The sequence below is a fragment of the Macrotis lagotis genome, chromosome 1, assembly GCF_037893015.1.
Source record: "Macrotis lagotis isolate mMagLag1 chromosome 1, bilby.v1.9.chrom.fasta, whole genome shotgun sequence".
In the NCBI taxonomy this organism is placed as follows: Eukaryota; Metazoa; Chordata; class Mammalia; order Peramelemorphia; family Peramelidae; genus Macrotis; species Macrotis lagotis.
The window spans coordinates 795,240,575-796,394,007 of record NC_133658.1 but is presented as its reverse complement, the minus strand read 5'-3'; the positions used below and the strand labels follow the sequence as shown (position 1 = coordinate 796,394,007).

At 39.5% G+C, this 1,153,433-nt stretch overlaps 12 protein-coding genes, 2 long non-coding RNA genes, 1 other non-coding gene and 3 pseudogenes across 34 annotated transcripts; 10 read left to right on the top strand and 8 right to left on the bottom strand.

The window, feature by feature from the left end:
* The first annotated feature begins 43,798 nt into the window (after positions 1 to 43,798).
* Positions 43,799 to 60,157, top strand: LOC141508299 (uncharacterized). Its single transcript, XR_012474383.1, has 3 exons — positions 43,799 to 44,836; positions 52,343 to 52,465; positions 53,158 to 60,157. It is a non-coding gene; the product is annotated as an uncharacterized LOC141508299 (long non-coding RNA).
* Positions 60,158 to 78,070: 17,913 nt separating this feature from the next.
* Positions 78,071 to 78,805, bottom strand: LOC141507114 (osteopetrosis-associated transmembrane protein 1 pseudogene; annotated as a pseudogene).
* Positions 78,806 to 100,903: 22,098 nt separating this feature from the next.
* On the top strand, positions 100,904 to 124,452 carry LOC141488512 (uncharacterized). The gene is made up of 3 exons (XR_012468712.1): positions 100,904 to 100,972; positions 101,206 to 101,346; positions 124,083 to 124,452. It is a non-coding gene; the product is annotated as an uncharacterized LOC141488512 (long non-coding RNA).
* Positions 124,453 to 126,728: 2,276 nt separating this feature from the next.
* On the top strand, positions 126,729 to 194,275 carry LOC141507110 (myelin-oligodendrocyte glycoprotein-like). Its single transcript, XM_074214493.1, has 5 exons — positions 126,729 to 126,849; positions 141,939 to 142,283; positions 146,941 to 147,063; positions 169,999 to 170,051; positions 194,156 to 194,275. The coding sequence occupies exons 1-5, from the start codon at positions 126,729 to 126,731 to the stop codon at positions 194,273 to 194,275; spliced, it is 762 nt and encodes a 253-aa protein (XP_074070594.1).
* A 3,554-nt stretch (positions 194,276 to 197,829) lies between these two features.
* LOC141507101 (dnaJ homolog subfamily C member 17 pseudogene) lies at positions 197,830 to 198,763 on the top strand (annotated as a pseudogene).
* A 15,646-nt stretch (positions 198,764 to 214,409) lies between these two features.
* Positions 214,410 to 218,274, top strand: LOC141488505 (E3 ubiquitin-protein ligase TRIM17-like). The gene is made up of 6 exons (XM_074188617.1): positions 214,410 to 214,829; positions 215,098 to 215,205; positions 216,226 to 216,507; positions 217,044 to 217,066; positions 217,215 to 217,312; positions 217,997 to 218,274. The coding sequence occupies exons 1-6, from the start codon at positions 214,410 to 214,412 to the stop codon at positions 218,269 to 218,271; spliced, it is 1,206 nt and encodes a 401-aa protein (XP_074044718.1). The 3' UTR covers positions 218,272 to 218,274.
* Positions 218,275 to 245,464: 27,190 nt separating this feature from the next.
* LOC141510697 (small nucleolar RNA SNORA8) lies at positions 245,465 to 245,604 on the bottom strand. Its single transcript, XR_012475122.1, has one exon. It is a non-coding gene; the product is annotated as a small nucleolar RNA SNORA8 (small nucleolar RNA).
* An 11,639-nt stretch (positions 245,605 to 257,243) lies between these two features.
* LOC141488498 (high mobility group protein B1-like) lies at positions 257,244 to 257,755 on the bottom strand (annotated as a pseudogene).
* Positions 257,756 to 286,784: 29,029 nt separating this feature from the next.
* On the top strand, positions 286,785 to 299,350 carry FXYD2 (FXYD domain containing ion transport regulator 2). Of its 2 annotated transcripts, none has more exons than XM_074216776.1 (6): positions 286,785 to 286,947; positions 291,388 to 291,426; positions 291,746 to 291,820; positions 294,719 to 294,755; positions 295,073 to 295,103; positions 299,129 to 299,350. In XM_074216776.1, the coding sequence occupies exons 1-5, from the start codon at positions 286,929 to 286,931 to the stop codon at positions 295,095 to 295,097; spliced, it is 195 nt and encodes a 64-aa protein (XP_074072877.1). In that variant the 5' UTR covers positions 286,785 to 286,928; the 3' UTR covers positions 295,098 to 295,103; positions 299,129 to 299,350. The 2 variants fall into 2 exon arrangements, with proteins under 2 accessions (XP_074072877.1, XP_074072876.1); XM_074216775.1 differs by lacking the exon at positions 286,785 to 286,947 and adding an exon at positions 288,764 to 288,871.
* Positions 299,351 to 342,275: 42,925 nt separating this feature from the next.
* On the top strand, positions 342,276 to 847,055 carry DSCAML1 (DS cell adhesion molecule like 1). The gene is made up of 33 exons (XM_074216774.1): positions 342,276 to 342,399; positions 368,550 to 368,867; positions 374,260 to 374,406; positions 703,376 to 703,522; positions 721,630 to 721,908; positions 727,547 to 727,822; positions 729,273 to 729,569; positions 734,067 to 734,339; positions 745,488 to 745,766; positions 746,147 to 746,266; positions 749,056 to 749,232; positions 782,665 to 782,864; positions 784,364 to 784,460; positions 785,197 to 785,325; positions 796,028 to 796,195; positions 798,166 to 798,236; positions 803,027 to 803,267; positions 809,791 to 809,937; positions 811,836 to 811,991; positions 815,215 to 815,354; positions 819,095 to 819,248; positions 822,387 to 822,504; positions 822,798 to 822,961; positions 823,636 to 823,734; positions 827,325 to 827,513; positions 828,264 to 828,551; positions 832,508 to 832,663; positions 833,429 to 833,459; positions 833,684 to 833,802; positions 834,197 to 834,349; positions 834,850 to 835,044; positions 837,410 to 837,721; positions 839,594 to 847,055. Exons 1-33 carry the CDS (start codon positions 342,354 to 342,356, stop codon positions 840,070 to 840,072), a joined length of 6,165 nt encoding a protein of 2,054 aa, XP_074072875.1. The 5' UTR covers positions 342,276 to 342,353; the 3' UTR covers positions 840,073 to 847,055.
* Positions 847,056 to 872,547: 25,492 nt separating this feature from the next.
* On the bottom strand, positions 872,548 to 952,022 carry CEP164 (centrosomal protein 164). Of its 5 annotated transcripts, XM_074216769.1 has the most exons (34): positions 951,900 to 952,022; positions 946,585 to 946,680; positions 944,838 to 944,949; positions 940,408 to 940,612; positions 936,351 to 938,051; positions 933,541 to 933,696; positions 931,527 to 931,658; positions 931,154 to 931,231; positions 920,450 to 920,836; positions 919,627 to 919,701; positions 917,869 to 917,952; positions 901,274 to 901,353; positions 900,624 to 900,677; positions 900,157 to 900,294; positions 898,753 to 898,884; positions 892,275 to 892,484; positions 890,731 to 890,862; positions 888,642 to 888,858; positions 886,302 to 886,379; positions 884,486 to 884,617; positions 883,762 to 883,884; positions 882,885 to 883,028; positions 882,446 to 882,529; positions 882,280 to 882,348; positions 881,833 to 882,008; positions 881,003 to 881,132; positions 880,589 to 880,656; positions 879,919 to 880,126; positions 878,701 to 878,808; positions 877,321 to 877,432; positions 876,349 to 876,714; positions 875,812 to 875,878; positions 874,627 to 874,749; positions 872,549 to 874,435 (listed from the first exon to the last, which is right to left on the bottom strand). In XM_074216769.1, exons 2-34 carry the CDS (start codon positions 946,664 to 946,666, stop codon positions 874,339 to 874,341), a joined length of 6,060 nt encoding a protein of 2,019 aa, XP_074072870.1. In that variant the 5' UTR covers positions 946,667 to 946,680; positions 951,900 to 952,022; the 3' UTR covers positions 872,549 to 874,338. The 5 variants fall into 5 exon arrangements, with proteins under 5 accessions (XP_074072872.1, XP_074072870.1, XP_074072871.1 ...); XM_074216771.1 differs by lacking the exon at positions 898,753 to 898,884 and having other exon boundaries at positions 872,548 to 874,435; XM_074216770.1 differs by lacking the exon at positions 900,624 to 900,677.
* Positions 952,023 to 958,760: 6,738 nt separating this feature from the next.
* On the top strand, positions 958,761 to 989,134 carry BACE1 (beta-secretase 1). Its single transcript, XM_074216767.1, has 9 exons — positions 958,761 to 959,047; positions 977,264 to 977,352; positions 979,147 to 979,363; positions 980,138 to 980,278; positions 980,989 to 981,123; positions 982,255 to 982,356; positions 983,095 to 983,244; positions 983,575 to 983,746; positions 984,383 to 989,134. The coding sequence occupies exons 1-9, from the start codon at positions 958,793 to 958,795 to the stop codon at positions 984,622 to 984,624; spliced, it is 1,503 nt and encodes a 500-aa protein (XP_074072868.1). The 5' UTR covers positions 958,761 to 958,792; the 3' UTR covers positions 984,625 to 989,134.
* RNF214 (ring finger protein 214) lies at positions 989,029 to 1,007,114 on the bottom strand. Of its 5 annotated transcripts, none has more exons than XM_074216763.1 (16): positions 1,007,058 to 1,007,114; positions 1,005,980 to 1,006,118; positions 1,004,552 to 1,005,113; positions 1,003,772 to 1,003,831; positions 1,000,997 to 1,001,137; positions 1,000,630 to 1,000,769; positions 993,978 to 994,046; positions 993,001 to 993,097; positions 992,800 to 992,888; positions 992,250 to 992,340; positions 991,435 to 991,533; positions 990,884 to 991,260; positions 990,624 to 990,756; positions 990,316 to 990,423; positions 989,949 to 990,044; positions 989,029 to 989,275 (listed from the first exon to the last, which is right to left on the bottom strand). In XM_074216763.1, exons 2-16 carry the CDS (start codon positions 1,006,087 to 1,006,089, stop codon positions 989,210 to 989,212), a joined length of 2,238 nt encoding a protein of 745 aa, XP_074072864.1. In that variant the 5' UTR covers positions 1,006,090 to 1,006,118; positions 1,007,058 to 1,007,114; the 3' UTR covers positions 989,029 to 989,209. The 5 variants fall into 5 exon arrangements, with proteins under 5 accessions (XP_074072864.1, XP_074072867.1, XP_074072863.1 ...); XM_074216766.1 differs by lacking the exon at positions 1,007,058 to 1,007,114 and adding an exon at positions 1,006,639 to 1,006,849; XM_074216762.1 differs by lacking the exon at positions 1,007,058 to 1,007,114 and having other exon boundaries at positions 1,005,980 to 1,006,732.
* PCSK7 (proprotein convertase subtilisin/kexin type 7) lies at positions 1,006,507 to 1,040,873 on the top strand. Of its 5 annotated transcripts, none has more exons than XM_074216760.1 (17): positions 1,006,507 to 1,006,591; positions 1,011,254 to 1,011,428; positions 1,011,951 to 1,012,448; positions 1,013,413 to 1,013,547; positions 1,014,351 to 1,014,516; positions 1,016,174 to 1,016,264; positions 1,017,381 to 1,017,435; positions 1,018,038 to 1,018,176; positions 1,018,922 to 1,019,022; positions 1,026,402 to 1,026,569; positions 1,027,303 to 1,027,410; positions 1,028,100 to 1,028,202; positions 1,037,921 to 1,038,077; positions 1,038,441 to 1,038,535; positions 1,039,011 to 1,039,104; positions 1,039,624 to 1,039,741; positions 1,040,134 to 1,040,873. In XM_074216760.1, exons 3-17 carry the CDS (start codon positions 1,011,963 to 1,011,965, stop codon positions 1,040,503 to 1,040,505), a joined length of 2,388 nt encoding a protein of 795 aa, XP_074072861.1. In that variant the 5' UTR covers positions 1,006,507 to 1,006,591; positions 1,011,254 to 1,011,428; positions 1,011,951 to 1,011,962; the 3' UTR covers positions 1,040,506 to 1,040,873. The 5 variants fall into 5 exon arrangements, with proteins under 5 accessions (XP_074072861.1, XP_074072862.1, XP_074072858.1 ...); XM_074216761.1 differs by lacking the exon at positions 1,006,507 to 1,006,591 and adding an exon at positions 1,007,398 to 1,007,554 and having other exon boundaries at positions 1,011,304 to 1,011,428; XM_074216757.1 differs by lacking the exon at positions 1,006,507 to 1,006,591 and adding an exon at positions 1,007,398 to 1,007,554.
* A 181-nt stretch (positions 1,040,874 to 1,041,054) lies between these two features.
* Positions 1,041,055 to 1,048,748, bottom strand: TAGLN (transgelin). Its single transcript, XM_074216768.1, has 5 exons — positions 1,048,639 to 1,048,748; positions 1,043,545 to 1,043,736; positions 1,043,257 to 1,043,434; positions 1,042,953 to 1,043,055; positions 1,041,055 to 1,042,602 (listed from the first exon to the last, which is right to left on the bottom strand). Exons 2-5 carry the CDS (start codon positions 1,043,722 to 1,043,724, stop codon positions 1,042,458 to 1,042,460), a joined length of 606 nt encoding a protein of 201 aa, XP_074072869.1. The 5' UTR covers positions 1,043,725 to 1,043,736; positions 1,048,639 to 1,048,748; the 3' UTR covers positions 1,041,055 to 1,042,457.
* A 3,892-nt stretch (positions 1,048,749 to 1,052,640) lies between these two features.
* Positions 1,052,641 to 1,072,454, bottom strand: SIDT2 (SID1 transmembrane family member 2). Of its 4 annotated transcripts, none has more exons than XM_074216753.1 (27): positions 1,072,209 to 1,072,454; positions 1,069,247 to 1,069,368; positions 1,068,638 to 1,068,802; positions 1,068,472 to 1,068,517; positions 1,067,929 to 1,068,030; positions 1,067,721 to 1,067,804; positions 1,067,174 to 1,067,273; positions 1,066,877 to 1,066,942; positions 1,066,460 to 1,066,553; positions 1,065,951 to 1,066,036; positions 1,065,135 to 1,065,206; positions 1,064,621 to 1,064,692; positions 1,064,330 to 1,064,392; positions 1,063,232 to 1,063,338; positions 1,062,778 to 1,062,851; positions 1,062,600 to 1,062,666; positions 1,061,835 to 1,061,908; positions 1,061,565 to 1,061,688; positions 1,060,403 to 1,060,520; positions 1,060,024 to 1,060,160; positions 1,059,588 to 1,059,696; positions 1,058,881 to 1,058,957; positions 1,058,175 to 1,058,221; positions 1,057,685 to 1,057,790; positions 1,056,723 to 1,056,833; positions 1,053,546 to 1,053,659; positions 1,052,641 to 1,053,291 (listed from the first exon to the last, which is right to left on the bottom strand). In XM_074216753.1, the coding sequence occupies exons 1-27, from the start codon at positions 1,072,389 to 1,072,391 to the stop codon at positions 1,053,229 to 1,053,231; spliced, it is 2,583 nt and encodes an 860-aa protein (XP_074072854.1). In that variant the 5' UTR covers positions 1,072,392 to 1,072,454; the 3' UTR covers positions 1,052,641 to 1,053,228. The 4 variants fall into 4 exon arrangements, with proteins under 4 accessions (XP_074072854.1, XP_074072857.1, XP_074072855.1 ...); XM_074216756.1 differs by having other exon boundaries at positions 1,065,984 to 1,066,036; positions 1,072,209 to 1,072,406; XM_074216754.1 differs by lacking the exon at positions 1,064,330 to 1,064,392 and having other exon boundaries at positions 1,072,209 to 1,072,453.
* A 12,212-nt stretch (positions 1,072,455 to 1,084,666) lies between these two features.
* PAFAH1B2 (platelet activating factor acetylhydrolase 1b catalytic subunit 2) lies at positions 1,084,667 to 1,106,927 on the bottom strand. Of its 4 annotated transcripts, none has more exons than XM_074216750.1 (6): positions 1,106,746 to 1,106,927; positions 1,093,881 to 1,093,968; positions 1,090,695 to 1,090,784; positions 1,087,557 to 1,087,673; positions 1,086,454 to 1,086,576; positions 1,084,667 to 1,085,193 (listed from the first exon to the last, which is right to left on the bottom strand). In XM_074216750.1, the coding sequence occupies exons 2-6, from the start codon at positions 1,093,959 to 1,093,961 to the stop codon at positions 1,084,915 to 1,084,917; spliced, it is 690 nt and encodes a 229-aa protein (XP_074072851.1). In that variant the 5' UTR covers positions 1,093,962 to 1,093,968; positions 1,106,746 to 1,106,927; the 3' UTR covers positions 1,084,667 to 1,084,914. The 4 variants fall into 4 exon arrangements, with proteins under 4 accessions (XP_074072851.1, XP_074072850.1, XP_074072852.1 ...); XM_074216749.1 differs by lacking the exon at positions 1,106,746 to 1,106,927 and adding an exon at positions 1,101,666 to 1,101,804; XM_074216751.1 differs by lacking the exon at positions 1,106,746 to 1,106,927 and adding an exon at positions 1,100,999 to 1,101,100.
* Positions 1,106,928 to 1,147,550: 40,623 nt separating this feature from the next.
* On the top strand, positions 1,147,551 to 1,147,748 carry LOC141488491 (large ribosomal subunit protein eL39-like). Its single transcript, XM_074188597.1, has one exon. The coding sequence runs from the start codon at positions 1,147,579 to 1,147,581 to the stop codon at positions 1,147,732 to 1,147,734; it is 156 nt and encodes a 51-aa protein (XP_074044698.1). The 5' UTR covers positions 1,147,551 to 1,147,578; the 3' UTR covers positions 1,147,735 to 1,147,748.
* The last annotated feature ends 5,685 nt before the right edge of the window (positions 1,147,749 to 1,153,433 follow it).

Genomic DNA, 1,153,433 nt, shown 5'->3' with positions numbered 1-1,153,433 from the left:
GGGCATTTTTCTCCCTTATCTCAAGATCCGGAGAACACTGCCCTCCCTATGGCAATGACTTCTTTGTCCCTAGGAGGTTCATCCTCGTTTCAATACGGGAAAAAGGGGCAACAGAGAAAACAGTGAGTTCTGGCTGCCAGTATAGCACAAGCAGCTGCTGAAGGGGAAGACATAGATTGGGAGGACTGGGGGTTGTACCCGATTTTAATAGAAAATGCGGGAAGTTATGATGAAAAGAGGAATCATCGCCCAGTGCCTTTCAAATTAATAAAAGAACTAAAGGAGGCAGTATCTAAATATGGCCCTTCAGCCCCTTATATAAGAAAGTTGATTACAAATGCCTCAGCAGGCTTCCCGTGGACCCCATTTGATTACAATGAGGTGATGGGAGCAGTTTTAGATCCATCTATGCATCTCGCATTTCAGGCTGCAGTAAGGAGAGGTGCTTTGCAATATATAAAACAGCATGACATTGCAAATGAAGAAGATGCTACACATATGATCACTGGAACTGGGCCCTATGCAGCTTTGGACGCCCAGATAACCTATGATCGAGGGGTCTTGCAGGCAGTGGCTACTTGCCATGAGGAAGCTTTAGAAAAGCTAGGTGCTATGAGTGGACGAGGCACTGCAAAATTAGTGGGACTGAAGCAAAGAGCCTCTCAAACTCCTATACAGTTCATTAATGAAGTACGGGAAACAGTAAGGAGAGTTATGGGCACTGGGCCAGGCACTGATGTCCTTACATATCAACTTGTGAAAGAAAGGCTTCGACCCGAGTATAGATCTATAATTGCAGCCCTTCCCCCCTCAGCTGGCCTGTATGATCTGATTGACAAACTTTTAGACACTCCCGTGCAAGAACCCACTCAGATGATGGCTGCCTCTATCATAGATGCCAACAAGGCACTGATAATGGCACTGCAACAGTTTGGAAAAGCGGGGAAATGCTTTAAATGTGGCAAACCAGGACATTTTAAGACTCAGTGCCATAGTCAGGGAGATCAGGTACAGCAGCCAAAGTGCTATGGGTGTGGGAAAACAGGTCATATTGTCAAGCATTGTCGTGCCCAGATGAAAAAACAGGGAAACGGACAGCGGGGGCTCCCAGCTGCAGGGGGTCCCCCAGGAACATATGCAGCAGCACAGAATCAGAGAAATCCATATACCAAGCAGTAACTGTATGGGCCTCAGAAAATAATGACCCGATTAAAATGGCCCCCTGGGAAACCTTAGCAGTTACTGTTGAGCCAAAGCCACATCCCAGGTTAGTAGTGGGATTATCGGCTTATTCAGATCATATCACGCATTGTCAATTGTTAGATCCAGGAGAGTCCATCATTTCTGTCACCAACCCTCATGCTTATGAGATATATTTAAATCCAGGTGACAGTGTAGGGAAAGCCATACCCCTGCCATGGCTACAGGCAGCTCAGCCGATAGATCAGCCTAGGATGCAAGTGAACTGGGTCCAGCCTATACAGCGGGCTCGCCCAATGATAACCCTCAGGGTAGAGGGCATTTTAATTGAAGGAATGATGGATACAGGAGCAGATTGCTCCGTCATAAATGACAGACAGTGGGATAGCTCCTGGCCCACTGTTGCAGCTACCCAACTAGTGATGGGGGTAGGGGGAAACCAATCAGCTCTTCAATCTGCTAGGCGTCTTAAGTGGGAGTATGAAGAAGATACAGGGTTTTTCCGACCCTTAAAAATCCAAGGTCTCCCTTATGCCCTCTGGGGCCGAGATCTTCTCTCACAGCTTTCTTTGTCTCTTGTCACCCCGGAACATATTCAGGGAAATTAGTGGGGGCCACTATAACATCGCTGAGCAGTCCACCTATTACCTGGACTACACAGAAACCAGTCTGGGTAGAGCAGTGGCCCCTTACCTCTGAAAAGCTCACCGCTTTACACCAAATAGTGGAAGAATTAAAGAGTACTAATAAAATTGAGCCCACTACAAGCCCTTATAATTCTCCTGTATTTGTGATAAAGAAGAAATCAGGCAAATGGAGAATGTTAATTGATCTACAGGCTGTCAATGCTTGTATGTTTACTATGGGTACTCTACAACCTGGCTTACCCTCTCCAGCAGCAATACCTCAAGGTTGGCAAATAAGCATAATAGATATTAAAGATTGCTTTTATAGCATTCCTCTCCACCCACAGGATAAAGAGAGGTTCGCCTTCTCTGTACCATCTATAAATTTCCAGGAACCATACCAAAGATATCAGTTTCGGGTGCTCCCTCAAGGCATGGCCAATAGTCCTACTTTGTGCCAAATGTATATTCAAAGTATTTTGCACCCTATCAGGAAACAGTATTCAGGTAGCATGATAATTCATTATATGGATGATATTCTCCTGGCTGATGTGGATGCTGGTCAGTTAAAAAGGTTGCAGTCTGCAGTAATTAAAGTACTAGCTTCCCATGGCCTTTTGATAGCTCCAGAAAAAGTACAAGAAAATCCACCCTTTTCATATTTGGGTCACACTCTGCAGGGAGGAAGGATATCTCGTTCCCTCCCCAAATTGACATGTCCAAAGTAAAAACTTTAAATGATTTCCAGAAATTGATAGGATCAATTCAGTGGCTTCGTGCAGTTGTACCTATACCAGATTCCCTTCTCACTCCATTGTATAACATTCTACCAGGCAGCTCTAATCTGATGTCCCCCAGAAGGTGGACAGCCCAAGCCAAAGGTGCCTTAAAGCAAATTATGGAAAAATACAAAGCCAAAATAGTACAGGTGGAAACATCACAGCCAATTTATTTCCTCATCCTAAATGATTTTACCCCTTTTGGATGCCTCTTCCAAGTACGTGGAATTTTAGAATGGCTGTATTCAAAAAAGACTAAAGTGGTACTCCCTGATAAATGGGAAGAATATGGACAGTTCTACCTTACAGCTATGAGGCGTTGTTTGCAGCTGTTTGGCAAACATCCCATCATTACTAACCCTTATTCAGAGTTGACCTTGCAACAATTAGCCTCAACATCACCCACTTGGGCTGTCATAATAACCACTTGCCAATTTAAAAGGGTCACTTTCCCCCCAGAGATTCGAGTTTTCCTCCCTCTGCCCTTAAAAAGGCCAGATCCTATCATTGCACTTCAACCCGTGAATGGACCTAATGTCTTTACCGATGCCACTAAGCATTCTAAGGCCTCGGTTTACATTCCTAGATACAAAATATTAAAAGTGTTCAATACTCCATATACCTCAGCCCAGAAAAATGAACTTTATGCTATTCATCAAGCTCTTTTATTATGCCCAGCTGAGCCTGTAAATTTAATAACTGATAGTTTATATTGTGCCCAGGCTCTCATGAAATTGCCTGAAGCTATGATTCAAGGGAGATCTACAATAGCTACATTGCTTTCTGCAGTCCAACAGTCATTATTGGAACGCGCATACCCCATTTATGTTATGCATATACGATCTCATCAATCAGTCTCAGGTCCAATCTACTATGGGAATTCAATTGTTGATAAAGCATTGATTGCTTCACTTTTTATACCAGCTCAGCTAGCCCACCAAAAATACCATCTTTCTGCCCGATCTTTAAGGAATCTTTATGGGCTCACTAAAGAACGGGCCCGACAAATAGTCAAGCGGTGTTCTGCTTGTGCCCCTTTTCGCCCACCTCCCAAAGAATTAGCAGTGAATCCCCGTGGGGATCGCCCTAATGCCCTATGGCAGATGGACATTACACACATGGGCTCAATACTAATTCATGTTTCTGTTGACACTTTTTCTAATTTTATCATGGCCTCTATACAACCCAAGGAGACCACACGTGCCACTATTGACCATCTATATACACAATTTTCGGTTTTTGGAGTCCCCGGAGCCTTAAAGACAGACAATGGTCCTGCCTATACTTCCTCCTCGTTTAAGACCTTTTGTGCAGAGTTTAACATACATCATATCACTGGCCTTCCTTACAATCCTACAGGCCAAGCTATAGTGGAACGAGCAAATCGCACACTAAAGACTACTCTGCTTAAACAAAAAGGGGGGAGATAGGCGTAAGATAACTAGAGGTGAATTAGCATTAGCTCTATATACCATAAATTTTTTGCATTTCCGTGATGATGGCACAAATTCTGATATGAGATATTTAGGAGGTTTGGATGGTTGTGTCAACACCCAGAGCCCAGGCAAGACAAGCTTGCCCCAGGCTACCCGTACCTGCTTACCAGGAACCACAGTCTTTTGGAGAGATCCAATAGGCGAGTGGCGGGGGCCTGGAATAGTACAGTGCAGAGGTCAGGGATTTCTTTCCATACTGCCAGATGGAGAAGACAAGGAGATCTGGGTGCCAATCTGGAGGGTGCGAGAAGTCTCTACCGAGACCAGTGTCATCGAGATGGCGGGGACATCGAAGCTGGAAGCATCCTCGGGCACAGAGGAACTAAAGGAGACATGACATCCTGGCGATCGTCTTCATGTTGCAGCTTCTTCCGGGACTAACATGGGCTACGCATCCCTGGGGCAAAGGCGGGATATGGTACAATCTGCACACCCCACCAGATGCTCTTTTCCTTCTTTGCCCCCTTGCCAATTTGACTATACGACATAAAGGAGAATCCACCAAGCCACCCCAGCAGAACGGGCAATGGCCGGGTGGGAATGATATCAGTTCTCCGGATAATGGGACTTCCGTCAAAGGGCATTGCATACCCTTAGACTTATTGCAGTGTGCCTTTTCCTTCTGTGCCTTTTGAAACTATTAAGAGACATTATCCTATGATCCCTTGAGGCGATTAAGGCAGACCTTTTGGCTCCTCGCCATTGGCTGGCAAAGAACCCTGTTTAAACAAAAAGGGGGAGTTATTAGGGGCGGCTCTGGACTGGGGCCCCCTGAGAGGAACGTGAGACGCCCAGAGGTTAGAACCTGCCTTCGGGTAATGGGATGGCCTCGGTATGGGCTGGCTCCACCCTCAGGGGGAACTCAGGAGGAGCAAGACCACCTACTAGGAGGAGTTAGGTCTGGGGATAAAAGGGATAGTACAGAAAGGCTTGGGGGGATTCATAGTAACATCAATAAAGAAGTGAACCTCTCCTCGGGTGCTCTGCCTGGTTTGTTCTCCCCTCCCCCACCCCGGGTGTGGAGCCAGAGACGTCTGAAGACCCTGGATTAGGGTAAGTAGAGGGCGGTGGCTGGAGGGTCACACAGACCCCTCCCGCAACATTTTTCATTCTTTGGTTTTGTTGTTGTTGTCTCTTTGGTTGTTGTTGATTCTTGTTGTCTCATGAAATCATTAGTTTCCCACAGATTCAAATCTTTTTTTTAAGAGAAGAATTTTCTTCATTTACCTTTTGCAATTCCTTTTCCAATTTGTCGATTCTATTTTTGAAGGAGTTTTCCATTTTGCCCAACCGTGGTTTTGAGAGAATTATTTTCTTTTTTGCACTTGACCTGAAATATAATATTAATACTTGCATAACCTCTGTGTAAAGGTGGTCCTTGACACTTCCCTCGGTCCAGAGAAACTTCCAAGAAATACAGTTTGGCTAACACCCCTAAGTCTTGGAACATCCTGACAGGGCTGAAATAATTGACCCTGAGAATCATGAGATATACCATAAATTTTATCTGGGATTTACCTAATGTTCTTGTTAACCTACTCCTTTCGTTTATTTCTGCAATATTCCTGCTCCCTTCTAAAACTGTCTCTCTCCTCCCAGGTGCAGCTGGAGATAGTAAACTCCACCCGACCTAAAGTCTCCCTGGTACTTGACTGACCTATACCACAGGCAGACCCTGACACTCTCTCTGGGACATGACTGTCCTATACCACAGGAAACATTTTGGACCCTGACCCCCTTCCATTTTTTATTAACCTCCTATTTATACTATATCACATGTGTGTAATAGTCTGACAAGGAAATATATCTAACTGCTATTTCTGCTTCTGTACCCTGCTTGCTCACAATACCCCCACCCCTCAAAATACTATAAAAATCTTGCTTATTCTATTCTTGGGGTTTTTAGATTTGGATTTTTTTACCCCTAGCAACCCCCAGGTAAATACATTCCATTCTAAGTTTCTTTTGGTCTCTGACTTGCTTTTTTGGGGGTATGACATTTTGGAGGCCCCAGGAAGATTGGTTGCGCTTTGCATCACCACCTGGAGACCCCCAAAGGACTTGGTTCCTGGAGTTCCCCAGCAGGGACCCCTCCTCACTCCACTTCAAGGGGACTGGCCCCTGAGACATTCCAGGGCTCTGGACCAGAGAAGGGATGATTTCTAAGGGAGAGATCATCTGCTAACTCCACCACATTCCACCTAAAGTGGAACCTGAAGGAAAGACCTTCAGAGGTAGGTGCCAGTTCTGTTTCTGTTACTGGGCTAGCTGTCTGTAAATTCTAGTCCAGCAGTAGTCAAACGTGACTGTTGGACTTTAGTTCCAAATTGAAAAAGGATATTTTTGGCAGTTTCCTGTTTCTAGTTGTAAATTTCAAAGTTAACTTTGTTTTGCATTAAGGAGGGGCCAGCCTTTGGTGTTGGTTAGCATGGTGTAGAACTTAGGGAGTTTGAATTGGTTTTGGAAAGTTCTATTGCTGTGTAGTCAGGGTTTATGCTGTATCTGGCTGTTGCATTTGTGTAATCCATGTTTGTGCCTTATCTGCTTTTATGTGTTTAGATTGTCTATTTACTTGTGTGTTTGGTTCCTCTATTGATTTTTTTTAAATGGTGGGAAGGGGGAGTCAGCAAGCTCTCCTAAAGACTGTTTTGCCTCATTTGAATTGCTGTTTTGTTTGTTTTGTTTTTTTGGTTTTGGGTTTTTTTTAAGGCTTTTGCAAGGCAAATGGGGTTAAGTGGCTTGCCCAAGGCCACACAGCTAGGTAATTATTAAGTGTCTGAGACTGGATTTGAACCCAGGTACTCCTGACTCCAGGGACAGTGCTCCACTACACCACCTAGCTGCCCCTGAATTGCTGTTTTAAAGATTCTTGTTCATGAAAGGAGTCCATGCTTGGTCACCTGGAGGAGATTCCAGGCTGGATTTTTAGGCAGTATTCATCTAATGCTCTCCCCTTGAGACTGCTTTCTGCCTGTGTTATATGGGTAATATGACCCCTCTCTCCCTCTCTGCAGCTTGTTGGTTTACAGCTTTGGCTTTTAATATTCCATGGCCTCAAGATAAACAGGAAAAAAAGGATTAGCTAAGAGAAAATTACTTCAGAAAGAATTGGTAAAATAATTGTTAAAAAGGACCTTATGGGTGGCTAGGTGGCACAGTGGACAGAGCACCAGCCCTGGAGTCAGGAGGACCTGAGTTCAAATCGGGCCTCAGACACTTAATAATTACCTAGCTGTGTGGCCTTGGATAAGCCACTCAACCCCATTGCCTTGCAAAAACCTTAAAAAAAAGGACCTTACCTTGAAGTTTTTAGTCCCAGGACCTGACAACTGGGGATAGTTCTTCTTTAGGGCCCTCTGGTCCTCAGAAGAGAGCCCTACTTGTCCTTATCTCACTACTGGTGGGACTGGGACTGGTGGGTTCCACTATAGTGAGTACTGCTGCCCTCATTAAGGCAGCTTGGTTCATATTAGTTCTGAAAAAAGCCAATAGGGCATGTGCAGGGTATTGAGAACCTAATCCAAAATAACTACTCGGAGTCCTCTCAAAGTGGCACAAAAAATTAAAATTTATTTGATTCTTGCAAGAAGCAGTGCAGTTCCTAACTCTCTATGCGAGAGAGAGAGCAGAAAAAGCCAAATTACAGAAGTTGAAGCAGAGTTTAAAAAAAACCCACAAAAATTACAACCTATTTCCCCTCATCTTTTCTGCTGACCCTTACAACAATTGGTCAGTCTTGGTGATCAGAAGAGAAGCGGGGTGTACCTAAATTTTCCCAAGAGTGTCTGTCTTTGTTTATACCTTATATGGTTAGGGTGACATAATTTTTCTAGCCTGAGATTTGGGTTCTCATGCTCACCTGATTCTTGAGAAATAGAAACTGAGTCCTATGGCTTAGACTAATTTAGCACTATATTTCTGAAAAGTCAGCACTTTTACCCCTCACAGGCATAAGGCAGTACCTGGTTTCTCTCCACCATCTTGGCCAGAAGGCTCATTTCAAAGGTCTCATTTCTAAACTATATAAAGAATTTTATCAAATTTATAAGATTTACAAGTCATTTCTCAATTGATAAATGGTCAAAAATATGAATAGACAGTTTTCAAATGAAGAAATTGAAGCTATATATAATCATATGAAAAAATGCTCAAAATCATTACTGATTAGGGAAATGCAAATTAAAACAACTGTAAGGTCCCAGCTCAGACCTATCAGATTGGCTAAGATGACAAAAAGGAAAAGCAATCTTTGATGGAGAGGTTGTGAGAGAATTGGGACACTATTGGCAGAGCTGTGAACTAATCCAACCATTCTGGAGAGCAATCTGGAACTATGCCCAAAGAGCAATAAAACTGATCATACACTTTGACGTAGCAATACCAATATTAGGCATATATTCAGAAGAAATTATTAAAAATGGGAAAAGTCCCACATGTTCCAAAATATTCACATAGTAGTCATTTCTTTGAAGTGACAAAGAATTGGAAATTGAGGGAATACCCTTCAGTTGGGGAATGGCTGACAAGTTATGGTTTGTGAATGTTATTGAGTACTATTATTTTATAAGAAATGGTGAATCAAAGGACTCTGGAGAAACATGGAAAGAAATTTGTACATATTAACCACAACATTGTGAATTGATCACCTTTGATGGATGCAGCTCCTTTCAGTAGTTCAGAGAGTTAAGACAATGCTGGAAAACCTGTTATGGACAATACTATTCACATCCAAATGAAGAAAAACAAAACAAATCAAAAAACTACAGAATTTGGATGAACACTGTTCATTTTTCTAAAATTTCCCTTGTGTTTTTCCTTCCCCATCTCATGGCTTTGTTTCTTTTCCTTAGTTCTAATTCCTCATACAGAAAATAACTAATCTGGGGGCAGCTAGGTGGCATAGTGGATAAAGCACCAGCCTTGGAGTCAGGAATACCTGGGTTCAAATCTGGTCTCAGACACTTAATAATTACCTAGCTGTGTGGCCTTGGGCAAGCCACTTAACCCCATTTGCCTTGCAAAAACCTAAAAAAAAAAAAGAAAGAAAATAACTAATCTGAAAACATGTTAAACAAATATATGTAATGTATATACAATGTTCATCATACTGTTCATCACTGAGGGTAAGGGAGTGGGAAGGGATGATGGAAGGAAATTATGTAACTTAAAAATAAGCATATGAATACATTAGTTTCATTTTTATTTTTAATGTAGGTAATAAAACAAGCATTTACTTGACATTGTATAATTAAAAATGGTTGGTTATACATAAAACTGCAAATCTATTATGTGTCATATGCTATTCCTTTTAAATTAAAGTTATCTGTAAATTAGTTTTTCTTTTTTTTCTTTTCTTCCTCACCTGTCACTAGAGATTACCACTATTAGACACAAATATGTATATTAGTGTAAAATTATTCCATATATACTTCTATTTATCAGTTCTTTTCTGGGATGCAGATAGCATATTCTTTCATATATTCTTTGAGGTTAATTTCAGTATTTATAATAGTCAAAATGACATTCAAAATTATTCTTAAAATAATATTGTTATTATATACAACATTCACTTGATTTGCTCATTTTACTCTTCATTATTTCATGCAAGTCTATCCATATTTTTCTTTTTTCTTTTTTAAGGGATTTTTTTTAACATTTTAACATTTTATTTGTTTTCCAATTATATACAATAGCAATATGTACCCATCATTTTTTGCAAGGCTCTGAATTCTACAATTTCCCCCCCCTTCCCTCCACCCCACAGAAGGTTGCATGACAGTCTCTACATTGTTTCCATGCCATACATTGATGTAAATTGAATGTTATAAAAGTAAACATAAGAATAAACATAATGCCCCCCCCAAAAAAATGGGAAACCTCAAGAATAAAGAGAGAGAGAGAGAAAAATGTACTTCAGTCTGTGTTCAGATTTCAATGGCTCTGTCTCTGGGTTGAGTTGCTTCCCCTATCATAAGTCCACCAGAGAAGTTGCTTCAATATTTTTCCCTCAGTTGCTATTACTAGCTGTACCTCCACTCTATTTCTCCCCACTCTCATTTATTCTATTCTCTCTATCCTTTCATCCTGGCCCTGTCCAAAAGTGTGTTGCATCTCTCTCGATCTTCCCTCTCTTCTATTACCTATTCCCCCATTCCCCCTCATCTTGTCCCTTTCCTCCCATCCTTCTCCAGGGCAAGACAGATTTTCTCACCCTATTAAGTGTGTATGTCATTTCCTCCCTGAGCCATTTCTGATGAGAATGAAGGCTCACTCATTCCCCCTTGCCTTCCCTGCCTCCACTCTATTGAAAAAGCTTTTTCTTGACTCTTGTGTGAAATCTCTCAGCTTCTTCTTCATCTCCTGTTCCTTCCTCCCAGTACTTTCCCTCATCACCCATTAACGCCATCCCTTTACCACACCATACCATTATATTCCTCTCCTTCCTATGTCCTATCTATATATGCTCCTTTCTGTGCCCTGTCTATATATGCTCCTCTAACAGCTCTTATAAATGAGAAAGTTCATATGAGTTACCAATATCTTCTTCCCAAGCAGGAATACAAAGAGTTCAACATCAAGTTCCTCATAGTTAGTCCCTCTCCTCCACTCCCTCTATGGTTCACCAGAATTCCTGTACTTGGAGATCAAACTTTTTGTTCAGCTCTGGTCATCTCAATAGGAAAATTTGAAAGTATCCTGTTTCATTGAAAGTCCATCTTTTCCCCTGAAAGAGGATGTTCAGTTTTGCTGGGTAGTTGATTCTCAGTAAACCAAGATCTTTTGCCTTCTGGAATATCATATTCCAATCACTGTGAACCCTTAATGTAGAAGCTGCCAGATCCTGTGTAATCCTGACTACAGAGCCTTGGTAGTTGAATTGTCTGTTTCTGGCAACTTTTAGAATTTTCTCTTTGATCTGGGAGTTTTGGAATTTGGCTATAATATTCCTGGAAGTTTTTCTTTTGGGATCCCTTTCAGGGGTGACTGGTGAATTCTCTCGGTTTCTATTTTACTCTCAGCTTCTAGCATCTCAGGGCAATTGTGCTGTATTATTTCTTAAAAAATGAAGTCTAGGCTTTTCTCCTAGTCATGACTTTCAGATAGTCCAATAATTTTTAAATTATTTCTACTGAATCTATTTTCAAGGTTGGTTGTTTTTCCAATGAGATATTTCACATTTTCTTCTAATTTTTTGGCTTTTTTGGAAGAGTTTTATTTCTTCCCGATTTCTTGTAAAGTCATCAGCTTCCTTTAGTTCCATTTTGCATTTGAAGGAGTTATTTTCTTCAGAGACCTTTTTTTAATCTCCTTTTCCAGATGACCACTTCTTCTTTTTAAGGCATTCTTCCCCTCATTTGCCTTTTGTTTTGCTTTTTCCATTAGGCCTAAACGGGTTTTTAACATATTATTTTCTTCAGTATTTTTTTGTATATCTTTCACCAAGCTTTTGATTTGGTTTTCATGATATTTCTGCATCTCTCTCATTTCTCCTCCCAATTTTTCCTCCATCTCCCTTCATTGCTTTTTTTTTAGGTTTTTGCAAGGCAAATGGGGTTAAGTAGCTTGCCCAAGGCCACACAGCTAGGAAATTATTAAGTGTCTGAGACCAGATTTGAACCCAGGTACTACTGCTTAATTGCTTTTCAAAGACTTTTTCTGAGCTCATCCATAGTCTGAGCTCCTTTTCTATTTCTCTTGGAGATTTTGGATACGGAAGCTTCAATTTTGTCATCATCTGAGTATGTGTTTTGATCTTCCATAGGACTAAAGTATTTCTCTATGGTCAGATTCTTCTTTTTCTGTTGTTTACTCATTTCCTCAGTCCAAGACTAATTTACAGCACTTCCAAGGCTTTGGTGTTTTTTTTTGGGGGGGGGCACACCACTGGGACCTTTATTCCTCCAATGTCTTATGCTCTCTTGCCTGTGCTTTGATATGTAGATGACCACAGCTCTGCCCTCTACCCTGAGGCTATAAGGAGGGATCCTGCTATCTTAGTATGGAAGGCCAAAGGGCAATATGTGAGTGTAGGTAAATAGGAGAGTTCTATCCCAGGGAAAACAGAGGAATCTCTGCAGATTTCCCTTACCATCTCTGGGGGTGCAGGCTGTTTTCTCCCAATTCCCGCTGCAGGTTCTGCAGTACTCCTCACCCCACACTCACCCAGGTGCAGCAGAGTTCTCTCACCACCTCTTCAGGCCATTGCCGGTGATTTCTGGACTGGGCTAGGCTGCACTGGGCTGGGCCACGGCTTTTTTCCCAACCCCAGGTCCTGGTGAAGCACACCTTTCCCACAGAAGTTCTAAGACATCTTGGACTGGGCAAATGTATCTCTCATTCTTTCTGAGGATTCTGCCCCTCTAAATTTTGTCTAGTGCCATCCTTTGTTTGTTTGGGGGGGGAGGTCAGACTTCTGGGGAAATGCTGCCTTCACACCTCCATCTTGGCTCCACCCCTATTCATATTTTTCAAAGATCATTGAACCAATTATTTCTTATAGCCCAGTAGTCTACCATCACAATCTTATACAACTTATTCAGTCATTTACAAATTGATTGATATCCCTGAAAATTCCAGTTCTTTGCCACCACAAAGAGACCTTTTATAAATATTTTAGAACATATAAATTCTTTTCCTTTTCCCCTAATCATCTTTGGAAATAGATTTGCCAGTCATACTACTGTGTCAAGTGAATGAGCAATTCATTAACTCTTTGGACATAATCCCAGATTGCTCTCCAAAATGGTGTGTCAGTTCACAATTGAATTAGCAAAATTTTTTCACCTCTCCTCTAACATTTGTTGCTTTCTCCTTCAATCATTTTAGACAATCTAATAGGTATAAAATTATATCTCAAGCTTTTTAATTTGCATTTCTCCCATCAATAATGATTTAGAGCAATTTTTCCTGTGACTACAAATAATTTTGATTTCTCAATCAAAATTTTACATCTTAATATCCCTTGATTATTAATCAGTTGGGAGGTCAAGTTATGCATACTGGACCCAGGAGTTGGATCAAGAATATTTAAATAGATATTTTAGAAAAAAATTGAACAGGTCACAAATGATTTTCAAAATCAAAAAATGCTACTTAGCTTCCCTAAAGGAATTAGTTTTAGAACTGGAAAAGACCCAAGAAATCTTTGAGTTCATTGATCTTATTTTATTGAAGAAGCAGAGGCCCAGAGAGGTTTTATAGAGTGTCAGTAGCAGATCTAAGATTTGAACTCAAATCCTTTCCTTCTAAGTCCAGCCTCCCATGATGCCATCACCACAGCAATGCCTGGGAAGCCCCACATTTCCATCATCACCCTCCTCCTCCTTGCCCACTGAGCTACTTTACTCTGTCACATAGAGGTGTCCCCAACTCTTTGGCCCCAGCTCCATTTAGCACACCCAGGTGCATGGTCAAAGAATAAGGACAATTCCAATCCCAGCCCAGAAGTCTAGTCTCCTTCACTTCAATGAGAGATCTCTGAGCAGCCTCACTGAAGGAGCAAAGGCTGGTGCCCTCCATTGGATCATTGACCAGAAATGATGGTTTCTTGCCTCCAATCCCAAACATTCAATCCCAATCAGCTGCCCTGCCTCCCTGAAATACAAGATAATAAAGGGAGAGAATGTCATGTATCCATCTCACAGATTTGTCATAGTGTGGAAAGTAATTTCACCAAAGAGGGGCAAAAAAGCAGAGCAGCCCCTGAACAGAAACATATACACAAAGCCTCATGGTCCTGGGAAACCCTCTGGTCCAGTCCACATTGGCCTTGCTGGGGGAAGACATACTGCTCTCCTGTCACCTCTCCTCTAAAATTGATGATTGGGAATGACTGGTTGTGGCTATGGGCCAAGAGGTGGAGGATCCAGGCCCCTACATTCCAAAAAAGGGGAAAAAATGCTAAAACAGGAGATGATAGAGGGGAAGGTGACCATGAGCATCCACCAGGTCCAGCTTCTTACTCTGGCCAGTACACATGTTATTTCCAGTCAGGTATCTTTTATAATGAAACCAGCTTTGACCTTCAGATAGCTGAAGGTCCTAGTGGGTCATGAGTTTTCTCTAGAGTTGGATGAAACTTTCAGACATTAGCACTGACCAGATTTTTATAGGGTGTAAAGGATTTTCCCTACTTTGTCTCACAATTTTCTGAGTGATTCCCTAGGCCTCCACTGACTGAAGGTCTTTTATCTTTCAGTGCCTTAGAATTCTCTGCTACCTTTAATGGTGTGTGGGAGTGTCATTGGTTCAATTCCTGACCAATGATGTTCTCCCAATTTTAGAAGCTCTCCTGTATCCTTATTCCATGCAACCACTTAATAGTCAGATTAGTTTTTATACAGCAATATTTCATGAGAAAAATGAAATAAACCAGCAATTTTCTAGATACCTGAGGTATCTAGGCGACCTCTTTCTCTGGAGAGTTGGGGATTGAAGAGACTTCAGGGTCATCACCTAGGCCAATTTCCATATTATATCATCTCACCAAGTAACAGTTCCAAAGTCCCTTTGGGATTCTAGTCTCAGGGCTTCCTGTCTATGCCTACAGCAACATTTAACTTGATTCTTTCCAAGATCATCATGACTTGGGTCCAGTAGGGGTAGGGAATCAATGAACTAGGTCTAGCAGTGAAAAAAGACCGACAAATAGACCCCACCACAACTTAAGCCTGTTTCAGGAGGGTCAAAAGACCAAATTGAGGAAGGAAAGATAGTACTTCCTTACCCAGCTTAGTTCATGTAGGTGAACAGAACTTTCACCTCTTCTAGACAGAGTTTGAAGAAAGTAAATGAATAGAGACGGGAGGCGTCTCACTCTCAGGTTCATACTGGACTTTCTCACTAGGATTCAATTTCCTCGCACAACCTCACAGCTGATAGGGAGCTCAGAGACCACTAGTCTTACTAGTATCTTAAAGAAAACACCCAGGACTCATGGTCATCCAGCCTCTGGCTTCAGGAAGAGGTCTTGACCCCTTATAAAGCAGCTGCTCCTACCTAGGGCAGCTCTTCTGAGCAGGAAGGCTAAACAGGCTTCCCTATTCCTTCTAGCTATTGTTCCTCATTCAGCTCCTGGGATCAAAAACAAGAAATCAGGACCCTTCCCTAGAATATTAGTTCCTCCGGTGGAAGTCAGAGATGGGGTCTCTAAGCAGCTGAAGGGCTATCTGTCTGTACCTCACCACTATCCCCTACAATGTCATCTTGGCACAGACTGCCAGATTCACAAATCCCATTTAAAATGATTTTGCTCATTTCCCTATATAGACAGGATGTTCTTCTGGGGCAGGACATATATATTGATTTCTCTGCCCAGCTCCTTCCCTGCCCCAGATGCCTTGGGTAAATATGTGCAGGCCCCTTGCAGACTTAGTAGGGAGTTTTGATAGAAACTTTATAGAAAAATCATGCTCTGAAATACTTTAGAAATGTTAGAAATGCCTTCCTGAGGTGACACTTTTAGACAGGACCATCATCTAATCTCAAGATTATGTCTCTCTGGACAGGGTTACAGTTCAGCAGTTAATACACTCCAGGAAAAGAGGCCCTCTTTGATTTAAATCAGAACAGTTAGAATCCAGGGTTCCAGCTGAAAGAGACCTTAGCTATCATTTAGTTTACAAATCACATTTGGAAAAATAAGATACATAGCAACAAAGGGACTACTTTTCCTTTTCAAGTCACTGAGAAATGCCAGAGATAAGCTGTGACCCCAGGACTCTTGACTCAAAGTTTATCTTTTTCTTTTATTTCAAAGCTTGGGCTCTAGTTTCTCCTTTCACTAATCTATCTTGCACAGACTGCCAGATCCATCTTCCTAAAATATGACTGTGATCAGGTCACTTCAATTGCTCAAGAAGGTTCCATGGCTCCCTGGTGTCTTAGAGCGCTCCACAATCTGACCACACCATAACCGTTCAGTGTCATAGCTCCTGCCTCTACCCTACTGCCCATGTTACTCGTGAGGAAACTGAAACTGGACTCCTGGAGGCTGAAGGAAAGGGAAGGCTAAGAAAAAAGGTGAATGATGTTGACAGAGACAATTTTGACATTGAAGATGTCGACTTTGGAAAGGATTTCAGAGGTTCACCAGGCCCCCTCCTCTATTAATAGGGGAAGAGACTGAAGCCCAATGACTTGTCAAAGTTCACTTAGTCATAGGGTGGCTGATAGTTACAATGTGCAAGCAGACCTGATTTTCCAAGTCTGGGACTATTTATGCTCCACTGTATCACCCTGCTGTACCTGACCCCCTTCTTTTTTATCAGTGGTCAAGGTACTGAAAGTCAATGGACCAATGTGACAATGTTGTGAAAGGTTGACCCCAGGTTCCAGGCTGTTCAGTTAAGAGCCAGAGAGAGTTTCTCAATGGGGATGTAAGAACAAAATCTAGAATGAATTTTAGAAAAGAGTAGCATCCAGTGGAATTAGGAGACCTGTCCTGGGTCTCAGGAGATTTAGAATCTGGTCCTATCTCTGTCATTACTTCAGAGGAATCTCTTGGCCAGGTTTCTTCCCACTCTGTTCTCTGGCTCTCTGTCTGAAGATGGGATTGGGCTAGAAGTAATCTAAGGTCCCATCACCTCCTGAAAGTTTCTGAATCAATAAGGACTTAACTGTGAGATGTGGGAAGAGATCAGAATTAGGGTTCAGATGCTCTGTATTTTACAAACTAAAGAATGGAGGCCTCTCTTTCCTATTTTCCTCTCTGAAGACTGAGTCTAGATTCTCTCTGGGCTCTCTTCCAGTTCACACATTCTCTTCTCTAATGTCCTGTGGAAGTATGGTTTTGCGGGATGTTTAAAGGCTGGTGGACAGGGAGGAGGATGTGCCCAAAGTCACCAGATCTCTCTTTTCTCCCACCCTAACCTAGGCCACAGGGATCAGGAACCAGGGTTTTCACTTCTCTCATTTTCACAGTAATGGAATTTGGGGGCCTATTTTCAGAGAATCTCCCCAAGGGTCATAAAAGGATTGCTATTATATTCTAGGTAGTCTTCTCTGGTTCCTTTTTCATGATTTGTTTCTTCTGACAAATAAAACTACAGAGAACCAGAGGTCAGAGGAGGGTCCTGCCCTTGGTCCTTTAGTCCTTCCCCTACTCACCAGACCTTCTGATTACTCTCATGAGAGGGATCTGAGGATCCCTGGTTTACTGGATGGGGCTCCTCCTTTGGATATGATATAATATCTGGTCCTTGCTGAGGGTCTGGACTTTGTGGGGAGGACAAAGAAGCTCCTGAGTGATCCCTATGATAGGTGATTGTGCCCACAGCATTGCTCCCTGTCACTGCCTCCCTTCCCTCCAGTTCCTCTGACCTCAGTGAGGCCGCCGCCTCCCCATGCTGTTGCCCCTGGTAAACTGAGGCCTGAGTCTAAGGAGGCAGAGCTGGGGCTTTGCCCCAGAGTCATATCCTGAAGCCATCAGGAAGTTACTTGGAACCCAGGTCCCCCTTATTTCTTGCCTATTACAAGAGGCCATGTCCCTTGGGGTATCCTGCCTTCTATCTATGGTCTGCCAGGAAGATATGTATTTGGCCAGTTGAATAGGTCCCATCAATCCAATTCATGTTTGTTTTAGAAAATATCTTATTGATATTTCAAAATTTATTTCCTTAACATTTCAACATTTTATCTCACTTATTTTTATCTTCTCTCCAATTTACTTCTATGGAATCTATTCCAATTTGGTTTTCACATATTCTGACCAAGGAACCCTGGGCTAGTCACCTACCTCTCAGTGTTCTCAAAGACTAGAGATAGTACAGGAGGCACAGACCAGTATTGCTATTGTGGTTACAACCAAATGGGACCTTGAACCATCCCATGGAGTCAGCACCAAATAACATTGGGTGGGGTGAGAGATACTTGTTCTCCAATGATGGAGATGATAGAAGCTTAAGAATGTTGTTATCCTTGTTCTCCTGACAAACTTGAGCTGTCCACAAGTAAGGCAGATGACCTTAGCAGCTTCCTATGAACTACAGGGACCTGAACAAAGTCCACATGACCATCATAACAATTGTTCCACGGATGACCCCAACCAAGGATGAGAATGAGGAGCTGGTTTCTCTCTTTCTGTGTCTGAGACTGGTCAGAAGCAGTTTGATTAATCCGAAGAGGAGATCAGTAAACCTTCTTTGTCCTTCCCAGGGCTACCTGAATTCTTGCTGTCAGTCTATAAATGAGTATTTATTAATGTGCCATAGGGAAGTCAGGTGGTGCAGGAGATAGAGGGACTTGCCTGAAGTCAGACTCATCTACTTGGGTTCAAATCTACCCTTAGACACTGTGTGATTCTGGGCAAGTCACTTCAGTTTTCTCATCTGTAAAAAGAGTTGGAAAAGAGAATAGAAAATTATTCCAGTATTTTACCAAGAAATCCTCAAATGGGGTCATGAAGAGTCAGACTGAAATGACTTAACAACAACAATTACATGTCCCAGACACTGCACTAAAGTCTGGGGATTTAAAGAAAGACAATGCAGTCCCTGTCCTCAGGAAGCTCCTGGTCTAATTGGGGAGACAAGAAGCAAAGACTGCACAAACAAGCCATCTTTGGGGTGAGCAGGAAATACTCACCAGAGAGAAGGCTCTAGAATTCAGAGGCATCAGAAAAGACTTCCTGCAGCAGATTAGATGTTATTTTGAACTTGAAAAAGTCAGAGAAGTCAGGAGTAGACCAGAGCAGTGAGTCCATTCCAGGCCTGGAGATCACAGAGAAGACCCCAAGCTGAGAGGTCCATTGTCTTGTTGGAGGAGCAGCTCAGAGGCCAGTGTCACTGGAGGGAAGACCTGGGGGACTTTGAGGCAGAAGAAAACTGAGAGGGAGCAGGGGCTGGTGATGAAGAGTTCTGAAGGAAAACACAGGATCTTGTCCTAGATCCTGAGGGGTGACAGGAGCCACTGAGGTTTATTGTGGGGAGAGGGAGTCACTTGGTAAGGTCTGTGGTTTAGGAAAATCCCAGGGGAGGATGAATGGAGTCTGGATTAGAGTAGAGAGCAGGGATTCCATGGGGCTCTTCCTGACCCCAGGACCCAGATCCAGAAGTCAGTGGGTGGTTGGAGTGCAGGGAAGATGAGGCTCAACGTGGGTCAAAGTTTCTTCACAAACAGAGCTTCCCCAAAGGATAATGTACTAAATTTATAAGTAGTGAGCAACCCGTCACTGCTGGTATTCAAGAAGTGGCTGCATGCTGGGGTATTTCATTTTTCTGGTATGGATTGAATAACCGAGGGAGGAGATCAGCAAATTTTTACTGTCCTTCCCAAGGCTACCTGAAGTCTCCCCCAATTGTCAGTCTATAAATGAGTATTGATGTGTCAGAGGGCAGCCAAGTGGAACAATGGATAGAGTATCTATTATTATACAGAATTCTTTAAATATTTGAGTTATAAAACTTTTATCTGAGAAAATGTCTATAAAATGTTTCATGACAATTTTCTGCTTTCCTTTTGTTCCTGGTTACATTTGTTTTATTTGTACTAAATCTTTTAAATTTTATTTCACTGATCTCTATGTCTAGTTTATTAATAAATTTTCCCCTGTCTACAAGTCTTTTATGTAATAAGTTCTAGGTTATCACATTAATGCCAAAAGTCAGAAAGACTCATCTACCAAGTTCAAATCCTGGATGAATCCTGAGCTCCCTTCCAAAGGACCTTCTGAGGTCCTAGGATTCTAAAGGGGAAAGAGAGAACAAAGTCTTCACCCATTGGGGTGTTTTCTCAACTCTGTCTTCTGTGTTTGTTCTGGGTTGTTTTTTATTGTTTAAATTAATCCTCATTTTTCTTTTTAACTTTGCTTAGAAATCTCCCTGCTGGTACCAGGAGGACCTGCATGGGCAAGAAGCCAAACCGTAGCAGCTGATTTCTCTCTAAAACTTGACAGCTGACAAAGCCCCTTACTGGCCTCCCTCCATTGTGAACCTTCTAACTATCTGAGAGATGAAGGGACAGGATCAGAGAGGGGAAGGGACTTGTCTTGGGTCACACAGCTTCTAAGTGGGAAAAGGAAAAAAAGAGCTGATTTCAGGTCACCTGACTCCAAACTCATGCTCCACATTTGTGCTTTATAAAGTAATTGTGCCAGCAACAGTATTGATCTTTATAGCTAACAGTCTCCCAGCTGAACAGTATAAAGATTCACAGAGCATTAAAACTGATATAAACATTATATATCATTTAATTCAATCTGTAACCCCAATTTTATTTTTCAATTTTATATCTATTCAATTTTAAATTATATTTCTTTGACTTTAACTGATGAAATAAAATATAATATAATAAAAAATAATTGTACATAAAACTATAATTCCATTGTGTACAACTTGCCATTCCTTTATAATATATAATAATGTTATCACATTAATTTACTTTTTTCTTTTTTTTTCTTTCCTTCCCCCAACTACACCTTCAAGAAGACTACCATTAAACACAAATATCTCTATATATGTAAACTTATTGTATATGTCTATTGATCTGGTTTCCCCCCCCCACTCTGGATGCAGACAGCATCTTCCTTCATATGTTCTTTCAGGGTTCTCAGGTTATACATGATGGTCAAAATGACTTGTTCACTCAAAATTATTCTCCAAACAATTTTGCTTTACAGTAAAGAGTATTCTCCAAAATAATTTGTTCAGTTCACAATTCCACCAAATGTCCCAATTTTTCCAAATCTCCTCCAATATTTATCTCTTTACTCTTCAATCATTTTAGCCAATCTGGTAGGAGTGAAATGATATCTCAAGGTTGTTTTTAATTTGCATTTCCCTAATCAATAATGATTTGGAGCATTTTTCATATGACTGTGAGTTGTTTTGATTTCTTTATCAGAAAATTGCCTATTCATCTTCATTGACTATTTATCAATTGGAGAATAACCAATATTATATATATATATATATATATAATTACATATTATACAGAATTCTTTAAATATTTGAGTTATAAAACTTTTATCTGAGAAAATGTCTATAAACTGTTTCATGACAATTTTCTGCTTTCCTTTTGTTCCTGGTTACATTTGTTTTATTTGTACTAAATCTTTTAAATTTTATTTCATTGATCTCTATGTCTAGTTTATTAATAAATTTTCCCCTGTCTACAAGTCTTTTATGTAATAAGTTCTAGGTTACTCAAATTTTCTTGTATTATTTCTTTATATTGAGGAAATGTATCCATTTTGACCTTCTCTTGATAAATGGTGTAAGATAATAGTTTATGTTCAGTTTTTGCTCTACTGCTTTTTAGTTTTCCCAACAATTTTTAACAAATATTGAATTCTTATTTAAAAATCTAAAATCTTTACACTTCTCAAATATAAATTTACTATATTAATTGTTTCTTTGAATTATTATCTGCTGTTGTTCTATGAATCTTCCTTTCTATTTCCTAGGTTATATCATATTTATTTTTTTGCTTGTTTGTTTAGGTTTTTGCTAGGCAATGGGGTTAAGTGGCTTGCCCAATGCCACACAACTAGGTAATTATTAAGTGACTGAGACCGGATTTGGACCCAGGTACTCCTGATTCCAGGGCTGGTGCTTTATCCATTGCACCACCTAGCTGCTCCATACCATATAGTTTTGATAATTACTTTCTTGTAAAATAGCATAAGATTTGGTACAGCTAAACTTCCTTCCTTTGCATTTTTTCATCAGTTACTTTTATATCATTGACTTTTTTGCTCTTCCAAATTAATTTTGTTATTACTCTTTCTAATTCAATAAAATAATTTTTGGTAATTTAATTGGGATGGCATTGTTTACATCAATTAGTTTGGGTAAAATTGTCATTATATTGGCCATGACCACTCAGGAACAATTAGTTTTTCTTCAGTTATTTATATCTGATTTATACACACACACACACACACACACACACACACACACACATACATTTATATACATATATATGTATATATATATATATATATATGGAGAGAGAAAGTTTTTTTTTTATAATTTTGGTTTTTTGTTTTGGAAAGTATATTCCCAGGTATATTAATTAGTACTAGTGATTTTAACTTAGAATGTTTATCACATGAACTTATCTATAAAAAGTACATAGCAAAATGGATTAAAAATAAAAATCCAACAGTAAGTTGTTTACAAGAAATGCATTTAATAATTAGACTTACATATTGAATTAAATGGAGGTTTAGAGCAGAATTTATTATATTCAGTTGATACAAAAAAAGCACGGTTAGCAATTGTGTTTTCAGACAAATTTATGACTAAAATAGATTTAATTAAAAATAGATTTAACTAACTTACCAAGTGACTCCCTCTCCCCACAATAAACCTCAGTGGCTCCTGTCACCCCCCCAGGTTCTAGGACAAGATCCTCTGTTTTCCTTCAGAGCTCTTCATCACCAGCCCCCTTCTCCCTCTCAGTTTTCTTCTGCCTCAAAGCCCTCCAGGTCTTCCCTCCAGTGACACCAGCCTCTGAACTGCTCCTCCAACAAGACAATGGACCTCTCAATTTTGTTTTCAGACAAATTTATGACTAAATAGATTTAACTGTACTTTGATAAAAGTTATCATAGACAATAAAACAATATCAGTGTTGAATTTGTATGCACCAAATTTATTTAAGTTAATGCATTACAGGTAGAGACAGATAGTAGTACTAGCAAGAGTGGGAACTTAAATAATCCCCTCTCAAAACTAGATAAATCTAACAAAAAATTAATTTTAGATGATATGATATGATATAGATGATATAGGTATGGTTTAGATGATATAGATATGATAGATATCTATAGAGAATTGAATGGAAATAAAGAATATATCTTATTCTCTGATTTTCATGGTCCAATTACAAAGATTGATCATATATTAGAACATAAAAATTATAATTAAAAGTATAAAAGGAGAAATATTAAAAGTATCCCTTTCAGATCATGTCTTACAAAGTATATTTAAGAAAAGACCACAAACAAGAAAGATTAAAGCCTAGTTTAAAATTAAACTACCTAATCTTAAAGAATAGATGGCTTAATGAACAAACTATAGAAACAATAATGTCATTAAAGTGAATGAAAATAATGAGGCAATATGCCAAAACAAAAAAAAAACAAAAAACATTGATCAGAAGAAATTTTATAATCCTAAATGCTTACATCAATAAAATTAAGAAAGGGCAGTCTAAAAAAACAAAAAAGTACAAACTAAAAAATTCCTAATTAAACACTAAATTGATAATCCTAAAAATTAAAGGTTAGCCTCAGACACTTAATAATTACCTAGCTGTGTGGCCTTGGGCAAGCCACTTAACCCCATTGCCTAGCAAAAAACAAAAAAAAATAAAAATTAAGGGTTAGATGCATAAAATTGAGTATAAAAATCCATTGAACTAATAAATAAAACTGGAAGTCAATTTCATGAAAAAATTGACTAAACTAAACCATTGTCTAATTTGATTTTTGAAAGAATAAAAAGAAAACCAAATGACTAATAATAAAAATGAAGAAATTAAAACAATTACAAGGAGTTATTTTGTAGAAATCTGTGACAATATATTTAACAATTAAAGTGAAATGGAAGAATATTTCCAAAAATATAAATTTCCTAGATTAGCAGAAGTGGTAGAATATTCAAGTAGACCCATTTTAGAAAAAAAAGAATTGAACAGGTTGTATATGAACTTTCTAACAAAATAGCAACAAGATCTATGGGCTTGGGGCAGCCAGGTGGCACAGTGGATAGAGCACTGGCCCGGAGTCAGGAGTACCTGAGTTCAAATCTGGCCTCAGACACTTAATAATTGCCTAGCTGTGTGGCCTTGAAAAGTCACTTAACCCCATTTGCCTTGCAAAAACTAAAACAAAACAAAACAAAACAAAAAGATCTATAGGTTTAAAGGTGAATTCTATCAAACATTGTAAGATCAACCAATTCCAATATTAAATAAATCATTTGGAATAGGAGGCAAATTAAGGATCCTTCCAAACATGTTTATAATGTATCAGATAGGATAATGATACCAGATAGATTAAAAACAGAAACAAAATTATATACCAATAATACTAATGAATATGGATGCAGAGATGATAAATAAAATACTAGCTAAAATATTACAAGAATATATCACAAAGTATATACATTATAACCAAATAGTAGTTTTTTAGGAATGCAGAGAAGTTTAATATAAATAATACTATTATTATATCAATAATAAATAAATAATAAAAATTTTAAAATCATTTAATTATAATAATAGATGCAAAAAGCTTTTAAGTTCAACACTCATTTCTATTGAAAAAGAAACACTTCAAAGGTATAAATGGATTTTTGTTCAAATTGATTAAAACCATTCATTTAAAACCATTAGCAAACTTTATTTCTAATTTGAATAAACTAGAAGACTTCCCAGTAAGATTAGGTATGAAACAAGGTTAAACACTGTCACTATTATATAAATCTTGCATTAGAAATCCTAAGAAAAGCAACAAATGAAAAAGAAATAGTAGGAATCAGAATAGGAATAAGTAAATATAACTATCTTTTTTGCAAATGATATGATGGTATACTTGGAAAATTTTAAGTTAATTGAAGCAATTTTAGCAAAGGAGCAGGATATAAAGCAAATCTACATATGTCATCCACATTTCTATACATCATTAAAGCCCCTTCCCAGAATAAACACAATTACAGCCCACCTCTGCCCCAGGAATGTGAGCAGAAGACCTCCCTCAGCTGTGAACAGGGAGAGAAATTACCTTTCCCTAGAGCAAAATCTACCATTGATGAAAGATAAAAATACTCTTCAGCTTCATCCATCCACACCAAGTTAAGGAAGAAAGAATGCAACCAACACAGCCTTCTGTCCAGCGCACTTGGAGTTACTAAACCCAGTTAGTAAAGCCTCTAGGGATCTCAACACCAAACCTCTGTGAACCAGCCCCTTGCTAACATAGGGTCTTAGTAAAATGAAGAAAGGTGAGAAGAAAGGGGGGTCCATAGAAAAATTCCTAGAAGGAAAAGACCCTACTCAGAATATGATCCGGTCTCCAGACAGAAAGACTTCCTTGAAGAAATCAGGAAGGAGTTTAAAAATCAATTGGAAGATTTGGAAGAGACAATTAACACCTTGCAACAAGAAAACAAATCACTGGAAAATGCAATTGGAAAAATGCAAAAAGAAAATAGTTCTCTCAAAACCTCAATTGGTCAAATGGAAAATTATTTCAAAAATAGAATTGACAGATTTGAAAAGGAGTTGCAAAAGTTAAATGAAGAAAATTCTTCTCTAAAAAGAAGAATGGAGTCTGTGGAAACTAATGACTTCATGAGACAGTAAGAACCTATTAAACAAAACCAAAAAATCAAAAAAATAGAAGAAAATGTAAAATACTTCATTAGCAAAATCACTGACCTTGAGAACCAATGGAGGAGGGACAACCTGAGAATTATAGGTCTTCCTGAAAACATTGAAGAGAAAAAAAGCCTAGACTTAATATCACAGGATTTAATGATGGAAGACTGCCCTGATATCATGGAAGCAGAGGGCAAAATTGTTATTGAAAGAATACATCAATCCCTTCCAGAAAGAGATCCTAAAATGAAAACACCAAGGAATGTTGTGGCCAAATTCCAGAACTATCACATAGAAGAGAAAATCCTGCAAGCACCCAGAAAGAAACAATTTAGATACCAAGGAGCCCCAGTAGGTTTACACATAACCTGGCTGCATCAACATTAAGGGATTGAGGGGCCTGGAATGAGATATTCTGAAGATCAAGGGAGCTTGAAATGCAGCCAAGAATCCACTACCCAACAAAGCTGAACCTTCTCTTCCAGGGGAAAAGATGAACATTTAATGAAATAGGAGACTTCCCACATTTCCTGATGAAAAGACCAGAGCTTAATAGAAAATGTAGACATCAAACAGGAAGCTCAAGAGACATATGAAAAGGGTAAAAAAAGTGAGTGGGGGTAAAGGAAAAAAATTGCTATCCAATATGATGAAACTATCTATATACCCACGTGGGAGAAAGATTCTCATAACTCTTGAGAATTGTAACTCTATTAGAGAGAATATACTTAGGCAGAAGTGATGGACACTCATGACTTTTCTGTGGCTCAAATAGAAAAATTTAAAAACAACACCTCCTTAAAAGGGGGGACAATAAGGAGATGAGAAGAGGGAGGAGATTGAATGGGGTAAATCACATTACATTAAAAGATACAAAAGACCTATTGTAATATAGGGGAAGCTGAGAACCACCTGAATCTTCCTCTCATCAGACTTGGTTTAGTTAACTTACACAAACACTCAGTTAAGAAACTTATCTTACCTTTCAAGCATTAAAAGGGGAAAAGGGGAAAAGGGGAGGGAGGAGATGGGAAGGGGGAGAAAAAGGGGGATTAACAGAAGGAAGGGAAAGAAGAAGGGGAAAAGGGAAAGGGAAAAGAAAGGGAAGGGAGGGTTGACATAGGAGGGCAAACACACTGAAGGTGGTGGTATCCAGAACCAAAATACTGGGGAATATGGATAAAGGGAATAAAGGGGGAAAATACAAACAAAGGGAAGATAGCATAGAGGGCAAAAAGGAGTTAGTAATTATAACTTTGAATGTGAAATGGGTTGAACTCTCCCTTAAAACATAAACAAATAGAAGGATATAATTTCTCTCTCATCACATTCAACTTAGATCAATGCATAGTATGACAACCATGTAAAGACTAACAGACTGTCTTCTGCGGGAGAGGGGGAGGATTGGGGGGGAAATTGTAAAACTCAAAATAAATAAAATCTTAAGAATCAGGAGAGATATGAGTTCAGATCCTCCTCCAAGATGAACTTGAGAGGAGCCTTGGATCTGTCTCATAGGGAAGATAGGGAAGTGGTCCAGAGAGGGTTCTGTAATCCCTGAGAACTAAGCCTTTGAAGCATCCATATGAGTCTTATCCATATAGGGGATAGAGCATGGAGCAATGGAAAAAAAACCTGGATCTAGGAATCAGGGGACCTGGGTTCAATTCACATTTCTGTCACTTTACCACCTTGGTTATGTGGGTCAAGTATCTTCCCCACTCTGAACCTCTATTTCTTCTTCTATCAAATAAGGGAGCTGGATTAGGGGATCAGCTCTGTCTCCCTGATTTTTTCCCAAATCTTGCAAGTCAATAAAAAACTTGGTTCTGTCCTCTTTGCCCCCTAACTCCTCCCTCCTACACCATGGCTCACTTGACCTTTGCAAGGTCAGATCCTTAATGACTACAGACCTCTCTCCCAAATTCCCCAGAGATTCAGGAGGAGGCCTAAGCCACCAGAACTAATTAGGAAACATTGGAGAAATCTCTCAGCCTTCCCTGAGGGAAAATGTGGATTAGGGGTGGGTCTGGAAAAAGGGGATAGAATAGAGATCCAGTCAGAGAGCAGACAGTCGCCCAAGCTCCCCTAGAGAGGGGATAATGCCATGTCACCCCTCCCCCAAGGCCCCTTCAGTTCCTGATAGGGGTTAGAGGCAGAGGGAATAGCATTTAAAATATTTTAAACAAGCATGGCCTTCAAAGTCAGAAGTTAAGGATGAATTTCATTAGGAATTTCTGGGTTAGGGGTGAAGGGGTGAGGGTGGGGGAGGCAGAATGTCCTTTCTCTTCTCTGTCCCCCGAGGGAAGAGGAGAGTCTCTCTCACTCTTCTGTGATGGACACGTGGCTCCTGAATATCATATATCATATTCCTCATCTAGGGAGTCCAGGGAATTGTTTCTGGAAGACCTCGAATGGTGAACTTATATGACCCTTTGGGTCCATTGTTCCTGGTTGGAGGCATTCCTCTCATAGAGTTCTGCAGCAGCCTGTGGGGTGGTAGAAGGAGAGGGTGAGACCGCGCAAGGACCCCTGGAGACCAGAGAAACCAAGTCAAGTGACCCCCATTCCCACATTAAGAGAACTCATCAAAGTTCCCTCAGTTGCAGAGGGAGGGCAGCACATAAACCACATTCCCCCCAACCCCCACCCCCAAATCTTCTCCTTCCTGACAACCTCACCTGGTCTCATTCTTCCATCCAACCAGTTTCCATGATCCTTCCTCCTAGAGGGAGCTCTGACAGTGGCTCCTGAAACATGGGACCAAGAAAGTGGTCAATGGTCAATCCATGGACATGTCAGGAAAGCTAAGCATCAGACCAATAGGGGCCCTTCATCCCCAGCCAAACCTGAGGCATCCTCCCCTAAAGCCCCGGCCCCATGCGATCATTCAGGAGAAGAAGTCATAGAGGGAAGACCATGGAGGAAAGGAAGATCTTGTGCTCTTGCGGGGCAGGACTTGTAGGATCCTCTGTAGAAATCTCTATGCAGCTTATATTGAGTACAACCAAATGGGAACCTCTAGCGTATCCTGATTCATTCCACATGGTCAGTACCAAATAACATTTGGTCCTCAGGTGGAGTGAAAGATCTTTCTTCTCTACCAATGGAGATGATAGAAACTAAAGTATCTTATTATCCAAGTTCCCCATACAAAATCTGCTGCCTCTGAGAAAGGCAGATGACATCCAGCAGCTTTCTGTCAACTACAGGGACCTGAACAAAGTCAACATGACCATTACTGTAGCTATTCCTAATGGGCAACCCCAAACCAGGTAAGAGGGAGGAGATTTCTGACCATCCTAAAGCTGATTTCTCAAGTTCAATGTCTAAAATTATCAGGAGCAATCTGAGTAATTTAGAAAAGAATTCAGTAAATTTTCACTGTCCTTCAGCAGGCCTACCTGAACTCTCCCTCACACTCTCAGTCTATAAAAGAGTTTGTATTAATGTGTCAGAGGGCAATCAGGTGATGCAGCGGAGAGAGTGACCTACCTGAAGACAGGAAGACTCACCTTCCTGAGTTCAAATCTGCCCTTAGGCCTGTGTGACCCCGGACAAGTCACTTAACCCTACTTGCCTCACTTTCCCCACCTCTTAACTGAATTGGAGGAGGAAAAGGAAAACCACCACAGTATCTTTGCCAAGAAAAACTCAAATGGGGTCCTGAAGAATCAGAAGTGATTGAAACTACTGAGCAACAATCACATATCCCAAACACTGTACTAAAGTCTAGGGATGAAGAGAAAGACAAAATCCAGTCCCTGTCTGGAGGAAGCTGCCAGTCTAATGGAGAGACAAGAAGCAAAGTACTGTGCACAAACAAGCCACCTATGGAGTGAGTAGGGAAATACTCACCAGAGGGAAGACCCTAGAATTCAGAGACATCGGTAAAGATTTCCTGCAGGAAAGGGGAATGTTAGTTTGGACTTGAAGAAGTCGGAGAAGTCAGGAGAACAGGGCAGGGAGAATATTCCAGGCCTGGAGGTCTCAGAAAAGACCCCAAGCTGAGAGATCCCTTGTCTTGTTGGAAAAGCAGCTCAGAGTCTAGTGTCACTGGAGGGAAGACCTGGGGGTTTTGAGGCAGAAGAAGACTGAGGAGGGAGCAGGGGCTGGAGCTGAAGGACTTCGAAGGAAAACACAGGATCATGTCCTGGATCCTGGGGGTGACAAGGAGCCATTGAGGTTTTATTGTGAGGAGGGGGAGGGACTTGGTCAGGTCTGTGCTATAGGAAAATCCCAGTGGTGATTGAATGGAGGCTAAACCAGAGTAGGGAGACTTGTGGCAGGGATTCTATGAGGCTCTGCCTGACCCCAGGGCCCAGATCCAGAAGCCAGTGGGTGGTCGGGGTGCAGGGAAGATGAGACTCATAATTAGAGTTGCCCCAAGTGGGAAATGTTCTAACTTTGAGGTAGTGAGCTCGCCATCACTGCTAGTGTTTAAGGAGAAGCTGGATGCTGGGGAGTTTATTCTTCTGGCAGGGGATGTACTAGATAAGCCCTGAGCTCCCTTCCAGGAGATTTTCTGAGCTTCTAGGATCCTAAAGGGAAAAGAGAGCAAAATTCTTGCCCATCAATGTTTGTTCTGGGTTAATTTTTACTCTTTAACTCAATCCTCACTTTAGAAGATTTGTTAGCACGCCCCCGCTGGTCCCAGGAGGACCTGCATGGGCAGAGAGCCAGACCATAGCAGGGATTTTTCTCTAAGATTTAACAGCTGGCAAATCTCCTTCCCAGCCTCCTCCCTTCTGAGCCTCCTGACCTACCTGAGAGATGAAGGGACAGGCTCAGAGAGGCAGGGACTTGTCCTAGGTCACATAGCTTCTAAGTGAGGAAAGGAGAGAAAGGTTGATTTCAGCTTTCCTGACTCCAAACCCAGGCTCTTTTCCAAAGAACAACCTCTTGCAAATAAATAGCCCCTCTGGGCTTACTCTTCCAATTCTTCCTTGAACTTGATGTCTGGGTCTTAAGTTTAGAGAGTTATTGGATCATAGACATAGGGCCAGGAAGAACGTTGTAGCACCCTTTTTTACAAATGAGGAAACTGAGGCAAAGAAAAGTGACTTGTCCCATATCACACAGCTAGTAAATGTCAGAGGCAGCATTTGCACTCAATTCTTCCTGACTGTAGATCCAGCCCTCTCTCCACTCCCCCATCTTTCCTGAGTCTCTGGAGGCAGCTGACTTCTGCTCCCCTCTTCTCCTCCCCAACCCTGAGGGGTTGGGTTTATAGCAGTGCAACTCAACAAACCCTATCAAATATGTTCCTTATTGTGAAATAACCAGTAGAATGAGATTAAATTTTTTAAAATGACATTTACTGAGACAGTTTGTAGGAAAGGTTGTTATAAAACTATCTTTGCCCCAGTTTGGGGGGGTAGATGGAGGGAGGAAGGGTTTCCTTTATCCATTCCAGGTCTCTGATGGCAGTGGGGGTGACCTGTAGGTCCAGTGGTGCAAGGAACATGTGCAACCTAGAGCTGTGAAGGACTGGCCTGGACGGTGAGAACTGTCTAAAGGGGAGATGGGACTGAATAAGCAACAAGGAGCCCCCAGTTCCTCTGTCCCACAGTGTGTGATTCCCCAACCTCTGAGGCATCAGGGCTGGGATGAAATTGGCTCAGGTGAGCTCAGCCCAGAGCAGCTGCTCAGGATGTTCAGTGTGGATGCTGACATCTCAGAAACCGGCAAATGGTAGAAATTTGGATTTGATTTATTGTTGTTTTGTTGTCTAGACTTAGATTGACAGAAAAAAATTAATAATACACAATTACCTTAAAATGAGTCTAAGTTTTTTGGGGGGAGGGGTATTTTGTTTACTCTTAAACAAGAATATTTTATTAATGTATAAAAAACATTATTTGTACCAATAATATTGAATAAATGTTAGGGATTTTGAAAAATAAAAAAATATATGCTCTGGTGGCAGCTAGGTGGTGCAGTGGGTTGAGTACTAGCCCTGGAGTCAGGAGGACCTGAGTTCAAATTTGACCTCAATCACTTAATAATTACCTAGCTGCCTGACCCTGGGCAAGTCACTTTACCCCATTGCCTTGCAAAAACAACAATAACAAAAAAAATGTTCAGCAGACATTAGTTTTTCTGAAGAGGGATATGTTAAACATATCCCAGTGTGCCTTCATCATCACCATTGATTTCTTTCTAGGCTAAAGGAGCAGAGGGAGCCACGCTCAGACTGCCCCACTGCTTCTCTCTGCCAGCATCCTGGACTTGTCCTCGTCCTCAGGACCTGCCTGGCTATTTCAGATTTGCTGTGAACTGGAAGATAGAGTAGAAGCCTCAGTTTACCTGTGTCTAGGGTTCCTCATTCCCTGCTCCCTTGTCCCACCAGTTCCTGGGGAAGGGTCACTCCTGTCCCTTCCGTGCTGGTCTCTCTCATCTCATCTCCTGCTGACCACAAACTAGAGAAACATCCTCAGTCACCGTGCATTCATTATGCACCTGCTGTGTCCCGGCAGACGGCTCGGAGCTGGGAATACGAAGAAGACACAAGACAGTTCCCTCCCTCCCGGGCTCCCAGCCTCCTGAGGCCACACGTCTGTAGGAACAGGCTGCAGCAAGAGCCAAGAGGAAGACCTGGCCCGAGAGGGGCCACAGAAGAGGGGCGGCTCCGGCGGGGGTGCGGGGCTCAGACTCCGCCTAAAGAAGGAAAGGGAGCCGGGAAAGGGCGCTCCTAGGACCGGCTGGGATCCTTTAGTAAGGAACAACGCCCTGGGTGGGGAAAGGAGGGGGCCCCATTTTCTGTAAACCAGGGCGGAGCAGGAAAGAGCCTGGGGTCCCACAGAGCAGAGGCCGAGAGCAGTGACAGAAGTGGACAGAACCAGAACATTATACATACTAATAGCAATATCATCTCATGATCAACCATGATGGACTTGTTCATTTTAACAGTACAATGATCAAAGTCAATTCTAAAAGACTTGTGATGGAAAATACAATCCACCTTCAGAAAAGGAACAGTGTAATTTAAATGTAGACCAAAGTTTTTAAAAGTTGTCTTAGGTATTATTTTATTCACTTTAATGCTTTTTCTCATTTAAGTTTCTTCTTTCACATGATTAAAATGAATTTATGTTTAGCATAGCTATATACATATGTAACATATATATATACATATATATTAGATTGCTTTCTGTCAGAGGGAAGAAAAGGAGGGAAAGAGAAAATGTGAAACTCAAAACTCTGTAAAAATGATTGTTGAAAATTGTAGTTTTCTAAATAAAAAGGAATAGCAGTCTATCATAATCATCTACCACAGTTTGTTTAGCCATTCCCAATTGATGGGTAACTCCTCAATTTCTAGTTCTTTGCCAGCAAAAAAAGAGGTGCTATAAATTTATGTATATATGGATACTTTTCCTTTTTCTTTTTTATCTCCTTTGGAAAACAGGCCTAGTAATGGAATTGCTAGGTCAGAGGGTATGAATGGTTTTGTAGTTTTATGCCATGGTTCCAAATTTCTCTACAGAATGGTTGAATCAGTTCATAACTCCAAGAGGAGTTGTATTATTTTTCCATATCCTCTCCAACATGTGTCATTTTCCTTCACTGCCATATTAAGTAATCTTTTCAATAGTTTTAATTTGCATTTCTCAAATCAATAGTGAGTTAGAGCATTTTTTTCATATAACTATAGATAATCTGATTATTTCATCTGAAAACTTCATATCTTTTGGTCATTTATCAGTTGTGGAATGGCTTTTATTTTTATAATTTTGCCTCAGTTCTCTAAATGTTTGAGAAATGAGAACTTTATTTAAAGAAACTTGATTCAATTTTTTTTCACAATATTACTACTTACCTCCATTCTATTTCCCCACTTATTCTATTCTCTCTCTCTCTCATTTCATCCTGTCCCTCCTCAAAAATAATTTGCTTCTGATTAGCCTCTCCCCCAATCTGCCCTCTTTTCTATCAATACCTCCCTTTTCTTATGCCTTTTTCTGTAAAGTAGGATAGATTTCTAAATTCAATTGAATATATATATGTTACTCTCTCTTTGAGCCAATTTTGATGACTCAGTTTCACTCAGTCCCTCTCAACTTCTCAAGACTTCCCTTTCACTGTAAAACATTTTTCTTGCTTCTTTTATGTGAAATAATTTATTCCATTCTACCTCTCCCTTGCCTTTCCTCCAGTACCTCTTAATTTTATTTTTTAACTACCATCCCTTCATATTTAACCACATTGGTGCCCTCTATATATTCCTTCTAATTGCCCTAATAATGAGAAAGTTGTTATGAGTTACCAATAGTTTGTTCCTTATGTAAACCTTATTAAGTCCCTTGTGATTTCCCTTTCTTGTTTACCTTTTTATATTTCTCTTATATCTTGTATTTGAAGATAAAATTTTCTATTCAACTGTAACTTTTTCATTAGGGAAGTTTGAAAGTACCCTATTTCACTCAATGTCAGTTTTGCTCAATTTTGTTGGATAGTTGATTCTTGGATGTAATCTAAGCTCCTTTGGCTTCTGAAATATCATATTCTAAGTCCTCCAGGCTTTTAATGTAGAAGTGGCTAACTCTTGTGTTAGTCTGACTGTGGCTTCATGATATTTGAATGGTTTCTTTCTGGCTTCTTGTAGTATTTTCTCTTTGACCTGGTCTGATATTGGATATTATATACCTGACAGTTTTCATTTTGGGATCTCTTTCAGGTAATGACCTCTGGCTTTAATTTCTCTTTTATTCTCTTTATGAAATATCAGGGTAGCATTTCTTGATAATTCCTTGAAAGATGATGTCTAAGCTCTTTTTTTGATTGTGGATCTCCAGTAGTCCAATAATTTTTAAATTTTCTCTCCTGGACATATTTTCCAGAGCAGTTGATTTTCCAATGAAATCTTTTACATTGCCTTCCATTTTTTCCATTCTTTTGGGTTTTTTTTGATTTCTCATAAAGTCACTAATTTCCATCTCTAATTTTTAAGGAATTATTTCCTTCCATGAGATTTTGTACCTCCTTTTCCATTTCACCAATTCTACATTTTAAGAAACTTTTCTCTTCTTTGAATTTTTGTGCCTCTTTTTCCATTTGGCCATTTCTTTTTTTTAAAAGAATTTTTCCTCTGCATTGGGTTTTTCTACCTCATTTATATTTTGCCTGCATTGCTTTTTAAGATTTTTTTTCAGAATTTTTGTGCCTCCTTTTACTAAGCTGTTGAGCATTTTTCATGATTTCCTTGCATAACTCCCTTCTTTTCCTAAAGTCCTTTATAAGTAATCAGTTTATCAATCAGTACAATTTATGAAGTATCTAGAATGTTCCCAAGCACTGTGATGAGCCCTGGGAATACAAAATAAGGTAAAAGATAGCAACTACCCTCAAGGAACTTCCAATCAAATGGGGAAGACAATATGCAAAGAAATATAGACAGACCAGTGGACATACAGGATAAATAAGAAATAAATAAAAGAGGGAGTTCCTGGAATGAAGAGCAGTTGTTAAGGCTTTCTGCAGAAAATGTGATATTTGTTGGAACTTGATCAAAGCAGTGGTTCATAATGGAGAAAAGAGAACATTCCAGACATGGGGAAGGGGTAGCCAGAGAGAATGTCCAGAGCTGAGAGAGGGAGGTCTTGTTTGTGAAGTGGCCAGGAAGCCTAGATCATTGGACTGAAGAGTCTGTGCTAGGGAGGAAGATGGAGGAAGACAGGAATTATTGGAGAGATCAAGGTTATGAAGGACTTTAAATTCAGAAGAGTGTCTTTAATTTGCTCTGAAACAACATGGAATCAATAGAATTTATTAAACAGGGTAGTGACATGATCAGATGTATACTTTAGAAAAAAGCACATCAGTGACTGCATGGAAGGTGGTTTGGAAAGGGGAGAGACGAGGCAGGCAGACTACCAGCAGTCATTCAGTAATCATGAGGGAAGGAGTGTCTACTGTAGAGTGAGGGTCATGTCAGAGGAGAGAAGAGGCTTCTATAAGGGATGTTTCAAAGTGAAACAGAGAGGCCTTGACCACAGATTGGATGGGGGGGGGATAAGAGAGAGGGAGGAATCCAGGATGATTGCTGGGTGGTGAGACTGATGGACTGGGAGATGGTGCTCCCTCTATAGTCTTAGTGAAGCTAGGATGAGGGAAAAGTAGAGGAAGAAAGATAACGAGTTCTTTTTGAACACAATGAGTTTAAGATGTCCACTGGACAGGCAGACTTCTCAATCTGAAAGACAGTTTGAGATCTTACAATGGAGGTCAGCAGACAGATGGGGCAGGAAAGGTGGACTTTAGAATCATCAGCATAGAGACAGCAATTAAAGTATGGGAGCTGATGAGATGACCAAGTGAAGTCCTCTAGAGGGAGAAGAGAAGAGCACCAAGAAAGAGCCCTGTGAGAGTCACCTAGAGTCAGAGGCAGGATCTGGATGAGAATTCAGCAAAGAAGCAGTAAGCAAGAAAGGAGGAGCCCCAGGACAGAGTTGGGGATCCTGAAAACCTGGAGGATCAAGAGGATCAGGTAGAGAAAGGGATCAACAGTGTCAGAGTTTCCTGAGAGAACAAGGAACAGGAAGATAGAGAAAAGATCATTGAGTCTGACAACAGAGTGATTCTTAGTGACTTTGGAGAGAGCAGGATCAGTGAAATGATGAGGTCAGAAGTCAGTCTGTAAGAGGTTAATAAGAAAGGTTGAGGAGAGGAGGAGAGATGTCTACTGTAGAGGCCTTTGGAGGAGTTGAGCTACAAAGGGCAAGAGAGACATAAGGAGCTAGTGCTAATTTATCCCCATCTTACAGATAAAGAAACTGAAGCAGACAGAAATGAAATGCCATGCCCAGGGTCCCCCAGCTAGGAAGCATCTGAAATCAGCTTCAAACTTAGGTCTTGCTGACTCTTCACTGGACCCGGTGACCTCATGAACAAAGGCAGGTGAAGTGAGAAGGACTGGTGTCTCCAGGAGCCATTGAACTGTCCAGAGTCCAGAGCATTAGGAGAGAAGTCAAGGGCAATGGATGGAACAGGTAAGATGTCACTATTTGGTAGAGGCATTGAATGCCAAGAGAAGGAATATGAGCTGAGCATAGCACAGAAGGAAAGAGAAAACCACTAAAAACAGTGGAAGAGAGGAGTGGTATGATCACTTCTGAACAGAAATAACAGGAATTTGGAGCTCAGCCAAGGAAGAAAGGGGGATAGAAGGTGAGCTCTAGAGTTAGGAGATATGTCAGTCATCAAGCAACCATTAAGGTTACAAGGCAACGAAGTGGCAGAGTAGACACTCAGACTTGTAGCTGGACACTCAGGAATTCAAATCCTGCAGACATTTACTAGCTGAATATCACTGCACAAGTCACTCAAACTCTCTCTGCTTCAGTTTCCTCATCAGGAATATAGGAATAATTACAACTACTATGTCTGTAGGAATTGAAGGTCTACAAACCACTTGACAGGTGAATCATATTCCTTATCATAAGTCCATCATAGAAATTATTTCTATATTTTTCCACAGTTGTTGCTGATTGTAATTCCCTCCATCCATTCCTCCGCAGTACCATTTATTGTATTTTTTTTCTCCTTTCACTCTGTCCCTCTTCAAAAATGTACTGTGGGGTAGCTGAGTGGTTCAGAGGGCAGAGCATTGGCCCTGGGACCAGGAGGCCCCACGTCTACATCCCGCCCCAGAGACCCAGCAACCACCCAGCCCCATGGTATAGGCCACCCAATCCCACCATCTCACAAAAAGTAAAAAAAGAAAATATTTTGTATCTGACTATCCTCTCCTATGATCTACCCTCTCTTCTATCACCCACATTCCCCCTCCCTTCCCCCTGTACCCCTTCTCTCAATCTTCTTCTAGATTTTATGCCCTATTGAGTGTGTACGCTGTTTCCTCTCTGAGCCATTTGTGATGAGAATGAAAGCTCCCCTTCCTCACCTTCCCCTCTTCCATACCATTGCAAGAGTTATTTCTTGACTCTTTTACATGAAATATCCTTAGCCTATTCTACCTCTCCTTTCCTTTTTCCCAGTATATTTCCTTTTCACCCATTGACTTCATTTTTACAATATATTATACCTACAAATTCAGCTCTCTCCTGTGCATGGTCCACATATGCTCCTTCCAACTACTCTATTAAATGAGAAGGTTTATATGAGTATTATCAGTATCATCTTTCCATGCAGGAATACTTGCAGTTCATCATCATTAAATCCCTCATAATTTACCCATGATGCAATAAAAATCAAACGCATAAAAGACCATGAAAAAATAGACCTAAAATTAATTGGAAACTAAATAACTTAATTTTAAAGAATGATTGAATCAAACAACAAATCATAGAAAGAATTAATGATTTCACCCAAGACAATCATAATAACAAGACAACATACCAAAACTTATAGGATACAGTTAAAGCAGTTAATAGGGGATATATTATATCTGTAAATGCTTACAAGAATAAAATAAAGAGGAAATCAATGAACTGAGCATGGAACTAAAAAAGTTAGAGAAAGAACAAATTAAAAATCCCCAATTAAATCCTAAATTAGAAATTATGAAAACTAAAAATGAAATTAATAAAATCTAAAGTTCCAAAATGTTGAACTAAATAAAATCAAAAGTTGGTTTTATGAAAAAATAAAATAGATAAACTTTTGGTTAATTTGATTAAAGAAAAGAAGAAAACCAAATTACTAGTATCAAAAATGAAAAAGGTAAACTCACCACCAATGAGGAAGAAATTAAAGTAATAATTCAGCATCATTTTGCTCATTTATTGTATGCCAGTAAATTTGATATCTAAGAGAAATGAAAGAATATTTACAAAAATACAAATTTCCCAGATTAAAAGAAGAGGAAATTAAATACTTAAATAACCCCATCTCAGAAAAAGAAATTCAACAGACCATCAATGAATTCCCTAAGAAAAAATCTCCAGGGCCAGATGGATACACAAGTGTATTCTATCGAAAATATCAAGGAACAATTGGTTCCAATTTTCTATTTGAAGAAATAGGTGAAGATAGAATTCTGCCTAATTCCTTCTATGACACAAACTTGGTGCTGATACCTAAACTAGGAGGAGTTAAAACAGAGAAAGAAAATTATAGAACAATTTCCTTAATGAAGTTGGATGCAAAATCTTAAATAAAATATTAAGAAAGTGATTACAGCAAGTTATCACTAGGATAATACACTATGACCAAATCAGGATTTATTCCAGGGTTTGTTCAATATTAGGAAAATTGTCAGCATAATTGACTAAATCAAAAACAAACCTAACAAAAATCATATGATTATTTCAATAGATGCTGAAAAATTCTTTGACAAAATATAGCACCCATTTTATTGAAAACATTAGAGAGCATAGGAATAAATGGATTGTTCCTTAAAATGATAAGTAGTATCTATCTGAAACCATCAACAAGCATTATATATAATGGTAATAAGCTAGAAACATTCCCAGTAAGATCAGGGGTGAAACCAATGATGCCAATTATTCAATATGGTATTAGAAATGAGAAGAAAAAGAAATTGAAGGAATTATAAGTGGTAATGAAGAAACAAAATGCTCTCGTTTTGCAGATGATATAACTAATGGTATGCCTAAAAACCCTAGAAAACCATCTAAAAAAACTGGAAACAATTAGCAACTTTAACAAAGTTTCAGGATATAAAATAAACTCACATAAATCATCAGCATTTCTATATATTACTAACAAGATGCAGCAGCAAGAGATAGAAAGAGAAATCCCATTTTAAAATCACTTCAGAAAACATAAAATACTTGAGAGTCTACCTGCCAAGATAGACTCAGAAACTCTATGAAAACAACTATAAAACACTTTGCACACAAATAAAATCAGATCTAAATAACTGGGCAAATATCAATTACACATGGATAGGCCAAACTAATATAATAAAAATGACAATTCCACCTATATTAAACTATATATTTAGTACGATACCAATCAAATTTCCAAAAATTACTTTAGGGAACTAGAAAAAATTGTGACTAAATTCTTATGGAGGAAAAAAATGTCAAAAATATAAAGGGAATGAATGAACAAATTGCAAAAGAAGGTAGTCTAACCATATCAGATCTAAAGTTATATTATAAAACATCAGTTATCAAAATTGTCTTGTGCTTGCTAAGAAATATTATGTTGGATCAGTGGAATAGATTAGGTACAAAACAGACAGCAGAAAATGACTATAGTAATATACTGTTTGATAAACCCAAAGAGTCCAGGTTCTGGGTTAAGAACTCAATCTTTGATTAAAACTGCTGAGAAAATTGGAAAACAGTATGGCAGAAACTAGGATTACATCACCATATCACCCTATACCAAGAAAAGATCAAATTGGTGCAAGATTCAGATATAAAAGACAATATTATAATTAAATTAGGAGAACAAGGAATAGTTCACCTGTCAGATCTATGGAAAGGGGAGCAGTTCATGACCAAAGAAGAGCTAAAGAACAAAATAAAAAATAAACTGGATAATTTGTTTACTTTAAATTTAAAGGTTGTTGTGCAAACAAAACCACTGTAACCAAGATCATAAGGGATGTAGTAAAGTTGGAAACAACTTTTTACCACTAGTTTTTCTGACAAAGGACTGATTTCTAAAATACATTGAGGACTGAGCCAAATTTATTTTAAAAAAGTAATTCCTCAATTGGTCAAAGGATATATATAAAGGCAATTCTCAGACAAAGAAATCAAAGCTATCTATAGTCATCTAAAATTGTTCTAAATTGTTCTAAATCACTATTGATTAGATAAATGCAAATTTAAGTATCTCTGAGGTACCACCTCACACCTCTCAGATTGGTCAATATTACCAGAAAGGCTAATGATCAATATTGGAGAGGATGTGGGAAATTTGGGACACTAATGCATTGTTGGTGAAGTTGTGAACTGATCCAACCTTTCTGGAGATCAATTTCGAATTATGCCCAAAGGGCAATAAAATGTGCATACACTTTGATCCAGTAATACCCCTTGATCCAATAATACCCCTGGGTCAATATACTGGGTCTTATCCTGAAGAGATCATGAAAAAGGGTAAAAATCTCGCAGGTACAAAAATATTCAAAGCAGCTCTGTTTGTAGTGGTAAAGAATTGGAAATTGAGGAAATCAATTGGGGAATGGCTGAACAAATCATTGTATATGGGTGTGATGGGAACACAATTGTTCTGTAAGAAATCATGAGGAATGGGATTTCAGAAAACCTGGATTTACATGAATTGATGCTGAGTGAGATGAGCAGAACCAGAAGGACATTATACACACTAACAACAACATGGGATAATGATAATTCATGATGCACTTTGCTCATTCCACCAGTGCAATAATCAGGGACAGTTTTAGGGGATTTGTGATGGAGAATACCATCTGTATTCTGGAATTTAAACAAAGACCAAAGCTTATTATCTTCATTTCTTAAAAGTTGTCTTATATAATATGTAATTTTGCTATCTCTAATGTTTTCTTTCTTCCTTTTGAATCTTATTCTTCTCTCTTTCAATCTTTGTTTATCAGGATGAAAATTTAAAACCTCAATCAGTTTGCCTTCTATTGGTGGGGGGGTGGAGGGACGGAGAAAATTGTGAAACTCAAATTCTTGCAAAAAATGATTAGCACAAACTACCATTGAATGTAATTGGAAAACAAATAAAATATTTGTAGAATTTAAAAAATTCTCTGACATAAAGAACTCCTTAAAAGCAATAAAGAATGCCCTGTATCTTCAGTTATCTGTCCTCATCAAAGGAAATTACCACAGTCATGCAATTTGTGTCATTCAAAACCCATCTTGAACCAAGAGAAAGTATACACACCACTGCTAACAGCCTTCTTTGGTCATAACCTTGACAAGAATGAGTGGATCAGTTTTCTTCAGAGGTCCATCATATTCATCTTTTCTAAAATTCTATTCACCATCTTAACTTCCTTCTTTTTATTTTGCAGTTAGATTTACCTAATTTTGAGAAAAGGAACTTGAGCTATAGTTTTGCTGGCTATGTCTTCCTATAACTCATTTAGCTTCTCCTCTAAGAATTTGGATGATATACCACTTGGTGCCTATATGTTTAGTATTTATATTGCTTCATTGTCTATGATAACTTTGAGGAAGATATACTTTCCTTCCTTATTTCTTTTAATTGATTCTATTTTGGCTTTGGCTTTGGCTAAGATAAGGATTGCTACTCCTGCTTTTTTTCACCTCAGCCAAAGCATAATATATTATGCTCCAGCCTTTACCTTTACTCTGTCATCTGCATCTCTCTGCTTCAAATGTGTTTCATATAAACCATTCGAGTTTTTAATCCATTCTGCCATCTGCTTCTGTTTTATGGAAGAGTTCATCCCATTCACAGTCACAGTTTTGATTACTAATTCTGTACTAAGCTCCATCCTATATTCCCTCCATTTTTACTTTCTCACTTTTTTCATTCCATCGTTGTTCATCAGTGTTTTGCTTCTAGTTGCCACCTTCATTAATCTGCCCTCCCTTCTATACTCCCCTTTTGCTTTTCTTCCCCTTTTCTCTTTTTAACTTTTCTTCTTCTAATTCCTGTAGGCAAAGATAAGTTTGTAAACCCAATTGAGTAAATATATTATTCTCTCCTTTAGCCAAATCCAGTGAAAGTAATATCCAAGCAATTCTCATTCACTCCCTTATTTCCCTCTATTGTCCTTAGTGCCTCTTCATGTGAAATAATTTACCCCATTTTTTCTCTCCTTTCCTTCCATTCTAGTACAATCCCTTTATTTAATGTCTTTTTTTCAGATCATACCATCAAAATCAACTTGTGTCCAAACCTCTGTCAAAGTGTACTCCCTTCAATAAAGATATATTTCTTGAGTTATAAATTTCCTCCTCTCATGTAGGTATAAACCCAGTTTAATACAATTGAATAATATTCCTTTTCTTTTCCCTCTTTTACTTTCTTATATATCTGTCATGAGTCTCATATTTGAAGATCAAATTTTCGGTTCAGCTCTGGTCTTTTCATCAGGAAAATTTGAAAGTCGTTTATTTTGATAAATGTCCATTTTTTCCCCTGAAAGATTCTGCTCAGTTTTGCTGAGCATTGATTCTTGGTTGTAATTCAAGTTCCTTTGCCCTCCTAAATATATTCTAGACCCTTCACCCTTTAATGTTGATGCTGTAAAGTCTTGTATAATCCTAACTGTGGCTCCTTGGTATTTGAATCATTTCTTTCTGGCATCTTGCAGTATATTCTCTTTGACCTGATAATTGTTGAATTTGGTTACATATTTCTAGGTGTTTTCATTTTGGGATCCCTTTTAGAAGGTGATCAATGGATTTTTTCAATGACTATTTTACCCTCTGTTACTAGGATATTAGGGTAGTGTTCCTTGATGATCTTTGGAAAGATGATGTTTAGGCTCTTTTTTTTTAATCAGGACTTTCAGGTGCACCAATAAATCTTAAATTATTTCTCCTTGATCTATTTTCCAAGTCAGTTGTTTTTTCCAATGAGATATTTTACATTTTCTTTTTCCCCCACTTTTTGATTTTGCTTTACTGATTCTTGATGTGTCATAGAGTCATTAGCTTCAACTTGTTCAATCGGATTTATTTCTTTTAGGTTTTTGCAAGGCAAATGGGCTTAAGTGGCTTGCCCAAGGCCACACAGCTAGGTAATTATTAAGTGTCTGAGACTGGATTTGAACCCAGGTACTCCTGACTCCAGGGCTGGTGCTTTATCCACTGCACCACCTAGCCACCTTTCAATCTGATTTATTAAAGAATTATTTTTAAGTTAGCTTTTGTATATCCTTTTCCATTTGCTTAGGAGAGCAATTTGGAATTATGCCCAAAGGGCAACAAAACTGTGCAAAGAGATCATGAAAAAGGGGGAAAGATCTACATGGACAAAAATTTTTATTTCAGCTCTCAGTTGTTGCAAAAAAATTGGAAATTGATGGAATGCCCATTGAATGAGGACTACTGAACAAACTGTAGTATGTATGAAGTGCTATTGTTCTGTAGAAATTATGATAGGTGGACATAAAAAAAGTCTAGAAAGACTTACATGAACTGATACTGAGTGAATTGAGTGGAACTAGGAAAATATTGTACAGATTAACAGCAAAATTATACAATGACCAATATGATACACTTGGCTCTCCTCAGAAGGTCAACAATCAAAGACAGTTCTAAAGGACTTATGATGGAAAACACCATTCACATCCAGAGAAGGAATTATGTGAGTCTGAATATAGACCATAATATTTTCATATGAAATTTCTGTTTTATGCTTTATGGTTTTTTTACCCTCTCGTGCTATTTTGTTCCCTTTTGATTCCTCTTTCACAACATGACTAATATAGTAATATGTTTAATGTACTTATACATGTATATTACTTATTCACTGCCAAGGAGAGAAAAATGTGGAACTTAAAATATTAAAAATAACTAATGTTGCAAACTATCTTTGAAGATAATTTCAGAAATAAATAGATGAATTTAAATTTAAAAAGGTGAGTAAACCAGACCCTTCTCAATGCTACACTGGAGATCCAGTATAGGACACCAGACAGACCTATCCATTTTTCAAGTTGACCAGACTCCTTGACTCTCCAGGGAACTCCTCTATATCAAGGCCTCTCCTGGGTCTCTGAGCTCTCACTCCTAAATCAGTTACACAGCCAACAATCACAGAAAGGTCAGGCAAACTACCAGTCTAGGAGCCTGGGCTCCCTCTGTTCTTTCCAGTCATCTCTGGGCAGTGGCAGGGCAGAGGCAAATGCAGAGCCTCCCTTCAGGCCATTTATTCCAGTTGGTGCCTTCCTGTTCCCATCCCTGACTCTCTAAGCACCCAAAAAGCTTCCCTCCCTTTCTGATTATACAAAGGAGTCAGGAGAGAGGATGTCTTGTCCACAAGGGGATCACAGAAAGGAAAGTGGTTTGTCTGAAAATGACCTCACAGCAGAGTCACAGTTGATCCAGAAATCAGAGTTTCTTCTGCTGGAACCCCAACCACACAAACAAATTCTCTAAATCCTTGGTCTATATTGTCCTCTGTTCTTCTGCTGTTTCCCTAGAACGCCAGAGAGGAGCATTCTCAGTGATTGGACCTCTTCAGCCCATTCAGGTCAAGCAGGGGGAAGATGCCATACTTTCCTGTGAACTCTCCCCAAGGATGGATGCTCAGAACATGAGTGTGAAGTGGTTCAGAAACCAGATCCTCATTCACAGGTTCCCCAGTGGAGAGAAGTTGGAGGAATCCCAGGGTGCTGAGTTCCAGGGTAGGACAGAGTTGTTGACACCTGACATGGCTGAGGGGAAGGTTACCTTGAGGATCCAGAAGGTCCAGGTCTCTGATTCGGGTCAATACACTTGCTGTATCCGGTCATCTGAGAATTATGATGAAGCCCACACTGAACTGCAGGTAACAGGTAGGTCCCTCATGGTTTAAGGGTTTGTTCTGAATCACAGAAATGTCAGAACTAGAAGTCATTTATTTATTTGTTTGGTTATTTTTTTGTTTGTTTATTTTAGGTTTTGCAAGGCAATGGGGTTAAGTGTCTTGCCCGAGGCCACACAGCCTAGGTAATTAGAAAGTGAATGAGGTCAGATTTGAACTCAGGTACTCCTGACTCTAGGGCCAGTGCTCTATCCACTGCACCACCCAGCCACCCCTAGAAGTCATGTTAAAGAATTAACATTCATTTAGCATTTGAAGACAATGAAACCCAGAAAGGGAGGGACTTTGTACAAAGTCACAAACTTTAGAGATGTCTAGGGTGGGAATCAGACTCAGTTCTTTTCACTCTAGATCTGCCCATGTTCTTCTTCTTTGTATATCCCTTGGATCCTGCATGTATGAAATCACAAGCTTTGAGAAAAGAACAAATTCACTCTGGGAAGTGAGTTTGACTTTTGGTTTCAATTCTCTTCCCTCTCTTTGAGCCTTCAGACCTGGTGTTTCCTCTGATAGATGATGGAAGTCTTCCAGAGCTCAAAAATGGAAATGATTCTATTCTCTCTTTCTTTTTGGGAGGTTTTTGTGGTATTAAGTGAGTTGCCCAAGGTCACAAAGCTAGTTAATATCAAATATCTGAGACTGGATTTGAATTCAGGTCCTTCTGACTCCAGAGCTGGCACTCTGTCACTGTACTACCTGGCTGCTCCACTGCTCTCTCTTTCAAAGATATCTGACCTCACCTGGCTCTCAAAACCACACATTGAATGGCATATGGAGGGTCTGAGACCTTCTTGATTGTCTTCTGCACAGTTTCTATCCACTCTGGCCCAGAGATCAATATTTACCAGATGTCTCCCCTGTGTACTCTGTGCTGGGTGAGGCTATAGGGAAGTGAAGGGAAAAGGCCCTGGCCTCTTGTCTTGCAGACAGGATGCTTCACCTGCTAAAAAGAAATTAGTATATGGCAGAGTGAAAAGGAGGATGGCAGAGAGATGGAGGACTGGACTTAGAGTCAGAAGAATTAGACCCACATGCTGCCACTGACTCTTATTCTCTGTATGACTTTTGTGCAAGTCACTGAAACTCATTGTGCCAACTTCATTACTAAAAACCTTTATAGTTGTTTCCACACTGATAAAAACATAGACCCTTAATGTATTGATGCATATATCTGTAACTGATTAGTATGAATTTAATACACTTCAGTTTGTACTAATTGAATTCATAATTATATAAAATATGGTCATTAGTTCCAATTAATGGCATAAAAAGTGGAATTTTGAATAGTGCCACAGATTCTAGAGATTCCTTCATTAACTAATTTGGCTTCATCTAAAACTAATAAATCTTTGGAACATAATTTAGTTCAATTCAAAAAGCTTTTATTTCAAGGTAGGAAAGTGCCATCAATAGTTATTTATATATTTAATTCAATCCCAAATGATTTAGTTACATCCAAAAACTAATATGTAAAAATCCCTCTACTTTAATGAGAGAAAAGGAAAGTTTAGATAAAGAAGTCCCCCATGCATTCAAATAGCTTAGTTTAGGAATAAGTCCATTTAGGATAAGAAAGCAAGAGACATAACTGGAATATTCCATAACACAAAATAAGAGTGTGAGGAGGGTGCAAAATGCAATGAGATGTGAAGACTGATGGAAAAGGTTTCAGAGATATAGGAATCAGGGAAGACTTATTAGAGGTGGTGGTTATTGAAATGTACTTTAAAGGAAGAGGAGGAATGACATTGCCAGAATAGGGAACTACATGAGCAAAGATGTGGCAGTGGAAAAAGCAGGGCATTGTTAAGGTATGAGGGCTGGTCCAGTCTCACCTAAGCCCAGAGCACATGGAGAAAGAAAGGGTACTGGTAGAAAGGTGGAATAACAGCAGTTCAGGGAGGTTTACACCAGCATGAAAGCTAAATTAAGCAGGGTAAGCTCCACTGCAAAGAGACCCTGGAGATTCTGGAGGGCTGGAATGACTTGAGCAGGAACAGGTTCAAGGCAGGTAAGGGTGGAGGGAGGGAGTGAAGTGGGGGGGGGGGGGATCATGTTTAGAAGATAGTGGAATATATCCAGGAAGAGGGCAAGGAGGACTTATGTCAGGGTGGTCCCAGTGAGAACAGAGACATGGGGAAAGCTGGGGAAACTGTTCTGGAGGCAGGATGAAGAAGAACTGATAGTGGTTTTGATGTTCCAGGTGAGGGAGACAGGGGGCATCAGAGAGTACTCAAACATAGGGGAATGGGAAAATTATGGGGCCTCTCAGTTTAAAATGGTGAAATCAGGAGAAGGGGAAAGTTTTAAGGACAAATATAAATTCATTGCTTCATATGGTGGTGAAAAGACAATTGGATGGAGATGACCTGAGGAAAGGTAGAGGTGGAGGGTCTTGAGTTCAAAAGAAAAGTCAAGATTGGCAATGGAGATCCAAATGTTGTGTGATTTGAGGTGGTAATTAAAGTGAAGGGGGAATAAAATTGTCAGGAGCACAGTTGTAAAGAGACAAAAAGATCAAAGACAGAGGCTTGTTCAAATCCAACTTAAACATGCAAATCCAAGAAAAGAGAGAGAGAAAAGGAACCTTCAGAGAAATAGGAGGAGGAGCAGGAAAATGTCCTGTCTCTTAAATCAATGGAAGAGAGTAAGAGAAAAACTGAGAAAGGGTTCAGGTTGATCAATAATTTGGAATTCTCCAGAGAGGTCAAGGACAGTGGGGACTCAGAGGAAATCCACAGAATTCATTTGATAGGAGGCCAGTGATGACTTTGGAGAAAACATGTCAATAGAAGATTGTGGGATAGAAAGCCAGAGTGAAGTTTATAGAAGAGATCATGCAGTATGAGGCACTAGGTAGTTTGGGGGTAGTTTGCCAGTTTTAGCAGTGAAGGGCTAGTTACTGGAGAGGGGGGTATAAACATCATGGGAAGTCTTAGGACTGTGGATTCTTGGTCAGGTTTTTCGAAAATGGGAAGGTATCTGGATAAGGAGACATGAAAATTGGTGAGAAAAGGGATGACTATGGAGCAGGGTCCAAGAGGAGGGAAGGAGAAAAGTGGACAGGACCCATTCCCTGGCAAAGGAATCAACCTTAATGAGCAGGTAGACCTCTTGTTCTGTTGGCAGAAGAAGAGAAGAGAGTGAGGGATCATGCAGAGAAGCTCAGAGGATGAAGGAAGAAAAGGGAAAGTACTCATCCTCGGCCTCACATTGGACTATCTCACCAGGATTCAGCTTCCTCCCAAAACCTCAGAGCTGGAAGGGAGCTCAGTGACAAACTCATTCAACTACTACCTGAAAGGAAATCACTAAAGTGTCTAAAACATCCAGGACACATGGTCATCCAGAGGGCTGAAGCCCTTCAAGAGGAGGAGGTGGCCTTGGCCCCTTCAGAGGCAACCTATCCCATCTGGGGCAGCTTTCCTATACAAGAATTCTAAGTAGACCTCCTTACCTCTTCTAGCTAGTGTTCACCATTCAGTCTCTGAAACTAAAAGGAAGAAACCAGGACCCTAGTTCATCTGTTGAAAGTTAGAAATGGAGTCTCTAAGAAGCTTCCTGAAGGGTTACCTCTCTGCACCTCACATATAGTCCTTACAATGTTGTCTGGTTCACAAAACACATTTAAAAGGATTATACTTATATCACCACCAAGATCAACTTGGAAGATCAGCAGGAAAAATTTTCCATAAGTGAGCATGGAATCCAGGCCAGCCAGGCTTCAATACAGACTGGCCCCAGGGACCAGAAGCAGACCTGTAGAGCCACCCAGCAGCTGCTTCCAGAGCACTCAACCTACAGATGATAAGGGGATCAGGGAAGACTGTCATGGTCTCTCATATATCCCTGGAGCAGGACTCTGTTGCTTTGCCCATACTCAGATCAGGTCTCAGTCTGGGCCCTCATACTGTCATAGTGGAGCAGGAAAGCCTCCTCACAGCTCCAGGGCAGGGAGAAGTACTTGTGGTCATCCACAGACCAGAGCACAGGACAGGAAAGCAGTCAGAGCCTCTTATAAGACCTTGAAGGAATTAAGGTTACTGGGGAGTTGTCCCCAAAATACTCAAAAGCTTGGGAAGTGCATTTAAATTGGGTCATAGACTGGGGAAATGAGTAAACAACAGAATCAAAAGACTCTGACCATAGATAATTACTTTGGTCCCATAGAGGATCAAAATATACACTTCGAAGGTAACAATGTTGAAATTTATGTATCCAAAGCCTCCAAGAAAAATAGGAGCTGGTCTCAGGCTAAGAAAGAGCTCAAAAAAGATTTTGAAAATCAAGTAAGGGAGGCAGAGGAAAAATTGGGAAGAGAAATGAGAACAATGCAGGAAAATCATGAAGATAAAAAATACTGAAGAAAATAACATGTTAAAAATCAGTTTAGGTCAAATGGAAAAAGGGACTCAAAAGGCAAATGAGGAGAATTAGACTGCAGAATTAGCCAGATGAAAAAGGAGATAAGAAAGCTCTCTGAAGAAAATAACTCCTTCAAATGTACGATGGAGTTTAGGGAAGCTGATGACTTTGTGAGAAATCAAGAAACACTTAAACAAAAGAATGAAACCAAAAGAATGAAAATCTAGAAGAGAATGTGAAATACCTCATTGTAAAAACAACTGACTTGAAAAACAGATCCAAGAGAGATAATTAAAAAATTATTGGGTTATCTGAAAGTCACTTCCAGGAAAAGAACCTAGACTGAATTTTTTAAAAAGAAGTTTTCAGTAAAATTGCCTTGATATCCTACAAGCAGAGGGTAAAATAGAAATTGAGGGAATCCACCAATCATTTCCTGAAAAAGATTTCCCCCCACCAACATACTCCCAGGAATATTATAGCCAAATTCCAGAACTCTCAAGTCAAAGAGAAAATATTACAAGCAGCCAGAAGGACACAATTCAAATATCATGGAGCTGCAGTCAGGATTATACAGGATTTAGTGGCATCTACATTAAGGGCTTGTAGGACTTGGCATAAAATATTCCAGAAGACAAAAGAGCTTGGATTACAACCTAGAATCAACTATCCAGCAAAACTGAACATCCTCTGTCAGGGGAAAAGATAAACATTAAATAATATAAGAGACTTTCAAACTTTCCTGTTGAAATAATCCAAGTTTGATCTCCAAGTATAGAACTCAGGCAAAGCATAGGGAGAGTAAATGGGAAGGGCAAATTATGAGGGATTTAATGCGGTTGAACTTCTTGCATTCCTTCATGGGAAGATGATACTGATAACTCATATGAACTTTCTCATTTATTAGGAAGTTTATTTATTAGAGCAGTTAAAAGGAGTATATATATATATATATATATATATATATATATATATATATATATATATATATACACAAGGCATAAGAGAGAGCTGAATATGAGGGTATAATGTATTATAAAGATGGAGGCAATGGGCAAAAAAAAGGAATATACCAGGAGAAAGGGAAAGGAGAGGTAGAATGGGTTAATATATTTCACATAAAAGATTCAAGAAAAACTTTTGCAATGAAGTGGCGGAAGCAGGGGAAGGTGAGGGGAATGAATGAGCCTTTATTCTCATTGAAAATGGTTCAGAGAGGAAATAACATACACACTCAGTAGGGTAAAGAAATATAACTTACCTTAGAGGAAAAAGGAGCAGAAAGGGGTGAGAGAAAAGGGATGAGGGAGGGAAGGAAGGTGTAGGTAATAGAAGAGAGGGACAATCATGGAAGAGGATAGTTAGATACAACACACTTTTGAGGAGGGAGAATAGAATAAATGAGAGCGAGGAGAATAGAATGGAGGGCAAATACAGTTAGCAGTATAGAGGGAAAAAAATATTGGAACAACTTCTCTGATGGACTTAGGATAAAGAATGTGATCCTTCCCAGAGACAGAACACAGACTAAAGACCATTTTTTTTCTTTTTCTCTCACTTTATTTTTCTTGAAATTTTTCTTTGTGGGGGTAGGGGGGATTATATTTACTTTTACAACAAGGCTATTGTAGTAATGTGAAAATAAAGAGAAAAAGAAAAAATATATTTATCCCTCCTGTAGACTAAAATAGTACACATCTGAGAATCCAGCAAGAAGGAATCTCATCCATTATTTAATATAAATATCTTATTTCACAACTGGGAAACTAAGGCCCAAAGCAGCAAAGGGATGTAATTACCCTAATGCCTGAAAAGTGCCAGAGATAAGAATCAACCTTAACTTTCTCTCATACAATCCAACTACTACTTTTCTTTAAAAGGAGGGTTTCCAGGTTCTCCTTTATCCAGTCTGTCTTGCATAGCCTGCCAAAATAATATTCCTATAATTGTAGCTATGTCACTTCAACTGCTGCAGCAGCTCTTATTGTTTTCTATTGCCTTAGAGTCCTACATAATCTAGCCCCACCATAACTGCCCAGTGTCATGGCTCCTTCCTTTACTCTATTGTCTGTGTTACTGATGAGGACATTGAAACACTGAGTTCCTGTGGGGTTGGGAGTTGGGAAGGTTACTGCAAAAGGTGAAAGATATTGATAAAGACTATTTTGACATTGAAGAATGTCATTTCTGGAAGAGACCTCAGAAGTTATCCATGCCCCCTCTTCTATTTATAGAAGAAGAGATGAAACTCCATGAACCGTCAAAGTTCAATTAGCCACAAAGTGACAGAGTTCAATTTGCAACCAGATCTTCTAATTTTCCAAGGTTGAGAATATTTCTGATCTACTATATCATCCCTGCTCTCCCCAACCTCCTCCTTTTATAAGCAGTCAAACCAAAGTCCAGAGATCGTGTGATCATTTAGTGGAGGGCTAATCCCAGAATTTCTGGACTCTAGACTGCTCAACTAAGAGCCAGTTTCTCAATGGGGATGTAAGAACCAGATCGAGAATAACCTTCAGAAGAGAGAATCATCCTTTGGAATCAGGAGATCTGGGATGGTTCTCAGAAGACCTGGCGTCTAGTCCTGTTTCTGTCATTACTTCATTGGAACATGTAGACCAAGTCTCTTCCCCTCTCTGGCCCTCTGTCTAATGATGGGGTTGAACTAGATGTGATTTAAGGTCCCATCAACCCCTGAAAATCTCTGAATCTATAAGAGTTCAACTATGAAGTCATGGGAAGGGACCTGAATTGGGAGTCAGAGGACCCACAAGATGAAGGATGGAGGCCTTTCTCTCTCCCTCCCCTATTTTCCTCTCTATAACCTGAGGCAGTTGGACTAGATTCTCTCCAAACTCTCTTCCAGAAATCCTGGGAAGATTCTATTCCCTGAAATCCTGGGAAAGCTTGGTTTTGGAGGAGATATTTAGAAGTTGGTGGAGGGGGAGGAAAGTGACATACCTATGTACAAACCACTGTGCTTGTCCAGGATGCCCTGAATCCTGATGCCCCCTGTGTTCCCTAACCTAGCCTGGCCATAAGGATCAGGGATCAGGGTTTCTTCTTCTCTGATTTTCATGGTAATGGAGTTGGGGGTCTTATTTTTCAGAGAATTTCTCCACATCTCAGAAGATACATATAATTATAATTGTTACTGTAATCATGATGGTCTTCATAGTTTACTTCATAGTGATTTATGTCTTCTGCTGTAGAAAACTACAGAGAACTAGAGGTAAGAGGAAGATCCTGCCCTTAGACCTTTAGCCCTTCCACTACTCTGTGAATCCCTGAATTTGCTGAATTGGGCATCTCCTTTGGATCTGAACATAGGGTCTGACCCTGGCTGAGGAATCTGGGCTTTGCTATAATGGTCCCCTGAGTTGTCACCTGTTGCAAAGACTGTTTCCTTCCGTTGTCAGGCCTCTTACCCCATCTTCTGCCAGGAAGATTTGTATTTGCTCAGTTGAATTGATCTTTTCAATTCAATTCATATTTGTTTTAGAAATTTATTTTTAAAGGCATTTCCTTAACATTTTAATAGTTTATATAATCACTCTTTTTATCTTTTTCTCTAATTTTATTATTAATGAAACTTTGGTTTTTGTTTTCACACATCTTGACTGGGCATGTCTGGATTAGTCATCTGCCTCTCAGGGCTCTCTAAGACCAGACGTAGCAGAGGAAGCAACAGAACAGTTTTATTATTGGAGTTCCTCTTCCAGAATTCCCTAGACCCAGACCATTGAAATTCCACTCAATTTCCTTGTTTTTAAAAAAAATCACTTTAATGTTCTATACTTTTTAAAAAAATACATATTATTTTAAATGGTTTTATTTCTTACTTTTTCATTTAAAAAGATAATGAATTTACTTTGTCAAGGTATTACTAACCTTATAAAGCAATTGATTTTGTTTCATTGACAGAAGGACATCAAAGCATCAGGGATCAACCGGGATGCACATCCCTCTCCTGAGGATCTCCAATTTCTCCAAGAGCTGACAGTTAGAAATTCTCTCTCTCTCTCTCCCCTTTACGGACATAGGAAGGGGAAGGTGCGGGACCATGACTGCACAACAGTACCTATAAAAAACCCCTTCTTTTGTGTCTCCTTTTGCACTCTGGAATTTCTGGCAATTGTGGAATGAGTCTTTCTCTTCCTTCCCCAAAGACTGTGAATTGCAGCTTATAGATACCTAAGCAAACCAGAGAGAGCCTGAAATTTCTGGCCGCTTCTGCATTTCCATTTCTTCCTTGAGCACATCACTGATTAACTATCTGCAAAAGGGAGCATTTTCCTCCCCGGTTTTCATCCTGGGAAGTACAGATTTCCTGAGTTCTGGATTTGGTTCAGTCAACAAAAGGAGGATTTTTGCAGGAGCCCCCTGCTCCCAAGAGAGGACAGCCAACTCTGCGCAAAGAACCATATAGGGACTTGGTGGGCTGGCCACCAGATCTGGAGCTGTTTCCAAAGATCTTCAGTGCAGATCCAAGGCTCATCTGAAACACCTGTCCAGAGGTTCCACACTGGGTCTTTCCCGCCAGAGTCAGTCAGTTAGCCTTCATTAAGTGCTAAGTCCTGGGAATACAAAGAATGAAAGGACAGTCCCTGCTTTCTAGGAGCTCACCATCTAATGTGTGAGGAGGGAGACGAGAGACAAACAGCTAAGAACAAACAGGATATAAAAAGGATTATTTGGAGATAACTCTGAGAGATCCTAAAAGGAAGGTCTGAGGACTCTAGAGGATGCTGAAGCTGAGGGCCCTGAGCATCTCTGCCTCACTGAAATCCTATTGAGGAGCAAGTCAGGATGACAGCAGAAGGTTCTTCTTAGCTATGTGACTAACTGATCAAGGAATTTGTCCCCCATTTGCTTCAGTTTCTCATCTATAACATGGAGATACCCTGAATTGGGAGAGCCTGGACATAAAGGAGGAAACAAATCTCTGCATAGACAATGCCTAGGCTACTTAGACAACATCTTGGCCAGCTATAAGCCAGGGATCAGAGCTCAGCCCCAGTACAAAAAGCTGGGGACTATAATCCCTTTAGCACAGTAGAAGAGATCAACAATTAAACTGAACAAAAAAACCAAAAAGTGCACTAACTATAGAAATGTACTATGCAGATAGAGATGATAAAAATGCCATCTCAGAAGAAGAAAGCAATGATAAATTACCTAAATGAGAAGTCTCAAAGGGGTCTATTAAATTGGACTAAAATTGGACTCAAAGAAGAGCTTACAAATAATTAAAAAACCAAAGAAGAGAGGAAGAAGAAAACTGAGAAAAAGAAATGAGAACTAGGCAGGAAAATTATGAAAAATAATAATAATAATATAAATAATAAAAAATAATCCTTTAATGTTAAAATAAGCAACTGGAAAAAGAATGGCACTCATTAAAAAATAAAACTGACCAACTAGAAAAGGAATACAACTCATCTAAAAGTCAAATCGATCAACTGAAAGGAAATGCAACTCAACAAAAAGTAAAATTAACCAACAGGAAAAAGAAACACAAAAGCTAACTGAAGAAAATAAAACCCTAAAAGTTAGATTTGTACAAATAGGAATGAATGAAATTATGAGACATCAAGATTCCATCAAACAAAATCAAAAGACTGGAAAAATTGAAGAAAATGTTAAATGTCTTTTAGGAAAAATTATCCAAGTGAGATAATTTTTGAATTATTGGTCTACCAGAAAGCCTAGATTTAAAAAAAAAAAAGCTTGGAAAATGTCTTTCAGGTAATTATCATGGAAAACTGACCTAATATACTAGAGCAAGAAGACAAAATAGTCCTTGAAAGAATACACAGAAACTTTCAGAAACAAACCCCAGAATTATAAACTCCAAGGACTTTCATAGCCTGTTTCCAGAATTCTCAAATAAAGAAGAAAATACTTTACACACAAAAAAAAAAGCAATTTAAATACAAAGGAAGCACAAACAGAATCACCCAGGAACTTACCAGCTTCAATATTAAAGAATCAGAGGATTTAGAATATAATATTTTGGAGGGCAAAGGACCTTTTATTACTACCAAGAACTTACTACCCTACAAAATTCAGTATATTCTGACAGGGGACCAGACGGATTTTCAGTGAAATAGAAGACTTCAAAAATGTTCTGGTAAGAAGACAGCTGGGGGCAGCTATGTGGCACAATGAATAGAGCACTGGCCCTAGAGTTAGGAGGACCTAAGTTCAAATCCAGCCTCAGACACTTAATTAATTGCCAAGAGGGCAGTCAGAGCCTCTCATAAGACCTTAGAAGAATTAACCCTGTGGGTTGTCCCCCCCCCCCAAAGTCTTGGAAATGCAGTAAATCAGTCATAGGCTGAGGAAATGAGAAAACAACAGAAAAGGAAGAATCTGACCATAGAAAATTCCTTTGGTCCTATGGAGGATCAAAATACATATTCGGATTATGACAAAATCAAAGCTTCTGTATCCAAAACCTCCAAGAGAAATAGAAAATGTGTTCAGGCTATGGATAAGCTCAAAAAAGACAGAGACAAGATGGCAACAGGAGAAGAGCCTCTCTTAGGTGCTCTCACCATAATATTTCAAAATTCATAAAATTATGACTAAATTTTCAAGAGACAGAATCCACAGAGGGATCCAGTGAGGCAATTGTCCAGAACAAGATAACCTGGAAATGGTGGAAAGGCTCCACTCCACAGTATTAGAGAGGAAGCCTGCCAGAGAGAAGATACTTCAGCTTCCCAGAGGCAGCCCCGGGGCACCTGAGAGCTGTGGCTCACAGCAGTGGGGGCAGTTTTCTGACCTACACTCCAGGGAACACCAGGAGAAACTTGGAAGATCAGCAGGGGGACCTCTGCCAGAGCAAGGGCATGAAGCCCAGCCCTCAGGGCAATCAGCAAGCAGCGTGACCATGGCAACCCAGATCCAGGAGAAGGAAGCAGGCAGAGCTAGTAAGCAGGAACCCCCAGGCAACTGAGCCTTGAATGCTCAGTCTACCAAAGGTAGGGGAGTGGAGAGAGACTTCCCAGGTCTGTCCTCTATACCTGGAACAGAACTCTGGGGCTCTGACCACATTCAGATCCTGATCACCATCTAGGATCCCATAGAACAGCAGGCCCCCCCATCTCAGCCCCATGGCAGAGGGGTGTGCTTGTGGTTGTTTACAGACCAGGAGGGAAGACAGAGCCTCAAACACTGAGATCCTTGTGGGGGGTGTCCCAATAATAATCAAAAGCTCAGGAAATACTCCAAAACCAGTCACAGGCTGTGGAAATGAGTAAACAGAGAAAAAAGAATAACACCATTGAGAAATATATTGTCTATGATTCCCAAGAAGGATCAAAGTACTCAATCTGAAGATGAGGAAGTAAAAGCTCCAGCATCTAAAGACTCTAAAAAAAAAAAAACCAGAAATTGGGCTCAGGCTATGACAGAGCTCAAAAAATATTTTGAAAATCAAGTAAGGGAGATAGAAGAAAAATTGGGAAAAGAAATGAGAGAGATGCAGGAAAAACATGAAAAAGAAGTCAGCAGCTTAGTCAAGGAGAACCAAAGGAATGATGAAGAAAATAACTTGTTAAAAATCAGCATAAAACAAATGGATAAAACAGTTCAAAAATTATTGAGGAAAAGTATGCTTTAAAAAGCAGAATTGGCCAGATGGAAAAAGAGATAAGAAAGTTCTCTGAGGAAAACAAATCCTTCAGATCCAGAATGAAGCTAAAGGAAGCTGTTGACTATAAAGTCATAAGAGAAGTCAAGTCACAATACTTCAGCACCAAAAGAATGAAAAATTAGAAGAAAATGTGAAACATCTCATTGAAGAAAAAAATTGATCTGGAGAAACAAATAGATTCAGGAAAGATAATTTTTTCTTTTTTCTTTTTTTTTAATTAAAGGTTTTACAATTTTTTCCCCAATCTTACTTCCCTTCCCCCGCCCTGCACAGAAAGCAATCTATCAGTCTTTACTTTGTTTCCACATTGTACATTGATCCAAACTGAGTGTGATAAGAAAGAATCATATCCTTAAGGAAGAAACAAAAAGTCTAAGAGATAACAAAATCAGACAATAAGATGTCTACTTTTTTTTTGTAAATTAAAAGGAATAGTCCTTGAACTTTGTGCAAACTCCATGGCTCTTTATCTGGATACAGGTGGTAGTGTCTATTGCAGACAGCTGAAAATTTTCCCTGATTGTTGCACTGATGGAATGAGTGAGTCCATCAAAGTTGAGCATCACCCCAATGTTGATGTTAGTGTGTACAGTGTATTTTTGGTTCTGCTCACCTCACTCAGCATCAGTTCATACAAAGCCCTCCAGGTTTCCCTGAATTCCCATCCCTACTGGTTTCTAATAGAACAATAGTGTTCCATGACATACATATATTACAGTTTGCTAAGCCAATCCTAAATTGAAGGATATTTACTTGATTTCCTATTCTTTGACACTACAAACAGGGCTGCTATGAATATTTCTGGACAAATGATGTTTTTAGCCTTTTTCATCATCTCTTCAGGGTATAGACCCAGTAGTGATATTTCTGAATCAAAGGGCATGATCATTTTTGTTGCCCTTTGGGTGTAGTTCTAAATTTCTCTCCTGAAAGGTTGGATGAGTTCACAACTCCATCAACAACGACAGATTTCCTACAACCCTTCCAACAATGATTATTATCCTTTCTGGTCATATTGGCCAATCTGAGAGGTGTGAGGTGGTACCTCAGAGAAGCTTTAATTTGCATTTCTCTAATTATTAATGATTTAGAGCACTTTTTCATATGGCTATGGATTGCTTTGATCTCCTCATTTGTAAATTGCCTTTGCATATCCTTTGACCATTTGTCAATTGGGGAATGGCTTTTTGTTTTAAAAATATGACTCAGTTCTCTGTATATTTTAGAAATGAGTCCTTTGTCAGAATCATTAGTTGTAAAGATTGTTTCCCAATTTACTAAATTTCTTTTGGTCTTGATTACAAAGGTTTTATCTATGCAAAAGCTTTTTAATTTAATGTAATCAAAATCATATACTTGGTTTTTGATGATGTTCTCCAACTCTTCCTTAGTCATAAACTGCTCCCCTTTCCATAGATCTGACAGGCAAACTTGTCCTTGATCTTCTAATTGGCTTATAGCATTGTTTTTTATGTCTAAATCCTGTAACCATTTCGATTTTATCTTGCTAAAGGGTGTGAGGTGTTGGTCTAATCGAAGTTTCTTCCATACTAACTTCCAATTTTCCCAGCAGTTTTTATCAAAGAGAGAGATTTTATCCCAATAGTTGGACTCTTTGGGTTTATCAAATAGCAGATTACTGTAATCATTTCCTGCTAATGCACCTTGTCTATTCCACTGATCCGCCACTCTATTTCTTAGCCAATACCAAACAGTTTTGATGACTGATGCTTTATAATATAATTTTAAATCAGGTAGGGCTAAGCTCCCTTCTTTTGCACTTTTTTCATTAAATTCCTGGAAATTCTTGACTTATTTCTCCATAAGAATTGACTTACAACTTACAACTTTTTCTAACTCATTAAAGTAATATTTTGGAATTTTGATTGGTAGGGCACTAAACAGATAGTTTAGTTTTGGTAGAATTGTCATTTTTATTACATTAGCTCAACCTATCTGTGAGCAGTTGATATTTGTCCAGTTATTTAAATCTGATTTAATTTGTGTGAGAAGTGTTTTATAATTGTTTTCAAAAAGAGTCTGAGTCTGTCTTGGTAAGTAGACTCCCAAGTATTTTATATTGTCTGAGGTTTCTTTGAATGGGATTTCTCTTTCTAGCTCTTCCTGCTGTATCTTACTAGACATATATAGAAAAGTTGAGGATTTATGAGGGTTTATTTTATAACCTGCAACTTTGCTAAAATGCTCATTGTTTCCAATAGTTTTTTGGGTGATTTCTTGGGATTCTCTAGGTAGACCATCATGTCATCTGCGAATAGTGAGAGTTTTGTCTCTTCCTTCCCAATTCTAATTCCTTCAATTTCTTTTTCTTCTCTAATTGCTGAAGCTAACATTTCTAATAAGATATTGAATAGTAGTGGTGATAATAGGCACCTTTATTTCACCCGTGATCTTATTGGGAATGCCTCTAGCCTCTCCCAATTGAATATAATGCTTGTTGATGGTTTCAGTTAGATAATGCTAATTGTTATAAGGAACAGTACATTTATTCCTGCACTCTCTCATGTTTTTAGTAGGAATGGGTGCTGTATTTTGTCAAAAGTTTTTTCAGCACCTATTGATATAATCATATAATTTCTGATAGGTTTGTTGTTGATATAATTGAGTATACTAACAGTTTTCCTAATATGGAACCAACCCTGCATTCCTGGGATAAATCCTACTTGAATATAATGTATTATCCCAGTGATAACTTGTAATCATTTTGCTATGATTTTATTTAAGATTTTTGCATCTATATTCATTAGGGAGATAGGTTTATAATTTTCTTTCTCTGTTTTAACTCTTCCTGATTTAGGTATCAGCACCATATTGGTTTCATAGAAAGTGTTAGGCAGAGTTCCATCTTTCCCTATTTTTCCAAAGAGTTTATATAGAATTGGAACCAATTGTTCCTTAAATGTTTGGTAGAATTCACTTGTGAATCCATCAGGCCTGGAGATTTTTTTCTTAGGGAGTTCAATATTTGCTTTTTTGAATTTCTTTTTCTGAGATAGGGTTGATTAGATATTTAATCTCCTCTTCATTTAACCTGGACAACTTATATTCTTATAAATATTCATCCATTTCACTTAGATTATCAAATTTATTGGCATAGAGTTGGGCAAAATAATTTCAAATTATTACTTTAATTTCCTCCCCATTGGTGGTGAGTTCACCTTTTTAATTTATGATACTAGCAATTTGGTTTCCTTCTTTCTTTTATTAGATCAAATTGACCAGAGGTTTATAAATTTTATTTTTTTTCATAAAGCCATGTTTTGGTTTTATTTATTAATTCAATAGTTTTTTGCTTTCAATTTTATTAATTTCTCCTTTAATTTTTAGAATTTCTAATTTGGTTATTGATTGGGGATTTTTAATTTGTTCTTTCTCTAATTTTTGTAGTTGCATAGTTAGTTCATTGATTTCCTCTTTCTCTAATTTATTCATGTAAGCATTTAAAGCTATAATAAATCCCCTGAGAGTCACTTTGAATGAATCCCATAGGTTTTGGTATGTTGTTTCATTATTGTCATTATCTAGGATAAAATGATTAATTCTTTCTATAATTTGTTTTTTGGTCCACTCATTCTGTAAAATGAGGTTATTCAGTTTCCAATTGGTTGTGGATCTGTATCTCCTTGGCCCAACATTATATATGACTTTTATTGCATTGTGATCTGTAAAAGATGTATTCACTCTTTCTGCCTTTCTGCAGTTGATCATTAGGTTTTTATGTTCTAGCACATGGTCAATTTTTGTATAAGTTCCATGTACTGTAGAGAAATTGTATATTCCTTTCTATCCCCATTTAATTCCATAAATCTAGCATATCTAGTTTTTCTAACAATCTATTTACCTCCTTACCTTCTTTCTTGTTTATTTTATGATTTGATTTATCTAGATCTGAGAGTGGGAGGTTGAGGTCTCCCACTAATTGAGTTTTGCGGTCTATGTCTTCCTGTAGTTCTTTCAGCTTCTCCTCTAAGAATCTAGATGCTATCCCATTGGGTGTATACACATACACACACACACACACACACACACACACACACACACACACACACACACATACAGTATTGAAATCACTTTATTGTCTATGGTACTTTTTGTAAGGATAATGTTTCCTTCCTTATGTCTTTTATTGCTATCTAATTTTGCAACTGCTTTGTCTGAGATAAGGATTCCTACCCCTGCTTTTTTCACTTCAGCTGAAGCAAAATATATTTTGCTCCACCCTTTTACCTTTACTCTATATGTATCTCTCAGCTTCAAATGAGTTTCTTGTAAGCAGCATATTGTAGGATTCTGAGGGGTTTTTTGGGGTATTTTTTTGTTTGTTTGTTTTTTAGATTTTTCAAGGCAATGGGGTTAAGTGGCTTGCCCAAGGCCACAAGGCTAGGTAATTATTAAGTGTCTGAGGCTGGATTTGAACTCAAGTACTCCTGACTCCAAGGCCAGTGCTCTATCCACTGCGCCACCTAGCTGTCCCTGGGATTTTGGTATTTAATCCACGCTGCTATTCAATTAGGTTTTAAGGGAGAGTTCATCCCATTCACATTCAAAGTTATAATTACTATGGGGCAGCTAGGTGGCAGGTGGTGCAGTGGATAAAGCACCAGCCCTGGAGTCAGGAGTACCTGGGTTCAAATCTGATCTCAGACACTTAATAATTACCTAGGCATGTGGCCTTGGGCAAGCCATTTAACCCCATTGCCTTACAAAAACCTAAAAAAAAGTTATTATTATTAATTCTTTATTGCCTTCCATGCTATCTTCCCTCTGTTTGTATTTTTCCCCTTCCCCCTTTATCTATATTCACCAGTATTTTGTTTCTGAATACCACCCCCTTCAGTGTGTTTGCCCTCCTATATCACCCCCTCCCCTTTCTTTCCCCTTTCCCTTTTTCCCTTTTCCCTTCCCTTCCTTTTGTTAGTTCCAATTTTCCCCCTCCCTCCTTTCTCCATTCCCCCTTTCCCTTTTCCCCTTTTGACACTTGAAAGTTTAGATGTTTTTTAAGTTAACTGAGTATGTGTGTAAGTTGACTTTAAGCCAAGTCTGATGAGAAGAAGATTCAGGTTTTTCTCATCTTCCCCCTTCTTCCCCTCTATTGCCATAGGTATTTTGTATCTCTTAGTGTAATGAGATTTACCCCCCCACCCAATTCAATCCCTTCCCTCCTCCCATCTCCTCAGGAAAGCTCATTTAAAAATTATTAGGATATCTGAAAGTTATGATCAGGAAAAGAACCTTGATGTCATTTTTTTAAACAAATTCCTACAGGAAAATTGCCCAGTCATCCTAGAAGTAGAGGGCAAAATAGAAATTGAAAGAATCCACCGATTTCCCCCAGGAAGAGATCCAAAAGAAAAAACAACTCCCAGGAATATTATAGCCAAGTTCCAGAACTCCCAAGTCAAATAGAAAATATTAGAAGCAGCCAGAAAGACACAATTCAAATATCATGGAGCTGCAGTCAGGATCACACAGGATTTATCAGTAACTACATTAAGGACTCATAGGGCTTGGAATATAATATCCCAGAAGGCAAATGAAATCAGAATGCAACCAAGAATCAACTACCCAGCAAAACTGAACATCCTCTTGCAGGGGAAAAGATGGACTTTCAATGAACCAGGGGAATTTCAATTGTTCCTGTTGAAATGACCAGAGCTGAACAGAAAGTCTGATATTCAAATACAGGATTCAGGTGAAGCATAGAGAGTAGAGGAGAAGGGTAAAATATGAGGAACTTAATGATGATGAACTACATGTATTCCTGTATAGAAAAATGACACTGATAATACTCATATGAAACTTTTCATTTAATAAAGAAGGTAGAAGGAGTGTTTATAGATGAACACAGGAGAGACCTGAATTTGAAGATATAATATATTGCAAAAATGGAGTCAATGGCTAAAAGGGAAATATAATGGGAGTAAAAGAAAGGAGAGGTGGAACAGGCTATGATATTTCATATAATAAGATTTTTTTTATTGCAATGAGCTATAGCAATGATATGGAAGGAGGACAGCATAGGCGAATGAGGGAATCTTGGCTCTCATCAGAGGTGGCTCAGAGAGAAAACAGCATATATATTCAATTGGGTATAGACATCTAGAGTAAAAAGGGGATAGGGGAAGGGGGGGTATGTGAGTGATGGAGGGGAGAGTGGACCATGGGAGAGAGTGGTCAGGTATACCACATTTTCTTTTGTACTTCTTGCAAGGGGATGAGATTGGATGACCTGTCCAGGACCACAGGGCCAGATGGCTGCTGAGCCTCAAAGGTGGTATGTGGGCTTGGGGCCTCTTGTCCCCAGGACCAGTGATCAGTATGCTGTGCCACTCAGTTACCCTACAGCACATTTAAGAAGAGGGACAGAGTAAAAAGAGAGAGAAAATATAGTGTATCATAGTGGGGAAGTACGAATGGAGGGAATTGCGATCAGCAATGGCAACAGTGGAAAAATATGGAAGTAGCTTTTGTCATGGACTTGTCATAAAGAATATGATCCACAGAGCTTGTGGTTTTGGAACACAGCCTGAAGCACCTTTTTTTTAATTTTTATTTTTTCTTTCCTATACTTTATTGCTCATGGGGTTTTATTTATTTTGGGGGAGGAGGTATTATGTTTACTCTTAAACAAGAATATTTTAGTAATGTATAAAAAAAGATTTGTGCAAAAATTATATACATATATATTATATTATATATCATATATTATATTATATATTATATGTATATTATATATATATATATATATAAAATATATATAGCAATTAAGGGAGGTAGAAGAAAAATTGGGAGGAGAAATGAGAGCAATGCAGATGAATCATGAAAACCATGGCAGCAACTTGGCTGAAAAAAATACAAAAAAATACTGAAGAAAATAACAGATCAAAAACCAGTTTAAGAGACAAATGAGGAAAATAATGCCTTAAAAAAGCAGAATTGGCCAGCTGGAAAAGGAAATTAAAAAAGATCTATGAAGAAAATAGCTCCTTCAAAAGCAGAATGGATATAAAAGAAGCTGATGACTTTGCAAAAACCCAGGAAGAAATGAAACTATACCAAAAAACAAAAATTAGAAGAAAATGTAAAATATCTCATTGGAAAAACAACTGACCTTGAAAACAGATCCAGGAGAGATAATTTAAAAATTATTGGACTACCTGAGAGTCATGACCCGGAAAATAGCCTAAACTTCATTTTTCAAGAAATAATACAGCAAAATTGCCTGAGATCCTTGAAGTAGAGGATGGAAATAGAAATTGAGGGAATTCACAAATAACCTCCTGAAAAAGATCCTAAAATAAAAACTTCCAGGAGTATTATAGCCAAACTCCAAAACTCCCAAGTCAAAGAGAAAATACTAAAAGCTGCCAGGAACAAGCAATTCAACTACCATGGTTCTATTTGGTCAGGATTATACAGGATCTTGCAGCATCTACATTAAAGGCTCGTAGAGCTTGGAATATGATATCCTAGAAGGCAAAAGATCTTGGTTTACAACTAAGAATCAACTACCTAGCAAAACTGAACATCCCCTTTCAGGGGAAAAGATGGATATTCAATGAAACAGGAGACTTTCAAACTTTCCTATTGAAACCAGCAGAGCTGGGGGGCAGAGCCAAGATGGCGACAGGAAGGGATTGGTGTCTTAGGCGCTCTCTGATAAAGCTTGAAACTAAGGACTCTAACTAAACTTTCGAGAGACAGAACCCACAAAGGGACCCAGTGAGGCAGTTCTCCTACTCAAGGTAACCTGGAAAAGAGCAGAAAGGCTCTGGTCCCCAGGGTCAGAGGGGCTGCCCACCAGAGGGGTGGCCTGTCAGAGCGAAAAAACTTCAGTCTCCGGAAGGCAGCCCCAGGATACTGGAAGCCAGCTCACAGGAGTGGAGGAGTCTCCTGAGCTACACCCCAGGGAGCACCGAGCACAAAGTGGGGGAACAGCGGGAGACCTCTGCCAGAGTGAGCACGTGGAGCCTAGCCCTCAGGGCACACAGCTAGCAGCTTGGTCTTTCTGCAGCCCAGATCCAGAAACAGAAGTAGGCAGAGCCTGTAAGCAGAAGCCTCCAGGGCATGAGCCCATTGAGCTGAGGGAGGGCAGTGAAGGGAGACTGTAGAGCTGTCCTCTGCCCCTGGAACAGGACTCTGGGGCTCTGACCACATTCAGATCCTGATCACAGTCTAGGCCCCCCATAGAACAGCAGGGCCCCCCCTAACTCAGCCCTGTGGCAGAGGGGTGTACTTATGGTCATTCACAGACCGGGAGGGAGGACAGAGCCTCACACACTGAGACCCCTGTGGGAGTGTCCCAAAAGCTCAGGAAGCACCCCAAAACCAGGCCCAGGCTGGGAAAATGAGCAAGCAGGGAAACAAGAGGAAGACCATTGAGAAATATTTTGCATATGAGCCCAAGAAGGACCAAAATACTCAGTCTGAAGATAAGGAAGCACAAGCTCCTGCATCTAAAGACTCCAAGAAAAAACAGAAATTGGGCTCGGGCTATGACAGAGCTCAAAAAAAGACTTTGAAAATCAAATGAGGGAGTTGGAAGAAAAACTGGGAAAAGAAAGGAGAGAGATGCAGGAAAAACATGAAAAATGAAGTCAGCAGCCTAGTCAAGGAAATCCAAAAAAGTGCTGAAGAAAATAGCATGCTAAAAACCAGCTTAGGTCAAATGGATAAAACAGTTCAAAAAGTTATGGAGGAGAATGCTTTAAAAAGCAAAATTGGCCAGATGGAAAAAGAGATAAGAAAACTCTCTGAGGAGAACAAATCCTTCAGACAATAGAATTCAGGGAGATTGATGAATTTACCAGAAATCAGTAATCAATACTTCAAAACCAAAAAAATGAAAAATTAGAAGAAAATGTGAAATATCTCATTGAAAAAACAACTGATATGGAAAACAGACTTAGGAAAGATAATTTAAAAATTATTGGAATACCTGAAAGTCATGATCAGGAAAAGAGCCTTGACATCATTTTCAAAGAATTACTACAGGAAAATTGCCCTGATGTTCTAGAAGCAGAGGGCAAAGTAGAAATAGAGATTATCCACCGATCCCCCTGAGAAAGGGATCCCCCAAAAAATAACCCCTAGGAATATTAGAGCCAAGTTCCAGAACTCCCAAGTCAAAGAGAAAATATTACAAAGAGCCAGAAGGACACAGTTCAAATATCGTGGAGCTGCAGTCAGGATCACACAGGACTTAGCAGCAACTACATTGGAAGCTCGTAGGGCTTGTAATATAATATACCGGAAGGCAAAAGACCTTAGAATGAAGCCAAGAATGAACTACCCAACAAGGCTGAATATCCTCTTCCAGGGAAAAAGATGGACTTTCAATGAACCAGGGGAATTTCAAATGTTCCTTTTTGGAATGGCCAGAGCTGAACAGAAGGTTTGATCTTCAGATACAGGACTCAGGTGAAGCATGGAGATTGGAGGAGAGGGGAAAAAATATGAGGGACTTAATAATGATGAACTGCATGTATTCCTGCATAGAAAAATGACACTGATAATACTCGTATGAACCTTCTCAGTTAATAGAGCAGGTAGAGGGAGCTTTTATAGTTGAAGCACAGGAGAAAGCTGAATTCGAAGATAAAATGTGGTGTAAAAATGGAGTCAATAGAAAAAAAAGGGAAATGGAATGGGAGAAAGAAAAAGGAGAGGGAAAATAGTCCAAGATATTTCACAGAAGATTTTTTATTACAATGAGCTATTGCAATGATATGGAAGGGGGGAGGCAAGGGGGAATGAGGGAAACTTTGCTCTCATCAGAGATGGCTAGGAGAGGAAACAGCAAATATACTCAATGGGGTATAGACATCTGGAGTAAGAAGGAGGGGGGAGCAGGGGGAAGGGGTGGGGATGTGAATAAAGGAGGAGAGGATGAACCATGGGGGGAGAGTGGCCAGATAGAACACATTTTCTTTCTTACTTCTTGCAAGGGGCTAGTATTGGAAGGCCTGTCCAGGACCATAGGGCCAGGTGGATTCTGGGCCTAAGGGGTGGTATGGGGGCTCAGGGCTTCTCGGCCCCAGGACCAGGGATCTGTCTTCTGAGCCACTCAGGTACCCTACAGCAGAGTCAGAGTGAAAGGAGAGAGAAAATATAGTACATGGCTGTGGAGAAATAGGAAAGAAGGGAGTTGCGATCAGCAATGGCAACATTGGAAAAATATGGAAGCAACTTTTGCAATGGACTTACCATAAAGAATGTGATCCACCCATGACAGAGTTTTTGGTGTTGGAACAAAGACTGAAGCACATTTTTTATTATTATTTGGGGGAGGGTGCAGGGCAAATGGGGCTGGGTGGCCTACCTGGGGCCACATAGCAGGGTGATATTTGGGTGTCTGAGGCCAGATTTGGACCCGGGTGCTCCTGGCTCAAGGGCCAATACTCTGTCTGCCACCCAGCCACCCCTACTATGATTACTACTTTATTTTATTTTGGGTCTTTTTTTTTCTTCTTTTTGGTTTTTGCAGGGCAGTGGGGATCAGGTGGCTTGCATGTCACATGACTGGGTGATTGTTGGGTCTACGGGGCTGGATGTGGGCTCGGGTGCTCGTGGCTCCAGGGCTGGTGCTTCGTCCATTGCGCCACCTGGCCATACCTACAATTATTACTATTATTTTTTTAATTTTAATTTTTTTCTCTCCCCTTTACTTTATCACCCAAGCAAGTCTATATTCATGGGGGGGCGTATTTTGTTTACTCTTAAAGAAGAATATTTTGTTAATGTAAAAAAAAACATTTGTACAAAATGAGAATTAAAAAAATAAAATAAAACAAAACAAAAATAAATAAAGAAAAAAGAAAAAAAAGAAACCACCAGAGCTGAACAGAAAATTTGATCTCCAAGTACAGGACTCAGGGGAACCATAGAAGGGGGTGGATGAGAAGGACTAACTATGAGGAACTTAATGATGTTAAACTGCTTGTTTTCCTACATGGGAAGAAGATGCTGATAACTCATATGAACCTTCTCATTTATAAGAGAAGTTAGAAGGAGCATAAATAGACAAGGCACAGGAAGGAACTGAATATAATGGTATAATAAAAAGATGGAGTGAATTCATAATAAATGAAAGTACTGGGAAGAAGGGGCTGAGATAGTTCACATAAGAGTAAGAAAAAGCTTTTGCAATGGAGTGGAATGGGGGAAGGCAAGGGGGAATGAGTGAGCCTTCATTCTCATCAGAAATGGCTCAGGGAGGAAATAGTAAACTCAATAGAATATAGAAATTTATCTATAAGGGATGGGATAAGGGAGAACAGGGGAGGGAAGGGGTGAGTAGGTAGAAGAGAGGGAAGATTGTGGTAGAGGTTACTCAGATACAACACACTTCTGAACAGGGACAGGGTGAAAGGAGAGAGAGAATGGAATAGATGAGGGTCAGGAGGAATAGAGTGAAGTAATTACAGCTATTGATAATAATTGTGGGGAAAATATTGAAGCAACCTCTCTGGTGGCTATGATGGGGAAGGCAACTCATCCCAGAGACAGAGTCATTGGAATCTGGACAAAAACTGAAGTATACTTTTTTTTTCTCTCACTATTCTTGAGGTTTCTCATCTTGGGGGGGTGGATAGAGGGGTTTATGATTACTCTCACAACAAGAATATTGTAATAATATAAAATAAATAAACAAAAATGTTTTCCTAAACATGAAGTAACTTTTTAAAAAAGATTTTGAAAATCAAGTAAGGGAGATAGAGGAAAAATTGGGAAGAAAAATAAGAACAATGAAGGAAAAACATGAAAACCAAGTTAGAAGTCTGGTCAGGAACACACAAAAAATACTGAAGAAAACAGCACATTAAAAACTAGTCTAGGGGTGGCTAGGTGGCGTAGTGGATAAAGCACCAGCCCTGGAGTCAGGAGTACCTGGGTTCAAATCCAGTCTCAGACACTTAATAATTACCTAGCTGTGTGGCCTTGGGCAAGCCACTTAACCCCATTTGCCTTGCAAAAAAAAAAACCTAAAAAAAAAACTAGTCTAGATCAAATGGAAAAATCAGTCCCAAAGTTTGAAGAGAAGAAGAATGTCTTAAAAAGCAGAATTGGCCAGATGGAAAAGGAGTTCAGAAAACTGAGCTAAGGGAAACTGATGACTTTGTGAGGAATCAAAAAACAATAAAACAAAACCAAAAGAATGAAAAACTAGAGGAAAACATGAAATATATCATTGTAAAAAACTGTCCTGGAAAACAAATCCAGAAGAGACAATTTAAAAATTATTTGGCTACCTGAAATTCATAATCAGGAAAAGAGCTTTGACTTCATTTTAAATGAATTTCTACAGGAAAATTGCCTTGATATTCTAAAAACTGAGAGAATCCCATCAATCTTCTCCTGAAAGAGATCCCCCAAAATATAACTCCCAGGAATATTGTAGTCAAATTTTAGAACTACCAAGTCAAAGAGAAAATATTACGAGCACTCAGAATGAAATAATTTAAATATTGTGGCATTGTAGTCATGATTTCATAGGACTTAATAGCATCAACACTGAGGGTTTGTGGGACTTGGAATATGATATTCTGAAAGGCAAAAGAGCTTGGAATGCAACTGAAAATCAACTACCCAGAAAAAACTGAATATCTTCTTCCAGGGGAGAAAATGAACATTCAATGAAATTGGGAAACTTCAAACTTTCCTGTTGAAATGACAGCGCTGAACAAAAAGTTTGATCTCCAAGTACAGGACTCAGGTGAAGCTTAGAGAGTGTGGACTAGATGAGTAAATCATGAGGAATTTAATGATGTTGAAGTGCTTGTATTTCTTCATGAGAAGATAATACTGATAAATCAAATGAACCATCTCAATTAATAGAGCAGTTAGAAGGAAGACAAGTTAGACAAGGCACAGAAGAGAGCTGATTATAAATATATAATTTATTATAAAGATGGAGTCAAAGGGTGAAAAAAGAATGTACTGGGAGAAAGGGAAAGTTCAGGTAGAATGGGCTAAGATATTTCACATAAAAGGATCAAGAAAAAGGTTTTGCAATAGAATTGAAAGGGAAGGTGAGGGGAATGAGTGAACCATCATTCTCATCAGAAATGGTTCCAAAAGGAAACAAATGCATACTTAATAGGGTAAATAAATCTATCTTACCCTAGAGGGAGAAAGGAGAGGAAGGGGATGGGAGAAAGTGACAGGAGGAGGGGAGGGAGGATGGAGGTGATGGAGGAGAGAGAAGATCTTGGGAGAGGGTACTAGGATAGAACAAACTATTTTTGTTTTTGTAAGGTAGTAAAGTTGGATAGCCTGCCTAGGACCACACAACTGGATGGTTGTTGGGTGCCTAAGACAGAATTTAGACTTAGGTCCTCCTGGCCCCAGGGCCAGTGCTATGCACCACTCAATCACCCCTTAACACACTTTTAAGGAGAGATAAAGTGAAAGGAGAAAGAGATTAGAATAAATGGGAATGGGGAGGAATGGATAGAGGAAAATACAATCAGCAATAGCAACCATGGGGAAAAACATATGGAAGCAACTTCTCTGTTGGACTTATGATAAAGAATGCAATCCACCACAGTGACCAAGCTGATGATATCTGAATATAGACTGAAATACAATTTTTTTCTCTTTCTTTCACTTTATTTTTCGTGAGGTTTTTCAAATTTTGTGGGGGGGAGGGGGATTATGTTTACTCTCACAACAAGACTATTTTGGTAATATATAAGTAAATAAAATTTTTACAAAAGGGAAAGTGACTATAATATTGAAATTCTTTGATCCAGAAATCCTACACTATTCTTGTACTCCAAGCAGGTTGATGATACCAAAGAAAGACTTCATCTATACTGAAATATTGTAATAATATTTTTAGGAATAGCAAAAATCTGGAAACAAAGGAGATTCCCCATTTATTGGGGAAATCATGAAACACATTGGAAAATATGAAAAAATATTCATGTGTACTAAGAAGATTACAAAGAAGTTTGGGAAGACTTGCATAAAACTACAAGTGAAGCAAGCAAAAGCTAAAAAATAATAGCCACAAGGGCCACAACCAAGTAAATGGAAAGAATAGCAAAATAATTGACACTGAATTATCTACAATTTTATTGACAAACTTGATTCCATACATACAGATAGGAGAAGACACTGCCAACTTTTTTACAGAGATGGGGGACTATGAGCGTGGCACACTACGTATATCAGAATTTTTGTTTTGTTGATTAGTTGGATGATATATTTTTTCCCTCCTTTTTTGTACTAGGGTAATGACTCTTTGGGGAAAGGTAAAAGGAGATATGTTGTTTGTTATAGGGGAATGCCTCTATGGAGAAAATAAACGGGAGAAATTTTTTCAAGGGAGACATAGAAAAAGAGAACTCATATCAATGATGTGGGGGAGATGGGGTCATAGGATAAGACAATCAACTCCAAGCCTCACCTACTACAATGCATTATAACTGGGACTGGTAGGTTAAGAGGTTTCCCAGGATAGGGTTGATGCCATCATGACAAGAGGAAAACCCTGACCCTAACCCTGATTAAGGCACACCACAGATATCAAGCTAGCAACCCAATTTCAAAGGGACCAGCAACAATGGTAGATGCTCAGGAAGAAAATTCCAAAGACACAAAAGGAAGCAATTCCAAAGAAGCAGAAAAATGTAATTCATCTGAAGGGACTAAAGTGTATATATAAGGAACACAATAACCAAGAATTTGTTTTTTTAATCAAGAGATGATGGAAACAAAGCCAAGGTGAGGAATGGTAGAGCACAGAATAATTTGAGTTTAGTAAGACAGACAAGGACAAAAAAAGTCTTTGGAATATTTTTAAGGCTGTGTTACAAGAAAATGGTGGGTCAAAGTCACTAAAAAAGAAAAGAGGTGACTAATTTAATGACAAGTAACAGTAGAGAGAAGGCATTTCTTTTTGACATCTTTTTTTTCTTCTGCAAAGAAAGGAATTTGATACCAAAAATGTAACAGCAAGCAAGACTAATTGCAAATTGTGATCCAAGCTATGTAAAGAGCTATTAAGAGAGCTCTAGGCTGCTCTTGATAATGAGGAGAGAGGAGCAAGGGGATAAACAAACACAAGAGAGTGATTCCCCAGGGTCAAATTAATGGCTAGCAATGAGGGGGGAAAGAGTCTCTGGGGAGGCTAGGTGGTGCAGTGGATAAGGCACCGACCCTGGAGTCAGGAGTACCTGGGTTCAAATCCAGTCTCAGACACTTAATAATTACCTAGCTATGTGGCATTGGGCAAGCCACTTAACCCCATTTGCCTTGCAAAAACCTTTAAAAAAAATAAAGAAAAAGAAAAGAGTCTCCAGAGGACTGGCTGAGGAGGAACTGGGGAAAATTGAAATAAAAGAAGGAAAAGAAGGAGATTTTACTTTGGAGGAAATCCACTAATGAATGCCCCTGACCTTACTCTGGATGAAGTCAAAGCATTTTGGTGCATGCAACATCTACTTGTCTTGAGAAGGGGGGTGGGGTTAGAACTCTTGTGGGCAGCTGGTTCATGGAGGAGAGAGAGAGGCTCATGGATTCAGGGAGATCTACAGGCAAATATAGAAAAAAGTAGACACCAGAAGAAAATATTATAGATCAGTGGTGGGAAAATGCCCTACAGCCGAACAGCATCCTCCTATAGCAACTGTAATTGGGGTTGTTATGTGAGTGAGACACAATGGCAAAGGGAATGCAGGGGATGAGACCTACAAGGCAGGAGCAGAAAAAGCCCAAAAGGGAGAGCCCAGAATGGATGCCTTGGAAGCTTTGATTGTTTGAAAAATACAGAGAAAAAGAGAGAAACCTAGAGAGGTGAATTATAGGAGTTATGAATCAGCAAATGAAGATCTAGAGTAGACAGAAAGAAAAGATGTATAATGAAGAGAGTGAAAGCAATTCCTTTTATTAAAAGGGCATAGAAAAAAAGAATAAAACTAATATACAGAACTTGTTGAAGGGAAAGAGAAAAGTGGACAATCTACCAAAGTGAGAAAAATAAAAGTGGGAGACATAAAACCAACAAGAGAGAGGAGCTAATAAAACTCTAAATAAAGGGATTAAAAAAAATTGAGAGGACTGAGGTGAGGGAGAGAGTCAACAGAAACAAGGACACCTTAAACAAAGTTTAAAGTATCTTCAAGAATACAGTGCTCTGCCAAGAGCTGAAGGGGGGGGAAATCATAACTTGAAAAAACCCCAATTTAAGAGGTAAATGAAGAAAATATAAACTGACCTCTTTTGAATTTAAAAGCAGATGGATTAAACAATCTAAAAAAATTAACAGATTTAACAAGAAGACAAAACTTTACATGTGTTGCTTACAACAAGAAACAGCATGAAATAAACAAAGACATACCCACAATAAAACTGAAGACCATAAATGTATTTTGCATCAAGTGAATCCATGAAAGCAGGAGTTGTCATCATGTTCTAAATTTCTTTTATTTTTTACAGTAATATTTTATTTTTATATGTAAAGCCAATTTTTTAAAAATTGATTTCCAAATTTTCTCTCTCTCCCTTTCCTTTCTCCTTCTTGCTCAGTAAATAATTTGATATAGATTGCCTATGTTCATGGAAAATATATTACTGTATTAGACATGACATGAGAGCAAGCACAGACCAACAAGCAGAATATTTCAGAAAGTAAAAAACAGGATGCTTTAATCTACATTGAGATCCATTACTTCTTTCTCTGGAAGTAGTTAGCATTTTTCATCATGAGTTGCTTGAAATTATCTTATATCTTTTGTTATATATATATATATATATGTATATATATATATATATATCTTTATATCTTTGTTTATATCTTATAGCTTTGGTTGAAGAAAACTCAGAAGGTATTGTCTAAGTCTGATGCTCCTTTAATTTTAGATTTATGATAAAAATTGGTTTTTCAGTCTGTAACTAATAATTATAAATCTGAATGTTGTCTCAGTGTGTAAAAATGTCAGTCTGCTATATCAAGGCCCTGTCTTCTGCATCTAAATGTTGACTTGGCCTGTGTCAATATTACCTGGTCAACTTTGTCATAACACCAATAAATTCCTTCAGCTGGGTCAACAAACCACAAGATAAGAGATATCTTGGATGAGGAGAAAGCAAGTCCTATGGCTGTTTGTAAACATTCCCTCTCTGGTCTATATGGGAATTTGAAGCAAATATTACAAATTATGAGAGAATTATAATGTAGAACTATTCCATCTATAGGAAATTTCATTGGTCACCTGACTCAGTTTTATGATTGTTTGTCCTTTCTGTATAAAATGTCCCCAAAATTTTGTATCAGGATTGGCATCTGAAAGGGTGCCATCTATTCATGGGTTCTTGGTAAGATACTAGAGAATAAAATTTCATTTCCAAAGCCAACTTTTGCTATTTTATTTTTAGCCTCAGAAAATTATGATTAACAATATTAATGCTATGGACCCAGACAGATGGAATTTTGAGGAGGAACAGGGCCTCTGTTTAGACTCAGACATGCTCCTTGGAAAGAAAGAAGTCTTTAGAACAGGTCCTTGGGCTGTAGTCAGATGTGCTCCTTAGGAGAAAAGAGCTCTGTCACTTTACAAATCTCAGCTCTATTCCAAACCAGTATTTTAAGTTGACAGATATGGGTTAAAGCAATTTTGATTTGGAAGTGGGGTAGACTACCTTTTAACAATGATGGATACAAGATCCCTAAAAAAAAAAAAAAAATAGGACAGTTTTGAGCCTAGCCAAAACTGACCTTCAAATAAATGAGGCTATCACTTTTTCAACTCAATTGTTTAAAATCGGAAATTAAATATTCTCCAGGATTTTGCTTAGTTTTAGGCATTTTCACAGGTTGGTGAAAAGGACCTAGTCTGTTTCTGATAGGGGTTGGTGCTGAAGGCATGTCCCTAGATTTATGTTTAGCATTTCTTCTTTGAAAGGAATGAGCACTAGATTTGTGTGATTTTTTTTTTTTTAGGTTTTTGCAAGGCAAATGGGGTTAAGTGGCTTGCCCAAGACCACACAGCTAGGTAATTGTTAAATGTCTGAGGCCAGATTTGAACTCAGGTATGCCTGACTCCAGGGCCAGTGCTCTATCCACTGTACCACCTAGCCACCCCTTGTATGATATTTCTGATGAATGTCAGGCTTGTCTGGCACCCCATTATCTTTGTGTGTGTTAGGGGACCCTATACTGTGAAAGCAAGGTATTTTCCCCTGGAGTTCAGAGGCCTCTGTAGTTTGGGATGCTCTGACTCAGTTTATGTGTTTTATAGGTGTTTTCTTTAAATTATGTGTTCTGTGTAGTACAGGCAGAATGGAGCTGTCAGCTATCTCTGCCTGGTTGTGCTTGCTGTTGGTAAATTTTCCACTTCAATTTCCCTTTTCAAATTAGATTTTTTTCTTTTTCCAAAAACTCATGATTTGGAGACACGGGACAGATTTTTTTTCTGAAAATTGTTTGTTTTTGGAGGAGAAAAGGGTTCTATTGTTCTCTTCCTAACATTCTTAAGTTCTGGTCTGAGTTACTGGCAGGGATTTCTCTCTCTCTCTCTCTCTCTCTCTCTCTCTCTCTCTCTCTCTCTCTCTCTCCCTCTCTTCCTCTCTCTGTCTCTCTGTCTCTGTCTCTGTCTCCGTCTCTGTCTCTGTCTGTTTCTCCTTCTCCCTCTCTACTTCTCTCCTCGTCTTTCCCAAAAGCAACTGGTGAGCAGTGAGCAAAAGATTGAAACCTCCTTCCCTTTTCTAACCAGGAGAAATGACTTTCCTACCTGAGTATTGCTTGAATTTAGCCAGCTATGACCTATTGTCTTTTAGTATAAGAAGAGACATTCTTCTTTCCTATTTAAAACTGGACCACTCAATTTTTAAATCTTGTTGCAGTCTCTCCCTCTGTAGTTCTCCCTCCTTATCTCATTCACATTAGAGGTTTTTCCCTCCTGCATCTCTCAATTCTAGCCCTAAATCTAAAGAGGATAGAACAGGCTAGCTTATATTCTGAAGTAAAAGTTTATTTAAAAAAAAAAAGAGAAAGATTTTGGTTTAATTGGCTATTTTTTTTTAGATTTTTTTCAAGGCAATGGGGTGAAGTGGCTTGCCCAAGGCCACATGGCTAGGTAATTATTAAGGATCTGAGACCTATTTGAACTCAGGTACTCCTGACTCCAGGGCCGGTGCTCTATCCACTGCACCACCTAGCCACCCCTTAATTGGCTATTTAAAGGTTACAAATTATAGATTATTTTATGTATAATGTTCTGTTGACAAAAGCATATTGTAGAAATTTAGAATTCATACTCAAATTATATAAAGCTTAAATACATTTTTAAATCTGTGTTTTAAATTTTAAATTAAATGTCTTATTCCTCTCCATAAATTGATAAAGTAACTTGAAAATATTTTGTTCCTGGATAGTGAGTAGTCTAAAGGGTCCAAAAAAAAGTATATCTGAGTTATAACAAAGACAATTTAATGTGGAAGATAAGTTTAATATTTAATTACTGATTGGCTATTTGAAATCTTAATATATATGAAGTACGTAAAGAAATTAAAATTGATCCTAAAATTATTTTCTGATCAATCCAAATTAGCACAGTTTAAAATAACTAATAATAATAATAATTTAAATTAGAGTTCTATATGTGTTGCAGCAGTTCTCTAGTATCCACTGAGAAGAGGTCACTGGGTTTTCCTTGGGGTTTGTGGTGGCTAGGCCAGAACTCCTAAAATCTCACTACATAGGATGCCAGTGCACAATCTCTGTTCTATTAAAAACTGTCTCTTTGAACAATGCTAGTTTGGTGAGTTCTCATGAAATAATCAAGTATTGGTTTCAGAATAAAGAATGGAAACTGAAAAACTTATTCTGATATTAACTGTTTTTCAGCTAAAAACTACAGGAAAAAAAGGTTTTGTTCCCTTTTGTTTTTGTAGGGGGAAAAAAAGAGGAATACATGTATTAGGAACTTGATATATATTTAGTAATGCACAGAAAAATCAACCCCCATATATATGGTCATTTAATTAAAGTGGTGATCATATAGCTTTAATACATTTCTTTTTTTTTTGGCTTCCCTTTAAGTCATTATATTCATGTTGTCATAAAGAAATTTCAATGTCCCAGGTTCAAGATAATTTTCAAAACATCCTCAAACTAGTCATGTCCTTTTAAAGACTTTGGGTTTCAAACTCAAGTAGATAAAACTGGATACTAAGAATACAGATATTTCTGGGTTAGTGTTTGTTTTTTTACCAATTTACATTTCACCAATCTAATTATCCAAGGTTTGTAAGTAACATCCATATTTCACTTTTCCCTTCCTTGATATTACATTTCTCACTTCCAGTTTATCAACTTCAGGTATTAATTTTTCCATTTCAGTTGATATTCACCATAAGCAACATGAAACCAGCTTTGCAGGGCATAGCACAGTGGTGTGTACATAGTAGGTACTCAGATAGTTGCATTAATTGATAAAGTAACCTTTTACTAATGCACATGCACCACCTAGTGGCAAAATATATCCAAGTTTTACCATTGTAGAAAAAAATAATTGTGTTTTTAGTTTCACAGAAACTAAATTAGAAATCACTGTTTCATGGAAGGCACTGTGGTAAAAATAGAGACTGTCCCTATCAAATATAAGTGTACTAGAGACTAAAATAAAGCTACATAAAAATGTTAGTAAAAAATCAAAAAGTCCCATTCCTACTTGACACTTTCATGTGATTTTAAAAAAGAAGTGAGAGGCATAAAACTGTACCGAACCAGATAAAAATATAATGGGGAAATGTTTATCAAAATAAACAAAAATATGATAAAGCAGGTATGTTAATATCTAGTTCTCTAAGTCAATATGTGGCCCTGCAGAGACTCATTTCTATTTGAGTTTGACATCTTTGGTAGAGAGGAAAGAATACTGGGTTCAAGAACAAGCTCTGTCATTTCAGAACTAACATCAGAGAAACACTGAACTTCTCTGGGCACCTTAAATTTCTCATCTATAAAATGTGGACAATAATAATCACTTTATAAACTGTGAGATGAAACATTACATAAATGAGTTATTATTCTAGCAACAAGAATTTAAGCAATATGGACAGCACTGTTTAGACAAAAATAAATAAATAAAGGGCTCATGAGATGGCAGATTCCATAACAAAGTCATTTTTTATATGACAACAGAATCAAAACACTGCATCTTCCACATCAGTGCGTAGATGTGATTCAAATTCATCCTTATGCTCGCGTTTATTTATTTTTTGCCTATCATTATACAAAGTACTAAGATTTTTGTATATTTCCTGGCAGTTTTTGCACACTTCTGTGTCATTTTTTTTTTGCTGGAGAAGACTGGCCACATCTCCCTGAAGGTTATGCTCAAAATATGCCAAAGTACGATTAAATAGACCAAGAAAATCAATTGTACTGTTTGATAGTTGTTCATTATTACTCATGAAACGATTTGCACAATTTGCTTCCTTCCAAGTGGTATTAAAAAACTCGAATAGAATCACTACAATTTGTATCCTGTCTGACATCAGGAGATTTTGGGCACAATTATGGCTCTCTGACATATTCCCGGCGGCTCGGCTGATGTGGACTGATGTCACCACTTGCTGGTGACCTGCCCGAAGAGCCGGATGCGCTCTGGCAGAGGCGCACGGGCCGCGCGCCAGGCAGCCCGTCAGCTCCGCGCTGCCCCGGGCCAAGGCCAGCAGCAGCTCCCGGCACTCGGGCTCCAGCTCGGGCAGGGCCGGGGGCAGCGGCGGCGGCGGCGGACCGAGCCCCGGGCCCCGCAGCAGAGACAGGGACAGGTCGTGCGCCTCCAGCAGCCGCGGCTCGGACCAGGGGCCCGGGGCGGGCGCCGGCAGCAGCACGAGCAGCAGCTGCCTCCACAGCAGCGCCCCTCGCGAGCCCATGGCTGGGTGGCCCGTCGGCTCAGCCCCCAATACATTTCTTAATTTATGTAATCCGATTACAATTCCCTTCAAAACTAAATTTCCAGATACATGTATTCCTTTATTGAAAGTTTTTTTTTTTTTTTTTCCGGGGGAAGACTTTTATTTTCATTAGAAACAACAACGTTTACAAACTAGTACAAACATTGGTCGAAGAAAAGACAATCTAATTTCTAACAATCATGTTTTTAAATTACAGGTTAGAATTGGGACAAAATGAGAGATCACTACATTTATTTTGCTTCCAATTTTACAAAGATAAACCCGAATATTATATATGTTCTAAAACCAGTCATTCTACTTTGGCTTGACCATGTTCCTTCTATGCAATTGTGAACATCTCCCTTTTTACTCAAAAGATCACAGTGCCTAAGATCCTTAGGGAACTAAAACTGAATTACTGGTTATCTGTGACTTAATTCTCAATGCATATTCACATCAGGAGGAGGAAATATGCTACAATATTAACCACCCCTACCTAAAGTATATGTGGTCCCACATATTCTGACTAAATTATATTTAATAAACAAATTAAAAATTAATTGGAGATTAAATAACAATCTTTAAGAGTAGATTGATTAAAAAAGTCATAGAAGCAATCATTTCATTAAAGAGAATGATGATAATAATGAAACAATATATCAAAACAAAAAAGAAAAAGCAGTGATCGGAGGACAATTTTTATCCTTATATCTCTAAACCACAAAAATGAAGAAAGAGCAGACTAATTAGAATTGTATATGCAATTTAAAAAAACTAGTAAAAGAAAACACCAACAAAATCCCCAATTAAGGATTGAATTAAAAATTCTAAATAGGATGAGATTAACAAAATTAGTATAAAAACCCATTGAATTCATAAGTAAAATTAGGAGTTGGTCTGTAAAAAAAATAGTAAAAGATGAAACCTTGGTAAAATTGATTTTAAAAAGAGAGAAAAGAAAAACTAATGAAAAGATCGGATATACTACTAACAAAGATGAAAGTAATTATAAGGAGTTATTGTGCCTAAATATTTGCCAAAAATCTTCAAAATATAAGGGAATTGGAAAAATACTTTCAAAAATTATAAATTTCTTGGATTAGCAAAAGAGGAAATAGAATATCTAAAAAGACATTTTCAAAAAAATCAAATAGGCAAAAAGACATTTTCAAAAAAAATCAAATAGGCAAATGAGATTTTTAAGAAAAAGTCACCAAGAACAGATAGATTTATATATGAATTCTATTAAATTATAAAGAAGAATTAATTCAAATATTAAATAATTTGGAATAGGAGGCAACGAATGGATCTTACAAACTCCTTTAATGAAACAAATATGATAATGATGCCCAAATCAGGAAGATTTAAAACAGAGGAAGAAAATTTTAGACCAATTTGATTAATGGATATGGATGCCAAAATTCTAAATAAAATATTAGCTAAAATATTGCAGCAATATACTACAAATACTATACAGTATAATCAATTAGGATTTTTACCATTGCACTCTGCATAAGAATGTAGGGATACTATACAATGAGGAAACTATTAACATAAATGATTATGTTAATAATAAATAAATAAATCATAGTATTATATTAATAAATACAGAAAAGGTTTTTCATGTAGTACAATACATTTCTATTTAAAAAGCACTTTAAAAGCATGAATGAATTTTTCCTTAAATTCAGAAAAAGCAGTTATTCAAAACTATTAGCAAGCATTATTTCCAAATTAGAAGATTTCCCTGTAAGATTGGGTGTGAAACAAGGATGCCCATTGTCACTATTATTCAATAGCAATAAAGAAAAAGATATAGAAGGATTCAGGCTAGGCAATGAAGCAATAAAAGGTACCCTTTTTGCAGATGATATAATGAAATACTTGGAAAATTTCAAAGACTCAAAAAATTAATTGAAACAATAATTTTAGTAGAATAGCAAGATATAAAATAAATCCCCAGTAATCAACATTCCTATAAATCACAAACAAAATCCCACAAAAAAAGAGATAGTCAGAAATGCCCTCATTTAAAATAACTCTAAGCAATGTAAAATGCCCAAGCCTCATTTTATAAGCAAGGCAATTATTTTGAGGACAGCTGGGATTTGCTCAACATGTCAAGATAGAAGCAGGACATGAATTCAAATTCCTTGAAGAACAGTTGGGAATTTCCCAGGATTCTTCCCCTCTGTGGCTTCTAGGACTTCTCTGACATCTGTCCCATCCTGAGGAAAGAAGAGACATTAAATGAGGTCTACAAGGCTTCTCTCTGGGCAGGTCCCTTCAGGGTCTCAACAAAGCACTTTCCAGACTCTACTTCTCTTTCCCAACAAGGGACCCACGTGTGCTGGTGATGAAGGTCCTGGGCCTTAGACAGGAGAGTAAATGGGGAGAATGACTTCTGTTCATCCCACAAATGTGTCTGTGTGGAAAGTGATTTCACCAAAGAGGGAATAAAATATTCAGATGTTCATGGTCCTGGGAGAACCTCTCCCTGCTCCAGTGACTATATTGACATATTGACTCCACAAACCCCCACCAGTGGTCTCTGATTCTCTGCTGTTTTGTCCCTGCTTCTCCACACAGGAACATTCACAGTTTCTGGTCCTCTGGTCCAGCCCATCCTGGCCCTGGTGGGGGAAGATGCCTTGCTCACCTGTCACTTCTCTCCCAAGATGGATGCTCAGGGAATGACTGTAAAGTGGGTCAGTGGCCCCCTGGTTGTGGTCCTGTACCACAGAGGGCAGGAGATGGAGGATGTCCAGGCCCCTGCATTCCAAGGGAGGACGAAGGTGCTGACACAGGACATGGCAGAAGGGAAGGTGACTGTGAGGATTCACCAGGTCCAGCTCTCTGACTCTGGCCAGTAGACCTATTATTTCCAAGCAGGCACCTTTCACAATGAAGACAGATTTGAACTTCAAGTAGCAGGTGGGTCCTCCCAGGGTCACAGGGTTTTTTTAGACATACAGACAAGACACAGATTTTTAGAGTATTTAAGGTACTTTCCATCCATTGTCTCACTGGATCCTCACAATTACTTGTGGATGTCACAGTGACAGATCTCACAGACTGAAGCCCAGGTTTGTTCTCAGCTCCTCAGGGTTCTCTGCTGTTTTTAATGGGGTTTGGGGTGTCCAGTCTCTGTCACTGGCTTAAGGCTCCACCAATGATGTTTTCCCAATTTTAGAAGCTTTTCTGTATTCTTAGTCCATGTAATCTTTTAATAGTCTGAGACCTGGGATAAAAAGCTGGACTTAATATTTAATTTTACAGTGTCATGAGAACAAACATACAAAGGACACTTTTCCTGATGTCTGAGGACATCATCCTTCCCACATGAGCCACTTCAGTCTCTGCAGACTTGGGGGGGGGGGGGGGTGGAGCAGGGTTATATTCAGATCTTAGCCCAATTCTTGCATAGTTTAATCTCACCACATTCCAAGTTCAAAGCCCCCTGGACTCCAGGTCTAGGCCGCCTGGCTTCTCAGGGCTTCCCCACCTGGGCTGGCAGCAACATTGAGCCTGGTTCTTCCCTCCAAGGTCTCCATGGCTTGAGTCTGGGATTCCTGGAAGTGACAAGGACCAAAACTTAGCCCTTGTCCCGAGTCTGTTTCTGGAAGAACACAGGATCTAACAGGAGAGGGCAAGAGAGTCCTTCCTTACCTAGCTCAGATCATGGTACTTGTGCTTATGGATGGATGGGACTCTGATCTCCACAGGACACAGATGGAAGGAAAGGGAGGAAGGGAGGGAGGGAGAGAGAGAGAGAGAGAGAGAAATGGACAGATAGACAAGAATCAATTGTAGCTTAGTATTTTCAAGTCACAGCCTGTTTCAGCACAGCAACCAACAGAAAGTGGTTTGCCCACCCAAGTGGAAACACAAACTTCCTCCCTGGAGTCTCCCACCTGGTCCTCTTCATATCAGCTCAGCTGGGCAGGCACAAAGCACAACCCTCTTTTCCTTCTGTCTCTATTTCAAATATTTCTGTCCTTACTAATAGTCAGACTACATTTTGAACCCAGGTGCTGTCCCCAGATCAGATCCATCCTCTCAGGTCTCTGGGCAGCCAGGAGGGACATCCTTTCACCTGATTCCCCAATATCTATAGTAAGGAATCTCAGAGCACAGATTCAGAAATTAAGCACAATCATTCCTAAATACAAAATTTTCCAGAATCAATAAAGGTGGAGATTTTTACAATGATGATAAAATATTATTGCCTGTTTAACCTCAGTCTTTCAGGGTCTTTCTCAAGTCAGTTTCTGTAGTGATCGCCTGTCCAGCAGGGGATGGATTTGGCCCAGGGAGAAATGAAAATACATTACACTCAGCTGGGTGTGTCATCAGGACATCTGATCGAGTCCGTTTATTGTAAACATTAAACAGTTCTTATAGAAGAAAATTACAAAATTAGCATACAGGATAAAAACAATGATGTAATTTTGTTATGGGCAGGAAGTAACCCAGCAGGATGTGACCCAAGTCAAGTTCAGAAACAGGGCTTATCGAATAGTGAGGCCAAGAATGAAGTAGTTGTGTTGCCAAGTCAGAGTTCTGTGGAAGCTTTCAGCTCAAGGGTCAAAAGAGCTCAAGTTATTTTGGTCAGAACTGGCCTCATGACCCCCAAACTTGCTTGAGCAACCTCTACAAGTTTCTCTCAAGCAAAAGCAAAAGCAAAGACAAAGAGGAATGGATCCCCTCTGGGACCCAAGCCAGGACCCCTGAGCTTTTCAAACCACATGGAGCTCTGCCAACAGGGAGCTCGTTCAGGTCTGGGGTTTCCCACTGACAGGTTGGGGGACCCACTCTCTGATCTGGACCTCAGAGACCTGGGATGAAAGGCCTGAACTGACCCCAGATGCCTGTACTGAAGAGGGTGTGGAGCAACCAAGGATGTCTGTCTGGTCTTCTGCCCATGTTCTGTGCACATCAGTCCAACCACAAATATTCACTAAGTGTTTCTCATGAGTCCAGCCCAGGGTTGTTGGGAAGACAAGAGAAGCATCATGATTTTTGCTCCTAAGGGATTTATTGTCTATGGGAGAATGATGGGAGAGGCCCATCACTCTCCCATAGTCTATATATATATATGTGTATATATATATATATATATATATATATATATATATATATATATATATATATAGAGAGAGAGAGAGAGAAAGAGACAATAATATACATATATATTATATGTAGTATAGATTTATATATTTACTAAACAAAATATTAGATATGATACAATGAGATTCTTAGTACTTATTCAGCCCATAATGAACTCCATTAAAACACCAAGGAAAACTCGAATTCTCATCCAGACTCAGATACTTCCTAGGTGTGTGAGCCAGGACAAGTCACTTAACCTCTGCATTATCTGTAAAATGAGGATCAAATGAAATACTATTTTTAAGTGTATTGTCCACTTAAATCACCATGTTGTTGATATTGTTCTGTTGTTCTGTCCTTGACCACATCTGGGATTTTAATAATAAGGACACTGGGCAGGTTGCCATTTCATTCTCCAGCACTTTGGATAGATGAAGAAACTGAGTCAAACAGGGTTAAATGCCTGAGCCAGGGTTACATAGTTGGGTCATGTCTGAAGGAGAATTTGAACTCAAGTCTTCCCAACTCTAGGCCCAGAACTCTATCCACTGAGCCACCAAACTGCCCTAAAAATGTCAGCTCTTATTTTTGTTACTCTTATCATTTATTAACAGCTTATTGTTTTCATGTCCTTGTGCTTAATGCTGAGGGAGAGAGAATGTTTACATTGAACCAAACCCTGCCCTCAAGAAGCTCTGTCTTTAGTAAGGAGGTAAGAGATACAAATACATATAACAATATATGCCTAGGAAAGGATTCTGGGACACTGGTCTAAAAATTCCAAGGGCTCCAGATTTTCTCCATGCACAAGTCAAAGAAGCACCTTGGGATGAACATGGATTGGTGGAAATAAGCAAGGGATGCTCAGAACAGTGATTTTCTTGGGCCACCTGATAAAGTTCTGCAGTGTAGATGCTTCTAGGCTAGCTCCCTGAGACAACAAGAGGAGCCCTGGGTAGAGGAAGCCTCTGCTCCAGCCCCAGGAACCCTAACCTCCTGCAGAGGGAGCAGAGGAAAGGGGACCCTCTGCTGATAAGGACCCTCAGGCCCAGCTGAACTGGACAGGAAGTGGTGAGGATGGCCGATGGCTGTGGACACTTAGGGGAAAACTGAGTTCTCTGACTTAATTCCAGACCACAGGGAGAATTGAAGGACATGGTCACCAGAGGGTCTTTAGTGAGTTAGAGCATTTCCAGCTTAGTGGGCTGAGGGGCCACAGCTGCAACTTGGAGAGAGATGTACATAAGCTAGGTCCAGGACAATGCTCCTGAGGCCAGAGGCACCATCCCCCACAATGCAGGACTAGAGGGGAATATAATAAGTTACTAAATTTTTCTTAAATGAGCAGAAAAAGGAGAAAGAACCCAAACATGGGTAGTTATTATTGAAATAGAGAAGATTAGGGTACTCTTCAAAGAAAGATGCTGAAGCAAAAAAAAAGGGCTTTCCTAACCCAAAAAGTAACCTCAAAGGGCAACCTGTTCAAAAAAAATTCATAGAACTCAAAAAATACTTCAAGAATCTAATAAGAGAAAGAATCAGGAAAAAAATAAACAGAAAATAAGAAAAATCCAAAAAATAAGGTTGTGAAAAGAAAGTAAACTAATTGGAAAAAAAGAGAACCAGAATCTTGAGGGAAAAAATGACTCTTTGCAAATTAGAATTGGCCAAGAGAAAGTTATTCAAGTTATAAGAGAACAAGAAATAATAAATCAAAATATAAAGAATGAAAAATAAAGAAAATGTGAAATACCTCATAAGAAAAACAACTGATTTGAAGAACAAATAAAGAAAACATGAGAATAATGAGACTATTTGAAAGCTATGAACAAAAAAAGAATATACAATAATACAAGAAATAATTAAAGAAATTTATCCCAAAGTGTTAGAACAAAAGGGGAAAGTAGCAGGAGAGAAATTTCCCCAATCACCTCCTGAAAGGGCACCTAAGGAGGAAAATTAATGAGAATAACAGGAAAATTTTTAAAATAGTTTAAGAAATAAATATTAAAAACAACAAAAAAATTAAATTTGAGGGAACCACGCATATTCGTCATACAAGACCTACAGTAGTTAACATACAAATAAAGTGTGAGAGGAAGTACTAATGCAAAGGAATAGATGGGGAAGGAGAGCTGGGAGATCCAGAAACATACTCTTAGTGGGAATGGGTTAAAAAGGGAACAATACATGCATTTATGTATGTATTTTATATACATATATATATATAATGTATATAATAGATTCCAACATATGTCATATATGTATAAAAAGTGTTTTAAATTCAGAAAGAAATAAGAAGAGGGTATAGCGAGGATAGTGAATTAGAAGGTATGGGAATGATCATGTTTGTCCTTTATTCTTGAAGAAGACCATGACATTGGAAAGGTGATGCCATGATAAAATTATGAATTGTATTCAATTGAGACTTACTTTCTCCTCCATAGTCATCTGGGTGCAATGGTCAGATATAGATCAAGACAACTGGAGATGACACTACATGCAAGGCAATCAAGGTTATGTAACTAGTCCAAGGTCACACAGTTATTAAGTGTCAAGTGTCTGAGGCCAGATTTGAACTCCCATCCTGGCTCCAGGGCTGGTGCTCTATTCACTTTGCCACCTAGCTGCCCTGGGGAAGAGAATAGGAGAAGAAGGTATATAAAAGAGTGGGTAATTCAATAGGCAGGGGGAGGTACAGAAGAGTGTGTAAGGGAGGGATTTGGGGAAGGTCAGTCAGTTAAGGAATAGGAGCATAAGGTAGCAAGTAGAAATAAAATAGAGGAGTGAAAAGGGGTTGTTGCTTTCGGGAAGTGTTATAAAAATGAGAGATACACACAAACTACATTTTTAGATATTTATGAATATGTATGTATATTTGTATTTGTATATGGGTATGATAAATATATATGAATATGGTTGTGTATGTGTGTACTAAGTATGTGTGTTTATGTAGGTATGTATGTATAGGTCCATGCTTAATTGTAGCTCACCTGGAGGTGGGGAGGGAAAAAATAAAAAGTGCACAGCAGAGAACAGAAGAAAACCTACAAGGAAACAAAGATGGACAATTTTGAACACAATGTGAGATATTTATTATATAGACTTTGTTGAAATGGAAATTTCTTACTTTATATTATGAATTCTCTCATATTTTGCTGCACACATGAATGGATTTTTTTAAATTAAAAAAAATATGCATAGTGAATTAGTAGACTGAAAAATTAAATGCTATTCAAATAAGTTAATCACCTACTTTATATGACATTTCTCCTAAGTGATATTTGAAAGTGAGCTTTGTTACAGATGAGGGACAGGAAAGACATCAATGGGCAGTGGCTTCTGAGATGGGCTTTAGAGGAGGATGAGTAGCTAAATAGAAAGAAAGAAGGAAGATATCTCACTAAAAGGAAACAGAAGGAACATATCTCACTAAAAGGAAACAGAATCATCATTATCATCATTGCTAGCACTTCTAGAAAATATTTGTAAAATGCTTTCAAAATATTCAAAAAAATCAGTAACATTTATGAAGCACCTACTATATATCAGGCTCTGCTAATCCTGAGGAATACAAAAGGACATAAAAGACATTTGCTGGGGTAGCTAGGTGGTACAATGGATAGAGCACCTGCTGGAGTCAGGAGGACCTGAGTTCAAATGTGACCTCAGACACTTAATAATTGTCTAGCTGTGTGACCTTGGGCAAGTCACTCTTAACCCCATTGCCTTGAAATAAAATAGAATAAAATAAGACAGTCACTGCCCTCAAGAAGCTTTCAGTCTAATGTGAGAGACAACATGCTAACTAGAAATATAGAAAAATCACAGAACATAGAGAATAAATAGGAGATAAATAAGGGGAGAGTCTGGAATGTAGAGCAGTTTTCATAGACTTTCTACAGAAGGGGCAATGTTTGTTGGAACTTGAAGGAAGCAGGGAGGTCAGTGATCAGAGTGGAGAAAGGTAGGGACAGCTAGAGAGAATGTCCAGAGATGGAAAGTCTTGTTAGTAGAGCAGTCAGGAGGCCTGTGTCACTGACTGAAGAGTCTGTGCTGGGGAGTAAGAAGAATGAAGACGGGGTTGGAAGGGTCTGGGCTAAGAAGGGCTTTGAATTCAGAACATTCAGAGCATTTAAATTGGCTCTTTGAGACAACATGAAGCCACTAGACTTTATTGAGTAGTATAGTAACACAATCAGGCTTGGACTTTAAGAAAATCACATCAGAGGCTTCATAAAGGGTGGATTGGAGGGGAGAGACTAGACTCCCCAACAGCCATTGTAGTAATCTTGGGATGGGGAAGGTCTGAATTAGAGTGGGTGTCAGAAGAGAGAAGGGGCTTCTATAAGGGGTGTTTCAAAGTGAAATGAGAGACCTTGACCATGCACTGAATGTAGGGGATGAGAGAGAAGAAGGAATCCAGAATGACTGAGGCTGAGGGGCTGAGCGGCAGTGCTCCCTATACAGTCATATTGAAGGTAGAATGTGGGGAAGGTCTAGGGAGAAGATAATGAATTCTGTTTGGACACATTGAGTTTAAGATGTCCACTGGGCATGCAGACTAGCATCTGAAAGGAAGTTAGAGACCTGACAGTGGAGGTCAACAGACAGATTGGGGCAGGAGAGGTGGACTTGAGAATCATCAGCATAGCAACAGTGATTAAACCCACAGAGATGATGAGATGATCTGGTGAAGTTCTCAAGAGGGAGAAGAGAAGAGCACCATGGACAGAGATACCTACAGTCAGAGGATCTGGATGAGGATCTGGATGAGGACCAGCAAATGAGACAGATCAGGAGCTGTCAGAGAGGGTGGAGGAGCCCCAGGATTGGGGGGGACGGGTTTATCCTGAAAAACTAGAGGATGGAGAGGTATCAAGTGGAGAGAGAGGGATCAATAGTGTCAGAGGCTCCAGAGAGAACAAGGAAACTGGTATAGAAAAAGCCACTGAATTTGATAACTAAGTGATTCTTGGAGACTTTAGAGAGAACAGGGTCAGTGGACTGATGAGGTCAGAAGCCAGACTGAAAGGGATTAATAAGAAAGGGTGAAGGGGGCAGCTAGGTGGCGTAGTGGATAAAGCACCAGCCGTGGAGTCAGGAGTACCTGGGCTCAAATCCGGTCTTAGACACTTAATAATTACCTAGCTGTGCGGCCTTGGGCAAGTCACTTAACCCCATTGCCTTGCAAAAAACCTAATAAAAAAATAAAAATAAGAAAGGGTGAGAAAAAGAGGGGGAAGTACCTATTAGAGAGGTCTTTGGAGGAGATGAGTTACAAAGGGCAAGAGAAATGTAACAAACTAGGTGCTAATTGATCCCTATCTTACAGATAAGGAAACAGACAGAGATGAAATATCCTGCCCAGGGTCCCCTAGATAGGAAGTGTCTGACATCAGCTTCAAACTTAGGTCTTATCTACTCCAGAACCAGGGCTCTCTCCCCCTGGGCCACCAGGTGATCTCATGAACCAGGACAGGTGAACTGAGAAGAGCTGGTGTCTCCAGGAGCCACTGAGTTTTCCACTGTGGCCAGGATCCAGAACACTAGGAGAGGAGTCAAGGGCTATGGATAGGAATATAAGATAGCACCATGTCATAGAGGCTTGGAATTTCAGAAAAAAGGAATCTTAGCTTCATACAGAAAGAAGAATATTATTTAAGACAGTGAAAGAAAGGAATGCTGTGGTCATTTCTGGATGAAAAGAAGAGGAGCCTGGAGCCCAGCCTAGGATGGAAATGGGATGGCAGTTGGGATCTAGAGTTAAGGAGACAAGGAGGTCAGTCACTAAATCAATAAACATTCATTAAAGACTCATGGCAGTGAGATGACAGAGAAGACACTCAGACTTGGAACTGGGCACTCAGGAATTCAAACCCTGCAGACATTTACTAGCTGAAGGACACTGCAAGTTAATCAAACTCTCTGCCTCAGTTTCTTTATCAAAAATATTGGAATAATCACAACTAGCATATCTGTAGCACTTGAATGTTTACAAAGCACTAGATAAAAATTCCTGCTTTTTCTCCTCCACCCTGGGGGTGGGATTTTATCTCATCCAGAATGAATACACCAAGGCAGGCAGAGGTCCCAGTTATCACAGACAGTAAATGTCTGAGGCTAGATTAGAACTTGGGTCTTCCTATCTCTACATCCAGTGCTCTGTTTACTCACCTCCCAGAGTTGTTAAGAGGAGTAAATGAGAAAACCTTTGGAAAGTACTTCACAGATCTTGGAGGCTAAATAAATCCCAACTGCAACGATTATTCTTATTGGCATCCATCCTCATCCTCATCATTATGTTGTTATTATTACTAGGATTGTTGGGAGGATCCGTTGAGACAATAATGATAAAGTTCTGAGCCCAAGGTCTGGTGGACAATAAGTTCTAGAGAAATGTGAATAGTTCTTCTATCACATGTGACCAGCATCATGGGGGAGACAAAGAAAAGCTACAACTTGGGCACTGCTCTCCAGGAGTTCACACAAGAATGGGAGAAACAACCTGCAGAGCTGCTCATGTCAAGACAGAGAAAAGACCAGTAGAAGTATCTTGGGGGGGGGGGGGGCTCCTACAGGAAGAAGAGTGGAGCTGAGTCAGGAATGAAGCCAAGGCAGCCAAGAGGCGGAGGGGAGGAGGGATGGCATTCTAAACAGGTGGCACAGCCAATGCAAAACTCCAGAAGGAGGAGAGATGGAGAGTAGAGTCATTTGTGTGAAGAGTCAGGTCAGTGTGAATGAACCATAGAATATATGAAGGAAGATGAGGCAATAAGCCTAGAACAGGAAGTTGAGACTACATTTGGAAGTGCACAAAGATGGAGGTATTTTTACTGGATCCTAGAAGTACCAGGGAGCCGCTGAAGATTCTTGAGCAGGGAATAACCTAGTCAGACCTTCCCATCAGGAAAAAAATCCTTTGGCAGCTGAAAAGGATGGATTGTAGGGAGAGAGACTTGGCAACAGGAGACCAGGGAGATGATATGATAGATATTCCAGCAGAAAGAAGATGAGAGCAAACCAAGGGTGGGGGCTTCCTGAGAGGAGGGGAGAAATAGAAAATGAGGAGTGTTGTGAGGTAGAAACTTCCAGAACTGGCAAGAGTCTGAATAGGTGGGATGAGAGAGAGGAAGAAGGTGAGGAGGACACCAAGGCTGAGACTCCCAATGAATGAGAAGAATGGTGTCATCAGTAGTAGGAGGGATGTTTGGGAGAAGGGGGAGGGGAGGTAGAGGGAAATAGGTTGGCGTTGTTGATGAGATAAGTGAGATTTCCAGGCCAAGAGATCTATGTGAATATGAATATCAAATGATGGGGATGCTCTGAACTCAGATTTGGAGAATAATACCAGCTCTTATTTCTAATAGACTTTTAGGATGAGGATGGAGATGAAGATTACTACTACCAGAGATGTAAGGGGTTTCTAGATGTCACTATGGAGAGAAGGTCTGGAATGGGGAGTTATGAGTTCTAACATAGAAAATACTTGATACTTTGTGAGCCTGGGCACATCATCATCATTTCAATGCTGTCTGACTCAGTTTCCTCAATTGTAAAAAGGGGATAATAATGACACCTACTTCCAGGGTTGTTGTTAGTCTCAAATGAGATAAAACCCATAGCAGAGGATCTGGAACATCATAATCACTAACAATAATTATTTGCTTCCTACTTCCAATGTGATTTAGGTATAATATTATTATAATCTCCATTTCACAGACATACAGATTGATGCTCAGATCAGTCAGTGGTGTACTGTAATGGAATTTATGCAAAAAAAGGTCAAATTCCATGAATCCAGGCCTCTTTCAGCACCCAAACAGTAATGGAGCCAGAAAACTGGTCAGAAGGTGATTACTGGGAGCAGGACTCTGTCACATTGCCCTCTCTCAGTCCTAGATGCCTATACAAGGGTGAGGAAGAACATGTCTCTTTAGAGCATGCAACGTCAGGGGTGTGGGAACTCTGGTCACAGTTGTAAGAATAGAAAGAATGAATCTGGTAACTCACAAATCAGAGAAGAGACCAAGAGAGCAGTAGCTCCTCCTCTCTCTTTAGATCATACCACCTTGAAAGCACCAAAAGCATGTAGACCTCCATAACTAACTCTAAAAACAGCGGCACAAAAAAGCTGAAACTTGAGACAGTATCTTCTCCATCCCAGGAGTACAGCACAAATTTAAGATCAAGTTAAAAGTCAAAAAAATTTCTGGAAAAATGAGCAAACAAAAAAAAAAAATAACCTGACCTGAACAAGTTACCATGGTAATAAGAAAGATGAAGAAAAAAATACAAAACAAGACTTAAAAACAAAGCCTCACAAAAAATGAATTGGATATCAACCCAACAACAATTTCTGCAAGAGTTCAAAGGAAAGTTTAAAAATCAAACAAGAGAGATGGAGGAAAAATTGGGAAAACAAATGAGAGTGATGGAAGAAAATTATGAAGAAAGAATCAACAATTGTTAAAAAGGGACAAAGAAATACTGAAGAAATAACATCGTAAAAAACAGAATAGATCAGGTAGAAAAGAGAGGCACAAAGACCCCGCTGAAGAAAAATACTCCTTAAAAGCAGAATTAGTCTACATTGTTGGTGGAACTGTGAACTCATCCAACCTTTATGGAGAGCAATTTGGAATTATGCCCAAAGGGCAACAAAAATGTGCATACCTTTTGATCCAGCAATACCACTACTGGATCTATACCCTGAAGAGATTATGAAAAGGGGTCAAAAACATCACTTGTACAAAAATATTCATAGCATCCCTGTTTGTGATGGCAAAGAATTGGAAATTAAGTGAATGTCCTTCAATTGGGGAATGGCTTAACAAACTGTGGTATATGTATGTCATGGAACACTATTGTTCTATTAGAAACCAAGAGGGATGGAAGTTCAGGGAAGCCTGGAAGGATTTGCATGAAATGATGCTGAATGAGAAGATTAGCAGAACCAGAAAAACACTGTACACCCTAACAGCACCATGGGGGTGATGATCAACCTTGATGGACTTGCTCATTCCATCAGTGCAATAACCAGGGAAAATTTTAGAGTATCTGTGATAGAGAATACCATCTGTATCCAGAGAAAGAATTGTGGAGTTTGAACAAAGACCAAAGACTATTACCTTCAAATTAGAAAAAAACAATATTATCTTATTATGTAATTTTGCTATCTCATGCTTTATTTTTCTTCCTTAAGGATATGATTTCTCTTTCATCACATTCAACTGAGATCAATGTATACCATGGAAACAATGTAAAGACTAACAAACTGCCTTCTGTGGGGATTGGAAGGGAAGAAGCAAGAATGGGGGGAAAATTGTAAAACTCAGAATAAAAGAATCTCTCTAAAAAAGTAGAATTGATCAAATGAAAAAAGTTTCAAAAATTCTCTGAAAAAAGAGAACTCCTTAAAAGTAATAAAAATCATCAAACGTATCTATTCTCATTAAAGGAAATTGCCATTCAAAGGTGTCCTATATCATTCAAAACCCCATGCTGAACCAAAAGAAAGGATGTAAACTACAGCTGATAATTTAGAAACTATGAAACCATCCATAGAAGTAAAACTGGAAGGAACTTTGGAGGACCATTTTTCAATCTCCTTCATTTTACAGAGGAAGACATTAAAGCCTAGAGAAAGAATGAATAAATAAGGAAGGAAAAAGTGAGATAGTTCCTGACCTTGAGAAGCTTCCTATCCAACAAAAAAGAAAATAGGGAGAGAGCTGTGGTTAGGCAAGGGAGCTGTGGTTTGGGGACTTTGAGAAGTGGGCCAGGAGGTCAGGGCATTTGACACTTTTCCTAGAGGCAATGGTTAGACCAAGATGATGTAGAAAGGTAAAAAGAGTGCGTCTAGGTGTAGATACTGGGCCGCAGTATCTATGACCAAGAACAGTTAAAAAGAAAAGGGGAAAGGACTTGCCTGCAGCAACACAGGAGGAGGATGGTAGAGCCAGGTCCAGGAGCCAAGTCCGTCAGGTCTCATAGAGACTCTGTTCCTTATAGTCTGAGAATGTCCTATCATAATCCATATAGTTCTAAGATATTAAACCATCTTCTTCTGACAATACCTTTGCAGGATCAGCCCCCTCCCAATTCTAGACTGGGAGATCCAGACAGACCTATCCATCTGAGCAGATGACCAGAGCCCCTGATTCCCCAGGGAAATGATTTCTCCTCCATATAGAGACCTCCCATGGCTCTCTGACTCTTTCTTCTTCTAACTCAGCTGCATAGCCAATAATCACCAGGCAAAACCAGCCTAGGAGCCTCTGCACCTGTAAGTCATCTCTGGGCGCTGCCAGGGCAGAGGCTAATGCAGAGTCTCCCTTCAAGTAACTGAGGACACCTGGTGCCTTCTTATCCCCATACCAGCATCCACAAAGCTTTCCTCCCTTTCTGACCACACAAAGGAGTCAGGAGAAAGAATGTCTTGTCCACAATGGGATCACAGGAAGAAGTGGGTCCACAGAAAGTAGCAACTGATCCAGAAGTGAGAGCTTCATCTGCTGGGCCCCAACCATGCAAACAAATACTCTAAATCCTTGGTCTACATTGTCCCCTGATCTTCTGCTCTGTCCCTAGAGCACCAGAGAGGAGCATTCTCAGGGTCCTGCTCAGCCCATTCAGGCCAAGCAGGGGGAAGACATCACACTCTCCTGTGAACTCGCCCCTTGTAAAGTGGTTCAGACACCAGACCCTCGTGCACAGATTCCCCAGTGGGGAGAAGCTAGAGGAATCCCAGGGGAGAATGGAGCTGCTGATGAATGGCATGAATGAGGGGAAGGTGACCTTGAGGATCCAGCAGGTCCAGGTCTCTGACCGGTCCATATACTTGCTATGTCCTGTCACCTGAGAATTATGATGAAGTCCACATTGAATTGCAGGTAGCAGGTGGGTCCTATAGTGTTTTTGAGTTTGTTATGAATCTCAGACTGTTACAGTTAAAAGTGATGTCAAAAAGTCAAAAGCCCTCAATTTAAAAATGAGGAAAATGGGACATATGTGAATTGAATTCATAATTATATAGAATATGCTCAATTTTTCCAACCCAATAGAAATATACAATGGGATTTCAAATAATGCCATCACTTTAGGAAATTCCCCCTCAGTAAACATCTGAATTTCCCTCTACAATGAAGGTGTAGATCATTTGGGACATAATTTAGTCCAATTCCATCAACTTTTATTTCAATTTAGTTCAGTCTATGGTTATTTAAAAATTTAGTTCAATCCCATGATTTAGTTCCATCTAAAAATCGATGGTCTAGAGATCCCTATACTTTAGTGGAAGAACTGGAAAGTTTAGATAAGACAAGTCCCCCCACCCACCCACCCCACCTCCCTGCCCTCAGTTTGCTCAGTTTAGGCATTTGTCACCTTAGTATGAAAAGAAAAATACATTATTAGAATATATCATAATAGGGGCAGCTAGGTGGTGCAGTGGATAAAGCACTGGCCCTGGAGTCAGGAGTACCTGGGTTCAGTTCTGGTCTCAGACACTTAATAATTACCTAGCTGTGTGGCCTTGGGCAAGCCACTTAACCCTGTTTGCCTTGCAAAAACCTAAAAAAAAAAAAAAACAAGAATATACCATAATACTAGATAAGTGCTTGAGAAGAGTGCTAAATGAAATGAGATGTGAAGACTGATGATGATGTTAGTGACTCAGTAATCAGCAAAGGCTTCCTGGAGGTGATGGTGATTACTTTGAATTTTGAAGGAAGAGAAGGAGGAAGGGCATTGCTAGCACAGGGAACTGTAAAGGCATGGCACAAGATGAGCAGACCATTATTAAAGTACAAGGTCTGGTCCAGTCTCACCTAAGCACAGAGCATATGGAGGAAGAAGGGTAAGATTAGAATGGAAGAATGACAGCAAGGAAGTTTATCCCAGTATAAAGACCAAGCTAAGTAGGGTGAGCTCCACAGCAAAGAGCCCCCAAAGATGTTGTAGGGCAGGAATGTTGTGGGGTAGGTCCATGTGCATGTCAGGTGAGCCTGGCAGCTGAGAGAAGGGTAGAGGGAGGGAGTGGAGGTGGGGAATCATGTAGGAAAGCTAATGGAAGATTCCAAGAAGGGGACAACAAAGACTTTGGCCAGCATGGTGAGAATAGGGAGGAAGAGGAAAGCCCAGGAAGCTGTTTTGGAGACAGGACAAACTGGCAGTGATTTTGTTATTTGATATGAGGGAGACAGTGGGCATCAGAGAGTCTTCAGTTGTAGGGGAATGGTTGAATCATGGTGCCTATGGTTTTAAAATGGTAAAATCAAGGACAAGTTTAAGAAGGAAAAAATATAAATTAAGTGCTTCCTATGGAGAATTTGAGGTAGTGAAGTTTTTTTGTCATCAATATGATTTTAAATTCCCAAATATTTAGTTTATTTGAGAATCTGTTCTTTATTATTCTAACTTTTATATTTACCAATGTTTCTTTTTGTTTTTTGGCAAGGCAATGGGATTAAGTGACTTGGCCAAGGTCATACAGCTAGATATTTATTAAATGTCTGAGGTTGGATTTGAACTCAGGTCCTCTGGACTCCAGGTCTAGTCCTCTATCCACTAGTCCACCTAGCAGCCCTACCAGTATTTCTTAATATCATATCATAGTCAAAATTATTTATTTTATAAATTTGGCCATTACATTCCTTTAAGACACCAGCATGAGCTAGACCCTAAAATCTTAAGATCAGATGATGTTCTGCAACTAATTATCTATTTCATATTAGTCTCTTAAAAGCTCAAAGGAATAAAAAGAGGATTCACATTTTAGACCATTTGTTTTAGTTAGACTAAGACCAGAATAAACCAAAGTTACAGCTGAATTCATAAACAGAGCCTCGATTTTAACATTCTGAGCACATCTTAATTCAGTTCAATTCTGGTTTCCATATTACCAGAAAGATTACAAAACTTAACTTTGCTGATATAATTTTTAAGATTTACTCATACCTACTTCACATGCTTAAGTCTATCTTTTTTTATATTAAATATATCTTTCTTAGGGTTCAGAGGCAACTTCAAACTTTTCATACTTTCCATTCTTTCTTCTAATCCTGGCCACTATCTACTCAAGTCTTTAAAATCCATTTTGCAAATTTCCTATTTAAATAATTTTTAATGTACTGCTTAACCATTTATCAGAGTCCATTGAATATTTCCTTTTTCTGATTTTAGTACATATTGTTTTTGACCAGGTCAACTGACTTATTTAAAAACCTTACTTTTACAGCCACATAAACCATATTGCCTTTACATGATTTTCCTTTCACAGCACAATGCTCACCCTTAATTTGTGACAATTAAAATATTCCCTTTAAAAGGTAAAACATCAACCCCCAAAAATGTTTTACCCTCTTAAACTATTCACAACCCTGCAAAAAACATTTTCAAATTACAGGCATTCATATTTGGCAAGAATTCCACTATTCATAGTATATCTTCCCATTCAAAAGTATTTTAACTTTGAAAAACACTCAACAATCCTTCAGTCTCTCCCTCCCCTCCCCTCCCCTCCCTAGACCGAGAGGGAGGCAGAGAGGGAGGGGGGCAGGGGGAGACTTCCCTCTATGTCCACCACCATCTCCAGCATTCAGAGAAAGTGGCAGATCTGAAGGAAAGGAACTTAACTTCTCTTTTTCTCTCATGGCATGGAAGGCGCCCCTCCATTGTGTCCCCGAGCTCCCAGAGTTTAAACTTAATCAAATTTAACTGGGGGGGGGGGGTGATGAAAAGAAAAGGGGGATGGGGAATTCTCTAGTCCCGGGAACCTGGAACACTGGGAAGCAGAAATCGGTCCTCCAGAGCACAGAGAACTGGCACTACTCAGGACAAGAGACGGGACAAAGACTCAGCTTAAACACGCGCGAACACCCACATCCATCCACCTTCTGGCTTTTCTTTCCATCCGCACTCCTGGTCCAGGGACCATCATCCGGGATTCCCCTGCCCCCCTCTTGCCCAGTCCACCAGACCCCCCGGGGCGCTCTCGCGTCTTTCCTGCTGTTCCGAACCGCAGAACCGCAGACTCCATCCTCCCGGGGCTCCAAGGACTCCCTGCGAGGGGCTCACACACTCACAGTCCCCGAACCCCCAAAAGGCGCCCTGGGGTACACGGACCACCCCGATTAGCTACCACCTTCCCCAGGGGACTGCTTAGGGCCTGTCCAGAGGGAGCGCTCCCTCCCCGGGTTCCTTTTCCCTTGGAGCTCCTATCCCCCATGTTGGGATTTTTCTCCGAGGGTCCCTATAAAGACTGGTCCCCCTAAGATGCGCATCCAGACCAGCCTGGCAGGACTCTGGTCACTACTTGTCCCCTTGCTCAATAGACGGCCTTGGGTGGTCTTCCAGAATCACCGGTGTCCTCCCTGGGATTGTTCGCTCACTCCTGGCAAAGACCAGTCTCAGGAACCCGTGGGTGCCCGGGAGAGGCCAGAGAGAGGTCTGGGAGCACTCGGAGTAAGAGAGGCTTCCCGGGGTCCTGCTCTCTGAGATCATCTGGGGTCCCGGGGATCCTGAACAAGCCCCCACTTGTGGGAAACGGAGTCGGAAGCCCCTCAGCAGGATTGGAGAGTCAGCCAGAGCATGCCCATTGCTTCCCCAGTTGCAAGCTGATCAGAGTCCTGGGAACAGAGTCCTGGTCTGTCCCAGAAAAGAAACTAAGGCCGGAGTGAGGGAAGGAGAAGCTTTATTAGGGTTCTGGTGTGAAGCAGGTGTGTCCCTGGAGTGAGGCCACACTCAAACAGAAGCCAGGGCCGGCTTTTTACTGTTGGTTCAGCCCTTTTCCTCCCCCAGTCCAGACTGGTCCAGACTCTTCCGCTTCTGGCTCTTCCTCATCTTCCCACTCCATCCATTCCCTCCTTGGTATGCCCCACCCCCGGCCATACATGGCATGTGATGTTAATGACCCTCTGTTGTCCCATGGGTGTCCATTAATAGAAATGAAATTAATTAAGCATTCATTGAGATGAGATTGGTGGGACTGGGGCCCAACCCAGGATGCAGATATGTCTGTCTTCTTCAAGAGAACTTCCCCCTTTTTTTGGCCCTATTTGTAAACTTGCTTAATTCAGCAATCTGGCACTATCTGTGGAAGCATAGATCCCTAACACAGAGATTTCTCCCAGAAGAAAGGGGACAGGATCAGTGTCCCAGGGAGAAGAATCAGCCTTACTGAGCAGGGAGGTCTCTCTTTCCTTCACCATAGAAAGAGAAGAGGGAGGGATGATGCAGAGGAGTTCAGAGGATGAAGGAGCAAAAGGAAGAGGTCTCAGGTTCACACTGGACTCTCACCCCAGGACTCAGCTTCCTCCTAGAACCTCAGAGCTCAGAGACCACCCAGTCCAACCAGTACCTGAGAGGAAATCCATGAAGGGTTTAAAATATCCAGGACACATAGTCATCCAGCCCCTGGTGGGGCAGCCCATCCCACCTGGGGTGGCTCTCCTGAATAGGGAGGCTATGTGGGGCTCCTGACTTCTTCTCACTGTTGTTCTCTATTCAGCTTCTAGAGCCAAAAGGAAAAGATCAGGGTTCTTCACCAAGATACTAGTCCATCTGGGGAAAGTCAAAGATAGGTTCATTGAGCAGCTGAAGAGCTTTCTGCCTGTACCCCACAAACAGACACCACAACATCATCTGGTTCACAAACAGATATAAAGGGGTTATGCTCATTTCCCCATCTAGACAGGAGCTCCTCAGGGGCAGGGCCTACATTGTCTGACTTCTCTGCCCTACTCTTTCTCTATTTCAAGGTCCTAGGACAGGCCTGGGAAGGGTCATCTTGATAGATAAATTCTGCTTTGAAACATTTTAGGAAGCTTTCCCAAAGCAGGGATGGGGGACTTCTGGGAAGCAGGTTTGGCTGTGAACTGTGTCATCATCCAGTCTCAAGAGAATGTCCCTCTTTTTCATGAGGATAATTAGTTCCTGAAAATCTGTACTTCTATAGAAGTACAACCTCAGTACAAACTGAGGTCCCAGCTGGCAGGGACATTAGTCATCATTTAATTCAAAGCTGTTTCACATTTGGGAAACTGATCATCAAAGCAAAGAAGGGACTCATTTACTGTCAAAGTCTGAGAAGTGCCAGTGATGAGATTTGACCCTAATTCTCTTACACCAAGTCCAGTTTCTGCTCTTGTTTAAAAGGAAAGTCTCCAGTTTCTCCTTTCTCCAATTTATCTTATGGAGGCTGCCAAAATCATATTCCTATAACACATCTGTGGTCATGTCACTTAAACTACTCCTGAAACTTCTATGAGTTCCTATTGTCTTAGTCCTCCACAATCTGGCCCCACCAGAACTGTCTAATGCTGTGGATTCTCCCTCTGCTCTATTTATTGTCCAAGGAGTTGGATAAAGAGAAGGTTACTGAAAGAGGAGAGAGATTCTGTTAGAGACTATTTTGGCATTGAAGTATGTCATCTCTGGAAGGGACCTCAGAGGTTATGTAGACCCCCCCTCCTCTATTTACAAAGCACAGTGACCTGTCAAAGTTCTGTTAGCCACCAAGAGACAGATCAAATCAGATGTTCTGATTTTCCAAGTCTGGAGCTATTTCTGCTCTACTGTATCATCCTGCTTTCCCTACCTCCCCTCCCTTTATTGGTGATCAAAACAAGGTCTAGAGAGGGCAATGAATTAATGAGACAAATTAATGGAGGGATGTCCCCAGGGATGCTGGAATTCAGCTAAGAGCCAGATCCAGAATGGATTTTAGAAGATAGTACTTCCTGTGGAGTCAGGAGACCTGGGGTCTGGTCCTGGCCCTGTGGCTACCTCAAGGAAACCTCTTGGACAAGTCTTCCCCCTGGGGTCTCTGGTCCTCTATCTAATGATGGAGTTGTGACCTAAAGTTGTGTCATTCTCTGAAAGTCTCTGAATTGATAAGGACTCAGCTATGAGGTCATGGGAAGAGGCCTGAATTAGTCAGATGGCAAGGCTTCAGTCATGGTTCTGACTTACAAGCTGAAGGATGGAGGCCCTCCCTCTCCTTTTTTCTTCTTTGTAAACTGAAGCAACTAGGTTAGGTTCTCTCTAAGCTCTCTTCTAGTTCTCATATTCTTTTCTCTGAAGTACTGGGATAGTTTGTTTGGGGGAATGTTTAGAGGGTGGTAGAGGATGAGTAAGATGGCATGACCTGTGCACAAGCCACTGTGCTTGTCCAGGATTCCCTGAATCCTGATGCCCTCTGTATCACCCCTAACCTGGGCCATGGGGATCAGGAAACAGGATTTCCAATTGTCTGATTTCCACAGTAATGGAGTTTGGGGGACTGTTTTCAGAGAATCTCATCACATCTCAAGAGATATCATGTAAAAGGATTTTTATTCTACTCCCAATGGTTTCCTCCTTGATGATTTATGTCTTCAACAGAAGAAAACTACAGAGAACTAGAGGTAAGAGGAGGGTCTTTACCTTAGGTCTTTAGTCCTTCCACTACCAGATCCTCTGATCATTGCTGTGAGAGGGATCAGAGAATCCCCTGATTTGCTAGACTTGGGTATCTCCCTTAGATCTGGCCCTGGATGAGAGACCTGGGCTCTACTAGGATGACAGAGTTAGACCCTGTGTTAAGTGACTTGTGTATAAATGGGATTCAGGACGATGGACTCTTGGGAAGAAACTTTTTAGTCATGGTCTCACCTCAGTCTAATCTTTCACATACCCCCATCCAGGAGCTAGAACAGTGGAGGGATGGGGTTGTTGGGTGGTCCTCTGCTTTGCACCCCATTTCTAGAAATTTTCCCTTCAAGCCTTGAATGTGTGCCTGGTCTCAAGTACCAGCCCCAGGTCAGTCCTGGAAGTCATAGTCTGTTCTTCTCTTGACCCTTACTCAACCAACATGACCCCATACCCAGTCCCTCCCCAGGTCTGCCTACCATAGACTATCTCAAAGAATTTAGGCATTTTGAGTTGAATAAATTCTTTTAATCAATGATTTCTAGATGTGGAATGGACTTTTCCTCAGCTATGTCTCACTTGTGAGAGAAATGATTATTTCTCTATTATATTAATAACCAATTTTAAATTGAGATACAGATGTTTTTTTCTTTTTCCTCTTTCAGAAAGAATTTCCTATAGGTTACATAGCCAGTCTTTGGATGACATTACTGACCTTGCCCCCTGCCCCCCCAAAATTTTTTCCCATCCAGACTATTGTGGTAGAATTTATATCTCACCCATCTAGAAAATCCTTCCAAAGAGAATCTAATTTATGTAAGTTCAAGTCCATTATGTTCTACTAAGAGGAGTTGAGAGTATGGGTAGGGGTTGGATCTTTTGTTTAGATTTCCAAGGAATGTTCTGACTCTAGATGAATCCTTCTTTTTCCACAAGTGATATAATCGAAGTCATATCCCCCAGACCCTCATTAGAATAGACCCATTTCTCATATAATATTTATTATCTCATTGTAACCAGTCAAAATTGATTGAAAAGTGGAAACACTTTTCAAAGGGTCAAGAAATTTCCAGTAAGGTGCTTTCATTTATCAGAGAAAGCCAAATGTGCAACTTTTTATTTGCTAACCGCAATTCATAAAATGATTAATTACCCAGAAACTAAGTCTCTTAAACTTTTCATCCATCCAAATTGTCTGTTCACTGAAGCAGCCTGGTCCCAGGTGCCAGTTTCTCTTTCCAATCTCCTGGCAGCTGGCAGCCTTACTCCCTGTCACTGCCTCCCTATCTCCAGGTCCTCTGTCCTGAATGAGGCAGCCTCCTTCCCATGCTCCTGCTCCTGGTAAACTGAGGCTTGAGGTTGAGAGATGGGGTTTCCCTCAAGAGTCATAACCCATGTGGGAAATCTGGGACACTAATACATTGTTGGTGGAGCAGTGAACTCATCCAAATTTTCTGGAGAGCAATTTGGAGTTTTGCCCAAAGGTCAATAAAAATGTGCATACCCTTTGATCCAGCAATACCTCTACTGGGTCTATATGCTGAAGAGATCATGAAAAAGGGTAGAGGAGGCATAGCTCAGCATTACTCTTGGAAGTTCCTTCTCCAGAATTCCCTAGACCAATGAAATTCCCACCAATTGTTATATCCTGTAAAAAAAATCCTTTTACTTTTTAAAATGTTTCTTTTATTTACTTTTTTAAATGTTTCATAACTCAAAAAAATGTTTGAAATGGTTTTTATTTTTTAATTTTTCATTTAAAAAGGTATTACATTTACTTTATCATGGTATTGCCAACCTTCATAAAACAATTGATTTTGCTTCTTTGACAGCAAAATTATCTCAAAGTGGCCAATTCCAGGAGGGCACAGATGGATCATAGACATAAGGCTAGAAAGGAACTTAAAGTCCCCTTGATTTTACAGATGGGGGGAGGAGGCAAAGAGTCAGGGAAGATGTGGATGAGTTCAGCTCTCTGGGGATGAGGAGTCTGGTCTCCTGCATAGATGGATAGATCTGTCTAATAATTCTGAACAAAATCAGAAACAGCACAACTAAGTATTGAGTGTCTGAGGCAGGATTTGAACTTAGATCCTCCTGACTCCTGACTTCCCCTAAGGGATGTGAGCTGTTAATCAGTACTTTCTGACCTTCATTTCTAAGATGATAATGCTTGTCCTTCATTATTGAAGGAGACCACAATCAGGGAGGTGATGACATGACAGGCACATGAATTGGATTTGAGTGAGGCAGATACTATACTAAGTCACAAGTCTCACTTTCTCCTTCCAGAGCCATCTAGGTCCAGTGACCAGATATAAATCAGGGTGACTAGAGATGATACTGGATGTGAGACAGTCATGCAGCTAGTAAATGTCAAGTGTCTGAGTCTGAATTCGAACTCCCATCTTCCTGACTCCAAGACCAGTACTCTATCCACTGAGCCCACCTAGCAGCCCTGAATTGTAAGAGAAAACTTGGGACAGAAGCCTGGTACACTGGGTGGAGGATTCATATTGGATCCAGTAATCCTAGTATCAATCATTTTTTCAAAGGACTCATTAATGGTCATTTTTATTCCATTGTAATCAGGAAAGTATATATTTAAAATCTTTATTTTCCTATAATTATGTGTGGAATCTTTTGACTTAGTACATGGTTAATTCATATAAACATGCTACAAATAGCTGTGATATGTGTTAACCTCTATTATTACAATACATCTACAATAATCACAAGACATCTAATATATCTTATTTTCTACAGATGTATTCAGACTATTAACTTCTACCCTTTGGTTATTCACTATTTTTAAATAATTGAATAAAATCTAAATCATTAGCACCCCCACCCCCCTCTTACCAAGTTGAAGACTCTGGGAAGCCCCAAGCCCTAAGCATTTCTAGAAGAGCCTGCAGCCAGCAATGGGGTCCATAGAAAAGGGACTTGTATAACAGCTTCATCAGTCAAGTGACATCTCTGTGCTGAGGTTGTGAAGTCTCAGATCTGTACCCAGTTACTCAGTGTAGAGGATTAGAAGGGGGAAGACACCTTCCATACCCTCAAAGCCCATAAATTCTGCTCAGTGATACTATTAACAGGGGTAGAAATCAAGTTAAGCCAAGAAGCATTTATTAAACACCAAGAGTGTGCACTGTTCTTAGCTCTCTATGATTCCCCAATTTACCATGAAAAGTAAAATACAGCCCTATTTTCCAGTAACTCACAGTCTAATGAGGAAAACAACATGCAAACTTTTATGTAAAACAAGAGACACAAAGGATAAATTAGAGAGAAAATGAGAAAACACAGCATTATGGGAAATGAGAAAAGACTTCTTGCAGAAGGTGATATTTGAGGTGGATCTAAAGGAAGCCAGAGGAACCAGGATAGAGAGAGGATGAGGGAGACTGCAGGTCTGGGAGACAGCCAGGAAACAGAATTCAAGGAGGGAGGTGGGTATATTATCTGAGGAACAGCAAGGAAGCCATGGTCACTGGGTAGGATACTTGTAGAAAGGAAGGTATAAGAAGACTAAGAAGGTAAGAAAGGGCAGGTTATGAAGGCTTTCATCACTAGAGGGGATTTTATTTGCTCCTAAATGCAGTAGGGAACCCCTGAATTTTGTTGAATTGGGGATCAGCATGTTCACCCTGAATCTTAGGAAGATCATTTTAATCGTGAAATGCAAGAGAGCAGAAAAACTGGAGACAGGGAGACCAACCAGCTGAGAAAGTTCTACATGAGGAGAGGGGAAGTATCAGAGGAAAGGTCATGTATATGAGAGATGTTAGAAAGATAGAATGGACAGGAAAGAGAGAACAAGAATTTGAGAATGATGCCCAGGTAGGAGCCTGCTGCTGTCATTGATAGTAGTAGAGAAGGTAGGGAATTAAGGGAGTTTAAGGGAAAGATGTTGAGTTCAGATTTGGACATGTTGTGGAGCATATGAGGATCATGAGCTGTGAGATCTGTAGAAAGAGGGGAGATGATGTGAGAGAGGCACAAGCTGGACTCCAGTTTCTGATGCCTTTTATGTGTCATTGTTCAGATTTTTGAGACAACAGTCCTGATTCCTAGGACTAAGGGGTTAGTGGGAACCACACTCTGCAATTCTATTCTTCACTGCCAACATCCTTGTTTGTTCTTAGCATCTCCCTGGTTTGCTTCTGTTAGCTATGATCTAGACTATAATGTGGAATTACTGATCAGCTTCCTACAACAGCTTTATTCTCAAATTATATTTATATCTCAAATTCCTCATCCTTGGAATTCCTGGTTTTCATAGTTCAAGTAAGTTGACTTTGGTTTCTACTATTGTGGCCTCCACATATCACTATCCACTGATAATTCAATTCAATTAAACCATCAATTCAAGAAACACTTATTTAGCCCCCATCATACACAGGACCTTGTGTTTTTTAACCTTATTTGAGGTTAAAAGTTTAGACAAGGTAATGGATTCTAATCTCAGGATTATTGTCCTCCTCCAAGGCATCTTCATTAATAGTTGCAATATAGAATCAGAGGATTGTACAATTACTGGGGATCTCACCCAGTTCAAATCTCTTTTGTTGCAGGCCCATGAAAGGAGGAAACACATTGGAATAGAAACATCTCTCATTATAGGGATTACATTTGTCAGTAAAAGGGGAGATCTAAGTCATTGTTCAGATCATTTCTTGAATAGAGGGAAAGAAGTTTGTTATTTTTGTGAAATATGAGAGGTTTATGAGAGTAGTATGGAAGGACTTTGAAATAAGGTTAGGTGCTTTAAATTTCTCTCTGAGCTGTTTACTTAGTGACAGGTCATATTCATGTTCACATTCATAATATAGGAAAACTAGATGAGTTTGTTGGATCTACCCAAAGAGGATTTGGGGAATATAAACTTACAACAGAGGATTTGATAAGAATTCCAAAAAATTTTGTAATTACAAATGACCTTGTTCTTTGGACCAGGGATCTTGAGCCATTATACTTAGCCAGGCAATCTACAAAAGCCATCAGAATGTTACAAGTTAAGATTGGCAGTTTTTTTAATTGAATTGGCCAAGTGCTTACTGGGAATATTTGGTTCCAAATAACTCAGAACTTCTATGAAACAATCCATGTTCACAAACCCATTTCCTCTCCCCCAATTTCTATTATCTCAAATTCGGTCAACTCTCTAGGACTTGTTTAGAGGTGAGGACAGAAAGATTTGATCTTACCAAGATCTTCTTTGATTGACCTAGAGTAAATCTAGGGACAAAAAGATGAGTTAATAGAAGCAGTGTCCAATTTTTGCTTAGAAAGAAAATCTGGACTTCCAGCCAAGATGGCTGAGAGAAGACAGACACAGTTCTAAAATCTCCTGATCTTTTCCCATATATGATATGAAACAAACCTCTTAACAGAAGCCCAATCAACAAAACCCAGAAAGAAAAGCCAGGAGAAAGACCATCCACCTCAGCATTTGTCTTCCACAATCATGGATGAGTCTGGGCTCAGAGGGAGGACTCTGCTGGGAGCACAGGACCAAGGAGAGCCTAGGAGCCTGGATCAGCTGTGGATTAGCCTGATTAGCAGCAGGGCTGGAGTCTAGGAGCCTGAGAACTGGACTGGCTGGATCAGTGGTGGGGCTAGAACCTGGTCGACCATGGGGTCTTGGGTCAACTAGGATGGCAGAGACATTGGTTGTGGTGCTGATCCTCAGAAGCTTGCTGGCAGGGCTGGAGGGAAAGTTCTGATGTGGGAGAGCTGTGGACATCATCCTGGGCTCCTCTGGTCAGGAGGAACTCTGAGTTCACACCTCCATTTCAGCTGAAGCCTCTTCCCAGAACAAACACAATTACAGACTATTTCTGCCCCAGGCACAGGTGTGTGAGAAGAAGAACCACCTCAGCAGACAATAGGGAATGATGACCTCACCCCAGGGTAGAACCCACCATTGATTGAAGACAAAAGGATTTAACAGCTTCAACCCCTCCTTCCAGGCCAAGGGAGAGGGCCTCAATCAAGGTCACAGACACTCCAGAGAAACCAACCAGCACCCCCTACTGGCCAACTGGTGGTATTTCACTCAGGGAGTAAAACCTCTAGGGATCCCAACACCAAACCCCTGTGAACCAGCCCCTCCCCAACTCAAGGTCTTAGTAAAATGAAGAAAGGCCAGGAGATTCGATAGAAAAATTCTTGGAAAGAAAAGACCCTAACTCAGAGAGACCTAGAACTGCTGAGGAGAATATGATATGGTCTCCAGCACAGAAAGACTTCCTTGAAGAAATAAGGAAGGAGTTTAAAAATCAATTGGAAAATTTGGAAAAATAAACCCAAAAGAAGATTAGCACCTTGCAATAAGAAAACCAATCATCGGAAAATACAATTGGACAAATACAAAATGAGAATAATTCTCTCAGATCCTCAATTGGACAAATATAAAAAGAAAATAATTCTCTCAAAAGCTCAGTTGGTCAAATTAGAAGCTCTTTCAAAAACAGAATTGACCAATTGGAAAAGGAGTTGCAAAGAGTAAATGAAGAAAACTCTTCTCTAAAAAAAAATGGACTCTGTGAAAACTAATGACTTCATAAAATAGCAAGTGCCTGTTAAACAAAACCAAAAAAATAGAAGAAAATAGAAGAAAATGTAAAATACCTCATCAGCAAAATTACTGACCTCAAGAATAGATCAAGGACAGACAACCTGAGAATCATAGGTCTTCCTGAAAACACTGAAGAGAAAAAAAAAGCCTAGACTTAATATTACAGGATTTAGTGATGGAAAATTGCCCTGATATCATGGAACCAGAGGGCAAAATAGTTATTGAAAAAATATATTACTCCCCTCCAGAAAGAATCCTAAAGTGAAAACACCAAAGAATGCTAAGACCAAATTCCAGAACTACCAGATAAAAGAGAAAATTCTGGAAAGAAACAACTTAGATACCAAGTAAGAATTACACAGGACCTGGTTGCATCAGCATTAAGGGATCAAAGGGCCTGGGATGGGATATTCTGAAGAGCAAGGGAGGTTGGAATGCAACCAAGAATCCACTATCCGAAAAGCTGAGCCCTCTCTTTCAGGAGAAAAGATGGACATTTAACAAAATGGAAGACTTCCAACAATTCCCGATGAAAAAAAACAGAGCTAAATAGAAAATTTGGACATCAAACAGGAGGTTCAAGAGACAGATGAAAAGGTAAAAAAAAGGGGGGTAAAGAAAAAACTCCTATCCAATAAGATGAAACTGGCTATATCTCAGCATGGGAAAAAGAGTCTCATAACTCTGAAGAATTGTAACTCTATTGGAGAGCATATACTTAGCCAGAAATGATGGACACTCATGACCTATCCATGAGACTGCTACCCAATGGGATGAAACTGGATATACCCTGACTTGGGAGAAAGACTCTAATAACTCTCAAGAATTGCAACTCTATTAGAGAGAATATACTTAACCAGAAGTGATGGATACTTACGATTTTCTATGAAGGGAAAGGGGAAAGAAAAGGGAGGGGAGTAGATATAGGAGGGCAAACACACTAAAGGGGGTGGTATTCAGAAACAAAATACTGGGGAATACAGATGAGGAGGGGAAGGGGGAAAATACAAACAGAGGGAAGATAGCATGGAGGGCAATAAAGAGTTAGTAATTATAACTTTGAATGTAAATGGGATGAACTCTCCCTTAAAACGTAAGCAAATAGCAGAGTGGATTAAAAATCAAAATCCTACAATTTGCTGCTTACAAGAAACTCCTTTGAAGCAGAGAGATACATATAAAGATAAAAGGTTGGAGCAAAATATATCTTGCTTCAGCTGAAGTGAAAAAAGCAGGGGTAGCAATCCATACAAAGCAGCTGCAAAAATAGGTAGCATTAAAAGAGATAAGGAAGGAAACTATATTCTCCTAAAAGGTACCATAGACAATAAAGTGATTTCAATACTGAATATGTATGCATCCAATGGGATAGCATCCAAATTCTTAGAGGAGAAGGTGAAAGAACTACAGGAACACATAGACAGCAAAACTCTACTAGTGGAAGACCTCAATCTCCCATTCTCAGATTTAGATAAATTGAATCATGAAATAAACAAGAAAAAAGGAAGTAAATAGATTGTTAGAAAAACCTAGATATGATAGACTTATGGAGGAAATTGAATGGATATTGAAAGGAATATACCTTTTTCTCTGCAGTAAATGGCACTTATACAAAAATTGACCATATACTAGGGCATAAAAACCTATTAATTGAAGAAAGGAAGAAATAGTGAATACATTTTTCTCAGATCACAATGCAATAAAAATCATATGTAAAATTGAGTGAGGGAGATATAGGCCTAGAAGTAATTGAAAACAAAATAACCTCATTTTAAAGAATGAGTGGATCAAACAACAAATTATAGGAAGAATCAATTATTTTATCCTAGATAATGACAATAATGAAACAACATACCAAAACCTATGGGATTCACTCAAAGCAGCTGTCAGGGGATATATATTATATCTTTAAATTCATACATATATTATATCTTATATTATTATATTATATCTTATATATTATATATTAATTATTATCTTATTATATAATTATTGTGTATAATATATTATTATATAATATTATTGTATTATATTATTATATATTATTATATGTAATATAATATATAGTATATTATATATTCTATGTATTATATATTATGTTATATTATATATAATGTATTATTAAATAACATTGTATATATTGTTATCTATTAATATGTTATATTATATATAATATTATATTATATATTATATCTTTAAATGCACACATGAATAAATTAGAGAAAGAGGAAATCAATGAATTAAATATGACACTAAAAAAATTAGAGAAAGAACAAATTTAAAAATCCCCAATTAAATACCAAATTAGAAATTCTAAAAATTAAAGGAGAAATTAATAAAATCAAAAGCAAAAATCTATTGCATTAATAAATAAAACCAAGACTTGATTTTATGAAAAAGACCAATTAAAATGATAAACCTCTGGTCAATTTGATTTTTAAAAAAAGAAGAAAGAAGAAATCCAAATTGCTAGTATCACCACCAATGAGGAGGAAATTAAAGTAATAATTTGGAATTATTTTGCCCAACTCTATGCCAATAAATTTAACAATCTAACTGAAATGGACAAATATTTAAGAAAATATAAGTTGCCCAGGTTAAATGAAGAGGAGATTAAATACCTAAACAACCCTTTCTTAGAAAAAGAAATTCAACAAGCCATCTTTGAACTCCCTAAGAAAAAAGTCTCCAGGGTCTTATGGATTCACAAATGAATTCTACCAGACATTTAAGGAACAACTGGTTCCAATTCTCTCTCTCTCTCTCTCTCTCTCTCTCTCCATATACATATATATACTCTTTGGAAAAATAGGGGAAGATGGAACTCTGCCTCACTCTTTCTATAACACCAATATTGTGCTGATACCTAAACCAGAAAGAGTTAAAACAGAGAAAGAAAATTATAGACCTATCTCCCTGATGAATATAGATGCAAAAATCTTAAATAAAATCTTAGCAAAATGATAACAAGTTATCACTAGGATAATACATTTTGACCAAGTAGGATTCATCCCAGGAATGCAGGGTTGGTTCAATATTAGGAAAACTGTTAGTATAATTAATTATATCAACAACAAACCTATCAGAAATTATATGATTATATCAATAGATGCTGAAAAAGCTTTTGACAAAATACAGCACCCATTCCTACTAAAAACACTAGAGAGTGTAGGAATAAATGAATGTTCCTTAGAATAATTAGCAGTATCTATCTGAAACCATCAACAAGCATTATATTCAATGTGGAGAAGCACCCCAATAAGATCAGGGGTGAAACAAGGATGCCCATTATAACCACTACTATTCAATATCGTATTAGAAATGTTAGCTTCAGCAATTAGAGAAGAAAAAGAAATTGAAGGAATTAGAATTGTGGAAGGAAGAGACAAAACTCTCACTCTTTGCAGATGACATAATGGTATACCTAGAGAATACCAAGAAATCATCCAAAAAAACTACTGGGAACAATTATCAATTTTAGCAAAGTTGCCAGATATAAAATAAACCCCTATAAATCCTCAACTTTTCTATATATGATGAGCAAGATACAGCAGGAAGAGCTAGAAAGAGAAATCCCATTCAAAGTAACCTCAAATAATATAAAATACCTGGGAGTCTATTTGCCAAGACAGACTCAGAGCTTTTTGAAAATGATTACAAAACACTCCTCACACAAATTAAATCAGATTTAAATAGATAGGAAAACATCAACTGCTCATGGATAGGTCAAGCTAATAGAATAAAAATGAAATTCTACCAAAACTAAACTACCTGTTTAGTGTCCTACCAATCAAAATTCCAAAAAATTACTTTAATGAGTTAGAAAAAGTTGTAAGTAAATTCTTATGGAGAAATAAAAAGTCAAGAATTTTCAGGGATTCAATGAAAAAAAGTGCAAAAGGTGGTTTAGCCCTACCTGACCTAAAATTATAACACATCAGTCATCAAAACTGTCTGGTACTGGCTAAGAAATAGAGTAGTGGACCAGTGGAATAGAGTAGGTGCAACAGCAGGAAACGATTATAGTAATCTGCTGTTTGATAAACCCAAAGAGTCCAGCTATTGAGGTAAAAACTCTCTCTTCCATAAAAACTGCTGGGAAAATTGGAATTTAGTATGGCAGAAACTTAGATTAGACCAACACCTCATACCCTATATCAAGATAAGATCAAAATGGATGCAGGATTTAGACATAAAAACTATTATAAGGAAACTAGAAGAACAAGGACTAGTTTATCTGTCAGATCTATGGAAAGGTAAGCAGTTTATGACTAAGGAAGAGATGGAGAACATCACTGAAAACAAACTAGATGATTTTGATTACATTAAATTAAAAGGCTTTTGCGTAGACAAAACCACTGTAACCAAGATCAAAAGAAATGTAGTAAACTGGGAAACAATCTTTACAACTAATGTTTCTAACAAAGGACTCATTTCTAAAATATACAGAGAACTGAGTCAAATTAAAACAAAAAAGCCATTTCCCAATTGACAAATGGTCAAAGGATATGCAAAGGCAATTTGCAGATGAGGAAATCAAAGCTATCCATAGTCATATGAAAAATTGCTCTAAATCATTACTTATTAGAGAAATGCAAATTAAAGCTTCTCTGAGGTACCACCTCACACCTCTCAGACTGGCCAATATGACCAGAAAGGATAATGATCATTGTTGGAAGAATTGGGGGAAATCTGGGACACTATTATATTGTTGGTGGAGCTGTGAACTCATCCAACCTTTCTGGAGAGCAGTTTGGAACTATACCCAAAGGGGAACAAACATGTGCATACCTTTGATCCACCAATACCACTCCTGGGTCTATACCCTGAAAAGATGATGAAAAAGGATAAAAACATCACTTGTACAAAAATATTTATAGAAGCCCTTTGTGGTGGCAAAGAATTGGAAATCAAGTAAATGTCCTTCAATTGGGGAATGGCTTAGCGAACTGTGGTATAGTATGTCATGGAACACTACTGTTCTATTAGTAGCAAACTGTGGTATAGTATGTCATGGAACACTATTGTTCTATTAGAAACCAAGAGGGATGGGAATTCAGGGAAGCCTGGAGGGATTTGCATGAACTGATGCTGAGTGAGATGAGCAGAACCAGAAAAACATTGTACACCCTAACAGCAACATGGGGGTGATGATCAACCTTGATGGACTCGCTATTTCCATCAGTGCAACAATCAGGGACAATTTGGGGCTGTCTGCAATGGAGAATATCATCTGTATCCAGAGAAAGAACTGTGGAGTTTGAACAAAGACCAAGGACTATTACCTTTAATTTAGGGGAAAAAAACTGATATCTTATTGTATGATCTTGCTATCTCTTATACTTTATGTTTCTTCCTTAAGGAAGAAACATCACATTCATCTCATCACATTCAATTTGGATCAATGTAAAGACTGGCAAATTGCCTTCTGTGGGGGGGGGGGGGGGGAGGGAAGTAAGATCCGGGGAAAAATTGTAAAACCCAAAATAAATAAAATATTTATAATTCGAAATAAAAAAAAGAAAGCTAAATCTGCCAGCAAAGTGTTGATCATTTATGACTAGAAAATATCTCCTTGGTCTCCCCACTGGACAGTATAAAGATTCAGAGCATTGGAGGTGAGATGTTCTTTACACTTCATTTGATACAATCCCACCCCCATTTCATATTTTCTTTTATATATATTTTAACTTTTTACTCAATTTTGAATTTATGGAATATAATATAGTACAATAAAAAAGATGATTACAAATGAAACAACAAATCTATTATATCCAACTTGCTTTTCCTTTTAAATATTCATCTATTTATCAGTTCTTTCTCTATGCAAATAATGTCTTCCTTCATGTGCCCTTTTGAGTTTATTTGGGTATTTATAATAGTCAAGATGACAATATCACCATAACTTTACATAATTTTTACTTTGCTCTTCATTATTTTGTGCAATGTTGTTGATGTTTTTCTTAAGATCATCAGGCTCATCATTTCTAATAGACTAATGGTATTCTATCACAATCATATACCACAGTGTGCTCATTCCCCATTTTCCAATTCTTTTCCACTAAAAAGAGAGCTGCTAGAAACATTTTAGGACATACAGGTTATTCTACTTTCCCCCCCTCATCATCTTTGGAAATAGACCTGGTAGTAGTATAGCTCAGTCAAAGGATGGAGGCAGTTTAATTGCAGTTTGGGCATACTTCCAGAATGTACTAATTCACAATTCTACCATCAATGAATTAGTGTCCCAATTTTTCCACACCCCTTCCAACATTTGTATCTTTCTCCTTCAATCATTTCAGCCAGTCTAATAAGTATAAAATGATATCTATATTGAGTAATGATTTAGAGTCTTTTTTCATATGATGATAAATTGTTTTACTTCTTCATTAGAAAAATGACTGTTCATATTTAGTGTTCATATTATTTGGGGAAAGATAGATTTTTATACACTTTGAAGAATTCTTTATATATTTGAGATATGAGACCTTTATCTGAGAAAATGTCTATAAAATTTTCCCCAGAATTTCAGCTTTCCTTCTGATATTGGCTACATTTGTTTTATTTGAACAAAACCTTTTTAATTTAATGGAAGCAAGATTATCTATTTTACACATCATTCTTTCTCTTGTTTATTCAGAAATTGTTCACCTTTTCATAAGTCTTGTTAAGTTAAGATATTCCATGTTCTTCAAATTTTCTTGAAACATCTTGCTTTATATCTAGGTAATGTATTCATTTTGATTTCAACTTGGTAAATGATGCTTACTTGGCTTATGCCCAATTTCTGCTATATATTGCTTTTCAGTCTTCCCAGCAATTTTTTCAAAATAATGAATTCTTATTCAAAAATCTTAAGTCTTTATACTTGTTATATACAAAGTTACTACATGTATTTGTTGCTGTGAGTTGTATATCTATCTTGTTCTATTACTTTACTATTCTATTTCTTAAACAGTACCAGGCAGTTTTGATAATTACTGTTTATAATATAGTTTAAGATCTGGTACTATCAAATCTCTTTACATTTTTTTATCAGTTTCTTTGATATTCTTAATTTTTTTATTTTTCCAAATGAATTGGTTCTTGATTTTTCTAAGTCAGTAAAATAATTTTAGTAGTAAATTAATTTAGGTCAAATTCTCATTTTATTATATTAGCTATGAAATGTTAATGTTTCTTCAAATATTTAAATAAGTCTTTTTTATAGTTTTGTTTATAGTTCCTAGATTTGTTTTGGCAGGAGTACTCCCAGGTATTTTATTAAGTAACAATAATTATAGCTTTGAATGTGAATGAGATGAACTTACCCACAAAAAGGAAACAGGTAGCAGAATGGATTATAAATAAAAATCCAACAATAAGTTGTTTACAAGAAACACATTTAAGAAAAAGAGATACATGCAAAATTAAAATAGAGATTTGGAGTAGAATGCATTATGCTTCAACTGATACAAAAAAAAAGAGGGCAGGATTAACAATTATGATGCCAGTTAAATTTATGACTAAAATAGATTTAATTAGAAGGGATGAATAGGATAGTTACATTTGGGCAAAAAGTGCTACAAACAATGAAGGAATAACAATATCAAACCTAAATGCACTGAATACTATATCTTCTATTTTAAAAGAAAAGTTAAATGAATTATAGGTAGAAATAGATAGTAGAACTCTCAACAGTGAAGACTTAAATATTTCCTTTTCAGAACTAGATAAATATAACAGAGAAAAGAAAGAAAGGAAGAAAGAAAACAATTCAAGAAGTAAATAGAATTTTAGATAAGATATGGTCTGGACAGAAATAAATGGAAATAGAAAAGAATGTACTTTTTGTCCCCAGCAGTTCGTGGTAACTTTACAAATGTTGACCATATATTTGGACATAAAATATATTATAATATATATTAAATATATAAATATTAAATATATTAAAAGTAGAAAAGCAGCAATATTAAAAGTATCCCTTTCTGATCACAATGCAAAACAATTATATTTAATAAGGGACTACAGAAACATAGATTAAAAACTAACTGGAGATTAAACAACCTAACCTTTTTTTTTTTTTTTTTGGCAAGGCTACAGTTAGTAAGTCTCAAATGTCTGTGGTGGAATTTGAGCTCAGGTCCTCCAAACTCCAGAGCAGTGCTCTATCCACTACACCAACTAACTACCCCTTGAGCAAAAAAGAAAATCTTAAAGAACAACTGTGTTTAAAACAAAGCATAGTAAGAAACAGTAATTTCATGAAAGAAAATAACAATTGTAAGACAACATATTGGAAAAAGAACAGACTACCAAATTGGATGTGCCATTTAAAAGACCAAAAGAAGAATAAACTAAAAATCCCCAACTAAAAACTAAATTGAAAATCTTAAAAATTAAAGGTTAGATTAATAAAATTGAGTGTATGGGGCGGATAGGTGGTGCAGTAGGGGCAGCTAGGTGGCACAGTGGATAGAGCACTGGCCTTGGAGTCAGGAGCTGAGTTCAAATTCGGCCTCAGACACTTAATAATTACCTAGCCATGTGGCCTTGGGCAAGCCACTTAACCCCATTGCCTTGCAAAATCTAAAAAATAAATAAATAAACAAATAAAAAAACCCCAAGCAAATAAATAAATAAATAAATGCAAGTGAATGAATAAATAAATAAATAAATAAATGGGATTGAGTGTGAAAATCCATTAATTAATAAATAAAACTAGGAGTTCATTTGAAGAAAAAATACAATAGATAAACTTTAGTTAATTTGATTTTTTAAAAGGAGAGAAGAAATATTAATATTAAAATTGAAAAGGTTGGATATATCATAACAAAGATAAAGTTAAAACAACTATTAGGAATTATTTCACCAAATTATTTGCCTACAAATTTAATAATGGAATAATAGTTGCAAAAATATAAACTGCCAGGGCAGCTAGGTGGTGCAGTGGATAGAGCACTGGCCCTGGAGTCAGGAGGACCTGAGATGAAATGTGACCTCAGACACTTAATAATTACCTAGCTGTGTGACCTTGGGCAACCCACTTAATCCTGCAAAAAATATATATAAACTACCTCTGTTAACAGAAATATAAATAGAATATTTAAATAGATTTATTTTAGAAAAAAAAATTGAACAGGCCATAAATGAGCTGCCTAAGAAAAAAATCACTGAGACCAGAAGGATTTAAAAGTGAATTTTATCTAATATTGAAAGAACAACTAATTGTATTTAATTCTTATTTAATAATAAAGGCAACTAGGCCCTGCAGTGGATAAGCAGCCCTGGAGTTTCGAGGACCTGAGATCAAATCTGGCTTCAGATACTTGGCACTTATTAGTTGTAGGATTTTAAGCAAGTCACTTAGCCCTGATTGCCTTGCATCCAGGCCCATCTCCCATCATCCTGATTCATATCTGACCACTGGACCCATATGGTTCCAGTGGAGAAAGTGAAGCTAGTGACTTAGCTCAGTTCCCATTCACTTAATTCCAAATTTACTTGCTTGGCATCAGCTCCCTGATATCATGGTCTTCTTCAAGAGTAGAGGAAAATATCATCCTCATCATTTGGAATTATAAGCAAACTTTTTTAATGAAAAAAAATTATAATGATACCTAACCAAGCAAGAGTAAAAACAGAAGATTATAGGCTAATTTCATTAATGTATGTGAATACAAAAATTCTAAATAAAATATTAGCTAAAATATTACAACAATATATTACATAGATTATTCATTAAGACCAATTGAGATTTATGCCAGGAATGCAGGAATGGTATATAATAAATAAAACTATTTACATGATTAATTATATTACTAATAAAAGTAAAAACATGATTATATTAATAGAAACAGAAATACTTTTCATAAAGCACAACACTTATTTTTTATTTAAAATACTTGAAAGTAAAGGTATAAATGGATTTTTCCTTAAAATAATGGGAAAAAATTATTTAAAACCTGGAAATATTATTTCTAATGGGAATAAGCTAAAAAATATTTTTAATAAGACTAGGTACGAAACCAGGATGCTTACTGTTACCATTACTCAATATTGCATTATAAACTCTAGCAATAAATAGCATTTTAGATACTCTAGAGGAATTCTGACCAACCACCAGGTCCAGCTCCCAGTCACTGGACAATATACATGTTATTTCCAGGTAGGCCCTTTTTACAGTGAAGTCAGCTTTGACCTTCAGGTGACTGGTAGGTTCTTCCTTGGTCATAGATTCTCTCTGGAACTGGAAGGGACCTTCAGACTTTAACAGGCACAGATCTTTATAAAGTATATAAATCATGCATGAACTGATGTTGAGTGAGATGAGCAGAACCAGAAAAACACTGTATACCGTAACAGCAACATAGGAGTGATGATCAACCTTGAAGGACTCACTCATTCCAACAGTGCAACAATCGGGGGAATTTTGGGCTGTCTGCAAAGGAGATTGCCATCTGTTTCCAGATAAGGAGCTGTGGAGTTTGAACAAAGTGCAAGGACTATTCCCTTTAATTTAGAAAAAAACATATCTTATTGTATGATCCTGTTACCTCTTAGACTTCTTGTCTCTTCTCTAAGGACATGATTTCTCTCTCATCACACCCAATTTGGATCAAGGTACAACATGGAAACAAAGTAAAGACTGACAGACGGCTTTCCATGGGGTGGGGAGAGTAAGATTGGGGGGGAAACTGTAAAACTCAAATAATATCTTTAATAAAAATTAATTAAAAAAATAAAAAATAAAGTATGTAAATCATATTCCATGCATTGCCTTATTAGAGTCTCTCAACTACCTTGTGGGTGAGTATTTCCTCTCACAGTGACTACTCAGACCCCAACAGACTGAAGTGGGTTAGCCTCGCTGTCAATGGGGACTTTGTGGCTCTTCTGTAGCCTTATTCCATGTAACCACTTCATCAAATTTGCTTTTATATATTTAATCATGTGAATAATTTAATCATGAGAATAAAAACACAAATGACACTTTCCCTGACACCTGAGAACATTATTTTCCCCACACAGACCACCTCAGTCTCTGGAGAGTTGGGAAGGTGAAGGGAGTTCAGATTCAGAGCTTAGTCCAGTTCCCATATTGAACAGTCTCACCAAGTTTCAATTCCAAAGTTCCTTTTAAATTGAAGTTCCAGTCATTCTGTCTTCTCAGGACTTCATTTCTATGCTGACAACCTCATTTGACTTGATTGTTTCTTCCAAGCAACCATGATTTAAGTCTGGGGCAGATAATGAATCTAGGAAATATGACTACAAATAACCTACAAATAGGACCATTCACATTCTAAGCCTGTTTCTAAAGAACCAGAGGACCTAAATTCAGAGAGGGAAAGAGAATCCAGCCTTAATCAGCTCATTTCACCATACCTTTGGGGTGGTGAATGGGGATTTTACCTCTTCTGAATACAGAGTTAAGAAAGTAGACACAATCCTTCAGCTATACAGTCAATAGAAAGAGAGTGATCTTATCCACATGGAGGGCAACCCTGGCATGTCCCATATGGGTCCCTCCATATTAATTCTGCCTGATATCAGATATGTTAAAATAGAAAGAGAATATACCAATGAAGCCATTAGCCCTATGGGGCTTGATGTTAAATACAACAGATGGATTAAGTGCCCTTTGAAAAAATGGCCCTAGTCTCATCTGGGGTAGGATTCTTTTAAAGGAATCCCTCAACTGGCTCATTGAAAAGGATTATCTCTGTCTGACTTCATAAGGGAACATCCTTCTGTCCCATCTCTGCTCTGTAATAGCAAATTGCCATGATTATTCCAGGTGCATCATAATTAAGTATGAGAGTGAACCATTGGAATTCTATCTTCTAAATTTCAAATAATTGGCAAGTATTTTTGTCTTGGCCTTTTAAAATAGTATGTGACTTTTTACCACAACAAATTCCCTTAAAGAAAAGAAATATCAGTATGGCTGTTTATATCAGAATAATGCCTTATTGGTATATTTTTTAACTGCTTTAAAGGAAAGATCCACTTTTCAACTAGAATTTTTGTTCATTCTAAACATGGCCAAAGCAAAATAGAAAATTTGTGGCAAATTACTTTTTGGACACATGCAGTTTTTACAATGCTTATTCAGTACATTTGTTTATACTATCTTTGAGCTTTTGGTTAAAATCTAATGTGGGGGCGGCTAGGTGGCACAGTGGATAGAGCACTGGCCCTGGAGTCACCTGGAGTACCTGAGTTTAAATCCAGCCTCAGACACATAATAATTACCTAGCTGTGTGACCTTGGGCAAACCACTTAACCCCATTTGCCTTGAAAAAAAAATTAAAGTGGCTAATTAACGAATCTGAGTTATTTTGGAACCCATGTTCTTATAAAAAGGTATTTTGATATTGGCTTAGGATCATAAAATATAATTCTTGCTCTTTCTAAACCTTCTAGTTTTTTCTCTAATTGTTGGACCTCTGTTAAAAAGCCTTCTCTGTTACAATATCTCTAGTTTTTGCTTGCTCAATTTATTTCCCTTGAATTTTGTTTCTCTGGCTGTATATCTCCAAGACCAGCCTCTGCAGAATGCCAACCAGCTGTTCCAGCCAATCATTCTCTGGACCCTGACTCAATGAAGTTCTTGCTACAATGCATTCATCTCCAAATGGATTCTGAAAGGCCCAGAAGAATCTGGGTCCCGAATAATTTTGAGGGAGGAAATGATTCAGAGAAAAGATATAGATAATTATGAATGTAGCAGGAACAAAATCTGTAATCTTAAAGGGCTGTTAATCTTGTTATGGAGTGGATGTTCCCTACTCTTGAAATGTAGATCAACTACCATTGTTTCATTATTTAATGTAAAATTTGTATCCAGATCTCCTTAGGCTTTACCTTCTAACCTAATTCAGGTCCCATATGAATGAGAAGGGAGTTTACCTTTTGCCCTCTGGCTAAGGGACCAGACAAAATCTGGGTTGAATTTCTGATTAATGTCAGTCTCTCTCTCTCTCTCTCTCTCTCTCTCTCTCTCTCTCTCCCCCACTTTCTTAAGTGTTGTAAGTTCTTTTATTACATTTTTTTGTTTTATTTCCACAAAAAAAGTTTTGCAGATTCAATATTTTACAACAATGACAAATTATGTCTGTGTGTTTAGCCCAGGAATGGCCTTTCAATTTCTCAATCCACACTCTTAAGGAAAAGAAAAATCAAAGACAAAGAAAACTGGATGGAAGTGCAGGTCCCATTGAACTTTCCAAATCATATGGAGCTCTCCCCATAGAAGATCATTCAGACTTTGAGTTTACCCCTGACAGGTTGGGGAAATTAACTATTGAGAGGAAAAAACTATTAGTGGATAATAACTATTCTCCCTCCCCAAAGGCAGATCTGGACTGATGCTCAAATTCTATGCTGTGAGGAGGGTATGGAATGTCTAAAAAATACCCTCCTGTTGTTCCTGGACTGCTCAAATAGTATCTGAAAATCTTCCCATTGGCCAGTCTGATTAAGTGTTAAACCTCTCCATTTTCTTTGAAATAATCATCAAGAAGTCTAAATCTTTGATAAATCCATGAAGATAAGGGACAGAGGCTGTTTCAAGTTCATCATTTCTGAAGGTTCAGATTCTTAAGGGAAAGATAAATTTTAAAATACATAATAATCAAAGACTACTGGTAAAATGAAAACTCAAAAACTCTTGGGGGAATATGGAAGCAAATTTGGATTTTTAAGATAAGGATTAGAGGGAACCTGGAACGTTGTCTATTGTCTATTTCTTTGCAGAATTTCCACCCTTCTCCCATACAAACTGATGGAGATAGGAGTTTTTGAACTGGAATCCATCACCAAAATAGTTTTAAATTGGCAAGATTTCTGAAGATTTTAATGGATATTTCATATTGGATAGGAATGGGACTGGTTAAATAAGAATAAAACAGGCATAAAGCACAAGGACAACTGAGTGGATTAGTTGCTACTGTGTGAGATGAAACTATCCACTTAAATAAAACTTGGAGATTTCTCAAGGTTTGAAGAGAAAAGTTTTATTCAATTCCCAAGAACTGGATCCCCATCACTCTAAGACAGGTACTAGAGTAAGGAATCCAAAAATCTATTTATCCTAAAGTGATCACACACACACACACACACACACACACACACACACACAAACTGACCCATCCTCATTAGTGAGGAATGTGGTCTTCACAATCTAGACTCATAAATTAATCTAAAGAAAAAGCATATAATTCAAACAGAGACAGGTTCTCCCCCTCCAGGACAAGGAATGTAGAAACATCTGGACTTCAATCCAGATAAGACAGGGTCAGTTTATTCTTTACATTCTGGTCAGGGTAACATTAAGTTGCTTGTCAGGGGAAGAGGGACAGAAGAGACATAACACACAGCTCAACTATTTCTAAGCTATAATATTCTACTGAAGAAATCTCAAACTTTATCCCATTCACTACTCACCAAAGTTCTTCCCTTCTTTCCAAATATGGACGTTATTATAAAGAAATGACTTAGTTATAAAGAAATAAAGAATAATCTTATCTTTGCCATGCCTCTGAAAGCATAAGCCAGTGAATAGTATGTAATTTGGCAATTCCACACAATGCTTGGTTGGATTTTAATCAAACATACATGATATCAGTAAAAGAAAACATGCAGCTGCAAGCCTAACCTTGGAAAGAATGAGATTCACATAAAACTTGGAAATGAACAAAACTGAAGCTTTCATTAACCTTCAACTTAATCTATGGATCTGTTCAAAAAATAACCTCAAGACCAGAATTCCCAGCATCAGTTATTATTTTACAAGAATTTTTATAGAACGCAATATATTTTTATCGGTTCATCACAATTAGAGCTGGCCTATGATGGATAGATGATTTAGAATAGGAAGTCCTATGAGAACTTAAACCCATCCCTAAAAGGAATTGCAGTGAAAATGAATAATCTGACTATAGCCTGGAAGCCTTGAAATTTCAGCATAAACTGGTTTCTGTTGTTTTATTTTAGCTGATTTTCAAGTATAAAATTTATTTTTGTTTCATTTATATTTTAACCTGACTATTCCATTCCTCCTCTTATCTGGGGGAGGGGGGAGACCATGCACTTTAAAACCATGTTGTACCTGCAAAAGATCTTTCCTTACCTTCTCATGGAGTTTTACTCCCTAGTAAATCCCTTGAGATATGTTTCCAAATTATTTATTTCCATCCTATGAAATTTTTTTCTTTAAACTTGGGAACACCAAGTCATAAATAATGTGTTTATCTGACAGATGCACCCTTGTTAGCTTGCCCAGCAATCTGGGGGGAGGGAGAAATCAATTGGGAGTCAATGTGCTCTAAAAAATCATTTTGGGGTGAGGGGAGGGAAGCTAGATAAGGGGGGGAATTGTAAAATTCAAAATAAATCTTTATAAAAAAATTAAAATCATTCTGGGTAGTTTTTTTTCCTTCCTTTTTTCTTTCTTCACCATTTTTTTTTCTACAAACATAAATGGAATTAGCTGTTGACCACTTCTGTTTTTTGGTAACTTATTCAAATAGCAGCCTATTATTGTCTAAGACTAACTGTAAGTACTTTTGATAGAATAATTTGGTTTTCTACATTAAAAAAAAAATCAGATCCATCCCAAAGCAGAGATTTAGAAGAGGATGCCAGAAAGACCTATCTATCCAGATGACCAGACTCCCCCAACTCCTCACTGAGTTCTACTCTGCCACAAAAAGCTCTCACTTGGTTCTTCCAACTTCTAGAGTGCTTGGGTTGACCATCTAGTGTAAGGGCCAGGCTAACACTAGTCTAGAAGCCTGGGGTCCCTCCACACTTCCAAGTCATCTATGAGCCAGGATGGAGCAGAAGGATTTCCTGCCCCTGCTTCCAACCCTGCAGCCTTCAAACAGCTAACCTACCTCCATGACTACACAAGTAAGTCAAGAGAAAGAATGTCATTTCTACAAATAAATAACAGTTTTGAAAATGGGTGCAGAAGTGGGTCCACAGAAAAGCAGTAACTGATCCAGGAACAGAAGCCAGACCTTATGGTCCTGGGATCTCCTGACTCCCACTCCCCCACTTGCCCCCTATTCCCCCCCCCCCCCACACACACACACACATATACCTGCTCTCCTTCCTTGGACTACGTTGTTCCCTGATTTTCTCTTGCTTTGTCCTTAGAACAAGACAGAGGACCCATGATAGTGGTTGACCCTGCTCAGCTCATTCAGGCCAAGGAGGGGAGAATATCATGATCTTCTGTCACCTCTCCCCTAAGATGGATGTTAGGAAGATGACTGTAAAATGGTTGCAAGGTCAGACCCTTGTGCACAAAGACCAAAATAAGGACAAACTGGAGGAAATCGAGAACCCTGAACTCTAAGGGAAGATTGAGTTGCTGAAACATGGCCAAAGGGAAGGTAATCTTGAGAATCCATCAAGTCTCTGCACTGGTCAGAAATTTTGCCATTTCCACTCACCTGATTATTACAGTGATTCCTGTTTTGGACTCCCATTTAATTTATGTTTCTTTTTGAAAGAACATTGAATAGAAGCCACCTCATTTTACTAGTGAGGAAAATGGAGCACAGGAAAGGAAAATGCTTTAACCAAAATATATAACATAGTAATGGCCAGATTGAAGATTCAACTCCCTTTTCTTACTCCTTTTCTTTTCCTCTACACATCCCTTGAGTACAGCAGATGTGAAATCATTTGCTTTGAGGAAGGAAACAACTCATTTGGAGACAGGAACCTTGATTTATGGCATCCAGTCTCTTCCCTCCCTTTGCTCTTTCAGGTTTGGAGTGTCTCACTGAATAATCATGGAGGTCTTCTCAGTGTGCTGCAGTTCCAGAATTCAGTTATTTTCTCTAATTACAGTGTGCACAAGGACTCATCTTGGACCCCAAAATGGAGACTGACCAAGTTACCACATCTTTGAGAGCTTCTTGACTGTCATATATATATATATATATATATATATATATACATATATATATATATATATATGTATATATATATATATATGGCTTCCACCCACTTTGGCCTAGTAACAGATATTTATTAGATTTCTTCTCTGCCCAGCTCTGTGTAGCTGAGGCTGTGGAGGAAAGAAGGGAAGAAAACCTGGTTTTACCCCTTGAAGAGTTTCTAGTCTAGCCAGGGAGACAAGACAAATAATTAGTCTGGAGGAGAGTGAAGAGCAGGGTTGCTCAGTAGATAGAGTCCTGGATATTGAGTCAGGAAGACCCAGGTCCATATTTTTCCACTGACTCTTATTAGTTGTGTGACCATATGACAATGACTTGAGTTCTCTGGTCAAATTAGTTTCAAAAGAATTCATTCCAGCTGTATCCACAGTGACAAGATTACTTGGTCCTAAGGTATTGATATAAATGGCTAGGTCTCAGTTAGAATGAACTTTATTCTAACTCATATGATTTTAAATTATATGGAATATGGTCTCTTATTGTAACCCAATGAGAACATGTAGTGGGAATCAAATAAAGTGACCACTTCAAGGGATTCATTTTGCAAACTACCAAGACCCAGTGGTAGATCAAACAGGCCATAATTTAGTTCAACTCTAAAAACATTTATTTAGCATCTGCTATATGTAAACCCTTCTGCTTTGGTGGGGAAAATGAAGTTTAAACAAGATAGGTCCCTGCCCTCATGTTTCTCAGTTTAGAAAAGGACTGAGAGAGTAAGACCCAAGTTTAATACACACTAATTCAAGATAAGGGCAGGAGAAGGGACAAAATGAAATCATGTGTGAAGTCTGATGGGGAGGTATCAGTGCTAGAGGAATGAATAAAGGCTTCCTGCATGTGGGGGCATTTGAATTGGACTGTAACTGTTGAACCCAAAGATGAAGACCAGAATTTGATAAGTTTGGAGATCTTTATTCCTAGGGACTGCCTGGGGACAGAGTACCCAAATCAGACAGCCTCTGAGTGTTCAGGGGATAGAGTTTTTATAGTGTTTTGAGGGAGGGGTACTGAGAGCAAACAGGATACAGAAGCAAAGACAGCAGTTAGATATATTGTCTTGTCATAATACTACAAACATATGTAAACATATGGCTCAGTATAGATAGGGAGCTAGACAGAGTAGGAAAAGGGTCAGGGTCTCTGTGTTATGTCTGAACATATTTCCTGAGACAGAGGGAGTCACATATTCACAGGCTTCCCACAAGTTTGAGGGAGTGAAATTTACTAACTTACTATCTTATGGTTCCAGCTGCATCTGGGGAAGGGGTGGCAGTCCTGGAATTTAAAAGATACAGCAAGATAATTAGGCTAACAAGGGTGCTTTGTAAATCTTTAGATAAGTTTATGGTATATTGGTGACCCCTTGGGTCCTATTCAGATTATTTTCAGATTCAAAGGCGCCTAGCCAAAGTTATATTTCTCAGGGCCCAGAAGAATGTCAGGCACCCTTTCTATGCAGGAATTTCACAAACATTTATATTGTACTTCATAACAACTTGGGAAGGACTTAGCAGGAGGAGAAGGAGGAAGAGCACACCCAGCACAGGGAACTATGTCTGCAAAGGTGTGAAAGCCAGAAGACCAGGTCATCTATAGTGAACCATATGTGGTCTAGTCTGACCAAAGCACAGAGCTCATGGAGGAAGATGGGATGAAGGAACCTGTGGCTAGATGGCATCAGAGTGAGGAGGTTAACCCTCTGTGAAGGCCAAGGGAAGTGTGGTGAAATCTCTGATCTCTGCCTGGAGGCCAGGAATGTTGTGAGCAGGCACGTGCAAGGGAGATGAGCCTATTTGTAGAGAGGAGGGAGGGAGTGGAGGAGGGATCATGGATGGAAGCTAGTGGAAGATTCCAGGCAGGGGGAAAGGAAGCCTTGTGCCAGGAGAATGGAGAGGATGGAAAGCTGTTCTACAGGCAGGATGAAGAGGAATTAACAGTCTCTGATTTTCAAGGTGAGGTATGCAGCAGGCATCAGAGATTTCTCAAACCTAATGGAACAGGTGTATCACGGTGCCTCTTATTTTAAATGGGTGGATTGGAAAGAGGAATTGATTTAAGAAGGGTGAATATAAAGTCAATGTGTGACATGGGGAGTTTGGGAGGTTTCAAAGTTATCTAGATGGGGGGGTTCTGAGGGGAGGGGGAGAGGGGGATCTTGAGCAGAGAAGAACCTTCAGGACAGTATATTTAGGTCTGGACATCATGTTGTTTCAGGTGTTAAAGAGATTTAGGGAATAAAGTTGTCCAGATTACAAATGTTGAGAAAAAAGAGCATAAGTGACAGAGCCTTGGCCAATACCCCCTTAACTGATTGAGAGGAGGATAAAGAGTCAACAAAGGAGACAGAAAAGGAGTCATCAGAGAAACATGAGAACTGGGAGAGCATCTTGTCCCTGCAGTCTGTGCAGGAGAGAACAACTGTCCCAGAAGGGTTTGGCCAATAACACTAGAGAGATTGGGGACAATGAGGACTCCAAGATCTCCACAGCATTCTTTTATTAAGACACTAATGTTGACTTTGGAGAGAATATTTCAGTGGCATGGAATCAGGGAGAAAGTCAGACTGAAGACTTGAAGAGGAAGTGTGTGGGATGAGGATGGGGTGACTTCTGGGAGCAGATTTCCCCAGTTTTGGCAGTGAAAGAATAGTTCTTGGAGGTGAATAAAAACATTATGGAAATCCCTAGGCCTGGAAAGATAACCATACTTTTAGGCCAATGGGAAGGAGCCCATGGAGAAGGTGACCCTGAAGATAAGTGGAAAAAGGGATGATTAAAGGAGTAGAGTTCTAGGGGAGGGAAGGAAGAAAGGGGACGGGACCAGTGTCCCAGGGAGAGGAATCAGTCTTTTTTTTTTTAAGTTTTTGGAAGGCAATGGGGTTAAGTGGCTTGTCCGAGGCCACACAGCTAGGTAATTATTAAGTGTCTGAGGCTAGATTTGAATTCAGGTACTCTTGATTCCAGGGCCAGTGCTCTATCCACTGCGCCACCTAGCCACACACCAAGAGGAATCCATCTTAAAGAACAGGGAGGCCTCCCCCTCTGAGGGCAGAGGAAGAGAAGGAAGGGAGATGTCTTACAAATAATGAATTCTTATCCCAAAATCTTAAATTTTTTACACTTGTTAATTTCAAAGTTGTTATAGCTATTTGTTGCTGTGAATTATATTTCTACCTTGTTTTATTGATTTATTTCTTAGACAGTACCAGATAGTTTTGATCATTGTTACTTATAATATGCTTTAAGACTTTGTACTTCTAAATTGCTTTCTTTTACATACTTTTCTTCAGTTTCTTTGATATTCTTGACTTTTTGGTATTATCTTTTCTAATTCAACAAAAGTTTCTTGGTAATTTTAGTCAAATTGTCATTTTATTATATAGAAATACTAGGCAGAGAGAAAATAGTTAACTTATATCTTTCTGTGCTGATTTTCTTGTTACCCTAGCAATTCCCTAGACCCTTCCTAAACTCTCCCCATTTTCTCCTAGTTCACCCCCTTGGCTTGGCTTTCCCTTTAAAAGTTTCTACCTATTCCCCTCAACTCCCTTCCCCTCCCCAAAACTCTTAGTTCCTTTTTGGAACTCAGTCTTCTTGGAGAGGCATAATAAATTTATTAGTAAGTCCCTTATATCTTTGGTTCATTGAGATGAAGGAACTGCCTCAGAGAGGGGAAGGGACTTGTCCTAAGTCATACAGCTTCTAAGTGGGAAAGGAGAGAAGAGTTGATTTCAGGTCTCCTGACTCCAAATCCATGCTCCTTTCCAAAGGAACAATCTTATGCATGTAAATAGCTTCTCTGGGTTCATTCTGCCAACTCTTCCTTGAACTGACTGATATGGTCATAAGTTTAGATATTCCTGGGATCATAGACATAAGTCTGGAAAGGACCTTAAAACCCCCTTAATTTTACAGATGAGGAAACTGAGACAAAATGAGTGACTTTTCCCAGATTACACAGCTATTAAATGTCAGAGGTAGTATTTGAACTCAGGTCTTCCTGACTATATCTCTAACCCTTTACCTTTCCTGAGTCTGTGGAAGGCAGCTAACTTCTGCTCCCCTCTGAGTTCTGGGGGGGTAACTCTGAAGGGTTGGGGTTTCTAGCAGTGCAGCTCAACAAATCCCATCAAATATGTTCCTCATGAACATGAGTAGAAAGAAATTAGCTTTTTTAAAAAATGGCATTTCCTTGGTCCTAGTATTTAAGGATGACTGCTATGCCCCAATCCCTTCAGAAGTATGACTAATTTAAGAGATAAAGCTCCTTCCCTGGCACTCTCCCCTTCCTCCTTGCCAGGACAGCCAGAGGAAAATTTGAATTCCACTGCTGAAATTCATAAGATTGTTAACTGAGCTACAAAGAAAATCTTGAAAGGAAAAATAGAATTTTTGGAAACATCTAGTCATAAATGTTCTTCAAAAATTTTCAATTTTGGAGCCCTAATTTACATTATTCTCAGTGATAAAGATCTCCCGTTTCCCTTTCCTCCCTTTCTCTCCCTTCTCCTCTCCCCTCCCCCTTCCTCTCCCCTCCATTAGATATTATTATTGTTTAAAGACACTAAAATAAAAGAAAGGAAAACCAGTGGAGAATGTTTTTAAATCAGCAGTGCTATTTATTAGTCTTTGTTTTGTAACTCTGGATTTTTTCTACCTTTGCATAAAGTTAAGAGGAAGTTATTTCTACAATTGTTTGTTATCACTTATGAAAAGCAAATCATTTGACCTCATATTATAATGATGAGACCTAAAGGTTAAAAGAATATAGCCCACCACAGGATAGGTGGATGTGAAGGCAGGGAAGAAGAACTTCTTTCTCTGAGGTCCCTGTTGATTCAGTATGGACAAGGTCAACTAGCCCTAGGAAATGAGTCAACTTTAATTACACAATTCCTCAACAGGATGCCTGCAAGTTCCTTTACAATACAAAAAATGATATCTAAGGATTTTGACTCTATTCCAGGACAAATTTAAAGTACAGGAGAAGAAAATAAAAACATGTGATGAATTTTAAGTGAAATTTCTTATATATGTTTGAACTGGTCATTTTTTATTGCTTATAGCAATCCACAAGAGAAAACAAGTATATCTAGCCTTAAGCTATAATTGATGGATTTGCTATTGTGGGGGGGAGGATAAAAAAGATTTTGAAACTATGATAATTTTAATTGTAAGATTTCACATTAGGCATTGTTGTCTGATGGATCATTTAGTCAGTAATATACTATTTGGAAGAATTTCTTTAGGCTAAGGTTATAAACTCAGAGGAAATGTGAACTTAAAACTGTCACAGGCTGAAAGGACAATCTTTGGTCTCAGTTCAAGACAAGTTCCTTCTGGCCCAGTTTCCCTATTGTGTTCCTTTGAAAAGGAGTGTTTTCCATCTGGTTATTCCTGAGCCATGACTATAAGGCTGACTATTAACTGTTATACTGACCTAAAGTCAAACAGAGTTAAGGATGTTTCATCCTGCTGTATCAAGGACTGTTATGTTTCTGCTGGCTAGCTTATCCTTACCCAGGCAAATGCTGAATCGGCAGGAGACAAGGATGGAAAGTTCTCCATTTATTTACCAGAATACAAGTGCTTAAATATCCTCCCCAGTCCCTGATCCACTCCTCTTCCTGTGGCACTCTCCAATCAACCAGTAAAACAACACTCTGGTGCTAGAGGACTCCAGGTGATAAAGGTTTACTTAGTAACCCCCCCCCACACACACACACACAAAACAGTTCCTTACAAAGGACTAATTTGATTTTGATTTAATTATGTCCCAGTTTTTTCTCTCTTTAGTAGCTTTCCACAATCAGAGCAAGTAGTCAATGAAAAAAAAAAGACATGGATACATGCATAGTGTGCTCTCATACCATGCCTTCATATGGATGATCAAAGCTGCCAGGATTGAGTAACTATCACATTGATATAGAGAATTATGAATGTAGTTTTAATATTGTTAAATCATGTTAAATGGATAGAGGTTCCCCACTCTTCTTTAAATTTATTTTTATTTTTTTCATCCATATATACATGTATATTTTTAAGTTACAAAATTTCCTTCCACCCTCCCTTCCCACCCCTGCTCCCCTCAGCCAGGAACAGTCAGGTTAGCATTGTACATAAATATTTTTGATTAGTTATTTTGGGTATGAGGAATTAGGATTAAGGGAAAGGGCTTTTTTTGTTTTGTTTTGTTTTTCTTCCTCTGAATTGGTTCCTTTACCAGTCCAAACCAGGTTGTCCTAGCTCTCTGAACTGCTGAGTGGAGCTGCTTCCATCAAGATTGATCATCTCACAATGTTGTTGTTAATGTGTACATCATTCTCTTGGTTCTGCTCCCCATCTCTCAGCATCAGATCCTGTAATTCATTCCATGCTTCTCTATAGTACAACTATTTATGGTTTCTTATAGAACAATAATATTCCATTCATATATCATAACTTGTTTAGCCAAATTAATGGACATCCCTTCAGTTTTTTTTAAGATTTTAAGATTTTATTTATTTTGAGTTTTACAATTTTCCCCCTAATCTTACTGCCCCCCACTCCTTGCAGAAGGCAATTTGTCAGTCTTTCCATTGTTTCCATGGTATACACTGATCGAAATTGAATGTGATGAGAGAGAAATAATATCCTTAAGGAAGAAACAAAAAGTATAAGAGATAGCAAGATCAGACAATAAGATATCACAGGGGTTTTTTTTGGTCTAAATTAAAGGTAATAATCCCTGGTCTTTGTTCAAACTCCACAGTTCTTTCCCTGGATAAAGATGATAGACATTGCAGACAGCCCAAAATTGTCCCTGATTGTTGCGCTGATGGAATGAGCAAGTCCATCAAGGTTGATTATCACCCCCCATGTTGCTGTTAGGATGTACAGTGTTTTTCTGGTTCTGCTCATCTCACTCAGCATCAGTTCATGCAAATCCCTCCAGGCTTCCCTGAATTCCCATCCCTCTTGGTTTCTAATAGAACAATAGTGTTACATGACATACATATACCACAGTTTGCTAAGCCATTCCCCAATTGAAGGACATTTACTTGATTTCCAATTCTTTGCCACCACAAACAGGGCTGCTATGAATATTTTTGTACAGGTGATGGTTTTACCCTTTTTCATCAACATATTACCTTAGTTTCCAATTCTTTGCTACTCCAAAAAGAGCTCCTATGAGTGGAACATGTGGGACTTTCCCCAATTTTTATGATTTCTTCCCATTTTTTGTAATTTTCAGTTCCCCACTCTTGAAATGTAATTTTTTCATTGTTGAATGTAAAATTTGTATCCTGATCTTCTCAGTCTCTAACCCTCTACCTAATACTTGTCACATGGGGGGGGGCAGGGCAGAGAATTCCCCTTTGGCCCTCTGGATAAGGGGCAAGACCATAAAATCTGAGTTGGACCTCTGATCCAGGCAGATCACCTCTCTTCTCTGATCTCTCTCTCTCTTTTTACCTCTCTCTATATATTTCTGTCTCACTCTTTGTCTACTGGGTCTATATTATTCATTCTGTCTTAAATGCTTCTGACCCTTTGAGAGTTTTTAACCTCTTTACTTTGTTATATTCAATAATAAAATACTGAGCAGTTTTAATATCCCAGAGAGCATGCAAATTCCTTTGTTTTTTTCCAGTGGTCTTAAATCTTCTGTCTGTAATCTCTAAATCTTTAATAATCGGCCACATGATATATGCTAGATACCTAGATTCAACCATCATTTATATCTTCATTCAACCAAAGTTATGGAATACTACTCTGTTATCCCCACTTCTCTTTTTACTGTTGTTATTCTTCCTTCCTGCTATTGCTGTATGCCTGTTATCAACTCCCAATAGGTTGGACTAAGATGGGTAAAAAAAAAAAGTGAAGCAAAGAATGGCCTTTTTTGTATAATCAAACAAGGCCATCAGGATTTCTGCTCAAAACAGAAACAACTGCTAGTTATTTTCACTCTGAGCCATCAGTAGCCCAAAAAAGACCAAGTGGGGCTTGGCCAGAGACCTATTGTTGGTCAATCAATGAGAACCAGAGTGCTTTGAGGCTTCCTAAAAGGTGAGATTTCAGTGGGAACTTGAGGAGGACGAGGTGGGACAGGACCAAAATGGCATAGAAAAAGCAGCCACGGACCCGAGCTCTCCCTAAATACCTTTAAATAATGACGCAAAACCAATTTTCTGGAGCAACAATACACAAAAGGATGAGGTGAAATAATTTTTGCAAAGTCAGCAGGAAAGGTCTGTTGTGCCGGTGACAGACTGGTAGAGATCCTTGGCCAACCAGGAGCTGGCCCCGAGCGCCACTGAGTCGGCAGCAGCAGTTAGGTGCAGGACCAGCGGGCAGGGGCAGCCGCCGAAGCGCTTCGGGTGATGTGGTGGGGCCGGGGGCAGAAGCCCTAGGTAACGGGAAACCAGCGGCTCCACACAGCCTCAAAGTCCCGCGAAGCCGAAGTCCCGCGAAGCCGAAGTCCGCAGCTGCGGGAAATCCCCCCACCCACCCCACCCGGGGCTGAAGTCCAGGCCGGAGGGAAGCCTGAAGCCGCTCTGAAGCCCAAGGCCGCAGGGAGACCCGGGGGACCCCGAAGCCCGACCCTGAAGTGGAAACCGCGGCTGCCCCGAGCCTGCCCGGGCCGGGCCGGGAAGTCGAAGCCCCCGGAGCATCCTGGCCAGGTGAAGCGGTGCCGCACCTGGCGGCCCGACGTCCGCAGTGGGATCGGCGGCAGCGGCCGCCTCCGGAGCTCTCGGACCGGAGAGAGTCAGAGGAGGCAACTAGTCAGGAGGAGGTTCCAGGGGTCTCTGCAGCTGCAGGAGCGGGACCCTCCTCATGGTTCCAGAGCAGAAAAGAGAACCTGAGGTCACCCACAGACCAGAAGAGCAGAAAAGCTTTCCGTCAGGCCACCTCGGAAGAACTGAAAACTTGTAGTACCCCAGAAGTGTCCTTGAAAACAGCTGACAAAAGCTCTGGAGCTTGGGATTTGGGCCCACCCTGGAAGCAGAACCCACTTTAGGTGAGAGTTCAAAGTCAAGAAATAGACCTAGAGGAAGAGGCTGGACATTCTAGGCGTGGGGCACAGCCAGGACAAAGGCCCAGAGTCGAGTTGCAGGGTTTTGTGGGAGGCATCAGAGGAAAAGATGAGGGTGGTTTAAGATTAGAAAGTTGGGGTGGGGAGAAGACAGGTGATAAGGGGTTTTAAACCCAAAACAAAGAATCTATTTCATCCTGGAGGTGATAGGGAGGCACTAGTGAGGAGAGGGGTGACCTGAGCAGACTTGTGATTTAGGAAAATCACTTTGGCCTGGAGAGCAGAGGCACTGGTGGCAGTCGGACCAAGCAGCAAGTCTGAGCCCTTTATGAACCCAGGAACACCCATGTAAGGGAGAGTATCTTGGAATCCAGTCAAGGATATGAAGGGTAGGCTCCTATCACAAACAGACATAGAGTGAGATCTATTCTCCTTTCTCTTCTTTTTGCTTTGCCCCCTCAACCAGGGACATTCTTAAAGATACAAATCAGAGAACTGGTGCCACAATAACATTTATTCCCCTACTAATCACTGCCCGAGAGTTCTTTAAAAAAAAAGAAGAAACATCTAAAACACACCCCAGAGATCAGATTTTCTCCTGTTCAAAAGGAAATGCTGGGGCGGTTAGGTGGCCTAGTGGATAGAGCACTGGCCTTGGAGTCAGGAGTACCTGAGTTCAAATCTGACCTCAGACACTTAATAATTACCTAGCCGTGTGGCCTTGGGCAAGCCACTTAACCCCATTGCCTTGCAAAAACTAAAAAAAAAAAAAATGCTGCAGGACACAGACCTAGAAACTTGTATGAGCCAATCCTACTGCCCCCTCTCCAGTCCCCTGTCCCCTTTCCCACTCTGCAGGACCTCAGTTGCCTGTACAAAATATCCTTCAATTAATCTTAGTTGGATATGGAGATTCTGCACAAGTTTTCTCTTTTCTGTGTCATATATGAAGATATAATGTCATCTATACAGAGATCTTTTTGCTTACAAACACAATTTAAATAGCATTAATTCAAACTAGGATGCCTTTAGTGGAGTTAACACATAAATGATGGGAAGAAAATTCATCACTCTAGTTTTCCACACAGGCACAAAGAATGGTCAAATCTAGCAATGCCTCATGTTGGACCTTTTCTTCCAAAATTCTGTGTTCCCTAACAAAAAAAAAAAAAAACTGAAAACAGGACTCTGGATTCCCTCATAAGAAAGATCCACAGTTCAATCTGTCTGCAAAGAGCCTAGTAAAGGCTTCAAGACTTAAGAAATGAATATACTCATAAGAAGTCTCCTTGCCCCAGAACAGAGCTTGAAGCAGAAAACTGCATGCAGGAGTTCATTCAGTTTGTGAATGTTTACTTCAATTTCTTTGATGTTATTTAGGGCCTGTGTTATAAACTCAGCATCTTGAGTCCCATATAAATGAGAATACCATTCTGGGAAATGAGAATAAATATAACAGTAATATTTATACTTTCTTTAGATTTCTATCTCAATCCACTGTAGTAATTTTGACTTGATTTCCAGTGACATCCTGTATCTGAACTTCTTCTCCAGCTCCCTTATTGTCTCTGCATTTAAGAAGCCAAACAGAAGGGTGGCTAGGTGGCGTAGTGGATAAAGCACCGGCCCTGGAGTCAGGAGTACCTGGGTTCAAATCCGGTCTCAGACACTTAATAATTACCTAGCTGTGCGGCCTTGGGCAAGCCACTTAACCCCGTTTGCCTTACAAAAAAAAAACCCTAAAAAAAGAAGCCAAACAGGAAGCATATCACCAAGGCTAAGGGGTCAGTGGTAACTATTTTCAGACTCTGCTATCTTGTTCTTCATTGATAACATTCTTTACTTTTTCTTAGTATCTCCAGATTATACTCCTATCAGCCATGATTTGGACCATCAAGGGAAATTATTGTCCAGTTTCCTACAATAGCCCCATTCTACCTTTATACCTCATATTCCTCATCTTTGGGCTTCCTGGTATTACCAGCTCAGGTAAATTGACTTTGGTTTCTGCCACTGTGACCTCCACATGCATTGATATTATAATTCAATTAAACCATCAACTCAAAAAACACTTATTTAGCCCTCATTGCACACAGAGACCTTGTGTTTGAACATTACTAGAAGTAAAAAGTTTAGAAAAAGCATGGTTTCTGATCTCAGGGTTATTGTCCTCCTCCTAGATATCTTCACAGATATTGGCAATATAGAATCAAAGGATTGTACAGTTGGAGGGGATCTCACCCAGTTTAAGTCTCTTATGTTATCAACCCATGAAGGGAAGAGCAAAATTGGAATAGAAGAATCTTTCATGGTAGGAATTCACACTTGTCAGTAAAGAGGGAGACTAGATCATTGTTCAGTTCCATTGAAGGGGGTGGGAAACATTTGTAATTTTGTACAAATTATAAGCAGACTAAAAGAGCAATATGAAAGGGCTTTCAAATCTGAGAATCCATCAAAAATCAGGTACCTTAAATTTCTCTCTCATCTACTAATACCTCATATTATTAATATTAAATTATTAATAGGAGAGGAAAACTAGAGGAGATTGTTGGGTATTCCTCAAAATGGGTTTTGGGAATATAAACTCACAACCAAGGAACTAATGAGAATTTCAGAACATTTTATAATTCCAAGTAACCTTGTTCTCTAGGACCAGGTATCCTGAGTTACCATACTTAGGTAATCAATAAAAGCCATTAGAATATAACGAGTTAAGATTGGCTATTTTTTAAATTGTCTTTTTCCATTGCTTACTAGGGATGTTTGATTCCAGCTAGTTGTCTGACTATGGGATAGAAAGTTCCTCAGAACTTCTGTGAAACAGTTGCATAAGAGTGTATATTGATAGACCCATTTTTGTGCCCTCCCTCCTGTTCCTATTCCCACAAATCCAGGTAACTTTACAGGACTTGTTTCGAGGTTAGGACACAAGGACATAATATTACTACTGAGATCCTTTTTTGATTGACCCTGAAATAAATCTAGGGACAAGAAGAAGAGTTGTTAGAAGCAAATGCCTATATTTATGCTCTTGTAAGGCAAATCAATTAGTAAAAGTATTGATCATTTATGGAACTAAGAGATCTCCCTGATCTCTCAGTCTTTGCATGTTATCTGATCCATTCTCCCACCCCCATTTTATTTTACATTTTTTTATTATTTTTATTTTTTATACATTTAATTTTTGATTTCTGAAATATAATATTGTATAATTAAAATTGCACATGAAACTAAAAATCTGTTGTGTATAGCTCGCTATTCCTTTTAAATATATATAATAAAGTTATCATGTAAATTTCTTTTTTCCTTTTTTACTACTAAATCCAAATATGTGTGTGTGTGTGTGTATATGTACACATATATATATATACACACATATATATGTAAAGTCATTTTATGCCTTCTTCTATTTATTAGTTCTTTCTCTAAATGCAGATAGCATCTTCATATGTTCTTTCTAGTTTATTTGGCTATTTATATTTATCAAAACGATTTATTCACTCAAAGTTCTGAAAACAATATTGTTACTATATACAATTCTTTTGTTTTTGCTGTTTGCTTTCCATTATTTTGTGTGTCTATCCATGGGTTTTTTTAAAGATCAAAGTCATTATTTCTTTTAGCTCAGTGGTATTCCTTTACAATCATATATCCCAATTTGTTCAGTCATTCCCCAATTGATGGGCATTCTTGCAATTTCCAGCTTTTTGTCAGAACATAGAGGGCTGAGATAAACATTTTATTTTTATTTTCATTTTATTTTTCATTATTTTCATTTTTCCCTAATAATCTTTGCAAACGGCCCTGATAGTGGTATTACTGAATTACAGACAATTCAATAACTCTTTGAGCATAATTCCAGATTCCTTTGCTAAATGGCTGTCTCATTTTACAATCCCAATAATTAAATAGCACTCCAATTTTTCCATATCTCCTCTAACAATTTATTCTTTCCTCTTCAGTCATTTTAACTAATCTGATATGTAGAAAATGATATTTGAAGCTTGTTTTAATTTGTATTTCTTTAGTCAAAAAATGATTTAGAGCATTTCTTCTTATGATGAAAACTTGGTTTGATTTCTTCATTGGAAATCTGCCTGTTCATATTCATTGATCATTTGTCAATTGGGGAATGATTCATATTATTTTTAATATTAATATACTATAGTATATAGTATTGCTATCATATATTTTATCTTTATCTTTATCTCAGAAAGTGTTTATAAAATATTTTCCCCAAGTTTCTAATTTTCTTCCAATCTTGGCTATGTTTGTTTTATTTGTTCAAAACCATTATAATTTAATCAAATTAAAATTGTATACTTTTTATACTTTTGCTCTGTCACTTGTTTATTCATAAATCATTTACCTATCCATAAGTCTTAAAGTATTACATAAGTTATATATATATATATATATATATCGATTATAACTAAGCATTATTTATAAACAACATATTTCAAGTTATTCAGAGTTTCTAGCAATATGACTCTTATTATCTGGATGAAGTATTCATTTTGACCTCATCTTGATAAGTGGTGTAAGCTATTAGTTTATGCTCAATTTCTGTTATACTACTTTTCAGTGTTCCCAATAATTTTTTGCTGAATAATGAATTCTTATCCTTAAATCTACAGTCTTTACACTTCTCAAATATAAAAATTACTAAATCTATTTACTGCTGTGTCTACTCTGTTCTATCAATCTACCTTTCTCTTTCTTAGGCAGGACCATATAGTTTTAATATTTACTGTCTTATGATAAAGTATAAGATTCGGTACTGCTAAACCTCCTTCCTTTGCATTTTTTCAACAGTTACTTTGATATTCATGACTTTTTGTTCTTTCAAATGAGTTTTGCTATTATTTTTGATACAGTAAAATTATTTTTGGTAATTTAATTGGGATGGTATTGAATTAGATTAAGTAAAAATTATCATTTTATTATATTGATCATGCCTACCCATGAACAAATAATATTTCTCCAATTACTCAAATCTGATTTTATTTATATAATTCTATTTATATAGTTCCTGTATTTGTTTTGGCAGGTGTACTCAGAAATATTTTATCTAATAATTATAAATTTGAATATAAATGGAATAAACTCACCGATTAAAAAGAAAACAGAGAGCAGAATGGATTAAAAATAAATATCCGGTCTCAAACACTTAATAATTACCTAGCTGTGTGGCCTTGGGCAAGCTACTTAACCCCATTTGCCTTGCAAAAAAAACCCTAATAAATAAATAAATAAATATCTAATAATAAGTAAGTTGTTTACAAGAAACATTAAGGATGAGAGATACAAATAGAATGAAAATGGAGGTTTAAAGTAGAATGTAATATGCTTCATCTGACGCAAAAAAAGACAAGGGTAGCAATTATGATATCAGACAAATTTATGGCTAAAAAAGATTTAATTAAAAGTGATAAATAGAATAAATACATTTTAATGAAAAGTACCACAAACAATGAAGCAATATCAATATTGAACTTATATGCACGAAATACTATAGCATTGAAGTTTCTAAAAGAAAAGCTAAATGGGGTAGCTAAGTGGTGCAGTATATAGAGCACTGGTCCTGAAGTCAGGAGGACCTGAATTCAAATCCAGCCTCAGACACTTAATAATTAGTTAGCTGTGTGACCATGGCCAATTCACTTAACCCCAATGTCTTGCAGAGAGAGAGAGAGAGAGAGAGAGAGAGAGAGAGAGAGAGAGAGAGAGATACTGTTAAAAGGGAGGGGGAGGAATTAAATACTCTTTTCTCAGAACTAAATAAATCTAGCCAAAAAAAATTATTAGAAAGAGGTCAAGGAAGAAAATAGAATTTTATATAGGCTAAATAAGATAGATAATTGGAGAGAATTAAAAGGAAAAAGAAATGAATACACTTTTTCTCAGCAATTTTACCATTATAAAGAATAACTAGATGTAGGACATAAAAATGTTTTAGTTAAAAGTAGAAAAGCAGAAATATTAAAAAGATCACTTTCAGGTCACAATGCAATGAAAATTACATTTAATAAAGGACCTAGAAACATAAATTAAAAATTGATTGGAGATTAAATAACTTAATCTTTAAGAATGGATTAAAGAACAAATAATAGATGCAATCAATAGTTTCAATAAGGAGAATGGAAATACTGAGATAACATAAAAACAAAAAAGGAAAAATCAGTGCTCAGAGGAAAATTGTTATTCCTATATGCTTACATCAACAAAATGGAAAAGAGCATACTATTAAATTGGATATGCAATTTAAAAAAACTAGAAAAAGATAACACTAAAAAAATCCACAATTAAGTATTGAATGGAAAATCCTAAAAATTAAGGATGAGATGAACAAAACTGTGTGTAATAACTCATTGAATTAATAAATAAAACTAAGATTTGGTTTTTATTTCAAAAAAGTAAAATAGATGAAACCATTTGTAAAAAGAGTGAGAAGAAAACTAATTCACTAGTATTTAAAATGAAAAGATTGGATATATATATAAGTAACAAAGAAATTATAGGGAGTTCTTTGCCCAAATATTTGCCAATAAGCTTCAAAATATAAGTGAATTGAATGAATACTTACAAAAATTATAAATTTCTGGGAATAGCAGAAAAGGAAATAGAATATCTAAATAGACATTTTAGGAAAAAATCAACCAGGCAATAAATGAACTTTCTAAGACAAAACTCCAAGAACAGATAGATTTATAGGTGAATTCTATTAAAATTTGAAAGATCAACTAATCCCAATATTAAATAAATTATTGGAAGAGTAGGCAAAGAATGAATTCTATCAAACTCCTTTAATGAAACAAATATGATAATGATACCTAAACCAGGAAGAGTAAAAATGAAGAAAAATTTAGACCAAATTAATGTAAATGAATGCCAAAAATTCTAAATAAAATGCTAGCAAAAATATTACAACAATATATTACAAAGACTATACAGCAGGACCAATTAAGATTTATAACAAAAATTCAGGGATGGTATAAAATGAAGAAAACTCTTTAACATAATCTATTTTGTCAATTATAAATATAAAAACAACATAGGATTATATCAATAGATACAGAAAAAAACTTCTCATGTGGTACAATACCCATTTCTATTTAAAAAAATACTTTCAAAGTATGAATGAATTTTTCCTTAAATTCATAAAAAGCATTTATCTAAAACTATGAGCAAGCATTATTTCCAAATTAAAAGATTTCCCAGTAAGCTCAAGTGTGAAACAAGGATGCACACTGTCTCTTGTTTTTCAATAGCAATAAAAGAAAAAGAAATAGAAGGATTCAGACTAGGGAATGAGGCAACAAAAAAATCCCTTTTTGCAGATGATAGTATGCTATGCTTGGAAAATCTCAAAAAGTTAATTGAAACAATAATTTTAGAAGAATAGCAAAATATAAAATAAATCCCAGAAATTATTAGCATTCCTATAAATCACAAACAAAATCCTGCAAAAAGTGATAGGAAGACATACCCTCATTTAAAATAATTCTAGGCAGTAGAATAAATCCAATCCTCATTTTATAAACAAGGCAACTGAGATCAAGGCCAGCTGGGATTTGCTCAGCTTGACAAGACAGAAGCAGGACATGAATTCTTGAAATCCAGTTGAGAACTTCCCAGATTTCTTCTTCTCTGAGGCCTATAGAACTTCTCTGACTTCTGTCCCATCCAAAGGCAAGAAGAGGCTCTAAGTGAGGTCTGAAAGACTTCTCTCTGGGCAAGTTCCTTCAGAGGCTCAACATAGCTCTTTCCAGTCTCTCCTCTTCATCAATAAGATCCCCACATGTGCTGGTAATGAAGGCCCTGGGCCTTAGACAGGATAGTACATGGGAGAATGACTTCTGTCCATCCCACAGAAGTGTCACAGTGTGGAAAGTGATTTCACCAAACATGCAGAGCCCCCTGGTCCTGGGGTACCCCTCCCTGCTCTGGAGGCCATAATAACTCCACCACCTTGGTGGCCTCTGATTCTCTGCTGTTTTGTCTCTGCTTCTCCACACAGGAACATTCACAGCATTTGGTTCTCTGGTTCAGCCCACCCTGGCCCTGGTGGGGGATGATGTCCTGCTCTCCTGTCACCTTAGCCCTAAGATGGATGCTCGGGGAATGAGTGTGTTGTGGTCCAGAGGTTCCCTGATTGTGTTCCTGTACTGCAGGGGGAAAGAAGTGGAGGATTTCCAGGCCCCTTCATTCCAAGGGAGGACAAAGATAATGAGACAGAATATGGTAGAGGGGAAGGTGACCCTGATCATCCACCAGGTCCAGCTCTCTGACTTTGGCCGGTATACATGTTATTTCCATTCAGGCACCTTTGACAATGACACCAGCTTTGACCTTCAGGTAGCAGGTAGGTCCTACCTGGGTCATGGGATTTCTCTACATGTTCAGACATTGGCACAGATCTTTAGAGTATTAAAGACTATACAGAGTCTCACTGAATCCTCACAACTACCTGCTGGGTTTGTCTTCCCAGTGAGGATCCAGACCCCACTGACTGAAGCCCAGGTCTGTTATCTCTCAGTCTCTCAGGGTTCCCTCTGTAGTCTTTAATGAGGTTGGGGGTGTCTAGCCTCTCTGTCAGTGGCTTAAGCCCCACCAATGATGTTCTCCCAGTTTTAGAGGCTGTTCTGTATCCTTGTTGCATGTAATCTTTTAATAGTCATATGACTGTTTATAGAGTAATAGCTAATTTGTTCAGTATCATGAGAACATATGGACAAAGAATACTTTCCCAGACACCTGAGTCATTATCTTCCCCACACCAGTTACCTCAGTCTCTGCAGAACTGAGAGTACAGTAGGTTCACATTCAGAGCTTAGCACACTTCCTCCATAGTTTAGTCCCACCACATTCCAAGTCGAAAACCCCGTTGGACACCAGACTCAGGCACCCCAGCTTCTCAGGGTTTCCCTGTTGGGCAGGCAGCAACATTGGACCTGGATTCTTCCCTCCAAGGTCTTCATGCGTTGAATCTGATTTGGAATCTCCAATTTGGTGCCTAGGAGTAAAAGGGATCAAAAAATAGCTCCTGCCCTGGTCTATTTCTGGAGGAACCCAGGGTCTAGACTGGGGAGGAAAAGCGAATCTTAGCTTCCAGCTCTTGCTCAGGGACTAAAAATCACATCAGTTTGTCCTGGCTACCACAAGGGTGTGAGCTAGGGACTAATTTATCTCCATCTTACAGGTAAGGAAACTGAAGGAGATAGACATGAAATGTCCTTCTCAGGGTTCCCCAGCTAGGAAGTGTCTGAGATCAGCTTCAAACTTAGGTCTTGCTGCCTCCCGGCCCAGAGCTCTCTCCCCACTGGGCCACCTGGTGGCCTCATGAGAAAAGGCATGAGCTGAGAAGAACTGGTGTCTCCAGGAGCCTTTGAGCTTCCAGTGTGGCCAGAGTCCAGAGTACTAGAAGAGGAGTCAAGGGAAATGGATGGAAGGTAGGATGGCATCATGTTGTAGAGGCTTTGGATGCCAGGAGAAGGAGTCTGTGAGAAGGAAGGAGAAAACCACTAAAGACAGTAGAGGAGAGGAGTGGTATGATCACTTCTGGATAGAAATAACAGGAGCTTGGAGCCCAGCCCAGGAGGGAAGGGGGATGGCAGTTGGGATACAGAGTTAGGAGACTTGTCAGTCAGTCAACAAACATTCATTAAGGGCTCAGGGCAGCAAAGTTGCAGAGCAGATGCTCCAGTCTGGAGCTGGACACTCAGGAATTCAAATCTTGCAAACATTTACTAGCTGAAGGACATTGTGCAAGTCACTTGACTTCGCTCTACCTCAGTTTCCTCATCAGTAATATCAGAATAAATACAAATAGAATGTCTGTAGTGCATATAATTCCTGCTTTTTCTCCTCCATCCTGGGATGGTTTGGGAACTTTTTCTCTCATCCAGTTTTACCAAAGATCCCACTGAGGTAGGCAGAGGTTAAGGAGCTTGTCCCAATTACCATAGCCAGTAAGTGTCTGAGGCTAAATTAGAACTCAGATCTTCCTGCCCCCAAATCCAGGCTCTGTTTATCCCCAAGCACCTCTGTCCCTCTCAGGGCTATTAGGAGGAACCAGTGAGAAAACCTCTGGAAAGTGCTTCACAAATCTTGAAGTCTAGATGAATACCAACCGCAATAATTATTATTACTGTGTCCACATCATCATTATCATTATGTTGCTGTTATTCCTAGGATTTTTGAGAGGATTAAGTGAAACAGTAATGATAAAGCTCTTAGGGTAGGGTCTGGCAGATAGTAAGTGCTAGAGGAATGTGAACCATTCTTCAATCATATGTGACTGGCATCATGGTCAGCATTGGGAAGAAAAAGAGAAGCCACAACTTGGGCACTGCCCTCCAGGAGCTCACATGGAAATGGGAAAAATCACCTGCAACAACTGTTTATGTCAGAGAAAAGGCCAATGGAGTCATTTTGAGGGAAAACAGTAGCAGGTGTGAAGAGGGGGAGAAGCAAGCCTGGCTCCTACAGGATAAAGAATTGAACTGAGCTTGGAATTAAGCCACAGCAGCCAAGAGTCAGAGGAAAGGAGAGACAGCATTCCAAGCAGGAGGCATAGCCAGTGCAAAGACCAAGAGGGAGGAGAGATGGAAAGCAATGACAAATGTGAGAAGAGTCAGACTAATGTGTCTGGACCATAGAACACATGAAGGAAGATGAGGTGTTAAGCCTAGAATGGGATGTTGGGGTCATTTTTGGAGGGTTTAGAAAGATGTAGGCATTTGTATTGTGTCCTAGAAGTGCCAGGAAGTGATCCAGTCAGACCTACCCTTCGGGAAAAACAGTTTGCAGCAGAGAAGGATGGATTAGACAGGGAGAAACTTGACACCAGGACGTCATGGAGAGGCTATGACAGTTACTCCAGGGCAGAGATGATGTGGGCAAGATGAAGATGGGGCCTACCTGAGAGAACGGGAGAGGAAGGAAGGAAGAAATGTTGTGGAGGCAGAAACTTCCAGAACTGACAAAAGCCTGCATGTGTGGGATGAGAGACAGGAAGGAGGTGAGGAGGACACAAAGTCTGTGATCCACAATGTATGAGAAGACTGGTGTCCTCAACAATAGAAGGAATTTGGAAGAAGGTGGGTTTAGAGGAAGAGAATTTTTTAAAGATAAGTAGGATTTCAAATGTCTAAGAGATATATGTGACAATTAGTATCACATAGTAGGGAGGCTCTAAATGCAGGCAAAATGATTTGGATAATAATACCAGTTACTATTATCCAACAACTATTTCTAGTTCATATGAACTATTTGTGCCCAAACTGTGGTAGAGTATTCCAAGCTCATATTGCTCTGATCAACCACATCCTGACAGACTGACAACTGACTCTAACCTAGTGATGTCATTTTGATCTTTTTCAAGGACAAGGGACAACAACCAACCAACCAAGCCAAACACAAAGTTTATGAGAATTTCAATAATGATAACTATTAATATGAGAGATGAAGAGTTGGAGAGGTGGTAATATGGAAAGAGCCCTGGGCCTAGCATCAGGGATGATCTGAGTTCTACCACAACTTTAAATGTTTACTAGATGTGATCCTGGGCTCATTATTTCACCACTCTAATTCAGTTTCCTCAACTGTAAAAAGGAGATAATAATGATACCTATATCCTAGGATTATTGCTAGGATCAAATGAGACAATATTGTTAAAACTCATAGCACAGTATTTGAAACATCATTATCCCTAAAGATAGAATTAATTAATGATTAATTAATTCCCTTATTACTACTAATGCACTATAGATTTAATGATATTATAATATCAATTGTAGAGACTGACAGATTGATGCTCTGATAGGTTTGGTGGTATATGTATAAAGGTGCTTGGGAAAAAGGTAAAATAAGGAGCCAAGTTCCCAGGCCCTGGTTCAGATCTCCTCCATAACCTTCACCGTTCCTCCCTCGAGCTCAGAGGGACATGAGCTGGTATATCAATCAACAGGATGGATCTGGAAATTTAGCTGCAGTAGAGACATGGATGGGTCCAGGTCTTATAGATAGATATCTAAAAGTAACAAAGAACAGGCACAATGGTGTAGTAAATGCAGAGTCTCACCTGAACTCTTCCAATTTCCCTCCAATCAATATAAAATAACCAACAAAAGGATGTGATGAATAATTTTATAGCCCAAGACAACTACTAATGTTGGGGAGAAAGTTCTGTCTTACTGGAGTAACACATTCCCGGGCAGGCTGTGGGGAGGCTTTACTCAATAGCATTGGCTGCTCTGGAACTTTCATCACACAGACAGTAATGGAGTCAGAAAACTGGTCAGAAGTTGATTACAGGGGACCCTTTTCCTGGCACTGGGTGCAGGGCTCTATGCATTGACCACATTCAGGTCTGGGTGCCTGTCCCAGGGAGAGAATGAGCGCCATCTCATTAGGTACATGCAACCTCAAGGGAAGAGGAACCCTGGTCACAGTTGTAAGAGAGAAATGAGAGCTTCTGGTAACTCACAGAGCAAAGTAAAAGCCAGGAGACCAGAAATAACCCCTTTCCTTAGATCATGCCACCTTGGAGGCACTAAAACATGAAGATCCTCATACCTAGCTCTACAAACAGCAACACAAAAGAGCTGAAACTTGACCATTGCCCTCTTCACTCTGGGAGCAGAGTAAACTTTAAGAAAAACATTAAAAGTTAAAAAATAGTCTTGAAATGAGCATACATTAAAAAAAGAATCTGATCATAAAAATTTAATATGATGATAGAGAAGATCAAGACAAGTTTCGGAACATAACTGTCAAAAGACATACAAGCAAAGACTCATAGAAAATATAATGAATTAATTATCATCCCATTAGCTTTATTTGCTGTTCCCATGGCAAAGTCATAATTCCTTAAAATATTGATGCATCTACCTAGGTCCTGTTAAGTATGAATTTAACATATTTCAATATATTTCATCCCTTGGCCACAGGGATCAGGGACCAGAGGTTTCCCTTCTCTGATTTCCACAGTAATGGAATTTGGGGGCCTTTTTTAACAGAGAATCCTCCCACATCACAGAAGACACTTCATGAAAGGATTTATATTGTAATCCCTGTGATCTTCATTGGTTCCATCTCAGTGATTTCTTTCTTCTGCCTAAGAAAACTACAGAGCACCAGAGGTAAGGGAAGGGCCCTGCCCTCTGGCCTTTAGTCCTGCTACTCACCAGACCCTGAAATTATTGCTGTGAGAAAGATTTGAGGATCCCCTGATTTCTTGGCTAAGACTCCTTTGGATCTTAACATATGGTCTGGTCTTGGCTGAGGGATATAGGCTTTGTTGGGATGACAAAGAAACTCCAGGGTCATCTCTGTGATAGGATGATTGTATCAAAGGTGATGGACTCTTGGGGAGAAACCTTTTAGCCACATTCTCACCTAATCCAAGAACTGGTTTTTAGATTACTATTTAGGTTTGGTTGGAGGAATGCAAATTGCTGGGGCTTCCCTCCAGGTGGTCTGTTCTCACAAGTATTCCCTGAGACTCTGCAGGAGCAGTTTGATTAATCCAGAGAGATCAGTAAACTTGCAATGTCCTTCAACCATGCTCCCTAATTCTCCCTCACCCTGTTGATCAATGATCATTTATTCAATTTCTATTATACCAGAGGTCAGCCAGGTGGCACAGTAGATAGAGTGACCTGCCTGAAGTCAGGAACCCCTCTGAATTCAAAACTGTCCTTAGGTACTGTGTGACCCTGGTCAAGTCACTTAACCCTAGTTGCCTCAGTTTCCTCATCTGTAAAATGAACTGCAGATGGAAATGGAAAACCACTTCTGTATCTTTGCCAAGAAAACTCCAAATGGGATCATGGAGAGAGAAAGACAACTGAAACAACTGAACAACAACATGTTCCAAACAGTGCACTAAGTTCTCAGGATACAAAGAAAAACAAAATCCAGTCCCTGTCCTCAGGAAGCTGCCAATCTAATGGGGGAGACAAGAAACAAAGGACTGTGCACAAACAAGCCATGTATGGGGTGAGTTGGAACTACTCATCAGAAGGAAGGCTCTAGAATCCATAGGCATCAGAAAAGACTTCCTACAGGAGATGGGATCTAGTTTGGACTTGAAGATGTCAGAGAAGCCAGGAACAGAACAGAGCAGGCAGAACATTCCAGGCCTGGAGGCCACAGAAAAGGCCCCAATCTGAGAGTTCCATTACCTTGTTGGAGGAGCAGCTCAGAGGCTGGAGTCACTGGAGGGAAGACCTGGGGGCTTGGAGGCAGAAGACTGAAGAGGGAGCAGGGGGCTGGGGAATGAAGGGCTTTGAAAGATAAACAGAGGATCTTGTCCTGGATCCTGGAGGAGACAGAAGTCACTGAGGTTTATTGTGAGGAGGGGGAGTGACCTGGTCAAACTTGTGCTTTAGGAGAATCCCAGGGGAGGCTGGACTAGAGTAGAGAGACTCATGGGAGGAATTCCCTGGGGTTCTGCCTGACTCCAGAACCCAGATCCAGAAGCCAGGGGCTGGGTGGGGTACAGGGAAGAGGAGGCTCAATGTAGATCAAAACTTCACACACAGAGCTGCTCCAAGAGGGAATGTGCTAACTTGGAGGTAGTGAGCTCCCCATCACTGCTGGTGAGCAAGGAGAAGCTGCATGCGGAGGATTTGTACTGGATGAGCCCTGAACTCCCTTCCAGGGGACCGTTGAAGTTCTAGGATCCTAATGGGAAAAAAAGAGCAAAGCCCTCACTGATCAGTCTGTTTTCTCTACTCTGCCTTCAAAGTTTGTTCTGGGTTGTTTTACTGTTTAACTCAATCCTCACTTTAGAAGCTTTGTTAGCGCGCCCCCTGCTGTCCCCAGGACGACCTGCATGGGCAGGGAGCCAAACAACCCCAGCAGTGATTCTAAAACTTGAGAGCTCACAATGCACATTCACAGCCTCCCTCCCTTGTGAGCCTCCCGACCTACCTGAGAGATGCTGGGACAGGCTCAGAGAGGGGCAGGGGACTTGTCCTGGGTCACACAGCTTCTAAGTGGGGAAAGGAGAGAAGGGATGATTTCATATCTCCTAACTCCATACGCAGGTGTTTTCCAAAGAAACAACCTCATACATATAAATAGCTCCTCTGAGCTCACTCTTCCAAATCTTCCTTGAATTGAATGGTTGACTTATCAATTTAGAGAAACATGGGATCATAGGCATAGTGCTAGAAAGGATTTTAAAGCCCCCTTGATTTTACAGATGAGGAAACTGAGGCAAAGAGACACGAGTGACTTGTCCCAGATCACACAGCTATTGTCAACTTCAAACTCAGGACTTTCTGACTATATGCCCAACTCAATATCCTCTACACCACCTTTCCCAAGTCTCTGGAGGCAGCTAACCTGCTCCCCCTGGGTTCTAGGGGTAACTCTAAGGGATTGGTTTTTATAGCAGTGCAACCCAACAAACTCCATCAAATATTCTTCTCGCTATGAAATAATCAGTAGAATGATATTAGCTTTTTTTAAATGACAGTTTGGTTGGAATAGTTCTTACAAAATAATCTCCTCCCCAAATTGTGGAGTGGCGGAGGGAAGAATTCCTTTGGCATCTCCCAGGTCTCTGGTGACATTGGGGTGACCTGAAGGTCCAACAGCGCTGAAGGATCTGATTTAGCAGCCTGGACTGTGATAACTGTCTAAGGAGGGGAGATGCAATTGAATAAACACCAAGGGGGCACCAGTCCCTCTATCCCTCAATGTGTGATCTCTGTTCCTTTGAGGCATCAGGGCTGTGCTGACACTGGCTCAGGTGAGCTCAGCCCAGAGTACCTGCTCAGGATGTTCAGTTTGGACACTGACATCTCAGAAATAGGCAAATGCTACAAATTAGGGCTCAATGTATTGTTGTGCTGATGTTCTAAAATTAAGAGATTGCTAGGAAAATAATAATGCGCATTTACCTTAGAAGTGTCCTGCAAGTACATTTCCCTCCCCCCACCTTGAGTCGGTTGTTAAACATTTACCAGGACCCTCTTCGTTATCACCACTGATTTCTTTCTAGGCTGAAGGGGCAGAGGGAACCGTGTTCAGACTGTCCCCCTGCTCATCTCTGCCAGCATCCTGGACATGTTCTTGGGATCTGCTTGGTTATTTCACATTTGTTGTAAACTGGAAAATAAAGTGGAAGCCTCAGTCTGCTGTATCTGGAGTTCCTCATTCCTTGCTTTCTTGTCAGACCAGCTCCTGGGGAGAGCACTCTGGTCCCTCCATGGTGCCTGTCATTTTACCTTCTACTGACATTGCACCATGGTCACAAAGTAGAGAAATATCTATTTAGTATAAAAAGTCAATCAGTCAGTCATTCAATAAGCATTTATTATTCACCTTTGTACCAGGCAGGCTGCTTGGAGCTGAGGATACAAAGAAAGACACAAGACAGTCCCTACCTTCCCCATGTTCACAGTCTACTGTAGGAGACAATATGCAAAGAAGTCTATACAAGCAAACTGCAGAGAGGACAGAAAGGAAATAATGATGTAAGATGAGCAGGAATATGAAGAGAGATTGGGGAAGGCTTCCTGTGGAAGGTGGGGTTTTAATGGCAGCTTGAAGAAGGGAAGCCAGGAGGCAGAGAGAAGAGGGAGGGTATTCCAGGCAGGGGGCACAGCCAGAACAAATACCCAGAATCTGGAGAGCAAAGATCTTGTGGGAGGAACCATTAAGAGGTCAGTATTACTGGATCAGCAGATGTGGGGGATATAAGGTGTAAGACTGGAAAGTTGGGATAGGGGGAAGCAGGTGATGAAGGACTTTTGTCCAAAATAGAGAATTTTCTATTTCATCCTGGAGATGACAGAGAATCACTGGAATTTGGTGAGGAAAGGGGTGGCCTGAGCAGACTTTTGCTTTAGAAAAAGCTCTTTGGGGTAGCTAGGTGGCACAATGGATAGATCACTGGTCTTGGAGTCAGGAGTACCTGAGTTCAAATCCGGCCTCAGACACTTAATAATTACCTAGCTGTGTGGCCTTGGGCAAGCCACTTAACCCCATTTGCCTTGCAAAAACCTAAAAAAAGCCCTTTGTCAGTTCAAGTTTTGGACCAGAGATGAGACACTGATGGTCAGACTATGCAGCAAGTCTGTATCTAAAGCCTTCAAGGAAAAATAGGAATTGTTCTCAAGCTATGGAAGAGCTCATAAGAGACTTTGAAAAACAAGTAAGGGAGGTAGAAGAAAATTGTGAAAAGAAATGAGAGCAATACAGGAAAATCATGAAAAAAACCAGGTCAGCAGTTTTGTGAAGGAGATAAAAAAGACACCACAGAAAATAATGTTAAAAACCAGTTTAGGTCAAATGGAAAAAGCAGAAGATTGCCTTAGAAAGCAGAATTGGCTAGATGGAAAAGGAGATTAAAAAAGCTCTCTGAAGAAAAAACTCCTTCAAATGCAGAATGAAACTAAAGGAAGCTGATGTCTTTGAGAGGAATCAAGAAACAATAAAACAAAACCAAAAAAATTTAAAACTAGATGAAAATGTGAAATTTCTCATTGGAAAAACAACTGACCTGAAAACATATCCTTAAGAGACAATTTATAAATTATTGGGCTACCTGAAAGTCATGATCAGGAAAAGAGCCTTGACTTCATTTTTAAATAAATAATCTAGAAAAATTGCCCTGAGATCTAGAAGCAGAGGATAAAATAGAAAATGAGAGAATCTACTGTTCATTTCCTGAAAGAGATCCCCTCCCCCCCAAAAAAATCTCCCAGGAATATTATAGTCAAATTCCAGAACTCCCAAGTCAAAGAGAAAAATATTACAATCAGCCAGAAAGAAACAATTCAAATATCATGGAGCTACCATCAGAATTACACAAGTCTTGGCAGCATCCACGTTAAGGGTTCATAGAGCTTGGAACATGACATTATGGAAGGAAAAAGAGCTTGGATTACAACCAAGAATCGACTGCCCAGCAAAACTGAACATCCTCTTTCAGGGGAAAAGATGGATATTCAATGAAATATGGAACTTTCAAACTTTCCTGTTGAAATGATCAGAGCTGAACAGAAAGTTTGATCTCCAAGTATAGGACTCAGATAAAGCATAGAGAGGGTAGATGGGAAGGGAAAATTAAAAGGGATTTAATAAGGTTTAACTGCTTGTATTTCTATATGGGAAAATGATACTGGTAATTCATATGAACCTTTTCATTTATAAGTTTAGGTAGAAGAAGCATATATATAGACATAGGAGGGAGCTGAATATGAAGTTATGATAAAGTATAAAGTCAGTGGATGAAAAAGGAATGTTCTGGGAAAAAAGGAAAGGAGAGAAAGAATAAGCTAAGATATTTCATGTCAAAGTCAAGAAAAACACTTTTGCAAAGGAGTGGAAGCGGGGGAAGGGAATGAGTGAGCCTTCATTGTCACCAGAAATGGCTCAGAGAGGAAATAACATACACACTCAATAGGGTATAGAAATCTATCTTACCCAAGAAGAAAAAGGAGAGGAAAGGGATGGGAGAAAAGGGACAGAAGGAGGGGAAGGAGGGTGTAGATGACAGAATTCTGAGAAGGAAGTTCGTAAGAGAGGATAATCAGATACCACACATTTTTGAAGAGGGACAGGGAGAAAAGAGAGAGAGAATAGAACAAACTGGAGTGGGTAGGAATAGAATGGAGGGAAATACAGTTAACAATAGCAACTGTGGGAAAAAAAATATTGAAGCAATCACTCTGATGGACTTATGATAAAGAATGCAACCCATTTCAGAGACAGCGAAAACAGTATCTGAACATAGACTGAAATATACTTTTTTTTTCTCTCACTTCATTTCTCTTGAGATTTCTCTATCTTTTGGGGGGAAGGGGGTGTAATGTTTACTTTCACAACAAGATTATAGTAGTAATGTGAAAATAAATCAAGAAAAAAAAAGAAATGATGAAACCTAAAAAAAAGGGGGGCAGCTAGGTGGCATAGTGGACAAAGCACCAGCTTTGGAGTCAGGAGTACCTGGGTTCAAATCCGGTCTCAGACACTTAATAATTACCTAGCTGTGTGGCCTTAGGCAAGCCACTTAACCCCATTTGCCTAGCAAAAACCTAAAAAAATGATGACTCGGATAAATGCAGAAAAACTTGAAAAAGGCTTAGATGAAATGATACAAAGTGAGCAGAACTAGACCACTGTACCTAGAAATAGTCATACTGTTCAGAGATCAACTATAATTGACTTAGTTATGCTCAGCCAAAGCAGTGATCTAAGACAATTCCTAAGGACTCATGATGAAAAATGCTATCTCCCCCCCAGAAAGAACTGAATACAATTCTGAATACAGATCAAAGCAAACTAAAAAACAAAGAGTTTCATTACTTTTGGGGGCATTAATGAGGGGGTGTGTATTTTCTTTTAAAATTTGTCAAATATGGAAATATATTTTTCATAAATTCACAAGTATAATAATGCAATAAAACTTGTAAATTCAAAAGTTCTGAGCATGATCAATTCATTAACAAGGCTAGTAATTGCTTAATAAATGATGCCAATGACTCCTCGATAGTCAGAGACCCAAAACACATTTACAGATCATTTTTATGAGCATAAATGAGAAACATCAGAAATGAAAGGGATTGACTAACTTTCCATTTTTATCATGGAAAGCTATCCTGCATCAAAAACAGGGAACTTCCACAGGAATGGGTAATTTTGACAGGTGAGTAACATGTATGGAATGGAAATTTTCTGACCCTAGCTGACAACTTTGATTTTAGTAGAAATGAAAAACCTTAGGGGCAACTAGGTGGCACAGTGGAGCTGTGACCTTGGGCAAGTCACTTAACCCCATGCCTTGCAAAAGCAAACAAAAAAAAAGACATGAAAAACTTAGTCTGTTAGCTGATCTCCATAGGAGTTCAGTTGTAAAAAAGGGACATTGGCTAACAGGCAGGCTGACTAGATTCAATGTTCTTATTCACAACTCAACTTACTATGATCTAGAAAAACTACACTACATATGTAATTGAAGAATGTGATGAAAAATAAATGAGCAATAAATAATTGATTAATATTTCACAACAACTAATGAAGATGAAAGAAAATCAATTATTAGTTGTTATTTTCTTCAGTTATATGGTCAATCATACTTAAGGTTTCCCTAATATTGAACCAGCCATACATTTCTGATATAAATGTTGTTAGGAAATAGTATATGATCTTTGTATTATACTGTTGCTCTTTTAGCTAGTATTTTGTTAAATTATTTTGTATCAATATTCATTAACACAATGGAGCTAAAGTATTTTCCCCTGTTTTGAATCTAGATGAATATTTATAAAAATACAAATCGACCAGATCAACAGAACAGGAAATAGGGTCCTTAAATAGTCTTATCTTAGGAAAACTAATTGAATAGTCATAAATGAATTAAAAGATAAATATCCCAGAACGGATGGATTTGCAAGTGAATTCTACCAAACACTTAGTGAATAATAAATTCCAATATTAAATAATTGTTGGAAAAGAGATAAAGAAGGTATTCTATGAAATTTCTTATATGACAAATATGATTTTGAAAATTTAATCAGCAAGATTCAAAATAGGAAAAAACTTAAATGCTATTGTGTTAATGAATATTGATACAAAACAGTTTAATAAAATAGTACCTAAAAGATAGCAACAATATAATACAAAGATCATATACTATTTCCCAACTGCATTTGTATCAGAAATGTAGGGCTTGGGGGGGGGGGGGCGGAGCCAAGATGGCGACAAGAAGGGATCCAGTCTTAGGAGCTCTCTGATAAAATTCATCAGCTAAGGACTCTAACTAAACTTTCGAGAAACAGAACCCACAAAGGGACCCAGTGAGGCAGTTCTCCTACTCAAGGTAACCTGGAAAAGAGCAGAAAGGCTCTGCTCCCCAGGGTCGGAGAGGCGGCTCGCCAGAGGGGTAGCCCACCAGAGCCAAAGAACCTCAGCCTCCCAGAGGCAGCCCCAGGGCGCTGGGGGTCTCAGCTCACAGCACCGGGGGAGTCTCCTGAGCTGCACCCCGAGGAGCACCGGGCACAAAGTGGCGGAACAGCAGGGGACCTCTGCCAGAGCAAGAATGTGGAGCCCAGCCCTCAGGGCACACAGCAAGCAGCATGGTCTTTCCCCAGCCCTGATCCAGGAAACAGAATCAGGCGGAGCCAGTAAGCAGGAGCCCCAGGGCATGAGTCCATTGAGCTGAGGGAGGGGAGTGAAGAGAGACTGCCTAGCTCTGTCCTCTGCCCCTGAAACAGGACTCTGGGGCTCTGACCACATTCAGATCCTGACCACAGTCTAGGCCCCCCCATAGAACAGCAGCCCCCACACACATCAGCCCCTTGGCAGAGGGGGGCCCTTATGGTCATTCACAGACCAGGAGGGAGGACAGAACCTCACACACTGAGACCCTAGTGGGAGTATCCCAAAAGCTCAAGAAACACCCCAAACCAGGCTCAGGCTGGGAAAATGAGCAAGCAGAGAAACAAAAGGAAGACTATTGAGAAAGATTTTGCAAATGAGCCCAAGAAGGACCAAAATACTCAGTCTAAAGATGAGGAAGCACAAGCTCCTGCATCTAAAGACTCCAAGAAAAACAGAAATTGGGCTCAGGCTATGACAGAGCTCAAAAAAGACTTTGAAAATCAAATGAGGGAGTTGGAAGAAAAACTGGGAAAAGAAAGGAGAGAGATGCAGGAAAAACATGAAAATGAAGTCAGCAGCTTAGTCAAGGAAATCCAAAAAAATGCTGAAGAAAATAGCATGCTAAAAACCAGCTTAGGTCAAATGGATAAAACAGTTCAAAAACTTACTGAGGAGAAGAATGCTTTAAAAAGCAAAATTGGCCAGATGGAAAAAGAGATAAGAAAACTCTCTGAGGAGAACAAATCCTTCAGACAAAAAATAGAATTCAGGGAGATTGATGAATTTACCAGAAATCAGGAATCAATACTTCAAAACCAAAAAAATGAAAAATTAGAAGAAAATGTGAAATATCTCATTGAAAAAACAACTGATATGGAAAACAGACTTAGGAAAGATAATTTAAAAATTATTGGAATACCTGAAAGTCATGATCAGGAAAAGAGCCTTGACATCATTTTCAAAGAATTACTACAGGAAAATTGCCTTGATATTCTAGAAGCAGAGGGCAAAATAGAAATGGAGAGAATCCACCGATCCCCCAGAGAAAGAGATCCCAAAAAAACAACCCCTAGGAATATTATAGCCAAGTTCCAGAACTCCCAAGTCAAAGAGAAAATATTACAAACAGCCAGAAGGACACAGTTCAAATATCGTGGAGCTGCAGTCAGGATCACACAGGACTTAGCAGCAACTACATTGGAAGCTCGTAGGGCTTGGAATACAATATACCGGAAGGCAAGAGAGCTTAGAATGCAGCCAAGAATGAACTACCCAGCAAGGCTGAATGTCCTCTTCCAGGGAAAAAGATGGACTTTCAATGAACCAGGGGAATTTCAAAGGTTCCTTTTGGAATGGCCAGAGCTGAATAGAAGGTTTGATCTTCAGATACAGGACTCAGGTGAAGCATGGAGATTGGAGAGGGGGGAAATATGAGTAACTTAATGAGGATGAACTGCATGTATTCCTGCATAGAAAAATGATGCTGATAATACTCATATGAACCTTCTCAGTTAATAGAGCAGGTAGAGAGAGCTTTTATAGTTGAAGCACAGGAGAAAGCTGAATTCGAAGATAAAATATGGAGTAAAAATGGAGTCAATAGAAAAAAAAAGGGAAATGGAATGGGAGAAAGAAAAAGGAGAGGGAAAATAGTCCAAGATATTTCACATAAGATTTTTTTTTATTACAATGAGCTATTGCAATGATATGGAAGGGGGGAGGCAAGGGGGAATGAGGGAAACTTTGCTCTCATCAGAGATGGCTAGGAGAGGAAACAGCAAATATACTCAATGGGGTATAGACATCTGGAGTAAGAAGGAGGGGGGAGCAGGGGGAAGGGGTGGGGATGTGAATAAAGGAGGAGAGGATGAACCATGGGGGGAGAGTGGCCAGATAGAACACATTTTCTTTCTTACTTCTTGCAAGGGGCTGGGAATGGAAGGCCTGCCCAGGACCACAAGGCCAGGTGGATTCTGGGCCTAAGGGGTGGTATGGGGGCTCAGGGCTTCTTGGCCCCGGGACCAGGGATCTGTCTGCTGCGCCACTCAGGTACCCTACAGCAGAGTCATAGTGAAAGGAGAGAGAAAATAGAGTACATGGTAGTGGAGAAATAAGAAAGGAGGGAGTTGCGATCAGTAATGGCAACGGTGGAAAAATATGGAAATAACTTTTGTGATGGACTTATCATAAAGAATGAGATCCACCCATGACAGAGTTGTTGGTGTCAGAACAAAGACTCAAGCACATTTTTTGTTATGATTATTTGGGGGAGAGTGCAGGGCAAGTAGGCCTGGATGGCCTGCCTGGGGCCACATAGCGGGGTGATCTTTGGGTGTCTGGGGCCAGATTTGGACCCAGGTGCTCCTGGCTCAAGGGCCAATGCTCTGTCTTCCACCCAGCCACCCCTACTATTATTACTATTTTATTTTGGGTCTTTTTTTTCCCTTTCTTTTTTTTTTTGGTTTTTGCAAGGCAGTGGGGATCAGGTGACTTGCATGTCACAGGGCTGGGTGATTGTTGGGTTTAGGAGGCTGGATGTGGACTTGGGTGCTCGTGGCTACAGGGCTGTTGCTTCGTCCATTGTGCCACTTGGCCATACCTACGATTATTACTATTATTATTTTTTTATTTTAATTTGTTTCCTCTCCCCTTTACTTTTTTCACCCAAACAAGTCTATCTATATTCATGGGGGAGGAGGAGGGGTATTTTGTTTACTTGTAAACAAGAATATTTTATTAATGTAAAAAAAAATTTGTACAAAATGAGAATAAAAAATAAATTTAAAAGAAAAAAAAAAGAAATGTAGGGCTCGGGGCAGCTAGGTAACATAGTGGATAAAGCACCGGTCTTGGAGTCAGGAGTACCTGGGTTCAAATCCGGTCTCAGACACTTAATAATTACCTAGCTGTGTGACCTTGGGCAAGCCACTTAACCCCATTTGCCTTGCAAAAACCTAAAAAGAAAAGAAAAGAAAAGAAAAGAAAAGAAAAGAAAAGAAAAGAAAAGAAAAGAAAAGGAAAGGAAAGGAAAGGAAAGGAAAGGAAAGGAAAGGAAAGGAAAGGAAAGGAAAGGAAAGGAAAGGAAAGGAAAGGAAAGGAAAGGAAAGGAAAGGAAAGAAAAGAAAAGAAAAGAAAAGAAGAAAAGAAAAGAAATGTAGGGCTGGTTCAATATTAGGAAAATCATAAGCATGATTGACCATATTAAAAATAAAAACAAAAAAAAAATCTGATTTTTTTCAGTAGATACAAAAAAGTTTTGACAAATGCATTATACCCATTCTTATTAAAATTAGAAACATAATAATAGAACTTTTCTTGCAATGATAAGTAGTAATAATCTAAAATAAATATCTGCATTGAAGATAAGCTATATACCTTTCTAATAATATCAGAGATGAAGCAAGAATATCTATCATCACCATTAATATTTTATATTGTGCCAGAAATGCTTGCATAATAGCAAAACAAGAAAAAGGATTCAAAGGAGTAGGCATTAGCAATGAAGAAACAAAACTATAACTTTTGCAAATGACAGTTTACTTAGAGAACTAAATAATTAATTGAGTCAACTAACTAAAGCAATTCACTTCATTAAAGTTGAAGGATATAGGGGTAGCTAGGTGGCTCAGGGGATAGAGCACCAATCCTGCAGCCAGGAGGATCTGCATTCAAATCCAGCCTCAGACACTTAATAATTACCTAACTTAATAATTGCCTATTTGAGTTACCTTGGGCAAGTCACTTAACCCCATTGCCTTAAATAAATAAAAAAATATTTTTTAAGTTGCAGGATATAAAATAAACTCATACAAATATCAACATTTTTATCTATTACCAATAATATTCAAAAGGAAGAGATAGAGAAATTTCATTTAATATAACTATAGACAGTATAACATGCTTGGTATTCAGTCTGCCAAGTTGCACACAAGAACTGTACAAACACAATGACAACCTTTTGCACAAATAAAGAAGAATCTAATTAACTGGATGAATATCAATTATTCATGGCTAAGCAAAGCCAAATGAATAAAAATGATAATAAAATTCATCAGGAAAAAGAATACAGCAAGAATACCAAGGCAACCAATAAAAAAAAATAGAAAGGAAAGGGATCTAGCAGTAGCAAATCTCCAATTATGTGACAAATTGAAAGAATGATCAGTTCAACAGATTAGGTTTACAATATACAGAAGCAAATTAGTTTAGTAACCTTGTGTTTGATAAACCCAAAGGTCTCACTTATTAAGGTAAGAACTATTTGACACACACTTTGGCAAAACTGAAAAGGAGTCTGGCTGAAATTAGACAACATCTCATAATGACTATCAAGATAGGCTCAAAATGAGCATAAGATTTAGATACAAAAGGTGATATCTTAAGCATATTAGGAGAGCACAGAAAAACCTGTCATATCTATGGTTGGGAAAGAGTGTATGATCAAATGAGATTAAGGGGCTCACAAAAAGTAAAATGCATATTTCTGCATAAAATTAAAAAGATTTTGTACAGGTAAAACCCATGTAACTAAAATAGAAGAAAAGCAGAAATAAATTTTTAAAAAAACACTGCAACAGTCTCTTTGATAAAAGACTCATTTCTAAAATATATAGGGAACTGAGTCAAATTTACAAGAATAAGTCATTCCCAAATTCATAAATGATCAAAGAATATGAAGGGACAACTAGCACAGTGAAGAGTGTAACAGTGTTGAACTTTAGGGTTTTAGTAGTGAATAAATTCAAAAGATAAACTCAGGACTCAAGAATATAATGGATATATGTTTTATTATGCAATTATGTGTTCCATTTCTCATGAGTCAGGAAGGGTTAAGGACCAGCATCATTTTGAAGCCTTGAAAGTTTCACTACAGAGACTCCCATGTGGAATGAGCCTTAGTACACAGGGAAGTTGAATTGTTAGAACAAGGAACAGGAAAATAGACTCTCCCCTTTCAAGGTAGTGACTCCAGGTAAAGAGATAACTCAGTACCTAGTTGCTTACCTTGTCAAGGAAATCCTGGTTCTCCCATTCTCTAGCTATAAAACAATCAGCCAAGAAAGGCAAAGGAGAAAAGCTACTTTCCCAGCAGGGAAGGACTGAGGAGGGAGAGACATAACACAGATACAGAAAGTAGAGACAGAAAAATCCTACATTGACCAATAACAATCATGGTCCTTTACAACCTAGAGAACCAGGCAAAAAGAATCTAAGTTGTTCCTTTTCTTATGGTAGTAAAGAACAAGTTCCTTCCCATTTCTAGTGGTGAGTCCCATGACATGGAAGAGGACAGCCTCATTGTGTTATAAGTCTTAAGGGATGTTTGCCTAGTGACTTGCCTCTACCAGCATACTGGAGAGGGAGAAATGCTGGGCACCGCCAATGACATGCAAATGCTCCTGTGACAAGCTGTCCCCTCTGCTGTAGGGAAGTATTCACACAGTGAGATACTGAGATAGGGTATCTCTTTAGAATCTTACCAGCCAAGTGCCTGCATGAACTGATGCTTAGGGAGATAAGCAGAACCAGAAGGACACTGTATACCCTAACAGCAATATGGGAGTGATGATCAACCTTAATGGATTTGCTCATACCAGCAGGGCAACAATCAGGCACAATTTGGGGCTATCTGTGACAGAGAATGCCATCTGTATCCTAAGAAAGAATTGTAGAGTATGAACAAAGACCAAAGACTATTACCTTAATTTAAAAAAAAATGTTATTATGTAATTCTTCTATATCTCATAATTTGTTTCTTCCTTAAGGATATGATTTCTCTCTCATCAAATTCAACTTAGATCAATGCATACCATGGAAACATAAAAAACTAACAAACTGCCTTCTGTGGGGGGGGGCAAGATTAGGGGGAAAATTGTAAAACTCAAAATAAATAAAAATCTTTCTGAGAGAGAGAGAGAGAGAGAGAATATCTATCTTACCAACACATGCAAGAGTCCTATGATCCAAGACTTTCTAGGTACTTGGAAGCCCCACAACACCCCAGTCTTCCTAGGTCCCACAAGGTCCCAATTCAACTAAAGGGCATAAAGAAAGGTTTACCGCAAATCCAGGTCAGAGTCTATGACTTTCTGGCCAATGCACAAAAATGTTCGAAGTGAGGGCTGGAATAGTGAATCAATTCACTAGAGACTCAAGACTCAAAAATAGGAGGGCATATAAGTTTTATTATACAATTGCAAAGTTAGATCCTTAAGGAATAGGCAGCTAATGGGAAAAATATGATATGACATATAAGGAAATAGAGCATGGTATATATGCTGGAAGGGATGGAGGGTCAGTGCTGATGTGGTTTAATGGATTATGCCAGGATGTTCAAGACTAATTAACTCATTTTGAGGTAAAAATGGCTCATTTGGGGTAATATTATGTTATCTATATTCTATATCTCTACCTCTATATATTTGTCAGCTCTGACTTCTACCTCTCAGCTGGCAGCAGGTCCAAGTGTTCTATCTATTTGTCAAGATTTAGGTATCCAAGACACTTTCAATAAACCCATGGTCTGATATAGGGAGGGGAACTTGTCCCAGGGATGGTGTAAGACAGTTTTTTCTGTCTTAGGATAAAACAAGGATAATTTGTGCATAGAAAGGCACAAATTTAGCTATTTGCTCTCTTCCTAATATTCTCTCTGCAACATCAGGCCTAGAGTCAAGAAGACCTCAATTCAAATGTGGCACAAGCACATCCTTAGTTGTGTGACATTGAGCAAGTCATTAAACTCTTTGTGCCTCAGTTTCCTCATCTGTAAAATGATTTGGAGAAGAAAATGACTAATCATTCCAGTTTCTTTGCTAAGAAAACTACAAATGGATCATAAAGAGTCAGACATGACTGAAACAACTAAACCAAAAAAAAACCCAAAACATGAATAGCAATACACTGCACTGATTCTTGAAAGTATTGTTCTCACAACCATGTGAAGTTGTACTGATAATAATTGTACCCCTTTTAAAGTTAATAAAACTGAGGGTTTTCAAGGATTAGAGAAGTAATGAGAAAAGAGTCAACAGTTTGGTAAAGGAGGCACTAAATATTGAAGAAAATAACACCTTAAAATCAGAATAAGCCAAATAGTAAAGGAGGCACAAAAAATGCAATGATGAGAAGACCTTGAAAAGCATAATTGGTCAAATGGGAAAAGATATATAAAAATTCATTGAGCAGAACTACTTAAAAAGTAAAATTGACTAAATGAAAAAGGAGATACAAAAGCTCACAGAAAAAAAACAACTCTTGGATCACAAGTCAAGATGCAGAATCTCCATACTTGAATTTTTTTAAGAGTGATGTCTGAGGGTGGCACAGTGGATAAAGCACCAGCCCTAGAGTCAGGAGTACCTGGGTTCAAATCCAGTCTCAGACACTTAATAATTACCTAGCTGTGTGGCCTTGGGCAAGCCACTTAACCCCATTTGCCTTGCAAAACCTAAAAAACAAACAAAAAAACCCAATTCTTTAAAAATTTGAATTGGGCAAGTGGAAACTAATGACTTCACAAGACATCAAGAAGCAATAAAACAAAATCAAAAGAATGAAACAGTAAAAGAAAATGTGAAATATTTCATTGGAAAAATAACTGACCTAGATAATAGATCAAGAAGAGATAATCTAAAAATTATTTGGGTTTCCCAAAAGCCATGATCCAAAGAAAAATGCCTAGACCTATATGATCAAGCACTTGTGGCTGCTAGGCACACCTGACACTCCATCTTCTGACCTGAGGCTCTCTCCTATAAATGACATGTGAAGAGAGACACTTTTACTATTTGGCATCCAAAGAAAGAACAAAGAGGTAGGTATAGAATAATTTTATATGCATAATACACACACACACACACACACACACACACACACATACACACAGAGTCAAAACTGGATAAGTTTTAAATATGTTTCTGACCAAAATCTACTTGCTCAGCATCTAATAAGAGTTATAAATCTGAATGCCAATTCTTGCCTCCTCCTAAAAAAGCAGGCTACTTGTCTGATTATCGAAGAGTCCCAAATCAATAGCTTCACTTTTGTGAAGAATTAGAGGCTAATATACATCCTAGAAAGGGGAAAAACAACTCTATGTTTTATGTAATACATCTGATAAAGGAGAATTATCCTGAGGCAGGAGAAGACATTTTTCCTCACTGCTAATTGGAATCCCTGTCAGTCCTGACATGAAACAGATAATCCTAATTCAGAAAAGATCAATATGTAATCAATGGCATAATTGTGAACAAATATGTAATTTCATTGGTTACTGCCTAGAAGTTTGAGACTCTTTGTGTGTTTTTTTATAAAAGGTCTTGCCTAACTCCTCACTGGGAAGCCAGATTCTAAACTGATTCCCACTTAGAGGTTCTGTAAGGCTTGGAGAATAGACATCACGTCTGGTCTCAATTTCCGTTGTTTTATTTTAGGCCAAATTATGTAATATTTCACACATTTCTGCCTATTGACTTAGAAAGAGGCAAACTCTTTTCCTAACAACTCTGTAAAGGGATCCCCAGAGCCAAGACAGTTTGAGCCTAGTAACAGCTTTATGGCCTAGGAACAGAGATGAGCCTGTCATTTTCCAACTCACTTGCTCTTTCAAACTCCTGTTTTTGGTTGAGGTTGAAATATTCTCTAAGATTTACTCTGAGATTGAAAATCTTGCCTAAAAATAGGTAAATTGATTTTCTCTGGTAAGGAATTCCTCAGTTTTGTTCTCTGGCAGTCTCTGTGCAGCCTCCTCTATATTCACATTGTAGAGGTTGTCCTGCTGTAGGATTTTGGTGCTGGGAAAATTTCATTCCTCTACCTTCTCTCTCTCTCTCTCTCTCTCTCTCTCTCTCTCTCTCTCTCTCTCTCCCTCCCTCCCTCTCACTTTTTCCTTTTTTTGGGGGGGGGGGGGGTTAATTCTACAATTCCCGAAGGCTTGAAAATTGCAGAAAAGTCTGTGTGAATCTAAAGTTCTAAAAAAGAGAAATCAAGTTACAGCTTGAATTAGCTGCCACTAGCTCTGGAAGCATGTTAATCTGAGAACCAAGAGTTCCCTTGAAAAACTGGTCAAAAAAAAAATTTTTAAGAGGTAATTAGGTTTTGATTGGAATATTATAATTTGTTGTTTTAAAGTATGCACAAGTTAAAATTAATCATTGATCAAGGTAAAGGAATTTGATGGAAAATCTTGCTATAAGTTATATTGATACTCCTTAATAACTTGAAAATGTTTTGTTACTATTTCTGTGTATGATAAACCAGAACTTGACTATATTTGAATGGACCAACTTTTGTAAGCTGTAAGATTTTTGAAAAGGGTTTTTTGTGCTTCTATCTTTTGGAAAATATCAGAATTGAGACAAATGATGAGAAAGAATTATGGTCTAATGGGGAATTTATAAAGTCTAAGGAATGGTTTTGAAGACTTGGGAAGAGAATAATCAAGTTTGAAAGGAAGAATGAAAGGTTGAGTATTCTGAACTATAAGAAGTAAATTAAAATGAAAATTTTCTGCATTTGAAGAAAGTATGAGCAAGTTTGATTTTGTTTAAATAGAAAGAGCATGAAAGGTTTATAACTTTATTGAAAATTAATTAATTTCAAGGGGTGGCTAGGTGATGCAGTGGATAAAGCACCAGCCCTGGAGTCAGGAGTACCTGGGTTCAAATCTGGTCTCAGACACTTAATAATTACCTAGCTGTGTGGCCTTGGGCAAGCCACTTAATCCCATTTGCCTTGAAAAAAAAACTAAAAAAAAATTAATTAATTTTAAAAATGGTTAAAATCAAAAGATAAGTTATGGATTCCTTCTGAGATTGTAGAATCCAGATTTGAACTGAATTAAGTTGTGCTCAAAGTGATCATTGGGGTAAATGTAAATCCTAACATCAGACTGCTACTTTTGTAATTTCTGGTAGTAAACTGACTAGAATAGAAAATACCAATTAAAAAAATAACTCTTGTGCAAAATACAAATGCAAATTACAAATGAAGGCTTGGTATGATAACATTTGGGAAAATAGACCCAGATATAATTGAATTTATCCAGGTCCTATACTAAGTGAAATGAATGTTTTAAAATGTGAATTCTCCTTTTATTCTTTTGGGGTTTGGATTTGTTTTTTTTAAATTAAAGATTTTATTTATTTTGAGTTTTACAGTTTTTCCCCTAATCTTACTTCTCTCCCCCTATGAATTTAAGTTTTAAAAGAATAATCTAAAAATAGTGATGATTAGCATACTTCTCCAATGTCACCATGATCCAGCATGGTAAGAAAGAATCAAGACTACTGGTGATGGTTGTAAATGCAGTAGATGACTTTGACATCTTCCTTGTCTAACCAATCTCTTAGTGCTACACAGCACCTGCCTCAGTCACCTTCAAGGCCACTGGAATAAAGAGTTCATATTCACCCATTCCACAATGGAAGACTTCACATGCTCAGGGTAGACATCCCCCACAACTCATTGATGAGTTTGAAACTCCCTTAGTTATCCTCAACCTAGTTTAGCCTACCTTCCAAAACTGTTTACTGGATGTGGTTGCTGTGCATGATACAGCTTCTTTGAGCCACAAGTGAGAGTTAGGTGGCTCAAGTGGACATCAAAGGTGGAAAGCAGCCTTAAAAAGGGCCTTAGCAGCCCCCACACCAAGAATACACCCTACACCTATACCTAAGTATAATTTTCTTGAAAACACCCTACACCTATACCTAAGTATAAATCATTTAGTGGAAGACACTAATCTCTATTCAATTAAAAAAGAGATCTTACAAAATCAAAGGACACTTACTTGGATGATCCTAAGCAAATAACTTCATAATAGTATCTCTAACTGCAAACTTATTGCCAATAAAATCCTCAGGTTCCAAAATGCCTTCCTTACCTTAACTTTTATAGATTTTATTTACACATTATTTCTCTTCCCCCCCCCACCCCCACCCCTTCCTCTCTAATCTAAAGACACCGGTCTCCATTTTTTGCAGTCCCTAGCACAATGCTCTATCTCTTAATTTCATGAATTTTCATTGATTGTGCCTTATGAATGGAAAATCCTCCCCTCAACATTTACTTTAATTTTTTTTTCAGAAATCCCCTTTAAGTTCAAAATCAGTGGTGAATCTCTGGGATAATGGGTAAGGAATAATTGAGTAACTTTTCTTGGGTTATATCTTTATAGTTTACAGCCAGAGTTGGAATTTAGCAGTGAAGTTGCATCCAGGGTATTCTCTGAGTTCAACAATAATTATAATTACTCAGTATTCAGTTTCATGCCATTGTTCTTCCTGTTATACCTTTGTATATCTAATGTATATTTTTTTATTGCTTCTTTTTACTTATTTCTTCAGTTTTAGATTCTTTCCTATGTTATTTGGAATCTTTAATGTTTATCATCTGTCATGGGAAACTCTTTTGTTTATTTTGGCCAGGTGTATTTTTGCAAGGCAAAGGGATTAGGTGATTTGCCTAAGGTCACACAGCTAAATATTAAGTGTCTGATGCTGGATTTGAATTGAGGTCCTCCTGATTCCAAGGCTGGTGCTTTATCCACTGCATCACTTAATTGCCCCCTAACACCTCTTATGGAATGGTAATATTCTATTATTTTAATTATTTAATTATCATCATTATTCAATTATTTGAAATAGTTCCCAAATATTTGCTAACACAAAAAGTATTCAGTCAATATGTAAATATATATAATATATATTTATAAAATATGTACATATACTTTCACTTATGTAATATTCTTTTCAGAACTTTTTGTAATAGTATTTGAAGGATATAAATGTTCATATGCATATATACCTACCTACATATGTATATACATTTAATTATTCTTAATATTGTAATTATTGCCTAGCAATATGATCCCATGGTTTTAATCATGTTTTAGCATAATTTCAAGTGGTTTTCCTGAATATTTTTTTTAGGTTTTTTTTTTTTGCAAGACAATGGGGTTAAGTGGCTTGCCCAAGGCCACACAGCTAGGTAATTATTAAGTGTCTGAGACCAGATTTAAACTCAGGTACTCCTGACTCCAGGGCCAGTGCTTTATCCACTGTGCCACCTAGCCACCCCGTGAATATTTTTTTTTTATCAATTCACACCTTCACCAAGAATTCTGTAATAAGCTTGCAGTCTCCAATGGGACTTTTTAAAAAACGATATATTTTCTCTGCTTCTGTCTTTGACTACTTTTTCTTCTAACACTCCTCTGTTCTTCAAACCCTTTGTGAATCCTTTACCTAGGTGATGCCTCTTTTTCATGATTTTCATGCTTCACTCATTTCTTTTCCCAGTTGTTTTGTTCCTCTATCTCTCTTATTTGATTATAAAAATCTTTTGAGATTTTTCAAGAATTCTTTGTAGTCCTGGGAGCAATTCACATTTTTCTGTGAGGCTTTGAATATAGCAATTTTTGACTGTTATCTTCTTCTAAGTTTGTTTTGTGATCTTCCCTGTCACCATAGTAACCTTCTATGGTCAGATACTTTTGTTGTTTCCTTATTTTTCAGCTTATTTCTTCCCTTTTAAATTTATGTTAAATTTGAGCTCTAATCACAAGATGGCAAGGGGCACTGTCTCAAGCCTCACATTTTTTGTGCAGCTGTTTTCAGAACTAGTTCTGGGTTTCTATAAGTTTTTAGTTCTTCCAAGTTGATATGATCTAAAGAGAACTGTTGTTCTTGTTTTGTACTCTGGTCTGGGAATAATCACAAGCAATTTTTTTCCTATCCTGGAATTGCTCTAATATGCCCTTACTCCTCCATGTCCCATGACTGTGATTCAGGACTACACTCTGGATCTATGTTTGAGTAATAGAGACCTGGAAATCCCTGTAGTCTCATTCAGTTGTCAGATTCCTTTAACCTTCTGTGGGCTGTGAAAACTACCACAGCTGGAGATTTAGTTGCCCCCCCCCCTTACTGCCCTATAGACACCTGAAGGCTTGCTGTTGACTTGCCAGGTGTTTCCTATGCTGAGCTGTGCTCCACCCTCACGTTGGTGCAACAGAACTTTACTGCTGACTTTCTAAGGAATCTCAGGTTGGAAAATTGTTTGACCCCATCTTTCTGTCTGTTTTGCTGTCTCAAAATTTACTTTGAGGTATCATTTAAAATTGGTTGGATTCAAATGGACAATATGACCAGAAAGGACAATGATCAATGTTGGAAGGGATGTGGGAAATCTGGGACACTAATACATTGCTGATGGAGCTATGAACTCATCCAACCTTTCTGGAGAGCAGTTTGAAATTGTGCCCAAAGGGCAACAAAAATGCACATACCCTTTCATCCAGCAATACCACTACTGGCTCTATACCCCAAAGAGATCATGAAAAAGGATAAAAACTTCTTTAGTTCAAAAATATTCATAGCAGCTCTGTTTGTGGTGGCAAAGAATAGGAAAATAAGTAAATGTCTTTCAATTGGGGAATAACTTAAACTGTGGTATATGTATGTGATGGAACACTATTGTTCTATTAGAAACCAGGAGGGAAGGAAATTCAGAGAAACCTGGAAAGATTTGCATGAACTGATGCTGAGTGAGACAAGCAAAACCAGAAAAACCTTGTACAGCCTAACAGCAACATAAGCTTGATGACCAGTCTTAATGGACTTGCTCATTCCATCAGTGCAACAATCAGGGACAATTTTGGGCTATCTGTGATGGCGAATACCATCTGTATCCAGAGAAAGAACTGTGGAGTTTAAACAAAAACCAAGGACTGTTACCTTTAACTTAAAAAAAAAAAAAAAAAGAAAAATTGTTATCTTATTATGTAATTTTGCTATCCCTTATACTTTATTTTTCTTCCTTAAAGATATGGTTTCTTTCTCATCACATTCAACTTAGATCAGTGTATACCATGGAAACAATGTAAAGACTAACATACTACCTTCTGTGGGGGTGGGGTAGGGAAGCAAGATTAGGGGAAACGTAAAACTCAAAATAAATAAAATCTTTCTAAAAAAATAAAAGTTAAAATTGGTTGAAGAGTATTTGGAAGGGTGCTGGCAAGTTCCTGCCTTTTCTTTGCCTTGTTGCCATCATTCCCCATCCTTCTCTTCATGACAGCCTTTTAGCAAATGTTAGCTGAATTGAATTCAGTTATCGGGAACAACTGTCTCTTACCCATTAATGGAAAGGGGGGAAAATAACAGTCATGAAATTCCAGGCACACTGACCTGAGACCTGATGATTCAGTGTCTGCCAGTCAGAAACTCCTTGTTCCTCTGTGTAGATACAAATAATAAAACACACAGAATAGACTCAATGAAACAGATTACTACCATAATATTTAAAAATAATGGATCATTGAGATTGTGAGTTAGACAAATGAAAGGACTTGGTTTAGGATATGTTGTATGGGAAAGAGGTAAATAATCAGGACAATGAAATGAAAGGTGTCATATCTTAAGTTCAGTTATGGACCAAAATTTAAGTGTGTATTTAATTTTCATCCTGTATCCTGACCCCTGCCAGTTCACCTATGTGTGTGATGAAGATCAAGTACAAAAGTGGTAAAATAAGCTTTCTTGCCTCTGACCTTGAAGATCCCCATTCTCAGTCTCTTTCCTCAGGAAAACAGAAGCTCAGGATACTTATAGAAGTCCAAGAGTAGTTCCCCCACTCCATCTGTAAGGATGATTTTGAAAACCTCCTCACCACTGATTTTGTCACAGTTTTTGCCAACATTTTCTCCTTAGAAGATGGGAGCAAGTATCTACTCCTTTCTTTTTGCCTGAATGACAAGATTTCTTTCAGAATAGAGGGTTTCAGATCCATTTTCTGTTTGGGAAAACTAGCTGTCTTTCCTAAGCAGTTCAGACCCCACCACCTACAGAACCCTGAAGGACTAGACATTTGCAAAGAATATCAGGAATCCTAGAACCTGTTCTATAGGGAGGAAGAGACTCCACTTTATATATCTGAGATGTGTTCTGAATCAGAGCAGCATGAGATTCACACTTTCTGGGTTCGAATTGACTGTAAAGACCTACAGGTGAGTAGAGAATCTCAAGAGATAGATGAGACTCAATAAGAATAAACTTCTCTGCTTCAATGAGTTTAGGTCATAAGGATTGACAAAAAGAATCTAAGGGTGACAGGAGGTCTCACAAATCATCTCAACTATGACCTACAGGAAGACTTCTTGCAAAATATTCATGAAATGCATGGGCATCCACTATCTAATTGAAGATATTCAGTGATTGAAGAATTGCTGATCCTGAGGCAGTCCATTTTCCTTATGACAGGAAAAAAAAATTCCAGGAAGTTCAATGACCTTCTTAAAATAGATCACACCAACCTGGACATAGACTTTTAGAAGGGGTCACAGTAAAGTAGCATATAACTGGACTATCAGCTCTCTTATTCAGAAAAGAATCTCTTAGGGAACCCTGAATTCACTTAATGAAAATTGAACTGACTTGTTTCCTTTTTTTTTCACATCTGCCTTTGATCTTAATTTACCTCATCACCCTTCACACACAAACACTCCCCCACACACACACACATAACATGCACACACAGCCCACTTCACAAATATAAGACCCAATTATTCAATTGCCAGGTTTTATGATATAAAATTTGGGCTCAATTGATGTGCCTGTGCCTTTATAGATGCTTCTTCTACAGAAGAATTTCTGGAAGTTCCAAAGTCACTTGTGGCAGGAACTAGGAGAACTTTGGAAATTGATTTCCATGGAACAGCAGACAAAAATGAGTTTATGATAAGTGTCTGACTCTTCTTTCTGTAAGATAGTCCTGGAGCTTGCTAACATTCAAGGCTAAGTTAAGTCAGTCCATTTTAGTAATGCTGCTTATTTAAAGGCCAATCATAGGACAAATTTCATGAAATTAGGCACATAAGAGAATCTATAATACCCTTGGCATGAGGCTTAGGTAGAAAGAATCCCATTTTGGGTTGCAGTGATTGAAGGAAGATTTTCTGGTAAAGGGATACATTTTTGAACTACATCATCTTGAAGGAGAGAAAATTACTCTCTTAAAAGAAACAGAAAAGCTTTCTGTTTGTTTTGACAGGGACCAAACAATTAAGACTGCTTGAAAAACAGCAATATAGTCTTTTTGAAAGGACAGTTGTGTAAATGAGCGGACATAAATAGAATGTCAGGTGGGGCAACCTAGGGGTCTAATAATGAACCAGGGAAACAGAATTCATCAGGAACTGAACCATCAGTCTGAATGTGTTTCTGAGATTTCTTATGTCCTTGCAGAGGCATTGTAACTTTTATTTTTTAAATGATCTAAATTTTTATTTAATTTTTTTAAAAATTTAAAATATAAGATCACATCTCTGATCTTTTATTCTTCAAATCCATTCTTTTTTTAATTTTAGAAAGGTTTTATTTATTTTGAGTTTTACAATTTTCCCCCCAATCTTGCTTCCCTCCCCTCACCCCCCATAGAAGGCAGTTTGTTAGTCTTTACATCATTTCCATAGTATGCATTGATCTAAGTTGAATGTGATGAGAGACCATATCCTTAAGTAAGAAACATATAGTATGAGATATAGCAGAATTATATAAGACGACAAATTTTTTTAAATTAAAGGTAATAATCTTTGGTCTTTGGTCAAATTCCACAATTCTTTCTCTGGATAGAGATAGTATTCTCCACCTCAGATACCCCAAAATTGTGCCTGATTGTTGCCCTGTTGATATGAGCTAGTCCATTAAGGTTGGTCATCACTCCCATGTTGCTGTTAGGGTGTACAATGTTCTTCTGGTTCAGCTCATCTCACTCAGCATCAGTTTATGCAAATCCTTCCAGGCTTCCCGGAATTCTCATCCCTCCTGGTTCCTAATTGAACAATAGTGTTCCATCACATACATATACCACAGTTTGTTAATCCATTCCCCAATTGATGGACATTCCCTCAGTTTCCATTTCTTCGCCACCACAAACAGAGCTGCTATGAACATTTTTGTACAGGTGATGTTTTTACCCTTTTTCATAATGTCTTCAAGGTATAGACCCAGTAGTGGCATTGCTGGATCAAAGGGTATGCACGTTTTTGTTGCATTTTGGACATAATTCCAAATTGCTCTCCAGAAAGGTTGGATGAGTTCACAGCTCCACCAAAAATGCATTAGTGTCCCAGATGTAATAAGCTTCAATGATTTTAAAAGAACTTTAATTATAAATTGAAGAGTGTTTTTCAGCCATGTTATCAAATGCCTTTGCTTGAGGATGAACAATGGTCTCAAGATCAGCTACTGAACTTGATGGCAAATTCTTCAATTTGAAAAGCCAGGACCTAAGTGGGGAGGGAGTGTTGATGTATGATCTCTTCTGTTTGCAGATTATTATGCACTCAATGCAGCCTCCGAAGTTGAGGATGCAATAAAATATGAATGAATTCTCTGCTGCTTGTACTAATTTTGGTCTAATAATTAACACTAAGAAAATACAGTCAGCCCCACACCATCCCTATGTAGAGTCATGAATTAGAACAAATGGAAAAGAGTCTTGAGTACTGAAGGACAAGTTCACTTACCTTGGCAATGTTCTTTCCAGGGATGTACACATTTGACAATGAAGTTGACACACATATTGTGGGAGGCTCTAAAAGAAAGTGTGGGAGAGAAGAGGGTTAGACTGACTACCCAACTGAAGGTCTACTACAGAGCCATTGTGATGAACTCATTGCTATATATACCTGTGAAATGTGGGCAGTCTACCAGCACCATGTCAAGAAACTGCATTGCTTCTATGTAAATTCTGAAGATTCTGAAGATCACCTGGCAGGAGAAGATACCAGAAAGTGTGGAGGTCCTTTCCTTGAGTTATAAACTAACATAGCATTCCAACATTACTTACAGAAAGTACAATTATGATGTGCTGGACATGTTTGTTAGAATACCAGACGAACACTTGCCCAAAATAGTATTTTATGGAGAAACTCACACAGGGCAAGTGCTCACAAGGAAGGGATTAGAAGAAGCAGTACTTGAGACACCCTGAAAGACTGACCCCACTTGAAGAACTTTAGAATTGATTGTATGGCATAGGGAAGAAAAACCACTGGTGGTGCAGAACTGCCCAGCATGGCAGTGAGAAAGGCAGAATAGTTGAAGCAACTCAAAAGAATGATGATATATGTAGTTTATAGAGTACCAGGTTGTTCATGTGGATTTATTTGTGCCTGACCTGTGGGTGTAGAGCATATAGAGCCTTCTGAGCTCATTTTGGTCTGATCAATTAGCCACAGTTGGGACACACTGTCATTTGTCTCAAACATAGTTGTGATGTCATTTCAGGTCTTCAATAATAAAGGACAAGAACCAACCAATAGCAAATTGAGGAATATTTGAAATTTTTCATCATTGGAAAAATTCAAATTTGATTTTCCCCAATTTTTCAAAGTTTTTAAAATTTCTATTAAAAAGTTTAGCTTCTTTAAGAAAACTAGCAAGTTTTTTAAAATCAGTTGTCACTTTAGATTTTGTATTTGTCAATTGTGTTTCAATCAAGTCTGATCTTTCCCAAAAAAGGGTTGTGAGAGGGGAAGATATTAATGAGAGGGAGCCCTTGGAAATGTTTCTACATTTGTCATATTCTGTGTGTTGCTATTTTGGAAGTTAGTAAAGGAAACCCAATGTTTTTAGAGAATTTTTTCTAACCTTTTGGCAAATTTTGATTATGAATTATTTAATAGCAACATTCTGTAAGGATCAAATATATATAATGGACTTAAACTCTCCTTAGCATACAATAATCAAAGATGATCCTAAGGTATAGAAACTACCATCCACTTCTAGAGAAAGAACCATGGAGAAAAACATACTATTTTCCATTTTTAAAAAATCTATTTATACTTTTTTTACTCTCTGATGGGGTTTTTTTTGTTCCCTTTTATTTTATTTTTTTTTAGGTTTTTGCAAGGCAAATGGGGTTAAGTGGCTTGCCCAAGGCACACAGCTAGGTAATTATTAAGTGTCTGAGGTTGGATTTGAACTCAGGTACTGCTGACTCCAGGGCCCTTGCTCTAATCACTGTGCCACCTAAACTATTTTTAAAAGGAGGAGGAGTTTCTTCCAAATTTCACTGTGCTACCTAGCTGCCCCAATATGGATGCATTTGTAAGGAAGATTTTGGGTAAGATACTAATAGTCATAGTGTTGGGGTTAAATAAACTTTGAATTTGAGGTAAGTCTGACAAGAGCTTGGGCATAGAAATGTAGTCACAAGAGAATCCTTCAACCTTACTTGGCTAGAAACAGGCATGAGAAGATAACCTTCCTATATCCAGAGCCCCGTGAATAATCTTTCTTCAGAGAATAATTTCCTTCCTCTGGCCTGTGGAAACTCCCAGGGATCATACTTGCAGTTAGATCATCCCCTCATCCATTTTTCCCTGAGAACATAGTAGATCAAGACCCCAATACCTTGATATCTGGGACAGGGGGGTAGGGGGAAATGATCTGAATCTCCTATTTAAACTCACCCTGCTCTCCCCGAGGCAGGCAATTAGTGTTACCTGTTCTAATTGTCTTCTACTATTCCTGAGCAAATTTGTAAAAAATCTTGACTTAAAAATGATCCTTTGTTCAGGGACTGGGTTATCAGAGATCCCAACTAAGTCCCTCTGAAAAATAACTATATCCAGAGTACTGGAGACCCCTAACTAGAGATCTTTTAGCCATTTCAGGGTATACCTCTGGTAACCAGCTGCAATAGAAAGAACACTTTCCAGTAATAACAAAACCATTCGCCATCAGTAGTCATTGAGAAATCCTGCAGAATACCCAGAAAGCCTGCATAGGAAGAGGTGTAACCACTTTAAAAAGGGGTCTTTTTTCTCCACTCTAGAAATTCTCATGATTTTGTGAATAGTTTCATAATAAATATGATGAGGAGGATTTCTGAACTCCTGAAGAAAGAAACCCTTCATCATCAGAAACCAATATGATTCACCTGAAGGCATCACATTCAAAAAAACAAGATCATCATTCCTAGTCTTATATTAATTACCTTTTCTTTTTTCTTCCTTTATACTTTCATTTGCACCATCAATTTCAGAGCACTATCATTCACGAGTGCTCATGTTTTGGTTTTTATTCTCTTCCTAATCCTTCCCCTGACTTCATTAGGTCTAGTGACTTAGTACCTTAGCCACTCCCATTTCATTTAAATACGTTTATACATTGTTGCACACACTCTATTTTGTCTGTCTCTTTGTCCCCTCACATAGCCTTTCTCAAATCTGAAATGCTTTTTTTCTGTCTCTTTACAATCTAAGTTCATTAGCTCCATGACAGCTATGCATGAAAAAGATTCTAAGTTCAAAATCAAAAACACAAACTTTGTAGGATAAACTTTCTTGATGAATATCATCTATTTTTTCTGTCTCTAATTAAATATTCCCAATTAATGCTAAATAAACTAGGCAGTAAACTGGGTTACAATGGGAATCCAAGTCAAGAAAAAAAGAGATGCCTTGAATCTGGGGATTGGAATAAATGATTTCAAAGGCAAATTTCATCTCTTCATTTTTCACTTCTGTGTTGTCGATTTTCTTTTCATGATCTTGGAAACTTTCCCTCATTGATAAAGTAGCATACCAAAGGAGAGATATTTTGGTTCTTAAAGGAATTGAATATACTGAGTACTATGCATGTCTCCTGCAATTAGGGACCTAGACAAGCTTGTATGCACATTTTCTATAGTATTCTGGACACTGCTTTATGACAACACAGTTTAGAGTCCAATACATGTTATTAAAACCACTTAAAAAGAACAAATAAAAATAATAATAAAACTAATATTTTCCTTTACAGGGATGTTGCCTATCTCAGAAATGTTTACCTGTTCAAGATGGATTTCCTTTTTAGGATTATCTTTTTGGTTCAAGGAATTTGTCCTTTAATTATGGTTCAGATTCTGTCTGTAGAAAACAAACGTTTTTCAATATAATTAAAATAAGAAAAGGAAAGCCAAATTAATAAAATCAATAAGCTAATGCACTTTTGAATTTATATTCTAATGATTACCTTTTTATACACTAAAGATTTCTCTAGAGATAATAGTGAATATCATTCACAAGCACAGTGGAGAGGGCATTTGGTAAGAGGCAAGTCAGGCTGAGTGCTTGTTGAACCAAGTTTGCATAAGTAGCATCGTGAGGTATAAGGTTGGTAATAAATGCTCCTACAGGAGTACAATGACAATTTTTGAAAAAGGATTAGCTACTATCACATTGGTTACATAAAAATTTACAGTGTATGACAGAGTCACTCACTGTCCAATAGTCATTAAAAATTCTGGCAGTATTATGAGAAAGCCTGAATCTATGAGATGTTAACCACTTTACAAAGGGGCCGTATTCTTTTTAATTTTCAAAATTCAAACCAAAATAAATTTCTGAAAAGTAGCATGATAATGATATGGAGGGCTAGTGAACTCATCAAGAAGGAAAGCCAGGATGAACAGAAGTCAATATGACTGAAGATATCATGTCTAAAATATCAAGATTATCATTCCTAGTCTGACAGTAATTTCCTTGTCCTCTTCCTTAATACTTTCTTAAAGCTTTAATTAGAGGGGACAGCTAGGTGGCATAATGGATAGAGCACTAGCCTTGGAGTCAGGAGGACCTGAGTTCAAATCTGACCTCAGACACTTAATAATTACCGAGCTGTGTGGCCTTGGGCAAGCCACTTAACCCCATTGTCTTGCAAAAAAAAAAAACCTAAAAAAAATCTTTAACTATATAATACCATCAGCCACAGTTATTTAATTTTTTGTGAGGGGGAGGGCAGGATTTGCAAGGCAATGGGGTCAAGTGACTTGTTCAAGGTCATACAGCTAGGTAATGTGTCTGAGGTCAGATTTGATCTCAGGTCCCCCGATCCCAGCACCAGGGCTCTATCCACTGTACCACCTAGCTGCACCATATGCCACCTAACTACCCCCAATCTCAGTTAATAATGTTTTGGTTTTCAGTTTCTTCCAACTCCATCCTTTGATTTCATCAGGTCTAGTGATTTTGTACCTTAGCCACTTCTATTTCTTTTAACTAAATATAGTCTGTAGATAGTCTGTTTTGTCCACCTCTGTCTCCATACCTAACCACTCTCATACCTAAAATGCTTTTTCTTCCAATCTCCATCAATAGTAAGTTCATCAGGGGCAGCTAGGTGGCTCAGTGGATAAAGCACCGGCCCTGGAGTCAGGAGTACCTGGGTTCAAATCTGGTCTCAGACACTTAATAATTACCTAGCTGTGTGGCCTTGGGCAAGCCACTGAACTCCATTTGCCTTGCAAAAAAAAAATCTAAAAAAAAATAGTAAGTTCATCAACTCCATGAAAATGGAGTTATATCTGAAAAGTGATTTTTAAGTTAAAAAAACACACAAACTAAAAAACATTTTTAAAAAGTATTATATTATTATGTAATTTTACTATCTCATACTTTATTTTTCTTCCTTAAGGATATGATTTCTCTGTCATCACATTCAACTGAGATCAATGTATAACATGGAACCAATGTAAATACTAACAGAATGCCTGATATGATGTCTATTGAACTCATCAAGAAGGAAAGTCATGATGAACAGAAACTAAAATGATACTTCTGAAGATAACATATTCAAAAAACCAAGATCATCATTCCTAACTTCATATTACCTTTCTTTTCTTCTTTCTTAATACTTTCATTTAACCATCAACTTCATGGTGCCACCACTCACTGATTTTAATGTTTTTCTTCTCATATTTTTCCTGTTCTATCCCTTGATGTCATTAGGTCTAGTGACTTTGCACCTTAGACCCTCCCTTTCCATTTAACTAAGTTTATACTTTGTTTCAATACTCTGTTTTGCCCACCCCTGTCCCTCCATCCATAGCTATTTGCATAACTGAAATGCTTTTTCTCACCCCTCTTCCAATACAAGTGCATCAGCTCTATCTGAACTGTACAAGAAAAGTATTTTTCAGTTCGTAAAAACTTCTGCAGGGTGAAATAACCTGATGATTATCATCTGTTCTTTCTGTGTCCGATTAATCATCCAAAATGAATACTAAATAAACTAGCTCTGTCGCCTTTGCTATGCAATAAATTGAATCACAATGGGAAACCATGTCTAAAAAACTGAAATCTCATTGTGATTCAATTTATTGCATAGCAAAGGCGACAGAGCTTTTAGAAGTTTTCAGTTCTGAAGTTTTCAGTTCCATGTGGTCAATTTACTTTTCATGATCTAGGGAAGTTGCCCTAGACAAAGTAGTGGTATGAAAGACTAAAGGTCTTGTTTGTTCTTAAGTTAAATGGCTTGAAAGCACAGGACACCAGGCACCATGAAATTATGGGACCTTCTATTAATACAAATGAATTCACTGGATCTTGACTTTTGGCAATATACCTTGGAGACCAAAGTGAATACACTAATCCTAAGAGTCTTAAGAAGTCTTAGGTGTCTTAAGTTGTCCTAAGACCAATTTTTTTTTATTTATTTAAGGCAAATGGGGTTAAGTGCCCAAGGTCACACAACTAGGCAAATATGTGTCTGAGGTCAAATTTGAATTCAGGTCCTCCTTACTTCAGGGCTGGTGCACCACCTAGCTGTCTCTAAGACTACTTTCTAGGAATAAATAATTTATAAACATGAATTATATTATCCTTTTGAATGGCATTTTCTCAGGGATGCTTACCTTTTTCTGAGAAAATTTCTTCTTCTCTGAATTTTACCTCAAAATCTGCTTTATTGTCTTCCTGTAGAGAACAATTATGTTTTGAAACAAAGAAGTCAAATATATTTCTGTGGAAAATGAAAGACAAATTTATGAAATTAATTAACTAAAAAATACTTTCAGTTTATGTTCTTTGTTGATTTTTTCTGAATCAGGAAAAAATTGTGAAGTGATTACAATGATTTACTAAGTACCCCTTCCAAAGCATAACCTAGGAAAGTATAGTATGTGAATCAACCTCCAAAGAGTGCAGTCCAAGCAAGAAAGAATCATTTCTCCAAAAACATTCAGGCAACATATTTTGTGTCAGGTAAGCATCATAGGAAACACAGGATTCAGTGTCAACTTGCTCAAATTTACAAGGACAGATGGAAAATCTTCCTGACACATCTGCAGGAATTTCTCTTTAATCTCTGCGACTCAATGTAGAAAATTTTGGAGCTTTAAAGAGTAGGACTAACCTAAGAGATGATGGGAAAAGCAATTCCCTTCCCTTACCACTTTGCAGATATGGAAGGTATATGGGGGGGTAAAATATTGATTATAATTTCAAACGTTTCCCCAAGGCATTGATTATTTTGGCTAATGGTTTGATTTTTCTTTTCTTTTTTCAAGTTTTAAAATATTACCTCTTAAAAAGTATGTAGGGATCTCTGCAGAGGAGGAGCGACACTAGTAGAAATATTAACAATTTATAAGGGCAACTAATTGGTGCAATAGATAGAATATCAGCCTTGGAGTTAGGAAGACCTGAGTTCAAATTTGACCTCAGACACTTAAAATCACCTAGTTGTGTGACATTGGCAAGTTATTTAAACCCATTGCCTTGCAAAAAAGGACAATTTATAGAAAATCTATCAATAAGAATATTTGTTTTTTAGGGAAAAACATTATTTTCATACTCCAAGAAAGATGAGTCAGGTCTGTGAACCAGGGAAAGAAGACTTTCTATAAGTAGAGAAAAAGGAGTAAATGTCAGAGAAATAACAGATATAGACTTGACAAGATTTGATAACTGAAATATTGACATATAAAAGTGAGGGAGAAAGAAGAGATCAGAGTCCAGTGTTCTCAATAGAAGGAGCAAAGTTGAATTGAGGGAGAAGTTTTAAGGGAGAGAACATGGATGTTTTGATCTTGAGATGCTTGTTGAGTAATTTGCTTAAGTTTGGAACTCAAGAAACATTGGTTTTAATGTAGAGATTTGGGAGTCTTCTTTAGAAAGATTTTTATTCACTCAAAGGGAGCTAATGAGATCAACAAGAAGGGGGGGGGGTATATAGAGAGAAGATTACCAAAAACAAATGACTAGAGGACACTCAGTTTTATCAAGTGGGAGGAGATAATACCTCAAGAAATGAGAAGAGTACAACTCAGTAGGAGGGGACACCAGGAGAGAGCAGTGTCATGAAAGGTAGGAGTAGAAAAAATCTGTATATAGAAAGGGAAACTCCACTGTGTCAAAAACTCTACTGACCGTAGAGGATCAAGAAAATATAAAGTTGGAGAAAAAGCCATAACATTTTAAAATTAAAAGATTGTGGAGGATGTAGATTGGAAAAATTTGAAAAAAAAAAATTAGATCCAGGGGTGGCTAGGTGGCATAGTGGATAAAGCACCAGCCTTGGAGTCAGGAGTACCTGGGTTCAAATCCAGTCTCAGACACTTAATAATTACCTAGCTGCATGGCCTTGGGCAAGCCACTTAACCCCATTTGCCTTGTAAAAAAAAAAAACCTAAAAAAAAAATTAGATCCAAAGGGCTCATCATTACTCCATGGTACACTATATCATAAAGAAATTTTTATCAAAACTCTCTGATCATAGGTAAGCAAGGAAAAAAAGAAAGACCAATGAGTGAAAAGGGCTGGATAACCAAAAACCTTAAAACAAGAGTCTACAAGGAATCTACTACAAAAATGAGTGAGAGAAGGACACTTTGTCCTAGAAAAATTGCAAAACAGGTACCAAGAAGTTTTGGAAGAATATCCCACAAAAACGAACATGGAAAGTTCAATAAATTCAAACATCATGTAAATGTAAGGAAGCTCCTTTCTGTGAAATGGTTGCTGGAAAATTCATGACCAAACAAGGAATAGAGACCATCACAAATGAAAAATATTGAGAAAAGTTTAACTACATTACATTAGCAAACTTCTGAATGAATTGAATCAATACAGTTTAAAAGAGAAAAAATTATCAGATAAGGAAAGTCTATTCGTGTTCTGAGTTGGAAGCTGTAATATTCAAGAAATATACGGAATTAATATAAATTGAGAAGATTTTGTTCTCTCATGTTATTGTTCTCCATTTCTATAGTAAATTGTCCAATTACAATATAAACAAATGGTTTTCCAAAAAAAATGCCATCAATAGCCATGTTTCAGTACCTGTGTTGAAGTCTGGGAATATAAAGAAAGACAAAAACCATTGTGTTTCCTTTTAAGGAATGCCCATTCAACTGAAAAATACCACTTCAAGAATTAGATATAGGAGATATATAGACAGCATAAATGGAAAATAATCTCAAAGTTGGCATCTGGATGAAGAAGGCTCACTCCCAACAGGTTCTTTCAGAGGCAGGATTTTGAGTCTTTGGGGATCTGAAAGTCATCAGTGGATATAAAGAGAGAGAGAGAGAGAATAGAGAGTAAGAAAGCATGCAGGGGGAGGCTAGGTAGCGTAGTGGATAAAGCACTGGCCTTGGAGTCAGGAGTACCTGGGTTCAAATCTGGTCTCTAACACTTAATAATTACCTAGCTGTGTGGCCTTGGGCAAGCCACTTAACCCCGTTTGCCTTGCAAAAACCTAAAAAAAAAAAAGCATGCAGTTTGGACAAGGAGTGTGGTGTCTGAGGAAGAGCAAGAAGCATCTGATTTCTTGACTTGGAAAGGGAGGAAAACATCAGAAGAAGAGAAAGGTTAAAAATAGGTCAGGTGGTGAAGAACTATTAAAATGACAGATACTATTATCAACTACATCTGGATTTTATGAACTGGTGCAAAAATTTAGTTAATTTGTGTTCAAAAGATCCCTATGGTAGGTGAGGATAGATTGGAGAGGAGTGGTATAAGGAAGACAGAGGTTCTTGAAATCATTTGGAGATCATCTGGGTAAAGAGAGCCTGAGTGGGAAGAGAAAAGTGGATATATATTAGAGAAATTTTGTATAGGTAGAAATGAAGTTTGGCAGATGTTTACATGACATAATGCTGATTAGTTGAATTCAAGGGAGCTGATACCAAGCAAAATAGTAGGAATAAAGAAATTAAAAGAGATCAAAGCTTTGGGGGATACACTCATCCATGTTAAACAGGGGACAGTCTGGTGATATCTTACAAAAGAAAACTCAGATGAACTAACAAAACAAATAGAAAAAAATCCTAGTTGAGAGAATGATAACAAAAACCTAGAGAAGAAAGCCTATCCAAGAGAATAGGATGATTATTGCTATCAAAAGTCATAGGAGGTGTAGCTAGGTGGCCCAGTGGATAGCTAACTAACCTTAGAGTTGGGAGGACCTGAGTTCAAATCTATCCTCAGACACTTAGCAATTACCTAGCTGTGTGACCTTGGATAAGTCACTTAACCCCATTGCTTTGCAAAAACAAAACAAAAAAATTAATTTAATTTTTAAAAAAGTCATAGCAAGAAAAAGAAGAACTGACAGAGCTTTTTGATTTGAACTAGAAGTTGGTATCTTTGGAAAGTACTTTCAACCTATCAGCAATGACTTTGTTAAAGATTTCATAGAAGCCTAGGTAAATTAGATGAATTCTCAGCTGGAACTGAGAATATTTGCTGTAACTAAAATGAATTGAAATGAAAAAAACCCTGAAAGACTGTCATTCTCTCAGTAAAAAATCCTGAGAAATTGAAAATGAAATAGTTGTTCCATTGAGAGAGAAGCCATGGGTTACAGAAACAGAACTTTGTATATTCTCTCAGATTCCATCATGTTAGTAAGTTTTGCTGAATTGTTTTCTTATTCATGAAATATTTATGTGTATGTGTCTTTGTAATATAGGAAAATGCTGCATGGTAAAAGTATGCATATAAATTTGGGAATGTGCAGTTATAAATGCTTTATATATCAATAAATTTTATAAGCAACTTTCACCAAAAATAACTGAGGTTCTAAAGTTTTATGATGCTTACTAGTGTTTTGAATTATTGAAACTCATAAGAATGATTCACAAAAGTTTAAGGAATAATCCTTTTGGAAAAAATAGTGAATTTATATTGCTATTTCCATTTAAAAATAAGTGTTGAAAAAATAACTTCCCTAATTCAGAATTCTTAGAAACAGGGAAGTACCATAGCCTCTACTGAAACATTTTTAACTTTAAATTGTGGCCATTGCTCTAATTCCTTTTCTAAATTCTCCTTACTACATCACATAATTTAAAGAAGAGTATACACTGATAGGCTATGAATAAATCCTTGTGAAAATCAATTGGAAAAGCATCCACGAATTAGACTCTCTCACCATAATATATATATATATATATATCATTCATATCATCAAAGAATCTCAGTGCTATGTTTTCCAAAACTGCCATTATGATCAGTTACTGTTTTCTGAAATCATTTTCTCTGGAAAACAAGAACAACAGTGTATACATTTTAAAGAATCTTGGCTTTCATTCCAGTTCAGCCATTTGGCAGAAGTGATTGATTAAACATATTGGATTACATTCTTTGAAACCTTTATAATATTGAGGGGACAAATGGAAGTTTCATTCTTATAATTATTCTTTTGTGTGTCCCCTTTAATATTTTTCCATTCATCATTATCTATATGATATGGTTCTTTTAATTCAAAGTATATATGTTTCCTTTTGGCTTCTTAAATTACAGCAAATGTTTAAATCTTAGTTCTGTTTTTTTTGTGTTCAAATTAATTCACAGAGATATTTCTAGAATTTTCCTTTTTCTTATACTCATTGATTTTAATTCCTGGTATCATTTCTTTTTTTTCCCTCTTTTTATTTTTTATTTATTTTGGGAGGAGGTGACTTTGTGAGACAATGGGGTTAAATGACTTTCCCCAGGTCACACTCCTTGTAAGTATCAAGTGTCTGAGGTCACATTTGAATTCAGGTCCCTCCTGACTCCAGGGTCAGTGCTCTAACCATTGTGCCCACCTAACAATCCCCACCCCAATATCATTTCTTGCTGTTGATCAGCTAAAATTTCTTTAGTCAATCTGAACTATATAGGTTTTTCAGGCATATCCTGATTTTTAGATTAACAAGATTAATACTACTAATCTTTTCAGAATCTCTTATTATCAGTTGCATAATAAATTCAATTTGGTATATTCTCAAAGCAAAGGTGGGTTACACTGTTATTTTTGTAACTTCACCAGGAAACTGCTGTGGTAATTCCAATCAAACCCCACTAATAGTACATTAGTGTACCTGTATCTCCAGGATACTAGAGGTAAATGTTCAGAAATAATGTTTTCATTGATAGTGATATTTTCTTGTTCTGTATCTTCATTGCTTTCCTGTGAAAAAGAAACATTTTTTTAGAATGTGTCATGTAGAATATATTTCTAATGAGAATCAAAATCATATTTGTGAAATCAATCAAATATGGCAACCAAGATGAAGTTCTCCTCCACCTGGGCAGGAAAGCTATCTCAAAAAGATAATAGATATTTTTTCAACAACCAGTGAAATTGCAGTATGGACTTTGAAACAATTTCCAAAGAGTATTATCCAATCAAATAGAGTTTTGAGTTCAAAATATTAAGGCTACAAACTCTCCAGAGGGTAAACATTTTAAGAAACATATAGGAACCAATGCCCAACAGTCCAAATAATCTCATATACAATTTAACATTATAAGTTCTGGAAATATGGCAACCATTATATAAGAAAGGAATATTCAACATCATATAAAATAAAAAGAAGTTCCTTTGTGTTATGTAGTTGTGAGGGAAATTCAAAATGAAACAAGGGTCTGAAGCCATGATAAAAGAAAAATAAGTATTTTAACTTCATTACATCAGCACACTTGTAGGAACAGAATCAATAAAACTTAGAGGAAATATTCTTCAAGGGGAAAATCCTTTGCCTACATTCTCTCAAGACATTAAAAAATTAATATAAACTGATAAGATTATGGTCTTTAATATCACTCTTCTCCTTTCAGTAGATAATTGTCTTTCATTCTCAAAGCAGACTGCAACATCAGGAAGGTGGTGCCATGACAATCCCATGAATTGTATTTGAGTGAGGGGTGCTGTGCTATATCTCCAGTCATACTTTCTCCTACAGAGCCATCTGGTCCAGTGGCCAGATAGGAATCAGGATGACTGGAGATGGCCCTGGATGAGAGGCAATCTGAGTTAAGTAACTTGCCTAAAGTCATTCAGCTAGTGGAAGTCAAGTGTCTGGGGCTGAATTTGAACTCCTTTCCTCCTGGGTCCAAGGCCAGTGCTCTATCTACTGCAATACCTGGCTGCCAGATTGTCCAATTACAAGATATACAAATGACCAGACAACATAAACCTTATTAAAAAATATGCTACATCATGAATGAGAATGGAAATGTCAATCAAACCTTCTAGCTTTTCACTTCAACTAAATCAAACTAGCAAACATCATGACATATGGGAACACAGATGCTGGGGACCATTAGGAAGGTAGGTCAACTGTTCATATTTTATTTGAAAAATCTAATAAGGATCTTAAAATTGTACAGGGGTGGGAGAAGGAAGGACTTTGAATTTTATAGGAAGATCATAAAAATGACCTTGTTCTTTATAACAATGATCCCATTACTGAGCACTATATTCTGAGGATGTCAAAGACAAAAGATAGGTTGAATACAAGCAGCCATATTTTCCTGAGGGAAAGAAAGTGGATATCTTTTGATCAAAGATTGGTGAAACAAATCCTAGGACATGATAATGATATATCGGGCAGAACAGAAAAATTTATTAAATGTTTATCATGTGTAAGTAAGCATGCTGAAATCTGGGGAACAAAGGCAAAAAGTATAATTGCCTAGCATCAGGGAGTTCCAATTCAACTGTAAAAGGACCTAACAGAAGTTATACAAGTATGGACAGCTAGGTGGAGCAGTGGATAGAGCACTTAGCCTGCAGTCAGGAGGACCCGAATTCAAATTCGACCTCAGACACTTAATAATTACTTACCTGTGTAACCTTGGGCAAGTCACTTACTTAACCCCATAGCCTTGCCAAAAAAAAAAAAATATGCAAGTAAATGTATAGAACAAGAATGGAAAATAATTTCCAAAGAAAAGCTCTAGCTATGGCTGTGGTATAGATGGAGAAGGTTCAATACCAGAAGACTCTTTCAAAAGATAACACTTGAGTTTTTTAGGATGTGAAGGCCAGGAGGTAGAGATGAAGAGAGAGAACATTCCAGTCAGACTGAACAGAGATTGAAAGAACATGATATTAAGGCGTGGAAAATGATAGCTGAAAAATAGCAAAAAGTTCCTATTTTCTGTATCTTAAGAGTATTTGAAGGAGATTAAAGAATAAGAAGACTAGAAAGATTAGAATGGGCTCAGGTGGTAAAGGACTTGAAAATTCAAACACAAACTTATTTAGTTAATCCAGATGTCTATGGATTTTCTTAAATAGGCAGAAATTTGGTCAAACCAGTGTTTCCAGAAGATTCCTTTTCTAATTGTGGGTAGAATGAATTGGAGTAGAGCAAGATTTAAGGAATAAAGACCCTATTGCAAATCATCCAGAGATGACATAAAGAGGGCCTGCACATGTAAGAAATGTTGTATAAGTAGAAATGAGATTTTGCAAAATATTTTTGACATAGAGTAATGATGATTCATTGAACACATGGAAGTTGATATGATCATGAAGCAAAATATTGTAGAGAGAAAAGTTAACAGCAAAGAGAATAATATCTTGAAGAACACACCCATAAGGGTGGTGTGTCCTGGCACCGATGAACTGACAAAAACAAATAGGAGAAACATTAGTTGGGAGTCATATCCCAAAAATCTACCTAAGAGAATAGGATGATCAGCACTGTCCAAAGTTGCGGAGAGATCAAGAAATCATCATAAGTAACTTTGGAGAATTTATTTTAGTGCTATCAGAAATAGAGCAGCCCAGGTAAACATCGATTAACTGGTACAAAATGATATACAAAACTATAACTAAAATTAATGTAAATGATAACAAAACTGAAAGACTTCCATTCTAAGTAATTTTATTGAAAAATTTTAATCTTAGCATAAAAAACAACAAATTAAATATGGTGTGTCTACAAATCAAATGTTTTCTGTCAGATACAGCTATGCCAGCAGGTTTTTATAGAACTGTTTATTTATGAAGTATTTATAAGTTTGTGTGTGTGTGTGTGTGTGTGTGTATCTTTCCTTACAGAGGACTGCTCAGTGGTGAAAAGCTGGGTAGAAGTCTAGAGACTGAACAGGTTATAAATATATCATATAGTCAACTTTGTAAATCACTACCCTCCCAAATAATTGAGAAGATGGGTTTCTCATTGTTTACTGGTGTATCAAATTGTTGAAGCTGGGAAGAGTGATTTAAGCAATAATGCTTTTGTAAACAAGAGTGAACATATATTACTAATGTCACTTTCAACATTACAATGTTGATTCTTTTGTATGAAGAAAGAGAAAATGTGCTCCCCATTTGAGGAGCTTTTTGTAACTTCTATCCTTACTATATTTTCTCAGTAAATATTCAAAAAATTTATAATGTTGAAAAAGATTATTCCCTAATTCAGAATTCCTAAGTACAGGGGATTGCACTGCCTCTGTAACAATATTTTTTTAATTGTAGGATTAATACAATACTATTAGCAAACACCCTATTGGAAACATTGTTTTGATGCCTTTTCTACCTCCTCCTCATACAAACCATAGTTCTCAGGAGAGTGCAGAGAAGCAAGCCCTAAATAAATCTTTGTGGAGTACAAATAAAAAAAAAAAAATCCAGAAACTTGATTCTCTCACCATGCTGTATAACTCTGATATCCTTACTGAGTGGGAAGGGAGGGTGGAGGGAAATTTTGTAACTTAGAAACATGCATATGCATATGGATGAAAATAAGTAAATAAAATTTTTTTAAAAATAAATTGAATTCACAAATTGGAGTTGACGTTAAGTGTATTCTGGTGGGGGGAGAAAATGCTGAAACTCAGTAAGGACTTTTATATATATTGTAGAAATGAGAGCTTTATCAGAACTCCTAGTTGTGAAGATTGTTTCCCAGCTTTCTGCTTTCTTTCTAATTTTGGCAGCATTGATTTTATTAGTGCAAAAACATTTTAATTTAATAGAGTCAAAATCATTATTTTGCAATTTATAATGTGCTCTAATTCTTGTTTGGTCACAAATTTATCCCTTTTCCATAGATCAGATAGATAATTTTTTTTGGTCTATTAATTTATTATCACTCTTGATGTCTAAATCCTGTATCATTTAGACCTTATTTTGGTATAGGGTGTGAGGTGTGGATCTATGCCTAGTTCTTGTCATACTATTTTTCAGTTTTCCCAGCAATTTTTGTCAAATAATGAGTTCTTATCCCAGAAGCTGATGTCTTTCAGTTTGTCAAATAGTAGATTGCTGTAGTCATTTATTGCAGTTTCTTTTGGACCTATCCTACTCCACTGATCCATTACTCTATTTCTAAACCAATTCCAGGCAGTTTTGATGACTGCTGCTTTATAGCATAATTTTAGATCTAGTAGAGGTAGGCCACCTTCCTTTACATTTTCTTTCATCAGTTCCCTTGCTGTTTTTTGCCCTTTTTTTTGCTCCAGATGAATTTTGTTACTATTTTTTCTTGCTCAGTAAAGTAGTTATTTGGTACTCTGATTGGTATGATATTGAATAAGTAATTTAATTTGGGTACAATCATCATTTTTATTATATTAGCATTTGACATTTTCCCGATTATTGAGAGCTGATTTTATTTGGATGAGGAGTGTTTTATAATTGTGCTCATAGTTTCTGGGTTTGTTATAGGAGGTAGATTCCCAAGTATTTAATGTTGTCTGGTTATATTAAATGGAATTTCTCTTCTAACTCTTGCTCTTAGGCTTTGTTGTTCATATACAGAAATGCTGATGATTTATGTGGGTTCATTTTATAACCTGCTACTTTGCTGAATTTGTTAATTGTTTCAAGGAGTTTTTTAGATGATTTTCTCAGGTTGTCTAGGTATACCATCACATCATCTGCAAAGAGTGAAAGTTTTGCTTCCTCATTGCCAATTCTGATTCCTTCAATTTCTTTTTCTCTTCTTATTGCTGCAGCTAACATTTCTAACACTATATTGAATAGTAATGGTAATTGTTTCACCCCGATTTTACTGGAAATGCTCCTTGTTTATTCAAATTGCAGATAATATTTGTTGATAGTTTTAGATAGATACTATTTATTATTTTGAGGAAAACTCCATTTATTCCTAAACTTTCTAGTGTTTTTAATAGGAATGAATATTGTATTTATCAAAGGATTTTTCAGCATCTATTGAGATAATCACATGATTTCTGTTGGTTTTACTATTGACATGTTTAATTATGTTGAGTGTTTTCCTAATGTTGAACCATCCCCTGCCTGCCTGGTATAAATCCAACGTGATGAGGCAACTATGTAGCACAGTGGATAGAACACTAGCCCCGGAGTCAGGAGGACCTGAGTTCAAATTTGACCTCAGACACTTAATAATTGCCTAGTTGTGTAACCTTGGGCAAGTCACTTAACCCCATTGCCTTAAATAAATAAAATTTTAAAAATAAATAAAATCAATCTGATCATGGTCTTTTACATGGTAATAAGTTGCTGTAGTCACATTGCTAAAATTTTATTTAAGATTTTTTTGCATCAATATTCATTAGGAAGATTGGTCTATAATTTTCTTTGTTTTAATTCTTCCTGGTTTAGGTATTAGTTGGTATTATAAAAAAAGATTGGCAGAACTCCTATTTTTTAAAATAGTTTATGTAGAATAGTAATTGTTTCTTAAATATTTGGTAGAATTCGCTTATAAATCCGTCTGGAACTGGAGACTTTTTCTTAGGGATTTTTTAAAAGATGGTTTCTTCAATTTCTTTTTCTAAAATGGGATTATTAAAGTAATTTATTTCCTCTTCTGTTAATCTGGGCAGTTTGTATTTTTGTAAATATTCATCCATTTCACTCAAGTTATCCAATTTATTGGTTTGACAAAGTAGCTCCAAATTATCTCTTTAATTTCCTCCTCATTGGTGATTAGTTCACCCTTTTCATTTTTAATACTGGTAATTTGGTTATCTTCTTTCTTTTTTTTTTTAATCAGAATAACCAAAGGTTTGTCTATTTTAATGGCTTTTTCATAAAACCAAATCTTGGTTTTATTTATGAGATCAATGATTTTCTTGCTTTCAATTTTATTAATCTCTCCCTTGATTGTCAGAATTTCTAATTTAATGTTTAATTGGGAGTCTTTAATTTATTCTTTTTCTAGCTTTTTTAGTTGTATACCCAATTCATTGATCTCCTCTTTATTTTATTCATATAGGCATTTAGAGATATAAAGTTTCCTCTCAAAACTGCCCTGGCTCCATCCCATAAATTTTGGTATGATGTCTCATTATTATCATTTTATTGGATATAATTATTGATTATTTCTATTATTTGCTGTTTCATCTACTCATTATTTAAGATAAAATTATTTAATTTCCAATTAATTCTTGGTTTATCTTTCCCTGACCCTTTATTATATATAATTTTTATTGCATCATAGTCTGAGAAGTGTGTATTTATTACTTCTGCCTTTCTGCATTTGATTATAAGGTTTGTGTGCCCCAGTACATAGTGTTGTGGTGAAGATGCCATGTACTGCTGAGAGAAAGGTATATTCTTTTCTATCACCATTAAGTTTTCTCTAGTGGTCTATCATATCTAAGTTTTCTAAGATTTCATTCACCTTCTTAACTTCCTTCTTGTTTATTTTGTTGTTAGATTTATCTAGTTCTGAGAGAGGGAGGCTGAGGTCTCCCATTATTAGAGTTTTGGTGTCTATTTCTCCTTATAATACACTTAGCTTTTCTCTAGGAATTTGGATGCTATGCCATTAGGTGCATACATGTTTGGTAATGATATAGTTTCATTACCAATGGTGCCTTTTAAGAAGATGTAGTTTCCTTCCTCATCACTTTTAATGAGATTGATTTTTGCTTTTACTTTTCTGAAATTAGGATGCTACCCTAGATTATTTTACTTCAGTTGAGGCACAATATATTTTGCTCCAACCTTGTACCTTTACCCTGTGTGTATCTCTCTACTTCAAATGTGTTTCTTGTAAACAACATATTGTAGGATTCTGGTTTTTAATTCATTCTGCTATCTGCTTCCATCTTATGGTATAATTCATTTCATTCACTTTTACAGTTATGATTACTAATTCTGTATTTCCCTCCAAGCTATCTTTCTCCATTTATATATTTATATATATTTATATCTCTTATATTTATATCTCATATATTTATATCTTTCTTTTCCTCTTATTCTTTCTCCCCAAAATTTTAATACCTTTTTCCCTTTGAGTTTTCTTTTTAAAAAATAACTTTCAGTTTATTTTCACTTATACTTTCAATTCCCATTTATCAGTCCCTTTTTCCCTTATCTTTTCCTTTCCCAGTCCCCCCTTCCATGTAGCTTAAGTTAGATTTTTAAACCCAAGTGGGAATGTATCTTATTCCCTCACTGAGCTAAGTCTATTGAATAGAATTTACTCAGCATTCACATTCTCCCTTCTTTCCCTCTAAAATTATATATCTTTGTAAAGTATCATCCAAATCCATATAATTCCTTCAACTATTTGTGCCCTTCCACCTAGGCCATTTTACCTCACCCAGGGTAGTTAACACTTTGTTAAGTCAAGCAAGTCCTATTCTGTCTCCCACTTTGCCCTCCCCAGGTACTTAACACCTTGTTCAGTGAAGTACTGGTTAAGTCAAGCCCTGATCTAATCAACTGTCAGAATCTTAAAGATCTCTAAGTCCTGGGAGGCTCTGGAGTTCTCACCTGAGAACCTTACAAATGATTGTAAGTTAAAGGACACTGACTCAGGTCCTTGAAGTATATGAAGCCCTTATTAGACAAGATGCTAAGTATTGTGTGATTGAAGTGAGTCATAGAATAATGAGACACTTAAATTTAAAGTTAACACCCCTGATTTTCTTCAGAGCTTTTTGTCTCAAGCTTGGCATGTGATCTTGGACCTCTACAATGGAGAGATGAGATCCAATTTATACCCACATCCTTTAGGTTCATTCTAATCAAGAAAATTCTACCCTCTAATTATCCTGAGAGGATTAAAGTCCTAAGACTATCTTCCCTTTTAGGTCTGTATACAATTTGATGGCCTTGACCAACATTTGTGTTTTTTTGTTTGTTTTTTCCTTCCCCCTTTTCATTTACCTTTTTTTTAATGCAACTCTTGAGTTGTGTATTTTGTGATTGAATTCTCTGTTCATTCCTAGTCTTTGTGTCAGTAAAATATGGAAATCCTCTATTTTGTTGAACATTCATCTTTTTCTCTGACAGTATATGCTGAATTTTGCATGGTAGTACATTATGGGTTGAAATCCCAGGTCCTTTGAACTCAGAAATATGCTATTCCAGGTATTCCAATCCTTCAGTGTTGAGGCTGATAGATCTCTTTATATTTGAATCGTTTCCTTTTTGCTGCTTGCAATATTCTCTCCTTTATTTGAGAGTTCTGGAATTTGGCTATTACAGCGCTTGGAGTTTTGATTCTGGGGTCTCTTTCTGGAGGGGTTCTATGGATTCTTTCAATGGTTACATTGTTATCTTGTTCTAGCAGATTTGGATACTTTTCCTTTATAATTTCCTGCATGATTCTTTTTTTGATCCAGGCTTTCTGGTAGTCAGATAATTCATAGATTATCTCTCCTGAATCTATTTTCCAGGTCATTTGTTTTCCCTAAAAGGTACTCTACATTTTCTTCAATTTTTTCAGCCTTTTTATTTTGTTTGATGGAATCTTGTAGTCTTGGAGATTCATTGGTTTCTATTTCTTCAATTCTAGGGTTTTATTTTCTTCAGTTAGCTTCTGCGTTTCCTTTTCCAACTGGTTAATTTTCATTTTTATGGAGTTGATTTCTTTGGTCAGTTTTTCATAATTTTCCTGCATGACTTTCATTTCTTTCTGTCATTTTTCTTCTTCCTCCCTTCTTTATTTTTAAACTCTTTTTTAGGCTCTTCCATGAGTTTTTGTATTTGAGTCCAATTCCTAGACTGTTTTGATACTTCCCCTGTGATTTTTCACTGTTTTCTTCCTCAGACATTGCAATGCTGTCTTCTTTGTAAAGTAATTTTCTATAGTGAGTGCTCTTTTAGTTTTTTTTTGTTCATCTTGATTGTTTTAGTTCCGCTCCTAGGGTATATGGAATATAGATGCAAGCTTTTATTTTGCTGGGGCTGTGGTCTGATCCCTGATTTGTTGTTGGCTAAGATGTTGCCTATGCAGTCCAGGCCTTGCCTTTGCAGAGGTTTTTCCCCCCCTCCTTTATGTCCAGGTTTTGACCTAACAGTGGTTTGTTCCCAACCCAAGTCCTGTCTTTTACCCCTTCTTCTCTTAGGATAATTAAATGGTAGAATATAATTGAAGAGGGTGGCTAGTTATCACAGTGGATAGAGCACTGACTCTGGAGCCTGGAGTACCTGAGTTCAAATTTGGCCTCAGACACTTAATAATTACCTAATTGTGTGGCCTTGGGCAAGCCACTTAACCCCATTTGCCTTACAAAAACATCTTAAAAAAAAGAATATAATTGAAAAGAATGAACATAAAGGATATAGGTATAATTGGGTCTTATCTCTCAATTGAAGAGGTTCAAGATGACATCACTACATTGGAGACAAAAAGCCCCAAAGAAAAGCAGAAGTATTAACTTTAAACTTAAATGCCTCATTATTCTTTTAATCAGTTTAATCCCACTGTGCTTAGCACCTTTTCTAATGAGGACATCAAAACACTAAGAAGACCTGTATCTCTGTAGATTAAAATCATTTTTTTAAATTTACATTTTCATGTATTTACTCATTACTAAAAGTCTTGTTGTAAGAGGAAACATAATACCCCTCCCCCCACAAAAATAAAAAATACACAAGAAATAAAGTGAAAGAAAGAGAAAACAAAAATGTGCTTCAGTCTATGTTCAAATATAATCATCTCTGTTTCTGAGATGGATCATATTCTTTATCATAAGTCCATCAGAGAAGTTATTTCCATATTTTTCCACAGTTGCTATTGCTGATTGTAATTCCCTCCATTCATTCCTCCCCACTAGCAATTATTACATTTTCTATATTCATTCACTCTGTCCCTCTTCAAAAGTGTGCTGTGGGGCCATGGAGTGGTGCAGCAGGTAGAGCACCAGCCCTGGGGCCAGTAGGCCCCAAGACTACATCCCACCCAGAGACCCAGCAACCACCCATGGTCCCAGACAGGCCATAATCCCACCATGTTCCAAAAAGTAAAAAAAGAAAATGTGTTATACCTGACTATCCTCTCCCATTATCTACCCTCTCCTCTACCACTTACATCCCTCCTCCCCTTCCCCTGTCCCCTTTCTCCCATCTTTTTTCTCTCCTTTTTCTTCTATATTTCTATACCCTATTAAGTATACATGTTATTTCTCTCTGAGGTATTTCCAATGAGAATGAAGACTCCCCCATTCTCCCTCACCTTCCCCCCTTCCATACCATTGTAAAAGCTATTTCTTGGCTCTTTTACATGAAATATCTTAGCTTATTCTACCTCTCCTTTTCCTTTCTCCCAGTACATTTCCTTTTCTCCCATTGACTCCATTTTTACAATATGTTATACCTTCAAATTCAGCTCTCTCCTGTGCCTTGTCTGTATATACACATTCCTTCTAACTACTCTAATAAATGAGAAGGTTCATATGTTATCATTATCAACTTCTGATGCAGGAATACACACAGTTCAACATCATCAAATCACTCATAATTTATCCTTCTCATACACCCTCTCTATGCTTCATCTGAGTCTTGTACCTGAAGATCAAACTTTCTGTTCAGCTCTGGCTGTTTCAAGAGGAACGTTTGAAATTCCCCTGTCTCACTGAAAGTCCATCTTTTCCCCTGGAAGAGGATGTTCAGTTCTGCTGAGTAGTTGATTCTTGGTTGCATTCCAAGCTCTTTTGCCTGCCAGAATATTATATTCCAAGTCCTATGAGCCCTTAATGTGGATGCTGCTAAATCCTGTGTAATCCTAACTGCAGCACCATGATATTTGAATTTATTTCCTTCTGGCTGCTTATAGTATTTTCTCTTTGACTTGGAAGTTCTGGAACTTGGTTATAATATTCCTGGGGGTTATTGCTTTTAGATCTCTTTCAGTAGGAGATCAGCAGATTCTCTCAATTTCTATTTTACCCTCTGCTTCTGGAATATCAGGGAAATTTTCCTGTAGAAATTCTTTGGAATTGAAGTCAAGGCTCTTTTCCTGATCATGACTTTCAGGTAGCCCAATAATTTTTAAATTGTCTTTTCTGGATCCATTTTCCAGATCAGTTGGTTTTTCAACAAGACATTTGACATTTTCTTCTAGTTCTTCATTCCTTTGGTATTGTATTGTTGTTTCTTTATTCTTCACAAAGTCATCAGCTTCCTTTAGCTTCATTTTAAATTTGAAGGAGTTGTTTTCTTCAGAGACCTTTCTTATCTCCTTTTCCATCTGGTCAATTCTGCTTTTTAAGGCATTCTTCTCCTTATTAACTCTTTGGACTGCTTTTTCCATTTGACCTAAAGTGGTTTTTAACATGTTTTCTTCAACAATTTTGGATCTCCTTAACCAAGCTGCTGACTTGATTATCAAGTTTTTCCTGTATCTCTCTCATTTCTCTTTCCAGTTTTTCCTCTACCTCCCTTACTTGATTTTCAAAATCTTTTTTGAACTCTTCCATAGCCTGAACCCAACTCCTATTTTTCTTGAAGGCTTTGGATACAGAAGCTTGGACTTTGTCATCTTCTGAACATTTGTTTTGATACTCCATGAGACCAAAGTAATTGTCTATGGTCAGCTTTCTTTTTTTTTTCTTTTTATTCATTTCCCCAGACTTTGGAGTGCTTCCCAAGCTTTTGAGTGCTATTGGGACACCCCCAACAAAGACCTTAGTTATTTAAAGGTCTTATGAGAGACTCTGACAGCTCTCCTGGGCTGTGCTTTGGTCTGTGGATGACCATAAGCACACCCTTCTGCCCTGGAGCTGTGAGGAGGATCCCTTCTCTATGGCAATGAGGGCCATAGAGACTGTGGCCAGGATCTGACTATGAACAAAGCACCAAAAAGTCCTGTCCCAGGGACAGAGGAGAGCCCTCACTAGTCTCCCCCCCAACCCCTTACTTTCTGTGGGCTGACCACCCTGGAAGTAACTGCTGGGAGGCTCCTTGAAACAATTAACAAATTCAGCAAAGTAGCAGGATATAAAATAAATTCACATAAATCATCAGCATTTGTATATATGAACAACAAAGCTCAAGAACAACAGATAGAAAGAGAAATTTCATTTAAAATAACTGTGGACAACATTAAATACTTGGGAATCTACCTCCCAAGACAAACCCAGAAACTGTATGAGCACCATTATAAAGCACTCCTCACCCAAATAAAGTCAGATCTAAATAATTGGAAAAATGTCAAATGCTCATGGTTAGGTCAAACTAATATAATAAAAATGACAATTCTACCCAAATTAAATTACTTATTCAGTGCCATACCAATCAAGCTACCAAATAACTACTTTATTGAGCTAGAAAAAATAGTAACAAAATTCATCTGGAGCAACAAAAGGGCAAGAATAGCAAGGGAACTGATGGGGGAAACAAAATGTAAAGGAAAGTGGCCTACCTCTACTAAATCTAAAACTATACTATAAAGCAGCAGTCATCAAAACTTCCTAAAAGTTAAGAAATAAAGTAATGGTGGGGGGGGGGGATTATGAGAAGAGGCAGAGCAGAAGAGGGGCTGCTTGCCTGCCTGGCTGGGTTCACTTCCCCCACCCCACCCCCCCACCCCTCTCAGACTTCTAACACTGCAACCTCTGCTTAGGGGCAGTGACCACCAGGTTTGACTCATTTTGTAAAGTGTTGCTACAGCATAAGCATGGTCTTTCCCCAATGTCGAGGCCAAATTTGCCCAGATCTTGCAAAAGGTGAGAGATTCTCTGGATGGACCCAGGAAGCTTGGTTTCCTCTTCTCTCTTTGTCATCCAGCCCACCCCACCCCCACCAAGCCCTCTCTGAACTGCAAAGGTGAGTCACCTGAGGCAACTTGGCACTTTGCCCCCTGGAAACCAGGCCACATCCCAGGAGTGTGGCCAGAAGAAGTTGGCTAGAACAGGAACTGCCAATACATGATGAGGTTGGTTTTCCTGCTTCCAAAAAGCAGATTGCATAGACTTTGAGTTTGGGGGTGCTTAGATGGAAGTAGGTAGGTAGGTAGGTAGGCAGTCAGGCAGGCAGGCAGTCAGGCCTGATGAGGGGACTTCTGGTCCTTATTTGAGGGAGGCTCAGTGTTTCTCTCACTCTTTCCATTCTCTGTTCACTCATTCCATCCTGACTGTCTTCTCAGGCTAAATCCAGGCTTTACTTCTCTCATGCTCATATAGTGCTTGATAGAATCTGCCAGGGAACTCAGACTATTTTGTTCCTTTGAACTTTCCTATTCTTTTTCTTTTCTCCCCCCACACCTTTATTTTCATTCTCTTCCCTTCCTCTTTCCTCCTCAATTCCCTCCTGCATAATCTTCAGAGAGCAGGAATCTAATGCCACAGACCTATCCATATTTACAAAAGCCCTGAATACCTGGATGACTTAGCCCACTTCTAGACCTCACAAGGAAGTAGCTAGGTTTCATTTTCTCTCCTTCACTTCACGTGAGCATCCTGAGGACCACGAAGATTCTTCTTGCCCCCAGTATATTATCTTAAATCACCTTTAAAAGTATCTGTGCAGAGTTCTTGGGGAAACTCGGGGGTTGGGACCATGGTGGTGACCAAGGAGTTGTTGCAAATGGGAATAGGGGAAAAGGCAGTGGACAAGGAAGTAAAGAAGGTTTATCGACTAAAGGCCCTCACCTGCCATCCAGACAAACATCCAGATAACCCCCAAGCAGCTGAGCTCTTCCACCAGCTTTCCTAGGCCTTGGAGGTGCTGGTGGATGTTGCAGCTCCAGCAGCATAGGACAAGGTCAGGAAAGCCAAGAAGCAGGCAGCTGAAAGGACTCAGAAACTTGATGAGAGAAGAAAGAAAGTGAAGCTTGATCTCAAAGCCAGGGAGAGGCAAGCCCAGGCCCAAGGGAGCAAGGTGGAAGAGGACAGTCGAAGTACTAGGACATTAGAACAAGAGATCGCACACCTACTAGAAGAGGACTCCCAGCAACTGGAAGAACAACAGAGGCTGATCCAGAAGCAGATATGCCAAGATTGGGAACAGAGATTAAGAAGAAAGAAAGAAAATCCTGAAGGCAAAGGAACACCTGACTGAAGCTAAAATGGAAGTGTAAAAAGGAGGGCCAGACCAAAGATGGTTACCCCAAGGACATCCTCTTGAAGATTCTACAAAAATATGGTGAAGTGCTCAACTTGGTCATCACCAGTAAGAAGACAGCAAGTGCTGTGGTGGAATTTGCTTCGGTCAAGGCTGTGGTATTGGCTGAAGTGGGCCTCGTCAAAAACCCTCTGAAGATCTCCTGGCTGGAGAGTCAGCCCCGGGGGACAATGAGCAGTGATGGCACCAGCCAATCAGGAATGTCACAGGGCTCCTTGCTATCAGAGAGGGACTATGAGAGCCTCGTTCATGATGTGCATGCATCAGGCAGCTAATCGAAGGGAGGGAGGATGAGGAGGGTATGTCCACATTGCCCCGCAGAACCCTCTTGCATTCTCTCCCTCCTTCCTGCTCCCTTTTCTTAAGTTAATGCCTACAATAAAGTTTTTTAGAAAAAAAAAAAGAGAAATAGAGTAATGGATCAGTGAATTAGGATAGGTTCAAAAGAAACTGCAATAAATGACTACAGCAATTTACTCTTTGACAAGCCCAAAGACATCAGCTTCTGGGATAAGAACTCACTATTTGACAAAAATTGTTGGGAAAACTAGAAAATAGTATGACAAAAAACTAGGCATAGATCCATATCTCACACCCTATACCAAAATAAGGTCAAAATGAGTACAGGATTTAGACATAAAGAGCTAAATTAGACATAAAGAGATAAATTAATAAACCAAGATGTTATCTATCTATATATCTGATCTACAGAAAAGAGATAAATTTGTAACCAAACAAGAATTAAAGCACATTATAAACTGCAAAATGAATGATTTTGACTATATTAAATCAAAAAGCTTTTGCACTAATAAAATCAATACTGCCAAAATTAGAAAGAAAGCAGAAAGCTGGGAAACAATCTTCACAACTAGGAGTTCTGATAAAGGTCTCATTTCTAAAATACATACATATATATATATGAAAATTGCATCAAATTTATAAGATTACAAGTCATTCCCAATTGATAAATGGTCAAAGGATATGAATAGACAGTTTTCAAATGAAGAAGTTAAAGCTATGTATATTCATATGAAAGAAATGCTCCATATCACTATTGATTAGAGAAATGCAAACTAAAACAATAATGAGGTATCATCTCATACCTATTAGATTAGCCAAGATGAGAAAAAGGGAAGATGATCATTGTTGGAGAGATTGTGGTAAAATTGAGACATTGATGCATTGCTGGTGGAGTTGTGAATAGATCCAACCTTTCTGGAGAGCGATATGGAACTATGCCCCAAAAGTAATAAAACTGTTCATACCCTTTGATTTAGAAATTCTATTTCTAGGTCTACATCCAAAAGAAATTATTAAGAAATGGAAAAATTCCTTCATGTTCCAAAATATTCACAGCAGCTCTTTTTGTAGTAGTAAAGAATTGGAGGTTGAGGGGGATGTCCATCAATTGAGGAATGGCTAAACAAGTTATGACACATGAATACTATGGCATACTCTCGTTCTATAAGAAACCATAAATGGTCGAACTCTAGAGAAGCATGGAATGATTCACGGGATCTGATGCTGAGCAAAGGCAACCAAGAGATCAATGTGTACATCAACAACAACATTATGATATGAATAACCTTGATGGAAACAGCTCCTCTCCATAGTCCAAAAAGCTGGGACAACTGTATTGGACTGATTATGGACTATATGATTCCCATCCAGAGGAATAAAAACAAAACAAAACATACACAAATAAAAAAAAAGACTCTTCTGGATATGAACACTTTATAAAAATTATCTCTTATGTATCTCTTTCTCTTAATCCTAATTCCTCATGTCGAAAATTACTAATTTGTAAACAGGTTTAACAAAATATATATATATATATATGTCTAAAATGCTAATCTGACTGTTTCCTGCTGAGAGGAGGGTAGAGGGAAATTTTGTAACCTGGAAATATGCATGTGCAGATGGATGGAAATAAATAAATTTTTTTTAAAGAAGAAGAAAGAAAGAAAAAGGAAGGAAGGAATGGAGGGAGGGAGGAAGGAAGGAAGGAAGGAAGGAAGGAAGGAAGGAAGGAAGGAAGGAAGGAAGGAAGGAAGGAAGGAAGGAAGGAAGGAAGGAAGAGAAAGAAAAAGTACTTCTTTCACAACATGATTAATATGGATCTGGACAGCTAGATGGTGAAGTAGATAGAGCCCTGGACTTGGAGTCAGGAGGACAGGAGTTCTAATCCAACCTCAGACACTTGCCACTTACTAACTGTGTTATCTTGGACAAATCACTTAACCCTGATTGCTTCACAAGCAGGGCCATCTCCAGTCATCTTGTTCCATATCTGGACATTGGACCCAGATGGCCCTGGAGGAAAAAGTAAAGCTGGAGACTTAGCACAGCATCCCCTCACTCAAATCCAATTCATGTGCTTGTCATAGCATGACCTCCCTGATGTTGTGGTATGCTTCAAAAATGAAGGACAAACATTATCATTAATATGGATCTATGTTTAGCATGGTTATACATGTATAGCCTATATTAGATTGCTTTCTTTTGGGGAGGAGGGAGGGAAGAGAGGGAGGGAGAAAAATGTAAAACTCAAAGGAGTATAACACATTGTATTAGGTTAACTCTAGTTTTAAGATTGACTCATTAAGAGTCCAAAACACACATACATCCCTCTGGTTTTTATGGTCTAGTGTTTCTCTATGACTATCTCAATTCTATCTAGGCCTAGTCCCTCCCTTATTTTTTTAAAAGATGCACTAAAAGTTCCTTGGCTTAATTGGTGAAAACTAATCAGAGCAATATGAGCAAGATGCCATCCTTATCTCTGAAACACCAGGCAAAATTCAGTTTTTCCCATCTGTTCTAAAGCATAAAAGGATCATAAAAGCTTCACTTAGAATTGTCAAAAGTTCTGAGGGCAGCCTGTCCCTAGTCCATCATGGATACTCTTAAAGACTCATATAACCTAAGATCACAGATATACATAGAAGCCTGTAGAATTATTAGTGGCTCTTCTTGATTTTGAGGTCTATTAAATTCTGTATTCCTCTATACTTTTGAAAATTTTTCTATATTGCAGCTGCTCTGGACATATCTCATTTGAAAGATTAAAAAACACACTCACACAAAACTGATAGACATGAAACTTTCATTTTCAGTTGACTGTTCACTACTTTGCAGCTTAAGAATAGATAAAGCATGGGTAACCACTCTTCTGAAATCTAAAGAAGGTAATCTATGTATTTAATCTTTTTCCTTTTTTGAAATATATATATATAAATACATATAGCATAAATATAATTATATTTATATACAAATGTATGCATATATGTATTATATATAACACAGTATATGGAAGAATGTAATGCAGAAAGAAATGTTCAACTTGATAGTCACCATATCTATAACAACTGAAAATGTTTTTAGGGTCTTTCTATTTTATCCAAAAATGTCAACTGATTTGATCACAATGTGGTCTGAAAATTAACCCTCAAAGGATGTAAAAGATGACTGCAGTAAGGATGTAGTTTGCTGAGGAATAAATGGAAATGAATATTTAAAAGTTCAATAAATAGAATGAGATTCCTGTCTATTGTGCCACACCTATTATGAAAAATTACATAGCATGAATTTGTTGTCTTGATAAATATTCATAACGTGGGAAAAGCTTGAGAAAGAGAAGCAAGATGCAAAGACATTTCAGTATATTAAAGACAAGCAACAATATGATCTTGGTGATATCCAACTCTTTAGGACTCCATTGAGGGTTTTCTTGGCAAAATGCTATTTTCTTCTCCAGTTCATTTTACAGGTGAAGGAACTGAGGCTAAATGACTTGCCTATGACTTGCTATAAGTCTCTGGTGCAAAAAATTAATTTTTCAGACTCCAGGCTTAACACTCAATCCACCATGCCACTTGTCTATGAAGATAAATGAGACGTGTATATTGAACTTTGGAAGATCAAATCATACTCTCCAATCTGTCCTTCTTCTTGAAGTAGAAATTGGAAAAAAAATCTTCTTACCAAGACTTCTTTAAAATCAATGATTCTTGCACATGCTCATTAGAACATACTATGGGGCAGCTAGGTGGTGCAGTGGATAAAGCATTGGCCCTGGGGTTCAAATCCAGTCTCAGACACTTAATAATTACCTATCTGTGTGGCCTTGGGCAAGCCACTTAACCCTATTTCTGCCTTGAAAAAAAAAACCTAAAAAAAAAAGAACATATTATGACTTCTCTAGGCTTATCCTGTGGGTTATGGAAAAAATGAATGAATTGTATTTTGGAAAGCGTGCATGAGAGACTGTGATCTTGGAACAGCTGAGGAAGACCATCACCATAAAAATAATCATAAAATTTCAGATGTTGCTGCAGCTGACCCAGTCCTTCATCCTTTCCCCCACTTACTTCACTTCCCCCACTGTCCTGCTTTCACACACTCTCCTCTTCCCTTATTCCTTGGTCAGTTGTCCTTCATGCTTAATGGTCAAGGCAGAAAGAGAAGGCATAGAATGTGAACAACCTTACTTCTCTCTTCACAGTCCTCCTTCCTGCCATTCCTCCTGTAAAAAATAGTTCTAAGTATATAAATATTCCTCTGGTAGTTAGGTGGTGCAAAGCATAATGGAGTTCAGAAGATATGAGTTCCAATCCAGCCTCAGGCACCTACTAACTGGGCAAGTCACTTAAGCCCTATTTGTTTCAGTTCTTCATCTGTAAAAAGGGGCACACACTAGAGGACACATTGCAGTATCTTTGCCAAGTCAACCCAAGCACTTTGCCTATGGGCTCCCATAGAGTCTGATACAACTGAATGACTGAACAACAGTTATGTAAATGTTAACTATGTTTACCTCAATTTAATTTAATGCTAAACCAAAAAGGAAGAGAGAGAAAGTATGCCCCAATTTATCAAATTGAATCTGCACTCATGATCTAACATTTAAAAAAAATTATCTCTTTTGGTGTTAGAAATCTGTCATGCCAAGGGAAGGATCACTTTTATGGAGTTAGAATGATCAAGAGGAAAAGAAATGTGAGAGAACAGATCCTCTTGCATGCTATTTTTTTTCTTAAATCCATCTTTTGGATGAAGTAGTTGGCCTACAAAAGGGAAGTATCTTACAATTCTGGAACCTAGCATAATATTCAGCCATTTCAGTAGCAAAACAGGCTAAAGTCTCTCTCTCTCTACTTTTTAGTTTTCTGTTCTGGTAATCTGTGTAGAAAGAGACCTAGACTTAGCAGCAGAACCACTATTCTGAATTCATAAATACAAAATAACTGAAAACCAAGCTTTCACATATGAGGCCAGAATCACTTTTCACCACCTATTCACCAACTATTTTTTGCCTCTTCTTGCTAAGCACATTATCTCCAGTACTATCTCTTCTAGGAAAAACATTAGTTTTCCATTTGAGCAGGGAAAGAAAAAAAAAATAGACTTCTGAAAGAACTGTTGGATGAAGAAGAAATAAGGACTTAAAAAGACACCAAAACTTTGTCATTTCTCAAAAAAAGTCCCATCAACTTGTGATTGATACAATACCTGTAGTCTTCTCTTTGAAGCACCAAAGGAATATAGAGAAGAAGAATGTCTAATGTCAATAAGATAAAACTGAGAAAGGGTGAACACTACATTAGGTTGCTGCTGCTGCTACTGCTGCTGTTGCTGCTGCTGCTGCTGATGATAATGAAGAAGAAGAAGAAGAAGAAGAAGAAGATGATGATGATGATGATGATGATGTTTGTCCTGAGTTCTTGAAGTCCACAACATCAGAGAGGTGATACCACAACTTCACATAAATTGGATTTGAGCGAGGGAGTGTTGTGTTAAGTGACCAGCCTCACTTTCTTCTCCAGAGTCATCTGGGTCCAATGGCCAGATATGGATTAGGATGAATGGAGATGGTCATAGATGTGAGGCAGTTAGGGCTAAGTGACTTGCCTAAAGTCACACAGCTTACAAGTGTCAAGTGTCTGAGGCCAGAGTAGATCTCAGGTCCTCCTGACTCCATGGCTGCTGCTCTATCCACTGCACCACCTAGTTACAAATGCTAAATTCTTTACTAAAAAACAGAGAAATTGGGGGATGTCTTCTGAAATTTCCTAATGTAAAAAGAGAAGTATACTGAATTGTTGCTAATGTTGGCTCTGCCAACACACTATTAAAAAACAAACAAGAGGGCAGCTAGGTGGCGTAGTAGATAAAGCACCAGCCTTGGAGTCAGGAGTACCTGGGTTCAAATCTGGTCTCAGACACTTAATAATTACCTAGCTGTGTAGCCTTGGGCAAGCCACTTAACCCCATTTGCCTTGCAAAAAAAAACCTAAAAAAAAGAGGGGCAACTAGGTGATGCAGTGGATAGAGCACTGGTCCTGGAGTCAGGAGGACCTGAGTTCAAATCCAACCTCTGACACTTAATAATTACCTGGCTGTGGTGACCTTGGGCAAGCCACTTAACCCCATTGCCTTGCAAAAACCTAAAACAAAACAAAACAAACAGGGAAAGCAATGATGGAATTTGTTTTCAAATAAAAAAGAAAAGCATCAAAGAAGAAGGAATTTTCTGTGGAAAGATCACAAATAAGTGGCAATTAGAAAGCTTTCAAAAGACTGAAACCTTGTTATGGTACCCCCTTTGTAAATGATATGACTAAGTTCTGGGCCCTCTGGTAAACTTATTCTAGGTTAGCTCAACCATAAGATGATTTCATTCTTTGTATCCTTGTGAGATGTGATTTGTTTTCAATCAACACCAAAAAGATGTGCTTTTTCTACCATCTAATGTCTCCATATGGAAAAATAACATGCAGATACTGTCATTACTGAATAACAATTGAAAGAATGAGTTCCTCCAATGGAAGTGTGTATTTAACTTTGAAAAATCCAAATAGATTCTACATTCTTTGTTAGTGAAGAGGACATTGGGAAGAAAGTTATAGGAAAATTATGGTTCCTTTCATAGGTTGAGCAGAATATAATCAACTTTTCTAGGCTCCATTCATAAGCTCCAGAAAACAGAACAAACAGATTTGGATGGGAAAAGGGAGGAGAGATCTTGAAAAAACTGTGGTGGCATTTCAGATATGGAAATTATCCATTATAAATCTTACATGTGATTTCACCTGCAAAAGGCCAATATTGCTCCCCATTCTCATCCTCGTAGTTGACAATATTACCAATTACTTCTCTAAAATCACATTTCTCTGGTCCCATCACAGTGAGACACTGGTCCTGTTAAGCTGCCCCATAAAAGTAGTGGTTAAGAAGGAATGAGAGTCTTGGGTTTGCAATCACCTGATTCTCACCCTGGAATTCATTTGATAGGAAAATTTGTACATATATGCATGCACTGCCATTACATATACATATGTGTGAATTGGTGTATACACAAACTAAATATATGTATGCAAATATGAATAAATAGATATCTGTGTAACCATAAATTCAAAGTGAGATGGCAATGGAATTGCTTGAAAAATATGTGTCTGCTCAATTACCAAGTTTGTTATTTGACATGAAATTCTTTTTTCAAGTAAATATGTATATTGAATGTTTGTCTGTTCTTATAGAGGAATTCTTGATGTTCTGAAATTCAAGTTTAAGAGATAAGAAAGGAATACTTTCTATGTGTGATAATGGGCATTTTTCAAACATGCTAACCCCTCTCAAATTCCTAGATTTAGTGTGGAAGCAAGAGATTGATTCAGAGACTAGTATTCTCATCTTCCAAAACCATGTTTCCATTCCAATTTCATAGTCCATTGCCTGGCAATAAAAATCAATGTCACCCTATTCCTGCATTGTCCTTGGTGGGAATCATTGCATCTTAGAGATTTCTGTTTCATAGCAAATGTCTATTCCTAGTTCGCTCCTCAAAGAAAATCACTCTTCAGTTGGACAAAAGCAATGCTCCTCTGTTGACATTGATGGTCAAATGGATCAATTGGGAACAAAGGGGTGAGGATTAGAAAACCTCTCAAAAACCCCATCATGACTCTTTATAGACCCTAAACTGTTCATCATGACAGCATGCCTATAGCCTGGAGAAATGGAACCACAAAACTCTAATATTCTGAAATTGAAAGGCCCAGAAAAAAAAAAGCAGCATACTCATAATAGGTGAAAACTATCTGTTAGGATCAAAGAAGAGGAGGATAGATCAAAAGAGTCTGAAGTCCAGAAGACTCACTTTCCTATGTTCAAATGTGATCTCAGATACTTACTAACTGGGCATGTCATTTGATCCTTTTTGTCTGGAGTTGGAAATGGCAAACCACTCCAATATCTTTACAAAGAAAATCTCAAATGGGGTATTAGTGTCAGACATAACTCAAAACGCTAAACTGATATTTTTTTTTTTAGGCTTTTGCAAGGCAAATGGGATTAAGTGGCTTGCCCAAAGCCACACACTTAGGTAATTATTAAGTGTCTGAAGTCAGATTTGAACTCAGGGACTCCTGACTCCAGGGCTGGTGGCTCTATCCACTGTGCCACCTAGCCGCCCCTAAACTGATATTTTTAGATGAATCTGCACTATCTGCATTTCTTTTTAAGACCCAAATTTGGGTCTGAGTAATAGTAGACTGTTGCTGGATTAATATTGCTCTTTCCTCAATGAGACCAGATACTTAAGCTTACCATTTTTCAACAATTGCCAACATACTAAGGAAATTCAACATGCCTTCTGGTGCTTCTTCAAATACTCAAAACTTATAGATGTTTTAGAATAATTTCCTTCCATTTGCCCCCCTTTATATTTTTTTGAGGTGATTGAGATTAAGTGATTTAGCCATAGTTACACAGCTCCTAAGTACCTGAGTCAAGATTTGAAACCAATTCCTCTTGACTCCAAGGCCAGAGCTCTATCCACTGCACCACCAGACTGCCCCTAAATCATTTTCTTGTGGATTTGTATCTTCAGTATCCCTATCAGTATAATAACACACTTCCAATATCATCATTTCACCTAAACTATGCTTTCCAAAGTTTCCAGTGATCCTAAAGAAGGTCATTTTTGTTGACCTCTCCACAGCTTTTGATATTATTGTTCATCACCCTGAGACTCCTCCTCTCTAGGTTTTCAGGACAACATTATCCTCTGCTTCTCCTCCCCATCCAATCTTTCCTGTGTCTTCTTTGCTGGTTCTTCATCCAGGTTACACCTACTAACTGAAGGTCCCTCTTCCCCTTTTTCCTCTAATATTTCTCTCCAAGTTCTCTAAGTTTTAATTATCATCTCTATGTTGATGGTTCTCAAAATTACCTAACTAGCTCTAACTTCTCTGCCATCATCCAGTCACATCTCCAATTGCCTTTCAGACATATTGAACTGGGTATATGGTAGATATCTTAAACTCAACAAGTCCAAAATCGATCTCATTATCTTTCCCCTTAAGTGTGCTCAGATTTTACACTTCTTCATTGCTATTGAAGGTACCACCATCTTTCCAGTTCTCCAAGCTCAAAACTCAGGTGCAATCCTCACAATCTCTCATTCCTCCCTCCCATATCCAATCTGTTACCAAGTCAATTTTACCTTTGCCATCCTCTTGAATAAACCACTTTCTCTGGTATTACCTTATCTCGGGTCCCTATCACATCATGCTTGGACTATTGAAATATCCTGAGGTTGAGTTGGCCAGTAGAATAGGAAAAAAAAAAATGCACAAGAAACTGCAAATCTATTATGGACAACTTTCACCTTTTAATTATATAAAAAATATGTAATATATATTAACTGTATAATAAAGTTATGTAACTTTAAAAAGAAATTCACCAGTAACTTCTCACCCTAATTGAGAGGACCTGGGCCTCCTCAGCAGACAAAGCAGGACCCCTCAATAGCAATAATTCTGCCCATCCACCACACAGACCCCACCAACTCCAATTATATAGATAGTATCTGAGATTGGATTATGAACTCACCCCAACAGCTCTCATGATTTTTGCAGGACAGTGAGTAACTAGGTGGCACGATGTATGGAGCATTGGATTTTGAAATAGGAAGACTTATTTTCAGGAACTCAAATCTAGCCTCAAATACTTACTAGCTGGTCAAGTCACAGAACCTTACTTGCCTCAATTTCTTTATCTGTAAAATGAGCTGGAAAAGGAAATGACAAACCATTTCAGTACCTTTTCCAAGGAAATCTTAAATGTTGTCACCAGTATCCTTACTGCAGAACAAGAGGAAATCCCAGTAAGGTGGGGATGGGGATATGAGGGTAGAGTCATGAATATAAATTCCTTGAGGGCAAAGATTGTTTTAACTTAGGCTTGTATCCCCATGATTAACTCTATCCCATATTTTAATACTAAATAAATGCTTATTGAGTAACTTTTAGTTATCTTATTTTTATCCCTAATTTTTGTTTCAACATTTCATATCACACTATATCCCTTTCTCATTCCCTATCTAGTAATCCATTTCTTTCAAAACTAAGCAGCACTTTTATGTCTGATAGTATATGCTTCATTCCACATTAATCATGAAAAAGTTTTAGTTGCAAAGCAGCCTACACTCCATCCCACACAATTCAGAAGGTCTGTCTGGTGGTTAGAGAGATGTGAGACAAAAAGTTTACAGTCATATATTTTAATGTTTTACCAGCAGACTTATTCATGTTCATTCTTCCAGTAGTCATAAGGGCTTACGTTATGGAGGGACTTTTTTTCTTAATTCAAGGGCAGAAAGATGATGGGCAGGAAAGGCTTAACACAGACATTTTTTGACAAAGGTTCTGTTTGGATTGGTCTTGCTCAACTAAACTCTCCTTTGTTCAAAGTGGTTTGTTTCTTCTTGTTTTTTGTTTTTAGCAATTTCAGTTTTTAATTGAAAATCAGAAAAAGGGGGTAACAGTAATATCAAAAAAAGGATAATGCTTTTTAAAATTCATGAGATGAGGAATTTAATAAAAAGGGTAGAAAAACAGAAAGTTTAAAACTATTTGCAGAATTTATTATATATATATATATATATTTTTAAAAGTAAATAATAAGGGTGGTTAAGTGGTGCAGTGGATAGTGCACTGGCCCTGAAGTCAGGAGTACCTGAGTTCAAATCCAGGCTCAGTCACTTAATAATTACCTAGCTGTGTGGTCTTGGGCAAGCCACTTAACCCCATTAGCCTTTTAAAACCTAAAAAAAAAAGGTAAACGATACAGAGATTTATAATTTCATATAGAATACTTTTTTGTCTGTTTTGTGGATGTGGAAATGATTATTTTGTCCTAAAAATTCAGAAATAAAATGATTTTTAAAAGAGGGATGGAATATGGAATCAAGGTGGAAATGTGGGATTGACCAACAAATTATTATTTTTAATCTATGGAACTCATTTATTTAAATACAAAGAGTTATAAAGTATACCTAATTGGTTGTATTGATGTAACAGACTCTTCCTGGGAGCCTAGGAAAGCCAGTCCCATATCCACTACAACATCTCTAGAGGGCGTACTTGCCCCATATTACTCAGGTGACTTCCCTTTACCAATATTGCTAGGATATGTGCCACTAATCTCACACTGAAGATTCTGGATCAGTTGCTGGTGATGAGTCCAGAAAAGTTCAGAAAATATGAATCCTGTGCCTCTGTGGCTTCCCAGCTAAAATTTCATTTTCTACAGGAATATGTTCAGAATCCTCTTACTACTAGTGCTTCCCTTCATTGATTGTTTCTTATTTATTCTACCTAGTTTTTTAAAGTATGTTTGTTTATTGTTTCCTCTATTCAGGAACTGTCTTTTGCCTTTTTTTTTCCCATCCCAAAGCTTCACACATTGCCTGGCTTATAATAGGAACTTAATACAGGTTTCCCAAAGGGTACAGCCAGGATTTAGTAACTTATGTTATGAGAATGTGAGTGAATATTCACTTTACAGCCTAGGGCGGGGCTCCCCTGCTCTAAGTACTTTTCCCTTCTCGAGGTAGGTGGGTGATTGATTGAAATGAGTAAATTCTTTCTTTGTTTCTGAGCAGTTGTCACTTAGTTTCATTCAGACTTTGTCTAAAAATTGAAAAGGTGATACCCTGGGGGAAAACTGGGAGGGGAAAAGCATCTGAGTATCTGTGACTGGTGAGTTGGGATCAAATCAGTCCTCATATAGAATTTAACAAATTTGACAAAATAGTTATGATGAAAGGCTCTACATTCAAGGCACATACTAGTGGGAAAAACAAAGTGTAAAAAATCTGTATATTCAAGCTATATAAAGTGTAAGTGGAAAGGATTCCCGAAGGAAGGCAAAAGGTGGGCGGGGGGAGGGTCGTGATGTTGAGGAGGGCAGGCCTGGGTGGGGAACAGGGAGAGGTCTTTTGTAGAAGAATTTGAGTTGAGAAGCTAGTTAACAACTGCGGAGTAAGAGCATTTCCGTAGAATTTGGGTTTCCACCTCGTTATTGTAAATTAGGAAGGGGAGGGCCTGGGGAAAGCACATAAAAACCAGCTCTAAGAAGATCCAACACCATTCCTGCTTGCAGTTTCTAGAAGGAAAGCAGTCTACCTATCCAAGGTAAGTTTCCTTGTAAGTGGCAGTCGACTTTGAACCCCGGTCTTACCAGCTCCAATGCAGAACTCTTTTCTCCTTTATATTACACTACATCCTCCTTCTTGTGGTCAAATTCTACCCTGTCATAATTAGCAGCTGTTTGACCCTGGGTTAGTCAACTCCCTTAGTTTGAGCTCCTAAATTAGGAATAATGTAGCCATCTGTGTTGCTTCTGATGTTGGAAGATAAAGTAAGATAAGCTATATACATTATTATCATTACTTGGGCATGTGTATCTTCCTAAAGAATCAACATGCAAACTCTATTCAAGATTTATAGGCATAGATTTACATATGTTGACATAGCATAATTAGAAGGTAGTCCCAGAGAAAGGTTGTAAATGGGGAATTGGGGAAGGGTGGAGCCACTGGTATATTTGGGAGGGGGGGGGGAGGCAGGATTCATTAGGGCAATCAGTTGGTTACCTCCACCTACTTCCCAGTTCTGGGAGTATAATTAAGGCAATCTTGATACTATTTCCCGGAGTTTTTTTTAGGTGTTTTTATTTTTGCAAGACAAATGGGGTTAAGTGTCTTGCCCAAGGCCACACAGCTAGGCAATTATTAAGTTTCTGAGGTGGATTTGAACTCAGGTACTCCTGACTCCAGGGCCAGTGCTTTATCCACGGCGCCACCTAGGTGGCCGCACCCAAAGGGAGTTTTGCGCATAAAAAAAAAAATCTTTGATTTGAATTCCCAGCACTTGGAAGAGAGGTTGGCATTTGCCACACTTGTGAACTAGCTAGTCAGCTGTGAATTAAGAGTATCCTGGGAAGCTTCCTGCCAGATTTTCTCACTGACCTCCAAGAGCAGCATTAAGACAGAACCGAAGGCAAAACAAGATGATGAAAGACTGGGCTCCAACTGGGAATAGTCAGACAATTTTATCTCAAGTTTTAAGAAGGCATATTCTCAATCTGTTTTTAATCTGTATTTAATCAAGAAGCATTAAGAGCTAACTTGGAGAAAATGAGCTAATCTAGGGGTCTTCTATACAGAAAGAAGGAAAGCTTTGGGCAACTACAAGATATGAAGTGGCAGGAATGTGGTCATTAGTGAGCCAAATTTCTGCTCAATTTTAGTTTAGATGTTTGCTTTATTACAATGATTCTTGATAAATTTTGTTGCAGCTCCGTCTAAAAACACTTTTAGATTCAGTTTAAATAAACTTAATGACTGTAAATGAGTGTAACTGATTGTTTAAGAGCTTTATATGTAAGTGGACAAAAGCTTTATGATTTGCTCATCTTTATTTCTGTGTTATTTTATTATAACATGAAGTAGATAACCTTTCTTATATCATTCTTACACCACCCATCCCCCAATAACAGGGATGACATACACAAAGACCTCAAGGTGTAGGCCTAGATTTGACCAGAAAAACCTTTGTTAAAGTGATTTGCTCATGTTCTCAAATCTTAGATATGATTAGAACTTGGGTCTTACTGACTTGAGGTGAGTATTATCTGTTATGCCATTCTTTTTTTTTTTAATTTTAGGCAAAGGGGTTAAGAATGACTTGCCCAAGGTCACACAGCCAGGCAATTAGTGGCTGAGGCTGTATTTGAACTCAGTTACTCCCGACTCAGGGCTGGTGCTCTATCCACTGCTCCACCTAGCTGCCCCTTTCCTCCATTCTTTTAAAAAAATACCTTCACTCATTTGATCCTATCATCTCTTCAAACTTCTAACAGACCCCATTTGAAATTTTCTTGGCATAGATACTGAAGCCATTTGTCATTCTTTTTCCACCTCATTTTTGCCCAGAATCATACAGATCCACTATATTTATCTGTACAAGCTTCAAACCACCAGCCTTTAATTTCTCATTTTCCCATCTTTCCTAGAAAAACCTCACTTCTGTTTTCTCACTTCCTACTCATTTCTAATCTAGAAATCTGACTTTTTTCTACCACTCTCCTGAAACTACTTGCATCTTCATGTACCTATGGCTACCAACAGTTTCTTAATAGTCAAATTCAATGACCTTTTGTTAAGATTCTTAGTACTTTTCTGGCCTTCAGGCAGAATTTTACTTTTGACTACATCCTCCTTTCTCCTTAGACCCTTCCTCCTCCAGTTTTTTAGATGGCTTTCTTCAGATTCTCTTACTAGTCTCAATCAACATCATTCTTTCATTTAACATCTGTTTGACTAAATCCTCCTAAAGAGACTACCCATATTTTTGTGTCTGAAAGTGCTAAATAGAATGTCTGGGAATGACTTTGGAGTGACTGTAGTGATTGTCTATTGAGTTTTCTGTCCTATGGAGGGAGAGTTTGAAAGATTTGCAGTGGCAGCCCTCATTCAGGATGAACACTTGATTCAAGTTCAAGATTGGATTAGATTGTAGCACATGCAGATCATTCTCTGTATTTATTAAATAAATAAATATTTTATTTGTTTTCCCAATTACATGCAATGGAGGGAGGGAGAAAAGCTCATAATCTTGGGAAAAAATGGATTGGTAGATCATTGAACACATTCTCTGTATTTATTAAATAAATATTTTATTTGTTTTCCCAATTACATGCAATGGAGGGAGGGAGGGAGAAAAGCTCATAATCTTGGGAAAAAATGGATTGGTAGATCATTGAACACATTCTCTGTATTTATTAAATAAATATTTTATTTGTTTTCCCAATTACATGCAATGGAGGGAGGGAGGGAGAAAAGCTCATAATCTTGGGAAAAAATGGATTGGTAAAGAGTTTTCGCCTTTGTCCCCTCCCCAACAAAAGGCTATCTGATGAAATCTTTATATTGCACTAATGGGGGTGAGCAAATCCCTCAAGGTTAATCACCTCCCCATGTTGTTGCCATGTACAAAGTTCTTCTGATTCTGTTCATCTTACTCAGCATCAATTCTTTTTTTTTAAGTTTTTGTAAGGCAGTGGGGTTAAGTGACTTGCCCAAGGTCACACAGCAGCCATGAATATTTTTGTACATGTGGGATTTTTACCCTTTCATTGAACATATTTTTCAACAAGGAGATAAAAGCAGTTAGCTTTTGTTCATGGGCTAGTTTGAGGACATCCACAAAGTCTTGAAGGTCCAAACCTCAAGGTGTAGGCCTAGTTATACTTTGACCAGAAAGCCTTGACAATATGTTCAGAAGGTACCAGGAACTTTATCTAGTTTGTAGGAGTTTGGGGAGAAGGAGGTGAAGGAGAGAAAAACTTAGAGAAATGTCAAAAAGAAAATGGGAATCATTCAGTTTGTTTGAATTTTGATAGAACATGCAGGGTCAAGCCATCCAAAATCCCCATTTGGATACTCTCTAAGCTTTCTACCCATTTTCTTAATATTCCTGGGATTTGGGGATTCTATTACTTGATTATTCCTCAAAAGATTATTGTGATGATTGCCCTTAATATGAATCCCCAGCTGTTGGGTTGGGGGGGGGGGGGAAGTGACCTTTGTTCTTAATTAGCTATATTGCTGGAGGAAGGGTAGTTAAGGTATGATCCTAACTCACACTGTCTCTTTCTAACTCAGGATCATGGCTTCGAAAGAGATTACTGAAGGTCTCCAGAATGTCCTCACCTGCAATATTTGTCAAGCCTCTCTGACGGATCCAGTGACTACCCCTTGTGGACACAGTGTTTGTCAATCTTGTGTCAGTGACTCCAGTGAAGCTTCCATTCCTATCTCTTGCCGGAGATGCAAGGAAATCTCCCAGGCAAGAACTTTTAATGCCATTTTAAGGAGAAGGCGAAAACTCCCTAGGAGGAAAAGGCAACCTTGTTCCCCCAAACAACAGAAGAGATTTGAGGGACCCAGCAAATGTGACAGACACCAGGAGGACAAGAAGTTGTTCTGTATGAATGATCAGACCCTACTCTGTGTATCCTGTTCTCAATCTGAAGAACATGAGAATCACAGAGTCCTACCCATGGAAGAGGCTGCTAAGGTCTATAGAGTGAGTACTGGGGCACTGGAATTAGCAATATTTTCAGATGAGGAAATGACATAGAGTAATGCAGATCCCCTGGAGACTTCATGTCTAGATAATGTCTCTTTGTCCCCCCCCATTTTTTCTGTTCCTAAATTTCTATCTCCGAGTCATTCTTTTAAGGCACCAACAGCTGGTGATAAGGCCCCTTCAAACCAAATGGTGGCCTCCCAGTTCTCCTGAACTTCTCAACCCCTGTCCCTTACTGGAGCTCTCTCTCATGTGTCTTTTGCAGAAAAGACTCCAGGAAAATCTGAGACTTGTAAATGTAAATTTAAAAGATGTTCAGAAGCTAATACTTGAGGAGAAGAAGATACCTCGGACATGGGCTGTTGTGTGGACAGTAAGTGTCTGGCTCGGACTCTGTCTTCCATATAAGAATTTGTATACTTTTTACTTAATATTAGCCTTCTAGTGACATGTAAGTAGTGTTATTATTAAACCTCTCAGATACACAACTCCTGAGTTGTGTGGCTAAGCAATCTCTTAAAAAAAAAGATGAACTTCCATCTCACCATGCTTCAGACCCTTCTTACTCTTCAGAGTCAACAGGGTGAGGGCAAAACTATAGTAAGCTTCAAAGGCAGAAGCCTACAGTTTTGAGAATTGCAAGGTACTTCAATATCCATCTAATCCAATTCCTAAGTAAAAAGAATCCTAACTATAATTTACTTTGACAAAGGGTCATGTACTCTGCTTGAAGAACTCCTTGCAAGGCAAGTATCCACTTCTCAAGTATGATATAAGCAAATTAAGGGGATAATGGGAAAAAGTATTAAATCTATAGATAGTGAGAAAGTTTATGGTCAGACAAGATAGAAATGAGCACAACAGGTAAAATGGACAATTTGATTAACAGAAATGAAAGGACTTCCTCAAATAAAACCAATGCAATCAAGAAGGAAAGCAGAAAAGTTGAAAGGAAGGGGTGAAATTTTTTTGCAAGTTTCTCAGATAGAGAAATGAATCAACTTTGTAAAAATGAAAAGCTATTCTCCATTAGATAAAATGAACAGGGAGTTTTTAGGCAAATCAAAGTGGGGCAGCTAGGTGGCACAGTGGATAACATACCAGCCCTGGAGTTAGGAGGGACCTGAGTTTAAATCCAGTCTCTGACTTCTAGGTCGGAAAGAGAGAATTTGAAACTCAACTTTTAAAAGGTGTAGATTAAAATGATTTTTAAAAAATAATTTGAGACCAGAAAGGGAGATCACCCAGTTTGCTAATGAACTTCCATTCTAGTTACCTAAATTCTGCTTGGCCTAGTGTACTTTTCTAATATACTTCACAGACCAGGCTGAGAAGTTGAGGTTAATTAAAGCTAGCTGTGGCTATAATTAACCTGAATCATGCATCACTTTAGGAACAGGTGGAAATGTCAAGAGAAATGTTTGAGGAAAAGTTTCAAGAAATGAGTGAATTCCTGAGTGAAGAAGAAGAAGAGGTCCAGAGTCTTGTGGAGCTCGATGAGGAGGAGAATGAAATGTTTGAGCAGCTAAAAGAGAAGGAGTTTGAAGAAGAAATACAAAACAGAGAGAAAAAGAGAATGAGTAACTTAAAATTGTCCCAACATAAGAATGACCTGAGGGCAATGGCCACAGCATTGGAAGAAAAGTTTCAGATGCCAGATAAGGACCTTCTACAGGTGAGAAAAGTTGGACTCCAGACAATGGTGAAAAGTACAAATAAATGAGAAGGGTTTTAAATTTTCTCATCAGGATTCAATTGGCACATTCCCCTCTTTTATTTTACCTAAATTGGTGATTTGCCTTTTAGCTAGCACTTTGAGGAATGACCTCATTTTTGCCCTGAAGGTGTATTTAGTCCCTTTTTAGAAGGTTTCTCCTGGGGCCTCTTGAGGTCTGCCTTTAGATTGTTTCTGACCTGAGGGCAACAGTTTCTGTTTCAGATTTTCAGAGCTAAGTCTTCTGAAAAGTATCTCTCCAGCAAGGATCCTTTTCACAAACTTGCCGCCAAGCCCTGGAATGAAAGGCAAAACTGAAGAATATTGGAATACATATTCATTTCCCAATTTTAGTTTAGCAAATTAATGCTCATGTGTTCATCTAAAAATCTTAAGTGAAGGAACTACCAGGGGCTAAGATTCTAAAATTTCCTATTAAGGAGGGTGATATCTCAGAATCTATAAGACTTTTGACTTTTTCTGTTTCTCTTTTTTAGGATGCAGAAGACACACTAAGCAAGTAAGTTAATATTCTGAAGGAAAATACTAAATGGGACACCAAGGAGAGTGGGTGCAAGATAATAACTGTAATTAAAACAGGCAGGGGTTTGGGGGCCATGGAGAGCAGTGTGCAGAAGAATAATATCTGAGTATCTTTAATCTCCTAGGAGTGAGTTGCTGCTGCTTCAAAGGCCAGAACCTTTCACACCAAAACTAAGCAATTCTTATTGTATGGATTTAAGAGAATTTCTGAGGAAATTTCAAGGTAAGGATCATCAACTCTTTTGAGTTGATTTGGACTTTTTTTTTGAATTTGTGGGCTTGGATCTCTTGGCTATCAAGAATCTAGTAGTTATAAACTGAATAATTGTCACTCTTATGTAAAATGGAAGAGTTTCCACTAGATTCTCCCAATCCTTGGAAACTTTGACTGGTGCAATGGTTAGTAGGTAAATTAGAATTACCTTCCTGAAGCAGGGGAACATAAAACATGACCTTTTAACCCTTAATTTGGTGAAGGAAGATAGCTTTTTGCCCCTCCTTGGGCCAGACAAACTGGGGAATCTTTGGCACTAAATATTACTGGTCTAAACCTTAGCAGATGGTGGATATGGGAACTGGAAGCCTCCAGTTAGCTCCTTCCTATTCTGTTGTGTCCAACTCTCCATGACTCCTATTTGAGATTTTCTTAGCAAAGAGTGAAGTGACTTGTCATTTCATTCAGCTCATTTTACAAATGAGCAATTTGAGACAAACAAGATTAAATGACTTCCCTAAGACAATACAGTTGGGAGCCCAGATCCTACCTAGAAAATATTCTTTTCTGGTTATTCTTGTTCTATACATCTATAATTAATGGGATCCATAGAACACAGCAGTACAGAGTCCAACCTCACTCAGCACTTTGAAGTACCCTCCTTTGGACTGATGATGATTTTATTCTCTACAGAATCTCGAGAGCTGCTATGTCACTATCCATATGAATTGCCTGATGATGACAGAAAGAGGACTTTCACATTTGCAGATATGGCCTCAGGTCAGTTGTATGTCATTTTTACCTCCGGAAGTCTCCACTACATGAATGGGAGAGACTTGTCTATTACCCAGCTCAACATGGATGGTATTTCTGAAAAGGAAGACTATCCCATCTTCACTTGTTACTGTTTGCCAATTGAAAGGGAGAATTGTGACTTCCCTCCTTGCCCTAAAATAGAATGGCATTAGGTCAGAGGCCTGGGCAAAACCAAGGAGAGCTATATTGCAGGGCGATTCTGGAACTGTTTCCCATTTTTTTTTTTAAATCTTATGTGCAAAGGGGGGGGGGTTAGTTGGGGAGAATTGGAAGTTAAGTGCTACTCTACCAGAGTAAATATCAATTTTGATTTTGTTAAACCAAGTACAGTGGAATCTTGCATTGTTTACTCCTTAAGTCAGTTATGTCTGACAAATGTAATTTACAACAGAAAATAAAATAAATCTATAAAAGCTTGTTGGTCCTGTCTTTGAATTTCCATTGCTTTCAAGCTGCTCAGCTTTTCTTTACTTCCTTGTAGGTTTTCTTTTGTTCTCTGGTGTACTTTTTCCTGTTCTCCCCCCCCACACACACACACTGTCCTTCTAAGGCTACAATTAAATATGCATGCATATTTATACATAGATATAAATATCTAAGTATAGATCCATTTGGAAGACTGTACTATACATATTTCTACTTGTCATCCATAGCACCTTCCTTAAATCTTTGTCTTTTTTAAATGAAGAACCAGCTCATTTCCTACAATACAGTAATAGGAATTCTGCATTCCTTTCTTGGCTACATAGACTTTATTCAAGAAATTGTACAGGTTGATACACAGTAATCTAGAGTGCAGAACCTTATTTTTTTAAAACTTCAGTTTCTCTAGAAATTTTTGTGCACAATTGTCCTCCTAGATTAGTTAGGTCAAAAACAAGGATTGTTTAGAGTATACCCCAAACCTTCAAGAGCCACCCTTGCCCTTCTCAAACCACTTTTATGTCACTTACTTCTGAAAGCCTTAAGTGCTATCCTTTGATTATTCAGAAGGTTTGAGGTACAGATAAATAAGAATAGTCCCTTCAGGCCTCAATGGGTGTGTTCAAGGAAGGAATTAGTAAAATTCCACTCTGGGTTTCCTGGTTTGTATTCCTGACCTTTCATAATTTTGGATGTCTTTTCCTCTTCACCCCACCCCCCCAGACTTCTAATCTTGCTAATTTATTTCATAATCTCATCAGCACTTAAGTTTCTCAGATCTATTTGTCCTGTACTTCTAAAAGTCCATTGACTTTACAATAGACTGTTAGTTGCCTTTTGGATATGGAACTACATCTCCTCATCTAGACATTTTTTTTGATTCCGTAAGGCTTTGGGGTTAAATGACTTGCCAAAACACACAGCTAGAGGCCAGATTTGAATTTGAGTCCTCCTTACTCTAGGGCCTGTGTACTCTTATCCTTTGTAACACCTAGCTGCCCCTCATCTAGACATTTTAAAGTCAATGTCTGAAACAGTTCATTTTTCTCCAACCCCTCCCACCCTGTTCTTCCTAAATTTGCTCTTACTGTAAAGAGGACCACTTCTTCCCTGTCACTTAGGTTTACAACCTTGATTTCTCAAATGTCCTTCATCCAATCTGTTTTCAAGCTTATGGATTTTACATTCCTGACATCTCTGACATTACAACCCCATGGTGTAGAAACCTCACCTCAAGCCTGTCTGCTGAAATGAGGCCCATGATATGCCAGGACTAAGCTGGGAAGTGTGAGCACGAGATCAGAGAAATTGTCTCTGAGATGAGACTGTATGCCCACTTTTTTTTACCAAAGAAGGGAAGTGGCTCTAGAGTAACAAAGATGAGGAAAAGTGTTGTGGATGAGAAACAACCCATGAAGGGGATTAATGGCTAAAAAAAAAATCTTGAAAAAATGATTGGGCCAGGTGAAAGACTAACTGCAGCAAATTTCAATCTCTCTAACCTTTGCTTTCTCCTAGACCACTCCACCTTCCTTTTAGTCTTTGGGAAAGGTTAAACTGCCCCTTTCCTATCATTTTTTCCAGAGAAAATACTGCTTGTTCTCTTGTTTTCCTCTAGCATAATGGAAGATTTAATGGAGATCAGTCAGATCTGTTAAGATCACTTTTCAGTTTTTTTATAGCAAGTTTGATAAGCATCAGTAAATAGAAACATTTCATATGTCTCACCTGAACCTCTAGAACTTCACCTTTGTGTCAAGAGATTGGAAACATGTTGGTCTTTTAGAGTCATTGTTGGTTTGGTTATTTCTTTGCTCAAATATTTACTTAGATGAATTGAGCTTAGACTAGGAAAGATCAAATAGGAGGTTAGAGCAGTAATACAAGTCAGGTTGAAAGCCAGAATTAAGGTGATGGCACTGTGAATGGAAAGGGGAGGTTTGAAAGTTTTTTTAATTATGAAGAATGATTCAAATCCCTGAAGTTGAATTCTAAGAAAAGTTGGTCTTTTGTTCATTTCTAAAGCAATCTGTTCCATTCAATTTGGGGTTATGATAGAAGAATATCATCCTGTTTTCTTGGAATCTTTGCAAACTACCTCTGGTCAGGTCCAGTCCCCATTCCCAGAATTCTCATGGAATTCCTCCCCCCTTCTCATGCTTTCCTTGAAATTGAAAACACAGCTAATGTTTCTCTAAGTAGCAAAATTTCTCTTAGATACTAGATACTAGAGTCAGATACTTGCTCTCACCAAATGATTGTTAGTTATCTCTGGGGGCAGATGCATAGGAGGCATGGTCTATGTCCTCTGTCTAGAAGCTGTATGCTTCAGAAGTTTAGCATCTTGGGGGCAGGCACAGTGGAGTACCTAAGTTGTAAAGTGGATAAGTGGGGTAGAGGGTAGAATGATGAGGGCAGGGGAAAACAGAAATCAAAGAAAGAAACCAGACATTCCTATTCTCCCTGTTTCAGATGGGATGTGTCCACTGGATACCTTGAGCTTATTGAAGGGTCTCCCCATTTACCTTCACCTCTGAGGCAGAAACAAGACCAGTTGGATTTGTCACAGTGAACTCACGTAGGGCCTACTGTTGGAGATGTCACTGAGAATGGGCCACATCATGCTTGTTGATAGCCACTACTGGCAGAGCTCCTTAGCTTTTTCATTAGAATCCAAGTTGCTAAGTGTGGTGTGGAAACATTTAAGGCCTCAGTGGCCTGTTTGGGTGATGCCAGCCATCCTTTTTTTCCATCTCCTTGGGAGCCATAGGCTGATGTAGCCCTGCTCTTCAAGCAGGCTCATTGCATTGGTAGCAAATTAATTACATGACTATTGTTAGGGGCCTCATCTTTCCCATACTAAAATGGAATAGGAAATGTGAAAGGTTGTAGAAGTTCTTGGTTTTACCAGTTGCACAGGAGCAAGGATGATAGTGTGTTTTAGGCAACATTTAAATTTCAAATGACCAGAAGGTAACTGTTTTCTAGAGAAATAAAAGTTATGAAGATGATTAAGATTTTTTTTGTATTGGAGTAAAGTGGGGCTGTGCTTAAGTCACCATCCTCACTTTCTCTTCCAGAGCTCTCTGGGTCCAATGGCCAATGAGCCTAAAGCTGGCCCTGGATGCAAGGCAATTAAGGTTAGGTGACTTGTTCAAAGTCATATAGCTATTAAGTATCAAGTACCTGACACAATTTTCTCTCACTCTAGCAGGTTTTTCTTTTCATTCATTTATAACATATAATAAAATAGATAAAAGCAAAATAACTATAAATCTAGTTTCTTTCAATTAGAACTAATCCTTTCCATAATCTAGGCTTCTAATTTCCTCTTCTTCCTTCTCTTCAATATTTCTTTACCAGTTCTGTGTGTATATTCTTCTATGATCAATTTAGATGAATGAGGTTCAAATTTTAGCCCCTCTCCTTTTCTTTTTTCTTTTTAAGTAGATCTCTCCAAGTGTAGGACAACTAGCTGGCACAGTGGAGAGAATGCTGGCCCTTCAGTCAGAAAGATCTGAATTCAAATCCAGTCTCAGATTCTTACTGACTAGGCAAGTCACTTCACCCTGTTTGCCTCAGTTTCCCCAAGCTATCAAATACACTGGAGAAGGAAATGGCAAACTATTCCAGTACTTTTGTCCAAAAAAAAACCTGAAATGGGGACAGAAAAGTTAGGCACAACTGAAATGATTGAACAATTTTATTGTTATGTCTTCTTAGATTTTGTTTTTATTACATAGAAATGCTACTTTGTTGGTGGATTTATTTATTAAACTTGGACTTTGCTGAACTTATTGTCTCAGTTTTTTTTACCAATTCCCTATGATTTCTTTTAAGTTATGTTCATAATATCAATAGAAAGAACACTAGACTGAGTTTGGGGGCATCAAGTTTACTAGTCCAAGCTCTGTTGATAGTGTGGGTAACTAAGAGTTTTTACTTGCTTTGCAGCTCCGAAACTTGGAAACATGGAATTATGACTAATCGAATAGCTGTAGGCAAATCACTTAACCTTTCAAAGCTGGGTGTTGCTGGAACAAATTAGAATAAATTCAAGACCTTGAGGGAGTTGATTGTTAAAATTTTAGGTTGTTTTTTTTTTTGCAAGGCTAATGGAGTTAAGTGGCTTGCCCAAGGCCACACAGCTAGGTAATTATTAAGTGTCTGAGACCAGATTTGAATCCAGGTACTCCTGACTCCAGGGCCTGTGCTTTATCCACTGCACCACCAGCTGCCCCTCAATTCTAAAATTCTTTAGCAAGATTTCTTTCAAGAAAAAAATAGGAAGAGTTAGCCGAGTGATCTTGGGTATTGTAAATATAAGATAATGGAGAGTGTTGAAAGGATAATTTGGGCTTTCACCCTTATTGAAGAGTCAAAACTCAGGACAAAGAGAATTAAAAGGATTTTCTTATAAGTATATCAAGATAGCAACACTTTGAAGAGTTGATAACTGAAAATCAGCAATGGTTTTTATAGATAACTTCCAAACAATGCAGATAGTGCACCTAAGTCAAAAAGGGTAGGTTCTTTGAAGTTCAGTTCCTTCCTAAGGTAGCAAGAATGTGACAACTTGCAGGTAGGAGAAAAGCTGCTAACTTTCATTTTCTGCTATTAATCATTTTCATATAACATGAACTTATGAATTGTTCCATAGATTGACTAAAGGTCATGTCTCAGTTAAGTACTTTTTGTTTTTTACAAAGCAATGGGATTAAGTGACTTGCCCAAGGTCACACAGCTAAGGTAATTACTGCGTGTCTGAGGTAGGATTTGAACTCAGGTCCTCCTGACTCCAGGGTAGGCACTCTATCCACTGTGCCACCCAGCTGCACCCAAGAAAGTACCTTGTAAGAAGGCATTCCTTTGTTAGGACTTTTTCAGGAAGAAAGAAAAGCTGTGGGAGTATTGAATGGTGATAGGAAAAGTATCAAGGAGTTACTTTTCTCTCACATTTTGAAATGATCTCTCCTCAATCAAAGTCCTAGAAAACTCTCATGTTAAAAGTGACCATTGTTTCATATAGAATTCTTTTGTTTTAATGTTTATTTTTCCAGTTACAAGCTAATTTTCAACATTCCCCTTTTTAAAAGCTTTAGAGCTCCATATTTTCCCACCTCTTTCCCTTATCTCTTTCCTCCCCTTGCCAGTGAGTAATCTGATACATTTCCATATTAGACAACACATACACTTTTCAGAGCCTCTCAAACACTGAGCTAGCTCTGGTAATGCGTGTGTCAACCTCACTGTCATTGTGTACCTCCCTGGAAAGGACACTCAAGATAAGTGAACTGGTTCATAGTACTCAGAACTTCTCCATTTGCTGTAATCAATGGTTCCACATATGGATGGTGTGGTGCTGGCTGTGATATAAAGATTGTGACTCTGGACAGTCATAAGCATAAATAAGTCTTCAGGCAACATTGTTCCTTTATGACCAAGAACATATCACTCAATAATGCCTAGCACCTCCAACTCCCAGGAACATCTTGTAAGGAAGTACAAAAATGAATACAAAAGGGGCAGCTAGGTGACCCAAAGGATAAGGCACCTGCCCTGGAGTCAGGAGGACCTGAGTTCAAATATGACCTCAGACACTTAATAATTACCTAGCTGTGTGGCCTTGGGCAAACCACTTAACACCATTTGCCTTGCAAAAAGCCCCACCCACAAGGAGTACAAAAAACTATGACAAACTGATTTTTCACTGTTGTTGAACCCCACCTGCTGGACACTTCTTATATCACACTTTTCAAATCATCAGATATAAGACCTGACTAGGCTGATTCTGATGCAGTGTGATGTCCATTATGGAGAGAGGAAGTATTCATTTAATGAACTGTATTGTTAATGTTGGAAATTTTAGAGGGGTGTTTTCAGGGGTTTTCACTGTGGACCTACCATTTAGGATAACATAATAATATCCAGGGAAATTACTGGACAGAAAAGGGGAAGATCTGTGGAATTAGGAACATAAGTAGGAGAGTTTTGTTAGGTGTTTCTCTTCCCTTGCTACATATTAAATATTAATAATTAAAGATAATTTTATATTAATGATAATAATGCAATGTTTATATAACTAATTATTAATTAAATCAATAGTTAATAATGTATTTAATTACACATAATAAAAATAAATCTTAATCCTATAATAGATGTTTAGTCTATCCTATAATAGATTTTTAATCCTTACTAGAACTGTGATAGATCAGATTCATGGTTCTAGATATTGAGTTCGGGTCACACTGAGCATGACATCAGTTGTACTGGAAAATCACTGAATGGCAAACTGTAGGGCATACTCTCTTTATCTTTTCCATTTATCTTCTGCTTCTCCTTCTTTTCTTCCTCCATCCTTCTCCTTTTTTCTCCGCAGTTTCTTTTCTCCTCCCTTCCTTTCCCTCTACTACCCTCTCTCCTCTTGCCTCTCTCCCCTTCTCCCTCTTTCTCTCCTTTCCCTTTGTCCCTCTATTCTCCCCTTCTCCTACCATGTGTCTTTGTCTTTCTCTTTGTACCTGTCTTTTTCTCTTCTAAATTTCTGAGTCTTTGGAAAACCTTTCATATGGTTCTTTTGTTTTGTTTTGTTTTTTGATAGGGAGAGCATTCTCCAGAAATTCGTTGTGGTTCAGTCATTTCCAATTGTGTCTGACTCTTCCTGATCTTGTTTGGGGTTTTCTTGACAAATGTCCTGGAGTGGTTTGTCAATTCCTTCTCCAATTCATTTGACTGAAGAGGAAATTGAGACAAAAGGGTAAAGTGGCCCACTCAGTGTCACACTACTATTTAAGTATCTGAGACATCATTTGAACTTAGGAAGAGATTTTGACTTTTAGTTTTGAGTGAAAAATACTGCTATTCAAGACCTTTTTCCGGTCTCTGAAGAATTTTGGAAGAAGCTAATGTGGGGCTCTAGGTGACACAGTGGATAGAGCACCTGCCCTGGAGTCAGGAGTACCTGAGTTCAAATCTGACCTCAGATGCTTAATAATTACCTAGCTGTGTGGCCTTGGGCAAGCCACTTAACCCCATTGCCTTGCAAAAAAACCTTTTTAAAAAGGGAGCATTTGAAATAGAAGAAGCTAATGTGATGCAAGTTCTGGTTCCTCTTTCAAAAAAAAAAAAGTGATCCTGTAAATATTTTGGTGCATGAGAGGACTTTTTTAGGTCAAAGGCTTCCTTGGAATATATACCTACTATTGGAATCTCTGGAATGGAGGGTTTGAACAGTTTCATCCTTTCATTTGCATGATTCCAAATTACTTTCCAAAATGTTTGTACCCATTCATAGCTCTTCTAGATGTGGGAGAGGGGAGTATAGCATACATTCTGTGATTGTTGCTGTTATTGTGGGTAGGGGAAAGTGGAGGTAAGCTGTTTTAAACATGTGAATTTTATGTCCCTCTGTATCCAAGTCTTCACCTAAAAACAACATTCCAAACAGCCATATGTAATTTTATTGTGTGGTGTTTTCAGTCAAAGATGGTCTCTTAGTTGGGATGTTCAAGCGATAGTGCTATCAAACTCAGTATCTGGGATCCTTTTTCCCTTCATACTTACTGCGCAGATTCAATATGGCATTTCCATTGATAAAATTCATTTAAGTATTGTGCCTTCGGTTCTGTTGATACCATTATTCTACTGAAGTGATCCAGAAATAATATTTTTTTGGCAAGATGATCCTCCAAGAACTTGAAAACTTGCTTGCTTAAGAGATTGGCAAATTTGGCTATAATTTATGGTAAGCAGATTATTTTCATGTGATTAAAATTTATAAAATTCATAGAAATTTTATTAACACACGAGATCATTATAGTCTCACTTTCTCAAGAATCAAGGTGGATTAAATATATATCAAGCCTTAATGGAATTACTTAATAAAGTTAGATCAGACTTCCAATGATCTCAAGCACTTGTATTCACAATGTAACAATGTGACACTAAGACAGGTTTTGCTTCCATTACTAAAGGTTTATGAGTGTGATGAGTTGACTGCATACTTTATAATTTATTTGTATTTATTTAATATTTAACTGTATACTTAACAATTGAGAAATTTACTTTCTGTTGAAACTGAAAATTTTAAAAGAATCAAATTATCCAAATAAGATGCTGTAAATTCTACTGATTTTCCAAGTATCAAAGTCATTATTACTGGAGCATTTTATTTTAAAATTGTCATCTTAAATTTCATATTTTCTGTTAAATTTCACAGTTAAACATTTCAAAGAAGTCTTGTCAAAATGATCTGTTCTTCTAGAGTAGCTTAAAGGTTTCCCACCTCCACCTCCAAGTCCTAGCTTTTAAAACAAGGGAAGATAATTATGTTGGTGAATGCTAACTGTCCATACCAGGTTGATTTTTGTAAATGTTTGGGGTGGTGGTGGGGGGGGGAATCAGCACTATAGAAATGTTCCTAAGAGATGAATAACTTTTGTAAACTCAAAGTTTTGAAACAAAAGATTTAGACAGCAATGCAATTTTCATCATTTTAAGTAAGCATTTTTATAGGAAGAGTTTAGATCTCTTAGACTTCTAATTCAAAGTATGGATCTATCACACTCCACTAACAATCCCACAAAATTATTAGGAAATAAAAGAATAAATTTGTTATGGTTTATGGAAGTCTAGTGCATTTTCCAGATTATGTACTTTAAAAATGTGTCATTGAATTTTGGGATTTTAGTTGAATTCCATTTATGTCCTATGGTTTGGAGGCAACTTAGCACAATAGTAAGAATGCTGAGCCTAGAATCATGAACTTCTGAAATCAAACCTAGACTCAGGTGCTTATTAGCTGTGTGATATTGGGCAAGTCACTTCGTTTGCCTCTGTTTCCTCCACTATAAAATGGGAATATTAACATCTACCTAAAAAAGATTGTAACACTATAAAGATGCTTATTCCCTTTCTTTCCCTTCTTCCCTCTAATCAGTTTTGATTTGGGATTGTTTGAAGGTAGTACATTGTTATCTGATATGAAGATTTTCACCTTATTGTAACAAGCTGTAGGCTTTTATGGGCTCCATTTGGGTTCTACCTAGCTATCAGTAAATGAAGTGGTAGTAAAAGGCAGGGGAGGAATTAGCTAAAAAGTGAAATACAGTAGATTACCCATTAATATATTTTATAATATATTCAATTAATATACTTTAACTTACCAGTGATAACATCTACCAATTTCTAGGTACCATTCTCACCATTCTGATTGCTGTGAACATAATCAGTCTCACACACACAAACACAGCACTCAACAGACTTTTTATTTTATTTATTACATTGATAGAATTTAGTGTATTAAGAATAATTAAACATGATGACCAAGGACAGACTTTTATTGTACTGTATTGACCTGAGATTATATGAAAAATCACAAATTAACTTTGATCTTGCAAATGGTTAATGGTCTAATCTTTTTGGTAATTTCATATCAGTTTGAGAGTAAGCTAAATTTGTGCTAAATTTTGTTTTTACTGATTTTTTTAAAATCCTCATAGTATCCTCCAGTATGCTTTCCCTTCCCACAAAGTTATCCTTTATAGAAAGTAGTATTTTAGCCAAAAAAAAGGGCAGGGAAATGAGCACATTTGATCAATATTTTGAAAAAGAGGCTGAAAACATTTTAATGTGCAATGTATGTGGGCCTCCCACCTCCAGAAAGGGATGAGTAACCTCTCCTGTCACTTAATTTGAATCATATTTGGTCTTTTCAAAATAAATTATTATTGACATCTTTACATCATCATAGTTTTCTCCAGTGTCCCTTTCCCCAACCTCCCAGAAAGTCATGCCATATAATAAATAGTATTTTTTAAAACACTGAAAAAAAGGAAAGAAGCAGAAGCAGCAGCAGCAGAAGCAGAAGCATCAGACTAAGCAGAAGAGACAGCAGTAGCAGAAGAAGCAAAGTGGGAAAAAGTCAAGTACACTGACTGAAAAAATCCAAAAACATGTATAATGCATAAAACCCTGAGGCCCTCCCAGCCATACAAAGGGATGTGTTAAGGGTGTCCTCTTCTGGTGACCCCATTTGGGATTTCCTTGCCAACTACACTGTAGTGGCTTGCCACTTTCTTCTTCAGCTGGATTTATAGATGCAGGAATTGAGACAAACAGGCTTAAGTGATTGCACGGGATAAATTTCTGAGGTCCTATTTGAACTCCATTGCACCACCTACCTGCCCCTCAATCTCTTTCTCTAGTTGTATTTGATCTTTATGATTTTGTTATATTCACTTTTTTTTTTTTAGGTTTTTGCAAGGCAAATGGGATTAAGTGGCTTACCCAAGGCCACACAGCTATGTAATTATTAAGTGTCTGAGACCGGATTTGAACCCAGGTACTCCTGACTCCAGGGCCGGTGCTTTATCCACTGGGCTACCTAGGCGCCCCTGTTACATTCACTTTTAATATTTTGGAGTAATATGGTTCTTTTTATTTAAATTGTTGTAGTAATTATATGTATTTTCTTGGCCCTGCATACTTTATTCTCCCAACATATGTTAAGCTCCTGTTATATGAGGCATTGGTGTAGGTCCTTCATATAAAGATGAAGAACACACAATCCTTGCTCTTAGAGTTTGTGACCTGCTCTACTCACCCTTATACAACTCATATACACATTATTCCTGCCCTCAATAAACCCGCTGTCCAATAAAAAGCATATGGCATATACATAAACTATAATTTTAAATATTTAATACCTTGCATATATAAATAAATAAATCAGGTAAGAAGAATAAAGACTAGGGAGGGAAGTGAAGCTATAAAGGAGAAAATGCCATTTGAGCTTGTTATTTAAAGGAAGAAGAGAATTCCAACCCTTTCTCCACTCTTTAGTTCTTTTAAAAGAGAACCTATACAACAAATTGCTGTCAGGATCCCAAGTCAAGATATAGAATCTCCATGCCTGAATTCTTTTTAAAGCGTGATGTCTTGGGGCGGCTAGGTGGCATAGTGGATAAAGCACCAGCCTTGGAGTCAGGAGTACCTGGGTTCAAATACGGTCTCAGATACTTAATAATTACTTAGCTGTGTGGCTTTGGGCAAGCCACTAAACCCCATTTGCCTTGCAAAAAAACAAAAACCCTAAAACAAATTAAAAAAACAAAACAAAAAAGAGTGATGTCTGAGGGAAATCATTTCATTTCTCTGAGATGATTCAAAAGTCATATTGTCTAGAAGTCCTCAAAGGGGTCCTCAGTTTTGAAATCAAATCATTTGGCATTACACACACACACACACACACACACACACACACACACACACACACACACACACACACACACACACACACACACATCCCCCCCGACTCAAAAAGCAGTTTGATGGAGAAAACAAAAAGGAAGGAGAAAGAACACAAAATAGAGTGGAATTCCTCTTTACTTTGCCCCCAGGTAGTAAGATTTATGCTGAGAAAACTACAGGGAATCCTAAGTAGTTTCCCAAGGAGTTTGAGGCCAGTAGTGCCTGAGACCCTAAATATATCTAGAAACTTCCCCAAATCCTAGATGTATCCAGAGGAGTTGCCATGTTCCAGTTCCTCTGGCAGCCACTGGAGGTCAGGATTGTTCTAGAAATACCTGGCACTCTCAAAGAACTGTAGAATTTTGTAACTCAAGTTAAAAGAGATGTACAAAAACAAATTTTAAAAAAGTTATTAAGCATTGTTCTAGGCATGCTACTAAGATACAAATAATAAAATAAAAGGCAGACCCTGCCCTCAAGGAGCTTACAATCTAATGGGAGAAGACAACACAGAAAAGAAAGCTGAAAGAGTTAGGTGGAAAGAGAAGGGTGAGTACAAACCAAAGAGTACAGCTGATGAGAAGTGAAGAATTGGCTGAGATTCTGAACCCTCTTCTCATGGAGGCTTTGGGAGAAAATTCTTGCTCCTTCCCTGAGTCTCCAAACAGAGGAGTAGAGACAAAGGAGGACATGGCACCTGGTGAGGTGTGCTTATGAAAGTTGATGCAATGTCTTTGAGTACTCTGGTGATAAGTGAGGGGGAAGGGAGCAATAGGTAGGTCATGGTCATGTGGAGTCAAATCCAAAGGATGAAGCTGATGAGAAACAAGACTTGAATTATCATCAAATCATCAGGTACTTAATTGAGAAGCTTTCCTGTCCAGCTCAGCTCTGGGCACTATCTGAGATTCAAAGTATGGGACTTTGTCCCTACTATCCCAGAATTCCTGATCTAGTTGGAGAGATATGATCAGAGTAAGTGATATGAACTGTGAATGACCTGTCCTGCAGGAATTCAAATGAGAGGGACGTCTCTGAGGGCTTCCTGGAGGAAATAGACATAAGTTGGGGTGTCTGGGGTGTTCAAAGAGGACTAGTAGATTGCTACTAACCATTGGGTTGGTGGGCTTGCTGAGCCCTTTTCAGGGCTGTTCATCTACCTTTGGGATTTTATCCCTGCACTCTCCACACATCTATGAGTGACCTATTGATCCTATTTTTTTTTTTAGTTTTTTTTGTGAGGCAAATGGGGTTAAGTGGCTTGCCCAAGGCCACACAGCTAGGTAATTATTAAGTGTCCGAGACTGGATTTGAACCCAGGTACTCCTGACTCCAGGGCCGGTGCTTTATCCACTGGGCCACCTAGCTCCTCCCCCCACCCCATTGATCATATTGTTGCTGATGTCCTGAGTATTAGAATCTGAGAGCCACAGATGGGAGCCAAGCAGACCAGATGTGGGGAAACAGGAAGGAAAGGCTATAGAGAGAGGAGGAAAAAAAGGTGGGATTCTGATAATTTAGGACTTGAAGTATGCAAGGGGAGACTGGAGGTTCCCACATTGTGTTGCTAGTACAGTAATCATAAGGTTTCTCTTTCATTTTTGAAGAAGACAGCAGGGAGGTGATGCCATGACAAGCACATGAAGTGGATTTGAGTGAGGTGGTTCTGTGTTAAGTCACCAGCCTCACTTTCTCCTCCAGTGGATCCAGTGGCCAGATATGAATCAGGACGACCAGATGGCCCTGGATGTGAGGCAATCAGGGTAAAGTGACTTGCCTAAGGTCACACAGCTAGTAAGTGGCATATGTCTGAGGACAGATTCAAACTCTTGTCCTCCTGAATACAAGGCCAGTGTTCTATCCTTTGTACCACCAAGCTGTCTTAGGTTATCTCAAAGGAATACAACAGTTTTGATTCCACTAACTAGCAGCTATTCTTTTTCAGTAGCATATTCCCCAGCAATTAAGGGGAATTATATAATTAAGGACTGTTAAGGGGTCCCCTCACCTGGTCTTTTTGAGTTGCCATGTTTTCCAGAAACTAGAACTAGGACATGCAGAAGACCCTGAATATGTCAAGGACAAGCCCTGCTTCCTCTAAGCTGATGTTTGCATTTCTAACTGGACTCCCTGTATATCCTTGGGAGTTAAGATAGGCATTATTCTGTCTACTCTTGGACTGCACATTTGGAGCCTGCCATCACCTTGCTCCTCCCCTTTCAAGATGGGTTTTGTCCTTTTCCCACTTTTACTGTGTACTTCCCCCTCTCATGCTGATGGGGTCTCAATAAATGCCCTCCACAACATCGTGCTCTGTTCTGAGTCCCCCTGAGTGCCCTTGCTGGGTCTTTGCTAGAACCAGGAATCCTAGCTATGACTAAATTATAGGCATCATTGCCTCTTTTTCTGCCCAAGATCCCTCTATTATCTCTGCCTCTACCCAAGGCCTTTTGTCTTCTGGTTTCTCCTTGCCTCTGCTTAACCTGCTTAAGGCTATCCTAGAGAATTAGTTACTTCTTATCAGCACCTGGGGTCCTCTTTGACATCCCAAAGCCCTCCTTAACAGCACATTTATAACTTATTATAAGTTCTGTACCTTCTAACTGTCCCTTGGAAGGGTCACCCCATTTCTTGGGGGAAAATTTTGACATTGAGAGGCATCTTTTTTTTTAGGGGTTTTTTTTTTTGGTAAGGTAAATGGGGTTAAGTGGCTTGCCCAAGGCCACACAGCTAGGTAATTATTGTCTGAGACCGGATTTGAACCCAGATACTCCTGACTGCAGGGCCAGTGCTTTATCCACTGCGCCACCTAGCAGCCCCGAGAGTCATCTTTTAAGAACATTTTTCTTTTCTACTTCCTTTTGTTCTGCCTATATAAATGACTATGTGCCAGATTTCTCTTTGCTAGAGCATCTCTCAATTCTCCATCCACTGTGTCTTCACAATGCCCAATGAAATGTCTTCTTGCCTGGGAGAGAGCCCATCTTTCATAAATTCTTCTCAAACATCCCACACTAAATCCCAACATTTCTGTGAACCCCAACAATGCCTTGCTCCTTTAGGTGGAGATTTGTTTCCTCCTTCCTTTGTTATACTGTCATAGATATGCAAACTTCAGTATGCATTGTGAACTCTTGGGCTCCAAGCACATGTTCATTTCTTTTGTTATAGACTTAGTTTTTACTTTGTGATTGCTTGTTGACATTTATCCTCAGAGCTAACTGGAAAAACTCTTCTCATTGCATTTTCCTGTATTTAGAGAAAAGCAGCCCTATACTAGAAGACTGGTCAATCAGCAGACTTTAAGATGAAACTGTGATTACAACAGGATTCTTGGTAATTTATCCACACAAAAGGGGTAAAAATAAAGCAAAAAAGGAATGCTGATAACAATTATTTCCACTTTGGGGATGGGGCGATGTGGTGGGGTGAGGGACAAGGGATAGGGCTGGACTAAATGACAGAAAGCCCCAAAAGTAGCAAATAATCTTAATGCATTGTCCCCTCTCTAGAAAGGATCATCTGTCCCCATCTCCCATGAGCTTTGATACTTCCAGGACCTGGGATTCTTTAGAATGACTGATGCCTCAGCTGCTCTCTTTCCAGAGAACACACTTTGAATCAGGACATTTACAGCTGAAAGGACTTTAACAATTTATCATCTAATCCAATCCTTCATTGCACAGAAGAGGATAATCTTGTTCAATTATGGAATGGATCAAATAACTTTCTAGTACACCTTCTAACTGAGGTTCTATAATTCTGTAGTAGCTTTCCAAAGTATGGAAAGAACTTTATATGCATTGTGGCATTTCAGCTTCTCAATCATCCTGTGAGGTATGTTCCACAGATGTTACTATACTATATACATACTATTCATATGAGAAAACTAAGGCTCAGAGAAATTAAGAAACTGGTCATGTGTCACTCAGCTAGTGAATGTTAGAGGAATTTGAACCTAGGTCCCTCCTGATGCTCAGTCTAGCACATCTCAAGGTCAAATAGGGATTAAGGAAGTTTTCTAACTCTAAACATAGTGCTGTTCTTACTATAATAGATAGAGGTGATTATCTCCAAATTTTCAGTTGTCTAGGTGTTGTGATTGATAGAGTGCTGAACTTGGAGTCATCTGACTTCAGATACTAGTTGTGTGGTCCTAGGCAAGTCATTTATCCTGTTTACCTCAGTTTCATCAACTTTAAAATGATGATAGCACCCACCTCATAGGGTGGTTGTGAGAATCAAAAGAGATAATATGGTATTTAATAAAAGTTTGTTTTCTTCTCCTTCTTTCAGGTCATCAGTCTACAAGCATTCATTAAATATTTTCTATGTGTTAGATAAAGTGGTAGAGATTCAAAGTTAAAAATGAAACAGTCCCTTCCCTCAAGGAGCTTACGTGCCATTAGGGGAAGCAACATGTACATATATAATTATGTATAAAATATATACAACTAGAGGCATAACAGCATCATGGATACAGAGCTGACTTCAGAGGGAAGAAAATATAGGTTTAAGTCCTGTATTTGACACGAGGAAGTTGATTTAATGAGTGAGAACTCCTGTTCAAATTCTACTTAATATCAATCTGATATGATTCTAAGCTCTGTGTATTGAGTCCCAGAGCTTTGAACTGCAGATGGTAAGATCACTTGCACAATCATAGGAAGCTAGCTAAAAGCCTTAACCCCTCTTTTTCCTTGTCTTCCTTGTTTTTCCTTGTTTTCCTTGTGGCCAAATTCCATGTAACAAAGGTGACTCAATTACATAGAAAGTCCCAATTTATTTTTGTACCTCCAACCATTTTATGACTACCTAGTTAGGATGTATTATCTATGTCATCTCCTCCTGCCTAACCTAAGAAGTAGCCTGTATATCTTACAACTATCTTATGGCCACTTAGTGAGTGGAAATGCCCAATCCATGATTCCCAGGCTAATATATAATTTTTGGCCTTCAAGAACAAGGTCTATCAACTAATTAGATTCTGTATTTTACCATTTTTTTTTAATTTGGGTATAAAGTCCCATTTAAAACAAGGTCCCACTATTACACTGTTGGTGGAGCTGTGAACTCATCCAACCCTTCTGGAGAGCTATTTGGAACTACGCCCAAAGGGCAACAAAAATGTGCATACCCTTTGACCCAGCAATACTACTGCTGGGTCTATATCCTGAAGAGATGATGAAAAAGGGTAAAAACATCACTTGTACAAAAATATTCATAGCAGCCCTGTTTGTGGTGGCAAAGAATTGGAAATCAAGTAAACATCCTTCAATTGGGGAATGGCTTAACAAACTGTGGTATATGTATGTCATGGAACACTATTGTTCTATTAGAAACCAGAAGAGATGGGATTTCAGGGAAGCCTGGAGGGATTTGCATGAACTGCTGCTGAGTGAGATGAGCAGAACCAGAAAAACACTGTACACCCTAACAGTAACATGGGAGTGATGATCAATCTTGAAGAACTTACTCATTCCATCAGTGCAACAATCAGGAACAATTTTGGGCTGTCTGCAAAGGAGAGTGCCATCTGTATCCAGATAAGGAGCTGTGGAGTTTGAACAAAGTTCAAGGACTATTCCCTTTAATTTAGAAAAAACCATATCTTATTGTCTGATCTTGTTACCTCTTAGATTTCTTGTCTCTTCTTTAAGGATATGATTTCTCTCATCACACCCAATTTGGATCAAGGTACAACATGGAAACAAAGTAAAGACTGACAGATTGTTTTCCGTGAGGGGGGTGGGGGGAGGGAAGTAAGATTGGGGGAAAATTGTAAAAATCAAATATCTTTAATAAAAATAAAAAATAAAAACAAGGTCCCAAAAGAAGAGCACATTTCAGATCATGAGGAAGACATTGCATAAATTATATATAATATATATAGTATTATATTCATACACACTAAATAGAAAGTAATGTCAGAGGAAAGGAACCAGCATTAAGGAGGACTAACTAGGAAAAGCCTCTTGCAGACAGTAGGATTGGAGCAGAGTTCTGAAGAAAGTCAGGAGCAGGAGAAAAGTGTTATAAGTCAGGTTCTGGATCTATTCTTAAGCCCCTCTTTCCTTGAGTTGTTTTCATGGTTTCATAGTCCTATAAAGTTAGATTTAAATAGAATAATAAGTCTTCTGAACAATATAATTAAGCATTTTTTCATAGGGCAAATCAGTATCCTTGGAAGATAATGGGAAGTATTTGAGCTCTGGGGAGTGAAAAGTTGGGTTTTGCCCGGTGGGGTCAATATCTTCAGAAGTCTTACTCTTTTTTCCTTCGGGCATTCTTGGGATTTCTAATTTTTCTGACTTGGGTAGCTCCCAGATGCTTTGTTCTCTACCTCCCACTAGCCCAGCTTCTTCACTTAGGGAAAGGAAAAGGAGGAAAATGGAAGGAATGGGAAGTGAATTGTAGTTTTGGTAAGTCTGTGAGGAAAAGATTCCCTTTCTTGGAAATCAAAGGCTGGGTAGAGAAGGGCAACAGGAACAGGAGTCTTTGCTTCCTGGGCTAGGAAGTTCTGTGTTATGTGTGTGTGTGTGTGTGTAGAAATAGTGAGTTCCCTGATCTCCCATGTGAAAGATGCATGATTTAGGCTCTACATTATGCAGCAAATTCCATCTACTTTTCTTTCCAGTCCATGGAACTGTCTGCCTTTCTTTCTACTGTGGCTTCCTAGAAGAGAGCCCTTCCTTCTCACCTCAGAAAAAAATGCATTGCTTTGTCAGTACCTAGTTCAAAACATTCTCCACATCTGTAAGCATTTTCCCAGGAGCTGAAGGTCAAGTTTCACAGCCCCTCTGGTCAACTCAGATCTTAAGAATTCTGGATCTACAATTGGATAGGATCCAATCTTATCATTTTATAGGTTAATCATCCGAGAATCCAAAATTGCCCAAGGTCATAAGGAAGTAAAAGGTGGAGTCAGAATTTGAATACAGTCTTGTTGCCCTTTTATCATGCTGCTTCCCACACTCTGGGCCAAAAGTTGTTTGCATGTATGTATTAACTCTAGGGGCTAGGTCCAGAAGGCTTGGAGAGGAATTTTCTGAAAAAAAAAGTTGGTTCTGCTCATTTGTTGTCTTAAGTCAATTCTGACTCTTGGTGACCCCAATTGGGTTTTTCCCAGAAAAGATATTGGAATCATTTGTCATTTCTTCTTCCAGTTCATTATATGGAGGAGGAAATTGAGGCAGAGTTAAATGACTTACCCCAGGGTCACACAGTGTCTGAGGCTGGATTTGAATTCAGGAAGATGGGCCTTCCTGACTCCAGGTCCAGTATCTACTGTGACATCTGCCCCTAAAAACTGGTTACTAATCCTAAAATTCCAGAGATGTGACCTAGTTCTCAAATAGTGAAGCATCTGAGTAAGGGTCAGTGACTTAGTATGGATAAATAGGGAGATGTGTAAAATGGGGTCCTGTGGGGAGAATGTAAGGAAGTAACTCCAGGTATCAAAAGGGCAGAGCTTTGGTATTTTGTTTTGGCAAATCAGTTAGAAATCTCAACCCCACAAATTGCTTCCCCATCTCTTGGTTTGAGGTCTGAGACAAGGACCCTTTTTCTGCACCTATTATAGCCTCTTGGCTATAATAGACACCCCAATTCAAATCTATTTTCTCCAGGAAGCCCCCAGAGAGGTCCCTTTCATTTGAATTCCTGCAGGACAGGTCATTCACAGTTCATATCACACTGGTTTAATCCTTTCTTACTCTGATCATATCTCTCCAACTGGATCAGGAATTCTAGAACAGTAGGGACAAAGTCCCATACTTTGACTAGTGCCCAGAGCTGAGCTGGACAGGAAAGTTAAGTACCCGATGACTTGATCATTCAGGTCTTGTTTCTCATAAGGTTCATCCTTTGGATTTGACTCCACAAGACCATGACCTACTGCTTCCTGCCCCCTCACTTCCCCCAAAGCTCATCACCAGAGTACTCATCAAAGACATTGCATCAGCTTTCATAAGCACACCTCACCAGGTACCATACCCTCCTTTGTCTCTGCTCCTCTGGGAACTTGAGGAAGAAGCAAAACTTTTCTCCCAAAGCCTCCATGAGAAGAGGGTTCAGAATGCCAGTCAATTCTTCACTTCTCATCAGCTGTACTCTTTGGCTTGCACTACACCATCATCATAACCCTAGGTTCTCCCTTCTCACCTCACTTAACCCTTTCAGCTTCCTTTTCCATATTGTCTTGTCTCATTAGATTGTAAGCTCCTTGAGGGCAGGGTCTGCCTTTCTTTTTGCCATTTGTATCTTAGTAGCACTCTTAGCACAAAGCTTAATAACTGTTTTTTTGTTTGTCTTTGTACATCTGTTTTAATTTGATTTACTAAATTCTCCATTCCTTTGAGAGTGCCAGCTATTCCTAGAGCAATCCTGTCCTCCAGTGGCTGCCAGAGGAACTGGAACATGGCAACTCCTCTGGATACATCAAGGATTTGGGGAAGTTTCTAGATATTGAATAATCTCTCCAAACCTTGCTTGGAATGTTCCAGGGACTTCTGGCCATGAGACAGGAAGATCATTTAGAACCTCAGTCACTACTGGCCTCAAACTACTTGGAAAAATGTGCAGGATTCCCCAGGGTTCCCTGAGCAGAAATCTTACTACCTGGGGGTAAAGTAAAGAGGAATTCCACTCTATTTTATGTTGTCCTCTCTCCTTCCTTTTTTCTTCCTCCATCAAGCTTCTTTTTGAGTCAGGGGATATGTGGGTGTCTGATGAATTGATACTAGCGTTGACACTTCTTGAAAGTCATCTCTCTAAAGTACTTCCAGACAATAAAGATTCAGAGAATTATGAGAGAATTATGAATGTAGCAGAAACAAAATTCTGTAATCTTAAATGCTGTTGCATCTTGTTAAATGGGTGGAAGTTCCTGGATCTTGAGATGTAAATTGACTCCCATTATTTCAGAGATTAATGTAAGATTTGTATCCTGAACTCCTCATTTCCAACCCCCAGTCTTCAACCCTCTACCTGATTCTGGACATGTAAGGGGGGGTGGGGTTTGTTTTTTGCCTTCAGTACCCAGATAAGGGGCAAGGCTATAAAACCTGAGGTGGACCTCTGCTCAGGGTCAGACCCCCCCCACCACCACCAGTCAGCTCTCTCTCAGACTGTCTTGCCTCCCTCTCACCATCTCTGCCTTTCTCTCTCCTTACTAGTCCTTTGTTATTCATTCCATGTTAAGTGCTTACTGATCCTTCAGGAGGAAAGTTTCTTTTACCTATTTACTTTGTTATATTTCATAATAAAATCCTGAGCAATTTTAACATTCCAGAGAGGGTGTATAAATTCCTTTGCTTTCCAGTGGCTCCCAAATTCCTATGCTTATCTGGTTACCCCAAATCCCATTGGCTACAATATGACTTTAAGATCATCTTAGAGAAGTAAGATGATTTCCCTCAGTAGATTTCCATCAGGCATCACTCAAAAAAAATATTCAAATATGGAGATCCTGCATCTTTCCTAGGGATCCTGCCCCTGATAGTCAGCAATTTGTCATACAGATTGCTATTTTAAGAGAGCTAGAGAGAGGAGAAAGGGTTGGACATCTTTTCTTCCTTTAAATACCAAGCTCAAATATGGAATTATGCCCAAAGGGAAACAAAAATGGATATACCTTTTGATCCAGCAATACCACAGTGGGTCTTTATCCTGAAGAGATAATGAAAAAGAGTAAAAATCCCACATATATAAAAATATTCATAGCAACTTTTTTTTATAAAGGCCAAGAATTGAAAATTGAAGGGATGTCCATCAATTGAGAAATGGCTAAACAAATTGTGGTATATGACTATTACAGAATGCTATTTTTCTACAAGAAGTCATAAGGGATGGGATTTCAGAAAAGCCTAGAAAGACTTAGATGAACTGATACAGTGTGAAATGAGCAGAACCAAAAGAACATTGTGCACACTAACAGCAAGATTGGGTGATGATCAACTATGATGGACTTGTTCATTTAAGCAGTACAATAATCAAAGACAATTCTAAAAGACTCCTGATGGAAAATATCATTCATATACAGAGAAAGAACTGTGCAGTTTAAATGCAGACCAAAACTTACTATCTTCAATTTTTAAAAGTTGCCTTATGTATTATGTCTTTTATGTTTCTTTTTCCTCCTCTTAGAGGTGATTCTTCTTTCCCAACATGATTAATATGGATCTATGTTTAGTATAATTATACATGAAGAGCCTATATTAGATTGCTTTCTGTCAGGGAAGAGGGGAACAGAAGGGAGAGAGGGAGAAAAATGTAAAACTCAAAACTGCAAAAAAAAATTGATGAAAACTACTGTTGCATGTTGTTAGAAAAACAAATAAATAAAAACATTTAAATAAATAAATAAATATCAAGCTCAGGTGGCATTTCCTCATTTATTTCTTTACCTCCTCCCCAGACAATCTTTTTTCTTCTTTTTCTTACCTGATCTATTTATATGTGTAATATGTTAAATATTTAAGTTATATTCTTGTATATGTGTCATATGGCCTTGAACATCCTCACTGATAGCAGGAATTGTTGGTGACTATATAAGTGGAATAATGGTGAGTAGAGCAGATTGCAAGCTGTCTGAGAGCAAAGCTTGTGTGTTCTTTATCTTTATATGATCCCTCAGGACCTACAACCATGCCTTATATACACAATAGGTTCTTAGTATATGTTGGTAGAATCTTACTTAGTACAAACCTCATGCCTTCATGTGAAAATAATAAACACCTGAGTCATATATTGGTTGATCAACAAACATGTGGGGTCCTAGTTACAAAGACAATTGGCCATATTCTACAATACTTTCCAGGTGGATTTTTGACCTTAATATTCAAAATCATACTATTAAAAATTAGAAGAGAAACAGATCATGTATTATTCAGCTACAGGTAAGATATGTAATTTTAACCAAATAACAGATATAGAGTTATTACAAAAGATAATCTAGGTACCAATGATTACATCAAACTGTATACTTCCATTCAGACCACTGGGATTGTGAGCAATATGGGGATGTTTGGGTTCCACAAGAATGTGAAGGGAGAATTGTTAATTTACATTACAAAGACTGGGGTCTGTTTGTATTGCCGACTATGGGCAGGTATGTGAGAAATTAGGTCAAATCTGCCCCACCTAGCTCTTGAGATTAACCTAGGGTCTATGTTCTTCTCCTTTGAGCATGTTCAAGGAGGTAGCTGTTCTTGCCCATTAGTATAATGAGTAGGACAGGGAAAACTTATGGGGACAAAAGTATCAATTAGATTGTGACCCCAGCCAATGACTGGCATGAAGGAGGAGGAACAAAGCCTTTCAAAGTACATATAACACCTGGCAGTTCTAGATTTCGGTGCCCCTCTCCCCTTGAGAGAGGTATGCCAGTTATTAAGATATCTTAATTAAAAAAAACATTTTAATAATTTTTTATTTATAACATTTATAACTATAACATTTATAACACTGATGCATATAGGAAGTGCTCAAAAGAGGATAATAATCTTTGTATCAAATTTGTCTGATAAGGGTTAGATGTTCAAGATATTTAGATAATAAATAAGATAGTTAATGGGTATTAACAAATACTTCTCAAAAGAATAATTGCATGATTGCACATGTATAACCTGTTTCACATTGCTTACCATCTCAGTAGAGAGATGGGTGAAAGAGGAAACAAAAAATTTGGAACTCTAAATTTAAAAAAAATGTTAAAATTGCCTTTATATGCAATTGGTGAAAATACCATTTAAAAATTTAAAAAATAATAATTGCAAAGTATTCAAGACTTCATGAAAGAAAGCTCCAAATGATTTAATAAGAGAAATTCAAAACAATCTGGAGGCTTTTAAATTGGCAAAGATTTAAAATGCCAATAGTCAATGTTAGAAGGACTGTAGAATGATAGGCACACTGATGGGGTAGTAAATCAGTTACATTATTTTGGAAAGCAATTTGAAATTATGCAAATAAAGTAATTAAAATGTCCTCAATCTATGAGATTCCATTCATTGTGCTTATATTCCAAGGAAGCCATTGAAAAGAAGAATGTTCCTATATACATCAAAATATTTATAACAGCAATTTTTGTGATGGCAAAGACTTGTAAACAAAGTAGATGCCCATCAAATAGTAAATGACTAAAAAAAAAAAATAGTGCCTGAAATGCCATGGAATGTGATTGTGCTATAAGAAATGATGTGTGTGATGAATACACAGAAGTATATTTCCAAATATACATGAATTGTTATAAACTGAAGTATGTAAAGCCAAGAAATTAAACCAAATCACTACAACACTCTAAGTGAATATAACAAAATTATAAAGATCAAACGTGACTCAAATAAAGAGATGAGGGGCAAGCAGGTAGTGCAAAGGATTGTGCACCCTCCCTAGAATCATTATTCTAGATCAAATGGGAGCCCAGAAACTTAATAGCAATTACCCTAGGTAATCACTTAACCCTGTTTGTCTTAGTTTTCTCACCTGTAAAATGAACTGTAGAAGGAAGTGGCAAGCCACTCCTGTATTTTTGTAAAGGAAATCCCAAAAGGGGTCACCAAGAGTTAGTCATGATTAAACAACAACAACAAAGAAAAGCGAGGATACCCATAACCCATCTCTTTGTCGAAGTGGGGGTTCCTTTAATGTTACACATTACACATATTTTTGGATTTATTTCTTTGTAGCAATCAGTTGTGTTGACTTTTTCCTCTTCCTTTTCTTCTGCTTCTTCCTCTTCTTTTGGTATTGAAAAATACTATTTGTTATATTGAAAGGCTTCCTGGGAGATGGGGAGGGGATGGGAAGGGACACTGAGGACAACCATGGTGATGTAAAAAAAAGAAAACAATGATAACATTTTTTAAAAAACATGATTCAAATTAAGAGATAGCAGAAGATACCCCCAACTCACCCCTTCCTGGAAGTGGAAATTTCACATATATTACACACTGAGAATGTTTCCAGTCTTTTTCAAAGTGTTGATCAAGTGTGCTAATTTTTTCTTTGTTTTTTGTCTATAAATTACTACTTGCTATGTAGAATGGTTCTGTGGGAGGTAGTAGAGAAGGCATATTGGTGGAAACTATGAGAGCATTTAAGAAAAGGGACATCAATAAAAACATTACAAAATTAAATATAGCACAGCTCCAGTTTACCATTGAGTTGATCTAAAATTACCAAAAAGATTAGAACATCTCTATATAACCTTGTCAATACAATACAATTAAAGTCTGTTACTGGACCCCATGTTCAAGTATTCCTTTTAAGCTAAATTGTATCAAAGTAGCCAATAAAAAAAGTCTATTGGGTAATTTTTGCATATGAGTGGTCATGCCCACAGCAAAGAAAAGCTACATTTTAAAAAAGCTTTAGTAATGACAAGACATTGTCTAATGTTATCACTGGAAAATTTAAAGTATATTAAATATATTATAAAATATGTTAATGGGCTGCCTATTTATTTCATTTTTAGTTAAATTCCACTTCGTTATTGATAGTATGTTGATGTAAGAAAACTTGAAACAATACATTGTTGTCTTGATAAGATATTGATCACTTTTCAGTTATTAGAAATCATGAGCCAAGAAAATTTGAAATATTCAATTTCCATGATTCAATTGCTGTATATTCCCTCAGTGCAGAACTAATTAATAGCTACATTTTACTGATGAGTGCACTTTGTCCTTTGCTCAATTTTCTTAGGAAAACGACCAAAGAAGCTGGCTATTAAGAAAAATTGTTTTTATTAACTTTTTCAGAGCAGTACATATCCTGTCAATTACTACCAAATCATTATGATTTTAATAATTTAATAATAATAATGGAAGTAACAAGTTTCAGGACATTTCATGACAAATATAAAACAGTGTATATATTATACATTACATTAATTAATTTAAATTTGCTTTATACCAGGTTAAAACCTATAATAGTAGAATCCAAATGGGACCTTTGTTACAATAAAGTCAATGTCTTTCTATCCAATAAAAAAGCATTACTTCAACAATCTGATTAGAGGAGAGTAGGGAAGGAAGGAAAGGGAATAAACATCTTTCTAGTGTTACAACCTTTTCTTGATAAGGTGCTATTATCTCCAATTTATAGTGGAGAAAACAGAGGCAAATAGAAGTTGTGACTTGCCCAAGATCACACAACTAGTAAATGTCTGAGCACAGGTTTGCATTTAGGAGTTCAAGACTCTAGCACGCTATCCATTATGCTAACAATTGCCTCTATTAGGACATAAATGGAATTCAAATAAAGTGCTAAAATTCAATGTAACATTTGTGAAGTACATAATCTAGAAAAGGCACAAGGCTTACATAAGTAATAACCAATTCCTTCTTCCATTTCCTAATAATATTTTGTTGGGGGAAGTGTGATAGACCCATATTTTGAATTAGATGTCTAAGTGATCTAAATACTTTGAACAAAAATGCTTACTTAAAATGTTGAAAATTGCATTATTGTCTATCCATCATTAGTTGCCCTAAAAATGTGAGTTTAGAAGTCACTCATCGATTAGGGATTTCTCTCTGTCTCTCTCTCTCTCTCTGTCTCTCTCTGTCTCTCTCTGTCTCTCTCTGTCTCTCTCACACACACACACACACACACACACACACTCAGATGTTTCTATAGTGTTAATGATACCCTCCATTACCATCTAAACATTCACAAAAATTAACCTCTAGGAACAATTAGAATTCACCAGCAAATTTATCTTCTTTTGTTTTAAAAGATGGAGGGGGAAAAAAACCTTTAAAAATTACTTTGGAACAACAGGTCAAGAAGGATATATTGGGAATATTTAAGTAGGTTAAGTGTCCATTTTGAGAAGACTTCTTTGGAATGTGTAATTATAACATTTACAGGTAACAGGCAAACTGAAGTTTATGATGATAGTTTTAAAATAAAATTCTCTAATAATGGTGACATGTTACTCAATGAAGAATCAGCAGCACTTATAACATCTTATTTGGACTAATATCATGACTTGATCCTTTTAAAATGTTTTGTTTTGATGGAAAGAACATAGCTCAGTTGTAAAGCACACAACAAAATTAAATTTTAAAAAAGGTTAAACTGGACTAAAGGGAAACTTTAATCTAAGCATCCTATTTAACCCATTACCACCCATAAACCTTGAGTGTTGGAAGCAAAAATGGTCTTATTAGAGCCACATTGTTACATTCTGGACATAAGTGCTTGAGATTACTGGGAATCTAGTTTAATTTCATTAAATAAGTCCATTAAAGTTTGGTACACATTTAATATCTACCTTGATTATATAGAGAGTAAGGCTGTAATGATGTCATAAATTAATAAAATGCTTATGAATTTTGTAAAGTTTTTTTTAAGGCAATGTGGTTAAGTGACTTGCCCAAGGTCACAGAGCTAGGTAATTATTAAATGTCTAAGGTTGGATTTGAACTCAGGTCCCCCTGACTCCAGGGCCAGTGCTCTGTCCATTGCATCATCTAGTTGCCCCCAGTTTTGTAAAGTTCTAATCTCATGAAAATAATCTGTTTACTATAAATTATAAGTGAATTTTCCAATCTCCCAATTAATTCAAGTCCTTGGAGGGCCAGGCCGCCTTTCAAAAAACATTATTTATGGATCAATTCAGTAAAATAATGGTTATAACAGAATCAAAAACACATTATTTAAATGAATTTTATCAATGGAAATACCAGATTGGATTTACTCAGGAAGCATGGAAAACAAGGATCCCAGATGCTAAGTTTGATAGCACTAACTCTTGAACATTCCAACTAAGAGACCATCTTTGACTGAAAATAACATATAATGCAATTACATATTGTTGTTTGGAGTGATGTATTTAGGTGAAAACTTAAGCACACAGGGACATAAAATATATACACATATAAAGCTTCCACTTACCCTTACCCACAACAATAGCAGCATCAATCACAAAATGTGCACTCTACTAAGGAGGACAACTCTGGTCTGTTTTCTTTTCCCCAGAAAGTCAGTTTTCCAAAACATCCATCTCTGAGGCCTATGCTTGGTCCCTTGATGTCTGGTTAAGGTTTTTCTTTTCTTTTCTTTTGTTTGTTTGTTTTGTTTTGTTTTTAATACAGAACATGAATAGAATGCAGACAAGGCATTTGAAGATGATATAAAACTAGAAGGTAGTAAACACACTAAACAAGATTTTAAAATGACCAGACTTGAACATTAGGCATGTATTCGAGCTATGAATCAATACAAACATTTTGGAAAGAATTTTGGAATCATACAAATAAAAGGACCAAACTACATACCTTCCAATTCTGATATTCCAATAGTAGGCATAACTTGAAAGATGTCATTGACATGAAGAAAATCTTATCATACACCAAAATATTTACAGAGTACTTTTTTTTTTTTGGTAAAGAAACCAGCACTTGTGTCATATCAGCTTCTTCTAAAAGTCTTTCTTCAGGCACAGGAAGAAAGTCTGGAATAGCATAACTTTTTGCTCAAAACTAGAAGCCAAATGAGCTTCCAAAGTTTAAATCTAAACTCAGACACTTACTGGCTATGTGACTCTGGAGAAACCACTTCACCCTATTTGCCTCAGTTTGCCCATCTGTCAAATGAGCTGTAGAAGGAAATGTTCAACCACTCTAGTACATGTGCCAAGAAAACCCCAAATAGAGTCACAAGTCAGACAAAATTGAAAATGGTTGAACAACAGATTTACTGGGACTCTCCCTACAGAGAAAAAAAAAATGAACCAAAAGAAAGGTTTTCCAAAGGAAGAAATTTAGAAAAGGAAAGAGACAGTACAGAGAGAGAGAGAGAGAGAGAGAGAGAGAGAGAGAGAGAGAGAGAGAGAGAGAGAGAGTTCATGGAAGAAGGGGAGAATAGAGGGAGAAAGAGAGGGGAGAGAATGAGAAGAGATGGGGGGAAAGGGAAGGGGAAAGAAAAGAGGAAGGAGAAGAGGAAGGGAAGGGAAAGAAATACAGGAGAAAAGGGGGAAGGGGGAAGGAAAGAGAAGAAATTAAGGGGGGAAAGGGGGGAGATGAAGGAAGTAAAAAAGGAGAAGGGGAAGATAAATAGAAAAGAATGACCCTCAGTTTTCCAACGTGCTGTTCAAAGACAACAGTCTTTCTCCTTTAGTATACTAGTGCATGCTACTGAATTCCACTCAGTGACCCACCAGTACATCTGATATCATGCCCAATGTGATTCAAACTCCATATCTAGAATCATGAATATGGTCATTCATAGTTCTGGTATGGATTAAACATCTATTGTAGAAGTTCCAGCAAGGGGAGAGAAGGAAGCACTAGGTTTTTCTAAATAAGCAATTCACACACTGTCCCACCTACTTAATGATTAAAAAAAGAAAAAGCCCTGTTCCTAATTCCATAGATCTGCCCCTCCTATTGCCAGTAATTTTCCTGAATATCATTGTGTTATCCTACATGGTTGGTGCACACTTCATACCCCTGCACCACCCCATGAAACATTAACACTACAATTCATTAAATTCACTCTTCCTCTCTCCACAATGGCATCACAAGAAATAGCCTACCCAGGCGTCATATCTGACAATTTGAAGAGTGTGATATATGTAAGTGTCCAGCAGGTGGTGTCCAACAACCAGGACAAAATTAGAGTTTTGCTAAAGTTTTTATGTACACATTATACTTTTCAAGATAATTCCTGGGATTTGGAGGTGCTAGGTAACTGGGTATGTTCTTGACCATAAAGGAATAATGTTGCCTGAAGAGTTATCTGTGCTTATGACTATAGAGAATCACAGTGGCTACTATTTTTATACCACAGTCCACATCTTTATTCAGAAGTATATGTGTTGGCTAATATGTAAATGTGCTAAACATGATTATACATGTATAGCATACCAGACTATTCATTGTCTTGGGGAGGGAAGAGGGAGGGGAGAGAGGCAGAAAAATATGGAACTCAAAAAGTTTACAAAAAGATGATTGTTGAAAATTATCTTTTCATGTAATTGGAAAAAATAAAAAAAACATTCAAAAGGAAAGAAAAAATCAATGTAAACCATTATCAACTTAAAAGTGGAAGTTTTCTAAGACTATGAATGAAAAGAGAGATCCTTTCAAAATGTGAGAGGAAAATATCTCATTCATACTTTCCCTGTCACCACTCATACCCATGGCTCTTCTTCTCTCTTCCTAAGAAAGTCATAACAAAGGATTGCCTTCTTCAAAGAGATATTTACCTGAGACATGGCCTTCAGGAAATCTATTGAACAATTCATATGTAATGTTTTATGAAAATGGTTCTACTACTTGTTCAGCATCATGATCATGATGACACAGTAATTCGTTGCTCCCAGTTTTCAATCAGTGTTAGGGGAGGCTTTGACTGAGGAGATACCAAGTCAGCAGCATTTTGTATTACTTACTCTTTGTCACTTAGCCCTATTTGCAAGATGTCACATATTTGCTTCCTTGAGAAGGAACTGAGCTTCAAGAACCCACCCTCTTTTCTGAGGGGCACCTATCTGCATTGTCTGAAAAATGCCTATGAAAAATGTCCCCACCTTGAAGCCATTACTGATTACCAGCGATCAACTCACTAATTTATTGCCACCTTGACAAATTTATAAGAAAATTCTTTTAATCTCTTTGTCCCAAGTTTTGCCTTGTTAATCATAGGGTGAAATTTCAAATGAAGAATTTTCCTTTCAACACTGTCCACTCCTATGTCAATCTGCAATGCCCAAAGCCTCCTGGATAACTCTTCCTATTCTTTATTGAAAGAAATACAGTAAAGAATTTTAGAATTGGAAATGATTTAACCCTCTAATTTTCCAGCTGATAGAAATGAAATCTAGGGACTCTAAAATGACTTTCCAACCATAACTGTGCTTCTTGGATGGCCCACCATCCCCATTTATTTTGTATTTATTTAGCATGTATTTTGTATTTCCTTATCTTTATACAATGGTTTCTAGGTGGTACAACAGATAAAACTTACCAGCCCTGGATTTTGGAGTATCTGAGTCTTGGCCTCAGGCATTTACAAGCTTTATAACTCTGGGCAAATCATTTAATCCTGTCTGACTCAGTTTTCTCATCTGTAAAATGAGCTGGAGAAGTTAATAGTATCTAGTATCTTTTCCAAGAAAATAGCAAATGGGATGGTAAAGCTTACACATATGACTGAATAACACATCTGTACAGCTAGGAGAATGCAAGCTACATGATGGCAGAGACTTGTATTGGGTGTTGAACACGGCTTTGAAGAGTTGGTGCTTAATAAGTGTTTCTTGAATTGAAATGGCTGTAATAAATTAATCATAGGATCAAAGGACCACAGATTTTAAAAGGGGAGGAATCTTGGAATCATTTAGTTTAAGTCCTTTTTAATACAGTTGAAGAAGCCAAGGTTTGAAAATAGCAGAGTACTCACAAATGTTTAACAAACCAGATTTCTAAAGGAATAAATGAACTCATAACACACTTTTAAGTTTATCTAAATTTTTAACATTTTCTCCATCATTTTCTTAATTCTAGACAACCAACAAACCAATAAATTAAGGTATTTTGGATAAGATTTTCAGATTTCTGGCATGTAAATACTAATGCAAAATTTAACAATCAACTCTTTCAGGGAAATGAATTTATTCCAGCTGACTCCAGCAACATCCATCTTGGAGAAATTAAAGGATTGATTGGTCTTTCCCTACCAAAAATAACTGAAGCCTCTACTCTGACATTCACACACAGATCCCACCAAGAAAGAAGAAAAGATTAAAAGAAGTTTTCAACTGTAGACATCGTGGAGGGTCTTCTGTAAAAGTTTATTTCTTTGGGGGGAAAGGGGAAGTAAAGTCCAGGAGGCAGGAAAGCGGGGAAAAGCCAGCAGGAGACTTTAGCCACAGTGCAATCCAGGTCCTGACAGCTTAACAATAACAAAGGTCCTGGTAGCTAGATAGCAAGCCAGCAGGGAGGATCCCAACCCTAAAGAAAGTCTGAACTCTGAAAACACCAGTATAAAAGACAGGACTGGATCAGGAATAATCCACTGTTAAGTCAGAACCTGGACATAAAGGAGGGGGAAAAAAACCTCTGCAAAAGCAAGGCCTGGACTACATAGGCAACATCTTGGCCAACAACAAGCCAGGGATCAGATCCCAGCCCCAGCAAAATAAAAACTGTCATCTATACTCCATATAGGAGTAGATACAAAACAGCAAAGATGAACAAAAACTCTAAATGGGGGGGGGGGTGGCTAGGTGGCTCAGTGGATAGAGCACCAGCCCTGGAGTCAGGTGTACCTGAGTTCAAATCTATCCTCAGACACTTAATAATTACCTAACTGTGTGGCCTTGGGCAAGCCACTTAACCTAATTTGTCTTGCAATAAACAAACAAACAAACAAATAAATAAATAAATAATACATATCATATTTAATAGGAATAAACTCAGATCATTTCCAATTTAATCAGGGGTGAAACAAGGATGCCCATTATCACCATTATTATTCAATATAGTATTAGGAATGCTAGCAATAGCAATGAGGAAAGAAAAAGAAATTGAAGGAATCAGAATTGGCAATGAGGAAGCAACACTTTCCCTCTTTGCAGGTGATATGATGGTATACCTAGACAACCTGAGAAAATCATCTAAAAAACTCCTTGAAACAATTAACAAATTCAGCAAAGTAGCAAGATATAAAATAAACCCACATAAATCATCATCGTCATTTCTATATATGAACAATAAAGCCCAAGAACAGGAGAAAGAAAGAGAAATTCCACATTAATTCCACAACATTAAATACTTGAGAATCCACCTCCCAAGACAAACCCAGAAACTGTATGAATACAATTATAAAGCTCTCCTCACCCACATAAAGTCAGATCTAAATAATTGAAAAAATGTCAAATGCTCATGGTTAGGTCAAACTAATATAATAAAAATGACAATTCTACTCAAATTAAATTACTTATTCAGTGCCATGCCAATCAAACTACCAAATAACTACTGAGCTAAAAAAAATAGTAACAAAATTCATCTGGAGCAACAAAAGGGCAAGAATAGCAAGGAAACTGATGGGAAAAAAAATGTAAAGGAAGGTGGCGTAGCTCTACCAGATCTAAAACTATACTATAAAGCAGCAGTGCTCAAAACTGCATGGTACTAGCTAAGAAATAGAGTAATGGATCAGTGGATTAGGATGGGTTCAAAAGAAAATGCAATAAATGACTACAGCAATCTACTATTTGACAAACCCCAAGACATCAGCCTCTGGGATAAGAACTCACTATTTGAAGAAAATTGTTGGGAAAACTGGAAAATAGTATGACAAAAACTAGGCATAGATCCACATCTCATCCCCTATATCAAAATAAGGTCAAAATGGGTACATGATTTAGATATAAAGAGTGATACCATAGATAAATTAATAGACCAAGAAATACTCTACCTGTCTGATCTATGGAAAAGGGATAAATTTATGATCAATCAAGAATTAGAGCACATTATAAACTACAAAATGAATGATTTTGACTATATTAAATTAAGAAGGTTTTGCACTAATAAGATCAATGCTGCTTAATTTAGAAGAAAAGCAGAAAACTGAGAAACAAATCTTCATAACCAGGAGTTCTGATAAAGGTCTCATTTCTAAAATATATAGAGAATTGCATCAAATTTACAAGATCACAAGTTGATAAATGGTGAAATGATATGAACAGACAGTTTTCAAATAAAGAAATTAAAGCTATATATAATCATATGAAAAAATGCTCCAAATCACTATTGATTAGAGAAATGCAAATTCAAACAACAACAAGGTATCATTTCACACCTATTAGATTAGCCCAGGTGAGAAAAAGATAAGATGATCAATGTAGGAGAGGTTGTGGGAAGAATGGGACATTGATGAATTGCTGGTGGAGTTGTGAAGAGATCCAGCCTTTCTGGAGAGCACTATTGAACTATGGCCAAAGAGCAATAAACTGTTCATACCCTTTGACCCAACAATTCCAATTCTAGTCCTATATCCAGAAGAAACTATAAAAATGGGAAAAGTCCTACATGTTTCAAAATATTCATAGCAGCTCTTTTTGTAGTGGCAAAGAATTGGAAATGGAGAGGATGCCCATCAATTGGCAAATGGCTAAACAAATTATGGTACATGAATACTATAGAATATTATTGTTCTATAAGAAACCATAAAATGGTCTTAACTCTAGAGAAGCCTGAGCGAAAGGAGCAAAGCCAAGAGAACAATATACACATCAACAACATTATGAGATGAACAACCTTGATGGAAGTCTGGACAGTCCAGAGAGCTAGGACAACTGTATTTGACTGGTTATGGACTATATTATCTCCAATCAGAGGAAGAAAAATAAAAAAAACACATAGGAAAAAATAACTACCCCTTCTGAAGCTGAACACTTTATAAAAATTATCTCATGTGTTTTCCCTTAATCCTAATTCCTCATGTCAAAAATTACTAATTTGTAAATATATTTAACAAAATACGTATGTAAAATGCTAAACTGAGTGTTCCCTGCAGAGCAGAGCAAGGTAGGAAGGGAGGGTGGAAGGAAATTTTGTAACTTGGAAATATGCTTGTACAAATGGATGAAAAAAAAAGAACAAAATAGATGATGAGAGGACAAGCAAAAACAGAAGCCAAGGGGGTACTTAAAGGTCATCAAAGAATCATTTTCATTTTAAAGAGAAAATGAAGGTCTTCAGCTTTGGATCTTTTTCATGATATACTCCAGTCCAGAGGCCAGCCTAATGGGAGTTGATAACATGCTTACAGCAATATCAAAAATGAATAATAATAATAATAATAATACAGGGAAGTAGGGATGACAAAATGATATTCTATGATTTTGGTAGTTGAATCAAAGTAACTAGTATATATCATATAAGAGACATCCAATCCAGGCAGCATTGATCTTTTTCCATATAGAGAGGAATACTGCATGGTATCAGGGCATATTGTGCATACACCTATGTCTTTCATTGGCTAATTGCTCTGATTGTGGAAATCTACTGAAGAGAGAAAAAGCTGGGACATGATTAAAAAAAACTCAAATTAATCCCTGGTGACCAGCACATATACAGCAGGATCAAACATCCTTAGCTCTGTTTGACTTTACATAAGTGTCACAGTTAATAGTCAGTCATGTAGTCATGGTTCAGGAAAACATTCCTTTTCAAAGGATCATAATGGAGAAACTGAACTAGAAGGACCCTGTTTTATTCGGAGTCCAAAGATTGTTCAGCCTGTTTCCAGAAACCACTTTAGGTTCTCACTTCCTCTGAGTAGCTTGTAACATTAGTTACTGACTTAATGATCCATCAGACAATGATGACTAAAGTCAAACCTTAGAATAAAATTTATCAATAGTCTCAAAGTCTTTTACCCCCAAATAGCAAACTCCATCAGTTAAAACAAGGCTAGATAGAATTGTTTTCTCTTCTGGGTTTCTATAAGCAATAAATGTTTACCAGTTCAAACAAACAAGAAATTTCACTTAAAATTCATCACTTGCTTTTATTTTTTCTTCTGCAGTTTTAATTTGTCCTTATTTGTGATAGTAACTGTTAAAAACTTCAAAGCTTAAATTTCTAGCTATATAGGATAGCTATATATTGATCACATTGCTAATACATGATATCACTCTTGAGAGCATTCTATTAGAAAAATTTTCAGAATAGGGTAGGCCTTTGATTATATAGGAATTGAACTGTCAGGAGGAATTGATAGCAAATTTTCTCTGAGAAAAACCTTAAGAAGGAAAGAAGTAGGATTGAGTATAGGAAAATTCCCAGAATAGGGTCTATACTAGAACAAAGAATGGGAGGATAGATTATCCCTTTTTCAAATGGCAATGTCCACATAAATTTTACCTGCTGGTGCCAAGCCATTTTGGTCAAGGATGAGTGATCCTCCCATCTCCTAGCTGTAAAGCAGTGGAAAGGAGGCTATAAGAAGAAAGGGTCTTGGGAGCTGCCTACCTATAACCTCCTCCTTCCTTTTTATTCAAATCAGGCTGCTTCCTCTTAATCTACAGACTACCTTAGTCTGAGGAATAGCTATTTGTTGTGATCCTGTTTTCAGTCGGGATCTTTTTTATCCCAAGCAAGTGACAAAGGGAATGAGAAAAAATGGACTCCTTATAGAGAGGCTTCGATGTTCCCTAAATGGAATGGGTTAGTAGGGTCTGAGCTAAGGGAATAATATTATTTAGAAAGGAAGATGATGACAAGGCAAAGACCCCTTCTTTGAGAACTGAATACCCTAATGCCAGGTCCCTCTGATACTATCATGAAGAGAATGTGAGACTCAGGGTTGAGAGGTTTTCCTATAGCCTTTACTAGCTTTGTGACCATGAACAAGTCATTGAACCACAGTATTCCCATCTGTAAAATGGATATATTAATGCTTCTAGGACCTATTTCACAGAACTGGCAGGATGAAATGGAATGATGTTTGTTAAATACTTTGCAGCTCTTAAAGTCCTCTAAAAGTTTCAGCTATTATTATATCTAGCATTTATATAGCCCTTTAAGTTTTGCAAAGAGTTTTTAATGTAGGTATCTCATTTGATCATAATGGCAACACTGAAGAAAGTTCTACTATTATCCCCATTTTACAGATGAATTTGAGAGAAGTTAAGTGACTTGCCCAGGGTCACACAGTTTTAGTCTATTAGTCAAGTCCTCCTAACTCTAAGTCTGGTACTCTGGTACTATTTTCCCCACCTTTCAATGCTTCCTTCTCCCATAGTTCGGTATGTCTTCCATTCTTCTGCCTTGTCTGTTGAAATCCTACTGATCTCTCAAGACCTAGTTCAAATTTGATTCAGTCATGTGAATCCAGCCCACAGGGGTTTCCCCTCTTTTGAACTACTCTAGTTTTAAGTGTTAAGGTTTATTTAACATTCAAAAAAAGAGCCATGCCTCTCCCATGAGAAAATAATTGGATTATTACTTTTCATTAATTGAGGAAACATTAAATGGCAAAAACTTGTTCTGAATTCAGTAACATTTTAAAGTGAAACTAGTCATATTAATCAATCAATTGGATTAATTGAATTAAAGTACAATTAATCATATTAAATATATTAATTGTAGCAGCAACTAGACATATATGAAAAAATGTAATGCCCATAGATATATAATTGGTCTCTAAAGTGTATATATATATATATTATATATATACATATATATATTTATTATATATATATATACATATATATTTATTTATTTATTAAAAAATTAATTTACTTGGAAACTTTCAGAATGTCAACAAAATAGTTACATATTCAGTTAACAGAACAATAATTATTTCATATGCAGCATCAAAGATAACTAAAAATGAAAATGACCTACATCCCCATATATAACTAATTTGTGCTGTGCACCAACAAGAACCTGCTTTAAATTTCCATACCAATTTGCAATTCTCATACTGTAACAAGAAAGGTGAGTAGCTATTGAAAATCCCCCAGAATGGTTGGACTAGATCTCAACTGTGCCAACAATAATAGTATACCTATTTTCCAATTTTTTACTTTCCCTCTCTGGCTTGCTGGTCAATCTCAGGAGTGTGAGGTAGTACTTCAGAGTTGTTTTAATTTTTATTTCTCTAATTACTAGTGAATAATTTTCAAATATGACTTAAATAAGTCTTTTATGATTTCTCACTTACCAATAACCTTTATATGAGTCTCTTGGGTCTTTTGCTTGAATGTCACATTTTCTCTTCTGCTCTGGTCTTTTCTTCAGTTTCATTAAGCTCACATTTATATGGTGCTTCCTGTGTGCTAAACCCTGTGCTTTACAAGTACTTCCTCATTTGATACTCATGATAACCATTGGAGGTAGGTGCTACCACTAGCCTCATTACTCTCACAGGTGGGAAAATTTAGACAAATAGAGATCAAATGACTTTCCTAGAATCATGCAGTCAGTAAGTGTCTAAAGATGGATATAAATTCAGGTCTTCCTGAATTCAAGTCCCATGCTCTGCCCACTATTCCACTCAGTGAAAGTCTACATGGCTATCACCCACATTCAGGCTGCCATGATCTTCTTTTCCTGGGCTAGTAAGCAGCCTCCTAATCAGTTTTCTTACCTTTTGTCTGTCTCCTAATCCATATCCCACACATGTGCTAAATTACCAATTGCATTATAGCCTATGTGCTCTGGCTCCCCTTGCTCGGTATAAGGCAGAGTTATATAGTTGGTCCTGAGGGCTCCAGGGTATCCTGAGCTTCTCTTCCACCACTCGAGTAGGGAAGTTAAGTGGCACAGTGGATAGAGCACTGGTCTTGGAGTTAGGAGGAGAGGAGTTCAAATACAACCTCAGGCAATTGTCACTAATTGTGTAATTTGGGGCAATTTTGCCTCTCCTCCAGGATCTCCAGTAGTCGTGATTCTGGAAGAGAAAGAGGCTGGTGACTTAGCAGAGCATCCCCTCACTCAAATCCAGTTCATGTGCATCACCTCCCTGATGCCATGATCTTCTTCAAGAAAGGACAAACATCACCACTCAAGTACCCACTGGTTATATTCCTCCCATTATTATGGGATCCAATAACTAGCATCCCAGTTCTCTTTAAGCACTTAAGGATTACAAAGAACTTTAACAAAGAGATAAAACCTTTGAGGTATACTCTCTCTTATACCACCTTCATCTCTGGAGAAGGAGGTTGAAAACTTAAACTCAGTTCCTCCATAACATTGGTTACATCAAGTATATATCTAAAATCAGCATCAGTGTGGGATGAGTCCTTCATGTCCCAAACCTTGTTATCAAATGTTCTCTTGGAGCCTGGGGGTGGCCATGTCTGCTGCCCTTGACTTCTCCTCCTCCCCCCCCCTCAGTTTTCCAGCCCTTTTTGAAAACAACCCTTATTGGAGATATATTATTTTCTGAGACTGCACAAAAGAAAAACAAAAAACAAAAAAAGAGAAAATGCTAAAAAGATGGAGGGAGGAGAAACGTTGTGATTATGTAACTATGCTTTTTTAATTTTTAGAATTTATGTCAGTTTTTATTATGGAACAGTTGTTACTATTTCATCAAAGTAACAATTTCTTTACTGTGTTCAGTAACTGAGGAAGAGCATGCCTCCCCTTAGGAAATGAAACCACAAAATCATCTTTAGTCTAACTTTTTATGCAATGTCTAAGTTCTGGTAACTTTGCAAATCTACTTCTATGCTGAGTTGAATTGTATTTGCTTTTTGTATTTGGAGAGTGACTATAAACTTTAAAACTTATATTCTATTTAAAAAGTTCTTTTCTTGCAAAAAAAAAAGAAAAAAGAAAATCCCATTAAAGGACAAGGCTATCTAAAGACATTCAGTAGTATATTAACTATACAGAAAAAGACACTGTACAGTTTAAAAACAGCCTTGCATTTCCATTTTTTCCTTTAAAAGGAGCAAATTATATACAATGGGTTAAAATACATTGTAGACTAAAAAAGAAACTGCTCTAGAACTTGTTCATTTTTCATCATCTTCTTTTCCTTCCTTGTCTACTTCATCTTCCTCATCTCCTTCTCCTCGTTTTTCTTGTTCTTCTCAGCCTTGACAACTCTTTCCTTTTTGCCCACATCAGGTTTTCCTTTAGCCTGGCAGGTAGTAAAATCCTTTTCATATTTTCTCTTCAATTTAACTGCCTTCTTTTCATAAAGTTGCTTGTCTTCTCCAACAGTATTGTTCCATATTTCTCCCAATTCTTTTTTTTGCCACATCTCCAACAGAAAGACCAGGATATTCCCCTTTGATTTTAGGATGATACTTAGAACAGAGTAATGGAAAATGCCAAAGGAGACCTCTTCAGTGCATTGGGATCCTTAAACTTCTTTTTTTGTTTCTGCTTTAGGTTGAATGTAGGTTTTCATTTCCATTTCATTACAAACATTATCAGTTTTTGCCATATCCTCAAATTTTCTTTTTTCTTTAGAAGACATTGTCTTCTACCTTTCTGAGCATTTTTAATTAAATTCTTAAAAGTTCACAGAAGCATCTCAATGTTTCTTCTCTTGGTCCTCTTAATAGGTTCACTTGAAAAAAGTTTCAGTTTCTTGGGATCACCTTTGTTCACTATTTATTACTTTCCCTCAGTGCCAAAGAGTAGCCCACTAACCATTGAGTTTTTACTAGCTCCAGCACTGTCTCTGTGGAGCTCAATGTACTCTCTATATTTTTTTTATTCATCCATTTTTGGATTGAGAGGCGGCTTGGTGTTATAGAGAGCTGGCCTCCAAGCCAGAAAAAAAATGGATACAAGTCTTTCCTATAACACATATTAGCTGTGTGGTCTGTGGCAAGTTATTTAGTTTCTCATTGCTCCAAGATTCTCCAAGAGAATCTGAAAGTATGATCTGAGGACCCTGTGAGTCCCAAGACACTTTCTAGGGTTCCTGGAGGAAAAGACCTCTTTTATAAAATATTAATGCCTTGTGTACCTTTTTCACTCTCATTCTCTCACAAGTATATAGTAGAGTTTTTCAGAGACTATAAAGATATTATTCATTTACCTTATTGCTTTTTTATGAAAAGGAAACATTTTAAATAGTATTATAGTACCATTTTTTGGAGAATAATCATTCAGAATTAAAGAAAAAAGAATTTAATATTTTATTTCTCAATTATACTTTTTTCTTTTGGGGAAGGCAATTGGGGTTAAGTGACCTCCCAAGCTCACACAACTAGTGAGTCTATGGGGTAGTATTTGAACTCAGATCCCCGTGCTCTATCCATTGTGCTACTTAGCTGTCCCAGAATTGAATGATTTAAACACTGACATAATTAGTTTTTTGGGTTTTTTTTTAGTTTTTGCAAGGTAATGGGGGTTAAGTGGCTTGCCCAAGGCCACACAGCTAGGTAATTATTAAGTATCTGAGGCTGGATTTGAACTCAGGTACTCCTGACTCCAGGGCCAGTGCTCTATCCACTGCGCCACCTAGCTGCCCCTAATTAGTTTTTTAAAAGCCAAAAATTGTTCATCTTTGCTTCTTAAACTAGGAATGAAAAAAGTCACTGAAGTATCTTACAAGTTTATTTTATTCCATTAATTGGAGATGTGCAGACAATAGCTGAAAGACTACTAAAGCACTGAACAGTTGACATTGCATACCTGCTGGATGAGAAGCCTATAAAGAAATCACATCAGAACTCCTTTCCAGATAGACACGAACTCACTTATTTCACAGCAAACAAGAAAATTGTTACTATTTCATCTAGATAATTTGCTCTTCAAAAGAACAAATCTATAGATATGATTGAACTTTCTGTTTTACTTTGTTCTAGAATCAGTATCAACAAAGCATTGAAGAATGTCCTTTATGTTCCTAGAATATAGTAGGCACTTAATAAGTGTTAATTGATAGATTGAATGATTTCTTCTGGGGCAACTGCAAGCAGTATTTGTGTTAATGTTACAAAAGCAATAATTTTACCAAACGCTGTTGCCTCAGAGAGAATCAAGACAATGAGTCAAATCGTACTTACCATTGTGAACTTCACTGCCAGATACTCACTGTAAAAAATAAAAATTAAATTAAAATAAAACACCAGTTTCATTTAAGAATGTCCTTAGTAAAGCAAAAAAAGTATTAATTTTATTAAATCTTGGCCTTCAAGTATATATTTTTTGAATATTCAAGGTGACAAAATGGGAAGTGTGCACAAGACTTTTATTACTTCCAATGTAGGATGGTTGTCTCAAGGAAAAGTTCTTGTTTTTGTTTGATTGTTTTCTATTTGCATTCAAACTGAAACAAAATGAAAAATTTGGGAATAAATTACTATTATAAATTACCATCCATGGCAGCCTATACAGAGGTATCAACTTTTGGGTTATTTTTAATCAAAAAGTAAAAAATATTGGATGCAATTTAGATATTTGTCTTTTTATAAAAATGGACCAGGGAAATGGTCTCTTGCAAGTAGCTTAACCTTTTTCTTTCCTTTTGTATGATTTCTTTTTTTTAATATTACTTTGTTTTTCCAATTTCACATAAGTAATTTTCCAGATTCATTTTTATAAAATTTTCTACCTCCCTCTCTTCCCTCCCCCTCCCAAGATCAACATTCATTTTTTATAAGATTTCAAGTTCTAAGTTTTTCTCTCTCTCTTCCACTCTCCCTCCTCCCCAAGACAACAAGCACTCTGATATAGGTCATATATGTGCAATCATGTTAAACATATTAAGGTAAAGTCCTGTGCAGTTCTTTAACTCATGAGCTGAACTAGCACTTTCTTTATGTAACACCATTCTTACTTGAAATAATGACTAACAGACAAACTATGTTTACTCAGACTCGAGTATTTGGCAGACATTTCCTAGAAAATGAACAAAGTGAGCCTGTCATATCAGGAAAAAACTACTGACAGTATTTTTGCCAGTGATAAAATATGAGCTTTCAAGTGAAAATTAGGATTTTAGAAAACTTGTAGCTGCAATCTTGACATCTTCCCAATACTGAAATAATTTTCTAATGAGACTGGTAGTGATAGTGATGAATGTGATTTTTTTTGATGTTGTACAATGAAATGGAAGATCTGTAATAACTCAGTGAAGCAATATTTTACAAATTACCAATGCATGAAAAATGCATGGGTAAAAGATCCATTCACAGTGTACAATTGACCAGTGCTCTATAACAAAGCATGGAAAAATTATTGATAGATTCTATGCTGCAACTATTACCACTTGTTGAGTTTTGGTATAATATCAAAGAAGAGTATTCACAATTGTCTGAAAAAAGTTAATTTTTTTAGTCAACTATATATCTGTAAAGTTGGATTATCTTCATATACTTCAGCCAAAGCAACATATCTCAGCAGATTTGATGTAAATGTTATAGAAGTCATATCTAAGACTGTCTTCTATTAAATTAGGCATTAAAAATATCTGCAAAAAATGTAAAATTATGCCACTCCTCTCACTAAATTTTTTTTGGAAAATATGGTTATTTTTCATAAAAATGATATTTATGTTAACTTATAATTGGTTTATTTAAATGAGTTGGCAAAGATTTTAAAATTTATTTCAGTATTTAATATGGTAATATTATTATATATAACCCACATAAACAAAAGCTCTTTGAGGACCTCAATAGTTTTTAATAGTGTAAAAGGAAAATGATAGAAGGGGAAAATGACAAAGGTTGGAGGGGAAATAGAAAGATTGGAACACTAATACACTGTTGGTGGAATTGCGAATTGATCAAATTTTGGAAATTAACCTGGAATTATGCCCAAATAGTTTTTATTCTTTATGTTTACCTTTTAACCCTAAAATATCACTCTTAGATCTGTTTCCCAGGGTGATCAGAGAGAAAAAGGAAAAAAGTCTTTATATTCTAAAATTTATAGCAGTTCTCTTTGTGGTTACAAAGAATTGGAAATTGAGAGGATGCCCACCAATTGGGAAATGGTTAAATGAGTTGTGGCATATAATTGTAATGGAATGATACATACTGTAAGAAATGATGAGCAGGTTGATTTTAGAAAAACATGGAAAGACATGTCTGAAATAATGAAGAGTGAATTGTTCAGAACCAAAAGAACATTGTATACAGTAAAAACAATATTGCTGGGGCGGCTAGGTGGTGTAGTGGATAAAGCACCAGCCCTGGAGTCAGGAGTACCTGGGTTCGAATCCAGTCTCAGACACTTAATAATTACCTAGCTGTGTGGCCTTGGGCAAGCCACTTAACCCCATTTGCCTTGCAAAAACCTAACCCCCCCCCAAAAAAAACAATATTGTTTAAAGCATAACTGTAAACTAAGCTGTTCTGAGTATTACAACTATTCAAAACTGCTACAAAAGACCTATAAGGAATTGATACCCACTCTAGAGATAGAATTTATCAATAGAAGTATACAAATATAAGTTTTCATAGTATGGTGTTATATATACATATACACAAGACATGTATGCACACACACATATACATAATATATAAAGATATATATATATATATACATACATACATGTATCTCAAATTATGGCTTTTTCTAGTATGGGACAGGGAGGGAGGAAGATAATTTAGAATTTAAAATGTAACCAAAAAATTACATTTTAAAAAAAAGTATAAAAGAGGTCTTGAGACCAAAACATTTGAGAACTAATCATTCATTCAACTCTTGTAGCAGGGAAGGTGCTGACCAGCAATGATGGAAGGAATTCTTTATTTAGGATTTCCTCATCCTAATAAATTACAGGTCCAGTCCCAATCTTTATTTTGGATTAAATTTCTGAATATGTTGGTGTAGAGAACTCACAGTGAGGACACACCTTCTACCAATGCAAATCAACATCTCTTTTGTGATTTTAAGTCTTTGGGGAGTTGCCCCATCGGCCTAAGTCATAGAGTATAGTCAAAGGCAGAACCTGAAGCTAGATGTTCTTGAATTGGGGGGGAGGCTGTTTATGGATCAGAAGCTCTTTTCCACATCTCCTTCACTCCCAGGCTGATCTCTTATTTCCTAATCCAGTGCCCTTTTCTCAATCTTCCTCTTGACCTCACTGCATTGTTGACACAATTGATCACTCGACTCTTCATGAAAACCTTCTCACTAGGTTATCTCTCCTGGTTCTCCTCTTACCTGGCTGAGAAGCTATCACCAAGGAGTGATCATTCCTTCTCCGTCTCCTTTGCTAAAGCTTCATCCAGATCATGTCTTTTCACTATAGATGTCCTCTTCTTCCTCTGTTATGTAACCTAGTGACTTGCTCAGTTCATATGGTTAAATTACCTTCTCTGTGATGCAAGGAATAGAGCACCAGACTTGGAATCAGTAAGATTCGTCTTCAAGAGCTTAGATCTGACTTCAAATGCTAGCTGTGTGGAACAAGTTAACTGGGCAGATAATTTAATCTCCTGTGCTTCAGATGCTCATCTGTAAAAGGAGCTGGAGAAGAAAATGGCATATCTCTCCAGTGTCTTTACTAAAAAACCCTCCAAAATAGGGTCACAAGGTCAGATATGACTGAAAATGAAATTAACAACAAAGTACTAATGATTCTCAAATCTATCTATCCTACCCCTAACATTTCTGCTGCCCTCCAATCTCAGATCTCCAACTGCCTTTCAGATATCTCAAACTGGATGTCTAGTAGACATCATAAACTCAACATGCCATGCCAGGAAACTGAATCATTTCTATTTAAATTGTCTTAAGAAAATTCTGAAGATAACTTGGCTTGAGAAGACACCAGACACTGAGGTCCTTTCTCCAGATAAACTGCCAAGTATTCAAACATTATTACAGACAGTGTAACTACAATGGACTGACCATGTTATCAGAATGTCAAACATATTCCTGCCAAAAAGACTTTATGGAGAACTCACATAGAGCAAATGTTCACAGTGAGGGCAAATGCTCACAGTGGGATCAAAAGAAGAGATACAGGGATACAAAGGCTTCTCTTAAGAATTTTAGAATTGATTATATAGCATGGAAGACACCCAGCATGACAAGCCCTCTTCAGAGAGGGTGATGTGCTCCATGAGCAAGGCAGAATGGAAACAGGTCAAAGGAAAGGTGAGATACATAAGTTTAGAGTAACCACCCTGGTGTTCACATAGAATATTTGTGTCTGACCTGTGGCATTCTGAGCTCCAATCACTCTGATCAGACATGGTCAGACACACTGTAACTCATCTCTACTATTGTGATGTCATTTTGGTCTTCTTCAATAATGAAGGACAAGAACCAACCAGAATAGAATACCATCCCTCCTGTTCCTCAGATTTCTATCTGGACATCATCCTGAATTCCTCACAATCTCTTACCCACCATACCTAAGCCATGGTCAAAGTTTGTTAATTTTACCTTTTCAATATATCTTGAATACTTCTTCTGTCCTCTGACAATGCCATTGCTTCTAGTTCAAGTCTTTATCATCTCACTCCTGGACCATTGCAATAGGCTGTTGGAAGTGTGCCCTCCTCAGATTTCTCCCCATACCAATATCTTCCATTCAGCCACCAAAATGGTGACTTTCTCCCTACCTATACCTAGAACATTCTCCCTCCTCTTGTCCAACAACTATCCTCCCTACCTTCCTTTAAGTCATAACTAAAATCCTATCTTATTCAGGAATCATATAGAAAAACCTTTTTAATTTTTTATAATCAAAATTATCTATTTTATAACTTCCCTCCTTCCCTCCCTTCTTAATTCAAATACTTTCCTTTTTTTTTTTTTTTTTTTTAGTTTTTGCAAGGCAATGGGGTTAAGTGGCTTGCCCAAGACCACATAGCTAGGTAATTATGAAGTGTCTGAGGCCGGATTTGAACTCAGGTACTCCTGATTCCAGGGCCGGTGCTCTATCCACTGCACCACCTAGCTGCCCCAGTACTTTCCCTTTTTAAATTATTTATATATAATTATTTGTATGTTGCCTCCTTTATTAGACTGTAAGGTCCTTGAGAGCAGAGACTTCCTTTTTGTCTCTTTTTTCTATCTCCAGTGCTTAGCACAATGGCTTGCTCAGTTATTTTTCAGTACTGTCTGACTCTTTGTGATGCCATGTGAGGTTTTCTTAGCAAAGCCACTGGAATGGTTTTTAATTTCCTTCTCCAGTTCATTTAACAGATGAGGTCTAAGTGCCTCCCCAGGGTCAAAGAGCTAATAACTGTCTAGAAGCTAGATTCGAATTCAGGAAGATGAGTCTTTCTGACTCTAGGAGCAACACCAACCACTGCATCTTTTAGCTGCCCTACCCCACACATAGTAAGTTCCTAATAAATGCTTATTTACCAATTACTTTGGCAGGAGGTTTTCTCTGGGGAATATATTTCATAAAAGAGTGCTTGTTTTTCCCTCTCTCCTTTGGTCCAAGTGACTGTGGGAAGTTTAAATCCATCTATTAATTCATTCATTCATTCATCTAAATCCAAAAGGCTGGCTATGAGCAGGCTTGTGAAACAGAGAATCCTATCTCTAAGTTAAGGTTGAATGATCCCCTTATGGGGATACTATGGAGGGAATTCCTGTCTGTCTCTGCTTTAGATGTTTGTGGAGGCTCTTTCCCTTGCTTCAAATCTGGGATACTGTCTTTGAATATTTTTAATTAGTGTCACTTAGAAGGAATAGAGATGTCTATGCATCCAAGAAAGGCGGATTTCAGATCAACATCAGACAGGAGTAATGAGAAACAGCTAACAATTGAATGGGAATGTTACCCCTTCAATGCATTTTTCAAATAGACACTGGAGGACCATCTCTCATAGGTATTGTGGCATGAATCCCATCTCTGGACAGGAAGTAATTTTAAGTGGATAATCTAAATCCTTTCCAACTCCAGTGATTCTTTCCCCTCCTTTTGCCCCAACTGGACCTTCCCAGGTAATTGCCAAACAGAATTTCTCTCTGTCAAGGCAGACTGACTTTCTCTTCATCTCATAGGCCTGAAGAGTTGTCTGAGGCATTGGAGCTGTTAAGTGACTTGCCCCAGGATCATACAGTAGTACTTGTTAGAGGCAAGATTTGAACCCAAGTTTTCCTGACTCTAAAGCCAGGCTCCTAATCATTACATCACATTGCCTTTATGATTCTAGATATTTTAAACACTTCTGAGAAAACATCATTTTCTATCTAGTTTTCTAGTCTTAAAACCCTAGAATGAGGATATAAGTTCAAGGCAGCTCCCTAAACTTTCCAAACTGGCTGTCCTTTCTCCAGAGTCCTCCTCCTAATTAGAAGCCTTCCAGAAGAATCAGAAATAGGAAGGACTTCTAAGGTCACTTACTCTTTTGCAAGTATCTAGTCAGTCTTAATTTCCTAATCTGTCCATGTGCTCTTGACCTTTAAATCAAAGCTTGAGTTCTTTCTCCCATCTCTGACTCATCTGACTTTGACATTTTTGTTCCCAGATCCCATCCCTACCCCTGCCACACACACACCTAATCTCCATAGCAACTTGCACTCTTTGTTCTCTATTCTGTCATACATTAACAGTTAGTTGCAAATATCCAGAATTTATTAAACATGCAACACCAGAGAATGTCAGAGCTGGGAAGTCACCTTAGAAGTCACCCAGATGAGCCCCCTCATTTTTTTTAAGTGATGAAACTGGAGATCAGAAAGATGTGGGGGCTTGGTCAAGATGGCATAGATGACTCTTGCCTGCAGAAAGATGGGAATCAGAAGATATAAGTTCTAGTATCGGTTTGACTACTTACTGTGTATCCTTTGGCAAGTTATCTGTCCTCTCCAAAACTCTATCTTCCATTCAGCCAGCAAAGTGGTGGCTTTCTAAGTAAGGCTTCAGCCCCCAGACCCCTACTCAGTAGCTCTCTATTTCACTCATTTCTTTAAAAAAAAATGGATTTCAGTACTGAAGCACTGACTCTTTTGTTTGTTTTTGCAAGGCAATGAGGTTAAGTGACTTTTCCAGGGTCACATGGCTAGGCTGGATTTGAACTCAGGTCCTCCTGACTCCAGGGCTCCACTGTGCCCCCTAGATGTCCTGGTATCATCTCTTACAACTACATGAGTTAGAACAATATTCTAACAAAGATCAACAGTGAAAGATTGAGCTATTCTAATTAATACACTGCTCTAGGACAGTTCCAAAGAACACATAATGAAAAAAAAAATGCTATCCACCTCTAGAAAGAACTAATGAATTCTGAGTGCAAATTGAAATATATATATATATATATATTCACTTTATTTTCTTGCTGGGGTTTTTTTTTTAACTTTTTTTTTGAAAGGCAATGGGGTTAGGTGACTTGCCCAAGGTCCCACAGCTAGGTAATTATTTAAGTGCCTGAGGCCAGATTTGAATTCAGGTTCTCCTGACTCCAGGACACTGCATCACCAAGCTACCCCTTTTTCTTGCTGTTTTTTTCAACATGAATAATATGGAAATATGTTTTGCATAATTTCACTTGTATGATTGATATATAACTTACCTTCTCAATGGGTGGGTGTGGGGTTAGAGGGAAGTTGGAACTTCAAATTTTTTAAAATCTTAAAAATAAATAATAAACTTGTAAAAATTAAGAAAAAACAACAATTATGTGACCTCTAAGAGTCATTTTTTACCAATCATAGTTTCAAAACCAGAAAGGACCTTAGAAGTTAGAGGGGAAATTGAGTCTTCTGGAGGCTAAATGACTTTTCCAAGTTCATTCAGATAATAGGAGTTATTCAAACCCAGTTACTGCTTCTGTAATGAAGAAGAGAATATTTATTTAAAAATCTCACAGTGAAGGGAAAGGAACTTAGTCTGCTCCTTCTGAACAGTCATTTAATGCCAGACCTGCCACCTCTAAGTCATAGTAGAAAAAATCTAAGTATAACTATGAGATTCAGGAACCTTGGGGGAACTAACAAGAGGATTATATCCAGGCAACTGTGCTGGATTTTTCCCTCCTGGTTCTATGATCCAAGATACTCATGGCTGCACCTAATTCCTCCATTCAGGTCAAAAGAGAAGCAAATTTTCATTTTTAACTCATTTTGGTCTTTATCTTTCTTCCTGTGAGCATAACTCAATGACTTTGATAGTGTTAAGAACCTGGGGATGAAATGCATTCTTGTAGCATATTGCTACAAGCTCAATCTTGAACTGGGGCTTTGAGCCCCAAGTGACCCAGACTGACAGCTGAGATCCTAACATAGGGCCACATAGACAATTATTCCAGAGTTGAGGAGGGGACCTGGGTTTTCTGATTTCCAAGCTATCCTCCTGAAGATCTTTCTCTGCTTCTCTCTGTCTGCTTCTCTCTATCTATCTCTGTCTATATCCCCCTCTCTCCCCTTTCTCCCCTCCTCTTTCTTTCTATCTCTCTGTCTTTGTTTTTCTCTCTCTCTGCCTCTCCTTGCAAATATGTGATCTTGTGGCCTATTCTAAGAGAACAGGTATTATTCCCATTTCACATATAAAGAAACTCAGGAGGGTAGCTAGGTGGTGCAGTGGATAGAGCACTGGCCCCCTGAAGTCAGGAGTACCTGAGTTCAAATCCTGCCTCAGACACTTAATAATTGCCTAGCTGTGTGGCCTTGGGCAAGCCACTTAACCCCATTGTCTTGCAAAAAACCTAAAAAAAAAAAAGAAACTCAGGTTCAGATGCCTAAGGTCACTTAATGACAGGCCTGAACTTGAACCCAGGACTTCTGTCTACAAAATTCACATAGCTGTAATAAGAAGAGAGTAGCAGAGGACTAACCTAAAATAACACATTTCTTCAAGGTCACCAGGATCATTGCTTTCCCTATCCTAGTGTAGGAGGAAGGGAAAGTACCTATCCCAGGATCATGAGAGAGCTCCACTGTTTTCTCTAAATCAGAGACATTCATGTGACTGTTGACTGAAGAGGGGAGAGGATTTATTGAGGTGTGCTCCAGATCCATCTGGCTCAGCCCACCTTGTGTCAGAATCCTCTGAGTCCAGATCTGGGCTGGGGGTGGGGATAGGGGAATGGGGGTAGAAAGAGAAGGTCAGGCTTCATTGAGAATGGATAGGGGAGGAGCTATAGGAAATATTTGTCTCCAGGCCACACATAGGTACTATGGCTTCTTTTCACCATTAGTCTGATTTATTGTGTCTGGGCTGAGCTCCAAGGGAGCAGAATAAGCCAGATCAAGCCAAATGTCTGTTGATTTTATTGACATACCCTCCCAGCTTGCAGCACAATGACAGGACTTGTATAAAGGTGGGGGATGGAGGCACAAAATGGTGTCAATGGAACGGGAGATGAGAGGTTCAATGATCTTGAAAAAAGGGCTGTTCTATGCTTAGCAAACTGGGGTCAACTGCCAATATACTGGTGTAGTGCTGAGTAGTATTATCCAAGAAATTAAGAAAGTCTGTATCTGAGGAAAAAATTAAAGTCAATGTCAGAGCTGGAAAGGTCTATAGAAGTCACCTAGCCCAAATTCTTTATTTTACAGATGAGGAAACTGAGTCCCAGAGAGAAGTTCCTTGGTCATGATTGTAGATGTGCTTAAGAGCAGAATTAATAGAACCCTGGCCTTCTGACCCTGATACAATCAATACCAGTTCTTTCTTTTGTACCATCCTACCAGTCTGCATGATATGGAGGCAGAAGAAAAAGTATGGAAGAGAAATGGGACTAGCAGAAATACAAAACAGAAAGAGATGAGAGTGAAAGACTAAAATCCAAGTCTCTTAATTGCCATGTAACACTCTACATTTGGAGAAAATGAATCATGGACGATGGATCTTGAATGGTCTGTGGTCATCAGAAGCAATGTGAAGTAGTGCACAGAGGACTGGACTTGGAAAGACCTGGATTCAAATTTCCATCTTAGATGCTTGCTTACTCTTGGTATTGTCCTGGCCAAGCCACTTAATCTTTCTGTGCCTTAGTTTCCTTATTTGTAAATGGAGGAAATAAATTAGTCTCTAAGATACCTCTATCTCTAATTCTATGATCCTATGAATGGGGTAGTAGTGTGGTTACTAGAGAAAGTACTAGTTTGGAGGGTAGGAGATTTGGATTCTAGTGCCAACTCAGATGCTAGTTAAGAGACCTTGGACAAATCACTTATCTTTATAGGTCTCCATTTGCTCATGCTTTAGATTAGGAACACATAGCCCTACGTTCCTACGAGTTGGAATCATTGTACCTTTTGCAAGTCTAAGGGGTTTCTTGAGAAATCCATTACCACTGGCTATTGTTAGGAGTCTATATTGTATGAGGGATGAATATAGCTAGTGAAAATAAACTCATTTAGGAGAGGTAGATCAAAATAGAAGAGAAATTCTTGGCAATTGTTCCAGCTACTCTTATCCTTTTAGTTGAGTCTAGGTGTGACTGCCGTCTGTGGCAGCCTCTTATGGATTTCCCCTTTTTATGTTAGTTTTTTTTCCCCATAAAAACGTGGAGAAATGAACTGTAGCTATCAGGTAAGGAGATGAGATATTTAGTGGCTTCACTGCCCCTACTAGTCCTCATTCCATCCCATCCAGAAGTATGATGGAATCAAAGAAAGCCTTGTCAGCCAGGAAGGAAGTTCCATTACCTCTACTGCACCCTCCCACTGGGGAAAAGTATAAACTTAGCCTATTAACTGTGAGTGAATTCAAAATGTTGTTATTGTTTGTCCTTTATTCTAGAAGAGGACCATGACCTGAGAAAGGTGATTCCATAATATGAAAATGAACTGGATTTAAATGAGGGAGGGCTGTGCAAAGTTCACCAGGTTTACTTTCTCTTCCAGAGCTATCTGGGTCCAGTGGCAAGACATAGATCTGGACAGCTGGAGATGGCTTTAGATAGACACAGTAGGAAGCCTTTTAAAACTAAGGTCTTTTCCTAAGTCTCAGTTTTCTGATGCTACACCCTTTCAGTGATTAAGGTTAGGGAAGAAATGAAATAATAATAATAATAATAATGATAATGGCTCATTTACCTAGTCAAAAAATCAATCACTCTGGGTTACAGTGTGAAGAGAGACACAGGACCCATCTTAAGATAGTCTCAAGTCTGAAGGGGGGCAAAATTATAAACAGAGTTATGGAAATACTAAAATCTATAAGTCATGTTTTTCTAAAAAAATAGGAAGGAATCATGGCATCATGAATTCATAGCTAGAAGGAACCTTTGAGAATATCTTAAAGGCCAATTCCCCATTTTACAAACAAGGAAACTGAGGTTTAAAAAGGGAAATTAACAGAAGAGGTAAAAGTCTGCTTCTTCTAAGAAGCAGAGCTGAGTTCTCTAATAGATTCAATATTCTTGTTAATAGAGATTTTTCTCAGAATGCTATAGAGTTATTAACAATTTTCAAAGCATCTTTCAACCATTTTTTTCTTTTGTTAACAGACTGGGTCTCCCTTTCTCACCCAGGCTAGACATTCAGAGACTAGTCATGAACCCAGTCCCACTCAGAACAGGAATTTTAGCCTGTTCCATTTCCAACACATTCTGCTTTGATCTTCCTTGGGTAGTCTGGTGGAGAGAGTGTTCCCTGGAGAATACTCACCACAGTATTGTGAAGGACTTAGTTCAGACACCTATTTGGTTCAGGCCACTATACCTCAGAACTTAATAACTCAATAAACAGACAAGTTCCAATCTTACATTTAATTGGAATTACAGATCTGCACCAATTCAACTAGCCTAATCATTTTTGGGAGGAAACAGTAAGGTCTGAAAATTTCTAGAAACTTTTGTTATCCTCTTGTCTCTTAGAAAACTTGAAAACTGTTGCCTCAAAATCCTCAAAATTGTGTCACTTCTATCAAAGACCTTATCTGTGTATACTTGATATAATACAGTTGTTCTTATAATCTTTTCTTTCTTTAATGCCCTTTCTATTTGCTTGTAAAATATATCGGGGACTGTGATGTTAAAGTCTAAATATGGATTCAGGACAATCCCAAAGGACTCAAGATGAAAAATGCTATCTTCAGAGAAGAACTGATACTATGACTACAGATGGAAGCATACTATTTTTCACTTTCTTCTTTTTTTTGCTTGTATTTTCTTTCACAAAATGACTAATCTAGAAATATGTTTCACATGATTATACATGTAGAACTAATATCAGATTGCTTACTGTCTCAGGGAGGGGGAAGGGAATGGAGGGAAGGCAAGTCAAAACTTAAAAAATATTGTTAAAATTGTTTTGGCATGTAATTGGGGGAAAATAAAATATTATTAAAAATAAAATAAAGTCTAAATATAGTAGCTTCATGATCATTGATGAAAAATATATAAAGATTTCTTTTTAAAAAATCTGTTGTCCTCCTTAAAAATGTCACAGGGATAATTTCATTAACATGAGTTAAATTTTTTTTTAAGGTGACTTATTCCAACTCCAGGCCACTACTTCCAGAAAGTCCTCTCATACTAGAATAATTCATTCTTTAATGTATCACCACAAGAACTGAAGAATAGAAAAAACCCAGAACCAGAGACATAAGGAGCTTCCCACCTTGTCAAGAAGACCAAAAGGGAAGAAAAGTCCTTTCCCAAGTTTCCCCAGAAACATGCCCAGGCAGCTTGGTATAGCACTAATAAAAACTGGTTTATTCATTGCTATGCCAATTAAAAGTCTCCAGTGACCAACTCTGTAAACATAAGTTATGCGACTGCACTTTCTGTACCCTAGGCAAAAAACAAACTGTTACCCGGAATTTTTTTTAAGTAGCTTCAAAGGGTCAGGACAAATACCATTATCCCCATCTACATCTATAGTATGGGTACAATGAAAAGTGGAATTTTTGGTATTGGTGGTGTCCTTGATTAACATTGGTATCTGTAATTAGAATTATATAGATCTTTCAGCACTTTTACATAAGAGGAAAGAAGTTAAATGATGTGTCCTCACTTACTTACACTACACACTACAATTTCCTCCCTGGTGACCATCCTTGTTGGATCCTTTAGTGCCTTCTGAATCATCAAATATTCTTCTTCTTCTTCTTGTTTTTGTTCTTCTGCTTCTTCTTCTTGTTCTTCCTCCTTTTTCTTCTTCCTTTTTTTTCTTCTTTCTTCTTCTAGAAGCATGGAGGAAAGAGCATTGTTGAGTTTTCATGAGTGATAACATGAAAAAACCACTTGTAATCCTTTTAGTTATCCCTAGAAACCTGAAAAGACAAGTAGCAGTCATCTTCTGGGGCCCAACCTACCAATTTGAGTTGAAGTCTTGGACAAGAGGCCTAGAGCTTATATTAGACTTATAAGATACTTGCATACATACTCACACATCCATAAGACTATTTATGGAAAATATACAAAATTAATTTTCTTGCTGAATTTTTTTTTAGCCATGTCAGATTCTCCATAATTACATTTGGGTTTTCTTGGCAAAGATATTAGAGTAATTTGTCATTTCCTCCTCCAGCTCATTTTGCTGATGAGGGAACTAAGGCAAATAGGGTTAAGGAACTTGCCCAGGGTCATACAACTTCTAAGTATTTGAGGCTAGATTTGAATTCAGTCAGTGTACCGGACTCCAGACCCAGTACTCCATCCACTGCACCCCTAGTTGTCCTAATTTCTTGATAATTAAATACAAATTAGTTAAGGAAAGAGAAAAAGAATTAGCTGTTAGTGGAATCAGGAAAGTCTTCTCATAGAAAGTAGCATTTAGACTGAGGCTTGAAGGTGAGGGTGGGGAGGGAGTAAATACATTTAGATATGGAGGATAAGCAGAGCACATTAAGGTGATGGGAAGATAGAATGTCAAATGTGAGGAACTGGCTAGACTATAGTCAGTTTGGGGAGCAATGTATGAGGCAGAAAAGTGGGTGTTAATGGTATTAAAAACTAAAACAAAGACATTTATATTTTATCCTATAGTCAAAAAGGAACCATTGAGGTTGATTAAATGTTGGTGGGGGAGGTGTGACATGGTCACATTGGCACTGGAAGAAAATCACTTGGGCAACTATATGGAGGGTGGATTAGAGCAGGGACAGAACTGGGGCAGGAAGATCTCAGAATTAGGGTAAAAGAAGATTGTATCACTAGGGAAGAGGTAATGAGGATATGAAATTAGATAGATATTCCAAGATCAGTAGAAGGAATTTTGCAACTATAGGAATGGCAAGATTTGACAACTGATTGAATATGTGGGATGAGAAAAAAAGAGAAATCAAGGATAATGCTGAAGTATGAACCTGGGAGACTGTGAAGATAGTGGTGACCTTGGAAAGAATAGGAAAATTTAATAGAAGTATTTGTTTGGGGAGATATAATGATGAGATCATGAGTTTTGTTTAAGATACATTGAATTTGAGATGTCTAAGGAGAAATGATTCAGGACCTCTAGGAATGGTCATATAAGCAAAGAGTAGATCACTTAAGCTCAGAAGTTCTGAACTATTATGAGCTAAGTTGATGAGGCTTCTGCATTGCCTAGACACTAATATGGTGAATCCCTGGGAATGGGGGGTTCCCAGGCTGTCTAAGGAGGGGTGGACCAACTCAGTTCAGAAACCACAGGTCAAAGCTTCCATGACCATCAGTGGTGGAATTGAAACTGTGAAAAACCCTTTTCTAATCTTCTCCCTATATTCTCTCCATCTTCTCCCCCCAAAGTGACACTGGACTGGATTTCAGGAAAGCAAATGAGGTGTCTATGCAGATCTGGGAGTCATCCATACAAATTGGGAGTCAGCTACATAGAGCTATTAGTTAAACCCATGGGAACTTGAGAGTCAGCTACAGAGAGCTGATAGTTAAATCCATGAGAAATGATGAGATAAGGGGAGAGAGGGAATGTAAAGAGAGAGAGAAAAGGAGCCATGACAGAGCCTCAGGGTTCACTCATAGAGGCAGCACTATGGATGTTGACAGAGTGTAACTGAGAAGGAGCAGAAAGGTAGAAGGGTTGTGGAGAGAGTGATGTCATGAAAACACAAAGAAATATGTTTAACATGATTGTACATGTATAATATATATCATATTGCTTACTGTCTTGGGGAGGGGGAGGGAAAAGAGGAAGAGAAAAATTTAGAACTCAAAATCTTATAAAAATGAATGTTGAAAACTATCTTTACATGTAATTGGCAAAAATACTATTAAGTGCAAAAAACAAGAAGAGAGTCTAGGACAAAGCTTAGAGAAAACACTCAGTTAGGGTACATGATATATTATGTTGAGCCAGCACAGGAGTCTGAGTAATCAGCAATCATGATTCCAGAAGAACATTACCCCATCCTGACAAAAAAGTGATAGACTAAATATGAAGAATAAGACATCTATTTTTTAAATTTATTTTTCTTGACTGTGCATATTTGTTACAGGATTTTCTTTTCTTTTTGGGGGGGAGTGAGAGGAGGTAGAAGGATGGAGGAAAGCAAGCTGTTTTTCACTTTTTTTCTTTAACAAAATTTATTTCCTGAAAAAAGAGTTTTTTAATTAATAAAAAAAAAAACAGTAGGAAGGGTCACACAGGTAGGAGGAGAACCAGAAGTGAAAACTGTCATGAAAATATTAAAAAGTGAAATCTTCCAGATGGAGAGAATGTTCCAGGTCAGAAATTTTATACTATGGTAATTAGAAGTTTGTTTTAAAAGGAACTTTCCATTTGAAAACTAGTAGTTCAACTTTTTAAGCAATTTTATGTATAGTTATTTGCATTTTGTCTGTCATTGTTTCTTATCCTAGAACCTCGTGTTGACCCCAGAAGTGAATTGCACTGATTTAGGAATCAGAACAGAGAAAAAATAATTATTATAATAAAATTAATTCAAAATTAAATTAATTCAGTAATAATTTACAATTCAAATAAATACATTGATTACCTTAATTCAAATGGAATTGCCTAACTCTCTGCAAACTAGCCATGGGATCTTAAGTAATATACTTAACTCCTCAGTTTTCTCATCTATAAAATGATGGAGTTTTGTCTGAGGTGATATCTAAGCTCTTCTAATAACAAATCTGTGACCCTATGATGGTCTTGTCTGTACCACATTTATAAAAATCCTACCAGGAGTGACTAACAAGCTATCTCAAACAGCTTTCCTATCAAGATTACTCTTAATATGTGAACATTTTGTTTATCATTGAACTATTTGACCTAAGGGAATGAGGGAGTGGGGGATAGGGAAGAGTTGGAATGAGAGGGGAAAGTAAGGAGGACTTTATTTATTTTTAATTTTTTTAAAAGAAAGATTTTACTTATTTTGAGTTTTACAATTTTTCCCCTATTGTTGCTTCCCTCCCCCATCCCCCCCACAGAAGGCAGTCTGTTAGTCTTTACTTTGTTTCCATGGTATACATTGATCTAAGTTGAATGTGATGAGAGAGAAATCATATGCTTAAGGAAGAAAAAAAAAGTATAAGAGATAGCAAAATTACATAATAAGATAATAGTTTTTTTCCCCCTAAATTGAAGGTAATAGTTTTTGGTCTTTGTTCAAATTCCACAATTCTTTCTCTGGATACAGATGGTATTCTCCATTGCAGATAGCCCAAAATTATTAAGGAAGACTTTAGACAGAGTCCATGTAGTCTGGTGGACAGTGGCTAGAATTTGGAGTAAGAAAATGTAAATCTCAGCTCTGAGACTTTTAACTTTCCTACCTCAAAGAAGGGGGGGGGGTTCCCTATGGTGTTTTCCAAGTCTTATGCCATTTAAGTTCTAAGTGATTTCTTCCCTTATTCCTTTCCCATTCCTCTTTCTCTAACCTTATCCACTATGTTCATTGGTCATTCAAAAAGAATGAGTATTAAAAAAATAGGAAGGAAGGAAAGAGTTCATAATAGACATTGAGGATATTTAGAAAAAACTAAAAGTATGGCCCCTGATTTTAAGGGTTCTGTGGCTAACCAGGGATACGTAAAATGCCATGGTTAAGAATATGTATAAATCAATTTATAGATGAGACTGGTAGAGTTCTATGGTAGGAAGATCCTTGGATTTGGAATCAAAGCACCTAGATTTGTATCATTTAATGGTAAATGACCTCGACTGTAACCTCTTTAAGTCTCAAGTTCCTTATCTGTAAAGATGATGATCTTTGTATTACCTGTCTCACAAATGTGGTTGTGAGTTGGAAAGCTAGACAGGACCTGGAGTCAGGAAGACTCATCTTCCCGACTCTCAAATATTTACTGTATGATCCTATGTCACTTAACCCTATTTACCTTAGTTTCCTCAACTATAAAATGAACTGGAAAAGAAAATGGCAAACCACTCCAGTATCTTTGCCAAGAAAACTTCAAAAGGCATCATGAAGAGTCACATATGATAGAAAACTACTAATCTACAAATATGATTTATAATTATTATAAATAAATGAAAATTATTTCTAGGATCCATGATTTTGATGGTATAGGAATTTCTTCCATTGATGTATATAGGCCTACCTTATTTAATAGACAGAATTCATAAATTGAAATGATCTAAAAATCATCACTTGGTGGCCTCTCCTAATGTAGTCTGGTCTTCATATGGCAAGCATAATCTATCACTAGGCCTATACTCAAAATCTTTCTAACAGAGTTTGTATCTTAGGGAATCCAAGGTCACCTCCACAACAAGATAAGCAGGGAAGGAAGAAGTCCCTAGAGGGAGTATACATTATAAGAGTATAAATTGCCTTAGTGAAAGTCAAGAAACAACTAGAGTTGGGTAGAATTCAGCACCAAAGGTTTATTGGAGGAGGATTATCAAGTTGAATTTTAATGAAGGAAAAATCCATGACTTGGTAGAGGGGGAGGAGTTCAAGGAATAATCCAGGCACAGCCATAAATTCTGAGAATAAGAATGAATTTCACTGCAGGGTATTTCACTGTGGGAAAGGCAAACCCAATGGTTTTGCCCTTGTAGCCCTAACTGGAAATGTCAGAGTGCTCCCCCTGCCTTCCTGCCAGATCAGGACTTAAAAAAGGGTTGGCAGCCTTACCACTCCATGGGGTCTGCCTCCTGGACTTTCTTGGAGCTTCACACCTCATTGGCCTCAGCAACCTTGTAAACACTTAAGAAAACAATCCCTTCTGGGCACACCTCCTTCCTAACCCCATCTTATAAGACACCAGTCACATTGTCTTTCTAGGCCATAGAAGGAGACGGTGCTCAGAAGAGTAATGATCATACTTCTGAGCAGAAGGAGAATGAGGACATCCTGGGTTAGGGAAAACTAGATTTACATCTGATATCTCTAAGGCTGTCTTGCTCTTCTGTCACCTGGCTGCCACTACCCTGTTTTTGTATCCTGAAGACTCACAGGAGCTGGGGATGACTTTTTGTGGACCTGGGGGAGCTGAGAACCTGGTGCAAACTTCCATAGCCCAGGTACCAACTTCTGGAAGTGACTGCTGATGTAACTAACTGCCTACAGATCTGAAATGGGAAGCCATGTGTATTAATCAAGGTTTTCATCAATCCTGGGAAAGTTGTGCGATAGTTAAGAGCCGACTTGTTGAATCATTTCAGTCATATCTAACTCTTCATGATCCTATTTGGGGTTTTCTTGGTAAAGGATACTGGAGCAATTTGCCATTTCTTCTCCAGCTTATTTTATTGATGAGGAAATTAAAGAAGAGTTAAGTGATTTGCCCAGGGTCACATGGTTAGTATCTTAGGCCATATTTGAACTCATGAAGATAAGTCTTTCTGGTTCTCAACCCAGTGCTATATCTACTGGGTCCCCTAGCCAAGTAGGGAACAGGAGAAGTGACTGCCTGGGGAAAAACATTTCTATAGATTTTTGCCAAAACTTCCTTTAAAGCCAAGGAGGAAAACTTCAATAGAATTCCTCTATTCTTCCGGGACTTACTACACCATCCTGGCCAGATTGTCCTTTCTCTTTCCCCGCCTTCCCCTCCCCACCAACACTTTTTCTAAAACTTCAGTAACCAAAGAAAAGGCGTGGGATTAGGTCAATGACAGTGTCTTTTGTGATATAGTTCTTGAGGTGGATATATGGAAACAGATATGAAGCTCATATTCAATGGCCCATGCTGAAGACGGTCCTAGAAATGTTTGACTTTATCCTATTTGGTTTTCCACTTCCCTGTCTTCAATTAAAAATGAAAATGGTTTAAACTTTGATCTTGAATGTTCAAGGCACCCTATAACCTTCCCAGGACGGGGGCACAATATTCTTATTCAGTCTGACCCATGGAAGAAACTGGGATTGTCTTCTTTGATAGGAAGAGTTTGAGGACCCCTCTGAGTTAGATGGCAAAGAACAGTGACCAGATGACAGTAGGAGAAGGCTAATGGGAATTACTATTGCTCAAAGAGAAGAAGGCAATGACAAGAAATTCACAGAGAATTCTGCCCAGATGAATTTCCTGACCTCCATGGATGTGGTTTCCTGAGACCAATCTGGTCCAGAGGGAAGTGACATATTCTAGACATCTCTTTGCAGGGGTCCTGGGTGCAGGGTTTATTTGTGGAATCTCTGATCTTTTCCAAGAAGTGAAGCTCTTAGATCACTAGGCCTTGATTAGTATATTTTGAATGGGAAGAAGGTAGACAAATGTCAACTCCTTTCTTTGCTGGTTGAATGCAAGGACTATATATATATATATCCTTTTTTGTATTTTGAGTATTTTGTTGATCACTGGCAAAGATACAAAGCTTAGTTAAAATACCATCTGTGCCCTTATAAAGCTACTAACAGACTGGTAGGGAGATGATACCAACACTATAAATCACAATATTGAATGATGAACATAACAGAGAGATACAAAATAAAATGTTATATGAGATCTGAGAGGGAAAGTTCTTTAGCTAGCTAGGGAGGATGGTAGATTCATCACTGACCTTTTAATCGAGAAGACCAAACTTACTTTTACTCAAATACTTTCAAGCTTTGGATCAGTCCTTAGCCTGTTTCCTTATCTCTCAGAAGGAGGTATTAGCACCTACCCCATTGGATTATATAGAGGATCAAATAAGATTATATATGTAAAGTGCTTTTTAAATCAATTAAAGTGCCATGCAAGTATTAGTTGCTATTATGGTTATTTCTATTACTATTATTATTATTATTACTGAAGAGGAAGAGGGCAGGTTTTGAAGATGATGATATTTAGGCTGGCTTAAAATATGAAGAGAAATTTGACAGGCAAAAATGGGGGACAGGCCTTCTAGGCATAGGGTAAAGACATGAACCACTGCAATGGAGACAGGATAACAGTGTGTATGTATCCATTCTAGTTTGAGGGCAAAGAACATAGAGGAGGAGAATAATAAAGAAGGCTGAGACTATATTGAATGCTAAGCAGGGGAGTTTGAACTCTACTTTTTTGGGCAATAGAAAATTAATGAAGACTTTTGAATGTAGAGTGATATGGACAGGTCTGTATATAAAAAAGGGTTAGTTTAACAACAGTATAAAGATATTTTTAGACAGGGAGAGGAAAATGGAAATGAGAAGACCTGTAAAGAGGCCATTGCATTTGGGGTTCTGGCAGTGGGAATAATAGAGGAGACCCAAATGCATGATAGACATTCAAGAGATAGAATCAAGTAGGTCTTAGAAAATTTTTACAAAGTTAGCAAGAAATGTTAAAGGTAACTGCAAGGTTACAGACATTGATAGTTGGATGAATGGTTGGTCAAGGAACAGCAATTAATAAATAGGTACTTATTAAGTTCCAGATATTGTTGTGTATTGAGACTACAGGTACAAAGAATGACACAATGCCTTCCCAAATGGAGCTTTCATCTTTATGAGGGAAAACAAGTAAATATATGAATATATATAAATACACACACAAACATGTTTTTATAGTTGGTTGTTCTTCATTCTCTGAGAGAATCAAAATGACATCATGTTAGTGGCATTTGTGTCTAACTGGGGCTGAATCAGACCAATACAAGCTTGGAATTCTCTATCACAGATATCACAGATTGGGCACAAATAGACCATGTGAACATCCTTTAGAGGTTATTTCAATTCTGCTTTGCTTGTAAAGCACAGCACCTTCTCTGATGAGGGCACATCATTCTGGGCGATCCTGTGCCAGTGTCTCTCACTCATGCAATCAAATCCAAAGCTCTTGAAACCTTGAGAGTGTTTTTGTATCGCTTTTTCTGACCATCATCTGAGCTCTTGTCCTGGGCGAGTTCTCCATAAAATAGTCTTTTAAACAAGAGTACATTCAACATTGGCATTCAGACAACATGGCCCATAAGAGTTGCACTCTTGGTAGAGCTATGCCTAGCAGTATAGTCCGAGAAAGGATCTCAGTGTCTGGTATCTTCTCCTGCCATGTGATCTTCAGGATTTTCCTAAGACAATTTAAATGGAAGTAATTCAGTTTTCTGGCACACCTATGGTATCCAGGTTTCATAGGAACATGGCAATGAGATCAGCACAATGGTGCTGTAGATCTCCAGTTTGGTAGTCTATGTGTTTTTATATATAAGTACATATATGTTTGTGTATAGCATATATATATGCATATATATACATATGTTACATAAATAAGTATAAATATAAATATGTATTAAACATAAAGATTTAACTAGCACTTTGAAGAATCAGAAAAATATGTAGTTAACTGTGTTTGAGCTGCATTTACAAGAAAAAGGGAGTCCATGAGGGGAGGTATGGAGGCAGCTCATTGGGGCATGTGGTTCACATCAGTGAAAAGGTAGGCAAATGGACAATGAAATATCCTCTGTAAGGAACAGAGATAAGACCAGGCTATTCCTGAGAGTGCAATAGGAATATAATATCCAATGAGACTGAAAAGACAAATAGGGGCCAGGCTGTAGAGCGCTTTTAAAACTAAACAGAGGAGTTTATCTTTGGTCCAAAGCCACCATAAGTAGACCTTCAAATCAGAAGATCAGATGAGATAATATTTGTAAAGTTCTTAGACTATTGCTTGGCACCTGACAGATGTTTTTCATAATCGTTTGTTCCCTTCCTTTCTCCACAGTGGAATTGCTCCACAGAGGAGTCACCTGGTCACATCAAAGCTTAAGGAAAATTACTCTGACAGCAGTGGTTAGAATACACTGGACTGGGGAGACTTGAGGCAGGGAGAGATCAATCAGGAGACTATTACAATAATGTAGGGGAAGGGTGATGAAGGATTAAACTACCACTGTGAGTAGAGAGAAGGGCTGGGATGGGAGGGATGATGTGAAGGTAGAAATCACAAGATTTGGCAACTGTTTGGATATGGATAGAAACAATGAAGTCAAAAGGGGGGATGGCTTACACAGAATGACAAATAGTTCATTTTAGGGCATGATCTCTGTTGCATCCAGGTAGAAGTCTTAGATCATAGATTTAGAGCTGGAAAGAATCTTTAAAAAGTCACCTAATTCGATTATTTCATTTTTCAGATGTGGAAATGAACTTTTCTTTTTAGTATTAATTTATTTATTTTCTTTTATGCAACCCCCCCCATTATAATGAGGTAGTTTTCAACATTCATTTAAAAAAAAAATTTATTTAAGGCAATGGGGTTAAGTGACTTGCCCAAAGTCACACAGCTAGGCAATTATTAAGTGTCTGAGGCGGAATTTGAACTCAGGTACTCCTGACTCCAGGGCCAGTGCTCTATCCACCACCTAGCTGCCCCTCAACATTCATTTTTGTAAAATTTTCTCCATACCTCCCTTCCTTCCCTAGGTGGAAATTGAGTTTTAAGAAACCAAATATTTTGGGGCAGCTAGGTGGTGTAGTGGATAGAGCACTGGCCCTGGAGTCAGGAGTACCTGAGTTGAAATCCAACCTCAGACACTTAATAATTACCTAGCTGTGTGGCCTTGGGCAAGCCACTTAACCCCATTTGCCTTGCAAAAACCTAAAAAACAAAAAGATTATATCTCTGAAGCCACAGGAAGAAAGACTAGTGGTTAAGAATATCAAATTTTGAGAAGTCAAAGTGGACAATGACTGAAAAAGGACATTGGATTTCATTGGGAAATGACTAGCGACTTAGCAGAAAATAGTTTTCATAAAATAGCATTTGACAAGGAAGTGGAATGGGGAACCCAATAGTAATGGCTTAGGCTAGAAAGTGGGTAGTGAGGAAGTGAAGGCACTGGTTAAAAAATAATTTTTCTCCCCCAAAAGTTTAACAAAATCCCAATTCTTTTTGTAGATTAGAATAGTTTAAGGGAACAAGCTATTAGAGGCTGGTTGTCAGGAGATTCGTATTCCTGGTCCAGGTCCACTATTCACTAGCTTTATGACTTTATACCAAGTGATTTTTTATCTCTGAGTCTCAGTTTCCTCAAATGTAAAAAAGGGAAAATGGATCATATCAGTAATTCCTTCCAGTTAGAAGATTCTATGATTCAGGGTCTGTTTGGTAGAAACACTCTTCCTTCAAAAGTTGGCCATCATTTTAGATTAAGTAATATCAGGTTGAGATGTCACTAGGCCTAGCCTGAGGGTAAAATTCACAAAGCAATAAATTTGGATAATAGTCCACTCAACAGTGAGGACAAAAATATGAGCCCAGATAACTCCAATATCCAATCCATGATGGCTGGTTGGCAATTAAGGTGCAGATTTGCCTTGGTGGCACTGAACAAGCATTGTCCTTGAGGTCAGCTTATTATTATCCATGTACTATTAGTCTAGCTCTGTCTATCCTTAGAATGTCATAATGTAAAAGAACCTTAGAACAAAGAATATTAGAACTAGGGACATAGAATACAGAGCTGAAAGGGAAAGGGGTGGGGGGAGGTAAAGCCCCTTAAGTACCTATTAAATTTCATTCACTGTGTTAAGTGCTTTACAAATATCTCATCTGAGGGGAAGCTGAGTGACACAGTGGATAGAGCACTGGCCCTGGAGTCAGGAGGACCTGAGTTCAAAACTGACCTAAGACACTTAATTACCTGGCTGTGTGACTTTGGGCAACCCCATTTGCTTTAAATTAAAAGCAATGTAAACAAATTTCTCAATTGTCCTGGGAAGGAGGTGTTATAATTATCCCATCTGACAGATGAGGAAACTGAGGCAGCAAGGATAATTTACTTGCCCAGGATTACACAGCTAATGGTAAAGCTAGGTGGCAGAGTAGATACAGTACCAGTTCTGGAGTCAGGTAGACTCATCTTGATGAGTCCAAATCTAGTCTCAGACTATGGGCAAGTCACTTCACCCTGTTTACCTCAGTTTCCTTTCCTATAAAACAAACTGAATCTTTGCCAAGAAAACTTCAAATGAGGTCACAAAGAGTTGGAAACAATTTAAATAACAAGCTGATAAGTGTCTCAGGCCAAATTTGAATTCAAGTTTCCCCAACTCCAGACCCAGAATTCTAGCCATTGTGCCTCCTGGTTAACAGCCTAAGAACAAACAATGATAGAAAAAAGGGTGTGGAATAAAGAACTGGAAAGGATTTTGGAGACCAGCTAGACCAATCCTGTCATTTTATAAACAAGGAAACTGAGACCAAAAAAAAATCACACTACTCATGGCTTTGTGTTTACTTGAATCCAGGCTTCTAAGGTGGTACTGTTTTTTTAAAAAAAAATTTAAATTTTAAATGAAAAATATAATTTAATACTTTTCAATCTTAAGTTTTTTAATTAAAATTTTTTGTTGCTGGTGCTCTTTCCAATGAACCTTCCTATGTCACACGGGTGACATTAATACATTAATAATATACCATATGGTGTTGATCACATGTTTTAGAATTTTTAGAACAGTTTCCATCTCTGAGTTTCTTTTCCATCATCTTCATTAGCTATTCCCCTCTGGGGTAAAAGTTAGAATTCTCCACAGGGGAAGGAAGTGAGATTACTGAGGATTCTGTAGAGAATAGAATTAACTTCAGGAATTCAGATTATGGTTTTCTGCATTTTTAGCTCCCACCTTCATAAAGGACCTTAGAGGTCATCTAGTCTAAATGCCTTAAGATAAAAATAGATCACATTTGGACAGGGCTTGAAGGCTGGCAAAACACTTGATCCTCACAACTCTATGAAGTGGATGCTTTTATTTTCTCCATTTTATTGGAAGAGCACAGAAGAGTGACTTGCCCTGGGTGACATATCTAGTAGGTGACTAGGCTGGATTTGAATTCTGGTCTCCCTGACTCCAAGTCTGGCAACTTTAATGTAGCTTTCTTAAGGTCACAGAGGTGATAAATAAGGGAACTGAGATTTGAACCCAGATCCTCTGTTGGTAAGCAACAAAACTGAACAGTTTTCTGAACTGGTAAGCATTGGTCAGGAAATTTGGGGGAAGCTGGCTTAATAAAGCTCCTTAACTCTGTCTTTCTCTTTCTCCCTTCTTACTCCATCTTTTTCTGTCTCTCTGCCTCCCCACCTTCCATTCTGTGTCTTCTCTCTCTCCCTCTTTCCTCTATCTCTTTGTATCTTTGTGTCTCATCCTTTCTATCTTTGTCTTCTATCTCCTTCCTTCCTCTATCTCTGTCTCTGAATAGCCTCCTTCCTCTGTCTTTCCTCCTTTTTTCTAATGTCTTCTTTCTCTCCCTCCTTCCTGTCTGTCTGTCTCTCTTCTTCCTCTGTCTCTCTCTGGACTCCTGCTGTTGTTCTTTCTGTTTCTCTGTCTTCTTTTTCTCCCTCTTTCCTCTTTCTATGCATCTATGTCTCCATCTGCTTTTCTTCCTGGCCTCTTTCTCTCCCTTCTTCCTCTGTCTCTCTCTCTCTGTCTCTCTCTCTGTCTCTCTCTGTCTCTCTGTCTCTCTCTCTCTCTCTCTCTGTCTCTCTGTCTCTCTCTCTCTCTCTCTCTCTCTCTCTCTCTCTCCTCCTTCCTTTATGTCTGTTTTCTCTCTCTTTTCTTCTCCTATCTTTGTGTCTATTTTTCTTTTTTTCCTTTCTGTCAGTCTTCTTTCTCCCCCTCCTTCTTCAGTCTCTTTCTCTGCTCCCCACCCTGACCTTACTCTTATCTTCCCATATGTTCAGTTCTGGGCATTTGGTTTTGGGAAGGACATTGATAAGCTGGACAGGGTCCAAAGCAGGGCAAGATGGATGGTGATGGACCTTGAGGTCATGCCACATGAGGATCAATGGAAGGAACTAGAAATGTTTAACTTGGTGAAGAATAGCACAACTGCCTTAGGATATTTGTAGAACCATCATGTAGCAAAGGAATTTTGTTCTGCTTGACTTCAAAGAGCAGAACTAGGAGGGATGGATAGAGGTTGTTAACAAGGTAATAAAGTAAATAATATATTTCATATAAGGAAAATATTGCCTAAAGATGAGAGCTATCTCAGAGTGGAACAGTCATCAAAAACAGGGCTATCTTCAGAGGCAGTGGGCTCCTCCTCTCCAGAAATCTTCAGGCAAGGACAGATTTTTATTCAGGTATGAGCTGGGCTAGATGTTTCTGTTTTTCCTTCCATCCCTGAAAATGAAACCGAGAGGTGCTGCCTTTCTAGCCACTTCCTGTCTGACATTAGCAGGCATCCCAAAGAGACCTCATTATGCCACCATGCTTCTGGCACTGGCCAGGATGGAGCTGTAAGAGAAAGCCGCACCCTGCTGTCGCTACTTCCTGAGGTGACACTGAAGGTGCAGTAAGGCCCAAGGGAGCATCTCTTCCACTGGAGGAAGGCTGTGCTGCCATGGGAATGATCTCCAAGCATGAGTTCAATTTCATGGCCCCATTTCTCCACAAGTCTGTCTGACTTATGTGAGTCTGGATAACCAATCTTGGGGAGATCAGCTAAGGAAGGTTATGACCTTGGGCTTGAGTCTCTGTCAAAGGCTGATAATAATAGACTCCAAGGTCTTCTAGATTGGAGATACTCCCTTTGAGAGCAGAAAAGATCCTAGATCAAAATAGCTCCAGCTGGGCTACATCAAACTTATCCAACTGGGTAAGTCCAGGGAAAGGTCTTCAAAGATGTGAGTATTTATAGGACGTAGAACAGAGAATCTAGACTCATCAAACACCTCTCAGTGAGACTGTAGTAGGCTAAACTAAGATATTATGATAAGGAGTTTTAGAGAGAGAAGGACCCTGAGATTACATTTTGTTTTATCTCATTTCATAGATAGGAAACTGAAATTCTGCCTTTTGGGACTATTAACCCTCAGCTGCCTCCACTTTCCTCTTGTCAATTGTGAGCTTCAGAGAAATCGGAATCTCTGGCTCATTTTCTTCTGATTTGGCTGGAAAACCTCCACCTCTCCCACCACCACCTGTCGCGGATCATGGGATTATAGGATTTAAATCTAAAGAACATCTAATCCAGCCTCTCAATTTGTAGTTGAGGAAATTGAGGCCCAGTGCCTAGACCAAGATCACACAGGTTCAAGGAAGCAGAGTCAGGATTCAAACTTCCATTTTCTTCCTCCAAATGCAATGCTTTCCCCTCCCTGCCCCCTAGCTCCAGTGGGAATACCCTGGATTTCTTAGATGTAGGCTATGACTTTGCATCCTGTAACCTGAGCTCAGAACAGACATGGAGGCTGTGGTTTGCTCTTCAGAGGCTTCCAACTTCCTCCTCCACCTGGGGCCAGGTAGCATTCAGACAACTTTACCTCAGTCTCACGTGTATCCTTCTCCTTTCCTGTATAAGGTATTAGGTGAGGATAGTACTGGCAGCCACTCCTCCTTGTTTTTTTTCTCCCCCTCCTCCTCCTCCCTCCCCACTCCCCATCTGTGGGCTCAGATGAGGTGTGGGTAGGGTGGAAACTGCCACTGTTTTCATCCCTGGAGATCCTCTCCTCATACCTCTCTCCTCCCTGACCTCCACACACACAGACAGAAGCCTGAGAACATGGATAGAATATATTTTGGTGAGTCAAACACTGCATGTTGCGATCTTCTTTGATCTTTTCAAGCCAAGGGATCCTTGGTGAAACCGCTTGGATGAGAGACCCCTAGGACTTTGGGCAACAGGATGAAGAATAAGAATGGGGTAGAAATGCATGTGTTTCATATCCTCTATCTAGATGAGAACAGGAAACTGGAATTAAGAGTCCAAACATCTGGATTCTGATTCTGTTTTCATGACTTATTGTCTATGATTTGAGGCAGTCCCTAACTCTTTTAGTCTTTATTTTCTGATGTGTAAAATGGGAATTATGAGATTTCAAGCTACAAGGGACCTCTGGATTACCTGCTCCATAGCCCTCATTTTATATATATAAAGAAACTGAAGCATAGAGACATACCCTGATTTGCCTCTAGTTGCACAGGTGGAAGTCAGTAACAGAGCTAGGATCCGAACTAGCATTTAATCCCAAATCCAGTGGTCTTTTCTCCTACATGCCTTGCTTATGGCAAAAGATTGTAGGAGCAGCTGCTACCCACTATCTATGTGATGGTGGCAAGCCACCCTTCTCTTAGCCTCAGTTTGCCCTTCTGTAAAAAAATGAGAGGGGGTGCTGAATTGGAAAGTTTTAAGGGTTCTTCCAGACTGAAATTTATGATCCTTGACACTTATTGTGTCATAGGGGGAAAATATGGAACTTGAACTTGGATTCAGCAGCTCCAAGTTCAAGTCCTATTTCTACCACTTCTCAGGTATGTGACTTTGGGAAAGTGAATTCACTTCTCTAGCCTGTTTCCTCATCTGTAATATTGTGGAGATCATGCAATATAATGGGTTAAATCAATCATAAAAATGTAAACCATTATCATTATGCCTTTTCCCCCCTTCCCCATCCTACCCCCACTGCCCTTTTTTTTTTTTACCAATGGGGGAAGGGGGAGAGTGGAAAAGGGAGAGGAAGAGGGAAGGTAATATACCTTATGTTCAGCTAATGTCCACCAATGTAAATGAAACATAAAAGAATTTCTCAGGGTGGCTAGGTGGCGCAGTGGATAAAGCACCAGTCCTGGAGTCAGGAGTACCTGGGTTCAAACCCGGTCTCAGACACCTAATATTGACCTAGCTGTGTGGCCTTGGGCAAGCCATTTAACCCCATTTGCCTTGGAAAAAAACCTAAAAAAAATAATATAAAGAATTTCTCTTACCCTGTCTTTCCTTTCTTGTTCTCCAAAATGAGATTCCTTGTATTTAATAGATTCCTGGGAATAGAGACTATAACAAAGTCAAAGGAGGTCTGGTATTCCCTGACCCCTGAATGTGAGAAGTGGCATTCACCTGAACTATGGCTGGTGATACAGGTATCTGACTTGGGGAGAGTGAAATGTTAGCTTCCTACTCCCATCCAATCATGAGTCCCCAAAGTTCCCTAGTACCTTGCAGCCCTTGAACAAAGTTCTAGTTGTAATTTGTCAGGCAGGAGAGAATGACATCTTGACTAAGGTCAGATTCTCAGAGCTTTGGAAATTTCCTTTGAGAAGAAATAGTACAATGTACCCTTCCGACCTTCTTTCCCTCTTCATCTCATATGGGCACGCACACACACACACACACACACACACACACACACATACATATACACCATGGTTCCATTCCCTTGTTTCCTAAATCCAGACTGTGTCACAAATCCTATTAATTTGTCCTCATTCCCTCTTCATAGACTTAGATGTGCTCTTTTGTCCTCTCCACCTCCCCCCAACCCAGTTTTCCCAAAGCTCTCCTTGTGATCAGGGTAAATATTATCCTGGCATTGTTAATGTTTAATGCCCCCTTCTAGTCCTACACTCTTATCCACCCACCCATCCTCCCCCACCTTAGACACACTCAGTAAACAGGCAGCCATAGAAGAGACATAGCCAGCACGATGCCAGGGATGATGATGGCTACAAGTAAGTGTGTATATATGTATGTATGAATGTATGTATGACGTCTACCTATATAGGAGGAGATTTCTTCCCCTTCAGAGCACTTAGAGGGGTGGTCATGGATCAGAGGTAGACTGACTCCTTTGCATCCTGGGAAGAGAGCAGAGCGAGTTTTGGAAAAAACTGGTTGAGAAATGCAGTTGGAATTTGTTCTTGTGTGTTTGCTTCTTTTCTTCCCCTTCCTGGTGCTCTGCTCACCTCATACTGAAGGGAGAAAGAGCCTTTTTTTTTTGCTTGATTTTGAAGAAAGCCTAGGCTCAGGCAGAGAGGCAGAGGACTGACAAATGTCCCAACTACATAATCCTCCCAGACCACTCTCTGGGACCCAGTTGTAGGTAATCAGGGGACTTCAGGAGGCACATGTGGCCCAGAGGAAGACTCTTTCCTCCCCAATCTCAACTCCCAGTCTTATCAAGACCCTCTCTCAGTGGTGTACATTGCAAGGGGATGGGACTATGAACCAGAAGTCTGGGCTTTTCCCTTGATTCCTAAAGAGTAAGTTCCACTGACCTTCCCTTATTTGAAACTTTTCTCAGGAATAGAGAACTCATCTTCCTTTAAATCCTGCCCAGTCAAAGGAATAAGGCTAGGCTGCTCAGGAGACTGAACCCTCCCCAGAATTTAACAGTGTACCACACAGCTGTTGACAGATGCATTTTTAGAGCTTCAGTTTAGAAAAGTAAATACTGTTCTGCTAGTGCCCAAGGAGTCCAGTAATGCATTTATGTGAGGAAGCCCAACAGGATTAGCAAGGGTTTCAAAAATTCCTGTCATTGATAGACTACTGTGGGCTGCTCCTGCTTCTTAGAACCTGGTATGTATTACCTAACAGGTGGTGCAGTAAATAGAGCATCAGACTCAGTCAGAAAGACCTGAGTTCAAATCCTACCGCACACACTTAATTAGCTGTATGACCCTGTTCAAGTCATTTAATTATTATAAGCCACAATTTCCTCATTTGTAAAATAAAGATAATTAATGGTACCTACCTCACAGGGTTGTAGAGCATCTAGGTAGGTAGTAGGGCTGTGGTTAGAGCATCAGACTTGGAGTCAGGGAGATTCATCTTCCTGAGTACAAATTCAGCCTCAGATACTTTCTAACTTTGTGACCCTAGACAAGTCAACCCTGTTTGCCTCAGTTTCCTCATCTGAAAAATAAACTGAAGAAGGAAATTAAGAACTGAAGAAAGATACTTTACAGCATCTTTGCCAAGAAAATCCCAAAGGGGGCACAAAGAGTCAGGCACGACTGAAAAGACTCAACAAAACAATACCAGGTGGTTGTGAGAATTAAAAAAAAAATCATATATATATATATATATGTGTCTCTGTGTGTGTGTGTGTGTGTGTGTGTGCGTGCGCCTCCAAGTTCTATATAAGCACCACCTTTGGTATTCACTGAGAGCCACAGAGTATTTGGACTTAGAGAAGAGGCCATCCTGCCGGCATCAGAGGGCAAGACAAGAGAACTTGACCCTCCAGGTAAGAACGCTAAGGTGACAAGATAGAAAGGTGCTGATTTTGGAGTTCCAGGCCCTCTCTGGCTCTGACCTTGAGCATGTGTGACCTTGGGGTGGATCCCTTCAGCTGTCTTTCTTCCCAGACTCGGTGACTGCGGCCAAGGCATGAGGGTGCCTTGTTTACTTTGGGTTCTGACCCTTACAATGATTCCTGTGTCATCCCCTCTCTAACTGCCACACCTCACTCTGTCCTCCCTGGTCCCAATGTCTCCTGTGTTCTCCAAACTGAATTAGTTTCCTCATTTATAAATGGAGGATGCTGCAGTCCAATTACCTCCCTAGTTCAGATCCCTTCTATCTCTAGGTTTCTATTAAGAAAATTTTTGCCCAATCTTTTTAAAAATTGTTTTGTGAAAACTAAATTTATTATTAGAAAAAAATAAATATTAAGTTAAGAAAAAATAAAATATTGGATTTGGGGAAAAGCCCCATTGTTTTGTGAGGTAGAGAGAAGAGAGGAATTGAAAGCTTTCTTGAACAGAACTATCTGTTATACCCAGAGACACAGCATGCTTTGTATTGTTCAATCCCTTGTCCCATTTTTTGGCTGTTGGATTTCTGATGACTTCACATTTGACCAATGAGTAACCAATGAGTAGCCAATGTTCATCCTCCCCTAATCCACTCACAGGATACTACACCCCACTTCATTCCTATAACAAGGAGTCTTCTGTTTTTCCAGATAAAACCTAGAAGAGGCATTGCAGTGATGAAGGGCACGCACAAGGTCATATAGCATGTGGATGGCAGAGCTGGGGCCCCCATTCCAATGCCCCAGTCTAGTACCTGCTTAGCCAGTATTTCAGCCTCTTCTTCTTCCAGTTGACCTTTACTTCATTAATTTCAGTTTCCCATGGTCCATGGTATTCATGGGTCTCCAAGGAGAGAAGGCCTGGCTGATGCTGTTCTGGCCTAGGCTTGTCCTTAGTGGTTTCTGCTTCTCTTTTTTCTTTCTCAGGTGGTAGTCCCAAGGGGGATCAGGAGAGATTCCTATATGGTAAGCCTGGAACTTTTCTAAATGAAACCCCAAATCTTTCCTAGATGGATGTCTGAATTGTCCTCCCTTCCCCCATATTCTCCTATACCTTTACATGAGAATGCTGAAATGTTAACTGGAGAGGTGGGTGGAGGGGAGGCTGGATACTGGTGGATTACTGGCATAATGGGATGCAAGAGAGCTTGGATTGTCCAACTCTTCTATTTTGGGGGCAGTCCTACTTACTTTCTTGTAGCTGTCCAGTTCCCCACTTAGCTTATCCCAAGGCATAATCACCTTCCCTTTGGCTACTCTCATCTTCTTTTTCCCCCTCCCTGAGACTATGACACCATCCGAAATGGAGGACTGATATTTGCTGGCTTGGCATTCATCGTGGGTCTGATCATCATCCTAGGTAAGTAGGGCAGCAGGAAGAAAAGAGGAATCAGATGGAGCCAAGTGGAGATCATGAGATGACCTCTCATAGAGGTTGTAAGAACACCTTGGGAGAGTTGTCCTTAGTCATAAAGCAGAGAGGCATCCTCGGTGAGCAAGGGGAGGGGGGTCCCATCAACTAGTGGAACCAGGAAGAGAAAAGTTACTAGCAACTAGTTAAGTGATAGCAATGCCCTTAATAGCCCCAACATCAGAGTCTTGGGAAACAAAAGAACCTTAAATATAGGATCAGAAGATCTGAGTTCGAATCCTGACCAACTCTTATCATTTGTATTACCCATGTGACTTTGCATAAGTAGCTGTTCTTCTATGTGCATTTGTTTCCTCTCCAGTGATATGAAAATGTTAAAATCAAGGCAGAGAGGGGAGGCTAGATAGCATAGCAGATAAAGCACCGGCCTTGGAGTCAGGAGTACCTGGGTTCAAATCTGGTCTCAGACACCTAATATTGACCTAGCTGTGTGGCCTTGGGCAAGCCACTTAACCCTATTTGCCTTGCAAAATCCTAAAAAAAAAAATCAAGGCAGAGAATCTAGGTTCGAATCCCAGTTCTGCTACTTACTATGCAAGTGACCTTGGACAAGTCCTTTAGCTTTGCTGGCCCTTAGTTTCTTCATTCATAAAATGAGGCAACTGGACTAGATGAACCCTAAAATCCCTCACAATTTTAAATCTTTAGATTAGTTGAGTCCTAAGGTCTTTTTCATTGCAAAAATCCTTGGATCATAAGTTGGGTACAGGGGACTAGAGGAAGTTCTTTTCTATTGGAGCAGTAAATCTGTTTCAGAGGTATAAGAAAGGAGGTGAATAATAAAGGGAGGTTGAAAGGATGAGGGAGGACCAGCATCTTGGCTGCTATCCATTTCCTTGGCAATGGAATAAGGGAAGACTGAGTTCAGGAGAAATGTATGGCCCAAAAGAGCAAGAGAAATGACATAGCAAGACAGGTTTGGAGGATCTACACCTTCATCCCTTCAGTAGCAGAATTTTGGAGAATTAAGTGGATTGAAGAAGAGAAGAACAAGGTCTTGAACTTAGACTCAGAAATCTTATTTAGGTTTTCTCTGGTTGACATTGACATTGAAAGTCTTGACCCTGTTCTAACCATCCAGCTAAACACATCTCCCACCCTTCCTTGGTGGACAAGGGATGCTTCAGTAGCTCCTTATTGTCTCTTGAACATGTAGAATTCTAGATTTAGAATGAAAAGTAATTCTAGAGGCCATCTAGTTGAACCTCTTCATTTTATTAACAAAGGAATTGAAGCCAAGAGCATTTATTTGAGTGACCTGCCTAAGGTCACACCAATGGCAATAGATGGCAGACCTGGGATCTAACCTAGATTCTCTGATTTCACATTTAGTGATCTTTGTGCTGTACCATATTGTTTCTTTTCTTCTACACCCATTCTCAACATAAAGTTTTTCATCCACATTTTTTCCTCCCTTTGCCTCATCTGAATCCTTCTCCAGTTTAATTTTTACTTTCTCTGTGAAGTTTTCCATTTCAATCTTTCTCCAAAAAGTCTTTCTCTTCCCTGAACTCCCATAAGGTTTCATCATCAGTAGAGCATAAGTTTTCATTATCCTTCAGTTGCCTCATACTTGTTCATCCTGTCTCCTTCCCTTTAGACTCAAAGTTCCTTGAAGTCAGGCACTATATCATTCATTTACTATGTCTTCGAGTATATCTAGAACATTCTAGCATGATGCTAAAAATTACAGCTGGAAAGAGACCCAGAGAGATAATCTTATCCAGTCTGATCATTTTACTTGTAGCAATAGTGTAGGTATTGGGGGGGGGGGGGATAAGTCTTCATGTAGTGCCTATTATAGGCATTTTACTAAGCATTTTTTTTACAAACATTATCTCTTTTGATCCTAGTTACAATACCTCAAGGTATTTTTGTTACTAATTGGCTATTTTCAATCATATCCAATTCTTCATGACTCCACTCAGGGTTTTCCTGACAAAGATACTGGAGTTGTTTGCCATTTCTCCAGTTCATTTTACAGATAAGGAAACTTAGGCAAACAAGATTAAATGACTTGCCCAGAGTTGTACAACTAGTAAATTACCCCATTTTATAGTTGAAGAAACTACATCAGACAAACATTGTTACTTGCTCAGGTTATAGAGCTAGTATATATCCGAAATTTGATTTGAACTCAGGTCTTTCTGACTCAGCAATTCCATTAGGAGTGAAGGAATGGGCCCAGGACTCTATCCACTGGGCCACCAACTGCCTCCAGTAAGGAAGGTTGTTCTTTCCATCACTAAGGTACAGTCCCTTCAAGTTGAACTCTGGGTCCATTTATTTACCTCTATCTGGAACTGTGGCCTTCTTTTCTCTCAGATTAGCTAGTTCTTTAGTCACAGTCTGACCCAAGGCTTATATATAGAATTAGGGAAATTCCCAAGACAAACAGAGGAATGAGGGATTTCTTACACTCCAGTAAACATTAGACTTTTACTTTTTCATAGGTCATATATATATACATATATATATATAAAATATTCCATATGTGTAATAACATATAGATGAAAAAATCGAGGTCCAGAGAAGAGAAATATCTTACTGAAGATCACAAAGCTGACTTGTGGCAAAGCCTAGAATCTGTACTCAAGTCTTGGGACTCCAAATAGAGGAATTTCTTTTTTTCCCTCTGTACTATTCATTATCTCTATGAAATTTAGTCACTGATGGAGGATCCTGAGGGAACCAAAGTCTGCACCAAATATAGAGGTGGGACGGAAGGAAATGAAAGAGAATGAAAGAGCTGGAGTTACAGGAGGGGAAGTAGATTTTTTTTTGAAAGAAGTTAATGAAAATAAATTATCTTGTCTGTTTTCAAAGGCAAAAGACTTCGTTGTGGGGGCAAGAAGAAACGCCGGTGAGTTACTGGACAAGTTAGGGGTGAGGAGAAGGGGGAGAAGAGGAAGTGTCCGATCAGAGGATCCTACAGAGATGCAGAGTCTTAAGAGTCAGAACCTTGGAGCTTAACTGAGAATTAGATAGAATGCAGTCCAACCTCCTTATTTTTCAGTTGAGAAAACTGAGATTTTTGTCCCTGAGGTTGGAGGGCAAGATCTCTTAGATTTATGCCACTCCCCATCCTGTCCTAGCCCTCCTTTTTTTTTTTCCCTCTCTCTTCTCCCTTCCATCTGACAAGGATTAAAAATAGACTTTTCTTTCTTCTTTCTTCCTTAGGCCAATCAATGAAGATGAACTTTAAGTACAGGTATGTGCCAGGAGGGCAGAGTTTGAGGGTGGGGTTAAATGGAGAATGCAAGAGTTGTCCTTCACATAGATAAAGAACCAAACAAGAGACAAAGCAGAAAAGTTTGAGACTGGACAGAAAAATAGAACAATTAATTAATTGGTCAAAATTTTAAGTGTTTATTATTTGCCTAGACCTGTGCTAAAATCCTTGTAATTCCTGTAATGCCTGTTCATTGGCATGGGACTCTCTCCAGCTTCATCTCATCTGTAAGGAGAGATACCCATTCCTTCATCTCTATCAATTAGAGAGACCCATACTTTCATCTTCACCATTAAGGACAGAATCCAAGGCTTCATCTCCATCAATAAGGAGAGAGTTCCCCCTCACTTCCATCATTAGAAAGTTCCATACCTTCATCTCCCCCAATAAGGAGAGACTCCCAAATCAATGAAGAAGGCTTCAACTTCACCAATAAGGAGAGAGTTCCATACCTTCACTTTCATCAATAGGGAGCATCATATCTTCATCTCCCACAATAAGAAGAGAGTCCCATACTTTTATCTCCACCAATAAGGAGGAAGTCCCCAAAAAGGAGGGAGTTCCATACTTTCATCCCTCCCAAAAAGAAGAAAGTCCTATATCAATATGCTTTGAGGTGGGGGTTACACCATAGTATGGACAGGAAAGGGAAACTACAAGAGCTGCTCACAGTTCTCCCAAAATAATACCTTTATTTTTATACACTCCCTGCTCTTACCCTACTTAGGACTTCATTGCCATTCATTGCCAGAGCCTCCTAACTGGTCTACTTACCTCTGTTATTTTCTTGGTTATTAGATGAGAGAACTGCAATAGGAATTATTATTATTTCCAAGATCATTAACCATTATTCATATCTATATAACATTTTAACTTGATTCAGTTTTTTTTCAGTCGTGTCCTATTCCCCATGACCCCATTTGAAATTTTCTTGGCAGAGATAATGAAGTGGTTTACCATCTCCTTCTCCAGCTCATTTCATAGATGAGGAAATTGGGGCAAACAGTTAAGTGACTTGCCTAAGGTCAAGCAGTTAATAAATGTCTGAGGCCAGATTTGAACTCAGTAAGATGAGTCTCCCTAACTCCATGCCTGCAGTGCTCTGTGCACCATGGTGACACCTAGCTTTCCTACTTTAAAGTTTACAAAGTGCTTTCTGGATATAGCAGAAAAATATTGTTCCTGGAGTTGAGGTGTCTGGATTTTGGTGTCAAAGCCTCAGTTTCTTCATCTGTAAAATGAGGACAATAATGTTTGCAATATCTACCTCAGGGAATTTGCTTTGAGGAAAGAGCTTGTGATATCAATTTTTGGAACAAGAACCCTGAGAAATTTATAGCAAAAGTATTTTTGCCCCCCCATTTTATAGATGAGGAGACTATGACTCACAGAGGTCCTTGTAAAGGACCTTGTAAAGAACAAATAAAAACAGACAAGTCATATATGAGCCTGAACAGTTTAGACCAGAGACACAGCCTGGGTTTAATGATCTAGGATGTTTGCAAGGAAGGTGCTAATTCAAAGGCTGTTGTAACATTAAGACATACAAACAAATGCCACTTAATTTAGATGTCTCCATGCAGAATAATAATCATAATCCATCTAGTATGCTATAAATAACTTCCTTTACAATAGCCCTGTGAGGTAGGCGGGTCAAGGATTATAATCCACACTTTTACAGATGATGAAACTGAGGCATCAAGTGATTTAACTAATGCACTTAGTTATTCAGCTGGTAAGTGGCATCTCCTGACTAACAAGTCCAGAGATCTGGTCCCTGTTTTCTTCATTCAATAAATAGTTCCTATGTATCTAGCTGACTACTTAATAGCATATTAGATACGAAACCAGGGGAAGGGCATGCAAAAATCATTTATTAATCATCTTCCGTGTATAAGCACTATGCTAAGCACTTTGCAAATATTATCCCATTTGAACTTCACATTATCCCTTTGAGGTAGCTGTTGTTATTTTCCTTATTTTACAGTTGAGGAAACTGAAGAAGCCAAAGGTTAAGTGGCATGCCCAGGATCATAACTCCTAAATGCCCGAAAATGGATTTGAATCAAGCTCTTCCTGACTTTAGACCTAGTGCTCTATTTACTGAGTCACTTAGCTTTAGGTACAAGAGGACCTATGAAGTTAAGTAAGTCATGGTCTCTAAGAAATTGATAATCTATTAAGAAAAGTAAGAGGGGCAGCTAGGTGGTGCAGTGGATAGAGCACTGGCTCTGGAGTACCTGAGTTCAGATCTGATCTCAGACACTTAATAATTACCTAGCTGTGTGGCCTTGGGCAAGCCACTTAACCCCATTACTTTGCAAAAACCTTAAAAAAAAAGAAAGGTAAGATAATTATAACCAAATAACCACAATTCAAAGAACAATATAAGTATACCTGAAAGGTGTGCATAACACTTTCCCACAAATGTATATCTGTCTACTTCCTGATTTATTGATTGATTGTCTGATGATCAACTGATCTATATATCTATCTGTGTGTGTGTATGTATGCATACATACACACACACAGATAGGTAGATACAGGTGGCCACAACTAAGGTCTTCCTCTGATGTTGTTTCATGACCTGAGTATGACCCTGGGATCTTGAAGGCTTTGGTAATGAAGCTTTACCAAACTCTGACATGTCCTATTATACTGAAAAGCTTTATCTACATGACCAGTAATGAATATTATAATCATGATCTAATGATTAAAAGACTCAATAACTACTGGGGATAATTGGTTTTTAGCTACAGTAATTCAAGAAGTTCTGCATGTTGGAAAGCATGGAGAGCCTGGAATTTGTATCTAGACAAATCTGTTAAGGGATTTAAGTATCTAAAAATATATTTATGTACATATATATGTATGTCTATATGTTTGTACCTGTGTGTTACTTTAAGTAGTAACACCTACTTAGAGATGTTCTGTGTCTCTACATGAAAAAAAATTACTTCCTCAAAATCTCTAAATCTCTAAGAGTTCATTCTTTAATGATATTTTTTTTTCTGCCTACTTGATTATGTCCCTGAGGTCAGGCTCTTTGACTTCCATCTTTGGGTCTTTCCTGATACCTTGTACAAAAGTATATAATAGCTACTTAAATACTTGAACTGAATTGGACTGAATAAATCTTATATAATAACTTGAAAATAGCTCCGGTGGAGCTTGGTGGGTGGTTGGGGATAGGGGTGAGCAGTGATAGTAATACCTAGAACACTGACTAATAGCATCTCCAAACAATATTACCCTAATCCCTGGGGTCTAATAGAATTCTCCATTCATTAGAATTGAGTGTAACCATGACAAAGAGTGGACTGGATATAATAACCAGAGTACTGATTACACAGAATACATCTCTGGGGCACATTTGTTTTATCAAAACCCTGTCATGGACATTATGTGCCATTTAATTATTCGCATTTCTATAGTTCTTTGAGGTTGGAAAGTCATTTGCTTCATGAAATAACCTTGAGAGGCTCTGAGCAGTTGATTTGCTCAAGTTTATGAAGCTACTAAGTGTTTAAGATAGGATTCAAGCAAGGTACCCTGGTCCTAAATACAAATCTTCCTCCATATGTTATCTCTCATTTTGATACTCAAAATATTCTTGTACAGTGGATATTGTATCTCCATTTTACCATTAAGGAAACTAAGAAATAGGGAAGTTAAATGATTTACCCTTGGTCACAAATGTATTTAATGGCAAAGTCTACATCTTTAATTCAGTACTCTCTCCATATTACTCAGGGTATACTTCCAACCTGAGTCAGAATTTGAATTCAAATCTTAACATTCTAAGTTCAATGTTCTTTGTAATATTGTCTCAAGGCAAGAAACAAGGAATGGTGGGACCCTACTAAGCTCCACCTGATCCTTAATTCCAGTTCACTGGGCAAAGTTTGCTAGGAAAGTTATTTTGGGGAGTCTTAGAACAGAAGAGACACTTTCCTAAAGGCCTATGATAATTCATACTGTAGGTTCTGTCTTTTTCTTTTCAGAGCCAGTCACAACCATGCCTGCAGAATCTATAATATTCCATTGATTCAAAGGAGCCGTACCTATTGTGGAGACCTCCTCACTGTCCTGTTGTCATGTTTGCCTTTGCCACTGGAACTTTTCCCCAAGGTCAATACTGGTTTGGACTTTATTGTCTACAACACTTGCTTCTCTCCATTCTTAGGCTTCTTTGTGTTCGAAATAAAGCTGTTCATGAGAGGGCACCTTCCCTGTCCTGTTCTGAATTGGAGAAAAGGGGATTCTAGTCCATCAGGCCATAGCATGTAGAAAAGGAACTCTTCCTGGGGGGGGGTCATGATTTTTTTTTGCAAGGCAATGGAGTTAAGTGGCTTGCCAAGGCCACGCAGCTAGGTAATTATTAAGTGTCTGAGGCCGCATTTGAACTCTGGTCCTCCTGACTCCAGGGCCAGTGCTCTATCCACTGCACTACCTAGCCGGCCCCAAGGGTTGTGATTTTTTAAAAAATATTTTGATCATTATTTCATTGCAAATGTTTTGCTTTGTAATACTAAATTTTTTAAGGTATGTGTTTAAAAAAGTCATCTGAGGAATCCATAGGCTTCTGCAGACTGTCAAAGGGATCCATGACACAAAAAAAGGAACCTTAAGAAACCCTGTTGTAGACTTAGGATGATTGAGATTCCAGAGATCCTGACTTGCCTGAGGTCCCACAGGTGGAACCTAGCAGATCAAGGATCTCTCCTTCAGGACAGATAAAGAGACTTTAAATAAGTCACCATCATAACCACTTATATTTTTATAGTGGCTACTCTATGCAAGACACCTTTATAATTATTATTAACCTTATTTTACAGTTGAAGAAAATGAGGAAAATGGAGATTAAGTGACTCTTCCACGGTCACACCACAGTTAGGAAACATCTAAGGTTGGATTTGAACCTAGGTCTTCCTGACTCCAGGTGTGGTGCTCAATTCCCTTGTGAATTCTATTCATTTGTGATGTATTAATGTTAGAAGGCATCTATTCCAATCCCCTCATTTTACATTCAAGTCTCTATGAGACTGAGAAAGATCAAGAGACATGCTCCAGGTCACTCAGGCAGTAGTACCGGGTCTAGCCAGGGGTCAAACAGATCTTCTGCATCCAAATTTCATGTTTTTTTCTCCATTGACTGTAACATTCACTGATTCAATTTATCATATATTTATAAAAGATCTGACATGTTAAGTACTATATTAACACTGGAAATTCAAAGATGAAAAGCATAGTTCTTATATTATAACATGGAAAAAAAGAATAGAGGCGTAAAAAGTCAGGAGAAATTGGTTAAAATTTATGTGTGACCTTAGACAAATCACTTAACCTCTCTGGTCCTCAGGTTTCCCCTCTGAATAGTGAGGGTGTTGAAATAAACTTCTAAGACCTAGCTCTAGAGCTATAACCCCACAATCCTCAAGGATTGAGAGAGAGGAACATAGGGAACATAAAAATAAGTTCATGCCTTAAGATAGAGTACAAGAGTGATAAGGAGTCCTTCCCCAGGAACATTCACCCAACCCTAGAGCATAAAAGCCAACCCTGGAGTCATGGGGTATGTGAGGTCTGTAGTGTCTGATACATGCCACCAGGTTTGGGCAAAGCACATGGAGCCCCATAGAGCTTCATTTCTGAATACCAGATTCTGGGAGCTTCTGGTAGGGCACGGGCACATTGTTGGGGCACCTCTAAAATAATTAGTATATTCATAATTGACCTCCACCTTCCCCCTTCTCAATTTCTTAAGAGTTCCAATTAGTCTATCTGATCCAGGAGTAGATGGTGGATGACTGTGACAATGCCACCATCTAGTGGCTATGAATTTCTTGATTCAGCTCAGACTGTGGATGTGGAATCAGTACTGCTTCCTTTTGTGGGGACATTGGTATCCCTCTCTATCTCTTGTCTGGTTTCCTCTACTCTTCTCCTGTCCCTCTCAGTCAAACCCCAAAGTAAATCAGACTATCAAAGGGAATTATGTAAATGAGATAATATGTGTAAAGCACTTTGCAAACCTAAAAATGTCAGATAAATGCTAATTCTCATCAACATCAATTCTCTTCCCAGTTATTTCCATTATCATTATTATTGTCACCAAGGTGGCATAACTAGAGATGAGACAGAGATAAAGAAGGAAAATCAGTTGCTGAAGACCTAAAGAGGGAAATTGTAAAGAAAGGTGGGGAGAGAGACAAATGGAGGTAATGAGGAAAGAAGGAAGGTATGAAGGTGGGTTCCATTAATTGTACTTCATCTCAAAAAAACTTTACTTATTGGGGTTTTTTTTTTAGATTTTTGCAAGGCAAATGGGGTTAAGTGGCTTGCCCAAGGCCACACAGCTAGATAATTACTTTTTTATTTTTTAGGTTTTTGCAAGGTAAATAGGGTTAAGTGGCTTGCCCAAGGCCACACACAGCTAGGTAATTAAGTGTCTGAGACCAGATTTGAACCCAGGTACTCCTGACTCCAGGGCCGGTGCTTTATCCACGGCCACCTAGCCACCCCATCTTTACTTATTGTTTAGCGTAACTGCTACATACCTAGCTCTGACCCTTTGAAGGAAAAAGAGGTATCCTTCCTATCAACAAGGAATTTTCACTCTATTTGGAGTAACAAGGACTTTTATACATGAAAGAAGAACAGGACAAGGGAGGCTGTGACCAATCCCAGAGTGAGTGGGCTGGTCAATAATGATTAGGTATCATGGAGGAGGGCAAGATCATTTCTCTCACCCTGCATTTATATAGCCAGTGACTTAGAACCCTCACTTACGTTATTTCATTTCATCCTATGACAACTTGTTATTCTGGTCGTATAAGCATTACTCTCTCCATTTTATAGATGAAGAAATTGAGACTTTGAGAATCTAGATGGCTTGTCCAGGATAACACAGGTAATTAGTAGTATCTGAACAAATAAAACAGTCCAGCATCCTTTTTCCATTTCAGTGTTCATGGTCATAAGCATGCTGTTCTTTCCCAAGGCTTTTTTTCAGTGTAGAGTCATACCCACTCAATAGAATTTGACTTGTCTACTCAGGAAAAGCCTAGTGGATGAAGTAGATACCAATTGGTCAAACAGTTGGACTGTCAGTTTCTATAATCCATCAGTTAATATATATGTCTTGGACATATGCTGAAATGAATGATGAATTGGGCCCAGAATAGAATATGAGTAGAGTGGGCTAGATTGCCCTTGGGAAGTTCTTTTTGTTTTTGGTTTTTGGGTGGTGGGTTGGATGTTATTTTATTTTTCAATTGCGTGCAAAGATAGTTCTCAACATCCATCTTTTTGTAAGATTTTGAGTTAGTTCCATGTTTTTCTACCTCCCCTCTTTTCCCTCTCCCTTCCTCATGACAGCTAGTAATCTGAAATAGGTTATACATGCATAACAATCCCAAGCTTCTTTTTGAAACAAAGACCCACCTTTTTAATACTAATATCCTCCTGGTTTTGACTGTTGTGTGGCTACAAGTCATAGAACATTAGTCTCTGAAAAATTGAAATTGAGGATCACCCAAAGGACAATGGGGAACCTTGTAGGTATCAATCAACTACAACACATAATCCAAGAATTCAAGGGGCAGGATGAGTCAGTTATTTTTGGACATGACCAATTCAGGAATTTGTTTAGCATGATGGTACATATTTATTACATATTTGTTTTACTTTTTCTTTTTCAATGGAGGAAGAGAAGATAGGAAGGAGGAAAAAAATTAAATTTTTGTTAAATGAAAAAAATTTGGATTTGATTTAAAAAAATAAAAATGAGGGAGTTGGATTTACCTCTAAGATCCATTTGAAAAGCTCATGTGCTCCATTGGTATTCTTGGAATATCAAGAGAAATCAAGAAAAAGCTCCTAGAATATTGGATTAAGCATCTGTGATGAGTTTATGAAAGTCTGTGATGAGCAGCTACAGAAAAATTGGTTTCTGTATTGTTGAAGGAAATACTCTCACAAAGAGTTCATAGATCCATTGGAGAATTGCAGGGTATACAGTATCATATTGATATAAGTTAGATCAACATAGGCCCCTCCCTAGGAGTTTACAGTTAAGAAAGACATATTTGTTGATCAGGGCTCCCTAACTCTGTTAATTCCAAGGTAGCCAAATTGCATCTATGTTTTCCTTAGCACTCCAATCCAGGGCTTGGTTTTGATGCCCAGAGATGAAAATTGGGGTTTGATTAGGAGAGTAGAGTCAGAAAATGCCTCCAAGAGGAAGAGAGAATTGGTGCTTCCAAAGGACCTTTCAAGACCACACTCCATTAGATGCTACGTCAATAGTTATCAGAGTGTGGTTCAGAAAGTAAAATCTTTTTAGGGGTCCAAGAAGTCAAAATTTTTCATAATAATTTAGCATATCTTAATTTCTATCAATAGCTACAACCAACTTACATAAGAGCTTTTAGTAGTGCTCAATAATTTTTAAGAGTGTAAATGGGCCCTGAGATCCAAAAGTCTATTCTAAGAGAATAGAAGGCAGAATTCACCTTTCTATTACAGCAACACCAACTATTTTCTACCCAAGCTGTTCAACCTAATCTGGGTTTCTGTCATGAGTATGTTATTCTCCCCCAACTTTCCCAACCTTGTAAGCAGTAAAATTTTTTATTTGACTTGACAGGGTGAAATTAAAGCAATAATAACCACAACAATGACTTAAAGCTTTACCAGTTAAGTAAAGGAAGAAGAAATGAATAAAAACAAATGCAGAGGTATAAATTGACAAGTCTATAAAAACTTAAATCACCAGACTCTACTTCTGCTACTTACTACCTATGTGATGTTAGATGAATTTCTAAAACTCTCTTTGATTCATTTTCTTCATCTGTAAAATGAGGGGACTGACAATTCTAGAGGATATATGGCAAAACATGTTGCCCATCTCAGGATAAAAAGTTCATGAACTTAAGAAACTGAATGAAGCATATTTTTGGACATGGCTAATGAAGGAATTTGTTTTGCTTGACTGCAGATCTGTTACAAGTTTTATGTATTTATTTTTCATTTTCAATGAAGGAAGCAAAAAGTAGGCAGGATAAAAATTAAATTTTTCTTAATTGAAGAAATTAAAATTAATTTTTAAAAACAAAAAGTTGATTTTAGTTCTGTTTTTCTTTGAATTCTAAATTTATGACCTTTATTAACATGCTAACAAGGCTCAAATCCTATTTCATCTGCTATCTCCATTTCCAATTTTATTCATTTTTCTGTCATCTTCTCTCTCTCCAAACCCAATTATGATCCTCTCTCTCTCTCTTTATATATATATATAGATATAGATATAGATATATCTATCTATATGTTGATCAGATGACCCAGCCTTTCCATCATTCCTTTGACTGACTAGAGTTGGAAACCTCCTCCTCCCCATCTCCAGCAGCAGAATGATCACTAGGATAAGTCACATCTTTACAAATGGAGAGAGCGTAGGAGGGACAGGAACAAAGGGAGGGAGACAAAGGAACATGAGAAGGCTTTGGGTAAATCTGAATGTCTGTGACTTTTCTGGGTTGTCTTCATGATAGCCCAGTGATTCAGGAAGTTCTAATGTGGAGTCCATAAGATGACAGAATAAAACGTGAAGGTACAGCATGAAATCAGGACAAGTGTCTTTTTTTTTTTGACGAGGTTAAATTCATTTTCAGAGAAACTAGGGAAACCAGGTTATAATTACTGACCATGGCTCACATCTAAAAGGCAAATCAATTAAATGTGGCCTGCTTTCATAATAATTCTGTACTTAAAAGCATCTTTATAAAATGGTTCATGCATGATCAACTAAAATACTCTTAGTGCTTCTCAGCAGTACAATGCAAAGACAATTCTAAAAGAATTGTGAAGGAAGATACCATCCATATCTACAGAAAGAACTATGGAATCTGAAGACATAATAAAGCATAGTATTTTCAATTTTTAAAATTTGCTTTATGTTTTGTGTTTTCTCCCCCTCTCATGTTTTTTTTTTTCTTTCACTTTTGTTCTTATTCTTCTTTCACAACATGACTAAGAGCACTGGGTTTGGAGTCAGGAGGACCACAGTTTGAATCTGGACTCAAACAAGTGACTTTAGCTGTGTGACCCTGGGCAAGTCACTTAACCCTGATTACCTCACTTCCTGGGCCATCTCCAGTCACCCTGATTCATATCTGGCCAATGGACCCAGATGACTCTGGAGGAGAAAGTGAGGCTTAATAATTTAGCACATCCCCTCACTCAAATCCAATGCACATGCTTTAGTCATCACCTCCCTGATGTCATGGTCTTCTTCAAGAATGAAGAACAAATATTATTAATATGGAAATATGTTTTACATAATTCTATATGTATAACCTATATCAGAATAGTTGCTATCAAGGAAAGGAAGGAGAAAGGGGGGTAGGGAGAAAAATATGGAACTCAAAACCTTACCAAAAATTAATATTGAAAACTATCTTTAGATGTAATTGGAAAAAGTAAAGTCACACCCACAAAAAAAATTAAAATGATTCATGATTCTGCCCTTAGGTTGAGAGCAAAACTCTAACAATGGGCTGGGAATTGAGCTCCCAAAGTGCTAGGAAAGCTGCCTCTCTCCTCTGTGACTCCCATTGTGCCTTCGGAATGAAAAAATAAAAGGATACTTAGCAACAGGTTCGGTAACAGGTCTTTATGAGAAATAGCATTAAATCAGGCAAATGTATTCCTTTAACAGAATACATTTTTTAAAATGCAATTAAGTGAAAGTAAGGTTGACCCATTTGTTCTTCTCAGCTGTCTTATTTCTCTTATCACTTCTCTCAAGGCATCTTCTAAGATAAGAACACCAACTTGATAAGAACCTTCCAACTTGTGCATTTGAAAGTTATCTCTCCCTGATCTAAAAAAGGTAATCATAAATGTGGCAGACATTGACTGTTGCCAGTCAACATTACTTCCATGTCACTTCTTCCTTCTCCACTTATTCTCCTCAAGAGTCTCACTATCATGAAAAAACTCCATTCCCTGATCAAGGACTATTCTTGTATTAGTTTCCTCTTTTTTTTAAACTAGGGGGAACTCCAAATCTCAGGGGGGATTGTAGTTAGCCACCCCCTTGCCAGATGGTGTTACCTGTACAAGATCTGGGGTGATGGGATCTTAGGAGCTGCTTAAATGATTGAAAAGAGGAAAATTCATACACAGGAAAGTGAGAGTTCAAAGTGAATTTTCAAACCTATGGTTCAATTCAGGAAAAGTTGTGGTAGTGTAAAGTCATTTTGAGAAGTTTTTCCTCATTCTATTGTCCAGTGGGATTATCACACTCAAAGGGGAATTCCTATGCTATCTGAGAGGACAAAATGACTCCATTTTCAGGCTTTCAACACTTTCCCTTCTTCATCACAGTAACTTCCTTCTTGGACTGTTTATAATAGGGGAATTCTGCCTCCAACTTCCACTTCAAATGGATATTTCTAGCTTTCCACAGTCACTATTTAGTTTAGTCACCAAAATTAATTAACTGCTAATTTAGTCACTATGAGAGATAGTGTGGTATATTGTAAAGAGTGTTGTACTTGGAGTTAAAAGAGATTTAAATCCTTTTGATACTTAGGAAGTGTGACCTTGGGCAAATCACTCCAACTCTGGACCTCAATTTCCTACATTAAATATTAAATTAAATGGGGGTAATGATATATAAACTACCTAACTCACAGGGTTGTTAAGAGTAAAATATTTTGAAAATTTTAAAAGGGATTATATAAATGAGGACCGTTATCATTATCCCTAGAGGGATTTAAAATTACACAGTGTTATTTCCTTTGTGACCCTTAGAGGGTGCATGGGATCCATTCTGAATCTACTTTGAATTTAGTCTGAAATTTTGTTCTCTCTTCCTTTGCTTGTCCCAGTCTGGTCTGAGAAATGCAATCCTTCTTCCTTGGCAGGGTGACCAAAGAGGGAAGACAATGGGGCATTTACTCACTGGTCTGTGAAAGGGAGAGTCTCCATTTCACCCACATACCCCTTTAATCTAATACACTTTAAGTGAAAATTTTTGTATTCTTTTTTTCCCCAATTACATGTAATAACTTTCAGCCTAATACACTTTTCAGGAGAGAAGAAAAGTGGGAAACTCAAGTTTTGACTTTGTTATTTATGGCAACAGCATAGTACAGCAGAAAGAGTACTGGGTTCAAATCTCCCTTCTGACATTTTCTATCCCTCTGATCTTAGACTTATTCCTTCATCTCTCTGGGTTTGCATTCCTTCATTTGTAGAATGGGGCAGTTGGACTAGGAGCGTTCTGATGTCTATATCTTTAATTCTTTCTGACACTGCCCAGGGCCATGGCCCTGTTGAGTAGGGAAGACATCTGATCTACTCCAAGGAGTTCAGGCTTTTCATAGTAGATAAATTAGAGTAAATAGTTGGAGTATATGACTCTATCTTAAATGAATGAGTACATGTTATTTTTGTCATGTTCTCTGACATTTATTTCTAGTTGAATCCTATCCTCTACAGTTTCTCTCAACAGCTTCTAAAGCTTCTGGTTGAAATAGGTAATATAAATTTCCTAGCTCTTGGGCATTTAGGATCATTCATTTGGGATCTGTTAAGAACCTACTATGTGCTGTGCTCAAATTTGTATACTTTTAACAGAAAGCTAAGGAATAAAATCAGTCACATATTTATATGCCTGCAATCAAATGATTAGATAATGATGATGCTGATAACTGACAATTTTTAAAAGCAATTAACATGTTTGACCTCACTTGATCTTTATTTAAAAATCTGAAGTATTCCCATTTTGCAGAAAAGGAAATTGAGGCCTAGAGATTTTTATTTTAGCTTTTTGCAAGGCAAATGGGGTTAAGTGTCTTGCCCAAGGCCATACAACTAGGTAATTATTAAGTGTCTGAGGCTGGATTTGAACTCAGGTACTCGTGACTCCAGGGCTGGTGCTCTATCCACTGTACCACCCAGCCACCCCTAGAGATATTTAATCATAAAAATACTTTAGGAATCAATGAATATATCCACAAGAGGACATTCTAGTTTAGGAACTCCATTTTTCCAATGTAGATAACAAGAAAAAAAATCAAAAATCATTTATTGAGCACCTGATATGGATCCTAAATGCTGGAAAATGAAACAGTCTCTGCCTTCAAGGAGCTTACATTCTGTGGGGAGAGATTCCATTCTCTATGCATACATATGGGCAGTTAGACTGTGCCAGAGTTAAGAGTACCAGACCTGGAGTTAGGAAGACCTGAGTCATATCTGACCTCAGATGCTTACTAGCTGGGTAACCCTGAGCAAGTTTCCTCATTTGTAAAAAAATAAGCTGGAGAAAGAAATGACAAACTACTCCTTTATCATTGCCAAGAAAACTTCAAAAAGAGTCAGTCACTACTGAACAACAACATGCAAATATAAACAAACATTAAGAAAAAATAAACACAATATAATTTGTTGGGGGGGGGTGGCATCAGCTGATGAAGAGATGAGAAAAACAACTTTTGTAGAAGGTTGCTCTTGACAGAACTTTGAAGGAAGGATGATCCTAAGAAGGGGAAAGATGAAGAGTGGGAATTTCCAAGCATAAGGGACATCACATGCAGAGGCAAGAAAACGGGAGATGGAGAATTGTGGGCCAAGGACAATAGGAAGGCTAGTTCAGTTGGGTCATTGAGTGTGGGAAGTGGAGCAATGTAAACCAAGTGTAGAAAGATGGTTGTGAGCCCTGACATCTTGTGTGACTTAGTAGATGATTCTTAGGGCACTATGGCACTTGATTCTCTTGCTAGAGTTACTTGATGCCATGCTGTGTCTTAATTTTAAAATATTTAAAGAGATCGGTGATTTCTCTGATGGGTATACTTCCTCCAGTGATGTAGACCAACACCCATCCATTCCTCCCCACCCCATGACATTCTTGTTCATATCTTCCCACAAAGAGGAATACTGAACATGCTTAGAGACTTCCTCACTTTTTTTTTAAGTTCTAGCAAGGCAAATGGGGTTAACTGGCTTGCCCAAGGTCACACAGCTAGGTAATTATTAAGGCCTGATTTGAACTCAGGTACTCCTGACTCCAGGGCCGGTGCTCTATCCACTGCACCACCTAGCCACCCCTTTGCCACCTAGCCACCCCCCTCACTTTCAATACCAAGGGAAGCCAAGGCAGAGCACAGGTCATCCACTGGCTATTATATTGGCTAGGATATTTACATAGGTTGGACACAAAGGTAGAACTATGTCTCTACTCCTCACCTTCATCTCTTAGATTCTTTCAAGACTCAACTCAAATCTCATCTTTTCTGTAGGAGGTGATTCTGGTCCTGGATGTCTATTCCTGCCCCACTCCAGGACTTTTCCATATTATCTTCCATCTATTCTATAAAGATTTTGTATATACATGGCTATGTACACCTTTTCTCTCCTAATTGAATGTAAGCTCCTTGAGGGCAGGGACAATTTTCACCCTTTCTTTAAAATCACTTTGAAAGCATTTAATAAGTTCTTATTGACTGACAGTAAGCAAGCCACCTAACTTCTATGAGAATATTCAGAGAATATTTCCTTTGCATATTCTTTAGACTTAGTAAGGTTAATAATTACACACATACTTACTGAATTGAATCAAATCAGGTAGAAAGAGAGGGTTAAGTATAGAGACTGGGAATGGTCAGATCCCCTTTAAAGATTTTGAGTGATTTTGGGCACTTGCATCCAGGGTCATCTCCAAACATCCTCATTCATAACTGGCCATTTGACCCAGATGATTTCTGAGGAAAAAGTGAGGCTGGTAACTTAGCACACAATTTCTTTGCTTATCATGGTGTCACCTCCCTGATGTCATGGTCTGCTTCAAGAACAAAGGATAAAATGGCTTAACAAACTGTGGCATATGTATGTGATGGAACACTACTGTTCTATTAGAAACCAGGAGGGATGGGAATTCAGAAAAGCCTGGAGGGATTTGCACAAACTGATGCTGAGTGAGATGAGCAGAACCAGAAGAACATTGTACACCAACAACATGGGAGTGATGATCAACCTTATGGACTTACTCATTCCATCATTGCAATAACAGACACAATTTTGGGATATCTGTGATGGAGAATACCAACTGTATCCAGAGAAAGAATTGTGGAGTTTGAATAAAAACCAAAGATTATTACCTTTAATTAAAAAACATTATCTTATTATGTAATTTTGCTATCTCTTATACTTTATTTTTCTTCCTTAAGATTATGATTTTTTTCATCACTTTCAACTCAGATCAATGTATACCATGGAAACAATGTAAAGACTAACAGACTTCCTTCTGTGGGAGGTGGGAGGAGAGAAGCAAGATTAGGGGAAAAATTGTAAAATTCTAAATAAATAATTTTTTTTAAAAAGAGGAAGAAAGGGTAAACATCAATATCATTAGCACATACAAGAATGCATAAATACCCCACTTCTCTTTATACCCATTTCTTTGTCCCATACCTATACCCAGATTCTCTCCTTAAGTTAGACATCACAATTCAGTTGTGAATCCCCTTCATATTTAGAAATGAAAATGATATGACTCCACAAAAATCTCTATAGTAGAAAAAGTTGGTTCTGGGCAGTTTGTGCTATAGTAGAAAGAACACAGGTTCTCTAGTCAAAGGACCTGCACTCACATTCCATTTCTGATACTTTTTACTATTAGAAACCAGGTCAGTCATTAAGCTTCCCTGGATCCCACTTTCCTAATTTGTAATATGAAGGGCTTTTGAGGATTTTTCTAATTCTAGAAATAAGATCTTACCATTCTTTGACCTGAGTTCCAATCCTACTTCTGCTTCCTGAGCACATCATTCAATTTCTCCTGGCTTGAGGTTCCTTATCTATAGAGCAGAGGATTAGACTAAATGATCTCAGAGGTCCCTTTTACTTCTCTCTCTCAAGATGTGTTGTAATAATGTCTCTACTCTACAATACTGATGTGTTATAGTCAGGAGAACCAGGCTGGCTAGATTTCCTCTTAGGACACCTGGAAGGGTTAGGAGTGTCTATCTCTAAAGCTTTCAGCTCCAGAGCTATTCCAGCACATTCTCTAAATTATCAGCCTCCAGTCATTAGAGCCCTAGTTCCTTTTAACCAACCAATATTTACTGTGATGACATATAAGGACAAAAGTACTAACATTTCCTCTCAACACCTGAGAGGCATACTTTCTTTTATATCACCTCAGTGTCTCGGAAAAGTCAGCAGAATCTTAAAGAAGTTTCTACATAGCATGAATTCCAACAAGTTCACTTTCAAATGTTGTCACATTTGAGCCACTGGATAAGTCTTTGTCTTAGCTTCCATTGGGCTAGGTCAAAGAAATTGTTTGATATCTCACTCCTCATCATCTGGAATCTGGCAAGTCCTGGCATGGACTCTCTTCTCATACCTCTAAGGGCTCACCATTTTGACCTTTCAAAGCCCACAAGGGTTGCACATTACTCCAATACTACACCTGCCCTAGAACCAGGAAAAATAGAAACAGAGACAAAGAACAGAAGCCTATATTCATGGGTTTCATGAAGGTCTCAGATGGGGAAGGCCTGAGGCCTCTCCTCTTAAACCATAGTCTGTATCCATAAAAAAAACTATCAGACAGGAAAAAGCCAGAACAAGAAGGGACTGGTTTGGACTGGTGTGTGATTTCCGAATGTACCACAGTTCCAACTCCACAGCCAATCAAAGAAGTTCTGTCTTCACCACCTGGTTAGCAGAACCAGTTATAAACAATCTGTGTACGCTTCAAAATCCAAATAGGGATTGCATCAGTTGAGCAATATTCTTGAGAACTGGACATATTGACCAGCCATCCTGTTACACTGTAATTCTACAATTCTTTTCCTCTCTCAGTCACTTCTCCTTAGTGCCCCATGCTTCCAAGTTTCCCTACTCTTGAATATTTTCATTTCTTTGAACTGTAAGGAAATAGATTCCAAACAGGAAGGTCAAGGGTGTTCCCAATGTCTGCTCTAGACAACCTCTACTGATTGGCATTCCTGAGCTTTGGGAGTGAGTCCCCTTCTGTATCTCCACTGCTTGTACCAAGGTATGAATGTTCTTAATGCAACAAGACTGAGAAAAGATTGCTCTACATAACTTGATAAGCATTTAAAATTATTTTGTCTCAGTTTTCTAGAAATGTAAAATGAGGATAACCTCTCAGGATTGCTGTGAAGATCAAATTTGCCTGGCAAATAGAAGGTGCTAGTAAACATTAGTTATTACTATTATTATTAATTATTATTCAAGAGACAAAAGGACAGAGCAGCTCTGGGAAATAATAAAGCAAATTTAATCTTAAAACACCTCTAATCTAAGCATAAGAGATGGTCTTAGCTAATTTGGTCTGATTTCCAGCTAAAGTCAGTAGATATGCTGACTTTAGATCATATTTCTAGCCTAAACCCAAATTATGGGGATAGCTTGCAAGACAGCATTTAACAAATTTTCATACTTTCTCAAGTTAAGGTATACTATTACATATCATATGATCTCTCCAAGAAAGTATTCACTCAAATGCTGAAAATTCATCCATAATACAGTACATAACCAGTCAAAATTATATTCATTTCCTATCAACAGTCAGCTGTTAATTCATACACAGACCCATTGAAACTGGCCTGTCCTATTTCCATTCTCTCAGGTTCTACTCATTACTAGCCCATAGCTGGCTAATCTGTCCATCAAAACCATTCATAGAAGCCATACTTCCATTTAATAGGAGCTTAATAAATCATTATTGGGGTAAAATGAACTAAAGTAAGATGAGATGATAGACCTGAGCACTGAGTTACTGTGTCAAAGGCAGAAGACACAGAGAAAAGTAATTTGGGATTGGTTACAGCAGATCTCTGAATCTAGACAGCCAAGGGGACTCAGGGACCAAGATGATATATGGACTTGGTACTACTGTGAGTTAGGGTTTAGTGATCAGTAAGGATTGAGAAAGTAGATAAAAGAAAAAAACTGGAGCCAAGAGCAAGGTTTCTGGGACATATTTTTGTTGTTGTTTAATTCTTTTAATCAAAAAATTTAATTCTTCCTCTTTCACCCCTAATCCCACTAAGAAGAAAAAGAATGCCTTATAACAAATATACAGAGCTGAGCCAAATAAATTCCCTCACTAATTGTGTTAAAAAAACTAATTTCATTTGGTATCCTGAATCCATCTTCTCTGTGTTAGGAAATAGAGCATGCTTCATCGATTGGTCCTTTGGAATCATGGATAGTCACTGAATTAATCCTAGTTCTAATAACTTACAGGGATGTTTACCTTTACAATGTTGTTGTTTGTTTATTTATACTGGTTTTATTTATTTTACTCTCCACAGTTTATAGAAGTCTTCAAAGGTTTTTTTATGATATTGAGATTATAATATAAATTATTCTTTTGGCTCTGATTACTTCCCTCTAAATCAGTTCATAAATCTTTTTCCATGTTTTCTTGATATCATCTATTTCTTCATTTCTTCTTTTTTTGAGTGGGTTTTTTTTTTTTTGCAAGGCAATGGGATTAAGAGATCTGCCCAAGGTCACCCAGCTAAGTAATTTTTAAGTGTCTGAGATTGGATTTAGACTCAGGTCCTCCTGACTTCAGGGTTGGTGCTCTATCCACTGCACCACCAAGCTGCCCCTCCTTTTATTTTTAATAGTATTTTTTCCAATTACATGTAAAGATAGTATTCAACATTCATTTTTTATAAGATTTTGAGTTCCAAATTTTTCTCCCTTCTTCCTATTGCCCTTCCCAAGATGGCAAGCAATCTATTATAAATTATATATGTGATCATGTTAAACATTTCATATTAGTCATGTTATATATTTCCTCATTTTTTTTAGAATATTAGTATTCTACCACACACTAGTGTGTGAAGGAAGGGGAGAGGGAAGGAAAAAGGAAGAAGACAAAGAAGGACAGGGAATAAGCAGTTATATAGTGTCTACTACGGGCCAGGCTAATATTAGAAATTGCAAATATTATTAATAGGTTTCTCCTTCTTTGGAAATTTTACCACTCACATGATAAAATGTATTCTCAATCAGGTGTGGGTCTGGCTACAAAACTTCTGAGGTCCATTTCCATTCAGATTCTGAATTTCTATAAATTCCTGAGGATCTGAGATCAGCAATATTATTGCCAACATATTGGTATAGGGCTCTCAAGGCTTACAAAGCACAATGAAGGTGCTTGCTATCATATTTTACATGAAGTAACTGAGTTTGAGTGAACCTTAAGTGGCTTGTTCTGGTTGAGTATCAGGGTCAGATTCAAACCTAAGACTCATAACTCCAGGTCTAGGGTTCTTCTAAAGTTCTTGGAAGGGATTTTTTTCCCATCTAAATTAGGTAACAGCCTAGAACTAGATGTTTGTATTGAGGTTGCCCTGAAAAGAGGAAATTCCCAAGATCCCAACTATAATCACTTTTTCACTAACTCTCAACCAAAGGACCAAAGACATTGCCTTTTAATAACTGTGGAACTTCTGCCCTCGGGCCCCACTGTTCCAATAGGTAACTGCCACATCTGGCCCAGTACCTCAAATAGGATCCAGCTCTACTCAACATTTGGTGCCATGTACAAGCCTTACCCCAACACACACACACACACACACACAATCCCTAGCAAAACTCCAGTTTTGGAACCATGGTCAAATTAACTCACTTATTACTCCTAGAAGGGATATGTCAATCTATTTACATCCCATATTACTATTCACCATTCCTGTAATTTAGAGTGAGTGATATTTGTCCTTCATTCTCAAAGAAGACCGTGACATCAGGGAAGGTGATACTGTGACAAGCACATGAATTGGACCCAGATGACTCCAGAGGAAAAAGAGGCTCATGACTTAACACAGCACTCCTTAGGCCAAGTCCAAATCACTTGCTTGTCATGGCATCACCTTCCTGATGTCACGGTCTTCTTCAAGAATGAAGGACAAGGAGGGTGGCTAGGTGGAGTAGTAGATAGAGCACTGGCCCTGGAGTCAGGAGTACCTGAGTTCAAATCCAACCTCAGACACTTAATAATTACCTAGCTGTGTGGCCTTGGACAAGCCACTTAACCCCATTTGCCTTGCAAAAACCTTAAAAGAAAAAAGAATGAGGACAAGTGACAGCTAGGTGGAACAGTGGATAGAGCACTGTCCCTGGAGTCAGGAGGACCTGAGTTCAAATCTGATCTCAGACACTTAATAATTACCTAGCTGTGTGACCTAGGGCAAATCACTTAGCCTCATTGCCTTGCAAAAACCTAAAAAATAATAGATATTTAGTCTTGATTAGATTGATTTCTAGGACTTGGGAAATCCATTGTGCTCTGCACTCAAGGTATATCCCCAAGGGTTACTATCCTATTATATCAGTTAAAGACTTTTTATTCCTCAACTCATGGTTTTGATCTGTTTTAGGGCCTGGCAAATAAATACATTTTTGTCTTCATGACCATATTGGGGTTTTCTTGGCAAAGTTTACCAATTCTTTCAACTCATTTTCCAGATGAGGAAACTGAATCAAACAGAATTAAGTGACTTATCCCAGGGTTACACAGGTCCTATGAGTTAAATCTCCAGGACCAGTGCTCTATCACTGGTAATCACCTAGCTGTCCCTAATAATTTTTATTAACTTGATTAAAATTCCTGCTAACACACATAGAATACATATAAATACAACACACAATGCACCCAACCCACAGATGCACAGTCATACACACACTCATTAGTTTAGACCTGTGCCTTTAATAAGTGTAGAGAGCTCCTAGTGAGAAAATTTGACTTGTTAATGTAATCAATGACTTCCTAGAGCTGATAGACTTTGAGATTTGCCTGAGACCCCAAGAGGGTCAGTGGACTGTCCAGCCAGCAAGTGTCCAAGATTTGTTTCAAATCCAGGTAGCACCCAACTCCAAGTCCAGGCATCCCTTTAATACATCACCCTACTTCTCAGTTCCAAATTTTAAATTGCATACTATCTGCTTTAGATATTGGAGGAAATACAAAGTTTAGAGAAAAAACTTGATCTCCACCCTCATGGTATTTATGGTCCAGTAGTAGTAGTAGTAGTATATAAACTACAATGAACATTTATGTAATACCTCCAGATTCCCAGGTGCTTTATTTACATCTGTGATATTCAGGGGGACTCAACCCATTCTTTAGAAGTAAAAAATTGGGGGAAAAGACTTAAAGGGACCATGATAGCTGTCTTCAAGCATTGGCAGAATTGTCCTGTGAAGGGAAATGAGACTTGTTCTCCAAGGCAGAATGAGGACCTATGCTTGGAAATGCCAGGAAAGAAGATTTCAGCTCAACATATGAATATCTTCCCAACAATTAAGAGCTATTCATATGCTGCCTCTAGGGACAGTGATTTCTCTGTCAAGTGGAAGCTAAGTGGCCACATGTTAGGAATGTTATAAACAAGATTTTTGTGTGGGGTAGTAGATAAACAGGATTATCCTGGAGATCCTATTCTGAGATTCTTTCTAATTTGATTCTCAAACTGATGCTCTGATAAGATGCTACAGAGATGTTCTTATCCCTATAACCAAAGGTCCAGAACCTCAAATTCTTCATCATGGGATTGAGTTCAATTTTAAGAAGGCAACCCTCAAATCATGATTCTTTGGTTAATTTTCCTCTCCCCTTCCCAGCCCCAGGGTTTCCTCTGGTAAAACAAGGATATATAGCTCACATGTAGTTTTCCATAGATGTGTGTGTACAAAGGTCCCTAGTTCCTACAATTATTCAAGATATCAATGAATATTGGTATATATTTAATTTCACAGAAACTGAAAATCAACATGAAGGACTCCTATTAGCCAGAAAAAGTCAATACAATTCTGGTCCCCTTTCCAGCAAGTGACTTATACCATATAAGCCTCTAGATTTTCTGTATCCCCATTAGAATTTGAACCTAGCTTTGCTAATAAGGCAACCCCTAACCCTTATATTCTAGTCAATCAGTTTTCACTTTAGGGGCCTATACTCTCTCATACCTTAATTTGAAATCTCCACAGTAAAGGAACAAATTCAGGGTTGTTAAAGAAACAAGCCTTTTTGCCATTGGAGCTGCATTGCAAGAATAATCCAGTATAGTGAAAGAAGAGAATTCCACTTTTTTGATTCTGCATATCTTCACTAGTCCTCCAGCTCTGGGGTCACGTGCTAGATTCCCAGTCCAAAAATTCTTGAAGACTGAGGTCACAGGACTCTCAGCATTCCTCCAAAAGGTTGGGGTTCAGGAACATTCATAATTTGGAGTGTCTATGTGAATAGTAAAACTTCCATTTCTCTGACTAAAGGATTATGTCTCTTCTCTCTCTCTCTCTCTCTACTACTACTACTACTACTACTACTACTACTACTACTACTACTACTACTACTACTACTACTACTACTTGACAAGGAAGGAACTTTAGAGACTAGAATCTTGCCCTCCCCACCCCCCATGCTCTAAATGTATTCAATCTATGTAGGTCCATCCTTTCTTCTATTGTGATTGAAATGCCTGAAGATAGTTTTTCTCAGCCATTGTAGATGATAACACATAGAAATTCGATATACTTTTGCTCCTGCTCACTTAAAGCTGACATTCTTGGTTTGAAATTGAGGGAGAGATATTGTAAATATGTACACATTTTCTCACACTCCGAGACTCAACTTTGCTGTAGTTCTTTAAAATTATCTAATCTATCTGAACTCAGCTCTCTCAGTTCTACCCCATGCCTTTCCCCACTCCCCCCCCCCATTGCCACCCCAAAGATTTCTCTCTGGAAACTGCATTAGAGTTGATTAGGCTCTCCTGATCAATCTTCTCTATCACCATGACAATGGTGAGGAAACTAAGGCACAGAGAGATTATGTGATTTGTTCAGTCAGTGGCAGATTTAAACCCAGAGTTTTCAATGTTAGCTCAAATGCCTTTTCAGCTAACTATACCATGGAAACTCATTCTCTACCACTGTTTAATGAAGTGATAGTTGGGGAAAATATCTCTCCCCCCATGCCTCAATAGATCTTTCTTTCAACATCTTCATCAGAATCTAGAGTAATCAAATAAGCAGCAACTCCCTCCCCTTCTGTGGATTAAGAAGGGTAATATAGGATTATTCCCTTCATTGATGATCCACTCCCTCCTCCATGCCCATAGCCCCCACAGATGGCACCCAGACATATCTCATGGAGATTAATAGCCTTACCCTTGATTCATGGACTGAGGAGGCCAGAGCACTGAACTGCTACTCAGTGGGGATCTCTCAGGCATAATCAGATTCCTCATTATGTATCTATTCTTCACTCCCTAGATGACAAATAGTGGAGTCAGAATACAGGCAAATGTTACAGCCTTGGCTCCTTTACCTCATAATACAATTCTTTTGGTCAGAAAGAATAATAGGGATCAAGTCCCCTGAGCTCTGACTATGGGTGTACAGAAGGATTCTGTCCAAGGCTCTCTTTCTCTATCAGATTTCACTTGGTGGTTTCATCAGCTTTCATAGTTGCAATTATCTCTTGTGTTGATGATTGTCAAATCTATCTAGCCAGCAATAACCTCTTTGTTAACCTCCAGTCTCACATTTTCACCTGGACATCTCAAATTGTGTCCTATAGATATCTTAAACTCAATATGTTCAAAATTGAACTTGGTATCTTTCCCTCCAAACCCTCCTGTCTTCTTCCCTACTCTGTCAAGAAGACTGCCAACATGCCAGTCACCCAACTAGTTATATCATCCTTGACTTTTCACTCTCTTTCATTCGTCATCAGTTGCCAATCAGTTGCCAAGATCTATAACATCTCTCACAGATGATCCATTCTGTCTTCTGGTAGTGCTAGCATTCTGATGCCAGCCTCATCACCTCATGCATGGACTATAGCAAAAACATGCTGCTTAGTCCCTGCCACAAGTCTCTCCCTACTCCAGTCTATTTTTTCCCCTCATCTGCCAAAGTGCCAAAAGCACAGGTTTGATCATGTCACCTCACAATTCAATAAATTCCAGAAGTTTCCTATTATCTCTAAGATTAAATACAAAATCTCTCTGGCATTCAAATACCTTCATAACCCTCCTTCACCCTACCCCACACCTTTCCAGTCTTTTTACACCTTACTCCTTGCCATGTAACTTTGAAATCTAGTGATACTACTGATAGAAAATTGTTAAGTTGTTAGAATGATAGAAATTAAGAGTTGAATACAGATTGAAGCAAACTTGTTTTTTTACTTTAAAAAAACACAGCAACAAGTCCAGCTATTGGGATAAAAACTCTCTCAGATAAAATCTTTTGGGAAAATTGGAAGTAAGTCTGGCAAAAACTTGGATTAGACCAACACCTCTCACCTTATACCAAGATAAGATCAAACTGGATAAAGGGGATTTAGAAATAAAAAACAATATTATAAGCAAATTAGGAGATCAAGGAATAGTTTACCTGTCAGATCTATGGAAAGGGAAGCAGTTTATGACCAAGGAAGAGGTGGAGAACATCATTAAAAACAAACTAGATAATTTTAGTTACATTAAATTAAAAGGCTTTTGCACAGACAAAAATCACTGTAACCAAGATCAAAAATATAGAAAAAAAACGGGAAACAATTTTTATAAACTAGTATTTCTGACAAAGAGTCATTTCTAAAATATACAGAGAACTGAGTCAAATTTTTTTAAAAAAATAAGCCATTCCCCGATTGATAAATGGTCAAAGGATATGCAAAGGCAATTTACAGATGAGGAAATCAAAGCTATCCATAGTCATATGAAAAATTTCTCTAAATCACTACTTATTAGGGAAATGCAAATTAAGGCATCTCTGAGGTATCACCTCGCACCTCTCAGACTGGTCAATATGACCAGAAAGGACAATGATCAATGTTGGAAGGGATGTGGGAAATCTGGGATACTAATACATTGTTGGTGAAGCTGTGAACTCATCCAACCTTTCTGGAAAGCAATTTGGAATTATGCCCAAAGGGCAACAAAAATGTGCATACCCTTGATCCAGCAATACCATTACTGGATCTACACCTGAAGAGATTGTGAAAAAGGGTAAAGACATCACTTGTACAAAAATATTTATAGCAAAGAATGTTTGGGGTAGCAAAGAATTGGAAATTGAGTGAATGTCCATCAATTGGGGAATGGCTTAATAAACTGTGGTATATGCATGTGATGGAACACCATTGTTCTATCAGAAACTAGGAGGGATGGGAATTCAGGGAAGCCTGGAAGGATTTGCATGAACTGATGCTGAGTGAGATGAGCAGAAGCAGAAAAACACTGTACACCTTAACAGCAGCATGGGGGTGATGATCAACCTTAATGGACTTGCTTATTCTATCAGTGCAACAATCAGGCACAATTTTGGGTTATCTTGGGTGGAGAATGCCATCTGTATTCAGAGAAAGAATTGTGGAGCTTGAACAAAGATCAAAGACCTTTAATTAAAAAAAACATTATCTTATTATGTAATTTTGCTTTCTCTTATACTTTATTTTTTTCCTTGAGGATAAGATTTCTCTCTCATCACATTCAATTTAGATCAAGTACATCATGGAAACAATGCAAAGACTGACAGACTGCCTTCTGTAGGGTGGGGGGTGGAGGGAGGGAAGTGAGATTAGGGGGGGAAAATTGTAAACTAATAAAAAATAAATAAAAAATAGATAGATAGATAGATAGATAGATAGATAGATAGATAGATAGATAAAACATAAAACCAACTATGGTCAACTATGATGGACTTAGTTCTCAGCAGTTCCATGATCAAGGACAGCTTTAAAATACTTGTGATAGAAAATGCCATCCCCATCCAAAGGAAAAACTTATGGAATCTATTTTCACTTTTTAAAACTTGCTCCATTTTTTTTCTTTTTCTCACATTTTTCTCCCTTTAGTTCTGATTCTTCTTTCACAGCCTAATATGGAAATATATTGAAAATATTATTGTTCATTTCTAAAATATCAGATTATTTTCTGCCATGAAAAGGATGGAGGTAGGTAGAAAAATGTGTATGAAAAGCTTACAAAAAAGATGAATGCTGAAAACTAACTTTACATGTAATTGAAAAAAATAAAATAAAATAGCATTCAAAAAAACAAACAACAGAAATTGTTAATACCTAATGTAATATGGACTGCCACTCCTTTAAAGGATCCTGACGAAGTCAAAATTTTAGAAATGTCCTTGCAATCCTATCTATAAAATAATGAGATTGGACTGAGCTGAACCACACTTTCCACCTCCACCCTGGAATCTTCAAGCCCTCACCTCAGAATCTTTCCTCATAAACAAAACTGGGTCCAGTGTGGTTGGTTGCTCCTTTGACATTCTTGCTCCCTTCCATTAGAATTCAGGACATGAAGGGCAGAATGAAATAGCTTTTCTTGCCCAGATTACCAAGGGCCACTGGGTTTTCAGGACCAGGTCTTGCTACCCTCATGCTGCCCCTTCCCTCCTCCTCCTAAAATTATACAATTTTCTTTTTTTAAGAAAGATTTTATTTATTTTGAATTTTACAATTTTCCCCCTAATCTCACTTTCCTCCCCCCAACCCCCTACCCCTACAGAAAGCAGACTATTAGTCTTTACATTGTTTCCATGATATACATTGATCTCAGTTGAATGTGATGAGAGAGAAATCATATCTTTTTTTTTTTTTAAGTTTTTGCAAGGCAATGGGGTTAAGTGGTGTGGCTTGCCCAAGGCTACACAGCAAGGTAATTATTAAATGTCTGAGACTGGATTTTAACCCAGGTACTCCTGACTCCAAGGCCAGTACTTTATCCACTACGCCATCTAGCTGCCCTGAGAAATCATATCCTTAAGGAAGAAAAATAAAATATAAGAGATAGCAAAATTACATAAGATAATGGGTTTTTCTTTCTAAATTGAAGGTAATAAGTCTTTGGTTTTTGTTCAAACTCTACAATTCTTTCTCTGGATACAGATGGTATTCTCCATCACAGATATCCCAAAATTGTCCCTGATTGTTGCACTGAAGGAATGAGCAAGTCCATCAAAGTTTATCATCACCCCCAAGTTGTTGTTAGGGTGTACAATGTTTTTCTGGTTCTGCTCATCTCGCTCAGCATCAGTTCATGCAAATCCTTCCATGTTTCCTTGAATTCCCATCCCTCATGGTTTCTAATAGAGCAATAGTGTTCCATGGCATACATATAACACAGTTTATTAAGCCATTTTCCAATTGAAGAACATTCACTTAATTTCCAATTCTTTGCCACCACAAACAGGGCTGCTATGAATGTTTTTGTATAAGTGATATTATTTTTTATTATAAAGATTTTATTTATTTTGACTTTTACAATTTTCTCCCTAATCTAATTCCCTCCCCCCACCTCCCCACAGAAGGCAATTTGCCAGTCTTTACATTTTTCCATGGTATAATTGATCCAAATTGAATGTAATGAGAGAGAAATCATATCCCTAAGGAAGAAACAAAGTATAAGAGATAGCAAGATCAGAAAATAAGATAACAGGTTTTTTTTCTAAATTCAAGGTAATAGTCACAAGTGATATTTTTACTCTTTTTCATAATCTCTTTGGGGTATAGACCCAGTAAACTATACAATTTTGAAAGACCTCTTTGGTTGGAAAATCCACTGGACATTCCCCAGGGTGGCAGGCTTGCTACCCTGGTATCTCAATTAAAGCTGATTTATTTTTAAATTTATAGCAGGGGGAGTTCTGGAGATAGAGAAATATTACGATCTTTTTATCTTGGGAACAAATCTTTTGACTTTTTCTGTTCTGTTAAAGTGCTATACTGCTCTACATTGACCTGGTGGATGACCACATGTCTGATCTTGGTCATGCCCTACAGGCAGCAACATGCACAATAACAATAGATGCCAAGCATTCTCAGTAGGCAATAAACTCTACATATGGGCACTGGATAAAGCCTTACATGTGGCATTAAGCCTCCTCTTTTTTTTTTTAGTTTTTTGCAAGGCAGTGGGGTTGAGTGGTTTGCCCAAGGCCACACAGCTAGGTAATTATTAAGTGTCTGAGGTTGGATTTGAACTCAGATACTCCTGACTCCAGGGCTGGTGCTATATCTACTGTGTCACCTAGCTGCCCCTAAGCCTCTTCTTAAGGACTGTCCCTGTGGCATGCACAGTGAAAACCATACCTATGTCAGGGTGTTAAACCATTCCTCAAGCACCACTCTTGCTCCTCCCATCACAGAAAATGTGATGCCACCTTCCTTCTCCAGGATGGATCTATGTGGTCCCAGCTCCATGCAACTGGATCTATGTTGATCTAAGCCCAGTCACTACCTAGTGGCTGTTTCTTTTCCTTTTCCCATTTCCCTTTTCTTAACTTGACTGTCCTCTTTGCTATTCTCCCTCAACTGTCTCTTTTTGTTTAACCTTATTATCTTCTTAGAAACTCACCCTCTTTAACTTGACTATCCCCTTTGCCATTCTCCCTCAGCCATCTCTTATCTTGATAAAGTGCCTAAACTTGATTCCATGTGACCTACTCTCCCTCATTAGGGATCAGTGGTTTCCTGCCTTCATTTTAGCCTTTCTTTCCTCCAACTTCTGCTAATCAGCCTGCCTCTTAGTCCCTCTCTCCCTTTAGCTCACTGAAACTCACTATTTAGCTGCTTCTCCAAAGAATCTAATTTGTGAACGTTTTGTAAACAGTTTGTGAAAGCTGTTAATTAAAGTCTAAGCCTTTCTTAACTCCCTGAGTCAGAGTTAGGTGATTTTGTAACCAAAACAAACCATAGCTGCTCCTTTCTCCAGCAACAAACTCATGGCTTTAACACTTGACCTTGAACACTACCCTCTTTACCCTTCCTTGCTCAGACTATTGCATCTCAGGGTATTTCTCCTAAGTGTCCCCTTACCTGGAATTCTCTTTCTCCTCTCATCTCTACCTCCTGGCTTTCTGAACTTCCTTTAAGTTTCAGTTAAAATTCCTTCTTCTTCTAGCTTCCTTCCCCAGATTCTGTAAGAAGGTTTTTCTTCACTCTCTTTATCTTTCCAACCTATACAGTATATGACTTCTTTGTACATAGTTGTTCAAATGTTATTCCCCTATAAGACTGAGCTCTTTGAGAATAGGACTGTCTTTTGTCTTACCTTACATTCTCAAAAACAGTATATGGTACTGAGTTAGTATGAATTAGTACATGTCTATTGATTGACTAGTCACAGATGTCCATTTAGAGAAGAAGGACTGAACTGGGAGAAAGGAGCACAAACAGGTAAAGCAAGCCCTGGATATGAATAGCTTCATCCATTTAGAACTCCTTCAATTTCCACATCTGAGGAAACTGAGACCCAAGATCACTTATGATTTTTGCCCAAAGTCACACACACACACACACACACACACACACACACACACACACACAGCAATTAGCAAAGCTAGAATCTGAACCTAGGATATCTGACTACTGATCACTGGTGTTTCTATTGTAGCCCACTCCCTCACATGAGCCTTTGGCAAATCAATTCCTGAGAATTTTCCTATGCTATCCTCCAAACAGTCCTTCACTTGGAATATCCTTGTACCAGACTGGGCATGGTGCAGGGGGAACATTTTAAATCATCTTCAGTTTGGGTAAAGGAGAGTTTTGAAGAAATTCAAGCCCATTTGAAGATCTCTAATTCTGAGTTTAAGTGAACAAATTTATCAATTTATTTTGATTAAATTGATACATTTGTTCATTTATGTCTTTTCAGCAAGCATTTATTTGAACAACAGAATAGATTTCTCTAATTTTTTTGGACGTTTTCAAAATGGTGCCTTCAAGGATCCCCATTTCCATTTTAGTAATCTGAAAAAAATTTCAAAAATAGACTGCAAAAATTTTTTTAAATCTTATTTATTTGATATCTAGGGCAATTAAGAAATTCAAACCATTTGAACTGGTTTTGATTTCTATGTTCCTTGAAAAACTGTCTAAAAACTACTTTCCCATGTCCAAAAAAATTTCCATATTTTCCTTTCCTTGTTTGCTTCTTTGGGTTGGTCATCATAGAAGCTGGCAATATCTAAGAAATAGCAAGGTATGCCTTAGAAAATCAGGAATTGCTTGGAATTCTTCTGGTGCCTCTGTCTGGACATTAAGGTGCTCATTGCTTTTTCTTATGTGTTACTAGCATCTACAATGACCTGCTCTCCTCACTATTCCCTTGTTTCTCATGATTTATCCAACTCCCTTGGAGCATGCTAGTGACTCTGACCTGGAGTTGTTGCTCTGGGGAACTATTCATCTTCCACTAAACACTTGGATTGGCTGCGCTTTGTTGGTCTCTGGCAATCCTAGAGCCCTATAGCTAGACCAAAGCTTCCTTTCAGAGAATTCCCCTTGCCCTTTGCCCTATACTCAGCTACTTTGGGGAAAATCCATTAGATTATAAGCTCTTTGGAGAAAAGTATTGGCTTTTGCATTTTTTTTTGTATTTCCAGTCCTTAACATACTGCCTGGAATAGAGCAGACATTTAATAAATGTTCATTGATTGATTGATTGATTGATTGAATTTTGATCATTGTAATGATCCTGAAGTGACAATCCAGAGAAGATTCTTTTAATGAAAAGAAGAATAGTTCTTATTTATATATTAAATCATAGTTAGTAAGTGTTTTCACTTCCATTTACTCTTTTGCTCCTAATTTCATACTTAGACCTCAAGACCAGGGCCAGAAGGAATCTTACCTTCTGGTAATCAATATTCAATTCCAAAGACAAAAAAAAAGGAAGATGATTTGGGAAATGTCAAATCTGAAGGAAATGGAGAAGGGGATTCTGTCCTACCTATATAACCTTGGGCACAGTCTCTCTCTGGTCCCAACTCTGAGGGGAAAAGACTCAAAAAAAACCAAAATGCCCTTGAAAAATCATAAAGATTAGAACTGTAGGGGACTCTAATTTATTCCTGTTTTACATGTGAGGAAACTGAAATTCAGAAGGAAGTGACTTATACAAGGTCACACAAAGACATCTGTTGTGTCTTTAAGATTTGAATCCCTTTCTCCTAAATTCTGTTTACTTTCTACCAAGCTACATTGCTGATCCTAAATTAAATGAACAATAGAGAATTTAACTCATTAACTGACATAACAGTCTTCTCCTTAACCTCTTCCCCCAAAATCTACCTATACATATATTCAGAGGCACACACACACACATAAAACCTGTTTGCCACTTTTGGCAAGCCCATAGCAGTAGCATCGAAGGTCAGAGCAGGAGAGATGGAAGACAGGGCAAGGAATGGGAAACCTCATGTTATCTTTGGCTGACCCTCTTGCTCCCTCCTTCCCCACCCAGAGGAACCATGCTTAGCAATGAGCCTAGAACACACAAGCTCCTATTTACACACACACACACACACACACACACACACACACACACACACACACACACTTACAAGACTGGCCCTCACATTAGTTAAAACAGAGAAGCCTCAGAGAGTGATAAATGCAGACAAAAAAAAAATACTTGACAAAGCAGAGGAGATGAGGCTGCCTTGGCAGGGAGCCAGGAGCCAGCCGGGTGTATTCTCCCCGGGTTTTTGTTTCCTGAAAGGCCTATCAATCAATAACAGAGTGCAAGCCAAAAACACAGTCCTACATGGTAATAAATTGTCCTCTCCTCTAAAGTAAATACGATTTCAGTTCTCATTTCGATGTTACATATGCCCCCACAGCAGTTTTTTATTAGGGATTGACCTAGGGCACCTCAAACTGGTGCCTGCCAGCTAGCAAGAGTGGCAAAGGATGGCAACAGGGATAGTCAGTTTTTGTGGGCTCTGTAAGAGGGAACAGTCTGAGCCACTGGGGCACTGTGGGAGAACAAAGATCAATCTCCAGGGACATATCTCAGACGGTCCCATGGTTTCCTTTAGGGACTTCCTGTCTTTACTCTTATCAAAGTATAATAATGCTTCCTCACATTTCTGAAAAGATTTAGGGTTTATAAAATAATCTCTATGAGGTAAGTAGTATATAAAGAGCATTATTTCTGTTTTATAGATAAGGAAACTGAGACTCCTGGAGGTGAAATACTCCATGGTCACTTTACTGTTAAAGCTGAGACCTGAATCTAAGTCTAAGAGCTATGGAACTCTTTCACCTAAGGACCAAAATAGTTGAGGTGATAGGAGTTATGTAAAGGACTATTTGACTAGAAGTGACAATATGGCAAAGGACTTTTAGAGGAGGCACAAGGACTACTGGTGCCATAGGAAGGAACTCTCCTCCATGTAGGTGCCCATGGACAAAGTTCAATTTGTTCCATGTTTAACTATGACTCTAACATGTGGGTTTTGACTCCAAGTATTCTATGCCATATTACTGAGAGAGTAGTGTTAATGAAGTCTTAACTAAACTTTTTATCTGTTTAAGAGAGATTGGCTGAATTTAATTATCCCTTTTCTGCCTCTTTCTCCTTCAGTACTGGACCACTGTCTTAGGAGACAGGAAGGGGGTACTGTCCAATTTATCTGTAGGTAAGGTACCATTTGTGTTTTCCAGGCTGTCCTTACTTTCCTTGCATCTCCTCAGCACCCTTTCCCCACTGTTCTTTTTTTCCATTGCAGGGCTTTGGGGTATAAAACTTCTGCTTGCACAGAGGATAAATGAATCGAAGGTTCCCTGAATCCCAGCCCTGGGACATAATCCTAGGCAAATCAGAATCTATCTAATGCTGGTTAACTAAATTTGAAATCCTCAGTCCTTTTTCTACTTCAAGCTCTGGGTGTCATCCAACACCAGGTAAGTCAATAACACCTGCCCATTTGCTCCTCTTCATCCAACTTCAGCCTACAGTAAAGGTTATGTTCCCCCATGTCCTCTGGGGTTATTTTGATTATTAGGGGGGGAAATGTGGAAAAAAGAGTGGGGGGGGATCATTGTAAAAGCCTGTGGAAGATAGGATGAGAATGGGAGTCTTGGGACAACAAAGCAAACTAAATCTGCTTCCTCGGCAGAGCTGGGGGAAGGGTTAAGGGGATGAGAAGAATATATATATATATATATATGTATATATACATATACATATATATATATATATATATATATATATATACCCTTGGGAAACTAAGAAACAAGTTCCTCTTCCCTCCCATATGTATATAATACGTATATGTATCAATTTCTCTTATCACACATATTTTGTTCGAAGAACCCTAACAACCCCCTTGCTGCTATCACATTCCTTTCCCATAACACTAGAGGGAGGCAGTCAACTAGATTCACTTCTTAGAGAATGCGGAAGGGCCAGCACACCTTAGAAGAGCATAAACATGTTGCATTTCCAGCTAAAGGGTGACCAGACATCTCATTCTTTACAGTGGGCTAGAATAGGATATCCTTTCCAAAGGAATATGGGCATATGTCCCTGCCCTCAGGACCATTGCTGCCATTTCCCTTCCCCAATAATGTGCAAACAGGTTAGACCATAGGTCATAGCACCTACTCAATAAATATTCCCTTAACCACAAAGGAGCTCCCCTTCTCAGTATCCAAGGACCTGAACTAGGATTCTCTGTTTGCCACTAGCCTTAGAGTCATAAATTTCTAGAATGTTAGATCTGGAAGGGATTTTATAGATCATCCCAAGTGAAGAGAAGACCCAGAAGGAAAGAAGTCCTAGAATCATAGATTTAAAACTGCAAGTGATCTTTTAAATCACCTACCCCAAACCCATTGTTTTATGAATGAGAGGTTAAGAATCCAAGTCCACACAGGGCTATAATCAGGTGTTCATAGTCCCAGGCTCATGCTTTTTTTTTTTAACTAACCTATGGTTCTTGGGGTCTCTGGGCAGATAATTGAATTCTTCTCCCCCCCCCCCCCAAAACTGTTTGTTGCTATGATTTCTTTTTGTGTTCGAGAGTCTAGGACTAATTTTCTCTCCTCTCCAATCAGTAGAGAAAGGGAGGATACTTATGGAAAACCTATGGAGATGATTTTCAATGAACAACAGTAAAACAAAAGTGCCTCTATAATCTGGTCTGTCAGAAATCCAGGGAGGGGAGACAGACATGGTAGACCTGGATGAAGAGAATTATATCAGAGGAAAAAGGGCCATGGGTTTGGGAAAACTGAGTGAAAGAACTTTGTACACTGTTCCTAGGGAGGCAAAGGAGGTCTGGCATCTCTAGGTACTTTTTACATTGGGCTGGGCAGCACAAGGATATTTCTAGGCTGCTCTAGGGAGGGTATCTACTGTCCTGTAACAAGGTCCCAATAAACTCTGACCAAAGGGAATTCTAACTGGATGATTTTTCTGTAAATTCCCCAAATTCTAAAAATATTAGTTATGTCTTCCTTCCTTCATCTGCCTTACTCCAGATTGGTCAATTGGAATGCTCTTCTAGAAACAACCTCTACTTCCTTGATAGACTTGAATGGTGGGTCTTAAGCTGTGTTAAAGATGAGAGGATTTGCCTAAATGACAGGATAATGATCTCCCCATCTTAGAAAGGCACCAAGGTGCCCATGGATAACATTGGGAATCAGAGACTCATGCTCAGGGTAAGTCACTTTCCAAAAGGTACATCTATCTCTGGGTCTGAATCTCTTCATCTATTCAAATGAACTAATATATTTGTTCTGTGTAACTTTCATAGTTGTTGGGAAGATGAAATGAGATCATATAAAAATAATGAATAGTTGGTTTCTGAGTCAAAGAAGAAATCTCGGAAGACCACTTTCAATAATTGCTAACCTAGAGAACTAGTCAATGTCTCTGAGTTTTAGTTTTCTTTATTGTAAAATGGGGATGATGATACTCACACTACCTATTTCATACTGTTATTGTGCTTTATAAATTAAGTTGAATAAAAGTGCTTTGTAAATTAAGTAAAAGTGAGCAATGATAGAATCCTTGACTGCTGCCACCCATTGGTCAGAGGAAGTGGTCTGTCAACGCCATTTTAAAAATACATCTTATCTGCTCTTCTTAGTTTAATGGATGTTAGGGGAATCCATTTCCTCTTTGTGGGTCATTATCTCTGATTTAGGTTTTCAGGTATATGAAAGATAATCATAGTCTATGAGCCAGAAAATATTAGGTAAAGTTATTCAAAGGGCTGGGGGAAGAGTTGGTGTTGTTTTCCTAAGGAGAAGAAAAAAAAGGAATAGAATGTAAGAGGTGTAAAGGGGGGAAGCTAGGTGGCACAGTGGATAGAGCACAGGCCCTGGAGTCAGGAGTACCTGAGTTCAAATGCACTCTCATACACTTAATAATTGCCTAGCTGTATGACCTTGGGCAAGTCACTTAACCCCATTGCCTTAAATTAATAAAATTGTTAAAAAAGAGGTGTAAAGGAACTCAGGGATCATTTAATTCAGGAGCTCTTGGCCTTTTTTTGTGTGTCATGTATCACTTTGGCAATCTAGTGATCTTTTCTCAGAATGATGTTTTTAAATATTTAAAATAAAATACATAGGATTCATTCAAAGAAAATCAATTATATTAAAATAAAGACGTAATTTGTATTCTCTTACAAGTTCACAAGCTTCCTGGAATCCAAGAATCTTTGATTTAATCCAGCCCTTTTACTTTCCAGATCAGTTAACTGACTAGGTTGGGAAAGGTTAGTCAAGAAACCAGATAAGGATCTTCAAACCTGTAAGGTTGCTAAAGTGGATTTTTTTTTTTTTTAGGTTTTTGCAAGGCAAATGAGGTTAAGTGGCTTGCCCAAGGCCACACAGTTAGGTAATTATTAAGTGTCTGAGGTCAGATTTGAACTCAGGTACTCCTGACTCCAGGGCCAGTGCTCTATCCACTGCACCACCTAGCCGTCCCTAAAGTGGATTTCTAAGGTGAGGGAAAGAGCAAGTTCTTTTCTCATCACACAGGTCAGAACAAAAGAGAATGGGGCATAGGCCTTAGCAACAGACTTTAGCAAGATGTTAGGAGGAACAACTCTCTACACTGAGAGGTAGTCTCTAGACTGGCAAAGGAGGTTCTCAGAAGTTTTTAAGAGTATGACAGATATTCTTTGGAACTAGAAAAATTAGGGAGTGAGCTACCCAAAATAGGGAGCTGACTTCATAAGGTTTGTTTTAGTCTAAGAGTCTGTGAATCTATGCTACCCCTATCCCCCCAACCCCCATCAGGAGATAATTTTGTCAATTCAAAAATAAAAGAAAGATTAGTCTAGACAATTAAATGACTTAATCATCTTGTTATATGATCTAATTCAATCCAACACTTTGGATTGGCAACACTTTAAAGTCTTTACTCCAACAAAGTGTCTTCCAGAGATAACTTCGTGTTTTGATCTTGTGATTATCAATACTGAACAAGACATAAAGTCCCTTGTAGGTACTCCCCAGGAATTATATAATGGAAAAAAAGTGAGAAACATCATAGAAATATCTCCAAGAATATTTACAACACCCCACTGGCCCACTTTCCCTGTCTCTGCCCTATAACAGTTAAATGGAAAGTATATTGAGTCTAGACTCAGAAGAGACAGATTTTAATTGTACTTCTGCCACTTCCTAGTTGGGTGACTTTGGGTAAGTAATTTAATCAATCTGCAAGCATGTATTATGCATTTAATAGGTACTGTACTAAATGATGATACAAAGACAAGCAAAAACAATATCTGCCCTCAAGGAGCTTATGTTCTAGTGATGAATATTCAAATAGGTAAATAAATTCTTTTTACATCAATTTCCTCATCTTTAAAATAAGGATGTTAGACTAGATGACCTCTACTATTTTACCAACTCTAAATCTTTGATCCTTATCTTTTCCCAAAATTTCAAAAGAACCTATTGCTGCCTCCTCTTTGACTCTCCATAGCTTGCCCAATTCAAGACATAGCCTCCTCCTCCCTGTGCTTGAAGCTCTACCTTAACTTTTCTAAGCAATATTTCTTGCCTTCCGCTCTAAAATACAATTTCTATTTTCTCTGCTGTGTAATTTAGAGTTATAGAATCATGGAATGTGACGTGGAGGTAGGAGGGACCTTAGAGGTTATCTAATTAAACTGTTTCATTTTGTCATATTTGAAAACTGAAACTTGTAGAATATTGGGAGGGATTTGAAGGTAGCTTTGAGGTTATCTAGTCTAAAACCTCCTAACCAATATGTGAATGGCTTTTATAATCCAACAAATGGTCTAGTCTGTTGGACTATTTTCTATTCATAGGGAGCCAATCTCACGAAGTATTCTATTTTGTTCTTGAACAATTCTTTTTTTCACTAGGGGATCTCAAGGATCTCTCTCTCTCTCTCTCTCTCTCTCTCTCTCTCTCTCTCTCTCTCTCTCTCTCTCTCTCTCTCTCTCTAGTTTTTGCAAGGCAAATGGGGTTAAGTGGCTTGCCCAAGATCACACAGCCAGGCAATTATTAAATGTCTGAGACGGGATTTGAACCCAGGTACTCCTGACTCCAGGGCCTAGTGCTTTATCTACTGCACCACCTAGCTGCCTCTTGAACAATTCTTAGTTGTTATAAAATTCTTTTTGTTGAGTTTATATCTGCTTCCCTACATCAGTACTAGTTCTGTTTTCTGGGGGTCAAGAAGAATAAGTAATAATCCCTCTTCTACCTGACAATCCTAGAAATACTTAAAAATAGTGATAGTGCTCACGTTTTCTTTTCTCTACCTTTCCCTTCTGATTTCTTTAACAATATCACATAGAACATGACTTCGGTCTTCACTGTCCTGATATTTCAACTTTTCAACATTTCTCCTAAAATGTGCCACCTCAAATTGAAGATAGTGGTTAATATAGATCAGCATAAAGTACAATAGTTTAGTAGAATGACCACCTCTCTTTTCTTTCTTCTTTGAGTGTCTTTATTTTTTAGTTGACATGTAAACAGAGAATAATCAAATATTGGCATGATTTTTTTTTAGGTGGGAAGGGATCAACAGTAATCTCCATTATTTTTCCTAGTAGACTAGAACTATCTGAATTAGATAAACCTGCTCTATGAAGGTTCTCTCCATGATATCTCTCACATCTGTTCCCTCTGCTCTATTCACAGGGTCACCACTCAAGGACTGGTCTTCATCATTTCTATTGTAAGAGCCTCCTATTTGGTCTCCCTGATTCCAGTCTTATTTCAATCAATCCACTATATAGCTGCCAAAATAATTTTCCTAAGGAACAAGACTGACCCTGTTACTTTCCTGCTCAAAAACCTTCCATGGTTCCTCATTGCTCTGGAGGGTAAAATTCAGACATAGCCTGAAATTTAAAGCCCTCTATAATTTGGTTCCCACTTAGCTGATAGTTCACAATATCCATTTTTGTGTAATCTACCTTCTAGTCAAACTGAGCTATTGGATAGGCCTTAAACTTAACCTACCATCTCCTATCTTTATAGTGAATATAAAGAGTCATTTTCCATTCATCCTTAATTCAGGCCTTTATTTCCTCTCACTTGAACTATTGCCAATTGATTCCTGAACTTTTATCCTCTTACTTCTCCAATCCAACTTCCATACAACTATCAGACTGATATTTCTAAAGCATAGTTCTGTCTATGCTACTCCTAAAAAGAAACTTTTATGACTCTCGAAAGCCTCTGTTTTCCTCATACAACATTCCATTTACTTTGCACAGGGTATCCTCCTCTTGGCAATGTTCTCCCTCCTCATCTCCAGTTCTTAGTATCCCAAGTTCTTTTCAAGGTTCAACTTATAGAAAACCTTCTTCAAAAGAGCTTTCCTGATTTATTCAGTGCCCTGCCTCTCTCCTTTACTTTTTTGTGTGTGTAGTGGTGGTGGTGGGGAACAATAGGTTTAAAGTGATTTGCCCAAGGTCACATAGAGCTATTAAGTCTGAGGTTGGATTTGAACTCTGGTCCTTCTGACTCCAGGATTGGTGTTCTATCCACTGTGCCACTTAGCTGCCCCTCTTCATCACTTTTTAAAAACTATTTGTGTTCTCTTTTTTTAATTGATATTTTATTTTTTTAATTACATGTGATAAAAGTTTTTCAACATTCATTCATGTGAATATGCATATTTTTAAGTTACATGATTTCCTTCCACCCTCCCTTCCCACCCCTTCTCCATTACTTTCTAAAGATTTCATATATAGTTTGGATTTAGTTTTCTGTGGAAGGGCTATCCCCACTCCTCAGTAAAATATTAATTTCTTGAGGTCCAGGGGGGCAGCTAGATGGTACATGGATCAGCTCTGGAGTCAGTAGGACCTGATTTCAAATGTGGTATCAAACATTTAATAATCACCTAGCTGTGTGACCTTGGGCAAGTCGCTTAACCCTATTGTCTTTCAAAAACAAAATAAAAAATTTCTTGAGGTCAGGGATGCTTTTGTTATTGTCTTTCTATCTTCAAAAACTAGCAGTTCCCTAGAGATGGGAATAATGTAGGAAATCAATAACCTGTAGAATTTACTAAGTTGAACTGAATTTTTCTTCCATCCCACACCTGTATCTATCTGTATGCTCCATAAAATCTTGCTTGAGTACCAAGTACTCAGCACTGAACACTGTGTATTGAGTACTAAAAAAGTTGACTCAAGAGATCTGAGATGAGGATCAAAGGGGCAATGGTTTCAGACTGTGGTAGTATTAGGGATTCAGTAATGATTATAGAATTAGTTTCCTCCACCTTTTTTTCCCCCACAAAATCCATCAATCAGAGTTCCTTCCAGGTCTAGAAGGTATTTTAATTTCATAATAATAAAGGGGCAGTTAGATGGCACAGTGGATAGAATAGCAGCCCTGGGCTCAAGAAGACTCATCTTCCTGTGTTCAAATCACTTACTAGCTACATGAATCCAGGTAAGTCACTTAATCTGGTTTGCCTCAGTTTTCTCACCTGTAAGACAAGCTGGAGAAATAAATGGGAAAACATTCCAGTATCTTTGGCAAGAAAACCTCCAATGGGATAACAAAGAGTAAGATATGACTGAAACAACTCAATATCAGTATTGATAATGTCTCAACCTCAGGGCTAGAATGAAGACAGACAGTCTCCTGGGATCTGGGAGTTGACTTGTGTCCTGGAAAAATGTGTGAAAGAAGAATGAATGTATTCTAGGTATGGAGGATGGGATATGTAAACACATAAAGATAGAAGAAGATAGTAGGTCATATTTAAGGAAACAGATGGAACAGTTACCATAGTTAATATAAATTCTTGGTGAATGCAGTGGAGTTCCTTAGCTGTAAGATGCTCTGTCTATCTTGTTGGGGCTTTTTTTAGACTAAAGTATTGTAGGACCTCCTGGACTGGTGTATCAAAGTCAGTCTGTTAAATATCTTAGTTTATTCTCATTATTCTAACCAATTCATCACTCATTCCTGTACAAAATCAACAAGACTACAGTCAGATGACTCTATGCCAGCCTGGGAAAATTTGTCTTCAAACTCCAGAAAGTAGAACCCCTGGATCATATCCTGAAATTGCTTCATTCTTTTAGACTGAGTCCCTAACATTTAACACAGTATCTGGCACATAATAGATGCTTAATAAATGTTAGTTGATTAATTAATTGGTTGATTTGCTTTCTCTTTAACTTTTAACTGGATCTTCAAGAGATGAAGATCATCCTTGAGGAGCACATCCCGATCAGTACCAAGGACCTTCTAAGGAACCCTGGTATTGGCACAGACTGTGACCACAAAGGCTTATGTTGTAGTTTTCTATTATGTGGTAACCTTGGAAAGCCTTGTGCAGAAGAAGCCAAAGCCTGTGTTCTGTTCCCATGTGCCTACTTTTGTCAGGAGCCAAACCCTGCTGAATGCAGTTACTCAAGTCTGGGATTTTCCATATATACTTTTTATATGTCTATATCTATTCCTTTGTTGCTATTCTGCCATTTTCATCGTGTCCAACTCTTCACAACCCCATTTGAAGTTTTCTTGGCAGAGATAATGGAGTAGTTTGCCATTTCCTTCTCCAGCTCATTTTACAAATGAGAAAACTGATGCAAAATGAAATGACTTGTCCAGAGTCACACATCTAGTCTGAGACCAGATTTGAACTCAAGAAGATGAGTCTTTCTGATTCTAGGCCTAGATCTCTATTGACTATGCCACCTAGCAATCCACATGTATATATATTTATAAACACATAAATACACATAACTATGTAAATATGCATTATATAAAACACATGAATATCTGCAAAATATAGAATGAGTTTGCCATGTCCCTTTGTGTTGTGTTTATGTCTGTCAAAAGGCTCTTAGGCAATCTTGTACTGCTATTAGGGTTGAATATATTTCATTGACTATAGGTCTCTTAAAACAAGAACTGGAGCTTCATTGCAATAAGAAAAACAATGATATTAATTTGGCATATTGAGATTTACTAGGCCATCCAGTGGATAAACTATTAGACTTGGAATCAAGAAGACCTGAGTTCAAATCTTACCTCAGTTATTTAACTTAGCTGTGAGATCCTGGGTAAGCCACTTAACCTCTGTCTGCCTCAGCTTCCTCATTTATAAAATGAGGATAATAATAGCATTCACTTTACTGGGTTGCTGTAAGGAAAAAATGAGATAAAAATAAAAAGTTATCCCTTCCACATTATAACTTTCCCCATCTCAGTTTCAATATATGGCAAGTTGGCATAAGAAATTAAATGGGAAGTTTTTTGGAATTTTGCAGAAACCTCAGACTATACTCAAAGACCACCAGATGACACAGAAAAAGTTTAGAAAATCAGAAATGCATATTATATATTATATATAACATTGTATAATCTTAACTCATTTTGTCTTTTAATACCATAAATACACACACATTTCTTTTTTAAAGTTAAAATAAGTAAAAAGTTAGTTTGTGGGGGGGGAAGGGAAAGTCAGCAGATGACACACAAAAGCTAGCATTTTTATTTAGCACTGATCTATAGAAAACCTATGACCAAATATTTTACTGAAATTTTGCAATAAGTTACTGAAAACACCTCATTTAAAAAAAAGAGAAAAATTCAGGCTTCTTTAGTTATAAAAGGAGGGTCAAAAAATTATATACAGATTTTCTAGATCTCTAAGAACCTTGCCCCTAACCCTGAGATATGGAAGGGATAACTGTAAAAGTTTTTCAAATCTTAAATTACCATATAAAGTGCTATGATAATTAAAATTATTATTTTTACATCATCATCATCATCATTACAAACAAGAACCTCAAGAACCAGGAATTAATCTCATTATTTTTTAACAAAAGGAAACTAAGTTAAGAGAAGTTGGGTGACTTGGCAAGAGTCACACAAGTGCTATGTCATAGTTCCACCATTCAATGAACCTGTATTTCTCCTGACCCCAAACAGGATAGTTTATCCAATATCTGTCCCTTACAATTCCTTATACAAAATAGGTGTTCAATAAAATACTTGTTAAGTGAATGAAGCCAGGGCAACTAGGTGGTGCAGTGGATAGAGCATCAGCCCTGGAGTCAGGAGAACCTGGGTTCAAATCTGGCCTCAGACACTTAGTAATTACCCAGCTGTATGACCTTGGGCAAGTCATTTAACCCCATTGCCTTAAATAAATAAAATTTAAAAAAATAAATGAATAAAAAGAAGGTATCTAAAGTTAAATAGTACAAAACACCAAGCCATTCAAAAGTCAACTTTGCTTAATTTTGTAGAACTTTTTATCATTACTTTCCTAATTCTGTTTTCCTTGAATTGATCTTCAAATCATCTGATGTTCTCTAAGCCTATAATGCCTAGAAGTGGAAGAGGAGATAGCCAAGGGAATGGGAGAAATTGGGAGTGGGAGAGAAGGTGAGAAACCATTGCAGAAAGTTGGAAAATTCAGCACTGAAAATGTGCACAGTAGATCACCAGAAGAAAAAGACTTGTAAATGTGACAGAAAGTGTGTCCTCTGTTTACTCCCAAGACATAGGTTCCCAGGCCCAGATTAGGGGCTATGAGGATGTTTACAGAGGCTGTGTCAGCTCTGGTAGGGCTGGCCTCAGGCGGAATCCTGAAGCAGGTAAAGTTTGCTTGCTTTCTTTCCCTGCCTTTTCCCTCCTGCCAAACACCTTCAAACTTGCTCCCCCTCTTCTCACCTTTGTGAACTCTGAGATCTTGCATTTTTACTAGGGTGAACTTTAAGGGCTACCCAGAGATAGTTTCATTCTAAGGACTCTTAAACTTTAAGCTAAATTGAGATCCTAGGTTCTTGTCACTCAAAGGGCTGCCTTTCTACAAAGATACAAGGCACTCTTTCAACCCTAAATCTATGACTCTATCATCCTAACATCTATAGGATTGGAGGGTTGAGCAGCACCCTGCTCCCTCACCTTCTCAGTTGTTTTTCAGTCGTGACTACATTGCATCGTGTACAGAGAGTCTGCCTTGAAGATCAGAAGCTCTGGGTTCAAGTCATGCTTTTGACACATACTTTGTATTAACACTGAGCAAGTCACTCAAACTTTTAGTGCTCTAAGAAAATCTCTAAGGCTATGAAATGGAAGGAAAGTAGGAAACAAATATGCCCAACTATGGATAGGCACTGTACTATGTATCTACCAAATATCTCATTTGATCTTCACAATAAACCTGGGAGGCAGCTGTGGTTGTGATTCCTATTTTACCATTGAGGAAACTGAGGCAGACAGGAGTTAAGTGACTTATCCAGAGTCATCTAACTAGAAAGTATCTGAGGCTGGATGTGAAGTCAGTTCTTATTGACTCAAGGATCCAGTGCACCATCCTGCTGCAGAGAAAGGTAATGATCTATATTGATAGAGGGAGTTTCCTTACCAGGCAGTTCCCAGTAACAAAGAAATCATATGTCTAGTCCCTATTTCAAATTAAAGTTAGCATATTAACTATATTTGGTGATGGTTTATGTCCTTAAGTTTCTTCTTTCAGGCTTCATGCCTGAGTTAAAGACCTCTCTAGGTGCAAATCCTCCCCACACCTCGTTTTCTATGACTCTTGTTCACATTTCTTCAATAGATCTGCCAAAGAAGTTCTTCCCATCTAATGGAAGCCTGACCATTTGTTATTTTCATCAGAAAATCAGCCTCCAAGCTTTTCTGCTTATATGTGATGCCACTTCTTCTTGCATATTCATGATGATATACTGCAAGTGACTTACAAATATCAATCCCCCCAGATACAATGAGGTACATAACACTTATAACTATACTTAACTTCAGAATGAATAAATCTGAATTGCTCACAATTCACTTTCCCAAGATTTCTTTTTCTTTTCTTTTTTTTTTTTTTTGCTTCTAATAGCATACATAGTACTGTGGAGGCCATCAATTACAACCCCTTTCTTTTATAGATGAGGAAACTGAGGTATAGAGAGTGACTTGCTCAGGGTCACAGAGCTGATGAGTAGCTTACTCCAAGTCCAGTGTCCTGTCCACCTCACCATGCTGCTTCTCAGTTAGCTTTGGTAAATAAAGTAGCTAAATTATCATTTAGGTTTCCAAGGAAACAATATATCAAACTTAATGACAGCTCTAAAATACATCCTTCTCTAACAATTTCTCTAATTCCTTGTTCTAGATGGAGGTAGCCCTGTAGTTTTCAAGGCTATAGCATTGGAGCACACACTTTGAAACATCCTACTGATGAGACGGTTTGAAGTGTGAGTCTAGTAGGAAATATAACCACGTGTATCTGAGGACTAGCTTAGCTAAGTTTGTGGAGGCTCATCACCACTTTGGTCAAGGAGTAATGATTTTGGGGGGACATATCAACCCTTGATGACCATTTACTAAGTTTTGACAGGTGTGTCCAACCTAGGCCTTCAGGCCTAAGCAGTCCTGTGGGCCCATTCAAGGGGTCCCCCCTTTGTTGTTGTTGTCCTTTCATTGTGTTCATGAATGGGTTTTGAATTCTGTATGCAGTCTTTGAGGTGTTTTTGTTAGGAAACAGTCCAGATCTCAAAGGTTGGACAACCCTGTTAGAACAAAGAACTCCTCCCAAGAAAATCACAAATCCTGGACATATTAAAAACAGAGACTTGTGTTTATTGGCAGTGTAGAGGTTTTGTGTCTGAGTCTAGGTATGAGATGGAGTTAAAGTGAGTTCATAATTACCTGGAACATTCATATTTAAATGTATAAGAATGTCCCAATTTACATTTTGGCATGAATATTCTGTGGGTGTCTTTGGGCTTCCACCCTTCAAAGCACATTGGAGATTCTGCTGAGGGTCAATATAGTGCTGTGAAAAAAGAACTGAATTTGGAGTTAAGGCTTGAATTTCAAACCTTGTTCTGTTCCTTGTTGGCTGAGTGCACTTGGGAAAGTCATTTATATTTCCTTGGGACTCTGTTTTCTCCTCTGTGTAATAAAGGGATTGGAGTCAATAGATTCTAAAGTCCTCTCCAGTTCTGGATCCTAGATTCTAAGTGCTTCTGCAGTTTGGGTGCTGGGGGAGAAATTGAGAGCAGGGAATTTGTGATGATCTGCCTATCTTCCAAAGCCTCTTCCACTTTTCTCTACAGGCTCCTGCTCTTCCCCCACAGGTGGTTCCCTACTTTTATCCTGCCCTGCTTAATGGTTTATTTTTGGCAGTGCCTAGCCAAGTGCACTGGGTCAATAGGCTTAGTTTTAAATAACCGGATTCCTCTCTGTCTATTCTCCTTATTAAAAAAGGGGACAGGATGGCTGGTCAAGCTCACATACTTGGAAGAAACCTTCAAGTGTCCCGACTCTGGGGTAAAAAGTGAAAAATTCTGTAAAAGGAGATCTTTGGCACCATGAAAGTGGACCCTGCGTTGTTTGACTGTACTGTGCTTTTAAATATAGCTATAATTCACTCAAAATGGTTTAGGTTCGTTAGACAGTCTTGAAGTTCAAAACTCTCATGGACTTGTTCAGGCTAAGCATTAGGAGGTGAGTTAGATTGGTGAACCTCAGAGAAAAGGGAAGGGGAGTAGAAAAAAAATCAATTTAAGTCTGTCTGGAAAATGGAACGAAACTGTATTATCCATCCTGCTGTGACTTGAATAAATGGTTAAGAATTCTGGTAGCCCCAGAGAGGGGAGTGAGGAAGCTAAGGTGAATTCACAACTGTATTAACTCTGTAAGCAGTTCTCTCTTTGGACAAATTAGATGTCCTCCAGGAATCCCATGTTTCCCATGAAATGAAAAAGAAAAAAGCCTTAGGCTTTCAATAAGGGAAGAGGATCCCCTCTGTCTGACATCAGGGGTCCCTCTCCAAGTTATCCAGAAAGGAAGGAAACAAATTAATGTGTGTGTGTGTGTGTGTGTGTGTGTGTGTGTGTGTGTGTGTGTGTGAAATATGGATTCCCAGATCTGAAAGGAGAGAGCTATCTTAAGCCCCATTTCCCTTCAATACCACTAACCTTATCCAGGTTGGAGGAAGGATCCTTCTGGGTGCCTGCTTTGATTGAGGGTTGGTGCGGGTTGGCGGGAAGGAGAAGAATGGAGGTGGGGAAAGTAGATTTGGCAGGAAGATTAATTATTTTTGTCTTAGAGGGTACCAGCGAGGAATTCATTGATTCTTGAAGTCAGCACCTCTCCTGCTGTCCTGTGTAGCCAAGTGCACTGGGTCAATCGGCTCAGTAGCCCCACTCTCATCCCAATCCAATAACAGGTGCTGCACAAGTGACATCAGTTGCCGTAGGATATCGAGTTCTGGGTTAATCATTTAGAAAATACCCAATCTAGTTCAATTTTGTTCAACTTGACCCTGTTAGGGATAGCGGATGGAGGAGAGGCTAAAGTGAGGTGGAAGGAAAAGCAAAGAGAGTGGGACGGAAGGACCCAACTGTTCTGGATCCTGGCACCATCTCCCTGAGATCTTCCTGTAAACCTTGTATGACGAGGGTACCGTGTAACATCTATGCACGTTCCGTTACCCCATCCCGACCTCCCAGCTTCAGGTGACAGGAGAAGGGGACCAGGCGGGGCTGCAACCGCTCTAGGTCCCAACCTTGCACGCACCTCCCCCATGCTCCTGCCTCCGGGTCGGGGGCCCTATGGGCTCGGAGCTAGACGCGGTGCTCCCCCACACAGGGTGCCGCCGGGGGGTGGGGGGTGGTGGCAGGGGCGGGGAGAGCGGCAGCCTAGCCCAGCCCTGGCGATGACAGGAGCTGGGGAGCGGAGGAGGGAGGAGCCGCCGAGAGCTGGGCTGTGGAGCAGCGAGAGCGGAGCGGGGCGCGGAGTGCGGGCGGCTGGGAGCGCGCTACAGCGGGGGAGAGGCGCTGCTGCACGGCCGGCCCTAGGACCACCTCCCCGGGAGAATAGGGGCTCTTTATGGCATGTGGCTGGTAACTTTCCTCCTGCTCCTGGACTCTTTGCACAAAGGTGAGACCTGCTTGGGCAGGGGATGGGGATGCGGTGGGGGTGGGGGTGGGGGGGAGGAGGGTGCCCAGCTGGTCCAGGCTGGACTTGGGGGGGGGCGGGTTTCCATCCTCGCCCCGGTGGCGCGCAGCCCCGTTTCCCTGGGCACGGGGGAGCCAAGAATCGGGACGGGAGACCGAGGACGAGTCCTGCCTCCCTCAGCCTTCTCTCCCTCGGGTTCGCTCTGTTTCCCCGCTAGCTGCCGCTGGTGGGGAGGGGGGGGTGTGTGGCAGGAGAAGGGAGGAAAGGAAAGAGAGGGGGACAGGGAGAAAAAAAGAAGGCGAAGGGGAGGGAAGAGAAATGTAGTGCCCGCAGGACTATTCGCCTCCCGAGTTTTTTCCTGGAACATCGTGATCTCCATTCCCCTCCTGCCCCGCCCCCCTCCATCCCCTTTACCAGCTTTAGTGGATCACTTGCCGTGGGACCCAGTGGGGAGCTCCCAAGAGGGGGTCCGGTCCTCCTTGGATCACCCCACTCCTTACCTAGCGGCTTTATGCTACCCTTCCCTCTCCCTGCCCTAACATACACCTCCGGGGGGGGGGGGACTTGCTACTCCCCCTTCTCCCTCTGGGGGTTCGGTCCGGAGAGGTGAGGTCTGCCCAGTTGGAAGTTTGTTCCCTACATCTGATCTGATCTCTTGGCCCCGGCGGCTTCCTCCTTCTCTGCATCAAGGGGCTCTCTCCATCCCCAGGCGCCTCCGCCTGCCCCAAGGTGAGAGAGTCGCTGTCCCTTCGGTTGGTCTCTGGGTGGCAGGGAGCAGCTCCTCCTGGGGAGGCCGATCCCCGCCCTGGGTGGCAGCGGGACCCTCTCCTCCTCCCCCAGAGGGGGTTGCTAGGGGTGGAGTCAGGTGTCCGGCATGTCCAGACCTGCGGCCCAGGCCCTGCGCACCTGCTCTGGGAGGAAGTGGGGGCCTGCAGGGGGTGCTCCCGAAGGCACCTGGGCTAGGGAGTGAGGATGGCCCCGAGTTCCCCAGCGGGCCTTCTTTTGGGACAAGGGGAGACTGGGCTGCTGAACTCCGTGGCCCTTGCCCTCTCTAGTATGCGCGTGCAGCTCTCTCTCTCTCTCTCTCTCTCTCTCTCTCTCTCTCTCTCTCATACAAGCAAAGAGACGCGCACGAACACACACACATACACAGAGCTCCACCTGTCCAACCAGCCGCCTCCAACTTTTCTCCTTCTCTCGCCCTCTGGGGCGCTCCTTTGCCCCTTTACTCCGGCAGGTGGGACTGGGGCTTTCTCCCCTGTGGGTGGGGGTAGCAAACGCCCAAGGGCTCCCTGGAGAGATCCTAGACCCGCCCTTGCAGATGCCACTCACCCCGACCCAGACCTAGGGGATGGGGAGCAGAAGGGGTAGAAGGGATTACCATACATTCGTGGGTTCGGCAATGGGGAAGTGGGATCGAATCCCTCGCGTTTTGCGGATTTCGGCCCAGCCTGCCCGAGGCTAGGATGCGCTTCCCGGCTTTGCCTGGCGAGGGGGGGGGGGGCAGTCCAGAGGCTGGGGAGGACGCTAAGTTGCGGAGTTTACTTGCAGGTGAGCGGGTAATGGGGGTGCCAGGGAAACCTGAAAGGCCTAACCCAGAGCAGCATAAGCCCGGTTCCTACTACGGGGTTAAAGTCTAGCGGCTCCCCTCTCCTTCTATACCTTACCTTTGGAGGATCAAAAAGCCAACCTTCCTTTCTCCCACTTTCAACCCCAAGTCTCCCTCCTCCCACCCCACCCTAGTTTCCCTCCTTCCTCTCTCCCTTTGGCTCCTCTTGCCTCTCTCCGCCCCCACAGGCTTGCTCAAGCTCTAGGCTTTAATTACATTAATATTAAAAATACATAAGGTGAGGAGCGGCAGCTCTCTCTCTCTCTCTCTCTCTCTCTCTCTCTCTCTCTCTCTCTCTCTCTCCTTTTCTTTCTCTCCCTCCCTCCCTCCTTTTTCTCTCTCGCTCTTTCCTCCCTGTATCCCGATCATTTCCCTTTCCACCCCCTACTCTCATTTCCCTCTCCCAGTCTCTTGTTTGCCAAGCATAGAAACCCTACCATGGGAAGGAAGGCTGCTTGCCATTCCCCCAGCTTTGTCCTCCAGCCCCTTTCACCCCCTTTACTTTACAGATGCTCCCTTCCCTTGTCTCCCATCCTTGGGGCAAGGACAGGAGGAACTTAAACTTCAAGCTAAAGATTCACCTTCCCCCTTTCTTCCAGGAAAATCTGCATTAATAAATGAAACCTTAGCTATTTGATAGGGAGCAGGGAGAGGAGGGAGAGAAAGCCAGAAGGCAAAATACCAAGAGAAGAAAGATTGCCTTTAACTTGAGAATGAAGTTTCTAGGGTGGGCTGTGAGCCAATGGGCAGCATGATCCTGGCAGGATGAGGCAAGGGGCCTGTATGGTAGGTTTTGCTCTGTGGGAGCTGTGGTACCATTGCAGTTTGGAATGAAGCTCCCCCTGGTTTATGTACCAGTGATGCTCATCATGCATCCCTTTCTTTCTCTTTCTGCCCTTAATTGGGTCTCAGGCGCCATGCTGGATTTGGTGACTGTTCTACCTTGAGGGTGGGGGGAGGTATTGGGTAAAATGAGGTTTGGTGTTTTCTCCCTTACTACCATTCACAGTGGAAACAGAAGAAAATGTAAATGTTGGAGTCTGCTGTTTCAGGAAACGATATCCTCCTGTAATAATTTGTATGTCCATCTGTGAGACTGGAGAGAAGGCAGAACAAGAGGGAGGAAAACACGATGAGATTGGAGGGAACAAGCCCCTTGGGTGAACTAAAGCAGTTACTGAATATGGTTAAAACCTCTATTAATCCCCTTCTCTTCAAAATATTTTATTTGATAGAAACCGAGCACATGTTGATTTCATCTCCCCGAGCTAAACCTGGGGAATTATTTTAATAATTGGTTATTGAGCATCCAATGACGTCTTATTATTGCAAAGGCAAACCCAGATTTGGGCATCTGGATGAAGCCCATCTCTGCTCTCAGTGCATTTAGGACGGTTGCTATAGTCAGCGTGCCAGCATCTGTGTTGCGTGAATTTGCATTTCTACAGTGTAAAATAACAACCGTCCGCAGCCCTAAAATTCCTGTTTTCTAAAAGCCAAAATAATGCTTTGCATCAATTTTTCATTTTCCACCAAAGCCACAGGGACTGGGGGCTCATGTTTTGTTTTTTTCCTCTTCCCTAGAAGACCAAATTAAAAGCCTCTGTCAGACCATTAAGAAAATCTCCCATGCTCTGTGTGGCGTCTAATTAAAAAGGGGGTGGGGGAGAATACATTTTTGAAATATCCCAACAGCAAAGCAACTTCTTGAGCTGGGTGAAAGCATTGGGAATGAAGCAGTGGGGGGAGAGAGCAGAGGGAGAAGACCCGGGGACTTCATTACTGGAACAACACGATGAAAAATGGAATTGCTTTAATGCCCGATAAACCTTTCAGACCCTTCATATTTCTGGGCATCAAAGGCAGCTGCCTTTAATCTATTTCTGCAGCAGGATGGGGAAGCTCAATTAGAAACATAATGCAAGTAAGCAGTTGACCCAAAGACAGAACTGAAGTTGAGTGAGTCCCAGTGGACTGGGGCTACCTGTTTATTTCTTTACCTTCAGGAAGAGAGAGGCAGTTGGTCAGCAAACAATTGGGGAATTTTTCTGAGCAATGGCTTACTAGACAAACAGAGAGGAGATCTGAACCAGAGCAGGGAGGATGAGGAACAAATAGGGAGTGTTTAGATTGTAATCCCACCAGGTAAGTGAACTGACCAAATGCTTTCCAGGACTCTGCCGAGGTGATGGGGAGAGCAAAAGTGTTGAATCTGAGTTCAAGCCTTGTCCTCCTATCTTACAATCTGTTTGACCTTGGGAGAGCCATTTCCTTGCCTGGACTTCAGTTCCTTCATTTACCAATCGAAGGGAATCAAACTAAATGATATTCTTGCACTAGCCATCTCCAGTTTCAAATTTGATGACAACCTTTATTGGCCTCTTATTTCCTAGAATGCTTACTGCTCTTAGTGAAGGGTCCTTGGAGTAGCAATAATAGCCAACAGGCACTGGATTTTTGTAACACAATGTCTCTCTCCTTGCTGAGTTGGAGACAATTTGAATTGTTGTATGAGGGGTACAGGATGGAAGAGAGGCCACTGTGGTTGAGTGGGCAGAATGCTAGACTTGACATTAGGAAGACCTGGATTCAATCCTACCTGTAACAGGAACTGTGTGACCCTAGCAAGTCACTCAACCTAACTTCCTTTAACGAACCACTGAGTATGTTCAGTGGCTTATAAAGTTGCTTTCAGGATTAAATCTATGATCTGATGAATATGTTTAAGTATGTAAGGAACGGGTGGGCAACAGGCAGATATTGTGTGGTGGGTCTGCAGATGGGAAGAATCTTGGCAGTTACCCAGTGTATTTTCTTTTGGTAAGACAGAATTTGTGAAAGTGTAATGTAGGTTGGCAATAGTCAAGATGGGAGACAGAACTCCTTTAACCCTGAGTGGGGTTTTATACTGAACAGCAGATACCTTAAAGAACCAGGATCAGAGCAGGTCCAGGTTTGTCTCTGTGGAGTGAATTGTCTCCCCAGCTAACCCAGATAAAAGGCCATGTCACATCTGGTTTTCTGGATCAACCACATAGATCCTTTCCTTTCTTACGGGAGACTTCTCAGTGCTGGTTCTCCTTTCTGTGTTGGGATCTGATGTTCCCAATACAGGCTTTTCCCTATTCATTTGGGGTCTTCTGGGGTCAGGAAGCCCCAATCTTTCTGGGTCTGTGTATCCAGAATCAGAGTGTTGGGGGTGGGGATCTATGTTTAAGAGTGCTGAGGAACAGAGGGTGTTATTTGTCCTTTTTACTTGGCCGGAGTCTTCTTGCCGATTTCTCTGACGAGGTGCAGGGGGTGAAGGAGAAGAGAGAAGATAGTGGGGGACGCACACCCAGTTAATAGGAATCCAGTGCTAACATCAGCCATCTGTCGAGACGTGCAGATTCCCCGGAAATAGAAAGAGCTGATGTTTATCATTATGGTTCATAGATGGAGAAGCACTTGCTGAGAGTGAGGGGAAGCTGATTACTGAGTAGTCAAGGCCTCAAATCTGACCTGCGTGTCTCTCTCTCTCTCTCTGGCTCTTGCTTTGGCTTCTCTCACCAGCTGGGTTTATTTCCCTCTTTCTGGTGCTTTTAAACCTAAACAAGTGTCAGATGGATCGTGGGAACTGAAGCCCAGATTTAGTACCTCCCTTCCCCCTCCAAAATTCTATCTTGTCACTTCCTCATTCTATACTAACACAACTACTAATATTAATAGCTCATATTTATATTATCTATCTTACAAAATTTCTTCCTTATAACACCTCTCTGATGTAGTTAATGCAAATATCACCCCATTTTACAGATGAGGAAAATGAGACTCAGAGAGGCTAAGCCATTTGCCCAAAGTTACACTGGTCCTAGTGCATTTTTTCCTCATGAACTAGTTGGATGAGAATCTAGGAGAGTAAATGAGAATGACTTTCCTGGATGGGGAAAACAAAGAAAGGAAATGCCAAACTACAAATCCCATTGATACCTAGCATCAACACTCTTGACCAAAAAGAACAGGATTAGATTCTAGAAGACAACCCATTGCCCAGAGTTGTCTGGGGGGTAAATGAGGTATGTGTGCAGGGTGCCCAGGAAGAAAACAAAACTTGCTTCAAGCTATGTGTCATCTGTGTCATCTTTCTGTGTCATCTCCATGGTACTTATTTTCATTTCTATTCTAGGAAGTTTGTGACTCTCTATTTCTTCACTTACACTCCCCCCTCCCAATTCTGCCCTTTGAGGATATAAGACCAGAACTAGGGATATAGAAGGGGAAATGTGGGGAAAGAAAGGGAAAAATTCTTAGGACTTTCTCTTTTTGACAAATGACACACCAACTCAGGTCCCTTCCCTCCAATTCTCCCCTCCCCTCCAATGCATCCATCTTTTCTGTATTGAACAACATTTGCAATCGCCAACATCCTTCCTTATCTCTAACACATAGTTCTTCTGTTATTGTTTTAGACAGTATATCTTCCTTTTCTGATCTTACCTACTCCCAAATGTCCAAATATAGGTAGGACACATGGGTATTTTCCATCTGTTTCTATATTTTTCCTACTGATCAGATGATCTCAAAAGAGTACTTATATAGTATTTTTTATGAAAGGATTCAAGATTACCTAGGTCTGTTGTTATCTTTTTCTTCCTGATTTGATGATTCCTAGTCATGTGGGATATCTAGGTAGACCTGGTGTGTGTGTGTGTGTGTGTGTGTGTGTGTGTGTGTGTGTAAGGAATTCTTTATCTAAATTGATAGGTAGATAGATGATAGTTGTTAGTTCAGTTGTTTCAGTTGGGTCTAACTCTGTGACCCCATCTGGGGTTTTCTTGGCAGATATACTACAGTGATTTGCCATTTCCTTCTGCAGTTCATTTTACAGATGAAGAAACTGAAACAAACAGGATTAAGTTATTTGTTCAGGGTCACACAGCTAGTAAGTGACTAGATTGAGATTTGAACTCAGGTCCTCCCTACTCAAGGACTGGTGCTCTAAGTTTACCATCTAGCTGATGATAGATAGATAGATAGATAGATAGATAGATAGATAGATAGATAGATAGATGGACTAACTATATTTATACAATTATTGGTTCCCTTTGGAATTCTATTTGAAAACATTATTTTGAGAAGGAATCCATAGGCTTCCATAAATTGCCAGGTGGGTCACAACACAAAAAGCTTTAAGAATCCCTGGTTTAAATTGTGTTGGGAATGGAATGGTGTTGGAGATGAGAGATCTAGTAGCAGTGAGGTCTAGCAGAAGGAACCTAGGTTTGAAGTCAGAAAGAATTGGCATTTAATTCTGTCTCTGTTACTTACAATTTGTGTGAGAGCAATTTGTTCGATTCTTCTGGAGTTTCCTTATCTTTAAGGTGAGGAACCCCTGATGATCAAGGTGGGGACTTTGATGATCCTTGATGTTCCATTTCTGGCTCTAAATTTGTTCCTCTTTATGTGAAGGTTCAACTTAGAATTTGGAGAAAAAACAAACAAACCAGTAGAAAGTTTTACTTCATCCCATCTGTCATTCTGCCCCTTACCCCCAACCTGGGGAAAAGTCATGAGGTCATTGAGATGTTCAAGAAGACCCTAAGTTTGCAGAATGCATTTGATATCAGGGCAGAAGGAGCCTAGGAAAGATCCTGGAGATTCCTGGAGCAGATGACATAAACTGGCTTAGTTCTTTGTTTTTCCTGGTGTCCCTAGACCCTTGTTTGTCCAGGATCAGACCTTCTTCATCACTTTCTCATATTTTCAGGTCCCTTTCTAAACAGCAACACTAAACCCCAGTGTCAAGGGCTATGCTTTTCTAGGGCATATTGCTCTGCCTAGACCTTGAAACACTGGAAGGGAGGAAACAGACATTTAATCTGCCTATTATCTGCTAGGGACTTTGCTCAGTGCTTTAAAATATGATCTCATCTTATTCTTACAACAGTTCTAGCAGGGAGGAGCTATCATTTCTGCCATTTTTCAGCTGAGGAAATTGAGGCAAACAGAGACTTTCCCTGGGTCACATAGTGAGTAATTTGTCTGAGACCAGACTGAATTCAGATCTTCCTGACCAGGTTCAGCATTCTATCTTTTGCATCATCTAGCTGCCCTGAAGATGAAGATTACAATGTAGGTGACCCATTCATTTTTATTCCAGGGATCTATGTCCTCATGAGTGAGGAGACTTTCTCCCCTGGTAACTCTGTACCCTAGGAGATGTTTCATGAGTTGATGTGATTAAAAAAAAAGTCATGATTTTTCTGTTGTCTAACCCTTGGTATGTGCCTCTTAAAAGCCTTGCCTGACAAATCACTTTTCCTTTCCTATTTCATAGGACCTGGCAGTGCTTGATCTACATTGGTTGAGCCTCTGAGATCCCAGGTTCACCTCCTCACAGCAATTTGGTGCCTGGGGATGGCAGTGGTGCAGTCAGTTCATACAACATCGAACAATAAATTTGCATAGTGCTCTGCAGTTTACAAAGTATATATGCATGATCTCATTTGATTCTCCTAGTAATCCTGTGAGATTGGAAAGACAATGCAATGAAAAGAGAGATAGATTTGGAAGTCAGAAACTTAAGCTTACCCTTCCAAGGACAGTATTTCCTCAAATGGAATTCTCAACACCAAGAAGACCACAGGTTTTGTTAAAGAAAAAAAATTCACCTTTATAAAGAACTTTAGGGTTTATAAAGTACTTTTCTCACAATGACCCTTTGAGATAGATACAGCTATTACATGAGTGCATCTGTAACTAACCAGTTTATAGATTAAAGGCTAAATGACATAGGGCTAGTAAAGTATCCTAAGCTCAGGTGCAGGTCTTTTAAGACTGAGTCTAGTTCTCTTGTCACTGAATGGCACTGCATCTATAAATCCCAATTCCAGCTCTTCCCTAATAGCCAGTCAGGAAGCTCAGAGGCACCTTATAAATAATATTAGAGAGTTGATGAAAGGATTGGGTGGCTATAGAGTTGCTCCCTTGATAGTACAGAGCCTTCATTTGGCTGTCCTGCTCCCTGGATACCAAGAGTGAATGGAAGAGAGAGGAGAAATAATTTTATTTTCATAGCCTGTTAGACTTCTGAGAGAATTATGTCCAATCCCTTGATTTGGCAGAAAACGAAACTGGGACTCAAAAAATGGAAAGACTAGTCTAAGGTCACAAAGATAGCAAATGACTAAGCCTTGACCCAGGGACTTCTACCTTCAATTGGCGCTTATCTCCCTGCCTCTCAAACTGCTGCTCAAATGGTTTTTAGAAATTTCTTTCAATTAAGTATTAGTCCTTAGAAGATATGAAATGATAGGTTTTAGGAATGCTTCTAGGTTGGCAACGAAAGGATTATTTCCAAAACATCTGGGGATTCTACCAATGGCAACAGGATAGATGTGTGGGTTATATATTGGTTTATGTTCTTTCACAAGAAAATTACCAGATACAAAGATGAAAAGACATAAAATCTATGATTCCAAAATAAGCATATCATCTCACTTAAATTAGCTAATACAGTTTATTGATTGAGTTCTCCAAGATATTTTGAGGTCTGAATTCGTAGTAGGGGGATTTATCATCTGTCAGTTCACACAGAAGATTGTACGTTTCTGATGTACAAGTTTAAGTACCAGGTTATATCTTGCTAGGCATTTGGCAGGTACTAAATTTTTACAGTCTGTCAGTGATATCTTATATCGTTTCTATCATTTATTTGCATAATTTCCATACTGTTCACCAAGTCTGGAATTCTCCAAGATAATCCTTCTATAATTTCTGTTGGCAATGGCCTTATTCTGAGTGGATATAATAATTTTCTTCAGTTTCACAAACAAATCCACATGATTCAGTCATTAGTTCTGATGTTTCTTTTTTAACATAGACTTGACTGAATCCATCTGTATGTTGCCTGTGGAGGGCCTTTTGATTCCATTCTTGATCCTTAGCCATTTTATCCTCTCCAGACAAAAGAAAACCACTTGTAGTAATGTTCAAAAAATCCAATGGTGTTTATCTATTGTAAGATTTCCTATTTATCATTATTTATTATTGTCATTAGATGGTCATGTAAAAAAGTAGTAAAGGAGATACCTATTCAACTATGTATTGAATTCGATGATCTCTTAGATACCTTTTATTTCTGACATTATGTAATAGAGGGGTTAGAGTACCTTTAATGAATACTTAAGGCCTTAGGATTCTTTAGATACTCCTCTCCATTGCCAGGACAAACCTGCTTTTGAAATAGTCTTTTACCAGTAGAACACCCTTGTTATAACTCATCCCAGGTCACCTTTGTGAGTTTCTGGATGCATCTAGTTGGCATAACCTGATTCTTGAAGGACTCATCATCAAAGCTATTTTGTGGGAGCAGGATTTGACATAAAGGGTAAAATATTTTGCATTGTTTGGGGATGGTTGATGTGTCCTCCCATAGGGTGTGTGTATAGTCAACTAGTCTTATTTAACAATTGTTTTCCTGATTGCTTGAGAAAGCTGGTTTTTGCCTTGGATACCACCTATTGCTTCTCAGTTGCTTATCTCTGCATCGCTCCATGCTCATCCAGACTCCACAAGATATCATTTACTCCAATAGCCTCCAAGGTCATCATCTTCATTAAGAACAAAGTTATTCAAATATTCCCTAAGTAGTCATATGCAGATAAAACTGATCTTGAAGGGGAAATGAGTGTGTGTATGTGTGTGTGTGTGTGTGTGTGTGTGTGTGTGTGTGTGTGTAAAATCCATACCAAACCTATTTAGCATTACAAATTTATATGAAGAATGAGATATAATTATTATAATTTCAAAAAAAACTTAATACGTCCTCATGGCTACCCTAAGACTATGTTGTATTCTCTTCTCTTTCCTTCCTGCACAGAAAAGTCAGGAGTAATGTAATGGAACAAGTGTGGATGTTGTCATTAGGAGATTTGGGTGATAGTCTGAGCATCCCTTAGCTGTGTGACCTTCAGTAAATCCTTTCTTTAGGTCTAAGTTTTCCATCTCTGTAAAATAGTGGGGTGGAGAGTTAGATAATAGTAGTATAAGCAAATAAATCATCTTCAAGGCCTCTTCTAGTGCTCAAAGCTAGAGACTGAGTCTAGATCTTCATTTGAAAGGCCTTGTCCAGAAGAAAGGATCTGTTCATCTGTATAGTGTAGTACATTATTCCTCACATTCTTGTCCTGAAGGACCCTTAGAGACACTCTGGGAAAGGTTACTGCTAGACCCACCAAAAGCAATAACAACAAAAACAAAACTCAGTTGTTCGTTTCTGGTGAAGCTGGTATCCTGTAAAATAATTTTCTAAACAGGTCAGGTATGTCTGGGGTTCTGAGCAGAGGGTTCTGGGTCTCAGGTCACTGCTGTTCCCTCTTCTCTGTTGGACAAGTACAAACAGTAGAGCTATCTTCATAGGCCACCGGGTAAATGTTTCATTCATTCATTCATTCACTCACCCACCAACTATTTAAATCTCTAACTAGATCAGGGGAAATTGCCATTTATTTCTTTCACTCAGTGAAAAAAAGATTGTCCAAAGGACTTTGTTAGTCACCAGGGGAAGGATAAAGATAATTACAACAGTAGAACCTACAATGTAGAAGTGGCACTAAAAGGGTGTGTGTGTGTGGGGGGTGATGTGATTCAAAGGGAAGGAATAATATAAAGAATATAATATGATGAACAGCAAATGATGAACATAAAGTTCTATATGAGATCCAAAGAAGAAAAAAAAATTTGACTGGAGAAATCAGGGAAGGCTTCATGTAAGGGTTTTGAAGGATGAAGATTTAAATAATTGGAAGTTAAGGGTTGAGGGAATGGAAGGAGGAAATTCCAGATATAGGGAATAATGTGAAAACACTAAATATTTTTGAGGGACTAGGAGAAGTCTAGTTTGACCAGAGAGTGGCATATGAAGAAAGGATGAGTTTGAAATAAGTCCAGAGAGGTAGGAGCAAGCTGAATTAATGGAGAGCCTTGATTGTAGAATTAATTTGGATTTGATTCCATTAAATAGTCAAGAGTTGTTGAAGAGTTTTGATCAGAAAAGTGACATGTTCAGATCATCATTCTGGAAAGACTTGATTTGGTAGTGTTATAAAAGACAGAGACTCTAGTAAATGTTCAGACAGGAAATATTGGTTACTATCTTTTTCTCCTTTCCTGAAATCTAGGCTCAAGAGTTTTCCAAAGGTTCGATCCCACTGGTATTACATGTTGAAGAGTTTCTAAGCCAGAAGTTAAGAATCTTGGCCAACTAGGTCTGGTCTAGGTTCTGTGACTGGGTTAGTGTTTGACTATGATTCAACCCCTGAGCTATGGACCTCAATTTCTTTAGTTGTGAAATGTAAATGAAAATCCTTTCTCTTCTCTTACAAGTAGAATGTGAGGGGAGCAGCTAGGTGACACAGTGGATAGAGCACTGGCCCTGGAGTCAGGAGGATCTGAATTCAAATCCAGTCTCAGACACATAATAATTACATAGCTGTGTGACCTTGGGCAAGTCACTTAACCCCACTACTTTGCAAAAAAAAAACCAAGTAGAGTGTGAAGAGATGGAAGTTCTCTGGAGATGTTGTGAAAATGCATTGGAAATGACAGAACTTTGAAAATAGATACCTCAAATTCCCAAGTCCATGTTTTTGTCAATTATTTTTCAGGGGAATTTAGAGGAGGGAATGAATGGCTATTTGTATATTCTGCTGTGATTCATTCATTGGGCAGCTAAGTGGTAAAGTGAATAGAGTGCCAGACCTGAGTTCAAATGAGGAGCTCATTAACTATTTAACATTGGGAAAGTGACTTAACTTTCAATTGCCTCAGTTTATTCATATGTAAAATTGAGATAATGATCCCTACTTGCCAAGATTATTATGGGGGAATCAAATGTGATAATAATTATAAAGCACTTAGAAGAGTACATGACCCATAGGAGGCACTATATAAATATTAGCTTCATTATATCTATTATTATTACAACCACTAGAATTTTATTAAATTCATTCATATATTCATTAATCCCATTTTAAAATCCTGCCAGTTGTATGTCTTATAATGCCCTCTTCTCCTTCTGAATTATCATTCCATTTTATCTTTTGTCTACCATCTTATCTCTTCCAATAGATTGTATGCTCCTTAAGGGAAGGGATCATATTTTGCTTTTCATCTTTCCAAAGTAAAATAAATTAATTCATGTTTTGCATGATTGAATAAATGAATCTTGTATAAGAAATAATGTGGTATTATGACATTCTTGCTGCTACCCAAATTGATGTCATTATATGATAAATGACATTTTCTCAAGTTTCCGATAACTGTGACTATAAAGGACCTGATTTTTTCCCAGGCTCCTAAAAGTTGAGTCATGGTCCTTCTTTTGCTGTTAGGAGTCTCAGCTCAAGTACACCATACTGGTGGGAAAGTACAGTGATTAAGATGAGCAAATATCACTTAAAGGATGAGAACACAGTGAGCTGCTATTCTGTGTGGGGGTGGTGAGACTTTAATATTTCAGTCCCCTCCGGTTGCCATTTTTAGTGATTTAAGAGGATGATCCTGGGGTGATTCAAGGTACACCTCAGGAGTAGTCAAGGTGAGGAATCTTTGAAGGAAGTAGCCAGACTCAGAGTAGAGAGGGAATGGATGGAGAGGAAGGGGCACATTTTTTGTCAGATTTTCCAGACATAAGCATCCTGCATTTTTGTTCTCCTCCACCTTAATCTAGGTGCCAAGACATGGGAGGGTGAATGAATAGTTGGGGAGTATAGATAGATTTCAGGGGGCAATGACCCTGGAAGCTGCAGCCCAGATGCCTGGGGGTGATTTTTGTTTAAAAATATTGCTGTGCTATTTCTACATTTTTAATCTCTCAGCGATTTGGAGGTTGTTTTTTATGAAACACAGCATTTGGATGATGCTCAGTGTTAAATGGTGAAAGATTAAATGTCTTTAACTCTGCGCGTCTGTCACATAACAACCAATCCCATAACTTCCATTTTCTATTAAAAATCCACTTCCCCCTTTGACCAGAAGCAGCTTTACTGGTAATCTGAATCTCTCTCTCTCTCTTTATTTATGAGGTATTTTTCCACTCCTTTCCTTTTTCCTTTTAAATATGCCTGATTCTGACTGCATTGGGGATGGAGAGTTGATGGAGAAAGACTGGGATTTAAGGAGATAGTTGCAGTTTTCTAACCTTGGGATTTGATCTATAAATTTGGGCTTCTTTCCAAGGAGAGATGGAGGAGAAACCTATTCTGTTCAGTGGTGATTGGAATTTCAAAGGGACCAGAATTTGACTATTCTAACATTCGACGTCAAGAACATCCAGACAAATGTCATTCCTCCACACAGCTGCTAAAATAATCTTCCCAAAGAATAATTCAACTCCTCAGGAAACTTTTAAGGCTCCCCATCACCTCCAGAATAAAACACTTATTCCACAGTTTGGCTAACTGAAAGCTTTTTATGGTCTGGTTCATTGGACATTGCCCAGTTTCACGCACCCTCTATTTTCTGCCACACTGGCTAACCTGAATTTAGGCATTCCTTTGCCATCTTCATATTCTCATATAGTCTATCCCCCATGTCTGGAATACCCTTCTTTCTCTCTACCTCCCAGCTTCTTTAAGGCTCAGTGGCACATCTCCATGAGAATTATAATCCTCCTGATTGTTAGCATTGCTCCTCTCAATTAGTTTTTGCTTTTATTTTATATTCATTTTGCACTTATTTATCTATATAGTTATAGTTTCTACCCAATAGAATGTAAGCTTCTCAAGGAGCTTGGCCCATCCGAAGGAGCACAGCTTGACTGTGTGGCCAACAACAAACAACACCTGCCCTGGAATAGATATTTAGTAAGTGCTTGCTTGAAGGGCAGGCAGTTAGTGACTTGTTATGATGGTACTGGGAAGGGAAGCTGATGTTGTAAAAGAGCACTGGGTTTGGAATCATAACCTCTTTTTTGTGAAGCTCAGTTCTGCTATTTATTGCCTTGGTGACCACACCTCTCTGGGCAGCAATTTTCATACTTTTAAAGTGAAAGTGTTGTTCTAGATGAAAGATTCTCAAAATAGGTATTGTAGGCCTCCTGGGAGTCCCTGAGACTCTTTCAGAGGGTCTGAAAGGTCAAAACTATTCACAATAATACTAAGATACCAAACATATCCCAGCATCTCAATGCAGAAGCAGGTATGAGAATCTAGCTATTTTTCATTAAGCCAGATATTAGATTTACAAAATTATATAAAACAGTTCCATTCTCGCTGCAATTTAAAAATTTTCACAAAATGTTATTTATGTTCATATAATATAGGTTTATTGTTATTTTTAAGTGAATTAATATTTTAAAATATATTAATTTTAATTTCTAATATGGTAAACATCAATAACTATGAGCCATATATGCATAAACTCTTTGGGTTCTCAATAAAATCAGAAGTTTTAGAAGCATTAATCTAAATCATTCCTAATATCTCATCTACTTCTAGATATAAGGAACCTGGACTCCTTTAGCCCTCCCAGGTTGCATTATTGAATTACATCCAGTTTTGTCATCTGATCACATGGCCTTATATTGCTCTCTATTCCTGCCTTGTGTACTGGTTAGATCCCTATCCTCTGATTGACCTCGATGGTTTGCACAGTTGGTACTTTATAATTTTTTTGCTGATTGAATGAATGAATGAATGATTTTAAGGGGATTTTAAGTGGCCAAGAGAAAACTATGAGCATGTTTGCTTTGAGAAGATATATCGTCTAAGACATCTTCTATCAATGAGATGAGGGGAGAAATAAAAAGGAATACATAAGGTAGTAAACAAATGTGAACAGGTTGAGAGATTAGCAAGTGGTAATTAGATAGTGTAGATTTTGTTTACAGGTAAATAATACTCAAAAGCCAACAGGACTTGCTTCTGCAGCAAGACTAGGTATGAGGACCCTGTAACTCTATTCCTTGAAATACCTCTTTTCGACTGGTCAGTAACTCAATCAAGTATTGATTAAGTTCTAAGCTTGTACTAAGTTCTAAGGATACACATAAAAATAAAAGACAATCCTTGCTCTTATGGACACATAGTCTAATAGAGGAGATGACATGCAAATAACTGTGTACAAATAAGCTATATACAAATAAGGTTAAACTGGAGATAATCAATAGAGGGAAGGCACTAGCATTGGAGAGGGTTGGGAAAAGGCTTCTGTAGAAAGTAGAATTTTAGCTGGGATTTGAAAGAATTCAGGGAAGCCAAGAAGCAGAGATAAGGAGAAAGAGAATTCTAGGTATTCAGTGAAAATACCTCAAAGTTGGGAGATGTATCAGGAACAGTAAAGTCAGTGTCACTAGATCAAAAACTATATGAGGGATTGGTTATAAGTAAAGTCAGACCTCAGATCTTTGTTATACAAACAAGACACCCGAGGATCTGATGACTGAGATTCCACTAGTTCAGAGACAGGGCCAGTAAAAGAACCTTTAGCTTCCTAGTCTTTGGGTACTTCCTGAAGTTAGAGTTTGAATTGTGTCTTCTATGGATGCAACCTGCAAATTAGAGAAAGCAAGGACATCAACTCCTGCCACTCCCCACTCTCCCTCTTTCTCTGAAAAGGAATAGGATACAGTGGAAATAATATTATTCTGAGAGTGGGAAGACTTGGATTCCAGTTTTGGTTCTTTCATTACTATGAAACCTCTCAGGACCTCAATTTTCTCACCTGTAAAATAAGGGGTTTATACTAGAAGACCTTTAAGGTTCTAATTTAAGGTTCTATGTCCTCTATGTCTCATTGCACTGTTTCTATTTTGTGATTCTATAGAAAGTATAAATACATATATAAGATCTTTGGGTTACTGGAAAAGTTCCCTACTGACCCATCTGGAATCACATCACCTTGTCCTCCAGATGCAATGCTCTGTCTTGTACTTAGTCCTTAATAATAAGAAATTATTGTTGCCTTGAACTCAGTGGGACCCTTAGTGCCTCAGTTTGCCTCTTTCTTGGATTGCTTGCTTTTTTCTTCTGTCAGATGAGGTGAGGCAAAATTAATGTTTCGTTAAGGACTCCTGGATTCAGGGCTGACAGGTACCTTGTGATTGTGAAATATGAACAGGATATAAGTGCAAAATGCTATTGTTTTACACCTGAGGGTGATGTTTCATAATGGCAATGTGCTGTCAGGACAGTAAGCAAAAATGAATGGTTTGTCTAATCCTCCCCAACTCCCCCAGACTCAGAAGACAGCAACTCACATCCCAGGGTTAGAGAAATATGAAGCTACTCTTCTTCTGCTATAAATTTGCAGTTTCATCAGCCTTGACAGGTGGTTGGACAATCCTAGTCAATTCATCAATTAAATCTCCCAATTTGTAGTTTCTGAGAACCTTGTGTCCTTGGCTTCGGAGGAATCTGAGGCCCTAGAAGCTCAGAGAAGGCAGCTCTGTCATCATGGTTGATGTTTCTGCTTAGAGCTAAGGGAAGCATGGGGAATGGAGTTTGGGGAAGCTGAATATAAAGAGAAATGAATTTCTAATTATAGGAGAAGGGGTAGGCATGGAGTAGGATAAGAAAGTTTACCTCTTAAACCCAAGGATCCAATTTTGACCATCTCTCTGGTTTGCAAATTTGGTGGGGGGAGCTTTGAATAGATTGATGGTGTTCATTCTTTGTACTCAAAGAAGACCATGACATCAGGGATGCGATTGCAATGTCAAGCAAGGAAATTAGATTTGAGTGAGGGGGGTGGGTGCTATGTTAAGTCACCAGTCTCACTTTCTCCTCCAGAATCATATGTGTCCAGTGGCCAGATATGAATTAGGATGACTGGAGATGGATCTGAGGAAAATCAGGGTTAAATGACTTGCTCAAGGTCATACAGCAAGTAATGAGTTTCTGAGGTCAGATCTGAACTCAAATCCTCCCAACTCCAGGGCCATTGCCCTAACCATTGCACCTTCTAGATGTTCCTACAATCTTAAGGAGCTTTCTAGAGGTGGGATTGGCAAACTATGCCCCATGGACCAAATGCAGCCAACTATTTGTTTCTTTTATGTAGTCCACAAGCTAAGAATAGTTTTTAAATTGTTTTAGAATGTAAAAGCCAAGCAAAAACAATGAGTTGGCTGAATTTAGCCAATGGGTCATAGTTTACTGACTTTTGGCCAAAAGTACTGAGAGGTTAGATAATGGCAGAGTAGGACCAGAATCCAGATCTTCCTGTCTTCAGGGCTAGCTTTTTATTCACTGTCATACTATCTCAGAATAATTATATATAAAATAAACTCAAAATCAACATAAACTTTATTTAAGGGGGGAGGCCATTTAGGGGGATCAGGAAAGGTTCTGTGGAGATATTATTTAACCTCCATCTTAAGGGATGCAAGAGATTCTGTGAGATGAAGGTGAGGCAAGAGAACATTCTAGGGATGGGGAAGTATTCTCCAAGGTCTCACAGGAAGACTTGTCCATGAGAATTTACTTGTTCCTCTTCCTTGTGATATTGCTACTAATGCTGATGCTGCTGACAATGAAGCATGTGCTGTGTAGAACATAGACATGCCCCCCTATCTACAGGCATGAGATGATGAGTGAACATGAATAACTAACTGCCTGTATTAAACAGAGATAGAAATCTATCCTTAACATTTAATCAAGGAAGTCTTCCTGGAGGAGGTTAATGATTATGCATAACGGGAAGGGTAAGCATGCAGTCTGAGAACAGATTCTTGAGGGCTTTATTTGCTTGCCTGTTAATTAGGGATAAGTTCCTCACTTTTGAGAGGTATTTCAGGTGGAGCTAGATAGCCACTAAGGTATCTTCCAGTGCTAAGTCTTCTCTTTCTGTATAGTTCTAGTCACTGTGATTCAGGGATTCCCTGAGCCCTTTAGGGGAAGTATCAGTCTTCCCTTTTTTTCTTTTTTTAAAGAGAGACTAGTTTGCAATAGGATCCCCTTTATGAAAATATAGATGTGAGCTCTTTTAGGTTAAACTTAGATGGTAGCTCTTAGGTTAAGCTGAAAGGATCAATTCCCCCCCCCCTTTTTAAAGAAAAACTAGGTTGCAATAGGATCACTTTTATGAAAATTTTAGATGGGAGGTAGAGAGCTGGGGAGAACTGGAAAAGCCGTAAGGGAATCTCCCCTCCCCAAGCTCTTGCAGAGATACTCAATGCATTTTTTAACTGTGACAGCAGCAAATGTATTTGGCACAGAGAGGAGGGAGCCACTGACACTGTAGCCAGGAGCCCACAAATGTGTTTTCAGAGAGAAGCTGCTAATGGGCTCATCAGGGCTTTTTATGAGACGCTCTGAATTGCTCTGGCCAATGAGGCTTAATGGGTCTTCCTCAAATGAGTTGTCCCTGTGCATTCCTTCTCCCTGGAGGGGTGGTTCAGAGTTAAGCTGAGAATATTAATATGGCATGATGGGGTGCTTTCCCCTCCCCCTTCCTCATAAAGTTGTGGAAATTGAGGTCAGCTTGGTCCTTGGTGACTCTTTAAACAAACAGCTGAGAGTTTGTTTGCTCATTGATCTCCCATTGTGGAAGGAGAGGGGCAGGAAGTCTTTGTGTGTAAGAGTGAAGGACACCCTCATTTTCATAACACCTTCACCTGTCTAAAGAAGTCTCTCCTCAAAGTGAGAGGTGCCCCTAATTCCAAAGGTAAGGACCAGAAATGCCAGGGACATGGGAAGTGATGAGTGCTTGGCTTTGTTTTCGGGAGTTGAACAAATAAACTCTAAACCACCATCACATTTCACCAGACCATGCTCCTCCCAGAGGGAGCAAAATTAATGAATATGGTTTCTTTTCCACTAACTTGGTACAAGTTATTACTCACCAGAGGTGGCTGGGAAGGAAAGATCATACAAAGGATTTAGAGGCTAAAGGGACCTTAGAGACCAAAGGGTGTAATCTACTTCTTTTACATATGAGGAAACTGAGGTAAAGAAAGATCAAGTAACTTACCCAAGGTCACACAGTTACGGATAGCCATCAGGAAGAGACAATCAAATTTCCACAATAAACATCTTAATGGTCCACTATTACAAGGCATTCTGCCAACTGGTAGGGACACAAAAGTGGAAAATATTACAGTCCTTGCCCTCAGGGAATATTGGTTTAGAGCTGGAAGGAAACTCTAAAGACAACTAAGAAAGACTCTTTACAGATGAGGAACCTGAGGTTTAGTGACTTATCCTTGGTCCAACAAATAGTAATAATGAAAGCTAGCATTTAGTATTTAACTATGTACTAATTGGGATATTAAGTAGGTGTGAAGGCTAAGAGCTTTTACAATTATTATCTTATTTGATCCTCACAAAGCACTGAAAGAGAGCTGCTATTATTATTTGCATTTTTACAGATGAGGAACCTGAGATGAGTGGGCTTTAGTGACTTATCCAGGGTCACATAAGTAGTGTATGAGGTTGGTTTTCAACTCAGGTCTTCCTGACTTCAGGCCTTATGCTTTCTCCTCTGCCCCTTACCTGCCTCAGATATGAGATGGAATTTGAATTCCCTTGGCTTCAGAGCCAGTGTTCGTTCTGTTGTACCACATTGCCTAGTCTGTTGGGAATGATGTGACCCATAAACAATCCAGGTGTAATACTAGGAAGAAAATGAGAAAGGCAAAGGGGAGAGGCAACCAAAACTTTCTAGGAAAATTTGAGAAGAGAGAAGTCATTGTTAGCTGGAATAAGGATTCAAATCAGGGAAAGCTTCGTGGAGGAAGCAGCATCTCAACTGAGTTTTGAAAGGAGGGAAGGCCTTTAACAGATAGGAATGAGGATAAGAACAGAGACAAGAGATGGTAGATCATGTTGGGGACTAGCCTGGTCTGGGTAGAATGTAGCATGAATGTAGGGGAGAATTCTGTTAAATAATGCTATACAAATCAGTTGAAGACAACTTAGGGAAGGCTTGGAATGTAGACTGAGGAATTGGCATTTTATCCTTTGGGCAATGGAGAGCCAGGCCTATTGCTTAAGATTACTTTGGTAGTTGTATAGAGAATAGACTGGAGAGAAGTTAAGCACTCATCAGTAGTCCAACTGAAAGGAGCAGTAAGGGCTTGAACTCAGGTAGTGGCTATGTGAGTTAAGAGGAGAGGAGATAAATATATATATATATATATATATATATATACATATATATATATATATATATATATATATATATATATATAAAAGATATTGTGAAGAGACCCTCCCTAGAATAAATAGCCTTCTTTAATTCTAAATCACTAAAGAGAATGCCCAAGAGCCGCAGGCATTGTTGTACCTTTACACTAGGAGAAAAAACCTACTGTGCCACTGTGCAAATATTTGATTTCCTTTTGTGTAAAGCTCACTGGAGAATCACACAATCTAAGAGTAGAAAGTCTTTCTAGTTCAACCTTCAGCTAATGCACCCCCCTCCACCCCCCACCCCTCAATCCCTGCAATATATTTGACAAGGAGCAGTTCTCAATCTCAGTGTATATATATCTCTGGTAATAGAGCATTTACTCACTATCTCCTGATCCCATTCTGGTTTGGGACAGCTCTCATTTTTAGAGCTTTTTTCTGTAATGTCCATTTATGGATCTGCGTTCTTCCCTCTAGGGCAGAAATTCTTAACCTGGGGCCTGTGTGTACACACACACACACACACACACACACAACAAGACAGATATAATCATCTTTCAATATAACTTTTTCTTTGTAATCTGTATTTTATTTAAATATTTAAAAGCATTCTAGGAAAGGGATCATAGGTTTCAGAAGGCTATCAAAGGAGTGCATGACACAGAATAGATGACAAATACCTTCTCAATCATTTTTCCCTCTTACGGTCTGGGATTCTTTGCTATGAGACATCTGAACATTTTAGTTGACTTTACTACTAGAGGAAAAAAATCAGATTTGCATGTGCACAGTTTAGCTATAATAAGAACTATCATTTTTATTGAATTCTATGTGAGTTCTAAGTCTAATATGTTTAAGGTTAGTGCATAATTAGTATATTAGATGATTCTGGGCATCAGTCTAGGCAACTTTCTAAGGCTCAAAATGAAAGAGAAGGTACTGACTTGCATTGACGGAGAGAGTTTTCTTCATCTGGAAGGTCCTTATATTAGTGAAATCCCAAGGGAAAATCCCTATTCCTACTCTGACCACTAGGATATGTGTAACAAGTTTGGTTTGGTTTTCTTTTTTGTTGAATAAGTAAAATTTATATGAAACATAATTATTATTTTTTAATGTAAAGATTAACAAACTGCCTTCAGTAGGGGGGGAGCAAGATTGGATAAAATTGTAAAATTCAAAATAAATAAAATCTTTCTTAAAAAAGAAACATAATTATTTATCAATTTTATTTCATCTGAAAATAATGTAATATTCAAAATTCCATGATACAACAAATGAAGGTGGTATCCTACCTAAGAAAACCTGCTGCTCTAGGGCAACATGGGACCCACTAGAATCAGTATTCTGTAGGACAGAGTTTCAAATATGTAAAGAGAGTCTATATGCCTCCCCTCACTTATCACTTATCCAGGTTAAATATAGCTAGATAATAACAATAATGGTATTTACATATGTTGTCTCAAATGATCTCATTATCCTTTCAGTAACTTAGGTTAAATGCTAGAAATATCCCTGTTTCACAACTCCTTAACTGAGCTTGAGAGAAGTTAGACTCCCCCTGTGTCATAAAGCTAAGAATTCAAGGCAGGATTTGGACTCAGGTTCACCTAATTCCAAGACCAGTAATCTAACTTCTTCAATAGCTAAGAGCCATTAATCCAATAGATTCTTTTTTTTTGGCAATAGTTTTACATTCACTGTTTGCTTCCCTTTGAATGTCTTATAGAATTTGTAGCTGACATGACAAAATTGAGGCCTAAATAGGGTTACAAGGTTTGCCTCAAGGTCTCAGAACAAATGAGAGGCAGGTAAGAGTTTAGGACCCTGATCTGATATAGTAAACTATTAAAAAAAAACTATGTTGGAGGACTGATGATACTTGTCATTCATTCTCAAAGAAAACCATAACATCAGGGAGATGATGCCATGACATTCAAGTGAGTTGAATTTAAGTGAGGGGGATACTGTGCAGAGTCACCAGCCTGACTTTCTCCTTCAGAGGCATCTGGATCCAGTGGCTAAATATGGCTCAGGATGACTGGAGATGACCTTTGGATATAGTGGGAAATTTTGGCTTTTTTTAAAACTAGCTCTGTCCAGGTCAATGCCTGAAGTCAAGATGTTTGGGGATTAGAGAAGAATCCATGGAGGTATAGGGACCATTTCTTGGGATGGATGAAATGATGATAAAAAACAATGGAGGGAAGGCTGAAATAATGCCTTTTTTGTTCTCATTTTTTGTTTTTGGTTTTTGTTTTTGTTCTTTGAATCAAATTACCAGATTTATTGGCCTATAATTAGGCAAAATATTCCCTAATGATTGTTTTAATTTCTTTTTAATTGGCAGTGATTTCATTCTTTTCAATTTTTGATACTAGATATTAGGTTTTCTTCTTTCTTTTTTAACTTAAAAAATTATTTTATTTTTTTCCAATTTCATGCAAAGATAGTTTTCAACATTCATCCTTGTGCAAATTTTTGAGTTCCACATTTTTCCACCACCTTCCCTTCTCTCCTCCCTTCCTCATGGCAGCAAATAATGTGCATGTGCAATTGTATTTAACATATTTGCGTATTAGTCATGTTGTAAAAGAAGAATTAGAACTAAGGGGAGGAAAAACCATGATAAAGAAAGAAAAGCATAAAAGAAGTTTTAAAAAGTGAACGTAGAATGCTTTACTCTGCATTCAAACTCCATAGTTTTTTCTTTAGATGTGGATGGCATTTTCCATAACAGGTCTCTTGGGATTGTCCTTGATCACTGAACTGCTGAGTGGAATTGAATGACGTGAGCAGAGCCAGGAGAACATTGCACAAATTAACTGCAATATTGGGATGATCAACCATGATGAACTCATTTTTACTTCTAAAAAGGATGATTTTTTCCTTTGTTTTGCTTGAGGAAGAGCAGACTGAAAAATGATTAGCAAGTAGTCAAAACTCCAATCTTCAGACCCAGGTGAAAGATCTCTCAGGACACCAAAAGTAATGACAGAGGTGAATGCTGTGTCATTGTCTTAAAGATATTGGAGAACAGGAGAACATCTAAGTCATAGAGAAGAGCAAATTTTGTACCATCTTTCAAAATAGGAAAGGAGTTAGAATCTGGAAACTTAAAGCACTTTCTAGGGTTTTATGTTTTTTTGCAAGGCAAATGGGGTTAAGTGGCTTGCTCAGGGCCACACAGCTAGGTAATTATTAAGTGTCTGAGGCTGGATTTGAACTCCAGGGCCAGTGCTCTATCCACTGTGCCACCTAGCCACCCCTGATTTAAATTTCTGACAAAGGTTTGGAACATATTTTAAGATGATGAACACTTAGAAAGGGAAGCAGTAAAGACATAAAAGATATATTTTCATCAAGAACAGGTCTGGGGGCAGCTAGGTGGTGCAGTGAATAGAGCACTGGCCTTGGAGTCGGGAGTACCTGGGTTCAAATTTGACCTCAGACACTTAATAATTACCTAGCCATGTGGCCTTGGGCAAGCCACTTAACCCCATTGCCTTGAAAATAATAATAATAATAAAAAAGAACAGGTCTGGTCTAGTTTCCATTTTCTAAAAGGATAAGAAAGGTCCTGTACTGGTCTGAGTGATCATAAAGTCAGAAGGTTGACATGTGGTGGATCTGAGACCCTGGGCAAGTCTCTTAAATCTCTGTTTGTTCCTTGGGCAACTTTCTAAGATGGAAATTCTTAACCTTGTGGAGGGAAGTATCTATGGATTTGTTTTTAAAAAAATATTTTGACATCTGGATTTCAGTGTAATTGGTTTCCATTGAAATTCTATGTATTTTATTCATTCATTTAAAAAATCCTGAGGATTCCATAGGTTTCACTAGATTGCCCATGATACATTCAAAGGTTGAGAACCCCTATTCTAAATTTAAAAATTGCAGAAAATATGCTCATTTTCACTGGCAGAGGGAGTCCCCTCACAAGATCATGGGAATGTTGGAGATATAGATTTAGATTTCAGCTAAACACTTGAAGAAATTTCTATTTGTAGATTAGATCAAAAGATATAGGCAAGAAGCTAGTACAAATGGATAGATTCAGAATTAGTTGTGAGACATCTAGTCGCTCATCAGTAATGGACTAATAATACTCAGCTACAGGAAAAATATATTGGAATATCTCAGTGATCTGTCCTTAGTCCTGTGCAAGCTAACCCTTTTATTGATCTCAGACAAAGCAGAGATTATTTATTTGTCAAATTTGTGGATGAGGTAAAGTTTAGAGAATTATCTACTATCAAATAACATAGGTACACCCAAAAAGATCTTGACAGGTTAAAAGCAATGGACAAAGTCTAATAAAAATAAATTTAATAGGAAGAAATGTGAAGTTCTACACTTATATGCCAAAAATATAGTGTGTGAATCTCATGGCTAGACAAGTATCCCTGTGAGAAAAGATCTGGAAGGGTTAAGTGGATTGTTAACAGCATGACATGGCAGCCAAAAACAGCTAATTCTAATAGACTGTCTTTAGAGATGTATAGTATCTAGAGAATGAATTTATTGTACACACTCTGTCATATATGTATCTGGAGTAAAATATCTAGTTCTGGACACAATATGATGAAGATACACCAGAGGTTGTCCAGGAGAAGGTGACTAGGCAGTATGGTGAGCAAATGTGAAAGTAGGTGGCAGGAAATGAAGGAGATAGAACCTGAGTGGACCTTGAAGGAAGCAGTTGTGTTGCATATGGAAGAGAAAACTTAGGGAGGGAGAAGATAACTATCTTCAAATATTTGAAGGGTTGGTATGTGGAAGGAGGACTAGATTTGTTGGGTTTAGTGCTATAGATTTAAACTAATATCGGGTGGAAGCTGGTAGAGGTTTTAATCAATCCTAACTATGATAACTGTCCAAAAGTGGAATGATCTTCCCATTGCTGGAGATACTCAAGTTGAGTAAGAACTTCTTTTTAGAGATATTTTAGAAAGAATTCAGGCACTAGAAGGCCTAGAGTATCTTGCTCAGGTAACTGGATGCATTTACTGGAGTAGGTGTTGGATTTGGAGTGATAGGTTTGACTAATACTGACTACTCTAGTGATCTTGGGTGAACCATTTCATTCTCTGGACCTCAATTTTCTGATCTATAAAAGAAATGAGAGACTCCAAAATGATCTCCAAATTCTCTTACCTATCTAAATCTATACTCCTATTTCCCTCCCAGAAGTTAGATTCTATGATTCTAATTCTTTCAAACATCTCCCCACCCCCAACCCATTACACCAACTTAAGACACATCCCCAAAGAAATCAGTTCTACTCCAATGTAATCTGAATAGTGCAGAGGACAATCAGATTCCTCTTGAAGGACCTTGACTGTCATGGGCTCTCAAGGGATGGGAAAGGTTAAAACCTTAATGGTATCTCTTTTCTGCCCTCCCCACAGCCCGCCCTGAAGATGTTGGCACCAGCCTCTACTTTGTGAATGACTCCTTGCAGCAGGTGACCTTTTCCAGTTCTGTGGGGGTCGTGGTGCCCTGCCCGGCCACAGGCTCCCCCAGCGCCGTCCTTCGATGGTATCTTGCCACAGGTGATGACATCTATGATGTGCCACACATCCGCCATGTCCATGCCAATGGGACGCTGCAGCTCTACCCCTTTTCGCCCTCTGCCTTCAATAGCTTTATCCACGACAATGATTACTTCTGTACCGCAGAAAATGCTGCAGGGAAAATCCGGAGTCCCAATATCCGGGTCAAAGCAGGTAAGGGAAGAACTAGGTTGGGGCAGGGAAGGTGGGGAGGAGACAAGTGAGTGTAAGGAAGGACATCATCCTAGAATCTAGGAAGGAATCTGAGTGTTGATCTAATACAACCACTTTTTTTTTTGTAAATAAAAGAGTTGAGATCCAGGACAGTCAGGTGAGTGGTCTAAGATCACACAGCTAAGTAGGCAGCAGAATCAGAATTTGTATCCAGATCCTAGATTCTAAATTCAGTACTCTTTCCCTCATACCATCAATAAGCATATTCCTGCTTTCTCTCTCCCAAACTAAATTCTGAAAATGAGGATGAGAAACAATACTAGAGTTTTTAAATATAATTTTTATTTAAAAATGAATTAACTTTATTGATGTTTTTATATTACACAAATTTTCTTCTTTATCCTTTCCCCCCGTCTCTTCTAGAAAACCATCCTATATTACAAAGAATATTTGTTAAAAGAAAAAGTAGAAAAGGCAAACCAATAAGCAAGTCTCAATTGATTATATGGAGAGGAGGAATCTGAAAAAGAATGCATCATTCTACATGCGTAGACTATCATCTTGGTGAAGGAGTGGGAGGAGGTATCCTCTCATGTCTAGTTTTGGAACCATTTCCATTCCTTATGATTTCATAGTATTTTCTTTTGGGAGTAGTACACTTGTGAAGTCTTATATGTTAAGTATTTAGAAATATTCCAAGAAAAATCAAAGTAGGGCTTCTTGACAGTTGATTGGGGTGATTTTTCTTTTAAATATTCTCTAGGAAGAGAGATAAGACACAAGATAGAATTTCAAGATGAAGCAGCTTGGTTAAACATTGGGGAAGATGCTTGAAGGGGAATATGGAGTCTTTATTTGTGAAGGTTTCTTTAAGACAAGAGATTTTTCATCTTCCTGGTCTGAGCTTATGAATACTTATTGTAAAGATTTTGTCATTTGGTTCATGTTTAAGAGAGTCTGTCTCCAGACATCAGAGTCTGCTCCACCTTTTTTTGAGGAATGGGGAGTGGGGAAGGGAACACCTGCTTGAGTATGACCAGATAACAATGGTGTTTGTTGGGGTAACTAGGGAATGGCATGCCCCGTGCTCCCTATCATAAGGCAGAATCCAACCACAATGGTTATTAGTAAGAGAATTGGCCCAAGGTTGTATTTACAACAGAATGAGAATTTGGGTCAAAGGAATATAACCAAAGACCTGCAAACCCCTGTTACTAATGATAGACTTGAAATGTTCCTTTTAAAGGAAGAAGGCTTGTAGCATTAATAAAAATAAGAAAAAGCAAAAATAACCATCTCTTTTCTTAAATCTCTCCCTATAAAGTCCCTATTCAGTAGAACAAGGTCCATTGGAGAGAGATAGTAGATTTTGTTGGTTAAGGTGATATATTTTTGGTCCCTAGGCAAACAGGGCTTAGGAGTCTACTTACCCACTTTATTGGTTTGAAGCCAGAGCACCTGTTTGTGACACTTATTCTGGATGGTGGGAAGGGAGTCTAGGAATATGTTTTCCAGCTCCTTCTCTAGAGAAATGTTTTGTGCTCTTGGTTTGAAATTTATCTCTTGCATGGAAAATCAGTCTTTAGGACTGGATACTCTGTGAACTTATCTCTCTGTGGATCTCTCCTCTCCTCACATCTCCCTAGTAGGAGAGTCCTCTCGTTCTGTCCAATATTGGGGAGGAGAATGAGGACTACAGTGTCTCAGAGAAGAGCCACAGATCTATGCATTCATCACAACATACAATGGAACCCTAGAATGGAGGCTCCTTCATCACTTTCACTTTCTCCTTCTCCATAGCATTCATACCATAAAGAAGGAAGATTTGTAAGAGGAGGAGGGAGCAAGGCTGAAAAATGTTCAAAACCAATTATGTGACTCTTGATGAGGACAGAGGGGCTGCAGGTGCACAGTGAGGGGACCCTAAATGTTGCCTTGGCAACCATGCCTGAATGTGGGGGAGGGGAATTGGCCCAGGTGCCTCATGCTGGGCAAAGGAGGGAGATAGAGGATGCGGGGATCTTTAGCTGGGCTGTTGTTCCAAGGAATGGGTCTAGAAGGGAATAGACTATTTGTCTAAAATTGAGGACTGGAGACAGGAATGCCACCTGCCTAGTCCACCAGGAGGAGCTCCGCCATCTAGGGAAAAGGCCAGAGGGAGGGAAGGGACCTCTGCTTTTGGTATGTGATAGTTCTATGGTATCATAATAATTGATATTTATACATAAAGTTTGCAAAATGCTTTTCTTGCAACAACCCAGTGCGCTAAGGTAACACAAGTATTAATATCACCATTTTACAGATGAGGAAATTGAGGTTTGGAATGATGAATGATTTGCCTAGTGTCAGCTTCTGCATATCAGAACCAGAAATTTAATTCAAGTCTTCCTAATTTCAGAGTCAACTCTTTTTTTTCATTGCATCACAACATGGATCAGTTTTATCAGATGAGCCTCATCACTCCAAATTACAATGACTTGAGGAGTTGAGGTGGGGAATATCCTCAGTTAGAAGGCTGTAAAAAGAGGATGGAAGCAGGAGTTTTTCTTGGTGGTTGGATGATAGGGTATGGCTCTGAAGGACTGGCCCTAGGGGAAACTGACTGAGGCAGAGCTTAGGAGGTAGGGACTTTTACTAAGGAAGACTTTTAGAGGCTATGTCCTAAATTTAAGGGAAAAAGTATAGAGAATCAAGTGTCCTCTGTATTCATCTAGCTCTCTTATTAATAGCTCTTAGAGATGCCTGTTGTGTTTGGTGCTGCATGCAATTAAATTAAAGAATGCACTTCTACCCTAAGGAACATGTAGTCTAGGACACAAGGCAGATGGAGAGAAAGCTATTTTCTTTCTCAAATGCAAAATTATAAAGCCTTGAATTTCTGCAGTTTTAAGGTTTATGAAGTGCTTTCCTTATGATCCCATGAAGCAGAGAGTACAAGTATTATTATATTTCACATGAACATGTTTTTAAAGATAGGGAGGGGGGCTGGACTTGTCATTTCGCTGATATAAGAATCTCCTGAATAAGGCATCTCCATCCCAATACAAGTTGTCCAGAATACTGAGAGAGTAGATGATGTGACCAGTCACACAACCAGGATGTGGCAGAGATAGGACTTGAACCTAGGTCTTCTTGGCTTTGAAATCAGCTCCATAATCCCCTACACCATACTGCATCTCAAGTACAGTCTTACATTTTATAAATAAAGAAACTGAGGTTCAGAGGAGACCCCCCCAGATTCTTTTTTTTAATTAATTATTTTTGCAAGGCAATGGGGTTAAATGGCTTGCCCAAGGCCACACAGCTAGGTAATTATTAAGTGTCTGAGGCTGGATTTGAACTCAGGTAGTCCTGATTCCAGGGCCAGTGCTCTATCCACTGCACCACCTAGCCACCCCTAGGCCCCAGATTCTTAGTGTTAGAAGGGATCTCTGAGGTTTTATACATCCTCCAGTGAAACAACTTGCCATGGTCACAAACCTCAATTTCCTCATCTATAAAATGGTGATATTAATACTTGTGTTACCTTAGCGCACTGGGTTGTTGCAAGAAAAGCATTTTGCAAACTTTATGTATAAATATCAATTATTATGATACCATAGAACTATCACATACCAAAAGCAGAGGTCCCTTCCCTCCCTCTGGCCTTTTCCCTAGATGGCGGAGCTCCTCCTGGTGGACTAGGCAGGTGGCATTCCTGTCTCCAGTCCTCAATTTTAGACAAATAGTCTATCTTCAAGTCCAACCCCAGCTACAAACTTAGCTAAATGACACTTTTTTCTTTTTTCTTTTTGCAAGGCAATGGGGTTAAGTGACTTGCCCAAGGTCACATAGCTAGTAAGTATTAAGTGTCTCAGGTTAGATTTGAATTCAGGTCCTCTTGACTCCAGGGTCCATTCTCTATCTACTGTGCCACCTAGCTGTCCCACTTCTAATCTCTTAATTATTTAATTTAGTTAACAGTCTCTTAATTTGTCTTTCTGTCTCATCTCTCCCCATTATAATCCATCCTATACTGCCAAAGAAATTTTCCTTAAATGAAGATTTGATCATGTTACTCCTCTACTCAACCAACTCTGGCTTCTTCCTATTTCCTCTAGGATCCAATATAAACCCTTCTGGTTAGCTTTGAAATCCCTATGTGCCCTGAACCCAATTAATTTTCCAAACCCAATAGATAATACTCCCTCTCCCACATTCTTTAGTCTAGCCAAACTGGACTTCTTTCTTTTCTTTACACAGAATGCTCAGTCTCCCATCTTCCCATATTTGAACTGGTTATCACTGTTGTATGGAACACCTTGTCTCATTATTTTTCTCTGATAGAGTCTCTTGTTTTTAGATATACTTTAGGTATCATCTTTTGCCTTAATAGACAGGGGGCATCTAAGTGGTGCAGTGGATAGAGCACCAGCCCTGGAGTCAGGAGTACCTGAGTTCAAATCCGACCTCAGACACAATAATTACCTAGCTGTGTAGCCTTGGGCAAGCCACTTAACCCCACTGCCTTGCAAAAACTAAAAAAAAAAAAAAAAATAGACAGGTGCCACAGTGAATAGAGAGATGGTCCTGGAGTCAAAAAGTCCAAATTCAAATTCAGATACATCATAACTTTGTGACCTTGTGCAAGTCTCTTTACCTCTGTCAGCTTCAGTGTCCTCATCTGTGAATTAGGTATGATAACACTTCCTTCCCAGAGGAGGGAATAATATCTGTGGAGTTCTCAGCACAATTTCTGATACATAGTAGGTACTACATAAATTCTAGTTTTTATTTCCTGATTCTTCCAATTCGTGATCTCCCTAAACTACCTGGGACTTACTTTGTATGTATTTGTATTTATTCACTTTATATTTTCATTTGTACTTACTATCTTTCTCATTAGAATGGAAGTTCTTTGGAGTAAGGATTATTTAATTTCTTGTATTCCAAACTTTAGCCCATTACCTAGCCCACAATTGGCACAAAAATGAATACTTGTTGATGGAGTGATTGGTTCTTAGAGGGGATACTTCAGGAACAAAGAGTTCCCCATAGAAGATAGGCTTCCAGAAGTCTGATGCTAATGGGGTATGGGTTGGGGGCAGTACAGAAGGTGCTTAAAGGAACTGCAGACAGAAGGAGTGGGGGATGAATGTTGTAATAAGAGGCACATCAGGAAGAAGGTTAGGAGGATGGAAGGCATGCAAGGGGTAAGGACTAGCAGAAGCAGTTGATTTTGGATAAGTTAATTTCTTTGGGTTTCATTTTTTTCCCAAGCAAACTGATTGGACTAGATAGCTTTTAAGATATTATATTTCTGGAGCATATGGTTTATGCAATTCTTCAGGTTCTTGCCATGTTGCAGCTCAATGTTGATTCTATACTTTCTCCCCAATCTCCATTGCTGCAGTTTTCAGGGAACCCTACACCGTCCGGGTGGAGGATCAAAGGTCAATGCGTGGAAACGTGGCTGTCTTCAAGTGCCTCATCCCCTCTTCAGTGCAGGAATATGTTAGCGTTGTGTCCTGGGAGAAAGACACAGTCTCCATCATCCCAGGTAAGAGAGAAACAGAGAACCAGGGAGGAATGGGGTTGGGGGTGGTAATGGTGGAGAGGAAGTGATTGATTATTTATGGTTGATACTTGGAAAGAAGTCTTGTTTGTTCAGTCTTTGTAAGTGATTTGGTGATGGTTTGATGATATTTTGGTGAAGTTTATCCTGAAATGATCTTTGCCCTTGTTTGGTGAGCTCTCAGTATGTGGTAAATGGCTTGGCAAGAACTCTTGTTAAGTAGGCAAAGATGAATGACTGTTTCCTCCATTGGAGTCTAGGGACAAAGCCAGCAAGACAGAGGGTGGACCTTGCTACTCTATGGAAGTAGGGCACTGTCCTCTACCATTGTAATCATTTATGATCAAGACCTTTGGACTAGAATTTTGAGTTTATGATCCCACATACATGTTTTCTGTGTGTGGGAAAAATGCTTACAGAGAGGAAGTTTGTGGTATGAAGTAATGGTGACCTAGGTGGTGGCCTAGGGCGATTTATTGGATGTTAAGTTTTAATATGTGTCCTAATGGTATGAGTACACACAGATAAAGTATCTTTCTTTCATGATTGGCCAGAGACCTCTTCAGAATTTAGATGCTTTTATATACTCATGTTCATGGATAGCTTATATGTGTCAGACATCCAGTGATATAGTGACATGGATCCAGGTCAGTGCATGGAAAAAGTAATTTGACCTGAAGCTGAAGATGTGTAGTAGGGTTTTTAGCAAGCCAACAAGGGGAAACAGTACCAAGATCCTCATGAGCGACTTGGATTTCAGTGTTGACAATCTTATGATGCTTTTAGTTTAAAACAGGAAAAAAACACAAATACTTCCACCACGGACTCCAGTTTCTTTCCCTATGTCACGTTTGTTCCTCTTCCTTGACATGTTTCCAGGGACCTCACTGGATATATGTTTAACTCTGGTGACTGAAGGAGAAATGATACTACTTGGAGTTTCCAGGGAACTGTTTCCTGTCCTGGGTCTGATTTACTGGGAGGAGGAGGAAAGGAAGCTGTGACTCTATTGGTGACAGAGGAAGCACCAACTTTTTAGAGGAAGAGGTCTTAGAAGTCATCTCATCCATGCAATTCTGTTTTATAGAATGGTAGAATAAGGTCCACAGGGATGAAGTGACTTTTTTCAAAATCAAACAGATAGTAAACAGCAGAGCTAGACTTTGTCTGATGCTAAAACATGCTAAACCAATATTCTTGCCACAATACCAAATTTCTTCACACCTTTTCCCAATTGACCTGCTAGTGCTTTGAGAACCCCTTCATAGGAAGGTGTGTCAAATAACTTTTCAAATGTTTACCAGTCCTCTGACAATAATTTATAATGGTCATTACCTAGGGTAGCAACAACTTGGTGAAATGGCTAGAGAATTGGTCTCAGGGGTGGCTAGGTGGCACAGTGGATAGGGCACCGGCCCTGCAGTCAGGAGTACCTGAGTTCAAATCCGACCTCAGACACTTAATAATGACCTAGCTGTGTGACCTTGGGCAAGCCACTTAACCCTACTGCCTTGCAAAAAAAAACTAAAAAAAAAATGAAATAGAGAATTGGTCTCAAAGCCAAGAAGACCTGGGTTCAAATTCTGCTTTGGACATTCACTGGCAATGTGACCCTGGGTCAGACATCATTCTCTCAGTGCTTTAGGCTACTAAGACAATAAATTGTAGAGAAAGCTCTGCTCTTCAGTAGTAGAGGAAGTTTTCTTATTTAGGAATTCACTATACTAATGAAATCTAGTCTCTGTCCCTTGAATGACTCCTACGTAATGCCATGAGAGTCTCTAAACCAATTTTTGGATTCATTAAGACTTGCATGGATTTGAATTTTGTAAGATGAGCTAATCTGCCAAAATTTTCTGAAAGCACAGAATGCCAGGAAAGAGATTTTGAATTTTATTCAGTAGACAAGAAGAAACCAGTAAAGAAAAAAAACAAACAAATAAATAAATAAATAACATGCCTTGGTAATGTTGTTCAGTCATTTTCAATCATGTTCAACTCTTCATGATCCCATTTGAGGTTTTCTTGACAAAGTGGTTTGTCATTTCCTTCTCAAGCTCATTTTTTCAAATGAGGAAACTGAAGCAAACTAAGTTAAGTGACTTGCCCAGGGTCATACAACTAGTAAGTATATGAAGTTAGATTTGAACTCAGGAAGATGAGTTCTGCCAGAACGATCCCTGACTCTAGACCAGCACTATATTTATTATGACACCACAGAACTTCCCCATGATTAGAAATATGTTTGAGTAAAATTAGTATGACAGGTATTTGAAGGGTGGATTATAAAGGAAGATAGTTGAATTGGGACAATCTATTGGTAGGCTATTCCAATACTCCTGGTCAAAGATAATGGAAGGTCTTATCTAGATTGTTGTCAGTAGGAACAGAGGGGAGGTACTAGGTGGAAGGGGTAGGATAAAAGCAGGACTTGTTGCAGAAGGATCTCCAAATTGATAGATTACACATGAAAGGAAAAAGAGAGGGAAGGGTCAAGGGGAACTTCTTGGCTTCTGGGTGGAGAATGAATATTATAAGCTAAAACATGGAGGCTAGAAAAACATGATGTATGATCAGGACAAGAAGGATGAAAATCTGACTCAAGCAAAGACCTTGTGTAAGGAAAGATTTGAGAGGAAAGATTGGCTATGTAAAAGAGATCTAGGTGATGGAGAGCCTTGAATGCCAGAATAAGGAATTTAAACTGCTAGGCAATGGGAAGCTACCACAGAGGCCTGACTCCCACATCCATTCCATCTCTGAGTTGTGCTGAGTCTACTTCTCTAACACTCTTTGTATCTGTCCCACTGTCATCACCCTGGGTTAGGTCCCCATTATCTCTAGCCTGGACTACGGTAATGACCTCTTAACTGTTCATTGCCTTCTCTGCCTCCTTTCTATCCTACTCACTCCTGCCAGATTAATTATTCTCCAGCACCAATCTGTTCAAATCATGTTCCCTTGCTTTCTCCAAACTCCACTCCTATTAAAAATAACAATAACAATGCCAAAAACACAGACCAAAAAAACTATAAAACACCAAATCAGCTTCTGTGCTTCTCACAGCCTACAAGAAAGCTATGCCATTGCTTTTGGCATTCCAGGGCCTCCACAGTAGGTCCCATTCTTCTTTTCCAAACTTCACCCTTCAACTAGTCTCCGTCTACCTAAACACCATTCATCTAAAGTGTATCCTTTCCTACCTCCATCCTTCTGTTCAAACTCCATGCCATCTTCTATGCCTAGGGCTCCCCTGCCTGAGCACACCCAACTTCACCTGTTGAAATTCTTCCTAATATTTAATTAAGGTCCATCACAGGTGCTCCTCCTCCAATAAGCCTCAACTCAGCCTTGTGCAGAAAGCAATATCAAGTTTAAAGTCTCTTAAGGGAGGAAGGAAATAAGAAAGGGAGGAAGGAAGGGAGGGAGGAAGAAGGGCTTGATTCAGTGCCTATTTTGTGACAGGCAAGTCACACTTTAGGATGCTAAACACTAAAGATATCTCATTTGATCCTTACCACAACCTTGGTAAGAAGACCACAACATTAACTGGATTTGAGTGAGGGGGGAACTGTGCTAAGTCACCAGCCTCGCTATCTCCTCCAGAACCATCTGGGTTCAGGGTTCAGATATGAATCTGGATGACTGGAGATGGTCCTAGATGAGAGGCAATCAGGGTTAAGTGACTTGCCCGAGGTCACACAGCTAGTAAGTGTCAGAGGATAGATTCAAACCCCCATCCTACTGATTCCAAGGCCAGTGCTCTTTCTACTGCACCAGCTGGCTGCCCCCTTACAGTTAAGGAATCTGAGACAAATCAAGGCTAAGTGATTCTTCCAAGGTTGCACAATTAATAGGTGTCTTCCCGTCTCCAGACCAAGAACTACCAATACTTTACAAACTAGCTGCCCCTACAGATTTAACTTATTTCAATTTTCATTACTTTATTCAATTTTATTTCAACTTACTCAATTATTTATATGTATACCTGCCTTCTCTTTCCTGTTAGATTCTAATCTTTTGGAGGGCAAGATTGTATATTATTTATCTTTGTATTTACCATCATAACTAGTGCTGTTGGGTGTATATGGTTATTATTACCTCTATTTCTAAATGTTTAATAAATACTTATTGAATTTTTGAGTCAGTCAAGATGATAGTTAGAACCCAATGGTGTTCAGAAAAGAATTTATGAGAGTGATCCTTAAGGTATGGACCTGTCTTTTAGACTTGCCTTGTTTTCCCTGGCTCCCCTGACAGAAATCCCCATTGACTTGAAGGATCATTGTTGGATCTTTTAGGGCATAATCATCACTACTCAATAGCCTCTAGTTTCTGCAAAAAAAATTTCTTTCCAGCATTGGACCTATATACTTAATACTGATCTGCATAACTGTTTTAAACTTCTATATTCAAAAAGAATACTTTGAGTTTTTAAGGATGGGGTGCTGCCACCTCTTCCAGACCCTATCCCCTTATTCTCAGCCCAAAGTGCCTCCAGGATTCTGACCCTTCTCTGACTGGCTTTTCAGTTTGGTGGCTCTTCTCCTCAATATCATGAAAGCTCCCAGTCCTGGAGGGCCACAATTGAAATGATCCTGTGAACTACAAAGGGAGTTGGGATTCATTCCCCTCCCAAAAGTATGAGAGGCCAGCAGTCAGCATAAATGCCCTACTATTTAATATTTAGGAAGCACACTGTTTATGGATTTATTTTTTTAATAGGATTTCATACAGCTCACTAAATGTGCATGTGCAGAGTGTGAGGACAAAGGTGAAATATGGCCTCTTCTTCTTTTGGGGAAACCAAATCCTCTTGATGAGAGTTGCCCTTGACCAGCAATGACTGACAACTTAGAGGGGGTTGGCAGAGTCACCTTTCTTTTTGTTTTCTATTATTCCCTGACTTCCTGAGAACAGTCATCATCATTCTTTAGATTTGTTAGTTGGATTCAAACATTCCAGCAAAATATGATAAAAGATAGTAAAGGCAGGGAGGTAGCATCTTCCCCAAGATGCTGATTTGTTTCTCTCTGTCGCCTGTGGACCTAGAAAAAGACCTTTCTCTTTGGGAAAATAGGCCTCTGAGCTGATGGTACTGGCAGAAATGCCTGTGAACCTGTGTCTATTATACTTCCAGGGGGATTTGAAAGGAATTAAAGGATTTGGCCCCAAGTTAGCTCTGGAGGTTGGGGATTTACTCACAGGTCAGGGAGTGTTGAGTAGGGGTAGAAGGGGAATCTGGGAGCTTGATATTGAAGCAGCAACAGCTACCTGGCTTCCTGGCTATTCCTTCCCCAGCAGAAAGGAGAACTCCAAGTAAGGAGTAATTTCTTTGAATAGCTTCAGTTGTCTTATTTCTCTTCTCCAATACAATCAAAGTCAAATTTTATTTTAAGATGTGATCTTAAAAACACAGAAACTCTCACCCTCAGGTTGACAGCTATTACCCTTTACTCCTGAGGGGAGGAGGTAAGGGGGGGCAGGGTGGAGCTTGGTCTTCTGGTGGACTGACTGACTTTGGGCAGGGGAGGTGGGGAAAAAAGAGAGAAAGAATAAAATAGAATTAAGGTCTCCAGTGAAGCTGAGATGTGGCTTAATTTCCCATTTGTATGATCACCATTACAATGTGTATTATTGGTTATAAAGATAAATCCAGTCCTGTTCCTAATAGCTTTTAATTTCCACCAGAACTGATTATATTGATGTGAGTCTCCTGGTGGGAAATCTCTTTGCTGGTTGAATGGCTATCCTTGCCCCAGTGGGGGCTTTTGGATAGTGTTCATTTGTTGGTCAGATGTGCTTGATTTTTTTCCTCTGGAGATAAACTGGAATAATGCCCCATATCTCTGTTTATGAGACTCATAGAGGTGAGGTGATTTTTACCTTTAACTGAGTTTGGAGCACAGCGGTGGAATGAAAAGGAAAAAGCAAGATGGTGGTCATGGTTGAGACCTTACCTGCAAGATCTGATGCCTTCACTGGGTGATGAAGCAGAGGGAAGAATGGGGATGGGGATGGGGAGGAAGGAGAATAGAACTGTGACTCCCAGAACATTCTGCTAGCATTACTCTAGATCCGGTCTCAGTGGGGCAGCTTAGAGCAGCATCTTATTCTTGACTTCTATGTGACCTACATTAGGTAACATTAGGGTGGCTAAGTGGCACAGAGGATAGAGTTCTAGATCTGGAGGCAGGAAGAACTGAGTTCAAATTTGACCTCAGACTAGCTAGGTGACCCTGGGCAGATCTCTTTTACCTCAGTTTCTTCATCTGTAAAAATGAACTGAAGAACAAAAAGCAAACCACTCCAGTATCTTTACCAAGACACAGGGGATATAAGGTCATAAAGGATATAAGAAACAACAATTCAACAACAATAACAACAAGAAAAGTCTCATTAATTTTTCAAATTACTTTATCACATTGTTGATTCACTATTGAGCTTTAACTTCAGTGAAACCTTCACATCTTCTTCAGATGAATTGCTCTTAAGCATTCTCTCACTTTGTGCTCCCTTCCAGCTTCAAATTAAAATGTTTGTTTAGTATTTATGATAAATCAGGCAGTGTGGGACCTAAACAGGAAGATTGTGATCAAGTTACTTGCCTTAAGGAGCTTAAAATTTATGAACCATTGAGTTGCTAACCTGAACTAGTGTCATCCATTGTCATTTAGACATTCCTGTGATGTTGACATCAGTAAATTTGTGTGTTAGTGGACTCCCATTTCTTTAATGCCATATGAATCTGAACTCTTAAGTGATTTTTAGCTCTTTGGCAATAAGAATTCAGTTCTTATGTCTCAGGATAAAACTCACCTTTACTGGTTGTCTAAAATGTATTCTTACCCAACCACTGAAGCCTCAGTGGAATATATAGCCTCAGTGGAATATATACATACATATATATATATATATATATATATATGTATATATATATATTGTGTATGTGTACACATATATATGTACATGGAAAGAGAGTTTATAGTTATATATATTATATATATAATATATATATATATATATATATATATATATATATATATATATATATGTAGTTTGGACTATATTATAGGCTTTGTGAAAAAAGGGGGAAAATGAATGAGAAGATACTCTTGGAATAGGAAGAGCTGGTATAATTCTTCATGGAGTTCTCCACAGAGAAATACTGAAGTGGTTTAGCACATGAAAAATGTGTAAGTTTTACAGGGTTGCAGTTTTCTTATCCAAAGGAGATTTCTATTTTTTTAATATTTTGTAATTGATGTTGTTTCTTAAAACAGCAAACTAGCAAAATGAAAGTTTATGTGGTTTAGAAGGGGCAGATGTCTTAAAAGTCAGCAAATCTAGTTATCAATGAAAACCAAATAGCAACCTTGCTTGTCTTTTTTTGTAAGAAGTTGTACATACTTCTCTATTTGGAGACTTGGGAAGGGTGATTTCTTCAGTATCAAGCTGATTTTTCCCTGTGATAAGCTAAAAATCATTGCCCCAAGCTAGGGCAACCTTCAGTGAAAGTGGTCTGAATTTACCCCTGGAGAAAAAAGGGGTTAAATTGAGAGGAACTATCCTACTTTTGCCCCAGGTGTAACCATTCCTCTGCAGAAATTGCTGAAAGATCTGATCAAAAGGAAGATCATTGTTTGACTATCTAGGGCTACTTAATGAGAACTTTTCATTATCTTTTATCAAGGTGTTTGCTGTTCCCTTTTCTGAAAAAGGGAAGCAACCTTTGGTAAAAGAAGATCATTCTGTCTTCTAAGTGTTTTAATAAAAAGGTTTTTTTTTAAAGACACTAAGTATTTAGCTGATAGAATGAGGTGGTGAGTGCCATTCATGATCTGAAAAACAATGATAATAAAATATAATGTCCCAGTGTCCATTTGACCTTGGATATATTATAGTTTCCCCTAATTTCCAAACATTACCATTTTTCTATTTTTCCCCCTTTTGAAGCAGAGTTGTGATGTGCCCAGGGTCACATAGATAATAAGTGTCTGGAGGTATATTTGAATTCAGGTCCTTCTGACTCTAGGATTGCACCTTTTAAATTATAATTTGTTTATGTTAAAAATTAATTGGTATTACCAGAACATAAACCAATGAGGGGCAGTTAAGAGAAAGAATGGCTAGAGCACCAGGTCTGAAGTCCAGAAGACCTGAGTTTGAATTTGACCTCAGACACTTACTGGGCTATATGACCCTGGACTGACACCTTGTCAGTTTTCTCATCTGTAAAATGACCTAGAGAAGGAAACAGCAAACCATTTCAGTATCTTTGCCAAGAAAATGGAGTCATGAGGAGTCCAACATGACTGAAAACAACTGAACAACAACAAAATCAACTGATGAGAGAAGGGAATTTAGAAAGATGCAGGATGATAGAAAAACGTTATTTTAAAATGAACATTTAGGCACAGATAAAGCTGAAGTGTTAGAGTTGAAAGAGCCCTTTTAGATCATCTAGTTCAACCCCTTTATTTTACAGAAAAGGAAACTGAGACTCATAAAAGTGATATCTTTCTCCTCTGAACCCCAATAGCATTTTGTTGATGCTAGTCATGATATAATTATCTTGAATAATCTTAAACCTATTTTTCTGCTAATTTTTGAAAGTCCAGCACAAGGACCACCTCCTGCATGAAACTCTTTCTCTGATGATGTTTATCCTTCATTCTTGAAGAAGACCATGGCATCAGGAAGGTGATGCCATGACAAGGACATGCATTAGATTTGAATGGGGAGGGGGTGCTATGCTAAGTCATCAGCCTCACTTTCTCCTCCAGAGCCATCTGGGTCCAGTGACCAGATATGAATCAGGTCAACTGGAAATGGCCCTGGATGCCAGGCAATCAGGGTTAAGTAACTTGCCTAAGGTCACACGGCTTGTTAGTGTCAAGTGTCTGAGATCAGATTCAGATTCTGGTCCATCTAACTCCAAGGCCAGTGCTCTATCCACTATACCTTTGGGGATCACCAATAAATCTACTTTTCCTTTAATGATTTGTCTTCATGCCATCTACTGAGTTAGTTGTAAGCACCTTGGGGGAAAGGGACTATGTTTTATTTATCTATGTAGCTCCCTCAGAATATGTCTATATTAAATGTTTAGGTGCTTGATTAATGAATGAATTCAATTGGCCTACACAAGCTTCCATAGCACATTAGTGAGAGACAGAGTCTAGAACCTGGGTTTCCTGATATCCAGTCTAAAACTTGAACCAGACTGAACTGACTGGATATGAAATTAACTGGATGGGCTAGGATGTGACAGTGGAAAGCAAATTGGACGGAACCCCCAAAGGCCTGGGTTCTTGTTCTGACTGTGCCACTGACCAGATAGATGGCAAAATTACTTTTCTCAGTTTCCTCATCAGTGAAAAGAGGGGGCTGGATTAGCCAACTTCTAAGATTCTTTATGTTCCTAACAGTTGGTTTCAAATTCTGTAACACATTTGCTTGAGGCCTGGAGGGGACTTTTAATGAATGGGACTGATGTAGAGTACTGACCTGAATTGGGAGGTGTTTTTCTTCCTGAAGCTCCCAAAATACATGAAATCACATAATTGATTAAAACATAAAAAAAATAAAATATTAGAAATTTAATATTGAATGTCTATCTAACCAATTCTATTAGCTAACTATTTTCATATGGATTAAGTCCCATGTGTATCCATTTACATATGAATAAAGTCTCCTAATATTCAATTTCTCCTTTTAAGTTCCCTATCTGAATTCCTTGCTTATTCATGCCCCCTTGTTCACTTTCATTTTTTCTCATAGTCAGTGTACTCTCCATTCTTCTGGTTCTGCTTTCCCCCCCTTATTTTTGTATTATTTCATAAAAGTATCAAGAGATGCTCTGGTCATTCCTAAATTGAATCCTGGGGACAGTGACAAAACTAGAGGGAGGGGGGCAGATACAATATGAGCAGAGAGGATTAGGGATAAAGAGTATAGAATTGCTTCCTTTTCAGTATGAATGTGCTCCATCTCAGTTCCAACCTCCCTTTAAAAAAATTTCTTTGGGACTGGGGTCTTCCTTTCTCCCCCACTCTGGAAATGCAGGATCTACTCCCAGATCCAATCCCATCACTGATCAGCATGGGAGCTTTGATCTATTCCATCTCAGACTTTCACCTAGTTTGCTCTTCCTGGGGGCAACCTCATGTCCTCATATTGATGCGAGGCTTAGTTTTTATACACGATCAGTTTAGAATTCCCCCATCAACCTCAACCTTCCCAGTATTTGGGATTACAAATGAGTACCACCATGGCTTCCATCCTCCATTGCATCATACTTACTTTTCATGTATTTTCTATACTTACTTGTGTACATGCTGTTGTTGCTCTCTAGTAGAAACAAGTTCTATGTGGGCAACAACTATAATTTTCGTTTCTGTGACTTGTTATGTATCAGTGCTACTTGCATGGAAGTGAATGTGCTGCCTGAGAAACTGTAAAGCATCAGTGGGCAAGACGTTGATGAGATATCGCATCTTAAAAATGGTACACAAAGCAACGAACATAATTTTGGATTGGGAATCAGGAAACCTGGGTGGCAACTCCAGTTCTGCCCTTCTGTGACCTTAAGCCTCAATTCCCTCATCTGTAAAACGTAAAATTGGTGGCAATAAGATATGAGGGGAAGAATCTTGGATTTGGAGCCAGAAGACCTGGGTTTCAATCCTGGAACTATTATTCTTCACCTGTGTGACCCCTCTGGCCTCAGTTATCTTCTTTTATAAATTGAGAGAATTGGAGTAAATGATTGCTAAAATCCCTTCCAGCTCTAATCTAATCTGTGAATCCAAGTGTGTCTGAATTGCTCAGCATCCCCCACCAGTGGTGGCTTCCCTGGGGGCTGCATACTGGAAGGATGTCACTGGCTGAGACGATTGTGAAGAGAAGAGCATTTGGTTTAGCTCCCCTCTACATGGGAGAGAGGGGGCGGGCCCTGCTTATCCACTCAGAGAATGGAGAGAACCCTCTAATGCAGTTAAATATTCTAACTGCTCCTCATCCCCAAACAAAATGGGTTAGTGAGAGATGGCAATAAGACATATTAAAATAAAAAAGAACACAGATTTCTCTTTCTTTTTCTCTGCTCCATATCTTCTTCCTCCTCCCCCATCTTCATATTGCTTTCTCCCCTTCTTTCTTCTTTCTTTTCATATGCTCTCTCTTCTTCTTTCTTTTTTCCTTCTTTCCATCTCTCTTACTCTCCCCATCTATTTTTGGCCACTCTTCCCTTAATCTTTCATTCTACTATCTCTTTTGGATTCTTTTTTCTCTCAAGTTCCCCCGCCCCAATCTTCCTATATCTGTTTCTCCTATGTCTTTTCTGTCTAAATCTCCTTTTCTCTTTCTTCCATTCTCTTCTCTCTCCCTCTCCCTTTTATTCTTCTTCCTTTGGCTCCTCTTTTTTCTTTCTTCTTGTCCTCTCCCTCCTCTTCCCTCTCCCTTTCTGTTCTTCCTTCTCTCTTCCTAGTAGTCTCCTCTTCCCTTTCAGTCTTCCTATCCCCCATATTTCTCTTTTCTCTCCCTTTCTTGTCTCTCTCTTTCTTTTTTTCTCTCATCCTACCATTATCTCTTCTTTTGTACTCCTCTATATATCCCCAAACAAAATGAGTTAGAGATAGTAATGAAAATATAATATAATATAATAAAGAGGAATATAAATTTTACTTTCTCTTCTTTCTCTCCATATCCTCTTCCTCTGCTTTTATGCTTTTATATCTCTCTCTCTCTCTCTCTCTCTCTCTCTCTCTCTCTCTCTCTCTCTCTCTCTCTCTCTCTCTCCTTTTCCTTCCCTCCCTCCCTCTTCCACTGATTTTGGACAGCATGAATGGAGCTTATGAGGTGAGGAGATGGAATGTTCAGCATCAGCTCATTAGAATCCCTTCCAATAGCCAAGCAGGCAGCAGCCCTTTGCTGGAGGCCCCCATTCTGTCGGTCCCAGAGTCTTGAGCTGCTCACTCTCAGCCATGCGGAAATGCCTCATTTTCACCAGGTGCCTCTCCCTGTGTGTTCATGTGTTGTGTTTTGCTTCACCATTTAGTTCATGGCAGACATTGAATTTCCAGAGCACCAAACTGGGTGATTTTTAGCAGAGATTTGAAACAATCGCAAATGCTTTTTGGGCTAGGATCTGGTCACTGCCGCAGTGGACCCAGAGAAAACAACATTGTTTGCTTAAGTTGGCAATAGAGTAAGTTACCCTGAAATCAAAGATAAATTCTTTATAGAAGGTTATCTTACACATAAATCATCATTAGACTACCTCATTTTTGTTTAATGCCTACCTCACTGTGCGGTAGTCTAAAAATGTGTGTTTAGGGAAGTCAAGGGTTGCAGGGAAATTATAGGATTTTCAAAAACTCATTTGCTTTGCCGGTGCTCACATCGAAATCAATCTTGCCTTCAGTTCTCAATCTCATTGCAAACATACCGCAGCACTTGCCGAATCCTGGCGTTTAATGGAGGGTAGCATTTATTCAGGAGAAGCCCACAGTGCCGATAGAATGGCAGTTATGGATAGATTGCACTTCCTGCCAAGCTAGGAATTTCGAACTCTGTTCTTTACCAAGTCTCTTTGGCCAGAGACAGAGCCAAGTGGAGACATTGGTGAGGTTCATACATCAGTCCTTTTTAGACAGTAGTATGTCTAGTAGAGTCAGGGTTTAGGAGAGTTAGGAGGGTTCAGATTATGAGATCACAGATTTACAATGGAATAGGATTTTTAAAAAATGTCCCATCCCTCTTCCCCCATCCCTATCCCTAAACAGTAGATATCTAAGTCTGAACCTTACTTTAAAATATTTCTGAAACCTAAATATTCACAATTCCACCAGACATAGGTAAGGACTAAGCAAATTAATCTGCTCTACCCTTATGGCCAACATTGGTCAAAGGAGAAACAGTATCCAGGAATCCTTCCCTCCAGTTTTCCTCTCTGCAGACATCTTGTCTTCTCGTGTGTGCTCTTTTCCAAAGTCTGTGTCTTCAAAACATACTCATACAGTTTTTCAGATGAGGAAACTGAGTACCAGAAGCATCAGGGTTGCATCAAGGAGTAAATAGAAGAGGCAGGATTCAAACCCAGGTTCTTTGATTTCAGATCCAGTACTCAACACTATGAATTTGAATTCTAAATCTTTTTGTTTCCTCATCTAAAAACTGGGAATAATTATAGCTCCTTTGATGAAGGAGGTGAATTGTGGTACTCAATTGAGTCAATACATATATAGTACTTTGGAAACCTTAAAGTTCTAAATAAATATTAGCCATTATTATCATCATTATTATGATAAAGTGAAAGGAAATTGGTGTCTAGGGTGAGGAGAACTCAATAGAGTGCTGTTACATGAATAGTTTAAGCAGGTAGATGTTTAATATTTGCCCATGACAGAGAAGAAAAAGGGTGGAAGAGACAGAGAAGGAAAGTAAATAAACTGAATGAAAATTAAAGTGGAAATAAATTAGATAAGTGGCAGTAGTAGAAAGTCCTGATTTGGTCCCATCCATGTCCATCTCCAAAATAATAAGAATTCCCTTGGAGCCCCTGATTACTGAAGGACCTTACCCATTTCTTTATACTCACAGTACTCTAGAAGAAGGCATGACTCCCTCTAGGTATAACATTCTCTAAGGCACCAATGTGTACATATAGTTGGTCTGGCAAGAAGCCTTATCCTAGTTCAAGATTTCTTTGTGTCACGCCCCCTTTGGCAGTGTGCATCATGTTTATTGCTTTTATTCATAATCAATAAAAATGCTAAAATTTTCAAATATAGGTTAGCGAAATTAGAAATGTAGATGGATCCCAAGTAACCCACTTTAGGAACTTCTGTTCTATGTAAATAGGCTACAGTATGAAAACTGTGACTGAGGAAGAAAGAGGTTGATTATGGCAGCCTTTAGCATCCTACAAAAGTTCCTGGCTAAGATATCATGCTTCCAGGGGCGGCTAGGTGGTGTAGTGGAAAAAGCACCGGCCCTGGAGTCAGGAGTACCTGGGTTCAAATCTGGTCTCAGACACTTGACAATTACCTAGCTGTGTGGCCTTGGGCAAGCCACTTAACCCCATTTGCCTTGCAAAAAAAAAAAAAAAGATATCATGCTTCTGAAATGGGCAGTGGGTTCAGGTTCTTACTGAATTCAAGAAACCCACAGGGCCCAAGTTAGTTGTGGTGTGGGCAGGTAGTTGAAATCATGAGACTGAGTCACACTGCTTCCCAAGAGAGAAGAAACAAAGGAAAACTTTTGATTTTCCAAGGGACAGTGTCTGTTAAGAACTTAAAACCTGGACCACCCAGGTCTACTGTCCAAGTGCAAAACCTCAGAAAGTTCTGACACAATTGGTGGCTCAAATTAATACTGTATTTTCTATGCCCTTGTACATATAGGCTTTGCAAAACTGTACATGTGAGGGGACAAGAGGTCTGCAGAGAGGGCAGCTGGAGGAAAGGACTCCTGAACTGAGTTTCTCATTTGTCAACTAATGTTGGTCATAGGGATAGGAAAGGTTAATTTGCTCAATCATTCCCTGTGGTCTGGAGGAACTGTGAAAATTCAGGCTCCAGAGAGACTTTGAAGTAAGGTTCAGACATAGAGGGACAACTGCTGGTATCTAGAATATGCTCAACTTCCTGGATCATCCAAAATGGAGAAAAGGCATTCATTTCATTGTCTTTGAATTGGTTGTATGCTCTGGTTGCTTTAGGCCCAAAGGGGCTGGTTTATAAAGTCTGTTGTGGGATGGGGGGGTAGAGCAATTCATAGAGTGGAAATCTGCTTGGAGTTTAAGTTAAATTCCAAAAAGACAAGACTTTATCAGAGAAAGCTTCTGTGTCTACATGTTAATAGAACTTCCAATCAAATACACACACACACACATATACAAAACAGTCAAGCCACTTATTTTTGCCATTATCGTAAGACAGCCAGATGACCAAAATGCATACCACCACAGAAATAGTGAATGTTAGAACTGGAAGACATCTGAGATCAGATAGGTCAATCCTCTTATTTTCTAGATGAAGAAAACAAAGATGGACTCCATTTATTGATTGAATATTTTGACAAATCCAATCCTGATTATTCAACACTAATCACCCCTAGGAGATGCTAAGAAATTCTAAAAATTATATGTATATATATATATATATATATATATATACACATACATACATACATATATGTGTATATATCTTTCAAATATATATGGTTTTGTTTTTCAAATTTTAAAAAAATTTTCCAATTACATGCAAAGGTAGTTTTCAACATTCATCCATTTGCAAATTTATGAGTTTCACTTTTTCCTCCTCCCTACCCATGGTGGCAAATAATCTTGTTCTATAGTTTTGTGTGCATGGAAGAAAGAAGTGTTGTCAAAAAACTAAATAAAAGGAAAATAAGACAAATCTTCATTCTCCAACCCCTATCAAAAGTGTTGGTTTAGACTCTTCAGTCCTCCCTTTTGATGTTTTTTCTATTTTTAAATGATGATTTTCTATTTTTAAATCTTATTTTATTTCTCAATTACACATACAAGTTTAATATTTAATTTTCAAAATTTTGAGTACTAAATTATTTTGCTTTCTTCCTTCCCTCACCTTTCCTTGAGAAGATGAGTGATTTGATAAAGATTAAGCATGTACAGTCATGCAAAACATATTTCTATATTAGCCATGTTGCAAAAGAAAAAAAACCCCATAAAAACCCAACAAGAAAAGAAAGTTTAAAAAATGTTTTGATCTGTGTTTGGATTCCATTAGTTCTTTCTCTGAAGATATAGCATTATTTCATCATAGGTCTTTCAGAATTGTCTATTTCTGACAATAGCTAAGCCATTCATAGTTGATCATTGTACAATATTGCTGTTCCTGTGTACAATGTTCTCCTAGTTCTGCTCACTTCATTTTGTATCAGTTTATATAAGTCTTTCCAAATTTTTCTGAAAGCATCTGGCTTATCATTTCTTATAACAAAGCACTATTCCATCAAAATCATATTCCTCAGGGCAGCTAGGTGGCGCAGTGGATAGAGCACCAACCCTGGAGTGAGGAGTACCACCTGAGTTCAAATCCGACCTCAGACACTTAATAATTACCTAGCTGTGTGGGCAAGCAAATTAACTCCATTTGCCTTGCAAAAACCTAAAAAAAATTCATATTCCTCAACTTCATTAACCATTCCCTAAATAATGGGCATCTCCTCAATTTTCAATTCTTTACAATCACAAAAAGAACTCCTACAAATATTTTTATATATATAGGTCCTTTTAAAAAAAATCTTTTATGGATACAAAACTAGTAGTGGTATTGATGACTAAAAGGATCAGCAAAGTCTTATAACCCTTTGAGCATAGTTCCAAATTGCTCTCCAGAATAACTTGGATCAGTTCACAGCTCCACCAATAGTGTGTGTCCTTATTTTTCCACATCCCTACCAATATTTATCATTTTCCTTTTCTATCATATTATCCAATCTGATAGGTGTGAGGAAGTACCTAAAAGCTATTTTGATTTGGTTTTTTGTTTGTTTGTTTGGTTGGTTTTTTTTAGTTTTTGCAAAGCAATGGGGTTAAGTGGCTTGCCCAAGGCAACACAACTAGGTAATTATTAAGTGTCTGAGGCTGATTTTGAACTCAGGTGGTACTCCTGACTCCAGGGCTGGTGCTCTATCCACTGCGCCACCTAGCTGCCCTCAGAGTTGTTTTAATTTACATTTAATGTAATTTGTTTAAGTCAATGGAGTTAAGTGTCTTGCTCAAGGTCACATAGCTAGGCAATTATTAAGTGTCTGAGGTCAGATTTGAACTTAGGTCCTCCTGACTCCAGGGCTGGTGCTTTATCCACTGCGCCACTAGCTTCATTTCTCTAATCAACACTATTTTTAGATCATTTTTTCATATGACTATGATACTTTTGATTTCTTCTTCTGGAAATCGCCTGTTCATTTCCTTTGACCATTTAGCAGTAGGAGAATGACTTGTATTTTTATAAATTTCACTCAATTCTCTGTATATTTGAGAAATGAGGTCTTTATCTGATAAACTTGTTATACAAATTTTTCTCCACTTTCCTGATTTTCTTCTAATCTTGGCTGCATTGATTTTGTTTGTGTAAAACTTTTTAAATTTAGCATAATAAAAATTATACTTCTTAATCCTGTTATATACTCTCTAGTAGGGCAGCTAGGTAGTGCTATAGATAGAACATTGAGCCCAGAGTCAGGAAGACCTGAGTTCAAATTTAGCCTCAGATTTTAGCTATGAGATCCTGGACAAATCATTTAACCATATTTGCCTCAGTTTCCTCATCTGTAAAATAAGTTGGAGAAGGAAATGGCAAACCACTTCAGTATTTTTGCCAATAAATCCCCAAATTAGGTCACAAACTGAAACAACTGAAGAAGAAGCATCTCTTGCTTGATCATGAATTCTTCCCCCTTCCACAGATCTGACATGTAAAATTTTCTGGCTCCCCTAATTTGTTTAGGTTGTCACCCTTTATGTCTAAATCACATACTCATTTTGACCTTATGTTGGTATATCATGTAAGATATTGGTCTATCCCTTGTCTCTGCCATGCTGCTTTTCAGTTTTCCTATCAATTTCTGTCAGTTCTTGTCTCAAAAGCTTGGATCTTTGGCTATCTTTCTTTTCTTGGATAGGAAGTGGATGGATTGAATGATTTTTCAGGTACTTCTAGTTCTAAGTATGTAACCTTTTGATTCTAAGTGAACACCCTTTGACTCTTTCTCCTTGGGTATTGCTGAAAACTCTAGATGAGGAAATCCAGCCTAAACTATTTGAAAGCCCAGGTAGGTAATGTTTTGGGTCCCAGATTTTTCATATATGAAAAAAGGAAAGTTCATTTCCCTGTCTCTTAGAGTTGTGGTCAAAAATATATCAGACTCTAAGCATCCTGTGCAAACTAGATTGATAAGGGTGCATGATTGATAGTCAATGTGTGACTTTAGGGCAGTGTGTGTGATGCTCAAGTCTGTCAGACCAGTCCAAGGCTGACTGGAAAGTGATGTGAATGACCAATGAGGTACAGAATGGTTGGTAGAAAGATATCAGATTGGCTACTTGCTATCACTATAACCTCTGTTTCATTGCGTCTCAGTTTGCTCTCTGGTAAAATAAAAGAATTATTTCCAGAGGATTTCCTCCTTTTTAAACAAATAGCCCTATGAGGATTTTTTTAAAGGGGAAAATAATATCTACGTTTGCATTAGCAAAGAAAGTTTCCCTATTACAGTTTCTTATATCCACTAAATCATTGAATTGGACCAAAAAAAAATCTTCTTATATTTTCATTCATACACATAGACTCTAAGAATTAGAAAGTATCTCAAAGGCTATTGAACTCAGTATCCTTCCCTGCATGGCTGTGCCCTCTACCACATTAAGCTTGATGTTTTTAGATTCTATTCAAAACCTGTTTCTGATGAGGGGAATTCACTATTTTCCAAGATAGTTTCATTCTGGTAGTAATGGTGTCTCCATTTTGCAGATAAGAAAATTGAAGCAAAAATATTTAAGAAAGGGACTTTAACATACTTTCCTAGTCAGTGTCAGAGCCGGTATTAAAATCCAGAGCTCCTGACTCCCAGAGAGATATTCTTTCTCTATGCAGTGGCTTACTAGGGGAGCCCTATTTAGAAGCTGAATTTGTTGAACTGCAGTCTCATGATCTTACTACTGAACCACTTCATTTTAGTCCCCCAACTTAGGGAAGTGACAATCTCAAGCAGGAAGCTGGGAACTTTTAGTTACATAACACTTCAACAGTCTAAAAATGACCTTCCAGAATGTGATTGCAGTTTTTTCTTCCTCCAACTGATAGTCTCTCTCTCACCAGACTACCTTGCATTTATTTTGTATATACTTATATTGATACCTGTTGTCCCCATTGACAGAATGTTAGGTCCTTGAATTCAATTCAATAAACTTTGGTTAAAAACTTACTATGTACTAGACATTTTGGTAAGTGAAGTACAATTGAAGGTAGGACTCTTCCTAGTCTTGTTATTATATCATTTTTTAAAAAGTTTTTGCAAGGCAAATGGGGTTAAGTGGCTTGCCCAAGGCCACACAGCTAGGTAATCATTAAGTGTCTGAGGTAGAATTTGAACTCAGATACTCCTGACTCCAGGGCCAGTGCTCTATCTACTGCACCACCTAACTGCCCCTATTATATCTTCATGAAGAAGATCATGATACCATGAAAAGTGAATTGGATTTGAGGGAGGGGACGCTGTGCTAAGTCACCAGTCTCACTTTCTTCTCTGGAGCCATCTGGGTCCAAAGGATAGATATGAATCCAGACGATGACTGGAGATAGCCCTGGATGCAAGGGATTCAGGGTTAAGTGACCCGTCCAAGGCCACACATCTAGTAAGTGCCTGCGGTTGTATTTGAACTAGGTTCTCCTTATTTCAGGACTGGTGCTCTACCTACTGGGCAACCTAGCTGCCCTATTGTATCATTAGGGGCATAATTCAATACCCAACTCCTAGGAACAACTTAATGAATGTTTTTTTGATACATGAATTTCTCCTTTGGGCTATTTCCCTGTGGGTCAACACATGTATGATAGCAAGAACATGAACCTGGAAATCATGAATGAGAGTAGGGACTAGGAAGTATGGGAAGAACTGGCCATTTCTTTGTGCAGATTGTAAATCGCTGATAGGAATTGAGAGGAAACTTAGAGGTAGGCTATCTTCATTCATTCAATTCACAGTTGAGAAAATAAAGGCCCCAAAATGGGAAATGACTTGTCCAAGATCAGGCAGTTAGATGGCAAAAAAGAGAGTATGAGTCTAATTCTTCTGAGTCTACGTATCTTGGGAAGATTGGGAAAGAGCAGTAAGAAGTCAGAGTGACATTGATAAGATGTTCTGGTTCCTTTTCTGTCACTAATTGGTGGGTTGCTCTGTGACTCAGTTTCTGTAAAAGAAAGGAATTGGATTAAGTGATACCTAGGTTCCCCTTCTAAACTCTTACATATTAGGATGTGTATGTGTGTGTGTATATATGTATATGTGATGTTGTATATAAGTGCCCCCATGTACCCCTTATTTGTGTTTGTTGTCTTGATGTCTGGTCAGTCCAATTTTATACACTGTTCTGGGAGAGTTTTGAGCAGTATTATGGAAGAGTAGTTTAAATAAAAACAATTAAAAGCTGTATATATGTGAGAGGAGGAGAAATGTATCTGCTTCAGGATCCCATTGTAATCTGTTTCACAGTTTAATGAGAGCCTAGAGACCCAGCATGAGGCCATTGAAAATTAAGAATATGAGGAATATTTATGGTTTGTGAGACCCTTGTGTTTAACTGTTTTCTGAACAAACAGGAGGCAATAGAGTATGATAGCAAGAGCACAGGCATGGGAATCATGAGACTGGGGCTCTAACTCTACTTCCCCTATGAATCCCACTCTGTGACCTTGGGCAAATCAACTCATTACTTTAATAGTAAAAGATGAAAGAAACCATGAAGTGATCTCATTCTATTCCATTTTTTAAAGGGGGAGGAAACTGAGTCTCATAGAAAGTATTTGTCCATAGTCACAGAGATAGTAAAAGGCAAAGGTGGGATTCAGTCCCAGGTCTTATGCTGTAGAATATGACTAGAAAGCTGGAGGATCTCAGAGGTCATGTGGGTCTTGCCTCTATGAATGCCTCCAAGCAGTTTAAGACCTTCTGTCCTGCAGCTGGTGGTATCCTTAGGCTTAGGATGAGAGGGAGACTGCTGGAGAAAGATGATCAAGGGAGCCCCATCACTGAACCAGGGTGGGGTTGCAGATAATTACTCACTGACTTTCTCAATGAACCGTTTTTCATACCCACCCCCTGACTTGTGTTACATGAGAAAGGTGGGGAGCTGGTGGGTTTCTGCAAATAAGGAAACCTGAGTGAGGAAAGGTGATCCTCTCTGAGGGCCTGGGCGTGTTCTGTCTGTCACTCAAAGGGCCATGGGGACTAATGGGTAAATTGGGGAGAGAGGTGTTCACCAGCTGCTGGTTTCTTGTCTGATACAGGCACATAAGCTCCTGATTTTGATTCTATTCTGGAATAATGACTTCTTTTTCCTCCCACCAACACCAACCTCCCCCTCTCCCCCAAGGCTCATAAACACATCTCTGCAGATATACTTTTCCTGGTTGTAATTCATTCATTTATTCATTCATCCAAGCCATTATTAAGTACATCCTATGCATTGCTAGATCAGGGGACCTTAAAGAGGTCATCTAGTATAGTTTTCTCATTTTATAGATGAAGAAACTGAGGCCCAGGGAGGAAAGTCTCACAAGGTAAGCAGGACCCAAGCTCAGGTCTCCTTGACTCCTGGTTCAATACTCTGTCCACTATAGCAAGTGTATTTTATTCTCAATGGGAAAGCAATGGTGCTGGAAGGTCCTTACATCGGAGCTCTGCTAAGAGCAGGCCAAAAATTCATTTTATCTTTATGCCTTTATATATGTATGGGTCATGCCTGATATAACTTCAGGTATAGGGATATTTTTTGTGAAGCTAGATGGAGTGGTAGAAAGAATTCAAATCTGACCTTGGGCCCTTACTGGCTGTGTGATTCTAGGTAAATCACTTCACCTTGTTTGTCTCTGTTTTCTCATCTGTAAAATGAAGTAAAGAAGGAAAATGGCAAACCACTCTGGTACCTGTACCAAGAAAACACCAAATGCGGTCACAAAGAATCTGACATAATTGAAACAACTGAGCAAAACAACACAAGCATATTTTATTTTCTTCTTTTTATCATACTAGATATGATTGACAAACATTTATTAGGAGAAATATTTATATGGCATGGAACCACTAGACTGATGTGGTTCCACATCACATGAGATTATTCATTTGAACCCTGTCTCAGATACTGACTTTATGTTCCTGGACTAATCATCTAACCTCTCTCAGTCTCAGTTTCTTTATAATGAAATAAATACAGCAGTATTTTCCTGGCTATTATGAGGACAAATGAGATAACACGTAAAAACACTTTGCAAACCCTAAAATGCTGTATAATTACTGACTTTATTGTTATTGTTGTTAGGGTTATTATTATTCACCAGTTTCTGTTTTGTGTAAGACACTGTGTCAGGCCTTGAGGGATAGAGGTGTGTGGGGAGACAAAGACAAAAATTCCCGAGTCCCTGTTCTTTTAGGAACTTATATTCTGTTTAGAAACATTTTTAAAAAAAACTTTTATTTATTCATTTTAAATTTATGAAATAAAACAAGCATTTCCATAACATAGTATAATAAAAAAATTGTACATGAAACTATAAATGTTTATAAGGATATTCTAGAAATGTTCAGATTACTCTTGAAAATTATATAAAAATCAAAATTGAGAATTATAAGTAGAGAAGGTCTTTTAAAGCAAAAATAAACCAAAGCCCTGCTATCACATTCTTTGTAAAGCAAAGATCTTTTGTAATATGATCTCCTTCTTATTAGCCTTTGTTTTACTAATCTATTTTATAAGTTCTGGGAATTCATATAGTAAGTTTCCTTAAAGAAGGGTATATTTGTAATGCTACAGCTCCCTGAAAAGTAGGCTGCTTTTTATTTTTCCATATCTGAATCTTTGATCTGAGATTTGATCAAAATATAGGAGAAGATCCTGTTATCCAGGTGTGGTCTTCCATAAGTGAGGAAGCCTTTCTTTTGTCCACATTGGCACCTAATAATGTTAGATTAAATAAAGAAACTCTTCCCTTTCTTCAATTTGTATGATGAAATTCTGATTGCTCTGAATTTTAGGAAGGAGATGAGCAGAAAGTGTGTGGTCAGTGTTGAGAAAGATGGACTCATAAGGTCCTTTTCAGCTCTAACATTCTATGATTGAAATAAGTCTGCATGGACTATTTGCAGAATTTAACTTGTCCACTAATTTTGTCTTATATTCTTGGACAAGTATCTTAATCTTCCTCACCCTAGGTTCACATTCTAGCTGTGTGATCCTGCACAAATCAGTTAACTTTTCTGACCCCCAGTTTCCTCATTTGTTAAATGAGGGATAATAATATTTGTACAACCTACCCCCAAAAGGTGACTGAAAAGAAAGTATTTTTCAGATCTTGAAATGTGAGCCACAGAAGGCAGCATAACATGATGGAAAGACTTGGATTTGCAATCAGGGGATTTGGGTTCAAATATTAGCTCATTTCTTGTTACCTATTTGATGACCTTAGCCAAATCACAGCCTCTATGGGCTTCCATTTCCCCCACCTACAAAATGAAGAGGAGCTGGAATATTGATGAATTCTAAGATCCCATCCAACTCTAAATCCTATGATGCTAGCATAGAGAGGGATTATTATAAGTCATCTTATCCATCCTCTAGCTTCCAAGTCAAGAGTCCAGACCCTCAGGAGTCTATCCTATTAAGCAGTTATTACTTATTTTCTCCTTCTCCAAAGCCTTCTGTTGAAGTTGAGTGCCCTGGTAACCCACATTATCCCCATCTCATCTCACTGTGCTTGTTTGATTTATCTCTCTTGCAATGATCCTTGAAAATCTTTTGTCTTAGGGCTTGGTGAAGAATGCAACATTCAACTTAGGTGGGAATAGCTTGATGGTTTTCAATCCTTTTCCCAGTTCCTAGTTTTCAGAAGTTTCATCTGAGGGGCACTGAGGGCAGTAGGTAGATAAGAAGAGTAGGGAAGGTTGCTTTTAGACTTTAAAAAAAAAAATTTAAGTAAGGTGAGAAGACTTCACCTTCATGGAAACTTAAGTAGTTCTAAGGTGACTTTCTGGTAGTCTTCCCTCCTTTTCTCCCTCTCTCTCTCTTCTGTTCTCTCATGCACACAACTCCCTCCTGAAAGGGCTATAATTATAAAGTTGCTGTTTCAAGAATAGCTAATAAACTGGGGTGAACCAGGGAGCTGTCACTGTCAGCTTTTCAAATCCTTCTTTCTTCTCCAGGAGGAAGTATAGCTTATTGCCCATAGTCCTCTGCTTTCCATCTATTTAAATGTGTTCTGTAGATGTGTGTACTTAAAACTCTCCTACATTTGTATATGTTTTTAATGTACATTTGTGGGAATGTCTTGCTGATTTCAGCCCCAAATTCTGGTCTCTGGGATATAGTCATAGTTTCAGGTGACAGCCAAGAGAAACCTCCTTTTCAAGAACTTTTTGACATGAAAGTGTGGAAGATCAAGGAGAGATGGCTGTTTAGGGGAGAGGGTGACAGAGACAGACTGATGGCAGTGAGTTGAATTAATTCCCTGGTGTCGAATTTAATGAAGGGTTGCCTTCTGTGCCTAGCTCAGAACGGCACATCACAAGGTGATGGGTCCTGGATACACACAACTGCTCCAATTAGGAGTTCTTGGCTGACTCTCAACAGCAATGAGGTTCGGAAAGGATGTTTTAGACTCTCTGGCTCCAGGGGTCATTGTATCCCTCCCATTGCTTCCAGGCAGGTCTAATGCTAGTAAAAAAATCTCTGGCTGTTTCTTCTAACGTTAGGAGCTTCTTCTGCTGTCTTTTCCAAGTTCTAATTGCAGACGTTTTCACCATTGTCTTTGTCAAGTTCTTTCCTAATGTCCAGCCCCAACCTCTCTCACTTTGTTTCTAATATAGTTCCCCTCTTTCCTTCACTGACTTCTCACCAATCACTGAGTGTGAGAGATAGAAGGGAATTTAGAAATGATCTAGTCCATTTCCCTCATTTTATCAATGAGGTAAATGTATTAATTTTCTGAGAATCATTGAGATAGAGTCACTTGGCCAGTCACAGAGTCAGATTGCACCAAAGAAGGGACAAGGAGCTCACCTCCATCCAAGACCCTTTTTTGCTCCATTGCTCAGGAGATTTTGATGGCATCCCTACATCAGCCATAATCTGTCTTCTTCACTCATCCTGTGGTTAATTTAGAGCAAATAGTAGAGAGTTCATTGCAAAAATAAAGTTACTTGGTCCTTTTCTTTCTGAGTATTCCCATCTTACTCATGAAGCTCTGACTATGATGCCTTTTTCCTTGACATCAGGATTTAGAAACTGTCTGGGATGTTGATAATAGGTAGTCACCTCTTCCATTCTGCTCGCCTCTCCAGAGAATGGGAGGAAATTTCTTTTTCCAGTTGGGGATCCTAGCCAGAGGCAGCCAGGTGGTGTTATAAATAGAACTATGGACCTGGAATCAGGAAACCTGAATTGAAATCCAGCTTTAGACACTTAGTAGTTGTGTGACCCTAAACAAGTCATTTAACTGCTTTTTGCCTCAGTTTCCTCATACTGTATATAAAGTAATGAGGTCATATTTGTAAAATGTTTAGCACAGTGACTGTCACATAGTAGGTGATTTATTCCCTTCCCCCTTTTCTTCTTTAACTCTCATTGTCATAAAAGATAATTGGAACCCAGAAAGCATTTCTCAAAGATCATATAGAGATTTGATAGCAAATCAAAGATTGGAAGCCTGGAATCTTAAAACCCTACTTTATGTACTAACACAGGATTAGGTTTCCTCTATAATTTTGACTGAAAAGAAAAAAGAAGAAGAAGAAAAAATTCACTTCTTTCCAAATTGCCTGATTAATTGCCTTAATTCTTCATTTAAAATCTAGGCTAGAGAGAACTCCTCCTGGTATTCTGGATTAAATTGTTTTAGTACATAAATTCCTTTCCTGCCCTCCACATTTGTTCTTTAAACTCTCCATTAGTTAAAAATACAGCTGAAAGTGATTGGGGTGGGAGTGGGGTTTCCCCTTTATTGACAAGATTATTAATAAGACCTTATCATGAGCCACTGGAGGAAATAAACACAAATTATCATCCCACTCTCTATGTTTTGTTGAGCCATTCTTGACTTTCACAAGGCTGAAATGCAAGACTGAGAGAACAGAGGACTTTCCCTGAAACTCCTATACTCAGGAATCCAGAACCCATGTCCTTGTTGGAGAAAATGATCCTAGAACTGCAGAGGGAACTTTTTACTTCTATTATATTTTGTTCAAGTAGTCTCTGTAAGTACCATAAGAAAAACACATATATATGGCAGAGGAAACCATAGGAAACAAGGGTATAAATAGCAACCCAGTCAATACAAGTTTGTTTTTCTTTAAATGCTTTTAATAAATCATGTCCATTGTTAATTAGGCCCTAAGAGCAGCAATCTCTGGCAGAGACTTGTTGGTCAGGATACACACAGGACTCAGAGTTGAGTTCCTCACCCTCTGGAGAAGGCAGCATTCTTGGATCAGATCCAGCGGAGAGAGTATAAAACCCTCACATCCAGGATTCAGAGTTCAAGTTCTGTCTCTCTGGTTGACCTTGAAGAAGGTCATTGTCTTCTATCCTCTGAGGCCTCCATTTTCTTCCAGTTAGTTGGAAGTGGTGAATGAGGAACCTGTAGAATGCTCAGAGCTGGTCCACTATAAGGTATAAGGTATGGAAATAGTTCAGTGAGCATCTCTGGGAATGTTCTTTAGCCCTTCTCCTTTTCTTAGATAAACCTCCATAAATCCAACCCATTCCCAGCTTCCCTATTTTCCTGCTCAAGCCAGGGAGATGGTGCCCAGGCATGTTACAGAGAGGGGTGAGAAACTGTCTGAAATAATTCCATCCTTCCCTGGAGACTTGGCGTGAATTTTATCTAATCACCATGGCAACAGATAAAAAAAAGAAAAAGGTGTGAGCGCATTGCCTTCGCTGTGATAATTCAGATTTATATATTCAGATCAGATTGGAGTTGGAGATCTTTTTTTTTAAAGGAAGCAGATGCAGCAGAAGGTGTGACTGCAAATAATGTGGCAAGGATGTTTGATGATCCTGCCCTTTAAGAAGGAGAACTCGGTTTCCTGCAGTTTTTTTTTCCCCCGGAACATAATTATTCCATCAAACCCATTGCAATGAGAACTCATTATGAGCCTGGATAATGCAGAGTCACGATGTTGCCATCAACATTTGAGGGCACCCACAAACACGGATGCCCAGCCAACCCCTTCCTCTGCCCTGCTGCCAGCTATGTAAAGAAGGAAATCACCAAGATCTCCCAAACAAACACTGACAGGGCAAAGGGGTCAGGAAAGAGAAATCCTTGCTCCTTCCTTAGGGCTGGAGTTGGGCTAGCTACCTCTTTGCCCTCAGAATACCCTTAACTTTCCCCAGTTAATGCCTCTTATTTTTTCACAGATGGGAATAGTGCTTGGCATGATTGTCTCTATCTTGCATCTGGGCCTCCAAGTTTAGGCAAGGGTTATGGCTGTAAGTAGCTGCCCCCACAACAGTAACTCAACTAGGTATTTTTAATCAGAGTTTTTTGTTTTATTTTGTTTTTCAAAATTTCATGGAACATATAAGAACTAGAAAAATGCTTGGAAATCATCCAACCAATCCTCATCATTTTCCAGATGAGGAAATGGAGACTCAGAGAGGGAAAGTTTTTGCTTAAGGACACACAGGAAACAAGTTCTTAGAATTGTGGGACGTGTCACTGACTCAACCTAGGGAGACCTACACCCCCATAATTACCTTGTGTTGATATGGGTAGAATCATGGGGTCAGAGGATCACAGATTTCTGCCTTCTCTGGTAATCAAGTCCTCATTTTCCAGATGAGGAGACTGAGAGTCTGGGATGGTAAGTGACTTAGTCATGGGATAGATGGGCCAGAGAAGGGAAGATTCTTTTTGGTAATATTAAGTGGATAGAATGCCTGGCCTGGAGTCAGAAAGACCTGACTTTAAATCCAATCTCAGATAATTATTAACTGTGTGACCTCGGGAGGTTATTTAACCTGTATTTGCCTCAGTTTCCTCATCTGGAAATAGAAATATGTAGAGAAACAATCTCCCAGGGAAGTTGTGAAAACCAGATGAGAAAATAATTATAAAGGAATCTGATACATAACAAATGAGATATAAGCAGATTTTATTTCTTTAACTCCCAAGTGCTTAAGGGAATGAACACAATACTATGATGACCACCCACCTCCCTCTCTCATTTGACCCAATGTGTATTCAATTCAACATGTATTTTTATTCAGTACCTATTATGTGAAAGGTTAGGTTTTGAGTTATCAAATGTGGAAAAATATAAAACAACCTTTGCCCTAGAGAAGTTTGCTTGCTTCTGGAAGAATTAAACATGTTTGAAGATGAAAATAATATATATGTATATAAATTACATAAAAGAATATATAAGTGATACAGAGTAATTTCAATAAGGAGGGAGACTGTAGGAAGTGACCCATGTGTTGGGTTTTCTTTTTTTAGGTTTTTTTGCAAGGCAAATGGGGTTAAGTGGCTTGCCCAAGGCCACACAGCTAGGTAATTATTAAGTGTCTAAGACCAGATTTGAACCCAGGTACTCCTGACTCCAAGGCCGGTGCTTTATCCACTACGCCACCTAGCTGCCCTATGTTTTGGGTTTTGAAGGAAGTCAGGGATTCTGGACTTCTCTCAGGGGCCCTCAAGGTCATGGATGATGAAGCCCCCTCCCATGATTCACTCTTTGCCAGTGCTATAGTTTCTGTAGGCCTGAGAGCAAGAAAAGATATACTCTATTTCACTTTACTCATCCTATCAATAGGGAAATTGAGGCCCAGGGAGAGTAAATGACTTGATCCAAGGTCATGGGGTGCAGCTGTTACTCAAAACCAGGTCCTCTGAATAAACTTCTGAATCATTGGGTCAGGATAGATATGTGGGCAAATGTGCCCAAGGAGGTAGGGTCAGAGTGTACCCCAAGGGGCACAGAGAATTGAATAGGGCTAGTCAGTAAGGATTGAGAGACAGCAAGGTGGTAAGTGTTTTCATTATATGCTTACTATGAGTTATTTGGGGCAGCTGTATGGTTCTGTAGAGTCAGGAAAATTTGAGTTCAAATTTGACCTCAGAGATTTAGAAACTGTGTGACCCGGGAAAGTCACTTAAACCTGTTTGCCTTAATTCCTCATCTGTTTTTTATAAACACTGAAAAAGGAAATGAAAAACCATTCTAAAATATAGACCAAGAAAATGCTATGGACTTCCATGGAGTCATAAAGAATCAGACATGACTGAATAACATGTGCTAGACATTGTTGGTATCTAGCGAGAAAACAAATATAAAGAAAAGAAAGACAGTCCCTGGCTGCCAGAAGCTTTCATTCTAATAAAGGAAAAGAATACACCAAAAGGAACTCAGAAGGGTTGAGGGAGGAATCTGGAAAGTTAGAAGCAGAGGCAGGTGGTGAGTGAAGTTTGGCCAGCTTTCCCACCTTTCCAAAATGTAGATCCCAGGAAGTACTCCCTTGGAGCAGGGGGCTAGCATGGCAGAGGGATGTTCTAGGGGGTAGATGGAGACTCCAGACTCTGAAGGAAGTTGCAGGGTAAGACTTCAGCTGAGGCATGATAGCCAAATCTGGAAAGTTAGAAGCAGAGCCAGATGGGGAAATGTCCTTGATTAACCTTGCTTCTTCCAGCCTTTCTGGTCAGCCTGGATCCTCTTATTTCAATAGCTCCCCAAACCAGAAACTTCTTCTTGAGTTTTAACTTCCTCTGCACCCAACATAATGAAAATCTCTTTCCTTTTCTGAGGGTCAGTTTCCTCATTTGTAAATAGGGTGCAAGATGGATTTTGAAGTCTCCTTCTGGCTCTGAATCTGAGACTCTATGATTTACCAGCTGAAACATCTTGTGAGGATCTTCAGCTAAGGCATTAGGTACATAGGCAGACTCTCAGACTATTGCTGGTCCTCTTTTTCAAGACATGGGTAGATAATTTTTAGAGTTATTCTTTTTTCCTGAAGAGGTAGGATCATTAATGTAGGGCTGGCAGTGGTCATCTAGTTCAAGACCCTCATTTTATAGTTGAGGAAACTGAGATCTAGAAGGGTTAAGAGAATTGTCCAAGGTCACATGCATAGTAAGGGGGAAACCTGGCATTCAAACCCAGGTCTTAAAAATAGCTTCTTTCCCCCCCTCCCCCCCCAGTCCCACCCCACCCCTCTATTGCTAGTTTAGCTACCTGGTGATGACAGGTTACTTCCTTTAACTCATTTTAATGGTCTCCACATTAAAAGACCAATCTTACTGCTGACTGGGGTTATTTTAGAGTTATGATTGACTGGAAGGGAGAGGGAGCACACCAAGCTCTAGGCTGCCCCCATCCTCACAAGCCCCCAGGGCACTTTTGATAATAGGAGAAATGCATCCCTATAAAATCTGCTCCAGAGAAGATTCATCTCTCCTGTGTGCCACCAGCTTCCTCTGAATAGGGAGAGGCAGGTAGCAGATTGTTTCTGTTTGGTGTGTAATTTATTTACCTAGGAAGGCGCAACTCAGAGGCAGCATCTGGCTTCCAGCGTGTTTCTAGTCTCTCTTGCATTCTCATGTCCCATCTGGCTTAGCTGAGGCCCAGGGAGCTGGGCAGAGGTCGATGGTGAAAGAAAAGAAACCCAACCTCCCCCCCTGCCCTTATCAGATGCTCAGTCTCCTTGGAAGGAGCTGGGACTACTTTCTTTGCCGAAGAGAAAGATGAGGGATAAATAAAGTACTGTCCCTAAAAGATTTCTCTGTGCTTTTCTGTTTCTGTCTCTGTCTCTCCTTCTTTGTCTGTCTGTCTGTCTATCTGTCTCTCTCCATGGTTTTTCTCTCTGCCAACCCTTCTCTCAGTAACTAGAGGCCTCATATCTCCTTCACTTCCCTGTGTAGGGTTCCATGGAAGAGGCAGCAATCAGAAATGTAGTCTTGCCCACCTGATGTTCTGTGTCTGACCCCAAGGTTCCTCTGGGTTGTTGAGTCCATCAGGTCCACAGTCTGGCTCTAGTGCTGAGGCACCATAGCAGATATTTGGGGACTTGCTTTCTTTCACCTTAACAAGAAACTACACCTGATAGGTAGAGGGAAGTGAGAGCAGAGGACTTTCCCAAGGCCTTCCTGATTCCAAATCCAATGCAGTCTCCATTTAACCAGGTCACAGAGTCACATTTCATTCCCTCCTTCCCCCCCAAGTTTCTCATCCCATCCTCTCAGAGTGTAAGCACAGTCCCTTCCTATATACTTCTGCCTTCTCCTCCATATCTCACCTATTTCATAAAAGGTGTACCCGTGCCTCAGTCCGACCCCATCTGGAGTGTTCAGGACTGGGTACCACATTTCAAGAGAGATGATGACTAGTTGGAATACATCGCAGAGATGATGATGTGACTGACAGACCATATCCTAAGAGAATGGACATCCCTCCCATTTCTAAAACTGACAATGTAGGAGTAGAAAGTAGAAAACTCTGCTTGATGAGGAACAGTTGAATTAGCTGGAGATGATTACACAGAAGGAGGAGTAGAATTTAGAAGAAATATGAAAGTGATTGTCAAGTATTTAGAAGTCTGTCACATGAACAAGATGACCTGCTTGACCCTAGAGGGTAGAACAAGGAACCATGGGTGCCTGTTAGAGGCAGGCAGATTTTGGCACAGAAAATAATGTAGTATTCTATCCATTATGGATTTTGCAAATGTTAAAGTGTTATATAAATGCTAGCTGTTAGTTTTTCCTTCGATTTGAACACTTTTTTTCGTCAATATACCCCCCTTGATTCCCGCACTATTTGCATTCTTCACATTTACTCATAGTATACATGTCTTTTTGCGTGTTTCTTATGATAGTTTCGTGTATATGGGCACAGCTTTACTCTCACAGACTGAGTTTCCTGAGAAGCGGAAGCTTCATATCTCTCCACCCTCTCTTTCCCTCTGCACCTCTCCTCCTTCTCATCTATGCAATACAGTAGCAAGCTCTGCTACAGGAGGAGATATATGATAAATATCTTTGCTTCTTTCTTTCCAGCTGTTGAAAGGTCAGTTCTATCTTCCTTTAAGAGAAATGTTGCACACGCACAGATGATCAACCACCCAGAAAGCATGCACTCTAAGTTGGTTTTTGTTTCTTTTTTCCTAATAGTGAGGATGGGCTTGCATTGAGCCATTCACATTCTTCATCCCAGATTATGGGAGGGTGCAATGAATACTTATTGGTTGATTGAATATTGATAATTAAGGTATGGTTTGTGATCATAGAATAAACATTTATAGAGCAAACTTAACTGGTTCATTAGTGTGATATTGTAAGCAGCCACAAATAAGGAAGAGGGCAAGGATGTGCCAAGATTTTGAAGTGATGCCTCATAGATTGGTGCTTGATACTGCTATATTCTGTTATGAAGTATGAGTCAATAATAATATTAACTAATATTAATAAAGTGCTTTGCATGTTGCAAATATAGTCTTGTTTGCACCTGACAACAACCTTGAGGGGTAAATGCTATTATTATCTCCATTTTACAGAAAAGGAAACTGGATCAGACCTAGATTAAATGACTTGGCCAGGGTTTCACAGCTATTCAAGACTAAGAAAGGATTTGAACTCATTATCTTCCTAACTTCCTAACTTCCATTCACTTTATTAACTGCTTTTTCCAGTGAAAAGAAGACTTGAATCTGAATCTTAAGATCAAAGGAATTAAAACTAGAAAGAATCTCGGGTCATTTAGTCTAACTCCATTATTTTATAGATGAAGAAATTGAGATCTGGAGGAATGAAGTGATTTCAATGTCATATGTATTATAAGTAGGAGAACTAAAGCTTAAATTTGTGACCTTGGACCCCAAACTCAGTGCACTTTTCATCAAGCCTTGAGACCTAGCTTTGCCCATGTATGCAAGTCATTCATCATCTCTGAGCTTCAATTTCCTCCTCCTCTGTAATCAGATCTTGGGATCTCATTAGTGTGGACACCCTCTCCACCAATCCAGATTACAACCCTTCCACTCCTTCTCATGGTGTGTGATACTTATCCATATCTTTTTAAAACCCTGTTATATAATATTCAGTGTAATTTAATGCTATGCAAAATTCAATGTAATATTATAATATTCAATGGGCAAGAACCTCCCCCCCAAAAATTATCTTGTATATTATTCTGTATATACTTAAACATGTATATGTTGCCTCTCTTTATAGAAAGTAAGGATCCTTGAGGAAAATGAATTGAACACTTTTATCTTGAAACCTTCCCCTGCCCCTCCCCAGCAACTAAGATCTGGCTCATCCTGGGCACTTAATAATTGGGTATTGATTAATGGGTTCTTCCTTTCTTTTTTCTTTTATTCAAGATAGAAAACATTTTTATTGAAGTTATTAAAAGCAGGGGACCCTGACCAAATAGTCAGGGTAACTATTTTTGTAAATAGTATTTTTTTTGTAAATAGTATTTTATTTTTTTCCAATTCCATGTAAAATAGTTTTCAACATTCATTTTATTATAAAATTTTGAGCTCCATATTATTTTCCTTCCTTTCCTCCCCTCTCCAATGCAAGTAATCTGATAATAGGCTGTATATGTGCAATCCTGTTAAACATAGTTATGATGGGTTCTTCTGATTCTTTTAATATATGTGGGGGTTTAGCTGCATTTAGGCTGCCCATTTATAAATTCACATTCTCTCTGTAAAACCTGCCCACCTCCTTTTGCATTCATAATGTCTTTAATGATATGTCTTCTAACTATATCTTGTACTCACTTAATATTTGTTGAAATAGATATGCTTAGCTTCCCAACACTCTCCATTGCCCTTCAGATAATCAGTAATTTTGATCTTCTGAGATCATGGCTATAGTTCATGGCCATATAGCATCTATCCCTGAGATCTTCGTTGGAAAATGGGGGTAATAAAACTTCCTCCACAACCCCTTGGGGATGTGATGAGGCGGGGTACCCTATTGGTGTTAAGGTGTTATAAAAATATGAGCTAGTATTACTAAATCCTGGAATTACTGGCCCCCATTGTATGCAGCATCAATGAGATAGTTCTTATTGTTAGGTTTCAGCCTTCTGGTTATTGGTGCTTAGAGATACTGAATCATTCTCCTTGTGGGTGCTAATATGGAAGGAGTATGTAGGCAGAGAGGAGAGATTGATGGCTGCAAGTGATCCACAGATCAAGCAGAACTGGGCCCAGTCATTGTGAAAAGGAAGACAGAGAAGAGGAGTAAAAAGGACAAAGGGAAGGAGGCAAAGAAAAAGAAAAAGAATTCTGTAGACTCCGGATGAATTATGATATCTCCCAGAAATTCCAAAAATCAGAGTATTCTGCCCAGAATAGAGCTAAAATTAAGGGAATCAATGGAGTTGCTATTTCCCTTATGGCCAAAATGACTTTACTTAAATTTAGGGATGTAGCAGAGGTAGAAAAAGGGAATTCCAGATTTTTTGGATAGTGAGAGAAAAAAGGATCTGGGCCAGAAAAAACTCAATTTGTGTAGTTGTGATAAAGAAACTCAGAACAAAGGACTCTCCAAGTATTGTCACATAAACTAGACAAGGTCAAACTCTGGTGAGTCCTGTAATTTTGTGTGTGTGTGTGTGTGTGTGTGTGTGTGTGTGTGTGTGTGTGTATGACTGCGACAGAGAAACAGAGAGAGGGGAAAAGAGGCAGAGAGATAGAGACAAAGAGAATCAAAGAGAGAGTGAGAGAAGAGGAGACAGAGAGGAAGAGAGAGAGAAGAGAAAGACAGAGGGGGAAAGAGAGAAGAAAAGAGAGAGCATGAAAGAGTGGGGAGGGGTGGGGGAACAGAGAAAGAGGAAGAGACAGACAGACATACATACAGAGACAGATATCCTCATAAAATCACTAAAACTCCCTGAGGTTCAGTTTCTTTATCTGTAAAACAAGGATAATAATAGCAACTACTTCACAAGGGTAAGAGTCAAAAGAAATATTGACTGTAAAGCACTTTGCAAAACTTAAAGTGCTATTTTAAAAATTAGTTAATATAACCACTACTACTATGCCCATGACCACCACCACCACAGAGATGAAAATGAATGTAACTACCACTGCTGCTACTCCTGCTATTAATTCTTCTTCTCCTCCTCCTCCTCCTCTTCCTCCCCCCTCCTCTCCTCCTTTTCTTCTTCTAATTATTCCTTCTACATTATGACTCTCCCCATATCAGTTTTGATACTTCTCAAGAGTTGGCATAAGGGGCAGCTAGGTGTGCAGTGGATAGAGCACCAACCCTGGAGTCAGGAGTACCTGAGTTCAAATCCGACCTCAGACACTTAATAGAATTACCTAGCTGTGTGGCCTTGGGCAAGCCACTTAACCCCACTGCCTTGCAAAAATCTAAAAAACAAAAAAAGAGTTGGCATAAGAAATTAAATGGGAATTTTGTGGAAGCTTCAGATGACACAGAAACTCAGAAGTGTATAAAACATATATATATAGTATTATATAATATCAGCATATTTTTCCTTTTAATATCATAATAATTCAGACTTCTAAGGTATGATATGTGAATTTCAGTTCACAGTGGTGCTGCACCTCTCTGTGATATAGAAGGGATAACTGTCCTTGGTAACCTTCCAAAGAGTATCATTTCAAAGAATCTTCATAATTATATGAATTGACTTTGGTTGCTTTTTAGACACTTTAACTGGTGAAGATTAACAGATGAAGAGCCTCAGAATTCTACAACTGGCAGTTACCTCAGCAATCCTCTTGCCCAAACTGTATGTCCTTTCTTAAGTATTTAGCCAGTCTCTTCCTCCCAAGGATGGAAACTCAGGACCTGATGAAGCAGCCATTACTATTTCTGGCCAGCTCTGATTCATGGAATCAAGGGTCCAAACTCTCCCCAAATCACGAGTCTCACTTAAAATATTCCTGTTAAGTGATCGTCTAAGTGATCTCTGCCTAAAGAGGTCCATTAGAAGGAAACTTCAGTGATGGGAAATCATTAAGTTCTCCCTTATTTTGAGCCAAAATCTGCCTTGAGGTAATTTCCACCCATTTCTCCTAGTTCTAATCTTCTTTCATAGGCTAGCCTTTCAAACATTTGAAGATAGCTATTACATTCTCCCTAAGTATTCTCTTTTCCAGGATAAGTATTGCTAGTTCTTTTAACTGCTAATAATAATGGCTGGCATTTCTATAGCACTTTAAAGTTTACAAAGTATTTTACATATATTATCTCGCGATTATATAAATGCTTGCTATCATTACTATTATTATTATCTCACTTGATCCTTATAGTAAGTCTGTGATACAGGTGCCAAAGTTATAACAATTAGGAAAAAATAATAATTAAGAAATAAGTGCTATATATATATATAAAACACTTAAATATATACATATGTTTAGATGTGTGTTTAAATATGTACCTTGCACAGTGTTTTCATATACATCATCTCATTTGTTCCTCACAATAACCTTGTGATGTTATTATCCCCTTTTATAGATGAGGAAACTGACAGTGAGAAAGATTAAATAGATTTTCCCCCAGGATTGCAGAGCCAAATGTGCTATTACCAGGATCCTTTCTAACTCTTAAAGCCACCACTATATCCGGTATGCCCACTCTATCTTTCCACATTTGAATGTGTGCTTATTCCTGTCACCACCTGAACTGAGGATGATGGATAAATGAGAAAAAAAGGTCCAAAGTCCAAGTGACCACAGCTACAAGCCTTGGAGACATTAGCAACTCACTGTTGAGGACCAAGGTGGTGGGGAGGTGGACAGCTAATGGAGAAAAGTAGTGAAAGGGCTAGAGAATATCTTATTTTGCTTGTATAATAATAATAATAATAATAATAATAATGAGGGGTGCAGTGCCTTCCATTCATAGGGTGCTGTAAGAATGTTCACAAACCCTCCAGGATTTCTTTGTCCTCATTCAGTCCCTGGCTTCTTTGCAAGTGTTTTCAGATGAGGAAACTTGGCCAACTCACATAACCCCTCACTGTCTCAGACAAATTTCAAAGACTCTTGAGTAGCAAAAAAGTTGACTGCTGAATTGGTAGAAAATATTTTTTCACATGTTTCCACAGTAATATCATAAGTCTGGTACCAAAGATAAGAGATGTAGAATTGGAAAGCCTGATGGAGGTCATTTAGTTCAACTCCTTTATCTTACAGATGAAGAGATTGAAACCCAGAGAGGATAACCCAAATTTGAATATTTCTTCAGGCACATTATTAGCTATGTGACCCAGGGTAAGTCACATAATTTCAGAACCTTGGTTATCTTATCTATTTAATGGTAATAACAGCACAAGATTGTTATGAAAGTCAAGTGAGATAAAATTTGTAGAGTGCTTTGCAAACTTAAAGTCATATAAAAATGTTAGGTATTGTTTTGGGATTTGACTCAGGTCACATAGGAAAAAAGTCCTGGATCTGGGATTTGAATGCAGGTCCTCTGTCTTCCAATCCACTACTCCTTTCGCCCAACTAGACTCAAAATGGAAAGACGGTAAAGGCCTTTTCCTGTATTGTATGGTGATCTGGAAAAGGCATGACTGTGATGAGAGCATGATTCTGCTTGTCTTTAGTTTCTGCCACCGATTACCTATTGTCATGATACTTTGCAAAGCTACTGAACTTTTGGTCTAAATTTATAGGGATTTATTCCTCCCTTAGACAGATATAGGATGAAGAATTGGATCCTCAATATTATTGACCTAGGCAAACTCCCCCTATCAATGCAAATTAGCATCTTCCCTGAAATTTATTGTTAGTCCCTTAAAATGGACCCCAAATGTTCAATGTGATGCAAATAGATATGGAATTTTGTTATCAACCAGCCTATAACAATAAGGGAAGGGGAAAGATTGACATGACCTTTGGAGGAGGATCCTCCTAGTCTAGGGAACCTGATCTTGTCTGGGTTGGTAGCCTTCATAGTAGGAATTCTGGGAGCTGACTTCCTGAAACTCTTGCCTGAGTGAGGAAAGTTCATTGCTTCAGCAGACAGTGAAGAGAACTTGGGGTTGGAGGAGGGAGCTAGAGGTCTACTGAATGCCAGAGTCAATATTGACCTAGCTTTCAGCAGAGTATGCTTGTCACATAGCGACTTCAGTGGCTAATAATCATAGCTACTGTTTAGATAGCGCTTGAAAGTTTACAAAGTACTTTCTTCACAACCCAGCAAGTAGCTTAGTATCAATCTTTTCATCCTCATTTTAATAGTTAGGAAAGTGGGACTCATGAAAGTCAAGATCAAACAGCTAGTAACCGCCAGAACCAGAACTGAAATCCAGGCCTACTTTCTCCAGAGCAAGTGCTTTTTTCATGGCCCATGTTTGAAAGGGGTCTGAGTTCTCTTATTCCTAGAAGAACCCCAGAGCTAGAGAACTCAGGACGTTAGCAGACCAAGGGAATAATTGGAGTTAGTCTTCTCCTAAAGAAAAAGGGTCCTCAGGAACAGATTAGCCACAGCCTAAATTCCTCCTACTGTTGTCCTTTGTCTAATCTTTGTTTCTGCTTTAATATAGATCTGTTTCCTCTAGCCCTATCAGAGCCTCTCCCACTTACTTCAAACTGGAATCTACTGCAAGAGAGTTACATAACCACAATATATAACGACTCCTGAAAATCAGCATCATTGAGCAGAGTCTGACAGGGTTAAAGACAGGGCTCCCAGTGGCAGGGCCATTTCTGTCATCTCTTTGAGTTGAAACTTTTCTGCCCCTCCTCATTGAACTTAAGAAACATCACTCTTTCCCCTTCTTTCCCAAAACACTATTGGTCATTATATGTATTGATTGGTAGTATTTTCACTGCTAGGATGAAGCCAGTCTACAGCCAGGTACCATGGACAGAGCATTGGGTTTGAATTATGGCTCTGCTGCCTGTTAATTGGGTGACTGACTAAATCCCTTCACCCCTTCAGGTCTCAGTTCCATCTTATCTAAAATGGGTTAGGTGGATCAAAAAGTATCTAGGGTCCCTTTTACCTCTAAAAACTCCTTTGACAAAAAGTAGAGTCATAAAGAGGATGTAACCAGAATGAATTTTACCACAGCCTGGGTTTCCTTGGTGATCTCTGGTGTTATTGTGCTAAGTGATGGTTGAAGTAGGTTTGGGAGGAAAGGGAAACAGGGAAGATACATCCTCTAAAACAGATAGGGAAGTTTAGAAGGATATCCAAAGAGATTTGGATCATATTTGACTTTGTTAGTCCCAAAGCATCATTTTAAAAATAAAATACAGGAAAAGAAATGATACCCCTTAAGTAAGAATACTCTGAATACTCTAAAACTAATGATACATTTCTAATCTTACCCCTTTGCTAATGCATTAAATGATTAGGGAAAAAACTTTGTGCAGTATCATAGGTGATAAATAATACTGGAGACATGATTTAAACATTCTGTTCATAGTACTTGCCTGTAAAAATTGAAACCCAAGCCCATAGCCCCTTTTCCATCCTCAAATTAACCCTGGGAATATCTTGGTGTAGCCCTGAGAGGAAAGAAAACTGATGAAAGTCTCTGAGGTCCTTCCCAGATCTAAAATTCCATGAATCTAGGTGTATTTCTATTACTTCTCTGGAAGGTATTGGGATGCCAACAGCACCAACAATAAGAATAATACGAGTAACAGCTAACATTTATCTAGCGTCTCCTTTGAGCTAGACACTAAGCTAGCTGGTTTACAACTATTATTTCATTTGAGCCTCACAACCATCTTGGGAAGCAAGTATTATTATTATCCTCATTTTACAGATGACGAAATTTAGATCAGCAGAAAGGATGTGACTTGCCCAGGATCACACAACTGGTTAGTATCCACAGCCGAATTTTGACTCAGATTTTCCTGACTCTTTTTTCCATTTTCACATTGTATTCTTTAAAAATATTGTTTTCCTGGATCTTCGTCCTTTGGCTCACCTCAGGTCACATCAGTCTTTCCATGCCCCTAATGTTTACATGGTCATTGCTTCTGAAGGTACAATGGAGTTTTGCATATCGACTGCATTCCTGTACCACAATGTGATTTGCCATTCACCAGTTGATAGACATAGGTTTTTTGTTTCTGGTTCTGCACTATTATAGAATGTGCTGCCATAAATATTTTGGTGTTTAGAAGAGGTTTCTTTCAGTCTCTTGACTGTCTGACTTGAGGTATGTACCCATCAGCAGGATCTCTGGGTAAGAGGATATGGGCAAAAAAGAGCAATTGTTAAGGGGCTAATTAAAAGATGCCTCCTTAGCTTCTTCAGGACAGATAGGGCAGCCCGCCCCCCTGCCCAGAACCAGCAAAGAGCAATCATGAAAACCACAGGAGTTTTAAGGGGTGAAGGAAAGAGAGAGAGAGAGAGAGAGAGAGAGAGAGAGAGAGAGAGATGGTGGTCTAGAAATTATGAGAACCTGGGTCACAGTTTGAAAATGGAGAATCACTATTATTTAGGCAGGCAGGCCAGCCAGGCATTTTATTTTATTTTTTATTTTAAATTTTATTTATTTGAGGTAATAGGGTTAAGTAATTTGCCCAAGTCACACTGCTAGGCAATTATTAAGTGTCTGAGATTGGATTTGAACTCAGATCTTCCTGACTCCAGGGCCGGTGCTTTATCCACTGTGCCACCTAGCTGACCCCCTGGCTCGGCATTTTATCTGAAGGCGGCTAGTCATAGACCAACAAAGGATCTGAGAAGTTAGAGGAAAGATTACTTCTCAGGTAGCCAGGGAAGATGGGCAAAAGAATAGGAGTAAATTGAGGAGGATACAGAAATGGAAGAAATGTTAAGAGATCATCTGATCTAACCCTGTCATTTTACAGGGAAGGAAAGCATTCCTCAAATGCAATGAACTGCCTCAGGAGATAATGGACTCCTCAAAGAGACTATAAGAGATGATTTTTTATACATATAATAGAATTTTTGTGCAGAGGTTGTACCAGATGACTTCTGATATCTTTGCCAGTTCTGAGATTGTGTGTGTGACTATGTATATGCATATGTGAATTTATATATCATATGAATATATGTATGAGAGACTATATCTGTGAGTGTGTCAGTTTTTATATGTGTGAATGTGTCCATGAGGGGATGTATGTCTTAGAGTGTGGGTGTATATGTATGGATATGTTTATGTATATGAGTGTATTTTGAGAAGTATATTATGTGAGTATGTATGTGTCTAAGAGTACAATGGAATAGTTGTGTTTACATGTGTGAGTATGAGGGTACGTGTGTGAGTGGATGTATATGAGTGAATGTAGGTGTGGGTGTGAAAGTGTGTATGTGTGTATGTTTGAATGTGTATATGTCTATGAATATGTATGTGTGTATGAAGATATATTTGCATGTGTGAGAATATATGTGTATTTATAGGTGAGAATATATCTCTGAATATGTGGGTGTGCATGTCTGGGAGTATATGTGTGAAAGTATTTGAGTGTGTCTATGTGTATGTGAATGTATGTGGGGTAAGTTTTGCAATCAAAACCAGTCTAGTCAATATTCTTGAACTCCTTAAAAAGGAGTGAATGCCAGGCTCCTGATAAGGAGATTGCCACTTTCAGGAAAGTGTCATGACACCATCATCAGCATTTATGATTCTGCCGTGACGAACTCTGATGAAGTTAAAGAAAAAATTTATGAAGACCTGAAGACCCTTATCATCAATGTACCAAAAGAGGATAAGCTCATAATTCTGGGTGACTTTATTGTTATTTTGGTTTTCTTCAATAATGAAGGATGAGGACCAACCAACCGAATGTATATGTATGAGTGGGTATGTATGAGAGTGTTTGTGTGTTTGTTTATGTATGAGTGTGTGATTATATATGCATGAATATGTGTATAAGTATGTATATGTGAGATTATGTGTCAGTATATATAAAAGTTAGGGCTACATGGCTTGCCCAAGGTTATAGAGTTCATAAATGGATCTGGCCTTTCAACTCAGACTCTCTGACCCCAGATCCAGAGCTCTCTTCACTGCATAGCACTGTTGAAAAGAGAACAAATATTTCTTCTCTTGAGAAGTTAGATTTCTCCTGTTCCAAACTCATCATTTTATAGATGAGGAAAATGAAGTCTAGAGAGGATACGTGATTTGTTCAAAGATACAGAGGTAGTTAATGACAGATCTGTTACTAGAATCCAGGTCTCCTGGTTCATAAACCTATATTCTTTCTACTGCATCCATGTTGAGTGGAGAATAGGCTATACTCAGTGTATTGTTCTAAGTCTGATGAATCCCTAAGACATCTACCAAACTGGACAAAACTGAACTTTGTGTCTACTCTGTCTCCACTTATCCTTACATTGGTGGTTCAGTCATCTTCAAGCTACCAAGATGACTGACCTGGGAAAATTTTGAAGTGGGTTTACTAGGAGAAAGGGCTACACTGAAATTACGGGGCTAGGTTTTCCCAGCCCAGGTTCCAAGGTCCAAGGTGACAAGGGATTGAGCATTGAGAACATCTGCTATAATGCCATTAAGAATAAAGGAAAAATCTTAACTTTGGGTGAGTATGGAAAAGTGGAACCTTTGTATTTAAAAGAAACAGGTCCAATAAGAAAAAATAGGCATAGATATAAGTATATGTAAAAAATGTATACATACCCCAATGTAAAGATGATCAGTTAGTCAATCAATAAGTATTTATTACACGACTACTAGGGGCCAGGCTTTGTCCTAGGGATCAGGGAGTCAAAGCCAGAAATGAAATCATGCATACTCTTAAGGGGCTTACATCCTATCAAGTGAGACATTTACAAGTATATAGACAAGAATAGAAGATGATAAACCTGGAATGGAAGGGAATCTCCCTTCCACTGGACTTCACTGATCTTTGCTCTGCAGAAGGGAGCAGTGAAAGTTGGTCCACTAATCACTAATATAGGGTATGTAGTTTGGTTTTCATTATTTTGTCTCTTAAAATTGCTTGAGTTCTTTCCCTGTGTTCCTCTTAGGTCTTAGTCTTGGACCTGGTCTCCTCCCTGTATTTGCTGGGAACTATGGTTACCATTGGTGAGGAAAACTGAAATGTGGCAGGACTCTGCTTTCTCCTAGTACTACCCTTCCGAGGGTTGAGAGGGATGGGGTGGGAATAAGACTAATATGCTCTTGTTACAGATTATGTTCTCTGTCTCATGGCATTTATTGTCTGTGGCCAAAAACATTTATTAAATGCCTAATTGGGCATGAGCCCAGATAAGTAGGATGTGACATAGACCCTGCCCTCAAAAACCCTGTGGTCTAGTGCAGACACACAAATGTAAACAGGTAAATGCAGGGATAAGGACAGCTACATAAATTTGGGTAGTAAAATAAGTGGAATATGCATAACAGGAGAATCACTCATAGACACCTTTGCCCTGGCTCTTGAACTTGAAAAAATCTAGAGCTGCTGCAGATATCAAACTAGTTGAAGAGGAGAAGATTGAGTGGTGTCTGAGATAGGTAATAGTTAAAATCCTTATCCTTCTATTTTTTTTTATTTCATGCAGTTTTTGCAACTAATAGAAATTTATTTTTTCTCCCTCTCATCTCCTTCCTCTATAAAAAAAAAAAGGAATAAACCCTCATAACAAACATGCATAGGACAACCTAAATAAATTCTTGTTTTGGCCATGTCTAAAAAAATGCTTGTTTCATTTTGCACCAGGTTCATTATCTCTTATTCAGAAGATAGCTGGATATTTTCTTCTTAAAAATCATCCCATAACAATGCACCCCCTCCTCAGTCTAGTCACTAAAGACACAGCAGGGTACAGGGAAAAAAGATTTCTAATTTTGTACTCAGAGAACCTGGGGTCACATTTTGACTTTGCCTCTAAGGGTAAATCTCTTGACTTTGGGTAAATCGCTTGACTTCTCCTGGCCTTCATTTCTTGATTTGTAAAGCGAATAGGTTGGACATAGTAACCTAAAGATTCCCTGCTGCAAATCTATGATCTTTGTTGAATTTATTACTTAAAAGGAAATGCAAGTTTACATATATATATACATATATATATATACACAATAGTACAATTTCATCTAACATCTTAGCTTCTATTCTCTTTGCACATGAAATATTTATTTTATTTGGTTTTTGTTAGGTTCAAAATAAAAAAATAAAATTTAAGAACCCCTCAAACCCAGAAAAAAATTCATGACCCTGTAATCTTGCTTTTCTCCCTATTCCTGTAATGCTGGATATTGATTTTGATCCTTGTGAGCCTTCTCTTCTCCTCCTCACTCCTTTCTATATGCCCTTGATAGTTATCCAATTGTATCTGGTTAGACATTCTGAGGGGAGGGGGCAGCATGTTTTTCCTGTCTTAGACTATCTTGGATGTTTATTCATATTTATATCATGCTTATATTTGATACAAGGTTTTCAGAACACTTCATGAATATTATTTCATTTAATCTTTCCAACAGCCCTGTGAAGGAAGCAGAACAACTATCGTCTTAGCCATTTTACAGATCAGGAAAATGAGATCAGAGAAGAATGAGACTATTCAAGGGCTCATGGGTAGTAAATAGTGAAGCTGAGAACTGAACCTAAGTCTTCCAGCTCCCAAGTCTGGGGCACAGCACCAGGAGCACAGTCAGTATAGTCATTTAAACTTAATGCCTTCTGGTGACAATTAGTGAGTTGTCATGTGGCCTTCTTGATACAGACTTTGAAAGGATCTGGGAATTCCCCAACTTCCACATGGACTTTATGGTGAACAGTCCAGTCTGTGACTGCCCCCCTCCCTCAATGTGAAAATCTTCATATTCAGGCAACAGCCCTCTGATTGCTCCCTGTGATTGAGAGCTAACTAATAAAGGACCCTGGAAATCTGTTGGGGTCAGAATCCTCATTCTAGCCAAGGAAGCACATTGGTTTTGAGGCAGTATATCTTCAGCCATAATTATTGGCAATCTTTGTTTCTTAAATAAAAGGAGGGAAGTCAGGGAAATGCAGACTGTGATTTTTGCCAGTTTGTTGCTTATCAGCTGTTGGTTTATGCTCCTCTCAGAACTTGCAAGATTGTTGGAACATGAGGGAAAAAAATGAAGTGCAAAGCTATGCAGAGAAAGTGAGTTGAGAGTTATTCCAGGTCTCCTAGGCTGGGTTTGATTTAACTGGTTTCATGGCTGTAAGAGAATGGTAGTAAAGAAGAATGAAGGCTCGGTTTGATGTTAGGAGAGAATGTAGGCAGAACACACCTTTGACACTTTTGAGTCATGTGGCCCAAGGCAAGTCACTTAACCTCTCACCAGGTTTAGGAGGTTGTTTTGAGTTAAATATGTCATAATGTATATAAAGCACCTGGGAAATCTTAAGGGGTGGAAGGGGCATCTCTGGATGCCAGCTATCATTGTAGTGGGTTGGGTCTAAAGAATGGAGGTCTGGGGGAAGCTAGCTTTTCTATAAGTTTAAAAATGCCCTGGCCATGTGAGTGGAGAGCTTATAATGAGATTGGGTTTGAGGCATGGAACTCTTAAATTAGGATGGAATAGCCATGGAAGTGGTACTGCTAGTAATAATTCGTTTCTTGGTTGTTATTTCAATTATTTCTGATGCTTCATGACCCCAATTAGGGTTTTCTTGGCAAACATACTAAAGTAGTTTGCCATTTCCTTTTCCAGCTCATTTTACAGGTGAGGAAACTGAGTCAAGCAAGGTCAAGTGACTTGCCTAGGGTCACACAGCTAGCATGTTAAGTGTCTGAGGCTAGACCCCAGTGCTTTATCTACTGTGCTACCTAACAGCCTCTTGTTTTGAGTTTAACAAAATGTTTTCCTCACAATCCTTTTGAGGCTGATATTTGATATCTGAGGTTTCATATTTAATAGTGACTTCTCTGGCCTCCCCTACAGAAGGCCAAATATTTCACCCCTCTCTTTGAATTCTCCAGTAACTTTAATAGGGGTTGAATGTGAGGGTTTAGTCTCTGCCGTTGGTTCAATCTCCCACTGATTGTGTTTTTCTAATTTTAGGGGGTCTTCTGTATCCCAGGTCCATTTAACCATTTAATCATCAGATTAGCTTTTATATAGGAATATTTACTTCAAATTCAAATCAGGAATTAATATACAAACATTTCCCTGACACCTGGGGGCATAATTACTTCCTACCTCACCTCAGTCTTCAGGAAGGAGAGAGGTATTAGGTTTATAATTTAATTAGCTTCTTATCTAACATAGTTTTCAATAAATTCAAAGCCCCTGAGGCTCAATGACTTCTTAGGGCTTCCCTGCTGGGCTGGCAGACACTTTGGGCCTAGAATCCTGTGTACAGAGTATCCATGGGGACTCTACCACCTTGCCTAAAACTGAAAAGAACAAACTAGACCACAATTACAAGTCTGATTTTTTTAGGGCCACAGCACCTAAAAAGGAGAAGGGAAAAGTAGCCCTTACCACATACCAAGTTCCCCTTGGTATGAATAGGACCTTCATCTCCTGGGCACAGCCGAAAAAAGAACTCAAGACATATCCCAGTTTGGTAGATCTAAAGACATGAGCTCTTTATGAGTCAATGGGAAGAAGTTGCTCCCACCACCACTGAAGAGAATATTTTCTCCTAGAAGCAGATCCCTTCTCTTTCGCATATAGGTACCTCTATATTAGGTGATCAGAATATGTAAAAAGCCCAGTTACATTAGAGGAGGAAAATGGGCTGGGCTTCTCTTCCAATCAGTAACAGATCTTCTTCCTGACCTTCAAGCAAAAATTAAAAGAGAAAAGATCCATCCGTCCTAAACTGCAATTCTGAGTCCCAGTCTCACTGTACTACCTCTCTTCCTCTTCTGTCATCTGATTTATTGGACCAATCAAATTGGACCCATGAAGGACCTTCCACAATACAAACCATATTAGACTGATAGAAGTCCCACATGTTCATGAAGTATTCTACTCTGCTGACAACTTCTAGTAGATTATAAACTGCTCGAGGGCAGAAAACTGGTTTTCGTTTTGGTGTGTTTTAGTATTTTCCCAAAGCCTAACATAATGCCTTGTATATAGGTGACTGACAAATGCTTTGGAATTGTTGAATTGGATTCTAATTTTCTGCTTAGCATTCAGCAAAGCTTAATAAATTTTCATTCATTCATTTATTCATGCATTCATTCAAAGCACTTAGCAATTATTGGCAGGAATTCTCTATTTAATCCTTTTTTTTTTAATCTGTAGATCATTACTCTAGTTCCTAACCTTTAGGGTTAAGATTCTGGATAATCCACTCAATTTCAAGTCTTCAATTAACCTATTGTTTTTTAACTCTGCCCTTTTTGGAGGATTAAGGTCATTTTTTTTGTTTGGGGGCTTGAGATATTATCCCCTTAACTTCAGTATGCAAGTTGTTCCAGCAGCCATATATCTAATTGTCCTTTGTTTGGATTCAGTTTCAGGCACTGATCAAATGCCTATCACATTTAGAGCACCATATGTGTTATACACTGGGGACCCCAAGATGAGCTAAAAATCTGCTTTTAGAGAAGCTTATTGTCTAATAAGGGACATGTTATATATAGTATACCTGTACACATATGTATTTATGCACATACATATATACACACATGTTCGTACATTTATAAATACATACACAAATGATTTCAAGGCGAAAGAGGCTTTCAGAATACAGGACAGTTACTGTAGGTAAGATTACTTCCATTGGGGAGGATTAGGAAGACTTCCTGGAGAAGGGTGCCATAAAGAGGACCTCACAGGAAGAGAGTTTAACTGATATAAATGAGTTAGCCAGGTTGGTGGGGGAGGGATGCTGAGAGAGAGACCCTCCTAAGTAGGGATGGGAGAGGACAGGCTCTAGTCCACTTGTATGGCAAAGTCTAATAACCCTGGAATAAATATGTAATGTGATTGGTACAAATGGATACAGTTGCTAAAATTATTTTCAGAGATGTCAGACTGAAAGTCTGCCTTTACTGATCCTTTCTTCTGGACTTTAAAAGAAATCAGGTGGCAGTCAGAGAATTACATTAACAACTAAAGATTCTGGTCTCTACATTTGAAGGACTTACATCATCCTTTAGACTCTCAATCAGTGATTGTGCATCACTGGAACTAGGGATATCATTGGTTTGGGGAGTAGCAACTTTATAGCTGCTCTGGTCCTCACAGACAGGAATATATATATATATATACACATACAGGCAGATTGCCTCTTATAGCAGCTAGATGGAACAGTGTACAGAGTCAGGAAGATCTGAGTTTACATCCAGCCTCTGATATTTACTGTGTGACCTTGGTCAAGTCACCTCTGCCTGCCTCAGTTTCCTATAAAATTCTACAAAATAGAATAGAAAAAAATTTATAAAATAAAGATAATCATAGAACCTATCTTGAGGGTCAAATGAGATATTAATTGTAAAGTGCCCACTGAGCGTGGGACCTAGCACATAATGAGCACTATATGTCCAGCCATGGCTAACATTGACATTGAACCATGCCCTACTGATGTCAACATCTAAAGAGAAGAGAAAATAAGGAGCAAAACCAAGACTGAATCTTTTTATTTTTAAATCTCTGTGCCTTTGAATATAGGGAAAGGGTCTTAACCTCTTGAAATCATTAGTATAATTACTATTATAAATACCTAAATTAACTGTAAAGGTCATAAGAGGAAAGATCTAATAAAAAAGATGTATAGAATAATTTCACATATATATATAAATATACTTACATGTTTGTATTTATACATACACACACACACACACACACCTGAAGGTTGCCATTAAAGGCAAGGGAGGGGAAGGAAAAAAGGGAAAAAAAGAAATTTCCATAATTTTTGTATGTTTGAAAGGAATAGCGAGTTGGGCATAGTCGATTTACAGTTTCATGTGCTTCATCTTTTTATTGTTCTATATAATTGGTTGAAAAAAGTCCTTCTACCAATGCAGAGTGGAACTTCTCTGCAACTCCTAGCCTCCCACAATTGACTAGAGAACCCTATAAAGTTGTTACTTGCTCAAACTTTAGTTTTAAGCCCTTAATGCCAACTTGACTTAAATGACTTGCCTAGGATCACAGAGCCAGCAAGAATCTGAGACAAAATTTAAACCCAGGTCTTTGTACCCTATCCCCCATATCATGCAACCTTTCAACAACAGGAATAGTTTGAGAAAGAGGCTTTGAGGCCATTCAGTGTAATCCTATCCTTTTAGAGGTGAAAAAGCTGTGGCCCAGAGCATCTTGCCCAATATCACACAGGCAGCAAGTATTCAAGCCCACAGGAAACATAAGTTTTTCTGCCTCCAAATGAGGGCTCCATCATCAGTCCTGTAAGAGGTGCTTACCCGAGCACTACTGTGCTTGGAGGTAAGGTTGGATCTGGGAAAGCATTATTATTCTTGTAGTTGTTACTGTGAGCCACCTGGTTGTTTAAGTCTGCCTCTAAGGCAAGGGTATTTTTCTTCTAGTTTGCTATGCTGTAGCTCAATAAGCTGTGGGCCACCAGTGGCTCTTACCTGGCTCAGCTTCTATCCCTGGGACTAGGTCAGCCTTGCATCCCCTAGGACTGCGAGACAGGTGCATTCCCATTGCTTGGAGAGTTAGATTGCTGGGGTGGGGGGAGCTCAGGAGGAAGGGGGTAGGGTGTTGACTACAGGAACAAGCAGACCTATTATCTATTTGGGGGCGACAGTGACAGGATCTGCCAAGCTGGTGGCAGTGATGCCAAGCTCCCAGCTCAGGCTCAGCATTATTACAGCCCCTCTTGTTTTCTGAAATCTCTTTCATTTTGTATGAAGAGACAGATGTGAGGGACTGCAAGCTCTTACAGTCTGCCGTTCTAGAGGGGGGAAAAAGATTTGTTTGTTCCCCTCCTTTTCTGTGGAGCTGGCTGGGCTCTCTTTCCAATTCTTTCATTTGTCTATTTCCATTTTAAAGGGATGCTTTTCTTCTTCTTCTAAATAGACACCCCCACTCTTGCTTCAGGGCATTTCCTCTGCTCTCTGGATGGTAGCCCACAGTCTTTTCCTGGATCCAAAAGATGTTAAAGCTAGGGGCCATCAGGGAAGGCTGAATGAAAAGCTACCATGGGTCAGCCATACTTGTCCTGGATCACCTTGAGTAAACCTCTCTTGATTCAGATTTACCCCTTCCTAGGTCCTGCCTCCACCCCCACATCCTAGAATAGTGGAATATTCCAGTTGGAAAGCCCCTCCCTAGCTCTATCTACCAGAACTGGGAATATTGTTTGGAGATCTTGGGAAGAAAGGGATAGTCTGAATCCTAGGGGCTATCATGCTAGTTGCCCTTCTCTTTTCTATAGATGCAGTTAAATATGAGTACCTGTGAAATGTCTTAAGACTCTTTTAGAGGAAAAACTCTGAGCCTGTTTGGGGTGAGACTGATGAACTGAGAAACATGGTTGGCACCTCATGTAAGGCTGACCTTAAACCCATTTCCAGAGCCAGACCCTAGCTCTTTCACAAGTAGTAGCTGAAAGCTAAAGTCCCCTAAAATTTTTCTCTATTCCTTTTAATTTCTGTAAATTGGGAAGCCTTGTTCTTGCTCTTTCCCTAATACCCTGCTATGCCCAAGTAAGAGTCCAATGAGAACTAAATGTATGTAAGATAAGTTTTATCCTGGGAGCTTTCACTAAAGAACTGAATAGGTCATTTGATGACTGATCTAGGACTATGTTTTTCTCTCTCCTTCTTCGGCATTTGGTAGTCCCATACAATCATTTCTATCTAGGGGATGGAACTTTCTTTATTGAATTGGGCCTTTTGCCCTGATTGGGGAGAGTGGGAGAGGAAGGGAGGATCACTGGACCCAGACATTTATAATAGCATTTATACATTGTTTTAAAGTTTACAAAGCACTTTTAAAATATCATCTTACTTTATCCTCACCACATTCCTGAATGGGGGGGGGGGGGCAGAGGTCAAGGTAGGCATTATTATTATTATCCTTCAGTTTCCCCTGAGGAAACTAAGGAGAGTGAAGTTGTGTCTATAGTTACATAACTTTAAGTCTCTGAGAAAGAAACTAAGTTCTTCCTGATTCCTCATCTAGCATTCTATCCACTGCCCCACAAACATACATTCATTCATAAAACCAGTAAGGGTAGCTAGGTGGTGCAGGGTGATAGAGCATTGGTCTTGGAGTCCAAAGAAAGCAGTTGGAATGCAGCCTCAGGCTTCTTTCTAGCTATGTGACCTTGGGCAAGTCACTCAAGCCTGATTGCCTCACATCCAGAACCATTTCCAGTCATCTTGATTCACATCTGGCCACTGGACCCAGTTGACTGGAGGAAAAAGTGAGATTGGTGACTTAGCACAGCACCCCCCCCCCCAATCCAATTCCAGTGCTTGTCACAGCATCAACTCCCTGATGTTGTTGTCTTTTTTGAAAATGAAATACACACATTATTATTGTATAAAACTAGTCCCCTAGTTCCAGGTCTCAGAAGGCCTGACCTTCTGTTCCCCTCTTCCCTCTGCTTGCAATCATTATATGATTTCTTTTTCCCTTCACAACTGCCCCAGAAGTTCATTTTTAGCTTCATTTTACCTGGATACAAATATAGAGGTGGGGAGACATACAAGGAGATTGATTTTCCAATTCAAGTAACCCAGACATCTTTCCTATACCATTTCTCTACTCTACCCCACTCCTATAAACATATGCAGATATGCCTGAAGACCTTTAAAATGTTTTCATTTCATCTGGAGATCCTGGAGAAACCAGTGCCCTTCTTTGGAAATCTCACCCCAAAGAATCTCCATCCCCACAGTAGACCTTCCACTGGACACTGATGAATGTCAATGTGGCACAGTGCCTGGGAGTTCCAGGTGAATGAATGACAATTTGATCTTTACAATTTTTGGAAGGTAGTGGAGGGGGCCTTAGCTCCCTACCAAGTCAGTGATTCACCTTTGATTTTAGAATTCACAGGACTAGTGTTAAGATAGCACCTTGTAAGCTGGATATTCCCCAGGCAGGTTCATCTGCAGCATGTGAAATGCCCTTCTTTCTCCAGCACAGCTCTTCTCCTGCTGCTGTTCTGTGTTGTATAGAGTCCTCTTGCCCTTTTCTCTTATAAGTCCCCACCACCACACTGATGATATTCCTATTTAAAAATAAATTGCTCCTATCTTTAATTGCAGACTGAATAATTGCTTCATTTTATTTAAATGTGGCTCAGAAGTTCTGGGAACAATTAGAAGAAAACACAGGGCAGAGATGGGTGCATGTTTTCAAGCATGTAATTTTTTTTTATTATTATTATCATACCGATGTTTGCAGGGATTTGGAAAAAAAAATTATGTCACTTCTCCTGAGCTAGTCATGCACAATTTTTCAACAATAACAATAATGAAAACAACAACAGTAATAATAATAATTCCTGGCCCCTTCCAAATTGCTTGCTTAAATAATAAGAAAGCTTACAGATCACTGATTTGGCAAATTTGGATATTCATTCCAGAGTGGAAAGGTGAGAATCAGTTTTCTCTCTTGCCCCACCATCCTCCTCATCCCTCTGGTATATTATATTATTTAGTCTACTGGGAAAGGAAATGGATATATAATATTAAGCTAAGACCCACGATAGATGGAATGATTTAAGGAGCCCAACGAAAGTCCAAAATCACTTCCTATTACACTCTAAAATTCTGTCATTTGTGCCTCATTCAATATTATAGAATGTTAGAACTTTAGAGATCATTTTATACATTTGGAATTCAAAAATTGAGATACACAAATTGAGGAGGAAAATTGGAATACTAGAAAGAGCACTAGATTTAGTGTCAGATCATGGGAGTTAAAGTTTCAGTTCTCAGATTTTACTAGATTTGCAATATTTTTTTAAAAAGTCAGTCTCTCTGAGGTTTAGTTTCTGTAGCTATAAATGTGGATAAGAATTATAAATAATTTGACCTTTAGGGTCTGCAAAGTGCTTTGCATATATGACCATCTCATTTAGTCCTCATAACAACCCTTTCAGATAAATGCTACTACCTCCCCCATTTTACGGATTAGAGTCCTGAGTCTGAAATTGTGACTTGCACAGGGCTTAAACAGATTGTGTGTGAGGAAGGTTTAAACTCAGGTCTTTTGAGTCCAAATCCAACCCTCTTTGAACTATGTCAAACTGTTGTCATCATTTTCATCATTGTGATTATAAATTTAGAGTTAGAAAGGATATATTATATATATATATACTTATAGAGATAGAGATATAAGGATATATAGAGTGATATAAAGATTCTTATGATTAAAACACCTTGTGATATGATGAATGTAAATTATTATTGATGTTTTCATTATTAGTTATATTACAATGAAAAATCATAATGACTTCCTCAAAGACTTGTTGCCCTTGGTGCAATGATTTTGTTTTTTAAAAGTTCTATAATAAAACACAAATTTTCCTCAACCAGACTAATCCATTCAAAGATCATCAACTTATCCCTCAGAAGAGGCTATGCTTAAAACCAGAAGAGACTTCAAATATAATCTAAAATAAACCTTCACTTTTCCTGACCTCAATTTTCTCATCTGCATAATGAAGTGACTTGCTCAGAGTCATACAATTAATGGTTGAATCAGACTAGAATCCAAGTGTCTGGACCTGAGATCAATGTTCTTTTCAATAAACCATATTTCTAACTCCAAGGGTTGTTCAGACTACAGATCACTACTTTAAAGAATTACCAGACTATGGAAGTCTAGGATTGAAAGGAATAGCCCAGTCACCTAGTCCAATCCCCTTATTCTATAGATGAGGAAACTGAGATTGAGAGGTAGTCACTTGTACAAGAATGTCACACAGCTGAAAAGTGGCAGATATGGAATTACCAAGGTTCTCTGACTATAAATCAGCACCATGAACAGCACCATGAACAGTCAACTGGCAGCTTCCCTTCCTTTGGGATGGAAGTACCCAAGCTGCAGACATCCCCCAAGGGGAAAGAAAGGACAGTGAAATACATCTTCCTGAGGCTATATTGTACCCTGATTCTGCCTTGACACTCACTTAAACTTTGGAGGGCAGATTTGCTACAAGCCAGGAGTGAATTCATCCAACAACACAGACTGACCAGAGGTAAATGGTAGTTGATGAGGATGAAAGCTAACATTTTAATTGGGTTTACTAAGTTCCAGAAACACATTTTGCAATTATTATCTCATCTGATCCTGACCCAACTACCTTGCAAGTTAGGTATTTTTATTATTCCCAATTTAGAAATGAGGAAACTAAGGCAAACAGAAGTAAAGTGACTTGCCCAGGTTTATCATAGCCAGCAGTTTCTTAAAATAGATTTGAACTCAACAAATTGTTCAAATTTGTTTGAACAGGCAGGAGGATGTGCAAATTCTCGCTCAGGAGGAGGAATGCCAGGACTGGGCCAATGGAAGAAGAATCATGTGTCCTAAAGTTAGGAAATGTGGCAGCTGCAGCTTTGGGGTTCATCAGAACCTAGAGTAAGGGTACCCAGAAGCTGCTTCACTTGTTGTAGAGCTTCCAAGAAACTACCCATGATCTGTTTCCTTTCCTGAGCAAGGGAGACCCAGGGATCTCCTAAAAGGTATATGAGCACCATTTAGATTTGCTGGTATACCATCTGGATTTTTTTTTATGTCTCTGAGATTGACCTATTGATGAGGGTCAAGTGAATTGGCTCCCAACTGGCATCCTATTCAGTATAAAAAATAAAGTCTGTGGGTATTAGGGAACTAGATTCAAATCTGGTTCCAGCTCTTTATACCCAACCTTGGGGAAAGTCTAACCCTCAGTTCTTCATCAGAAAGTTTGGATAATGGGATCCTAAGTCCCTCAAACTCTAAATCCTAAAATCCTCTGCGTGCTTTCAGTATGCCAGTGGTGATATGCAGCAGATAAAGATAGGTAAATTATGTGAGTACAAAATGGACTAGGCCTAGCTCTTTATTGACTGGGTATATTCTCTTGTTGCCAGGATACTGTGCAGATCACACAGCGTCTAGTAAAAATAGAGAAAGGGAAAATGGGGCCACCTCCTACCTGCAGGTAGAAATAACATCATAGTTCTATAGAGCTGGAAGGCGCCTCAGAGGTCATCTAGTCCTAGAGTGTCTAATTCACAGGAAACAGACTAAAATGTCATTGGGAAATGGTTAACAAAAATAAATAAAAATACAATAGAATATAGATAATGTTAATATGTGGTTTTCTAAGATAATGTGCAATCTCAGGAATGTTCATGAAAGGTTTGTAGTCCCCTGTTTTTATTTGAGTTTGATATAATTGATCTATTTCACCCTCCTCATTTAACTAAGATGAATTGATTTTCCTCTGCCACACAGTTCCTATGTGATGATGCTATTATCCAAGAATCATTTTACTCTACCTTTCTGTCTTCTATTTCTCAAAATTGTCCCACCAGATAGATAGCTTCCTCCTTTCTGATAGCGGCATTCTATAATTAGTGCTTTGTTGTGAGTGAGAGCAAACATTAAGCCTTATTGGTCATTTATATGTCAGTATCTAATCCTTTCCTGAGAGCACAAAGATGGGGACAGGGGAGGATTTACATAAAACTACTGTGAACTCCAAGGTCAGTCACTTCTCATGCTGGTGCTGGTGGAAGCCAAGACATGTTTTCTTGGCCATGCCTGTGGTTGGGTTCCTTTTAGTCCTAGTATCCTCTTTGTTGTTTCCCTATTATCTAGGTCCTAGAATCTAGGATGATGGAGAGTGGGAAAAATGCAGAACAGAAGAGGTAGTAATTGAAAGTCAATCACCTTCAAATGTGCTCAAGCCTCTCTGTGAATATAGGTGAAACCATAAGGCCTATCACTTTTTAGAATAATCCCACTGTGCTGGGTTGAGTGAAAATATTTTTGGAGAAGGAGGGCTGAACTTGACTCCCAGAGCTTCTATGGGAAAGAAGCCAGATGGAGTGTTCTCTTAGTCTATATTCTGACAAGGGAAGGGGTCCAGGACCCTAGTGATTTCCTCTCTTCTCTCAGCATGAATTTTGAGCATCAACTTCTTCTCCCTCCATCCCAGGATAGGGAGAGGATTTAGCAAACATTAAGTGGGCCAATAGGTCTGAGACTTGGCCAACTGATGCTTTTGGGATGCCTTGTTATAACTTACTAAATAGGTTAGTGATGGCTAACGTCCAGCTTCTCAGATCTTTACAGACAATTTGAGGGTTGTATAATATTGAATCTTGAGCAAAAAAAGCTGCTGCTTTGCCCTGTCTTCTCTTCTCTAGCATCTCTGTTGTTCATTCCATCCTGAGAGATTCTCCCAGAGAGATCTCTGGTCCCCCTGTCATGAGTGATCAAATACCACTGGACAAGTAGAAAGGTAGGGTGCCATAGAAAGTTGGCCATCTCTCTAGACCCAGGTCCTTTTCATCCTCTGGGGTACCTCTTAGAGCTAGAGATGGGAGGGGTGGTGTGGGTTCCCGCTGGCTGATGGAAACGGATGATATGTTTTCAGTCTGGTGTGTTCAACAGTGCAGATCGGACAGGGAGCGGAAACAGGGAAGATAAGTGGGAAATAAATCACCCAACTTGATTTAGTCATAATGGTAAGGAGAAGCTGTTGCCTGCATGGAGAGGGGAAGCGCTAGCTCTCTGTGCCCCCTAAGCTTCCCTCCAAAGAATCTGCTTGTGGAGAGGGAGACATTGGGGAGGAGGGGAGCAGTGATATATGACCATTCATAGCCATAGACTGCTAAAAGATTCAAAGTCGGGGCTTGATAAAATCCCTGCCCTTCCAAGGGGAACTGAAAGTGGGAAATTAGAAAATTTGAAGAGAAAGAAAGAGGATTTGAGGAACACTGACCTAATATGCTTCAGAGACATGAAGAATCTGGTAACTTTGCTTGTTGAACTTTGGTGGAGGCTGATCTTTAAGAAGGCTGGAGAATGTAGCGCGAGAATGAGGAACAGCTAGTCATACTGCCTGAAAATATAGGATGTGTAAAGGAAAGTGATATGGTTTTGAGATAAGACTAAAAAGGTGGGCTAGAACAGTGGTGTCAAACTTAAATAGAAATAGATCCCTGATGGCTGCACATTGACTCAGAAAACCACAAATTAACAAATTATCTGTGTTGAATTCTATATTTATTTTGTAAAAAGTTTCCCAATTAACATTTTTATCTGGCTCAATAGGTCTAAATTTGGAAGTTTCCAGGCAGCTAAAGTTAGATTGTAGAAAACCTCAAGGAATAGGCTAAGGAATTTATAGTTGGTGCTACAACAATAGGGAGCTCACACCTGTACCTCAGGAAAATTATTTTTGGCAATTATGTGAAGGATAGCTCAATGTGGACTGGAAAGGAAGATGTTGGAATCAGGAGACCAGGTAGGAGTACTATAACAGTCCATATGAAAGGGGATAAAGAAGGTATAAACTGAGCTGGTGGCAGTGTGTTTAAACAGGAGGGGTAAGATATGAGACATGAAGATAAACTCAAAGGGACTGTCAATTAATGTAGGCATGAGCAAGATGGAAAAGGTGAAGGTGACTCTGACAGTCCAAGCCTGGGGGACTGGAAGAACAGTAGGATGCTATTAATAGATAAATGTAGGGAAATTGGAAGGAGGAGGGTTGCAGAGCTATCCTGGGAGTATTCAGATATATTATAAGATTCCATGAGCCAGAGATAGTAGTTTCTCTTCCCATTCTAGCCCGGGTCCAACAAATGACCTCCTAACAATGTCCCAAAATAGAGACATCTCCAGTTCCCATGAACACCCATTCCAGTGCCTTACATTCCTTCGAACCAATGTAGAGATAATTTAAAGCCTCCCCACTTAGCTTCTAGCTGATTTCTGTTCTCTTGGGATGTACAACAAGGTTGTCTTCCTTCCCAAGACTCTGTAAACTTAAGGATACAGTCACTACCCCACAAGGAGTAGCTCTTTTAAGGGTATATATCCCAGGTTGCCACTCCATCTTATGTGCATGTTGCATTTGTCAGAGACCAGAAAGGGGAAGTTCAACCTCTGAGGCCTCCGTGTGAGGGATAAGACAGCTCTGGTGGCACCAGAATATCTGTTCTGATTCACTAAGGGATATTTGCTCTGGCAAGTTATAAAATACCATTTCCACTGAGGCTGCAGAATTACTTACAGGAGCTACAATGAAACCAGACAACCTTTCAATCAAACTGCCTGTTGTTCTCGCTTCAAGGCTGGTGAAATAAATACTGAGCAAATAAAGTTAGTCGGTATCCTGAGCATTTTAATGAATAAAGGGGGGGGGGGGGGCTGGGAGTGGGGAAGCTGCTTTTGATCCCAGGAGTTTACCAGCTCTGGTCTGGCCTCTGCTACTCAGGCCTGTACTGGCTTCCTTGAACAGGTCTTTCCCCATATGTTCCCCATCTCCTGATTCCCACCCCACAACACGCACACACACACACACACACACACACACACACACATACACACACACATACACACACACACACACACACACACACACACACACACACACACTCCCCTCCAATTCAGAATAGTTTTCTCCCAACATAGAAGTGATTCTTGGGAGGTCCCCAAACTCTGAGAGTCTAGTCAATTTGGTTTCCATTTTCACTGAACTCTGCCTCCATAGACTAACTCTGCATGAGCTCTAAAGCCAGAATCCTGTTTTCAAGGAGGGTTTCCAAGAACCTATGAACAAGAAGGCTTATCGCTGTTATTAACTCTTACCTATCTTTCAAGGGTGCTAGACTACCCTCTGAAGATTATTTAATCAATCAATGAGCATTTATTAGGCACCTGCCATGTGCCAGGGCCTGGAGATATAAATATGAACGAAATCATACCTCATCTCAAAGAGCATATATTCTATCAGAGGAAACATGTCCTATAATTGATATAAAGAGAAGTAATGGGGGGGGAGTTGGAAAAAATAGGTAGAAATGGGCAAAGGGCTCCATTAATTCTATATTTTATGTTTGTAACTCCTCTTAATCCTTTTACTTGCTAATCTTCTTCCTTCCTCAAATCATCTATACACATATACATCTGTTTTCACATTATACCCACTTGCCATCCAACTAGAATGTAAGCCCCTTGAGGGCAGGAGTTGGTTTCCATTTTATCTTTGAGTCATTAGCACTGAGCATAGTGCCTTGAGCTTGGTTAGACAACTAAGATGCCAAGGTCATCTACTACATCTAGGATCATTTAGAGTCATTTTTACTTTTGTTTTGTCAGCAAATCTGAAGAAGAGAATGAGGCTGATGGCTTTGGATAATTCTGCCTTACTTCAATTTATTCACAAGTCAAGGCATCACCGATGATGTCACTGATCCTCTTCAAAAGCAAAGATGAATAACTAAGCCTTAAATATAGTAGATACTTAGTATTTGTTGAATAAGATTGAATTCAAAATCAGAAAAATAGTTCTTAGCTTCCACTCCCTTCCTGTCCTTTTTTTTTCTGTTAGCTTGCTAATAGAGAAGAAAGTGTAAAAGTAATATGACCCTGTCATTGTAAAAGCGTAGTCCTGTCTCCCCACCTCACTCCCTCAAAATGAATGTGAATCTAATGCCGGTAACTCCTCCCCAAGAATAGTATAAAGAGCATTAGACTTATAATCAAAAAACCTAAGCTCAAGACCTAACCAAGTGACATACTAAGCTATATGACTTCTCTGAGTCTTTATTTTTTCATCTGCAAAGTGAAGGTAGAAAGATATACCAATATCTCACAGAGATGTTGTGAAGATCAAACATTGTTTCTTTCCAAAAGTTAAAAGGGATAGCCAAGGCATTGGATGATAGATTAAGCACCCAAAATTATTTTTACAAGCTCTAGCTGTTGATCAAATTGCATAATTCCTTTGGTTTTTTTTAAATAAAAAATTTTATGTTGTTATGACCTTGACAAATACCAACAATTCTCTATGAGTTTTTACATATATAAAACAGAAAAGGAGAATTATAAGTGAAACTGTAAATCTCCAATACATATAATTTGGATTTTTTAATGTAAATTATTTTCAAAACTGTTCTGTGTTTCCTTCTGGACTTCCTTCTGTAATTGTAAATTCCTATATTTGGGTTCAAAAAGTCAACTTCATAAATACAATATAGAGTAGATCTGGCTAGTTAGAAATTTTCTAAAAAAAATATTAATGACTGCAAGTTAGAGAAGGGAGAGCTAAGAGATGATGACCACAACAATAAAAAGGGAAAACAAATGCAATGAAATTGTTATAATCAAGCTTTTGCTCAAAGAAGAACCATGAGACTGTATCTCCCTCCCTTCTTCACAGAGGTGGGAGACTGGTTATGGAATTCTTTTTTTATTTTTTTGCAAGGCAATGGGGTTAAGTACTTGCCCAAGGTCACACAGTTAGGTAATTATTAAATGTGTAAGGTCAGATTTGAAGTCAGGTCCTCCTGACTCCAGGGCCGGTGCTCTATCCATTACATCACTTAGCTGCCCTTGAAATCTTCATATATCAGATTTGGTTGAATTAGTTTTTTCAGAATCTTTTTTTTCCTCTCTCTTTTATCCTAAACTATACGGGATGACTGTGAGAGGGGAAGGAAGGGAAGAATGTTTAAAGAAGAGATGGCAGTGTAAAGACAAAAGATTCAATAACTTTTTCCCTTTAAAAGCCAAGACAATCTTAGATTTTGGAGAAACTATGACCATTTGGTTGCAGCCAACCTTGGAATCAGGAAGACTTGGGTCCATAATCCTGCTTTCTGCTTCTCACAGATACTTCAGGGTAAGTCTTACACCAGGGAGAGGCATTATAGGACTGTAATCCTCTAGGACTCTTTAAGTTATAAACAGGTTGCTAACCATTAAAGGAGGTTGTTCCCACAAATGGAATTTCTTATGCTGATAAAATTCTAGTTCCCAGACAATTGAAAAAATTAGGTTGCATTAAAAGAGGCATAGTGTGTCCATGAGCGATCGACATCTGAAGTATTTTGTGTTCAATTTTGGTTACTATATTTTAGAGAAGGTCTTGAGATCATGGGAAGAGAGCATCCAGAGAAGGCAAACATTTACAGTCAAGAACCCAGACATTGCTGGAAGGTTTTTGAAGGAACTGGGGTGGAGGGGGGATTAGCCAGGAGAACAAAGGTTTTAGAAAAATATAAAAGCATGGCTGCCTAATATACTTGAAGGATGTCATAAAGAAGAGGGTTAATTGATATTTGTCCTTCATTCTGAAAGAAAATCAGGACATGAGGGGTGTGATGCCATAACATTCAAGTGAATTGGATTTAAGTGAGAGAAGGCTATACCAAGTCACCAGCCCCACTCTCTTCCCGAGCCATCTGGGTCAGGGGCAAGATATAAATCAGGGTGACTGGAGATGACCCAGAATGTTGTAGGAGACTTTTAAAAGCTAGGTCTTTACCAGGTCACAGACTGACTTGAGACAAAGCTTGTTAGATGTGACTCGGGAGGTCAGAACAATGGGAGACAATTGCAAAGATGCAAATTTAAGTTTGAGATAAGAGACAAACTTGCTAGCAGCCAAAACTAATTATAAGTGGGATGACCTCCTGAGAATAAAGCTGGCTCCCCTTTTCTGGCAGGCTACCAGCAAAGTCTAGATGACCCTTTGTTGTTTACCTGTTAGTGGGGATTATTTGTAGGGCTACAAGGGAGACCTATGTATATGGCTTCTTGGGTCCCTCCTAACACTGAGATTTAATGTTAAATGCATTGTAACTCTAAAATGGATCATAGATTTAGAGTTGAAAGACACCTAATAATAATAGCTATCATTTATAGTGTTTTAAGGTTTACAAAGCACTGTACTTCTCTCTTCCTCATTTGATCTTCGCAATCACCTTAAGAGATAGATGATTATCCCTATTTTTGGATGAGGAAACTTAGGCACAGAGAAAGGCTGAATGATTTGCCCAGGACCATACAGTAAAAAGAGTCTGATATAGAATTCAAACTCAGGTTTTCTTGACTCCAAGCACAGTGCTCTAACCACTGAGACATTTAATGTATTTGATTACAATTATTTTAGCCCAATAACCCTGAATAAATCAGGATTATTATACCCATTTTACAGATGAGGAAACAGTTTCAGAGCTGAAAAGTGACTTGCCCAAAAGCTTACCCTGAGCAAAGCTGGAATTTAAATACAGGTCTTTGCACCATATGTCCAGGAGCTCTTTCCTCTGATTACTTGAACTCTTAAGTCAATGGGAAGGGAAAGAATGAGAGTCAATATTTTAACTTCCCAATAACACCCCCTCCACAACAACCTAGAAAACATTCTGAATTGAAATCTGTTTGAGACAGCCAAGAAGCTTTGGAATGGGGGGTGAGGGTGGGGGGTGGAGAGGAGAAGACAAGTCCTTCTCTCAGACTTCTCCTTTTTAAACTAGAAACTTCTCTCTTTCTTCTGTGTCCCCATTAAAAATTTCCACAGATCCTCTCCTACAATATAAAACTGATGTTCATTCTCAACTACTTCATCCCCTATTTCTTGCTCAGCCACCCAACAACTTGGAACACTATGGCACAGTAGGAAAGACATTGCCTCTGAAATCAAAGAACCTGGGCTCAAATCCCTCCCCAGACTTTTTCTTGTATGACCTTGGACAAATGATCTCACCTCCCCAGGTTCTATTTTCTTCATCTGTTAAATAAAAGTGTTCCACAAGATGGCCAAAAAGTCCCAAGTCTGGATCTGTGGTCCCATGATCTCCAATTTTCCTTTTTTTTTTCCCCACTCCCTTTCTATTACCTCTAGCTGCTAAAGGGGCAGAGATGTTTTCAGTTGCTTTTTACCGAACTTCTTAGCATAGTCCTGAGTGTGGGTCATGCCCTTAGAAATGCTTTTGAGGGTGATGATAGTGATGTGCATCAAGGAGTCCCTCTCCCCTCCTGGCTGCTTAATTTTCTCTTCTTACTAGAGTGAAGAGCAGGGAAAAGATATGGGAAGAAAGAAAGCCACACATGTCCTGATGACTTCCTCAGAAGACAGGGAGGTTCGGTTCACCTCATGATTCAGCCCTTTGCTTCCCCACCCTTCCAGCGGCCCCACTCTGGGCTTTTCTTTCAGCCTGTCTGACTCCATCCCCTCACTTTGTCCTGCTAATTCCATGGTTGGGAAGGCGTGTGAGTTCTTTATGCTGTTGCAGCCCTAATTAGAAGTTACTGACAGCTTGTTTGGGGCCCTGTCAGATTCTTTGACTCTCTTTGCACCACTAAGTAAAAAGGAAAATTGCTATCTGCACTGTACCTGGATGCCTTGTGTTATTATAAATGACGTGGCTGAGTTCTTTGGTTAAGGGGCTGCCAGAGCTGAGGCGGCCAGAGGAAGGAGGCTTTGTCATTCTCTGCTCGAGGTTCACTCCCACCCAAGTGGCTAAGCTGTTGGAGTGCTAATTGATTTTGATTTGTCAGAGACAGCAAAGCAGAGAGAGGGAAAGAAGTCAGAACAACCTAAAGTTTATACAAAGGGTTCAGGGTCTATCTCAGTCTTGTTCCCTCCTAACTATTATTAGTCAAAATGTCAGAGCAGATTCAGCTTCTGGACATAGGTGGGGTCAGAAATCCTCTGAGGGCAAAGAACTGTTTGTAGAGAAGCAGAGAGGATTGAGAGCTGGATTTGTAGTCTTTGTTATTGTTCAGCTGTGTTTGACTCTTCATGACCCTCTTGACTCCAAGATCTGGGGTTTTCTTGGCAAAAGTTTTGGAGTGGTTTGCCAGTTTCTTTCCCAGCACATTTTACAAATGAGGAAACCGAGGCAAACAGGTTAAGTGATTTAATCAGGGTCATATAAATAGGAAATGTCTGAGACCAGATTTGAATTCAGGAAGAGGAGACTTTGGGAACTCCAGGCCTAAACAAATCTCTATGATCCTGGGTAAGTCACTTATTATCTATGGGTCTCAATCAATTCCCTAGCATTTATGAACTATTATATGAAGAGTCACTCTGAAAACACCCCTTGCTGATGATATCAGAGATCTTTCTTTTCACATAAAAGAAATAAACTACAGAGAATTGAAACCTATGCTAGTAAATACTGAGTCCCGATTTGAATTTAGTCCTCACTGTTAGAGGTCCTTATCCTCTTTCTTTTTTCTCTCTGGAGCATAGGCCTAGTTCTGCTATCAAAGTTAGCTACAGCAATGAAAAGAATGCTGACCTTTGAATCAGAAAAACTTAAATCCAACAATTTCTTAGCAGTGCAATCCTGCTCAGAAGTCATTTAATGTCTCTCAGCCCCAGTTCCCTCATCTGTAAAATGGGGATTAAAAAAATCTATCTTTTAGGTTTCTGTGAGGATCAATTGAGATAACATACATACATACGGTAATTCAGAAACCTATTTAGCAAGTGCTATTTATGATGTTACTATGATGGGATTGTACAGTTTAGTGATTTGGGGAGCAGAGTTCCAAATTGCTTTCCCAAAGGACAGGATCAATTCCCAGCTCCACCCAAAGTGCATATTTATATGGCTATAAAGAGGGCTTTAGAAACTGCCTGGTTCTACTTCCTCATCCACAAAGAGGGAAACGGAGGCCCAGAGAAGTAAAATAACTTGGTCCACACTCATAGAGCCAGTTTGTTAGTTGGTGGCTGTGGCAGGACTTGTATGCGGATCTCTCAGTTCCCATTTCAGTTCTTCCCCTCCACCAAGCTACCACAAGACAGACAAATGCTGCTGCTGTCTTGCTGCCCAGCCGGCCATTTATTAGTAACATTGCTCCTATGGAGCGAACTGCCCCCTGTGATGTTGTTTCACCTAATGTATTTTCACTGAACCGATTAATTGCATTAGGCAGGGGATGCCTTGTATAGCTGTTCTCAGGACTCAAAAGGTTTGTTCCTGCTTGGAGAATAAAAAACCACCTCTGACCTTTATCTCCCTCCGACTATGACCTTGAAATAGTAGTAATAGCTAACAATTATATAGTGCTTATTATGGGTCAAGCTCTTTAAAATTATCTTATTCGACCCTCACAATGACACTGAGAGATAAGTGCTATTAATAATCACCATTTTACAGAAGAAGAAACGGAGGCACAGCAGTGAACTGACTTACCTAAAGTCACACTACTATTAAGTATACAAGACTAGATTTGAATGCAGATTTTCCTGACTCAAGGTCAAGTACTCTATCCCCAGTACCACCAATCTAATAGAACATTATAGTTGGAAAGGACCTTAAAATTATCTGTCCCAAAACCCTCATTTACAAATATGGAAACTGAGATCTAGGGACATTTAATGGGTTACCCATTAAATTAAGATGAAGAAGCAGAGGTTTAGACCTACATCCTCTGACTCCAATCCCTTGTATTTTCTCTTACGTTGAACTATGTTGTTTTAAGCAGTATTTTATTTTATCCAATTACAAGACAACTTTTTTATTTTTTAAAAAAAAATATTTATTTACTATTTTGTTTTTCCCCAGGTACATGTAAAAATGATTTTTAACATTCATTTTAGAAACTTTGAATTTCAAATTCTCTTCCCTCCTCCTGTCTCATTCCCCTTCATTGAGAAAGCAGGAAGTTTGATATAGGTTATAAATTTGTAGTCTTACAATTGGCATGTATGGAAGAAAACATAGACCCTCCACAAAAAAAAGAAACCTCAAGAAAAATAGAGTAAAACATATACTTCAATTTGATCTAGACATCATCAGCTGCAGTGATAAATAGAATTTTTTTTAGCATTTTAGCATTCATTTTTTTATAAAATTTTGAGTTTCAAATTTTCTCTCTCCTCTTCCTCCTTCCCTTCCCCTTCCCTAAGACAGAGAGCAATTTGGTATAGATTATATATGTGCAATCATGTAAAACAGGTTTCAATATTAGTCATGCTGTGAAAGAAGAAATAGAACAAAAGGAAAAAAAACCATGAAAAAATAAAGTGAAAATAGTTTCAATCTGTATTCAGTCTCCATCAGTTCTTTCTCTGAACGTGGATATTTATTGTACAGTCTAAAAATCAGGACTTGAAACCAGGAAATCCTGTCTCTTCTTCATTTAATCATCCTGTTTTCTCTACTGAGCAAGCTCATTTTGAAAACTAATGAAAGTTTGAAAATGGAGGGGAAGACTTGATCCTGGGAAAGCTGAGGTATGGATTAGTAAGCTCAGGGACTGTAGGCTGCAGAAGGGAGGGCTAAAGCTGAGCTGAGAGATCAGGGTCCCTAAGGAGGAACGAATTGTCTCCTTTTAGAAATGAAAAGGGGAAGGTAATAAACATTTATTTAGAGCCTACCATGTGCCAGGCCCTTTTCTAAGCACTCTATAACTGATATCTCATTTGATCCTCACAACAACCCTAAGAGATAGGGTGTTATTATTATTGCCAGTTTTCTGGTTCAGCCAATTGACTTACCCAGGGTCACAAAACTAGTGTCTGAGACTAGATTTGAACTCAGGTTTTCCTGACTCATGATTGTTTTACAGAGCAGGAAGGGCAGCTAGGTGGCCCAGTGAATAGAGTCTTGAGAATGAGAATTCAAATCACACTAAAGACATTTAACTCTTACTAACTGTGTGAACTTGGGCAAGTCACTTAACCCTGACTGCCTCTCCTCCAGGGCATGTCCAGTGGTCCTGATTCATAATCTGGCCACTGGACACAGATGGCTCTGGAGGAGAAAATGAGGTTGGTGACTTAGTACAGCCCCGCTCACTCAAATCCAGTTCTTGTGCTTGTCAAGACATTATCTCTCTGATGTGGTCTTTTTTGAAATGAAGGACCCCCCCCCCCCCAAAAAAAAAAGAATAGAGCAGATTCCATGCTAATCAGAAATGGATTCAGGGCCATTAGTGGTCTTTATACTTCTAGTATGTCATATAGAAACCCAGTCTCAAAATATAAAAACTAAGGAATGAAGGATAATAATAATTGGATAGCTAGGTGGCACAGTAGATAGAATGCTGAGTCTTGAAGATGGGAAGACTGAATTCAAATCTAACCACAGACACTTAGCGGTATGAACTTAGGCAAGTTACTTTGCCCCATTTGCCTCAGTTTTCTCATCTGTAAATGAGATGAATTAAAAAATCATTCTAGTATCTTTGCCAAGAAAACTCCAAATTGGGTCACAAAGAGTCAAAAATCAACAACTAACAACTAACAGCCTTTTGGAAAAGCATTTTACAAATATTATTTGAGATAATTTGGTAGTAATGTTTCAAGGTTTGTATTGCATTATCACTTGAGATTCCCAGAAACCTTGTCAGATTATTAACAACTCGTTGTTATATCTTTGTTAAGTTGTGTCCAACTCCATGATCCCATTTGGGGTTTTCTTGGCAGAGATCCAGTCATACACACTCTAACTTTTCTCTAATAGTTGTTTTGGTCTTCTTCAATAACAAAGGGAAAAACAAACCAATCTACCAACCAACCAACCCACCAACTCTAGTGGTTTGCCAGTTCCTTCTCCAGTTCATTCTCCAGATGAGGAAACTAAGGCAAACAGGATTAAGTGACTTGTCCAGGATCACACAGCTACTCAGTATCCGAGGCCAGATTTGAACTCAAGATGAGTCTTCCTGATTCCAGGCTGGTTGGTCTAGCCACTGCACCAAGGTTGCCCATCAGTTAGTCACTGCAGATGTAATTATCCCCATTTTATAGGTAGTGAAACTGAGATTTGGGGAAATAAAATTATTTGAAAAGCACATGTTAGAGGTAACACCTGAACCTAGGCACTCTTGACTGCAGTAAATCTAACACTCCTTTTATTCTATCATGCTGTATTTGAATGGGGTAGAGAAGAGATGGCAGCATGTGCAGTAAGCAGACACACAAAGACTCACTCTTCCCAGCTGTGCTCTGGGAAGAGAATGTTCCTGTATCCTTCAGGCCAGGACGGGGCTGCTCTGGTGCAGTTTGAGAGGAAACAGGCCTGCCATGGATGGGCTGTGCTGGCACAGGAGAGGGAAGGCCTGTGGGAGACTGGAGCATGAATCAGAATGCCTCATTGATTGCTCCTGAAGCCAGTCTATTATTACTCAATCTCCAAGCAGCGTTCTGGACACTACTCTGTCTGTCTTGGGATGTGCGGCTGTTAAAATATTAACTGCCAGCATGTTGCAAACATTTGGAATATGCTGAGAATTCTGAGATGCTGAGACAGGGCTTGTGTCAGTGAACTGCTTCACCTGGGCCTTGGTTTGCTATGGATTCATCAAAGCTTGCTCCATTGAAGTTACTTTTTTTTTAATTTTTCCTTGATTGGAGCTTGTGTGAACTAGACTTTCATTCTCCTATCATTGACCTCATTGGAGAATTCACTTGGAGGAATAGGGGCCCAGGTGTGCTGGAAATTATTTAATGATGGGAACCAAGATACATTTTTAAGTTAACAGTGTTAATATTTAACTTTACTTTATTAACACTTTCTCCATCACTTTCTTAGGTCCAACAGCCTTTGCTGACTCCTGAGGTGTAAATGCTCACACTGGAAAATTTAATAATTGGGTCTGGTATGCTTGATTGAACTGGCACCAGCCACCCTAGATAGGGGAATGATTTTCATTAACAATGGGTCAACATAGAGAGGGGATGGCATCTGGGCATCATCCTTTCTTTGTGTCTGACTTTGCAATGTGTCAAGAACAAACCCTACCTGCTCTGAAACCTGGAGAAAAATCACTAAATCTCCAGACATTTTGGTTTCCCCATCAGTGCCATGAGAGAGTTGGGCCACTATTCTATGGCTCTATGATCACAAGTCACTGCCATCTTACCTAGAGTCACATCACATTTGCGGATATGTCCCCCAGGCAGAAAACTTTCTCTATCTCTCTGGAAAGATGATTATAGGGGCAGCTAGGTGGCGCAGTGGATAAAGCACCAGCCCTGGAGTCAAGAGCACCTGGGTTCAAATCCGGTCTCAGACACTTAATAATTACCCAGCTGTGTGGCCTTGGGCAAGCCACTTAACCCCATTTGCCTTGCAAAAACCTTAAAAAAAAAAAAAGATGGAAAGATGATTATAGCCAAATGAGACATAATATAGCACATCTGGAAAGTGTTGGACTTGGGGTCAGAAAACCTGAGTTTGAACCCTGCCCTTTGCCTCTAACTAGCCATAATTAACCTCTTTGACAGCAACATTTAAACTCACAGAACCCTAGTTTTCTCATCTGTAAAACGGGTAAAGCATTACTTGCATTATTCATTTCTTAAGGTTTTTGTAAGGAAACCACTCATTAAACCTTTAAAGTGCCATACAGATTTACATTATGATTAGACTCCCCAGGGTTTGTGACCTCTAAAGAACTTTTTTTCAATACTGCCCCATAAGCCCAGAGTAAATAGCAATTTTCCTGATATATATATATATGTATATATATATATATCAGGAAATATATATATAGCAGAAAATATATATAATATATATATATATATCAGGAAAATATATATAGCAGAAAATATATATTATATATATATCAGGAAAATACATAGCAGAAAATATATATATATTTTATATATATATATATAATATGTGTGTGTGTGTGTGTGTGTGTGTGTGTGTGTGTATAGTTACTGATTCTGATCTTTCAGTGAAGTATCAAAACCATGGTGTGATCAAGGCCTTCCTCACTGGAGAAGCTCAGTAAGATTTCAGTGTCTAGAAGGAGAAAGGAGAGCTTAGGGAGGTCTGACAAGAAAAAGCAAGTCTCACAAAAAAGTCTAACTTCAGCTCAAAACCCTATAGCATCAGGTTGAAGGATGAGGAAAGAGATTTTAAGTTGAGGAAAACTCAGAAAAGCTAAGTGACTTGTCCAAGATCACACAGGCAAATGGTACAGATTCAAATCCAGATTTCCCGGCATTTTTTCCCCCAAATTCTACAGGGTATGTTGCCTCACCCTTCATCCATTGTCCTTTACCCCTTTGCCCCAGACTCAGGTTAGAGTTAGACAGGTTCCCTGCCCCATGAGCCCTTTCAAAGGCTGTACATTTACTATCTTGGTTACTTCTGCCTCTTTCTCAGAAAAGAAACAAACCCCAAAACAACCAGCGGTCCCAGAAGCCCAAGAGTAAGCGGAGAAGTTAAGCATGATGAATGACCACTAATGCGGCTGGGTGACTGAGATAAAGGCTGGATTGTTTGGGCAGCATAAATCAACCCTCTGAGTTGGATGACAAATAAAGCAGTAATTTAAATCTATTTTCAGGGGCTAGGAAACCCACCAGGAATTGCTATCAGGGATGGTAATATAAGGAGGGGGAGAGGGCTAGATATGAGGAATATTTGTCAAGTGGATGTCTCTGCCTTTCTTCTCCTACCTGTAACTTATGAGTAACCTCTAGGCAGACTTGTAAACCAAGAGAGAGAGAGAGCTGATTGTTAAATTTTCATCAAACATATTTACGTCTTGGAAACTAGTTGATACTATGAATCAAGACTTGATTTATTAGCTTCTTAATCAATGGAAAGGAAGTGTTAATAATAAAAATTAAATTTAAAGTCTGTCTAGTTTTTTTTTTTATGGAAAGATGATTGTTTATAGAGCACCAGCCCTGTTTTCTCCACAAACTTAGAGAGAGGTTCCAAAGATGTTAACATCTTTACCAGACAATATGAACAAGGGGGTGTGCTCAGCCTTCTTCCAAGTGACAATTTAGAAGACCTGTGGTTTCAACTGATGCAGATCATAACATTGCCATGTTTGTAAATGTCCTCTCTCCTCCATCAAGTATCAACCCAACAGAAAGAAGGCTTTCTCTTTGTTCTCATTCCACGGGGGTAAGGATTAACCCATCACTTAATTTTCCATCTGCTATATAACTCTTGTTGACCTTGCACAAAAGAACTCAGTGCAAATTATTAAAGACTAAAGGTCTGAGCTACAAAGAAATAAGTGGGAGTAAATGAGAATTGAAGGAAAATAAATCCATGGCCCTGGCTCCATTTTTCTTCAGCTTTTCAGTATTTTCATCCTTAGGAGTAGCATTGCAGAGAACAATGTACATTTAGTCAGTCAATTAATCAATAGGCACTTTTAAGCTTTTATTTGTGCTAGACACTGTGTTAAAGCACTGCAGATTCAAGTAAAGATAAAAGAGAATTCCTGCCCTCAGGGAGCTTACAGTTTAATGGAAGCAAAAATATGAAAGCAGCTGTGTACAGACAAGAAATACACAGGATAAATGGAAGATAATTAATAAAGAAGAGGTTCTGGCCTTAAGGGAAAGGGAAAAGTCTTCCTGTGGAAGATTTGACTTGAAGTTTCCCTGAAACAACTCAGAGTGCCTTTTCCCCTCTTATGATCCTTCCCTTTGTAAATTACCCAAAAGATTATCTGATAACCCTATGACCCATTCAGTGCAGGGATTATTGTCCTCATTTTAAAGTTGAGACTCAGAAACAATTAAAATCTTATCCATGGTAATCCAGTCATCCACTAAACAGCAGAATTGGAATGCAAAGCCAGGGTTTCTGACAAAGAGACCAAGTGCTCCTTCTACACCTCTAAACACTCAAAGGTTGTAGTAAAAACTGAATTCTATAGACATTCTTTTAAAAACTTTATTTTATTATAATGAACTTAACAAATATAACCAACAAATATGAATGTGCAAAAACAAAACAGAGAAAGAGGATTACTTATGAATTTGAGAATCTCTTAAATACAGATTGAATGTTTTAATTTATACTAAATTTATCACAATAGTGCCAACATTGACCTAATTTCATCCTCTTCTGAACTTCCTTCTGCTCTCATCTTCATATTTTAAAAATGTTTCATAGACTCTTTTCTTTCTTTTCCATCACTATCACAACCCATCTGCCACCTCCCTCCCTCTCTCCCAAATAAAAGCTCTCCCTTGTAATAAATAAGCCTAGTCACACATTGGAGGCATCTGAAAATGTATGTTACAGTTTTATCTTTCATCAGTTTTTTGACAATAAGGCAAAGTCATGCTTCACTATCAGACTTCTGAAGGCATTAAAAATTGTTTTTCTTTACATTATTGTAGTCTTTGTATAAATTGTTCTCCTGGTTCTTCTCACTTAACTCTGAGTCAGTTCATACAAGTATTCCCAGATTTCTCTGAATTTGTCCCTTTGTCATTTTGTAAAGGTAATAGTATTGCATTATATTCATTCAATGTAATAGTATTACATTATATTCATTATATTCATTCTCATCTTTATTCCAATTCTTTGTTACCCTAAACAATCTAGCTTCTTTCCCTTTATCTTTGACTCTTATGGGATATGTGCCTAATAGTGCCTAGTATGGTCTTTGTGAGTGATATCCTTTGCTTACAGAACAGAAAAAATTCAATTTCTGAAATGCTCTATTCCCACCAATCCCCAATTGCCTGAACTGGTGGTATTTATTGTTGTTTGTGGTCACAGGTAGATCCAGAAATAGGACCTTCTGCATCATAAATCTTCTATAGTACATGATGAGATCTCTTGGGTTAAGACAGTGAGGAAAGTTCTTGGGTGGAATGTTTCACTTTAGGGAAGGTCCAAACACATCTGATTGATCCTATAGAACCAAAATGAGGATTAGGATGGGATGTTGAATTGAGACCCAGAGAGAGAGAGAGAGAGAGAGAGAGAGAGAGAATGAGATGTCTATATCAGAACCAGGATCAAACAGAATTCCAGGAATAAGTGAAGAGACATGATCTGGAAATCTTCCACCTAGAGGTCATACTATTTTGATGCTCTCTGATTCCTTTGGGCAAGTAGAGTGCCAGCCTTGGAATCAAGATGATACATCTTCCAGAGTTCAAATCTGGTATCACTTATTAGCTATATGACCCTGGGCAAGTCACTTAACCCTGTTTGTCTCAGTGACTTCATCTGAAAAATGAGCTGGAAAAGGAAATGGCAAACAACTCCAATGTCTCTGAGAAGAAAACCTTATATGGGGTCATGAAGGGTTTGACACAACTGAAAAGTGACTGAATAACAGCATTTTGGAAAAATATGACTTTACCAGTTTCTGAGTCTTGATTCCACCTTTCTTATAGAAGAAAGATATTCCATTATATTCATAAACCATAATTTTTTTTATCAACCATCCCCTTATGGATAGACACTAATTTTGATTCTTCTTATCCTGGTTGGGCTTCAATAGGCGACTCTCACTTTTGCTACTGTATTGAGCCCTGTTGTTTTATATTTACATTTTATATTTAATTATCTTATTTACATGTCACAACCAACAAAATGAATATAAGCTCCTTGAGGGCAAGCACAATTTCTTTTTTGTCTTTTATTCTTGTATTCCAGAACATAGCACAGCATCTGGTATATTATAATTGTCAAGTCACCCAAGTCAATAAGCTTTTAATAAGCACTTACTCCACACTAGACCCTGTGTTAAGTGCTAGAGATAGAAAGAAAAGCAAAAATCAAAACTCAACTAAATGATCCCTACTTCCAAGGAGATCACTGTATAGTAGGGTAGACAACATGCAAATTACCATGTATCAATAAAGGATATAAAAGAGAAACTAGAGATAACAGGAGGAAAGTATTAGCGGTAAGAAGGATAAGAAAAGGACTCCTTTTCCAGCTAGGTGGCACAGTGGATAGAGCCTCATCCCCAAAGTCAGGAGGACTTGAGTTCAAATTTGACCTCAGATACTTAATAATTACCCATGTGACCTTGGGCAAGTCACTTAACCCCATGGTCTTGCAAAAATCCAAAAAGAAAAAAGACTCCTTTCAGAAAATGAGATTTTTAACTGACACCTGAAGGAATCCAAGGAATCCAGGAGGTAGAGATGAGAAGGGAGAGAATTCCAAATTGGGGACATCTAGGGAAAGTGACCAAAATCTGGAGATGGAGTTTCTAATGCTAGGAATAGCAAGGAGGTCCATTTCAGTGGCTCATAGAGCATATGGTATGGATTAATTTGATCAAGCTGAATGGAGGAAGGACTAGAATAGGAAGATGAGACATGTCTATCAGGTACTTAATATCTTGCTGTTGAATTAAATCAAGGGAAATAGCTGTTTATAAGCATTAAGAGAGACACTAGAACTATGTGTTGATTAATTGGTATTCTATGGAGGATGGTCTTGACTTTGTGTAGTTTCTGATTCCATTCATTTAATCTGTACTGTCTCCATTGTATAGTGGTCAAAGTTGGAAGAGGAGGTAAAGAGTTGGGGTGGTGGATTATTGTGGAGGTTTGTTCCCAAGTAGCAAGTTACTAGGGATTTCCAATCCCATTCCCACTTCATGGCCATGGGCCATTAAACCCATTAGGTGTTAAGATGAATGGATTCAATGGAGTCTGTCAAAGACTGACACTGGGGGCACATCTGGACCAATGACAGAGGCTGTAATTTTTATGTTCATTATGTTTGTTTGGTTGGTTTAATTAATTGATCTATTAAACTCAATCAAGCTCTGACCTCTTTGATAACCATTATAAATCAGCTTGAACCACTCTGGGAGAGTAATCCATGTCATTATCCAAACCTCCCTTGGGATGCTGGTCATTCTGTGCATTGTGAAGCTCAGTAATCCATGGGTGCAGAGGAGAGAGTTCCATAAGATTGTTTGGAGAGAGGAGTTAATTATTGGAGAAGAGTAGGGACTCTTTAGGTAGCAGTAGGAAAACTAAGGCACTTACTCTTGTTCCATGATCAACCTTATGGCCTGTGACATGTTAGTGTTGAAGCTAAAATGATAATCCAATGTTATCATAAATCATAGTTGTAGGGGCAGCTAGGTGGCATAGTGGATAGAGCACTGGCCCTGGAGTCAGGAGTACCTGAGTTCAAATCCAACCTCAGTCACTTAATAATTACCTAGCTGTGTGGCCTTGGGCAAGCCACTTAACCTCATTGCCTTGCAAAAGCCTAAAAAATAAATAAATAAATAAAAATAAAAATAAATCATAGCTGTAAGGCTGGAAATGATTCCAAAGACCTTAATTTATAAATGAGGAAACTGAGGCTCAGAGAGATTAAGTAACTTGCCCATGGTGATATTGTCAATAATTGTCAGTGGAAGGATTTGAACCCAGATGTTTTTGTCTTCAACTTCCATACACTTTCCATCATCCAATATCATATGGGTTCACTGATCATAGAAACCAGAATTATGTCCAGGGAAAGGATAAATCCAATAAAATTTGGACAGTAGTCATTCTTTTATCTCTAGATGCCAAGGACAATGACCAAGAAAGAGTATTCGTTTAGATTCCTGACACCCAATTGTCCTTCTTCAGTTAAGAGATAGCTTAAATCATAGTCAACTTTAAGGTTGCTTCTATGATTCTAATGGATTTTTCATCAGAAATTGTTTTTAATAACTATAGCATCAAAGTTTCATTTTTTTACCCTGTAGGTTTAACTTTAGTTATTGTTGGTTGCAAGGGAATCTTTAGCTTTTTAGGCTATTTTATTACACATTCTCCTCTACTTTACTGGCAGCTGCCAAGTCTTGTTTAATCCTTACTATTGTACTTTTACTTTTAAGGCTACTTATAGTAATTTTCTTTCACTTGTAGGTTCTGGATTTGGGCTATGACTGCTGAGAGTTTTCATTTTTCAGTTTCAGGAGATAAATGGTGGATTCTTTCTATTTCTACTTTATCCACTGATTCTAAACATTCTGGATCATTTTCATTAGTAATTTCTTGAAATATGGTATGCAAAATTTTTAGGGGTGGGGGGGAGTCATGATTTTCAGTAGCCCAATCTCTTCTTACCTATTTTCTAGGTCAGTTGTTTTTGATATAATATTTCTTAGATTTTCTTCTATTTTTTCAATCTTTTTATTTTGTTTCAATATTTCTTGTTATCTTATTGGATTATTGTTTTTTTTTTGTACCTTCCTAAGTTTTTCAGAGTTATTAGTTCTTGGGTAAAGTTTTCCATTATGCTTCCCCAATAGTATTAAGTTATCAATTCTCCTCATCCATTCTGTCCTCCCTATTCATTTTCCATTATGTATATCTTATTTCATTCCTTCCAGTTATTCTTATAATCATTGTGTCCAGGTCATTTTTTTTCCCTTTAGGGTTTTACCTGGGCTTGTTTTACAGGCAAGATCTGTATGCAGACCCTATGATTCCAGAGTCAGTGTGAGCTTTCCACTGTACCACCCTACTCCCCCCGCCCCAAGTTAAGGAGAGGAGATAGTGTCAAGATTAGATAGTATCTTAAAATTAAGTAGCATAATTTGAATTTGATCCAGTAGGACTAAAGGTAGCTTCTTCAGAGAGAGCATGGCATTACAAAAGTTATTCATCTGGAAATTGAGATTCTGTTGTGTGGGATAGATTAAAAGGAAGAAGAAACGAGATCAGTCTTCAACTAGAAGGCTGTTTCAGTTGTTCAGGACCCAATTGGGGTGGTGACCTTATGAGTAGAGGGGATGAGGGACTTTCAAAGGAAATGACAACACTTTGTGATTGTTTAGACATAGAGGATGAAAGAGAGGAAGAATCAAAGATGACTACTAGGTTCCTAACTTGAGAAATGGCAGTGCCTCTGACAAAATAAGATGCCTGATGAAAGAACTTGTTTGGGTCTTGAGGAGGGATTGACTGATGGAGAGCTGAAACTAAGAATCTGTGTAAACACAATTCAGAATAGGTTCTGAGAGGATAAGCAAGTGCCCCAGTCAAACTGAATGATGATAATATTCTCTCTCTCTCTCTCTCTCTCTCTCTCTCTCTCTCTCTCTCTCTCTCTCTCTCTCTCTCTCCCTCCCTCCCTCCCTCCCTCCCCCCTCCTCACTTTCCTACCTTACCAGTAATGCTGACATTGTTCCCTATGTCTAAAATGTCCTCTTTCTTCCATTGCATTTGTTGAATTCCACTATCCTTTATGTCCAACTCTAATACACCTCTTCCACTATGAATAGCACTTTGTTGTATTCTTCTCTAATGTATTTAGGACATATTATTGGATATTAAAGTTTGACTCATCCCCACCACCTGTCCCCTCCTCCCCTACTCCTAAACTGTAAGCTCCATGAGGGCAAAGACCTTATATACACTTTGTATCACCCTGTTGACTTAGAACAATGCTTTGTAAGCTGGCCCTTAATAAATGTCTTTGAATTAAATTACATGTGTTCAATGCCAAATGAGCATTATAGAAAGGGAAGTTGGAGGACACAAAAAACAAATTTTTTCCCTGCATACTCTTTGGTCCTGGACAGGTCATGATTACTGATATTTATTAGTCCAGAGAATGGTCTCTTGGGAAACTTCCAGAAGCCATGCAAACAGTGGTGACTGAAGTGACTGCTGAGGACTAAGTCACCCCAGCCCAGAGCACTGACCCTAGTGATAATGGGCTGTCTATTTTCCATCTCTTCTTTCTATGGTTTGATGAGCAGAATGATTGAGTGTGATTGAGCAGGGTCACAGATGTTGGTTCTCAGCTATTAGGATGAATGGAAGACTGGAATATCAGTGAAGAAAGACCTGTGCCTGTCTAGGAGTCTCTGTGCTTTTTAAAAAAATGAGGCATAGAATTTGCACATTAACATGCAAAAGCAGATAAAGAAGAGCTCTGGTGCAATTATCAAAAATTCCTATTTCCATAAGAAACTAGCACTTCATACATTTTCCAACCAGCGCCCTTCTCTCGAGGGGCTCTGGATTTCTATGAATACAGAAATTTGGTAATTTACAATGGGAATGAACGTGCTCTTTTCTGTAGTAATGAACAACAAACATCACCAGGTCTTTGATTACAATCCTCTACTAGAACTATCTTCCCATTATTGTTGTATTGAGCTCTATTCCTTTCTCCCAACTTATTGCCTGAAGGTATAATGTGTGTTTGTGTGTGTGTGTGTGTGTGTGTGTGTGTGTGTGAGAGAGAGAGAGAGAGAGAGAGAGATTTAAGAAAAGGTTCCTTTTGACTCAGAAAAAGAATCATAGATAGACACTTAAGAGAATAAAAAAAAAATCATAGATTTAGAGCTGGAATAGTGTAGAGGTCATCCAGTTTGGACTCCTCACTTTAAAAGTTGGAAAACTGACCCAGAGAGGGCCAATCACTTGTTCTATATCACACAGGTAGACATATCTAGAATATTCTTTTCTTTACTGAATTATTTGATGTTTACACGTTTCTTATTCTCCAGTGAAATGTAAACTCATTGAGGACTGATTCTCCTGTCTACAAGGAGGGACTGAGTAGGGACAAAATAGACCCTGGAAGAGTTGTAAATAGACCCTAGAGAGGCAATGAAGTCTAGTGGATGTGGTACTGGATTGGGAGTCAGGAAGACCTTCCCGAAACTCTGGCCAAGTCATTTCACAATTCGGGGCTTCTGTTTGGTCATATCTGTAAAACAAGGGGGTTAGAACTCAATGACCCCATGAAAGTTCTTCGAGTTCCAAATCTATGATTCCAAAATCCTGGAGAACAGGGAGCAATTAATTGACCAATCAGACCCAGGGAGATGATGAGGAAGAGGTGGGTACAAAAACTGCTGGAAGTAAAAAGTGCTACCTGCTGAAGGGGAAGTGTCCCCTCCTGTTAGTGTACAGGATTTGCTCCTTGCTGCCAGAAATGGATTTATATTTGGATGCAAGGTGTTAAAAAAAAAAAACCTACCAAAGTAAATGCACCATTAGCTTAAAAAAATGCACAGCATTATATAGCTCATCATGCTGTGGTCGATTTTAAACCTCTGAAAGCATGTGCATTAGAGCAATTTTCTAAACGAATATAGTATGAGGTCTTCAGAAGCTCTGCAATAGTTGATAATAGTTGCCATCTTCAGCTGATGATAATGATGTTAACAAATGTAAGGGGAGTAATGAGTGGAGATTCAAAATGCTGCTTTTGTTTAATTTTTTTTGTAATGCAAATCAGTTTGAGAATAAAAGAGGGGAGAAAATGAAGAGAAAAAAAAGAAACTTTCATTTGAAATGAATCTTAATCCTAGCAGATGATAGGCCAGTTGTACAGAAGTGGCTGCATTGTGGAATTAAACAATTCAGAAAGGGAATTGTTAAGGTGCTGATAATGAATTATTATTTTTTTTAAAGCAAGCTACAAAATTGAATCTTCCATTTCAGGTCCAGACTTGCAGATGTCTGAGTAAAGAAACTGCTTCCTTCTAAGTGAGGTTCCCTTCCTACTCCTCTTCCTTCCCCTCTCCCCTTTTGTATCTCTCTCTTCTCCCCTCCCCCAATGGTAGACAGTTGTTGGAGGTGGGGGAGTCATTGTGGTACAGTGGAAATTCCAGGGGCTCTGGATTCAGAGGACTTGTATTCAAGCCCTGTCTCTGGCATTCACTGGCTTGGTCATTTAGCATCCCTAAAACTGATTTTTCTTATGAAATGAGGGGGTTAGATTAGATAGCCTCTAAAGTCCCTCCTGGCACCCTGTCTATGATCTATGATCTTATGACTTTCCAGACTTTTCAGAAACAGGAAAAGAATTCATTTTTCTATGATGTTTTAACATTTCCAAAGTCCTTTCGTCACACATAACCCTCCAATATAGGTAGCACAAGCATTATTATTCCCATTTTAACAGATAAGGAAACTGAGGCTTCGTGTGGTCAATAGACTTGCCCACTTACTTACTATCCCATCACTTTATTGACCTTCTCTCTGCTCCTCACCCAAAGTCATCATTTTATTTATCTCTGCTTCTGTACTGGCTATTCCCAAACCAGGAATGGACTTTCTCCTTACCTCTTTCTAATTGAATCCCTCAAGACACAGCTCAAGTGCCACATTCTCTAGGAAGATTTGTCTGATCTAAATGTTAATGTCTATCCTACTCAACAACCCTGCATTTAACTACTTGAGATAACCGATTTAAAGCAAAATATAAATGTTAGTTATGTCCTGTATACTATGTATCTATTTATAGATGTAATATGTATATATTTATACAGAAACATATCTATAGTTGCATCTCTAAGTATGTGTGGAGAGGAGCCATAACTTTGTTGTGACTCATTAGAATGTAAAGACTTTGAAAACAGATTTTTTTTTCATTCTTTTTACTTGTAGCCCCCACATACAGTCCAGGGTCTAGAACATATAGGCACTTTAAAAATGCATCCTGATTGACTGATCATCCTTCTTCTCTTGAACCACTCTTTATTCCTAAAAAAAAAAAAAAAAAAAAGACCAAGGCTGTCATTGCATGGTGGTGGGGGGCATCTCCAGTAGCCTGGATCTATATCTGGTCACAGGACTGAGATGGCTCCAGAGGGGATAGTGAGGCTAAGGACTTTGCACAGCTGTCCTGCTCTTAGATTCAATCACTGGAAAGTCATAACCTTTCTGATATCATTGGTCCTCTTCAAATAGGACAAACAACAAAAACCTTTATCAAATAGTTAGTTTGGGGGGGGGGGAGAAGAGGATGTCTATTGTGAAACTACCTCCAAATAGTTTGAAATTTTCAAATAAGGGTTAGCCTTAAGCACTCCTCATTTTCTCTGTTATTCGGCTTGGATGTCTGGCAATATTTTTCTCTTTTCCTGCTCAGAGGTCTCTTCTCTGAACTGACTGCATTTAGCAAAGGGCTTTCTGTGTGTTGTTAATACATCTTACAATCCCTTGATATTGTAAATTTCATCCACTTTGCGGATTATCTTAGGCAAAAGCTGTATCCCAGGTGGGTTACCTCCTGCCACCCAGACTAAGCCACAGATAATTAAAGAAGGTAAACCTACTACCAGAATAATCAGATGGGGCTTTTTGAAATGGTGATAGTCTCTCTGAGATCCGTAACACTTGAATATGACAGACAGCATTTTCTCTACCAGGCTCTCTAGAATTAGACATTCCTTGGTGTTTCCCTGTCCCCATGACATCAGAGACAGTCAACCAGTCAGACATGCCCAAGGGAGAATGGTCCCCACCCAACAAAACTCTTGAATAGAATCAGAGATTTAGACCTAGAAAGGATCTCAGAGATCATTTAATCCAACTCCTTTCATTTTCCAAATGAAGAAATTGAGGACCAGCCTAGTTGTGAGCTAGCCAATGCCATACAAGCAATAAGAAGCGTTACTGGGAAGTAAGCCAGGTCCTCTGACCTCACCTGTATCACCAAGCTGCTCTGGTGGGTCTGGAAGTGATGAAGGCTTGAAACATCCCCACCAAAGACTGGGGATAACAAGGATTTGCCAAAAATAGTGGGCTAAATCTATAGACTGACATCTCCCACAACCACATTCTTCTTCCTGTAAATCATCTTTCCCAACTTTGTTGGATTCTTGATTTCCATTTTCTCATATTAGATCTTAAGTCTTCCCTAGTTAAAACATTCAAAACTCTTCAGGTCTAGCCCCATTCTATCTTTCCAACATTATTAAACATGATTCTCTTTCATGTACATTAGAGTCCAGCCAAATTAGTCTTCTTACGATTGCCTATATGAGGTACTTCATCCCCCATTTCCTTGACTTTGCACTGATTGCTCTCCATATCTGGAATATACTCCTTCACCTTTGATTCTTAGAATTCCTAGTTACCTTCAAATCTTAGCTCAAACCCACCTTCTACTTGACACCTTTGCCTCAGGCATTGCTAAGTGTCTTTACTTACTATTACCCTATATGTATTGTATATATGTGGATGTTTTCTCTCCCTACTAAAATGGAAGTTCCTTCAAGTCAAGGGACTTTTTCATTTCTATCTCAGCATTCCCCAAGCCCCAAGATAGTTGCTGTCTGTCACATAGTTGGCACTTTATAAAGGCTTATTGAATGAACAAAACCAATAAGGGCCTTTTGCTTTTAGCATTCACTGGAGGGTCTGTATCTTAGACAAAGACACCCCTACATCCAAAGATCATAGAAATGGGATCAGAGAGATCAAAGATTTATAGCTGGAAAGGATCTTAGAGTCATCTAAGCTATCTTTTTTATAGATTAGAAAACTGAATCCAAGAGAAGTGAAGTGAAGTGAATGTGCTCAAGATCACACAGTTAGTAATTGAGAGAACCAGCATTGAAATTCAGAACAGAAGTTAATTATGAATTGACTGTTTTTCAAGGTTAGTCAATCAATTATCATGAAACCTTTACAGGCACACCAGGCACTGGATGCTAAGGGTACAAGTAAAGGCAAAAACATAGCCCCTGCCCTCAACTAGCTAACTGTCTAATGGAAGACAATATGCAAATATCTATGCAATTCAAGCAATCTGCAGGAAAGGTCTGAAGTAAAGAGACTAGTCAGAGCTGGGGGATACCAGTAAAGGTGCTCTGTAGGAGGCAAAATTTAAGCTGAGTCCATAAGGAAGTCTGGGAAGCTAAAATCTGGAGGTGAGATAGATTGCTCCAGGCATGGGAATAGCCTCTACAAATGTTATCTTTTTCTCTTGTAATTGGCATCCTATAATTGATTCTTTTCTATATCTTTAGTGAACTTTGATTCCACCTGCCCAGATTGGAGAAGAATGACCCCCAATATATCCAAAATAGTCCCAAAAGTAAAATATGTAATAGACTTTCAATTTTCTATTTTATTCTAGTTGACTGATTCTCCAAAACAACACCTCACCCAAGGCTGAGTTCAGGACCCCAGTATGCCTTTCAAAGTAGCACTGATTGGAGAATGGCCCACACAAGACTGCCTCCCTGTTGGTCCACATAAAGTCTTTGGGTACAGAATTTCTCTCAGAAACCACCATAAAACTGTATCTTTTGAAAGGATGCAGAGAAATGGAGAATATGAGTTACAGTCACTGCCTTGCCCAATTTACAGCTTTAATTAATCTGAAATTGCAACATAGATTTTTATGATTAGCAGAAACATCTCAGTGAGCAGAGAAGGAGTCTTTAACGATGATCCCAAGATGAATCCAGGAGATGAAATATCCATGCAATAAACAAGGTGGCATGAGACGAACCAATGAAAAATAAAAATCCTGAAGCATTGGAGCAGTAATCCATCAGCAGGGCAAGGCCTTGCTGGGCCAGTCCACTCATCAGGTGCCCATTGATATTTGCTCTGATAGAAGCAGCACCACTTTGCACTTGCTATGACTGGGAAGCACACTGTGATTTATTCCTTGTGCCTGGGATCCAGAAAGGCAAAGCAGGAAATTATAGCTTTCCCTCTTTTCTTTCTCTGCTCTTGGTCAGTGTTACCTTTGGTTGGGATTGAATTTATAAAAGCCTCAAACTCCTTAGTGGTGCCCATTCATTCTGTATCTGTAATTAATTCGAAAACTTTATCATTCCAAGGTTCTCTGCTTAATCTTTGCCTCCTTCCCAATCTTTACTAATGACATTCTGAAAAGAAGTTCATCTGACCAATCTACTGCCTTGGGAAAGCATTTTTATAGGATTTAGAACTGGAAGGGACCTCCAAAATCATATACTTTAACCCATCTCTGCCTGCCCTATCCAACTATCATTTACAGGTGAGAAATCTGACTGGAGTTTTTTTGTTTTTATTTTTTGCTTTAACTATTTTTTAATTAATATTTTATTTGTTTTCCAATTAGATACAATAGTAGTTTTTTGTAAGGCTATTTGTAAAGTTTTGAATTTTACAATTTTCCCCCACCCTCCCTTCCCTCTTCCCATCCCTCCACAGAAGGCAGTCTGATAATCTTTACATTGTTTCCATATTATACATTTATCAAAATTGAATGTGTTGAGAGAGATATCATATCCTTGAGGAGAAAATAAAATATTAGAGATAACAAAATTATGTAGTACATAAGATACTTTTTTTAAAAAAAAATGAAGGTAATAGACTTTGGTCTTTGTTTAAACTCTATAATTCTTTCTCTGGATATAGATGGTATTCTCCATTGCAGGTACTCTAAAATTGTCCCTGATTATTGCATTGATGTAATGAGCAAGTCCATTAAGGTTGATCAACACCCCCATGTTACTGTTAAGGTGTACAGTGTTCTTCTGGTTCTGCTCAACATAGTTCATGCATAACTGGAGTTTTAATGTGATTTACCCACAGTCATACAGATAATAAGTTGAACCTGGGTTGTCTGACTTCAGAACCAATGCTCATTCTAGACTATTCTTTCTTGGCACTCTTTTCCTAAGTGCTGGGAAAACTGGAACAGGGATTTAAACATCACCTGTTGAGGTTTTATAAAGTGGTTCTTTGATAAACTGTAGACTTCACTCCAATATAATCACAGGAAAAAAAATTAGACTCTTTCATTTTGCAAATATAATTAAAGACTAATTTAATTTAAAAGTGGGATGAATAAAAATAGTTAATACTCTAGTGGCACACAGTCTCCAGCAGAAAAGTTCTACCAAGCTGGAAAATCTTCAGGTAAGTTCAAGTAAACTCAACAGACTGAGTTTACTGCCTGAGGACTAACCTATCTTATTATCAAGAGACTCATTACTAGCAGGTGATATATAACCGCTGTGGTAACTGAGTACTGATGAATTTGTTGTTCATGTCTATAAATGAAACAAAAAAAATATAAAATGGCCCTCAATGTTGTATGACCTCCTTCTGCAGTGATTATGGTAGAGTTATAGGAAAAGAGGAGGAGCTAAGAATACCATTTTTAGGCTGTCTATATACATTAATTTAGCTGTTGTTACTCTTAAGCAGGAGATCTTTGTTCTAGGGAGTCAATATATTACTAACAGAACCGAACTATATCAATATTGACATTGTCACTCTAAATGAAACTAAAAGATATAAGGAAATTGAAGGTCAAGGTGAGCCTAAACAAAAAAATAGATAATTATAGCTTGTGTGCTAACATCTGTTGGGTCTGATGAAGTGGTAGGGGAACATGTGAGGTAAAGGAAGAGAAATGCTAACAAGAACTTGACAAGATCTTCCAAACCAAGCCAACATTATACAATGTCACAAGGTGACTTTAGGGCAGAAGTGGTCACAGAAGAGGATGTTTAAAAAATCATAGTGAAGACTATCATTCAGAATTTTAAAAAGAATAATTCCAAAACTTGGAATTATTACTCAAAAGTTAGCTTTAGCAATATTTCCTTCAAGAGGAAGAGGTGAAAGGTACTGAACTATGTTGTGCAAAACAAATTGATAATTTCTTCAAAAATAAGAAACTACTGGTTACCAATTTCGAATTCAGTTTTAATCAACTGTTTGCAGTAAAACTAAGCACTATTTTGCACAAAAGTTTAAAAATCTCCACTAAATCAGGAGAAGAAGATGTATAGGGGAATGACAATTTACAACAGTCCTTGCCTGACCTATGCAAATGAACTATTGGCACTCACAAAAATAGGAAATTAATAAAAATAAAGACATTGATTTGGATTCTCACTATTTCCTACAGACATTTAACCAATATAAAGCAATCACCACAACAAGGGGGCCAAAAGCTCTTGGCCTTAGCCAGCAAATAGTTGATCTCCTTCCAAGCAGAAAGACATGAGCCAAGGGAAATGTCAGTTTAGAATATTAACTCATTTGCAAAATGCTATGGAGGAGGATGGTAGAAAGTTATGAATAGTATCATCTCACAACATAACAAAGATTGATGGAGGAGAAAATGAGTCTGTAGAAAACTTGGCTTGAGACCCATCTGAGCCATATCATCTCAAGAGCAGAATCAGAAACTCATAATTTTGGGCTTGGGAAGGACTGCAGAGGCCAACTAATAACAGAAGAATTCTGCATACAGTACACATGATAAGTGGTCATTCAACCCTGACTTGAAGTCCTTCAATAATGCAACATCCACTACCTTGCAAAGCAGCCAATTTCCCTTTTGCTCAGCACTAAATGTTTAAAACATATTTTCCTTATGTCAAGCCTAAATTTGCCTCTTTATAACTTATACACATCACTACATTTTGTCCTCTGCATCTGAGCTTAACAAATCCATCCTTTCTGCCATAGTCCTTCAAATACTTGAAGGTGGCTATTATATTTTCCCTACTAAATATAACCAAATATAACTAAATATAACTTATCTTCCTTCATGTTACCTGTTGTCAAAACTTTCATCATCCTTGCTGTTTTTCTCTGGATGCTCTCCATTTTAGGAATGCTTTTCTTTGAATGTGGCAGAGTTGGACATAGTACTCCAAGACATGGTTCATTCAGGGTAGAGAGAGTACCTTCCTTGATAAGATCATGAATTCATTGAATATTGATAATTATAATTATAAATTTATAAATTCAATTTCTTTTTAAGATAGAACACTTAGTCTTTTAAGGGTAAGTTTTATTCCATTTTAATCTTTATTCATGCAACAACCATCTGAAGAACTGTAGCCATATGAGAAATGGAAAAATGTCTGGTGTGGTTTATCCTCTCCAAAGGAAGTTTCTGGGAGGAACTTTCCATCCTCCAACCAGAAAGGCCTAAGATACTAAGAAGTTGATGAAGTGTTAGAAATCAGAGCAGATATAATTTTATGGGATGACCAGATTATCCTGGGGGTATGATACAAAAGTCCAAAGCTGGGTAGGAAATAAAGATTTAAACTTGTGAAAAATTTTCAGGTGCTAAGGAAGCATAGGACCTAGTCTATGTCTCTCCCACTATCTTTGGACAAGTCATATCTATCTTCTGGATTTCTGTATCTTCATAGACATACTGAAGGGACTTGGAAAGATAATCTGTGAAGTCTCTTTAGTTCTAATCCATCAGTAAGTTTGTGCTATACATCTGCTCAGGTGGTTTTGGGGTTGTTCTGCTAGGTAATAATCTGAAAAATTACTTGAAGCTCTATCTAGGTTGAGTTCTGTGATTTAGTGACTGAAGAAAGGGGGTTGGACTAGATGGCATGTCTAAAGTCCTTTTAATCTATAAATCTGGAATCCTTATTGAAGTCCTTTTTATTTCTTCCCCCTTGACCCTCCTGGAACTAGGAATTATCACTATGGCAAAACAATGGATAAAAAGGCTGGTCTTGGGAGGAAATGTATCCAGCACCCACAGCTATGCAATAAAAACAGTAGTAGTCCCAGGAAAAGGGCTCCAAGTTGGGAAAGTTCCCACAATGGAGCTGGAGAAGAATGAATAAGAAAATCACTGGAAGTCTCTCCTTGGAACATTGGTCTCCTCCCTGGCTGGCCTGACACAACCAAAGGCCTCCACATCTTGAGGCACTCCTCTCCTGCATTGGTCCAGGGGTGTTATTTATTAAATCACAAGAAGCTGACTCTCCAGGCGACAGTGGCAGTCCTTGTGCATGCTTCATCACAGTCGCCTGCTGGGCTGGTTGTTTAGAGCTAAGGGTCAATCATGTTGGGTAGCAGGAGCGCTAGCTTACACAAAGCCCTGAATTTATAGGTAATTTAAAATACATTCAATCACACCTTGAGCAGTTTCAGCTCAGCTTATAGCCACCTGAGCTCCTGCACTTGAGGGGTAAGGGGAAGCAAGGAAGAAAAGAAGGGGAGACAGTTAATAGGGTAGGGTAAGGATGAAAGGATGAGGAAGAGGGAGAAGGAAAGAAGAGATGGGGTGGAGAGAGAGAGGAGAAAAAGGGAAAAAGTAAGACTGGAAGAGAAAGGGAGAAGCAGGAAGAGGGAAAGAGAGAGGAGAAAGGAAAGAGAGAGAGGAGAGAAGAAATCAGAGAGGTGGAAGGACAAAGAAAAGAAAGAAAGATGGAGAAAGGAGAAGGAGAAAAGAAAAAAGAAGAGGGAGAGGAGCTAGAACAGAGGGAGAGAAGAAAGATGAGAGGGAGTAATGAAAGAACAAAAAAGAAAGGAAGAGAGAGAGGAAGGAGGAAAGGAAGAAGAGAAGAGGGGTGGGAAAAGAAGAGTGAGAAAGAATAAAGAATGAGAGAAGAGAGGAAAGTAGGAGAAGTAAAAGAGGAAGGAAGGGAGGAAAAGGAAATAGAAGCAGGTAGAGGGGAAAGTGGAAGGGAAGCAATGGGAAAAGGAAATAGGAAGGTAGGCTGTATATCCTATTTATGAATGTGTGCATACATGTGTCACATTAAGAAACACATGTAGAGTGGGTTATCCAAACTGAAATTGTCCTCAAATCTGGGGCATAATCACCCCTTCACTTTCCTTTTGAGACATAGACTAGTGTTTAGATAAGAGTTAGGGCATCAGCTGCCCCAAGGCACGATCATCTATTGAGGTCACTCCCTGCCTAAGATTCCTCTTAAACTAGGGGCTGCTGCTTAAGAAAGGAATTTTTCACATTCTGATTTGGGAAGAAAAAGTTATTTACACAAGTAAAAGAGCATGCCTGCTCAGTCCGGGAGGAAACTTTGGGGATGTTTTAAAATTGCACTGGCTCCTAGGAAATATTCAGATACAGTGTCTGACACTATGTGACACTGGACAAGTTACTGTTTGCCTCAGTTTTCTCATCTGTAAAATGAATTGGAGAGGGAAATGGCAACACCCTCCAGTATCTTTGACAAGAAAACCCCCAAAGGGGGTCAAAAAGAGTTGGACACAGGGGCAGCTAGGTGGTGCAGTGGATAGAACATCAGCCCTGGAGTCAGGAAGACCTGAGTTCAAATATGGCCTCAGAGTCTTAATAATTACCTAGCTGTGTGGCCTTGGGCAAGCCACTTAACCCCATTGCCTTGCAAAAACAAAAAAAAAAAAAAAAAAAAAAAAGAGTTGGACACAACTGAAAATAACTAGACAACAAAAGGAAATATTCATATGACACTAGTCAGTACAGAGGGATGGTAGAACTTAGCACCTTAGAAGTTGTCTCTTCCACACACATTTTGTAGATGAGGAGACTAAGGAACAAAGAGATGAAGTTGCTTGCTTATATGTACCCAGGCAGGAAAGGGCAGAGATGAGATTCAAATCTAGGTCTTCTGACTTTTTTAAATTAAGTTTTTTTTTTATTTCAAGGCAAATGGGGTTAAGTGCCTTTCCCAAAGCCACACAGCTAGGTAATTATTAAGTGTCTGAGACCAGATTTGAATCCAGGTACTCCTAACTCCAGGGCTGGTGCTTTATCCACTGAGCCACCTAGCCACCCCGGTCTTCTGACTTTTAATCTATAGGATTCCACTTCACACACTGGCATAACACACCTAGAGGCAATTGGTGGCACTTTGGAAAGAGTTATGTCCCTGGAATGTCACCTGAGTCTCAAACACTTAACTAGTTCTGTGATCCTGAACAAGTTGCTAAACCACTATCTGCCCTGATTTCCTTATCTGTAAAATGAGGAAAATAATAATGGCTAGATCTCAGGGTTGTTGTGAAGATCAAATGAGATATATTGGTATCTCATTTATCAGTAATAAATGAATATTTCCTTCCTTTTCTTCTGTAATGCTTACACATTGAATGAGTAATGGAACAGAAAATTTGAGTTAAAATCCCAATTCCATCATCTATTCTGAAAGTGATCTTTGCCAAGTAACTTAACCCCTCTGTCCCTTTTCTGCACTGTCTAGGATTAATAATATTTATAAGAGCTAACCCCCCAGGATTGTTGGAAGAATCATGTTTACAAAGTACATTGTAATGTTACAAAGAACAAATGCTTAGTTGATGTGTTCCAGCAATTCCTTCTGCAGCAAGAGGGAGTCTGAGTCTTGTCCCAAGCTCTGAGGATAGGAATTCTGTAAATTCAAAATTTAGAGATGGGTCAGAGAAATTTAGAGAATTTAACCCAATTTAAAGAAGCCATCTAGGACTCCAACACTCTTTATTTTACAAATGAGGAAACTAGAGGCTAGATCTAGAGAGGTTAAATAACTTGTTCAGGGAAACACAAAGAGTAGATGACCAATCTGGGATTCAAGTCTACATTCTCTGACTCCAAATCCCATGCTCTTTCTACTGAATAGACTACTTGAAGAGACAGGGTTAATCAAAGTTAGTCAGAGATAGATATAAAATAAAGATAACCCCCATTTTCATATCACTTTAATATTTATAAAGTATTTTTCTCATGACAGCCCTATTAGGTGAGTTAGATATTATTGTGCCTAATCTGTAGAAGAAGAAACTGTATGTCATAGAAGATCACGTAGCAAATAAGAGTCAGGGTCAGAATCTGAACCCAGGTGTCCCTGATTCTAGTTTTTTCCCTACTGCATCTTTATCTTTCCAAGGTGTCCTATATCAGTCTTCCCACTGGAATGCTCTTGTTTATTTTATTTTTTACAAGTAACAAAAGATAAAATGTGGCCTTGCTCAAATTTTAGCTCCTTGGCTTAGAATTTCAAATTTCCACTGACAGCCAGAGCACAAAGTTTTTCCTTGATTGGAGGAATCTACTACCCCCAAAGGCAGCCACTCATTTCACTTATGCCTCACTGTAATTGTTTATAAGGTTTTTTTTTCTTGTAGGAAATCTAGATTTGCCATTTTGCAACTTTACCTCACTTGGGTCAAAGAAACAGATCTAATGTTTCTTTTTAATCCTCTGAAAACAACTATCATTTGTGTAGTAGATAGTATGCTGGATTTGTCATTAAAAGATCTAGGTTCAAATACTCACTTGCTACTTATTATCTGTGTGACCTTTGGCAAATCATTCCATTCCATTTCCCTGGGCCTCTGTTTCCATAATCACAAAATGGAGAGTTGCTCCATTTTGCTCAAAGAGAAAACTAGAAAAGGCTTTGAAAATCTCTTTCATATCTATCTATCCAAGATAGTTTGGATTCCATATTGACTGGAGGCACAAGAGCAAAGAACGTAAATTCCAAACCCATCTTTGTTGTATTAGAATTTGGTTAAAATTGAACCATATTCTGCTACCTTTCCCTGAACCTCATTTTTCATCTGTACAATGAAGAAAATTTTTGTAGATTCTTGAAACTTGATGAAAACACCCTTGGATCTCATAGAGACTCACCAGATAATGATGGTGTTCATCAGAATGTGTGGGAACTTAGGGCGGAAAGAATAACTTTCATTTCTGTTTGGGTAATAAGATAGTGGTATTCTTAGCAAGAAAGGGAAAATATTATGTAAATTTAGGGAAATGAAAATTCATATACATAGAGTTAGTCACTTTTAAAGTTTGGATGATAAAAGACAAATCCTGACTCTTCTGATTATTAGTTGTATGACCTCAGATAACCTCTAGTCCTTAGCTTCTTCTTCTGCAGACTGAAAGGCTTGAACCAGATCATACTCTGAAGGAGGGGCTCAATTTTTTTTGTGTTATGGATCCTTTTGTTTGTCTGCTGACTCTTTTCTCAAAGTGATGCTTTTAATGTACATAATAAAATAAATAAGATTATTTAAAAACAATTGTCAATTAAAAAAAAAGTTTACAGACTCCAGACTAAAAATTCCTACTCTAAGATCTCTTTCTTTACCTCTAAATCCTATGAATTCATAAAATGTTATTGAAGTTGGAGGGTACCACAGAACTCAACTCAGGATATAACTTGCCCATAGTCACATAGTCAAGGAGAAAGACAGGATTCATCATACTTTTCTTACAAAATCATATGTGTTGAAGAAAGACAAGCTTATTTTAAGGTCAACCTAAGCCAAGGACAATAAGAAACATAAATCTTGGAAGGAGGGGGAACAGAATCTTTATATGGTATATTCCAAGTCTAAATAGGCATTGTTACTAAATTTTTTGGTGATTTTTTCAGCTTTTGCAGTTTTCTTGGCAAAGATATAAGAATGATTTGTTATCTCCTTCTCTAGTTCATTTTACAAATGAGGAAACTAAGGCAAACAAGGTTAAGTGACTTGCCCAGGATTACATAGATTATAAATGTCTCTGGCTAAATTTGAACTCAGTAAAATAAATTAATCTGCCCCACTTAACCACCCCTATTGCTAAATTATTCTGCTTAAAAGCTACCTGCAATTCTCCTACCAACCACTTTATATTGAGGGTAAAAATGAGTTTTCACAGAATGCCAGCAGACTAATACCATATCTGGGCTTCATTTAACTTTCTGCCTCCACCACCCACAAAAGGATCAGAAGGGGGAAGTGAGAACAATTTTCCAATGTTCTCTGAATGAAGAGCTCTCTATTAGTCACCAACAGTCTGGATTCAACCTCCAGCAGATAGTACCATCCCTGCTCTGAGTTGCCAAAATAAGTGACTTTTGAGGCACTGCAGGAAAATAAGCTGAGAACAGCAAGCAATTAAAATAGTTATTAAGACTTGCATCTTTATGTGTGGGTGTGCACACCACCTACCTATTTCCTTTGGCTGAAGCTAAACAAGGGAACATGTTCCTGCTACTTTTCCTAGTCAGCCTAGTCCCAGAGAAGCATCCCTAAATTTAAGGATTAGATCGGTAGTTCCCTGGAGCTGAAGGCTGTCATTGCCCATCTGCCCTGGAATGGAAATTCTTCTGGGATTGGGAGTCAGGTTGTTTGAAAAAACTTATATTGATTCAGTTATGGAAACTACATGATTCTCTCATCTCTACTAATGGGATAAGCCAAAAAAATCAGTTTTATAAGTACAGGATGAAGGATATGTGACTAAACGTCTTGGAGAAAGATCACAGTGGGGGGGGGTGTACTAACAGGATATTAGTGAACTGAAAGATCATTGTTTCAATAGCAACAATCCAAAAAATTAATGTCATCTTAAGATACATTAAGAAAGAGGCATCATAGAAGTTACTGTCCAACTCTCCTCTCCCCTAATCAGAAAACATCTAGAGTATTGTTATGGTTAGTTCTATCCATAACATTTTAAGAAGGATAGCATGTCCCAAGGAGGATGCTCAAGATGCTGAAGGACCTCAAGATCATGCCATGGGAGAATTAGTTAAAGGAACTGAACATGATTAGTCTTGAAAAGTCTGGGGAATAGCAGAGATTTGACACTTATCCCCTTATATTTGAAGTGTGAACACATGGAAGAGTAATTAACCTTATTCTTCTTGGCTCCAGAAGACAAGCTAGCAGCCATATGTAGAATTTTCAAAGAGGTAAATTTTTGCTGGGAGGTAAAGAAATCTTCCTAGCCATTAGAGTGGAGTGGAAAGATTTTCCTTGAAAATTAAGGTCTTCCTATCACTGGAAGTAGCCTTCAAGTTTAGGTATAAGAAGGGATTGTTGTTTAGGTAGGTGTTGGCTCCCAAGGTCCCTTCTAACTAAAATCTTTGCTTGTGGGGCCAGGAGGAGTGGTGAGGGAAATAAATAAATAAATAATGGGAATGTCCATAATAATACAGTTTTCATACACAATAAATAAATACACCTTTATTTATTACCTATTTTCAGCAATGTTTGGAGAGAGCAGTGGGCCAGGTTAAGTTGGCAGACAAGGCTACTCTTCTGTTCAGAACTAGGAGGAGGAGGTAAAGCAAGGGATCAACCCCTAGGTAATAGGAAGTAGCTGTATTTGTCTAGAGGACTGTCTTAAAAGCTTACATTTTGGCACTTCTGAAGTTCTGCAATTCTCCCATCTCCCACACCAGAATTCTGCCACTAGTTTAATGAATTTGGGGTTCCAATCTTCTTGTTTGCTCCTCCTTTTGTTTTGTTTTCCTAGGATCAACTATCTAGATTAGAGTTCAGTCAAGCTACAGGTGAGCTTAGGAGAGTTAAGAAATACCCAAATTCAAACCTAGAAACTGGAAGTTCCTTTCTACATAATGAAAAGATTATTCTGGTTTTTAAAAGTGTTCACTCAAGGCTTTTTCCATTTTTCATCTTTCCAAATATCATGAAATCCTATAGAGGTGGAAAATACTGTAGAGGCCATCAAGTTCATCATACTCCAAAAAGAATTCCCACCAAAATATCCAAGAAAAGGTCATTGAGCTTTTACTTAAATACCTCTAATGAAGAGGAATCTACTACCCCCAAAGGCAGCCACTCATTTCACTTATGCCTCACTGTAATTGTTTATAAGGTTTTTTTTTTCTTGTAGGAAATCTAGATTTGCCATTTTGCAACTTCAGCTCACTTGGGTCAAAGAAACAGATCTAATGTTTCTTTTTAGTCCTCTGAAAACAACTATCATTTGTGTAGTAGACAGTATGCTGGATTTGTCATTAAAAGATCTAGGTTCAAATACTCACTTGCTACTTATTATCTGTGTGACCTTTGGCAAATCATTCCATTCCATTTCCCTGGGCCTCTGTTTCCATAATCACAAAATGGAGAGTTGGACTAGATGACCTGGAGCTCCTCTTCCATAACTAAATTTATAACTGTTCCTCTTTAAGAGCTTCTTTATCATTGTGGCAGGGATGGCCACAATGGAATGGGGAATAGATTTCACTGAAATTGAAAGAATTAGCAATTATATTTTTAGAGGTAAAGTATACCCAATACTATGATTTTTTGAGAAGTCATTTTTCTAGATTCACTAGGATTTGACAGATTGTACAATTTTTTAATATTTCATTTTCCCCCAATAACATGTAAAAGCAATTTTAGCATTCTCTTTTTTTCCAAATTTTGAATTCCAAAATCTCTCTCTCCCTTCTCATCATTCCTCAATGAGAAGGCAAGCAATTTGACATTGGTTATACATCAGTAGTCATTCAAAACACTTCCATGTAAGTGACGCTGTAGAAGAAAACACAGACAAAAAAAAAACCCTCTCCAAGAAAAATAAAGAAGTAACTCTGATAGGAATTCAGGTCTTATCAGTTCTTTCTCTGTAGATGGACAGAATCTTTAACAAAAGTTCTTCAGCATAGCCTTGGATCATTGTATTGCTGAAAATAACCAAGTTATTCACAGTAGATTATCATACAATATTGCTGTTACTGTACAGTATATACTGTATATATAAAACTTCTAGTTTTGGTAATTTCAGTTTGCACCAGTTCATGTAAGTCTTTCCAGGTTTTTTTCTGAGAGCAACTGCTTAACATTTCAAATAACACAGTAATATTCCATCACAGTCATATAAAACAATGTGTTCAGTCATTCCCCAGTTGATGAACATCTCAATTTCCATTTTTTTTGCCAATACTAAAAGAGCTATTATAAATGATCCTATAACATATCGCTCCTTTCCCTTTTTTGTTTTTTATCTTTTTGGGATACAGATGTAGTAGTGGTATTATTTGGTCAAAGGTTATGCATGGTTTTATAATCCTTTGGTCAATAGCTCCAAATTATACTCCAGAATGATTGAATCAATGAATAAAAAGTAGATGTACAACTTTTCCAGAAAACTTGTGTGATGCTCGGTGAATCATTTCTTCTTTATAGTATTTTGTTTCCTCATCTATAAAATAAGAGGATTGAAACAAATGATCTCTTAAGTTTCTTTCTGGTTCTATCTCTTCTTAACCTATTGCACAAAATAAGACTTGGACTTGGTGGTGAGCCTTTATTTAAGCCCTAAAGAACCTTCTTCATGAGTTCAAAGTCCTAAAATATAAATAGTACCCAGTAAAACCTACTCCTCCATTACTGCCCCTCACACCAACCTTCTCTGTCTTTGGTTGTGTCTTGTCCTATGTTCATTGGCAGATATTGAGTCATTTTTCAGGGTGATTATTGGAATTTGTATTGGACCAAAAGGAAGTTATCAGAGAATTTTCACTTTTGGTGACTTTTCTTTCCTTGCTAGTACAGTTCCCTCTCCAGACTGGTATCAACGTTTTTTTCAAAAATATATTTCCCCTGCCTGCCTCATCTCCAACTACTTTATTTTTTTAGTTCCTCTCACTTAGAAAAATAAAATTGGAACAAGCCCTCTTGTTCTTAGAAGACAGGGGCTGGTACAGTTTATTCCAAACACTGGCAATCAATGCTTTATAACTCCGACCTGAATGATAGTCACAGTATGAAATGTTGTTTCAGTGTCTTAAGAAGTAACTTTGGTGCTTCAAATAGGACTGAGTAGGGTGGGGGTAGGGAACGGTCAACCCTAAGACAGTCATCTTGCTCGGGATGGTCTTCTAATTAGGGGCATAGCTATCACAAATGAGTCTTGTTCAGAGCTGCCGCTTGAGTCTCGGAAGTCTGTGCTTTCTGCCCCTCGATGCTGATCAGTGGTCCTGCTGTATCATCCCAAGAACCCAGTTTGTCATGATCGAGGTATCACTTATTGATGGAACTAAGTAGGTCAGTCAATAGCTGGTTGTACTGGACCATGATGCTGTTGACTGGATTCCTGTCTTATCCTGGCTTGGGTTGGAATTGCCTAAATCCCATAGGAAACATGAGGGATGGAGAGGCTAAGGTACCCTGGTTCTTCTACTTCTTCCTGCCTCCTGGAGATTGAGGTGATTGTTTGCATATAGAAAAGAACTCTGGAAACTGTACATAAGTGAGAAAGGGTCACTGGGCTGGATTGGAACAATAATAGCATTAATAATAGACATTTACTTAGCACTGTAAGCACTGTAAAGTGGTTTTAATACATTTTCTCAGTGAGCAGTAGAGTTCCTTTTGATTTTTGAGCATTTATGGAGAACAAAGTACCAGATGATTTTGAGACAATGTCTCAGTGTTCAAAAAAAAATGCTGGGGTGGGGGGGCAGGGAGAATAGGGTTCATTTCAGGAGCTAGGCAATAGTGGATAGAATGCAGAACTTGGAGGCAGAATTATCTGAGTTTGAGTCCTGTATCCAACATGTAACTAGCTGTGGGCCCTTGACAAGAGGACCCTTGGGACCTCTCTTAATTTCAGTTCCCTCCTTTGCGAAATGGCATAAATGATAAGCATTTACTTCCAAGGGCTCTGTGAGGATGAAATGATATACATGGGAAATGTCTTGCAAGCTCTCAAATGCTAAATAAATGTTAGCTATTGTTATTAGCTATAGATAGATGAACTTCAATATTGAACTTAAGCAAAATTCTTGAATGGAATGTTAAATTAATGATTTGTCAGTACTTGGAAGAGAAAGAAGCATACAACAAGGGTCAACCCAAGTATCAGTGAATGAATTGGTGTCAGCCTAAGAAGAGGTCTCTAGTGGTGGGATTCAGGGCTTTTTCCTTCTCAACACTTTTATCAATGATTTGAATAAAAGTGAAGAAGGGTGGCCTATGAGCTTTACAGATTGAAAAAACTGGTTGCTGGAAGGAGGGTAGTGATATATTGGTTGAGAGAAACAGAATCTCAGGTGACTGGAAAGATGGGGCAAAAGTAACAGGATGAAAATTGACAGGGATCAAAGTTTGCATATTGTTGTAGTTGTTTTATTCAGTCATTCAGCTATAAGTTGGGGTTGGTATATTCATTGAATTAAAAACCTGACAGAATTCAACAAAGGTGCAATAAAACTCCTGCAATCTTAAGGTGCATTAATTGCAATACCCAAACCCAGCACTGGTAACTTTCTGTCCCTTTGTCATCTGAATTGACCACATCAGGAGAATTCTGGCCTGACTCTGCACACCTGAAATAGCTGATGGATTGCAACTTGCCCCAGGGAAGTGCCAACTGAAGGATGGGAGATCTGCAAGGGATGACATAAAAAGAGTAATTCAAACTACTGTAAATTTTTGTCCTGGTTTTTCTCCTCAGACATTTAAATGGCCATTACACAGAGGAGGATTAAGCATAATTCTTTATGGCTCTCCATTGACTCTCTGAAGCACCATTGACTAAGAGACATCTTTATGAGTTAGAAGTGCTAGGTTTAGAGATCAGGCATCTGGGTTCAAATCCCAGCTCTTCTATTTGCTACTGTAAGACATTGGGCAAATCATTTAATTATTCTATACCAGAGTTTTCCCATCTATAAGATGGTGGGAGGGCTGGGCTAGATGATCTCTATCCCTTTTAGCTCTATTACAGGGAGGCAGTTTTCTGTCCAATATCAAGGAGATTTTCCAAGAGTTAGAGTTGCCCACCACTGGAAAATGACATCTTTCAAAGTAGTAAAATTCCTATCACACAATTGCCTGCCTATATTGATGCTCAGGAACAGATTGTGAAATCGGATGGAAAATTCCTGGGATCTTGAACTGGAAAGGGTCTCTGAGGTCAATTAGATCAACCTCCTCATTTTACTGACAGGATATCTGAGGTCTAGGGAAGTAAAGTGATTTGACCAAGATCCCACACTTAGTATTGTGAAATTTGTGATGATTTCAACCAGCCCATCTAACTCTAGAGCCAGGGCTCTTCCCACTGAACCATACAGCCTTCCTGCTATCCTAAGAATAAGTATATGATAGTTGCACAGGTGAACAAAGATAGACCATGGGAAAATCATTTGACTATAACCCTACCCAGTCCCAATCTCTAGCCCGCTATTTGGTTTGAAACTGAATAACTGGAAGATTTAATGAAAAATCAAAAACAAAACAGTGAGGTTGGGGTCAGAAGTACCTTAAATGAGAGATTGGGACCTGAAGGAGTGGGAGAAGATGGATAGGGATGTAGAGTTAAAACTATTCTTCCCTCCTCCTTGACATTAGACTTCTCCAGAACAGCTGATCTGCCACCACCCTAAAATCAGATATGTGTAAAGCCCTCTACATGATGTCCAGTGCCTAGTAGGCACTATTCATTAGTAGATCCTTGCTCTCCCTTCCCTCTGGGTGACTCATAGCCTTGTGAATATACTAGTAAGAACTGGAGCTTGCATTGATTTCATTTGACATACATTATTTAAGTTGAGCCTTAGGCACCTCAATGAGGAAGATCTTGCAAATGCTCTTATTCCTATTTCTCAGGTTGCAACTAAGAAATTTGAAGTTAAAGGTTAGATAATCGTCCAAGTGAGTCAAATCCTAAGCTCCCCACTCAACAGATGAGGAAACTGAGGACCAGAGAGACTTAAAGACTTGTCCAAGTGAACAAAACTAGAAGTAGCAGAGCCAGGATTATACCAGAGGGCTCTTGGCTCCCAGAATAGGACTTTCTGCAATGGCTTGCTAGCTGTGGCTGATATCACAGAGTTTGAACTGGAAGCCGAAAGTCTTAATATCAGAAGATCTGAGTTTTAATCTCACTTCCATTGAGTATTAACTGTGGGATATTTTAAACTAACCTCTTTGAACCTGCATATCTTCATACAAGGAATGAGACTGTTTTGACTTGAGAAGAAAAGATTTAGGGGCAAAGGGATTGCTTGTTCGGTCTTTTCAGATCTTCCTTGTAGAGCAGGTATTAGGCTGGTTCTGCCCCAGAGGGCAGAATGAGGAACAATGAATGAGAGTTACAAACAACCAGATTTAGGTTTGATGAAAAGAAAATCTTGCCAATAATCAGAGCTGTTTCAAAGTGGGAATGGAAGGTGGCAGTGGAGGGCTTCCTTCAGTGAAGGACTTCCTTTAGTGGAGGGCTTCCAGTTTGGCAGAGGGACCACTTACTGGGGATACTTTAGAGTGGATTCCTGCTTAAGTAGGGAAAGGATTAGATAGCCACAGAGTTCCTTCCAGCTCTAAGAATCTGTGATTCTCTTCCATTCAATGAAGAGAAGAAAGTTGGGGAAAGGGGGGTTATGAAGTATTATCAAATCCTAAATTTAGAGCAGACAAAGACATTGGGGGCAGGTAGGTAAGGTGATAAAATAGATAGGCTACTGTGCATAAAGCCAGGAAAACTTGAGTTCAAATATGACCTTAGACACTTACAAATGTCTGACCCTGGATAGATCATCTAACCCTATTTGCCTCAGTTTCCTCATCTCTAAGATGGTTTGGAGAAAGACATAACAAACCACTCCAGTATCTCTTCCAAGAAAACCCCAAATGGGGTGATGAAGAGCTGGTCAGGACAGAAAGACTAAACAGTAACAAGAAGGATATTAAAGTCCATTGTGTCAAACCTTTCCTTTTACAGTTGAGGAAACTGAGGATCAGAGAAATTATATGACATCAAATCCAAGCTTTGGCCCAGACTCCAGGTAGTGATTAGGTAGCATTCTAAGGGTCGATCATCAGATTGATTGATCATCATTCCTTTAAAATTAAAAAAGCCTCTCCTGGAATCTGCTCAGCACATTCAAAAGCTTATTATCAGTTTTGCTCTATACTTTGCTTCCTGGAATTTTTGTTGTGGTTTAAGTTAAAAATCCCAGGTCTGCCACCTTCCTGTGACCTATACAGAAGATTTGGGATTTGAACTCAGGGCCCCTGACTTCAAAAATACAGCATAGTCACTGGAATTGTGTAAGTGATTTAGGTGGACCAAAGTAGTAGAAAATGGAGCATGGGGAGCTTGGCTAAGTCTGCAGACAGTATCATTAGCAGCCTTGCCTTAGGAGGTGGAAACACCATGAGGTCTTGTTCAGTGCATCTTAAAGAGTTCATACTCCCCTTGGCTTGACTTCCCAGCCAAAATGGACTTATATATTTTTAATACAGTCCATTTGAGGAAGTCATGTTTTCAAAGGCTGATGTACTTGTAAGTACTTCCTTATGCTCTCAGGTACAAAAAAAAAAATCCTTTTGTAGCTGAAACGCTGAACTGGGGGGGGGGACTTCACAGCCCCCTGCAGCTTTATCCAAGTGTCTGTGTGATCTGACTCCCACTTCGAAGAGTGAGAAATCACGAGAGGTTTAAAACGGTGACCTTAACAAATGTATTAGAGAGAAGGTGGGGAGCCCAGGGGAGGAAAGGTGAAAGGGGCCTTTTCCCCCTCTGCCGCTTTTGCCTGTTAGAGTGTCAATGTAGTCATAGCTTTTAAACAGCATTACCCACACTTGTCGTCCAAGATAAAATGTTATTAAGATTAAATGCCGAGCAGGGAACAGCTTCGGACTTCCCACTGTCATATTTCAGAGGCGGTGAGTGATGGCATTTCAGTGGCCCTGGCTCCTGAGCAGGGAAACAGCGTTATTACCATTAATAAGCCTGTAATGGGGGAGAGAAATTATAAACATTCCTGCAAGGAGCAGCCCTCTAACATTAATATTTTATGAGCATGGGGAGAGGGCTGTGACTGAATCTAAATGACAGCATTATATGTAACAATAATGTAAACATTCGTAATTGCACTAGGTTAATGTGAAGAGAAGGTGGCTGAGGTTGGTGGTGGTGGGCATCCAATCTAGCAAACATTGATTAGGCTCCTGCTAATGTCAGAGGTGCAAAGACAAATTAAATGGGGGTTGGGGGAAGGACTTTTTCCTTAGAGGAAGTTGGGGAGTAGGGTGGAGAAGAGGGTTACCACACACAAATAGAAGTTCATATCTATGATATTTTGAGTACTAACAACTAGGGTCATCTAAAGGCCCATGAACAGAACCTTGAAGGAACCCAAGGATTCTGAAAGGCAGAAATGATGAAGGAATATGTCCTAGGCTTAGGGGACATCATGTACAGAGGCAAAAAGGTAGGAGAGAGAACAATGAGTTCAGGGAACAGCAAATGAGGAATTAGCTTCAGACAGAAAATACATGAAAAGATGTAATATAAAATGAATCTAGAAAGGTAGATTTGGAACTAGAATGTGAAGGTCTTTAAATTTCAAGCTGAAGAGTTAGTGTTTTAACCTAAAAGAACAGGGATCCAGGGAAGACTCTTAGGAAAACATGTAGAAAATGGAATGAAAAGAGAAGAGTCAGTAACCCAGGAGTCCATTTAAGAGTCTTAATTCAGATAAGATATGGCAAAGGCCAAAACAAGATGGCATCATCTGATTGGAGAGAACAGAAAAGATATGAGATATATTGGAGATATATGGAGGTAGAATGGTCATGACTTGGAAATTGAGGAGAAGTAAAAGGTAAAGATGACTTTAAAGTTGCAAACTCCACAATGATCAGAAAGTCAGCTACTCTTATCAGAAAAAGAGAAGTGAAAAGGGATACACACACACACACACACACACATATATATGTGTGTGAGATTGTCTGATGGATGTCCCGGACTAGTCACTTCACATCCCTAGGCTTCTGTTTTCTTACCTGTACATTTATCCCTTCTCCATCACACCCCAAGATCTGGGAAATTTATATAAAGATTTTTTGCCTTCCCTTTATCCCAGAGAAGAAATCTGATAGTATTAAAAGATAAAATATGTTGGTATTATATGATAGTATACACATACTTTATGCATTTCTGAGTTTCTAAACTCTTTCTGTGTTTGCTGTCATCTGAGGTTTCTGGAAAACTCTCTCAAAATTCCCATTTAGTTTCTTATACCAGCCTGCAATATATTGAAACCTTGTTGGGGAAAATCATGGCATGGAAGGGATACCTATATGATGATAAATAACTATAATGATATATAATAATAATAATAATCAATATAATGATCCTTCCCAGCTCAAAGCTTCTACTAGTCTGTGTCTGTATCCCATAAAAGCTGATCAAGGGACTTCCACTCAATCCCATATCCATCTCCCTGGTCATATGCCCTTCTTTCCTCCCCAGGTGTTTCACAGGTGAAACAATTATCTGGAATAATCTGACTTATCCTGATGGTTACAGAGGACAGATTTAGGTCTGGTGATTGGGATGTTACAGAGGCAAATTTGGGCTCCACATAAGGAAAAACATAATAGCATTAGACATAAAAGAAGGGGCTATTCTGGGGAGGGCATGATAAGCTCTCTGTCCACTGGGCAATTGCCTAAATTCTGTCAAGATAATGCTGGTCCAGGTGTGGTGTGGATGCTGAGGTCCCTTCACTATTTACAGAAATTCTGTGATCCTGAACACAGGATCAGATCCTGGGTCACAGACAGATAAACATGTAGAAGGATCAGAGCCAACAGCTGCAGTTCTCTCCCTCCCCCTTCCCTCTGCCTCCATGATTTCCCTTTCCCTCTGCTCCTATTCATTATTCCTCTCTGCAGTTATGTTATTATTGGCCTCAGCAAAGAGTTTCATGGGTGTCGTTTGTCTGAACAGCATTATGCAGAATTAAGTTCTAGGGTAATTTCTGATGCAAATAGATATCAGAGGAGAGAGGTTGTGAAGGAAGCCTAGCACACTCAATTCTGTCACCCCAGTGTTAGCATTTGAACCCAGGTCCTCATTTTTTCTCCAGGAGCTTTTACAATTGCCTCTTAAGAATGTAGAGTTTGGAGAGTTCATCTCATTCATGTTCTGCCTTTGTCAGTGCCATGGAAAGTCCTAGACCCATGGAACTTTGGAGCAAGAAGAGCCTTTAGTAATCATCTGATCCAGACCCATAATTTTACAGATGAGGTATTGGGTATGGGGGTGGGGAGTGATTTGTCCATAATCCCACAGCAGGTTAATATCAAAATCTCAGGAATACGGGCATAAATCTCATGTTTTATGTCCACAGACTATAAGCCCTCGAGGCTCCTCTGCCACCCATGAAACAGAATATTGGCTATAGAGAAATTAATTTTTACAATCATTGTGTGAAATTCATGAAGATTATTGTCAAAAAGAAAGGAAATAAAATTTTATTAAATTCCTACTTATGTGTTAAGTATTTTCCAAATATCATTCCATTTTGATCATGTCAGCAATCCTAGGAGCTAAATATTATTAAGATTTCAATTTTAGGGCAGCTAGGTGGTGTAGTAGATAAAGCACCGGCCTTGGAGTCAGGAGTACCTGGGTTCAAATCTGGTCTCAGACACTTAATAATTACCTAGCTGTGTGGCCTTGGGCAAGCCACTTAACCCAATTTGCCTTGCAAAAAAAAAAAACCCTAAAAAAAAGACATCAATTTTATAGTTGAAGAAACAGAAACAAACAAAAGTTCAATAACTTGTCACACGGGTACTGTCTGAGGCTGTATTTGAACTCGGGACTTCATGACTCCATTATCAGAGCTCTATCTCCTGTGCCACCCCCTTGCCTCTGTGGAGGCAGACAGGGAAGCTGTGTCACGGCAGAAGTACTCAGAGTTAAAGTCATCTTGCCTCCGCCAGCCTTGACCAGGGCTTAAGACACAGCTGACCCTTGGGGAGAATTCAATGAGAAACTTGCTGCAGCTGCCTTAGGTTGTAAGGGGACATGATGAGGCAGTGGAAAGATCACTGAACTTGGACTCAGTCTAAAGAGCTGAGTTTGGAGGGGCAGCTAGGTGGTGCAGTGGATAGAGCACTGACTCTGCATTCAGGAATACCTGAGTTCAAATCTGACCTCAGACATTTAATAATCACCTAGCTGTGTGGCCTTAGGCAAGCCACTTAACCCCATTGCCTTGCCAAAAAAAAACCTAAAAAAAAAAATACCATAAAGACCTGAGTTTGGGCATGTAACAAAAGACTTTAAAAATGACACATTCCATTTATATAACACTTCTGTTCTTTACAAAATGTTCTTATGTATTTCAATTGAGTTCATTTCAACAAGCATATTGTGTGTGTGTGTGTGTTAGGCACTAGAGGTATAAATTTTCATTCGAGTCTGTGAGTCTAACTTTCCTTATTTGTTAAATGGGAATAATAGCATAAATGTACTTGCTGTTTCAAGTTTCACAAAGTGTTTTCCTTAGAACAACTATCAAAGGTTAGGTACTTAGTACAAGTTTATTGTTCCCCCATCTTTTAGAAGAGAAAACTGGGACTCAGAGAGTTAAATGGCCCTCCCAAGTATAAAGTCAGAATTTGAATCCAAGGCTTTGGACCCAAACATCATACTGCTTAAGCTACTATATACCTTTTATGTTATGGGGTGAAAATAATGCAAGATAATGGATGTGATAGTTTAAAATTATTCTTAGAGGTTAGAGATAGAAAGGTCCTTGGAAGTCATTTTACACATGAGGAAACTGAGGTCTTGGGAGACAGTAACTTGCCAGGGGGACACAGGTGGCAAGCAACAGAGCTGAGACTCAAACTGACTCCTCTGACTAAAAAATCTCGGGCTCTTTTCCCAGTACCATGCAATGTTATTCAAATGTCAGCAATGACTGTTGTCATTATGATTTATTGCAGCTTCATTCCTGACTTGGTTGGATCAGATTTTCCTCCTAACGCCTCCCTCCCCTTCTTCCCTCCTCCTGTTCAGAAGGTTTAGGATCCTCTGCGAGGAAGATGGGAAGCAGGAGGTCAAGACTTCTGCTAAGTGAGCTGAGGCATCCAGGCTGCGAAGGAATGACAGTGAATGTGTGGGTAGCCAAGGAACCCAGCTTTCATGGATCAGGACATCCCTCTTCCTCTGTCAGTTGGTAGTGATGGTTTTACATGCCAAATTCCCTGCCTTAGTCATTGTTCTCATAGACTCCACCTCCACCCATTAGTCGCCAGTCTTCTTTATCTTGAGGCTTCCAGGGATTATGACCTTTTACTTGGCTTTCTCTCTTCCAGAGAGAATTTCTCAGATAATCTTTTTTTTCTTTTCTTTTCTTTTCTTTTCTTTTCTTTTCTTTTCTTTTCTTTTTTTTTTTTTTAAGATAGTCTTGTTTCTCTGAGTGAGTTATGGAGGGACGGGGTCAGGTCAGCTTGGTTCATTTCAGCTCTCTCTTGACCTTGTCCCATTCTTTTGACATCTCATAGTGACATAAGAAATGCTAATGCCTCCTTTGACCCACTGTGCATCTGGTCAAGCATTCTATTTCTGAGAATATCATCCAGGAACCAGCAGCAGCAAAGTTGGGTCAGATCATCGAATTTAGAGCTGGAAGATACTTTAGATACCGTTCAGTCCCAAATCTAACTTTTAACATCACTTGTGTGATTGATTCAGATCTAGGAAGTCCAACCCTCTCCTTTTAGAGATGGGGATTCTGAAACAGAGCAGTGGGGTTGTCTTGCCCAGGATCACACAACTAATAAGAGGCAGGGTCAGAATTCAAAAGTGGGTGCTCAGACTCCAAATCTAAGGCTCTTACCAGGGAATCATGATTCCAGAAACAGCTCTTTTGTATGTGGGGAATGGGAGGGAGTCCTCTATAGCATTTTTTGGTAGTAATCAGTATCTTTCAATTCTTCAATTTTTTCTCTCTACAGAATGAAGAGAATAATCTCTCTCTCTCTCTCTCTCTCTCTCTCTCTCTCTCTCTCTCTCTCTCTCTCTCTCCCTCCCTCCCTCCCTCCTCTCTGTCTCTGTCTTGTCTCTCTGTCTTGTCTCTGTCTTACTGTCTTACTGTCTCTCTCTCTCTCTCTCTCTCTCTCTCTCTCCCTCTCCCTCTCTCTCTCTCTCTCCCTCTTCTCTGTCTCTCTGTCTTGTCTCTCTGTCTTGTCTCTTTCCCTGTCTTACTCTGTCTCTGTGTCTCTGTGTCTCTGTCTCTGTCTCTCTCTCTCTCTCTCTCTCTCTCACACACACACACACACACACACACACACACACACACACACACACACATAAAATCATGGGGTAGGGTCTGTGGCCAAACTAGGCTGGTACCAAAGAAGCAGCAACAAGTGGTTTTCAGAGGATGAATTGTATATACAGGTACCATGGGGACTTCAATCTGAAGTCACAGGACTTGATTTTGAATTCCAGCCCTGCTATTTGGTACCCACCTTTAAAAACTCACTCAGCTGGGTTTTAATTATATGATCCGTAAAAAGGATAGAGTTGGGTTAAATTACCTTTGAAGGCCCTTCCAGCTCTAAACCTGTTAGCCAAAGGGTTATTTCACAAACATACGTCTAGAAATTCATTGTTGCTGTTTCTCATTCCTTCTAGAAGATGCCATGGTGTAGAAAGGAATGGATTTAAGTGAGGGGATGCTGTGCAAATTCACCAGTCTCACTTTCTCCTCTGGAACTATCTAGGTCCAGTGTCCAGATCTGGATCAGGTTGACTGGAGATGATCCTGGATGCAGTGGGAGACTTTGGCCTTTTTAAGTTAGAATCTTGAAGCAGGTCTCAGGCAATGAAGCAGGCAATGTTCATTCACTGATTAAGGTTTGGTAAGAAAGAGATGCAGCAAAGAATGGTCTCTTTACCCTGGTTTTAAAAAAAAGTATATCCCACCCACTGCTAATTCGGGAATTCCAGAGTTAAAGCTTCGTTCCTTTGGATCAATGTTTTGTCACAAAGGGAGTAGCACTTTAAATTGATATCAATAACTTCTACTTTGCTATTGACTTTGTCAGATGCCTATCTGAGGAAAGGCAGGATCATAGGATCATCAGAATTTTAGAGCTAGACCATAGACAACTCATCTGTAAAATGAGGGAGTTGAACAAGATGATTTTTAAATCTCTCTCTCTCTCTCTCTCTCTCTCTCTCTCTCTCTCTCTATATATATATATATATATATATATATATATATGTATGTAAATAGATATACATATGTATATATACAATATAATATTATATATTTCATTAAATATTTCCCAATTACATTTGAAAAATTTCTTAACTTTCATTTTTAAATATTTTGAGTTCCAAATTCTATCACCTCTTTTCCACTCTTTGAGGAGGAAAACAATATATGTTTCATATATAAAGTCATGCCTAACATATTCTCTATTAGCCATGTTGCAAAAGAAAATGCATGCAAAAACCCCAAGAAAAATAAAGTAAATAAAGCATGTTTTAACCTGCTCTCAGAGTTGATCAGTTTTCTCTCTGGAGGTGGACAGCACTCTTCATGATGGTCCTTTGGAACTGTCTTGGATCACTGTCTTGATCAGTCACTAAGTCTTTCACAGTTGCTTGTTGTTGCAATATGGCTATTACAGTATACAGCTGAACTATATAACTTCTAATGGCTCATCCAGCTTTTTATTTATTTATTTGTTTGTTTGTTTGTTTGTTTTAGGTTTTCACAAGGCAAATGGGGTTAAGTGGCTTGCCCAAGGCCACACAGCTAGGTAATTATTAAGTGTCTGAGACCAGATTTGAATCCAGGTACTCCTGACTCCAGGGCCAGTGCTTTATCTACTGCCCCACCTAGCTGCCCCCTCATCCAGTTTTAAATCCATGATCCACTGACACTGTTAAAATAATCTAATTGATCTCTCATTTGACAGGAGAATACTTCTCCATATCACAGCAGTAACAAGGGGATAAACCTAAGATTCAAACTCAGATTATTTAATTTCAAGTCTCATGTTCTTTCCATAGCAGGGTTTCTCAAGGAAAAATCTTGGGGATTATGGGCAACTTTAGGCAGCATGAGAGAAAGGGAAGGGTACTGATTAGGGGCTAAAGGAAGAAGGGGTTGAGTGGGGAAAAACTGGAAAGAGGCAGAGAAGACAATTCAATTCACAAGCATTTCTGAAGAGACACCTTGCTAAGAATTAATAATCTGAAGACAAAAAAAAGTCTTTGTCCACAAGGAGCTTACATTGATTTGACCTACACAGTTTACCTGATTTTCAATTTGTCAGGGTGAGGGAAGTGGTAAATTGGCAAGGTAAAGACTGAGGAGGGAAAACTGGTCCTCAACACCAGACCAGCTGCAATTAAGCCTGCTGAACCCTGCTCAGGGGCTGCACTAAGTCCTTCCCAATGGTGGCAGTTCATCAATAGTAGTAATGTACAGCAGCCTGGATTCAGCCCAAATTTAAATTTCAGCCCCTGCCTGCCCTGGTCTGGTTTTTCTCTTTAGGGAAGATGTTTGAGTGTTGATATGAGGCAATTGCTAGTAGGTTTAAAACCAGATAAAGTGGCTCAGAGAGGTCACCTGTGGCCTTGGATCTATGTGGAAGTTTCTCCTCACTCCATTACTTCTAGACATCCTCTAACTCTTGGTTTGGAAGGTACTGGAGGGAAACCATTACAAAGCAGGATTTCACATTCCTGGTATCCCAAGATACTAGCAGGCTGAGTAATAAGAATAACTCACTAATTTAGTCTGGAATCATTCTTTCTAATGGAAATCTTTTATTTACAATTTACCTTAAGTCTTGTTAGCTGAGTGGTGAGGTGGTGTAGTGGATAAAGCACTGGCCTTGGAGTCAGGAGTACCTGGGTTCAAATCCAGGCTCAGACACTTAAAAATGACCTAGCTGTGTGGCCTTGGGCAAGCCACTTAACCCCATTTGCCTTGCAAAAAGCCTAAAAAAAAAGTCTTGTTAGCTACAATTGTTTATGTTCAGTCATGTCCAAGTCTTCATATCCTCATTTTGAGATTTTCTTGGCAAAGGTATTGGAGTGATTTGCTATTTCCTTCTCTAGCTCATTTTATAGATGAGGAAACTGAGGCAAACAGGATTAAGTGACTTGGCCAGTCATCCGGCTCATACTCAGGAAGATGAGTCTTCCTGTTTTTAGGTCCAGTACTCTATCCACTGTATCATCTACCTGTCCCTATGACCTCTACAACTCTATAACTTTCACTAATCAATTCTATTTCAGTATTCTGTTACCAACAGGGGTGGGGGGGTGGGGGGGTGGATCTAATTCCTCTTCCAAATGATTGCTAGACAATGAGTATTGTTCCTCCCTCCTATTCCATTGCCCCTTCTCTTCTCTTTGCCAGGCTAAATGTCCACAGTTCCTTCTGAAGATCTTTCTCACTGCAGTTATCTCACTGCCCTTCACCATCCTGGCTGCTTTTCTCAAGATCCATTACAGTTTATCAATATTCTAGCTAAAATGTGGCACCCATTTTCTCTACAAAGCAGTACAGATGTGTCTAACAATCTAACTATCACCCATCATATTCTGGCCACGATGCCTATTAATTCAGGACAGGAGTATTTTAATCACTGCAGAATCATATTAAACTTGCAAACTACTAGAAGGCCCAGATTGTTTTTTCAGATGATCTTGCAATCTAGCTGTATATCCTCACATTTGTCCATAGTTGTTTTCATTTTGTCTCCCTTCATTAGATTGGAAGCTTCCTGAGGGCAAAGACAATTCTTGCTTTTCTTTGTATCTCCACTATTTAGTACTGTGCCTTAATATAGAAAGGCTTGTTGACATAATTATACTTGTGATGTGTATATATGTCTTACCTTACAGTTATACCTCTTAAGTTCAATCTTACTTGATCTGCTCCAACAATATTCTACTCATTGGAAATCTGCAAGGGTCCCTACTATGATCTGTTGGGAATCCTATCTAGCTTCTTCTTGTCCACACATTTGATAAGCATGACATCTGTGCCTTGACCTAAGTCACTGACAAGACCCTTGAGGCAAGCACAGAACCTTTGAACATTCCAACTTATGGTTATAAACTGATAACCAATTTATTGGAAAAGCAAAAGCAGTGTGGGGAATGAGGGGGGGAAGATGGTATGAGACTCAGTCAGTTCAAGACTCACCTGCAGGTGATGGGGAGACTGACTGGAAAAGGTTTCCTATTAAAAGGAGGGATTTGAGCAGATTAGAAGAGAGAACACATATAGAAGAGTGGAAAGTCAGAGTAGGCAAAGGTGTTTTGGTCTGAGAAGTTCCAAGTATGGAAAGTAGAAAAATAGAGTAGTCAGTTGGTAATGCTGATTTAATTAGAGTTCTCAGAGTAAAACATAGACAGGGAACAGTTCCAAAGCTCCATTAGGGAATGGTCTCTGAAGGTTTAGCAGGAGGGCAGAAGGCAATAGCAGGTTGGAAAATGGCCTAAAGTCAAAAGTTTTTAGCTAACCTGTTTCTCCTGCTGACTCGTATGAATCTTGAGCAGGCTAATATATTCTCTATGACTTTTCAGTTTCTTTATCTTTAAAATGAAGACAGGACTAGGCATGATGACAAATGTTTATAGTCCCTGCTACTGGGGAGGCTTAGGCTAGTGTATTGTTTGAGTTCAGGAGTTCTGTGCTACATTGGGGCTATCTCTGTTTGTGTTTTTAAAAACTAAATTTAGCACCATATGGTGAACCCCTAGTATTGGAAAACCACCAGAATACCTAAAAGAAAAGAGAACCAGTCCAGGTAGGAAAAACAGAGGGTCAAAGTCTCTATGCTAATCACTACTGGAATAGGACCTCAAAGGGCCACTGAAATAGGGAATAATCTCAAAAAAATTTTTTTAAACAAAATAAGGTAAAAACAGACTGTGATGGAGTACATAGAGTGTTGGGCTTGGAGCCAGGAAGATCTGAATTCATACCCAGTCTCTGTTACTTATTAATTGTATGATCCTAGGAAAGTCATTTAACCTTTCTGTGCCCTCAATGGTAAAATGAAGGGGTTGAATTCAACAACCCCTCTAAGATTCTTTTGAGCTCTAAATCTATGATACTATGATTGAATACTTGCAAGATGACTAAATGGCACTTTCCCACACATTCAGATGGGAAAAAAAACACCAAGCAGATATCTGGATAATTGAAATTATTCACTACTATTATATCATTCCAACATGCCAGTTCAGTATAATGGATGTAATAATGCTAGTATTCCTCCCCCTTGGGGCTTTGGGGAAGCAAACACTTTGAAAAACCTTTAAGAGCTACACATAGGTCCATAATTTTGTGTCATCGACAAAAATCCTTTCATTGTTGGATTATTTTTGTCATCAAATATTTATTGCACATGCAAAGAGCAAGGATTCACTATTTTTGTTTCAGGCTCAGAGAGGGTGAATTCTAAGTGCTTTCCTTTCAACTTCTGTAGTGACCTAGCAGGGACTCTCCTGGCCTTAGCTATCTGTTAGCTAGAAGAGGCCCGGATAGAGGAAGGAAAGCCCAAGATCCCCCAATAGTAGCTTTCTCTGACTCTTCCCTAGCAGCCCCTAGTCTTTGCAGTCCCCCCATAGCGCATCTTATTGGATGCTCCCAGTGCTACATGGAATCCATTTGTCTTCCTATCTTCACCAACTTATAATATCTGAGCTCATCTCCAGGGAGCCTTGCTCTAAAATGCAGATGTCCCCTATGCTAACCAGAGCTTTTTTTCTAGTCTGACTAAGGTAGCTACAGGGTACAGGCAGTAGAATACTGGACCTGAGTTCAAATTCAGCTTCAGACCCTTACATGTGTGACTCAGGGCAAAAATCACATAACCTCTGACTGCCTCAGTTTTCTCATGTTTCACATAACCTCTGACTGCCTCAGTTTCCTCATGTTTCAAATGAGGATAACAATTGAATCTACCACCCAGGGTTGTTATGAGAATAAAATGAGATATTTAAGCATTTTATGAACTTTTATATGTTTATGAACATACACACATACACACACATACAAATATGCACACAGACAAATATAAAATGTTAGCTACCAGCAAATGGTTCAATGGGAAGAAAATTGGCAGGAGGATCAAAAAACCTAAGCTTGAGCCCTGCCTAAGACTAGCTATGTGATCCTTGCTGGTTTGTAAACTGAGGAAACTGGACCGGAAGATGATTTCTGGGGTCCTTTCCATCTCTGATTCAAGATAAGCTCTAGGCAGAGGCAGGAAAGAGGAATATGACCTTAAGAAATTTTTAGCATTTAGAAAGGGAAGCAGCTGGCCACTCAGAGTCCTCATGACTTCCTCAAGAACAGGTCATGTCAGACTAACCTTATATCCTATTTGATAAGGTCACTAGTGTAATAAATAGGGGAATGCCATAAGCATAATTTGTCTAGATTTCAGCAGAGCATTTTGACATGGTTTCTTGTGGGTAAGATGGAGAGATGAGGGCGCAATGATAGTTTATAACCACAGAGAGGTGGATATGGAACTGGTTAAATAATTGGACCCAAAGAGTATTGATAACTGGTTTGATGTCAATATAGAGGGAAGTCCATAGAGGAGAGCCCCAGAAATCTCTGCTTGACCCAGTGATGTTCAAAATCTTAATCAATTATTTGGAAGAAAGTATAAGATGGATTTTCTGGTGAAATTGAAGCTGTGAAGAGAACTAACATATTGGATGACTTGAATATCTTGAATTGGTTCAATAAATCAATAAGCATTTATGAAGCACTTAAAATGTTCTAGGAATTGGAAATACAAAGACAAAAATGGAACATTCCCTGCTATTAAGGAGATGAATCCAAAAATATGATATGACCATGAATGTTTCTGTAACATTTCCTGTGGAAAAGGTCTGGGAATTTTAGTGGAATTCCAATTCAATTCAAGACATAGCAGCTTCAAAAAATTAATTTGATTTAAAAAAAAAAAAAACTTTGAGAGAGGTGCAGTGTCCAGAACAAGGAAAACCATAATTCTACTACTATGACCTGGTTAAATCACATTTAGGGTGCTATGGTCAATGTTGAGTATCACACTTTATTTGGAACATTGATAAACTAGTAACCAACCAGAGGAGGATAACCATGATAGTAGGAGACCTCAAAACTTCACCATGTGAGGATCAATTAAGTGAACTGAGGATGCTTAGAATGAAGAAGAGAAGGAGGGAGGACTAATTGCTATCTTCAAGTATTTAAAGTCCTATCATGTAGAAATGGGATTTTATTTCCCCTTTTTGTCCTTAAAAAGGAAAAAACTCAGACCAGTGAGTGGTAATTAAAGAAAAACAGATTTCACTTATATATGAGAGAGAGAAAAAACCTCAACCACCACAGTAAACAGATACAAACAAACAAACAAAAGAACTCCTTTGAATTAAAAGAGTCAACACAGAATGGACTTTCTCAATTTCTCCCTTGAGGTCATCAAGCAGCAAGTGGAAGTTTAATTGGGAAAGCTGAAGAAGGGATCTCAGTTCAATGTGACAAATAGCTTCCAATTCTAAAATTCTTTGATTTTGTTTATATACATCTGCCATTATAGATCTCTGTGTCTTTTCTAGGTAGATACTTTAGAAATGACCATTGAAATGACCAATATTTTCATTCTTTATTACATATGCTAATAGAGGTAGAAATATGTGTATAAGTTAAAAAAATCTTTACCCACATAAACACACACACAAAATCACATGATACGTATATCCCCAAATGACATAACCTCAGACCCAGATACCAAAGGGAAATGGTGTTAGAGTGGAGGATAGGATTGCCCAAGACTCTTCTATTCCCTTCCATCTTCCCAGAGATTCTTTCTATCTGATGTTAGAGTTGACCACTTTCAGTCATCTTCCCCTTACTTCTCCTGACATTTCTGTCTCTACCTACCTCTGAGCCACAGTAGTTTGACTCTTTCATCCAGGAGCTTGGCTGAAGAAGTGCATCACTCAAAGTCAATCTCTGGAAGACTTTAAGGAAAATGACAGGATCCTCTCTCTACCCCATTATTTCTTTGTTCGCATGCATACACGCATACATAAAAATTATCCTTCAGTTTCATACTGTGGCTCAAAAGTATTAACAATTCCATGAAGCGTTTAAAAATACATGGATAGATTTTATCAGCAAAAAGAAAAAAGAAAAAGAAACTCAGATATTACCCCCTCCCACAGTTGATCTTTCTTTTCTTAATGAAACTTTGTCTCTTTCTCTCAATTCTTTGCTAACTTCTCTATATCTCTGTGTGTAATTTAGTTAAATGGTATCAGTATGCTCCTGTTTTTCCCCTTTTCTCTTTTCCTTTTTTAATGAAATGTGTGAACAGTTTGTTCTCAACTGAAAACAAGAGCTGATCCATTTCATACCTTTTAGTGTGGGAGGGAGAGAGGTGAGTTTTGAAAGCAAGTTGGTTGACAAGAAAGGGGTGGAAGCTGAAGGAGGGGAAGCAGGCAGAAAATGGAAAGCATCATACAAAAGTTAATGTGTGATCTTTTCCTCTTTTATTTTCACTTTGTGCATAACACACTATGCTCCTTTTGATCAATAGAATGACACAAGTGTCCCTGTTGAGCTCCAACCCTTTGGGAAGAGAATGAGTACATGTACGGTGTGGGGGGAAATAGAGATGAACTCATCAGTACTTTAATGGAAGAAAGGTCATTGGCAATGTTTTCATTCTTTATTAGCCACGCTAATAGAAGGGGAAAGAGATAGATAATTCAAAATAAAAGATGTTCATACACATACATATATGCTATTTATGTAAGACTATTGTAGTCTAGGCTTTATAAACCTGTGTAGTTTGTTCTGCCTTATTCAATCATCCATGTGAACTTCTCAAACATATTCAGATAGCTATTCTATGACTAGTTTCTGTTTGCTTACTGTGTGACAAAAGGGAACTTTGTGTATATACACATCCAGTTTAAGTTGAGAAGTTAATCAAAAGAGCTTCCTTGATACATCATGAATCAAGAGGAAATAGTCACAGAATGATTGTGTATCTTCTCAAGTCCATCGAGGTGATCACATTAGTCAGAACCTGATGTGCATGCTCATGAGAACTGGGCTTTCATTGACCTGTCTGAATTATACTTATATTGAGATTCTTAAAAACATTTGCTGTTGGGGCGGCTAGGTGGTGTAGTGAATAGAACACCGGCCCTGGAGTCAGGAGTACCTGAGTTCAAATCTGGCCTCAGACACTTAATAAATTACCTAGCTGTGTGGCCTTGGGCAAGCCACTTAACCCCACTGCCTTGCAAAAACTAAAAAAAAACAAAAAACACATTTGCTGTTGTTGACTTTTTCATGTGTGAATTTTCATGACCCCATGGGCCAGCTGTTCTTGGAGTTTTCTTGGCAAAGATACTGAGTGGTGTGCCATTTCTTTCCTCCAGTAGACAGAGGTTAAATGACTTGCTCAGAGTGACATAGCTATGAAGTGTCTAAGGTTATATTTGAACTCCAGTCTCTCTCTGAGCTGTCTGACTTCAAACCCAGTGCTCTATTCATTGTGAAACTAGCAGCACTTTTAAAAACATATGCATGTAAATATATGCCTAGCTCCTCTCTTCCCTTCCCAGCTCTAAATCCTAAAGGAAGTACTAGCTGGGAAGAGAACATGATGGACAAGCCTCAGTGGGCAGTTGCCTGTGGACAAGGGAGCTACTTGAGGGCTGAGCTGATTTTGCTGAGGGTCTTCTGATTTCCACTCCACAACTGGGATCTGACCTCCCTTCCTTGGCCCCAGATCTTTTCCTAAACCCTGAGGCCTTCCTAAGACTGGCCCACTGACTCCCTATGTTCATGTTGGTGACATGCTATAGAGCTATCTGTGCCTTATCTAAACTTTGAACTTATCCCAGAATCCCTAGTCCTGTTCTTTGTCCATTGTTATGCACCATCAATGTCTACTGAATGAGTATTTCTTTCCCTAGGAGGCAAAGCAGGAAAATTCCAGAAACCAGCTTATTAAATAGTTTTAAAAGCCTTGTTTATTAATGATATACATTCTCATTTGGATTTTCTTTTTTAAAAAGGTAGAAAGTTAGTGCAGTGAGTGGTGTCAGAGGGAAAAGGTTGAAGAGCCCCAGGAGCAGAGGTATTAGGGAAGCAGCTTGGTCTCCTTGTCTCCTTGCACTCATTATGATTCTCCTCTACAAATTAAAAAAAGCAAAAATTAGGTACCAACTCCATCTGTCAAGAGATGCTTCCCCAAGTTGGCGTTCTTCAACCAGCTTTTTCTCATCACAATCTGTTCTAACTTGAGAGAAAGTCTTGGAATAGGTTGAAGGAAGTAAGAAGAGTGTGATTACTGGGCAGAGGCAAGTCCTATGTACCATGCTGTTGGCCATTTCTGAGCCCAGTTTGCAGGAAGCCGGAAGGAGGGAATTAAAAGAAGGAGTATCTGTAACCTTGCCATCTTTATCTCTTGAGCTCAGTCTGACCTGGTTTTGAGGCACCTCAGGCATAGCTGGAGTTGGGTGGGAGTTTTTTGTTGGACTTTTCCTCATGGAGTTTTTAGGGATAGAAAGTTGCACTAAAATGATTTAAGAGAATGACAGTTGAGAAAGTAGAGTCAAGAGAAAGACAATAATAATAATAATAATAATATCCTACATTTATATAGTGACTTAAAGTTTGCAAAGTTTTATGTAGAGAATCCTATTTGAGATTTCAAACAATCTGCTTTTTGTTATTATTGTCCCTATTTAGTAGATATGGGCAGATAGTCAGCAAAGTGAATAGTGTGCTTGGCCTGGAGTAAGGAACATTCATATTCCTGAGTTCAAATCTGGCCTCAGACACTTATTAGCTGTGTGACCCTGGTCAAGTCATTTAACCCTGTTTGCCTCATCTGCAAAATGAGCTGGAGAAGGATGTGAAAAAAAAAAACACTGTAGTATCTCTGCCCAAAAAAAACCTAGTGGCATCACAAAAAAGGTGTACACAACTGAAAAACGACAGAACAACAAATTTAACTAAGAGGAAAACTGAGGTATAAAGAGGTTAATTGATTTGGCAATGCCTTTCCTGACATTGTCCTAAAAATACCTCAAAGACCTCTCTATTGTTCAAGGTAAGGGTCAAGCAAAACCAAGTCAAATCATTTACCAGATAGCCTCTCAGGTGCCTTAATCCCTAAATTTGGGATTCAGATGAAGAAATGTAAAATTTCCCCAAAATATCAGCAAATTAATGACAAAGTTGAAACTTGAACAGGCTTCCTGACTTCCTGCCCAGGGATCTTGAACCATTTCTTTTTAATCTTTCCCGATTTCAGAACTCTTCCCCTCCCTGCCAGCCCTCTGGGAGGATAAGAACACATTGAATGCTCAGAGCTTGCTATTGATTTCTACTTTGTTTAAAACAAATCTGAGACCCATGTTTTTCTCCCTTCTCCTCTGCAAGCCTCGTCCCTAATCAGAGGGGTCAAAGAATCATAGATTTTTGAGAACATGAACAGGGAGGTCTTAAAGTATGCTTCATGGAGGGGAGGTAGTAAAAGCAAGGGAGACTCCCCCGGGGGGACGCAGGGATAGGGATGCTTGGGTTGTTGTCCCAGTGTATTCCATCTGATCCATGCTCAGCAAAGCAGGAAGAAACGAGGATGTAGCTCTGACCTTTAGAGAGCCAGGAAGAAAGCCCGAGCTGTAGTTACAAGCCCCGGTAATCCCACTGTTGAACTGGAGTGTGTATCACTGAGAACGTGGCCTCCTCCTTGACAGGTGCTTGCCTGGTAAGGGGGATGAAGGCAAAAGCAGTGCTACGAGCTGCCTTATTAAAGACTCTGGCCCTGAGTCGATATGTACACGTCCCAGGTGAGTGTGTGAAATAAGTTGGAAATATCCACGAGCCCCTACATCCTCAATTTTGCAGAGAGTTTTCTGTTTCAGGCAGATATTTATCTGTAGATGAATCTTAAACCTCTCAGTCTGAGAGCAGAAAGAATTTTTTGCTTCACAGGGAAGCAAAAGTAATTTCATTTGTGGGGGAAAAAAAAAGGTAATTTAGTGCCTGAAGACCCAAGTTCAAATTCCACCTTTACTACTTATTGATAAACTTTGTGTAAGGTAGATTTTTTTTAAACCTCCAGTTCAATTAATATAATAGAATCAGTATATGAGGGTGATGAAAGTTCAAATGTATAAACCCTTTGACTCATGGCCTGTGACCTTTTTAACAAGGAAAAGAACCTTTTTTGTTTGTTTTTTGCAAGGCAATGGGGTTAAGTGACTCCAGCACCTGTGCTCTATCCACTGAGCAACCTAGCTGCCCCAAGAACCTCTTTGATTAACTCAAGAAGAGAATAACTGATTGCCTAATCAAACCAGTTAAACAAGTCTCTCCCTTTCTCTGCTATCTAGGATTCTTCACTGCCAGAGAAAATATTGTCTTTGGACTTTATAATGGATGATCTGTAGACTCTATATTGAAATTTATGTAGTTTCTTTGTTTTGGATTTTTTGCTACCAACTAGAGAGTCACACATTCTGATGAAACTTCATGAAGTTTGTGGAATCACAAAGGAAGAAATGGACTCCTAGTGCCAGGATCTGTGAGGTTGCCTTTTGTTAAATGTGTTACTTTGTACTTTAGTTTGGAGTCTACTCTCAGGGAACTTGAGTATTAAATGGGGAGTTGTCCCAACTGTTAATCATTATCCTACATTAGTAATTACTTTTGCTAAAAGTTAATTGAGGCTACTGACTGATAATCAAGGAGAAGCACACTGATTGGGGCTCACAGGGACTACATTAAAAACTTCATCCCTGGGGGCGGCTAGGTGGCCCAGTGCATAGAGCACCAGCCCTGGAATCAGGAGTACTTGAGTTCAAATCTGACCTCAGACACTTAATAATTACCTAGCTGTGTGGCCTTGGGCAAGCCACTTAACCCCATTGCCTTATCAAAAAATAAATAAATAAAGTAGATAATAAAAAAAAACCAACTTCATCCCTTCAAGGATACCCAGAGAGGGGGCTCTTAGTCAACTGTCATCTGGGGACCCATTCTGCCTATGTGAGTGGGGGTTGGAGAAGTAGCCCTAGTAGAAGGCTTGCAGAATGATTTTACTTACCTAAACTTCAGCTTCCTTATGTTTAAAATGAGGAAGTTAAACTAGATCTAAATTTCAATATTTCCATCCTTCCTCTATGGCATCCCTCCTTGCAAAACTACAATCCCTCCAGAATGACTTCCAGGATCAAATATAAAATCTTCCTTTGGCTTTCATAACCTACACTTCTAGGCTTCTTACACCTTATTCTTCAATCCAGTGACACTGGCCTTCTTGCTCCCATGCATTAGATACTCCATCTCCTGATTCTAAGCAATGTCCCCAACTGTCCCCAACTTCTAAAATTTTTTTCCCTCTGCACCATTAACTCCTCAGCTTCCCTACATTCCTCAGGTCTCATGTAAAAGTCTATTTTCTGCAAGAAGTCTTTCTTGATTTCACTTAATGTTAATGCCTTCTTTCTATTGATTATCTCTAATTTATCATATACATACCTTACATAATATACACATATTTAGATGATAAATATAATTCTTTATGTAAGATATATGTATATATGTAAATACTCACAGATATACCTACATATACATATATATATATATATATATATATATATATATCTTATTTTCACATAGCTATTTGTGTGTTATCTCCCCCTCATTAGGGAGGGACAAATTTTTGCCTTTTTTTTATATTGTCTTTAGCATCTGGTATATAGTAGGCACTTAATACATGCTTCTTTCCTTCCTTTATTCTATGGATGCCAACTGTTCCATGTACTACCAGACACTGTGACTTTGTTGATTTATTTCATTTGATTTTTTATCTCTTGTGAAAAGAGAAGGTTCTGTTTTGTGGGTAGAAGAAGGGAATACCAGGAAATTTCTGTGGCATAAAAATAAGATACCCATAACACTTAAAAAAAATAGCTGCCTTCTGCTTCCTACCCAGTAGAGATTGCTTCATTCTTTATATTGGTGTCCTAAATATATAGCACAGTGCCCATCACATAGTGGTATGTTCTTAATAAATGGTTACTTGAATTTTATGGGAACAAGATGAAAAAGGATCATGGGTATTATAGTCAGCAGTCAACTGAAAAAACATCATTTGATTCAGTCTTCCTGATTTTAGGAAGGTAAGGTATTTTTATCTCCATTGGGTAAACAGAACCCAGAAAGTATAAGTAACTTAGCTAGTTCCTCACAGTTGTGAGAAAAATGATCACTAAATAACCCAAAATTTGGGGAGATCCAAAATTTTCTCCCTTTCTTCTATAGTCCTGATTTTTAAAAGTTTAGACTCTTGAAGGACATTGCTGATAATGAGATTGGACTATCTTTCTTGTTTAGATCCCACATTTAGAGGGCATGGCATTTGAGGGGTTTTTGGGTCAGGCTTAGATGGGGTGTACATTTTGAATAGATTGCCCAAGTCTGTGGAGGTCTGCATACAGAAATAGGTTGCTCTGTCCAAGGATGACATGATATCAGCCAGGGTATTTAAATTGTGAGCCTGCCACCAGGATTGTCTTTGGTCTAAGAAAGAAACAGTAAAATGACCATCCATTTATTAATAATGTGCTGGCCTTATTAGTAAAATGATTAAATTAACCAGAAATGATGTCTCTTGAATCTTTTTAATAGTCATGGCTGATATAGTATGTGGCATGGTGAAGGGGAGGTATAAGATGTGAAAATTACAAGGTGCTTTGTGAATCCGAGGGGCTGTTGTTAATAATGTTATTTATGAGCATAATCATTGCTCTTGGTCTCCAGGGTGTCTCAAGGAGGGGGTGTAGTAAAATGAATTATAAACATTTAATAACCATTTTATTATGTTTTGTTCTCTGTTGACTATTGCAAGTACAAGCTCATCCGTTGAAAGTTTTTGAAACTTGGTTTTCCCTCTTATAGAAGGATTGGGCCAAATCCATTGGGAGAGCCTGGAGATTCCTGATTATAATATCCTTATGGTACTGTGGAAAGAATTATATTTAAAGTCAGAGGACCAGCAAACCCGTTTTCAAATTCTGGTTCTTCCACCTTAAGCAAGTAAATTTTCTTCTCTTGGGCTGTTTCTTCATTTGTGCAATCTGAGAATTAGACTAGATGGCCTCAGAGGATTCTTTGAGCTCTAGATTCATTGATGTTACAAGATCCTTGGGACATATTATATAGATGATAGGAGGGTCTAGAGGTGATGGAGACTTTTGTGTTCAAATTAAGGTAAGGAAGAATGGAAGAAAGATGTAATGAGTTTGGTATTTTGGCTGATTCATTAGATTTCTCATCATTGTTGGAAGTCCTTATATGTACAGGCAAGAGAGAATGAGTAGAATGTAAGCATCTTGAGGGCAGGGATTATTTTTTTTTTTCTTTGCATAGAATATTGTCTTGTGCTAAGTATTGAATTTGTCTTTGTAACCACAGGACCTATATGGCACCTTTCAGTTTTTTCACTTGTGGCTAATTCTTCATGGCCCCATTTTGTTTTCCTTGGCAAAGATACTGTAGTGATTTGCTACTTCCTTCTCCAGTTCATTTTCCAGATAAAGAAACTGAAATGGAGTGGCTAGGTGGTGTAGTGGATAAAGCACCGGCCTTGGAGTCAGGAGTACCTGGGTTCAAATCTGGTCTCAGACACTTAATAATTACCTAGCTGTGTGGCCTTGGGCAAGCCACTTAACCCCATTTGCCTTGCAAAAAAAAAAAAAGAAACTGAGGCAAACAGGATAAAGTGGCTTGCCCAGGGTTATAATCAGCTAGTAAGTAATTTGAACTCAGGAATTCCTGTCTCCAAGACCTGATACTTGATTCACCTAGCTGCCCTCATGTGAGACATAGAAGGGACTTAATAAATTATTGAGCTATGTAACCTTTGGAGGGTTGATTCAGTTGAATTCAATAAACATTCATTAAGTACCTAATAAAACCCGTATATGAGGTATTCACTAAGGGAACAAAGACAAAAAGAAAAATAGTTCCTGCCCTGAAGGAGCTTACATTAATCTCTCTGGCCTCAGTTTTCTCAAGAGGGAAATAAGGGTTTTTCACTGGATGGTCCCACTTCTTCCCAGCTTTGGACCCTTGATCCTCTCTTTTCCAGACTTATTCTCCCCCTTTGTTAGCAGTTCTAATATGGTGGAGGTTCCCTCCTTACTACCTCCAGAGGACAATAGATGGGTAAGGAATTAGCAAGTAGCATTGGCTCCATTTTCAGGATGGTCTCAAGTCTGGTTTTAGCATGTTAACAGTGTGGCCCCTGGGCCCAAGGGATGCTGTTTGTTTTTTGCGTCTCACTGTGGAATGGGAGGATTGGATTCACCAGTGCCATCTGGTCCTGTGAAGTGAAGCTCACATCCCCTCTCCCAGCAGCTGAGGCTCTTGGTGCCTATTTAGGGAAGTTGTCCCTGGAGCAGGATGGAATCAGGGCAGGGAGGTGCCGTCTCCGTCTCCTAGAGATGAGGAACAGGTAGGCAGGCATTACAGGAACAGCTCCCCAGAACCCTCCTGCCCTTTGTCTTCAGACCTTCGAAGGGAATGGTATCCTAGCCTGTGACTAGAAATTTATAAACATGACCTAGTGAGGAATAGAGAAATCTTGGAATTTAGGCTGTAATGGGTCTCAGATATCATCTACTTTACAAGTTCTTAACCTTTTTTGTATCATGACCCCTTTTGCTCCTCTAAGGTCTGGAAAAGAGAGGATCAAGGATCCCAAACTGGGAAGAACCTTAGTGGATCCCTTCTCAGAATGTGTGCTTTTAAATTTATGTAATATAATACACAAGATTATGAAAAACCCATTATTTTAATTATAATTCTCAAAATATTTTTAAAATCAAGTTTAGACCCCAGATTAAGAACCTTTGGTTACAGAGCAAATCTCATTTTAGAGAGGAAAATGAATCTAGGAGAGATGAAGTCACTAGTAGTCAGAATTTGGAATTCTGAATTCAAATCCTGTTCTCCAAATTGAGTGCTGGATGCATCAGGCTCAGCTCAGTGATGGGATTTAATGGGACAGAGATATCAAAGCCTCATTGCTCCTCAAACTTTATCCTCTCTGCATCTAGGACCATAGAGGTTTGCCTTCAGAGGAAAGGCTTAAACCATTGACTCCAAGAAAGAATTTCCCCTGACTTGGCTTTTGTGCTGCACTAACATCTTATGAAGGCAAAGGAAAGAACCTGTGTGTGTGTGTGTGTGTGTGTGTGTGTGTAGACACCATCATATATATAGAGAGATTTCTATATGATGCAGAGACCTGGCATCAGAAAGAACTGAATTTAAATCCTGCCCTATACACTTATTAGCAGTGTGACCCTGGGCAAGTCACTTAATCTCTCCAAGTCTCATTTGCCTTATCTGTAAAATTGGGAATCATAATAATATTCCTAGGGATGGTTTGAGGATCAAATGAATAATAAATGCAAAATATTTTGTAAGCCTTAAGATCAAACAACTGGTAAGCCTCATCATAGACAGATTGTGATCTGGGTCTTCAGCCTCATAGCAAGATTTCTCCACATTAACAAAATCTCAGATTCTCCTATGCTCACATATATAGTCTACCCTTCCCCTGGACTACTGTAATAACCTTTTTTAAAAAGAAATTTTATTTAAGGCAATGGGGTTAAGAGTGACTTGCCCAAGGTCACATAGCCAGGCAATTATTAAATGTCTGAGGCTTCCTGACTCCAAGGTACCCAATTCTATCCACTGCACCACCTAGCTGCCCCTTGTAATAACCTTTTAATTGGGCTCCTGCCTTCAGGAATTCCCCTTCCTTAATTCATTCTCCTTTGAGGAGAGGGAGAGACAGACAGACAGATTTAGAAGGTAGTAGGGGTGAATTCCAGGAAATTTCTGTGGCATACAAATAAAAACAGCTTATTCTCTGTATAAATGCTAGCTATTATCTGTATATTTATATTTATTATTATTCAGTTCAACCTTTACTAAGCACATATGGGCTAAGCTTTGTGCAGATATAGGGGCAAGAAGGCAGGAGAAAGATTTAAAGACAAAAAGAAGGTTGTCTCTCTCTCCTCCAGGTACAATATGTTCCAAGTAAATAGATGCAAAGCATATACAAAGTAATACAGAATGATTCAAGGGTAGGAAAGGCTAATAAGGATTAAGGGTGCTCAGGAGAAAACCTCTGTAGAAGGTGCCATGTGAGTTGTAACTTTGATTGAAGCACATTCACTGAGACTGGAAATGAAAAAGTCCTAAATGAGGGGAGGGGCTAGGGGGTCACTTTGACTGTAATGGATTGTGATTATGATGATGATAATTGTACTTCATGACATATATGTGAATTGAATAAGTGAGGGGGTGCTGTGTAAGTCACCAACTTCACTTTCTCCTCTAGACCCATCTGGGTTGGTGGCCAGAGAAGAATCAGGACAACTGGAGATAGCCCTGGTTTTGAGACAATCAGGGTAAAGTGACTTGCCCAAGGTCATATAGCTAGTAAATGTCTGAAGCTGAATTTGAACTCAGGTTCTCCTGACTTCAGGGCTAGCATTCTACTTACTGTGTCACCTAGCTACCCTAGATGGGCAATACAGTAAGAAATAACCTTAGAAAGATTGGTGGGGACAATATGTGGGAGGCTTCGAAGGCCAGGCCAAGGAGTTTGTATTTTATCCAAAAGCCAGCAGAATCATTGAAGATTTTTTTGTGGGAGCGCAAGGTAATATGGATGTCTGTGTTTTAGGGTTATCAATTTGGCAGCTGAGGATGATGAATTAAGGAGGGGAAGATATTAAAGGTAGGGAGTCCAATTAGAAGATTATTACAGTAGTCCAGGGGAAGGGTAGATTGTATATGTGAACACTGAAGAGTCTGACATTTTGTTAATGTGGAGAAATCCTGCTGTGAGGGCTGAAGACCCAGATCAAAATCTGTCTATGATAAGATTTACCAGCTGTTGGATTCTAAGTAATTTACTTTATATGAGTTTGAATTTCTTCATCTGTAAAATGGGAATGATAATTGCACCTACCTCCCAGGGATGCTGTAAGGATTAGTTGTATTAGAGGTGGGAGATGAATCCAATGCTTCCTGACTAAGCCCAACACTCCAAACCACTATGCTGAGCTCTTTTCTCCCTACCTCCCTCAATATCTTCACTTTTCCCTCCTTTTTCTTTCTCCTTCTCTCTACCTCTGTCAATATAAAATATTTTCTATTTCATGTGCATGTCCCCATCCTTTTTTGTACTATTTTCCTATTGGAAAATATTACTATTCCTCTAATTGACCCTCTCTTTCATCTCCCTCACAATAATAAAATTTTTAGGAGAATATCTGATGGATACTGAGAAATTTCCTGGTTGAATTCCAGCCTGAGGGTACTTCCTCCTCCCTTCCCTCTCTTTCCCCTTTCCCCAACCCCCTTAATAAAGCTCTGCCCTAGGAGTCAGAGCTACTGAAAAGAGCATCATAATCAGATCTGGGAACCGTTCAATACAGTTTGCATTTTAGCAGGAGGAAATATTGATAAGACAGAGGCTGACATGGCCAGTGGAGAGTTTGTGGATTAAATTCTGTTCTGGTGGTAGATGAAGTATGAGAACAGATGTCAATAACTGACCTTTCCCTGAAATGAGAAACAATGCCCAAGTTGGTTACTTCTGCTTTAGTCTCTGCTGGGGAAGATAAGATGTGGGTGATGGTTTTCTAAGCAGGGTCCTTTCTATCTGGTGATCCCTATTAGCCATATTTCTTCCTCTATTTATCCACTAATTATAGACAGCAGAGCCAGTTCTAGGTTGGAGAGGGACTACCCAGCCATGGGGTCAAATTAATAATACAACAAGTTCTGAATGCATTGAAAAAAACACTTCTTATAGAGGATGACTGTCATCAGGGAAAGGAAATGTAGGTGATACAAAAAAAAAGATGAAAAGAGTAAGAAAAAACAAAATTTAAAAGTATCACTTGGAGATGACCTCATCTACACTGGCAAGCACATGAATACAGAAACAGTCCATGGGGTTCAATTGTAAAATCTCTGCAGTTAGAATTAGGGGGTCTTTGTTAAAATCTGAACTCTAGTACTTCCTAATTGTGTGACAGAGAAAAATCACTTCCCTTTCCACAGGCCTCAGTTTTATCATCCCTCAAATGGATGAGTTGGGCTAAATGATTACTAAGGTGCCTTCTAGCTATAATTAGATAAAATTGAGGGAGGAGATGAAATAAAATTAGATTCATGAATATAACTCTTCCCTTTTACTGTAGTGCTCAGTCATCTATTTATTTTTGCATCATTGTTTCTTAGAGAAGAGCTAAAAGAAACTTGGCTTCTTCTCCCAGGGTAATTTGGAGAACTTGCTTCTGGTGAAAGAAGTTAATGTGTAATAAGATCATTGTCTCCATATTCTGAAGTGACTCCCTTCCTACTGCACTTCCCTTGAATGTATGGCCCTGTATTATGTTGAATGACAAAAAACATGGAAAAACGGGACCATATCATTTAAGGGATTCTCATTTTGTTCAGTTTTTTTTTTAAATTATGTCTGACTCTTGGATTTTTCTTGGCAAAGATATTAGAATGGTGAGTCATTTCCTTCTTCAATTCATTTTATAGATGAAGAAACTGAGGCAAACAGGGTTAAGTAACAGGGTCACGCAACTAGTAAGTGTTTGAGGCTGGATTTGGCCCTACACTCTATCCAGTGTATTACCTACCTGCCAGGAACTCGTGCCCTTCCCCAATGCCTCAGCCCCACCTTTCATCATTCCACTCAGATGCCCCCCGGGGTGCTGAAGGGCTGAGTAGACAGGCTATATTAGAGCCTTTCCCAGCATTCCAACCTGTGTCCTGCTCCGATATAACTGTGATCTCCCCTTCCTAAGGGTTTCTGCCCAGGGCCACTACAGACTGGGGTACAATATGGTCCCTCACACTATTTCAATGAACAAAGAGTTTCCAACTACAACTTTTTCAGTAAAATAGACAACCACCCCTACTTTCCATATTCCCTAGAGCTCCTATGTGTGTTTTCCCTTCCAATTGCAAAATGACCTCCTTGGGAGAAGGAACTGTCTTAATTTTCTATTTATTTCCTCAATGTTTAACACAGGCTTAGCCCATCATAAGAACTTAATAAAAGCTTTTTAATTCATTCACTTGTGCTCAGATGCATTTATTCATGGAAGTGGTATCTGGCCATCACAAATATCTCTTGTCTTAGTAGCACCTGCCTGGTCAAAGACTGCTTAACCCTTCCCTGCATTGTTGGTACTCCCACACACCACCATCACCACTACATTTCTAGGTAACAACAGTAAGAGAAGTGACCTTTGAGTTGTGGACTGGAAAATTTAATTCTGAAACTGCCACTATCTAGCTTTGTGATTTCAGTAAATCAGGTCACATCTCTAGGTGAGTTTCCATTTCTGTAAAATAGGGATAGCTCTAGACAGAGGCATGATCAAGACTTTTTAATTTTATTTCATTTATTTTTTGCTTACAGCAAAAAATATTTGTCAGCTGTGTTTTAGGGTAGAGGATAGGCAGCTGAAGAGTGCATGATACCAAGAGATGCCTTTCTGAGCAGGAAATTACATGTTAGGGTTGAGGGAGGATGTTGAGACAAGGCATGGGGATTGGGAGGAATTTGGGTAGAAAGTGACATCTCCCCCTGGATGGCAGTACCTTGGCAGCTGGATGGCATTGTAGCTAGAGCACTAAGCCTGGAGTTAGGAAGACCTAACTTCAAATCCAGCCTCAAGTATTTACTAGCTGGGCTGACCTCTGCCTCAGTTTCTTCATCTATAAAATAAGGATAACAACAGACCTCCCTCCCAGGGTTTGAGGAGCAAATGAGATAATGTTTGTAAAAGTACTCAGAGTAGTGTCTGGATCATAGTTGATGTTTAATAAAAGCTTAGTACCCTTCCTTCTGAGAGGCAAGTTGAGTTAGGGGCTATAAGTGGGGGTGGGAGCAGCAAGGGAACAAGAATTTATTCCTACTGCCACTTACCCCAGGCTCTTGGGACTAGATGACCTCCAAGTTCTAAGTAAATGCCTTTAGTTGTTTGATTCTATCATATAAGCAGGAGAGCAGGGACAGCTCTGTAAGCCTTATGAAGGATGAAGCCAAAGGCAAGAGTGGATGGCAACAGTATTGGATACTCATCTAAACATAAATATTTGAAGGTATAGTACAAAGAACACAGATTTTTATTGGCAAAGTAAATTGGTTTTGGTACAAATGTGTCTTTCTATCTCTGGGGAGAGGAATTGCCATTGAGGTGGGAGTTAGGGGTTAGCAGGTTTTTAAGTCAAAAGGAAAGGGAAAAAAAAGAGAAGGGGAGAGGGGAGGAGAGAGAGAGCAAAAAGTAGAGAGAGAGGAAGAGGGGGAAACAGGAAAGGGAAGAAAGAAGAGAGGGGAGAAGGGATAGAGGAGAGAGGTGGAGAGAGAGAACAAGGGGGAAAGGGAAGAAAGAGGGAAAGAGAGGGAGAGAAGGAAGCCAGAGGAGAGGGGAGAGACAGAGAAGAGGAAGAAAGGGGAGAGAGGAGAGATGGAAGGAGGGAGTGGGGGAGACAGAGAAGACGGAAGACTTGGGAGAGGGAAGAAAGGGGAGAGAAGAGAGAGGAAAGGAAGAGACAGAGAGGGCAGGTGTACTTTTCATTGTATCTATTTCTCATCTGGGTCTTCTCCAGAACAAATCTCATCTGCATGAGAGCTCGAGAATAAGGGAGAAAAATAAATAGAAGCAGTGAGTTCCAAGGCAACCTAAAAGGTTGGGGAAATGAATCGATGTTTTCCCCAGCAGCTGTCCAGCATGAAGTGTAATGGTTAATAAAGGCTGATTGTGCAGACACACAGCTGGTGCCAGGGAAGGGAGCAAGCTCTGGGTGAGGAGGCTAATCCTTCTCCAAGACAAACCTCCTCTGCCCCCTCCCTTCCCCCCTCCCCCAGTTATCTCAGGCCGATTAAATCAGACTTTGAGGAGACAGATCCAATTAGAGTGGGTGCAGGAGGCTCGGACATTCCCAATCGCTGCACTCATCTGGGGTTGCTCCTTAATCTCTCTCAGTCCCTGGCCAAGCACGCGCTGGGATGAATGGCCCAGGGTTCTGGAGAAGAGCCAGACCCAGGGCAGTGAGTGGCTGCTGGGTCAGTCACCACCAAGGTAGGATGGAAGGTAAACAGCCAAAGACTGACGTCCGTTAGGAGAAAAGAAGGAGGGAAGACGTGGCGGGGCCCGGCGCCCTGCCCCAGGGAGCTTATTGCCAGGCCAAAGAGGCAGCTCACTGATCTGGGCGTGCAGATGTGAGGATGCTAACTCCAGCAAGCGTAATGCAGATGTCATTGAAATGGGGTTGTGCGTTCATTTCTGATCTTTCTTCTAGCAGAATTACCCATCTACCTAATTCTTTCTGATTTAAACAAATAATATAATTAGTTTGTCTTTCTTGATCCCTCAGTGACTAAAAGAGAAAGTGGTTGGAAGTGGCAATTCAGGTTTACTTCTGTGTAGTAGGCTAGAGTATGCAAGCTTTTAAGAGAGAAAGACTAAGTTCCTTCTTTGATTGTCTTAGTTCATACCTCAAGGGAACATGCCCCTTGAGGCCTAAATGCTCCAAGTCTTGTAAAGTGGCCCTAAATTTAGAAACAATTGCCTTTAGGGAAAGCGGATAAGTCTAGTCCACAAATCTTTCCTTAAACCAGGTAGGTCGCCAATGTTAGGTCCCCATGCCAAGACTGCTGCTCTCTTTTCACTCCTCCCTTTTCTCAGTCTACTTGTTAGACCATGCTCAGAGCAGTGCGCTTACTGGGCTGTAGCTTTGGAAAACAACAAAAAAATGTCTCCGAAGAGAAAGAAAAGAGAGGAGTGAAAAAGAGGAGGGGTCCTGACGTGTGGGGGTTCTGACATTAAAAGTTGGAAATACAAATATAAGCAGAAAGAATGCCAGCCCCTGCCCTTGAGGAACTTACTATCTATTAGAGTAAGACAAGCCATAAAAGGAGTGGCTGGGCAAAGAAGACTGGAAGTCACAACTATTGAGACCAAGAATCAGGGTAGGTCTAGAGGGGCTGAGTGGGAATAAAAGTAAAGGGAATTTTTTAATGGGCTGTTAGCTGGTGCAGAACATTGTTCACTGGATCTGAAGTCAGGAAGATTAATTTTGCTGAATTAAAATCTGGTCACAGAGAGATCCTGTCTTTGTGACTCTGGACAAGTTACTTAACTCTGCCTCAGTTTTCTCAACTGGAAAATGAACTGAAGAGGGAAATGACAAATCACTTTAGTATCTCTGCCAAGAAAATCAACAAACATTGCACTTAAGATTTGGACAGAACTGATTGACAAGGGAACATTATAGAAAAAAGTCTGAGGAGAGTCTTAAATCAAGAGACAGAAATGAAGTCTTGGGTAATTGGGGTGTATTTCTTAAAAGGAGACTCTAGGAATCTATTTATATACACACACACACACAGTATTCAGGACTGCCATGGAGGAAAATTAGTACAAAGTTATAAGCTGAAGAGAATTTCTGTTGTTGTTAACTAAATAAAAAAGATTCATTTTTGGAAATTTTCTCTAAATAGACATCTTTTGCAGTTCTAATACTGAGTTTCCAGTTACTTGTTTAGTAAGTCAGAAAATTAACCCCATTCACAGTCTCATGACAATGAGCTCCTTCCTAGGAAACCACCTGAATATTTCTATGAAATTGGGTCCCCAGAAGAAAATTTCAATATTTTTTTGTACTTCTGGTTAAAAGTTTTGTAAGTTTTTTTTTTTTAAAGAAACTCTGGAAGGAACCAACCAATGAGAGATTGAGGCTACAGGGGTAGAGAATACTTCCCTCCTATGTGTCCAGTCCAAGGCTGTGAGTTTACAGGGTGAAATTTCAGGATGGATTGTGAAGAAATAACTAGGAAATGTAGAGATATTGCCTGAAGAAGGAAAAATGGGTTGGGGGAAAAGAAAAGGAAAAGGAAAAAGAAGCTGTTAGATGCAAAGCCAGCATTGAAGGGGAGAGTGAAGGCCAAAGGCAGAGTTCCAGGAAAGCTAAATGGATTTTGGGTGTGAATGGACAAAGAGGATTCAAAGAAGCAGCAACTACTGAGACCAAGAATTAGGGTAAATCTAGAGAAATGTGTGGCCATGTCCCCTGCCTTCATATTTTGCCAGTCTTCTTAAGTTTATTCCCCTTCACATTCTCTATCTGGCCTCAGATATTTGATACTTACTAGCTATGTGACCTTGGGCAAATCCCTTAACCCCATTGCCTCAAGGAAAAAAAAATAACAAAAACACAAAGATTGAAGGATAGACATCTATACACCTCAATATTCTTCCTAACTTATGCCTTCTGGTATACCTGGCATTCTTCAAGACTTGGTTCAAATACCACCTTCTTCTAAAGACCTTTCTCAGTTCCTAACTAATGCAAGGGTCTGGAGTCAGAGAGTCCCAAGTTCAAATTCAGTCTCCAATGCTTAGCTGTGTGACCCTGGCAAGCCACTTAAACTTTCTTGGTCTCCATTTCCTCAACTGTAAAATGGGAATAATAGCATCTACTTCACAGGGTTGTTTTGGTGAGCAAATAAGGTAACGTGTAAACATTTAGCAGGATTTCTAACCTATAATAGGTTATATATATATATATATATATATAATACATACTTATTCCCTTCCCCTCTAAGCTCACTTCCCATTTACCCAGTGTATATCTTGTTTGAACATAGTTGTTTGCTTGTTTTTTCTCTCACTCTGTAGAATGTGAACTCCTGGAGGACTGGAACTATGGGTTGTTTTGGGGGGGGGTGTTTTGTTTTTTGCTTTTCTTTGTTTCCCCAGAATCTGATTTCTGAGTGTAGGTACTCTCTCCATCAATACAGATCACAACCTTTATGTACCCTGCTAGATGCATTCATCAATCAATCAATGAGCATATATTAATTACGTATGTGCCAGGCACTGTTCTACTCCCTGAAATACAAAAACACAACAGGAGCTTTTATTCTATCAACATGCATGCATGTAAGAAGATATCAAATATATGTAAATTAAATACAAGGTAATTATAGAAGAAGGGAAGGGAGAGCCCTAGCAGCTGTGTGGATCGGTAGTTAACTATGGCAGAAAAAATAGATAACCCAATGGCCAACCTGATGGTGAGCCTTTGCAAAGAGCTAAGCTGATACATTTGTTGTATTTAAACAAGGTAATGCCAGACCATAGAAAAGCCAAGAAATCAATGATTTATTATCTCCCAGAGACCTCATTTCTAATGCACCTGGGTGACTTGGGAACTGGAGGGAGGGAACACTGGTATTTGACAAGAGTGCACTCTGTCAAGATTTCTACCTTGTGAGGTGGCAGGAAGACCTGGCCTAGGGAGATTGGATCTAGAGGCAGGCAACAGAGGTACAAGCATGGTAACTCTAAAGGACAATTATCAATTGGAGGCAATAATGAAGGTGAAGAGACCCCATGGAAGAAGTCTATCTGCCCTTGGAAGGGGGGGAGGGATTGGTGAAGGGTGGGCTCTGAGCTTTGGTGGAAGTTCTGGAACTGAATTCTACTTTCCAAGGCTATTGAGGCTTTGCTTCCAGGAAGGAAATTGGTTATTCATTGCTGAATCAGCATGCACTTAGGTTTTTGTTTGTTTTTTGATAAAAATGCTGTTTATAAATGCTCTAAGAAGCTAGGGTGTATTCTGGAGCTTCTGATGGCCCATCCTTGCCACAGATAATCCTGGGGATAAAGCTATCTGAGCAAAGATAATTAAAGCTCCCTGCCTAGGTGCATAGCAACAAAGCCCAAGAACAGTTGGAGAGACTGAACAGGGACAGATGAGACTTCAGAGAGATGAGATGCTCCCAGGGCAGACAGGTTTGAGGAGTCTTCTTGGCTTTTCCAATCCCACTTCATTCTAGTGTGCTCCCTCTGGTGATTATCTCCAATTTCCCCCTGCATAGATCTTCTGTGTTCATAGTCATTTGAAGATTATCCCTCCCTCCCCCCAATTAGACTGCAAGCTATTTGAGAGCAGGGTCTTATTTTTATCTTTCTTTGGATCCCCCCCAGTATTTGTGGTTTCTGGCCCTTGTTATTTGGTTCTTTGGTCCTTTTGCAGTCATGTTCAACTCTTTCTGAGCCCATTTGAGGTTTTCTTTGCAAAGATACTGTAATGAGTAGTTGATAGAATAAAAGCTCCTGCCATTTCCTTCTCCAGCTCATTTTTCAGATGATGTAACTGAAGCAAATATAGTTAAATGACTTGCTCAGGGGTCAAACAGCTTGTGTTTGAGGTCTTCCTGGAACAAGTGACTTTTTTTCTGAACCTCAAAGGAAGATAAACATCCTGAAATGAGAAAAGTTAGGACTTTAAGTAATGATGCTATCATTTCAAGAAAGATAACAAAGATAACTCATTTGCATATGAACATTCTTCTCAAGTATATGCAAAAATCAGTTGTTGACACCTCATAAGGACAGATCATCATAACTGATATTTTTTAACTCTTTAAGGTTGGCAAAGTACATAGTACCTCCCTGTGAGGTGAGTGTTAAGGTTCTTATGAGTGGATCATTCAGCATTCCAAAGTCAAATTCATCTTCCCTACAATGATGCATAGTACAAAGAAAATTGCATGTGGAGTCAGAGGTCCTAGTTCAAATCCTCGATCTGCCACTTAGCTACCTGTGTGTTCCTGGTCAGCTCACAACCTTTCTGTGTATTTCCTCATCTGTTAAATAAGCAATAGAGCCAGAAGACCTCTAAGGTTCCTTTATTCCGGCCTTGAATCTGTGTTCCTGAGATGCTCTTTTTATAAAGGAGGAAACTGGGTCACTGAAAAGTTAAATATCCTCGGGCAACAGTTAAGATGAGTAGAAGTATTCTAATGGGGGGGAGCTCTTAAATTTTCTGTGAGAGTATTTACACTTGGAAAATCAGCAAATGCTATAAATCAGGGCCTGATTGTTTTGTTGATTGTCTGGTCTTAAAAAAAATGATAGAGAAAATATTAGTCTTAGATTAAAAATGAGTACTAAGTACATTTGAGGAAAGGGAATGTAAAATATTTACCAGCACACATCTCATTGATTCCAACCCCAGTCTTCTTGACCAGTACTGTCCACTCCAATATCTTTGGGTGTTATCTATTTGATGGCTGTTAAATGTTTCCATTGATCGACAAGTTAAATGTCACTGTCCAGCTTTACCTTGCTTGTAAACGTAGTAATATGTCCATGTGGCACAGTGGATAGAAGCACCTGAAGTTAGGAAGACTCATTTTCCTGAATTCATAGCTGGCCTCAGACACTGATGATATATGATCCTGTGCAAGTCACTTAAACTTTACCTCAATTTCCTTATCCACAAAATGAGTAGAGAAGGAAATGGCAAACCACTCACTCCAAGAAAACTCCAAATGGATTCACAAAGAGTTGGACACAACTCAAAATGACTAAAGAACAAAAAAAGACATTCAGCAAATGTTTCTTTCTTTTTTTTTTTTTTTTTTGGTTTTTGCAACTAGGTAATTATTAAGTGTCTGAGACCGCATTTGAACCCAGGTACTCCTGACTCCAGGGCCGGTGCTTCATCCACTGCGCCACCTAGCAACCCCAGCAGCAAATGTTTCTTAAGTTGAGTTTGGTCAGATCCTCACAAGGTGCCTAAACCCAGTATATTCTTTTGATTTTTCTTCCTTCTTTCCTTCCTTTTCTCAAGACAGTAGGGTTAAATAACTTGCCCAGGATCATATAGCTAGGTAATTATTAAGTGTCTGAGGCCGAATTTGAATTCAAGTCTTCCCTGAGGCCTCAGGGCCAGCACTCTATCCACTGTGCCCACCTAGCTGCCCCTAAACCTAGTATATTCTTAATGGTTATTGTTTCTCCTTGGTGCTGGAAGATGCCATGACATGCAGGTGAATTGGATTTAAGTGAGGAACAGATGTGCAAAGTCACCTGCCTTACTTTCTCCTCTGGAGTCATCTGGGTCTAGTGGCCAGATAAGAATCAGGAGATGGTCCTGGATTCAAGGGAGACCTTGACTTTTAAAGTTAGATCTTTTCCAGGATTGAGGCAACACTCATTCAGTCATTAAGGTTAGGTTAAAAAAGATGAAGCAAGGGGTGGCTAGGTGGCGCAGTGGATGAAGCACCGGCCCTGGAGTCAGGAGTACCTGGGTTCAAATGCGGTCTCAGACACTTAATAATTACCTAGTTGTGTGGCCTTGGGCAAGTCACTTAACCCCATTGCCTAGCCAAAAAAAAAAACTAAAAAAAAAGGATGAAGCAAATTCTTATTGAATTGGGAATGGGAATGGTACCTGGGAACCTGGAAATGGAGAGAGTGGCAAAAGTGAGAGGAAAGCATATAGAGTACCTTGTCAGTCTTGTCCCTGTAGTCAGATTTCTTTTTCCCCCTTCCTTCCTGATATCAGCACAGGAGTAACTGCCTTCTGGCTAGCATATTGGACAATACAGGTAGCCAGTTACTTCCACCATTGCTGCCTAGGAACTTCTTACTCATAGTGTGAAATGACTTTTCCCAAACAGATTTGACCCAAATCATCCTTGGGAAAGTCCGGTTTCCAGTAAGTTCCTTTCTGATTATCTCCCTACCTCTGTGACTTTTTCCTCCTTTCTCTGAAACTGTAGGCTAAGAATGCCTATTCTAATTCCCTCCAATGCTTCTTGAACTGTGCAATGCTTCTGACTGTTCTGACTGACTGTATGTGTAATAGAATTTGTACTTTCTCAAAATTTAATTACTAGCAGTAAATGATCAATCAATCCATTGATTAACTACTATTGATTCCCCCTGACAGGATTCTGAGACAGCCTGCATTCTGAATACAATCCACTAGTAATTGGCTTATCCCCCAGTGAGAGCTGCCTCTGCTGAGAGATCTTTGGGTCTTGGCAAATAGTATTTTATCTGTGTATATATTTCTCAAAACCTGGCACCGCCATTGGAGGTAGGAGGGTATATGCCGCCTTTGGGGAGTAAATCACAAGATGTCCAAATGTGATAAAATGGGCAAATAGAAAGAGGGTTCAGCTATTTGTGGTGTAACTGAACAAATCATCTCTCCGAACATCATTTTCTTCTTCTTTTTCTTTTATTTAAATAGGCTAGAAGGTGGATTAGATCATCTCAAAGGTCTTTTTCCAGCTCAGTATATGATTCCATAATTCTAAACTAAGTCTCCTGTTTGCACATACAGCCCAGATTGGAAGGCTAAAAAATTTACATATCAAACATCCTGGCTGGTGCAAACTGCCCAACCTGGATTACTCTCTAAAATCTCAAGAGGAAGGATGTGGACACCATGAATGCTTTGAAGCTTAAACATTAGGTGTATGCCTTATGCCAAGAACAGGACTGTAGAGAATTGCTTTCCTAGTTTCCAAATATAAATTGCTTTGAAAATATATCTGGTTCTCAGTTATCCACATGTGTATTGCCTTTTGCAAATGTTTAATTTAATCCCCAACCTAGGTCCCTTCTGCCACCAGGGCCTTTCTGAGCTGCTCACTTCCCCTTACTGAATGATCAGATGGTAGATGCTAAGTAATTAAACTTGTTTCTTCGGCCACTTCAAAAACCATCATGGACTGTTCCATCTCTTCCTCGATGGTCTGTCTACTTCATCTCCCATTTACTGGCTCCCATTATACTCACGTTACACTGTGTCCTTAGTGGAAGTCCATTTCTTCATTTTCCAGCTTGGTTTGCTTTCCCTCTCCTGTGATACCTCCCAACAAAATCATAGCTAAAAGTGATAGCTTCCTCCTCAGATTTTCTTGAAGTTCTCTCTGTCTTTGACTCTCCCTTGTCCTTATTCCATTCTATTGATGTCTGCACTAACATGGTGGACATATATAATTGCAGTCACAGAGAATGGCTAGCATGAACATCTCTGAATAGATAGCTCTTGGTTTTTTAATGAAAAAAGAAACTACAAGGGTTTGGTTGTTTGTATTGATGTTCAATGTCAAGTTTCTAATAAAACATTTAATAAAGAAAAAATGATGGAACTAAGTGAGGCAGTGTTGAATAGTGGAAAGAATAATAGACTTAAAATTAGAAGACCTGGGTTTAGAAGAGTAATCTATCTGCTCTGCTTCTCCCTAAAGGGCAGAAAGAGTAAAAAAGAGAGGGTAGAAGTAGCTTAAGAAACAAATTTGCATCAAATTTCTCATCTGAAAAAATGGAACAATACTTTTTGTCCTACTTCATAGGAATGTTGTAAGGAAAGTATTTCATAAAGATAAATGTAAGATAATTGTGCTTTATCCCTCTCCCCAGTAGATTAATCAACCCCTTTAGGGTAGGGGGCTATTATTTTTCAACTTGTACACAAAGTACCTATGCCCAGCATATGATATTTAATGGATGTTTGTTTAATTGATTGTGTCTTTCCCTTGGGCCCCTCCCCACCAAAATCATGGGATGTCTTCCAAATTAAATTAACACCTATTTAGGTAAAACATGTCATTTACCTTAAAAGCCAAGGAAGGAGTTTTGGTTGGTTTGAATGATCAGGTCAATTCTCTTACACCCCTTTAATATAAATGGATGAATGAATGGATGAAGGGTAGGGTGGATATCAGGTGTATGGAAAGTGTTAAGTGTCTACTATATAGCAAGTTGTTAAGACATGGCCATGATGATGCCCAACATGTACAAGACTGTTATATGTAATTGGCATCCCCCACAGCTGAACTGGGCTAGGCAAGATAGCAACTCTTTGGGAAAACCTCTGCTCCACCTAGCTGTAAGCTTCGTTCAGATTTAGAACAGTACCATTTATGTGGCACTGTACATATATTATCTCATTTGATCCCCATATCCTGTGAAATAGATGCTGTTATTTCCATTTTACAGATGAAAAAACTAATACTTAAGTGACTCACCCAAGGTCTCACAACTATCATTGAAATAGGATTTGAACTGAGGTCTTCCAGAATCTAATTCCAGCATTCTATCCACTGTTGCCACCCAGCTGCTTAATGAATAATTGAGGAATAATCTTGGCTCTTGAGAATGGATGATCAAACACACTCCCTCTTCTCTGTAGACCTAGACCATGTCTATTGATTATTAAAAATGTTTTTCTCTTTAAGAAGAGAAAATTTAAGGTGGGGGAGAATAGGGGAAGAACCGGATGACAGGAAATTTATTTGGTAAATCACTACCTTGTAAAAACAAGATTGATAAAAAAACTTTTAAAAATTAAAGTAAAATAAATGTGAATTCATATGATTAATATGTTTAACATAGTTAATACATGTATAACCTGTATTAGACTGTTCTCTGTTAGGGGAGGGAGAAAAATATGAAATTTCAAACCTTACAAAAAAGAATTGTTTAAACTATCTTTGTATGTAGCTAGCTAAATAAATTATTTTTTTAAAATATATTTTCTTTCCTCAATTTTCCCCATCAGCACAATGGAAAGGTAATAGTACCTGTCTCCCAGTTTGAAAAGTACTTTGCAAACCTTAAAATGCTATATAAATGCTAGCTGTTATTATTATGTCCCTTCCCCAAAACATAGGGTCAGTTAAGGCTATTATTGACACTGTAGCACGAGCACTAAACACAAGCCTTGCAGAATAGCAGGCATTTACTACATTTTAATAAGCCAATAAGAATTCCTCCTGCAAAGACCATTTTGCTTGGAGTCAAAGAAAATCTAAATTCAGATTATGCCTCTACCTCTTACAAGCTAAATGACCTTGGGTAGATCATTTCATCTGTTTGCCTTTTTTTTCTCAACTGTAAAAATGGGAATAATAATAACACCTACTTCCCAGTGTTGTCATAAGGATTGAATGAAATAATAAGTACCTGGCACATAATGCTATTTAAAAGTTAGCTATGATAAGCAATTAGGTGGCACAGTTAATTGAGAGCTGAGCTGGCAATTGAGAAGACCAGAGTTCAAATTGGGTCTTAAGTACTTATTTAGCTGTTTAATCCTGGCCAGGTCACTTAACCAAGTTTACCTCAGTTTCCTCATATGTCAAATGAGCTGGGGAAAGAAATGACAAAGCATTTTTGCCAAGAATATCCCAAATGGGGTCACAAAGAATCAAACAGGCCTGAAAAACAATTAAACCACCAACATTATAAGCAATTATTAAGGAAATTTTCCAGGATATCCCTTTTCCCATTTCATTCCACCCCTGAGGTGTCTGCTTATGGCCCCTTGCTCAACACAAATAGGGGAACTTCTCTCTTGCTGGTAAAGAATCTTCTGGGAAGGAGTTGGGGCCCCAGTAACAGAGGCAGAACTGGATGAGATTTGGACTATAGTCCAAGGTGGGATTAGCAGAGCCCCTGGAGCTCTGTCCTGCAATAATTCCATTGACCTTGAGGCAGTCCTTGAATGAAAGACTGGCTTTGGGGGTCTTATGTTCCCCAGCGGGCAGCCCTCTGGCTTTCTCCTTTTATGAGGAATTTTTGTTGCTGGATTGTCGGTAATTGTTGGATTTGCATTTCACACACCTGCAGCAAGAGGCCCCCAGGGCAATGAGCAGCCTTTGGAAATCAATGGGAATAAACAAACAAATAAGGTTTGGAGGAGGAGGTAGGGAGGGGGATGATTACCCAGAGCTGGAAACACATCTAGTCCTTGGAAGCTCATCAGTGAAGACCTCCTTTTTCCCCCTCCCTCCTTCCTCCCTCCTCTCTTCTCTTCTCCTTTCTCCCTCCTCCCTTCTTCCTCCCTCCCTCCCTCCCTCAGCATCCCTTCCCCAGCAGATCAACTCACGGAGCTCTGTGCCAAAGCACACCACTTTATATCACTAACAATGAAACCTAAACTGTAATTTCCATCTTAGCCTGAATGGGTTCACTTCTTTTTTATTAACTTCAATGCTGGGGCTTTAGGAAAGCTGGCTATTGTTGGAGCCAAGTTCATCTAGTCCCCAGCAGAATCACCGAATGTTAGGCTAGAGCAGATTTTAGGGATTACTTAATCTACTCTACTTGTTTTTGTAGAGGGGGAAAAATGAACCCCAAAGACAGGAAATGATCTGTCCAAGGTCATTTATTTACTAAGTAAGTAGCAGCACTAGGATTGTAATGAGTAGAATGTAAACTCCAGGGAAGAGTCTTACACTGTACAATTTTCAAAATTTTTGAACAATTTTGGTATTTAAATGTAGTATAATATTTTAAGGAATGTGAAAAATGAAGAATTTGGATAAATGGAAAAAAAATTCTATGAGGAAGAGCAGATTCAAGCAATGAACCAAAAAACTGCTGGGAAAGGGATGCTGAGGGAAAGAGGTCTTTGTGGATTTTGTGCGAATACACACACACACACACACACACACACAAGATAATATTAAATAGCAAGGAAAATCTGGTCAAATATAATGTATCGGGTGGGTATTAAGTTTTTTGATATTTTATTTTTATTGTTTCCATTACATTCATGAAAGCCTTTCAGCATTCATCTACCTGCATATTCATAAGTTACACATTTTCCCATTACCTTCCCTTTTTACCACCACCCCCTCAGCAACAAACTATCCAGTAAAAGTTGAACACTGTACAATTTTGCCTTTGTTTCAGAGCATCCAACCCAGAACAAATGTTTAAGTGATGCTTGCCTAATTGAATTAAATTGAATTGAAGCAAGGTCTTATGATTCCAAGTTCAGAGTCCTACATCTCCTTCTCATAGTATCAACAATGGAAAGGTTCCTACCTGTGAGGAGTCTATATTTTGGGGGAGAGAGACATAATAATAATTGTAACATATAACGGGTACATGTGGGGTTGGAGCTGAGTAGTAGATGCAGATTTAATCTGAAGATAACTACATATAGTTAGAGATGTAGTAGATATGACTTAGGGATATGGCATAGGGCTCCATCAGCATGGCATGGTGGAACTTTGTGAATTTAGAATCCTGGCTGGTACTTTGTCAATAGCTATATGTACCTCCCTGGGCTTTGGGTCTCTGCAAAATGTAAAGAAATGTAAAATGACAGTACTGCACTTACTGGGTCTGCTCCTATTCCAAATGTTCTCTGATCCTTTGAAGTGACCTATCTTCTTTCCCCTTCATAGAATTAGGTTGCAAGTAGTCATTCTACTAATTGCTCATAGGCTAGATGGCCAATTGTCAGGAATATTGGGGTCCTAAGAGCATCACATAGTTGTAGAATGCTATAGCTGGAAGAATTCCTATCCAGGTAGAGAAAAGCTGAACTCCATGACCTACTGTTATGGATTCCATCTTTCAAAATGATATAAAAGTCCTAATTTGACTTTGGAGCTATCTTCCATCTAGGCCTCTAGACTGTAAGCCCCTGAAGTCTGTGACAACCTTTTCATTATTGCATGTCTTAAGTAACTAGCTCACCATACTGTGAATTGTGAGTGCTCATTAAATTCTTATTAACCAAAAAAAAAAACCCCTTGTATTAATAAGTTTTTTAAGCTTCCCCTTCCTAGATTGTCAATATTGTTGATATGGCAACTAGTCTGCCATCCTCTGTGATGGACCTCACGACTGGGACTCTCTATAAACTTACTGAAATGTGTGGTCTAGGATTCCATTCTTAATATGTTCTGGGATTTTTTCTTTGCTTCTTGCTTAGAGCATCCATCCTGCCAGGCAATCTGCTGGGTCCAGCCTGTTCCTTTCTGAATTCCTGACCTTCCCTACAGACTCTGAGCTGTCTCATTTCTCTGTGTCCACCCTCTGTCCATACTTTGGTCTCCTTCCTGCTGGGTGTGGGGTGTGTGTGTGTGTGTGTGTGTGTGCTCACACCACAGTGTTTCCCGGAGTGCATTGTTGTGTATCAAATGTTTGGTGTTTGCGCTGAGTGGTACAGAACCGGCAAGCGGCCTCCATGTGCCTGTTACAGCTCAGCGGAAACACCGATGCCAATGGAAGAGCAGGGGAGGAATAAATGTTTCAGTCATGCTATAAATAATGGAGCGGGGAAAGATGTTGTGTAAGTGGTGCTCTGGGTTTTGCCAGGAGATATGTTTTCTTTCTTTCCCCTTTTCCTGGCCCCCCTTTATTCAGTCCAATACAGAATGCTCACACTGGGGATCAGAGAAAAACAACTGCTTCAAGGGAAGGAAAAGATTAAACTGTGGAGCCAGGCACATCAATTTCTTTCACGGGACCCCCACCCTGGCTATGAAACCAAGCAGTTTTTTGGGTCCCAGTGCAGCAAGGGTCTTGTTCTGTAGAGGGGTGGTATTAATGGTAAGGAATAGGAGGCCAATGGTGAAAAAAAGGAAAGAGAAAAATTTGTTGTTCTTTAGACCATTTTTTTCCTGCTCTCAGAGATTTTTGAAGTCTCAGCAAATCAAGACTTGACTCTGCTCCTTAGTAACTTACTTCCTGTAAATTTTTTTTTAAAAAAAGATTGGAATCTCAATTCACTTCCCTCTCTAGATCTATGGTCTAATCAACTAGGTGATCTCTTTGATGTTTTACTTGATTGGTGGGAAGAGGACATTCTTGGAATTTCATGTCGGATGAGATCTCCAACATAAGACTTACCCAAGTTTTCATACTAGGTATTGATATTAGAATGTGTGTCTGCTTCTTGGTCTTCCCCATGATGAGGTTAGCAAGCTCAGGTAGAAGATTTGGTTTGCTGTTCTTAGGAGGTCATTGAAACCTGAATAACAGTCATATTTATCATCTGTTATCCTTAAAATTATGGAATGAAAGTTGAAGTCTACTGGTTGAGCTTTCAATCTATTGGAAGAATTTCATGTATTTAGCTTGTTCTCTTAAATGTTTACAATGACAGGAAACTCACTACCTTACCATGACTGCATTGATGATTAGAAAGTTCTTTCTTATATTAAGCCAATTTTGTTCCAATTCTTTTCTCCAAACTAAACATATTCATATAATTTCATTCTTCTTCATGTGACTCGGCTCCCAGACTGTAAACCCATTTGGATATACTATATTTTATTAATGACACTCTGAAAATTCAGACCTTCACACCATACTCCCAGGAGTGATCCTACCAGTATAGAGTTTAGTGCATCTATTCCTTCTAGTGATCTAGATATCATTCATGTAGCATGAGAAAAATAAGGCTCCAGGAGTCAGACTTAGTTTTGCTTCTTACTGGACAGAGGAATTTGGATAGGTTTCTTGTGCCCTAATTTTCTCATCAGAAAACTGTGAATAATACATACATATATATATCTGCCCATCTCATTGAATTAGACTTGGAAGAATGTTAGAGGTCATCTTGTCCCACTTGTCATTTTCTGGATGAGGTTAAAAGGAGAAGAGCCAAGATTTGAAACTAGGCCCTGACGGGGCCTTACACAGGAAGATGAGAGAGAAATAAATAAGCTTTGAAAACTATGAAGAGTCATAAGTAGGGAGAGTACATCACAGGCATTGCCGGGGATATAATTTACCTTTTCCTGATAATGAATAGTTTAAGAATTCTTTCACTATATCTAGGACTATCTTCTGTAGTCTTGATCCTTATCTTGCCACAGGACCCAGTTGACTCTGGAGGAGAAAGTGAGACAAATGACTTTGGACAACCCTCCCTCACTTAAAAAGTATTTCACTTACAAATCAGTGGCATCATCTCCTTGATGTCCTGGTCTTCTTCGAAGGACAAACAATAAATTTAGGAGTCATTTGAAAATGTGCGTCTTCCATTTTCTGTTTTTGGAAGTTTGAACCTTGCCCGAAGTAATGAATCAACTCTTTGGTTGATGCTTTTTCCCATTTTGACTAGAATGAAACCAAGTTCTTATTAGGAATATCTTCCTTTTAGAGTACAAACTCTAAGAGGGAGGGATTATATTTTATAAAATCTTGCCTCCAGAATAATTCTCCACCTGCAATATTTGCTTGTACTTTTACAAGCATTACAAAATACAAGTTTTGTTGTAGCTGTATTATTGTTAATGATAGTGGAAATCATTTGTATAAAAGGAGAAATAGAATATGATTAGGGGACTCAGCATTTCCAACCTGATATTATTCATGAACCTCACTGCTCCAAAGACACTAGTTTCTTCAAAGCTCCTCTATAGCCATATTTGACCAATGAGGAACTCTTAAATCAACACTAGTCAAAGGTGAGATAAATCCTATGCCCTTTAAGGTTGAAAGTAAAAGTTACTTAAACATACTTTATTCCTATCCTTTTCCCAATGTGGTCCATTGAACTATAGATTTAAAGCTGGGAGGGACTTTAAAGATCATGTAGTTTAATCTTCTTACTTTACAGATGAGAAAACTGAGTCCCAGAGAGGTGAAGTGACTTGTCCAAGATTGAACAGGCAATAAATAACAAAGTGGTATTTAAACCAAGGTCAATCAATCAACTGGCATTTAATTAGTTCTAGGGCTCAGCAGCACAAAGGATACAAACACAGAATTCAAATAGTCTTCGTATTTAGGTAACTTCATTTCGAAAGAGGGAGACAATAGGTTCATATTTGTATTTACACACACACACACACACACACACACACACACACACATACTGTACATGATGAATACAAGCTAGCTTTGATCCTCCCAGCTATTCAGGGGGATAGGAATTAGGAAGGAACCTCATGTAGAGAGCGGTATTTATATAGTTAAGGAAACTAGATATTCTTCAATATGCAAGTAAGGCGAGAATACATTCCAGGAATATTAGGAAGCTGGTACAAAAGCACAGAAATAGGATATTAGATCTTCTCATTTCAAATCCAAAACCTACTACTGGTTTGTATTCCCATCAGGCACCAGTCTTTCCTATTCCTCTCCTTTCCCCACCCCCAACTCCCTGGAAACTCCAAGACAAAAGATGCTCATTAACAGGAAGAGGAAATGAGAGAGAAGGATGGATGGAAAGAGGCCGGCACTCACCAGCAGCCTATCGCTTGAGCTTGGCATTCCAGAACTATTCCATTCAGCATCATGGACGTGGAGTGGGGACCAAGATAGAACTAGCAGTAAGCCATGATTGAGCAGAGCAGATTCGGGACTGATTGGGGGAAAGAGAGGGTGGGGAGACCTCATTATAATAATTGTATCCTTCCCCTGTAGTTACTGACTTGAAAATGTAACTTGTAATGAGATGTAATTAGACAATCACCCAAAGTTCCAATGAGTAGAGCAAGCCACTGGCTGATGGGAGGAAGGGAGGCATTCCCTTTCCCAGGATGTTGGTTTGTGTGAGCCAACACAGGTGTCTGCAGCAATTCCACAGCTTTGACAAACCCTTTTATTTCCAGTTTTTTCAGTTTCAACCTGGCTTGGATTAGGGGAACCTTAAGGATACCTATATATAATTTCTTCTTCTCTGACTCTACTCTTTTAGAGAAAGTGGCCTTTCTAGGAAGTGTTTTCTCTGCTAAAGGTAGGGTACCTTCCCAAAAGCAGGGAACCCCTGAACCAAATGCCGATTGGTTCCCAGATCACTTCTTTTGGATCCTATAATGTGCCAAGCACAGAGGTTAGGAACTGATGCTACTCACTGCATAGGATTTGAGCCGTTGATTCTTTTAAGCAGCATCATGATTGTTGTTGTTTTTGACGAGTCAGTTTTTTCCAAATATAAGAATATTATTAAAATACTTCAAGTACACATGATGACATCAATGTGGCTATTCCCACACCAGTGCAGATTGTAACTCCCATTGCAACTCGATAGATGGTGATGGAATATTCTCAGTAAACACACAATGGTCACTTACAGTTGCTAGGGCAAAAAAAAAAAAAAAAAGGTGGGGGGGAGACCATCACATGGTAGTTATCATAGTGATGAATCTCTTCAAATTTAGCCAAGCTGGTCTTTGGATAACAGACATACAGTTCATAATGAGGCCTTTCTTCCTTGGTAGAACTTGTCAAAGCCCGTAAAATAAAGAAAAATTTAAAAGTGCTATTTAAATACAGCACGCGTCTTCCTTTTCCAATGGCACAAGAGCTCCTCATTGAAAGTTTGGGACATGATAAAAAAGCACTTGGCTCTCAAAGCAAAGATTCAGTTTTTTTTTTTATAATATGGACTAACTAGTTGTATGACCTTGGACAAAGCATTTAACTTCTCTGGCCCTTCTCCATTTTTAAAATGAAGGGAGTTGGACTAAAGTTTCTTTTAGGTTAGGTTTCACATCTGCTAATAGAAATTATATCCTTTAATTTTTTTTACCCCACTTCTCCCTCATGAGCTTGCAGAATTTTAAGGTCCAACCCCTTTATTTTATACATAAAGAAACTGAGATTGAGGGTAGTAAATTGAATTTCTCAAAGTCCCCCAAAGGGAGTTACTGAGAGATGAGATTTGAACCCAAGATTTGTGACTCCCTTTAAATTTGGAAAAACTAACTTTTTGGACCTTTTCTTCCACTATATTCCCCACCCCCACCCCCGCAAATTGTTAACTTACTTTGTGTTATGTTATTTGTCTAATAATATGGAATAATTACCTAACTCAAATGATTCTTCTTGATAAAATTTCAAGTGGTGAAGTGGTGGAGGTGTCAGTCCAGAGATAAAACAATGCTATAAGAAACTGGGAGTAGGAAGGTTATTAACAAAAAATAAAAATTTCATTGACATAAAAACATAGCAGTACTTTTTTGGTTGCAAAGAAACAAAAACACAGTAGATTCCCATTGATAACAAAATGGCCAAGCAAAATGTAGTACCTAAATGTAATGGGAATGTAATCTGTACAGAGATATATGGAAAAATATGTATGAACTGATACAAAATGAAGTCATCAAGAATCATATCCCAAATGACCACAACAGTATTAAAGACCAAACTTGGCCTCCAAAAAGACATGAGAAGAGAACTCACCACATTGGTATATTTTGGGGGGTGGATTTTGGAGGAAATCATTGCACATAATGTCAGATTTTTTTTCAATGTAATTCATTGTTTCTTCTCCTCCTTCTCTGAACCTCTTCCTTGTCCCTTCCTTTTTCTTCTTTCATTCCTCCCTTTCTCCTTCATCTTCCTTCTCCCTTTTCCTTCCTTCTCCTTCCTTCCTTCTTTCCCCCAACCCTAAAATCTTTGCTTATAAGGACTGATTCTCAGAAACGGAGAATGCAGGGAGAAAATGTAGGTTATATAAAAATAATATATAAATACCAATATAAAACCATTTTAAAAGTATTGGGAAACATAAGAGCTTTTGTGGTTCTGTTCAACCCTTCTTCAAAGGGGAACCCCTACTTCCCTTCCAAGTTAAGACTAGTCCTGTTCCTGAACCTGGACAAAACACAGCTTTCTCTTTCCATTTCTCTGTTTCATTCAAATGAGGCACCCTAATGATATTTCTCATTGACCCCATAAACAGGGCACCTGTTAATGGTAATGATGGTGAGTGGTGCCCTAGACCCTTCCAGCAGCTGCCTCCTGTTCCCAGGGAGGGACAGAGTTTGAGTGTTTACAGCATTTACATTTTAATTAAAATTGCTTTTGAACTCTCCTGAGTTTACTGTGAATTTATTACTCCTGGCTACAGCTTCCCTACTACCCCCTCCCCCTCAAATTCAACAAATGAAGGCCTTTTCCCCATTTATTACAAAATCGTCATAGAGGGCAAAGTCAGTTTTTGGATTTTGCCATGGGGGACTACTGGTCATTATAGCAGTCTTTCCTCAGTATGATAAAATTACAGGTTAAGGTGAAGTGGCAAAGGAGGGGCAGAAGGGAGATGGAAACTAAAAAGAGGGGGAAATTCAGATTTATTTTCCTGGAAAGGACTCCTTTCTGGAAAGGAGTCTTTGAATTTGAGGAAATTAAATGGACCCTCCTGAATACTCTCCTGGTTGTGTGTCACCAGGTAGGACTCCTCTAGCCAGCCATGGGGCAGGAAAGGGGGTTGGAATGAAGGTGATGGATAGACAAGTAGAAAAGGGGCCCTTACTAGGGGTTAGACTCGGGAGAGAGAAAAGGATGGAGTGACCTGGTACTGGTGGTAATATAAAGTGTTAACAAAGGAACTTCTGAATAATTCTCCAAAGCAAAACCCTGGAAGCCAGCACCCCTTGCTTCCCTGAGGAGTCTTGGCTACTGATAGTTAGCGCTATAGTTCAGTTACTAATTTACCTTGAATGGTCCCCATGCTTAGATAATAAAAATGGTCTTGTTGAATGTCTTGATTGGCCATCTTGTTTTGGAAGTCTTTCTACATTTCTTCTAAGATGAGCTCTCACCAGCCAACTCTATTTATGAGGACTCCATTCTCTCCTATCTCTTCTCACCTCCACCCAAATACATAAATAGATATGTGTGTACCAAATTATTTTTGTCAGTGGTTTTCCTCTACTGCAATTTCAGTCCTTTACTGTTTCATTTTTGTCCTTGTATCCCCAAAGGCTAGCACAGTGCCCAGCTCATAGTGGGAACTTATTCATATTCTTTTTGAGTTGACTTGAAAGAAAATTTTATTATTTTAGTAGTATTTTATAATAATAAATGTAATAAAATTGTGTTATATGTAGAATAAAGGAACCTCTGTCCTGAGAGATATTAAGGGTACAGTCATTAAAAAAGCATTGATTAAGCACCTACTATGTCCTAGGTACTGAAGTAGTGGCCCTTAAGACAATATTTCTGGTAACCAGGGATATTTCTTTGTGGAAAATTTTGAACAGGATAATGGGAGAACAGAATTCTTATGATCTCTTCCCAATTTTCCTTTGATTCTTTCTGCACCCACTTTTTCCTTTAAAATTTTGGAGATTTACTTGGAAGTATAACTGAGAAAATTGATGGAATCATCATGAACAAGTCATTGAGTCAAGAAATATTTATTGAACACCTACCATTTACCTGGTTATCATTATTTCTACAGTTCCTTATCATAAACCCTGTGATATGGATAATATCTTCATTATACAGATGAAGAAACTAAGCCTCAAAAGATCTAGTGAGCTACCAAAAGGTCTTCAGATAGAAAAATATCAGAAATCCAAATCAAGATTAGGACTTCTGACTACCCGAGCAGAACTCCTTCCAAATTGCCTCATTAGTAGAGGGATCTGATGCTTTGAAGGATACACTGAGTTATATGGCACAGTTCCTGTCTTCAAGGGGCTTAATGATTAGTTAAAGATTTCTAAAAGACATAAGAGGGATAAAAATTCACAGGGGGGAAAAAATCAGTGTGCATTTGGTATAGCTAAAAAAGGCTTATCTTAATGTTGATTGTGAACTGTTCACAAAAAAAAATGAGTGAGATTTGAGTAAGTGACAAGGAGGAGAAGCAGATTTCTGGGTAGAGAATAATAATCTAAGCTCTTCTGAATTTTCATTTTTTTAAATGGGGACAATGATCTTTGTAACAAGGTAAAATTAAATATACTTAAAAGTACTCTGGAAAATTGACAACAATATACATTATTCTGTATCCTAGTTTTCCATGGTACATCATCAACTCCAACATGGTGGCATCAGTGGACAAATTCTCAATGAGACTCTAAGTTTTCCTGTTCACTAAAAGTAATATTGTCTTTAGTTTTTGAGCTTTCTCTAAGGGCAGCTAACTATCTATCATCTAGCACACTTATAACCAGAATACATTTTTTGGCACTTCCACACATCTGCAGTGGTAATTGATGTTGATAATGATGACTCTGAGGCATGGTAAGGCCCTGAAGTGCCTTCTGAGTCATCAGAGGAAGATTCAATTATGTTTGTGGTAGCTTTAGTGCTCAGCGTATTTTATTCTCTCCTAATTATGTGGAAATTGGTCATTTGTGTATGGTATATATGGTAGCTCTCCATTAACCATAAACATGGGATTCACCCAGATTCCTCCTACCCTGTTATGTTAGATAATAAAGTGCTGTATTTAGGCAAGAACATTTCAGCAATGGAAAGGTAGAACATCCCACATCCTTTGTAGGACAGGGAGTTTACCTTTTATTTTTGTCTAATTCTTCCCAACTCTGGAAATTGGGAGCAGGAACTGGTATAAAATTGGTTTTAGAACAAGTTTTCATAAGGACTTTGCCTAACTTCTATTGGTGTTTATCCTGGGTGGTAATACACTGGTTCGGGAATTGTTCATAGCTGTTATTTTTCTCTCCCTCAGTAACTTATTAATAAGTGAGTACTATGAGTGGGAAAGACTTGAAAAGTGAGAGTAGGGAAAGGAAGAGGGATAAACAAGACAGAACAAAGATATGGGATCCAGGGATTATGTATTTTAAAGGTTATCCTTTAGAATGGGGTCGTGGACCATCCCTAAGGATATCTAGAACCCAAGATTACTACTAGGGAGGTGTGGGGCTTTTGACCATCCATATCAATTAATTATTGGACATTTATTAAGTATGTCTTCTATATTAGGTGGTATACTGGGGATAAAAATACCCAAATGAAAGAATCCATTCATGCCCTTAAAGAGATTACGTGGGGAAAGTTGAGGGATGGAGAAGGGGAGATGAAGCTTGTATATAGATAATAAGTAAATTTAAGATCCAGGGGTAAAGACTGACCAGATCTATGATTTTTCTTTTTTTGTCATTTTAGCCAATCTGATAGGAGGTGATCAGGTTATTACTTTCTCTACAACTTATTTTCCCACTATGCATGCAGATCAGCATATAATCTTACAGAGTTCCCCAAGAGAGCTAAGTGACTTTAACAGGCTCACACAACCAGCATGTGTCAGAGTTAGGAAGTGAAGCTAGATTTTCCTAGCTTTAAGATAAGCTTTCTAGCCACTGGACCTCAGGTGTCTCCTAAATTTAAGATATGCATAATATAAATTCAAAGTGATTGCAGTGGGGATTGAGGTCAGAGAATAGCTAAAATTGTTAAAAATCAAGGAAACTCTGAATTGAACCTTGAAGGTTCTGAGAGGAAGGAGAGCATTCCAGGCATGGTGTGCTGCCAGGCTTGGAAGAAAGAGATGGGTTATTGTGTAAAAGACATAAATAGATTGGTTTGGTTGGAGCCCAGAGTTTGTGAAAGGGGATAATTAATGATAGTCAAACTGCCAGTGATGGAGAAGAGGCAGACTGTGAAGCATTTGAAATTTTTAAGATGGAGGGTGGGAGGAAGACAGAGACAGACAGATGAGAGTGAGATAGAGAATGAATTTGGGAGAATAGGCTCATCCAGTGTATACGGTCCACTGCCACTCTCTAAGTAGAAATGACCTTGTCCCTGCATCTTCATCATCAAAGGAGGATGCCCAAGGTTCCATAGTATTGATTCTCTTTTTCAGGTCCAAGCTAGTACCCTGGAATCTGAAAGTGCTTAGACTGTGTCAGCAATATCCTAACTAGCATTATGGACGAGTAGTTATTCTCAGATGGGACACACCCCAAAAGGGAGATACCCAGAAAGTATACGACTTCAAGGATGTTCTCAGTGACTCAGTCTGAATTCCTCCTGCACACATTGACTTTGCTAGCAAGGGCATCCAAGAAAGAGCCTTTGTGAGTTGGAGATATGACTAGTGGTAGTTGGAATATACCAACAGGTACATGTTGCCTCTGTTTTGAGGAAGGGAGCATGTTGAGAGAAACTTCACCATTTAGTCACCTGGCATTTTGAGCTGAAAGGTTAGAGGAGGAAGGATGTTTATTTGTCTATTTTTGTTGTTTTTGTTCTCTCCTGCAGAGGAAATGTATTCCATTTTAGATCTATCCAGGGGTACAGGTTAGCAAGAGAAACAAGATTCTAAGTGGCTCCATCAGGGTGCCTAAGGTCACTCACTTCTAAGTCCAGCCCTTGAAAGGTCAGCCCTAGGTACTCAATAAACAAGTGTTTAAGAAGAAAATCAAATAGGTGGGAGTTACATAGACATATAGTTGAACAAGTATATGTCCTGATCAAGCTAAGGAAGGCCCAGCTCCCCTGATATCTCAATGGTAAATCTGTTCTATTCACATCGGTCCTGTTTTTTGTAGTAACCAGACTCCAGAGAGCTCAACAAATTCCCATTATCCCACCTCTTTTATCTTCCAACCATTCCCAAAGCCAGGCTTCTTCTTAACCCTGTCATTTTCTTTTTCTTTTTCTTTTTTTGGTTTTTGCAAGGCAATAAGATTAAGTGACTTGCCCAAGGTCACACAGCTAAGTAAACATTAAGTGCTGAGGTCAAGTTTGAACTCAAGTCCTCCTGACTCCAGTGTTTTATCCACTGTGCAACCTAGCTGCCCCCAACCTTGTCATTTTCATAAACCAACAGGGCATGTAGAAGTTAAATGATTTTTTTCCCCCTATACTATTTTTACTTCTTTGTGTTTTCAACATTTAGTGATATGTATTTCCTGGTACATAGTAGGTGCTTAATCAGTGCTTGCTGATTGATTTGGAATCCAAGTATTTGCATTTGAATATAAGATCTGCCACAAAGTCACCCACCTGGGCCTCAGTTTCCTTATCTATACAATGATAAGTTTGGCCTTGAAGACCCTTTGCCCTGTCCAGCACAAAATCTATGAGACTATTAGTTCTATGACTTCAGAGATAATGTCTTATTGCACTCCAAGCACTGAATTAAGTATGTGTTTAGAATACTAGGATTTGAGACTAGAAGAGATTTTAGAAGTCATTGATGCCAACTCTTCCATTTTATCATTGAAGAAATTGAGGAAGTGAGGAATAAAGAATGACTTGCCTCTGAGAACCAAAATTCAAATCTAGTTCTCCTAATTCCACATATAGTACATTTCTACTTAGGAGCATGGGATCATAGATTGAGACCTTGGAGGTTCTCTAGTCCAGTTCCCTAATTTTTCAGATAAAGCTTCTGAGGCTCTAGAAAGAGTAAATAATTTCCCCAAGGTCACATAGATTGTAAGTCAAATAGCTATGTCCTTTAATTTCAAATCTAGTGCTCTACCCCAAGCACCAGTGATTTCATTTGTGATTTTATTTTCATTCTATTTTCTCAAAGGCTGCAGACTTCAACCCTTTCTCCATTTCAGTAACTGGTTTAACAAGTTGTGCTCCCCCAACTATCACTCGGTGGTCACTCTTTGGCTGATTATGTTACATGCTTACTTTGTAGAGAACTGTAAGTCTCATCCAAAGTCCCTTTGAAGATCAGTGGTGAGAGACACATTTTCAGTCTCAGTTCCATCAATCAACCAATAAACTTTTTATTAGGTACCTACTCTGTAGCATGACACAATGGATAGAACACTGGTTATAGAATCAGAGAACCCTGGATTCAAATACCACCTCTGCCACTTTAGTCTCAGTTACTTTGGTCAAATTCCTGAGTCTCAGTGTCTCCATCTCTAAAACAAGGGAGTTGAACTTGATTAGTTGATCTCTAATGTCTTTTCCAGCTCTAATTCCGTGGTTCCTGACTTCCCTTGTCAAGTCTCTCTGGGCAAGGGAAGATAAAAATCAGGTGGGAATGAAAATCAGAAATCTTAAGAAGATACAGATTGCTGCTGCTCCAATGTGCATAGAGAGCACCTGTTTTCCCAAAGTGACCCTTGTCACAGGTTTCCCCAAGCACTCCAGCTCCACTCTCCCAGAGCAAGATGCAAGAGTCTAGGAAAAAGCAGCAACACAAGAAAATTGAGTAGGGTTTGGCAGCCTGAGAGAACAATGGATGGGGGCAGGATTTCTGTGTAGCTGAGCCAAAGAGGATGCAAAAGGTCCCAAACAGCATTTTGGGGTAGATTTGGGGAGTGCCCAGATATAGCTTCCTTGAGGGGAACAGCACTAAGGGAATAGCTAATAAGGCCTTTCTTGATGTTTAGGGATTGGGACTAGCTCAGATGACTATTGGGATCCAATAGACTGATGGTGAGGAATCAATGTCATTAGATTCCTTCTTCCTAGCCTTACCTTGTGAGATCCAAGTGCCCTGTTTTTTTTTTTCCTAAACATAAGAGTCTCAGGTCAAAAAGTTCCAAAGCAAATAGATTTGTTGGTGGAAAGGGAGGTCCCTAAGGAGTACTATATATCTACACTGGGTCTGGAGTTAAAAAAAAAATCTAGACTGGGAGACAGAGAGACCTTGATTTGAATTCTGCCTCTAGCAAATATTAGTAAGTCACTTAGCCTTAGTAGACCTCAGTTTCCTCATCTGTAAAATGAAAGGGATGGGTTAGATAGCCTCTACCAGTCCTTTCTAGATCTAGATTTAGGATATCTAGGAGCAATTACTAAATTATTCTTCCTTGCTAGGTTTCCTAGGATCCCACAGCTCATATATACTAGAGGCAGGCTTCAAACCCAAATCTTCCTACCATTAATAATAATAATAATAGTAATAATAATAATAATAGCTAGCAGTTATATATCACTTTAAGATTCTCAAAGGAGGGGCAGCTAGGTGGCACAGTAGATAAAGCACTGGCCCTGGAGTCAGGAGGACCTGAGTTCAAATGTGACCTCAGACACTTAATTACCTAGCTGTGTAGTCTTGGGCAAAGCCACTTAACCCCATTGCCTTGCAAAACAAAAAAAAAAGATTCTCAAAGGACTTTATATATGTTTTCTCATTTTATCTTCATAAGAAACCCTGGGAGTTGTTCCTGTACTCAGGGAACACTTGGTAGGTGTTATATTACAGATGTTGAAACTGAGGTTGAGAGAGTAAATGATTTGGCCTAGCGATCCACATTTCCAGGCCAAGTACTCAATCTATTACCATCCTATATCTGGTAATAAGCATAATAAAATTAATTACTAGTTTTATATTGCCTTTGAAGGTTTGCAAAGCTCTTTACTTTTATTATACCATTTGAGTGTGAGGTAGGTGGTGTTATTACCTCTTTACTGATAAAGAAGCTGAGGCAAACCAAAATCCATGTAACCTGTCCAGTGTCACATAGCCAGTCTGTGTCTGAGGCAGAATTTCAACTCGTGTTTTCCTGAATTCTGTTTCATCATTCTATTAACTTTTCCATACAGCCAGTAATAATAATATCTATTTCTATCATGCTATAGGGTTTCTGAAATAGTTGCCATTCATTTTCTCATTTGATCTTCTTGATAACCCCGAGAGCTTGGTTGGACAGGTATTCTTAGCTCTATCTTTGCAGATAAGGAAACTAAACATCAGAGCAGTGGCTGGTCCATAGTCAAAGAGCTAGCATGTAGTTCACTCTGGCCTTGAACTTCACCTTATGATTTCAAAATCTGGCATTCTTTGCAGTCCTCCAGATAATTTTTGAGACAAGGTGAGAAGAAGGGGAAAAAAACCTGCCCCCAGATGCCCTGTCCCTGGGAGATATTCAACTAAACCTGTTCATTGCTTTCAGTCCCAGTGGAGGTGATGGCAGTGGGGGAGCAGCCCCCTCTCTCAGACAGGCAGCTTAGTCAACTCTTCAAAGGAAATCCCATGTCAGTCACTGGAGTACCTGAGCTGTGCAGGTCCCAGCTGGGAATGGTTTTTTCCTAGGGCTCTAATGATAAGAGCTCTGAAATGCAAATGCTTCAGGAGGGGAAGTGGGAGTGGGAGCAGGAGTGCCAAGCTAATGATCTTTTGGCATCTTCTATTTGGGAGAGAGCTAATGGCTTCTGGGTACCAGCCCCCACCAAGTTTCCAGGCACAGGTTGACACTGAGGAGTGCCGGTCTTAAAAAGAACATTTGCTTCTTTTTCTATAGAGTTAAAATCTTAGAGCTGGAAGGGACCATAGACAGATCTGTCGATTCATCTCTCTCACATTTCACAGGCAAGGCCAAGGGACTTGACCACAGAAATTCAATTAGTTCATGGCAGAGTTGGGACCTAAACTTCAAACTCCTGGTCAAACAACCTCTGAATGAAATAGTTGCCATTCATTTTCTCATTTGATCTTCTCAATAACCCCGAGAGCTTGGTTGGACAGGTATTCTTAGCTCTATCTTTGCAGATAAGGAAACTAAACATCAGAGCAGTGGCTGGTCCATAGTCAAAGAGCTAGCATGCAGTTCACTCTGGCCTTGAACTTCACCATATGATTTAAAAATCTGGCATTCTTTACAGTTGGGCAGAGGGGTTAGAGATTGACTCCAGATCAGAACTCTATGACAATGCCAGATAATCAATAGAATTCAAGAGTTGTGAGGAATTCTAGGGTCAGCTATCTAAAAAATGGGTCAGGACTGGGCTGAGATCATTAGGTGACATTCACTGTTCTCTTTGTTTTCCTATCCATTTATCCCTCATAACTTTACCTGTATTAGCTTCATCTGAACAACTCCTTGGGCCCTTCTGTTGGGGAAAATGGACAGATGATAGGCATAAATTCTGAAGTGATGCTAGAGGACAGTATATCCAACTCCATTCTTTTACAGATGAGGAATTGGAGAATGGTTAAGTGACTTGGTCACAGTTAAACAGCAAGTTAGTACATGAAATAGTATTTGAACCCAGCTCTTCCTGACCCCCTGTGCCCACCCCCCCCCCGCCCCATACTTCTTGTCAAATGGTCAAATGCTGAGAGCTTGAAGTGACCTTTGAAGCCATCAAATCGAAGCTTCTCATTTTTTACTGATAAAGAAACTGAGGCTAATTGATGCTAGATTTTTACTGAAGTCCCTATCCTCAAGGAGCTCATGATTATGTTTGGGGAACAGACTTTTACAGATTAAACAGTTCAGAGTGCAACATCTTGGAGAGTACTAGACCTTGTTTGGATGCACAGCTGCAATGGCAATGCCCAGGAAATGCAGGCTCTGTCAGGTTCTGTCCAGGGACAAGCCCAGGGATTAAGTGTTTGTCTGTTGTCTGAGGACCAGCTGTGCTGGCTTACATGAAGGTTGATGAATTTTTCCAGAGTCATTCTGCAGGATCACTGGCTGAGCCATGATGGGGCTACATTTGGCAAGGGGGTGGGAGTGGGCACTGAAGAAATCCCAGAGTCTTGAAGTGTACTGAGCAGAATACACTGTACTGGAGTCCATGGACAAATACTCCAGGAGTTCCTAGAAGAGAGAGATTGATGTGGACTGGAGATTTAGGAAAGGGACACAATAGTCCTTGATGGATGGGTAGGATTTGAATAATGGGAGAAGTGGAGGCATAGCATTCAAAGTGGAAGAAATGGTATAAGCTAAAACATGGAGGGGAAAAATCAACCACTCAATATGCATTTATTAAACACCTATTATTATGTCCCAGGCACAATGCTAAACAATGTAGATACAAAGAAAAGCAAAAATATGCTCTCAAAAAGCTCACATTTAAGTGGAAGAATCAATATGCAATCAACTCTGTGTATATTAATATATAAGATATAGACCATGTCTAAAGGAGGAGGTTGTGAGTGGGGGGAAACCCTCTCATAGAACTTGGAAGAGATGTTTTGAAAACCTAGTAAGGATTTCCCATAAATGTTGCTTCACCAACTGAGTTTGGAATAGATTCTTTTGAGTGTTAATACTTCTTTGGTTTGCAATGACATGGATTTGAAGTCAAACGTCCTGGGTTCAGGTCTTGGTTGTTTTGTTTTTTTTTTGAAAACTGAACTTAGATAAAGTACTTCTGGACCTCAATTTACTCATCTGTAAAATAAATGAACTGGGTTTATTGATCTGTAAAGGTCCTTCTAGATCTAGATATGATGGTGTAATAGCTAAGACCATTTTACCTGTAAATATAAAAACTTTTGACCCTAAAGCACTATTTGGAACACTATGCTTAATAAGGGAAATAGAGAGGAAGGGATGTGGACTGGGCTCCAACTGTGAGATTAGGTACAGAAGCCTTCCCAACAGGACCAGGAGAGAAGACCTCAGTCTAGCTCCACAGACCAGAAGAGTTGTTGCTCTAACAAAGACAAAAACTTCATTTCCATGAGGTCCAAGGAATACAAGTAGATCCTAAGTGTGGGTAGTAGGGATCTCTATGAGCTCCCAACCCCCTCTTGGCCTCCTGCTCTCTATAAGCTGTTTATATTGGAGACAAGCAACTCTTATTGAATAAGTGGATTACCCTGCAGTCTTCTCAGACCTGGTAAGTCTCAGAACTAGATGTGATTCTTGGTGTCCTGGCTTTAGCCATGGCTAAGCCCAGGGCTCAGACAACTGAGCAGATGGAGAGCAGAAGGTGAGCTGAAGAATTAATAGGTGGGAGCAGGTCGGGTGAAGAGGGAGGTCCCTGGCCAGAAGGCATTGGTGCTAGTGATACTGTTGCTGCTCGTGTATTATTGTCTTATCCTGTAGCTTATTTATCCAAAGGGAATAGAAATTGGGGGTGGGGGGCTGCCATCACCATCTAGTATTTTCTCCTCAATGGCAGTTCAAGATCATCCCCCTATATTTCTCATCTTGCCCCAGAGATATGGGTCTATGTGGAGAAGTCAACCAGAGACCTTATCTTTCCCTTTCCCCTTTTAGGCTGATGACTTGGAATTTGCATTCTCTAATTTAATAAACATTTATTGTTTACTGTGGGTAGAATTTGGTGTAAAGGTCCTGTGGTGACATCTTTATTGGAACTTAAGGTCTAGTCCTAAAATTAGAATCCAAAACATTTTGTGATAAGTGCATCTTTGATAAAGATGAAGATGGCCAAGGACCTTGATGGAAAGGGTTGAACCCAGTATTCTATCAGTGCTAACAAAGGAGAAGCATGGCTGAACAAAAATCCAGGGGCCATCCTGGTCCTTGATTTAGGGAATCCAGGTCACCATCCTCTTATCTTAATTTTGGTGAAATGCAGGTCCCTAATTCTGTACTGATCTCCCTCTACATGCACTTTGTTAACAGGTCAGAGCCCATCTATTGAGGTCTAAGACCTGAGATTGCAGCATTTTGCTCTTGAGACACCTTGGTCACACCCTCTTCTGGAGTTTTCTGTTCAGCATCACAGTCTAGGAAAAGGGATTGATAACCTAGTGAATATCCAAAGAGTTGCAACCAGAATACTGATGATCACTAGTCCATAGAATTGAAAATATTTGTTCTTTTATTATAGTGATTGTTGTTTTTGGAAGTGATCGAGAATAAGTGACTTGCCCAGGGTCACACACCTAGCAAGTTTCAAGCATCTGAGGTCAGATGTGACTCTGGTCCTGTTTCTCTATCCATTGAGACATCTTAGCTGCCTGCCCCAAGAATGTTTATTCTTGGAAAGGCTCAGTAGAGTAACCAAACTGATTTCAATAATAGTGAGCGTTTATATAATGCTTTAAGACTTGCAAAGTGCTTTGCAATTATTATCTTGTTTTATCCTCACAACAAATCTGAGAGTTAACTCTCAGTTAACTCTACCCATTTTACAGAAGAGGAAACTGAGGTAGTTGGCAGTTGTCATTTGCCCAAGGCCATTCGGTTAGCAAAAAAGATGAGACTGGATTTGCATCTAGGTCTTTCTGACCCCAGGTCTAGCCCTATATCTACTGTACCACCTAACTCTCTTCAAGTATTTGAAAAGTTGTCCTCTGACAGAGAAATTAAAGATGTCCTATTTGACACCAGGGGCAGGAAATAAGAGCTATGGGGAGAAGATACAGAAACTCAAATTTAGATTTGTTGGAGGAAATCTTCTAAAGTAAAATAGGATCTCAGGAATTAGGGGTTCCCCATTTATTTAAAAGATGACTCCTTGTTAGGTAAGTGAGGACTCTTTTGGGGGGGGGGGGTATAGGTTAGCCTAGGAAACCAGTGAGACCCCTTTGAACTGAGTCTATGATGCTCTATTGCTAGTATCTACCAGAACCCATGGCTACTACTTTATAGCTTCTTGATAGTAAGGTATAGAACTTTACTCATCCAAAAGGCCTTTTTCTAGTAGCTTCTGGGGAAACTTTCAGTTTTCTATATTTTTCTTAGGTGGTACAATAATGATCTCAATACTTGGACAGTTATACTGAATGATCTTAACCTGGCCTGCTTTGGGACGAGACAGGGAGGCATAAGGCTGCCTTTGACAGCATGGTACTGTCCATTCTTTGAGTCAAAAGTCCCTTCAGGGCAGCTAGGTGGTGCAGTGATTAGAGCACTGGTCTATGGTTACCAAAGTGATTTGGAACCTGAAAAGCATAGTATTGTAATGATTGCTTCTTCATTGTAGTCTTAATCATGTTATATGGTAACCTGGCAGCTCAGACACTCACTAGCTGTGTGACTCTGGACAAGTCATTTACCTTCCATCTGCCTCATTTTCCTTACCTATAAAACAGGGATCATAATAGAATTGGAAGCCACTTAACCAGAGACAAAAGTGTGTGTGGTGGGGGGGGGGTACCATTTGGTGATAAGACTGACTTCATCTGAGTCCTTCTACATTAACTCACCAGAAGTTCATTTCAACAAGCCTTTTATTAAATACCTACTTGAGAGTGAAAGTTATATGTTAGACCTTTAGGAAATGTGTGCAAAAAAACCAAAATTGGATTGAAACTCTGATTTTTGACTAATTGTGATACTGGACAATATCAAATTTGCTAGGTAATATGAGTATGTAAAAGCAATAATAATAATAATTGTTATAATAATAGTAGTCATTATTATTAATAGCTGACATTTATATGCCACTTTACAGGTTTGCAAAATTCTTTGAACCTCACAACCTCCCTGTGAAGTAGACATTGAGGTAGTATTGCCCATTCAAAGAGCTCAGTGCAAGGACCCCCACTTATAATGAAGCGGTAGGGTATCCTTTTCTTCATTATGTTTTTGTTTAATTTTTTAAAAAAAATCTGGGGAGGAGGAAGGGGAAAGGATCTTCTGGATACTGTAGTTGGTCCTTTTTAGGTCTAATCATTCATTTAGCAGATATATGTTGGGTCTACTACATTAGAAAAGTATATCTTTTTAGACTTTGGGAGAAAAGGATATAGATGATATGTGTTTTATAGATTAAGTAGAATTATCATGAGGCAGTTTTTAATTAATTCCCCAAAGAATGTTTCAAATAATAAGTGCAGTGGAGGGAGAGATCACTGTGGCTTGGGTTGATCAAGGAAGCTTTCCTTGAGTAGGTTTCATTTGAATGAGACTTGAAGTATAGATGGGGCAGATAGATCAGGCAGTGGATAGAGTGTGAGGCCTGGAGTCAGAAAGACTCTTCTCCCTGAGTACAAATGTGACACTAGACAACTGTGTGACCTTAGCCAAGTCATTTAATCCTATTTCTTTTTCTGGAGCAGGAAATTTCAACCCAATCTAGAATCTTTGCCATGGAAACACCAAATGGGGTCATAAACAGTCAGACATAACTCAACACAATTCAGAGGGTATGTCAGCCATGGATAACAAAAGCATGGAGGAGAGTGTTAGAAAACAAATCTTCCCTTCAGTAGGGAAATGGTGAGATTAAATTGAATAAATTTATTTGAACCAGAAGTCAAAAGACTGAATTCTCAGAAGGAGAGTTTGGATTTGTAATTATAATAAGAGGTTTCCTGTAAGATTCAGCTAAGTCCTTCAAGATTTCTTGCAAAAATTCTTTCCTAGTTTTCCTTAATGTTAATTCCTTTTGGTTGAGATTATTCCCAATTTGTCCTGTTTGTACATTTGGAAGTTGTCTTCCCTATTAGACTGTAAGCTACTAAAGGACAGATTGTCTTTTTTAGGTAGTTAAATTTTTTTTTTATTTAAGGCTGTGGGATTAAGTGACTTGCCCAAGGTCACACAGCTAGGCAATTCAGTGTTTGAGGCTGGATTTGAACTCAGGTCCTCCTGACTCCAGGGTTGATACCCTATCCACTGTGCTACCTAGCTGCCCCAGCAGATTGTCTTTCATCTTTCTTTGAATTCCAGACACTTAATAAATACTTAATAAATTGTTAGTTAACTAACTGATTGACATTTATGTAGCATTTTGGTTTTACAGAGCGCTTTATCTCATTTATGGTTTAATGAGATAGATCATACCCCTATTTTATAGATGAAGAAATTGAGCTTCAACTTGGTCAGGGACATAGGGCTAGTAAGTAATATGAGGTGGAATTCAAACTCAGGTCTTCCTGACTCCATTTGTTTTTAGAACTCAATCTGCTATTTTCTATGCCTCTTCAGGTTTTTGATCATGCCAGGATAAAGAGAAAAACACTATTTTAGGCAAATTAGAATGAACAGAAGAGTGGAATAATTGAAAGAAAGGAGACTAGTGTTGTATGGGGTGGCTTAAGACTAAGAATCAGAGAGAAGATGCTTATAGTAGCAATGGAAAGGAAGACATTGATATGGATGGCATCATAAAAAAAACTTGGTGATAGGACTTAGTGATTTATTGAAAAGGGAGGGGTCAGTCATGATTTGTAGAGTCTTAACTTTGGTTTCTCAAGGAATGATGATGCCTTTGACACAAACAGAGAAGTCAGGACAAAGAGTTCATTTAGTAGAAAAGTTACTGACTTTGATTTGATTATGGATCAAACAATCAACAAACATTATTATTAACTGCCTATTTTGTGCTAAACTTTGGGTATGCAAAAGTCAGAGAAAAATTTGGGGGGGATTGGGATACTGCTTTCAAGTATTTGAAGAATCATCATGAAGACGATTTAACCTTTTTACACAAAGTTTTAGAGGTCAGAACTGGGAACAGTGGTAGAAATTGCAGAAAAGCAGACTGAGGCTTGTTGGATAGGTTGTAGAGTTCCTTGTTTCACTGTGGAAGATGCCCTCTGAGGTCTCTTTCAATGCTGAGTTTCCATGATTCTAGAAAGATATAGATGTCAGGAGAGAGAAGGCACCTAACAGAGGAATGTCTTTACTTTGCTATTGTCGTGTATGGACTGTATGGACTGACAGTACAACCTTGAACCTTATCAGGGAAGCCAGGCAGCATCTCCTCTCCTCCTGCTGTGTATGCCCCTTTCCCTGTTTCCAGAGTGGAAGTAATTTAGCCCAAGGACACACAGCTGGCCAGAGAAAACATCCCCTGCTTTCCAGGTCATCTCCCTTTCTTCTTGGACAGATGGATTAGGAAGAATGATGAGTGAGTGTTGCTGATGGTGAAATGGTGATTCTGGATATGTGTGTGTGGTGGGGAAGGGGGTTGCATTTTCCTTGGATGGTCACCAATGGTCAAAGTCTGGAATGAGATAGCCATTGGGCCCACCAGGCCTTCTGTAGCCCTCAAAGGTGTTTGGGCATCCTGCCCAGCTTGGCATTCCTTTCTATGTGAGTGCATGCTGGTTAGGTTGGACAACTCAGTTAGATTTACACCTCACTCAGGCAGAAACCTCTGAGCTCCAGCATGGCAGCTTGGTTCATATGCTTTTAACAGGGATGGACAAGGTTTGGGGAAATCAGTCCTCTCTTCCTCAGTCTCTTTCCCTTGTCTTCCCTCCCTCCCAGCACAGTTCTTTCCCAATTCCTATCTCATTCTTGACTCTTCTCATTTCTTCTCCCCCTTCCCCTTTCCTTTATTACCCCCATCCTTCCTCCTTTGCTTATCTTTTCACTCTTCCTCTCTTTTCCGGTCTTATTCTTATTTCACCATTCTCTCTCCCTCTTCTAATTCTCCCTCCTGCTTTCTGGTTTTGTTTTTATGTAAACATCAAGCTCTATGCCATCACTCCAGTTTCTCTGCTGGTGAATGGATTCTAGTGACAAATGATGAATTTACAAAGGGAATGGAACCCAGTGCAACAAATTAATGCAGGGTGTGTGTGTGTGTGTGTTTGTTCATGTTCCCTTACACACATACACACACACACACTCTTTTTCTCCTTTCTTCACTCTTACCATCACCCCTAGCCAAAGACATCAGTCTTTCACATTTTCTGAATTATTCTTTTAAACCTTTTTCCACAAAGACTAAAACAAAATGCCTGCTTTCTGATTTAAGGATTGTACTCCTTCAGGCCTTTTTAAGTAGGTGCCAAAAGGCCTGTGACAAAGAGGCCCTGGCCCAGGCTCCATGAAAATCCCATGTTGTACCATAAAGTCTGTTGAAAGACTCCATCTTGCCGGTCAAGCTAGAATCTGTCCACCTGGTTCAGAAAAGATAAAGGGGCAGCTAGTGTAGAACATGGGACCTTAGATCAACAAGACCTGAATTCAAATCCAGTCTTAGATATTCCTTAACTGTGTGATCCTTGACCAATTATTTAAGCTCTATTCGCCTGAGCTTTCCAAATTGTAAACTTCAGATAATAATAGCACTTAATTCCTAAAATTGTTTTGAGGATCGGAGACAATCTTTGTAAAAGGCCTGGTACGTAAAAGGCACTTATTACACATTAAATAGATATTTATTGAATAGGAAGCTCATACTCTTTGAGCTGGAAGCATCTTTGTAGGGCATTTAGTCCACCCCCCCCCCATTTTCCAGCTGAATGGACCTAAGGCCCAAAGAGTCAGTGGTCACACAGGTACTCAGTAGCAGACCTGAGATCAGAATCCAGATCCCAACTCTAATTTCAGCAGTTTTCCCCCCATTATTCATTGTGCTCATTACTTTACTGTGAAGGGTATTTTTGTGTTTGTATATGGTGCAAGGGAACATGGATCATCATGATTTATACATTGTTGATTCAGTTTAACAAAAAATTTTGTAAACCACTTATTGCTTGCAGGACACTTATGTACCCTTTTGTCCAATCAATAACACCCATTTTTATTATTTGCCCCAATTCTCACAAGATCTGAATCCTCCCCATCATAAATTCTCAAATCCTGCCTTTTCAATGAAACCTTTCTAGACTACCCCAGTCTAATAGGATCTCACCCTCTCCTTAACTCTGACAGCTGTTCTTTATCATTGATTGAGCATATTTCCTATCGATCCAATAGCAACTTGTATTGTTATTTTCATATAGTGTCTGTATGTACTATCTTCCCAATGAGGTTGTGACAACTATTTAGGTTGTCTACTGTATGGAGCAGCATATAGGGCCTTCTGGTGTTAGGATGATGAAAAAGAAGATCCAAAAGAAGTTTGATCTCTGACCTTGGGAGAAAAACCACTTGCCCAGGGGGAGGAAACTTGCAGAGCCACACTGTAGGGGTCAGGGGCACTGTACCACTCAATCTGGAAAATCTACGTAAAATTTTTTTAACCCTACCTTCATACCAAAAAAAAATAAATCTGAATTTTTTTCTTTGTCTTTAATGTGCAGTACTCTATTGTAAAATCTGCGTTGAATATTTGGTCACAGACTGTATTATTTATTGGCTTTTCCATCTTGTCTGGGACTTCTGCAAAATGTCCCCCCAAAATTCCCATTTAATTTCTTATGCTACCTAAGATATAGTGAAACTGTGATGGGAAAGTCACCATGGGCACAGCTAGATGGTGCAATGGATAGAGCACCGGCTCTGGAGGCTGGAGGACCTGAGTTCAAATTGAGCCTCAGACACTGTGTGATCTTGGACAAATAACTTAACCCCATTGCCTTGCAAAAAAAAAAAAAGAAAGAAAAAAGTCATCAAGTGGAAATAATAACTATATCAGCAAGTATAAAATAATGTAGCTCAAACTAAATGCAGAACTCCTTAAAGCTTCCAATAAAAACATGGTTATAAAGCAACAGAAGAAATTTTGGTTTTGTGGTGCAGTGGATAGAGCACTTGCTTTAGAGTCAGGAGGTTGAGAGTTGTAATCCGGCCTCAGATACTTGCCATTTACTAGCTGGGTGACCTTGGGCCAGTCACTTTACCTCACATCCAGGGCCATCCTCAGTCGTTCTGACTCATATCTGGTCACTGGATCCAGATGTCTGGTAACAGCACCCCCACACACACACACTCAAATCCAGTCATGTGCTTGCCATGGCATCACCTCCCTGATGTCAGGGTCTTCTTTGAGAATGAAGGATAAACATCATATCATCCTCCCCAAGATCCTGAATGTGAAGCCAGAACAAAGAGAGAGTAGCTAAATTAAACAATTTGGAAAATTTTTATTGAGCACTTTCTATGTCCTGGAGAGTAAGGACATAGTCCTGCCCTCAACAAACTTTCACTCTAATTCAGCATTATATTGATATTTATACATTTATTTGAACTTAAGTTTTTCCACTTATAAAGGAAGGAACACTGCATCTGGACTCAGAAAGCTTGGGTTTAAACTTCATTGTCACTATTATTATGGACATGTCACTTGCTCAACTGCTAGTGTGCCATGGTAGAGGGCCTTTTCTCTACCATGTATAGGGAGTGCCCTATACTAATGAAATAAGTGGTCCAATCCCTTTCTCTAAGTCACTAACCTTGGGCTTAACTCAGCTTCCTCATGTCTAAAGTGAGGGGTTATATTAATGATTTTTAAAGTCCTTTTAAAGTTCACAGGGTGTGAAAGCTGAAAGGGAAGTGATATGAGAATTCTTAAAAGGGAGTCATCAGTTCTGGCTAGGATAAAAGATAGCAGTATAGTACAATGATTAGAGAGTTGACCTCTGAGTCAGGAAGATCTGGGTTCAAATTCTACCTCTGACATATTCTGGGTGACTCTAGGCAAGTCTCTTAATCTCTCAATTTTTTATTCTGATGAGCCCTTGTAGAGGGAGTTTACTCATCTCTGATCTCTCTTTGCCAAGGAAATCATAAATTCAATCCCTGTCCCCATTTCTTTAATGGGAATTGTCACATGGCCTTTACCTGTGCCTATATTGTTCCAGAATGTATACTATTGTAGCTGTATCATATGTCATTAAGATGCATATTCTGGAAATTCGATTTTCTTAAAGAACAACATTTATTGAATAATTTTGCTGTTAAAGGACACTTTTATCTCTCAAATGATATAAATTAAAAGTAATTTCTAAATTAGCAAGTAAACTTTACTTAACAAAGAATTGTTATTTGGAATGACTGTCTGGAGGGAATAGGGAAGGTATACAAGGGGAAATTTGAACTAAAAACAAAAGGTATCAATAATAATTTATTTTAAAAATACAAAGTTGAGTTCTGAGATAGAAAATAAAAAATATATCAGGTTGACTAGATACATCAGAAACACATGCTAATGATAGAGATCCTAAAATGGAGGTTGAAGATAAAATGGACCTTAAATCTATTTGCAGCCCTCTGAGAAGCAGATTAAGTGATTTACTTAAATTAGGGTTCTTCAATCAATGGTAGGGTCAAGACCAGAACCTAAGTCCTTTATTTTAGGCCTAGTATTTCTACTATAATCCACGCTGGTTTAGGATTTATCTTAGAAGAGACTTAGAAGCGATATTAACAATCGTGACTAATTCCTTCATTTTATACATGAGGGAGCTGAGACCCCAATACAGAGATGGGCCATTTAGTGGTTTGTCCAAGGGCATTTGGATGTCCAGCCAAGGTCATATAGATGGTAAACCCAAGCTTTCAGACACCAAATCCAGTGTTTTTTTCCACTGTTTCAAAAAGGATTTGGATAAATATAGATATATTAATTCCTGTCCTAGACATCCCCACATCTGTGTTGAGTTGAATCAATAGTGGGTTTATGCTAATTTTCCAGGCAATGTCTTGGGGGGGAGGGGGAGAGCTGTGTGTATTTGCCCTGAGTTTGAGGCTGTTTGCAGAGGGCTCAGGCAGGAGAGACCTTCTTTCTCTTTGAGCACATACTTACCCCTTGCCAAGCTGGTTGGTCTACCTCATTTGAACAAGCAGAAGGGGAACTTTGCTAGAGAGTCCATCTGCAAATTTCTTCCCCACCTCCACCCCATGGTCTCTGAGTAGCTACTTAAGAAGGGGATGTACTTTTGAATGCCTTTGAAACTGTTCCACCAGATGGATGGTTCTGGACTAACTTCATAGAAACACCAAAGCAAAGAGATAAAGAGCCCTGAATGAGGAAGGAGGTCTGGAGGTAAAGAAAAGAGGCCATATGACCACCAGGGCTTCCATCCTCCTCTTCAGTTTCTAAAGGCTGACAGTTACAAATGGGCTATTGACTGTATTTAATAATGTTTCAGAAAGAAATTATTGCAAGACTTGCCTCTGCTAGGGAAAGTGATTGATATCTTCAGTGAGTTTTAAAAAATCCCCAAAAGGAGTCTAGTACGGGAGAGATGTCAGAGGATTTTGTTTTTTGTAAGGGAAATGTGTGCATGTATGTGTAAGTGTAAATATGTGCACATGTATTTATACCAATGAAGAATGCCTTGTGGCAGGACAGGTACCTTTCCTAGATTATGCTTCAAATATGAATATTTAATGCCTCAAGTCACTGCTACTTTTTCTTTATTCCTTGGAAAAATCATTAAAGTATAAAAGTTGCAGATTAACCCATAGGCCACTGAAAAAATGCTTCACTTCTTCCCTGTGAAATCTTTGCATTGTGTGCTGGTGGGCTTACTCATAATTTTATCTATCAGTCAATTAATTTAGTATTTATTAAATACCTACTATATATCAACCTCTGGCCTACATGTTATGCCTACTAAAATGAAAAAAGGCAATTCCTGCCATCTGGAGTTAGGCAAAGGAAATTCTAGAGGTTAGGGGAAGGAAAGGCAGAGACTAGGGAGGGAAGGTAGAGCAAAGTCAAAGCTAAATACAGGACATAGACTAAATAAATACTCAATGATTTGTCCATTTAGTGACTGAGGCAATAGGAAAGACCTTTTAAAGAAAGTGATTTTTGAGCTGAGGTTTGAAGGGAACTGAGAGATCAAGTAGGGGAAGATGAGGAAGGTGAGCATTCTGAGCATGGGGGTCAGCCTATATGCAGTTGCAAAGGCAGGAGGCACAATGTTCTACTTACATATCAAGAAGAATAAATAGACCAGCATAGCAGGAGAGTAGAATGAGAGTGTAAAGGGAAAGAAATATGTCATTAACCTAGAAGATAGGCTGGACCCTCATAGGGAAGCACCTTAAGTGTCAAATTGAGGAGTTTGTCTTTTATCCTAGAGGCAATGAGCCACTGAAACTGTTGCTCATTCTTACCCTTGTTCTTTTTGTTCTTATTCTTGTTCTCCCCCTCCTCTTCTTCCTCTTTTCCCTTTCTCCCCTCCTCCTCCTCCTCCTTCTTCTTTGTCCTCCTTTTCTTCTTCCTCCCTTTCTTCTTCCAAATTATCCATTCTTTAAAAGAAAAAAAAAGAAAGAAAAATAAAGTGAAAAATATTTCAGTGAGTACTTGGATTTTATCAGTTCTTTCCTTAAAGGTGGATAGCTTTTTTCTTCAAAAGTCCTTTGGAATTGTCATGGATCATTATATTGATCAGAGTGGTCAAGATTTTCACAATTGATCACCCTTCCCTCATTACTATTACTATGTTCTGTTCCTTTCACTTTCATTTAGTTCATGTAGGTCTTCCCAGGTTTTCCTGAAACTGTTCTGGTCATCCCCCCAATTTCCAATTCTTTGCCTCCACAAAGAGAAGTTCTAAAATATTTTTTAGTTTGTTTTTTGGGGGTTGTTTTTGCAAGGTAATGGGATTAAGTGGCTTGTCCAAGGCCACACAGTTAGGTAATTATTAAGTGTCTGAGGCTGGATTTGAACTCAGGTACTCCTGACTCCAGGGCTGGTGTTCTATCCACTGTGTCACCTAGCCACCCCACTAAAATATTTTTGTACATATATATTTCTTTTTTCTTTTATCTCTTTGGGATATAGATTTAATCCACTGAAACATCTTTATCAGTAGCATATTCAGGTCCATGTATACCCCCCTTTTCCTTTGGGAATCACTATCCCAACTTATACTCACACTGAAAAATTGGGTGTCTTTTCTCAGGATTCTAGAAGTAACCATGATGGGCATATTTTCTTTAAAGAAACTGATATGACCCCCTCCCCATTCTAACATCTTCTCAATATCAATAATGAGTAATAGTTATTATCTTCCTTAATTATCAATACCCTCCAGTGCCAAACTCCCCATGATCATTTAGTCAACTAAATGAAGCAATGTTCACAAAAGGACACTTTCTAAGAAGATATAGCAAGAATAGCAAAACAAACCACAAGCTATATGTGAACCCTAGCTGGAGAGTGCCTTAGGCTTCTCCCCACCTAGAGGTTTGCAACACAGCTTCACTTGAAGCAGTCAGACAGGAAAGAGAGAATCTTGTGTGTTTATGCTTTTTTTGAATACTTGCTTGATTCTGGCTCAGCAACCAAACCAAAGTGTTTCTTCAACACTTGATTAGCAGACCAGAAATTGTACTAGCAGTGAATGCTCTGAAGCCCAAGTGAGGGTTACATGAACTAAACAAGCCAGATAGATTCATAAGGGTTGGGCATGTCCAATCCCCTGACACATACACACTTTTGCAATAGTGCTTTGCATCCTAAATGTAAAGTTTGAAAAAACTACCACAGTGATGCTTCTTTATGATATATCACTGTCTTTCCATTTTAAAGGTTTTATAACTGGAAGAAACAATCTAGCTTGACTCTTTATTTTTCAGGTGAAGAAACTGAGGCCCATGAGGGTGGTCACCTTAGCAGCAAATACTACATCTATAATTCATACCCAGGGCTTCTGATTCTAGAGTCAATACTGTTTCTACTACACCAATGCCAGGTTGTGACCTATTTCTCCTCTGTTATCCCTCCAGGATGAGCAGATCTCCCTCAGAAATCTCTTAAATTTGTTTGTTTTATATTCTAAAGAGGAACATTTTCTTTCTGTCTTTCTCCTTCATTTAGCTAAAACCAAGGGTGACAATGCTAAAACCAACAAGTCTCAATCTTGGGTCTGGGTCTAGAGAAACCCAGAACCTTCATTACATCCCCAACTAGAGGGGAAGGGTTCTTATTGTCCCCAGAGTCTTCAGGTCACACTTTGTAGAAGGAGGAGTTCTAATTGTCTCAGACATTTGGATAAATGTCCAGAATAGTCAGAAAATAAAGGTAGGGAATAGGATCACTAGCAGGGTGTTCTGTGGATCCCATGCAAGGTACTTGGCCCCTTGGCTCATGATAAGCTATAGAGTCTGCTGATGTATGTTCCATGGGGCAAGACCCTTTATTCTGAGTTAGATACCTATCCCAATCCAATATTTAGTAGCTTGTGACCTTATGCAAATTCTTTAATAGTAATAATAACAACAATAGCAACAATGATAATTGACAATGATATAGAATTCTCTGGTTTGCTAATTTTTATAGAGCACTTTAGAGCAAATCCCTTAATAATGATGATAACTGACATGGATGCTACACTGTGATTTACATACATGATCTCATGTGATTTGACTAACAATCCTATGAAGGTAGGATCCTACCAGCACTACCTTCCCCATTTTACATATGAAGAAACCAAGGCTTAGAGAGGAGATATGACTTACTCAGACGCACAGAGCTACTAAGCATCAGTGGGAAGATTTGATTCCAGGTTTTCCTGACCTCAGTTCCAAAAATTCACTACTCTTTTACCTTTCTGATATTCAGTTTCCCCATTCTGCAAAATGGGAATAATAGGACCCATTTATAGATTAATATTTGTGGCAGCTATTTTTGTGGAAGCAGAGGATTGGAAACTGAGGAGATGTCCATAATTTGGGAAATGACTGAACAAGGTATGGTGCATTAATGTAATAGAATACCATTGTGCTTTAAAAAAATGATAAAAGAGACTCATATGAATGCAAAGAATTAACAGTATTGTAAAGACAATCAACTTTGAAAGATTTAGTAGTAACTCTGATCAACAAAAGGACCCACGACAATTCCAAAAGACTCATGATAAAACATACTATCCTCTCCAGGTAGAAAACTGAAGGACTTGGAATACAGAATAAGGCATATATTCTTCTTTTTTTTTCCCCTTGTTTTTTTAAAAATATGATTAATGTAGCAGCTTGTTTTACATGACTCTAGATATTTATAACAAATTTTGTTTTTCTTGCCTTCTCATTGTATGGGGAGGAGAAAAAGGAGAGAGAATTAAAAAAAAAAAAGAAAAGTAAAACCTCTGATGGTAAATGTAAAGTTCCTTGTAAACTACAAAGATTTATATCTACATGATTGTTAGCAATAGATTACTTTAATGTAGTGGTTTATAATTGAAAAGGCTATCTTCTTCCAAACCCATGTAACATCTCCACAGATGACTATAAGAACTTAGAAAAATAGGGCAGGGATTATTTCCCTTATGGTAAAAATGAAGAGTTTGGAACTGACAGAAAGGACATGAATGTTCCAGTAGCTCAAATGACTCAAGATTGAGACTCAAATTCAATGCTGACTACAGGTCTGATATTCTTTCCATTACCACCACCACCACTCCCTATGCCTCCTCCCCTCCCCCGCCCAGGGAGCACATCCAAATTCATGAACACATTGTAATTTTATCAGCATGGGCTTGGAACTCCATTCACTGAAGCAGGTTACAGCCATCAATAATTATTAAGCACCCATTAGACAAGTCATAGCATCATTGCTATAAAGTAGAAAGAAACCTCAAAGGTCATCCTGCCTTAGTTTACCTGACTGGGTAACTGATTCCTAGCAAGGCTAAATAATTTGACAAGATTCAACTGGTGGCTAATGGTGAGGAGTAGGGTTTAAATCCCAAATCTCTGGTTCCAGTGTGAGGCATTTTTCTCCCTGTCTCTGTTGCCTCCCTAGGGTTTAAGCTACATAACATCCAGATATTAAATGGCAAAAACAGAATTTGATTTCAGACTGCAAGATCAGTACTCTATCCACTAGGCCAAGCTGCCTAGCTAGCAAATCTGTCAAAAGAGAAAAAGAAGCAACATAAGTTGACACAAACTTTGAACACAATAACAAGCTTGGTTTCCGAAGGATATTTTTTTCAAAATAAATGTGTTCAAATTGAAGCAAAGGAAGGAGAGACCAGAATTCAGCATAGATTAATAGAATAAGGAGGGGTCTGAGCAGATCCTACCTTGAATGAGAAGTCTCTGTCTCACCAGCATGAGACCTTTCTCTTTGTGGCAAAAAAAAGCTGGGATTAGTTACTGCAATCTGTCTAGGGCAGGGACACCTCCTTTATATCTGCTTGGACCCCAACCCACCAGTTTGCCTAGGGTAAGGATGAGGGAAAAAACCCAGCTGGCCAAGTTCTCCCATTACCCTTGTGTGTCTCTTAGAGCATCTCCTCTCCAAACTGTAGGTCCCTTTCTATGAATGCCACATGTCTCCTCTGGCACAGTGGCCCTTGCTATCACTGCCTATCCCCTCTTTGTGGTTTCTGGAACCTCCTGATCCATCTGGCTTTCCCCTCACCCCCACTACTTGGCAGCAGGACCTGTCTTCTAATTCTTCCCTTGCCCTAGGAGAAAGGGTCTGTGAGGCTGGACTGTGCTGCTTTCACAAAGGTCCAGGCAGCTTCTCTTATAGTTGGTCTTAACTCCCCAAGTCTTCCTCATGGTCACTCCCTCTGAGGCTCAGTGTCTCAGAAAGGGCTGACTCCTTCCCTTCTGCCTCTGATTAGCATTGGCTGGTGTACCAGCTTCTGAGGGGCCTGGGGACCCTCTGCTATGTGGACTCCTCTTACCAAGGTGGCCAGCTTTTCATATTCAGGCAGTGGGCCAATGACAGCCTTCTACCAAATCTTCAGTGTCATTTACATAAAAAACAGGACTATTAATTTGCATTTTATTTTGCATATAACTCAAAAGATGTCCAAATGCAGGATGACTTCCGGTCTGTTCCTTCCCTTGCTAAGCTTGAACTACCTGCTGAGTCTACACAGGGTTCACAATGTAGAAAAATAATTGTTTGGGCACTAGTAAATAAATTTGCTTTGGATTGGACCAAATAGAGGCCACAGTGCTCCCCATACAAACTCCCATCTCTAATCTTTGCCCCCCCCAAAAGGAAAAAAAACTGAATATAGCCTGGAATCAATCACACTCAAAGCACCAGTGGAAGGAGGATGCTGAAATGGTACATGAGGAGGAAAATGCTTCTTGATTACTCCTTTGCCCTTATTACATTCTACCTTGAATGATACTATTTTTGTATATCTGACATAATCATAGGCATCTAATTGCTCATTGGATAGACCTCTGGGCCTGGAGTCAAGAAAAGCTGAGTTTGGATCTGGTTTCAGGCACTGTTACTCTGGGCAAGTCACTTTACTTCTGCTCGCCTTAGTTTCCTCATATGTGTAATGGGGATAGTGATAACAGTTATTGCCCCGAACTCTTGTGAGGATATTTGTGAACTTTGATAGCTATTATTATTGTGGTCTCCCTATTTGATTTTGAGCCTGAGAGGAATCATGTCACCTTTCATCTTCATATGTCTGCCACCAATCATGATAGTTTTCTTATGGTAAGCATCAACAAACATTTGTTGAATTTTATTAAATTGAATTGACATTGTTATTATTATTGGCTTATTTCAGTCTTGTCCAACTCTTCATCATCCCATTTGGGATTTCTTGGCAAAGATGCTAGAGTGATTTGCATTTTCTTCTCCAGCTCATTTTACAGGTAAAGAACATGAGGCAAAAAGGGTTAAATGGCTTGCCCAGGGTCACACAGTAAGTTTCACCCTTAGGATCCTAATGATCCTTTAATGTTCATCCTCATTGCCTCTTCCTCCAGGAAGCTTTCCGTGATTCCACAATCAGTAATAATGCTTTTCCCCAGCAGACCACACATGAAACTGGATCTGAGTCTTTCTTTGGCATGTCTAATATTTTATTTTGTATTGTGGGTACTTATGAATGTGTCATATCTTCCCATTATAGCTAAATACCCTTAAGACTAAATGGTACTCATGGGCAAGGACACCATCTTGTCTCCTTCACAGGGCTTAGGTGGGTACAAAGGAAGCATTTACTAAATATTTGTGAAACTCATTAATTCAAAGCCTTTCAAAGTGGTAAATTCAGTGACCAAAAATAGTTCTCTATACCCAGTTGGCATTTGATAAATGTCTGCCAAATGAATGCCCTCAGAATTTTCTATATTAATTAATGGATCTGGGTTTTTAGAACTGAAAAGGAAATTAGAGCCCATAGGACCATTGATTTAGAGTTCAAGGAGACCTTTAGAGCCTTCTGGTCTAACTCTTCATTTTACAGCGAGGAAACAAAACTTGCTCAAGGTTATAGTCATAGTATACATACTAAGTAACAGAGTTGATGCTCTACCTCCAGATCCATCTTTACATCACGTTGCCTTTTCCTCTTTCCATCTGCAGATTCCTCATTGCTTTGGGGATCATATTTTCTGAACTAAAGAATCAGGGCACAAGAGCTGGTGGAGGATATTCCTTTTGCAAAGGCTCATTAAAAGTCTACTTTTTTCTCTAAATCAAGGCTGTCCTAGAAAATCCAGGGCATCCAATCATCATGCACTTAGATCCAAACTGGGTTTTTTTTAGCAGTAGGAAAATATATGGTTTCTAGGTTGTTATAAGAAATCACAAGGGTGCTATCAAGGTTCTAAAGAACATGAGGCTAGAGTGAGGAATTCCATCCATGACCCTTCCTGACTGCCTCATGAAACTGATTTATGCATTTCATAGTCTAAAATAAACCCAACCTTCTTTTCTTCTGACTATCTGTATAGTAAAAATCACCTTCTTTCTGAGTGACCCCCTCTCCCTCTCACCTTCAAAATATTCAGCTTTGCCATGAAGTTACCTGAGCTCCATGATTATGATAACTTGCCCCACTGAGCATTACGATTTCCCTAAACCACAGCCCTAACCCAGAATCATAAGTTCAGTGACTGCATGAAGAGAATAAACTTTCTAAGGTCAGAGAATATTTTCCTTTTTATCTTTGGATGCTCAGTATTTAGCATGCAGTTTACTTCATCAATGTTTGTGCAATTGAATTTTCCACCATAATATCTGCCTGGTTGGTTGTCCTTGATCTCGACCACAAAATCACTATACAGTTGACAAGAGGGATAATTTTGTCCATACAATTCCTTCTACAGAACCTTCTCTTGTCTGACATATGTGACACTGGCTCCTCTTTTTGGTCACTCAATTTACCATTTTGAATTAACCAGTTTCACAAATATTTATTAGTAAATGCTTCTTTTGTGCCAATCTAGGTCCTGTGAGGGAGGCAAGATGGTCTCCTTGCCCATGAGGAATTTATAACATGGTTGAGAAAAAAGATTCTCGTATAATAAAAAAAACAGGAGAGCAATCTAGAAAACAATAAGGTGATAGGTAATAAAAACAACAAGGATTCAAATTTTTTTATTTTTTAAATTTATTTTTATTAAAGATATTATTTGAGTTTTACAATTTTCCCCCCAATCTTGCTTCCCTCCCCCCACAGATAGCACTCTGTCAGTCTTTACTTTGTTTCCATGTTGTACCTTGATCCAAATTGGGTGTGATGAGAGAGAAATCAGAGAAGAGAATTCTCAGAGGTAACAAGATCAGACAATAAGGTATCTGTTTTTTTCTAAATTAAAGGGAATAGTCATTGCACTTTGTTCAAACTCCACAGCTCCTTATCCTTTGCAGACAGCCCAAAATTGTTCCCAATTGTTGCACTGATGGAATGAGCAAGGTTGAACATCACTTCCATGTTGCTGTTAGGGTGTACAGTGTTTTTCTGGTTCTGCTCATCTCACTCAGCATCAGTTCATGCAAATCCCTCCAGGTTTCCCTGAAATCCCATCCCTCCTGGTTTCTAATAGAACAATAGTGTTCCATGACATACATATACCACAGTTTGCTAAGCCATTCCCCAATTGAAGGACATTTACTGGATTTCCAATTCTTTGCCACCACAAACAGGGCTGCTATAAATATTTTTGTACAAGTAATGTTTTTACCCTTTTTCCTCATCTCTTCAGGGTATAGACCCAGTAGTGGTATTGCTGGGTCAAAGGGTATGCACATTTTCGTTGCCCTTTGGGCATAGTTCCAAATAGCTCTCCAGAAGGGTTGGATGAGTTCACAGCTCCACCAACAATGTAATAGTGTCCCAGATTTCCCACATCCCTTCCAACAATGATCATTATCCTTCCTGGTCATACTGGCCAATCTGAGAGGTGTGAGGTGGTACCTCAGAGAAGCTTTAATTTGCATTTCTATAAGAGAAATTTTTAAAAAGTAAATGAAGTTGGGGCAGATAGGTGGTGCGGCAGATAGAGTACTGGCCCTGGACTCAGAAGCTTAATACTTATCTAGCTGTATGACCCTGGGCAAGTCACTTAACCCCACTGTCTTACAAAACAAAAAGTAAATGAAGTGTTCATTGAGATTCTGTAGGGGTTTTTTGTTTTGTTTTTCTTCCTCTGGATGAGGATAGCATTGTCTATAGTCAGTCTCCTAGAGTTGTCCTATTTCTCTGATCTACTGAGAGGAAATATATCCATCAAGATGATCAAGAACAACAATTCTAAAAGACTTGTGATGGAAAAATGCCATCTTCATCCAAAGGAAAAACTATGGAATTTGAATGCAGACCAAAGCATAATATTTTCTTTTCAAAAACTTGTTTTATGGTTTTTTTTCCTTTTTCTCATGGCTTTTAAAATCTTTAATTCTGATTCTTCTTTCATAACTTGATTAATATGGAAATATGTTAAACATGATTGCAGATGTAAAATCTGTATATCATATCATAGGGAGGGGAGAGGAAAGGGAGGAAGGTAGAAAAATGTGGAACTCAAAATCTTTAAAAAAAGTTAAATGTTGGAAATTATCTTTGCATGTAATTGAAAAAATAAAATAACATTAAAAAAGAGGTATAGATGGGAGAATAGTGATATCAGTAGTACATAGATGGTGCTTGCTAAAATTCAGATACTCAGAACTGGATATAGATCTTATAGATTATCTATTTCAAGTAGATTTTATCAATGAGATAACTGAGTTCTTGAGGTCAGGGTGGCTCATCCAGAGTGAAATAGCTCCTCTTTGTATTTGATGTTCTCCCCTTTTAAGCCCCAAATCATATGCTACTTTCAATCCAATCCATCAATCCTTTTTCCTCTCCTTCTCGACTTTTCCTCAGTCTCTCTTAAATTTCTCACAATGTTTCATTAGTCCTCTCATTTGTACACAATTTGCCTCATATTAAACTTATTTACTACTATGATTCCCTCTGATAGATTGTATACTTCCTGAGGACAGGGATTCTATGTCCTGTATTTCATCCTTGTCACTTCAATGCCAAACATAAGAATTTTTACCCAATAGGCACTTAAGATACATCTAATGGAAATGAGTTTTTGGATGGTATGATGCCCCTAGGTGCTTGGTACTAGGTAAGCATTTGGTGGAATTCACTATTGCTGTGGCCTTGCTTCCTGCCACTTAGATTTCCCATCCACTGAATCTGACAAGATGTTTCCCAGAATTTAAAAAAGGCTCAGATCTTTTACTCCAAAGGGAAGAAGAGAAGAGGAAGTTTGCCTGCACCCCTATCAGCCCCTATTTCCTTCAGAGGCAGTTTTTAAAAATATCTTTTCTATGACCCATTATCATATTGAAAAACTGACCCAGTCATGTGATTGAACAGGAGGGTTCATGAATAACTTTATGCATATGTATGTTTGTACACATTTGTGTGTGTGTTAGTGTGGGGGGGGGTAGGGGGGAGAGAGAAGGGAGAGAGAGGGAGGGGAAGGAGAGACAGAGGGAGGGAGAGAGACAGAGTCAAGATAGAGAAAGGAAAAAGGACAGGAGGGCTGAAGGAAGGAGGGGAAGAGAGGAGAAAGTGGGGAGAGAGAAAAAGGCCAAGAGAGATTGAGGGAGGAGGAGAAAAGGGGAAGAGTTAGAAGAGAAAGGAGAAAGAGAGAGAGGGAGGGAGAGGTAGAAGAGAAAAAGGAGAAGAGAAAGAGAGGAGAGAGGGAGGATTAAAGGAAGGAAGAAAGAGGACAGAGACAGAGATAGAGACAGACACCAGTGAAGTCATTATATCCTCATTGTGGAAGCAGACAACTAACCATAAGAGGCATCCTTCTCCTAATGTGATCGCAGAGGATGCTAAAATCAGACTTGAAAGACAAAGAGCTGGAAGGCAGGGGTGGGCTCAGGGTTCTGCTATCTCCAGCAGCTTACTGGGTGGTCAGGCTTAACTGTGAAGAGGAGATTTTGTCCTAAGCATCGAGGTCTGTCACGGGAGGCCACAGCTTGATACTCCTGGGACAGCTGGATATTTGTTCTGGCATTGGATCCAGTCTGGCGACTTGGCAAAGAGACTGGGGAATTCACGATGCAGCATTTACCTCATCGCAGACATGTAATCTCATCACGCCAGTTGGAGTGACTCTAACTAGATTTGCTACAAAATGGAATCTGTTTTTTTTTTCTTTATTTTCTTTTTATTTTAAAGGAGTCTACTACATGGTTGGATGTTTTGTCATGTGTTGTGGCATTGTGCCTGGCACTTGTGTTTTTTTGGTGAATGTTGTACAAACACACATATGTCTACATACACAGAATCACATCAGTACACAATGGTTTATTCAGTCAATTGGCAGCATGTATTCCTAGCCTACCATGATTCTATATCAATTTTAGGGCAAAACTAAGACTTGGATCCTGCCCTCATAGAGTTTTTAGTCTATTTTCTTGAAATCTTTATTCCCTGCCTACTTTAGTTTCCCTTTTTTATCAGAGCTCAAGTGTCTAGGTTTTTTCTCAGTCTGAGAGTTAGTGTGATTGGAACACTTGAAAAAATGCTGGATTTTAAATCCTAGATTTTCCACTTACTACCTAAGTGACTTTGTTGTTGTTACTGTTATGTCCAACTCTTCACAACCTCATCTGGAGCTTTCTTGGCAATGATACTAGAATAGTTTGCCACTTCCCTCTGTAGCTTTCATATCTCTATCTCTATCTCTATCATCATCTCTATCTCTATCTCCTCTATCATCTCTATCTCTATCATCATCTCTATCTCTATCTCCTCTATCTCTATCATCTCTATCTCTATCATCTCTATCTCTATCATCTCTATCATCTCTCTCTCTCTCTCTCTCTCTCTCTCTCTATCTATCTATCTATCTATCTATCTATCTCTATCATCTCTACCTATACCTATGGCAAACAGAGTTATGTGACTTGCCCAAGATCATATAGTTAGAAAGTATGAGGTCAGAACTTAGGTATTCCTGAGTCCAGGTCCAATATTCTATCCACTGAGCCACCTATATGCACTGAATGACCTTGGACAAAATAATAAACCTCTTTGGGCTTCAAATTCCTCTCCAATTAAATGAATTGGACATACTCTAAGATCTCTATCATTCTATGATCGAGGAGATCTTGTTGCCCAGAAATGGGACCATCTTCCAGTATTCACTGATTCAGTTCTCAAGTAATATCCACTCTATCGTGTCCCTAGAAAGGAGAAAATCATTTGCCCTACTGTTGACCATTCTCCCATTTCTCACTTTAGGAAGACACTTGTCTTTGTCTGTAATTTCATGTGATCTCTCTTCCTTCATCCTTTCCCCACCGAGGAGCTATCTTTGTATACAATGTATGATGGAGACAAAAAAGGATCAGGAAATATATAAAATATGGAAATAAATCTCAGCCCTTTTCCTTCCTTCTCATGAAAAGGAAACAACCTGATAGTTCAATGAGAAGAGATCATAGGTGACATGCTGAGATAGCTCCAACATGTTAAGTATTTTATTTTCAAAAAAATTTTTATTGATGTCTTCATATTATAGTCATTTCCTACCTACTCATAAATTCAATCTTCTATTACGACAAAGAAAAAAATGAGCAAAAACAACCAATAAAGAAATTTTACCTGACAATGAGTCCAGGAGTCTGTGTAAGAAGTCGTCTCTCTCCCTGTTATGAGAGAGGAAGTGTTTCATTATCTCTTCTCAGGGGCCATCACTTCTTGCCCCCCCCCAATTACTCAGAACTCAAATTATTGTTAGTAATTTTTTATTTGCCTTACAGTCATCTCTTGGTCCTACTCATTTGGTGGACAAGTATCAAGTTATTTATTAATGGCTCACTATATACTAGGCACTGATACAAATAAAAGCAAAAAGATAGTCCCTGACCTCAAAGATCTTATAGTCTTATCAAAGAAGGAAATACTCTAAAGAGAGCTGAAAATCAGGAAAATTTCTATGCGAGAGTCAGTTGATGTCTGCAAAGTCAAAAGCAGAGCTTGGAGACAAAGAAAGGTTGATAACCTTAGTCCATTTTCCAAAAAAGAGGTCCCGGAAACAACTCGCCACTGGGTGGAGAGCATCAACATGGTGGAAAGATGTTCTTGGTGAGAAAGGCGTAGGGACACATGGAAGTTCTGGGCAGAGGAGGCCCAGGACACTGGGGGAAGTTCCAGGGTGAGATAGCAATTGAGGATGGCAACAAAGTCCTGACAAAGCTCCCCCATTTTTAGGGAGTTATTCACTAACTTTGCTGTAGTCGTCATATGCATCTTTTTCTTGATCCTGTTTATTTCCTGCTGTTGGTTCGTATACATCTTCCCATGTTTCTCTGAATGTCTTATATTTGACCCATTGCGTTCTGCTCTTTTGTATACTCTATTAGAATCTTTCACTTCTCTCAATATTCAACTCAGGTGCCACCTCCCATCAGTAGACTTTCACTGTCTCCCCAAGTGGTAGTGCCCCCTGTTTCCTTAAATCATATTATATTTAGTAATCTATCCTCTCAGTAGAACAAAACTCCCTGAAGTCAGGAAAATTTATTTGTTGATGTTTTTAAAGCTTGTTTTTATATTTGCATTAACTAAGTAGTATAGTACAAAGAGCACTGGACTTGGAGTCATGAGGTTCTGGTTTAAATCTAGCCTCAGACTCTCCCTGGACCCTGTGCAATTTATTTAACTTCTTTTGCCTCAGTTTCCTAGCTATGAAATGGGAGTAATAATAGCATCTATCCCCAGGGTTGTTGTGGGGATCAAATGAAATATGTAATGCATCTGGCATATATTGTTAGAAAAGTCTCCTTAACTGATAGTTGACTTACAGACACAGGTAAATAAATACAAAATGGTGAGCAGGAAGAGAATACCACTATTTAGATGAATCAGACTATGAGTAGTAGCTAAGCTGAGCTTGGTAGTAAGGCAAGGATTCTAAGAAGCAGGGTATATGAAGTAACTAAACATGGTGGGGTTGAATATGAAAAATTTGAAAAACCATGTGAAAGTGTATATTAATTCTTTTCCATAATATGCCCCTGTGTGGCCTGTGTGATTCTAGGCTTCTCCATTTGGTCACTAGATTTTCACTTTTAAGCCCCATTTAATTAAACTGTTGTCTGACACATACTTACTGTACCTGCTATGAGCCTAGTCTCCACCCAGGGTTTAGCTTAGACAAAAAAGCCCCCTTTGGCTATAAATGACCACCCCTCCCCTCCCCCCCCCCCAGAGAACCCTGTGTTCCACTCAGAGGTTTCATGCTTTTCCCATCTGAAAACAATTATAGGCATGTCATATTTTGCAGGATAGTGTCAGGGAGGGGAAGAATAATTGTGGTTGATTTATTTTCAAGGGATAGTATGTTTTCCTCTAATGAGATACAAGAGCTAAATAACAATACTCCTGACAAAGGTCTCAGAACAAGATCCACTGCTTCCTGAACTGGCACTGACTGCTATCTGTTAAAGATTAGTGGGAGCCAAAGTCCACTATTCTCTGTTTATTAGGAGTCTGTGTGAGGAGTGAGCTCTGGAAGACTGAACTATTCCCTACCATTCAGATATTGTTTTCTTATAAAGAACAACTATGGAGCATGCCTACAAGGCAAAGAAGAAAGCAGTCTCTGAAGGAGTGAAAAGCATATCACAGAGGTCAGTGAAAGGGTGCATGGTAACCGTGCGTAGACTACCACATATGACCCCAGTGGAATTTGGCTGGACAAAAGTGCAAAGTATCAATGGAGAAATGTATGATAGAAAAATAAGTTGCTCTAGTCACCAGGAAAGGGTGAGATATGAAAGAAAGAGATTCTGAATGCTCCACTGGTACACTCATAATGGCAACAGAAATAGAGGAAGATTGCCGACCCATTGGGTAAGACTCCCTATGACAAAATTGTGTTTGGGCATAACATTGATGATTATTATGATAGTTATGTAGAATGATGAGGTATTGATAGGTCAAGACCTGTATCATTGAAGGGAACCTCCAGATTGGTGAGATCTACAGAGTCATTGATTAGAAAACAAAGTATTACAACTTTTAGATGAGCCTAAACCCAAAGTGGAATGGGCTCCCTTAGTTGGAAGGAGTAAAGGAAGGAAAGAAATAATTTTTCATTAAGCATTATGCCAGTCACTATGCTAAGACTTTTACAAATATCATCTAATTTGATCCTCACAGCAATCTAGAGAGGAAGGTGTTATTATCATTCCCATTTTACAGATTAAGAAACTAAGGCAAACAGAAGTGAAATAAGTTGCCATGGGTCATGTAGATATTAAGTGTCTGAGGCTACCCCTAGTAGCCTGGTAAGAATTCAACAGAATGAGTCAACAGCAATTATTCTATCTCTACTACACCTTAAACTTATAATTCCAGATCCTCTGTTTCCTCCTGTCAAAGAAGTTGAACTAGATCATCTCTAAAGATTCTTCCAAATTTGACATTCTAAAATCTCCCCTCTCCCCCTTACTCAATAAACACCAATGGCTCCCTATTGCCTCCAGGATCAAATCTAAAAATGCTTTCTTTGGCATTGAAAGCCCTTCACAGCCTCACCCCCTTCTATCTTTCCAGACCTCTTAGACCTTTCTCCCTATCAGGCCTTCTTGAATCCAATGACACTAGTCTCTTGGTTATTCAATCAACAAGATACTACATCTCTGGGCTCCAGGCACTTTCTCTAGCTGTCCCTCATGTCTGGAACACTCTCCCTTCTTTCCCTCTGATTCCTGACCTTTTAGGCTCATCTAAAATCTCATTTTTTTTATTGGAAGCCTCCTCTACCCCCCCATCTTAATTTCAGTTTCTTCCTTCTATAAATTATTTCCTATTTATCCTTTACGTAACTTGCTCTTTGTATATTTGTTTGTATGATGTCTTCCTCATTTGATTGTAAGCTCCATGAGAGCAGGAAAACTTTTACTGTATTTGTATCTCAGGCTTGTACCACTATGCCTAGCATAAATAGTCACTTAATAAATGTTTAAATTCAAATAACTTCAATTGGATGGAAAAGGAATTTTCCAACCAACATCACCATGTTTGAGTTTATTGCAGTGGCCTTCTTGGGATGCCTAAAAAAAAAAAAAAGGATTTTACATGTGCATTTTCTCATCTATTAAATATAATGAAATAAAATAGGGATAGACCAAATGACTTCAGGGATTCTTTCCATCTCTCAGTCCCCTGAATTGTATATGCCTCTTTCCTTCTTTGTTCTTCCCCTCCTTGATTCCCATTCCTCCTAGCCAACCCTTCTTCCCTCCCCTTTTTTTCTTTTTCTCCCCTCCCACTAAGCAATACTATTCTTTTCTCCAATGGTTTGCCCTTAAAAATATAGCCCCTACAAGGGTGTCATGAATGGGAAAAGCATGGGATAGACTGGAGCTACAAGAATAAAAAATTTTAATGTCTACAAGTCATGGTCAAGAGCATGCTCTGATAGCAACACCTCCTGCAACCCTGCCCATTCCTGTGGAAACAACAACCCACTTACTGAGTTGCCAGACAGCTAAGGCTGAAAAGGCAAAGCAGAATTTGACCTAAAAGAATGGGGAGAATGAGAATAGAGCCCCACCCCCTGCTCCCTTTTGCATCAAGCTGTTGTGATTGTCTTTCTCACTGAAACATCAAAGAACAGAAGAATTGCTTAAGACGAAAATATTGGGGTTATGCAGTTTTGAGCAAGCTCTGCTCAAAGTCACCCCAGGGTTTGAGCAGCCATGTTTTCTCCTCCACCCCCTCCCCAACGGGGCCATTTGCTTACTGTTGAGTAGCATAATGAGGGATTGGTGAACAGTGGGGATGGGGGGTGCCAACTGAGTGAGGAGCAGGCTTATAATTGCAGCAGTGCCGTGCCTGGCCTGCACCAGTGTTTCAAAGAGGAAATCTGATTTCAAGGCCCATTTGTTACCAGAAGCCTTGATCTTTGAGACACATCAGAGTTTGACTCCCTTTGGAGTAGAGAGTGGGGCAGAGAAAAAAATATACACTCTGAATACAAGGAACTCCTCTCTCTATATGTATGCAGAGCAAGCTTAATCCATGGATTCTTGATTCTCCACACCCTGTTTTTTTTTCCCTTTTACCTTTGGGAAACCAAGAATTTGACCCCAGACTATAAAAATGGGCTGCAGTTTTCTGAATCCTTGGATGGAAAAAGAAGATGTGGACATGGAGGTAGAATTTTGATGGCAGTATGTTAAGAAAAACCAGTTTTTCAAATTCCTGGTGGCCCTTACTTTTAGTCTGCATTAAGGCCTAAAGTAGTTTAAGAGAACAAAATCTACTCACCAAACCTACTTCTTTCTTTTGATTTTAAACATAGGTGAGCACTCTGGTGTTTTCAGTTATAGTCTTTGTAAATGAATTCCAAATTGCCAGGGTCTGCTTCCCAGAGAGTCCAGAACTCGCCTTGGTTTAACTAGGATTAATATGGGGGTAAACATAGCTAGTAAGTGTCTGAGACTGAATTTGAAACTCAGGAAGATCAGTCTTCTTGCTTCCAAGTCTGGCATCACCTAACAGATAATACAGGACACATTATCTAAGCTAATTTGTATATATTCAGTTTAGGGACCATAGGACAGGTGCTTCAAAAATAAGTGGATAAGTTTTCCCAAGCACATAGGGCCATGAATTTGGAAGATCTAGGTGTGGAGGTCTAAGCCTCCAGTCTGTAGGGTGAGGCGGGGGGAGGCAGGCAAATGGTATAGCCTTAGTGGATGTCTAAATGGAATAGATGAGATGTAAGGTCACTGCTCAGGCCCTATGATAGACATAGTGGGATAAATGGCAAATTTGTACTCAGTTATTGATCATGATATGCCCATGGTCACAGACTTCTTACTGAGCCTTCCTTGGCCCCAAGGCTCTATTGACTGTATTAGTAGCATCTCCCCTTTTATGTACCCTCCTTTTACTAGAAGACCCTGGGCAGCAATGTCAAATCTGACCTCAGCCTGGTCTAGAACATTCAAACCTTACCATTTAACATTAGTCTTGTTTTAGGTAAAGCAGAAGTATAGGGATAAGGTGTCAGTAAAGGTTAGCTGTAACAATCAATTTTTTCCTATTGGTCAAAGTTACTTGGTTGGTTTATTGTATTGAATCTGGAGGAGACAAGGTATCCTTGCCTTCATCCTTCAATCCAGAGGAGGGCTTTACACTTTGATTGTTTTTGAAAATGGGTTTGTGTAGAATTTGATTTGAGGAAACATTCCTCTCCCACATGCTGCCGGATTGAGGACCCGTAATCCCTCTTAAATCGTCCAGACGAGGCCAGTATTGCAATGCACTATCAGAGCTAACAAAGGGGGGATTAGCAAGGAAAATTCTGTGTGAAAACCTGCCACACATTGAAGGTTTTTAGTGTAAAGCAGATAAGATAGGTAGAGCCAAGCCATTTTTAACCCAGTTTTCAAAGCTGTAAGAGCTCTCCTTCCACATTGAGGGAGAAGAGGTTTTGATTTAAAGTCAGGTCAGCCTCCTTTCCTTCCTGTCTTTTCTCCCCCCTTCCTCAACTCACCTGCAGGTTGACAAGTGAGTGTTGTTAAATGCTGGGAGGGTTGCTTTGAAAGCAAGCAGCCTCTGCAGGAGTCATCCATGACATCCCTGACAAATGGCTGTCTGGAGTCTTGCCTAAAGACCTCTACTGAAGACCTCCAGTCATGGTGAACACACCATTTTTTAGGTCAGCTCCTCCTTTGTTGGACACATCTTATTTATAACAAATCTGGTTTGTTGATCTGAAAATGGCCTTGCTGGAGTTCAGAATCCTAGAATCTAATAAATGGAAGGGACCTCAAAGACCATCTGGTCCATTATAAGCTTCCCTATTCAAAATTGGTTGTTTCTGTTAAGTTGTTTTTTAGTTGTGTTTGATTTTCTGTGACCCCATTTGGAGATTTCTTGGAAGAGATAACTGGAATGGATTGCTATAGATGGGACATTAAAGGTAATTTAGGACAATCTCCTCAACCTGAGAATGAGGAAATTGAGGTCCAGATAGCTGAAGGCTAGTCAAATATGGGCCCTACCAGATAGTAAGGGGTAGTGCTGGATTCCATGATCACCAGTTCAAAATTTGTACTAATTCTCTACACTGACTTTTTTTTCCTCTCTCCTCTTTCAGGCCAAGTAAATTCATCTGTCTTCCATATAAAAGCCCTTCAGATATTTCAGTATAATTATTATGTTCTTAAAAGTCTTCCCATTGTCAATCTGAAAATCCCATTATCTTCAAGAGATTTTTCATTTTCTGTTCAATAAACCTTTACTAAACATCTACTACGTGCCAATACGAAGGATAAAAAGAGTCAAAAAGCCGTCCCTGCCCTCGAGGACCTTACAATCTAGAGGAGCAGATAGCAAGCAAACAAATAGGTACAAAGCTGTATATGCAATTACTCAATTAGGAAAATTTGGGAAAAGCTTCATGTACAAGATGAGATATTAGTTGGATTGGAAGCTTCAAGGTCAGTAGTCAGAGAAGAGGAAGGGAAAGCGCTCTAGGTATGGGAGACAACCAGAGAGAATGTGCAGAGCTGAGAGATGGGGGTGTCTTGTTCATGAAAGAGCCAGGAAGCCACATGACGTGGTTTTGAATCCCCTTTTCATCCGCACTGCTCTCACTGGATACAGTTGAACTTTTTAGTTTCCCTCCTAAATTGTGGTGCATCTAATTGAATACAATTTTAACATTGTCTATTTTGAGTTTAGGCCATCCCCACCCTAGCTCTATACAATATAGCATTTGAATGCAGATCTTACAATAGGATAGACTGAAATCATCCAACAATGACTCTTGTCCATGTTCTCCCTTAAGACTTCCCATGAATTCCATCATGATCCCATGATGTAGTGTAGACATAGATGTAGCATTCAAGTCATCCATCAGTTATTCTCACACTCATTACTTGACTAAATCATTTCCTTTTCTGGTCACAGGTGTTAATTTTAATTTTTTTATACTGCTTCTCCTTTGCTATTTCATTTACTAATATGTAGTTATATCCTATGTTACTTTGGGCAAGTCACTTAACTTTTCTGTGGCTTTATTGCCTCAACTATAAAAGGATGTCAATAGGTGATGCAATGGATAGAATCTGGAATCAGGAGGACCTGAGTTCAAATGTTGCTTCAGATACTTGTTAGCCATGTGATCTTGGAAATGTCACTTATCTTTTGTTTCCCTTTATCTGTAAAATGGGCATAATAACCTATCATTTGGGGGTTTTTTTTGTTAAGATTAAATGAGATAAGAATGGTTAAGCCAGGACCTGGCAAATAGTAAGTTCTACTAAAAATGTTGTTATTACTATGTACATGATGACCTCTTACTCTCTTTTAGGTCTAAATCCATGATTGTATCCTGCAGAGTATCATTTGTAAAAGTCTTTATCAAGGATGCTCTCTCCACATGAGGATCTAGATTATTTTCATAAAGAGATAAGAATGGGTCATGTGTGTTGGCAGTTGTTGACATTTTCTTTATCACTTTTTCCCCCCATAATGATCAAGGCCTTGGTAGTGGTTGTTTGTTTTTGTTTCAAGTGTTTCAGTAACTCCATCAGAAATCTTGGAAATCTGTCCCTCTGGGTTGTCAAAATAGTTGCACACCTCCACTTCCACATAGTCTCATTTATTTATACTTCCAATTTGTGGTTTTAATGCATGGCAGAAAATAACTTACACTTAGTTTAGATAAGGCCCTAATATTTGTTTTGAGGTATAAGCTATTTTTAGCTCCATTTTACAGATAAAGAAATTGAGGGTCAGAGTTGCATGAGATGCCCAGATTAACAGGACTAGTAAGTATCTTAGGCAGGATTTGAACCTAGATTTTATGAACACAAAAGCCAACTCTCTATCATTGTCCTTAAGCTTCCATCATAAAGGGTAGACCAGAGATGCATAAATAAATAAGATAACATCTAATATTCTGCTTATAACATGGTCCAAGGGAAGAGTCACATATATTCTCACCCTAATTCTTGAGGGAAAGAGGGCTATTTTAGATATCAGTGCTTAGAGAAGGCTGACATATTGATTTTTTGTAAGGTTAGGGAAATAATATAGATAAGATAATCAAAAACGTTTGAAAAATGTTGAAAAATGTTTCATTTATGGATAGGGAATGTTCCTGGTCTCTTATAAGATATTTTCTTTTTGATTCAAAGTTATAACTAAGATGTGTTTAATATTACTTTTCCTGGGCACAATTTTTGGTGCTTTTCCTAAGTGGGAGAATTCCTAGCTATGGCTCTACCTGAATCATGAACTCTTAGTGGAATTCAAGTTCTGATAGATAAGCCGTCACCTTGTCTTTTGTTTTTGTTTTTGTTTTTTGCAAGGCAGTGAGGTTAAGTGACTTGCCCAAGATCACACTAGGTAATTATTAAGTGTCTGAGGTGGGATTTGAACTTAGTCCTCCTAACTCCAGGGCTGCTGTTCTATCCACTGTGCTACCTAGCTGCTCTCACCTTGTCTTAAGTGAAAGCAGACCCCCATGTCACTTCTACATTATGTTTTTCTCAGCATTTGAAAATTGGATATTCAGTAGCCTAATTAACTTATCCAAGAATGTGAATTGTCTGCCTGCATTTTCAGAGAACCAGTTAACAATGGTAGATCTGGGATATGCCTGAATATAATGTTATTTTGCCATTAGTATCTATTTGTATTTTTTATATTTTCTTGCCCTATTAGAATGTAAGCTCCTTGAGGTGAAGATATTGCTTGTATTTGCATCCCCGTCACTCAGCACAATGAAAATAGTAGTAAGCACTTAACAGATGTCTTTGTTGCATCTTCCCTTTCCTAAGGATTTCAAAAAGTTGCAAGTTTCTTGGCTTTAATGAATGGGGTGAACCAGGTTAAAGGCAGCAGAAGTGAAAGTAAAAATCTATGGTTGTTGGATGTGGAATGGGAATCCTGTCCAATCTTTAAGCCTTATCATCTTCTTAAAAATATATAAAAAAGTATGGGGGTTGGACTGAATTCGAGGTTAGTAACCTTTTAAAACCTGGCCCATTTTTGTATACTTTTAGTATATAACTTTTTGAAGAATTCCATCATATTTCATATATACATTTGTTGAGTTGCTGCCAGAGAGATTTTATACTAACCCTATATAAAGTGAATATCTATTATCCCACCTCAAGGCAGTCAGAGGTTAAGTGACTTGGTCAAGGTCACACAGCTCTATCCACTGTGCTACCTAGCTGCCCCTTGGATTACCTTTTCTATTAATCAAGTTTGTTAGACTTGATGACATGTAAAATTCCTTTTATTACTAAAACTTCCTAAATTTTGAGTCAGTAATCCTCAAGATTCCATCCAGTTCGTCTATTCCTTCCAGTTAGATTCTAAATACTCAAATTCTGGCCTTGTGCACTAACTATTGGGATGGAAGATAGGGGGACCTTGGTTTTCCCTTTGGTTCTGTCACTGGATGAGTGCCCTTGCACAAATCAACTAATATTATCAATATTATATCCAGGCCTACCTATGCTTACATTGATCCTCTGAAAAAACAAGGATAGTTCACACAATATTTACTGGAGAAGTTAGGTTCTATATTGAATATCCAATCTGTATCATGGCCAAATTAAATATAGAGTGTTTTCCTGCATCAACAGAGGGTCAGGACAAAGTTATTCTGGGGTCTGCCTGTAATAGGAGTATATAAATAGTAGTATAAATATGTATTTATGGCTACTTTATAGCTCTCAAAATCATCTACACACATGATCCCATTTGTTCACTACACCTCTCCATGAGATAAAGTGTTATTTCTATTTTACCAGTGAGAAAATAGTGTCTGAAAGTTCAAATGATTTGTCCAAGTTGATAGAGGTAGTAAGAAGAGGAACTGAAGGTACCTTTCCTCTAGTCTACTTTGTTTTATTTTCCCTTAGTCTTGGTTTCCCATTTGTAAAATAAGGGAGTTGTTCTAAAGTCTTAATTGAAGTATAGATTGAAAAATTATTGAAAATTCTCTTCTACCTTACCAATTCATGATAAACAAAGAAAAGCAAAAAATTTATAACATATAAGTATAGCTATTAGCAGGTTTTAAAGACTTAATAGTATCCCCCAAAGGCAGAATTGTTCTTGAATGAAGTTAGTTCATTGACCTTTGCCTTTAGTCAGTACCCCTACACTTATATCTTCATTCAGTATTCCTATTCCAATAACTTGCATATTGAGGTATCAGGGACCAAAGTATGCTGAAAACAACTAATTCTCACTAAAGTATTAGTAAATTACATTTCATCTTACATATGACTACTCTTCCCAGTATAAAGGTAACCCTAGGTTCTAAAAAGCAAAGTCTGTAGAGCAAACAAAAAGCTATTTCTGTAGAGAAAAGATACAGGTATAAGCCTGACAACTGACAATTTGGGTGTTTGAAGATCAGTTTAGTTGAATACATATAGGTTCACCATCAAAATGTTGGCAGCTAGCAATGAAACAGACCTCCTTGCCCTAGGTTTTTATTTTTTGTTTTTAAAAGGAAGAAAGTACCTGAAGAATTTGATACACTTTCAGTTTTGCTAATAATCACCTTTTATTTTTAAGATTTCTTTTTTGATGCTTAATTGGAGATTTTTAATTTGTTGTTTTTATAGTTGCATGCCCAAATTGTTGGTCAGCTCTTTCTCTTTTTTTACTACTGTAAGCATTTAAAAATTGAAATTTTACCTCATACACACACATACACACACACACACAGAAAACTTTGGCTGTAGTACACAAATTTTGGTTTATTGTTTCATTGTCTTTATATTGAAATTTTTTATTGTTTCTGTGATTTATTCTTTGACTAATTCAGTCTTTTACATTAGATTATTTAGTTTCCAATGCTTCAAAGCTCTTTTATTAAATGTAATTTTTATTGGGTTAGGGTCTGAAAATTTCTGCTTTTCTGCATTCTTTGGTAAAGTTTTTATGATGTAATATGTTGTTGACTTTTGTATAGTTGCTATGTATGATTTAGAAATGGGTATGCTCCTTTCTGTTTCCATTTAATATTCTCCAGTTTTATCATATTTAACTTTTCTAAAATTTTATGTAGGTACTTAACTTCTTTTGAGAGAGGTAAATTATCATCTCACTAAGTAGAGTTTTATTGTCTATTTCCTATGGCATACAGATATATATGCGGGTATATATCTGTACATAAAAATATACAGTATTGATATTAAGTCATTGGACCTTTTAGCAAATTGTATTTTCCTGATTAGCTCTTTTAATTAGGTTTATTTTTGTTTTTGCTTTGTCTGAGATTATGATTATACCCTTGCCTATTTTTATTTCAGTTGAAGTATAATAGATTCTGCTCCTGTCTCTTATTTTAACTCTGTATGTTTCTTTGGGTTTTAAATGTGACTCTTTTAAACCATGTAGTGTTAAATTCTTATTTTTTTATTTTTTTAGGTTTTTTTTTTTGCAAGGCAAATGGGGTTAAGTGGCTTGCCTAAGGCCACACAGCTAGGTAATTATTAAGTGTCTGAGACTGGATTTGAACCCAGGTACTCCTGACTCCAAGGCCGGTGCTTTATCCACTACACCACCTAGCTGCCCCTAAGTTCTTATTTTTAATCTGCTTTGCTATCCTTGTCTATTTCATGGGAGAGTTGTTCCTATTCACATTAACAGTTCTAATCACTGTGCATTTCCTCCCATCCTAGTCTCTTCTATATATCCTTCCCTTTTTGATCCTACATCCTCCTCAAAAGTTTGTTTTGCTTCTGACAATTAATTGCATGCTTTAATCTATCACCCTTATTCAAATGTTTCTGTGTGTGTGGGTGTGGGTGTGGGTGTGGGTGTGGGTGTGCTCACGTGCATTAGATTCCTTCTAGTTATGCCAATGACAATGATGTTTTTTGGGTTATATGTATTATTTGTCCATATGGGAATATAGTTTAACCTCATTAAATACCTTATGATATTTACCTTTTTAATATTATTTTGAGTCTTATGTTTGAATGTCAAAGTTCCCATTTAGCTTTTGTTTTTCAATAGAAATGCCAAAAGTACTATATTTCAGCAAATATTCAACCTCCTCCTCCACCCCTACCCCTGCCTCAGCTGTCAAATTATACTCAGTTTTACTGGGTAGGTTATTCTTGGTTGTAATCCGAGGCTAGAAAAATCATATTCCAAGTCCTCTGTTCCTTTGCAGTGATAGCTGCTCAATCCCATGTGATTCTGACTGTTTCTCAGCAATATTTTAATTCTTTTCTTTTCTAGCTGTATGCAATATTTTCTCCTTGACCTAGAGGCTCTGAATTTTTGCTATAATATTACAAAGAATTTTCATTTGGGGATTTCCTTTAGGAGGTGACTGGTGGAAACTTTCAGTTTTTACTGTGACCTCTGGTCCTAAATTTTCCTTTATAATTTCTGGCAACATGTAGTCTTAGGCTTTTTTTTAAGAAACTAATTTAAATTTTTTGGTTACATTTTATGTTTCAAACTGTCCCCCTCCCTCCTTTTATAACCAGCATTAGAAAAGGCTGTCATTTGACAGATTCATAAATATATGTAGTGTCATACAATGCATACTTCAATTTATCAGTTCTTTCTTTAGGGTTTCCTCCATAGGTCCTTTATAATTGATTTATAGTATTCAGAATAACTTAATTGTTAACAATTATTCTTTGATCAATATTGCCTTAATTGTCTACAACATTCTTTTGGTACTGCTCACTTCATTTTTCATTATTTAATACAAGTTTTTCCATAGTTTTTTTTTCCTCTAAAATCAGCCACCTTATCATTTCTTATACCAGAGTAGTATTACATTAAGAACATATATTACAGGGGTGGCTAGGTGGTGTAGTGTAGGGGTGGCTAGGTGGAATAGTGGATAAAACACTGGCCCTGGAGTCAGGAGTACCTCGGTTCAAATCTGGTCTCAGACACTTAATAATCACCTAGCTGTGTGGCCTTGGGCAAGCCACTTAACCCCGTTTGCCTTGCAAAAACCTAAAAAAAAACATATATTACAATTCATTTAGCCAGAATCCTAATGATGGATAATCATTCCATTTCCAGTTTTTTTGCCACCACAAAGAGAACTGCTATAAATTTTTTAGAACATAGGGGTACTTTTACTTTTTTCTTCTTCTTCACATTGGGAAGCAGACTTAATATTGGTATTGTTGGGTGAATGAATAAACACTTAAAACTCTTATGGTTTAATTACAGATAGCTGGATTACAAGATAGTTGGATCAGTTCAATTCCACCCACAGTGTGTATTAATATCCCATTTTTTTTACATCCACTCTTACATTTGTCATTTTTTCTTCTTTTATTTTTGCCAAATGATACAACTAAGTTGATATTTCAGAGATGTTTTAATTTGCATTTTTCCATACACTATATATAGTTTTGATTTCCTATATCCATTTATCAATTGGGGAATGACTTGTATTCTTATAAATCTGACAAAGTTTTCTATCTGAGATATGAGGTCTTGATCTGAGAAACTGTTTATAAAATTTTCCCCTAATTTTCTGCTTTCCTTCTAATCTTGGCTACATTGGTTTTATTTGTATAAATCCTTTTCAAATTTAATATAATCTGGGCAGCTAGGTGGTACAGTGGATAGCACACAGGCCCTTGAGTCAGGAGGACCTGAGTTCTAATTCCATTTCAGACACTTAATACTTACTTAGCTATGTGAACTTGGACAAGTTACTTAACCCCATTGCCTTGCAAAAAATAAAAAAATAAAGGGGAGAAATAAATTTAATATAATCAAAATCATCCATTTTATTATTTACAATACTCTTGTTTATTCATAGGCTCCTCTCCTATCCATAAGTCTGATAGGGATTGTGTTCCTTTTTTTTTTCAGTTGTCTTATATTTTTATTATGTATGCATTTTGACCTTATCTTGGTAAATGATGGAAGATATTGATCTATATACCCAATTTATGCCAGGCTGCTTTCCAGTTTTCCTAATTTTTTTTAACCAAATAGTGTACTTTTATTCCAAAAGTTTAAATCTTTAGATTTATCAAACACAAGGTTACTATAATTATCTGCTACTGTCTATTGTCTAGGCCCTTTTTTTTTGGATGTTGGATTTTAGCTAGTCAAATGATTTTCAAATGATTTTTACTTGATTTATTTTATAAGTCATTTGTTTTCCCTATTATGTATTTCAAATTTTCTTCCATTTTTTCACTCTTTTTTTTACCTTTGTTATATTGTTTCTTGATATCTCATGGAGTCACTAGCTTCCATTTGACCAGTTCTAATCTTTAAAGAGTTATTTTCAGTGAGGTTATGGTCCTTTTTCATTTGGTCAATTCTAATTTATAAGGAATTATTGCTTCTTTTACCAAGTTTTTAATCTTTTCATTATTTTTCTGGCATCATTCACATTTATTTTCCCAATTTTTCTTTGCAGCTTTTATTTGATTTTTTTAAAATTACTTTTTTGCTCTTTTAAAAAATCTTTTTTTATTCTTCTAGGAATTCTTTTTTGGTGCTTGTCCAATCCACATTTTTCCCCTTATATATGTTTTCAAGTCATAGTATTGTTCTGAGTTTGTGTTTTGAGCTTCCCTGTTACCAAAGTAGCTCTTTTCATCAGATTCTTTTTTCTGTTGATTGATTTTCTAGCCTATTTATTAACTTTGCATTTTATGTTTGAATTGGGCTCTGCTCACCTCTAAGATCAATGACTGGCTTAGATGGGTTTTTTTCAATTGGTCTTTTAACTGCTTTCATATCCTGATCTGGGGTGTATGATCCAAGGACAGATTTGATCACTGTCCTCCTTTTCTGTGCTTTAGTCCTTATATAAAGAATTTCGTAAATCCCCAGGTACCATAGTTTCTAGAATTTCACTATGGAAAATTCAGTTTTGGGGGTCAAATATCAACTCTTAAGGTAGAGTCAAGATGAGAGAACAAATACTTGCTTATGAAGAAGACTGCTTCCCCTTGCCCTGGAACTATGATCCAGACCTGAGTAATGGGTAACGGAGCTGGTGTTATGGTATCCATTCCTATCATCAGTGCTAGAAGAGATCCTTGGGATCTCTTTCTGAATAAATATCAATTCCCCCTATAGTCCTCGGGTACTGCTACTGCCCCATGGTCTACCCCTGGTGCCATTTCTGCCATACTATCCTTCTGGTCAGCTCTCACCCTAGTACCTTCAAACCTCTCTTTCTGTCTTCTTAAGCTGTCCCAACTTGGAAAAGTGATAAATTGTGACCTTTTTGTTGGTCATCCAGAATTCTATTCAGGGTTTTAGAAATTTTGTGGGTGATTTGACAAGTGTGACTTTTTGCTCCTCCATCTTGATTCTACCTTAGGGGTTATTTAACCCCCAAAAATTGAATTTCTCATGGTAAAATACCAGAAACTATGGAATCTGGGGAGAGGGAGATTTGCAAAATTCTCCTATGCTTCTTAAATCAAATTTAATTTCATTTTCATATCTCTATTCTCTCAAACTACACACACACACACGACCACCACCACCATTCTGCATTGAAAAAGCATTAAGATCAAACTCCTATTACTAGTATATATAGTCATACAAAGCAAATTCCTGAGGCAGTCATATTCCCCCCCCCCAAAAAAAAACCCAGTCTTTATCAGCAGTATCACTCAGGTAGTTGGTAGCATGTTTTATTTTGATTCCTTTAGAAGTAGTTGCTCCTTATATTGATCAGAGTTGGTAAGTCTTTCAGAGTTATTTATATTTACAAAATTGCTTTGTTTTATAAATTGTTTTTATAAATGTGTCCTAGTTCTGTTCACTCTGCTTTATTCCATATAGATCTTCTGGAGTTTTTCAAAAACAAAAAATTCTCAAAAATCCCCTTCATCTTTAATCATATCACATCCAAATACTATAATTTTTCAGCCATTCCACAAATGATGGAGAATCCTTCAGTTTTAAAATCTTTGGGAGAAAAGGGCTACTATTAGTATTTTTCTTTGTATTGAGATCACCAGCTTGTAGTAGTGTCCTGGCTTAGAGGAGCCAGTCTCTTCCTCTGAAAACCCCTAGTCCTCTTGTTTTTTGTACCCTATCTTCCACAATCCATAATATCCAGTTAATGAAGCCAATTCTCTTCCCTAAGATAGTGGAACTTGCTGTTGGGCTTTGGAGTAGAGACCAGGATGTCTCCAAGGCCACTGAGTTGAACAGTTGTGTACTTTGTTAAATCAGACCAATTAAAAACAAGTGAGCATATAACATAAATCCAATGACCTATTCAGGAACTGTGATGCTGGTCCATACTCTTTCTGTTTCTCAAAACTTCTCTTTCCCTTTTTCCTTTCTGTCTTGCTTTTCCCTCCTTTATGGGTTTCTCATCCTTCCATTTCTGCAGCTTCTGAAGCCAGGAATGGATTGGAGAAGGGCACTCTCCTGGATGAGGACAGGGCTGCCAAATCCTAAGAGAAGGGGGGGGGGGGTGTTGGTTGTCAAGCAAAATAGGAGCAGAGTAGGGGAAGCAGGAGAGAAAAGGCTAGGGAAGAGGAAAGAGTCTTGGTTTGTGTGGTTATTGTCTATTTTTTGTCTATTCTGATTCTTGATTTTAGAAAAGGGGTTGTGTGTGGGGTGAAGTGGGAATGGAACTAGAGTTTTTGGAAGGTCTGGCCTTTTCACAACTGAGTCTGCTATCAAAGTGATTCCAATTTGCTGTGTGTTGGGTTCCTGTGTCGCTGCATCTGTCTTGCTATCTTGTTTTTTCCTCCCCTTTTTTTTACAGGCCTTCATTTTCACTCTTGTTCTCCCTCTTTCACTGATGTTCTTGCCATCCCTGACTGGATGCTTCTGTTGTGTCCCCAGTGCCTAGCTTCATCAGTGCTGTAACTTAATCGATGCTTGTCAAATGAATAAATGAATCTCTATCATAGGGAGTTGGAAAGGATCCTTTCCATCAGAGTTTCTTAATGTTGGGTTGTGAACAATTTTTTTTAAAAAAAAATTGGTAATGGTATTTCATTGTAATTAGTTTCCTTTTTAGTTGTAGTATTTCATGTTTCATTTGGAGCATTTAAAATCACTGTGCTACTGAAGGATTGATTCTATGACCCACCCACCCCCCAAAAAAGTGAAGAACTCCTGATCTAATCCAACTCAAGACATCATTTTACAGATAAAGAAGGTGAAGTCCAGAATGTTGGTGTAATTTATTTACCCCAGGTCTCCCAGGAAATTAGTGGCAGAATCAGGACTAGTTTGCCAGTTCTGTGTTCCTTTCCTTGTATCCCTTATTATTTCTGCCTTCATCTTTCACTGACCTCATCCATTTCTCTTTCTCTTACTTGTTTATCTGTCATCTCTTTGCTAGATCTGAACCTTCTAGACTAGCAGGAACTTTAGTCTTCCTGGATAGAAAAGAGCTGTGTGGGTACCATTGACTTTTATCTTTAGGATCCTACCTAGAGCTTTTGAAAGATACCTCAAACCCGAATCAAGCTGTGGGTCCTGTGGACTCCCAGACACAGGTCATTGTCACCCCATTCAGGCTTCACTTAGAAGATGTTTCTCTTCTTTGAAGTACTGAAAATAAAGCTAGGTCTTACTACCCAAGAAGCATGGTTTTTTAACTTTCACCTACTTTTCATGCCCATGCCCTCCCTCTCCTTCCCTCAATAGAATGAAAGATCCTTGCTGGCAGGAATTATTTATTTTTAATTTTCTTTTTTCATCAGTGCCAATTTATTAAATTGAATTGAATTGAATTCTGATAGCATGCCTGAAGAGAAGTGTGCCTGAGCCTCTTGTCTTCTTTCTTTGAGCCCTGTGATTGTCCAATTAGAGACATTCAGGATATATAATAGATGGCCATCTAAAGTCACTAAATCCTTGGTGTCCTAGATCAGTGGGAGCCCCTAGGTTAAGTCTATGTTTGGAGAGCTGTAACTCAACAGATCACACTCTGGAATTCCACTGCAGACATTTCCATGGATTATTGAAAGAAGTCCCATCTCCTCTCTCTGTCCAGTAAGTTTAGACTTGAAATACAGCTATTTTCCTTTGACTTTCTGGGTCTGCCAAAATGCGTCATTAGCACAAATAAATTTGCCATGTCTACTTTCAGCCAGATTTGGGAACACTGCATCCAATGACCCATCTGGTCCTGCATTTGATGCCTGAGGGCCCAGGTACCCTCTTCATCTTTAACCAGAGGTGTGGGTATTCTGGACCTCAGGGTGGGGTAGCTGCTATCAAACAGGTGGGCTGATAAAGTAGAAGGAAATAATGGCATGGGAGGCTGGAATCCCGGTTTCTACTCCCTTCATTGCTAAATGCTAGCTTCTACCTTTCCAGTCTACCTTACTCTCTTGCCTTTTAATCTTTTATCCATTGAGATGTTGGGTCCCTAACTGTTCCATTAACGAGATACTCCTCCCAGCTGTAGGCATTTCCTTCCTCATTTCTGCATGTGGATTTCCCAGCTTTCCTTTAAGTGCCAACTAAAATATCTTCTTTTACCTATTCCCTGTTAATTTTGGTGACTTCCCTCTCTTAACATTTCTGTTTATCCCATATGGAGCTTTGCATATATTTCTTTGCAAGTTGTCTTCCCTGTTAGATTGTAAGTTCCTTGAGGATAGAGTCTCTTTTTGTTTCTTTGTTACTTAGCATAGTGCTTAATAGTAGGTGCTTAATAAATGTTTAATTGTGTGACCTTGGGTTGGTCATTTCATTTCATTAGGCCTCATCCATAAAATAAAGTTGGCATAGATGTCTAAGACCTCTTCCACCTCTATCATCATGGAATTTTAAGTATACCCAGCCACAGTGGAAATTACACTGAATTTGGAGTCAGAGATATGAATTAGAGGCCTAGTGTTATCACTTATGATCTGTGTGACCCTAGACAAGTCATTTGCTCTTTTTTATCCTTACTTCTCTCCTCTGCAAAGTGATAAGATTAGACTAAATTATTTCTGAGGTGCCTTCTAGCTCAAATTATTTATGCAAAGACAGACACACTCACTTACCTTTTCAGATTCATGTCTTCTTGTTCCCTTTTACACAGTCTACCTTCTCTTCAAAGTATATAAACTCAATTTTCCAACTTATCAAAAGACTTCTGAATATTGAAGTGAATTGCAGGAGGACCTGATGAGATCTGTTCTCATTGTATCATAGTACGAAACTTTGGAAGCCATATGTTGAAATGTTGACCCCCCAATCAGTCAATCACTATTTGAGGGGGAGTTGTTTCTTTTTTTTTTTTGGTAAAGCAAATGGGGTTAAGTGACTTGCCCAAGGTCACACAGCTAGGTAATTATTAAGTGTCTGAGACCATTTGAACTCAGGTCCTCCTAATGCCAAGGCTGGTGCTCTATCCACTGTGCCACCTAGCAGCCCCTAATCACTATTTTTTAAATAGATGCCAGGTTTTTGCTAGGTTCTGAGGAAAATGAAACATCAGTGGATGGACCCTCCAGGTTTAGAAAGCTTTATTTGCTACAAAGACAGCCATCACTTTTATTTGCTTGTTTTTTATTATGGTTGATTTTTGTTTTCTTGAGTAACTTTTAATCTGTTTTTCTTCATTTTGGTCTTTCTTTTTGTTCTTCAAGTAGCATATGTGAAATAAGGCTGTTTTAAATACTCTCACTCTGCTCCTTTGACTGCAAAGCTCTTTGTGAAGAATCCATAACAGTTAATTTTCTTGAAAAGTCATGAGTTGGTTTGAGACTGTCTCTAGGCAACTCATTTTATAGATGAGGGCACTGAGGCTGGCCAAGATTAAGGGTCTTGGCTACAGACCCTTAGGGGTGGTTCTGAGTTTACTACAGCAGAGGTATCCAACACATGCAGCCCACAAAATTCCCTAGGCCTACCCAAAACTAGATTAACATGTAATAGGGAAATATTTAACAAAATATATAAAAACACAGGCTCAAAGATCAGTGCTTATTCTATTACACTACATTGCCCCTCACAAATCAGAATATTATTGGTCTGTAAGAGAAATATAAGTGATGTGAAAAAATCAAGAAGAGAGGGAGGGTACTTTTAGGTTTGGGTAGCAATGGTGGGGGTCTTGGTCAGTGGCCTCCAGGAGTATTAGCAGCAGAAGGGGAAAAAAATCTTCATTCTAAATGATCTCCTCTTGAGAATTGTGTGAGCTGTGTTCTGTAGGAAGAACAGTGCTAGCTAGGGTGGTCATCTCCAGAAAATATTAACCAGAATGGTGAAGGGTCTCGGGTCCATGCCCTTTGAAGATCAGTTGGAGGTACTGGGAATTTTGAATCTGGAGAATAGAATCTGGAAGAATTGCAGTAATTTTCTGAAGCTTTTGAAAGGATGATTTATGGAAGAGGGCTAGATTTGCTCAGTTTGTCCCCAAAGGGCCAACCTAGGAGCAAAGTGTCAGCCAGTCCACAAACATTTATTAAGGATTGAGTGAAAGCTGCAAATAGGCAAATTATGTTTGATAAAGAAAACTTTATGATCACAATTGTACCAAAAGGGAAGGGCAAGTTGTGGTTTCTTTTTAATTGAAAGTCTGTAAGCAAAGGTTAGAGGACCATCTCTTGTAGTAGGGACTCTTTGGGGGTTGGGGGGGCAAGGGGAGGGCATAATTTGCACTACATGGCCACCAAAGGCCCTTCCTACTCTGAAAACAGATCTCCAGCCCCCCCCCCCCCCATTACTGATAGCACCCTGACTGGTCAAGGATGGGGGTGGAACATACCAAACAAAAATATAACAAAAATTATTCAGCCCTGTCCATGGTAGTTTACTGCAAGCCTTTACATTCAGAAAGCCCAAGATGACATTTATGAGAGGGAGTTTTTATTCCTGTTGTAAATAACCTCTAATGGTATAGGTCATTACACTAATTATAGCACATAATTAATTTTCTAATTCTTTTTTAGGTAGCCACATATTACAAGAGAAGAATAATTCTCCCCCCCCCCAGGCAGACATGACTCCTCTCTACTTCTACCCTCCTCCTTCTCTTCTTCCTAGCAGAATAGTTTTCTCATTTAGACCACCTTCTCCCACTCAGAAAGGATGAAATTATAAAGTATGGGCAAAGTTTTCCTCCAAGGTTTTCCTTGGAAGTTGTTTTCAATCAACACCCTTCAATTATCAGATCTCTCATTTTTACCTTAACACCAAGTGTCAACTTTTTTTTAACAATCTGCCTGCATTCCCTCTGGCCCTTGGCTTCTCTCCATATTCCAAGTTTATTCCTTCCTTGGAACTTTCATACTCCATTCTTGAACTAGGACCATACCCTTCTTGACTTGTCCAAATTATGCCCATTTTTCAGAATTCTCTCAAGTTTCTTCTCCTTCATAATCTTCCCTGATTATAGTCACCCACCTTAGAATCAGGTAACAAGTCTAGAGGAAAAAGAGAAGCATTGTTAAACACCTTCCCTTTCCTGAAGTCTTATAGAACTTGATAATAAATCATGACAAAAGATTGTAGACTTATTTGCATTTGAATTTAATTTGACAGGTTACAAAATGCTTTTAAATATATATATATATATATATATATATATATATATATATACATACACACACACACACACACACACACACACATACTCTCATTTGAACCACTCGCAAAACTTCTGTCAACAGGGGAGTCTTACTAAATGTTTAACAATTGGCTCTGGGGTGGAGGTGGGGGAGGCAGATGTATATATAACACATCTTTAAATTTTATATGCATTAATTTTTTCTCTATCACTTTAAGTCTAGACAATCAACACAACAGTCAACCAAGCCCTGCTTTATAGTATTTGCTAAATTTCAAGATATTAATGCTCATTCTGAAAATTAGCAATTTTTCAAGACCCAGTACAGGATAATTCTAGATATAACATAATTCCTTTCTACTTCTAGCCTCCCCTGTCCCTCAGCAGAGAAGTTTTTTCCTTTAGTTGCCTGCTCCCACTCTCTTGTAATATGTGGCCACCTAAGAAAAAGAATTAGACCCTACCTTTTGAGACAATTTGAATAAGTATTATCACCCCAGCCCCCATCTCTTTTTACAACCTGAGAAACTGAGGCTCAAAAAGGGAAAGCAATATTTCCAAGCCAAGATCCTATAGTTTGTAAATAAGTAGCCAAGCCAGAACTCACAATCAATCTACCGATTCTTAAGTTGAGTTTTTTTACAGCAGTCTCTTATCTGTCTGTACCATTTTTTGTGGACTTATTACTATTTTGCCTTGTAATATTTTAAGGGGTAGTTTTGCAACACAGTAGATGAAATGCTGGGCCTGGACTTAGCAAGACCTGAGTTCAGATACAATTTCCACCATTTATTAACTGTGTGACCTTGGGTGATTCATTTAACCTCCATTTCCTCATCTGTGAAATAGGGATAATAATAAGACCTATCTTCTAGGGTTACTGTGAGGATCAAATGAAATAATAATTGAAAAACACTTAATATTATATAATATGTTATAGATTATAATGTTATATAATATATATGTTTTATATTTTTATATATAATGTTATATAAATGCTTGTCCATGCATCCTCTCTCTGTTTCTTTCTTTCTGTCTCTCTTCCCTTGTATATGTCTGTCCTTTTTTCTTTCCTAATCTGGTTCCCCCTCCCATCCCAGCCCAATGTTAAGCAAAGAGATGTTTAGTAAAGACTTTGTTAATTATATAAATGGGTTGAATGCTTGAATTCAATTCAATACTCTGATTAGAGATGTGTAACTATATCATATGCAGGAAGAAATAAATGCAAAGTTATAGAGGTAGAGGGTGAAAAAAGACTAGAATCAGGGAAACCAATGAGAAGGCTATTGTAATAGTTCAGGACATTAATAAGTGGTTGTATAAATGGAATAAGTGGAGAGATGTGAGATATCCAGAGGTTGAATCAATAAGTCAGCAACTAATCAGATATGAGGAAAGGGAAAAAAATTAAAAATGACTTAAGTTTTGAATCTAGGTGACCCTGCATTATAGTAGTATCCATAACATGTCAAGCTTGAGATACCAGTGGTGCATTCAGGTAGAGATAACTGTCAGACAAATTGGTGGTTTAGGACTAGAACAGAGGTGGGAATTCTTTTCTCTGCCAAGGGTCGTTTGGATATTTATAATTCGCCTGCTACATTTAGTCAAACATTTAATTAATTCATCCTTTAAAAACTTTAGAACTGTCTGTCCATCCTTCCATCACCTAATAAAATCTAGCATTGATGGCTCTTTGAAAAAAAAATTGAATTTCGAGTCTGGACTAGAGTTTAGGAGAGAGATTGGTTTGAATTGGCAGATTTGGGTGTCCTCCCCATTGAAATGGTAACTGACCCAATAGGAGCTCTTGAGCTTCCTGAGAGAGAGAATATATAGAGAGAATTTGGATATGTAGTTCCCCAAATATCTTGGATATTTGTCCATAATCAGATATTTAATACAAAGATTGAGTGTTTATTATAAGCTCTCTCTTTCTCTCTCACTAGAAATAAGGGGAAAATATGAGAAATAAGAAAAGGGCATGAGTTGGAACCTTGGGGATCAGCCATGTTTAATGGGTGAGGAATGAATAATGATCTAGCAAAAAAAGATGGAGAAGAGGCAGGCACAATGGCAGGAGGACAACCAAGATAAAATAATATTACAGGAATGAAGAAGAAATCCTGATTAGCAAGGTCAAATTCTGGAAAGGTCATGAGCAACATGAGTTCAGGAAAGACCATTAGAATTTACTAGTTAGGAGATCATTGGCAATGAGGAGAGAAATTGGAGTTAAATGGCAGAATATAAAGCCTTATCACAAGGGGTTAAGAAGTAAGTGGAAGGAAAGGAAATAGAGGCAATGGGCAAAGAATCATTTCTAGTATTTTGATTATGAAAAGCAGAATAACTATAAAATTTGAGGAGATGGCAAGACCAAATCAAGTTGTTGGTTTGTTTTGTTTTTTTAAAGAATGGGTTCAAGGTGGCTAGGTGGCACAGTGGATAGAACACTGGCCCTGGAGTCAGCAGTACCTGAGTTCAAATCTGGACTCAGACACTTAATAATTACCTAGCTGTGTGGCCTTGGGCAAGCCACTTAATGCCATTTGCCTTGCAAAAACCTAAAAAAAGTTTAAAGAATGGGTTCATAAGAGCATAGATTTAGAGTTGGAAAGTACCTTAGATATCATCTAGTCCATTTCAAGAAAACTAAGATCTAAGAGATCTCTCAGATTTTAAATGGCAGGGGAGATATTTGAACCTAGGTCACCTGAATCCAGATTCAGCACCTTTGCCAGGGCTAGCTAGGCATTTTAGGAGAAGTTGGAAGTGAGAGAAAGATTGGGAATGATCAAGGAGAAAAACTTCTGGAGAAGACAAAAGGGAATCATATTGAGAGAAAGAATAGAGGGATTATCTTTGTCTAGGAGAAAGTCTACTTCTTTATTAAAGCATGGAGTCAAGGAAGAAATAGTGGGAAATAACTAACAAATAGAGAAGACAGGAAGATCACAGTAAGTGGCCTCTCTTCTCAGTAGAGAATAAGGTAAAGTTCTTTCTGAGAAGGTGAAAGGCAGGAACTTCAAGAGTCAAAAAGATTTGGAACAGCCTCTGTGGAGATTGTGAAGAAGACCCAATCAGAAAAGAATAAAAAGATTCAGGGATAGTGGATAGAGTATAGTTGAGCTGGTCAAACCTAGGTCAGGAGTGTAAAGGGAGGAAAATGAGGCCAGAGGAGGAGTTGTAATCCAGGAGAGATCAGCTGGAGTTAGGGAGACTAGAGGTGATAGTAAGAATAAGGAGGTTGAAGGATAGGATATTATGATTAGAGAAAAGAAGATCAAGATTCTTCATCATAATGGGGTTTTTTTAGGTTTATTTTTTTTTGCAAGGCAAAGGGGGTTAAGTGGCTTGCCCAAGGCCACACAGCTAGGTAATTATTAAGTGTCTGAGACCAGATCTGAACCCAGGTACTCCTGACTCCAGGGCCAGAGCTTCGTCCACTGCACCACCTAGCCACCCCTCTGCATCATACTGTTAACAAAGTTGTGGTTAACCTCTTGAGTAGCTAAAGTAGAGAGATAGATGTATATGGCTCATAGTGATTAAAGAAATTTATTAAATTGGAGGTCAGAGAGTATAAATAATGAAGTCTTTGATTATGAGAAAAGGAGTTATGAGCCAGATACTGATAAAAAGGAGAATATCTGTAAACCTGGTAAGATGTCTATTATAAGGAACTAGGTGACATAGGAATATAGAGTGAACCTCAAAGGAAAGGTGGTTGAGTAATGGGAGTAAGGAGATAATCTAAAATATCAGTGAGCATGTCTATTATTCATGGCTGTTTTTCTTTTTGATCCAGTGTGTTGGCACTTGGAGAAAGTGACCAGGAAATAAATGTCTTCTGGAAAGAGCCAGATTGCCATTAGCACTTCCTGTAAAGAGAGTGAAATAGAGAGATCCAGACTGAAAGAGACCCCCTTCCATCTTCCTTTTCTCTATTTCTTTGTCTCTCTCCCTTTCCTCCCCTTTCCTGTCCTCCTCCCTTCCTCTTTCCTATCTCTCTATTTCTGTCTCTGTTTCTTTTTTCCTAATATAAAATAATACATAAATGTATGTATCTTGTTACCTAGCTATTTACATGTTATCTCCCCAGTTAGAATGTAAGCTCCTTGAGGTTAAGAATTGTATTTTTGCCTTTCATTTGGCATTCATTTGTCTTTCAAAACAGTTTCTGGCACCTAGTGAGATCTTAAAGTATTATTGGCTTGACTTTGAAACAGTAGAGTTCGAATTCCAGAGAGTTCAAAGAAATGGTGAAGCAGAGGCAAATATGAACTAGGGATGAATAGGGCTAGAGGGGATAGGGATCATAATGTGTGGAGAGGGAGGTGGGTAAAATGATTTGCTCCTCATCAGATGTCCATTCTGAATCATAGGAATAGGTGCAGTATTAATCTCAGCACCTAAGACGGTGCTTTACAAATCATAGGTACTTATCGAATTGCTTTGACTTGCAAATTTACCTGCTCTAGGGAAAAGCTACACACACACACACACACACACACACACACACACACACACATAAATATATATATATATATATATATACACACACACACAATATAGATAGATAGATATAGATACACACACACACACACGCACACGTTATGGGCTGCCTTTTTTTCAAGACTCATTTCTTTGACCTGATCTGTCTCAAATAGCCTAGTCACAGTTGACTTTTAATCCATTAAAGTCCATTTATCACCCTAGGTAAATGTGGCTTTTCAAACTTATTGATTAAACCACACAGTCAGGAATGCCTCTGGTTAATTTCAACTTTGGAAGAAAATAATGCTTAGATTGAGATTCAGGACAACCATGTTCAAGTCCTGGTCCTAACAGTTTCTAACCCTTTAACAATGCTCATGTCACCTAACCTCAGTTTCCTTATTTGTAAAATTGATTTAGTAATATTTTCCCACTTGTATGAGTTCAAGTCCAACATCAGACATTTCCTAGCTTGGTGATCCTAGGTAAGACTCTTATTGCTGTTTTCATCAGTTCCCTCATCTTAAAATGTGAAGAAAATGGCAAATCACTCCAGTTTCTCTGCCAAAAAATCCAACCCCTCAAGATGGGGGTCACAAAGAGTCAGACTGAACAATATCAACATTCACCCTTCCAATTGTACAATTTTGTGTGCTCTAAATCTAAAGCTTCATAAAAATATCAATTATTGTGCCTGGTACATAGTAGGTACTCCATAAATCCTCCTTCTTCTGGATTCTCATAGCCTTCCCAAAAGAAAATTTTCCCTAGATTGTTCTTAGAGTAAATTACATCCTCTGAGCTGCTCTCTGAGCTTCTCTGGGATGATAGGGTAGCTAGACATTATATCCTAATAGCATAGGGAAGGAAAAAGGAATATTTAGCATAGGAAAGACTTTGAGGTTCATGATAACTATCTCAAGTATTTGAAGGGTTATTGCATAAATTTATTCATCTTGGCCCCAGAATCCAGAAAGAGTAACAATGGATGATCATTCAGAGAGTCAGATAGAGGCTTGATGAAATCACAAAATATTTCCTACCAATCCTTGCTATCCCAAAGTGGAATGGGCTTCCATAAGAGGTAGTAAATTTCCCATCACTAGAGCAGAGGCTGGATGACCCTTTGTTGGGTATGTTTAAGAGGGCATCCTTAACAGGTGAGTGTTTGAATTAGATACTCTCTTAGGAGTCTTCCATCTCTGAAATTCTGTGACTCTGCGATGGGGATAAAAGTTAGAGGGAAGAGGAGGAGAGAGACACACAAAAGTGAAGTATCTTTGCATTACCAAAACTGAGACTTAAAAAAGTGATAGGACTAACCCAGAATCATAACTAGAATATGTCTGATTTGAGAGTTGGGTGTTAGACCATGTCTTCTGGAAATAAGGAGGAATAGAAGGAAGATAAAAATAGGATAAGACACAGAAAAGGTGAAGGAAAGCAAACTGAGCTTCATGATTTTGCCAAAATCCAACACTAGTTCTCATGTTCTTAAGAAATGGTAGACTCTCCCTTTGCCCCTGTCGTGAGTGCCTAGAGGTAAATCTGAATGATTCTCAGGGGAGATACCTGGGAACAAGGCCTCCCCCACCACAGAGCAATTTGCCTACTAGGAAGAGAATCAGCACTTTCCAATCTGGAAAAGACTTAGGGACACTTAGAAAGTTACACAAAGCCCATATCGCTACCAATTAACTGGGTTGATTTGAGTTTGATGTTGCTGAGGCCAAGGTCATGTATTTGATCCCCATTTAGAATCCCCAGTTAGACCATACTCTTAACACTAGACAGCTGTTTCATAAATGTGTGCTCTAGGTCAGAAATTCATTTTCAAATGGCTCAGAACAACCTGTCTGTAGTCAGCGGAGAAAAAAAAAATCATGTGAAAATGCACAGCTGATAGCAAAGACGACATATTTTTCAATATATGGACAAGTGAAAAAGAATTGTGATTAAGTCACCTGTTGCATGAAGAAAAGGAGACTTAGGAGGGCCAAGGTAGCTGTCTCCACATATTGGAAAGACTGTCAAATGGGACAGGGATTACATTTGTTCTGTTTGGTCTCAGAAGGAAAGAAAAATGAGGACTAATGGTTGGGAGATGCAGGGAGATAAATTTCATTCTAATAGAAATGGGGAAAACAGCCTAACAATCCAAGCTGCCCCAAAGTTTAAAGAGTTACCTTAGGAGGGAAATGAGTTCCTCAAAACTTTAGTTCTTTGAAAAGAATCTATGGATCCCTATTTGTCAGGGATTTTATAGAATTCTTGTTCATGTATAGAATAGAGCAGAAGACCTCCTGAGTCCCTCACAATTTCAAAATTTGAGGACTATAGAGCAATGATGCCATTCCTGTGCCCTTTGGAGAAGACAAGAATGAGTAGGGTTGTGGGAGGAGAAAGGAGCTAGAGGTCTCTCCTGCCAACAGAGAAATGAGATACCCAGATATAAACACCACTACCCACCTATAGACCAAGGGCACAGCGCAAATGCCCTCCTATCCTGCTTTTTATGTCCATCAGTGAAGACAGCCAACTCTGGATTATCTGATTATCTGTTCAAAGATCTACAGATCTCAAAAAAAAAATCAAAGAAGCCTAATTAAGACATCTTATCACACATCATGCTAAATAAATAGTCCAGCTTAAAAAAATCAAATAATCTCAGAGGAGCCCCCAATTGTCATATTATCCTAATCACAAATTTTACTACACAGAATGAATTGTATCTATAAATTTTGATGATGTTTGTGCTTGAAGAAGACCATGACATCATGGGAGGTGATGCCATGACAATCCATGACTTAGATTTCAGTGAGGGGGTGCTGTGTTAAGTCACCAACCTCACTTTCTCCTCCAGAGTCATCTGTGTCCAATGGCCACATATAAACCAGGACAACTGGAAATGACCCTGGATGCAAGGCAATAAGTTTAAGTGACTTGTCCAAGGTCACATAGCTAGTTAGTATCAAATGTCTGAGGTCAAATTTGAACTCAGGTTCTCCTAAGTCCAGGGTCAGTGCTCTATTCCCTGTGCCACCAATATAAATTTTGATGGAATTTGAATGGAATAGTATGAGCTGCATAGGATTAATTCTAGAATCTTGTTACCAGAGATCCGTTAAGTGCTGAAATTAGGGGTAACAAAAATATGATCCATTCACAATTTATACCTACTGGTCACCAGAAGCATTATCCCTATGATATTATAATAACAATAACAAAAACAATTCTTATAAGGTACTTTTCTCATTATAAAATACTTTCAAATAAATAATTTTTAACTGACAGAATCCTTATGTTTCTTGTGGGGTAGGGATTATGTCCACTTTCTATATGCGTCATCTGAGAATCAAAGGAATCATTTAATTAAGTGAGCAATCTTGCTAGTAGAAAAATTAGGACAGATCTAAACATGGTAGTGCACATGAGTAATTCTCCTATCTTGGAGGCTGAGACTGGTGGATCACTTGAACTCAGGAATTCTGAGCTGCAACAAGTTGAGCTAATCAGGTATCTAGTATCAATATGTTAAGATTCCTGCTATGGTGGGAAGAGAAGGTAGAAGGGAGGGGAGGTAGAAGCAGAGTGCCATACTGACTGAGGGGTAAATCAGCCAAGGTTGAAAATAAAACAGGTCAAATTTTCCCCACTTATCAAAAGTGGAATTCAATCTATGATGAATCTTGAATTTTCAGCCTGGGTGATATAGGGAGACCATCAAAAAAGGAAAAAATGACTAGAGTCTCAGACTTCTGGGCAACACATTATGTAAATAAAAGCAATATATCTCCAAGAACATGCTCAACACTACAGAAGACCTCATAGGCTGGTAGATTTTTCATCATCCTATCTCTGCATCTAATGCTAGCCAAGAGTCTGATGTGATCCTCATTTGAGCAACCATTCATTGCCAGGGGATGGACATTGCCATTCTTTCCTCATGGAATTTAGTCTGGTTTATAGTCAGAGGAGTTTTCCCTCTGAAAGAATCTCAACTGGAAGAGACCTCAGAGATCATCAAGTCAACTACTACCTCCATCTTGTAGATGAGAACATTGAAGCCTGTCAAGTGTAGCAACTTTCCTAAGGTCATTTACTTTCAAAATGGCAGAGGAAGTCCTTGACCTTAGGTCTTCTGACTTCTACTCCAGGGTAATTTGCAAGCAAGGAATCTCTTCACACAAATGACATGACTGATAGTACCATTCCTGTGATGTCCCTGCAATGTTCCTCTCTAGGTTAAATTTCACAAGTTGTCTATTTTCCATTGAAGGTAGCAGTTGGTTGCTCCTAGTTGTTAGAATGCCCTTAGAAAATGGGGAATACAGTCTAATCTGAGAGAGTGTCTGGGAGCATGTGTGTTTATATGAGTGTGAGAGAAAGGGTATACAAGGGAAAGTGTTCTTGTATTTATATATGTATGGAGAGGGAGAGGGAGGGAGGGAGGGAGAGAGAGAGAGTGTGAGTTGGCAATATTTAGTGGTACAGGTGGAGAGTAGGAGAGCAATTTGCTAACTTGGCCTGGATGGTTGCTGATCAAATCCAGACCTGGTTTGCATTAGATCTGAACTGAAGGTGTTCCCAGCTTGATTGCAGTATGTGAGGCTAGCTATTTCACTCTGTAGCCATTCACTTTGAGTATCTGAGCTACTGCCATGGAAGGTAGCAGTACCCATCTGGATTTCACCCCATCTTGGGACTTTGGGATTTCCAGCCACCCAGCAACTAGTGTTACTGCTGTGTTCACCATCTTTGTGGGGGAGTGGGCGACTGGGATTTGTGGGGCAGCTGCAATGACAGGCGATGAGTGGCAGAAGGCAATAGTGCATTTTCTCAGTGGGTTGTGGCATTCAGAATTAAAGAAGAACAGAGCTAGAAGGGACCTCAGAGATTATTTAGTTCAACCATTCATTTCACAAATAAGACTGGAAGAATAGTGACATTAGGGCTCAGAAAAACTAAAATGGAGGACAATTGTTGCTCCAACTTTTCCCATTTCTCCCACATCTTCACATCTTTAAATGGACCAGTAATGATTGTTTTATGAGCAAATAGTTACACATGCTATCATTTGATATTCCAAAACAAGGAATATAGAGTATTTTGAAATAAAGAAATATAAGTACATTGCATGTATTTCCATTTCCCCCCAATATTTCTATTTTGTTCTCCAAAAAATGTAATTTTTCCCCTTTGACTTTTATAGACAATTTTTTCTTCTCTAGTTCCTGGGGCATTTTTTGCTTCTTCTCTTTTGCTCATGATCTGGTATCCTGAGGATGTGCCTGCTTTATCTCACTCAAGAATGTTGACCCATCCTTGTGACTGCTGTGGTCCCTGGCACCTTCTCACACATACTCAGATGGGTGGACTTGCTTTCCCACCCCACCCCAGCACCACAGTGCTGTTTCCTAGCTATTTGGCCAGACAGGAAATGCAGCAGACAAGCAGCTCCAGGTTGGAGTGGATGAGCTCCCAGGCCCTGTGTTGGCAGCCCTTGCCATCAGCATATGGGACTGAACAGATGGCCCGGGCACACAAGCCCCAAGCTAGAACAATAAAGGCAAGAATGGAGATGAAAAGAGGAAGGGGGGGAGGGAGAAAGGGAGGGAGGGGAGGCAAGCTTAGCTGGATAGAGTGAACCTGAGCAAGGATTATACTGAGGATAGAGGAGCTGAATTTAGCAGCCTTGGATAAAAAGGATTCACCTGTCCTCCAAAGCCCCACATCATTCATTGATATTAGTGCCTGGTGAAAATCCCTAAGATAGGACTGAACAACTGCACCCAAAATCGTAGCTTGTTCCATGCCTGGACCTGAACTCTGTCCTCCTGGTAGTCTTTACTGCCTCCTTACTGTGATTATTTTGGGTTACAACTTTTTTATTGACCCTACCCCTCTCTCTAAATGATCCCCCTGCCCTTTTTTTTATGCAATATGCATCTCCAGTTTCCTGCGTGACTCAACTCAAATCCAAGCATGGTTGCCAACCACATGGGAAAGGTCTAACAGGGAGAACCTCTTTGTCATATACTTAGCTCTGAGGCACTCTATCTGATTTCTTTTAAGCCTTCTATCTGATTTCATAAGACCCTAGCTATGAGAATGTTACTCATTGCTATGTCTGTACAGTGGCATGAGTTTCTAACACTGAACTGGGGCCATATTTTTAAGAAATTTCATATCCAATCTAAGAGCCTCTGAGGTCCTAATTTCTTAGGTCTAAGAAGTTGTCTATTTGAAATATTGTCACATTTAATTATAAGAATATGAAATGGAAAACATTTTGGAAGTTGTACCAGCTTACTTCTTCACAAAGGTTTTCTTGAGATCTGAGGTAAGAAAGGTAGAGATGTCTATGAGAACAAGAGACAGGTGATTGTGAGCAATGGTAATTGGTCATATAGCAAACATGGTTGGTATATTTATAGATGTGAAACTTTGGAGGGAAATGGAAAAAGTTGCAGAGGTTTCTGTGAGAAAGAGAGTGGAGAAGTGAGGAGAGGCAAGGGTAACATAGACTTCTGAGAAAGATATAGACATATTGAGAGACCAAAGATAGCCTAGGTTTCTCATGAGACAGGCACAAAAAAAACCAGACAGATTGAGAGAGACAGCAGAGACCAAAGATAACACAGGTGTCAGTGAGACAGGAAGTTGGGACCAAAAGTGGCACATATGAATATCAGATAGACAAACAGACAGAGAGTTGTTTGAGTTTTCCTTTACAAACTCCTCAGCAGGTCCTGCTCCACTCAATTACCATGGTAGCATCACATTTGGAAGCCCATCCTTCAAAAAATGCCAGTAGAATAATGTCTTGAGACTCTATAAGCAAAGTGCGGAAAAGAAAGGCTTGGAGGGGGAAATATTAAGTGTCCCTGATTCATTCCAGGTCTTCAGGATTGGAAAAGACACATTATCTCTGGGTTAGTATCTGGATCCTGGACTGCCGTAAGCTCTGCAATGTGTGTGTGTGTGTGTGTGTGTGTGTGTGTGTGTGTGTGTGAGAGAGAGAGAGAGAGAGAGAGAGAGAGAGAATGAGAATGTATAGTTCTATATTATGTTGTGGGGTTGTTGCTTTCTAAATGGCTTAATATGCCAATGCTTGTGGAGCATCCTTGGAATGCAAGTGTCTTTGGCGTAATTATTCCTAATTGCGCATACTATTCTATAAACTCATCCAATTAAGAAAAAGTTATTAACTTTATAAAATATCACAGGCATCCCACAGTGCGGTGTGTAGATTGGCATAGCAGTTCAGGAGGCATGAGATATAATGCAAATGAACGGGGTTGTTTACTTAGAACAACAACTCCACCCAATCCCCAAAGGATGGTCTGTCCTTTCAACTTAGTTTAAGCAATGTTGTATGATAGGAGTATTGGATTTGGAGTCAGAAGACTGGGTCAAAGCTGGCTCTGCAACTTGTCACCCCTTTGTCTTTCTGTATCTCCTAGGGCTCAGTTTCTGTCTTTAAGTGTGTGTGTGTGTGTGTGTGTGTGTGTGTGTGTGTGTGTCCTTGGCCGAATCTCTCTACTTCAGTTACCTCACCTGAAAACTAAGGATGATCATATTTTACTTCCTCTTTCATTGAGTCATTGCTCAGGTATTGAAGGTGGGGTTGGTTTGGCTCTTTTCAAGCTTCCTTGCCAGGAATATCTCACTCTGACCTTTGAAATTTTGACCCAAACAAAAATTCCCCCTCATCTCCTCCCCAAAACCTCATCTGCCTGGGTACTAGTAATAAGCAAGGAAGCAAGTATTTTGTAAGTCCTACTATAGACTAAAGCCGTTTACAGATATCTCTTTTGATCCTCAGAACAACCCTAGTATGTAAGTACTCTTATGATGTTTATTTTACAAATGAAGAAACTGAAACAAATATAGATTAAATGACTTGCCCAAGGTCACCCAGCTAGTTAGTCTCTGAAGCCAAATTTGAACTCAGTTCTTCATAATCTCATACTCCATTGTCTCTTTCTCAGCTCATTTTGCAGATGAGGTAACTGAAGCAAACAGGGTTAAGTGACTTGCCCAGGATCTCCCAGTTAGTAAGTGTCTGAGATCAGATTTGAACTCAGGAAGATTAGTTTTCCTGACTCCAAACTTAGAGCTCTATCTACTGAACCACCTAGCTCTGCTTGTAATTAGTTAATTGATCTTGATCAGATTTAGACATGGCCTAGAGGGAAAACTTCCCAATAATTAGGGATGTTTAAAAGCAGAATGGGCTGCTTTTATAAGATAGTAAGTTCCCGATTTCTTCAGATATCTAAAAAGAAATTGGATAACTATAACTGTTTATTTGTATATGAATTAGACTTTCTCTTGAAAGTTGCCCCCAACTCAGATATTCTCTGATTTTATGAGCCCTGTGCCTCTCTGGAGACTTGTGTTAGATCACAGCAATGACTCCTACAGCTCCAGTATGCTGTGAATCAGCTTACTCTATTCCTTCTTTCTTCTAAAGTTTAGTAGAAAGATTACTCATTGGGCCTGGGTGCAAGAACTTAGCTCTGCCACTTAGTAACCAAGTCTATCTGGGCAAAACCTTTGCTCATCTGTAAAATGGAAATAAAACCAGCATTACCCTAGTAGACCTCAAAGATTGTTGCTGGCTTTTCTTGTAAAGGTTTTTTTTAACGTTCTAGAAACCTAAAAGTGTTATATATGCATTGGCTATGACTTACTATTAGTTACTATTAGTTATTTTTATCTATTTTTATTTTTTCTAATTACATGCAAAGATAATTTTCAACATTCATCCTTTCTCAGGCTTTTGAATCCCACATTTTTCTACCACCCTTCCTTCCCTCCCCTCTTCCCATGGCAGCAAGCAATCTGATATAGGTTGTACATGTGCAGTCATGGTTAGCATATATCTGTATTTGACTATTAGTTGTTTTTTAAATTGTTTTGTGTTTTTATACTCATGAATAAAAAGCACACTTCCATATACAGCTATGCTTTCACATCCAGGTGTCTTTCTTCCATTCTACACACTGAGATGATGATAGAATATCCAGGGGGAGATAACTTGAAGGTAATTGAAAATGCAGGTTGAGTCTTCAAGAGAGAAGTCTGTACAGCCTACAGGGCTGTGAGCTAGAGATTTGGGCAGATCTATCCAAATAGTGTGAAGGACAGTGGTTGGTCGGGGGAAAGTTTGGGGTTAGATCAAAGGGAGGGACCCCTGAACTCCAGGCTTAAGAGCATAAATTTTATCCCACAGGCAACAGATGATCCCAATATTGCTAAATGTCCTCCTGTTTTCATAGTCTCAGGTCTTGGTCTTTTTGTATCTTATTTCCCATCTCCTTTTTTATCCAATGGTAGTTGTAGTTGTCCTTCATAATCAAAGTCATCCATGACATCAGATGAATGATGGATGCATATTATGTTGATTCTAGAGAAAGGAATGCTGTGCAAAGCATTCTTCCCACTGCCTTTTCCAGAATAGTCAATACCCCAGGAGTTCTGATAATGATCTGGATGCTATGGAAGTCCTTGACCTTATGGCTATGGTTTCCCTCCCATATTAGTCAGGTGCCAGGGCACTCTAGCAACACCAAGCATGTCACCAGTTTGGTCATTTTAAGTGATAGTTTTGAGACATTACAGTACAGATGATCTGTCTCTTGATGTCAAATCATTATTAAGGTGATTGAATTGTTCTATTAAGTTCTGAAACCATACTCTCACCTGAACTCAGACTTTGGTTTCCTACCAGTTATGGGAATGCTTCCACCAGATCACTAGTTGACATTGTTTGTAGTCTGAACTACACCATATCTGATCGAAGTTTCATTCTTGATCAATGAAAACATTCTTGGCAAATGCTTTCTCAGGATCAGGTTGATGTTTGATTTGTAGCTATCAGTGGTAACTAAGATCATTGTAGTTCATCGAGTGATAGTATTGTTGGACTATAAAGAACACTCCCAGGGTGTATGTAGTTTGTCTGAAACAGTGATCTCAATAGGGCCATTTCATAAAATGTCCTGGCTAAAAGACTTTAAGAATCACCTAGCCAAAACATTATCCAAAGTACAAAGCTCTGCTTTGATAGGCTAAGACCAAGGTGGTTGGGTTTCTGCTTCAATACTCACTGGCAATGGGGACCTCTATCTATTGAGGCAGTCTGTGAACCACTCTAATAATTAGGGAATTCTTCCTCCCCCATACATACTCCATCCTTGAAGTAGGATGTCATTAGGATAATCTCAGGAGCTAATTAGAGAGGTAAGAATGAAATCAGCCCTTAAAAGATGGAGCTGCCCCTGTAGCAAGCTGACTCCCATTTCAAAAAATCAGGGAGAACCAAAACTCTGACTTGTCTATACCAGGCTCCAGTTTCCACCTAGACAGTAGGACCCAGCCTTGGGATGGAGCTCCAATAGTGTCTCTGTTTCTTACTAGGAAGCTTTTGGGCTCAGAAGAGATAGCCTTTGTCACTGTCTTCTGGTTGTTTGACTGGGCCTAGGATGAGAAGCTTATGTGGAAGGCAGATTCATGGCTATAGCAAAAGGCTGCTCTCTAGTTCTTCTAAGGGACTTAAAAACTGAGAGACAAAGGGTGGGGAGGAGAGAGAGAGAGAGAGAGAGAGAGAGAGAGAGGTGGGGTAACCTAGCTGCTAGAGACCCAAGGCCAGGCAGACTTGGGGGAGGACATTGAACCTGGGCTGGAATTGCCCACTTGCTGATTCACAGAGAGGTAGATGAGGGCTCAGGTATCACTTTCCATGACACACAGGATTCCCAAGATTACTTTCATAGTTTCACGGATGAAGGAAACCGTGGAATAGGGCAGTAGCTAATGGCATGGGAACTTTTGCCAGGGAATTTAGAGAAGCCTGGTGATGGTGATGATGGCATATAGAAGTTTAGAGTCTGTAAGCCACTTTATATATAATATCTCCTTTGATTTGGTTCTGATATGCCAAATCATATAATAGTGGTTCTCTTGGCTGCATGCATGGTAGAGAGAAGAATAAGTGGAAAGAAAGGGAAATGAGCCTTGGAAAGAAACCAGTTAAGGCTGAGAGGCATGTGACATCCATTTTCAATTTATTTATTTTTATTCTGAACTTAACAAAGAATAGCAAATAAAATGGGTATTTCCATATGCATAGTTGGAGAGATAAAAAGATTGTATGGGAAATTGCTGATTTCCATTAGGTGCACATTTTCTGATGTGACATTCATTATCTTTGGTCCTTGGTCTTCTCCTCTTCAGTCTACAGTATGGGGGGAAGGGATGTCTACATAGTCTCAGCCAAGTCACACAGACTTATGCATTAGAAATAGTAGGTGAAAGAGAAAGCTGTGGTCAGGTCCAGCCTGGTGATGTGTATCTGATTTGTATCAACTGAACTATCTCCCAGTTTCCCATCTTCAGAGAAAAGAACCTGACAGTGGACATTGAGTCCATTCCCAGAAACCATCAGAGGGTGGTGTACAAATATTCAGACCTTTGCCACATTGAGGGTTCATCTACTCTAATCCCCTCATTTTCCACATAAAGAAACTTAGTCTCAGAGAAGTAAAGTTACCCTTCAAGAATACTCAATGAGTGGCAGAGCCAGTATTTAAATCTCTATCCTTACATTACAAAATCCATGCTCTTTCTGCTGTAGGCACTTCCCTGAATCTAAATATTGGACTGTTATTTTTGGTGCTGAAGGAGTAAGAACAGGCTTCAGAGAACAATTGTTCTATTGATTCTGATTTATTTTTTCTTACATAACTATCACTCCTCAGGCTGGGGAGGGGTTGATAGGAATCTTTCCTTCCTGATCACCCCAATAGGGTCCTATGAACTCTCTGCTTTGTGCCCCTCCATCATGCCCACAACATCACAAAATTCCAGAGGATAGAAATTGCAAAGAACCACTGAGATCTAGTACAAGCCCTACCCAAATCCTTAATCTTCTCCATGATGTTTCACACATTTGGTTGATGCTGAGTCATCATGGTAAAAAAAAATCCAAATTGAATCGGAGTCAGCTGACTTCAGTTCAGTGCTCTGTTCCTACTCTTCTTGTCCATTGGCCTTATCTTCATGGACCTATGGAGCCTTAGGGACAATCTGGTTTTCCCTGAGCCAATTCTTCTATCTACAAAATGTATGTAAGTAGATCTGCCTTTTCTATTTCACAGACGATTTGATCTATTTTTATAGTGGAAAAAACTTGAAACTAAGAGAATGCCCATTAATCAGGAAATGGCTCGACATATTGTATAGGAATATAACCTAATGTTATTATGCTCTAAGAAATGATGAAAGAGATGGTTTCAGAGAAACCTCAGAAGAATTATATGGGTTGATACAGAGAGAAGAAGTCAGAACAATGAGAACAATTCATATAATACAATAACATGCAACTGGAGAGGTTTCTGATCAATTCAACAACCAACCACAATTGTGGAGAATCTGTGACACAGTTTACTATCTCTCCTGACAGAGAAATAATGGACTTAAGGTGCAAAATGAGGCATAGCCAAAGAAAAAATGCATTTTGTTTGATTATGTATATTTGTTTTCCCTTGGATGGAGAATTTGGGAGGGAAGGTAATTAGAAAAAAAGAAATATTAAAAAGATTAAGTAAGCTAATGTTTGTGAAAGTGTTCTGAAAACCTTGTAAAATTCCAAGAAAAATCATTATTCTAGCTGACATTAATAATGATTATTAAGCTTCATCCAGTACTTTGCCTATATGATTTCATTTGATCCACAATAGTCATCATTCCCATATTGTAGATGAGATCACTAAAGCTAAAATAAAGATATGAGATTTAACTAGGGTCACATAGCTAGAATGTGTCTGAAGAGGAATACCTACAGGCCAGGGACTGTCTTCATACAGCTCTTCTCGAAGCAGGCCCAACCTGGGCCACTCAGGTATTTGCAGACCCCCTAGCATTGGCAGTGTCTTCTACAAGTCTCCATCACTTCTGAATGCCTATATTATGACAGTGATGGAGATGGTCCTCCATCTGAGGTATCCATTAGGAATTCCCTTGAGTGAGAGCCATTGGCAGTGCCAGACACTGCATTTTGTGAGAGGTGATTACATTCCAAATTGAAATTAGAGCCACACACAATTTACACCATTTACTTTACAAAGAAATTTCTTCACAATAATACTGAAATAGTCTAAATATTTTTGCCCCCATTTTATGGATAATGAAACTGTGGGTCAAATAAAGGAAGGACTTAACTCTATGGTTGTACGGTAAATAAATGTTGAAGCAAAAACTTAAAGTCAGATCATAGTCTTTGCTCCAGAGAACTGATGATAAAGCACACTATTCTTGAAAGAGTGGTGGGGGACTATAAATCTAGAGTATACTAGTTGTTGTCAGACATGGTTACCATTTTGATTGACTTTCTCTAATTGTTGCTGGCTTTTCTTTGTTTCAATTTGGAGAGATGTGGCTAAGGTAGAAGAATCTATAAAACATTTTTTAAACTTCCCTTGGAGTCCTCAAATATCAAATGAAGTCTTCTTGCCATTTTACCACAAAGAGACTGCAAGGGTGTAATGTGAGAGGCACAGGTGTACTCGCTTGGGGCCCTAAATTCTCATTTCGGACCTTCCTCCTTACCTCTCTGAACCCAGAGTCCTATTCTGTCAAGTGGGGATTACTATTTGACCTGGGTACTCCCAGGGCTCTTTGAAGGAGTGAATGAGATATTGTGTGACCCAATTTTGAAAAGTAAAGTTGATTGAATACACATTATGTGATGTAAGTCTGCCTTTCTACCCTCTGGGAGCTTTTCCTTCCCATACATCTGGTTGAGGTGGAAAAGGAGGAGTAATAAGGTGGGAGAGCATCATCAGGAATCCTCCCTCTGGGTATCTCCCTCAAGCAACCTGGGGTCACATTTCCCAGACCAGCTGGATCACTTAGCACAGATCAGGCCCCCTCAGAAGCAGCTGTGTTTAGGCATGGATGGGGGAGGCAATGCTGAAGAGGAGGTTGAACTATGGGAGCCTGGAGAGCCCTTGGCAGGGGCCTCCCCTGAAGAGGGCAAAAGCTCCCTGGCTTCTGGCAGATGGCAGCTGGGAAGGGCGGCTCTGGTCCCCACCCCCTGGGGCAGATTATATTTGGATGTTAAAAATAATGATGCCTCTTTTGCCTGATGTGGAAGTAAGTCACCCAGGCTAGGAGGGTGCTGGCTTCGGTGTCTGGCTTATTTTTAGGTCTGGCATTCCCTGGTAGGCATCCTGTTCAGAAATGGAAATTCTTTTAATAGCTAGCCAGTCAGCCAGCCACGAGGATTTAATGAGCCTGGCCTTAACTTTTATCCCTTGCTCTAACTGGAGCACCATGAGCTTCGACAGCTAATTGAGGTCCCATTGGCAAGGGGTCTCACTCTTTCTGAGGAATGGTCCAGGTGTGTCTTAATCCTCCTTGTCAACTCTCGCCTCCTAGCTGTTCTTTCCTGACAGGGACCTGGGTTTTCATTTCAAGGTTCACCTCCTCCAGAAAGTCTTCCCTGATTAACTCCAGCTCAGTGAGCACTCCTTCACGCTGTGCCCTTTCCCACTGCCCTGAGTCTTTTCCCTGATCATCTGCTCTGTTTCCTCAGTGAGGCTGGAAGCTCCCTGAGGGCATCTTTGATTTCTTTCCTTAGTACATTGTACTGTATTAAGCTCTGCTCCCAGTGAATGTTCAACAGTGGGGTTCAATCCTAACTGTAACAACTCAGAATTCTTAGATGAACCTGACAGGGCAGGATGACCAGGGATGAAGGACTCACTGTTTCACTCACATTAGAAAAAAAGAAAGTCCATTTTTATGAACAACTGGGCTTTCCAGTTCCTAGGATGAGGTTCAGACTGAGTGAACAGAGCAGGCCAGAGAAGCAAAGGGATGCTGAGTAACAGCAAGACACAAGGATGATAGCAGCCAGCCCACTCATTTCTGGGCAACTCCCTGTTACTAGTATTGATCTCTTTATTACCTTCTCAAAGGGCAGTATCATTTTTCAAGGAAAACCACCTTTGTATCTGAAATATAGAAATTGATTGCAACAAGGGTGGGGGCGTATCAGCAGAAGGAGGAAAATGAGCTCAGGGTGAAACCGATTGAATGAAAAGTGAAAATAGAAACCTTCCAGAGTGATGAGAAACTGTGACTTGTCCGATGCTCTTGCCTGAGTTCCAGGCTAGAGAGAATGTTATCTATAAGCTGGCAGGTCTGAGAGGTTGGATACAAAGGGGAGGAGAACAGGGAGAGAGGCAACTTAGTTTCATGGAAAGAACACTAGCACAGGAGGTAGAAATGGGGTGTTGGTTTTTATGTCTCTCTGTTGGTAATTGTGTGTGTGTGTCTGTCTGTGATACCATTGGTTCTTTACAAAAAGAACCTCAAAGAGGGAAGGCATTAGGATTTAGAGAGAGATTGTAAAAGGAAGCTGAGTGGGCCCTTCCAGACTCCAAGGTCACCATCACTCCAGGAATAGGCAAACCTCATAAGTAGTAGTTGCTTAATAATTGTTGGGGGCAGCTAGGTAGCACAGTGAATAGAGCACTGGCCCTGGAGTCAGGAGTACCTGAGTTCAAATGTGGCCTCAGACAAGCCACTTAACCCCATTGCCTTGCAAAAACCTAAAAAAAAAAAAAAGATTGTTGACTTCACTTGCCTGTCAGTTGGCAGTATGATACAGTGAAAAGACTGCTAAGTTTAGAGTCACAGAAATTGGAATCAAATATAACCTCTGCTATTTACCATCTGCAAGACTTCCCTTCTCTGGGCCTTAGTTTCCTCATCTGTAAATTAGATGAATGGGTTTCCTAGGTCCTAGTCTGCTCTAAGTCTAAGATTCAATATTTAGAGCATAAGTCCCCAGAGGGCATGTCTACATAGTTCTTCTGGTACAGTTCCCTATATACCTGTGTATTTTGTCTAGCCTTTTTTATGGTAGAGAATGATGATAGGATGACTCTGTCATCCCACATATTTGCATATCTTTTTATTATACATATTAAGCATTAGTTATCTACTCTATTATATAATGGGGGCAAGGACTGTCTGGTTTGGTTTTTTTTTGCCATTATATCCCCAGCATCTAACATAAAAGTAGGAATGCAGTAGGTAATTAATAAATGATTGTTAATTGAGTCATTGGACAACCCTTCCCCCAATTACCACTTTAGCTTTTGTTCATCCAAAGTCTTCTGCTGTTATTTTCATTCAACAAAGTCATTCATTATTTACTTAGTTCCTTTCTTGAGAGAGAAGGAAGAACAGAGAAGGGGGTGAGCAGGTTAGCAGTTGTTTAGTGGAGCATACCCATTCTAAGATCTCTCTCTCTCTGATGGAAAGCTAAGACCTTCAGTGAGACTGTGTGGTGGGTTGAAAAGAATGCTGCCCTTGGAATCAAAGTAAATGGATTAAATTCCCAAATTTATCCCATATTCACAGTGCAATCTTGAGCAGGTTGCTTAACTTCTCAATCTCAGTCTCCTCATCTGTAAAATGGAGTTAATGATGTATACAGGTCTCACTTCAAAAGAACCTAAAATTTCACTTTCTTATTCTGTTATTCCTTGGAAAGTAGCACTATCTTGGGATCAGTCCTTGAAAATTCATTTGTTCATTGTGCAGAAAATGCTTGGTAAATCTTTTTAAAAAATGCTAAAGGGGTGGCTAGGTGGCACAGTGGATAGAGCACCAGCCCTGGAGTCAGGAGGGCCTGAGTTCAAATGTGGCCTCAGACATTTAATAATTACCTAGCTGTGTGGCCTTGGGCAAGCCATTTAATCCCACTGCCTTGCAAAAAAAAAAACCCAACCAAACAAAAAAAAATGCTAAAAATGTGAAAAATCATGCTGTATTTTAGAAAAAGGTGATCTGAGATGCAGATTGTTTAAAGTACTTGCTCAGTTCACATGGCAAGTTACTGACAGGTTTGGGACCAGAATCCAGGCCTCTTCATTTTCTTCCAGCCCAAGCACTCTTTCCATGATACAACACTATAATTAAATTGGATGTATCATTGCAATTGAGGCAGTCTCCTGACAGAATAACCTGTTCCCCAGGCTTTCCCATGTCTTATCAGTTTATAGCAGGAACCCTCATGCAGATGTCTACTGATGGGTAGATAGTTGAATGTATGTCTCTGTATAATGGCAAAGGTTAAGGTTAGGGAGTTAATTAATACTGGTTTGTAAAGAAATTGTTGGTGACCAGTGAGTTTGATTTAGCCTATGTTGCTGATGGAGTTAATAAGGATGGACCCTACCAGGAAACATGAGTTTGTGTATCTGAATGTGTGTATTTGTGGAAAGAGGAGGCAGTTTAAAAGAATGCCTCTCTAAGTAATGAATAACTGGAAAATTCCATTTTACTGAAATGAAGCTGTTGGGGTAGAACAAGGAAGAATTGCTCTCCAGGGTTCTCTCATTGGCTCAGTAGAGCCAGAAAGATGCAGTCAAGAGTATCTGGTTGGCATTGGGAATATGTGTAAACAGAGAATCAGATCCTAATCCCTGCTCCAGGCTGCCTTTTCAGAACCAGCCTTCATGCCTAGGCATAGAATTCTTGTCTCCTTAGAGGGTACAAATTGAGGGTGAGGTGGAGTTGCATGTACCCAAGTATGCTGCCTATGTCTGCAAGCAGAATACAATTCTCACTAAAATAATCAGAGAAAGAAGGCCAATGGTTTGAAGTCTAAGTCAGATTTATCTAAGAGAAAGCTTTCCACTCAGCTCTGCAAACATCCATTCTTAAAAGCTAGATTGTTCCAAGGTTAGTTTCATGGTTTTTTGTGGCACATCCCCAGAAAGTCTGAACCGTCCTGGTCTGTTCCCAGTCTTGAAGTTCCATTAAGACATAATCATCTGCCTAGTTCTTCCAGGACTTTCTCTCTAGTTCTGTTATGCCTTGGGAAAAAGGATTGTCTGGGGATCAGGCCATTGGAATTTCTAATCCCTGTACCTATTTGGATAGTTTTCTTTTTAATCATGTCAAATCAACAAGTAATGATCATATCTTACCCTTAACTATCTTCTATATTGTTTTCTAAATTGTCTTGTATTGTTGATTAGAATTATACTATCCTAGATTTGAAAAGAATCTCAGAAGTCATTGAAGCTAAACCCTACCTAAAGCAGATATTTCCTCAACATTACTGGTACATGGCCATTCATTCTCTGCTTTAACACTTCCTATGATGGAGGATCTTTTTTATGATAGTCTATTTTAATTTTTCCCACTACATATTATAAAAGTTTTACAACGTTCATCCACATGCATATTTATAAGTTACACAATTTTCTTCCACCCTCCCTTCTCATTCCTCTTCCCTCAGCTGCAAACAGTTTAGTAAACAATGTACATGTATACATTTGTGTTTAACTTGTCTACATATTAGTCATTTTCTATATGAGGAATTAGGACTAAGGGAAAAGAAAGAAAACCATGGGATGGGAAGGAAAAACATAAAAAAAAATTTTAATAATAGTGTCATTCAGATTCTGTATTCTGTTTTTTTGTTTAGTTTTATACCACATAGTTGTCACCTCTCTCTGGGCTCTTTTGTAATTTAAGCATCCTCAAGTCATGAAGTTAAACCTCATTTAGCCTAGTCTCTGGTCTTCCTACAGTACTTTCAGCTTTCTTCTGGTTGCACTCCAGCTCCATATGTCATCTAAAATGTGATATGCAGAAAGACAGTGCAAGGGTTTAATAAACACCTGATTTATTAGGACCTTTATATAATCCTGCATTCCAGCTTTACTTCCTATGAAACACAGTTTAAGGCCACTTCCTTTAGGAAGCTTTCATGAATCAAAGACTCCCCATCCTACTCTACCTGTTCACTCCTCAGTCTCTATCTTACTCCCATACCATTTTTTAAATGTTTCATTGATGACTCCTGGCTTTACTTCACTGCTGGCGATAAATCTCTTCCTTCAGACTAAACCTCTGCAATGTTTCCAGGTGTGTCCAACTCAGAGATCACAACCCTCAAAGCTCATTTATATGACAATTTTACATTTTTAAATTATACTACTTGGTAATAAGGGTTACATCGTAGTCATGAGTAAGTGTTCATTTCTATAAATAGCCCTTGACAAGCTGTTGTTTGATGATGCAGCCCAGAAGAGATAAAAGTTTGGACACCTTTGTGCCCTAATAACCTCTCATCCTTAGGTCATGAAGTAGGAGTTATTTTTCAATATCCGTTCTCCGGACGCTCATCAGTTTTTAATTACTTAAGTTCAACTTCCTTTATAGTGAACTTTTCGTTTATAGTCTTATAATCATTGTGTAGATTGGTCTCAGTTCTATTTACTTCAGTTTGCATTAATTCGTGCAAATCTTTCTATGTTGTTCCTCATATTTGTCACTTCTCACTGTACAATAATGCACTTTTATAGCTTGAAAATTATTTGTTTATTGAGTCTATTGTTCCAACTCATCTCCTTTAAGATTGTGCTAATTTTTTTAATAGATTAGGGATGCAAACTGTGATTTCTTTGCTATAGCATTCTACCAGGTAAGGAAACTCTTCCATTGCAAATTAATAGTTTCTTTTACATATTTATTATATTTTCTTTTATATTTAGAGTCATGGTGATCTGCATTGAGCATTGATATGTTCAGTGATTAGGGTAGAGTCACATAAGTGGTATACATACATACAATATATTTATTATATATTATAATTATGTATGTTATATAATATTATAGTATAAATATATATTAGATTTGGACTTGGGTCTTTCTGGCTTCCAGGACAATTTTCTATACAGTATGCCATGTCACTCTCATCTCATTTTATAAATGAGATAGTGCAACTCATGCCTGCATTCATTTGGTTGGTATGATCCTCTTTGATACCAGAGGATTAGTAGTAGTAGTAGTAGATGAGATCAGTACCACTCTCATCATTGATCTAGGTCTCACAAATCTGATTTAATAGCCACTTGAAGACTCTAGGTTTGTGAATAACAATATCAATATCAATAAAAGTTCACATTTATGGGCTCCATTGAGGTTAAAGGTCTTTTCCTCAAAAGAAGTCTGTGAAGCACACATTTTTTGAGATAATGAATCTGAGACTAGGAGAGATTAAGTTACTCCCATGATCTGCTAGCTATTAAGAGTCAAGAGCTAGGCTTCAAACCCAGGTTTCCTGACTCCAGATTCATTGATTGTCATTATATCACACAGCTGTCACTTTCTCTCTGGGCTCAATAATATACAGACTTGTTGACCCACCCTCTGACCATTTTATCAGTTTCTCTAATTGAGTCTGCAGGTTAAAACATGACAGATAGGTCAAGTGCAAACTTCCAGTAGAGGAGTGCTAGACTTGTCCTCAGCAATTTCTCCCTTTCTTTGTACAGAATCTTGCAAATGAAGTCAGTAAACAATTGTATTTTAAGGAGGGAGAGAACTGTTGCAATAAGCCTTCTAAATAATTGGGCTCCCTGTCTCAAGTCTCTCCCATTACAATCCATCCTCATTCCTCCCACCAAAGTCATCTTTCTTTAGGATAGGTCTGTCTAGGTCACTCTACTCTTCTTATCTCCAGGATCATATACAAAGGCTTTCACAAATCCTTCTATGTCCTGTCTTCTCACTCTATGATACAGTCATCTGGGTCTACTGGACTTTGATGACTCTGGAAGAGAAAGTGAGGCTGACAACTTTGAGTAGATCTGCCTTACTTTAATCCAAATTATTCACAAGTCAAAGCATCACTCATGGTGCCATTGATATTCTTCGAAAGCAAAGGATGAACAATTGCTAAACTATATTATTGTACCAGTTCCCAGTGCCTGTAATTCCTATCCACTGAATCTCTGATTCTTAGAATCCCTGATTTCCTTTAAAACTCAGTTCAAGCTCCTCCTTTTCAGATCTTTTTAGTTAATCAATGTGCTAATGTCATCTCCTGTGAAGATTTCTTTCATTTAATCTATATTTATTTCATATATTCCGAGATACACAAGCACATATACACACATTTATATGTGCATGTGCCATATTAAGATGTATGATCCTTGAGGCTTTTTTTTTTGCTTTTTCTTTGTATCTCTAGCCCTTAGCAAGAGACCCAGTACAGAGTAACAAATGTCTGTCAATTATCTTCTTTCCTCTTTGCAAAATGAGAGAAGTTGCACATGAAATGTGGCACTAGGCTCCCTTTCTGAGTTTAGGAGACTTTTCTCTTCTTAACACAGCCAGTGTTCAGTCAAACTGGTCTGCATCCTATTCCCCAGATGACATCCTGCCTCCATATCTGTGCCCAGGCTGGCCCCCAAACCTGGAATGCCTTCATTCCCCCATCTTTGTCTTATGGCATCCCTAGATTTCCACATAATAAGTATTTAATAATTTTTGTCACATTTACCTACTATCTGTAAGAAACTATGAAAATGTAGGAGATACCAGATTAGATATTGTCCCATTTTGCAAGACAGGTGAATTTTAGGAATGGAAATAGTTGAGTTTAATACCAATCATTGATTAAATTCTAGAATGAATTATTAAAGCAATGAATTGTAAGAACTTATGATCTCCATGAGTGAGAATTGGCTCATATACAAACATACATACAAACACATGTATGCACACCCCAATTGACTTCAGCACATCAGAAAAAGGGATGGTGAGGGAAACAAGCATTTATTAGCACCTACCTTGGGTCAGGTAGTGTACTAAGAATTTTGCAAATATTTTTCATTTGATCCTCACAATAACCTTGAGAGAGAGTGGATGCTATGTTGTTCAGTCACTTTCAGTTGTGTCTGATTCTTCATGATCTTTGGTCCTTGCAGAAACACTGGAGTAGTTTGCCATTTCCTTCTCCAGCTCATTTTACAGATGAGGAAACTGAGGTAAGCAGGGTGAAGTGAGTTGCCTGAGGTCACCTAGCTAGTATCTAGGTGTTTAAGGCTAAATTTGAACTCAGCAAAATGAGTCTTTTTGACTCCAGGTCTAGTTTCCCATAAGAGGCTAGAACTATCCTCATTTTATAATTAAGGAAACTGAGGTAAACAAAGTTTAAGGGATTTACTTGGGGAATATACTGTTCAGATTTGAACTCAGTCTTCCTAACTTCAGGCTTAGGACTCTGTCCACTGTACCATCTAGCAGGTATGGACTAGGATTCCAAAGACATATCTTCATGTCTTGACTTGGTCATTTACTGGTTGTGTGATATCGGATATATCATTTAACCTCTGAGCTTCAATGTCCTTATCTATGAAATGGGATTAACAGTGCTTCCACAACCTTTGACTACATCACATCTGGAAGCAAAAAAATAAATCGCTGTGAGAAAATCATTTTGTGACTTAAAAATTTTGTACACAAATTAGCTGGACTTAATATTAGAAATATTAGCTTGGGGCAGCTAGGTGGTGTAGTGGATAAAGCACTAGCCTTGGAGTCAGGAGTACCTGGGTTCAAATCCGGTCTCAGACACTTAATAATTACCTAGCTGTGTGGCCTTGGGCAAGCCACTTAACCCCATTTGCCTTGCAAAAAACCTAAAACAAAACAAAACAAAAAAAAAAGAAATATTAGCTTAACTATAATAGGATAATTAGACTGATAGGCATAGTATATCTTAATTTAAACAATGCTTTTGACAAAATTTTTCATACTATCCTTATGGACCAAGGTGAATAGATTTGGGTTAAATGACAGCATGGTCAATGGATTTTGAGCTAGTTGAACAATTGTACAACCTGAAGAAGGCTGAGTAATGGATTAATGTCATTGGGAGATGAGAGAGAAAATTCAAGGAAGTTTCCCAGGGCTCTGTATTTGGCCCTGTCTTTGTTTTTTTAATCATTTTGTCAATAACTCGGTTGCTTATCCAATTTGTTCATGTCATAAAGCTAGAGAGGCATAACTCTGAATGATAGAATCAAAGTAAAGGAAGAGCCTGACCCAGACTATCATGATAAGATTGAATTGGTTGAGGGAGACATGATTTCAAGCTTCTTGGATTAAATTAATGTAAAGGACAGAAGGAGGGAAAGAAAGAAGGGAGGGAAGGAAGAAAAAGAAGACAAATTCAAAAACTTAAGCCTTCTTTATGTTCTGTCGCTATTTTTAGTTCAGCTAGGTGATGCAATGCTGGGCCTGGAGTCAGGAAGTACTGAATTCAAATCTCACCTCAGACACTTATTAGCTGGGTGACCTTGGACAAATCCATTAACCTTTGTTTGCTTGAGTTTCCTCATTTGTAAAATGAAAATAATAATAGAACCTATCTCCTAGGTTGTTTTGAACATCAAATGAGATAAGAATTGAAAAGATAAAAAAATTACAGTAAAATTAGCACCAGTGTTTGCACATATATAAATGTTAGTTCTCATTATCATCAATGGTGATACATAGAGCTACAAAATGAAATGTTCTAATGAGTCCTGAAAGGGGGGGGGGGGGAACATATCAAAAGAATAGGCAAGAATTCAATAGGGAAAGAGGTTATACAAGACAAAGGGAATAATATAAATGAAGACATGGAGATGGAAGAACATAGGTGGGAAAGGGAGAGGGCAGAGAAAAATTCATTCTAGATGAACCAGAGAGTATATTTACAAGACAGATTGTAGCCTTGAATGTCAGACAGAGGAAATTTGAATTCTTCTTAAGAGGAAAAGGGAAACAGGATTTGATAGGATCCTAGATTTAGAACTGGAAGGAAATGCAGAGGTCATCAAATCAAATCCCCTCATTTCACAGATGAGGAAAATGAGGTTCAGAGAGATTCATTGTTGCCTAGGATCACACAGATGGGTTTGAATTCAGGTCTTTCTTTCTAGTTATTGATCCACTGTCTTAATGTTTCCTTTCTTTAGCAAAAACGTGATTTGAACAGATTTATAATTAAGAATATATTGTTCTGGGGCAGCTAGGTGGTGCAGTAGATAGAGCACCAGCACCGGCCCTAGAATCAGGAGTACCTGAGTTCAAATCCAGCCTCAGACATTTAATAATTACCTAGCTGTGTGGCCTTGGGCAAGCCACTTAACCCCATTTTCCTTGCAAAAAAAACAAAAAACAAAACAAGAATGTATTGTTCTATTGTTGAGTTTATATAAATCTAACATTCTTTTTTATGTTGTTTGTTTTTGCAAGACAATGGGGTTAAGTAACTTGCCCAAGATCACACAGCTAGGTAATTATTAAGTGTCTTGGATTTGAATTCAGGTCTTTCTGACTCCAGGATTGATGCTGTATTCACTGTGCCACCTAGCTGTCCCCTAAATCTAACATTCTTGATCAGTTTTTCAAGAGCTCATTGGTAGACAAAACAGTTTTATAGCTCCACAGGAAAATGTTATAAATGGACAATTGGTCAAATCATGTTCAGTGGAATTCTGAGGTTAGATCAGATTATAATTCATAATTCAGGGAATTCTTGCATACATCTGAACTATATGTGATGGCACAGAAGTATCCTTGGGTACAACACTCAATGGACAAGTCCCATGATATCTTGGAAATCATAGAACATAAGGAGGAGAGGCCAATCCTGGTAGATGTCTCCATCACCAATGTAAACTTACAGCCAAGTTAACTCATGAAGTTGTATGCTAGGCTACAAGTATTTATTGGGATGAGACCAGGCTTACAACTTAAAATTCGAGGAAGGCAAGAGAGACAGAGACAGAGACAGAGAGCTTAAGTTTGTTTCCCTGGCTCTAGAGAACAGAACTAAGAAATGGTAGCTTTTAAAAAAAGGGAGGAAAAAAGCATCTGATTATCCAAAATGGAATTACATCTTGGGAAATCTGGGTTTCCTTCATGCAAAAGCTGTATATTATTATTATTATTATTATTATTATTATTATTATTATTATCATCATCATCATTATTATTATCGTTATTATCATTATTATGATTTTATTTTTTATTATTATTATTTATAGAGTTCCATGTGGACTAGGTGATCTCTATTGAGTTTCCTCATTTGTAAAATGAAAATAATAATAGAACCTATCTCCTAGGTTGTTTTGAACATCAAATGAGAAGTTATGTGATTTTGAACTAGAGAAGGAGGAAGGGAAAGCTGGTTATCATCTGTCACTGACTCCATCATAAAAGTTTCTCTAAACAAGTCCCACTCTGTATACCAAAGCATCCACAGAGAAGAGATGATTTAGTCTACAAGGAGAACCAGGTGCCCCAAATAGACTCCAAATTGAATGAAGCTGAAAGGAGAGATTTCATAACCTTCCTGATTTTCCTGCTTGTCAGGGAGGATTTCCAGAACTCCCTCATATCCTGAGATCTTTGATTTAACCTAGGATAGACTCCTTAGGGTGTCTGGATGAACACGAATTTGAAAGATTTCTGGAAAGAACCAGAGGACCAAAATTACCCACTTTCCTAGTTTTGATTTTGCCCTGTAAATGGCTGTCAATGTGACAAAATAGTGATAATTCCATTCTTCCCCTTTCTTATCTAGTTTTCCCCCCAGGTTCTGGGGTAATGATTGAGCTTAGATTTTCATCTTATCTTCTCCTGGGACACTTTGGAAACAGTTTTAGTGGGAGTGGGAAGTGTTGGGAAAAAAGAGAAAGAGTAGGGAAAGTGAGATTATATGGGGAGGGGGGAGAAGAAGACAAGATATCCACAAACTGGATTTGCCTACTCTATTCAAAGCATGAATAAATAAATAGCCTTAGAAATGAGTGGGTTGCCATGCCACTAGGCTCCCCTGGCCAAGAGAGAATTCCTTCAAAAGAACTAAGACTGGAGAAGATTCATTATTCATGTACAGGGCCCCACCAAGGTAGAAACCTCCCAGAGTTGTTGTGATTTAACACAGCATATCTTGTAGAAAAGGGATTGAGGGGAGAGATGAGAAGGGGGTTTGGGAAAACTCTTCTTACTGAGGAACAGAGCCCAAGACAAGCCCAGTTCTTAGGACGTATCTTAGACAAGGTGATCCAAGGTTTCCCTGCCCCTTTCTAAGCTAGAGTTTCAATCAACCTGCCCCTACTCAGAAACCAAGTTGATGGGATGGCAGAAATTGGAATGAAAATGGGAGAGCGCAGGCAAATATTTGCCTCCATTACAAACAGCTGGATCTTAGGAACCATTTGGGAAATTGACTGGCTTTTTCCATTTTCACCTCTGTTTGACATCACTCAGGACTTATCTTAGCAGTGATCTATCTTACCCCTCCACACACCAGCCTCAGAATGTCCTTCTTGGAACCCTTCTGAGGTGACTGGGCTTTGACATTTTCTACCGCTGCCAGTAGCTAGGTATCCCCATCTCCCTGTAAATCACTATTCTTAGGGAAAAGCCGGAGAAATTCAGGCATGCTAAAGTATAGAATGAGACTGATCATAATAAGTACTGTCCCACACAGGGTTATTTGCTTTTTTAACAGACACCAAATCTGAAGGTAAATGTTAGATGATCTAGGAGGAAACTTTAGGCATGAGTTTATGGTTGGAGGGGAAATTTTTGACAATGTTGGGGGGTGTAGTTTATAGTTTCTTTATAATCATACTAAAAAACTTACCTACTTTGACTATACACATGATGCCTAAATCATATACACAGACTCATCTTTGCCCCAACAAGATCAAAAAAGGATGAAATTATTCCATTTCCCCCTCCAAAAAATGGCTTTCTGTTCTTCACACTAGTGATAGGAGACATCTTCCAAATATCAGTTCTACCATAAGTATCCTTTAGCATGTCCTGATCCAAGGAGAGGGAATCCTTTGTTTCTGTTTCTCCTTCCCTCCATTGCCTTTCTCTGAAGATAGAAATGCTGGGTTAGCACAATGAACCGATGGCTGTTTGGATCTCATGGTGGTGGTTTATTTCTGGGGGCAGGAGTGGGGGCGGTGGAAGAGGAGAAATGGTGGGTGCTGGGGGGGGAACAGCTGGGGTGCCTGTGTGATGTGGCAGCTGCCGCAGAGCCTACTCTGTAGGGGTATAGCAAAATGGTGGCTTTTAATACTTTTCAAGGGATAATCTCATTCAGCAAATTCCAGCTGGGAAGGTGGGCCCAACCATCCGCTGATTTTTACCACCCCCATCCACTGGCCCTCTCCCACATTTCCTTCACACATCTCATCCCTAGAAATTGTCTCCTTTAACAAAGAGCAGAAAAAATGCTTAATTCATTTGTGCCCATTGTCCATGTAGAATTAAATCTGGGGCATTCCAGCTTTCCCTTAAGTTACCTATTCCTGATCTCCTAACCTGGAACCCAGTGAAGAAAAGGGAAGGGAGGTTCTTGTTCCTTAAACAATCCCATTTAATAACGTTGTCCCAGGCTGACTCTCTCTCCCCACAGCAGCAAACATCCCCACAGCCGTCCTCGCAGTTACCAGATTGATGCCAAAAGATAATGACAGGTTGAGTCTTCTCTGCCTTCCCAATGAGTTGCATGCAAATGACTTGTTTTTGAATGGGCTTAATTGTCATCGCCTGTTATGGTTGTTCAAAATCCCTCAGGGTTGAGAGAAAAGTGGAGGGAGGAGGAGGCAATCAGGGTAGAGTGGGGGGGGGTGATGAGATATGGTCAGTAGACTCTAAACCTAGAGAGAATTCATGGGAGACAACAGTTCCTGTCTGCTAGATCCTGACCTGTCAGGGCAGAGCTGTGTGACAAGAGCTGAGCATCTATTCCCTCCCCAATGTGATTGAAATATGGTTCTACATCTTGTAAATGTTTTCATGCTTTTCTGCTAAATTGTGTGTGCCCAACTCTTTGCCCCCTACCTTGGCTGGCCCAGGAGGGAAGGGAAGGCTGAGAAATAGGCTTACTTTCCGACTACCTATAGAAGGTGAACCCCCATCATATGAGGCTTAGATCTAGTGACATACAGAGGCATATATATACAGAAAGATATATATATATATATCCACAGATAGATACGCAAAGATAGACAGACAGGTAGATACATATAAACTCAGGGATGTGTGAGTTCTGAAACATGTAGTAATAATTGTAGCATGCACACCACTAGTTTTACCAATGTCTGGGATAAGTTCTGGACTTAATCATAACTTGAGCTTTGGTGTATCCACGTATACTTTAGTTTGCTCATACATCCCTGGGTAAATATGTTTCTAGACATCTGTGTACCTATTTATCATCGTATGTCTATCTGTGCATATGTATCTTTCTGTATGTATGTTTCTGTGTGTTTTTCTATCTGTACATCTTTCTTTTTGTGCATGTGTAGGTGCTCTTTTGAATGTATATATTGGGTATCTGAGAGATCAATGAATCCAACTGGGAATTCAAATCAATTGAAAAAACATCCATTAAATTCCAACCATAAGATAAGCAAGAAGCTAAGCACTGGGAGAATACCAAGGCAAATAGTAGATAAGTAAAGTACCTTGAGATCAAGAGCTATGGGTTATCAAAGGTTTTGTTGCTGTTGTTTTTAAAAATCATTGTATACTAGACTATCTTTTACATAATAAGTGCTTAACAAATATCTTTAAAATATGTATGATTAAAAATGCTCCATTTACATGGTGCTTTACAAAGGATTTTATTGCCGATGGCCCCATGGAATAGGTAATGGAAATATTACGACCTCAGTGCTATCAACAAAAAGAGATTGTATGAGTTTCAGAGATATGCAGCCAGGACTCAAGTCTACATTATCTGACTTAGAGTCTAGAGCTCTTTCTAGGATCTCTTGTGGTCCTTAGAAAGTTCAGTCAGGCAGGAGTGAGAAAAGACATACTTTAATGATCATAACAGAGAACATGGTAACTACTTGCTGACTTGTGCCCTTGGATAAGGGAATTTAACCTTGCTGGGCCTCAGTTTCTCATCTGTAAAATGAAAGAATTTATTAGAAGGCCTATATGGTCCCTGCCAGCCTGAATCAGTAGTTCTGTGTAATCACTACCATGCAAAAACTGAAAATAAAAACTATATAGGATAAGAATTTCAAGAATGCAATTTCATGGTAACTCTCAGGTGAGGTAATTCCTTCCATTCTGGTTGGCATGTTTTGTGCAATTTATAATCCTATAGAGTTACTTATCATCCTGAAAGTACAATGACTTGTGCAGGATCATATGTGTCAGAGGAAGGACTTGAACCCAGATTTTCCTGGCTTCTAGGACCATACTCTATTCACATTCACCAGTCTACCTCTCAAAATATTGTATATATTGTATATAAGATAGAGGCAAAGGCTGTGCAAAGACTAGAGTAAAAAATGTTCATTTCCCACTAAAAGAATCAGAAAATATTTCATGGGGGGGGAAGTGTCTTCCAAATTAGGTTTTAAAAGTATAGGCAGGGTTTCAACAGGAAGAGAAAGGAGTGATGATGGGGAGGGAGAAAAGGGTTATTCCAGGCACAAATGGTAGAAAAGGTTTGGAGGTGAACATTTTTACAATTTCTGCATTGTCGTCCAGACTGGCTAGAATACCAAGTACATGATAAGGAAAGGGGAAAATGGAAAAAGCATTTCTATTGACCCTAGCATTGGCTGGATACCTTACCAAGTGGTTTATAAATATTATTTCATTTGATCCTTCTAACAATACTTTAAGGTGAGTGCTATTATTATTCCATTTTTCAACTAGGAAAATTGACAAGGAAGGCTTAAATGATCCCACAGCTAGTAAGTTACCTGAGGGTAGATTTGAACTCGCATCTTCTAGACTATAGGCTCATTGCTGTATCTGCTGTTTACCACCTAGCTTCCTATTAAGAAATAATATGAAATAAACCATTGAGATAGGGTAGTATTAGACTATCAAAGACAGGTTAAAGAACTTGGCCTTAATTTCTGAGCCAGATTTCTGTAATTTGTTATCAAGTATCTAGGGCAGAGAAGGGGAGAGCTTAGGGAAGATACTCACCCTCCTCAGAAAAGTTCTCTTTTGGATTATTATGTTAACAAAATGTTAACAATGGAAAAATGCATTCCATATTCTTGGACAAAAAGGTCTAGCTTGGGGTTTTGGCCAATCACTGTGCTGGTTGAATGAATCATTCTAAAGGTTCTTATGCTTGGAGTAGCATGGACACTGACATGTAGGGAGGAGATGATAAAATGCTGGCCATCTGTTGACTCCATTTATTTACTCATTCTACTTGTTCAGTCATTTATAGGCTCCATTCATTAATTCACTTACTTAATTGGTAAATATTATTAAGTTCTTACAGTGTGCCCAGCCTCATGTTGGTGATTGGGGGAATTCAGAACAAATATAAGGCATGTCCTCTGCTCCCCAAGAACCTATGATATCACTGGGGAAAAAAGATTTATATGAGTCAGAATTTAAATAACAAATAGGAAAGTGCCTAAAGAATTGGACAGAAAATAAATACTTCATATACATGAGCTAGAATATTCAAGGAAGACATCATGGAATAGGTGGCACTTATGCTAATCCATGATAGATGTATACAACTGTAATAAAAGGAAAGCTTTACAGATTCAGGGAATATAATATGAACCAAAACTTGGGGGAGATATGTATGTGGTACTTGTGCTCAGGATAAAGCCACTAGGCTAGAATGCCTAAAAAGGATTGGTCATGTGGGAAGAGATGAAAATCAAGATTGAAAAAGTAAATTGACCCTACTTGGTGGAAGAGCATGAGTTGTAGAAAAATTAATTTGCAATTTATCCATGTAGATCAATAGACTCCAATAGGTGGAGTGTGGTATGGCCCCCTTGAGGTCAATATAGCCTGACCTCAAACTGTCTATAATTTAACCAGGTTAGATCACTGAATCAGAGAGTGAGAAGATAGACTGGTTCCCATCTTCCCTACAAGAGCCAACAAAGAGGTTTTTCTCCCCTACAACCATACCAATATTCTTCCCTTTGTTTCTATTCCTCCTCTTCACAAGTTCCCAGTTTCCACCTTGAATCACTCAATGACTCTGTAGGGAAATCATAACTGAACCAATACTCTGGCACCAATAGCAGCAGCTGAGCAAGTGCCATTGGGAAAATTTTCCCAATTCCCAAATCCACTTCCTAGGTTCCATTTACCTAAGGAGTAAGGCAGAGAGTGGGTTCTGTACTCCAGATAGTAACCAACCTCCTTCCATGCTCAGATATAGAGTAGCTGTGGAACCTTGGACAATTCACTTTACCCACATCTGCCTTGGTTTCTTTATTTGTAATATGGAGATCGTAATAGTCCTTAACTCCAAGGGTTGTTGTAAAGCAAATGCTTGTAAATTGTTTAGCATAATTCCTAATTCTGAATAGGTACATAATAAATCCTTCCTTTCTTCCTTGAGGAGGATAGGGAGTGCACAGGTTAGAGACATGGAAAGAATTTAATTCTTCCTAACCAGAATTCATTGCATGGGGCGGCTAGGTGGCATAGTGGATAAAGCACTGGCCTTGGAGTCAGGAGTATCTGGGTTCAAATCTGATCTCAGACACTTAATAATTACCTAGCTGTGTGGCCTTGGGCAAGCCACTTAACCCCATTTGCCTTGCAAAAACCTAAAAGAATAAAGAATTATTGCAATATATATTTCTCACCCCCCCACCCCGCATTCCCTCCAAACTTGCCTTTTACTGTTGAGGGTACCACTACTGTTCAGTAACACTGGATCACAATCTTACTACCTGTTCTTCCTCATCTCACACATCAAATCAGCATCTCTTCCATCTGTCCCCTTTTCTGTATGCATACAGCCACCTTATCACTTCTCACCTAGATTATTACATTAGCCTTGATATTCACATATACACCCAATGCCTCAATAGTATTCCCATCCCAAACTATCCAAACTGCTAAAGTAATATTTCTAAAGTACAGGCCTATAACCATGTCTCTTTCCTACTCAGCTATCTATTGACTCTCCAAGCAAATATTATTTCATCTTTATCCCATTCTTTAAAATTTTCTATTGTTTGTGTAAGTTTTGTGATATATAATACATTTAGTATAGAATTATATGCATGTAATATGTAAATAATTAAAAATCTATTTATTATAAGTATATAATTATTATCATTTTTTCCCTGATAGTAAAAAAGTTTGGGGAATATTGCTATAAAAAGATTCTTAAAGACTTAAAAATAATAGTTCTGTGTGCCTCAAAGAGATCAGATAAACATTAATATGGAAAACTAAAAAAGTTGGCTAAAGATATAGAGATAGGAGTTCTAACTATGCTTCTGACACTGAGCAACTATGTAAACCTTAAGCAAGTAATTTCTCCTCATTGGGCCTCAGTTTCCTCATCTTTAAAAGGAAGGCACTAGACTATATTAGTGATTCCTCTCTTTTTTTTGGTATGAGGACCCATTTTTAACATTAAAAACAATCATGAACTACATATGATAGTAGATACATTCATACTGCCTATTTTGTTGGAGCAAAATAAAATGGAAATGTATTGCTTACATATCTGCATTCTCAGACCCTATGCAATAACTAAACAGCAACACAGAGGATGAGAACCTCTGACCTGGATACTCTCTAAGGGCCCTGAATAAGGATTCATAGGTTCTTACATTCTTTTAATTCTCAGTAAATGGATTGAATCTGCCTGTGGTCATAAAATATAAAATTGGTATTAACTCCACCTATTCCCAGAGTTCCAGTGAGGAGAGAAGTCTTAGAAGGAGGCATGAGGTTTCAGGTTTGCTGGAGCTGACAAAATGATCCATTGAATCTCTGTAATGGTCGGAATCCTGTCTAATCACCAAAAGGAAACTGGTGTTGAGATCCGTATTACTGTGATAATTCTGTAAATTCAACCGCATTAGCGTTATTAGAATGTCACAGAGTGATAACTTTCTAAGCATTTAAACTCTTAAAGCACTTTATCCTTTAAAAACTTATGGTGCTCCAACTTAAGGCCCAGAGAACGTGGTTAGAGAATTAACAGTGGAAAAGAGGGAAAAAAATCTACGCCTCTCAGAAAGCTAATGTTCACCTAGCTTTCTCTGTACTCTCAGAGCCTTCTAATCAGTTTAAACCCAAACTGTACAATCCAGATTTTTTGTTAAAGGCTTAATTCACTTTGGTTCTGCTGAACTGAATCCACTCCATGCAAAAACAAATGCTTCCTTTGACTCTCTTCTTCAAAAACAAAATATCTACCTATCCTTTCCCTTACCTGTCCTTTAAATGCATAAATAAGAGCCATAATAAAAGTTCCAGGGGCAGCTAGGGGCTCAGTGGATAGAGCACCGACTCTGGAGTCAGGAGGAGCTGAGTTCAAATCTGATCTCAGACACTTAATAATTGCCTAGTTGTGTGACTTTGGGCAAGCCACTTAACCCCATCAAAAACAAAAACATAATAAAAGCTCCCATGTATTATATGCAACACTTCAAAATTGAACAATTTGCATTTTTATAGTGCTTTATGAATTGCAATTCATAATAGAGATTTCTTCACTGCCCCCCCCATCCTAAAAAATAGATGGTCTAGAAATTGATGCACCAATTTTAGATATAGAGGATGGGAGAGGGGAACTCCTAGAAAAGTTAAATGTCTTGCCTAAAGTCATGCTGCTAGTTAAGTGTTAGGGACAACATTTGAATTAAGACCACCTAACTCCATTTGGAGGGTTCTTTCTATAGCATATGATCTAGGGTACAAAAAGAGCTGGGGGAGTCTGTAAATGCACTTATATGTGAGGTTATTGGGTTTTGATTCAGAAAGAAAAAGTTTTCCCTCATGTTATATAAGTGAAAACCTCTGGGCTGATCAATATGCTTGCCTACCATAACTCTGTTCTTGATAATAGGGATAGAAGTACAGACTGGAGCTGTCCATAGTAGGTGTCTCATTAACATTGTAATATATTGCATTAAGTGTGGCACAGTTTACAAATGACATGGCTTAGTATTCACCTCCAGGATCACGAGTCTTCCTTTCAACACCCTATCAAAGAAAGAAATTCCTTGTAGAAAGGCTCAAGTAAAAATAATAAAAGTACGCTGCTAAATTGTCAACTGAGAAGTGGGTACAATGGGAAAGAACTGGGAAATGGTAACAAGGTTTTGGAGTTGCCAAATTCTCTAGTTTCTTCAACATGAAAATTGACCTTTTGAAAAGAAATGTATCACATTAACCAGGATGGATGTGTGACTGATGGAACTGACATGATTGGTGAACCCTTCCACCTTCCCCAGGCAGGTAGGCTATGCAGTGGATAGATTATTAGCCTTGGAGTCAGGAAGACTCAATTTTCTGAGTTCAAATCCATCATTAGATACTATCTGTGACCCTGGGTAAGTCTCTTAACTCAGTTTTCCTTAGTTCCTTATCTATAAAATGAACTGGAGAAGGAAATGGCAAACTACTCTATTGTTTTTGCCAAGATAATCCCAAATGGGGTCATACAGAGTCTGACATGACAAAACAACAACCCATCATCACTTTTAGCCAAGATTCTATATGCCTTTAGTTTTGGTGAAATTAATTTGAATTGATTACCCACAACTTGACTCTGCTTAGCATACATTACCTTGTATTGTTAGGTATAGTCTCCTTTGTGCATATCTTGTCTCATTTCTAGTTTGGAAAGTCATCAGACTCCTTATATCTTCCATAGTACCTAGAATAATACTGAGTTTATATTAGATGCTTAATGCATATTTAAAATTTAAATGATCAAGTGATAATTCTCCAAGATGCAATAGATCGAATCACTCAGTAAATAGTTAATAAACATTTATTAAGTACCTGTTATATACTGTACTAAGACTGAGGATATAGAAAAAGGTAAAAGAGAGTTCTGGCTCTGATGAAACTCGCAATTTAATGAAGGAGACCACATACAACAGCTATGTAAATACAAGACGTCTAAAGAATATATTGGTGATAATCAACAGAGTGAAAGCAGTAGAATTAAGGTAGTATCAGCAATGACGTCCTATAGAAGATGGAATTTTAGTTGGGTCTTCAAGGAAACCAGGAAATGGAGATGAAGAGGGAGAGCATTTCAGGCATGAAGGACAGATAGTAAAAATGCACAAAGGTGGGAGATGGAATGCCTTTTTAAAGGAACATCAAGGAGATCAACATCACTGTATGGGGAAGTGTATAAATATCAGATTATTAGAGTATTCTGCATGGGGGAGAGGAAAATTATGAAGAACTTTAAATATCTAACAAAGGATCTTACTTTTGATCCTAAAGGTGTTAGGGAATTTCCTAAGAAAGTGATATTGTCAGATCTGTATTGTAGGAAAATTATTTTGTCAACTCAGTGCAGAATAAACAGGGGAGAGACTTGTGGTAATCCAGGCATAAGATGAGGAGGACCTGCATCATGATGGTAGAAATTTTAGAGGAGAGAAGAATGTGAATATAAGAAACATTACAAAGGCAAAATTAATACAGTGAGGGAATGCTTTCAAGTTAAGGTGCTAGGCTCATAGACTGATAAGAAGAAATGTGAGCGAGTATCTAATCCTCCTTTATTTTACCAATGAATAGATTCAAATTAAAGGCCCAAAGAAGTCATGTGACTAAGATGATATAGAAATTTAGTGGCAGAAGTGGGGCTACAGTTCAAGTTATTTACTGAGTCCTACCATGCTTTCAGAGAAATATGATTAGCAAAGAGGGGATGTGTGAAGACAGGATCCAGGAGAAAGCAGGAATTAATAAGACCCTAAAATCAGCAGCAGCTCATTCTTCCAGTTTCATGATGAATTTCCTCGCTTTAAAAAACAAGTTTTGTTTAAATACCCTCTGCCCTTCACCTACTTACTTATCCTTAGTCCACCTTCTTGAAAGCCCTAAAGGGCAATAGGTAGAGGTGTAGGCTTGGTGCTGTCCAGAGTTCTGAAATCCTCCTGATTACTGTCTTGGTGATTAAAGCGACTCTGGGCACTCTTCCCCTCCAGTCTGCTGTTGTGTGGAGACTAATTTCCATATAATAACATTTTGTTATTTGCAATAAATCATACTCACAGTAAGGTGACTGGGTTATGTCATTATTTGCAAACCTACCGAATGTAATTATAATACATCTGAAAACCTCCATGCAGAACGGTGCAGTTCCAGCAGCAGCACCAGTCCAATAATAATAAAAATTTATATTGTGCTTTATATGACTGCTCATCACAGTAACTGTTCTTTGCCAAGGGGAGAAAAAGCCCACAGCAGTGACAAATCCACTAACACAGAAACCTTGTAAATGCCAAACTAGTTGATCCCAAAGCTGGCTTCAGGTTTCTCTCTCCTTTTTACTGTGCAACCTTTTTATTGTAATCATTGGTTCCATCCTATATTCTAAGCCAATCATTTCCTTCTCAGATGTTAAATACACATGCAATACCCTTTCCTGTCATGATGAATTATAAGGGGATGAGGATTTTTGAATAAAAAGCCCCAGAGATCTCTCTTCATCACTTCTTCCTCATCTCCCATTTTCCCCCCAGACTCTACTGCCTTCCACAGTTCCCAAGAGTGGAGCAAAATGCAGACTCCTCTGGTAATTATTGAAGCACAGACTGGTTATTCATTTTGTGTTCTGTTTCCCAAACCCTAACTTTCTTGGAATCACAACTATAAAGAGAAATAAGTGGTTGCAATTAGAAGTGTGGCTTCTTACCCTGCCTGTCCTCTCCCACCTGTTTCTGACTTCTCTGAGCCTTTGATTATCTCTGCTGTGGTTTGTTGGAGAGAATAGCAAGTTCTGAGTGATCTGGAGGTAATATGAAGTTCTGAGAAGTTAGCATTTCCTAGTAGGAATTTGATTTTTTTTAAAAAATGTAGTTTCTAAAGACCTGGACTTGAGCATAGTAATTCTTCAGCAGGCAGTATCTTAAAATCACCCACAACTCCTGGGAAACATTCCCCTACTTTAGCTACAATCTTCTTACATTTATTACATATGTGGTGGTGGCAGCTCTCTAAGATAATTTTGTTTAGAGCTGTGAAATTTGACTTCAAAACTAAAATTGAATTCAATTCACTGCTTTCTGCAGGAGCGATGGGCTTATATGTGTATCTCTTTCCCTGGGATGTTTGCAGTTATTGATGCTGAGTGTGACCATTTATCATAGACAATAGGGAACAAAAAAGAATTTATTAATAAGCCTCTTGCTACCACATGATTTCTTTTGTAGCCTGAAACATGACATTTTGGTTCTTATCCATTTATATATCTATTTTTTTTTAAACTTTCCTTTACCCCCAACATCACTATTCCTTTCCCTGCTGCTTCTTTTCCCTCCACCCAGGGAGACCACATTTGGATACTGTACAGAAGAAAAAAAATTAATCTGTTTGGAGTTTAGATTTTGAGTTTGAAGACTGTTTTTGATCCACAGGATGAGCAGAGTTGGAATTCAGAATATGATAAAATACAGGGGAACCCCACAATGATGAAAATGACTTTAAGAAGCTCTTCCTGACAATAAAGATTGTGAGACATTGACAGAAGTAGCTGTGTTTTTCTTTCTCTGTAGATATTTACAGAAGGGAATAAGGAGGAGAACCCATGGAAGCTAAGGGCTATAAGAGATATAGCATAACATGTGGCATAGTGTAGAAGGCACTGTACATCAAATCAGAAGGCCTGGCCCAGTCACTAACCAGGACAAGGCACTTTCTATCTCTGGGCCTCAATTTCAGCTATTCAGTGACAAAATTAGACAAGGTGATCTCTACAATTTTTTTTTTTCAGAGTGAGATTTTTTTGTCCTGGATTTTAATCTTTTCAGAGAAGGAAGACCCAATGTCTTCTTTGGTCACCTAATCTTGGGTTTAACTACCCCCACTATGGGAAAATTCTTCCTTATTAGAACTCTGACATATTACTCCCACATTCAACCCTTCAGAGTTGTCTTGGGGATGCATCAAGAGACAAAGTAGAGGAAGAGATGGAAACAGACAGTAATAATTATATTAGGCAAAAGGAAGCCCATCATAGAAATGCAAATCAGAATGGTTCAAAAGAAAGACACGGCTGAGTAGCAGAGGAGTGCCACCTTGACAGAGGTAAAGATGAAATTACTAGAATCCCATCATCAAAACTGTCAAAAGGCAGAAGCAGAGAGAGAGAGGCTGAACAATAGGGGAGTCCTATCTTGGAGTGAAAAAGGGTGGGAGACACTCCTCTCCTGAACTCCTCCAACCTGTCCTCAAGTACAGACATTACAAAACTTGGAATTTGACCTTCCCCAGGAAAATTATAAAACACAGGACTATGGAAGCTAGCAAGGTAAAGAGGAAAGAAGGAGTACAGCTAGATAAACATGAATTTTCCTAGGTACCCTGTTCTTGATTATTCAATTTATTTCAACAAAGATGAGAATCCCATTCAGATTCTCTGTCCTTTGTAAACAGCTAGAGCTTCTCCTTTGTTGTGTTTCCCTGAAGTGGAAAAGGACCCTTTCTAACCAATCTGTTTCCTTCATTAAACAGCACCAAGTCAAAGTGTCCAGAATGAGAAAGGAAAGAAAACTGTTATGTTCAGACTACATCTGAAGTATTATGTTCAGTTCCTAGCACCACAATTTTGAACAGACATGGAAAAACTGGATTGTATATATAAAAAAAGAATGAGGAGAATTTTAATAGGAATTGAACTAGTACCTTGTCAATCAGTTCATCAGCCAATAAACCTTCATGTGTTCACTGTGTGCCACACACACACTATACTGAATGCTGAGAATACAAAGAAAAGACCATACCCTCAAGCAACTCACGTTCTAATGGAGGAGACCACATGTAATCAATTATGTATATATTATACCTAGCCTGAATAGATAGCTGAATGTTAACCTTATAGGGAAAAGCTTTAGCTTCTGGAAGGACTAGAGGAAAAGTCCCCTAAAGAAGATAGGATTGGTTCGGTTCTTGGTCTAAGGATGATTCTCTGTTTTGCTCTGAGAAAACAGTATTAATGCTGCATCTTCAAGGACATCAAAGTTTCTAAGTCTTGGATGGAGGAAGAAGGGTAGAGGGAGTGCATTACAGGCATCTGGGATGGCCAAAGCAAAGTCACAAATTTAGGAGATGAATATCATGTTTGAGGAACAGCAATTAGGCTATTAAAACTAAATTATAGGATTGTGGAGGAGAGGAGGGTGTCAGAAGACAAAAAAGGGGAGAAAGAGCCAGATTGTAAGGAGCTTTAAATGCCAAAGTGTTTTATTTTTGATCCTGGCGATAACAGAGATCTACTGGAGATTAGTGAATAGGGGCAAGAGATGCCATCATCAGACTCTGTTTTAGCTATTTCACTTTAGTAGCTGAGCTTTGAAGGGAGAGACTTTGAGGCAAAGAAGCCATTTAGGAAGGTTTTTAAATAGTCCAGACAAGAGGTGGTCAGCCCCTGAACTAGTGTGGTGACTGTGGGATTGGAGAGAAAAAGAATATGAGAGATAATATAAAGACATATAAGGAAAGGAAATGTATCTTAGACTGAATAGGGATGACATGATAGCTGTATTCTAGTATTTGAAGATACCAGTCATGTAGAAAACTGGTCAAAATTTTTCAGCTTGACCAAAGGGCAAAGCTATGAGCAATGACTGTATTTAGCAGGCAAACATATTCTGTCTAATATGAAAGAAAACTCTCTAATAATTTAAGCTGTCTAAGAGTATAATGGATATTTTCTTTGGAAGAAGTGAGTTTCCTGTCACTGGATATCTACTGAGAATGACTTTATAAAAAGAGTGCTAGTCTTGGAAGCAGAAAGACCTGGATTCACATCTGGCCTCAAACTCTTACCGGTTTTGTGATTCTGATGCTCTCTAAGCCTGTTTCCTCACCAATAAATTGGGCAACAATAATAAGATCTATCTTTCAGGGTTGTTATGGGGCTTAAATGAGATAAAGTTTGTATTTTGCAAATCTTAAAGAGCTATATAAATTCCAGCTATTCGTCATTCTCTTCCTCCTCCCCCTCATCATCATTATCATCATCATCATTGTTTCCATTATCAAGAGATTGTAAGAACATTTTGCATCTAGAAGAGCACTGGAGATCATCTAATCAATCTTCTTTATTTTACAGAAAGGCAAAATGTTCTAGAAAAGTCTAGAAAAGGTAAAGCCAAATGGATGGCACACTTGATAGAACCTTGGTCCTGGAGTCAGCAAGACCTGAGTTCAAATCCAGCCTCAGACATTTACTAGCTATGTGACCCTGGGCAAGTTACTTCACCCTTTTTTACTCAGTTTCCTCATCCATAAATGAACTGAAGGAAATGACAAACTACTCCAGTATCTTTGCCAAGAAAACACCAAATGGGGTCACAAATAATGAGACATAACGGAACAGCAATAATCTAACTGCAAAAGATACATGATTGGGCCAAGGTTATCTAGATTTTAATGTTAGGTATGGATCTCTAATACAAATGCTTTGAGTCCAGATCTGTTATCTTTTTCATATCCCCATCCAGTCTCTCTAAAGTTTTATAAAATTGAATTTGAAAATATAAGAACTAGTGACTCTACCAATTTGGAAGGATCTTTTTCTCTGACTCCATAGCAAACAGATAATTCCCTAAACTTTCATTCAATATCTAAATCTTGGATATCTTGGAGAATATCCAGTACAGACCCATCATTTTGGATGTGAGTCATTTTACTTTTCTGGAAAAGGTCTGCATTGAATGTGATGGTCAGGCAATCTTGTTAATATAATTCATAGAAACAAAGCAAAATTGATAGAAAGTAGGGAGGGGATTCCTAGTAATTCAAACTAGAACTATGTTATTTCTAGAGATTTATAAAGTTTACAGAGTCTAGACTAAATAACTCCTCTGTAGGTCAAAGATATAGCATGGCACTGTACTACTAGTCCTGGACCTGGAGATAGGCAAGTTTTGAGTCAGATTTCCCAAATACCAGCTACAGGTCTTTGGCCCCAGTTCTGGGCTCCAGTTCCCTCCTCAAATGGGAGTCAGGATACTTATCCTGAATACCCCATGAGGTTATGGGGGAAATGACCTTTGTAAACCTAATCTTTCCTGGAGATGAAAAGTTTTGAATGATTTGGAGATAGAGGAAAATGACTTGACAGAGAAGAGTAGGAGGACCAAAACTTCACTGTGAGTCTGAGCCTTAGGAATTCACTTTCTTCCCGGAGTCCTTGTCTCTCCTTTGATCATTCCAAAGCAACATTAGCAAAAGAACAGGTGTTCTGTTGATTGACATGGGCCTTGGCACTATCAGCCTGGCTGAATTGCCAGAATGACCACCTCTGACTTTTCCCTGCTAGCACCAGCACACTCCTAGGCAGATCCTTTTCCTAAACCTCCCTGGAACCCATTTCTGTTAACCCACAATCTCCATGGACCATATTGGTGAGGAACATTAACTTTTGGTTTTATAACGCATTAACCTTTACAAAGTGTTTCTCAATGTGGGAATGTATGAGGTAGAAACATTATCATCCCCATTTTACAGATGAGGAAAAGATGATTCAGAGAGTGCCTTGCCCACAGCTAGGAAACATCTGAGCCAGGATTTAGCCTAGGATCTCCTGGTTCCTAGCCCAACAGTCTTTTTTGCCATGCTATGACTCTCCAGGAGAAAAAGGCCCTGGCAACCACTGCCCATTACTAGGGGTACATAGGAAGATGCTGACAAGTTAAAGTTTCAGGAAGGCAAAGTCAACAATATTCATGAGCCTGTACCACATCCTTCTGTCAATCCCATTCTCTCCCCAAAGACTTCCTTCTTCTGATGGAAGCTTTGGAATGGGTGAAGTTAGCAGCTGTGGAGTCCTGTTAAAAGCCCATCAGAGAGCTGGGGAAATGTATGGAAAGAGCTCTGAAGGAATTCTGGCTCAAAGGCAAAAGTGAAAGGAACACAGCCCTAAACCCATAAATATCTCCAACAAATGCATGGGTTCTTGCATTTCTCCATCCAAAGACATATAACATTACAGAGATCTCAGCTTGCATGGCCCGTGCATATTCTGGGAGCCTCCCATACAGGACAGTAAATGCATTGTGACAGTGGCTGAGTGAATTCAGTGTGCTGAACAGATGTCTTCTAGCAGACGAGGTTTCTGTGACTGTATCACATTGTGCTTTCATCAATTATACATCACTCCTCATTACAGAGGCAGGAGCTCATGACTAGATGTGGCAGCTAACAGAGAGGCATGGCCAGATTAAAAAGGGGGAAATAAATTTGGGACACATCAGAAGTTTAAATTTAATTATTGAGGAGTCTGGATTCCCCTTCCCCAAATAAAATCTTCTCCTGGGTCCCTACTGTCTATATCCCCCCATTCACACTTCATGGCCAGCTTTGACAATGTTTCCCTTGAGGATTTTTAATGTCTTCCTCTCTTCTGACAACTGAGAGAACCTGGGGTTAATTTTCATTAACGACCCAGAGACTAGGAAAATGTCAAAACTGGATGGGACCTTAGGATCCTTTAGTCTAGGATTTCTTACCTTGGTATTAGTGAATTCCTTTGTTGTTTTTCTTAAAAATATATTTACATAATAGCATTATAACATAAGTGTCTTTATACTTCTGTGCATTTTATCTTTACCTTTAAAGTTTTGGGGGGGGGGGGTTGCAAGGCAATGGGGTTAAGTGGCTTGCCCAAGGCCACACAGCTAGGTCATTATTAAGTGTCTGAGACTGGATTTGAACCCAGGTACTCCTGACTCCAGGGCCGGTGCTTTACCCACTGCGCCACCTAGCCGCCCCCCTTATCCTTACCTTTAAAAATATTCTGATGTATCACTAGGCTTCCCCCCAGATTGCCAAGAGTCCATGACAAAAAATTTTGAGAAGTCCTGTGTCTTTTCCATCTCCTTGGTTTATAGATGAAGAAACTGAGACCTAGAGAAAGGGAGTTGCTTCTCCAGGAACACAGCAAATTCGCAACAGATCCATTTTCACTATTTGCTGTCCAAGAAACTCTTCCTTGAAGATATTTAGGTGTAATCTAAATCATGGAAACCATACATCTTTCCTGATCTCCAGGTTTTTCTGGTTTCCATTGCAAATTGGAAAGCCTTCTACTTTTTGTCTCCATTCTCTGTGCTTGTGGAAACTGAGAATTTACTCTATATCCTGAAAAGGCCTTGTTTTTGCAAAGCAGATCTGCTCCCTCTAGTCCACCAGAGTTCAGAGATATAGGTACTATATAGAAAGAATCCTGGATCCAGAGACTAACTAGTTTTGAGTCTTGACTTTGACAAATACTAGCTATGTGTCTTTGGGCTTCAGTTCCCTCTTCAGATGGAAGTCATGATACTTGTACTGTACACCACATGATGTAATGGGGAAGGTGATTGGTAAAACTTAAGTAATAGAAAAATGTGAATTATCAGGTAGGAGTGAAGTTATAAGCTGCCTATTTCACAGTTTATGATATGCAGATGGACTGACAAGCCATGGATTTAGTTTGCAAGTGCATATATCTTGGACAGATGCTACAAATGGGAAATGAACTAGAGCAAGAGGTTAGAAACCATGGCTGACTAGCCAAATCCAGCCTGTTGTCTCTTTTTGTATAGCCCAGAAGCAAAAGAAGGTTTTTGGTTTGTTTGTTTTTTTATTACATTTTAAAATGAAGTTTTATGGTACTTAAAAATATAAAAACCATTCTCAACCTGGGCTATACCAAAACTGGTGTTAGGCCAGATTATGTCTATGAGTCATACATAATTTGCAGACCCATTAATGAGACTCAAGATTGCACAGATCAGGCACGAATTTACTCAGTCAAGTTGATCATACTTTCAGTGATCCTAATCTTATTGAAGTTGTAAAAATTCATCTTTTTTTTTAGACCAATACAGTCCTAGGGACAGCATAGCTCTAATGCTTAATGGTGAAATGGTGATGTCCTTAGGTTCTTGAAGTCTATAGCTCTAAGAGCATAAATTCTCTAAGGTCCTTCTAGATTAGAGAAACTTTGAGAATGGCCTTAGTCATGGTCTGGATATTTAATTGACAAGCAGCCTAGCTAATCTCCACTTAGTTGGCTATGGAATGAAGGTTTAGAAGGTCATAGCAGTTCTTGAAGACTACCAACTAAATCATAGAAAAAGTATTCTCCAGGTCATGTATACTAATGAAATTACAGATGTTAGTACTGAAGCATTCTCCCAGTGTTACTGCGTGGTGCACTCACATGCTAGAATTAATACCCAAAGGCATTACCAAGGATAGATACAACCAGAATGGGAGGAGGATCAGTCTTATAGTAAGAAAGATAGATGAGGGGCGGCTAGGTGGCACAGTGAATAAAGCACCGGCCCTGGAGTCAGGAGTACCTGAGTTCAAATCCGGCCTCAGACACTTAATAATTACCTAGCTGTGTGGCCTTGGGCAAGCCACTTAACCCCATTGCCTTGCAAAGAAAGAAAGAAAGAAAGAAAAAGAAAGATAGGTGACAGAGTATCAGAGTATTGCCCTAGGATCCCCCAATTTTTTTTTTAGGTTTTTGCAAGGCAAATGGAGTTTAAGTGGCTTGCCCAAGGCCACACAGCTAGGGTAATTATTAAGTGCCTGAGACCGGATTTGAACCCAGGTACTACTGATTCCAGGGCCGGTGCTTTATCCACTACGCCACCTAGCCGCCCCCCAAATTTTTTTTAATTTTATTATATTTTATTTTCAGATCCACATTTTCTCTTCATTCCTGCCCATCCCCCATTAAAAAATCCCAAAATATTTTTTTTTAAACCTAAAGGAATACTTGGATAGCTCCCCTAGGGAAATTTTTATCTGATGAAAGAGACAAGTCTTGTGTAGGATGATATGTAAATGGCTTGTGTTTCACATGCCCACTTGATTAGTGAGTTCTTGGGCTTGTCCAAGCATTAAAGTATTATTATTATTTGAGCCCAGGTTGCTGGACTTCAAATTATAGGATCATCTATATAGCTTTTAAAGGGACCCTTATGGGTCACCTAGTCCAAATCCATTTTCTACAGGTGAGACAACTGAGTCCTTAGGAGGTTAAGTCAGGAAGGAAATAACCAGCAGATATTCAGACCAGGTCATTTGACTCTAAACTCAGCACTCCCTCCCACTTCATTGTATTGCTTTCTACAGATGTTTTCTGTTTGCCTGTTATCAGCAATACAGAAGTTCCGTATGCCCTAGAGCCAGTGTAACAGCCTGAACGACTTCAGACACAGCAGAATTATAAGAATGTGGAGAATGAAACAGGATGATTTTGAAGCCTGGCCATTATTAGAATTTTGGCCCATTATTGTTGTCATTATCATTCTGTTTACCTAAGATCCCCGGTGCCTGCCCCACTGGGAAGGGCCTCTGCTGGCCATACATTCTCTCTACCAGGAGAATGATCGGTCATGGATGAAGACCATTTCCAGAATTAATTTGCCCACTGCAAACAGTTTATATTAATGAAAACACATTGAGTTGAGAGGAAGGAGGGGGTGATTGGGTAGTATGTTTGCTTTTATCCACCTAGAATTTTTAAAAGGGTCTTTAAAATAAATAAATCAACAAACAAATAAATGAACGGAGAAAAGAAGAGCATCCCATTCCACTTAACACAGCCCGGTCTAGCAGTTGTCTCCAAGGCAGATTGCAAAGGCTGCGGGAGGCAAGGCACGCTCTAGTCGGCTACAGTTTAATATGCAGAGATGTCTGTCATCTGCTTTTCTCTATATACAGATTCCCTCTAAGGCATATGCTTGATTGCGGGTGACAAAAGATGCCACTGCTGCCTTCCCCAGCCCTGTCTGATGCTTGGCATTACTTAGCCAGCATGGGGGTGGACTGCTGTTCCCCTATCATCACCCCTTTCCTTAACCCACCTTGTTTGCTAGCAACACCAGAATTTTAGAACAGATGCCTAGTTCTTCTTGGAAGCAGCCATCCTCATTTGCTTATTTACCCTCTTTGTTTGGGCTGGAGAGGACCTTCTCTCTCTCTCTCTCTCTCTCTCTCTCTCTCTCTCTCTCTCTCTCTCTCTCTCTCTCGCAGAAGGGTCCCATGTTCATGAGCTCATCTTTCATTGTGATGGACTTTGAAAGTGGCTGGGAGTGAGTAGGGGGGAGAAGAAGCAGGGAACGGTTGTTGCTTTTGCCAGAAGCATTTAAGCCAGTTCTCCCACTAATGCCTGCCCCCCAATGAAGCTTCATCAACCACAGAGTATTCCCATCAGGCGAAGATTCAAATCACTGGAAGGCTTTTCTTCATCTAGTAAGGAGAGGGCGGGTCAATGGGGGTGGGGGTGTCTCAGTGTTCAAAACACTCAGTCCCTACTCCTGAAAATCCTCTTTTCTCAACATTACTTGATGTGTCCCTTCCATTGAAAGGCTAGAGGTCCCCTGATGCTCTCTTGCCATGTCTGTGTTTTCAGATCTTTTCTAGAGACTCCTAGCCCAGCAGCTGTGGCCTCTCCCAGCTCAGTGGCAGCAACAGTCCATTATGTGTATCTCCCAATGACATTGCCCATGTGGGCACATTTGCATGAAAATATAGAAAACACCTTGTAGAACTCTGTTCACTCATCCAAACCAGCTGTAGTGGCCCCTGGATAAAGGCATCTTCTTCATGAAGCTATGGCCAGCAGGTATCAGGATTAAGTGCTTCCCTACTGATTGTGAGGCTTCAATCAAACTGACTGTAAAGCAAAAGGTCTTGAAAATAAGTCCTTTAGATTTCCTAACTTATACCAATTGCTGAATGGCTCATTCTCCCCCAGGGAAAACCTAGCCCAAATGGTGACTTGGGGACTTAGGGTAATGGAGCAAGAAGGGACCTTAGAGATCATTTATTTAATCTACCTCTCATTTTACAAAAAGGGAAACAGAGACCTGCATAAAGTTAAGAAAGAAAAAGTTTTTCTTGCTCAATCTCTCAATGGCTCTGGGAGAGTGCAAAATATCTATCTGCTAATCCTGCACATTGTGTAACCCTTCTAATGGTACCCTGCTTTCTTCTTTTTAAAATACTTGAATCTATAGAATCTTGTTTGCTCCTCCCAATAACCCTGGGGAGTTTACAGGGCAAATAGGATTATCTCCATTTAAATAAAAGAGAAAATCAGAAAAGTCATATATCATGCGAAAGATCATCCAATCAGTGTCCAGGTAGACCAGAATTCAAGTCTTCTTAATCATAGGCTAACTCACAGTACCTCCAATTACCCCCACTCTTTAGTCATATATTGGGGCATTTGGTTCAATTAACAAGCCCTGTGGTCTAGGCCCTGGAAATAAAGAACAAATGATATTTATTTGCATTCATATAATGCTTTAAAATTTACTAAACCCTTTTCATATGTTATCTCATTTGATCCTCACAACCCTGTGAGGAAGGTATGATTGTTATTCCCTTTTTACAGGTGAGGAAGTTGATTTGTGTGTGACAAGTCACAAAACTATTTAAGTATTTGAACTTAGGTCTTCCTGACTTGAAGTTCAGTGCCTGACCCCTTTGCTTCATTATTGAGAATTGACAGTAACAAACAGATTCACTTTCTCGGTGATTCATAATTCTTATCTGGTACACTAAGAGATAAAATGATAGATCCAGGGTTATCTAACCAGGATATTTCAGTTGCAGGAATTGAACCCAGATCTTCCGATCTAGTTCTAAGTGGTTTTAAAATAGTCTATCATAATTTCACACTGCCTACCTGTTTTATTTTTTTTCTATTACCTATTCTTTTTCTAGGAATCCTTTTTTATCCTACCCCCTCTGTTGGGGTAACTGCTACCTTAGCATTGGTCTCTATTAGGGAACTCACCTTGGACTTCATCCAAATTACATGGAAGTAACACTTTCTGGTTACAAAACGCCTAGCTAACTTCTATCTCTAGGAAGGACATCAGCCTAGTCACTTATGGAATGTCAGAACTGGAAAAGATCTCAGAGATCATTGTATCCAACCAGCCTATTTTAAAGTTTAGAAACAGAAGACAAAGTAGGTTACATTATTTGATCAGGATCAGAAGGTAATTTAGTGACAGGACATAGACTAGACTTTAGGTCTCCTGTTTTTCTAATTTAGTGCTTTTTCCTTTACATCATGTATTTTTGTGCCTAAGATGAAGAATTTGGGCTGAAATCATTATCCATTTTCTGATCTAGGTCCCCCAGCAGGACCCCCATCTGTCTGCGCAGAAGCTTGAGACTTGTCCTACTGCTGAAAAATCATCACTTTAAAGGGCAGGGACAAAAGGGGAAACACTCCTAATTTTGAGAACCAAGAAGGACAATTTTATTTGTTCAATTTCATTTTTTCTTCTTGTCAAATACTGCTCTCTGACGAGTGGTTTCTTTAATTTGGAACTTGGCTCCTTTAGAGTTCATAATTTCAGCCCTTGTTTACTGAAGCCAATGAGCAGTCAGGTTTGTAAATAGCTAAAGAATGGCCACAACTTTGTTCCAGACTGGATCTGAATGTGCTGCTTGGATTCTTCACCCTATGGGAAGCAGCTAGGTGGTGAAGTTGATTGAGCTCTGGACCTGTCAGGAAGACCAATCACAAGCAAGCACTAGCTGTGTGACCCTGAACAAGTCATTTAATTTTTGTTTTGTCAACTGTAAAATGAACATAACAGCACCCACCTCACAAGGTTGTTGTGACATGAAATAATATTTAGAAAGCTCTTAGCTTGATACCTGGTCCATAGTAGAAGCTTAATTATTCCTTTTATCTTCCCTCTTTGGAGGGATGAAGGAAAGTTGAGCAGGTGTCATTGCTCTCATTCCTGATCAAAATTACAATGAGAGCACATAGTCTGTCCCTTGGCACTGCAGTGTGAACCAGATACCAGACCAAGATCCTGGACTTTGGATTTAGATACTCAAGTCACCATGGGACTGTTGGCAAGTAACTTGTCCCTCTCTGGTTAACCTCTACTAATCCATCTAAAACAGGGAGACGTGAAGCACTGGGGGGCAATCTGGGTACCTGGGAAATTGAAATGTGTTAATTTGTACACATGCAAATATGTAAGTATGTGTAATATACACACACACACACACACACACACATATGTATAGGTTGTCACAGATGGTAAAATCTTAGAGTTCATCTAATCAAATTACCTCATTATAAGATGAGACAAATGAGATAATTTGACCAGTCACCCAGCCAGTCTGTGGTGGAGAAGAGATTTGTTCCCATTTCTTCTGACTCCTGAGTCAATGTTCTTCTTGCTGATCCAGCTAACCTTAACTTGCCTCATTATCCCATGGCCCTAAGAGTACCATCATGGATACCTTTCGAGCCACTTTATTTGAGTTTTCTGTAAATGGAAAAAGTAGAAGCTGCTACATGGAGTTCAGTATTGGACAGAGAATCACTGGTTTCAAATCCTGCCTCAATCATTTACTAACTGTAGGACAATAAATGAATTAATAGACAAGACAATAGGCACCTCTAGGTTCCCTGAACCTTGGTTCACTTATCTGTAAATTGGAAGTAATGATATTTTCATTGCCAACTCTCAGAGTCCTTGTGATGAGAGGGTTTTATCCACTGGAAAGTTGTTCATCTATGTGAGTGACCATTGATATAGTGGAAAGAACCTCAGGAGGCCTGAATTCCAATCCCCAGATTTCCTGCTGACAAGTTATGGGATTTGTGGCCAATCATTCAATCTTTCTAATGTTGTTCCCCCCTCTTTAAAATGGCACTGATAATACTATGTCAAAATATCTATCTCACAGAATTGTTGTGAATATCAAATGAAATAATGTTCATAAAGTGTTTTATAAATATCACCCATTATTGTAGAAGGCATTTTATAACCAGAAAGTGCCATACAAATATCAGTGATTATTATTGGTCTCCTTTCTATGTAATTTGGATGAAGCCCAAGGTTAGTTCCCTAATAGAGACCAACATAAGGTAGATGGAGATTTTAGGAAGCTAGAAATAGTGTCCTATCTGATAGGAAGAAGTCGTGCTCCTTGGGGGGGGGCACAAGGGCTAGAAACACAGCATCACAACTGTGGGGTAGCTCAAGACTGAGCCTGGGGTCAGCTAAAACTGAGTTCTAAGATGAGTTCAGACACTCACTGACTTAGAGACCCTGGACAAGTTACTTAACCACTGCCTTCCTCAAGTTCCTCAATTGTAAAATGAAAATAATAATAGCACCTACCTTCCAGATTGTTATGAGGATAAAATGAAGTAATATTTGTCAGGCATTCAGCACAGTACCTATCCTACAGTAGGTGTTTAATTAGTACTTGTTTCCTATAGTCACTTAAAGATAACATGGACTTCAGCCATTTCATTTTATAGATGAGAAGACCATTCTGCAGATAAGTTATGTATCTTGCCAAAAGTCATATGAGTAGTATCAGAGATAGCATTTGAACCTGGCTTCAAAGGTTTCTCCCCTTCCTTTCCATGGACTCCAATCCCTTGTCTTTGGTGGCTGCCACCATTTGACTTATGAGCCCTCCTGTTATTGCCACGGTGACGTCAGACAAGCTTCTCCTTAAATCTAATTACTGTCTCATATCCCACACTTCAGAAACAGCATTGGAGAAATATGGACAGCCATGCCTGCTGCCTCTGGATGCTGGCCAGCTGGGCTTGAATAGCAGCTGTAACAAATGAATCATTTGTATCCCATCACTTTTGAAAGGCTTTTGGGAATGCAGATTTCAATCCATACATCACTAGCAGAACCCTGGATAGGAGATAGAAGTGGTGAGGAATGAGAAAGAGAGAGAGGGAAGGGCTGAGGGACAAGAATCTTTGAAGAACTTCATGAAAAAGATCTCAGCAGATCGTTCTTCAGCTCAAAGCCTTCGATGGCTCCCTATTATTGACTGACTAACATTATGACTTATTATCGTGGCATTCTAGGTTCCACCACTTGTTTCCACACTTCCTTTGCTGACACATTTCATGTTATTCCTCTCTAGTCAAAGGAAAGGACTTGCCATGCCTTACATTTTCCAACCTTATTGCTCATGATGCTTTCTTTAATTCCATTTCCACTTGCCAAGTTTTAACCCATTCTTTAAGACCTAAATTCAATGTAGTCTACTCCATGAAGACTTCTTTAATCTCCCTCTCAGGGTTCATCACATGGTAGGTACTTTAATGAATGTATGTTGAAGGTGAATAAATAACCAAATATATATTGAAAAGCAGCTGTAGCATTATAGGTATAGAATAAATATTAAATTTTCAGACATGGTCCTTGGATTCTATGGTAGATGGGGAATGGGATTTGAGTTGGGGGAGAAATCATTGAGAAGTGATTATGATATATAAAAATTAAAAATCATCATTACAACTTTTTAAAGAATAATATAATATGGATTGACAGGTGAGATAGCAACCAGATTCCAGTGGTCAACCATTGGAGCCCCTCCAGAAAGGAAAAGCAAGTAAGTTTCTCTTTTTTGGTTTGTACCAGCCTGAATAGTCTTGGCCAGATATTTAGACCCAGAGGGTACTTCAACTGAAAACATCAGCTTTCAGCTGATGCTGCAGATTTTTTTCAGCAGAGCCCTTTCCTAAGTAGAAAGAGAAAGAAGCAAGAGGGAATCCAGGAAGAGCAGGTCTCGCCTTATGACCATGGTCACAGTCAAAGAAAAGAGGCTCAAGGGCTGGAGGAGTGGAAGGAGGCATTTGGAAAGTTAGAGGTGTGCCTTTGGTCAGGTGAGTAAAAGTATGACTATCACTATTTACTGAAGGGAGGACAGTTACTGCTGATTCTAAATAACACTTTGCTCATGAATCAGATGTGTGGAGAAGCAGAAATCCTTGGTTTGGGAGTGATATTTGCTGGTTTAGTTTTTACTTTCCCTCAGCTTCACCCAACTCTGAGAGCATGTGGTGCTGAGCTTGTGGTGCCTCCCCTCAGGTTCAATTCTTTACCAGCAGCCCCTTCAATGCTAGAAGGATGATAGGAAGTTGAAAGGCAGCATCCCTCTTTTGACATGAGATCAGTGATATGGAAAAAGGACCATTTGTAATAATTCACTTGGTCTGGGACTCTGTGAGGACAAGGATGCTTAAGAAGCAAGGAATTAGTAACAGAATAGAATAGGTTAGAAAAGAAGGCAGGTAGTAGGCAAGGAGAGCAATTATAAGACTAGAATAATAGTCTAAATATGAAATCACAATGGCCAAAACTAGATAGTGATGGTGGGGATAGAAAGGAAATTAATAGATGGATAAAATATTTGGGAAGGGTAGCTCAGCAGGACCTGGGCACAGCCAGAAGGTGAAAAACGAAAAATGAGCCAAAAAGATTGAAAAGCTGCTTTAATTGAATAAACATTAAGAGCTTGCTGAGTAAGCTACATCGATGCAATAGACTTTTTTTTTTTTGCAAGGCAAACGGGGTTAAGTGGCTTGTCCAAGGCCACACAGCTAGGTAATTATTAAGTGTCCGAGACTGGATTTGAACCCAGGTACTCCTGACTCCAGGGCCGGTGCTTTATCCACTATACCACCTAGCCACCCCTTGATGCAATAGACTTTTGAAGAATTTAACAGGGGTATAACATGTACATGAAAACTTTTTAAAACTAATGTAGGGGCAGCTAGGTAGCACAGTGGACAGAGCACCGGCCCTGGAGTCAGGAATACCTGAGTTCAAATCTGGCCTCAGACACTTAATAATTAACTAGCTGTGTGGCCTTGGGCAAGCCAATGGGGTTAAGAACCCCATTGCCTTGCAAAAAAAAAACAAAAACAATACCACCACCAACAACAAACTAATGTGATCTTTGTTTGAGCTAAAAAGACACAGCTTCCAGGAATAGTTGGTGATGGTCCCACTGTCCTCATCAGATCTCATGCGGAATATGGTACTCAATTCTGGGCACCACAGTTTAAGGAGGAGATAGATGAACTTGAGACTGTCCAGAGAAGACTATCCATGATGGTGAAGTACCCAAGTATGTCATTTAAGAATCAGTATGGATGAACTAATTGTACTTAGCCTGGTGAAAAGACAAATGGATAATTGTCTTTAAGCATTTGAAGGGCTATCATGAGGTGAGATTAAGCAAAAAACATTGGGCCAAGAGTGGAAGTGATACCAGTTTCTTGACGCTTAAAGCTATCCAAAATGAAGTGAGCACTCTGGAAAAATGGAGGGATCCATTCCTCAAAGATCTTCAAAAAGAGGCTGACCCACCACGCATTTGGTATGCTGGAGTAGAGATTCTTTTCATGTGCTGGTTGGGCTTGATGACAGCTGGGGGGCCTTCCAGCTCTCTAATGATGTGATTCTAGAATTGCAGTATAAAATTACAGCCTAAAGGCAAAGGACAGGTTCAAAATGCTCAAAAGTTCATTTGTCTCAACAAAGATCTTATGACTTTTTACAAGACTAGGTGGTACAATGGACAGAGGGCTGAGTCTGGAGTAAGAAAGATACATCTTTCTGAGTTCAACCTGGTCTCATTTACTTCTTAGTTGTGTGACCCTGGGCAAGTCATTAACACTCTTTGACTCAGTTTCCTCATCTGTAAAATGAATTTGAAGAAGGAAATGGTAAATCTCTCTAATATCTTTGCCACAAAAACCTCCTCTAAATAGGTTGCAAAGAATCAGATATGACTTAAATATGACTGAACCACAAATTATTACAGATTTAGGCCATAGAGATCAATGAGTTGAACCCATCCTCCACATTTTATAAATGAGGAAGTTGAGTCTCAGAATATTTAAGTTATGGTCCCAGGATCTTGGAGTTATATCTAAGGTGGGGTGAGAACCAAGGCATGCCTCACTCCTAATTGAATCCCCACTTCACCTCACCATCTCTCAATATATAACCATATAGATGAGGGACCTAGGGCTAGATGAGCCACTGGTATAGCTAACATATCAGGATCATGTTCCCCTCTCCTCTTCATGCCTACTTGCTACACTTAGATTTTTAAAGAAATTTTTCTCAGCTTGTACTCAATAAACCCCAGGATCCCTCTTCATTTGAGCACAGAGGCCCCCTGTTCCCTTGTCTGCCCACGTGCTCACCCAGGCGTCCTTTAAGCCTAACCACCTAATTTATTTATATTTATAAAACCTCTAACTAGGTCAACACACTTTCATGTGCTTCTTAATAATTATTGATATAGCAGGGGTCACGTGGGCTGCTGGAGGCTGGCTCATCTCTCTCAGCCCAAGAGGTCATTAGGGACCCAGGCATTAAGAAGATGCTTTTGTTTATGTGCTAATTGCTGGGTCTGTAGCCAACATTGCCTTTCCTGCCTCCCATCCACAGCCTCAACTCAGCACTTCTGAAAGATAGTTTGGAGCAACTCAAATCCTTTCAAAGCACATTGCACCCTGAGACCCTGCTGGGATTGGGGGGGAGGGAACCGGTGTTAAACTGAGAGGCTATATGGCATGAGCCTCAACTAATCTTGGCAGGGGAGCGGAAAAGAAATCAGAAAGCAGACCTCAGAAGAAATAATATATGCAACCTTGTCGACCAGTGGACTGGAAGTCAATGGGCTAGTATGGCACATTTTCCTAGCCTAATTCATTTGGCATTTATATGAAATTGGGCAAGTAACTTATGTTTCTGAGCCTCAGTTTTCCCACTTGTAAAATTAAAGAATTAGACAAGAGATGATCTCTGAGGGCCCTTCTAGCTTCAAAATTCTATGACATTTGGATTCTTCTTTTAGCCTTGCTGTGTTGGGATTTCAAGGGGATTTTTTTTATCATGCAAACTACTTTTGCCATGCTTGTTATAGCTAGGTGTAAGGTAGGGTATAGAGAACAAAGATAGTATGGTTTAGGGGTACAAGCAGCCAATAACATTCAGTGAATGGAATCACAGTGGAAGTTGTGTGACTTTGAAAGGTTGCATTTGTACTTTCCTGATCATGAGGCATTCATTCATTCATTCATTCTTCAAAGACACTATAGAACTATGCAATGAGCAATCCTGGAAGTGGTTTGAATATAGTCCATCTGAGAGCCAGAGGAATAGATGCAATGAACTCAGGAGGACCTAGCCAGATCAGGAATTTTGTGGGAGAAACTCCATTTCCATGCTGGGAGGTCCCCAGATCACCCAGTAGCTTTTACCCAAGAGCAACTGGAAAGCTTTTTGTTCTATTTTAAAAGCACCTGGCAAGCTAGCAAAGCTGGAGTCCAGGCTGCCTTAGAGAGACAGCAATCCCCCCATTCTTTTTACCTCACCCCATTGTTTTTTAAACTGTATAATTTTAGGACCCTGTTCTGTGCCTTCTCCAAGCTTGCAGCTCCCATTAATAATCATGATTAGCGCTTACCTAGGTGCTTTTCATTTTCAAAGCCCATTAATTAACACTAATTAATCCACACAGCAGCACTGGGAGGAACAGGAGCTATCATTATCCTTGTTGCATAAAGCAAGGAAAGCAGAGGCTCAGAAAAGCCTAGGGATGTGCCTGTGGCTACAGAGGGTGGAGGAAGGAGAAGTAGGTCCTAAGAAACTGGAGTTCCCTTGCCCTGCTTCCCCTCCTGATTAAAGGTGAAGCTAAACATCTAGGTTGAATTCCCTGGCAGGAAGACAGCTGATGCCTCACAGCCCATACTAGGGCAAAGAAAGAAAGGATGCCTGGAAGCAAAATTGCCCCATCAACATAAGCTAGGACTAAGGAGCCAAATGACACAATGGATAGAGTGTTGGACTTGGAGTCAAGAAGATGCTTCTTCCCGACTTCACCAGCCTCAGACACTTTCTAGCTATGGACAAACTATTTAACCCTATATGCCTCAGTTTTCTTATCTGTAAAATGAGCTGGAAAAGGAAGTGTCAAACAATTCCAGTATCTTTTCCAAGAAAACCTCAGGATGGGATCATCAAGAGCTAGATGCTATCGAACAACACCCCCCCACACACACACACACACACACACTCGCACACAGGGTACTAAAATCCTCCCAAATGTACCAGTATGGCATAATATGACCTGAAATATGTTTCTATCACATTCTGTGCTTCAGTTTCTCCCATAGCCCACAAGTAGAAAACAAATTCATTCAAAAAATACTTAGAACAGGGGCGGCTAGGTGGTGCAGTGGATAGAACACCAGCCTTGGAGTCAGGAGTACCTGGGTTCAAATCTGACCTCAGACACTTAATAATTACCTAGCCGTATGGCCTTGGGCAAGCCACTTAACCCCATTTGCCTTGCAAAAATCTAAAAAAAATACTTAGAACACCTGTTGTATCCACATGAAGATACTCTCTTCCAATTTACATGCTCTGCTACTAGCCATATTGGCATAAACAAATTTCTTTTTTTTCTTTCTTTTAGAAAGGTTTTATTTATTTTGAGTTTTACAATTTTCCCCCCAATCTTGCTTCCCTCTCCCCACTCCCCACAGGAGGCAGTTTGTTAGTCTTTATGTTGTTCCCATAGTATGCATTGATCTAAGTTGAATGTGATGAGAGAGAAATCATATCCTTAAGGAAGAAACATATAGTATGAGATATAGAAGAATTACGTAATAAGACTTTTTTAAAATTAAAGGTAATAGTCTTTGGTCTTTGTTCAAACTCCACAATTCTTTCTCAGGATACAGATGGCATTCTCAATCCCAAAATTGTGCCTGATTGTTACCCTGTTGGTATGAACAAGTCCATCAAGGCTGGTCATCACCCCCATGTTGCTATTAGGGTGTACAATGTTCTGGTTCTGCTCATCTCACTCAGCATCAGTTCATGCAAATCCTTCCAGGCTTCCCTGAATTCCCATCCCTCCTGGTTTCCTAATAGAACAATAGTGTTCCATCACATACATATACCACAGTTTGTTAAGCCATTCTCCAATTGATGGACATTCCCCGGTTTCCATTTCTTTGCCACCACAAACAGAGCTACTATGAACATTTTTGTACAGGTGATGTTTTTACCCTTTTTTCATCATCTCTTCAGAGTATAGACCCAGTAGTGGTATTGCTGAATCAAAGGGTATGCACATTTTTGTTGCCTTTTGGGCATAATTCCAAATTGCTCTCCAGAAAAGTTGGATGAGTTCACAGCTCTACCAATAATGTATTAGTGTCCTACATTTCCCACATCCCTTCCAACATTGATCATTGTCCTTTCTGGTCATATTGGACAGTCTGAAAGGTGTGAGGTGGTTCCTCAGAGATGTTTTAATTTGCATTTCTCTAATATTTAAGCAAATTTCTTAATACTTTATTAGACAAGTCTATAGACTAAGCTAAAGATGAATAGTACTAATTGACCCCAGTCTATGCTCATATTCTTCCAACCCCACCTGAAGGCTGGAACATGAAAAACCAGACTTAACCCTCTTGGACCAGAACCCATGACAACGAACCAAGTTAAAACACATAGATTTACAACATAGGGCACAAGAAACCACCAGATACTATAGGTTGGAGTTCCACAGAGAAGAGATCCAACTTAATACTTAACTAGTCTTTCTCTCTGAGATAAATATGCACTATACACTTCAATACTGGGAGGTGAAGTTGTCCCCCAAGAGTATCCTTCCTTAGTTTTCATAGTTTCTATAGTACTGAATTTTCCTATTGAGATAAGTTAACCAGAATCACCAAATTTCAGAGTCTGAAGGACCTTCGAAGCCAACTAGCCCCATCTATACCTGAAAAAGAGACCTTAGTACAATGTGATTTACAGGGGCGACTAGGTGGTACAGTGGATAGAGCACCAGCCTTGGAGTCAGGAGTACCTGGGTTCAAATCTGACCTCAGACACTTAATAATTACCTAGCTGTGTGGCCTTGGGCAAGCCACTTAACCCCATTGCCTTGAAAAAAAAAAAAAAATGTGATTTACAATTGATCAATCAGATTTTGTTTGGCAATCCTCCTAAGGAGGAGCTGGCTACCTCATGAAGCAGCCTGTTCCTTTTGGGGTAGTTCTAATGATTAAAAAATGTTTCCATATACATCAAACCTAATTTTGTCTCTTTATAGCTATACTAATCCCTCTTTACAGTTTAGCAGATATGGGGTTTGGCCCCTCTTGTCATGATCCAATTTCTGTAAGAGTGTGAAGGGGTCAGGGTGAACAAAAGGAGGGGAATTAGCAAGGCATAAATAGAAACAAGCCTGGAAATGGGAACAGAGATGATTCAAGTGCAATGTCTTGTTTCCAAGAAACATTCTGTTTAAACATAACATCCATTCCAGAACCTGGAAGAAGAAAAGCAAAGTGAAGCCCTATATAAAGTCCAATGTTAGTGTGACTATGACTATTTCTTTTTTGTAAATATAACCTGTTGCTCAGGGTTCCTTAAGATGCTCAGATCACATAGACTAGGTTCATTCTTAGGGGCATATCCCAAAGGGTAATTTTTTTCTTTGGTCTGTCACCTCTACTTGGAAACTATTCTGAGAAAATCTCCAAATGTATTCTATTTTTGCCTGGCTTTTCACTGATGTATGTAAAAGAGGTTCATAGGTCCCTTATAAGCACTCAAGGTAACAAATGCATGCTAGGCAAAGGACAGTCTTTATTTTTGCCCCATAAGAGAAGCCAAAGCTATTTTTAAAATCCCTTAAACATACTTTAAAAACCCAATACTTTAAATACTCACAAGGGGATGAACTTAGGGTTATCCCTAGACAACATTTGAAAATTCAGTGAATTCCTAATACTCCCAACTGGTTTCAATATATTCTTTCCCAAAATCATACTAACTCTTCCCCCACCCCACCCCCACACAAACAGATTCTTCCTAGAGATAGTAAACAAATTTTCCAATTTCTAAACAGGCAATCCCTTTTCCATTGGATCTACTTTATTAGAATAACTCATTGTAATAGCAGCGGATATGGCAAGAGTCTGATTGCTTGCTCCTCCAGAACATCTGTTCTCCCACTTTAGGAGCCATGTGGGCAATCCACTTTTTTCTCCAAGAGGCATACTGCTCAGGAATTCTTCTTCTCTCTCTAGAAGTCAGGACCCCAGACTCTCAAATTTGGGATTACTGTCAAGGTGACTCCTAAGTCTGTTGCTACCCCAAAAGTCTTCCTTCTCTGACAAGGACTGATTGTAGAATCAGACTACCTAGGAAACTGTCCTCCTTCTACATCAGAGACTGAGTTCAAGAGCATTATCCTTTGTACTGACTTTGTAAATTCATATCTGTTACTGCGAAGTAATTCTGCTTTTTCTCACCTAAAACCTTCCCTTGACAAGAAAGCCTACTCTCAAGTCTCTGGCTCGGAAAGCTGTGGTCAGACACATGTAACTCCCATATGCTTCCATCCCAAGGAGACTATTCAATGGTCTTTATGTAATCATGCCTTTTTTTATTCCTTTAAATTTATTTCAGTTATGATAATAGGGAGTTCTTCCCATGGTGCTGAAAGCCTCTGCCTTACATATTCAATTCACTAGTAAGTCAAGGAATCACCCTTGTGATGTCATTGATCCTTTTTGAGAACTGAGGACAAAAATGCAGTGACTGAAAGCCCCTGGAGAGGGCAATAAAGTTGTTCCAAGTGCCCTTCCCACTTACCCCTAACCCATGTCAAACACAAAGCTACATGAGTTGAGTGGCCTTCCTCCCTAGCCTTGCCAGTTGTGTGGGAGACCTCTGGGGAAGGCGAAGGGAATCTGTAAGCAGTAAAGAGTTGTTATTACCATTTAAAGATTCTGTAGTCTCAGTTCTCTTTGAAATAAAAATAAAAGTTTTCATCATCTGAATTTTGGCCACTCAGAAATGTAACTCACATTTATAGCACTATGCACCCCCTCTAATGTTGCTTCCTTAGGCTTCTTGTTTTTGCAGAATTAATTAATCATGCTGGGGGAAGAGGGGGTTATGCCTGAGCTTTTCAAAGCATTTTCATATTCATTATTTCTTTTGATCTTTGGAATAAGTCTGGGAATGAGGGTAAGGAGTATTGTCTTCTTTTTATATATAATCAGAGTCTATTGAGAGACAGCATGGTATATGGAGCTGGCATTTAAGCCAAGATGACCTATCTATGTTCAAGACGTGCCCCTGATACATATATATGTATATGTATATATATATATATGTGTGTGTGTGTGTGTGTGTGTGTGTGACCATGAACAAGTTATCTAATCTTTTGTGGTTCTAGGAAGTTCTCTAAGACTGATGATTATGATGTTTGTCTTTCCTTTTTGAAGAAGATCATGTAATCATGAATTGAATTTGAGTGAGGGGGAGCTGTGCTAAGTCCCCGCCTCACTTTCTCCTCCAGAGCCATCTCAGTCCAGTGGCCAGATATGAAGACAACTGGAGATGGCCCTGGGTATGAGGCAATCAGGATTAAGTGACTTGCCCACAGCTAGTCGGTGTCAAATGTCAGAGGCCAGAATTGAACTCAAGTCCTTCTGACTCTAGGACTGGTGTTTCATTCTCTATGATATCTATCTGTCTCTAGTCTCTAAGACTATAGATTGTATAGATGTTGACCTGCATTAGTTAAAGGAATTTACTTATCTGAGATTTTTTTTTTTTGCCTGTGAAGTCCCAGGACCTATCTCTATTCCAATAGCATTTTACATAAAGGTAACAACCACCTCAGATAGCAATGTGTCCAACCTTTCCTCAAATTATTCAATAAACATTTTTAAGCACCTATTATAAAGTAGGGATTAGAGTAAGCATTAGAATTCATTGCCAGATAGTAACTCAACCCCTATGTGATCTCACTGTCACACCAGAGAACTCATTCTCTTTTTGAATAGCTCTAATTATGAGAAGGTACATCTGCCCATTCAGCTGCCTTGCTCTTGGTTCTACTCCTAGAGCAACAAAAAGAGGCCATTATTCTTCTATTTAAAAGCCTTTGTAATATTTTAAAATGTCTCTACCATCTTTCCAGACTCACTACCCTCCATTTTTAGGTGCTTTTCATATATTCAAGTTGGTACCCCTATCTTGTCTACTTTCCTTTGAAAAAGTCCCATTTTACCCATATCCCTCCTCAAGGTAGGACCATGAATTGAATGTAATAGTGGTCTGATCAGGACAGAATGTTAGATGGACTATTACTTTCCATGATCTGAATACTGAATTTCTATTAATGGAGCCTATGATTGAGGTAATGTTTTTCTGGCAGTCAAAGTACATTGTTGGCTCATAGGGAGCATAAATTGCTGCCAAGCCAGGTCTCCCCCATCCTATACTTGTAACTGTTGCTTTTTTTAATTTAGATTCAAGACTTTACATTTATCTCTATTGAATTACATTTTATAGACTCATAGGATAATAGATTGAGAGCCGGAATGGAACCTCGAGGTAACTTAGTCCAAAGGCAAATCCCTCAACTAACTTGTACAAGGTCACCCCAGTAATAAGGGGCAAGGCCAAGATCAATCACATATTCTCTGTATTCATATTCAGTACTCTTTCCAAAGCATATGCTGATTCTGTCTATATCAATCCCAGGTCATTAATGATTTTCTAAAGGTGACAGAGTCATAACAGGATCAGAACTCAAGCCTCTTGCTTGCCATTTTGGGGCTCCTTCTATCACCTCACATTTTCTGACTCAGTGTGGACAGCTTTCCATAGGAGGCTCCTTCATAAAGGTTTCTCCTCTAAGGAATAGTAGCAAGGCTTTAGCCAGATATTTGCCTCATTCTCCGTCCACCCAGTGTTGCTCCACTTTAGCTCCATGACAACTTGAAGAGGAAGAATGATATAGATGGAGGCTTCTAGGGCAGGTTGTAACTGGATAGGTGCACCCCTTAAGAGTGCTGTGAAGCTGTTTGTTCTATAGGAAAGTCAATCCAAAGTTCTTGCATTTGGGCATGTTTAAGAACTGAGGATGGAATGATGTCTTGAAAGAGCACCATTCTCAAGGGCTCAATTCATATCATGATAACATGGCTTGACTACAATAAGACTAGGTAAAGCTGCCCATATCTGAAAGCCCTGTTCATAATACGTGATAGATACTCTCATATAGGAAAACTGACCTAAGTGGAGCAACCTTCTCCAAACAACCAAGCAAACCTTGAGCAGAGCTCTCAGGGGATCATAGCACCATCGTTTCATTATCCCCCATCTCAAAAAAAAAAAATGTACAAGACCTTCCTGCATTTCAGTTCAACTTACCAAATTGTTATTATGCAACTGTGCTAAGCAAGTCAATTCCATAAGCATGTGTGGATTAAGAAAATGAATTAGCAAATGATCTTGCTATTATGGGCCTTACAAACTAAAGGTAGAGAGAGGACATGGACATACACAAATGCCTATAATGCAAAACAGAACATGCATGGGAGACATACAAAGGAATAGAAAGATCTGAAGAAGGAAAGAACATTGCTGAGGATATTCCAAAGAGGTTGGTATCCAGAGACAGGGAATGTGATATAGACAAAAGCATGCGTGGAACTGCACAAATGTGGGAGGTATATAAGAAATATAAGCCCAAGTTGATTGGAGTCTAGAATATATGGCAGAAGAAGTAATGTGATATAAGACCAGAAGGGCAGGTTGGTGCCAGAAAACAAGAATTTGAATCTGTCTAGGCTAAAGAGATTGAACTTAACCTTATAAATATTAGGTGGTCACTGATGATTTTTGTTTCATTTTATTTTATTTTTTAGCAGAAGGATGACATGATTAGAACTATGTTTAATCAAAAAGATTAATCTGACAATAGTATAAATGTAGTTAGGGCACTTTGTTAAAGGAAGGTAACCTGGATAAGAATAATAATAATGGAATAGGGGCGGCTAGGTGGCACAGTGGATAAAGCACCAGCCCTGGAATCAGGAGTACTTGGGTTCAAATCCGGTCTCAGACACTTAATAATTACCTAGCCGTGTGGCCTTGGGCAAGTCACTTAACCCCATTGCCTTGCAAAAAAAAACCTAAAATAATAATAATAATAATAATGGGAATAGAAAGTTGGAAACAGATGTAAAAGCTATGATAGAAATATAATTGATAGGAATAATTAGATCCAAGAAATGAAGGAGAGAAAAGATTCAAAAGATAACAATCTCCTTTGATCTGACTATTAGATGGCAATGCTATTTACAGAAATGGTTATTTCACGAAATAAAACAAGTTTAGAGGGAAAGATGATAAATTTTAATTTTGAATACATTTAATTTGAGGTACTGAGGGGCCTTCAAGGTGAAAATTTCTAACGTACAGTTTTGGATACAGATCCGAAGATCTGGAACTCAAGAGAGAACTCGGAGCTAGAGATAGAGATTTTTGAGCTCTCCATTTAAAGGTGATAATTGAAGTCTTGGAGATGATAATGCCAAGAAAAGAGAGCTGAGGACAGAACTTTGGAAAATGTCAATGACAGAGAATGAGGAGGCAAGGAACAAGACTGAGAAGCTGGAAAGGAACTGGGAAAGTGACATGCACGTGTAAACACACACACACGCGCAAACACACACACACACACACACACACACACACACACACACACAGTTTCCAAGCTAGCCTGGGAACTTCTATGCTTTAATTTCTATCTCCTCTATGGTCTAGGTATAGGTCAATCAATAAAAATTTAAAAATATATGTGCTGAGGTACTTTGAGAGAAGAGAGGCTTGAGTCAGGAAGACCAATGAAGAGCCTATAACAATAGTCATTGCAATGAAAGATGATAAAGACCTGAGTGATAGTGGTGACTGTATGAGTAATGAGAAGGGGTCAAATGTAAGAGGAGTTGCAGAGGTCAAAAAACAAGATTAGCAATTGATAAGTAGAGTGAAAGAGAATAAGGAGTCAACAATAACCCAAAGAATGACAACCTGGGTGTCCAGAAAGATGGCAGCATCCACCATGGAAACAGGGAAGTTCAGAAGAAGGGTGAAGGAAGAAAAGATACTATAATAATATCTATGTTGTATATTGCAACTCATTTATGACTTTTTATCTTGTATGACTCACTCTTTCTCACACAAAATGAAAAGGGTAGAAACAAGATTATTATTCACCTGTTACTGCCCATGGAGCCAATCCACCATCATAGACCATCTGCAGATCTTTGTACTGTGAGCTCTTTGTGGAACTTGGTTCCCAATGATACTCACTCTTCTCCATAACTTCCCTGAGGAATTCACTTGATACAGGAGAAAAAATTTGTAATGTGCCCAGGAGAGAAAGGAGAGGAAGTAGGCAACTGCTGGAAGCTAAGTGTAGATATGGTTTGGTTGAAAGTAAGCCCCTTCTGCCTACTTTCTTTTTAGTCTATAGGTTCAATCAAGTCAGGTCACTGATCTTACTTTGGAGGTCATTTATCTAAAGGGTACTTTTTTTTTAGATTGATTTGGAACTAATTAAGTAGTTGGAGTCAAAGAAAAGTTGTTAAAGGTAAGCTAGGTGGTCATTGAATAGACTCTTCATCAGGAAGACCTGGGTTCAAATTTGACTTCATATGCTACATAGCTAGATGGCCTTGGGAAAGTCACTTAACTTCCATCTGCCTCAGTTTCCTTAACTATAAAATGTGAATAATACCCCCCAGGATTATTGTGAGGATGAAGTGAGCTAATATTTGTAAAGTACTTAGTACATATTAGGTACTTAATAAATTATTGTTTCCTTCCTTCCTCAATGGTTCATTATCATTCTGGCAGTAGAGTGCCCTAGGGAGTCATGTATGACCCTGTGCTGTTTACTATTTTTTTATCCGTTACTACTTGGATGAAATTGAGAACAACATGGTTCTCAAATTTTAAAATGGCACAAATCTAAGAGGAATAGTTAATACTCTAGATGACAGAAAATCCAAGAAGATGGGTTAGAACAATTGGATTCAAGACCTTTTTACATACTTTAAAAAATATTGAAGATTCTGAGGGATTTTTGTCTATGTTGGTTATAACTACTTATATTTTCATATTAGAAGTAAAAATTAATATATTAAAAGTTTATTTAATATCAACATAAATAACATTTTTTAAAATAGCTATAATTTACAAAACAAAAGAAAGTTTAGTAAAGAGAGTGGCATTGTTTTACATATTTTTGCAGATCTCTTTAATGTCTTCCTTAATAGAGGATAGCTGAATTCTCATCTGCTTCTGCATCCAATCTGTTGGGATATGTTGTTTTAGTTGAAATACTTGAAGAAAATCTGACTTCCCATAGATATGGATTTGGAAAAGGGAGGATAATTTAATAGACAAGTAACCTTTTTGGATTACTATGAAAATGGTTTTGACCTCATGGAACTTCTGAAGAGTTCTTGGAGAGCCCCCACAACAGAAGAAAGCCATTGTGCTAGGATATTGAGTTGAATCAAAAGTGATGAAATTCAGTAGGGATGTATGTAAAGTCTTCTAATCATTCAGAAGATCAGCTTCACAAATATAAAAACAGGGAGGCTTAGGCATACAACAATTTGTCTGAAAAAGATGTGGGAGTTTTAGTGGACTTCACTAATGTGATGAATGAATCACCAATGTAATGTGGCAGCCCAAAAGCTCATGAGAAATTGAGTTACATTAAGAAAGGCATGGCTCCTAGGAATAAAATGCTGAGAGTTCCTCTGTATTCTGTCTGGACCAGAACACATTTGCATTACTGGGTTCATCTTTGAGTACCACAGTATAAGAAATACATTGGTAAGTAGAAGAATATCCAGAGGAAGGCAACCAGCAAATGAAGGATCTGATAATGAAGCTAAAAATATTTATCCTAGAGAATAAAAGACTTGATGGAACCACCATATTTTCATTTTTTGAAGGCCTGCTTTTTTTGTCAAGCAGCTAGGTGGACAGTGGATAAATTGCTGATCCTGGAGTTAGGAGGAACTGGATTCAAATGTGACCTTAAATACTTATGACTTGTCAGGTTGCTTAATCCTCTCTGCCTCATTTTCCTCATTTATAAAATGAGCTGGAAAAAATAGCTGTAGTATCTTTGCCAAAATCAACACCAACAGCAACAATTCTAAATGGGGGTCACAGAGAGTTGGTGTGAAACAACTCAATGACAAATAACTTGTCAGAGGGCTTAAATATTATACTGAATATCAGAAGACTGAATCAAGAGCAAAGAGTAAAAGTTAGAGAGAGGTAAGTTTAGTTTGATGTCAGCCCATTGTACCTCTCCAAAAATGGAATGGGCTGGGGATATAACAGATGTCCTGGAAGTTTGCAACAGAGACCAAATAGTTACTTACCTGTAGATCAGAAGGGACATTCCTCCTTGGAGCATTGGGTTGACCCCTGTGAGCTCTTCCAACTCAAAGTTGTATGATCCAAGTTGGGTGTAAGGTTTTTAGGATGTTCTGATGAAAGAATACCCCTGTCCCACCAGAGAATAGGGAGAATGATGTTTTTACCTGTTAAATTGAAGGCTCCACTGGAACTTTAAACCAAGGCCAAATTGCATTTCAAACCCTTCTTTGATTCATCATGTTACTTCTTTCTTCCTTTCTTCCCTCCTTCCTTCCCTCCTTTATTTCTTTCTTCCTTTCTTTTTTCTTCCTTCCTTTCTTCCTTTCTTTTTTTTCTTTTTCTTTCTTTCTCTCTTTCTTTCTCTCTATCTCACTTTCTTTCTTCTTTCCTTTTTTCCTTTCTCTCTTTCAGTCCTTCTTCCTTCCTTCCTTCCTTTCTTTGCAAGGCAATCAGGGTTAAGGACTAGCCCAGAGTCACACAGCAAATAAGTTTCAAATGTCTGAGGCCAGATTCAAATTTAGTTTCTCCTAACTACAGGACCAATACTCTATACACTGGGCCTGCCATGTTCTTTCCATAGAGAGTTTTTGAGTTAATTTATAAGGGAAGGGAAGAACTGGGGTTCAACTAAAGCAAAGGGTTATCCCACAGGGTTGGATGCCCCATCTAGTGATGATACCTCTACCCAGATTCCAGTTGAAAATCTTCCCCTGCTATTTCCTTCTTCCTTTTCCTTTTCACAGAACACTAAAGCAGCAGTCTTCAAATTCAAGGATAGCTGAACACTTTGCGTCTTTAAACTGGTACTTGGAAGCTTCATCAAGTCCTAATCTCTTGGTGAAGCCTTTCTTGATTCTCCCAGTTGCTAACCCCATCTCATAAAGTATTTATTAATTTTGCATTTATCCTTTATATACTTATGTACATGTTGTATCCATCTCTGGAAAATGAATGTAAGCTTCTTGAGGGAAAGGATTATCAATCTCAGTTTTAAATTTGTGTCCTCAGTGTTTATAGAAAAATACATTTGTGTGTGTGTGTGTGTGTGTGTGTGTGTGTGTGTGTGTGTGTAGCCTATGATGTTCAAAAAAAAGAAATGCAAAATCTGGATAACATAGGCTCCCTCTCCCTCCTTCTTGAGCTCATAATCTAGGAGGAAGAAATATACTATAGAGAAATTCAGAAGAAAGGGGATTCAGGAAGGAAGATGAGTTCTTTTTTGGAGAGGAGTTTGAGATACCTAGAGGGAGACAAATCCAAGTGTCCCGGAGGCAGTTGATGTTACAGATTTGGTCATTTGCTCAGGAGAGACACAAAGTCTGGATATATAGATCTGGGAAGAATCAAGCAATTTCACCCAAGCAATAAATTATTATTAGTTACATTAATCTTATATTAAATCACTGGAGGTAAAAAACAGGTTTAATTTCTGTTTGTGTTCATCAGAGAATAGCCCTTTCATTGCCTGACTGGTGGTTCTGTCAGTCACCATCAGACCAAGTGGAATGCCCTCTGTCCTCTCTTGATTATCCATCAGTTCTATTCATCATTCAAAACTCAGCTCAAAGTCAGATCAGATTCTCTCGTCCATAAATATTTCTCTGGCTTCTTGCAGTTTCAATGATCTTCCCTTTCTCTGAACTCCCCTGAAACTTTATTTACTGTGCACTACTCATTTGGGCCTTGCCATGACATCATCAATTATCTTTACATCCTTGCAGATTTTGTCTCCCTTAGTAGATCATAAGATCTTTCTGGGTATGAACCATTTCTTAGACTTTTTTATAACATAACAATCCCAGTCCCTTCTGTTCCTGGAATAGATCTAGACACATAATAGGTAGACATTTTATTAACCTTTATTGATGGGCTGATTAACACTCAATTAATACACACTCAATAAGCACCTACTGTGTGCCAATCCTTGAATGGACCGTACAAAGACAAAAGTACATCAATGGTGCCCCTAAGGAGCTCTAACAGTGGAGACAACAAACATGGAAACAGATGAGTACATGCAGAATATTGTATAGAGAAAATAAATGAAAGGTCATTTGAGGGCACGTGTTAACTCACAGTACAGGCTTAGAAGGAATTAGCATGAGACCCTCTTCTTCTTGAGCTATGGGGGTTTCCCACTTTTCCCTTCATTGTCTCAGATTCTGGTCATAATGTCTGATAGCTGTTCCAACCCACTAGTATAAGGGGCAGAGACAGAGAAAGTACTGACATAATAAGCCTTTCCTCCATGAAGGAAGTTGGACAAATATTACCACCTCTTTCTTATAGGTTAACAAAATGAGGTTTTCAAAATGAGTCATTCAATATGCATTTATTATTTACCTACTGTGTACAACATGGAGAGAAATGCAAAATCTGGCTTCTACTGGCTACATCGTTTTCATGAGGTTAACTTCTAGAAGGAAGAAAAGCACAAATGGAAAGCTCTCTAAATCCAAGTTTATATAAATGCACAGTTCAAAGGTATAAAACTATGTGAAATCTAAGGGGGAACATCGCTACCAACCAGGGGTGATAGAGGACATTTACAGGAAAAAGTAGCATTTAAGTTGGACTTTAAAGGATGGAAAAGTATTTAACTGGCCAAGAGGGAGATGTAGATCTCTTCCAGAATAGTCAACAATGTGAGTAAAAGTAGGAAAGCAAGAATCAAGAAGAGAGTTCTGCACTTATATTCAGATGTAGGTTTTAACTTCAGTTCTGCTATCTTCAATTTTTGTGATATTGAGCAAGTCATTTAACTCTCTGGGTCCCCTTTTGTAGTTCTTTAAGATAAGGGACTGCTCAGATGAATTGCAGTTACCAAGTTTAGTCTTAGAAACAAATAATAAAGATTATTTCCTTCATCTCAGTAGAAAGATGAGGGGAAATGAATGTGAAATGTTATATATAACAACAACCTATAGGTTGTTGGATGCAAGTATTTTTTATCGATTTTGCATAACTCTTTTGTCTATGTGAGGGTTCAGTATTGGAAGAACATTATATCAGAAAATAACTGTCATATTAAAAACAAAAGGAATCAATTTTTTTCCAAATAAATAATGGACTAAGGTTAAGTGAATTCTAAATTTCTTTCCAGTTCTATCATCTTGATATCTTAGAGAACTCTCTAGTTTCACAGAAGCATAGAGTATCTAATCAATGATTTAATTCAAGTCTTTTTGATATCTGAGAAAGGACTTTTTCTGTATTTATGGTACCATCTAACTGCCACCTAGCATCTACTGTGGAAAAGAGGCTTTCTAAGTCCTAGGGCAAAGGAAGATAAAAAAAAAAAAGTGAGATGGGGCAACTATTTCCTGCTCTTAGGGAACTCCTGAGATGCAGACAGTAAGTTATGTCCTTGTATCTAGTACCTTGGTGTCCCTGGAATCCAGAGAAGTAGAACATGCCTTTCTTCTCTCAGTCTCAGAAAAGGGTCATTCTTTCATAAATTTGGAAAGGACCATCCATACCAGCCCAACTCCCTCATTTTACACATGAAAACACTATAATTCTAGAGGTTGAGTGACTTGCCCTTCGTCACTCGGGAGCAAGGTCCCAGACCAGAACTCTGTTCATTCTGCCCAGGCTGCATCTCTAACTCCAGTTCTAAGAATCTTTTCAAGCTTTCACCCTTTTGCGCCTCAATCTAAGGATTTGTGAGGGAAATTTTTTTCATTTAAAGCTGGAAGAAGAATTTTGGATCTTTCTTTGATTCTTCTACCGTGGGGAAAGAATAATCGACGTCAAGAGGTAGGAGAAGAGAAGAAAAGATGTTACTGTTCCTTCTGCCTGATGTTGCAAGCCTCTCCCTCAAATCCTAGGATGCTGAGAGCTCTGGGGAGTCATCCAAGTTGGACCTGGAGGTGGGAAGAAAAACAATGCAGAATAAGTGAGCAGAGAGGCTTAGCCTTCTGGGAGAGATCAGTGTAGACTTGAAAGAAGTCAAGATGTATAGAAAGAACTAGGCTTGATTCTGGTTCCAGGTCTGGACCCTAGGTCCCCAAGGCTTCCAAACTGTCTGACTATTAGGACTCCAGCAAAGTTAGGATACTAACAAAAATCCTGAGAAGAAATTGATAGGCTACCTTGAAACTCCACTGGGTTTCTAACTGAGTGTGACCTTGGGTCTGAAGAATTTTTATAAAATCCAAGATCCTCCATACTCAGTCACTTTTCCTTTCCCTCTGCCTCCAGGCAGGATTATTTGAATCAATCATACTGAGATCAAAGTTTATAAGGACCCAGTGACAGAAAAGGGAAATCACAGGTTAAGTAAGGTCTGAATGTAATTCCTGACCAATGCAGTTTTCATTTTTGAATTATTCCATTTCACTACTTGTAGTGTAATGGGAATAGTTGGATTTGGAGTCAGAAAACCAGGATTTGAATTTTCTTTCTCTTATTTGTGGTTTGTATGACTTTGGGATAGTCATTTTATTTAACTAGACCTCATTTTCCTCACCTGTAAAAAGATAATATTGGACTGAATAAGGGGACATGGAGTTCATGAACTTTTTTAAAAATATTTTTGCAACTTTTTAAGATAATTAATTTTTTGTAATCCTTGGTATTTTTGCATTTAACATTAATCTAAGAAAAGATATGAAAGTCTTTGCATATTGCCCAAGATCCTCTCTGAGATAAAGTCAAGAATCACTGGACTAGATAGATGTATAGCTATCTCATTATGGCCCTAAATTTTATGACTCATTATCTGAAGATAGCCATCTGTGAGGGTAATGCCAATGGAAAGTGGATTCGTCGATTGGTAAATGATATAGGTAGAAGAGGCATCTCTCCATTTAGCATAGATAATCCATCATTGTTTCTATTTCATCATAATATATTATACCCATGCAGTCATTCCACCTCCTCTAAGTAAGTCATATAGCAGAGTTAAAACTAGAACTGTACAATAAAAACTTTGTCCGAGGACACAAGATTTTCAGAATATCCAGAACCTTTCCAATATAAAAATAAATAATGCTTATCTAGTGGGAAGATTCCCTTAAAATAGGAATTTACTAGATTATGAACTGGTCTGCTCACTCCCTTCCCCCAACATCCTGATGATGACCCTAGGTTCTGTTTGTGATATTTATCTCAAGTACAAAACTTCCTAGGTATAGCCCTGGGATTTATCTCTCTAATTATCAGCAAAAAAAAAAAGTATATATGCCATTCCTACTAGGCGCCTTGAATGAGGGACAATAGGTGGGATGAGAAGAGAATAGAAGGAAAGAAACATAGAAGGTTCCTGGGAAACAGGAAAACAAAGACACACCAGGATTAAACTTTGGTTGCAAGCCATTCTTCAATGGATAAACCATGCAGATAAGTGGAAGTTGACTATATTTGGCATGCTAGATCCTAAAGCTATTATGGTCCTAGGGCAGGAGGGTTTTATATATATATATATATATTTTTTTTTTTCCTAAAACCTTGATTCCAAAACCTCTTCTTTTGGGCAGGGTGCCTGGTTGTGTATGATCAATTTGATGTCTAAGCTATTGGAGAGGAGATGGGGCCTTCATGTACAAGAATTCAATATAGATCTGTGGGTGGTACCACCCATAACCAGTTCTTTAAGACTTTCTCTATTTTCTCATGAATCTTAGAGCTATTGACTGGGACAAAGCTTGGCTACCAGGTTTTTATGGGTCCAAGATGTCTTGTGATTTAGATATTAAGATTAAGCTGCCATCTAATGACCCTTCAGTCATGTATTAGACCTTTCTTCTTTTAGTTAGTCTCTGTGATTTAAGGAACATCCACAAGATGGAGAATTGTGTCTTTGGCATTCAAGACCCCAGTGAGAATGGCTTCAGTCCTCTTCAAAGGAGCTAAGGTAGATAAATAGACATTCAATCAATCTAGTGAGAGGAAATTAGCAAAGAGCATGAGGTGCAGGAGGGCTTCAAGATTGTGAGGGCAGCCTGAAGGCATACCTCTATCAATTCAGGGGTAGGGAGTCAAACTGAACCTATGCTTTAGGGGAAGGAGGAGTATGGTAAAATGGACAAAAGGGGTAATACCAATCACAATTATGAGAGTCTTCCAAAAGCACCAAACAGGGAAGTTTTCAATCCTGGACCCTTCTTTGATGTTTACTTACTCTACAAGTTGACAAGAGTCACTTAAATGGTCTGGACTTCAGTTTCCTCATCTGTAAAATGGGCACAGGGAGGAGAGTGATAATGATTGTTTCACAGAGCTATCATGAAAACTAAATGAAATGAGTGGAAGACCACTTTTGTAAAATATAAGGTAATTTTATGAAGGATTAATATTTGGAAGAGGATAGGGATATAGTAAAAAATAAACAGGAGATGAAGATCATGCAGGAGTTATTCCTGAATTCTAAGCTCATGGAAAGGGGGGGGGGCACCAGACTGCTCTCCATCCACCCATGTATCTATCTAGTTATCTCATCATTTCTCTCCCTCTAGAAGTCAGCCCTAGATTAGTAGGGAGAGTATAGAGTTTGCTGTAAGTTCAGAGAAACAAATACTTTTGGGCTCAAGAATCGCTTCAAGAACTCACTCACACACACACACACACACACACACACACATTCTTCCCCACCTCCTTCCCCCACCTCTTCTTCTGATTGAAGGGATTGCTAAGACTTTGATCGCCACAGCCTGCTGCTTCATCATAATGCAGCTTGGATTTCATTATCTTGTTTGTCTGGGTTTCCCGGTGTCCTGTTAAAGATCATTTGATCCGGGAGCTGTACTCTACAGGAAGCATGGTTTTAATCCATAAAGCTTAACAACTCCCCTCAGCTGGGGTGGTGCCGAGAAGAGAGAGCTGGGCTGGGAGTGGTGAAAAGCCAGACTGGAAGCAAACAGGAGTCCAGCTCTGCTTAGAACCTGTCCATCCTCTCCCCTAGCCCAGCTGATAGAAAAGCAAGACCTTTCACTTGCATATACTTTGACATAAGCCTACAAAGGCATCATGCCCCTAGAGCTCTCTTCCTATCCATTTGGGAACACAAGTGGCTTTAGTTCAATTTCGTATACAGACTAGCAGGTGAGGACCAAAGGAAGGAGGTGGCCCCAAGAGTTTGAATTACTTGCTCAGGGCCACATTGACTGTAGGTGTCAAAGGCAGGCCTTGATTCTTTGTTTCCCTAGCACCAAGCTAGGCCAGTTCTCTCTCCACTGGGCTACATGCTATCCTCTGCCTCCTTTTGTGTTTTAAAGGTGCCAATATAGGACTTGGGATGTTCATTCATTATTTCTCAGTTTTGTTGCATGGTTAATCCATTTATTTTCCCCAAAATAGTGGTCTTCTCTTATGTCTTCTTCATGATTTTTGTGGGGGGAGGGAGGAGAGCCCCAGTCTATGAGCCAGGTTCCCTATGTTTTAGCTAGAAGACTTGGATGCCATTCTTGGTTCTGATACTTTACTAGCTATGTGACCTTAGACAGATCACTTTCCTTCATGGGGACTCAGTTTTCTCAACTGTAAAATAAAATGTTTGAGATTAGATGTTTTCTAAGTTTTCTTTTTTACATCAAAGTTCTGGAATTCTATCCGAGACTCTCTTTCAGAACAATATATAATTTCCTGTGCTAGAGTGCTTCAATTCTACTCAAACTGGAGGTGAAGTGCTAATGTCTCAAAGACACTATTATTATTCAATCCAAAGTCCTTTCCTTTTATAGTGCTATCCTATGGTCTTCCTGAAGCTCAGAACTTTGGTAGAATGTAGATTCTGCCTCTAGATAGTGTAGTGGATGGAGCTCTGGGAGTCAGAATGACTCATCTCTTCCTGAGTTTTAAGTCTGGCCTTAGTCACACTTACTAGATGTGTGACCCTGGGCAAGTCACTCAAGCCAGTTTGCCTCAATTTCCTAATCTGTTGGCAAACCACTCCAGCATCTTTGCTAAGAAAACCTCAAATAGGACAACAACATTGGAAGTGGCTGGAAAACAACTGACCAACAACAGCAGCAATAGTATCACAAACCATGGAATATGACTCAGCAATTAGAGACTACACTTCTTAAGGTTAGTTTTTGATTTTGTCTCTCTAAAACTTAGCACAGTGTCTACAACATAGAATTAGAAATTTAGATCTAGCAGAGACAGTAGGAGTGTTTTAGTCCAATCCACTCATTTTGCAGATAGAGAGACTAAAGCATAGATAAAGGTGGTTTTCCAAAATTTACATCGGTAATCACTGGAAAAGCTCCAGGACCTCTGACGCCAAAGTCAGTCTTGAAATGCATTTTGATTCCACTTGGATTGGTTATGGTCTCAGTTCATCCTTCTGTGAATCTAGTGACTTCATTCCCTTCACTTCATTACTCAGACTCGGTTTAGTATATGATCATATCTATATATCTTAGATTCTCTGCTTCCAGAGAGGAGGAGCCTGCAGCTTATAGACGTCTACTTGCAAATAAGACACTGAATTCAAAGATTTTGATGATGGGGAAAAGTCTTTTCACTCAGAAAAAGAGTCAATAACTGAACCTTACTGAAAGACAGTCTCCATGGGAGATTCAGTTGATTGTGGAATCATTTTTGTGAACCTGGAAAAAAGAAATTTTGTTGGTTTCTTCTAAGAAATATGTTCCCTAGTGGTTATAAAGTAGATTATTTTAAAAGCACAGATGGTTCTCCAATCCTCCATCCCATCTTATTCTGGTTTTTCCACCTCATTAAGCAGGGTGTAGATACAGCCAGAGGTTCTGGAGCAAGGGATACTGCTTGATGCATCAGCATTCTTCTTGATGCTGGACTGCCTTCTCTTTTCTGCCTGGTTTATTCTTTTTTTTTTATTTCCTCTTCTTTCTCCTAGGTTTTTTTTTGTAGCCTCCACCTTCTCTACTTCCAGAAAGAAATAAACAGATAAAAATAAGGGAGTAAATTGTTACTGAGTTAACTCCAATCTGACTTCAGTCAGAAACTGTGGTTCAGTGTCTCAATCACTCTGTCTGCATCTGGAGAGAAGGGGCTGGTCTATCAGTCACTATATTTACATTACAAGGTTATGTGATTTTCCCAGGTTCACATGGTTGGCAAGTGTGTCTAAGCATTTTACTATAGCTTACTATGGACTTAATAAATACAAGTCACTTTACAATTACATAGTCTCTAGAAAACATTCTTTTTGTTTTCTCTCATTGAATAGCCCATAAATTATTTGGTTTTCCCATGGTTCTATGGATTATTGAGGGTTTACAATGTTTGAGGTCAGATACAGTAGGTCCTTATACCAGCTCTTTTTCTCTCTGGATTTCATCTTTATTCAACTTTATTTTCAGTGCCTAATAAATCTCTAAGTACCAACTAGATCTAAGATACTGGAATTTCTCTTATGTCCTATGCCTTTCTGGTTTGCTTTATAATCCTTTGCTGGTGCCTTCCATGTCACGTAATTGATTTTGAGGGGTTGGTCTATACCTACCTCTAGGTTTACTTTCAGCTCAATTTACAAATATGCGAATAGGATGATGAGGAAACTTTAAATCAATCCATACATTAATCAATTAGAGAATATTTAGTCTGAAGAGGAGAAGCCTTAGAGGGAACACAATTAATAAAGCATCATATATTTGTTGTGTAAAAAACTAGATTAAGAAGGAGTTATCACAGAAACATATTTTTTGCTCTGATAAAAAGAGCAGTCCCAAAGAGGAATGGTTTACCTGGAGAAGGTAATGAGCTCTCTTCCTTGTGCCCCTCCTTACCTTTCCCCTTGCCAGGTATCAATGTGACCACAGTACTTACACCTTTATGGAAGAATTACTTAACTCTAAAAGAACTCTCCTCAAGTTTCTCTTGTTCATCTCTTTGGACCTTCTCCTATGTATTCATTAAGTTCTAACTTTTTACACTTGTATGCATAGTTCATCCCCTCCCCTTTTGTATTGTAAGCTTCTGGAGGGTAAAGTCTATATTAGAAGGACATTTTTGCATAGAAGAAAGAAAACCTCACTTGGAATTAAGAATAATCTTAATTGTATATATGTATATACCTCATTTTGCACTTTTACATCACCTGTCTATCTGCAAGGGTGCAGTTGATTTCATTCCAAGTCATCTTAAATTGTGTCAATCAGAGTTGCCAAGACTTTTGGAGGTCTTTACAATATTGTTCTCTTCCTTCTGCTCACTTCATTTTGCATCAGTTCAAATAGTCTACTTCAAGGTTTTATTCTGTGCCCTCTTCTTCCTCTATATTACTTCATTTACTGATCTCATCAACTCCCATGGATCGAATTATCATTTTTATTCTGATGATTCTCAATTCTAACTCATCTGCCCCAAACTCTCTACTTGCCACCACTCTCAAATCTCCTGCTTCCTTTTAGACATCTTGATTTGGATGTTCAGCACACATCTGAAATTCAACGTCCAAAATGAAACTCATTATCTTTCCCCCTAAATCCTTCACCTCCCCCCCCCCTCACCCATTAGCCTGCTAGTGGGTCTAATTGCCTCAAGTCTCTCCCCAATGCAATCCATTCACCATTCAACCCCTAAGTTGGTTTTCTTAAAACACTGGTCTGACCATATCACCCTCCGACTCAGTAAATTCCAGTGACTCCCTATTTCCTCCAAAATCAAAAACAAAATCTTCTGCTTGGCATTCAAAGCCCTTGATAACCTAACCTCCTTTCCATGCTCCTTATACCTTACTCCCCAACATGTACTTTTTTTTTTTTAGGCTTTTGCTAGGCAATGGGGTTAAGTGGCTTGCCCAAGGCCACACAGCTAGGTAATTATTGTCTGAGGTTGGATTTGAACTCAGGTACTTCTGACTCCAGGGCCAGTGCTTTATCCACTGTGCCACCTAGCCGCCCCCAATATGTACTTTTTGATCCAGTCACACTAGTGTTCTTGACTGTCCCAAGAACAAGTTGCTCTGGACATTTTCTCTGACTGTCCTCAGGCCTAGAACACCTTCCCTCCTCTACTCTAACCACTGACCTCCCTTCTTTTTGTTTTTGTTCATTCAAATCTATCCCATGGATGCCAAGCCCTTCTATCTTCCATTGCTCTTCTGAACCAACTCCCAAAGTTTTTTCAACTACATGTTTGTTACTTTCATGATATTATCTATCCATCTCATCCTTTGCCAACCCCTTTTCCTTTTGCCTTCACTCTTTTCCAACAACTAGGTCTTTTCTAATGAGTCCTGTCTTCTCATTATGTGGATAAAGTATTTAAGCTTCAGCTTCAGTATTTGACCTTCAGTGAAATTTGGCCTTCAGGAAACTTCCTCTTTATTCCCTCTGTTAATCACCTCCTATTTATCCTATATATAGCTTACTATGTTCATATGTGTTTGCATGTTGTCTCCTCCATTACATTGTAAGCTACTTGAGGGCAGGGATTGCCTTTTGTCTCTTTTTGTATCCCAAACACTTTGCATTGTTTCTGGCACTTGTTGCTATTGAGTTGTTTCAGTTGTGTCTCCCTTTTGGGTTTTCTTGGCAAAGGTACTGGAGTGGTTTCCCATTTCCTGCTCTATTCATTTTATAGATAAGGAATTGGGGAAAACTGGATCAAGTGACTTGCCCAGGATCACACAGCTAGTAAACATCTGAGGCTGAATTTGAACTCCTAAGGACAAGTCTTGCTGATTCCAAGCACAGTGCTTTATCTGCTATGACACTTAGCTGCCCAACTGGCCTGCTGGCTCCTAATAAATGACTATTGATTGAATGATCAATATAGATCTTCCCAGGTTTCTCTGAAACTGTCCTCTTCATCATTTCTGATTCCAAAATAATAATTTCTCTTTCCAACTTTGCATAGGGAAAGAAAAGACCAGGTCTTTCCCCCAACTCATCTAAGAAATCGCCCACCCTAGATAGAAAGGTAATGATGTTTTGGAAGGAAAACCTTATGATCTCTGCCACTTCCTAATTGTATGACTTTGAGTAAATTTCTTCAAGACTGAATTACTCAGCTATAAAATGAAGAACATATGGATTCTCTAAGACAAGATAAAAACCCCTTCACAACCTGGTCCTTATCTTCCTTTCCCTCCTTATTACTGTACAGTTCAGCCAAGGTGATGTTGCAGTTTGTCACAAATGAGACTTCCTCTCCCATTTCCCATGTCTGTGCATTTTCACTGGCCATGATGAAGTGAATGGTTGTTTCATCTCTCAACCCCACCCCACCCCTATTCCTGAAATGCTTTTAATCTTCACCTCTTCCACAAAGACTTTGTAACTGCAGCACAACCTTCTACATTAAAACTACCCTAGAATCCTCTCCCTCCACTGCCAGAAACTGTTTCTTTGTTCTTTTCTTGTTGTTGTCTTAGTATCTAGTCTAGTAAAACTTCTTAATATATGATTGTTGACTTGGTCAGTAGAGGGACTGATTAGATAAGGCGTTCTAGAGGTGACTCCCAGATCTTGAGGATTTGGTGATAGCTTTCATAGTTCCCAAGCCTCTCTGACTGGAGAGATCTCTTGGGAAAGGAGACAATCTGCCTAGACAGAAAGGGGTTTTCTTGACTGCCCAGGCAGCCCCTGGTGTGATCTGGCACAGTCCCTCTAGTAGCTTCCTCCAGCCTGTGATATCACTTTTTGGGAGACCTGGTACCTTTCCAATGCAGCTGCCTGCCCTTCGTCTAGGCCTAGCTAGGAATTTTTTGTGAAGGGAAGTTTTATTAAGCATTTCCCTGTTTCTGCCTCTTTAATTATTCAGTGGAATAGAGATTAATTTTACAATAATAAGTAAAATCCTTGGAGGGGCTGAGCTGTGAGGGGAGGGGGAAGGGTTGGTGTGTAGGATAAAAGCTTAGCTACTGCAGCATTGGTGGGTGGGACTTACTGCTGATGCAACCTAACAACCTGCATGTCTTGGCAAAGAGGTGCAGCCATGATTCACACAAGCCGGGGTCCCCTTTGGAGAAGGCAGGGATGGTGTGGAGCTGTCCTCAGTCCAGCCAGAGGGGTGTCACCCTTGAGTGGAGGCCCTACAGATTCATCTTCCAAAAAGCAAAAAGAAATATGGGGTATCTAACAGAATAATAAGAACACTGGAAGTAAGGAGGCTTACATTTCAGTCACCAATCTTCCATTTCTTCAATTTGTGTTTTTGAGCAAATGTTAGTCCTCAGTTTACTAATCTGTAAAGTGGAGACCATAATTCTTGCTCTACCATGTCTACAATCAGAAGAATTGAGTTCAAATCCTTGCTCTGACAAATGTTATCCATGTGACCTCCCTAGCTCTCAGTTTTCTCTTGTTTAAAAACAAAAACAAAAAACAAAATACCTGGAGCAGGAGGGGACTAGATGACTTCCAAGGGTCCTTCAGTCTCTAAACCTCTTATCCTAAACTTTACAGGCTTGTTATCAGAATCAAAAGAGAGAATACTCATGAAAGCCTTGTATAATTAAATACCACTATAAAAATAGAAAGTGTTGTATGTCACAGCTGGCTGGAAACATAGAGATCATGTCATTCTACCCCCTTATTTTACAGATGAGGAAACTGAGACCCTCAGAGACTGAAGTGACTTGTCCAGAATTATACAAGGGTCAGGGTTATAATTTCTCTATCAACTCTCAGACTCCTACTAGAAGCAGAAAGACCCACATTCAGATTCAGCCTTCAATTCATTCTAGCTGTGTTATCCTGGGCAAGTCGCTTAACTTTGTCTTCCTCAGTTTCCTCAACTGTGAAATGGAAGATAATAATAGGACCTACTTCTCAGGGTTGCTGTGAGGATAGAATGAGATAATATTTGTGAAACATTTGTTTAGTATATAGTAGGAATTTGATTGATACTTGTTCCCTTTCACTGGAAAAACTTTAATTTTCTCATCTTTTATACAGACAGGCCCATCCTGACTGTTTTTGTGAAGACCAAATGAGATGTACCCCTAGACCTAAATTTTCTGACCATGTGACTCCATCCTAGTTACTTTCCCAAAAAATCACCTCCCTTTCCCTGGAAGAAGGGTAAACCCAATTGATCATTTCCCTATCCTAGGCTTTGACTAAGAGGGTGATTCTTTCTTCTGGAGCCCAAAGTTAGGACTACTTACATGGGAGACTCCACCCCCCAAAAAAAATTCAAATTAGACAAGAAGAAAACATTTTTTTTCCTTTCCAGCATACCAGCATAGGGCATTTTCTTGTATTATTTTCTTAGATGAAGACAAATGCAACTAACTAACCAGTACTCTGAAGGAGGTGAGTCCAGGGTAAAGGGAATGGGCATCAAGATATTGATCTTCTAAGACAGAGGGTATGTTTGTCTGTGTGTGTGTGTGTGTGTGTGTGTGTGTGTGTGTGTGTGTAGGTAGATGGGAAAGGAACAGGAAAGCCTATGTTTTCATGAAATTAATGGAAAAGTTCACTAATAGCACAGGATCCCAAAAAATAGCACAGCTGGATTCTGGAGGTGGAAAGGAAAAAAACCAAACACACAAATTCCTTGAAGAGCTTAAAGGGGTCACCTCTCTGTCTTGAGGAAGTGGTTGTTTTCTTAGAGTTGAAGTCTTTTCACTTGTGATGGGTACAGTCAGGTTGAGTAAGACTTAGCTCTGACAAAGGATTCCAGCGCTTTTTCTAGTTTCCCTCACTGACCCTTTAGTTTCCCATCCCTGAGATAGTGCCTCCTTCTAGGATCTGAGAATACTTTAAACTGCTTTCAAGGGAGCCATTAAATATCTAGAGAAAACCCTGAGGAACATTTTTAAAGTTGTCCACTCTAGGGGAGGCTAGGTGGTGCAGTGGATAGAGCACCGGCCCTGGAGTCAGGAGTACCTGAGTTCAAATCTGGACTCAGACACTTAATAATTACCTAGCTGTGTGGCCTTGAGCAAGCCACTTAACCCCATTGCCTTGCAAAAACTTTAAAAAAAAAAAGGTCCATTCTAATTCTAACTTTCTCTCCACTCTGCATAAGAACATAAAAATTTAGATCTAGAAAGATACCTAGGCATTTTTACATATATGGAAACTGAGTCCTTATGAAGTAAAGTGAGTTATACAAGGTCATACAATTAATTGAGCTAACCAGAATTCCCATCCAGATCCTCTTGACTGCATTTCTAGTTTTCTTATCATTAGAGTATAGTTGTAGCCATGTGAACCAGTTGTATAGCAGGGTCTGGCAGTGAGATTAAATGGTATGTGTATAAAAATTAATAGCTTTTTACCATGTTAACCTTCTTAAGATTATCTTTGTCAAGAAAGGAACAAGTCTAAGGGGCAGTTTTCTTAGACACAAAAGTCCTCATTTGATCACTGAAGGTTTTTGGCAAGCCTCGCCAAATCCAGAGCAAAGATATCTATGCTGTAGTAGTTATCAAGGCAACAGGCCTTTGCTGGATCCTTGATTTGTGCCAGCCACTATGCTTAGCTCTGCAAATACAAAAACAAGCAAAAAGAAACAGTCCCTGCCCACAGGGAGCTTAGATTTCAATGAAAGAAAACACAGAAATGGGAGATGAAAAGTGTAGGGGGGAGTTACTTGAGTAGGAAACTCAACATTGGACTCCAAAAAATCAGAAGTGAAGCTGAAAGGGAGTGAAATCTGGCCAGCTTAGACTTTTCTCCACAAAGGAGGAACAAGCTGGAAATCACCAGTTGAAGAAGGGTACCATCATGGTGGAAGGATTTTCTAGCATCAAAAGTCAGAGGACCATATAGATGTTTTAGGTAAAGGAAGCTTCAGCTTTAAGTAAGGTTCTGGGGTGAGATTGCAGCTGAGACATAATGTCAAAGTCCAGAAAAATAAATGTTATTTATTAAATAATTACTATTATACTGGTAAATAATTCATATACAAATATAGTAAATATATGACCCCTACTCACAAGGAGCTTACATCCTAATAGGAACAATGATGATAATGATGATGATGATGTTTATTCTTTGTTCCTGAAGAAGATCATGACATCAGAGAGGTGATGTTATGACAGCCACCTGAATTGAATTTGAGTGAGTGGGTACTGTGCTAAGTCACCAGCCTCACTTTCTCCTCCAGAACATCTGGGTCCAGTGGCCAGATATGAATTAGGATGGCTGGAGATGTCCCTGGATGTGAAGTAATCAGGGTTAAGAGACTTGCCCAAGATCACACAGCTAGTGTCAAGTGTCAAGTGCCTGAGGACAGATTTGAACTCAGGTCCTCCTGACTCCAGGGCTGGTGTTCTGTTCATTGTACCACCAAACTGCCAATATAATGGAAACAAACATCAAGGACAAATGTAAGTATATACTGAAAAATATAAAGAGCAGAAAAACAAATAGAGCAGCATCTGAGAAGGAGGACAGTTGCAATTGGCAGGTCAGGAAAGAAAAGGCTTAAATTTGTTCAAAGGCAGAACTTCCCCAAATCACCAAATCTTAGTACTGGAAACAAACTGAGAGATCATCTTAGCTCAGCTGCATCATCTTACAGGTCAGGTACCTGAGACCCAGAGGAAGCACACGACTCTCCTAGTCAGCCAGCTAAGTATCAACACCAAGTTTCAAAGCCATATCTTCTGATAGCTTGTGATCCTGATTGGAAGCAAGATGACCCCTGAGGTCCCTCTTCAGTCTGATACTTCCATGAATGCAAAGAGAGCTTGGACAGCACCCTCTTATCTTTCAACGGATACTATAACCAGATAGTCCAGTCCATAATGGGGAGGAAGGGGTATTTCTTTTCCTCGAATTTAATGTAGTAACTTAGATGTTAAAACTTCTCTTATTTAAATAGATACTGAGAGTTGGCAAGAGGTCTGATAGGTGAGTATGGAAGACATGTCCCCTCAAGTTTATAGGCCAGTCACTGTGTTAGCCTAGTGCATTATTCCTTGTGGTCACAGGGACAGGGTCAAATTAATTTCATAGGATTATGAAGTAGGAGGAAGCCCCAGAGGTCCTTTAGTCCAGAGGGCTCAAACACACTGCCCAAAGTCTTCATGTAGCTCACGTTCCCCAATGTAGACCATACCAGATTAAAATGTAATTGGGAAATAGTCAACAAAATAAAAATGCAAATAAAACATAATACATCTTAAAACTAAGTCAATATGCAGCCCAAAGGGATCCTTGGTGTGGTTTAGTGACATCCCTCCCCATTTCTTTTTGAGTTTGGCACTACTACTCTGATACTTATAGAGTATTTACTGCCCTCATTTCTGACCCAGAGAAAGAATTTGCTCAAACACAGATAACTGAACTGAGATACAAATCCTTGTCTTCTAACTTCAGATCCATCTTCTTATGACTACACCAAGCTTCATCCATTCAAGCTTCCAGGAAAAGAATAAAACTTGTGTTAATAAACTCAGGTCTAAGGTGAAGGAAGTTTTGATTCTATCTAATTGACTTTCTTTTCTCACCCATGTCATCTGGCATGTCACTTTTAGATCAGTCTTCCTAATAATGACTTTAATCACAACATTCCCCATCCCTGCCCTGTTAGCTATAGTCTCAAGTCCTTTTTCTGACCATTGTAACCTAACTCCCACTTTTCCCCAGTACTCTTTGGCCCAGGAAATTTAGTCCCTCACTGTTCCTTGAATATGTTATGTTCATGCTGGATAATACCTTGCCAACTGGAATGCCTTTTCTCCCATTTCTGCCTTTCCTTCTCCTCCATGATCTTCAATGTTCATCTCTAGTACCTCCTCCAGGAATCCTACCTCCATAACATCAACTAACTCTCTTCCTTCCTTCTTGTACCATGTATTCACAACCCTGTGGCTATTAAGCCTTGAAATTAATTATATCTGTCTTTATTTTCTGCTCAAATTGAACTAAATTTGGTAAGGAAGATACAGTTCTAGAATTGGGTTTAAAAAAATCCTAGGTTAAGACTACACCTCAGAAACAGTATTGTTAGCTCTGTTACCTTGAAAGTGACTTAACTTCTCTGGAATTCAGTTCCCTCTTCTCTAAATCACAGGACTAGACTCAATGACCTTTAAGATCCTTTTCTACATTGAATCTATTATGCTATGTATAATTGCTTTCCGTCAAGGGGAGGGGGGCAGGAAGGGAGAGAGGGAGATAAATGTAAAACTCAAAACCTTGCAAAAAATTAATTGTTGAAAATTATCATTGCATGTATTTGAAAAAATAAATAAAATATTTAATTTAAAAAAATAATAAATCTATTATGATAGGTCTTTCTGACCAAACTATGTTTTTTGAAAGAAGGGACATACTTTACATTTCTTCACAAGCAATTAGCCCATGATCTATCATTATTGATGTCATTTGTCAGTTGTTTCCAATTTTGTGACCCCATTTGAGGTTTTCTTGGCAGAGATACTGGAATGATTTGCCATTACCCTCTCCAGTTCATTTTATAGATGAAGACACTGAGCCAAACAAGGTTAAGTGACTTTCCTAGAGTCATATAGTTAGTAGATGTAGAAGGGCACATTTGAACTCAGAAAGACTCTCCTTCCTGACTCTAGATTTCTGTCCTCCATCTATCTACCTAACTGCCTTATGAGCTATTATAGGATAACTCTGATATATTTAGAGCAGGAAGGAACCTTAGAGACCATTCAATCCAACTCATTCATTTTACAAAAGAGGAAATAGGTCCAAAGAAGTGATAGAAGTTAGTTGTAGAACCAGAAGTCATGATAAGGTTTCCCAGCACAATGTTTTGTGGTTTGTTGGGGTTTTTTTTAATATACTCTCCTTCCAGACCTTTACTATTTTCTTTAGTCAGAGATTTTCACTAGATTGAACAATTGGATAATGGATGGAAGGGAAAATATAGCCTCTTCTTCCTTCTTTATTCCAAGAACCTGTTTTGGAGAAAATCCAAATCCCATGGCAAAAGTGAAGAGTCTAGTAAGTCACCCATGAAAACCAGTTCATTTAATCTATAGTTTAATGACAGTATAAAGTACAGACTAGATAGAAAGGTGACCTACAACTCAAATAAAACCTCAGTTCCAGTCTTGCTTTTGACCTGCCTGATTCTGAAACTCTAGAAAATCACTTAGTCTTTCATTTCCATCCCCCTCCCCCCAACTCTAATTGCAAAGTAGATACCTATTTGCATTGGTAGAAGAATTCCTCATATTGATGAAATTATGGTTCTAGATCTCCCTTATAAATGAAAATAAATAAGGAACTAGGGAGACTACATCAGAATCTTCCCATTCCTCTGAGTATTATGCCCATCCTGGGCCACCAGCTCAAGGTATTCCTTTGGTTGCCACCTAGCCTTTATTACCACATTTCCCTGAATCCCCAAGTCATCCTTTCCATACTTAAGTAATCTAAAGACAGAATGAGAGAAACCTGCCTTCCCTCTCTCCTCCCCTTCCTTTTTCCCAGCTCTTGCCTCCCCATCTCTTACTCTGTCCCCCTTCTGCCCCCCTGCCTCTCTTTCCCCTACTCTGGCTCTCTCTTTCAGAGGCATAATGAGTTTGATAAGAAATGTCTCGTTAACAGGATTAGCCATGGAAATCTCTTGTCCCCTCCCATTCATTTTGTAATGTTCCTCATCCTGTCCTGTAATTTTCTGCTGGTATCAGTCGGCTCTGGACCACCTCAGGGATATTAATTCCTCCTTGTTCTTTGATAGTGTGAATGCTGCTATACCAAGAAGGCTCTCTGCAGTTGGGTATACCAGGCACTTGTTAATGGTAATTTACGTGAGCCCCCTCTAATGCTCTCTTCAGAAGCCGCCTCACTGGATTTCAACAATTTTTAATTCCACCAGGTCCAAGGCTTCAATTTCCTTTCCAGAAATGTTGCCAGGTCATAGGTTTGGCTATCAGAGGGAAAAGAAAGAAGAGAAATGAGTATCCCTCCTAAAACCACATCCACCATTACCACTGACCCCCCCCCACCATGGATGGCCACCAAGGGGCACTCTGGTGCAACATTGGGATTTCATTATCCTCTCTTCCCTTACTACCTTAAATCCATGTTTTCCCATGCTTCATGCTGTGCAGGTGAGACTGTGTTCTTTAAAGTTAGAATAGGAGAGAGGATGTTCTTGAAGGTTCTACCAAGTTGGTAATGCTTTGAAGATGTGTCTTTCCCATGAAAGTTGGCCACCAGATTTTTGTCTCTACCACAATGAGATTGGATAAACACATGGGAAAAAATTTGATGTCAGCCAAGCAAATTCATAGAATTCTTATGAAGACTTACAAGGCATCCATCATGAAGCAAATAGAGTTAACCCTGATCACAAGCTTGCTATACCTCTAACAGACTGAGGGGAGTCTAAGCATATGCCATTATAACCTCTCTGTTTCTGCTTCATCTAAAGCTAAGATATTTGATTTATTTTTGTGATTATTGAAAGCATACTGTTCCCCAATATCATAAGTAGTTCAGAAATTTAAATTTCACAAATATAATCAACAGCCTGGTAAAGGTTTTTCTGTTTATATTATAGAACTATACCATCTGTCTTAATATTGCCATTTGGGAATATCTCGGGGTACATGTTATAAGGTTGCCTTGTATGTGAAATTCACAATGAAATCCTCCCACAGCATGTCCTGACTGAACCAAATCTGACATTTATAGTCACAAGACAAGGTCTTAGCCTGGGAGAGTGAATTGCCATATGTCACATAAATTAAAGGGAGAAATTCTAATATCAGTGCTGCCCATAACCTGCAGGCAGAGAAGTCTTGCCAATAGAATCAACAGAATATGGGAAATATGTACTTCATGGACCAATTCAGACAAACTAATTCCTATTCAGGTTCAGGCAGAGAGGCATAGACTTATAGATTCAAGACTGCAGATGACAGATTTCTACAAGAATGAGGGTCCCCATGAAAGAGAATACCACTAAAAATTAATTAGAAGAAAAGTTTTAGAACTATCTTAGTAGACCAGGTATTGGTCTCTTTTATTCACACAACAGTAAAGGTTTAGGAGTTCCAGTGGAGGGAATCAAACTAACCCAAGATCAGCATTTTTTCCACTGTACCACATGGCCTCAGAGTATTGAATAGTAGCATTTGAAACAGGATTCAAATGACCTCTAGCAAAATAATTTTGGTGAATCAATAATTAGTAAAGGTGCCTTCAACATTCTTTTTTTTAACAAGACCTGTTGCCAAAGATATTGAAAATGAGACACATTAACTCTTCAGGATTACAATGAGTTGTATTAAATGCAGTTGAATTTCATAATGAAACTTCCACTCTTCCTTCAGGAATGATGCAAAAGCTTTTTGTGGGGGGAGGAAAGATCTTTTTGGTGTAGTGAAGAGAGCAGTTGATTTGGAGTTCAAATAACTAAATCCTGAACCTCTTACTGTGTGACCATCAGCAAGTTCCTTCATTTGTCAAATTGAAGATTTGAAAGAGAGAATTTGTAAAATCCCTTTCTGTTTGAAATCCTATAAGCTAAGGAATTGTTTTACATGACTAGATACACATATCCAAGGCATTTTTCTCATTAGAACAGCTAGACTATATAGGAAGATGTCAATAGCTCTTCCACAGTGTTTTCAATAGAAGTCAGTGGCACTCAGGTGGATGTGCTTGCATGCCTTTGATTCCCCCCCACCCCTTCTGGTTGTAGCCATGGCACAAATTCACTTGAAGGCTAAAAATGGCCCTAGTGCTCCAAGTGGGAATAAATGAAGAGCTAGAGAGTCTAACTAAACAAGTCATCCTCCAACCATCTACAACTCCCTAGAGAGATACACAATATTTGTCTGCACTAAAGCATAGACTGTGTGGAGACTACAAGTCCATGGTGAATATTCAGGGCTCTCAGTCATTCAGGTCCCTATTGTTCTTGCTAGGAAAAGAGTCTTTGCAAAACCAGACCTTACCCAAAACAACCTACTAACCATTTCCAGAACCAAATACTATCTTTCACCACCATTCATTTTCACCATGTGTCCACCAAGTATGTTGCTTGATTCATTGGAAAGACATCTGGATTTAGACCTCTGGTTCCAGTTCTACTCTGTCTTTTGCTATCTCAGAGTAGTCATAAAGCTCTTCAGGTCTCAGTTTCTTCATCTGTAATTTGAAAAAATTAGACCAGATGACATTTTAAGTCCTTCTAACTCTAATTCTACATACTTTCTCATCTCTATTTCTTTGATTCCATAAATTTCTTTACAAGACCCTGCCATATGTCATATTCGAGGGAAGCCTTTGCTCATCCTCTTAATTTTGCTCCCATTCCTCAGTTGATCATGTTTAGATTTCTCTGCATACTGGACCTAGTAGAATGTCAGTTCCTCCAGCTTAAAGACTGTTTTTCATTTTGTCTTTATATCTCTAGCACTTAGCATGGTTTTCTTTTCTTTTCCTTCTTTTTCTTTGAGACAATCAGGATTATATGACTTGCCTAGCATCACATAGGTAGTAAGTATTTGAGGCGAAATTTAAACTCAAGGTCCTCCTGACTACAAGACTAGATCTATCCACTGTGATACTGGCTTGCCCCCCCCCACCTCAACATGGTCTCATACATGGTAGAAATCTATACCTATGGTATTTTAAGAGATGGGAGAAGCAGGTAGAGGGAGAGGGGCTTCTTGATGTAGAAACACCCTTTCTGAATCAGGAGTTCCTCCCTAATTCATGGTCTTAGAAGGCTATCTGGAGATAAAAATTAATTAACCTCTCCATAGTCATATAATCAGCATGCCAGATATAGAATTTGAACCCAAATTTCCTAATGCTTTGGCATCAGTATTAGCTATGGTATTCAGTATGATACACTTTCTCTCTCACATGAAAATGCTTTACCCATAGTAATCATTCTTCTAATGCTCATTAGATTGTATTGGAGTTAACTCTCTGATATTTATGGTGCTACTGCAAACACATGATAAAAAAAAAAGAAATGTGACAAGTAGCACATAAGTTAATGCTCTACAATGCAAGTATTTGGGCTGCTAGGTGACACAGTGGATAGAGCTTTGGATTCAGAAATATGGACATTTGAGTCCAAACTCAGACACTTGCCACTTATTAGCTATATGACCTTGGGCCAGTCACTTAACTCTGATTGCCTCACATCCAGAATCATCTCCAGTTGTCTTGATTCATATCTAGCCACTGGACCCAGAGAAAGTGAGGCTGGTAACTTAGCACAGCATCCCCCTCATTCAAATTCAATTCATATGCTTGTCATGGCATCAACTTCCTGAGGGATGGTCTTCTTTGAAAATGATGGACAAACATTATACATAATCAGCCCTGATGGAGAGAGGAAGGCAGTGTAATGTAATGGAAAGAAAGATTTATTTGAACTCAAAGGGCCTGGGTTTGAATCCTGCCATTTCCACCTTGCAATCCTGGGCAAGTCATATAATTTTCTGAACTTCAGTTCCCTCTTCTGCAAAATGAAGTAGGACCAGATGATCTCAAAGGACCCTTTTATCTCTATATCTATAATCATATTAAGCTTAGTATTCATGAGGTTCTTGGAATTGTCCAGTCCTTCAAAGAGACTTTGTTCTTTAGGATTCTTGGTTTAGAACCATGTTCTGATGGCACTCTTAGGATTACCACAAAATGCAGGAATATTTTGGGAAGTCCCACTGATCAGGCATGGGGGAAAATAAACCATAAATGTGATATCAAAGGTATCAGTGAAGGAGAGTAGACATGAACCTCCAGAAATAGACAAAAAGCATCAGACTTTCTAGGGATAACTCAATTTCCAGCATGTCCTTCTTTTGCAAAAGACAATCCTTTCCTAAGCCATTTCATTGCCTTCTGGAAAGGGGCATCCTATGGAATTGAACACTACCAGCATGAGGGAAATTTTTCCAGAATGTCAAGTGTTTATTGACTTCTTGGTCTTTGAAGTTCATTATTATGAACATAAACCCCTGACAGGTCACTTTGCTATAGTGCTTAGTCATAGAACATGGGGAGATATCAACTGCTTACAAATAGAAATTTACTTTGAAGCTATGCTCCTGAGGACAAGAAGTTCCAGAGTGAATGGATAAATGAAAGTTATCAAGAACCAAGAGTGTTTGGGTTTGAGTAGGTATGGTGAATGGAGCCATGGAGTGGAGGGAATGATGGCACAGGCTAGAAACATGAGAGGAAGAGGAAGATGGGACAGTCTATTGACTTGATTGTTTCTCTAAACAAGAAAGTGGGAGTGGGTGCAGGGGAGGGCATACACTCAGCTTTAGAGCAACCAGCTGAGAGTATATGAAACATGATCTGGTCCACGGCCAAGTGGATATAGCAGGCAGGTGAGTTTTCACAAGTTTACTCATCTTCAATGAAGATAGCTCAGCCCCAGGGCAGGAGCATCCAAGATGAAAGGATTCAATCTCAAGGCTCTTGGCCTATGGAGGCCTGGTAGGCCTACTACAGTGGTGCTTTTATAGTTGGTATTGATCACAAGCCTCTCATGGGATTCTTCTCTAAGGATAAACTCATTTCTTTCATTATGTTCCCAGGTATATAAGAAGCACTAGAATCTTTTGCTTGGCATTTAAGCTACAGCTACAACCATGGAAAGGAATATTAAATGCTAATACTTGAGTAGCCCTCAGCTTCAGGTGCCCTCTGCCTTGGAAACAACACCATTATAAGATCCCCCTACATCACTTCTTCAGGCTGGTCAAATGGCATATTTCACTATACAGGATTCTAGATTGACCCGTGTCTTGAAATAAGTGTGGATAGGTGTCCAACTGAGAAAGCTGCCTGAGAAATTCGTGCCATCCACAAGCCCATAATTTAGCTGCCTATAAAAGATTCATTGTATGAAGAAAGTTGTTATTCCAGAAGGTGGTCATCCTGTTATATTGGCCACAGGGCCTGCAGGACTTCTAAGAACTGTTTATAGGGGTGGCTAGGTGGTGCAGTGGATAGAGCATAGGCCCTGGAGTCAGGAGTACCTGAGTTCAAATCCAGGCTCAGACACTTAATAATTACCTAGCTGTGTGGCCTTGGGCAAGCCACTTAACCCCATTTGCCTTGCAAAATCCTAAAAAAAAAAAAAAAAAAAAAAGAATCAGAACTGTGTATAACAAAGCATTGCCTAGAAGCTAGAGAAAGTCTTTTGACTTGGAATAGATATTTATATTTCAAAGACTGAAAAAAAAAATATAGTACATACCTGGTTACTTGGCTTAACCTGCTAAGGACATCATCTTCTAGTAGTGAAAATTGAGACTTGGTTAAAGGTTTCATATTGAATATTCTGTTCAGGAGCAGAAATTGTCAGCAGTAGAATTCCCAGAATGACTTGGAGTACTTCTAGTTCCATTTCATACCTTGGCAAAAAATAATCACAGCTTATTTATTTTGTGGGGAGGAAAGGTAAAATGCAGGTTCATTGTGAGTAATAATGTTATTTGTTTCAGTTAAGAAATTTGGGGCAGCTAGGTGGTGCAGTGGATAGAGCAGCATCCCTGGAGTCAAGAGTATCTGAGTTCAAATCCAACCTCAGACACTTAATAATTACCTAGTTGTGTGACCTTGGGCAAGCTACTTAACCCCATTTGCCTTGCAAAAGCCTAAAAAAAAAAATTGAGTACAAAAACTTTGTTTCATCACTGCTTCTCTTCCCCCCATAAACAAATGATTAGCCCAAAATAAGTGATGAAGATAAGAATACTTTGAAGCAGATTGTTGAAGGAAATTATCCAAGAACACTAGCTAAGTATCTCCCCGCCCCCTAACCTGCTATTCCATATTAATAGGTGGAATTGATCCTACCAAAATATTAACAACTTGCTATACAGGCATCTGTGTCCCATGGTGGATAGTGTTGGAACAAAAAAAAAAAAAAAAATCCTGAGTTTCCATTGTATTTATTAGCTATGTGACCCTTGGGCACTTATCTAATCTCAGACTCATTTTCCTCATCTGTAAAATGGGGATGATAATAGGACTTGTTTCACTGCATTATTGTGAGGATCAAATATAATAAAATAAGTGAAACACTTTGTAAACCATAAAGAGTCATAGAAATGTTATTGTGGTTTGTTTCAGTTGTGTCCCAGTCCTTGTGACCCATTTGGGATTTTCTTGGTAAAGACACTGGAGTAGCTTGCCATTTCCTTCTCCATCTCATTTTACAAATGAGGAAACTGATGTAAACAGAGTTAAGTGATTTGCTCTGGGTCACAGAGCCAGTAAATGTATGAGGTCACATTTGACCTCAGGAAGATAAGTCTTCCAGACTCCAGGCCCTGTACTCTATCCTCTTTGCTTTTGTTATTGTTTTGTGACTTTGCAAATTAGGCTCTTCAATCTTCTTTTCTTTCATATCTGCCTTAATATCTGAGAAACTCTGAGATTTTACCCTCCCAACAAAAAAAAAAATGTTTTTTTTTTCTTTTTTGAAACTGATCATTCTTTCCCTCTTTGCCTCCCCTCTGTCTTATCTAACCTTAATGAATAAATAGGTGTTGCCTCAGTCAAATTATGACCTGGAAAAACTTTGCTTTTAAAAACCAAACCTAGGGGGCAGCTAGGTGGCACAGTGGATGGAGCATGAGCCCTGGAGTCAGGAGGACCTAAGTTCAAATCTGCCCTTAGACACTTAGTAATAACCTAGTTGTGTGACCTTGGGCAAGTCACTTAACCTCCATTGCCTTGCCAAAAAAAAAAAAACACCTCCTATTGCATCCAGGGCCATCTCCTGTCATCCTTATCCATGTCTGGTTCTGGAGGAGAAAGTGAGAATGGTGACTTTGCACAGCACCCCTTCACTTAAATCCAATACACTTGCATGTCATGACATCACCTTCCCAATATCATAGACAAACAACAATAGAATCGTCTAGAATATAAATGCTAATTGTTATTACCGTAAAGATTTGCTTTGGTCTTCTGTTTACAGACCCATGATGACTAATACATCAATCCAATAATCCACATTGTTCTATCTACATGTACTCTTTGCTCATTTTTGTACAAGCCAGTCTTTCTTAGGAATAAATAGGCTACAAAAAGATGCTTTGACCAGACAATGGCAAGGTGAGTCATAGGACTCCTGGCCTACAAGCATATGAGCCCAACTTGATTTATTCATTACTTTAATCAAAGGTGAACTTGTTCCTTCCATGGTGATTAGACAACAACAGAGCCATTAGCTTCACCCCTTCTTGAACCACTTCTCCTTGACCTTTTGACTACACTTCCAGGAGACTCAGCAGAAGCACTAAATAAATGAAGGGATAATTCTCTGGTCACAACAACTGCTTAAGAGGCATCATCTATCATTTTCATGTCCATTAGCATAATGATTCAAAATGAGTACTCCAATACTAGTTAGAAGATTATATGAGCTAAGGGGGATGAGAGGCAGGTACATACTTTTATTTGTAAATATATAAGGCATATATGACTTTTCTGGGGCATAGGGAATATTTTTTCCCCATGCTTCAAGGGATCCATGATCTCAGTGATGTGGACACTGGCTCCCCCAGGACAAAGCAAAGTATTCTTGTTTCCTCCTTCTGCATAACTCTGATTCCTGCATATCTATACATTCCTTACAGAAGAATTGTCCAGAGTGCTGGAGGCAATATTAGGACTTGATTACCCTTGGGTTCTGTGTATTTCAGATTCTCAGAGTTGCATACTAGAGTAATTTTCGAGGCACCTTCAGCTGTAATCAGTCATGTGCAGTTATCCTCAAGATCTGATGATAACGATTTAGCATCTCTATAACTAGAACAATAGTTATAGATTTTGAAGGAACCTCACAGACCATCTATTCCAACCCCTCATATTACATAGGTTGAAGGTAAAATTAGAAAATTATTTATCTGTTGCTGGCATGAGTTTGAGAGGTAATGAATGAAACAAAGAATAGAATTGTGCATATTAAAAATAAGACCTTGTGATCTTATCAGAACTGTGTATTATAGAGTTGGTTCTCCTTTAACAGAATAACCAGAAAACCTGGACCATGAAATCAAAAGGAGTTTTTTTGCTCTTCTGGAAGAGGACACAATCTCCATAACATGAGTTATAACTCTAGGAAGGGTACAAAGAGCAGAGGCCTGCAAGCCCTTTTTATCCTAGGCCCTAATACAGGCCCAACCCCCTGGCCTACTACTTATGGACTTGATCACTAGACTCACAATTTTTCTGCAAGTATCTAGTCAATAGGCACGAAGCATTTTTAAGCCCTTTTTGCTTAATTATTCAGATTCAGCTTTATCTTATCAGAGAGGTGATTTTGTATCCTTCCATATAGGGGGTCAATCAGCACAGGGCTGTATAATCTTTGTTTCCACTTGTCCTTGGGGAAGTGAAAGCTTTGCAACTCTTGCTGACATGGTTTTGGGAAAAAGGAAGACTCATTGAAACCATAAGGGAGGCTTCACTAAGTAATAGTCCCACTTAACCATATTTGGAAAGCAGGTGACATGGAAATGACCTAAATAAGGTTAAAAGTGTAATATGATGTCCAGTTTAGGATGTCATCCTTTAGGATAAACTGAAACATGTCCAAGGGAGGTTGATGAAAGGCTTTGAGGCCTCGAGACTGTGTCGTCATGTGAATTTTAGTCTCCAGGTGAGTAGCCAGAGCTGTTTATTCTGAATAAGAGACATCTTAGAAGGCATATGATCCTTGTCTTCAAGTATTTGAAGGGTTCTCATGTGGAAGATGGATTTGATTTTTGCTGCTGAGTCCCAGGAGATAAAACTAGGAACAATGAATGGACTTACAAAGAAGTAGAAAATAGAAGGAAAACATTTTAACAATTAGAACTATTCAAAATTGAACTGATGTCTTGGGGAGAGTAGTGTTACTTTATATTAAAGGGAGGGAGGGAGGGAGGGAGGAAATAAGGAAGGAAGGGAAAAAGACAAAAGAAAAGAAGGAAAAAAAGAACAAAGGAAGGAATGAAAGAAGAAAACATTTAAGTGCCTCCTATAGGACAAGCACTATATAAATTCTGTCTCACTTAATCCTCTCAACATGAAGGACAGTTGGGAGAAAGGAAAGGAAAGAAGGAAGAGAAAAAGGAAGCAAGGGAAGAAGAAGGAAATGGTTTTTAAGTACCCACTCTGTGTCAGGCACTGTTCTGAAAACTTTACAAATATTTCCTCCTTTGATCCAATTCCTTGTAGAGAGATACAGGGAGGAAGAAAAGAAGGGAGGAAGGAAGGAAGGAAGGAAGGAAGGAAGGAAGGAAGGAAGGAAGGAAGGAAGGAAGGAAGGAAGGAAGGATGGATGGATGGATAGGAGCTGAAAAATGAGGAAATGGTTGAGGACCAGGGGAAGCATAATGAATCAGGGTTCATATAAAATGGGCACTTGATGCAAGAAATGGAGGATGACATCATTTGGGGCATTTGCCATTGATGAGAAAAAAAAAAACTTACAATTCTGCTTCAGCCTCCATCAGCCTGACATCATGGGAAAAATTTAAGTCTAGAATTTGACATTTGTTAGCTAACTATGTATAACGTAGGACAAGGTGACTTCACCCCTGTATACACATTGGTCTCCCCATCTGGAACATGAAGTAGTTGAACTGCTTACATCACTAGGTTGTTTTAATGTGAGGAGCAGTGTAAATATGAATGTGATATATAGTAGTGAACTCTAACCATTGTCATCAACATTCTCTTCCTCCTACTACCAGAAGGTGGAATTCTGACCCAGAGTCCACCTGATAGGAGAACTTTCTACCTTATCTCACCCCAGAACCAGGCCTCCACTTCCCCTACTTGCCCTTAACACCAAACCATGCCAATACAAGTATTATCCAGCCTTCTGTATGGTTGTTTATTTGTTGTTTGACCTTCCTTCTCCAAAAGAAAGGCAATGCCTTGACTTGCAAGTGAAATGGACTTTAGCAAGTAAGGGCTGTAAAATCTCCAGTCTCACTTTCCCCTCAGAGTCATCTGGATCCAGTAGTCATATGTAGATAAAGATGCAGTAGAAGGCCTTGGTCTTTTTAACCTAACTTCTTTAACTGGTCTCCATTTGACTGAGGCAGTGCCCATTCAGCGATTAAGGCTAGATAAGAAATGACACAAAGAATGACTTCTTTTACCTAGTCAAAAAAAAAAATCAGTCTGGGAGAGAAATGTTGCCGCTGGCTACTTAGGTTCAGTTCTGCCTATGAGGAGTCATTATTCAGACTGGGAAGGCATGGGCGGAAATAAAACAAAAACTTATTTAAAAGGTTACAAGACATAGGAAGGGCGAGAGAGAGAGAGAGAGAGAGAGAGAGAGAGAGAGAGAGAGAGAGAGAGAGATTAAAAAAACCAGCCAAGCAGACTTGACTGGGCCATTGTCAAAGAAGACTGCCATCCCTGAACCAGGGTCCAACTCAGGTTCTTATGTCTTGCCTCTCATCCTGAGGGCAAAAGGTGAACTCACTTCCCCTATAGTGGATCCCGAATTAGATGGAGGGTAAAGCCCAAGTAGATCAGCATACAAATATATTAAACAATGGTACTTTAAGAATTGGAAGGTTTGGGGTAGTGGATAAAGCACCAGCCTTGGAGTCAGGAGTACCTGGGTTCAAATTCAGACTCAGACACTTAATAATTACCTATCTGTGTGGCCTTGGGCAAACCACTTAACTCCATTTGCATTGCAAAAAAAAAATTTAAAAAAAAAAAAGAATGGGGAGGTTCCCCACCCAAGCATACAATTATTTCTGTTACGATCATAATTCTCTACTGTAAGTTAATTTATATATCAAGAATCAATTTGGGGCAGCTAGGTGGTGCAGTGGATAAAGCACCGACCCTGGAGTCAGGAGTACTTGGGTTCAAATCCAGACTCAGACACTTAATAATTACCTAGCTGTGTGGCCTTGAGCAAGCCACTTAACCCCATTTGCCTTGCAAAATCCTAAAAAAAAAAAAAAAAAAAAAAAAAAAAAAAAAAAAAAAAAAGAATCAATTTACATCTCCACCCAAATTCTTTCTGTTACATTCAAATTCTCTTCATCTTCCCCTGCATCAGGAAGAACCTTTGTGTTTCTATGCACTTTCTTCCCCCTTAGAACCAAAGTTCCTGGAGGGAAGAGACCATCTTGCTTTCTATCAATTAGCATAGTAAGTACTTATTACATGCTTTATCATGCTTCTATTATTATTCAGCCCCTATATCCTCTTACCTCTTTTTTCTTCTATTCTTTCCCTTTAGGAGTTAAAGGAGCTCAAATCACATGCCTACTCAATTTAAGAGATTAGTGAAGAGCTTAGAATTAGTTTCATTTTTTTATAACATTATCAAATGAAATCATGTATGTGCAAACCTTTTGAAAAATGAAGGGCACTATACCAATATAACATCTCTTTTATTAGTAGTAGTAGTAATAGTAGATAAGAAGAAACTCCAAGGCAAAATGGTGAAGAATACACCAGAGATGGAGATGAGTTTTATGCCCCAGCCCACCCTCATCATATTTCTCTACATAAGAAAAAATAGGCAGCATTGTACAATGATAACAAGAGAAATCAAGAATAAGTTACTGAATCACAATATTTCATTTTTAAATTTGTAGTGGACTTCAGTAGCCACCTAATTCAATCTGAACCTGAATTTAGAATCCCAAAAGTGGTCATTTACCCCTTGCTCAAAGACCTTCTTTGACATAGAATTCACTTCCTCCAGAAGGAGACAATTCCATATGCAGATTGCTTTCATTCATCTATGGGGAGAGCAAGATTCAGACATTCTTGTATGGGATGCATTTTCAGACTAAACTATTAAAGTCTCATAGCCAAAAGGTCATGTTGCTAGATGAATACCTAGTCCTGGAAGAGTTAAGAAAGAAGAGGTGGAAAATTAACAGGAGTCAGGGGAGGTGAAGCTCAAGCTAAATCTAGGTTAATTTGGAAACAGTTTTGGTGATCGATTGCAGGAGAAAGTGTCTGGGAGTGAGAGGTGGGAAATTGCACCTGTCTTGTGAATGAGCTCAGAATCCCAAGTGCGTTGTGGCGGGGGAGGCGTGAGTATGACTCTGGGATGACACACAATGAGGATAGCAGAGTTTAATGAGCATGATGGGATGGCAGGATGTAATGAACAGCAATAGAGATGGAGGTGGGGAGTGAGGGGAAGGAGGAAATTTTGGAAAGATTGAGTCAAAAACAGGCTGCTTTTGACCAGAGCTTGTATGGAGAGGGTGTGTTACTACTGGTGTCTTCAATGATGGGGAATATTGATGGGAAACACCTCAGCAGAAAGAAGTATTAGCCCACACTTTGCTAAAAATATGTACATATTCTTCTATGATGCATCTAGGGATGCTTTAAAAGATGTGTGATTGCCTGGGTGTGAGAATTTCATAAAGCAGCAGCTCCTTCCTGCTTTAGTCAATGGCCTTTGTGAATTATTGTATGCAAAAAAAAAAGATCATTTATCTTGTGACCAACTTTCTGATGATGAGCAGTCTGATCCTCAAACAACAATGACACAGTCCATAACTGTTAAGTACCAAATAATGCTCATTATAGGTAGCATTTCTACATCACTTTAAGGGTTTACATATCTATCTATCTATCTATCTATCTATCTCTTAATTCATTTGATCTTTACAACTCTGTGAGGTAGTTGTTACAAATGAGGATACTGAGACTGAAAAATGTTGAGTCACTTGTCCAGTCATACACCAATCATGAGATGGGATTTGAACTCAGGTTTTCCTGACTCCTGCGTTCTTTGCTATATTTGTTGTATAATTAACTGCCTCAGATAGTTGCTAGCTGTAAGAACCTGAGTAAGTCAGTTAACCCTTCTTGCCCCAGTTTCTTCATCTGTAAAATGATCTGAAAAAGGAAACAGCAAATTACTTCATTATCTTTGTCAAGAAAACCCCAAATAGGGTCACAGAGAGTTAGACATGATGAAAGAACTTAACAATTAGCCATCTAGTCTCTGCAGTGTGAGCACAATTTCTAGAATTCATACTCCATCCAGGTTACTTCAAGAATCTACAATCATCTCCAGGTCATGAGGAGACATTGTCAGAATAGGAATTTGGTGAAGGCATACAAAAAATTAAATTATGTGGACTGATAAACTGTTCATTAATTTATAAATGTTGTTGAGTACCCATTAAATGAGAGAGTCATAGTCCTTGACTTGAAGCTGTTTTTAGATTAGTTGGGGAAATAAGACTAACTCCATTAGATGTCCATTTAGATTTCCTCAATTACTACTAACTTCCAATATATCTTATATTGGAGAGGGCAACATAACCCAGTGGAGAGAAAACTGGATTTGCAGTAAAAGGACATGAGTGAGAGTCCCCATTTTAACACTAATGATCTCTTGATCTTGAGCAAATCACTATTCCTCTCTTGATCTTACTTTCCTCATCTGTAAATTGGGAGAATCAATCATTTGACCAGCATTTATTGAACACTAACTGTACCAGCCTCTATGCTAACGGGCTGAGGATTTAAAAAAAAAAAAAAGAACTAAAACCAAAATTCCTGCCCTCAAGGAGCTCCAATCTAATGGGAGAGACAGACATGTAAGCTACTATGACCACGGAAGAGATAAACAGTGCAAATGGGAAGTAACCTCAGAAGAGAAGCAATGGGGAATGATTTTACGCAGAGCAGAATCTGATCTCAGTTTTAAACAAAGTAAGGGAAGCAAGAAATTAGATGGAAAGAGGGAAATGATTCTAACAATGGAAAAGTGAAAGCCCACATGGTCTAGAGATGGAGAATCATTTGATTAGAGACATCTCCAATCTCTTCCAGATCTAACTTTGTGATCTTATAGTCCTGGCCAACATTGAACACATGTTTGTGTTACTGTTTTTAACCCTGAAATAAAAGGTAACCTCCCTCAATGGAAGAGGTTTCTTTTTGCCTATGTATTATCAAAGCTTAGTATATCATAGCAAGCACTCTACAAATGTTCATTAAATGAATCAATGAATGAGACTTTGAGCCATTAAGAAGATCAAAAAAAAAAAAGGACCCTCTTGAAGTTGTTTAGAACTAGAAGTTCAAAGTCCTGTTGTGGATCACTTTTGGCCAGGGAAGGCTTCTCAAGGAAAGGGTATTTTAAGTTGGACCTTGAATGTGAATTGGATGAGAAGCAGGAAGGTAGAAAAGAGAAAATCCTTCCAGATAGGACTTCTCTCCATAAGCTCAAAGAGACCTCCATTTAGTTCAACCACCTTATTTTACAGAGAAGAAAATTGAGTCCCAGAGAGGTGAAATAATTTGTCTAAGGACATATCAGTAGTCAGTGTCAGAAATCCAAATCTAAGTCTTCTGATATTAGAGTAAATGCTGTTTCCATTCTACCACTATGATATAAGCCAAGATACCAAGACAAGGATTTTTAAAATGTCTAAGAAATAATAAAGTCACTTTGACTAGAATAGAAAGTTCAAGTTTTTTTAAATATAAAATCTCTCCCTATGCCCCACAACACATTTTTAAAAGCAAACCAAGGAAAAAAAAGCCCAGATGCAAATTTACACATTCTTTTTTTTTTAATTTTATTTATTTAAGGCAATGGAGTTAAGTGGCTTGCCCAAAGATTCACAGCTAGGCAATTATTAAGTATCTGAGTCCAAATTTGAACTCAGGTCCTCCAGGGCCAGTACTCTATCCACTGTGCCACCTAGCTGACCTTACACATTGTTTCAAAAAAGTTTTGATGTCAATGCAGTCACATTAATAAATACAGTTAAAAATTTGCTTCTCTCATGCCCTGTGTCCACCAGTTGGCATGAATGAAGTATGCTGTGATTTTCCCTGTATGCAATGTGGATTTTTAAAAAGTAAAAATTAAAAAGGACAGAAGTACTGTCTAGGTCCAGAACTAAAAGAGATGCTTAAAAAAAAAGAAGACATGAGGTGGTTTTGATAAATATAGAAGTCCAAAGATGAGACTGATCATTGGTTAATGCAAGTAGGTTTTAAAGTGTTTGTAATTTGTGAAAAATGTTAAGAATTGTGAGCCCTGGAAACAGAACTTGAAACTGAGCCAACACATATAATCATGTTGGGGTTTATGGGAGAAGTCTCCAGCAGAGCCTATTGGATATTCACTGTTTGGAAAGATAGAAAGGCTAGAGTATACCCATGAATCCATTTGTAATATCATCCTTCTCAGAATCAGAGAGACTGAGATAAGTCTTTGTTCCCTTAGACTGAAAGTTACAATGTTCTGACATAATTTTATTTATAAATAAATGTATTGATCACTAAAGTATTTATCTACTTTATTGGAACATGCTGTTCCAATATGAGATCATAGAATTTGTTCTGCCTCACACCTTTTTATACTATGAAATTGAATCCCTTCATTTGAAGTCAAAAGAGCAGGCTTCAGCTCCTGGTCCTACTGTTGTATTATCTTATGACCTTGGTCTCAGTCCCTTCTTTTCCAGTCTTCTTACACTTATTTCTTCAACTCACTCTTCCATAAAGTGGGACTGGCCCCCTGAATGTTGCTTTCCTAAGACAGTCCATCTCCCAACTCCATGAATTTTCATTCACTGTTCCCCTTGTCTGGAATTCTCTCTCTCTCTACATTTTCTCCACTTGTTCCTCAGACTTCCTTCAAGTCCCAGAAAAACTCCACTTCCTACAGGCAGCCTTTCATAATCTTCCTTAATTCTAGAGCCTCCTTTGATCAGCTCTAATTTATCCTCTGTGTGTGTGTATATATATATATATATATATATATATATATATATATATATGTATATATATATATATATACATATATATATATATATATATATATATATATCCCATAGTTTCTACGTAATTATTCCCATATTGTCTCCCCCATTAATAAGCTTCTTGGAAGAAGGGACTGCTCTTTGCCCTTCTTGCACTTTACAAATCATTTGATACTTTACAGTAGCCATTAAATATTCACAGTGCCATTAAATATTCTCCATATCTTATAGTTCAGGAAACTGAAGAAGACAGCATTTAAGTGACTTACCTAGGGTCACACAGCTAATAAATGTCTATTTAAATTTGATCATTTTATCATTTGATATCACATTTAATTATTTGTTAGTATCTATGGCTAGTTTCCTCAACAAGGGAGCAGACTCCCTGAAAGAGGGGATTGTATTTTAAATCTAGAGATCTTTCATAGTCCTTAGCAATTCAATAGATGCTGAGTTAATTTTAAATATAGTGTACCTCAAAATATAAAGTCTATACCCCCAAATTGAGATCTCTTTAGGAGGAATATGTGTATGAATGTGTAAATACATATACATATGCATGTAGATATGCACTAAAATAATTATGCAAAATTACCATTAAAATATATTTATTGTAAAAGTGTTTTATATTCATTTCAATTTAAATCAAGATGTTTTATTCATCTGTATCATCACACATGTTGGCTCACTTTCAAATTCAAGATTTAATGCTGTCTCATCCTCATCAAGTTGAGATCATTGATGATAAAAATGAATAAAATGAAAAGGGACATTACCAACTACATTCCCATGAGTTTTAGATTGAAAAGTCTATTTCAGGATCAGGATGGTGCCTGTTATCTTAATCTGAGGATTATAGATTCAGAACTAAAAGGACCTTAGAGGTCCATGAGTCCAATCCTCTCATTTTACAAATGAGAAAACCAAGGCTAAAAGCGGTTAAGGGATTTACCCAGTATCAACTAGTAAGTGTGTGTGAGCAGGAATCTGAACTTGGGTCCCACCCTCTATTCACTATACTATCTAGATGCTGTTCCCATTTTACAGATGATAAAATTGAGATTCAGAGAGGGTTAGGGTTGGGCCTACTAAATTTGGGAGGGGATTGAGGAGGGTAAGTTAAGAAGAATCTGTCCACTGTGATGGCCCTGCAAAAATAAGAAAGGATATGGGCTATTAGAACTGGAGGAACTTTAGAAACTACCTCATCTATTCTCTCAGTTACACATGAAAAAATTAAAGTCAGCTTATTCACCCAGATCTGCCAAGCCTATGCTTTCTACTAGACTACAATGCCTCAAGGAGTTAGAGGGACTTGCCTAGAGATCATCCAGTTTCATGGTAGTAGAGCCAGAATCAAAACCTTCCTCCTTTATCCTTAATACAATGATCACTATTTTCCAATAGTTAGCTTTCCTTGAGGGTGAGAACTATCTTCCTTTTTTACTATATTCTTGATACTTCACCTAGTGCTTTGCCCAAAATAGTCACTTAATAAATGTGTTTGTTTCCCATTCATCAATTATTCACTACCAACCAGAATTCACTCCAGGAGTACTTGAGGGACTTCTCAACCAGGGGAACTCTGTTTCCACTTGATTCAGTGAGGGCATTGGCTTTCACCTTGCTTTTCCTCCTCTTTGATTGGAAAAAAATATTTAATGACCTTTGATCTGACCAAAGTGACAACTTGAATAGCATTAGAAAAGCAAGTTGAGGAAAAAGCAACCACCATCATCCCCCTTGGGGATATGCAGTGCAGAGAAAGTGAAGCCCAAATCATTTACCCCAAATCATTTACCCCAAAGTAGGTACTATCCAATCTAGCCAAACAGAACTGTTCAGACTGAGCTCAATCTTTAGAGAGATTAAGCAAATTTCAATGCAGTTCTCTATTGTGAACTTACTGTATGCCAAACAAGCAATGGGCTATGCAATGGGGCCAAAAGTAAATGAGTCTGCCCTCAGGGAGCTTACATTCTACTGGGTGGAATAACATACTAGCATAGGGGTGGAGGTATGAGAAGGCAGTGTATGTTCAGGGCTGGCTTGGCTAAAACACAATATGAATGGAGGATCCTGGCCATGGGGGCAACAGGATATAATGTTGAAAAAGGGCAGGATGAGGAGCAGCTAGGTGGCATAGTGGATAAAGCACCAGCCCTGGAGTCAGGAGTACCTGGGTTCAAATCTGGTCTCAGACATTTAATAATTACCTAGCTGTGTGGCCTTGGGCAAGCCACTTAACCCCATTTGCCTTGCAAAAAATCTTAAAAAAAAAAAGGGCAGGATGGTGAAGGGTCTTGAATGCTGGATAGAAGAGTATGAACTTTGCTTGGAAGGCAATAAGAAGTCACTGAAAATTTCTGAGCTAAGTAGTGCCATAACCAGAACATAAAAAGACTACACTAGCAGCAAGATAAAAGCTAAATTGCAGGGGGAAAGAAAGAGTAAATGGGAAGACCTGGGAGGAAGCTCTTATAAGAAAGAGTACAAGTAATGAGGATCTGCATTAGGGCAGTAGTCATGGGAATAGGGAGGCAGGGACCTAGTCAAGACAAGTTGCAGAGATGGATTTGACAGAACTGGCTAATAATTACATATGAGGGAGAAAGGTAAAAATAAGCCAAAAAGTCTAAAGATGGAAGACCAAGGGAATTCAGTCAACAGTTATTGTGTTCCCACTGTGTTCAGCTTTGTGCTTGTCCTTGTGTGATATACAAGAAAAGATAAGATAAAAGAGAAGTATAGGATCCCTGTCCTCAGGGAATTTCCACTCTCTCTGGGGAGACAAGCCAGGCAAAACAAAAAATAAAAGAAACAAACAAACAGACAAAAAGTTCAATCACATTTCAGGTATAAGACAATATAATTTTGTGAGCCATGGGACAAAAACCCGTAGTAAGTGGCTATAGATGGCCATAAAGGAGAAAGATCAATTTGATCAGAATGAAGGAGAAAGTCTCATGGAAGTTGTGTCTGGAGGAAAATGCAAGGGAAGGAAATAATAATGAGTGACACTAGTGTCAGACCTTAGAAAGTGTGATATCCCTTCTAACCAATGGAATATAAGCTCCCCAAGGGCAGATTTTTTCTTTTGGTTTTTGCATCTCCAATGCATCAGTCAAGAATGAGGTTGGCACATGTAGAGCACAGAGAGAAGACAAATTTGGTTTCCGCCTAGTATAGGTACTAGAGGGAAGGTTAACCACAGGAAAGGGCAAGAATAAATCTCAGAAGCTAATTTTGGTGGCAGGTGCTAGGGCCAATGAGATGCCATCCGTTTTCCCCTCCCCATACCCTCTAAAGCAGTGGAGACACAGGGGTCCCCCTCTGCACTGTCTTGCTATTGGGGGTTCTATCATAGGACGACAGTTTCCTCCATCCATAATAACAGTTATTTTTGTTGCAACATGTGGATCTGACACATCCAGCAAGGAACCACAAAGCCCCCCGGCGGGCAGCATAAAAGTGGGGGTGGGGGTAAGAGGAAGGGGGAGGCGATTGCCTCTGGATATATTCTGCCACGTGCACCAAGCGGAGAATTTGGAATAAAGAGCCTTATTTCAGCACCCTGTTATTATGGCATCTTGTTTTCATAGTTTGTTCAACAAACCTCTCTTTCCCTCCCCCCCCTTTTTCATCTTCCTCTCTCAGCAAATCCATTTAAATGCAATTCTATTCTTAAAGCATCCCTCTCATGCATGTCTAATGAATGTCAGGGAAATGCTATTACAATGGGGCTGAGTAGGATCCAATCTGCGGTGTGTGTACAAGTCATTTGAAAGAAACCCTGAGAGTACTCCCAGTTTTATTACAGCATAATTAGAAATAAAATCTTGTTGCAAGAGGAGAATGAGAGATGTGTGTTAATCCTGTAACAGAGAAAGATAGAGCTGTACTTGGAGAAAGGGATTACGGGAGAGAAGAAGGTGCTCACCACAGCATCCCTATGCAACTTCTGCCTGTTATTCTCCCTGCTCACCCATCCGCACCACCCAGTCACCCATATCTGTGTCCATTTGGCAGCCGTCTGGTGCCTCAGATGGATGGAAGGAATAATGTTGTCCAACTGCTGTCTACCCAAAACTGACCTCAGGTACTAGCCAGGGAGACAGCATTGAGAGAAAAGAGACAGACATAAAAAGCAGATGGGCTCCTTTCTTGGGAGTTGGCTTCCTCTGTTGTGGCAAGGAGTTGGCATTTCTGAAGGGGGCAATGATAGGAATTCCCTACCCCCACCCAAAAATGGCACCAAAAAAGTCATGGAGGATGTGAGTTGAAAATTGAAGGATAAGATAAGGAAGGAGGTTGTACCTATTCTACCCTCTTCCAATGTCCCCCCTCCAAGGTGTCTTCTATTTTCTCAGGGGTTATGATCCCCCAATTCTAGGATATATTCTGGATTGATAATGGAGTGCCATCCTACACTCCTTGTTTCTCAACATTTCCAGTGAATACAGTTTGGCTGGGACTAGACCCCACATTCCCCATGAGCAATTCCAAGACTCTTTTCACTACTATGCTGCCTGCCATTTAAGTTTTTTATAGAGAAGACATTCCCATAGATGACATTTCTAGGCCACACTATTTTCTTCCAGGCAAGGCTTCAGTAGGGCCCTTTTTTAGAGAGTCCTACAGCCAGGCAAGCGTGTGAAGAGAATACCCCCAGAGAACTGTATCCATGCCTCATTCCCCCAAGATCAGCTCCAGGACCACTTCAGGCTAGCCAGAAGGAATGCTTCTGTCCGGACCCCTTGATATATCCCAGATTTGTCCCCTTATAGGACTTTCCTAGCACCTTTTTTGTTCTTAGTTTTTTTTTTGAGGGTTTTTTTTAAACCAAGGGTGAACTAGAATTGGTCTTGGTCTTACAATCTGGGCCAAATTTGAGAGGGTGAGAGGAATATGTGCCCCTTGGATGGTGATGCCTTTCTTGCATAGGGATCCTGTATAGCCTGGGGAGATGAGAATGTGAGTGGGGAGGAGGGACTAGATTGACATATTTCCTAAGAGCTAAGGAAAACTTACTTTGTGTTTCTTATTACCCTCAGGTCCTGGTTGCACCATCAGGGTGCCCCATTAGAGACATGTGTCTCATTTCTTAAGTGGTTAAAAAATTGGCAGTGCTTACCAAGGTCCTCTGGGAGTTGTGCCAGAAGACACATAAATATAGTCACACCCCAGACACAGGTTATTTAATCGACATCTTCTTCCCTTGACTCCACTTTTGCCCCCTATTCCCACAATTCTCCCCTCTCCAGAGCCCCCCCTTTACTACAAGCTGAAGTGTAACAAGACAAAAATCTGGGCTCTGCACAATTGGAGGGAACTTAGCCCCGCTCTTCAACCAACAAAATTTCTTTCAAGTGTGGGTATAAGCTGCCTGTGATTCTGAATGGCATATTTCCCTAGAACATAGCATAGTGAAAAGAGTACTGGACTCATTGCCCTCTGGAGACCTAGCTCCTAGGCACCATTCTGATACTAACCAGCTGTGTATCACCTCAGAATTATAGACTAGAGAAGATGGAAGTGCTCTTAGAGGTCATGTAGGCCAAACCACTCATTTCACAACTGAGAAAACAGAGATCTGAAGAGGTGCCCAGGGACAAAGAGCCAGTAAATGGCAGGGAAAGAGCTGGAACCCAGATCTTTTTGCTGTAAAAATCAACCTTCCCCACACTATTAGAGAAGCTATGTTGTAGCATGAAATAACAGATAGAGTATTGCAGTCAGAATATCATTATATGGAGTCCAACTTTGCTCCTTAATATGCTTTGTGACCTTGGGCAAGCCACTTAGCCATTCTGAGTCTTTGTTTCCCCGCCTGTAAAATGAGAGGGATGGGGGTGGCTAGGTGGAATAGTGGATAAAGCACCGGCCTTGGAGTCAGGAGTACCTGGGTTCAAATCCAGTCTCAGACACTTAATATTTACCTAGCTGTGTGGCCTTGGGCAAGCCACTTAACCCCATTTGCCTTGCAAAAAAAAAGAAAATGAGAGGGATGGTTTCCAAGATTCCTTTCCAGCTCTAATAATCTATTGTTCTATGTTTAAAACCCATCATCCCATCCATTGTCAAAATCTGGACTCCTTGAAGGCAGGATCTATATCATTTTTTTTCCTTTCTGTATGTCTATTGCTCACCTAAATGCTTTGTACCTATAGGTTCTTAATATTTTTTAGCTGAATTGAGTTGCAAGGCAGAGCTCTGAATACAGCAGGGCTAAATTGATTGAGTGTTCACATTGAGTTTGGCATCAACAGGGTGAGCTTCTGGGAGCAGAGGGCCACCAGGCTGCTTCAAGTGTGATGATGCTCCATGTTGAGACAATGGGGTAGGTTAAAGCTCCAGGAATGATCTATAATCAGAACAGTCTAGTTCAATAGGTCACTGTGCTAAGCACTACTAGAGTCAAACTGGCCTTCTAATGTAACAGGGAGCATCCCATTTCCTACCTCTGTGCTACCATACTGGCTGCCCCCTCCCCATGCCTGAATTGTCCTCACTAGCCCATCCCTGCCTCTTGGTAATCTCTCCTTCCTTCAAGTCTTAGATTGAGGACTACCTTGTACAGGAAGTGTTTCCTGCTTTCCTTTCCTTCTATGCTTTTCCTTTCCCCACCCTCCACCCTAGTCTCGGTGATCTTGGATCTGTCCCCATAATGTGTTGTCTTCTTTAACATAATGTCAATTCCTTGGAGGTTGGCATGGTTTTGTTTTTCTCTTTGTAACCCTAGAACCTAGCACATTACCTTGGCACATAATAGGTACTTAGGAAATAATTGTTCATTGATTAATTATTGAGAGCTCAGAACATTGCCACTTTGCAAAACACCGCTGCTTTACTGCTAATTTGGCCCTCATTCCATAGATGTATTCATACCCATTACTCCCTTAGCACAAGACTGTTTTCTTCCCTTCTTCCACTCGAGTTTAGTCAACCTGGAGTTTGTGACCACAGGCTCAGTCTCCCTTCTCACCCCTCGCTGCTTCCAATCCTCATCCTTCTACACCACTGTGCAGCATTTAACATTGTTTACTACTTCTTCCTAACGGCTCTTTTCTCTGGGTTTCCATGACAGTGCTCTCTCTTGGTTCGCCCATCTGTTTGACCACTCGTTCTCAGTCTCTTCTTCTGGATCATCATGCCTCCAACTGTGGGTGTCTGCTATGACTCTGATTTGGGTATATTCTTCTCTTATCTTTCTTCAGATTCTACAATCTTTCATTTGGTGATCTAATTATGGATGTTCGACTGCTATCTCAATGTAGATATTTCTCAGATCAGTATGCCCATCTATAAATTCTCTTTTAAGTTCTAATCCTGCATCAGTTGGTCATTTGGAACTGGATTTTCAATAGGGATCACAAGCCTAGTATATTCAAAATGAAACTTATTATCCCCACCCCCCAAGCCTATCCTTCTTCCAAATATTCCTATTAACTATCAAAGGTAATACCATTCTCCCCAGTCACCCTATCCTGAAAGTTCAGCATTATCCTCAGCTCTTCATTCTTCCTTCACATATCAAACCATTTAGTAAATCTTTCTCCTCATACATGTCTACCTCCCCTCACTTACATAGACAGTACTCTAGTTCAGACCTTCATCACCTTTTGCTTGGATTATTGCAATAGTATCCTGATTAGTATACCTACCTTGAATCCCTCTGTATACCAGGCAATCCTCCACACAGATGCTAAAGTGATTTTCCTAAGGAACAGTTCTGATCATGCTACCCTTCCTACCCCCTCATCAATAAATTCTGTTGGTTCCCTATTACTTCTAGAATTAAATGTACATGACTCTATTTGACATTCAAAACACTTCACAACATTGACTGTTTCTCCTTATCCAATTTTTCTTATAGTCCAATCATACTGACCTATTTTCTGTTTTTCACACATTATTTTATATCTGTCTTCTTTGGGCATTTGCAGTGGCTAACCTTCATTTCCTGGAATATTCTCCCTCTACACTTAACTAACATCTGTCAGCTTGAGTTTCTTCAACTATAAAACAGTGATCATAAAGGTTGTTGTGAAGATAAAATGAGATACTTGTAAAATCACTTAGCATAGTACCTTAATTATAAGCTTAATAAATGCTTATTCCTTCCTCTCTCTTACCTTCTTTCTTACAGTCCCTAAATATACTTTTCAGACTTTTGAGGAAGGTCTTTCCTTGCTCCCCTTTCCTCTCACTACCAACTACTAGTAACTTACTCTCTATGGTTACCTTGCATCTATACTCTATGTACCTATAAGTTCAGGGAGAGAAAGGATTCTTTTTGCTTTTACTTTGTATGTCCAGCACTTAACACCATGTCTGCCCCATAATAAATGCTTAATAAATATTTTTTAATTGATGGAGCCTTCAGCAAGTAGAAAGATGACAGTAGTTTGCTTCTGTCTCAGGGAATTTAGTAGAAGAAAACTTCAAAGAGATTCTTGATCATGTATAAGTTAAATTCTCTGGTCCCTACTATCCCTTTCAAGAATTTGTGATTGTCTTCAGTCGTACCTGAGTTCAAATGCAGTCTCAGATACTTATTACCTAGTTTTGTGTCCTTAGGCAAGTCACTTAACCCCATTGCCTTGCAAAAAAACAAAAAAGAAAGAAAGAAAGAAAGAAAGAAAGAAAGAAAGAAAGAAAGAAAGAAAGAAAGAAAGAAAGAAAGAATGAATTGGTGATTCTCCCCTTATGTCAATTGGGCAAAGCTCATCTATTCTTGACAGAACAGGATTCCATCCTTGTTCCTCCTTCACAGACACTGGGCCTCAAAGGCCTTGTCAGCTTATGGATTAAATAAATAAATGCATGAATAGAAGTTCTCTTGCCTCCCTCCTTTGGGCAACTCTCTTGGGTAGCCTTGGAGAATGGCCCTGAGATAACTTCACAAAACCTTGAGCTTGTGCAAACGGGGGGGGGGGGGGGGGGGGGTTAATTCATAAATTCTGGTTCTCATCGATCTTACCCCAGCAGCTCAAATAGAGCGTGTGCACAGAAAAAGCGACCTCTGGGTGTTGGGGGTGAGTTATCTCATTAGTCTTATGAACTGTCCGCTAGCCTCAGAGCTTCAGGCCTGACCCCGTTGTTTTTATAAATCTCTATTGGAAAGAGCAGTAACTGGTAACCTATATTGATTGCAATTTTTCTTACAGAATTGGGAGGCCCCTGGGGCCAGTCACTGTTGTGTCCAGCAACAGCTGGAGGAAACAGACTTGGGCAGTGTGACAGGTCTAAATATCTCCTTTCTTTTAAAGGAGAATAAATTATTTTCTGATCACAGGGGCTGGCTAGAGCTGCCACTCCAGTCCCCAGTGGCAAAGGTTCTGGGTTTGTTTGTAAGCTGGAATTGGTCGGATAGGATGCAGTTCTAACCCTTGAAAGCCTCATGGGTTTAAAAAATAATCCCAACCACCATTCACGTGACAAAGACCTGGAGTTTTGTTGGACTGCACACTCCACATGAGTCAACACAAGAGCCAAATAAGTTCATGTAATTTAGGCTGCAAAAAAAGGAGTTTTTTAGAATAAGAAAGATAATAGTCCTGTTATAATTCTGAGATAGCAGTCACACTAAAGGAGTACCAGCAATTCTGAAGCAGTCTTTTAAGATGAAATTGATAAATTCAAAGGCAGTCATAGGAGGCAGGTCACCAAGATGGTGAAAGATCATAATATCATTCCATTTGTGCCTTGTTGAAAGAAATTTGGGTTTCCTGTTGACCCATGGATGCATTGTATTCATTCAGGGGAAAAGGTACCTTGTCATTCAAAAGACAGAGCCAGTCACTGACAGAAGCCATAAATAGTCTGGATGTTTCAATTTGATCAGGGGTGCAAAGATCAGTGCTAAGGCCCACAGACCCTTATTTCCCAAAATAGATCTGCCTCTATTTACTCAGTTCTTGCTGCCCAAAACCTAAGCACCTAAGACACCCCAGGAAATATCCCTTTATTAACTCCTCACTGACCAAATGACCCACCAGTCAACATACAGATATTAACCAAGTGATGATATAAGAACAAGAATTATTGTTCTTGGGTTTTTTTCAGTCATGTCTGATTCTTCATAACCCACCTGCAGTTTTCTTGCCAAAGATACTGGAGTGGTTGGCCATTTCCTTCTCTGGCTCATTTTATAGATTAGAAAAAGGAGGCAAACAAGGTTAATTGATTTATCCAGGGTCACACTGCTAGTAAGTTTATGAGGTCCAATTTGAACTCAGATCTTCTTGCCTCCAGGGCCTGGCACTATCTACTGCACTATGTAACTACTCAATCATACAAGAAGTGTGCTCCTTGGGAATAATATGGGAATAGGCTAAATTGGACAAGGAAGAGTGAAAAGGGAAAGGAAGCCACTACCTGCTACCCATAATACTCTGAACCTTCTCCAAGAAGCCTTTTAATTGTGGTGATTTCAGGCCAGCTATACTGCTTAACTCACTTTCCAGGCAAAGACCCAGGCAGCTAAGGAGAGCTTAATGCTAGGATTCAGTCAATGGAAGTAAATCCAAAGGTGATAATTTAAACAGCTGAAAGGTGAGGAAGTTAATTGAGTATCAAATCCTTCTCTTGAAATGGATAGAACTAGTGTTCTCTCTTCTCTGTTTGCTCTGTGCTGGCTCCAACCAGCACCTAGGTGGATTGAGTCCTCTCCTACCTCGCTCCCAAAACAAAGGAAAGAGAAGAAAGGTGAACAGAAAGCAAAAGGAAAGGGAGAGACAGAGTCAACGAAGTCAAAGATGAGGGAAGGAGGAAGGAAATGTGAAGAGTAGAAACTAAAGACTCAGTCTTCATCTGCTTCTCATGTTCCTTAAGGAAGAGAGATGATTGAAAAAGCAAGAGAACAAATAAAAGTGCTATATTAGGAGCAGGCAGAGGATCTCAGGTTTATAGATCTAGGGATGCTGGGAATCTGATCTCAGGTACTATGGACACCAGGCAGTTTTTAAGACAGAGGGTACACATGCCTATCTCCCTGTTTGTCCTCTGCTTATGATGCCCTCAGCATCCTGGTTCTTGGATCTGTCCTATCTCAACCGACAAGCAGTACCTCTGATTGAACCCCCACCTCAATAGGAGTCCTGGACATGGACTTTGTACACTCACAAAAAAGAATTAAATTGCTTCCTCACTTTGATCCTCTTTTTATCACCCTTGAAGTATAATCTCTTAAAAGTCTTCTGATTTTAGATCTTTGGGGATGCCCAATGATAAAATAAACAGGGTAAGAATATTGAGCTAATAAGGAAAGACTACATGATAGAAGCAAGAAAAGAGTATATTAAAGGTGGAAAGAATAATAGTACATGGGTAAAAGATGTGAAAAGGACTTCCCAGGTGATTTTTCAGTAGCGTTTTACTAGAGAACAAGATAGAACTAGAAAAGGCATTTTAGGCAGAAGTAGCTTAGGTAAAGACACAGTATAGGAATACTTTGGAGGACTGGGATCGAGATTAGAATGACTGAAGCAGAGACTTCATGTTGGTCAGGAATTAGAGATGAAGTTGGTGAATGGGAGAAGAGGGCATTAAATTAGTTGAAGAGCCTTGAAGAAGGCTGGTTAGAATGAAAGAAGAAGTTAACCTTAAGACGTTTGTCACCTCTCCCCCAAGACCCTCTGACTCTTCAATAACAGTTCAATTGAATTCATAAAACATTTATCCAGAAGGTAGATAATCATACAAGGACAAAAACCAGAAATAATCCTTGCCATAAAGAAGCTTCCATTCTTTGAGGGCATATGACACATACATTGATAAGTAAATACAAAGTAATTTGAGGAGAGAAGGGACACTAACAACCTGAGGGGAAAGAAGCATGGATGTCCATAAGAGCAAAGAACTGACTTCCTATTCTCTTCAACAACTGGCACCCTACATTCCAGTCAGACTGAATTATATATACCATTTCCCAAATCTAACCTAGAATCATCTGTCTCTCTGTCTTTGTTTATATCATTCCCTCTTTCCAGAGAATTCTATTTTCATGCAACTCTGCCTATTGAAAACTTCTCCATCCTTCTAAAGCAACTTCTTTTATGAAGTCTTCCTTGATCCCCTTCCTTGGAAATGATTCATCCCTCCTCTGAACCCAAATAACATTTTGTACCTCTCTCCTTTAATTATTGCACTTTATTTTTACTCTATTTATTTGAGAATGTGCATTATTTTAACCACTAAACATTAAGGTCCCTTGGGCAGGGACCATTTTTTATTTACCTTTAGCACCTGGAAAAATGCCTTAGACATAGTCCGCATTCAATAAATAATGAATGGATGAATGAATGACCTCTGGGCATAGTATTAGAGGATTTGAGAGACCTTATATAATGAGTCCTCTTGGACTCATAGACTTAGAACCTTAAGATGTTAATGCCCAAAGAGATCTTTAAGATCATAGAGTCAAAAACCCCCACTGTCACCCCATTCTGCCAATAAAGAAGTCATAGTTCACAGAGTCCACACAGCTAATTAGTAGCAGAGGTATGACTAGAAACTCAGTCTCTTGACTTTCAGCCCAGTCAGGTTGCCTTTGGATCCTAAAAGACACCCCTAATAATATAGGTGCTGAGGAACACTTTACCTTGATTAAAGACAGGGGTCTTGTAAGGCTCAAATTAGATAATGGATATAAAGTATGTCAAAAACCTTTAAGTAATATGTAGATATGAATTAATGGTAATGGTGGTGGTGATGGTGGTAAAAGTAGTGGTAGTACTAGTAGTTATAATAGTGGTAGTGGTGGGAGTAATAATAATATTAGTCATGAGGGTGAGTGATAGTGGTGATTTTCTATGATGATTTCATTCCCATAGCCTTCTACTACACTCCTGTCGAGTGAGCTCAAGCAATATTTATAGAGCAATGTAGTATTCTGGTAAATATTTAACAATCAGTATATAGGGGTCTGGGAAAGTAGGGGAATGTATACACATAGGCTTTTAAATTCAAAACAATAAATCAAGCTCTAATATGTAATAATTGCCAATTTCTGAAATGTAAATGATCAAATTGAAAATTTAACAATGAAAGCTAAGCTGGCTCTGCTATGTCCCTAAATATAGAGCTTAATCAAAGACTTCCTAGAGGAGGTGAGCTAATCAACTTCTAGCAAGACTTCTATCTAGATAGTTGTTCTGTCTCAGAAACTGAGTAGTTTAATCTGTGATAGAACAAATTATTTTAAAATTGAAATCCTAGCATTAATAACTCCAAAAAGAATGCCAAACTTACAAAACAAAGTATTATTCAGATTTTTAAAAGATTCTTTGTTTTGGAATAAAAAAAACACTCAAGGAACATAGACTCTAGAGCTAAATAGAATCTGAGAAGTCATACAGTCCAAGAATTTTTAAACTTCTTTTATATTATGGAACCCTGTGGCCATCCATCCTTTTTGCCATTTGGTAGAGCCTATGTTCTACTCTGCTATGTAGAGTAATGTTTTGAAATATATAAAATAAAATGTCAGATTACAAAGGAAAGTAATTATGGTGAAATATACTTCTCAAAATATTATCCCCCAAAGTTTACAAACCCTAAGATTAAGAACTCCTGATATGAATCTAACCCACTCTTTTTATAGATTATATTGGATTTGAACCCAGGTCCTGTCACCCCAAATTTGGTGCTTTACATTTTCAAGACTGCCTTTGAAAGTTTCTCCAGTGCCTTCAAAAAAAAGGGTTTCATTTGGGGCAGCTAGGTGGAGTAGTGGATAAAGCACTGGCCTTGGAGTCAGGAGTACCTGGGTTCAAATCCGGTCTCAGACACTTAATAATTACCTAGCTGTGTGGCCTTGGGCAAGCCACTTAACCCCATTTGCCTTGCAAAAAAAAAAGGGGGGGGGTTTCATTTGCAAAAATTCTATTTCCAGTCATCTTTGCAGTGGCATAAATAGAAGCACACTTGCCTTTATAACCTTCTCCAGACTGATTTCTTTTAACCTGCAGGTCATGGCTGTGACAACTAGCTGTTAACATAGCCTTGTAAATAAGCAGTGGTTTATTTGCTAGCCTGGACTCTCCCAAAAGGCACTGTGAATAAAATAAAAGACATTTTGCTGTCATCATGAGTAACTCATCCTGCTGAGCAGGAAACAGCATAAATATGATAGGGACAATGAGTGAGTTTGGAAGAACCCCCTACAGTCCTCCAAAATAGATATTTCTAGAGTTTCCATACATCTCCACCCTCCAATTTCTGACACTCTCCCTGCCTGCTCCCTCTTCTTCATTCATTAGAGAAGCAGTGTGATATTGGAGAAAAAAAGAATCAGATTTGGAAACAAGAAAATGCATTTCTTTTTAGGTTTTTGCAAGGCAAATGGGGTTAAGTGGCTTGCCCAAGGCCGCACATCTAGGTAATTATTAAGTGTCTGAGATCGGATTTGAACTCAGGTACTCCTGACTCCAGAGCCAGTGCTTTATCCACTGCACTACCTAGCCACCCCAGGAAAATGAATTTTTAATCCTGACTGTGACATTTACTGTCTTTCAAATCATTTGACCTATGTCATCTTCAGTTTTCTCATTTATAAAAAGGACCTAGTTAGTAGGTTGTCCCAAAAGTCTTATGACCTTTTAAAGTTTTAGAGTTTTAATAACCAACTCTGTTTAGCACTGCCTACCTCACAGGGTATTTTGTAAGCTTAAAAGTTTTCAAGAAATGTGAATTGATATTATTGGTCTGATACTTCCAGTCTTGCTCAGAGGTTGAAGCATTAGGACAATCTAGGTCCCCCTCTCTCTCCCCTCCCTTCATCAATTTTACACACCACTAACTACTGTAACACAAAATCCTTTTCTCCCTCCATACACTCCTAGCTGTCTTAGGGCAGAACCAGGGGATTTTATCCTAAGACCTTTCCTCAGTGGTTCCTTTGTTCCAGTTTCTTGCCTGCAAGTCCCTCCTGTGTGGTCTTGAAGAGAGGTTTCTATCAATTATCTCCCCGTGGCTCTCTTGGGCCCCAGGGATTCTTCCAACCCGAGCAGTTTGACCTTTTAGAAAAAAGAAAGAAAAGATGTTGTCAGGTCACTTAACTCCTCAATTCAGTCTCCCACAGCTGTCATCCCTTGATTTCCCCCCCAATCTCCTTCATTTCCCAGGAGACCAGGATTGGAGGCAAGAAGCTGCGGCATCAGAATAATGATAAAGCCAAAGTACAAAGTAGAATGTAGACAGACTGAGTTTTCTGCTTTCCAATTCAGCCAGCATCACTCATTCTGAGTTTTATGCCCTTCTCTTTAATTTTCTTCTCTCTCACCTTATTCCCAGCTCTCTGAGTGACTTTGGATAAGTCACACTCCATAGACTCTACCATTTCCTCATCTGTAAAATGAGGGTTTTAAAATCCTATCCCTTCCATTTCTAAGAATCCTGAGATGCCAGGGACCTTGACAAACTGGAGCCCATCCAGAGGACCACAGAGGGCTCAGAACCATATCACATGAAGAAAAGTTGAAGGAATTAGGAAAGTTGAAACACAGAGGAAAGAACTTTGGTTTTTATTTTGGTAATGTTAATTAAAATTCATGTGACCTTGAGAAAGTCATTTGACTTTCCTGAACCTTAGCATTATTATCTACAAAATGGTGGTAATAATCTATGTAATTATCACTGGCGCTAAGGCTGAAATGATGATTTATATAAAGTACTTTGCAAAATTTAAAGCAGCATATAATCACAATCTGTCAGGGGATGGTGTGGACAGGATTCTCACACCCTTCTAAACAAATTTCCTTCATAGATCCCAGTATCATCTAAACACATTCCTCCTTGGCTGTACCTGATGAATGAGCAGAGAGAAGACGGTGAGGACATAAGTGTCTTAGAAAGTGAGAGGTCTCTTGGCAACTGATTATTATTGACTGAGCTTCCAGCTTTGTATGTAGAGTTTCTAACTTCCCTTGGGTCTGCCAAGCCAAGGATGTACCCATGTTTATCATCACTTTCTTGGAGGAAAGAGCTCTCCAACTGTTAGTACTACCTACTTTGTCCACAACAGCTGATTTGGAAGGAAGCAAGAGGGCAGAAATAACCCTTGAGATTGAATGATTAAGAGCAATTAAAAGTATAAGGGTATAAGCTGATAATGAGAGCTAAATGTGCTTCTCCCAGGTTTGCTTTCTGTGAGAGGCAGCTATTTTCCTCCCCATATTATAAGAGAGCAAGATGAGACACAGAAAGATTAAGAGCCTGGCTCACACAGTGTACTAGTGACCTAGGTTTCAGGGCCTGAGGAAGGAGTAGTTCACCCGTGTCCATCCAGCAAGACAAGACTTTTCTCTCAGAGGAAAGAGCAAAGCACTTTGTTTCCCGGTTCCCAAAAGCTGGTCCTTTCTGGGACAGCAGAAGGCAACATGGAGGATGCTCCCATTCAAGATCCCACATGGTGTTTGTTGATGGAGGAAAAGAAAGATCATGGCTGTGGTGGGTCTGTATCCCTGTGGTCTCCTCAGTTCTTCTTGTCCCTGATCAAACCTCTTCATCCCTCTGAGTTCTTTTTCTCTTCCCTGTATTATGAGAAAGAGACTGCCTTGTCTCCCTCCCTCCTCCCCAGCAGGGCCTATCAATGGATTCTCATCAAACATGCAGAACTAATGTTGCACAAGTTCCCCCCCAGAGGAGATTAACATAATACCCCTGATTTCTCCTTCCCCTCCATCATACTGCGCATCTCCCCGACTCTCCACGCCTTTGTTTCGGGAGGAGCAATAGACTGTGTCTGAATATGTTACTGCAATTAACACGCACAGAAAAACGAGGGGGGAGAAAAGGGAGAAAACGAGAACAGTGAAGGATGTGGAACATCAGATACAGCAGCTGCTTTTGTTGCTATAGAAACAACATCTCCCCCCCATCCCACCACCCCCCACTGAAAATTCCAGTCTGGCCAATAGGTTCTTCTCCTTGATTTGCTGGGAGCTAGGGGACATATGAAGACCTCACATGCCAGAGCTGTGGGCACCTGTGGGTTGCTTTATGCTTTTCTTCTATTTCTCTCTTGGGCGCCTGGACATCCTCCCCAGTCCCCACCCCTCTTGGTGGCTCTGATTGGCACCACCACCCTCCAACTGTTCTGCATTCTGCTCCTCATTACGTAATAAATTATTCGGGTGCTTCTGCAGTGACTTTGGGATGTCACAGGAGGGGGACAAAACAACTCAGGCAGATTTGGGCTGGTGAACACTCAGCCTCTCTCCACTCCTCCCTCCCCTGCTTCCTTGGGTCTGTCAGCCTTAGGTCTCTCCCCCCTGCCATTCCCCTCCATCCCCCCCCCCTTCTGTTCTTTTCCTCCCTCCACCCACATCACAGAGTTTTGTGGTTATGTGTGTCTGTGTGCATGTTTTGGGAGGACTGGGGAAAATAGTATAATGATAGCAATGCCTGAACCAGTCAATTGCCAGTCTAAAAGAACCCCTATTCTACTAGAATCATTTCAGCTGATTTCCTTCATTGAGAATCTTTCTTCCTTCTCCCCTGGAGTAATGTGTATTGCCCTTTGAGTAGCATAATGCTAATACTACTAATAATAATAATATTTATTCAACACATTGTTTAGGAAAGTACTTTGCTATCTTATTTTATCCTCACAACAACCCAGTGTGTTAAGGGTTATTATTATCCTCATTTTATAGATGAAGAAACTAAGGAAGGCAGAGGTTGTAATGTGCCTAGGATAACGTAACTAAGAAGTATTTGGGGGAGAATTTGAATTCTGGTCTTCCAGACTTTACATTCAGTACTCTATCCACTGTGCCATCTCTACAAACTCTGCTCCCATATAACAATGGGGAGACACAAAGGGTTATATGAACACAATATCTTGCTTAATTTAAGCCAAGTTGAGGACCCGGGGGAACTGATATCTGGGACAGTTCTTCAGGAAAAAGGATATATGACCTGTCATCTCATGGGAAGAGAAACCATATAGTTATGTCAATGATTAAAGGAGATCAGGAATGGTCCTACTCAACACCCAATCAAATATCTGTACTACTAAAGAGGTCTGGGATGCCACAGTGAGTGAAGCATTCCATTGGGCAAAGCATAGTCTTCCCCAACCCCCTTTTCTATTTTGGAAGACATGCTCCTTAGCCAGAGAAGGAATCAAGGGGTACCACATTCTAGGAAGGCCATTGATAAAGCTAGAGAGTGTCTAGGGGACAGAATACCAAAGAGCCTGAAGATCATGCCATATAAGAATTAGCTGAAGGAATTAGGGATGTTTGTCCTGAAGACAAGAAGTCCTAGAGGCAACATGATAGCTGCCTTCAAGGATATAAAGGACTACCTGTATCAGAGGTGTTAGAATAGATCTTTCAGCCTCCAGAAGTCATAACTATAGGCACTGGATGGGACTTGCAAAGGGCTAATTTAGATTTAATGCAAGGAAAATTTTGATAATAATAAAAAGTAGAGTGTGCTCCCTCAAAGGGTAAGGGTACTTCCCCTACCCCAGTTCCTAACATCAACTGGAAGCATCATCTGCTGGGAAATGTAGAGAGCATTCTTTTTTTTTTTTTTGAATTTTTAAAGGCAATGGGGTTAAGTGGCTTGCCCAAGGCCACACAGCTAGGTAATTATTAAGTGTCTGAGGCCGGATTTGAACTCAGGTACTCGTGACTCCAGGGCCAGTGCTCTATCCACTGCCCCACCTAGCCACCCAAGAGCATTCTTTATACAGGATCAGGAAATCAACAGGCACACACTTTTACTTGCTTTGTTGTAGGAACCATTTTCTGAATAGATTTGGAAACAGAAGACCTAAAGTCTAATCCTCTCTCTGCTACTTACTGTTGGTGAGGGGTTTTTTTTTGGGGGGGGCAGGGGAGAGATAGGGAGGTAGGAGAAGAAAAGGATTTGGAAGGGAAGAAAAGGGAAAGCTGAGGCCTTCCCAGGAAAGTCTATAAAGTATTTGAAAAGCTATCATATGAAAGAGGGGTCAGATCTATTACATTTGACAACAAAGGGCAGAACCAGGAACAATGATAGAAACAGAAAACAAATTTTGGCTTGAAATTAGGAATAACTCCTAATAATTCAAGCTACACAAAAGTGAAATAGAGTACCTTGAGAAAAATTACATTCCTCATACTGGAGGTCTTCAAATATTGACAGTATGACCACTTGTTAGTCATGAGTTGGACTCAATGATTTTAGAGGTCCTGTCTGCATCATTAATTCTTTATTTTATGACACAATCTCCCCCCTTTATTATAAAGTATTGGATCTGTAACCAAAAGTCCTAAATTTAAATCTCTGCTCTGCTACTTAGGACCTAGATGATTTTGGTTTCAGTATTAATGAGAAAAATTGTCTAGAGGAGCTCTGCATTCTCTCCTAGTTCTAAACCTATTATAGCATCCCTTCCTCTCTACTTTTTGGAAGAAAGTTTCTCTATTTTTCAAATAGAAAGGCTGATTTTTTTAGCCCATTAAATTTGGTTAAGTCACACAACCTCTGTGAACCTCAATTAGCTCATCTGTAAAATGAGCATAATGACCCTTGCCCAGACAACTTCAGGGACCTATTATGAGGATCAAATGAATTAACAGATGTGAAAGCATTCTGTAATATAGAAAGTAAGATAGAACTGTAAGGACTTGTTTTTGGAGTGTGGAGTAGAGGGAGGCCTGAGAACTCTGTAATAATGCTGTGCTGAGAGAAAGGAGAGGGTAAGTTGAAAACATGAGCAGAGGGTAGAGGAATGAACACCACCCCTAAATAAGAATGTTAAGACTATCCCAGAAATAGGAAATTAGCCTTTATCTTTGACACTTTTATGCTTTTACCAAGCCATTAATAGAAATGTTTAAAAACAACAACAGGGCCAAGGACAGATTCATGGGAGATTCCACTAGTCAAAGTTGATTTTGAACCATTAAGGAGTACCTTTTTAGGAGAGACTAGTGTCAGAAATCAATAAAATTCTAGATTTAGAACTGGAAAAGAATATCAGAGACCACTGAATCGAACCCCTAAATTTTATGAATGAAGAAATAGAGATTCAGATAAGTTAAATGACCTGTCCAAGGTTACAGAGCAAGTAAATGGCAGCATTTGAATCTAGATCATCCTGATTCCACTGCCCAAAATTCTATCCATTATGCTACCTAGCTGCCAATAAATAGTATAGATCTGTGGTCTATTGCTGGCTAATCTTGAATCACCAATCTTTTGATTAACACCTGAACATTCTAAATGGTGGCCTATAAGAGAGAACACATTATATTTCTATAAGATCTGTGATAGTTTATCTTCCTTATTTTACAGGTGAGGAAACTTGGACCTCAAGAGGTTAGGTAATTTGCTCAAAGCAAAGTTCTGATCATATCTGCTAAGAGGCTCCCAAGGCTCCCTCTTGACTTCAGATTAAAATAGTCACAATTTGGCTTTAGTTTTTACCTTTCCAGGCTGGTCCATTTGCTATTGTCCGTGCAAGGCAGTACAACCTCTATCTTTGAACTATTTCATTGCTGTTTCCTATGCCTGTAATATACTTTTTTTCTGCTATCTCTTAAAATAAATAACTTTTTAAAAGAGTTATCATTGTTTTATGTGTTATTGTTCTCTATGAGATCTTTCTTAACCTCCTCAGTTATTAGTGTTTGCCCCCATATTATTTTATATTTATTTTGTATCTTTCCATATATACATTGTTTCTGTCGGATAGAAGATAAGTTCCTTGAAGGCAGAGACTATTTTTGCGTTATTTTGTCTTTGTATACCCAATGGCTAGCACAGTATCTGGCATATTACAAGAACTCAGTAAGTGTTTCTTGAATGGATAGATTAATGGATGGATAGGTAGATGTAGAGATGAATATTTGTATTGACCATGTGCACGAATAAATTTTCATTCACCTGGGACATTCTCCCCTATAACAAATTCACTCCTATATTATTATTATTATTATTATCATTATTATTATTAATTTAGTGGGAGACCCTTTCCCAAGGTGATAGCCTTGGACCTGCTCCTTATCCATGATGCCCAGTCAGTCAACTAATAAGCTATTTCTCTTCTGTTTGTGTCTCCAGAAAATAGATTTTTTATTACTTTCCATGGTGGGCTGTACATCTCAGATGTACAGAAGGAGGATGCCCTGTCTACATACCGCTGCATCACCAAACACAAGTACAGTGGTGAGACCCGCCAAAGTAATGGGGCCCGACTCTCTGTATCAGGTAGGCAATGGGCCCTCACAAGGCCAGGGTGGAATGGGAGATGTGTCAAGATCAAGATCAAAAGTGGGAAATAAAAAAGAGAGAACTTCCCTTGCAAAGACTAGGAATTATTGTCAACACCATGCATAAGGATAACTATTACATATACAAAAGCTCTGAATGGGGGGCAGGGTGGAAGAATTGGAATATAGATATTCAATCCTAAATGCACTTTCAGTCTTGGAAAGATGGCATAAAGGCAGGCAATTTCAAGATTTTTTTAGGTTCAGATTCATGAAATATAATCTAGTCCTAATATAATCTAAAAGAAGAACCCCTTTAGAGGGGGAGAGAGAGAGAGAGAGAGAGAGAGAGAGAGAGAGAGAGAGAGAGAGAAAATATACAGTGAAAACCTCCAAGTCCATCAAATGCCTCATCTTGAAACTGAGGTCATGCTACCTTCTTTAAAGCTATGCTAAGTGATGAAAAGGCCTGCCAGGTCCTACTATAAGAGATAACAGAATATTTTATACAAGGTGAGACAAATTTAAAATTTTAACTGGATTCCTAGGTCTGCCAATCATGACTTTATGACTATTAATGAAGACACATTAGTTTTCCAAACCTTTGTTTTCTCTTTTGTAAAACAGGGAAAATGTTGATATATAAATATTAAATCATTATATAAATGGTTATTATTACATTATTATTACCAAGTTTAGAATCTAGTACAGTATGGCTAGAATAAAATTCTGTATTTTTCCTCTGAGAACCAAACTAACTAAATTCAAAGAGACTCTTTACTAAAATGATGACTACTGGGTGATGAATTTTTTTAGCAATATCAAATCTTGAAGTAATTTCTACTAAAGGCATGAAAGGGCTGCAATCTGTGTTGATGGAGGGAGTATCCACAGAGGTAAAACCACAAATCTTTTGAAGCATTAAAGCATAATCTACTAAGGATAATTATATAAAATTAGTCCAGAAAAAATATTTGCTATGATTATTTAAACATTTTTTTCCATTCGAATGAATGGACAAATTTTGTCATCTTCATCTTTACCACTTCCCTTATTCATTAGAACTGATATAAAACTAGTAAAAGTCACATCTGATGAGGATGGGTGGGGAGAATAATAATAACTGACATTCATATAGATCATTAAATGTATCTAGTTTTACAAATATCTCATTTCAGTAGCAAATATTCCTATCATTATATTGACTGGTCAAGTCACTTGACCTCTCAGTGGTCCAAACAATTGTCTAGACAAAAGAGGAAACAGAGCATGGAACCTGGATTTAGCAAGACCTCCATCATTTAAACATTCTTTCAGCCTCAGTTTTCTTCATCTCTAAAATGGGGTAAAAATAATGGCACTTATCTATCTTCCAGGATTTTATGATGATAAAATGAGTTAATATTTGTAAAACACCTTGCCAGGCTTAAAGGACCATATAGATACTAGCTATGATAGTGATGAAGAGGAGGTTGCAGTGATTACAACCTTCATTGGCAGAAGATATTTCCTCATCCAGAAATTCCATATGTGTGAAATAACAGATCCAGCCCCTAAACTTATATTGCATACTTTCTTTAAGGGACAAGGAGTAAAGCAGTAAATATAGTTAGGAAGGATCATTTCCAAAAAGGCTTTCCAGAAGAGTAAACATCAAAAGGAGATTTTGAAGGAGGTTTCAGTTTCCTCCCATCTTAATTTCCTGGAAAAATGACTTTCCTACAGAGAAAGCTTTAGTTCATTCCTCATTTTTATAAATGCTGATTTTCGTTCATTCATTTCCTTCTACTAATATTCATTAAGTGCTCACTATAGAAGGCACTGGGCAAGATGCTTGAGATATAAGATAAAATATTTTCAAGAATGAAAATGAAAACACTGCCTCCCTCTCTCTAGTAGTTTACAGTCTACTGAATAGAAAACCATTTGAGAAACATTTCTGTACTTTTTACTAAGCTATGGCAAAAAAAATTTGTCTTTTGGTTCCTGTTGTACCTTGGATTAGGATACCCTAGAGAATACAACAGAAGTAAGACAAAGAGCCTGCACCAGGAGCAGGAGACTAACCTTTTTGTTCTTGCCCTGCTGTATGTATGTTGGCTGGCCCTAATGCTCTCTATCTGAAACATCAGAGGGTTGGACTAGAAAACTTCCAGGGTCTCATCTAAGGTGCACATGCTAAGTTGCATACTGGAACTGGAATTAGGAAGACTTGAATTTGTATCCTACTATAGACCCAATAGTAGTGTGATCCCTAGACAAATCACTGTCTCTATCTGCTTCCCAAGTGTGAAATGGGGCTAATGGACAAGCCCTACCTTTCAGGGCTATTGAGAATGAGATAATATTTATAAAGTGCCTAACATATATAATTGGTATCTAATAAAAGTTTATAACCTTTCTTTCTTCTTTCCTTCCTCATCCTCCATTTTCCTTAGCTATAAATGAGATTAATAATAGTACTTATCTCATAGGGGTGTTTGTGAGGATCAGATGGGATAATATGTATGAAGTGCTTTGCAAACCTAAATACAAGCTATGTGAGGGACCCTCCCTTTGAATCTCAGTTCAAATTGTCAGAAGCATGCTTTTCTTTTTAATCTGCAGAGTCAATTCAGACACATAACAGGTAAAGAAGCAGCAAGGGCCTGGAAGGAAAGTGCTGCTGATGTCAAAAGAGCACAGGGAGCAACAAGGGAATAGTGGCTTGATGTTGAGAGGAGAGAAGCTAACACGCTCCTAGGCTGCCTAGAGAGAGGCCCAAGATGAGGGATGTGATCATTGAGCCCTTGGCAGACTACATCTGGGCACCACCACTTCTGGGAAAGATGTTGACAAGCAAATGTACCATATTTCCCTATGTATAAGACAAACCCTTTTGCGAAAAATTTGGGGTCTAAAAAACTGGGAGCATCTTTTACGGTGGTTGTAGATTTTTTTCTTTCATTTCCCACTTTTTTGCTCTTGTTGTCTTTGTGCTCATTATTTCACATTTGTTACTGTTTTGCCACGTTCGGCTCAGAAATGGCTCAGAAAGATTTTTGCATAGTGCTGAATTCAAGTTCAAAGTGATCAGTTTGCAAAAGTGAATTGAATGGGGCGGCTAGGTGGCATAGTGGATAAAGCACAAAGGGGCAGTTAGGTGGCGTAGTGGATAAAGCACCAGCCTTGGAGTCAGGAGTACCTGGGTTCAAATACGGTCTCAGACACTTAATAATTACCTAGTTGTGTGGCCTTGGGCAAGCCATTTAAACCCATTTGCCTTGCAAAAACCTAAAAAAAAAAGTGAATGGAAATCATGCTGCTGAACATCAGTTTGGTCCTCCTCCAACTGAGAAAACAATCCAAGACTGGCTACAGGAAGAAGAAACCCTACTGAAAACATCCCGGCAGAAGAAGTTCATGCGAGGCAAGTCAGCAAAAATGGCCTGAATTAGAGAGGGGAGTGAATAGATGGATTGAAGAGCAAAAGGCAAGTGGAATTCCTTTGTCCACATAGATGGTTTGGCAGGAGGCAAGAAGATGATGAAAAAATAGTGACAAATTTCAAAGATAGACACAACTGGTGCTCCAGATTCATGAAAAAGAATGGACTAAGCATGCATCCATGCACTAGACGTGCCCAGGGAGAGCTTGTGGTCAATCATAGACCAAAGAACAGGCAGGAGAGTAGTCAGAGCCTCTCCCAAGACAATGATTTGTCATCAAACACCAATGAGGACTAACTAATGGATGGGAATTTTGACAGTGATGAGGAGTTGAATGAATTTTATGATGAATAAAACTTGAGTTCAATAACTTTATGTAATACTTTTTTTTCAAATTTCAGACCCCCAAATTAAGGTATATCTTATATGTGGGAGTGTCTTATACATGGGGAAATATGGTATATCCAGAGGAAGGGGTAGAAGAGAGGAAGGATTTCAAAACCACTGAGTTTTAATTGAAGAAATATAAGGAATTGGAGAAGAAAATAATGCAGCATTGGGACAAAGGAATATCATCAGCTGTCTTCAAGTATTTGAAGAATGTTGAGTAGAAGTGGGATTTGATTTGTCTGCTTAACCACATAGGGCAGAATGAGGAGCCCTGGAAGGAAATGCAACAAGGCAGATGTAGACTTCATTTAAGGAGAAATTCCCTAACAATTAGAAATTTTGCTAATGAAATGGGCTGTCTCAGAAGGTCCCTGAAATTCTTCAAGCAGAAGTTGAATGAATATTTGTTGAGATTAGTATAGAGTGAATTCCCTGTACAAATATGAATGGTACCTCTGAGATTCTTTCTGACTTTTAGTTCTCTGATAAGCTTCCCTTACCATGAGCACCTTCCTTGGGTCTATAGACCTATTATTAAATTTTACCTGCAAGGTTCACCATAAATTATAAATGTTGTTTAATGATGTTTTGCATTATATTTGCATGTCACTCACATAACATAGAAATAAACTTTCCAGGTTCCATTGAGTCAAATATAGTAAACCTTACTAGGATAAACCCCTTGATGGAACTCTTCTTTGGATCACCCGACCTTTCTACACCTTGGAGTAGGAAAGGGTCATCAAAGGTCTTTGTGCAAGGGAAGATCTTTTCTCTTCCTTCTTCACTATTGTGTGGGAAGGGGATGGAGGGCTATTAATAATAATATTTGCTAATAAAAATAATATTTAACTAGTCTTTTAAGCTTTACAAATCACTTTACAAGTGTTATCTCATTTGGCTCTCAAAAATAATTTCTTTCAAGTAGGTATCATTTTTCCTCTTCATTTTACAGATGAGGAAACTGAGACTGAGAGGTTACGTTGCCTGGCCAATCACATAGTTAATAAGTTTCCAAGGTAGTTATTAACTCAGGCCTTATTGATTCCAAGGCCAGTCTTCTATCTATGTACTGTACCACCTATCTGGACTCTTTGGGAACTAACAACTTGGGATGAGAGATGAGAAGGAAATATGTGCATTAAGGCAAGCACTCTGATTTGATATAATATAATGGACTAATATGTAAGTTTTCTCTCTTGGAAAAGATATAGTTGTTACTAGAGTAGTTAGGCCTACTCTGAGTGAGTGCCTGCTGACTCCCCACACTTCCTCCCATCTACCTGTGATGCAAGTCACTTTTAACTTCCTAGACTATTGCTCTGTCTGAAGTATATCCATCTAAAACTTCTTTGTTTTGAACTGTAAATTAGCTATCTTGATGTCTTTCTGAGGTTCTAATCCTCCTTTTATGGAGACCTAGCCATCGTGGATACACTTGCTAGGAAAGGGAAATGGACTTTCCTTCCTAGGCAACAACAGATTGGATACAGCCTGAGCCCTCAGGTTTTTAGAAAACCAGCCTTAAAACCAAGGAAGAGATTATCTGTCAGATGTATGGATAAGGGAAGGATTAATGACTGAAAGAACGCCCTAATAAAGAAAAAGGACCCATGTATACAAAAATATTTATAGCAACTCTTTTGTGGTAGCAAAGAATTAGAAAATGAGGGAATGCCCATCAATTTGAGAATTTTCCAAACAAGTTATGGTACATTAATGTGAGGAAATACTATTGCACTATAAGAAATGGTGACAGGAATGTTTTAAGAGAAAATTGGGAAGACTTGTATGAACTGATGCAAAATGATTTGAGAAGAACAATTTTTACACAATGGCAATATTATAAAAACAACCAATTTTCAAAGTCTTAGGATTCCTCATCAACACAATGACCAGTCATGATTCCTGAGAACTCATTACAAAAGTATGTTATCCCTCTGACAGGCAGATGATAGATTTAAGATGCAAAATGCATCTTACAAATTCAGAATGAGATGTACATTTTAGAACATGCATAATTATAAAAATTTTGATTAACTATGCATGTTCAGTATGAGGGTTTTCCATTTCCTTTTCAATTGAAGGCTGAGAGAAAGAAAAATTAATACTTATTCTTTGAAAATTTAAATTAAAGTTTTATAAAAAGAGCAAAAACTCGGGCAAGACAGATAGCACTCCAGACCAGAAGATCTATAGCTAAAATGAAGTCTAGTGACCACATAGTCTAACCCCTTCATTTTAAAGCTAGGGAAACCCGAGTCTTAGGGAGGTATAACATGGTCAGGATTCAAACCTCTCTTCTCCAGCTCCTGAATCAGTGCTCTTTTCTCTGTACCTCACAATCTCCTAGCCAATGTTTTCTCTACTTCCTTGTAAGCATAAGAGTTCTGCACCCCCAAACTGGCATGGCAGTTGTCACTCTTTCTCTCTAGCTACCACTAATCCTCTGCCCTTCAGTCTTCCACTTCCCTTAAATGCACACAAGCCCACCTTGGATTTGGGTTTTTTTAAGGACTTTTGCTAATAGCTAAGAAAATGAAAAAATAAAATTATGTGATAATATAATTAAGCAATCATATATGAAGTACTGACAGCATGCTTAGCTCTCTAGGGAAGGTACACATCTTAAATGTAATGTAGTCTCTGCCCTCATGGAGCTTACATTCTAGTTGGTCAATATAACATTATGGGAGGGGGGGTGGAGCCAAGATGGCAACAGGAAGGGATTGAGTCTTAGGAGCTCTCTGATAAAAACTCATAAACTAAGGACTCTAACTAAACTTTCGAGAGACAGAACCCACAAAGGGACCCAGTGAGGCAGTTCTTCTACTCAAGGTAACCTGGAAAAGAGCAGAAAGGCTCTGCTTCCCAGGGTTGGAGGGGTAGGCCTCCAGAGGGGTGGCCCACCAGAGCCAAAGAACTTCAGCCTCCCAGAGGCAGCCCCAGGGCGCTGGGAGCCTCAGCTCACAGCAGCGGGGGACTCTCCTGAGCTGCACCCCGGGGAGCACCGGCACAAAGTGGGGGGAACAGTGGGGGACCTCTGCCAGAGCGAGCACGTGGAGCCCAGCCCTCAGGGCACACAGGCAGCAGCTTGGTCTTTCAGCAGCCCAAATCCAGGAGCGGGTAAGCAGGAGCCCCCAGGGCATGAGCCCATTGAGCTGAGGGAGGGGTGTGAAGAGAGAGAGAGAGACTTCCGAGCTCTGTCCTCTGCCCCTGGAATAGGACTCTGGGGCTCTGACCACATTCAGATCCTGATCCCAGTCTAGGCCCCCCCATAGAACAACAGGGGCCCCCCACCTCGGCCCCGTGGCAGAGGGGGTCGCTTATGTTCATTCACAGACCAGGAGGGAGGACAGAGCCTCACACACTGAGAACCTTGTGGGAGTGTCCCAAAAGCTCAGGAAGCACCCCCCCCCAAAAAAAAAACAGGCTTAGGCTGGGAAAATGAACCAGCAAAGAAATAAGAGGAAGACCATTGAGAAATATTTTGCAAATGAGCCCAAGAAGGATCAAAATACTCAGTCTGAGCAAGCACAAGCTCCTGCATCTGAAGACTCCAAGAAAAACAGAAATTGGGCTCAGGCTATGATAGAGCTCAAAAAAGACTTTGAAAATAAAATGAGGGAGTTGGAAGAAAAACTGGGAAAAGAAAGGAGAGAGATGCAGGAAAAACATGAAAATGAAGTCTGCAGCTTAGTCAAGGAAATCCAAAAAAATGCTGAAGAAAATAGCCTGCTAAAAACCAGCTTAGGTCAAATGGATAAAACAGTTCAAAAAGTTATTGAGGAGAAGAATGCTTTAAAAAGCAAAATTGGCCAGATGGAAAAAGAGATAAGAAAACTCTCTGAGGAGAATAAATCCTTCAGACAAAGAATAGAATTCAGGGAGATTGATGAATTTACCAGAAATCAGGAATCAAGACTTCAAAACCAAAAAAATGAAAAATTAGAAGAAAATGTGAAATATCTCATTGAAAAAACAACTGATATGGAAAACAGACTTAGGAAAGATAATTTGAAAATTATTGGAATGCCTGAAAGTCATGATCAGGAAAAGAGCCTTGACATCATTTTCAAAGAATTACTACAAGAAAATTGCCCTGATATTCTAGAAGCAGAGGGCAAAATAGAAATGGAGAGAATCCACCGATCCCCCCGAGAAAGAGATCCCAAAAAACCAACCCCTAGGAATATTATAGCCAAGTTCCAGAACTCCCAAGTCAAAGAGAAAATATTACAAGCAGCCAGAAGGACACAGTTCAAATATCGTGGAGCTGCAGTCAGGATCACTCAGGACTTAGCAGCATCTACATTGGAAGCTTGTAGGGCTTGGAATACAATATACCAGAAGGCAAAAGAGCTTAGAATGCAGCCAAGAATGAACTACCCAGCAAGGCTGAATGTCCTCTTCCAGGGAAAAAGATGGACTTTCAATGAACCAGGGGAATTTCAAAGGTCCCTTTTGGAATGGCCAGAGCTGAACAGAAGGTTTGATCCTCAGATACAGGACTCAGGTAAAGCATGGAGATTGGAGGAGAGGGGGGAAATATGAGGGACTTAATGAGGATGAACTGCATGTGTAGAAAAATGATACTGATAATATTCATATGAACCATCTCAGTTAATAGAGCAGGTAGAGGGAGCTTTTATAGTTGAAGCACAGGAGAAAGCTGAATTTGAAGATAAAATATGGTGCAAAAATGGAGTCAATAGGAAAAAAGGGAAATGGAAAGGGAGAAAGAAAAAGGAGAGGGGGAATAGTCCAAGATATTTCACATAATAAGATTTTTTTATTACAATGAGCTATTGCAATGATATGGAAGTGGGGAGGCAAGGGGGAATGAGGGAACCTTTGCTCTCATCAGAGATGGCTAGGAGAGGAAACAGCAAATATACTCAATGGGGTATAGACATATGGAGTAAGAAGGAGGGGAGAGCAGGTGGAAGGGGTGGGGATGTGAATAAAGGAGGAGAGGTTGGACCATGGGGGGGACAGTGTTCAGATATAACACATTTTCTTTTTTACTTCTTGCAAGGGGCTGGGATTGGATGGCCTGCCCAGGACCATAGGGCCAGGTGGATTCTGGGCCTAAGGGGAGGTATGGGGGCTCAGGGCTTCTTGGCCCCAGGACCAGGGATCTGTCTGCTGCACCACTCAGCGACCCTACAGCACAGTCAGAGTGAAAGGAGAGAGAAAATATAGTACACGGTAGTGGAGAAATAAGAAAGGAGGGAGTTGCGATCAGCAATGGCAACGTTGGAAAAATATGGAAGTAACTTTTGTGATGGACTTATCATAAAGAATGTGATCCACTCATGACAGAGTTGATGGTGTTGGAACAAAGACTGAAGCACATTTTTTGTTATTATTATTTGGGGGAGGGTGCAGGGCAAGTGGGGCTGGGTGGCCTGCCTGGAGCCACATAGCAGAATGATCTTTGGGTGTCTGAGGCCGGATTCGGACCCAGGTGCTCCTGGCTCAAGGGCCAATGCTCTGTCTGCCACCCAGCCACCCCTACTATTATTACTATTTTATTTTATTTTGGGTCTTTTTTTTTCTTTCTTTCTTCATTTTGGTTTTTTCAGGGCAGTGGGGATTGGGTGGCTTGCATGTCACATGGCTGGGTGATTATTGGGTTTACGAGGCTGGATATGGACTCGGGTGCTCATGGCTCCAGGGCTGGTGCTTCGTCCATTGCGCCACCTGGCCATACCTACAATTATTACTGTTATTTTTTTTTAATTTTAATTTTTTTTCTCTCCCCTTTACTTTTTCGCCCAAGCAAGTCTATCTATATTCATGGGGGGGGGGGGGGCATTTTGTTTACTTGTAAACAAGTATATTTTATTAATGTAAAAAAAATTTGTACGAAATGAGAATAAAAAATTAGAAAATTAAAAAAATATATATAACACTATCACACTTTAAGATTTGCTATAAGAATGTTATTATATGGTCGCTATAATAAGCAACCTCAGGATAAAGCCCTTGAGTCACTCTCCCCTCTGGTACTACCAGCCCATTCCTTTTCATTTCCTGTATATTCACCAAATCTCAGCAGCAGGGAAGTGACTCTAAAGCTAGGTGAGGTTTTATTTTGGGGGGTGTTTTGTTTGTTCTTTGTTTTTGGTGAAATCATGGGATATACTAGTACTCTGAACTACTAGCCACTATGAGGAGCTTCCTTTCCTGGACCTCCAGGCTCTACCAATCACCAACTCCCTATTCAACAACATAAGTACCCCTTTCAGAATGCTTCTAACCCTTTCTTGGAAGTGGAGCCAACTGTCTTCCAGCCCAGGCATGGAGCTGGCATTACCCCCATCCCCTGTGGCTGTCACTATGTACATGTCGCAGCATTTTACTTTTGCTCTGGAGTAATGAAAGAGGTTTCTTTCCCTTGGAATTTAATTTCACGCCTGAGACTCAGTGATTAATTCCCTCCTCCCCGCCCCTTCACCCCACTTTCCAACCCTTCCTTGGCCATCTTAACAGTCAACTCTGCTTGTGAATTTTGCTGGATTTGTATATTTTATATCAATTAAGTGTCACATTGAGTAATTCATCCAGGATACAGCAGATTACCAACTTTGTGGTCAGTGACGAAAGAAGTCACTGAAACTAAAGGGGAGATTCCAGGGAAGAAAATCTATAAAGGTGGGAAGATTGAATTGCTCACCTAACCCTGAGTGATGACCAGGGAGATATGGGGGCATCAATCTTTTTTCCTTAAACATAACTAGAACTATATGATCAAGATGATATTCCAGGACACCAAAGGTAACATGCATCCATGAGAATATGCCCAATGCCTCTGAGATATGCCATAAAGCAGAAGGAATTTCTTTTCCTTCCCAAGAACTATGGTACAGGAAAAAAAGCAGTGGGTATGAACTTATACATCCTGGGTTCATTTCTGTGTTCTGCTTGTGGGACTGTGGGAAAATCACTTCACATTGATTTCAGTTTCCACATCTATCAAATAGGAGATTATACTACATGATCTTGAAATTTTTTACAGTAACCCATATACATACATATATATATATGTCATTTTTAGTTGTGTCCAATTCTTCATGATCCCATTTGTAATTTTCTTGGCAAAAATGCTGGAGTGATTTGGCTCTTCCTTCTCCAGCTCATTTTACAGATGAGGAAACTGAGGCAAACTGGGTGAAGTGGCTTGCCAAGGTCAGACAGTTAGTAAGTGTCTGATTTGAATCCACCTGATTCTAGATCTGATGCTCTATCCCCTGTACCACTAGCTGCCCTCAATATGTCCTCTACCAGTTCTAAATTTATGATTCTATGATCTCTAAATCCTTTACAATGCCAGACTCTATTATCTCTTTCCATTGAGGATGAATGACAATAAGCAGCAGTAACACAGAACCTGATATACAATTATTCATTGATGACCAGAATTGAATAAAAGGTAAGTCTATCTTAGTTACTGTCCATGAGCAATCAATTACTCAGGTACCCAGAGGATTTCAAGAAATAATGATTCTAGTTATAAGACTATCCCGTGGGATGGATTTGAAGAAACCCATCCATGTCATAACGTCTTCCCTTAACCTTCAGTCTTAGAAATAGCTATTCACCTACTCACTCTGAATGAGTCACAATCTATGGTCAGTATGTGGTAAAAATGTGTTTGTCTTACTCTCAAGTTCTTTCTTGTAAGGAGGGCTCATTAATAAGCAGAAGAATGGAAAAGCATTTACAGCAAAATAAAAAAAAACAGAAAAGACTTTACTTGATATAACTAACTACTTGAAATTGAATGAGTTACTTCTCTCAGACCCTCAGTTTACTCACATGCAAATTAATGATGTTCAATGTCATTATCACTAAGATCTATTCCAGCACTAACATTATAAGTTCTAAGGTGGGTAATTTCATCCCCTCTAAAGAAAAATCAGTCCATCATCCTTCAAAGCACTTTGATGGAGCAACTACTAAAGGTATCACTAGGTAGTCCTATAGATGGGTGGTATCTACTCTTGGTTGATGAAGAGGATATGCCAAGGAAATATCAGATCTGATCTCTGGCCTGAGGAAGTTCCTGGGATGATGGAGTTAAGACCCATACCCAGGAAGAATAAATCACAGATATGCAATAATGATTTCCACACAACCTGGTAAGAAAAACAGTATAAGTGTGTTTATCCCCATTCTACAGATGAAGAAATTGAAGTTCAGAGGGTTGAAGTGACTAGCCCATTGATCACAGGTTATAGCCCCAAGAGCCAGGTTTAGGGCATCCACAAAGAATTCCATAAACAAGAACAAATTAATACAATACATTCTCTGTTATCTGTACTATTGGAGAAAGAAAGCAGCTGCTTAATATTCCCCTAAATCTTCTTTTGATTTGGGATTGGACAGACAGCATGGTATACCAATGTCTAGCATACTGAGTTTGGAGGTAGATGATACATGAATTAAAATACTACCTCTGACACTAACAGTTTAGCCATTGTCATATCATGTAATTCATATAAACCTGTTTCCTCATCTGAAAAATGGAAATAATATTACTTGTAGTACCTACCTTAGGGAAGGTGAACTTCAAAGGAAGTAATGTAGATAAATGACTTTACAAGCCTTTGAAAGCCATATCAATGTTACCTAGTAAGATGACTTGAATGAATTTTCCATCCTCTGTATTCCTTATTCTATTGCACTAATATTAAAGAAGTAGCCTCCTCATGTATAGATGGGAGGAAAAAATTAACCATAGTAGCAGAAACATTGAGCTTGGAACTCCAACATCTGGGTATAATCTCAGCTCTACTAATTTATTAATTAGTTGACATTCGGTAAGTCCTATGCCTCTTTGAGTTTTGTATACTTCCTCTGTAAAACATGATGTATAGAATCATAGATATAGAGCTGAACTGGTATCCAGTTCAACCCCTCATTTTATAAATGAAGAAACTATGTCAGGAACAGTAAGGCAAAATGTCTTGCTCAGGGTAACAAAGCTAATAAGTATCTAAGATGGGATTTGAATTCAGAGTTTCCTGACTCCAGTTCCATTGTCCCATATGCTATGCCATACTGCCTTTCATCAATCATCACATTAGTAATGGAAATGACCTCCAAAACCACTGAGTCCATCACCATGGAGCTAGTGGCCCACAAGTATGTTTGATGACATATGGTAGTCTCATTTCTGATAAAAAAAAAAGACCTTTAAGCTGAAAGGAAGAAGACCTGTATTGTAGTCTGAGACCCCTTGCTACTTATTAACCATATAATCTTGAGCATGTCCTTCATATCATAGAATCACCAAATGTGAAAGTTGACTTTCTAGTCCTATCCCATTTATAAAAGTATTTCCCACCACAACATATACAACAAGGGCTCATCAAGTCTCTTCTTGAAGACCACCAAGGAGGGGGAACTTATGAGTGCTGTATACAAAAATTCTCACGCAACTTTGAGAGTAATCACCTCTTGGATTTCCCTTTTGGATAACTTTTATCACATAGCTAGGAAGTACCTGAAGTGAGATTTGAACTCATAACTTCCTGACTCCACTTCCATTATGATTTATGCCAAGCCATACTTCCTTTTCATAAATCAAAATATTAGAGGAGAAAGGCACCTATTCATTGAGTTCATTGAGTCCCACCTATTTCCTAAGTCACCAATTTCCCTTTACAGCTTCCTGAACAAGTGTTCACCTATTAGGAAGTTTTTCCTGATATTCAGCTTAAATTTGCCTTTTCACAGTTTCCACCCATTGTTCCTCACTGCTTTCTGGGTCTACATAGAAGAAAAATCTAATCCCTCCTCTATGGAACAGCTTTTCAGATACTTGTACACAGCCATCATGACCCTCCTGAGACTTCTCAAATTAAACATGTCCAGTTCCTTCAACTGATACTCATTACATGGTTTCAAGATCCTTTTCCATCACTAGCCCAGAATAGAATATAATGATAGGTGCAAGGTCCAAGGATAATCTTACTACTTTATTCCTTAATATTATCCTTTCTTTATGAAATCCAAAAATATCTTCCCTTTTTTGGTTGCCACATGGCATTATTTATTGATTTACATTGTGGTTGTAATTTATTAAAAATTTTAGGATCTATGTTCCAGTCCCTACCCCATTCTTGCACTATTGATGTTGACTATTTGCACCTAAGTACAAGACTTTACATTTATCCCTCTTGGATTTCATTTTAGTAGATTCAGTTCAGTGCTCCACCCCATCAAGATCATTTTGACTATTGACTATCATCCAATGTAGTAAGTATTCCTCCCAGTTTTGTGTCACCCATAAATCTGATGTGTATTCCAGCTATGCCTTTCTCCAAGTCATTTATTAAAACATTAAATGTCAAAGGGGCAAACACAGATATCTGAGATACTCCACTGGAGACGTCCTGCCAGATTGATGTGGAGCTGTTTCAGTTACTCTTTGAGTCTTCCATTCAACCAGTTCTGACTGTATCTAATTATATAATCATCTAGTTCCTATACCCCTGTGTTTCCAATAGGAATTGTATAAAATACTTCATCAAAAATACTTAGCTAAAATCTAGGTGAAATATATTACAGAATCCCCTTCATCTACTAGTCTAGTAATCCTATCAGAAAAGGAAATGAGGTTAGTCTAAAATGACTTCTTCTTGATGAATCTATGCTGGCTCTTTGTAACCTAGTGACTCTCTTTCTAATATTCATTAAACATCCACATAATACTCAGTTCTAAAATAAAAATGTTTCAGGAGTTGAAGTCAAGCTCAAAAAGTAATAATTTGCAGACTTTGTGCTCTTCCCTTTTGAAAAAATAAGGTCAATGCTTGCGCTTTTCCAGTCCTATAATATAATTTTTGATCTCCCCTATCTTTTTTTAAACTTTTTGCAAGGCAAATGGGGTTAAATAGCTTGCCCAAGGCCACACAGCTAGGTAATTATTAAGTGACTGAGGTCAGATTTGAACTCAGGTATTCCTGACTTCAGGGCCGGTGCTCTATCCATTGCACCACCTAGCTGCCCCCATCTCCCCATCTTTCAAACATCACTGATAATAACTCCTCAAACATATAAGCCTTCTCTTTAGTACCAGAAGAAATGATTCATTTGGGCCAGATGAACTTGAATTCATCAAGAACACCTAGGGCTTCCTCACTATCTCTTTACTTATTTTGGGGGCATCAAACCCTTGTTAGTCACTTTTTTTTTTAGTTCTGCCATTTCTAAAGCTTTCTCCATGGCAGAAAAACCACTAATAAAATTTAAGCAGTTCTGTCTTCCTTCTGTTGTCAGCTAAATGTCTTTTTCCTTCTTTTATAGTCTTTTTTCTTGTAATATAGCTACGAATAAATAAATGATCTCTTTTTTGTAGTCCTTAACTTTATTGGAATAACATAGTTCATTCTGAACTTCAACATTCCTGACATAGATTAGTGCCATGCTCATTCAACCTTATTTACAGTCTTGCTTCCATGTTCTACTCATTTCTTTTAAAAATTTGAATTAGTTGGTGAGTACCCCATGTATTCACAATAGAATTTTTAGACACCTCTCATTTTTTCCTCCTCATTGGAATGGTTACTATTTTTATTTTCAAAATTTCATTCTGGAATCTCTCCTTTCCTTGGGCTAACTTCCTCTGTAACATTTTGGTCTATGGGATCCTGTCTAGATTTTCTCTGAGTCCTAAATCTGTTTTCTAAAATCTAGAGTGCATGGCAGACTATAAATGTATGTCCTTTCCTTCCCTGTTTCAGATCCTAAGAAGGAAGAATCACTTTCCTTCTTCTCCTTGTTTCAGGTTTCCAGCATTTTCCACCCTACCAACCAATTCTTCCCTAGGAGTGAGAATGAGATCTGGAATAGAATTTCCCCTGTTGCTTCTTCCATCTGTTGGAGGATGAAATTATCATTAACACTCTGTGTGTGAATTCATAGGATCATAGATTTCAGAACCAGAAGAAAACATTGAAAATCATCTAGTACGGATTAGAAAATGGGGGTTCAGACAGGTTAAGAGACTTGCCAAATACCATACAAGTTATAAGCAACAGGACTAGGATTCAAATTGCAGTTCACTGCCATCAAATGCATTAGTCTTTCCATTATATTTTACTGAAAATGTGATAATATATGTAGAGCACTTTGCAGATCTGAAAGTGCTTTGTAAATCTTATCATGAACATGGGTGGTGGTAAAAAAAAACTTAGAAAAGTAACATTTTTAAAACTTTCTAGAATCCAAAAACAAATGTTGGACATTATCTTTATATGTAATCGGAAATAATAAAATACCTTTTTTTAGAAAAATGTTTTCTAAACCAATTTAAACTCTTCCAGAACTATAACCACACTAGAACATTTGGTGAACAATGTCCTCATTTGAGAAAGTCTGGGGCCAAACTGGACATGGGTATCCCATTTACCTATACCCTCATTCAAATTTCTCTGTGCCCAAGAACTTTTGTAGAGCTCCATTAGTTCAGAATTCCTAGCATCATGATTTTTAGAACCAGAAAGGACCTTAGATATCATTTGGCCCAAAATTTTTCTTTTACAAATGAAGAAACTGAGCCCTAGAGAGTACTAATGGAACATTATCCATATCCATCTAGTACTTAGTTGTATATTATTTTGTTTTAATTCTAATCTTTTCATATATCAAGTTTGAATTTCAAGCATTAAAACTCTCCATCCTAGCCCCATGCCCTCAATTCCTGGATCCCCCAAGATCCCTCCTCAGTCATCAACCCACCATAAAAGAGTTCTCATTCTCACCATTCAGTCTCACTAACCAAAGATACTTTCTTCTTGAGCAGTAGCTGCTTCCGGAGATGAACGATAATAAAATAGTCCCTTCAGTGACCCACTAGATCAAGAACTGGGACACGTGCTCTGGAGTCAGGAGGATATGAGTTCAAACCCAATCTCAGACACCTTCTGGGCAAGTCCCTTAACCCTGATTGCCAAAAAAGATAAATAAAGGAATCTGAAAATTGTAAAGAAATCTATAGAGTAGGACAGAGGAATAATTTCAAGTCAAGGCAACAAAACCCAGGCCCTCTGCCCTTGTAATTGGGGAGGAATAAATTCTTAGCATCAACTCCAATGATATTAGGTGGACTGGGGGCCTTCCCCTGCATCTCTCTCTTTTCTCTCCTGATCCTTATCTCTTGTTTCTCTCTAGCCCTCATTACCTTTCCTTCCCTCTCTCCCCTTCTTTCTTCCTCTAGCTGTCTCGTCTTGTTTTCCTTCTATTGTCTTTTTATCCTGTTTTTTTACAGCAACAGTGATAATAATCCTGTACATATTTTGTTTAGAGCCAGAAGGTCACCATGCGAGAGAACAAATGGAATATCAGGGCCACAATAAAGAAATGACATTGACGTTTACAAAGAATTTTAAAATATCTTGCTTCCCATCACAAGTCTATTAATCTTGTTTCAGAGTTAAAGAAATAAGTATCATATAGCTCATAAGTGGAAAAAGCCAAGAAGAGAGTCCAAGCTCCCTGTTTCTCAGGCCATTGTTCATTCAACTACACACCATTTTACTTTCTCTGTGTCTCTTTTTCCTTCTAAAATATTCATTGATTTATTTTGTTCTTTATATCACCTTCATGTTCCCCTTCTCTTTTCCATGAAAACCCCAAATGGAGTTACAATGAGGTGAATACAACTGTATAGCAACATATCAGCTGAGTCTGATGTATATGTTTTTTCCCATACCCACAGACCTCTGCCTCTACAAAGAAGAGACATATTGTGTAACTCTTCAGCCCTGGACTTCGTTATCTCTGGATTTATCATTTTTTCCCACCCCTTCATTTTACTTTTTGTATATCAACCCATCATAGTTAATTCACTCCTATGCCCTTTGTCTATGTACGCATCTTCTAATTACCCCAATAAAGGAAAAAAATCCTTAAGAGTTACAAGTATCATCTTCCCATGGAGGATATAAAGAGTTCATCCTTATTCAATCCCTTATGATTTCTCTTCCTGAGCAATTATCTTGCTTTTTTAGCCCAAGTCTATTTTCTCTAGGCTTAAGTCTGGGTTAGGAGAGAGGGCCACGCCAGAGGTGAAGCTGATATGGTGGAAATAACACAGGAACTTTCTGAAGTGTTTTTCCATGGGCTCTCTAGTTATAACACTGTACAGAACTAATTATTATTATTGTTGTTGTTATTTGGTCAGAATCTTTTCTTTGGATAATAGTGCGGCCCCAAACCCTTCTCTACTCCTAAATCTCCTGACTAATGTTACTAATCCTTTTTTGCTTCATAGACCCAGCTGAATCAACCCCCACCATCCTCGACAGCTTCCATTCCAGGGAAGTGAAGGCAGGCCAGACGGTGGAGTTGCCCTGCACAGCTTCTGGCTATCCTGCCCCTGCGATCAGGTGGCTCAAGGATGGGAGGCCCCTACCTACAGATAGCCGCTGGACCAAGCGCATCACAGGACTGACTATTAGTGACCTGAGGGCCGAGGACAGCGGCACCTACATCTGCGAGGTCACCAATACCTTTGGCTCAGCTGAAGCCACAGGCACCCTCACAGTCATTGGTGAGTGTACATGGGTGACCAGTACCTGGTCTCTATAAGCTCCTAGATTCAGAATTTCATCCTGAATCTCTTCCCCATCCCAAACAAAAGAAAAAAATTGAGAGCAAAAATGCTTTCCATGCTACTAGTAGAGCATTTTTCTTTTCACTTTTAAAATAGTCCATATTTTTCGAACCAAAGTATACTAAGCTTTTTTCACTTTAGTCTTTGATAGTCTAGCACCTAACACATGTCTGGCGTATAAATAGGTGCTCAAAAAGTTGATTGTTGCCTTGACATGAAATTTTTCTTCTCTCTTCCTTTTAATGGAATTTTATTTCCTAGAATCAAGTAGCCTAGATTCCTAGAATGTCCCTCCTCTGTTGAGAAAAACTGTTCCTAGTTGTTGTTCCATGTAGATAGGGTCTACATTAGGGGAAATAACACTAATGTCCCTTCAAGTCACTTAGATATGAGATAATGTCTCTTTCCCTCCTCCTCATCTTCTTTCCTTTGCCAAATAATGAACTGTCCATACAAAAGAAAGAATTAAGCAACCTCAGACACTTTTGTGTGTAGAGTCCTAATGGGCTAATCCTTGCCATTTCTCAGAATGGGAAAAACACAAAAATACAATCATTGATTGTATCTTATCCATTTATCCATCCAATCATCCATCTGTCCATACATCCATCTGTTTATCCATCTCTCTATCCATTTATCCATCCATCTATCCATCCATCCATCTACTATTCGTTCAATGAATATTTAAAACGTGCTTTCTCTGAGGAAACCAAGTAGGGTTCTGGGAATGCAAAAATAGATCCTTTATCAGCTGAGTTCTTAAGGAGCATATGATCTAATATGGGGAACACATGAAAATAAATTACAGTGTGTTATGGTAGAAATTTGGATTAGAGGGTCTCTAATCATAAACTGAACCATTTATTTAAACCAAATGATCTGGGACAAGTCATTTAATCTTTCTAGTTCTCAGTTTCCTCATCTATAAAATTAGGAGATTGGACAAAATCAATGGTTCTCAAATGTTTCCACAGTCAGTCCACAAGAATTTATCCAGTACCTACTCTGTCCCAGGCACTGTGCTAAGCAAAGATTGGCAAAGGACAGTCCTTACTCTCAATGAGCACACTATCTAATGAGGAACAAAAAACCAACTATGTCCAAAAAACAATACTATCCATGATGAATTGAAGTTAATCAATAAAGTGAAGATATTAGCATTAAAAGAAATCAGGAGGGGTGACTAGGTGGCACAGTGGATAGAGCAGCAGCCCAGGAGTCAGGAGGACCTGAGTTCAAATCTGGCCTCAGACACTTAATAATTACCTAGCTGTGTGGCCTTGGGCAAGCCACTTAACCCCATTGCCTTGAAAAAATCTAAACAAACAAACAAACAAAAAAAGAAATCAGGAAAGTCTCCCTGTAGAAGGTGAAATTTTATATGAGGCTTGATGGAAACTAGGAGGCAGAGATAAGGAGGAAGAGCATTCCAAGCATGGCAGACAACCAGTGAAAATGGCAAAGTTTAGAGATAGGGCAGGTTTTGCAAAGTGGTCACAAAAAGACCAATGTCACTGGATCACAGAATACATATGAGGGTAGGGGGATGATATATATGAGGACTGATTAGGTGAAAGTAAACCATATTATAAAGGGTTTTGAACACCTAACAGAGATTTACTCTTTCATCCAAGAGGTTATAAAGAGAGTCAGCGAAGTTTACAAGTGGGAGAATGATATGGTCAGACTTGAGCCCTTTGACAGTCACATGTAGATGAACTAGATTTGATAAAGAATTGAAACCCTTCAGTTGAAACAAAGCTTTGGTAAAAATTTTACAGTAAGACCTTCAAAATTATTGTTGTTGATGCCTATTAATAAATTATGGTTGGACAGCTTTGTGGTGCAGTGGATAGAGTACAGGCCCTGGAGTCAGGAGGACCTGAGTTCAAATCTGAACTCAGACACTTAATAATTACCTAGCTGTGTGACCGTGGCCAAGTCACTTAAACCCATTGCCTTGCAAAAAATAAAAAATAAATAAAATATGGCTCATTTGAAAAAACAAACTTAAGGTGTTCTAGAGTTCAATTTGAGAAACAGTATGTGGATCGAATGGCCTTTAAGGTCCTATAATCTATATCCTATAATATAAGGGAAGGTGGATTTAAGGGGAGATCCAGGTACCTTGCTCTGGTAACGCTGAAGGGAAAGAGTTCATTTGAGGTTTCAGTGGGTAAGTATGAGGGAGATTGAAAAAACAAGGTTATGACTTTAAAGTTGGGATGGGGGTTTCCAAAAGACAAAGATACTTATTTAGTGTTCATCTCACAGATAAGAATGGAGAGGTATCAGGATCAATAAAAGCAAGTATTGGAAATAGTGACATTGATATCACTTTCTTAAGTAAAAAAGAAAATGGATCAGGTCCCATGGGACATGTCAGTCACCCTAGCTACCAGGGAGACTGAGGCTGACAGATCAAGAGTTCTGAGGTTCAATGAGCTATGCAGATTGGTTGTCCACACATGAGTTCATACCATATGATAAGGCCTGGGAAAGTGTGTGCCACCAGGAGACAGGTCAGAAATGGAATAGGTCAAAGCTTCCAAGCCAATCAGTATTGAGATTCAGTCTGTGAATAGCCCCTCCTATTCCAGTCTTGGTGATATAGGGAAGTTAGTCTTTAAAAAAAAAAAAAGTAAAAGAAAAGGAAACTGATGGGTCATCATGTATGTGCACATGCATGCACTCATGAATGAGGAGAAAAAATGATTAGCTTAGGCCTAAATGAAACTACTTAGGGCAGCTAGGTGGTGTGGTGGCACTGGCCTTGGAATCAGGAGGATAGGAGTTCAAATCCAGCCTCAGACACTTACTAGCTGTGTGACCTTGGGCAAGTCACTTAACCCTAACTGCATCATATCTAGGGCCATCTCCAGTCATCCTGATCCATATCTGGCCACTGGACCCAGATGGTTCTGGAGGAGAAAGTGAGGCTGGTGACTTAACACAGCACCCCCTCATCAAATCCAATTCATGTGCTTGTCACGGCATCACCTCCCTGATGTCATAGTCTTCTTTGGGAATAGACAAACATCATCATTAGACAACTAGGATCTTATTCAGTCTTTTTTTATATTGAGTAAAAAATTGTTTAGTATAGTAAGAAAAGTACTAATTCAACAATCAGAAATTTTCCATTAACTAGCTGGGTGACATTGAGAAACTCCTCTTTAGGTCTCAGTTTATTCATCTGTAAAACTAGGGACTTGGGCTAGAGGATATTTAAAGTTTTTCCTTCTGGCTGTGCTTGGGAATCTATATTCTTAGCTTCCCAAAAGTCATGGGAATGAGGCAAGATGGAGTTTTGAGAGCATAATATGGAGAGAAGTGGGACATATGCCTGTTGGGCTCTGTGGGATCTTGCTTCCTCTGTATTTTTTTTTTCAGGATGAGAGGTGCATAAAACATTTGCTCTTCTCAATGGCAAAAGAGAGGGTTTCAAGTTCATAATTGAAGAGATGATAAGAGGGGGAAACTCCTGCAAGAATGGGGTCCCTTTCAGGGTCATTTTAGCAGATAGAATGTCCCAGAAAGCTCCTTTGTAACTCTTTCTTTTATCTTGCCTTAGCTGATGGGCACTGAGATTCTCGAGCCACATCCTTCCCAAAGTTGGTGCCTACTACTCTTTGGCTTAGTCTAATGATCTGCTCCCCCAGGAATCAAGCTATATCTCCCAAGTTCTATTGTCCCTCCCCTTCCTCAGGTTGCCCAGGGAGCTAGAGTGATATTATCTATGGTACTACCATGGTAGAACTGTCCCTGCTAAGATTTACCGTGTGGTTGGAACAGCAGACAGCGGTCTCCAACAAATCAACCCCATGTGTTGGAAACGACAGTAAGTGATGTAAATGCTTTGGATGAAATGCTGAAAGTTCGATATTAAGGTGCCTTGTGTTTTCTGTTGGGACTTGAGCTGTACTAAATAAGCCTAAGACATGTGAGCAGCATAAAGATGGATTAGAGTTTGTGGGTGAAAGTGAGGTTTAGGTCTGGTTCAATGCATCCTCCCCCCAGAACACCACTGGACACAGTCACCAGAGACTTTCCATTAAAGCCTGGAAATCAAAGCAGAGTGAGATCCCCCTCCCTTCCTGAGCTCACATGCACAGATACCCACATATACATACACACACACACATACACATACACACACACTCAGACTCAACCATCCAGGTAGAGCAATACAGTGCCAGAGTTTCTGCCTAAAAAGAAAGTCCTTAGGTGCATGATTTCAAATGGAAGAAGACAGAGAAATCTCCATTCATTGATGAAGCATATAGACAAAGACTCATAATTCCAGGGAATCAGTTAGGGGTGAAGGGGAGGGAGAAGAGGCAACATACCAAAATATGGAGTCCTAAACCCTGGTCCAAGGCACATGTCCACACAAATGTAGCCACAAATAAATTTACTCCTATCCTGTATGCACATTAAAAAAATACCAGGATGTACCCATATATACACATATGTGCTCATGCCAAGTAATAGATATAAATACATGTGCTAAGATATTGATATCTGTATATGGATAGGACTGAAGAACTTTCTTGGGCATCCTGCTCCTAAGTGACCCTCTCCATAGAATAGAGCATCACTTTTTTGGCAGCCTTTCTTAGACTATTCCACTTACATTATATACATGCATGCACATGCTCCTCCCTGATAATTCTTCATTGCCAAGTTCAAAAAGAGAAAAGAAAGGTTGGGGAAATTGCTCTTTCTTCAAGTAGGTGGGTGGGTTTGGAAGAGCAAACACCAGGCATCCTGGGTGTCAGGGCAGGGGTCTATAACAGACATGAGTCTAACATCTATAGCATGACATTCCTGGGAAATTGGGCAAAGGCTCCAGGGTGGGACACAGGGCTAGGGGTCTACTTTGAATTCTATCCCATTTCCCCAGGCAGCCAAATCACTTCCTTCCACCATGAACTGTTATATGGAGGACCTCAAGGCTTTATGCTCTCTGTTGTATAGGACAGGGTGAGAAATGAAATAGAAAGCAAAGAGAAATAGATAGCGGTGTTGGGGAGAGAAAGAGGAGGAGAAAGAGGTGATCAAGGCCATGGACTTTGTCTTGATCCAGCCTCCTTAGAAGGTGTCCAGTCTAATTGCTGGAGATAATTCTATCTTATTTACCTTACACAAATAGTGTCAAAGCTGAAGGAATCATCTCCATGGACATCCAAAGACTCCCATCTCAGTTAGTTGGAAAGGACTGAGTTTCTTCTTAGAAAAAAGAATCATAGACTCATAGAACAGTAGAACTTGGGGAAACTTTAGAGATCACATAATCTAGACCCTCACTTTACAGACAAAGAAACTGAGATACAGAAAGGTTAAGGGAGATTCCAAGAATCATACGATTAGTATAAAAGGAAGAATTTGAACCCAAATCTCTCCTGATCCAAATTTACTATTCTGCTTTTAAGTGACTTGTCAAGGTCACACAGCCAGACAGTGGCAAAACTTGAACTCAAACCCAGGTCTCCTGATCCCAAGGCCATCACCAGCAGTAAGCCTTTTTTTCTTTTCTTTTTCCCTCCTCCCTCCCTGGCCCACCCTGGCCCAGACCCCCTCCATGTGACCCTGACGCCAAAGCAGCTGAAGACAGGCATCGGCAGCACCGTCATCCTGTCCTGTGCCCTGACTGGCCCCCCGGAGCTCACCATCCGCTGGTACCGCAACACAGAGCTGGTGGTGCCAGATGAGACCATCTCTATTCGTGGGCTCAGCAACGAGACCCTCCTCATCACCTCCGCCCAGAAAAGTCACTCCGGGGCTTACCAGTGCTTCGCCACCCGCAAAGCCCAGACGGCCCAGGACTTCGCCATCATTGTTCTGGAGGGTGAGCAAGAGTGGAAGGGAAGGGGCTGAGAAAGCAGTCAGGGAACCGCTTTCACACACACACACACACACACACACACACACACACACCCCAAACTACTCTCTGGGGCAAGCCCTATCCAGTGATGGCCTATTCCCATATAAAAGCCCCCAACCAAGACTGATTCACCTGCCACCTGTCACAGTGCCTGAAATGCCACCATTGCTGTGATTCATTCACTGGGGTTTTGAAGATTTTTTATCTTCCAGAATCCCAGTTGAAATGCAACTAATCCCCTCTGGTTTTTTAGGAACAATCATATTTGAAACTTTTATCAGCTCCCACCTCAGGGAGGATTAGATGACAGCTAGCTGACAGTTAGCTGAGAGCAAGGAAACAGGACAAGGAAGGAAGGGGAGCATTAGGAGAAAAAGAGAGGGTTGTGGAAAAGGGAGTGATAGATTTCCCGATGTGCCCATTTCCCAGCTTTGCTGAGGGCCTTCTCTGGGGATGCTGAAGAACTAGAGCCTACCAGGAATTTCCAGGGGTTATCGCTTGTTCAGGGTTAGGCAGTAACCTCCCTGTTGTTTTCATGGGATGCTGGAGACTAAGGGAGTGTTTGTGCTACAATGCATCACAAAAAAATTACATTATATACCTTAATTTCATTTAAATAATAGGAATAAGTAACTTCAGGTCCATGGAGTAGACTATGGAGTCTGGCCCTGGCTTAGATCAACATCTTTACTTGAACCATTTCAAAATGTGTAGTATACAAATATGATAAAATAATAATTTACTTCTGAATAGCAGTTTTTAACTTTGTGAATTAATCATTTTTCATCTTCCTATACCTAGAACTTTTAAATTTGCAAAATGCTTCTCTCATGACAATCCTATAAAGCAGTTAATTTCAGCTGTCTTCCTCATGTTAGGAAACTGAGCCTCAGAAAAAGTTGAAGTGACTTGCCCAGGGTCAAAGAGCTAATTGATGATGGCATCTGAATTCCAGCCCAAGTTTTCTGATTCCAAATCAAACATTCTTCTCACTACACCTCATTTTACATCTGTTTGGTCCTCACAGTCACCTGGTGCAGTAGATACATAAGCATCATTATCTCCACTTTACAGATAAGGAAACTGAGGCAAAGAAGGATTAAGTGATTTGCCTAAAATCACAAATTCAGCAGCACTAGAATTAGAAGCGAGATCTTCTGATTCACAGGCCCAGACTCTTTTGGTTTCAGAGGCCCACAACAACCATCAACCTTGCGGGTTCTTTCGGTGGGTTGGTGTTACTTCTCCATCCCTGGCTCCTTTGGCCAGAGCAGTGACATAGTGGGTCACTTGCCAACCTGGGTCTCCATCCATCAACCTCCATTCCTTTCTGTTGGGGTGGGGGACAAGCCCAAGGGACCCGCTCTGTGTTATGTGGTGATGCCAAGGCTGGTTTCCTCCTGCCCCTTCCCAGATGGGACGCCCCGCATCATCTCCTCCTTCAGCGAGAAGGTGGTAAACCCTGGGGAGCAGTTCTCACTGATGTGCGCGGCTAAAGGCGCCCCGCCTCCCACCGTCACCTGGGCCCTGGACGATGAGCCAATCCAGCGGGACGGCGGGCACCGCACCAACCAGTACACCATGTCAGACGGCACGACCATCAGCCACATGAATGTCACGGCCCCCCAGATCCGAGATGGGGGTGTTTACCGGTGCGCTGCCCGGAACTCCGTGGGCGGTGCTGAATACCAAGCGCGAATAAACGTAAGAGGTGCCTGTCTACATTTAAATATCAGAATAGGCTATTAATTTCCTTTATCATCTTTATGGTCACCATGATCATTGTGGTTGTTATTATTGATGTTATTGTTAATTATGCTTTTGATTTGGGTGGAGGATCTTGCTCTCCCCCCACCCTCACTCTGTCTCTCTCACCCTGTCTCCCCCTCCTCTATTTTGACCACATTCCACTCTTATTTGTGTATGTGTGTATACGATGTAGTTTATTCCCCATTCTCTTCTACCTTAGTCTTCTCACTCCCCCTGCCTCTTATCTCCTTTATCCTTCCTCTATTCTCTTCCTGTATCCCGTCCTCCTGGTACCTGAGCATGCCACAGAATCATGAACCATCCAGCTCCCCTTGTCCCTGCATGCCAAGCCTACAAAGACCAGAAAAGCAGATTGTTACTGGGGATCAGAGAGTTGAGCTGTGGGTTCAGAGACCTGATAGAGTTATCTTCCTCATGTCCTCCTAACCCATCTTTTGGGTACTGTGGTGTGATCAGGACACCAGAGTTGGGTAAGGAATCGGTGCAGCTGCACCCTACTCAAGGCTTACACTCTGGACTACCAGTGGAAAGAGTTGAGACTAAGGTGAAAGACAAATCATAGAACTGTGAGCTAAGAAGAGATGGAGATCTCCAACTCCAATTTTGGAAGATAGGGTTGTAGTCCATGAGTCAGACCCAACCCATTCCCACATGGGTTTTATTTCTTTTCTGTCATCTTCCTCATTCAATCTTTACTGGCTAGCTCCTCAAACATATGGAGGCAGCAGCTCCTTAGTCATGATATAAAGGGAAATGTATTAAGATCTGGAGTCAAAAGAAATGGGCTGAAATTAAAACTCTAATAGCTTTATGACCTTAGTCAAGTCACTTCTCCTGTCTTACCCTCAGTGTACTCCTGAGTTAAGTGAAAGAGCTGGATTCCATCTCCAAGGGATCTGCCACTACTACATCTAGTCTTCACCATCTCACCTACCTACCCAACACTGAGCTACTCTAAGCCAATAGTTGTGGCCATGATAACTACAAGGCCATCATACAAAACGTGTCTCTCCTATGTTCATTGGGGAAAAAAAAGTAGAGAAGATCTTAACTGTCCACTTTCCTCTGGTAGATATACATCTTTCTGTAGAATACTAGCAAAGAGGTTCAGTAACATGGGTCATCCTCAGTCACCCTTTAGCTAACTTTTCATAGTCATTGGCCAAAAGGAGAAGTTTCACAATCAAAATTGATACCTTTGGGTCTTGGTCTCCTCCTATTTAATCACCCAGTTCATTATTACCCCACATATGTTTTTGACAGCAAAAGAAAAAGAATTTTAAAATGTAACACAGAGATTGAAATTGTGTTTCCTGTGTGTTCCTGCACACCAGAGTCTTAACTTGGGCACATGAGATTTGACATCATAAAATAGATTCTTCTATCTCCTAGAAAGCATTTATTTTTTGGTATTAAAAAAATGTGTCGATCACTCCTTTGTCCCTTAGAGCACCTGCATCTTTTTTTTGAGAGACTATAGTGCTCTGAAATTTGCATCTGTGCCATATCACTAGCAGAATAATTATTTTTTTTAAAAAAAAGATGAAGATTTGTGTCAAATTGCAGCTTAAGATTATTAAAAACCCAGAAGTAATTTCCTAAATTCCATCCAGCCTTCTTCTTCGATTCTTGATCCGGCTCATTTTCCAACTATTGCACCTATCCTGGGCATATGTAGTGATGGACTAATTCAGTGAAGAAACTTTCCATCTGTACGTCATAGTTTGCATAGCAAACATTTTTCATCCATGCTGCTGCTCACTTGTAGATGGTTAAGATAATACTTTTAGATTCATCATGGATTACTCAAATTAGTGATAATTATTTTTAGTAAATCTAGATCTCATTGGGGAGATCTTGAATGTCTTAGGACTTTACTCAATCATTAAAATATTATATCATTAAGGAAAGGTGTCAAACTCAGGGCCAGCAGACAACCTGAAAAACTCTTGAGTGTGGCTAGAATCTCATTAAAATGAAATTGGGAAATGATAAATACAAAATAAATACAAAATGCAGCACAATGTGAATTTGTGGTATGCTAAGGCAATATGCCCCCCAGAGGTATCCATTCTATTGGAGTTTGACACCATGAACCTGGAGGACCTCTCTATTTGAGAATCTTTCTTCAGGACTCTTTGCAGGGTATCTGCCATGACAGTGTCAAAGACCTTTAGTAAACTACCAACTTAATGGTTCCTTTTATCATTAAAATCAATGTTGTGCAAGAGGGCTATGACAAAGTTCAATGATAATCAATACATAAGGCTTATTAGAAGATAATGCTCTAGAGTCATGGATTCAAATCTCACTTCTGACATTTCCTTGTCTGTATGACTATCAGCAGGTCATTTAACCTATTTAGGTTTCAGTTTCCCCATCTGTAAAATTAGAACCAGATTAGATGACTAAAGGAGATGCATGATTAGTAAAAGAGGTAGACTAGTTATATAAGAGAGGGAAGGATAGCAGTTGGATGGTCTGAGTGTTGTCCATTGGTTCCCATAGAATGTCAAAAAGCCTGAATGAAGGCCAACAGCTTGTTGAGTAGAGAAGCTAAAGGGAAACACAAACATGTCTGGGCAGTGACCTGCACCAATGAGAAGAATGTCCATATTATAGACATCTTAGGGTCTTTGAATTATTGATGTATAAGTACAAAAATATGTGTATGTATAAAAAGTGTCCCTCATTGTGTCTCCCTTTGCATTATATCCTGGGCAGCTATGTGCTTTGCCTACCCCTAGTCCCATTGGCCATCAGACCAATTATCCATTTAGATTTCCTCCACTATGATGGAAGTTCAGGAAGCCAACTATATATAGTAGAGATAAATCACACATTGAAACTCAAATTATTCATTTCTCTTAGCTCAGGTTTATAACCCAAAATAATCCTTTCCAGGTGTTATTGTCATGGCTCCCATTTTAAGTCTCAAGGTCTTGCCTCTTGGGATTATAGCTATTCTTAGTACTTAATATTATTATTTTAACAATAGTAACTCATACTTATGTGGTATTTTAAGGTTTATAACACAAAATAATCCCTTCCAAGTATTGCTGACATCACTCCCATTTATGATCATTTAACCTCATTAAGACCACAGTTCTTAGGATTATAGTTATTCATGTTGTTATTATAAAAATAATAATAGTTCATATTTATATAATCTTTAAGGCTCATTAAGTACCTTGTGAATTAGGTTGTAACACAAGTGCTATTGTCCTCATTTTAAAAAAGAGGAAACTGAAGCTTAGAGAAAGTTTCTTTCTAGCTCCAAATCCTATTATGTTCTATGAATATTTATCTCCTGACTTTTTCAGATTAGTCCATCCTCTTTGTTTTCCAATTCTGAGTTACTAAAGGTTGTCACATTTTAGCCCTCTTTTTTTTGGTTCCTGGAAATGACCTATATGGACTCCAGGTCTCATTTTTTAAAAGTATTTCTTTGGCTCTGGTCATTAGAATCCTGTTCTTTATTCTCTGCCCTGGTAATAGGCTCTTTGATCAGAATAGGTCTCTAGCCTCTTTGTTTCACATCACCAAATTCTTTATACTTTTCCCCTCCTTATCCCTATGTACACAGTTAATTTTATTAAAAATACCTTTTTAACATTTCTTATTCCACTACCCTGGGCACTATAAAATAAACTGAAGAAGAAAATAATAAACCACTCTAATATTTTTGCCAGGCAAAACCCAAATGGGGATCACAAAGAGTCAGGTGTGACTGAGCAATAAAACATCCTTAATGTTAGAATTGGAAGAGACTTTTGAGATCATCATATCAAAATTCTTCATTGTACAGGAGAGAAAACTGAATGTAATGACTTATCCAAGGTCACACAGCTAATTGTTGACAGAGCTGGGAAATGAACCCAGGTCCCCTGTCTCTGGGTCCATGCTGTTTCTCATAATGTGCCAATTCAGGGATTTCCAGTATTTGTTCATAAATATAAGGACAATCAGGAACTTACCTGAGGAAGACCTCATTTTTAGTCCTCTCTTAAACATTTAAAGTACTTAAAACTTCACATGTACATTTAAACAGAAAAATCTCCTTGTCCACATTAAGGTAAACCCACAGTTAGCAAATACTAGGGGAAGGAATGCACTTTCCATGCTTTTGTTACCCGGGCTGGCCAATGAGATTCTTGTCTTATTAAAGGGTGTCTTCTAAGTCAAGGATGGAACTCTGGAGTGAGCAACTTTAAGTTCAGAGATTTCTTTGGGAGGTTAGAAGAGTGCCCCAATTCCATCTTCTCTCAGTCACTTCAAGTCTTCTTATTGAACCCTTCTATCACCAGACCTAACACTCCTATCCCAAGGTTGCCCTAACAACATGCTAAGTGAGACCTGAGAACAGAATTCCAGGGAGATGCCTAACTCTCCATGGCTAACTTTGCCCCTTGTTTTCCCTCTCCCAATCCCTGCCTAGGACCCCCAAGTATCCGAGCAATGAAGAACATCACAGCAGTGGCAGGTCGGGATACACTTATCAACTGCAGGGTTATTGGTTATCCCTACTACTCCATCAAGTGGTACAAAGACACCTTACTGCTACCTGATAACCACCGCCAGGTGGTCTTTGAGAATGGAACGCTCAAACTGATGGATGTCCAGAAGGGCATGGATGAAGGGGAATACCTCTGCAGCGTTCTCATCCAGCCTCAGCTGTCCATCAGCCAGAGTGTCCATGTTGCAGTGAAAGGTAAGGATAACAAGGAAGGATATCTTACCAGGAGCTATGTGATATGATTATATCTTAGAGTTGACTTCCTATCTACCTTGTTCCTCTACTAGGGTGTAAGCTCCCTGAAGGCAGGTGCCCTGTTTTTCTAAACTTTGTATCTTCCCCTATAGTATCACTGATCAGAGCAGATCTCTGGGGGTACAAAAAAAAAGGGAGAAGAAGTCCCTGCCCCTGAAGTATTCATAGTCCAATGGAAAAGACAGCATGTAAGAGCTAGATATATATTCAAGATCTATAACAGAGCAGATTTAGGATTCTGTAACCTTCAAGAAAAGGAGGTAATTCTACTAAGTTATAGAGTTAGGAGAGGAGACTTAGAACCTCTGTTTCTCCCTTATAAAACTGTGGAAGGTGAAAAGCCACAAAGTCAGGTCTTCCCCGGAGCTGGCCAACCACATTATCCTGATTATTATACTGACTACTTTCATAAAGAATGACTGTTGTGCTGTTTAGTGGTGTGGAAGTGACTCTGGGTTCTTGAGAATTTATATACATGGAGTACAATCCTTGGTCAGTCCTGCCAGAAATGAAAAGTATGGGTCTGGTAATAGCCTGCATAAATATTATCTAGGAACCCACTCAAGAGGTCATCATCTCATTGGTGACAAAATGAAGATGATTTTGTGGAGCAACAGCTAATCTCAAGGATCATATTAAGTTATGGAAGTTGATCTGGTAAATAGCTACCATTCATTTAGCACTTTAAGGCTTAATCTTCATAATAACCCTCAACTCTGGGAGGTAGGTGCTATTTTGATCCTCACTTTAGGGATGGGGTATCTGAGGTAGAGACTAAGTGACTTGTTCAGGGATGCACAGCTAATGGGTCTGAAGCTAGATTTGAAACCTGGGCTTCTTGACTGTAGACCCAGCACTCTATCCACTATGCTACTTACACGCTTAGAATCATTATACAAAATGAAATTCTAGATCCTCATTATATTGGTTACTGTCCATAAAACCTACATAGGCCTAATTCCTGATTTGAGAGCGTTATATAGACACATACTCTGGGCATTCACAGATGACTGAAGGAAAAAACCTCCATACTTCAGAGAGAGAGAGAGAGAGAGAGTTAGTCACTTAAATTATCTACTGGGACAAATAGTTTTAGGGGATTAAAAACTCTATTGAATACAATTTAGGGTAAATAGAGAGAACATGTATCTATGGAGTCTGAAGACCAAGGTCACTCATGAACAGGAATAAGTAGGACTTGCAGATAGCATGAATTCTAAAGATTTTAAGTGACAGCTAAAATTGAAAATGTTATGATTTTAGTAAAAAAAAATAGTGACTGAGTGTCTTTGATTAATTTCAGAAGTATGCTTTGCCATAACTACTACCTGCCTAGTAACATGTAGGCATTGTTAGGTAACACAGGCACAGAACAAGGCAAGGCTTTGGCATAGAGGATCTTATAGTCCAGCTGATGAGGTGAACATATGGAAAATTTAATAGCTATACATGTCTAGGTACAATAAGAGTCTAGTAATTGTTAGAATGCTATGAGTTAAGAGAATGGGGGAGAGAAAGTTTCACAGAGGAGATAAAACTTGAGATAGGATGGATATTGAATAAAGACAGAAGATGATGTGGAAGACATTCTAGATTGAATAAAACAGTGTGAGCAAAGACATTCAGGTGGGGAAAATGGATGGTATATTGGGAAGATTGATTGATCAACTGAATTTTGATTAATTAAAAAATGGTTGCCTCTTCAGAATGGGAGGCTCATGTTGAGTACCAGCAAGAGTTGAAAATGGAAACTTTCAAATTGTAGAGGGTCTTAAATATCCAGTTAAGAAGGTTGAACAATATCATTTGGTACTGGGGAACCATTGAATATTGCTGAGTAGATGAGTAAAATTATAAAAATTATCCTTTAAGGAAGTTTTATCTGGTAACTGTGTGCAGGAAGGATTGAAGTAGAAGAGAGGAGAAAGAGACACCATTTGAGAAGCTATTACTTAATCCATAGATTAAACAATAAGGACCTAGTCTAAGGTTGTAGAAATAAGAAAAAAAAAGGAAGTGAATTCTAGAGACTATGTGATTGGAAGTGGGGGAGGGTGGAGAAGATCACATCATAGATGGAACTTGGGGAATGAGAAGAATGAATCCATTGATAGAAATAAGAAATTCAAGAGAAAAAAGTTTTGAGGGGAAAGTTTGAAAGAAGAAAAATGAGTTTTGTTATGGACAAATAAATGTTTGTTGAATTAAAATGGTGAGTTGAGTTTAAGTTGATGGCAGGAGGCAGGATAAGGAGCTGAAGAGGACAAGCTAGAGGTCTAATAATAAATCTATAGATGACTATAGATAGTCATCAACAAAATAATGTCATCATATATGACAAGTTCTGTGTAGGACTTATCAACATGGTGGCAATTAAAAGAAATAGAAAACATAGACCCAGAGAAAGATTAAGTGACTTGTCCAAGGTCACACAACAAATTAGACTTCTATCATCATCTTCAAAGATAAATTAGGGAGAGAAACTGGGAACAAAGGATTCTAAAAAGTCTTCAAAGTTCTGGAGTTGCTCTTCCCATCTCTGCTACTGTCACCCCTTCCCCCAGAACCTGGCAGTGCTCCAACATGTGCTGCCAGCATGAGCCACGCACCCCAACTACAATCATTGTGCACCGAGGAGATTTGCAGCAGCCACGGCAAATTAGCTCAGTTGCAGCTGAATTAGAGCAAAGCCCCATCTCTCCCTCTCAGCTGTCACTGGGCGGCCTGGATCCATTTCCCGTTACAAGCTGCGGAGCAAGAGTTTACAGTGTAAACATCGCATATTAAAACATCTAACCTTTGCTCGGCTTGCCCGCACCCGGCATTTGGCCATGTTTGTTGGCTTTAAAAAAAAAAAAATTACAGTGTTCAGTCTGTGGAGCACAGTGAACATCCTGCAAGCTGCTCCTGCCCATCAATTATTCAGCCCCATTCAGGGAGCCATCGGTCCTAATGAATTGAATCTGATGCATTCCATCTCGGTGACTTACTAAAGCTTTTTGGATTGCACTGAAAAACAGCATCTTCCCAGCCGATGTCATTTGAGGAGAGAGAAAGAGAGAGAGAGAGAGAGAGAGAGAGAGAGAGAGAGAGAGAGTACGTATGTACATCAAGAGGTTGTGAAAATTCATAGGAGAGACACAATCCCAGAAAAAAGGAGAACAGAGAGACCCTGAGAGCCCTGTGACAGAGCCCTTTCTTGGTATTCAAAGCTATTTCTCTCTCAATCCACTACCACCATCCCCCGACCCTCTTCCCTGCCACCTCTGGCCACCAACCTCTCCCTACTCTGATTAGAATTCAGCTTTGCAGAAAAACCCATCATCACTAATTAGGGATGATGTAGCTTGATTCACTGATGCCTTCCTTCAGGGGCTGCCCAAGGAGGTACTGGCTGGCACAGAAAGGGGACACTAACAAGGTGTCCAAGTCCATAGGCACCCAAAAGGAAGGGAAGACCAAGGGCTCAAGTTGATGAAAGAATGGTTTTCATGTCTTCCAACATTACCTCTCCCCATGAGAGGAAGACAGGAGCCAGGCTGAGGTGGGGTGGGAATCTGATAACTCCTCAAATACCTTTGTTTTCCTCCCTCAGAGCCCCACCCCCTAAGCCCTTCATGTGCCAGCTTTCCTGGCAGCTATTAGAAATGGTTGCAGGTGGTGCTGAATCGAAAATTCCCCGGGCAAGCTGATTATGGCCTAGAGACATGAAGGGAGGAGGGAGAGCCATGGAGGATGTTGGCACAGGGCTTCCCTAGGCCTCTGGCACAAGTGTGAACTGACTGGTAGGAGAAATCCAGGCTTTTCTAGAAGGGGGAGTGCTTATATCACTGGACATCAGGCAAGGTCCCCGGCAGGATGTTAAGATGCAGGCACATAAATCCAACATGGACAAGATGTCTTTGGGGCCCCCTTTAGCTGCAAAATAACGTAGCATAAAAGCAGCTCTGGGCATGCATGCTAAATCTTTAATTAAATGAGAAGGTGCAGCTGACTCTCTAGGCTCCTGGGTGCTGAATGTGAGGGAACATTTCCATCATCATATTAGTACCACTTAGGAACTCCAGAGCTGAAAACAGGGAAGCAGGGCGGCTTTCTTCTGGCTGGCACTGGGACATTTGGGCTTGTGTGTTCTGTTTTTGAACAAATAGAAAACACTCCTTTTTAAATTCACCTGGGAGCTGCGGGTGTGTACAATAAAGTAACACAAACTTTACAATCCTTCTTTGCTAGTTACTCAAAACAGATGCAACCCCTTTCTTTACCCAACACTAGCCTGAATGAAGGGCATAAGAGGATGTCTGGGTGGTGAATGCTGGGTTCTTGAGCAAGTTGATTTGGCTCAAAATTTAAATTCCTATTACTTGTTAGTAAGCAAGGTCCTGGCATCTATTATGATTATTATCTGATTATTATGAAAGATGACACCATCTTCCAGAGGAGGATGAATCAAGCACACACACACACACACACACACACACATATATATATATATATATATATATATATATATATATATATACATACACACACACACACACACATATGGAAAGAAATTGGCTGGAGTGATTATCAAAGCTTATAGCAAAAATTTCCCAATAGAAGAAGTAAAATATAGAAATGGCCTCCATGTTAAAGGCATAGGACATTAAATACCAGAGTCAGACCATAACAATAGTAATGATACCTTCTTGTCACAGTTTTACAACTGCTGACCATAATCTCTGACATAAACAAATCTAAAAGAAGAGGGAAAGACTCAGAGAGTATTGTTATGACTGTCACTGACCATGTGACAAAGAGGCATCATTTTTCAACTCTTCAGCATATTCTGTGCCTGAGACCCCAGGCAACTTAAAGAAATACAGAACAGAACAATACCCCAGAGTCTCCACAAAGACATAAACAATACAAGAAACAGAAATATAGATATACTGAGCCATACTGTTCTGGTAAAAAGAAGTCTCACCTGGCCATTTTGCTTTTTCTCCTTCCAAAGCATAAACAGGCTAACTTAACACTACCCCCAAAGGACTAGGTCTCCTTCTACTTATCTACTGTCTACAATCACCCTCAGAATAGAAGTACATACCCTCATTAGGCACATTGGCAATAGAAATTTTCTTTCTGCCCCATAGATCAGTTGTCCTACCTTTGTAGTTGTAATAATGCTACAATTTGAATAACCCTTTATAATTCTCAAAATGCTTTCACATTCAGTGTTTCATGTGATCTCCATAATGCTATCTCCATTCTCTCCACTCTATAGATGAGGAATGGAGGAAGAGAGAATTTAAATGACTCGCCCAAAGCCACACAACAAGGTGGTGACAAAACCAGGACTAAGACCCAAGTGTCCTGATTCCTAGCCTACAACTTTACTTTGCTTCCATCCAGTCACATCATCCATAATTTTCTAATGACTGTAGTAAATTAAAAGAGTCTAGTCTTAAAAAGTAACAGTGAGGGGCAGCTAGGTGGCATAGTGGATAAAGCACTGGCCTTGGAGTCAGGAGTACCTGGGTTCAAATCCGGTCTCAGACACTTAATAATTACCTAGCTGTGTGGCCTTGGGCAAGCCACTTAACCCCATTTGCCTTGCAAAAACCTAAAAAAAAGAGTAACAGTGAGAGAGGCCATAAAGTCTTTAGCCAGGGGTCAACACATCATTCACTTGTATCTTTCCCAACAAGAGACAATAAAGTCTTTATGGTAGACCATGATCTGAGTTACCATTTCAGCTTGTCTTGTCCATCATTTCCCTTTAGATTCTCCTCTTCCCTGCTACCTCTCCCATGAATGAATGAAATATTCTCTGCCCCAAAGAGGGCATATATTTTATAAAGGGACACATGCATACATCAAATATATATGTATATATGTATATATATATATATATATATATATATATATGTATATGATAAGCTATAATGTATGTTCTGGAGCTACCCTCTCAACCCTCATTTGTGCTGACAGGTTGGGGCCCAGAAGGTGGCCATTACATCTCTCCTGAGGTCTAGAGGTAAACCTGAAGATCTGAGCATGGCTTTCTAATGTTACACCTCATTAGCCCCCACTTATAGATGGGTTTCCCTTCCCATGATTGTCGGTTGATACCATTTAGTGATATCAATTAGCTTTTAAAGTTTGTTTTTAATTTTCTAACATTCATTTTTTAAAATTTTGAGTTCCAAATCCCCCTTCAGCCCATCCAGTACCCATTGAGAAGACAAGCAATATTATATCCATTATACAAATGAGGTCATGCAAAACATATTTCCATATTAGGAGTATTTTAAGTAAAATAAAATTTGTAAAAGGTTAATTAGCTTTTATTAAGAGTTGTTTCCTAAAATAGTAGTATGAGAGTCGTTGGTAGTAAACATTCTTCCAAAGTGTCTCACCTGCTTAGAAGTATCAAGATTTAGCATCTAGACATTTCCTCTACAAAATATTTTTTATCACATTGAAGAAGGAGGAATAAGGAAGAGAGAAGGTCAGGAAAGGTCTCATTTAGGGGGTGGGGTTTGAATTGATCCTTGAAGGAAACTAGAGATTCTCATAATGTTACTAATAATAGCTACTATTTGAATTGCGCTTTTAAAATTGCAAAATGGGTCAGCTGGATGATATAGTGGATAGAGTATCAACCCTGGAGTCAGGAGGACCTGAGTTCAAATATGATGTTAGATACTTAATAATTACCTAGCTGTGTGGCCTTGGGCCCTATTACCTTGCCAAAAAAAAAACCAAAAGATCTGCAAAGTGTTTTATATAAGTTATCTCACTTGATCCTCACAAAGTCCTTCATTGTAAATTCTATTACAATCCCCATTTTACATCTGAGCAAACTGAGGCTGACAGATTAAATGAATTATCTAAGGGCACACAGTAGACAAACATCTGAAAGAAGATTTGAATTCGGATCTTCTAGACTCCAGGTTCAATGCTGTTATTCTGAACCACCTAACTCCCATGGTGTAGAAGTGATTCTAAGATGCAAAATCAAGAAGGGAGTATATTTGTATTTTGAGGAGAGATGGGAAATGGAATGTCATACATGAAGAACAGCAAAAAAGCTTGGTTGGCTTCATCTGTAGAAGGCATAAAGGGAAATAAGCATTAATTTGGAAAGGTAGATTGAAAGTCAAGTTGCGAAAGATTTTAGTTGCTAAAGTGAATTTTCTATTTTATCTTGGAGCTAATAGGAACCACTGAAGTCCTTGAAGCCTTAAAAGTATCTGTCCTAGGAATCTTTCTATTCCCTTCCTTATCCCCACCCAATTATCTATAAGTGCCCTTTATATTGACTGTTCTAATTAAGTAAATAAACAAAAGACCTTCTTTTGGGACTTGTTTCAAAATCCCAAACCCTTATTATTTGACCATACTTCCTCATGTGTGATCATCTTCCCACTTCAATTTGAAATTGCTCCATACCCAGTAGAGGCATAGACATCTGTTCAGTAGCCTTCATAGTCTTTAAGACTTTATTTTAAAAAAAAAAGACTTCATTTTCCAAGTTGAATCATCCAGTTTCAATCTTTGCTCACATGCAAGTTCATTTTTGAGGCTCTCTTTTTGCTTGGGTCTGAGCATTCTACACTTTGATTCATAAATACAAGACTAAATCAAGGTCTTATTCCTGTGTATTACAGAGGAACAGCATTCTAATATTAGGGCATTAAGGAAGCCTTGAAATCCTTTATACTCTGACCCTTCTATCCAGTCACTGAGTCTCTGAACTATGCCAGCAGGTTCCAGGTTCCATTGAAAGAAAAAGGTATCATCTCATGACTTCATTTCCAAGAGTCATCCCTTCTCTCCAGGGCTAGATCTCTCTTCCATCTTCCCTATCTCCTATCCCACCACCATTATGCAAGATATTTCTCCCTCTGAGGATCTGTCCTTCTCAATGGGTCAACCTCTCCAAGATATTCTGAAAGTCAGTCCAGGCCAGAGTTCAGGCAGAGCTCACCCCTGTCCACCAGACCCAATTCCACTGCCCTGCCTCATTTTCTAGAACTCTATTGGTGGTAGAGACAGGCCCCCAAAGTTAGTGACATTTTTCCCTATGTCCATCAGCACCTCCAGATGAAACTAAAGGTTTGCCTTCTCCCATCCTTCCTCCTTCAGTCTCATTCTCATGCCTCGAAGGGTGGCTATTGGGGTAAAAAGCAATCAAAGAAGCTTCACTCAACTAAAAGGGATAGGATGGGAATATTTGGTGCCTCAAAAAAAAGGCTGTTGGACTGGAGACAGTCCTATAATTTTATTACTAGAATATAAAAAGGAGTTCTCATCCATCTATTAAGTGCTTGCCCTTGTTAAGCTCTTCTATCTTCTCCTCCCACCCCCTACTTGCTGGAGAAGCTGTGGCCTAATTGAGCTATCATAAAGATAATGGCTACTTCTCTATCTAGACCTTAGAAAAAAAACATCCATCTGAGAGTTATTCAGGCTCCAACCAGTCCCTCCATTCCCTGTCTCACATCACACACATATACCACATATACATACACACACATACACACACAGACACACATGGGAAGGACTTAAGTGGCAGTAGAGGTCATGCTGAAGGATCAGTTGATGCCATATTTGATCAGATAAAACAGCCAGGGCAGATAACAGCCATGGCTCTAGACTCATACTCTATAGGAGAAGGACTAGTATCTTCCTGTCTCCTTATCCAATCTTGCCCAAAGGGAAATCATAAAGAAAAAAGGAGATGTACTTGCCCAGAGTCCCCTTTATAGGGCTTCTCTGTCTGGGGTCCCTCTCTAGAAGCAGCTCAGTGATAGCCAAGTGTGAAATTAGGAAGACCTAAGATCAGATTTAGCCTTAAGACATATTCATTATATGATCCTGAGCAAGTCATTTAACCTCTATCTAGCTCTGTTTCCAGTTTTTGTGAGGGTCAAAAGAGATATCTGCTGTAATGCTTAATAGTATGTTTATTTCTTCCCTTTCCTTTTCTCCTTTCTTCCTTCTTTCTTTCACACCTTCTTCTCTAGATTCTCTCCCTGCCTGAGCCTTCCATGAATATGTCAGTCTTCCATAGATATGGGCAGTTTGGGGGGGTGGGTGTGGGTGAAGAACTCTTTCTGAGAACTCTGTGGATCTAGGTACCCTCTATCGAGTCTCTATGTCTTACCCTTCAGTAAGATCCATCTTGTACCTCTGCAGATTGAGCCACTCTGCAGGACCCCCTTTGGATCTGGGCTCTTCTCCTCCTCATGTTTCATCATCTTCATTTCTACAATTTCAACCATATTCCACTTGCTCTGTACCCATCAGAGATGAGGAAAGCTGATCAGTTGATTTCAGATACATTAAGACCCCTCACCTTTCTTTTTCCCAAGCTGAATCATCTCAATTTCTGTCAAAGATACCAAGCTTGCAACCAGGCGTCATTCACAACTCTGCACTATCTATATCACCCTCTATATCCACCCTGGTTGCTTCATCTTGTTAATTCTGTCTTCATAACATCTCTCATATACACCCCCTTCTCTTCTCTAGCACTGCTATCACCCTGGTAGGGGCACTCATCACCTCAAATCCAGATTATTGCAATAGCCTGCTGGTTGGTCTCCCTGCTCATCTTTCTCCCCACTCCAGTTGAACCTCTACTAAGCTGTCAACGTGATCTTAAAGTACAGGTCTGACCATATGACCCCTCTACTCAATAAATTCTAGTGCCTTCCTATCATCTTTGTGATCAAATATAAAATCCTTTATTTAGTATTCAAAGTCCTTAATGACCTACCCCACTTTACACCTTACACCTTACACCCATACACACACACACACACACACATACACACACACACACACACACACACACACATACACACACACACAGACAAAGTTTAATACCAGCCTCCTGGCTATTTCCTGAATTAGACACTTCCCATCTCCCAACTTCAGTGTCTTTTTTTTCATGTCTGTCCCCCAGTTCTGGAATTCTTTCTCTTATGATCTCCATCTCCTGCTTTCCCTTATACAGGAAACCTTAGCTGATCCCCTTATATTCTAATGCCTTCAGTTTATTTATTATCTTCACCTTATCTTGTATATCATGTCTTTGTACATATAGTGGTTTGCATCCTGTGAACAAACACATGTTATACAGATACATGATAAACCCACTGAGATTGTGAGCTCCTTGAGAGCAGAGACTGACTTTTGTCTTTCTTTGTATCCCCAACACTTGATATAGTACTGACAAATAGTATATGCTTTATTAATGTTTATCAACTGACTGATTGATTGACTGTAGGGTCTATCTCCCTTGGTCCCCTGTAACACTGGAGCCTCTGTCAGGTCTTTCTGTCTGGGGTCCTCTGTGGGATCTCTTTCTTGCTTGAGACCTTTTAAAACCACACAAGGAAGAAGCTCCCAATATCTCCTCCTTCTATTAGAAAAGTGAAAGTATTATGAGAGTGAGAGCTCCACAGATAGTTGTCTCTATAAATAATAAACTTGGATGATTTCAAATAAGGCAGTGTGGAGAACATATGGGTAAGAGTCTCATGGCTGGGGCATATTTCATTATATCTGTCAGCACTGATCTCATGGGAAGTAGTAGGTTGTGGATATATGATGGTGCAACCTTAGTGATAGGTCAGCAGTCAATCAGAGGTCAAAATCAAAACACAAGATTTAGGACAAAATAAAGAGTTATAATTCATGAAGATAAACAGAAAGACCACACTAGGCAGGTAGGCAGATAGACAAGAATGAAGGATACACATAATGAAGGGCAAGACAAGGTGAGCAGTCAGATGCCTGGGAGACAATTTAGATTTTCACAGGACCTGATGAGTAAGAATAGCTCAAGGGATGAGTAACCAAGGAGGTTTTAATTATGAAGCAAGGAGCTAGTCCTTCTCAGGAGTTTTTTTTAATATGCTTCCCAATAAGGCAAGAATTAGTCCTAGGACAGAAGTATCCCAGAGTCCATAGAAAAGTACATGTAAATGGATAATCCTAAACTGAAACCAGGAGAAAAGAGTAGTAACTAAGGAAAGAGTTTCGCAATATCATTTCCCTCTTGCTTCTTCTCTTGCCTTGCTTGTACAGTTCCACCACTGATTCAACCGTTTGAGTTTCCACCTGCCTCCATTGGACAGCTACTCTACATCCCTTGTGTGGTCTCTTCTGGGGACATGCCCATCCGGATCACCTGGAGGAAGGATGGCCAAGTAATCATCTCTGGTTCAGGGGTGACCATCGAGAGCAAGGAGTTCATGAGCTCCCTCCAGATCTCCAGTGTCTCCCTCAATCACAATGGAAACTACACCTGCATTGCCAGCAATGATGCTGCTACTGTCAGCCGTGAGAGGCAATTGATCGTGCGAGGTGAGACCCCCATGCAAGATAAAGGCAGGAGATGGTAATGAGGACAGAGGCAATCCCATGATCATAGGGATGGAGGAACCATCACTGACTATTGAAGTAACTTCTCTTGATCCTGACTTGTAAAGATTATTAATATTATCAGGATTTTAGGAGCTATAGAGGAAACAACTCTTAATCTTTGCAAAGGAATGTCAATACAGGAAAACAATTTCCAGCCTTTTCCAAGAGATGAAGTCATGGATGACCATAGTTTGACATTGGGAAGGATAGTTTCTTCCCCTTTGAGATTCAGATTGGAAAACTCTAAACAAGTTTGTCTGTAGTAGTTACTGATACACTGAACCTTTCTCCTCCCTTCTCCCCATTCCAATTTCCCCTAGTCCCACCTCGTTTTGTGGTGCAACCCAACAATCAGGATGGTATTTATGGCAAAGCTGGAGTGCTGAACTGCTCTGTGGATGGCTACCCACCTCCCAAGGTCATGTGGAAGCATGCCAAAGGTAGGCACTGGGGCCTTGACTGTGAATTATTTCAGATAGAATATATAAAACCAGACTAAGAAGGAAAGAAGATCCTGATGGTAAGAATGAATGCATAGCCTGAATTTAGTGCTTACTATCAGACACTATACTAAGATCAGACACTGTATTAACTCTTGAGGATACCACACCTCAAGGAGCTTGCAAGAGTGAGATAAAATATATAAGGGAAATGGTGTCAAGGGAAAGAAATTTTTTTGTCTGAGAAGTCACAACAATGATGAGTAGGGTAGTCATTTGGCACACTCCATCCATAATCAATGGTGGTTTTCATGTGATTACGGTTCCCAGAGAATTAGAGGTAGAAAACTGAAAAGTGGGCCTGGAGGTGAGATGAGGGGAGAAAGGGAAAGAAGTACAAAGAGAAAGAGAAATGCCTACATGGCAACAAGGTGGATCCAAGAAGGTGGCTGGAGTAGACAACTGGATAGGATGAGAAGCATGATTTAGTATATCTTCCACCCATTCTTTCAATAATCAAGATCCAAGGCAGGAGATCCAAAGTTGAGTGGACTGAGTCTACTCAAGGTGTACATTGCTTCTCTTTGTATAACCCAGTATATACTGGAACGGAATTTCCAAACTTGAGAAGAAAAGAAACCATCCTCCTTAATGTCTTTCCAAGAGATGCAGCCATAGATGGCCATAATCTGACATTGGGAAGGATAGTTTCTTCTCCCTTAAGATATCTATCCCTGTCTTTTTTTTCTTATGATATATTTTATTCTGTAGTGCCCTCTTTCCAATTGGTTCTATATATGGGGAACCCAAAACCCTGTGTGTGTAGAGAGAATTTCTTTAGTCTTAGCCTTAGACCTCTAGGCTGCAAAGGTTTTCAAAGAATTAGCTAGAAATCATATATAAATTTCTTCTTGTAATCAAGGGCTTAATCTTTCCAGCAAGGTCCTGATCTGAAGCCAAACAAATTCAAATTGGATAGTGTACAATTATCCCTTCCACATCGCAACCTTCCCTTTTATGCTTTCAAAATACTGAGGGTCAGCAGAAGAAATTATATGGGAATTTTCTGGGAGTTTTGCAGAAGGCACAAATGACAGTTTAGAAACTCAGAAATGTATAAAATATATGTATAGTGTTATATAATATCTACATATTTTATTTTAATACCATAATAATTTAGACTTCTATGGTATGAAGAGGAGGGCCAAAAAAATTTATGCAGATTTTACAGATCACAGGATCTAAATCCCTTTTAGAAGGGAAAACTATACTAGAAAAGAAAGTGAGAGGCAGATGGTGCAGTGGATAAAACACTAGCCATGGATTCAGGAGGTCCTGAGTTCAAATCTAGCCTCAGATATTTGATACTTATTAACTATCCAAGGGCAAGTCACTTAACCCTGAATCCCTCATACACAGCAAGGGAAAAAAACTGATCAGAAAATCAGAAGACCTTGGTTCCAGTCTTCAATTAAATTCTTGACTTGGAGGAATTCAAAAAAAATCACTTTACCCTTCCAGGTTTCATTTCTTTTTAATCTAAAATGAGGTTTGTTTTACTGAACTCTGAGGTCCAAATGATTGAGATTCAATCATCTAGTGCCTCAGTTTTTCTTCCTCCTCTTCTTGGTCCCTGATCAATTCCCATAGAATCATAGTTTTGTCAGATCCCAGTGTTCTTCCCTAAGCCCAACCACAAGTCATGAACCGATTTGACTTCTGACTAACTCTTCCATGGATGCTTGCTGATTCTCAGGAGGCCTAAGAGATGGTGTCCTTAGGATTCAAAGGGAAAAGACAGAAGTTAAACCTCTTTGGCACATCTTTAGGCATATCTTTGAACAGTGTCATTTGGTCCTTAAACTTGGAAGCCTCAAAAGGTCCAGCCCTTCTGCAAAGCCCTCTGTGAAGCCTTGCTTTCTTAGTTGACATGCCTTGCATTGATAATGCCTATAGGAGGAAGTTTGAGAGACAGTATGATGGAGCCAAAGGAACTCTGATCTTGGAATCTGGAAATCTGGGTTCAGATCCCAGATTCAATACTTTTATATAACCTTGGCCAAGTCAGCTTATCTCTTTCATCAATCATTTCTTAGCCAGGCATTGTGTAAGGCTTTGAGGATTTAAAGACAAAAAGGAACTTTGCCCTCCAGGAAGTTATATTCTTTCTAAGTCTCAGTATCCCATCTGCAAAATTCGTATAAAATAATACTATCACTACCTCCCTTACAAGGTTTTTTTCTTTATTTTGGAGGGAGGGAAGGGGGAAGATGGGAAACTGTTTTATAAATCTTTAAGGCACTATAGCAAAATGAGGTCTATTTGGTAATTAAGAGCCTTGGGGTTCTTTATGACTTCAATCTATTTCTTAAATTTACCATTGCTGTCATTGGTCAAGAAGTCTCTAAGTGATTCACATTTACCTCTTAACTTCAAAAAATATTCACTCATTGATTTAGAGACAGCTCAGTTCTTGTACAGAAGTGAATCTGAGCAAATCCGTGATGCTCTTATTTTCCCTGAATTCGAAGATGCCAGCCTCTTGCATTTATTTCTTTCTGTTTTACCAATAAAAGGACTTTGTAGGATGGAGTGACGAACAGTGAGAGCCTTTATAAAATGACTCCTGGAGTTCCTTCTATATGTTTCTATGATATAAAGGGAAAGTTTTTGAAACTTAACATTGGACTTATCCAATCTACATAATATTTTACAAGAGATGCTTAAAATTTCTGGATATTATCCTTTAGTTTTACCTACTAATTGCTTCTCTTTGGACCTCCTTCCAGGCAGTGGGAACCCTCAGCAATACCATCCTGTTCCACTCACAGGCCGTATCCAGATCCTTCCCAACAGCTCACTACTGATCCGACATGTGCTGGAGGAAGATATCGGCTATTACCTCTGCCAGGCCAGCAATGGTGTGGGCACAGACATCAGCAAGTCTATGTTCCTCACCGTCAAGAGTGAGTCTCCTTTAATCATCAAATATTCACCTCCCTATTGTCTTTCTTTCTAGACCTAACTTGGTCCATGTCATTAATTTAGCATCATTTCATCTGGGGGAAGTAGAACTAAAGGGGAAGAAGGAAAAGGGACTCCAAATTATGAGAAATTATGAGCTATCTAAGAACAAAATATCCTGGAGAAAATCAGAGCCTAGACAGCTCCCACAGGAAGAGGCTTATGGTTGATTCTTATTTTATATACCACATATAGAGCATGTTTATTGTTTAGCATTGTCTTTATGTTACATTTTTACATATCACATAGCACACTTATATCAATGAATAAATCTACATAATAAATCATGTTCATAAAACAGAATAACATGGAACAAACTAAGGTTTGGAAAGAACATAGGGACAATAATGAGAAAACCTGTCTGTACACTCCTCTCAGCTCTCAATAGCTGTGCAATTTTTTAAAAAGCTACTTCATTTCCTTGGACCTGGGTGCAACATTTGTAAATCAAGTTGCTTTTTTCTACAACTGAATATAATGACTATTGTGATTTCACCATTCTGAGAAATATGTGAACAATGACCCAGAAGTCAAACCCATTTTATTTAGAGAACAGGACATGTTTAAGGTGTCGACTTTTCCAGGTAGAAGTTATATCCTAAATGGAAGCAACATCCTTGGCATTATACTAAGTACTATAAAGTACATTAACTTAGAGAAAATGTTCTCCAATTCTGGGAATTTAAATTTAGTTTAGGTAAGACAAGCAGCCATCAAAGAGTAAATAAAAGTGAATGCCAAATGAGATTGAGTCCAAACAACCAGACTCATTACTTTAGAGTCAAGTCTTTTATATGTTGCGTATTGATATTTCAGAAGGTATAGGATTTTCTCAACATGAGTTCTATCAGATAGCAATTCCTCCATACATTTGACGGTCTCTGTGAGTTGTGATAGCCAATTTTCCCTGTAAAGAGTCTTTCTAACTTTCTAACTTTTTGACTAAACTAGTCCTAGAGCATTGATAATCTGTTCCTTGGCAGTAGAAATTGTAATAAATTTGTACCTAAAGGACCTGAGTTCAATTCTCAGCTCCCTACTTATGAGCTGCATTCAAAGCAAACTGCTTCATCTGTGTGAATCTCACTTTCCTCATTTGTACAATGAAGGTGTTAGCCTACATGATCATCTGATTCTAAGATTGTGGTGTAGGGTGGCTTAGTGGATAAAGCACCGGCCTTGGAGTCAGGAGTACCTGGGTTCAAATCCGGTCTCAGACACTTAATCATTATTTAGCTGTGTGGCCTTGGGCAAACCACTTAATCCCATTTGCCTTGCAAAAACCTAAAAAAAAAAAAAGATTGTGGTGATCTCTAGTGTACCTTCCTGCTACACATCCTATGAGATTTTTGTATGCAAATCAATATTAATGAAAGAAAAGAAGAGGACACTGACCTACCTGAAAAGAGAATAGACACCTTTACAATTATTATCTCATTTGATCTTCACAACAACTCTTGGAGGTAGAGGTACTATTGTTATCCTCATTTTACAGTTGAGGAAACTAAGGCAGACAGGGTTAAAGTGGCTTAGCCAGGCTCATACAGCTTAAAAGGGTCTGGGGGCTGGAGTTGAACTCCTATCTGTTCTGTGCTCTATAGCACCACCTAGTGGACCAAGACAAGATAGGATTTCTCTTCCTCCCTTCCTCCAGCGGTTCAAATCACTTACCATCTCTGATTCTCATTTCCCTCATGTATAAAATGAGGAGGGTGGACTTGATGGCCTCTCAGGTCTCTTAAAACCCAAATATTCTAATTCAAGTCCCCTCAGCACTTTGTGTCCCAGTTTCCTCCTCTGTCAGATGTGGATAATAATACCTGCCCTATCTACCACATAGAGTTGTGAAGCACAAATGAGATAATAGATGTGTGTGTTTTAAAAGGAGAAAATCACAATACAAATGAAGAGGATTTTTTAATACTCTTCTTCTCACCCTACCCTCACGCCCTAACATTTTTTATAAAAGTCTTGTGATTTCATTGATATAGGGAACTCCTAGCAAGAACTGATCGGTTTATTGATGGAAATCAGTAATAACTTTGCAATCTACCATCTTAAAGAGCTGCCTAAGGTTCTAAGAGCTGTCAAATGAACATTCTCTGATGTTTGGGAGGTAAATGAATGGTATACAGATGGTATATCATCTCTCTTGGACAATGGGAAAACGTTTAGAAGATCTGCCAAGGGCCTGGCAGTTTCTCCCTTTAGAGTCTCAGTGTCTTTATCCCTTGGCAAAGTCCTTACTCTGCTCTGTTCACTCAGGACACAGAAGCCTGGGTGATCAATGACCAAGGAGCGCAGGGGGCTGGAATTCCTGCCCCAGGGAGAAGCTTCCCTTACACTATCAAAAAGCACTTTGTCCTTAATAAAAGTAGACAATCAATCTACATGGCCCAGTGAAAGAAAAAGGGGAAGGAAATAGCCTGGCTAATTCTGCCTGTGCTGCAAGGGCTGTGAGAAACCTTATTGAAATTGTACTCTTTATATGATGCTTATCTTTCGCCTGTCAGCAGGAGAGATAAGCTCTCACTCTGAGATTCGTTTTTCTTGTCATTTCCTTTTCTTCTATGAATAAGGGGATTCCCAATATTTGCTACTAGATCATTGGTACTGCCTAACACCTAGAGGTCTCAGAGTGGGGTCTACCATGGTAGTCCAGTACTTAGGATGTAGTAAAAGTAGATAAGTAGGGTTTGACACCTGGAGGATTGCCCTAAGCACTGAAAATTTGGGGCACTAGCAGCATGATGTCAAAGTATGTTTTCTTCTCACATGAATAACTCTTCCCACACCTTGCCCCAGGTTCAAAAGTATTCCTAGTTAATTCTAAAATATGGGGCTATATGCTACAAAATCCATTTCTTTATTCTGTTCCTAATATGTCATGTGGCCAAGAAAAAGTCATTCTTGCATTCTAAATCTAGATTAAGTATCTCAACCCTATCTGCCAGGGAGGAGCATTCCACACTCTTCAGAAGATGCATGCCTTGCTATAGTCATATATACCTGTGGCTAAATGGGCTACAATATCAGCCTCATACAATGAAACTTAACACATTCTATCAAGTCAAGTTTACTTAAAGTTCTATTCTAGGAGCAGGACAGGGCAGTGAACTGTATGAACAAATCTGAAATTTATGACTGAACCCCTGGAGATTTTTATTTTCTTTATATCTGCTCTTTCACAAAGAAGCTTGTGAGGAACAAAAAATAAAACTAATTTCCTGTAGTACAAATAGAGGCATTTTCTGTTTTCCCTGATAACCCTTCAGTCCCCCTCATTTGGCCCCATTTTCCTCTCCACACTCAGTCCCAAACGTCAAACTCTCATTCCCAAACACTCATCTTCATAGCCACTCACACATATACCTCCATCTCTTTCCCCTTGGACAGACTCTAACTTCACTCATTCACACCCATTCATTATCACACACTCATTCTGTCTCACATAGACTCACTTGCATTCACACATACAATTTTACTGTCATGGGTCTGCTTTCTCACACTCTTATTCTCACACAATTTTTCTCATAAACTCTTAGATACTCACATTCTATCACAGTTTTTTGCTTTGAGGTTTTCCCCCCCTTTCTTGGTATCCCATAATACTTGATACATAGTAGGCACTTAATAAATTCCTGTTGACTTGTTGACCACCCTGTCTGACCTTTCTTAAGTTTAGCTATTATGATAGCCACTCTTTCTACTTTCTACCACCAGCAATTCTAGAACCAAGATAGTAAGTGAAAGAAAAAGGGAAGCCTGAGATTACTCAGTACCTGGAAACATTGGAAATGTGGAGAAGGGAGTAAGATGTCAGAAGACTGGCAAGGTAAGAAGGGCTAGAATTCAGAGTCCACTACCCTCACTTTCTGCCTTCCTGGGTCCATCCTCTTATAGGATCATAGATTAGCAGGAGGAAAGGTAGAAAAGGGTCTTCGATCAAGCCCTCATTTTACAGATGAGGAACTGAGTCCAAGAAGAATGAAGTGACCTGAGGGATTATTCTATATTTCTGGACTAATTCTTAACATATAGCAAATGTTGATTAAGTGCTTTCTCATTCATTCATTCATCTGTATGTGTGAGGGGTGGTTGAGGCTTGAGAGAGAATAAACAAAAATAAAGTCCTATGAGCCCTGACCTTGAGCCCTTTCCCCCTAAGCCCACCTCAGCCTTGATCAAACTCTTTTGCTTGTCCCTTGCTTATTCAATTTGTGCTGAAAAAGGAATAAGAAAAGAAAAAAGGAAAGAAATGAATGGAGGGACTATGGTGCAGTGGAGAGTATTCAGGAGAAGAAGGATAATGTAGTTAATAGTGTAAGATTTTTTTTAGATTTAAATCAGGGGAGACCTTGGCTAAAATTCTACCAACTCCAAAAGAAGAAGGGTATTGTAGTGTGAGATCGTACAGTGGAAAGTACTCAAAAGAAGGATAATGTAAGATTTTAGATTTAACTCTGGGGAATCCTCAGCTAAAATTCTCCCAGAGATACCCCCTAACTAGATGGTCAGCTCATTTCTCTGAGATGCAGTTTCCTTATCTGTAAAATGGGGGTAATAATAGTACCTACCTCCGAAGATGGTTGGGAAGCTCAAATGAGAATATAGTAACATGTTCTGCAAACCCTAAAATGATGTATAAATCTCAGCTATTATTTTTAAAAGGAGGGATGGAGCTAGAATATGAGAACCTGGTTTGAGCTTCAGTTTAACTCTTTGAGCAGGTCACTTTTCCCTTCTTGGAGTTAGTTCTTCATCTGTGTAACAAGGGACCACTCCAGTCTAAGGTCCCTTTTTGTCATTAATCTATGATCCTAAGAAGGGATTGTTAGGTGGATTAGTGGGTAGAGTAAGTGCTAGACCAGAAATCAGGTAGGCTCATCTTTCTGAGTTCAAATATGATTCTTACTAGCTATGTGACTCTGGGCAAATCACCTTAACCTCAGTTAGGCCTCAGTTTTTCATCTGTCAAATAAGCTGGAGAAGGAAATGGCAAACCATTCAAGTAGCTTTGCCAAGAAAACCCCAAGTAGGGTCATGAAAGAGGATGGAAGCAGGAAGAAAGGTGGGATAGTGTACTCTGGAACCTAACACCTTCCTCCCTTAGCAGTTTCCTGATCTTACTCCCTTCACTCATTCTGTGATCCAATCACACTCACCAACTTGCAATTGTTCCAAAACAACCACTGCATGACCAAATCCTTACCTCTGCATTGTCTCTATACCCCATAACTAGGATACTCTGCCATTTCACTTCTACCTTTTAGTTTCCTTGGTTGCCTTCAAGACCCAGTTCATATCTCACCTTTTTGCAAAAGGAACTTTCCAGTCCCTCAGCTGCTAGTGCCTTTTCTTCTCATATTACTTTTATCTATTCTGTCTGTATCTTAATAAGTAACTAGTTATCTACATATTATCTCTCTGATTAGGATGTGAGCTTCTTGAAGGCAGAGAAGGGAAAGAAGTATGGGTAGTTTGGGCCAGTCTCTAAAATAAAGACCCCCAAATAGAACTCACCATGGGAGAAGGGCTCTGGTATGGTGGAAGAATGTTCTAAATTGAGAATAAAGTGCAAAATCATTAGAGCTTAGAAAGAATTCCTTTCATTCTCCTTGAGTGTGATGGAACACAATGCATGGGTGCTGCCTGTCTTAAGTAAAAAGAAAATACCCAAGAGATGTTGTGAAGTTAGAAATAACAAGATTTGACAATGGCTAGGATATTTGGGCAGAGTAAGAGAGGAGCTGAAGATGATACCAAGGTTTATATCAAGGGCCTAGGAACCTCAACAGTAATAAATTGGTATTATGTATTTCATCCTCTTCTCAACTTTTTCAAAGGAATTCTAAAAGAAATAGTCTTTCTATCACTATTCTGTTATTCTTTTCTATTTAATCCTATGTAGACCATTGCACCAGATGTTAGTTGTATAATTAAATTATAAGTTCATCTTCTAAAGCAGGGATAGGGAACCTCCAACCTGTGGACTGTATTGCTTGATAGTGTCAAGGCAACCACAGGTGGAACATGAAATTTAATAAGTCTAGTAGCTTCATAGGAATTAATTAATTAAAATAAAAATATAGCCAGTGTATGATGTTATAAATATCCAAATTGCCTTTTGCAGAAAAAAATGTTCCCTACCCATATTCTAAAGGCTCACTAAAAACATCTCCAGGACCACCCCAGTTATAGACAAGACAGTATGATTGCCATGTGCCTCTCCAAATTATTTTTATTTCCTCTGAAAACTTCTATATTTAAATACTTTTGTTCTATATAGCTTGAAGATTATGGATATTTAGTATGATGACACCTATTCAAATTGTTGTTCTTAAAAAAAAAAACAAATTGTTGTTCTTAAATTTGTATGCACCCATTTAGATTCAGGTGATTATAGTCAACAGTTCTTTCTGTGCTCAGTCTTTTCTTTCTTTCAATACAGTTTTTATTATTATTATTATTATTATTATTATTATTATGGATATTTTGATTTTGAATTTATAGTATAAGGATTTGTCATCTGTAAATTTGTAAATTATACCTAATTTTTGGTGTATAGTTCAAACTACTTAATCATCATGCCTGTTTAAGTATCCAGAAGATGATAAATTTTTGCAGCTCACAGTGCTATGTTCCACTTTCCCCAACTTCATTGCCTGATCTTCAATGATCAACAAATATAAGCTACTTAGTTATGAATAATTTTCTATAATTTCTGGTGACAATGATATGATCCTGAATAGCTAGAATAAAACCTTTCATTTCTATAATAAGTCCACGTGACTTTTGTTAAAATCTTCTTTGTCAGCATATTGTTGATTGAGTTCATATGGATGTCATCCTCAGCATACCTTTATATTCTATTCTTGCTTACATCCTAATCATTACATTGTCTCCTTCTAGAGATAATATTCAGCATAGCCAATGGTGTTTACCTGTTGTCAGCCTTCACTATTAGTTTATGTAAGGAAATATGTTTTTTGTTACAATTAACAATTTTTATAAATTGTAAACCTATTTTTTGCTTGCTATAAGTAATCTGTCAGTTTTCTTCTTCCTTAAATTTTAATCCTTCTGGGGATAGCTAGGAGGCACAAGATAGAGCACTGCCCTTGGAGCCAAGAGGAACAGAGTTTGAATATGGCCTCAGGTACTTACTAGCAGTGTGACCTTGGGAAAGTCACTTAACCCTGATTGTCTGGCATCCAAGGTCAATCGTTCTGATTCATATCTGACCACTAGACTTTGAAGGAGAAAGTGAGGCTGATGCCTTAGCACATCACCCCCTCACTCAAATTCAGTTCATGTGCTTGTCATGGTATCACTTCCCTGATGTCATGGTCTTCCTCGAGAACAAAGGACAAACATTATTATTAATCTTTCGCTATCTGCCTTAAATTAATGGGCTCTCTGGCTTATAAGGGTTTTAATTTGGACATCTTTTAGATTCATTGTCATTCATCAAGCCAAAATTGTACACAAAAACTGATACAGCAGGAGAACTAATTGCCCTAATTGTGTCTTTTGTACTAAGCCTTGACTTCATTATCCCAGACACTCTCTTAACTTACAAATCCTCAGCTTTCTTAATAGAGTCATGCTTGAGATGTCTTCCCTGGAGAAGATCAAGGTGTGTAGTCCTGATCTATTGGTTCATTTGACCTTTAGATTCAATTTTAAAGAATTCAGTCTTTAGTCTTTCTTGGTACAACCAAAGAAAACTTTCACTTACGGAATCCAAATGACATCTCAGTATCACTGGAGAAAGTTTCCATTAAACAAAATAACTATTTTGTACTACTTTAATATGACAGTATTATTACTTGATGATATTATCCATGTATATTAAATTATTAATACAGTATTTTGCTACAACTCCCTCTTTATTCTGAAAACATACTCAATTCTACTTAGAAATGGATTTAGGGTTAGATAGAACCAAAGAGATTTAAGCTGTCTACCTAGAAAATGCCACATTTTATATTATTTGTTCTTGACATTATTTTGTCAATGGCAAGTTTTAAATGGAGAAACATTTTATATATGGCCATCAAATAATCTTCCATTCTCTCTGGTGTGGATCTATTTTATATATTTTCAATGTATGATTAAGCCATGAGTATAGAATAAAATGAAAGACTGTGTTTTTTCTTTATTTTTTTCTTTTTCGTTTTTGTAAGACAATGGGGTTAAGTGACTTGTCCAAGATCATTTAAGTTTAGTAAGTATCAAGTGTTTGAGGTCAAATTTGAACTCAAGTCCTTATGATTCCTTATTATTTAGTTGCCCCTAACTCTGTGATTTTCAATAAAAGTAGTGTAGATGTTGTAGAGCACAAGTGACTTAACTAAATGTTAAGGTTCATACCAGATTTGGGGCGGCTAGGTGGTACAGTGGATAGAGCGCCAACTCTGGAGTCAAGAGTACCTGAGTTCAAATCCAGTCTCAGACACTTAATAATTATCTAGCTGTGTGGCCTTGGGCAAGCTACTTAACCGCATTTGCCTTGCAAAAACCTAAAAACAAAAGATTCATACCAGATTCATAATAACAGCATTAATAAGTAACTAATGAGATATTATTTGTAAAACATTAAACACAGAACCTGGTACATATTAGGTGATTAATAAATACTTATTCCTTTCCTTCCCTCTGCCCATTTATAGTTTCCAAAGTACTTCGCTTGTGTCATTTTATTTGATCATCACAACAACTCTGAAAGGTAAATGTAATTATCTCCTTTTTTACAATTGGAGAAACTGAGACTGGCAGATACCAGGTGATGGCCCAGGGTCCCACAGATAAGTATTTGAAGCAGGATTTGAACTGAAGTTTCCTAACTCCAGTGTTCCTCCTACTACATTACCCACTACCCTTTTAGTCATCTTCCATGATGACTTTATTCATCTTTTTAATTGCATATAAGCTTTGTTTTGTGTTTGATCTACCTTGTACTTCAACTGTATTCTATTTCTTTTGACCATAGAGACAGCTAGAAATTTTCTACATCCTCCTTTTTTTGAGGAGCCTCTTTTCTTCTAGTTTTTTTGCTTCTCAAACCTCTACAATCTCTCTCTTTCTTTTGAAATTGCTGTTAATTAGTATTGTTGTGCTATTTTGACTCTTTGAATTACTTTTGTCTTTTAGCTTGGCTTTTTAATTGTTGATTATGGTTATCAAGAATTTCTGATGAGTGTTTATTTTCTGAATTCCATTCCACATAATGGTATTTGTTTGTCAGGCTTTTTACCATGCATGTATGTATGTCATCTCCCAAGGTCTTTCTATGCATTTTAAATAGTTTTCTCAAACTACTTTCCCATTTGATGCCTATTTGTAGGAATATTTCTACTTACTTCCATCTTTCTTCCTATGACCCATACCATTCCTTCCATGATTCATACAATAACATTGGAAACAGCGTATACTATTGATGCATGTCCTGAAAGGTTTCTACTCTCTGTCAAATATAGTTGGAGAATGTATTCATTTATGATGGTTATAAGAGATATCAACTTTTTCAAATTGCTGTTTTGATTCGATTGGTCTACTAGCTAATTTCATATTGTTCAACACAAAAAGGGCTTTTCAAAATTCCAATCTAGGTATTCCCATCCCTTTTTCAAAATCATTCAAGACATTGGAATTATTCTTGCCAACCTTTTCAAATTCCTAATATTATCCCTAACAAAAATATCATGATTAGAGGCAACAAGAAAGAAATATATAAGATGGAATTCAGAAAATAAATGCATATCAGAAATTCTTGATAACCATAATTGACAATTGAAAATCAAAGTTCAAAAAAAAAGCATAATCTGAGTCAAAAATATCACACACATGCACACACACACACACACAGCTAAAAATAATTTTTTAAAAGGTGACTATAGAGGCTCAAGAAGCATAGGTAGCACTTCCTGGAATTTGTGTTAAGTGTAGGTTTTCAATGTCTTCAAGTTCTTCAACTTTTTCTTCTTCAGATTTAAGGAACTTTCCCATTTCCACATTTATTTACTTTGGGCTTAGGAGTAAAGTTATTTCTTACAGTTGTCTGCATTGATCTAAAATAGGTTGTTAGGTATCTTAGAACTAAGAATGTTATTAACAAAAAACAGTATAAAGTACTTGCCCATAACTAGTAAGATTTGTCTCCAATTTTAAAATATTGTTGCATAACAGAAGCATCCATATCTTCAGTCCATTTCACACTCATTTATGGTTTGCCTATTAAAGGGATCAATACCATCTGTACCAAAACAATCCCATCAGGTGAAGTATTAATATTTATGATTTGTTCTTTTAGACCTTAACTTCTTATAGTACCATAAAATATAGCAGCTGTACTTGATGTGTTCTCCATGCCAAGTTATTTATCACAACAGTTTCAAGTAAGATCAGCCATGCCATCTATTTCTTAGATTCATAGGAACAATTTACATTACACTAAGTGAAGTGCTAAACCAATCAGTGGTATTGCAAATTGGACAGTATTTCCATGTTCCTACCAGACCTTTACTACTAGCAGACAGACTCGACTATATATATGACCTGCCTGAAATTCTCTAATTTTGACATTTCACAATTCTAACTTTTATATTTGACAATAACATAGACAATGGTCTTTAAGGAGTTATTGTTATCGATGTCATTGTCATCATTATTCCCTAAGCCAAGTGTGGTGGTGGTATCTAGCATTGCTGGAGGAAGTAGATCAAGGAGAATGTAACTACCAATCTTTGGAAGTTTTGATTAATTTAACCTATGCTTCCCAGCATCTCTTCTAAAAGAGTACAAATAACTCAAGAATAACCCATCTCACCCTTCTCTCTTCTTTCCTCTGCCCTTCTCCTTTCTTTCCCCTTCTTCTCTATCTCTTTTCTTCCCCCCTCCTCAAATACAGTGTCTCTACTTGAACCAAAATTGAGCTCATGGACAGACCATGGTACAGGTTCAAGGACCTGATCAGGATAGATAGTAAGAAGTACTGCTCCTAATTCTTTTTATTCCCTCTCAAGCTCATTCCACTCACATCCATCAGCTACTTCCCTCTTTCCAGAAAAACCTCATACATGTATAGCTCCCTGCCATCTAACAGTTTAAAGTTTGGAACAATCTGATAGCATCTACTGTTCTGGCTTGAACTACTAGCTTCTGAAGCAGCATGTCCACATACATTACAAATTCAGAGAACTCCTTGCCTCCATGCTGAAAAGCATTAAGAAACTCATGCTGAAAAACATTAAGAAGCTCACCTTAATGTAGGCTCACCAAGGAGCCCCTGAATTGCCAAATTGTTTCTCTAGTCCTTGAAAACATTCCAACATGGCGACATTAAGATTTCATGCAATATACAAGATTGAATGCTAGTCCTCTGAGATTTTTCCATCTGTCTCATCTATTTCTCCATATCAGTTGACTGTCATTGCTATAATATATAGTATGTTCTATCTGGGACTTGAATTGTTCTTCATTGAAGAGATAGAGATACTCCCTTGAGACACTTTAAAACTTGACCTAGGGAATTCCCTCTCCTTGCTTTTGGATAGAGTTCTAGATCAGGAATCATGAAGCCCTGCATGCAAATTCAGCCTCAGTCATGTATTATTAACTCTCTGACCCTGGGCAAGTCATTTAAGCTCTGTCTCAGTTTTCTCATCTGTAAAATGAGGATAATGATACCTACAGGGAAATTGTGGGGATAACATAAGATAATATTTGTTAAGTGCTCTATAAACTTTAAAGTGTTATATAAATGCTATTATTTTCATTACCCAGCCTTCTCTGCATCTCCAGATGTCAACTTGTCCCCCATGCCCCTACATGAATCACATAATTTCTTCAGACAGTTTCTCCCTTCTTATAATTATGCTGGATCTTCTTTCTATTTTTTTCCCTGAGGAGAGGGTGGAGGTTAACAACCAAATTTTAGATTTTTCTCCCCAGCTGTAGTTTCATGGTATTTTACAGCTAGATCATATGTTGTGTATTCATAACAACTTCACTTCTCCACAAAGATATCTACAACATCACATGAAATACTTTCAACATCCTTATCTCTCGGGTCCTAGACCCTTCTTTAACTAACAGTTCTCTACTAGTCTCTAGGTGTATTTCTGTGCACCAGGATTCTAAAAGTTAACATCTGTTTTCATTTTTGTTCTCATTTTAACTCACCGCTCAATCACCATAGAAATAAAAATAATACTTCAATGGCACCTTGACACACAACAATAAAAGTTATTTTAAAGTATGTGATATGGCTCAATAAATACACACACACACACACACACACACACACACACATCAAAAGAACCTGAAAGTCTAATCACAACCTGAAAATTATCCCTGTAGTACTAATGTAGCCAAAATAGGAATCTTAAATGAACCCCAACAATATCCCTCATATATGGACTTCAAGAAAACTATTCTAGTATCCAGAATTTGTTTCTGCTATAGCTCACAAACCCCCTCTACTGTGTTTGTTTTTTGCTAATCAAAGAATTTGTTCAAGGCAAAGATAAGTAATGAGATAACTTAGAAGTAAAACTAAAATAGAGGTTTTTCCCCATTGACTTTGAATTAATCCCTACAAGATGAAGAGTGAACATACACATGGAACATGCAAAAAGAGAATATGAGTTCCCAGAGAACATTTTTTAGGGAAAACTCATATCACTGGCACTGCAAATTTGTTGACATCTTTCACTGAAGTCACCATGCTGCCTTTTGAATTATGGTCCTCCTCACATCTACATGCAACCAATTTCTAGCTATCTATCTTCAGAGTCATCTAATCCCTTCTTCAAATATCTACTAGGGACATTGTGGTCAGTAAGCCTCCTCCTTGAAGAGCAGGATTATATTTCTTTCAGTCTTCCACTATGCTTCAGCTAAAGTCTTCAGCTGAGGTGCTAACTTCAGGGGCATCTTCTACTCTGCACACCATCCATTAAGGGAGTATTGTGATTAGTAAGCCTCTCCTCAGTAAAGAGGTCTACAATTCTCCTCAAAGACTCTTTTGGCCAATGGCAAAAAAACATTCCTTAGCTAAGCTGTTCTAACAATGTAGCAAATGTCCATGATTGGGTCACATCTGCTTTATACACTCTTCTTCCTTTTACCATTTCCTCTGAATAATAGAATCATGAAACATAGATTTGGAGTTATAAGTTATCTTCAAGGCTATCAAATCTAACCTCCTAATTTTACAGATGAGGAAATGGAAACAGAATTTAAGTGATTTCAATTTAATTGTCAGCTAATATGCTCAGAAACCATTTTAATTCTTAGTCTTTATCAGACTCCCCTGGTTGAAGCACGTATCTCCCCAAGACTCTATTTCCTCAAATGGAAAAAAAAAGCCTCTGTTCCTCTGTTTTATGTAAATCACAAAATCTGAATTTACAAGGTCTGTGCCTTGATAAAACTTATTGTCTAGTTTGGGGGAAAAGATACAAAAACATATCATTATAATGTATAATATTCCATGATAAGCACATTAAAAAGTACTATGTGTGTTCTGAGGAAGAAGGTTTAATCATTTAGAGGTTAAGATGTTGGAAGAATCTGAGGTAAAGAGGTCAGGCTCAGGAATCTCTGATTATTTAGTTTTAAATGCTAGACCAAGAAGCCAGAATCTTGACTGCTCCACTAACTGTTTAATCTTAGATAAGTCATCTCCCTGGGCTTTAGTTTTCTTAACTGTAAAAACAAGGATGTGATATCTCTAAGGTCTCCACCAGCTCTAGATTTAACCATCTATGAGTCTTCAATTCAATGACATCTGAAAACCCTTCCAGTTCTAAGTCTCTAAGAGGATTCTTGGTTGGTGATCACCAAAGGGAGTTCCTCCTTGTGATCCTTCATTACGCATTGATTTCCAAATCTGAAATCACTGTGAGCAACTGATTTGGGCACAGCCTCCCACCTTGCTTCCAGTCTCCCAAGCCAGACAGGGCTGAGCCTCAGGTGCCACTGAGGAGAAGACAAGCAGCCTTGCCTTGGCAACCTTGAGAAATTTGTTGAGAATGAATGAAATTAACTGCGTCTGCACCCCCTGCCAATGCCACTTCTCCAGGGCTGGCTTTTATCTTCCTTTTAAAAAAAATTAAAAAAGAAGAGAAGACGACCAAGAAAGGGAGGCAGTAATTTCTTCCACTGATTGACACATGGGGGAAAGCAACTTCAAACAAAATACTTCAATAAAAGGCAGGTACAAAGGAAAGCGGCCTCATTGGGGCTGGGGGAGGGGCAGAGAGGGCTGGGGTTGAAATGTCTGTTCCACCCAGCCACCCCATGTGATTGCCTCCCAGGCCCCAAGTCTGGTTCCCTTGAATCCCTTGGCATAACCTTATTATGCATCTGCTATTACAGTAGTTCCCCCAGACTTCCCAGGGCTTTGCAAAGGCCCCAGTGAATTGACAGACAAAACTCCGTAGCCAATTAAACCTGATAAGGGCCCTTTGTTTAGCTTGGGTTTTGATTTATTTGTTTAGTGAAAATGTCAGACCAATTAAAGGGAAATCACACACTCTGTCACCAAGCACCAGGCTTCAGGGACATCAAAGAGAAATTGAGGGAAAAACTAAACCACCAGGTAGGTTAAGGATACAGAGAGGGTCCTGAGGGGAACAGAAGCAAACAGCAAAAACCTGACTGGTGTCTCTTGTTTTATCTTCACTGATTCTTCCTCACTCCATCCTCCATCCTCAGCCTCTGAACATATGCCTTTTTCCTTTAGGAAAGTGTAAACTCCTTGAGACCAAGAAATGCTTCATTTTTGCCTTTGTATTCCCATGCTTAATACAGCTTCTTTAATGATGGTTAAAATTAATGGGTAGGACGTGCAGAGAAGAGGGGAACTTTCAACTCACAATCTCATCTTGGGAGTCTACAATGGGGCAGAAGAATATGGAACTTCATTTCTTAGTCTAGCTGCCATTCTGACCCATTTATTCACTGAAAAAATATTTTTATGTGCCTCTTGTTCCAGACATTATGGAGATACAAAAGCAAAATAGTGATTCAGTTTCTGCCCTCAAGGAGTTTACATTCTACCAGGAAGAATGAAATAAATTTGAAGGGAAGACACTGTCCAAGTAAAAGTAGTTGGCTCTGAAACAGATCTTCCAACAGAGGTTAGATAGATACTTGTCAGAGATGCCCATAGCCCAGATTCATGCTTTAGGTTAAAGCCAGATTGGATGTTGTAGAGTTCAAAGGAGATCAAAGGCTAAGGACATCATTAGATGGATGAGGCAGCAAAGGTTCATGGAAGCAAAAAAATTTGAAGGATCTCTTCAGCTTGTTGATGCCATGGTCCTTCAGTGGCACCATATTTGAAGACAACCAGGTCACTACCTTTATTCATGGAAGGACAATCAAGTAACCAGAATTATGTACAGGCAATTAGTGTTACCCAACATTTCTCCAAGTAGCAAGAGCAACACTGAGAACTACCTGGGTAACCCCAGATCAAGTTAGGGTATGCTTAATAATAATAGCTAGCATTTATATAGCATTTTAAAGCTTACAAAGCACTTGACAAATATAGCATTTGATCTTCACAACAATCTTGGAAAATAGGTGCTTTTATGAGGAAACTGAGGCAGGAGTTAATGACTTCCCCAGAGTCACAGCTAAGTAAAGTGTCAGAGGCTGAATTTGAACTTAGGTTATCCTGACTCCAGACCAGAGGTTCTATCCATGCTGCCACCTAGTTGCCTAGGGAATGGGGCAATTCAAACATTTCACTTCCTAACAAGGAAAGGAGGCTAAAGAAAGAAGAAAAGAGACAGAAAAGGAGGGTGGGGGAAGAAACAGGCAAATGGGGGAGAGAGTAGAAGAGAGAGAGGAAAAGACAGAGAGAGAGAGAGAGACAGACAGACAGAGAGACAGAGACAGAGAGACAGAGACAAGACAGAAAGACAAAAAGGAAAGAGAGACAGGGAAGGAGAGGAAAGGAGAGAAAGATGTGCTGAAGGGCTTTTTAAAATCATTATTCTTATTATCTGCTTAGCTCTTGGACTGCATTGATTTTCATATACTTCATAAAATAAAAAGTAGTGTTTTATCTCCCACTTCATTAAAATGGAGAAGACAGACCTGGGCACCCTCATCCCCTTTCTTCCTCTTCAGCCTCACTGAGTAATTCCTTTCCTGTTCTACTCATGCTCTCCTACCCCCTCAGGTCGAGAGGTTCAAACAGTGACTTTAACCCCTTCTGTATTCATTGACCCAAAGTAGAGACTTCTCAAAGCTCCTCACTCTGCCTCACTCCTCTCTCCCTTCCCTCTTTCTTTCTATCTATCCCCTTCTTACCTCTGCCCTTCAGCATGGCCTAAGACCCTGGGCAGTTCAGATAAAAAGCAGAACTAGGATCCAAACTGAGATCCTCAGCATCTGCTCTTCTAAACATGATAATCTCTCCAAGAACCTACACTCAAATTCTCCTTCTCTTACTAATTATCTGTGTGACCTATGACAAGGCATCTCCACCTCTCTGAACCTCAATAACTTCTCCTGTAAAATGAGAGAATTGACTTAAACAATCTCCAAAACAGGGATTCTTAACCCGAGGATCTGAGAAGACCTGAGTTTGAGTCCTGCTTCTTCTTACTTACTAATTGTGTGAAGCTGAGCAATTCACTTGATCCTTGTTTGCATCAATTTCCTCATCTGTAAAATGGGAATAAGAATAGCCCCAACATCCCAAGGTTGTTGTGAAAATCAAATGAAATAACATATAAAGTGTTCCACAAACAACAAAAAACAGATTATAGATTTTATATAGGATGTATTTAAAAATAATTTGGTCCCTTTGCAACCTTCTCTATTTTATTTTATGCTTTTAGAAACATTCTGAAAAGAGGTCTATATGCATCACCAGACTGCAAAAGGGGCATATGAAGCAAAAAAAAAAAAAAAAAAAAAAAAAAAAAGGTTAAGAACCTCTGCTAAGTCCTCTTCCAACTATAAATCCCTTTTATATGATGTATAGGAATTTCTGGGGAAGGAACTCTAACTTACCTAGGGCACAGGATTCCTTATTTTTCTTCCCAGATAGTCACACTCCCCAACCCCCACCCCCACGAGAAGATCAATGTACTAGACCTTCAGTAGACCCTTTCCTTCTCTGAATTCAGTCTACTCCCTTGGCCCCTACAGAGACTGGGTCTCAATTACTTGTCCTGATGAAGTTGGGCATTCCAAATCAGAGGATAAATCAGGCACTGAAACCCTAGTAGTGTTCATAACTAGAAGATAAGGAGGATAGAGAAGGTGTCAAATACCACTCTTGCCCTCTGAGCTCCCAGTATATAGGGGGAGACAGCTGACACAAATGAAACAGTTTAAGATAAGCATGTGCTGAATTCTGTTTTCCTAACTAAAAGTGCAATGGAATTCAGGGACTAGTGGGCTAGAACAATTGGGGAAGACTTCATGGAGAAGGTGGTACTTAAATAGGATAGGTTGAGATGGAGGGAGAGGGAGCTTTGGGGAAAAATATTGTAGACAAGAGAAATGGCATTGCAAAGGAGAGGGCTGGGAATAAACCAGATATGTGCAAGAGATTAGAATAGATATGTATGTGCATTGTGTATGTGTCTATGTATGTATGAATGTATGTAAGTATGTATGCTAGAAAATAAAATGATAGAGGAGGGAAGGAAAGAAAGAGGAAATACCAGGGGCAGTAGGAAATTAGGTTTTATAGATAGGGTAATGCTATATTGTAGGAGTCTTGAAAGTCAGGTAAATTCAGACTTGATTCAGCAAGTAATAGAGAGTTGTCATAGATCCATGAGCAGAAGATGAATATGATAGAGAATATCATATGAGTTGGGAAGGAAAGCTAATGACCACTTATAATAATCCAGACATGGGTTTATGATTGCCTAAACAAAGTAGGTGGTAGTAGAAAACAAAGAGATAAGGAAGAATATGAGACATTTTGAAAGAAAAAATAAGAAAGATCCAGAGGAAAGGGGAATTCATGTGTTCTTTCTCTATCAACTCCTGGATATTTGCATTTTAATAGCCTATTTCTGGAGACACAAAGTCTTACCGCAATAGAGGCAGAGAGTCCCAGAGCAATAATAATATTTAACATTTATAGTACTTGTGCTAAGTATTTTACTAAGATTATCTCATTTGATCCTCATGACAACCTCAGGAGGTTAGGTGCTATTATCCCCATTACAGATGAGGAAACTGAGACAGAAGTTAAGTGACTTGCCCATAGTCACATTTGAACTCAGGTCTTCCTGACTTCAGGTCCACTGTACCACCTATCTGCCCCAGTTTATCTTCAATCCACCTACCACATGGAAAACAAAAAAGAGAACAGAACCCTTGTAACAAATATATATATATATATATATATATATATATATATATATAGTCAAGCAAAAATAAATTCCCACATTGTCCATGTCTAAAATGAATCATTCATTCTGTATATGAAGTCTATCATCACCTGTCTGTCAGGAAGTAAGTAGTAGGCATCATCATCATCAATAATCCCCTGGGATCGTGGTTGGTCATTTTATTAATCAGAATTTCTGATTTATTTATGCAATACTATTTTGACTCTCTGCATTTGTGACTTGTTCCCCTACTAAACTAGAAGATTGACATAGTCAGTTTCAAATATTCTTGGTTCTACCTCCACATTCAGGGGTTTCTTAAACTTTCATTTGGATTATTGCGATAGCTTCTTAATTGTTATCTCTTGACTCTAGCAGCTCTCTTTTACAACTGATGCCTCACTTAGCTGCCCTAGTGACTTTCCTAAAGTACCGCTCTGACCATATTGCTCCCATGCTCAATAAGCTCCTTATTACCTCTGTGTTCAACGCCAAACTCTTCTATTTAGACCTGAAAGCTCTTCACTACTAGTTTCTCCAGCCTTATTATAGATAACTCCTCTTCATGCCTTATGTTGTTTAATCTGATTGTCTTTCTTGCTGCTCTTCAACTCATACTTCATCTCTCCTCTCCAGGCCTTTGCTGATTTCTTTCCAAACTCACCTGAAGTACTGACTTCTTCATTAGCTCTTTTTACATACTCTTCTTCTTCCCCCCCCCCCAAAGGCTGCCAGTGCTTCCCCCTTGGTATCTAATCTGTATGCTTTTTGAATATACATACCTATGTTTGTGCAAGCTGTTCTCCCCCATTCAATTGTAGCTTCCTCAATTTTGTCTTTTTACTATGGGACCAAGAACATTTCCTGGCAAACAGGTATGCCGTAAATACTTGTTGGTCAATTAATTCATGAAAATTGGGAGTGGATCAAATTTAAATCTATACATCTCCTCCATTAATTAGCATACTGCTCTACACACAGTAGGCACTTAATACATGTTATTGTTTCTAGGGAGTCCTGAATTCTAGACCCAATGATTGATTCTGTTAAATTCAATAATCATTTATTGTCTACTATGATAAAAAGATGAAAGGAACCAAAAAAGGTACAATCCTAGGCTTTCAAGGAACTTGCAGCCTAATCAGGAGGCATGCAAAGCAGGGAGGAATTCAAAACCTAGGGACTCAATTCTTTCTAAATCTAGCCAAGAGGAACCTTCTCTGGAACAAGCACATAAACCAAGGAATAAAAAAAAAATCCCATTTTATAGTCATAGAAATCAAGGCTCAGCTATGTCAAGGTATTTACTAAGATTATCTCATTTAATCCTCACAACAGCCTCAGGAGGTTAAGTGTTATTATCCCCATTACAGATGAGGAAACTTAAACAGAAGTTAAGTGACTTGCCCATAGTCACATAGGTATCTGAGACTAGATTTGAACTCAGGTCTTCTTGACTTCAGGTCCAGTATTCTCTATTCACTGGACACCTAGCTGCCCCAATTTATCTTCAACCCACCTACCCCTTGGAAAAGACTTTAAGGTGAGCTAATGAAGAGCTAGGACTGAAAGCTATGTTTCCGAAGTAGGTCCCTTCTATTTGTCTCAGCAAATGATGAATGTCTCCTAAACAGATGCAGTTTATCCCAGTTGCTCCAATCCCCTTGATCCTCTGAAGAAGAGAATCTGAAGAAAAGCTTCTCTTCTAGCTCCCAAAGAGCATAACCAATTGCTTCCATGCAATTTACATTAATCTCATGCTTCAGGTAGAGCTTGACTAATCAGGGGAGACAAGAAGCCCAAGGTGGTGCAATCAAATTAATAACACCGAAGCCCTGGCTCTTTAGGGGTGGGAGGAGCCAGAAGAGTTCTCCCTAAGACTTTCCTCAGGGATAAGCCTGTTTTTGTCACTGGGGCTGAGCTGGACTTGGCTAGACTGAGAGGAGCTCTTGGGGTTCCACCACCCAACACACCAACAATACCCTTTGTGGCTGGCTTATCTCCAGTCACCAAATGAAACTCCTACTCTTGTTGGAGTCTTGTTAACAAGCAAGGACACAAAAGAACCAGAGCTGAGAGAGAAGTGCCAGAAGGGCTTTCACACAGAGGGATGGAGGACAAATAGAATCCTTTATCAAAGAAAAAGAGCAAAGCTGGAGACAAGAATCCCTTCAAGTAAATCTTGTTCCTGTCTCCTTTTAGGGAAGGGGTCCCTGAGGTTTTCCTACTTTTGCAGAATTGTAGAGTAGCACAATGGGACTTTGGCCAATATAATAAGATAAGATTTGTGGAGTTTTTCACTAGAAGAAAGATGCTTCTGCCTTCAAATACATCTACCTCTGATCCTTCATCTAGTCTATCTTAAGGTTCCATCTTCATAGCCCCTTTCTAACCCAAAACCCACCCCCTCCTCTTATTGAATTTCATGGGGGCAGGACCCTCACCATTTGTATCTCAGGTGAAAAAAACTGTTAGATACAACTCTGCGTGAATCTACCATCATATGGAAAGTCAGTGAAAGCTGTTGTTAGCAGTTCTTTAGCATCTTTTTTAAAAAAGAATTCTACCAAGTTCTGGGAGGAATTGAGTGAAAGGAAGGGGTAGCAGAAACAAGACTAGGGTAGAAAGTTTAAATTTTTTTCCCCTTAGAAGATCATAGGATAATAGGATTACAGATCATTAGGACTGGAAAGAACCTTAAAGATTATCAAGATCAAATGTCCCATTTTACTGATTAAGAAAGAGGAAAAGTGAAATTGTCTAAAGTCACTCAATAATAAACAAAATAAACAGGATTTGAACCCAGGTTTTGTGATTCCAAAGTCAAGACTATTTCCCCCATTGTCACACATGCTTTCCAAATGTAAAATTCAGTATGAGAAGAATATTTGGACAAGCAATTCTATTACTTGGTCACTTAAAATATAAAAAAAATGTAACTACAATAAAATAGTACTACATCAAAAGTAAAGATGCTTAAAAAGAATACCTTTAGCTATACTATTGCCTCCTTCCCGCCCCCCCACCCCCAGTCAAGAGTGACTCAGGAGTCATTGTGTCCAAAGGAAGGGGGGTGGAGAAGATTCTTTAAAAGTCCATTCAAATGTTCCTTCTTCTATAAAAAATGATAGCTGACATTCTTGCAGTTGAAAGGCTGCTTCACCGGTATTATCTCATGTGATGCTCAGAATAATCCTATGAACTGGGTATTACAAGGATTATAATTTCCATTTTTTTTTCAGGCAGTAAATGAGACTTAGAAAGGTTATGTGACTTGCCACATAACTTTTAATTAGCAAAGCCATGAATTGAACTCATCTTTTTATTCTCAAATCCAATCCCATAAAGAACTCCCTAATCCCCCAAGGAGGAAAGAAAATTTATACCACCTTGTTCATCTTTCTTCTACACTTGAGAAATATTTTGTGTTTTAGTTAACTTTGCATATATTGTATCTTCCTACTGGACTATGGAGCTCCATGAGAGGAGGAACTATGCTTCCTAGTACCTCAAATACTCAATTCACAGCAGAGCTATGTTCAGTAAATGTTTGTTGAATGAATCTTAAATGTCACAGCTCCTCTTTGCCAAAAATGGAGGTCTTACTATTTGTTCCTTTGTTCACTCATTTCTTCATTCATTCCAAAGTGTCAACTACATGTAAGGCATTAATGCCAATCAATGTGTGGGAAGCAAAAAAGACTAAGACAACATTCCCTGAATTCAAGTCTAGTACAGGGGATAAGATATGGATTCAAGATGTCATCCTATGAAGAGGGAATAGAAGAAGCAGTGTGGTCTCTAGTAGAATCTTGGGTTTGAATCTTAACCCAAGATCATAACTCTAGATACCTTTCATCTCTCAAATGTGGAAAATCAGTCCTAGGAAAGCTGCAATTTGCTCTAGGTCAAGTGAGTAATGTCAAAGGTAGGATTTGAACCCAGACTCTCTGACTCCCATGGCCTTATGCCCTCCTTCTCCAGGTTCTTGGTGCTTCAGGGATGGGATCTGACCATGAGTGGTATTAGGCAGTGTCATTTGTAGCTGAGAGAAGGGGGGGGGAGAGAGACAGACAGACTAAAAAGCAGTTTTCAATGGTCTTTGTGCTTCCTCTTTTTTAGGTAATTTGATGTTATAATGGGGTAGTTTGCTAGGCCTGGAGTCAGAAAGACAGTTCAAATCCAACCTAAGACAATCTTATTAGTTGTATGACTCTGGGCAAGTCATTTAATCCTACTTGCCTCAGTTTCCTCATTTGTAAAATGATCTAGAGAAGGAAATGGCAAACTATTCCTGTATTTTTGCCAAGAAAACCCTATATGGAGTCACAAAGTCAAATACTACTAAATGACTAAACAACAACCTCTGACTTCACTTTCTCATTCAACTTAACCCCTCCCTGTCTTACCTCCAACCTCCCCGATCCCAAGCATGAGAGTGTATATTAGCCCAGTTAAATGTGCATTTCACGGATTATCAGGTCACTCACTCATGAAATTCCTATCTTGTTCATCATAAAATTCCAAACCCTCCTACTTCCCATAAGAGTTTAGTTGAGTCTTTGCTACCTCTGATGATTTGGTGATTTGTCAGAAACTCCAACTGAACCAAACTCATTAGTGGAGAAAGAAAGAAATATGAAGAGGAACTCTCATCTCCCCATTATGCTCTGATCCTATACAGAAACTGCCTGAAGTGACATATAAATCCATGGGAGGCAATATTTTTAAGAGAGAAGAGAAAAGGACTTAATATAAAACTTTGAGGGATATTCATAGTTAGGGGGTAGAGAACAGATGATGATCTGGCAAAGAACATTAGCTCAGGCAGCTAAGAAGGGAACCAAATGACCTATGATCTAGTCCTGGCCTCTTCTATTCCTTTACAATATTTTTGAAATGCTTCACCTCTCAGACCTTTGGTCTCCTCTTTCAATTGGATATCCAAATATCTGCTTTCTCTGAATTGCAGGTTTGTCATGAGGATGGGGAAACAGTGGGGGTGAATTTACTTGTGGAAAGCAAAAGACACTTTGCTATTATTTTTGTTGTGATACTTAGCTATTTCTTTTTCTACTCTTTCCCATTGAGGCATCCTCTCCTGAAGGAAAGGGGCAGATACTTGTTTGTATGTGATGATGGCAGGTTCCAGAGAAGTTAGTTAATAAGCTTCTAGGAATGGCTTTCCACACTCTTCCCGGGGAGGAATTAGTCAAGTGATACAAAGTACAGTAGAGCCATCTGAGTCCTGAGGCTCTTGTAGGCTTCCTGGAGACCCCAATGGACCCAGGCATTGGTAGCTTTCTTTGCCCAGACTGTGCTAAGCATAATAGGGAAAGGTAAAATATGTATACATGCTTACATACAGATGGACACACATGCTGTACAAAGAATACACCTTTGTTATCAAATATGACCCAACCCTGTGGGGAATAAGGCATATATATATTTTTTTTCATATATATATACATATTATGTGCACACATTGCACATCTTGAACATGCATAAAATATTTATGCTTATACACATGTATATATGCTGGCATATAAATCAAATCTAGCCCCAGATCCATGAGGAAGATGAGATATACATATATATATAGATATATATATATATATATGCATACTTTTTCAAGGCTTACCAAGTAACATATAAATGATAACAAGATAACAATGAAAAATGGAGCATATAGGAAGACATAGAGAGCAATGAGTGATTCAGAATTAAAAAGGGTTGATCAAGGAATTTCCTTAGATGAAGTGAAGATGCAGTAGAGAGTATATGGAGATAAGGAAGATGGGCATTGTATCTTCCTTGTTCATTATTGTTTTGCCCAAGTATAAGAAGAATAAAATAGCAGAGAGCATAAGAACAGTCGATGAATTGAGCTGGAGCAGAGTGAGACATCCCCTGTTGCTGTTATTAATTATCCTTCATTCTCTCTTTTTTTTTTTTTAGATTTTTGGAAGGCAATGGGGTAAGTGGCTTGCCCAAGGCCACATAGCTAGGTAATTATTAAGTGTCTGAGGCCGGATTTGAACTCAGGTACTCCTGACTCCAGGCCCAGTGCTCTATCTACCACGCCACCTAGCTGCCCCATCATCCTTCATTCTCCAAGATGATCAAAGACATCATGAGGGTGATGACTTTACTTGTGGGTAATTTGGATTTAAGTGAGGCATCAAAGTCCTGTGGCAAGACAAAAGTCAAGATGACTGGCAATGGCCCAGGATGCAGACTAGTCACATGATGGGGGAAGGGAAGGGGATCAGTTGTTGGAGGAAGGTCTTAAAGACAAGGCTAAGGAGTTTCTATTAGAGATGGTAGAGTTTTGTGCTATAGAAGCCAAGAAAAAAATCAAGAAGTTGACAGTCGACAGCCTCCGAGTGGCCATCTCTCCTATCTCTGGAGGGTAATGGAAAGTCCATTGCTTCCCTAGGGGTGAGTGGAGTGGACCAGTGTGGTGTGTGGTGCTTTAAAATTCTATCTTCCTCCTGCCATCAAATTAAAATGTAAATAGCATCTTTCCTGGGCAGTGCCTTTGTCCTCAGTGACAGGAGCCAGCCAGAGAGCAATTTCACAGATGGGAACAGGTTACATCGGATTCTGACAACTATCTTGTTACTGAAATTGATTTCTTCGCCCCTCTGCTTGCTCCCCTAGGGACAGCCCCCCAGATCAAGGGGAAAAAATTGTTCCTCTCTAACAGCAACTCCCTGCCCCTACCCATCACTCTCCTCTCTACTCTCTTCTCCAGTGGAGAAGTGAAAAAACAGATTTCAGGATAGGTAGAAGAAGAGATGAATGGGCATTGAGACAAAGACCTCTGGGAAAACTTCCCACAATTTCACAATTCCTTAAAGGATGGAACAACAATGGCCTGCACCTATGACCACATGGCTCCTTGGGCCTATGTCTCTCTCTTTCTTTGTTGTTGTAGAGAGAGAGAAATATGGTATTTTATCCTAAAGGAATGATTTCACCATTGTTTCAGGGAGGGAAATAAAGTGATGGGGGCCTTCAGTTGTCCTCTTGATACTAGCCAAAGTTGGTGGACTATTGACACTAGAACCAGAGACTGGGGAGACATATATCATTCCTGACCCTAGGTATGAGCCAAAAGCTATATAGATGCACTTGTTTATTCCTGTCTCTGCATTTGCCTTTTCTCAGACATCAAGGAAGATATAGAAGCCCTGTATTGAAACATGTTACCGCTGCCCTCTCCATTACCAGGTACAGAGGAAGGAGTAAGCCAATCAATTGATCGATCAATCATCAAACATTCATTTAGCATCACTACACCAAGCATAGTATTAATAGCTAGATACAAGGAAATGGCAAAAAGTCCATGTCTTCAGGAAGCTTCCATTCTAATGGGAGAGACAGCACATATGTAGATGAATAACTAGGAAACATGCTAAAGCTACATACAACATAGATATGAATAGCCTTGGTAAGGAAGGACCAAGAAAGTCTTCTTATATAAGGAGATATTTGATCTGAATCTTGAAGGAATTGAGGCTTTCTAAGAGGTGAATGCTTGAAGACAGGAGCCCCGGGGCAGTTATTTTGCCAGGATGACCACAGGGTCTCAATTGAGTATCCTTGCAAGTATGGACCTTTAGAGGGGAAAAGAGGTTTTCTTCATAACTATCAGTTGAAAACAATTTTAAATTTAAGAAGGATAGCATCATGCATAGAGAGCTAAGCTCAGAGTCATGAAAATCATGTCTAAATCCTCCCTTAGATAATTACTAGTTGAATTGACCTGGGACAAGTCACAAAGCCTCTCTTTGCCTCAGTTTCTTCATCCATGAAATGGAGATAAGAATAGTTACTACTCCACTGCTTTGTTTTGAAGACTAAATGGGATAATGTATTTAGGTTCCTTTGCAAATTCTAAAATACTATATTTATGTGCATTATCACCATTACTTTTATTTTAAATGCCTTCTAATCATGGAACTGAATACTGATTACTAGACTTAGGGAAGAGGAGAGTGGGGAAAAGTAGGGTGCTTCCTGAGTGGAGAAACTAGACTAATTGAGATTTGGGATCTCTGTCTTCAAATGCTTTAAGGACTTCCACTGAGAAAAGATATTAGTCTTATTCCATGATTGATTTCTGCCAGAGAGATGCAAGTTACAGAGAGGCAGATTCTACCTCCATATAAGGAAGAACTTACTTCTTATTAGAGCTGTCCAAAAGTGACATGGCTTGCCCCAAAAGGGATTGAGTTCATCATCACTAGGGGTCTTTGATCAGAAGCTAGTTGACCACTTACCAGAGCATGAAATAGAGGAGATTCAGGTTGAGTGAGCCAAGTAAGCAGTGTGGTTACAGGGGCATGAGTGGTGGGTTGCCCTGAAGCAAGTTGGGTGTAAATACTGCCTTTGCAATTTACTGAGTGACTTTAAACAAGTCACTTTAACCCTCTGGACCTCAATTTCCTCATCTGTAAAATGGTTTACACCATCTAACTGATTTCAGAGGAAAACAGATTTGCAGCTCAGATGGACCTTAGAGATCACCCAGTCCAACAGTTTCAATTTATAGATGAGAAAACTGAAGTCCAGAGAGAGGTCATTGTGAGGAAAGCTCTCTGTAAACCCTATACAAATGTGACTTATTATTATTAAGTGACCTCTGATATCTCTGTCAATTCACATTCTATGTTGCTATGAAGTCCCGCATTCCTTAGGAGAACCTACACACCATCTTGCTCCTATTCCCTAAGCCCATGGTGGGTTAGAAGCCCTATCTCCCAGATGAGCAGGAAAAGACAACACAGAGATTCCTTTACAAGGGAGAACACAGCCCTAGGAAACAAAGGGACTTACCCAAGGCAGAATCAAGCTGAAAAAAAAAAGTCAGCCCTTGTTCCTAACCTATGTTCTGTTCCTCATCATGCCTTTTCTTGATCAGGCGGGATTTGGAACAAGAGCAAATTCCATGCAGATCTCAGGGCCCCTTTCCTATTATGCTGATCACACCCCAGTGATTTGAAGGTACTTGGAAGCTGGCTTTTCATTCACTTCCTTAGACTATTCCATCATCACTACCACCGCCCATATCCTTTCTCCCTGTATGTTTGCATAATCCTGTTTCAGTGGCTCACAAGCTATGTGACACTGGGCAACTCATTTGCCCCACCTCAGTTTCTTCATGTGTAAAATGGGTCCCTTGGTGTTGTGGGGTAGTGAAAGACTGCTGTTGGGAAGGCTTAGAAATGACCAATCCTGATCCCCTTGTCCCTAACTCCTTCCTAGTCCCAAAATCTTCCTGCCTTTCATATAAGCTCCCCAGACAGTTGTCTCTCCCACCACCAACACCCTTAAAAAAAAAATGAAGTTTCCTTCGCTGTTAATTGAATTACATTGCCACAGAAAGCAGGGAAGTTGTATCTCATTAAAGCCTCCTGTGTCCTATTAGAGCAGTGTGTTGCTTTTGTGACTGTCATTACCATACATTACTGCAGGACTCAGCCTCTCTGTTTGTTTATGCATTACATTTCTTCCCTTTCCCTTGCCAGCCTGGAAGTTTGTCCCTACCCTCCCACCAAGGCCTCTATTTCCCAAGACCCGCAGCACCAACCCCCCCCACCCCCACCCCACACACACAAAACTGTGCTGCCCGTACCCAAACCACCAGAAGGGGGCCTTTCTAAAAGAGGCTGCTTACTGTATGGACATAAGTAATGGTTCCTTCTTGGTAATGACCAGATGCAGTCTTCTAAATCCAGATTAACTACTAGTGGGTGAGAGGAGGAAGGGAGCAGAAAAGGGGGCTGTTGGGGCTTATGTATGCCGCTGTGGTGTAGGTGCATAATCATGTTTGACTCTGTGTGGTTCTGAATAGATACTCTTTGTATGAGTGTGTGTGTGTGTGTGTGTGTGTGTGTGTGTGTGTAGAACTCTAGAACTCTGAGGATTGACAATGTATGACTCTCCATGACCTATTGTAAGTATAACTAGTATAAATATCTATGTGTGTCCACGAGAGCAGAGCTCTTTGGGCTAGGTTTTTTAGACTTAGTATGGATTGAAGCATTAATAATAGTGTGGAATGATGCAGTTTCTTGGGTTGCTCTCATTAGGGATATAAGCCAGTTAAACCAAGGCCCCTGACCCAGCTGAGTTTCTTTATATATAAATAATATTAATATTAATAATTATTATTCTTATTATTAGTTATAATAATAATAAACATTTATGGGTACTGCTTTAAGTTTTACAAAACATTTAACATATTTTCTCATTTTCTCCTCACAATCCTAGGAGACGGATATTGTTATTATTTCCATTTTATAGATGAGGAAATGGAAGCTAAGAGAAAATAAGTGATTAGCCTAAGGCCACAGATAGCAAGTTACCTGAAGCAGCTTAGGAACCTGGATCTTCCTGACTCCAAATCCAACACTGTACCAACTGAGTGGCCTGTTCCCCTAACTTGGGAAGATCATCCCTAGTCCCAAGAATTTGAAGTAGAGAAGAGTGAGAAATTTGGAATTCTTCCCTGTATTTTGTAGGCAAAAAAAAAACCCTGCATTCGGTTAGGAAAGAAGGGGGTTTACTGTTTTGAGCAGGGAGTGAGAAGGGTTCAGGAATTGACCATTGCCCAGTTCTAAGTCATTTTATGTTCAAAAAGCATAAAAAAATCCTATCCTGAACATAATACTATTGCAGGATCAGGCTGCCTATGACCACCACTAAAAAAAATTACTCCTCCACTGATTCCTCCACTGAGAACTGATAATGATAATTGACATTTATATAGTGCCTTAAGGTTTACAAAGAACTCTACATATATTATCTATTTGATTTCCACAACAACACTATGAGATAGTTGTTATTCCCATTGAATGAGGAATGAGGAAACTGAGACAGGGGCAAAAGAGTTGCCCAAGGTCAACACAGCTTCTAAGTGACAGACAGGATTTGCACTCAGGTCTTCCAAACTCTAACTGCAGTGCTGATTTAACTTTCCTTAAAGTCCTATTAAAATGTGAATCCTCTTGAGGGGAGTAGCAATAAGTCTCTAACTCTGGTTGTATGCCACAGTAATAAATGAAACTGTGAACCAAGGAAGTTCAAGAACTTCTACATACTTCTAGATTACAGATTTTTAAGATAGAGCTAAGCCCTTAGGATCTATCCAATACAATATACTCATTTTACAAATGAATCAGAGAATGACCTGCCCCAGGTTAAACAGATAATATGGTTCAGCATCCTTCAAGGGATAAGGGTCGGTGATTCAGATTCTTATGAACCAGATGGAATGGCCCTTTCCCAATTTTTGTATATGCTAGCTGATGCTTTTGTGGCTCTGTTAATCTACTATAACCCATAATCTGTATTCTTGACACTAGATTCATATTTGTTCCCACAGCCCTGGGGAAGGGGACAGAAGGCAGAGGCAGAGCCAAAGTTCTCCTGAGCAGGGGCTTTCTGCTCTAGCTTTAGCTTCTCTCTCCCTGCCAGTCTGCCTACCCGTCTGTCCTTCACGCTATGGTGCCCAGGCTATGAACCCCCTCAGGCAGGGTTCTCCTCCTGGGCTTGCTCTCTCCTGAGCATTGCTACAAGATGGGCATTCTCAGGGAAACCCACTCATCACATTGAGTCAATGCATTTGGTTTGATGCCCCTCACCTGCCCCTAGGGCCCAGCCTGCCCCTGAGTATGAAAACAGAAGGTCCCCATGTTGGCTAACTCTTCTGCTGACATGCACTGAAGAAAATTGAGGGGAGCCAGAATGGGGAGGGATGGAAGGCTGCCCTTTCTGAAGGTAAGTGAGAAGCAGCTGGATATAATTAGCTACAAATTAAATAGGGGAAAGTGGCTCCCCCATCCATATCCTACAGTATTTCTGTAGAGACTCAGAAGCAGCAATCTCTAAAGGTTTAGACGTTTTTTCTTTTGCTGTAATTTTTTTCATGGGTGACTTTTCTGAAAGAGGTTATCTAGAAGCTGTTCTAGATGGAATGATATAATCCCCTTGTTCTCCAGAAGTAATCAGGATCCCTGAAGCCACCCAACTACAATTCTAGCCCTCCCTCTCTGCCATGATACTCAATAACATATATTCCCTCCTGCCCCCTCTACCACCTGCCCTGGCAGGTTCTTGTTCCTGTAACTTGATCCTTTGCCTTATAAATCTCCCTATAGCCAGATGACTTTGAAGTGGGTCTGGGCCATATTTTAGTGATACCAGAGCTTGTAACCACTCAGTTTCTAGCTTCTCTAAAGAGCAGCATGACTTAAACATCTCCATCTTTTAAAATACTTAAACACGAGACTTTTTTTTATTGTTGTGATCACCGCCTCCTCCCTCCCATCCTCTAGTTTCCTATATTTTCCTTCCTTTTCTCCCTTTTCCCCAAAGAATCATTCTTTCCCCCACCCATGCCAATCCAGTTCCCTTCCTCTGTTCAGTGTTTTCCGCCCCTACTCTCCACCCCCCCATCCCCAACCAGAAGGAATGAAAGTAAAATGAGACAAAGGGAGAGAATAAAATCCACAGGCTTTGGATATAGAGATAGGATTGTTCCATCTTTCCTGTCAGTCTATATGCCTGCCTCCCTTTCTGTATAGTTAGTCAGACAAATCACAGACGTGACTTCCTAAGGGCAAGAGCAGCAACATCCCAGTCACAGAGCTGGCTTCCCAGTAAACATCTTCCTTGCTCTTCTCCTGGGATGCACTGTCTCATGATTAGTTAGCATTAACCTTTGATCTTCTGCCCCCTACTCACTCACTCACTTGAATCCTGACCCCCATCCCTTTAGGACTTTCAAGTCTGAGTATGATTCTTGCCACCTCTCAGTTGAAACCAACCCTCCCGGACCTAAGCCTCAGGTCTTCTCCGTGGTCCTGAACCCCGGACCCCAGTCCCTCTGATCTGCTCTCCAGGAGGACAGAAGAAACAAGTCCAGCTCCTCCCTCCACCCTCCTATTCCAAACCTCCCCTAGAACATGGAGGGCATCTGCAATGCAAAGCCTGACTTGTTGATGTAAAATCATACTCTATATTCCACCCAGGTTTATACGAGTGAATTATGCAAATCTTTGATGGAAAAATATTCCTCCTCACATCCTTGAGAGTGTAAAACCTTAGTCAATAATTCATACTCGCATGTCTCTGACTGCAGGCTTTTTCTTCATTATAACTTGCACCTAGTTATTTGTCTTTCGCATTTTATTGTATATCCTGGTGTAATGCTGCGCATTATAAAATTTATCTGCTTCATTATTTGATGATCCGGGACTGGGGAATGTGCTGAGATCCTACCACACTGGCAGAGAGACCTAACGTCTGGGTCCACTGTGGCAGAGCTGCCTCTGGTGATTTCAGGGAAGCCAAGAAGGCCTCTCTATCAAAAAACAAAAAACAAAAACACACTTGGCCCACCCACAGGCTGAGCAGCCTGAAATGCCATCATCACAGCTGACTTATGTTTAGTCTTCCCTAAAATGCAAATGTTCCAAAGACAACATTTTTAAAGCTGAGCATAAGATATCGCTAATAATGGCAATTCACATTCGAGAAGCAGCAGAGAAAAGAGACTTCAGAGTTCAGGGAGTACTGAATTCAAGCATTGCCTCTTAACCTTCCACAAATCCTGGCACAGGGAAAGTCATTTAACCTAGACAACTCTAAGAACATATTAAATTGTTTCACAAATGTTGGTCTATATGAGAGAGAGAGAGCATTCCTTACATCAATGTTATCAACCCCCCTCCCCCCCAGAAAAGGCTTACATAGATAATATTTTAAGGTTTATTAAGAACTTAATCAATTGTTTATATTTCATTTAGCTTAAGCTTTCCATACCCTAAGAAGAGGTTCTAATAGAGAAAAGGGATAGTTCGAGAAAGGGCCTGGATTCCCAAAGTTCAAACGGAGTCACAGCTAAGGGGTAGAGCTGCCCCTGGCAATGTTGTGTAAAGGATGTTCTCTGGGGATTTCTTGACTATTTGGAATGGGTTAGGTCACTTTGCCTAAAGAGGGTCAGAATAGACAAAAGGTTTTTGAAGACTACATCCTGATGAAGGAAGAGAAGTGGGATTTATATAATAGAAACATATCCTGAATCTACTACTTACTAAGTAGTAGCTATGTGATATTGTTCACATCATTAAACTTCTCTGAGCCTCAGTTTCCCCATATGTAAAATGAGAATATTGAATTTGATAAAGCCTTTATTCATCCTGAATCCTTCCTATAACCCACAAATAAACACAGACAAGTGGAGCCTTTTGGTTAGATCCCATAGGTAGAGCCCATGGATAAGGGCCCCTGATTTCTTATGAATACATAAACAGCACTCACATCCCTAGACCATTCCCACAGTAATGAATCCTGAGGAAGATATGCAAATGCAAGCAAGGTCAGAAAAGAAGGGGGTTTGTGCTACAGTCAGAGAATTCCTTGAGTCACCTGGCCTTACCCAGATTTCACTCCTGTGAAACCATACAGAGCTCATCAGTACCTTTCAACCTGCTACAATAACTTTCCTGTGGGAGCTGAGACAGAATTCCCAGGGTCCTGTGTCCTTGACCCTGGCTCTTCCAGACTAATAAGCAAGGTCGGGTTGACCAGGGAAACTAATGGGAACATATCCCAGCTACCTCACCTCAACAGATAAGTCTTCTTCCACTACATACTTGCCCCTTTTTGCTTTCTTGGGCCTGGCAAGTTTGTCAGTCAACTTAGCTGGTTATACTTGGAGAGTGAGCTTGGTTTTCATCTCATGCACATGGTACTGTTATACTAAAGGTCAGAATGGCAAGCTGAGGATGATGGAGAAGGGGGAATGCATTTCCCTGTTGTCATTTGTGAGCTATCTGAAACCCTGATCATTCAGATGAGGAGAGAACAGCTGAAGGCAAAGAAGGAAAGTCAGTCTTGCTTTCCTGCCAAGATCCCCTATCCTAGGTCCTGGAGTTGCCCCATATTTATTTCTGACTCTCCTTTTCCTTCTCTCTCCAGTACCTGCCATGATCACCTCACACCCTAACACTACCATTGCTATCAAGGGGCACACAAAAGAACTGAACTGCACTGCAAGAGGGGAACGTCCTATCATCATCCGTTGGGAGAAGGGGGACACAGTCATTGACCCAGACCGAGTCATGAGATATGCCATCACCACCAAGGACAATGGTGATGAGGTCATATCAACTCTTAAGGTAAGTAACTGTCTGCCCACCTTGGCACCCATACCCAAACTCCCAAAGTTCCCTTCAGTTAAATTCATTAACTTTTTCAAATATCTTCAGGATAGGCAGAAAGCATGTGAAGGTCTAGGCCTGTGTTCCTTTTGGGTAAATTCCTAGGGACTAATGTTATCAACTTTCAAACTTAACCCAACAGGTTTTTCTTCAGAATTATTTTCCAGAGAGACCTTGACTGAATTGGCATTGGAGAGATGGAAGGGGGTGGAAAGGGGGAAAGATGAGGAATTATCCCACTAATCTCCCTGACCTAGAAAGGGTAAAGCAACCTATTTGCCCAGCTTCCATCTCTCCAATGTGAAACTTCTCAATAGAGTGAAAGATTGCCATTCAGTGGGAGGTCACATTAAAGCAAATCGGCAAGAAAACTAGCACAGAAGCATGCTGACTATAGACCTAGAAACTAGGACTATGTCATGACCTGCTTGGAAGAACTAGTTTCCTCCATCTCTCAGTCTTTCCATCACAGTGAAGTTATATGACAAAGTCACCTGGCCTTCACTCCTTTTCCCTGCAGTACAGTTGCTTAAATTTGGCAGTGATTGGGTTCCCTCATCCAAGATAACCTTGACTACTGACATGAAAATTGGAGCCTTCTCAATCCAGTACAAGCAATAGATTCTACCCACACCCCACCTTCCTCTCTGTCCCTGGAATCAGTCTAAGTTGTTTTCTCAGATTTTGAAACCTCTTTATTCTCAGAATATCACATCTCCTTTCCTGGAGGCCTCTGTTGACAGCATTTTTAGAATTCCATGGCATTTCCCCGAGTACTTAGAATGCTATAGCCTAACTCCATGCTTGGAACACCACAGGTCTCTCTATAATTAGAACTATCAGACCCTCCCTGTTTTCACTCCAAAAACTTCCTTTTCCTAGGAGGCCCTCCAGCATCCTCATGACTAATCTGTCTACTGCTTTTTGTCATTTCCACTATCTATAGGTCTCTGGAGCCCTGTTCTCTTAGTGACACAGCTCTAGTGTCCCCCACTCTTGGATTAAAAATGGCATTTCTTCTTGGGTAGAAAATCGCATTTCCTGACCCCTTTCCCTATGTTCATTTTTATGTCTCCAGCTTATTAGGATCATAGGCTCACAGTCTTAGAGGCAGAAGAGACTTTATAGGTTATCTGGTCCACATCCTTCTCATTACAGATGAGGAAATGGAAATATAAAGGATCTTAGTGATTTACCCAGTCACACAGCTGGTGTGGAGAGAATATTATCTAAAGTCAGCTGATTCAAATCTATCACTCTTTCCACTCTCCCAGACTTGTTTGGGAGCAAGTAATGGGAAATAGAATCAGTCTGCCATATCCATGGATCTGAGGTGACATGAGGAGGAAACATAGGGGGAAAAAAAACATGAAGTCCCCACCCCACCCCAGAAACTGTACTTTTCTGAAGTGCCTTGCTTGTTTGCCTTCCTCCTCCTTGCCCTGTCATTATCAAAGCTGAAGCCGGCTGACCGTGGGGACTCTGTGTTCTTCAGTTGCCATGCCATCAACTCCTATGGGGAAGATCGGGGTCTGATCCAACTCACTGTGCAAGGTATCCTCTCTACCTTCCCAGCCCTCAACCTCAGCAAGGGCAATCCCTTATACTAGCTCAAAGTGGGAAAGGGTGGGCACCAGACATAGATAGGGGGAGTGGAATGTAAGGGAATCATAAAGGCATTTGATGAATATCCTTTTTTATTGATCCTCTGAGGGTGGGGGGTCAGAGGTACACATCAACTCCAGGCTAGTTTGGCAAAAGTTGATGATGAATCTAGTCTAAACTATACCCACTGGCCCATTTCAAAAATGTATAAATAGGACTGAATGGAACTAGAACCTTCCTGTTGCCTCTTTGGAAGACAAAGATAAAAAGGGAATATAAAGCTAGTAAAAGATAGGTCCTTTGGATGGATCTCTTCTTGGCAGTACCCAGAGGATATTATCCATTGGAGAAGAATCTTGATTCTGGAGATCTCTAGGAAACTTAACCCAAGCCTTCCCCAAAATCGAGGAGAAAATGAGAATGAGGTCACAAGTGGAATTTTAAATCAATTCTCAGGCTACAATGACTAGATCCCTCACTCAGACCCCTGCAAAAGACTGAAGTCCAAACTGACCAAACTAGGGATGTCCAATCCCTCCCCAGGGCAGGAGAGTTAAAGAGGGTCAAAAAGAGTGAGAGTGAGAGAAAAGCATCATATTAAATAAAAGGGTGAGGGTGAGAGGAAAGTATCATACTAATGACACTGTCTTTCCTTCTACTTTTTCCCTACACGCAAAAATCCCAGAGCCCCCAGACCCTCCTGAGCTAGAGATCCGGGAAGTAAAGGCCCGAAGCATGAACCTGCGCTGGACTCAAAGATTTGATGGGAACAGCATCATCACGGGCTTTGACATTGAATATAAAAACAAATCTGGTAAGTACCTGCCAGCTCTGTGTGTGTGTGTGTGTGTGTGTGTGTGTGTGTGTGTGTGTGTGTGTGTATAGATGTGTGTATGTGTGTGTGTGTGTTGGTGGGGCTAGGTGACTGAGGGATGGGAATTTCCCTCTCTTGACATCCATCTGGAATGAGTGCCAATAAAACAAATCCCAAGATTCCTGTTGCTTTATACACATTATAGGTAGGGCTATCACTATTCCAAATCAAAGGAAGATTGGGAAAAGTATTGTTCTTTTAAAATTATTTCTGGGTTTGGTGACCTGAATGAGGAAAGGGGGACTTCAGTTTCATTCAGTGAGTTTTTTAACTCAACTTTGTGGCAGATAGACAAGTCTCCTTTGTTTGACCCTGAAGACAAAGTCAAATCGAACTGTCTGATTAGTAGGCAATTTGCCTGCTCCCTTTGGGTGAGTTCCCCCCTTTAGCCAGATGAGTCATAAAGCTGTCTGGCTAGCCTGAAGTCCTTTTGGAAGGGAGGAGAATAAAGGATTGGTGAAATCCTGAAAAAGACGTCAATGTTTACTGGAAAGACTGGAGTGGGACATGGAGAGAGAGAACATGGAACCAAAAATAGAGGAAGAGTCCAAGACCTGTTGAACTCTGACCCATCAGTATTTTATTCCCTTCTGGGAACATTTTAGGAAAGATATTGATGACAATGAGTATATTCAGAGGAGTATGACCAGGATGGTGAGGGATCAGCGGATCATAGATTGAGAACTGGAAAGAACCCCAAGTAAGGAAACTTTCCCAGTGACACAACAGTTAGCAAGTCACCTGAGGTGGGATTTGAACACAGGTTCCACCCACTCCACTCCACTGTTTCTAAAGGAACATTGGAAGCCAACCAATACAATACTCAGTTAAAGGATATGGGCATATTAGGTTGGAGAAAAGGATAAAATAGTAAAATCATATAAAATCATAAAGATAGAAGGTAGGAAGAAAGGGAATTTCAGGTGAGGATGAACAAAGCTTCAAAGCTAAGAAATCTTGATACATGCTCAAGATGAAGCAAACCAGATGATGAGAGATGAGCTCAAAAAGTGAGATGGGGTCAGATGGAATGTCTTAAATGTCATACTAAGGGATTTGGACATTTTCATTAGGCATTTGGGAGTCATTAAATGTTTTGAAGAACGCAATGATACCATCAGCATGTTGTATAAGGAAAACTTATTTGGCCATACTGTACAGGATAGATAGGAGGAGGAGAAATTGGAGACCAGTTGTAAGATGCTTGAAATATTCTAGGTACAAGATAAAAAACCTTACTAGAGTTGTAGCAAGAAAACTGGAAAGAAGTGTATTTGTGCTTGGTGAGGTTGGGAACAATCCAAGGTAGGCAGGACAGGGATATGAGATCTAGACTGACATTTCCATATGGCAATGCACTTTCAGTCTCCTCTCCATGCTGATTTGAGGTGGCAGGATCTTCACTCACATTTGGGCACTCTTATCCAGGGGATACCTAGGCTGTCACAAGACATTTTCTCCCCTTTGCTCAATAAAACACCTCATGCCTTCTACTACCATGATTGTTTTCCTACTACCTGTGACCAAGTCTGTGGAGGCTCCTTGAGGCATGACTCAGTTGGGTTGAGAAGAGATCACCCCTGAGACTCTAGAAAGAATCATGAATGAGAGGAAGATGGTGAAGATGATGGCAGTTTAATTCAGTTCCATTTCATTCAAGTTGATTAATGTTCATTAGAAGTTTATTGTGGGGGCGGCTAGGTGGCACAGTGGATAGAGCACTGGTCCTGAAGTCAGGAGTACCTGAGTTCAAATCCGACCTCAGACACTTAATAATTACCTAGTTGTGTGGCCTTGGGCAAGCCACTTAACCCCATTTGCCTTGCAAAAACCTTTAAAAGAACTTCATTGGGAATGAACTGTTTATACCCCTTTGACCTCAAGATTCCAGTGCTGGGGAGAAGGTCCAATACAGAAAAAATATATATCCCATACAGAATCGCACTCAAAGCAGGCCTATGATATATATTGAAATATTTAAACAATTTTTTATTTTATTTTATTTTCATTTCCAAGTTCTCTCTCCCACCCCTTCTTCCCCAGGCTAGAAAAGGGTAAAAAAACCAAAAGCAATTTCTATAGTAGTAAACAACCAGAAACAAAGTAAAGATCGATCCATTAGGGAATGGCTAAAAAAACTGTTTTATATAAATATAATAGAATATTATTGTATCATGAGACATGAAAAATATGAGAAATTCAGAAATTCAGGAAAGACATTTGAACTAATACAGAATGATATTGATGTATGTTTAAATGAGCTAGTGGATGTAGACAGAATAATGGAAATCTGGACAAGTCACTTAATCTCTGATTGCCTCACTTTCTTCATCTGTAAAATGAGGATAATAATAGTACCTACATCACAAGGTTCATATGAGGACTAAATGAGATTGTGTGTGTGTGTGTGTGTGTGTGTGTTGTGTGTGTTTAGTTGTGTAAACCTTAAAAAAATTCTATTTTTTTAATGAATAGCAGGTAAAATAATACACACTGGAAATGAAAAGAATGATCAAATAAAGCAGAATGCTATGTAATTATAATGATTTTTCTTAGAAAAAAAAAAGATCAGAAATATACTTCCCGGGCAGCTAGGTGGTGTAGTGGATAAAGCACCGGCCCTGGAGTCAGGAGTACCTGGGTTCAAATGTGGTCTCAGACACTTAATAATTACCTAGCTGTGTGGCTTTGGGCAAGCCACTTAACCCCTATTTGCCTTGCAAAAACCTTTAAAAAAAAAAAAAGAAATATACTTCCCTTCTTTGGTTATAGGGACTTTTTGATTGGTCTGTTGTCAAATGAGTTTGGATAGTTCTTTTGATTCTCTTAATGTTTTTTCTTTGTTTCAAGGGAAGGTGCTAAGGTGGGTAGGGGTATATTTAGAAATGATTATGACAATGTTGGGCCTGGAGTCAGGAGGACTTATCTTCTTGATTTCAAGTCTGATCTCAGACACTTACTAGATGTGTGACCCTGCATAAGTCACTTGACTCTGTTTGCCTCAGTTTTCTCATCTGTAAAATGAATTGAAGAAAGAAATGGAAAGTATCGTTCCAATATCTTTGCCAAAACAAACTCAAATGGTATCATGAAAAGTCAGACACAACTGAAATGACTGAATGGCAATAAAAATGATAGAGAAACAAGAAATATCAAGCAAATGGCATATTTTAATGAAAGAATATCATACTCAGAGGCAGTTTAAGTCCTAGCACCAACACTTACTAGCTGTGCCACTACAGGAAAATTGATCAATGTCTCTGAGTCTCATTTTCCTCATCTATTAAATGAGCCAATCATATTCACATTACCTACCTTATAGGATTATCATAAGGAAAATGTTTTATAAACTGTCAGGTACTAAATAAATTTCAATTACTACACTGTGCTAGGGAAGAGAGAAGAATAAGACAGGAAACAAGCGGATAATGCTTGGTAAAACTGAAAATACTGTGAAAATGTGAGTTAATGCTGTTCAGACCTTCTGCCTTCAAGAAGCTTCCCCTTGGATAGTTTTTTAGGCAAAGATCCCATTTTCATATGAAATTTTGCCTTCAAGGATATCAACAATGTCAACCTCGTAATTCCTTTTCTCATTTCTCACTTCATTTAATCTCTGACAATTTTTCTAACCATCCTAGTTCTTCCCAATCACTGTCCCCTGCCATGAGTTACCATGATATTGCAATATCCTTGTTTTCCTGCTACGTATTTGACCACTACTCTTTAGTAACCATTTTTGGGTTATCTCTGACCTACTAACCATGATCATCAACTAAGAAACATTTCTCACTTCTAATAGGAAACCTCTTGTTCTGGTCCTCTTTTCTATCTATGTTCTCTCTTTTTAGTGATCTTAGAAGTTCATTTGGGTCCAATTATCATCTCTACACAGATTATTCTCAGATCTTTATGTCCAACACTAATCTCTCTCCTGGCAATATCTGAAACTCCGCAGTTCAGAAATGAAATTTATCTCCCACCTCCAAAACCTGCCTCTTCTCCAATCTTCCCTGTTACTTTTTAGAGCTCTACCATCCTTTCAGTCACACATGTTTAGAACTTCTGAGTTATCTTAGAACATTCCCTCTCCCTTGTCCTCCCATAAATGAATCAGGTGTTTAGTCTTGTCACTTTTACATCCAGAGCATCTCTTATATCCCATTTATGACCATTACAGTACAAAGCCTTGCCATCACTTCCCTAGACTGTGCGACAGATTCCTAATTGCTCTCCCAGGTTCCAGTCTTTCCCCTTTTGAGTCTATCTTCTACACATCTGTCAGAATAATCTTAATGCAGAGTTATGGTCATGTCACTCCACCCACCTCAGAAATCTTTATTGGCCCCTTACTAACTCTAGCTTAATGTACAAATTCATGAACGTAGCATCTAAAGGCTTCCAAAGTTGGTTTTCAACTTTTCATTCTAGACTTCATATTTTTCCCCATGTACTCTGCATATTCCAACCAAACAGGACCATTAGCTACTTTCTTAACTTGGGATGTACCCACAGCATCACAGGATCACTGCACTGGAAATTATTCCAAAGACTGATTCCTCTACACTGTACCCGAACAAAAGCACCTCCTATAGCCATCCAATAAGCAAACTTTTGCTGGAAGATATTCAGTGGGTAGGAAACCCATTATCATCAAATGGAGTCCATTTCATTTGGAGATTTTTTCTGATTATTAAGATGTTTTTCCTTATATCAGTCCTAACTTTGTCTCTTTTTAATTTTTTTCCATTGATCTCACTGTTAATTTAGGTCAACTAGAACAAATTGAATTCCTTTTCCATGTGATAGTCCTTAGAGACAACTATTATGTTTTCCCTAGTCTTCTTTTCTCCAGGTTAAACATTTCTACTTTCTTTAATTGATATGCATTCACCTGACATGATCTCAAGGCCATTCACCATCCTAATTGTATTTTCCAGGATGCTCTCCAGTTTATCAGAACCCTTTGCTAAATTGTGATATCCAGAACTGAACACAGTACTCTAGATGTGATCTATGTAGGACAATGTATAGGGTAACCATCTTGCCATTATGCCTAATGATAATGTCTCCTTAATGCAGCCTCAGACTGCAATAATTTTCTTAGATGTCATATAGCATAAGTGAATTTTTTTGAGACTGGATCTCCCTATATCTCCCTATATCACCTATATCACCCAGGTTAGAAGTACAATGGGCACTCAAGATGCCCAGTTCTACTACTGATTGGCATGGAAGCACTGATCTGCCCTTTTCCAACCTGGGCCACTTTTCCCCTCCTTGAGCAATGTAGTGACCCCCCAATCCCCAGGGCTTTCCATGATAGTGCCAGATTTGGTGCAGACTTTCAATAGCTTAGCCTACTACAAGTCAGAACTCCCATGTTCATTCAATCCACAGCCTCAGTCTCCCCAGCAACAGGAATTAGAGGTATATCACCACAACTGCTGATTCTGATGAATTGTACTAAGACCGATATATCTTTTTCAGATGAACTGTGACCTATTTATGCATAAAGTTGATTTTACAATGTTTTGTCTTTGAGTTTTTTCACCAAAACAGCTCCCAGAAAAATAGTTTATCTAAAATCTATTTAAAACCCCATCATCTACTTCTTTCTCACTACTGCATCTCATTTATTCATTTTATCTTCCTTCAAGGTACCACTTCTTCCTGGAGACCCTTTCTGATCTCCCCAGTTGTCACTACTTTGTTCCTCCTTGCTTATCTGGATACATGTTGGGTTTGACCTCAGAAGGAAAAAAACTCCTTGAAGGCAGGCACCATTTCATTGTTGTCTTCATATCTACAATACCTTTATAAGCAGTTTTTTTTAATATTCTTTTTTTTTTGCAAGGCAAATGGGGTTAAGTGGCTTGCCCAAGGCCACACAGCGTCCAAGACTGGATTTGAACCCAGGTACTCCTGACTCCAGGGCCAGTGCTTCATCCACTGCGCCACCTAGCCGCCCCTTTTTTAAATATTCTAATGTTCAAGGAGGGAGGGGAGGAGACTAGACCTGTGATCTCATTGGAGTAAGAACTCCCAGAGTGAAAACTCTCTCCACCAGTATCTTATAGAATTTCTTGAGAGATAAATGACTCATCCCAAGTTATAAAGCTAATATGCTCTCCATGCATGCTCTGTTTACACCTATACCACTTCAGCTCTTGCACAATTCTGTAACAATACAAATCACAGAATATTAATGGAGGAAGTTTTTTGATCCAAAATGTTCCTTACATAAATGAAAGGAGGTCTGGATGCCCCCCAAAAAAAATTAGGGAAAGAGCCAGGAGCAATGCTCATCCCCCGATCTAGCCAGCTGAGCACAAACTCTATGTTAAACCTATAATCAGAAATAGAACCTGAACCCAGGTCTCTCTTCTTCCTTTACTTCACATACCCTCTCTCTTTGAATATCATAGCTATTTAATAAATATCACTAAAGGTAATTGAAATTGGAGTTCCCTAAGCCAGACAAAGGACCCAGTACTGTGGAGGGGTTTGATGAACAAAGATGCTGTAAGGCCTGCTTACTTCCCAGCAGGTACTTGGCTTCTTTTTTTTTCCTTAGGTTTTTTTGCAAGGTGATGGGTTTAAGTGGCTTGCCCAAGGCCACACAGCTAGGTAATTATTAAGTGTCTGGGGCTGGATTTGAACTCAGGTACTCCTGACTCCAGGACCAGTGCTCTATCCACTGCTCCACCTAGTCACCCCATGGACTTGGCTTCTTTAAACATCACTGGATTTCAAGGCTAGAGGGAACATTCAGAAATCATTTAATCTGTTCTCCTTCTTTCCCATGGAACTCCAATGAACTTAGAATACACAGAAAGTGTTCATCTCCTTTTTAAAGACCTTTAATTTCTGATGCCAGAATCTCTATCTCTGTGTCTTCCACCCTTACTTTCAGAAAGTACTTCCTTAGGACTAAACTTAAATTCTGTGTGCTAGAGCTGACACTCCTTTGAACACAACTGGTCATCAGCCTCTATAGAATAGGCCTTCAGAGACCAGGATACTGATATCTGAGTGTGTAATTGAATATGAGTTAATCAACAATGTATATTAAGTGACTTTGATTGCTGTTGAACTTTGCACTAGATTTGTGTATAGGAAAGGCATGGAAAGCAGAATGCTGCCTTTAGAACACTTACAAACCAATAGAGACCATCTCATGTACACACACACACACACACACACACACACACAAAATCCAGAACTATATGTAATCAAGTGCAATATCATTCAGATTGGTATTGCATTAGCCTGAGTATTCAGACAAATCAAAGGACCATCAAAGAAGCCAAACCCTAGAACTGATATCAAGCTTTGAGTGCAACCTTAGGCAAACATCTTGGTCTCTCTTGGCTTCAGTTTCTTTCTCTATAAAATGAAAGGAAAAAACTTTGATATGATAGCTAAAGTCTCTTCCAGCTCTGTCATTCTATGCTCTCATCACTTAATATGCAATTATATGTGTATATGTGTATACTTGAATAAGGTATGGGTTTATGCATGCAGCACTGTGTCTTGCTATACACAAATAGAAACATATATGTTTCTTTGTGTGTGTGTGTGTTTTCGGGAATCTTGCTTATTATTGACCTAATGAATCCAGCCTTCCACCAAAATCCATGAACTCACTCTGGTCATAAGAAGTCCCATTAAAATATCTCCCAGTCCCATTCCCCCCCCCCCATTAATCTGACAAGACATTCATCTAAGTAGTCTTCATCCTCTGCTTCTCCTAGACCCCTTACCCCCATATATCTATCCCCTGGGGAAAAAAAAAACAAGTCAACAAAAATAACTCTCTGCTCTAAAAACCAACCTAAAAATTCTTTTGTTTCCTCTTTTCTTTCCTTTACTTTCTTACCTCCAATCCACTGCTTCTAGACCATTTTGAAGCATAAGATCATTAGCTGAGAACTGGGAAGGGAGCTTAGAAATTCATAATCCCTTTACCCTAATTTTATAAGAATGGAAACCTAGGCTTAGAAATGTTAGAAAGTGACTTTTTCAAAGTCACACAAATTATAAATAGTATAAGCAGTATTCAGGCTCAGGTCCTCTAAGGGAACTGCATCATGCTTACTCTGAGGACTGAGCCCTTTGCCTGAGATCTCTGCCATTGCCCCAGTGGTACCCAGTCAGCCTTATATCACTCCCTCCTTTCACTAATTTTCCTAAGGAAATAACCAAGTCTGGGCCTTCCAAGCCAATGGGTTCATGCTGGTTTCTCCTGGCCCCAGGCAGCAGAGTAATAATACATGAACACTGAATGATAAATAGCATCATCCATACAAATCTGTCTAATAGCCCTATGCTGAATGTAAAACACAGCATCAAATTTGTTCTTTGTTTACCAAGAAAAGAATGCAAGTTCTATATTTTAGGGTCCCTACAAGTCCCCATATTGCCTGATGATATAGTCAGCTATTGCAGCAAAGCAGATTGCAGTTCTATCAGCTTGTGTGTGAGCTCTATTGGTAGCTGCTGTTCTAGATGTGTGGAGCTGTTTTTGTGTGGGTTCATAGTGTTTTTAGTTGCTGCTTTTTCATTATCTTGGTTTGTGCTATAGTATGTTGTAGAATATATATTCAGAGTTGTGATTTTGTTGAGTACTCTAAACTGTTGTTATGAGCCAGTGCATAGTGAGTTGTATGTCATAGTTGGTGCTGTGAACCGGTATATCATGAATTTTGCTTATATGTGCTTTGTTGGGCATCGTGAGCTAGTGTGATGTTGTGAGTTGTATTGGTGTGTGATGAAGTGGGTATTGAGACCTAGTTTTAGAAGGTAGGGATTGTGATGCTAATCCCATCCTCTATATACCAGAGAAGTATTGTAATAATGTGGCTCCAAGCCCCACTGGAAAGAAAAAATCAGAGATGCAGAATAGATTTGTTTCCAGAGCTCAGGCAGCCGACTGGCACAGATGCCACTTTTGTCCTAGTCATTTTCCTCCAGTGTGAGTACATCAAGCTGGCACAACTCATATGAGCAGAGCCGTCCATGGACTTGAGGGCAATGATGTCTCCCTAGCCTCCCTCTTGAGGCTTTTTTAAAAATGTTCTGCATTCTAGGACCTTTGATGAAGAAAGGGAAAGAACAACCTTAATGAAATATGTTCATCTCAGTTAGCTGGGCCCATATGAAAGGGAATATTAAAAGACACAATATTTGCCAATGCCAGCTGAGCTGCACAGAGAGCCATGAGAGGCTCTAGAAAAGGAAAGAGAACACACCCTGTGATTTCTGCATCTCTGGGTCAAAACACTGCCCTAATCAAGTTTCAACATCAGCCAGATGTTCCCCAATCTGACTTAGATACATTAGAAGAAGAGACTGGGAATGGGGAGGCTAAAGAGAGCTGTTTCTCATCAACATCAAAGAAGGTTTCAGAACAAGAGGTCAAATTCACCTGCAAACTTTTGGCAAAAATCAGCACTGACAGGTTGCTCCCTGTGAGCTTCCTGTTGCCCTGTGATTGGCAGATGAGAGACTGGAACCATAGCCAAGAAAGTGGGAGGTGGGCAGGTGGGCAACAAGTGGTGACTGTATCCTCATGAAGCATGGCTCCACACCAAATGCTTAAAGTCCAGAGAATAAAAATACACAGAAGGTCCCTTCTCTCAAGTCCATGCACAAGCATTTTATGAATCCCTTCGAGGGGGCCAGCCTTGCTAGGGGATGCAGAAGTAGTACAGGATGAGCTCAGAGAGCTTACCATCTAGCTAGAAAGATAAGGCATAGAGGACAGAATGAATCCAAGGCAATCCTATAATGGAGTACTAATTTCTGTGTATGGGGGAAGGAGGGAGGAAAGACATATTCTAAGAGCCTTAGGAATCCAGGGGGAGAGTGATTAAGGGGAGCTGGAGTAATCAGAAAAGGCAAATAGGAGGGGGGTGGGAATTGAATAGGGTTTTAGAGGATAAAGAGGATTTGGATCTAGTGTGACAAGATTTCAGAGAATAAATAGGCACCTGAGCATTCAATTGGAATTCTGGACTTTGTGCAAACCTTGTGTTTGGACCTCTTTTCATGCTCTGCATCATATTAAAGATCCTTGTTACAAAGGCAACATCGGAGAATGCAAAAAACAACTAGACTTAAAGTCATGATTTCTGCCTTTGAGATGCAACTCCGATACTCTCTAGTTCTGTCTTAAGCATGTCAGTTCATTTCTGTGAGCCTCAGTTTCTTCATCTATAAAAGGGAGATAACACTTGTACTAACATCCTAATAGGAGAAGTGTGATGATCAAATGGGATAATGGATTTAAAGGCAATATAATAATCAGTTCTCAACATTGTCATCATCAGTAGGTCTTTTGTATCCTAAATTACTTTAAAACAATATTGCTCATTCCATCTTGGCATTTTCCTCCTATACTTTGAATGCCTTATTCTTCCTTGAGGTTCACAGATGTTAGGATCCTTTCAGAGAATGCTCTCCTTATCCCTTTTCCTAGAGTCTTCCAAATTGCCCCCCTTGGAAACTGAAAACTTCTCATGTTTGAGGTTGGTACAGGGATTTAATTTAAAGAGATTTGGAGCTAATTGCTTTACTAGCAGTGACCTCCTCTATATGGGGACCAATGACATGACATTTGTATGCTTTTCTCCTCTAGATTCCTGGGACTTCAAGCAATCCACCCGCAACATCTCACCCACCATCAACCAGGCAAACATCGTGGACCTACACCCTGCCTCTGTTTATAGCATTCGCATGTATTCCTTCAACAAGATTGGCCGCAGTGAGCCCAGCAAGGAGCTTACCATCAGCACAGAGGAAGCGGGTAAGTCTCCCCAAACCCTAGACTGTTGCTCCCCTCTAAAAGGTCTGAGTTTCCTTTTGGTATATTGGAATCAAAACTGAGGTTCCAGGAGCACCAGGAACATATATTGGCAAAGTTCATCAACATCCAGGCAGAGATCTGACTGGAAAGGTAGGAAAAGAACATGAATAACTACCATATCTTGGGCAATTCACTCCCCTTCTATGGACCTTTGTTTCTTCACCTATAAAATAAGGGTAAACTGATACTCTTTGAGGTTCCAAGACACTCTTTATTATTAATTTTGTAGTTCTGGTTCATATTTCTGCTCTCTTGGTCTTTAGTAACAGTCCTTGGTGTTTAACCAGTCTTCCAGGCAAGAACCTGTGTGACTCTGATGGTGCTGTCTATTCTATTATTCATTCCCCTTCCCTATGCCTGTGTGAAGAGGTTAGATGTACACTAGTGCCAGGACAACAGTGGAAAGATTTCAAAGAATTCTTTCAACCTCTGACTCCAACCAAAAGATGACCAAGTCATCATTCTTCCCTCAATAGGGCCACTTCTGTACCCTGGAGAGTTTGATATGTTATGGTGCTTGTATATCAATCTTAGAGAATCTGGGCAGAAATAAAATAATAGACTCTTGCAATTCTAAGCATCAGAGTAGAATAAAGTCACATGGGACCAACTCTTAACCATTAGGAAAAACACATGGCTTTCTCTGTCTTGGTTCTCCCACAAAGGACCATTCAAACTTACTTCCATAACTCGAAAGGCACTAAAAGTGACATCCCTTCCCAATCTGAAATTACCTTTCCACCCTTAGCCTACCAGAGTACCAGAAATTTTCAGTATTAATGTCATTGCTTAAGGGTGAAAGCCCATTACTACCCACAGTCACTTGGAGGAGCAGAATCCTGAGGGACTTGGGTACAAGTTGTAAAAATTTTAGTAAAAGAGGAAGTTAGAAACATCATATGTACATTATATAAGTCTGGCTCCCCTTGATGGGCTCTTGGAAATGCCGGAAAGGATTGGTATCAACAAAAGAATGGGGTATTCTGAGGTACATAAATGAGGGTTTTTTCCCCTTAGGCTTAGCTTTGCTGTAACCTGAAAGTCTTAATTTTTCTCTCTGAGTGGGAATAATAGTAAAGCGCTTGACTTAGAAATTAAAATGCTACTCCCTTGATTGAGGCTGTTGATCTCCACCCCACCCCCACCCCCACTAAACAAACTTTCCTGACTGGAAGGCCAATTGTTAACTCCCATGGACAAATGGGACACAGGTCACCAGGAGACTGAGACAGCTGTTCCATGATTGTCCAGGATAATGACTTTAAGGCCAAAGAAAATGTCCAGCCCATCTCTTTCACCATATGCTCCCTCCCTATATGGTCTCTAAATCATCTCCTTACATTTTTTGTGTTGCTAAAAATGATTTGCAGAAGCTTTTTCATTGTTCCCTGAGGAAAATGAACTACAATTCATTCATTTGAGTTTTAAGGTTCTAGGGTTAACTACAGGTAATTTCATTCAGCCTTCTACTCCTAGACTTGGTAAAGCTGTTCATGATTCTACCATATTGCCTTGAAATTCTGATTTATCCAGAAAAATTTATCTCATGCTTTTAAGATTCTCTCACAGTCAAAAATACCCAAATCTCCATTGATAGACCATTCTAACACTTAACAGCTTCCTGCCAGGAAGTTCTTCCTTTTGTCTAAACCAAATTTGCCTTGTTGTCATTTCAGCAATTTAAGGAGAACAAAAGAAGAAAAAAAGATATTCTCAGGGTCCTACTCATTTCAGTGCTGAAGAATAAGGACAACAATAAGGATATTTCCCTACTATTAAGCATTTTTCTACATTCAAGTAGAGAATTTGATGCCTTTTCTGTCTCTGGTTTGCCCTAGGGAAGAAGAAAACAGGGCAGGAGAAGTCTCTCTCCTGCTTCCTGACATAACATAATTATGCTTTCCCTTCAGCTCCTGATGGACCACCCATGGACGTCACCTTGCAACCTGTGACCTCCCAGAGTATCCAGGTCACCTGGAAGGTGAGTGGAGTTGACAGGATGGGGGGGGAGAACTATAGAAGGGGAACCTCAGAGCTCATTTCTTCAATTGAATTATGAATTCCTGTCCCCCCCCCATTCTCATGTTTATTTATATTGCGCTGCAAAATGCACTCTAGTCTTTCTCCCTCCTCAATCCTGTGATATAGCAACCTGAGCAGCAACAGGATACAGAGGAGTACCCTACTAAGTTGGAGAATTATTTTCTATTTAGGAAATTTCTTCAGTTAGCTTCTAATTTGCTTTTCTTTGATTCCTTTTAAACCCACAGTCAAGTTTGTCTCAGACATGGTAAGATTAGGGGAGGGAGAAGTAGAAGGTGATTCAAATATTATTTTTTAAATAATAAGGTTATTCAAAAATCAGGAAATGAACTAACCAGCCACCAGTATGGAAATGGACACTTTTTAGACCTCAGAGAAGAGAGGGATATTGTGGAGCACACTAATCTAATCTGAAATGTAACACCATCATAATGGATTAAGAGTGGGATATGGTTTTGTATAAACTTCAAAAAGGCAATATAAATTATTGTGAAAATTAAAGTGATGATCAGAAAGTCACCTAGTTAGAAAGGATCCTGGTTTCATCTCTTCCAACAAGCGGTATAGCTGAAAAAGCCCTGAATATGTATGGAATCAAGGAACTTGGGTTTAAATCCTGGCTCTGCTTCTTACTAGCAGAGCCTCTACTAACTTCTGCTCTTGTACACCTCAGTTTCCTCATCTATAAAATCAGAGTTTTGACCTACATGATCTCTTTGATCTTTTCTAGCTTTTAAGGCTGTGACCCATGAATTAAACCATTCTGATCCAAGTTGACCAACATTTATTAAGTATCTAATACTTAACATGTATTAGACAAGACTCTAGGAGCCAAAAGGTGCCAGGGATTCATGACAAAATTAAAATCTACCTTTACCTTCAAGAAATTTATGCTCTACTGAGGGATATAATATATAAGCAGATAAGTATATATGTGATTATTTTAGAAGAGAGAGAGATAAAGAGAGAGAGAGCTCTGGAACCTGAAGTTTCACCTACCTTTGGAGGCATATAAGCTGATACATGAGCTGAACTTTGAACAAAGTTGGGGATTCTATAAAGTAGAAATTAGAGGAAGATAGAATACTGAATTTGGGAAACAGCAGATAGGCCAATTTAACTAGAATGGAAAGTGTGTGAAGGGGCTTTATGTGAAATAAGCCTAGAAACATAGTGAAAGACTTACTTTGGATAAGAATTCAATTCAGCAAATATTTATTAAGTACTTAACACAAGACAAGAAGGTCCTCTGCCTCTATGGACTTATTTCTTCATATGCAGAATGCAAAGAATGTCAGAACTGGTGAGAGTAACCTTAGACATCACCTGGATCTAGTCCAACTTCTTATTTTACAGAGGAAAATCCAGAGAAAGTGAAGAGACATACCTCAGGACTACACATTGAATTAATGGCAGAACAGGGAATGGAACCCACATCTTTGGTGTCCACATCCTAGACAGACTTTCCATTGTCCTGGGCTGCCTCCATCCTATCCTCCCTATATCTTAGTGTAGCTATGAACAAAGAATAGATGGAAATTTTCCATAAGTTTAAAGAGACAGGTTTTGGCTAAGTATGGAAAGAGCTGGAAAGGGAGAGGTACTAGAACTATCTTCCTTATTAAGAATATAAAAGAACTGATAGCCAAACTGAGGAATGAATTAATGTCCTAAGCCAGAGTCTTCCATGCAGGGAAGAGACAAGTCCATGATTCTCCTTATTGATACCAGGATCAGAAAAGTGATGTTTTGGTATTATTTAACCCTCACCAACAGAGCCATTTTCCTAGTCAACAAGTTATAGCCACTTGAAATTCTCTATCACTTTTTACCGCCCCTGGGTTCTCTGAAAGGGTAGACTGGGAACAAGGTCAAGAATAAAACTGAGAATGACTTGCTGGTCTTTACAAGGAGGAAGTGAAAGTATGCCCACTCAGAAATGACAGAAAGGGAAGTAGGAGAAAGATCTGAACAAACAAATCCTTCCAGAAGAGAGTAAAATCTAATGAATCCCAGTATGTCCTCATATTCGAAGCTATAAGCAGCTCCTCAGAACTCTCACTGAATCTCAGAAACAAAACCTTATACCCTCCTATCAGTTCTGAAACTTCATCCATATCTCAGAAAAGTCAGTAAATCTACAGGGGGCAAGGGGCAGAAGAGAAGAACTGACAAATATGTAAAACATTGAAAACCTAAGCCAGGGAGTCAATAAAAACTTAAGAGTCAGATTTATTTCTCCAAAGTTACATAATGAAAAATATAATTGATTAGAAAGTTAGGACTTCAGAATGAACCATCCAGTCAATAAATTTTGGGTTGGCTTCTCCAGGGATTTCTTTTTTTTCCTTTCTTCCTTTCTTCTTCCTTTTAGCACCAAGAAACAGATTAATGAAAAATAAAGATCCACTTGAAAGATAAGTCACTTCATTTTAAGACTCTTTCAGTGAGATGGATCATCCCAGCTTTATAACATAAATTTGCAGTCAGTCCTATTGATTTCTTAATGCTTCAGAGAAATATTGTTAAGATTGATTTAAAACCTGGTGAATGTGTGTGTGTGTGTATGTGAGTGTGCATATGTGTGGATCAGGATCCACATAGGTATGTATGTGATATGTCTGTATCATGATGCATGTAGGTGTGTGTTAAGATAGAGGGATAGATAGGAGTTTACATCAGGGTGTATGGAGGGAAATATACTTCTCTCAAGCTATGTGCAGATATTATGTATGCCAGTGTGCTTAGAAATGCTAGTGTTAACGTATATGAAAATGTGGCTATATGTAGTTTACACATGTGTCTGTGCCTCGTTTTTTTATGCTAAGTTCCAAGTGCAGAAATGGACTGCTTGCTAATTAATAAAGTATCTGCCCAAGTACAAAGAAATGTTTGATTCAGGACAAAACAAATATTCAGATTTTTGCTAAACCATCTTCTTTATTTATTTATTTTAGTTTTCAGATGAGCTTATCTTGGCAGAGGGGTCAACTTTTAATTGATATTTCATTTTATTTTTCAAATTACATGCCATTCATCCATTTGCAAATTTTAAAGTTATACAATTTTTCTACTACCCTCTCTTCCCTCCCCCCTCCCCTTAGCAGCAAAGTCTGGTAAAAGTTATACATCTACAATTGTATTTAACATATTTACATTAGTCCCTCTGTGTAAGAGGTATTAGGACTAAGGGGAAAGAAAGAAAATCACGAGATAGAAAGGAAAACATAAGAGAAAGTTTTAAAAAGTGAACATAGTATACATTCAGATCCCGTGGTTAGTTTGTTTTTTCCCCTCTGGATGTAGATGATGCTGTCCATAACAGGTCTCCTAGGTTTGTCCTTGATCTCTGAACTGCTGAGAGGAGCTGCATCCATCATAATTGACCAACTCACAATACTGTTTAAACTTTCTTCTCGAGTCAAGAAGAGGCACCACTTTTTTTTTTTTAGATTTTTCAAGGCAATGGGGTTAAGTAGCTTGCCCAAAGCCACACAGCTAGGTAATTATTAAGTGTCTGAGGTTGGATTTGAACCCAGGTACTCCTGACTCCAGGGCCAGTGCTCTATCCACTGTGCCACCTAGCCGACCCTGAGGCACCACTTTTTGCAGAGTTGGGGGACTAAAATATGGAACATTGTATCCTGCTAGACTCAGATGACATGATTATTTTTTCTGAACTACTTTTTTTCCTCTCTCTTTTTATTCTTTGTTACAAGAGATGGCTCTCTAGAGAGGGGAGAGAAGAGGAATATATTTGGAAATGAAGGTGATATAAAAACAAATGATAACAATAAACATTTAAAAGTCCTTCCTAAATTAAGTTAATTTAAAATACCATTTTATTAAGTGAACAGTCTTTTTAAAAAAGCAATGAAAATAATTTAAATAATACTTTCAGTAAAGTAAAAAAAAATTGGCTGGTTTTTTTATTAGCCTAATTGTTTTTAAACACAATAAAAGGTAGTGGTTTTTTTAAATTATCTTCATTGTTTTCAAACCCAGCATTGGCCCTATCTTCCCATTTCTAGATGGGCATACTTAGTTCCAGTGAGCCAACTTCCCTAAGCACAGAGCCATAACTAGCTATTTTCCCTCTGGGAAAGTAGTTTAGAAACCCACCCTCAGTCTATGCAGGGGAAGAAAAGAAGAGGCAGCCACGGGCTGGGGAAGAGTTTGGAGTTCATCCACTACAAGTCACCTGGGCACTTCCATTTTCTTACTAATTCTTTCTTGCTAAGCAGATATGCAGTTTCTACTGAGCCAAAAGACTACATATGCTGCCCAAGTACCTTCTAAATTTTTGTTCTCTAAACCAAAATCTCAGTCATCCTATGCTAATTATGACCGTGTATGGAAGCCTTAATGTTGGGGTGTGAATGTGTGTTTAAGACTCTCTTAATCCTTATCCAGTGCCACTGACAGACTATTGAGACCCAAAGGAGGTTTCTACAATCCCATTTTCTTCTTCACATTCTGATTGTATTTCCTAAATATATCTACCAATCTACAAAATCCTCCTTCCCCAAATCTTCTCCCTTCTTTACCTGAGCAGCAACAGTATGAAAAACAATACCCTAACCAGAACAATTCAAAGAACTTCAGTTTCAAACAAACCACATCAGCTCTCTCTTACCACTAGTTTCTCCCAAGCCATCAAGTTGGTGCAAATGGGGCTTTCCCAGGAGCCTCCTCTGTAACTATCATCCTTCTCCCTACCTCTCCTAGGCTCCAAAGAAGGAGCTCCAGAATGGCGTGATCCGTGGCTACCAGATCGGTTACCGGGAGAACAGCCCTGGCAGCAATGGCCAGTACAGCATTGTGGAGATGAAGGCTACTGGAGACAGTGAGGTCTATACTCTGGACAACCTGAAGAAGTTTGCTCAGTATGGGGTAGTGGTCCAGGCCTTCAACCGGGCAGGGACAGGTCCCTCATCCAGTGAGATCAATGCTACTACATTAGAGGATGGTGAGAATGGTCCAAGGGCTTGGGGGGGGGGGGGGGAACAAGACTGCCATGGAGTAGGTAAAGCTAAGAAGGGGACAGGGAGTGATTTCAAAGTTGATCACCAATTCATGAAATGCCAAAGCTGAGAGACAGCTAAAAGGGAGGTGACTTGACCTATTAAATTTGTAGTTAGAAATACTCAGATATTTATTAGCTTTATGAACTTAATACAATCACTTGACTATGAAATTCTTCATTTTCCTCATCTGTAAAATTAGCATACTAATAATATCTATTTCATAGGGTTGTAAATACCACATAAAATGTTAATTATTATTCATTTTAATATTAATATTATTGGCAAATACTCTTCCATATCCCCAAATAGAAAGCACCAGATTTTCATCCATACAACTGAAGAGAGAAAGCCCTTGATATGCCTCCAGAGATGGTCCTAATCCCCTAAAAAGAAAAGAATAATTTAAGACCAATCTTTTCTGCCCAGAACCATGGAAGAATTTCCAAATAACAAGGAGATACAGTGGACAGAGCACTGGATCTAGAACTCAAGAAGACCTGAATCCAAATCCTACATCAGACACTTAGTTGTTATAATACCCTGGGCAAGTCACAACCTCTGCTCACCTCATCCCCTCATCTGGTCCTTCTTTAGCAAGTAGATGCTCCTGACAGGAACCAAAATTTGGGATTAAAAGGGACCTTCAAAGGGGAAGAAACTGAGGTCTTGGAAAGGGAAGTAACTTATTAACCTATAGTCATATGGGGGTAAAGGGCATAATTTGCATTCAAACCCAGAGTCAGAAGCCTCAGACTATAATATTGTTTCCATAATGACCTGACGGGACAAGGAGAATGTAAATTTAGCATCCAGGGTCATCTCCATCCACATCTGGCCACTGGATCCAGATGACCCTGGAAGAGAAAGTGAGGCTGATGATTTAACACTCCCCCCACCCCCTCACTCAAATCCAATTCATATGCTTGATATGGTAACACTTCCCTCATGTCATGGTCTTCTTCGAGAATGAAGGACAAGCATCAGCAGTATCTGATTGATCAGACCAATACAAGACCAGAATGCTCCACCATAGGTCAGGCACAAATAGGCCACATGAACTTTTAGGGTAGATTCTCTAAATTTGCACATCTCATATTTCTTTTGAGCTGCCTCAATTCTGCCTTCCTCTTAGAGCACAATGCCTCTCTGTGGAGGACACACCATGCTGGGCAGTCCTGTGCCAGTGTTTCCTGTACTGCATAATCAATTCCAAAGTTCTTAAGAGTATCCTTAGGGGCAGCTAGGTGGCCCAGTGCATAGAGCACTGGCCCTGGAGTCAGGAGTACCTGAGTTCAAATCCGACCTCAGACACTTAATAATTATCTAGTTGTGTGGCCTTGAGCAAGCCACTTAACCCCATTACCTTGCAAAAACTTAAAAAAAAAGAGTATCCTTGTATCGCTTTTTCTGATCTCTCACCCCATCCCATGAGCCTTTACCCTTTGTGAGAGCTAGCTCAGTGTTTGGGAGGAGAGAAGAGGTATTAACCTGACTACCAGACTGGAGGTCTACAGAACCATTGTGTTCTGATCTCATTACTGTATGCTTATGAATCTTGGACAGTCTACCGGTGTCATGCCAGGAAACTGGAGAACTTTCATTTAAATAGTCTTGGGAAGATTCTGAAGATCACTTGGCAGGATAAGATTCCAGACACTGTGGTCCTTTCTCCAGCTAAACTGCCAAGTATTCAAACTACTATAGAGAGCTCAATTCCAATGGACTGACCATGGTGCTCAAATGCCAAAAGGACTATTTTATGGAGAACTCACACAAGAAACAGTGCAGGAGTGGTAATGTCCTGGAGAGAGAGAGAGCATTAGTCTTTGAATCATACCTCTAGCTACCAAGTTCTATGATCCTATTAGATCTGACTTATACCTACCAACTACATGACCCTGAGTAAGTCACTGACTCAGAGTTGGAAGGAACATGAGAGGTTCCTAGTCTAACCTGAACTTGAACAGAAATCCCTTCTTGATAATTCATTATTCAGGTTCCACTTAGAGACCTTGAAGGATGAGGAACTCACTATCTCCCATCTGCTAGTGCATAGTTTTACTTATTAAGATTTGTGTTAGGGGTGGCTAGGTGGCATAATGGATAGAACCCCGGCCTTGGAGTCAGGAGTACCTAGGTTCAAATCCAACCTCAGACACTTAATAATTACCTAGCCATGTGGCCTTGGGCAAGCCACTTAACCCCATTGCCTTAAAAAATCTAACAACAAAAAAAAAAAGATTTGTGTTAGGTCTAACTAAAATCTACCTCTCCAATTTCCTCCAAAAGCCAAGTAAAATAAATCTAATCCTGAAGATTACCACAGACCTCCTAAATCTTCTCTTCTCCAAATTAGGTATTCCTAGTTCCTCCAAATGATTCTTCTATGCCTTAATTCCAAATTATCTCACTATTTTAAGCATCCTCTTCTAAGTATGCCCTTCCTAAAATAGAGTCTAGATATGGTCTGACCTAGGCAGTTAAATGGAATAATAATAGTTACAATGACAATTCCCCACATCAAGAGGTTGATGTAAGGAAAGCACTTGTAAATTTAAATGAATGAGATCTTATTATCCTCTTCAAAGAGTCTTTGTTAAATATTTATTTGCACATTGCTGATGTGCTAAGCACCATACAGCTAAGACAAGGAGCAGAAAAAATTCCCTTCTCTAAATTAAGAAAAAAATAAGAAAAGAAAAAAGAAAATATTATTAAAAAATAAAAATTTCTTTCTCTTGATGATCACTCTCCCATAGGGAAAAAATGAAATCAGTATATATACATGAAAAGCCAAAAATTATAGATATTAAATATAGAAAGGAAAAAGTTAGGGGTTAAGGAAGGAGAAAAGAAGGGAAAGGAAGACAAAAAGAGGAAATAATGGGAAAATGAACAAATGTGGAAACAAAGGAAGAGAAGGTAATCAAGAATGGGGGAAAAAAAGCAGAGAGTTGAGAAAACCAAAAGAAAGAGAAACAGAGAGAGAAAAACACATATGGGAAGCAAAATGAGGAGAGACAGGGAAGAAGGAGACAGAAATAAAGAAACACACTGAGTAATTTATGAGGTGAATGTTAGCCAAAGGTTAAACTATTTACTGGAGCTGTGGGATTCAGGGTGATATCATTCATCTCTTACCTCTTTAAATTTTAAATTTAGGGTTACAGTTCACAAGTCTTCAACTGCTCTAATATCTAACTTCTCATCTGTTCCACTTTGAATGGAATAACAAGAGCAATCCATTAGAAGAGAAATGGTTCTCTGTAGTGGTTTAGTGAGAGGAAAAAACAGATAAAACCAAGTCAACGGATAGGCTGAACTACTGATCTGGAAGTTTCCATGACACCTTTGCTGCCTTAAGAATTTAGGATGGGGGCAGCTAGGTGGCATAGTGAATAGAGCAGCATTCCTGGAGTCCAGAGGACCTGAGTTCAAATTTGACCTCAAATACTTAATAATTACCTAGCTGTGTGACCTTAGGCAAGTCACTTAACCCCATTGTCTTGCCAAAAAAAAAAAAAAAAAGAGTTTAGGACCAAAGAAGAGAAGTGACAGAATAAAATGACAGGGCTATGACCAAGTAAAAATGATAGGTAAACTTTTAATTTTACAATAAAATATGACAAGTGGATATATGTCAGGACCTCAGTGGTTGAGAGGATATGGTCAAGGTGGAAGGGAACCAGGAGAGTTAAGTTTATTGTCATCAGATCAGTTCAAAATTCAGTCAATCAATTACAAAGTAAACTACTGGCTTCAGATGGTCCAATTCAGGATGGAGGTAATGGAATTTCAAAAACATTCTGAAATATAAAAAAGTGATCACTCGACAAGTGGGGCTTTAAAAGGAAAAAAAATTGTATGTTGGGAGATAATTCATTCTTCAACTCAATTTGGGAGAAAAGAGGGCCAGATGAAGGAAGTTTTGGACAGGTGACCCCAAGGGGTTGGGAAGGTGCAAACTGAGATGAAGCAAGTATCCCAAGTTTATCCTAGCATCACTTGACTAACACAGGACTGTCAGGGACACAGCTAGACAGGGCTTGTCCTCCCTCATAACCTTCAGCAGCTATTGGCCTCCCATCCTGCCATCTCCTTCTCTCTCTCCCCTGGGGCCATTGACATTTCCATCAGGAAGAGATCAACAATGGCCGTGGAGTCATTTCCCAACATAGAGGGGAGGAAAAAAGTTTCCAGCCACATTTGCTCAGCAGTTTTTCATACTTAATTAAGGCCCTCGTTATCCTGTCAAATCCTGATCGTTTCCTGGCAATATTAGCACTCCTCCTGGGGTATTCAAGGGCCCCAGCTTTAACAATGGTGTCTTTTCCATAATTATATTACCTTCATTTTGTTCGAACAGGCTATCTGTATTAGTTTATTACACTCGGTCCCTAATTACATGGCGCTTATATTTTTACACCTAAGTAATATGAAACAATAATCATTCTCAAAGAGGATCGTTAGGATGATGTATTATCATTTAAATGCTCATAAAAATTAGAGTTGCCTCTTGTGGGGCAACAGGATCTAATTACCTTCCATCCAGCTTCTACTTTCTTTCTCCCATTCAGAGTAAGGCAGATTAGGTCTCTCCTTTGTCCCTTGCCCTTCAGTAGGCAATGGGAAGTCCCAGGGATGCTACCCAAATAACACTAGGGGAATCAATGTACCCTCAGATTTGTCATTGCAAAACAAAAGGATGTGAATTGTAAATATTATTTCAACTTCTAGATCAGAAGGATTTAAGGTAAAACTAAAAAAAAAGGCTTCCCTTAAAGAGAAAGGGTAAAAGGCAATGGAATGGGTGACCATGGCAGGTTTTGGAATCTCCTTCTCTGGAGGTCTTCTCAAAAAGCTTTCATGTTATCTGGAGTGATTTGGATGTATTTAATTGTGGCATCAGGGAGATGCCCCTTCAATTCCAGTAAGTCCCATCCCACCACAAACACTGTTCACCCTTTTGGAGAACATGTGACAGTCCTAGGTGACTCCACTCACCTTTGCCTCCCAGGGTAACTCTTCTACTCTCCCACCCCAGTTTACATTAGGACTCAGGAGTTCCCAGCCCCTGGGGTTGCTTTTTAAATTCCTGGCTAGAGTTAGGAGTCAATTCACTTCATTCTATTAAGATCTGTGGTTTGACATGGTAAGAGCACAGATCTACTGAGCTTTACCAAACATTTACCTTTATTTCTTTTATCAGTTGTTCATCCACAAAGAGCTGACTAGCAAACTAAGCATTATAGTGCACCATACTAGAAGAATGTATCTAAGGAAATTTTAGGATGTCTAACTATATTCTAAGTAGCTCAGGACTGCAATTAGGTCTCACCCTGACTCTGTTCAATGTTATCAAGATCTTGATATATAGTCCAACAGGGAGGGTGCTCTATATCCAGGAGTTATCCTATCAGTTATTCTGTGGAGCCTTCTGATTTGTTTTGTTTTTGCAAGATAATGGGGTTAAGTGACTTGCCCAAGATCACACTGCTAGGTAATTATTAAGAGTTTGAAGTTGGATTTGAACTCAGGTCCTCCTGACTCCAGGGCCAGTGCTCTATTCATCTTTCTGATTATATAGGGATTGTATATAACTTAGCTAAAACAGCAATGGATTTGGATCTTGAAAAGTATTTACTATTAAAAATCTCAAAGAAACTCACTGAACCTTTATATTGCTCCTAAGTCACAGTAACAGAATCACAAATAACTCTAACAGTTGGGAATTTTTCCCCTTCATCAAGCCAAAATTCCATCCATTGACCCTATTTCTGTCCTTCTATGAACAAACAGAATAACTCTAATCTCTCTTCCAAGAGACAGTCCTTCAAATGTTTTAAGAAAGTAATTCTGCCTTCCCTAACTCTTCCCCAGAATAAATGTCCCCAGTCCCTTCAACTAAACCTCATATTTTTTTGCTTCATGTCAAGGTCAATCACCATCTCAGCTATCCTCTTCTTAACATTCTCCTGCTTATCAACACAGTACCCATATTTGAACACAAAGCTCCAGTTGTGGTCTTGCAAGGGTAGAGTACAAGAAATTCATCATTCATCCCAGTCTAGACATTATATTTCTCATAATGCAGTAGTTTTCTTGGCTGCCCTAGGACCCTATTGAATCATATTGAGCTTGTAATCTACTAAAACCTCCAGGTCTTTTTTGAGATGAAATGCTACCTAACCATGCTAAAAGACCAAACTGGACCTACTGCAATGTTTTTTGTTTCAGTTTGTTGACCCCTCAGTCTAACATGTTGAGATATTCTTGGTTCATTAACCTGTAAGTCAATGTGTCCATTATTTGTTCTCCTCTGTGACATCTGCACATCAGATAAGCAAGATCTCCCTATGTTCTAAGATGCATTGGTCCATTTTCATGAAGATGACTGGTTTATTTGTTTTATTCAATAACTTGCCCATCCCTCAAACTAATTTCTTTCCTATTCTCCCTGCACAGTGCCCAGCCAGCCTCCTGAGAATGTCCGAGCCCTGTCCATCACTTCAGATGTAGCTGTCATTTCCTGGTCAGAGCCACCACGAAGCACACTCAATGGCGTCCTGAAGGGCTATCGGGTCATCTTTTGGTCTCTCTATATGGATGGAGGTGAGTACATGGGGATTTCAGTTTTTAGGATGGTGAGCAAAAGAGGGCAATGTTGTCTTTTGGGTTTGGACCTGCATTTCTCCTCCAACTTGGAGGGAGGAGATCATGCATGATATAACCCCTGCTATGCTTCATTCAGTATGCTAGGTGGGACTAGATTATTATCAGAGTCTGAAGATGACCTAATCAAAGGCTACTACTCTCAAAGCCAAGCCATGGAAATGAATATTAGTGTTACATAAAGTAATAGTAGGGAATAATGGCCAAGAAAATCCAAAGTGTCACATAAACCTTCCAAAATTTTCTATTTGCTTTTGAAAAGATACCCTACTTCCCAACTCTATACTTTTCAATTGGCTATCCCCTATATTTGGAAAATTCTCCCTCTTAATCTCTGATAAGTAAAATCTCTGACTTCCTTTAAGAATCACCCCAAATACCATCTCCTGAAGGAGGCCTCGTCCTTTGTCACCTCCCAACTGTTAGTGTCTAGGGCTACCTCCCATCAGTTCTGTATTTATGTTATGTATACCAACTTATGGATATGTTGGCTCCTCCATTAGAATGTTGACTCTACCCATCTCATGACAGTAAAGTAATGGACTTAAGATGTAGAATAAGACATATATTCTGAGGCATGGTTAATTCAGCGAATTTGTTTTGTTTGACCATGTGTATTTGTTATGAGGGTTTTATTTTTCTATCTTTTTTATTGTTCATTGAGAGGGAAAAGGAAGAGAGAAAAATTATTTGAAAAAATAAGAAATTTAATTTTAAACAAAAGAATGTCAGTTTTCTTAATCAGGGATTGTTTTTGCTTTTTCTTTATATCACCAGTCTTAAAACTGGCACATAGTAAGTGTAACTGTTTGTTGATTGGTTGACTGAATGATTCATTGAATGGATGATTTTCTTCAACAAGTATTTAAGTACAAGAGGCATTGTGCTAGACATAGGAGACAAAAAGACAAAGCATTAATCCCTGCCCTCAAAAAATTTCTTTTTGCAGGATACAACATCTAGAAAGATAAGCAAATACAAGAGTGATGTGGTCAATCCTAGGCTTTTTTGGCAGCTAAATGAAGACTAGATTGGACAGGAGAGACTGGAAGTAGAAAAACCATATAGGAAACCTTTACAATCATCCAGAGAGAAGTGATAAGGGCCTTTTCTGGTTTAGTTTCTGAATTACTAAATCAGTTCCTGATACTAAAATAAGTTTTCATTCCCTAATGCTCACTGGTTCACAATGCATAGAACTGGTCCAGAAGTATGGGAGGTTGCTAAAGGAAGACCTTAGAAAGAAGCATGGGATTGGATGTTTGCTATGAATCACCCACAGAATGGATGACCCACATCCAGATAATTGGGAGCTGACTGTTTTTGCACCCTATCTGTAAACACAGTCACGTTGATGGGTGTTGGTTTTCCCTGTCTGGGACCTCGTTGTCCAAGCAACTGCCCTAAGTTCTTTTTTCTGTAAAGAATTAGGGGACCTGAAAGTTGTTCCATGAATAGATGTTCTATAGCTTTGAGGAAAAAACATATGGGGATGAGAGGAAGCCTACCCACTTACAGGGTGAAAGTCAAAATCAGTGGGAAAGTATTGCTTTCCCAGGTTGGCCCTTTTCTCGTCAGTTTTGAGAACAGATGCCCCAAGGATCTTAGAGCCTCCACTCTGTCCCTCCAGTCACTATGTCACTCTGCTTCTCTCTCAAAGTGAAGATTATCAATATAAGCCATAGGCCAAGTTGGAATGAAGGTAATACAAAGACGTGGCTAGTATGGACAGGGTGGTCCCCTTGAAGTAAGAGGAAGAGAATGGTGGTCCATGTTCTGAGATTGGTGGCAGAACAGCCTCCCACAGCCTCCATCATCTTGTGTCTCTCTTTTTGCAGAATGGGGGGAGATGCAGAACATCACCACTACACGGGAGCGAGTAGAACTCCGGGGCATGGAGAAGTTCACCAACTATAGTGTCCAGGTCCTGGCCTATACTCAGGCTGGGGATGGCGTCCGCAGTAGTGTGCTCTATATCCAGACCAAGGAGGACAGTAAGTGTCCTAGACCTAAAACAAGTAGTGACACATACACCCACAGAGAAACACACAGACATATACAGAAACATACAAAGGCAGACACACACACACACACACACACACACACACACATGCCCTCTCCTTAGTTACTCTACCCAAGGCTACCTGACTTCAGCCTTATGCCCCTTGAAGGAAAAAAGATCATACACCCATGGATTGGCTTCACAGATCTATTGGAAACCACCATCAGGACAGGCTCCAATTGAATAATCTTAGTGAAATTAGAGTTATAGTTCCTGAAGGACAAAGTTAGAGGTAGGGTATCAGCCATTCCATCAGACTCAATTCTATGGGCAATTGTTGAGCATCAAAGATATGCATGGAGATGCAAAGACTGAAAAATGATGCAATACCTGTTCTCAAGGACCTGTTTTGGGGGGAGGGAAGATGGAGGGAAATGGGGTTAGAGAAGTGTAATCCACAATAGAAAGTAGTGATATAAAGGAAAGATGGAAGGCAAAATGTGAGAAGGGAAATATTGGGGGGGGGGCAATGGGGTTAAGTGACTTGACTAAGGTCACCCAAATAGTAACTATCAAGTATCTGAGGTCAAATTTGAACTGAGATCTTCCTGACTCCAGAACCTATACACCACCTAGCTGCCCCAAGGGAAACATCTTTTTAACTTGGGAGATCAAGGAAGGTTTTGGCGAAGAGGCAATTCACAAGCTGAGCCTTGAAAGAAAAGAGTTCAGAAAGGCAAAGAGGAGAAATACATTCTAGTCATGGGAGTGACCTACATTAAAAGTACATTCATTCATTCATTCAGCACCTTTTAAGAGTAAGACACAAGGGGCGGCTAGGTGGCACAGTGGATAGAGCACTGGCCCTAGAGTCAGGAGTACCTGAGTTCAAATCTTACCTCAGACACTTAATAATTACCTAGTTGTGTGGCCTTGGGCAAGCCACTTAACCCCGTTTGCCTTGCAAAAAACCTAAAAATAAAAAAGAGTAAGACACAATCCCAGGTCGTAGGGATAGAAAGGAAGGAAATAAGAATTTATTAAATACCTACTATATGGTAGACATTGTGTGCTAAATGCTTTTCAAATTTTATCTTGTTGAAACCAACAACTCTAGTTGGTAGGCACCAGGATTATCCCTGTTTCACAGTTGAAGAAACTGAGGCAAACAGAGGTTAAGTGACTTGCCCATTGTCACCACCTAGTAAGTGTCCTGAGTCTGGCTTTGAATTCAGTCTTTTATGATTCTAGAACCACAGCTCTCTTCACTGTGCCGCTTATTTGCCTTTTGGTTAAACTGGGAAAAAGGACTAAACCTGTGATTTCATTAATATAAGGAACTCCCAGGGAAGAAAAGCTTTGTCTCAACACAAGTTGGCACCTTCTATAAAACCAACCATCTTATAGAGTTGGCTTGTGGACTGGGTCATTGTCACACTGGCAGTAGCTATCAGAGACCCTGCATATTACCCTATACTGACTGCCTTTCTCCAAAGATGAAGGAGACATGGTCCCCACCCACAAGGAGCCAACATTCTGATGCTAATATTTGTGCAAGGGCACCAATAACCTTCATCCAAACTAGACTCTGATAAAGACATGAGTGGAACAAAGTTCCTTGAGAGATACCAGGAAGAATTATTGTGAGCTGGAGGGAACTGAGGAAACATCATGAGAGAGGGGCATCTGCCTGCAACTGTGGAGGATAGGAAAGATGTTGCATTTTCACCCATCACCCAATAACATGCCAAGCAAGAGAACAGAGATTTAGAGAGACTGGAGGGTAGAACTGAGATATATAAATTGAACCATTTCAAAGTCAGCCCTTATCACCATCACGCAGGCAGAGGGAGGAGGGATCTGTCCCTGCTCTCCCTCCAAGGCCTACCTTTTGAGACTTTTTACCACTTCAATCCTGCCTCCGGTGATCATTGTTACCTGATTGTACCTGGATCCATATATTGGGGAGAGAAAGCACCATCTCTGAGACCTGTAAGACTAATCTTCAGATTAAAGTTGTTTCCCTTCCCACACATCTCTCTGCTAACATCTCCCCCATTCTCCAAGGGGTGCAATATTAATAAATCCCATTCTTGCTGCCATTAAAACCCTACCTGTTTGGGTTTCGTAGAGCTCAAGTCAAAAGTACCCAGGCTGCTGGGTAGCAGATGCTGAAAGGTCCATCAAGGTATTGTTGGGATAAGCTGGTCAAGCACATTAGGGGATTAAGGTCACAGATGCTCCAGTCAATTCCAAGCTCTCCCACCCACCCTACCCCCACCTTGGGGAGCAGAAACTATAGTCAACTACTTTCCTTGATGCTCTAAGGACTGGTAGAAATTGGGTTACCTGAGAACAGAGTTAAGAGGGGGAGGATTCCTTCCCAGGCCTGATACTGTTTCTTGGCATGTCAAAAAAGTGGCCCCCTTTTTCCTTCCTAAAATCATAGCCTCGACTTTAGTACCACAGAGAGGGGGTGACCTCATCCTTACACTATTTTCATTTGACAAGAAACCTCCTTCCCCCGGGTGAGAACCAAAAAAACTAAAGGGGGAGGAGGCTGAGAAATTGTGTTAGTGGGTTGGAGAGTGGGCTAAATTACTCTTAGGATGATCTTCTTGGATGAATGACCCTGAACTGTGGTTTAACAGGGAGAATTCAATATGAAAGTAGATAGGAGAAGGAAAGAGACTATTGCTGGCATGTGGGCAAAGGCTCAATAGTAAGAAGAGGCAGCTCTGTGATGTAGTGGATAGTATCCTATGCATGGAGTCAAGAAAGACCAGAGTTCAAATCTTGCCTCAGATACTTACTAGCCATATGACCCTGAGCAAGTCATTTAACCTCCCTGCCTCAATTTCCTCATCTGTAAAATGGGTATTAAAAACAGTGCTTCTTTCCCAGGGTTGTTGAGATGAGGTAATATATGGAAAGAACTCCATAAGCCTTGAAGTGTTTTTATAAACTATTATTTTTAAAGGGGGAGAACCACAAGAAAGCCAGTTGGGTCAGAATGGCAGGTGAAACTAGAGACAAGGTGGGTAGAAAGAGCAGAGCTCATCCTGACCTCACCCTGCTCCCAGCCTCAGCCTGGTCACTGCCACCCTTTGCAAGCTTTGAAATGTTAGGTAAATGTCAGTTGTTGTCCTTATTTCCCCAGGGTGGCATTTTACCCTTCCCTTCTCTGGGCTAACCTGGACTTCTTCCCCACTCAGTTCCAGGTCCCCCCGCCGGAATCAAAGCCGTCCCTTCATCAGCCAGCAGCGTGGTCGTGTCTTGGCTACCTCCCGCCAAGCCTAATGGAGTGATCCGAAAGTATACCATCTTCTGCTCCAGTCCTGGGTCTGGACAGCCAGTGAGTGAGCGTCTGGGAATGGTCCGGCTGCACGTGGCCCTCTGAGTACAGTCAGGAGCCTGATGCTTCTAACAGGATAAGACTCCAAGATGACCCCTTGCTTCAAGAGAGGGAAGGGGAGAAGAGTGGGCTTGCTTGGGGGAGATGTAGCTATCTAGATTGCCACCAGCCAATAGGTGTGCCTCTGGAACCATCCCCAGATTTTTATCCTGTATCACATTTATGGGCCACATGATTAATTTAAGTTCCATGTGCCAGAGGGTCACAGCCAGGTGAGGAGGATGAAGAATGAGGCCAAACCCTCAAGACAAGCCTCCAGGGTTTACAGGCCCAGAGAATTCTTAGTGAGACCTTAAGTCTGACTCAAATCCAGTGACACCTCCATTACCAGATCTTCTGGGAAAGAATAAACCAACTTAGCCTTAACTGAGTGGAGAGGGGAAGGGATCTGGGACAAGACAAGGGAGGAAATAATGGGGGATGTTCCAGCTTCTTCAATGCTGGGTCAGTAGTAGCCATGCCTGAGGAAGAAATGATGGCCAAGCTAAGGTATAAACCTGACAAAGTCTGAACCTGGTTAAAGAGAGACCTTCTTCCTCTGAATTTGATATCTAATCCCAGGGTAGGGAATGGCGGAAGATGGGGAAAGAGGCTATCCTGGAGCTACACAGAAATAATTCATGTAGCATCAAGAGGGCTGGGGACCCAACACGCCCTGTCTTCTTCCTTCTAGGAGTGATGGGGATGCATCTAGTCCCAGACCACCCCCCCTTTGTTCTTGCTATTATTTTTGCCTTTTCTGAATTATAAAGTGAGTAGTCAGAAGGCATCCTCTTCATTAATAGAACAATCACCACACATTAATAGAATGATCTTAGATTAGAACAGGAATCTTTCCCATTTGGGACTTGAGTTTCTTAACTCAAGGGGAGCAATTGGGTCAGGAAATTCTGACCTCAAAGCATTGGAGCTGAAACCACTAGCCTCTATGTGTATTCATTAAGTAACTGTGAGCATATATTGGAATCCATGTATATGAAAAAGTGAGGTAATGTATATATAAATCTGAGGGTGTGAGTGTATTAGATAAGAGTATGCAGAAGTATATGAGATATATATATATGAAGGTGGAGTGTATCTACTTGTCATGTTGCATTAAATGGAAACAGAACCATCTGAGGTAAAGCCAAAGTGATTCTCAGAGAGAGAGAGAAGTTTTATTTTTCCCTATTTATTTATTTATTTTTAATTGACATTTTATTTTATTTTTCTACTTACATGCTATGGAATTTTTTCAACTTTTATCCACTTGCATTTTTATAAGTTACACATTTTTCTACCACCACCCCCTCCCACCCACCCCCACCCCCCAGTGATGAACAGTCTGGTAAAAGATTTTCATGTACATTGGTGTTTAACATATTTACATATTAGTCATTTTGAATATGAGGAATTAGAGCAAAAGCAAAAGAAAGAAAAACATGGGATAGGAAGGAAAAACATACGGAAAGTTTTATAAAAGTTAACATAGTATACATTCAGATTCTGTGGTGGGGTTTTCCCCACTCTGGATGTGGATGGCATTGTTGATAGAGGAGTTTTACCCAGATGCTTTGGATATAAGAAAGGAATCTCCAGTCAATGGTAGATCAGCCAGGGTCTGCAAGAGCCACTGCTATCTCCTTTCCCAAGCCACCTGTATGTATCTTCTCTAGGCTGGTCACATCCAGGGTCTAGAGATGCACAAATAAATGGATGGTCTATATGTTTGTACAGTGGCAGGCTGGCATTGTACATCTATCTATCCACACAAATAGACAAACATTCCAGATTACACAGGTACACACACATATGACAGCAGCATCCTTATGACACCTCCAGGCCTGCCCCCCTCCGGCCAGGCCCTTCTGCCTCATTAGAGAGGCAGCGAGAGAACTCACCCCAGGGCTGGGGAGGCCTGTGGTGACTTGTCTTGCCCTAGACTTCCCACCAGGGGCCACTAACGAAGACTCCAGATTAAAAGGGATATGTTCCTTCTGCCCCCTTTCAAAATCTACTAGGTCCTTTAAGGCTGGAGGCTCTAGCCCATATATGTGCCTAGGCAGCCGAGCAGGAAATTACCTTTACAATTGGAGCATGGAAAGTAACCCCCCACACCCTCACCCCATGGTGTCTGTCTCTCAGTATATGCATGTCTGCATCCCAGCCAGTGCCCAGTCTGTGTGAATGTGTGTGTGAGTGTGCCAGGCTGGTCCGCACGTGTGCCCATGTGCATGTGCCAGAGGCTGCGACTGCAGAGATAACTAATTATTCTCTCCCTCTGGCCCTACTACCCCCATCTGTTCCCTGGACTGGTCCCCCCCCCCAACCCTCTGTGCCAATTTCAAAGGGTCCCTGGCGCCATCCTCCTCTCCCTTCCCCGCGGCTGACCAAAAAATAAAATAAAATGAAAGCCAGCCCCATCCCGCCTGTGCCAGGGAAGAGGTTGACAGGAGGTCTGCAAACTGGTGCTTATCAAAAGCTCCTTCTCAAATTCATTTCAATATCTGAGCCACTGGTTTCCAAGGCAACATAATCTTTTCATCAAAGCAACTGGTAAAGCCACTGGGATCCGGTATTGTTTTGTTGGCAACTTGTCAAAACTGTCATTTGGTTAAAATATATATATAAATATATATATACATATATGTATAATATGCATATATAACATGTAGGATGTCTGTGGAGATCTATAGTACAACTAATAATAATAAAGTGCTATTGAGTGAGGACCTCTCCTTTCCCTTCCTTGTTTCTTCCCCTCCAAAGGTTTGCTGCCGGAAAAAATGAAAGGGTAGTAATTAAAAGGTGGGACGGAGGGACAGAGCTCTAATGTAGAATGAGGCAGCCACTGCTGTCCTGAGTTCTGAGCTCTTTTCTTTTGAAAGATCTCTTAATTCCCTCTTCTCCAGTCTCACCATACATACATTTTATACCGTGAATCTCTACACATAATCCATGTGCCCTGAAACCATGACAGGCCCCTGGTCAGGGGTCACTCAGGTGTATTTGGGGCACAAGTCATTGCCAGTCATAGGATCAAAGACTCTCAAGCTCAAAGGGGCCTCAGAGAGGGTTGACTTAAACCCTTTCAATTTACAGTTTAGTGCAGAGAGTGACTTGCCCAAGGTCAAACTCTATAAGCAAAAAAGCAGAATCAGAGGTGCTGAGCTTATTATGAAAGGAGAGGGTTGAATCGTGTAGCTTGGGGTCCCTTCCAATTCTAGAAATTCTATGCTGTTCCTTAGAGCCTCAGATCCTCATACTTCAGACCCAGGACCTTCCCCAGTCATCCTGATTCCCATCTGGTCCTGGGCTCAGGTGACTCTGGAGGAAAAAGTGAGGTTGGTGACCTAGTACAACACCCCTCACTCAAATCCAGGTCATGATTATGTCATGGCATCACCTCCCTAATGTCAGGGTCTGCTTCAAGAAGGAAGGACAGATAACCACAGCTATTCCACTGTAGCATCATCAAGACACACCCCCCAAATCAAGGCAGACAAATTGCTAGGATGGTAAACCAATGGGTTTAGTACCCAAAGGTTGTGGCCCCTAATTATTCTTTTCCAGCTGGGTAAGTACAAACAGAGCAGAAACCCCCACACACACACACGCACACATGCACGCACACACATGGCTAGCTAGGGTCCCCTGTTAATCTCTTTTCCTCTCCCCACCCACCCCTCCATTCTATCCAGGCCCCCAGTGAATACGAGACAAGTCCAGAGCAACTGTTCTACCGTATCGCTCATTTGAATCGAGGGCAGCAGTACATGCTGTGGGTGGCAGCGGTTACCTCTGCTGGCCGGGGCAATATCAGTGAGAAGGTCACCATCGAACCAGCAGGAAAGGGTAAGGAGTATGTGGGAGAGGGAAGGGAAGAGTGGAAAGATGTTGCTGTATAAAGTTTCAGAACCCCCCAACTGGGCAGACTTCCCTTTCACAGGACATTCATGCACAGACCCCAGCCTCCCCCAGAGGTCCCAGCCTGAGCAGCCTCCCTCTCATTCCTGCCCCCTGAGAATTTTGTTCCAGATATCCGATATGTGCCGATTAGAGTTCAATCCTCGCCTGCATCCATGAAGAGTGAGCCTCTACTGCCCCCTGACTCCAGGAATCCCTCACAACCACCTGCTTCGACCTGTGTCTGTCTGCTGCTCTTGCCCAGAATTCCCATCTCAGGCAGACCCTGGCAGGACTGGAGTTTGAGCTCCTCAATTTCCGAACCTCCCTCCAGCCCAAAGCTCCTCTTCTGGACAATGTCAAGGTCAACTCCAATCTGACCTCACACTCTTCTGTCAAATAATTCAACAGTCATTTTTTAAGGGACATCTGGTAGAGTAATGGATAGACCACTGGCCCTGGAGTCAGGAGGAATGGGTTCAAATTCAGCCTCAGACATTTGACACTAACTGTGTGATCCTAGGCAAGTCATTTAACCCCAATTGCCTCACAAGCAAAAGTTTCATTTATTAAACATTTACAGTATTAAAGCTGCTAGGTTTGATGCTGGACATTGCCCCACTCCATCCCCAACAACTTCACCTCCCTCCTCTCAATTGCTTTCTAGGTAATCTCTCCTTTCTAAGGGAAGGGAATTAAATTCATTTCAATAAGATTTATTAAGCATCTAATGTGTCTAGTATACCCAGTGCTAGGGGAAATACAAAATTTAGATAAAGACCCTGTGCTCATGAGGTTCACACTCTTAAGAGGATATGATAATACATAAATAATGTTATTACACTGATATTACTTACATATGATAATACATAAATGATATTACAAAATAATGTAATTGTAATGACATAAAAGAAGTACAAAAATAATGGCAAGTGAGATCTGAGGAAAAAAAGATGATCACCAAATGAGCAGACTAGGGAAGACTTCACTGAGGAGGTAATAATAGAGCAGGCTTTCCATATTGAAAATATTCTCTCCAAAGATCCAGATTACAATCCATTCATACTTCTTGTCCTGTGTTGACATTTTTCTAACTCCTTCCATCAATACCCAGAGTTCCATTCAATCTATATGAATCTATGTGAATTCAATCTATCTTCCTCTAGATCCAGGATTCAGATCCAAAAAATCTCCTAGGGGGCCCATGAACTTGGATTGGAAAAAAATATATCATTTTTTTTCTCTAAACTTATAACTAAAATTTAGTATTTTCTTCCATTTTGAAATTAGTCAACAAAACCAGATTCCCATCATTACTGTATACACACTTGTGATTTGTTTCCTAAATTCCTTATCGATTTCCTCCTTCTGTCCAGGTGTCTATTATATATTCCAATGACAATATTGATCCTGTTTATCTCTTCTTTAGTCTCCACCCAAATGCTCTCCACTCTGATGCTTAGATTTCCTCACAAATGAATATATATATATATATATATATATATATATATTGCACTCCACCACATTTTTTACCTCTTCATTTTGAATGAGGTCTACTCTTTCATTTTCTACTCTCATTTGCCTGCCTCAGTTTCCTCATCTATAAAAATGAGAATATTACCTACCTCCCATAGTTGTTAGTAGTATCAAATGAAATAATGTTCATAAAGTCCTTTGCAATACCTAAAAGTATCATATGATAGTAGCTGCTATTATTATTATTATTATTATCATCATCATCATTATTCTTACTCATAGCCTTCTAACATTCTTTTTTTGTGGGATCTAATCTGGACATAGATAGTTTCCTTCCACTCCCAATTTCCCTTTCAATATCTCTGAGGCCAAGAGAGAAGAGATTATAGAAAAGGATTTTGTAAGCAACAGAAGTTATGGATAAATCTAGGGAAAGGAGGACTGAGAAAAAACTCATAAGATCTTGATTCATTCTGAAACCAGATTGTGAAGAGCTGAGAAGAAAGTGAAAAGTGAAAAAGTGGAGACAACAGGAATCATGAAGACAGTCTATACTAAGGCATGGAAGAATCTTGAATCTATTTTGTACTTGAATCTGTACTCATACTATCAAGGAAAGCAATGATTACTGAAGTATTAAAGTTTATCCAGTTAGTGTTTTATACTTGAAGAATCTTTATATAATTGTAATTTGATACTTGCTTGGCAACTTTGTGAGAGAGGGATGGCAAGTAATATCCTCATGTGATAGATGAAGAAACAAAGTCTAAGAGATTACATTATATCATACATCTAGGTCAGAGCATAGTTAGGACCCAAGCATTGTGACGTGTCCAGTTGTCTTGCTATTAGATTACACTGGTTTATTGGCCAAGGAACTAAAATCACTGTCTCCATATTTCACAAATATATGTGTGCCCTGCATACAAACATGTACAGACACACAACACACACACAACACTAATACGTTGCTTCAGATCACAGGGTAAAGAGTGGAGGTCAGGCAAAGATAGCATTAGAAAGTACTAATCCTCTTTTTGAAGTGGTAAAGAATTGGAAACCAGGGTGATGTCTCCTTCAATTAGGGAATGGCTGAACAATGAGATATGAATGCAATGAGAAACTACTGTGTTGTAAGAAATTGTGCTGTAAGAAATGATGAAGGGAATGGTTTTAGAAAAACCCAGGAAGACTATATAAACTTATTCAGAGTGAATAAAGAGAACAATTTATATAGAAACAGCAATGTTGTAATGATAATCACCTTTGAAAGACTTTAGTAACTGATAAACACAGTGATCAATCACATTTTCAAAGGACACATGATGAAACATGCTATCTCCCTCCAGATAGACATCTGATGGACTCAGAGTACAAATTAAAATATATTTTCTTTTTCTTTCTTCCTCTTTCTTTCTTTCTTCTTGGATATTATTAGTGAGGAAATTTGTTTTTCATAGTACCTATTTATAAAGGATTTTGTTTTTCTTGCCTTTTCAATGAAAGGGAGACAGAGGAAGAAAGAACTGAAAATAAAATAAAATTGAATTTAAAAGGAGAAAGTGCTAATGTGTTGAGGTAGGTTGGAACACACCGTACTTTATCCTATAGCCCCTGCCAAGATCATCTCATTTGGAGGCACTGTGACTACACCCTGGATGAAAGATGTTCGTCTACCCTGTACCTCAGTTGGGGAACCTGTCCCAGCCATCAAATGGACAAAGGACAGGTAAGTAATTATTGCACCCCTCAGCATGAGTTTGACATAATTATTCCCCAAGAAATCATAGGCAAGACCTATCTTCCTTCTGAGAGTTGCACCTCTCATTGAGCATTTAATGGAATGGAAATAGAGACTGTAAGGTTGCTGACTGAGAACTGAGGATCCTGATTCCTGGCCAGGACTCCATCTGTCACCCTTTCTACTCCCACCCTCAAATCCTTCCTTAAGGCATGGGGAAAGAAGTTGCTAAGGAGTTTGCCTGAACCCATCTCCCTGTAAATTTTGCCTCCTACCAACAGTGAGGACTCTGCTATTGCTGTAACTGTAGATGGGCATCGACTCATCCAAACTAACGGGACCTTGGTGCTACGCTCGGTAAAGGCCGAGGACTCTGGTTACTATACCTGTACAGCCACCAACACCTGGGGCTTTGATACCATTATCATCAATCTGTTGGTACAAGGTGAGAGCTCGGAGGCATGACCTAGCCTTGGAGAAGTGGAGTTAGAAACCACAGGGAAAAGGAAAGAGTAGTTCTAAGAGGAAAAAGAAGCTGGGTTCCAGGGTGGAACAGAGACTGATTTCCAGGATGGAATGAAAACAAGGGCTGAATTGGAAGGCAGAAGATCTGGGTTAGGATTCTGGTTCTGTTAAGTTATTTTGGGTGGTACTGTTTGGTCTCAATTTCCTCATCTATAAAGTGAGAAGGTTAAATAAGTTTCAAGGTTCCCTCCAACATTAAATAAGATGATTCTATGATTAGAATGGAGAAATAATGGAAAACAATGGAAAGAATGGAAGTATGAAGAGAAATAGAGACATGAAGAGAGAAAGAAAGATAGGGACACCAAAATGTTCCCATTCTCTCCATCTGGGATCCATACTTTAATTTTGATGGCTTTAAATTGTTCAGAGTTTGGGAAGTTGGAGGTTGATGTAAACCCATGGAGGAGCATTTTGGGGATGTAGGTAACCCAATTCAGCTTATGCAGTAAGATAAGTCTTGTGAGTCATTTCTTACCACTCAGAGAGAAATTCTCCCATATTAGAGAGATGCTAAGCTGACTGGGGATTGAATTGAGGTGAGCCATGGATGGTAGCAGGAAAACTGAGTAGATCTGGAATCTTCCCCTACAGTACCTCCAGATCAGCCCCGACTGACTGTATCTAAGACCTCAGCTTCCTCTATCACTCTGGCCTGGATCCCAGGGGACAATGGGGGCAGCTCCATTCGAGGTAAGAAGGGAGTTCAGTGGATGGGGGGAGGAATGGGCTGAACCCAGAAGGAAGGAGTTTGGACACAGGGACAAGATAGACTCCATGCACCCTCCACTACCCTCAAGAAAAGAGTCAAGTACTAGGGTTAGTGGGACACTTGGCATTACAGATTAGCAAGGTCACATAGAAAGTTTTGATTCTGGGTCCCTAAGGAGCAAAGAATACATAAAAGGGAGACCCTTTCCCATTATTAACTACAAAATAAACCAGCTTCTTAGAATGAGGTGGGGGGAAAGGATCCCTATAAAGCAAGGGCCACTTGGGAGGTGTCTACATTCATCATTTCCAAAGTTCATGACCCAGCCCCATAATGATAGCACTATCATAAAGTTCCTTTATTACTGAGTATTTAGGTCATGGGGAACATTCCTATTTCTGCAAAGGCACAACTAGTACTTCAAGTTGCCCAGGTTTGAAACCATGGTGTAATCCTCAATTCTTCATTCTCTCTCCTTTCAGATAGATATTCAGTTGCCAAATTTTGTCAGTTGTACTTCACCAACATCTTTTTGACTAATTCCCTTTTCTCCATTCACATGACTACCATATTAGTTCAGTTTTCATCACCTCTTTCCTGGACTATTTCAAGGGACTGCTAGTTGGTCTCCCTGCCTCAGGTCTCTCCCGTGCAATCCATCCTGCACACAGCTGCCAAAGTATAATCCTAAAACAACCCTGATCTTGTCACTCCCCTGGTCAGTAAACTTCATTGGCTCCCTATTATCCCTAAAATCAAATACAGACTCTTTTTTTTAAGAAAGATTTTATTTATTATGAGCTTTACAATTTTCCCTCCATTCTTTCTTCCCTCCCTCCACCCTCCACAGAAGGCATTCTGTTAGTCTTTACATTAGTTCCATAATATACATTGATCTCAGTTGAATGTGATGACAGAGAAATCATCCTTAAGAAAGAAAAATAAAGTATGAGATAGTAAAATTACATAATAATATAACTTTTTTTCTAATTTGAAGGTAATAATCTTTGGTCTTTGTTCAAACTCCACAATTCTTTCTCTGGGGTCAGCTAGGTGGCATAGTGGATAAAGCACCGGCCCTGGAGTCAGGAGTACCTGGGTTCAAATAAGGTCTCAGACACTTAATAATTACCTAGCTATGTGGCCTTGGGCAAGCCACTTAACCCCATTTGCCTTGCAAAAACCTAAAAAAAAAAAAAACAATTCTTTCTCTGGATACAGATGGTATTCTCCATTGCAGACAGCCCAAAATTGTCCCTGGTTGCTACACTGAAGGGATGAGCAAACAGATTGATCATCACCCCCATATTGCTGTTAGGGTGTACAATGTTCTTCTGGTTCTGCCCATCTCACTCAGCATCAGTTCATGCAAATCCTTCCAGGCTTCCCTGAATTCCCATCCCTCCTGGTTTCTAATAGAACAATAGTGTTCTATGACATACATATACCACAATTTGTTAAGCCATTCCCCAATTGAAGGGCATTCACTTAATTTCCAATTTTTTGCCACCACAAACAGGGCTGCTATAAATATTTTTTGAACAAGTGATGTTTTCACCCTTTTTCATAATCTCTTCAGAGTATAGACCCAGTAGTGGTATTGCTGGGTCAAAGGGTAAGCACATTTTTGTTGCCCTTTAGGCATAATCCCAAATTGCTCTCCAGAAAGGTTGAATGAATTCACTACACCAACAATGCAAATACAGACTCTTCTAATGGAATAAGTAAATGTTTGTTTAATTAAATGTAACTGTGGAGCCCTGGTGTGGGAGAAAAAAGAAAGGATCACTGGGTTTACTGACTACTTTCACAAGTTGACTCCAACCCACCTTCCAGGCTTATTATAGATGAGAGAGAGAAAGAAAGAGAGAGAGAGAGAGAGACAGACAGACAGACATCATTCCCCTTCAAAGTATTTTAATCAAGTCAATCTGTCCTTGCCATTCCTCATACCAGATACTACTTCTATTTTCACAAATTCATGATGGCTGTCCCTCCTGCCTCTTATATAAGTTCTTCACAGCAGAGAGATGGCTTCAAATATTTGAAGGTCCTTCACATGTCCAAAGGCCATTGATCCCAGATGGCAGAACAAAGAGAGCTGAGTAGTAAAAAAAGAAGCAAATTTAAATTTATCATAAAGAAAAATTTTTTAATTACTAGAGCTTTCCTCCAAGAGTGATGGGTTCTTCTTCAGTGGAGGACGTCAAGCAAAGTCTGCATGGCCATTTATTGAACATGCTGAGAAGAAACTTTTATCCACATACCAGTTAAAATGGTCTTCCTCTGAACTATAAAGTTCTGTATTTCTGTACTTACAGCTCCCAGGAGATTCTCTGAGGTAGAGACTCTTAGTACCAACCCAGCAACACCTTTTTCTCCTAATCAGGATCAAATCCTGCATTCGATTCAATCCAAGTCAATTCAATATTTATTAACCACCTACTGTATGGTAGGTAAGATACATTCAGTGACATAATGGTAAACTGAATCAAAAAAACAACCACCACCCTTTGGAGGAAGGACATATTTTTATGCTTACTCTACATTATTTTCATTCTCTCCATTGATTTCTAAAGTCTAGACAATCAACCAAACAATAAATCAAACTAATTTGTAGCCTTTGCAGATTTTAGCTTATACTGAAAATTTTAACAATTAGCTCCCTGGTTTGAATGGCTCCAGTATATCCTTGAATATAATTTCTCTCATGGAGCTTACAATCTGGAGGGGGGAGGTTGAGACACATATTCAACTATTGTGCAAAATGATAGATGGGAGCTTTGGACTTGAAGGAAAGAGTGACCTGAACTTGAAGCCCTCCTAGCTCCTAGACTTGCCAGCTGTGTGATCATGATTAAAGCACCAGATTTCTCTGAACCTCTGCAAAATGGGTATAATTGTATTCACAGTGCCTATCTTACAAGGTTGTAGTGAGAACCAGATTTTGTATTTCATATATATTTACATATATATTATATATATGTATTGTGTATTTATGCATATATATGTGTCTGTTTGGAGATATATATATATATATAGATATAGATAGATAGATAGATAGATAGATAGATAGATACATGCTTGTGTGTGCATATATATAAAGCCCTTTATATATCTTAAATGCCAACACTTGAGTATAGAAGGAAGAGGTAATTTCTGATTTGAGAGAAGACTTCCTGGAAGAGGTAGCATTTGAACTGGACCCAGATCTAATTTCAGTGGCATAAAGGTTAGAGCAGGACATTACTGGCAAAAGAAACAACCAGACCAAAGGTCATACAGACAGAAAAAGAGCAAAATGTAAACATAGAATGGTAAGAAGCCCATCTTGGCAAGCATATGAAGGGAAGTAGTAGAATGACATAAGGCTGGATCCCAGTTACTCCCAACTGTGGCATGATGTAATCTCTGATGCAAGTATAGAGAGGTTCTATCCAATTGGCATATTACCCCTCCCTATTACTCTCCTGTCAAGTTGGGGATCCCAGCAGTCTGGGAAAGACATGGTTGGGTTGTAGACTTCCTAGACCCACTTCTGACTAGGTTGCTCACCTTCTCTTTCCCCCAGGTTTTGTGCTACAGTACTCTGTGGACAACAGTGAGGAGTGGAAGGATGTGTTCATCAGCTCCAGTGAGCGCTCCTTCAAATTAGACAGTCTCAAGTGTGGCACCTGGTATAAGGTGAAGCTGGCCGCCAAGAATAGTGTAGGCTCCGGGCGCATCAGTGAGATCATCGAAGCCAAGACCCACGGGCGGGGTGAGGACCAGGGTTGGGAAGGGGGATGGGTCTCAGAGTGAGAAACTGGTGGGACCTAAACCAAGTGCAGAGGGTTCCTAATAAGGAAGTAGACCAAGGTTGTGGCTGAAGGATTAACCCAGAACTGAGGATACCAGTGGACCAAGGTGAGGATAGATCCAGGGAAGTGAGGGGAGACTAGAGAGAGAGGAAAACTGATATAATTCTAGGGTAGAACAGGATAAAATAGAGAGGGATCCTGGACAGAACTTATGGGGTCAAAGCCTGAGGGATGGATGAGGCAGGTGTATTGGGGCTCAGCCTCTTTTCCTTAATATTAGCTTCTGTATGGGCAGAGTTGGGTAAAAAGCAATCCTTCTTCTCTGCTTTGGGGGTGGGGGAAAGATTTCTACTTCCCCTCCCCCTTCTTCCCCCTTTTCCCCTTTTCCTTCTTTCCGTTCTCTCTTTTTCCTTTTCCCTTCCCCTTCCCTTCCCCTCTCTTCATTTCTTCCCACTTTCCTGTGGTCCCCCATGCCTCTGCTCCCTATGGAAACCCTACCCCAACTTGCCTCTTACCCCTTAACCACCTGGGGCCACCATCAGAGGAGGAGGAGATGGAGGAGGGACCTGACAGTCCCAACAATCTCCCAGGGGCATACCCACCTTGGGGGCAGACAAGGAGGCTGGTCCAGCCCACATTAACCCTACCCTTCCCTTCCCCCTCTTCCCCATCCCCTTACTCCTCATCTCCTCCCCATCCCACCTACCCAGAACCATCCTTCAGCAAAGACCAGCACCTCTTCACCCACATCAACTCCACACACGCCCGACTCAACCTGCAGGGCTGGAGCAGTGGGGGCTGCCCCATCACATCCATCCTGCTGGAGTACAGGCCCAAGGGCACATGGGCCTGGCAAGGCCTGCGGGCCAACAGCTCAGGGGAGGTGTTCCTGGCAGAACTTCGAGAAGCCACCTGGTATGAACTTCGCATGAGGGCCTGCAATAGTGCGGGCTGCGGCAATGAGACCACTCAGTTTGCAACGCTGGACTACGATGGAAGTGAGTTCAGCCCTTCTGCTAAGGGGATGATTCTCTGGGGAGGGGCAGCACCAGGGAGGCAGGTGGGCCACAAAGAGAGCAGAATGCACTCTAAGGGTGGACACCTGGCCTGGGATGAAGACCCCAAGGAGAGGGAGAACCCTACTTTCCACTTGCAAACCTCAAAGCCCCTTTCCTAAAGACCTCTCTTCTCTATCATCATCTTGCCCCAGAGCCCAAATGTACTCCCTGAATAGCAGTCAGCAGTCCCTCTTATTCATTTGAGACATAGTCAAGGTTAATTTTTTTTTTCCTGAGGAGGAATTCAGGTTTGAAAGAGTAAGGTAAAACATAACAATGTAAAAACATTGGTTTAGCAGAATAAGTGAAATAATAATCCCATTACACACTGCACTTCTCATATCACACTTGAAGTCTTGTACTTAATTTAGGTCACATTTTTTCAGGGAGACGTTGACAGGCTAGAATACATCCAGGGGAGGGCAGTAACTATAGTCAGAGACCTTGAAAGCATATAATATGAAGAACTGTTGAAAGAAGTGACAATTTTATATTTATTTTCTCTATATATTTCCATGTACTTGCCATCTCTCCTTGTAGAATATAAAAATTCCTTGCAGCAAGGGACTGTTTCATTCATTGCTTTTGTACCCCAGTTCCTGGGTCATAAGTGATTAATAAATACTTGCTGATTGAAAAATAGAAAAGGGGCGGCTAGGTGGCGTAGTGGATAAAGCACCGGTCTTGGAGTCAGGAGTACCTGGGTTCAAATCCGATCTCAGACACTTAGTAATCACCTAGCTGTGTGGCCCTGGGCAAGCCACTTAACCCCATTTGCCTTGCAAAAAAAAAAAAAGAAAGAAAAAGAAAAATAGAAAGACATATAAACTTATCAGGTTATGATGCTATCCATTTCAGGAAACGTTTATTAAAAGGTTACTATTGGCTATTATAGCCCAAAAGAGAAAAAAAAAGTTTAGATGAGGAGCAGGCTGTTTCCTCATGGACCTTACATTCTAATCTCAAAGGCACAGCAAACTCTCATTCAACCTGATCCTTTCTGTGTCTCCTGTTCTAGGACCTGGACTGCGATTTAGGCACTGATAAGTCTGTAGTAGAAAGAGCACTGTACTTGGAATTATAAGATCTGAGTTTGTCCCTGCCACTTAATAGCTATGTTGCCTTGGGGAAGTCACCTCCCTGCTCCAAGACTCAGTTATCTCATTTATAAAATAACAGTGTTAGATTAGATAATCTCTAAAGATTCTTTTAACCTATATCCTAGAAATCTTAGATGAAACTCAACTTCTGATTCACATCTAACACCTCAGCCTGACCTCAGTGTAGTCCTTCTAAAATTAAAAATCTAAATTATCCTTTGAGAATCAGTCAATAAATATTAATTAATCACCTATCATCTTCTAGGCACTGTGCTATAAATATAAAAAGAGGCAAAAGACAGTCCCTACTCTCAAGGAGCTTACAATTGAATGGAGCAGAAAGTCCTCCAACCAATCCTCCCCATGGTTCTTTATCCAAGGCTTTTCATTTCTGGTATCACAATCATGCTTGTTGGACCAACCCCCAAGTTCTTGCTCCTGGCTCTCTGGTCCACATTAGGTTTCAACCCATTTGCCAAGCAGAGAAGATCACCAAAGCAAATGGATATTTCGTACCTACTTTGATCCATCTGCCAGATTCAATTTATAGCTTTTACAAACTGGTCTTTCTTAAGCTTCCCTTTTGGCACTCAAAAAAATGATTTTACCCAGCCCTATCTTGGGATTCCGTAGCTTCACAATAGTCTTAATATATAGTAGTAAAAATGGATTTCTATTTATAGATAATTTCTATTCATTGTAAGGGAAGGGTCATGCTATCATTAGGAAGAATTTAGGCTTCATCTATGAGGAGGTCCTAATCTCCTGAAGAAACTGAACACTCAATCATGGTGTAGTGGAAATAGAGTTAATTGGTTTTGGAGTCTGTGAGCCTGGGTTCACTTCCTCACAGTACCACATGAATGATGAATGAATGATATTAATCAAACATTTATTATGTTCTAAACACTGTGCTAAGAACTTAGAATACAAATGTAAAGTAAGATAGTCCCTGTCCTCAAGAAGTTTTTAGTTTCAGTAGGGAAGACTACACATATAGGAGATCAGGACAATGGAGGACCAGAATACAGGCAATGTGGTTTGGAGATAGCCAAAAAATGGCAAGATGACCTAAGTCTGGGCAAAATAAGGTAAAATATCACCTCTCAGACAAAGGTTCCAGGCACTGAATCTTGAGTTCTTGAGGATGACAGAAGAGTGTCAGAGGGAAGGCAGTGTGGTTTGGAGAAGAACCTATGTGATCATAGGCAAAATCTCTTTACTTTTCTGGGCCTCAGTTACTTCATGTGTGAAATGAAAGAGATTAGATAAGATCACAAGATCATAGAGCTAGAATTGAAAGATGCCTCTCAGGCCATCTAGTCCAACCCCTTGCTTTATAGATGAAGAAAGCGAGTGTTCCTTCTACTGTTCAAAGTCTACCTTGGGTACTTCCTGGCTAGTTGACAAGTCATTTAACAAGTGGGTAGAGAACTAGTCCTGCAATCAGAAGTACCTGAGTTCAAATTCAGCCTCAGACTAGCTAGGTGATCTTGAACAAGACCCTTAACCCTGATTGCCTCACACCCAGGACCACCTCCAATCGTCCTGATCTATAAATTTGGGCACTGGACCTAAATAGCTCTGAAGTGGAATGTGAAGCTGGTGACCTTGTACATCACCCCCTCACACAAATGTAATTCACATGTATGTCATGGTCATCTTCAAGAATGAAGGAAAAACATCATCATCTTATTTATGACCTGTGACCCTCATAGGGGAAATAACTGAGAGTCAATAAAGTCATATTAATCTGCAAAGAACTCCAAATACCTTTATTAGGGAGTCCCCTAATACAGGAGCAAACAGAATGAGGCAGAGTTGAACTAGGAAGTCTTCCTGAAGGTGAGTTTGGAGGTAGATTTCAGTCAAGGGCAGGGCCATCACTAGGCTGTTAGACATAGCACATGGCTCAGTATAGTAAGACCCCTTTTCTGGGTCAACTTCAGTAGACTCCTTGGCTGGCAAGAGAGATGGCCAAGTAGAGGAGTTATGTGAAAGATTGGAGTCGGGTCTTCAGATCAAGTCTTCCCTCTGACACTTGCTGTATTATCTTGAGTAACTCAACTTTCTTGAGTTCTTCAACTCTGAGTTTCAACCTCTTCATCTGTAAAATAGGATTAATATTATCCATTTATTAATTTATTGATACTATTTCCTCACTAAACATTTTTGAGGAAAGAACTTTGAGAACTTCAAGGGAGTAAGTAAATGTGATCTATAGTGACTCATCTTCAGAATTCATGGGCCCAAGGAAAAGAATCATAAGGTTCTGATAGAGAATCGCAGGAAAAAGTGGTAAAAGGAAGATGAAAAGTAGAGGAGGAGGTTACAGTTCTGTGAATGAGAATAGGAGAAGGGGGAAGGAGAGATTTCAAGAAATAAGGTAAATAACAATAGTTCCTATGTAAAGCACTTTACAAACATCATCTCATTTAATCCTCACCATTCTAGGAGGTAATAAAAATAATAACAGCTAATATTTACCTAGCACTATATTAAGAGCTTTACAATTATTATCTCATTTGATCTTCACAACAGACATGGGAGATGGGTGTATTATTATTACAAATGAGAAAACTGAAGCAAACAGGTGAGGTGTCTTGCCTAGAGTCACATCACTAACCTTTGTGTGAAGCCAAATTTGAACTCAGATCTTCCTGACTCTCAATCCAGGGCTCTGTCATCCTTATGGTCTGTAGAGGGGGACTGAGTTACGACTTAAGAGAGAACCTTCTCCACCTCAACCTAACTCAGTCCCAGTTTTCTGAGCCCTCCCTGGTAATTCTGTTTTAGGCACCATCCCACCCATCAAGTCAGCCCAGGGAGAGGGTGATGATGTGAAGAAGCTTTTCTCCATTGCCTGCCCTGTCATCCTGGCCACCCTAGGAGTGGCCCTGCTCATCATCATTCGCAAGAAAAGGAAGGAAAAAAGGTTGAAGCGACTCCGAGGTAGGAGGGGGCTTGAACCTTTAGGGTTTTCTGTTCCCTATAGTTGTGAGACCATTGACATTCTCTGATCCATGAGGGAAAGAAAAAACATTAACCAGGGCTCCTTATCCAACTCTCAGTTATCTGGGCTGTGACATTATTGTGTGTGGAGTCGTCCAAGCCCTCCTCATCTTCAAGTTTTCATGTCTCATCTGAGAAGAGAAAGTCAACATAAACTCCATATTGGTCCTTAAGAGTAATGGGGGACTGATGCATAGGAGGGTTTGGAATGCAGGAATAGGGTTTGGAATTCTCTTTGGTTGTTCATGAAGTGCTCTCCCTCTTGAGACAAACACACACACACACACACACACACACACACACACACACACACACACACACACACAAACAAATTACCACCTCCACCTTCACCACCACCTCCACCACCATCACCACTACCACCTCCACCACCATCACCACCACCACCTCCACCACCTCCACCACCTCCACCACCATCACCACCACCACCACCACCACCACCTCCAGCACCTCTACCACCGCCTCCACCACCACCATCACCACCTCCAGCACCTCTACCACCACCTCCACCACCACCACCATCACCACCACCATCACCACCTCCATCACCCCCAATTCAAACAGCCTTGAGGCCTTTCAGGAACATCACCTCCTACCTAACTCCAGAGTTCTCCACCAGTTTTACTCCTCAGCATATGATTTTCCCCCTCTCTCAGCACTTATCTCTCTCTCTCTCATGTTTTACAGATGCAAAGAGTTTAGCAGAAATGTTGATAAGGTGAGCAAACAATCCCCTCTGCTCCTTCAAAGCTGGGATCAAGAGCTCTGCTGAGCACAGGGACCCTGGCCCCTTCCTTCCTCCCAGAACTAGGGCCCGAGGCCCCAGCTGTCCCCTGCCCATCACGGCCCAGTCCCTGCACTATCACCTTCTCTAACAGACCAGCCCTCCCTCTATGCCTATTGAGACGGCTCTTATCTGGGCATCCTTCCTTTCCTCCCTAGCAAGAGCAATCGAAGCTTGGACACGCCCGTGAAGGGGCCGCCCCAAGGTCCTCGGCTCCACATTGACATCCCCCGGGTCCAGCTGCTGATTGAGGACAAGGAGGGTATCAAACAGCTGGGTGAGCACGGCCTCTGGGGGGCCCAGCTGTGACTCCCTGCTCATTCCCACCTTCTAATCTAAGATCATCTCTGACTTTGTTTGGGTATTATCACCAGAGGTGAATGACTGTCAGGGTATCACGGCTACTAGTGGCCTAAGAGAAATGGATCAGGGTCCCAGCCCTGAATTCTCCAACAGCTGTGTGACCTTGGGTGTGTCACGCCTCTCTGGGCCTTGATGGCCTTCAGGATGTCCTTCAGGATTAATAATCCCTTACCCTCCCTGTTTTACAGGGTTGGGGTAAAGAGACCATGTTGCCTTTTTTTGGTACCTCCAGCACTTTGCATAGTATATATCTAACAGTGTTTATCGACTTGACAAATCAAGAATTAAGATTCTTATTCTCATTCCAGGGGACGACAAAGCCACCATCCCAGTGACAGACACAGAGTTCAGCCAAGCTGTCAATCCCCAGAGCTTCTGCACAGGGGTTTCTCTGCATCACCCTGCCCTCATCCAGAACACAGGACCCCTCATTGACATGTCTGATATACGACCCGGCACCAGTATGTGGGCACTTCCCTGCCCCCTTGTCCCTTTCACTTCCAACACCCCCAATTCTCTGGTATTATGGTTCAGTCCACCAATGTATCTCCTGACCTCTCTCCCTTCCTCTCCCATCCAAAGGACTAAGATAAACCAAAGGTTTGGGACTTCCTCCCAAACAATAGCTCAAGACTTTGGAAAGCCCTGGGGTCCACACAATGAAGGGAAGAGCACAAAAAGAGAAAGAAAGGGGAGAAGGGAGAGGGTTTTAAGTTGGGGGAAGAATTCCATCCTACTTTCTGAGACTTGTTGGCCTCAGTCCTCCTGTTCAACCCCACAGGTGGGACAGCCTCCCCAAAAGGGAGGATGGAGCAGGAATCCAGGAAAAGATGATCCAGTACTAATTTTCTAAAGTAACTTCTTCCCCTCCATCCCTAAACAAAAAGCCTTCAGTAGAGGCTACCAAAAGAAAAACCCTCCATGCCTTTGGGCAATTACTCCCATTTCTTTCTTTGTGTAGATCCAGTGTCCAGGAAGAATGTCAAATCTGCCCATAGCACCCGCAATCGTTACTCCAGCCAATGGACACTGACCAAGTGCCAGGCCTCCACTCCTGCCCGCACCCTCACCTCTGACTGGCGCACCGTTGGATCCCAGCATGGCATCACTGTCACTGAGAGTGATAGCTACAGTGCCAGCCTCTCCCAGGACACAGGTGAGTCCTGAATCCTCCACCCCATGACTCCACCTCACTTTTACGTAACTGCATTGTAACCCCAGAATCTCTAAATCTATAATGTGTGAACTGCAGTGGGAAAAGGACAGAAATTATACAAGCCATTTCTACATTCTGTTCCCAATGGGTGCTCCAGGATTAAGTGTGACTTGCCCAGGGTCACACAGATAGTAAGCATCTGAGGCTGGATTTGGACTCAAGTCCTCCTGACTTAAGAACCCTCACGAGTGCTTTATCCACTGCACCACCTAACTGCCCCTTCTGTTTTTGATTTTGAGCAAATACTCTCTAGGGGGCTTGAGATTCCCTGCTGAGTTCTATCAAGAATTCAGTTCTGTCTAAACCCAGACAGCTTGTACCTGACTGAATAATAATTGCTCAGGGAAAAGAACAGCAAAATAAAAACAATGATGACAACAATAATAAAAAATTATTTTATTCATTTTTATAAGAAATAGCATAGCACACAGTAGTACATTGATCTTAGAATCAGAAGCCCTGAGTTCAAATCCTCCTTCTGACACTGGCTGCGTGACCCCAAACAAGTTCCCCTTTGGACAGGAAACAACTCTAAAACTATGGATGGGTTGTATGTGATTTTCCTCAATGGAAGGAATTTCCGCACCAAAGCAATCACAGATCCTTGACATAAGTTGTCTATTTTTAATTGTTATTTTATTTTTCCAATTACATGTTATTAAAGTTTTTCAACATTCATCCACTTGCAGATTTATAAGTTATACAGTCTTCTTCCACCCTCCCTTCTCAACCCCCCTCCTCTCAGTGACGAACAGTCTAGTGAATGTCGTGCATGTACATGTGTGTTTAACATGTTTAAAGACATATGTTAGTCTTAAGAGAAGTAATCCTCTAGGAGTATAAATTGCAAAGCTGCTAATCTGTATTAATAAATGGAGTTTCTTCACCACAGATCCCCTGAAAAAAGATGAAATCATGGGTCTGAATCAAAACAAATAAATTGTTGTGAGACTATTAATACTAAAATTCTGGGTGATATTTTCAGCAATTTGGTACATGATATTATTATTAGTATTATTGATTATAAAAATTTTAATTTCTGTGTCACTTTAAGGTGGTACCTTCTTGCCAAAAGCCAGGTGATGAAGATAGGGCAAATGTCATTGCCTTCATTTTACAGATAAGAAAAGTAAGAGAATTCAAGTGATTTGCTCCAGTCACAAAACTTAAGGGCTCAAACTTGGCTCTTCCAACTCCCGTATCATTCTGTGCCTGTGATATAAGGGTAACTCCCTATTCTCAGACATTGAAAATAGGCCATCCCCAACACTTCTGATTGCCCCAGCACCTTCTCAAGAGCCATCACTGTTGGTTATGACCATCAACACTTTATTGCCTCATATTCACAGAGACCAGTCCTTAAGCCATGATGAAGGATGCCTTCCTTGCTAATCAAATCAAGATCAAAGTTGTGCCAATAATAGCAACAACAATTTCACAATCCTTTAGAACTTTATAGTTTCAATGAACATCACACATTTTATCTAATTTAATTCCTGTAAAAGCCCAGTGAGCTAGGGGATGTATAAATAGGTCATGGTGTTTAGAACCTTCAAAAGGATCCTTCATCTATCCTGTCCTCCACCCTTTTAAAGATGAAGAACCCGGGTCACAAAGCTGTGACTTGATCAAGGTCACATAGATATGTAACATGGTCAAGATTTGAACCTCACCCGAGCTTTAAACTCATTCACTTGACTCTAAACCCAGTGTTCTTTCCACTACACTATATAATCCACTATTATCTCCAGAGAGAGGCAGCATATTATAGTAGATAGGAAGCTGACTTTGGAAGCAGGAAGACATGGATTCAGATCTTGCCTCTGACTTATCACTATGACAGGTGGCTTAACCTTTCATTTCTAAGTAGCTCTCCCACAAGCAAACAAGTAGAAAAAGGCAGTCCTAGTCCCAAACTCAGATTTTCTGCCTACATTGCTCTTTCCACTGTGCCATGTAATCAGATTTATCAGATTTCTCTCTCTTCCTCCCTCTCCCTCTCCCTCTTCTCTGTCTGTCGGTCTGTCTCTGTCTGTGTCTGTGTGTGTGTGTGCATGTGTGTGTGTGTGTGTGTCTGTGTGTCTGTCTCTCCTGCCTTTTTTGTCTCTCTCTTTCTCATTCTCTCTGTATGTCTCTCTCTCTCTCTCTCTCTCTCTCTCTCTCTCTGGCTCTCTCGCTCTCGCTCTTGCTCTTGCTCTCTCTCACTCGCTCTCTCTCGCTCTCTCTCTCCCCTCCCTCTCTCGCCCCTCTCCCCCGCTCCCTCTCCCTCCCTCTAGTTTGCTCTAATTTGCTTCTTCTCCCCTAGACAAAGGGCGGAACAGCATGGTGTCCACAGAAAGCGCTTCCTCCACCTATGAGGAGCTGGCCCGTGCCTATGAGCATGCCAAGCTGGAAGAGCAGTTGCAGCACGCCAAGTTTGAGATCACTGAGTGCTTCATCTCTGACAGCTCCTCAGACCAGATGACCACAGGCACCAACGAGAACGCCGACAGCATGACCTCCATGAGCACCCCCTCTGAGCCAGGCATCTGCCGCTTCACTGCCTCACCACCCAAGCCTCAAGACAGTGACCGGGGCAAGAATGTGGCTGTGCCCATCCCACACCGTGCCAACAAAAGTGAGTGGGAGACCTCCTACTGACTATAGAGGCAGAAGGTGGTAGGGGGTGTCCTGAGCAGATGAGCTGTAAGCCAAACCTAGACCAGACCCAGACAACAGCCTTGGGAGAACTTATTGCCTTGGCTCACAGGTGTGTAGCATGAGAAGAGATTCTCCCTGAAACAAAAGAAATATGTTTCTTTATCCTTTGACCAGAGAGTGAAGTACAACAGTCATCTGATCTCTGACAACTGAATTAGCTTAGTATTTGGGCATCTTTCACTGCCATAAGATTTTAGAGCTCCAAAGGGACATTAAAGATCACCATATCCTAGATCTAAACCTGGAAGACTCCTCAGAGGACTTAAGAGGCCAATCCTTTGTTTTATAGGCAAATAAATAAATAAAACCTTGATTTCATTTAAGGTGACTTGTCCAAAGTCTCCTAGGTAATAAGTAAGAAGTAGGTCTGGAGTTTGAATCCAGATCTCTTATTTCTCTACCTGACTCCTGGCCTGCTAGGTGGCACAGTGTAGATAGAGGGCCAGTCAGGAAGATTCACCTTCTTGAATTCAAATGTGACCTCAGTCACTTCCTAGCTGTGTGACCCTGGACAAGTCATTAACTCCAATTATCTCAAAAAAATATTAAGAAATGCATGTCCTTAGGCATGTAAAAAACATGGAAATGACAACCAGTTCTCAAATATTTGCAATAAAAGAGACTAATCAACAAACATTCTATATAGTGACAGTCATTCCAGGTTTGCAAACATATTCCTCATAATGAAATATCCCTGTGAGTGAAGATATTATTGTTATCATTATTATTATTTGAAGTTGAGGAAACTAAAGCTCAGAGACATCCAGTCACTCATAACTAGTGTCAGCAAGATTTGAGCTCAGGTCTCTCCTGGCCTCAGGGTCTAATCCTTTCATGACTATATTTCACAATGCCTCTCTAAAAATTCTTCTGCCTGGTATTACAAAGCATGTTTGGTGGGAAATGGAAGCACCACAGCAATTGCTCCCCCAGTCCCCAGCACCGAACCATATCTGGCTGGAGGACTCCACACCAAAATGGGAGACAAGCAAGTGAGGCTAGGGAGGTCTCAGAATTGGGGGACAGGAGCCTACTCCCTCAGTCCTATAACCTTGGTGCAAGAGTCAGGTGGAGGAAGAGGAGTTGCCAAGGGGAACAGGCATCAGCAAATTGACTTTCTCAATGATGTGCCATTAAGGCATATGTAGGAATGAAAGTAAGATTTCCTGAGTATACAGTTCAGGTGGAGCAATGCAGCACCAAAGTATGCTGGGAGCTGAAGGGAAAGCTAATCCAGGATAAAAATGGGGTTGCTAATCATCCTGAAAGTATCTTAACCCACAGAGGGCTCATCTAGAAGCAGCTGCACATGCCAGAATCCAAGGAGTTTGACTTTGGAACCCCAAACTCAGGGACTTTTTTTTCTCCCAGAGCAGAAGTATCTTGACCCTCGATCTATGCCTTTGTCCCCATAAAAACTCATGTCTGGGGATCACATAACAAATCATGACATGCCCAGAGGTGGATGACCTAGGTAGTGAGGGGCCAGGAAATCATTTAACATGAAAAGAGTGGGGCTATCTAACCTGGAGAAGACTTTAGGGAGAAGTGAGAGATTTAAGGGCTGTCATATGGAAGAAGTTGGCTCTGTATAGCCCAAAAGAAAGGCTCTTCTGATGACTGAAGCAATTCAACAACCTAGAATATCTTTTAAGGGAGTAAGCTCCCACTCACAGAGGAGTTCATCCAGGTTGGATAATCATCTGTCAGAGACATAATAGGAGGGATACCATCTTGAATCAGGGATTAGACTAGTTGATGCTAAGACTTTGTGATTTTGTGATTCCAGGTGAATACTGCAACCTACCACTGTACGTCAAATCAGATACCTTCTTCCGAAAGGCTGATGGGCATGAACCCTGCCCTGTGGTCCCACCCCGGGAGGCCTCCATTAGGAACATGGCCCGGACCTACCACCCCCAAGCCCGACATCTGACCCTGGACCCTGCCAGCAAGCCCCTGGGCCTCCCCCATCCTGGGGCTCCAGCCTCCACAGCTACCTTACCTCAGAGGACTCTGGCCATGCCGGGCCCACCCACCGGCGCTGCCCCCCCACCTCCAACAGCTCCCACTGTCGAACCCTCCCCTGCAGCCACCACCACTGCAACTGCTCCCCCAGCCCCCAGCACTGAGCCCCCTCGGGCTGGAGGACCCCACACCAAAATGGGGGGCTCCAGGGACTCACTTCTTGAAATGAGCGCATCAGGCGTAGGGAGGTCTCAGAAACAGGGGGCAGGAGCCTACTCCAAGTCCTATACTTTGGTGTAGGGGCCACCAGGAGGAGCTGCACCCTCAAGCCAGGCCCCATCATTCACAAACTGTTTTCTTGCATTATTTATATTAAACTGTCAGAAAAAGAAAAGACCAAGAACAACAGCAGCAGCAGCAACAGCAGCAACAAAAACCCACCCAACTCACAAACTCATGTACATAGAACTCTTTTGTATAAATGAAACTATTTTCTTCTTCTCATGAAGCCAGGGCACAAAGAATCTGACTACAGGTCAACACACACACACACACACACACACACACACACACACACACACACACACATAAATACACACTCTACATAGATGTGTGTATGTATGGACGTTATATACACACATACAGGCAAACTAGAGATATATGTGCGTGTGTGTGTGTGTGTATGTATATGTACACATCTACACCTAGACACACGCACACATATTTCTCTCCCTTTGTTTCGAGGAAAGAGGCACAAGACTCAGAGATCTTCCCCATCTCTCCCACTTCCCGCTCCCTTCTCCACTTCCTCTTCCCCTTCAGCCTGATCTCAGTTGGTTTGGACAAAGACCAAAATCCCAAAACTCAAAGACATTGCATGCGATTTTACTGTTCCAAAAAACCAGGAGTTGCTTCACTTTGCAGATGCTTATGTGTTAATACCTTTTTCTATGAAAAAAAAACCAGCGCTGTGTGCAATAAAGGTTATGTTTCTAAGTGGTGTTGGGTGAGTCTGGCCAGAGCAGACCAGGAAAGGACAGAGAGACAGACAGACATATAGGAATGATTGGCTCTTGGAAAGCACTTTTAACTTTCCCAAGACCTCTCATCCAACAGGCATCCCCTGGACTGGCCAACATGTTCCCCTGACAGCATGGGGAACATAGAAATAGAGTGAAGGGATTGACATTTTTAGGGTTCAGGAAGACCTAAGGGGTCATATAGTTCAATTTTCTTATTTTGCATATTAGGAAATTTTTTTAAAAGTTCAGAAGCTAAGATAACATTTAAGAGAATTCAATTCAATAAGCATTGTTTTTAGTGAGGCAATAGAGTTAAGTGACTTGCCCAAAGTCACTCATCTACAATAAGGATTTCTTTAGCTCATAATATATTCAGGGTACTGTTATAGGCATTGGAGATACAGTGACAAAAAGGAAACACCTACCTTCAGAGACCTTATCTTCTACTGACCAGAAATGCTATATACACAGAGAAGAGATTGAGGAGAAAGAGAGAACTTACTGAGGAATCAGGGAAAAGGGACCCAAAGGAAGTGGCCCCAGAACTGAGAGTGGGAAAAAGATAAGGATTCTGAGGAGAGGAGATAGGAAAGAGTGGCCTTATTAATATTCCAAGTCAAGGAGAGAATTTCTCAAATGCAGGGAAGCAGAAATGGAATGTCACCCTTGAGGAGAGGTAATCGATAGTCCAGGTTCATCATTTGAATCTAGAATCTTTGAAGGAGAGTAATATAAACTGAGGCTGGAAAGGTAGATTGAGGCTAGGTTTCAGAAGACCTTAAATGCCAAGATGAATGGATTTATTCCACTGGTAATAGGGAGTCACTGAAACTTGTGGTGCTGAATTTAAATACTAGAGGACATCAAAGGAGGGAAAGAGCCAGGTGGACTAGATCAGTTGGAGATGGTCTTGAAATACCGCAAGGGCTTGAACTTGGAGAAATAGGATCCTTGGGATTGTATGTTTGGAGCAGCTAGGTGGTACAATTAATAAGCACTGAACCCAGAATCAGAGACCTAAGTTCAAATCCAATCTCAGATACTAGTTGGGTGATCCTGGGCAAGTCCTTTAACCTTGTTTGCCTCAGTTCCCTCATTGGTAAAATGAAGTGGAGAAGAAAATGGCAAACCATTCCAGTATCTTTGCACAAAAAAAAAAAAACCCACCTCAAATCAGGTCATGAAGAGTCAGAAGTGACAGAAAACTAAACAACAAAGGATTTCAGAGAAGGAAACTGAGTCCCAGAGAGGGGCAGTGACTTTCCAAGGTCACCCAGGGAGTAAATAGCAGATCTAAGATTCAAATACAGATCTTTTTGTTTCTAAATCCAATTATCTCTTCTACATTATGCTACAGATGTTCTTTTAATGGAATACCTGCCTCTTTCCTCCAACCTCACTCCATTCCACAGGAGTCTAAAGTTGGCTGTGCCAACATGATGAGGTTCCTTCCAACTGTTCTGGGACTAGGGGTAACTATTCAAAAACTCCTTGTAATGTTAGAGACCTTTGAGAGCAGGAACAGTCCAAGATATGTCTTTGGTAATATAGACTCTGAAGAGGTTGGATTGGGCAAGCAGAGAAAGTTCTCTTTGAAAGATCCAGAATATAAAGTTAGGGACAATGGAACAACATGGTATAGTGGGACAAGTGGCAAGTTAGACAATCTGGGTTCGGGTCCCAGTCATTCCACTAACAGGAAAAGTTATTTCCCCTCTCTGATCATCAGTTTCTTTACCTATAAAATAACAGGGTTGAAATAGATTGATCTCCAGATTTAATAATATGTGAATATGAGCTTTATTTATATATTGTCAGATATTGGGGGGAGAGGTAGTTTGGGGAGGTGGGAGAGAGGGTTGAATTTTCATGAATATGATTAGATGGTTAATAGACTTTAGAATTGGAATGACCTTGTGGAGATGGTATAATCCAAACAACATTCTCATTTTATGTGTGAGAAAATTGAGGTCCAGGGAAGAGAAATGGCTTTCCCTAGGTCACACAGGCAATTGAGAAGCACAGCTGCTACTCAAACACAGTTTTCTATCTAGACTATTCCTGAGAATGAGCTGAGCATCTGACCAGTGTGTGGTGGGGTCTCCAGCTCTGAGTTCAGGCCCAAGGTCTAGGATTAGGGTCCAGTTTGGGGGCATTAGGAAAGAAAAGTTAAACTCCAGATGTCGGACAACAAAATATGCCTCCTTCCTCTCAGCAAAGAGATATTTGTCAACAACCATGGCTAATATTTTGCTTCATTTTGCTAACTACACTTTGTTACACGGAAGGGTTTCATTTAAGGATAAGGAATGAAATCACTGGGAAACAACACATTTTTAAAAGGCATCCAATTTTTTTAAAGATAGTGAAATAATTCAGGGGCCCTGAAGTCACTCCAAAGACAGAAAGGTGAGAGTGCCCCTTCATTGGCCTGTTCAAGTTGCCTGGAAGGGGCATGTGTGGATCCTAAACTGGCCCTGCCTTTGGTTTCCAACCTAGAGAACTAATATTACAATGTCATAGAAAGCACACTGTGACCTGGGTTTGAGCTCCCGATCGTTCCTTACTTCCCAATAGTCTTCATATCGTGCCTTCTCCACTTGAATAATTATTTCCACTTACTCCCCACCAGAATCTTGGACTCTAGCCCTGGAATATCCCTCCGCTGTGACTGGCAAGGTTTATCTTATCTTGGGAGATCCAGACATCTACCATACTTCTTACCATCTCTACCTGATGTTCCCAGTTCTCCTAGCAGCTCTCCTTTATACATTGTCTTTTCCCTTTAGAATGAAAGCTTTTAGGAAGGGGACTCTCTTGTTTGCAAGAAATGATCTTGCATACAGTCAGTACTTAATAAAAGCTTTGTCTAAATAATTGTGTGACCTAGGGAAAATCACTTCCCTAACTGTGCCTTAGTTTATTTATAAAATGAAGGGATAAGATTTGAGGGGATCCTTCCATTTCTAAATCATAAGACCCTATGACCCTCTGCTGCTCTAAATCTTTGATTCCTACAAAATCACTTAGCTCAGTGGTGGCAAACTCAAATATGGGCCACATTAGGACACAGAAAACCACAAATTAACATTATATTATATTTTTATTTTGTTAAATATTTCCCAAGTGTGTGGCTTGCATATGATCAGTAGAATAGTATTTGATGCCTCTGATTAGCTGCCAAGATGTCTGCTCTTCCTTTGTTTGAAAGGAGGGAAGGGATGTCACTAGAGTTTCTCACCACCCAAGAAAGACATGACACTCCAAGAAATTTCAAAGGGTCCTTGTTATCCTATAGGTCCACATGGGTATCACAGACTAGGACTAAGGAAGAAATTGCATCCAAACAGACAGCAACCCTGTTCTGATCTTCCTTCAGGCCAATGCCTAGATTTAGAGCTAGAAGAAACATTAGAAGTCAGCCAGACCACCCTTCAATACAAAATAATGGAGGGCCCATGGGTCATAGAGGAGAGGCTTGAAGTCAGTCTTGAAAGATTATAAAATTGTAATTTAGATATTAAATGAATCTTAAGGGTCATCCAGGACAAAAACTTATTTTTGGTAAGATTTGATGATTTTATTGAGTTGACTTGTCTAAGATCACGTAGATGGTATGGTAGCAGAGACAGAATTTGAAATAAGTCCTTGGACTCCAAACACAATGTTCTTTCCAATGATCACTTTTCCTCTAACCCCTACTCCTAGCCTATCAGCTCTTCTAAGCAAGAGAAGAACTAGAGAAAAGATGGAAAGTGAGTGGTAGAGAAAGGGAGGGGTTGGGGCAGCTAGGTGGCACTTTAAATAGACTGTCAGCTCCAGAGTCAGGAAGACCTGATTTCAAATGCAACCTCAGACACTTACTCAATCATACTAACTATGTGATTCTGGGCAAGTCACTTCATCTTGATTGCCTCCATGAAAGGAAGGAAGGAAGAAGAAAGGAAGGAAAGAAGAAGAAAGGAAAGAAGGAAAAAGAAAGGGAGGTTTTTCCCCACCTCCAGTCAATTAACAATTTATTGTTGTTGTCGTCATTATTCATAATACTAGCTGACATTGATATAGTCCATATAACAATGGCTCCAATCCAGGTCTGGTGCTCCTCAGGGAGTTAAAGCTTGTTTTTCATATTTGTATCCCTTTCAGTATTTACTAGAATCAGGTGTATAGGTAACTCAGGAAATATAAGAATGGATGAATGTTGAGGGAAAGGGTCACAGTATGAGAGATAAAAGAATATAAACGAATCTCAAAAGCCATCGGATCATCAGAGAAGAGGACAAGGAAACCGACTGTCTGCACCAAGACAGGGATCCTATAGACATTGGCTTGTTGGACGAATCTCATAAAAGGGCTGGCTTCCAGTGAAGGAAAGAATGGGGATGACCAGAGAAAAGGTTGTTTAGGTGCTCTTGGCCCCCTTGTAATCATAAGCAAAGAGCAACTTTACACACTTGGGCCTTCACCACTTTGTAAAGTAAAAGGTCTCTTCCAGCTCTAAATTTTAGTGTCCTGTGACACAAATTTCATAGACTAGCCAAGGGCACATTTATATACTAAGGGAGGCCAAAATCCCTGGACTGCTGTGGAATAAAATGATACTGTTCAGTTTCTGGCTACTGTCAAGAAGAAATGTCTTGTTTTATGTTTTCAGCTTCAATTTTCTTTGCATTAATAAAAGTGCAGCTCTTGAGGGGCTTTGACCTCACTCATATATCCAATTCAATGGCAAAGCCCAGGTCTCCAAGGTTGTTAACCTATGGAAGGCCTTCATTCCTTTAGGCCTCTGCCTACAAATACTCAAATAGATGACAAGGGAAAACTAAGAAGAAAACAGCCAATTCCAGGCTCTTTGAAAGCAGAAGACCACTCACTGACTTTGTGACCTCCACAAGTCATTTACCCTGTCTGGGCTTGCAATTTTTCATTAGTAAGATGAGGGAAGTTAAATCTACAATGGACCTTAGAAAATCTCTTGACTGATGTGAAAGCATCTGAGATTCCAAGCCTCCTTTATTCTCCCCATTCTCTCTGTCTCCCTGTCTCCCTATCTCTCTGCTTCTCTTTCTCTCTGTCTCTCTCTCTCTCACACACACACATGTGCACACATGCACACACACACACACACACACACACACACACACACACACACACCCACCACCACCACCACCACCACCAGCAGAAAGGGGTTAGACTCTACTAGACCCTAGATTCTACTGACCCTATGGTCAGTGACCCCAGCATACACAACTACTTCTTCAGCTCAGCAGATACTGTTGTACTTCCCCTTCAAGACCCAAATCAGCTGCTCCTTCCTCCAACACGTGGACCCACCTGAAAGTGATGCCTCTTTCTAATTCATCATTTCACCTCACTTGGACTTCTTCTTCATACTTATGTCCTCTGAACATCATTTACTCAATGTCCAAGTTGGAAAGGACATCATTGGCCATCTAAGAAGGTACCTCAGAAGTCACAGGTCACCATGGCTCATAAGATATGGTTCTCAGGCCAGAAGGATGCTCAGAGGCCTTCTAGTCCAACAAGAAAACTGAGGCTAAAAAGAGGTTCAGGGACTTTTCCAAGATTATTCAAGCTGTAAGCATCCAAGACGAGATTTGGAGTCCTGTTTCTTCCCATTTCACCATGCCCTATACCTTAAAGGACTATGATACACCTGACAAATGGTCACAGAATCATATCATGTGAGAGCTGGAGGGGACCTTATTTGCCATCACACAAACTACCAGTTGAAGACTTCTAGTGAGGAGAATCCATCATCTCCTTAGGCAGTTCATTTCATTTTTAGATTTCTGTTGTTGTTGAGTCATTTTTAATCTTGTCCAACTATCTGTGAGTCTATTTGGGGTTTTCTTGATAAAGAGATTAGAAATGGTTTGCCATTTCCTTCTCCAGCTCATTTTTCAGATGAGGAAACTGAAGCAAACACATTGCTTGCCCAGGGTCACATCTGAAGCTGTATTTGAACTCAGGGAGATGAGTCTTCCTGAGTCTTAGCCCAGCACTCTAACCACCTTGCCACCTAGTTGACCCTCATTTTTAAATAATCAAACCTAAATTTGTCTCTGCAATTTCCATTTTTTACTCCAGGTTCCACCTTCTGTGATCAAATGATAAAATTTTAATTCCTCTCTCTTTTTGAAGACAGTTATTCATGTTACAACTGAGTGTTCTTTTCTTTAAACAAAACATCATAAGTTATTTTAACCTATCATCCTATGACATGGATAGACTCAACATTTTTACCATTGTGGTTGTTCTATTCCACACCATCTCCAATCTTCTAATGACCTTTGTAAACTGTGGTGCCTATTTCTAAACACAATATTCCTGCTACACTTTGACCAGGTAAAAGACAAAAGTGCAATCAACTCTATTCCTCAGTGCTTTACTTGTTCATTGTATTGCAGTCCAAGATTGTATTTTCTTTTTTGGTTGCCATTGTACTATGCTAATTCATGTGGAGCCTGCAGGTCACTAAAACCCCTAGATTTTTTGAGACAAATCATGTCCATCCCTACTGTTATTTTGTATTTGTCAAGTTGATTCCTTTACATATTCATCCCTTATATCTTTGCATCCCTAATTTCTCACACTCAGTCAACACTTTATCCATATGGTTAGTAGTAGTAGTAGTAGTAGTAGTAGTAGTAGTAGTAGTAGTAGTAGTAGTAGTAGTAGAAGATAGGGGAAAAAAAAGAAGTCTTGAAGGCTTCCTGGTCCATAAACAAAGAGTTTCACTCTGTAAAAAAAAATGCATTCCTTCAACCAATGGAAAGATGGAAAATTCAATTCATGTTCCTCCATCCAATATTTATGAATCATATATGTAAAGACAGTGGGCTAGGCTGGCAGAGACATAAAGATGCAGTCCCTGACCTCACAAAGCTCACAATCTAATAAAGGAGTTAAACTTCATATACAAATAAGCTTGAATCAAAATAGAAGGTAAAATAGGGGTAAAAGAGAGAACCAGACCAAGGATTCTTGGAAAATCTTAGGAAGGATAGAACTACTTCAGCCGAAAAGACTTTATAGTAGAGGTGATGCCTGAGTAGCCTGTGAAAGAAAGAATAAGATTTCAACAGCATAAAACAGAGACAGATGGACACCTATAGTGAAGAAGAGACTGACAGTGAGGTTATATCCCACAGAGAGAGAAGAAATAGCAACTGAATTCCATTAACTATTCAGGTAGTCAAGACTCAGGCATAAAGATAGGAGCCACAGTGGATTTTGCTAGACCTCGCTGTCTCTGGTAAGTTAGCAGAGACAGGTATCCAGGCAGACAGGTGAGCAATTAGGCAGGTAAGTAGGCTGACAGACAGACAGACAGACAGGTGAATAAAGTGAGGGTCAGATACCTGCTAGTTTTCTGCGGCTTTAAAGGAGTTTTTCGACAAGGTTCCTCCTTAACACTCCCAGACAGCGCATCCATGGCCCAGAATATTCTCTATCTTGTATAAATGATAGTAAAAAGCCTGCTCCTAATCCACTGAGAATCCCCACATAAATCACATGAGGCAAATCTGTAACTAGACCAACCAGTTTTAAAGAGTAACATAGTAGAGAAGTATACTCCCTGACCAGGATCTTATCATGGAGCAGATTCCAAGCTGGATCAGTCTCCCTCATGTACTAGAGATAGATTCCTATATATTTGCACACAACTTCACTCACCCTTGTCTCCAGTCCCACTTACCTCTTTCCAGAAGCTAACTATAGACACCCTCTTCATGAACAGATGTTTATTCATTCACATGAGTGAGCATAGCACACAAAGAGGCCTTGTCTGTTTACAATAGGGCTGGGTTTAGCTGACCCCAAATAATATTTGAATCCATGCTGTCCTGGATGAGGTAAGACCCTGACCACTTTATGGCTAAGGTGTTGGGAATGGGTAACTGCAGAATTATGGCCCCCAAAGAACCTCTGGCCTGAAATACAGAGATGACTAAGTTCCCCTTGAATTTTACAATTCATTTACATGGTGTAGAAAGTGACCAGCCTGAAGCTCTTTGAGGGAAGGGGATACGGGAACCCCACAGGCAGAAAAATTCTCAATTCCAAGCCTTCCAGGAGACATAAATCTCTGATAGGGCCTAGGGAAGGAAGGATAAAATGGGGAAAAAAACAGCTGATTTCTGGAAGAGATGAAAAGGTATGGAGCTTCACATCCATCTGTCTATCTATTTGCTATGTCTTCTGTTCATGAGGTTGAAACTTTATGTATTGGTCATAGATGTTGAAAGCAATTTTCTCCAGCATCTGATCAAAGCAGCTTCTCCCCTTCTATTTGATGTGTCTGGAGGAAAGATGTAGGGACGAAGTACACCAGTCATTCCAACACCTTCCCCACCCTGAAAATGTCATATCTACTCTACCTGTTCCCTTTCCATGTATAGAAATGAGATGTTTTTTTGGGGATGGAAAGGAGGAATAGATGTAACTCCTTCAGAGCAGAGGGTTGGGGCTGAGATGACTAGTTTACTTAGTGTCCCCATCTTTCCTCCAGAAATGCCAAGTAGAGCAAAAGCAAAAGATGCTTTGATCAGAAGCTGAGAAGATGGAACAAGAGGGGAATAATTTAAATATTTATATAATAACTGGCATTTATATGGTGCTCTAAAGTTTATAAAATATTTGAAATATATCTTATCTCATTTGCTCCTCACAACAACTCTGAGAGGTAGGAACTATGGGTATTATCATGTTCACTTTAAAGGTCAGGAAACTGAGGGAAAGAAAAGTTAAGTGATTTGCCAGTAGCTACACCAGTTACACAAGCATTAAGTGTCTGTGTTAGGTGGGGAAACCTGGGTTTTGCTCCCTCTGAACCCAACACACTCTTCACTTCATAACATTACCACACAATGCCAATTCCCTCCGGAGTATGGCCATTCAACAGTTGTAATTAAGTTATTCAACTCCAAAGGAGTCAGGTCAAAATGGAAACAGGTCTTCTGCACCTTGGGCTTCCTAGGGCAGAACATCTGAGTCACGCAGTTGTTGAAGGGATTTAAAATTATGTCACATAAGGATCACTGGATGGAACCAGGGATATTGAGCCTGGCAAAAGGAGAACAATGTGGGGATGGAATAGTTGCTCAAGTTTCACCTTCTTCATAGTCTTTCCTGCTCCCCCCTCTTCTGGTACAAGTTTATTTACCTTAAGTTTATTTTGTGGTATCACAATCAATCAAAAAAACTAGAGGTTAACACATGCGGGTTTAATTCTTTATTAAGGTCATAAACTCATGAAAGTTATTAAAATTGGCATACTGTTTTATATTTATCTTATTTAACTCTCACAACAATAACCTTGTAAGGAGGTTGCTATTATTATCCACCTTCAGTTGAGGAAAAAGTATGTTGACAGTTGGTAAATGGCAGACTTGAACCCAGATCTTCCTCTCTCTCTGAGTCCAGTATTCTATTACCTGATGTAGTTTATTAGTTGCTATTTGCCCAGCTGAAGAAGAAATGGGAATGCTCCATGTCCTCTGCCCCATTTCCACAGGGCCTACGGCATTCAGCCTGGGAAGCAATCCAGGCTAAGCCTAAGCAGACATTTTTTAAAAGTCCAGGTCTGATCCTAAAGGACCAATGATAAAGCATGCCATCCACATCTTGTCAGAGAGGTAACGCAGATGCAGATGAGGTATTTATTAATTATTACTATTATTTTTATTTATTTTTAAAACAGGGTCAAGGCATCAGAAATTCATTTTGTTTGAATATGCATATTTGTTTTAAAAAAAAGGTTTATTTTCTTTTTTTCCATCAATGGCAGAGAGGTGGAAGGAAGAAAAAATAGAATTTTGCTCATTTTTTTAAAACTATATATTTAATTTAAAGAGTAACAAAAAGATAGTGCTATCCCTCAGGGCCCATTTTGATTCCCCAACAATCCAGCTGTGATTCACTTGCTCAGAGCAGGCTGGGCCCTGGGGGTCCCCTCCACCCCCCAATACACAGATATCTAAGGAGAGGAAGCAGGAAGTTCAACTCCATTGCCTAAACACTCTGGCTGATAAATAAGAGCCTGCCCTGCCTGACTTATGTGGCTTGAGGGAGGGATTGGAACATTCAACAAGACCTGAATCAAAGCTGCTCAGCAGCGCTCCTTTAAGTGAATGAGTCAAGGCTAAGCACCCCCCAAGCAGCCATCATGAATGGCCTGCCAGCTGCTATTGAATAAACTCACCAATGTCACCTAAACCCATTTTTATCCTCAACCCAAAAGAGATCACCAATCCAGAGAGACAAAAGCCACACCAGCTCTTTCCTTCCCCATCCCTACTCCCAGAGGTCACCTAGTCCAGTTCATATGGGAATAGAAAATCTCAAAAAGCAGTCAGTTATCCAGAGAGAGAGAGACAGAGAGACAAGGAGACAGAGAGACAGAGAGACAGAGAAAGAGCAGAAACAGACTTAAAGATACAAATTATATAAATGATAAATTAGAATTAAATAAGGGAGGGAAGGCACTAGAAATCAGAAGAATTGGCAAAGGTGTCCAGTAAAAGGTGAGACTCCTCTAGAAGGTCAAAACTGCAATGCCCCAGTAGAACTTGGATCGTATCAATTATGGCTATCCCCTCAATGAACACAGTCTGCAACCCATCTCTGGTCTCTTGTTCCCTTATTACTATTCTTGTTGTTCAGTCATATCTGGCTCTATGTGGGCCCCTGTATGAGGTTTTTTCCCCTTGGTAAAGATAGAAGTAGTTTATCATTTCCTTATCCAATATCCCCATTTTACAGATGACGAACTGAGGCATATAGGGATTAAGTGACTAAGGTCACACAGCTAGTGTCTGAAACTGAATTTGAACTCAGGTCCTTCTATCCATTGCACCACCTACCTGTCTTCTTAGGATCTAACTTATATCCCTTTCCACTAGATCTCCTGGACTTTGGGCCCTACCTAGATAGATTTGTACAAGCCATTACCCAATCATGAAAAGAAGTGGCAAAGGGTTAGGGATGTTGATTGAAGTGATATCACACTTGAACGCAATTGATACTGTGAAATCTAAAATTATAAGAACCTCAAAAACATAGGATTCAAACAAACATAACCAAAAAATATAGATAAGACATGAAGTTTTATTCTCTTGGATTTAGCAGACAAAATCTACAGGTAATGGAGACCATCCCATAATGATCACAAAGAAACTGGGCAAAAAAAATCAAACTTTATACTATTTGAGAAAGGGAGAAAATAATTAGCCTACTTAGTGGTCTGTACATAGGAATTTGCACAATATCTCTAACTGAAACTTAACTACAAAGATTATCATCTTTGTATCTCTTCCTGAATTCTTCTCTTGTCTCATCCTGGGATGATGATCTTCTTACATCCTGAGCATTTTTCTCCTAGATTTATAATTAATATATAGGTAGCATAATTTTGAACTAGCAAGGCAAAGTGATCTGATACAAGCCTAGCATTCTCTAAAGGAAATTAATCTTCTGTCACAATATAGTTATGAGAAATTAATATTGCTTTAACAATACCATCTCCAAATGGACTGGTTGAGCATTCCCCTACCATGTCCAGGATTCCTTCTTCCACCTAGATCTTCCTCCCTTCATTCCCAACAAAGCAGCAGCTGCTTGGTCTCCAGTCCACAACTGAACCAATGTACCTACTTCCATCCCCTGCATTGTACTTCTTCTAGCCATTGGAGTAGAGGCTGTTTTGCTGGGAAGGCCCTTAGCAGTTTGCCTCAAGGAATGTATAGTTCTTTATCTCAGGGCAAAAGGAATATCTTCCCACTCCTGCTCCTCAAAGAGAAAGGGAGTGGGAAGTGGGGCAGCAGGGAAAGGAAGGAAATTCAGGTATGGAGAATTAAAAGGAAATTAGCCACCTGTCTCACACACACACACACACACACACACACACACACACACACACACATACAATCCCATGATCATCTAAATTCAGCAACAACCACTCAAATCACTCCCCGGAATGCTAGAGATATCCTGCCCATAGTCCAACAATAGTGGATGTATATTTGCAAAGTATGCTTCCCTTATCACTTTGACTAGCTTTATTTATTTTTTTAGGGTTTTTGCAAGGCAAATGGGGTTAAGTGGCTTGCCCAAGGCCACACAGCTAGGTAATTATTAAGTGTCCGAGACCAGATTTGAACCCAGGTACTCCTGACTCCAGGGCCGGTGCTTTATCCATTGCACCACCTAGCCGCCCCTTTGACTAGCTTCAAATAGCTGGAAGAACACAGAGAAAACTTGTTCTGTGTAGTGTCAGAGGGCAAAGCTGGGTACTTAGGGGTAGAAGTTGCTAGATTTCAGGCAATCAGAATTATGTGACAACTAGGGTCACACAGCTAGTAAGTTTCTGAAGTTGGATTTGAACTCAGATTCTTCTAACTCCAAGTGTGGTGCTTGGAGGGATAGATTTCAACTCAATAGAACAAAGAATTTCCTGATCATTAAGAAGGAAGAGAACTCTCCCTATTTAGGGAGGAGATCAAGGAGAGGTTGAACCTTTAAGGGATATTATAAAAAGGATTCCTGAATGGAAGATTGAATGAGATGAGAAATTTCTTTCCAACTCCCAGAATCTAAGACACTGATAGGGAGTAGGATGCTTTCTCTGTGAGTCCCCTGGAGTCTGTCACCCCTACCCACACACACCCACCTAGCCTCTGGCAGAAGAAGCCTCTGGTGAGCTGGGATGGAGACTTCTGGAAAACAATTTCCTGGACAAAGGGCATGACTATTGTAGAGGAGACAATAAGGTTGGATCTCAGAAGGATTCCAACATAATGAAGTAATTGCCCTTATCTGGATTCTTGGGTCTCATTTTAAAATACCCCCTCCTTTCCATCTACTTGCGCTTCTTAACTATCTGTAGGCTCCCTTAATATAAGCTCATTGCTTCTTTCCCCATTTGAACAGTGGAAAGAATACAGGATCTACAGTCAAAGGACTTAAAAGAAACTCAGTTTATTCCTATATGCCCTAGAGTGGATTACTTTCACTTTAGAGTGAAGGGGTCTCCATTTTCTCACTGATAGAATTAATGAGTTAGATTAGATTAGGGGTTTTTAACCTTTCTGTATCATAGGTCCCCTCTGGAAGCCTGGTGAAGCCTATGGATACCCTTTTCTGAATAATGTTTTTAAATAATTGAAGGAAGTCCTGTATTTAAGTTAGAGGTTAGTGAAAATATATATTTTTTTCCTTCCAAATTACTTACGGTCCCTGTGGCTCTAAATCTTGTGATTCTGCAACTAACTCCCTTTCAGGAGACCTTTCAAAATTCAAAAAGATTCCCAACTATTTGAACCAGAATGTCCCTCAATCCCTTTACTACACTGGTCATCCAGAGAACCTTTCCTCTTACCACAAATCATTCCACAATCAATGAAGGACTGATTGGTCATAAACTCTCCAATAATAAAAAAAAGCTAATTTTTATAGAGAATTTTACATGTATTAACTTATTTGATCTTCATCACATTCCTAAGAAGTAGCTCTTATTATCCCCTTTTTGCAGAGAAGAAACTGAGGGTAAAGGAGTTTCAGTGACTGAAGCATTTGAGGGAAGATTCAAATGCAGATCTTTTCACTCTAACACCTCAAGGATAACTTCAGGTGATCATTAGTCCAGAGAAGGTGTCATCACTGAGCTGATTTAATAAATCTAAAGTCTTTTTTCCTTCAAGTCAATCAGCCCAATTATCCTCCTAGAGATGCCTATATATTTATAAGGATGTATCTTCCCCATCCCTACCCCTACTCTTCCAGGAGAACAGTGAATATGTGAATGGGTAGAACTGACTAGCTGGTTTGACTTGTGTTTTGGCGATGGTGCTTTGATCAATTTTGGAGTTTTGATAAGTTTTGATATTTGGAGTTGTTGCTGCTGTTTTAGTAATAGAGAGTAGGAAAACTGTAGATTTGTGAAGAAAATTCTTCCAGCCCCTCCCCCCCACATTTCATATAAACCATTCTATATTTTCTCCTCCCCCCTTCCCTTAAAACCCTTTCTCTTTCCCCAGTTTGGAGCATAAACTTTATTTTTGCTTCTTCTTTATTTAATAGTATTTTATTTTTTTCCAATTACATGTAAAGACAATTTTCAACATTCATTTTTGAAAGATTTTGAGTTTCAAAAATTTTCCCTCCTCTCTCTTCCTCAAGAGGCAAATAATCTGATATATTCTGATGGAATCTTGTAAAACATATTTCCGCATTAGTCATGTTGTGAAAGAAGAAAAAGAACAAAAGAAAAAACCCTAAAATGAAAATAGTCTGTTTTGATCTGCATTCAGACGCCATAGTTCTTTCTCTGGATGTGAGTCTTTTAGAATTGTCTCGGATTATTGTGCTGCTGAGAGGAGCTATGTCTGTCCCAATTGATCATTGCACAATGTTGCTGTTACTGCATACAATGTTTGGAGTTTACACTTTAAAAGGCTGGGGTAAAAGAGAACACTGACTGTGCTGTCAGAGGACCTGATTCTGGCTCTGCTGCTTATTATGGTGTGACTTGGCTCATTTAGCTTCTCTGTTTTCTATTTGGACTTCATTTGTGAAATAAGGAGGTTAGAACAAACCATCTCTAAGGTCCTTTCCAGCCATAAACCTGATGAAAATTGTGTTGTGCTTTTCCCCTTTGGGATGTTCCTGAAGTCATCTAATCCAGATTCTTGTCAGCAAACCAGTAGCTACTATGATCCAGGCACTGAACTGAAGGCTGGGGATACATTGAAAAGCAAAGAAACGGTCCCTGCTCTCAAGGAGCTCATAGTGGTTTGTTTCTAAAGCAGATGAGGGGGAAGGGGAGATAATGTCCTCTTGGTAAAGCATTTTGGGGATATTGTGGGACATTGATTCCTACAGAATGGCCCCCTAGTAGGTACTTTTAAGATTTAGACCTGGAAGTAACCTCAGAGATCATCTACTCCAAGAGTTCTTAACCTGGAATCCATGAACATCTTTAACTTTTCTAATTTCTAGCTAACAGCATATCTTTCAATTATTTAAAAACATTATTCTGAGAAGGAGGCCATAGGCTTCACTAGAGTGCTCAAGGGGATCCATGACACAGAAAAGGCTAAACACCCCTGATCTAGTCCAACCCTCTTGTTTGTTAAATCATTTTCCAGTCATGTCTGACATTCTTTGACCCCCTTTGGGGCTTTCTTGGCAAAGACACTGAAGTAGTTTGTCTTTTCCTTCTCCATCTCATTTTACTGATGAGGAAACTGAGGCAAACAGGATAAAATAACCTGATCTTGAGCCAAATAGCTAGAGTCTGAGGGCAGTTTTAAACTCAGAAAAATGAGTCTTCCTGAGTCAAGTCCAGGATTTTACCTTACTGTTTTTAGTTTACCAAAAAAAGAAATATTAGCCCCCAAAGGGGGAAATGACTTGAACAAGTTAACACAGGTAATAGAACTAGAATTTGAATCTAGGTCTTCTGACTCAACTACAGTGTTCTTTCCATTCTAGACCATTAAAATTTATATTGCAAATATAAGGAGAAAGAAAGGGAATCTTAGATGAGGGAGGGAGGAGTATCTTTGCTATTAGATCCAAGATGATACAGGATTTGCCTTCCCCATACACCATTCCCAGATGAAAACCGCAGCTGAAAGACTGCTCAGATTAGGGCTATGATCACCTAGAAGCTACATCTGCCAACAATCCCATGAAGAGCAAAGCTATTCCAGGCAATTTGGTCTTCCTAAAGAAATGGGTCAGCTCAGGGCAGCTGGGTGGTGCATTGGATAGAACACAACCCAACAGTCAGGAGGACTGCATCAGAAAACTACTGAGTTCAAATGTGGCCTCAAACATTTGACACTTACTAGCTGTCATTTACTATGCAAGTCACTTAACCCCAAAAGAAAAAGAAAAAAGAAAAGAAATGGGTGTTAGGTAGGTAAAAGAAAGGGAGAGAAAGGGACAGTGAGGAAAATCCCTAGCAGGATAGAGTCTCTTCACCATGTTCCTCACAATAATGCATGCCACCCCTCATTGTCTCTCTCAATATGGACCTGGAAGAACAAGGTTATCATCAATGTGACCAGGAAAGCTCACAGCTACACCGGAGGAGTCAGACTCCAAGCAAAGAAGGGATCAACACTGAGCTCAGATGATTTCAAGTGGCAACAACAGGATGAGTGGAATTTCCAATCTACAATGAGCATAAGGTCTAACCTTCTTTAAAAACAGTAAGGATAGAAGATGGCAGCACGAAGACAAGATTTCCCAGAGGCTTGTTTCCAAGAAACTCCAAAAGCTAAACTAAATGTTGGAGAGGCAGGACCCAGAGAAAGACCAGTGAGGTAATCCTCTAGCCCAAGGTAACTTAGATCTGTTGGAAGGTTCTGTTCTGCTGGGGTCGGAGGGAGTGGCAGCACAACCAGGATCACAACGTGCAGGAGCAAATGAGCTCCAGCCTTCCAGAAATAGCTCACTAGGTGCCCAAGTCCCCAGAAGTGCCTAGGCTCATGGCAGCAGAAGCAGTATCCAGACCTCCCAACCTAGGCACAATTTGGAAGATCAGTGGAAAACCTCTGCCAAAGTTGAGTACAGAGCCCAAGCCAGCCTAGCCCTCATCACAACCATAGCCCTCAGAGTAGCCCTTGCCTGGGAAAATGGAAGCAGACCTGCAGAGTCACCTAACAGGGAGATGCCCAACACTTGCTTCCAGAGCTGCTTCCATGGAAAGTGAGGAGGAAACTGTTAAGGTCTTTCCTCAATCCCTGGGACAGGACTCTTGTGCTTTATCCACATCCAGACCTGGTAGCAGTCTGAGGCCCCCATTGCTATAGAGCAGGGACCTTCCTCACAGCTCCAGAGCAGAGGGGGAGTGCTTGTGGTTCATCCACACACCAGAACACAGACAGGAGAGTAGTCAGAGCCTCTCATAAGACATTGAAAGAACTGAGGTCCTTTATGGGGTGTCCCAATAACACTTAAAAGCTTTGGGAAGCACCTTAAAACCAGGGCATATGCTGGGGAAATGATTAAACAGAAACAAAAGAACCTGACTATAATTATTTTGATCCCATGGAAGATCAAAACACACACTCAGACAATGACAAAATCCAAGTTTCTGTATCCAAAGTGTCCAAGAAAAATAGTAATTGGTCTCAGAAAAGATTTTGAAAATCAAATAAGGGAGGTAGAGGAAAAATTAGGAAGAGAAATGAGAGTGTTACAGGAAATCATGAAAACCAAGTTAGCAGTGTGGTGAAGGAGATACAAAAAAACACTGAAGAAAATAACATCTTAAAAACCAACTTAGGTCAAATGGAAAAAGCAGTCCAAAAGGTCAATGAGGAGAATGCCTTAAAAAGCAGAATTAGCTACATGGACAAAGAGATAAGAAAGCTCTCTGAAAAAACAACTCTTTCAAATTAAGCTAAAGGAAGCTGATGACTTTGTGAGGAATCAAGAAACAATAAAACAAAACCAAAAGAATGAAAAACTTGAAGAAAACATGAAATATCTCATTGGAAAAACAACTGACCTGAAAAACAGGTCCAGAAAAGACAATTTAAAAATTACCGGGCTACCTGAAAGTCATGACCAGGAAAAGAGCCTAACTTCATTTTTAAAGAATTTCTATAGGAAAATTACCCTGATATCCTAGAAGCAGAGAATAAAATAGAAATTAAGGGAATTCACCAATCACCTCCTGAAGGAGATCCAAAAAAAATAACTCCCAGGAATATTATAGTCAAATTCCATAACTCCCAAGTCAAAGAGAAAATATTAAAAGCGGTCAGAAAGAAACAATTCAAATATCATGGAACTAGTCAGGATTACACAGGACTTAGTAGCAGCTATATTAAGGGCTTGTAGGGCTTAGAAGGCAAAAGAGCTTAGATTACACCTGAGAATCAACTACTCAGCAAAATCAAACATTCTCTTCCAGGGGAAAAGATGGAAATTCAGTGAAATAGGGGACATGTAAACTTTACTATTGAAACAACCAGAGCTGAACAGAAAGTTTGATCTCCAAGTACAGGACTCAGGTGAAGCATAGAAAGGGTGGACAGGAAGGGAAAATTATGAGGGATTTAATAATGTTGAATTGTTTGAATTCCTGCATGGGAAGATGATACTGATAACTCATATGAACCATCTCAATTAACAGAGCAGTTAAAAGGAGCATATCTAGACAAGGCAAAAGAGAGAACTGAATATAATAATACAAGAAAAAGATGAAGTCAGTGGTGAAAAAGGAATGTACTGGGAGAAAGGGAAAGAAGTAGAATGGGCTATATTTCATGTAAAAGAGTCAAGAAAAAACTTTTCAATGGAGTGGAAGGGGAGAAAGTGAGGGGAAATGAGTGAGCCTTCATTCTCATCAGAAATAGCTCAGAGAAGAAACAACATACACACTCAATAGGGTTAGGAAATCCAAATTACCCTAGAGGAAAAAGGAGAGGAAAGGGATGGGAGAGAGGGGATGGGGTGGGGGAGGGGGGTCAATGATAGAGGAGAGGGAAGCTCATAGGAGAGGGTAGTCAGATACAACACAATTTTTTGGTTTTTGCAAGGTGATGAGATTGGGTAAACTGCCCAGAACCATGTGGCTGGTGGTTGTTAGGGCTTAGGGCAGGTCTTAGGTTTGGGTCCTCCTGGCCCAAGGACCAATGCTCTGTCCTCTGCACCACTTGGCTACCCCATAACACACTTTTGAGGAGAGACAAAGAAAGGAGAGAGAGAGAGAATAGAATAGAATGGGAATGGGGAGGAATAGATGGAGGAAAATACAATTAGTAATAGCAATGGAAAAAAATAGGGAAGCAACTTCTCTGATGGACTTCTGCTGGAATATAATCCATCTCAGAGACAGTCAAAAGAATCTGAACATAGAAGTATAATTTTTTTTCTTTTCCTCTCACTTTATTTTTTGTGAGGTTTTTCTATTTTTGGGGGAGGAGAGAGGATTATATTATGTTTATTCTTACAAGACTATTTTACTAATGTGTAAATAAAAATAAATAAAACACTAAAAATACAAAAAAGGATAGTGAAGAAAGAAGAGAGAAACTAATAGATAATATGTAGACAATAATTGAAAGGTTGGTGGTTAGATATAGTTGATAGAAGACAGATATAGATCCATGTATATGTTCCCAGTAAAATGTAAGCTCTTTGGAGGTAAAAAAAAAATATTAAGTGCTTACCATACGCCATGAATAGAAAATATTAATATAAGCAATCCAGACAGTCTAGACCTTTGAGGAGTTTTGAGATGAAGTTAGCAGGGATTGGGCCCCTCTTGAAATGGTGATCCTGGCTAGAAACTCACCAATCTGGAGGGTGGGCCTCAGGGAAAAGTTATCTCCAGAGCAGGAAAGAACTGAGGAAAAAAGTCCAGAAAGTAAGCAAAATAAGGAGTGAATTGAACATTATGCAATGTCCATTTGGCCTAGTGTTTGTGGCAATCATTTCTGAGATGCTGTTCATTAAGCAGGGATTTCTCTTCATCCCAAAATATGGGAAATTTTCAATTCCTCTTTTACTTGTCTACTACATTCTCCAGGAATTCAGTATCTGACTCAGTCTTCCTCTCTACCCAACCCTGCACTCATATTTCAGGATGGATTTCAATATCATACTTGTCACCTCAAATGCCCTGACCTCCCAGTTTATCAGCCATGATTCCCATGATTTCTATCTTCATTTCACCTCAATCCCCAACAAAGATGACCATACTCCTAATCTGACCACTGCCCATAGTTGCTTTATCTCCATCTTCAAAATTCTGAAATTTCTCTCTCCAGCCATAACCTTCAATTCTTCAGTCTCTTTCTACCTCATCATTCATATACCCATTCTTAATAATGCCTTTGCTAGGAGGAATGTCCAGTAAAAGACATGATACTTGGTCTTTCTGAAGCAGAGGGAAAAAGCCAAGGACTTCTGTATTTGGACTTCTCTAATGCTCTACATTTGTGTTGTTTTTGTCCCCCCCCCCTTTCATAACAGAAAGACAGTCTAGTCATTTCAATAATGAAAACTTTTCTAGAAGGTCATTAGGATCTTGCAACCAACGGGCAGTATGTGATAGGTATGTAACGCAGTTTCCTGGTCTGTGGGCATAAAAGGTCCCAGTTTTGTGTAGTCAGGGTTTCTCACCATATTCTGATAAATAAAAAATCAGACCTGCTTCAAGATAGAGACAAGAGGGATTTTCAATCTCCTGTTCTCCCTTTCCATTAGCTGGTGTCTTTCCCCGTTCTTCAGAGTCTTGAACTTGTGTAGACCAGTTCAACCATACATTATCAGCTGCCCTTGAATCATTTGCCCCCTCATCCCATGACCAGTCATGTCTTACCCAATCCTAATCCTAAATTTCTCATGGTGCTTTGCCTTCCCCATTTCTGTTCACATGCTACTCTAATGTTCCTAGAGACAGTCAATCAGTTTGAGTTCATTATAAATTAAAGGCAATTGGACTGTCACTGTTATGTAGAGGTCTTTTATTCTTTCCTGACTAAACATCACACTTTCCACTGCAGCTATTCCAAATCTTTCTCTTCATAACTCCTACACCACCTCCTCCCCTACTCCCTGAAAAAAGCAAGACATTACAAACTCCCTTTCCTCTCCTACTCAATGCATCAAAGTCCTTCTTCATCATTCCCTCTTCTCTTTTGCTCCAATCTCTAATGAAGAGTTGCAATCTTCTCCTAGTCAAGGTCATCTCCTGGTTCTTGAGCCCTTTGATCCAATCCCTTCACATATCATCCAAGTGGGTGCTTCTCTGTCCTTTCCTATCATCCTGAATCTGTCCTTGTCTACTAGCTCCTTTCCTGATGCCTATATACCTCTTCATCCTTTAAAAAAAAAAAAAAAACCAAACTCTCGAACTTTTCCGTCTTTCCTTCAATCCCCTTATATCTTGCTTCCCTTTTGACAGTCTAAGTGCTAGAAGGGATTAATTGCTTTCATTCTGCCCTACCTCCACCCCCACTCATTTCTCATTTACTTGAAATCTGGCTTCCAACCCCACCCCTCAATTGAATCTGTTCTCTACAATGTGACCATTGATTATTTTACTGTGTTGGGGCCATCCTTGACAATTCTCCCTTTCTCAACTACTATAACCCATTCAAATGTAAAGTCTTAGTAAAACTACTTCTACAACACCTCTTCCATCTGCCTTCTCTCCTCAGGAAGCAGTTGTTACTAATTCACATTTTATTTTCTTATAGCTGGACTATTACAATAGTAATAGTCTCCTAATTTGTCTCCCTGTACTCCCTGTCTTCCTTCTCCAAGATATCCTCTACAAAGCTCCAAATATACTCCAAATATATAAATCTAACCATATCACCACCCATACTTAACAAGCTTAAATTTCCCTATTACTTCTAGGATAATATACAAACTTCTCAGTGTGGCATATAAAACCCTCCATAACCTGGTCCCCAACAGCTTTTTCAGTCTTAATCTGTATTTCAGGTCTGATTAGCTATTCTTCAGGCACAAAGTGCAATCTCTTGCTTCTGCATTTTTGCAATGGTATATCCCCCATGTCAGAGATGCTCAGCTACGCCTCACAGAATGCCTAATTTTTTTTAGAACAGAGTTCTGGTGCCCCCTCCTAATCCCTGACTACCCTCACCCCTCCCTAATTATTAGTACTTTATCTCTCTTGAAATTACTTGGTACACATTTTGTATTTATTTGTATATGTTAGACTCCTCCAATGTAAAGTCTTTGGTGACACAAACTGTTTCATTTTTGCATTGTATTTCCAGGCCTGGGTGCTTCATAAAAGTTTATTGAGTTTGACCTTAATTAGTTTCCTGAAATCATCCCCTTCTTCATTTTCTTACAACACAGAATGATGCAGGGAAAAGATGTAGAGAACTGTGAATGTAGCAGAAGCAAAATCTGTTAATTGGGTGGAGGTTTCCACTCTTGGGATTCTGCCTCCCTTGAACACTGTTGATTGTATCCTCTCCCCCCTTGACCCTGCTGTTACTTACCCTCCATTTCCACCTTGACTTAACTTTGGCCTGGACACTGGCAGGCAGGTAATGACATGTTAAAATTGGACATCAAGTACTCTAAGACAGGAAGGACCAGAATGTAGATTGCTACCTGGGCCCAAGGTGAAAGCCCAAGCACCACCTACACCAGCCCACCCTTTTGAGCTCTTTTGCTTCTTCCAATTCCCATCTGAAGGATGGGCTTTCCTCTAGGTCTTCCTTAAACCATGGGGAACTCCATGAGCTTCACCATGTGGTCTGGTTAACCCAAGCCTCATGGGTACCTGCCCTTTTCTTTCTCTTCTCTCCCCTCCCCTCCTCTCCCCTCCCCTCCAAACTTCAACTGAACTTGCCAGCTGACCTGCCAGTTCAATCAGTAATTCACATAGTCTTTCTAAGCTCTTTTCTATCACTTTCTTATGTGCTGTAACTCTTTTAATAAATCTTTTTCTTTCCACACCTGCTTTCCCAGGTCTGAATAGTGATTCCTCACAGGCAGAATCGATGTCAAATCAATCAGCAACAATAGTGTTCCATCACATTTATATACAACTTGTTCACCCATACTCCAATTGATGGGCACCTCAGTTTCCAATTCTTAACTGTGATCAGACACATCTATAGTAATATATTCAATCCTGATCACTGCTGCTAAAGAAAAATTTAGAGTTGACTGGACCTCTGGGACCTTTTTTAAGGGAGGCTTGAGGAGGGGTTTTTTTTCTGGTTTTTTGTTGGTTTGTTTAGTTTTGCTTCACCCTCCAACCCTCCAGAGGGACAGGGGCAACTGAGGGAACTGAAGAGATCTCAGTACCAAAACTGGTGAGTGAGATTCCTGACAACGTTTACGGGAGGGGGAGGGGGACAGGGAGAACATGATGATAGTACTATAAAAATCAAGCTCTCCAAATAGAGAATGAATTGACTTAGGACTTAGCCACCATATCTTCTTTGCACTTCACCACCAGGTCCCTAATATGTATTCTCTCCCCTTTCCTCAACCCAGTCCCATTCAGCACCTTTCAGTGATGTCTTTATTAGAGCATAAACTATTTGACTATTTGCTTTTATTTTTATCCTCAGAACAGGGTGACAATGGTGAAGAGACCGAAGATCCAGCTATATGAGAACTGAGGGCGCTGAGGGCATTTGAACTGAAAGACAGTTATGACAGCTGCCTTTAAAGTATTTGAAGGGTTGTCGTGAAAGAGTGATTAGCTTTTGCTGCTAATCACTGCCCTAGAGGGCAGGACCAAGAAAGTTGTAGAAAAGCATGCTTTGGTTTACTAAAAGAAAAAGTCCTAATTAAAGCTGTCCAAAAGCAGAATAAACTGCTATAGAAGTAGTGTGTTCCTCTATCACTGAAAGTTTTCAAGCAGTGGTCATGTCCAACCCTTTGTTGGGCAAGCTATAGAGTGCAGGTTAGACCAAGATTTGGGGATTTTCATGATTCTTTGCCTATTGAGCAGCACAGTCATAAAGATCCCATCACCCTTTGATAAGGGAACCTCTTTCCCTGACCTCTTCCCAACTGTCACCAAAGTTCTCCACTAATACTGTTCTCCCAGATTACCTTCCCCTACTCATTCACTAAAGCTACCAAAGCCAGGTCATTCCCTCCCTCCTGGCTTCCTTCTACAACAACCACAACCACCAAGTCCTCAGCCCAGGGTTACTTATTTCTATTTCATTTGTGTTTAAATTGATTTTATGGATTGACCTTGGACCTAACCACCATTTGTCCAAGTTATTTTTTTTTTGCAGGGTAGAGAGGGGAATACATTCTAGACCCTTTGCATATCACCATCACTCAGAAGAGTGCTAGGATACATATTAGCCACTTTTAAAAACATGTTTTAATTGACCCTATAATATTCAAATAAGCTTTTGGAAACCAATCCATTTATAAATTGAAGCCTATTTGACCTCAGCAAGTGGGGAGGGGTACATGGGAAGGGGAGGGCCAGAATAACATAGTCAGCACTAGATTCATAGAATATTTGAACTGGAAGGTACTCTATTAATCATCTAGCCCCTCCATTTTATAGCCTGGAAAACTGAGGCCCAGAAGGTATACTAGAAATCCCCTCCTATACTAAATATACCTCCACAAACTTCCATGAGAAAAATGGGGAAAGTCACATGTATAAACTGTAAAGTGGGATTTTCACCAGTAAAATAGGCTGGAGATAGAATGTCAAATCCTAGGAAGAACTAAAGGGCTGGTCTTAATGCAGAGTGCATTAAGGAGAGTATTATGAAATAACAGAAATGTATATAGGAACAAGATTGTGGAGGGCTCTAACTGACAACCTTAGTACTCAATATTTGACCCAAGAAATAGGATCAAGAGTTTTAAATGAAAGTCATTTGTGAAGTTGGACATGGTAAACACAGCCCCTTGAACCCAGTAGGTATTTAAGATTTGTTGCATTGAATCAATCCAATCTTTCACTGTCCCCCTACCAGGGGACACCCTTCCTATACCTAAGTTCTTTTCACCCTTCAGGGTCTGATTTAAGTCCCATCATCATCAAGGCAATTTCCCTGATTGTTCCCATCCACAATGATTACTCCCTTCTCTGGATTCTTGTCCATTTAATCTCTTAACCACACACTCTTCCCCACAACACACACACACACACACACACACACACACACACACGATTTCAAAATCCTTTGTAATTTGCCCTTTGATTTTAGAGACTTTATCTTATACAAATAACTGGGGGTGGTGATTTTAGGCAAAACAGTGTACTGTTGGGTAGTACAAAAGTATCAATGTTAAACAGAAAGACTAAAATGTAAGCTCCTTGAGGAGCTTATTATTTTTTCCTGTATCTCCCACAGTGCCAGATACATTGTTGATATTAATAAACCACCCCAATGATGATAAGACCAGGGTGAGCCTGACTTTTAAGAAATAATGATTGGGGCAGCTAGGTGGCGCAGCGGATAGAGCACTGGCCCTGGAGTCAGGAGTACCCCAGTTCAAATCCGGCCTCAGACACTTAATAATTACCTAGCTGTGTGGCCTTGGGCAAGCCACTTAACCCCATTTGCCTTGCAAAAACCTAAAAAAAAATGATGAATGTCTGGTTAAAATGTATTCATGATTCTAGATAGGGAAACAATGTTACCAAGAGAAATGTTGTCTATCTACTATTTCTTCAAATACTTGAATGCTTGCTCCTCACATCTGTGCTGTATTTTAAAAGGTTGGTAGGATATGATTGGCTGCAAAAAGACTGATGAAAGAGCTCAAGAGATGTTCCATGTGCATTAATTGAAGGAGTTAGGGTTATTTGGCCTGAAGAGAACTATGTAGAATGTGGTAGAAGTTCTTAAATAGTTGGCACACCAAAGATCAGACATGTGCCGCTTGTTCCCAGGAGGAGGAGCAGCAAAGGACATTAGCCACAGAAAATAAGAGGTCTTCCCAGACTTGCCTATCACTGCTAGGCTGCCTAGTCTCCCCTGGAACCAGATTCTTACCCTGAAGTCTCCCTGTGCCATGCTGACATCATCACCCCTTTAGTAAATTCTACTTGGGAAGCCTCATTTTGGGGGTGAGCCCAGGCTGGTCATGCTTCATTCCCCTTTCAGATCCGCCTCTGAACTTCACCATCAGCCCCTAGTGCCATTATCTTGCCTCCCCTCTCCTCTCCACTCTCAATTCTTGCCCCATTAAAAGGTAAGCTTCTAGGGGCGGCTAGGTGGTGTAGTGGATAAAGCACTGGCCTTGGAATCAGGAGTACCTGGGTTCAAATCCGGTCTCAGATACTTAATAATTACCTAGCTGTAGCTGTATGGCCTTGGGCAAGCCACTTAACCCCATTTGCCTTGCAAAAACCTAAAAAAAAAAAAGGTTAAGCTTCTTGAAGGCATGTTCTCCTCTTTGCCTGTATTTGTATTCTCACATATTGGTAATTGCATTGGCACACAGTAAAACCCTAATATTCAATGTCTGTCTGCCTACTTTTCCATTATCATGAAAAATTCCCTAACAATTAGAGCTGTCAGGGCAGCTAGGTGGCGCAGTGGATAGAGCACTAGCCCTGGAGTCAGGAGTACCCCAGTTCAAATCTGGCCTCAGACACTTAATAATTACCTAGCTGTGTGGCCTTGGGCAAGCCACTTACCTCCATTTGCCTTACAAAAACCTTAAAAAAAAACAAGCAAAAAAAAAAAATTAGAGCTGTCCAAAAATTGGAAAAGGTTGCTTCTAAAGGAATTGGGTTGAACTCAAAACTTTCAAAGAAATGTAAATGGGGGAAAATGATTATTTAAAAAATGAAGGAATTGGGTTTCCCCTCAACTGGAGACCTGCAAGCAACTATGAGGTATATTACAGAACAAATATGGAGCAACCTGGGCCCTCAAATCCCTCCCTCAAGCAGCTATCCTACCAGTCTTGTCACAAATAATACCAACTAGTCTAGGAAGCCACTCCCTGTGAGATACTACCTGCCACTATCTCTCCCAGTATATTCAGCCTTAATTCTCTACCACCCTCTGAATTTCTCTTCCTCTATGCTCTTTATATCCTTCCACTATATTAGTAAGACTGGGATCTAGATTTAGGGGAACTGTTGAGGCCACTCATTCAACTAGGTAACTTTCTCTCTTTCTCTGGGCCTTATAACATTTCCTTATCTAGAAAGTTAGAAGAATTCCAAGGTCATTTCTACCTCCATGTCTATGATCCTCCATCTCTTTCACATTCTTTCCATCTTCTGATGCTCAGCTGAAATCCTTTGTTTGCCTGATCACTTTTATTTAGCTTTTTAAAAAATTTTTTTGAATTTTACAATTTTTGCCTCAATCTCACTTCATCCCTCCCACCCCCCCCCACAAAAGGTAATCTGATAGTCTTTACAATATTTCCATGCTATACAATGATCAAAATTGAATGTGTTGAGAGAAAAACCATATCCTTAAGGAAAAAATAAAATATAAACTATAGCAAACTTACATAATACATAACTTTTTTTTTTAAATTAAAGGCAATAGTCTTTGGTCTTTGTTTAAACTCCACAATTCTTTCTTTGGACACATAGCTGGTATTCTCCATCACAGATACCCTAAAATTGTACCTGATTATTGCACTGATGAGATGAGCAAATCCATTAAGGCTGATCATCATCCCCACATTGCTGTTATAGTGTACAATGTTCTTTTGCCCCTCTTGACAAGCTCACATTCCCGGGCACCCTCTACAAATGTGACTTCCTTCTATCCCAAATATGGACACACAAGTCTGCCCTCTACCTCTTCAAAGCCTAACCATCACCTTTAAAAGCTCTCTCCACCCTATTCAGCTCCTTAGTACTGACATTATGGACCTTTGAGTTACTTTTCCTTCTTACCAACATGTTCAGTTCCAGTCTCACAGACTTTTTCTTCACCCTAACCCTAATCCTTTCGAATATTCCCATGTCTTCAACCTAGCCAACTCCCATGACCTCTGCCTACAACTCAATCGCCTACACAGAGAAGTGGTCACAGCTCAAAGACACCCATTTCTCCCTGCACCATTCTACTGAATTTGGCCAATGTATTAGAATTTCTCATTTCAGCTCTGTGAAGAGGGAGTCCAAGTTTGATATAGGTTAGATTCAGTGACCTCTGAGGTCCCATACATTCATATAGATTCTCTATTAAGGTCTTATTGTCCCAGCTCACAAACCCAGTTCAGTTACACTCCTGGAAAGCCTTCCCTTATCTGGGATCTGATTCTTGACCCAACCTAAAAGGGACCTTTTTCTGAACAGCTGGCACACCAAAAACTGGGCCAGGATATATCAGGGGAAAACAAACACTGACCCTATTCAGCAAGAGAGTTGGGGTAGCTTAGGGAGAAAGGGAAGAGAATTTTAAAATAATTTTGGGGGGCAGATCCTTAATATATAAACTCTGTTGGGTTTCCCTGAAAATTTGTTCCTACTAATTTGATGTTGCATGTCAGTTGTTCCATTGAAACAGGGAAAAATTCATCCTAATTTTGGCAGCCTCATATTTTTCAGGGTTCATTTTACATCTAAAGGGAGGTGGAGAGGAAGGAAATGCCAAAAAGTTTTCGGGAGCTGTCTGCCTTTGGCTGATAGGTGGTTTTGGGTGAACTACTCTAAAAGCATTGCCAATTAATGAAAACCTCACAGGACCAGAAGTTGGGAGACTCAGATTCTAATACCAAATCTGTCAGTAGTTAGCCAGTAATGTGACCTTGAACAAATTATATTATCTTCTCTGGGCCTCAGTTTCTTCATTTGTCTCTCTATGAGCATAATCTCAGATATTGTTCACTACCCTTGGATAAGTCCTTTAACTTAAGTCTTGTTCTCATCTCTAAAATTAGGGAACTGAGAACCACACCAGGAGTTCCTAGACCCTTTGACAACCTAATGAAGCCTGTGGATGGACTCCTTTTTATTTTTAATTTAATATGTTATTTTTTCCCCAATTACATGTAAATCTTAATTTTCAACATTCATTTAAAAATTTTTTTGAGTTCCAAATTCTTTCCATTCCTTCCCCCCACTGAGAAGGCAAACAATTTGATATAGATTAGAAACATGCAGCCATACAAACCATTTCCATGTTAGTCATAGAAAGAATAAAAAACAAACAAAAACAAAAGAAAAAGTATTCTCTGATCTGTATTCTGTCTCCATCACTGCTTTCTCGAGAAATGGAGAGTATTTTTCATCATAAGTGAATGGATCCCTAAGAAAAACGTTTTTAAATGCATAAAAAAAAGCCCAATGATAGTGATGTATAGTGATCAAAATTAAAACAAGATTCCAGTTTAAGAATTCCTGAACTAGGGGTGGCTAGGTGGTGCAGTGGATAAAGCACTGACCCTGGAGTCAGGAGTACCTGGGTTCAAATCTGGTCTCAGATACTTAATAATTACCTAGCTGTGTGGCCTTGGGCAAGCCACTTAACTCCATTTGCCTTGCAAAAACCTAAAAAAAACAAATTCCTGAACTGGAAGATATTTACCTCTTCCTTCCAGATTTAAAGTAACACCTGAAGTGTTACAAATACACACATTTCAAATTTTTTAAAAAGTGTAGAAAGTTGGTCTTAGTGAGAAAGACAGGCACCTTGATTCTCAGTGTCCTGGGCAACCCTTTAAATGGCACAGTAGGTGACAAAACCCACGAGCAGAGGAAGCTCCTCATCAGGAACACCTTACACTGATGAAATCACAGGTTTATTTTATTTTTTATTTTAATTTTATTTTTAGTTCCATAGTCCCTCCCTCTCTCACCCATTGAGAAGGCAAGAAAAATGATACCCATTACAGATGCCAAATGTATTTCCAAATTAGTCATGAAAGGTCTAGTTAGAGGGGGAAAAAAATCTTGTCAAGAGAATAGGGAGCAAATAGCTCTACAACTTCTGGGTGAGCAGTGGGGTTTGCTCACTAGTAAAAGGGTTCCCTTAGTGCCATATGACAACCCCAGGAAGGGCATCCCTCAGGAGGGTCTCTGGATCCAGAGCAGAGTTGGAAGGGATCTTAAAAGGTTAGCTTAATCTTAACCCTGAAACTGGGGCAAACGAGATTAAGTGACTTACCCAAGGTCACATAGGCAGTGATAAACCAGGATTCCAACCCAGGTCTACTGATTCCAATTCCAATATACTCATTCTACTGTATCCCAAAGGGGAGGCTCTGTATTCATCTGTCCATCCTTCCCATTGTTGTCAGAATTTAGCACCCCTCCAGATACTGCTCCAGGGACAAAAGTCATTGCTATTATCTTTTTTTAGACTAGGAACAGTTGGTCAGCATCTTTTAAGAAATGTGGCCTAAGTCACCCCAAAATACTTGTACACCTTTGGGCCCTGACTTATAGAGGCTGCAAACCTAAGCATTCTTGATTAATCCTGTCTCTCTCACACACACATGCATGTACAAATTCACACGCATACTCACATTCATACTCATACTCATTCTCACACTCACACAGAAATCCAAGTTTGCTACAAGCTCAGGAGGTATTCACTCAGGGTCCCTTCTTACAAGGGGAAGAGGGGCAAAAGAAGAATAAATGTGGGAGCTGGATTGTCCATCATCCTGAAATTCTGAAGCTTGATTGTCTGTACCACTCTCATAGCATTTATAGAAGCAGCAAATCCTAAGAAATGGAGAGGAATTTCAAAACCATCAAATTCAGTTTCCTAATAGATACATCCCTGAGGTCATCCAGCCTCTTCCTGAACAACTCTAGGGACAGAAGGGTGGCAGCCAAGTTAATCAGTCCATGAGGTAACAATGGACAACTGTTAAAAAAAAAAAGTTTTCCTCATTTTGACATGAAATCTGCTTCCTTGTAACTTTTACCCACTGTGCCTAGTCCTCTTCTACAGCCACAAAGAGTTAGTCTATCTCCTTTTCTCCATGACATTTCAAATATTAAGACTTCTCTATTCTACACTTAAAGGAGGAAGGGAATAAGCATCTTAATCTATATCACTACCTATGTGCCAATGTGCAAAAAAACTTTTACAAATATCTCATATCAACCCTGAGAGGCAGGACCTCTTATTATCCCTGTTTTGCATTTGAGGAAACTGAGTCAAAGTTTAAATTACTTACCCAGTTCACCAGCTAGTTAGTTTGAGTCAGGTTTTTAACTTGGGTCTCACACAAGCCCAGGGCACTACTCAGCTCATTCAAATGCCCTTTAAATAACACTATTTGAGCCCAGCTTAGCACCTCTCTGGCCCATCTTTGCACATGCTCATTTAACAATGCATCTATTAAAATGTGGTTCTCATAACTCTACACAAAATGCTAAATGTGATTTCACAGGCAAAGTAAAGGAAAAGCAGCTCCCTCATCATTCTAGACACCATGGCTTCCATTAATGTCTAAATTAGCCTATTTAGCTGCCGGTTTATATTTTGTCTGCAGTCAACTAAAACTCCCCAGTCCTTTTTGTATAAAGTAATGTCAGGTCTCATCTCTTCTCTATTTGCACAACTGATTTTGTTTTTTAACCCAAGTGCAGGACTTTACATTTATTCAAATTAGAGAGCTTTAAATATTCCGCTGCCCTGGGTTGTATGTACACATCATCTCCTTGATGAGACTGCAAACCCCCTAACAGCAGGAAACCTGCCTTTTACAATTCTGTAACATCCATAGTGGCTTGCACAGGTAAATACATTGAGTAAATGAATTTATGAATAATGGGGATCCAGGAGACCCAAAGGACAGTTTTAGAGATAATCACAGTAGAAAAGTCCTCTGGGGAAGTGAACTAACTCAACTAAACACAGGCTATTAAAAATCCAAACCCTGTTTGGCTCTTAAAGGACTTCACACCTGAGTAGGCAGCCCCCCAATCTTCTAAAGTGCACCCCAGGCAGAAGCAGTTTTGTTCTAACAGAAGGGAAAATTCCTGGTCTCTCTCAAGAGGTCAGCCCATGTCTGTCTCCCTAGAGGATTGGTGAATATGGCCAGGTGCAAGTTTAGGATTCAAGGTAGCACAACAATTTTATCACTTCCTAAGAAGCAGAGGAAGTGCCAAGATGAGGAAGTCCCACTCTCAAATCATCTTTAATCTCAGTTCCTAAGAAGGAGGTAACAACAATTTTCTTTTTTTTTTTAGGGTGGTTTTTTTTTGCAAGGCAAACGGGGTTAAGTGGCTTGCCCAAGGCCACATAGCTAGGTAATTATTAAGTGTCTGAGACCAGATTTGAACCCAGGTACTCCTGACTCCAGGGCTGGTGCTTTATCCACTACGCCACCTAGCTGCCCCATTACGCCACCTAGCTGCCCCATTACGCCACCTAGCTGCCCCAACAATTTTCAAAGAGAAAGAGACACCATCCACACTGAATTGTAGAAAAATGACCCATGGAGGTTTAATTGATATAGAAAACATGGGGCAAGACCAGCTGGACTGATTGTCACCACAGTTGTTAAGCACACACAAGCCATTCCTAAACCTCACAGCATCAGTCAAGTTAACAAAATGGGAATCCTCTGAGAGGTAGGGCTTCAGTCTCAGTTTAACCCCTGAGGAAGGGGTTAAAAAGCAACCTGTCTCTAGGTTTGTCCTCTATGAGAAAGGCAGGAGAGGGCAGTTTCCATGCTGAAGAGTGCTAAGCCCAGCTCCACAGCCTTAAAGACAGAAAAATGTTGACTTCCACTGAGACAACCTCCCCAGAAGTCCCGACCAAACCCCATCAAAGAGCCCACTTGTCTGTCAGCTGGTTGAAGGAACCTGCAGGGATCCCTCTCTCCAGAGTCAGGACAGCTCCAGACCCCCTCCTCCAATTGCTCAACCTCTCATGCAGAGACTTCCACTGGTACAAGATATCTCACTGTCTACAGCAACACTCAAAAGATTAGAGAGGAGGAAGAAAGGGCAGGAAGAGAAAAAAGAATTGGTTGAAATGCAAATGTTTTTATCCAAACAAGCCTGGTGAGAAAAGGTGGGAGGAAAGGAAGAACTACAAGTAGTCAAGGTGACCTGCGAACTGAAAAGGTAATTGGAAAGAGGCTGAGGACAACCCCATTCCCTTTTCTAATGGCTTTTGGTCTAGCTAGGGAAAGCCACAAGTTTAACACCTGAGGGTCACAGAATAGGGTCCTCTAAAGAGGTCTGCCAGGCTCCATCTTCCCAGAAAGTCTGACTCTCAAGGTCCTCCTTTGCCCAAGCTGAAGGAAGGACCCATCTGTCTGTGGGAACCCAGGAACAAAAATGGAACAGGTTTCCCTCAGTCACATGGGGCCATCTAGCAAAGGCAGGGGGAAGATTCAGGGATGTCTCATCTCTCTGGGACCCTACATCAATCTGCCTCGAGAAAGGCTCTGGAAAGCTGACCACACACCTGAGACAGCCTGAGTCATTGTGCAAAAAAGGAATCATTAAAAAAGCCAGAGGGCCCTAGTGCCCAGCTGCTGAGGTATTAGCTCAAAGGAAACAAATTTAGAACAGAGCTATTCCCCAAGAAGCACCAGGTCCTGGAGGGACCATGCTTTGGAGAGGCGATTCATCCACACCTTAATCTTCCCCAGTACATCAAGAGCTACAAAACTGGCTACTCTAGACCTTTCCAAGATACCCTTGAGACCTGAGAGAAAGAATTAGGTCCCCTAGAAGGGCTAAGGCCACTCCCTGAAGGGGAGTCCTGGGTTTCCTTACATCAGGTCCCCTTCAGCCCCACCCCACTCCTCCTTCCACAGGGGCTGTCAGTCCTACCTTATCCTGCACTGGTATGATAATACAGGCCCTAGTGGGTCACAGAAGCTCAAAACTTTTCTGTCTGGGATTCATCATGGGGTTCTCAGAAGGTGTGGCTTGCTACATTCCTTCCACTGCCCCTTACCCCATTATCACTCCTATGCCTTCCCCCAAGTCCTGAGAGGGTCAGGCTTTTATAGCAGAGTAACGATGGATCAGGGACAATAAAGTGCAGGAAGCTCCTTAGGCACTTGGTCTAAGACAAGGGAGACCTGGAAAGCCCTATGCCCTTCTGCCTCAAGGGCCTTAATAGTGATAAACCTTCAGCTTGTTGTTTACATCCAGGTCCAGCTGCAGCAGGCCAGAGGTAGCCAAGGACTTGGGTGAGGTGGAGAAGAGGGATCTGGGAACACTGTGAAGGAAAAGCTAAGATTGACTGGAGCAAAGATACAGAGGGAGTGAGTGTCATGGGATCCCCACCAAAGCCCCAGGGGTACATGTAGCACATATCCTTTATGCTTAGTCAGGTATTCCAGCCTTCCCCCACCCAACATGTGAACACACAAAGGCAAAGAAATAAGCAGGAAAGGATACACCTTAGGGTCCTTCTTCATATGTTCTAGCCACTTCCTATTGGACTCCATCAGGCCTTGAAAGTTGGCACCACTGGTCTGAGACATCTGTGAGTGGGTGCGATTTAACTGGCGGAGCTGCTCACTGAATCACAAGGGCAATGAGGGTGAGATGGCAAAGAGAACAGACAGAAAGAGGAAACCAAAAAGAAGCTGAAAATGCAGGGCTCCATGTAGAGAAGAAACATCATCTCCATTTGGATCTTTCCTCCCCTCTGCACCAGGCCCCATTTGCTCTCTTTTCTGTGACCTAGGGAGGGAAAATCTAAAAAGACATAAGCAGCCTGGCTCTAAGCTGCTGCCAGTCTCTGGATTCGTTTTCCATCACAAAGCCTCAATTGACAAGACCTGAGGATTCCACAACTTCCCCGTCAAATAGCATCTTTTTTTTCCCCAGCAATAGGGTGGAGAAAGAGGAAGATTCCTTCCTTAGGAGAACACCAATGCCTCAGATCTAGATTTGCTCATCTACTTTTTGCCAGTACTGGAGCAAAATACTCTGACCCCTTTCCCCCCACAACCCTATGAAGCAACCAGAATTTTTTTGAGGGAGAAAAAGAATATTCAGGAAAAAAAATGAAGAAGGGGGTGGAATGCAGAAGACATGGCAAAGAGGGATGAACAAGAAATGAGAAAATAACAATAGGTTTAAGTAATTGCCCTCTTGTTTTCCTATTCCAAATGCTGCTTATCAGGAACTAGGGGTGCCCTAGGGCAGGCTACCAACTCAAAAGATAGTCTTTAGGAGCTCCAATGACTAGAAAGGGCAGGAAGGTGTCCTCAAGGCAGATTTTTCATGCTCAATTGTCAGGATTTCTCTAATGGGAAGCCTTTGGAGATAGGTCAGGTAAACTCTGGCACCTGGGTTTCTCCTACTGGATTTCCTTCTACTGAGCTGCTCCCATTGGATGTCTCTCATAGTGACAAATGGAATCTTGTAAGTTGATGGGGCAGGTGTGGAATAGGGTTAAATCACCCAAACTTTTGTGAAGGAGAGGGTGGTCATGCTAATTGGGGCCCCCCCTCCCCATCTTTTTTGGAAGACAGACAAGATCTGCTTTTCCCCAGCAGTCTTATCCCTTGGGAAGAAATGGGGAGCAGCCCATATTCACAGCAGTGACTAGAGGAAAGAGATCAGGAAGCTTACCTGGCAGATACATAGCCCAACCTATTGTCCAGAGGAGTTGGGCTACCACTAAGTAATGGGACTCCAGCTGAAAAACATCAAAAAATAGCTAGAAAGACTCAATCTCAATTGCTATTCCCATCCTAATCTAGTTGGCTCTTTTGGAAGTAGTAGCATTCTTCCATTTCATTTCCAAACTTTAATTTTTCCAGGGAGGAAATGGGAGATATTTCCCCAGGCACTCATATCTCTAAGGTAGTAGGGACATTTGTTGTATCCTTGCATAGAGAAGGTATAGATGACTTCTCAGCTCAAATATTCAGTGAGAGCACTCCATCAGGTCAGCTTCTAGGCAAACTATCATAAAGGCCTACAGTTTCCCAAATTCTTCTTTTTTGCAGATTCATTTAATTTTGAAACATGGTTTCTTTCACATAATGACCTATGGATTGCCTGTATACAGGTGGGTGAACTATACAATGAAGAAGACACAATTAATGGGGGGCAGGTGGGGAGAATCAGCTGAAGGCCAGAAACAGGTTCCTGGAGGAGACTTACCTGGAAAATATTTATGCCATTTCTCCACAAGAAAGTTGTCCACTGACTGAGTAACTGAAGAAGAGAGCTCAGATCTTGTTCTGGGGACCCAGGCCCACTGATCAGGAAGAGGGATACCAGTGGAGGGAATTAAAGGGGTAGGGGTCGAAACTCTGGCCATAGAAGGATGAATGGAGATGGGAGTGGTCTTGGAGGGCAGGGGAGGCATCTGAACTTGTGTTGAAGTTAAGATAGGTGATGGTTGGATGCTGAGGGTGCCTAAGACACTTAGTACCCCGTTGAGCTCATTGGTGATTCTCTGTAAGGAGTTGCTCAGGTACTGGATCTTGTTGAGCTGGGGTAAAGGCATGTTTGACACTGGATCCCCTAAAAGGAAAGATGTTGGTGGTAAAGGAGAAATTTAGGGGCCATCTCCAAATCATCCAGTGTATCTAGCTTCTCGCAATGGTCCCTCTTCTGTGGTCAGCCACAGGGTTCCTGACCTGCCTTTCTAAACCCATTTCTGTATCACAGGCTATTGGTTTTAAGCAAACTGTAGCATCAGTCTTCTGATTGAGAGCTGAAATATCCTAAAAGGGTCTTCTTTGACCTGGTGGGAATGTCAAAGTTCACCTAGAAAGAAAACCCTCAAAGCTCAGACTCTCTCATGGCTAAAGGAAGCCCAAGCTTTTTTTAGAACAGACACTGATTCCCCAGATGCCAGGACAAGATAACAGCAAAGAGGTCCAAAAGAGGGAAAGGGATTTCTGTCCATTTGATGGTCATCATTAACAGAAGAGAAATTCTGAAAGCTGGGAGCTGGAGAGGAGAGAATTAAATGAGGAAACAAATCTCAGTGACGGGGAGAACCCTAAGGAGAACTGAGAGTGACAGCTCCACTTTCCTTCCCCTGAGTCTTCATAAATGCTGTGGGACACTTCGTTTTTTACTTTACACTTGTTACCTCCCCATTCCCAGTCAAACACTACTCACCAGGGGCCAGAGAGGTCTCAGAGCTTGCACTGCTGGAGTCTTCAAAATCACTCACGTCAAAGGTTACCACCTTCTTAGAGGAAGCTCCTCTCAGTGTATCCTCATCTGAAAGCTAATTGGAGATGGAGACAGTTGGGACCTGTCCTTCTTATGGACGCAATGCCCTCCTGCCCACATGACCAATCTGAGGGCAGCAAAGACCTGACAAAGACAATTTAACTGCAACAAAAAAGAGCAGAGTAGCCAATATGGGACTAATTGCTCTCTTAACTAGAGAACCTGACCCCAGAGGCAGGACAAAGTTATCTGTGCAACGCTGGGCAAGATTTGAAAATGTCTATCATCTTCGCCACTCCTCCCCTGACCCTTGCACTGCCCACTCCCTCCCATGTATGTGAATTGTTACTAGTAGGTTACTGTCTTGATGGAGGGATTGCATTCTCTGGCAGTAAAAATATCTGTATTTATAAATAACAAGTTAACATATTTATAGTGCTTTAAAGTTTACAAAGCAAACTGCTACATATGCTAATTCATTTGATCCTCTTAAAAACCCTGTGTGATAGATACTATCATTCTCCTCAATTCATATATGGGAAATCCAAAGTATGGGGAAGTTAAGTGACTTGACAGTTAAGTTTCTGAGATAGAATTCAAACTCAGGTCTTTCTGACTCCAAGTCCCATGTTCTATCCACCATACCACCTTAGGGAGCTACTTAGCTTACCTACCACTAGTCCCAGTGTTAATCTGGTTCCCACCCTTCATTCAGAAGATGGCCTAATTCTTCCCCTAGAAGCTACTTCCCCTTGGTTCTTACCTAACCCCCTTGGAGCTAACTATCCATTGGTAGTTAGGTCATCAAAGGAGAAGGGGTTTAGACCAATACAGCTGTGTGGACAGAGGTCCTTTTCAATACCCCATGGATGCAATTATTATCTTATTGTATGACATGGGTGATGGGAAAGTATGAGTTAGGGAGAGGATTGCCATGTGCTCAGAAACTACAAGTACACTCAGCCTCAAAAATCACATTTGAGATTACCATTATCACCAAAAAAAAAAAAAACCACAGGAACTTGAGTCATCTGATCCAATCACCTTGTTTACAAATGAGGAAACTGAAGTCAAGAAAGGCTACATGAACTCTTGAGGTCACAAAGCTGGAAAGTACAGAAAGCCAAGGGACTTCAGATTCAGGCATGATGCCTCCTTTAATCTATCTCAAAATCCAGCCTAGTTATTCCCAAGCTTTCTCCCTAAATCCTGGACCCAGACTTTCCTACCCCAAAGCAGAAGAGATAATCTATGTCTTCCGAGCAAAAGAAAGATAGCATTCACAGCTCTTCTACCCTGAGGATAAAGCTGAGGGGGCTGTACCTCTTCCCGAAGGGAAGTCTCCAGTTGACTCAACTTCTCCTCTTTTTTCTTCAGTAGAACTTGGCCCTTGCGCATGGCTGACCTCATCTCATCCAATTTTTTTGTCTCCTGCAGTCAAGCAAAAATGAATGGAGAAGGAATCAAAGCAGTGACGGAGTCCGGAGCAATGCAGCTGGCTAGGAGAAACAGTGTCAGTGAAGGAAGGGAGCAGATGGGCAGGAGGCAGAGGTGGCAGTGTGCATTAGCCTGACAGTGAGCAGCCCAGGGAATGCCAGCTTTCTGTCCATGCCAAGTGTTCAGCTTGTGGTCAGCCACAGGGTTCCTGCCCTGCCTTTCTAACCCATTCTATATCACAGGATATTAGTTTTAAGCAAACTGTAGCATCAGTCTTCTGATTGAGAGCTGAAATATCCCAAATGGGTCTGTTTTTGCTGGTCAAAATGGTCTGATCAATAGGGTAAGTCTGTGATTTCTACTCAAAAGTATTTTTTTGCAAGAAAGATCCTCAGAATCAACTTCTGCAGAAGGCTGTTCTTGTAATAACAATTGCTAACGTTTACATAGCCCTTTAAGGTTTACAAAGAGCTGTCATATATTATTTCATTTGGACCTCACAACAACCCTGTCGTGATCCCCATTTCACAGTTGAGAAAACTGAGGCAAACAGAGGTTAAGTGACTAGTCTGGGATCATGTGTCGGAGTCCGGATTTGACCTAGGGTCTTCCCAACTCTAAGTCCAGTGCTCTTAAGCACTGAGCCACTACCACCGCTGCTGCCCCCCACCCCAGCAGTTACCTCTGTTTATGTTCAAAAGTATCAACATGATGTCTTTCTTAAAGACTCAAGAGATTTCTTTTGTTTTGGGTTTTTTGTTGTTTTGGGGTTTTTTTAGGTTTTTGCAAGGCAAATGGTGTTAAGTGGCTTGCCCAAGGTCACACAGCCAGGTAATTATTAAGTGTCTGAGACCAGATTTGAACCCAGATACTCCTGACCCCAGGGCCAGTGCTTTATCCACTGCACCACCTAGCCACCCCTCAAGAGATTTCTTGAAGATGTGCTGATTATGATGTAGGCTTCAGAAGCCTGCTTTAACTTGCCTCATCTCTGGATCTGTGCCCAAGATCACTGTCCTAGAATCTAGAAAATACTCCTGACACAGTGCTCCCTGGCCCCAAGCTCTGTCCCACCCTCCAGAGAGAAGATCTGGGCCTTTTTACCTCCTCTAAGTTCTTTTGCATATCTTCTAAGGTATGAGAATTAGGCAAGTCTTCAGAAGTCACCTGAGCAGTGGCCAGGTCCTGGTGCCACTGCTGTTGGGCAGCTTTTAGAGCAGTCTTGCGTTTCCTCATAGAGCGGGTCTGATGGACCAGGAATTCCTTGGCACTGCGAAGGGACACACCCTCCGAGGAGAGATAATGGCGGATACTGGGGGAAGACAGGTCATGAGGGAGCTTCAGAGACAAAAGTCAAAAAGCTTTCATGATAAATTTCTAGTGTCCTCCAGACCCACCAGATTCTCTGGCTGTGCAACCAGAACCAGGAGTGTCTGTAGGTGGAGCCCTCAGGGGCTAAGGATGCTTGGAGAGACTCCCCATGGGGAAGGACTGGGGCCAGGTGACCATCATGAAGCCCATTAGGGGTCATTGACCCTTACCCAAGCTATTGAGCAGAAACCCAAGTTCTCCTTGATATACTTGGACTCTGAACTCCTTGCATGCAAAGATGAAAAAAGATGGATGGCTACAAGGCCTTCCAGTAGATTTCCTTGATTCTCTTCTGATAGCCCACCCCTATCCTCAGCCTTGCTAATGGTAAACTTCCTTTCAATTCATTACTTCCACAAGTATCTATTAAAGTACCTACTACATAGAGAGCAAAAATATTTACTTATCCAACCGGGGAGAGTTTTCCTCATTATCCTGAGAGACGGGGGCAGTTAACTCCTTATTAGGGGTCTAAGAAGGAAAGAGCAGAATCAATCCATAGCAGAGGAATAAGATATCAAATCTGCCAACCTGGAGACAGAAATGATCCTGACAGCCACCCTCACACTGACTTTGCCAAGTTTCCTGCAAAGTCTCCATCTATTTGGGAGTAGCCAAGAAAATGCCTAACCAAACCAGACAGTCCCTTCCTTCACCTAGCTGGAGAAATGGGGAAAAGTTAGGCAGGGATGATGGTACAGCTACCAGAGGGTCTGAACAGAATTGATGAACTATCAAAAGGCTCGTGAAGTCAAGCTGCTTTCCCTCCAGAAGCACGCCACCCTCCTCTTCCTCCTCCAAAGTTGATCTCACTCACGGGTCCAAGGGACTTCCTCAGGTCTTTCAGATGGAGTTCCCCATCATGACGAGGAGAAGCAGTAGTGCTCTCCTCAACAGCCAGCTCGTTCAAAGCATCCTCCTTCCTCTGCACCTCAGCCACCAAATCACTGGAACAGACAGCAAGGAAAACACATTCATGTTCTTTTTTCTTTTTTTTTTTCCAAGGCAATGGGGTTAAGTGGCACAGCTAAGTATTAAGTGTCTGAGGCCAGATTTCAACTCAGGTACTCCTGACTGAAGGGCCGGTGCTCTATACACTGCACCACCTAGCCACATTCATGTTAACAAAGGACTGATCACATATTGATCTGTCTCCAGGTCAGGCAAACACCTGCCTGACCCACTGGAAAGAGCACACTTATATCCTGCTAAAGCCTCATCCCCAGGACCCTCCTGTAGACCACCTGGGGTGGTTCAGCCAGGTGGTGCAGCAGATAAAACTCTGGACCTGGGTTCCAACCTGGCCTCAGACACTTCCCAACTGTGTGACCCCCTGGGCAAATCTCTTAGCCTCTGTCTGCCTCGGTTTTCTCATCTCAGCTGAGATTCTCTTTGGCACAAGCAGGTGCTCTATAATTTTTTATTCACTTCTCCATTCCCTCTCTCCCAGGATTCCTGAAGGAAGGCTGAAGAATCCTATGTGCCACTGCCCCAACACACTCTTTGGGAAACAAGAGCATAGTAGGGGCTGCACTGTCACCTTGAAGACCTCCTTGCCACCAGATCCCAGGAGACCAGTGAAAGAGGCCATCACCAGTTGGGTGTGCCCCCCTCCCCTGCCTGGATTGGGTGCTCCACAAGCCCCACCTGACCCGTCTCTGCAGCCTCTGACTCCGAGCCTGAAGCACCTCCACCTGGGTCTCCAGCTCAGCCTTCCGGGACCGCAGCTCCTCCAGGGTGCGGCGAAGCTGCCGAGTGGACTCCATCAGGTGGGCTTGCTCATTCCTCACTTCCTCTAGGTGCTGGTGGGCAGAGGTGGCTTCCTGAAGGCAAAGGAAGGTTGAGCCAAAGTGGAAAAAGGCTCCTAGAAGGTAGAGCCCCGGAAGGAGAAACAATAGAAAGAAGATCCATATTTCTTCTGCTTCTAAGTCCAAGGGCTTGCTTCCTTCCCCTGCCCCCCACCACCAACTAGTGTCCATCCCATAGCTCTTCCATTTTGGTGGATGCCCAGTATTCTGGACTGTGCCAGAAGGAATGAAGTGGAGAAATGGTGGGGGGGGAGAAAAAGAAGACTAAGGACAGAATAAAACAGACCTCTCTCTCCAAGGCAATTTGCTTCTCTACATCCAGAAGCTGCTGCTTCTTCTTTCTGAGAGTGTTCTCCTAGGATAGGATGAAAGGAGAGATGGGAACTTGCCCCCATTTGGAAGGGCAGGGCCAGGGCCAGGTGTGCCGGGACTCTGCCTCTCCAGTCACTCACTTGCAAATCCATCTGCACCAGTCTGGCCTTGATATCTTTAGTTCTGCAGTCAAGCTCTGCTTCTAAATCCTGGAGCTTCCTTTCCTACATAGAAGGGGAAGATAGAAACAAGGATGTTGCAGACATGAGGCCTGAGGCAAAGCCAAGGGTGGAGGAATCAGGATCCTGAAGTCCCCAGAGGCTGGGCCCCAGACCTCACCTGTGCCCTCCTCCAAGTCACCTCCCCTCTAGTGTTCCAAGGAGCAGGAGAGAAGCGAACTCCCCGCTTGGGCGTTTCTGTTGATGCGCGGAGGGGAGGGCCTCAGAGAGACAGAAAGGTCTAGACCTGATTCCTCCACCCCCCACTCTGCTGCTGCCTTCAGCCAGATAGATGCCCCCAACACTCCAGCTCTGCAGAAGGATGGATGGGGATGGTCCAGAGGGGTTCCCCCTGGCTCACCTGCTCACGGTGCTTGAGCTGGATTTCACTGAGCTGCCTTTCCAGCTCCCGCCGCATGGTTTCCAGCTCCCGATCATGGGCCCGCCGCACACATTCCATCTCACCTGCCAAATTTGTCCGAAGATCCATTCGCTGTTTCCTCTCCTACCGGTGGAAGAAGGGGCCGGGCTGGGTGAGTTGTCACAATCGTAACAGACACAATAGAGAGATGGCCACAGTATTTCTCCCAAACTTGGACAACAAATTCAATGATAGAGTAAATACCATTGACATCAACCCTTACAGAAGAAAAGGCCGGGGTCAAGGAGAAAGGATCTCAATTCCTCAGCTGATCCCTCTCCCCGAGCACCCCCAACACACACAGCCACAGCCACACACATCTCAGAGGCTCATAACCTTCGACTGCCTCCGTTTTCAAACAAAGAACAGTTCTCTTTCAATGACCTCATGACCGGTCAGATCAGTTACTCAATCAGTTGATACCCATATTTTAAGCAATTACTATACGCTAGACCCTGTGAGAAGCATTCAGAATTCAGACAGGAGCCAGCAAAGAGTTCTGGTTCTAAGGAGGGAGACAAAGTGTAAATAACCAGGGAGATCAATGCTTTTCACAGAGAAGAGAACAGGGGAATCTCAGAGGGTCTCAGAGGGGTAGGCAGCAGACCCAGAGAGAACCCCAGCAGAAGGTGAGAGAAGGAGCTGGGGGGAGGGACAGGAGGCACACTGTAGAACTATGGTGCTAAATGACAAACACAGAAAACATTCCTTATCCCTGCATGTTTTTCCATCCACCATCCCTCTGGGTGATTCTCAGCTCATTCATCCAGATTCCTGCCCACTCCAGGTCTGGGAACAGGATGCTCAAGGGACTCACCTCTTCATCATACTGAGCCCTGGTCTCTGCCAGCACTTGTTGGTGTTCCTCCTTCATTTTGTCCAGCCTCCTCTCATGGTCCTTCTCCACATTCTCCCTCTTCTCCCTCAAGAGGTCACTGAGCTGTGGTGAGCCCAGAAAGGCTGGGGTGAGCAGTACCATGCACAGACCCCTCCAGGGTCAGAGGCCCAGAGAGATGCTACCAACACATTCTTTATTTTTTTTTGTTAGGTTTTTGCAAGGCAAATGGGGTTAAGTGGCTTGCCCAAGGCCACACAGCTAGGTAATTATTAAGTGTCTGAGACCGGATTTGAACCCAGGTACTCCTGACTCCAGGGCCGGTGCTTTATCCACTACACCACCTAGCCGCCCCCCAGCACATTCTTTCTGCAGGCCAAGGCTAGTGCCAGGATGGAAGGGGGCAGTGAGTCTATGACACCAAACTGGAAAATGGATACATGTGTCCACCTTGACAGAATGAGCAGGTCAAGGGGCCACCCCAGCCTCCATATCATCCTAGACACCTTTCTAACAGGAAGGAGACCCTTGGAATAGTGTCTGGGGAACCCTGGACAGATTCATGCAAATGGGAGGAAAACGAGTCATCAGAAGCTCAAAGCAGAGTGGAGTCCTTCAGGGTCCATGTGCTCCCCACTTCTCAAGGGATGTGCAGGGCCACTCCTCCCCAGTGGCCTTGGGCAGCCAACAGCAGTCTCTGGCTCACCTCTCTTTCATACTCCATTAGTCGGTAACTTTTCTGTTGGATTCTCTGTTCTTCCTGACCCATCTCTTCCCACAGCTGGGCCTCTTCCTTCCGATGGGCCTCCTCAAACTGCTTCTTCAGGTTGGCCATGATCTGAGGAGGGAGTGAATAGTGCTATGGAAGGAGGGAGGACTATGGGGCAGCATAGGAAAGAGAGGCTGGATTTGGACCCCTAGCTATCCGTGTGATCTGGGCCCTCTAGTCCCTTCCAGCTCTAAATCTATCATGCTATACCTGCAATGGGGGCTCACCACATAAACATTAAGCCCCTATCAAGCAACTGTCATTTACCAAGACCCTACTTTGTGTGAGACACTACATCAGCCACAGGAAGACAAAGGGAAAAATGAATCAGAAGTTGTTCTCCAGAATTGTGAGGGTGTTCTTAATTGCCAAATTTAATGTTCATTCTACTTAACATCTCTGCAGCCTTTGACAGTGTTGATCACACTGTTCTACTTGATATTCTCTTTTCCTTAGGTTTTCAGGATACCCCCTTTGCCCGCTTTTTCACAATCTTCTTTGCTGGGTCCTTATCTAAAACATGCCATCTAATCGTAACTGTCCCTCAGGGTCCTGTCATGGGCTCCTTTCTCTTCTCTCTACTTGCAATCAAGACCTGGATGCAAATCCTGCTAAAGACATAGCCTCGCTTGCAAACCTGGGTAAGTCATATAACTTCTATCAGCTCTAATTTCCCCTGTGCGAGCAAAATGAGATCATCTTTTAGAAGCTCTCTGTAAAACTTAGTTGTCCAAATACCAGCTATTATTAAGGAGAGCTTACTGCCACGGGGAAGACAACAGAGATGTAAATAAATATCAAGTAAATACCATAAATAGATCCTACTGTGTACTTACATTTCATGGGCCGATGGCAACACTGAGGACAACACTACTAGTCGGGGGGTAGGGGACACCTGAATGGAGGGAGCCCTGAAGGAATCTAGGGAAGTTCAAAGGAGCAAGTAGGGAGAGAGCACATTCCAGGCTCTCTCTGAAAGGATAGAAGGCAGATGGAAAACCCAAGTTCAAGGAAGACTGTCTATCAGTCCAGCTGGAGCACAGAACATGTGAAGCTGGAGCCAGACAGTGGGAAGTGTTACATGCGGGACTAGAGAGACTGTATTTGAGGAGGTGATCATCAGAGAACCCCAGGAGATTTTTTAAGCAGATCAAATACCTGGTCAGATTCGTGGCTTTGGAAATTTATTTTGGGAACCATATGGAGGACAAAATGAAAAGAAAAAAAAAATAAGAGATAGAACTACTGTACAGAGTCCAGGTGAGAGGCAAGAAGGACTTCCACTAAGGTTGTGGTAGTGATAGGAAAGAGAAGGAAGGAGTGCAACCTAAGAGATGCTAGGGAGCTAGAACCAATGTAACCTGACAACTGACTGAATATGGAAGAGGAGAGGCAAGTGTCCAGGCTGTGGACACACCCAAGAAAAATGGGCCTGGTCACTGAGGGAGGACCTTCTCTGCCAACCTAAATTATGGTTGTGTTTGTTTTTGTTTTTGCAAGGTAACGGGATTAAGTGACTTGTCCAAGGTCACACAACTAAGTGATTATTAATTGTCTGATACTGGATTTGAACTCAGAACCTCCTGATTCCAGGTTGATGCTCTATCCACTGCGCCACCTAGCTGCCCCCCAACCTTAATTGTGACCAGTGTCCACTGGCACTACAGCTGACTCTTTGGAATCAAGGTGCCCTCATCTCCCTCCTCTAAGCTCGTACCCTAGAGTGGCCTGTCATGAGAAACAGTAGTCTCACCTCACGATGCTTCTCCTCAGCTAAGGCTTGAAGCCTCTCCAGGTTACTTGCATGCTCCTTCTCCAGTGCTGCCATAGCCTGGTGAAAGGGGAAGAAACAAGGAACAATGAAAGAGATAAATAGATGGGGTTCTTGACTAGATACTGCCAAGGAGAGGGAACCATACCATAAACCCATTTCACACTGACTGATGAAAAACTAGAAAAAGACCTGGTGTTGGAGTCAGAAGAACTAGATTCGAGTTCTTATTCTTACAATCATTCAACTGTATGATCATGAACAAAATGCTTAACCCATCTAAGCCTCAGTTTCCTCATTCACAAAATTAGTTTAATACTACTTTTACTACTATCACATGATGTTTGGCCTTTGTTCTCTGAACCACACATCAGGGAGGTGATGCCATAACAAGCAAGTGAATTAGATTTAAATGAAGGGGGGCTGTGCTAAGATACCAACCTCACTTTCTCCTCCAGAGCCATCCATGTCTAGTAATCAAATAAGGATCAGGATCATTTGAGATGGCCTGGGATGCAAGGCAATCAGGATTAAATGACTTGCCCAAGATCACCCAGTTAAGAGGCAGCTAGGTGACACAGTGGATAGAACACCAATCCTGGAGTCAGGAGTACCTGAGTTCAAATCCAGCCTCAGACACTTAATACTTGCCTAGCTGTGTGACGTTAGACAAGTCACTTAATCCTATTGCCTTAAATAAATAGAATTTTTTAAAAAAAGAATTAAAAAAAAATAAAACAGTAAGTGCCAAGTGTCTGGGGTTGAATTCAAACTCCCATCCTCCCGGTTCAAGACTCTATTTACTATCTATTCTCCAACTAGCTGGCTCTCTCACAGGATTTCAGTGAGGACCAAATAAGATAATATACATTCAAACAATGAGAGACTTAGATCTCTTCAGCAATTCAATAATCCAAGACCATTCCAAAAGACTCATGATAGAAAATGCCATCCACATCCAGAGAAGGAACTATGGAGTTTGAATGCAAATCAAAGTATACTATTTTCAATAAATTTGCTTTTTGTTCTTTCTTGTGGTTTTTCCTTTTTGTTCTGATTCTTCTTTCACAACATGACTAATGTGGAAATATGTTCTATATGTATAACATCAGATGGCTTGCTGGCTTGAGGAGGGGAGAAGGAAGATAGGGAGTAAAATCCGGAACTCAAAATCTTACAAATAAACCTATGACATGAAGAATCACATATGATTCTTTGTTTCTCTGAAATTATTCTTCTAATTTCTACAATTTAAAATCAAGTAAGCATCCAAAAAAGCCATGGGTGACTACCCATCCATATTCCCTTAGTTATAGAAAGGATTATAGCCAAACTAATATCTTTCTTGAGTTTAGAAAGGAGTATAGCCAAACTATCATCTTTCTTGAGTTTAAATAAATACATGAAAAAAATGTCATTAATTTCCCTGAGCCCCGCTCCCCTCAGTTCCAAATCTTGCAAAGGATACATAGCTTTGGATATGCCACCATTTAGAGCTTCTCCAATGCCTAAATCCCTGGGAAAACCTGGAAAGGTCTATAGAATTTGCCATTTTGGAGTGAGGAAAGGACCCTGTGTTTTCATTACTATAGGAAATTCCAGATGAGGAAAGTTATTCTCCCAAAAAAGACCAGCACCTGGCTCAGCATTGGATTCTCTTAAGAGAGCTGCCTAGAGCCTTGAAAATTAAGTAATTTGGCTGGTCACACAGCCAGTATGGGCCAACTTTTCAGGTTTCTACTTATTATAATACCTATTTGAAGGGAATGTTAGTTGAATAAAGATGAAGAAAGAGACAAAAAAAAGCATGCTAACTAAGCTCTGAGGAATGTGAGGTCATTTCACCTACCCCACTGGGACAAAGGTAAGGGAGAATCCCCCCAAGAGATTCTGCTTCCAGTTATGGGTGGATGGGGCATGAAGCAGCTATAGGATTACTGTAGGACAAGGATATTTCTCCCCCAGACCCCAATCTATCATAACTGACAAGGGCACGCCTGTTACTACTGTCCCAAGATCAACCCCCATCTTCTAAGAGAAAAATTCTCAAGGTACTTCAAAGTCCCTCACTCCCAAGAGTAACCCTTAGAACAGACAGATTCATTCTAAGCTTCTCTGTTGAATGGATCCAAAGTCACCCTCCTCCCAGATCCATTTGTAAATAACATTCATTATTATGTCCTAACCTCTAAACATGAGTGGTTGATCTTCCTCTTTGCCCTAAACAGAGTCCTAGACCTCATTCCTATTTTATTTCTCATAAAGTGAACCTAAGGAAGTTACTATATTCAGGGCAAAGAGCCTTTAATTAGACATACACACCTCCTTCCTTTCATTTTCCAGTCGTTCTTTCAGTTGACTCATTGCTTTTTCATTCTCCTCTTCCAAGAGGGCCCTCTCTCTCTTTTCATTAATCTCCATTTCCTTCCTAAGTTTCTCTAGCATCTCCTTCTTGTTCTGTTCCAGGCTAGACTTTTCATCCTTCTGCAATGACTCCAAATCTTCTCTTATTTTCTTTAATGAAGCTTCCTGTTCTGCCCTGGAGAGACCAGAGGGCAATGAGACAGACATGAGCACCATTGGGGAGAGCTTGCTGAGACAACAGATTCCATTCTCCACCAGTCAATCAATCAATCAATAAACATTTGTTAAGTGCCTACCTTGTGCCAGACTGGAGATAAACACTAGAGTTATAAAAAAAAGATGAAAGACAATCCCTGCCCTCAAGAAGCTTACAATCTAATGGGGGAGACAGCCTAACAGATACAAACAAGCAGGATACTTACATGATAAGTAGAAAATAATTAATAAAGGGAGGGCACTAGAATCAGGGAGAAGTCAAGAAAAGTATTCTGTGGAAGGTAAGATTTTAGTTGGGTCTTTAAAAAAGCCAGAGAAGCCAGTAAAAAGAGATGAAGGAGAATATTCCAGGCATGGCAGAGAAATAGAGAAAAATGGCCAGTCAAGAAATGGAGCATCTTGTTCATAGAACAGCAAGGCAGTCAGTCTCATAGATGGAAGAGTGCTTGGAATATGGGGGAGTAAGGTGTAAGAAGACTGGAAAAATAGGAAGGAGCTAGGTTATGAGGAGTTTTGAATGACAGAGCATTTTATATTTCTTCTTGGAGGGGTTAGAAAGTCATAGAGTTTATTGAATAGGGGAGATGACATGGCGAGACCTTTACTTTAGGAAAATCACTTTAGTGGCTAAATGGAGGATGAACTGGACTGGGAGGGAAGACTTGAGGCAGGCAAATCCAGCAGCAAGCTTTTGCAATAGAACAGGCTTGGAGTGAGGAGAGCCTGCATTAGAATGGGGACACTGTCGGAAGAGAGAAGGGGGCATACTTGGGAGATGTTGCAGAGGTAAGATTGATAGGCCTTGGTTAACATGATTAGACATGGGGTGAGAAATAATGAAGATGCCTTCTAGGTTGGAAGTCCAAGGGACTGGGAGGATGATGTGGTCTCCAAAGTAATAGAGTGGTGAGGTGGGTTTAAGGGGAAAGATATTAAGTTCAATTTTGGACATATCAGGTTTAAGATGTCTATTGGACATTCAGGACAAGATGTCTGAAAGGCTAGAGACTATCAGAGTTGGGCAGGAAAGACAGGAAAGGTAGATCTGAAAATCATCAGCATAGAAATGGTCACTTAATCTAAGGAATCGATGAGATCACCAAGTTAAGTAGACTATAGAGAGAAAAGAGTCCATGACAGGCCCCTGAGGGACAGTTATGATTAGATGGCATGTTCTGGATAAGGATCCAGCAAAGAAAATTGTGAAAAAGCAGGCAAAGGGGGTATCCTGAAAACCTGAGGAAAAGAGAATATCAAGTAGAAGAGTGTGATCAACACTGTCAAAGGCTGCAGAGATGTTAATGAGAATGGGCAATGAATTTGGCAATTAAGAGCAGTTTCAGACGCATGATAAAGTTGGAAGTTGAACTGAAAGGGAAGAGGAGAGTAAGAGAGAAAATGCAGACATATTGTAGATAGCTTTTTCACAGATTTAGTCAAAAGATCCAGAGATATGGGATGATAGAGAGCAGGAATGGCAGGATCAAGTGGGTGGTTGCTTTTTTTTATATAGTTATGATTATAAACAGCAGGGAAGGAGTCAGTAGACAGAGAAAGACAGAATAGGAATGACAAAGGGAGCAATCGGTTGGGGAGATGGGATGGAATGGATGGATCACCTGAGCTGGCAGAAGTGTCAGCCTTGGTAAGGCATACAACTGCTTCATCATATGAGACAAGGGTGAAGGAAGAGAAGAGGGGTAGAAGACATCTGAATGAAGGAAGCTGAGGAAGAGAGAAGAGATCTCATGGCAAATGGCCTCATTTGTTTCTGTAAAATATAAGGTAAGGTTCTCCAGGGAGGCTGGGAGGCTCACAATAAGATCCACACCTAATTTGCTTCTCTTGGGTTTCTGTACTGGCTAGAATTTGAGCTCGGAGCTTGGAAAGTTTCTGATCCTCTTCTTTCCTCACTTGAGCCTCTTCCTCCTCAGCTGTTTTCCTGAGCTGTTCCCTCAAAGACCTAAAAGAAACACAGGAGAGGGCTTGAAACTTAATTCCTCTTCTGTCAATGGGCCCTTACTGTGAGCCTGCAGGATGGCTGAAGAAGCAGCTTCCTAAAGTTTAGCAATGAGTCTATTTCTACCTATGGCCACGCTCCCTCCCTCTGCCAATTCTTGGGGAGAGGAATGGAAGAATAAATTGGGGGGGACCCATCCTCTCAAAGTGGAAAGCTAGTTGCTTAATCTCAAAAAAACATTCTTCCATTCCAAAGATAGACAACTCTTGGTTATCCATCTATGGATTATCTAATTTTTTAGATTAGAGCCTTTGATTGTTTAATCTCAGGTTAGCTTCTCCCAATTTACATAATATACTTCGAAAGCTATCTGAATTCTTCACTGTCAGCTGGTTTATGCTCAAGAAATTCAAGCTCACTTTAATATTGGACTGAGCAAAATAAAATGATTAAAGCAAATCTGCTGCCAAAAGAGTCAGAATCAATTCCAAAGCCAAATATAAATGGTCTGGGATTATCTACACCACTGCTCCCAATGAATCAACATTCAATCATGTCAGCCAGAGGAGTTAATGGAATCTGAGGTTGCATTAACAAAAGCATAGCATCAAGAACAAGGTAGGGGGATGTGCTGACCCCTAACCTTATCAGGGAATATCTGAAATATTATTCTCAGTTCTTAGTCCCTAATTTTTGGTAAAACCAAGAAGGACCAAAAACTATATCATGCACCCATCAACTGAAACAATAGGGAAGTAAAATCTAAAGACGTATTAGGAGGGGCAGCTAGGTGGTGCAGTAGATAGAAAACCGGCCCTGGAGTCAGGAGTACCTAAATTCAAATCCAGCCTCAGACACTTAATAATTACCTAGCTGTGTGGCCTTGGGCAATCCACTTAACCCCCATTGCCTAGCAAAAAAAAAAAAAAAAAAAAAACTTAAAAAAATAAAAATAAAGAAGTATTAGGGGGAACAAAACAACTGAATAGCTTTAAATATCTGAAGGGCTGTTATATGAAAGAGGAACTTAATGTATGTTCTACTTGAGTGCAAAAGGGCAGAATTAAGTAGAAATTACAGAAGACTTTTTAGTTCAATATAGTTAATACTTCTTAACAATTAGAGCTGTCCAAAAGTGGAATGGACTCTATTGGGAAGCAATGAATTTCCAGTTAGAAAAGGCTGGGTGAATCTGTCGGCGATATTTATAGGGCAGATGCACACTTCAAGTAATAGCTAAATCAGATGACCTTTTGGGACCATTCCAAATACAGGATTCTATGAATTGCCAATGAATTGCCAAAAGCAAGCAAGTAGCATCCTGGTCTAAGAAGGAAACATGGCACCCCACATATGAGCGTTACTGCCAATACCAGGCCCCAGAAGCCTTCTTCCCCAAGAGGAAGGAAGAGAACCTGAGGGACTTGTCTTTCTGCTGTTCAAGTTTCAGCATCTCTTCCTCTTCCTCTCGACACAGCTTCTCCCGCAGCTGTTCCATCTTCTGTCTCCGATCCTCTAACAATCTCACCCCCTCTTGCTCCAGATCCTGGGCTATCTTCTCCTCTAGGTCCTTTAGAGAATCTCCTAAGGGCTGCCTCTGAAGGGTTACAGATTCTCGGACAAGTCTATCAAAGGCAGAGAGTAACACAATGTCATATGGCATAACAGATGGACTCTGATTAGCCTTTAGCATGTATCCACCATACAAAATGTGGAGTCAAATTTATTAGGGCACACAGATGCACATCATATAAGATATATAAGACATATAGAGAACAAAAATCTAACTCCCACTGTCCAAAGACAAAGTATTAATCAACTCAATAAATAGTTTGGCTATAATGCTAATTGTCTCTCTAACTAAGACACCAGGCTCCTAGGGAAATTGAGTAAGGTGACTGGGGTGGCACATCTTTGATTCCTAGAAAAGTTGTCACACAGGCCGCATTAAGGTAGCTAAGGAAGGTAGTAGTTGTGAAGATCATTATCACTAGCTGATTCTTCCCTTAGATAATCCAGTATTAACAACCCTTCCTCCCCCCAGGAGACATGCTATTTGAGGTTCATGTCATTAGGCTGAAAACAGTCCCCTTGAATCTGTTCTCTATCTCCCAAGAGAAAAAGGGAGGATATTTCCCCAATATAGAGAATACAGCTCAACTCCTGGAACTCTATAGCTTCCCTGTTCATAGTTTAGGCATAAAGGTTTCTCATACTGTTAGGGGATTCTGGCTGAAAATTTTTTTAGGATAGGAGATCACAGAATCAAATACTAAAAGGTATCTTTGAGGTCAATCAAGTCCAACCCTCTCATTTTATAGAGTAACTGAAACCTTGAGAAGTTATATGACTTGTCCTGTGGTCACATTGCTAGTAAAAAGTCAGAATTTGAACCCAGGTCTTCTGATTCCCAGTCCAACATTCCACCCATTACACCAGGCAATGGGAATTGCAACAATTTAGTACCTATACCACATCTGTTTAAGAGGCAGTTCTTTTTGGGGGGAACTTCCAATGCCAAGATGGTGGAATGAAGAAGGTATTCCCAGGTGATTTTTTTAAAGCAAAAATATCAGAAATTATTCATCAAAACCAGTGTTGCCTGATGTGAGTCACTGGGATTCTTGGCTTCCAGATATGAATAGGTCTCAAAGAGGAGTTCCAGAAATGTTTCTTTCAAACAATCAAAATATTGAAACAAATGATTCTTTCTAAGTTCATGACCTTAAATCTGGATAAGAATCAGTAGAAAGGATAAAGATAAATTCCTTTTTGTTTTATTTCATTTGTTTATTTGTTTTATTTGTTATAAAAACCATTTTCTTGACTTTTTAGTCATACCTCATTAAGTGTAGTCTCAAGATGTAGGAAAAGCTCAAAGTTGGCCTAAGCAGTCAATCGTGAAAAGAGCCAAAAGACCAAATGGGAATCAACTGTCAATGTCAATGGAGATGCTCAGCATGAGCCTTGTGGGTTATTCTACAAAGTGTGGGGTTCAGGATCTCCTTTCTCCTTCTTTCAACTCCAGCAAACAACAGATGGGAGGTGACACATCAGAATAGCAAGAGAAAAATGGCATCCAAGGAGCTTTGAAATTACAATTTGGAAACCTTTGTCTAGATGAAGGAGTGAGGTAGGACTATATTAGCTTCTGGATAAAATCATTAAAATTCTTGTTGATTGATTTCCCAAAACCACGGAGTAGCCCTAGGTCACACCTGGGTTCCCTCTTTCTCAAATCTCTTTTTTGGCCCACTTCATACACACTGGCAAGTCCAACCAATGCAGATGTCAGATGGGCTGCTATTGCCACCTCCCTCCTTTGAGAATCCTGCCCTCAGAAACAGCCTCCCTCTCCCTGCAGCTCTCCGCCTCATCAACTCTCCAACTCATTTCCAACCTTGGCTGAAAGCATCATTTTTTCCTAAGATGGTACCTTTTAATGTTTCTCTCCCCTGTGGGCTATCTAACTATGTGGGGCTCTAGGGACAGATGCTGCAGAGGAGATGAAGCATCAGATAAAGTGCCAGTGTGCAACGAACCTGCAAATACACGTGTGTTTGCATACCTTAGTATGTAGGGTATTACAGAGGGCTACTTTCTAATTAGTCTTCCTCCTTCCCCAGTGTCTGGATTTGGGAAAGGTTTCAATAGAGGCCTGAGACCACAAGCAATGGGTCAGAGCCACCTGACAAAATCCGAGTCAACATTAGAAGAGACCAGACCCCCAGAAGACAACTGGTCCAAACAAGAATGTCTTCTACAGCATACCCTGACAAGCAGTCATACAGCCTTTGTCTGAAGACTGCAAGTGAGGGAAAACCCACTATCTCTAAGGCAAACCCATTTCACTTTGGGATAATTCTGTTGGGAATTTTTCCTGACTTCAAGCCAAAATACACCTCTGCAGCTTTTACCCATTATTTCTAGTTCTGCCCTTTGGGGTCAATGATAGCTTCTCAAGTATTCTGCTCCACCCCTCCTCTGCCCCCCTTTCCATGCTGTACAGGCTCAGTTCCAACTATACGGGTTCTCACATGGCATGATCTCAGAACATTTGGCCAGACTCATTCCAGGGTGGTACAAAAGGAGCCCTACCAGTACCCAAAGGCACTGAATCTCACATCCTTCCCCAAAAAAACCACGAGAGGGGGAAGGGTGAGAGTCCAGGAACAATCTGCCAACCCTGGAGCTGGAACCTGGAGATCTTGTTTCCCCACTCAGGGCCCAGCCTCAGGACTTAAGTTCTTTACAAAGCTCTTTGCTAAAGATATGAGAGAGCAGAAGAGACAGTCTAAAAGTCATTAGCACTTATGTTCCAGGCACTGTGTTTTATAAATATGATTATCACAACAACCCCATTCTGCAGCTGAAGAAACTGAGTCGAACAGGGAGATGCTACCTGACTTGCCCAGGGTCGCACAGCTAGGAAATGTCAGAGGCTAGACTTGAACTCTGGTCTTCCTAACTCCAAGTTTAATGACCTACCCACTACACTATCTGGCTGCCCTCTGGACAAACTATGCTCAGTTCTTGGCAGCGCAAGAGGACATACATGACCAGGCAAGGGAAGGGCCTAGAGAACATACCCAATTAAGATCTGAGAATGCTTAACCTTGGAGAAAAGGTTCAGGGGAACCCTGAAAGTACAAGTAATAAAAACTAAGATTTGTACTGCTAGGCCTACGTGAAAAAAATTAGAGCAATGGGTGGAAGGAGAAGATCTTAAGATTTTAGTTGATGTAGGGAAATGCTTAAGTACCAGTGGTCCAAAAGTAGAATGGATTGACTTTACAGACACCAGGTGGCCCTTCAATAGAGGTATTCACCCAGAGAACTCAGAAAGGTTCATGGAGGAGGTTATGAAAAGATTACTATTCAGGATCAAGTTGGACTAAATGACCTCTCGTATGTGTTCAAATTGAGATTCTCTATGTCCAATTGCTCACAGAGTACTGAAAAAATGATTCTACATGATTTCAAAGCAGATCCTCTCTTCTCTATCTCCTGTTGCATAGGACATGCTATCACAAATGACTTCCTAATCCCCTCTGGGTTGTCTGGGCTGTCTCCTACCTCCATGTCCTTTCTCCCGATTCTACTCAGGAAACTCTACGGGCAATCTGGAAGATGCTGTACCATATTAATGGGACAATCAGTCATTGTTCTCAAGATCACAAGAAAAAATAAAGTTTTTTCCCTAATGAAACTTTGAAGACAACTAGAAAGAAATCATGAGGTTTGAAAGAATCCAGGAGGAGCAGTTAAGTGGCACAGTGGATAGAGCACTGGTCCTGGAGTCAGGAGTACCTGAGTTCCAATCCTGCCTCAGACACTTAATAATTACCTAGCTGGGCAAGGCACTTCACCCTATTACCTTGCAAAAAAAAAGTATCCAGGAGAAAACAAGATGGCAAGTGCTAGGTAAAAGTATAGAAATTCCCATCATCTGCCCCAATTGAGATGCTACAAAGAGATATTGAGAGGTAGTTAGTTACTCTGGGATAGAGAATGAATGACTAATACAGCTATGTCGAGAAGAGTAGCCTATGCTCTGCCTTGAATAGTCACTGCATCTCCTTTTTGAAATATCCTTTGCAGATGCTGTACAATGATCAACTGTGAATGACTTAGCTAGCCAAGACCATTCTAACTTATGATAAAAAACTGGCTATTATGAGGTCAAGCCAAAGTTCAAGGAGGCTTATCACCCAAGGGCTGGGCATAGCAATTTGTGAACCTACCCATCAAGGCATAGTGGACCTGCAATCTGCATCAGAAAAGGAAGTATTGCTATAGACAATATCATATATGTTTGAAATGTCAGAGTTTTATTATGTCAAGATGTCAAGGGTCTATCCAGAAAAAGAACTGATGGAGTCAATGCAGATTAAAGCATACTATTTTTCCATTTTTTGTATGGTTTTTCCCTTTTGTTCTGTTTTCTTTCACATTAGGACTAATGTGGAAATAATGTTTTGCATGATTGCACAAATACAACCTATATAAAACTGCTTGCCATCTCAGGGAAAGGGGAGATGAGGAAGGAGAAAATTTGAAATTCAAAATTTTATTAAAATGAATATTAAAAGTTATCTTTACATGTAATTGGGGGAAAATATTATTTAAAAAAAGAAATAGACTTTTTAACCTGATCTAGTGAGATGGACCCTTACTCCTATAGAAATCATAATACAGTAAAAGAAAAAATGCTCTAACAATTATAGCTGTCCATTGTAATGGTCTGCTTCGAGAATTGTTAAATTCCCCAAGGCTGGAAAACCACCAGGTATTGGGAAACCTATCGAAGGACCTGTCTGGACACTAATCTGCTATGTGACCTTGGGCAAGTGACTTGCCAAACTCTCCAAGCCATTTTCTCATTTGTATATTTGGCATATTACATTTTTCATTATATGCTAGATATATTACATTTTACATTTTTTATATATAGTGTTACAAGCAAAAGTTCCTGGTAGATGTGAAATACTGTAATAATGATTATTATACAGGCTTCAAAAATGTCCAAAAAAAAGTTCGAAGAGGCTCATCATTCAAGAGCTGGCCATACCAATTTATGAAACTGGCCATAGCAATTTATGAAACTACCCACCAAGGCAGAGAGGGCTTTGCAATGGGATCAAGAAAGAGAATACCTATATAGGTAATAGTACATATACATGTAATGTCAAAGTTTTATTATGTCAAGATATCAAGGGAACTCCCTCCACTAACACAAATTACTATGCTGTGAATAAATCTTCAGAAAAAGCTCATGATGCATAACGGTCACTTAAAGTGTGAGAGTCAGAATTTTAACCCAGGTCTTCCTTCTTTCAAAATGAGAAAATCCACACTCTACCATGCTTCTTGGAAATTTTAGCATAAAAAAAAAGAAACCTGACCTCACTACTTCACAAGAAAATTATAAGGATTAAACAAAACAAAGGATTTGAGAGCATTTTGAATAAAAAGTTTCAGCTACTAACAGGCACTTGCAAAATGTTCAATTTCATTAAAATCAAAGTGATACAAATTAAAACAACTATAAGGTATCAAGTCACACTCATCAAAAAGAAAAATTAATTAAAAGCAATAAGATTCAATGTTAGTTTAGTTATGAAAAAACAGGTACAATTATTCATGTGGCTCAGAAAATGTTGAATCTTTCTAGAGCACACTCTTGCAGTATGCAGTAAAAGTTACAAAAATAAACATACCCTTTGAACCAATAATTCCACTATTGGGAATACACCTTTAAAATGTTATTAACAAACAAACAAAAGAAGAGCTGTTAAAGATATTCACAGCAGCATTATATGTAATTGCAAAGAGGTGGAGCTATCTTAAATATCCAGTAATGGGAAAATAGTTAAATAGATTGCAGTGCATTAATGTAACAATCTATTATACAATTAAAATTAACAAATATAAAGAATACAAAGAAGCCTTTTTGAAATTGTTGAAAATGAAAAAGCAGAACCAGAAGAATGAAGTTGGACAAAGAATCCCAACAATATCTTAAAAGGAATGGCTGAAAAGTTATGATTAAATTATACATTGAAATTAATTTCATTTAAGTGTGGATTCTGAGCCAGTTTACTTGGATGTACTGATGTTCAAGATTAAGTTTTAAATTATTCATTTAATAACAAAAATTTTATCTGTTTGGACAGAAATGATTCTTCCTCTCCTTCCAGCATGGTATCCTGCCATAGTTGGGGTACAATGACTTGTTTCAAGACCTTAGATCACTCAAACCTCCCTATTACACATATATTCCCCCACAGAATAGCTTTCAGCCCCAAGTCCCACACACATAACTATTCTTTAAGTGATGGGGAGGCAGACCACATGCAAAAGACATGAACAGAGAGTAAAACAGGCCCTTACTCTTCTTGGGAGCCTGGCAAGGTTGGGCTGGTCAATATCTCAAGTTCTTCCTTTTTCTGTTCATGTTCAACCTTTGTGGAAGGCGGCTCTTCTTCCATCTTATGGTCATTACCAGGGCTGATGATCTGCTCACTTTTGTATTAGTAAGAAGGGGGAAAAAAGCATGATAAGAGGAGGGAGCTTGGGATTCAGTTCAGGTACAAAGAAAAGAAAATACCAATTTCTCAACCTCAAGTGGCAGGCTTTCCTGAGTTCCTTAGCTCTCCTTGCTTATCCCCAGGCTATGTGAGACACTATCAGAGAGTGTAAGTTCATACCCCATTTGGGACACAGAATTTTTCAGCATCTAGCAAGATATTAGACAGATGGCAGGCATATTTAATTGATATTACTGACTAAATGCTAGCTTTTTAAAGTAGCCATGTGTTTATTAGAACCAAAAGTCTCAAAGCCAAGGCTGAAAGCTCTGAGAGAAACAACTTTCCACTGTCAGGGAACAAAAGGAACAAGAAGAGAGATTTGTCGCTGAATCAGGAAGTCTTCTCTGGCTGCCATCTCTAATTCCCAGACTAAATCCTACCAAAATAATCGGTACTGTGGCGATTCTGTGGTGGTGGAGGAAAGGAATAATCAAATTTATATATAGCTCTTTCTTCAGAACAACCCTAAGACAGGTAATATAAACAGTAACCTATTTTACAGATGAGGTGACACAGAGGTAAAGTGCCTTGACCATCATCACATGCTCCTAAGAGTCAAAGCTAAGACTCAGATGCAAGTCTCCTAGTTCAAGTCTAGTCCTCTTTTCCCTACCCTGCCTCTTCATTAGCAAGTATAAAGAAGAAGGAAAGTTACTCCAGCATCACCCAAAAACAGCTGCCAATGCTTGCTACTTCTGTTATGAAATATAAGACTAAAGTGTAACTTTCTAATTCAAAAGTTTCTAAGTTTCTACTTAGAATGCACCAGTTGGGGGCAGCTAGGTGGCACAGTGGATAGAGCACTGGCCCTGGAGTCAGGAGTATCTGAGTTCAAATCTGACCTCAGACATTTAATAACTACCTAGCTGTGTGGCTTTGGGCAAGCCACTTAACCCCATTGCCTTGCAAAAAAAAAAAAAAAAAAAAAAGAATGCACCAGTTGCAAATCCAGTTCAGGGTACAGAAACAGAGCCAAACTCCTAACTACTTTCCTTGAAGAAAGAGAATCCCTATGCCAGTCTCATATTCAGGTATACACATATACATGGCTCTTCATCAAAATATCCTGTTGCTTACCTGGCACAGACCTAAATCCAACTCTTTCCTTTGCAGGCTCCAGATCCTCTGGGCTGCCATCTCTGTAACAGACACATCCACACCCCAACCTCCATCAACACAGCAGAGAATTCAAACCAACCCTTACCTCTTTAGGAAGGAGGTCTGTGAAGTTGGGTCAGCCATCACATTCTGCTCTTGTTCCACTGTCTCCCCAGGTTCCTCTTCCAGAGAATGCTGCCCTTCTCCTACCTCTTGGACATGAAAAAGGCTCTGGCTTTTCTCCCTTCACAAAAGGTAGAAAGTAACTATTAGACATAAAGAGGACAATAGGCTTCATTGTCTCTCAGTTTAGGTCAAAAAGAGAGGTTTAGAGGGAAGAGAGAGGTAAAGGAAAGCTAATCTCCACCAGTCTCTGGCTACCTTCCTCCCCCCCCCCCTCCACAGAGAGCCACATAGAGAAAAGTATCTCAACGTAGTAAAGGTAAAAGGGAGGGAGAAGGAAGATTTCTTCTAAATGAATTGTAGCACATCTTTCACCACATTCCTTTAAACAGTAGACAGGCTTCCCACAGCCCTTTCTTAGACAAACCAGTTATTCTGGGATACACTTACTCTTCACATGAATGATGACTGGCGATACTGGCAGGTGGGTCTGTACCCATTATTCTAAAGCACAATGAAGAGGTGGGGACCAAGAAAAGAGGGAAAGGAAAATAAGGAGAAAACAATAAGCCTTACACAAGAGATCATCACTTTCAAAATTGCTTAATTTAAGAAGGAGGAGAATCAATTCATTTTTGCTCTCTAAAATCTACAGGTCTTTCCCCAGAGTTTTCACCAATACCAGATCCACGTAGCTCAGATATAGGATACCACTGCCTCTATGAGCCTTAGTCATACCTGAGGTCAAAGGGATTTGGTTTACTGCTGACCCTCTCCCCCTGTAGCACAACACATACTGGGCTTCCCTTTTATACGTTAGACTATCCCAGACTTGGTCCTATGCCACACATAAAATGCTTAATTAGTTTAATACAACAATAAGGCCAGTTCCCAGGTAAATGGTACAGTATGATCAAGGTCATATTCAAAGGCATGCAACAGCACTTTGAAAAGTCCTTCTTAGAAGGAAACATCAGGGCAATAACCTCCTTCCCTTCAGACAGGAACACTCTATAATTGTCTCAGAGATGAGAACCCTTGCCAGGTCATGATTAAGGTGCTCTGCCTCACCCCACTGAAGAAGATTTCATGTACCATACCTTTCTTCATCAAAGAACTGTTCGCTTTCCGGTTCTTCCAGATTGGACTGACTTTGGTCTTTTTCCTCCTCTCCTGAGTCCTTGGAGTGGGGACAACAAGCAAGGATGTTAGGCTTTAGCTGGGAAAATGGGAGAAGCACTTTAAACAAAAGGCAATCTGTCCTATGCGCTCTTCCTGATTTCCAAACTTGGTGGAAAGCACAATATCGGTAATTATAGGAAACACTAAGACATGAGGGATGAAAATGAAACAGAATCAAAGTCTGCAGAATCCTACTTCTCATTGCCTCAGTGAAGTTCCTTCTTACTCCCACTTTTTGTGTTGTTCCCTGGGCCTGCTGAGGTGATCTGGGGAGAACAGCTCACCCAACCACAATCACTGAATGGTCACTGTTCCCAAAGCCCTGTACTAGGTACTGTGGAAGACTACAAAATTCATAGAAAATTTCTCTTCTTGCCTTTAAGAAACCTTCAGTGTAAGCAAAGAGAAAGGGGAAGCATAAAAGGACATCCATTTAGCTATACAAATCATATACCTAAGTACAAAAATTATCATGAGTTCAACAGGACTTAGTAGCATTGCTAAGGAAAGGTTCCCTGGAGAAGGAATTTCTCAAATAGTGTCAAAATAGGTTATACTGTATGAGAGGTGGGAATTTTTACCCCAAAACCAAAAAAATTACCAAAGCTATGCTCCTCTGAAAAGGAAAATGATGAATACAAGCCATTACCTAATTGATAAATGGTCAAAGGATGTGAACAGGCAGTTTTCATATGAAGAAATCAAAGCTATCTATAAGCATATGAAGAAGTATTCCAAATCACTTTTGATTAGAAAAATGCAAATTAAAACAACTCTAGATAACACTTCATACCTATCATATTGGCTAATATGATTAAAAAGGAACATGATGGGGCAGCTAGGTGGCGTAGTGGATAAAGCACCAGCCTTGGAGTCAGGAGTACCTGGGTTCAAATCCGGTCTCAGACACTTAATAATTACCTAGCTGTGTGGCCTTGGGCAAGCCACTTAACCCCATTTGCCTTGCAAAAACCTAAAAAAAAATAAAAATAAAAATAAAAAAAGGAACATGATGAATGTTGGAGAAGATGTGGGAAAATTACACTAATGCACTGTTGGCGGACTTATGAACTGATCCAACCATTCAGGAAAACAATTTGGAATTATGCCCAAAGGGTAATAAAATTGTGCATGCCTTTTGATCCAGCAATAGCACTACTAGATCTATATCCCAAAGAGATCATAAATTAAGGAAAAGGATCCACATATGCAAAAATGTTTATAATAACCTTTTCAAGGCAGCAAAACATTGGAAATTGAGAGGATGCCCATCAATTGGGGAATGACTGAATAGACTATGGTATATGGAAAGAAAATGGAATACTATTGTGCAATAAGAAATGATGAACAGGCAGATTTCAAAAAAACTTGTCTGAACTGATACAAAGTAAAATGAATGGAACCAGGAAAACAATGAACACAATATTGTATGATGATCAACTATGAATGACCCAGCTCTTCTCAGCAATACAACAATCCAAAACAAGTACATAGGACTTACAAAGGAAAATGCTACCCAGAATCCAGACAAAGAACTGATGGACCCTGATTGCAGATTGAAGCATTTTATTTCAATTACTTTATTCTTTCTTGTGACTACTTTATTCCTTTTGATGTTTCTTCTATCCCAACTAGGACTAACATGCAAATATGTTTTACATGACAGTGCATGCATAAACTATAGCAAAATGTCTACCATTTTCAAAAGAGGATAGGGGAGGGAGTGAGGGAAAAAATATGTAACTCAAAATCTTGTAAAAATGAATGCTAAAATTTTCTTGATATTTAATTGAAGAAAAAATAAAATACTATTAAAAAATAAAGAAAAGGAAGATGATGCTTCATGGTCTATCTAGGGTATTATCAACTACCTAGATACCATCATTAGACAAGTATCTTCCTGATACCCAGGACCATGATATTGAGTCAAAAAAATCTCTGAGAGACTCAGCCCAGCAAAAAAAGAAAAGTATCATCAAAAAGGAGACAGAAAGGGCTTATGGGCATGTTATATGACACAAGGAACCTGAACCTGAACAAGACTTCAAATTCTTGATTCCCAGGGCCTTTGCTTTAAATTCAGACACAAAAGAAAGTATACAATAAACCTAAAAATCCATGAATAAATTCCATCTCTTCTTTCTATTCCCTTTGGCTAAGATATCTGCTTCATGTTGCCTTTGGTTATGAGATGAGGGATGAAAACAGCACAGTTAAGGAAGGAACAGAACTAATAAATATTTTCAACAATGATGAAGGAGGACCTAGACATTTTCAAAGTCTTTCTGCAGGAATGGGTGAACAACTCCAACTTCCCCAGTCCTATCTCTCAACCTAATTAAAGAATTTTTGTTAATTTACATTCCAAAACTAACAACCTATAATCCTGACATATTTCTTCTGCTTTGGAACAGGAAGGGTTAATGGGGGGGAGGCACTTTGGAAGAAGAGTTGACAGATCATTCTGTCTTCCCCAGCTGGGCTTCCCTGGGCCCAGGTTGGCACATTGCCCTGCCTTCCCTTTTTTCTACCCCTACCACCCACTGGTAGCTCAAGCTTCAGCAGCTGTGGCCCAATTCTACCATCTGGAGGGGCACAGAGGGGCAGGGCCAGAACTGTGACCCCACCCCTGAAAAAAAAAGTTTAAAGTTAAAAATAGATATGTCATCTGTGAATATCTAGTGGCATTCATGGCAGAAGGATTCCCTGCTAGTGCTGTCAGTGCTAATAACATCAGCCAGGTCAGACCCTTCAAACAATGATTTACTTCTTTCCTTACTCCTCTCTCCATTTCCAATCACAAATTTTATTTCTATAAACTGAACTGCACAAGCCCCTTCTTTAGATCTTATATACCTTCTGAAGAAAAGTCAAAAAATAAAACAAAACTGGACAACAACCCTCTGATGTAGCAAATTTAAAAAATAGGAATGATTAAAAAGACACAAAGATTATGGACCTATATAAGTATTCTGGTGCAAAATTTTGGATCAGAATGGCCTAAGAGACTAGAGTCCAAAATCAAGATGAAAACTGACCACCTGTGGGAGGAATATCTTCAGCAGAGCTTTCTCTTTCCTAGCTTCAATTGCCTGATCAGCAGGAATTAATACAACCAACCCTCTCAGCCCCAACAGAGAATGAATGAATACCTAAAGATATGCCCCTAAGGCAGACTCCGAGACAGTTTACAATGCTCAGTTCTCAAAACATACAGAATATAGCATGTCTACTTCAGAGAAACAACCTAGCCAAAGGGGAAAATCAATAATCCTAAATTTCTACCTTAGGGATTAACAGGGCATGTTCTGATTAACAAAGCACGTACAGTGTCCCTGACCTAAAACTACAAAGTTGTTCCAGACACCATTTCCTATACTTTAAGTTTTAACTCTTGGATTTTTATGATCTGGTCCCCATCCTAAGAAAATATGATCAAATTAAAACAGATTTTCTTGATTCCTCAGTTACCACTGTCATGGAAGAAATTTCACAAAATAAAGAGAAAAAGGGCAGGATCTCAAGAGTTTAGAGGAGAAGGCAGAAAAGACAACAGGGAGAAAAAGAGAAGGAAAAGAAGAAAGGAAGAAGAGAAGAGGAAAAGGAGAGGCAAAGGGAAGAGAGGGAAAAGGAGAGAAGACAGAGAAGGAAAGAAATGCAGGAGAGGGAAAAGAGGAATAAAGAGAGAGGAGAAAATGAGAGGAGAAAGAAATGGAGGAAAAAGGAAAGAGAGGAAGGGATAGGGGAGGAGGGAAGAGAAAAATAAGAGAAAAGGAGGGGCAGGGGAGAGAGAAGGAAAGAATAGGAAAAGGAGGGAGAGACAGGAGAGGAGGAGTAAGGGAAAAGAGACAGAGACAGAGACAGACAATATGAGACTACTTCACAAAGCCCAGCTACACAAGGAATAGCTGTAAGAGATGCAAGTTCCAGTCTCCCCTCCACTCTGAAAATAGGAATACTTGAGTAGAAACTTGTATTAGCCATTCAGAGATCTAATACTCTGCCATGACAAAGTACAGACTGTAATCAGGAAGAGAAGAAAACCTCAACTACAGAATTCAACAGATATCTTTGGTGCCTTCTTTTTTTATCTGTATTCTTCACCTCCAGCAAACCAGCATCATAGAAATCATCTGACTTGTGCTGTTTTGTTTTTTAACAAAGACCAGTATGTTTGCAGTGTGAGGAATATGGGGGTGTTTGGGTTCCACAAGAAGGTGAAGGGAGAATTGTTAGTTTACATTACAAAGACTGGGTCCTGCCTATATTGTTGCCTATGGACAGGTAAGTGAGTCAAGACAAAAGACTTAGCCTCACCAGATCAAAACCTGGGGCCAGGTCTGTCCCACCTACTTCTAAAGGTCTAACCTTTCAACCTTCCCCTTTGCCCATGATTGGCATGAAGGGGCAGGAACAAAGCCTTTCAAACAGCATAAAAGACCTAACATTTTTGGAATTCCTTGACCCTCTCCACCTAGAGAGAGGTATGCCTTTTTATTTAGATGTCTTAATAAAAACCACTTTAATGACTCTCCACTTAAGTATTCACAAACCATTTTTAACAGTAGAGCCCTAAAATAAAGTTTACAGAGACTCCTGATGATAGGTTGAGAGCTGGAAGGTATCTTAGATGTCAGCTAAATCCAGCCTCTTCATTTTATGGCTGAGGAAACAGATCCAGAAAGCTAAAGTGACTTAGCCAAGGTCACAAAAATAGTAAATAAATTAGGATCCAAACCCAGGAATTTTGAACAAATGAGCAAAATTATCAAGTGTTCTACATATATAACTAAAGAGTTGCTCTGTGAGGTTCCTTTCCTACTTCAAATTGTCTCATGCTTAGCTCTAGCTACAGAGACTCAGAGACAAAGACTCAAGACTGAGTTTTTTGATGGAATCTAGAATTGTTTGAAGGAGCATCAATTAATGAAGCAAATGCACATTATTTCTTTCTACACTAAATTCACATCAGCTCTCTTGCTTCAATCTACTGAGCCAGAAACCTTAGTTTAGCATGGGAAAGATTTTGAAACTACTAGCTTTTTTTCCCCTTAAATCAACAGATATTTATTGAGGCTACATCTGAAACTGAAAAAACCATAATATAACATTAAAATAAGATGAAAGAAAATATAGTTTAAACTTTTGAAGACTTCTTCTCTAAGACCTTACTCTAACCTATAGGTGGAGGCCATTACCCCAAACTGGGAGAGAGAGGAAATATTTATGCAAAAACAAAGAATAGGGAAAATGATTAACCTCCTTATGGCCTGACAATGAAGATTGCACAATATCAAGCTGCCCAAATGCTCCTCAGAGACTATGATCCTTGTAAGATATTCTCTGATCTCTTATCGGCAGGACTAGTCTCCAATATCCTGGTAACTGTCTTCTGAGTTTACAATTAACCTAGGGGTAGAATCCCAGGAGTCTTGATTTCTTAGTGGCAAGGTGACTGATATGAAGGCTAAATACTCTCTAAAGAATTCAATCTTTTTTACAGAAGAGAAGGGGAGGAGCCAAGATGGTGACATGATGGCAGGAATTACAAGGAACTCTTCCCCAGAACACTCATATGCCATAAAATTATGACTAACCAAATTCTAGAGGGGCAGAACCCACAGTAAGACGAAGTGAAACAATTTTCCAGCCCAAGACAACTTGAAAGATTCACAGGAAACATCTATTCCACTGGGACCAGGATTGGAAAGAACCACAGCGCAGCCCAGGCTGCAGCCACACTGTGCCTGAGTAATCCAGCTCCAGCCTTCCAGGAACAGTCTACGAGTTCCCTGGGTCCCTGAGAGCCCTGAGTTTATGGCAGCGGGAGCAGTTTCCAGACCTCTCTGCCCAGAGATCACCAAGGACAACTCAAAAAGTCAACAGGAAAACTGCCAGAATCTAGTATAGCTCAGGTCTCAGCACAGCCTCACCCCAGGAACCTGGGAAGCCATCCAACAGTTGCTTCCACAGATAGGAAGGGGGTTGGAAGAGACTGCAGAGGTCTCTCTACTATCCCTGGGGCAGCACTCTGCTGTATGTCCACACTCAGAACAAAGGTCACAGTCAGGGACCCTCTACTGCCACAGCTAGCTCCAGGGCAGAGGAGAGTGCTTGTGGTCATCTACAGACCAGAGCACTGATCAGGAGAGCAATCAGAGCCTCTGAAAAGACACTGAAGGAATTAAAGTCCCTGAAGGGGTATCCCAAAAACCCCTAAAAGCTTTGGAAGTAGGTTAAAATCAGGTCATGGGCTGGGGAAATGAGTAAACAGAAAAAAAAGAACCTGACCATAGATAATTACTTTGGTCCCATAGAGGATCAAAACATACACTCAAAAGATGACAAAGTCAAAGCTTTTGTATCCAAAGCCTCCAAGAAAAATAGGAATTGGTCTCATGCTATGGAAGAGCTCAAAAAAGACTGAAAAACAGGAGAGGAAGAGGAAAAAATGGGAAGAGAAATGAGAGAGATGCAGGAAAATCATGAAAACTAAGTTAGCAGCTTGGTGAAGGAGATAGAAAAAACTGCTGAAGAAAACAATATGTTAAAAACCAGTTTAGGTCAAATGGAAAAAGTAATTCAATAGGTCAATGAGAAGAATGTCTTAAAAAGTAGAACTGGCCAGATGAAAAAAGAGACAAGAAATCTCTCTGAAGGAAACAACTCCTTCAAATGTGGAATGGAGTTAAAGGAAGATGATTTTGTGAGAAATTAAGAAACAATAAAAAAAAGCAAAAGAATGAAAAACTAGAAGAAAATGTGAAATATCTCATTGGCAAAACAACTGGCCTAGAAAACAGTGATGGATGAAGAGATAATTTAAAAATTATTGGGCTACAAGAAAGTCATGACCAGGAAAAGAGCCTAGACTTCCTTTTTCAAGAAATAATCCAGGAAAATTGCCCTGAGATCAAAGAAGCAGAGGGTAAAATAGAAATTGAGGGAATACACTGGTTATCTCCTGAAAGAGATCCCAAAATAAAAACTCCCAGGAATATTACAGCCAAATTAGAGAACTCCCAGATCAAAAAGAAACTATTACAAGCTGCCAGAAATAAACAATTCAAATTTCATGGAGCTGCAGTTAGCATTTAGAAGCATCTAATTATGGGCTTGTAGGGCTTGGAATATGATATTCTGGAAGGCAAAAGAACTTGGATTACAACTGAAAATCAACTATCCAGCAAAACTGAACATCCTCTTTCACGGGAAAAGATGGACATTCAATGATGGGGACTTTTCAAACTTCAGTAGAACTGGACAGAAAGTTTGATCTTCAAAATCAGGACTTGGGTGAAGCATAGAGAGGACGGATGGGAAAGGCAAATCATGAGGGATTTAATGATGCTGAACTGTGTGTATTCCTGCATGAGTAGATGATACTAATAACTCATATGAACCTTCTCATTTATTAGAGCAGTTAGAAAGAGCAAGACACAGGAGGGAGTTTAATATGAAAGTATAATAAATTATAAAGGGAGTCAATGGGTGAAAAATGAATGTACTGGGAGAAAGGGAAAGGAGAGGTAGAATAGGCTAAGATATTTCACGTAAAAGAATATAGGAAAAAATACTGGAACAACTTCTCTGATAGATTTATGATCAAGAATGCAACCCATCCCAAAGATCAGATGGTATATGAACACAGACTAAAGTACACTTGTTTTTCTCTCACTTTATTTTTCTTGAGGTTTCTCTATCAATGTGTGTGGGAGGTTATTTTTACTTTCACAAGAAGATTATTGTAGTAATGTGAAAATAAGTAAAAAAAAAATCAGTCTTTTTACCAGGAAGATGGTTTTGAGAAACTTATTATACTTTGACATATCATAGCTTAATTCTTCAGAACCTGGCATTGAGGGGCCAAATACAATCACGATCTACTAGCTCTTAACAGAGAAAAAGAATTTTTCTCTCAACAAAGAAAAAAAATCATCTTTATTACAAATTTTGGAACACCATCATTAGGTACTGTTTACTAAGTAAAAACTATGTCTTATAGGTTAGGTGCAACAACCTGATTGATGTGAAAATGTTTAACATAGCAATACATGTATAACCTATATCAGATTACTCCTCATCAAGGGAAGAAAAGAGGGAAGAAAGGGAGGGATATAAATGTGGAACTCAAAATCTTAAAATGAATGCTGAAAACTATCTTTATATGTAATGGGGGGGGAACCATAAGTGAGTTATGATTTAACCTATAACTATACTTATTAAGACAAGGAAATTCAAGAAGATTCCTAAAGGAGCCTGCTTCTTCCACTGACTCTTCTCCCTAATACTGCCTAGGCTAAAGGAAACATGTTGGTCTCTAAAAGCAATTGTCAAAAAAAAAATATTTGTCACTTTTTGAGTGAGGTAAATAAACAAGGTGATAGACTGAACATTTTCTCTAGTCCCCATTAACTCTCAATCCTACCCCCCAAAAGAAATCATGCACCTGAGGCCAAGAAATTACAGCTAAATCCACCAGACAATATAAAAGCCTTAGCAATTAACAACGAAGATCCTATTTTCAATGTGCTTGCTCAGCACTTCACCCAACCAGTCTCCAAGCTACTTGGGTAGGGAAGCATAAATCAACCCAAAGGTTTGAGCCTTGGACTCACCAAAGACTTCCCTTCCTGGCTGCAGAGATATTGCCAGCACACCTACCCCACTACAATTAGCAACAGTGATTCTACCTAGTCATATGGGGTAGGACAAGAGAGGAGAGGAGAGACAAGTATCTGGCAGCCAGTAAGAGTGACTAAGAGATTCCAAAGAAAGGGAATGGAAATCCAGTAGAGGTCAGTCCTGTCCCCCAAAGAAACCCTTTAGGGTAGGAACCAAGGCAGATGAAAATTTCCCTTCAATATGGGGAGACTGACTAAGGCAGCTTTGAAATTCAGTCCTGGAGGTGTGTTCACTGTCAAGGAGGGAGAAGTCAAAAAGGAAGTGATGGAAATATAAAGGAAAAAAGCTAAAATGCCAAGATTTCAAGAGAAGAAAAAGTCAATTAAAAACTTAGAGTAAGGGGCAACTAGATGGTGCAGTGGATAAGTTACTAGTCCTGGAATCAAGAGGACCTGAGTTGAAATCTGACCTCAGACATGTAATAGTTACTTAACTGTGTGACACTGGGCCAGTCACTTAATCCCATTGCCATGGAAAAGCCAAAAAAAAAAATTAAGAGTGAACAAGAAATGTTAAAAAAAAGATAAATTCCATTTAAAATAACTATAGACCATATAAAATAAACTTGAGAGTCTACCTGCCAAGACAAACCTAGAAATTACATGAACACAATTGCAAAACACTTTTTACACAAATAAAAGACAAATCTAAACAATGAGAAATATTAATTGCTTATGGGTAGATTAACTCAATAAAAAAAAATTGACAATTCAAAGTTAAGTGCCATACTAATTAAAGTACCAAAGAATTATTTTATGGAATTAGGAAAAAATCTGAAAGAACAAAAGGTCAGGAATATCATGGGAATCAATGAAAAAAAAGGGGGAAAGTCAGCGATACCAGATTTCAAACTATATTACAAAGCAATAATTCTGAAAACAATCTGGTACTGTCTGAGAAATAAGAGTGGTAGATCAATGGAATAAATTAGGCACACAATATACAGTAGCAAGTGCCTGAGGTAATCCAGTATTTGATAAACTCAAAGACCCAAGCTTCTTGGATAAGAAGTCACTATCTGTACTTTATTTATTAGTTTAGGACAGAAAAGGACAAATATTGGAGGGTCTGTAAAGGGAAAATGAGACATTAATGCATTCTTGGTCGAGTTGTGAACAGATCAAACCATCCTGTAGAGCAATTTGGAACTACATCCAAAGGACTATAAAATCATGAATACCCTTTGACCCAGCAATGCTATTACTAAGTCTTTATCTCAAAAAAAATAAAAAAACAAAAAAAAGAAAAAGGACTATAGGGCGGCTAGGTGGCGCAGTGGATAAAGCACCGGCCTTGTAGTCAGGAGTACCTGGGTTCAAATCCGGTCACAGACACTTAATAATTACCCAGCTGTGTGGCCTTGGGCAAGCCACTTAACCCCATTTGCCTTGCAAAAAAAAAAAACCCTAAAAAAAAAAAAAATATATATATATATATATATATATGGCAGCTCTTTTCTGGTGGTAAGGAATTGGAAATGGAGGGGATGTCCATTAGGTGGGGAATGGCAGCAAATTGTGGTTTGTGATTATGATGGAAAGCTATTCTGCTATAAGAAATGAAGAGTGGGAGGCTCTCAGAAAAATCTGGAAAGACATCAGCTGATGCAAAGTGAAATATGCTAAGGACAAAGTAATAGCAATTATTGTAGGATAATCACCTGTGAATGACTCAGCTTTTCTCAACAACACTGGTTGGTTTTGTGGGTTTTTGCAAGTCAATAGAGTTAAGTGACCTGCCCAAGGTCATAAAGCTAGGTAATTATTAAGTTTCTGAGGTCACATTTGAACTCAGGTCCTTCTGACTCCAGGGCCGGTGCTCTATCCGCTGTGTCACCTAGCCACTCCTCAGCAATTCTATTAAGGGAGAAATATCTGTCTAATTTTTTAATGTTAAGAAATGTTAATTGTGCCTATCCATATTTTCAGAGGGCTTCCATAAGCCAATCAGATGTAAATTCCCTCCTGTTGTGCAATGATACTTCATTGTTAAATGTAAATTAGCCAAGACTAGAGAGACTTCATCCCTTCCCTCTACCCCTCCTCCAAGGTCCTGTCTTTCAGTCTTCCAAAGTAGTACCTGACCTCAGTCATGTAGAGGGGGATGGGGTACCTACCCCTTTTACCCACTTTTCCCTGAGTCTTCCCTGCACAGGAAATAGGCAAGGCTATAAAAGTTTGACCCACATTCCCCTCCACACCAGACTCACTCTCGAGTCTTAAGTCCAACCATTTTTTTATAACTGTTTTCTTTTTTCCTCTTTCCCTCACACATTATCACCTAGACCTTTATTTTTCAGGCTGCCTTCAAATAACTTATTGTTTCTTCAAGAAAAGTTCAATCTGTGAACCTTGCAGGCTTGTGAAATAAAAATCTTGAGCTTTCCCACCTCCAGGGCTAATTTTTCACTTCCAAGAACCTCACCTTATTTCCCCCTCATCAACAGGAAGTAAAATGAATAATTTTAATTATATAAAATTAAAAAGCTTTTGCACAAACAAAAACTAATGCAAGCAAAATTAGAAGGAAAACAGGAAACTGGGGAACATTTTTATAGGAAGTTTCTCTAATAAAGGCCTCATTTCTCAAATATATAAGGAACTGAGTTAAATTTTAAAAAATAAGAGCCATTCCCTAGTTGATAAACAGTCAAACGATATGAACAAACAGTTTTCAGATCAAAATCTTCAAAAGTCACATTAAAAAATATTTTAAATTACGACTTAGAGCATTTTTTACATGTGACTATGCAAATTAAAACAACTCTGAGAAACCACTTCACACCAGTTTGGCTAACATGACAGAAAAGAAAAATGACAGGGGTGGCTAGGTGGAACAGTGGATAGAACACCGGCCCTGGTGTCAGGAGGACCTGAGTCCAAATCCGGCCTCAGACACTTAATTATTGCCTAGCTGTTTGACCTTGGGCAAGTCACTTAACCTCATTGCCTTGAATAAATTTTTAAAAATTTTTAAAAAGATACTTAAGTGAAGGGCAACTTGGAAGAAAAGATTTTGATTAAAACAAAAGCCACTGTCCTTGAAGACAGACTGCAAAAGGGTAACATAGATAACATATATTCCCCTAAAAGAATTTGAAAAATCAAAAATCTTTGCAACAAAATGCAAGAAGAAATACAAGAAAGTCACTCAGAACTTCTAAATAGAGAGAACAAAGAACCAATTGAAAGACTCCAAAGCTCACCTCTAAAAACCTACCCATCAAACCCCAAGATATATGGAGGCTAAATTTAACAATTTTAAGCACATATAACAAATTTTGTAAGTAGTTATGAGAAAGAACTTCAAAATAGAATAGAACAGACATAAAAGAAAGGAAATTAAATTAACACAGAATTATTCTGCACCCACTAGAAACCACAAAAGGAAATAAAATATATATCCTGAAAAGCAGACACCTAAGATGTAACCTAAAAAATATATGCTAACAGCCTGAGCCTCATCATCAATAAAAAAAAAAATGGAACATTTAATTTAAAAAAAGGAAGGCACTTAAAGCATTTCAGGAAAAAGAAAAGAAAAAAAGATAGCAGAATATTCAATTTACAAACACACCAAACAACAGAAATAAGAGAAAATAATATAACCAACAAAGAAAGACTGATAAAATGAATTACTCCTTCTCTAGAGATTATTTTTTAAAGAAACAAAGATAGGTATATGGGGGTTAAAAAAACAGAGGGATCATCAAGAAATTCTTTAAATACATAATTCTTTAACTACACAAAGATTAAAACAATTTAAAGAAATAAAAGATGTAAAGGTAGAGGAATAGAACTGAAGCACCACTGAGTGGTAAAGCACTTTTATTTTGTGAGGGAAAAAAACTGAGGAACAGAAGGGTTTATAAGTGGGAAGTGTAGAGGAGGAAGACAGAGGGGATATATGTGATCAAAATCTTTGGTAGAATAATAAAAAGAAGATTAACTCCTATGGTAGTATCTCAGCAAGAACAGATCTACAGAAGAATGAGAAGGATGGCAAAAAAGAACTGACACCAAGAGAATGAAAAAAGGGAGTTCTCATTCCATTTGAGGGAGAAAATCCCATTGAAGAGCCCTTTATGGAGAGTTTACAGTGAGCTTGATAAGAGGAGAGTTTTTTCAGGCGAAAACTATTTCTGAGAGACTGCTGTGCCATCTATAGACAACATCCAGTCAAAGGGAAAGAATATTAGGCTCTTGAAGTAACTGACACTCAGAAGGATAGGAGGACATGTACACATGAGAAATGAGAAGAAGAATGACTACAGAGAAGGCAGGGGATAGAATCAGACCTATAGTAATTTCCACCACTGCTTCTGTACTCATCACTCCCATCACAAATATACTAAGACTACCAGAAAGCAGTTGTCAGATATTAGACATGGGGGCAGCTAGGTGGCACAGTGGAGAGAGCACCAACCCTGGAGTCAGGAGGTACCTGAGTTCAAATCCGGCCTCAGACACTTAATAATTACCTAGCTGTGTGGCCTTGGGCAAGCCACTTAACCCCATTGCCTTGAAAAAACTAAAAAACAAAAAAATTGGACATAGACCAATATTGTACACCAGGTAAAAATGGCTAAGTATTCTAGATATAAAGGAAGATATTACAAGAAAATTTAGAACATTTAAAACAAAAAATTAGAACAGAGAACATATTCCTTATCAGACTTATGGATAGGCAAATAATTTATGAACAAGTAAGAAATAGAAAGCAGAGTAAGGCATAAAACGGATCATTTTGATTACATTAAATTAAAAAGGTTTGTACAAATGAAACAAATGTATCCAAGATTAGAAGGAAAGCAGAAAATCTGGGGGAATATTTTACACAGTAAAGAACTTTGTAAAATCTCCAAGAATAGGAGCAACTAGGTGGCACAGTAGATAGAGCCACTGGAGTCAGGAGTACCTGAGTTCAAATCTGGCCTCAGACACTTAATAATTACTTAGCTGTGTGGACTTGGGCAAAGCCACTTAACCCCACTGCCTTGCCAAAAAAAACCTTAAAAAAAAATCTCCAAGAATACAAGTCATTCCCCAATTGATAAAAATGGTCAAAGGATATGAACAGGCAATTTTCCAATAAAGAAATTAAAACAATTTAAAATCAAATAAAAAATGCTTTAAATCTTTACTAATTAGAGAAAGGCAAATTAAAATAACCTAGAGATATCATTTTACACTTTCAGACGGACTAAAATGATTGAAGGGAAAAGCAACAAATATTGGAGAAGACATGGAAAAATTGGAACATTAATTTGTTGTTGATGGAATTGTAAATTGAACCAATCACTTTGGAGAGCAATCTGAAATTATACTCAAAGAGTTATTAAACTCCCTCTACCCTATGATCCAGTAATACCAATACTAGGTCTATTTCCAAAAATTATTAGGGAAATAAAGGAAAAGAACCTAAATGCAGCTCTTTTTGTGGTAGCAAAGAACTGGAAATTGTGGGGATGACCATCAATTAGGGAATACCTGAACAAATTATGGTATATGATTATGATAGAATACACCACTGTGCTACAAGAAATGATGAGCTCCATGATCTTAGAAAAACATGGACAGACTTGAATGAAATAACATAGAGCAAAAGGAGCAGAACCAAGAGAATGTAAACAGTAACAGCAATATTGTTTTAAAAAGATTCTATTTTTGACTATTTTAAATACTCAAATAAATCACAAAGGATAAATGATAGAAGACACTATATCCAGAGGAAGAACTGATATATAGAAGGATATACAGTATGATTTTACATATTTTATATGTATATTTGCATCTAACAATAGCTATCTCTGGGGGTGGAGGAAGAAGGAAAAAATAAATTTAAATGATAATTTTATTTTATATTTAAAAGGAATAGAAAATTGCATAGGATAGATTTGTATTTTCATGTGCAATCATTTTTTATTATCTATGCTCATTTTATTCCATAAATTAAAATTGAAATAATTTTTTTTAAAAAAAGAATTAAGACACAACAGAAAAAAAGAAATGATGGGTCAATATCTACAAAGGCATTAACACAGAAATTGGTTGGAAGAGGGAACTCAAATTTAGTAATTTAAAAGCCTGAACTCCATAAGCAACACAAAAAGATTAAAGAAGTCTTGAACCCAAGTTTTCCTGACATCCAAGAAAGCTCTCCATATACTATACCACGATGTCCCTTTATAGGACATAATGAATTTTTTTAAGTAATTAATTCAGGGAATACAAACAAAATACAGAACTAAATGGAAACTTAGAAAATGTTTAATGAAATTTTTACTAAAAAAAAAGCCAACAAACTCAAAATAAGCACAAAAGAGAAAATCTTGAATATTAGAGGAGAAACATAAACTAAAAACTAAAAAAGTTATAGAACTGATAAACAAAAGATAGCTCTCTGAACTGACTAAAATACTGAAAAATCCTTAGCCAACCTGACTTTAAAAAAAAGCAGAAAAACAAATTTTAAAAAAAAGGAACAAGATGAAATCACCAGACCAGAAGAAATAAAAAAGAATTGTTGGAGCCTATGATGCACACTTATACAGCAAGAAGACTAAGAATATAAAAGAAATGGAGAATTATCTTCAATATTCAAACTAATGAACAACAAACAGTAAATGACTCAACATCAGATAAAGAAACAGAACTGTAAAGAAACACAAAAGACCAAAAAACCCTCTAAGATAGATTTATATCATCCTCCCCCATTGTAAATTGAAGAAACTAAGGCAGATGGAAATTAAGTAATTAGCCCAAAATCACATAATTAGTGTTTGAGACCACATCTGAACTTAGGCCTGACTTTAGGCCCAACACTCTTATCAACTGAGCCATCTGGCTTTTATAAAATTTTTACAGAGCAATTAATAAACAAATTGTTTACAAAAACAGAGAAAAATCTTCCAACCAAACTCCATTATGAGACAAGTAAAGCACTAAAACTGAACCAAGGGATGGATAAAGCAAAGAATATAGATGAATCAAATTAAATAAATCATATTAAAAACAAAGATATCTAAAATCATAGGATATCTGAGTAGATGCAAAAAAGAGAGAAATAAAGCACAAGCATAGAGAGGAAAAGTTAATACTTGGTGCTGAAAAATATTTTTTCCACTTGTCCCAATGCTGAATATTTCAATGCCAAAATATGATTTCACAAGGGACTAATAGTTGCAACTTATGTTAGTTTCTTCCTAACTACTCTATAAATAAATGTAAAACAAATAAATAATAAAACTTGCAGAAAATATATTTTTTCAACAAAACATGTTCCCACACTTGAAAAAGTTAATGACAAAAGATCTTTCTCTAAAAATGTTAACTATAAAGAGAAAATACTAGAAATTTTCCTAATACAAGAATAAAGCAAGGAAACCCCTTTTCCCAGATATTATTTGATAAAGTTACACAAATAAAAGCAATAGCAAAGAGAAGGGAAAGAAATTAAAGGCAGGAAGGTAAATAGGAATAAAACTATCCTTATTTGCTGATGGTTTGCTCAGAAAATAATAAAGAATCAGCAAAGAAATTAAATGAGACAATTAACAACTTCAGTTAAAAAATATAGCTATAAAAATCAATAGCATTTTGATATATCAATAACAAAATGTAGGAAATAATAATAGACAAGTGACATATGCAGTAACTACAAAACTCATCAATATTTGGGAATCACCCTCAATGCTTGCATATTTAATTATAAGATGCTCCTTAGAGAAATGAAGGACAACCTAAATATTTGGAGGAATATTCAGTATTTTTGGTTGTTATACTATGGCAGTATGATAAAATGACTTCCAAAAGTTAATTCAACTCACCTCCCAGATGGGTCCATTCAGGACTGGGGACAATCCATCTATGTCCAGCAGTTGTTCAGATATCCGACTTCGAAAACCAAAGTCCTAAGGGCAGAGGGGTAAGGGTATGAGTTCCTAACTCAGAGGGAACAAAGGGAAACCTAAAACTACACCTTAATCCTTGCTGTTCTCCACCAAGGTCAGGAGTCAGAGCCCCACCCAGTAACTTATTTCTGAGGCAAAAGCAGGCTTAGAGAAGAATTGTTAAAAATTGTCATTCAGTCATTTCAGTTATGTCTGACTCTTCATGACCCCTTTAGGATTTACCAGGCAAAGATATTGGAGTAGTTTGCCACTTTCTTCTTCAGATCATTTTTTACAGATAAGGAAACTGAGGCAAACAGGGTTGTGACCCAGCTGCTGAGTGTTTGAGGTTAGATTTGAAGCCTGATCTTCCAGACTCCAGACCTGGTGCTCCTTCAACTGCACTGCCTAGTACCATAACAGAACAATCTCTAATGTTAACAAAGGCATGTGGGGGTTATGATTGAGATTTGGTGAAATGCAACTATCTTCATTCTGAAATCAGATCTGTACCAACTTGTTCCAGGAAGCATCAGCCCCCAGACAGCCCCACCACCACCCGCTTTGCTCTGAGCACTCCTCTTTGATAGCTAGAAGACATGCTAATCAGAAGAGCTCAACCATTAACATTGATAAATAACATGATTCTCAGCCAGGACTCTGGTCCTGATACCCATAGCTCTTTCTATATACAACCTAAGGATGCTTGAGGGCATCCTCCTTCACATGGACAATTCATTTTTTAAAAAATCTGGTCATTCTACCACAAGCCTTTCTGAGAGGACCACTCCTCTCAGAGCATACTAGTGACATTTTGACCCTATGCACCCCTACTTCTAGCTTTCTAAAGTCTTCTCCTCTGGTGTTATTTCTGTTTTGGCTGGGATCCTACTCCAGTTCTCCCAACTGCCATCAGTTTCTGCAAACCTGTAGGGCAGTTAGCAACTGGGGTCCATAACCTTTTTATTCTGCCAGTTTTCTTTCTAAGCTCACAGTTCTTCTTTTTTTTGGGGGGGGGGGGTCCTTCCCTATTAATTCTTTCTTTGTTTAGCTTCCACCTACTTACTGGACTATTTCTTGAATTGTCTTGCCAAAAAATAAAACTTCACCAGCTTCTCCCCTCATGTGAAAATATATATCAATCAAAAATCCAAGAGACAGCAAAGTAGAAAGTTTAGAATGGAGAAAATATATGAATGACTCTTTTCCTCCTCTCCTCTTTCTTTGCCAAGGATGGGCACTATGGATATAATACTGAATATAAGACAAGAGTCAACTGATGCTTTGGTTAATTTTGCTGAATTTCCACCACCACCCCCCTTCTTTTTAATGGTTTTAAGGGATAGCTCACTGGGTAGGAGTGAGATTTATTCAGAAATTAAGAAAATGTAAAAACAAAAGAGCAACAAAATACTTTAAAAAGAAAATAAAAAGAGATTAGTTAGATATTTTTAAAAGAAAATATAGCAGTGGCAACATTCTGACACAAAATTTTACTTTTTCCAGAAAACACTAAGAATCTCCAGTGGGCAGAACAGGACCAAAAGGAGTAAAGTTCTAGGATTTGATCCCCATCTCAACTCCAAGACCATAAAAATGAGCTTCTTATCCTATCTTTGAGCTTCCAGGTTGATATGATACACCACAAGTAACTAAAATGAAGTCCATGTGACTTCAGATGGAACTCTGACTTACCAGACCAAGAAATGACTTGGAATCAGAATGTTCTGAGAGCTGCAACTCTTTCACATGGTCACTGATGTCTGACTCCTGGGAGAAGATACACAAAGCAAGACACATAAATGAATGTACTACAAAAGAGTTGTATTTGTATCAATTCTTTCAAGAAAAAGGTTCTGTAACTATCTGAAAATTCAGTCCAGTTCATTCTGTAAGTGTGTGTATATATATATATGTATATATATATATATATATATATATATATATATATATATATATAGGTCCACCCAAAAGAAAAAAGAAATCTATCTGTCCTAGTTTGAATGATCTGGACAGTTATATGCCTTCTTTCCATAATAACTGCCACATTCTCCACATTTTGATTGGGCAAATTCTGTATGAATCTCTCTATACCTAGGTTCAATTCAAATCACATAATTAGGAGAAAGATGTCTCTGAGACTATGGAAAAGGAACATAAGCAGGTGGGCAAAAATGTAGAGTTAGAGGGATGGTTCAAAATATAATTATAAAAGACAATAGAAGGAAGGGAAATACAGAACAGAGCATTAAGATTCCTAGAGGTGCAAGATGAAAATTCTGCTCTGAATTTCCAAGGCCAGAAAGCTGAAAGCCAGACTCAGGATTTTATTGTCTATTGGGTCCTGGGAATATTTGTCACAATTAAGGGTGTTGACTCTGTAGCTGTTTCTGACAATCTACTGAAGATCTACAAATGGGGTTTCCTGCCTTGATAATAAAAATGTGGGATTTTTGTAGAATGCTTAAAAAAATAGTAAAGAAGTCCAAGCAGAAACTACCTATATGAGGTGACTTACTTCACTGACATCCAATCTGCTATCTATTTTTGGTTCTGCCAGAGCCTTCTCAAGTTCATTCATTGCCTCTTTTTTCTTACATTCTACCTCTCCAACCACCATTAGGTCTTCCAATGACTTCTTGTTGGCTGCTCCAGTATTTTCACCAGTCCATGAGTCTACCATTCGAGTCATTTGTGTCTGGGAGGCCCCAGGATCACCCTTCTCATTGTTTTCTTTGTCTGGGAGCCAAGCACTTTCCAGCTTCCCTTGGTGGCCTTCACCATCTGCACTGCCCAGACTGCTATCTACATCTCGGCTGAAGAGCTTGTCAGAAGCCCGCTGGCAGGGGATGTTGGAATCCAGAGATGTTTCCTTCTTATCCTCTGGTTGACTTCTTGGAGATTCCTATGTAGCAAGTGGATAAATGTTTTTAAAAAACAGCTGGGAAAAATACAAAAAAGAGGTTAAAAAGCTGAACAAAAGTCTAATAAGGGGGCAGCTAGGTGTCACAGTAGATAGATGAGACAGGCCCTGGAGTCAGGAGGACCTGAGTTTACATCCAGCCTCAAACACTTAATAATCACCTAGCTGTGTGACCTTGGGCAAGTCACTTAACCCCATTGCCTGGCAAAAATCAAAAAAAAAAAAAAAAGAAAAAGAAAATAAGTCTAATAAATTCAATCAATGGTGAGCCAGATTCTTTCACTCAGTTAACAAACACCTACAGAAGCACTGGAGATACATAGAATAAGACATGGTTCTTGCCCCCAAAGAACATTTTAATAAATCAATATAGACCCACACATATGTCTATGCCTTGATGTGTTCTATAGAATTGTCATATATAATTGTTTTACAAAAAGTAGAAAAAAGTAGGAATTTCGAGTGTGAAAGAAATGGCTTTCAGCATAGGAAATGAGGGATCTCTTATAACAGAATATTTAAGCTAAGTCATGAGATTTGAGTAGACTTTCAAAAGAAAGACAGAAGGGAAATACATTCTCATACATCAAATAGTAAAAGAAAAGGTAAACAGGTCATGTTTAGGGAATAGAGAGTGATCAAAAATGGGGAGAGAATACAATGTGGAGATGCAAATAACAGAAAGTAAGGTTGAGAAGGTATGCTGAAGCCAGATTCTAGAGAGCTTTGAATGCTAGGCCAATGAGTTAAAGCTTTATTCAGTAGACCATAGGAATACAGTGAAAGTCTTTGATCAAGGGAGTGTTATGGTCAGAATTATTATAGGAAGATTAATCTAATAGCTGTGTAAAACAAGCTAGAGAGACTTCACAGTCCATGAGGGAAGGAGAACATCAGTGATGGCAATAAGAGTAGGAACTGAAAAGATGAGATGGATGGGCAAGTACTGAAGACAAAACTGGCATAACTCAGTACTTGCTTGCAGGGAGGGAGGATGAAGAGGAGGAAGGAGTCCACAAAATGACTGAAAGTTTTCAGCCTCAGGACTTGGGAGGAAGGTGATGCCAGTCAGTGCCCCAAGTCCCTCACTATACTGCCTCCCATTAAAAAGAACCATGAAAGTAGGTTCACGCATCTCAGGCCATACATACCACCTAATCATCTCTACCATAAATGGTCAAGCTGCTCCTAGTAATAGTGATACCCTTCCTGGTTCCAGCCTCTGAGACAGGTGACAAGCATCAGGAGACAATATTTTAAAGAATCACAATGGCATGAGAATCATTTGAAATTAAGAGAGATGATGAGAGAGCCAGGATTTCCTTAGTATGTCTATTAACTTCACTAACAAGGATCACAAGGCGTCTTCATGGGATGCTATCACACACACACACACACACACACACACACACACACACACACACACACACAGATGTCTCGTTGTCAAGTGGCCATCCTTCTGGTGATGAGCCTCCTAAGTTCAATCTAGATTGGGTCCTCATTCGCCTTTGCTGGTACCTTTCCAGCTTCATCAGGAGCCTTACCTAACTGAATTTGAGTTCCATGGCCTCACCCTCTGAAAAACCAAGGTCACTTGCATACTACCTTGAAACCTCAGGGGAACACTTCAGGGGATGGTAAAAACAAAAACTAAACTACCTAAACCAAGGGGGTCCTGGGTAGCACTGGGGAAATGGCTAATAAAAGACATTGGGGTTTTGACCTGAATGAGTGAGACTCTTTTCGCCCTCTAGTGGACTAGAATGTCTGGCATAGTCTTTATGAAAGACTAGCACACTTAACAAATAATGGTCCATTGTGTTACTCTGGTCCCAACCCTCAGTAGCCAGAGTGTGGGAGTGGGGTAGCAGGAGGAGTGTCAAGGAAAACCAAGGTAAAAATCTGAATAAAAGCTAAAGGAAAAGGGCAAAAACAGATTTTTAAAAAAGCATTGAGCTAATTCTGGAAAAAAAAAATGTTAACCAAAGTTTTACATAACCTTTTTATTCTTTCATTTCTTCCTCTACTGCCTCCAGAGGTGGTGGTTTCACTCGCTTGGAGCTCTTCAAGCAGAGATCAGACAACCTTTTATATGGTATCAGCTTCCTTTGATGCATGGATTTGTTGACTGAGATAGCCAATGAGCTTTCTTCCAACTCTCACATCATAGGATACAGTATAGAAATTCCTTCATGATGTAGATCAGTTTAAAGTCCTACTCTATGAGGATCTAAATTACAGACTGGATAGAACAAGTTTAATCCAAACTTCTAGGTAGAGAGATTTCGTGATGGGGGCACTGAGAAATTAAGTGGCTTGCCCATGATCACATAGTTAGTGCAACTCTGAAACAGAACTTAGACCAGGTCTTTCTGACCCAAAGATGACCTTCAATGTCCAACATTGTGTCCCATCTTGGACTCCAGAAGAGATAATGAAACATACCACTCTTTTCTCTAGGGAAAGAGAATTAGCAATGTGTTGAACACAGTCACTGAGCCAGTCTAGTTTTGATGAAAGGTTTTTCTTTGATACCAGAGGATAAAACATGGTTGGAAAGTATCATAGGAAATGACTGTGATATGAAAACAAAACATTTTGTGTACCTAGTCTATCTTTAGTAATTAGGTCTGAGTAAGGGCTTCTTCAACTACACATGCAGAAATTCCAGAGGGACCAAGACTGTGTGGTAGCATCTACCACCTCAGAATTTATGAAACTTGGGATTTTATTAGGTAGATAGCAGGTCTAGTCAAATCAACTCAAGGTATTTATTATTGCATTCAAGATTAACTATTTCCTGAGAAGTTTGGTGTGTGTTTTAATTTTGGAGGAAAAAACACAAAGACCTAGAATTGTGTTTTTTCTTATTAGGCAAAAAAGTCTGAGTGAGGATTTTAAAAGGCAACAGAGACACCTTCCTTCTTTGGAAACGGAAGATGCACTGTCTCATGCCCTGGATGCCAGAGATGAAGCCCCATTCAAGTGTTATTTCTATACATAAACCTTACACTTGTCTGCCTCCAGTCAACCTCCTCAGGTCCAATCACAGCAAGAAAGAAAAAACAATATTTGGAAATGGGGCATTTCGAGCTCTCCTGGGTTCACACTGACAGTAGAGGGAGGGGTAGTTTTCATTCCATAAAACATTCATGCTAACAGATTTGTGCCACTGATTTGAATAACTCTGATGAGAAGTTTTAAAACTTTGTAGTCCTATGCCCTGAATGTTCAATCAAACAAGAAACAAAAAATCACTGGACAACTTAAACAACAAATACAAAAAAAAGGAACTTAGAACTTGGACTGTGTTTTCCATTTAAGAACATTCACTGTTCATTAACCCTAAAAGGACCATGTGTAGCTCCTGTGTCTTATTAATAAGCCAACACTCGTAGTGGATAAAGCACCAGCCCTGGAGTCAGGAGTACCTGGGTTCAAATGCAGTCTCAGACACTTAATAATTACCTAGCTGTGTGGCCTTGGGCAAACCACTTAACCCCATTTGCCTTGCAAAAAAACCTAAAAAAAAAAAAATAAGCCAACACCAAATAAAGACTGCACACAGTAACACTCTTAAGATACCCAAAGGGTAAGAGATTCATGCATTAGCTGCCACTAAACTCTTCTTCATCCAGAAGAGAAATAAAGGGTGAAACAGAGGAGCATAAGTGAATGTCTATATATATATAAATATATATATATATACACATACATATGTGTACATACATATATATACACACACACATACCTATATGCATGTCTGTATGGATGGGTGTATATACGTATATGTATCTGTATGATTCCTACTCACAGACCATAGTAAAGTTCTTAGACTGAGCCATAACCTCTACCCAGAAGCTAAATCTACCATTATCAAGGGGAAAGGAAGTGGAAACTTTTGTGCAGATGAAACCCAGCTCTTCTAACTACTTTATGCTAACAGAGTTTTTCAAAGATCTGAGAAAGGTTCTGCTCCTCAGATTCATTGACTTCTTGTGGAAGGCAACCCAATTCAAGGGTAATGGTATCATGACCCTGGTCATTGTTAACCCGAGGAGTAATATTTTAATAATTTTAAGGAGCAAAATATTCCTTTGAGAGCTGATTAAAAATCAGAAGATATCAAATACAAGGACATTTTTCAAAACTAAATTCTTTCCATTATATTTGGGATTTGTCAATCACAGAATCTCTCTACCTAGATGTTTAGATTAAACTTATTCTATCTAATCCGTAATTTAGATCCTCATAGAGTAGGACTTTAAAGCAAATAATTCAGAACTTCAGAAAATATTCCTCATTAGTTATATCATTGTTCTTAAAAGACAGAAAATCAAGGTTCAAGTCTCAGTTCCTATATTATTTAAGTAGCTCTAACCAAGTCCTTTAATCTCTCTGAACCTTCCTCACAGGGTTCTTTGGGAGGCAAATATTTTGTATTGAAGCACAATATGATAGCAATTTATTACTATTATGTTACATTGAAATCAAAATGAATATGTGGGACTGTACTCCCAAATATACTGATAGCAGGCAGGAAGGGCAGAGAGACATCCTGAGTGTCAGCGGAACTAAATATTTTTTGCAGATAGATAACTTTCATGCAGGTAAAGGGGAGCACAGTACTTTTAAAAACCTCCATTATTTCACAAATTTCTGATCTCACTAGAACAGGGGCCGCCTAAGATATGAAGTGGACCATATGAGAAATGCTTTATTACTCTCTGTTCAGCACAGTTTTGTTCACTAACCACGCATACCCAGGGTCTGTTCCTCTTGGTCATAGCCCCAGATTCTGGAGCATTTCTAAGCAAGTTGGTGTTGTGGTTGCAGAAAAGGCCTCACCATCTACATGCAGAGGGAAGTAGTGTCTCTAAGACACACTCTGAAAATGTCTAACACACCTCCCCAAGAGAGACAGCTTCAGTGCCAGCAGGTCCCTTCCCTCCTGCCCAGAGCACAAAGATAGGGAGTTCCCAGAATCAACAGAGAACAAAAGGAAAGGAAGCAGGGGGGAAAAATCCTAGAAAATAATGTTTGTACATGGATCCTACCCTAGGAGTTAGCAGCCTTCTTTTTTCTTCCCACTGAGCCTGTAGTCAGTCCAATTTATTTTCCATGCTTCCTTCCCTACCCAGTTAAGTCTCAGTTCTTTATACTTCTCCCCAGTGTTGTTAGCACCTTCAAATCACACTGACATCATCACCTGTTAGTCTAAAGTCCTATTTTCTTCAACTGATCTGCTGATGGGATTTTCACTGATCCAGCATGCTGTCTGCTTCCCCTCCCCCTTTTCTCACACTCATCCAACAACTCTTTCATTAATATTTTCCTTTTGATTCTGTAATAAGATTAGAAATGGGTTGAAAGCTATGAGGCAGGGTGGCCAGGGAAGGGATAGGAGCTGGGGGAGGGTAATGAGGTGAGGGGGAAGGGGGGGGGGAGCCGGGGGAGCGGGATGGAGGGGGAGGGGGAGAGGGAGAGGGGGAGGGGGAGGGGGAGGGGGAGGGGGGAGGGGGAGGGAGAGAGAAATGTGGCCGTCTTCCCATGGCCATCTCATGGAAAGATGAGCAAAATGATTGCCAATAAAGGAAGGATCAACCAACTATGTCAAAGACTCTTTTGGAAATTCTCTGTGCTCATAAATAGAAAAGGGGGTAAAGGCAAAGCAAATGAAACTGGTTTCCAAGGGGTCAAACCAGATAACCTGACCATATCTCCATCTTCAAGTCTTTATCAATATCAACAGCTGAAAAAGGCCCTAAAACAGCTGTTTCCTCCTCCCATGTGAATTTCTTTAAGCCCTAAACACAAGCTTCTCCCTGTGATAAAACACAGCCTCTCTTCCTTTGGGAAGGATGTAGAAATTCAACAGGGAATATAAGGTGGAAGAAGAAAGGGAGAAGCTAAGCAGTTCTCTTTTAATGTGCCTAACCCCTTCTCCCCACCCAGACCTCAGAGTAAACTCATCAGATTCTTATAATTGATAGTTTCCTCACCTCTCCACATGTCACATTAGGTTTTCACTAGGGTTTTGAGAATCCTTTATGGGAGGCAGCCCTATGAAGAAAGAGGGTCTACTCTGCCTAATTTCCCCATCTCTAACCAGTTGCCATATTCAGTCACTTCTACCTCCATGTTATCACAATTATCCATCCCTTCCTTCCACTCACTCAGTGACCAAACTATTTCAGGTAATTATCACTTGTTTCCTGGATTATGTTAACAATCTACTATAAGGCCTCCTTGCTTTCAACCTCCCCACATAGAGATCCCTAAAACAATAGGAATGACCATATCACACCTTTCCTTGCTCAAGAAGTCATTGCCTCTGAAGTAAAATACAAACCCTTCAAAAACTTGCTCCATCCTGTCTTTCCAGAACAGCCTCTCCCACATTCTAAGCTGCAGACAAACTGATCTCCTTGCTATTTCCTATAACCAAATTCTCCTAAGATTATTTTTCAGTTAAGTGCCGCTTTGTATGTTTTGAGTTTATCTGTACACTATATTCCATCCTCTCCTCCCATCCTTAAGCCCAGTAGAATGAGTGCTCCTTAAAGAAAGAGGCTATTTCTGTCTTTTGTCTCTCCAATGCCTCACATACTGGAGACATTTTGAACAATTAAAATAGTTCCAGAAGGTGATGGATGAGATGACATCAGAAATCACTGCCAACTCTAAGATACATAGGAAATCCCACTGCTATGCACATTCCCCAAAAAAGTCAGATAGAAAGAAAAATCTCAAACTCAAATCTCATCTCATACATCAAAATACTTAAACTTCTACTTTTTGTAATAATAAATTGAAAAACAAGTAGATAGATAACCATTTATTGAAGAATAACTAAACAAATCATGTTAACATGAATATAATAATGTAACATTATGCTGAAAGAAACAAGAGATAAGAAAAATAACAAAAAAGCATGGGAAGGCATATGAACTAATGCAAAGTGAAGTAAGGAGATCCACAAAAACTATATTCACAATGACTACAACATATATGGAAAGGACAATGACAAAAAAAACTGAATGTTACTTAATTCTAATGACCAAGTTTGGTCCCAAAGAAGAAATGAGAAAATGTACCTCCTTCCATTCATTGGGAAAAGCATGTCCATGGATACAGAACATGAAATACATCATCAATGAATCAACAAATGCCTAATATGTGTCCAACATTGTGCTAAGCACTGGGTAAAAAGGAGGAAACCATTCTGATTCAAAATCAGCCTACAAGAAGTGAAGAATGAAGCATAGTCTTTTCACTTTATTTTTTTGCTTTTTTAAAAAACATGACTACTAAGAAAATCTTTTCTCCATGACTTCATATGTATAAAGGGTTGCCTTCATATTGCTTGCCTTCTCAATAAGAGGGAACCAGGATGGAAGGAGGGAAGGAATTTGGAACTCAAAAATTTAAAAGATGAATGTTAAAAATAAATATTTAACAATAAGCTCACATGTAGAAATATATACAGCTAAAAATTAATAAATATAAAATTTATAAAATAGCATATTACAAGGTAGTTTTGTAGTGATACTGTCAGATTGGACTGATATGTTAATTTTACAGAATGGTGGGGAGTTTTTTCATTCAAATGTTCTTCTGCAAAGAGGTGGGGAGGGATAGATTTAGAGATTAAAGTGGTATTAAAAAACAAGAGACATCAAGGAATTTTTTCACAAACTATTCAAAAAAGGTTACATTCTAAGAGAAGAACCTCAGAGGTCTGGATCATGAAAGTCAAACAGTTATGAGTGATGAAAGAATCAAAGCCATTTATATGTATTGCTGATATAGTATAAAGATATAAATCAGGGGAACTGAGGAAATAAAATTAAAAGGTAAGGGTTCTGAGTGGTCATCAGCAGGTGTATTAAATATTCCTAGTATGAAAGTGGAATTGGGATATTAAGAATACTGTGAGGCAGGTGGTGAACTCCTTGAGAAAGAAGAAAGAATGACCAGGGGGTCAGTTTAATAGCCACCAGAACCAAAATAGAGCAATAGCTCTGGATGGAGCAAACCTCAAAGGAGAAGAGGTTGCTGAGTTAATAAGTGGTGAAGAGTAAGGAATATGTTTATAGTGCTCCTGGGCTAGCACACTGGAGCCTGAGGGAAGGACCTGGAGCATTGGATTATTCATTCAGCACTAGAGAGAGTAAGCAGAGACTCAGTATCTTCTAGGGGAAGTCAAGTTTTTATAAGTGCAAGGAGATGGAAGAAGTATTTTAGGCAGCATTCTGAGACAAAGGGCAGTTTGCTGGCTAATCAAAACACCAACAAAGAGGGGCACAATGGAAGAGGAGGGACAGTGCTGACCATACACTACTTAGCTGCCATTACCCTCCTTCTTTACTAGCCCAGTTCTCTTTCTACTATCTGCTCCTTCTCTCCCTCTTTCAAACCCTAAAAATAAGGGCATTATCAAAAATTTCTGGTCCATTTCCATTCCTACAACAATCACCCTGAAAATAACTCCCACATCTACATTTCTAGTCCTAACTTCTGTCCCAAGCATGAGTTCCTTTTTGTCAGCTACCTGTTGAATATCCCCAACCTGTCATCCTCTCAACACCTCAAACTTAAAACTAGATTCATAAAATTTAAAACCAGTAAAAATACATCTTTTATCCATAAATATGAAAGACTGATATATTATTGCTTACTCTCTCAGAAAGTAGGGGAAGGGTTGAAGGGAAGGAGAGAATTTGGAAGTCTAAATCCTAGGAACTGAATGTTAAAAATTACTGAATATAAAACTCAAATAATATCTTTAATAAAAATAAATTTTAAAAAATTACTAAATAAATAATGACCAATTTTTAAAAAAATTTAAAACCATAATGGGCCTTAAAAGATTATTTAGCCCACCCCCCCATTTAAAGATGAAGAAACTGAGGTCCAGGGGCAGCTAGGTGATGCAGTAGATAGAGCACTGGCCTTGGAGTCAGGAGTACCTGAGTTCAAATCTGACCTCAGATGCTTAATAATTACCTAGCTGTGTGGCCTTGGGCAAGTCACTTAATCCCACTGCCTTGCAAAAAAAAAAAAAGAAAAGAAAAAAGAAAGAAACTGAGGTCCAGAGAGGGTGGGTAACATGCCCAGAATCAAAGAGGTAGTAACAGGACAAGAGTCAAATCCAGCTCCCTCTGACTTCCAATTTGATCCTTCTGATTTTTCTCTTTTTCTGCACTTAGCGCAATTCATGATGCACTTTCCTATTTTGATCAATGGTTCCACCATATCCCCAGGCATCAAACTTTTTATTCATTCTTGACTATACCTCTTCCCAGACATTATCACAACTTGTCCTCCAATTAATTGCCAAAACCTATTTATTTTAATTCAGTCTTTCAAATCTGTAGCCCCTCCTTTCTATTCCCTTTTAACCTAGTTTTAAAATCTTCATTCCCTAGTCACAACAGCCTCCTAACCAGTTCCTCTGCCTCTATATAAGCTTTTCTTCCCTTTCTTTATGCTGCAGAAAAATTGAACCACTAACCCATCTCCAAACAGTCCAAATTTTCCCACCTCTGGGCCTTTGCTTACACCATCCCCTCCACCTAGAACATTATCTTCACCAATGAAAATTCTTCCATATTTTTCAAGGTCTAGCTCAAATAGTACCACTATTAAGATGTTTCCTGACTGCTCCTTAACACAAAATTGGGAGTAATCTCTCCTCTAAACTGCACGTTTTATTTGTACAGTTCTCGCAGAGAACTGCACTTCACTACCTCCTTTAAGCTCTCTGTGGGATCCTTGCGGTCAAAAACAATGTCTTAATCATCTTCATATTTTTCCTAGTAACCAGCATAGTATGTTACACATTTTTTCTAAACTAGACCTGTGATTTAATCAAAACAGGGACCCTCTGGTGAGAGACATCTTCTGTCAATGCAGGTCAGCCCCTTTGAATCTGAAAGTGATGTCCAGGGCACTAAGAAGTTAAATGACTAGTCCAATCACACAGTTATCATATCTCAGAATCAGGATTTGAACTCAGATCTTCCTTACTCTCTATCCACCATACCATGCTACTTTTCATCCCATACATAATAGGAAATAAATATTTGTTACAGTAAAGGATGAAAAGTTTCCCCTCTTAACTTAGTCCTCTCCTCTCTACATCCTCCTACCACCACCATTCCCCCACTAACACTTGAACAGGGCTGAGAAGAAATGATCTTTCCTCCAGGTGGATATCCAGCATATCACAAAGATCCTTTGGGAGGAGAGTAGGCCAGGATTGGAAATCTGTCTTAAGGGAAATGTCAATCTTACCTCATAGTCAAAATTGCCCCCCAGGACCCCAATATCCAGGTGTAGATTCTTGAGGAGTCCAGCTGAGCTTCGAAGGCTCTGAAAAGTAGAGTGAATGATTCAGACTAAGGTGTATTAGAGGTGAAGTAAAGAAGGAAGGAAGTGGGAAGAAGAGTGTTACTGTGTCAGGCTACCTCAGAAAGGGAAGAGGAAGCTCTGGAGGACTATTGGCAAGACCCCCCCTGCCAAAACAACCTTACTGAGATGAGTAATAATGTGTATTGAGCAAGTGGCTGGTACTGGCTGTTCTACTTTCTGCATTCTTCTTGTGAAGACAACCTAAAAACAATGGACTAACAAATACGTTATGACAAGGAAAGGCTGCCTACATTACCTGATTATCACTCTCCTCCTCTTCATTAGTCTCCTCCCCAAGAGGAGCCAGTAAACTGAGAGGGTTCTTCTCTTCATGGATGGAGTCCAGAAGATTCTTGGTAGAGGGAGAAGTCTTGAAGCCTTGTGGAAGCTAAAAAAATGGGAGAAGGAAGCACCCATATGTCAAAAGGAATCAAGAGATGAAAGACTAATGATAAAAAAGATATCAGAGCAAAGAGCTTCCCAAGTGAGATACAATGCCGTGACATCTCATAAGAAGATTTAAGCATTCCACAGAGACCTTCATCCTTTGGAGCTCTCTTTCCCCAAACCTAGTTCAGTCCACAATCAGACTTTCATGGAAATAGCAACTGGTGCTAGTTGATAAGTATAGTCTCACACTCAGGAAATGACATAAATTCAAATCAAAAAGGAAGCTCTAAAAAGGAATCTAATGAACGAAAACCTAAGTTGCCATCCTAGCTCCATCACTGAATCACTGTGTAGCTTTGGGTAAATATTCATCTTACTCAAAATTCCCATTTTAAAACTAAAGAGAGCAACACCAAAACTATCCTTTCTTTCAAGGGGTTTAAAGAAGGAGTGAATAAACCAAAATGCCCCATTTGAAACTGTTAAAGAAGGGTCATGCAAACTCTACTCAGAAACAACTACCTGAGTGTCTATACTTTCATGCATCTGCAATTCAACATCATGTTTCTTGTCTGAGAGTAAGCTCCTGAAGGCAAGAACCATTTTATGTATAACTTATTTTATCTAGTATATGGTATGGCTCCATAGAGGTGAGCTACTCATTAAGACTATTGGTGATTTTGTACACTCTGGATTCATGGATTTCTATACTATATGTGGATAATTTCAAAATCATTCTATTTAATTTCAGTGTCTTACCTGATCTCCAGGTCCATGTTTCCACTGACAGGACACCATTAGTTCAAGTTCCCATATCCCTAGCCCTATAAGCACCTCTCCTTTCCAGCTATCCAGTTTTCTCATTTCTCTTAAAGCTATCAACTTTCTCCCAATTCCTTGTGTATATGACCTTGAAGCCATTTTTGACTCTCCTTTACTTCTAACAACCAACCACAGTAAACAAATCTTACAAGTTCTTTCTTTCCAATGTGTCTCACATGGCCCACTCTATCACTACAGTTCTAGACACCTCGGCTACCTTTTCATATACTAGATTCCTGATTATGACTTTCCAGATCCAAAACAACAATTAAATCAATACTGTCAATGATGCTGGAATAGGTGTACTTTTTGGTCCTTTGTTGGATTCTATGACTCCACTCAGCCTGCCTATGTTCCAAACCCTTAAAAAACAAGTACTTTTTCATTCATTCTCAAACTGTCCCTCTTTTTCTAACTCTGCTACTACCATCCTAATTCTAACCTCATATCTATTTACAAATTATTAACACAGTCTCCTAAGCAGTACCATGGCCCTTGTTCTCTCCTGCCAATTCATTTTAAATACCATTTTCAGATTAGTCTTCCAAAAATACCAGTTTCTTTATGTCACTTCTTCACTTAAAAACTTACATTGGCTCTCGGAGGGCAGATAAAGTCCAAATTTCTCCTTTTGGTATTACAAAGTCATTCTTCACCTTCCCTATCTAACCTTACTGTTCAGTATTCCCTCCAACAAATCCTTCACTCCAATCTGGCAGGTCTTCTTATTCCAATCCACACTGATCTTTCTCTCCTCCAACTCCTATTACACATATTGCCTGTACCATCCAGTTATCTGATGCCATATTGTTTTGTTTCTGGTTTATAGATTTATTCAGTACATTTTCAAATAACTGTCTTATTTCCCAGTTGCTTTACATGCATGTCTTGTTTACCCAACTAAAAAGTAAGTTCCCTAAAGGCAACAGTCTGTATCCTGTATTTTTCTTATTTCCTTGTACTATGTCTGTCATGGCACTAAGTACACAATAAGAACTATTGGTTGAATTCATCTACCTCCCCACAGCAACCACATAGACAAAGGAAAGAACATTTACCAGAGTAGTTTCCAAAGGTTGAGGAGATTCCACTGAGTTTCCCAAGTTGACACTCAAGGATGAACAGAAGGCTGGGGTTGAAGTATCCATATGACTGCGTAATGGAGCGAGGCCTCCCAGGGGTACATGAACTGGTGCTAAGGAAGAACCCAGGGCCTAGGCAACACAAAACACCTTGTCATGTATCCTAATAAGCAATATGACCCCAGGAATGTTGGAGACAGATATAAAAATTAAACCTCTACATTCGGTCCACTCAAATTTAAAATTATCTCTGTTCAGAGGCTGACAATTAAAAAGGACATTTAGAAATGAACATTGTATTGAGAGCACTGACAAATAACAGATTGATTTACTGGTTCCTTTATCTTTCTCACTGTACTTCTTCATTTGGCAGATATTACCTGGAGATAATGAAGCAACAAGTGGGAAAAAGAGTACCTTTCCCCATCTGCCACCTGAGGAGAATGTGAAAGAAAGAAGTCATACAAAAGGTATGATCTCTCTATTTGAACTAGAGATGGCACTCCCCCACTGATTGTGTTTGCATTCAAAAAGGCCGCCAAGGCTGCCCCAGGGAGGCAGCATAAGACTTCAAAGACCCGAGGTCAGATGATAGAATCTCTTACTTCCCACCTGACCAAGGCAATGAAGGTCTCCAAACCTCAGAGAGCTTGTCTCGCCCACCTCACAGAACTGTAGCCAGTGGAATGAGAAGTGGACAAGGAAAGAAGAAACCAGGCGCATCATCCTGCTCTGGTGACCTGGGGCAAGGAATAATTCTCTGGGGTTTAGTCCTTTCGTCTGACAAAGGAGCAATTTGTTCCTTGCAACTCGATGATTCCCCATCCCCCTTAGCTCTAGTGCCTCCTCTGTGCTGATTCTTTCCTATATGATACTTAGTTTATCTGTACCTAGTAGCTGGCATGTTGTTTTCCCCATTAGGGAGTCCCTCAAAGGTAGGGACTGTCTCCCTAGTACTTAGCACATAACAAATGCTGAATAAAAGCTTACTGACTATTCATTCTAAATGAAGTAATACATGGGAAAACATTTTTCTCAATTGTTGCATTTGGAAAGTAAAATTATCATCACCATTATAGAATTACAATTATCAGGGCCTATCAAGAGAAAGGTTTTATAAATGGCAATGCTGTAATGACTTAGAAAGAGTTCTTAAAAATCCTTAGTCCTTCCAGAAAAAAAAATCCTTAGTCTGATCCCTGGTTGTTTGGGCCTTCTGAGGGCAAAGTATAGAGAAGGGGATACAGAAAGGGTTCAATTAGAAAACCCAGATAAGTGATGGCATAGACAAATTTCCTTCAACCTCCCCACACAAGTTCAGCTTAGGAAGCCAAGGACTAAAGCAATTGGAACTAAAACATTTACTTTCCCTTGTAGAGAAAAACAGGGACCCAGCTAAACAAGTGTGATAAAAGGTCACCTAAGAACTAACCTGGGCTCCTGATAGGTGAGGCAGCTGGAAGATGTCTCATGGTAGGGGAGTGAGAGAAGGGTCCACAGGACAGCTTTTCCTGATGTGATTAGAGAGCGAGCTTGGGCCTGTTCCTCCTGGCTTCACTCCCTCCAATCAGTCCCAGTTTGTCAGCAAGCAAAATTCTCCCCGCGTTGTATTTATGGAAAATTACAGACTCCTAACATGGGTAATTCGCTATCATGCTGGGGATTGGGGGAAGGAGACAGGCACGCTGAGGTCTTTGTTCTCCCAAGCCTTTACCAAATCAGTGGTTATCAGGGGAAATTACACATTCTTGGCCCCTAGCTAATTATGTTCTACAGATGGCCATTAACTATGAGTGTGGGGCTTTGGGTAGAGTTGTCCTTCAGAGAGGATAAACTTGCTGCCATTGGGCTAATTAAAACTTTCAGGATAATCTGCAGCATTATCCGATATTTATAGTCCTAGAGTAGTTATTAGCAGCTAACGGAGCACTAATGCATGCCAGTAATTAGGAACCGGAGGCAGCAATTGGGTGAAGTCACAGCTGGGCAGAAACAAGAGGGTAACCAGGCAAATTCAACCCCACTCAGTCCCACAGACTTCTGAATTAAGTCTTCCCTGAATTAGTGTGAATTTCTCTGATTTGGGAGCAAACATCCCTGCTCCTTGGTCACTGCTTACTCTAAGAATAAAGAAGGAAAGCCAGAAGAGAAGGCCTCCATCTTTGTTTCCCTAGCTGTAGCCACCAGAATCTAGGACCAGGAAGCAGTCATTCATATCATTTTCTGATGCAGAAAACTAAGCTCATCAGTGACAGATAGGAGATTCTGGGGTCTAAAGTATACCTAGGGAATATGCCAACTCCTGGTTTTCCAAGATATCAGGCAAGTGACCTAATTTATCTGGGGCTATAGGGTGAGTACCTAATTTTAAAGAGGTTCTCTTTCCCATCTCAAATATTTAAAGTTCCAAAGGGACTAGAGAAGGTTCCCCACATCCCAGAAAAACACCATCCATACTTTTCTGGGATCACAGGATCAGTAGTAACACTTTTCCTTTGACCATACACTGGCTTGTTTTTCTTTAAAACATCTATGTGATACCCCTAGGTAGTGAAAGAAAGGAATCCTAGATAATCTTGATTGTCATCTCAAAGGAGGACAGATGACAAAGCTCTGCACCCACCAGAACATCTCCAAAAATACCCATAATACACAGGTAAGAACTGACATTCCAGGAAGGAAGTTTGATGGAAAACCAGCTGATGAAGCCCACTTACCACCTTGAATGGAATCTGCCATCCCCCTCCATGGCTCCTTCCTACACCCCACCCTGCAGGGAAGCCTACCTGATTGAGAAGCTGCCTCATCCCTGACTCTGTAGCAGGGCCTCTGCTGGAATTCAGTTCAGCTTCCTCCTGCCTGGGCCTGCTGTCTAGTTGCAGTTGGACTTGCTGAGTGGGCCCCTGCTCTTCAGGAACATTGCCTACTGCCTCTGGACCCTGAAGGAGCCCTGGTGCCCAAGCCATGGCCCCTGACTCTCCTTCAGTGGCTTTAGTCTCCTCTTCACCCTCACTGGGTGAGCCGGGGGACCCAGGGGACCCAGCTGTCATATGGCAGACCATGCTAGCAATGTCCTTGCAGGGCATCTCCAGCATGTTCTCGGCCAGCAATGGGCCATCTAGCCGTCTAGAGATTTTGACCATCTGCAGTATGTGCTGATAAAATCTCTGGTCCTCAGAGTAGCCTTCACTTTCTGATTGTTCATCTGCTGAGCTCTGGATAGGGACCAACTGTGACTCAAGAAAAGACTGGGCATGTTGGGCCCGTAGGCCAGCTGCTAACTGGCCCACTGCTGGTTGTGACTCCTGGGAGCTTTGCATGTCCCAGGAGAAGTTGTCCACCTCACCTAGGACCTGTGAGTCCAGGTGAGAGGCTAGACTGCTGCTACTGCTATTGCTCTCCAGGTCTGGTTCAGAAGTACTAGGCTTCTTGTCTTCATCTGGAAAACCCGGAGGATGAGAGATCTCCCTGATCTCCTTGGTAAGAGGCAACCCAACCTGGGTATTCTCAGAGGGGGCATTCTGAGCAGCTGTCTGAACAAGGGACGATGTTATATCTGCATTCACTGCGGGGGCACGAAGGTGGCCTTGCAGTCTATCCTGAGTTGAGGCTGCTTGTAGCTCAGAGTCACTTAGCTCAGACTCCTTGCAGCTCTCCTGGTCATTCCTGCTGAGGAGTCCAGAAGCCTGTCCTAGCCACAGTCCCCAGGGTTCTCTTTTCCTCCTGCCTTTTCCCAAGAGGCCATCTTCCTCAAGAACCTCTTGCTGCTTTAGCTCTTCAGCTGGACTGCTATCTATCAAAAGCAACTTGCCTTTCCTGCTTGACAAGAGCTGTTCAGAATTGTAGGGAGACAGGAAGGCTGCATCCCCTAAGCCTGTCGAGGGAATCAGGTTCCTTCCTTTGTCCCCACTAGGACCAGTTAGGCTAGGTCTGGACAGGTTATAGCAGACCTGCTCCCCTTTTCCATGGGAGTTCTTGATAGCTTCAGAGGGCTTTGAATTGGTAGAGAATTGACTCCTACTCTCTAACACCTCTGGACCATCTTGGAAATGTCTGATACTTTCAGGACTTTGAGGACCACATTTCAGCTGCTTGGTCATCATTTCTAGCTCTTCTACTTCAGGGTCTGAAAAGCCCAGGCAAAACTTCTCTGTCAGCTTCTGGGGCTTCTCAAGGCCCAACTGGTCACCTAGTTCTGTTTTGCCTGGGACCAGGACTCTGCTTAAGGCTTTCTCAACATTGTCAGAGATCTGTTGAGTTCGGGGAACTTGGTCTTTGGACAGTGGCTGCAGCTTGCATGGCAAAGAACCCGCAAGAGGCCATGGGTTGTCACCTAGCATGCACATGCCTTTCCCTTTCCTAAAGGAGCCCTCACTTTTCATCTGCATCTCCTGACCTAGGTCCAAGCCAATGAACCCAGATGCTGGGAGGGGGGATGGGCCACAGAAGGAGGAAGAAGGTAGGAGCCCCTGCTCTGGCTGTGTTTCCTAAACAGGCAATATAAACATGTAGAGAAAAGTAAGATATGGCACTTCAAACTTACATATTACTTTATTTCTAAGCAAAACAATCTATGACCTGTGTATCTATGGACAGGTAGTACCCAAACTAGGAAAGAGGGGTAAAAACCAATTATCAACCTGGAAAAGCTTATCCCTATTAAAATAACTTCAGACTTATTAAGGCCCAGGTTCAAAATGAAGTTCTACTTGAAGAAAATTGGCTATCTCTCAGGAGATTGAGGAAAGGGGAGAAAATAACTAAAGCCTAACCCTCTAGAAACTATTTTATGCTTTGGTAGCATGGAAATGAGCCCACCCTACTTAAGGAAGATTATCCCACTGTTGTGATGCTTCCTGCTCTAAAAACCCAAAAGGGTCTAAAGCTGCTGAGCTAGGCTCTATCAACCAGACTGCAGTCTGAGTTGCAGACTGAGTCAAATATTCATCACCTTCCAAAAATGAAGGTAAGACTGTTTAGGAGGGGAGAGCAAGATGACCTGAGCTAAGATTTTACACCCAGAATTGAATCCACTATCCAAAGGCCACCCTCTGCCCTTCACTCTGATACACTAACCCTGTCCCAACTATTAATTATCTTACAGTCTATGAACACTCAATACTTTATGAAAATGAACAATTAATTAATTTCAAAATTATATGTCTTGGGGCGGCTAGGTGGCGTAGTGGATAAAGCACCGGCCTTGGAGTCAGGAGTACTTGGGTTCAAATCCGGTCTCAGACACTTAATAATTACCTAGTTGTGTGGCCTTGGGCAAGCTACTTAACCCCATTTGCCTTGCAAAGATCTAAAAAAAAATTATATGTCTTACCTTTCTTCTTAAAGGAATGGGATTTCCAAAAAATAGGGAAATACACAAAACATGAAAAGAGTTTGGGGGAAAAGCAGAGATAAGGAGAAGAGATTGATCTGACAGGCAACTACTACAATATAGGCCCCAGAAAAGACAACTTGAGGAAGGAAGGAAAGAGAGAAGGAAAAAAAATCAAATCATTGAAGAGTTAACACTAAGGAGGAAAAGTAGCTATAGACTACAAAATAAGGTAATCAGGGGACATGAGGGATTTTTAAAGTTCTATGACCATATCCTGACTGAATTAAGTAACTATATAAACTGATATTAGTATCATTCTTCCATCCCACTACCAAGATGACTTAATTTTCCCATTTTCTGGTTGATTGACCCTATCTGTATTCCTTGGGGAGCTAAGTCTTATGGGAAGACCATTGGCCTGATTATTTTTTTTTAAAAAAAGAGTTAGGTTCTAGTCCCTATTACATTATTGATTTTTCAAGGTAACCATGGTCCTTAAATCCTCCGTTGACAAAATAAGAAAAATAACTCCTGCCCACTCCTATATTGAGGCATGTTGTCAGGAAAAATGAAATCATAGAGAAGTTTGAATTAAAAAGCAAAATGCTAAGGTAGGTATTACAGTTGCCTTCAAATCTTTTTTTTTTCCTTAAAGACTAGGTCTCAAGGGTTACTCATGGTCCAATTCCACTCCTGATTATATGGGAGCTTTGACCTATTCATCACTTCTGATGTCAGGGTCCTTAGGTGATGTGGTGACCCATTGTCCTTAGGTGATTTGGTGACCCATAGTAATGCTAAATTCAGCTTGGATACTCAATTGGCCTAGTCCTCTGCAGCTCAGAACTCTTGAGTTCAAGATATCTGCCAACCTCAGCTTCCCTGGTAGCTGGCTTACCATCAAATCTTAGTCATTCTTGCTAAGAAGGAAAACAGCAACAAGATCATTCAAAGCAATGAATGACACCAAAAGCATTTCTGTCTCTAGAAGGTACTTTCATGCTTTCATCTCCATATGGCTATATTTGATGACTAAGAATTCATTCACATGTTAAAATGAATTATCAAAGTTATGAAGACATAACTTAAAAGTAGTGGGAAGATCATTCCACTTAGCCATCTTGCCCCCTTCTCAATCTTTTCTTGAAGCCCATTCCATGACAGAAATAGAAAGCATCATTTTGTGGACTGACATAAAACTTCAGCAGAAAGTAAAGGTTTTTTCCCTAAGTTTATCTTCCCAGGGTCAAGTCGTTTTAGCTAAAATAAAGACTTCTTCTCCAGTTTCTACAGAGCACCAAAATTGATCAGAGGTAAAAAAAAAAAACACAAATAGAAAAATAAACCTGCAAATAATCAAGAGTCAACAATACTATCATTGTTATTATTACTAATAGTAATTACTAAGAGTCTTTAACTTCATAGTCCTTGAAGAAACATCCAAAAGTATAGAAAGCCCCATCAAATTCAGTCTTGCCCCCTTTAGAAGTTAGCAAACTATGACTCACCATGGGAGTTTTGAGAGGTTCCTTGTCCTTCTTGTCTTTCTTGTCCTTCTTCTTTTTCTTATCTTTCTTTTTGATGGCACCAGGAGTGGACAGCTTTCCTCGTTCCTGGATCACCAGTTTCCGATAATGTTCATCACATGGATGATCCCACATGGACTGTCCATTGGCAAAGTTGAAATAGTAAATATTACCTGTGATGTCCTGGCTGGGAAGAAAAAGAAATTGGAGACCAATTTTTTTTTATTTTTTGGAATTTATAAAGATTTTATTTGAATTTTACAATTTTTCCCCTAATCTTACTTCCCTCCCCCCACCCCCCACAGAAGGCAATTTGCCAGTCTTTACATTGTAGAAACCAATTTTTAACCAAGTTGAAAACTACTTTTAAAAAAACTGAATTATTGTATTGTTAGATATACTGTACTGTCAGGGGTGGGGAGTCAATTTGTTGACCAGAAGGGTTTCAGTTCCTAATAAGCCAATGATTTTCAAGATAAATATGGTCCTCCATAGATAAATATTTCTATGAAAAGAGCAATATAAACAAAAGTTTTATTTCCAGAGATAAGGCTTTACTTAAAATTTTATTATTGTCTAAAGGAAGAAATGTATAGTGAAGTTTTAATCATGTATATGAAATTAAGTAATTGAAGATAACATCAAGCCACATCAATGAGGGTCAACATCCAGAATACTTTGCAAGACTGAATGAATACAAAGAAAAGTAGGAGAGGAGTTTTAGCCTGAGCAAGCATTTAAAAATTAAAAAAATCAAACTATTACATAATAAAAATTTTAAAATTATGGAATCTGAGCTATCATTTATTACATATGAAAGGATCCAAGAGTTGTTACAGACAATTCCCTATAGATAGTAATTCAATACATTATTATGGGCAAAAAAAACAGAACAACTGCTGGGAATCATGAGGATGACTGGTGAAAATGAAACTTTATCTTACCTTTATGCAGATCCATAATCCTTCTACATCTATCATACTGTATACATTTCTAATAATTCTATTTCACAAAAGACATAACAGAATTAGAGAAAGTCTAGAGAATAATTAAATATTTGAGGTAATCTTGATGACCATGTGACTGTAATAATAATAATAATAATTGTGAGGAATTTGACTTCTACAAAATCTAAGAGGAGATTGTTAGTTTAAATTTTTATATATACAAATTGTGTGTGTGTGTGTGTGTGTGTGTGTGTGCATGTATTACAAATAAAAACAGGGCTCTTCCTGTGGTTGTGCCTTCGTGAAGATATGTGAGTGTCAGACAAAAGAATTAAGCCCAACCTGATCAGACCTGAGAGTTGATCAATGCTCTGTCTGGTCCTAAGTTTGACCTATGGTCCTTGTCCTTTACAAGTGAGGTATTACTATACACTCCCCTGTATTCATTAGTATAATGACCAAGGCAGGGAAAGCATATCGATTAGACTGTGCCCCAACCAATGACTGGCATGAAAGGAAAGAAACAAGTCTTTCAAATTGCATATAAGACTAGACACTGTTGTAATTAGTAGCCTTTCTCACCCTCTTCTATAGAGTTTATTAATAAAAACTACTTTAACCACTCTGAACTAAATATTTATAATTAGATCATTTATAACATCATCATCATAAGAAGAAGAACAGCATTTAAATAGTGCTTTAAAGTTTGTAAAATTCTTCATGAATACTGTCTCATTTTATCCTCCCAACAATTCTGGTAGATCTGTGCTATTATGGTCCTCATTTTACAGTTGAGGAAACTGAGGCAGATGATGGCTATAAGTCCCTGAGCAAGTCACTTAACATAGGTTTTCCTGACCTCCAGGTCCAGTCCTGGCTCACTGTCTACCTTGCTGCTATATATAAGAATAGGCTTAAAATCGGGGTTTTTCTCTAGAAAAGCTAAGACCTAAAAGAGCTGGTTGAACCTAGAAAATCATAACTAGTATAGAGAATTAGAGAGTTAGAATTGGCTTGTTCACTAATTCCTATAATGAAATAACAAAGGGAAAACATTCCTGGAGATGAGTTTAATCACAAATCAAATAAGTGCCATTTTACACAAGTAAAAGGCACAAAAGACATCATCAAGGATGAATAAGACCCGTGTTAAGAATTAAAGAACAGGGCGGCTGGGTGGCGCAGCAGATAAGCACCAGCCCTGGAGTCAGGAGTGCCTGGGTTCAAATCCGGTTTCAGACACTTAATAATTACCTAGCTGTGTGGCCTTGGGCAAGCCACTTAACCCCATTTTCCTTGCAAAAAAAAAAAAGAATTAAAGAACAAAAGCGGGGGGGGAGCTAGGTGGCACAGCGAGGGGGCAGCTAAGTGGCACAGTGAATAGAGCACCGGCCCTGGAGTCAGGAAGATCTGAGTTCAAATTCAGCCTCGGACATTTACTAATTACCTAGCTGTATGACCCTGGGCAAATCACTTAACCCCATTGCCTTGCAAAAACCAAAAAAGGAAGAAAAAGGGAAGGAAGGAAGGGTGGGAGGAAGGAAGGAAGGGAGGGAAGGACAAATGGACAACTCAATGCTACATAGCCCCTGACTATTAACTAAATCAAAAAGTTAGATGGAGCATCAGCCCTGGAGTCAGGAGAACCTGAGTTCAAATCTAGCTATCTGACCCTGAGCAAGTCCATTAACACCACTTGCCTCAGTTTCCTCATCTGTAAAATGAGCTGGAGAAGGAAATAGCAAACTACTCCAATATCTTTACTAAAAACAAAGAAACCTAGGATGGTCACAACTCACATAGTCTGAAGAGTTGGACACAATTGAAACAACTCAACAACACCACTGAATAAACCAGGGGAAAATCTCCAACATATTACATAGCTCCAACACATAAGAAACAAAGAGAAGTTATTCTTTGCACTGGTATAATTAGTGCCTGATTCTGATAGGAGTGGAGCAATTTGACAAAGTGAGTTATAACTTTCACACCTTACTAAAGGAAGGTTATGCCCCTATGTGCCTCCTTCCTGGAAAATGAAAAGTCAAAGTGGAAATATTTAGTCCTACTATTCAAAGTGAGGGTATGTGTCCTCAAGCAAACCAGAAAGGTTCCCAGAAGGTCAGGAAGGTTGAGTATAGACAGGGGGCAGTATATTTCAAAAGTATGATCCCAGAATTAAATTGGAGGAAGAGGGAGATGGATTACATTTTACAAATTATACAGCACTTTTAACAAGCCCGAGATGTTCATGACACAAAAATCCACTTATATTCTGCCAGGAAATAATACATGAGTACAAATCATGAAATATCATGACTTCCAAAGAATCAAACTTCTGAGTGACCCAAAGAGATATGGTAAATATAAACAGGCTACAGATTATCACCAATGATAAATATATAAGTAAAGATACAAAGGATAGTAGCCAGAAAATGTTTTAGAAAAGGAGAGTCTGTTTCACAAGAAGAACAAGGGATAATAGATGAACAGTCGGATCATAAACTCATATGTCAGAAAGTCTAGAAATCCACATTTGGCAGACCTCACATGGAAGACCGATAGAAGGCAAAGGACAAGAATTGCTCAGCATGAACAAGCAAAGATGGACTGTCTCAAGTACCCCTGGAGGAAACGTATCAATGAAAATAGAGACCCCATGAAACATACATAGAAAGTATACTAAGTATGTGAATAGTCTATTGAGATATTATTCATATACTTTGCATGGCTTATACTACACTATGGATACAAATATGCTCACTATATTATTTCAAGGCAGAGTACTTTTTTAAAGGTTTTTTTAAAGTTTTATTTTATTTTTTAAGTTTTTGAAGGGAAATGGGATTAAGTGGCTTGCCCAAGGCCACACAGCTAGGTAATTATTAAGTGTCTGAGACCAGATTTGAACCCAGGTACTCCTGACTCGAGGGCCAGTGCTTTATCCACTGTGCCACCTAGCCACCCTAAAGTTTTAAATTTACAGGAGACAGAGAAATAGAAAGCATTTTGCAAATCTTAAAGTGTTATATAAATATTATTATTACTTTACTCTTACTCCTATTACTATGGGAAAGTATTGGATGTTTGGAATGATACACCTAAGTTCGAAGATTCACATCAAGGATGACATCAATACCCTTCCTTCCAGTTTATGTTTATTGGTGCTTGGCCAGAGACAAAATCATGGACTATTTGGATCACAAATCTGACCCAAGATGGTCACAACTCACATAACCTGTCTAGGGCAGCATTTCAGGGACACATTATATCAATTTTGATGGAAAATAAGACAGGAACACACCAGATCCAGGAACAACTTCTAACAGGCCAAAGAGAATGTTAACTTTATCTATTTTTCTCACTCACTAAACTACTCAAGAGAAGATAAGTCACTTATGCTGAAATTTTCCTCCCCATTCTCCGAGGCCCTGGGGTGATGAAACCCAAAGCATGCCTACTTACCATGGTTTCCACTCCAAAGGGAGTGGAGCCACAATGCCTTCTCGGGCCAGCCACATTAATTCTGGTTCACTATTGGGATCAATTCCAATTTCCCTGGCAAATTCAAAAATTTCTGCAGGAAGAAAACAATAGAAAAGACAATAAATGTCATTACAATTCTCACACTCCTAGAATATAGGTTTCCCAAGAAGAGCATTTTTCTCTCTGTCTTGGTGGATCCATCTTCTGTACTTCAAAAGTGCTCATATATATGGCAAAAAATGATTTTTGAGGATAGCCCACTGTTTTACAGATCAGTAATGTGAAACCCAGAGGAGGTAAGCGGCTTACCTTGAATCACATAGGCATATTAAAAAAACTAGAAAGCTTCTGTCTCTAAAATCTTGAAGAAGAGATTATAGTCAACTATATGGACTGTTAAGGGTAATTTTGTTTGGGGGGGACAGAGGGAGAGGTGAGAGAAAGGATCTCTGGTGAACCTAGTCACAAAAGGTCATTAGGAGCAATGAAACTAGTAAAGGAGAGGGAAGAAATCTCAGATGAAGAAATGATAAAGATGGAACCTGTGGGACTTTGGGAAAATTGGGACACTGCTGGCAAGATGATATCAGAGATTAAGAGTTAGACTTGGAATCTGAAGACGGGGGTTAAAATTCTATCGCTTAAATCTCCAGGCTATCTAGGTCAGTCCAAATATCTGACTTAAGACTTTCAACTACATAATATGCAGGTTACAGTACAAAAACTTCTCACACTAATAGAAGCATATCACTGGCACTGAGAATATAGGTTTAAAATAAAAACTATTCATTATTTTTAGTTGATTTTAAGATCAATTCCCCCCACCCACCCCACAAAAAAAAAGGTTCACCAAGAGAACAGCTGAAACTGCTGTCCAGGAATGGTTGAACTTAATGCTCAAAAAAATGCAATGGAATGAATGGGTTTATGTAAAATGTCACCTAAAAAAAAACAGGAACAAAAAACATCTGGATATTTTCTTTAGTACAATGAGGGAGGGTAGTGAGGCAACATGGTAAGAGAAAGAACTCCTGGGTTCAGTGCAACATTTACTATCTGTGGCCTATGGACAAATTTATTTTCTTAATTTATTTTTTTTTAGGGTTTTTTTTTGCAAGGCAAATGGGGTTAAGTGGCTTGCCCACAGCCACACAGCTAGGTAATTATTAAGTGTTTGAGACCGGATTTGAACCCAGGTACTCCTGACTCCAGGGCTGGTGCTTTATCCACTGCACCACCTAGCCACCCCTATTTTCTTAATTTAAAAATAGAAAAAAAAAATTTTTACACCCTACCCCACAGTGTGGTTGTAAGGAAAGGTTTAGTATATATTAAAGTGTTATAGAAGTAGGCTTGTGGTCTTGTTGACACAGCCTAGACTTGGAGTCAGTAACACTTGAGTTCAAATCTTGCCTCAGATATTTAGTAGCCCTTGGGCAACTCAATTACCTTTTCTCAGCCTTAGATTCCTTATCTCTCAAATGGGGACAATAATAAGGGATCAAGCGAGATAATCTGCAAAGTGTTTTATAAACCCTAAAGCTCATTACATATATGTACACATGTTAGCTGTTTATTTTTATTATATGTGTTACTATTATAACTACAAGCATCTTAAAGCAGAAATTTTCACATATATTCACTCTATATATTGGGGAATTCTTGCTTTCCACTCGCCTCTCACAATTTCCTCCCTTCTCCCAGGCTTCCTCTTGGGACTCAGTACCTTGTTCACTGGGGATGTAGGTTTCATCATAGTCTTCCTCCAGTACCAGTTGGTCCCCTATGCGGATAGGTCTCCCCGCCATGTTTTATCCTAGACCTGGGAAAGAAATGCCAAAGGAATAATCAGTGCCCAGAAAACAAGGGTCATGTTTGGGGCAGGTTCATGTGGACCCGAATGAAGGTAATAAAGAACTCAGCTCCTAAGCCCACACAAGCACCAAGCACATTCTTGTAGGGATCTTGAGGTCAGCCTAAATTATCTCTTATTTATGGAGGAAACTGGTTGAATGGTTAGTCACTAAGTATATATTAAGCCCCAACTATCCTGCCAGGTACTATGCTAAACCCAGGGATACAAAAAAAAAAAAGGTAAAAGGCAGTCCCTGACCTCACAAACTAATGGAGTTTGAAAGCAAACAAAGGTGTACAAAGGAAACTATATACAAGAAAAATAGAAAATAATTAAAAGAGGGAAGGCTTTAGATTTAAGAGAAGTTGGGAAATGTTTCCTGAAGAAGATAGGATATCAGTTGGAACTTAAAGGATACCAGAGAAATCAAGAGATGGAGAAAAGGAGGGAGAGTGCTCAGGCATGATGATAAGTCAGAGCAAACACCAAGAAGCCAAGAGAAGGAAGAGCCAAAAGGCCAGTATCACTGGATTGAAGAGTACATGTTGGGGGTAAGGTATAAAAATACTGGAGAGAAGGGATGGGGCTAGGCTTTGAGGAGTTTTGGATGCCAAAGAAAATTTTATAATTGCTCCTGAAAGCAACAGGAAATCATTGAAATTTATTGAATAGGGGGTTAACATGATCAACCTTGCATTTTAGGAAAAATCATTTTTGTGACTCAATGGGGAAAAGATTGGAGAGGGAAGACAGTTAAGGCAGGCAGACTCATCAGCAGTCTACTGCAATAACCAAGGTATGATGTGATGAGGGTCTGAACTAGAGTGGCAGCAGTGTTTGAGGAGATAGGCAAGCATTTAGGGGAGATGAGCCTGGGGTATTGGTTGGATCCAAACACCTTTCCTTTCAAACCCTTGCTAAACAAGTCTAAATATCCAAAAAAAAAAAAAGAACTGGAAGTCTGGCCCTCATTGGGACCCAATCTCTCAGTCTTTTAACACTGACAAGCAACAAGAACAATACACTCTCCTCATTGCTCAAATACATACCCAACTCTACTCACACAATCCTACACTTTTTTCATATAGTCACTCACATATATAGTTCTACACATTTTCATACAGATAAAAATTCAGAAATTCTTAAATAGAGTGGGAGAACCAGCCCAGGAAAAGCCCTACTTGTCTCTCAAGAACCATAGATAGGGTGGTGTAGTGGATAAAGCACCGGCCCTGGAGTCAGGAGTACCTGGGTTCAAATCTGGTCTCAGATACTTAATAATTACCTAGCTGTGTGGCCTTGGGCAAGCCACTTAACCCTATTTGCCTTGCAAAAAAACCTAAAAAAGAAAAAAAAGAACCACAGATAGTTCATGCTTTATCCTAGGAGTGAACTAAAACAGAATAAACTCTAGACTGCAGCTGTATGGATACTGGTCTTTTAAGGATGACTAGAAGAATAGGCAGGTCAGAAATGACTAACATCTGTATCTAAATGCCAATGAATGGTCCAGAGAGCAAGCCTTAAAGGGCTGCCCTACAATCCCAGGACATGGACTCTGACATCTTCCCTTTTCCTCAAAAGCTATCACATGACAGAATGGAAAACAATACACAGAATTGCTTATTCCCAAGAGCAATAAGTGGAAAGTTCTTTGTTTCCAAGGAAGCCTGAGTTATCAAAAATTTTTCTATTACATAGATAGCTAAACTGAAATAGGGATTTGTTCCAGGAAGGAAGGAAAGCAGGCATTGTACAATCAGGTAACATATCAATATAATGCTCGGTTCCATAACCAAAAAGGATGTGCCAGGAACTATTCACAGGAACTAGTTAGATACCTAGACCACCAAAACTCATCAGTGCTCCTGCTTTCTAACAAGAGAACACCTAGACTTTTGTGTAATGATCTGTGGATTCACCTGAATATTCAGCACTTGTAATTGAGAAGAATAGGAAAGGAAGGTAACAAGAGGGGTAAAAAAAGGGAGGGAGGGAAGAAGCAGTAGTGGCCAAGAAACTCTGACACTGAGCATCATAAGAATTTTTGTATATCAGTGAGTATAAGAAAATTAGTTATCTGTCCCCATCCTACATCGCTTGTCCTTGCCTGTCCTTAAAGCTTGAAGTTTAATTTTATTTGTCTTGTTTAAGAAATCAGGTAAAATCTAGCTAATTAAAAATCCCTAGATAATCAAAAGAATATTTATTTTAGCAAATAACTTCCACTTCCTTCAGAAGCAAATCTTTTTTGCCAGAGCCACTATCAAAGACTGGCATAAATGAGTTAATTTTCCCCTTTCCTTCTTATCAAACCCTCAGGAAAAGGTATGATAAAAGTCAAAAAGCAGTAGGATCAGTGAGAAACAACAGGACCAGGAAATCAACCCCCAAATCAAGAGGGCTTTCTTCAGGGATCGGGGTGAGAGGAAAAATCAGATTACCAATCATCTTAAATCCAACTAGTTGTAAACCCCATGAACTAGCAAAGAAATGGGAACTTCAGAGTATAATCTCATCCACAATTTAGTCCCTCTGATTATGTAAAATTAAAAAGATTTTGCACAAACAAAGCCAGTATAACCAAAAATTATAAAGAAAGCAGAAAACTAGGAAAAAAATTTTTGCTGATGTTCCCAACTATAAAGATAACTTAGTCAAATGTATAAAAATACAAGTCACATCCTATTTGATAACTGGTCAAAGGATATGAACAGGCAGTTTTCAGGAAAAAAATCAAAACTATCTAAAGTCATATAAAAATGTTCTTAATCACTACTGATCAGAAAAATGCACCTCACATATCAAAGTGGCTAATATGACAAAAAAGGAAAATTTGGATACTAGAGAAGATGTGGGAAAACTGGGACACTATTGCATTGGTGATGGAGTTGTGAACTGATCCAACCCTTCTGGGAACTAATTTGGAACTATGCCCCAAAGGCAATAAAACTGAACAAATCCTTTGATTCAGTAATATCAATGCTAGGTCTATCCAAAGACATTCAAAAAAAAAAAAAAAAGAGGAAAGGATCTATTTGTACAAAAATATTTATAGCAGCTCCTTTTGTGGCAGCTAAGAATTGTAAATCAGGATGCCCATCAATTGAGGAATGGTTAAATGAGCTGTGGTATAGGATTGTAATGGATTTTTATTGTGACTTTTAAAAAATAACAAACAATGATTTCAGAAAAATCGGGAAAGGCATACATGAACTGATGCATAGTAAACAGAACCAGGAGAACATTGCACACAGTAAAAGAAATATTGTTTGATGAAGAACTGTGAATGACTTAGCTATTCTCAGTAATAGAATGATCCAAAACAATCCCAAAGGACTAATGATGCCTCCAGAGAAAGAACTGATATTGTCTGAAACAGACTAAAGCATGCTAATTTTCACTCACGTTATTTTCTTTTATTCAAATCTTCTTGTACAAAATAACTAATATGAAAATGTTTTACATAATTGCACATGTATACCTATATCTCACTTCTTTCTGTTTCAAGAAGAGGGGGAGTAAGGGTTTGTGCTCATCACAAGACACCAACAACACAGTCGTGCTGGGGCACACAACTGGAAATGTTTGCACAGCTATCCATCACAAACACTATTCGGGTTCCCAGGTTTTTTTGAATTCACATTCTTGTTTACATTCCATGGAATAAAAACCCAGAAATGGGGGCGGCTAGGTGGCGCAGTGGATAGAGTACCGGCCCTGGAGTCAAGAGGACCTGAGTTCAGATTTGACCTCAGACACTTAATAATTGCCTAGCTGTGCGGCCTTGGGCAAGCCACTTAACCCCATTGCCCTATAAAAACCTAAAAATAAATAAATAAAAGTCCAGAAATGAGTGCTCCCTGTTCAATTACATAAGCCCCGTCCTACTAGGTGTAAACACACCTTCTTCACCACACAGAAGACCCTCCCTTGTGTACACACCCCTGCCCACATATCCCTAGCACTCCCTCTCGCATAGTCACCCTCCGGCATACACACAGACACACTTGCTCAACTCCACTCTGGGGCATGAAAGCAGATACACCTACCCCAGTACCTGGAAGACCTCCCCTCTGCACACTCACTCTGCAGCAGGCAGATGCGCCTGCCTGCATACACCGACGCCCCCTCCCCTTGCACACTCCCCTTTGCACACGCAGACCCTCCAGTCCACATACACCGACGCCCCTCCCCTTGCACACGTCCACATGCACCGAGGCCCCCTCCCCTTGCACACTCGCCCTCGCACACGCAGACCCTCCAGTCCACATACACCGAGGCCCCTCCCCTTGCACACTCACCCTCACGTCCACATACACCGAGGCCCCTCCCCTTGCACACTCACCCTCACGTCCACATACACCGACGCCCCCTCCCCTTGCACACTCCCCTTTGCACACGCAGACCCTCCAGTCCACATACACCGACGCCCCTCCCCTTGCACACTCACCCTCACGTCCACATGCACCGAGGCCCCCTCCCCTTGCACACTCGCCCTCGCACACGCAGACCCTCCAGTCCACATACACCGAGGCCCCTCCCCTTGCACACTCACCCTCACGTCCACATACACCGACGCCCCTCCCCTTGCACACTCGCCCTCGCACACGCAGACCCTCCAGTCCACATACACCGACGCCCCTCCCCTTGCACACTCACCCTCAGTCCACATACACCGACACCCCCTCCCCTTGTACACTCCCCTTTGCACACGCAGACCCTCACGTCCACATACACCGAGGCCCCTCCCCTTGCACACTCGCCCTCACGTCCACATGCACCGAGGCCCCTCCCCTTGCACACTCACCCTCACGTCCACATGCACCGAGGCCCCTCCCCTTGCACACTCACCCTCACGTCCACATACACCGACGCCCCTCCCCTTGCACACTCGCCCTCACGTCCACATGCACCGAGGCCCCTCCCCTTGCACACTCACCCTCACGTCCACATGCACCGAGGCCCCCTCCCCTTGCACACTCGCCCTCGCACACGCAGACCCTCCAGGCCACATCCACGACGCCCCTCCCCTGGCACACTGGCCGAGCTGCCGAGCTCCCGCGCTCTCCCGCGCTCTCCCGCCCGCGCGCTCACAACCGGCTCTCCAGCACACACACACCCCGGGGCAGCCAACATCCTGCGCTACGAAGGCCCCCAAAGCCGGCCCCCGAAGTCGTCCTCACCCGGCCTCGGGCGCTCCCCCTGCCCCGGGAGGCCCCGGCCTCCGGCCTCCGGTTCCGCGCAGCTTCCTCTGCACCACCCCGGCTCCCCGCTTCCAGGGACGCCGGGGTGTTGCCCTGCAACTACTTCCGGGATGGGGACGAGCCTAGCAACGAAAAATCCCGCCCCTGACCCCATCCGATAGGGCGACTGGAATATCCGGTCGTGTTGGATTGGCTAAAGGAAACATCAGCTTACATACGGAGCTTGTGCGTCGCCCGTTGCATGACGGAGATTGTAGTTCGGAATGATCGACGGGCGTTAGTTTGGAGTTCGTGGTGGAAAGTCTCATAAACGCAGACTGATAAGAGGCAATCTGCTGTGTTTCCTCTATCTATTCTCAGTAATAGAATGATCCAAGACAATCCCAAAGGACTAATGATTAATTAACCAGTTAATTAACCAGTAGCTTGATTAACTAATAATCGACTTCAAATGGATAAATCTCCAAGAGTCTTAAAACTTTTGATATTCGATGGATAATGGGATTTAGAGCAGGGTGTTCAGAGATTATCTGGTCCAACTTCCACATTTCACAAATGAGAAAATTAAGATCGAGATTAAATCGCTTACTCAGTCATCATACCCATTAAGTAACATTTATGAAGCACCTACTGTGTACAGAAACGCTGAAGAGAGGCAGGCGTCTCTTGAAAGGGGTAAAACATGAAACAGATAAACAGAAACGAGTCGGTATTTAACTGCTAGGAATGAATTGGAAGGAGGAAGTCACTCAGAAGTCAAAGAAAATTATTTGCACAAGATGTTTATAGCAGTGCTCTAAATAAAAACAGAACCGACCTCCTGTCTCCTCCCTCTATCATTTTCCAGTTCTAAAAAAATAATATTCAAATTCATACAGCCATTTCTAGAAAGGAAAAATTGTTCTGTGATTCTACTCACTTAACTTGTGACTTGCCAGGCTACAGCACCCTCTTCCAGGCCACCATTCACTATATGTATTATCTTCCTGTATTAGTAAACTCTTTGAGAATGGATACTTTTTTCTATTTGTATCCCCAGGAAATGAAACATTGTAACCCACTTAGTAAATACTTTTTCATATTCATTCTATATAATAAGGAACAAACGGAAAATAACATATAAAGTTAAGCCATTCCCACATCAGACATGTAAACTGTTTCTAGTTTGTCCTCATTATACCTGGTACAATGATAAAAATCATTTTACAAATGGTTCTTTTTTTAAAAAAAATAAATCATTTCTTAAAATATATTGGCTTAAAATAAATTTGATAAGAGAGTGATTCACTCTTGTACCAAGAGATGGATACAAAATAACACTTATCCTGTGGACTTATTTTATAACTTTCTCATCCATGATGTTACTCCGTGGTAACCCTGTGAGAAAGAGAAAGGCAGGAACTTTTTCTCCCTTTTGGAGATGGAAAAATTGATATGCTACAAAGTTAAGGAGCCTGCCCTTGTTCACAGGACACATCAGTGGGGGAAATGAAAAGAGTATCCAGGTCTCTCCTCTCTCATCAGGTTTGTGCATCATCATCATCATCATCACTCAATTACCTACTCTATGAAAGGTAAAAGAACGGACCTCAAGGAAGTCTAAGGGGGAAATAGCAACTGTACGAACTATATTCAGTATAAAATGAAGATAATTCACACAGGGAAAACACTGGAAATAAGGGGATTAGGAAAGGTTTCTAGCTGAAAATGGGAGAAATTTAAAGCAAATAAGACATAGGGAAAGGAGACTGAATGATCTAATTATTAGGACTTTGACCTAGTTTCTTCAAATGTAAAAAGGGAATAATTACCAATTAACAAGTAGTTATTAGTGGCGGCTAGGTGGAGCAGTAGATAGAGCACCAGCCCTGGAGTCAGGAGGACCTGAGTTCAAATCCGACCTCAGACACTTAATAAGTACCTTGCTGTGTGGCCTTGGGCAAGCCACTTAACCCTTGCAAAAAAAAACCTTAAAAAAAACAAGTTAGGAGTACCTGGGTTCAAATTCGGTCTCAGACACTTAATGATTACCTAGCTGTGGCAAGCCACTTAACCCCATTTGCCTTGCAAAAGCCTAAAAAAAAAAAGTAGTTATTAGGTAAGCACCTTCTAAACAATAGACACTGTGATAGGTACTAAAGATACAAAGAATGAAAACAGTATGAATATAAAATGGATAAATACAGATGTATACAAAGTAGTTAATACAAGGTAGTTTGGGAGGAAGGGCTGTAGCAGTTGAGGAAATTAGGAAAGGCTTCATACAGAAGATGGTGCTTATGCTGAGAGGGACTTCACAGGATTGGTTTTTTGGGGGGAAAAAAGGGAGTGGCTAGGTGGCACAGTGAATAGAGCAATGGCCCTGGAGTCAGGGGTACCTGAGTTCAAATGCAGCCTCAGACACTTAATAATTATCTAGCTGCATGGCCTTGGGCAAGCCACTTAACCACATTGCCTTGTAAATAAATTTTTAAAAAACCTAAAAAAATGTTTAAAAAAAAACCTCAAAATGTTAACCTATTCTATAAATGTGATTTATCATCACCATATTATTTGAATAGAAATAATCTTTATATATCTATGATAAGGTGGAAAGAATATCTCACCTAAAGTCCGGGAGAAAGACTATATATCTTTGGAAATACTTAACCAATTTGGAATTCACAAAATCTCAAAGATTAAAAGACTTAATCCAACCCATCTGTGAAAAGGAAAGCCTTCCACAACATGCCTCAAAATTGTCACCTCTGCTTGAAAGAACTTAAGATGTGGTAGTCCATTATCTCATAGCTTTCTATTTCCCTTTTGGAAATCTTTTCATTATATAGAACCAAAATTTACTTCTCAACAATTTTCATTCATTAGTCCTTGTTCTATACTGTGGATCAAAAAGAGTATTCCTGTTCTATATGACAGTCCTTTAGATCACTGAAGATGGTCATGATATAGATCTTGGATCTTTTCTGAGGTAAAAATATCCAGAATGCTAACATGAACTGATGCAAAAGTGAAGTAAGCAGAACCAGAAGAACAATGTACACAGTAACAGAAACATTATTTGATGATCAGCTATAAATGACTTGATTCTTTTTAGCAATATAATGATCTAAAATGATTCCAAAGGACTCATGATGAAAAATTCTGTCCACATCCAGAGAAAGAACTGATGAAGTCTGAATGCAGATCGAAATATACTATTTTCATTTTTTTGTATGTGGTCTTTTCCTTTCGGTTTGTTTCTTCTTTCACACAATTAAGATGAAAATAGATTTGATATAACCTATTTAAAATTCTTACCTTTTTAGGTAGGAGAAGAAGAAGGAAGGAGGGAAAAAAATTGGAATACAAAGAAAGGCAAAAGATAATCACTTCCATGGAAGACCATCATGATCTAATGGAGGAGAGAATATGAAAAAAACCTCCTCACAAGCAAGATATATTGGAAATAATCTAGATAGAGAAAGCTCTGGCATCAAAGGGGATTGGGCCAGTGAGGGGGAACCCACTACATTCAGAAGCAACCTATTATACTTTCCTATAGCACTTAATTGTTAGGAAATTTTTCCAGACGCCAAACTTATCATTGTTTCTGGTTTTGCCCTCTGGGGAGTCCTCTTCTTTGACCTTAGAAATATTTGAGGGCAATTGCTCTGATGTGTCTCCCCTGCCCCATCAATGGATGCAGTATAGTAATTTTATTCAAATTTATCTATAATCTTAGAAGGTTACCTGAATTAGTAAGACCTTAAATGACTTGTCACACAACTACTATATATGATGAACTCAGAATTTACTGTCTCCTTAGCCCAACTACCCAATCCTTACTGATGCTCTTGTTATTAACACTATGAATACTTTTATGTCCTTGGGCAGCAGGGTGGCACAGTGAAGAAATCATTAACCCTAGAATCAGGAGTACCTGAGTTTGAATCTGACCTCAGGCCCTTGATCCTTATTATTGTAGCTCTGGCAAATCACTTAACCCTGATTGCCTGGAATCCAGGGCCATCTCCAATCATCCTGATTCTTATCCAGACTGACTCTAGATGGTACCAGAGGAGAATGTAAGACTGGTGATTTAGCACAGCAGGGCCTCACTCAAATCCAATTCACTTGTTGGTCATAACATCATCTCTTTTTAAGAACAAAGGATAGGGGCGGCTAGGTGGCACAGTGGATAGAGCACTGGCCCTGGAGTCACAAGTACCTGGGTTCACATCCGGCCTCAGACACTTAATAATTACCTAGCTGTGTGGCCTTGGGCAAGCCACTTAACCCCAATGCCTTGCAAAAAAAAAAAAAAGAATGAAGGATATACAACAACGGTCCTCACTTATCCTTTTCAACCATTTTTGAGCCCTTCTTCCCAGTTCAAAGATTATTTTCATTGGTAGGGAAAACAGGAAGACTATCAAAATACTTATTACTTTTCTGTATGCAATTCATCTTGGATCTTCCTCTTACTTCCAATTAAACTTTTTAAAAATCCTTGTCTATTGTTCTTTCAGTAACCTCAACTTACCATGAGCTTTGATATTCCTAATATTTTTACAATCTTTTCACTACACTCTTTCATTCTTCTTTCACCAACCCTTGCTTCCATCTTCTTTTCTCCTTTAAAAGTCTAATTTTGTTAAATTCTTAAGAACTTCAAATCTCTCTTGGGTTGATTCTTGTCCTTCCTCTAAACTCTTTGAAACACAGTCTTCCAAAATCTAGGCTGCAAATCAGACTGTGCCTGGCTTCCTCCTCTACCAGAAACTCAAGAATAGAGTAGAGTATGTGGTCACTTTCCTCTCATTCCACTTTAGCAACAGTAGTGGACAGAGAATCAACCCTAGAACCAGGAAGATCTCAGTTCAAATACCATCTCTGGCACACTTTGACAGTGTGACCCTGAGTAGGTTCCTTTGCCTCTCTGTCCTGGCTGATCTCTAAGACCCAAAAGTACAGAAAATGTGCCAACCTGCATGGTTAGAATTTTTCTAAGAGTTGACCAAATCAGTGAAATCACAGATATTCTCACTATCCCTAACTTCCACCTTTCAGTGGAAAAAAATTTTGAATTTGATATATAAAATTTTAGGTTCAGATCTTATTTCTTCTACATTCTGCCTCTGTGATTTTTGAGAAAATTGTTTAATCTTCCTAATTTTAGATTACATCTCTAAAATTAGATGAATGGATGAAATGGCTATTATGGTTCATTCTATAAGGAAGCTAGATTTCATAGGGCAAGTCACCTAACCTCAGTTTGCCTCAGTTTCCTCAATTACAAAATTAGGATAATAATAGGATCTACCTCACAGGACTGTTGTGAGGATCAAATGAAATAATATTTGTAAAACACTTAGAACTCTCACTCTGAAATCTTTATAGGCTAGAATACTACTTCTCTTAGTTTTCTCCTCAACATTTTGAAGAAAGAAATTACCCTTCGGGCAAGTCATAAGTTTATCAGCAGCTTTGCAAGTTTAGCAAGACCTCCTGGAACTCTCAAATAAGTGAAATCATCCATCAATTACTAATTTGTCTTACAAATCTTCTGACTCAAATTCAGGAAGTTTTTCTTCTATATCATGCAAATAACATACTTCAAAATTAAACAAAGTGACTACCAAAGAATGTGGTGGAGTGAATTACCAGCATTCCCCAGCATTTCAAAGGCAGAAGAAAAGCTTCCAATCTCTCATCTTACAATTGAATCCTCTTCTCCTTAATTTAAAGTTATTCCTTATGATTTTTATTATTAACAATGTTTTCATTGTTAGTAATAATAGCACATTTAAACTAAATTATTATTAATAGAGATAATAGTAATGATAATAATAATAATAGTCATAGAGGTAGGACATTGGTAATACTTTCAGCTTTCTTTGGAATAGCTAAGAGGAAATTTTGATGGAATAGACCAGCAAGGGAAAAGATACAAAACAAGAGAATTTGGGATTCCCCAAACTTCCCTTTGTAATAATAATAATAATAATAATATAATGTAGAAAATTGGTAACACTTCCAGCTTTCTCTGCAATAGCTAAGAGGAAATTTTGATAGGGTGGACCAAGGGAAAAGTTACAAAACAAGAGAGTCTGGGAAACCCCAAACTTCCCTTTTTTGTCCCAGACCTCCTTCTCTCCATTAATACTGACAATTAGAGAGCTTTCTCTAGGCCCCATTCTTCTCATTCCTGAATTCTCCCTGCCTGCCAGGGTCAAAATAAATTTTTGCAGTCCAACCTCACAAAACAGTTGTTTCCTTCTCGGTAGAGGGCATCCAAGCCTGCCTAACTTGCCCCGGAAGCTGGGCTGGCTGGCAGGGGAAGACTACACTTCCCAGGAATCCCCGGGAAAAGCAAAAACCCTTTGGCTTTGACAGCAGCCGCCACAAGTCTTTCCGCCTTTCCAGCCTGGATGGGAGCTGGGGGATTATGGGGGCCTGACCAGAAAATGAAGGTTGTAGGAGCTTAGAGCCCCAAGCATCCCCTGCCACCTCCCCTCCCCGCCTGCTCATGCTGACGTCTACCGAGAGGACAAGAAAGACATCTGTCTGCTCACCATGCCCAGCACTCTTACCCCCCAGGGGCCCTGAGCTTCCCCCTTGCAGATGCCTAATGGGGCTGCATGCGTGCCTAGATGTGGCTCTGGGCGCTCTCTCTTGCACTCCGGAGATTTCTTTCTCTGCCCTATGCCCAGAGCCTGAAGCATGAAGGCAGCTGAGTGATCCTGTTGGGGGTGGGATCCTAATGCCTCTGGGCTCCCTTTCCTAAGAAGCCCGCCCATCATCACCACCCAAAGAGTTGGGGAGGGGGGAGGGGGGAAGGAGAAAAGGGGAGAAGAGGGATCTAGAGAGGGACTGAGGGGGTTGGGGGCACCATGGCTCAAGCCCTACCCTGGCTCTTACTGTGGATGGGCACAGGGGTGCTGTGCACCCAGCAAGGAATTCGACTCCCCCTGAAGAGTGGGCTCCCCTTGGGTCTCCGGCTGCCTCGGGAGGCCATTGAGGAGCTAGATGAGCCCAGCCACCTTGTCGGCCGCCGGAGCAGTTTCGTAGAGATGGTGGACAACCTGAGGGGCAAGTCTGGTCAGGGCTACTATGTGGAAATGACAGTGGGCAGCCCTCCACAGACGGTAAGAAGCATCCCTCTGCCCCCACCCTCCTCTCCCCGCCTCCTCCTCTAGGGCACTGCTCCCCCATCCCAGCCCTAACTTTCCAGATGTTGTGAGGGTTATTTGTGAGGACTGAAGGTCTGGTTTGCTAAATGGAATCAATAACTCTAGGGAGATGTGGTGGAGAAACTAATAGCCAATCTTCCTCCTTCCCAGACACACTATTCATTCTTTTGGGGAAGGGGATATCTGTATCCATCCCTTTCCACCTTTTCTATGATTAAGAAGAGGTGGGGACCAATTTCATACTTTGTTTTGTTTTTAAATTTTAAAACTAAATGCTACCAGCCTAAGGTTATACTTTCTCTGTTCTAGTGTCTGATCAACTGCCACTCCCCAGCTCCCCCAACCCTGGGCTAGGTAGTCCATTGGTGATTCCAGTAAAAATATTTGGCATCCTTGTCTGGTTTTTGAACAGGTGTTAGCTCTCTCTCCTCCCTTTCCCAGACTGGCCCAAGCTTGGGTTCCCCACCATTTCAAAAATCTCTTCCTTTATCTCAACTACCTGATCTATTCTACTCCCCGGGGTTCCTGAGGATGAGAGACTTAAAGCTGGAGGGAAGGCAAATGAAACCTGGGGCTCTGACCATTAGTCCTCACATCCCAGAAGCCACAGGAATTGGAGAACAAAATGGATCCTTCTTTTTCTGTCCTTCCCTCATTTACTACCTCCCAGTATCAGAACTACAGTAAGACCCAGGCTTGGGAGATGTCGGCTGACCTCTGCAGAGCCCTCGAGGTTCCAGTTTGGAGCTTCCCATGCTATGACTGATCCCTCTGTAGTCCCTCCCTCCCCCTTACCATGACCAGCCCCACCCCCATCCCCACATCCTCCAGAGAATAGACCAGAGGATAACAGCCCTCAGACTAGAGAAAGGACAAACTGTGGGAAAGGAGCCAGAGTCCCTAATGATGGGCAGGGCCTCTCTCTCTTTGAGAAGGAGACCCTGGAGGGCAGGTAGGGAAGTGTGTATGAGAAAGGAGGAGAGAAGTGAGGAAAGATCAATAATGCAGAATTTCATTGATCCCTCTGCATGGTCAGGGTACTTCCAAAGTGATTACTGAGGATAAAAATCTGTATCTTTGTAGGCAAAGGCTGGACAACCACTTGTTGGATACACTATAGTGGGGAATCCCTTTCTTGAACCAGTTAACCTGGGTAGACTAGAAGAGACTCACTCTTCCAACTCTCAAATTCTATGATGCTGCAAAGGATAAAGTTTGAGCATATATGTTTACCTGTGTATGGGGCAAGCTGTATGTATGACCCAGTGAACCTGCCAGTGTACACGTACCCTGACACTTATGTCTGCATGACTCTGTGGGCTCACATGTGACTATCTAAACATACTTCCATGGACCAGCTATGGGAAACCATTGGCCATTTCTGTTTGCACAGTGTTTTTCTATGGAAGTTCTTTGTGTGTGTATGTGTGTGTGTGTGTGTGTGTGTGTGTGTGTGTATGGTGATATCTGCTGAACTTCTCCAACAGCATTCAAACAGAAACCTAAGCTTCTCTCTGACCTATCCAGGGTCAAACTCACCCTAGTCTCATAAAACTGATTCTTGCCAGGGTGGCTAGGTGGCACAGTGAATAGAGCACCGGTCTTGGAGTCAGGAGTACCTGGGTTCAAATCCGACCTCAGACACGTAATAATTACCTAGCCGTGTGGCCTTGGGCAAGCTGCTTAACCCCATTGCCTTGCAAAAATCTAAAAAAAAAAAAAAACCCTGATTCTTGCCTTCTTGCTATATCAACATCAACTTGTTGTTCTTTGCTACCTCCCATGAGCAATGACACTTCCTTGGGAAAATCTCTAATCTGAAGGAAAGCAGCATCCTTGCCTTGTCAGTCACTGATGATTGTCAATCAGTAAACATTTAATTACCTTTTATTGTCCCAAGCATTGGGCAATGAGCTTACAATCTAGTGAGGGAAACTTCACAAAAAGTAAGCTGAAAAGATGGGGGGGAGGGGAGAGGGGGGAGGAAAGGTACACAAGGGTAGGGAGGGAAAGATGTGGAGAAGTCCAAAGAAGGGTAGGTAGGTGAATAATGAAAAAATGGTTGGCCTGAGATTTGTCATTCTCCTTAAATGGATGTTTTGGGAAGAGCTCTTTCTCCACCTTTCATTTGGAGGATTCTTAGGGGCAAAGGTAGTGACAAGATATGAATACCAAGGATGCTGTGAGATGATGAGATTCCTAAGGAAATGATGGTGAAGTCCAAAGAAGTACACCCAGATGGGAAATGGATAGGAAAGTGAACTCCAAGGTCACTATTATACTGTAGGACACACTTTGGCACTATAGCTTCACTATGCCATTTTTTGTTTTTTTTCCTTAAGGAAAATACATTCTCTCAAATGTTACCTCCATTTCACAGATGGAGAAACTAAGCTCCAAAGACATTAAAGGGTCTGTTCTGTTACACATAACACAAAAGTAGCTGAAATCAAAAGAGAATTTCAGTTCCGGTCTCTTCAAGTATAATGTTCTAACACTCTGTACTTCCAGGGGTGCAGAAATGCCAAAGGTCCTACACATATGGCTCTGGTAGGCCTCCAAGATAAGAAGCAAATCTGTTTCCTACTAATGGACAATGACATTTTATAGCAGTGTATTTGAGAGACTGGAGGGAGAGGAGGCATTATCAGAGCAAATAAGGGGATGATGGTGAAAGGAGCCTAGAGAAAGAAGTCTTAACTACTAGAGTTTTGTCCTAGGTTTCAGAAGATTCTAATCTTCCCTTAAGCAATCACTTTATCCTCTGATTAGCAACTGTCCCATCTCTGAAACAGTAATTATAATTTTTTACTTCCTTCTTTGGAAGGAAAAACTATAAAAATAGATGTGAGAGGGGTGGCTAGGTGGTGCAGTGAATAGAGCACCAGCCTTGGAGTCAGGAGTACCTGGGTTCAAATCTGACCTCGGACACTTAATAATTACCTAGCTGTGTGGCCTTGGGCAAGCCATTTAACCCCATTGCCTTGAAAAATATAAAAAATAAATAAATAAATGTGAGAGCCCTTTGAAAAAGTAAAGGAGGGGGGCGGCTAGGTGGCATAGTGGATAAAGCACCGGCCTTGGAGTCAGGAGTACCTGGGTTCAAATCCGGTCTCAGACACTTAATAATTACCTAGCTGTGTGGCCTTGGGGAAGCTACTTAACTCCATTTGCCTTGCAAAAACCTAAAAAAAAAAAGTAAAGGAGGTAGGTTTATCAATCAGCAGTAGATATTTGCTATGTATACAATTCTAGATTAGACCCAAAAGTACCTAATAGAGAGAAACAAAGAAATCAGAGGCATGGCCCTTGCCCTTATGGAGTTTACAATATATTTGAGAAAATAATATATACTTACACATGAAAAGTTAACAAGAGCAAAAGGATACACACTATAAAATAAGTACCATAAAGATAAGAGTAGCATTACTAGTCCATGATAATAGAAGTTCAGAGGAGGCAATTGTCACTCTGGGCAGTGGTGGTCAAAGAAGGCTTCAAAGAAGAGATGTACTTCACTTGGACCTTGAAGGATATAAGGGTTTAAATAAATGATAGAGATGATGGGAAGGTTGTTAAAGGTAAGGGGAAACCACATGAACAAATGAACATATGCCTTATTGGAACAGATGGGCTGTATGGTTGAATTGTTACATTTGGGCTAGAGAGTGTAGGATGTTGATGGTCAGGTTGAATTTGGATCTTCCTGTAGGATTCCTGGAAGATATATGTGATGGAAATGAATTTTAGGAAAGCAATCTGGTCATCAGAAGAACTGGAGTAGGGAAAAATTAGAGGCATGACCACTTCCAAAGATAATAAGATAACTGGACTAAGGTGATTATAATGTGAATATAAAAAGTATAGTGTAACAGTATAGTTTTTTCCCCTTAAATTTTATTGATATCCTTCATTTTTACATACTTCATTTCCAAAAATGTCCTTTTCCCCTCTAATCCAGTAAGTCATTCCCTGGAAAGCAAAAAGAGAGAGAGGGAAAATGGCAGTTCAGTAGTACCAACTAAGATATCAACACAGTCTGACAAATACACAACATTCCAACACAACAGTCCTTCTCCTCTGCAAAGAAGGAAGGAAGGTTCATTTTCTAATTCATTCTTCTGGGCTGAGCTTTGCCATTGCAATTATACATTATTTACTTCTTCATGTTGTTCTCTCCATTTCGATTGCTGTATTCATTGTCTATATTGTTTTCTTTGTTCTGCTAACTTTACACCAGTTCATATGAAGTCTTTTCATGCTTCACTGTCTTCATCATAGTTGTTTCTTACTGTGTAATAATATTCCATTCCATTCATATGCCATAGTTTGCTTAGCCATTCTCTAATCAATGGGCACTCATTTTGTTTCCAGTTCTTTGCTACTATAGAAAGTGCTACTTTGAATATTTTGGTATATTGAGACCTTTCTATTTTTTTACCTCCTTGGTCTATAGTTCTCACTCTGTTCTTCAGGTCAAATGATGTAGATATTTCAATATTCAGGAGATTTGTCAAAAGAAGAATGGATAGAATTTGGACATGGAAAAATATAGAGAAGAAATAATGAAAAATTACTGGTGTCTAGTCTACTAGTTCCTTTGGCAGAAACAGGGAAGTCAGGTAGAAGAGGTTCTTTGAAGGGTAGAGATGATGGATTCAGTTTTAGATATAGAATAATGGTGGATGTTTCAGTGAATAATGAAGACATGGGACTAGTCAGGAGAAAATATTCCCTATTTTTAGTTTAGATGAATCTAACTTTAATTCATTATACAACTATGAATACAATAGGGAAGAAAACCTGTGGATGATAAAAGATCTAGAATTTCTTAGCTTCTGAATTAGCCAAAGGCAGTGATTCTTTAACTGATCTAGATGTCAAACAAGTAATATCAGAGAGCATGATTTAATCATCAGACTGGAAGATCTCTAAGAAGGTCAGCAAGGCATTTGGAAAATGAGATCCAGAAAAATTAAGATTATAATTGCCAAAAGTTATAAAGGAGGTTAGTGGCAGAGCAAATAGTATATAATGATGAAAAGTTCTCTAGATCAGGAATCAAACAATCCTGTATTTAAGTCTAAGATCTGCAACAAACTCTGTGAAAAAGTCACCCTATCTTTGTAGGCCTCAATTTCCTTAGTAGTAAAATGAGGTGAGGCTAGATCAACCAAGCAAAAAGTGTTTATTTATTGTTTTCCATGAACTGAATAAAATAATCCTTGTCTTCGGGGAATTTACATTTTAATAGGGGAGACAATAAGTCCATATCCAGGCTTATATACAATGCCTAGAAAGTAATTTCAAAGTAATCTTAGAGGGCAGTGTACTCATCAGTAAGAGAAGACCAGGAGAAGTCTCCTAAAGAAAGTGGTGTGTGAGCTGAGTCTCAAAGGATACCAAGGGTTTTAAGATGCAGAAAGGAAAAAGACTCTTCTAGAAAGATACTCCTCTTCCTAAATTCAAATCTGGCCTCAGACACTTACTTACTAGCTGGGTGACCCTGGGCAAGTCACTGCCTCAATTTCCTTATCTGTAAAATGAGCTGGAGAAGAAATGGGAAATCATTCCAGTATCTCTGCCAAGAAAATCCCAAATTGGGTTGTCTAGATCAAATAGTAGATACAGCATTAGCTCTGGAATCAGGAAGACCGGAGTTCAAATCCAGCCTCAGACATTTAATAATTGCCTAGCTGTGTGACCTTGGGCAAGTCGCTTGACTCCGTTGCCTTAAATAAATTTTTAAAAAAATTTTTAAACTTAAAAAAAAATTCCAAATGAGCCCATGAAGAGTCAAATGAGTGAAATGACTGAGCAACAATAAAAGTAATAAAGATCTAATGGACTTTTAAGTAGCAGGGATAATATGGTCAAACCCATGCTTTAGTATAATTTCACAGTTGTATAGAACAGAGAACAGAAAAGAGGCAAATTTGGGAAAAGATGAGATCAATTTTTGGATTTGTTGAGTTTAAAATCTTATAAAACATCTAGTTCAAAATAGTTATGATATTTCTGGTTCTAAATTCTATGATCCCATGACTTGAACCCAGAATCCAAAATCTTAATTAGGAGTTAACAAATCTGAAGTAGTTTCACTTACATCTTAATTTGCTTTACTCACAGGAGATGAGATACACCATCTGCCTCAGTTCTACCTCCATGGTCATCAGTTGTGTCCAATTCTTCATGACCCTTTATAAGCTTTTCTTGGCAAAGATACTGAAATAATTTGTAATTTCCTTCTCCAGTGGAATAAGACAAACAGAGTTTAAGTGACTTGCCTAGGGTCACATAGCTAGTGGCTAAGGTCAAATTTGAACTTAGGTCTTCTTGATTCCAGACCCATTGCTTTATACACTAAGCTACCTCGAAATCCTCGAAGTTATCATAGCCAGGTGTTAATATGGAGACATATTAACTAAAAGAAAAGATAAAGAAAGCTTTTTATTTCTTCAAGGACTCAGGGTCAGAAACTAAAGAGGTCATGAAAGATGAGAAGTGACCAAGTTTCAACAATTAAAGGCTAGACTTTAGAAAAACAAAGCAAAATTTTTAAATTAAAAACTAAAGAACATAAATGGATACCACTTTGACCCATCAGTATTCATTTGGGTCTTGGGCAGCTAGCTCTGCTGAGAAGGTTTTGTAGGCAGTGGTGGGTCAGAGAACAGTGTGGGAATGTAGAGTGGGGACCAAGCCATTTTTCTGGGAATGAAAACAATTCTCTCCTGAGACATAACATTCAGGTTCTATCTTTTCAGGAACAAGGCAATAGGAAAGGTAGGTTCTGTAGTAGAAATAGGACCCAAATGAGACAACTCCTACTAGAATCACTCAGATCCATGAGGAGGTACCAGTAGCTTCTGGAGAGGTAAAGGCAAAATTGTGTGAAGGCTAAGAAGTTCTGGGACTCATTTGGAAAAGTCTCCTGTCTGAACATTACCTACCTGTCTGACTAGAAACCAGAATTCATAAGTCTTGTGTCACCCTCCACAACCCAAGGAGTCTGAAAAAGCCCTAATAATATGGATTCAGATCTTCCCAATACTGTTTTCTTTTTCTGCCTAGTCTAAACCATCTATGTCTTGCAGCATATTCTTCTTGTAGATTCTTCCTCATCATTCAGTGACATCCTTTCTTCTGCAGTACAAAGCAGTCTACTCCTTGGGGGTCAAGGACTTTTCCTCACCCTTCCCACACAAGTTATCTATCTTACTTTATCAGGTTCTTTGAATACCTAAGTCATATCAGTTATTCAGTCAACTAGCATTTATTAAGTCTGTAGCAGGCAGTATGTTGGGAATACAAAGAAAGTGCAAAACAGTCAATACTCAATTGCTCAAGAAACTCAGTCTAATGGGGCAGACAATATACAAACAAGCTATCTACAAAATAAACTGGAGATAGTTTCAAAGGGCAGATGAGAAGTACAGTGGAAAGACCACTAGTTCTGGGGTCAAGAAGACCTGAGTTCAAATTTTACCTCAGACATTAACTATGTGACCCTGGGCAAGTCACTTAACCTTTGCCTGAGTACCCTCATCCATAAAATCCCTAAAGAAGGAATAGCAAACTACTCCAGTATCTCTGCCAAAAAAAAAATTCCCAATTGGTATATTTTTGTTGTTGTTGTTCAGTTATGTCTGACTAAATGGGGTTAGTAAGAATCAGACACAGTGGACAGCAAAAACAAAAATATGGGACCCAGAAGGGAACGCCATACACCGGATAATTCACTTATCTTAAATATGTATTGTGCCTACTGAACACAAGGTCCTGAACTAGATGTTAGGGATCCAAAGTAAAAAAAAATGAGTCTTTGTCATCAAAACTTCATTATACTAAGAGGAAATGATATCTATACAGGTAAGAAAATGCAAAATGTCTACAAGATGCCATTTTAAGATGGAGGGAGTATTAATAACTAGGGAAAAATGAAAGTGCCTCATGGATGAATGAATGAGTTGACCATCAAAAGAACTATGGATTTCAAGAGGAAGAGGTGGGAAGGCAGCACACTCCAGGTCTCAAGAACAATCTGTTTAAAGAGCCAAATGCTGGAGATAAGATGTTGCAGATGGAGAACAGCAAATAAGTTATTTTGGCTACAAGGTAGAGTAAGGGAGGGGTTAATTCTAGTGCCTTTTCTTTCTTAACTCTTTCCATGTTTGTATGCATTTGTTTGCTTGTTACAGCCTATTAGATAGTAAATTTTTCTTGGGTAGAAACTGTCTTTTGCCTAATATTCAGCACATAGTTGGCAGTTAATAAATGTTTGTTGATCAACTGACAGAAGCCTAGAAAGACAGGTTGATTCCAGATGATATAGGGCTTTAAGTGCCTAATAGGGGAGTGTTCACTTTGTCCTAGAGACAATAGAGTCATTGAAGTTTTTCCTATAGATACTGTTCAGCTTTCATTTTAGAGGGACATAGCTATACATATGCTTTGGAAATATTAATTTGGCAGTTGCATAGAAGATAGAGGCTATTATAACAGCCAGATAAGGAATTATGTAGACCTGAACTAGGATAGTGGTTATGTGAGTAGAGAAAATGGAACAGATGGGAAAAATGGAGAGATGCCATGGAGGCATAATCTATAATTTTTCACAAACTTACTGTGTGAAAGGGTTGGGGATGAAGAAGAGTGAAAAGTCAAGGATGATTCCAAAGTGACAAACCTAGGTGATTGAAAGAAACCTGGTGTCCACAAAGAGTTAGGAAGAAGAAAGGCTCGTAGGAGGAAGGAAAGTTCTGTTTTGGATATACTGATTTTGACATGCATCCAGGTAGGTGATGTTCAGCAGGTAGAACTTCACAGAACAGAGATGAAGACTGGATATATTGATTTGGGAGTTATTTGAAGAGATAACTGAACTCTTGGAAACTGAAGAGATCCCTGAGAAAGATACAAAGACAAAGACAGAGACACACAGAAAGAAAGAGAGAACAGAAGAGAAGAGAAAAGAATGCTCAAGGTAAAGCTTTATGGTATACCCACAAAGAGGGAACAGGAGATGGATAATGATTCAACAAAGGAGACTGAGAAGGAACAGTCAGAAGAAGGAGAGCATAGACTAATATAGTATAGGTAAAGAATAGTAACACAAAATATCCAAGAAAGAGAGAATATCCAGGAAGAGGGGTTGGCTCTAAATCCTGTAAAGAAGTAAAGAAGGATGGGAACTAAGAGCACTGGATTTAATAATTGAGAATGCATTGGTAACTTTGGAGAAATCAGCTTTAGTCAAGTGGTATGGTCATAAGCCAGATTCCAAGGGATTGAGTAGTTAGTGGGAGCTAAGGAATGGGAGGTAATGATAGTTTTTTTTTTTTCAGAAAAAGTATTGGCAGTGAAAGAAAGCTTAAAAGAATGGTGGGATCAAGATAAGGATTTCTGAGCATGGTGAACAGAATATGCATGTAGGCAGCAAGTGGATGGAGAAATTAAAACATTAGAGAAATAGAGGAGATGATTGTGGAAGTTAGCTCCTAAAAAGAAACAGGAGAGGTTAGAATCAAGGAGAAACTGATTTGGCAAAAAGGATCACTTCAGGTTCTGATGTTAGAACTTCAATGACGCTATTGTCTATAGGACGAAGTGCACACTCCCCTATTAGGCACTTAAAGTCCTATATCATCTGGAATCAACCTATCTTTCTAGTTGGAAAGATGGAGGGTTATGTTGAGAGGATTTGAGATGAAGAAATGGGGATAGAAGGGATCTTGAAATGTCTGGTCTTAATTTTCTTGGTAAAACTATGAGGAAACATTGTATAATAGATAGAGAGGTAAGCTCACATAGTCAGGAAGACCAGAGTGCTCTATCCCATCTTTGACATATTCTGCTGTGTGGTCATTTGACTTCTCAAAGTTACAGAAATGGAGTCAATATACATTTGTAAATATCACAGGTAGCTCCTGAATAGATGAAATCAAGGAGGGAAGCTATGGTCATTTGCTCTTAAGGAAAATCACTGGCAGCTGTATAAAGGATGGACTGGAATGAGGAGACTTGAAACAGAGAGACCTATTTGGAAGTTTGTGCAATAGTCTGTTTGAAAGGCAATAAAGTACCTACTCAAAGTTGGTTACTATGGGCATAAAGAGAAATCAGACCCAGGGAGAATGAAGAATCCAGAATAATATCAAGGTTACAAACTTGGGAGAATGGAAGAGCAAAAGGATTCTGTTGCAAAAGAGAAAGTTTGCAAATAAGCAAAGACCCCAGATCTTTTGCATATATACTGTTGTCTCCTCTATTCTGTACTTACTAGTGGATATAAAAAAGTCAATTTTATAGATGCCTCCTATTAAATTTCATCTTACTAGGTTTGCTCCATTTGAGCCTGATTCTGTCTTCCATTGTTAGACATTCCTTCCAAAGACTCAGTAAGAATTTATTAAAGATCTGCTCTGTGCCAGACACTGTGCTAAATTCTGGAAATACAAATACAAAAATGAGACATTTCCTAACCACAAGAAGCTACTGGGGAATATATTCTAAATATTCTACTACAATATTATAATAATAATACTAGAATATAGAATATATTCTATTGAGGAATATAATCTGCTCTAGAATGTGCATGGATATATATATGTATACAAGATGTTGAAAGTATTAGTGCAGTTTTAAGCAATTAAATATTTTTTGTGTGTGTGTGCGTCTCCCCAAGCATGTCCCAACCAAACTACCCTATGAGTCAGCCCCCTAATGCTTGAAATGTTCTCCTTCCACAATCTACCACTCAGAATTCTGAGCTCCATTCAAGGCTAGAACCAAAGTACCATTTCCTATATGAAGTCTTTTCTGATCCTTTTAGTTGTACTCTTCACCCACCAAAATCACTGTGTCTACTTGGTAGATATTTTGTGTTACCTCCCCTGTGTTCATGATTTTCCCTCACTAGATTGTAGTCTCCTTGAGAACAGAGGAATTATTTTATTTTCATGCCCAGGTTTCCAGCTTAGCACATTCATCAAGGCAATCCAAGATGGTCTCTCTTATCATTTTCTTACTTATCTTGAGTTTCAAGTCCCTATTTTGCCATTTTCATGTGACACAAATCAACAGGTGTAATATGACAGCCAGAAAAAGCTAATGAAATTCTTGGGGTGAGTGTAAGGTACATTTAATATTACAGAAATAAAGAGGTGATAGTCCCACTGTACTAGTCTGAGCAGACTACCTAGTCAGTTTGGTGGTGTTCAACACAGTTCAGTCAGATGGTCAGTAAACAAACATTTATTAAGCTCTTAGGAAGGACACTGACAAGCTGAAGAATTCCCAAAGTAAGGCAACCCAAAAGAACCTCTAGTCTGGTAGTGTCAAACTCAAAAGGAAACATGTTTGCAGACTGCAGATTAACTTAGAAAAATCACAAATTGACATTATTTAAATTGGATTATAATTTCATTTATTTTGTTAAACATTTCTCAATAACATTCTAATCTGTTGGGACCACATTGGCGGGGGGGGAGTCTCAACATCTTCGACAGGTTGACATCTTTATCAGTCATCTATGACAGGATGAGGACATGTTGAAGAAGCTAGCCTAGAGATCAGTCTCAGTTGATTTCAAGGATTTGAAAGACTACATTGAAAAAGATGATTGCCTCCCCTTTAATGGAAGCATTCATGCAATCCCTTTGGGGAACCACGTGTAGAATATGTGACAGTAGGAATTCTAAGGGGAAGTGAATTGGACCAAATAGCTGCTGAGGTCTCTTTTAACTCTGAAATTCTTTGATTTTGAGTCAGAGGCCAACCTCTGGGAAAGCTCATGTTTGCTTGGGTGTCAGCTGATTCTGTGAGAAAGGAAGATACTTGGCCTGGGCCCAGCAACCCTGGGCTCCAGGCTGGAGGCTACATCTGTGCCCTTTGTCTGCCCTTAGCAGAGCAAACCACCAGATTCCAAGTTCATGTCTCCGGTAAGGAGCTCAGGTATGGAATTCCAGTTCAAGGAAGTAAATGAGATTATCTCAAAAGCCCACAGTTTCCAGGCATCCCAAGAAGCAGAGACCATTGTCCTGAGAAGGCCCACAAAGGAGGAAAAACCCTCAAAGACCACTTGGTTTCAGGAAAAAAAAATTGAAAAACTTTTGTGGAGGGCACCAAAGCAGGGAGTAGAGGATCTGGAAATCAGCCATCAGGGTCATCCATTCCAAACCCTATCAATATGTCTTCTCTTTCAATTCTGGTATCATTTGAGCTGCTCTTCCTGGTCAGTTCAAAAAAGAGACTTTTCTTCAAATAGGAGACAAGGTCACAAACCAAACCAGAGTAGAGACTTAAACAAGCTATCTCAATTTTGACACATGTTTTCATCTTCTTTTTACTGTTAGTTTTTACTCCTAAACTGAAGAAAATATTAACCTGCCCTGCCTCTCAGGGGTTTCAGAAATCTATGGTTTGGAGTATATTATACAAAGGAGGACAATCAGCTGTTATCCATCTCTCCTAAGGACAAGACAAAAAGAAGGCAAAATTGGAATGAGCCTTTCAGACAATGGAAAAGGCTGCCAAGGGAAATTGCAATGTCTTCTGGGAAACTTTTAAAAACTGGCAGAGCTCTCATCACTCTAGGCCAGATTAAGGGCAGTAAGGAACACAGATCATATATGTGACCTGGGGAGGTCACTCTGTCACTTTGTCCTGGAGCTATCTTCTACTTTTTGTCCCAGGGCTGTCAGAATAAAGAGTGAGAACAAAGACAGGTATGACTTAGAAGAGCAAGGACATCCTGAGTGTGCCAGTTCTAGGTATATCTCTCATCTAAGTACATATCTGTTCCCACTGGAACCTGTTAGCTCTTCCTCCTCTGAAGTTGGTCTCATCTGAAGAACCCCCAGGGATTATGTTGAGCTTGTTTGTCAGCTGGCTGGCCATGACCTAGCCTTGACCCTGCAAGATCAGTCCCCTGAGCACTTAGAGACAATAACCAAATAGAGACTCTTGGGCCTGCCCAGTCATCTAGGGATAGGCAGAATGGCAGAGTCAAGGCAGAGGTACATTAGAAGAAAACTACTTGAGACCTTGTTTCTGTCAGATAGGGAAAGAAGGAATGTCAGAAATAGAGCCTCATTTAAATGTAAAACCAGCAACACCCCCCCCCCCCCACACACACACACATACATACCATGGTCATAACTAGAATGGGTTTTTCTCTCCTTTCTGCCCTCCCTCTACTTAAACACCATCAAGTTGCCATTTGAAGACTTTTTCTTTAAAAAAAAAAACTATCAATATTTATTATAATGGGGTGGCTAGGTGGCGCAGTGGATAGAGCACTGGCCCTGGAGGCAGTAGTACCTGGGTTCAAGTCCCAGCCTCAGACACTTAATTACCTAGCTGTGTGGCCTTGGGCAGTCCACTTAACCCCATTTGCCTTGCAAAAACCTAAAAAAAAAATTTTATTATAATCTATAGAAGGGAGAAAGTGGGACAAGAAAACATAAAGTGAGACTTATCTAGGTTCAAAATTCCTAAAAGTGGTTCTAGTCAAAGAAATATCAATGCATAATAATTAGGTAATGAATGACATAGCTTCAAAGTATTTACTGGAGAAGTTCATTGAATCAGAAAAAAACATAATCTACTTGTTGGGGATTGTAGTGTATCTAAGTCATAAACAATAACAAAATAAAAAAAGAAAATTCAAATCTGAATAGAATTTCATAATAGATATGATAGATCAAAATGTATTTAGTTTACTGAATGGAAATAGAGAATATTTCTTAGCTGTGCATAATATCTTTCCAAAAATTAACTATGTTCTTGGGCTTAAAAAAAATCTCAAAAATAATGCAGAAAAGCTCAGACATGGAATACATCATTTGCTGCCCACAAAAAAATAAAAACTATAATCAATAAAAGGCTGTTGAAGAAACTGTTCAAACATAAATGGAGACTGAATAATTTAGTTCTAAAGAATTGGTGGGTCAAAGAACAAATTAGAAGGAATAGATAATTCAGGGACGGGTAGGTGGCGCAGTGAATAAAGCACTGGCCTTGGAATCAGGAATACCTAGGTTCAAATCCAACCTCAGACACTTAATAATTACCTAGCCATGTGGCCTTGGGCAAGTCACTTAAACCCATTGCCTTGAAAAAAAATTTAAAAAAATTAAAAAAAGAAGTAATAGATAATTTAAACAAAGAACTTTTGAGATCTAGCCAAAGCAATTTTAAAGGAAAACTTATGTTGCTAAACATTTTCATCAACCAAAAACATAGAATACATTAATGAATAAAAAAAAATAATTGAGAAGAAACCAAGGAGCCTTTTTCAAACCAATAAAAATAATCATTAGATAGTCTGACTTTAAAAGAAAATGAAGTATACCATATTACCAATACTAAGAATGAAAAAAGAATTCAAAAGAAAGAAGAAACAAAGGAAATTGCTGTAAACTATTTTGCCCAATATATGTGAACAAATTTAATAACATAACTGAAATGTATATTTATGAAAATATAAAATGCCCAAGTTCAGAGAAAAATAAATAGATCATTTCAGCATAATATCAGAAAAAACAAATTGAAAAAATTATAAATGAACTCCCAAATGAAAAAAAACAAACTCTAGACCTAAAAGGATTTACAAGTGAATTCTATCAAACATTAAAATAACAATTAATTCCAATATTATATAAACTACTTGAAAGACTAGAAAAAGAAGTAATCCAAATCTAATCTATTATATAAATATAATTTTGATCTGGGAGAGACAAAACAGGGAAAAAAAAAACAACTAAAGACCAATATCCCGAATAAATATTGACACGAAATCATTCAATATTAGCAAGGAGGTCTTAGCAATATATTAAAAACATTAAACAGTATAACTAGGTTGAATTCCTAGCAAAAATATAGGATTGAGACAATATTAGGAAGACTATAAATATAATAGACCATATTAATAACAAAAACAATAAAATCACTTTACATCAATAAATGTGGCAAGATTTTGACAAGATACAATACTCATTTCTATTTTTAAAATATTAAAAAAGAAATATACTTTTTCTTAATATGATAAATAATAGCTATCTAACATCAACAGCTAACATTAAGAGAGGCCTTTCTAATAAGATCGGGAGTAAAGCAAGAATGGTCATTATCATCACTAGTATTTGACATAGTTCTAGATATGCTAGCTATAGTAAGAAAACAAGAAAAAGAAATTGAAAGAATAAGCATAGACAAGAAATAAAATCACTTTTGCAAGCAATATAGTGGTCTACTAAGAGAATACTAGAAATTCAATTATAAATTAATTGAAACAATAATTTAATCAAAGTAGCATTTCACACACAAGCTCCAAATGGATATATGACCTACATATAAAAGGATATCATAAAAAATTAGGGAAATACCGTTCACACCTATACATACATATATGTGTGTGTGTGTGTGTGTGTGTGTGTGTGTGTGTGTGTGTGTGTGAATAGGGGAAGAGTTCCTGACAAAACAAGGGATAAAAAGGAACAAAGGAAATAAAATGTACGATTTTGATGACAAAATTAAAACCTTTTTTTCACAAACAAAATCAGTGCAGCTAGAAAGGAAATCATTAATGGGGGAAAGGGAAGAAATCTATGCAACAATTTTCTCTAAAATGAAATTCAGGATATATTGAAAACTCATTCAAAAATATAACAAGGGTCATTCTTCAATAGAAAAATGGACAAAAAAATATGAACAGTTCTCAAAAAAAAAAAGTAAAGCAAAGTATACAAAGTAACCTCTCAACAACCATATGGGGAAAAGTGTTCTGAATCACTAATAAGAGAAATGGGGGCGGCTATGTGGAGCAGTGGATAGATCACTGAACCTGGAGTCAGGAGTACCTGAGTTCAAATCCGACCTCAGGCACTTAATAATTACCCAGCTGTGTGGCCTTGGGTAAGCCACTTAACCCCATTGCCTTGCAAAAAAAAACAGAAATGCAAATTAAAACAACTTTAATTTCATACCTTCAGTTTGTCAAAGATGACTGAATAAAAGGGAAAATGGCAATTATTTGAAAAGAAATGGGAGGACAGGAATAATGTCCAGAAAGTAACCTCTAGAAAGGTTTGCCCAACATGCTTTAGGAAGATTGTCAATGCTATTCTCTAGAACGTATATCAAGTGAAGAATAAGACTGCAATGGGAACAGGATGAGGGGCCACACTTGTCTGGGGAGGCATAGCTTTCAGAAGAAACCTTCAGGAAGAGGATACCAGGAACCAAATGTGATAAGAGGCTGAAGATGGAGCAAAGGATCTGAGGCAACTTTTCCCCACACAGGAAACCTAGTAGAACTATATGCAAAAATTGTGTACTACTGAGTCCCAATTAATAATTAAAGAACATGAATAAATATAAATGAGTGAGTTTGGAGGAAGGAACAGGACTTCCATTTAGAGTCTGGACATTCCTAAGTGGGACAGTGCTCCTATGTGATTAAACCACTGGAATCCCCATCACTGTCCCCTTACAAGGGGAATCAGAGAATAGGTAGGACTAATTCCTGAGCCTGATTAAGCAGGCTCAGTTCATTTCCAATGGTCTCTTCTTCAAAATGAAAGTCTCCCAACAAGTCACAAGGAAACTATAAAGGTGGTTCTTCACTGTAGAGTTTAAGAGAGAATGGAACTACCTATGCCTAGGAAAGTCAAGATGCTATAGAGGGGACCTGCGATATCCCATTCATCAGGGGTGTGAGGATATTGTGGAGGAAAGGAACAACTTTAACTCATGAACTGGTTAGTTTCAAGGGAGAGCAATCTAAACTGCTGAGTCTCCCCTAAGTCTCTGAATCTCCCCTGATTGTTCTCTGAAAGTTCTAAATTACTCAGGAGTTGGTGGCTACCCAGAGTTAGGTCAGAAGGGTTGGAAGTTAGAGCATTCAGGAGAAGAAACAGTGGAAGAGTAATAGAATCAAGGGAAAATGGAGGGCAAGAAGTAGGAGAAAAAGTAGTTGGATCAGAGAGACAGGGAAGATGGTAGATAGTGGGTATTGCGGGAGATATGAGGGAGAGGAAGTAGGGGAGAGGGACCAGAAATAGTTAACAAAGGTGAGAATAGACATGTAAAACATGAGAGAAAGTTAGATTTGTCTTTTCTCAGCTAGTTGTGGTTTCCTCCAGAAGCAGTAATTTTTCATGTATGTCTTCATTCAAATACCAAGCACAGCACTCTGCTCATATTAGGTTCTTAGCAGCCTCAAGAAGGAGAGGTCAAGCAAAGAGAAAAGATGAAAAATTGGGGCAGGAAAGATGGAATAGGTGGTAGGGAAGAACCAGAGAAATGAAGTCTTGGGGTACATGAGAGTTGTTTTCAAGCGTTTGAAGGGCTTTCACATGAAATGGGGATTAGACTTGTTTTGCTTGGTCCCAAGTGGTCCAAACTAGGAGTAATGGATGGGATGAGATTGCAAAATTAGGATTCATCAAAATAAAAATCCTATAATAATTAGACCTACCCCAAAAAAGAAGGGGGTACTTTTCAAGGGAATTGTTTTCCTCGTGTTAGAGGTGTTTCAAGTCAGAGATTTTGTTAAGTTATGTTGTAAAGTTGATCTCTCTTGAGATAGGTGTTCAGACTGGGTAACCCCTTTCCAACTCAAGATTCTGGGATGTGCACATGTATGTGCACATACATGTCAGTCCACACAGATCATCTTTGTTTGCTGAGGGAAGTCCCCAAAATAGCTGTATTTGGAATGGAGGGATGCTGGGCAAAATGGCCAGGCTGCTTGATGAGTGTGCTACTTCCTGGGGCAACCAGGAAAAAAAAAGAGGAAAAACAGAATTCAGTAGATAAAGGCCAAATCAAAGGCAAAACTGGATACCAAGAGGTCAAATGTAGTAGTAATGTGAGTGGATTGGATTAAATGATCTCTTAGGATCCTTTCTAGTTTTATATTCTGAATTTTGAAAGATACAGGCATAAGAAAAGGATAATGGGATAAATACAAGAGGGCTTCTGAGACACCTGTTGCTGTTTACCCATTACTTGACTGATGACCATTCTGAGAGGATCCTAAGTTCTTGCTAGCCATGACTCAACATCTTCATTCCTATTCATTAAAAAAGAAGAGAATGTGACTGGGAGGAAGAGAAAGGTATAACAGTGTCTTGTTCTCTAATAACATCTCTCTCTCTTCTACAGCTCAACATACTAGTGGACACAGGCAGCAGTAACTTTGCAGTAGGAGCTGCCCCCCACCCTTTCTTGCATCGATACTACCGGAGACAGCTGTAAGTGCAGGGAAGATTAGGAGGAGGGACATCCCACCCCAACTCCCAGTCCCATCCTAGAAATCCATTTCTCCTAGAGATAGAGGAATCAAGATCCCTTAATTCTCTAATGAGGAGCTAGTGACTGAGAGGGTGAGGAGCAAGACCAAGAGGGCATATTCTGAGGGGTTATAGGCTGAGGATGAAAGGCTGGTAGGGGAAGCAAAGCCACAGAGACACTCATTCACTGAGAAGTGAGCAGGCATAGCTGCTTGCTTCTGGACACTATAGGCTGCAGGGAAGTAGTAAGGGTTATATGTGGAAGATGGGAGGGTCTACCTCATCCTTCAGTCCACTGGTGGTCCTCAGTTGCCACAGCCACACTCATCAGCCTCCAGCATGATGGGCTAACCTGGGTGAAAGTCAGGTAGTTCAGAGTAGAGATGCTTATTAACTTCCCCATGAAATATACCCCCTCCCCTTTCAGACATAGGGAAGAGTTCCCCCTAGACAGATTTGGCAGTTTTGTAGGATAAAGGGCCAGAGAGATAATGAACTGAGCTGAAAACTCTACTTAGGATAGGAAGGAAGGAAAACCATAGTTGGAAGAAATCAATGACACGGGTGTGGAAGGAGAATCATGGATTCACTAGTGTATGTATGAATTAGAAAAGGGGTGATACATGCAAGTAAGAGGCAGACAGAAAGGAAGAGGGGAAGAGATAAGAACACTTCTGAAACACCCTCATTTTGGGGCCACATGGCTCTTCAGAGCATATGTGAACTCCACATACCTCTTAATTCTTTCTCTCTTCTCACCTCCCTAAGCAGATGATAAGCAGGGAGCATGGTCAAGGTCAATGAAGAAGAATCATTCCTTTCTTTGACCCTCCTCTCTAATAGCTCAAGCCCTGGTTATGTGCCATTATGTTAAGTGTAAGATCTCACAAGTATTTGAATCCATGGATATAAGTAAATGGGTGGGAAATATTCAAATAGATAAGGTGATTACATATAGATGGAGTGCTATATATATATTAGCAGTGTATTACCTACACCTTGGAGCTTGCTCAAATCTTAATCCTCTTTGTAACTGCTCTAAGGGTTCCCTACCGTTTCTTCCTGGCACACTCTCTGTCACCCGGTTGGCACCACCAGGTCCCAATGCAGCAAGGGAGTCAATGAGTCCTTTTCTCTGGGAACTCAGCCAAACTGGGAGAGGAAGAGATGCCCCTGGCTGCCCTTCTGGCACCAGGCACAATGCACAATGCCCAGGCTTGTTTCCCATAAGGCCTTGGCCCAAGATGTAGGGAAATGAGCTGATGGGTCAGTTGCTGAAGGAGCTCCAGTCCTACTTCCCTTTGTCAAATTGTATGGTACCCTTAACCATTGTGTTCTCAGGACAAAAATGAGTTGTCTGCGGGCTTTAGCCCTGATCTATGAAGATCTAGATATAGATAGAATTCTAGGAAGAAGAATGCAGAGTCCCAACTAAGGTAGAAATAAGCATCCCACTGAAAAGGTAGTAGGGCATTACTATTATTTCTTTGGAGTCCAAGTTATAGATTTTGTATTACCTAGTATGTGTTATTAAAAGTGACTTTCAGGGCGGCTAGGTGGTGTAGTGGATAAAGCACCAGCCTTGGAGTCAGGAGTACCTGGGTTCAAATCCGGTCTCAGACACTTAATAATTACCTAGCTGTGTGGCCTTGGGCAAGCCGCTTAACCCCATTTGCCTTGCAAAAAAAAAGTGACTTTCTTATTCCTAAAACACACACACATACACACCCCTTTATTCTTGCCCTTTCTTCACAGATCCAGCACCTATCGGGACTTGCGGAAGGGTGTATATGTACCCTACACCCAGGGCAAGTGGGAGGGCGAACTGGGCACTGATCTAGTAAGCATCCCTCATGGCCCAAATGTCACTGTCCGTGCCAACATCGCTGCCATCACTGAGTCTGACAAATTCTTCATCAATGGCTCTAACTGGGAAGGCATTCTGGGGCTGGCCTATGCTGAGATCGCCAGGGTGAGGAAAGAGAGGGCTGGTGCTATCACTGGGGTGGAAGGTTTATGGAGGGGAAAGGAAGGGACCACCTGAGGGAGGAACTGGAGTGAGTGGGAATGGGCTTCAACTGAAGCACAAAAATAAAAAAATTAACTAGAGGAAAGTTAAACAGTGAAACACTAAGTGAAACACTGAAAAGGATTTTCTTTAGAGATTTTAAAGCATGGGTGAGTGGGGGGTAGGGAATACATTTGGCAATGAAAATTATATAAAAACCAAAAGATATTTTTTTAATGAGTGAGACTTCCATAAAGCTGGAAAGGTTTAAGCATGTCTGAGAGGATAGGATAGAAAGGAGGACCCTGGGGGAGGCTAGGTGGCACAGTGGATAAAGCACTGGCCCTGGAGTCAGGAGTACCTGGGTTCAAATCCGGTCTCAGACACTTAGTAATTACCTAGCCGTGTGGCCTTGGGCAAGCCACTTAACCCCATTGCCTTGCAAAAACCTAAAAAATAAAAATAAAAAAAAAAGGAGGACCCTACTTCAAAGATCCCATAAGAACTCACCAACACCCCGCGGTTGGTACAATCATTGCCCCTCAGCATCAACCAATCTGCCCTCAGCTTCCAAAAGTACCTTTCTGCACCAAGGCTATTTCCAAGATAACCCTTTAAGGGGACTCCCAGGGTTCTCCAACTGCTTTTGATCTGGCATGCAAACAGTGTTCTTTCCTGTAATTCTCTTGACCCAGTGACTCTGTCCCAGGTTTCACTCTCCACTTGTCTCCTTGACAGCCGGATGACAGCCTGGAGCCCTTCTTCGACTCTCTCGTGAAGCAGACTCAAGTACCCAACCTTTTCTCCCTACAATTATGTGGCACTGGCTTCCCAAGTCTCAACCAGTCTGAGGCATTGGCCTCAGTTGGTGGGAGCATGGTAAGTGAGTACTGGGGTAGATAGTGGCAGAGTGGCTAAGCAGATGCCAGCTGGCATTTTCCCTATCCAGGGCTAAGCCAGATGCAATTTAGGGGCTGGTAATCCTTTTTCTTAATGCTGGACAGATCTTTCCCTGGGCAAGTCTCAGGCTCTACCACTAAAAAGATTCATGGAAAATTTGCACTGAGGTCAGATGAGAGACAAAGATGATTAAAGAATGAAAAACAAACATCAGAAAAAGTTAAAAGAAATGACATTACTTAGTCCAAAGCAGAAGTAGGTTTTCTTACCTTTAAGAGGAAAATAATGAGTGGCTCTCCATTCCCATTAAAAGGAAAGCAATAGACAAATTGCAACAAAAGCAAGAGGGTAAGATTTAAATGACTTCTAACAAAAAAAGGTTAGTGAAAAGGAAAGTGAAATGAGTGCCTGGAAGAGATGTAATGTCTCCTTGTTGAATAGAAATTTTTAAAGGAGAAAATCCCCAAACTCTCTGGGCTGGATTAGGATCAGTCATGTCTGCTAGGAGAGAAATAAAAACCATGATTTCCAAAGGGCCCTTCCATTAAAAGAAGCATCTAATATTTTTTGTTACTCTGCTACATCTGAGAATTGACATACCCATGCTCCCAGGTTCCTAGACCTTGAGCTTCTAGTTCCATAATGAGGACTGGGAATGTGACACAAGCTTGGACCTATCTCTTCTCCAGATCATTGGGGGCATTGACCATTCCCTGTATGTGGGCAGTCTGTGGTATACACCTATCCGACGAGAGTGGTACTATGAAGTTGTTATTGTTCGGGTGGAGATCAATGGGCAGGACCTGAAAATGGACTGCAAGGAGGTAAGAGTACCAGGAATACTGGGAGTGAGAAGTTTCATTTTGAGTGCTGGGGTCCTTACTAAGAAGTAGGATGATAGGTCTAGTATAGGTGTAGCCTGTACTAGACTTTGGGAAGAACTGGGAAAGGAATCTCTGTTTTAATCAATAACTCAGCAGTAACAGCAGGAGTTCCATCTGTAGGGCAGAGACTGGGAAGAGTGTTCACAGAAAAGCCATGTTTTGTGATCTAGGGGAAAGAATACAGGCACTAGACAGGAAGAAACCCACATTCTAGTCCCAATTCTGTCACTAATTCAAATATACATAGTTAAGAAAAGCAGTTAAGGGGCAGCTAGGTGGTGCAGTGGATAGAGTACCAGCCCTGGAGTCAGGAGGACCTGAGTTCAAATCCTGCCTCAGACATTTTATAATTGCCTAGCTGTATAACTTTGGGCAAGTCACTTAATCCCATTGCCCCTTAAATAAATTAAAAACAAGCAACCAACAACAAAGAAAAGCAGCTAACTTCCTTGAATCTCTATTTCCTCATCTGTCAAAAAGACCTAATGTAATCCTTGCCCAATGTAATCTTCAAGGTTGAAAAAGACAATAGCTACAAAAGCTGTTTTGAAAAATTAAAAAGCACTACACAAATGTAAGTTAGCATTAGATTATTCCGGCCCTAGACCTATGACTATGATGATGACTTAGGAGCTCTTTGAATGGAATGGGAAAACATTTATTAATCTTTACAATATATCAAGAACCATATTAAGTACTAGAAATACAAATAGAAAAGCAAGATAGTCTCTGCTCTCAAAGAGCTCACATTCTAATTGGAAGAGATAATAGCTACAGGAAAGCTTTGCTGTAGGGTGCATACATAGGGTCTAGTGGTCCTGAAAGCACCGTAGCAAGGCCAATTGTAAGGTCTGTGGGCCTTTGGATTGCATTATTGGGAAAGGGCGATCCTGGTGATCTGTGGATAGGCGGGGTTCTAGCTGGGGCAATTCAGAGACAAAGGAAAGCTATGCTGATCTACACCCAAGACTTCTTGGACCAACTGGTGACCAGTTTACTTTTGACCAGTACACCGCTACCACCTCATACCCAAAGACATTTGGCTGCACAAACATCTTTTCTCCTCTCTAGTACAACTATGACAAGAGTATTGTGGACAGTGGTACCACCAACCTGAGACTGCCCAAGAAAGTGTTTGAGGCTGCAGTCAAGTCCATCAAGACGGCCTCCTCGGTCAGTAGAATTAACAGACGCACCTACACAGTTAGGTGTTGAAGGGAATTGGGGGGAAAGGAAGAATAAATCAAATGAGATCTGTATGGAATGCAGCGATATAGTGCTGCAGCACTAGGGACTAGAGCTGCAGCCATATCTGCACATTGGTCTTTCCCATCTTTCTCTACTGTCCTATCTTCCACTTCAAGCTTTCCTCTTGTCCCCATCTGTCTCAAGAATTATAGAATGAACAGCCTCTTTAGAAACCATCTAGTCTAGTGCATATAGTAAACCTGAATCTCTTCTACAGTATCCCCAGTGGTTCAATCTCTATTTGAAGACCTCCAGGTAATTCTTTTTTCATTATCCAAAAGCTTTATCCATTCTTTTTTCATTATCCAAAAGCTTTATCCTATAAGCTCTATCCAATGGTTCTAACTCTGTTCTCTAGAGCCAAGCAAAATAATGTCAAAACAAATGACAAGTCTTCAAATGGATGAAGGTAGTTCTTACTTCCCCATCCCAATCTGACTCCTCTTCCCATTTCTTCAAACTGATTAATGGACATTTCTAGTAAATTCATTATTTAGATACTCTCCACTGTATGTGACTCAGTTTCTCCCTTCTCTAGTCCTATTTTCTATCAGGCTGCACAAGTGAGAAGTTTTTGCAATGCCAAAAAATAAGCAAAGTGTAATAGAGGCCACTTTCTTATAACTAGTCCTTCCAACTTTTATTTCTTCTTGGCCAAGACAGACAGAGAAATTCCCAGATGGCTTCTGGCTAGGGGAGCAGCTGGTATGCTGGCAAGCTGGTACTACACCCTGGAACATCTTTCCAGTCATCTCACTCTACCTAATGGGTGAAGTCACTAATCAGTCCTTCCGAATCACCATCCTGCCACAGGTATGTCTCTTCCTTAGCCAAAGTGGAATCAGGAAAAGGAAGGTAAATAATGTGGGTTGGGAGGGGGAGAATGCTGAATGGGAACAAAACAAATATGGAAAAGAACAAATGAAATAGCCTTTCTGGAAACTGGGTCTCAAAATAGGCAAGGTGTTTGATTCTGTTTCCTCATCCCAAATGCTCTATCTCATAGGAAAGCTGTAACGATCAAATTAGAAGCAAACATGTTTAAAAATGAATTATTGGGATGATCTGTGAGTCTCTCAGGACTAGAGAAAAGGTAGGGTGTTTAAGTGAGATCTCCTTCACCCTGTGATGATCTACTCCCAGCAATACCTAAGGCCGGTGGAGGACGTTGCCACATCTCAAGATGACTGCTACAAATTTGCCATCTCACAATCATCAACGGGCACCGTTATGGGAGCTGTGATCATGGAAGGTTTCTATGTTGTCTTTGACCGAGCCCACAAACGAATTGGTTTTGCTGTCAGCGCCTGCCATGGTGAGAGTACAGCCTTTGGGAAGCCAGAGGATCTATATGTATTCTGGTTGGATAGTTAGGGCATGTGGGACTGTGCCAACTTTGTGAGGGGTTGCCTGTCCCTCAGAGTTAACACTCGGAGCAAGAATTGTCGATATCTACCTATCTTGCTTCTTGACCCTATAATTCAAGCATAGTGACTCCTGCTGAAAGCCCAAGAGACCAGAGGTCACCCCAGATCAGCTGTGATGTTCTAGAGTCCAGGGAAAGATGAACTTATACCACTTGATGGTAGTTAGCTTACAAAGATGAATGTGGACACCATCACTTGGGAAAGGTAGGTCAGAGAACAAGACTGCAGCTATCCCTAGGTGTGTAGGTGTAGGGCTGTAATTATGTGGCCCTAAAAGAAACAAAAGATTCTTGAGGCTTGAAGAATACTCCCTTTGCCTGGTTGATTGGCTGCTCCTTTCCTAGGATAGGTTATTTATCCAAGTCTTTAAAAAAATCTTTAAAGAAGGGAGCTTTGACAGCTTCCATTAGAACCAAATTCTAGGGTCTCAGTTTTATAAAGTTTTTTTCCATGTCTAACCCAAACTACCTTCAGGCACAAGAACTGTGCTAACTCACACACCACCTTCCTGCTCCCTTCCACAGTGCATGATGAGTTCCGGACAGCAGCAGTGGAAGGTCCCTTTATTACAGCCAACATGGAGGACTGTGGCTACAATATTCCACAGACAGATGAGTCAACCCTCATGACCATCGCCTATGTCATGGCTGCCATCTGTGCTCTCTTCATGCTTCCACTCTGCCTCATGGTGTGCCAATGGCGCTGCCTCCGTTGTCTGCGCCGTCAGCAGGATGACTTTGCTGATGACATCTCTCTGCTCAAGTGAGGGGCCCTCCAGGCCTCCCAGGCCCTCTATGGCTATCTAATCTGGCCACAGGCAGGAGTCATGGAGATAGAACATGTGACCAGAGCACCTCAGGACTCTTACCCACCAGCCTGCCTATCTTGACCGGAGAGAAACAGAAGATACTGGCAAGGTGCGTCCCACAGGGATAATGTCCTTAGAAGGGAAAAGAGGAAAGAAGGAAGCTCTCCAATGGCAGGAAACCCCTTGGTTACTTCAAACCTCAGCTAAGAAATTTTCTGCTGCTTGAAACTTCATCCCTAAAAATTTCACCTAGTTCTTCTCAACCCAAATCCCACTCATTTCCTCATTCCCAGTATTGGTACCATACCCAGCCTTTGCCCTGCTGGTGTCCTGGGATTAGACATGGCCTGCCCTGGTTCTCTTCAGCAGGGGATAATGAACAATAGTCCCTTATTTTTGTGTAGAACCTATATAAACAACCCTAATTTGACTACAGGGGTGAATTTTTTAAAACTTGTGAATAGATGGGGTATTTAAATGATTTTTATTGGGGGAGGAAGCGAGGATAGGCAATGGAAAAAAGGGCAGAGACAGGAAAAGGAGAAGTTAGGGAAAAGCAGTACATAGGAAGAACAGTTCCAGTTTCAGGCCTTGCCATCTACACAGAATACCATCTCATATGTCCCTACCAGGAAGACCCAATTTGGTAAAGCACTCCAGTTGTCATGAAAGAAGCAGACTGACTCCCACACTCTAGTTACTAATAGTCCCTTTCCTATTCCTCCTTATTGACTTGCAAAATTTGACCAGAGTCCTCTTCATCTACTTTTAGGTACCTTTAGCAACTAGATTACAAATCAAATTTCTCCCACTGAGGTTCACTTAGCAAATGACTTTTTTCACTGCCTGAACCCTGTTCCCAGAGTACTGCTACTAGAATTTTGATGATTTCCCAACCTCCTACACTCCCCTCTTCCCTTTATTTCATGCCAAGAGATTAAATGGAATAAGGTAGAGGTTGAACTCCTCAATCAAAGGGTATCAAACTCTTTCCCTTTCTTCTCACCTCCATTACTGAGATATAAAGCTCCCATGGTCTTCTAACACTTTGCAGGCTAGGGAATTCAGTGAAGGAATAGGGTACTTTTCCCCTTAGTCTTCGAAGAGAATCCAATACTTTCAACAAGTATGGAGTTGGGACCTTGGACTTCTGCCTGGATGTCCTTTGTGTTCAGCTGTAAGTGGGGATCAGGCATCTACTCCCTCACTATCCCAGACTTCTTTCCCCATCCTATCATCTTCCCCCGTACCAATGTTGCATTGAGGGGGATGAAACATATTCCAGTGCCACTGGTAGAGTACTGACAGCTTCCAAAACTCAGTGCTCTCTGGTCCTATTGCTGTCTTCAGTACCAAAGCTGTCCAGAGATAGCAGCTTCCTCATTTCATTGTAAGCTTTTCTTCCCACAATGAGTGCCATTCTTTCCCCTGGTTCCCTGGCACCCCAACCCATGTGTTATATTGCCACCTAGGGCTGGGCACAAGGGGAACAAGTTCATCTTTCCACAGCTCAGAGGACCCAATGTAGTAAAACACAAGAAACCTCAAATCCACCTCAGCCCCTTCAGATAAAGCCTCCTCCTGTGCACCACGTTTTTCTAGTCTAGATGGGGGCTGTCTGTGGAATGGAATGGGGTGGGAAGAAGGGGAGAAAACCCATGAAGGTTTCTGGAATTTCCTGTCACAGCCTGGCTACTCTGTGGATCAGAGCCCCAGCAAGTTCCCACAAGCCATAAGCCAATAATGAGAATAATGAACCACAGCTTCCTTTCTCCACCTTACATGTGGTCCCTGTCCTTCCACTGCACTTGGTGCTGATCTGGCTGATGGAAGTACCCTGCACCTCCCAGAATTGACAAGATGATCTCAAAAGATCGTTTCCTCCCAGCTTAGGACTTTACTTGGGAGTGTAAATAAACCTTTGGGATTGCTAGTATGTAACAAAAAGGCCAATTTCTGCTTTATAATCCCTACCCAAAGCTGAGGAAAACTGGTTTTTCCCTAGCTCTTCCCAAGGCATAAAACCAACAACTTTTGTTAGTTGGTCTTGCAGCCCTCCTGTTTATTTTTTTAAAGAGAAAACTGGTTGTATTTAATTCTTCTTTTTACAATTCCCACCAACCTTGAATTCTTAAATGTAAAGAAAATCCCTCTCAGTATCTGCTTCTTGCTTGTAAGATATGTATGTATATATCTATTTTCTAATTCTACCCTCAAAAGCCACTATCCCATTTCCAATGTTCCTCATTTGGCCTACTCGGGGTCCACATTTGTAGGCCAGCAAAGCAAGAGGATAAATGGAACTTGGTGTTGCTTTACAATAGTTCTGAAGAAAAAAAATAGTTCTTAAGACAAAAGGGAAAGAACTGAGTAACACTGGGGTCCCATATCTACCTCTCCAGAAGCAATTGTCATCCTGCTCAAGGTTAGCTTATCCAAGGGCTTTTGCTACAGGAGAGGGGTGTTAACTCTGCTTCTCTCTCCCACACTCTTCATATTCCCTCCACTCCCATGGCTCTAAAGGCTTTCTGGATATAACTAGAAGTTATTGCTCTTACCCAAGTTAGATTCCTAGATTTTTAGGAACACTGCGAGTTATCAAAGGTAGCCTAGCACCTACAAGGCTCAGGGGAGGTAGGAAGATCATAATAAAGAGAATCACGAAAGGAAAAAAAAGAATCGATCTCTAATCCTATCTACCATATTTTTGGCCTCAAAGGAGTCAGAGTAAAAATCAGTTAAGAGGGTAGATATTCATTCATAAAAAGCAAAAACATTAATCAGAGAAATCTGGCAGAGGTAAAAATGGAGGACAAAAGCCCTGTGTGCTAGAGCAACCTCTCACCTCAGTTACAGTTCAGCAACAGACCATTTGAAAAATGCCAAAGGTGACTCATACAGGCCATCTCATTGACCTGACGGCCAGACAATGAATCTTGGCAAGAGAGACAAGAAAAGAGAAAGGAGAGGAAAGAACACCTGGGTGAACAGATGGAAAGGGAGGTAAGAAAGACAGCAAACAGTAAAAATGGGGGAAGAGATGGATGGATCTAGAGGAAGTCTTCTGCCACTCTTACCTAATCAGTAGAGAATGATTTCCATGATGCTACAGAAAAATAAAACAGAGCCCACTCACACTGACCTAGAAGTTACTGATAACAATACAATTTTGTTCTTTCATATGGGGTCTGACACTTAAAGAGTTGGTGATTGATTCACACTTGGATGATTCCCATTAAGGAAAGATGTAGCATTACATCCTGTAGGAATGAAGACTCAATAGCTTAAGGTACAATTCAGAGATCTAATAAAGTATGATTTTTCCCAATATGGAATAAAAAACCCCAGAAAAGACCAAAGGGTAAAATGTAATACTGGTCAGTACATAGATGCCTACCTGTAAAATGCAACCTGGAAACTAAAATCCATGACATGAAGAGGTTTGGTTTCTGGAGGCCTCCCCTCCTCATCCTACTTTGGTCTCCATTTTCCCCAATTACAGAGAACATGTGCCCCCCAGTAGTACTCTTATTTCAAAGATTACAAAAACCACCCCAAGATAATTCTGTTGGTGAATTTGCACAGCGATCTCCTCACCCCAGTGCCTGCTAAGAGCTCACCCAAGGACACCAAACAACTTGGTTGTGAACCAACTGCCTTAACCTTAGGGGGGGGAGGGGGGAAGGGCTAGAAATCTATAGATTGGGAGACCAGAAGCAAAGGAGAAGGTGAGGACTTTATGAAGTTGTTCTGTCAGATAGGGTACAACCTAAGTCAATGGAGGCAAGGCATAGAAGAAACCTGTAGGTTGTGCCAGCCTCTGAACATATACCTGCATCCAGGAAGTGGGGTGGCAAGGGGAATAAGGGTATTTGATTGATATTATTCTCAGACTGTGAATTCAATTCTGCTGATGTAAACTGCAATACTCTGTAAACCTATTGTCTACATAAAAATAATGATCGTTAACACAGTAAATTATTCAAATCTAAAGTCATACTTTCTTGCATTACATTTCTTTCTCTATCAAATCTCATTTTTGTCTAGGATGATGCAGAAACTTCTTGAGGTTTTCAGTAAGTTAGGCATCTTGTTAGACAGTCGAGCAAACACCATGATTCAATCCTACAAGAAGGGATAAGACTTAAGGAAATGGAGCTGCAGGTCAAGCCAAATCAAAGCAAGGTTGTCAGACAGTAGAAGCAGCTTCCTAGGTGTTGTCTGTTATACTGTATTTGAAAATAATTCTGGGCAAGAATACCATCATTTCAATACTACAGTGCATACTATTTTTTCTACAACTTGTACCACCAACTTGTACAACTTGAAACCGCAAGACCAGGGGGAACGGAAAATTCTGCATAATATACATACTTTCATTTATGAATGTTTGCATACAGACTTTCTATACACACATTACCTATATAATAAAAATGTACATGGCATGAGTACACACTGCTGTATAAATATAGAGCTCTAGAATCTTGAACCTCTCCTTCCTTTCATATCTGTCTCTCCTCTTCTTCCTTTCCAGACAGGTTCATCACTTGAGAGTTGGACAAAAGGGACAAGTGTCATTTGTGTTGGTCTGGGCCCAGAATTTGATACACTGGAAAGGAGAAAGAGAAGCCTCAATGTTAAGAGTTGTTTGCTATTGGGGATCAGGGGAGAGGGAACAGGAGGAGAAGGTGGAGCAGGTAATGCCAGGCTTGACTTGACCAGCAATAAAGGATAAGGGATAGAAATTAGACCAAAAGTTCTGACAGTGTGACACTGTACCCAAAAAGACCAGATCTGGAGCAAATAAACAGGTCTTTCTTTTAGAAAGAATATGAAATTCCAACAGTCCAATGCCACTGAGGTATACCTAATACAATTTGTTCCATATAATGATCCTTTCATATGCAGAGATGGTTATCTTTATCCACAATACTCATCCCTCAAAATCTAGGACCATTACCTCCCCCCTTTGTGGGAAAGATAAAGACTTTATCCTGATATTCCCACAAGGCAGACAGTTTGGGTAAATATTCTTGCTTCTGACTAGTGATGTAGGAACTGGATTATCAGAGGAAATCCGTTTTAAGTAACTTTTGACCCATCTTGAGAAGAGGTCTAAGTCTAGGATCAAGTTTTTATTCCATTCCTCCCATCTGAGGTTCCTCAGCAAAATAACCCAGACTAAACTCAGGGCAAAGACTCACACTGTTGTCCAGTTAATGACCATGCCAGTCAGATGGAAGAGGAAGGTAAAGAAGGGATAAAAAGGATGTGGCATCTACCTCCTTGTGCAGCACATGGGCACAGGCCATGGGATGAAGCTCACTGGGCTGGACCAGCTTCTGGCACATTAGACACAGCTTGCAGGTAGATGGCGCCTGCCAGAGGGCAAACAGAGACAAGCTTTCCAGATTGCTCCATTCCTGTGTGTCCATGAGCCCACATCCACACCCATTCACCTAAAGAGTTCAGGTGCCTTTCTCTAAAACCAAACCTTTCCCAACACTACACACTGGCAGAACCTGGCCTGGATTTCCCTTCCATTTTCTCAATTCCAACTCAGGTCCCAAAGCAAGAATCCTTTTTTTTCCCACCTCCCAACCCACTAAAACTGCCTATATCCTGACTTTCAAGGAAACCCATTCTTACATGTGAAGGCCTCCCAGGATAAGACACCTGAGCAGAGGGCAGGAACATGGGAGTATTTATCTGAGCCAAGGGAGCAGGAAACAAGGGAGCTCGGATCCGACCAAGCGGCTGTAGGCAAAAAATAAAAATTAAAAATTGGGAAGTTTACAGTGAACTAAGCATTTTTGGAAAAGGAGCCACTGTATTTTTCAGACTGGCAAAAAAGAAAAATAGATTATGCATCCCAAGAACAATACCCATTCCCTCCTAAATACTTTATACAATACAAGCTTTCTGTAACTGAACTTTCCTCCAAGGAGTCAGCTCACCTGCGCACTTGCTGCTAAGCGCTCCTGTTCTGCTAATCGTGCAGCCACCAGCTGGATGAGCTCCTCCATCGTCAGTCCTGCCATGGTGGTTCGAGCTGTCTTAATCTGCTGAAGGATGTTGGTCATTTGTGCTCTAAAGAAGGAAAGGGTTACAGGGATGAAGATATTGTTCCCTATCTGTGGAGACTTTCATGGGTCTTCTACTTGTATCTGTACCCCAATATATCTCTCAGGATAGTAATCCTTTTTAAGAAACTTACTTGTTGCACTGTGGAAACCGAGCCAGCAGCTTCTCCAGGATCTTTTCTAGTTTGTCCACTGGCTGGGGTCGGTGAGATTCAGTAGGAGTCTTAACACCACCCAAGCCTGGTGGAGGTGGGAGGGATGTAGCAGAGGATACATGTGGACCATGGGGGCCAACAAGAGAAGCCAAGCCAGGACTATTTCTCCCATGGGTGACAGGTAGAGGTGGGGAGGGCTGATTGGGCCTTGAGATAGCAGGGTTCAGCATTGGGAAGGATAGGGCACGAGGATCTGCACTGGGCATGACCATGGGCATGGTAACCTGCCCAATGGAGAAAGGCATCCGAGGAGCCAGGGAAGGATTAGGTGAAAACACCTGAAGCATGAAGTCTGTCTGCAGAGTGGGAGAGATTTAAAAAAAAAAGGAAATTTAGGATATGGCAGCAGACACCACTGAGTAACTATTAAATTGAACAGAGCCAGCTCCAATAGCTTCACAAATATAATATGAGACAAGAGACTTGACCACCACTCAGAGAGGGGACTTCCCAATTGCCAGGTTACTCACCTCTGAAGGGGGTGGAGGCAGAGTAGGAGTAGGGATCTGTGGAAGGCTACTTAACTTTGCCCCATTCCTCACCAGTTGAATATGGTTATTAAATTGGTCCTAGAAAAGAGATTTAAGAAAATCCCTTGTAACAGTGAACTGGAAGAGGCACAACAGCCTCATTTTGGAGAAGGAAAGTGATGGAAATGTGATACAAATACATTGAAACAAAAATAAAATAGATTACTTATTTGTCAAAGTAAGGAGCTTCCTTTCATTAAAAGTGACTAAAGAGCAGGTAGGTGGCATAGTGGAGAGAGAGGTGGACCTGGAGTCAGGAAGAACTTGGTTCAAGTCCAACCTCAGACACTTACTAACTCTGTGATCCTGGAGAAGTTATTTAACCTTTGTCTCAGTTTCCTTATCTATGGGGCTAATATCACTTAACGCCCAGAGCTATTGTGAGGATAACAAAAGATATTTGTAAAGAGCTTAGAAAATTTTAAAGTGTTTTTAAATAATAAATTTATTTTTATATATTATTTATATATTTTTAAAATAAATTTATAAATTTAAATAATATAATTTTAAAAATAAGTAATAAAACTAAAATAAAAAATATTATTATAATTATTCCTATTATAACAAAGGATAAAGGATCATTTGTCAGAAATGATCCAAATAGGCATCCAAGTTGCTTTCAACTCTCAGAAAACAATTCTGTGAAACTTTAACAACTCTTTTATGTGTATGTGAATACAACGAGACAGGCCATAAATTGACTACATTAGAGAAACTCTTCCCTGCCCTGATCTACAGCTTTTCATTAGACTCACCCGGACATTCTCCTTCATCATCCGAACTCCATTCAATCTTGTCTCCCACTCTTGCTTAGAACGGATTGTTTCCAATGTTGGAGGTGTTGACCTTTCCAGAAAGCAATAAGAATTTACATCTAGAGAAAGAAGCTCTGACCTCTCTCTTTAAGATAGCAAAATGAGTTAAACTAGTGGGACTTGTCAAACTAAGGTACAACAGAAGTCTCAGAACATCTGAGCTCCAAGTTCCTTGTCCCACTGTAAATCATATGTTTACTAGTTCTATATTCAACGTGAGTCTCCCAACAAAGGAAGAAAGATTTTCTGCCTCACACTATTCTACCTGGGTCCTCCAAATGCCTAAATAACAGATGAATGAATTATCAGAAGTTAATCCATAGAAACTTAAGCCTATTTGGGAAGTTCAATGTACAAATGGAAATTACAGTATAAGTTTGACAGTATAGAACTGGACTTAGCTTTACAAGATTTCAGAAAGCCAGTGAAGTAACAGCCTAAACTTGAACTCTTAAGGCCTGTCAGTTCCAGTCCCAGGAACATAGCTCACTTGATATAGGTCAGGTGCAGCTCTGCCTCCTTTTCTGCTTCTTCCAGCTTTAATACTAGCAGTTCTTTCCGGCTTTCTAGAGATAAGATCTAAATAAACAAGGAAAAGGCTTATTAAAACTTACATCCACGTGGGATTAGCTTTGGACAGACAAGCAGAGGTTTATAGACTTGGTTTCCAGAGATATCATCCCCTCCCTACCTCAGCTTTCCAGGCTCGTTCAGTTTCTTCCATAATGTTCCGGTTGATCTCACCATCCTGATTCTTGAGCTTGTCCAGTTCCATCTCCCATAGTTCTCTGAAGGACAAAAAAAGAGGCAAGACTGATGAAGTATAAGCTTGATGGGTAGAGTAAAACAAAAATTAAACCCAGAGTTGGTCCAAGATAAATTTAGAAGGTGAGTCTGAAATAATAGAGCCTTACTATAAAGTAAAAACTATAAAGTACTCTTAAGACTTATTACATGGTCCTCCATATGAAATTCCAGGGAGGACAAAGCATACTGTGCCTTATTGACTCCACTTGCAAAGAATTGTACTTAGGAGACAGAGCCATCAAAGAAGTCTAAGTGTCCTAAATTTAAATAAGCTAGAGTTAGGAAGATTCAGATTTGTTAGGGAGTCTCTCATGGTTCCCAACTGGCTTCACCTATGGAAATTGTATGGAAGCACACAATGCCACTTCTAATCCTATATCCCAAGGCAATCAGAGTAAAAGTTCCTGTGAGTACAAAAATGTTTATAGAAGCTCTTTTCTCTGGTAGCAAAGAACTGGAAACTAAGGGAGGCATGTGCACTACCACTTACCTGTCAGGCTACAAGGGCTGGCCTGCTACTAGACACTGGTCCTCTTATTTTCACCTCCCCATGTTCCTGTTATAAAAATGGCTATGCAATGCTATCCTCACGTTTCTTCCATTCCCATTATTTCCCTCCCTCTTTGTTGCACAGATGGTGGCACAATCATATATAGGACTGAATGAAGGATAGGTCCAGAAAGGATAACATCCTGGATTACATTGTCTCAAAACAGGATAATGGCTGGGAGTAGCAAGATTACTCAGACTAAAGGAGAAGAAAGTGAGGTGAACATTTAAATTATATTAAGTGTTTTTTTTAATTTTTTAAAGGTAAGGATAGGGAAAGGGATAAAAATGATTTTAGAGAAATAGTCCTACTTTTCCTCAGCCTGTTCTGCGATTAGAGAAACAATTTTATTCTCCTTCTCCTCCTGATTTTCCAGTAACCTGCATGTGTGAGAGAGAGAGAGACCAATTCACTTCCTGAAGTTTCCACAGCCTTTTCCTCTTTCACACATTCCTGCTTTTGCCCAAAGCCCTCATCTCCCATTCTGTCTTTTCTGGGGACTGGGAAGTCAGTTATTCTGCTGATAGCTGATGATTGAGGCTGGACCCAAGTGAGGTGGCTAGCTGGAGAAGTGGCTCTGCCTTTGGCCCTTTGCCACTCTACATGCAGTGCTTCCATGAAGCTCTCTAGAACAGAGTGATCCTGCTCAATCAAGGCTCTTCAGTATAAAAGTCCTATTTCCTTCCCCTGCTAGACTCTCCACTACTCACTTGAGGTTAGGCTAGAGCAGAAACCCCTCTAAGCCATTATTTTCTGACAGTAGCCCCACATTTCAGAGAAGAATAGTCTGACACAGAGATTGAGGTTAACATGTTCTCACTACTTTCTACGATGTTTTCAAAAAGCTTCCTGGGTTTTTTGGTCTTTGTACACCTTAAGCCTAAGCACAGTGCATAGCCTAGCATCAGCAGGCACTTAATGAATGCTTACTGAATGAAAGGGAGGAAGGAGTAAAGAGAAATCATCAGGTACAACCCTTCCACTTTGCAAATGGAATGAGTACAAATGATTTGCTCCAGGTCACACAGATATTAAGCCCCAGAGCCCAGATCTTGTGACTCCATATCTAATACTCTTTCAAAAGCCTGTCAACAAAGTATCACACTACTTCTTCATTCAAACAACAAGCATTTATTAAAGTTATCCAACATTTACCAGGTGACAGAGGCAGTCAGTGGATACAGCACTGGGTCTGGAATCAGGAAGACCTAGATTCAAAACCAGTCTCAGCCCCTTACTAGCTGGTGACTCTGGGCAATTCACTTAACTATTGTCTGCCTCAATTTCCTCAACTGTAAAATGAGGGCGATAATAGCACCTTTCTCCCATGGTTGCTAAGAGGATCAAATGAGATGTTGTGAAGTGCACAGCTGAGGGCCTGGTACACAGTAGGAGTTCCCTCCCTCTTCCCCTCCCCCTACATTTAGGCCAGGAAATACGATGCCCTCACATTACTATAATTAGAAAAATCCTTTCTGCCTCATACCAATGGGAAACATTTGTTAATGTAAGTAAAGGAAGCAGGTCCTTTGAACCATTAGAATTACTAATGGTTCAAAAACTCATGACCTATATGTGTACCATAAGTTTGACTTGTTCTGTTGGATGTTCTAATAACAATACTACAATTTTTTTTTAAATCTCTAGATCATCTTTCTTCAAAGAAACTTTACAAGATACAAAAATAACGCTACACTATGACCCCCTAAATGTTCAATAGGGGAAGGGTTAAATAAAAAGTACATTTATGTAAAAGTATACTATAATACAATTAAGACCACAAGCATAAAGGATACAAAGAAATCTAGAAAGATTGTTTTTAAATAATGTAAATTGAAAAAAAGTAAGTCTACATTAATATGACTACACAAAAATTAATAAAAATATGAACAAAGAATCCTTAGGGGGACTTATAGAGTGACTCAAAATGTATGTTATTTATAATTTATAATTATAATTTATAATTAACATATTTTTAAGCTAAAGTAAATTGAATGTAAAGAGCTACCAAGGAAGTTTAATCTTTTTTGTTGTCATTCAATATTAAATTATTAAATTTTATTTTAAAGGAATTTTATATTTTATCACATTTTTATGTAGTCAAGTAATAATCTCATTTAACAATATGTGAAATAGGTGTTAACATGATTTGTGTTATACTCAATAGTGAGTCAGGGGCCAGATTAGGACCCAGATCTGCTTTCTCAATCCAATTCCCAATACTTTAGTTTAGACTCCTCTGCCTTCAATATGCATAAGTATCTTCTATCTTAAAACAAAATAAAACAAAAAAACACTTTACATGACTCTGAGATTTTCTAAGGTAATTACACTATTTCTCTTCCTCCTTCTGCTGTTTCTTCTATCTTAAAAAAACAAAAACACTTTATATGACTTATAATTTTTAAAGTAAAAACACTGTTTCTCTTCTTCCTTCCTTCTGCTGCCTCCATTTACTTATTACTCATTCACACCTTAACCTCTAAGAAATATGACTTCCATCTCACCACTCCATTGAAATTATAATCTTGATGTCACCCAGTCTTTTCCCTATCTCTATTTTCTGCAACATCTCGGCAACTATTTGCCAGCTTAGCCATCATCTTTTTCTTGAGACACCTTCCTTTTCTTCTCATCTAACTACTACTTCTCTCTCTTCCATCCCCTAACTTATATAAGAATTCCCCAAAATGCATCTCTCTCTCTCTCTCCTCTCCATCCTTCCCCTCCCCAAGAGATGAAAGGGACCACAGAGATCATCTAGCCCAATCTTCACATTTTGACACCTCTCAGATTGGCCAATATGACCAGAAAGGACAATGATCATTGTTGGAAGGGTTGTAGGAAATATGGGACGTGAATGCATTGTTGATGGAGCTGTGAACTCATCCAACCCTTCTGGAGAGCTATTTGGAACTACGCCCAAAGGGCAACAAAAATGTGTATACCCTTTGACCCAGCAATACCACTACTGGGTCTATACCCTGAAGAGATGATGGAAAAGGGTAAAAACATCACTTGTACAAAAATATTTATAGCAGCCCTGTTTGTGGTGGCAAAGGATTGGAAATCAAGTAAATGTCCTTCAATTGGGGAATGGCTTAGCAAACTGTCGTATATGTATGTCATGGAATACTATTGTTCTATTAGAAACCAGGAGGGATGGGATTTCAGGGAAGCCTGGAGGGATGTGCATGAACTGATGCTGAGTGAGATGGGCAGAACCAGAAAAACACTGTATACCCTAACAGCAACACAGGGGTGATGTTCAACCTTGAAGGACTTGCTCATTCCATCAGTGCAACAATCTGGAACAATTCTGGGCTGTCTGAAAAAGAGAGTGCCATCTGTATCCAGATAAAGAGCCATGGAGTTTGAACAAAGTTCAAGGACTATTCCCTTTAATTTAGGGGAAAAAAAACCAGATATCTTATTGTCTGATCTTGTTACCTCTTAGACTTCTTGTCTCTTCCTTAAGGATATGATTTCTCTCTCATTACGCTCAAGCTGGATCAATGTACAACATGGAAACAAAGTAAAGACTGACAGATTGCTTTCCATGGGGGGTGGGGGGTGGGGGGAGGGAAGTAAGATTGGGGGGGAAATTATAAAACTCAAATAATATCTTTAATAAAAAAAAACAAAAAATATCTTCACATTTTGCAGATGAGGAAACAAGAATAGAAAGCTTATATGACTTAGCAAGAAGAACTGGAATTTGAAGCCAAGTCTTCTGAAAGCCCAATTCTATTTTCAATGAATCACACACCTGGATGTTACATTATTACCTCACACTTAACAGGCCCAAACCCAAACCATTATCCCTCTTGGCTTCTAAATTTCCAACAAGAGTAGCAATATTCTCAACCACTCACATTCAAAAGTGTAAGACTCTGATCTTTAACTCTGTTCTTTTCCCTTTCTTCCTATATCCTGTCAGTCACCAAACACAACTGGTTATTTCTTTAAAAAGTCTCTCCCTTATTTCCCATTCCTATTGCTAAAATCCTAGTTCAAACTATTATAACCTCACTTAGTTATATTTATTCAATTTATCCTACACAAAGATGCTGTATTAATCTTCCTAAAACATCATTATGTTCATTATGTTACTCCCTTTCTGAACAATTTCCAGTGGCTACTCATCACTAAAAAAAGATAAAAGTTCAATGACTAAGGTCTTTCACAACCTGGCCCCAATCTATCCTTCCAATCTTATATTCTACTACCTCCCAAGATGAACCCTCTACTCCATCCAGGTCAGTCATCATTTACTGCACCTTCAACATGCTGACTGAACAAATGTTTTTACCCAAATTATTCCTATGACCAGAAATTCCTTTTTCCTCTTCCCTAAATCAAATCTCACCCATCTTTCTTCCTAAGTATAGTTCAAGCTCTACCTCTTTCACAAATCACTCTTTAATTATACTAACTTAATGACTTTTTCCTTTCTAGGTTTTTGTTTTTGTTTTTTTGCAAGGCAAATGGGGTAAAGTGGTTTGCCCCAAGGCCACACAAGAGTTTTTTCTTTCTTCTGAATTATATGCTCCTTTGTGTGGTTAACTTTTCATATATGGATTGCTCTCCAATAAGACAAGTAATTCCATGAAGGGGAGGTCCTTGATCTTATACTTTTTTGCAATTCCTATTAAGGCTATGTACCTAATAATTTCTCGATAAGCCTTTATGCTAACCTGAAAGTATATCAGTTAAACAGAACAGAAGCAGGTAAATTCCATGGAGGCCTTAACCATCACTTTATTTTCTATTCAGGAGAAATTGACTTTTCCAGAATCATACAAAACTACATCCCAGACCATCTGATATGAAGAGTACTTCCATCTATAAAATCAACAACATCCTTACCTAAGCACTGAATTTGCTATCAGAAAACCTGATTTCAAATCCCTGATCTACACTTACTAGCTGTGTGGACAAGTCATTTAATCTGAATTGCAGTTTCTTAATGTAGGATGAGGGAATGAGAACTATAATAATTGTATTACCTAGTACATAAGACTGCGGTTGGGCCTATACAAGAAAATTGTGTAAAATATTTTGTAAACTGTAAAGTGCTTTATAAATCTATTATCACTTTAATATGTATCAAAAACAAAGAATGCAGCATGAAAGCAAAATAAATTTTGATTGGCATTGCAGTGTTTCTGCTACTCATCCTGAATTTCAGATGGGAACATGGATCAATTGATGGGTCATTCAAAATACAAGTTCAGCATCTCACACAGAGAAAGCTCTATTCATTTGCCTTTCTCAAGTTTTCACTGTCAAAGTCAAGAAACTTGGAATGTAGCCCTACCCCAAGGACATTGTAGTGATGGCCTCACCTTTCTGATGCTAGCAATAACCTTGAAGGATACAACCTAGGAAGCAACTCAAGCCAGAGAAACTGCCTCCAGAGTAGACAGCCACAAGATACTCTCCATGTCAACTTCAAAAGGTTTTCCAGGGAAAATGTAAATACATGACAAAATTTAGTATTTCTCCTTTTTTGTTTGGTAGAATATCTCTATTTTAGAGTCATTTACTTAGTACCTTACTTCAAACAGTTCAAAAACTTTACAGGTTTGTTTTTAATATTATTCATCCTCAAAATATTCATTTGAGACAGAAAAGAGATAATGCCATAATTCCTATTTAGGAGGAAAGAACCCCAAGAAATTAAGTTGTTCAAAGCCTACAGAAAAAGTATTTGTTAGATGTAGCTTTTTAATCATTCAACAAATATCTAAGTGCACCCTACGTACACAGCCCTTTCACTAAGTTCTGTGGAGTACAACAAAAAAGGAGGACATGGTCTCTAACATGAAGAAACTTAAAATCCTCACGAAGAGGTAAAATATAAATATATCAAAAGTTAACTGGGGCAGCTAGGTGGCACAGTAGGAAGAGCACTGGCCCTGGAGTCAGGAGGACCTGAGTTATATGTTACATCAGACACACTTAATAATTGCCTAGCCGTCTGACCTTGGGCAAGTCACTTAACCCCATTGACCTAAATAAATAAATAAAAATTTAAAAGTTAACTAGCAATAAAAGGAAGTACGGACAAGAACAACTAGGATAGTCCTGAAGAGAGTAAAACCATGGTAGATTAATTTGAGTGGGAAAAGCTTCATGGAAAGGGTGGTCCCTGAGGATGGGTCTTATCAGATAATTAAGATCTGCACAGGCAGAAAGAAAAGGGAGAAGAGTGCTCCAGACAAAAGGAAAAGGATGAGCAAAAGTCAAGAGTCAGTAACAAAGTATGTCAGGGACCTTAACATTTCTTAAAAGCAAAGAAATCGCTACATTCAGGACCATAGAGCCTCATGCCCATAGTTCACACAAATGAAGACAATCCCTACACACAAACTATACTACTAATAGGAGGAATTAATGTTCAGAAAGAAGACTATTTTTTCATCTGAGAAAAAGAACCCTATACTTAACAAAATAGGGAAATGTTATAGTAGTACTTAGGAAAAATTCCACTGAAAACCTAAATGAAACCTCCAACACTAATCAATAGCAAAAATTTCAATTATATATAGCTAGGATCTGAGAAAACCAGATGCCGTAAAAAAAGACAGCAATAACTGAAAGAACTTATGTCAAATGCAAGTCTCTCACATGATTTTTTAATACTCCAAAAATGCACAGCTTCATAAAATCATAGAATCTTAGAGCTAGAACTGACCTTGTGGCTCATTCAATCAGACCCTAGGCCAAGGGCATGAATCTATCCTACCATAACCTTGACAGTGGTTATTTTTAGCCTTTGTTTAAATATTCTCAGTTACTCTTCTTAACTTAGTAGTATAACATATCTTTGCTATTGTCTTAGAAAAGAGTTAAGACCCTAAGTGGAACCAGCTCTTTGGTGTAATTATAATATTAGAAAGGTCAATGGGTCTGTGAATCCCATAAGGTTTTTCCTTTATTCCAAATAGAATGAATTACCTTCTGTTCTTCTCACAGAGCTTCTCAATTTCAGCTTTCAGGTCCTGCTCCTTCTGAAGAAACTCCTTCTTTTCCTTCTCTATCTTCTTCTTTGTTTCCTGTCGTTTGATGGTCACATCCTGGATGGCCTTTAATATCTCCTAAGGTTGTAACAATCATATAATACAGGAGGTAACTTTTTGACGTTTGGCTCAAAGGTTATCTCTACTCAACACAAATATGTGAGAGAAGAGAACAGCCAGAAAGACCACTCCAAAAAGGTTTTAAGTGTTTTGCTAAGGTATTTATGCCTCTCCTCATTTCCACTGAGAGAAAAATAAAAGCAAAGTCTGATCAGAGGCTAAAACAAGCCTACATGCTGGAATACCTGATGACTCTTCATCTCTTCTTCTCTCCGCTGCTGTAATTGCTTTAGCTGCACCTGAAGTTGGTTCTCCACCTGCCTCTGCTTGTCTAATACTTCCTGGTACCGCTCCTTCAGCAGTGTCCTTTCTGTCATCATTTTATCCTGGCAGTGACCATAGGAGGAAAGGTGGTGGGGTTTTATATTATTTATTCACCAAAGCGGAAAGTAGACTTTCCAAAAGAGAGGACAAAATGTCTAATACCAAATGACAAACAAGCCTCCATTCAATTAAACAAGTATTAAATGCCCACTATGCACTAAGCGATTGAAGACACAAAGACAAAAAAACAAAATAGTTCCTGCCCTCAAGGGAGCTTACATTCTAACCAAATATATCCCTTGAGAAGGAAGATTGGTGAGTCCTGAGAACTCCTGGAGAAGGGACAAAGAGCCTTTCTTTTATATTTTATTCAGTTAGATTATCTAGAAAATTTTTTCACCAAAAGGAAAAATCTACTATTGAATGGTTAGGTGTCTAAGTCTCTAAGACACTATGGCTCAGTTCTGCCAGTGCCCTCAAGTCTCACCTCAACTTTTCTATCTTTATCAGCAAATCAAGGACTGTATTACTCACCTGTCAAGGAGGTTCTACAGTTTTACTAATGAGGCTCAAGCTAATGATTTCTGCAAGCACTTGGTCACCACGTAAAATTTAGACTCAAATTATATTAACAATATACACATAAACTGAGCTTATTTGTTACAAAAAGAAAGGAACATATAGCATATTTAAAACTTCTATGGCTAAAAATGCTTAATTACCAAAACAAAAATAACAGCCTCTCCAAGAAAATATAACATCAGGCTATGTTGGACTAAGTGATGAAATGGAGCCAGGTCATCTCCAAACAAATGCAGGAATTCTATCACTGATAACTCTACTACTACCATCCAAAGGATCAAGAGCCTCTTTGGTCTGCTTGTTTTATAGCAATACTTTGTCAATAATTGTGATTCTTTTTCTTTTCTATAACACTTTGTACTTTGACTGGTTCCCTTGAATCATCCTTGAAATACCTGATCTACCCACACAAAGCAACCACTGTAACAACTCAATTTTCCCTTACACATTCCCTATCTATACTTTAAAAAAATAACCTAAGTAGGATAAATCATGAAAAAAAAAGTTTCTTTTCTTTAGACTTTCCTTTATTCTTCTCTCCCTCTATCCATGTAAAATCTTCAGCACAACAAAATCAGTTAGAGGGAAAGAAGCTATTTAATACCAATTTTATCACAGACAATAACAATAACTTACATTCCTACCATAGCTGAGGAATTGCTTTTTCCACAACCACTCTTTGATGTATGGACACAACCTCAGAACTAATCTGCCTTGACTTGCCATCACCTTATGATAAGATCAGGTTGGCCAGTTTACTCCTTTACCCTGAATCTTGACATCTTTTAATGACAAGCACCAGGTACACCTGAGTTTCAGGCTGAATCTATCCTTTCTTTACCCACCCAAACTCTCCAACATGTCACCTTCTCAAAGATTTTTTCATCTAGCTGGGAAAATTCTCTACAGTGACTTTCCCATTTTCAAACCTTTTAATTACTTTTTCTAGTTAACTTGTTTCCTTCTGCCTTCATTGTAACTTCAACTTGCAAAAAATCATTTCACTTTCTTATTTCAAACTATTTGCCTATATTCCTTGTGCCTGACCTCCACTTAGTTCATACTCCTTGCCCTGAAGGCTCTCTCTTGGCCCCAAAATGTCTACATTAATAGCCTTCTTTCATTACAACAAAGATACACTCAAGTGAACATATTTTTTGGGATTGGGATTTCTGCCAAGCTCAAAGCAAGGTGATCACTGATGAAATATAGCACAAATGAATGCAGTCTTCTGCCTAGTTTCAATTATAAAACAAGGTGGAGACAACAGCAATTTGGGTGAAAAAAAATTGAAGAATTTTACCTGACTACAAACTCAATACAAACCAGGTCACGTGGCTGGTATATGGCTAATATATTTAACCTAGATTACCAGAAGAATAATGCCCCAAACAAAATAGTATTTCCACTGCAGTCCACACTGATTAACCCACAACCAGAACGCTAGACTCCATTCTGGGTACCACATTTAAAGACAACAGCATAGCAGAATATATGCAGGGAAGGCCATCAAATCACTTTTTCATAGCTGTTTTCATATATTTCAAAGGCCATCATATGGAAAAGGAATTAGACAGTCTGTTTAATACTAATAAAAGCTAACAATTACATAGAACTTTGAGGCTGACAATATACTTTGATCCTCATACCAATACTATAAGATTGGTGCTATTTTTAATCTTCATTTTACAGATGCACTGACAGACAGGTTAAATGACTTGTCTAAGGTCAAACAGTTAAAGATATCTGAGGATTTGAACTAAGTTCTTCCTGATTTTAAGACCAACATACTATCCTTTTGCCACTTTGCAGCCACAAGAGGGAAAAGGACTAGGTGAAAATCACACATTGAAAAATCTCATCAAAATATAAGAAAGAACTTTCTAAAAATCCGAGCTGTTCAAAATCAAAGTGGGCAGTTATATGAGATAGTTAACTTGCTATCAATGTAAAACTTAAGCAGAGACTGGATGAATATCTATCAGAGAAATTATAGCAGGAATTCCTGATCTATATGAAAGGCTACACTAGAAGCTCTTAAAGGACCTCTCTAATTCTCAAGGAATTGATGACTTCTCATCAGTGAGTTTTGGGACCACCATGCAAATACCTACCAAATTCTTTTCAATATCCTGATCTGTATTCACCTCCAAATCAGCAGTCTTGAAGTCAGTCTGCAAAGGGAAAAGTAATCACATTCAGAGCCGTTTGGAGACACTTTAAAGTAGTAAAACTGCTCCAAGACTGATATTCTTCCCTCTACCACAGAGTGCCCCTGACACCCCTAAGAAACCAACCCTTTTGCTATCCCTTCTGTCAGTTAGGGAGCAAGGGAGACAAAGTGGATACTCTAATAAACAATCATCCTTGAAAACAGCCTCAACAAAGACTCAGCAATAGACTGAAAGAGGAGTCTAAAAGCTGGAGATGATAACTGGGTTTACTAAAATCTATTTTTGTCTACCACCAGAATCTATTACCTCTTCTGATAAAGCACTCTAGCTCCTAGAAGAAATAACACTACCAGGCAAGGCGCAATATACTTCTTTGGATGTAGGTACAGCTAAATAAGGATCTTTAGCACAAGGATAAACATGAGCAAATCTGAATCCTAAATAAGTAATGCTTATATGAGGGACATAAAAATTCACACATGTCAATTAAACAGTGTAAAAAATTAATTCTAGGGCATAAAGTTGCTAATTAGAATCAGTCTAAACACACTGTTTACTTAACAGTAGGATGGAGCTATATAGAAATAACGTTAGCCATCTTTGGAGCAGCAACCCATAAAGAATGGCACAGTATATTCTCCATCAAGTATAACAAATTGTCTCCCACCCTCAACAATATTCCCAAGTTCTGGTTTTGACATTTGAAACCTGACACTTGACCTGCACAGCAATGTTCTGAGAGAGCTTCAAGGATGAGCCATCCTGATCCACATCCTGACCAGCTCTGTCTCCTGAAACCCCATTCTCCCCATTTGGTGGAGGTCCGTAATCCAGGCCTGTATCTTCGCTACCTTCCAGTGGGGCAGAAGCTTGTAATTCCTCTTCTGAACAATCGCTGGAAGTATTCTGATGGTTCACGAGGCACTCTGCCTCAAGGGACAGAGGAGGCGGTTGCAGACTATCCCCAGAGTGTGTGTGTTCCTCTCCTTTTGCTACAGTGGTCAAATCCTCCAAATCAGAATGACAAGCTTCAGTACCCAGGGACAAAGGCTGAATGAGTATGGAACCATTTCCAGGAAGATCAAGAGCTGTGGATTCCAAGTTGCCTTCTAAAGTTGTATGGTCCTCTGGGGTTGGTAACATGTCACCTGCTGATGAACCAGGATTCATTTTTGCACGTTCCAAACTAACATCTCTGGTACTCTCCTTGGTTATCACTTGGTCTCTAGAGTCTATTGATAGAGACAAGCTCTTGCTTTCCTGCACAGATGTATCGCTTGGGCTGTTGAAAATACAAGTTAAAATTACTGTAGCTTCCCATGATATTCCCATGCTATTTCATAAATTAATTTATAAAGGGAACCCCAGGAAGTCCTGGTAATTATATTCTATTTTGTAAATGTGTGTTCATTGGTAAAATAAGATCTATTAACATTAGCTACTTATGAATTCATTCAACAAGCTTTAACTGACTGTAAGCACTACATGAAGGATAGGAACTGTGAAAGAGGGTTGGCCTAGAAGGGCAGAACTAGCTAGGACTCTCAGATGATATTCAGATTTCAAGTCAGTGAACAAGTAGAGTTGACTAAAAAATGGAATGTGTGGGATACATGACAGGAGGTCTTCAAGGGAAGACAGAATAACCATTTATTGGAGATACTTTAGATGCAAACAATGATTTGAATAGAAGTTGGACTAGATGACCTCTTCCATCCTCCAGTTCTGTAATTCTACGATTCTATTGTGAGCAGAAGATGCTCTCACTACCCCAAAGAAAGTTAAATGGAGCAGACAAGACTTATATCATGTATGAAACAAGAAGAAAATATTAATTAAAAACATAATATGAACTGGTACAAGTTAATAGTATGACAGATTAGGAAAATGGAAAGTTAAACCAGAGTTGGGCTAATTAGAGGTTTCTTGGAGATGAATTAGTAATAAAAATAAGATAATTAAAATTTTAAAAACCTAAAAAGAGAATGCTTTCATTTTAGATTTGGTTGGACCACCTCACAAAGTATGTAATTCTGTCCATTAAGACCAAAAGTAGATATCAAGAAAAAGTATTAAACTTTTCCCCAAAGTTCAGCAAATATTTTTAAGCACCCATTTGCAACTTTCCAACAACTACCCATATATTACCTGAGACCTTCAGGGAGACTTTCCTCTATGTTAGAACCACAGGAGGCAGAAGCAGTTTCTTGAGAAGCAAGAGCAGAGGCCGAATCACTGCTTAGCTCAGAAGCCATCATGCTCTCTGCATTCAGAAACAAATCCCAGGCTGCAAGTAGCAAAGCATCGAAACAAATTTATCGCTCCAGTTCAAAATGTTCACAATTTAGAAACCCAGAGAAACGGGGGGGAAAGAAGGGTGAATTCTAAAAGGCACTTTTATTTCAGAATAGTGTTAGTCATTGGTCAATTCCAACGAATGCCTATTTTTCAGAAACAATCAAAAACACATATGAATGCATTATTCATTTAAAACAAAGAATGGTCCTTGAGAACTACTTCTTTTTTAAATGTATGCATGTAAATCTGTAGGCATGATTAGGTTAATTCTATTAATTCCAGGAAGGTTTTGGTTTTTGTTTCGGCTAATTTGAGCCCCTCGCTTCAGACTCTCGAGTTGCCATAATTGTATCGAAAGTAATTGTAAGATGACCGATGATAAAGGGAATAAACATTCATATGGCAAATACACTTAGCGTTGGTGCTGAAGCACTTTCAACAATAATTCCAAGGAGAAAGCAGGTAAGAAGGGCCCGTAGCCTTCCTTTCTCCCTCCGACTCATGGTTACCTCCGAGACAAACAATGAGGGAACAGAACCAAACTGAGGCCAGGAGCGCTGGACCGGCTTGTGCCGGGGCGGGCAGGGGCTCCAGGTGGGCGAGCGTCCCCGCCGCCCAGGTGAGGCCCACCCGGGGGCAGGTGTGCGCCCCCCACCCCGGGGAGCGGCCGCGGGGCACAAAGGAGGCGCCGGGGACGCCGCCGCCCCGGGCCCCCGCCCCCCGCGGCCCGGCCCCCGCCCCCCGCCCCCCGCCGGGCCCCTCCGGCCCCGTCACAACCCCCCCCGCCCCGCCCGAGCGCCCCCTCCCCGCGCCCCGCCGCCCACCCCGCGCGCCCTCTCCGGAGCCGGCCGCGCGGCCGCGGGGACGGGGCGGGGCGGGGCGGCCGCGAGGGAGGCCCGGGGCCTGGGGCCGGGGGTCAGGGACGCACCTGAGCGGGTGGAGCGCGCGGCCGGGGGGAGGGGAGGGGGTCGCGGGGAGGGGGAGGGGTCGGGAGCCGGGCCGCGCGCGGCGCCTCCCACTTCCGGCGGCGGGAGCGGAGGGGGAAGAGGGGCCCGGCGGCTAGCGCAGCGCTCGGCGCCTCCGCGGGCGGCGCCCCCTGCCGGCCGCCGGCCGCAGCCCGGCACGCCGGGCGCCCCCCGGCCGCGGAGCCGGGCCCCTCCTGGCGGGGCGGCCGGCGCCCGACGGGCGGGGGGAGGGGGAGGGGGAGGAACTGGGCATCTCTGCGCCGCCGCCGGGGCTCGGCCACGGAAGGAAGAGCGCTCCGGCGGCGGCGGCGGCGGCCGCGGCCGCGGCCCCGCCCCCTCCCGCAGCGGCGGCGCGGGATTGGCCGCTCTGCGCCGCCGGAAGTGACGATGCTGTCACCGGCCGCCCCGGCTCCGTGGAAGCCCCGGGTCCCCGCGGCGGCCCCGGGCCACTGCCGAGCAGGTACGGGGCGGGGGGCAGCCGAGCTACGGGGGGGTGGGAGAGCAGCGGCCCCGGGAAGGGCCCGGACCCCCCAGTCCCGCCTTCGGGGCTTCCTCTGCTCCCTGCCGGCCCCGGGGGAGGGAGGGAGGGAAGCGGGCTGGTTCCGTGCGCACGAGTCCGGAGAGCAGAGTGCCCGGCGACCTTCGGACCCCCCGCTCGTGCCCCCCCTCCTAAACTCGGGGAACGGTGCCGAGTGCCCGGTGCCTCCAGGTGACTGGCGAAAGCCACCTGCGCGCCGGCCGTGCGCCTGGCCTCCCCGCGGACCTGGCTGGAGAGGGCAGATGGGATCCAGCCCCGCTTGGGCCACACGGCTAGGGCATTATTAAGTGTCCGAGGTCGGATTTGAACTCAGGTCCTCCTCACTCCAGGGCCGGTGCTCTGTCCACTGCACCACCTAGCCGCCCCCCCGGGCTGGATTTCTTATTTAGTTGTCTGACTCTCCCTCCGCTTCACCGGGGCAGGGGTCTTCAGTGGGGGAGCTTTTGCCTCTGTTTTGTTAGGCACCAAGCCTCACCGCACCTGCCCAGCCCGCTCCTCTTGATGTCAGAAAGGGACCCGTGTGTTGGTTTCTTGTATTTGTCATACATTTAGTAAGTACTTTAATTTATTAAGTGCCAATGGCTGAGGATACCAAAAAAAAAAAAGGGCAAAACATAGCCCTCATAGCGCTCATCTTCTGCTGGGGAAAAAAAGCAGAAAAGGTAGAGGGAGATTGCAAGAGAGAAGTCAAAATGAAGTCCCGAAGCCAGGTGGCCACTATTCTTTATTGCCTCTTGCCATTGCAGACTAAAGATGTTCCATACAGGGGTATCCAAACCAGTATACATTTCTTCATGAGCTATTGTCAATGATCTTTTAAAAAATTATGGAAGGGGCAGCTGGGTGGTGCAGTGGATAGAGCACCGGCCCTGGAGTCAGGAGGACTTGAGTTCAAATGTGACCTCAGATACTTAATAATTACTTAGCCGTGTGACCTTGGGCAAGCCACTTAACCCCCTTGCCTTGCAAAAACCTAAAAAACAAAAAACAAAAAATTATGGAGAAGTGAAAGTCTTGAAGGAGGAAGAGGCTGAGAAGAGCTAATGTTGTCCTCTATTTTCAAAAAAATGGAAGAGGATAGTTTAGAGGCTGGTGAGCTTGCTTTTGATTTCTGGTAAAATTCTGGAACACATTAAAGAACAGATTGTGACAATTTGCAAAAGAGAATTGACCAGGGGCAGCTAGGTGGTACAGTGGAATAGAGCACAGACACTTAATAATTGACTAGCTATGTGACCTTGGGCAAGCCACTTAACCCCATTGCCATATATGTGTGTGTGTATATGTATGTATGTATGTATATATATATATGTGTGTATATATGTATATATAAAAAAATTTTAGAAAATTAAAAGCAAAAGGGGATTAGCTATCACTGAGGGCTCTCATTAATTGTTCAAAAACAAGACATGACATTAATTTCACTTCCTTTTTTGATAGGGTTATAGTTAGAGGTACATTAAGAGAATGACAGCTAGGTGGTGCAGAGGTAGAGAACAGACCTTGGAGTCAGAAGGATCTCAGTTCAAATGTGATCTCAGACACTTGGCACTTCCTCACTTGGGCAAGTCACTTAACCTCTACTGCTTCACATCCAGGGCCATCTCCAGTCATCCTGATTCTTAGCAGATCACTGAACCCAGATGGCTATGAAGGAAAAAGTAAACTGGTGACTCAGCACAACACCCCCCACTCAAATCCAATTCATGTGCATGTCATGGCATCACCTCCCTGATGTCATGGTCTTCAAGAATGAAGGACAAATATCATTAATATAATATACTTGGATTCCAGTAAGACATTTGACAGAGTTTCTTATGCTCACCTTGGAAACAAGATAGAGAAATATAGGTTAGTTCAGAATCTACTAGGAGGAAGATATCTCAAGAAATGCTGCCAGGTAATCTTGGCCCAATCTATTCAACATTTTTTTGTTTGTTTGTTTAGGTTTTTGCAAGGCAAATGGGGTTAAGTGGCTTGCCCAAGGCCACACAGCTAGGTAATGATTAAGTGTCTGAGACCTTGAACCCAGGTACTCCTGACTGCAGGGCCGGTGCTTTATCCACTATGCCACCTAGCCCCCCCTTTATTCAACATTTTTAACAGTGATTTGGATGTCATACTTCTCAGACTTGTGGATAATAAGCTGATAAAAACACTGTTAAAAATTGGATTGGCAGAATTATGCAAAAAAAAGAGCCAGATGAACTACAACAATGACTGATTTCTATCATGAGAAAATTTAATTGTATTAAATGTAAAGTGGCACACTTGTTCAAAAAATTAAAGTTACAAGTAAAAGATGGGAGAGTTGTTTATGTGAAAAAATTAAGAGATTTTAGTGAACCTGGAGTTTAATATGAAGAAACAGTTTTACATACTTATTACTTCTTTTGGCACTTTGATATTATATGATAGGGATAGCTAGGTGGTGGATTACAGCACTGGCCTTGGAGTAAGGCAGATGGAAGTTTGAATCCAGCCTCAGACACTTGCCACTTATTAGCTGTGTGACTTTAGCTGTGTCACTTAACCCTGATTACCTTGCATCCAGGGCCATCTCCAGTTGTCTTGATTCATATCTGGTCACTGGATCCAGATGGCTCTGAAGGAGAAAGAGAGACTGTGACTTAGCACAGCCACCCCTCACTCAAATCCAATTCATATGCTTGCCATAGCATCACCTCCCTGATGTCGTGCTCTTCTTTGAACATGAAGGACCATCATCTTTATTATTGTTATATAATATTCAAAAATGCCATTGCCATTCTAGGTTACATAAAGAGAGGCATAGAGTGGAGAAGTCACAGTCCCACAAACCCTGCCCTAGACGGATCGTTTCTGGATTTAGGATAGTGACAAGCTAGAGTATGTTCAGAAGAGAATGACTGCAAAGAGCTGATAAGTTAGGGGACTGAAGATTTTACCCCAAGAGGATCACTGGAAGAAAGTGGCTATATTAGGCTGAAGAAGAGAAGAATTGAGGGACATGATAGCTATACTTGAATATTGCAAAGACTTGTCATATAGAAGAACAATGAAGTTTGTTATGCTTGCCCCACCAAGTGGATATCTAAGAGTAAAGGTGGAAACTGCAAAAATAACAGATTTCAGTTGAGATAAGGAAAAAATTTCCTAAGGATTAAAACTGGCCAAACACAGAATGAACTACTTTAGGGGGGTAGTACCAAGTTCCTTTTTTCATGAAATCTTCAAAGAGAGAATGGGTGACATCTTTTCCAAAATACCATAGTAGGAATTTTCTTCAGGTGGGGTTTGTCTCAACAGTCCTTCCCCTTCTGATTCTCAGATTCTTTAACCACCTTTAGAGTGAAGCAGTGGCAGCACTGAATTTTTACCAGATTGGGAAGAGATAAAGGACACTATGTCAACAATCTTCATCAGGGCCTTTCCATTGGCCCTTAAGAGAGAAGCATGCTATCATGATCAGAATAATGGACATGTTTTTGAGGTGTGATCCTGATCTGGCCTTTTGGTGCTGGTTGCTTCCCCAATCTGGGTCTCATTTTAACTTACTTGAAATGAGATTTGATCACCAGTCAGCAGCTTTGAAAATGACTCTAGTGCTTATTGCTTACCTCAGCTTATCACCACCCCCAGCATTTAGGGAGGACGCAGCAGGATACCATCTCTCCTACTGCTGCCCACAGATATGCAACTAGAACCCTGACTCTCCATTGCCCACCGAAAAAGTGATGCTTCTTCTTCTGCTCTGGCACAAGATGAGCCTGACGTGGCCAACTTACCTGGGAGTACAGCCCCACAAGGAGATCAGGTGGGAACGTATGAATACCTTAATAGGAGGAGCAGGAGATATCAGAGTGACTTAAAATGCATTTAGCTGAGAAGATTGAAAAGAAGCATGCTTCCATGTCTTACCTTCTCCCCTTCCCCCAACATCTAAAAGAAGGGAAGATCTAGGATGGGATTTCCTTTAAATAGCAATCAGGTGTTTTTTTAGTGACTTATGAAAAGAACCTGTACTTTTTCCACTTAAGATTGGGGGAAATGGAGTGGGAGAAAATAGCACTGGACTTTCCAACAGAAATCTAGTGGCCTAAATTTTCCCAGTCTGTTTAGGAGATGTCTTCCAACTCCTGTTGGACCTAACCTGACCCCCATCCTCCTCTACTGATCCTCTGGTCAGGGCTAGGCATATGTGATGGTAAAGGACCAGAACTATCCTTCTATATTTGAAAGGATGTGGCTAGCCAGGAGCCCACCACCATCTCTCTTTTCTCAGACTCTCCTAAGCAGCAGCTCTCCCCTCTCTCTGATGCCTTTGTTCTGTCTGCAGCCTGCCGCTCTGATGCCGAAGGGGAGGCAGAAAGTGCAACTATGGAGTGCTGCCCCGGAGCCCTCCCTGAGCCTGCCTGCCTGCCTCTGGTTGGCAGGAGCTGGCTTCTTCTTGTTGGTTCCCTTGGTCATGGCCCTAGAACTAACAGAGACAGTCGAGCCTGAGGCCCAGGGTCCTAGGGGGCTAAGCTGGGCTGTGCGCCTGGAGAGGATGGAGGGTGAGGGCAAGGAAGAGAGTGAGGAGCGACAGGCAGATGCCCTGGCCCAGGCCGCAGGGCTGCTGAATGCCGGACGCATTGGGGAACTTCAGGGGCACTATCTCTTCATCCAGCCCCCCGGCCACCCTGGGGTCCAACAGGAGGAAGCTGCCCGGCAGCAGGCCGAGGCAGTGTTGTCCCAGCATGAAGCTGTGAGCTGGCATTCAGAGCAGCGGTTATTGAAGCGTGCCAAACGCAGTGTGCTCTTCAATGACCCCAAGTACCCACAGCAATGGCATCTGGTGAGTTTTGCCCTTTTCTGCTGTCCATTTTCATAGGTATCTTCAGATATTTACAGAGTTCTCATTTATGTAAGTGGACTGCTATATAGACCTATGTAAAGTGATTTTTACATAATGTGAATTTGCTTTTGGAGATGGAGGATGGGGGCCAGGGACAGAGAAGTGAGAACAGGAGAGCCAAGGCTAGCCACATTGGGGGGCAGAAATATGGCGGCCAGACAATGACGGGCAGTATGTGGGTGTGGAGGACAGACATAAGACAGGTGTGGGGTCAGTTTGGGGCAGGGAGTAGAGTTTGCAAAGGTCTTTTCTTAGCACTAGAGGTCTTAACTCCTGTCCCCAGTAAGGTGATGGTAGTGGTGATGGTGGTGGTAGAAAGGTGATATCTCCACCATCCTTTCTGCTTTCACTTGAAGGGTTTTATTTATTTATTTTTTTTTAGGGAGCTTTGGAAGTGGTATGGTAGGTCACAGAGTACTGAGCTGAAGGGCAGGAGGGCAGAGAGACCACAGTAATTTACAGTAAACAGATTTTTTTTTTGAAAAGGGATTTCTTTCAGAATTTACATAATGCAAATTTATGTAAAGGGAGAACTATCTGTTCCTTTAGGGTAGTCCATAAAACCCTCACTTCTCAGTTGCTACCTGTTTTGCTCAAGAAATACTTAGGTGACTTGGAACCAAAATTGTTCTTGTAAGTTTTAGAAAATTACATTCCTCAGGACTCTCCCTTTCTCTGTTCACCCTTTTTAATTCAGTTCAATAGGGTAACACCAAACTTTTTTGGTAAAATTTTTCTTTGGCAAAATACACACTTTTGAGTTGACATGGGTGGCAAACTGGGCAGCATCTTCCCTTACCCCTTTTCCCTACATTCACATCCACAGTGAGCTATTCAGTGTTGTTGTCTTGTCACTGAATCATTGTGTCTTAGAAACAACCTCTGACCCAATCTCTTTCTACAGAATAACCGGCGAATCCGAGGCAGAGACATCAATGTGACAGGAGTTTGGGAGCGTAATGTGACAGGACGAGGGGTGACTGTAGTGGTGGTGGATGATGGGGTGGAGCACACCATCCAGGACATTGAACCAAATTATGTGAGTGTTCTTGGGTGTCATGGTCACACATTTCATGTAAATCTCTTCCAATCACTTTTCCTAAAAAAATCCTATCAGGCCCCTGTTCCTTAAAGGTTTCTGGGAAACTAGAATGATGTTCTTTGCTTCTTTCCCTTGCATCAAGTTCCTCTAAATTGGCATAGGTCTGACTTAAAAGGTAGTTCCCAATCATTATCAAGGGAAATCCAACTCAGTATATCCTGGTTCCTGGTCCTCTCTCTGCTGCAGCAAGTAAGTAACATTATTATGGACATTCTCCCTCCCCAAGCATCTGCTTGGTAAGGAGAGTGTCCTCTGACCAAAACCTATCAAGAAAGTCCTATTACTAAGCATAGAATGCTTAAATCCTTTTCATTCCTCCATATGTCAGGAAGATAGGCAATCATCTGAAAGAGACAGGAGCATAAGATACCATTCAGTTATGCCTACCTTGTTCTGGTGCTCTAATCTTATCGCAGAGCTCTTTATGGTTAGTGATACCTGAGAGATCATCCAGACCAAACTTTGCACTTTACTGTAGAGAAAGGGAGCACAAAGGTACAGAGTGGGATTACCCATAATCACAGAGCTAGTTAATCTAAATGGAAACAATGCCTTTCTTTTCCTTCTCTGTGAGCTGAGTGAACTATGCTCTACCACAGAGCTTTACTGGGGTGGAAATGATCAGTATATCCTGTGTTCTTTACCCGGCTACCTGAATATAGTAATACATTCCTCCTCTCTCTGCCCCCAGTTAGTGAGTAACCTAAGGCCCTTTCCTTCCCCACCCTATCCTGTTTCAGAGCCCTGAAGGCAGCTATGACCTCAACTCTAATGACCCTGACCCCATGCCACACCCTGATGTGGAGAATGGCAATCATCATGGAACTAGGTGTGCTGGCGAGATCGCTGCTGTGCCCAACAATAGCTTCTGTGCAGTGGGTGTGGCCTATGGGAGCAGAATCGCAGGTAGCTTGATTTCTTCTTTTCTATTCTATCTAGTCTCCAAATTCTTCATATTCTCTAAATTCCAGGCAGCTAGGTAGTTCAGTGGATAGAGTACTGGCCTTGGATTCAGGAAGATGGGAGTTCAAATCAGGCCTCAGACACTTGACTCTAACTAGCTGTGCGGCCCTGATTGCCTCTTATCCATGACCACCTCCAGTTTTCCTGTTTCCTATCTGGCCACTGGACCCAGATGTCTCTGGAGGAGAAAGTGAGGCTTATCATGGCATCACCTCCCTGATGTCATGGTCTTCTTCAAGAAGACAAACATTGAAACATTCAATGAAACATTCAAACTGAATGTTTCAAATTCAAATTGAAACATTCAAACATGTTTGAAGACAAACATTATTCTGTAAATATCATTAGGTCTCAAGGTTTTACTTTGATTCCCCTGCAACAGTTAGAACAATCCATATATAATCCAAATTCAACCTTGGCCCATATAATGTCATTTATGGATTCCACGAAATATAACAAGGTAGAATGGGGGAGAGAAGGGGGGAAGAGTTCTGTAGTGTTGGAAATAGGAGCTATGTTTGGAGGAAATGAAGATTGTCAGAGTGACTGGGTGACTACAGAGGTAGAAAAGGGTAAGATGGGCACAAGGCTGAACCCAGCAAAGATGGGAATTCTGACCATGCTGGCCCTATGACTGTGGGAGTTGAATGCAGTAGATGGGTTATAATCCTAGGCCCAGAGAAGCAAGTAGGGAGGAGGGAGAGGTGGAAGAAGTGGTGGCAGCAGAAGCAACCTTCATACTGAGCAACTAGGAGCATAAACTTGAACAACTGTGGCATGCCTGGATTAGGCACTCAGAAGTATTTCTTGGCTGGTCAATGAATGAATGATCAAGGAGTCATCTTTCTTCCCTCATTGAATTCTCTGCAGTGGTAATCAAGGACTTCTATCTCCCTGATCTGATGAGGCTCCTTTTTTCCACCTACCTCTCTAACTGGTGGTAAGAGGTTAAGTTTTATGGGTAAACCAACAAAAATAATAATAATAATACCTGGCATTTTTTAGAGTGTTTTAAAGTTTACAAAGGGCTTTATATATTGAACTTCATAACAACTCTGTGAAGTAGGTATTATGGGTATTAATAGTTACATTTTACAGATGAGAAAACAGACTCATACGTGGGTTTCATGGTTGTACAGCCAGTAAGTGTCAGAGGAAGGATTTGGATCCCAGTCTTCCTGATGCCACATCAGGCTCTGTCTAGCATACCAAGATGCCCTAGCTTCCCAGGGAAAGCTGGGCAAATTTGCCTTGCACATAAGGCTATTCCATTGCTCCCCCCACCATAAAAAGCACTTTAGCTGTACTCCTTCTTCCCAGCAGAGGGCAGTATCCTTCTGTAAATGAGGCCACTTCTAACTCCAGAAGGGGAAGGAGCCAAATGTTTTTTTCCTCTAGATGGATTTCTTCTCGCTCAGAGAAGAAGGTAGTGTGTTACCCCCATTTTAGAAGGGAAAATCAATGCACTGCCCAAGACCAAACAGCAGATTAATAAAGAGTCTTCCCAACTGACTTCAGTCTTGAAGACTGGCATTAAGGTGGAATTGGAATGTGTTGAATGCCTTCTTTCCTCCCACCATTCTATTTTCCCAATGCTTAGGTATCCGAGTACTGGATGGGCCCTTGACTGACAGCTTGGAGGCTGTGGCATTCAATAAGCACTATCAGATCAATGACATCTACAGCTGCAGGTAAGAGTCCTCTCTTCTATTCCGGTGGGAAGATTTGGAAGACTTGGAGTAGGAACTTGAACACTAAGGCTGAGCCACACATGTACTTAGAACAGTCATGTGGTATTTCACCCACTTTGGGGTGCAGATATATGATAGGCCTCTTTCATATTCTCATGTTTACAGATGAGAAAATTGAGTCCTAGAGAGCTCAAGGGACTTAGACAGGGTCACACAAGGAGTACGTGGCAGAAGTGGGACTCAGATCCAACTTGATCAAAAGATTTAATCAAAGCTGTTAATCTTTGATTGAATCTTTAAATCTAGTACTGTTTCCACTACAACATACTTCATTTCCCTATTTTCTATAATATGGTTCCCTATCTAAGCCCAATCCTTAGGTCAATGGGATAAATGAGTCCATTAGTCTAGGGATTTCTTAGACCTTCTCCATTGTTAGCTTTGTGTACTATATGATTCCATCCAGTTCCTAAGAGAAGAGAATATTTTTCTCTCCATCCCTAGGACAAAAGAATTCTTAGTACCACATCTGTACTTTTTTGTGCACACATTTGCCAACACACACTCTCTCTCTCTCTCTCTCTCTCTCTCTCTCATACACTCTGCTTTAGACTAGCAGAAGTTGTCAAAGGAAAACTAGAATTGGACTGTTGCCATGGAGTCAGTGGAACTTGTCAACCATCTGCCTTCTGGCCAAAGACTAGGATTACCCAAGCAATATGAGGAATGATGTTTTCCCTTTCCCTTTCTTCACTATTCTCTGTCAGTATCTGACTAGATTTGTTTCTCAGTAAGTTTAGGCCTAAGAAAGTCATTCAATTTAAGGGAAAGATAAAGTTTTTCCAAACTTGTCAGGTTTCATACTGAAGAAGAAGGACTTTAAATGATATCAACTATTTCTATGTATGGCTTTTCCCATTGGTGAAGTCGAGGGAATTGATCTTGATAAGCAGGGCAAGTCCTGGGTTTGTTCCAATATCTCTATTCTTTCAGACAGTGCAAATGATCTAGACTCCCTGGAGGAACAAAATAGCAGAAGGAATGGATGGCCAACTGAGTTTGGGAGGGTCTGAGGGCTAGTTCTAAGTGGAACTTTTCACTACTGTCTCTCAACAGCTGGGGACCAGATGATGATGGAAAGACAGTAGATGGACCTCACCAACTTGGAAAGGTAACAAAGTGCTAAAATCTAAACCTTTGGAAACAACATTTTCATTATTACTGCTCTAGGAAGATTACCATGAATCAATGCCAGACTTTTACCTTCCAGCTCTAGGACTTCTTTTCATGGGGTGGGGAGAGGCAAGGGAAGAATAACTTTATCCTAGTTTTGAGAAGAAATAGATCTAGAAGAAGGGTAGTGGGAAGTGGTTTGAGGAATTACTGCTCTAGGAAGATTACCATGAATCAGTGCCAGACTTTTACCTTCCAGCTCTAGGACTTCTTTTCATGGGGTGGGGAGAGGCAAGGGAAGAATAACTTTATCCTAGTTTTGAGAAGAAATAGATCTAGAAGAAGGGTAGTGGGAAGTGGTTTGAGGATTCTTTGAGGATTCTCCTGTGTTTTTACCACCCAAAACATTAAATAAGGAAAGACACCCACAGAGCTCCTCTTATTAATCCTCACCCTCTTTAACCATATTTGTTTGCCAGACTCTCCTTGAATTTTGACTTAGGAGAAGTGAATGCTATATAGGAGCTTAGGGAGGAAGAAATCTTTCAGGACAAGTATTTAGGACCTTTCCTATGAAGCCCCAACATTTCTGCTTTTTAGGCTGCCTTGCAACATGGAGTGATTGCTGGTCGCCGAGGCTTTGGGAGTATCTTTGTGGTGGCCAGTGGCAATGGGGGTCAGCACAATGACAATTGCAACTATGATGGATATGCCAACTCTATCTACACAGTTACCATAGGTAACCCAAATATGCTGTGTCTATATGACTAGACAGTTTTCTTTGTTTATCTCCATAGATGTTATTGAGTGGTAACCCTGGGAGTGGGAACTGTCATTTCAGTACCTTATAGTTAGATCTTTGTGTGTTTGTCCCTTCCCACCTTTGCAAGAAATAGCATTACCATCCAGTGACACACTGGACTTGAAGTCAGGGTCTTGATTCCTCATTTTTCTACTTACTACCAATGACATTGACCAATAACAGAGTCTCTGGGTCTCATTTGTAAAATGAAGGCATTGGACTGGATGACCACTTGCATACCTTTCTATCTCAAGATCTTGGATCCTATGAATGGAGCTTTTAGGATTTCTGAAGAAGTCATAGTGATCAGAACAATCTTTTAGGCATTGTCTCTAGTCCCGCATTGGCTGTCTGTATTTCAGCATACCTTTCCATAGACCCTGTACCATGAGAATGACTGGCATGTGACTGACCTAATTTTTTTTTTTATCCAGAGGCTCTGATGCTAGTTCCCTTGAGTTATCAAGACAGATGATTTCAGGAATGGCAGGCCCTTGGGTGCCTAAGATTGACATTCTAAATGGGGTTCCTTGGTGCTCCAGTGCCCCTGGGATGTGAGCTATTGAGCTGCTCTTGGCTTACTTCAGGCCGTCCATTACTGCACAGTGGATGAGTTTGTAGAAGGACGTCAGGTAGAATTCACCTTTCGTCTAAGTTCCCTGTTTTTCTCTACTTTGCCCAGGTGCTGTAGATGAGGAAGGACATATGCCATTCTATGCAGAGGAATGTGCCTCCATGCTGGCTGTCACCTTCAGTGGTGGGGACAAGTTGCTACGAAGTATTGTGAGTAGCTAGCTTTCTTTCTCCACTCTGTCTTGCCTCTGCTTCAGCCTTCTGTTGTTTTCTCCCCTTCTCTGTCTTTTCCTTCAGAGATAAGCACTCCTAAGTGGCATTTTTGCTTTTTCTTTGTTGCTTCCATCTTGGTATATGAATGATAGAGATTTCAGGTGAATCACAGTCTTAGGATTGACAAGAACCAAAATTCAGAGGTTAGCTAGTCCAATTTGTACCTGAATTGGAACTCCACTACAATATTTTGTATATAGTGGAATGCACATTGAGCTTATATCCTTGCCACTTCCATCTGAGTGTTCTCTTTCCTTAAGTCCTTTCTCTAAATTAAACATCCCCAGTTGCTTTGAACAGTATCACAGCATTATGGTTTCCATTTCTCACACTATCTTGGTCATCCTCTTGGACATGATTCAGTTTTTTGATGCCCACCCTGAAATTGGGCATATTGTGTCATGCTGCTTAACTTGTAGGAAGTGCCATTTAGCCCACTAAAACCCCATCTTTCCCCTGGCCTTGTGCCACTGATTATTTGAATTGTTTTGTTCTGGCTGCTTGTAATATTTTTCCCTTTGAGGGTAAAATATGAGGGACTTAATGATGATGAACTACATGTATTCCTGCATAGAAAAATGATATTAATAATACTCATAAGAAATTTCTCATTTAATAGAGCAGGTAGAAGAAGCTTTTATAGATGAAGCACAGGAGAGATCTGAATTTGAAGATATGTTGTAAAAATGGAATCAGTGGCTAAAAGAGAAATGTAATGGGAGTAAGAAAGGAGAGGTGGAATAGGCTAAGATGTTTCATATAATATTTTTTTTTTATTGCAATGCTATGGAAGGGGGGAAAGGCAAGGGGGAATGAGGGAACCTTTGCTCATCAGTGGTGGCTCAGAGAGGAAACAGCATATATACTCAATGGGGTATAGACATCTAGAGTAAGAAGGAGAGAAGGGGGACAGGAGGAAGCGGGGGGGATGTGAGTGATGGAGGAGAGGGTAGACCATGGGGGAGAATGGTCAGATATAACACATTTTCTTTTTTACTTCTTGCAAGGGCTGGGATTAGATGACCTGTCCGGGACCACAGGGCCAGGTGGTTGCTGGGCCTTGGGGGTGGTATGTGGGCTCGGGGCCTCTTGGCCCCAGGGCCAGTGATCAGTCTGCTGCACCACTCAGCTACCCTACAGCACATTTAAGAAGAGGGACAGAGAAAATATAGTGTATGGTAGTGGGGAAGTATGAATGGAGGGAGTTGCAATCAGCAATGGCAACAGTGGAAAAATATGGAAGTAGTTTTTGTGATGGACTTCTCATAAAGAATGTGATCCACCTGCGACAGAGCTGGAGGTGTTGGAACACAGACTGAAGCAATTTATTGTTTATTATTATTATTATTATTATTATTATTATTATTATTAGGGGTTGTGGGGCCAATGGGATTGGGTGGCTTGCCCAGGGCTGCACAGCTGGTTGATTGTTGGGTGTCTGAGGCCAGATTTGAACCCGGGTGCTCCTGACTCCAGGGCCAGTGCTCTGTCCACTGTACCACCTGGCCACCCCCATCATCATCATTATTATTATTATTATCATTATTATTATTATTTTATTTTGAGTTGAGTTTTGGGGGGTTTTAGGGGGTTTTTGGTTTGGTTTTTTATTGTTGTTGTCGTTTGGTTTTTGCAGGACAATGAGGTTGGGGTGACTTGCCCAAGGTCACACAGCTGGGTGATTGTTGGGTGTCTGGAGCTGGATTTCAGCTCAGGTGCTCCTGACTCCCAGGGCCAGTGCTCCGTCCACTGCACCACCTGGCTGCCCCTATTATTATTTTTTTTAACTTTAATTTTTTCCTCTTTCCTTTATTGCTCATGAGGGTCTATATTTTTTGGGGGGTATTATTAAACAAGAATATTTTAGTAATGTATTTAAAAAATTGTACAAAAATAAAATAAATATAATAAAAAAAATTTTCCCTTTGACTTGGGAGTTCTGGAACTTGGCTGTAATATTCCTGGGAGGTTTTTTTTTTTGGATCTCTTTCACTAGGAGATCATGGATTCTCTCAATTTCTAGTTTACCCTTCTAGAATATCAGGATAGTTTTTCTGTAGAAATTCTTTTAAAATGAAGTCAAGGTTCTTTCCCTGATCATGACTTTCAAGTAGCCCAATAATTTTTAAATTATCTCTCCTGATCTGTTTTTCCAGATGCATTGTTTTTTCAACATTTCACATTTTCTTCTAGTTTTTCATTCTATTGATAGTGTTTTATTGTGTCTTGAATCCTTGCAAACTCATCAGCTTCTTTTAGCTCCATTCTACATTTGAAGGATTTGTTTTCTTCAGAGAGCTTTCTTATCTCCTTTTCCATCTGGCCAATTCTGCTTTTTAGTTAAAGGTGAAAGATTTATACAATCTGAAGAGAAACCAGAGTATCAATTCTGCTTTTTTTTTTGCAAGACAAATGGGGTTAAGTGGCTTGCCCAAGGCCACACAGCTAGGTAATTATTAAGTGTCTGAGACCGGATTTGAACCCAGGTACTCCTGACTCCAGGGCCAGTGCTTTATCCACTGCGCCACCTAGCCACCCCTTCAATTCTGCTTTTTAAGGTATTTTTCTCCTCATTAACTTTTTGAACTGTCTTTTCCATTTGACCTAAACTAGTTCTTAGTATGTTATTTTCTTCAGCATTTTTCTTGGATCTCCTTGACTAAGCTGTTGACTTGGTTTTCATGTTTTTCCTGTATGTCCCTCATTTCTCTTCCCAATTTTTCCTCTACCTCCCTCACTTAATTTTTGAAATCTTTTTTAAGCTCTGACATAACTTGAGTCCAACTTCTATATTTCTTGAAGGATTTAGATACAGCAGCTGGAACTTTCTCATTCTGAATGTGTGTTTTGGTCCTCCATGGGACCAAAGTAATTGTCTGTGGTCAGGTTCCTTTTTTTTTTACTGTTTACTCATTTCCCAGCCTCTGTCTGGTTTGGGGTGCATCCTGAACTTTTGAGACCCCTGCAGGGACCTCAGTATGTTAGGCTCTGTCTCCTCTCCTGCCTGTGCTCTGGTCTGTGAATAGCAATGGGGGGCTCCCAGAATGCAACCAGAATCTGAATATGGACAAAGCATAAGAGTCCTGTCCTAGGACCAGAGGAGAAACCTCAACAGTCTCCCCCCACCCCCCCTTACCTTCCATGGTCTGAGCACTGGGAGCAGCTGCCAGGAGGCTCACTGCCCCATAGCTCTGTGCTCCTGCTTCTGTTTGCTGGGATCTGGGCTGTTCTGAGGGCTGCAGCTGATTGCTGTGGATACACTGAGGGATACCCTAGCTCCCACTCATTCTGGCAGAGGTTTCCCCGCTGATCTTTGAAATTGTGCTTGATGTTCCCTGGGTTGCCAGGTCAGGAAACTACTTCTGCTGCTGGGAGCCAGTGCTCCCCAGGACCCAGGTATCTAGGCACCCAGCAGGCTGTTCTGGGAAGATTGGAGCTCCTTCACTCCAGTGTGATAATCCTGGTTGTGCTATCACCACAGTTTTCTCATGATTTTCCAGGTTTCCTTGGCCTGGAGAATTGCCTCACTGGATCTTTCTGTGGGTTCTGTCTCTCAAAAATTTAGTTAGGGCCATAATTTTAAGGTTTTTGGAATATTTTGGGGCTATTCTCATGCTGCCATCTTGGCTCCATCCTTGCCATTGATTATTTTAAAGCAAGTATAGGATTTTACATTTATCTTTATTGAATATCTTTCTGAGAGACAGAGTGTTATAGTTGTTAGAAAGTCAGCCTTAAGAGTCATATCTGGGTTCAAATCTTATTTGTTTGATCTTGGGCAAGTCATTTTACCTGTCAGTAGCTAGACAGCTCTCTAAGATTGTATCTCCCAGAGTAACTCTAATCTGGTTGAGGAAGTTTCTGTATCAGGAGTTCCCTAAATCATATAACAGACTTGGTCCAAAAAAAAAATTAACATTATTGGATTTGATCTATTATTCTAGCCTGGTGAAACATTTTTTTTATCCCAAGTTTATTATCTAATAACAGACATTATTATTATCTGGGTTAACTATCTTTCTCAGTTTTATATGATCTGAAATGTTAATATGCTATATCCATCTTCATCTAAGTCACTAATAAAAGTTGGCTAGCAGAAAACTGTAAACAAGTTTCTGTGACACTCTCTTACAGACATACCTTCCAGGTGGGTATAGATCTGTTAATCATTATTCTCTGGGTCCAGTGATAGATATAAGCTAGTTCCCTAGGCAGAGCAATTCCTTTTTTAATGTTATTTTATTTTTTCCAATTACATGCAAAAACAATTTTAAACATTCATCTTTTTATAAGTTTTTTGAGTTCCACATTCCTCTAGCACTCTCCCTTTCCTCCTTCCTTCCCCCTTCTCATTGCAGTGAGCAGTCTGGTATAGGTTGTATATGTGCTATTGAGTTTAACATATTTCCATGTTAGTCATGTTGTGAAAGAAGTTTTAAAAATTGAATATAGTATGCTTTGCAGCAGAGCAATTCACTATGACTGAATGAATCTTCCCTCATTTTTAACAGGAGTTCTTAATCTTTTTGAGTCATATACCCTGTTGGCAGTCTTTTGAATCCTCTGGAATCCTCAGAATAATGTTTTTAAATGATAAAATAATGAGTACAAAGGAAATCAATTACATTGAAATAGTTAACAAAATATTTTTAAAAACAAGTTCCTTGGTTAAGAACTCTTGATTTATATCTAAATTAGAGGTAAAGTATAGCTGAAATCTGTGAGTCTGTGATCTTCTACTTAGTTCTAAACCCAAGAAAGTTTTCAATGTGCCCCTCCAAATGAAGCTCTAACAAATGAAGAATCAAAGAAAAAGAGCAGAGCCTTCCTGAGCCATAGGGTCTAAGCCCCACAGTATCTTTCACAAGACTCCAAGTCTATTCCCTACAACATATTGAGTTTTAATTCAGCCCTAGCAATCTTAAGTTGGGTTTTAGGACTAAGGCTTTGGATTTAGAACTTTCTTTCTGTCCCTTTTTAATCCATTGTAAAAACAGAAGAAGGCTGGGTCGCTGCTAGGGCTGTCCTAGAGCCAAGAAGTATCCAGTTTCTGCAGTGGCTCTTGTCTCAGTGGTCCCTAAGGCCCTAAGGATCTGGACCACTTTGTCTCTGTATCAGATTCATTTTCCAAAATTTGATTTTTGTAATGCCAAAAAATTACTTCTGACCAACGCAATGTTCCAGGGTTCCGTGCCAACAGAGTTCCCCAGGGAGGGAGCGGAATTTAGTGGAATACGGCCACCAAGAAGGATTCTGTTGAACAGGCCAGATCCTGCGTATAGAAAGGCAGCCTTCCTATCAAAGACAGGCATCAAGAGTATTCCTCCTATCTAAACTTAACCCTGTTCTCTCCCCCTAGGATAAAGGAGATGGTAGGCATAGCATCATCCTGTTTCTGTTTCATGTTACTTCTTTTTTTTGGCAAGGTGATGGAGTTAAGTTGACTTGTCCAAGGTCACATAGCTAAGTAAGTTTTTTAAGTTTGAGGTCATATTTGAACTCAGGTCCTTCTGACTCTAGGGCCAGTGCTCTATCTACCTTGCTGCCTACATGTTACTTCTAATCTTGAGTGTCTTCACCTTTCACAGGACTTGTTGTGACTTCCCTTAGAACATAGCATTCCAGCCCCCATGTCTCTGCTTTCAAGATCAGAGTGACCCTCAAAGGGGCCTTGGAGATCTTCTCTTCCAACACCCCTCATTTTATACCTGGAAGCCCAAAGATGTTAAGTGGCTTTCCCAAAATCGGACAAGTAACAAGTGGCAATATGGAGATTTAAACTCAGTCTTTTGACTTCAAAACCTCTTTGCCTGATTTGTCCAGAAATGAAAGGAAGGTTCATTCAATGAGAGCTTCTATCTTGGGAATGTTTCTGACCCCAAGAACCTCACCAGTTTGAGTTATCATTGTTGTCCTTCTAGTGAAACAAAGCATCAAAGTTCATAGACTTTCTGATCCTTGGCTGCCCATTTGACCTTTTCCTCTTCTCCTACCTACACTGCCTCCAGGAGTCAGTTAGTTACTGGAGCAACCTCAGGAAAGTCATGGACTTCATAGTTAAGGGATACAGGCTGTCACTGGAAGATTGTTTCCTTAAGAGGAAGAAATTAATCTCCTTCCTGGCATAGATGGGGCTTAATTGTCAAGGCGGTGACTTGGAGAGTTTTTCCTTTTTTCTTTTTCTTCTGGTAGTGTAAGTGTTTTAGGGCAATTCACAGCTGTTGACAGCTATTATAACAGATGGAAGAGAAGCAGCAAGTATAATGGAGAGTAGTTCTTGGCAGAGGCCAACTTTAGAGTATCTGGCCCAAAGGAAAGTCTGAAAGAAAGATTTTGACACAAACACCAAGGAGCTTAAGATCCAGAGTTATCAGCCTGATCCACCCTCCCCCCTTCCCCTCTATCATGTAGCTAGAACAATTGAGATAGGATCTTGCTGGCCTGAGAACATAGGTTCTTCAGAGTTGAGAAGAATAGCATAGGTTTGATACCAGGACAGATAATTTAAAATATTTCTCTCAACTCCAAATCCTTTTCTCCCTTCCACCTTCCCAGCCTTAGGTAGGGGAAAGATGAGTCAGGGAGAAAGGATAGCAAGGCTATCCCATGGATAATAGTCATTGAGGCCTTTAAGCATCTTGTTCTAAGGACCTCTATAAGGCCAGGGTAGAAGCCAGGAGTAAATGTCAAGCCCCTAGCCTCAGCTGAGCTAAGTCAGGGAGAAGGCAACATTTCTCCAGAACAAGCTCTCTTTGTTTCCACCAGTAATGTTACACTGGTCCCCACAGCCAGGCTGTCAAGAGAGCTTCTTTTGGAGGTGCTGTTCCTGTCAACCAAGATCCAAGAGCTTCCCTGGACATTACCTCTTTTTCTTGTGTGGAAGTGGGATGGGTAAAGACTAAAATCATTTAGGAGCAGGAAAATGCTGTCTTTGTTTCAAGCTTCATCCAGGTCCCACCAGCACATTGTACAGCTTCCTGTAGTTTTCATTTTCCCCTTTTCCATGGTGGTTCCAGCATCTAGGGGGAAACAGGAAGACCCAAGGATAGGGAGGAGAGAAAATGAGCATCATGTAGCACCTGCTGTGGGCTAGGCCTTGGGCCAAGTCCTTTTTACAAATATTCATTCATTTGGGGGTTAAAAGACTAGTTTTTCACTGATTGGCTGCAGAAATCCAGACATTCTTATGGTCAAGAAGCATCTCTGATTAGGGAAGGGTCAGGCTCTAAATTCTGTCCATCCAACCAGTCATATCCCTTGTTACCCCTTCCCTGCTAACCCTTGCCCCTTTTTCTTCCCTTGACTGTATTTTCTAGGTGACCACTGACTGGGACTTGCAGAAGGGTACAGGCTGCACTGAAGGTCACACTGGGACCTCAGCAGCAGCCCCACTGGCAGCTGGCATGATAGCCTTGATGCTGCAGGTAAGGCCATGCCTCACCTGGCGGGATGTCCAGCACATCATTGTCTTCACAGCTACCCAGGTAAGGAACCAATGGGTAGGCAAGGAAGCTGACTTAACTCAGAGCTAAATGGATCCAGAGACTGGTTTTTTGGTGTTCTTTTATTTCCAGGGTCCATAGTTGCCAGGTAGCCACAGGTTTCAAGTTGAGTCTAGGCTTTAGTGCCTGTGTCATATAATAGAATCAAGTATAAAAAACACCTGGATCCAAATTCTGCCTCTGCCATTTCCTAGCTGTGTGAGTCAACACAAGTTAGGCTTGTTAATGTTCATCTTGGGTTAAAATTTGGGGCGGGTGGTGTGGAAATTAAGCCAGTTTCCTCTCCCCAATTGGGAGGGCTGAGATCCACCCAAACCTGTGCAGATTTCTTTGACCAACTAGACCAACCCTTTCTTGATGTCAGGTTCCTCCTATCTAGATGAGGGGATTGTTCTTGAATGTTCATTTCATAGCAGCATGTGGATGATGTGTTCTGAATCTGGAGTAGGTATGAGAAACCCAGTCTTTCTCTCTGAGTCAGAATTCATTAATGTCTATCCCTGATTAGTTTTGGCTAGGTTCCTTGTCTATGGTACCTTTGAATCCTTGCTCCAAAAAAGCTTGTTCTAAACATCATGAGATTCCCTTTCCAGGAAATTCATTCTTTATGGTCTTGAAGGAAGACTGGATGATAATAGTTCTGTTACAGAGAGAGTTAAATTCTTTAGCTTCCATTCAAAGGTTGCAGTTCCCACTAGGTCTGTATTCTTTTTAGTATGAAGATCGCCGTGCTGACTGGGACACCAATGAGGCCGGCTTCAGCCACAGTCACCAGCATGGCTTTGGTTTGCTCAATGCTTGGAGGCTTGTCAATGCTGCCAAGGTGAGCAAGGGGCCTTTCATCATCTACCTGAGTGGGGAACTAGAAAAGAGTTAAGAGGATCTCCTCCCCAGTTCAGAGGAACCAAAAGAAGAAGACAGGGTAGACCTAGAGATATATATACCATAAGAAAAACCCTAAGAATATACCTAGAGGAACTTAGCTAAATGCTCTGTCATGTTGGAAAATAGTGAATTGTTAGGGTAATGAAAAGTGAAATGCCTCCAGGGGTGTTCTTGATGTCATTTTTCAGCAGTGAATAGAGGACAGACTTTCTACTTATTAATCCTTATATGACTTTAGATTCTCAAACTTTCAACGGAGGTGAAGTCCATTTTACAGATAGAAAAACTCAGTCCCAAGACTGAACCTGGCTCTTCTAGGCTATCAGTAACTTGTCAAAAGCCTACTCACTCTGTTGTTCTATTTCTCATCTTTGATCCTGGTCCTAACTTCCAACTCCTATTCCTTAACCTGGAGTCATGGGTAGTATTCTATGATGTCAGCAGAAGCCCCCCTAGCAATTTGTGAAGGGAATAGGGAAGAAATGTAGTGAAAGGAAAAGAGTGAAGATACCCTTTACAAATTGATTCAGGCAGCTGAGAACTGTCTTCTCTAGGACAATCTACACAATATTAAATAGAGTCTGTGTTGACTGTGTGTAATCCCTACTTTCTGCTTTTCTTGAATAGATTTGGACATCTGTCCCTTACTTAGCTTCATACATAAGTCCCATGTTAAAAGAGAATAAGAGAATCCCAATGTCCCCCCATTCCCTGGAAGTCCTATGGAATGGTAAGTAGCCAGCAGAAAAAAGGTTAATATTCATCTTGGGTTTAAAATTTGGGGCGGGTGGTGTGGAAATTAAGCCAGTTTCCCCTCCCCCATTGGGAGGACTGAGACCCAGCCAAACCTGTGCAGTTTTCTTTGACCATTTTAGGACATGTTGCTGCTTCTGAGTTGGCTGGCCCTTTGCTGCTTAAACAAGACCTTTCTCTTTAGCTGCTACTAGTGGGAAGGGAGTAGCTAAGCAAACCATTGGAGAGACTGGTAGGAGGGGTGGGATTAGGACAGAAAGAGAGTAGACAGAGTTTAGGGATGATTTTCTTGAAATCCCAAAGGTCCATTGCTTCCCAGGGCAGGAATCATTTGTCCTTCATTTGTGGTTGATCCTTTAGGTTCATTTCATGAAAAACCTTTCTGTTTAGAATTGTCCCTACTGCCAAAACTTTTTTCTTTGATTTAGGAAGATTACTGAATTCTGTTTTTTATGAAGGAAGCTAGCAAGTTCTCTATGGGCTTCAATGCCATTTCTTCCCACCTCCAGCCTGGCTTCAAGATCATAGCTTAGATCTGGAGCTGTAAGGGACCTCAGTGACCATCCTGTCCAACCCCTTCATTTTACCAAGGAGAAAAGTGGGAGGTGAAGTGATTTATTCAAGGTCACATAGATAGTAAATGACAGTACATGACAGAGCCAGTATTTGAACTTAGCAAGACAAGAAACTAGACTATTTTCCAAATGAAAGGGAAGGGAAAGGAGAACAGGAGCACATCTTTATTAAGGGACCTATACTGTGCCCAGCACTCTGGGAAGTGCTTTACAGATGTTATCTTGTTTGATCCTCACGACAGACGTATAACATAGGGGTTGTTATCATCCCCGTCATACAGTTGAGTTCAGATTGACATAACTATCAAATGTTTAAAAGCCCAGCACTCTATCCACATGCCACTCTATCTACCTGCAATGGGACTAGAAGATGCAGTCCTTACACAGGGATCAAGCTGTCACTAATTTCTAGAAAATGATGACCTCGGGCTAGGGTTGGAATCCTTAGCCTGCCAGAACCATCTATGGTCTGGCTTCTGAATGCATCCTCTTCCACCTCAGTAAGGGAAAGAACTGCCAGAGTTTATAGGATGGTGACCTTGGAATCATTCTTCTTAGAGACCTTAGTTCCAGGACTAATTGCTTCACACAGCCATTGGCAGGTGGGGTAACCTCTGAACTTCAGTTTCTTCATTGGTAAAAAGGAGATGATAATATTTATTTTACCTTAGAGGGTTGTTGGGAAGAAAATGCTTTTGAAAACTTAATAGATTGTTAACTTCGATCAAGAGAACCAGTATGACTGAGTGGACAGAGGACCAGACTTGAAGTCAGTTAGATCAAGGTTTAAGGACTACATCTTATGACACTTTCTATCAGTGGAACCATGGAGATATAACTTGGCTTCTTAGTACTCTGCTGCTTGATAATAAGGAAATTTGCATTAGGGGTTTCCTCAGAGGAAGAAATCACATCTGAACCCCCCCCCCAAAAAAAAAGTTAGAACCCAGCTAGAGCTTATAAGATAGGAGAATCAAAGATAGACTCAGAGTAGGAATAACTTGGGGGGGTAACAGAAATGAACTAAGAAGTGAGAATGGACCATTCCTCATTTTAGAAGTTATCAGAGAAGCAATGGGGTCTCTCTGTCTCCCTCAGTTATATATCTATTTTTTTTCAGTTTTCCACTGCATGGAAGAAAAAGTAAGGGTGTGATTCACTTCATATCTCATAAAAGGAATCCTGACTTGGAATGGTTAGAAAACAACTGCCTAGGGCAGAGAAGTGAATGTTCCTGGGAATTTGGCCAGTTGGAGCCCCTTGGCTCAGCATCTTTGAGCTGGAGTATCTTTTAACCTTTTCCTACCCTCTGGGAGTACTCAAAACCTTTGTGGAGCTAAAGGGAGCAAAAGATCCCAAGTCCCCTTATCTGTATCACAAAAGGGTTGGAATAGATTTAACATCCCTTTCATTTTTTCAGGTGTTTTTGATTCCCAGGGGATGAGAACTCTTCTTTGTTGCCCTTTGACAAATTTTTCCAGAACCTTCTGGGTCTAGGCAGCTTGTTTTTGTCATTAGGAAATATCATATCTAGAGTAGAAAACTACCTAGCCGTGTGGCCTTGGGCAAAGCCACTTAACCCCATTGCCTTGAAAAATCTAAAAAAAAAAGTAGAGTAGAAAACTGGTGGTGGTGGGGGGGGTTCTTTTTAGAGAGTAAAGAGCACACAGACCCTGGGTTCCTTCCCTGCTAAATGAATGCTTTCCCTAGGATTTTACCTAGAGTTTCCTCCAAATAGGAACTCAGCCAGCCAGCAAGTTGTAAACCCCTAGAAGGGGAAGAATAGGACTTGGCATTGCTGTGATCCTGCCTAGAGCTGGAAGAAAGGTAGAGGAGTCTCATCTTGTTCTTTGTCATCCTGACTGGGACTTCCTTAGGTTCTTTGTGACTCTGTTGGCTCCCAGCCACTCTTGAAATTTTGGTCTTCCTCAGGGCTTTCAGGAGCTAAGCCACTTCCCGCCCCCACCCCAGCCTAGATGACTCATTGTCTGGGGAGGAGAGGTCACAGTTAGTCCTGTGAGTGGGGGTAGAGGGAGAATTGAAAACTCTTGAGATTAAAAGAAAGAATTAAACAGGACCCAGACCTTAGGGCTGACCTCCTCTGCTAGTTGGAGTATGGAAGGGAAGAAGAAAGAGGGAAGTCTCCATCCCCGCTTCACCTCCTTTATTACTACCAGTTCCTGAGGCCTCTATAATCTGAACCATTTAAAGTTCAGTAGAGTCCACCTAATGACTAAATCAAGTGTTGTTGTTTTTTTTTAACCTCAAAAGTATTATGGAATTCTTAACATAGATCAACAGAGCCAGCATGACTGAGTGGACAGAGGGACAGGTTTGAAGACAGGTCGATAGACCTTGAAGTACTATGGCCTCTGATACCACGAACAGACTTTTCATTGCCTTAGTACCTTCTCCAGAACGCTCTCTAAAACAGTAATTTCAGATGTGCAGCATTGAGGGGGAATTTCTACATTAGGGGTTCTAGAAAGAATCAACTGGGTCAAAAAAAAATTTGAAGTCAACCAGAATTTATAAGAAAGAAGAGGATCAAAGATATGGTAAGAGTTGGAATGACTTGGGGAAGCAAATGAACTGAGAAGTAAGAACAGGTTATTGCTCATTTATTCATGGAGGCACCTGGGAATCTGGCCAATTCAGCTCAGCACCTTTGATCGGAAGTATCTTTTTTTTAATTTATTTATTTTTGTATTTTACAATTTTTTCCCCTAATCTTGCTTCCCTCCCACCACCCCCCACAGAAGGCAGTCTGTTTCCATGCTATACATTGTTTCCATGATATATGTTGATCTAAATTGAATGTTTTGAGAGAGAAATCATATTCTTAAGGAGAAAATAATTAAATATTAAGATAGCAAAATTAAATAAGATAACAGGGTTGTTTTTTTTAATTAAAGGTAATAGTCTTTTGGTCTTCAAACTCCACAATTCTTTCTCTGGATACAGATGGTATTCTCCATCGCAGATACCCCAAACTTGTCCCTGATTGTTGCCCTTATGAAATGAGCAAGTCCATTAAAGATCAACCCCATGTTGCTATTAGGGTGTACAATGTTGTTCTGGTTTGGCTCATCTGGCTCAGCATTTATTCATGCAAATCCTTGCAGGCTTCCCTAAATTCCCATCCCTCCTGGTTTCTAATAGAACAATAGTGTTCCATCACATACATATACCACAGTTTGTTCAGCCATTCCCCAATTAATGTACATTCATGTAATTTCCAATTCTTTGCCACCACAAACAGGGCTGCTATGAATATTTTTGTACAAGTGATGTTTTTACGCTTTTTCATCATCTCTTCTGGGTATAGACCCAGTAGTGGTATGGCTGGATCAAAGAGTATGCACATTTTTATTGCCCTTTGGGCATAATTCCAAATTGCTCTCCAGAAAGGTTGGGTGAGTTCACAGCTCCATCAACAATGCATGTCCCATATTTTCCACATCCCTTCTAACATTGATGTTTGTCCTTTCTGGTCATATTGGCCAGTCTGATAGGTCTGGGATGGTATCTCAGAGATGCTTTAATTTGCATTTCTCTAATAAGTAATGATTTAGAGTAATTTTTCATATGACTGGATTGCTTTGATTTCCTCATCTATAAATTGCCTCTGCATATTCTTTGACCATTTTTCAAGTGGGGAATGGCTTGTTTTTTTGAAAATTTGACTTCGTTCTCTATATAATTTAGAAATGAGTCCTTTGTCAGAAATACTAATTGTAAAAATTGTTTCCTAATTTATTACATTTCTTTTGATCTTGGTTACAGTGGTTTTGGTTACAGTGCAAAAGCTTTTTAATTTAATGTAATCAAAATTATCTAGTTTGTTTTTAAAGATGTTCTCTATCTCTTCCTTGGTCATAAATTGTTCCCCTGGGGGTGGTTAGGTGGCACAGTGAATAGAGCACCGGCCTTGGACTCAGGAGTACCTGGGTTCAAATCCGACCTCAAACACTTAATAATTGCCTAGCCATGTGGCCTTGGGCAAGCCACTTAACCCCATTGCCTTCAAAAAAAAATCTAATAAATAAATAAATTGCTCCCCTTTCCATAAATCTGACAGGTAAATTATTCCTGTATCTCCTAGTTTGCTTATAATATTGTATTTTTATGTCTAAATCCTGTATCGATTTTGATCTTCTCTTGGTATAGGATGTGAGTTGTTGTTCTAATTCAAGTTTCTACCATACTAACTTCCAATTTTCCCAACAGTTTTTATCAAAGAGATAATTTTTATCCCAAAAGCTGGACTCTTTGGGTTTATCAAACAACAGATTGCTCCAAACATTTCCTACTATTGCACCTAGTCTATTCCATTGATCCACCACTCTGTTTCTTAGCCAATGCCAGACAGTTTTGATGATTGATGCTTTATAATATAATTTTATTATCTGAAGTGTCTTTTAAAAACCCTTTTCCACCCTCCAGGATTAACCTCAACCTTTGTGGAGTCAAAGGAAGCAAAATGCCCCAGGTCCTCAACTGTAACTTGAAAGGATTGGAATAGATGAACATCCTTTCCAGTTCTCAGGAATAAGAACAAAAGAATTCTCCCCACCCCCCCATGCCATTCAACTTTATTCAAATCATTGGAGATTTAGGCAGCTATTTGTTTTTGTCATTAGAAAATATCAAGGCATTCTTCTTTCTTAGCCTTCCTGCAATATTTGACTTACTACCCTTCTTTGAATTCTCTTCTCTTCCATCTCCTGTGACACTTGGCTGTTAAGGGAGCTACTTCTCTAACAGATTTCTTTGTCTCCTCTGCTTGCTGCTCTTTCTAGTCCCCAACTCTGGGTGTATTCTAAAATCTTTATAACCATTTGCCCTTCTCCCACTGTGCTTCTTCCTTAATTGAATTTGTCCACATTTATGACTTCAACTTCCACTTCCCATGCTCACTTACCAGTGGAATGACCACAGTTCAGACTTCTTCTCTAGTTCAGGGGAATGAATGTGGAACTTGAGGAGAGAAACATCTCGCAGCTGATTAAATGAATAGAAGACCAGTGGACATACATGTGTTGTCACTCTTGAGCGACACAAATTCACATTGGCTGTATATGTACTAGGGTTCTCTGTTGCTTACCAGGTACTCTACTTAGGCCCTAAATCCCATTGACTTCAGGTCTCTAACCCTATCTCTATGAAATTTTCCCTTCTTTTTGTCTCTATTCTGTGTCATCTTGTCCAGCACTACTTGGGTGACCCAGCAGTATCTGAAATGTCCAAAATTGAACCAGTCCTCATCTCTCCATCTCTCCTTCCTGGCTTTCCTCATTTCTCTTCAGGGCATTGTCATTCTTCCCATTTTTACACTGAATTCCTGGAATCATTTTTGACCTGTCTTTCTTCCTAGTCTCCACCCAGCAAGTATTTATGATTGCAAAATAGATAATCCCTTTGGATCTTAACACCCTGAGGAGATAAATAGTATGTATATTGTTATCCTTTGTTTTATAGATAAGGAAACTGAGGATCAAATAGGTTAAGAGACCTGCTCAAAGTCACATATACATACAAAGCTAAGAGACCAGTCCATCCTGTTTGATTGACTTTTTCTATAATACCTCACATAGTTTGAGCTATGGAAAAACAGAAGCTAAAAGTAGGGCAGAATCAAGCTGCAATGACCCTAGACCAAGTTTCATGCTATAACCTTTTCCAATGATTTATCTGCTTCAGTAACTTTTATATAGTCTCTCTTCAACTATTTTTTTCCTTGGTCCATTCTTTCAATATACCACTACTATGGTATGGTCTTCCTCAAACACCATAATGCTGTTTGGATCCAGAACCTACCATATTTGTCCATTGCTGAACATATCTAAACTCATACAAGATCTTACATCTCCCACTCATATACTCTCCTCAGACTTCTTACTGCAGTCCCTTTGCTCTAGTAGCTTTAGCAGAGTTGATCTATTATAGCCTTCCCCATAGAAATAATTTCTTTTATTTTTTTAAAAAAAAAAAAGAATTCTTGAAAGTCCTGTGTTTTATTGACTATCTGTTTTTATCCCTGAAAGCATATACTCAGTTTTGCTGGGGAGATGATTCTTGTAATCTCCCTCTTATGCCTCCCTCTTTAATGTAGAACCAGCTAAATTTTGTGTTATCCTGACTGTTGACTCCACAATGTTTGAATTGTTTCTGCTTCTTGTTGCAGTATTTTCTCCTTGAGCTGGGAGCTGTAGAATTTGATTGTTAATATCCTTTATCATTTTAGGATCTCTTTCAGGAGATGATCATTCAGTTTCTATTTTACCCTCTGGATCTAGAATATCAGGACAGTTTTTCTTGACAATTTCTTAAACAATGAGATCTAGGCATTTTTTTTTAATCATGGCTTTCAGGTAGTCCAGTAATTTTTAAATTATCTCTCCTGGATCTATTTTCTAGGTCACTAATTTTCCATTGAGATGCTTCACAGTATGAAATCTTTTTTCATTCTTTTAATTTTGTTTTATTGTTTCTTGATTTCTCATAAAGTCATTAGCTTCCATTTGCTCAATTCTAATGTTTTTTAATTTTATTTATTTTGAGTTTTACAATTTTTTCCTGATCTTATTCCCTCATCTACCCCCCACAAAAGGCAATTTGCCAGTCTTTACATTGTTTCCCTGATATATACATTGATCCACATTGAATGTGATGAGAGAGAAATCATATCCTTAAGGAAGAAACATAAAGTATAAGAGATAGCAAGATCAAACAATAATATATCAGTTTTTTTTTCCTAAATTGAAGGTAATAATACTTGGTCTTTGTTCAAAGTCCACAGTTTCTCTGGATACAGTTGGTATTCTCCATTGCAGAGAGCCCCAAATTGTCCCTGATTGTTGCACTGATGGAATGAGCAAGTCCATCAAGGTTGATCATCACTCCCATGTTGCTGTTAGGGTGTACAGTGTTTTTCTGGTTCTGCTCATCTCACTCAGCATCAGTTCATGTAGATCCCTCCAGGCTTCCCTGAATTCCCATCCCTCCTGGTTTCTAATAGAATAATAGTGTTCCATGACATACATATACCACAGTTTGCTAAGCCATTCCCCAATTGTCAATTCTAATTTTTAAGGAATTTTTTTCTTCAGTGAATTTTTGTGCCTCTTTTTCCATTTGACCAATTCTGTTTTTCGTTGCATTCTTTTTTTTACCTCTTTTACCATTTGACCTAGTAGTCTGTTTTTTAAGGTGTCATTTTCTTCAGTATTTTTGTGTATCTCCTTTATTAAGCTGTTTTTTTTCATGATTTTTCATGTATCATTCTCATTTCTCTTCCCAGTTTTTCCTCTACCTCTCTTATTTGGTTTTCAAAATCCTTTTTGATCCCTTTCATGGCCTGAGACCAATTCATATTTTCCTAGGAGGCTTTGGATATAGGATCCTTGACTTTACTATCTTCTCAATATATGTTGTGATCTTCCTTGTCAACATAGTAATATTTTATGGTCAAAATTTTTTTCTGTTGTTTGTTCATTTTTCAAATCTGTTTCTTGACTTTTAACTCTTCATTATAATGGGACTCTGCTTCCAGTGTAGGACACAATCCCAGGCCTCGGGGTTTTTGTGACTATTTTCAGAGATATTTTAAGTACCTGTAAGTTTTTAGTTTTTCCAAGGTGGTAAGATGTTTACTATTCTCCTGGCCTATGCTCTGGTCTGTGAATGACCACAAGCACTCTTTTGTGCCCTGGAATTGTCACAAGGGTTTCTGCCCCATTGCAGCCTACAAACTTTGTTGTTCTAGCGTTTCTCCTGGGACTGTCACTCAGGACTATGACCCAGGACTGAGTATGGGCAGAAAAACAGAATCCTACCCCCTGGACCAGCAAAGAGACCCCAGTTGAGAACTCCAGAAGTAACTTACAGCCATCGCACATTCAGTGGTTCCCAAGACTTTCTAGGTTGCTGGGGCCTGGGCTGGACTGTGCTCTTCTCTTACCCAGTATGACTGACCTTTCCTGCTGACCTTCTATTTGTCTTTGACTGGAAAATTATTTTACTCTGTCCTTCAGAAATTGTTGTATGGCATTATTTAAAGGTATTCACAGGAGCTGCGGGAAGAACTTAGGAAAGTTGCTGTCTTTTCTCTATCATCTTGCTAATTATTACCTGAGGTCCCTTCCAACTTTCAGATTCTGAGACTCAGGTTCAAATTTTCATTACTTATATCCTGGGTAACATATGCAAGATACTTTACCTTCCTGAGCAGGTTTTTGGTTTTTTTGGTTGGTTCTTTTTTTCCTGTAGAATTGACAGAGTTGGACTTAACTTAGAGGTTCTCAACTTTTTTTTGTAAGCCTGGTGAATGAAGTCTGTTGATCAACTTTTCAGAATAATGTTTTTAAGTGCATAAAATACTAAGGATCACAAAGGAAACTAATTATGTTGAAATGAAGATATCAATTTTTTCCCATCCAAGTTTAAGGATTCTTTAGGTGGTTTGGACCTCAGGTTAGGAATCCCTAAAGTAGATAACTAAGGTCCCTTCTAGTTCAAAATCTCATAAGACTATAACTCTCTATCCTCCCTCTCAATGCCTTATTCAAAATATCAGTATTGTGAGCCTAAAACCACCTGGCTACAATTATTCTTATAGAGAGGCCTTGTGATATAATAGCAAAAGACAGAGGTTAATTTGAGAGATCTGAATTTGAATCCCAGCTCTGACAGTTATTGACTACAAGTTTTTGCTACCTTTGTGAGTCTCAGTTTCTTCATCTATAAAATGGGCTTGATGATACTTGCACCACCTACATCACAGGGTAATTAGTCTGGAACTTTTTCAGCACTAAAATACTATAAATTTGAGGGGATTTTATATTCTCTGCCCACTCATTTCTGATATATTTAGTGTTATGTGTGTGTAAAATTCAGTTGTTATTTATAGCATGTTTGTTGTTTTTAAAAGCACTGTCCATTATGGCAGGGCAGGAACATAATGTTCTATATATAGCAGGCACTCAATCAATGTATGTGGCTAAAATTTGGGATCTGTGTGACTTAAAAAATGATGTTTGGAATGTTAGAGCATTTTTTTGGAGGGGAATTGATAATTGTCTGTTATGTTTATGGATTTTGTTAATTGGTTTTCCACAGTCAGCCAGAGCGACCTGGAGATGTCAGGCCTGAGGACACTGGAGCATGTGGCAGTGACCGTCTCCATCAGCCACCCCCGTCGGGGCAGCTTAGAGCTGAAGCTCTTCTGTCCCAGTGGCATGATGTCCCTCATTGGGGCCCCACGAACCTTGGACAAGTATGTATGTCCCCAGAGCTAGCTATGGACCACTGCCCTTCAGTGTTCTTTTTGCAGCACAGTAAATCCTGTTTCTGGGGGGAAGCAAACCTCCCAGAAGAGGTTCTGGGTACTTCTTAACATGAGAGAACCTGGCATTGTGCTCAGGAAACAGACCAATCTAGCTCATGCCACCCAAAAACAGCCACTCATAGATCTCCTTCTATGGGGGAAGGAAAGCCTAGCTCACCCTCAGTGTGCCACCCACTCCCAGAGTCAGCCACATTAGGTTTCCTGCCATATGCAGAGGAGCATGATGCCTTTGTGGGGAGGACCTGTCACCCACAGCCTACCATCCCTGCTCTCCTTCCTGCTTTTCTGCAGAGATCCCAATGGCTTCGACGATTGGACCTTCTCCACAGTTCGGTGCTGGGGGGAACGTGCTAAGGGCCTATATAGACTTGTCATCAGGGATGTGGGTAAGCCTTCTCTCCCCTCTTCTAGAGCCTACCTGGCTCTGTATGGAGCTAGCAACATTCCCTGAAGAATTGTCCATGTTCCTCTTTGAAAAAACAGATTTGTCACGGTGCAGAGGTAAAAGACATGGGGGTATGGACTGACTTAGCTTAGATCCACTTTGTACCCTCCTCATATCTCAGAGGAGAAAGTGAGGCATCCCCTTAACATATCTGATCCTTGCTGACAGCATTTTTCAGGAATTTTCTTATTCATTATTACCAATCCTAGCCTAGTGGAGGATTGATTTATTATTCCCATTTTTTACTGGAAAATGAACTCAGGAAGTAACTAACTCAAGGTCACACAGTGAGCCATCATGAGACCAAGTTTTCCAATGTTTCTGAATTGTTATCTATAGAAATCTGAAAGGACAGAGTCCATTTCCTTTGGTCTGACAAGCAGAGCAGCCCTGACTCATGGTTTCTTCTTCCCTAGGAGATGAGCTCCTCCAGGCTGGAGTCCTTCACCAGTGGCAGCTGACACTCTTCGGCTCCGTGTGGAGTCTGACTGACATCCAAGAGAGGCAAAGGTAAGCCTGGCCTTTTGGAGCAGGAAAGAGGATGCCAAATGGGGAGAAACCACTGCATATGTCCCCAACACTGAACACATAATAAATGCTTATTGACCAACTGAGTGCATGTCAGACTGAACAGGCCGGCCAGGGGCCCAGCTTTCAGAAATGTGGGAGCCAGCAAATGAGAGGAGGGGTCAGTGAGCAGAGCCACTGGCTAACTGAAGACTTGTTCCTTCTCTCCCTTGCTGTGGAGCCTTATTCTCCTCAGCTATAAGACAAGTGGAAATGTTTGAGGCTGAGAAGTCTCAGGGTATCATTTTCTTTTTTTCTTTTCTTTTTTTTTGTTTTTTTTGCAAGGCAATGGGGTTAAGTGGCTTGCCCAAGGCCACACAACTAAGTAATTATTAAGGTCTGATGCCAGATTTGAACTCAGATATTCCTGACTCCAGGGTCAGTGCTCTATCCACTGCACCACCTGGCTGCCCCTCAGGATATCATTTTCAACTGAATTTTCTTGTCTTCTCTCCCCCATAGGCAACTAGAGGATGCCATGAGTGGGAAGTATCTACACGATGGTTTCTCTCTGCCCTGCCCACCTGGGCTAGAAATTCCTGAGGAAGTGGGCTACACCATGACCCCCAACACCCTCAAGGTACCAGTGCTCAGCCAAAATTCCAGTTACCAATAGAAATGGTTCAGGGTGGTTGTTCCTCCCCACCACCACCCCTCCCCCCCTTTTTGGTTTTTGCAAGACAATGGGGTTAAGTGAATTTCCAGTGATCACATAGTTAGGTAATTATTAAGTCTGAGGTTGGATTTGAACTCGGGTCCTCCTGACTCCAGGGTCAATACTCTATCTACTCACTGCCCCAGGGTGGATTTGCAGTTTAAAAAGTAGTTTAGGATAGGGGAAAATTGAAAATTTGGGGGGTCCTAAAAGCAGTTCTACTTAGAGCCCTAGAGTTTGGAAGTCACTTCTCTTATGTCCAAAAGGGGTTCAGCACTTGGGAATTAGCCTTTAACAGTGTTGTCTGGATCCTTCAGACTCTGATGCTGCTGGGTTGCTTTGCTGTCTTCTGGACTATCTACTACCTGCTAGAAGTGTATATGAGCCAGAGAGATGTGACCTTCGACCTAGCCTGTGGAAGAGGCCACTGCAAGTGGCTCCAAAGGAGTCGAAAGGCCATGGAGGAAGGGACAGAACTGGAATCCGTGCCTCTCTACAATAGCAAGGACATGGGCGAGGCCGAGATAGAGACTGAGGATCATCCTCCCACTTCTGGTCTCCAAGCTCCTGATCTGTTGGATCAGAGCAACTGGGACCTGATCCAGGACACTGAGAGACCTCTAGGATTCCTCCATCAGAACCTCCAACCTGACCTGCTTCAGAGGGAGCAGGTACAACAGGCATGCTGACCCTCTGGAACAGCAAACTCAGGACAGAATTTGCACAGTCCAAGAACCCTACTTTCTTCTGGGGAGGGACAGGAAAAAGAATCACAGAGGAGTTACTATCACCCTCTGTAGCACTTCCCAGAATGAACTAGGAGAACTAGAGCCAAGTCACACCTACTCTTTGCTTCTAGGGCACTGGGGAGCCAAGAGATACTATCTGTCATCTTCCCCCCAACTCAGATAGGGCAGCAAGTCCCATACACTGAGACTGAGGGTCCTTCCAAGGGCCATAGTCCAGAGGAGTGGTGCCACAGCCCAGTAGGCAGTCCAGGAGTACCACTCCCACCTTGAAATCTCCCTCTTGCCAGAATAAAGTCTTTGGAAGATCAGTTTGTGACCAGAAAATAGATGAGACTGGCCACAGGCCAAACAGACCCTTTGCCTTTGTCTCTTCTAAATAGGCTGGGGGGTATGGAAAGTGAGAGTTCTTAGTGTGCCTAGTGGGTACAAAAGGCACCTGCCACCACTAAAGGAGAATTTCAAAAGAAACAAGTTGAGAGCGCCTGAGAATCTGTTTTAGGGGAGATTTATGGAGTGGAGAAGGTGCAGAAATGCATGCTGGGAATGACTAGGACCTTCCCTTAGGTGATGTCCCTCCCCAACACATTTTTTTTATAAAGAGCCAGAAGCAGGGGAAGACTCCTATCCCCAAATTGCTATTCAAACTGCCACTCCCATCTTTCCTCCTGAAATTTGTACTTTAGGCATCCACAGGGGAGGCTTAACCTGGGCTCCGGTTGTTGAAGCCTAGGGAATCAGCTTCTGCCTTGAATGAGCTGCCTTCATTACCCTCCCCTAGGAGGATCCCAAAGAGAAGCCACTTAGTCTGCCCAGCCTTCCTAGAGAAGTCGTCCTAAGCAGAGATGCAAATGACAGAGAGCTTTCATAGGGGCTGATCCAGGGAGGCAAGTGGGCATTAGCGGACTGTGGGTTGTGGGAGAAGAGCTGAGGGCAGGAAGAGAGGATGTTTCTCTCTGGCCCTGCAGTCCACTGTAGTCCTCTGTGAAGTGCCCAGGGAAGCAAGGGCTGGGTTCCTAGGGGATAATGGTATATGTCTCAGGTTTTCTGTTCCTCCCCAACCTTGGCTGCCTCCCATTCAGAGCTGGTTTGTTGGTTTGAAGTATTTTTTTAAGGGTTTAAATTTATTTTTCTCTTTTCACAGCAACATTTTGTTGATTTTTTTTCTGCACAGCTTTTCCAAAATAAAAACTTACCTAGCCAACTTTAGACTCTAAGTTAATCTGTTTACTCCCGACTCCTCCCCATCTAATCATTCCTTCAGTTAAATTACAGATTCAATATGCTTTGATTCTCCTCTTCCATCCTTCAGCCAAAAGCAAGGTCATAGCACCACCCCTGCCCAGTCCTTCCAACAGGACTTTATTTCTAATTCACCATAGAGCTGACAAGATGGGGTCTTTGCATGTCTTTACCTGCCAGGGCAACACTAGAGAGAGACACATAGTCCCTTTTTCCCCCTGAACACTACCTAAGTAAGAGCTTATCAAAATCAAAACTCCGCTAGCCAGGCGTGAGAAATGATTGACAATATTTTTTTCCTCTAAATTTTAACTCCCAAAATACCAATGTACAAAATGGGAAGGGAGGGGTGGACTTGAAGTTCCCTTGTAGACTGTTGCCATCAAAGAGGACACTGACTGGTCCCCAACCCAGCCTCCCCTCAAGACTTGGGAAATAGTATTAGGTAGTTAGGGAGATTGGGAAGAAGATTTGGGTTAGGCCACGGAAGGGTGCTTTGGGGTGGAAAGAGAGCTGCCCTTAAGAGGGAAAGGGGCCTCAAAGCTTGGCCAAGGCTAGAGCTGCTCAGGGTGTGGGGCAATGCAGGCAAGCCAGGATTGCTGCAACTGAGGAGTCAGGGGACTGGGAAAGGAAGAGGTCAGTCCCCTAGTCCTCTAACTGATGATCTGTCGGGGCCTCCCATAGCCTGTCATGCCAGCCTGGGAGGCTCCCCTGTTGCTGCCCATCTGTAGGCCGATGACATGCTTGCCTTCCTGGAGCTGGCTATCTGTGAATTCTCTCTTGTGCTCCTGGGCTTTCCTGAAGACAAAAGAATAAGGTTGAAGGACCTGAGTATATGCCCCACACCTTTCATTCTTCTGTTCATCAACTTCCTCTACCATCTTTCCTTCCATTCCCTTTCCCATTTCCCTCCCTTCTCTCTCTCTGCTCTTTTCTCTACCCTTAGATAAAGAACAGCTCAGTAATCAATAAGGAGGTAGTTGGGTGTGACTTGGGCAGAAGAAGGGATCTCTTCCCATTCTTCCTCCACTTTAGTCCCAAATTCAATCCCATAGTTCACTCTAAACCCTTCACCTTTTGTTCCCTTTCAACCACCATAGTCTCTATGGTGCCCAGAGCTAGCTGAGGAAACACCAGACATTACATACTTCATGAACCAGTTGGGATCTCCACGGTAGTGGCCATCATTCTTGGTCACTGCCAAGCTTCCTAATGCCATCAGAGTTCTCTGCACAGCAGCCAGGTCTTTACCTGAAGGAGGGAGAAGGAAAGAGGTAATCAAGACCCTGATGCAAATGACCAAAGTCCTGTCCTTAAGGCTATACTATTTGAAAGACCCTTCATTTTTCTTCAGATTTGTAGCATTTCTATCTACTTTGTCATTTTTCTTTTTCTTCATTCTGTGACCCCAGCTTTCCACATCTATACCTTTACACCAGTTCCTTTCCATACCTTCAAAAAGATCAACAGTCTGGAACATATCAGTCTTGGTGACCCCATAATCCTCAGCTGCCTTCAGGAACTGAGCCACTTGTTCCATTTGCTTGAAGACCATAGTAGGTGGGTTCTCAGGTACCTTCACTGGCTTGGAACCCTCCGGGTGCAGGCTATTCACCAGCTTGCTCAGGATCTGCCCAGTATAGAACATAGTTCAACACCCAAATTCAGCCTCAAAGCCTAGCCCCAACACCCTCAGTTTCTAGCACCCACAAAGCTGACCTGGTGAAGGGTGATACTCACCACACCATTCTTCAGCCAGACTTGGAAGCCCAATCGCCCTCGATCAGGACGGCCCACATCAGGCCCACACTGCACAATAATCCATTCTACCAACCGTTCCTCTAGCTCATCATCATATTTTTTCTCAATCTTAGACTGCACTTCTCGGCTCATTCCATAAGAGGGGCCCTTGTTTGCCATGCCGGTTAAGAACTAGAGTCAAAAAAGAGAGATGAAAGATGAGTGGATGTCTCTGCTCCCTGCTTTAGTGACTCCCCAGTCTGTAGTATATCAAAATCTCTTGGTACTTTTCCCAACACTTCCAACTGGGGGCTAGGGTCGACATGAGCAATCCTCTTGGCTTCCCAGAAAATTAACAGAAGGATCTCTTAAGAGGCAAGAAATCACAGAGGTTATGGATTTAGAACTGAAAGAAACTATTCTAACCACCTTGTTTTATAAATGGGGAAACTGAGGCCCAATGAAGAGGAAATGGATTTGCCCCATGCAAGTCACACAATACAAAGAGATAGGATTAAAAAGAAAATAGATCCCCTGACCCCAAATGTAGTACTGTTCCTTATTTCCCTTCTAGCCCTGGGTTTTATGAGCAGTGTTGAGCCCTGCCCCAAGTGAGCAAGTCCCAGCTCTAGAATAGAAAAAAAAATCTCTTGCTGAAGTCCCAGACGCCTCAGGCTATAAAAGGGATTTTTTTTTTTGGCTGGAAAGAAGCCCCCCAAGCTAGCTCAATTTTTACCAGCCTTCTGGGTTTCTAGACTTCTCTCAACTCTTTTTTGGATAATCAATCACTGCCTCAGTCTCCATTAGGTCTCATCTTGGTCCTCTTACCACTAGTCATCATTTCCCTAACTCCCTATCTGGAGCAAACTCCATCCATCGAGCAGTATTCCTCATCCTAGAGGGCCTCAACAGAAAGCCGGAGATTGTTGGGGCAAGAAGGTGGAAACTTCAGATTCCTAGTCATTCTCAATCCTGGGGTGGGAGGTGGGGAAGCAGGGGAGATAACATGAACCTTGAGATGTAATCATTACAGGTGGGCACCTGAGAAAGGGTCTTTGGGAAGTAAGGAAACCTTGGAGCCAATTTGGATTGTTGTATTTCTTATCTTCATCTGACTAATGTCTACTAACGTGTTCTATCCTGTGGACTAAGGTGTTCCATCCTGTGGTTCTATTTTAAAATTTACCAGCTACTCAAAAATTGGAGCCAGGACTCAATAACATCCACAGACCTTCTTCCTACCCCCCCACCAGGAGTTCATGGCTCACTGCCCTGCCCAGGTTGGAAGATAATTTAGGTAAATAAGGCAGCCAAGCTCCTAGAATATATCTTCCCTGCAGCTTTGGTGGGGAGGAGTGACCAGCTCGAACTGGAAGCTACCCACCATGGATTCCCTCCTCAATTCCTCAGCTCACTTCTTCGGGCCTTTAGTGCTAAATTCAAAGCAGCCTAGAAACCAGAGCCCTTCTAGGGATTGTGAGAGAGCCAAGAATAATCTGCACACAGCATGGAAACCTCTCTCCCCATCCTCATATTTCCTCCAGCTTCTGACTGTTGGCTTCCACACTATCCCTGGGGAGCTCAGAATGGCACCAGAGATGGAAAAAGGCCTTGGGTTCTTTGTGAATGGCAGAGACCAGGCCTCGGAAGGCAGAAATGCTGGTACGGGAGGACAGGGCAAGGAACTGAATCTGAATAGGCCAAAAGGGACATAGAGAATAATAAATTTTTTTGCTGTATCAATGAAGGAATGACCTGGGATTATAATAGGTGTGGCCACATACTCTTGTATCTACCTGAAGGAATGTTAAGTTTGAATCCCATTTCTTTCAATTACTAGCTATATTCCCCTGTTTAATTCATATCACTTCTCTAGGCCTGTGTTTTCTTATATGTAGAATGAAGGGACTGCATTAGATCATCTCTAAGTTTCCTTCCAATTACGAAAATGTGATCCTATGAGGTCAAGCCTGACTGGCATGATGATGATGAGGAGGAGGATAAATATGAATGAAAGCAGGTAGGATAAAGGGAAGAGGCATTGTCTTTCTGCCTGTCTGACACTTCCTTCCCTTATGGGAGCCAGAACCCCACCTGGGTGAGGCTCATCCCCTCCCCTCATTGGACAGGGACAGGGGTCAACAATGTTGGAAGTGTAGAGTGGCTGCATCCAAGGAGTTTCCCTTCCTCTCAGTCCAACCTCAAGCTCTGATTTCCAGCTGCCTGGCTAATACCACCAAACAAATAACATAAAGGTGAAATGAGGAGGACTTTAGCAGACTTGAGTTTAGTTAAAACTTCATTTCATTGATGAATCTGATACCCAGAATGGCTTGCCTAAAGTTACATAGCTCACAAGTGCCATAGTTGGTGTTGCTGTGTCTGATTCTTCCTGACCTCATTTGCTATTTCCTTCTCCAGCTCATTTTACAGAATGAGGAAACTGAGGCAAACAGGTAACACAGCTTAAGTGTCTGTGACTGGACTTGAAATCAGGTTCTCCTATCTCCAGGCCCAACACCCTAACCATTGCACCACTTAGCTATCCATGGAACAAGACCTCAAAATCTCTTGACTTTTGCTCTAACCTTTTTCATTTTTACAGGCTATTTGACATTGGACAAATCACTTTTCTCTGGGTCTCAGTTTCCCATTCTGTAAAATAAAAAAGTGACCTAGTTGATCTCTAAGGCATTTTGAGCTCTAAAATGCAATGATTCTTTGAAGGCTGAGAGAATACTCATCTTTATATCTCTAAAGACCAGAACCTAGAAACTCCTTTCAATATCAGTGAATCTGAAAAGCAGACAGATCTGCCAACCTCTTTATTTCCCAATTGAAGTAAGTAGGGTGGCAATACTATTCTGTTTTCTAGCACCAGCCCCCCCCCCCCACTTTCCCACCCAATTCCTAGAGAACTAGAAATCTGGAACCTAGACATAGTAACTGATGCTTAGTTAAAAATCCAGCACCCAAGCCTAAGTAGGTCAAGTAACTTCATCTATCTTCATCGGACTGGAATAAGTACCCTTACCACCTTTTACCCACCTCACTAAGACTTTTCTCATATGCAAATTGCCTTTCCCCCTGTACTGTACAGCCTTCTCTCTGTTCACAAGCACCCACCATCAGTGGTGATTAGATTACAAGCAGTTTGAGGGTGTACCAATCACAAAGGGTGAGGAGATACAAAAAGGGCATGGCCTCTCCCCTTTAGGAGTTTATTTTCTTTTAAGGAGGACCTGGGAGGTAGACAAAACCACCCAGGACCTGAGGAACCAACCTAGCAATGCACTCACCTATAGTTATAAGCCAGGAGGCAAGGTGAATGTAGGGACAAGAAGGAAATGAGGAAGAAAGAGTAGAAGAAGGCAGTGTTCGGCACACCTCTCCTTTCTCAATTGCTTCCTTTTCCCCTTTCCTCTCAGCAGGGATTACAGATGTGGCTGCCTTTCCCAGGGAGAAAACATGACAGCCAGTTGTTTGCCTCTCTGACTATTCTAGTTATGCTCTAATCTTAACTCTGGATATTCGAATAAAGCCTAATACAAATGTATGGAGAACCCAGTAGCCAAAGGGCAAGAGATGTAGAATTTCTGTTTACTTCTCTCATCTTTAACAAATTCTTTTCAATTAATATTGTTTTAGGCAGATCTGAAGAACTGAGAAGGAACCAGATGGGCCCAAAGGAAGGTTGGAGGGGGAGAGGATTGTATGGTGATCCATTGGAAGCCCCATAGGAAATAAGAAGTCACTTGTTTACTCTGGTACACATCTATATGCAGAAGGGAGTAGCCCATCTAGGCTCATCAGAGTCTAGAGAACAGTAAAACAGGCAAATGTCTCTGGACCCAGGGGACTATGAGGGGTGGCCCAACCACACACAGTGGAATTTTTGCCAAGAACCTCGCCGATGCCTTTCCCATAGTTACCACCAGAGGGAGAAAGCAAGAAGACGTTGGGAAGCTGCGCTCATCCCAGCCCAGTCCAGCCCCTTCCAGGCAAGTCCCACCCCCACCCATCTAAACCCCACCCATCTCTGCCCCAGTAGCAGTAGCCTCCTGCAATTGTTGTTCCGTCTTTTTCAGTCCAGTCTGACTCTTTGTGACCCGCTTTGAGGTTTTCTTGGCAGAGACACTAGAGTGGTTTGCCATTTCCTTCTCCAGTTCATTTTATGGATGAGGAAACTGAGGCAAACTTGCTCTAAGTCACACAGCTAGTAAACATAAACGTCTTAGGCTAGGTTTGAACTCCGACCTGGAGTTCTGTCCTCAGCCCAGTCTCTTGCAGGTAGTTTTTCAGGTGGGGCAGGTGGGACCCCCAAGACTACAATCCAAGGGGGAGCTGTCTGGGAGTCTCTGATGCTCCAGATGGGCCCCTCCTGCACAGAACCTGCACCCAGCCATACTGCTTACCTCCAGAAACAGGGAATTTGGCCACCCAGACAGCCTCATGTAATTCTATATCTGGCGTCTATACTCCAAACTTCTCACCCAGACATCTACTCACAGACATTTGCTCCCACATTCTCAAGAAATCACACATCCATTCATGCCCTTGCTCTTTCCACTGCCAAGACACCAATCAGAAAAAGCATCAGTCACTTCCATCCCAATCATTCTGTAACTGCGGTAGGAAATGGTCCTTCACCTTTGGCCCCCGTTTCCTAGGTTCACTTGAACTAGCTAATTTATCTCTGAAAATTCAACAAAAGGTTTCTAGACCATATCCCCCGTGACCAGCTCACTGGTCTGTTAGAGCTAGGGATTGGGAATTCCTATGGAAGTATGGGGGATACAAGTCTTCAAGCTCAAACATCACTATTATGCTTGTTTCTATCAAAAAAAAAAAGTCTCTCCTTTCTTGAACTTTGTTTTTAATGAATCATTCCTATCTAGACTAGGTGTGTGGTCCTTCCCCAGAGCAGAGGGCTAGAGGAAATTACCTTGAGGAAACCTTGAACCATGACAAGTCATCTGCTACCTATGTCAAGCTTCATCCATCTTCCTCATCACTCTTGTCTCCCCCCTACCCCACAGGCCCTCTTCTGGACCAGGCCCAGCTCCCGCCATCCCAAGGATAAAAAACACTTACTAGGAGTTCTCAGAGCTCGAAGAAGCAATGATGTTTTCTGTGCCCAGGACACCAACAGACAGGACAGGGCGCTGGCTGGGCTGGGGGGTTTAAAAGGTTGGTGGTGGCCCAATGATGTCAATCCTCCCCCCCACCACCTCCACCCTCAGACAGCCCGCCCCTTCAGCTCTCTCCCTGCTGGAAGAAAACCCAGCCCTTCCCCACACCCCCAGTGACTCTCCACACAGGCTCCATATTTGGGGAAAGACACCAAGACAGAGCAATCTGCCGGGGGCTGCTGGAGACATTCCCTGCATGCTTGAGAGATGGAGCTGGGAAGGGGCGGGGCCCGGGATGATGACAGAGAGCCGGGAAAAGCCTTTTATAGACAGGAGTCTGCAGGCTTCCCCCTCTCTTGGGATGATGGGGCTACCTTCCCTCCCCCAATTCTGTCTGCTTTCAATGCTATCTCCTTGACTTTGAGAGGGGGAGGGGAAAAAAAGGATCTGAGGAAAAGCAATGAGATTAGGAATTAAGTGGTATAACTTCTTCAAGATCCTTAAGAAATGACCAGCAAACCTCCAGAACTATCCCTTCCTCCTTGGCTTTTTCACTTCCAATTTGGGAAAGGGGTTTAGAATCTGCTCAGATTGAGGGGAGCAGGCAAAGTCCCAGATGGAGTGCAGCTTAGGAATTAGGGTGGGTAGTATGATAGCACCTCCATTCTTTGGGATTGTTTATGGAGATATCCCCTCCACATGAGGGGTGGAAGGCTGGGGACTTAAAATTTAGGAGGTCAACAGCTGTGGAATTAGTCCTCTGCTCCCCTGGAGATACCTGTCCTTCCACCCTGTCCAAGGTGAGTGGGTGATAAGGAGTCATCTGAGGTCCTCCCTGAAAACTCCCATCCTTGGAGGGGGGTAAGATGCACCTTTAACTCCCATACCCATTGCCCCATTTCCTCATCCAGGACATAAAAGGAACTTCACTCCCTGGAAAGCTTCACTGACATTCTCTGAGTTCTCAATTTTTACCTCGTCTCTAGAGTATCAGGGAGGGATAGGATGGATAAGAGTATGATGTGAAACTTTCTGGTAGAAAATATATTTTATTCCATCTATGGAACTCCACTATTGTCCCAAGGGGCCTTAGTTTCTTTGTTGGCACTAAAATCTCTCCAATAACCTTTCATTGGACCCAGGCCATGGTACTATAAGGGAAATGAGTTCAGGCTTCCTTGGAATGGTGGAGCCCAAGTGCTATCTGGGCATTGGCAATCTCCTTCAAGCTCTTCTTTCCCTCCCTCAGGGAGTCCTATGCCCAATTCATGCCAACGAATGGCAATCAGCTGTGCCTGCCAAGCTGAAGTGGTGAGCATATCAAAAGTGACACCATGCGGTTACTGAGACCATGCTGGGGCAAGTCAGGGAGAGGAAGGGAGGAGAGAATGCAGGAAGACCAAGAAGAGGAGCATCTTGGAGTTTATTTGTCCTCCTTCCCTTTGTCATTCCTATCTCAGAATCAGAGTTCTTAGTGGAGTCCAGCTTCCTTATTTTAGAGTGTATCTGGAAGAACAAAGGCTTTCCTTTTTTCCTTGGGTATCCCTAGCACTTATAGAAGTGGTTGCCCCTTCCCCAGGAACTTCATTTCTTGGATCAGATGTAGTTGGAATGACCTTGGGAACTAATGAGTCCACCCCTCTCATTTTTACAGCTGACACTGAGAGGGCAAGGGCAAGAGGTTAGGTGACTGGTCCAGGGGTCCCACAGTTTAGGAATCAAACTCAGCTTTTCCTGACCCCAGGTTTAGGACTCTACTTACCAGACATCCCACCTGGCGGGATGTCTAGTGCTTCTTCACCTCATAGTCTCCATTTAGCCTTTCCCTTTTAAGGCAGCCTTTGAACCCTGACCTTGAAAACATGCCCCACCTTCTAATGAAGGCATCCTTTCCGCTGCTGCTACCAGATGTGCAAGCTTCTACTGAACCAGGGGCACACCTTTCTCAGAAAGCAAGCAATTTACTAGCACCACAGAGCCAAATGTATTGTCTCTTGTAGTAAATTGGGTGTATGCCCAAGAAAGCAAATGACTTGAAAGTAATAGAAAAGGGTCACTATTTTTCAGGGTTTTTTTTTTTGGGGGGGGGGGTCTTTTTAAAACTGCCAAGTTAAAAAATCACTTCAGAGCACAAATTGGAGGGCATCCCAGGGAAGCCAGCCAGGATGGTGAGAGGACTGTAGAGCATACCATATGAGGATTGGTTAAGACTAGTCACCAAACCAATAAAGAACCAACACTGGGTACATGGATAAGGATTCACCTCTTCTATCTGGGCAGAGTTAGTATTGTCAAAAAAGAGTGAAAGTTTGCAGATAGTTGAATTCTAGCTGACACTGCAAGGAAAAACTTTCTAAAACTTAATAAAAGGGTAGATTCTGGGAAAAACTAGAGTCCCAAAAGTTGAATAAGCTGGCTGCCTTAACAGGTAGTTGTCATCACAAGTGTTGCAAAAGGAATCCCTGGGCAGTTTAGAGTTAAGACTAGAGGACTTCTGAGAAACTTCCATCATAGATTCTTTTCTGGGAGTGAGGGAACTTGGGGGTTATGCAAAAAGCTGAGAAGAAAAATTTTAGAAGAAATTAAAATGTGGAAAAGACTACTTCACTATCAACCCGAGTCTGTAAGAGCTTAGAGCCAGTTGGGAGCTAAGACTGGTTGAGGACTGGGTGCGATGATGACTATTTGTTGCTGTTGTTCAGCCATGTCTGACTTCATGACCCCATTTGGGTTTTTCTTGGCAGAGATACAAGAGTGGTTTGCCATTGTCTTCTCCAGCTCATTTTACAGATGGGGGAAATTGAAGCCAACAGGGTTAAGTGACAGTTCTTAAATGTTTGAGGCTAGAATTTGAACTTCAGTCTTCTTGACTCTAGACCTAGGACTAACCATTGCAAAACCTAGCTACCAGACATCCCACCTGGGATTCTCTAGTGCTTCTTCACCTCATAGTCCCCATTTAACCTTTCCCTTTTAAGGCAGCCACAATCCTACAAGTGTTCCCCCTTCTTCTGGGGATGACTTTGTGCTTTTCAAGTTTAGTTCTTGCTCCAATCTGCCTCATCCTCTCTCCCTGCTCCTCTAATTGAAACCCTGCTTCCCACTAGACCTAGCCCTGGAAGGGCAAGCAAAAGAAGCCCCAGTATGTGCATCTGGTTATTCCTTTAATTGAATGTAGTCATTCATAGAAAACAGAGATTCCACCATGATGTGGAAATAGACATAAAAGTTTTTTTTTTAAAAGCAAGACCTCCATGACTCCCCTGGGAAAATTATAAGAACAAAGTTGGAAATCCCAGGGGAAAAAAGTTTCTACACCCTGAGGCCTAGCCTCTTACCCCATTTGATCTTTCTTCTCCCACAATGGTACCCAGATTAGGGAGGGCAAGTGGGAAAACAGCTAAGGGCCAGCAGGAGGGGCTGGTCCAGAGCTGGAGTGTGACCTATACAGATTCACTGTTAAACTCCAAGGTGTATGTGTGTGTGTGTGTGTGTGTCTTTATCCCCACAAACAAAAGCCTGGGTCAAAACAGGGTCAAAACCTGGGAGCTGGGCCCCAAGTCCACCTTGGGGGCTAATGGCAAACATGCCCTTGTCCTGACTGCCCTTAGATTTAGGCACTGGAGGAGGCTGGAACAGGCTATGTTCTTTTGTAACTCTTCTATCCCCGACCCCTGGTCTTGGGGGCAAGCAATGGCACCAAGGGGACCCCCCCCCCACTGGGGTTTGGCAGGCACAAGGGCACCAGGGCATAAAAAGCAAAGAAGGGAAGAGGCAGCTAGGGACCTGTCCTCCACCCCTTATCATGGGGAAGGATAGAGCTTTTCTCAGACTATTCAGTTCCAAATGGCATAGGGCTATAAAGGCGGCCCAGAATCTAAGTGCTCTCTTCCTCATTAAAAAAAAAAAAAATTCCCCAGAAAATCCCCTCCCCCCATCAGCAACCATCCCCACACAGAGCAGGTCAGAGGGAAATTGCTTTAAGGGCCACTTTCTAGTTTTAGCATCAGATACTGGTTTCTCAGTTCTTCACAACACCCACCTCAAGAACCAGGCAAACTGGGCTCTGGACAGCAGCTTAGAGAACCCTTACTCTGATTCAATACGCACATAAAAAGAGCTGTGGGCTGGACGGAAAAGTCAAGCTCTGGCCCTTACCCAGAACTGCAGCAGAAAGGAGAATTTAGGGTTCCCACACAGAGGGTTCCCCACAAAAAAGGGGAAGAGCCCCAGAAAAGAGCAATACTGTTCCTTCTCTTCCCCCTTGGATAGGCTCTTTGAGGGGCCCAAACACTGAGGGGAAAGCAGCAAATTTGGCCAAAGTTCAAACGGTGGGAGGCAACAGACCCCCCCCCATTTCCCCCAGGGAAAAAGGCAGAGTTCCAGCTCTAAGGAGAACGTGGCTGTCCTCCAAGAATGTCCCAATGCCTTCCTAGGGAGCGAGGCAGAAAAACTGTCCCAACACTTTGAGGCAGTGGACAGCCCCAGACCCAGCCAGATTTCTTCAAGTGCCAAGGCATGAAGGTCCATGAGAAGAGGGATGCAGCATCCACTAGAAGACATAGATCTTGTCCCGTTGTACAGTATCTAAATCATCATCTAGGGTCAGCAGCACCTGAAAAAGAGAGAGAGGGAAGCTGGACAAGAGGGGAGACAGGGAGGAGGGAGAAAGAGGGGGAAGGGGAGAAGGGGAGAGTGGGGAAAAGGAACCCTTGATACTACAGGAAAACAAGAGAACTACAGCTCCCCAGATAAACTACAATCCCAAGCCCACTCTACCTTGTCCTTATGCAGCCTCATAATAACCTTGTACAAACTGTTATGATATATTTTACAGAAATTAAGTAGGGTGAGCAATGCTATACTTACCAAGAAGGACCCAAACATCGCAATGGAGGAGAGGAAGTGCCAGATGTCATGGTCATCAAAGAAATTAAGCAGGATACAGTCACGATTGTGCTCCCTTGACTCAGCAGGAGTTTTCTGGGGAATAAGGATGGAGATGGGGATGGTTACCTGCTGCCATCTGCCCACAACTCCCTTCTAGTTATCCAGGTTGGAACTTCAGAAGACTCCTTCTTCCCTCTCATTTTCCAGTCTAGTATTCTTAAAAGTTTCATGAATTCTTCCCAACCCACAAAAAAATTCCTATGTGAATACATTTTCTATTTAATTATCTGGATCCATGCTTTTTTCCCCCCCTAGAAGAATATATCTAACATATATACAATTATTTTTTTTTAAGTTTTTGCAAGGCAATGGGGTTAAGTGGCTTGCCCAAGGCCACACAGCTAAGTAATTATTAAGCATCTGAGGCTGAATTTGAACTCAGGTACTCCTGACTCCAGGGCCAGTGCTCTATCCACTGCGCCACCTAGCCGCCCCTATATAATTATTTTTAATTCAATCTGTGATTCCTTGATACGGGGAACTCCATTGATCAATGGAGATCAACAGCTGGTTTGGTTCTGCATCAGAGAGTTAAAGCTGCCCAGTGTCAAACAGCTGGTATCTGAGACAGGTTTCAAGCCCAGACTCCAAGTCCAGTACTGCCTCTTATCAATCAATAAATCAACATGAATTTACTAAACTCCTACCCCTCCTCACAGTAACTATACATTCTAATGGGAAAGAAAAGAACATATGAAAATACACATAGCATAAAACTGAGAAACACGGTCACTAAATATAAGACAGCTTGGGATGGGAAGCATCAGAGAAGGTTCATGAAGATGTGCCTGAAATTCACCCTATAGGAAGAGAGATTCTCTGAGGTAGAGATGAAGGAATGAATTCCAGGAATGGAGACACCATCCCTACAAGGAAACAGAGATGAAAGGTGGAGTATCATGAGAGAGGGACAGAAAAAAGATCAGGGTGCCTGGGTTGCAGAGCAAAGGACATTGGAAAGTTTGGTTGATGCCAACTTGTGCAAAGTTTTAAAAGCAAAACAAGAGAGTTTCCATTTTATCCAAGAGATAATAAATAGAAAGCCACTAAAATTGGTTGCATAGGAGTCACACAGTTAGATTAGTGCTTTCAAAACTTACTTTGGCAATAGCTTGGAGGATGGAGCGGTTAAAGAATTGAAGGAGACTAATAAGAGAATTGTTGAAATCATTTAGATGAGAGGTGATGACAGCCTAAACTAAAGCAAGGGTTAAGGGGAAGAGATAATGAGTTTAGGCATACTGAATTTAAAATACCTCTAGGGCTTCCAGGACTGTGAAATATCCAACAGGCAACTGACATAAGACTCATCAGGGTGAGGGTTAGACAGAGGAGTCATTTGCATGATGATGAAAGTACAGTGGAAATAGAGGAAGAGGAGGGTCCAGAACAAAAGCTTAAGTATGTTGTTACCTGCTTTTAGGGTACATGATATGGAGAATGAGCCAGCAAAGGCAACTGAGTTGTGTTTAAACTGGTGACAGGAAAATCAGGGGACAGTAGTGTGCAAAAAGCCAGAAATAAGAAGAGGCGGGGAGAGGGGTGATTAACAATGTCAAGGATCAGGACTGAGAAAAGACCATCAGATTTAACACAGAAGTAACTTCATAGTTACAGTGGACTCAGTTCAGAAGTCAAGTCAAGATGTGACTGAGGATACAAGAAGTGGAGGCAGAAAGCATGGACATCTTTTTCAAGAAGTTTGGCTCAGAAACAGAGGAGAGATAAAGGGCAATAGCTTGAGGGGAAGGGTTTTGTTTTTTTAAGGATGGGGGAGATGTTGACATGTTTGAAGGAACCAGTTGGCAAGAAGAGGCTGAAGATTTGAGAGAGATAGAGAGATGATTAAGGATGCCACTGTTGGAGAAGACAGGAGGGGATGAGATCAGGAAATCTGGAAACTCTATAGTTTGATAAATCCTTGAGTTGAACCTTTTGCATTGCCTCTTTCCCATTCCAAACAAGGTAAAAATTAATTAATTAATTAATTAATTAAGCATCTGCCCTCACAGATCATAGGATGGTAGATAAGAAATGCATATAAATATATAAGATAGAACCAAAAGTACTCACCCAACCTCACGTGCTTGAAACAACCCTTCTCTTCCTTTTTGAATTTACAATTTTCTCCTAAAACTTTTAGGAATAATTATGTTCCACTGCTTTTAAAGAAGCTTCATTTGACATCCTAGCCTAAAAAATTATTTCCTCCTGAGTTTCTCTGGTTCTTAAGAGTTCATCCCCAACATTTGTCCTTAAAATATACTGCCTTTAATTATTAGATATACTGAGTATCTATTATACAACAGGCATTATGTTGCTAGAGACAAAGACTTTTTGATAACTGCCTCTAAGGAATTTATATTCTTATTATAAGAAAAAATAAGGGTTCAACATATATATCAAAACTCACATATATATATCAAAATATATACAAAATATTGGGGGTAGGGATGGGTCAATCAACTAGACAAATCAGAAAAAATCACCTTGGGAGGAGGTGGAACTTGAGGGAAGTCAGGGATTCTAAATGATAACAATCAAGTGGACTGGAAAGAGTCTTGAGCAAAGAAAGGTTTGAGAACAGGAGACAGACATCTCTAGACAGGGATCAGCAAATAGTCAGAATCTGGCTGGTCTAGAACAGTGTAAGGCACAGATAAACTCTGAGTGATACTGAGAATTATAGAAGTGAAGAGAGTTAGGAGAGATCTTAGAGATGAGTTTATCCAGCCCTCCTGGACTCAGAAAAACCTGAGTTCAGATCTTTAATAGGTGTGTGAAGGCTGGGCAAGTCACTTAACCACTTAACCTCAGTTTCTTCACCTGTAAAATGAGATAATAGTACAAAGGATATATTAAACATGAAGAACTATGCAAACATTAAACTGATACAAATGCTACTTATTTTGTTTACTATTATAGACATTATATTATAGATATGTATTCTAAAGCTATAAATACATTAGCATAGTATGGATGAGAAGTAGAAGGTCTTGATCAAGGTTATAAAGCTAGTCAGTTAAGCACCAGAGCCTAGATCCATTACCTTGCTCCCTTATACCTCTCCCTTGGCCAGGCTCTTCATTCACTCACCTGCCAGGTACTGAGTCCCTGGAAGAAGAAGAAAAGGGCAAAGCCCCATACCACAGAGGTACAGATGATACAGAGGAGGGGAATGAGTTTGATTCTCTCCCCACTTCGAAGCTGAGAAAAGAAGAAATGGGAAAGAAGTTGAGATTAGAGACTTCCTAGGAGTCTGTGGGGGCCCTGAACAGTGGACCTTTTTTTAGCCTCCTCCCTCTAAGCTATATTTAATGGTGAGTTTCTCCACACGTGGCAAAACCTGGCTCCTGGCCTGTCCTTTTACAACTCAGTTCAACATCCTACCTCCTTTAGGAAGCCTTTCTGGCTTCTGGGCCCTCCACCCATTCAATTCACTCTGCCTCCTCCATTTCCCCAATAGATAACAATAAGTTCTCCAAGGTTAGGGACCATAGCTAATGAGAACCCTTTAACATCATCAGTGTTTAATTAAGATCCTCAAACCTCCTCTTCCCCAGCTCCCACCCCTAGGCATCTAAGGAGATGGAAGTTCCTCCATGTGCCTTTGGCCAGACCCTGCAGGCTTCAGAGGGAACTCAACTCACAGTACTGGACTCTTCCTCCTCTGAATTCCTATGCCAATAACTGCTTGTACCACTTGCTTGGCACTTGGCAAAGACTGTCTTAACCCTAAGTATTCCATGAATGTTAAGTCATAGTCCATGAGACTAGAAATCCTTAGAGGTCAGGGATCTTTTCTTAGCTTTCTAGTCTATCTTCCTACTGAATCCATTGCAGTTACAGACAAAGAGGAATAAAAACGACACTACGAAGGACTGGCATACAAGTGGTACCAACCTTTCCCCTTCTCTCCTAACCTGCTACATTCCCTCAGTGACCAGCCCAGGGCCTGCAATCCTGGTCCACTTTTATGTCAAAGTACCAAGGGAGGCACAAGAGTTAAGAGGGGAAAAAAACCACTCACTCCCTCATCCTTCTCACCCCTTGCTTACCTTCATGATGATATAGAAAGCAAAATAAAGAAGAAGGTTACAGATGCCAATGGCCAGCAGGTAGGAAGCAAAATCATTGGGACGCATGATGAGCCCATAGGCAGCACTGTGGAGAGGAAAAAGGACCAAAAAAGACAGGGATTCACAGCCTGACCCCTCCACCCCAAGACCTACGCACATCCATGCATTCAAATATCTGTTGTCTTTTCAGAATGTGGTATTCAGAAAGGAAGGTAGACAGAAGGATGTCAGAATGTCTGGTACCCATCCACCTATAGGAGGGGAAAGTGCCTCCCTATGTCCTCACCCACCCTTCTCCCCTTGAACAGAGGGCAGAGGGAGCTCAGTACCCAGAATAGAGTAAGGGACTTTCCATTATTCCCCTAAGGAGTCAGGAAGGGAAGAAGAGGAGTCTTGGGCTAAGTGACTCCCCCAGCCCCTTCCTGGTGGCCACCTGCCCAGACCCTCAAGGCTGCATAGCTGGACTCACAGTGACCAGTTGATGATGTTGCCCATAACCAGTAGCACCATTCGGTCCTAGAGAGGAATAAACCCCAGAAACAATGAGACAGAGATAAAGAGGCTACTTGAGTTTGAATTCTGCTTCAGACACTAGTTGTGTGACCCTGAATCAGTCATCTAACCTATCTCAACCTCAATTTCTTTATTTGTATAATGTGGGTAATAATATCAGTTATCTAACAGAGTGATTGTAGGGATTAAATAATATATTTAGGGGCAGCTAGATGGCGCAGTGGAGCACTGCCCTGGACTCAAGAGGATCTGAGTTCATTTATGTTAACAGACACTTAATTGCCTAGCTGTGTGACTTTAGGCAAGTCACTTAACCCTATTGCCTTAAATAAACAAAATTAAAAAATAAATATGTAAAAGCATATGTAAAAGCACCTTATAAACATTAAATCATTAGACAGATTTGATTCAAAAGTCCTAGTGTATAATAAACAATCACACTAAGACTTTTGGGACACACTAAAAATGTGAGTGATGGTTATTGTAAAATATTAATAATGACAACAACAAAACACAGATGGCTAGGGAGAGAGGAAAAAGGAAACGGGATCCAAACTATCCAATGCTTACAGGGTGCCCCCTGTCCCTTATGTTCCCAGGAGAGGGGCAGATGTAAAACAAGGACTTACGAGAGGAAAGGAAAGTAAGGCCTGGGCACATACCACATACAGGGGTCCACTGCACTGCCGGATGCAATCTGTATAGACTACATGAAGAATCCGGCGGAAGATCCCAGAATCTGCAAGAAGGGGCAAAATTGTGTTGAAGACAAGAAATGTGAAGCAGAGAGACAACTCTCCTTAACCTCAAAGCCTATAACCTTAAATCTACAGCTAAGAGTTCTAGCAGGCCCAGCTAATGTTAAGGTCATCTATGGTTCCTGAGCAGCAGGTGCTAGGAGGAACAATAACATTTCACCTTTATATAGTGCTATGAAAGGCAGGGTTAAGTATGGTTGTTAGAACATCCACCCTGGAGTAAGGAGAACTTGATTTCAAATCCTGCCTTTTGGAACAGCCAGGACATGTGACCCTGGGCTGAATAAGATTGTTCAACCTCTTGATAGCCTAGGTAACTCTCTAAAGCTCTGAGCTGCAAAAAAGTTTCTGATCTGCACTGATAGTTTTCTTAAAAGGAATTCTTTACTATATTATACTATAGTATAGAAAAAGAACAAGTACTAGCTACAAGGTTTCCAGTCACAAACCTGCAAAGACAAAGATAGAGAAGAATCAAGAGAAATAGTCTGAGAATATCTTTCTATCTGTCTCTGTCTCATATACCTTTCTTCATCTACTCATCTTTCACACTCTCTGCCCCATGGACAGTGTCTTACCATCACAATTCTCACCCCAGAAAATTTCCTTACCCAGCTTCCAACGACCCATATAGTAGAGTTGGATACTGAGCAGGAGTGTGGCAATGATGTGGATAACAGAGAAGACAATCCAGAATGCCATGTTCCCTTTGCCAAATACCTATTTGGGGAAAAGAAATGTATATGTGTTTGAGAGAGATAAAGGGAGAAAGAGGAGAGATGAAGAGAGAAAAAGAGAAAGAAAGGAGGGAAAGAAAGATCTAAGTATATGAGCAAATCATTAGCCAGAATGGGACTAAGGCCCGGCAAAGAAGACAGTGATCATGTCTGAGCATCCTAAGAGAGGGGACTTGGAAGTGTTCTTACCTTCAGGGCTAGGAGAGAAATAGCTGAGAACTCAGTCTCTAGGGACAGGGGACAAGAAGGACAGTGGCTCTCAAAGGGAAAGAGAGGACAATTTAGGTAGGAGTGGGGAGGAAACACTCACCACCCCCAGCACAGAAAAGAAGATGACGACAGCTAGGCAGGCATAGGCACTGTAGGCACTGGCATTGATGTCAGGGTGTCGCTTCTGGTACAACTTTAGCATGCAGAGTCCCGCAATCATGTACATGAATGATGTATCTATGGGAATAAAAAGCTTAAGACACCCAAATATAGGGGTCTGCCCAAGCCCACCACACTTAGTCCCTAACCAGTTCTGGCTGGCTGTTCTTTGTTCTGAGAATATCTAAGTTCTAGTTGCCCTAAAAGGCAGAATCTTAGGGGTTCCTAAGGGATGGGGGAGTTGGTTTTAAAAAAAAAAAAGTAGGCCCAAAAGGAAGATAGAAATGCAGATAGGTTCTCTAGGAATGAAAAGACTTTACCAAACTGAAAATTTGTATAGTTGGGGCAAACATGGTAGCAGGCACTGAGCAGTCCCTCCATCATCAAGGCTGTACCCATGGCATAGAAAAGTCCAAAGTGCTTTGGGATTCCACATTCCTAGTGCAATGCAAGAGTCCAGGGTTGGAATATGAACAAAAAGGAGAAACAACACACATTTATTATTAGCCTATTATGTGTGGAGATTGCTGTGCTAGGCAATGGGAGAGTTAAATGATCTCCGCCCTCCAAGAGCTTACAGTTTGAAATACCAAAGACAAACATATTTAAGAAAATATGGCAGCAGCACACCACAATCAGGACTAGAGAACATGAAATCAAAGGGATTGAGGAGGACTAGGAAAGACTGTGTTGGGTGCATGAACTGTTGCTAAGTGAGGTGAGCAGAACCAGGAAAACTTTGAACACATTAACAACAACACTGTGAGATGATCAACTATGATGGGCTTAGCTCATCTCAGTAGTTCAGTGATCAAGGACAATTCTAAAAGACTCTCGATAGAAAATGCTTAGGGAGTCTCAATATAGAACAAAACATACTATGTTCACTTTTTAAAACTTGTTTTAGGTATTTTCTTTCCTTCTCATGTTTTTTTCCCTTTAATTATGAGTCTTTTTTCACAGCATGATTATCAGATTGCTTGATGATGGGGATGGGGATGGGGACGGAGGTAGAAAAATATGGAACTCAAAAGCTTATAAAAAAAGATGAATGTTGAAAACTATTTTTGCATGTAATTGAATAAGTAAATTGAATAAGTAAAATGCATAAATAAATTGAGTAAGTAAATAAGTTGATTTATAATAAATATATAATAAATATAATAAATATATAATAAATATAATAAATGAATCAAAGAAATAAAATAAAAAAATTGAATAAAGTAACATTCAAAAAATTAAATAAAGGATGAATAAGTAAAGTAAGTAACCTGAAAGAGAGGACTGTGGAAGAGGAGTTACTAAGGCTGAGAATGGGGGTGGGGGTGGGAAATGGGACTAATCCAGGGAAGCCTCATTAAGAATGTAAACAGCTAATGGTCAAGGAGGAGTGCTATCTTTCATTAAGGGAAAGGGGTAGGAAAGGGTGTCACCAGAGAAGGAGCTGGAGAAAGGGGAAAACAGGGGGAGAGAGGTTCTCACCAGGGCATAAAGGTCATTTCGCATGAGTGCTCGGTTGTAATTGATTTCTCGTTGCAGAATGATGAGGAGGAATAGCAGCCCCAGCAGGATGTAACCCAGATTACTGAGGATATTGTTGAAAGCGCTGGGGCAGAAGTCAACAAGGGTGTTACATGAAGGAATGGCCTCTGCAACCCCTGACCCACTCCACCCTCCAGCTAGTTTTGGGTTCCCACCACCCCCTCTCTCTTCCTTGGGCTCCCAGATGGCTGCCTCCTCAATATTCCCCACCTGAGGTTGCCCAGGGGATGAGCACAAAGGAAGTTGTAATAGCAGATGTCCTGATTCCCTGTGACATTCACCACCTGCAGCAATCCCAGAGAGCAAGAAAAATCAGGGAGTGATTGAGTGAGATTTACTCAGATTCTAAGGTTGAGAATGGGGGGGGGGGGGAGCTGGAGAAAGGGGAAAAGGGGTAGGGTGGGGATGCATTCTTAAAAGTCCCATCCCTACCTGGCCCATCTAATGTCAAAAGATGCCCATCCTGAGCAGCTAGGTGGTGAGGACAGACTCCTCCTGGAGTCAGGAGGACCTGAGTTCAAATCCAACCTCAGACACTTAATAATTACATAGCTGTGTGACCTTGGACAAGTCACTTAATTCCATGGCCTTGCAAAAAAAAAAAAAGATGCCCATCCCTCTCAACCCTAGACATAGCAGTGGAGTTTTATTTGTAAACAACATGACTCCCAGGAATTGGGTGTTTACTTTTTCTCTGTGAGTACAAATGAAAACTTGTGGATTCTTTCTGTGAGCATGGTGGGATAGTCACAGAATTATTAGGGTGATGAGTGAACCCTCTACAAGTGGATGGATTAAATGAAATAATATTTGTAAAGCACTTAGGACATAGTGGGGACTTATTCCCTCTCCCCTCCCTTCCCTACTTCTGAAACTTATGCAAGCATCTGCCAAAAGGACTCCCATCTTTGGGGCCTGGCTGAGGAAGTCATAAAACCCAAGGTTTAGGGGGCAGGCAAATTCTGCCTCTCTTACCGTCTGGTACGTGATCACCAACTGCACCACTGGGAGGGCATAGAAAATGGCAATGGTGGCAATATTCCTGAATGTATGGAAAAATGGATGATGAATAAGGAAGACTGGATGAGAACCATCCCCAACTCCAATACAAATCCTTGACCCTTCTTTGTGCCTTCTCCCACATTCCATTTACCAGAAATAAATCTGGTACTTCTTCCGTAGAACACGTTTGTCCTTCCGGGCCAGGTCTGCTACATATAGGTATTGCTGAGGAATAACAAGAAAACAAGAACAGTTTGGAGACCAGCTGTACCCACTATCTTGGGGAAGCTGAGGGTGGTAAAAGGCAAGAACAAAACTGGGACCTTTAAACATCTTTGCCCTATTTTTCCCTGTCTTCCAAGGATAGACCGTTTCCCAAGAATAAGATCTTAAGCGTATATGGTCATCAAAGAATTAACACTTGCCCAACACTTCCTTCCTCAAAGAAGCCCCTCAGCATCAACCTGGAGGCAAGACAGAGAGTTTATATACCAGGTTTAGCCTCTATAGAGAATTATAGGATCCCTACACAGGCCTCCCCTCTAAGAACTTTAAGGGTCTGGGGGTTCTGTGGCCAGAAATATTCAATGAGTACAGTTTCAGACCTTGGTGCGGATGACGTTTTTGTCTGATTCAATGTCTGTCAACGTATCATAGTCATCCTCCTCCACTGAGCTCAGGGAGTCCAGTCGAGGCCGGCTGCCCACTGGGTCTAGGAGGGGAGGGAAGGAAAATAAAGGGAGTGCTCAGGCCTGTGACAGGATCCCTGGAATCTGGCCCCTGCCCACCTGGGGCAATTGTAGAAATTACAAAGTGGTAGAAAGGGTAAATTGGGGGATTTAGGACAGGAAGGCTGAGGTAAACTCAGTGTCCAGGGAAACCAGCGTCCTAGTTCTCTTGTGGCAAATAAGGAAAAGGGATGGACAAGGTCAGGCAGATTACTGCCCATGCCCTGATCTCCAACTTCCCCTGGAGAGCTAGGACAGGCCAAACCAGGGACCCTGAGCTGATCTCAGGCTTAAAATAATGGGATGATTTACAAGAGGCATCATGCAAATTAGAGGCACAACCAACTCTGTGTGTTCTGAGAGGGTAGGGCTGCAGCATCTGGGGAGTTAAAGGTCCAGTGTTCTTGGGCTGACAGATAAGAAAGGCTACTGATGGGACCCCACACATACACTTTAAAAAAAAATTTACTCTAAATATTTATTGACTGACTTCCTCAAGGGCTTCTCACAGGACCATAGACCCAATCAAGTAAGTGCCTCACAGCTGGCAAAAGATTATCTTCATTGCCTATTTGAGATCCTCTTTAGCCCAGCCCCAACTCCCTCTGCTGGCCATTGAGTAAAAATTATATGAAGCAAGGCAGCATTAACTCAAATGACAAGTTCAGCCCCAGAAAGTTCTGGTGGGGCAGTCCTGGGAAGTATCAGAGGGAGAGTAGTAAAGGCCTGAGTGACATCAGCACCCACTCTTTTTGCCCCTGGTCAAGGAAAAAAAAAGCCAGTCTCTCTCAAAAGACACAGAGGGTCAGTTATTTTAAGTATTACATGATAATATATGCGAACAGGGTATCCACTGAGCATCTTCCCAGCCCCAAAGATTGGGCAATCCCAAGCCAGGCGATGGCTCCAGCCAGCCTCAGTGCCCACCACAGGCAGGAGCTGATTGGCAAAGCGAGCACTCTCCCCCACATCTACCCATGGCAATGCACAGCTGCCGCATCTGGCCAGAGGGGAGACGTCGCTTGAACTGGTCGTATCCTTCAAAGGAAAGGGAGAGTTACTGGGAGGGGGTCCAGGAAAGAGGCAGGGACCAGACCAAGGGGGGTGGGAGGGAGATATGGAAAATTACAGGTCCTGCCCTAATGTCATTGCTTAGAGAGGGGCAAGAGGAAGGGACACCTCCTAAGCCAGACACACTTCACCTCTGGCCCAGCCAACACCAGCCCAAGCACTAATTTTGCCCTGTCCCTTGTCTGGCAAACTCACCTGAATAACTGTAGGAGACATCCACAGAGCCAGTGCTGTCCACTGCTCCATCAACAGAACTTGAACCATTCTCTGTGGGGACCAAGAGGCTAATGAGGAGAGAAGGTATGGTGTCTAGCCATGAGTGGGGCAGGTTGGACATGGGAATGACATTTTTTTTTCTCCAGAGGTCTCTAGTTGAAAAAATAATGGAATTTTTTTTTTTAAATGCAGTTAGCAGCTTTTGCCTAACCCATTTGGGAAGTCAAAAGATCACCATGGCCTAGCAGTTCTTAAACGTTTGTTGTGTCTCAGTGAAGCCCACAGGCTCCATCTCAAAATAATGTTTTTAAATTTATGAAATAAAATACACAGGACTTCAAAGGGAGAAAATTATATTGATGTAGTTTTCAAGATTTAAAAAAAAAAAAGAAAAAAGAAAAGAAAATTTCACCAACCCCAGATTAAGAACTCAGAACGACCCCAAAACAGCCAGGTTGTGAGGGTGGTCAGGTAACCTTCAGAGAACACCTACCAAAGGAGCCATAACTGTAACCTTCATAAGGGGAGGAACCAGGGAAGGATTCAGCCAAGACTCTAGGGTGACCTGCAAAGGAGAAAGCAAAGCCTTTTCTTAACCTTAAACAGTCAGAGGCCCAGACCTGGAGATGACATAGACAGAAGGGGCTGAGGACAGGCAGAATTAGCCTGGGGACAAAGACTTTGAGTTTGGGGGGGGGGGGGAATAAGCACTCAATCAGTCAGCCAAAACACCTGTATTACCCCCCCATTCTCTTCATCAAATTCCCTATCCTAAAAAGAATCGCCAGCTTTTATCCTCCCCTAGAGAAAGTCAAAGATACTAGCAATAGAAGAATGGATATCACAAAGACTCCCCAGACCCCACCTAGTCATAAATAATTAATTCAAACTCTTAATGACTGCATAAGATGTACAAGGTCTGATGCTTCCCTCCCCCTGGTCCCCAACCAGCACCTGTAGCTTACCAAGCAAAGAGGCTGGAAGAGGTCACAAGCAGGAGAGAAGATTGGTGGGCATAGAGGGAGAGAGAAAGAGAGGAAGGTTATGAACTTGTGAAACTGTGAGCCTCGAGGCTTGGCCCAGACTGAAAGAGAGATGACCAGCAGGATACAAAGAAGAATAAATCAAGGAACAGCTATGTTTTTCAAGACAGAGAAAAGAAGTGGAGGAAATAAATATAACCTCCCACCCTCATTCTCACTACTTGGGGTCTAAATCTATGGAAAATGGTGCCAGTTCTTTTTGGCCAAAAAACTCTGACTTCTTGGACCCAGGCCCATTAGGCCTAGAGAATCAGCCACCACTCTACCTAGCCCACCCAGGATACTGCCTTGAGAGGTACCGCTTTCTGAGCAGGGACGGTCCATGGCCACCAACAGGGTCTTCTTCCTTTGCCTGTGAAAAAAGATCATGGAGGCTACACAGTCGGGTCCAGATTCAAGATCCCTCCTACCTCATACCTCTGACCCTCTTTCCACCCTCCTCATTCAGGCACTGACCTCCATGACCCTTTCCTTGACCCAAACCTGGGTTTCTCTAGACTGAAAGCTACAAATCTTAGGAGAGAAAACTAGAAAAGAAACTGAAGCTCCTTTTCTTTCTTTGTTGGAGAATTGTAGACTATGGACCCCTACTTATCACAGCTCAGTGGCAAATCTTATTGGGGGTCGGGGATGGGGATGTCTTTGATTTCCACCTGGGTGGGATGCATCTGGGGAAGTCAAAAGTAACAGGGAGAGATTCCCTGACTTGGCCCAAACACTTGCTAGAATGCCATCAGAAGGCTGAGTAGGGACCAGGCAATGGGCCCCAGCTTACCTCCAATTCTCCCAACAGGCCAGTAGCACAGTCAAGAAGTAGAAGGACAGGAAGATGCCCAGGCAGAAAAGCATGCCCCCAACATAGGCCTCAGCTGGGAAGGAAAAAATGGAAGGGGGTAGAGGTGGGAGATGATAGATTAGCACAAAGTAACTGCCCAGGGACGGGGGGAGGGTTATTGCCAGGCATTTTATGTGGATATAGATACAAAGAAATGGTTACAGTTTCAGTTCTCTCCCTGCATTCCTATAGCCTAGAAGTTCCAAGCAGGCACAGGGGACAATAACCTGCTTCTCTGTCCACCCCATTTAATGTCCATACAGGAAGGCTCATCCCCAAGTCTGTCCCCAAAGCCCCAGAGACCATTAGTGGAAAAAACAGTGCAAGTGGAGCTTGTCCCTACCCACCCACACTCACATGTGATTGCTGGAGACACCACAACGGTCAGAGTTTTCTGGTGATGCCCTTGATCAACCGGTTCATCTGGACGTAAAAGTCAAGTCAGTGCAGTAGTGTGACCTGGAGCTTGGCCTGAGGCTTAAGGGGACCAGGCAGGAGAAAGGCTGATACCCCCACCCTTCTGTACCTCCCCTTCCCCTATACAACCCAAGGTTTTCAGGTAAAATCCAGGTTCCTTTCCTTCCCGGGCACCTATTAAACCCAAACAATCCCTGCTCCTCCCCTACCTAGCCCAGGCCAGAGTACAGAATGTACCTTCCCCATAGGGATAGTAAGGCAAGGAGCCCCCACAGGCTTCATCCTCCGTTTTCACCACCACCACCACATAGAAGCTGTTGCTGGGAAAATCTTTCCGCTGTAGATGTCCCATCCATGCCATACAAAGAAATGACCTTCATCAGGCACCTGGTACTATTCATTCATAGCCCTACAGTCCATCCCCCACTCCATCAAGTCATCTGCTACCTCGTGTAATAATGAATGGGAAAAAAAATAGCCAGGGAAAGTTGAGAAGTGGGGGGGGGGGGGGAGACACAGAGATTGACTTCTCTTGTTTATACAGGGGAAAAAAAATGGGGCTTATTGTAAGGTCTTTGCATCCATATAAAAGAAACCCCAGGAATGCCTGGGCCAAACAAAAAGAGACAGCAGATGAGTCAATACCCAGTCAATGAGTATGTGTATGAATATAAAGGAAGAGTGGGGGGGGGGGGAGGCAAAGTCATGGTAATGGCAGGAATGACAACTAGGGAAGGTTGCCTTCAAAACCCATCTGGTCATAGTTTTTCAATGTCCAGCCTACCTGCACAGTAATGGCTGCTTTCTTAGTCATTGTCTGGTACATGCCAATGAAAGCCACGTTGTTGTCCAGGTCATACACAGGACACTACAACAAGGGTAGAGAGAGGAGATGGGTGTTAAAGAATCAAAATAATTAGGGGGCTGAGAGCCCTATACCCCTTATCCCTGGAAGTCTTGCTTCCCTTTGACAGGAAAGTGGGCCCACTTACCAGGATGTCTTGGATGGAAATGACTGAGCAGGGAAAAGCCTTGTTGGAAGTCACTTTGACAATCACTGAGTCTACTCCTTCTGGGAACTCATATTTGAAGTACTAAAGAGCAGAAGAGTGGAGACAGACTTACCGCAGGTGGCCTCTCCCAGGAGCCACTTGTCCCCAATCCTCCCTCTGATAGTGTTAACTACATGAGTTCTATAGGGATCAGGATCCAAGCGAAAACCTTAAGAAAATAAAAAACCACTACAGCCATTGACCACCACTCCATCTCTGCCCTGACCCCAGGCCCAGAGCTCCTCAGGGGAGCCAGTACAGGTCATCAGGTCCCCCTTCCAGAGAGCAGGGCCCTACAACAAGCAGAGTTGCCAACAGACTTCATGTCCTAAGCTGATCTTTTGCTGCCCAGTATTTCCCAACTCCCCCCAAACCAGAAGATTTGTGGGGACCCTGAAGGCAGAGTCTCTATTCTCAGTACCCCCAACTATACTTTGTATATAAGTACTTCATAAATAAAAAAGATTAATTGAATGGGTTTACCTGAGGCTGAGCTGCAGTGGTGTTAAAGCTGAATTGTTCACCAGTCCTGTGGGGGAGAAAGAAGAGATTCCCCACCACGACCATCTGTCACTCCTGGGGTCCTCACCAAGGTTATCCCTTGGGCTTCCCCTTCTTCTCCCAACAATCCCACCCCATTTTCTCAGACCTGAGCACAAAGTTGTCCATTCGGCTAACCCGTAGCTGATAACTGGTGTTGAGTGGTGACAGAGTTGATACATCCACATAGAAAAACTGGACCTCAGCCTCACTCTTGGTGGGTGGTTGGCAGAGAGTGCGGGCGACATCTTGGTACCGGTATTTACGCTGGTAGCTGGGGCCCAAAGGTGAGAGTCAGTGGGTAGCTATTCTGTCCTCCCCCAATCAGCTCCATGAGGAATAAACCTAACTTGTCCCACTCAAAGGTAAATCTGGCCCAGATGAAGTGAGTTTTGGTAAGAGGCTGATTGGCTTGGAAACTTGGACAATCCTTTCCCCTAGATCTGGTTACCCTTAACCCTTAGTCAGTCCCACCTAGCTCCAGGCTTAGGTTGCACAAATACTCTTTCTTCTAAGTGCACCTAATATTTAACTAAGTGTCTGGGGTTGGGGCAAGATGCTTTAGCCATCACTGAGAAATTTGGAACACATGAGTATTTAAGTGAAGTAGGGAGTGAGGGGCATTATCAGAACCTCTCCAATCTACCTTGGGAAAGTCAGTTGTCCTTACAGGGCAAGCTCCCTTTCCCAACCTGATCAGCCTCCAAATCATACTCACAGCCCCCGGAGAATCAGTGGCACCTGGAAGGACACTACAGCCTCCTTCTGTCGAACCACAAACAGCACAGGAGCCTTGTTCTGCTTGTTTAAGACGTTCACAGACACACGAACACCCTCGGTCTGTGGGTACAAGTTGCCTTTAGTCAGACCAACCCTCAGCCCTTACTTACCAAGTAAGTTCAGACCCCCTTCTCATACAAATGGGGTTATTCTTTCCCAAAATTGGGAGGGTTGGAAGAATTGGGGGGGTGGGTCAAGCAAAAGGAACAGGCCTCCCTGCTTATATCTGACCCCCAAATAGAGATAGAGGGTCTGTCCTTTTCTGTCAGGGCTATCCTTTTCACTGATCCATCCAGAAGCAATTATAGTATAGAAGAAACACTTTGGTTTTGGAGTCAGAAGAACAAGATGTGAATCCCACTTCTGCCTATTACTAACTATATGAACTTGAACAAGTCACTTAATTTCTTTGTTCCTTGGTTTTTCTCATCTGTAAAATGAGAATAGGGATTTTTCTACCTATGTCACAGACCTGTAGATAAGGATCAAAGGAGATAATGGACACAAAAGCACTCAGTGAGCTGCAAAGTGCTGTATAAATATCAGATATTATCCAGTAGGGCATACCTGAGTGAGGTTTCAGGGCTCATGAAACAAGGCCCATTAGGCTTCCAGAACAAGCCTGGGGGTCTGAACTAATTAGGTAGGGAAGGGCAGAGGATCAGTCTGAGCTATCAGGGAACATCCCAAGGAAGGAGGTTGGGGGAAGTCTTCCGGGTTAAGAATCTTGGAACTCTTTTTTTTTTAAAGGTTTTTTGCAAGGCAATGGGGTTAAGTGGCTTGCCCAAGGCCACACAGCTGGGTAATTATTGAGTGTCTGAGGCCACATTTGAACTCAGGTCCTCCTGACTCCAGGGCCGGTGCTCTATCCATTGTGCCACCTAGCAGCCCCAAGAATCTTGAAACTCTTAACAGCCTCCTCCCTATAAACCAAAGTACCAGAAGGGCAACTCTTGTTTGACACTGAGTCAGATGAACACTAGCAGAGAAGATACCTAATTTCTGACCCCAACTCCACCCCTGACTCACTGAAAACTTCAGACAAGTTAATTTATCCCAGAAGCTTAAGCTTCTGTTTATCTATCTGTAAAATGGACAGACTGTCTCAGTGATATAGAGGATGACAATGAAAACTCATGGACTCTATAAAAAAAAAGAACAGGAGAGGCTGTCATTCTGTGGCAAGAACCCAACCCTGTAATGGATAGAAGAGCCCCTCTCTGCCCCACCCAATGAGAATCCACATTTCTCAGGGAAGTGGACACCAGAGCTGCCCCCCCCCAGACCTATAGTGAATTTTCTGGAAATTTTCTAGAAATCAAACTACTAGTTTGAGTAAGGAAAAAGACACAAGAGCTCAGAATTTAGAGAAAAATCTTCTGGAGACAAGTCTCAGTCAACAGAAAACTTTTTCCCCACCAACAAACCAAAAGGCAATACGCTCCATTCTCTACCTCAGATTTTCAGTCTTTTTGAGCTAAGGACTGTTTTATACTCTTAAAAATTATTCAGAGATTGGCTAGGTGGCACAGTAGGATACAGCAGTGGCCCTGGAGTCAGGAGTACCTGAGTTCAAATCCAGCCTCAGACACCTAATAATGACCTAGCTGTGTGGCCTTGGGCAAGCCACTTAATGCCATTGCCTTGCAAAAACCTAAAAAAAAAATTATTCAGGACTCCTTCCCCGTCCCTCTATTTTTGTAGATTACAACTATAAATATTTACATATTGAAAATTAAAAGATACAAGTCTTATTATGAAAAGCTTTAGGGGCAGCTAGGTGATGAAATGGATAGAGTACCCACCAGCCCTGGAGTCAGGAGGACCTGAGTTCAAATCTAACCTCAGACATTTAATTATCAAGCTGTGTGACCTTGGGCAAGTCGATTAACCCTATTGCCTTGCAAACCCCCACCACCACCAAAAGAAAAGAAATGCTTTGGCCTTGGCAAAGCCCCCAATGATCCCCCAAACCACACTTTGGGAACTCTACCTCTATTCCGTAGCTCTGTCAGACTAAAGGTGTGGAAGGGGGCTCAGTGCCACGGAGGAAAAGAATAGGCCAACATTTTAGAAGAATTTCCTCAATTCTCCAGTTCTAGACCCTCGTTTCATTCATTCAGACAGCTTTGCTAAAACTTCCGCCATAAGCTAGGCACTGTTCAGTGCCCTCTTCATAAATATCTTAGAATCAAGCGACAAAGTGATCTACGGATTTTGGGTGAGTAGGTGAGGAAAAGTTAAATGACGGTGGGATTCCAGGCTGAGTCAAAACTCATCAATTTATATTCGTGTTCTTTCTCCCCTTTGCTCGGTCCTGGCGCCCACAAAGCTAGCTGGCGTTCTTTGGAGAACTGGGGATCATCGGGGCTACGGAAAGAGGGTAGGGGTCCAAGTTTTAAAAGTGACACTAACTGGGCCAGCCCCGAGCATATGGTCTAGCCCGGGAGGCACCGGGGAAGTGACTTTCCTACTCTTCAAGCACGGCGACCTTTCAGCCGGCAGCCGACACGTCCCCCGGGGTGGCGTGGCACAAAACAGTCCCAATCCCGGGGCCGCACCGAGGCCCCCTGCCCAGGCCTGCTGAGACCCTGCCGGCGGGCCCCCGCCCCTTGGAAGAAAGACCAGGCACGGAGGGAGGAGGGGAAGGGGCAACTTCCGAAACTCCCTTTCCTCGGAGCTTCTGGAAAACAAACCAAAACCCAAGCGAAAACACCAGCAGCCGGTGCCCGGGTGGGGGAGGGGAGGGAGCTAGGAGGGCCCCGCGGGCCAGGGTTCTGCGGCCAGGGTCCAGGATGGGCCGGGCGCGCCGGCCCCGGCCCGGCCCCGGCCCGGCCCCGTCCCCGGCCCGGCCCCGGCCCCGGCCCCGGCCCGGCCCCGGCCCCGGCCCCGCTGCTCACCCGGTTGCGGGTCACCGTGTGGTTGAACGTGTAGATGTTGAGCAGCTCGCCGTTGACCTCGTCGTGGTAGACGCGCTCGAACTCGGCCTCCTTCTGGGACACGTTCTTGGGCCCCGGGGGCGGCGGCGCGGCCCGGGCCGGGGCCGCCAGCAGGACCAGCAAGGGCAAGCCCAGGGCCAACATGGCCCCGGCTGGGCGGCGGCGGGGAGCGCGGCGGCGGCTCGGGGGCAGCTCCGGGCCGCGGCTGCCAGCATCTCCCCGGGGCCAGAACTTTAACCCCGGCCCGGGCGAGGCGGGGCCCCCCCCCGTGGGGACGCGGGGGCGGGGGCGGCAGTGCGGCGCTCGGGGGAGGGGGCCGACCCCGCCGCCCCCCGGGCGGGCGGGAGGAGCGCAGAGCCGGGCGCGGCCCCTTTAAGGCCGGGAGGACGCGGCCGCGGCTCCCAGCTCCGGAAAGCAGCCGCTCGGCGGCGGTAAACAGCGCGGCCGGCACGTGACGTCAGCCCGCCCCGCCCGGCCTTAAAGGGCCCGCCGCCCGGCGAGCTGGGGCGCCCGCGCTGGCCCCGCAGCCGGCCGCCGGCGGGCGCGCGACGGGGAGAGGACCCGGGCGCCTCTCGGAGCGGGCACACTCCCGCGTGTCTCACAGGTGGGGCAAGGCGAGGCTCCAGGGAATGACTCGTACGGGAGGGAAGAGGAGGATCCAAGTGCGCCATCGCGCAGCCCGCGCCCTCCGCCCAGGAGCCACAGCCTGCATTCTGCAGGCGCTCGTACGCGGGCTTGCAGCGCAGCCCGCACGGCTCCCCTCGGATGGCATTTCTCTTTTTTCTCTTTTAGATATTTGCAAGGCAAACGGGGTTAAGTGGCTCGCCCAAGGCCACACAGCTAGGTCATTATTAAGTGTCTGAGGCCGGATTTGAACCCAGGTACGCCTGACTCCATGAGCCGGTGCTCTTACCCACAGCGCCACCTAGCCGCCTCTAATAAATTACTAATGTCTTATAAACACATTACAGTGTGTTTCAAAGTCCTTTTCATAGCAAATATGTGACATAGGTAGGGCAAATGTCCTCATAATACAGGTTCAGCACCAGACTTTGATCCCCAATTCGGCTCTTTCCTTGATTTCTCATTTTAGAGAAAATAGATTTTAGGATTTTTTATTGTCAGGTTTTACATCATGTAAATTTAGAGCTCAGAAGAGTCAGGCAATGTATTAATAGTAATAGCTAGCACTTGTATTTAGAGTTTTAAGGTTTGCATGCGTACACACATATAAATATATACACACTAATTTGATCCTCACAACTCTTGTGAGGTAGGTGCTATTATACTTTATATTTTACAGTATAAAGAAATAGACTGAGAGAAATTAAACCCAGAATCTTATTGCTAATAAGAATCTGGGGTAGTATTTTAGAGCAGGACAGTAACTCAGAGATCATTTATTCCCAACCCCAGGGACTAAATTTTTCCTATAAGGAAACTGAAGATAGAAAAATGACTTTACCAAGGCCACACAGATAGTAACTATAGGTGAAATTTGAGACTGTTTTCTGAGTCTAAAACCAAGACCTTATTTCTAGCTCCTCCCTCCTCCTCCATTAAATAAATGAAGAAACTAAAGACCAGACAGATAAAATGACTTCCTGGAGACAACATAGCTGAATCTCCAGGCTGACTATTTGTATTTTCTAATATACTACATTGTTTTTCTGGCAGAATCAGAAGAAAGATCTACATACATATACACACACACAATTATATACATATTTTCCACAGGATCACAAGTCATCTCAAACACACACATTTTCACAGGATCACAAATCAATCATCTTACACACACACATTTTCAGACAATCACAGATCATTTCACACACATTTTTATAGGATCACAATTCATCTTACATACACACATATTTTCACAGTACCACAAGTAATCTTATACATATACACATATACACAGGACCCCCAGCCAGCCTACACAAACAAACACACATTTCCACAGGATCACAAGTCATCTTCTGCCATATTTCTCAAGATTAGCATTCTAAGGTCTTAGAAACTTGGTCATGAATATCCTGATGGTAAACTTTAGGCCAAAGGACAGCTTCCTCAAACAGGGAGTCCTGTTGTTTTCATAAAATTTCCTTTGGCAGCTGCTGTTCCTACTCTGAAGAGCTTCCTCCCAGCACTATGAAGGAGAATGGCAAACCCATGTTCTGAATTAAAGCTTTCTAGGGTCAGGATGCTAGGAGTGATAGAAAAGATCCCTTGTTTGTGGTAGCATTCAGTTCTAAGAGGGAAAAGAGAGGGACATAGGGCTAGATGCTGTATTGAAGGGTAGGAAATGAAACTAACTAGGGAGTTATGAACTGAGATGGGCAGAGGAGAGGAAGGAAGGAAAAGGAGGAGGCAGCCTGGCCTAAAGCTAGTAAAAAGCTCTCATTTAGTTTATGCTTGGGGAGAAGTCAATTAAGTCACTTAACATTTTTCCAATTCCTTCACAAGTTATCCCAGGGTGATTTCTTTCTTGTGAGTTTATCTAAATCTTAAACTAAGACCTTTCTCTTCCTTACCTGAGAAAGAGATTTTTTCTGCACTTCAGAAGTGTCTTTCTTCAGCTGTTTGGTGAAGCATATCCCCTGTGGAAAATCGGCTGGAATTTTCCATCTGCCCCCCCCCCCCCCATAGCAGCTACCTCTGTTGAACAAAAGGCAATTCTTTCCTCTTGCTAACAGCCCAGTCTCCCAAATGGTATGTGGAGAACCTCTGATGCAAAGAACAATCTTCTCTGATGATAGGCCTCTCAGGGAGGGAAGAGTAGCTGCCTCTACTCAAAGATCATCTCATACCCGATCACACATTTCCTATCCCAATGACTCTGAACTCCTGTAGATCATCATCCAAACCCTATTCCACATCTCCTACTACCTAATTCCTTACTCCCATCCCCGATTCCAAAATTTTAACCTAATTCCACCCAGCTCTTCCACTATGTTCTCTGGAATGCCTGTTCCATAAGCGACAAATTTCCTTTCATCTTAAATCTCTTCTATATCACTCCTTCCATCTACTAGTTCTTACCAAAACCTGGGTTCCCAGTGATGACACAGATTTCCTGCCCGTTTTTTTCAAGTAATGGCTGCACCTTTACTCATTCTCTTCAACTCATTCCATTGTCACTTCCAAGCTTTCCCCCTTCTTCCATCATTCAGTAACCTCTCTTCCTCTGTGGTTCATGCTATTCATATCTACCACCCAAACAAAATCCTAGTAGCTGTTGTCCATAAACCAACCACCCTCATCACCCTCCTCCACCCCCCCCTTCCTTTTCTTCCTCAATTTAATACCTGCCTCACATTTTTTTCCTCCCTCTCAACTCCTAGCCTCATTCTTAGGGAATATATATAGGAATGTGTACATATATATATATATATATATTCTCTCTCAAATACCCTAAACACTCTTCAATTTATCCCCCTTTGAGCTATACCTCCACCCAGCCTCAATCACAACAGTCATACCCTTAATATTGCCGGCACCCGTAAATGTGCCATTTCTATGTTCAAAAATTCTGAAATCCTCTTATCTTGCTAGAATATATTTATTTTTCACCTCAGCTTCTGTCTTTCCTTCCGAAACCCTACTTTTCATCTTCTTCATGACTTTTAATCCCTTGACCCCTTAATTATCTTCCAGGTCATTTCCTATGCACCTGGCCATTCCACTTCTCTCCATCTTGATCCCTCGGTGAACCAATTCAAATCTATACTGTCCCTCTCTCTTAAATCACCAATTTCCTTATAGTTTTGTCAGTAAACCTAGCTAAGCCTCAGCCATGGATTACTCCCACCATTGGGGCCTTTGTCTAAATACACACTACTGAATGAAAGGTGTAGAAAATCACCCAACCATTCTGATTGAGTCTAATATAAATTTGTTTTACATGATCTCAACTGGGCCCCAACTGCTGCAAAGCAATCTATGATACCTCCCTTATCAATTCACTATCCAACTCTCCATTATGACTCTTCCAAACCTTTTCATACTTTTTCAAATCTCCCCTAACTCCCCCTCTCTCCATTCTATCAACTGAGATTCTTGCTTCATATTTTCTAGGGAAAAAAAAATGAGTCCATTAACCCTCAGGTATCTCTTTCCCCCCCCTTTCCTCATCCACTATCACTCAGGTGCCTTCTGCTACTCTCTCCTCCTTCTCCTGTCTCACATGATGAAGTGATACCTTATCAAGATTCACCCCCTTTACTTGTTCAAGCAATCTCATTCTAATCCATTTCCTACTACAGATCACCTCTGTCATCCCCACTCTGTCACTTATTTTCAATCTTTCTCTACTAGTTTCTATTGTCAACAAACATACTCTTGTCTCCCCATCCGGAAAAAAAAAAAATCTCACTTTATCCTTCCATCCTAGCTAACTCTAGTTCTATGTACCTTCTGGCCTTCATAGTTAAACTCCTGGAAAAGTGAGTACTACAATAAGTACTTCCACTTTCTTCTTAATGCCTTACAATCTAGCTTCAGACCTTATCATTCCACTAAAATGGCTCTTAGTTGCCAAATTCAGTGTCCTTTTCTCAGTCACTCCTTAACTTCCATGGCATTTTATAATTGACTCGCTCCTCAGTAATATTCTCCTCTCTCTCCAAGTTTTCAGGACACAATGGTCTCCTGCTTCTCCTTTCTATCTGAAACCTTTCCATTTCCATTACTAGATCCTCTTCCAGATCATACCCTCTAACAGGAAGTGTCCTTGAGGGTTCAGTCCTGGTACTTTTCCTCTTCTCCCTCTACACTACTTCACTTGGTGATCTCATCAAATCTCATGGATTTAATTAGCTTCTCAATGCTGAAAACTCAAAGTTACCTATTCTGTCCCAGTCTCTATGCAGAACTCCAGTCTTGCATATCTGCAATTTCTTTTCAGACATCTTGAACTGGATGTCCAGCAGACACCTTAAACTCTGAATGTTCAAAATGGAATTATCGTTCCCCAAACTCCATCATCTCCTTCCTTCCCCACTATTGTAGAAGGAAATAGCACTTCCCAGTCTGAGGTTTACACTTGGGAGTCAAGCTTGATTTCTCATTCTCTCTCACCCTAGCCACATCTAAACTGATGACAAGGATTGTAGATTTCACCTTTGCAATGTCTCTCAAATATATCCCCTTCCCTCCTGGCACTGTCACCACTCTGGTTTGAGACTGCATCACCTCACACTTGCATTATTTAATACCCTACTGGTAGTTTGCCTGCTTTAAGTTTCTTCCCATTCCAATGCATTCTCCATGCAGTCACCGAAGTGATTTTCCTAAAGCAGATTTAATGTCACACATATCCATATCATACCACTCCCCAATATCTCCATAAACTCCAGTGACTTCTTAATGTGTCCAGGCACAAATATCAAATGCTCCCCTCCTAACCTAGCATCTTTTCTAGTCTTATACTTTGCCCCCTACCTGGGCTTTTCAATGAAGTCACACTGGTCTCCTGGCTGTTGAATAAACATCTCATCTATCTGCTCCCAGTTTCTATCCCACCCCCCCCACCAATACCTAAAAAGATCTCTCCTTCATTCTATTATCTTCCTTGATTTAAGTACCAAATAAAATATCACCTTCTACAGGAAGCTTTCCCTAACCCATTTTAACTCCAGTGCCTTCCTGTGTTACCCCATTTTCATTTATCCTATATATAGCTTGTTTTGTATATATTTGCTTTAATATTATCTCCCTGTTAGATTGTAAACTACTTAAGGTCAAGGAATATCTTTTGCCTTTTTTTGTATCCTCATTGCTTACACAGTAGCTGGAAGTAATGTTGAATGACTGGAACTTGAAGATTAGTAAGTGAAGAGTTAACATCTAAAAGCTAATTAGCTGATTTCCTCTGCCCTCTTCAGTTCCAGTAGAAACCTCAAAGAGAAGGGGATTAAAGACAGTTTTACTTTCCACCATCAGACATTCTCCCCTTTTCCAGGGGCAGCCACGACATACCAGTGACCTGGACTAAATAACATGAAACCCACCTTTCTCTCTTCTTCCCTTTACCTTTGTAAACTGGGTAATCATATACTCAATCACTTCCAATCAGGACTTGTTATAAACACTAGTTTGGAATTTAGCAGGTTACAAGCCTGTTGTGTTTTTTTAAACTGTATCCCAATTTTCAATCCTAGTAGAAGGGGCTGTGACCAGTGGGTTGCCCTAGGATAGAATAGTAACCAGAATTTTGGAGACAGAGAGTGTGTGTGAAGGTAACCACTAAAGAATTATTCAAATACCCCCAAGCCTATTTTTTTCTGCTGTGATTTCATGTGGTTACTCACGACAAGCCCATGAAGGCATGTCCCTCCCACCCCCACCCCCACCTCAATTCCTACTTCATTTTTCTCCTCACTGTGCAACTGGAGAAGTTGCATTTCATTAACTTGGTTTTGGAAGTACTCAGGGTTCAGCAAAGAAAATGAAAGAAAACTAGCATTTACCAAGTAATTAGTGCCAAATACCAAAATGATTCAGACTGAAAAGCTAAGGCTTCATTTCCTAAAAATAGGCCTTTTGCCACATTGGGAAATGCAGATGGGGCCCTCAGGCTCTGCTATTCATTTCCCTGGGCCAATGTGATTGTAACTAGCCCAAGAGCTTTCCAGGAAAAGTTTTCAGTCATCAAGTTGCAGGAAACAAGTAGATGAATAATTGATTGGCACAAATCTCTGCCTCTTAAGTATCACTGATAAAAATGGGCCAGCCTTCATCTGGTTTCAAGAAATCTTGGTCCTCTAGCTAAGAAGGTCAGAAGAATAAGCAGTTTTTAGATGATCCTATAGGTGTGGAAAATCCATTTATTTAGCTCTGGCTGCATCTAAACATGGCATGTTGTCATCTGCCTTCTAATGCTCTAGTAGGTTGTTCTCTAGTTACATCCTGGCACAGACGTCTTCCATCCACTTAATCCAGCTTGGCTAAAGCTATCTGAGTGGCTCACTTCTGCCTGTCTTCATAAAGAATACCCTTTCCTAATTTCTATATTCCTCCAAGAATCTGAAGATTAACTTAACTCATCTCTAGTTATTCTAATTTTTAATATGTGTGTGTGTAACTCTTTAAAGTTAACTACAGAACTGGTTTAATGAGGTTGTTTCTTATGTATGCTTTTATGTTTTCGACCTGTATTATATTTTAAATTTTTAACCTAGGGACTGTCTTTTATTTAACTCAACAACCAGTATGGCTTGATCTGCCAATGGTGGTAAATGGACAGGGAGGTTTGCTTTGTGTAAAGTTCTGTAAAACCAATTTCAAAATCAAACAGGTCAACAAGTGAGATTAAGGCCTTGATAGATAAAGAGGGAACTTGGAATGGGTGCATCCTGTCACATGGCCTCTGCCTACTGCAAGACAGTATAATAGTCCATTGATGGGTAGGCTGTAAAGACTTTGATCTCCTAAAAATAGCAGCCATGAGAAAGGCTTAAGTAGTGATACTCTCCTAGAAATGAAAATGATCTGGCTCTCACCTTGCTGCAGGTGTTCCTTGGATAACAACTGTATTCAGGATCTTAAAATGTTGTATTTCAAATCAACTTCCCTCAGAGACAATGTTTTCTCCTGCAGGAAGAAGGCACCTAGCATCCTGTACAAAGCTATCCTTCATTGAAGCTCTGCACATCTTAGAAAGCATGCTGTCTATCAGGACATTGGCAAAAACTCATTCCTTTTGCATTATTCCTGATGAGCTTTAGTGGTTAATGGATTTGGAGGATAGATTCTCTGATAATCCTGATCAAATGTTCCAAGCAAGCCAGCTCAGCGACTAAAGTTGGAGTTTTACTGCTAGACTCATCAACCCCAGGGACAGCTCCCATGCTTTGGTTAATTACAAGCAGCATCACTCTAAGCTTCATTTTACATATCAAAGAATCAAAATGAGCCATCTTAGAGGTCTACCCTTTTCATTCTATGTCTATCAACTAGTCATAGGCTAAAAGCTTAGCTTTAGCCTTTAGGTCAAGATCTATTTACTGCTTAGTCCAATTTCCAATATCAGCCATACAAAGGGACATTCACACCCTTGATCTCATCACCACTCACTATTGTCATCATTTAATGTTTTAACTATTAAGTAACTTTATCTGACCCTAAACATTACTGCATCTGTCTTGTCTCTCTTAAAACCCTATTCCTGACATTCACTACAACTTCTCAGCCCTTGGTCCTTTCCAAGGCAGTCAATCCTGCTCTCATTGTGAATGTGTAAATCTTTATTCCCTTCTCCCTTTCACAGCTGAAGTCCCAGAAAAAGAATTCTCTAAAGTTGCTTCTAGTTCCAGTCCTCTCTCACTCAATCCTTTTAGTCTTTTTTAACTTTATCCTAAACTAAAACTGCTCTCCAATTACCAAGGATCTGTTAAATTGCCAAATTCTAAAACTTTTCCACAATTATGATTCCTAGCCTCTCTTCAGCTTTTGGTACTGTTGAACATTTCTCTCCTGGCTCTTTTCTCTGAGTTATGATTACACCTTCTTAGCATCATCCATTCGCCCCCTAACTAGGAGAAGCTGAGTCCTGTCTTCTTCACTTGAGGGTTCTCTTTAGTTTCCATGGATCCAATTTATCTATTTAGATAAATTCCCATATATATATAAATTATCTATATAGATATGGTGTATATAGATGTAAATATCTACATGTACACCAGGTCTACCCATCAAATGACTTAACTTTCTGTTCTCTTTATACTAAATTTCTGTGCCTTATTTACCCTCTCAAGAATGCACATATGAGCATAACATATTGCAGTTTCTCTTTAGAACATTTTAGAAGTTGTATAAAATTTAAAAGATCATTAGTCCAACAGCTTTCTACAGCTAAGACTCAGTATTTTCTACAACTCAGATTTAATTTACTTTATTTCCTGAGTACAGGACTTATGACACTAAAAAAAGACGTTATAAAGGCATGTGTGTGTGTGTGTGTGTGTGTGTGTGTGTGTGTGTGTGTGTGTGTGTGTGTGTGTGAGAGAGAGAGAGAGAGAGAGAGAGAGAGAGAGAGAGAGAGAGAATGGGTGGGGCGGGGAGAAGCATACACTGTGAAGTGAAATAAATCCTGGTGACAGAAATTGGAAAACCACAAATCAAACAGTACTGAGTTAAAGATGTGAGAAAATCAAAGCACTTGTTTAGGACTTAGAGCCCTGGAATTTAATTACAACTGATATTGCTTTCTATAAATTTGGGGAAGCCTTCCCAACCTCAGTTTTGCCATCAACAAAAATAGATTTTCCTTCTCCCCATTATTCTAGGTCTCCCTTAAATGAATGAAAAAATCCTAGATGGTCCAACCAGCTTAAGACAGAAAAGGCACAGGATATATTAAGACTGCTTATTTTCTTATGATTCTGGCTTGGAAGCCCAGATGTCCAAGGTAGCCTACCTGTGGAAAAGAAGTCAGAAAAGACACCACCAGTATGGTTGGATGAAATGTTTACATTTATATTGAAATCTGCACTAAAACAAAGTGATTTCTACCAGTCAATGCAACTTTGCCAAAGCAGAATCACAAATTTCCCTTGGGGAGGTCCGATCAGCTAGCAGCGGTGTTCCCCAAGCAGGAACATCAGGGAGAAGCCAGGAAAGCTCTTAAAAAAAAAAAGTCTTCTTCCCTGGTGGCCCCACTTCAGTTCTCCCACATGCATCCATACATATTTAAGAGCTTGGACATGCTCCTCATTTCCATACCTTTTCTATTTCTTCATCATTGCAATAAATATAAAATTGGCAATGCTCACACACACCACAGTACAGACAATATTTCAGGCTTCAGCATACAGCTGTAAACAGTGACTAGGTTAAAAAAAAAAAAAAGGTCAGGGTTTTCACAGCCAGTTAAGATTTTTTTTTAAATGAAAGGATGAGGGAGGACAGAGACTACCTCTATTTTTTTCTTGTTTCACTGGTTTGAGATTCTTTTGAAAAGTCATGTTTAAACAGATAACCTAGTGTTGGAGTAGACTTAAGAAGATGGTGACTTAAGCACTTTTAGGCCATCAGATGAAAAGCCCATGTCCTAGGTTGCTCTCAGTAGGGTAGCACTGAACTTTAATAATCAAAGTTGAATAAATGACCTCAGCAGTCATGACAAAATATGTTGGGTCTAGTTGAATATCAGCCAAATTGGGTGGCACACTTATAACAATAATAAGAGTAGGGTTAGAGAATTCTGAATGAAAACTGGCAGAGAGATAGGCAAGAACTATCTCTGTTCAGCTGCCTAAAGAATGGGTCAATCTATCACAATTAACAGCCAGAACATTTACTCAAGCAATAAATTAGAGCTTTTTATAAAAAGAACCATACAAGAAGGGGCAGAGTTCAGAGTGTAAGCATCAAGTTCTATCACTGCAGGACATTAGGGCACTGCTAAAAGAACAGCAGACAAGATTTTCTACTGATGAAATAGGCTTAGCAAGAAAAGAAATTGAACTTAATAGTTGGATGTGAGCAAAGGAGAAAAATAATTTTCTTCTGCTTAAAAGGCAGTAAGACACCATATTACTGCCATGAAACACAGTAGCTCTGGTGCTTAGAAAATGTACTAATATGAGAGGGAGCATATACAAAAGCAAAAGGAAATGCAAAATTTTAAGAAATGAAGTAACCCCTCAGGGAAGAAACCAGTGCATGTGCTATAAGGGGCAATTTAGTTAGGGACGACACTGCTACCAGGTGACATCCTAAAAGAAGATATGGATGGTAAGAAGTCTTTTTAATCAGAAAGTAGCAACAAAGCCCTGGGTAGTCTCCAGCCAAACTCAATCTTCCAAACTATGCCTCAACTAAAGGAAGGTCTCTTTTGAACAACCTTAAAACATAAGCAAAAATCAAAGAAAAATTTTAATGTAGCAAACAAGCTCTGTATGAGCAGCATGTATTTTTTCTGTAAGGAAACACATGACGCAATGGTAAAATGATGTATACTATTAAAAAAGTTTTAAAACGCTTTGAAACCTTCAAGGAGATTTGGGGAGGGGGAGAACAATAGCCCAAATCCCTTCTTTTCCTTCTGAACACAAAAATGGGTCACAATACTAATGCTCACACCTAAACCAGCCACTTGCTTTAAAAGCAAAGAACAGACCATACACGAATGTCCTCTTAGTTAGATCTTGGGTACTAGTAATCTCAATCACTGCAGCATAGAGTAAGTCAGACCTTAACTGGTTACTGCAATAAACATCTAGTCCAGTTTAAAGTTATGTTTTTTTTTTATAATTCCAGTTTGTATATTTCCCACGGGTGTACAATGAACTCTTAGTTATATTTTCCCTTTCCCTCCCACCCCCCACTTTAAAAGCCTTTTTTCTTTCTCAGGCAAACTGAAAAATATATCAAGCCCTCTTATGAAAAGATCTTGGGAGGCAGGGTAATGTGTAAATACATTCATAAGGAACCCTATGATTTAAACCAACCTAATTCTCTTGTTAGAATATGAAGCAAGGAAGGAAAGATTCTTTACAAAGCAAAGCTATACTTGCTTCTCTTTTTGTAAAGGCCAATTTCAGCTGGAATAAAACATCTGTAAAAATAATATCAATAAACAAAAATGTACAACTTAAGACCTGATAAGGTTTTAAATAATTTTAGGTTTTGTAGAAAGGGAAATACTCGTTTTTTCCCAAAAAGGAAAAAAAAATAACAGATTTGTAAGAGAATGACAGATCCTTATTTAAAAAAATTAAAAATCAGAACTTGGAACATGGACAGCACTGCACAGAATCTCAATGGCACAGAACACCACACAAAAATGAGATGCTAGTAATGTTATCATGGGAACAGCTGTCTGGAGATTCACACTTCTGAGCAAAGAGAGCTATTATACCAAAAGAACTGTTAAAATCTTGTAATGACATATGTCAACATGGACCAAAAATGAGGGGGTAGAGAAAAAAAGGCAAGAATGGGTCCAATAGAGACATGATATTCAGCAGCATAAAAAATAAAATCAACCGGAAGTTTCCCAAAAGATTAGGGCAAAAACCTGTCCGTTACAGCTAAGTTCTTTTAAAGGAAGCATAAAAGGGAAATTAAGAGAGCAGAACACAATTATTACTACTACCCTTGAAGCACCTCCCACTTTTGAATCCCAATTATGTTCAATTTAGTGCTACAGTTTAAAATAAAAAATCCAGAACATGAGTCACATTAAAAAAAAAATTTAAAAACTTCCTAAAATACAAACCTTTAAAACTGGGGAAAAAAACATCTGTTTTTAAGCAAAGTGGAATGTGATTCTGGTAACAAGCTAAATTATTACATATTACATAATCCATAGAAAAGGAAAAACAAAGGGATTTGGGTATTGTTCATTACTTAGGTTGATGTGGTCCTAGGGAGAACAAACGATGATGCAATGAGTGACAGACAAACAACTAAAGTCCTGTTCTGGTTTCAACCAAAGAATATCTTAAAACAATAACCTGCCTTTGCTATTTTTTCTGTAATTAAACCAAACCTTTTATGTACAAGACCAGGTTAAATCCCCCCCTTCCCTTCAAACACTAGTTATGAACATCCAGGAACATTCTAAAATGGAAAGTGCTTTAAGAAAGAGAAGGATTCTGTAGTGCCAGTGAAATAACTGCTCAGATGAGGCTGTGATGCTGTTAACACTGATGGGAGCCAGTCAGGCAAGTGTGGTTTGCTTCTCCTCAGGCGTTTCCTCCAACAGCTGCATGATCAGTTCATGGAGGGGTTTGCAGATCTTTGCATAGCCCCCTCCTGTGAGATGTAGGAAATCAAACATGTCGTGGCAGGAGATGGCACCATCTGAGTGCACAAAGCCTCCATCTGTATCCAAGAGCTGAACGTTGGCAAGCTTGGGCAGAGATACTTTGAGGAGCTGATTCACCTTGGCATTCTTTTGCCTCAAAGGGTTAGGCTTTTCACCTCGAGGGAGAAGACCCTGGGTTGGTAAAAGCAAAAACAAAAAGTCATCAATGACAAAATGAGCAGAACATTGTTATCCTTTATACTTTTCACATAGAGGAGAGATTAGGGCATGGTGCCTTAGGAGCTGGAAAATCTGTGGAAAATTTTTTTCCCCTCCTTTAGTACCAGAGGAGTCTTAATTTTTCCTTTTTCTTTCTGAGGTGTTTACAGTAAAAGATGAAATAAATTGATATTAGATAATACTATAAAACTATTTGATGCATTTCTGAGTTTCTAAACTTTTTCTGTGTCATCACAGAATCTTGCTTCTGTAAGATTCCCCATTTATTTTCTTATACTGACTTATGATTTATCAGTCTTCACTATATTGAAATCGAGATGGGAAAAGTTGTGATATGGAAGGGATAACTGTATTAACTTTCTCTACCTTTTCAATATTTCACACATCTGTAATTCATTACCACTCTTCTATTCCACTCAGGAATTATAAGTACTTCCTTTCACCTAACTAATGGAATTAAATTGGTCAAATAGCATGAGATTAATCATTTACATACATGTTATAATGTTATACACAGTTTACTCAAGATGAGAATGACTCACTAGCTTAATTTCAAATATTATTGAAGGATAGAGTGCTTTCTGTTTGGAAAATACTTAATATTCTATTATCCTCAGAATGTAAAACCTATATTAATAGGTCATCTGTCAAAACCCTCAAACAGTTCAGAATTCCAATATATATCCACCCATACTTGTCTGAAGTGGAACAACCTATCTATCTATCCTCATTCAAGTCAGACCTAATCAAGGTATACTTAGAAGTCAGAAATTTTTATGTTATCTCTAGAAAATTGATTACAGGCTGTTTAAGCACTTTTTTAGACCCTTAGAGGTAGGAAAGAGATTAGTCTACCTACAACAATAGGGAAAACTGCAACATCCAAACAGAGATGATGGAAGATGTTGAGTAGATAATGCCAGTTGGCTTAAGAAATAAATGGGAGTGGTAGAGATAGGGTAGAAGATATACAAATGGGAAGGGTAGAAAGAGATTTTTATCAACAGCAGGTTTTTCCCTTTCTCAAGATGCTCTCAATCTAAAGATTTCATTTTTACTCATGAGTAAATGCATATGATATTGCTATTTTTGAGAATTTATATAATTCTCTCTCTCTCTAAATACATACAAATATATATATATATATATATATTATGTTCTTGACATCCCTAGAGATGTCAAGGTTTCCACTCACACCAAAGGACTGCATACCAGTACAATGACTTTGGCCTGTGGTTGCCTTGTGTTAATCAACTGTACAATGGCCTCAATCCCACCTGCTACCTCCTCGGCTGTATTTTCATGGTTGTTTGTTCCTACCCAGACAACAATAACCTGAAACCAAGAACAAGAGAACATTATTTTATAGGGTGCCTACTGTTTAATGAGAAACAACTGCATCTATAATCACATGCTTCTCCATATTGTTAGGAAAGAGAGGCATGAAGATACATTTTTTATAAGGTAGAAAGTTAAAAAAAAGATCCCATTTTTTAACCCTGAATCATGCATCAAGTTTTATTTGTCTTCATTCAGAGTTCTTGATATTATAAAACACTTATTTCAATTAACCAGCTCAGAAAACAAAACAGTGAAAAACCAGGGTTGATAGCTTACTTATTCTTGTTCCATAAGTTTCATACACTTTAAAAAAGAAGTCAATTCATAACATTTCCCATTTTAATATCATGTCTTTTTCCTGTAGCTTAGAAGGAGAATTTTAATAACTAGATATTTAACTAGCATAATCAATATATTTCTTCCTTGGGAGGAAGTAGAACTTAATAGATAGAAAGCTGGTCTTGGAGTCAGGAAGACATCTGACAAACTAGTTTTTGGAACATGAACAAATCCTTAACCTCCATGTATTCTAATATACAGAGAAGTGCTCAGAATTTTCACAGGAATGAAATCACTGATCCGGCCCTAAATAAACAAATGTTGCTTTCTTAGTTATTTATCTTGGTAATATGCTACACAATGATACTACCATTTATTCTACAACGAATTAGCATATGAAAGGAATGAAGTCTTTTACTATTTGCTTATTTACTCTAAATAATTTTCAGTACTCTATTGAATTGTGACATATCACGGTTAATGATTTTCTTTATGTAAATGGAAAAAAGCAGGGCGGCTAGCTGGTGAAGTGGATAAAGCACCAGCCCTGGAGTCAGGAGTACCTGGGTTCAAATCTGGTCTCAGACACTTAATAATTACCTAGATGTGTGGCCTTGTGCAAGCCACTTAACCCCATTTACCTTGCAAAAAAAAACTAAAAAAAAAGTTCACTTTACTTGTTGAGTTTATTTTACCTTAGGTTTAATATTCTCCAGTTCTCCATTCTTCAGTCTCCATAAGACATGCCGTGTTGTGTCGCCACCAATTCCAAAATTCAGTGCATGAAGGGGGGAAAAAAGCTCTCGCCATATCTAAAAACATGAAAACAAGTGACCTAAATTAACAATTACCTGTAAATAAATCTTTTTATCACAGCACATTGTGAGACAATTCAAATGAAAAATAAAATATTTATCTTTTGAATTAAAACATAACAGAGTGCTATGGATCTGAAAAGACTAACATGTGGTTCCATAGGACTTTCCACACCAAAAGATCTAATTCAAGAATCCTTCAGTAATACAATTCACTCCTATAAGATACACCAACATTTATCATTAAATTGATTCCTTTATAGTATTTCCTCTTTTTTTTACTAATTTTATTGATTTTGAGTTTTACAATTTTTCTCCTAATCTTACTTCCCTCCCCCCCACCCCCCCACAGAAGGCAATTTGTCAGTTTTTACATTGGTTTCCCTGGTATACATTGATCCAAACTGAGTGTGATGAAAGAGAAATCATATCCTTAAGGAAGAAACATAAAGCATAAGAGATAGCAAGATCAGACAATAAGATATCAGGGCCCCCCCCCTAAATTTAAGGTAATAGTCTTTGGTCTTTGTTCAAACTCCAGTTGTTTCTCTGGATACAGAATAGTCTTTCCTCTTTATGTATCCAGCCTAAGGGAATGATAATGACACAGAGATAGAACATTTCAAGCTCTTATGGATTTAGTTTTAAATGAGAATTCATTTATTCCCTAACTTGCCAGTGATACCAAACAAGCCTTTAAACTTGTCTATCTTACTTCAAAGCACAAAGTTCTCCCAGAATTATATATGTTTAAATTTTAGCAAAGTTGTAGGTTATAAAATAAACCCTCATAAATCCTCAACTTTTATATATATATGTATTTATGTCTAGCAAGATACAGCAGGAAGAGCTAGAAAGAGAAATCCCATTCAAAGTAACCTCAGACAATATAAAATACCTGGGAGTCTATTTGCCAAGACAGACTCAGAAACTTTTTGAAAACAATTATAAAATACTTCTCACACAAATTAAATCAGATTTAAATAACTGGGCAAATATCAACTGCTCATGGATGGGTAGAGCTAATATAATAAAAATGACAATTCTACCAAAACTAAACTACCTGTTTAGTGCCCTACCAATCAAAATTCCAAAAAAGTATTTTAATGAGTTAGAAAAAGGTGTAAGTAAATTCATATGGAGAAATAAAGTCAAGAATTTCCAGGAATTTAATGAAAAAAGTGCAAAAGAAGGGGGGGCTTAGCCCTACTTGATCTAAAATTATATTATAAAGCATTAGTCATCAAAACTGTTTGGTATTAGCTAAGAAATAGAGTGGTGGACCAGTGGAATAGACTAGGTGCAATAGCAGGAAATGATTATAGTAATCTGCTGTTTGATAAACCCAAAAAGTCCAGCTATTGGGATAAAAACTCTCTCTTTGATAAAAACTGCTGGGAAAATTGGAAGTTAGTATGGAAGAAACTTAGATTAGACCAACAACTCAAACCCACTACCAAGATAAGATCCAAATGGTTACAGGATTTAGACATAAAAAAACAACACTATAAGCAAATTAGAAGATCAAGGACTAGTTTACCTGTCAGATCTATGGAAAGAGGAGCAGTTTATGACTAAGGAAGAGATGGAGAACATCACCAAAAACAAACTAGATAATTTCAATTACATTCAATTAAAAAGCTTTTGCTGGGGCTGCTAGGTGGCGTAGTGGATAAAGCACCGGCCTTGGAGTCAGGAGTACCTGGGTTCAAATCCAGTGTCAGACACTTAATAATTACCTAGCTGTGTGGCCCTGGGCAAGCCACTTAACCCCATTTGCCTCGCAAAAATCTAAAAAAAAAAGCTTTTGCACAGATAAAAACCACTGTAACCAAGATCAAAAGAAATGTAAATTGAGAAACAATCTTTACAAAGGATTCATTTCTAAAATATACATAAGTATGTCATATTTTTAAAAAAGCCATTCCCCAATTGACAAATGGTCAAAGGATATGCAAAGGCAATTTACAGATGAGGAGATCAAAGCAATCCATAGCCATATGAAAAATTGCTCTAAATCATTATTTGTTAGAGAAATGCAAATTAAAGCTTCTCTGAGGTACCACCTTACACCTCTCAGACTGGCCAATATGACCAGAAAAGATAATGATCAACTGTTGGAAGAGTTGTGGGAATTCTGGGACACTATTACACTGTGGGTGGAGCTGTGAACTCATCCAACCTTTCTGGAGAGAAATCTGGAACTACACTCAAAGAGTAACAAAAATGAGCATACCCTTTGATCCAGCAAAACCACTACTGGGTCTATACCCTGAAGAGATGATGAAAAAGGGGAAAAATAACATTTGTACAAAAATATTCATAGCAACCCTGTTTGTGGTGGCAAAGAATTGGAAATCAAGTAAATGTCCTTCAATTGGGGAATGGCTTAGCAAACTGTGGTATATGTATGTCATGGAACACTATTGTTCTATTAGAAACCAGGAGGGATGGGAATTCAGGGAAGCCTGGAGGGATTTGCATGAACTGATGCTGAGTGAGATGAGCAGAACCAGAAAAATACTGTATACCCTAACAGCAACATGGGGGTGATGTTCAACTTGGATGGACTTGCTTGTTCCATCAGTGCAACAATCAGGGACAATTTGGGGCTGTCTGCAATAGAGAATACCATCTGTATCCAGAGAAAGAGCCGTGGAGTTTGAACAAAGCTGAAGGACTATTCCCTTTAATTTAGGAAAAAAAACCAGATATCTTATTGTCTGATCTTGTTATCTCGTATACTTTTTGTTTCTTCTTTAAGGATATGATTTCTCTCTCATCACACTCAATTTGGATCAATGTACAACATGGAAACAAAGTAAAGACTGACAGATTGCCTTCTATGGTGGGGGAAGTAAGATTGGTGAAAAATTATAAAACTCAAATAAAATCTTTAATAAAAAAACAAAAAAAAGAATCACATTAGTTTAGAGTAAATTCAACATGAAAATCTGTAATTAGCAGGTATCACCTACCAATATTCCAATTTCCCAACTATCTCCCCCCAACCTTTACCTCATACTGCTGTAGCAACTGCACCATGGAGTCTCCCACAAAAAGGACGTCAGGCTCTTTGTCTTTGCAGTCCAGGACAAATCTGTTGTGCTGTTTTGAAGAAGAAAGAATTAGAAACTGGCACTTCTTCCCCTGTGAGATTTCTCAGCCTACAAAGAACAGTTGTCCAACCAGTTACTCTGCTGCCATTCTTTTAAACCTTACTTTCTCTTTCCCCCATTGGCTCATTTCTTTGGGTAGAATTTTATAGTTGAAAGGTCTTTCTCTTCTACTATACTGACTATCTTTATATAATCATATTATAAACAGGCATACTGTTAAAATTTTAACCTAACCTAATATGAATTTTATTAGCCCAAATGTATAAAAATGTAGCAAACTGGAATTCAGCAATTTTTATAGTTTGTTTCTGTTTAAACTTGTCTCCTCAGCTTAACCCAGGTTTGTAAATTCTGTATCCTTAAGTCACAGGTTCATAGATTCAGAGTTGGAAGGGACCCTAGAGGCCATCTAATTCAACTTTCTCATTTTATGAAGTAGAAAACTGAGACCCAGGAGATTGAATCATTTGCCAAAGATTACTCAGGTAGTAATTATTATATCGGGGTAAGATTTGACCCAAATACTTATATTTCTTATCATTTGCAAAGACTCATCCAAAAACCAAGTATAGTTCAATTTTGATTCTAGTTCCTACTTCTAGCAAGATGTTTATGACCATGAGACTCCCCAGTTTGTCTCCATTAAATGTCTTAAAAACAATATTGATGAACTCCATCTACTAATGCTTTCCCCAAGTTTAAGGCCATTACAACTTGAAATCTACTATTGATTAGAGAAAGGAAATGTGGCACAAGGCTTTCTTTATCTGAAGTAATCACAGGATCATACATAGATCTAGAGCTGGAAGGGACCTTAAAGGCCATCTAGTCCAACCCCCTCATTTTACAGATGAGGAAACTGAGGCCCAGGGAGATTAAGTGACTTGCCGAAGGTTACACAGGTAAGCATCATGGGTAAGATTTGAACCCAGGTCCTCTGACTCCAGAGTCAGTGCACATTTTCTTGTACCACGGTGCCTTCCTAAAAACAGGCAAAAAAAAAAAAAACTTTAACTGGTAAGGAAAGGGGAGGCTTTTTCCTGGCCAAGACACATCATTTTATGTCTTTAATGTTCATGCTCTGAATAATACCAAGAAATCAGCTCATGGTTATGTGATAGTACAACCAAAGGATCACAAATCTGGAGCTGAGAATAACCTCTGTGGCTGTCCAGTCTAAGTTTCTCTTTGATTATTAAAGAGTTAAAAAGGTCTCTTCCCCACAACTCCCTAATGGACCGACCATCCACTATTTTCCAACCCTAGTCATCTGAGGGCAACTCCTGGATACAATTTCGGTTACTACACTTTAATAATGGGCATAATGGAACAGGTCCAAAAAGGGGAAACTAAAAGTATCAAAACAATAAAGTAGCATCTATGACTTTTCATTTAAGTTTTAAGACATTAGGAGACACACAAATACATTTAATTGATTCAATGAATAGATTTCTGGAACTTTTTATCACCAACTTAAATAATACATGAGAATTTAACATATACTAATTTACTTCCAGAACTCCAAATAACTGCTGATTTTTATCAATGTACCTACATACTTTAAAAAAATGTTTATTTTCAATACCAAATTCTCTCCCTCCTTATATCCTTCCCTATCCACTGAGAAGGCAAGAAATATGATACCCATTATACAGCAATATATATTTTTAACATAGTTATGTACACACTGAATATAAATATACTGGGGTTTTGGGTTTGTTTTTTTTTAAAGCTTACTGTTTAACTTTTCTGAGCCAATTGTTCAAATCTTATGGGAAAGAAAACAATCAAATGGCATAAAGTTAGTAAGGACATCGATAGAAATGACCAAATCTTGGAATATTAGCACTTGGAGACAGAAAATAAAATAAGATACTACTTTACATGGTGAATAAAGCCCAAACAACAAACAGAATGAGCACAAGTAGTTCCCATTGAAATAGTACTTTATAGTTGATACAGTACTTTCATTAACAATTGTATGAGGCAGATAATGGTAATAATAATAATAATAACACCCCACAATTAAATAGTTCTTTCCTGAGGTATTATTGCCCCCACTTGGGGGAAAAAAGGCTGGAGAAATGGAGGCTTAGAGGAGTAAAGGGACTTTTTTAGAAATTCATCTATATATATCAATGATCAAATTCAAATCCTGGTCTTCTGATTCCAAATCCAATAGCTGTCTACTACACTAACTTACAGTTAGAATAGGTAGGTAGAATAAATAGAAATCAAGCTTTATAAAAGTTTAAATAAATCCAGATTTTTAAAAGTGAATTAAATTTAGAACCCAAATTATGATGAGAAAAATGGATAGGCAATAATTACAAAATCAAACATTAATGAAGGAAATTATTTTTAAAACCCTGTATTTTGGGGCGGCTAGGTGGCACAGTGGATAAAGCACTGGCCCTGGACTCAGGAGTACCTGGGTTCAAATCCAGTCTCAGACACTTAATAATTACCTAGCTGTGTGGCCTTGGGCAAGCCACTTAACCCCATTGCCTAGCAAAACCTAAAAAACAACAACAACAACAACAACAAAAAAAAACCCAAACAAACAAAAACCCTGTATTTTACAATTAAATTCATGTTAGGTAGCACTCAACTTTTTTGACAGTGACCATCATTAGGACTTCTAAAAAATAATATTTTTATCTAAAAGATAAAACTTGCTGATTAAACTATTTGCAAATTCACTCCAAAGAAATTCAATTTTTATTGGCTTATTAAAAAGTTAAGGTTGTAAATACATTCCTAGCCTTCTTAAATTATCATGCTAGAAGGCAACTACCATACTTCTCAAAGCATCCCATTATAATTTACTTATCCAATAGAATGAAAGCTCCCAGGAGATAGAGGGTGTTTCATTTTTAACTTTGTACCTTATATGTAGTAAGCATTTAATTTGGCAAATAAAACAGTGAGATAAGGAATCATTAATTGCACCCCATATATAATTTTTTATTTTATGCTTTTTTTTCAATAAATGTGTTTTGCCTACTTGGAAAAAAAATAGTCACTTGGATCTTGTCAAAAATTAAAGTGCATAGTCCCAAATCACATAAATAGAATTAAATACCTGAGACATCCATCGGTCATCTCCTTGAATATCTTCGGCTGCATGTGGAATAGCTGCTGGGTTTGAGTCCCCTTGGCTCATTCTATACCTGAAGAAAAAGTGTGTGAGTGACATTTATTCAATCAACAATATGTAAGGCCAAGCTACTATACAAATAAGACTTATTTGCCAAGATAGAGGCTACATGGCATAGTGGGCAAAGAGTAGGCCTAAGATTCAGAAAGACTTGAGTTCAAGTTCTGCCTCTGGAATATATTGGTTATGTGACTCTGGGTAATTACTTAGCCTCTTGGCCTACAGACAACTTTGTAAAATTCTTAAGTGTCAGGATAAGGACCAGATGAAAATGTGTAAGAAGCTTTCTTAGTGGGGGTTCTCTTTTTTTGTCTAGATCTGTTATTTCATTTAATCAGGGAGAAATCTAGCAAAGAAAATCCCCTTACCAAGGTAGATCAGCAACTTCTTCTATAATTTATGGTTTAGTTCTTGAGTTGCCTGGGCATACTGAGAGATTAAGTGACTAGCCCAGGGTCACACAGAAGAAACTTGAACCCAGATCTAGCTCTAGATCTAATACCCTACAATGTCTCTGAAACTTCCTTGTGCTAATAAAATCCTAGATTCTGTCCAATATTTTTAAAAAGTATTATATACTAGGTTAAAATTACTAAGATTTCATTTTGCCTTTGCCTAGAAATTTTGCAACTGTAGTTTATTTTTAGTAGGGAGGAGGCTCTGAGACATGACCCTACTTTAAGCACCACATATATCCAGGTATCACTATACTCTTGCCAAGACTTTATTGTCTTTAAGGAACAATGCATTAAAATCAGTGGAACTATTCTAAGTCTGCTTTCTACCTATATAAATTTTTCATAACTATATTTTATACTAAGTGCAGGTGCAGGGGGATTAAACACTTATGGATCAATGAAAATTTCACAAGAAGTTTTGACTGCTACAGTTACAGAGCTTGGAAGAGAGCTGAAGTGATAGAAACCCGGTGGTTACCTAGTACTATATAAATCCCTCATTAGAGTAGGAACCACTCAAGGTTTTGAGCTAGTCAAAAGGCTGGGCACTAGTCTCTTTCAAATGTACCAGGCAAAATTATTTAGTGAGAATTAAAGTTCAGTTAAATTAGAAATGTTGACTTTCCAAAAGACAGTTAAGAAAAATCAGACAATTCCCAACCACTTGAGGATTTCTGCTCCAGGCACTAAGACCTGGTTTAAAACAAAAACAAAAACAAAAAACAGAGAAAATAACCACAGTTGATGGGGGAAGAGCAAAATCCAAATGTCCAGCACTTCCCCGCCTCATTCTCATACACTGTAAAACTTTCCATAAAAATGGCATGAATTTCATTAATTTCACAAATATTTATCTAGTGCTACACCTCACAAATGAACTGCTGTGTTAGTGCTAAAGAACTGCAAATATATATACTACACTCTTAAAATGAAAGCACAATCCATCAACTCACTAAGCTAAATTTTTTTTCCTTTTGAGCTTTAACATTTCATGCAAATTGGTAGATGAAAATATATTAAATTTGAAAAAAATCAGACTAAAGGTCAGTAAAGTCCAGTATTTCAATGGATCTGGGACATCATAAAGATTCCAAATATTATCAATGGGCAATTAATTATTAAATACTTGTTATTTTGTGCTAGCACTGGCTAGTTTTTCACATTAACTAAAATTATTGCTACCAAATATATACTTGCTATTTATTCATGAACTCACAGACTTGTAAAATTTATAAGCTAGAAGAGGCTTCAGAGATGATCTAATCTAACCTTTCCTTTTACAGGATCAGAGAAAATTGAAAGGAGGCAGCTAGGTGGCACAGTGGATAAAGCACCAGCCCTGGAGTCAGGAGGACCTGAATTCAAATGCGAGCTTCAGAAAGTTAATGCCTAGTTGTGTGACCTTGGCCAAGTCAGTTAAAAACCCCATGGCCTTAAAAAAAATTGAATGGGCTAGTTATTATTTTTATAGCCTACAGAACTTTTGAACCTAAATTTGAGGCTACTTAAATGGAGAATGAGTAAGAATTATTATGCTATTGAAAAAAAAATCTTAATCTTCATTAATGCAATCTTTCTGATCTGAGAGTTATCTCAATTATTGCTCATGGTTAGAATATGTGTTAATTCAATAACCAGACTCTAAAGATTAAAAATCATAACATATTAAAGTTATCACAGATATTGTTGCATACATTTATACTTCTGGAAGACCAGAGAGATACTTATTTGTTGATTAATATTCCAATTCATTTCCTTTTTTAGTGTCTAGGTTTCAATAACTCTTATTTAAGAACAAATCACTAATCTGAACAAAAAAGACTGGAATAAGGCCCAAACCCATGCCTGGTACTGCCAGGACGACTTGATCAGTCAAGTCCACTTTGGATATGACATATTCCAAAACAGAAAGGGCTAAAAAGTATATAAACTGGATCTCATGTTCTGAATTTTAAAATACAGTATTCTGATGGAAAACAACTCTGCATTTATGATACTAAAATCATCTTAATCCATAATCTGCAATTTTAAGAAGCAATTTTCTGCTGTCGCTTTAACCAACAGTTACAGAATTTATCTGACAGTTTAAAAACAGTATCAATAAGGTCATATCTGAGCCATTTACCATAAATGAGTTTAAAGGATTTGAAGCTGTTAAGATACTTCAAAAAACATCTAGCCCAATTCTTTTTATAAATGAGGAAATTAAGACCCAGATAAATTAACTTGTCCAAGATTTAAACCCAAGTTCTTGGATTCCAAAACAGCAGCATGTTCCATTATGCCACCACTACTTCCCTACAGAAGATCTGGTATGTCTCTTATAATAGCTTTGGGTCTAGGCTCTTCCATTTACTAGCTTATGATCATCAGAAAGATATGGCCTCAATGAGCCTTGTTGCCTCATTTCCACATTTGTAATGTGGAAATATCACTAACTGCATACTCAATCCACAAATGACAAAAACGGTGTAAAGTTTAAAATACATGGTTCTGGATTGGGAATCTGGTGATCTAGTTCAAATCTCAACTCTTCTGCTTTACAGCTATGTATTCTCGGACAAATCATATCACCTTTTTGGGTCTCAGTTTATCTCATCTGAAAAATGAAGTCGTTAGACAAGATGATTTCTAAGGTAATCTCATCTAAATGAAATGAGTTTCCTCTTAAGTAAAAAAATTCTCACAGGATTTAGATCTAGAAAGGATCTTAGAGAGCAACTAGTTCAACCCTTGAATTTACAGTTAAAAACATTTGAGATTCACAGAGGTAAAGTAACTTAAGACTACCAAAGATAACAGATGTCAAGGAATAGAACCCAGTTTTGCTGATTTCCAGGCCAATGTTCCTTCTACTATCCTATGATGTGCCACACAGAAACTGTGAAGGAGACTGCAATCCAAATTTGTAATGCTCCAATTAAGAGTATGGTGGTAGGTTGTTGGGACAAACCCAAAATAGATAAATAGATTAAGGAAAGAAATGAAAATAATTCAACAAAACATAAAAAAATAATATCTATGTGGAAAAATTTAATTGCATCAGGACTGCTCCTTTGTTCAGCATTTAAAGATACCACAACATGGCTCCAATCTACTCTTTTTAGTTTTACAGTCTATGGTACAGTTGATCTGACCTTGTTCTCACCTATGACTATCTCCTCTCCCTGCCTCTGCATAGTCTGTCTGTACCCCCACAATTCCTGAAATTCATTTCCTCCTTACTTCTACTTCTCAGAATCTACAATTTCTTTAAGATGACAAGCATTTATTCAAAGCTTAGATCATGTATCACCTTCTATATAAAGCCTTTTCTGAGCTTTCTAGCTACTACTACCTTCCCTCAAATTACTTTGTATTTATTTTTTCTGCTTTGAAGAGACATATATGAACAAGTTGTCTCCCTTAATAGAGTGAAAGCTCCTTGAAGGCAGGAACAGCTTCATTTCTATTTCTGTATTCCTATTGTTTGGCACATACAAGGCCCTAAGCGCTCAGCATAATATCATTATACTTCAGACTAGATAAAGAAGAACTGGATGTAGTCCTTCTGTCCACCATCACATGATCTTATATTAATCAGTATTGGTAGAGATAGCAGCACATATCTCCACTGTACTTTAGGGATTACAATGGTACTAATCTTGCAACAATTATGTGAGGTAAGGAGCACAAATATTCATAATTCAATTTTACATAGGAGGAAACTCAGGCTCAGAGAGATACAATGACTTCTTTGAAATCATACAGAGGTTTAACTAATGGAGCAAGATCTCAAACCCAAGGTTTCTGACTCCAAGGCTAGCATTCTTTCCATTCTCAGTATACCAGGAGAATTCAGAATGTTATCTCTGCACAGAATCACTGGCCTAGGAATAATTAGTTATAGGGCAATTAATGCCTTTAACACAATCTTAACAAATTTTAAGTGGTTAAAACTATGGATATAAGAAAGCATAACTTCAATTCCATTTTACACTTACTAAATGTCTATTTCCTGACCTTTATAAGTTAAAGAAAAAACTAATCCTTTTATGACTTTTTTGCTACTCAGTATTTTCACCTAATTATTTCACATGAAGTAACACTTAATATGCTAGATACTGTTAAGGTGAAAATTAAATTACAAGGTATAATTGAGAGTTTTATTTTAATGTGAAAAATTATTTCTGCTTTATATTCACTATGATGATATCACAGAAAACATTTTTTTACCCAGAAGCTACAGAAGCAGATGAAAGTGAAGTGACTCTATAAAGAATGACTGAAGAGATACCTCTACATGGCATGAAATCAATTGTTAACTAACTGCATTTTTGCTCAAAAGAACAAATCAAAAATGGCACTTCAATTCTGATTTAAAGAAATAAGAATTTTCTACACTCAATCCAATAGGTCTAACCATTCAATCATAAAATCATAGAATTTAGGCCTGAAGAGACTTTTAAATAATCATCTAATTTAACCCTCTCATTTTACATCTTGGTAAACTGACCTAGAGAAGTTGGGGTTTGTCCAAAGTGCTCTAATACTGCTAATAAATGGGAGAACCTGAATTTGGTCCTAGATGCAAAATTACTGTACATCACACTAATAAACAATATATAATCTAACAATTACTATGGTCTGATCCATTGCTAGGTTTTGTACAAAAAGATAGTAATACCTTCTAATAAAAATTCTGATTAATGAAGGATTTTACTCTGAAATTTATTTATGTTCTATGGTTTTAATGTCTCAATTTTCTCATCAATATAATGGAAAAGTTCTGAATAGAGAAACTGAGGAACAGAAAGATGATTTCTTGAAGGCCAAGTAGTAGGTAGAACTGGGAGTAGAGCACAGAGTATTCTTAATTAGCTAATGTGTTGCTATGATTACAAGGCTACCCTTCTTCCTCCCACATAAGGGCAAAGTATCTTAGTGAAATCTTGTTTCTTTGTGATTTCAAACACTTGAATTTTGTATTTTTCAGTCAAACTCAAATTTTCTGATACAAAGTAGCTTTCATTTATCCTAGAGTGTCTAGTTAAAGAAACATTTTTGGGACAACACAAAAAGAATAAAGACAGTAGCTCACAAAGTCAACTTTTCAAGAATCAAGGGTAAGAAGAATTACCAAGGAAAATGCATGGCAAAAGATTCATATTATCTAGGCATCAGATCCAGTAAATGATTTAATCTCTAAACAACAAAACTGAAGAATTAAGCAGAGCCTTATATATAGGGCAATTTGTGCTAGGTCATATAATCTCTAGTGATTTGGGGGCTTATAACTCAGTACTGAGGGAGAACATAACATATTGACCTCTAGAATGGCAAAACTGAAACTAGCAATATAAAATGTGTGCCAACAGAAGGGGATCTGGTGCCCCTTGTTGCCCCGTGCTGTTCCCATAATCATCCCTGGAGGCAGCTAGTTATTATACTCTGTGATCACAAACAGCAGGCCCAGTAAGAAAGGCCCAGCAGTCTACAGATAAAAGATTTAAAAGGTCTGCAAACTCACGGCAAGAGACTACATCCAGAGAAGTCAAGGACTATACACTAAAATAGGTTCTCTGGGGAGACATGAAGAAGCAGATTCTGAGGTTTAACAGAAACAGTCATTGGAAAGAGTCTCTTCAGGTTATTTTCTAAGTTCTAGTATCTTGCATCTTTATACATAATTTATTTTCAACTGTCTACATTACTTACAGCAGCAATGCTCAGGATGCTTACTATGTCTAATCAGAACACAGCATCAACAATAAAGAATTATAAATTATCACCCAGCTGGATGTTTCTCTAAAATGAACTAGAAAACAAATGAGGGAAAGAGGAGTTGAACTAAGGCTTAAAGAGATTCAGAATGTTTACATTCTGACCTAGGGACTCCTATTTTGTTTCAGAAGAAAGTCAGCAATATTACTATGAAGGGGAGTGCATTAGAGCAGCCCCTTCTTAAATGCTTCACTTCCAGTGATCACTGGTGGGTGGGTCCCAGGGCTCCAGCTCATCATAATTTATTACCAAATGCTCTGGCAGACAAATTAAAAAGCACAATGGTCTTTCTCTTTTCTCTCTCCACACAATCTTTATACCAGAACAATGCATTCTGGATTAGAACTCAAGAGACACAGGACACAACTAAATGCAAAACCAGGCTGTATTTTCTCCTTGTTTTTTCCCAAAATGACATGCCCTTATCCTCCAATATTTAAAGAGTCTTCGAATCAAGACACTATAGAATAGATAACACTTTTATACTTTTCCCCATGGGTAAGAGTATTAACAAAGTCGCGGCCAAATGATGTTTCTTCTTGTGAATTAGCAGAGTCTGAGAGTGAGATGCCAATGTAAAGTGAATAAATTAAGCATCACTATATAACTTGCCATTTTAAAACGAACAAAAGAAAATTATTAATAGGATCAGCAATGTGACCTGAAGCAAATAACTTGTCTAGACCTAGTTCCTCGTCTGTAAAATGAGGGTGGGTGGGAGCATTAGGAGACCCGACTCCAAATTCTGCCTGACTCTGGGTCCCTCCCAGAGGTAACTCCAGGGCCCTACAAGGCGGCTGGCCCGGCGCTGGCGTTCTTCACCTTTTGGCGGGTCGGTGGGATGAAGCCCGCGGACCCCCTTCTCGGACTGTTTATAAATGTGTGAAATAAAACACATAGTATTGCGCAGGACATCCGCTGTGGTGAATCCAATGATCAGTTTAAAAATGAAGTCCGCACAGCTCCGGCCCCGAGCCCCCCGGCCCCGAGCCCCCGGCCCCGAACCCCCGGCCCCGAGCCCCCGGCCCCGAGCCCCCGGCCCCGAGCCCCCGGCCCCGAACCCCCGGCCCCGAGCCCCCGGCCCCGAGCCGAGGCTCGCAGCATTCCGGGAGTCCCCGCGGGCCGGCGGGGCTCGGGGCGGGGAAGTTGGGCGCGAGTGGGGAGGGGCGCGGGAGGAGAGCGGGCCCGGGCCGCGCCGCGGCCTCTCCCCGCGCTCGGGCTGGTGCTCCTCGGGGGCAGGGCTGAGGCGGGCCGCGGGGCCCGGGGCGGCCGCGGGGCCCGGGCCTACTCTCGGGCCCGCCGCCCGGGGCGGCCCCCGGGCGCGAGCAGGAAGGGGGGGAGGCGGGAAGGCCCGGCGGGGGGCGCCCCTCGGGGCCCGGGCCCGGGGCGGGGGAGGGGCTGGGGGAGGGGAGGAATGGGGGCGGGGAGGCCGCCCCCGCCCACGAGTCCGGGCCGGCCCGCCGGGCCCCGCCGCGGCCGCTGCACTCACTCGGGCGGAGGGTCCGAAGAGGCCCCAGGCGGCGGCGGGTGAGCGCGTCTGTCTCTAGCACGGTCCCGGCGGCCCCGCTCAGGCGCGTCCCTCCTCCGGCCCCAGCACCACCAGCAGCAGCGCCTCCACTTCCGCTTCCCGCCTGCCACTCACGCCGAGGGCGTCCGGAAGTCCCGCCTCCACGCAGTGCTTCCCCCTCTCCCACCCCCTCCGCGGCTTTCCTCCTCTCCCCCGCCCCCGCCCCTCCCCCAGCTTCCCCCCCGCACTACCCCCCAGCCGCCTCCTCCTCCTCCCTTTCTCGCCTTCCTCTTCCCTTCTCGTGGATCCGCCTCTCACCTCCTCTGCGCCCCCTTCCATTCACTATCTCCCCCTCTGGTTCTTTCTAACCTTCTCTTTCTCCTACTTCCATTCTCCTCTTATCCCCTCTCCCTGCTCCACTCCTTCCCCTTCCATTCACTATCTCCCCCTCTGCTTCTTTCTAACCTTTCTCCTTCTTTCTCCTACTTCCATTCTCCTCTTATCCCCTCTCCCTGCTCCACTCCTTCCCCTTCCATTCACTATCTCCCCCTCTGCTTCTTTCTAACCTTTCTCCTTCTTTCTCCTACTTCCATTCTCCTCTTATCCCCTCTCCCTGCTCCACTCCTTCCCCTTCCATTCACCATTCTCCCCCTGACTCTGTGCCACCTAGTTGCCCCTCTCCCTATCAATCTTGTTTTTAAAATTCATTCACTATCTCCCCCTCTGCTTCTTTCTAACCTTTCTCCTTCTTTCTCCTACTTCCATTCTCCTCTTATCCCCTCTCCCTGCTCCACTCCTTCCCCTTCCATTCACTATCTCCCCCTCTGCTTCTTTCTAACCTTTCTCCTTCTTTCTCCTACTTCCATTCTCCTCTTATCCCCTCTCCCTGCTCTACTCCTTCCCCTTCCATTCACTATTCTCTCCCTGATTCTGTACCCCTAGCTGCCCCTCTCCCTATCAATTTTTTTAAATTATTATTATTTTTTAAAATTTTTTTTAGTTTTTTTTTTTTGCAAGGCAAGTGGGGTGAAGTGGCTTGCCCAAGGCCTCAGGGCAAGGTAATTGTTAAGTGTCTGAGGTGGGATTTGAACTCAAATACTCCTGACTCCAGGGCCGGTGCTCTATCCGCTGTGCCACCTAGCCACCCCTCTCCTATCAGTCTTACACATTCATCAAGGTTCCAGATGGCACAGTGGGAAGAATGCCAGCCATGAAGTCAGGAGGACCTGGGTATATAATTCTGGTCTCAGATACTAGCCGTGTGACCCTGGGCAAGTCACTTAAATTGTAATTGCCTCACACCCAGGACCATTTCCAATCATCCTGATTCATATCTGGTCCACATGGCTGTGGAGAAGAAATTGAGGCTGGTGGCTTAGCAAAGCACCCTTCACTCAAATCCAATTCATGTACTTAGTCATTGACATCACTTCCCTGTCATGGTCTTCTTCAAAAATGAAGGATGAGGGACGGCTAGGTGGCACAGTGAATAGAGCACCGGCCCTGGAGTCAGGAGTACCTGGGTTCAAATCCAACCTCAGACACTTAATGGTTACCTAGCTGTGTGGCCTTGGGCAAGCCACTTAACTCCATTTGCCTTGCAAAAAACCTAAAGAAAAAAAAGAATGAAGGATGAGGGGTTGCTAGGTGGCTCAGTGGATAGGGCATCGGCCCTGGAGTCAGGAGGACCCTAATTCAAATGTGACCTCAGACACTTAATAATTATCCTGCTGTGTGACTTTGGGCAAGTCACTTAACCTCATTGCCTTGCAAAAACTTAAAAAAACCCCACAAAGAATAAAGGATAAACATCATCATCATCCTAGTTACCACTACCTTTTGTATGCCCTCCAGTTCAAGCCATCAGACCTTGAAAAACCCTTTATATCTTTTCTAGTATCCATAGGGCTTAACCCAGTGCCAAACTAGATAGTAGACTCTTTAGTGGTTGACTTATTGATTTGATTTTCTTATACCTATCTCTAATGGAGTAGCATGGTTTCTTGGCTGAATTTGGAGTCAAAATTCCAGGGTTCAAATTTGACCTCTGACATGAGCCATATGACCAGCCTTTGAGTAGAAACAGGTTGTCTCTCAAGGTAGTCATAGCTCTCCTTATTAAGAAGCTTTTTTCTAAATCAAACTCTTTCCAGCTTGTACTCCATACTCCTCCTTCTGCTCTGGAGAACCACACCAAACAAATCTAATTCTTCCACATTGAGCCTTTCATTTACTTGAAGGCAATATCCCTAAGCCTTCTTCTTTTTCCAGGTTAAACATTCCTAATTCCTTCAACCAGGCTTCAAAAGGCATGATCAGAAGGTCCCACATTGTCAAGGTTGCTTTACTCTAGTCCAGAGTGGACAGTTTCATGGGACAGGGGCCAAAGCAGCTCATAAAACTCCAGATGCTGCCCCAACTAGATTAAAATATAATTCAGAAATGTTTAGCAAAAACAAATAGAAATATAATATAACATAGATAATATTAATTTATGATTTTCTAAATCAATATGGTTGGGCAACTAGATGGCATAATACAACACTGGGCCTGGAATCAGAAAGATTTGAGTTCAAAAATGGCTTCAGACACTTAGCTATGTGAACCCAGGCAAGTTACTTCACTCTGCTTCAATTTTCTCATCTGTAAAATGAACTGGAGAAGGAAATGACAATCATTTTAGTATCTTTGCCAAGAAAACTCTAAATGGAGTGAGGAAAAGTTGACCACAATTGAAACAACTGAAAAATAATAAATAAATAGGAAACTCAGGGATCCATTTTATTTTGAGTTTGATTCCATTGTTCTAAAACAAAAGTTTTTAATCTTATTTTGAGTCATGAACCACTGACAATTTGGTGAAGCTTATGGATACTTTCTTATAGTAATATTTTTAAGTGCATAAAATAAAATATAAGGATTGCAAAGGAAACCAATAATATTGAAATATAGTTATAAAGATCTATATGTATGTGTAGGTACACACACACACAAATACATACACATACACATGCAAGTTCACCAATCCCAGGTTAAATGCTATTGCTCCAACTAGATGGCACAATGGATAGAGCACTGGCTCTGGAATCAGGAAGACCTGAATTCAAATCTGACCTCAGACACTTAATATTTACTAGCTGTGTGACCTTGGACAAATCATTTAACCCCATTGCCTTGCAAAATAAAAATAAACTACTCTTGCTCTAGACACCATTTAATCTAAATATTTGATTGTAAACTCCACAAGGGCAGCAACCTGCCTTATAATTCTGATTTCCCTGAGGTAGAAGGTCTTAGTGGAGAGAGTATTCACTGGTCTCAAAGTTGGAAGACCTGAATTTAGGGCCTGACTCTGCCACTTCTTAATCCCTTTCCTTCCATTACTACCTGATCATTTGATGAAGCTATCAGGGAGTAGAACATTTTGTTGGATATAATTACTAGAGTTGAGGGGCATGGAACACCATCTTCCATTTATATTATATGTGATATATTAGTATGATTATAGCTGTACATAATTTATAAATCAGTATTAGCAATTCATGATAAAATATTTTAATAATAAGATGTGAATTCCACAAATTGTATCAAGATTCTATTGATCTGAGGGTCAGCTGCCACCTGTCAGCCATCATGTAAAGATTTGAGAGAGAAGAGTAGTAGGAAGAGAGAGAGTAGGTCTTGGGGACCTTAGAGCTAAATACACATTCTATTTAATTTTTTTTTTTTAGGTTTTTGCAAGGCAATGGGGTTAAGTGGCTTGCCCAAGGCCACACAGCTAGGTAATTATTAAGTGTCTGAGACCGGATTTGAACCCAGGTACTCCTGACTCCAAGGCCAGTGCTTTATCCACTATGCCACCTAGCCGCCCCATATCTACCACACATTCTAAACAAGTAGGTTAAGAATTCAAGCACGAGTGAATAGAGCCCAGGCAACATTTTCTTTACTTACACCTCTAGTTGCCACTAGTCACACCATGAGTAGGGGAAAAAAGATAAAAAGGAGTTTAATGTTTTGTTCCCTTCTCAGGAAGAGGACTGTCAGCTCTAGAAAGCAGGGGAGGCTTGTCCCTGAAATCTTCAGGAGCTGCTCTGATTCTCCAGTTGTCGGGACTGGCCTCTCCTCTCCACTGCAACTTTGGATCCTGTACTGAATCAGCTCTCTCCTTCTCCCACCCACCTCTCTAGATAGAAATGCTAAGTCCCAGAAACCACTATGTGGGCTGACAGATCTTGGCCTGCCATGACTTTTTCTCTCCCTGTATTCAGAAATCAATCAGGGAGTTTTTCTTGACATGGCTATGCTATAGAACCAGAACCCCTATTTGCTTGCAACTGGCTACTATAGCAATTATCCACCAGACTTCCCTGCAAGCAGCCAAACATGCACCTGTATGATGAGGAAGAAAGTCCAGTTCAAATTTCAAGAGCAAACAAAAGGAAGCAGAGAATATCTAATATGGCGTCCTTACCCTCTAGTCTCAGCACAGTTCTGTCCTCTTAACACGGACAGTTTTGAAAATGAAGGATGAACAAATTAAAGTTAAAGCCATCCCTGATATTCCTATCTACAGACAGGCTGAATGGAGTCTTACACCTGCTAATAGTAGGTGAAAGCCTTACCTAGGCAAAATAGTAGGGAAAGGTCAGAATCTCTACTCAGATGTGAAGATAGTTGTCCTTCATAATCAAAGATGACCATATCATCTTATATATGAAGACATTACTTGCACATTATGTTTATTATAGTGAGGGAGATACTGTACAAAGACTTCCTTCTACTGCCTTTCCCATTATTACCCCATGGTCTGATTTAATAGGAAACAGAACTTCTGGTGATGGTCTGGCTGCTTGAGAGTCCTTGGCTTTATGAATATGGGTCTTTCCTATAGCAGTGAGACACCATGGCACTACAGCAACTCTGGGCAAACCTTCAGTATATGATTTTCTAGCAATAGATTGACGACAGCATGGTATATCCAAACCAGATTCTCTATGGTCTAATTGTCAGTACAGTGATTTTATGGCAATAGTCATTCACTCATTAAGGTTAAGCTAACCTGTCTCATGATGTTGGCAACAACATGATATATCCAAACCTGTCTCTAATCGTTAGTAAAGGTGGAAGTGGAGAAGGATGTGAAGGTGGTGAGAAGTTGAAGAGTAGAGAAGCTTGATGGTAGACCTGATATAGGCAGAGTAAATGTGGGCTGGAATGTTTTACCTTCCCCTTGTTAGTAGGCTAGGATCAGGATGGAGAGGAGGAAGTGACAGAGAAAAATGCATTATGACTGAGCAATGGGCAGCCCCTCCCCACCCCATAGGTACATTCTCTGAGCACTCTCCTGTTGTTTGAAGAGATCTAGGGACGTTTTTGAGGATGAAGGTGGTGAGAGTTTATGGTAGTGACTCCACTAGGATTTCCTGTTCTTCCATGTTGGTATATTCTGGCGAGGTCTCTTGTCCTGCTCTCTCCACATCACTATCCAAGCCTCCCTTCTATAGCAAGAGATCTCAGGCTGGGTCCAGACCAGACTGGACATAGTGACAGATGACCAATACCCCATGAGAATCTAATTACTTAATTCTTAAAACAAGACAACTCCGTTCTTTCCTCTTTTTTCTTCCACTAGGTAAAAGGCCTTGGTAGAGATTTAAAAATAGGAAATCACTTGCTGTCCCCAACCCATACTGTACCTGTCTGCCTTAGCTTGGTTTGGAGAAGTCATTGGTTTGGAGAGGTCATAGTGTTGGACCTTCTGCCCACCAGACAGAAGAAGAGATGTCTAGCTTTAATGTGTATGTTCTTTATTTTACTTTATTTTATTTTTTTTTTATATTTTTCAAGGCAATGGGGTTAAGTGGCTTGCCCAAGGCCACACGGCTAGGTAATTATTAAGTGTCTGAGGTCAGATTTGAACCCAGGTACTCCTGACTCCAAGGCCGGTGCTCTATCCACTGCGTCACCTAGCCGCCCCTATGTTCTTTATTTTCAAAGAGGACAAATAACATCAAAAAGTGATGTCTTGCCTTGTATGTGAATTGGATTTAAATGAGACAGAGTTGCACTTAATCATCAGCCTCTCTCTCTCTCTCTCTCTCTCTCTCTCTCTTTCTGTAAGGCGATGGGGTTGTGACTTGCCCAATGTCATGTAGCTAGGTAATTATTAAGTGTCAGTCTGGATTTGAACTCAGGTCCTTCTGATTTCAGAGCCAGTGTTCTATCCACCACCCCACCTGGCTGCCCTATCAGTTAACAAAGTCCAGTGACAAGACAAAAGTCAAGATGACTGGTGATGGCCCGGTATGTTGTGGATAACCTTGGCGTCTTCAATATCTGACCAAGCTCCAAGCTCTCCAAAGCTTCTGCTTCAGCTCCCCTCAGGACTGTGGAACAAATTGTTCTCTGCCCATTCCTCCTGGCTAAGTCTTCACATGCTTGGAATAGATATCTCCGGGGGCAGCTAGGTGGAGCAGTGGATAGAGCACGGGCCCTGGAGTCAGCAGGAGTACCTGAGTTCAAATCCACCCTCAGACATTTAATAATTACCTAGCTGTGTGGCTTTTAAGCCACTTAACCCCATTGCCTTGCAAAAAACCAAACAAACAAACAAAAAAAAGGAATAGATATCCCCCTAGTTCTCTGATGACCTTGAGACCTGTTGATTACCCTCAATCTGGTTTAGTCTGTCCACTGAGAAGGCTTTAGGTTTTTACCAGGATGTGGTTGCTGTTCACACAAAGTTTCTTGGAACTGTAGGTAAGAGTTAGGTGATAGGTATATACAAAGGTAGATGAGGAGCTGTGAAAAAGGTTCAGCAAATCCTCACACCAGAGGTGCTAGACCTCACTGAGCACCCCATATACTCTTCAGCTTTAACTAGGCAAGTGTTGGCAGATGAATCAGATTTTTCCCTCTCCTGACTTCCCCTCCACTTTCATTCTCTCAGACATGGTCTTATAGCCATTCCCTATACTTGTGGGGCCAATTTGTCACCCTTTAAATTTAGAATTACCTGGGATAAACCCTACCTGCCCTATCATGGTAACAACTCTAATCATGACAAACTAACTTCATACCTTGTCTTTGACAGAAAGTCTAGACTGTTTAAAAAAAATCAAAAAAAATGCTATTGAAATAGCTTTGTACATTTTAGCGAATAATTTGCTAGATTCTCTGATGTTATCCTTAATGAAAGATGTGAATGAGACTATGGTATAATTAAGTGGATTCAGAGTTGGTTGAACCGCTAGACTCAAAAGAACAGGTCTTTAGTTATAGCTTAATATTAATTTAGAGGAAGATCTCAAGTTGTCCTTGCACTTATCAAGGTTATCAAGGCCTTAGATAAAGGCACAAATGGCATGAAGGGTGCTCATGTCAGGGTGCCTACATCAGGGTACCCTTAGCAGGATGTCTTTAACAAGATCCATTATCTGTTCTCCAATTACCATTTATCTTAGTGTTTGGGTTGATAGAAATTTGGGGGGAGGGGGTGATTACAGAAAGGGGACTGCCACAGCATATCTAAAAATTGTCCCACTTGTGGGAAATGGTATTGCTCCCACACTTTTGCTTGTTCATGAAAGGGATTAAGTGGTGAGAGAGCAAGAAGCGAAGAAGCGATAAGATCTGAGAATTGGACCAAAGCCTATTAAGAAGACAGAATTGTGTTGGGACTGGTGAGTGGGGGTAACAGATCTATTTTCTTTGGTTTGACCTTGAAATTTGAACAGGACTTTCTTCCTCAACATACAGGTAGACATGCATGCTTGGCTGCTTACAGGGAAAGCATGGGAGCTAATCACCATGGGGACCAAGTGTAACCAAATAAGGACTATATTTCTACAGCAAAACTGTGTGCTGTGGCCGCAACCCAAAACTTCCTAGCTGCTCTCTGGGTACAAGGAGAGAAAAAGCCATGACAGTAAGGCCAAGATCTGCCAGCCCACACAGCAGCTTCTGGGACCTGCATTCCTATCTGAAGAAGTGGGTGGGAGCAGGAGAGAGTTGGTTCAGCCCAGGATACAGAGCAGCCAATGGCCAAGTTGAATGGATAGCTCAGTCCTGACCACCGGAGGAGGATAGAACAGCTCCTGTAGTTTTCAGGGACAAGCTTCCCCTGCTTTCCAGAGTTGATGATCCCTCTTCCTTACTCATGGTGTGAATGGTGGTGACTAGAGGTGCAAGCAGAAATGTTGCCTGGGCTATATTCACTCATCCTTTCTTTATCTGCTTGCTGAAAATGTATAGTAGAGTATTTGACTCCCAGATAAGCTGCTATCATTAAATTTTTTATTATGAATTTCTCATACACATCTATTTATAGATTATATACATCAGTGGGGAAGACACAAAATGCAAACTCAGTGATAAGACTCAGAAAACATCCCTTCAGGGTTACCTGTAGAATCTTCAGTAGAGAAAGAGTCAGGTATCTTCTGGGGAACCCACATGTTAGTCCCTTCTTAGACAATCTGATCCTCTGATCCCCAAGGCTCATGACTTAGCCCATGTTGCTCAGAACTCCTGACCTCAAAGATGTGTCAGCTTCACTCATCCCTGGAAGTTGACCTGGGGGAGGGGGTATGACCCACTATTCCCAGAAATAAACAACAGTATAAAAATAATTGTTTTATTTTGCTGGCAATGTAATTGAACATCATTATTTTTTAAAATCTTTGTTTAACACTGTGATAAAGGTTTGCTGCTAAATTCACTTTATTTCAACACTTGGGTTTTAATATCTGTTGAGGCTGAAATGGACAGGATTTTATAATTGCCATGATATACAGAATGACATTTTTAAAAGGCAATTTAGTGATTGATTGGTAGGTATGAAGGAATTTCTATTATTTATTTCATTACATTCAGCCATGCACTTCTTCAACTCTAGGTTTTTTGTAAGGCAAATGGGGTTAAGTGGCTTGCCCAAGGCCATACAGCTAGGTAATTATTAAGTGTCTGAGACCGGATTTGAACCCAGGTACTCCTGACTCCAGGGCCGGTGCTTTATGCACTGTGCCACCTAGCCTCCCCAACTTCTTCAACTCTAAAAGGAACTTTTAACTCAAAAATATTCTTAGCTCCTTGAGGTGACACCTCCAAAAAAGGGACCTTTCTGTATTCATCCAGTTATTAGTTTTCTCTCTCCTCCAACCTTTACTCTGTATTTCATATTTTCTTATCTGTGTATATCTTGTTTCCTGCGTTAAAAATTTAAGTGACTTGAGGGAGGACACTTGACTGATTCTGGGAAGAGTGAAACCTGGAAAAAATAAGAATTTTATCTTCAAATTTACTGTTTAATTCAAAACCTTTTTCCCACAATGAGACAAAACTAGCATTTTTATTAGCTATAAATTAACTTTTTGTCTATTCCTTCTGTCCAAAGGATGTACAAGAGTTTCACAGGACTGACTCACCCCAGTTCAGGCTCACTCAGCTCATCTCTGTCCCACCCCCAACCCCCTACCTTAGGTAAATGCTAGAGAGGTACTGGTGAAAATGGGAATGAGAAAAAGAAAAAGAGGAAAGTGCTAGGTATGAGTCTAAAGACTGGGACTATTAGTGCCAGTTGAACCAGTATTGGACAAGGGGTAATAGCATTAGTTTTCCTATCCAAAGAGCTCCCTGTACCCAAATGGGTGGAGTAGTTGAGTAGCACAAAAGATTTCCTATTTTCTGTTCCAAATTTGAACCAGCTTTTGGATTGGTTCTTGTCCTTTGTAATTGAAGAAGACCAAAATGACATCAATGTTTGAAACAAATTACAGTGTGTCCAACAGTGGCTGATCAGACTAATACAAACTCTGAATACTCTACCACAAGTCAAGCACAAATAGTTCACGAGAACACCTGGAATGGGCAAGCTGACAATTTTTAGGGCACCTTTTCTAGACCCTTCCTCACAGTGAGCAGTATGATCCTTAAAAGGGCTGCTCAGTCCCCCAAGTGGCTGCTGAATCCCCTGCTGCTTTCAGTGGGGAAACGACCCTATGGCCCAGCTGCCTGTGTGCAGGGTTGTGACTATAGCTCCCAGCATAGCTACACCTGCTGTTTCATCACTTTCCTGCCACCATAGAACTTTGAGGAATGGTTGTGAGTGATGTTTTTAGTTGTGTGAGTAAATTGGATTTAAGTGAGGTAGAACTGCATGAAGTCAACTGCCTCACTCTCTCCCATCATGGCAAGAGAGAGTCAAGACAACTGGTGATGGTTCTAGGTGCAGTGGATGACCTTGGCATCTTCGATGGCTAACCAAGCACTAAGTGCTCCACAGCACCTGCTTCATCAGCCTTCATGGCCACTGGAAGAATGCCCATTCCACCAGTGGTAAACATTATATATGCTTGAGGAAGATGCCCCCCCACAACTCACTGATGAGTTTGAGACTCCTTCAGTTACCCTCAATCTGGTTTAGCCTGCCTGCCAAAACAGTTTACTGGTGTATGGCCACTGTGCTACCTTGGAGCCATAGGTGAGAGCTAGGTGGCTCAGGTGGACATCAAAGATGGAAAGCAACCCTGAAGCAGTCCTCACACCAAGGTATTAGTCTTCTTTGAACACACCCTATATTTTCCTTAGAAAAGTCACTTAACTTTCAGCAATCCAGGTAATTCTCCAAGGTGTTAAACTGTAAAAATAAAAACAAAAACAAAAACAGTTGCTAATCAGTTTTGATATAAGAGTTCCCTACATCAACTAAATCACAAGTTCAGGTAAAAAGAAGATATTTAATAAATTATTTGCTAATAGAAAAAATGAATACCAGCGAGTTAATAACAAAGAAACTCCTAAGAAAGCAGAAAATTTCCTAAGAGTGAGAACAAGTCATAGAGATTTCCACATTTTTAATCATTCTGAGCCATATTTGATATCATAGCTTAGTTTCACTCAAAACTCAGTCAGCAAAGGTTTCCCTTTGCCTACTTCTTCTAAGCTGCAGAGCTGTTTGGTGAGATTGAGTCCTTGGCACATAACCAAGAAGGAATATTTTTACGTTATGTCCAGGCTGTCATTTATGACACTGCTGGCTGGAGTAGTGTGCCACCTGGTGGGTAAAATTATGAATGGCACTCCCTTAGTGGTAAAATGATACCCTGTCTTACAAAGTCAAAGGCTTACAGAAAATTATTCAAACTAAACGTGAACTGTCTTGATACTGCAGCACCTCTTCTGTCATCTATTAAGATTTAAATGAACTGGGAGGGGGCAACTAGGTGGTGCAATGGCTCGAGCGGCAGGATCTGAGTTCAAATTTGACCTCAAATTCTTAATAATTACCTAGCTGTGTGACTTTGGACAAGTCACTTAATCCCATGGCCTTGCAAAAAAAAAAGAAGAAGAGAGATGTTTGTTAACTGGCTCTAAGTAGGGAGAACTGATAATTAAAACTTCAGTGCAAGAATTTATACTTCAGAAATTGGCAAATGTTACAAATTATTTTGTTGATTGAGAAAATAAAGTACAAAGTGATTCAGATAAAACGTCAAAATATATTTATGAATCAAATAAAACATCAAAATATGTTTTGCACATATTTTTTTCCTTTTCAAAAACATTTTTTCCAAATCCATGTAAAAACAATAACATTTGTTGTTGTTTTTTTAAATTTTGAATTCTAAATTCTCTCCTTCCCTTTTCGTTCCCCTCCCTGAACCAGGAGCCAATTTGATATAGGTTATACATGGTGCAAACTTTTCCTACTCTGAGAGACAGTTGTTAAACAAATTACTAATTCACTGGTTGCCTGAAATACACTCTAAGTGTACCCCTATGTTGTCCCTCTGTCATAACCCTTTTAAAAGAGAACTTGGGAGAGTCAAGTAAAGAACCAGAAACTAGAGATCTAAGAGCAGACCCTGGGTCTAAGGGTAGGTTGGGGAGGAGGGACCTTGTATCCATAAATCTCTTCCCTTATTTTAGATTATGCAATGGTAGCTTTCGGGTAGAAACACATTGTGCATGTTCTCAGTCACAAAACCAGAAAGGCAAGTCAAGATTTCTTTATCATTTGGCCCTTGCAGAGTTCTTGAAGCCTAAATTTTTAGCCTTAGCCATGAAGAGGCAGTAGGATGATCTCTCATCCCAAACCATGACCAGGAGATGAATGAATAATGGAAGTTTAGGGACCCAGCTTCCTAGATAAAAGAAGGGATATTTCCTGGACAACTTGGTTTTTCTAGAGAATTCAGGAATCTAACCTTGTAGATCGCGCAGAGAATAACAAAACTACCATATTCTTTCTTTTTTGCACATTGCATTTCAATTAGTGTACTATAAGATCACTTAAGTTTTTTTGGTTTTGGTTTTGGTTTTTTTTGCCTGGCAAAGTGGGTTAAGTGGCTTGCCCAAGACCACACAGCTAGGTAATTATTAAGTGTCTGAGGTCGAATTTGAACTCAGGTACTCCTGACTCCAGGGGTGGTGCTCTATCCACTGCACCACCTAGCCACCCCAGATCACTTAAGATTTGGGGAAATCTATAGCTTATTCTTAATTTATATTAAGATTCTAGCTATAAAACCAGACTTTTAACAATTCAACATTTATTAAGCCCTACTCTTTGTAAGGCGCTATGCTATGTAACCCTTGACTGAAAGGTAATTTGCATAGATCTCTCTTCATTGGTGGGGATTGATTACTCAGTTCTCTGTACCAATGTGAGGGGAAGAATTGTTGAGATCTTGAGAAAAGAGAGGTCTTGGCTTTCTAATTTTTAGCTTTAAGAGAGAAGACATAAATTGCCAGATTCTCTTCAGATCTCTAAAGGAAGAGATAGACTCTGGAAAGAAGCCAATATGTAGAGGAAAGTATACCTCCATTTTATCCCTGTCCCTAGCTTACTCTGTAGAGACTGAGAATTTCCCCTTAGGGAAGAGATCTGGGTCTCTTTCTCTCTTTCTCCCCTCCTCTAGGAAGAGAGTTCCTCATTCACTCTATCTATAGTGTGGTAAATATTTTCATCTATATACCTTTTCTGATTTCTGTTTGCTTTCATTTTGGATAAATGTATTTATTTGCTAACTCTCAGTATGGTCTTTATGGAACTGGCATTTAGTGAGAAGAGGGTCAAGACTTGGATATATGACTTGAAATACTCCTTCCCTATCAAGGAATGACAATCAGGACCACAGCTTGAACCTAAAAAAAAGTATTTCCCCAAATAACAGTATTTAGGGGGAGACATGGCTATGATTCTAACTTGGAACTCTTTCTCTGAGGAGAAGAGAGTGGACAGTTTTTGGCATTGATTTCCTACTTCTCTTATTACAAATCTGAATCTCCCTTGGAAAATGTGTGGGTGGAGGAAAATAGAGATATCTATTTATGACTCCCTGTGAGCCACATTGAGGAAGACCCATGTAGACAGCATGAGAAACTATTTTCTCCACCCCCACTTACAAGTGCTGAAAATAGAAAGTTAAAATATAGCACAGTCCCTGTTTTCAATGTTTATATTCTGGGACTGGGAAATTATATATACATATGTGAATATACTACATAGGGAATAGTAGGAGACCATAAAAGATCTACACAAAGTGCTCTAGGAAAATTTCAGCTGGAGAAATCGGGGAAGGCTCCTGACAGCTTTATGTAGGAGGTGGGATCTGAATTGATCCTTGAAGAATGAGAAAGATGAGGAAGAAATGAATTCAGGGATACTTTTCCCCATTTTCACTTGTATCACTGATTGTTTGAACCAAAGCTTAGGACTTTACATTTACCTCTCTCAAATTTTATCTAAATGGTCTAATCTCTCCCATCAGCTTGCTCAGCTGATGCAACTTCCACACATGGAAAAACTGGGGAACCTGCTTCTGGGAGAGTCACAATGATGTAAGAGAGAAGTGTCTTGGAGAAATGGTGGAGCATGTTTAGATATTCTGTCACTGGTTCCAGTCTGTTAAAGCTTATTCTGAAACTGTTTCCAGTTTGTTAAGCATATGGTTGGGAGGAGTCTTTTTTAATTGACTGTGTGATCAGCACTGGGAGCATCTGCAAAAAGACTTGGGTCTACTTCAGCTGCCTCTCTGATTCATTGGGTGACTCCTAAGCTCAATGGCCAGTTAAAGACCTTGGAATCTTCTTTCTGAGTTTCATGTTTCTTAGAACTGTTTCTCATTTCTTCACTTCTTTTTTTTGTTGTTGTTCTTTTCTATTCCAGATGAAAGGAGTAGAAACACTGACCTTTCGAGTTTTGAAAGATCCAAAGATCAGTAGTGATCTTCTGAACCTGTCAGTTGAAACTGAGATGAAAACTCATCCAGAGATAGGGAAGAGATAATTCAACCTCTCAGAGTTACCCCTTGGAACTTTGCAGGGCAAATATAGCAGCCTGGGTCTGAGAAAGAGTTTCAGAATGTACTCAAGGCAATATTTTAGACTTGTGTCCAAATTGTAAAGATAATTTAAAATGCAATTATCTGTCAAATATTCACTAAACTTCCCACAGTTTGTCATCTACAAATTGAATAGACCTGTCTCTTTTTCTTTTTTCTCAAACTATATAAAAAAGATAGTTTTCTGGGGCGGCTAGGTGGCATAGTGGATAAAGCACCGGCCTTGGAGTCAGGAGTACCTGGGTTCAAATCCGATCTCAGACACTTAATGATTACCTAGCTGTGTGGCCTTGGGCAAGCTACTTAACCCCATTCGCCTTACCAAAAAAAAAAAAAACTTAAAAAAAAGATAGTTTTCAACATTCTTATCTTTATCCAAATCATTGATAACTGATTCTAGACCTCAATGGCAGACCACTAGAGACCTTGTTTCAACTTGACTAGGGTGGTGGCATTAAGACAGGAATACAACATATAGAGCTTGATCATAAATTTGATACAGAAAATAAAGGGAAGGAAAAAATAAAATATAAGGTTTTCTCTCCCTGCCTTCTCCTAGCAGTAAGGGAGTAAGGTGAAAAGAGGGTGTTTTATTCAGCATTCATACCAGTAAGAGAGGATAGATACATGTCTTTTTTGATTGGCTCTTCCTGGTGTCAAGGATTGGGTATCCTTTAAAAACAGTTCCATATTTCCCCTTTAGATCAAATTCAGACATCACCACTTTTATCAAACTCTTCCTGATTGTCCCAGCTAGAATGATTTTTCAGATTTTTCATAGCACTTTGGCTGCGCCCCATCCTCACATTGCTCATATCCTTCCAAAGTATCATAATTAATTGAGTATAAATCTTTTCCCTTCTATTAGATTCTAAGCTCTTTGAAAAAGAGATTATTTGGTAACTTCTCAAAGAACTTTGGTCTTCCCTTCATAAATCAGCCCCAAGAAAACTGTCTTCTAATCCCAGGTTAGAGGAACTTTACGGGACAGTATTCATTCAAAATTATAATTCACAAGCTCCCTCTGATATAGCAAAACACTTTTAATGAAATAGCATAGCCAATTAAAAGACTAGAAGAGATCATCCCAGATATACATGTACCAGTGGGGATAGCCAGGAAACTCACTTGGAGAGCTCACAGTTAAGGACATGTCTGACTGTATGTGATTAAGGCAAACTGCAGATTTTCTGACTGTAGATATCATTGCACTACTATTGTCTGCTACTCTCCTTTGCATCACTCAATTCTCTTAGAGGCATCATGGATCAAGTATTATTTTTCACAGGACATTTCCCTGGGTCTCAAATTGCAGTGTCCATGGCTCTCTGCTGCCATCTCCTGGGATGTAGTTGTTAGAAAGTCTCTTCTAGGGAGTCATCCTACTCACCATCTTTTTGTATCTCAAGAACTAAAATAGTTTTTACAGTTTTTTAAATGACTGAAAAAATATTGAAAGAATAATATTTGTGATGCATTAATCAAGTTGTAGTAGAACACAGCCACACTCATTTTACTATGACGTTTTCATACTTTAAAGCAGAGTTGAGTAATTTAAAGAGAAGTTTGTGGTGTTCTCATCTCATAATGGTGCACAAGGTGCTTTACAAATAGTGACACAGTTATAATGTTCCAGTGTTTCTAGTGTCATTCATTTTGCTACACCGATATATTTTGAAAAACCATCAGTATATCATCATCATCATAGCTGGCATTTTTATAGCAGTTGAGGTTTCATCTAACTTTCAACTGAAAATGATTAATCTGCAATGTAATAATTCTGTAAATGCCTTCCAAGTGATGAATATTCTTAATAAAATACACAAGTTTGTACAATGGTATCAGTATTTGGCAGATCCTATTTGTGTGAAAAAACATTTTTTCAGAAATGAAATACTTAAGTTATAGTTCAATCTTTCATTCATGTCTGACTTTCTGAGACCGTAACTGGAGTTTTCTTGGAAAAGATACAGGTTGGTTTGCCATTTCTTTCTCAGTTCATTTTATAGACAAAGAAACTGAGGTAATTAGAGTCAAGTGGCTTGCCTAGGGTCACAGAGCTAGCAAGTGTCTGATGACGGATTTGAGCTCAGATCTTCCTAACTCCAGGTCTGGTACTCTATCTACTATGCCACTTAGTTTACAGATTAGCATTAATAGATGAACAATTGTAATTGATTTTGATGATAGGAAGGGCTAACTTTGAAGCCCAATTAAGCAAAATGTTAACCCCCCCAAAATAATTTCATACTTAAAAGTACTCAATTATTATTGTATTTTAAATTTCATCATTAAAAACTTTGTGGAAATTTGTTTTCTCTCATTATATGTCCTATTATAATATTCTTAATTTTTCTCCCTGACCTACAAAACCTAAAATATTTACTAGATGTGATCCTTTACAGAAAAATTTTGTCAATCCTTGACCTAAGGCCATGTTATATAATGTAACTTCATAAAGTTAGGTAGGCAAGCCAGGTGGACAACTAAAACCAGCAGAAGTCTCAGGCTAAGATTTCATCTTTTTTTGTTTTTTTTTGCAAGGCAGTGGGGGTTAAGTGACTTGTCCAAGGTCACACAGCTAGGTAATTATTAAGTCTGAGGTCAAATTTGAACTCAGGTCCTCCTGACTCCAGGGCCAGTGCTCCATCCATTGTGCCACCTAGCTGCCCCAATTTCATCTAATTTTTTGACTGAACATTCAGGCTTTTCTCTATCAGTAAGGTCAGTAAATAAGCATGTATTAAGTACCTACTGTGTGCCAGATGTTTTATTAGTTCAGAGATAAAAAAGAGATAAAAGACAATCCTTTCCCTCAAAGAATTAACAAACTAATGGAGAAGAAAACAAACAAACATGTACAAACAAGCTATATACAGGATTAATAGGAAATAATTAAGAGAGGGAAGGGATGGGGAAAAAAGGAGTTAGGAATGACTTTCTGTAGAAAATGGGGTTTTAGGCGGGTTAGCTAGGTGATTCTGTGGATATAACACCAGCCTTGAAGTCAAGAGGACCTAAGTTCAAATTCAACCTCAGACACTTAATAATTGCCTAGCTGTGTGACCTTGGGCAAGTTACTCTTAACCCCATTGCCTTTAATAAATTTTAAAAAAGAAAAAATAGAAAATGGGGTTTTAGTTGGGACTGAGAGAAAGCCAAGGAAATCAGTAGGTAGCAATGAACATTCCAGACACGAGCAAAAGCCAGGAAAAAATGCCTTAAGCCCAGAGATAGTGTCTTGTTTGACAAGGAGGCCAATGTTACTGGGTGGAAAAATACAGGTTAGGGTGTAAGATGTAAAGAGATTAGAAAGATGGGAATGGGACTAGGCTATGAAAGGCTTGGTTCATTTATCTATTTAATCTCCTAGAAAACTTCAGGCCAATGTGGATATTTGTTTTGATTGACTATACACATTTGTAATGGGTTTTGTTTTTCTTATGTGCTCAAAGAGGTTAAGGTGGGAGGGTAAGAAGGTGGATTTTAACTAATTGAAATAAAATATTTAATTAAAAAATAAAACATGTACACAAAAAGAAAAAAATGACCTTTAGACAACCTTCCTCAATTTAAAGATTTTGGTTAAGAATTAGCCCTGTTTCATTTGTTTAGTCTTCAATTCTAATTCAATTTCTAATTTATAAGAAATCAATTTTTTCAGCGAGCTTTTGTTTTATTTATCCCATTTGTCCAATTCTGTTTCTTAAAGAGTTATTTTCATCTGAAATTTTGTACCTCTTTCTTCAGTGAGGTTGTACTTCTTTTCCTATTTGGTCAGTTCTGTTTTTCAAGATATTTTCTTCAGTATTTTTTGTGTGTCTTCTACCATGCTGTTAATTTTCTTTTCATAACTTCCTTTTTTTTTTTTTTGCAAGGCAAATGGGGTTAAGTGGCTTGCCCAAGGCCACACAACTAGGCAATTATTAAGTGTCTGAGGTCCCATTTGAACTCAGATACTCCTGACTCCACTGCACCACCTAGCTGCCCCTTTTCTTAACTTTCTTGCATCACTTTAACTTCTTTTTTCAATTTTTTCTTTACCATTCTTAGTTTTTCAATTTTTTTTTTTGCTATTTCTTTAGTTATTCCAGGAATTCTTTTTTTAAGTTTGTGCCCATTCTGAATTTTTCTTTGAGATTTTTTTATATCTGTTTTCACCTCTATGTCTTCTGAATTTGTGTCTTCCTCTTCCCTGTCACTGTAGTAAATCTTTATGGTCAGGTTCTTCATTTTATTGATTGCCAATTTTTCCAGCCTATGTCTTGATTTTGAACTTTATGTTAAAGAGGAAGTCTTCCCCCTGGGGACAAGGGAGCTATCCCAAGCTTTAGGCTTTTTGGAACTGCTGTTTTCACTACTAATTCTGGGAGTTTGTAAATTTTCATTGTTACCAAGATGGTGTACTTTAGGAACAGGTGTGGTCACTGTCTACACACTGGTCCTTTCCCAGGAAGAACCCCTGATTCACTGCAACTACAAGTGCTAGCGCTCCTCTCCACCCTGAAACTGTGACTCAGAAATGACACGGACAATGGAGTTGCCAAACAGACCTTGGTCCTGTGTCTAGTACTAGCAGAAGGATCCCTTGTAATCTTTTTCTAATAGTTGTCCAATCCCTTTACTGCTTCTGCACTGAGAGTCCCTAAAGCTGTTGTTTTGTCAGCACAACCTTTGCTGGCTATGCTGCTCTAAAATTTTATTTGTGGCATTATTTTAATGTTGTTTGAAGGGGAATGTTAGGAGAACTGGGTTTTCACAACTAAGTTTGAATTTCATGCCTTATGCTTAATGATATGAACCCAAGTTCAAAAAGGACTTTCAAGTGAAAGATTATGTCACAGTGATAATATAAACAGTGCCTTAATTTCTTAATTTTCTAATTGTTCTCACTCCTGCTCATTTTGATATATACATATTTCCTATTTCAGTTTTCTGGGCCAGTGAATTTGAATGAAAAGGACTTTGGTAATATCTGTTATTCTTTTTGTATCTCCTGGTAACACCACTCTCAGTTGTACCCAGGTTCAGTCTTGTTTGGAGGTCATGATCTATTTAAATTCTTTAGTTCAAGCTCTAAAAATCCTCTCCTTGCCAAAGAATGCCAGTTGGCACATGAATTCAGAGGAAAAGGGATTAATAGTAGGTCAAGTTTTAAAGTGTCAGCTAAACCTATCCTTAATGAATTAACCTGGATGGATAGCATCCTGCTCCTTATCCAGTGTGTGTGTGTGTGTGTGTGTGTGTGTGTGTGTGTGTGTGTGTGTGTGTGTGTGTGCATCTAGTCCTACTTTTGATAAACTAAACTATGATAGTCTCTTAGTAGAATACTGCAACTACCCCTGACTGACATTATAGACACTTGAGATATCTCCAGGGTGGGTCAATGTGCAAGCTGAGTAAATGCTATGAGGTCTGAGCCAGGTCTTACCCAGTACCATCCAGGCCTGGTATCTTCCAAGGACCTTCTGTCCTAGGTAATTGGATTGCTACATCGTCTCTCCACTTAACTGCAGGACACACAATCCTCAGAGTTCACTTATACTTAATCCTTGAAATTAATTTTTCAAGTCACTGGCAATTATAGATCTCAGTTAAGTGGAGTCAGGGGTTTCAGAAAAAAAAGGAAGTATAGACAGTTCTAGCTCAGCCAAAGTGACTTTCCCTATGATTTTTATCCCTTCTCAGTCGTAAAATGATTGACAGCTACCTATTTCAGTCTGGACCCAGAAGACCAGTTGCCAACAGTCCAAGTGAGAAGACATTATAAAAGTGTATGGGTTATAAAAGTGTATGGGCTATCTTGTGATCTCAGTAGTGTCTAAGATCCATTTTTAGGTGGATGCATCACATTTTCAACTCTACCTCTCCTGTTGGATGAGAGATTTTCAGTGAATATTGGCTTGGTCTAGGTATGACCTCTGGTTGGGTCTCCTAAATCTTGATCTGAACAAATGCTTTTAAGCAAAAACATCAGCTTGATTACTCTCTCTAGGAGGCAGGAATCTGACAACTTTCCCTATGAGAAACAGCTTAGACTAATGGGAAGAACCCTTGACTTGTTGTCAAGGAGGGTTCCCTTGAGTCCCAGCTCTTAACCATTAAATAGCTATGTGACCTCAGGAATTGGACTTAGTTTAATTTTCATTTTTCTGATCTGCAAATTGGGATAATAATAATAGTAATAATAATAATACTTATACAGATACCTCTCCAAACACACACCAAAAGCCATTTCCCCAACTGTCAACTCTAACCTTGTTTTACTCCTGACTCTCTAGACATTTACATTTCCACTCCAGGTGACTTCTCAAGTTGGAGATGCTGCTACCCCTGTGCCTTCTGCTTTTGGTTGGCGAATTCCTGCCCTTAACTTTCTTTTGAGAAAGATTCTGGGCCAAAGTGCTCATTTTCAACCTAGCTCTTCTCTTGCCTGTAGACTTTTATACTTTGCCTCAGGTTTTAAAGCTTCTTCCTCTATTAAAATTTTACCTCCTTAAGGATAGGAACTATCTTTCTTTTTGCTTGTATTTGCATTTCTAACACCTAGCACGGAGACTGGCATAACATAATAAATGCTCTTTCTCTGCATCTATCCCTCCCTATGGCTAGTGTTAGAGTATAGTTGAATACTCTTTTTCTCTGGGTTCTAAGGATAACCCTGAGGAGGTTGTAGCTCCTGAGCCCTCATGAGTATGCTTTCTTCCTTCAATCAAAAACAGTTGAATTTCATTAACTTAGAAATGGAATTTATTGAAAAGGCATAATAAGAACAGTAGTTAAAAATATTCTTCCCAAACTGGGGATATACTTTCTTCTTTATATACACAAGTCTTTGTTAAGAATGGGCTTAAACATCAAGTACAATAGTATTCAGACATATGTGTAGAGAATATGTAGAGTAGAGGGCTAACTTAAACCTATTGTCTCAGGGGTCCTTTACTCCTTTCATGGAGTCCTCATAAAATTTTCCTTAGTTGTAGCTCTCTATTGAGGCAAACATTGGTGAATTTCTAGAGTCCATTGACAGACCTTTTCTTTTCCAGAATCAACATTAACATCATAGGGTAACAGATTTTCTACATCTGTCTTTAGGGTAACAGACTTTCCACAACTGTTTTTGGACATTTCTGTCATCAGCCACTGCTACTACCTCTGGTTGCCAGGGCAACCTTTCGTGACTCTTCATAAAATTGTAACCTGGTTGATTCTAGATATTTGTTCAACTAATTTTAGAGAAAAGCAAGCACAAAAATAGCAAGAGCACCATGTTCTCACAGAAACACTCTGTCCAAGTAGGAGAATATAGCTTGCTTCCATTCCTGCACTTATCAGTTCATGATATTCTTTGACTGCCTTATCAACGGGATGACACCAAGAGATCAATGTTATTTTTGTTGTTGTTTGGAGGCTCAATTTCACTAGATCTTCTCCTAAATCATCAGTACTTCTGACTCCTCTGCCACTGAAATGACTTTAGATCATCATACAGTACCAATCCCTCAGACATATATCTAGAAATAGGCTTCTCCAATTTTCTTGGCCTGGAACCAGACAAAGAAATATCTTCACATGTCCAGTTCCCCCATTGTATTTAGATTACAAGAAAGGGAACTGGATTCTGAGTCAGTAAAGACCTGGATCTGAAACTCAGATCCTACTTTTACTAACTATTTCAATGTAGGCAAATCTGTTTCCCTATCTATAATATAAAGCCAATAATATCTTTGAGATAGTTGTGAAGTTCAAATGAAATAGCATAGTAAACTGCCTTGTGAAACTTGAAGTACCATAGAACTGTCAGTATTATTAATATTATTATGCATCATTGACCCCCTCATTTTACTGTCATGCTCTGTCTTTCACTCTTTCAGAGGACAATATTATTTTTCTTGGCTGTCTGTTTAGTTCCTTGTTGATTAGAGTACTGCCCGACAAGTGCTATATATTGCTTGCAGGGATTTGACTTTACCTGTTCATTCAGCGGGGCCTACGAAGCCCAGTCTAAGCAGTCAGCAAACTTTTCTTTCCAATAACTTTTTAGTTAACAAAAAAAGGTCACAGAAACTCTTCTTATGATGTCCTGTAAGAGCCTCTAAATTTGTTTTTCCTTAACCTGAACCTATATAGTCTATGTAATTAGAGCCAGGGGTTGCTCATGTGGTGCCATCTGAGGGAAAAGTGGATCCTTCTACCAAGAAATATCCTCAGTCTGGCTATAAGAAAAGGGTTCTGGAGGTGAATTGGATGTCATATTGAATAATATTTTTGGTCTGGCATTGCACCATAGGAAGTCTTGATCTTTAATGTTATTCTATTCAAATATACAACTCTCTTAGAAAGGAACCCTAAAAGCCATGATGAGCTATAAAACTTTAACAAGGATTGCTTGGTAGCTGACTTTGAATATAATAGAAAGTTGGACTCTGTATAAAGAGATATGGTACCTAAAAACACCTTTTTTCTTTGTTTTGAACCTGGGTCTTATCTTAATCAGGTTGGGGGTATGTTGGTCCTCATAAATCCAATCCCACCTGCCAATTACCATAGAAATTTTGACGTTGCAGGATATAAAATAAACCCTCATAAATTCTCAACATTTCTATATATGACTTAGCAAGATGCAGCAGAAAGAGCTAGAAAGAGAAATCCCATTCAAAGTAACTTCAGACATTATAAAATACTTGGGGATCTACCTGCCCAGGCAGACCCAGGCAGACTCAGAAACTTTATGAAAACAATTCTAAAACACTTCACACACAAATAAAATCAGATTTAAATAACTGGGCAGATATCAACTACTCATGGATACGTTGAGCTAATATAATAAAAATGACAAATCTACCTAAATTAAATTACTCATTTAGTGCCCTACCAGTCAAAATTCCAAAAAAAAAAATACTGTAAATGAGTTAGAAAAAATTGTAAGTAAATTCATATGGAGAAATAAAAAGTCAATAATTTCCAGGGATTTAATGAAAAAAAGTAAAAAAGAAGGTGACCTAGCCCTACCAGATCTAAAATTATATCTTAAAGCTTTAGTCATTGTCTGATATGGGCTAAGAAATAGAGTGGTGGACCAGTGGAATAGACTAGGTGCAAAAGAGATAGCAGGAAATGATTATAGTAATCTGCTGTTTGATAAACCCAGAGAGTCCAGCTTTTGGGATAAAAACTCTCTCTTTGATAAAAACTGTTGGGAAAATTGGGAAGTTAGTATAGCAGAAATTTGGATTAGAGCATCACCTCACATCCTATACCAAGAGAAGATCAAAATGGATGTAGGATTTAGACATAAAAGACAATATTATAAGCAAACTAGGAGATCAAGGACTAGTTTACCTGTCAGATCTACGGAAAGGGAAGCAGTTTATGACCAAGGAAGGTATGGAGAACATCATTAAAAACAAACTAGATAATTTTGATTACATTAAATTAAAAAGCTTTTGCACAGACAAAACCACTGATCAAAACCAAGATCAAAAGAAATGTAGTAAATTGGAAAACAATTTTTATAACTAGTATTTCTGACAAAGGACTTATTCTAAAATATATAGAGAACTGAGTCAAATTTATAAAAAAACAAGCCATTCCCCAATTGACAAATGGTCAAAGGATATGCAGAGGCAATTTACAGATGAGGAAATCAAAGCAATCCTAATCATGTGAAAAATTGCTCTAAATCATTACTTATTAGAGATGCAAAATGAAACATCTCTGAGGTACCTCTCACACCTCTCAGACTGGCCAATATGACCAGAAAGGACAATGATCAATGTTGGAAGGGATGTGGGAAATCTGGGATACTAATACATTGTGGGTATAGCTGTGAACTCATCCAACCTTTCTGGAGAGCAATTTGGAACTTCACCCAAAGGGCAATAGAAATGTGTATACCCTTTGATCCAGCAATACTACTACTGAGTCTATGTCCTGAAGAGATCATGAAAAGGGGTAAAAACTCACTCATACAAAAATATTCATAGCAGCCTTGTTTGCAGTGGCAAAGAATTGGAAATTGAGTGAATGTCCATTAACTGGGGAATGGTTGAACAAATTGTGGTATATGAATGTGATGGAACACTATTGTTCTATTAGAAACGAGGAGGGATTGGAATTCTGGGAAGCCTGGAAAGATTTGCATGAACTGATGCTAAGCCATATGAGTAGAACCAGAAGAACATTTTACACCACAACAGCGACATGGGGTTGATGATCAATCTTAATGGACTTGCTCATTCCATCAGTGCAACAATCGGACAATTTGGGGGTATCTGCGATGGAGAATATCATCTGTATCCTGAGAAAGAATTGTGGAGTTTGAACAAAGACTAACAACTACTACCTTTAGTTAAAAAAAAAAACAAACAACATTATCTTTATAATGTAAAAAAGAAAAAAAAAGAAAAAAAATTTTGACTTGCTTCATTTTTCAAGCAGGGACAGATTGCTTCTCCTTAGATAGCTGGGTGAGTCCTGATCTTTCCAGGGGCTAACCAGATTGGCACTGGACCTAGTATGGGGCTTTTGTGTCTATTGCCTTTTCTAAGCACAAATGAGGTACCAACTTTAGCCTTCCTCAGTATCAGGGATCACAGGCATTTGCCACCATTTATTTCCTTCACAATATTTTTATAGGTTAGTGACCTTGGGTAGAGTTAAGATTGTAACAAGTAAAGTTGGCAGTTTTCTGTTGGGGCATAGGGATTGATTGTCGGATCATTTTAGAACTTTCAGAAATGTTTCCAGCTTTTTTGGATAAGCATCATGTGCCTTTAATAAATGTAAGCTCCTTGGGGCAGGGACTGTTTAATTTTGTTTTTATAGTCCCAGGTCCAGGATAATACAGAGCACATAGTTGGTTCTTAATAAATGTTCATTGATAGATAGGATATAGGGATTAGAGAAAAGAAAAGAATATTAGGAACGATAAAGCCTATGTTCCTCCAAGAAGCACTCACTACTAGTCCAGAAATTTTTAACCTTTTTGATTTTCTATTATTATTCTTTTTCAGTCTTGATTCTTTCTCCAAATAATGTTTTTTGAATGCATAAAATAGCTTGCATAAGATTACAAAGGAAATCAAACATATTGAAATGAAAATGTAATCCAATTTCACAGACACCCTAAAATCTTTCTATGGACTGCAAGTTAAAACCCTGTCCTCTCCTGACATGGAAACATGGCATGGAGGAATTGATGCTCAGGGTAGCAGAACCATCATATGAACTGTGATCAAGTTTGAATGCTTACATCTGAGTTTGTGTGGAGTGGGCAGGGAGGTGGGATTCATGCTCCCTACTCTTTAAGATGCTTCAGAACTCTAGGATCATAAGAAATGGAGGGATTAGAACCTTAGAGAAGAGATAGGCCAACTTCTATTGAGACTAAGTGGGGATCAATGGTAACTGATCTGGGAAGACAATGTAATTGAAGCATTTTTTTGTTTGTTTTTTTACAAAGCAATGGGGTTAAGTAATTTGCCCAAGGTCACAAAGTAGGTAATTATTAAGAGTCTGAGGCCAGATTTAAACTCAAGTCCTCCTGACTCCAAAGCCGGTGTTCTATCCACTGTGCCACCTATTTGTCCCTAACTGAAACATTTTTAAAAATGCTTGGGAGAAAACAGAAAGGTCTGAAGGAAACAAACAGCACAGTTTGAAAGTTACATGTTGAATTTATTATATACATGGAGAAGCCAGATATATGTAATGAAATTTGCAGTTTCATGCACAGTTCTTTCTATTCTGCTTTGTATATTGAAAATACTACTTTTATTTAGGGTTTATAAAGTTAAGAATTAAAAAAAAAATTCAGTGACTCAAAATGTTAATTAAGTGTAGCTAATTAGCCAAAAAAGACTGGACCTGAAAAGTTAGTTTCTCAGACTATAATCAAATAGAACACTAGTTGGTTATGTGTTTACAGTTAAATGTCAATGAAGAAAAGGGTGTTAGAAAGTCTAAGAAATGACTCAGATGTGTGTGTGTATGTGGGAACAAATACTGTGCTGTCTACCAAATCAAGTGACCCTGTGTACACATCCCTACTCTTGGAATGAATCCAGATGTCTGATTCTTGCTGCATGGCTCTCCTCTCATGCCCTAGCTCCAGCCCCAGCCCAAACTGAAGTCAGCTCAGTACATCTATTTATGCCTTTTTTTTCCTTTATTGAAATGCAGCTACAAACTTTGAAGGACTACTAGCTCATAAATTTGAAAATGATGATCACCTCACTAGTTTCTTTATTTTTGTTCCTGATTTAACCAGAGTAATAACTATCTTCTCCTCTTATGGATATGAATACTATCATATTAGGAAGCACCAGGAATAGTCACTGAAAAGTCTCATCTATGAAATGAATTTTTTTCCTAAATAAAATTATTTATTTAAATATTCATTGGGGCAGCTAGGTGGCACAGTTGATAAAGCACTGGCCCTGGAATCAGGAGTACCTGAGTTCAAATCTGGCCTCAGACATTTAATAATTACCTAGCTGTGTGGCCTTGAGCAAGTTACTTAACCCCATTTGCCTTGCAAAAACCTAAAAAAAATTAAAAAATATTCATTTAAAAATTTGAGTCTAGAACTCTTTTCCTTCCACCTGCCCCTCCTCCCACCTATGGAGAAAACAAGTAATATGACCTAAGAAATGATTTCTTCACAACTAGTCTCCTCCTACTGTGCCATCCCTCCTTTATTCAGGGGATAGAAAAGATTTTTTTGGGGTGTTTTTGCAAGGCAGTGGGGTTAAATGGCTTGTCCAAGGTCGCACAGCTAGGTAATTATTAAGCTTCTGAGTTCAAATTTGAACTCAGGTCCTCCTGACTCCAGGGTCAGTGCTCTATCTACTGCACCACCTAGCTTCCCCTGACAAAAAAGTTTTTAAATTCAATAGTTTCCCCCAGGCAACTTTGCCAATGAAATTCTCAAGCAAGTCTTCAGCAGAAGAGTGAGGCAACTAAATTATACTCAGTTTATCCCCAGATACCACTTGTTTCATATCCCTCTTCTAATTTGGAATAGTATAAAGAGCTTCTAAACAACTTCACTAGGAAAGGAGCTGGGGGAAGAGGCATCACATCTCTTGGATTTCCTGAGACCATGGCAGGACCCTGGATTGGCTGACCTTTTTTAAAGCAGGGTGACTAAGAGATGGCGGTAACAATGGATATGGGAGAACTGATCCATCCATGGAAGGTTTGACTTCCAATTCTTTACCTTTGCATAGCAGAGCAAGAGAGTCATTCAAGGCTCTCCCAACTTTTATCATTCTACAGTTCTATTCAAGTCAAACATGTTTCAGGGATGCAGGGTAGAGAATGGAAGAATGGTTAGTGTTTTCCTAGCCTTCATTATAAAAGAAGACCAAAATGACATCACTATTATGAGAAAAAATGACAGTAGTGTCCAACTGTGGTTGATTAGACCAATACAAGCTCAAAATACTCCACTCTAGGCATCCAGGTATGGCTTCCTCTGACTCCTTGTGAGCACTTGCCATGTGTGAGTTCTCCACAAAATAGTCTTTTTTTGGCAAGTTTACTTCTGGCATTGTAACATTACACACACCCAGTCCATCATAGTTGTGCTTTCTGTGGTAATGCTTGACAGTTTAGATTGAAGAATGGAGAAATAAGCAACTGAGGATATCTCTACCTCTAAGGGATAATGTTTCTTCCTATTTTTTTCCACATTAAGAGGGTAAAATTCAAAGTTTTCTTTCTTTCTTTTTTTTTTTTGCAAGGAAATGGGGGGGGGCGAGGTTAAGTGACTTGCCTAAAGTCACACAGCTAGGAAATTATTAAGTTTCTGAGATTGAAGGTCCTCCTGACTCCAGGACCAGTGCTCTATCCACTGCACTATCTGGCTGCCCCTCAAAGCTTTCTTTTACATTTCCAATCCATAGCAATTTTTGCCTTCTTTGTAGGATCTTTGCACCATGCATTTGGGCATTTGTCTGGCATATTGTTATAGATTGTTCTGTGGGTGTTGTCTTTCCACCAAGATTCTAATTTATATACAAGATCCTAGTGTCTCTTCCTTCTTTTGTACTTCTAAATTTCCAATCCCTGCCCTAATAAATCGTCAGGGCATACCCCCTAGCCCTAATTTTCCTACTTTCAAGCTACCCGAAAATACTTCTGAAAGTAAACTAGAAAACCCAGATTTAAAACTTAGTTCTGCCACTTTATTAGTTGTGTGACCTTGGGAAAGTCACTTTCCCTTTCTGAGACCCAGTTTCTTCATTTGTAAGATGAAGATCATGTTGTTATTAGTGATCCCACAGGACTACTGTGGGAAAAAAAAGTCTTGTAAACTTTAAGAAGATTTTTAAATGTGAAATTATCATAATGTGTGGATCCAGAGGGACTCTACTACCCTCAGCAGAGAGTATGAAGGAAGTCATAATGACAGAAAGGTAGGCATTGGGCTTGCAGTCAGGAAGACCTGAGTTCAAATCCAACCTCTGATATTTACTAGCTGTGTGACCCCAGGTAAAGTATTTAATTTCTCTCTGCCTTAGTTTCCTCAAGTGTAAAATGGGGTAAATAATAGCACCACATCCCAGGGTTGTTGTAAGGGTAAAAAAGATAGAAAATTCTGAAATACCTAGTACAATGCCTAAAAAATAGTAGGTGCTTAATAAATGTTTATTCTTTCTATCCATGTCATCTTGGTTTACTTATCCTCTGGGATTCTGAACCATTTTTCCCATTGATCATCAATTCCTTTGCTCTTTATAATCTTTTCTTTGATTCTTCTCAAATCACAATAGTGGCAATGAATGTTCTTTTATTTATTCATTCATTATTTAACCTTCACCACTCCAATCCTTAGTCTCTGCAACTATAAAATAAGGAAGTTGTTTAGAATCAACATGTTTAATCTAATAGATATTTTTAAAAATAAATATTATTTTTATTATATTTATATTACTTTATATTATTTTATATTTTATTTTTATTATATTTAATATTACTTAATTTTTCAGTACCTTCCCTATTCCACCCTCCCAGAGAGTCATCCCATATAACAAATAATTTTTTTTAAAGAAAAAGAGGAAGAGAAAAAGCAATCAACAAATTTGATCACCAGACAGAAGAAAAATCTGAAAAATCTCAGTATTTTTCCCTACCTTCCATCTCTGCAGGGGGGAGATTGGACTGGGGAAGTAGCTCCTCTTGCCTCTCCTTTGATCCTCTTCTTTGTAATTGTACCATATTCACTTTTTTTTTTTAGGTTTTTCTGCAAGGCAATGGGGTTAAGTGGTTTACCCAAGGTCACTCAATTAGGTAATTATTAAGTGTCTGAGGCCGGATTTGAACTCAGGTACTCCTGACTCCAGGGCTGCTGCTCTATCCACTGTGCCACCTAGCCACCCCCAAGAAAGTCTTTTTTAACCTTCTAATCAAGGAATTAATCTTGCCTAGAGACTTTTGCAGGAAGACCTTACCATCTTTTATATCAGCTTCTACTTGGAAGATCAGGTCAAAAGCTCTCAAGGACACTTTCATTTCATGATTCATGAGATAATATCTAGAACAGTAGTATGCAAGACTATTTAATAAATTCTTTTAAAAACAATTCTGGTTAGTTAATATGATTGTTCTAGCATCAGAAATTGAATATCTATGAGAAGAAAGGGTGCCAGAGTAGTATTTTTTTTGAGAACTTTTCTTTTATTCCATATCTTCTGAGAGGCTAAATGTTTTGAATCATTTCCACAAAAGCCCCCTTCTCCTTAATTATTTTTCTAGTTCAACTCAAAATATATTTAACCTTCATGAATAGGGAGGTAGTCAAGAGTGTTATTACAGAAGGAGAAGGGAAAAGAACTATTCTAATGTTCCTTTGTTCATGAATTTTTTTTTTAGGTTTTTTCAAGGCAAACGGGGTTAAGTGGCTTGCCCAAGACCACACAGCTAGGTAATTATTAAGTGTCTGAGACCAGATTTGAACCCAGGTACTCCTGACTCCAGGGCCAGTACTTTATCCACTATGCCACCTAGCCTCCCCTCTTTGTTCATAAATTTTAAACTTTTTTTTGAATTTTAAACTTTTAACAGAGGAAAGAAAACTAATGCTTCCATTTAGCTTTGTCAAATACTTTGAACAAAATCATCTTAGATGTGAAACAGTAGCAAGAAGTCCAACAAACATGTTGGTTGATTCTTGTCCTTCTTTATCAAAGAAAACCAAAATGACTTGACTATGTTAGAGACAAGTTAGAGTGTATCCAACTGTGGTTGAACAGACTTAAACATACTCTGAATACTCTATCACAGGATGGGCTCAAATAGTCTATGTGAACACCTGGGATGGTTACTCTAAACTCAGTGCATCTCACATTTCCTTTGAGTTGCATCAATTCTGCCTTGTTCATTCTGATGAGGGCACCCCATTCTGGGCAGTCCTGTACCAGTGTCTCACATAGTGCTAGTGTGCCATGCTGAACATTCAATTCCAAAGTTCTTAAGAGAGACCTTCAGAGTATCCCAGTATTGCTTCTTCTGGCCCTCTGTGAACACTTGTTCTGTGTGAGGTTTCCATAAAATAGTCTTTTTGGCAAGCATACGTTTGGCATTCAAACAACATGACCAGCCCATTGGAATTGTACTCTCTGTACTAATGTTGGAATGCTAGGCACTTTAGCTCGAAAAAGGACCTCAATGACCAGAATCTTCTCCTGCCAGGTGATTTTTCAGAATCTCCCTTAGACAATTTAAATGGAAACAATTCAGTTTCCTGGAGCTGGTAGACTGTAGGCATTCAGCAATGAGGTCAGAACAATGGCTCTGTAGCCATTTCAGTTTGATAGTCAGTCTAATACCTCTTCTCTCTCACACACTTTCTTTTGGAGCCTCCCAAATACTGAGCTAGAGTGTGTGTCAACCTATAAATATGTACCTCCCTGGAAATACACTGATTGCCAAGGTAATTGAACTTATCCACAGTATTCAAAACTTCTGCTACAATTGATGGTGCCATGTATGAATGGTGTGGAATTGATTGATGGAGCACCTGTGTTTTCTTGGAGTTAATTGCTAAATCAAAATGAGCACAAGCAGCAGAGAACTGATCCATACTTCGTTGCATCTCAACTTCAGAGACTGCATTGAGCACGCAATCATCTGCAAAGAGAAAATCATATACCAACAAACACTCCTTCTACTTTGATCTTGCCTTGTAGCCTTTTCAAGTTGAAAAATTTACCATCAGAGCAGTAGTTGACCTTGATACCATGTTCACCCTCAGTGAAGGTGTTTGATAACAAGGTTGAAAACATCATTCTAAGAAGCATGAGAGCAAGGGCACAACCATATTTCACTCTATCATTAAAGGGGAAATCAGAAGAGCATCATCTACTATCCAGACCCTGGACAAGCACGCTGTCATGAGAGTGATATAGAATACTGATGAACTTCTCCAGGCAACCAATTTTGACATTTTTCCTTAAGCCTTCATGACTGATGGCATCAAAGACTTTGATCATATCTATGAAATGTTTTAAACAGACCTCTCTTCTGCTCTTGGAGTTTTTCCTGCAATTTTTGTGCAGCAAACACTATATTCACTGTTCCTCAACCCTTTCTGAAGCCACACTGGCTCTCAGGTAGGTGACCATCTTCCAGTGAAGGATCAGTCCATTAAGGAGGACCCTGGCAAGAATTTTTACCAGTAATGACCAAGAGAAATACCCCATGATTGTCACAGGACAATCTATTTTATACCTCTATAGAGATGGACAAATGAGGTATCCTTGAATTCCTGGGGGATAAACTCCTCATGCCATATAACCTTGACAATTTCAGTCAGTTTTTATATGAGCAAAAAACCTGACACATTGTAAATCTCAGCTGGAATAGAATCACCATCATGTGCTTTGCCACATGAAAGGAGTCTAATAGCATTCAAAATCTCTTCTTCAGTTGGAACTTCAGCTAGGGTCAGACTGCAGCTTGAAGTAAATGGTCAAAAGTTTCTACCTTGAGTGATGATGGTCTGTTAACACTATGGAAATGTTCAGTCCATCTCTCTAGGATCATCACTATCACTATCAATCATCGCTGAGTGGTTGAGATGCACCATTTGTCTTTGACTCATAAAATAGCTTCCAGGGCAACATAAAAGCACTTTGCATTACTGTTACCTGCATAAAATTAAATTTTAGCTACCTTACTACTGAGTCAAGATTACTGCATCTCTCTAAACTACATTTGTACTTTACTTTTTTGGGTTTTTTTTTTTTGGTTTTTTTTTTTTTAGAATTTTCAAGGCAATGGGGTTAAGTGGCTTGCCCAAGGCCACACAGCTAGGTAATTATTAAGTGTCTGAGGTCGGAAATGAACCCAGGTACTCCTGACTCCAAGGCTGGTGCTCTATCCACTACACCCTGCCTAGCTGCCCCCTGTACTTTACTTTTGATGGAATTAAATGTGCCTTCTTAGAAATGGATGAACTATCTTACTGGTATATCCCTGTTGAATTCTCGTTTTTCATTTAGCAGTTCTGTATTTCCCCATCATTTTCTTCAGACTGGTCTTGATATGTTCTGACTCCATTTTAGGAAGCTAGTCTTCATTTGCCAACCTTTTGTCACCCAGGGCTGTTTAGATAGTATACCTGCTGAGTTCTCATTCAACAAGAATTGGATTTTTAGCTCAATTGGATCTTCTGTTTGTGAGTGTATGCACATTCCATGTATCAATGATGAGTGGAATCTTCTTTGAAGAAGTTTTTGAACGTTTTTATTGTATTTTTGACCACAGGGTAGAATTTCCACCTGCGGCAGTAATCAGATCAGGGTTGGGTAGGCAGACAATTTTTAGGGCACATTTTTTGCCCCTTCCTCACACCAGGAGATGAGTAGTATGATCCTTAAAAAGTTACAACATGGGGATGATAAGCAACCTTAATAAACTTGCTCATTTCATCAGTGCAATAATCAGGGACAATTTTAGGAAATATGCAGTGCAGAATAACATCTATATCCAAAGAAAGAACTGTGGAATTTAAACAAAGACCAAATACTATTACCTTCAATTAAAAAAAAAGTTGTCTTATGTTCTATGTAATTTTGTTATCTCTTATATTTTATTTTTTCCTCAAGGATGTGATTTTTCTCTCAATATATTCAATTTTTTTTTCAATTTAGAGCATGGAAACAATGTAAAGATTACCAGACTGCCTTCTATGGGGAATTTGGATGAGGAAAGGTAAGTTGGTGGAAAAATTATAAAATTCAAAACATTACAAAAATGATAGGTAAAAACTACTATTGTATATAATTGGAAAATAAAATATTTATATTAAAAAATTTAGGGAACAGAGTCAAGATGGTATGAAGGCAGAAATTCCCAGAAATTCAATTCCCCAAAAAACTCTAAAAGCAATCAAATTATGACTCTAGCCAAAATTTAGAGGGGCAGAACCCATAGAAAGACTGATACAATTTTCCAGTTCAAGAAGTTTTGCAGGAAAGGTCTGTTTCACCAGGACCGGGGGTTGGAGAAAGCTGTAACCACAGCACAGCACAGCACAGCCAGGTTGGGTGCTTAGATCCCTGGAGGTGCCTGGGTCCATGGCAGAGGGGGTGGTTTCCAGACCTCCTCCCCCAGGGATCACTGGGGAACAGCTTGAAGGTGTAGTGAGAGAACACTTTGGGCATCTTTTTTTTTTTTGCAGGGCTATGGAACTAAATGACTTGTCCAAGGTCACACAGCTAGGTAATTATTAAGTGTCTGAGGCTGGATTTGAACTCAAATAATCCTGACTCCAGGGCCAGTGCTCTATCCATTTGCCATCTAGCTGCCTCTAGACTTCATTTTTCAAGAAATAATACAACAAAATTTCCCTGAGATCCTAGAAGCAGAGGGTAAAATAGAAATTGAGGGAATTCACTGATCACCTTCTGAAAGAGATCCCAAAAGAAAAACTTCCAGGAATATTATAGCCAAATTCCAAAACTCCCAAGTCAAAGAGAAAATACTAAAAGCTGCCAGAACCAAACAATTCAACTACTGTGGCTCTATAGTCAGGATTATATAGGATCTGGCAGCAAATACATTAAGGGCTCGGAGGACTTGGAGGGCTTGGAATATAATATTTCAGAAGGCAAAAGATCTTGGTTTACAACTGAGAATCAACCACCCAGCAAAACTGAACATCCTCTTCCAGGGAAAATATGGACTTGCGATGAGTTGGGGACTTTTAAACTTTCCTCTTCAAACAACCAGAGCTGAACAGAAAGTTTAATCTCCAAGTACAGGACTTAGGTGAACCATAGAGGAGGTGGATGAGAAGGACTAATTATAAAGAACTTAATGATGTAGAACTGTTTTTATTCCTGCATGGGAAGATGATACTGATAAATCATATGACCTTTCTCATTTATGAGAGCTGTTAGAAGGAACATATATATATGTATATATATATATATATATATATACATATATATATATATATATATATATATAGACAAGGCACAGGAAGGAGTTGAATATAATGGTATAATAAAAAAGGTGGAATCAATGGGTGACAAAGGAAAGTACTGGGAGGAAGACAAAGGAGAGGAAGAAAGAGTTAAGATATTTCACATAAGAGTAAAGAAAAAGCTTTTTCAATGGAGTGGAATAGGGGAAGGCAAGGGAGAATGAATGAGCCTTCATTCTCAGAAATGGCTCAGAAGGGACGGTTAGGTGACACAGTGGATAAAGCACCAGCTCTGGAGTCAGGCGTACCTGGATTCAAATCTGGTCTCAGACACACCTAGCTGTGTGGCCTTGACCAAGCCACTTAACCCCATTGCCTAGCAAAAACCTAAAAAAAAAAGAAAAGAAAGAAATGGCTCAGAGAAGAATACATACTTAATAGGGTGTAGAAATCTATTTTACCCTAAAGAAAAATGAGAAGAAAGGGATGAGATGAGAGAGAATGGGGGAGGGAAGGGGGGAATAGGTGATAGAAGAGAGGGAAGATAGTGGAAGAGGGTACTCAGATACAACAGTTTTGAACAGGAATAGGGTGAAAGGAAAGAGAGAATAGAATAAATGAGAGTGGGAAGGAATAGAGTAGAGGGAAATACAACTAGTAATAGCAACTGTGGGAAAAATATTGAAGCAACTTCTTTGGTGGACTTATGATAAAGAAGGCAATTCATCCCAGAGACAGAGCCATTGGAATCTGAACACAGACTGACACAGACACATTTTTTTCCTCTCTCACTATTCTTGAGGTTTCTCATCTTCTTGGCGGGGGGAGAGGGGGGATTTATGTTTACTCATAACAAGATATTATAATAATATAAAATATATACCAAATTTAAAAAAAAAATTAAAGTTGCTCCTACACCCAGGGGACTGCTAAATCCCACTACTTCCAGTGAGATGAACCTGTGACCTGGGTCACCTGTGTGCAGGGTTGACTCCAGCTCCCAATGTATCCTTACCTGCTGATTACCTGTTGCTGCAGGACTTTGACGTAATTAAAATGGTAAAATGGTATGGGTGTGTGGGTGATGTCTTTTGCAGAGTTGCACAAAGTCATTTAGCCTCACTCTTTCTTCAAAATCATCACAATTCAATGGCAAGACAGTCAAGACAACTGACAATGGTTCTGGATCAAGTGGATGACTTTGGTATCTTCACTATCTAGCCAAGCTCAATACTTCACAGCACTTGCTTCAGTTGCCTTCAGCTGAAGAATTGTTCTCACTCACCCATTCCACCAGTGGGAGACTTCACACATTTGAGAACTCATTGACAAATTTGAGACCCTCAACCTGGTTTAGCCAGTCTAGCCAAAAGTTTGCCAGGTGTGGCCACTGTGCATGTTACAGCTTCTTGTAGCCACAGGTGAGAGTTAGGTGGCTCAGGAGAATATCAAAGCAGGAAAACAGCCCTGAAAAGTGCTTGGTAGTCCTAACACCAGAGGTACTAGTCTTCCTTGAACACCCCTACACCCCTACATGTAATGGGGAACTGGCTAATAAGCCCAGGTTTTGTTTTTGCAAGGTTATGGGGTTAAATGACTTGCCCAAGGTCACACAGCCAAGTGTCTGAAGCTGCATTTGAACAAAGGTCTTCCTGACTCCAGGGACAGTTCTCTATCCATTGTACCACCTAGCTGCCCCAAGTCCAGTTCATATGAGTCTGTACAGAGTGTTTGGGGTAGCCACATGGTTCAGTAGGGTAGAATTCTGGATCTGGAGCCAGGAAACCTTGAGTTCAAATTTGACCTTGACAATTACTAGCTGTGTGACTCCAGGCAAGTTACTTAACTACTGTTCAGCTTAATGCACTAGAGAAAAAAATGACAAACCACTCCAGTATCTTTGCCAAGAAATCCCCATGGATAGTATAGGTATGCTACCATTTTGGGAGTCATGAAGATCAGACACAACTGAACAACAACAGCAATACAGAGTTTAGCTGGTACAATTGACTCCATGGAAGAGTCCAGGGAGCCTGCTTTTGAGAGAGTTATGATGATGTATAGTAGAAATAGCTTGGAGGGACCTTGGAATATGTGGAGATATTCTGTAATTTGTTCCATTCTAGCTATGTGGTGAACAGTATTTACTGTCGATTTTGGAAGACTAAGAGTTTTCAAAAGGGAAGAGGCCTCAGTGCTTCTCTTCTTGAGGCTAACACATGGCCCTGTGAACATGGCCTGCCTTGATGTTAGTTCTTCTTTTTTTGTCTTAGGTAAAGTAAATTGGAGCTGATGCCTTTGTGTTTTGAAATATTAGGAGATTAAGCCACCTAAGATTTGGCAGTCTGAGAGTTAAGTATTTGCTGGATATTGCAGCCAGTCCGTCATCAACATAAGCTAAAAGGAACAGTCTTCATCTCTTCAACCTTTGGGTCTCAGCAATAGCTGGGACAAAGACTCTTCCAGCAGTGGTGCTGCAATTGGATGTGAACTTGATGGGTCCAATACTGTGTAGATACTATGTAGATACTGTTTTTAATCTGAACTCAGTCTCCTTAGGCTAGTAAAGAGTTTGCTCCTGAAGTAATGAAGGAACATATTTAAAATGTTGTTAATATGTTTGAAGTAAATATGAATATCCCTTTGTAAAAACAAATTACTGTTAATTAGCTAAATGGATTAAGGCATTAGTCAATCCTGGTGACCAACAGGGGTAGAAAAAGAGAATACAACCAGGAACACACTCCATTTCCTTAGGGTTCTCTTCACTGCCTACAATTCAATATTAAGTAAACACCTAGTAACTGTAAATAATTTAGCCCATGAGACCACCCTAAAAATAAGCCTCCAATTGCCAACCCCTGAGATCTATCAGCAAGGGATTGGCACAAAATAAGGAGAAAAAGTCGGCTACTGCCTTTCTTCCAAATTAGCTTTTTATAACTATGAGGAATTGATTCCCTAAGGACACTAAAGTAGGCTTCCTAATTTTCTCAGACATAAGACCAGCTGCCCCAGCTTTTGAAGTCTTTGGGTTTATATGGGGATAGGAGGTGGAATTGAGGACACTTGTTCAGCAAAAGAATCAAACAAAGGAGAAGGGATTATTTCCCCTTTGTTGGAAGGTTTCATAAAAGAAAACAGGTATCCCTGGCTATTTGTGACTTGCTTGGTTAGGAAATGTCTTTTTTCTACCTTTCCATCCCCCAGTGTCTAGGTCAGTACTTTGCACAGAGTAGGTGTTATAAATATTTGTTGGATTTGATTGGAGGCCTAGCCTTCTCTGGTTTTGAGTTAGAGTAAGACATTAAAGTAGGGTTGACCTTATCTGTTCACTGGCTGCCTGGAGAGGCTTTGTCTCTCTTCTCTTTGATGTTCTGATGAGCCAATTTGTCATCCTTTATTGTCCCTGGGTCCACTGAAGACCCTTTGCCCCAATTTGGACAAAACCTAGAGTTGAAAAGATAATTCAGTGGAGTTGAGTTCTTGCTTTATTCTTTGAGATCTGGTCAAAATGAGATCTGTGATGGTAATGAAAAAGGAAAAAAGGGGAGTGGAACACTGGCTCTTCAGCAATCCCAGGTCTGGATTGGATTCTTTACCTCTTTAGAGGAGATTTTGGAGTGGAGGTATAGTTAGTGAAGAAGGAAGAGAAAGAGAAAGATACACAAAGATCTAGTTGTGATATATGGAAAAAGAATATTCAGTTAACTGATGAAGCATCACAGAGGGAATTTGGGAGCTAAAATAAACTAACAAAAACCCTTCTGTTCATTAAAAAAATGCTTTAATGATCCTCTTTTCTTTCCTTGCCTTTTCCTCTTCTTTTTCAGAGCAACCCTATCACCACTTCACCCCTTTTCCCACCAAAAAAAAAAAAAAAGAAAGAAAGAAAGGAAGAAAAGGAAAATAAATCTTGTGACCAACATGTATTATTAAAGAAAACCAAATCCTATGTGGACTATGTTTAAGAACGTATTTCTCTTTAAGCTACCCCTCTGTCAGGAAGTTGGTAATAAGTTTCATCACTGCATTGACCAGAGACCTTAAGTCTTTCCAAATTGTTTTTCTTTACAATGTTGTTATTATATACAATATATAAGAACAAACAATATAACAATAGCAAGGTTCTACTCAGTTCATTAATCACTTCAAATAGGTCTCAGATTTCTTTCTTTTTTATGGCACTAGAGCATTTCATTACATTCTTATACTATAATTTGTTTATACGTTCCCCAAATAATGGACTCTCCTTTAGTTTCTAATTCCCTGACTCCACAAAAGAACTGTCATATATATATATATATATTTATACATATCAGTTCTTTCCCTACTTCTTTGGTCTAGTGGTGCTACTTCTGGGATCAAAGGGTACCATGCTCTTGAAAATTGGAAAGACTATCGGGACTATTCCAGTTTAGGGAACACTTGCCCAGAAGAGATTAAGAGTTGCATACAAGAATACCCTTTCATTGCTTCATATTTCAGCTATGAAGAACACCAAGGAAACTGAGGCCACTTACAGCACTGGTTCATTTAGTGACTTCAAGCTTGCACTAACTGTAGACTGGACAAAAACAGAAGGTAGTATGACTTTTATGTTGAAAAGGAATTAGACATTTTTCTTTTGGCTCCAGAGGGCAGACTGAGGAGCAATGTTATTGTTGTTCTAGAAGAGGACCGATAATATCACAAAGCTGAAGTTTTGACTTGCCAGTAAATTGGATTTAAGTGAGACAGAGTTGAACAAAGCCATCACCCTCACTCTTTCCTCCAGAGTCATTGAAGTCCAGTGGCAGATCAAAAGTCAAGATGACTGGCAATAGTCCAGAAGGAGGAATAAGTGGAGGTCTCAAAGAGGTAAATTTAGATTTTTTTCAGAATATGTTTCTTTACAATTATAAATATAGTGTAATAGTTTGGGGTGTAGTGACCTCACTGGAGGTCTTTGAGGCAAATGCTAGATGATCATTTTTTAGGAATATTATAGAGAGAATTCTCTGGAGAGTTTGGGTTGATCAGATGGTCATTGAAATTCTTCACTGAAATTCTTCATCCTGCTTTTGGTATGGTACATAACAAGCAGTTATTAAATGTTTATTGACTGAATTTACTGAGTCTACTACATGAAACTTTATCATGTGATGCTTATTGTTACAAACCTGAATATGTCTCCTATAACTTTGGTGAAGTTCATGTAACACTAGCACATGAAAATTATGGATATTTGGTGTACACCTACAAACTGTTACTATCTAGTAGAATTTACAGAGAATGTAATTTTTTTCCCTGAAAGAAGAATTGAGGGTGGTGACCTAGTGTAGTTTTAGAAAAGCAGGGCTTCAGAGTAGTTTTATACAGTTGTGGTTCTAAGTACTAGGGTCATAAGAGGAGTTTAAAGGAATTTGCTTAACACAACCTGGATATTAAATGGACCTGGGGGAATTCCTTACAAATGAGATCAAAGAGGTGGAAAAGAAAGACCTTGACTTGAGGGTCTCTTCTGTGCTGGGTGAATATTGTTTATGAGTCCAACTAACAAATGAATTGAAATCTTGAGACATGAAGGTAATAGAATATTCTTGTACCATGAGAAATTCTAAATATGAAGACTTAACATGAACTGAAGCAGAGAGAAATAAGCTAAATAAACATTATACACAATAATTAAAACAATTGAAATAACCAAAAATTAGAAACTGAATGCTATATAATGATAATGAGGATGCTTAAATTCAAAGAAGAGCACTGAGGATGAACCTCTCCTTTCTTTGCAGGGATGGGGAAACTCTGGGTTGGAACACTGCATATATTCTTTAACAGGTGATATATTAATTTTTTCCAAATCCTAGCTCTGATATACTTGGGTGAGTCTTTCAAATTCAAGTTCTCATTTTTTCCTCACTTATAAAAGGAGGTGGTTATACTAGATGATAAGAAAGGTCCTTTAACCATCTCTCAATATCTGATCCTATGAACTGCCTCTTTGCCTTCTTTATATGTTGATTAGCCCTAGTTACAAACAGCTTCACTAAAGAGTAATAATATTTCCTTTTAGAAAGAAGCAGTTCCGGGGCGGCTAGGTGGCACAGTGGATAGAACACCGGCCCTGGAGTCAGGAGTACCTGGATTCAAATCCGACCTCAGACACTTAATAATTACCCAGCTGTGTGGCCTTGGGCAAGCCATTTAACCCCATTGCCTTGCAAAAACTAAAAAAAAAAAAAAAAAAAAAAAGGAAGCAGTTCCAGCCTCAGAAGTGACAGAAGTAGCTATGTATTACAAAGATAAAAATCTAGTAGTACATGCCAATAGAGTAGTTCATGCCAGTAGAAAAGTAACCCTAAAGTAGATGATAATAACCAGAGGCAAAAAAGGAACAGTAGTTGAGAAGGATCACAGAATACAGTAAAACATGGATTCCGGGGTGGCTAGGTGGCCAAGTGGATAAAGCACCGGCTCTGCAGTCAGGAGTACCTGGGTTCAAGGTCTCAGACACTTAATCATTACCTAGCTGTGTGGCCTTGGGCAAGCCACTTAAACCCATTTGCCTTGCAAAAACCTAAAAAAAAAAAAAGAACTTGGATTCCAAAAGACAAAGGAATAAGAGGTGATTCCCCTTGGAATGAAAACCTGGCTTTATAAACTGACCAAAGAATATCACCTCTTTTACTAAAATGGCATGTGGATTTATGGAATATTATATTCTTTTGTGAATGTAGGAATTTTCCCTTGTTATTTAATTTGCCATTCAATTTTAATTAAAAGTTTGCTATTTAATTTATTGTTATCAGATTGTTGGAAGCTAATATAGAGGACTAATATAAAGGATAGGGACTTGATCCATAATTCCATAATTATGGTGAGTCAGACATCCTGCCTTGAATTTGGTTCAAATTGATGCATCCTATATTAACATATGAAATGCAGGCTTCTTGTTGAAAGAAAACCTTCAAGACTGAGATTTACTTTGTCAAGTTAAATTGTCTTTCAGTCATTTTCTTGGTAAAGATATTGGAATGTTTGCCATTTCATTCTCCAGTTCATTTTACCAATGAAGAGACTGAGATAAACAGGATAAAGTGACTTGTCCAAGGTCATGGAGCTAGTAAATGCCTCAAATTTGAACTCTGGTCTTCCTGTATGGCACTGTACTGTGCCACCTAACTGCCATCAAGCTAAATGCTTTTTTTTTTGCAAGGCAATGGGGTTAAGTGACTTGCCCAAGTTCACACAGCTAGGTAATTATTAAGGGTCTGAGTCTAGTTTTGAACTCAGGTCCTCCTGATTCCAGGACCAGTGCTCTATCCACTGCGCCACCTAGCTGCCTCAAGCTAATTTTTTTTTTTTGCAAATAAACAATCAACATATCAAGATTTTCAATTCTCAACACATTTCTGTAATTATATGACTGAAAATATGGTCTGCTGTAGAAAATTGTCTGGAACTTTCCCTGTTCCCTGTTCTTATATTTTCATGTATACAATCAATACCTTAGTAGATTATTCTCATAAATATTTTGTAGAGATGAGAAAGTAAATATGTGGGACACTAGTTGCTGATAGATTCTCAGTTGCCTTTTTTAGTAAATCCATCCATATATCTATATAAATATAGATATCAATACTTATATCTATATTTAAATCTATCTATCTATCTATCTATCTATCTATCTATATTCCTAGTTATTTCTTATTGTCTTGTGAGATATGAGCATGAATTCTTCAGTGTTTTAAAATTGGGTTTGTTTGGCACAGATTTCTCCTGTCTATCTGATTTGTTCCAGCTACCCTTCATCTTTTAATTGCCTTGTCTACTTCCTCATATAATGTAAATGTGGTGGTTCTGCTGTCATTAATGATGAGAATATATTGCAATAGAAATGTGATAAATATCTTCTATTTTCTGTCTACCTGCCCTTTTAGTTTTATCTAAAATTTTTCTTGGGATGACATACCTCAATTAAGTCTCATAATAAGCCACCTTAGGGCGGTTAGGTGGTGTAGTGGATAGAGCACCGGCCCTGGAGTCAGGAGTACCTGGGTTCAAATCCGGTCTCAGATACTTAATAATTACCTAGCTGTGTGGCCTTGGGCAAGCCACTTAACCACATCTGCCTTGCAAAAAAAAAAATAATAAGCCACCTTCAAAATTATTTTCCCTTTCATTTTTCTTGCTATTTTGTAAGGTAATACTGTTAATAATCTTCTGCCATCTTTCTATGCAGTATTTTCTGAATGGTTTCTATTATAAATCGGTGATGTCAAACTCAAAGAGAAAAGAACAGATGTAGGGTGTATAGTGACTTAGAAAACCACAAATTAGCATTATCTAATTTGTTGAAATTTTTATTTCTATTATTAAACATTTCCCAACTACATTTTAATCTGCTTCTGGCAGCACTTGGGAGTTTTGCAGGTAGGAGCATGTACCTGGGATACAAGTTTGATGACTCTGTTGTAAAATAGTATCATTATCATGTCTTTCTGCAAAGCAAGGAGATAAAGTGTGTGCTGGCTAAAGCACCTTCTGGGTCCTTTTGAGATTTTCATTGTAGAAATATTTTTCATCAATTATTCTTCTAAATTATATCATAAGATTGTAGTTTTAAAACTTGAAGAGACCTTATTTCCGTCTTCTGGTAAGACCTTCTCATTTCACATATGTAGAGATTAATGCCCAGAAATGGTGTCTTCTCTTAACTATTTTCAGTTTTTAGCACCAGCAACTTATTTAAATAGGTCAGGTTGGAACTGTTGTAGTTGTAATTGCATATAGTGACTTTTTCTCATTGTTATCCTTATATTTGTTGTTGATTTTGTTCTTTGCTTTAATGCTCTGACTACACATAGGTGATTTGGAAATGATTTCTTGTGTCAGGATCTAGGTAGTTGTTTCCTGTTTGTTAAGCTGTAGTCAGTTTCATTTTTTTAGGGTAATGATTGATGCTTACTATTGCCTTCTGCCTCTCTTAAAGAAGAAAGTGTTCATAAAATATAAGTATGAGGCAACTGAGTGTGTTTAGTCTCTTTCTCTTCTAAATCTTCAATCCCATTTTCCAACATAATTTTCAATGTCTTCCTCTGTATCCACCTTCCTCTGAAGTCCCTGAGTATATATTGACTTGTTTTGGAGGCGATTGTCAAAGTCTTTGCATGATTTTTCTATTCATGCTATGTATAAAAGCAGGAAACCCATTGATTACCCCATTCCACTTAACAGTTATTACCTTTGTTAGATAAGAACACTTTTTTTGTTGAATCAGTCAGTGAGACCTGGGTGTTAAAAAGGCCTGGACATTTTAAATGAAACATATTTTGGTCAGAGTGACAGGAAATCTGTTCTGATAGAGGGACTTAATTATATTTAGGGAAGTAGTATAAAATCTGAGCTACTTTGAGATTCTGCCTAGCAGAAGTGAGGAAAGAGTAAAGTCAACAAATGATAATCCAGAAAGGCATCTGGTAAAAGGAGAAAGGAAAAACAAGATTAAGATATGATGGAGAAGGAAAATATACAGGAGAAACATTGGTAATATACTAATTTTTGGTCAGAAGAAATACACCAATAGTTGTATTTAGCTTCTCAAGGATCACCAGAAGTTCCCCCATCTCACCAAAAAAAAGGTCTATTTTTTCCCAAATTTCCCCTTCTAGTACCTATTAACAGACATTTTAATAGATTTGTTGTTTCTTTACCCAAAGAATTCTGGTAACTTGGCCAATCAAGGCTAGAATCAAACAGCTACTGAAATGTCAGGTGTTTTCCAAAGTGGGTGCTCAAAGTAATTGTGACTGTAATTCTATTGGTTTAATATAAATAGTCTAAAGCAGTAGAAAACTTGTGGGCCATTCTATTGCCCCTAGGATTGAAACAAGCTAATGGTTATATCTACAAGAGATATTAATATAAGTTATAATTATCATGTTTATCATGGCCATTGAAATATGAAATGACCAAGTAACCTATGAAATGAAGTTTCTTATTGCCTTTATGTGCATGGTGAAACAAATTCTGACAAGTTCTTAATTTACCTTTGGTTTTTTTTTTTAGATTTTTGCAAGGCAAATGGCTTTAAGTGGCTTGCCCAAGGCCATACAGATAGGTAATTATTAAGTGTCTGAGACTGGATTTGAACCCAGGTACTCCTGACTCCAAGGCAATGCTTTATCTACTATGCCACTTAGCCGCCCCTTTATTTACCTTTGTAAAGAGAAAAACACCTTGTTGAAAGAAAACCTTCAAGACTGAGATTTACTTGATGGTTAAATGTTTTTGGTTTGGGTTTTGGTTTTGCAATTAACAATCAGTATATCAAGTTACTCTATTTTCAAGTGACCCATTCATTCATTTAGCTGCAATTTTACTTTTTTTTTTGGTAGGGATTTAAGTGTTTTGACTTCTGCAAGAAGTAGAGCAAAAGTTATCAGCCCCTCTGAGTCTTCTTCACCCAGCTCTGGTGATTTGCAAAAACTAATTGGCATCATGGGATGTTAAAGTGAATTTTCTCATTCTAAGTCAAATAAAAAGTATGTTTATCTGAACAATAGCAATAACAAGAGTTCAAAGGACAAAGTCCTAAGGATTTTTTCCTAGGCCACTGACTGTGCATTTGGCTGGGGTGTCAACCTCAAAAAGAGCTGGAGCATTGCATTTTTCAGAGCTGAAATTTATCAGTTTAGTGAAGTAGCAGTTCAAAATCATGTGCAACAGAAATTCTCAGAGAGGCTTAGGATGATATCAAGGATATCTTTGTAGCATTTAAGGTATGAATTGCCTTGCATATATATATATATATATATATATATATATATATATATATATACATATATATGTATATATATATAAAATTTCTTTTTTTTTTTTTAGATTTTTCAAGGCAATGGGGTTAAGTAGCTTGCCCAAGGCCACATGGCTAGGTAATTATTAAGTGTCTGAGGCTGGATTTGAACTCAGGTCCTCTTGACTCCAGGGCCAGTGCTCTATCCACTGCACCATGTAGCCCTGATGTCTCCTAATATCTTGACAATATCCTCTTTGAAAATGGTGGTATGGCCCTTTTTCGCCTGTCCAGCCATCGTGGTGGAAGCTCAGCTGTCATATCATCATCATGTCCTCTCATAAAACATTCAGAATCAAGAGGTTCCTGGCCAAGAAACAGAAGCAGAATCGTCCCATTCCTCAGTGGATTCGGATGAAAACTGGCAGTAAGATCAGGTACAACTTAAAGAGGAGACACTGGAGAAGGACCAAGCTCGGGTTATAAAGAATGGCCAGTGAAATGAAAGACATTCTACACCAAGACCACCTCCCCCTCCCTACCATTGCATCCATCCATCCATCTATTCATCCATCTATTCATCCATCCATCCATCCATCCATCCATCCATCCATCCATCCATCTATCACTTAAATCGCCTCATTGCCCCCAATAAGAAATAACTACTACTGCTGCCCCTCCCATTTTTGGAAACCTGTCTGCCAAAGTACAGATGTCAAAAAAAAACCCCAGCAAAGTATTCGAATTGTCTTGCCCTTGAATGTCTTCATCTCTTGCATCCATTTGTTCGATAAAATGTGTATTGTGATATAGTTTAAATTACTGTTCTCTCCATCTCTGTGTGGCATTTGTATGTTTGAGGTTATGCTTAAGAGGCAGAGATCATACTGCAACAAGTTATTCCTGTCAAGAAGAACCAAGCTCAAGTCCTGCCTCAAACAAGCCTTCACAACAACCTCTCTATGTTTTGTTTTGTGTTCTAAGGAGTTAGAAGAGAGCACCTACCTCACAGGGTTGTTGTGGGGATCTAAGATTTGTAAACCTTCAACGGAAGCCTCCAGTGCTGCTAATCTGGAGCTGTCTCAGCCAGATTACATGCAGCTGACTGTTCATTTCTCTAACTCACAGTCAGAGAAGTAGCCTGTTTGACCCCCTGCTTATTTCACACAATAAACTGTCTTTGTTCCTTGTTGGGAGGTGGTAAATTAAGTGTTGGCAACTTTCTTAAAAGTTGTTGGTTATTTGTGTGTTTGGGAAAGTCCAACCTTTTTGTTAGGAACTAGACCTGGTGAATGGCTTCATAATTTTCTGAAGATGCAATTCTGCTAATAAAGGGCTCCTACCAAAAAAATGGTATGTTAACCAATGGGAGAGTTCACCTCTATGTGAAAGGGGGTGGAGAGGAAATCTCTGTCACTTATTTTGCTATACCATTGGATTCCTTTGAAAAAAAATGAATTTTGCTTTGAACTGATGCATTCTCTGTTTGGCATATTTAGAAAACAACAACACATATGAATCTTATGAACTATGACTTTAAGAGATCCAGCTCCATGAACTACCTTGGGACTAGACTAATTTTTAGGGGCCTGCTTGTGAATTGCACCTTGGGCACTACACATTTATAGTGAAAATATCATACTGATATGGTTTAACATCGGATTACTAAAGTGGAATGCTGTATAGTTTTCAGAAGTAGTCACAATCAAATATTTTTGCTGAATTGTTTTTCTTTTTCAAATGTACAGGATTCAGTCTGGAGAGATTTGTGATAAACAAATTAATATCACTTTCTCTAGAAGTGCATCAATTTATTCAATGGGCAAAGTTCTCATATTCAGAATAGCAACAATTAAATTAATACTTATTGATGGTGTTAAAAAATCCTTTCATTTTTACTGCCTTCTTTCTTCTTTTCTACCACTCTGCCATAACTTCTAGTGATTTTTTAGCCTTTAAAATTTTTTTTAAGACTCCTGAGACTCATATCTATCGTAAATGTATCTAGTTTAAAATTTAAATCAACAAGAATTTATTTGGCTTTGAAAGTTTTTTGAAAATGTCCTGGTTTATTATAAAATCATGTCTTGGAAACATCATCCTAAGCCATAACCCTTTTGTGTTTTATAAAGAAAGCCAACTTCTTATGGCTGATTCCCTGTTGGGTTTCATCTTTCTGATTTCAGCTTCTTTCTAGGTTTAATTCCTGGCTTTGATCCTTACTAACTGTGAGCCTGACCTTGGGCAAGTCACTTCTTGAGTTGGCTTAAAATCTTTATCTATAAAGTGAGTAGGTTGGCCTAGAAGAACTCTAAGTTTTCTCTCAGCTTTAAATTCTATGCTATTATATTCATGGTTATATAATCAGAAAGGAAAAGCTTATTGGAGGGAAGAACCCAGAATTCATAGCTAGAGATGATGTAGTCCAGAAGTTTTAGCACCAGGTGTCACTGTCGACAAGGGAGAAAGTTACCGGCAACCCTTCATTGGAAGATGCATAGAGTTGGACACTAACTAAAAATTATGAACAGAAGAGAACTGAAACAATGACAGATTAGCTACCCATTAAAATGGACTCTCACAGTAAAAATGTATTCTGGTCAAAAGTTGGAATTGTTCTTTTGCTATGGAAGTCAGAAGGAGATGGAAAGAGAATCCTCCATTTGGGAGAGAGAATGCTGAAAGGGCATACTCTCTCAGTTTAGACTAGCCAGAGACTAAAGAAAAACTGATAAGAATAGATGGATCATCCCCAGAGACAGTCACTGGAGACTCTTGCATTCACTGGGAGAGGATCAAAAAAGGGAGACATTTCAAGGAAGGGACAGAATTAAATTAAATTAAGCAAATGAATAAAGCACTATACCTGATGCTGTAGAGATAACAGAGATTAAGATAGTGTTCCTATTCTCACAGAAGTTACAACCAATAAAGAGATAAAACACAAACACTATTAGTTATTTTACATAATACAAAATATAAGTGTGAAAGTCTAATACAAGAGATAAAAAATGCTATATTAATTTCAAGGGCAAGGAGATACTTTCTGGTTAAGTGAACTAGGAAAGGAAGAGATGACATTTGAGTTGGGTTTTAAAATATGGGTAGAAATTAGATAAAAAAGTGGAAAACTCTTCTTGAAGCAGTTATTAGCAGTATAAATTTATAATTTCGTTTGAAGTAATGTGAAATTTGCCTTCATCACAGTCCTGTTCAGATGTCTCATTATGGTGAATGTGGGTTCTTCAAAGAAATGACAGTGGAAAGTAAACTCTAGAAAGTCTAAGACTTCTGGTATGACCAGTAGTGGAGATTGTTTATCCGTGGTTCAAGGACCATCAATCAGGTTGGCTGCAGGATGATGATTTCTTTTCATCAGCTATAGAATTAGTAATAATCAACAGAAGTTGCAGAAGGCAGATAAAGGGCTTTTAAAGTGAGAAAATCTTCCTAATAATTACAGCAATCTAAAAGTAGGAGATTCCTTGGGAAAATAGTAGGTTCCCTTCTTACTAAAGTTCTTCAAATGAAAGTGGATGTTATAGAGGCTATTATCAGTCAGGTGCAAGCAAGTTACATTTGTTTTCCTCTGAGATCCCTACCAATTCTGAGATAACTATGGAATATAGCTATATCTCAGCTAATCAGAATATTCCATTAATCAAATTCCTTATATATTCTCTCAGTTCTGCTTTTAGAGGAAAGAGGAAAAAAGACAAGAAAATCACTCTGTCCGTATGAGATAGTATCTAATACATTTTATAGCAATGAGACATGTAGATAATCTGTTTGCTTAAGTTTGTTTTCTGGTGTTGTAGGGGAGTTGCTGCTCTTAGACATGGATAGTATGATCTGAGCTGAAGGGAAGAATTGATGTAGAAATACTGGATTGAATTGAAGTAACAAATAAAAACTGATAAGTAGTGGTGAGTTAATTTAATGTCATCTAATGTCTGTGTACATATGTATGTATATAGGGACCTATCTCTAAGGTGTGTGTTACCTATGTAAGATATGTAGACCTATATGTGAGTCTAAAATGTGCCTTGTGGGAGGCATTGACTAGTAAGATTTGAGGTCAGGACCATTCCTGAGCTAAAGTCAGTACAATAGTTAGAGGAGGGGCAGAAAAGCTTCAGAACAGCCCAAGGTTGCACAACTTTCTTCAGTTTCCTAGAGGGACTAAAATTATATATATCTTCCCATCTAAATATTGCTGGTCTAGATACAGAAAAAAATTCTTGTTTACTATCCCTTTAAGTTTGGGGTAGGTATCCAAAGCTTGAACCCACCAATTTGTCCTTTCCCACCAAATGTATCACAAATAACAAAAATAAAACAAATCCATGTATTCAAGCCAAGGGTAAAGAGAAATCAGAAAAGTTATGAAGATGAGGAAATACTAGAAAATACATAGAATGAATGTACTCTTTAGAAGGGAATGAGGAGATCTTATCTCAACAAAGAGAGAAACCCTGATCTCACCTAAAAGGAACTTCGCCAAAGTCTCTATCTATAAAGACAAACTGAATATTCAAGCACATGTTGGGGAGCCAGTTGCTTTCTCTATTGTTTCCAAAATCTGTCCTTTTCTCTCTTTATTTGTTTGGAGTTAGCCTCCAAAAGAGTCTGGAACCACACCTGTCCTCTCACAAAGAAAGAATGTTCCTTTTCCACAAAGCTCTTGTAACAACACCTGCCTCCATCATTACTTTGTACTCAGTATTCTTTCCATCAATTTGTAGTTGCACATATGCAGAATACTCCATGCTTGGCTTGAAACCAGGATTATGTATTTACCTAATTATATAAAGGGAAATTTCTTTCTTTCTACTTATTTAACTCAATTAATCAATAAGCCTTTATGAAGACCTTACCATGGCACAGTCTTGCACAGACTGTTGGAGATACAAAGACAAAATTGAAAAAAAAAACAGTTTTAAAGGAATTCACATTATGTTGGAAAAAAAAATCAACATTTATATGAGTAAGTATATGCAAAATAAATGCAAGGTAACATTTTAAGAGGGGAGGTACTAGTGGTAATAGGACTCAGAAAAAGCATGTAGAAGTTGTCTTTTGAGCAAAAATTTGAAGGAAATAAGTAATTCTAAAAAATGAAGTTGAGGTTGGAACACATTCTAGGACTAGTTGGCAGTTCATGCAAAGAGCAGAGATGGGAGATGAGTGTATGAGGTATAACAAGAAGGCAGTTTGGTCATAATGCAGAATACCCAAAGTTGAGTAACATATACAAAGGCAAGAAGCATAGGTTATAGGTAGGATGTGAAGGGCTAGCAAGACTAAACAGAAGAATTTGTATTTGACTGTAAAAGTAATAGGAGGTCACAGGAATTTATTGAATAGACAATAACATGGTCTTACACTGAGTATTGTGTGGAGATTTATATGAGAAATAAGCTCTCTTGACTGAACCACAGAAGTACAGTAGAATAGACCAGAGATGATGAGGCCTGAATTAGAATAGTGTTTTTGTAAAGCAACAAATTTGTAGAACTAGAAATAAATAACAAGTCAGCAACTCACTGATTATGTGGATTGAGAGAGAGAATGAGGAGTTAAGGACACAGCAAGATTACATTGTTTATTCATCTGCCTATTCATCTCTGTGGAGGAAGTTTATCTATGTGAAGAGTGTTTTTAGAGCATAGGTATAATTTCATATTTTATTCTATTATAATATTTATAAATAGTTAAATTCTGTTTTGGAGGATATATATGATATATTTATGTATGTGTATCTATCTATCTATCTATATATATACAAATAAACATATATATATATACATATATATATATATATATCTTTATAAGCATGAATTTTGGCAATGGCGAACTTTTGTAAAGTTTTTATGTTTTCCTATGCTTCTGTATATTTCCTGTGCTGGCAACCTAGGGGATCATTCTCTACTCCTTACTCTATCTCAGCTCCCCCCATCCAATCTTTTGCCATGTCTTGTCAACTTTGCCTTAGTAACATTTCTCTTATTGCCTCCTTCTCTCCCTTTTCACTGCCCCCACCTTAGTGTAGGCTTTCATCACTTCATACTTGGATTAATTGATTGCAAAAATCTTCTGGTTGTTGTCTCCTCAGTCTATCTCTACTGCAGTTCATCCTCTACTCAACTGTCAAATTGTTCACCTCCTATTTTTTTAATTTTTAT

Coding starts and splice junctions, on each gene's coding strand:
- RNF214 (XM_074216763.1), bottom strand. CDS start 1,006,089: ATGATGGCTTCTGAGCTAAGCAGTGATTCGGCCTCTGCTCTTGCTTCT. Junction 1,000,770..1,000,996: donor AAGAGATGAAGAGTCATCAG/GTATTCCAGCAT, acceptor TTACAACCTTAG/GAGATATTAAAGGCCATCCA. Junction 991,534..992,249: donor TGATGAAGGAGAATGTCCGG/GTGAGTCTAATG, acceptor TCTCTTTTCTAG/GACCAATTTAATAACCATAT.
- DSCAML1 (XM_074216774.1), top strand. CDS start 342,354: ATGTGGCTGGTAACTTTCCTCCTGCTCCTGGACTCTTTGCACAAAG. Junction 745,767..746,146: donor GAGGCAATTGATCGTGCGAG/GTGAGACCCCCA, acceptor AATTTCCCCTAG/TCCCACCTCGTTTTGTGGTG. Junction 837,722..839,593: donor CCCACACCGTGCCAACAAAA/GTGAGTGGGAGA, acceptor TTGTGATTCCAG/GTGAATACTGCAACCTACCA.
- FXYD2 (XM_074216775.1), top strand. CDS start 288,847: ATGCCAGGGATGATGATGGCTACAA. Junction 288,872..291,387: donor AGGGATGATGATGGCTACAA/GTAAGTGTGTAT, acceptor TTTCTTTCTCAG/GTGGTAGTCCCAAGGGGGAT. Junction 294,756..295,072: donor GGGGGCAAGAAGAAACGCCG/GTGAGTTACTGG, acceptor TTTCTTCCTTAG/GCCAATCAATGAAGATGAAC.
- LOC141488505 (XM_074188617.1), top strand. CDS start 214,410: ATGGCTTCGAAAGAGATTACTGAAGGTCTCCAGAATGTCCTCACCTGC. Junction 216,508..217,043: donor CAGATAAGGACCTTCTACAG/GTGAGAAAAGTT, acceptor TCTCTTTTTTAG/GATGCAGAAGACACACTAAG. Junction 217,313..217,996: donor ATTTCTGAGGAAATTTCAAG/GTAAGGATCATC, acceptor TATTCTCTACAG/AATCTCGAGAGCTGCTATGT.
- LOC141488491 (XM_074188597.1), top strand. CDS start 1,147,579: ATGTCCTCTCATAAAACATTCAGAATCAAGAGGTTCCTGGCCAAGAAA.
- PAFAH1B2 (XM_074216750.1), bottom strand. CDS start 1,093,961: ATGAGCCAAGGGGACTCAAACCCAGCAGCTATTCCACATGCAGCCGAA. Junction 1,090,785..1,093,880: donor ATGACCGATGGATGTCTCAG/GTATTTAATTCT, acceptor TCTTCAAAACAG/CACAACAGATTTGTCCTGGA. Junction 1,086,577..1,087,556: donor TGGAGAATATTAAACCTAAG/GTAAAATAAACT, acceptor TCTTGGTTTCAG/GTTATTGTTGTCTGGGTAGG.
- CEP164 (XM_074216769.1), bottom strand. CDS start 946,666: ATGGCGGGGAGACCTATCCGCATAGGGGACCAACTGGTACTGGAGGAA. Junction 882,009..882,279: donor AAATTGCCTTGGAGAGAGAG/GTCTGTTTTATT, acceptor CTTTGCCTTCAG/GAAGCCACCTCTGCCCACCA. Junction 880,127..880,588: donor AACTCTCCCCGGTTGGATAA/GTAAATATTTTT, acceptor GTCTTCCCCCAG/TATCCGCCATTATCTCTCCT.
- TAGLN (XM_074216768.1), bottom strand. CDS start 1,043,724: ATGGCAAACAAGGGCCCCTCTTATGGAATGAGCCGAGAAGTGCAGTCT. Junction 1,043,435..1,043,544: donor TCTGGCTGAAGAATGGTGTG/GTGAGTATCACC, acceptor TATACTGGGCAG/ATCCTGAGCAAGCTGGTGAA. Junction 1,043,056..1,043,256: donor GACTGTTGATCTTTTTGAAG/GTATGGAAAGGA, acceptor TCCCTCCTTCAG/GTAAAGACCTGGCTGCTGTG.
- SIDT2 (XM_074216753.1), bottom strand. CDS start 1,072,391: ATGTTGGCCCTGGGCTTGCCCTTGCTGGTCCTGCTGGCGGCCCCGGCC. Junction 1,066,037..1,066,459: donor GCCTGTTGGGAGAATTGGAG/GTAAGCTGGGGC, acceptor CTTTTTTCACAG/GCAAAGGAAGAAGACCCTGT. Junction 1,058,222..1,058,880: donor GCAGTGGACCCCTGTATGTG/GTATGTGCCCAG, acceptor ATTCCTCTCTAG/GACCGAATGGTGCTACTGGT.
- BACE1 (XM_074216767.1), top strand. CDS start 958,793: ATGGCTCAAGCCCTACCCTGGCTCTTACTGTGGATGGGCACAGGGGTG. Junction 959,048..977,263: donor TGGGCAGCCCTCCACAGACG/GTAAGAAGCATC, acceptor TCTCTTCTACAG/CTCAACATACTAGTGGACAC. Junction 980,279..980,988: donor CCTCAGTTGGTGGGAGCATG/GTAAGTGAGTAC, acceptor TCTCTTCTCCAG/ATCATTGGGGGCATTGACCA.
- PCSK7 (XM_074216760.1), top strand. CDS start 1,011,963: ATGCCGAAGGGGAGGCAGAAAGTGCAACTATGGAGTGCTGCCCCGGAG. Junction 1,019,023..1,026,401: donor ACAAGTTGCTACGAAGTATT/GTGAGTAGCTAG, acceptor TGTATTTTCTAG/GTGACCACTGACTGGGACTT. Junction 1,038,078..1,038,440: donor GCCCCACGAACCTTGGACAA/GTATGTATGTCC, acceptor GCTTTTCTGCAG/AGATCCCAATGGCTTCGACG.
- LOC141507110 (XM_074214493.1), top strand. CDS start 126,729: ATGGAAGCTAGTGGAAGATTCCAGGCAGGGGGAAAGGAAGCCTTGTGC. Junction 126,850..141,938: donor AACAGTCTCTGATTTTCAAG/GTGAGGTATGCA, acceptor TTCTCCACACAG/GAACATTCACAGCATTTGGT. Junction 142,284..146,940: donor CTTTGACCTTCAGGTAGCAG/GTAGGTCCTACC, acceptor CTTTTTTAACAG/AGAATCCTCCCACATCACAG.